Raw genomic sequence first — 933149 nt, 5'->3', positions numbered from 1 at the left:
TTTTTCTGGAGGATGAGAACAGGGAAACTTCATTCCACCTGAAAAAAAAATCAAAGGGCCTAGATGGTTTGAACTTCAGGGAAAAAATTCCAACTTGATTTGAAGATTAATCTTAAACCTTCATGTGAGAGCAGACAGTTAGGAGTCTTCAAAGCTCTCAAATTAAAGCTAATTTGACACCACTGTTGGCATAACAGTACCATGAATGTCCCTTTTTGAGGTGAGAAATAAAACTTCTGAGCATCAGAAGTGGTTCAGTGGTGTGGGCAGTCACAGCAGCTGAGCAGGATCATTCCCAGCTTCCTCAGGTCCTGGACAAAAACAATCCAGCAAACCTCTCCTGATGCTGAAGTGGGGAAAGTGACTCCATACGCCTGCCCTCCCTGCCCAGGCTGGGGGAGCTCTGGTGCTTGCACTTATACTGAGATCCCCTTATAGCTGATGGGGTAGTCCTTGAGAAATATACTTAAGGGGAAGGAAAAATATGTTACTCATATTTTTTTTCCTGACAGGCTTGGTAAGAAATTCCCTCTGTTAAAGGACAGGGGAGTAATCTTAATCATACTGCTTAAAGCCCTTTTTAAAAGGGGAAGAGCAGCTCTTATGTACATGGAAGCAAAGAACTGCTTGAGGTAGCAGATATTGTTCTATTTAATTGGCTTCTGCCAATACTGTGTGACTGGAAGGTGTTAACAGGTGCTGGGAACTACTTTTTAATTCCTTCTTACTCTAACAAGGAATTTCAGGAATCCTCTTACAATGTTGGGTTTTTTTTCTAGCAGAACTTTGCTGCTTCCAGGATAACGAATGCTCTTACTCTTGCCTGCTTTTAAAATCTCATCAGAAGAAGAGAAGATAAGACTCTTCCAAGTGGTATGGTGGGAGGGTGAAGGAGGTCACAGGCTGAAGAAATGATCAGCTGGAGATAGGTCAAACAGCCTCCTCCTTTAGGGAGTGCCTCTGGCAACTAAATGTCTTTGATACAGGTGGAGCTCTGTCTGGGAAAGCAGAGTGTAAACTCATAATGTGCCTTACAACAAGTCTTTAGCAGCTGTCTCTAATGTTAATTAACTGCACAATTAAAGGAGTAATACAGACCACACCTTTTCAGTACACCAGGCAGGGTGCTCTGGCACTGCTCTTTACTGTGTGTGGTAGCCAAGATCTAAACACCTTCCTGGCTGCTGCTGGAGTCTTCCCATGCCTCAGTAAGGCAGACAAAAATATTTGCTTAGAGAACTCAGATGCCTGTGTGGAGGCTGAAGGGGTGGGGAGAGGAGAGGAGAGTCCCTGCTGCCCTCCATGGGGTTGCTGAACCATCCCAAAGTGGCAGGGAGCTCTGGGGATCGGGTAGATTCCCCTGCAGTGACCATCCCTTCTGGTGCAGAGCTCGATCTTGCTGTAATGGACCTGCTGCTTAGCACAGGGCATGTGCACTGATAAACAGAGGTGGGGGAGCAGAGGAGTGAATTTAATTCCCTCACCTGCACTGTGGGGAGTCTTCTGTGCTTAAGGCTTGCTGTTTGGTCCCTAGCAGGAGGGGAAGGGCACAAACAGCAGTGGGACGAGAGTTGTCTGTGCGAAGGTTTCCTCTGGTGCCTTGTCTTCCTCTTTCTAGCCTGTTCTCCACCAGAGTTTCATTGCTGCTTTGTTCTGCAGTTTTTCTCTCCTGTAAATGTGTACTCTCTTCCTTCTGCCTTCACAAGTGTATTTCTGGCTTTTGTTGTGTTTGTTTTTCTGTTTTTGTTTTTTTTTTTTCTAGGCCTCTACTTCGTTTAGCTGGATCTCATTGACTTTTCTCCTTTACTTTCTTTGGAGTAACTGCATGTGACTTCTGGTGTGAGCATCCTCTTTTTAGCTTCATACTGCCTGGTTATACAGCTGAACTAAAGGTGGTGTGGGTTGCTGTAGACATTGGCTTAGGCTCCTCTTGGTGAAGAAAAGCTGCTCTGTCCAGGAGGCTACTGTAGGCTGTGAATGAAGGAGAAGCTGAGGAGAAGCAGCCCTGTGGCCAGCCAGCACCTGCCACTTGAGGCCGCTGTGTGGTGCTGCTAATGAACCCAGATTTTCAGAAAAAACAAAAACCCTGGTGCTGAGCATCAGTGTACTTTGTCCCCAGTGCCTCCGCCCAATTCCTCTGGAAGCGGTGTGTGCTGCCCTGCTGTGTCTGCCCACCCTGCAGCTTTGGAAGCAAGGTCTGGCAACAGCACCTAATACAGGGCTGCTCAAAATTAATATCCTCACTCGGCTGTATCAGAACTTTCCAAAGGTTCTCTTTGTCCTTTGGATCTTCTAAGAACAGCACCAGCCTCAAAAGAACAAACTTGCTTCTTTGCCAGAGCTAAAGAAGTTCTTTAAAAGACTGGAGGCAACAATTCCTTTCTTGACCAACTAAGCTCAGCTGAAACCTTAAATATGTGGCAGTTGCTATACTACAACCCAGGTGTTCATTAATAAAATATCTGGAAACAATTATAATAGTGATGCTTTTATTAAATTTCTTATGCTTGTATTACAATGCATCTTGGAGTGGAGAACTATACAGTATGTTACACATTATAAATATATTTATTTCTGAAAATACATGAATATATTTTATATAATGCTGTAATAAAAAAGAGTGCTCGTTAATTTTAGTTAAAAATAAAAAAAAAAAAACCCCGACAAACGTATAATGTGAATGGAGGTGGTGGTGGGGAATACCAGTTCATGATACTACCTCTTAAAACACTTTAAATTCAGTTTGCACTGATTCACGTTCCTTACAGTCTCTGTAAAGCTTGAGGGATAATGGAGGATGTAAGTAAATGCAGGATTTTAGTCCCCTGTATTTATGGAGATATACAGACTATTCACAGAATAATCAAGTTATAAATCTTTCTAGCTTTGTATGAAGCTAGCAAGATATACAGTGAATAACCAAGTTCCGCAGCAGCAGCTACAACTGAAATATTAAACACAGCACCTACTTTAGGGTGCTAACTTTGAGTCAGCACAGACCATATTTTTTTTTGATTGTGGTTTGTTGGTGGTTGTTTTTTTTTATTACTCCTGGAGGTGCTAAGTACCAACCCCTCTAAGTACTTGGAGAACCAGGCCTGGGCTGCTGCCTTCACTCACCCCTGCAAACTACAGCTTCTCTGGGAAAGTGTGGCTGGGGTGCTTTGAATCTTGGAAGAGATCCTGCTCTGGTATTGAGGACTGTGAGTGCTCCAGCTGATCTGGGCGAGCAAGGGGGAAGCATCTGTTACTGAAAGGCTAAACCTGCTCAAGGTGATCCATTCCTGTCAGCTTCTCAAATCTTGGATACCAGGCAAGTTTGGGTTGAGGAAGGATTTTTAAACAGTGATTGCCTGACTTGTAATTATATTGTAATTTAGGGGTTAGAATAATGTTTTAATGAGAGGCAAAGTTGGTTTATTTAAATCTTTACTCCACATGCATCCATTCCTGTGCTAGTACCAATAACAGCTGGTGTGCAGAGACCACTGCAACCACGGAACCTTCAGAAGCGGGTGCTGCCTGACCCTTGAGTCTGGAATCGGTGGATGTGTGGCAATAAGGTAGCCACCACGCGTGGCCGTGGCGTTACGCAGTTGGTTAACATGGGCCAAAAGAGCAGCAGCTTGTAAAGGTTGTATGCATTGGAATAACACTTCCTTGCAGCTCGGCTCTCCCTGTTGCCTTTTCCCAGCAGAGAGAGCTCACGCTGAGCAATAGCGCAGTGTGACTACCCCACCTGCAGCCTCAGGCCCTCACCTGCACAGCCAGAGGACTTAACTTGTAACTTAAAAGTAGGAATTCAAGCCTGGTTCCCCCCTGAAAGATTGATAGCACAGGAGCTGGGCTGCCTGGTGAAGCTGAGGCGTTGCCTTGAATGCAGCTTCCAGTCTCTTGAAAGGCTGGTTCCCGCAGTGCCCCTCATTCTGGTCTCTGCTATGAGCCTGCACGATGCCGACTTCTGCGTAGGGTAGTGCTGGAGTTGAGGGACCTCTGCAGCAGGAATTTAGAAGCTAGTGGTGGATTCAGGAATGGCTTCGTAGGAAGTCTTGGCTTTACAGGCTTGATTTTCCTGTTGGATTCCAGTAAAATGGCACAGCTGGCCAGACGCTGCTCTGGAGGGAGGAGATGTGTTGGGGACAGGCTGAGACTGCAACTCAACCCCCCCAGAGGGAGAAGGCTGTCCTTCCAACAGCTGCTTCTGCACCAGGCAGGGAGTCCCTGGCACTCTTCTAGATGCTGCTGTGTCCCATAAAGGTTAAGTTTATTTCATCTGGGGAAGGTCCCCAGAAACCAATGATAACTTAAAAGCTTCAACGTTTTAGGTAATTCTGTTCCTAATCCAGAGAGGAGGAAGAATTTCCAAATCTTACTTAAAAGTCTCTGTTGCTTATGTTGCCAAGATGCTAACAGCAATTTTCATCTGTAGCTTGACTTTTATAAGTGTACTTCAGATTCAGCAGCGAAGCCGTACATATCTGAGCATGCATCTGTCCACAGACCCTTCTCAACCTCCCCCTTCCCTCTTTTCCTTCCAATGCTCAAATCGGAGTTGCTCTGTTGACAACTGTAGGATGCAGACTGCACAAAGTAACCCCGGGGTTCTTGGGTTTGTGTCCGTTGGTGTTTCCCATTTTGCTTTTCTGAAACAGAAGCATGCAGTGAGTGTGAGAGATCAGAAAGGGTTTCTCTGCATTTAACCCATGGGCTGAGTTGGGAAGGTGGAACAGGAGGCTGAGCCTGGTTCTCTTTTAGTCTTGATTATGGGCAGGTTGCCTATTTCCCAAGACATCTGGTTGGCTTGTTATTTGGGAATCTTTTTGACTGACTGCAGATAAATGAATTTGCTGCTGTACTTTGTGTGGAAAGGCTGTATGATGTAGCCTGTATGACTACAGATGCCTTTAAATTGTGGGTTAAAAAAAGAAAGTGGGGGACTATTAAAATTAAGGTATATGGGTCAGTCCTCAGATGGCATAAATGCATTTAATTTGAACTTCAAAAAACCGACCTGTTCCCGTCTTTGCATATTGGAACATGTCTGGGTGACGGAACAGGACTGTCTCATTTCTGTGCTGAGAAGAGGCAAAAAAACCCACCCAACCCACAAAGAAACACATGCTGCTTTACTTATTTTACCTTGTTCCATTTAACTTGGGTTATCAGAAAGGCCATATGTTTTCATTCTTTGTATTTTGCCCCAGAACGATCATGGAGTTCCTCTCAGTTTTCCTCAGCTCCGAAGGCATAATATCTGGCCTTAACAAATGGAAAAATACAATTAAAGTTGACAGCCGTCAGAATGTATGGCTGTATTCTTAGCATTAATATGCTATGCATATGTATCCAACATCCAAGCTGCACCCAAAGCAGCTTCCCCCTCTCCAGTCTGAAATTCCAAAACAGATGCTGTCCAAATATTTGTGGCAACATCCAAAACAAAAAAAAAAAATAAAATTAAGAGCTACAAAATGCAGCACTTGGCATGGAGTCACAATGTAATGTATGGACACAAACACCATTTTGTTGAGAGCAACCAGTATTTTCTGCCTAGCTGGAAGCAAGGGGGAGAGACTGGTGCATGAATGTCACAGGGAAGTTAAAAATTATGGCCTGAAACAGTAAGTAGTAAATAAGATGTTTTGAAGAACAACGCTAAACTAGCTGCTGTGGACTGTCTCCAGCTTGTTTTTCTTTGTTCGTTATTTATTACATACAATTGAAGTAAGCGTAACGCATCCTGTTTGGTTGTAATGGCTGTTAGCTCAGGCCTCCAGGACTTATGAAAGACAAACCTTTTGGAACATTTTTTTTAAAAATAGCTGCTGTTTAAGAAAGAAAAACTGTAGTTTGGGGGGTTTTTTAAATGCAGTATTTCAAAGCTATTTACAGAAAATAGCTATTACTATTTGAAATAAATAGCTATCAGATATTTATTTACTTCAAGTCTTTGGTTCGAAAAATTTTTCAGCTCAAAGTGCTGATTGATGTGGTACAGACTTTTTTTTGCCAGCTGCTAATTTGTTTTCTCTTTAATCTAAACACTGTATGATTTTGTTTGTTTGTTTTGTTGAGTTCTTAATTCTTTTTACTATGGAATGGTCAAACTTCTGCCTTGATGTTATTCTTTAATTCTTTGGCCTCTTCTCAACCCTGAGTGCAGAGATCCCCCTTGGCAGTAATTTCCTCCGCGAAGAGCAGTGTTCAGACCTGGGTCTGCAGCTCTAGGGCCATTTTCAGATGTTGCTAGACAATACTGAAGATGGGTTTTGTAATGTTAGAACCGCACTGTCCTTCCTAGCTTACTTCACCCTAACCACAAAGTAGTCATCGTGCAGCAGCAAGCTTTTTTGGTGGCTGTCAAACTGAAACTAGCATCCTTACCATGAAAGATATTGTCATTTGAGGTTAGCTCATTCCCACGCAGCTGCATTAAAGCTGCAGCTTCCATAGATACACAGGTGTGTGTGTCTACACAGGAATGACAGGCTGGGATTGCCCAAATTAGATCCTGCCTTGGAAAGGGGTTGGGGATAGCATCAGAAAAGCTCCTGAGCACAATTGCCTTCATTGAGATGGCTGCCTCTCTGTCTCTGCCAGGGCTGGAACAACTGCTGGTCCAGTCTGCTTCCTGGCAGCAGTCATGGCAAGTAGTGGGAGGCTGTACGTCCCATCTGTTTGTCCTCAAAGGGAGCTAGGGAAAGTAAGAAAAAAAATGACATGAAGGTGCTAATGCATTCCTCCTTGACTCTGGATTTTGGGGGATCGTTTGTAACATGATCTAGCCAGAGACAACTTCACACATTTTATAATGTCAGATGGAGTGGCAATGTCCAGGCAATAAATCGATCAAGGTAGGCTCCTGCAGAATTTGCAGCCCAGCTTCCACAGGCCAGGCTGGATTCTCTCCTTACTGTTCAAAGCAGCATCAGACTCTAATTGTTCAACAAGGGCCAGTATTTGGCCATACAATGCTCCACTATCATTTGAGAAGTTTTCTGTTACTAAAACCAACCACAGTGGAAAGGCAAAAAGTTCTCGTCTTGGGGGTCATTTGAGCTGGAAGGAAGTTCCTTGCCCTTTCTGGAGGGATCATTCTGCAATGATTTGGGGAGGAAATCTACTTTTCCTGCTATAGGTAAGATTCAGGTCCACGTGCTGCTTAACACTATGATCAAGTCATTCATCAGTCTGTTCTGGCCCTTTGCACAAAACAGACGTTGCTTTGTGGGAGTAAATGTACTAGCAGGAAAAAGAAAATGAAATGAAAACCTGAGCCTGTTTAGAACAATGTATGACAAACCACCAAGTCTTGTGCCAGTATGTTTGCCTTGGCAAGCCCCCCTCTCTCCCGCTGGAAGAACCAAGTTCTCCCTCTACTATGAGAATTCTTTTGTGGATGTTAAAAAAAAAAAAAAAAGACAGAAAAGAAAAACAAAACAACCGCCCTGGAGCAGATCATTCATCACAGGCAGAGTGGGAGCATGAAAGGATTTGCTTTGACCTAGTTACAAAAACAAAAACAAAGAGACTTTCTCTAATTGCCCAAATGACTCAAGTGGGACTGGGTGTCAAAAGCAGCAACTCTCTGCTTCCTTCAGAGCTGTGTGTTAATGCAGGGCACCAGCATCCAAGCCGTTCCAGTTCAAGACCTCAGGAGCTGTCTCTGGGCCCAAGGAAGCCCGGGTAAGCAAAAGCAAGCCAATTCCATACGCCTGCATGTACAAACAGGACCAGGAGCCAGGACAAACACATTTCATAAATTATAACAAAGACAGTGGCTTTAAATGCTGAGAGTATCAGGGCTTCAATGTTTGCTTTGCTGAGAGCTGCAGACAAGCGAGACTTTCTTGCTTTACCATTCTGGTACTGCTGTAGGAAGGGCCTGGCTTTCTGTCCGGCAGCATCTGCTGGGGATCCACTAAGCCTAACTTTTTATTTCAAAGGAGCCTGATGGCAACTGCGTATCCAAAACGCCATAGGAGCAAGGTGCCTAGCTTTTCCAGGCACCAGTGAAAAGCCCAATGTCAGTGCATTGCTATTGCAGGGTGCGGGGTAAAAAAAGCAAGAGCGAATAAGGAGAGGGCTGAGCAATAGGAGCTAGGAAGAAGGAGAAGAGAAAATGGAGGGAGGCAAGGGGTTTATGTAGATGTATGGGAGAAGAAAGTGAAAGGAAAGAGAAGGCCATTCATCAGCTACATAAAGCAGCCTGGAAAAATCAGGGTACAAGACCTCTGGGACTGCCCAGTTAGAACCAGGTAGAAAATTGTCCATTTGGCATCTCATTGTACAGCACTTCCATGACACTGGACTAGTTGTCCAGGATAGGTGTGAAAGGGGCGCAAGCTGTTTCTGTTAGGAGCTGTTGGGCTGGCCCTTCGTTGGGAGTACCTCGATTTAGCCAGCTGCGGCCTAGCCTGCAGTTCTCACACAGGGAGCACTGACAGCGTCCTCGGTGCCGCAGAGAAAGGGGCAAGCGGGATGTTACAGAAACAGGGCTTTTCTGCAGCCCAAATGAAGTCCTGGTTCTACTCAGGTTTAGAGGGAAGGTTCACAAGAGTTTGTATTTCTTCCCCAGCTGGTTCACCATCTATTTTAGATGGAACTGTTTGATCTCTTTCTGCTTTGTGTTTCTTTCAGTTTCTCAAACAATAGGAGGAAGCTCGCCTGTTACGTGTGCTTGGGCCCCAACCAAGCTTTTCCCAGCTGGAAAAATCACTCCCTGAACTACAGAGTTTGTTTTTTTTTTTTTTCCCCCAGCTGTAATTACAAGATTCCCAGTTCCCTTATGCATTCTGTAAGGTAGGTACAGGCTGTCTAAGGGGAACAATGGGACATTCCTGAGTGCTTAAACAACTGCCAGTTTCCCCACCATCATCCCCGCTAAAACCTGAGGAGGCCTTAAGCACATTTGAGCTGTTCAACTCAAGGTTACTGAGACCTCAGCTGAAAAAACACAGGGAGGAGCACAGTTCCATGTCATGCTCCTGCTTTGGTGAGTAATGTACCTAGGCTCTTCCTGTTACCTGATTACATACAAAACCGCCCCAAATTCACTAAACCAGCTGGGAAGATTTGGCAAGCGCACAGGGAATATCTGTGCAAGGGGTAGCTGGTAGCACTATCATCACCTCAGACAGACATGCACCACACGGTATTTCTGTATATAGTATACAGTATATTATAGTATGTAACTAGCCTGATAGACAAACTTGCCCAAGAGACCAGCACAGATCTCTTAATAGAAATGAGACCTCATGCTTGACCCAAAAGTTCATCCACAGCAACAAGCGGGTCCTACCCAGGAGCACATGCTCAGCAAACTTCATCTCCTCTAACAGGATACCTTCCAGCTGATCCTGACTGTCCCATCCCATCAGACATTAGATGCAGTATGTGTTACCATTCCAACAGATGAAAGGTGTGAAGGTGGATAGAGGAGAGCATTAACCTTGACTGGAATGCTTAGGGGGGAGCAGAAAGGCAAATAGGCTTTGGCTAATTGTCAACATCCCCTTGCCCTGTTGGGGATAAGCACCCTTTTTTAGGGACCCTAATGTTTCCATTATTCTCACAGAGGTAACATTTATCCAGTTGGGACCTTAGAGTACCTGAGCACTAAAGAAGCAAATGGCTGTGCTGGCCAGGACCGCCACATGGAATGGAGAGAAGGTAAGGAGGGGTCTTCTCCAGCCAGCAACAACCAGAGGTGAATCTCCCATAGCTCCGCCTTACCTGTACAACTGTGGGCAGGACCTCTTCAGAGCAGCAGAGGACAGCCCCAGCTTGTTCTGGTTTCTCAGCCGTGTCTTCCTCATAAGATCCCTCATTCTCCCCCAAGCATGGCCCTCACCCTAGGGAGCAAAAAGAAACCACATCTTGAAGGACGTGAGGCTAGCTGCTGGCAGACCCTATCTGGCCAACATATGATGCTTTGGGGTACTCCAGGGTGGTAGGAAGAGGGGAGCTTTGGTATTTCATATGGAAAAAGGTCAGGTCCCACAAAAGAATTTTTAATACCCTTCAATGATGCCCAGTGGCCAGCCTGTACCTGTATAGGGCACAATGAGACAGGAGGGATCAACTGTCGGTAATACCATCCTTTTTGTATTTTGTTTGGTAACATGTCAGTACCTAGGACTCTGCTGTTGATTCTGACTTAAGGTTTCAGAGAGTGAGAGCACTTCACTGGTGAGGGCTGAGTAGCTGCCTAAAGGCACGTTTTACCTTATTGTTACGCTGTACTAAAGGAAAAGATCAGTTTGGTTTCCTACCTACTCACATGCACCCAGAGAGGCCTTTACAACAAAAACAACCCAAAAAAGCAGCTTGACTCCCTTCTTTCTATTAGGCCAGGTGCATTGGTATCAGCCCTTTTCAAGGTGGTGACTTTTGTGGACCATGAATTAGAAGAGATCAAGCCTTTGTTTCCCTGTCACGTCTTCAAGCCACAGCAATTGGGCACTTACATTTGAAATGCTAATAGAGATTATCAGGAGGTCAGGGAGTCTCATGAGAGCTACCCCCACCCCCCACCCCCCCACAATGTTTGCTCTCTCAGGGCTGAGCTCATCTGGATTTATGAACCAAAAAGGAGCCACGCACAAAAAAACCTCATGGTTTTATGCTACATTGTTTTAAATTTCCTAAAGTAATGACTGGAAAACCTTGGGAAAAGAACAAAAAGAGATCATGCCCCAGGACTAGCGTAATTGGGAGAAACGATTCCTGTCTGAGTGGAGTTCTCAAACCACTGTCACGTTCAGGGCATTGTTCTGCCCTGTCGGGAGGTGCCTTCCCACTGTGCCACCAGCAGAGCCATTGCTCCAGGAGTTGTGGCCACCTTGGGAGCACAACCTGGCTTCTGCCCAGCCACACACGCCAGCCCAGGCAGAGCCTGTTGCAGTAATTCGTCTTGGGGCTCTGTTAAGTTTTCAGTTCAAAACTTCAGATGAGGTCATGGGCTCAGCTGAAAACTGCAACACCGGTTTCTGTGCTATTGAGTTAATTGCCTGTAAGTGAGACTGTTTACTCATGGAAATATCAAACCTTTGTGTTTACTCCTAGGATTTAGGTGTGCTGTGGAAGGGTTTTGGAAGCCTGGCCAGTTAGTCCCTCATTGTGCTGGTGGTGTTGCAGAAAAGCAAGCACTGCTAATACCACAGAGAGCCTGAGCAGTTGCCTGCTGTCTGCAGTGAGGGTGGGACAACAACGGACCACATGCAGTAAGTCATAATAAATGTGTGTCTGTTACTTTGATAGTAAACTTCGGGGGTCAGTGAACCTCTTTTGTTCATGTATAATGCTGTGCACTACAGGGGCTTGCTCTATGATAATGCAGGTACAAGTTAAATATATTCTGCAAAGGCAGTACATACCGAGATGTTCCTGCTGACGTCCAGACCCTAAAAACAAAAGGCAAATACGTTGATAAATAACAAGGCAGCAAGACTATCTCACAGTGCTGGGAACAGACTGGGCTTTGTTCTCAGCTCTGCCCTGGAGTCCACCCAAAGCCTTGGTCAAGTCCATTATCTCTTTACGATTCAGTCCCTCACACATGTGATAATCCCTTCTTTACTCCTCCACCTCTCGCCTCCCTTTTGTATTTAGTCTGCCAGTTCATGTGTATAGCACCTAGTAGCCTGGGGACTAGTGTAGCAGGATTCCCATACAGTACCTGACTGTAGAAGTAAATGGGGCACTTTATACTCAGGGTACACAGTGCAATGCTAAGTGACAATGCTAAGGTGTGGTGTAACAAGAGAGCACCAGGACTCAGTTTTAAAGAGTGTGGATCTTGATTCTGCAGTCCTGTGAAGTTATCAGGGCTTCCCAAGTGCTCACAATAATGCTCGTACTCCAGAAGCTGGCTGGACACAAGCCAGAGCATGGAGCACCTTTCAGGATTCAGCCTTGATTTGGTTTCTGAAGTTCGAAATGTTTGCAACCTATTTGCAACTTTGGGGTGGAAATCTCCTGAGAAGGTCTTTCCCATGGCAGACCTACTCCTTCCTCTTTCCTGTCAGGCTGGGAATACTCTGATTAGAGCCTCTGCCCTGGCATTTCAGCACTTCTGATCCCCACCGGAACCTGAAAGTGCTGAGACAGCCACAAACAATGGGAAAGAAAGAGAGAGGAAAAGCATTCCTCCTGACTCCCTTGGACTTCAGTGACACAGTTTCCCTGAAACATGCTTTAGGGCCTGGAGTTAATTACACTGATATGCTGCCAGTCTGGTAATAAGCGTTGCCAGCTAAGGATTGATGCATTAAATTTTTGTATGTGGTAATGAATGTGTGATTGGTTTAATCTCACTAGCAGCAGTAGTGAAGATACTTATGACAGGGTTCACACAATGAGTTATCTGGAGTTAGCAAGGGCCCATGCTGCTGCCTGCAGTACTCCTCTCTGCTGCACCAGTGCTCTGTTTGTGCCTTTCTTGGCATAAAGACATAGCCATTGTCTTCATTTAAGGCTGGGATCAGAAAGGCACAGAGGACCCTGGCCCTCACTGCCCCAGCCCTGTTCAGTAGCAGATGGGGTTGGCTTGTTCTCCTGGCACCCCACTCTGATCTGCCTGAGCAGAACTTCTCCCTGCGTCTCCCACAGGTCCCACTCAAAGTCTGGCTCCAAGCTTATCACTCACCTTTCTTACTGCAGGGTCCTTTGATGGAAAAGCCTGTCCCTCAGCCATGCTACCAGCTTCTCTGAACTCATTCTCCTTGTTGTTCCTATTGTTTGACGACTTCCTGAGCCCCACCATCGGCTGGCTGTTTCCTGACTCTGGGTATCTCTCACCTCCTGCAATGAAATACAAGAACTTGCTCACATTTCTCAGCAGTGTCCTGCTAGGATGGCCTCTGGGCAGTGCTGCCAGCAAGCTGCAACTCCAGATGGGATGAGAACCCAAGTGACTTAATGGTGGGATGAGACCTCATGTGTTTTCATGCCACACTTCAGTGGAAAGAAGGTAAATGCTCCAATAAAGCATCCGACCACAGCAGGCTTTCTAATGTCTTCCTCATGGCCTTATTTTCCTTCCAGGCCTGCTCTGAAACTGCCAGGAAAGAGCATTTCTGAACCTCAGCACTAGAGATCCCAAAGGCCATTACACTCTGACTCAATCCTGCTAGGAGGTGTGTTGATGCTCTGTGTTTCACCAGGTATTGGAGGCAGGCTGGAGTCCAAGGTTTGAAATAAACCAACCAGGCTCTCTTAGTGGGCTGGTTCACATCTAACATTGGATCCAGACTTTTCAGCTGGCTTTATCATCAGTAGGCTGAGCTCAGTCTTTCTCACCCTTCTGGAAAAGTTGGTCTCTGGATCCAAGCTTTGCAGCTGTGGCTTATTTCCACTTAGTCTATAGAATAAGTCATCTTCCAGGAATGTGTTCTGTGCCTGCTTGAGAGGGAAGGAGACTAATAACAGGCATAAAGCTTTCCATCTTAGATCAAATCCTACCTTGGCTGGGGGGGATTTTAAAACCAAATGGAGGGGCTCCACTAATGGACCCATTCAGGCATGCTAAGTTTCCAAAAGACAGACCCGTTTTATAACGCATTTGTCCTAATCTTTGTAGCCACATCTGCAGAGCAAAAAGTCCTGCTTCACACATGTGAAGAAGCAAGTGTTAAAATCCTAGGTGTAGACAAAGCATTTTAAAACACATCTCTCAAATTTTCAGCTAAGGTTTAATTCCACTAACACCTTGCGCTGTTCCCATCTTTCTTTCCTGGGGAAAAGGAAGGTGCTGGTTAGCTTATTTCACCAACTGGTGGCAAGCAGGAGGGCAGGTTAGAGGTATTTGAACTCACCATTGCTCAGCTTTTCAGTGTTTGCTCCTATTTCTGGGATGATGGAAAGATCAGAAGGGTTTCCAGTCTGAACCAAGAGGCTGTGAGGTCTGCTTCTCCCAGCAAACAATGTCTTCACGTCTTGGTACGAGTGGAGGAAGATGCTGGCAGCTCCACAGGAGCAATGTTGCAGAAGGTACTCCTACACAGGACAAGAAGAAAGTATGTGGATTCTCAGGTAACCATGTGGTGTGATGTTACACAAATTGCAATCATTCCATCAGGACCCAGACAAATTATTTAACTCTTCAAAAGGCTGAGGAGCCTGGAGTTGGCACTGTAGATTTTTCATGGTTTTTTTTTTTTTTTTCATGGGTTCATTTGTGTTTAATTTAAATTGTTTGATACTCAGCATCTTTTGGGGTTGTTTCCCAGAAGGAATTGAATACAAGTTTCTAAACACAGAGCTGCTTGGCTAAGGCATTTGTGTAAATAAACTGATCTGTTAAAGCAGTGACTCGCATTTTAAGATAATATTATTTGTTTTGGAATGTGCACAGAAAGCAGTATCTTACATTTTTATTGATGGGATGCCATAGTTCTCTTACATGTTACCAATGAGATTCGCTGTATGTGGTACTTCAGCTGCTGTATGGTGGGTAGATTTTGTACCTTGCACAGCCATGTTGCACAAGAGTTTAGGAGGGCAGAAAGCAAGGAGACATTTATGTAGCTGAAGTGGAAAGGGAACCAAACTCTTTATTGCTGTTCGCCTCTGGAGAACCCCAAGCAATTGACAGTTTTAATGTAATGTTTCATCTGGATATGTTGCCACAGCTGGATGGCGCTTTGCAGTACCTATACCTTTGGGTCATGCTTTGAAAATCTCATGAAAGATGCTGCTTTTGGCCCAGGGCATTGAAGACTTCCTTGTAAAGCAAAGGATGTGGAGTATCTGTGTTCCCTTTGTGTCCCAGGATCAATACCATACACAGCAGCACCTGCTGTGGTTATGTCTGGGAGGTCTCTTCATAAGGTCTTCAAGATGGTGAGATCTAGTAGGTTTACAGCAAAGGTAAACAATGATATAACTCTCTATTTTTTTTTGTTTGTTTTAAAGATCCATGATTCTGCTGGAAAAAGCTGCTCGCTGCAACTGCACAGCATTTTGCAAAAGATAAATGTTTCAGATGTTTCAAAATGTTCTAAGTTTTCCATCATCCCACTTGGTCAAGGCTAGTCCTGTTAATGACGGAGTGCCTTCAGCTTCCTGCGATCTAAACTGCCTGGTACTTTATGGAATAAATCAGTACAGCTCTGTCAGCTTCAGCAACCTGCATCATCTGAGTGCTTCTGGAAATGTCATTGGTCTCTGTGGCAATGTCTGTACCGCTCTCAAAACAGCATTGGGGCACTGCCATCTACGGTCCTCGTGACCAGCTCTTAATACCATACTAACCCATCTCTGCTCTGGGGATTCTGTCTTCCTTAGCCATGTCTGGGGTATGGGAAATTCCACGCTCATAGTCTGCATGGAGAGTGAACATGGTTTGGAAAATAGCCTCCCAAGTATGATGTGGACAGCAACCTCCACATCTCATGGCAAACTGGGGTAGTAGCATTCCTCTTCTACACAGAGGGGCTGTGACTCTGAAGAGGAAAATGATGGAGAGCTACTGAGATATAAGAGATGCAGGCACTACAGAGATACCTGAGCGAGATCACCCAGTTTTGTAGAGCACATTGCAAGTGCTGAATGTTACATTTGGGGGTCCAGTTCCCCACTGAACAGTATGGGACAAAGGCGGCTGAGAAGGCACTGCTGAGAGATCTTAGAAAAAAGCAGAAGATGAAAGTTTCAAATATTTAAATGAAAGCACGGTGCCTTTCATTTCAGTGGGAGCTGGGGAGGAGGGGGCACATACACCAGATGAGGAATTGACCCTGAATTTGCAGCTTGGAAGAGTTACTTTGAGCAATGACTCACAGTTGTAAAGCTTCAGGAAATGTGTTAACAATTCCCAGGCTCTATGTAGGAGGCTGCATTCCTCTGAGCGTGAGAGATGGGTACATGGAAATGACAGGCTATGCTGCTTTGCAACCTGACTCACAACTTGGCTTTGGCTCTGAGGAGTCGTCAGTCACCTACTGCAGATCCAGTCCCAGCAGGTGGGAGAGCAGCACCAGGGGAGGAATGACGCTGTCGGGAGAATAAAAGACTTGCCACAGCATGGCTGGGAAGAAATAGCTGAGTGTGACAAACCCCTTCTGCTCCTTCGGGGGTGATAAAATAAATACAAAGGGAGGGGACAAAAAAAGATGGAAACGTGGTGTGATGGCCAAAGATAAAGAACTGAGAAGCAGAGTGGGGTAGAGCTGAACCAAAATATGCAGGGGCTAAAAAGTGCTGTTTAGGAGGACACTGAAATGATTTGCAAATTTCAGTCAAATTCCCCAGCAAGCTCTGGCTGATTAAAAAAAAATACTATTAGAAATGCTGAGAAGTTTCATGTCAGAGATTCAGTTGGAAGCTCAGAGGCGCAGGAAGGGAAAGAGAGCATGGAGTTGAGTAGCAGTACCACTGTTTCTCTTTCCCATTGTGTCTGTTTTGTGGGAAATCCTGGGATTTTGACAGTTTGAAACCAGAAGGAAAAGAGCGAGCTTTTAATTCAAAACACAATTGCTAAGGAGGTCCATGGAAATGTTTTGTTTTGATAGCATTGACGGGGGCAGATTGGTTCTTGGGAAGTTTTCAACTGTGGAGAAGTAAAAGCTTCTGACTTCGAGCTTGGCCATCGCATGAGGTGAGAGGGATGCTTTTTAACGCAATAGAAGCAAGCACATCTGGGAGACAAAAACTGAACAAGAACAGAAACCCAAGCCCACCCTAAGGGAAGCTGAGCCCACTGTGGTAGATGAGGGCTCCCTGAAGATCAGAGCACCCAGCCCAGGTGGGTGTGGGGTCCAGTAAATCAGCATCTTCCCCAACACAGATGTGGAACTTTCCATCTGGGCCTTGAGTGTACCATTTAATGGAAGATATTGTGGTGTCTGCTTACCTCCTTTATCTGCCTCATCTTCTGCTCTTTCTGCAAGTTGCACACTTGCTTTTGGAGACGCAGGTTGTGCTCCTGCAGCTGCCCAATCTTCTCAATCAGTTGGCAAATGTGTTCCAGGTATCCCAGACCAGATCCCAGGACTTTGCTGTTACCTTGATTCACCTGCAAGGACAATACAGCTTGGACCACAGAGTAAGTTACAGTTCCGTGGGCCATGGTAAAGACACTCAGGCTTCCACTTGCAAGGTTATAGCCAGATTTGAGCTGCAGTGTTGCTTGCTCGCTCGCAGCTCTTTTCTGGATTACCCAGCAAGATGTTGCACCAGAGGTACTCTTCTGACTGATCCCAGGCTGACACAGAGGTAAAACTTGTGACGGCCTGTTTCTAGTTTCACCTCCCAGGCTAATTTTTGTCTTTTACCGGCCACAGTGCGCTTACAAACATTGTCCTGCTGTATGGTATAGATGACTGGGGTTAGTATGGCTCATTTAGCCCATTGCCCTCAGTGCAAGTCATGCTTATGTGTATTGAGGTTGAGCTTGGCTCCTACCCAAAGGCACACATCTGCAGGTCACAGTGATTTGCTGCTTTGTGACCAACTTGGGGATGCATTTTGTCTGCCTTTTGCAATCTGCAACCATTACAGCACAGCTGAACTCGGACCTTCATCACTGGTGGGTCAGTGAAAGGGACGCATGCCTGAACCAAGCTGCCAAAGTGAAAGAACATCTTTCCACTGTTGTTTAGGAGATCCCAGCTTATGTCCCTGCTGCTACATTCTCAGTCATTAAGAGATGCCTGAAGAAAGTCTGCAGGATCAAGCTTGCTGTCTGGCTATGGCGGGACACTCTGTACCACTCTCTCCCCCCACCCAGGACTTGCGGAGTCTCACAGCTGCTCAGTGCTGGAGACAGACAGTAATCCTGTGGTAGAGGACAGGCATCAGCGCGTCCCAGCCTCCTGCTCGGCGCCTCGCCGTTTCTGGCCCCAGGACTTCCCCAGGCGCAGCGAGTGTCCTCTCCTGCACCGCAAGCGGACTCTGCCGAGCGTGCTAACAAATACATACAGAGGCTCACTTCCACCTTGGCGCTGCCTGACGATGTGCGTGTGATATCAGTAAGTAAAATAAGCCTCGATCTTTACAAAAGCGGTGCTCTAAGTTTATCTTACTTCAAAAAATAAGTTTCCTCTACAAAAGCAGGAAGCTTACTCTGTCTCCTTTCCCACAACAATCTACATTTTTGGGGAAATGCCAGCCTTGGGACTCTTCCTGTATTTTCATTATGTCAGAAAGCTCATGGTGTGTTCAAAAATAATCAACATTAGGATTTACTTCTTTTTAAACAAATGATGATACAATGTTATTTATAAACAGGTATTATTATGTCCAGATGCTTTTGTGTCTGAGGTCGGGACAGAGGTCACATGAAATCATATGAAAAACTGCAGTGACTTCAAGCCAACCAGTCATTCACATTCATGATTTTTATTTTCCTCTCGGGCAGAGCCTGCAGAAGCGGTGGCAAGACAAAGGTTACTCGGCCATAAAACAGCCCTCAGCGTGTCTGTGCAGTGGGACGGGGCAGCCCCAGGACTCACAGGGAGAACAAAGTCCACATGGTGCCTGCTGGGAAAAACTTCAATCAAACGCATTATAACCAACATACCTGAAAGCAGCTAGGGATTTTGGGGTGCCCAGCTTCAGAAACATGATTTTTCAGAAAGTACATGAGTATTAGCTTCTGAAAATCTGTTTGTTTTTTTTTAAGCTGTCCCAAAATGGGTAGTCAAAAGCTCCTCATTCCCCTTGAAAATTAGGCTTTCTGCCACTCCATACCGTCTTTTTGCACATTTAACAACTTCCTTTTCTGTCAGTTTGCTGTTCCAGTGACTGATGGCATGCCTATATTGTCCTATGGAGACAGTGAGCCAAATTCAATCCATTTTATAGCTGTAGAAACACAAGGGAAGACTACAAGGGACAGAGGAGCTCTTGGAAAAGAGGATAAAGTAAAACATTTGGCTGTAACCTCAGGATTGAGGAGAGAGCAGGAAGCTCTTGACTGTCACCTCTTTCAGGCAGGGACCCTCTTTGTGTTCCATATTTATCCAGTGCTTAACACTTAAGGTCCTGCTTTGTGTTTGCAGGTGCTAGGTTTATAGGGCAAAACGGGCAGGGGAGGAGAAGAGAAGGTGGCCCAGATTTCGAGTGCCATGTGCATAGGGCTGAAGGCACTTGAAAACAAAGGGGTTTTGAGCAGGCATGGAGAAAATCTGGCTTTTAGCAGAAGTTAGAGAGAACTTCCAACTCCTGAGAATATAAGTCCCTAGAAGAAAAAAAGAAAAGGGATGGAAAAGGTGTAGAGCAGTTGGTCCAGGCCTTGGGGCAAGGGGGATTTATTCTTGTGGAGAACCTAAACCAGACTGAAGGTTGGACCCAATATGCTGGATGTGTGCTGGAAGCCCCTGTTTCACAGCCATCCTTCAGAGGCTGCTCAGGGCAGGCAGTTTGGGCTATTTAATAGGAAATTAATTTGCATTTTATTGAAGTGATCCCAGTGAGTGCAAATGAGCAAAAGGCAAATCAGGCTGAGCCTATAGTGCCTGCCCATCCCTGCAGGGTCAGCCACCTCTGTGGTCGGCATGCAAGGGTAAAAGGTTTTAAGGGGGGGGATACTTCACCTTGCTTCCCTAGTTAGCATGAGGATTGCTCAGAGATAGCAGGCATTCAATACAGAAAACTTGTGTAATTCAGCTGGTTGCCCCCAAAACAATTGCTCAAAGAGGGCCTCTCCAGTGACCCTTCCAGGACTTTTTCTCTTCCATAAACTGGAATTACCTAAACAGCCCTTGCTATCTTCTGGTCATGCCACCTGCAGCATAGAACCTGCTCTGTCGCATTCTGGTCTAAATATTTTCCTCTCAGCACCTGTGAGAGTTTTACGCTAGCAGTGGAGGATGAGCAACCATAGGAAAACTGCACACATTTTCCAGGATGAGTCTCTTCCAGCCTCTGTCCTCCCAGTTGAAGCTTCCCAAAACACACACCTAACAGGACTGAATTTTTTCCCATTCCCCACATGGGGACTGTCAAATGGTATTGGAACAAAAGCCATGTACCCATTTTTGAGTTGATGAAACCTATGAAGAAGGAAAAACATCTCACCTATTTTTTTGAAGGCAAAGATGCAGAGGATCAGACAGACACAATTTATGAATCAGATGGTTAAAGTTGTGCTAGGAGAGTAACAACGTAATGCACAAGCAGGTGCCAGATTTTGCTTTCAGGTACATCAGAGTGAACCAGACCCTCAGCTGGAAGAAAAGGAATCCAAGACTCTCAGCCATATTATGCTGAGTTACTCCCACTACAGTTTTGACCCTGCAGAGTTAAGGTGCACTACACTGACTTTATACCCATGGAGCTAAAAAGAGATCTCTGCCCTTGTGAGTGCTCACCTAACTAAGTTTTGGGGACTGGTTTTCAGTACATGTATCCCTGCTCAGCTGGCAATAAACCACAATTGTGCTGGCCCACAGATTTCTTAGGAAGCTTAAAAAAACAGGATCAGCATCTGCACTGGGAACTCTGGCTTATCTGGAGCCCTCCAGTCAATATTTTGACTGGTATAAAATCATGTTTTTTTCTCTGAAGCCACCAGAGTCGCAGAGGTGGGAGTCTGTCCCTCTGTCTCTGTGAATGTGTAACATCGTGCACGCTGCAGCACCTGAGCACTACAAAGGTTTGAAGTTCAGTGGGAGCTGCAAGACAGACGGTTGTTTTCAAACCTCTTGTCCAATTGAGGTATAATCAAAACCTGCATTTCTGATCCATCTAATCAGCATTTTGTCCTGACTAATTGCAGCCATGATGTTACTTTGATGCATGTGATGGGTTTTTCTTCAATTGGGCTCAATGGAAAACTGTCCCTGGGCTGGACCTGGCAGGAGGAGCCAAAGCTGACGGGCAGGACTAGCTTGCAGGTAAAGGTCTTGATTCAGACAAGAGCCCACTGACGTTTCTTGCAGTGACTTAGGTTTCTGCACTTCATGCAATGCTCTTCGCTTTCTCTTGTGGATAGTTTTGAGTTGTACCATGCTCCATCCTCCCATACATCCCTCACTGCCCACTCATGCTGCGTTAACATGGCCAGTACAGAGGCAGCATGGTCACTGCACCGACAGCCATGGAATGTAATTACAATCCTCCCACCGTGGGCTTGGAGCAACTGATTAGTGACGCCACAGGCTGAGTGGGAAGCATTTGTCACTGGAAGCTGACAGCACCGAAAGGCTTGTGAATAACAGGAAAGAGAGGGATCGTGCTGTATATTTTTGACGGCTCCACCCTGCTGTCCAGGAGGGGCTGTGCTTACTGATAGCTTCTGGTTTCCTCCAAGCGGCACGCACAGGCTATGGGGCTGACCATCACAGGTTGCCCTATCCTTCCCCTGAACCATACCACTCTCTGCAGAGATGTATTTTGACTACTTTTGCCCAGAATAATTAGCACTGTGTGGATAAGGGTGGGTTTGTTTTGTTTTTTTTCATTTAATGACGACAATGCTCCTACCCTCTCATTTCTTCTAGGGGTATGGGCTGACTTTAAATGTAAACTTTATGGAGCGTGAGGAAGTGTTTGCAAAGCAAAAGCATCAAAAGCTATGTATCTTCAAACTGACCCCAAACACTTAATTTGGCTTAAAAGGAAATGCTTTTATTTAGGCTTCAAAGTTCTTTTACTTGTTGTTTGACAGCTTCCACTTTCTTTCATCTTTCTAAATGTAGGCAAATTTCAAAATAATGACAGTTCAAAACAAAAGATCAGAAATCTTTGTTTAAGAAACGCCAGACTGAAACAATTTGATGTATATTTTCAGCCAAAACCATCCACCAAATGAATCCAAATGGTCAAAACATTTGGTCATTTTTCAGTCTGTCTTTTTCGGCAGTTTCCTTCCTGTTCTCTTGGAAGTGGCCTCAGCAGTGAGACAGGCTGGGAGGACATCAAGGGACATCCTCATCCAGAGACTGAATCCTTGCTCGGCTGTGGTGTGCCAGTAAGCACAGTGCTGTTGGCATTGCCACAGCCAGCTGGGCTAGGGAAACTCAACTGCTCTCCTGTTACTTGCAAGTTGTATTCCCAAAACCAGCCACAGGACTGAGGAAGTTGCTGTCACCTATAATTAAATAATGCTCTCACCTGGCATTAAATACAAGCCAGGGTAAGCACTCTTGCATCTCTAGCAATATGAATTTAGTGCAGCGGGAACTGATTCGATGGAACAATTTGGTTTGCCATGTTTTTTGCCAAGCAGAGTGGGAATACCCTGAACTAGCTTGCTATCTTTCAGACAACATTGAGTGCATTTACAGGGGTATCTGAGTCCCTGAGATAATATCGGGCCAGATGGCTCCTAAGTACCATGTTCTATCTTGGACAGGTTATGGGCAAATGTGAAAACCACAGAGTAAGCCTGAAGCAGAGCCTCAGCTGGGGTGAACCAAGATGCGCCCATCAGCTCTATGGGCAAATGATCATCTGGACATTGTTTCTGAGTGGGTCTCACTCTGTCCTGCCTCTGTTGTACGACAGTGAGGACAAGTCAGCCTTGTGCAGGTCTGGGGGGGGCAGGGCCAAGTAGAAGGCTCTGCCCCATGGCAGAGGATGTCCCTGTGCGCTGTGGCACACAGCGTAGCACCAGCACTGGGGCTCTGCACCAGCTGGGGGCATTTCTTGCTACCTGGCATCCCAGCAGTTTGAAGAGTGCTGCTCTTGACATGCCTGGAGGTGCTCTGTGGAGAGGGGCAAACTTCCCCAGCATCTAGGTCACAGCTGTATTTATACAGCTCGAAAAACAAACAAAGAAAAGTGCTCTGGGGCACAGAGCTTTAGCACTCAGCCAGTGAGGATATTAAAAAGGAGGGGAGATAAGCCATCAAGAGCTTCATTTCCTCTTCAGCTTCTTTCTAATTTATTCTCTTGTTTATTTAAATGTTCTCATTTGGGAAACTGAGGCTCCATTTCACAAAAGATTTAAAGGAATTTCATGGGCAGCCAGAGCTGTCAGACACGACCAAGCTGGCTGCAAACCCTCTGGAGCGCAACAGAGAATTTAGGTAACTTTTTATAAAGTGTCCTTGTATTCAAACTCTCCTGCTCCATTCCTTTTTTGAACTCCCTGCCAAAAGGCCAGGTTGCTGTCTGTTTGGGAACCATGCAAAATAGACATCTCTCTTCTGCCGTGTGTGAGAGAGCTCTGGCGAGGAAGAGGTTGCTGTGTTGGACTGTGTGGTGCTTGTGCTGCCTCGATATGCAATGTTTACAAAGATGGGCCATCTCTGACCTTCCTCGCTGCTCGGGAGGGTTTGATGTGCTGGAGAGGAAGGCCATTGCCTGATGGCTCAGGGCCTGGGCAGAAAGGTCATGGTGAAATTACCTACACAGCACTTGTCACTTGGCTTCCTCCCACCCATCTCCCATTCCAATTCATCACTATTACCACAATGAATGCCCCAAAAAGAAATCTGATATTTCTTTGATATTTTTGCTGTGTCTGTGTGACCCTCTTCATCTAGCCCCCCCCCTCCTTTCCTTTTGCTCGTGGGGCTTTTTGGTCCGTCTCTCTATCAAGAATCAGCTCCCCAGTTAGATCTTTCTGTCACTGGTTCATGGAGGCCACTGCAGCAGGCAGGCAAGGCAGCGATCGGCAGTGTGGGGCTTCAGGCAAAGCACTGGGATGAGCGCTTGCCAGCATCCACTATGGGAGAAGGTGCACAGAAGGGCTTTTTGTTCTCCTGTCAGTCGGACAGTGTACCCAGCAAGGGGGAAAGTGTAGGACAAGCTGCTGAAAATATTATTTACATCGCAGCTGTGCTAGAGGGTTAAAATGGGATCTCCATCCCCAGCCCAGCAAAGATTCGAATTTGTGCATTAGTTCCCTGCTCACTCATTATTTGAGAGAGCTGGTTCAAGAGGACAGGACAGGCCTGGACAGGAATGAGCTGCCCCTTAGACAAGTTCTTTCCAAACTTCAGTGCCCCAACAGCAGCCCAGCTGTTCCCAGGAACAGGAATAACCTGACCTTGAAAAAGAAACTATGCTCTGATCCCCATCCCATGTATCAGAGGAAGATGACTAACTTCATAATCTTCATTTTAAGACCAGAATCAAGTCCATCCTCTAGTCTAGGGCTTTTTGAAACATCAGATCTCCATAAGCCATTAGTCATCCTTACCCCACTCTTAAAAATCAATTGTCAAGATCTCTTGCTTACAACAGTTTCAGGGGAGATTTTCTAACTCACTCAGATGTGCCCTAGTTTGTGACAGATGATAGGACTTGAACTCTGACTGAAGTATTTGGACAGGCCTAGCTATTAGATTCACTTTAGGTGTTTCTTACCTCACTCAGTCTACAGCATTCATCCATGTATTCATCCAGACTGTCACTTGTGGGGTACTTCTTCAGCTGATGACCATGGATCTGAAGGTCTTGCATGCTGCCAAAATTCTCTGGGAAATTGTCAGTAATTGTCTTTGGCTCTTCTATGGGAGGTGGGGTGGGAAGAGTGTTTTCCCTGGGAACGTCTGTCTCTGGGGTAGGTTCCTTTTCCAGAGATTGCCTTTCGCTTTGGTCAAAATGTTCACCATGACTTTCTTCCTGAGGGACGCTGAAGTCTTCTAGGGAAGCTGTAGGACCCTGCACAGCGTCTGCCTCCTGACTGTAGTACTCAGCTTGCTTTTCACTCTCTGGATCTTGGTGGCCGACATTTCTGGCACGCTCTTTACATGTTCTCATTATCAGATGGTCAATTTCTGGAGAAGAAGAGGTGCTAAGCACACCCGAGTCACAAAATGAGTCTCTGCTGTGAAGCACAAAGCTCTTCTCTGAACCTGTCGGCGTTGATGGAGAATTAGCCCCACTTGGCAATTCAACCCCTGAGTCCTCGGATTCAAATTTGGAGAATCTGTGAAGTCGGCACTTGGATTCAAAGGTGCTGAGGTCAGGCAGGGTGGCTACATAGTCTGTGCTTGCTGGTGCATCTGCATAGTCTGGATCTGCCAGGGCAGCTGCGGCATTGGGATTTCCCTGGCAGTCCGGTGGGAGGCTGGTGCCGGGGAGATGGGACTCTTCTGTGCAGGCTGTGTCAGCTGGAGCCTCTGGGATTAACCCTGGGTTTTGAATTCCTTCATTGCTCAGTATCTTCATATGTGTTAGCACGACTTTGTCCTCAGCACGTGGGCTCTTCTTACCTGCTTAAAAGAGAACAAGCAGAAGGTCACAGGAGGCTACGAAACTCAGTGTATGGTGCATCCCCTGAGGGATGTGAAATGTAAAACTGTCTATAGTAAGGTGGTAGAGGAGGGAAGCCCTAATTTGTTTTTCTTGAGCTATGTGAAGCTTTCTTGTATGCTTTGCTGCCACAGAAGTGTTGTGTTTCATAGCCCCAGAGTCCTTCAGGGGAGTCATAAATGCACACTGAGTTCTGATTTAGCAGACAGAAAACAACACATATAGCCAGATAACTTCTTAGTGATCACCTGCATATAGACACAGAGAAGTACATGTTCTTTCAGCATGACAGACACTAATTTAAGGCTAAAATATTTCCTCTGATTAAATGTATTCCAAACCAGCGGAAAAAAGGGTAAAATGAAATCTCTTTCCATAGGCTTAAGTGAATTTTGGGTTGCAACAAGCAATTCGCAAACTGTTTGGTGTTCTCTGCAGTATTCTCTGCACATACAGGTGACAAAAAGCAAGTACTGATAGGAGAAGCAAACAAGACACTGTAGATCTTTTCCGCTCCCTGTATGGTTTTAGCTATGAAGCAATTTCTTCAAATGAACTCTTCTTTGTGAAAAGAAAGGAGATGGGGGCAGCTTTGTTCATGAGCTTTTTGCACATTGACAAAGAAGACTTGTTTTCACATCACAATTATTTCACACAGTAATGTGGTAGAACAGTCTCTGGATGAAAGGCTGATCTACAGGAGTTAAAGATCTGCCCCTAGGTTTTCTTACTGTTTTTCTGAATCAAGTATTTCACAGTGCAGACTTCTGCTTCTGATATGAAAGAGGGTGAAAGCTCTGCATCCACCCATTAGCAAACTGTAAATCTCAGCTCCAAATCCATCTGTTTGTGGATTTGGGACCAGGAATTGTTGCAGTGCAAAACTTCAGTTTCTCTGGTATCTCTTCCCTTATTAGTGCCTGACCCAGAACACCTCAGAGGGCTACAATGCATACACTTTTCAGGATATCTTACTTCCTACTTCATTTCCTTTCATTTCCCTCTCCTAGTTCCTTTGTTTTTGCCTGACATCAAACCAGCAGCTGCTTTACAAGCTTGCTCAGGGTAGGGTAATTATCCCTAAGTAGGCAGGGAAGCCTGGGACCCCCCCGCTACCAGTAGAGTGGGGAGAGCTCCGCTGTGCAGCCCTCCTTCACGGTAACCCAGAAAACTCCCTGTTTCAGAAATAACCTGTTTTCCAGCCTTCCCTCCTCCAGCTTGCTTTCCGCAACGTCCACAGACAAGGGAGACTTTTATTCATTAAGGCCAAACTAGCTATTAAATGAATCATTTTCTATTTTATTTAAATTCCTTCTGTTTGATCTTGAGAATTTCTCTTGACCTTGAGAAAGCACTGAAACATGCCCTTTACTGTCCATAGGCAGACAGAGATTTAATATTTTACACTGGAGTTTCAAAAGGGCTGTCAGTGATAAATAATCCCATATGATGGGCTTTTTATGTCACTTGGGCATGTAGTGCTTATAGTCCCTTATAGAAGACCTTGTTTATCATATAGAGAATTGCAACGGCCTCCTTTGGTCTCTCCACTATGAAGAGCCACATTTGGGGCAGTCAGTGCCAGTCTGCAGTGCAATACCAGTACGTTGCTGTGGTGGGGAACAAGAGAAAGACATTACCCATGGAAATATCACAGGAAAGCTCATGAGGAGTTGCCTGTGCTGGGCTGGGTAACAGCCCTCCCACTCTTGGGATGAGCATGATGGACCCTGAACTGAGGACCAGGAATAGGGTCTATCCTCTTGGAAGGAGAAGGTGGAGCTGAGACATTACTGGTTTGGAGTGAAGAGGATCGACCTGCTCAGCTGCAAACACTTCTTGGCAGCAAGAGGCAAAGTGTTCTATCTGCATGAAAAACAGAAGGCGTACAGGCTCTTCTGATGGCATCACCACCCCAGATGGCACAACAAAACCACTGAGAGTCAGAGAGCAATAGCATTGCTGCACTTTCTTTTTAAGAACAAATCATACAGCCATCACTCTTACCAGGAATTACTATATGCAATGGTAGTCCCTTCCCACAGACTCTGATTGCCTTCACTTATTAATCATGCCATGTTTTCCTTTGATTGGAGATTCTCTCTCTCTCTTTCAATCTGCCCCTTTTTTTCTTGCTTAACCGGTTTCACCCTGGCCTACACAAATATTTCTTTGTCTGAAATCAGGAAGCAGCATATTAAAATGAGGTCTTGCTGCTTACAGAAGATGTCAGATGCTTTAATTCATATCTTTTATAAATACAAAAGCTACAATGTGTACCAGAAGGCTTGGCTGGAGTAGAAAAAATAAAAAATGAGATTAAATCTCTGAGCCTCTGCGTGAGGGTCCCCTTGATGCCAACAACCGCAGTGCTGAGAAAGGTCTGTGCTCTGGACAACAGAGTCCTTTGCTCTCCCCATCCTGTGGTCACTAGCAACATCGCATGGTTTCACAACAATTTCTTGTTTATCTGTTCTAGGCTGCAAACCATTGATCTCGGCACTGGCAGGTCCTAGTAACCACAGTGTTTGAGCATTTCTGATTTATCCTCCCAGCCCCTTGTGATGATGCAAAATGTTATCATCCCCTACCACAAGTCCAGAACAGATGCAAAGGATGGCAGGATTTTGCAACACACTTAGGCACCTCATCCTCACGCGTTCAATGACACTTTCCCATGGTCAATGAGGTCATCTGTGCTACAGCAGAGATCTCCCATGATTAAGGCAGTGACCTGAAACTCAAGTTTTTCTTGCTGCACCTCACTGAGGGAGCAGTCTCTTCTTCCTCTCTGTGAACCGGGTTATGGAATCTAAACCACAGGGCTTCCAACAAGCATATTGTTTCTGCTACAGATCTTGAAAGAGGCATACAAAAACGCTCAGCTCTTCCAAGCGTATTGCTAGCAAACACCAGAATGGTGCAATTAAAGCTCATCTGTGCAATTACCAAAAAAAAAAAAAAAAAAGTTATCCAGACCCTCAGCTGCTATAAATTAGCTCATTACCAGGGCCCCTAACAGAATTTTGTTAGCTAATTCTGGCTGAGGGCTTGGCCTGCGAGTGCTCAGTACAACAGTACCAGGGGCCCAGAGCAAAGCGGGGAAGACGGCGGCCTGCCTGGCGCTGGAGGGAGTGTGCTGTAGGGGTCTGGTTACAGTGCTGCGTGCAGGCTTCTGACGGGAGGTGTGAAGAGCTCCAGAGAGCTGAACGGCGGCATGAAGGTTGGTAAGATGTATTTACTTGTGCTGGAAGCCAGCCAGGTTTGACACTGCTGCTCCTGGGAAATCAGCCAAGAGGGTTTTTTTGTTATTGTTGGGTTTTGTGTCCTTTCCCCTGGACTGATTTTCCACACCCCTTCTGGGGTGGGGGTGAGGTATGGACAGATGCTGCTTTCAGGCAGCTGGCTGGGACACTGGTATGGCAGCAGGGGAGAAACTGGAGTTGTGCGTCTACGCTTAGGAAGCGGTATAGCTTCCCGCAGCATCTTCGGCAACACATGTCCAGGTCAAACATTGTCTTGGGTTGAATTGTGCTACTTGGCTAGTAGCCTTCTCAAAGGGTTATATGGCTCTGTAACCACACTAGAGATAAACAGGGTTCCCTGGGTTGTAATAGAAGCTGTAACTGAGGGTGACTGATTATGTGTAACCTTGTGCGAGTTGCTGGACTTCCTGTGCCTGTACAGTTGGAGAATAAGACTGCTTCCCATCTCATAGGGAGGTGATAACAGTGAACTAGCTGATATCTGAAGGTAATTAGTAGGAAGTGAAAGGAATTGATGTGTCCCAGCTAAGTCTCTAGAACTTTGCTTTACTTCGTTTCCTTTCCAAATTGCTTTGTAGGATACTTGTCTGTTGGCGGTTAGCAAAACCTAGCTGAGAAACTTAAATCCTTCAAAGGTGGATACGCTCTCATCAGCTGCTGTCCTAAGGCTTTCCTTTCCTTGGAGTTTTAAGTCCAAGTGTATTTTTCCTGTTGCACAATAATTAGGAGCTGCCAGTGCACAGCCTAGTGTGTTAATATAGAGATTTCTGACCTGAGGAAGGAGAGAGAATATCTAAATATGAAATTGCTTTTAAGCAGTTTCTTTGAGAGTTGCATTGAGACGCACTCAAACAACAGCCCAGGCAAAACTCCTACGTGTTCCCAGTCCCTGCCCAGGCCCAATTCCTGCAAAAGCTCCCACCTTTCTAGAAAACCAGGCTGAAGTCTGTATTCAAATCCCTATACTCCAAAGCATTGAAATCCAGGTCCAGTTTTTTCTTTTTTGCCTCTATGCCCATGGCTCAAAGCTGTGTTCCACTGGCAATTCCTTCGGTGCAAGCCCTGTTAAGCTCTGCTGCGTCCCTGAGAGGGGTCTTTGGCCTCTGATGCACTGACTCAAGTATCATAGCACATGGTCTTCTGATACATCTGGCTGATGGAAGTACTGGTGGTGGGAATAGGCCAGGCTCGAAGCAGGATGAGTGCCCTGTGCTGCTTTCCTCCCTCTGGTCTGTGCCTACCTGTCTTCTCAAAATGTTCATGCTGATTTGTAGGCTGCTTGGCATGGGGGAGAATCACTGTTAAACAGGTGTGCAATGACTGGCACAACTGGAGCCAAGGCTTTGCTTGTCTCCGTCTGCCGTTGTGTTACAAAGGGTAGCAGCATTAGAGCCATGGCAGCCCTCTTCTTGTCCCCAAAGCCACTGCAAGGTTCATGTGCACAGCAAACCCACCTATGGTGGGTGGTGCTGGCAGGGTTATGTAGGGTGGCAGTCTTGGAGAGAGGCATAAGGTGAGCCATCCAGAGATGCTCAGAGTGCCTGTTCCCCTCCCCGTTCCCATCTACCGCAAGACATGCAACACCCTCTAGATTTAAGCCCATAAGGCCAGTACTTTCCAACTGTAGTGTGCCACAGGAACAGAACACCAGAAATAAAGGGCATCACCAATGACTTGGATTGCTGAAGTAGCAGGGATTTTGCACAGCTGCCCTGCAAAGGAAGACCTAAGTCAAACCCCATCATTCCTACCACTATGATTATCCCTAAGCACAGGAGCCAGATGTACATGGAAGCCCCAGAAGTGGTTTTTCGGCATCCCACAGAGCAGCCGCACAGCCTGCCCAGTCAATCCTCTCCAGCTGTGCCAAGGATTAAATCCTGTGCCGTGCAGGACAGGTTCTGTGATGGGGCTGTGGCCTCCAAGTACAGACTAAGAGATGATCATCAGCTTTTGAAGAATCATCAGGCAGCAGGAACTAGTGAGCTGAAGTCAAACTCATGACCTAGAAATGAAAGGCTGCCTCTCCTATTCAGTCCTTGCATTCCCTCATTTTCCTTCCTTCCTTTACAAAAAGTCTCCCTTTAGTCCTCTTGCTGCGAACACTGCTGGCAGTACAGCTCAGGTGGTATTTCCCTTTCACTGTGAAGAGGGGATTTTTTTTCTCACCAATGATGAGGTCTTGATTTCCCAGCATTTAAGAGAAAAGGGGTCACTTCCTTTCTGAAACAATAGGCATTTTTTGCTGCTGACTCTTCCCCTATATGCGCTGAGGGGTGGAGCTGGGTGGTGGGGCTGTACTGGCACCTCTTTCTCAGCACTAGCCCACCAGCTGGCCCCCACCCAGAGCCGCAGGAGCTGGGTTACCTTCCTAGCTGGGCAATGGCTGTTCCTTGCACAGCCCTGCGGGCACAGGGAGCCATTACATGGACTGGACCACAATATTTAGAACTGGATTACTCTTACGCTGCCAAAAAACCCAAAAGAAAACAACCCACAAACAAACAACCCCTACCGCAAAAAAACCCAGCAACCACTACAAATTGACCCTCTGGGAGGGAAATCTATCTCCACATAGCTTTGCTATGGACTTCCATGTGCTGAGGATCTCCCTGCTTCCTTGTGCTTCACAGGCCTGTTGAAGACCTGATGCCAGTCCTGGCGATGGCAGGGGTGCTGCTTGGCACCAGGTTCCTGCAGACAATCTGCCTTCCCAATGCCTTTCAAGCAAAACTAGTCTGTGAGCATGCTGCTGTACTGTGGGGTGCCCAATCTGAGCAAGGGCTTCTCCTAAACAACTAGGACACTCATGAGCCTAGGAATTTCTAAGGGGAGCTAATGGAAAGGTCTTGTGTCTTCAGTGCATCAGTTACAACCTCTATCTACAACAGCAGAAACTTATGAAGGCTTGAAAATCACTGTCATAGAAATGTTGGTTTGGTGCTTTGTTTTTTTGTTTGTTTGTTTGTTTTTTAACTGGAATTGTGTCGTAGTTTAACCCCAGGTAGCAATTAGGACCATGCATCCACTCACTCCTTCCCCGCTGCTCCCCCACCCCCCCCCAGGTAGGTTAGAGAAAAAAAGGAGGGGAAAAAAAAACTCGGTTTGAGATAAAGACAGTTTAATAGCACAGTAACGGAAGAGAAAATAATAATAATAATAATGGTAAAAGAATATACAAAATAAATGCTCTCACCACCCAGTGATCAATTGCCCAGCCTCTCCCGAGCAGCAATCGCAGATCCCTGCCCCCTGGCTAACCCCCATGTATATACTGAGCATGACATCTGTGGTATGGAATATTCCTTTAGTCAGCTTGTCCTGTTTATGTTCTCTCTCAGCTTCTATGCGAAGCTGGAAAAAGTCCTTGACTTAATTCAAATGTTACTCAGTGACAACTAACACAGTATGTGTTATCAACATTATTCTCATACTAAATCCAAAACACAGCAGCTACTGGGAAGAAAATTAACTCTATCCCAGATGAAACCAGGACAAATTGTGACTGAAAAATTCATGTTTGCAGAGGAACACACTCCCATGTGGTAACTGAGTATTTGCATGATAGACCCAATCCTCAAAATTTCAATTTATCCATCTGGGGAACTGAAATGCATGTGGATTTCATGAGAGTATAGATACAATTTGATTTGCTTGAAATTTTGAAGCACGAAGTTCTTGTATCGTTTGGCTCCAAGATGCTCTCCAGTCTCACTGATAGTTGTGTGAAGTTCCTCCAGATGATAGTTCGGTAATACAATGTGACCAGAAATGTTATGGATCATCCATAGTTGCAGCTGGTAATGATAAATCCATATGAAATAGATGCTGAGAGAAAGATAACAGGGTTCAAGGACTCTGACTGAAGAGGCATTCATTGCTTTAATACGTATGTTTCAGAAGAGGAGGAGATAATTATAGCTCTTTTCAGGCAGTTGAGGAGGAATGAGAGGGAGATTGATTGTTTACTGATGGATATAGTTGGGTGAACTAAAGAGGAAATGGATTTCCAAGTAGAGAGGCCACTTGACATTTTTACAGCTTGCTTCTATTCATTCCAAGTGACCTGTGAAGTTTTTGAAACAGCGGGACAGGTCTGATTGATGAGTGACCTCTGGCAGAAAGTCCCCCTGCACAGCAGGTCCCCCACAGGCCACCTGGTTCATCGGAGTTACTTGTGTAGGCTGGCCGTCACCAGTTTTTAGACCAACACCTGACCTTGCGCAGAGCACTAGCTAAAGAGCCTCTCCCACTCGTTACTGCATTTACCCTGCAACTTACTTCTTAGGATATATAGCCCAGTGGGAAAACCAGGACAAGGATAATTTTGATGTAAAAGGATCTGTGCCCAAGTGCTCCCTACTCTGAAAAGTAACCACTCCTGGGATGGGGGGAGGCTCAAGGTCCCATAGTCACCTATGGTGCTTGTTTGTGAGACTTTGTCAGGGAGATGACAACTCTCACTAAAGACCTGCAAATCCTTCTCCTTGGATATTCACGTGTGCTGCTTCAGGAGAAAGCTTCAAAACATTCAATAAAGGAAATGGTGTTTTCATAAGCAGCCCTGTGTAATAGCAAAAGATTATTTGGCACACAGCTTGCTAGTGTATCTGAGCAGAAAATGAAAACAATGGAAACAAATATACCACACCTTGGCAAAAACTGTCTAATTTGGGAGATCTTTCCTTGCCCATCTGATTTGCAGGCTACCTCATATTACAAGGGAGTATTCCACCAGAAAGGAACTAGGAGATGGGAGGCCCTCTGCAAGGATGGAACTTGCCCCCCAGGGATGACAAGTATGTAGTAATTCAGGTTTTATTGCCTATAACAAGCTTGGATAAACAACTGTTCAATTGCCCCACAGACTAAAGCCATTAAGACCCCAGTGCTTCAACTGAAGCCAAAGGAGCTCATGAGTTGTATCAGAAAGGTCACTGTTAACCCATTCTTCATGTGCAGTCATTTCTGTCCCTAGGCAAGACCCCAGAGAGCTGCTTCTGCTCAAATAAGGTAGTGGTGGGCAGGTGGAACCATACTTTTTGGTATGTCTGAAATATTTTATGGTTGCAGTACGAGCAGTGACAATTTTTGGTTTGTTACTCTTGCTGGGGCCACACAAGGACCTTGGCGAGATAAAGAGGAGGAGGTGATGATGCAGGGCTCTGTAGCTGCAGTAAACTGAACTTGCTGATACAAGAGATCCTGCCCCTCAAGGACAGGGGGAAGATCCAGCCTATATGCCTATTATTGCTCTGCCACTCTTAAAAAAAGAGTTTGGTTTATATTCTCTATCTTAAGCTGCATTTGGAGATGTAACTTTAAAGTCCCTGCCACAAAGCTTGTAAGAAACAGCATATTCTTGACTCTTTCTGAGTAGAGATGGGGTCCAAACCAGGACACAAATAATATCTGGTGCCTCTTTTCCAGGCAGGGTGACTAAGGAGTGCTGTCCCTGTTTCTTATTTGGAGATATCCTAGCTGAATCTCTTTTTGATTCCTCAGTCCTTTGTGTGATAAGTCTGTTCCCTCACCAAAGCTTCTGCCTGCCCCTATTCAATACTGCAGTGTCTGGGTGATGAGGGACACTTCCATGTGGAAGAGCAAGCTTCCTTTCCCCTCCTAACCCTGCTGTCAGGCTTGCACTATATAGTTTGGGGGAAACAAGTTCATGGCCAAATTACCTCCAGGGAAAAAACAGAGCGGTTTCCACCATACAGTAAAATGATATCTCTTCAAACGCTCTCTACATCTTGTGGTCATGCTGGAGCGCTCTCACAGCAGCACTACTCTAGAGCTCTTTGTGTCACTGGGTAAAAAGCAGTCTCCAGACCAAACTCATGCAAAGCGACGTGCTTCAGCAGCCCTTGCTAGTGCAGTGCCCAGCAGTGACCTGCTCTGGCACCTCAGAGAGGCTCCAGCTCCCGCTGAGCTCTGAGACACTCACTGCTGGGAAGCGCAATCCCAGCAGTGAATGCCTGGGCAGATGCCCACAAACATGGCACCTCTGGTGACTCCACAGGAGCTGCTAGCACTGCAGCTGTCCAAGGAGGTAGGAATTCAGCATACAGATGGGAAGTTAGGACCCCAGGAGGCATAACCACTCCAACCCAGTGTTTTGCAATATCTTTACCATTCTGCTGTTGCACAGCACCCTATGCTTGAGACTCTGGCAAACCCTGTCTGTCACCACCTCCACGCCAAGCAAACCAACTGAGTGCAGTGATGTTAATGGGACAGAAACTGCAAATCTCATTTACAGCTGGCACGAGCCAAGCTGAAGGGTAAACGGGGATGCTGAGGGGATTCTGCTACCTGGGGCTTGTGATCTCACAGCCTGCAGCGCTGGCTAAGGAGTAAAGCATACGAGAGTCCTTGTGCCCGAAAAAGGCAGTTTGAGACCACATCATTTGTTTTGACAACAGACGTAAAAAGTTACAAGTGATCTGCTCCAGGACCACAGCTGCCTTCCCTGCCTGGGTCACCTCATCTGCGCAGAGCAGGAGAGAGCAAACACAACCGCTCAAACTCGGGACAATGACTCCCCGTTGGATGGGGATGTGCCAGCCTAGAAAGCGATCCGATATCCATCGCCAGCGCAGCGGCAGGCTGAGTGAGCGCAGACCCCATCCGTCCCCGCTTAGCGCAAAACCCCAGCGATACCAGTGGGACCTGTGGGCGCAGCCGCTCAGCTCCTAATTCCCCCCTCTTCCCCCTTCTGCTCTATCCCGGGCAGCTCGCCCTCCTTCAGCCACAGCCCGCTCGGAGTCGCCGCGCTCCCTCCTCTCCGGCTGCCCTCTCCCCAGCTCACAGACACAAAATAAACCCGTTGTAAGAGGAAAGCAAATCGGTTCCTAAAGCGCCATCCTTCTCCGCGGCAGGAGCTGAAGCGAGGAGGGGGCTTATTGCAGCCTTACCTGCCTGGGGGCAGAGGCAGCCGGCGAGCAGGGAGCGCAGCATGGGGCCGGCGCGGCGCGGTGCGGTGCGGTGCGGGCAGCCCGTCCGGCGGGGCCCGGGAGCGGGGCGGGCCGGACTGGTCTCGCCCTAAGTACCGTCTGCGCGGCCGCCGAGGGGAAGGAAGGGGGTGGCGGAGGAGCGGGCTCGGGGAGGTGTGCCGACAGCCCTCGGCTGGCCCCCGGGCAACCCCGGGGGGGCGGCGGACTCACCTCTCCTCCAGGGCGCTGCCAGGGTGAAGCTCCGGTGCCAGCTGAACATCCCGGCAGCAGCCGCCCTCAGGGGCGGGCGGGGGACGGGGGTGCCATCGCTGCCAGCCCTCCCCGGGCTGCTGCGCGTCCCCCGGCGGGCGAGCGGGTCCCGGGCTAGGGCATGGTGGGCAGCGAGCGGGCAGCAGGCAGGCAGCGCGGGCAGGAGGCAGCGCTGCCGGCGCGGAGGCTGCGGAGCGGCGAGCGGGCGCCTGGCCAGCAGTGACTTATAAAGGGAGCAGCCCAGAGGAATGCATCTCCTTTGGCTGATAAGCCGAGATGACTGGAGGGGTTTGAACTACCTTTGCAACCCCCGGAGGAGGGGGCGGGGGGGAGAAAAAAGGGACGGGAGAGAAGAAAAAGAAAAATGTTTCAGCACTTGCATAATGTCAATAAACAACCCCCCTCTCAAGTGGCAGGAAAGGAAAGGCTGGAATGTTTTGGGTGGGGAGGAGAGAGAGTAGAGTGGGTTTAGGTGGGTTTTTTCTTTTTTTTTTTTCCTTTCTTTTTCTGTTTAAATTGTGTGTTATGTGTTCGTAATACAAAACTCTGCCTTGGTTGTAGCTGGGGCTGCAGGCTATGGGTAATAGGGGTGAGGGGGAAGTGTCAGGACTGTCCCAAATGCCAGCTCCCGTGGGCACGTTTGTGGTGCCACCCCACTGGAGTGAACTCCAAACATGCAGGCCGGGCATGAAGAGCTCTGGCGTGCCCTGGGCATGGCTGCGCTCACCAGAGTGCTGCCTTGGGAAACACATGGGAAATTACTCCTAGGCTGGGTTTAAGCAATACAAGCTCCCTACAGCCAACAGCCCCGTGACCTATACGGGGTCTCTGCTTGCTAAGGGAGCGCCAGTCCCTGCATTACTCTTCCGCCTAGGCTTCTGCTGTCTTGAGCACTGTCAGGAGAAAATGCGCTGCTACACCGGTTAAACCGGCCTAATTCTGTGGACTTCAGCTGTCCACAGAAACAGCAGCCCTGAGGAGACTACAGAGAGCCAGTGGGTGCTGCAGCCCTGCTACAAGTGCCATGAGAAAGCCAGGCAGGAGGGGAGCTGTCAGGGGAGATCCAGTCCAGCTGACCCCTCACTCTGCTTCCCCAGGTGCCGCTTCTCCGGTGTCTCTGCAACAAACACCATGGGCCAGATATCAACTGAAGTGAATTGACTTTTTGCTGTAGCTGTCACTGGAATTTGCTGATGGCACTGGCCACAGTTTAAAGACAGGGTGTTTAATTGGCCCCTTTTCCCCACCACATTGGTCTTGTATTTAGTTATTATTTTATTGCTCCTAAATTCATGTCATCCAACAGAAGGCATCCTTCCTCTCCAGGCTGGGAGATTCATTATATTGCTCCCCCTTTGCCTCCCACTGCAGTGGCATAGAGTGTTTGTGGCCTGCACCCAATTTCTTGCAGCACTCCAGGCATTCATCATGCACCCAGCGCCTGCTGCTGTTTTTCTGGGAAAGGCAGAGAGCTGTGTCCAGGGCTGGCGAGAAGGAAAGCTGTAAAATCCCTCGGGGAAGGAGGTCCCTGTTTCTTGCACTGAGGTTCCCAGTCCAGGGAGGTGTGCACCGCTGTGTTTTATCGCTGTGTGCTTGGTGTGCATTGTGCTGCCAGGCTCTACCCGTGCTACCAGCCCAGGCTCACCCATTCGGTTCCCAGCTGCAGTGCGCAGACTTAAATTATTAGAGCAGCATAAGGGTAATTTACAGGATCCTCAGCATGAATTCAGTAGCACTGTTAGGAGCCAGGGGAATTCTGGGGACAAAGTGTTACCCTCTCACCTGCAGCTCTGCTGCCCATGTACCATTGCACACTCCTTCCTTCCTGCCCCAAGCTCCACTGTTTTGTACACTGCTGAGCACACTCCTATGCCACCCAGAGGCTTATTCGTTTTAAATAACGAGTTTGGAGAAGGGAAAAAAGCTACTATCTGATGTCTGTATATAGCTGGAACTCCAAGTGCTCTGAAATGCATCTAATTTGTAGTGAGCAAAATGTTTGATGCTGTCAGATAACTATGTTCCTAAGGAGAGTCCCAAGCTGGCCGTTTCTAAGCTCAGTTTACCTTCTTGTGTTCAACAAGTACTTGGGGCCAACAGAAATGACTGTGTTACCAAAATATAATAAATAAAAGAATCCAGTGACAGTAAGCTTTTTGAACAAGAATAAAGCATCCTGTGGAATGCACACAAGCCAAGTGCTCCAGCCCTGAGCTAGGGGAAACATGGAATGAAAATGGCTGGCAATGAGCGCAAGATTTTAATGCTCTAGGTGCTCTCACAGGAGGGTGTGTTTGTGTGTATGAAACTGATAATTAATATTGGAAGTGCCCTGTGTTGACACAATATGTGACAGTGTTTAGAGTCTAGAGGGCCCCACAAAGCTGTCATTAGGTGTTGTGTGTGGTTATTTTTATCTACACTTGAAAAGTTTTAGTAGCATAACTGTGTTTTATGTATTTTTTTCAACTCAAGCGTATTGGCTATATTAGCATCAAAATGTTTTACACCTGAGTAGCTTGGCACTGGAAAAGGAAAAAGCTATAGCATACTTAGGACTCTTATTCCTGTGTCAATGCATCTGCCTGAAGGGAGATTTTACCATTTTGTGATTGTATTATTAACAGCAGTGAAGCTTTCCAAAGGGTGGACACCACCGATTCCAGCCCTCATCAAAAACAGCACACAAGCAAGAAACAGAAGTGGTACCTGGTTTTGGTGTCCAAACTTCAAGAAAGTGCAGAAAAGGAAAACTGATTATTAATTTGCTTTTGTCTAAACCTTGTGAACACCCTTGATGCGGAAAAGGTGATATCCCCTCTGTACAGAAATACATTGAGCCCAGTTGCTGCTGTAGTCCAGCGAGAAAGGAAGGATGCTTCTATCCTGCAGCTTCATCTCTTGTCTCACAGCAAGAGTATTGCTAGGTCTCACCATTTAATTGGGAGTTTTGAGACAGGCTGGCTCCTTTTCCTTAAAGTCCAGCCTGTCAGTGAGAGGAGTGGAGCGCTGGGGCCGAGCTGCGTGTTGCTGAGCTGGGAACAGAGCACAAGGATGGGGAGGAACCAGCTGGGCAGGGAAATGGACCTGGTCTGAGGACTGGGGCCACGTTACCAGGTGCCCCATAAAGATGCTGTGGTTTTTGGTATACTCTACATCTGCCCTTTCCCCACGGCTGCCAGTCCTTGTGCAGGGGCGCCTTCCTGTTCAGCCGTGTGCTGAGAGTGTGGGATGGATTCTCCGAATTGCAACCAGTCAGGAAATTCCCTCTCGAGCTGCAGAGGATGTAACGGGAAGAGGAAAAACCTCTTAGTCAGCATCAGCTTAATTTCTGATGGATGCATCAATTTCCTCAGCCATAAGAAAACTCTCCACCCAAAGAAGTCCCCGCGTGTGGAAAGCTGTTGTGTCTTTGGATCCCCTGGGCATACAGCTGCATCCTACCTTTCTTGCCACTTTTGTGACACTTGGGGCTGGTGGGAAGCGACTTCAGAGCAGAGGGCACTTCCCTGCGGTGGAGAAGCCAGGCAGGAGCTTGCAGGGAGCTGCTCAGCCTTTGCAGCAAGGAGCGTGGGTGAGGGTGTGTGCCAAGGTCTGTTTATAGTGCGATTCCCAAGTTAGGCACCTGGAGATACATTTAGTGGTGATTCCTAAAACTATGTGGGCCATGGTGCTGTTCCTCCATGCCCAGTTACTACCGTGTAACGCAGGGGTTGAAATCACCACCAAATCTTCCATAAAAGTGATTGCTACAGTGTGGGTTGAGATGCTCTGACATTGCAAACGTGAGCCTTTCTTCAAAAAACTCCCCAAAAGCCAAATTACGCAGTAGCAGGACAGAGCCCTGAGCGTGTGCAGCCCTGCATGGGTGAGCTCTCCTGGCTGGGACAGGTTTTCCTCTGCTGTTTGGCTTTAGGCAAGTCCCCCTGTGCAAATAACTTCACCTCCTTCTGCCGCGGCTTGTCTGGCAGAACAGGATTTTTGTAAGTAGTTTCAGGACCCGTCTTCTTTAAGTTGTGCAGCCCCCAAATCACAGGATTTCTCATGCATGTAAAAGGCCCCTCCACCTGGCGTGAAGTATTCCTGGTGACGAAAAACACATTCCAGTAGCCTTGTCACTGTGTTTTTCACACTGAAGCACACAATGAAATAACTGTCAACCTTTCATCATATCTATATATTAGACCTCATTTTCCATCCCCTTCCCTGACCCCTTAGTTAAAGGCTGGATCTGGACAGGTTGCTTGACTACCTCCTGGTTTGGCTCGTACACCTGCAGTGTGGCACCAGAGGACCCTGTGCAATGCAGTCACCTCCTCGACTCAAATACGTTTTTCATTCTGTTACCAGCAAGGTTTTTGGAAGTAGCTGGCAGAGGGACATTGGATCCATGTGACAGCCTGGGAAAAAGGAGGACGTAATGTCATGCTGCGGGGGGGCTCCCCATCAGCAGAGAAAGTACAGGGAGGGGATGGTCTGTGCAGCAGCCATCAGGGTTGGCTTGGACTTGTCCCCGATGGGTGACTGTAAGGGGTTGCTCTTTGTCTTAGGTTTTAGTGACTGTTGTCTGATCAGCCATGCCAGCGGCGCTGTATTGATCTCCTTTAAGCAAGGACTGGTAGCACCTCGTGGATAAGGGTGTGCAGTGCCTCCCCGGGGGTACCCTGGTGCTGTGCCGGCCCGTGTGCCTGCGTGCATGGCTCCAGGGAGCCGTGCTGCCGCAGCCGGCAGCCCCTCGCACAGGGGCTGGGTCAAGGGCAAAAAGAAAAAAAAGGAGAGAGGGGGGCGTTCAAAGAGGAAATGCATGATATTTGCATTCCTGTACACGGAAGTTTCCAGAAGACGCCAGTTTCCTGTGAAACGGTTCTCCTGCTAACTTGTCAGTGGCCTGCACGTGTCCAGGTGAAGGTTTGGGGTCACAAGAGAGGAAGTTGTTTTACTGCAATGCCCTTACGGTGGAAAAAATAGCTTGCTGGGGTAGTGAGCAGCTCTTGAGTCTGTTGGCAGTAATGTGTTAACCCCTGCGAATCTTGTGTCTTGCTCCAGACACTTGGCTCAATCTAGATACATTACAGTTTCTGCTCTTTACTCGGGGAATCTGATAAATGCACTAAATACTCAAGATGAGCACAGCCTGGCTGTACAAGCAAAGCCCCTCTGCATCTCCTCTGCCTCTCGCATGGATGCTGCTGCCCTGAGCGATTCCCCAACCACAGAGTAGGAGAAAGCTGCCACCCAGCTCAGACCTACTGCCCCAGTTCTGCTTGCTGGTGCGTCCACCAGCCTTTCCGGAGCAGAGAAGGCTCAAATGACAGATGTGTTTTGGATCCTGGAGCAGGTACATGGTCCCCGCTTCTCCCGGCTGTGAAAGGAGCCCTGGTGTGCCAGGTGGGAACCAGATGCCCAGCACTGTGCCCCGGGGAGCCTGGCTGGTCGTTTGCCAGGCACATCATTTCCTTGTGTGCACGACGGAAACACCTTCGTGCTCACTGAGTCAGGCTGAAGGGACCTTTGACTTCAAAAGCTGTTGCAACCTGTGCTTAAACTCCGGTTGCTGCTCTCTAACTCTCCGGAGCCAGCACAGTCCCCCTCGCTCTCCTGTGGATTACCTGCCCTCAGGGTCCACACCTTTCCCAGTTAAGGGACAAGCTCATCAACACCTTCCAAAGGCAGGCTGAGCTGCACTGTGCTGTGCTGGCTGCTTTCCAGGTTATGGCACAACCCAAACCTCTGCTTTCCTCCTGTGATGCTGCAGGCTGGCCAGTCGCATGGGGGCACAGAGGGGTCCCCATCAGCTCTTCCTCCCCCCAGCACGCCTGCACCCCTCTCCAGTGTTTTTGGGTCAGGTGTCTGAGTCAGCGGGCACTGGGGCTCAGCCAGGAGAGAAGAGTGTCTGGCTCAGGACGGGATGGGCAGCAGAGCTGCGGTGGGCAGATTGGGACCATACACTGGTGGGAGAGTTGGGCACAAGTGGAGGAGTGGAGGGGAGCAATGCCGGGGAGTTGTTGAGGAGCAGGAAAAGCAGCAGAGGTGCTTGAGGAGCAGCGACAAACCCTTGGAAGGAAGGAAGCAAGCAAGCAAGCTGAGCTGGTTTGGGGAGAGAGGTGCCTTGTTTTTCTGCTGGGATCTCAGTGTCCTGGGGGTGCCAAGGGTCTGCTTCAGTGGCTCCAACAAAGGGCCAGTCATGGCCAGGGGCACTCTGCTCCTGGGCTCTGCTGGGGGCTGTTGCCCTTCTCCAGGGGTGGGGGACAGAGCCCACTTTTGCTGCACTGACTTTATGATTCTTTATCTTGTGATGGAGGGCAGCATCTCCTCCAGCTTAGCAGCCCTCAGCTCAGTGTCTCCATGGGACAGTCCTGATACGTGCTATGGGGTTACTGTGAGGAGCACTGGGTCACTCTTCCATCCCAGTTCACCTACCGGCATCCCCCCACTTTGTGCCAAGCAATGGGCAGCACCCCTCACCAGAGCCCTGCTGTCACAGGAGCCGCCTCGGTGCCAGCCTTGTCCTCCTCTCACCACCTCACAGGTAACACCAGAACAGATAGATGGGGAGTTTTAAGGTGTCACAGCCCCAGGAGCAGAAGTCACATGAAGGTGTCTGCCTTGAGGAGCTGCACCTGCTGCCTGGCTCCTGGCCTCCCTGGGGGCTGTGAGCCCGTGCCCGGCAGTGAGCCTGGGCTCCGCCATCCATCCAGCTCTCAGCATCCCCCAGTGCTGGGCCAAGCTCTGTCTCTTTGTATTTTTTTTGTCTGAAGATACAGGGATGGGTCAGGGTAAGGCGAGGGTGAGGGCACGGCAGCATAGCGCAGCAGGGCTGGGTGCAGGGCAGCGGGAGCCTTTCCCCTCCACAAAGCCCTGGCCGAGCACGCTGGAAGTGCTGCATAGTTTCATGCTCTGCTTTGTCAAGAGGAGACTGGTAAAACTAGATAGGAATCCAGGGGACTGTGACAGAAAAGATCAGAGGGCACGAGGGAAGGGTCGGGGAGTTTCCCACCATGAAATCGGGTGACAAGGTGATGAGGAGGAACGCAGAAGAGCGGTGTTGTTGACCTGGGCCTCCCTTTCCACCCTCCGAGGTGTTTGCAGCCCTGCAGAGCTCCAGCCAGCCGTGGGCTTGGACCTGTTTCTCTGTCCCCATTGTGGCTCTGCCCGGTGCAGAGCAGCGGGTACCCTCTGCCCTCGCTCGGTGTGCCGCCTCCGGGAGGCACCAACACCGTGTCCTGGGCCAGAGCTGGGGGGCGGGAGTATCCAGAGCATCCCCTCAGCCTCTTTGTTTCTTTACTTTTTATCCCTGGAGAATCCCAGCAGCTGTGAAAGCGCTGCTTAAACTTTGCAATTAACAGGGCTGAGGGTTTGGCAATCACCGCCTCGTTTACCTTGTTGCAAATGCTGCATCCGTGTAAATGCTGCAAGTGCTTTAGTTTGGAAATGCTCGCTCTCAGTTTAGAGCAATCTGTTCCAATGGAGTGCAAGAGAGGAGTCAGATGTGGCTTGCTAAATATATCACCAGAGTTTAAAGCAGTACAAATAGCAATTAGTGAGATCCTGGGCAATTTGCATTGCTTTCCCCTGAATATATGTGCACACATCCGTGGAACTGAATATTTTTCTTGTGTAGCAATTTAATTAGACCTGATTAAAGTAAACATGTCCTGAAGGTTTGAATATCATAGCAGCATTGCATTATAAATGTCATTTTGATTAAATAATGGCTTCTTTGCTTGAACAGGATACCTATCCACCCGAAACACAGAGGTGAAACTTTAGTTAATAATAAAACTCCCACCAACTTCAATAGAGCTATATTTCACCTTAATTGTACTCATAATTACACTTTCACAGTTTGATTACAGAATTGACTGTTTCCCCCTTGGAGGGAGTATACATTGTTGTATACCTCCTACAAAAAAACTGGGAACCGAGGACTGTTGTCATGCAGGACAAGAGCCTGGGCTCAGGAATGAGGTGATTTGCCCCGTCCAGTGAAATGATGGAGCTCCCTTGTCCCTGGATGCGACAGGAGCACTGAGAGTTGCCACATGGGCTCTCATTAAAGAAGACACTATAAGATTAGCCTGGAGCAGTGGTTGCCAGTTCCTGTGGATCTGGCTGCTCCGGTATTCAAAAGAAGTAACTGAGGAAAGCAGGCCAACTGTGAGTAGGTTTAAATATGCTGCACAAGACCTATCCTCCGCTGGAAAAGCATACAGGGCCTTCCCAGGCTGAAAAATGTTGAAAACAACTGTCCTTGATGAACAGATAGCATTCAGTAGCCAAGGACCTGTCTGGATAACCCCAGGACATACTTTACAAATAGCATCTGTTTCTGCAAACCTGCTATTTAAAAAATCTCTTGCTGAAGCCAAATCAATGCTCTTTCATTTGTGTACAACACTGATATCCAGTTCTTGGGTGTGTATTTCCTCTGGACATCCCGGAGGATATCTCTGGCTCCACTGTTTGTGAACTGAGGTCGGTAACGTGACTGTGGCCCTCACTCCAGGGTCTGCGTACATGACTGGGTGCAGCAGCAGGTGCGTGCGGCTGCTTGGCCCTGCATCTGGCACCTCCTTCACGCCGTGGAAAGGGCACAGGAGCTCAGATTTGACACCAGCGTTGAGGTGCTCTGCCTCCTCAGTGCATCAGTTCAGTGCTCTGGGCTTTTCATCTCCCTACCTGAAAAAAGGAGGTAAAAATATTCTCCTTTGTAAAGCTGCCTGGGCATTAAAGCTGTGAGTCTGTATCAAACTGTGTGTTTCTATGAGCAATAAGTGACCATGGCTGTCCAGAACAACAAAAGCAAGTTCAAGACATTTTTTCCCCTCCAAGCTCACCCCAAAGCAGGCCTCTTCTAGGTACAGTTGGGAAATGCCAATGACGTGTTCATATCCCCTCTGTTCAGATCTGACCTAAGCCCACCAAAGAAAATTAAACACTAACAAGGACTTTCAGGGGTTGGGACCAGGACCTTTGTGACTTTTATCTTAGCAGTTCTTCTTGTGCTTTTATTTATAAAACTCTGCTTCTCTTTGTATGCTTGTTTTGTGTGGGATGAATGGAGACAGTCTGCTGTTTTACTGCAGGCTTCCCTGTGCTTACTAATTTAAGACTGCCGTTCAGACTGAAATTTCCAGGTTGGCTCATGATGAATCCGTTGTCTATATGCAGCGCTTGAGAGATATTTCCGTATCCTGAAATAACAGGAGGCTTGTGATACATCGCTTCATGACTCTGCGGTGCTCCGCGACTCACGGGACGGAGGACAGATGTCACCAAACTGTTGTACACCAAAACAGTCACTGCGCAATGATCCTTCACTGAAAGCCAATATGATTGAACTGGCACATGGATTTCCATGCCAGGTAAAAATAATGGGCATATGTATTTTTAGGGTGTTTGTGTTAGGAGACCTTTCTTTGGTGCCTTCCACAGAGTTCCAGGCAGTGCTTTTTAAAAAAAAAAAAAAAGAGAGAGCAAGAGCAAATACTGACCTCCAGATGACCCAGCTTTGAGTCTTGGTGATTTGCAGTCCAACAGCACAATTTGCTTGCTCCCGAGTTAGTTTTAATGTGATGGAACAGGCGAAAACACAATAAAATATTGTCCCACGTTTGAAAACTGAATCAGTCAAGTTCCAGGCTGTCAAAAGGAGCAGTAGGTGGGGGCCAGCCTTACCCTTGCCCCGATAACCCGCCTTCGTGCAGGCTGAGACGGCAGCAGGAAACAAGGGAAGGGCTGCAAAGGGCTGCAGAGCAGATTTCAGGTAAGCTTGGCTGCCAGGGAGGCTCCCAGCTAAGAGTCCGACATTTCAGGAAAGGCTCCACATCTAACTGTTGCAGGGATATTTAAAGTCATGTTTTCAAAGCACACCATTACAGAGAGCCCTCTGGGAAGAGCTGGCTGCTCATTTTAGTGCCCAAAAATGCAGGCTAAGCTGTTCGGAAGATCTAGCTGTTTGTAGCTGCTGAACTGTTTTAAAAGCCAAACCCTTTTTTCATATAAACACCAAACTGCCTGATGTCAAGTCAGGTTTGCAAGATAAGATAAGAGTGCTTCAGTAAGGAATAGATGGAGGAGAGTTTATGGAAACTGAGTTATGGTAAATAGCATCAAGAAGAAGGGGGTTTTATGTGGTGCTGGGCGTAGCAGAGGTGGATAGAGACTGTATATATGTTTTTCAGAGCTGTGGGAGAAGACAACATGTGGGAGGCCAGGGGTTCCCCACCCCTGTCATTGCAGCAGCCAGGAACCCCATGCCACAGGTCTGAGCAAGGGGATCTGGAAGCCGGTGGGATGCAGCAGCGCGGGCTCAGTGTTTCAGAGACAAGTTCTGAGGGCGATGAGAGGAATGGAGGGAATGTGATAAGGCCGGGGGAGGATTTGGAGAGGGAAGGGTAAGGAACGAGCAGGGTAAAGGAGGGGGTGTGGGCAGGTCAGGAGTGCCTGTTTCCACTGTCTCCCAGTTTCCCCATACTGGAGGCAGGTTTGGGTCCCTCAGCTGAAGCACCAGGGAACTGCTGTACTGAGGGGTGTCCCCGTTCCTCTTATGGATAGCAGATACCCTGACTAGTGTCCCTTCAGCCGTCCCCAATGGCAAGCACAGGGGACAGCATGCTGCCAGCAGCCACTCATCCTGGCCACCAGCAACCTCAGAAATAGCAAGCCTTTGTTGTCATTGTCCTTGTGTTTGTAGATGACTTGTCCTAGGCAAAGATGAAAGCCAGTGGAAATCCTTAAGTTGCTATGGATGTTCCTGTGAAGACAGTACAGGTCTGTAGGATCATACCTTAGAGATTTTTTTTTAATGGAGAGCTCTTGCTTTTTGAAAAGGTGGACCAATGTGATTCCACAACACAGAAAAACGCTCAGTAGATTGCAAGTGGTTACGCTGACAGCCCCCGGGAAGCTGCTGGGCTGTGCTGTGTAGCCACAGTGCTGCTGGATGCTGAAGGCAGAGCAGCCGCAGCCATACACCACCGCTCCCCGTCAGAGCTGGTGTAACGTTTCTGGCTCCAGCACTAACCCAGGTGTCTGCACATTCTTATCAGCAAGCCTTGCAGGTAGCGTTACGTGTTTGTCCACTTGAAATAGAAATATTCCTTAACTCTGAACCTCCCTGGCCTCTTTCTTCATATGCCGGTCTCCCTTGGTGGCCAATAGACTGATATGTTTATATTTAACCTTTCTGTCTATATAAAGTCATGCCTGCAATGGCTCACAACTGTTAGAATTCAGAAAAAAAGATAATTAGAGAAAGTCCATCATAATGCACATGTACAAGTGAGTCTGCAACTCACTCGCTATCCCCACACGTGTGAGCTAATGATCTGGCAGTTTTGAGGTATGAACATAACCCAAGCCCTATAGAGATTTAGAGAGATTTAATACAAATTTGGATTGGGTAGCTCAGAAACACTTTGAGAAAGCTCTAGGAGACACAGAGGTGACCTTTAAAGCCATGGGTGGAGGAAGACAGTAGGATATAAGACAGACAAAGCTAGACAGGTGACACAGCTCTAGGTAGCACCCGACTGGGATTTTTTTTTAGGGGATTCTTTGGTGTAGATCCTAGACTTTTTGGGTCATTGACCAGTTTTAACTCTCAGTTTCTTGCAAACCATCAAACGTTTAGCTGAAAGCACTAAAAGGATGGTGCTCTGCAGATTTCCTGGCCTCCCGGAGCAGACCAGACTTCACTGCTGGCACAGAAAATACTATGTGGAAAGAATTGTGGTGAGAAAAAGATTTCACAATGTCAGCAGTATCCAAAGGGAGGACGAGGTGGAGCTCTCAATGAGTAATGTGAGGTTTGGTACCAGCAGGTCTAAATATCTCAGATAAAAGTTGTGATTTCATCCTGGTATTTTGAAGATCTGGCCTATCAAGCGTGCTGTGGTCACCCTGCTTTCCCCCCAGAAAAAAAGGAGTTGTCTTCCCTCCCTTGCTATCGGGGCACTGGCCTCCTGCAAGGGAGAGCATTATATCCCCCTTCTCACTCCATCCCACCAGCCGGCCAGCAGATGGGCCTCCTCATCTTTCCAGCGTTGCTTCTTAGATTCTCCCTGTATCAAGTGGGCACATCTTGGGCAACCTCTACCTCTTCAAAACCAGATGCTGCTTTCCCACCATCACACACACACACTCTCTGCTGCAAAACACAGTAACAAGTGCTTAAGTCAATGTCAGGTGGGTCCCCAAATGTCACACCTGTCTGGGAGGCAGGCAGCTGAACTCTGTTTGTGCTGCAGCAGAGGGCCGTGCGGCTGGGTCTCAGTGGGATATTTTGATCTCGCAGTCAGACGATGTGCCGGTGAAAAAGATGCGTGTGATTGGTGCGCTGTCATTTTGAGTTGGAGGAGAAAATGGCAAGGAGCCTGCATTAATTAGTATTAAACCACACTTGGCAGACGCTGACTCCTCCGCAAAGTATCTGTTGCTAGAGGGCACGAAAATATACCTGTTGAGTTGGATGGGCGAGGTGCAGAGATAGTACCAGGAAGAAGAATTTACACCGAGACGCTGCAGAAACCAGCGTGGTGTTCTTGGGTGAAAGATCACTTAAAAGCAAGTAGAGATGTCCATCTCCCTTTTCACTTGGGCACTGAAATCAGCCAGTGTTAAAGAGAAAATGGTTGGCCTATTATAGGCAGGAAAATGCAACTAAGATTGTTGATGACTGTCTGAGAGATCTGGGAAAAAATATCCCAGCACATGGAAGTGGCAGTGTGTTTCTACTGGTGTTTCACCAGTAGATCTCAATGTGTTTTGCAGCAAAAGTCTCTACGGTTATTTCCACTTTTCTGTGGGGAATACAAGCCTTGGGTACCTGAGGGTAGGTACAGGGAAGGGAGGGAAGTCAGGCATTGTAGGAAATCTGCATAAACTGTTACCCTCTTTAGGGACACATGATAATTAAAGCAAACATAGAGAGAGACTTTGGCCGGCATGAGGTCTCAATAAACTAAAACCTGCAATTCATTGCCTCCATTTTGTGACAGTCACTTGAGTGTAACAGCAAGTCCTGTTGGGAATGGGGACTTTTTTTCCTGTTTACCAGCAGGTGAAAACTAGTGTTTCCAATAAAAACATGCGAGGTACCAGCATAGCTGACAATGGCAACTACTCCCTGGGCTCTCAGGTTTGTCTTCATCTGCTAGGAACCTCTGCCTCAGGCAGTCTTGTGGGCATATTCAGTGTTCATATTCATGTTCTCACGGGTTTCAGGGGAAATGAAGTGTCACTTCAGCTTCTCTCCCCACAAATCTTCAGTTTTCCCACCACCGCCCTAACAAAACCCTCCAGCACTGAACACAATAGAACATTAAACCTAAATTGATGCCTTCAGTATTACTGGAATACAAGTAAAGAAAATTTCAACACAGCATTAAAAATATGTCACCTTCGCTGTGGCATTGTACGGGAACTGACATGACTTCTTATTTTGTTTGCCCATGGAGGGGAACTGTCATTTTCATTGCTAAAATATTTGTCCATTGGATGGAAATAATTACAAATGGAACAAAACAAAATGTTTTGATTAAATACAGGGCTGGTCTTGTTTTTTCCAGTAAATGTTTGATGTTTTCAATTCTCTTCCCCCTCTCCTGGGGACAATATAATGGACAGTAACAGATCACCTTCCATCTCAGAAGATCCCAGATTGCATAGGGATCACTTCTTTTGCCACTGAAATGTTGGTACCCAAGGAGCAAACACCAGGGAACAATTTATCCTCACAGGGTACCATAGTGAAGGTGAGTCATCTTCCGCAGAGCAGGGGAGTTTTCAGGAGACAGACTCCGGTTCATAATTCGTGCCAAACCCAGGGGTTAACACTGAAGTGTCAGATCTGTCTACCCCATGGCTAAGGAATGAAAACCAGCAGCTGTCTGAATTCCAGGGATGGTGCTGGGAATAGCTGCGATGAAACGAAGTCCCACCAACTTTGATCTTGGATCTCCTGCACAGGATTAAAGGGGTAACTGAGTTTGGGCCTGAGGCACAGGCATTTGGGGAAGCAGCAGCAGGAATTTGCTAAATTTTCATGGGAGTTTACTGAGCATATGATGATAAAGCAAAGATAACTCTCTTTTATCATCGTGATCCATTTCTTTTAACTGTGAGTGCTTCGAGGCCCCCGCAGGATCACAGCAAGGACATCGGCAGACTTGCAGTGCTCCCTGCGCGGTGCTGCTTTGTTTGGGTTGAAGAGGTGACACTTTGCCCTGGATCAACCCTGTAAATAAGAATGGGGCAAGAAAAGATTTGTTTGCACAGATCCAAACACTTTCCTCGTTCCTCCCACTTTCTCCCAGGTTGGATGTGATCGGTTCATATACGCGCCACTTCCCTAGGACATGAGCAGCTGCCAGAACCCCCTCTGGCTGCTGTCAGTCTGGCTCAAGACACCTTTGCAGGAGCGGCTCCAAGAGAGGAGAGTGCTGTCCGTACAGATACTGCATTCGATCTCCACCGTTGTCAGAGCGAGGAATCATATTTCCCCCACCCCTGCCCTCTGGGTAAGAAAAGGCTAACATATCATAAAGGTACCGCAATAAGTCTGCTAGAGATGTCTTTGCAGCCTCTTTCTCCTCCCCAAACTGGAATGTGCCTAAGCTCCTTCTGGTCTGCTTATTTCTTTTTTCTGGCAGCCCTTGGGGAAGGCACCTAATACCTTTTCGCAAACATTATTTATGGACTCAGAATGCCAGGAACGTGTCTTTACAAATGGTCTGTACAATATGTCCTGAGCCCTCCTGTCTGGCACCTAATTATGTCAGTCCACAATGCTCAGATTTCTTTGGCTTTTTGCTGTAAGCCAGATTTACCAATCCTGGGCTGTTTCCACGTGAGCAGAGCGCTGTAATGACCGATGAGCTGCACTTGTAGGACTTGCACGGTAGCATCCCAGTTGTTCAAAGTTCCTGGTGATTCCTGCTTAGGTCCCAGGGCCAATGTTTAGTGTTTCTTGAAAAGAGAAAGGTCAGTTCTAGTCCTGCAGTACCTGTGTCACATTGCACAGCACCCTAGGATGCCACAGGCTTGCCCCACAGAGGGTGAGCTCGCTTGATTTATAGTGGACCGTCTCTTCCCTAGCACCACCCCCTTCTGTGAGATCTGTATTAATTAGATGCACCTATCAGTCCAAGTGGGAGGTCTGCTTATGTACCCAGCACTAAGTTCAAGAGCAGGTTCGTACCAGAGAGGCAGCTGTAGATGCACTTTTTATCAAAAACCACCTAAAAACCTTCCTTTGGATGAAAACCACTGGCTTTGTTAGTATTTCTGCCTTTTCAGGATCAAGACTGCAGCATAAAATCTTCTGAGAGAAGCTTGGTGAGTTTGGCCTCTTCTCTTTCCTAAAAGAAAGAGAGAAAGGCTGGACTTTCACACCTTTATAGCACTTCCCATTCCCTGTGAATCTGGAATACTTTATAAATGAGGTAGGCCTTGGTCTCAATGTAACAGCGTTAAAGGAAACACCTCACTGCCAGTCAAGAGTTTGAGACAAAATGGAGAAGAGTGTATGCAGCTGAAACCACAGGGCAGAAAGTGATCGGACAGAGAATTTCGTCTGGGTGCAGATATTAACATCTCTATTATTCAGTGAAAATTACGTGACCCTTAACGGCTGTAGTTGCATGAAAACTCCGGTTTTACATTGAAATCGAAGTGCAGTATTTCCACCAGCACAGGACCTGTAGCTTATCCTGTGTTGTTTGCACATGTAGTCTGTACCGTAACGCTTTCTGTGACTTGGGGGTTAAAAAACAATAGCACCACTAGGCTACCACTTATCATGGCTTGTCTTCTGCTCATCCCTTATGTTGAGTCATTCATTCTTGGGCTGTGCATTGTGACTGGATCACAGCAGAAGCTTTCATGAACAGCAGACTCTAGAGGTACAGAAAATCTCAGGTGAAATCCTGGGAATTTTAACAGAAATTTGGCGAGGATATGCGCTGACATGGCAAAATACTCAGTGGGTTCATTGAGGCTGGGATTCCCTCCAGTTACCCCTGGACGTTTTGCTGGCCATCTCAGCCCCTCTCCAAGGCCTCACCTACAGCTACTCCTGAACCACTGTGCACCTTGGTTTTTCTTCAAGGAAGGCTCTGTCTTCTAGACCAGTATTTTCTGAACGCTGGCAGAAAGGATGGGACTTGCTGACTTCAGACAAGATGCCAAAGCATGCAGAGGGGACTCTACTGTAAACAATCTCTTAAAATTCATTTTAAAAGGAGAAAAGCATGAGGGGAGGAAAACCAAAATACTCAGAGATGCTGACTTGCCATCTACAGTCATCCTCCCTCGCGGGTGATTAATCATCTCCCCCTTTGAGCCCAACAGACCAGCTACGCACATTCCTCATTCTCGTCATTGCTGGAAAGAAATTTGATTTTTGGCATGCCTTTTGTAGGATTCAAAATACCTTTGTGCTGTGGTGGGTGTGAGGGAAGGGAGTTTCACTTCTCAGCAGATATACTAAAAGCATGTGTTATGGGCTGGGCTTTCCACCCCAGCCAGGTTTCAGGGAGCCATTTGTGGCTGTCTGATCCCACAGCTCTGGCACACACTGCACTTACCAGGCCGGAGAATCTGGGTCTGCGTATCTTGATGCCTGTTGCTGGAGATCAATATGCTCTTGTAGGGTGAAAATCCCTTCTGAGTCACCAAAAAATTGAGTATGGAGGAATCAGAAGGCATGGGATTTTAAATAAGACATAACTTCCCTTTACTGTCTGCACGCTGTGAACTAAGTGAATTTTGGGTCCTATATTACAAAATATAAATAAATCACATTAGTAAGTACAATCGCAGGTAAACTATGTCCGAAGTAGATTCCCCTGAAGACAATCTAAGTTTAGTAAAGAAGGTGCTGACTAAGCCCTGGGACAAGGTTCTTAATGGCACTGACAGGTCCCTTTCCGCCATGGCTGTCACTCAAGAGGCCTTCAAGAAGGCAATGTGAGTGAGAATCTGGCCCTCCTTACTGCTGGGCTTAAACCACGGTCTTGCCAATGACGCAGCATTTCCTTATATTTGTAACGACAATTAAATGGGTAAAGAACATTTACCTGGTGATAAAGCTTGTAGCTAGCCCAGTTCTGAAGGAGTTACAAAAAGACAAGACTGGTCATCTCATGCAAATCAGCTGTCATGCAATGTGCCTGAATCACAGTCATCAAAAGCCACAAAAGAAGGACCTGATTTATGGACAGTTTCGTGAACATCATGGTGCTTGGACCACTCTCACGTGTCATCAATGCTGGGATTTGCCTGTACATATGTGTCTCCCTGCTCTGTGTTCTCAACCTGTAGTGAGATCTCAACATGCATGTTTGGCACATTGAGCTCACGATGTTTGTGTTACCCCTTTGCCTTCCAGCAAAAATTTCACAAGAGTTTTCCTTTAGCGTGACTTAGAGGTTATTGTCTCATGTGACACTCAAAAATGTAATCTTTCCTGGTTGGAGTTGACTCTGACTGTGAGGAGAAGCAGGGAGTTGGCATGTTCAAATGCAGGTGAGGGCTCTCTCTGAGCCTGCACATCTGTAGGTTGCTGTGCAGCACGTGCAAAGCTGCACCCAATGATCCGCTTTTCCAGATCCCTTAGAAACAGTCTGTGAGCTTCCAGTGTCCAGTGGGTCACAGGCCGCTGTCAGTCATGCTGTGACCCCCAGGCTTCACTGGCAGATTGGCAAGAGTGCTGAGCAGGTAGCAAGCAGCAGCACAGCAGGATTTCTGTGCTCTCCCTCTCTGCCTCACACATAACATTTTCATTTCTTGCAGCCACAAGCAAAGAGGTGGTTTAGGGACTGGGAGCTTTGTCCAAGGGGGCTGGATGCCTTCCAGGGTTTGGAGCCACCCTGCCCGCATAGGGTGCCTGGAAATTAAGGCATAAGCTCTGATCCCAGTATGTATTCACGTCCAGTGAGAACAGCCCGTAGTTTTGGAGCAGAAGGTTATCAGGATGAGTGCCATTTTTCATCGTGCATGAAGTTGGTGACTGTGTAAATGCACAGCCACAAATCATTGCAAAGAGCCAAATGGTTACGGGCAGAGAAACTAGGAGAGGATTTTGTTACAGTTACCCAAATGTAAGCCAGGAAACACATTGCTGACAGAACTTAAATGCTTGAAAGATTTGGACCAGGTGATGAGCTGGATAAAACTGTCGTTTCTTAGCAGATGTCATATTCTCAGTTACAAGCGGAAGTGCTGTAATATCCAGACCTAATCATAGTGAAAAAACACAAGCAATCTTTTAAGCAACGCATGAATAAAAGCTGTGTATTGAAACGCCAGGCTAAGAGCTCACTGTAACTGTCAGACCAATGTGGGGATTTTTTGGTCACTTTTGCAGCAGCTTTTTAAGGAAGGATCCTGGCCCCCAAGAGAACTGCTTACCTGCTGAAGCGTAATATCACGCTATCAGTCCTTTTCCCTGACAACCCTAATCCTGCTCTGTCTTGTCTGGGCTGCGTGCTGCAGCAAGAGCGAGAAAACTGAGAGCTGTAAGCTGAAAAACCTTGGGATGTTGATGTACAGAATGGTGGGTGGTGTTATTTAGATGTCTTTGTAAACAAACAAATATGGCTGATTAAAGCTGGATGGCCATAGAGGTTTCTGCCTCCCTCTGCACACCCCACCCTTTTCTTGGCACTTACCAGGATTTCAGGTTACTTGAAAGGCCAAGTTGGAAACGGGTGTCTCAGGAGCTGCTTCACATGCGGTTCAGCTCCTGCTGATGGAGACACAGCAAATTTGGAGGAAGGCTGCATCCCCACAGCATGATATTTTCATTATTTGGTGGGGTTTCAGTCCAGCCATCAGCAAATGCCATTCCTAGTACCCTGGCAGCTCTGACTGACAGCTCAGAGAACTTGAGTGCTTACAAACACAGAGGGGCTGGCACACAAACACGCTCCTACTTCTCTGATCAACGCATCTTACCTTCTTTATTTCAGGCCCACAAGCTACATAATTAAACTTGAAGGCAACAGCAGTTTCTTGGAGACTGTGCAGCCATCTAGTGTTATTGTATATATAGCATGCTTGTTACCTGCTGAGACCCCAGATCGATTCCAGAGCTTTTTTCCTACACATCTCCCAGCTGGATGTTTAACTCTTAAGTAACAGGAGATTTAGTTTAACTTGCCAATCCACTGCTCTTGATCATCTCTGAAATTTCTGACCACCTGAAGATTGTGCTTGTGGATGGAGGAGAGGATCCTGATACAGGTTGCTACTACCAGGAAGAGCAACCTGGGTGTCCATGGCTGCTACTGCTGTGTTTTAACAGTCGTTGGTTCTTAAGAAAAAAAAAAAAAAGGAAAAAAAAAAGGAAAAAAAGAAAAAACCTAAATTGAAGTTTGAAGATCAGTGAGCAAACTTTAGGGATGCCAGTGCTATCTGCCATAGTGCTTTGGAGGCTTTCTCATTTGCTTAGGAATGGAAAAGCCTTGTACGTATATTGCGAACAAGGGCAAAATAGCCTGAATCTGTGTGTCGCTTTTCTCATCTAGAGAAAACCATCTTATTTCAAAGCCTCAGCTTCCTCTTTGGTCATTCAGCAGACAAAGCAATTAGTACGAGGAACTACTTTTAGAGTTTGTAGTACATTAGTTAGGCAACCCGTGCAGGCAGGGAGCATGATGAAACGATACGCATGCTTGTATTGCATACCAGAGTGACAAGTAAATCTCAAAGGTGACAACCCAGGGTTACTGCGACTTAGCAGCAGCCACTTGGCCAACCTGAGAGAACAGAACCGTCTTTGTTTATAAACTGCATTTTTCTAACTCTTATCTGCTCTCTTGCACTGTAATTTCCCCCAGCCCCCTCTGTGCCACTAGGTTCATCTTTCTCCACACCTTGCATTATACTGTATAAGTGTCCAGGTGTGCTATGAGGGACATCCATCTTCTGAAACAAAAGGTGATGGACCAGTGATTTTCTGCACTGATTTTCTGCACTGCAGTAACAAGTCACCTACTACTGGGGAAAAAGAAATTTCTTCTAGATAGAAGTTACATGTAAGAAACAATCTCTTTGCCTGGGCTAGGCAGGGAGTGGAGATTTATTCCATGGAGACACATCATTCTCTGGATCCTGCTACACTTAAGGAAGGTGTTACCAGCTCTGCCTGTTTAACATCCTTTGCTGGTGGAAACAGCCCTATTCCCATCCCCTAAGAATCTACGCCATGAACAATTTACAAAAACACTGCCTTATTCCCCTCATTACCACAGACCATTAATGTAAAATACTGAAGTCTGAATCTCAAGAGCAGATGGAGATGAGAAGTGACGAGCAGCACTTACTCATTCCACAGGAACAGCTGGATCTGGAGGAGGATGTTTGTCGGCATCACCTTACTCACGTGTGCTAAGCCAGGGTAAGTGCCCTTGTCTGCAAGACTGGACATGAATCTTTTGCACACTCCCCTTCTAAGTGTCTGTCTGTCTGTGGGATGTTAAAAACAGACCGTGGTATGTGTCCAACCCAACTGACTGATCCGGTAACATTTACCTGGAATAGTTTTTTTAAAAGGCATGTTTTACAAAGTCTTCCACTGCATCAAGTTTTGTGGGTATTGGATAGCTGAATGTCACCAAAAAGATGGCTAATTAATTACCATCCTGTCATTTATTTCTGGTGACTTTTACCAATGAACAGGGAAAATTAGGACTAGTTGAAAACAGAAACACCCCGCACATAAAGGCAAATACTCCCCTAGAAGCTAACAGAGCCGCTCTCCTGATGCAGGGCAGAGCAGGGGGTCCTGGGCCAGGAGTGGATGCAGCCAGGGATGGTGGTGGTGGAAGGGAGGGTGAGGGTTCCTACACGACAGCACAGTCTCTCCCTGGAAAAATAAATGGCAACTGTGATGCTCAGCCATCTGCAGGGAGCCACAGCCCCACCACGCAACAGCAAATCCCTTCCCGCCTCAAACAGCTTACAGACACGGTGCTGGGCAGAGCAGGAAAGGGCTGAAACACAACTGTCTGATTTAAGGTGACTCTGAGGTAAGGTGGCGTATGTCTCACTGTCTCACAATTCTAAAAATGGTTTTAATGTTATTACAAAATAGCGTGTATGGATACAGGAGTGAGATGGAACATTTGTAGTCTAATATGTATTTTAGTGAGAGGCTTATTTTCTTTGGATAAGAGATATGAATTGTGCTCCTTAAAATTTCTGTGCAGGACAGATCTTATCGTGTTTTTTTTAAAAGAAGCAGAGGTGTTAACATTTATATCCCAGCCAAAATCTTTGCAATTTCATTTTTCCAAGTGCTCCTGAAGTTCTAGTTACACCTTCATCCACACTTCCTGCCTGCAACTGGTGTTGGGAGCCACTTAAGCCACCACCATAGTCCAGCTTGGATGCATTTCGGTTGTCATTTAGGTGATCATTCCACTCTAATGATATAGTTTGGAAAGCGCTTCAAGGTCTCACAGAATGAAAGGTGCCTTAGAAAATAAAGGTTTTTCTTTGTTTACCCACTGGGATGTCTTGAGAATAGTTGCAAGTGAATCAGAAGCTTGAAAAAGGCTGCATTCAATTGGCACAATAAACCAACTTTATTAGGGGTTAATAACATTCCTCTCTGCTAATGTTCCCTCACATGGATGCAGAATCATCTCGAGTTAGTCTCCAAACTATGCCTTGCAAAACAGAATCACTTTTCCATAAACTACATCACAACATCCAGAATCAGCCTCTAAGGCTTTGGGAATGAGAAGCATGCCATCCACCTCAGTTATTACCGGCCTTGTCTGTTCTTCTGCTGCTTCTTTCCTCCCTCCTCTCCCTTTCCAGGTCTCTTTTTAGAACTAGGAGCTCTGATCCCCACCTGTGCGGAGCAAGTTTGAAGTAGTGATCCATTTGACAGTCAGGTGGAAGAAATTAACTAGCACGGCAGTTTTTTTATGGATCTGAGGTGATGGGATAAGCCCAAAGTTATTTTGACAGCTTGTGTTATTTAGAAGCTAAACTGTTTGTGTTCTGACTGTGCTTTGGGAGAGTGTATTCCGTCGGCTGAGGGAAGTACAGCTCTCATTCGGGTGTTAAGCGTTCCTCTGCCCTCTCGTGGCACACATCGGAAGTCTTTTAACATTCAGGGCCTCACACTAACGGAGATATCCGCCCGTGCTATGTCCGTTCTCCCGGTGGAGATCCAGAAGGGTGTACCGGTGCCGCTCCTGCTGCCAGAGGGAAGCAGGATCATGAAGCCCGGGCAGTTTCATCACGCCGTTCCCGACCGGCGGCCGCTGACAGTATGGGCCTGCGGCGGCTCTGTCAAGGCGGCCTGTACACCACAGGCCCTGAAGCACGGCTTAACACGGACGAGGTCCCGCATGCCGAGGGCTCACTGCGGCCTGTGGAGCCCCGCGCTGTGCAGGAAGGCCCGAGCGCGCGCTGAGGCCTGACGCGAGTCACCGGCCAACAGGGGCGGACCCAGGAGCTGCCCGGCGTAACGGCGGGCCTGCCAGGAGTCAAGATGGCCGCGGGGGCGGGTCCGTGAGGGGGCGGGGCGGGGCGAGCCGCCTCATCTCGCGAGGCTTGGGCAGCGCGCGGTTTTTGCTCTCGCGAGGCGGGTAGGCGAGCGGGCAGCGCGCGGGTCGGGCAGCGCGCGCAGGAGTTTGGCGGGGCGCGCGGGACCGCCTCGCGCCCACAACGGCCCCGGCGCGCGGCCATGCCGGCCCATAACACGGCGAGCAGCGGCGGTGAGAGCCGGGGCCGGTGGTTGGGGGGCCGGTGGTTGGGGGGCCGGTGGTTGGGGGGCCGGTGGTTGGGGGGCCGGTGGTTGGGGGGCCGGTCGGGCCCCCCGTGGTCAAACCCCGTGGTCGTTGCAGAACCGCTGGGAGCGGAGATGGGGGAGCAGGCGGAGGCAGCGGTGATCACGCCGGCCATGCTGAAGGAGGAGGAGCAGCTGGAGGCGGCGGGGCTGGAGAAGGAGCGGCAGATGCTGGAGAAGGTGAGGGGCGGCCAGGAGGTGGTGGGCGGCGAGACCCCGCACGGCAGCCGGGGCCGCCTCGCGGAGGGACGGGGGGGCCGGGGCCGGTTGGGTTTGTCGGGACCGGGCGGCGGCTGGGGGCCGGGGCCGGTGTCCTGCGGCTCCTTTGATTTACAAACAAACCAACGTGGGGGGCTGTTGAGGGGCGGGCGGATGCTGCGGTTCACAAGCGTCTCTGATCATCCACGGCAGGCCTTTCTTTTTAAGGCTAATGGTGGGCTCTGGCAGTCAGCAAGAAGCTTGCTGCGTTTTATACGCGTTTAAGTTTGCAATGAGAAGATTGCCGCTTTACTTTTGTCATCCCGAGCCTAAAAATCCAAGATATCGTGCCTTTAAAGTAGGCTGATTTCAGAAAGGGTAGTATGTTTACATTGTTCTGAATTCCTCTCTGAAATATTAAAGGCAAGATTTTTCTTTTCTTTGCGTTTTCTGTGGGTGTACATAACGTTTCTCTTCCTCTTTTTCCTCCTTATTTTATAAAACCCACCAAACAAACGACATGATTAGAGCTCTGCAGGACGCTTATAAAAATGCCACTTATCCTTTCCAGAAATAAGCCCGGTTGTGCGTTTCTTTTGGTGGCAGGTATTAGTTTAGGCAGCAACAGCATCAAGCAAGTGGCCTGGCTTAAAAAGCGTCCTGAAAAGGATCGGTGTCATGCCATCGCTGGCATCACTGCCGGGAGAAAGGTACATGTAATCATCCTGAGAGTTGGTGCCTGGTTTGTGTACTTCTCTCTGCTTCTGTTGCAGGAGATACAGACTGCTTTCAGGAAATGATATGTCCCTGACACACACGACATGATCGTTACGTTTCATTTCTCTCTTGCTGTGAATGTTTTCATGTGTTGGTATTAAACGTTGGTTGATACTAACCAATCTGTTTTGTAGAGAGAACATGAAAACTTGATGCCTCTAGACCTGCACTCATACAAATTATCGAGGTATCAGAATACTATGTAAGGTATTGTGGTTCAGGCATAAGGCAATATAAGCTTGAAAGAACTCTTCTCTTAAATGCTCTTCTGGGAATTGTATTCTAAAGAACTAATGCTATTACTCAAAGTACTTGAGAAATCAGGGTTGTTTGTTTCCTGTCTTAAAAGTTGAAGTGTTATTCTAAGGGCATGAAAAATACAATTTCTAAGGCCTGGAACTAACTTTAATTACTCTTTTTCTTTTCCCTAAGAAAAGTTGTGATTTATAAAGGTGTGTTTTTAGACTGCAGCATTTTGTGCTACTGTAGTTAGAAAATAATACTTTATTCTCCCAGAAGTCTCATAATCTTCTTTCTTGCAAACAGTAAGTCATGATAGAGTCTGTCTGAACTTCTCTTCAGGTATTCCTTGATCAGACTTGGAACTAAAAATTTGCAGGCAATGCTTTTGGAGGGTAAGGAGGAAACCCTTGTAGAGCAAATTACCTCATTGCACAGGAAGTATTGAGAAAAGGACTTAGAATTTAGTTTCTTTCACAACCAACCACTTCTGTATCAATGCTATAATGTGATAGGGCTGGGTTTTTTTTGTATTCTCTTCATTTCTTGAGAATCCACAGAGCTTACCTATAGCAAGGGTATCTCTCTGCTGTCCTGTGTGCTTCTGTCATGCTTTCTCTGTGCAATTGGGCCACTCAGACCAAGGGAAGTCACTCATGTCGTTAAACCCAGGTTTACTGGCATCCTGGGGGCAGTTGATGTTCTTGAAGCTTCTGGGTTTTTTATGCTTGTCGCTTGGTGCAAAGCCCAATTATGGGCCCAAGATTTGTTCAGCAGTTCAACAAAGGAATCACTTATTCTTTCTGTGGGATGATGGCAAAACACCACTATGCAAATATATAAGATTGGGGAGTGAGGAAAGAGTGGCAAATTCTTGACCTTTTCGGTCAAAAAGGGGCGGGGGGAAATTCCCGCTTTCTTGAGGCTTGATGATTTGAATCAAAGGACAAAGTGGAGAAACCATGAGTTCAGTGCTGTTTGTTGTCTTTGAGTTTTCTTTTTTCCCCCTTGACATTTTCACAGTTGGTCAAGGGAACAGTCCTTCAGATTGACCAATTAATGTAAGGATGCTGTGTTCACTCCAATAAAAAGTGAGCAATAGCAATTTGCTGAAAGACGTAGTTCAGTTTTAATTATATTCTCTCTTGGCATTGCCATCAAGGGTTGGTCTTTCTTAGCTCAGGTACTTTTCATCTGAAGGAAAAAATCTGGATTGGGGAGAGCAGAAGCAAATAAAAACTGTATGGAGAGTCAGGGGAAAGCAGTCTCTTCCCACAGAGAACTTGTGGAGATAGATCTTCCTCTCATAAAAGAACATGGTGATAGCTACCTGATAAGAATGACATAGAGTACTAATTGTGGAAAATAAATATGTGATTTCTGGGGAGAGAAACATGCTACCGCTTTCCTGTGTTATACAGTTTGTCCCATGATTGAGCTAATACCATTTTTCCCCTGCCTGTTAGTCTGTTTAGCTGTGGGAGATTCCCCTGCCTTTCTGTCTTAGCGTGCCCTTCCCCCAGTGTTTCTTGTGAAGGCAACGGCATAGGGCATAGATAAGCATCTCCTAAAGCTCTGCATCTTACCTTGCTGGGCTTTCTCTTGGAGATGCTAATTTATGCCTTTTTACTTGTTTGATATCTCAATCTAACAGGCAGTGTCAGGTGAATGCAGACTGGTGAATGCTTTTTTACTTTTGGGGGGAGTCTTGATCTAGTTTTAAAGAGTAATTTGCAAACTTCTAAATGCACAGCCTTGACTAATTCAACAGAAGTTACTTGTAAAAGCCTATGTGGGTTTTGTAAGCAAAGCAGGAAGTTAGTGTTTTAACACTGGGGATTGACCTGACCTCTGTAAATTAGGTATGATGGATTTGTAGCTATCTGAATATCTTGTTCATAATGAAAAAACTGTACCTTTGTGCAAATGGCACATGGAGGCATCCCAACCAATACTTGAAAAACTGTGCTGAATTTTGCCGGGTAGGTGGATTTTTCCTCACAAATTTTCCAGGCTTCAAATAAACTTAAATCTAATTTTGCTCCAAATCTATAAAATCAAGTTGAGGTACCTTTGAGCCCTTCGATACCTTGTGCTACACTGCACTGGAGGCATGTGTTTACATACACAAGTGAATGCAACTCTCGGTTTCTTTCATCTTATAGCACTTCATAGGTACATGTGAGTCTATACACTCACAAATCGTAGATGTATAATGACTGGAAGGGAAAGGTGTGGGTGTGTGTAGTTATCCCGGAGAAAAACCCTTCATTGTATTACAAGTATTAACTCTGAAGCTTCTATAAATACTTGGCATCTCTTTGTGTTGGCCAGGCTCGCACTTCTTGGGACAGGGAGTCGAGTGAAATGCGCTATAAGAGGCTTCAACATCTGCTTGAAAAAAGCAACATCTATTCCAAATTCCTGCTAACCAAAATGGAACAGCAGCAGCTAGAGGTAGGTGTATTCTTGTCTGCCATGGGTATTCTTAAGATGGGCTGCCATGTGTTTGGTTTTGGTTTGGCTTTTGTGTGGTTTTTTCCCCATCTTGCTGTTTGAACTGAAGTAAAAATGCTGTTAAGATTGCAATAATAACATGAAAATCTACAAGAACTACTGCCCAGGAATGAAGCAGTGCTTTGCACAATATTCAGAATTTATGTAAGTTAATAGATTGATCAAACTGTGAAGAGCATGAATTATAATTTAAAATCACAGTGTAAAGGTGGCACTGATATCTTTGCAATTCTTCTGTTGGCCTGAGTGCTAGGAAGAGAAAACAAGTATTTGAAACAAGAAACAATGTTTAAGGGAACTAGAAAACCTGGAGGGAGGATATAAGATACAAAAACTTGACAAGTAGGAGCCTTTTTGTGCAGTTGTGCTGCCTTTGTTGTGCAGCCTTTTTGTGTTAGTTACTGAAGGCTGAGGATGAGATATGTCTTCAGGATGCTAATGTAGACCTCCCTCAAACAAATTTATAAATTACAGTGATCTGAGACCATGCTGTTCCCAAACAAGAGCTTCCATAAAATGATTTGACATATTTTGTTTCTTTTAATCCTTGGGCTGCTGAGTTCATGTCTAGCTTTATCTTGACTTTCTTAACTGTACCTTTATGGACAAGCTTGGAAGAGTCTACACTTGAGAGAGAGGGAGAATCTTAGGAAAAGATCCAGTGCAACAACATTCTCATAAAAGCAACATTGACAGACTGCAGGAACCTCCTTTCTAAAATGCTTTTCGAGTTTAACTGTCAGCTTGAATTCATGGTTACTGCATTGATAGAATGTATGTTTCAGTAGTTAGTCTTGCTCCATCTGATAAATACCAGGGTCTTTTGCTTTCAGCAAGTAGAAATAGTAGATGGAATGAATCTTAAATTCTTCAAGACATGAAAGCACTTCTTCATTAAAGGCATTGTAGGCTATTTACATTGCTTTCTGTTCCACAATGAATGCAAGTGGTAATATGTGGAAGTTAAAGGGGAGCTGCATACATGGAAAACTTACTGCAATAGATGTCATCTTAAGGAGTTTGCAATTTGGAATACTTTTGTTGGAGTCTTCCTAAATTAATGTATTTAAGTGTTTAAACTATTCACTTTATCATTTCAAACTGTATCAGACTAGAGGCTTTTAGTGAGATTGCAAAAACAAAAATCTGTAGAGTACACAGAACTCTTACCAATGTAATCTATGCCTGTTATCACTTCTCTAATGGATAGTTCTCTTGTGGGTGTTACTGAAATATAAGAAATGTGTGTGGTTTATTTGGGGTTTTTTAGGAACAGAAGAGGAAGGAGAAGTTAGAAAAAAAGAGAGAGATGATGTTAAAATCTGCCAAGGTAAGATTAACTAGCTATTTTATGCAACTTTCTGAATAAAAGTCTAACAAATTAGGATGTCAGTTTGATTAAGGTACATAAATTAAAGTTAGATTAGCCAGTATTTGTAGCCAGTATTTGACTTGCAGGATCTATCTAGTAGACCATATTTATTTTAATTATAATAAGACTGTATAAAAGTGCTTAAAAAATTGCATCCTATGACAGTCATCTTAAGATGCTTCAGACTGATTTATATTAAAGAAAATGGTTTGAATTTGTCTTGAGGTTTTTGTTTTAGCAATGATTGTTTGTTTAGCCAAGATGCTGAGTAAGTAATAAAGATAAGCAGGAATTTTTTGCTGTATTTTTAAAAATTGCTTAATAGTAAAAATGTTTCACGAAGCTTTAAAAGACAACAGTTTGAGGCTGATTACATCTTTATATCTGTCATAGAGATGCATACGATGATGAACTTCTTCCTCTGTTTATTTTCTAGGGTCAAAATCCAGGTGATTCCAAAGAGGAGAAATCGGGTACGGTATTAGCCTTTGCCTTTTGTCAGTACTGGTGTTTTTAGTTTCTTTAATGTTTGATGTGTTGTATAAACTCAAATGTTATCTGACAGGTGCAAAAAAGAAGAGAGGGAGAGAAGATGGGACATATAACATCTCAGAAATTATGTCCAAAGAGGTAGGCCATAACTATAAATAGGCTTGTCTGGGTTTTCGTAGCACAGATTTTAACTGGTGAGGCAATTGATGTGTGACATCTGTATTTTAGAGCAATACATTCTCGTACATTGCTGTCAGAGATTTATCAACCAACAGGCATCAGTAGTCTGTAACATATGACTTCCTTCCAACAAAGATCTATGTAACAAGCAGTGTTGTCAAACCTGTAGAATTCAGATATTATTTTTTAAGTCTTTGGGGAGGCAAGCTGTGAAGAGACTATGTTGCCAGTTGAATTTTCAGTTACCCTTTGTAATTGGAATGCATTCACTGGTGTGTGGCCTTGTTTAGAGTCACTTGCATGATTAATGAGGTTTGTATGGAAAGCTTTTTAAAGTATGTCCAGATTCTTCAGTAAAAAGATCTCATGAAATACAAATTGTAGTAGCCTTTAAGGTTGAAAAGTGCATAAGCATAGTTTTTTTTTTTTCTTTGTTTCCAGGAAATACTATCAGTGGCAAAAAAAAGTAAAGTGGAAAATCAGGTATGTTTGCACATATTGTTGCAGTCTAAGTGTGTTAAGCTCAAAGGGAGGGAAGGCTTTTTATACTTTATAGTATCTCTTTAAACTTCTCCTGTAAATAAACATCTCTCTGCTAGATATTGAAGTCCTGAAGTAGGATTTTGAATGGTGCAAGTGAATGCACTTAAATACTTATTTTCAGAAATCCAAGCTAATTTATTTTTTTAACCACTGGATTTGAACATATTTATACTTTATAGAACACCTGTAGTTTCAAAAATAAAGGAAATAGGAATTTACTACGAAATATTTATGCTGGTGTGTAAGACCTTAAGACAGTAATTTTTAAGCATTCAAGCACGGAGATAACAGGTGTGGTCTCTGCTGCTGTAGTTTAAAAGCTACATGCACAGTATGCATTTCTTTCCACCATTCTCTAGAATCTGCTTACAGAAGCGATATAGCTGTATTAAATGCTAGCTGCTATGAGGAAGGTTTTAAGTTTGCTTGCTTTTATGGGTAGAAAATTACAGGCCCAGTCGCTTCGGTAGGTATCACTGCTCTTCAGTTCTAAAGGAGTAAAGAATGCATATAAAGCATTGAAATTTTGCATGTTGGCATGTACCTACGTAGTAATGTTAATCTGAAAAATAAATTCTACTCTTGAGTTGACAGTTACTCAAATAAAGTCTGTGTCAGGGGCTGTCTTACTTCACTGCACGTTAAGACAGGTGTAAATTCTGTGAAATTGGGCAAAAGTATTGGGCTACTGTTAGCTAGCCTTTGATGTGCATTCCACTTGCCACATCCACGTGTTCTTTGAACTTCTCTCTATAGGATGAAAGCTCTTCTGACAACCTGTGTCCAGAAAACCTTCAGAAAAACGGAGACTCAAATAGCGTCATTAAGGATAGATTGTGTCAAGCTGTACGACACAGTGCCAAGCAATTCCTTGATCCAGTACGGAAATTTAATGGACAACCAGTGCCTTTTCAGCAGCCAAAGATTTTTACTGGTGGTATAATGCGGTGGTACCAAGTGGAAGGCATGGAGTGGCTACGGGTATGTAGCAATTGTTGATGAAACTGAATCTGTTGACGATGGAAACAGATGTGTAGGGAAAGAGCCACTGGAAGACTGTGATCATAGTTGGTACAGGGAAGGTGAAGAGAGAGATAGTTCTTTATGATTTCTCATGCTACAAGAATCTGGTGTTATGAAAAAGTTGTCAAGCAGGAGATATAATGTTTCAGCATGGGGAGGATATTTGTGTTTGTAAATGTTTCTTTAGACTTTCTGCTTGGTGTTCTCCATCTTCAGTTTCTCCATCTGTTTTCTTGTTCAACTCAACTGTCTTTTCAGCCTCTCCTTACCAATACTTTGTGAAACCAGAAGGACCATGCATACTACTAAGGGACAGTTTTACTTTACCCTCTTTCAAGGGTTTGAATACCTAGCCCATAGGTGTTTATAAAGACCCAGTGTCTTGCAGGCCTGACACAGATGCGTTTTCCATTCTCTGCATCTTGGAATCTAACTAGTAACATTAACACAGTGTTTTAAAAATGTTTTGTCTTTAGCTATTGAAATAAAAAAACTAAAGAAGCTTGAAATAAAGATTGCCCACATACATATTTAACTTTTACCTGGTTTTGCTTGCAAGCCAAATAAGAGCAAGTTTGCTTTTTAATTATCAGAGCCAGATAGAACTAATTTTCATGCTGCTACTGATCTCATATTACCCTTAGGTTTTTTCTTTCTTTTTCTCTTTCCCCGCCAAGCATATGTATCTTGTTCTTACAGGCTGAGGCTGATCTCATGAGTGAGTGGCACTGAACTCAAACATTCTGTTCTGTGACTGGGAAGTTCGTAGGGAAGACAGGCCTATTCTGTGAGGGGAAAACACAGCTCAGTGATAATAACCACCTTTATGAATAGTAGCCAAAGTTATACAATACAGTAGCCACAGAACACTTTTGTGTCTGTCTGCTCTTTTGTGAGAAGTTGCTCTGTCATTTGTCAGAATGGGCAGTGTCTGCGTAAAGAGCTTTTACTGGACAGCTGGCTGTGTTCCTCAGGAATTGCACCTTTTTCCTACGGTGAAGCAGCTGTTCCTGTAGAAGCTACTTGAACAGATAAAACTGAAACATCAGCACAATAACTTGGTCTCTTAGAGGAGGGAGCTAAGGGAATTCTTTGCAGCTGGGATGGGTGAAGATTTGAGTAGTGTGAGTGGTACTTGCAGCTGAAGTGCTTTTTTGATTATAACACTAATTTACATCCTTTCCTCTGTTACTGTTCTAGTTTTTGCTTTCTAGTCAGGCATTTAATGTGCTAGAAGCACATTACATATGAATGTCTGGGGTTTACAAGATGCTTGTATTTATTTTCATCATGGAGAAATCTTACTTGTCTGTAATATAAAATGTGCCTGGTAGAGAATTTCTACAAGTGTTACATTCCTAAAGGTATTTATTGTTCTTAACGTATGTTGGCTATTTTGCATTTACATTTCTTCTTCTGTGTATGCAGATGCTTTGGGAAAATGGTATCAATGGCATTCTAGCTGATGAAATGGGCTTGGGAAAGACAATCCAGTGTATTGCAACAATAGCACTGATGGTGGAGCGAGGAGTTCCTGGTCCATTCTTAGTATGTGGTCCTCTGTCTACTCTTCCAAATTGGATGTCTGAATTCAAGAGATTTACTCCAGAGGTAAAAGAAATTCTTTTTCTTTTTCTTCCTTAGGTTTAAAAGAACAAATTACATAATTCTTTATTCTAATTCTTTGCCTTAAAACTTTTTCTGTATGGAACATCAGTCTAATTGTAATTGTTTGTGTGGTTACTACACACCGTGTCATGACTTGCCATGTATTTACAGCCTTCTTGTAACAAAGCTAATTATCTCTACTGTCTTCTTTAGCTCAGTTCACCTGACTTCAAAACCTCTTTTTTCAGATTCCACTAATGCTCTATCACGGAGCTCAGCAGGAACGTCGTAAGCTGGTTCGTAAAATTCATGGGCGACAAGGATCACTGCAAATCCATCCTGTGGTCATTACTTCCTTTGAAATAGCAATGCGAGACAGAAATGCCCTGCAGGTATCTAAGTTCTGAAAGCCCTAGGATGGATGGAATGCCTCATCACAATTGCAATGCATTTCAATATAGTGAAAACCCCCCCACATGCAGTCTCTTCAATGAGTGTCCTACTGTAGCGTTTATATTGGCATTCACTTCTTTTTTTTTCCTTGGTAGCAGTGGCTCTGGAATTTTATGCTTAGGAAGTTCTTCAAACAAAATGCTACCCAAAAAGTGAAGTAAGCAGATAGTAAAGCATATCCTGCTCTTTTCATTACCTTTCTGTAGGTGATGGTGAGGGAGGCTTGTACTAAAAAGCTATACTTGGTGTATAAATATCATGGTTAACATCAGAATGGTTTTTTCAGCGAGATGAGTTTCTTATAGGAGTTTTATTGTAATTACCTAAGCTTTCTAAATGCAGTTACTGTGAAGCAGGCGTATAGTATTAACTGTTTGGACTCAGCTCTTCTAGTCTGGCAAAGTAAGAAACAACTGTAAATAAAAAATCTTTGTAATGGACAGTATTAGTCTTATTAGTGCTGCTTGCCTCATCTGGCACATGTTTTGATGGAGTAAAGCTAAGATGTACTGAAATATCCTTTCTTTTTGTAGCACTGTTTCTGGAAATACCTGATAGTGGATGAAGGTCACAGGATTAAAAATATGAACTGCCGCCTTATCAGAGAACTGAAACGATTTAATGCAGACAATAAACTCCTTTTGACTGGTACTCCCCTGCAAAACAACTTGGCAGAGCTTTGGTCATTGCTTAACTTCCTGTTGCCAGATGTGTTTGATGATTTAAAAAGGTAAGTTGTGATCTGATGGTGAAAACTATTCCCCTTTGTTTTGTTTGGGCATTATTGTGACTCTTTAATAATTAAACTTGTATCAGCGTGTGAAGAGCTATTTTATGGTATGGTTGTAATTTGGTGTGATTATTTGGTGGTAAAGGCTTTGAAATATGTCTTGCCTTTACACTTAGTTGTTTCAGAAAGGAAAGGAAGTAACTGTCAGTTCTATGGATAGTGGAAGCTCAACTCTGAGCTAAGATAAGAGCATTTGGGGGGAGATGTTTGTCTGGTAGGTGCCTGGTGCTGCAGAAAGCTGTGTGAGGCTGGAAGACATGGGACACATGGGAGCTGGATCCTTTTCTGAAGCAGTAGGGGGTGAGGTGGAAGAACACTGCCAAACCAGTCTTTAAACTAATTTTGGAAAAAAACCATAGACTAGATTGAACGTAATAGATCATAGTGAGTATTCCAACTAATACAAGTATTTTTACCAATCACTTAAAAACCCAAGCATTTGAATTGACAGGGATATTTCAGAAATACCTCCTGTTCACCCTGTATTCATGATGAATATTAGCGTTTTGTTTTTCTTAAATTGCAGGATAAGAGAAGAATAGTATACTTAAATAATGAAGAATAATAGCTATGAAGTAAGCTATTCCTCTTTTTTTTGCTTTGTTTTTATAGCTTTGAATCCTGGTTTGACATTACCAGCATTACAGAAACTGCTGAAGATATTATTGCTAAAGAAAGGGAGCAAAACATCTTGCATATGCTACATCAGGTTTTTTCTTTTTGTTTTTTTCATGGTTTATTTCTAACATTGATGATTATTATGAAGTGTGTCAAAGTCTTGTTTGTGGAGCTGAAACGTGGGCCTGAGGCTTTTGTTGTGGCACTTCTAGACTTCCTTAGACTTTTGGTTGTTTGGTGGTTTTGGTTTTTTTTTTTTTTTCAATCTTTACAGCCCTTATAAATACTGAAAGGAACAATGTACTTCTTTCATAATGATTCATTTTTATTCTTGGAACTGAGTTGAATTTAGTCCACCTTAATTGCAGTTGCTTACTTCTGTTTGCCAAAAGATTTGATTAGTATATTTATTTTACTGAAAGATAACTTTGAGGGAATTTATGTAACTTAGGTGTTGAACAGAATACCTTTTGACAAACTAGTTGTATAATGTGCCTGTCTTCAAAACCAAATTAACACTCACAACTTTTTAAGGGGAGGTATAGAAGTAAATGCTTACAGAACTATCATTTTTCCATCATAAGCTGGTGGTGAGAGATATAAATAGTATCTTCTAGGTATAATTCTCGATGAAATTTATTACTTATTTCGGTTAAAGGTTTGGGGCTTTCCCAGAATAACTTGATTTAAGAAATATAACAACCAAAATGAGGTGTTTGATAATAAAATTCCTTCCAGTTAATGAAAATTATTTGAAAGGTCAAATTATTTCAATAATTTGAAAATTATTTGTAATGTAGTTACTACTGCACCTTTATTAAACACTTCAAAATTCTTCAAATGTCAGTGGTTGTGGTGTGTAAACACATGCATTACCAGCACATGCATAAGAGTTTTGGAGTAGCATCCATATTAAAAAATGAAATATGTAACTCTGCAAATTATCTCCCTTGCTTTAAATTGTCAAAATAACATTATATCAGTAGACTTGTTTGTGTGTTGTTTTTGTGGGGGGTGTTTATGTTTTATTTCTTAAATTAGCCATGTTGAGAGCTTTGAGTAATTTTAACACATCTGATCAACATTTCAGATTCTGACACCTTTCTTACTGAGAAGACTGAAATCTGATGTTGCTCTTGAGGTTCCTCCTAAACGAGAAGTTGTGGTGTATGCCCCACTGGCAAAGAAGCAAGAAACTTTCTATACTGCCATTGTAAATCGCACCATTAGCAAACTGTTTGGAAATAATGAGGTATCTTCTGATAGGGATGTTAGAAATGTGCTTGCTATTAATGGATTATAGGCAAAACCACATTGGTATTGCTTTGTTACCATTGCAACTTAACCCAGTTTTTGCTTAAATCTTTAGTCTGATCCCACTGTTTCAATGGCAGTTACTGTGACTGGTCTCAGTGGACGCAGAACTAACACAATATGAGTGTAAACACATTCTTGATCACTTGTAGCCTGTGGGGGAAAAGGCAACAGGTTTCATAGGGTTGACAGTTTCTGCTGTAAAATCGGTAAGGTACTAATGCGGTCTTTAAAAATCAAGCAGAAGCTTTCAAAATCTGCAGTTATATAACTTTAAAATTTGGGCTGCATTTTCCTACTTAGCAAAGCTTACAGCTGCTGAGTCTAAGTGGTGCATGATGCATATCACTGAGACCTCTTTTCAGTATTGAGAATTCTTGGGTCAGCATAGGCCTTTGAATCTGAAGCTGTCTGCTGTTGATGGCAACATTATCCTTTCCCACAGGAAGAAGTAGTTGAGTTGAGTCCTACAGGTCGGCCTAAACGACGTAGCCGAAAACTGGTCGATTATTGCGAAGAACATAACGGTTCACCTGATGACTTGGAAAAATTGATCAGCAAAATGCAAGAGGAAGTAGAAAAAGAGAGGTACCTGCCCTAAAAAGAGCCTTTTTTTTTTTTTAATTTTTATTACACTGTCTACCTCTTAACTTGCTTCTAGAGCTTTGCTTATTCAAATTGATCAAGAAGAATGGCATTTTGTAATTCACTGTCCTTGTAGCTTTGATCTGTTTCTTTGCCTTTACCTAATATTTGCTGGGCCATGATAGAAATGATTAGATTGTACCATCACTCACTGAATTACAGTGACAGTCAACTAAAAGACATTTTACTCCTAGACCTGTGGCCTTTGCAGGATCTAGCAATAAAATTGCTTCTTGAGTTCTTGTTTTCATTAGTCTTAGGTAGGTCCTGTGACAATAGTGCTGTTGATAATCCAGAAAGAGCTAAAATGTCGAAGTATGAAATGTAATTCCTTTGGGCTGCTAAAACATTTTGGTAGTGAAGAACCTCAAGGTCTAAGATGGTGCTGGGTACCAGCCAAGGAAGAATTGCTTCATCTTAGTTAATTGGTAGTTGAAATTTCATTTTAATAGCTTAGGTCCTGGCTACAGCTAGCAACGAGGGCAAACAGCTGAAGACCTTGCCTTATTGCTAGGTTTTGTAGGCTTTGCAAGGTTCATGTAAACCTTTGTCTTCAATGTCCAGTTACGTTCACAGGTATATCTTTCATTGGCTCGAAGACAGGATAAGGGATAATGCTGGTGTGGTAACTACAGTTAACTACTAGGTTTTTGCAGAATTACTCAGAAATACTTGAAGCAAAGTTTGGGCTCAAGACTAGAGAAAAGGGAGGAGTGGTTTCCTTGCTAAACTTTGTAAAATATGCAGGCTTAAGCTGAGGCCTGGAACCCAAAAGGCCAGCACAGTTATTGCTGTTTTGGTGACAGGTATTGGTCACTTTCTGGGGATTAAAATCAGAGTTGAGGTTCAGGGCTGAGGAAGCTGAGGAATTACCTTTGTTCCTGGTTTTGGCAAGGTCTGTTGGTGGTTGTAAATTGGTTGGGAGTCCCTTGGGCATAAGGAAAACTAGATTAATCTTCGGGCTGAAATGTACTTATTTTGTTAGATTTTTATTGTAGTCCAGTGTACTTCGCAAGAACAGACATGCAAATATTTTGTTTGTATTAATTTTATGGTATGCGTGTATCCCTTATGTTGGAGATGGTACTTAGATGTGGAAGAGCTAAATATCTGTATTTGTTGTGGATCCTGCAATGTGTACATGTGGCTGAAATGGGATAGGAAGAGAGGTGAGTTTGGAATAGCTTATGTATTGTTCCACAGGAGATCTGACCATTTGTTCTAGAGAGGGCTTGAGTCTGTTCCCTTTTCTGCTGGGTGACTTGAACAAGTTGTTTTTTCTGCTTCTGATTACTACTGACTGCCCTTTTGTATTTTAAACCAATAATGGCAAACCCTTGTGCCTTTGGTGCCAAGTGTGGCACTAAAAGAAGTTTTTTCTGGTAATGGCTTTACTAACTATCAGTGATTTTGAGGACATTTGACACAGTATGTGAACCCATTGCTTGATTTTGTCTTTTATTTTTTTTCTCTTCAGTATCTGTAGCATAATAAGGTTGACGCTTTCTGTACTAATAAGATGACGTATCTTTTCAAGGCCAGTGGTAGAAGTCAGCATTCCCATGGATTCAGAGGTGAACCTTAAACTGCAGAATATCATGATGTTACTGAGGAAATGCTGTAATCACCCCTATCTTATTGAATATCCATTGGACCCTGCTACACAACAATTCAAGGTACATATTGTCAAAGTACTAGGAGAAAAATTATTCCAGGTACTAAAAAGCAATAGACTGTGAGCCATCAGCAGTTAAGAATGACCTTTTCAATGTATTTGGTATATAACTCCCCATAGAATTCCATCAGTGTGACTGAATCACTGTTTGAAGCTTCCTGCAGCAGCAGTTGCAGAGACCAGTTCAGCCTCTGTGCCCATTTAGCCTTTACATAATGATGCTGTAGTGTTCTTCATTATGGCAGCACTCATCTGCTGGGAGCAAAGTTAATGAATTAAAACAGTAGCTGGGTTCCATTAACTCAAAGTGTTTTAGCATCTGCCTCAAGCTCTCCTCAAAAGGTTAACTTCTAAAACAAAAACTTGGTGAACTGTTCATAACATGTTGCAGGAGATGCAGTGATAACTTTTAAGTGTGAGATGTTGAAGGGCTGAACCAAGTTCAATGGAGTTGTCTGCTCAGAGGGTACAGCATCCTTTCTCTTCCCTAAAAGGGAAAAAATCCAAATTATATCACAAAGGCCAGCTGGTAGTTTAATCTAAACAAAGCAGTTGGCAATATAGGAAAGTATGAAGGAATTTGAATTGAAAGAATCTTGAAAAACTAGAAGTTGCTTGCACGTTCTAAATGTCAGTTTGTGGGCATGTGTAGTCATGTTTCCTGTTCAGTGAATGATAACAGATTCAGCTGCACTCAGGAGCAAGGTGTTGAAGTTTATCAATGTAAAGTCAGTGCATGAAAGGCCAGTCTGGGTGATGAGGGGAAATCAGTTAATGTGTAGAAAATGCAGACTGTTTTACAGTTGACACCACTTGCAGGAGCTCATACCTGCTCAGGAAGATGGATTAGGACTTAGCAAGGTGGCTGCTGTATGGCTCAGACCTGAGAAGTTTCTAAATAGCTGCTCTGAGTCCATAGCAAGAATCAGATCTAACAAACTCTTGAGCAAAAGAGGAGTGTAATGTAGCAGCGTGAAAACCTGTTTTGTGAACTTTTGTGAGTGGCCTGATGTGTAATAACTTATTCAACAGTGTTTCCTTCTGTCCAGTAGGTGGAAGCCTTGTGCATTAATTACAAGGTGGGAAAGAAGCAATGTTGCATTTCCATGTGGAAGAATTAAAATCATCAGGGTTTCTCCTTCCAGAAATGGGATGAAAACTGTCTAGGGTTTTTTTTAAGTATTTGGGCATATGAAAGGGTGGGGTTTGATTTAGTTTCATCATGATTTAATTGATTCATTGCAGTTTGCTAAAATTAGCATTGCTTCCAATCTTAAGGCTTTTAGTTAAAAAGATGGTACAAGCTTGTTTTCTGTGAGAAGCTTTCAGACAGCTTTTGTTGGTGTTTCTGAGTCAGGGAAACCTTTTGGTATCCTTACATCCTAATATATAATTCCCCTCTCCCCTGTTCCAAGGTTGATGAAGATCTAGTAAAGAATTCAGGCAAGTTTCTACTCTTGGACCGAATGCTTCCAGAACTGAAAAAGAGAGGACATAAGGTAAAACTAATGATTTTTGGGCGTGGGGGCCATAGTTGTCTCCTTACGGCCCAAAAATGGTACTAAGGAATCTTTCTGGTTTTTTAGGTCTTGTTGTTCTCACAAATGACTATGATGCTTGATATTTTGATGGATTACTGCTATCTGAGAGACTTTAAATTTAGTCGATTGGACGGCTCTATGTCCTACTCGGAGAGAGAAGAAAATGTAAGTAGATATACATGCCTTTTGAGCCTGCTAGCAAATCCTGCTTGTTCCTGTGACACTGGAACATGATTTTACACAGCATTTAGCCTTTAATAGGCAAAACACATCTATGCTGGAAATTGACATCCTTTCTGTTGCTTTAGTATCTGCAGCTCAGAAATACTGAAGCAATGAAATGTGTTAGTAACCAATATCTTGGGGTATGCCTAGAATGATGGGTGCTCAAGTACTCTGTTGCCTAAATGTAAAGTATAGAATATATCTAGATTGTCGCAGATGCTAATCCCAGTTTTACCCTTGCATGTATTGTTTCCTAGCAGCCAGGGTGTGATGCTAGCATCTACGGCAGCATACTACAAATCTAATGCCAAATAAAGTGGATTTCCAGGATATGAGTTTTTGTACTTTAGTGGGACACCTGTAACTTCAGCCCGAAATTGCATGTGGATTTGTTCCAGTGCAATCCTTTGTTCTTGCATACTTTCAATGGTTTCAGATAACCACAGAATGCCTTACTACTGAGGCATATATTTATCCTAAAGAGCGGCCATGCAGGGTCGTTCTGGAAAACTACCTCTCTGAGGGTTTGCAGGCATGTAAAAGAGCAATGCCTATATGGAGGAAGTACACAGGATGTATCCTAGGGGCTGTGCTGCAATTGCCATCTGGCCTCCAAAGTATGCACTAATGTTTATGAAGATAAAGAAAAACAGTGGCAAATGACAGATTATCTAGCTCAAGTTGTGCTTCCTTCTGCCCCATTTTTTTTCCTGTGCCACAATGTGGCTGAGGAAAACCAAACCCCTAAACCCTCTAGGTTGCAACTGTTAGAGCTGATTCTTAAAGAGGAAAGGCTAACTAGCAGTATGTCAGCAAGCTACAGTAACTTCTAATAAGCTGGTAAAATTTTGTACTACTGGCTTGTGGGGATTTTTAGGAGTTGATTGTGTGCCTACCACAATGTGGTATGGGTGCAGGATGAGAAAAGTCTTCCAGATCACCAGTCTAAGTTCAGGAGGGCTCTTCGCAGCTCTCTGATTTGCTGATGGTGCTGCAGTTGATGTCCAGAAGAGCCCAGGGGATATGGGGCTTTTAGAGAGATTGGATAGCTGCTTCCACCTGGCACTGGGGTGATAGTTTCTTTTTCTCTGCTGTGACCAAAGTCCTGAAAATTACTAAACACTTCAGTTTTCTTACCAGCATGTCAGTGGTCAGACTAAATAGACTAGGTTTTGACTGGTATTGCAGACCTGGCAGGAGCTGTGCTGACGCTTGGAAACATCTTGCAGTGAAAGTAGGCTTGATGCTGAGTAGGAGGCCAGAACATTACTCTTCATTTTGAAGTAAGAGGAGGAGGTATACAGAGTGTCTGGAAGTTGCAGTTAAATTGGGATCAGTATTTTAGATTGTTGCTTTAGTCAAGAATTAGATACGTTTTTAGGCTCTGCCAACTTGGACTGTGCTCATCTTAGGTAGGTTATATGGAGGTGAATGTGATTTGGTCTGTACCCTGCTATAGTCTTCTCCACTCTGTGTGTTAGACATCTCATTGACTGGAATCATTAGACGAGAAAATATAATTGCTTCACGTTTTGGTCTTGTCCTGTCCTGAATGCGTGCAATGCTGCTTAAAGCCTTAGTTTGGCCTCTGACAGGGTATGCTGTATTTTATCTGTGTTTATCTTTTTAAATACAAGTCTGTCAAAACATTAGCTGTGTTGTGTTTGATCCATCTGCTGTTTTTTAATAGACAAATTCTCTTCCAGATGCATCAATTCAATACTGACCCTGATGTCTTCCTGTTCTTAGTGAGTACAAGAGCTGGTGGCTTGGGCATTAACTTAACTGCGGCAGACACAGTCATCATATACGATAGTGACTGGGTATGTTGACAGACTGTTAACCTAGTGATGTGTCATAAAATGCTTTCTTTATTGCTGCTTTTGATAATCATTTACTAACCCATTATGATATAGACCATTTCTGTAACTTTAATGAGGTGTTACATGAAGATAATAGTAAGTAGTATATGCAAACTTGTTATATATGAAATACGCAGCCTTATTTGAAAAGTCCTAGCTTATCAAATGCAAAGTTAGAGTTGGTTTCCAAAGCTAGCCTGTTTGCCCCTGAGTTACACTGAAAGCAGGAGGTTTTTTTCTGTTACTGTTGAAGATACATTTCCTTCTTTCAATTTGTTATTTAAGTTTGAATGCCTCCGGACCTTCTACAGGTTCACTCTTTCGAGCAGCCGCCATGCTAGTACTAGCCTCTTGAATTTCCTCCTGTGACTTGCCATGTGTGTTTTAGCTAGCTAGGATTCTGCTGCTCTTGTGAGTCTGGAGACTGGGAAGAGGAGAGGTATGGAAGAAAATGACTGAAGATCTCTGCATCTTCACTTTATTTTAATAGCCTGCTGTTTGCATGACTATTCAGCTTTAGGAAAGCTAGACCCACTTCAAAAACAGCTGAAAACTTTTTTTTAATCCCTTTTCTTATCCTCCCAACAGAAAAACCTACAAAACTACAGCTAACACCCTCAGCTAAATTTGTGATACAAAACATGTCCATCTGTTGAAAACTGCAGCACGTAGTGCAGAAGCAGTCCAAGCTAGTTGGGTTAATCCAGCTGTGCACCTACAGCAGCAGAGCTTGTCATGGATAAGTTTAAGAGTAAAGAGATGTAGAGTTCTATTATGCCATGGCTGCCCTGCTTATTGCTTCCGCTCTGACTCTTGGAGCTCACTGTTGAAAATGTTGTCTGTGGTATGTCTCTTAAAAAAAAAAAAGTTAATGGTGTAGCTAACTTGTTTCTTTTATGGGCTCAGAACCCCCAGTCGGACTTGCAGGCCCAAGACAGGTGTCACAGAATTGGCCAGACAAAGCCTGTTGTTGTTTATCGTCTTGTGACAGCAAATACTATTGACCAGAAGATTGTGGAGAGAGCTGCTGCCAAAAGGAAGCTGGAGAAACTGATTATCCACAAAAGTTAGTATCTTTCTCTTAAGATTTCCTGTAAGCATGTGTTCCCTCTTTAAGTCTCAAGAGAGAACTCTTACTGGTCTGTGTTGTGACTGCTTTAGTATGTTTTCTTAAATGCAAAAAGCTTCATCATCCCAACAAGTTTCAAAATGCATTCTTAAACACACTGTAGGTAACTTCTGCAGCAAATTAAAGAAGGGCACTTCTAGCATTTCTGGAATCAACATGTTATGGCTACTTCTTTACTAGTAGGTAGGGGAGAAAAAGAGAGGGGATGGGACAGGGAACCTACTTGGAAGAAATATAGGTAAAACCAGGCAACAAGAGAGTAGAGCTCTGGGCTTGTTGGCAGCTTGTTAGCAAGATGCTAGTTTGTTTGACCCAAATGTTTTTGGACTTTAAGCATCAAAAATGCTGTGGCTAGATGACAAGTCTGAGTTTATTATCTTTTAAAAATCTAATTAACCAGAATATAAATGGAAAAGCAGGTAAAAAAATTCTTATTGCTTGCAGTTTAAACTGCTCGTTATTTAGTGCAATATGCCTATCTAATGACATCTAGAGCAGTGTGTCACAATGTGAAGTTTAGTGATAGATTTTTCCAGTTGCACTAGTAAACTTCCTTGAGTAAGGAGTGTTCCTGTTAAAATTGGTGAAATGAGTAGAGAATAGAAAGTTGGTTTCTGGGGGGTTCCTGCTAAACTTCGTTGAGATGGCAAATCCTGGAGCTGTAAAATCACTGTAAAAAATCTCAGCATCCTGTTTGCATCTGTCCTTCTGAATTTAAGAACAGTATGTTATAACCATGGTAGAATAGTCCTGTGTGAACAACTAAACAGTGATGAATAGAACAATAGTCCTTGATTTTATATGCGCAACAATGGTGATTATTGTTGTGCTTGATTGTATATCTGGTTGTACTCAAAGGTCTTGAAGTGATTGGGTTGAAGTGTCTCTCTTGGGGGTAAATTTTTCTTGTTTAGGACCTACAGGAATCTGCTTTGCTTCCATAGCTTATTCTGTTCGTGATATTTGGACAGTAGTTCCCTATAGCATTTTCCAAACACTAAGCTCACTTGAAAAATACAATTCTTGTAACGGGCCTCTGACAATAATTAGCCTCATATTAAACTTTAAAGGAGGTTAGGAACTTCCCTTAGAATATTGGGGGGGCGCAAAAAAAGCATTTTCATGAGGGCATAAAGGGGCAGAAAGGCCACACCTGTAACTGTTTACTGCACAGTGCACTGCTTGTCAAGCCTAAGCTGTGGTTCGCCTTTGGTTTTGAATGATGTTAAGTAATCTTTGTTAGATGCTTCCTTTATTCTAGCCATAGCCTTTATCTTTGTAATCTTATTGCCACTGCTGTCTTGGTGTGACTGCCAGAATTGCCCTCTAACTCTTTGTAGACATATTAATGACTAATTTAAGTAAGAAAAATTTTGTTTTTAATGATCTGACTGTGGTCCAACCTGAAATTAAAACCAGAGGGCAAGATGAGCACATAAAACAGAATGGCCTCGAATAGTAGATGGCTGCCGTATATTATAGTAGCTACGGGAACTGTGACTAGTTGTACTGGAAGGAAGCCAAGTGTCAAGTTGGGTCATGTCTTCAGTTTTGCAATAAGTTGAATAGTTATCTTGGTAACTATTGGTGAATCATTTCTAAATCTCGTAGCTTAGGTAGGGATGTCCCCTCAGGGAACCTTTGGATCCACTGTGTAAATGTAAAGGTGATGTAATGGATCCTCTAATTTTGAATATCTAAAAAAATGTTGGAACTTTGGAGTAGTGGATGTGGAAGGGACATTGCAAAGCTTACTGAAGTCAGGCCTTTCAGTGGTGTCTAACCAAGTAGGATGTGTACAGTACAAGTTCTGGAGCTTAAGAACTGGGATTTGTTGCAAAGCAGAATGCTTATTTGGCATCAGCACCAGGTTACTCTTTCCGTCTTGTGCTTCTGTTTTATTGAAGAAAGTTGCCTAGGAAACTGTATGAGAACCAGTATGATGTTAGCTGAACTAGTAGTTGTCAGACTAAGAGGAAATGATGAACATAAACTTCTATTTAAAGTGTTAAGTGCTTGATAGGGTCTTCTGTATTTTTTTTGTCGTTATTATTGAAACCCAAGATCTGTACAGCACTAATTCAATGCCATGTAGCTCGTGAAACTCTGAAAACTAAAAGGGAGGGACTGCATCACTAATAGTGCATGACCGGACCTGGATCCTGCGTGTCGCAGCAGATGTTAGTGGGAGAGAATCCTGTAGCTCGAACCCCTCTGGAACTGGCATCTGACTTGCATGTCACAGAGAAACAGCCAGTCCTTGGAGGGAGATGGGAAAAGGTGTAGGGAGGACTTCTGAAACCAAAGCATAGGGAAGAACAGCAGTGTGATGAAAAGGGATCAATGAAGACTCTCAATAAAATGGGTATATGTGTTGATAAAAACTGAGGAAACTTGGCACAGAACAGTAAGCCTTGCCTGTCTCCTTGAAATGTGCAAGACTGAGCTTGACTTCATCCATGCTCAGCTTTCGTTAAGTAATAGTCTTGTATAACTTTTTGGACATTTGTGCTGACATCCAGATTTGTGCGTGGATAGGCATTAGCATAGTCAGCGCAAGAAAACAACCTGTCAGGTGTATTATTTTGTCGTGTCTGCCTAGTCCATTAAAATGAGGGATGTTCTCTCTGCAAACCACATATCTTTCACGTATTTCCTATCTTGTGGTTAATACTGCTTACTTTGTTTCAACCAGCTTACAATACAAAGGGAACAAACTTCAGCATCCACCATCTAACTTTATTTACAATGTTTTTACTGTAAGTAGAACTAATGGCTTTTCTGCTCTGTGTGTGCGTGTGTGCATGTTGAATTGGTGTTTCAATCAGTTCTTCTGCATACTACAGCTAGAAGGTGAAAGGCCTGCATGTAAACTTCTTGTGTACCTCTGACTTTTTTCACCAGTTAGGCTATTAGCCTAAGGTGTGTTTACCGTACTAAGGCTAAACAATGCTAGGACTAAAACAATGAAACATAGCAGTAGTTTTGATGTGCAAGAGTAATTAGTTCAATATGTGCATCCAGCGTTGATTTACCAGTTTACAGGATTTGTTCCTGTCTCTGTGTACTTTCTTAAAATTTCTCCTTTTTACAGATCAGTTTAAAGGTGGCAAATCTGGTCTAGCACAGTCAAAGAGCTGCCTGGACCCTCAGGAATTAATAGAATTACTGAAATCCAGAGACTATGAGAGGTATGCAGTTTTCATATTTTTCTTGGACCATGAGCTTGTAACTTGCAGCTTGCAAGCAGCTGTCAATAGCTCTCTTGTCTTATGAAGTGGTATGTGGATCTTCATAGTGGAAAAAATGTCCTAGGGATTCTGCTATGTGGGAAAACTGACTTCTATGGAATACTAACTGTTAACATGCTGTTATCTGTATTAAGAGAGATTATTTCTTTCTCAACAGGGAGGTTAAAGGATCTAAAGAAAAAGTAATCAGTGATAAAGATCTAGAGTTACTCTTGGATAGAAGTGATCTTATTGGTAAGTCAGAGTTTTCTTTCAACTGTATTTTTTCTCTTTTTTTTTTTTTCCTGTTCAACAGTAAGTTCACATTTTGTAGGAGTCTTTGTATGTAAAAAGTTGCCATAGCTTCCATTGCCTACATCTGAAAAAGGATTCTTTGGCCTCTTTGCTGACGTTTCCAATACCATTTGCTGAAGAAGAAATAACAGAACTTAAACAAAAGTATTCCAGAAAACCACATTCATGCATCGTGTGCCCTGAGCATACTGTGAATGAAAAGCATAGATTAGGAGGTGTTCTGCAAAGCAATTTTCCCTGTAAATTGCTGTAATTAATCAAGATAGAAATTATTCTCAGAAAATATTTATTTCAGCAAACTTGTTTTGAAATCTGTTTTGATACTATCATAATTCAAAATATAGTATTAACACTTTTTGGGGAAAAAATTTGAGCTCTTCAGAGTTACTGTGGTTTGTCAGTGGATCAAATATTGAAAAAAACCAAACCACCACACACAATTTTTGAGGTTGTCTGCAAGTTCTAGTGCTTGATCAGGCCAACATATTCTAAAGAAAACCTTAACTTTTCTGAGAAAGGAAAAGAATTCTTGTCCAATTTGTCTAAACGGTAGATTTAGTATGCTTTGTTTCGTTCAGTGTCTTTGAGAGATAAGCCTCAGAGCATAGATACAGGAAAAAAACCCCATCATTCCAGAATTTAGAAGTAAAAATGATAGCTAGCCTTAAATTAGTGTGATATGTATAGTTTTGAGTAAAATAAATTTGCCTTAGAACAACTGTTGCTATGCTTAATTTTTTTCCCTAGATTATCTAAAGAAATTGTTTTATAGAACTGCTCATTTCAGTTAACTGACTGCTGGTATAGAACATTATTCTTGATGCACTGATAATGTGGTCTGTCTCTATCTTTACAAGTTCAGTCTATGAAACGATCTGGTTTCTCCTCCAAGCTGGAGAAGGTGCCATTTATTTTGTGTTATTAGTGTGCATCATATTTATAATGGTTGCTTATTCTTTTTTTTCTTCTTGGCTATACTAAGCAAAATTAGTGTATTAAAGTTGTGAAAAAATGTTTATACAAATACATTAGTCTAGTGGTATGTACTGAATATTTACTACGGCTAACTGCAGATAATGCTTTAGAAACTGAAATGCCACATCCTACCCCTCTAAGCCATAATTATAAAATTTGATATGAAGACAATACTTTTTCATTAGTTTTATATTCACTGGAAGGGCAATATAGTAATTGCAAGTGCTAAAATTTAGAAAATTGAAATTTAGAAGAGAATATTGCTTAGAGCGGTAATTTTCTGTGTTTCTCCTAGTAACTTCACTAAATAGGCTTACTGCGTTCTGTTTTCTTCTCAGGAAAACAAGACTAGTTCAGGCAGATTTTAAAACTGCTTATCTCCATTCAGCTTTAGCCAGAATGGAATCTCTTTTTTTTTTTTTATTATTAAAGTACAGAACCGAAAAATATTTTCAAGGACAAATCTTCAGTAGCAAACTGTTGATGAAGGAGCAAAATGATTTTATCAACTTGCTTTCCAGATCCAAACAAAAATCCATACAACTTTCAGATCTGCAATAGTAACATTGAAGACACTTTACCTATTACTGTTGATTTTTGTTTTCTTTTAATCCTAGATCAAATGAAGACCTCTGAAAAAATGAAAAAGGAAAAAATGGGTGTCTTCAAGGTCCTAGAAGAATCATCGGATTCCAATGCAGAATGTGTGTTTTAATGTGCAGATATGGCCTGTAGTCTTACAGGACAAAAATAAGACTGACATCAGATCTTCCAGAGATGTCACTTAGACGTACCGGTCCTTTATGCTGACTTTGTTAAGGCCTTGTACAAATCCCTCGTGTTCTTGTGGTGAATTTTAACATGTGCTACAGTATAATGCAGGTGATAGTTTCATGTTATTGCTTTGGTAGGGTCCCATAAAAAATTAAGAAAATGAGCATTTGCAGCTAGCTCTTTTGATCAGTGGTTAAAAATGGAAAATTTGTTTAAAAAAAAAATCTTCCTGTGGAAGTCCTAAAACACTTTTTTTCATACAGTGTCAATTATGGTTTTATTTGGAAGGGAGAGAACGTGAGCCTTTGTAACAGCCACTTGTGTAGCTTCTGTTTTTAACTTCAGCAAAATTATTTTGATTAAATAAATAGCTGGTTTGTCCTAAAGGCGTAGGGTTTTTAGCATAACTTCTTAAATAAGCGGAGCTTGTGTTGTGTCTGTTAATTTACTCTTTCCATACTCATTTAGCACATTAGCCCATCTCACACATTTGGGGAAAAAGAAAAAACCAAACACCAAAATCCCCAAAAAACAAAACAAAAGCTGTCAAAACAAACAAACAAAAAAAACCCCATCCCAACAAAAACCAGGCAGCTTGAATGAGCCCAAAAAAATGTTTTTGTTTTTGGTTTTTTTTCCTGGTGCAGACATTAGTCTGGGTTGTCAGCTTGCACAGTGAAGGTGCCCGTTTAAAGCACGTGGAGAGAGCTAAGGGTGCTGGAAGGTGGAAGTGCAGAATGTCTCTGGGGGCGTGTGGGCAAGTGAGGAGCACTTGCTGGGAAGGGAGGGTTTGAGACTACAGAGCGGCAGAAAAGAGAAGTGAAGGACGGTGTGTGTGTAGCCCCCAAGAGCCAGCCGTAAGCAACGGTTTCCAACTTGGGCATCAGGCAGCTTCTAGATTTTCAATTCTGGTTTGTGAAAATGTCATCTAGGTGTAATTGGAAGTTGCAGTCACGGAATTAATTGCAGCTGGAGCTGCTGAGGCATAGGTAACATGGAATAAAATAAAATACTACCTAATCTATCAGACTTTGGAAACTTGTTTCCAGTCAGTTTATGATCATTTTACTCTCCATAGAGAGTAATCTGTTAGCCCGATTTAGAGAAGGTTATTTTATATTGGTGAGAGATGTTTATCCTTACCCTCTATAAGGGAACAAATAAATCTGTTAATAAGTGGGCTGGCTTTGACCTTTGCCTGTTGAAAGCCCTGTCTTGCTTCTAATTGCTGAAGACACAAGTTTTGAAGTTTTCTGCTCAGTTACTTATTAGCCTGAATAATGCAAAGTCCAACATGTGCTGTCTCCATGTTACTTACATTTGCTGAGCTACCCTGCTAGTCTCCTTTAGGCATTGTTCTATGCTAGTGAAGACCTATACAAATTTAAGAGCGTATGATGTATCTAAATGGAGTAATTGTAAAAGTTTTAATAATAACTGACATAACTGCTTCCACACAGGCTTACCTAACTTATGAAGACTGATTTACCCTGCTCCACCTGCACAGCTACCCGATTGTCACTGGAGGGCAATATGGTGGAAAATAAAAATGAACAGGAGTTTCTACCCCATAGCCAGCACAGCTAGGATTCAGTAATAATTGCTGCCTTCCTAAAATTGCATAAACTAGATTAATGCTAATGGTACCATTGGTGAAATGAGTAGTCACTGTTAAGCGATGTGTGGAGCTTGATGTGTTATTTAGAGAGGGTCTTTGCAGAGCTGTGGCTGCTTTTCTAGCCAACCTTCAAAAAGCAAAAGCAATGCTCACTTTTTGCTTGCTGCTGTAGAGAAGTTCATCTCTCCATCCCCCTTTTTTTGGCTCCCAAAGTACTGTGAATGTTGCTGATCAAAGCGAGCACATGGCATGACCTCGCGTTTCGTACTCCTGCAGTTAAGAGTATAATGTTCCCACTTGCTAACCACCTAAGCTATGCAGGGGCAGTCCAGCATTTGTGCACTTAATGCCTACAGGCGATGCCTGGGCCATGCTGCGAGGGGTGCTGGTGTTTCAGAAAGCAGCAGCCTGCTTTTCTACAGATGGGGGAGATGCACAAGTAAATGCAGGAATGACAATGAGAATGCTTGGGGTGGGGGCATGGCTGGGGCTAACAAATTGTTCTGGGTGCAATAACGTCCCCTTGATATTGTCCTTTAGAGCAAAATAATTTCAGTGGGTAGAGTACAAATTCTTAAAGCATAGATTTGTCCTGGTGACTTGGAAGCAGTGTTCATCGTCCCATGCTGCACCCAGATATACTCGGCTGGTGTTCCTTTCGTTGGGGGTGTGTGGTTATTCGAGTTGTTGAGGCTAAAAGTGCATGGACAGAGCAATGGGGTCTCAGCTTGCTTGTGTGTTGCTACTGTGTGTCTTCACAGGTTTTGGTTTTTGGTTGGTTGTTTTTTTTTCCTAAATCTGGTAAGAAGCTCATAGTCTCAGCCAGAGAAGGCTGGGGAGAGGCTGCTGATAGTTTTTACAGGTGATGACAAGAAAACGTGTGGTAAACTTATCTTGTGTGTTGGAATCTATTTAATGGCACTTCACCAGCACTGGAATGCACTCTGCAGATACCATCGTTCAGGTATTTTTACTTACCTCCAGCAAAGATGATGTTTGAGCTGCCAAGACCCCATGTTGACAACAGTCTGAGCTCACAGGGTTGCCATTAGCAAATGAAGCACAAATGTGCAAGCTGGAGCAACTGGCAGCTTTGCTGGGGGGAGGCTGGTGGTGATGGTGTGGGGTGTGAAGAGGAGACAATGAGAAGTCTGTGTTGATGATGCTGTTAGTTGGTTTGGTTTTTTGTTTTGATTTGTTGGGTTTTTTTAACCCTTTTCTATCTATCTGCTTTATCTCCTGAGGGCCATCTCTGTTGAGTCACTGCCAGCAGTGGGGTCTTTTTAACTGCGTAAACAGTTTTAAAAAATAGTGATTTGTGTTCTCAGCACAGAAGGAAGATGTGCTGCTCTGTCCTACGCATGCCCTGTTCTCCAGCCTGCCGTGGCCCATGGCTCATGCTGTGCTCGTGGCTTTCCACCCTGTGCCACGTGGAGGGGGCTCCCGCAGGGCCCAGCTGTCATCTGCTGCACAAGAAGTGGGAGATGTGGCGGTGGCAGGGAGAAGCCACAACCAGAAACCCAAGTAAGCCGTGTTAAAAATGACAGATTGTGCTTTGTGCTCTGCTGAGCACCTATGTGAGACAGTCCCCCTTTGGCAGGATGCTAGCTCACTTACGAACTGCCTGACACTTCACATGGGAACCTTTTATGTATTATCTTACATTATTGTTAACTTCTGGAGCAGGCGGCTCAGTGTGGTTGCAGACATGACCTGATTTAACCTCTTTTGTTACTGTTGACAAACTCCAGATCCCAACTTGTAAACTTCAGAGGAATTGGGAAAGTCAGACTGCAGTCAACACTGCACTTGCCAAATATTTTGTCCTGCATCATAAAAAAATGAATAAATTCCTTTTTTTTTTTTTTTTTTTTTGCAAGCTACAGCAGAGAGCTATCGAAGTCATCCTCGAGTAATGAATGTGAATTGCCTTGGCTCGCCTGTTCCCATAGTAATAAATTGGATCAACACTGGTATCTGCATTAGGAACCCCCACCTCCAGAGCCACCCCACAAACCTTTTGTAGTTCCCGACTCCTGCGTCAAGCCCTGCACAATCAGTGTTTTCCCAGCAGTGCTGCCAGCCTTTGCCGCAGGAGCCCGGCCAGGGCGATAAAGCATGGGGTGATGGACAAAGCTGGGCTTGTCCTCTGTTCGCAGCGTGGGGCTGGGGTGGGGAGGGCAGGGCTAACGCCAGGCATGGTTCAGGCTCTTCCGTCCTCACTTGGAGCAAACTCGTGAGGTTATCCGGAATCAGCTGCGTTTTGCTGACAAATATTTGTACAGCATAAAAACATTTGGTGACTGGAGGGCTCAGCCCATGTGTCGGCATGGGGCTGCACTGCACCAGCTAGCCCCAGGGGACAGCATTTTCTTCCTGCGAAGCAAGCAGGGGGCCAGGAGCCAAGGAAGTGGGCAGCAAGGGGTGGGCGGTGCAGTGCCTGAGCACTGATCTGAGGTGCAGCCAGAGCCATCTCCGCCTTACAGGTTTAGTCCTTCGGGTCTGTGCTCTCTTCTGCGTTGGCTTTTTGTCTGCTCCAGTCTGCCCGCATGGGCCCGTGCTGCAGCACGGACAGCCTTTCCCCGGAAAGCCTTTCCCCGGGGAAGTGTGCTGTGGAGGGAAGAGAGTTAACCCCCATTAGCAGCAGTGAGGGGAGATCTTGCCCCAGCAGGCCAAAAATCCCCACTGTCACATTGAAAAATAAAGCTGCTTGTGTTGGTATCTGGAGTTGTACAGGCATGTGCTGGCATCATGGAGAAGCCAGGCTTTTTCTAGGGACGAGCTGGAGAGGAGTTAGCAGGTTGAGCTATGCCATCCTTGCTTGCTTGCCACTGCCCATAGAAGGAGCCTGAGGGGATGAACTAAATTTAGCTGGGTTGGAGAATCAGCTAAGAACCCTCCCCAGCTCTACAAAAGGCTGTACAGTTGATCTGGACAGTGGGAGGCTTATAATCTTAGTGACAGGTCAGCTTTACCGCAGATGAGGACTGGGGTTTAGGTTGTCATTTGGTTTGGTTTGGGGTTTGTTGTTTGGGTTTTTTTTTGTTTTTTTTTTGCAAGGCAGCTGTCCTGTGGTGTGATTCACGGTGAAGGCGAGGAAACAAGAGGGCACAGCAGCAGTAAAGCATTGCTGAAGATGGGCAGGTCTGCAGGACAGGCACATCAATCTGGCTGTAGCTGTTGCAGGAGCAAGCAGGGTGGAGGTGCCCTGTGCCTGCCAGCGAGGTCCTGTACGCAGCTATAAACCCTGCTGTTTTCAACCTCCAGCAATTTGTTTTAAAGCAAAGATGACACTACGTCTTAGAAACCATTTATTTTTATACCAAAAGAACAGCCAGCATCTCATTCGGAGGGGTAAGCAGAGAAATAACTTCACTGCAGACCGCTGCTGCTCCAGCACCACCGGCCCCTCCTCCCCGTGCCCATGGGGCACGTGTCCCCCTCCCCACATCAGCCCCAAAGGTGCCCTCCAGCAGCTGTGCATGTCTGGTGGCACCGGGAGCAGGGCCATGCCTCTGGCAGCCACACAAGGCCTCGCACAGGGGACTGTCCCAACTGTCTGCAGACAGAAACAACCGTGGCCCTGGGGTCTGCCCTGGGTTGGACAAGGGGGTTTGTGGTGGCGAGACCCACCCTCACCAGCCTGCACCCAGCCCAGAGCCTGTGGTGCCAGGGGGAGAGGAGCCGGCATGGAATGGACAGGGACAGAAGGGACAAGGACTATGGCCACACAAACCTTCACCTCTTTGCTCCAGGACTCCCTGGTTTCCAGCAAGCATCAAGTGGATGCTTTTTCGTAGAGCTGTTTGTGAATGTGGTGACGGGAGTGGCACCTGGGGGATGTAACGGGAAGCACTGAAGTGCCCAGTCCCATCATCATGCAGCAGCGCTGGACATGGGAGGCAGCTCTTGGCTGCCGTGCATCAGGGACAGGCCACCAGTGCCAGCTATGGTCTATGGCTTGGCCGTGCCCACCTGGCCCTTGGGTGCCAGCAGGCAGCTGCTAACAGCAGCTGGGCAGCCTGCGAGGCCAGGGTGACTCAACTTTGTAACTCCCTCCTGCTGTTCTCCAGCATAAACGCAGCTGCGCACTGGGCACCTCTTCTGCTGCCCTGGGAACCCTGGTCCAGTGCAGAGGGATACCAGGAGAAAGCAGACACAGATGCCTTGTGGATTCACCCTGTTTATTGAATGCAAACAGAAGGCAAATAACTGGGAGACAGAAGAGTCATAATCTGACTTTGGCCTCTGATTTTCCTGTGCGACTGAGCACAAAGGAGGAAAAAAATAACAACTCTGTGTATTAAAAAAAAATCCAACACCAAACAGTGAAAGAGGAGACGAAAAGAATGTTGAACAATTAGTGACATCTAATGTGAACAGATGGAGGATTAATAATGGCAAGGAAACCCAAAGCCATGCCTAGCATTCCTTATTGCAAACAAGATTCAGCGGGGGGGCAGGGACGATGCTTTCCAAGGAAAAGCAGCAGAGGAGAAACCATCCACACTGGTTTTGTGAGCAGCGCGGTTCACTTTGGGAAGACAGTGACCACCTCGTAGCCCTCTGGGGGGACCACCCGCTCCCGCGCGTGCTTCTCGCAGTAGATTTGGTCTTCCACGAAGAAGTGTCCTTTTTGCTTGAGGTTGGTGCCGCAGTCACTGCACACATAGCACTCGGGGTGACGCTGCTTGTCCCGGATCTTCACAAACACCCCTCTGGGGAAGGAACCAGCACCCCTCAGCACCAGGTGCCCACCACTGCCTCCCTCCTCCCCAGCCACCTCCCACCCAGCCCAGACCCACACCAATGCCGAAGGTGGACAATTTTCTCCTGCTCCTGAGAAAAAGTATAGGCTCTATCTCTGGTCAGGCAGATGTTAACAGCACTTTAGAGCCCAAATTGTGCTGGCGTGGGAGGCACCACACCCTCCTCTGGAAAGTGTTCCCTAGCACTGGCCTGCCTGAGTTTCACAGGGACAGGCCTGTCACTTGTGGTGGCAAAAATCACCGTGATGGCATCTTTAGCTGACGGCTGGAGACAGCACAACAGCTTTCAAATGGCCACCATCACCTCCGCCATCTGGGGGAGCAAAACCCAGATCCAAACCAACCCGATTGCAGAACAAATCCAGAAATGACTGCCTGCCACCAAGGGAGGGGGATGCAGGCTGCACAGCCACTGCCCTTTTGCTAGCGCCTGACATGTCAGGTACGTGTGGGAGAGGCACAGAGACCAGATCCTGGTTCTGATCTCAGATGCTGCTGCTCGGGAGCTGCAGTGAATGGATCCAGCCGAATGTGGGCCAGCTCTTACTGGAAAATTTCACAGCTTAACCCAGCAGATCATGAGGAAAACTACATAGCAACTCGTTAACTACCACCAGTAGCAACAAAACAATTTGCCAGGCGTATCATTTTGTTCCAGCAGCCATCTATATTTTCTGTAACGCATTAGTTTTTAGTGCTATTCATAGCCTTATGCTTTCTCTCCAGATCTACCCAGCTGGTAGAATAATTGTAGGGTTTGTCTCTGATTCATATTTTACAGGGTATGGATTGCCTCTGTAATGACTCTGCTGGGCCTTAGTGCTCCAAGCATGCCAGGACAGTGACATGCCAATGACAGTGTAGTGTCAGCAACAATCTGATAGCTTGTGGTGGGCAGCATGAGCGAAATCTGAATTCTTGCATGATAATGCAGACGGGCTCTGGAGCCAACTGTTAAGCTAAGGGGGTTGTAAAGAAATGAACACTAAGGAGAAAATAAGGGCAGAAGACTCTGTGGTCAAGAAACGGAATGGTGAATCAAATATAGGGGTTGGGTCCCCGTGCCGTCACGCTTATGGTCAACAGCTCTGTATTGAACCCGTGCCCCTGCTGTGCTGGAAGTCGGACATACACACATAAAGACAACAAAAATTATATCTGCATAGACACAGTGGAAGTGTGTGTCCTACAGCAGAGCTGCGGGCAGAACACAGCTCTTCCTGTCCACATTGCTTCTGACCAGCAGGGCAGAATTTTTTCTCCATGGCTACTCTCCATGGCTCCAAGCCACTCCATGGCTAGGAGCACCAAGACATGAAAAGCATCAAATACGCAGGCCCTGAATGGAAAGGTTATTTGGTTTCTGGGTACAGGTAGGAAACAAAACACTGTGGCAACAACTGTCTCAAGGTTTGTCTCATAAGGACTTAAATTTTGTTTCCATTGATACCGATTTGTAGAGGGAAACGCAACTCCTGCCTCATGGAGGGGAACTGCAACATTAGCGCTATCAAAGCTGGTGAGACTAAACGTGCCCTGAGACAGCTCCTGGATGCACTGGATGTGGGTAAGTGAAGGGTTTTGGGTGCAGCGCCTCAGCACCTCAGGCAGGCATGGGATACTCATCCATGGCCTGCAAACCCCAGGGACAGGCTTACTTACACAATACCAGATCCACACTTCTCGCACATGGGCAGCTTCTGGGCATTCCCAATCGATGAGGCCACCTTTGTGGTGGGGGCTTTGACGCTCCTAAATCCCGATGGTTTGGTAGGGTCTCCTGGGGGGTGGAAGGAGAGTGCTTCAGAGCATGTGAGATGCGTGGCTCTAGGCTTTTCCTCCCAAGCAGATGCTCTGCTAGGGAGGGGTGATGTTCTTTAACCCCAGCTCTGAGGCAGGGATTCATGCACGGAAAGTGGGCAGGGATTTAGGGGTGTGTGGGAAGGAGGGAGAGAAGGCACACAGCTGAACCCAGCCCTGGAAATTTGAGGGCCTGAGATTGTGGGCAGTCAGATGAAAGTCTCTTCTCATCTTAAAAGCCCATAGATTTCAGCTGATGTGTCTTGCATGCACAGACGCACAAAGCAAAGCGAAGCCCCAGCCCCAGCCTTGGCAGCACCAGAGTCTGCCTGCCATGTCCTGATCACACACGCAGGGTCAAGCTGATTGCCAGATCTGGTCTCAGAAAGAGGAGGTGGGTCTCCTGGCAGACTAGAGATGACTGTCAAAGTCCCTTTTCCAGTCTGCTGTCTGCTGTCCAGAATCTTGGGCTGGCTCCCCCAAGATTCCTGGAAGGTTTGGTTAACCAATTCTTTGTTCTTGCAGGGCTCTGGGACATTGGGGGATAACCTTGCGCTCTGCTGCTGCATAGCATGCTCCAGATTTCTCCCTAGCGTAACTTCTCTGGGGCAGGGATGTCCTGCAGGTCCTTCACAGGAGACACCTGCTGACCTGGATGCCTACAGCAGCAGTGGATCCTAGATGCAGGATACGAGGCAAGCCTTTAAATATCTGCAGTGAAAAAGGAGCCTCTTACAAAATTACTCCATTGATGTGACGAGTCTTTTCTATATGACTTTTGTGAGAGGTTCAACTCCAGGCAACAGGGGAGGGAGGGCTGCAGAGACTCCCACGGCGTTTCACCAGAAGCAGAGGGGGTCAATGGGGACCTCAGACTGGGAGGGACACTGATAAAACCCTTCTGACTAGTGTCAAGCCAAGAGCACACTGCAATGGTTGTTCCTGGTGTAACGGGAGAAAAACCCCTTGAAAGACACACCCTGGTGACCAGCAATGTCAGGGACACGTCACAGCCCAGGGCAGCATCACTGACCAAAGAGCTGAAGGAAAAAGCGGGGAACTGCCCATTGCACCTCCCTGTCACCACTGCTCAGCCCTGGGGCAGGTGACTTTGTGCTGTTTTGCCTCTGGGGCAGGTTTCAGCTCAGGGGTTTGTACCCAGCTCTGTGCAGAGATGCTGGTCCAGAGGTGCAAGTTCCCTACTGGGGGCTGCAGCCCATGCACCCTCCAAACACAGCAGGAAGGACCTGGCCTCCAACAGTTACTGCAAGTGACCCTTGCTAGGAAGGAAGCAGCAGCAACTGCATTTTCAGGCGCTTCCCTATCACCTCTGCTCACTCCCTCTGCCTCAAACAGCACTTTGCTCCTAACAACATTGACAGCATGTTTTTAAATCTCTCTGAAGGAATCAGCTTAATCAAATATTCACAGGAAACATAACTTGTTCTGCCCTCTGAAACACCCTCCACCTACGAGTGCAGGGTCAGGTCTAAACAAAGACCAGCCGTGGTGCTTCCACACGCCAGTGTCCAGACTCCGTGTCCAGGGCCAGGCTCTCAGCTGGTGTAAGTCAGCACAGCCGATACAGTCAGCGATGCCCCGAGGGACGCGTCCCAGCTGGGGAGATAGCTAGGCTCCCTGCTGCAACTCACAATCCATCGCCTGAAGGCAGGCTGGGAGAAGCACCCAACCAATGTGCTATTTATCACCACGGACATGATCTGACTCAGCAGCAGCGGTGTTTGAGCCTGGCCGAGCAGCATGGCACGGCAGGCAGGGGCACTGTCTCCTCGGGGACAGACATTCCTTTGGGGCTGCGTAACCTCCCGGCCCTGCTCCGCATGGGTGATTATCAGCTCATGGTGGAGCAATGCCAAAGCCTATCCTGGCCTGTGATCGGGCAGGCAAACCTTGTGCCAGAGAATCCCAAAAATGCTGCAAATCTTCAAAGAAAGATAAAATAGAGAGGCTTTTGCTTCTTATCTTCTTCAGCACTACTAAGCACAGGGGAGGACCTTGGATGTGTGAGAAGTCCCGGCTACTCCAGTCCCTTCCATGCAGGAGCTGAACCCTGAAGGGCAAGTTGCAAACACTCAATATTTAAAAGATGCTTTCAGGTAGGTATTTTAACAACCTACTAAAGACTCCAAGATCCTGGTTTCTTTCTTACTATTGTTTCCTTATTTCCTTCATTTTGCTCTTTCCTGACAGATCCCTCAGACCTACCAGTACTTGGCTGATCTGTTTCCCATTGAGGCAAATATCTCAGCATCAGGCTTTTGTTGGATGAAATTGAATGTACCACTGCCAAGCTAGAAACGCAAAAGACAAAGTCTCAACTGGCCTAAGGAAAAGTCATTCTTGGAATTCTTTTCCTATTTATTTGTTTATTTTATTTTATTCAAGAGGAAAAGAGAATACGATTTGGCTCCCACCTAAGTTAATTGGCTTTTTTATCTTAAAGTCTATATCCCTGAACTGCACAAGTCCAGATGTCAGATCAAGAACGCCAAGCGGAGTGAAGTTTCAGAGATTAAAAGCTATGAACTGCTCGCTGAAACCCAGCTTCCATATTTTTACATTCAGCTGCAGAAGTGGATCCTTTTTCTTCTGTAGAGGGATGAAGATCTGAAGCTTTAGGACTCACTGAAGAGCCCTATCCTGTGGTACCATTCAAAGTCTTGAATCCAAGATATAGTCTTTAATCAGTGAATGTTATCTTAAAGGGGCAAAACTTTAGAAAGTAAAGAAGAGTTTTTGCAACTTTTGAAATTCCTTCTTGATAACTAAATATTGTAGGGGTTTATTTCTTGAGCACTCAATGAGTAAGCAATGATATGGGCCCCCAGAGACTGAAACTAATTGAGGAGAGGAAATTTAGAAGTAAAGTTAGTGAAACAGTCTGTTTCTGTAGAAACCATATACACACACTACCTTGAACAATCACCAGCCAAGGATGGAAAATAAAGTTTTAGATGTTAAACACCATATAAAGCCCAAGGAATGGCAAAAGGGAAAAGCACACTCAGATTAGGTGTGCAGTGAGTGCTTACCTTCTGACTCCAAAATCTCTTGCAACACGAGGAAGGAAGCAGATTGTCTGGGCGGCTCATTTGACTCTTGATTCTCCTGGAGCATCTTGTAAACCTCAGATTCTCTGTCTATGACGATGCCGCCTGGGGGCTGGTTATGCTGATCTAGACTGAGGAAGGAACAGAGAACACGCTTGTTAAATGGCTGAAAACTAAAGCCAGTCCCTCTAGCAAAGTTTTCGCAGTGCACTGTATGAATGAAGAATGAACGTGCAAAACAAACAAACAACAGGACGCCATAAAACATGGAGGTGCTGGATGTGCTCGCACAAGACAGCTGCAGCCCGGGTGGGATCGGCACGCTGGGCTATCTGCCTACGCCACTGTCAACGGGTTCTCGCCGACAGCCTCCAGCCAGTCCCCAAGTGTCCCCCCTGCTTCACAATCACTCTATACGCCAGAAACTAAAACTTTCTCCCCAGGAAATCACTGCTGTGTTAATAGGAAAATAACTCATGTGCTGGGATGGGAATCCCACGTGGTAGCTGTGCCATCCATGCATGTTCCTTGCATGCATAAACTACCGTCAACTGCTCCACCTCTGTGAATCTCAAACTAAGTAAAGTTTATTCCATTAAAAAGAAATCTTTGCAAGTGCACTTTGAACTGGTCCTAAAGACCACCTTCACAAAGCAACAGCTGTAGGATCTAACTAAAAGATCCTCTGATTGCCGATAATTTAATTTGGTTTTCAAGTGAGTGTTATTATTTCCATTTTCTAGGTGGAGACTCTGAGCCACAGCCCACTTACAACATTTCACTAAGGTTAACGAGCAGGTCAAGGGCCCAGGGGATTTCTGCCTGCTAAGACTAAGCCCTCCTTTCAGCTGCCTCCCGAGGCGCTGCTGCTGCCACTCATGTCACGAGCAACTTGCACCCTCAGCCTAGAACCCCAGGTGCTTCAGGGGCAGCTTTTCACAGCACAGGGTGGATGAAAGGGTGGTCATTGTGCCACCGGAAGGGTCTTTATGAAAATAAAGAAAAAAAGAGGCTGGAGGCAACACCTAGGATGTTCTCCACATCCAGTTTATCCAGGATAAACTACAGAGTTAAAACTGCAGGATTTAGACTATCCATTGGGAAAAGCTTTCCAACAGACAGACAGCAAAATACCAGAGGAGATGGCCGTGGACAGGTGAGCAACCTCCATACTAAAGGATTTAAAAAGAGTCTGGTCAAATACCTGCTGGGAATGATTCAAATCAATGGTTTAAATCGACCAAGTGCTGGGCTAGGAGATGGACTAAATGACACAGGGGGTTCCTGCCTGCCTTGTATTCTGTGGCTGGAAGAAAACATCTCTGGAAAAATTAGATGACTGGCAAGTCTCCTCTGACAGCTCAATTACATAATGCAGCCTTATAAATGTAAATGGTCTATTAGGTTTCACCGGCCCTGTACCCTGTGATTGCCCGAAAAGTACATAAACATCCTGAAGTTCAGACTAAATTGCAGAGGGAAATCTTCTTCTTGAGGAGGCAACTGCATACTTTCCGTGCCAATGTGCAATTGGGTCATCTGGGAGTTACTCTACATAATAAACTCTTCAAGCATCAGAGGTAAAATCATTGCACGTGTTATAAAATGCTATTTCCATAAAAAGAATTTCATAAAATGTTTCCATCTTTTTAGTAATTTTTAGTGGAGCAGGAAGCACATTAGACTTGCAAGCAGCTGAACCCTTGAAGTCTGAATCTCATTTACTGAAGCCTCTCACCCGAAAGAAAATAATGATGTGGCTTCCGTTACACAGAAAATGTCCTAGGTTTTCCCAAATGAATCCATGCTTCACATTACATTCATCTCATGTAAACTCATACACTCCCACCCCTCTATCCACCCATAAAAACATTAGGCAAGAAGCCTGTCGTGGCAGTTTGCATACTGTTTCACTAACATGCATTCAAAATGCCAAGGCTAGATCATCTTAAGGAGCGCTGGAGTCAAACAAAGCCACCACATTTCAACCATGCATTGTGACAGTGCGCAAAACATACAGATCAGCTCTCCCAGGTACGCACCCTATAGATATACTTGCATATACAAGACTTCCGAAAGACTATAAAAAAAACCCACAAATCCTAGAATTTGTAGCAGTAGAGTGAAATACCTCAACTTGTCAGGGCAGAAGGGTATGCTGCTTAAAGAAAAAACAAAACACCAAAAAGCACATGCATCTCTTGAACGGGCAAGGTCACAGGCACAGGAATCGTGCCTGCAGGATAGCAAGTCTCTGTATGCTGGCTGATTTATGGCACTCCTGTTACACAGGTACTTTATCTGCAGCAATCACCAGCAACCGGTGTCCTTTTCCCTGCACAGGAGTTCCCCGACACAGAAATTTTGTAGGGGACAACTCCAACAAGCTTTACTGGATTTCAGACTCATACAACCATTACTGGATTTCACTGCCTCTACCACGGGCAACTTGCAATGCTGAGTAAAATTGAGCTTTGAAAACTGTCACGAAGATGGTAATAAAACCCAGAAAGACACAGCCTTGCACAGTGCCTACAGAAAAGCACAGCTTAGTCTTTACTAATATAATTTTACTATTTTATGCTAGCACATTTTGTAAAGCTTACAAGGATCTCAAAGCTGGGCTAGAGGAAGGCCCAGTTCTTGGAGCACTCGCTTTTGCAATGAAACAATTGCTGATACCGGGGCATCTTTGTGAGTGTTATCAGCTGTCTGGACTGGCACAGCCAGACAGCAGAGGTGACCACTCCTGGCATGCACGGTATCGACTACAAGCCAGAGCAGGGACATACAGCAAGTAACTAGACTGAGTAATGAGGCAGGAGTAAATCCACAGCCTCCCATTACCACTTGGCTGCTGGCATATGGCAAAGCTTGGCTATGTGAGTCCACGGGTGAGGGGACTGTGAGCAGCCGAGGAGCTATGAGATCTGGCTGTGCCCTTTTGCTCTGTCCCACCGAGGACATGGCCCTGACCGCCTCCCTGGACCACAGGTCATACAGCTGCAAGCTGCTTGGTCACATAGCAGGGTAACTCTGCTGAAGGTTCACGTCTTCTGAAACAATTCAGCCTTGATTGGAGCCCTCCTTTGGGATGGCTAAACGTGCTTACTGCTTCTCCCATCTCGTACTGAAGTTTTCCCTGTAAAACCCTATGGGCTGTCATTTAGAGGCACGGGCCAGCTGGTTCCCAACTGCCACAAAGCAAACACCAAAGGCAGCCAGGTCTTGTGATGCTGAGGCTCTCTGCAGGTCCTGCAGACCTCAGAGCATGTCAAGCACCCTCCGCTCCTACGGGCAAAGAGGCAGCCCCAGGAGCAGCAAACTGTGCAGACAAGTGGGCAGGGGTGGGAACATGGACTGGGTCCTCCATGTGCTTTGTGCCTGCCCAGGCTGCTCCAAACTCATGTTATCAGACAAAGTTGGAGACCCATGGGGACCTGCTTCAGCCTGAAATGAAACACGCCCAGCGCACGCCCATGGCCCAGCCCGCAACCAGCGAAAGAAAAGCACAAGGACACGTGCAGCACCACCTTCCAGTCGCAAACCACAACAGTTGATTCAGTGTGGGAGAAACACCAGCTTTCAGGAAAAAGCACTCTCCTGCCCCCAGCAAATCCACCTGCTGCAGGTGGCTCCTCCAGGAAAGCCACCAGCTGGTGTGAAGGCACTGCTGCGTAGGTGCGCAGAGGGCAACGGACACATTGACAGGCTGCAATCACGTTTTGATGCTTCCTGGGGCATTGGACACAGACACAATGCAGAGAAAGCTCCTGTGAAGAGTCATGCACTAATGTCGGAAAAGTGAAATGTAAATGCTGTTTCCTTGTGACCGGCCAACGCCAAGAGCCACAGACAGGGACGAGGCACTTGTAGACACCGAGATGCGGATGAACGGATGCACCGAGCCGGTCACAGAGGCAGCGGGCAGGTTACCTGGGGAAATCGGGGCTAATGGAAGAGATCTGTCCCTGCAGGGAATCCATGATGTTGCTCTGCGAATAGAGCTGCAGGGGAGAATTGAACTGCACATGCAGCACTTTGAGTCCTGGCACCTCCACTTCCACGGGGCTGTTGGGGCAGACCTGGGCTGCGTGCTTCAGCTGCTCCGGCCCCACTCGGACTTGGCTGGGGACGGAGGAGGTGCTGTGCCTCCGCTGCGGCAGCTCAGAGGTCTGCGTCTGCAGGGGGTTATAGACGGAGGCGATGGGAGCCTGCATCGGGCTTGCCGGCGATGGGCAGCTACGGGACATGTGTTCACACGGGCAGTTTGAGTTGAGTTTGTTTGGGGGTTCATTTGGGTTTTACATTGTGGAATTGAGGGAAAAAAGCAGAGGAAGAAGAAAGAAGGAATAAATTAATGACGAGCTAAACCAAAACCACCAAGTGATAAAAGCAGTTGCAGAATACTGTCTGTTCCTTGTGCCAGAGGGACTCACCACTGAATATGTGACTTGACATTAAAGGCTTTTGGCTAATGCTGTGGCTCTGGTCTCACACTCCAGGTGTGTCCACGCAAAAACTAAAATGCAGTCGCTCTACTGATGAGTGAATGCAGGGGTTGTAAAAGCAATGAAGACATGGGAGCAGGGGTTTCACTATGAACTATCTACCTGAGCACACAGTCACAGTCCCACTGTCCAGCCATGGAATGCCACCTTCACTGCTGCTCTTCCCAAAGCTAGCCTGGGTGTCCCACCGAGGGACAATCGCACCTCCAATCCTAAAACAGACATGCTCAGCAGTGGGGCTCCTGCCCCCCCTCCTGCCTGCTTTGTGCAACAAAGCCAGTAGAGAAGGTTGCTGGTGTTTCTGTCTGTTCCACAGACATTTACATCACACACCCTCTAAGGATGGACTGTGGACCGGGTCGCCTTGTCATGTCACCACGTGCAGTGGCAGGATCAGTCTGCCGCATTCAGACAGGCTGTGTATCTGTTGGGTGCAGGATGGGGATGCAGAAAAATGTCAGGTAACCCCATAGCAAGGTTTACCATGTACAAATAACTCATCAAAACAGCCAGGCTGGAAATCAAAGGCAACTAAAAGGTTGTGTGAAGGGAGAACCTACACTTGTGTACTGGGAGACCACCGTGGGTTTTTAATAGCAGGGTGAAGCCAGTGATTCATTTGCTTTTGATGACTCTGTAAACAAAAATGTATTAGCACTGACAGTCTCATTCACAGCCTCCCCCAGCATTCCTTTGCAACTTGCTGTGTTTCAGCAAGGGAAACATTAAAGAGATGCCATGTACCCCACAGGTCGCAGGGCTGGCAATGGATCTTCCTGCTAGGAGGAGCACAGTGAGCCACACCACTACAAGAAACCCATCTCTTTGCTGATCCCTGCAAGAAAAAGGGATCATCCTCAAATTTTCAGCCAAATATACCTGGCTTCCAGGGAGTGCTCTCACCGGAAGGGGACTCCAGACTAAACCAGAGATGGTATTTGACTGCCAAATCGTCCCATCAGATTAACACAAAGTCAGATTTCCCTTGTCCTTGCTCTGCCTTTGCTCAGCCCCTGAATGAGGCTGCTGAGGTCTACCAGAAGCAAATGAGGAACAAGTATCTGTCACCTGCCTGCCAGCTGCAGCACTGTAACTCTGCCTAGAAGGGCCCATGCTGCAGACTGGGCTGCCAGTGCGAGAAGCCGGTTTCAGTCAGGGGCAAGTTTTCGGGCTTGTGTGTTAACCCACAATCTCAGGTGTTTGTGCCCTGCAAAAGCAGAGGCTGAAGTTACATTTGTCTCCCAATTCACAAGTCAGGAATTTCGTCGAGTATCACCTAAAGCATTGGTCTTGCAGCTTTTGTTGTAAAAGTGGCTAAAGTCTTCCAGGCAGTTTGGTACTGCTATACAGAGACTTAAGAGCAGTTAAGCAACTTGACCAACACAGTTAGCCAACCTGGTTTATTGTTTCCAATGAAAAAAGAAGAATCTTGGACTTCTGGGATAAAGTAATGTCTTTGGTGAAGCACAGATGCAACCACAAAAATCAACAGGCCTGTTTAAGGTTGGAGCGCTTTCCAATCCTATATATAAAATTGCTCACACAAGGATGAATGTTTCAGCTACTGTTTAAAACTCCCATGAAAAACAAGGTTCAATAATAAAAAACAGAATGATCAAAACATAGGCAGAGCCTGTCTATGAATCCCAGGCCAGCTAGGAACTGGGGAGGGGTTTGTGCTTCCTGCACTAGCTGGTACCCTTCCTGCACAGTATTGCCCGCAATGCCAGCCCAAATCGCTAACTTTACAAAGTGCTCATAAGAAGCTATCAGGCACCTGTTCAGACCAGCGGGCTGGTATGTCATGCTGAACGCACGTGGAAACTGCGTCGGTCTCTGCTAAACAAAGAAACACAACAGCATTAATTTCATTTCTGCAGCTCAGGGAACATTCCCCACTCCTCCGAGCCCTGCCCCGGGGAACCACAGCCACGCTCACGCCTCTGCTCCTTCCCTTGTCCTGAAAGAGAGCTTTTCTGAGTTAAGAAACAGGTACCCTCGCAGCGAGCTCACGTCTCCTGGAGCCTTCCCTGGGGGCCCGGGCAGGGAGGGAGAGGTGAGGAAGGTACTTACGGCTTGGTAGGCTCTGGGGCCCCAGGTGATGTCTTTGACTCCACGGCATTGTTGAAGGTCTGGATGTTCTCTGAGGAGTAGAGGCCTGCTGGGCTGTTGTACTGAGCAGTGATCACTCTGGGGGCAGAAGCTGTGGCAGCAGTGAAGGGCACCGCGCTCCGGTTGTGTGCACTTCCTATGTGCCTTATTTCCTGCATGCAAAGGAGCAAAGGCAAAAATGAGAGGTGCTCAGGCGTGCAGGTGGGATGTGACTGGGCAGCCTGGCGTGAGCAGCCACTGCAATGTTGGCCTTTGCATGTGGAGTCAGCTGAGGAACACGCGACCACAACCACCAAAGACGATGCGTGTCCGCCACACGTCATGACGGTCCCCGGCCCTGTCCTGGATAGTATCAGGCTGACTGACCTTCAGGACATTTCAGAGTTGACGTGCTGGGAATGTAAGAGCTCAGAAACACTGACAGAATTATTCACTTAAGCTGCCACACACTTGGGAACTCCCCATTTTAAGCATTCCTTGCAATTCCTGAAAGCAGGGCTGATTTCCATGGAAAAGTGAAGACGAGGGGCAGAAAGAGGAGCACTCTTCAATGACATCTGAAAGTTTGGCTTTCATTAGCTAAGGGCAAGCCAAAAAGAAGGGCTTTGTCATTACTACACATGCTCTGGAGCATGTCTGCTCCTTCAGCTAAGACTGGGGTTCACAGCTATCTTTGATGAAAAACTTTGGACATTCTGGACAAGAAATTCCCACAATAAAGGTGGGAAGATGACCCTTGTTAATACAAAAGACTATCCACAGACAGTGCCAGCTATATGCCAGAGACCTCTTCAGTCCCAGAAGTATGAGGTATCACCCAGACATTCTAGGTTAGCTGCAAACTGAAGGCTTCCAGAGGTATTACTGATACTTAGAAACACTGGTTACAATTTAATAAGAAAGGGGCAAAATCCAAGTTAAATAAGACTTGAGGTAAGAATCCTCTGAATCCCACGCAGCACTAACAAAAATAGGGAAATTTCTAAGCCCCATCACTAGTTCAGCAGGCTGCGAATTACCCACTTTGGGGCAGAGATAACAACATCCAGGGCTTATTTCTTCCCAAAGAAGGTTCTTGACCAAAGCAAGGAATGGGCCCAATGGGGCCTCACTAGAGCAGGCAGAAGAAAGGACTAACATTCACAGAGGCAGCTGAAACATCCAGGGCAAAAAGATGTCACCAAAATGTGCGTTTTGAAATGTTTCAGCCAGCTGTAGAGATTGGGATTGGCTTCACTACAGGGCTAACACCCAGTGGCAGAGGATGAAACAGGGCCCTTCTTAACACGCTGGGCCCATGGTTCCCAGCTCTAATTAACACAACCGGTTCCTCCTCCCACTCCATAAAGGCGCTGACTTCTACAGTAACGAAGTGAGCCGTCACTGCCCTTTGAACACCTCACGGCATTTGCTGCATAGAGCTATAGTTACAGGATAAACACTCACTAGAAACAAGGATGACTAAATTCCCCTACAGATTTTTCTTTAAATCACTTTTATGTCCCCAGATTTCCTTAGGCAGTTGGCTAGCGTTCCCAGACTGACAGATGGGAGTCATCTCGCTTCATGGCACTCAAGTGCTATTTATGGCATTGAGCACAGCATAGGATCCCTCAGAGAAGAGCGGTGTGGATCCAAACACACTCAAGAGTTAAGAGCCATTTGAAATCAGTGGGGCAGCTCAAGACGTTCAGGTGTGGGGCGGCTGGACTGCTCTCCCACGGTTTTCTGGCTGATGCGTATGGAAATCAGCCATGAAGCTTTCCCACACACCAAAGGAAGAAAGACCCTGGAGTAATTAGCTAATCTCCCTTTGTTACAATCTCATTCAAAGCACATAACAGCGCTCATAAAAATAGTCTTTCCCATGGCAGAAACTGTGGATTTTAGCAAAAAATAATCATTACTTCAGCCTGTATATCACACCATAGGGAAAAGTATCAGTGATCTTATATCAGCATTAAACACACATGTTAGCCCACCATTTGGAGGCCGCGAGTAGGAGAGAGTTTCAGACATGCGTAGAAATAGTTGGTTTAATGAAAGACAGAGGCAGAAGTTTTAGGCTACAGGGGTTACACTGTCGGGTCAAGTAGGTTCAAAGTTTAATCATGTCACAATCTGTATTGAGGAAACATTGAAGCATTAACCAAGAATTAGAAAAAGGGAAGTAATTCGGGGCATTTTTTTAAAAATTCTGGTTTCCTAAGTAAGTAAGGCGTGTCAATTACATATTCCACATGCATGTGGGCACATTCCCACTCCCACCAAAGACTTTTGAATCTGTCAGCCAAGTCGAAATCAGTTCGACAGTGATAGAAGCCTCAAGGATGTTTAAGCTCCTACAAGTGCTGAGAAAATAGACACACAGATGGAAGAAAGAGACTGAAATCACATTAGTACCTTGACTCCGAGAAGAACTGTAACACATGCTCAGGCACAGAATCCACATAGGAGACTCTGGCCCACTTTTGTCCACCAGGTAGGTGTTCTGCTGTGTAATAACATCCAAAACCATAAATTAAGCTTTCAAAAGTGTCAGGACATCTGTAGTAGCTTTCATGTGGATGAAGTCCACTGACTATAAGGGATTTTATAGCAGGTTAAATAGAGATATCAATGCAGAAGGTGGTGTCTGAAGATTAGATTAGAAGAATCCCATCTGGAGAACAGCATAGAAGGTGTATAACCTGAAAGTCTATAGTCAAGTATTACAAGAGCAGTAACAATATAAAGGGCATTTGGATAATCCAAATTCTCCAGCACTTTCTGTCATGCCATACTGCTCTTTCTGCTTGAGCTGTAGAAGGAATTTACAAAGAACAAGTGCTTTCATGTAGCGATCAAAAGACAACGCCTTCTCACTGTCAAGTGTATTTATTTAGGGATTTGCCAGAACTGCCACCTAGACCTTGTGTCATGCAGCAGTTTTGTTAAAGCCCCAGCTCCTGGAATCCTGTGTTTATGTGAGAGTCTCTGACTTAATGCTGGAAAAAAAAAACCCAAAATATGACACTCACAAAAACCTGTCCACCAGCAGGCAAGTGAAAAATGGTAGCACAAAACCACTGCTGTACTGTGTACATGTGCAGGGGCAGTGCCTGGTTTATGCAGTTGAGATGCTTGGGGTTTCAGCATCTCTAAGGCCGCGGCGTTCCCAGGCCCAACACAAGGAAGAGGGGGCAAGCCGCATTAAACAGCATCCCTGGCTGGGGCATAGACTGCAAGAGCCGTAAGCAACAGTCTGTTTGCAAAGGAAGAGCTGGCAGTCAGACACAAGGACATGCTCTTATTCAGACAGAGCGTGACCCGTTCTTTCTTTGTTGGTAGTACAGAGGAGTGTGACTAATATTAGATCTTTTCAGAGACATCTTCAGTTGGCATCCACAGGCAGATCCAGAATTGCTCACCTCACCCTTCCTGCAAGCCATGAAGCCATGGCACTGCCTCAGTCCCCCGACACCAGCCCTGTCTGCAGTTGGGCTGCAGTCGGCAGTGAGCGGGGTTAACGACAGCGGTTATCTCAGTCTGAAGCTGGGGTATGGAAGCTTCCAAGCCTCTGGGTAGGATATTCAAAAGCAGTATTTTACCACTATAAACTGATTCTGTGATAGTTCAAACACTTTGTCTGCACAGATAACAGCCTCCTGCCTTCGCTGAGGTATGCCTGGGGGAGTGGCTAGCCCAGGCTAAAATAGATTAGCAACTGCACAAACTTCTCTGCTTCTTAACTCGGAGGTCTCATCTTGCTTCACTTTCAAAATGAAGCAGACTTTCAAGGAGAAAAATAAGCCATATAACATGAGGAGGCTGTAAACCAGAAGACAACGGTTGAGCACAAAGAAGATCGTTGCATTTCCACTAATCCACTTCCAGTTTACAGAGTTCAATTGATCGATCTTCTGAAAGTCCCTCTCTGGGCAGAAGCTGACTTCCAACAGGATCAGGGCCACTCAGGGAGCCACTGCCAGAGGAGCTGTTTCTCCAACAGCCTCCTCCCTACCTGAAAATACCTTCTTTATATGAATAAGCTCCAAGTGGCCTTAGAGCATGATCCCACATGCTCCCAAACCCTCCACACAAGTGCAAATCCCCCCATCCCAGGGAAAAGCTACTTCCCAATCCCAAAACAAGGTTTGTAGGACCCCAGTATCGGGTCAAATACGCAGATCTCCTGCCAGATGGATTTTCTGGGCACTGGCTGTTGGTGGTAGCAGCCCTCTCTGGGGACAGGCGGAGACCCTGCCATGCACTGCAGACGCTGCAGTGCCAAGGGCTTCTGCCATCACCCCAGCCCTCCTGGCAGGGAGCCACCAGCCACAGCCATGGTGCCAGGCTGCAGGGACGGGGAAAAACGTCCCTGCACTGGGGCAGGAAACGGATCAGCATTTCCTACCACACCGGCTGCAGGCTGCGTCATGGGGAATTATCTGGGAAAACAATGGCCCCTTCCTCCCTTTCGTCCCGCTCACGCCAGGCCATGCTCGGCAATGCTGAAGCCCAGCCTGTGAAAGCCCCACAGCTGCATCAGCTGTCACCTCCATGCCCGCGGCCAGCCAGCAGCTCGCCGTGGGGGTGGCTGCTTCCTCCTCACCATGCACCAGAGAGGGACATGCCTACCACCATGGGACCCGCTCATCTCAGCAACTGGGGAACCGGACTCCAGGGAAATTCCCAGCTGTCAGCGAGGCAGACAGATGGGCAGAGAGCCCAGGATGAGCCGCCTCCATCTGCTGAGCTGGGGCACATCCCAGGCACCAGGGGCATAAAGCCACCCAGATGCCTCCATAGTCCTGTGTGTCCTCAGGCAGGTCAGGGGCAGTCCAGGGCGAGGGTGAGTTCTTGTGTCCCATCCGCCACATGGTGATGTGGCCAAGGCCATCACGGCAGCACTGACCTCACCACCACCAGAAACAGGAAAAACCTGGAGGCTTTTTGTACTTGCTGAATAAATTAAACCAAGATGTGAGTGGTCAGGTACTCCTCTCCCTGAAGCGGAGTTTTCCTCTCCCCACAGCACAGCCTGAAGGCAGCCGGCAGGGCTGGGGCCTGAGGTGCCGGCTACTGTCCCACTCCCCTGCCTGCCCCTTCCCAGGCCACCTCCCCGCAGCCCCCGGAGGAACAGCAGGTCAAGTATGGGGTGAGGGGGCGCTGCCTGAAGCCACCAAAACCTCATTTCAGGTGCAGAGTCATGATTTCAAGACTGGCCGCCATAGTGATTTCCTGAGCCTCCAGCTCTCAGAGTCAGGGGATTCGCTTCAACCTTATGGCATAAATTAAAAAAAAATAATTAGTGCCCAGGCTCTGCAGTTGCAGGGAGAAGCGAAAGCCCTCACACGCCCCCAAAGCAGCCAAACGAGCCAGCAAAACCCACTGCCCCACCGGGCCCCAGAAACACGGGATGTTTTTGCGTCCCGAGTCAGAGCCCAGCGGCTGGGGGCGGGCGATCCTGGACTGCACACCTCGAGAGCCACGCCAAGAGGAAACAAGATTAAACCTTTCTCAGCATAAATGTTTACTCAGCTCAAAGAAAATGGGCCCCTGACCAAACCTCAGTGAACGAGAGCACGCCGGTCCTGCAGGCGGGAAAGGAGAGCGGAGACCGGCAGCCAAACCTCCCCCCGGCTCCATCCTCACCCTTGGGAAGCCGCCCGGGGAGCCCAGGCCATGCTCGTGCCCTGCCGGCATGGCGGGGGGGAGGCTGCTCACGCCAAACACGCGGACACAGCTCGGAGGAGGACATCTTCACGGCAAACTCTGCCTCATGCTGTTTCATCAGCTGCAATCACAAATATTAAGAAGTGCCTTTACTTTCACCTCTCCCTCTGTTATTGTTTGGGGTTTTTCAGCTGTGGAGATCTTTTGCAATGCTTTGAAATCCAATTAGAAACTCAGAAGGGTTTGGGGTTTTGTTATTGTAGGGGGGTAAAACAACAAGGCTGGCTTCCCACATCCTCTCCCTCCAGGTCCCCGACACATTCCACATCCATGCGGTAACGCCTTTTAACCAAAACCAGCAGGTCGCGATACGCCAGCGCGGTTCCTTCATCTGAAAAGCGATGTTGTTACTTTATATACCTATTGCTTCATGCATTGCCCACACACGCATGGCCTTATCAAAGGCCAAGCCAGCCACACACCCAGTTTCTATAGCCCCTGTCTTCTCAGTATCCAGGGAGATAAAATACACAAGACGGAAACAATGACATCAGTCTGCGAGGACGAGGACAGGGCAGGCCCTCTCAAGAAACCTTGGGAAGACAGCAGTGGCTGTCTGTCATTGTCATCCCGCAAATAACACGATTCCCCTTCAGACCTTCTCCGTCTGCATGTCTGGAGGTCATTTCTCATTTGAAAAAAACCCACACAACAAAACATCCTCATGTTTGAAAGCCCGTATCTTCTGTGGTTAAAAAGAGCCGATCTACCCATCCCAAACCACGAGTTTTCACTGACATTCTTGAGGGGTGATGTTAACACTTGTGCCTCGCTGCAAATGGGGTATGTGGCCTTCAGGCAGCTGGACAAGCTTTTTTGGAGACAGTCCTGGTGTTGACCGCGCTCGAAGCTGGTCTCTCTCAGCTCGCTTCCTACATGAGCTCACTCAGCTCAGAGACCTAGGCCGCATCGACCTCCGTGTCCTACAAACACGGGGAGGGGAAAAAAACAAAACAAAACAAAAACCAACAGACAAACATTTTCCCACAGAGCCCAGGTCTGACAAGACATAGCACAGTCTGTGGGACAAGGAGTTTTACTGTTCATTTTACCAAGGGGCAATACAGCCACGCACGCCAGCGCACAGGCCTGGAGCTTAGTGCCTGGCCCAGGGTCACCAGAGAGCCTGGCAGAGCCTGAAAGTGATGCTGGTCTCTAGTCAGTGCCATAAGCATTAAAATTACCTTAGTCACCAAGTAACTCTTCCTCTTGCTGCGATCGCTTTTCCTCAAGAAACGTTAAGCAGAAGGGAGAGGCAGACGTGTTATTTTCGTCTTTCCCACTGTGGTGAGGAAAAGCTCTTGATGGGAAAATGACACTGAGCGATCACCCTTAGGATGTGGGTGAGAAGTGCAAGTGAAATAATTGAGTAAATATACTAAGTCGCCTCTGTCACTTCCTTCCCCTAATGTTGCCATGGCCACACGCAAAACAAAGCTGGCTCAGCCGCTGAGCCATCACCACCGACAAGCTGCTACACCTTCTGATGAAATGTGATTTTGTCATCACTCTTGCCTCAGTTTAAATTAATTTAGAAGGGTAAAGATAATGGTAATGAAATAATAATAAGGCTGTAGCTCTTTCACAGGCAAAGGTCAGCTTAGACAATGAAGTCAGTCTTGGGATTCAGGACTTCAGGGAATGCATGGGAGGCTGCGGAATGCCTTTTTATTTTCCAAAGGCACATAAAAGTATCTTGAACTTGCATTCCAAGTAAGGGAAAATACTTCCACAGGACGACGCAGCATTTCACCAAGTATCAGCCTCCAAAAGGATTACAGAAGTAAACAAATAGTCTATTTCAAATGGGGTAAAAGAACGTGTAAGCAGTGATCTTAAAATAAGTAGCTAGTCATGCAGTTCTTGAGACAAACTGAAAATTAATTTATTTCACAACATCTTTCGCAAAGATCTAGTTGTTTAACTGCACCAATAAAACGGGAAGAGGAAAAGGTGGACAAGTGCTGTGAGAACTTTCAGTTAAGATACTGAAGGTAGGCGAGGCAACATCAAACTACCTAATTTTAAGAAAGGTGGAAACTTATTTGAGTAATTGCAGTCCAATTTCTACAGCAAAGGTTTTAAAGCATTTTTTTTTGAGCCTGAAATAAGTCTTTTCACACGCATGATTGTATTTCTGCATTCAAAGGGCTTTGTGCAAAACCAGTGAGAAACATCTTCAGAGGACCCTGGATCAGGACTTAAATGAGCCACTTGGACTGAGTATGTCCTGTTTTCTTTGGTAAGTGAATTAATAAGTGCGAGACTGTTGCCAAGGAAAGCAAATATTTTGTTTTCACTGGCGAGTGAGTTAAAAAAAACCTGAACAGCTCAGACAGGGCTGCCTTCGAAGACTGGGCTCTACTGACAACTTCCACCAATCCTGTTATAAAGATGAGATCAGCACCCTTGTGGTAAAATTCATAGCAGTTTGCCATGCTAGTATATGCATGCACAGCATCTTCTGCACTCTGCTGCTGCTGGCTGGCAGCAGGTCTGGCTGAAAGCTCTAGTGATGCTGCAAAGACACAGCCCCAGAGTGACTCGGCTGATGGCTTGCCATGGCTCTGGTAGGAGTCATCATGCTCCGCTGACTTTATGCTCCAAGCAGACAAACCTCGCCACAAACCTTACTCACTGCAGTCAGCTACTGAAAAAGGAAATGGGTGTGTATTTAAAAAAAAAAAAAAAACCAACAGAAAACAAACCTTAAAACTTGACGGTGTTCATGACACTTTCCTTTGGCACAGCGGACTAGGATGTTTAGGCACTGCTAAGCAGGAAGAGTAAATGGGAGCTTGTGGTTTGGAGACATGATACATCTTTCCTCACGCTGCTGAATTCCTCTGTTTGGGTATGCGGCAGGGAAAGCCCTTTAAAGGAAAGCCCTGTGCTCTGAAGAACAGCAAGCGCCACTCACATAGGCAATTGCAAATGACTTAATTGGCTTAATTTTAGGGAAGGCAAGAAGAAAGGAAAGACTTCTCTGAGAGCTTGAATGTTCCTTTTACACCAGGAAATAAAACTCTTTAGTATCAGCCATCACAAGGGGTCAAAGCTTCATTTTCAGGCAACAGTTGGTTCCTAGTGCAAGATTAAGACAAGGTTCACTGCTCAGAGATAAATTTGTAAAAGAAACCTCTCTGCAGTCAGTTTCTCACCAAATTCTCCTGCTGAAGTCAGTTACAGGTTGGTATCAACGAATTCAGTTGTGCCATGCTTATGGCCTGGCAGCATTGGGATAGCTGTATGATGGCCAGGGCTAGAACCAGGATTAGGACTAAGGTTACGGTTTAGGAGGGAATGTGCTCCACCGCCAGGATTATTGCTGAATCCTGCATAGTCTGACCTTCATGATGCCCTTTACTTGGATTTTAGAAAGCAGGGCATGACTTGTAAGTCAAAGACTACAGTTAAGGTTAGTCCCTGTCACCCATGTTTCTTACAGAGTTGCAGTAGGCTCCTTGAAACAGCCCAGGGCTGGCTCACGTACAAACACTCCACCTGAAGGGCAGATGACTAAGGGATAGCCATTGATTATGGGCTTAAACTGCCATAGCAAATGAGTTTAAGTAAGAGGCAGCATCAGTTAATTAAAATAGCCTGTGTTTAGTACTTGACCAGCAGTGGATATCTATCCAGCAACCCAGGCTGGACTGGAGGGAAAAGCATGGCGGGGCAGCTAGTGACAGGGGGGCTGCAGCAGCAGGTTTCTTGCTGCAGTTAACTAAGCTTAGTGAGCTACATTAAACTCCTGCCTGGCATTAGTAGTGCCCTGTGTTTAATTCTGGGGCATTTAGCTAAGTTCTTGTTAATGGCTGGGTTAGGGACTTGATCTCCAGGATGAGGTCTCCTGCTCAATTAAACAATAGCCCTGTGCAGCCTTGCAACAAAGCTTCACTGCAGACTCTACCCCTCTCCTTTGGCAAGAAATAGCCACAAGTCTCAAGGTTTGCAGCAGAAAACAGACCAGATCTCAGCTCAACAGTGTCACAGGCAGGTGTCACGGCATGGCCCATTCCCAACCTAAGTCCAAATGCCTCAGTCTCACACTGTGCCTTGGCTGAGTTATGAAATACCTGGAGAATGCCGCACCACGCTCCAGAGCCAAGCAACACACAGCAGTTTGGCTTGAGAGGGAGCACGGATAGATCCCAGGCCAAGGTCTGGGCAGGGTGTTGCTGCACATGTGCTACTTTAGGTTCAGGTCCTTTCCAACCCAAACAGACATATTAGCACTTAATTAATTGCAGAGTCAAACTAGCTTTATTGCTACTTACATTGCTAGAAAGACTTACATGGGATGTGTGCTAGGGCCAGAATCCATGTCACTACCCTGGTGAAAGCCTGGAGAAACACCATTGATTTTAGTGCAGCTATTGTAGATCCGTGCAGTGTAATCCTCAAACCTAGCCCAGGCAATGCCCTTGCACCAGTCACTTATTGCTATGTTTACTTGACAGCGGCAGCAGACCAATGAAGCAAGGCTGCCAAAAGGTTACAAACAGAGGCTGTAAGATCTGTCCCACAGATAAAAATATAAAAGGTTGGTGCTTTTCTCTTCCACTTTCCTTCCCGCTAGACTGCTAGTAAGAACCTGCTAGTAAGAGGAAAAAACACAACAACAACAAAAAAACCCAACAGAAAACAGTAAGAATGAATCACTTTCCTCCCCTCTTATCTATGAAAATCAACAGGCTTAGCAACGGTAGCAATGATTTATTGAGCCACACCTCTAGGGTGCCTGCTGTGCCCTATGGTAGGTGGGAGCATGCAGATGGCAGGAGACAACAACACAGATCAAAGCAGCTTACCCTCAGCAAGGTACCCGACTAGCTCTGCACAGCAGCAGGCTTCTGACCACGAGGGAGGGAGTCTGTCTCTCAAGGTTTCCGAGGACTGCGTGATTTCTAGGAGGTGTGGGGCACGCGCTATCCCCAGTATGATCAACAGACTGACACACGCTCAGCTCCTTCGAGGATTGGGCCAAAAACCACTCTGAAGTCAGACAGGAGTAAGTGGGAACAAGAGCATGCAGATAACTCCATTACTCACCTGCGGCTGAGAGGCCAGATTCATCTTGTAAGGATGCGTCTTTCCCTCCTCATTTACAAGTGGCGACCAGACTTTTGACTCCGTTCTGCAACACACAGATTTTTTTAATAGTTAATCCACTTTCATCACTGAGCATCATTACTGTTATTAAGACTTGAAGTTCATCAGCTGAAAACATTTCCCCAGTCCTTTGTATATAGCACTATCCACATCAGGAGGAAATCTAGACATGCCTCAGCCAAGGCATGTAACTTGGATGACTTAGTTATGTTGTATGAGGGTCCTTGGAGAAACACAGGATCTCAGCAGTGACTGTTCTGGCTTATCCTTCGGAACTCCACTAGCAACACAACAAGCATGGGCTCTGACCCAGGCAGTAGAGTTGGGGGTCACCCACCCAAACAGTGGAAGCTGAAGATACCCCTTAGATGCAGATCCTTTAATTAAGTGAGAGAATTCTGATTATTGTGTGTTTCAGCTTTTATGGGTAGTCAGGAAGAGGAATGATTCTTGTCTGTATTGATGACACAGAAAACATTTTGTTCTTGAAGTTCTGCTGTCTTGGATAAGCTAGAAATATTTTTTTTTTTGGGGTCTCCAGAACTTTCTTCTTATTTATGCAGTGGTATCCATGTTGAACAAACAGAGGCTTTTAGGAATTGAAAAAATTCAGAAAGAATTCAGAAATGAAAAATGGGTCCAAGTCTGCAATGGGACTAATAGCTGAGATGACATAATATGTCCAAGAGAAAGTCTACATTTGCTGGCCTGTGGTCTGACCCAATTACTAACAGTCGCCTGAAACACAAGTCAAGATCTGTGACCAAAACCAACCGCTTTTACTGCTGTCATTCTGGAGTTTTGCTGTGTCCCAAAGAACAACAGACAAACAAGCGCTGAGGAAGAAGCAGAGTGCTTAGAGTTGCTTGAGATGCTTTGTGGGAAACATGCCACCCACATTTCTCAGTAGTTAGCATTTCAGATGGACTACACAATGCCACTTTTCCCAAACATTTAATAGTAAGGAACGAGTGGCTGCAGTACTGCTGAATGAAAACCGTTGTTCAATGCTAAACATTGCATAATGCAGCAACCAGATGGCTGATAAACTCTTAGGATGAGTTTTGAAAACCATGTCCTGTTTTGACAGGAACCCTTTGTAGAATCCGCAACTGCAGATAGATGTACTTCCCAGATATTTGTGGGTCCAGGGCCAGCTACAATTTAAGTACTTAGTTAGCAAAACAGGAATGCTTCCACTGAGAATTAACTGGATAACTGGAAACAGACTTTAAGCAGAAAAAGCTTATAAAACTGACAAAGATGGAGAAACAGGGCGTAGATCTACCCACAATAAATTCAATCTGGTCTACACCATTCCTCTAAAAGACTTCCAATGTCAGGACATTTTTGAAACAGCCCAAACTTAACTGTGATGCACATGTATATCCCAGACATTTGCTGCATAAATAGTTTTTTTAAGACTTACATCCAGAGGGCAGCTCAGTCGAAAGAGACAGGAGGCAGCATTCTCACTCAGGAAACAGGAGAAATTTTATTGACCTGCTATTGCATGTATTGCATTCCGGACTTTACACGGAAGAAACCTGAATGAAGTCTGCCGTGCTGTACTTCCTTTCATAGGAAAGTATAAAGACACAGGTCACACCAGTTATCATCCTTTACAAGCACTCAGGTACAGCAAACCTTTGACTCCAGGCTATCACACCCTGCAGGCTCAGCTGCAGTGCTGACACCCGACAACCTACACCACCCAAATCCTGGCGTCTGGTGAGCTGGGGCACATGCAGGCTAGCAAATATGAATGTTAACAGCTGCACGAGATCAGATCTATGCCAATGTGATCATTATCTTGTCTCAACAGCTGCCATCACTGGATGCACACCATACCACAGGTGAGTATAAAACAGAATCGCACAGAATCACAGAACGGTAGAGTTTGGAAGGGATCTCTGGAGATCATCTAGTCCAACCCCCCTGCCAGAGCAGGTTCATCTAGAGCAGGTTGCACAACCATTCCCTCCTTGCTTCTGGCAACCTGTGCTTTACAGCGTCTGAGGAGCCAACAGTTTTACCCAGACTATGGCTATCAAGCCTGACAAAGTGACAGCCACCTCTAAGATGGCTGTATTTTGCACTTGAAGACTGTGTTTGCGGAAGGGAGCAGCCGGTTGATCAATGCAAAACTTTATTCCTTCAAAGTGCTTGGAGATCACATGCAACCAAGCTTCATGTTCTCTGGAAAAACTAGGGATACAGCAAAGTATATGGAAATCAAATACCCTGCCAGCCAGGCTGCACGCAAGTGGACACTGGCTGAGATGAAAGAGCAGTTCAGGCAGTATTAAACACTTCAGCTGATTTCTAGCATGAGGCATCCCTGTGCCAGTTCTCACTAGCAGTGACCTAAGTACTCTTGAGGTAGCATTTTCTTTTGCAGTAGTTTAATATTATCAGATTTCAGAAGCACCAAAGGGCCTTATTCAGACTTAAATTTTAAGCTTAGAGCAGGTCAATATACGAATACAGAACAGAAACCTCCCCCCAGGACCCCAGGCACTTGCTTTTGTCCCACTGCCCCTCACATGCGTTTGAGGTGTTGCAGCACCTTGGTCTGTAGCGTAGGGGAGGCAGCTATGGCCAACTACTGCAGCCAATAGGGTTTTTTTGACCAGATTTTTCTCCCTTAGTTATTAGCAAGCCAAAAAGCACAAGTTTGTTTCCCAGCCTGCTGCCATTCTGGTCTGTCACTGGATATAAATGGAAGCAGCAAGGTCATTCCGGGCTTTACTTTCAATTCAGTTTAAAAGTTATCCAAACAGAAAGGTTAAATAGCCCGCGCGGTTGTCCCTCTAAGGCTGGGAGGATAAAGCTTCCCTTTGTCTTCACAACAGCTGCAGCAGAGCCCTTCAGCCACTCTCAACAGCCCATTTATGGCCCCAGCGAAGCCACGTAGAGGAGACAGCTTTGCTCTCCCTGGCTTTGCCTAGCGGGGCTTTCAAGGCGCATGCCCTGTCCCACCACACCACCTGTGGAGCCCACTGTGTGCAGGTCATCAATGTCCCACTGCTGGCCCAGGACTTATTTTCTGAAAGGCTGGGAAGTGTGGACACAAGGCACAGACAGTAGGCCAGATTTGTTAGACTCATCGTGTTTGTATCTTATCTATATGTTTTCCTATCTTATTTATATGAAGCAGGGAAGAGGCGTCAGAGTAGAAAGCTCAAACCCAGCCTTTGCAGCCATGCCTTCAGTTCACAGCAGGCTGCTATGGGTAGGACTGCAGCGGCTTTCTGGAGGATTTTTTCCAAATTTGGGGCAGTGGACCCCCAGTCACAAAACCACCTCTACGCTCCCCTCAGCGAGGCTATACCCCTGCCACTGAGCACGGCCATGCTAGCAGGGCTGCCAGACCTGCCTCTCCACCAGTGGCGAGGCTGGATGTCCAACAGCCTGCTGGGGAATCCACGGTCTTTGGTGAAAGCCAGCGGGTTTCAGCATCCCCATAGGATGTCACAGACTCCCGCTTACACTGATGAATATTTCTTTTATAATATGGTTTCTAATGCGTATTCTTTCAAATGAGACTCCAGCAGAGAGCAACACTCAAACAGTGCAGAAAGAGAAGACACTCAAACAAGCCTGGGAACAAGTGCCAAGCAAATTAATTGCAGGCACGTGGATATACAAACTTTGTCATGTCTGTAGTTTACATTTCCATGCTGTTTCCTTACAATAGGAGAGAGAGCAACCAAGACACGGCCAGGGAATAAGCCATGCATTTGCACTTTCATCCAGGCAGAAACCAAGACCCAAGATTAGAAAGAAATTTCTCTGATGCTAGTTTGGATGGGGAGGAACTGGTAGGAAGGGGAGGAAGGAAACTGCATGCAAGTCAAGGCAGGAATCTGGAGAGGTATTTACGAAATACAACATTTTTCAAGAAGCTTGGCTTGAACATGGTATAATATAAACATTACAAGAGCCTAGATTTTGCTATCAGCGCTTTGCATGCAGAGCTGGGCCATAGCTTTGAGGGAAAATTCAGAACTGGAAAAAAGAGGGTCTAATTCTGTGTGCCAGGAACTGCGTGAATAAGTTCCATAAAGAAAGGCAGGCACATTTACATTCCCATTTCAAACACTGGGTTGGATATGAGATACCAAAGTAGCAAGTAAACCCGTAAAGATTGAAAAGTTCCTTGCGCAACACTAAGTTTACTAGCTGAAAAATGAGGAAAGACGTAAAGAACTCCTCTTTCAACCCTCCCCGGAGTTTTAGACAGGCATTTTAATAATGTTTAGAAACTAACTACAAGAGCTCTCAGGCTACCAGGAAGGTACCTTTTAATCAGCCTTTTAGGTACAACAGCTGCAAAGTACATGCTCTTGGATTTAAACATGAGCAATCACTTTTAGCAACCATCCATTAATGGACATATTGGCTTTGGCAAGCAAAACTGTACTCGGGCTACACGCAGCCTATTGCCAATTCAAACAGCAATGCTAGTCACAACTTCCCAGAGACAAGAGCCCCCAAATTAGTTTCTTCACACACGGCCCTCTGCTCCTTGCATTTCAGGTATCTCTTCACACAACCACTAAAAAAAAAAAAGGGAAACTCTGGCTACACAGAAAAAGCAACAGAAACTGATCACAAGCAGAATCATTACAGAGTTACAAAGGATAAAAACCTGACTCCTCAGCCTCACACAGTTCTTCCACCAGCCAGCTACAGAGTTAATCATTTCGCCTCGACAAAAAGGCTGTAAAAACACAACAAATGCCAAGCTTGACTTGACAAAATGACTTTGAATGTGCCAATCATTAGTAAATGCTGCCGGAAAGCACGCAGGAGGGCTGGGAGCACCACACCGGCCATGGAGAGGTTGTGAGCCACCACGGAGGGCCAGCAATCTGCATGCCCTTATATAGATGCACACAGAGCATCAGGCTTTTCCCAGGGCCAAAAGAATTATTAGTAAGATGACAGAGCTGGAAAACTCTTCCTGGCAGGGAAGCAAAAAGCAAACCTAAATGAGTCAACAGATTCCACCAGCTTCCTACTACAAAAATGCAAGCCTATTGTGGCTTTGTGGAACTAGGCCCCACGGCTGAGACCTGGGAACACATGGGGCAAGCAAGAGCGCAACTGAACCCATCGAATAAAACGCAGATGACATCACACACATGCTCTCTCCTTCTTCATAAGCATCTACACATGATCCTTTCTGATAATGCATTTAACGTGCTGGTAGCAGATGTGAGACTTCCCTGATCCTAGCACTTGTCAAAGAACAAGTACGTAGCTTCATTCCTTGGCATCACTTTTAGCAAAGTAACAGACTGTTTTGCAAACAAAAAAAGGTGCATTAATATATGCTATGCTGGCAGCAGAGCTGCAGAAAAGCAGCTTCAAATCTGAAGAAAAGGACAGTAGGAGCAGAACAAGAGATTACTTGTTTGCAATCCCTTTTCACAAATATTCTTCTCTTATTACGACCCTCAAGCTGCCTCCAGACACAGAGGGAAGGGCAGACTCACCATAGGCTCACATCTCTTTTGTTGAAAAAGCCCATCTAAATACACACTTTATCTTTGAGTTGCTCAGGGCTGCCAACGAGCACAGTTCCACCACCCATTTGGTGACTAAAGCCAGAGGCAAAGAGCCATTTGTTTGAGAAATAAATTTTCACCTGTGCTGCAATGAACATTTGTCTGGTTTTGTACATCTGCAGCTACAGCTACACAGAGCTACGTGTCAAAATTATCATGAGCGTTACCACTGAAATCAGTGACGCCTGGATCTTTTGGCTATCAGGCGAATTTCATGGTAGGAGAATTTCTTCCTCCTGAGCTTTCCCTTCTTTGAATGCTCTTTATCAGAGCGAGCGTCGTTCCCAAAATACACTAAGTTTCCAAAGGAAGTTGATAGCTTACTCCAGTCTGTTGGACACATCTTACTGCTTACCCCCATTAAAGGAAAATCAGAGGTGTGCTTGGAAGAGGTGCAGCCTGGAGGGACGTTTTGACACTAAAATGTCAGTGCAACAATGTATACAACCTAATTGAACAAAAAAAAAAAAAAAAGAAAAAAAAGAAAAAAAAGAAAAAAGGGGGGACGACAACACACGGGACCAAAACCAAAACCAGCTCTTCTCAAAGACTCAAGATCCAAAACTTACTTTTTCCTACGAATGGGAGAGACTCAAAAACTCTGCCTGTGAAACTTCTCCATTTAGCAACCAGGTGGTTTTGAGTTGACTGAAGCACAGTCTGCTGTAGGTCAGTCTTTCTGGGCATACCATACAAAACCATGGTGCTGAGCATGATTTTTCACCGCTGATGACAATAATGGAACCTTTACTTTGGCTGCTTGGGAATTACATTTCTAAAAGCACTCTCTAGCCTGAAATAAAAAGCAAAATGAACAAAAGAGCGGGGAACTGCTAGACACGCTAAGTTCAGCAGGAATTCGGTGTATGCGCCAACATTGTTGAACACCCACTTTTGAGGCAGAAAACAGACCTTTCCAACTCTCTTCACATGTCAAACAGCAAAGCACCTGGCACTGCTGCTTAGAAAAGCATATTCAGAGAAAGCAATTTGTGGCTGGGTTTTAAATCCTTGGAAACTAACAGATTTGCACCTTTGGGTGAAAAAGCAGACCAGGCATGTTTTCTTCAGCTAGTAATTTGATCCATTTTTAATGGTGACATGTGTTAGACTAGATTTCCTGCCTACAATCCGATCTGAAACATTTTTGGACTGTTACCATCATTAAGGAAAATACCGAAACAGGAAACATTGGAATGCTGTTGATATTCACAATCAAGTGTACAGTGCAAACAGCATTTCCTTTACCAGACGCGTTTAAGTCCTTTCAATTCTCTGCATTCACCCTTCTCTCAAATAATCATTAGTACAGACAAACATGAATACATTTTAACCGCTTGACTACCATTAAAAGAGAAGAGGGTTGCATAGATGCAGAACACACACATACAAAGTTTGGTTTTGTCCACAGAAGAGCACAAGGAGAAGCGTAGCGCAATACTTCCCTAAAACATTCTCCCATCCTCCAGCTACTTCCAGCTTAAGGGCTTTCTGCAGCAGAGATACTGCCATGGCATATAATATCCTTTATAGGTTTGTCTTCCATGAATTCATCCAGTCTCCTCTTGAACACACACGCACTTTTAGCATTCACAGCACAGGCACAAATGAAGTCCCCACTGCCACAACAGCGTTGAGCCTCTGGTGGAACTGAAACACCTGATGTGAGCTTAGACCGTGTTTAAAATCCCTTCTGGGATCCCTTGCTACCAGCCCAAATGCAGTCTGAGAGCATTTTGCACATGAAATCATTTACACGAGTAATCATTTAAAATTCATCAGATAGATAGGAAATTAAAGATCACTAAGGATTTATGCTTTCACAAGACATCTCTGTGACAGTGAACAGAAAAAAAGAACTGGAAGCCTTCCTGCTCCAAAAAGCCTGCTGTGGCCGGGCACATCCTCAGCACCAGTTGTGCATGATGCTCCAGCCCATGGAGTTGCTGCCCTGCCAGACCACTTGTCCTTGCCAGCATAGCTATTTTGTACAACAGATCCAGCTAAGATCCATAGCAGATCCAGTCTGCTATGACTGCAGAGCATGGAGACCAGGCCCAAGAGTTAGTGGTGTTTAGGTGCAAATTATATACTTTCCTTCTTATACACAGCCAACTACTTACGGAGCAACTTCAACAGAGGAAAAACTTCCAGCTCTGACCTGATTGTATTGTTGGCCTTCCTGATTAACTGATTGACTATAAGGTCAAGCCTTACTGACAGAGTTTGGCCCACCAAGGCTCACGGAGCCCAGGCCATATCTCTTGGCCAGGTGGCACTCATTTTCCCAGATGCCTTCCACCTTCTCCACCTCAGTAGCAATGCTCTTCTCTTCTTCATGGAGGAGAGCTGACCATCGACCCATAGTCTGCCTTCCTCGCTCCCTTCTTCTACCCTGAGTGGAACAGGAAGATGAAGCATGGTCTCCAAATGATATAAAATGTCTCTGTCATCCTTTGAGGCCTCCTCTCAAGATCTGCCATTTTAAGGTCTTGGCCGTAGACTGCAAAGTAAAGAAGGGTTTCAGCCTCAGCAACAGGGACTACATTGCATTTCTGACCACTGAGTCCAGCTGCATTTGCGACAACATGGTTAGGGGGGGCCCAGAAGGAGACAGTGGGCGCTAGGGATAAAATATTCCCAGAGTACAACCAGGAAAGACCACACGATGCACACGACTCTCCTCTGAGAGAGTGCTCTGCAAGTATCATATTCCCTGATACAAACACATCTCTAGCAGCTATCAAATCTCCAAACAAGTAAGCAATGCTTCCCTAAGCAGAACTTTACTCCCAAAGAAGGAGGACCGAAGACTTAAAGTCCCATAGAATCATCTAAAATGGATTTTACATAGATCAATGGGTACAAATATCAAATCCTAAGTGGATAAGTAGTTAGATCACTGTTTTTCACTTGCAGTCTTAACACTCTTGGCCATCTTGTCAGCAGAACTCATTGATCAATACAGCAGCAGAAGTGTCCACACACGCTACCTCCTTGAAAGGGAGTCTTGAAAAAGAGTTGGGCTGTGCTAACTCAAAGCCCCTGCATGGCTTTACACAGCTGCACATCCAGCTAGTAATGTCTCCCTGGGCAGCTTCCACACCCAAGGCTGAGGAAACATGCATGGAGTAGCTATAAAGTTAACGACTTTGTAATTAACATTAGCAAACACATTTTACAGACTCAATGATCTGTTAAGAGTGAGCTTGCCCACAGGCTGAAAGAGCCCTTGCCTCCCTCCCCTCCTCTCTCCCAGCCAGAACCACATGGCACTGGTTTGCTAACTCAAGCAGACGGCTATTTCAGAGAGGAAAAGGAGCACTCCTTTGCAGGAAGATTACAGGCTGCCAAGTTAGAGGCCAGTATAAGAAACTCTGGGGCTAACATGCTGCTTCAATGCTCACTACCCATTCACACTGCCTGCACTGTGCTCCGTTCTTCCCTCTGTGAATTCCCTCAATGAACTGTCAGGCTTTTTTTGGCCGAGACCCATCACTTCTTCCTGAACTGGGAAATGCCTGCTGATCTCCTGGCATTATCCAAGCTACAGTAAAAGATTTCTGTTTATCACAGAAAAGCCCTGAACAACTGAACTACTGTGTCATTTAAGGCATGCTTTTGCACTCCTTCTGAAAGTACTTCCCCTGCATCTGCCATGAAGCTGATGTACAATCGCTCTGGGGGAAGGCAGCTGCAGGAAAAAACTCACTCCAGAGCAACTAGAAATGCCATGATACATCTACCACCTGACTTCAAGGAGTGCTGGTACCCATGGCTGCAATCTGAACCAAGAGGAAGGCTAAACCCCCAGCACTCCCAAAAAAATAGGCTCCAGTATTTTTAAGAAGCAATGTGTCAATGGAAGGCAGCCCCCTGACTTCCCAGGCTGTATTTGTACAAAGATGGGCCAAGAAAAAAGCACAGCTGGGAAAAGAAATGAAGCTGTCCATTGCTTTGCAGCTTGAGACGGTGAGAAGGCTGAAGGCAGCCCGTGCTCTACGCTGATGACAGAGATTGTGGCTGAACTGTCACCTTCCTTTATTTTTTTCAGGACTCACGAGAGACTGATGCCTGACAGGCACTTTGATGCATCCTGGGTCATCACTGTTTGCACTGTTAGTGCTGTTTGATCAAGAGGCTGCAAAATGTACAACCGTTCTGAGTCCGTGTGCGACAAAAACTAGGCAATTAGTAGCTTGGACAACACACAACCGTATGTTTTAACTGATGAATTAGTGCAACAGGAAGAAAGGTCATCTCTGGTCATACCTCCTCTGCTACGAGTGAAGTTTTCATGAGATCTGTCTTTGATATTTTGCTGTCAGGAGCCACAGAATAGGCTGACAGCCTCTGCCACAAATTATCAGCCAATTTCTCACTGGGAAAGTTGTTTTCATGAGGTCAAAGTGCAGCAAATGCAAGCAGCATTAGGATTAAAGGCTGAAAGGCAGTTCCCTCTTGCTATCCAGTGCCTGGCCAGACTAAGCATTAAGAGGTCAAATTAAACAAACCAGCCCGAGAGGTCTGCTCGCAAACCAAAACATAGCTACTGTCCGCCCCACATCCCTCCCTCTCCCCATCCCCAGTCTCGCTCAGCGACGTACCTGTTGACCGTCAGAGTTAGTTCATCTGTGCAACCCTTGATTTTGTTCTGCGCCTCAAGATGCGTCATGTTATCTGTGTTCACCCCATCAATGGCTATGATCTGGTCTCCTATACACAAGTTGGCTATTGCAGCTTTGCTACCTGGAGTCACCTATGAGAAAAAAAAAAAAAAAAAAAGAATAAAAGGACTTTCCAGGGAGCAGCTTTCCATAGCAACATTTGAAAAACAGTTGGAGCACTCAGGACTTCTCTTGCTGGTACCTCGAAGCAAGGAGGTGAAAACTGGTGAAAGCTTTCTGCTGAGAGTTTACTATCTAGATCTGGGCCTCTTGGACACTCCCAGGATTAAAGTTAGGGGCAGAATTCTGTCTTGGCACCCACAGAGAGAAACTTGCGGGGGAGACAACAGGTAAATAACAGAAGTTGTATTTTCACTCAAGGCAACTAGCTTCATGCTGGAGAGCAGGAACATACAGAAGGCAACTGTTGTTGCTGGACAGAGAAGTGTCCACCAAAGCGGAAGGTGCTGAGGACAGCCAAAGCCTGAGCCTCTGAAAACAGAGGTGACAGAAAACAGCATCAGAGTCATTGCAATACAGACAACGCCAACCACAAATATCTTTGTCTGCATCACTATGTCATTCGCTTCCTTCTGGAAGAAAGGCTTGGGCTCAAGATTTTTGATTGCTTCTTTAGTTTTAATCTGTCTTATCCCAGGAACAGTTGCAACAGACTCTCACTGACTTCAGCAAAATCAATCCCAAAGCAGCACTTGATCTAATACGCAGACTGAGAGGAAGGAAGGCATCAGAAACTTCATCTTTAAATCACAATTTGACCATATTTCCTGAAAAAGTGGAAACGTCATCCCCAGCCTGACCACAGCTCACCATGATACATTCTGCCATAGACATCTCTCTCTCCTCTCCATGCGTGGTGGTTTGCTTCCCAGACACACCACTGCACTGCCAAAGAGCTGTTGTGCTCTGCCTGAGAAATGACTGATGGGAAAGGCGTGGGGTAATCTCACTGAGATCCCAGACAGAAGACACTACACAACAATGCTACCAGTAGGATACCCTTTGCGAAAAAAAAAAGAAGGTCCCAGCTAAAACTTGGCATTTTCAAGCTAATCAACCAAATGGCTCATTCGTTTTTCCCCTACTTCTGCTGACGAGGTGTCCTCATAACAACAGAGACCTCTTTGGGCCAAAATTATTGCCTGGGCGGAGGGTGAAGAATGTCACATTTGTTTGGGGCTTTGCAAACACTATGTAAGATTTTGTGCAGTTTTGACGACTTTGTGGAAGGAACATAACGATTACTGTGGGTTTTCATCAATTATTTAATAGGCAGAGGAAATGAGAAGGGTGGACTGCTCCCAGACGTGAGTACAGATTAAAACATGCCTTGCAGCTGGGACACACCTCGTTTATGAGTCCGTTGCAACTGGTATTCATTCTACACATTCATCCTAGGTTTCAGCATGCTGAAAAGCAGCTGAGCAAACGCAGCAGAGCTGTCAGACATAAATAAACATTGTTCACAAGATTTAGAGTGTCCTCCTAATGTGGGATTGGATGGCAAATCATTCCCCCTAGGGAAACATTTGCCTCCTAGAGGTGTCACACATCAGCTGCTATCCCTACTTTCCTTGGGCCAAAACCCAGGCTGTTCAGCGCATCCCCTCCTAGCTGTAGTGGCATATTTTCCCTAACCAGAAGGAAAATCACAAGATGCTTTTCTTTTTTCACCTCTCTACTAGGACAGTATTTCATGGGAAAGGGAAGGACACAGATATGTACCACAGATGTCCAGGTTGGCCAAGGTACTCAACATTAACCCAAAGACCTTCAGATGAGTCAACCGAACAGTACCTGTCTACCTGCTCACCACTTTAGTGCTGTAAGCAGACTACAAACAAACAGAGGAAGCGCTAATGAAGAGACCCGACAAGCCACCACGTGGATATAGAAAATCCACTCCAATAGAGTATTGCCTCCCAGGTTGCAGCCTGCAGCTGACTAGTGGCCTACAAGACCACCAAGTGCAGCCTGCTGCTGCTCCACTGGATCCACTGCCTTGAGACTACTTTCATGTTAACCTTGTGACAGAGACAGCTAGCAGCCATGAGAAATCTTGAGCACTGGAAGTGGCCAACAGGCCCACCAGATTTGGGAGCTGCTGCTTCAGAAACCATGAGACAGATCCCTGAAGACATCATTACACCGGAAGGAGCCCGCAGGAGACACATTGTGGGTCCTCTCCTGGTCACTGTGCATTAATAAAGTCACCTGGTTTCTCAGTGCTTTTGTTTCCTCTGCTACCAAAGGAGGGAGAGGGGCACATTACTCACCCCAGTGAGGAGCACTGAGCTCAGCACTCTACTACCGTGATTCATTTTCACTCAGACAAGGCCGGCAAGGGGTCAAGAATAATGGTGGATTAACACCGCCACTGGAACGCTGCCGGAGGCAGCGTTGTGATAATCCACACAACATGTGGCAGGCTGCTAGAAATGACCCCGTACCACAAAGAGCAGCTGAGCTGGAAGCAGCCAGGGACACTGAAATACTGAAGCCTCCTGAAGAAACCCCAAGAGTCACCGGGACATGAGAGCGGCGTCCGCAGAACATCTCAGCGCTTTGCCAGCACTTGCAGTGTCACGTTCCCCTTCTGTGTCCACTTCAGAGGAATTTGAAATTTGAGTGCTCTTCTCCATCAGATAAGAGCCACTGGTAGCACAAGGGCGGTAACATCCACTCAGGTCCGTACAAACCTCTCCCCTAAGGGGAAGCCATGAGGATGCACAGTAATGGAAATGATAAGTGATTTTGCCAAAAGGAAACATGTTTTAAAATCCAGTTTCTTCAGTTCTGGAAATACCTTGCCCTGAAATGCAGCCTTCCACAAACCACTCCCCTGCAACATCCAGCTTGTACTCCCTGCCAGAATTGCTCATAGCAAACGTGTCTGCACAAGGGCATGGTACCGCCAGGAACCCATCCCCCATCCTTTTAGGATGATTAATAGCTACTAATAATGTTCCCTTCCCCCCTTGCAGTTAGGTCTGGGCTTATCTCAGTGCTGTCAGCGCTGCTTTTAGAGATTTGCTCACCTACCAGTTAAGTCAGGAAAGCAAAAAGTGTTTCTGTTATTAAGTGAGGAACAGAGAGCTGCCACTGGGAAGACCTTTTCCTGCTTTTATTTTTATCACATCCCTCCCCAGTCCACGGGGAGCGTCAGGGGCAGTCGTGTGGCTGGAGGGGACAGGCAGAGGCGTTCAGAACACTGACAGATACCAGCCAGCTTACACAACCCAACCAAAAGAACTCCAAAAAAGAATAAAAGCTTTCAGGCTCACAGGCATCCAGTAAATGTTGCACCGCCTGAAAACTGCTTTGCTCCTGCTCTCCTCTCAGACCACTTAAAAGCTTTGCACCAGCCTCCCACCTTTCCCTCCCGCCCTGAATGAGCATGGAGCAGACACCTGCAGACATGGAGGGGACAGCAGGCAGCGTCTGGCAGCCACCTTGCACAGGCAGGTGATCAGATAATGACAGGATACAGCTACACTTCTGCATGGGAGGGCGAGGAAGGATGAAAGATGCTGCGAGGAACAAAATCTGCAAACACAACTTAGCACAAGTTATGTCACGTGCAAAGGCATAGCCTCCTGCCTTCTTCAAAAGAGCTGCCCAACTGGCTTGGGCTTCCCACACTGCGGTTGAGCAGCCTCCGGCAGAGTAGTCCCGGGCAGCACCACAGGCCCCCAGGAGCCCCCCAGCTCCAGGGACGCTATTGTTGGGTGAATAAAGCTCTGTACACCCTGTAACATCATGCCCAAGGGCTTCCTTTGGAGAGGAGCCATGCCCTACCAGGTGGTGATGGCTCCCAGGCAACTGCGTAACACTTTACCATTCAGTCATTTCGCAGTCAAGTAGACAATGCTGAGACAGGCTGAGCAGCACGACTTCGTACTGAGTCCAAAATAGGTCCTGGAGCTTATCAGAGTGTGCCTATGGTGATGCTCTGTTTGGCTGGCATCTCTGTGTAAGAAATCCGGGCTACTACAGAAATAATCTAGACACTTACAGTGACACACATCAAACTAGGTCCTTGATATCACCTCAGATACATTTGCCAGCATATGGAAGAAACAAATAATCCTCATAATCCACAGTCTTGATCGTGTTAGCTTTACTCATACAGAGCTCAGTGCAGTAGATAATGGTTTTGACCAGTTACAGGCTTGGACACCTCTTTTTAAAGAGGTCCCACAGATTCAGGGTTAGTACGGATAGAAGAAAAACCTACACTATTTTCTTATATTATGAAGTGAAGCTTTGTGTACATATTTGTGTGCATCTATATATACAAGTCTGCAATCATCAAAGGGGCAGAAAAAATATCTGCCTCCCCTTCTCCCCCCGCTACTTTGGGCTCCACCTTGCCAACACCACTGGGATTTTCCAAAGTTCAGATTTCTGTCTCCCGGGTGGTTTGCCTGCTATCATCCGTCCCCTTGCATGGCAAACAAAGGACTTGGCTGTGACATACCAAGACTTCAGCTAGTCTCTGGGCAAGTGTGTTCACACCAGAAAAGAAAACGCTTTGATTTCACAGAGGGAATGAGATGTATTTGGCTGCTTACCCAGCTCCCAGGCAGTCTTTATAAAACTTCTGTCTGTCCCAGAGCTAGCCAAACACAACCACATTTTACATTTGATTGAATTGCCTCCACACACGCTACCTATCAAGCTTTGCAATCCCCGGACTGGGATATATGGTGTCTTTGGAAGAAGGCCTTCTGCAGGTGAGGACCCGAGAGGCAGCAGTGGGTATATTAAGGGAAGCTGCTGCCCACCGCAAATGAGAGGGAGGAAGGGTGGGAAGCAGTTCTACACAGAACAGCATAACACAGCCCCACAAAGAGTCAGGACAGATGGGTGGGGCTAAAATTCATTCAATTCTTCCTGGCCTTCTCCCCCCACCCATTCAGGCACGCTACTTGCTCGCTCCATCAGCCCTTCACAGTTTCTCACAGACCGTACAGCCTCGGGCACCACCCATCACTCCACACCTAGACACACATCGCAAGGAGCGATGAAGAGATAAGAAACAAGAAAATTAACATCAGCCAAGAAAAAGATCTGGATAAACAGCACCTATCTGAGCTTGAGAGGAAAGCCCAGCTGTGCCTTTGCTGGACAGAACAGACATGCAGCAACATACTTCTAAGGCCACCAGTGACAACTAGACATCTCTGACATTCAGTTTAATCCTCCCCACCCACACAGGCTGCTGTTTTACCATGAGTAATGTCCTCAGCGCTGGAGTATTATGCTAAGCAGCCACAGTTTCTCCCAGCAAAAGCATGCAGCTGGGTCAGCAGAGATCAGAGGCTATGAGAAAATTCAGGCAAGCGTGTTCCCCACCCCTTCTCTTTGGGAGAGGGGGAACAACAGGCCAGTTCCTTACAACTGGCTTCGGCAGATTTTCCTCCCAAACTGCTCCCACTCTCTATACTATTGTGGTCTGACGGCGAGCCCAAAGCTCGCTGGCTGCTCTGTGCTGGCCCAGGCCACACCATCACCAGGAGAGATGAAGGGTGACAAACCCCCGAGCATCAGCCCACCCCAGCAGGGTCGGGGCTCCCACTGTACAAAGCCCTCTGGGAGCCCAGGTCATCCTCCTGCCTGCCTTCGGCTCCCGCCTATTTCTGACAGCCAGATGAGGATTATTAACACAGAGAAGGGAAGGCATTAGACACAGCGCAGAGAGGGCTGACCTCAGAAAGACACGGGCAAGACGATCTGCTCAGACAGATGCACAGTCTGTGGTCAAGGAGTCACTCAGCCCCTCAGCTTGTTTTGCAACATGCCTCACATTAAAAAAAAAAAAGAAAAAAAGTAAAGACTTCTTACAAGACCTCAAAAACTTTACGTAAAGTTGCTCATCAGCTGAACCTTTCCTGATGTTTTACTTCATCCTCTAAATAAAACAACATGTCCAGTAATCAGCAGCCATCTAGGATACTGTGTCACTGTCCAGAAAAACACCAATTGTTTTTGCAGTTAAGGCCTCCTGTAACTTCCCTGTTTGTACTGAAAAAAAAAAATAATAATCCATTTGCTACAGTTATTTTGATGTCACACCCTTCAAACCCAAAGCATTTTACAAACAAAATATATCTCTTGATGGACAAAGTGATTTTTGAGGGTGAAAGGTACTAGGAAACTCACAACCACACATAACTCTACATCTGGTAACAAGCAGATCAGGGAACAAAAAGGACCCTCTTTCTCCCAAGAAGTTCAACATTTACCTTTGTCAACTTAAGTTCTGGGGCTTAAAGCTCTCATGTAAGATTAGGGTTGGCACATCCCCTCCTGACACTGAGTTCTCTCTTTAGGTTCTTTGGAGAACTCATTGAGAACAAGGTGGGCCAAATGTAGCACACAAAATGATGCTGGACTCAGAAGAGGGACAGAGAAAAGGGGACACCAAAGTTTGGTGACATCAAGCTGCCGCATAACCTGTGGCAAATTGGTCTGAAAAGGTAAACTGCAGAAAGCAGAACTCCGGCTCCTAGGAGAGGCAAGGGTTTCGCCCCTGGACATAACTCTGGTAGAAGGCATTTGATTAGCATCCTAAATCTTTTAAATGTTTTTGTAAAGATGAAACTGCCCCCCAGACTCAAGAAACAGGGTTGGAAAAAGATCAAGCCTGTCCTGTGCCCCAAAGTGCTCGGTCTTTACTGAGAGAAAATTCTGCTGTTTTCTGCTTGCTACAATTAAGGACGATTTCTTCTCATCCAAACCCCAGCAGCCAGGGAGATTAGCAAAGTCCTTTCCTCAGCAGCCGTTTGTATCTTTGAAGCACAGGCTTGTCCGGCCCCAGCAGCTGCCCGGGTTCACGATGACATCAATGTCTGTAGGGCCGTTACTAGGGATGGGAACCTCTGCTCTCCATACCCCACATGCTCAGACCGACCAGACAGCACTCCCTCCAGCACAAAATGCACATGGCATCGTGTCGTCCTCTAAACGGCAACCCAGCTACTTCTGGAGAGCCGGGCAGGTGACCCTCATGACCGATGTCCCACCAGCGCTGACCAGCTGCCTAGTTACGGAGCAGCTCCACCAGGCACCCTGAGCAGCACGACACGGCACGGCTGGTGCTGCCGCAGCCCCCATCCCGCCCGGCAGCCAGGAGTGGCAGCGCAAGAGAAAATACCAGTGCCGGAAACATAAAGCCACATTCACCTTCCTATAAACCCCAGCAGCTTTCCCCAGCTGGCTCCCTCTGCCAGGCCAGCCTCGGAACAAGAGCCAAACGCAACGCGGGCGCGTTTGCAGTTACGGGGACGAAACCTGGGCTGGGCAGCGGAGGAACCGCAGCCATAGGTGTGCACAGCAGGGACCAGCCAAGGCTCCCCGGGCCGAGGAGAAAAGCCATCCCAACCCTAAATCCTATCACATCCACCGCAGCCCGTGTTTTCTTTGGCAGAGGGAGGCATTCCAACTCCCCTCCAGGTGCAGGGGCCTCCCTGTCCAGCCCTGGCTCTCCCGCGTCTCAGAGCATGGCCGCAGGTTATTCTTTCTTTCCTGCCAGGGAAGACACTGCAGCCCGGCTCCCAAGGCAGACATTTGTGCCACACAGCTGAGCCCTGGCACGCTCCAAAGGGAGGACGGTCTCCACGTGGCCGCTGCCACACTCATCCCACTGAGCCCCTCAGCCCCCACACGAGGTGCCAGTTAGCACGGTGTCTCGTACCACTGGGGCTTTCTCCCACATGTGGCTTCAGGACGCCTTCACCCAGCTGCTTCTTAACGGGGCGACCGGCTGAGAGCAGGGGTAAGGACATCAGCCAGCACCAAAGTCAAACCCGACGTCTTTTCACACCATGGGATCCAGTCCCGTGCTTGATTTCAGACCATCAGGTACCAGTTTTATCACTATATCAGGCTTTAAGTTTACAGAGCTGGTTCAGAGGGCCGTGCTTAAAAAAAAAAAAAAAAAAAAAAAAATCCCAAACACCCAGGAAATACCCAATTATCTTCTAATTCTGTACTTGCTATAAATCCTGAGCTTTTAAAATACCATGAATAGATAAAACATCAGACTAAACACCGACGAATTCTTGTTACTGTGGTTGAAATCAGCAACAAGCATAATGCTGAGATTTCATCTTTTTAATGTATTTGCAGAACTGGGCTGCCTTGAAACTGTTTTTTCATTGGGAAAACGCTCAGTTTCACTCAGTTTCATAAAGAAAATGTCCAGTTTCACAGATTCTGAAAGACATCCCTCCTTAATGGGGCTGGGAGGTTTTTGACATGACAAAATATAGAGCAAAACTCCCCTCTGCCCATATTTTGGGTCAGATGTTCAAGATCAAGGCATCACTACCAGAAAAATCACCACAAGAACAAGGTTTATCAGACAGTTCCATGAACATATTCAACTAGAAACAGAAATCCCCAATGTCTATCAGAATCAAAAGCAACCAAGCAGGAAACAGCTCACGTTAACTGAAGGATGAAAGGGGATGGGGTCTATCAACTGCGCTGCTTTTCAGCCAACTCCACCAACATCTCTCCTCATGCAATACCTTGCTCGCTTCCTCCACCAATCTCACTGGGATTTAACTGGGAACTACCCCGTGCGTAGGGCAGCTCTATGGACACTCATCCTGCAGCGTGTCCATCCACAGCTCAGAAAGAGCTTTTCTCAAATTCTGCCCCGTTGACTCACTACATCATATCATCCGAAGAGCGATAAAAACAAGGGCCTTTCCTACACGCTGGGAAGGCAATCCAGCAGGCTTCGGTCTAGGGTTCATCCCACTGAGCAACACAAGGTTTTTTCTGAACCAAGACAGTAATGAAGTGTCCACCATAACCCTACAGGTTTAAAAAGAAATGCAAACCAGAAGCATCTGTGAAGCATCCTTGCAAAAGAGACAGGAGACTCCACAAGAAAGTCCCACTTGCAGCACTTGTGAAATCCCCACACTCGGCTCTCACTGGGAAGACTGGTCCAACACAACTGAGAAACCAGAAGCATTTGCACAAGAAGATGCTCGTGATGTATTTGAGCCCAAAGCAGTTTTGAATACATAGTTCAAGTGGAAAGGCGGCTAGGGCAGAGACAACAGACAAGATAAGAGCAGCCATAGAAATACCATAATCTTTTACCTGCTGCTCTCCTAAGGCACAACTGGCCATTGGTGCCACACAGTTGCTGCCAGCCAGAAGCTCTTGGCCAGGCTGCTCTGCTGGCTCCCACGCTCACGGCACCAGTGCTCCTCATCCTTCTTGGACCGGGACTGCAGTGCCAAACTCCAATGACTCCCCCTGGGGAAGGAGCTGCTTTGGCAACTCAAACGGTGCTGCCTCCCACCAGCACGACCAGGATAAACCCTCCCTACGTCAGAAGGGAGCTTGAGAAGCCAAAAGCCACAAGTAAGGAGCTGAGCTACAATGGTGATGAGGGCCATAAATACCAAGACAAGCTCAAGAGCTCACAGTGAGGACGAAGCTGCCAGAAACCAAACCTAAGCTCCAAAGCAGGCTGAATTTAGGCACCTTAGTTCAAAGAGAGCTGCAGGACACACAGTTCAGGCCCGTGACTGGATGGATGTCTCTCTCCTGGCACACCACCATACCAGCACGGACCGGGAGCTGCAGGGTGACCCCATCAGTGCATCAATGGGCCAGGCAGCCCTGCATGAGGCAGAGCCAGGCTCCCCTGGCCACACGGGAGGGGACTTGTCCCCCGTGTAGCGCACCCGAGTTGCTGCACTCCCAGATGGCAGTGACAGGACGATGCTGCTCCCGGTGCAATCAGGCACCCCATCCCTGCACACTGCTGCTAACAGCGCTCCCCATGAGCACGTCTGTACCACGGACCAACAACCTACATGCTGCAGCACACAGCAAAGACGTAACAGTGCTGGGGAGGGACGGCCACATCCTCCCCCGCGCCCAGGGCGATGCTCTCATCGCAGGCTGCAGCCTCCCCACCCTCTCATCCCCCTCAGGTAGCGTCCCCCATCTCACACCTTGGTGGGACCAAGGCCAACATAACCCTTGGCAGATGCCAGTCCTACAGCCAGAGCTCAGCCCATGCAGTGAGGGGTGGAGGGCTCCGTGCCCCAGAAGCTCTCTGGTCAGAGCACAGGTACCGAATGCAATAAGGAAGAAGAAAAATGAAGTTATAGCCCAGTAAAGTCATCACACAAGGAGGATGAGACCCTTTAAAACAGGACAAAATTGGACCAGTCTTTTTTACATGGTGAAGGGGGCACTCACTGAGAGCTTTGCTCCTGAGCCAAAGGGACAAACCCAGGAGCCTTAGGAGCGAACCTCAGGAAAGATTAATGGCTTGAAGTCTTGGAGGGGAAATTAAAAACGTCAGAGGGGCCACAAGAGAAAGCCGTGATAAGAGCTGCCAATTGTCAGCATTTACGTCACCACCACCAGAGAGGCTATTTTATTACATTTTAGTCTCCAGGGTCACAATTTCTCATGAGGTGGTTATTTTTGCTGCTTTGCTGATGTATGCCTCTTGGTATGTGCCCATAAGCACTGACAAAGGCGACCAAGGAGAAGAGGTAAGAGCCGCGAGGTAGGACTTCAGACAGACATCCTTCTGCCTGAGAGCCTTTCGCTGGAAGGAAACGGCAACAATTACCATAACAATGAAGTAAATATCACTTCCCCTACGCTAAAGCTGCTTTCATGTCCAAAAAATGCTTTAGAAGAATGAGGCGTTATTACTGTAATTGAAAGAGATTACACGGAAAATTAATAACTTTCCCCCCCTCTGTGAGTTTGACTGCACTCTCCAGCTCGGCTGGTCGCCGAGCCGGCAGCCTCCCGGGTGGCACCCGGGGTCCTTCAGGCAGCAGGACCTGATGGGGCAGGAGGTATTTAGAAAAAGCACAAGTTTCACCCTCCTGTTCTTCTTTAAGGGCGGTTCACGAAAGTTCAAGTTCTCGTATGTCCCACCTCCAGCGGCCCTTCCTCACCTGGGGCCCAAGGGGACTTCAAAGCCTGGCAGAGGCGGTGGCAGAGGCCGGAGCTCAGGGCTGCCAGCAGCCCATCGAGCGCCTCTGTTTTGCGGAGGGGCTGGAAATGGGAGCGGAGACAGGCCGCCAGCTCCAACAAGATGCCGGGCGGCACAGCCCAGGCAGAGCCACCAAGGGACAGGGAGGTTGGGGCTTACAGCGAGCAGGTAGGGGCAGTGGAGCAGCCGGGGGTCCCCTGCGTGCAGGGACACTTGGGCGCAGGTGGGTACGAGGACAGAGAAGCCAGGCAGCCTGGACCGAACCCTGACGTTTTGCAGGCAAAGGCTGGAGCAGAGGAGAGCAAGTTAACTCACACCACTAAAACTGTTTGGAAGTGAAACTTTAACTGTCATTTCCTAACTGATTTTTCTTTAAGTGGGGGGAAGAAGGACTTACAACAGAAACAGGCAGAGGCACCTAGCACAGGTTAATATGGCTTCTGTAAACAAAGGCTTGTCTTTTAACTATACATGGCAAGCTGAAGCAGGGGAGCGCTCACCACCCCCCCAAGCGCGACTGCTGCCCACAGCACGGACTGCGGACCCCGGGTGCCGGGCTGGCGGGGGCAGAGGGGACCCCCCCGCCCGCGGCGAGGGGTTTGCTACGGACGGACGGACAGACGGGGGAGGGAGGGAGGGAGGGTCGGTAAGAAGCAAAGACCCGGCCAAAGCCAGGTCGAGGGGCTGCGCGGGACACCACGGATTTCTCCATAAATATGAAATAAATAAATAAATAAACAAACAGGGGGGAAGAAAAAGAAAAGAACCGCTCGCCACAGCTGTGTCACCGACCCTGCCTTTGTACCACCCGCCACCTGCCGGCCCCAGCCCCGCTCCGGAGCCGGGGCCGCCGCCGCGCAGAGCCCGTCCCGCCCGCCCGCCCCGAGCCGCCGCCGGCCCTACCCGGGAGATGGTGAGGGGCTGCTCGAAGTCCCGGCCGCCCACCAGGCGAAAGCCCCAGGGCCCAGGGCCCGACAGAACGATACGGTGCGTCCCCATGTGCGCGGCTGCACCTCGCGGGTCGCCCGGCAGCCCCGCCGCCCGCACCGGCCCGGCCCGGCCCGCCCCCGGCCCGCCCCGCCGCCGCCAGCCCCTCCCCGGGGCTCCCGGGCCCCGCCGCCGCCGGCCCCGGGGGGCAGCGCTGCCCGGGCACCTTCTCGGGCAGGGAGCGGGGCCGCCGCGCCGTGAGGTGACCCCCCCCTCCCCCCGAAGGCGGTTGTCGGGGTCGAGCCGCTGCCGGAGGACGAGAATTCCCGTCTTGGGAAACTGGGAGCGTCTCACGGCCCCGTCACGGCCCCGTCTCGCCCCCGGCGGAGAGCGGCGGCCAGCAGGAGGCTGCAGAGCCGGCCACCGGCCAGCCTGCCCCGGTGCGACAGAGCCCCAGCAAACGCGGCTCGGCTCGCTGCGATGTTAACTCCGAAACCTAATGGAGGCGATGGGAATAAGCGGCCGTTTCCCAGCTGGGAGCTGATGAGTGAGGGCGGGGCCTGGGATGGGTATTACCTTTCCCCTAATTTAGCCCGGGTCCATCAGAGCTTTAGGCAGAGTTTTGTTTATCTCAACCCCCTTAGGGGTGGTACCACCAGCAAAAGAAGGAATTCTTCTGTATGGGTTTATCTTCCAACCTCTTTAGCCATCATTCAGGAAAAACAGTTGTTCCAGTTGCATGTTAAGCCCACACCGATCTGACAGTGGACAGGTGGGAGAAGCTGGTTACAGCAACCCTGCTGGAATTTACAAACTGAGCGCAAGCATTGCTGCTTATTTAGTAAATAAATACCTCTCAGGCAAGGCAGAACATCAGTGAGCTGGAGCACGAGGCTGCTGCTGGAGCTGGGATTCAGCCACAGCCAAGGAGCAGTTAGAAAGCGGGGACGAGGCAGCTCACCCCAGTTCCAGCCCTACGAGGCACAGCCATGAACGATCCCATCACAAGGCATGCCCTTGCCTCTGCAATCCCCTTTCTCGGCTTCCTCCTTTTTCCTGCATTAACTTGTCATTTCACAGGTTATTTCCTTCCAAGGTACACGCATCCAGACTATTCATCTCATCTCTACCAGAGAGTCATTGTTCTTCCACCACATCATCACACATCTCCTGGTGGTGAGGAAAGCGACACCGAGAGCTCCTTCCCCCCCAGGTACAGGGGATTTCCAGAGGGCTGTGACACACCCCTGGGTCCTCTTCCCCTCTCTACGTGCCCGGCTTCTGCAGTCACAAAAGCATCTCCGGCTTGTTCCTTAGCAAGTATATTAGGGTAGTGGCACCAGTAAGTATCGAGGTTCAATAGCTGTAGCTGAGTCTCTCTTTCTCCCCAGCCTGGCCATGGCACTGTAAAGCAAGGGCTAGCGAGGCTAGAGACTGCAGCAGAGCAGTGGCCAGGCCGCCCTTTTGCTTTTTATATAACATAACCTGTGAAACAGAAAAACAGGCTTGTGTCTGTGTGCTTGCTAAGGATGTGAAAATAGCTTGAGGCTTTTGCTGTCCTGTTAGTTTGGGTTTAGGATTGACTTGTTTATAGTTTGACTTCCTAAAATCATTGCGAATGGAGCCATGATGCGTATCTGTCTGCCCGGCCATCCGGTCGCATCGCTGCAGAGTTTAAATCTGTTGCCCAATTCTGTCTCAGCCCGAGGTGGAGGTCTCAAGGGCACTGAACTCCTTGTGAAAGACCAGCCTTTGGGGTGGGCACAGCCCTGCTCTGGCTGCAGGAACCGGAGGTGCAGGCTGCGCTGACGTGGTGCTTGTGCGTTACCGACCCCCACTGAGCGTGGGGCAGCTCAGCTCCCGCCTCCCCTCGCTCTGCTCCTGCGGGGACTGTTTCTTTACACGAGGCACAACCAAAGAGCCCCAGCTGGCTCTCCTGCTGCAGGGCTGGCAGCCGCGGTGCGTTCAGCACAGACCTTCCACAAGCCCCTTGAGTTCGTGCTGCGACCGCACGTGCCTGGTCAGAGCGCAGCTACCGCAGCAGTCAGTCTTACAGCTTTTGACCCGAGCCAGCATTAAAAATTCACATGTAAACCCAACATCAACCGACATCCCTTCCCACAGAGGTTGTCACTTGGAGTTTCTTGTCCTACTTAACCGGTGCAGTCTTCTCATCTGAGAGAGAATCACAAAGACCCTTTGTAAAACAGAGGACTCGGGTACGCTCCTGAGCTGCAGGTCTGCACGCATGCCACAGCAGTGCACCCTCACCCCATGATACACTGAGATCTGGGCATAAACCAGCTTTTACTCTGCTTTTACACCTTGTTTTCTTCAAGAAAAAGTTCTCGTCTGCCTATGGCTCTGGAGGGAGAACCAGTGAGCTCAGGAGAACTCCTGAGGTGGACTTGGGAAGCCCATGGCAGACACCCCCTGCTCGGTATGGACACAGCCAAACGAGCCGCAGAAGGGCCCTAGTACAAAAGTGCATTGCTACAGGAAGAGTGGGAATAGACTTTATTTAATAATTTGTACAAGGAACACAATAGTAATTCAATAGTTCCATTTATTAATTGTCAAATAGTAATCCACTGCAATAAGAAACAAAAAATCAACACAAAAATAAGTTGCAGTTTGTATGTGAGAGAGTGTGTGTGTGTGTGTGTGTAACTTAAAATGGCAAGAGCAAGAACAAAAAGTAAACCTTTAAATGAGTATGTTATATACAGTCAGTATCATCATGTTACTTTGCTGGATAGATTAATTTGGTGTTAATCCAATCATAGCAACAGGCCTAAATATTGCTGCAAATAACTGGAGGGCAAACCCAAAGCAGAAAAACAAACCCATAAATAAGATGCAGGATTAAAGGTAACTCCTGCAGAAAATAAACAGTGGTGCTTTGTGTCATATCTGAAACCCTTTCATAATGGATATTTTGTGCTAAAACTCTTTATGTGAACATACATGGAATTCCATCATTTAAATAAAAGTGGAAAAAAATCCCAACCTTTCACAACTGCCTTTTTTTTTTTTCCCTCCCTTCACTCAATGTGTTTAAATTATTTTTCTATACAAGGTAAGTACATTGTCTGTACAAAGTTAAATATACATATTTACAGTCAAACTTCTGAGACACCGAGTCTTCTCCTCCGCTGAGCGAGGCGGAAGACAAGCCTACTTGATTTCAAACCCAGGAGCATGGCTAGTTTATCAAAACATTGCAAGTCGTGCTAACAGTTAGTTGTAGTTACTCTTAATAAATCTGTATAAAAGCATCAGCATAAAAATAGGCATTTTATATTATTAAATACGGCTTATGACAAAATAGCAATCTAACCCTTTGCTATTCGTATGGTGACTGTAGGAAGCAGAGTCTGATAGAACCGGTTTTGTTTATGCTTTTTCTTAATAACAAAATGTCTATCAAAAGAGTATTCATAGTGGATTTACAGGCAAGCAGACAGGCAAGCCATGTGTTTTTTTTTCCCTCAAGGAAAAACGAATCTATGTAACTGGTATTAACTTCTGGGAACAGCTTTCCAAATTCATTAGACTATTTTGTATGCCTAAGAGGCAGCCAAAATGCAGGTAATTTATTTGAGACTTACCATCAACACTGTAACCAAAAAGGAAAAAAAAAAGGCACCCTCAGTGATACGTTGCTCAGATGTACTGGAACCTCTAAGATTCAATGCCAGGAAGGATGCAAAGCCTTCATCCCAAAGAGTATGCTTCAAAAAGTGTGCCATCCTTTAGGGCCAGCAACAGGGCAGGAGGAGCAGAGAAAGCGAACGCCCGTAGGACTCATGAACAGGATTTGCTCTCACGGATGTTCTGTTTATTGGTTCTATTCTTCGTGCAGATAAATGTCAAAGCCAGGCTGATTTCTCTTTATAAAACAGGACTCGGTTCGTTTTGATGCACACAATACACTCACACACACACACCCCCTGCACAAAAGAAAAAAAACCCTGCAGAGATAGCTAATGTGTTATTAAAGGGTTTGGGATTTTTGCGCGTTTGCATTACATTTTGGCTGACCTCTTTGGATTAAACCACCGGTCCGAGCTCCTTTTCCACACAGAGCTCTGCAGTTTAACCCTTTCAGCTGTCCTCTGCCCGTGCAGGGTCTTAAGGTGCATGACAGGAAGGAAGGTTTTCTATGGAAGTGGAAGGCAGAGCAAAGTGAGTCTTCAGCGAGGCAGAAACCGTGCAGAAAGCCTGGCCTCCCTGACCCTTGCCAGTGAAAGGGAGCAGCTGCAGGGCTGCGCACTGCCTCGAAGCACTATCCTACCTCAACACACAAACAAAACCTACACCTTGTGCTTCCCTGAAGCCTTCTCAGAGGTAAGTACTCCATACAAATTAAGATTATCATCAGAACTCTTGCTGGGGAGGGGAGAGGGATACACAAAGGCAGCACTGTAAACTAGAAACTGTCTCTTCAGCAAACAAATCACACCCTGAATCCATGGAAGCAGGGCTACACATTCAACTCAATACTGTACCACATAACCACATCCTCCTAACACGTCTCGTTTCTTGTCTATTACATTCATAAATTGTCTGTTTCTTCGCTGTTTAAAAACACCATCTGGAGAACAACCCCATCGCTGTGGCGGTGGGATCACTGTTATTTTACAGGTACAGAAGCTTCACATAGTTGCCTGGGAAGGTGCCGAATTGCCTTGTTCTCCTGGACGTACCTGTTGCAAAATAAAACACAAGGAAGCCAGAGTAAGATGGAGCCATGGCAGGAAGGCTTAGGGGTTTAAAAAGGTAGAGGTGACAGCCTCTCCGGCCTGCAGGCCCTGCTTTCTAAAACTAAACAGGAGTCCTGGTCGAAGAACCTTTTGGTATAGATGAGATGAGAACCAGTTCTGCTACTAATCAACTTTGGTCTTCCCTTTTAACAATTATTAAGGTGCTGGTGAAAGCTCCGGGGCCTATATGCTAGGAGCCAAACTCCTGTCAGTGGAAACAAGCTAATCTCCCTCAGAAAGAGATAACAAGCCTAGATGTGCACTGTTTAGATGCAGAACACTGTCCAGGCTTGCATTCTTTGAAGGTAAAGGGCTAGATTTTGCTAAACATACAGCTGCCGATGAGGCTGGAATTTCGGGGACTGCAACTCTCATTCATGTGTTCCCTTCGTCACCTACTCGCCACTTTTTGTAATTTGCCATGGTTCCATCAGCTTTGAAAAAGCTACGGAACTCCAGATTTCCTTGTTTCTGTGTGAGCAAGCAGGATCAGGAGGAAGAGGGGAACGGGGAAATTAAGAAGAGAAAAAAGGAAAAACTAGGGACCTAGCAAGGAAAACAAAGCTCCACCACCCTGCACCCCAATTTTAATGTTCTTGGTGGGAAATGATGAGAAATTGTGAAAAAAGTTGAGTTGATTTTGACCCTGCAAATGATAGTAACTTCCAGACGCTCTGCAAAACTCCTCACCTACATCTCAAAAAGCCCTGCTGACAGGCAGGTGTCACACTCACCCACAAACCAGCCGTCATCACATTTCTCCATGACATCGACAATGTCACCGTCCCTCAGTTCCAGCTCATCATCGTTCTGAGGAGTGTAGCTGTAGAGGGCTTGGTAGCTAACTCTAAAACCAGAAAGATACCGCACGTTAGCCATTGGATTTCCCTCACATCCCTTCAGGAGGAGACTTCTCCCTTCCCCTTTCCAGTTCCTATTATATTTTGTTCAATGCACTCTGGACCTGTGTTTTCCATTTGAGAGATGGAAGCCAACTGCATTAAATTGGCTATTGTCACAAGGCCGTGACAGTAAAAAGTGTCACACCTGTACTGTGCGGGATATGTGGAGAGCTTCTGTTTCCCTTTTGTCGTGTAATTGTCTCCATAGACTGTAACAACCGGAGTCTTCCTAACGTGCAGCACCTAGAGAGTGTACGAGCACAGACCCTACTGAACGCAAGCCAAAACCTAGATGCACTCAATTCCTGGGCTAAATGAGTCATCTGCTCCCTTGCCGAGGCACATAGGCAGGGCCATGAACGACCAAGTGGCAATGTGAAGGACTTCAGAAACTGCCTACTCCACTGCAGTAAGGTTGCTGTGCAAATCATAGCTGAGGAGATATGGTGCAAACAAAATCTAAAGTTGAATCCTGCCCTGAGATATCACTTGCACAAGAGGCACTCTGTATTTATCAGAAAGGAACTTTATGGAGTGGAAACAATCTCTGGGAAAATTTGGGAAGGCTGGGATCCCCTGGCTGTGGGGAGTGAAAATAGAGCTGATGTGAGACTTTCCATTCTGCTTAAGCAGCAGGGGAAAGCAAATACTCCTTTCAGGAGCCAAGTGCCAAGGAAGTTCAGTCCCAGCACACAGTGCAGGCTACCAGTCTCAAAACCATCAGTGAAAGGCCCCACCAAGCTTAATGGCAACTCCAGATTTAGGCCCACCAGGTATCTTTGACAATCTCAGCCTTGGTCTCTCAGATCGTTCAGCCACCAATTCATTTGCGGAACTGGCCAACAACCCACCAAGTGGCATTGGCGCGGGACTGCTTACTGCACTGTGAGAAGCTAAGAATGAATGTGAACACATTGACCCACGCCATATGAGCCAGTAGATATTAATTTGTCTCTGGCTTCAAGATACAAAGATATTGAGATAGTCTCCAAAACCAGCATGAATCAAGTACCCGAAGAAGACACGGTCCTGGATCACGAGGTAATTATTTCAGGCGCTATACACACACAAAGGTCCCAGTTTTAAACTACTCATTATGATGATGTAGCTATTTTTGTTCTTCACAGAAACGCTGACACTTTCCCATAATTCTAATTTAAATCCTGGACCGCTGAAGCTTTCACACCTCCCCATCTTCACCACCAGTCAGAGAGAAGGCCCCTGGAAGAGATGGGAGCCAAAAGGACTTACATGTCTCGTGGTGTTTGACTTCTGTCAGGGCTGGCTCCTTGCTGCTGTGCTTGAGGTTGCTGAGAAATGATGAGAGATGGTTTATTGTCATTAGAGGTGACCTTGTGGCGAGAGTCAAGAGGCTGAGCAATAGTACTGCAGTAATGAACAGACTTTTCTGCAATGTTTATGATCTCATTGCAAACAGCTTCCTGCGTGGTAGGCAGCATTGACATCCAAGAACACCCAAAGAACAGTCAACAGGGGGGAGGGAAGGGAAAATATAGACAAGAAGAGATGGGACATTCCAGATGCAGCACATAAGTCCAGTAAAAAAAAAAAAAAAAAAAAAAAAAAAAGAGTTGTAGATCCAGGTAAATATCCAGGTAGTGGAGTGCAGAAGGGATCCAGGTGTAAGCATGGAAAAACAGGCAAGATACAGAAGAATTTGGCATTTAGTTTGAAGATTTGTAACAAATACATATGCATATATTTTTAAAAGCAGCAGCATAAGAGTTTGCAATTAGTTATGCAGTGGCACCACTGCAAATGTTATGAAGTCAGTTCAAGAATGCAAGGTGGGCCGCTCCATTCATGCACTTTGCTTCATTTAACTTATACCCAGGGACTGGCAGCACAATTAGCCCAACTTCTCATTGGCTATACGTGTTGTTCAAAGTGCTAAATTCCCTTTTTCTGTTGCAAACCAAACAATATATGCAAACAGACAAATATGTACCTACTTTGCAGCTAAAAATGGTGCTGGCATTTTATGTCTACTGAGGTGTTACTGCCTGGGTGAAGAGAGTCTAGGACTACACATCTGATTTAAACAGTGGCCTTACCACATAGCTCTTTTCAGACTCTGTGAGATCTGGTCCAGCTCTCAATGAATGGTGGGAAGGCTGTGTGATCACCAAGCAAATGATAAGGAAGACATTTTAGCAGATGTTATATTGGTCAGAATTTAAAAAAAAATTAAATGGAGTGCAGACAACAACAAAAAAAAATGAACAACTCTTTCCCTCCCCGCCCCAACACCACGCTTCTTGGACAACAAGGCCTTTTGTTCACACAAGAGACATTAAGGCTCCAGTAATGCAACTGCATTGCAGCACACAGAATACTGCAAAGAGAAAAGTGACAGCGAAACAGCGGAAGGTTATGGACACCGCTACAACCAGAAGTGGTACACAGTGTCATACCGCATTCCTGCAGGGGGAAAAAAAAAAAACAAGGACAGAAGCACATACTCGAGAGCATCAAACATGAAAGGCCAAAAGCAGACTGAGAGGAATCTGCTGCTCTTTTTAGAAAAGTCCTCAATGACTTTGACACAGGAGAGAACTGTAACTCGCTTCTTAAACAAGACCAGCTCAGGTCCTCAGAAGGCACAATGCCATGTAGCCCCATCAGAATCACTCCGGCTTGTACCAAGCGAGGATCTGAGCTGCTCCGTTCATTTCCACAACAAGGCAGAGCTTCAGGACAGAGGAGGCCCTGACCAGAAAACCCAGCTCCAAACATCACCACTTGTGAAGCTTCTGGGCTCTGCCCTGCCTCTCTCCCCAGTCACACCTCTTCACAGGGTGTCCCAGGGCACAGCAAGGAAAATCAGGGTGTTTGGGGTTGGAGGTTTTATTAGGGAAGCAGAAAGTCACTGAGAAAGTTGCACAGGTATCCAGAGCCTGGTTTTGCACACTTTTTGCATATTTGAACACCTACTGAAAGCAAGGGGCATGCTGTATGCAAAGGGGCTGTCTGAACTAGTGTTATTTGTACTACCTGCAGGACTGCTTGGCAAAGCGGACAGGGTAAGGTACAAAGCATTGACATCTTCTGTGATCATTCAACACAATTTTCAACCCAAATTCCAAAGGCCCTTTCCCTCCTCCTCTTTATTCACTTCGACAATGCCCTTCAGTAAAGACCTGCTTTCTCACGGCATCCCGAGGCAGAGCAGAAGCAGAAGAAAAAGAGATTTGTGACACCTTCAGCCCAAGCATGCTCAAAGAGTTTGGAGAAGTTCAAGGCTCATGAGCTCATCCCTGTCTAATTCCCATTCTCAAAGCTCCTCTGAACCACATCTTGGACCTCTGGAGCTGTGCCCATCATTGTATTAAAGCAAACTGTCTCTTTTCTCAAGGACTGTAACCCCCTCTAGGCCAACCCAACTCCACAGCAGCTCCTTTGTAGCCAGCTGTACTGTCTAGGGCTGGAATCTGGGATCACTGCCCCAAGAAACAATGCTCTGTTACCATGTATATGTCTATAAAGAGAAAACAAAATGTAAGTTGGATGGGCTAATTGCAGTGGAATTCACTTTCAAAGCATTCACTGTGTGAAATTGTCACAGGATTTCTGAAAGTCATTCCTGCCTGTCTGTCATCAGCCCTGAAAGGCAAATGGAATAACTAGAAATTTAAAATTAACATTGTGCAGACAAACTGGATACGGTGCATCAAATCTGATGAGATCAGAGTTAACTCAGGTGGTCAAGTAGCTGGGAAAAACAATTTCCAGGCTGAGGTGAGAGGCAGCTGTAAAAATGATTTATTTTTTTTTAATTCAAGGAAGTGCTTCTCTGCTCCATACTAATAAATTGACTTCTGGAATTGCTCCATGAGCTCCTAAGACCACGTGGCCCATTTCTCATTGATTACTTGTGACCTCCCTGACCAGCTTTTACTCCAAAAAGCATTAATAACTATGAATTAAATTAGTTATTTGAAAGCTCAAAAATTGACGCTACCTCTGAATGCTCCGTTGTGCCAGTTTATATCTGTAATACCAGGAGGTGCAGCCTACCAGCACCAGAAACTTGGCCGTCTTCCCTTTCCTGGCAGGACCCCCACAGGGGCTTCATGAGGCAGCTGGGCACGGGCAGAGGCCAAGTGGCACCCAGCTCCCAAGAGGACACACGACTAAGTGGGTCCCCTCTGGCCTTTCCTCCAGAGATCCAGGCAGCTGATGAAACACCCCGAGGCCAGCAGCTATGCAGCATTAGCCTAACAGGATGAAAAACTGACCAGAACAGACCCTATAATTTTAGGCTAGAAATGTATCACCCCACTGCTTCAAACAATTGATGCCGATAGCATGGCCTAGATGGCTTTTTTTTTTTTCCCCAAACTACATTATTCTTGCAGGGAGAGATGGAAAAAAAAAGTTATAGGTCCAATTGCTCTTCAAACACCAATTCAGAAAGTCCACGTGCCACCTACAGTGGTGGCTCCATGTGCCAGGGGCAGCCAAGGAATCAGCGAGTGTGGGGCACAGCTCCAAAGTATAAAACCCAGAGGTTCCCTAAAAACACTGAGCCAGCCCTGCTGCTGCTTGAGATAAACTGAGGGCCCCAGAAGTGAACAAGTACTCACAACCCTTGAGGACAACTCAAGTCCTATTCCCTCAGCTGCGCTACATGCTTTGGTAAGACTAAGTGCATAAACTTCAGCAGGTGCTGAACTGTCTGTGTCTCCATGTCTACAGACATTATAAATATGTGGTACAGTCAGTCATGAAGGACAGCTGGCCACTGTTTCCACCTCATACGGAGTTTGGGGATGGATCTAAAGAGCACCACAGGTTTGTAAGAATACCAGAAAAAGGTTCTATATTAAGAGCCTAGAAAAGCCCTGAGGCAGGTTTTTACTGTTAGGAAGAAAGATGCTGGGGCTACTCAATAGTCCTCTCCCCGGCTCCTAGCCAAGCCAGGCATCATCAGCATGTCTATCCACTGCAGCGCTTGTTTATATGTCTTCTTCCATCCCTTTTTGAGGGAAGCTAAGTGACTACATAAGCAAAAAGAAAGCTAAGCAGAACAGGCTAGCAGACAGGCAAGACAGACAGACAAACAAATTGGTATCACCTCAGAGAAGGACACACTTCAGCAGCGATGCTCCCACATGTGAATGGAGAACCACGAGCAGGGAGGACTCCCCAGCCCAGCCGACAGAAAAAAGAAAACCTCTGCACACACACCAAGCCCCAGCTCTGGTGGAAGTGAGGGGAACGCTGGCCAAAGAGCTCCCACAAAGGACACTGAAGAAGCTGCAGAGCCGAGCAGCCTGACCTCAAGGCTGTGAAGGTCAACGGAAGGACTCCCTGGCTGCTGGATCAGAAGCTGAAGGCTGCATCTACAGCAGAAAATTGCATCTCCCATAGGGAACAGGTACCAATGCCTGCTGCAGGCTGCACAGCTCTGGCTTGGACAATAAATGTCCCTGTGTTGGGCAGAAACATCACTGTGCTGAACATGTGGAGCAGCGGAAAACCGCTGGGGGGGGATAAAAGCTTATCTTGGGAGATGGCACTAAGTAATGGACATGCTAAGCGGGCAGAGCTGGTCTGTGCTAGGGAACACGGGGTCTGAGCATCCTCCTCACACGCTCTCCTCTCTACCAGCACAAAGTGGGTGAAATTACTCACCACTCTGCCTGAGTGGTTTTGTACAAGTGGAAAGGAGCAGACAGCCCCCCACCGACATCCCTCACGCTGCCGGGTGATGCAGGGGCCCTCGTCCAGCCGCTCCTGCCTTCCCCACCCCACGGCCGCAGTCTGGCCCCAGGGCCAAAGCTGCTGCACTGCTCACACGCTCGCTGGCACCACCGCTGCCTGTCACGCTGTGCTAACGGGACCTCAGAGTAAAACAGGAATGAAACCAGAAAATTTCTGAGGGTCGCCTGAAATAAATTAATTTGATAGATGACGTTACTGCTTAATATCATGTTTTACTGGACTATCAAAACAAATTATCAGGTTATACTTGAAATATCTTTCATATGCTGTGGGCTCATTCTTTTTTCTTTCTAGTTTGGACTGTGAAACTAAACAAAAGGAAATAACCTCAGAATAGCTAAAAGAGCCATTGCACTTCATATTATTACTTAACGGAACAGGCAAGAACACAGTCGTTATCCCAGCCCTCTACCAAAGGGGTCTTAAACCTGCAAAAAACGCTGGGTCAGAACTTCATAACTGGGGAGGTTCTCTATATTGAGAAGGAAAACTAAAATTCAAAATGGTAAAATACCTTAAACACCAGGGATGGACAGCAATGGAAACAAAAACTAAATGTAATGTCTGACTTCCATGTCTACTAAGTGCTTTTCTCATTTGATTAAAATCAATGAAAAGATGACAGATTTCTGAAAAGGCCTCCGGGGTAGTAGCTGCAGCTCTGCTGAAGCCATCAGCCTCTGTATGGGTCACGCAGATAATGAGAAGTCATTTGCACACATAAATAGCGCTCCTGCTCCCTAAACAACTGTAGACCCAGAGCTGGAAAGGAGGTCAACACTACTGATAATGTCTCACACAGTTTTAACTTAACGCTGACAATGCTCTGATTGTCAAGGCATATAAAATATAAATTTTGGCTTGACTTCAACTGCAAAGAAAGGCCAAAGGGTTCTATTACAACCAGGTGCAACACCCAAAATAGAACTAACTGCATGTTAGTCAGTACTCGGGAGAAACATCTTTCCCTAAATGTGGCCCTTTGCTCCTGCTCTTTTGAATTGCACACATCCAGTGTGAGCACCAGCAGGACCAAGCAGACCAGAGTTCAGGAGACAGGCCAACACAGAAACCTTCTGTGGGTTTTTAACATGAAGAAGAATATGTACCCTATTGGAATCAGGTATGGAAACTGAAAGGGAAGCAAGGGGTGGTCGTTCCATAAAAAGTTGTGCAAGCTCACAATCAGAGAGAACTGCGGGGAGTAAAGGTAACAGGAAAATTTCAGGGTTAAAACTGTATCTCCCTCTCATAAACTGATCAAGAAAATAAGTAACATTGGCAATTACTTCCCACACATCCTGCACGAGCAGCCTGCCTGGTTCATCAATCAAGCCAAAGATTGCTTCCCCAATATCCATCGCTACAAACTCAGTCCAATTTTTGCTAAGTGTGAGCTTTCTGTTTCAAATATTGCCATCTTGTGGAAGCCGCCCGCAAGGACTGACGAGACGCCAGTAGCTGCAAGCACTGCTCCTTCCTGGACACTGCATGTCCCACCAGACAGCGCTGAGGCCGAGTTGGTTACGCTGCACAGACCCTACTGCATCCCTCTTTAAAGACGTTTGTAGCTCTCAGCAATGGAGCTGAGAATCTCCGAATCCTACCTGAGAAGGCTGGAACAGGTCCTTGACATTGTGCATACCAGGTTGGGTATGCCTTACACCCCAGCTCTGAGACGCTCAGACCCCGAATCCTGATCTCAGATGGTTAAACAAAACCTGATGCAAAGTATGTCATGCTACATCACTCCGGCTAACAAGGCCACCGATACTGCCTTACAATGCAATCGAGCTGTAGGAACTCAAGGTCAGAACTAAATAAGCCCCGGGTTAATCCTCTGGAGGAACAGAAAATCAGATCCTCAGCTGGTACGAACTGGCAGAAACCCAGACTTGAGCTATGTGGATTGCACCAGCTGAAGATTTTGCCCATACCTGCCCTTCTGCACAGCCTGGAATTAATATTAATATATTTTTTTAATAAAAATTCTAAATTAAATGACAGGAGAAATACTTTACCTGTGGAATTAATGAATGGCTAAACAAGCATATGATAAAACAATGGCATGGCATGGAAACAACTCTACGTAATGGAAGAGTTATCAGCAAAGATGATTACCTGTGGCTTATTGACTCTGCGTGTAAGTCTGGGAGGTGGCTGTGTTGTGACAGTAGAGGAAGAGAGGGCATAGGAAGAGAGAGGAGCAGATGAAGAGAATGCTTTTGAGTCTGCAGTCTTTTGAAGAAAAGAAAAGTTGGTCAGCTTGGCACACACTCTCTTATCACCATCACTGCTAGTGATAAGAGCATCTACTATCCAGTAAATTTGACGCACACACAGCAAACGTAACTCCATGCAAGGGCAAGTGCAGTTTCCAGATGGTTTGTCAGAGCTGACCACCTCATTCTGTTTTGAACATGCAGGTTACGCCTGTAAAAATGCTACTAAAAACATATCCAGATGGTAAACAGCACAGTCTTTATGCAGCTCTCAATACACTTCTGGTTATGATTCAAGCAGAAATCAAAGAATTTGTCATAAGATTTCCCAGTGTGAAATGTGTCATTTTAGAAACCCTAGCTCTTCATTATTTAACGTTGGCAGATGGAGTATGTCATGGAGGCTATCGCAGTGCATCCAAGACAGTATTTATAATGCGATGACTTTGAGCTCTCCAAACTACCACTCTTATACAAGGTAGCACGGGGGTGCTGTAATGTGTTTTGGCATACAACAGACCCCAAGTCAACTGAGAGCTGCAAAGTAAGGCAGATCTCCTATACCAAGACCAGGGGCAGAAGATACGTTGATGAAGCTACTGCAGGGTTCCCCTGTGTTCATTATATGTCTCATTATAACATACAGCTACATGTAACTAAAAACTCTTGGGGAAAAATATCACTAGGTCTAATTCTCATTTGTGGCTAGACCCTCTCACATCATTTTGGAAACGCAAAGGTAAAAAATTCCACTCAATGAATAGATAACAATCAAGCCTCCCTGACTTACTGACACACATCCCAGACTAAGGTCCACTAAACCACAGGCTCCAGGATCAACAGGGGACAGCTTTTGTGATTCTAGGAGCCAGGCTGACATTTACAAGGCTTTTCAGTCCTCAGCTTTAGGAGGAACAAATAAATCCTATCACCAAACATGATCCATTGCACACTGGAAAATCTCAGAATAGCAAGGAATTGCCTGCATTCTACACAGTGAGGCATATGGGCATGAGGCCTATGTGATACTTTCATCTGACACACCTGGTAATAGCCACTATCTGGGACAATCACCTCATTAGACATGACCAATTGAGTCAGTCCTGCTCCTGAGCCCTCTTCTAAAACTTTTTGATCTGCTATCCAGTGAATGCCACTGGTGACCCCTGGAAGAAGGTCTTAGGATCATCAAAATGATATGTGGCAGCCACTGGCTGTGCCTGGCCAGCAGAGCAACGCAAACCTCAACACACCAGTTAAAATCAGGGATTCAGAGCAGCACACACACATGCAGGAGAAGTACCTTCTTTTCCCCGCTTTGAAACTTTCCCAAATCACCTTTCCTCATGCCTCTTTTCTCTGTTTTACCTCCCTGCACAATAGCCATTAGCTCCTGACACAACTGGTTGTCGTCAGAGGAGCCCACAGGTCTCTTTTCTGGGCTCACACGCATGTCTAGTTGGGATGGTTTCAGGCAGCGCTCGACAGAGATCTTGGGAGCAGCCTGAGCACTCTGCTCAGGGTTGCTGCTGCCCTCTCTAGTCTTTTGGAGCCAGGCTTGGCTGCTTGGAGCAGCTTGACGCTGCTCTGCGAGGACGCTTTCGGGGCTCTCCACTGCCCAGCGAGGGGTGTTAGAGTAGCTCACGCTGGGAGAAGGGGAGCCAACAAACTTTTCTTCACTTTGCGGAGTGGCCTGATAGAAACTGTGAGCGGAGGACTGAGGTCTGGAGGAGTAAGAGGGCAATGGGGATTTAATGGAGCTGGGAGTCGAGGAGCCTGAGAGATGAGAATGGTGGAGGCTGACCGTGGGGGAAGGGCTGGCTGCAGCAGAAGGCGAGAGATAGTCAGTGTGAGAGAGGGAGGCTTCAGGCGGAGGAGGCAATGGAGGAGTTATGGCAGGAGTGGAGCTAGGAGACACTCCCACGGTCAGAGCAATCCACTCAGATGTGACTGCCTGCACCTCTGGAGATAAGGCGCGGCGCGCAAAAGGCAAAGGCGGAGGAGTTGGTGTATGAAGCAGGTCAGAGCTGGGAGACTTGAAGGAGACAAAAGCAGGAGAGAAAAAGAAAGAAATGAACAAAAAAATAGTAAAGGAAAATACAAAACGACTGAGCAAAAGTAAATGGAGAGAGAGCGAGTGTAGAGAGGAGCAGATCTGTGACCAAGCATGGTGCATAAGTTTTCCACAGACAAGTGCACCATGTTGGAGAACGTGCTGTCCACAGCTACTCCAACCACGGAGTCCAGTCTATATCTGTGCTGCTAATATCCTTCTCCAGCCTTTGCCAGAATCCCAGACACAAAGTGTCTTGTGGAAGACCTTAGACTTCATACCATATGCCCTAAGTCCTTCAGGGAGCAGGTGAAGCCACCATCCGTGACGGCAGCATGTAGCATTTGACTGGCCTGGCAGCAATAGCTGGGACCCCAGCAGCTCACGCTGTGGACTCAGTCAGAATTCACTGCTGCAATGAATTTTGACTTTATCCAACTCTTGCACGAGCAATGCTTGCTCCTCAAGAAACTTGCATTGCTGAAGCTGTGGAGGAGAAATGGATCAAAAAAGCCAGCTGTGGCTGTTTGGTCTTTAAATGATTAAAGTAGGTCCTATATTCATAAAGGCAGAACACATGACTGAGTTCTGCCCTTAGCTATTACCACCAGCGACATCAGTGAGATCAGCTACTGATCAGAGAGTTTCTCAGTCCTCTGCCAAGTTAGGCAAAAAAGTAAGGGAGAGAACTGACGTACTAGGAGAGAAATCAAAATAATAACAAGGGAAATGGGTGAATATAATTCCTTCCATCAAAGGGAAAAGCTTGCAGAGAGCTGGTGGCAGACAGGCCACAGCTACGGAGAGACTGCCCAGCTCAAACAGAAAAGCTCAGCTGAGGTCCACTTTGACAAGCAACAAGTCTTTCCTCTTTACAGTAGCTAAGAATAAAAACACTCCTTTTAGGGAAGATCCACCAGACACCAGCATGAGCCATAACAGCCTTTCCCATCTGCTTTGGGCTGTATATCCCTTCCTCCCGTGCCCAAATCTCCACCTTTGTTCCTTGCAGTCTTGACCTCAGAATGACCTTGCTTCAGTCCCTGTGGGTGACAGGGGGATGCATCAGAACCTCATGGCCGCAACCCAGACATGTATGCTGACCCTCAAAAGCATGAGTATTTGCAGGATGAGAGCAAAACAAAGGTATTTAGAGACTCACTGCCTGTTTGGTATGTTTTCCATGGCAAACATTCTGGGATCCCCATACAGTTACCTGCTGCCATTCTGATTTCTAGTTTGAACTGCAGTATGGCTTACAGTGAATCTAATATTCATAGAAGATCCCAGAATGGCCTGCTCTCAAAGCCTGAGTTAATTTAGCACCTATTTCAAATAATACAGGCCACTTTTCCTGACCCTGTATCCCAAAACCTTGGTTGTGAGCTGGAACATTTAGGAGCAAGTACACAGCTTGATTCAAGCTGACTGGGATCAACATAATGACTCCTACAGGTTATAACAGTCTGTGACACCCTTTTAACAGTCATAATAAAAAAAAAAATCACTCATCACAGTGAAGGTCTGTAAAGTGTAAATACGCACTCAGGAGGAGCTGGATCACCAATTCATTCCATCTCTGGCAGTGAAATTTATTCAGGTGGCTGTGAACTGTAGCCCTTTCAACCTGGCCTGAATTCAAGCTACAGACCAGAGATGAAAAGCTGAGTCTCCAAATCCCCAAATGACCCATTCATTAACCTTTCTGGTAAACGAAACATCACCTTTTCTTGCAGCTGCAGCATACTGCAGGGAGCACGTGGCTTTTACTGGGCAAAACACTAGCCTTAGGTACAGCCTTTTTCAGCTATTGCTCTTTGCACAGCAATGGCAACATCCCTCTGTTCTGCACGGTGCTGTGACTGGCTGCATCTAGTCCAAATACCTGTGGTGAAGCTGTCATGCTGCGGTTGGGGGAGAGGGACATTGGTGGGTCAGGATAGTCGATGGCATTCTTGACCACTGGGCGTTTGAGCACCTCCACGTAAGTAACAGGGAAGATGCCTTGGCGATTGGTGCCAGAGATTCTTCCTTCATACCAATTCTCATCCACTCGTCGAATCAACGTGATCCTTTCACCCTATGGGAAGGAATAGTAACGTAGTCCTGACTTTAACATGTTTCATCATTCCAAAGCAGATTACATTTTTAATCTTGCTGCATCTGACTTAAAACAATCGGTTGCTCTCAGCTCCCATTTCCCAGTTATGTGGTCCTAACCCTAATCTCTGGGTAGGAATGACATTTTTCAGTTCAGAGAAGGAGGAAATGCAGATCTTCTGGTGCTGATTTGGGCTGTCTGCAGACTCAGTTATGCTCACTTCACATTTTTAAGACCCTGCTTGCTAAAGCCCATTAAAAAAACGGAAACCAGCAGTTTCAGGCTGACCACAAGACCCTCAAGGATATGAGCTATACAGAGAGCATGCACAGGTCTACAGTTTAAACTAGGTCGCTCTATGCTCTCTTCTGTTTTGCTGACAAACGAAGTGACTTCCAGAACCTTAATATAAATTGCAAGCCCCACCCTCATGTATGATTAAAAGACAGACAAGATCTAATCTGAGCATCAAAACAGCTGGTTGAGATGGAGAAATGCTGCTACTTAATCTAAATATGGCTGACTTTGCTCTGAACAGCCTTTACACAACCCATTCCTATCCCTTCACTCTGCATTCAGGTCTAGCCAGTCACTTCAATACCACAGAACCTCTCCTGCCTGTGCTCAATGATTTAGCTTGTAGTACGAAGGAAGGTGAACCCAGTTTCCTTCTTTTCTACGTCACCATTGTCACGTGACTGTGTGCATCTCCACTGGAGAGGATCAGACTGGAGACACGTCAGCAAATATCTGATTTGCCTTGCAGAGCTAGGCTGCCAGTGCTTGTGTTCAAAGTATCTTCTCAGCCAGCCCTAAGGAAGCAATTGGCACTTCTTGATTCAGCCTACCTGCAACGCTCCCAATGCAACGCGCTACATAATGACTATGAAGTAAAAACATGGGTGATGAGAAGGAATCTTTCCTGAATAAGGAGTTCATCTTATTGGAGCTTTCATTTGGAAATTGCAAGTTATTAGTGTGAAAAAAACCTCAGCGTTTGTCCAGATTCAATTCACCAGCACAATAGTCCTACCTTTCTGAAGGACATTTCCACTTGGGTATCCCCATTGAAGTTGAACTTGGCGATAGCATCTCCATATTCCAATACTTGCAACGGTGATGGCTTTTTGGGCTGAGCTTTCTCAGCTGGTGGGAGGAGCTAGAATGAACAAACAGAATCAAATGAGTCGCATACAAAAAGCCCACAAACTGGTCACTGGCCAAAAGGGAGCGGACAAAGAGAACACCTGCAAGGAAAGCAGCTACCTCTATGTATGATCGTGGAAAGATGCCAACTCTGCCATGGTGTTCGCCTTCATACCAGTTCTGGTCAATCTGCTTGTAAATGTAAACAATATCTCCTTTTTGCAGTGGAAGTTCCCTGTTAACAATACAAGCACTCCATCAGAACTTCAGTGGAGAACAGATGTGTTCTTTTGCTGTCCAGCAACCCCTATGTACCAAGGGCTGCATCAGCCCTGTTGATAAAAATCATGCTCCATCCAAAGTGAAAGCTACATGTTGGGAATTACCCTGTTCATATCGTGATGTTCGGGGACTCTCTTACTCTTTGCGCATCTTCTCAAAAAAGCTGGCCTATGAGGGCCCTACTAACCACACAGCCTCCAGCAGCAATGGGGTCAAGCTCAAGCAAAGCATGCCACTGGGCTGCCTTCCATATTGGATATGATGAGCCATGCTCAACTCCTGTTTTGAAACAGGTCATGTCACAAGGGCCCACCAAAGAGACACATGACTTTAATGGAAGCTATTTTGCTGATCAGATGAACGCCAATGTTGATCCTGCAACGATTACACTTCTGGTCAGCCTGTGGTTGCACAACCACTGACCTCACCTGGGCTAACAACTGGGATTTCAATCTACAGTCTTCAGTGCTAAAATGATGAATGTCTGCAACTTGAGGAACTCCCACTGTGGGCAGCTTATACTAGGCTCATAAACCTACTACTTGGGTCCCCACAGGAAAACAGTCAACCTGGCCTTTCCTAACACGATTTTCACAAGCTCTGCTTTACTTTTGTTGGGCACCCTGGTGCGTTCTGCTCAAGGGACACAACAGTTACACCATGCATCTGCCTCAGTTTTATTATAGGTGCTGAAGAGATGCTGCGTAAATTGTTATGAATCATCACCTACAGAACACATAAAATATTCTCAGGACATTAGCACCTGAGACGAAAAACAGCAGGTCCTTCACTGAATTCTGTTCTTCTTTCTTCCCTCCCTAACAATGTTAAAAATGAGAGCTTCTCCAGGCTCATGCAGAGGGAAAGGCCTTCCAGGCCTTCTCTTCACAGCAGTGCTCCCTAAAAAGTATGAATAGTGCTACGTGATTCACCTGAGGGACTACAACAGAGCTCAGAGGTACAACAAGGCCACCAGAAACATCCGCTGGTGTATCCACAGATGCCAGGGGAGCAGTGACCAGTCTGTACCCCTTATAGGTCCTCCTGAATCAGGAAAATCCTCAGTCATGGACCCACCTACTTGCTTAAAGCCAGGCATCTGTTTAAGTCCCTTGCTGACTTTGGGTTACGCTTAGCACAGTGAAAAGGATGCTGCTGTTCTGCATATCTATTTCTTCTGACCATCTGTATGGCAGATTTACGCAGTGAGCTACTAACGCAGTTCTTCCAGCTCCTAAATTGGAGCGCAACAACGGATGTCATGCAGGGGAATCCCTTCCATCTCCAGCACAAGGGCAGTGACAGAGCTGCTGACAAAAGGTCTCACCCAGCTGTCCTGTTTACAAGGTACAAGGAGGAACATCAGCCAAGGCACTCCCCCGTGGCTCCACACAGCCTCAGAGCGCAGCGCTCACTTGTTCCAATAAAGAATGTGGGTTTGCCCCCAAAATCACGTGGGATACAGATGCTCTAAGAAAGAAGATATTTTCCTAAAGGTCCTTTAGAAGCTATGACCTGCGAAATTCATATTACTTTTCCCTGCCTTACTGTGGATGCCTTTGCTTTGAGCTGCTGGAAAGACACTCCCAAAACATGAATCCAATTGCATGACACTTCATAAATGCTGCATCCTAGGGGAAAAAGCAGAGGAAGAATACTCAAGGCTGTACTCACTTTAGCGTCTGTGCTTTAAAGTCAAACTTGGCTCTAGCGGGTCTCATCTGGAGATTAAAAAAAAAATCAACACATTAAAATAATTATTAGGTTTTCAACCCTCTGCTGAGGAAAAGCACCCAAACTCTTCTACAGCTAACATTAGTCTGGGGAAGAAAGTGAATGCAGGTATTCTGCTACAAGCTTGTGTGCAACTGGTACTACAGTCCAAAGATGCTGGATGGGTCTCTCCCACCAGGGCAAAAAGTGCCAACTTCTGGCATAACAGTAATTAAGAGCTCTGCAGGAAATGGATTTAACAGCACTAAACTGTTAAATGTGACAAACCCTGTTGAATGAAAGCTGCTCCAGTAACTACAGTTACTGGGGCGCTGGGACCAAATTTCCCTTGACATGTGAATGGAGAAGCAAAATTTACTTGCTGGGAGAAGAACAGTAGGATTTTATCTGATGTGGCTCTTGATTATTACCTGGCCTTGCTGAATCCTGCAATGTGACCCAGGTACTCTGTATAAATTGGTAGGAAAGAGACAAAGGTGAGGAGGAAATATGAATAAATGATGCACGTGTCTAAAATAATGTCCTCGGTGGCTATAAAGCCAGAGAGGACACTGACAGCAGGCCTGGGCTTTAAAGCTTGATTTAATTGTCTGAATGGCCACAAAATATTCAAACAATTTTAAAGTCATTTCAGTAACAGAGCGTAAAATAAGAAGTAGTCACATTCATGTGGCACCAGACCATTTGAAACTACATAAAGGGCAGACAAGCGTGCTTCACATCCATACGGTAACCACCTCACCCACCACCACAGGGCAGCACCTCAGGGGAAACGGAGCCGCTGTCAAGAGCCCCAGCAGCAATCCCTGAGGCAGGAAAAGGTATTTGGCCAGGACACCTGGACTAGCATCTGGCCCTTGGGAAAAGTGGCTTAGGCTCATGGGAAAACTGTCTGCCTCCTCCTTTGTCTCTTTCAGAAAGACCGACCAGGTCATATGCAGTGAAACATGACGAGACTTTTTCCAATCGTTTCTAAAGGACATTAAGCGTCTTTCAAGAGGAGAGAGACAATCCATTTCTGAAAAAAACCCTATGAGACAGTCACATGGCCAGGATCAACAAGACATGAAGTTTCTAAGCGTAAGGCACAGACAAGAAGACGATGTAGCAATATGATGCAAAAGATGTAGAATGCCTTTGATTCACTAAAAGTAGCTGATATTTAAAGTCATGCATCACAGATGTGCACCAGCAATTCTCAGCAGGCATGCTTTAACATATGCAGCTTGGTATAGAGATATCAATTAATTTACCAGGCACAAGAGTCAAAGCAGATCTAAATGAAGCCAGAATGGGAAAGGGGAAAGTGGAAAAAAAAAACCAAAAAGAAACAAACGACATTCTCTGAAGAGCTAATGTCGGCCTAAAGCACAACGTTGTGAGAGGCAAATATTGCTTTGGGTCAAGCAGCAGACTGAGGTAACTAAAACAGACCTCTGACCCAGATTTCCTCTTTGCTGTATCGTCTACATTTAGGAGGTCCCCAAACCGCTCATTAGTGATAAACTGATGGTGCGTTGGAATAACCCCTGTGTGCCTTCTAGCTGCAATATCAGCTTCTTCTTGCTCACGTTTAAGCCGTCTCTGGTCCTCTAAAAGTTTCTGCCATAAAATTGCATAAAATGGGCAGTAAATCATCTAGTTAAAGGCATTCAAAAGCTGCCATAAATGTGACTCAAACAAAATTTCTGAGGTCCCAGCAAATAGCTGGGATTTTACAGTCCAACATAAAATACTGATTCTACTAACTACACAATACCCTTTCATTTTACAAGCACAGAAAATACATCACCATTATGCCATAATTGAAACCCAGCTCATACCGAGGATCTGATCCAACGCTGATGGAAGTCAACAAGGAGTTTTTCCTAAGTTTTGGCCAGGTCCTGGGAGCTTCTAAGAAGGTTGCTGACAATGCAGACGGCTGATCCAAACCCCACTTCGACCAACAGGCAGTTTCTCTCATTGACTTCCAAAAGACCTGAATCAGCCCCACAGGTAAGTTCTGATGCGCCAAACTCCCCCGAGCTTTGCAAGGAGCCTGGGACAGTGCCTAACCACCTTCAGGTACCAGGTTCTCCCATACTTCCTTTGGGCTCATGTAATACCCTTTGTAAAATGAAGTAAATAAACCCCAAATAATTATTTCGGACTTCTGAAGTCTCCAGCACACTAATGGAAATGTACGTTCTTCAGTACCTGGGCAGAAGGATTCTTCTACCTTTTGAGGCTGACTTTAGGCTGAAGAGTTTAGCTCTGTGCTAACTCATTTGAAGCCAGCAGGTCTCAGTGAACTCAGAGTTTTGCTTTTACAAAAGTTTTTGTGCTGGATTTTGGAAGTGGGGGGATTACTAACTGTTTCACGAAGATGACAGCAAAAATATACTTTTCGCGTATGAATTAAGAGCAGGTTTTACCGTCTATTTCAAAGCATGCATGAACATTATTTGAACTCAGAAAGTTAACACTAAAAATATAGGTTTTTTTTTTTTCCCCCGGGCAGTGAAAATTAACAGGAAAGCAATCACTTTATAAATTCTTTAATTCAGCTTGAATACAGTCAGTGCTGGAAAGTCTATGTGGCTTTCCTATTATTTCAGCTTGTCCCAGTGTTGCCCAGCCATTTCAAAAAGGACTGCTACATTCCGTTGTCGTCAACTTTAGACACCATAAAGAATTCTAATTTGCATGGGGCAGAAACTTCACACTTTGTGATAGCTTAAAATGTCTTACATTTGCTGTTCAAAACCTGAGGATCCCCACAAGAAAAATACTGTTCTCACCAGTTTGATAATATACCGACTAAAGTGGCTTGCTTGAAGAACAATAAAACCTTAACTCACTTATAGAATAACCATTCCATCTTTATCTGCGAGAACTAGGGTGTTGTACCACATCTCACATACATCTCCAACCTTTTTACATTCTTTAAAGCCCACATACGTAATTTTGTATAATTGATAAGAACTATCAGGTTCATTTTAAACAAAAGCTAAACTGGACTACACATTATACATTAAAACAGTGGAAGAGGTAGTATTAAAATTAAAACATACTAATTCTAGCTTGTTGCTCTAACTTCCAATATACATAGCCATGGACATACAAGCCATCCTTACATAAGGCTGAATGCTATACTTCTTGTACATGGAGCTGCTACAACTGTTATTAGGCCATAAAAGAGGGCATTACCTCTTTATCGTCATGCCGTCTACGGATGATTTCTTCTGGAGTTTCCATGTAATCAACTGGTGCAAAATGCCTTGGTGATTCTGAATCTACTTCGAAACAACATAAGGGGGTTAAAATACAGATGGATTTATCTAGCATAACCAGAAAGGAAAAAAATAGATATTTTTAAACAAGTTGTTTCCATTATGACAGTAACGATTCTCAATTGCCATTGACCAAATTGCCAATCAGGTGTTGATAATTTATTCTTTTTCTTTTTTTTTTTTTTTCCCCTTTTGGGCTGTACTTGTGAACAAAGATCCAAAAACAGGGAGAAAATAACAGTACGGGAGAGAGTAAAGACATAGAAGGACTTTGCGAAGAAAAGATTCACTGCCATCAAAATATGATTTGGCATTTTACTGTTGAGAAAAGTTTAATACACACACACGCGCACACATACACACAACTAGACCTTGAGAAACTGCTCCTTAAAGCAAATCATCTGGGTTTGTTTTATGTTCCCAGGTGTGCAAATGATATAGAATTAGAAATATCTCATGTTGAGATTCTTGCATCCCCGGAGTTGCTTGGGAGACAAACTGAACCCGATGTGATTAGAAAGGCAGCGGAAATCGTTTCTCAGAAGTGCAGCTGTTAACAAGTCCTGAACAAAAATGCTCAGAAAGACACGCAAAGGACGTTAGACACACTAGGGGAAAAAACAGAGAGTCAGGGGATGCAAAGGTGGGGGGTAAAAGTGCGAGGGTTGTGGAAAAAAAGGGGAGGAGAAAGGAAAGCAAGAAGACATATGAAGGGACACTGGTAAAGAACACAAAAAGCCACCTCCTAGGTACGTCCCAAGTTCACTTTGCGGGTTGTTGTTTGTGTCCAGGCTGTGACAGAGGGCATATGGAACAGGGTTCCCATTGTTTAAGGAGTCAGGAGTGTCAGCCCGGCCCATGAAGCTATCTTGGCTAGATCCCATGGTGGGGAAGCAGCTAAGCCTCTCCACAATGTCATAGGAAGACAGGCGCCGGGGGGCTAGAGGCCTGCTTCTGGAGCAATGTTGGTGCTGGGAGTGGTGACTCTTGTCTCCTACGCTCCCCTGCAGCTGTATGGGGTTGTCTGGGTTCTCAGGGCTGGGCACTGCCAGGCTTCCCGGGCAGTCTGGGGGTGGAGTCCTGCAGGATTTGTGTTGGAAGGGCTTTTTCAATCGGAAGGGGAGCGGGCTCATTAGGTAGACGTTTCTGGGGAGCACGTGTCTGTCCCCATAGACATCCCCTTTGGAATCAGGGTTCCTGGAAGCCTGTTGCTGCTCGTGCCTTCGGATGGTAGTGAACCTGGTATAGGAAGCTGGGCATGAGCCTTTGCATCTGTTGATTTTATGCTTCTGAGGGCCATTGAGGTTGCTGCTGCTGCTGCCACCGCTGTCATTGGATGCATTTGAGAGGAGATCTATCTCATCCGTGCAAGCTGAAAGTGTGTCCATAGGGATGGCATCACTGACATCCGAAGCCACGTCCTCCACGTTGCTGCAGGAGCGGGAGGATTTATCTGCCAAGCTGGCAGCATCCTTCTCTTCTTGGTGTGCTTTTGGCAAATCCAGAAGAAACTCTGCAGAGTAGGCAGAGCTCAGGCAAGTTTTAGACTGGAGAGAAGTGGTGAATTTGTTTTGTCCAGTGGAAAAGTCAAGCGAGGGCATCGATCGGGATCTCTGGATCAGCTGCTCAAAGGCACTGATACGGGAGGAAACGGTGTGTTTGGGGATCTGCTCTGAATCCTCTCGACTGAGGCTGTGCTCCATCCTGTCCTTTGCTTCATTCTCAAACTGAGATGCAATATCCCTCACGCTGCAGGAGGAGACTGTGCCCAAATGGATCCTGGACCGGTTGATCTGGTGCATGTCTTTATACAGCATTGTAAACTCCATCCCACTCTTCCTGGAGGCAGGGAACAGGTAGCCTTTCCTAGAGTTGGTGCCATACTCCTGCAGGCTCATGGTACTGCCGGATTTGATGGCATACTCCTGCTTCGACTTCATTAACATGTTTTCTATGCTTTCCCCTATGTCTACCATGAAAGCTTTTTTATTATCAAACAAGGCAACAGAGCTACGAAGGTTTTCGCAGCTTTGAGCTTTCTCATGAGACAGCAAGATACCCTTCTTGTCCTGCACAAGAGCAGCTGGAGCTGCTAGTTTGGGTTTGAATTTAGAAGGGAGGATTTCAGTAATGCAGGCTTTTGCAGCTGATAAGGGCTTCTTATGTTTACATGCGTGACCTAACATACCGGTATGACTAGCGTTAAAGGTTCGGCTATTAACTGAAGAGGGTGCAGTCATATGAGCATTCCCACCTTTACGATCCACTGGTAAGCATGCAGAATAAAATAAATACAACCTGTTAGCTTAAGTGCTAGAAAGCTATTGAGAAAGGAGAAAGAACATGCTTGGATTTCATAAAATGCACTTTAAAGAAACAAAGCTCCAAAACATAAAGAAAAGCAGGAAGAAACTGCACAACAAGCCACGCTTACAGGAGTAGGTGAAGTGCTGCTAACATCTCTAAAATGAGAGGCCTGGCCAGAAGCAGATCTAGAGCACTTTGAAGGTACCCTCCTAAAAAGTGCTAAGCATCAAGCTTCCAGGGAAGCTGTGGTATCATGGAAAAGGACGGCTGAACCCTGGGCAGGATCAGGGTGTCAGCAAGAATGCAGAGGCACTATCATTGCAAAAATGGCTTAATACAAGCCTGTAATCACACCTACTACGGTCTCACCACAGTGCTTGCCAGTTTATTCCTGGGAGGGAGAAGATACTCAGCGGCTGACTGTGCTAGCACAAGCAGGCCGTATCAGTTGGCCTTGCCGAAGAGCTGTCTGCTTAGAGATTCCCCATACTAGGAATAAGCTAGTCCTTCAGACAATGTGGTTGGCCATGTTTGCTTTAAAAATCAAGGAGTCAGATCAGGACATTATTTTTTTTTTTTTTTTCTAAGTCAAATCCAGTCTGGGTTCAGCTTAGACTGCAGTTTTTTAGGTCTGTTTCCGATTTAAGTTCAAACTCAAATGTCGAAATAACCATCCAAGCTCAACTGCAGTTTAGGGAACAATAATTGTTTGAACAGATTTTTTTGTTCAGATCCAGTTTGACTCCCTGCCCTACAGGCCTGACATAATGCTGAAAAACAGCTGGAAGACGGAGACAGAGAGAGACCTTTTTGATGTGATGCACTATTTTTAGGGAGAGCAGTTCAGAAACCCAACACATTCCTTCCACAGTCCTCTCCCCATCTCAAGCCATTTTTAGGTTGAAGTTGGCTCAGAGATACATTCCCCAATACAGCTCCCTGATGGGAGTCATGCTCTTCCTTGTCCTAATCTTCTAGAGAGTCCAGGATGGGGGGAGGAAAGGGGAGGAGATGCATCGGTCTCTGCTGCCTCGCCTTCTCAGAGCCTGCAGGGCATTGCTGGTTCACGGTGTCCCATGCATTCTTTGCACACCCCTCAGAGGCAGGAGGCTGTGGAGCACGCGGTGCCAGCTACACCAGGGTAGCCAGGCCAGCAGACATGGTGTGGCCTGCTGAGATACTGCGGCATGAAGAGCAGAAAAGGCAGGGAAGGGCTCTAGCATGGCAAGGCAGTGGGAGCAGATGGATAGCAAGGCCAGCCTTATCAGCCTCGAGGAAGAACATGAGGATGTGGAGTGTGGCTGGGGTGCTGGATGGAGAGACCTAGTCCCTCTTGGGAAGAGGAGTCTGGATCAGATAAAGGGGCCATGAAAAATATTGGCCAGTGTGGTCTGAGAGAAAAAAGAGAAGGAAAACTGGGGATGGCAAAGAGGAAGGACAGAGGAAACCTCAACTGGCTTGAATAGGACTCTAAACCCTGCAGCAGTTTGCCCCATATCACCTGGCTTTTGACACTCAGTGCAGAATGGAGAAGAGGTTAGTGCCCTGACCACCTACCTTTTGTGGAAGCAGAGCTAGAAGGTCGCTTGAGACCACTCAGCCCCTGGAACGGGATGTCTCCACCTTCCAGCACACTCTTGTAAATCTGCCTTTCATTCTCCAAGCCAGCAGGGTCCCCCAGTGCTGGTTCTGACTCTCTCTTCACTGCATGGTAGTTGGGTGAATACGTGGAGCTGGAAAACACAAAAAAGGGGGAGGGACACCAGTGGGTCACTTCTGTTTGCTGAGACCTTCATGCAAAGTAAGAGAAAACCGCACTTGTGAACCCAGAATAGACTGTGCATGAAGAACTGGTGCTGAATGAAGAGGTTATGAATACATTGCGATCACTTTCTAGGTTTGGCACTACCATAGCATTCTCCACCTGAGGGAACTCTCCCCATTCAGTCCCTCGGCAAACAGGTGGCAGGAAAGCACTCCTCCTTTATTTTACAGATGAGACCACAGAGTCACAGAGCAGATGCATGATTTCTTTGCAGGCACAAAGAAACTCATTGGTTAGCTGGAAGTAGCACAAATATCTTCCAGCTCCTAGTCCTCTCTCCTGAAACCCCAGCCATGCCTGTCCTCTGCTTACAAAGCACAGCTGCTCAGGAATTCATCGCAACCAGTTCAGCCTCCTCCCAGTTAACACTATAGTTCAAGACTCCCAGAGCAATTTCTCAAGTCCACCGGTGAGGGACCACGCAGAGAAGCAACAGTACAGGGCTACAGACACTACTGTTTTAAATGCTAAAGAAATTCCCAGATACGCACACTTCTGCTCAGCCTTGCCTAAGGCCTCCATTACAGGGAATGAAAAATCCTGTACTCGAAGTCTACTGTGCAGATATATAAAAAAAATGCTGTTAAAATGAGTACAGTTTTAATTTCTTGGGCCTTTAAAGACTGGACATTTATTACAAATCCCTTTCCTCAGTCATGAAGGTGGAGGGCACAAGTATGTGGGGGCACAAGTATGCCCCCACATCTGATTTCTAGATTTCACTGTTTTCTCTCTAAAAAAAATAACTGACAACGCTATGGTATAAATGGCCCTTCCAGGCACAAAAGACTTCCTGAGCAATGAGGCAGACATGTTTTCCTAAAAGCTAAGTTCATCTGATACCAGTTCTTGTGCTCAACCAGGCTCGTCAGAAAAAGATGCAGTCTCACACAAAGCTATTCTGGGGCCAAAGCATGACTGCTGGAAAGTTTGAAAAAATAAAAAAAAATAGGGCATTTGCCAATTCATGGAAACATTCTGAAAGCTGGTTTACATCCTGATGTCCAGGAGTGATTCAAATTTATGTGACTGTGGAAATGCTCGTGGTTACGCCTGCTTGTTGTGGATAAATTTGTACATACATCTGTTTATTTTGGACAGATGCTGTACTTACGCGGTAAAGAGAAAGCCTTCAAACACATCAGAGGACTGGCCATAGAGGTGGAATTACACAATGTCTGGATCACAAAGAAGATTTTAGTTTCTGGACAAGGAAAACCAGGTCATATGTGGTCTCATAAATTACTTTCTGGAGTAAAAGCTCATGAAAAGCACCGTGAAAGAGAAAGGGAAAACTGTCACTTTTTCAACCTAGGCAATGCTCAGAGAGATCCACAGCTACAGAGCTGTTATCTCTTATGGGGGTTATCCCAGTGCCTCTCTTTGTCACGTTCCCAATGAAGGCCTGTCAGTTGCTGCAGGGAATAATGACTGCCCTGAGGTTTCTTCACCCGGGACGTAAAAGCATTTTAGCCTAGTTGATAAAAACCAAAGGGTTACAGTGATCTCCTTTGGGAATACACCTGGGGAAAAGAGAGGAGGCACTCGGCAGAGTCCCTTTTCCAGTTGCTCTCTCATTAGGGTCAGCAAGCAGTACTTAAGGGGGGCCAAGGCAGTCTGCAAGATCATAATCAGGTGAACAGAGGGAAGAGCACGACTGCAAAAAAGGCAATCAACTCCAGGTATCTTTTCCCCCTGCTCTCTAAAAGCAGGGAAGAATGTGTGACGCCATGGCCTCACTGTTGTTTCCCATTCCCAGCCTACTCAGGCTGCTTCCCCTCCACTGGCTCAGATGCTGGCGCTCCTGCATGCTTTAGGTGGCATCAGAAAGGGCACAGACAGTGCTGCTGTGGGCAGAAACCTTACGAGTCTTCCGCAAATATAAGCTATTCTTTTATGCTAATCTCTAAGATTTCCACTTATTTTATTGCTTTTTCCCTATTAAAACAAAACTAAACAGTCATAGGAACAACCAACAAAATGCAGCAGCGTGTGTCTCCCAGCAGAATGAACACAGGCAGAAGGGAACTGAGTTGAAAGAAGTACAGGAGACCTCTAAGGCAGGCCCAGAGGGGCGGTGAACACAGGTGATATTAATGGGTGTCTGGAGAAGAATATGCCTTTCCTAACAAACCATCCACGCAGAGGGAATCACTGTGCCTACGGACAGCGTTAAGCATGCAGTCCAATTACAAGGAGCAGCAGTTCGCAGTAGGAGCTGCCTCCATGGCTCGAATAGCTCAGCACAGCTCAGCATCTAGCTCTGGATTTTTTTTTGGCATCTTCCTCTTTTAAAACAAACCAGCTCCATGTACAATTCCATTAGACAGAGTATACTGTTTATTACATGTTCCTCTGGAAAAGCAGTGCCACATTAGATCTTTGAGAAGTATCATTCCTGCTACCACTGTTCCCTTCCTGGAATATGGAAAATTATTGCCTTCCAATAACAACACCCTTTTGATCTGGTGCGCATAATTGGGAATATTTAACAGGATCTATCATACATGTGTAACAGAAACAAACTTTGTTTATTCCATGCAATAGAGTTGCTTACATGAAGTTACAGTCAATTTGCAAACTTCATCAAGATGGAGTTAAAGGTCTGGGTCTTTTTTTTGTTTGTTTGTTTAAAAATACTGCCTAGCATAATCAGCAATTCTTATCTAGACAATGCAACCACTCGTGAAATCACTTCAAAATTCATTCAAGATCAAAGAGCAGATATTGTACCTGGACTCATCTTAAGCACACATATAATTCTCACGGTACATGCATTTGTCTATATCCATCATCAAAAAATAAAGCCAATCCATTTCCAACGCCCTAAATGCTGTCCTACATGCCCTTAGATTGTAAAAGAGACATCAAAAAGCAATAGGAAAACTTACTAGGAAGAATGGTCTGTGGAAGTTTCCAGAGGAGTAACACCTGCTGTATTCTGCAAAAGTCCAAACAAAGGAGTCATTGATATGCACTTACACGTGAGGAGAAAGAAAAAGTCTTGCTTAAGTAATTTTCCATCTATTGCTCGAATATTAGCCTTTAGGAGACATTGAGGTTTAAGTCTAAATGCAATTTAAGCTGTCAACATCTTTGCAGAAAAGCGACAATTTTCCTGAGTTCCTTCAGGGCAGTGACAGGTTTTTAGCACAGCCGATGCCTTTTCGCAGCGCCTATTCTTTTGTCTGCAAATGAGTCATTGTGAATAAAGCCAAAAGCAAGAAGAGATAACCAGCTGGGCCATGACCAGGAGACACAGGCTCATAATTATTTCCCCAAGCTTTTCCCCCAACCGGTCACTGCCCGCCTTTGCTTTAAAGGTATATTACATTTCTGCAGCACAATACATTCCTCAGCGTTCAAAAAAATATCAAAGCACTAATAAGAAAAGCAATGTTTCAGTTCAGTTTCCTTACTTAGGAGAAGCAATGCCAGCTGCACAGGTTCAATAGCAAAAGCCAGTTCTTATCCGCTTGCTTTAAATCCATCTAACACTTCCTAGGCACGTTATTTTAAAAATTGAAGGCAATTTTAGAAGAAATGCTCTATTTGGTGTCCCCTCATCTATCTTAGCATTCCTATGTAGGAAGAAAAAGCAAATCTTGGGGCTGAAAAAGCAGCTTTTTCAAGTCCTGGTGAAATGCCGCAGCTTCAAAAAAAAATCAACAACAGAAAAAAAAAAGAAAAAATGGCATGTTACCAAATTAATCTATCATTTCATGGTTCAGGTCCTGCAGACCCTCGAAACAGCAGCAGCAGCTGACCTGCCCTAGAAGGTCATGGCAAGGTGCAGCGTAAGGAAAATTGGGTAAAATCTCTTGGGAATATCCAAATCTTGTGTAGGCGTGAGCTCCTAGCAGAAAGCAGGGCTTCTATGAAGGGAGGGTAGATGGCAACACGCTTGAAAGGCACGAGATGATGACGTGACGCCAACCAAGAATTTTAAGCTGATTGCTGCTGCCTATTCATGTGAAAAATAAAGAGGGTTTTTTTGCAGACACTGAACTCAAAACCCTAAAGGAGGACAGGGGTGGGGGTGGGGGGCAGCTGAAAGGGAACGGGGGAGAGAGGAAATCACTGTATCTGAAATGGATTTCAAGCCGGATTCTCAGCATCACGTTCTATTATTTCTGACAGCGACACAGCAAGCCATGCAGTCAGAACGGTCAGAACCATTATTTATCCCAACCTCATTTAATAATCATCCAGCAGTGAATAGATTAGAGCAGAGAGTTTGGAAACAGGGATTGGCAGCATGAAAAGAATAGGAAATACCTTCTGTGGCTTTTTATGTGGCGCTTTATAAAGCTTCTCCATTTTTTCTAAATCTGCCTCTAACTCAGTCTGGTAGAGGTAGAGGTCTTTTTCTAGATCAGTCTGGTTAAAGAAGGAGAAGAAGAATGGGAAAATAATGCTTAGGGTTAGGGGAAACCAAAGGAATGTTAATTTTGAAAAAAAAAAAGCGAGCCTTTTTAATCGAAAAAAGACAAAGATGGTATGGACAATACACAGAATTTCACTAGTAATTAATCATGTTTGAATCATTACAGAGGAAATAGTTTTAGGCATTTAACATTCAAAATTAAGAGATGCACAGGCCTCCTAGAATCTAATTCTACAAACCATAAAGTTATAAAACCCACCTGTAAAAAAAAAAAGAAAAGATACTGTAACAATATGCAATATGCTGTTAGTATAATTATCATTGCAAGTCAAGATAGCGAAACCACCACTCTAAATTATGGCTGATTATGATTTAAGAATTGTTTATTAAATCAATTTACTAGCTACTTAATTGTTAGGCTGATGAGCTAAGCCCAATTAAAAAAAATCACTCACAAGCACACAAAACCCAAGCAATGCTACAAAAAAAAAAAAAAAGAAAATCACATACACACATACATACATACGCGCTAGATGCTGTAGTACAACGTATGTGAGACACAATTACCTTTCTATCCTCTCTAGTAAGGATAGAGCAATCTCCAGGAGTATAATCCCAAATCTTTTTTGGAGGCTGATGGAAAGCAGAGGAAGGAAATGAGGAAATGAAGATAAGGAAAGACATCACAGAGAATATGGAAACTGGATTAGAACAGAGGGGGAATACAATAGGGGATTTGCATCAACACTGAAAAGAAATTAAAAAAAACAACCTACAACAGAGAAAGAGAGATAGAAAGACGGATAAATCCGCTATAGCACAAATATCAAGAGATCATGGGAGGCAAAAGGGAACATACATGCAGTCTGGGAGGGGCTGTTTTCAGTAGTGTTTGAGGAAATTTTTATTTTTGCAAGATGCTCTAAGGGATTTTGGGCTCTCTAGAGGGAGCCCACAACTGGTGGTTAAAGCATTCTTAACACAAAACCAAAACAAAACGGGGAAAAAACACACAGTCATAAAAAGCATTTGTTTTGCTCATTCTTCTTTTCAAAAGGAAAGGGTAAAACAAGGGCCTTTGATAAAAAAAAAGGGAGAATCTTTCCCACCCCCACCAGACTATGAATACATACCATGTGAACAAATGGCTGAATTTCCAGTGGTGGCATTGTGGGGCAATGAGAACGCAGAGTTGTTATTTTTTATTTCACTGGTTTGGGGGTTTGGTTTGTGGGGTTTTTTGGTGGAGAGAGTGGGACACATGGAACTTTGTGAACTAGTTATTTAAAATTCATCCTATTGGTGAAGGCGCCAATTTCAAAACAGGATTTTCCTGTTGTAAGTATCAGGGAGGATTATTCAAAGTGAAAGACCTTTGTCCTAACACTCCTATCCAAATAATGCCATGATAATATCCTCATTTCACCAGATATGCACCTCTCACTGAAATGCTCAGAGTCCTTGTTCTTAGTTTGTGAAATCAGAATACATTTGCTCTGTTTCCAAACAAAAATAACTTCTGTTGGTTGGCAATCATCCTACGTGTCCTTATTGACTTCTGTGACGATTATCTCTGACTCACTGACAAGGAATCTCCCAGTGTCAGTCTATCACAGGTGAGACTGAGCTACAGCACTTGGGTCTTGGTCCAAATTCCTTCAGGTTTCTAGACTGCCTGCATCTGTAGTTTGAACCCAGCCCCCTTCTACATTGAGACAGCCATGTGTGGATTGCAAACACTGTAAATAACTATTTCTTATCCATCAGATCAGCAGCTGCAGGTAGGTAGCTGGTGCTGCAAAGAGATAGGGTTGAGATTTGGAGGGAGGAACTGGAGGGAAGGAGGTGAGAAGGCAGGACATGCACCCCTTTTTCCAGCCCCCCTGCTCCTCCGTTTATAGCAAAGAGCTTAGTGCTGTCTCAGGAAAGGCTGGGAGAAAGTGCCTATGTGTGATCCTGCAATTACAATGGAAGACAACTGAGCTCTAGGCTAGCCAAATGTCAAGTTTTGTGGATGGGCTCCATGGAGCTGCGGAGCCACAGGTCAGGAGGAAGGAAGCATGCGGGGATTCAGTCGCAGCAGCATGCTGAAAAAGCATCCATGCTGCAGAGACTGATCTACCTGTCTGCAGGGCATGTGCCTGTCCACAGAGCTGCCTAGAAATGCATCTGGGATCCTGGTTCAGCAAAGTGTCTCTTCAGCTGCCTTAGGAAGCGCGTGTGCTTTCCTCGATGGGGAAAACCCCGTCCTGGTCATTCTGGTGTGGCTGGAAAGCAACACCCACAGGCTCACAAGAATCCTGAGCTCCCTTTTACCAAAGATGTTCCTGCCCACATCATATAGCTGCAAATAAAGTCAGAAAGCCAGGGGAAATCATCCTGTAGAAGTACGTGTTATCCCCAGCACTGGAAAAAAAAAAGCTGGGACAAACAGAAAATCTTTGAAAATCCCAGGCGCTGGTAAATGTCAATTAAAACACTCTGATTAGGCATGGGGCTTAGCCACTAGCTGGTCACAAAAATCTCATCCTCTTGTGACCTGAGTAAGCAAAGCTACATAAAGTATGCTCTTTTGGATCTTGTGACGAAGCTCAGAGGGAGCTTTGCTGAATTTCTGTCAAGTTCCAGAGCAGGTAGCTACAGAAGTCTGAGATGACATCCTCAATTCAAGTGCCTGATGTAATGCCAAAGCACTATCTACAGAGTACCACATTCATGGCTTTGGAGATAGAGCAGGTTGACTTGGGATGTCATTTCAAGGCAAGCTGTAAGAAAGCAGCCCTTCGCAACAGTGGCCTGAGCAAGGTGGAGGACTTGTCACCAGAAGAGATGGTCTGCTGAATGAGAGCTGGATGACTGGTGTAGCCTGAGATGCCCTCCTCTGAAGTAAGGCCAAGGCTGCATGACTAAAAGCACAAACACACACTTCTAAGGAACAGATATACCCTCACTTCTACAAAGCCCTGAGGGCATAAATGTTCTCCTTTCTCTGACACATTTTGCATTAACTTATACTAACTCAAAGGATCAGAGAGATGACACACCTTCATTCATTACAAGGGCATATTGCTATTAATTACACGACAGCAAAGAAAAGCAGGTTTCTTCCCACTTTGTGGAAATCTTAATCCATGACAATTTATGAGGGATTAAATCCTTAGACTAACATCACTTGAAAGCCTCAGTGAGGTGGGATTTACCTGACTTCTACTGCCTAAAAGTTATGGGGTCTCATCTCAAACACTGTTGAAGGTCCTTCTTTAGCTTTGGATGGAAGGTCCATAGCTATATAAAAATTTTCTGTGACAGAACAGTCTACCCAGCCACTGTACGTGTCTGGTTTTCAGCAAAAATTACACTATTTTTATGATGAGATCAGACTGGGCACCCAACCTCAGGCAGCTACATTCTGTGCAGAGGAATTTTGTCAGTTCTAAGAAAACAGAGAACAAAGACCAGATGTAAAGAAAATCTGCCCTCTGGTGTCCATGCGCAATTGCCTTTGAAGCCAGTAGTGAACTTTAAAATGTATTTTGGGTTTTTTGTTCATGCAGGGAAATCTCAGCAGCACTCAATGGTGTGCATGGACATCTGGCAAATGACCTCAAGGAGAAAGGAGAAACAACCACTATACTATCAGCATCTCACTATACAGATGTGAGAGGCTGATACTGCTGCAGTAAGAGTAGCTGATGAAATGCTATTTAATAATGAAGTTAATGGTGCTTAATCAGTAAGAACCAGGCCATAGACTGGTTTAAAGTCACGTTTTTTTCCAGTAGCCATGACCACTGATGTGTTCCCTCCATCAAAACGTCCTTTGTCCTATTGAATAACTAAGCTTTGCTAAGCTTCATCTTTTTCCAGAGTGGGAAATCAAGGCTTTTTTTTTTTTTTTTTCCTTTTTACACCCCCCACCCCTACCCCAGCAACACAGCTCCATTTGAAAAGAAAGCACACTGTTCTCAGACTCCTTTGGTTTCAGGGAATGGCAAGGGCTATTCAGCACAGACTGATGCACCCCATTTAGGCAATGGGCTGCTACATGCGTAAGGAAATGAGCAGGAAACAGGGTCATGATCTGTTTATGGATAACTGGAAACTACTGACCTAGAGTTCACAAGCCAAGGCCAGGAATAAATGAATGATTCTTCTTGACTTAAAGCTACCCATCAGCCATCCTAGATCTTGTTAGGCAGAGGGAGAATAAGGGCTTTGAATAAGGACTTCCAATAAATGAGAACAAGTCATTACTTCTAAAATTAACAAAAATGCATTTTGAACTATGGTGAGTGAAAGAATATTGCCTTGTTGATACATATGGCTGGAAGGTGGGAATGTTTGTAAATGGCTTCAAAATACTTAAAGTAGTAACAGAACAGCTGCTTTACATCAGTACCAGCATGATGTTATGAACAATCACATTTTCAAATGAGTAAGGCAGCTGTTCCAGGTTTAGGACCTAGCAAAGAGAAGTGACAATCATTTAAAAAAAAAAAAAAAAAAAAAAAAAAGGCAGGTTGACTTCATTGGTCATTGGAACTATCAAACTTACCGGTTTCCCAAACTCCAATTCCGAAAAGAATTTATACCAAGGTTCATTCTTTAAATCTATCTCTTCTGGGCTTATATCCCGAGTCTAAAGGAGTTGGTGATAGGGGAATGGAAGAAAGAGAAGGATAACATTATGCAAAGAATACACGGAAAGGGACTGTTAGAGATGCAGATCCCATGGTTTCCATTCTAAAATGTAGGTATTTAACCTTATAATTTGGAATTTCTATAGCACCTCTCACAAAGGCCATGAACTGCTTTGCAAACATCATTTAAGCCTAATGGCATCATTGTGAGCATCATGAATATGAATTAATTGCATTTTACAGATCAGGAGACCCACACAGAGAGAGATTATGCAGCTTGCCCAGAGTCACAGGGAGACTCAATGGAAGAGCTGGGAGTCGACCAGTCCCTCAGTCCTACGGTCAGACGCTTCCATCGAGTCCAAAGCTGCATGTGCTTTCAAAATTTTCTTAATCTTCATTTGGTTAAAAAATAGATTCAGTGAGACCTGAATCAAATACTGCATCTTTAACAGCACATGAATATGTGAGAAACCCTGTTCTATACACTGCAAACAGAGTGAAAGGTGGTTTTCTAAATCAAAGGAGACACAAGTCAGAGAGAGCGCATCCCTGAAAGATCTCTGAAAGGATGGACAGAGAGACAATATTACTTGTTTCTTCACAAATAAATGTGAGAGAATCAGACAGAACTACAACAAAGGAAAATCAGACAGGACAGAAAACAAACAGTACAGTTGAAAAGAAAATTCCCTTTTGTTCATACAATCTGTTTAAATGAAACGAAAAAAGTTGAAATAGTTGTAGCTGTTTAAAAATACTGCTGGTGAGATAAGAGAATACAGTCCATTGCTAAGGGTTACGAGGTGCCACTCCCCAAAAGACATCTAGCTAACTCTTGCACTTCAGTGTACCTAGTGTTAGGCATAACGGATCTCAGTGCATTAAAAATAGAAATACATAATGTCTGATACGCCAGTGTGATCCCAAGTGCTCCATCACAACAAGCGATGAGCCACACACAGGCACAGAGGGCCAACACAAAGTGTCCTGATGCAAATCGACCTGTGATGGGGTTACTGAGGCAGGGGGAAGTTCCCAACAGTTGCAAGGCTTTGCTGGATGTCCCAGACTCTGCCACAGCCATTAGGCATCACAAAAAAAGCTCTAGGACAAGAGCTCAGCATTGATGCTGAAAGAGGGGCACCGCTTCAATCTGAAAGATAAATGGTTACATCATGTTTCATCTCCATGGCCCAGAGGAAGATTTGGCTATTTCTTAAAGGCAAAATAGAAGTAATGCCTCCATTTTTTTTCTTTACTACATTCCAACTAAAAGTACTCATCTTGTTATCTAACTGCCTCTACATTAAAAAAAAAAGCCTGCTGACGTCAACGGGAGGCTCTTCATCGCTCTCAAATGGTTTTGGATTGGGATTCTGGTAGTCACAACAATTACCAGGAGATATCCACAAATCTCCTGCAGCCTCCTTGAATGATCTAGTTGCTAACCATTGTATTCCTGTTGTATTTAATGAGACTGCTGGAGACCACAAAGCCACTATTTCAAGACCTTACTCTCTGATGTATGGCTTGAAATTAAAGCTCAAAATGTAACATTGGAAGTAACACAGCCATCACATTCTTCTTGTCTTTGACGAGCTCTGTACAATTTTTCTCAATTATGCTGATGATGGTCCCGCTTGTGGCTTTTAGACTCTGATTCAACAGCTCAGTTAAGTACCTGAAGAAGTCTGAACACATAAACAGTGCCACTGGTGATGACAGACCTTTCACAAAGGCTTAAGTACACAGATGAAACAGGCCTTTTGCCACAAGGTTTAATCTTGGCTGTTTACCGTGAGACAAAATTGCCACTTAAGTCAGCAGAAATCTTGCTCCAGGATGGACTGCAGGAATGGAGTTGTCATACCACGTTCAAGTCACTTCTCACTGGCACTTCTCTAATGGGCTGAGCCAACGCCCAGCAGGACCAAGAGAGAGTCATCCATCACCCATTTCAATAGGCACTAGGATCATGCTCCTATCTGGAGCAACTTTGCTGAAGTCAATGAAGGGACACTGGCGTGAAAAGAAGTTGGTTGCAGGATCTTCCAAAAGTGATGGACCTTGATTGCACTTGGAAGGAAAAAAGAAAACCCACCAAAATACTAAGGAGAAACATCAGGTCCCAGACCAGACTTGATTCTTCCATTTCTATTGATTTAAATTGCTGTTCACTCTTGGGTAAAATCCTTGGCAGGTTTTTCAGGAGCATTCCTTTACCTACTCCATGCATGGATCAATGCCTGAGCTGTTAAGGCACACGTCCAGTTTATGTTTGGAATCTTGCATGCAATTAGCGCTTCTAATTGAATCCTTCAAATTAACGCTTATATAGAACAATTGTATCTTTATGTACCAAACTAGCTATTCACTCGTAACCACAATTCAGTATTTTCTAGCCCTTACAACGTCACACTTGTACCACTGAAGGACACCTTAAGTGAGCTGCGGTGATTTATGCAGGACTGGCTGATGAGGTTAGCACCACCTCTCTGCCCTGTCCCTTGCTAAGTGTTCTCAGTCAAGCCTGCAGAATGAGACTTTTGTATGTCTCCTAGCTGTCACAATGCACAACATTACTTACTAATTCAAAACGAAATTGGTAACAGCTCACTTAATACTGCAGGTTACAAACCAGTGTAGCTCACATTCAGTTCTGCCACCCCTGCCACAGAAGTGGTGAGATCCATCTGAGGAGAAAGTAGCCCAGGGGAGATGGTCTTGTCCTAATGCACCTCAGAGGCATCCCCTGAGGCACATTACAGGCACTCTAAAAATTAGTGGTCTGGTGTTTAAAGCATCAGAGGAACATAGAAACTGAACCAGCCTGCTTTGTTGCATAATGCCTTCAACCATCCTGTATCAACTAATGCTGTGCCCTAGAAAAAGTACAGCTGGCAAAACAGCTGCTGAACAGGTCACAGTGTCAAACATGGATTAAAAACTAGGGTTAGTGATCCATACTTAACACAGAAAACAACACGTCCAAAAGGAAAGAAGCCTCTCAGTCCCCCTGGATCTTGCTTTATAGAGAACAACAATGTTAGGAAGTTATGCAAAACAGTTTTCAAAACAAAATATACAGGAAATACATCACATGAGCACTGCAGTGTAAGTATAAGGGATCCTATCGGAATGGAACTGCACAAGCACTTGGGGAGTATTTTACAATCACAGGATAAAGCCACAAACTAGGATAAAACAAACATTACCATCTTTTCATTGTTCAGAACCGAGGACTTTCCTGGCTGATAGTCATAAATGCTCCTGGGCTCTGCACGGTATTTTCTGGTGTCCACCTTCTTGTCTGGAGGCTCCCAGTCAGTCCTGAGGAAAAAAAGATCAATTAACTCAAACCACTGTGGTTTCCGTGGAGACAAGTACTTCCTTTTGACAGGCGCCTTTCCCTGATAATCCTGGTTTAAGCAGGGTACTTTCTTTTAATCTAGGAAAGGAGCCTGCTGCAAGAGGAACAGTTCAGATAGGGCTCTGGGCATATATTTGTTTATCTATAGCGGGCAAAGTTTGATACAGCTCAGCTACTGAAACCGCTGGAGCAGAGGGAGTTTCAATAAGCTTCAATAAAGGGGTACTTTCAATAAACTTCCTGACTTCCATATCTTTCCTAATTGGAAATAGCTTAGTGATGGGTTTCAACTAAGCTCACAAACATGAACACGTCCAAACTCCGAGCAGACCTCAGATTAAATCTCTTCTGATAAACTTCTTTATTTTAGCCACATCGCCGATTACCTGACTACTACAGCTCTGGATTCTGAGGGCACTTTGGGGTCCAAGAGAGCGTCTTTTCTAGAGACATAAACCAATTATCTGACTGATATATCTAAAGACGGATAAGACCAGTCCATTGACTATCCAAATTACTATAGCTTTGTGCAGTGTCCACACTGGCACTGTTCAGACAACAGGGTCCACAGTCCATATGCTGCAATGTCCAGCTCCTCTGAGAAGTAATACATTCAAACACCTCATGCAGAATAACCAATGCCCCTGGAAAGTCTCAGAAATCAGGCCATTTAAGCTGGTAAACTAATTCTGATCTTGCTCTTGTTATCTTCCCTTTGATAGGCAATGTTGTATGTGGATTAATCTCCCATAGCATTCACCAAACAAAAGTCAGGCATCTAACCAAAACTGCTGCTCCAGGTTTCCTCCCACTTACCCTACTGACCTGGTTTAGGATAGGAACAACCCACTGAGTTGCCCAACCTTTTTTTTTTTGTTTACAGTAAGGCAAGATCACAGCCAAAGTGACTGGCCTATGAACAGCGTACAAATTTCAACAAGGTTGATCTCTGCTGCCTAGAATAAACTTGATTGCTTAAGATTCCAACCCCAGAGAAACTTCTCCCTGGTGAAATGCTGCTTTGTCACTAGATAACAGGAAGCACTAATTATTGTTACCCTTTCATTTGCAAGACTTTGCCCAGAGGGCCAATGTACTGTGTGTTCAATTCCTGCATAAGTAAGACACGTTTGACTCCTGATCCAGTGACCTGAGATGCTCATTGAATTCGCAATTCAAATGACAGCATCGCTCATTTGAGGCAGTAAGTGAAGAAGTTAAGAGCATGTGGAAGTTGGTGAGAGAGGGAGGAGCGGTTCAAGAGCTGTGAGAATTCAGCAGAACATAAAATATTCATTGCTCATTCTGCTTTTCCTTCACTTGGTAAATGCATTCATTACCGCTACAAAGAGATTTAAAATACGTGGTAATAAACAATGCAAAAAACCAGGAGGGAATTCATCTTGAAAGATCAGAAACACCACCACCAACTAGAATCTACTTCCAATAAAGTTCCTATGGGTGGGACTCCTCAGAGACAGAAAATGCAACAAAACTTTTACCAAGGCTCAACATAAATCCAAATTTTGCTTCTCCACAATTATTGCTACTTGCATGTGTTCTGAGGTGCCTTTACAATGTCACATGGAGCCATGAGTTTCCACTGTGCCTCTACGGTAGGCACTGTATAGACATGACACCCAGGAAACGCTCTTCACCCAGGCAGGAAACTATGCAAGAAACTGTGTGACGCTTGGTAAGAAAAGGCAGACAAAATGGGGGACTGGGCTGCGACAATGAAGGAGTTCACTGCCGCCTAGTAAAAGAGTCAGAGTCAAAACTACATCTCCACTTCTCCCAAAAAGTTTAACTGAAGTTGTGGACCTAAAGCTTCCACCTTTGTTCCCTTCCCATTCACCGCTTTCAGAGATTCTTCTAGTACTGATCCAAATATATCTTAGTTCAGGTCACCTTTCTGGGCTTGACTTCAGCGATGAAGTACGGTTTGGCAGTGGTAAAGTGGCAGACCTCTTAACGACCTTCTCTGAATCAATATTGTCCATCTCACTCTTGGAGCGGGGAACTGAAAGCTGGGTTCTGCCTGTAGGATAAGTCAAATACAGGAATATTGGTGAACTGGATAGGAGGCAAATAAATACATGCTTTACATGCCCTTTCTGTTTGACAGATTATGCAAGAAACGTGAATTACTTACTGTCCTCAGAATAGGAATAACGAGGAGAGTATGAATCAGAATCTTCATCTGAAAGACAAAAGCATTTTGCAAGTGAGCTGAAAAAGCCCCAAAGAAGAAGCACCAGAGACCCTTTTCATTTCTTCTACTAATACATTGGCCATAATTTGAGCGATATGCCCAATACTTACCATAGGCAGAGGGTCCTAAAAAAGAAAATCCCATCGAGGTTTAAATTGCATTTAAAAATAATTTGTAGATTAGATATAAATATTAATGTACTACTTACACTAATACCTTTCTCCAGGCTCTCAAAGCACTTTAGAAAACAATCATTTTTTATCACAAAACTCCTCCATGGCAAGGGTTATTAGATCCACTTTATCAAAAGCTGAAAGGTAAACTGAGGATCTAAAAGCCATAGTACATGCCTAAAATAACTCACTAGGTGCTAGACACAGTAATAGAGCTGAGGAATCCTGCTCCCAATCACATATGATAATCGCTGGGACATCTTCCTTGTATTAATTTGCACACCAAGTTGAAGTATGTTCACTGACTCAGATTATCATTTAAGCGCAGATAATGTTCCTCACACGAGACGCACATGTGTACTTGCACCAAGACACTGTCCTTGTTCCGAAGAGCTTACTTTTTAAATAGGAAAGACATGCCTACAGAATGCAAGAGAGAGACTCAAGCAGCTCTAAAAACGCTAGCAATGACATCAGTGTAACTGAGTAGTGTGGTCTGGCCCCCAAGCTGAACAACTTTCTCTCTTTGATAGTGAAAGCGTTGCACTGCACCAACATGGCAATGTTATTCCCAGGGCACAACTGCTGCCTCGGACCATGGAACCACACACTGCCTTATTCAGAGATAACATGGTACTGTAGTAGGTCACCTTTGCAGATTAATGGTCTGTTCTGCACAAGGCAGATGTGCCTAAAAAGAAGGTGGGAAGATGGCAGCATTACCATCCCCCCCTCTATAGGTGATGGCCAGAGAGACTTTGACTTGATCAAAAACCTAGTGGTATCTTTCCGCCATCTTTAACAGGTTTTGGAATGAGTCCTCAATGAATCACAGGTAGCAGCAGGGGGAGTTGGGATCAACCCGTAAACTGGACCCACAGGCCCAGCACCTTTCTCTGCTGCTGAGGGTTCAAAATTGCAGGGGTGCACACGTGAGACACCTACAGGACTTCCAAGGCAAAACGCAGGAAAGTACAATGCAATGACTGCAAAGAGAACTATGGGAAAAGGTATTACTAATACCTCTGTGCAGAAACCACTGAAAAGTGACAGAGATAAAAAGACAGAAAAACAAAATAGGTGAAGATAGAATAAAAGCTAGATAAGAAAAGAACATACTAAAAAAGTGTTACATGAATTTAGTGATGCCAATCAACAGATTGAAACAATTTCCAGCTCTTCTCTCAAGGGAGGACATCAATCAGCTGCTACAGCCAATCTCATCTGCTGGAAAAACCAATCTGGCTAACACAGACGACCTGAAATTGCACTCAAAGCTTAATCAAGCCTTTCAGGAAGGCTCAAAGAAGTCTTTAACTTTTAGCCCCTCTGCCGAGTTCTCTTAGTGAATGAATTAGAAGGTTTAAGTCCCAAACAGATGGTTATTGACTCTGGTGTGCTTATCATAACCTCCAGGTTAAAAAATAGCGAAGGTCAATTTTCAGGACAATTCCCATATTTTAAATCTAAATGACAGAAAACAAATATTTATTTATTTAATGTTATTACACTGAATTGTTGACAAAATTGACTGGTATTCCTATCAAAAGATGGGTTTGTTCAGATAGCAAAATATCTGATAGATCACAAAACTCTCTGTCACTAGAAATACAGATGAACTTATGTTTAAAACTATCTTCACAGCCATTCACCCCTCATAGCATTATTGAGTGCTGGCGAACAATGAAAACATCTATTTACTTACTTGAAGCGAAATGTCAATATTCACTATAGCTCATCACTCAGACACGAAAACCATACAGGAAAAAAAAAATTCACTGCAGATAAGTGCTACTTTCCAATTGCTAATATTCTGATATCTACAATAATAAGGAGAATGGGTAAGTTTTGTCTCTTCAAGTATCTTACGAAGAAGAGAGTCTGCGCTTCTTCCCTTTTTACAGCAGGGAATACTGAAATGCAGACATCTGGAATGACTTGATTAAGATTAAAGAGTAAATCAGCGATGAGCATTAAAACAAGATCTCCTGGCCCCCAGAACTGCATTTTATCGGTGGGACCCTCCTTAATGGAGTGGAGCATCACCAATTTGTAGTTTCAAAATCCGATTCCTTTAGCAAGAAAAGGCTGTTCCCCTATAGCTCCTAGAGAATCTGCAGATTACTTTTTTTTAAAGGGTTGGCCAAAATCTCTACATTTCAATACCCGTAGACTCCAAAGGTATTTTAGAGAGGAGCCCAAATCTTGATGTTTCTAGGAGATCCTATGCATGAATCCAAAGCACAAAAACTCTGACACTGATTGTACAAAATTGAGGCTTCCATCCCTCTCTGTATAAACACTTTGCAGCTGATTATATCACTTTGAAATGCTTTCTAAACATGAAACGTGCGCTCCAACCCATCTACATCATCAGATAGTCCGGATTCCTTACCAAGGAAAGAATCCAAGCAGATATTAGAGAAAGATTTCCCAATGTATTGAGAACAAAGACCAAGAGTTTGGTCCAATAAAGTTTCAACTGCCTAAACCAGCAAATTATTTTCATATGCACTTTTGTACGTGCATAGAGGACATTTATGGGAAAACGAACTTGTAATATATTATCATCACTGGTTTTGCATACTACGTTAGTTCAGACAACAGCAAAATGTATTTTCAAACTTCATTACAAACAAGAAAATTGAATTTCTGTAAAACTCAATCAACTAGTTATTGAGGCGCTCTGTTTCTGTCTCATCCATACCCATATACCATTCTGTCAATAGAAAATAATTTACAATGCATTGTGATTTACAAGACAGGACTCTTCACCTACAGGTTTCACCAAGAAATGAGCAAGTATCTTAAGATACATGTATGACACTAGTCCATATTCATTTTAACAGTGAAATGATCCTTACACCTCCTAGTCTTCTCTGAGCATCTCAGCTAGAACTCACATTGTATGCTTTCTTCTTACACAATACCCACCAGATATTTAATATAAACATTGAATGAAACGGTTAATTAATAGTCGCATCAGGGTTGGCTTGAGGCACAGGCTATGTAGGCAAGTTCCTAAACTGCAGGATCTGAAGTGATACCAAAGCACCAAGCCAAAAAGGCTGTCACCAACGAAATTTCCCAATCAGGAAATGTCTGTAGGTCAAACGTGCAGCGGATTCCAGTGTTTCTTGTATATAATTGTGTTCATGCATATGCACACAGTTACAGGATTATCACTGCAATAGATACTATTTCACCATCCCTGAAACGTGACTGCAAAGGATTCACGTTTGTACATGAAGATTAAAGGAATCTGCTGAGCACATGAAGAGGATAAAGTAAAGACAGCGTTATTTCAAGTTGCAAGGTGTGCTGAAGAGACTGTCAAACTCTGTCCTTGCCTAGATACGCCAAGTGCACCTAAGGCCAGCCCTGAACCTATGTTACCAAGTTATATTTATTTTAAGAGTTTACATTGAGGGACTGATCCAAAACCCACTGAAGCAAGCAGCCTTTTTACCACGAGACTTCAGTGACATTTTGGGTCTGGCCCTAATACTGTGTTAATATTCAAAACCAGAAGTAAATAATTAAGGAAAGTATTGATCCGAAAGGGGGGTGGGAGAAACCTGAGTTAAACCACATCTTTACATGTAAGTCAGCATTCTAGGCATGTTAAATAATCACTGCACGCACATGGCTAAATACAACTGATAAGCGCATAAAACCAAGCAAATCCCAAGTCTGCAGCATTAGTCAAATACTAGGTTACAAAGCCAGAGGAGCACTGCAAAGCCAAAAAGGCATCATACAGTCAAGGCAACGCTTAGAGTGCAGCAAATCATTATGAGGCAGCATAATGCTCAGCAAGTAGAAAAAACTCCAGGAAGAAAATAAATAGATAAGGCAGCATTTGTGCAGAAAAGTACATATGGTCCTTTATTATTACCTTCAGAGATAGGACTAGGAGTAGACGCAGGAAACTGGTATGTAGGAGAATAAGGATTGTCTTCTGCAGCAGAGAAAAGTAGTGGATTTTGAGACTATCCACAGTGAAGCGGAGGTTCTGCTTCATCCCCCAATTTCCTATCACCATATGATTTTAATGCCTACTTTAATAATACTAGAGTAAATGGCATCATACTTTAAAAAAAGATTAATGGATTAGCAAATATTTAGTTATTTTATGCATTACGCTAGAAGGTATCCTGGGCATAACTGAATTTCCAGCCAATGTAACACATGGGTAATGGAAATCTAGAACCTCAATCTAGTTACTATTAGAGTGCTATAGTACAGTTAAATCAAAGCACAAGACAACAGATACTCTGACTAAACTTCTGGTACCTTCAGTTTTTTGCTGGATTTCAGGAAGTTCAGGAAATATGTAGGTAGGGCAATAAGGGTTTTCTTCAGGAGTGTCTAAGGAGAGGAACATGATTTGCAAAAAAGAACAGAGAGGACAGATTTAAAGGGGAAGAAGGGCGAGACAAGAATCCATACAAGCTGCAGAACAGTCCCTCTCATGCTGACGTGCTAGCATGACTTTGCTCATTGCTGCCTTGCATGTCTGGGCCCTGCAAGAGATCCTGGAAGCCGAGGGGACTGAACTTCTCCTCCTTCTGAAGCATGGGCTCTGGCTGAGCTGAAGAGCCTCTGTTAGGAGCACTGGGATTAGGAAACAGTTCAACTCTTGCTCGTTCCACCCAATACAATACAGCATCTATATATGCATAAAGCTCATCACGTCAGCACCTGCAGCGGCAAATACAGCTCCAGTTTTGCATGCTCTATGTTTTATTATATAAGCGCGGTTTTGAATTGCGTTTGCCTGCACATCAGGCTGTTCAGAGGGTTCAGTTTGCAAATGCTACTGCAGCCATTTCTCACACAGAAGAGGGAATGTGAACATAGCAGCAGCCAGGCACAGAAGTGCCCCAAAGTAAGGGATTCCCTGAGAGTGTACCACTACAAAGTTTGCTTTTTGAAAGGAGAAAATTTGAGGTTTTGAAAAAGCAGAGTTCAGGTTCTGCACTCACCAAAAATCACCATAAACCTTTCCATTGGTTTCAGTGAGCTTCAAATCAAGCTTTATTACGTATGTACTAAATTTTTACAGCGTAAAAGGTTTTCTTTATGCACAGAGCAGTTTCGGTGATAACCTACTATCCTTTAAAAGTTGGGGGAGGGGGGTTAGCTGCTAAAACTGGAGTTCAGGGATCTGTTTTCTCTAAGTATGGAATTATTAGCAGCTTTCTGATCTAAAATAGGACTCTTGATTTCATGATGGCACTGCAGTTCACCTTTCAGAACAGCTCAGACCTTTCTTTGGACTTCACTGTTCTCTCACCTTTGACTTCAGAGATTTCAAATACATTGGTTGAGTTCTGTAGAGCAAACACTAGTTAAGATAAAATGCTTTTATTTAACATCCAGTACAATTCTTTACATGAATGAAACAAAATGTTATCAAGGTGGTCTTTCAAAGAAAATAAAAAGCATCTGGGTTACAGTACCTCTATTTAGCTTGTGGATCTGCTTGAACATCGTCTTGTACCAGTCCTTCGATCTGTCTGTATTCTAGCGGAAAAATAAATATACACATAAATAATCACAACCATGAATTCTACCAGCTTTTCAAAGTTCTTACAAATCTTCCAGCAATGAAAAAGGTTTACAGTCTGCTTCCTATTTCATTTATTATCACTGACCACCTAAAAGACAAGGCTATATGAAACCAATACTTTGAAACATGAGTGATTTCACTCAGATATATAATCTCCTATGTAATGAAGCTACAGGCTTCACTCAAGTTACTAATAATGTACAAGCTGTGCAGGGTAGGTTGTAACCTGTGTAGAATTGTAGGTTGTGTGGAAGATTTTACATATTAATCTGATTTGACATCTAAAAGTAGACACATTGCTTATTTTAATCGTACATACCGATTTCCTAAGTATCCAATGGAAAGTTAGAAACATTTAGTGTTCAAGTCACTCCAGACACTAGTTGTAAGAATAGGTTAATAATTCTTTTCATGATAATTTCCCCTCAACACTGAATGAATATAAACATGTTGTGTAAAAGACATCTGCCTTTAAGGTGTTTAAAATAAGACAAAACTCTCCTTGCTGCCAGGTGTGAACAAAACAGAGGAGCAGAAAACAGTATTCTCAAATATGATGAAGAGAGAATAATTTTTAATTTTTTCCCCCTGAAGCAGCTGAAACAGATCATTGATAGCAGAGGGAAGCTTTCATAATAAAATACATTGGAACTAGAATTCTATTTTCCCTAAAACCTCTGCAGTCGCTGGAGCTTCAGTGAATTCCCCAAGTCCCAGAGCAGGCAGAATCTGGCCTAGGTTTTGTGTTGTCTTACCCTCAGTGGAATGCCAATATCATCGACGGACGTATCAGCCATGTGCTGAGGGCTCTTGACAATGCTTCTCTTCTCCTCCATTGCCCTCTTCTCACTTGGCACTGTCTCCTGAACCGGCTTGTCCCGTATGAGTGCTGAATCAACTTTATCAGAAACTAGTCTGTCTGGCACTGAATCTGGAAATAAACATGGGGAATTCTTATCTCATCCCAGCATCTCACCCCATCACTATAGTCCACTCTTTCAAGGCAAAAATCCCAGCAAGTAGTTGATGAGACAGACTGTGTCACTGCTAGCTATGGTTAGCATCTGGACTGATGGATATCTACCAAGAAAATGTTTGATGCCAGGAAAAGCAGGTTAGCATCTCCCAGGTAGCCAGCTTCACACATCTCGTGACAGTTTCAGCTGTCACGTATGTAAGACAACAGAAATTTTTGGTTTCAAGGACTGTCTGGGGGTTGGATTTTTATGTCTTTTTGACTAATTAGCAACTCTGCAATCTCATTCTTCATAAAAAAGCGTCAGTGATAGAGAGTCATAGACATCTTTTTCTGCTGGTGATTTCAATATAATGGAGCATCCTATGTGGTAGTGGGGCACTACTTTTCAACAGCTTGCACTCACCTGCCTGACAATCCCATTTGTTACAGTGAGTATACGATGCTTCCAAGTTCATCTCTGTGTCCCAACCAGAGTTTGTAAACAACAAATACTGCTGTTGTTTAGCATATGTATGATTCCTCTTGCACATGAGTCTGCATAAAGATGGGGGTAAACAACTAATTGCTCCAGACTGCCTTGCTTCCACCTGGAATTCCTTGATGCTGCTCAACTGACACCCACACATAGCAGCAGGCACCACCACCACCAGCCAAGGAACTAAGGGACCTCAGGTTGCTCTGAAGCTCTACTATGCTCTGGAGAGCTACAGCAAAGTAATCCTTCGGGTCTGCTACGTGGATCTTCTGGAGAGGAAATATCTGTGATTTTACAGTCTGTCTCATCAAGACTTTGCCAAGTCCTATTCTTTCTACATCACTGCATGCACTGGGGAGAGAGAGAGAGAGAGAGATATGTGTATTCACATGCACATCACCATACTGCCCAAAGCCATTAAATGTGCAGAAATCTGAAAGGGGCAGTTAGCAGAGGAAAGGCTCGTGCATAAGAAAGCATTGGTCTGTTGGTACCTTGAGCAAACACAGTTCTGCCCTGCAAAATTCAGTATGTGAAGGATTTGTGTTTGAGGGATTGGTTTGAAATTACCATCAAACTTTAAGTCTTCCTCCTTAACAAGAAAAATGAAATAATGCTTATAAACATACAAAATGGAGCAAAGCATCTATTAAATCCTTGTTTAGTATTGTCATCTTATTTCCCCTCTCTGTGAATGTATGTGCACTTTTGTGTCCCTGGTGTACAGGGCTCTCTATTTTGTAGGAAGTATTTGGTCCATTTCCATTACTGGACTCCTCACTAGGCCTCTAAGAAGAGAGCATAGAAAGAGCAACTGAAACTAGACCATTATTCCATGACCTTGAAGACCAAAAGGAAACAGGGTTTTGGATGTGGAGGAGGATGTGGAGAGGACACAAACTTTAGGAAAGGTCTCAGCTTTCCTTCATTACTTATCATTGTCACTGCCGATGTTACAGGGCCTGAGCTTCTGGTCTAGAAAAGTTTGGTTTTTTGTTTTTTGTTTTTTTTCTTTTTGAAGGCTAAAGAATTCAATGACAGAGAAAGTCCCAAAGTCCTTCTTTAACAGGACTGGTAAATATATATTATTTCTTTTTGATTCCCTAGCTCCCTGCACTGGAAAAGTGGTTGGCTGTTTGCCAGGTGTCAAGAAATTGGTGATAAAATTGCAGTGTGCAAGTATGCACGTGTGCTGCCAACCTCCTCTCCCCAGGCAGTGCTCTGCTCTTGCAATGGGTGTGAGAGTCTCTCCTTGAAAGAAGAGCAAGTTGTTTTCCTGGTCATCTGTCCCTCTCCATGCCCCAAACAGAAGTAGCTCAGTCTGCAGTGGGCGTTTATAGGAACAGCGCATTATGCACTGCTTACCCATATTATTCTTCTTTGGCATAAATTCTGCTGCTCTTGGAGTCATGTAAATACTGATTTTTATTTCTCTTCCATCCCCCTCACCACAAGCAAGACTAACTCTAATGGTTGTGGAGAGAAACTTGAGAATATGCCACACAGGAATAAACCTAAAGGCTCCAAAGGCAGCCCCAAAAGTCAACTACAGCAATCAAACTGTACGTAAATCTCATGACTTAGGAGGAAGAGATGCGTAATTTAGGGTTTCAGTATATTAACATGTGGCCACACAGGTAGCATTTGGAGAAAAGACTGAAATCAAACATTCGATGACCTGAACTAAGCCAGGACAAATATTTATACTAATTCCTTTGCAATTCCTGGGAAGTGTGTTTGCTAAAGGTACTCCACAAGCTAACAAAGCAGCAGCTTTGCTCCAGTAGAGGCAGCAGTTGGGGGGTAGCAGACCTTTCACATCATACCTGCCAGGCTACTAAGCCTTTTTTGCTGTTCTGTGGTAAAGGAAGAAACAAAACAAAAAGAAATACAGAACAAATGGGTGAGACATAAACAGCAAGTGCTCTGGTGCTGCATTTCTGACAGGCAAGAAATACGCTGTAGACAGAATGGCAGCAGCTGCTGGAGAGAATCTGTTTTCAAATATCCTGCCAAAGTGACAGCCCACAGTACCTTCTCCACACAGCAGCCTCGTGGAATAATATACATCTCATGATGCAGTGACTGATACATTTGCAAAGAGCATTTGTTTTTATTATTTTTTTCTTAACATCAGAGAATAAAAAAAGTCGGACAGGAGACAATTTGAAAAACAGTGAAGACTCACAGAGTCAAACAACTTGACAACTACCTCTGTTACCATTAACATGAAGTACATTTTGAAACAATAATGCTGTAGCATTTCAAAGGGATATAGGAAAAGATTGAGTCTTTGCTGATGCTTCCTGAGTCTCAACACATACTACCGAGCCACAGATTCAGTGATTTACGCACAAGACTTTGTTAAGGCTTTTATTCTCAGAATGGTCCCCTTGGTTTAGGGTCTTTCATCACTGAGTTCCCAGACCAGGACATTTGTGGTATCTTCCAGCGTGTTTGACCACCCTAAAGTTGATGCTCGCAGTTGCTTTCCAAATGACTTGCCCAGGTCATGGCTGGGAATCAACCAAGAATTCTTAGCACTCTGTTCTCTGCTCTTTCTACTCCCTAGCAATTAATCCTTTCATTTAAAGCATGAAAGCCATTTGAAAAGAACAAACTATTTTAGTGACATACAAAACACAAACATTCTTGAAAGCTCACATTGTTAATGCAAAGATTTCAAAACCTTAATATATTAATCACACCTGTTATATATTCACAATAAACCATGCCATGCAATGCCTGCCCAGGAAATAACTGTGCTTTGGGGTGGTGTGGGACACTTGCCAAGCAAGTCTGCAATAGGTAACAACCCTCCAGTTGTACGTTGCTTGCTTGGAGCACCCACTTTCACTGGATATTTGTACTAAAGTAGATCAACTTCAGTGAGGGAGACCGATATTTCTCCTCACTAAGTGCAGCTCCCTCGCCAATACCTATGAACTTTGTTCTTTAACCCCAGCACTTCTGCTCTGCTAACCACCATCATCAAGCTGCTCGTGGGCATTACGCTCACATGATAGCTGCCGACATATGAAACAAATCCCTACATGCAATGGTGAAAAGGAAGGTTTAGCAACCTGAAGGTGAAAAGCAGATGGGAATCACCTGCTGCAGGGTTCACTCTTCTAAGCAGGCCATCAGGAGTAGGCTGGTATATTATGAGAAAGGAGAAAAAGATGTGAGTGAGGATGGTCTCAGCTTCAGCCACCACCTTCACTAAGGAGAACTGCATTCAGTCACTAAGATGCCCTGACAAAAACATGTGGTTTAAAGAGTCAACACTTGACAGGTCTTTCCTATCTCTTCCTCCACAGGGGAGAGAATATCATGGATGAATAGACTTTTTACATGAAGAGGAGATTTCCTTTTCACTTGTCTCTCTGCCTAGGATGGATAGAAGCAGAAGGAGCAGGAGGTGTCTGCTATTTCCCTCTCCCGCCTGACCACAGACAGCTTGTAGCCCCAGGCACACACCAGCTAACTGAGGCTTTCACCCTTGATCTTGCATTCTGGGACTGTAAGCAAAGGCCAAAACCTCACAGGCTTCTCAGAGAAAGGGATAAGCAGAAGAATACAACTGCTGGCAACAGTGAAGGAATGATCATAGATGCCTTCAGAGTTCTCAGAAGTGGGAGCACTGGAGGAGACCAGTAACAAAAGGGGAAGAGGAAACAAGTATTTGAGTACATATTTATTGCAAAATAAAGGTGTCAAAAAGAAAATTAATCAAGACATCAACAGATATGAAGGTAAAAAAATCTTACCTTGGAGGTAGGAATGAACAAGAGTATCTGAAATGACTTGTTTACATGCATACATCTTATTTAGTTGGTATTACTGAAAACCAGCAGAAAAAATTCTGAGATCTCTCATCACAACTTACTGAGTAAGATCAAGCAGATGAAAAAAGGATATAGTGTAGTTTCTGTGCTTCAGATGCTGTTAACTGTTTCTAAGTCTCTGACAGGTCCAAATTGAAGGGTCTCACATGCTTACAGATTAATGAGCTAGCAGATAAAGCATAAAATAGGACAGTAGGTGATGTCTGCTATGACAGTCACTCTGGAGAATAAGATAACTAGCTCCTCTAAAAGCAATCAATAATCCACTGAGGAGAAAGAAAGCCATATTATCCATCTGGAAGTCTAACTAAACTACTGGAGATCTCAGACTGCCAGCATTAAAATGACCTTGAAATTTCTAATTCAGAGGGTATTTCATAGCACACAAGAGGAATTTATATTAAACTTCATCTTGACATGAAGGAATTGATTTCAGCACAAAACATAATCAACCATTCAGTGGAAGGTGGATCAATAATCTAGTAACAATTTGTTATATGCCATGAGACCAAACCGGTTTTGAATAGATAAGGTCCATAAAGATGAAACCAAATATGAATCACGTCAGCCAGGGCAGAAATGTAACAGATAACTAACATCTAAGAACCATTTAAAAACACTAAGCTAGCAAAAAGAAATCTTAATGCTATGCTAGGATAAACCCTAGATAGGAATGGAAGCACAAGGAAATGTAAGAAACCTCAATGCATAAAAAGACAGAAAAGTAATAAAATGCTTACCTATGAGTAGGTAACATATGCTGCGAAGTGAAAGAAAATTACAATGGAAGTAAAAAAATTGACAAAATGTCTAAGGGACTTAAAAATAGGTTTTGAGGTACATGAAGAATAAACAGAAACCTAGTAATGATCTTGTTCTTTTACAAAAAGGCACAGTGGAACTGTTAATAAGAGAGCAGAAAAGATGACACGTCTGATCACTATTTCCATTCTGCATTAAAAAAAAGAAAAAAAAAAGAGAAAAAAGTCTGACATACTACTGCGTGATGGAGAAATACTTTCCACTTCAACAGTAACTAAGGACTATGCTGAATGACAACTGAGGTCAGATGCTTGAAAATTAGCACATTCATATAAACTGTACTGAAGAGTTTTAGAGCAGTTTTCTGCTCTAAAGAGAGCAGTTATGAAGAGAGCAGCTCACTGGACCATTAACATTCATCGCCAGTATGTCTTGGAATACAAAGGAAACTCCACAGGATGAGGCAGAAAGCAATTGTTGTGACAACCTTCGAGAAGCATTAGTGGAATGGCTGGAACATCTGTCTGTCAAGTCGACAATAATGCCAGAAAAGAAGTATTGTAATGACTTACATGGGATTTTACTAATAAATACATAGTATGACACATGCAATGTCAGTCAATACAGATTTATGACTGGCCTTGTCAGACCAGTTCAGTATGATTATTGCAAATTACAAGTTTGACTACTAAAGACTGAAAAACACGCATTAGAATGAGATACTTCACAGACTTGATCAAGCTGCTTATCAGACCATGATCTATATCACAGTCAACAAAAATGTGATGAGAGAAGGCTCTTTAATCTATCAGGATACAGTATCATGAGTGCTAACGGTCAGAGGCGAGACATATTCAGACCGGACAAATTGTTAACTGTGAAGGTAATTAGTAAACAGAACAATTTGACATCAGTTGTCTCTCAGACAGTGCATGTGAATCATCATAGTATACAGATTTGCCTCTTGTGCTGTTAAAATCTATAAACAGAAAATATCCTTGCGGATATTTTCAGTGTGTGGCACACACTGAAATGCTCCAGATTTAATGTGAAAACCAACCAAAAGAGTATCCCACTTCAAGAAAGTCAACAAAAAGCGTTGAGACAAAAGAAAGCTGCCTCAAATAATATTTTCTCCTCTTGAGGCAGTTGAGGAATCCAGACACACTCACTCAGAAGCACATAAGGCAAAGCTGCTTCAGATGCTGGCAAAAAGGAAGAGATAACCTGCTCGCTGCCCCTATAGTCAGCTGCACCACAGTGAGGACGCTATCTTTAGGATCAAAGACTTAAGTCTGTTTTAAAAAGACACTGAAAAAAAATACATAGGGGGCTGCAAAGGAGCACATCAAAGCACGTCTGTAATTAGAATGACTACAACATAAGGAGTGCAGGCCTTGCCCCTATTTTCTGATTTATTTTTTTTTCTTTGCTAAGGTAAGTCATAGCCTTTTAGATTGGATTCTGCCTGTCCTGGAGTTTCCTAAGGCCACTTGAAACCAAGGCAAATTGGACCGCATCCGTGTGGCCCCTTATAAGCTACAGTCTTTAGTGATGCACAAGGAACTGGGAGATTGGGGTAATGCCAGCCGTGAGGAGAACTAGAAAGGAGAAGTAAAGTTTCCCTCTCATGGAGAGGTAAAGAGACGCAACTACCCATTCAGAGGGAGCTGCTCTGAGGCAGGGAAAGGCTCAGATTAGTAAACACGGGAGCGCTCAAAGTTGTTTTGCTCATGTGCAAACCCAGAGCTCAAGGACTACTGCAGTACGATCCAGTTATGGATAGAGGAACAAACTGCCAAGGTCAAATGGATTATTTATATTGGGTAATTTCTGCTCAGAATTCAGAGGTCAAACCTCTCCCACAGTAACTGAAAATATGGCTATTTTCACACTGCAGTAGCTGAGAAGCAACATGTCTCCTTTTCCAGTGAGAGAGAACCTACCTCAAGCTACCTTCCTTCTACTGACAGATAGATGTGAGTATACACCCTTTTCCACCATAACAGAACACCTGATGGGGGATAAGCTGTTACCCTGCAATAACTTATTCGTATGACCATAGCCCAGTTATAAGCCCCTCTTCCCCAACCTCGGAGTGGCTTCTGATCCACAGGTTTTAATCAGAAAAAGTAAGCATTGTCCCATGCCTCTAACCTCTTACTTGCCTATTGTACGCTCCAGTCACTACAACTTTCTGGAGGCAGCTTTGTTAGCTCTTAGTAGTCTGGACTTAATTGTCCACTGCACACACATTCTCCAGATCCTTATAGCATAACAGGTTGCTCGGTTTGAGCCACAAATATCTAGACACAAGTCTCCTTACCTCGATTGTGCTGCAAGAGGACAATAGTGGGATTGACGATTGTGGTAGAGGGATAGGCAGAGGAAGACTTGTTGATTGAAGTGAAGGAGGTTGGATAGTCAGTGCCAGTGCCAGGCTGGGGCACTTCATTTAGCACAGGACCTGGGTCCTAAAAAGGAGAGCAACACATCATTAGCAGCATGCAGAAAGCTGCTACACTGGGAAAATCTGGAAAAAAAAAACCCAAACATTTTAAGCTGAATGAGAAGCATAATCACAGCAAATTTTAGTAAAAAAGGCATAAGCATGAGCGTTACCTTGCTCCTTGTATGTACCCTGCTCTTTGTTAATGCAATTAGTTTGCTAAGGCAGTACTATAATTATTTGGTGTTGGGTTTCACAACTCCAACCCCAAAAGGAGGCACTATAATTTCATCCAGCAGATTCTCTGGAGCAAACACAGAGTGCCAGAAATAAGCAAATCTGGTTGGGGGCGGGGGGAAGACACAGACATCTTTCCCCTGATACATACACACACAAACATTTGTTTTAAAAGTATTCCTTTCATAGCAAAAGTCAGGCATGCAAAACTCATGCAACTCTGCATTACTACTGCAGCTGGTTTGGTAAGGAAGGTCTGAGGAATAAGGTTAGCACCATCATTCAGGAAACAGTGTGACACCTACCTGGTTAAAATAATGAAATAAAAAAGCCCCAAAACAGATAGAGGGTAAAAAGTAGGACTCTAGCAAGGAAGATACTCAACACGGCTTTGCTGCTGGAGCACAGATAGCAAACTGCTCCAGCTCCATTATTTGCTTATTTCAAACCCACCTCTGGTATCACCACAGCTCTGGTTGTTCTGTAGAAATACAAGCTGTGTCAGCAGGGAGACTTTAAAAACATCGTTCATCTTTGAAAAATCTCAGTTCAGGGATACCATGCTTTTGTTGGTAGTCAAGGGGAAAAAGATAAAGAAGGGACAGTAACTAAGACTGTGCGTGCCAGTTGAGGCTGAGATTTTTCAAAGCTTCTTAAGGAATTTGGACACGCAATTACGATTAATGGGGAATGAGCATCCAAACAAAGACAGTATGGAACAGCGTACCAGATTTCTGCACTCCTGATACTCCACTGTCAGACTGAGCTAAGCATTCAGGGGATTTTCATCGCTATTAAAAAAAAACCTGAATATGCACAGAATATTGCTCCAGATGAATCCCTGCTCCTGGCTTTTGTGGACAAGTGCAACTCGGTGCCCTTCGTACTCACCAGCATCAGGGGAAAGGACTTACAGGATCAGGCAACAGGGGCCAGAGTGAGGCCTGGCACCAGGGATCAGAGATAAATCATAGTGAGAATTGGCCATAATCAGAACAAGCATCTAGAGTCTTTCCAACCTAGAGGGGAAACAGTGAAGAACGATCCTGTTCTGCTGGATGGAGGTGATCTTGCTCCAAGCAGCATTTGATCACGCCATAGACGTTTCAAGAAGACAGAAAAGAATCAATGGCCTTCAGACATAGATGTCTCTAAGAGAGAGACCCAGCCCTGCTGGCTGTGATAGTTTTCCAAACAATACAATTTGGGAAAAGAACTGGGAGTCAGGGACAAGTATAAGAGAGTTGGGTTTGAGTTTCACTTTGGTAACTAAAATACAATGAATGCCTCAAAGAAGAGAGGTGTCAGATCAGGATAGGCTCAGCAGCCCCAGCTACGTCAACAAAGTGGGTGAACAAAGACCATTTAAATCATTGTAGAAAACAGCTCTGTGGCTACACTCCTGAATTGGCATGCCCAAAAATGTTTCAAAACTCTCATCCCAAGAAAATCAAGTAGAGCAAGATATCCACTACTCCTCTACAATCTGGAAGCCTGCTGAATTTTTCTCGACCCTGCAGATAGGTTCCATTAAAAAAACAAAACAAAACAAAAACAACCCCCCAAAAAACAACAACCACCCCCCCCAAACTTTCATCACTCTCTGCAGTAAAAAAAAGAAGCAGAAAGGCTTCAGCAGAAAGAAAACATCCTTGGTTGCTTTTTTCTTCCCCCATCATGCCTGCTTGCTAGATCCCGGTAGAGTCATAGGGCAGAGAAAGCACCATCATGAGGAGGGGGTTTCTGCTGAACTTCTTCTTTGTCCTTACTGAACCATATAAGCAACCATATAAAAAAATAATAATGGTGGTTGTAAGACTTCAAGTACAAGGAGGGTCAGGTACTTCTTGCATCCTCTGCAACTTTAACTGAGAGCTACTTTTCCTCTTTGTCCCTGAGGACTTTTTAAAACAGGTGATGAGCTTAAAGAGAAACAAATCCAAATCCAAGAACACAGTAAATTCCAAGTTAAAACTGTTGTGGATTGACTTTGAAATTTTCAAAGACAAGCAATTCCAAACTGAAGAGACACTCTCCCCCTCATCTATCCCATAGCACCTACATGCTTGGAAGACTCTTAGCTCAGTAACTGATATTATTGCTTGTAAGTCATTGGATACTGGCAGCAATCTTACACCAATTCAGCAGGAATTTGTGTAGACACCATACAGTCTTGTGGCTCAAAGTGGAACAGAAAGCCAGCCCTAACCTTTAACTGGTCTGCTGTTGCTGCTTTAAATGTTATTCAAACACAATTAAGGATACTATTAAAAGAGCCTGAAAGAGATCAGTTAGTTGCAACTATTCTGTTTATACAGAATTCATTTCTGAGCAAATCCTGTGAAGACTCTTTAGGTGTGCATCACCTAGCAGAACGGGCACAAAGGGAGACAGTCAAATATTGTTGCGAGAAGTCAATAGAGAGTTGAAAGCTGCACAAGGCAGGCAACATGCATGCACTAGCACAGGACGTAAACAAGGTTTCAGTTGTCATGCTGCTGGCAGGGAGTGAGTCATCACTCCTCTCTCAAGTTTAGTATTGCAAGGAGAAAGTAATTTTAATCTGGGAATACAAATTTAGGAAAAGGGCGAGGAGGGTACTTGGCAAGCTTACTGTATGTGAGATGACTCCAGTGATTTCAGGCTTCAAGCCCCTGTGCAAAGCCCCCGTGACTGGAGGGACAAGTGAAGGTGGTGATGAGAAGAATGGCAGTTTCGGGTAAACAGAGGAGGGTGCTTGGTTATGGTGGGAACCCCTCTGGAGATGTGGGGGAATAAAATCGTCTAGAGTCGGAAAAGTCAAGGGTGAGCCAGAAGAAACAGTCTCAGGGAATACGGAGCCTTGCCCGAAAGGAACCAGAGGCGGTGGTGGAGTGCTGGAGCTGCCTTCTTGCTGTCTGTCTGGATTAACCTGGAGGAGGGGGACTACTATAACCCCAGGCTGAGCTGTGGTGGTGGCAGTGGCATCCTGTAGGAAACAAGGTGTTGTTATGCAACGGGGGAGATTGGTACTTCAGTCTAACGCAGCCATATAGTGTCATGCAAGGATGCACGCAAAATGATACGGAGCCCAACACATTTTCTTTCCTTAGGGAGACATACTTCTTCAGTCTTGCAGCCCTGGCCTCTATGAACACACAGTTTTTCACAAAAATCTTCCTTCCCCTCACCACCCCTCCTCTCCAGTTCTGTGCAGCGAGGCTAAATCAAACCACAGAACAGCTCTGAATTCACCATTGGTTGAGAAGCACTAACCATCACAATACACAGTTTGCTTCTTTTACACCTCCCTAAAACAGAGATCCTCGCCAGCCCAACCCAATCCCCTACAAACACCACACACGCACACACACAGATCAATGCTGGGGGGGACACACGCATGGGGTGTTAAATATTATCGAGTAGAAGACCACAAGACTCAGGTGGCAAAATGAGCGCTCAGAAATTAGGTAGGAGGGGAATAAAGCATTAAGGGAACACTGTAATGAATTAAAGAACCGTTCACACGGCTGAAAGAAAATAAGGTTATGGAGAAAACATGTACCATGCTGCGTCCCATTGCCTTGTATGGCGGTTGTCGCTGCTGAGTAAGGTAAGGCTCTTTTCTCATCCTGTCCTCTGTGGCAGCTGTGCTCTGGGGCTCTAGCACTCTGTCCCTCACAGCTTGCGGAGGTGACGACTGAGTCCAGGAGGGTTGGCCCGCATCATAACTAACTGCGTCTTTACTGAGGACAATGTAAAAGTACGGCCTGGGAGGAATAGGAGGAGGAGGAGGAGCAGGAAGAGACTCTCCAGTATCTGTTACAGAGGAAACAATGTTGGTGGCTGGTGCCTGAGTGAGCTCAGCGCCCAAACTGGTGCTGGCTGCTGGGTCATGTGCAGTGCCAGTGGAATTTTCAGATGCGGCTGAGCAAGTGCTGTTAGATAAACAAGCTACATATAGTTTGGTGACCTTTTTATCCGCCTTCGTCTCATGACTGGAATTCATTCCAGCCTTACTACTGGGATCTGCCCTGTCAGGTTTGCGTTGTATGGATGATGCATCCAACAAGGAGCGACTTTCCAAGAGTGGCTGACCAGCATGCACCTCATCTTTGGGGCCTGAAGAGGGAGAATGCCCTGCTGGCAAGCCTTGCTTCCCGCTGGGGACGGCCCCATAGGGAGTAGGTGATGAGAAATAACACCGTGCACTGGGATTTGGTGATGCACGCTGCGTATAAGGCTTGGGTGCATTCAGGTACACGCAGTCCATGATGGGCACTGGCAACAGGTTGGTCACTTTAGTGTCAGTGCGAGGACGCCATGCAAAGCTTTCCTCTTTGGGAAGAGGAGGACGGGGAGGAGCAAGGGCCTGCCCAGGCGGAGTCAAGAAGGAAGAGAAGGAGAGAAGAAGCAGCACCAAATGAAAGGAAAAAGGAAGGAAAAAATAAACAAATTTCAAGAATGAATTCGGTCATTAGACTTGGGTTAAGCAGGTTTTAATACAGCAAGAACAAAAAGCAAATACAGTATCTGGAAGGCGAGTGCAGAACTCACTCACATACATCATCTCAGGCATTCTCTCTTTCTCAGCACTGCTCACTGCAGCACACAAACCTTACCCAGCTCTCAAGTCCCTGCCTACATGTTTCTCTCTCTGGGCTAAATAAATCTCAGTGCTGTATTGTTTCAAGAGGCTTGCACAGCAACAACTCACCATGCCCCTGGGAAAGCCTAAGTCAAGATTTAACATCCTGGCTAACTAAACCCAGGCTCATGCCTGTGTAACTAAATACTTCCCAGCATTGAGGACATTTGAATCGCAAAGCCAGATTCAGAGCTCTAGGCCACCTCTACTGCATGTTAAGTGCACTATCAAAAAATGAACATTGTGAAGTTTCACCAGGACTAATGAAAGCAGACATCATGTGAATACTAGTCTGCCACAGCTGGCTAAGTAAAAAGTCAGCATTTCTTCCTTCTAAAAGCTAGTTCTTGAATTCTTTTCAGGATTTTTCAGTCCTGAAAATGCTTTCAGGAAGACCAGAAAAATTAAAGTTTCTTGAAGAACTGAGTTCCTGACAATTTGCCTCCAGAATCAAGATCACCAACAGAGAAATCCTGCTGCTACTAAATAATAAAAAAAAAGCTTTACTGTTTTTGGTACTTTGCAACATGTAGGTTGCTAACTCCACAACTGCCTGCTGACTGCAACTCCAACTCCAATTACAATCAATTTTTTCTGAAAGCCAAACTGTTTTGAAGTAAAATGACTTGGCAATAGAGAAGTTTCGTTTTATTTATTGCTTTGTTGCCAATAGCTGAAAACTATAAACTAGTGAAAGGAAGGCAATGAAAACACCCACCTAGTGAACTGTAGCTCCCTGCATTCTTGCAAATTAACCCTCTGGAGACTATGCAAGTTGGTTTTACACATACCCTATTGTCATATCTTTATCGGCAAAGCCTGGCTAAACCACTGCTAAAATGGCCTTAACAGCTAGCAGCATTCAAAACTGAAAAAATGCCTCCTTTAAAATTCACCCACGTATGACAGGTTGTGGCCAGCACCTATTCTTGTTACATGGATATAGACCTAGAATAGCTTCATAAAATTACAGCTGCTGTCCCGCAACCTACTGTCCTCATGCTGCCCCTCTTTCCCCCCCTTCCCTGATGTATAAGGGAGTGGAAAAGTGGGTTGGTAAGTGCTCCTTCTGAAGGGCTTCTGCTTCTGGAACAGGCTCATTCCTTTTGATTCCTTAAAGACAGTAATTTCAGTCTGGAGACTTCAGAGTGCCACAATATTTCCCCAGGTTAGGTGAAGCCTCACTTTACCACTGCATAGTATTATCAGGAAATACTAATTCATGACCTACGATTGCTGTTTTCCATTTTCTTCTATTTCAGCTTAGTTTGGACAGCAGTCCTTGAGACTTCTACAAGAAGTACTATGTGCATCAACGCTCTCTCTGTTCACTAACAAGACCAATAAGGAACTACAAGACAGCTGTAAGTTTTGGGTCAGTAAACGGGTCTCTCCTTTAGGGTGCCACTCCTTCCCATGACTTCATCTGAGTTGTGCCTTCTTCCACTCTCACTTACAGTTTCAGGAGCGGTGTCTGTTCTGTGGCATTGCTACAGGTCCTCGATGATGGGAGAAGTCACCATGATAGGGAAAAGGCTTTAAAGGGACTCTGTTTCACACAATTGGTTTCTAGTGAAAGGTTTGGTTTCTAATGAAGGGTGTCCTTATCAGCTTTCAGACTGCTTCTGTGCAGACCGACCACCAAAAAGACAAAGGATGAAGTGACATTTCTTTTTAACAGATTGACTTCAACAATATACCTTCAGGTACAAATAACCTTTCCCTTGTTGGCTTGTATCAGTTACAGCGTTAAAACTGAAAGGCATTTCCCCAATATCTTGTTTTTAATGTAGGGTGTAACTCTGCTTTCAGCCCGCAGCAACCTCTAGAAAACAGACCAACATAAAAGACAAAACAGTAATAGATGACTACTTCACCTTTTTTCTTGCAAACAAATAGCGTTGTCCTCCTCCTTCATCCACCAAGGAAACACTGTGGTGTGTCTGAACACACAAGCTCCGCAGCTAACATCAGTGTTGCCCCCATTTTAAAGGTAGGAAAATCTGAGGCACAGCAACTTACCCAAGTCTGCAGCAAAGTCTGGAGTTCAACCCAGGACTCCTGACCATGAATCCAGTGCTTGAACCCAGAAGATCACCCTCAGGGTCACAGAAGAAAGGCTTACCTGTGGCTTGCTGTCTGAGGAAAGGTTCGGACGCACACTCCTATAACCCTTGGCAGCCAGAGAAGACAGTTGAGCATCCCCATTGGCATCAGTGTTAGATGACGACCTCCAATCATCTACGAGGGGAATGAAAACTCATATCACAGAGGATTCCCTTCAGCTACAGGATGAGCGAAAGGACAGGACTCTTTTCTTCCCTTTTTTTTTTTTTCTTTCTTTTTTTTCCAGGCAACAAGAAATACTTCCGAGAAATCAACAGAAGGAACAACATAAGCAGACAATGTTTGTACCTGTTTCTGTGCTTTCTGGCTCCAGACCTAAGCGTTTCACAGAAAGGAGGGATGGAAGAGGTGGGGGTGGAGGACAGGCACAGAGGAAAAGAAAGGGGAAAAAAATAAACCATTACATTTACAGAAAACATGTACCAATTGAAGTTAAGAGTCGAGCTACTTCATTTCACATATAAAATGCTTTCTGACAGGGCTGCCTAATTACCATAGAGACCAGCCCTAAACATGATGCCCTCCTTGTTTCTGACCTTTGTAAACACAAGGCAATTCATTCAGAGCAATGAAGAAACAATTGTTCATTGACATTCTTATTTCAGAGGCAAAAAGGCAGCCCAGCTAGCTACTTTCTAAAGCTGCAGCTTGATGTCCAGACACCACAAATTACTGGAAATGTAGACTCTGTATGCAGTCATGATACAGGCTATGAAGACATATCTATCCTTATCAACATCACTATGTATGATTAACTGAGATAAAGGACTGCCAACAAATAGATCAGACTAAGTGCATGTGCATGAAGGGAGTCGTAAAATACACGATATCACGTTACAACCCAGTCCCTGCAGCTAGATGCATTGTCTTATCACCTATTTACCCACCTCCCACTGGCCACCTCCCCATCCCTCTATGCATTTTGCTCTTTAAGTTATATGCAAAAAGCTCTTCCAGCTCCAAAGTACATTTCATAAAGCAATTGAGAGAGTAAGCAAAGGAAGTATTAATGAGCTGATTTCCATAGTAATGGGCTCATTGCCATTCAAGCTGCTGGAAATTTATGAAGCCATCAACAAAAAGGAGAGAGGCAATGGTGGGGGGTAGGAGCAAAGAAAGAGAGAATGGCAAGCATGAAAAGAGGGTAGGTCACGGGTGGAGCAGAATGGGAGGAGAAGACAGAGCAGAAAGCAGCACATTGGGGCCGGAATTAATGGAATCCAACAATAGTCAGAAACGATGCATGCTTTGCTTTCAAGAGCAAGTTTGACCCCTTCCCCCCCTTAACAGCATCTTGCCTTTGGGAGTTCATCCTCTCTGCCAGACCCACGACACTGGCCAGGTTTGTTATGCTTTGCCTGTCTCCTACAATTAAGTAATTACACGTCTGCTATTGAAAGATGGCAAAGCTCTATGGCGACACTGTCTGCCTGGGATGCTATCCCCGCTCCCTTGACAACCCAAGTAAATGCTACGATGGCAGTAGCACTACTCTGCCTCTTTCTGTTCCACCTCATGCCTTGGATAAAAGAAGGTGACGTGGGCCTGCCAGGAAAAAAAACACAAACCAAACAAAAACATTTGAGAGTTTTTGGTGCTCCTAACAGCAAAAGGGAGCAGTAAACTAACTTAAGCCAATGAGTGAGTGACCAGTGAGTGGTCATGAAATCTGCACTAGGAGAGAACAGGAGTCAGTCTGCTTCCACTGGTCCAGTTCTTGCAAGAGGTTTCCAAATGTGCTACGGGATTTTGGGCTTTAAATTGTAGCTAAAAATATTCACCCCAAGACCCAGGACTGACCTCACTTGAGGTTACTGTGAGCAATGCATTCCAGTTAATCTTCCACCCACTTACTTTCAGGTTGCTCAATGTCCTGAGGACATGGTGAAGTGATATTCTGATTCTCTTCATAGGCTGGAAATGCCCGGAGGGTCACAGCTCCTTTTCCACTGCAGACTTTAGTGGGATCCATTTCTACAGGAAATGCACGTGCACAGAGGAGACACATCAAAACAGATGATACAAAGCTATTAGGAGCCATCAGAGCTCTATGGAGTAATTTTAGCATGGCTGCCTCTGGGTGAATCACTCTAGTAATGTTTATGCAGATGAAGATTAGCTCTAGATTTAAAGCATTGAGAAATCAAAGCAGTTTCATATTCATGTAACTGATGAATGCAGAAGTAAGTTCTGAGTCAGTGTAACAGAGCTAAGAAAGGCAGAAAAAAGGATGAGTGTTTGAACTAAATTTCACAGGTCCATTTGCTTTATTTGGTCTGCTTTGTGTGGAGATATTGTACTAGCAAGGACATTCCACCATTAGACCTGTGGCTCTTCTATAGGGATGTCCCAGTGGTATAAAGCAATACTATTTGTACGCTTGAAGCCTTAAAAATACCTTTTGTGCAGGACTGAAAGAATAAATAAAAAGAGGTCTTATGACCACTGGAGGATATAATCTTGTAACTAAGCTGTACATGATCTAAAGGCAGGGCACTGCAAACCACCTCCTTGTCATCTCCTCCCATTTCATGTCAGTGTTTCACCTTCTGACATAGGAACCCAAATCCCAAAAACTAGGAGGAGGATATACTTGTTCGTATCACCCTGTGAGCTAGACAGCGGATCATGCCAGCGTCCTTGCTGAGGCCCAATTCAGCACAGCTTCTGGGCACGCTTACCTTTGTGCATTTCAGTCCATGAATTTGGGTTTTTTCCTCCTGTCGTCCTATCAAGTAATAACAAACCAGTACTTCAAGGCTATCTTCCTTGCCCTACTTAAAATCCTTCTGGAGAGTTGTTTCCTCTAAGATACCTATAGAAATAATAAGCCTAAAGAATCTCACTTATCTAAGCTACTTCCACAGGAAAACACATCACCTCCCTTTCTCGTGCACCACTACTGACTCTGCAGCTACCATCAGACTTCACTTTGCCTCAGCCAAACAGAGGTGCTAGTCCTACCGCGACACCATACAGGGAGCCTGAAGAGGTACTGAGCATATGCTGTGTTACACAAATGACAAGAAGATGATTTTTACTTTTATGGCGTGAGAATCATGCCATCTCTCCATGGGGAGGGATGCAGCTCCTCTCTAGGAACTGTTATAATGAAAGTTACACCTTCAGACTGGACAGAGGGGGCAAAGGCTGCTGCTTATTGCCCAGACAACAGCCCGTGTTTGTGCAGATCAATATTCACCAGCTGATTTCAGTAAGATAACGCCCCATTAAATACACACCAGTACAGTGCCTACAGACCATAACACCACCTCGGCTAAGGTTGGAAAACACACAAACCACAGCCAAGGTGACCACAGTGTAGGGAAACATCAATAGCGCCAGACGGACAACAGCAGTAAGTGGAAAGACTCAAAAAATGTCAAACACCTGGATCGCATCGAAAGCTCTCTACACTACAATCACTGCAGTTCAAGTTTTTATGTAGGCTTCCAATGCTTTAGGGGTTTCACAAAAAGCATAGCTTCAGAACGACACTTAGAACTGGAGGAAGGACATAATAAGTAAGGAACAAGAGGACGCTTTCCTACAGTTCAGCCTTCAGTTAATTTAGGCAGCACTGAGGCAGCCTCTGTGAGATGAAAGACTATCCACACAGGAATATTAAATGCTGCTTAATCCTTAAATATACCACATTTGCACTCACACCATGCAACTGATCATGCCTTAAGGTCACCCACATGCCTGGTGAAATAGAAGTTGACTTCTCTGACTGATTTTCACATGATCCAGATAGGGTCAGGATTCGTTTTGCCCAGGAGTCCAGTTCTGGCTATTGTTCCCATCCACACAGCACAACATGCAGCCCAGGGACTCCACAAATCCACTTTCAAACCACAGGACAGAGGTTTAAGCTCTGGGACTCCAGTTTCAAGAGTGCTGTAACTGTGAGGCATGGACACACTGTTGGGAGTCACCAGGCCTGATTCAGACATCCACAAAGAGTGCAGGGTAGCTGTTTTCTTACACTCCTGCAGCTAGATTCCCTTCACAGGCACTGATGAGAAATGGGAACACTTGGAGTTCAACACGCCATAAATGTCTCCATCATATTGGAAGAGAATCAAATTTGGGAATCAAAGGACTTTTTTATTTTCATACAACATATTAAACCTGTATACCAAATCAAAAGAATAAGAATCAGAAAAAAATGTTATGAACTAAAAAAAAAGTGTTTTGAAAAGGTTTGAAAATAAAATATTGTCAGACTACTTCTATTTGGGAGAGGAAGACAACTACCTAAGATGTTGAATTTCTTCACAATTTAGGTGAAATGATGGAAAACAAAAATCTGAATCTCAGGACAGAAATCCAGCAGATGGTAATAAACACGACATTAGCACTGTAGTATTCCAACAGAGCACACGTGTGACAGATTAGGAGAGACAAGCAGTATCAGCTAGACTAGTCTGACTCTCCAAATCCAGCAAAGTACAAAAATAATCTTGTACTTTTAGTGGGAAAATATGTGCTTGGGGAGGGGGTGACAGACAGTCTAACATCCTTATTTATCCTTATAAAGATTCTGTAAAGTCAATGTATGTACAGAAAAACAAAACCATCTCATCAATGTTGAACTATGCTTGAACCTGTAAAATACCATCTCTGACATTAATTTACTTTCATAAAGACTAAAGATACGCAAGAAACATCCTTTGGTTCATCAGGAGTTTGGTTCAAAATGAGGCTGTAATAACAATATTATTCATAATCAAGCATTAGTAGAAGATCTTACAATGATCCCAGACTCAAGTAGACACAATTATGTCTGCAGAGGAGCAGCATAATTGAGAACAGTGTATTGTGCCATCAAGAGCTAACTTTATTACCTACTGATGAAATCTACAGCTCTGGAAACAGTGAGAAGAGGATGAAGCTGAAAACTAGCCAAAGCGTGTGGGTGAAGCGGAGAGATAGAGAAAGAGAGAGAGAGAACGATGGCCAACTAATGCGTGGCGGGGGAGGAAGGAAGAAGATACCTGTAGGCAGCACTAGGTGAGGAGAACTTTTCACTTTCTTCACAGGGATTATTTTAACGGCAGAAATAGAGCGTGTACATAAAGGGACGTCAACAGCTGCAAACACAAAAGTGTAAATGGCACATCCAAAAAGGGAAGAACAGAGTTTGGGAAGCATGCCACAAAATTTTCTAATGTACTTGGAGGCACAATAGCAGGAAATTTCAAATACAAAAGCAGTCCAGAGAGCTGTGATGCAACCGTTAAAAATATCCCTTCGTTCACCCTCATTCAGGACGTGTCTGTTTTATGCAGCATACGGAACTGCTTACTGAACCGACTGACTGCTGACTGCCGCTATGCTGCAGGCAAAAAGAATCTGGAAGCATTAGTTTTTAGAAGCCATCAAAAAATTTTAGTGTAATCGTTTAGCTGAGATACACTACATGCAGAAATCAAAACGTTAATATTAATATGGCTCAGTTAAAAGAAACTGAAAAATCAAGGACTGAAAGGTTGATAAAGGAACATTAAACTAGCCACATTACACGAATTCTGGATTTTATGGCACATTTTACAAGTTCAGCAACAGAAGGAAGTGAAACATGAAATAATATTGGAAACAGTCCCATGCCAAAGGGTAGCATCATCAGTTTCAGAAAAAATTTACCCATTTAAACAGTAAATTGTAAGAGCTTTCTACCAGACTCCATCAGCTAGCATACTAATTATACTAGATGTAGTAACATAGGGGAAAACCATACATAGCACTGTGCAAAATTTTAGCAATTGTCACAAAACTGTCCAAACCACCTGGTACTTCCTCTCTCCAACTCTGTATTGCAGTTAATGCGGAACTCAAAAAAAAAAAAAAAAAAAAAAAAAAAAAAAGAGGGGGGCGTGGAGCGGGGTGGTAAAAAAAGGCAAAGGCAAAAAACTACTCAGAGGTGAAGCTCAACAGGATCTGCCAAGATGCCAAGATAAACATCTTGTAAATCATGGGTCCACCAGAATAACTTCAGTTGCGCTCTAAATTTCTGCAGAGACAGGATTTTCTCCTTTAAAACCTTCTGCACGTATTAACTGGAAAATGCTAGATGCCTCCTCACATTCCATGCCATCTCTCTCAGACCTGCAAAATCAGGAGTACGAGGAACCACATTTCTAATATTTTACACACCAACAGTGAGCACTAGGCCAGCCTGAGGAAGGCACTGACATCAGCGTGGTGTGTACACCCCCTCTTGTGGCAGATCTTTCTGATCCCTGGCAAAACTGGAAAGCAGAGACTTCACCAACCTAGAAAAGGGTCTCAAGCAAAAGGATGGGGGGAAGAGCTTGATAGAATTTTTTCAATCTTCATAAAATCATTAGGTTTTAATTTGATGTGATTGTTTTAAATTCTTTTTTAATAAAAGAGGAACCCAAATCAAATCCTGTTCTCCTTGCTCTCTCTGAGTACTGGAGACCCTGCAAATACAATAAATCCCAAATCCAAACAGCCTGTGGTTTAGGAAACAGCCCTAATTCTGTTCTGCTCTGTAACTGACTGAATTCATCCATCCACAATGCAGGCAAAATACTAACCACTATAAAAAGGCATCAAAGGAAAGGAAAGGAAATGAAACCAGCAGAAAACCAACCCATACAACCACATACTTTCACCCTGCCAAAACACACCATCACTATACAAAAATGAATGCTATAAAGCACACTGCAAACCTGCATATGTTAACATGAAAACTGGTTTGTCTAGATAAGTTTGGCTTTTAAATAATTGTTGCTAGTGACAGATTACTTTTTTATTTTATTACTTAAATGGTTAGTTCCTGCCCTTTAATCCTGGGCTCAAACCTTCACCTCCCACTTTAGTTATCAGGATTCACACATAGGCACCCACAAACCCATGCTGTCTAAACACACTAAGATATTGATTCACAGGTGCTCACAAATACCACAAGTAGTGCACAGCTTTCCTCAAAATGGCACTAAAAACATACAAAGAGGCAAACCCAGACTGCCACCTCTAAGAGACAAAGAACACTTGTAGAGCTAAGAAACGCTGCTGCTGCTGGCATGGGGTAGCACAAGGCTTTTCTTGTATCAGTCGCCAAGCAAACTAAATTTGGAAACCCCTGCTGTAGTGAATGTCCAGGGAAATCAACCACATCATACAGCTGACATGCAGGGGGAGCTGCAGAGATGTCTCTGAAGCTCTTAACCCACCTTTTTCTTGTCCATTGCTGCTCAGCCCATTGACAACAGTTTTTGTAACATCAATTTCTTCCTGTTCTGTAAGACAAATGAAGAAGCAGATTACTTCTGGGTTAAAACCTGTGACTATGAGGAGATGCCAAGGGTCAGCACTATTTGATTCATGAACTAGGAAGTATTCCTACTATCTCAGGAGATGTCGCTTGGAGAAACAAATCTCCCTTGGATAACACCACTGTTCCTCCTTTCCTTTTGCCTACCTGGATTGCAGCCTCTTTTAAACAGGGACTGTCTCTATATGTGCATATGACATCCAGCTCAGGGATGAGATTTTCAAGAGAGATTTTTCAAGTCTGCAACATCCTCAGCCAATGTGAATAAAACTGTCTCTTGTGAGTTCAGAGAAACACAGAAGACAGTGCTAGAAAGGACCTCCAAGGGTCATCTAAACCTGTATTCCTGACCCATGGCAGAAACAAATCTAGTATTTGTCACTACTGACAAACGTTTGCCTAACAAGTTCTTACAAAATTCCAGCATCACCCTAAAGCAACCTGTTCCAGCATTTCACAACCTGGAAGCTTATCAATGCTTAAGCCAAATTCCCTGCTCATGTTTTTCAGACCCTGATTAGTCTCCTAGCTTTCCTCTGGACGTTCTCCAAATAGTTCACATTTTTCTCAAAATGTGGTGCTAAAAACTGGATGTGATACTCCAGCTGAGATTTGATAAGGTGCTAAAATCAAGTGGGACTATTATTCCACAGGTCCTACAAATGGCACTTCAGCATGGTGTCTGCATTTTTTTTTTTACTCTGATCTAGTCTGTTACCCAGACAAGCCCGAGGTTTTCCTCTTCCCAACCAGCCTCCATTTCCTAGTCCCTCATTTTCCTTTGAGCAGATGATTTTTCCTATCCAAAGGTGTCAAACTTTGCATTCACCCCTACTAAAACATACCAAATTCTTTCAGATAATCTTTTCAGGTAATGAATAATTTTAAATTCTTGTATTCCAAAGTGAAAGAAGCTTAAGTGACCTACACCCTATCTCAAGATGTTTCTAGCCATTTTTTGAGCATTATGAGCCAAATTGCAACAACAAACACGGAGCCAGCACACTTTTTACTATGAAGTCATTCTGCCCTTGCCTTAATAGTCAGATTCCCTGAGCTTTCAAGGGCTTTGACTCTTTTCTAGGAGACAGAAGAAGAGTCAAAAAAAAAAAAAGAAAAAGAAAGAGTAATTGCATCAGAGAGACAGGAATATTTCTAGCAATAAAAACGAGTGCCAATGAGGGCAAGTGGAAAATAACACAGACTTACCAGAGCTCATTGTGGCAGAGGGACTCGTCTTTTTCACTTCTGGATTTTGTTTATGTCTGTTTAAAGTGAAAGGCAGAATGATTACGTTATGTTTCATGTCTCCCGAGACAGCACTGGACATGATGCTGAACATTCGTCCTAAAAGTCAAGGCAATAGTCACAGTTTTTTCAAAAAATTTAGTTTCAGAACCCAGACGGATTTATGTCAACCACCAGTTACATTTTTTGCTAATAAAAGAGTATTTCCGCCCAATATAGGTACTCATTTCAGACTTTAAGACTAATCCTCAACATTAAATCATAAGATACAGATTAAAGCCTAAGAGTATATATATGGCAAAGTGCAAATCTGGATAGCTTCTCATATATAAACTGTGCATCACCTTTAAGAAAGAATAAAAAAAATCTCAGTGAGATGAAAAGCTTTAAGCTAAAACCCTCAACTTAGACCATTGCCAGATTTCATGGTGATCTGTTGCTCAAATCAAAGTTTTCTCTCCTTTAAAAGATGTTACAATACAAAGAGATATACTTGTTGAAACGCATATTAACTTCTGCACCAATCGCTTCCAGTCCTGCAGTGCCACTGATATTTTCAGGATCAGACTCAAGTAAGTGAAATTTTAAAATTAGAAGCTTAATCCTTCTGGGACCAAAGGCAGGGAAATTACCAACTCAAGAGAAAAACTACCAGATGGGGACCAGAGGAAAAAAAAAAAGCCAATTTTCATGGTCATGACTGTCTACGGAGGACAACTGCGGGGCCTATTCATACCCAGTGCCAATTCCTGTGGGGACTTGATATCTGCAGCAAATGAACAGGCTTCAATGTCACACCACAGATGTTGGTTTGAATAGTCAAAGAGCAACATTTCTACAAAACAAGTCCATGTTGGACAAGATTTCTCAACTCTGTAAAGGTCCTAGGTTGAATTACAATCCCTTTAATTTTCTGTTCCATCTTTTTCCCCTCTCCTCAAAAGTTAGTGCTATAGACAGTGAGATCGAGTGTAACTCCAGACAATTAACGGCTTCCATGACACGAATAGAAATAGGTATCTGAACCTGCAAAATCATGTATAAATATATAACTCTGATCTATGAAGCATAGGAAAAGATTGCTCAGAGAAACAGGAAACAACAAGAGAGTTGGAGATACCTGTTTTCCTGTTACATGAACGGGAGGCAGCAGTGGGACATTGTAAGAAGTGGAAATTGCCTTCAAGGAATTGAATTTGCTCTCTTGCCTCAAGCGTCCCCATTCTTAACTAGCATTTGTTTCATACCAGCCAGAATATAATGAGCATGTTCAACAGATACTCAAAAGGAAATAAAAGGAAATTAAACAAGCAAATATAGTAACAGATCAGTCTGTAAAACCAGCCAGTATCTGAGCTCTCCAGCATGCCATCCTAGCAACAGCTGACAACACCTAATTTTTAAAAATATTTTTCATTAAAATATCCATATAAGATATTCATCATGTGTTGGTGAAGGCTCAGCAGGGTGCAGCCTAGTTTCAAGGTGATCCCAGTGTGCAGTGGAGGGCACAGCCTAAAACCAGTCAACAATGAAAGCTCAGCCCAACTTAAAGATCTGCTGCCTGACTTTGCCTACCCGGACAGTATCTGCTTTTTTGTTTCTACCATTTCGTACTAGCAGTAAGCACCCTGAAATAGTAACAGTTGACACAGCCTGAAAATTTAGACCAATGTACTTAATAATAATGGTGTTTCCAATCTCTGTACGTTTGTGTTACAGCAATATGCTTTAGTTCAAGCAAAACAGAAAAAGACAGGCTAAAATGATAAGCTATCCAGGCTAAGGAGGTTTGTAGCAATATCATGCTCTTCTACTTATGGAAAACTGTTATGCATTAAACTCACTGGATAAATACAAGTCCCTCCATAGGGCAGGGAGAAAACTACAAGAAGGAGCAGTGCTGCTCCAAGCCTCAATGCAGCTTTAGGACTAAAGTCATTCTGAAGCAGAAGAGGTTACTGGTACCCAGAAGTTTTGACTCAGCGCTGGCCCTCTCCATGGGCTTCATGCAAGTGAACAGAAAGTTTCTTCCACTTCAAGCATCCCCAAAAGGTTGCATGCTTTCCTCTGGTATACAAGAAGAAAAAGGCAGAGGAAAAAAACCCCAAGCCTTAGTGTATTACCTTTTCAGGAGAGGAAAGAGGAAATAGTGGCTCACGTACCTAGGCAAAGGCAGGGTCCACTGCTGCTGCAATCCCAGAGCAACACAGGTTCCCTTCCACAATGGTAGTATCCGAGCAATTAAACTTGTGACCCCATGCTTTATACTTTTTAAACTGTTTCATTTCTGTTTAGAAACAGCGACATCATAACTGCCATACAACTCTGATTTCAGTGATGTCTTTTTGAGTCAAGAGTCTTGACGTTGCTTACACTGAGAAGCAATTGGCCTTCATTGTACTAAGAAAAGCATTAAGGAAAGAATCCACATCAAAAAAGGCACAACTTCTTGGCCTTAAAAGCACCAATTACTTTTCATACAAAGTGTTTTGAAGTTAAAAATAAAGTGATAATTAAAGAAGCAAGTTTGCTAAAATTAAATGGAGGTGTACAAACTCATTAGAACTAGATCTAGAAAAAGCACTTTTCCACGTATCCCCACACTTAGCAGCAATTATAGAATTAAATTAAAATAACAAGCATTCATTGTTCACTTACTGTGAAACTAATCAGCATTATTCAAGCACTCAAATGAACACATGCTTAATGCAGGTTCCCATACCCGGAATGGATTCAGCATGCTCGGGGTGAGCAAAACCAATCCTGAGTGCCTGGGTTGGTGTAACTCTAGAAACTCTATTTAAAAGTTGACTTTGATGAGTTCAGGATCTGCATACAGATTTGCTGCATGCAGGTAGAAAAAACTGCTGTTTAGATTGAGGAAGTTGTGGTGCACATTTGGAGTTGAGAACATGCTTCGGTGTTTCATCTGGGCTACAGTTGTTCTACTTGTCTCCCATATGCTTCATCCGAACCACATACTGAAGACCTATTAGGCCTATCTTAGCCCCAGGGCTGCTCCTGGGACCAGATACACAGTCCAGCCAGACAGCAGAGCCATCTCCACAGCCCCAGTATAGCAAAGTGTTACCCTGTGTGACACTTGGGAAGGTACATGCTGTAAGTCAGCGTACCATGAGTGTTTAGATGATACATCCTTAGACAGAGCATTCCCTGCCACGTTGGCCAGACAGGCTGTCCATGGGCAGTGGGAGCAGGTAGATCTGGAAACATTTGCTGCTTCCAAATCCCATCAAGAACTTTCTGCAGATATGACCAAACTGTTCCTGTAGACACACACGCAAGTACGCACAGCAGCACTTCAGAAGGGAGTCTTTCAAAGGGAAACAAAAATGAGATTCCTTGTGTCAATATCAAAAAAAGAGAAACCAGTACTGCCAGATAAGGCAAACCAAAACAAATTTAAAAAAATAATAAAAAATACTGCCAAACTCTGAAGTGTCTCCTTCCAGCTCCCTGCTCTAACCAGCTAGCCAGTGTCTCCTTGCCAGACTGGAATTAGTGCCTTTCCTGAAATATGACAGACATAGCAACAAAGGCTTCAAAGCTGCAGACATTCAAAACACAATGAAAGGTAATGAATTCCTCAGGGCATAAGCCAGCAGCTGTAACCCTGAACATGCCAATGTCCGTACGTAACATCCACCGACTCCTTGCCAGTTCGGTCATACCTCTGGACGGACATTTAACGCTTCCTTCCTCCCTTTCACCCCCAGCACATTTCTTCCAAGGCTGCAGCTCCTTCCCTACTTGGTGTGGAAAAGAGAGCAGTGCATTTAGAAGCCTATTTAGGAGGAATGCAGATAAGTGGCAACTACTTCTGCTCAGCATGTCTCTGGATTATCTCACATGCTCTAAACATTTGAGTACTCCCCCTACAATGGCAGAAGGTAACAAACAGCTCATTAATAGTTCTGAGCAAGGACACACGCTCTTAAGTCACTGGTATCTCAGCTAAGAGTTGCCGGCGGTGGTTATTTTTGGTGGTCTAATGTGTGTGTGGGGAAAAGTAATTTCCTTTTGTTTCTTCTGTTATTAATGACAGTTCTGATGACTCACGTACAATTTTAAAACAATTGCTAAACATGAGATGAGCACTCAAAACTCACTGGGCAGGTCCCTTACATTCCTGAGGTTTGGACGAATCCTTTATCTTCTCAGTTCTGAGTTTTTTACATTTTCAAAGTTTTCTCTCCATATACAAGAGCTTTAAGCGTTTTGTAGCTGGACTTAAATGAAAAATCACATTCTTATTTATATTAGTACAGTGTGGGAGTTGAGACTTTTAGAAAAATGGTAAGCTTTCAAACTTATGGGATGATTAGCAATCACAAAACTTACTTTTCACCTGGTCAGTCTCCACACATCACTGACAGCACTCATTTGTTTAGCCCCTGACTCAGACCTTCTCTCACATTGCCACCAGTGCCCCTGACCCAGATGCTCTGCTCCATCAGCCATGGCAGCAATGTGGGGCAGCAATGTGGAGCCCCAAAGCTGGAAAGCGGGCAAAGGGCTTCACTGCAGCCCGTGCCTCCTACCAGGAGGTTCCTCTGCTTAAAGGAACTTGCTGCAAAGCACATCTCCTCTGCACTTCTCACTTTGTACCACATAAAATGCAGCAAAAAACCCCAACTAGAATATAGGAGGCGGCTCCAGGTTAACGAAGTCAATCAGCTCTCTCTCCAAGTATCATTATTGTCTTCTGAAATACAGAGAAAAATATGTTGCCTGTCATTTTTATTTAAGGGTTAAAGAACACCCTGTCATTCCTTCAGAAGACATTATGCTGCTAAGAATAAATGTCATGAAAAGACTATGAATAAGCAAGCAGTGCACACCGAAGAATCATACCAATTCTGTACAAGACAACAGCCTCCCCACGCTCCCCAGCGAGTGCTAAGATAGCAGAGAGGGAGCAGTGAAAGCTCACTAAATGAAACAAATGTCAGCATAAAACACCAGCTCGCGTAAGGTGTTCTTATAAATAATTGAACTTACAGCTGTTAGAATAAATAAACATAGTGCATTTCCTATGCAGTATTGCTGTTGGTTTGGGTTTTTTTTTTAAATATGGTGCGTGCTTGTTTCCTTCCTAATGGGCAAAAATAAGTTACCTGAGGCACGTGTGCCAGTTTTTGTGCAATTTAAGAGAAATGTACCACTCTTAATAATAAAAGTCGAATAGGAAATGTAAGCTAGGAGATGTGACTTTAAGAACTCTTAAATGCTTTTGAACTAAGTCATCTCACAGTCATCAACCTCAGAGTAAACAAAGTTTAGCTGCAACCTGAGTTGACTCAGTTCAAGGTCACCACTTTTGGAGCAGGGGGCAGAAAAGGATCTCCTGGGTCATCAGGCCTGCGCCCATGCTATTGCAGGCAACTGTGTCATACAATCCTGTGCAAGAACATCTCACGTTCCAGCTTAAAACTGGTAAGGTTTCCTGCCTCCACTGCTCCTCCTGGCAGCCTGCTCCAGAACTCATTCCTCTTATGGCTTGAATGCTGTTTTTGATTTGCAACCTAAATTTAATTCATGAACAGCTACAGCAAAATTGTTTTGCACTAACACAATTTTTCTGTTTGAGCGGCTCTTCCTCCTTGTGCTCACTCCCATCCGTGCATTTTTAGAAAACAATTGCACCTCTGGGTCTTCATTTCGCAAGCCTGTAAACAAGCGGTTCCAAAGCAATTGGTCTGCACGTTGTCACTCATCTCACTAAAAACTGGCAAATAGCAGAAGATTTTAAAAGGTTGGCAAGTCCAAAGTCTAAATTCTGCTTAATGTCACAGAACCAGAGACCAAAGCCTGCAGCTGACATGCCCAATGGCTGAAAAGCAAGGTTTAAAGGTAAATCAGCTTTTTTGGTCCATTCTAATTCTGGCCTGTCTACTAAAACCAATTCTACGGTCAGTGCTAGTTCAGACAGTGATTTGATGTCTACAGGGACCTCCCTGCAAAGAAATAGACCGGAATAATTTCACATCAGCCCCTGAATCTTCATTAAGTGACAATGACTTATACTTGCAGGGTTGTGGAGATGAAAGGTGGCTCCTGCTTGAGCCATCAGCCTCCTGCTCAAGCCATCAACCTCCTGCTCTGCTACAGACACAGGGCTTGGAAAACAGCCCTGCAGAGAGTTGTTTTGCACAGAGCAGACCAAAGAGTAACTTGACATACAGTGCATCACCGGTTCCCTCTGGATAGGTTAACTGCTCATTATCAGTAGCCTTATAGTCAAAAACATTTCTTCTCATGACAATAGATCATAAATACACTGTGACTGGGCTTTGACTTCCTCCCGAGTCTGTCATGACTGCCCTCTGGTTTCTGTATTTGATGCCTAAGATCACAGCGACAGTAGCTGTGCCCAGCGTCTCATTCATGTCTGCTACAGAAACAAACGCCTTTGTGCCACACCCATACGCCCAAGCAGCTCACATGAACTTTTTAAAACTTCAGAAACAAAAATAAAAATTTCCAGGACATTTTAAATAAAATCTTATAGTCATCTTAGCAGGAGACACAAGAGACATTTGAGAGCAGCAGCAGCTGAGATTTCAAATCAAATTTGTCTGTGGTACGTATGCTAACACCTCATAGATGGAAGCACTTTACAAACAAGCTGATGTACATCCTATACAAGGGAGCTCACTGGCCACAGCTCTCAGGCTGCCAACTCCAGAGGGAAAGCTGTAAATGATTTAACAGCATACCACAACCTGGGACTGCTCAGGACACTTAACTGAGACTCATACAGGAATTTGGGCAAGGAGCACGTAACTACTGAAATTGAGATTTATTTACAGTTAGGGGGTAATTAATTTAATGACACCAGATTTGCCTTTTTGCAAAAGGGAAATCTTTCAATCTGCGATGACTGCACCTCGACAAGAGGATGCTGGGTTTATACTTCAGCCAGAAGAAACAGAAGATTCATTGAGTTCAAGCTGTTGTGATACGGCTGTGCAGCTGGGGTGCTCTGTGTACTGCACTTAACTCTGTACACCTTTGATATGGGGCCACTTGTGCCTCTGCAGAACAATTGCTGTAAATAAACAGACCCAATTTCCAGAAGCCCTAATTATGTATAACAATGGATCCATTCAGCTGACCACAGGATGGAGGGATACAAGCACTACGTTGCATTTACTACAGTGAATGGCATTCTATAAGTAAGATCAATTAGATCATCTAAATAACATCCAGCAGCTTCTGCTGCATGATCTTGTATAACAAAGACTACAAAGGCTGCCTTCACCTCTGTCATACACTCTCAAACAGTGAAGTAGTAAATAAGAGGAAGTTGCATTAAGTAGAAATACTAATTAGAGATTGACTATTGTCACAAAGTTCAAATCCAGATAACAAACATTTCACAAAAATGAGGGTAGACAGAAGATTCTGATGCACCTCTGACATATAGACCAGATAACTTTAATGCCTAAGACCACCTTACACCTTCCCAGACACATCCTGAGATTCCTAGTTTTGTAAGGCAGAGAAATTGCAGTGTTCACTGTGGCAACCACACCAAACATTAATTTTTAATTATGACCTCTGCTAGCACTGGCTGTTTTGAAGCTCTGCGCAAACACTCACTAAGCAACAGCTAACACTTTTCAAGGTATATAGGTGATATTCCTATTTTATGCAGAGATGGAGATTCGGGCCTCTATTCTATGCAACATCTGAAATCAGTTGAGCTGGCACAGTGTAGCAAGGTGCATGTATCAGTCTTACAGGTTGCTTTTTATGTTTTCAGAATAAGCAAAACCAGTTTGAGAGTTGGTGTCATTTACACACAACTGCAGTCACCTCCAGAGAACCACATAAAGCTAATTCTAGCCAACGCCTATGGGGAGCCAGGCATACAGTACTTCCAACACACCTCTGACAAGCCTAGAGATGCAAGTTGAAATTAGGCAGGGCCATTCTCCTTAGCCTTTGCCAACCTGGAGGCACTGCTACAACTAGAAAAAAAATTCCAGGGAACTGATTCATCTACCTGAATATCAGGTACAAAAAGGTCCCAGCAAAACTCAGAAAGCTGGTCACTGTCACACATCCAGGGCCAGACAGCAAACCCATGCCTGCCAGGGAATTCAGGCTGGAGTGCTGGCTTGCTAGCCTTGTTGGACTGTGCTGCCTCTAAAGTCACCTACATGCTGGAATGAAGAACACAGTGGCTGCTCCTCTACTCAATACTGAAAACGGTCCGAGAAAACCGAACTGCTGGGTTAAGCAACGGTCTGACTTCAAAGTCTCTCCAGAAATAGCAGAAAGCTACATTCCAGAAGTCAGTCCTCATCTTCACTTCCCTCTGATTCCTCCAGCCTCAGGTGATCAAATTCACATATTGCCAAGAACTCCACATCCACTCTCATCACTTTCATTTTAGCAACTGCCTCAGAATCATCATTCAGGAATTACTTTCAATCCTTCCTTCCCATAAAAATAGTCAGGAGAAAGATCTGGTCACTAGGATAAGAAGGCAAGGAGCATCCCATTTCCCTTAATAAGAACACAAACAGATTTAATGACTACTTTGATATCTCCTCTCTTTTCAAGCAGCAGCTGGAAATAACTATCCAAATGAAAGAAGCAATCTGAAAATCAGTGTGTACTGCCCCAACGGACCTACCCACTCAGTGTCTATTAGCATACGCCAGTGCCATGTAACGTCCTGGGAGTTCAGCTCACAGCAGCTCTAGGAGGGCTAGCTTTGACTAACTGTGACTAAAAAACATACCACTGTCCTTACCTTGATTTGGGCTTTTCAGTTAATGGTGCCATTTTCTTAGTTCCTTGATTTCACTCCACAAGAGGCACGAAAGAGTTAAGGAAACCTTTCACTGTGTTGCCCAGTCACTTGGCTGCTGAAGTGTAATAAGAAATTTGTGGAGGCATCTCTCTCTCTCTCTCTGGCACCCTTAAATACTTTGCTCCTCCTACTGCTGTGCTTTAATTAGCCAGTTGGTTCTTAGTCACCCCATCCTGTCACTAGGCTTGCTCACCATCAGCCACCCCCACCCAGCCTGCCTGTCACTCCCCTGCCACTGTCATCAGAAAAGACACTGACTCTTCCTGAAGCTCTGGAGCTGGGGAAAGGAAAGAGAGAAAGTTTGCAGGTAACACTCCATGGTAGCACAGGTATAGGATACACTTCAGAAGGGAAGTGACGGGTAGACCTTTGAAGTACAGGGAAAGTACTTGAAAAAAGCATTTTCTTTCATGTTTTTAAATGGGCAGCATCTGCTTGTCAAGGAAGGAATATTTTCATTAACACTGGACATGGCAGATCCTATTTCAATGGGTAGAAGCTGAAGAGGCAGTTAAAGTTTCTGCACTTGGCAGCTGAGATTTGTAGCATAAATACCTGACGTGACACAAAGGGAAACTAACTGGATGCGTGGCTATTACATATTATATGCCCACGTCATGGGCATTATAACAGGCATCAAAGGAGCTTTTAAGCCACAAGCTGTCCTAGGGGGTCCCTTGAGTGGAGTGTCCCCACCACAGTGCAGCCTGGCTGCCCTTTAGACAGCCTAAGACTCGCACTGGAGTAGTGGTGGTGCCAGCTTTTGGGAGAGTGAGGGTATACTCACACAGCGCCAGACCTGGGCAGCCTGTTGGCAAGGAAGGTGAGTAGCAGCACAGGATCACCCTTCCTTCCACAGTGAATGTCTATGGAACAAACGACCGGGACCAAGACTTACTGAAATCAGACCTTGGAGTTTAATTCGTGCAAGATCAAGTGGTAGCATAATAGTGGAAATAATTTGAAGATGACCCTCAAATCTCTTAGTACTGTCCTTTGTCACCAGACCACAGCAACCAGCACACCGAGCACTGCTGGTTTTTGTGACTGACACTCCAGAGTGTCTCTTGTCTGCAGCCTGTCTCTGTATTTTAATTCCCAAAATATGCATGCACAGGCATTGATCTGCTGCCAAACTCAGATTGAAAAAAATGTACTGCAAATCATTGCAAGGTGAGCAGCTCAGCATTCAAACAAGACCTAGAAAGCAACACTGATGGCAAGAACTGCTGATTGCAGAAGGACATAGAGCAAAGGTTACTGTGTGGGTCAACACTTACTGTAACTTGGTATTCTTTTGGTAAAATGTTAGTGAAGGACACAGAACAAAGGTCTCCAAATACCTACTCATGTAAACCCATACTGATGCACTGTGAAATGCTGACTTGAGGTTCTGTCAGCAACAAAAGATCTCCTTTTTCCTCCCCAATACGCCTTTTAGCATCTCAATACCTACCTCCCACCAAATGAAGCATTTCATTTCTGGCCAAAATAGACACAATTCTGACTTGGTATATTGGCTAAGGGGCCAGAAGAGGTGGGAAAATGCTGTTCTATCTTACCTCACTGAAGACCAATCCCATACCTCAGTGCAAACATGACACGAGTAGTTCTAACTGGAGTAAACAAAGGGTCCCCCAAGCCCACATTTACCACCATGTCCCAAAAGACCACTGCTGAGGAGCTTCTAGCTATTTGCAAAATTCAGGCCTGTATCTAGGTTTACACTCCAGCCCCTTTAAAAGTCAGGTGTATTTGCTTTGGGTGGAGGAGGAAAAGGGTTATTTCGGACACATCAACAGTCAGAATAAAGGATGATGGAAAACAGTATGTTTTGAATAGTCATATACTACTATCCTCTGAAAAAAAGAAAACCAAATCCAACCAAAACCCCATGTTCTTCTCAAAAACAAACAAGGAAAGCCAACAAAAAAGCCAACAACATTGTCCAAAGTAAGCTGTGCAGTCATCACTGGCTCCAATTACTTGAAACATACTTGTTTGTACAACAGTGTGCAACAGGAGACCTCCCTCACCACCCGAAGATAACCTTGATCTCAGTCAAGCCTGTTGTGGAGCCTGGACCACATGAGAGTGTGTCAGTTGGAAGCTGTGCTCGCTGTGTAGCAGGGGTTTATAAACAAGCCTCTGATAGTTTAAATGACTGTGATTAAAATGTTGAGGAGTAGAAACCATACCGTAAAAATAACAGCTAGTGAACGAAAGAATGGCACCTAGGGAGAGGCAAAGTAGGGAAGGATCCAGCATCTGGCTCAGGTCCAAACTTAGGAATGTTCAGGTCAAGAACTGGGTCTGAAACACTTGTGGTCTTTGCAGGAACCAGCTTAGACAACCTTCAAACAGCTTGGCACGGAGGAAGGAGTTTCATCTACAGACAACCACTTGGATGGAAAACTGAATTTTCACAGAATTTGCTATTCCACTTGAATGAAGGGAAGACTGGGCAGCAAGCTTTGCATGGCTGCATAGCCATGTAGCTTGGTTGTTTCCAAAGTCAACCTTGAGCACAAGACAAAAAGCTTTATGAAGTGTTGTTGTTTTACCATCAACCCACAGTAATAGTGTACTATGCATTGCAATTTTCCTGCACCTACTGCTGCACAAACACTACTGTGTTTTTCCCCCATAATACCCATGTCTTTGTGAAAGACAACATCACCATAACAGCTGAAGGAAATAGCAAAGGGACAAAACAATTTGCACAACAAAGGAAGGCTTTGGCATAACAGGGGCAGATGCCAGTTCTAGGATGTTCCGGATCACTGCTCTAGTAGCCACTGGACAAGGCTACCCTCATATCATGTCTGTTTTTCTACCAAAACCATAAACAAATCCTTTCACTGGAGGGAGTGGGTCATTCAAGTTATAAGCTACCCTGGAAAGTTTGCTGCACATCCATAGTTTTTGTGTTTTGATAAATGTCACACAGCCATACTAGTTCTTTTACGCCACCCCAATACACCACGGGGCTAGTCTTTCCAGCCACCAGAAGAGACTGAAGAGGTGCTGTGACATGCAGTTTAGAAAAGGAGGTACTTTTGATAGATCTGAGAGACGCTAAGCAAAAGTGATTGAGCTTACTTGGTTCTGCAGATGGAGGAGGAAGGCAAGCAAACTTACATCATGCTCATGCTTTTAGTTCAGTTTCCTCCGAGTTCTGGGGTTTGAATTGCAAAACAGAACTCAGCCAAAACAACACACTGCTGCTAAAGTTCCACCCAGTACTGTGAATGCGCGCAAACTCATTCACCCAGCATCCTCACCCCGTTGGGCTGGAGCTTCTGCTTTGTTACAAAACAGCCACCCAGGTTCTGGTTAGGATAGTTTTACAGCACCCTCCCTGCTACCAGAGATGAGCCCTAGCTTGCCCCAAAGCTCCCAACACACGGACCCCCTTGGATGCCTCAGACCTGAGCCCAAACTCTGCAGCTCCATCCTCCCCAGCTGAAATCTAGGGGAACCAGTGTCACCACAGAATGAAACGCTGCTGCCAGCAGCCCCTACAACCTGCCAGGCAGCTTAGTGCAACTGCACAAGGACTCGGGAAGCACTTACAGCTGAATCTGCATGGCACAAAGGGGTTCAGACTGTCACCAGAGACCGAGCAAGCCTCCTTGTAGAGACGTATACACCCTTTTAAGAGCTTTAGATAGGAACTTAATATGCCAGTTGGAGGAAGTCTGCAGGGCAGAAGTAGTTAAGGGCTAGCAAGAGGCCATTTTAACAATAATGTGTGTATTAATCCAGTGAAAACACATAACCTGCTAAATGTACAGAGAGAACAGCACAGGCTACAAGACAAACTGCTAGAAAATTTTCTCAAAGAGCTGAAAAAAAGCAAATGCATAATTTAGCTTCCTTGCTTAAGACTGAAGAACTGTCCTGGTGTCCCTTCTGGCTGTTGGAGATACGCTATAGGCTGGTGATCCCTCATTTAAAAGAGAAAAAATTACTACCTGGTAGGATTGCAGTTTACTAAGATTTGTGATCTACAGAATTTTAAGGGAGACTTCTGTGAGAGGCATGGCTCCTGCTGCTGTCTTCTACTGACTGGAGAACTCAGCAGGAGCTGGAAAGCACGGCCTCACACCAACACAAACTGGGAGTGACCAGCTGTTTAGCAGTCACCTGAGTAGCAGCTTCTCCCAGCTCCCTCAGTCTGGTGACCTATTTAAACTCTCATGCATAAAAGAAAACATAACCTTGTCCATCTACCTTGAACAGTTGCTGACCCTGGTCCAAGCAATTTTGTGGAATTCAGGACCTGCTAAATTAAACACTGCAGGGGAAAAAACTTAGGGCTCGGCTATGCTTACCCAAGTCCTAAGGAAATTAATGGCAGTTACAGCATGCAATCAACAAAACATGCATCCCCACCTGCACATAAGCATCTCCAGCCCTTTGCACCCTGTACTGCCATTTCCACTCAGGCAAAATGGAAGCAAAACCTCCTTGCTGTGATTTGTGGCATATGTGCCAAACTGAGAGTGGGACTCAAGGATTATGGTCAGTGATCACTGGATTGCGTGTGGCAGAACACAGGCTCTGTTCCTCTACTACAGAAGAGCATCAATGACACTTCGTTTAACAAGTTTAGTTTAGGTCACAGCCATGCTTACTGATCCAACCAGCACCTCATTCAATGAGCACCACTGGCTGTGAGGTAACAGAATACAGCCCAATCAATATTAAAAGCTTTTGTAATGGCGCTAGCTGCTTACCAGCACTCTTAACCTTTGTGCTGCAGAGCTTAAATTAACCTTAAGGTACAGTCAGAACAAAGTAATCTCCTATATGATATGCAAGGAAGCTGATTTTTGTAAAATTCTCTAATTTTTCTTCAGACTCAAAATACTCAGATATTTAGCACAATCTCTGGGCCAGCACACGAGTTTACCGCCTCTCCCAACGACAGTGATTTGGTAGATTGTCAAGGGTAAAAACGGAGAGGTAGGGGTGCAGTAAAGAATGAAACTAGCAGAACTAGCAGAAGCAGCAAAGAAAATTCAGATTGTGCTTTCTTTCCATCTCAGTATTTTCCTGCAATGCTTTTCACTGCACCCTAATTGCTAAAGACAAGTGAATATCAAATCAGGCTACCCACAGCTGATCCTCTGTTCTCCAGGAATAGAACTACAGAGCAAAAAGAAGCAACATGTCTTCCGGTGCACAAGCCTGGGCATTCATGGAAATTAAGTCCCAGCAGTTCTGCCCAATGTACTTGCTGTGTGTGTCATTAATAAGTAGAGATCCAGCCCAAAACACCAGGCTGAGAAGAAATTTGGATTTGCCTCTAGCTTGGCCAGCTGGCTGGAATTATTAACCAGTGACATCTGTAACTATGAAAGCTAATGAGAGAGCAATCATATCTCACAGTTCACAACTGAAAGTCATTGCCTTTGAGAGTCAATGAGGATTTCAGTTCCCTCTTCTCATTGATTTCTCTCCCTCAAACTGTGGCTGTCACAGAGTTTTGAAGGCTTCACTGACTTTAAATCTGTCCTCTAAGGGCAACACTTGCGTATAGGTGTATTGAGAAGAAACGTACTTGAAACCTCTTCGAGGAGATGAAGACAAAAGCTGATCTTCCCCCATCCCCTCCCACCACACAAATATTTCTTGTTAGAGCAAAGAAACAGCAACTGGATGACTAAGTAATGATAATGACTGCTGCTCAGTGCACTGCTGGGCTCTGATTAGATTCTTCTTGGCTTCTAACCAGATTTAAAAAAAAAAATTGGCCATTTAGAGAGGCAGGACTGGACTATTAGCGTCAGTACAGGGCTCAGTCAAGACGCGCCTGGGTCATTGTCTCTATCTAGAAAGTCCAGACCCTTCACTCTGGTGACTTAGAATGAAGTAAACAAAGACGTTGGCCATCAGGCCATGAGCTGCTCCCATGACCCTTTATGTCAGAAGTTCCTTAGCCCAGAAAACACAGCCTTGGGGAACATCCACCTCTGGAGGCCCAGGGGCGTTCAAGTTTTCACATCCTATACTAACTGCCCTCTACTAAACAGGCAGGAGCTATGAATCTATGAGCATATTGTGAAGACATTAAGGAAAACATTTGAAACACACTGTCTCTTCCAGCATCTCTGCCTCATCAACTCTCCATCTGTTCCCAAAAGTTCAATGGAAAAAATGAAAACTCCATCTTCCTGCTTTCTATAAACTCATTCTCACTGTTAATGCTCTGGTTTCTGGCACAGTGCTGCACCATTTAAACCTCTTTTATAGTCTAAGATGGGCAGAGCTGGTGCGGAGCTGATGTGACCAGTTGGCTGGAGCCAAAATTACATTCTGGGCAATGCCATCTTCTAGGAGACATCCTGCTCTGTCTCCAGGGGATGCAGTGAAGGGAGAACTCGTTGCACCTCAGAGCAGCGTGTCTGAGTAACCTTCAGCATTCAATTGAAGCAATGAATTCAGGAACTGAATACGGCACCAGCTGTTGACCAGTGGGCCCTGGGAAGTCTGGCCATCAGTGACAACAGCAACTCTTTAGCAACCTCTGCAACAGTTCTCTGCATGCACTAGGGCCGTTTTTCTCCTTTGCGGGAGAAACAATTAGAGAACCTTGGACCCACTTGATAGCATTTTACACACTTTGCCTCCTCCACCTATGACAGCAAAAGATAAAGTCAGAATTTACCCACTGTGTTTTCATAGACTTACTTTGTTTCCTGGTGCACTGGCTAGGTATTTCCCCCCACTGCCTCGTGCCTTTGGTCCAGCTAGTCAGGCCTGGAACTGTTTTGTCCCTGCTAAGTGCCAGATGCCCGGACTAAAGGTCTGAAGTGAACAGTTGATCTGCAGCATGCATTGCAAGTCACATTAAAACCCAACACTGCCTCAATTAGATCTTAAAAAACAACAAATGCAAAATAGCACTTCCCTCCATCCCCATGAGCCCCCAGCTAAAGGAAAAGAGTCATCAGACTACAGAAAAGCAAGTATTTTCTGTCATATAAAAAGGTAATGTAAAAAGAGCTATTTAGAGCTCCACTGACCCTGGAATGAGGGGCTAAAGAGTAAGCCATTCTCCTCAAAACTCCTATACGGGCTATCCAGGCCCTGGTACTCAATGCTATGCATTCCTTGAAGCACAAATGTGCCATACCTTGATGGCACTTGACAGCCAAGTAGGAATAAGCAGGCATCAGGGATAAGGGAAGAAGGAATCACTTGGCTGATGACATAGGTCGGCCACAGTGCAAGCATGAAGCACTGTGACTGCCAGGCATGTCTCTGAGAACCATGGCTTTTTGGAGATGCTCTTTTTCCAGATCAATGCCTAAGTGTGTCTTTCTGGCTGGAGAACCAAGTACCGCATTCCCTTCCCTCTAAAGCAGCCAAACTGAGGGGAGGGAACTTCCCTCCCTTTTGCAGCCAAAGCACAGGACCCTATTCAGACCTGGTGTAAAATGGCCTGTCACTAGAAGAGACCAAGTAATTGTGCCAGTTCAACAGTGGGCTCCGTGTGATTTTGCTTATAAGGCAGCAGGAGGAGAATGACTAAAGCTTGGCTTGATACATCCCAAAAGTTTCTCCAGCTTCCTCTCCAACAGCCTGGACTTTCACTCTTCAGAGAGGACTGTCAGGCTGACAACAGTCTCTGCACGTTCGGCATGCAAGAGACTGATTCAGCCTTACTGGAAGGCTGTATCACTGAAGGAGAGAGATATAAGCAACCTTCAAGAATCACGATGTCAGTATGGATGTGACTCTGGCATGGAGACAAACATCAGGTACACTGTTTTATAGGAAAGGAGTTGAGATGATCATATGAAGCTGAAGTTTTAGACCACTAGAGCACCCGTGTAGAGAAAAGGGAAGAGGAGAGAAAGGAGAGACTGCTCGCCTGATGCTTTCAGCCTTTTTAGAAACAAAGAAAGAAGTAGCCCAAACGAGTTGTATTTGCCATTTCTGGGATGCCAGAGATTCAGTTTTCTGTAACTGTTGCTTTGACTTTTGCCTTCCTGATCACAAACAGGCTCCATATCAGAGTCACCCTAAGGTAAAAAATGGTCTCAAGATCTTGACACATGAGCCTCAGCCTTGATCGTGTCCAAGACTTCTGCTTCAATGCAGAGTTCTCAAAGGCTGAGGCGCTTTTGCCTCAGGCAAGTAAGAATATCAAACCTTATCTCAGAACTGTCAAGTCTCTTTCAACCCAGGACTTAATCTTAGACCAAACGTTACCAAAGACCCCACACTCCTCTAAAGAAAACAAATCAGCTTCACCAGTATTTGTAGCTGTCAGGTCTGCAGCTACCCTAAAACTAGCCCAATAGCCCCTTGGGGATCTGACCTTATCTTATGTCACCAACTCCATAACTCCCTCCAAAGTCTGATCCCAATCCAACAGCTCCTGTCTGCTCTCAACTTACACCAAGTCACACATCCCGACACCCACTCAAATCTAACCCAGTGGCCTCCTACAGATGAGGCAATGAATTCAGCTTACAGGCAGGCAAACACTAATGTTAAACCTGGATTTGTAGCCTATTCAAGGCCAACTGCTTAACTTTGTTCCTTATCCTAAAACCTAACCCTCACTCCAATTCCAAAGTCCCACTAGCTCTGTATGTTTCTGACCTAAACTGAGGCACAAAATATTTACAGGGACCAGCACCAAAATAAACAGAAAAGGATGTCACAAATGCAGATAATAAACAAGGAACACATTAGACAGTGGCAAAGGTGAATTTAATTCTTGCTGTGACTAATATATGTTATCTAAAGCATTCATGATTCACCACAAAAATAGCACTTGGAGCTTGATCCTCTTTCGAGAAGTGGAGCTTTTGACTGGCTCACCTATCAAAAAACCTCATATAATATAGTGGTGCTCTCACCAACACGTAGCTTTCTGCTGCACAACTCAGGTAGGCTGCTACTAGGAAGAAAAAGCCCTTTACTGCAAATAATAAAGATAGATGTCATTTTGGTGCCCCAAGTCAGGATGAGGTCTCCCAGTGACGTGCTCCTTCCCCTCCCCTTCAGGGTACTCACGCCAGTCAGCTGGCTGAAGTCTTCAAGCCCAGCTTAGAATGACAGGATCCTCTGACAGTGACTTCCACTCTGTCTTCTCTTCACATGCAACTGCTATGTAACAATACATACCTACAAAAGTCAAAGAGGAAGAAAATGCTATTAGTGCCACTAGCCCTGCTGTACAACACAAATACCAAGAGGGCTGTACGAAAGCAATCAGCCATTCATAGAAATAACGTTACTTCTAGATGAAGCAATTCCGTCTGCTTACCATCCAGGAAGCATTGTTAGTATAAACAGCAGGCTGACCAGATCCGCATCCTAGCATCCCCTATGTGAGAACCAATATTTACAGTTGTCTCCAGGGAAGGCTGAAACCACATCCGTTTTCCTGCCTTTCTGCTAGAGATCCCCCCCAAGCAGCAAGGACAGCTGAATAGCACAAAAACTCACACCTCGCTACAACCTACAGTCTGTTTACTAATGTAAATCACTGCTGATTTCAGCTTAATTTAGTATACTGTTTTGCAAAATGCAGAAAAAGAGAAGTGAATACACATCTTACGCAGCTATCCCTGATGCATAAATAGGCTTGTCCGATACAGAGCCTGGGCTGGGAGCTAGGGGAAACAACAGCCACGAAATGTAACTCCCCACTGCCCTCAGAAGGAAGGGCAGGTAATAGACACATACTAAGAAACACACACCAGGCTGTCTTTGGACAAATTCCTTGGTTAGGGTACACTGCTAGACGGACAGCCACAAAGACGGAATTCACAGAGGACAATTAATTTTTTTGCATGCATTGATGGTTACTAAATGTGACCATTTAACTCCAGTCCAATATTAAGTCTAAATGGTTAGCTTTGACATTGATTTGATAGATGGCTGTGCAGCTTTATTGTTTCACTCAATAACATTAACAGCAGCCTAGCTTTGGTGAGATGTCTTTGCAGTTTGATTTATAAGGTAAGCATTGGCACCACTCAACTTTAATCATGTCATTTATCAGGCTGAACTAGTCAGCCAGTCACCCCAAGCTTCTTCCATACTGAGTGGAGAGAAGGTTCTTCCAGAGGGCAACTCACCCTCTCTCTACACTGCCTTCTTCATACTTCGCTGTATTCAACAACTTTAAAATGAACTTGAAGAGACCAACCAGCAAAGTTTCATTCCTCTGCTGGATGACTGAACAAATCCTCATGTGTGTTTTACTCAAGCTCTGAGGGGAGTAGAGTCACGTTTCTTTCAACAAGCAATGCAAGACCAGAACCTCCAAGGGCCTGGTACAACCAAGCCTGTCAGCCAATAAGCCTCACCAATTAGATGTCCTCAAGACAGTGCAGGTGGAGGATAAACATGACATGGAGAAAACAGACGGTGATGTTCAGAGCTAAAAACTCTCAAAGAGTATCAGGGACCTTGCCTGGGAGCGATCTCAGAACGTACTCACAGAGCTCAAATAATACGATGTTGTTACAAGCCTCAAGAATTCTTTCAAGACCTGCTAATATCCCAAAAAATCAGCCTAGAAGAACCAGGCTAGTTTTTCAATAAAACTAGAATAGTCCTAGGAGAACACAAGTTGAAACAAATTAGAGTTTTCTATCCGGGACAGTCTAGTAGTTTCTCCATCTCCAACAAGCAGAAAGGGATCAGTGAAAGGGCACATGTTTGAAAGGCTTATTGCTAGTACCAGGAAGAAAGGTTCCTATAAAGTTGTCCAGATTATGCACCACGAGAGAGTTAATACTCCAGTGGCAAGGTCAAGCCCTGGTTTTGCTGCGACATAAGAAGCTGCCCTGCTGGCATTAACTACAGTTTGTTTGCTTTCCCAACCTGTCCTGTCCTTGTGAGTTGGCAAAAGGCTGTAAGCTGGCCAGAGTCCCAGCTACCAAAAGCTGCCCAAAGCAGAGAACTCGTTACTCATCGCAAGGACTAAGAGCTAGGCTGAGAGGGGGAGGAAAGAGTAAATGGCACAAAAAGCAACTGATAGAAACTCCGCTGGTGCTGAGAGTTGTTACTGCAAAGGCTCTAACCTGGCACATAGCCAGGGAGCGCAGCAAGACACAGGAATACAGATGCAGGTTATGGCTGGTCTGTGCCCCAATCTAGAAGAGATAGCTAAACATTCAAACTTTCTCCTTGGAAGTATGCCCCACACCATCTCCTGGAGGACCATAAGAAGCCATTTTTCTTGAAAAAAAAAAAAAATCAATGCAGGATTCACAGAAGGATTCTGTTTGGACAAACTTTACACCCACTGCTGCTAGTGACAAAAATTCCCTTCCTGTCAGTGGCAGCAAAATTAGGGGAGCTGACAGCATCAGAGATGACGGACACTGCCAAAAAGTTTTCAATGTTTTTTCATTTTAATTTTATTAGTCTTAAGCTGTATTCTGGCTTTATCTGGTGTTAGAGTTTGATTTCCACTGTAACAGAAGAGTCCGCTGAAAGAGTTTCCACTAAATAATGCAAAAGGTACTCAGACTCTTCCTGCACAAGCAGCCAGCACACCAAGCCCTCGACAGTAACTGAACTGCTCAGCAAGCTGCACAAAGCGGCATACAACCGGACCGGCACTCCCATCCAGAAACTTTCAATGAATGCAGCAATGTAACAGATGGAGTACTGAAATCAAGCAAACTGAGGAGAAAAAAAAGAAAACCACCACAAAACCAAAAAAAAAAAAAAAAAAAAACCACCTCATCACACTGCTGATTGCTGATAAAGAGGTTTCCTGCATCTTTTTATTTTTTTAAGTAGGGGTTTCCCTAATTCTAAACAGTCATTGAGTTTAGAGTGTTAAACACTTTGATTCTCAGTCAAATAAATCACTGTGGCTTAGGGCAGACTGCAGTTTGTGTAGTTCTGATGCATCAAGCTAAATCCTCAGTCTGTTCTGGTACCCAAATGTGCCATAAGGGGCTTTTCAGAGTGACATGGGAAGGGAATGGCAGGAGCAAGATAGGAATGAGCCTGAAGTACAGAAGTACCGAGGTCCACATTTTTACGGGTGTTTCTGGAGGCTGCTCTATTCATGCCGAGGGCTGATACAGTGGCTGACAATACTGTGGTAGTGCAGAATCAAGCTACCCAGGCTCCTTCTCCCTTTTGCAGATCAACAACCAGTAACCTGGCACTTCTTAAAAGGGTTGGACACAGACCACACTCAAACTGCATCCCCATGGAGAAAGGAATGCTGCCAAAAGCAAAAAGGAGAAGTGAGAAACAGGAGAAAATTCCTTGTCGCAGACAGTGGCCAGGAATGATCCAGCAAGACGAGTCTATGTGTACACTTGTGAGCCCTGGTAATGGCACCTCGTCACAACTAACCCACTGTAGGCGTGGACATCAGCTCAGCAAGCTGCTATTCTTGCATTAATTTTCCACACTTCACAGCTTGGTCTCACACACAACCAAGCAGACAGCACAGCTTCCAGTGCCCCCAAAGGCAGCAATGGAAAACACTGTCCAAGTGATCTCACACCTGAACACGACAGGAGGGCAGCACACAAACACACACGGCCTCGAGCTCAAGAACTGGAAGTGCCAAGCAAAAGAAACACAGGAGTTTCACATTGTTTTCAAGGTAAAAAGAGAAAGGGGCTGACCCTGCTTGACTTCATCATGTTGTTTGTACAGCGCCCTGTGCTTTGGGCACTGAGCTGCAAAATCAAAGCAAGTACAATGGCAATGAAAACATAATCAAACACATCAGCGTGGGTCCAGCTTTGCAATGGAAAAGCAAAGGGTTGGGAAGAAAAAAAATCCAACAAACAATACTCAGATCTAAAGGCCATTTAGAAAGAACAACTTTAATCAACTCTGTAAGACTAGCAGGATAAAAATATTATTATTTTGCCCTTGTCCACATAAGAACAGACAGCCACTTTTCCAAGGAGTTTAAATGGACAAGACAGATGAAGGGGAAACAAATGCATGGATGAAAAGTGATTCGACCTGATCACATAACTTGAGGTTCAGTGCCAGGAAAAAACTGTGGCTTCTGCTTTCATAGCACAATGCTCTTTTCACTGGCCTATACTGCCTCTAAGGCTGGAAATCGACACCCATCTTTTGAAGGCATTTCCATCAAAAACTGTTTGTCACCACCCCACACCTGCTGGAGGTTACCACTCCCCGCAGTCCTGGTAGCAGCAGGGTCCATGTGAGCACTCCACAATCTGCAGAAGGCAGAATCCACCAAGTTAAACTGAACAACCAGTGAAGATAAGTTAAGCTCATCTGTTTTCTTGATATTGATCAGACAGTGCTCACACGCACTCGGCAGCTGGCAAAGCTCTACGTGAAGTCAACCATCAGTATCGGCACAGCAACAAGCAGCAGTGTGGAAGGGAGGACAAGGGTCCCCGTCTTCAACATGAGCAACTGTTTGCTAAGTTGATGCTTGTCCTTGGTCTCAGATATGGTTATGATATTCTACTCTGGAAGTCATAAGACTTGTGGTTCATATAAGAAATTTTTAAAAGATCCATTGATAGCTCCTCTTATCTGAGCCACCCCATCTTGTGAGTTCTAGCTTAGTAAGTACCAAATACAACAAAAATGCCAACCTTGGCTAGTCCAGCAAAGAAGAGATTCTGATAACATTTTTGCTAATTACAATTAATAATAACACTGAGAATCAGCAGAATTGGCCTGTTATTGATAACCCATCTCTAATGTCATTGGCTTTTGGACATTTTACTAGATTTTATCAAACAAACTGTTTGTATGCAATCTATATGGACTGCTTAGGGACAGACGGTCAAAGTTCAGCCTGTGTCTATGGACTGGAATGACTCACACAATATTGCTTTGTGCCAACAGGAAGAGTGAAGACAACAGTGGTACTGTTACTAATCTCCATGCCAGGCCAAATCCTGCAAAAACACGTGATTCCCTGGGAAGTCAACAAAAGAGGCACGAGTACATTCCAGGGTAGATCTTCAGCTCTAAAAACAGTTTTAGATTTTCGCCAATATAAAAAAAAGAACTCTTCTGACGGACCTTTCATCTTAGCAAGCTTATGTAAACCAGTGGTTTTCCTTACCCACCGCTCAACAAACATGACCCATATAGTACATGATCTCCAAATGCAAATTCCTTACATGGACTACTTGGGTTCAAGTCTGTTGAGAAAACACTGTCAGCGCATAACAGATTAGCTCAAGCTGCCTTCTCGGAGAAGCAGCTCTTGGCTGCTGTCACAATTCCTCTTTCAGATTTGTTCAGCCCATGCCCAAAAGTCTGCTTTTACCTGCCCAAATGAGTCAGCAAAATCCATTTCACCTCTTCTCCAAAACAGTGTAGGCAATATAAGGCTTCACAGCACAGGCAGTGCGCCCTGGCTGGCAGCAGTGCCTGCCTGGTGCAAAGCACCCCTCTTTGCTCGGGTGCTTTCTGGTTGGTCAACCAGCAGGCAGCATACCAGCAGCACTTCACAGAGAAAAACTGCTCAGAAGTAGATAATATATACCAGTAAGGCATACGATAATGCAGCCTTCCCTAAAAAAAAACCACACATGCCTGCAGGAAGCTGGAGAGAATGGTCGGCGGCAGCTCTCAAGCACATAGTTTAAGAACACATCTGCACACAAAGGGAGAAGAGAAGGGGGTATCTATGTAGAAGGTATCCTGGTTTCTCAATTCTTCTGCATCCCCAGCTCAAAGCTGAGGACAGGAATAAACAGAAAACAAACATACACTGCAAAATAAAGGAACAAAATCATGGTACATCTTCATGATAATCACAGAGAACCAAGCTTGTAGATCAACACTGGTCCACTCTCAGATTTGGTCCTTAGGATGTAATTTCAGCAATGTGCAGTTGCTTAGCCCTACAATCCATTGGTTACCTCTTGAAAGGAGAAAAAAAAAAAGTAAAAGGTGTCACCAACATGTAGAGGGTGAACAGAAAGAACAACACTGCAGTGATGCCAGAGTTTAGGGCATATTCTCACTTTGTCGCCATTTTCCATTAGCTAATACTGTCAGCTCCACAGAGGTGAGATATGACTTACTCCAGAGTAATACCATCCAGATACCGAGGTTACTCTCAACTGACCCCAACCTAAGTGAGATTAGAGCCAACTCCTCCCCTTCCCACCTCTTTCATCAACTCTATATTTAACCACAGATTAACTCATTTCCTCTTTCCACATGTGAGATTAAAGTGCACCAAGTGCTGTCAGCTCAAGCAGAGCCTCAATGCATCCTCATGTAAATCACCACTCAGTACATGTGTTAAAGCATGTCAAGGAGGAGAATGAGTCACACGCTTCATGCTCACAAAATTAAACACTTGCTTCTCAAGAAGTAAAACTGGCAGGCAGCCCAGGCCCCAAAATAGTAAGAGATACCTCCAATTCTGATCTTCCCCTGTCTGTTACATAAATCTTAAAGACATAAGAAGTGCCACTATTTACCCACATGTTTGAATGAAATGCGGGTCAGTGACCAAGGCAAAGGGTCAAACACATAGGGACTTGGCCTCCAGGCACAGTGTTGATTATGCTTCTCTAGGAGGAAACAATAGCCCTTCATTCCAAGGAGAGGGGGAAAATAATGCAACAAAATCTCACCGAGGTCAGGCTCACCAAGTTTGGTTCTAAAAGGCTAAGAACTCTATAACTGCCTAGAAAAAAGAAACCACAGCAGGGAAAGCAGAAAGAAGGCAGTGACTCATTTCCCCACCCTGTGCCATATCATTCACGAAGGGCTTTGTACAAGGATGAAAATGCTGCCATCAGAGAGAGGTTCTCAATGCGGGGAGGGGGGCAGCAGCAGCCGCAGCCCTGGTGGGTACAGGGATCCCACCCTTGCTGGGTCACAGTACCCAGTACTCCCGTGGAATGCAGGTGCCTTTTCCTCTCGCATCTTCCTTCTGCATCTCAAGAACACTGTGCAAGGAACACATTATTTTATTTCTACCTGACCTCTCTGCAAATCACTTGGAGCCCTAAGGTAGAAGATCTTTATCACAGCTTGAGACAAACATTAAGTGGCTGTGAATAAAGCTGGGACTTTAAATCCAGCCACATAGTTAACTCCATGGTGAATATAATTTTTCACAGCTAACAACTATGGTAATGAATTTTACCTCAATGAACGTGGAAAGGGTGAAGCATGCAAAATTCAGAACAGGAGTAAGTTTCTTGCCTTAGATTTTATATCAATAATCCTTTAAAGTGCAAGCACTTATTTCCTCGTGTCCCTAATGCTAAAATCTTTCTTGTTCTAACACTTCAAGGGACGAGGCCCCCTTAATTTTCAGTGGCTGCAATACTGGGCTTCGGTATTTCTGCCAAGAATAATAGAAAATCAATGCGGACAGCAAGCGGAAAACACGCAGAAGAGCCACTAGCATTTGCTTCAGCAGAACAGCTGGAATAAGTTGTCAATTCCCCTTACTGTATCCTCCAACTGCACTGCTTGGCAAAGGGGCTACTGAAGGAAAGAAAATGCTTACGACAAGCTTATGACACATCTCAAAAGCAATCACTGTGTCTCCATTATTCAAAAAGCTCCGGAACGACAAACAGATGGAAATGAGAAAAAGAACAGTGGAATGACATAAAGAGGCTTCAGCTATAGATTGCAGGAGCAATGGGCCATGTCAGGCAGATGTACCGTTGCCAGAGCAGAATCTGTCTGATCTAAGGCAGAGACTGCATTGCCTGCGAACGAAAACACAACACGCTGGACAAAGACAGACGCAACTGTTACGATTTGGTGCTGCCGTGCATATACCAAAAGAGAGATGATCATACACCAAAACAGAGAGAACAAGGGGTAAAGTGGCTGAATTCTCCCTTGAAAAGAAAGATCTACTCTGCAGAGATCAGGGACCACTAAGGTGGTGGCGATTTTCTTTCAGCTCAGGCATTCCCAGAGGGTTATAAAAAGGTTGCAATGATTTGCAAATATCTTCCATTTATTTAAGGGTGGATGTTGGGATGAAGCTGTCCTGAAATCTTTTTTTCTGGCAGTATGAGGTCTCTGTATAAAATTTATAGCAAACTTAAGACACATCTAAAAATCAATAGCAGGCTTCCAGTGATTTGAGAAACTGTGAAATGCTGAACAGATGGAAATGAGAAAAGGAACGGTGCACTGCATGGGGTCACTATCAGCTCACAGAAAAGCTGACACAGGCATACTGTCCACGAGCTGTGCAACTGATGTGAAATGCCCCTCTGCTTTCTCTGTATATTAGTTCCATGTTGTGATGAAGCCGCAAGCATGTCTCGTGGAAGCAAGGTTCATGGCTTGCGTCTACCCCTGTCTGTGCATGTGCTTACACCCGCACCTGTGTTTGTATATGTGCCTATTTCATTTTCCCACTGAGACTTTATAAATTGAGTTCTTTTTCTCTTTGTTGCTCTTCTAATTCAGAAATTAGACTCAGACCCTGAAAAACATGATCTGTTCTTGGCAAAACAAAGGGCAAATGCTAAGGCTCTCAATCAGGACTACAGGAAAAGAAAAATGCTTCCTGTTCTAAAGAACAAATCCATGTTTTATATTTCTTTAAACCCCATGTTGTTTTGATGTCTTTATACATAACAGAAGAAAAGAAAATTGATTGTAATCACTATGAGAAAAATTCTCAGGAGATTCCCTGCCAACTCTGTATCTTGAGCTTGAACACTGCAAGCGACAAAGTAGCTGGCAAAGTTACATCAGGTATGATTGCATCCTTAAAAATGAGCACTAAGAAACATCTCGTGCTCAGATGGCCTTTCTAGGAGTCTAAAATGGATTAAACAGCAGCTCCCAGAGGATCAGTGTTTGGAGCAGAGCACGCCGAGTTACGCCTACTACACACTGCAGGGTATTGCTCTGGGATGCTGAAGGGGGGGAACACAGAAAGCAGTTTCAAGGCTGCTCTGGTTGCTGCTGGACTATGCAGCACCCTACCTATGGTGATAGGGCCCCACAAACATGATTTAAGGTAATTCCTGCTTGTCTCAAGCACAGGAAGGGAGTAATGGAAGGAGCAGCCCTGGACCATGTATATGGAAGCTGTTAAAGTCCTGGGGACCACATCATTACCTAGGCTGGGACTCATAATGCTCCAGGCAAAAGCCACAGAAGAATCAGGCAGACTCTTGGAGCAGCCACCCAGAAAATCTGACTTGCTAACCAATGTATAATTAAATAACACCAAGGAACTTTTAAAGATTAGACAACTGAATCAAATCAATGCTTAAGAGACTAAAAATGACAAACATACATTGAGGTTACAAGTAGAGATTAGAGGAATATTTAGCTGGAAAAGATAGAAGGAAAGAAGAAAAGCGGATTGATTTCAGGCTGCAAATGAAGTAACAAATGAATAATTGTGAAGCAAGATTGGGATGTGCCGAATTATCTTGCTCCACGCTATAAAAAGGCAGTAAATGTAATAGATATTCTTTTATAAAAATAATTTTTAAAAGGTGGCATAAAATCAGCCTGAGGAATTTATTACCACAGGGCAAGGAGGGAATACTGTAGGGAAATAGCTTTACTGGCTTTCAAAAAGGATTAGACAATTATATTAACATAAATAATACCTACAGCTGGGAGAGCTACATGAAGAGTTACAAGGATAATCAGCCCAAAGGCATCACTCTCTTCCATTTGCAGCCCCATACTTGTGCCTTCAGGCAGGGTCTGCCTTTCTGAATCACTGTTGGAATTAAAAAGTCTGTAAAATTCCTATTTGGCCCTTACATGGTCTTGTGTGTGATGGGCGCCCAAACCATGGAGGGAGCACTGGTTCAAATCCTCCTCAGAAGTTTTGGGCCATGCCAATGCCAGTGAGCAAGCCTACAGTTTTGTCTGGTACAACAACTGGTGCTTCTATTTCTCTAGCAAGCTGGAAAGCTAATGAGCACAGCAGCAAGTTGCTTACTTTAAGCTCAAGAGTCTTTCTCCCTCTAAAGTCTGACCCAGCTGTGACTCAGTCTGCTCCTATGAATGAAGATAAGCACCAAAAAACTCCATCTTTGGTCTTCACACTCAGACCACCATGAAACGCACAAACTTTGACAGAGATTCATTTCTTGTAAAGTGGCTTTAAAAGCCACCCTGTCTTCAACAAATCCCTGGTGCTAAAACACAGCCCAGATTTTTAACATCCACTGTTCCAGTAACTGAAATAGTTCCAAAATGTCACTGCAAAAAACCTGGAGTCTTCTCACATAGCTCTAGTCAAGTAATAACATTCACTCTTTAACCAAAAATCTCCTCGAAGCTTGAACCCATCCATAATTCATAGAATCACCTCCCTTGACCTGCTGGCCACACTTCTTTTGAAGCGGCCCAGGATACAGTTGGCCTTCTGGGCTGCAAGCACACATTGTCAGATCATGTTGAGCTTCTCATCCACCAACACCCCCAAGCCCTTCTCCTCAGGGCTACTCTCAATCCATTCTCCACCTAGCCTGTATTTGTGCTTGGGATTGTCCCAACCCTTGTGCAGGACCTTGCAATTGCCCAAAATCACTTATGGAGCGGCTCTAAACCATATAAAAATCTCCCAGTCAGTTAAGACTGGGCACAGCACAAGTGTCATCTCCCAGTTTGATACACCCTTGGGAACTGCACATCTAGTATGGTGCTGTCAGCTCTTACAATGTGTGATGTTTTCATAAAGCCTCACCTGATGAAAACAAAAGATTGCATGAGAATCTCAGCTTTCATCTAAAATAAATAAAAAACAACTCCCAAAATAAAACAGGGAGTTACTGACACTCATGGTGAAGAGAAAAACTTGAAGAACCAGAAATGATCAGAACCAGAAGGCAAATAAAAGTCATTCTAATGCATATTCTTACAAGACAAACAAAAGGCCCTCATGATTCTTTAGGTGAAATCCCGTCATTTGGGACGGAGGGGAATCCACATGCTGATTCAAGAACACACAACACATGACTTCACACCATCCTCCAAGCGTTCTCTCTTGGGAAACACAGATCCTATTTTAACAGAAAGGCCTACAATATCAAAGAACAAGGGAGGGGACAGTCATAAAAAAAAAAAAGCTGAAATGCTGCCAAGCAGAATGATTTTCTAAATACTTGGTGACATTTCTCAGGAGCCACTGCCTGCCTTTGATCATCACATGAGCACTATGGGTGCTGGGGGCAGGATGATGCTGTGCTTGGTTGAGGTTCCTGCAGCAGAGCTCAGTCATTTCCATCTGTGCACAGAGACTCAGAGGAGCAAATGCCTTGGACTGTCACTACATCCTGCCAGGTGTCAGGCGTAGCCAGAAAGAGACAAACGTGAACAAAATCAGAGGTTTTCTTCAGTCTCTTAGCACTGAAGCCTAATGTGTCCAGTAATCCCAAAAGCTCAAGAGAGGGGAAAGTTGAATCTCACAGAGGACAATGTTTTCCCATCTGTCTTCCATGAATATACTTGATGGGAATTTCTGTCCTCCTCCCCTGATGCAGAAGGATGTGCCTCAGCCAGACAGGACTTGAGAAATGTGAGAACAGGCTGTTGAGCTCAGCGAGAAGAGGCATAAGAGTCAAAGCAGTAGCTCTCCTTGGGTCCAACCCCCGTCACAGTTTACTCTGCAGCAGGCATGAAACAGAATTTGATCCTGCCTCGCAGGAGGGTTTTCCTCCCTGTGAAGTCAGGGGACACTAACCACTTGCAAATCAAATGTGAAACTTGATGATTTTAAACTGAAAGAGGATAAATTTAGATTACATATTAGGAAGAAATACTTTTCACCACTGTGAGGGTGGTGAGACACTGGAGCAGGCTGCAGAGAGAAGTCATGGATGCCCCATCCCTGAAGGTGTTCAAGGCCAGGCTGGACGGGGCTTTGAGTCACTTGGTCTAGGGGGAGGTGTCCCTGCCCATGGCAAGGGGATGGAACTAGGTGATCTTTGAGGTCCCTTCCAACCCAAACCATTCTAAGATTCTATGAATCTATGCAGAAGGCTCAGCCATTACAGCTCTTGCACTTTGACTGTGATTCCCACAATAGCTGTTTTTTTTCCTGGGAAGTCCGAGCTCAAGCTGTAGCTCAGACAGTAACCAGGAATCTTGGCTTTCAGATGAAAAAAAAAATTAAAAAAAATGTTCTGGGAATGCCTGCTCCACACAACTCAGGGCTATACAGAGATACGTGAGCAAGCCCTGAGGTAGCTGCTACCTAGCCATGTCAGTGCTGTGCTCCCGGGCACAAGGCAGGCTGCTCCAGATCCTCAGGTGAGATCAGTTAAGTGTTCGTGTGGGTATTTCTACTGTAAACATACATGAGGCCTAAGCAGTGTTTACTTCTCACATTCCTAAAGACTGACTTCCCCTTAGAGACCCTATTTATTACCTCTGAAGGCTCAGGCTGTCAGCCGCATCCTCCAGAGTGAATAACTACCTGCATTTTCTGCAAAATTGAGCACTGTACTTCCACTGCAGAAGAACTGTAATGGCTCCATCACCTTGCAGAGTAGGTATAGCCATCTTTGAAGTGCTATTTCTTTTTTCTTGTTTGCCGCTTCTGTTTTCTTTTGGGGGTTTTGTTCATTTCTTTTTTGGTGTTTTTTTTTTTTTTTAATCAAAGAACCATATGAATATTTAAGAACCTTAGCCTTCTTTGCAGCTACAGAAAATAAGTTTGAAAAACATTATCAAAGGCTCAGAAGAAAACAAAAATAAAAATGGCATAGAAAGATCTTGGTACTATTTAAAAATGCAAGTACCTCGTAACAGATTAACCACAACCACCTTGTTATTGCATTGAAAGTCCTTCTGTTCATTGGGATTCTATCAAAATGCAGAGGTAGATACAATTCATAGCTAAATATCCCATGGGATGTGAGATATAATGGTAATCCAGGTAATGGAGCACACCTGCTCAGGATGTGCAGAACATCTCTCGGGATTTCTGTCTACAGGAAGAGCACTAACAACATCAATGCTTCCTCATCTTGCACTGGTATGTTGGCATCACTCGTGGTGGTGAAAGGGCAGTCCAACAGCATGACCTATGTATCTTTTTATCTACTCCAATAGGTCACTCGCCGCCTGAATAATCGGCCTTTTCTTCTATTTCCTGTGAGATATTATTAAAACACTCGTATCTGTGAATCAGACAAGCTTTAATTACTTTCCTCTCATTTACAGCTTTGCATAAAATGCAAGCCATCAAGTCAAGTTGTTTTTCAGATTCCGTAAGCACACTAAACTTTCAGAACTAATCCTATAAACTAGATTCTCTGGGCTTTCAGAGCTTCCCTAATATGGTCACTAAATATCTGAGAGATGAGGACACCTCACAAATACTCAAATGAACTATAAACTCTTCAGACTCATCATTAAAAAAAAAGTCAGAGACAAAAGATATGGCAGATTACAAACTGGTGCCAAAAGACAACTAAATCGCTTGACGAGAGCAGCAAAGATGTCTAGGACAGCACAGACAGAACAGTCAAATATGGCTGCAGAATTACAAAAGGGAGGAACGATACAGTTGTAAGGGTGACTAAGACAAAATTATCCAGTAGTCTGGTGATTTGTAAAATGGTTCTGAGGTGGCATTGCTCCATTTCTAAAAACAAGAAAATGTATTCAATCTGAGAAGCACGAGTAACTTATCTGGCATTAGACATCCAGATCAAACTCAGCTTGTTGCCTATTCAGTGCTGCATAAAATTCTAGCTACTCTTACTGATGTCTCCGCAACTGTTTATATATTTAATCCAAGTCAAAACTTCCAACCTGAGACAGTGCTGCCATTTATGAGACCACATCTTGGATGGATGAATTCTCTATTAACCCTGCGCCAGATCTTGCGCAGAGCCTCTTCCCCTTCAGACCTAAGGACTAAAGTTTATACCTGAAGACTCCTTTGACTTCATGGAACTTCACAGGCCAGACCAAATCAGTGCTGTGGAGAAACAAGCATACTAATAGAAAGAGGTTAAACTCTCTTCTCCTTCCTTTCACCCATCCATCATCTACATTCCCCATGTAAGCAGCTCGCTTGTCCTAGTCAAGCAGCTGCTAAGCAGAGCCTGGACATGCATTCAGAAGCAGAGAATGCTTTGGCTCAAGCAGACAATTTCCTCTGGATGGTAAGGGCTGGAAAGACCTTTTGAACATGACTTCATAGTAAAAGTGACCCATGTTTCAGAAGACCAGTAACTCATCTGCTTTGTATTTGGCCATAATATGACAAGAAATATTTTTTCCCATCCATCCATTCAGATAATAAAGGGTTTGGCTTTATTATAACACAGCTGGGCTAGCTATATAATATGCTGGGCCAGAACATTTTCAACAAGATGTTCAAACATTATTAGTTTTGTCCTAAAAAGAGCAAGGTACTCGCTTGTCTTGTGGTTCACTAACTAAACAGATGTTCAAACACTAACAAAGGCATGCAATGTCCATTAGCTAAGCTGCCAGGGTCTTGGGAACTTCCATTGCATTGTACTCCTGTTCTCAGCAAGCGTAAGCCAGCATTGTTCCACCACATTTCCCTGTAATCGGAGCAAACAGAGCTGCTCCCAGCATGACAGGACTGGAACGAGTTAGGAAGATATCCCCGTTTCAAAGATCAATATCAAGAGGCACGTAGCATTACCGACTCAATTCTTTGTTTCTTGACTGCTAAAATCTGTGAGGCCTGTATGCAGCAAAGGCGACTGTGCTTAACTGTTATACAGTCATTTGTAATGCATGCTCATGGCCAACATATTTTACTCCTGAAACATGTTCAAACCTTAGAAGGAGAACTATTTCATTCTAAACTCTCCATAGCTCCCATATGGTATAGAAGCTCCCAGCTGTGTTATGTGCCAAGAGAAGCTGAATAAACTTTCACAATAATTATTAAAATTTTCCTCATTTCCCACATTGTATTGAGCCAGACGCTCCTTGTGTTTTTCAAGTAGGGCTCAGCAGAATAGTCTAAGACAGCTCTCTAACATTTATTGCTATGCACTGCTTAAGCCATCAAGGCACATCCATGCCATGGAGGTAACTGCATGAAAAGTCTGTCTGTTGAGCCTTAACTTCACCCCAAAGTCACCTACACACTGGAAGACTTTTTAGCCAGGCCCACAGCTTTCCACAGCCCCTTGAGCCAGCAATTATCACACCTCTTTGTCTTGTTGATCATGTAGCGATGATAAACGTTTTATGTTCAGGAGATGAACGCGGCATACTTTACAGCAAAACACCCATTGATTTCAAGGCATTTTTATGTAAGTGAATTCTTGAGTCCCATGTCAAAAGCAATAAAGCAGCAGCTCTTTGTTTAACAAGAATAAGACCAGGACCCTCAAAAAAGGAGGAGGCTGATAAAAGGAAAGCAGATCTGCTGAGATACTGATATGAAGTATGATCCATGACTGACTTTACCAAGGTTGTGTCAGTGCAGTTATATCCATGCACCGGGATCCTGCTGCTTCTTTTTAGAGAATGAGGGAGGTGGAGTGATCTCTGAACAGGAGGCGCAGTTTTTCCATAACCGACATTCACAGTATGCACACATTTCTGTCACAGTGTACCAGAGATATGTTCTTCATGTGGACCTGACCTGACTTCTTGTACAAATTAATCCTGTCTTCCTTTGCTATCAGAAAATTGTCATGTAGTAACAAGGAAAGAGGAATGCTGCATGTGCTCTGTGAAAAGATGGGTGACTAAACATATTTTTATGCAGTTTAGATTATATATCTGAGAGTGAGCTATCTCAGTTGTACAGAATGAGATCTTCCATAGAAGACTGACTGATTTGCTGAGGTCACTGTGTTTCCTGGAAGGAGACAGAATTCTGCAATGCAAAGAAATCCTACTCTAGTAAATTTTGTGAACCAAATTTGGATGTATACTGTCCCGTTTTATTCTCCTTGAAAGCTGCATAATTCATGGGAAAGTATTCAGGAAGCCTAACCCTAGATAAGTAAAAGGACAAATTCTAACAGCTTTCAGAAGTCAATAGTCCATATATAGAGAAGATGATACAACAGATTTGATACTGGTAACTAAATAGTATCTGCAGTTAATTAGCTTGCAGCGTTTGAGATGTTGATAGATTTAAGAAAACAAACAAGACCGGAACAGTTGACATTTTATTTTCATGCATGACTAAATTGTATCATAAATCAGAGACCTCCCTATCAGCAGAAAAGCAGCACTGGCCCTGACCGCATCAGGGAGTTCCAATAGCACTCTGCATTCAACAAAACACTGCAGGAGCTCTTCTGAAACAGGAGCCTAAACTCACTTTCATCTTCTGACAAATCTCATCATTCCACTGTGTCACACAGACAACCGTCCTAGGGGTTCAGTCCAGAGGTAGGTCTATCACCACCATGGTCTGGCCTCAAGCAGGTGGGAGACAAGGCAGCTCCTTGGGGTTTCATAGCTTTTCCGCTCTCCATTTGCCATCAAAGCACTGTGCTTTCCTGGCCCCAGGGTTCCTCCTTAGCCCAGACTGAGTAGGATATATTTCACATCTTTGCTGAAGTAAATCACACAAATGCTTTGCATACTTGGCAAGCAATATCCTTCCCCAACCTCTTCTATAACTAGATGCCAAGTCATGCTGTTTTACTGACTCAAATGCTAAAAATCAGACCAGCACTTTCCATAAAGCCCACACTGCTCTAAGGCCTTAGTTTGAGGGGCTGGAGATTGTGTCTTTTATTCTGAGAGGATGGCTTAAAGTCAAACTGCCTCACCACAAGGCCCTTTAGGGGTTGTCAGTGCCCTTAAAGCAGTATTTTGTCACACACCCCACTCTAACTGTAAGCCACCCCTCATTCTTGGCTCCTGTGCACAGAAAACAAAGGATGTCAAACAAAGGTAGCCATGTCTTGCAGCAAGCTGGCTTCCACCAGCACTCTTCAGGAAGCAGAAGGCAAGAGTCAGTACAATGCTGCTGTTTACTGATCACAGTACGTTCTAACACATCTTGTAACACACATAGTAATTGCCCAGAGTTGCAGAGAGACAGCATTTCATTATGAATTGTTTGTGACAGGTGATAACGCTGTTGGCAATTAGTCCAAACTGCCATGCAAATCGCCAGTGGCAGCCTATTACCAGATATAGACCTGTGAGGAGAATCACTGTGAAAACAGACTGAGTGCACTGTTACCTTCAGGGCTGGCTGCCAGTTCCAAATGTCAGGGCTGTGCTACTGCAGGTCTCAGAATACCGTCCACCGTATGAGCCACTTGACATCTTAATAGACTTGCCAAAACAAGGAGGGTTAGCTATTCAAAACCCTGTCTCTCTCTTGCATCAACAAGTCACTTGTATTTTAAACACTGCTAACAGCACTCACTGACTATGCAGAAGGGTGATCAACACTCAGGAAAGCAGCCTTGCTTCTGTCAATGCCAGCATGATAAGTAAGGTGAAGAGGAAACAGAACAAAAATATTTAAGCCTTATTTAGTCTCAGCAAAACCTTGGGTAGTTCAACCTGATCTACTGCCAACCCGCTACATCTGGACTTGGTTTCTGATGAAAGTATCTACAGAAACAAATAAAGTGATATAATCCAGTCCTAAATAATGAGCAAAGCTTAGAAATAGTCTGTCATGACAAATGGAAACTCTGCTGTTTCAAATAGCAAGAACTCGCCCAGGGATGCAGTAAGAGAACTGCTATCAGTGCTGAAGTCCTGGCACTCTCTTCTTAAAGAGAATTACGAGGGGAATGGTAATGCTACATTTCAGTCAGAACAAAATGATACATTTCTACAACATGTGTCATCTCAACAAGTTTATAACAACTCTAAGCCCAGAAGTCTCTCTTGCTATGACTATGTAAGAGTTGTCCCCACTCTGTTGATGGAGAAATTGAAGCACAGTCAGGATGTTTTGTCTGCAGTCCCAAAGGAAGCCATAAGCAGCCTGATGAACTGAGTCTCCAGTGCAGTCAATTGCCAGTAGACTCCTACAACGACAAAGAGAATCCCTAATAATACAGCAAGCCTTCTCCTGGCCCTGCTTCTCTAAATAGCCAAAGTGATTTGGGGCTTCATGTCTACAATCAAGATATTAAGAGATAATTAATACGCTTGTACAGTGAAGTGTTGACACCCTTCAACGGACACACTCCACAAGCATGCCTAGAGAAGCGCATCAACATAATGAAGAAACTGGATGACTCAGAAGAGGACCACTCTCTACATAATAACTGTTCCATGACAACAGGATCTCGAAACCAGTCCAGGAATGAACAGAGGCCACCTCCGTATCATAACTTTGTTGGACTGTATGAAACAAGTTAGCTGCCGAGTGCCTTGTGAAGAGGAACTGAAGACACACTCAAGGAAGCACCTTCCATCCAAGCTGGCCCTACCAGGAAAGAGGTTGGGTCACATCAGTGAAGCGGCTCTGCAGACGGCAGAGTGGAATCTGACATTGCTACTTCCCATGGTACACCAGGCCCCTGACTCGAGGAATTCAATATGCCTAGCAAGCAGACCAGGTTTTCTTTCCTCCCCAACACAAAAAGAGAAGACAAGGACACAGTACCTCACTATAACCCCTTCCTCCTATCCCCAACAAAATGGATACAAACAGAATGCCAGCCGTCCTGCTGGAATGATAAACTGTCTCCCCACATACCATTTGTTAAGGAACCCCCAATACAGCTCGGATACCAGCAGGTCCAGGTTTCAAGAAAACTACAAAATTAGGATTTATCCCTGCAAGCGTTTAAATCTGCGCACATGATCACTTTCACTAAACGAAGTTAAGTGTTACCATAACTTTAAGGATGTAAACAGCTGCAATTGCAGAAGGCTTCTGAGGCAGAACACCACTTACACAAGTGCTATTGGACTTTACCAAACAGATTTAACTTTGCCCCTAACTTCCTCTAGATACTAACATTCTTCACAAATTCATAACAGTAAGTTTCCACAACAATTACATGATGTGTTCAGAGCAGAACTGTCCATTCCTAATTAACAACTTTACACATGCAAAAAGGTGGAATGCCACTCAGCTCTGAGTAGCCACCAAAGATACCATGTACCTGAAGCATTTATAGTGTGAAACTCTGATCTTTTTAATTTTTCAGAAATTTTAGATCTTGCAGAGAGCTCCAAGTTTTAATTATCTCTTCTTGACCCTCTACTTTCTATTTCCCAACAAGACCGGATGCCCAGTGCTTTCCAGCAGCGAGAATCTTCCCAAAGTACGCTACCAAAGCGTGGCTTGCAAACCAGCATACACACACAGGAACTTCATAAAACATAATCCTCACTCAAGATAACAATTATTGATGCCATTGATTCTAAACATGGACACTTCCACATGAACAAACATGAGGGATAAATAGTAATGACAGGATCCACTTCACCTAACTAGAGTTAACCAAATGTCAGGCATCTAAACAGTTACTCTGCAGTCAATGGTGAGCGACAAGGGCTTCCAGAGGACAAGTCATCCTGTCCTAAGACAGTCACATAAGCTGGAATGAATCACCACATGGCAGTGCTTTTCTTTCTCTACTCACTATGGAAAGAGCCCAGAAAGATAGGTTTTTGTTTGTTTGTTTTTACACAGAGGAGTGAGGTTTACCTCCCCCTTGGAAACACAGCAATAAAAACTCTGTCACAGCCTCAGGTGGTAATAGTTGAGATCACGACAACTAGCTAGCTGTCAATCATAGCACACAGGCAGTAGCCCCCATTTGCAGGGCTGCTCTCATTCCCTGCTACATGGAGATGCTTAATCCTTTCCAAAAAGAAAGGGAACAACGAGCACTGAACAGCCATGCAGATTTTTTTCCCCACCAGAACAGTATATATATGTAATAAGGTAATGTCAGCTTGTAATCCAGTTAAAGTTGTGGGTTTTAAAGTTGTGGTTTGTGTTTTGGCAGAGAGGTTGTTTGAAACCAACCACATTTGGTGCAAATACCACAGCTGAAGGTGTCAATTCCAGACTGGAAATGTGGTTGTACTTAAACTATAGACCAGGCTATGCTGGAATATCTGGGAACCCATGGCATTAAGATAACTAATCAAATGCCAGATGGCACAGTCCCTTGGTGAAAGCGGCAGGTCTGGAACACTAAACCAGCAGTTTCATAACACGGTCACCCTTTCACCTTCCCAAAGGCCCCATGGAGGTTGTGTGGCTGAGTATTCAAATAAGACTAAAATCCTGGCACCCCTCTCTGCTCAGACACAGAGGAGGCCAGGGCCCTTTTCTTAAATGCTGGGTTTGGGTCTAGATTCCTCGGGGGAAATCTGCACCCTGGCTGCAGCCACAGTCCTAAGGATCGTTATTCATCACTGGTGGTCTCTGGATACAACCTCTTTGAAGTACTGGGGGATCTGGACAACTGTATCTATTATAAAATATTGTAACCAATAAAGTGTAATGCATTTGAACATAAACTGCTTAACAGATGCTGCACTGGACATCAGAGATGGTAAGGAGTCCTCTCAGCTCGCTACACAGTTATCGGAAAAGTGCTGATTTATTAATTTCCAACCTATTTTACTGCTCCTGTGTTAACAAACCCCAATTAGCTTTTCTAATTGTAAATCAGGTTGCACTCCAGACACAGTCAATATTATTAGCTGTATCTAAGAATCTGTTCTGGCAGATCCTTTTCATTCCAATGTTGACAGAGACAAAAATACAACACCAAGAAAAGGAAATCCAGATTAAGTCCATGAAAGATTTATGTACATTATTGATCACATAAATCCAGAGACAGGACTAAGGAATGGAAATGGAATAAGGTGTTTTCTGAAGTAACATTTTAGGTTATGATCATTTTTGCACCGTCCTGATCTATTTAAAGAGGCGGCAAAGGCCCTATGCCTCAAGATAACCCCCCACTTTCACAGAATAACCATGCTGCATTCTTTATTTAGGATCTGATTTTGCAGTTTCATACACAAACAGCCTTTTCACAAGCAAGTCCATTAACAGCAAGGCAGTCGCACATGTAGGCAGGGATTTCTCTTGCAAGCAAGGGTTTGCAGGCACTGTTAGTATGTGTTTGTATGTTCCTATTAAATTGACACTTACTATTGTGGTCTCTTAATTTATCTAACAACCATTTCAGCTCATGTAACAAGAACACCCTTAAAATACATTTTTATTTTTACTTCTGGTAGCACTTTCATACAAATTGAGCGATGTTATCTTGAGCTACAGGGTGTGGTATTAATTTGAGCTCTAGAATGTCAACAGGAGAAGAAAAGGCAGTTCATCGTAGTAACAAAACATCCCATTATCAGTCTACAAAATACATGTGGCATTTAGAAGACAGTGATCCTCATATCCTTGTGAACTTTCGCAAGGATCTGTTACAAAATGCCATGAGCAACTGACAGATTGCTGTACTGTTGGGACAGAAAGAAACTGGCTTCCATCAACAGTCTTGTGACCTACAGCACGGATAACACAGGACTGAACACCCTCCAACAACGATGCAGCCCTGCACATCAGAAATCCACATCACACTTGGGGCTCTTAAGTTCAAAATCAATACATTGTTTGTCTTAATAAAATTAAATTACTTGGATATGAGAATGTTTCTCACAGATATAAAATACCATACAATTTTTTCACTGATCAGCAGACAAATTAGTTCAAGTCAATGACGCGAGTTGACACTTATGTAGCACTGGACATCTTCAAACGGCTGTGCAAACATTAAATTACTTTTGCTGCATTTGTACAAAATAGGTACATGTTATTAGGCTTATTTTTACACTGGGGGAACAAAGAAGCACAAATTGAATTTTTTAAAAAGCTGCTGTGCTTGTTTAATTTTGCTTCCGCTGGAATAAATGGAAAAATTGTCAGTGCCAGATTCGCATTTGCATCGGCATCGGGTCCTTGTATACCCCCTCTGGCAGGGTAAAAAGTCTAGCTTTAAGGATCTTGACCTTGCCAGGCAGTGTGATGAAGCCTTAGTGGAACTAAGAATTAGGCTTCCGTCAGCTTGAATGGGAATGGATTTACACAAGCGCTGTATGCTTTTGAAAATCCTACCCACAATAGCTACATGATTTGACCAACGTGACACAACAGGCTTGTGACAGAGACTGTTTGTCAACTCAGTTTGTCTGACATTAGTGAGCAATAGACCAAATCAGCCTCTCTGAATATGTTTCTAGTTTGAAAGACAGCTCAGTCACACAGAAAACTTTAAATTATTTTTAGAGGATATTTTGAAAATAGAAATAGGTGCAAAACACTTGATCTGATAGTTCTGCTGAACATCCATAACTAAACTGCTTAAAAGTGAGTACTGTCCGTGCTAAGCTACTTTAAGGGGAAAATGAGATAGATCTGCAGTGGGCGTCTGCTGTAACAAGAAGGTGATATTAACCGAGTTATTTCATTAATGTATATGTAAAAGATGGACAAAAGAAAGGCTGAAGAAATCTTTTAGAAAGAAGACTCCAGAAAAGGATCCTGGCTAAGAAGATGGGCCTGGATGGAGGACTAAGGCTAGCTACCCTTGCTGGGTATGCGCTGCATTCACTGTACATGGATAGTTATTTCCACTAGCTTCCAGCATGATTAAGGCTGAGAGATGCCCTGTGTGTGAATATGTATGTATGACTTACGACTGAAATGCTGTTTCAAGAAAACCACCCAAGTTTGTTTAGAACTCCATCAGTTCAGTAAGTTGTTCCCCCCATCCTCCCCCTCCACCCCCAACCAGTGGTTACACTTTAACCATGTATGGAAGAGATTTCAGAGGTCTGAGTCATTAAAACCTACAGAGAATAAAAGAACTTGGCAAATATGAAAGAAAAGCATTTTAAATGTCTCTGAGACAGCCTGCTCCCCCTTGCTACTGAAGATGTGGTAGATGAGTTGCCATTTATGTGTAGGAGCTGACAATTTGAAGTTTTGGACAAGTCTTAATTAAATGCAATGTGCCCCAAAAATGGTTCAAATACAAATTATCACGTCAAAAACTGTGGGAAACTTTTTATCTTATCAAAAAAATAAAAAAAAACACCCAAACATTTGAAGTAGTAGTTTTGTGTGTTATCTGCAGACAAACTTCCTGCCAAATATTCTTGTCCCTGCCAAAAACTATGGTATTTTTGGATAGTTTCTTATTTACAACTCTTTTGTATGCATGAAACAGTGATGTTTTGCCATTTTTAGGAGTGGCTGATCACATGAAAAGCTCTAACACATTTAAAGTTACAATCTCCTCTCACAGCACACGACTTGACTTCTGGGCAGAACATTACAGCAGTCTTCCTCTTCCTATAAGAAACAGACATTCCAGGAAGAAAAAAAAAAAAAAAAAAAACAAATGCATTACTTTGAGAAAAGATCCAGGATACAAGAAATGTTGTGTGGAAGCTCACACAACGATAAGACAGTACCTGTAAGCATGTGGAATTTACCAGGGACAACATCCTGCTCCTGGTAATCCTGTAAGATGCGAATAGAATTAATAGATATGTTTTTCCCCCCTCTGTATTTTTAGAAGACATTTATCCAGACATCTACCAGATCTGCCTTTATGAAAAACAGATTTTCTGATGACACTCAAATTTCGAAGCTTTTAGGATGTTCCCATTCAGAGCGTTGCCAAGTAATCACAATTCAGTGTGATGTTTCCTCCCTGAAGATAATTCAGCAGGGTTCAGATTCTCAAAGAGCTCATTGAGGAACTGGGATTCAGGAAATCTGAGCTTTATTCCCAGCCTTCTGCCATCACTGCACTGCAGTGCACTGTCTCATTTTCTCAATTAAAAAAACAGAACTAAAACCACCAGCCTCCTTTTCAAGCACTTAAAAAATTGATCAATACTCTATAAAAGCTTTGCATTTTTATCACCATGTTAAGTACTCAGTCCCTCCACCTCAAAACAATCAGATTTTGCCAATTATTTGCTGTATTCTCCTGGAATATTCCAGCTAACATTTGCACCAATTCAACCACAGCAGCATTTCTCAAGAGCAGAGACTTCACTCACTCCTGTGTCAATCCAGAATAACTGATTTCAAACACAATTACTCCAGGTCTCAGTCCTATTGCTGTAAATCCAAGTTACGGTCCTCATCATGGGATCTGATCCATGCCAGTACTTGCAGACATACAGATCCCAACCAGAAAGAGTGCCTTTGCTGAACCACAAAAAGAAGTGGGATGAATAACACAGAGAAAGACAGGTCCAAAGCAATTCCTAGTGTCATTTGATTTCTGATAGCATCATTAGTGATTCTTTTACACCTATGAATCCCACCTTCCCTCCTACCCCAGTCATTCCCTGATTCACGACATGAATAAATTGGAAAGAACGAGAATACCAAGTATATTGAAAGAAAAAAAACTCCTATACCTTTTAATTACTTCATGTATGACAGTCTTTCTATGCATGCTATCCACAGGAAAGTATATCCTTACAGATAATTAGTACTCTCTTCCTAAAATATATTCATTTCATATAATCTTTAAACAATCATTCACACATCACACAGAAAATCATATATTTAAACAATACTCCCTACAAATCTTTTCACATTTTACCTACTCTCCCTTGGTCATTAATGACCCAAATTTGCTCTTTGCCCATTTTTCTTCAACTTTTTTTACTCCGACATCTGAATCAGCAGAGTTGAAAATTATTTTGTCACACAGAATATATCAGGACACAAAGTGAGGGTGAAGACTCTGAAAAGGTATCCAAGAGTGAGCTGCAAAACAGATTAGCAAAGATTTGAGAGGCGAAAAGCTTCTTATAACCTGGCAAAATGATGACAGGTAGACAAAGAAGAAATAGGCTTCACAGTTTATTCTGTGTGAAAATTCAGTGGGTCTTACAGGTCAGAACTCAGAACATACAACAGTGGGAATACAGAAACTAATCACGTCAGGGGCTGGATGGGGTTTCTTGTATGACAGGACACCCCTGCGTTATGTGCTCTTGGCCCTCTTGGAGAATCTACCACATACAGAGACAGCAGATTTTAATGGAATCTAAAAATAATTTAGAAAGTTACATTAAAACATATTCATGTACTAAACATTACTGTAGCTTGCCTAGTAGGGGACATCAACATATAAATCTCTACTTCCTTCCATTCAGATGTTACCAGAACTTACAATCAAAAAGAAGACACAAATATATCAGTTCTGTGGATTAACTGGAGTAAAGAGAAGTAAAACACACATGCTCTATGTGGTAGATGTGACTGTTTCCTAATAAGGCTTTCAGCAGATCTTTAATTCAGCATATGCCTTCTTTATGGAATAAATACAGATGACGCAGTTACCTGAAATAATCTGCTTTTGTGTTTCAGTATTTTTATTACAGCATTATCTAGAGGTCCAGTCAAATCCTATCTCTAATGCACTAGGTGTGTATAAGACTATAGACCTTATCAAACTAGTTCACAACCAATACAGACAAATGAAGCATTATTACATTCACAGGTGGGGAAACTTAATGCAGACAGATCAAATAACATGCTAGAGATCACACAGAGTGTGTTTCGCAGATTTAGCTATTAAACTTATTCCTCCTAGTGAGCCCCAGTTCACTGCCAAAGCTTGTTTTCATCAGCCACAGGGCAGGCTGGACGATGCTGCTGTGCCCACTTAACACCTGCATCTAGTTATTTCTCTCTCTTGTTGGCCATTAACTATAGGTGTGCAAGACAGTAAACTATCATATGATGGTCATATAAAGAGGATATTTTGCATAAGGGGAGACCATTCAGTCACCTCAGAGGAGTCTTACAAGAGAAATTTCTCCTGTAGGACAGGCGAGAAGCTCTCCATGAGGTGCTTTAAAAGCTATTAAGCACGCTCTGTGTTATGGCTTTTCCTCTAAATGACTGCCTCTAAATGTTTGCCTCAGGAAGTTGTGGAATAACAAACTTTGTCATTTAAACTTCAAGGAAATAATCTAGAAAAGCTTAACAGGAAACTGAGGCATGGTGTTCAGTATTGTTCAGCCCCCTGAGCTCAGACCATTAACAGCCATCTCCAGTCACTGATGGGAGAACTGGGAAGGCACTCGTGGGTGCTTGAGAAAGCCCTGCAGAGTAGGATTCCACTTGGGAGCAGCAGCAGGTAGCCCTTTATTTACAACAATATACAATATAGCTGCAGCCTTCCATAATAACCGTAAGTTACTAAGCAAGATGATGAACACCTAAAGGAAACATTGAAGTTGAAGTCCATGATAAGAAAGAGACAGGGTTACTATCTTCATCTATCACCCAAATGAACCTAAATCAAAAAGCGTTTTTTAAATGATCCTGGAGTTACTGCAACTTCTATCTGCTTAATTTAAGCCTGGTTTTCCCAAGCATAACAGACAGGCTCAGAGCCTGGAGCTATGTCAGAATGAAACCCAGATTAGCTCGGTTTTAATTTCTCAAGCCAAAGCCTATAAAAGAACTCTGGTACCCAAGAGCAGTTGCTGGGCTGTGCTAAACAACAAAAACTAACTGTGGCCATAGGAATGCCCAGAGTAGCCATTCCCTGTTTTGGAGAAGCACAGGCTATTTTTGCTGCCATGCACATCTCAGGTGAGGTGAACATTGCAAGGACAGATACAGGTGATTACTGGAGTAGAATAAAATTGGGAAAACAAAAGTGAAGATCCAGCTCAAGTATCAACCACAGTGCTTGTCTTAAAGTCCAAGTGTCTGCATGCTCACAGAGACCGGAACTTTTAAAATGAAAGGAATTCTCCCATATTTATGCCAGCATAACCAAGAAAGACCTAACCCTAAGTCTCATTTAAAATGTTTTAACTGTGCTATTAATTATTGAGTCAAATCATCAAGTTTGAGTCTGGCCCTAAACAGTTCCAGCTGCAGCAGAGAAATCTAGAACTAAACCCAAACTTGAAGGCTTAATGTCAGTCTTGATTTTCTGTTAAATTAAGACAATATTTTCACCCCTAAGTATATTATTAAGCGGGCTAGAAGTTGTGCCAATCTTACTCCTAGTTTTATTAAAAAATTTCTCAAGTTGAATTTGCAGTTAGACACAGGGCATCTCTTTTACTTTTGTTTCAGGATGTTCATTTGGGGAAATTTAACAGGCAAGATACGCCTATTTGAGAATGGAATCAATCAGGAATGCAGTTACAACAGAAAGAATTTCAGCAGACCATAAAAGAGAAAGAGAGGAAAAAAGAAAACCCTGCTACAAGAATAGTCTAGCAAAATGCAACTGTAGTGAGCTTGGGCTGCTTCCCAGTACTCCAGAGGGAATTCTGCTATTTGCTGAGTTTAGTGAATGTAATCTAGTGCCGAAGGAAAACCAGAAAAAAAAAAAGTGCCGCTGCTTTCACCATTTTCTCAGTCCTGCTTTGTATGAGAAAGCATATGAAAGACAGAGAAATTATTGTATTACTGTGAAAGCAGACAGAAACTTGCAAAGCAGATGTTCTAGCACACATAAGAGGAACTCATTAGACACTGAATAAAACTATATAACCAGGATTTAAAAAAAAAAAAAAAAAGTCACTCAACAGGCAGAGATATATCAAGAAATAGGGGGCTCAAAAAGTAGTTTGGAAACAACATCTGTAGTGACAAGCAAGTCTCATTTTGTTATGCAGTAAAAGGGAATCAATACTTTCCACTACACATCATACACAACACCATCTTTTCTCCAAGAATTTCAGTACGTAACTTTAGGGAATTTCTAAATCATTCAGAGGAGATATAAACAGTTAACAGGAAATCTAAAATGAAGTAATTCAAACAGAATCTACCTCCAAAACCAACAGATGCTCCACAAGTTATTTATAGCAGAAAATTTAGAAGAAATTGGAAAGGTCTTAAATCTTCCGAGGTTTTAAATACTTACTTCTTGCAGCCAAAATCACATCAGTTGAACATCCAGGAAAATTTTTTAAAAGCTTGCATTAAAGAGCTTGACTAGCTGAGAACATGATGTAACCTTTCCTTTGGACCGTCCTGCCATAGGCGTTTACTCATTCAACAGAAGCACAGAGCGTGATACTGTCGTGCAGCCTTTTACGTAGGGATGCCAAGGAGGAGGGAGGGAGGGGAAAGCCCTTCCCCAAAGGTTTTAGTTCAGCCCACTCATTAAAATACAGAGTGGAAACAGCTGCTGTAGAAAGGAAGAGAACATCCAGGCAGTTTTTGATTAAGTTTCTGAGGTGTAAAATGGTTTCGTTCTGGAATCTCAGTAAGAAAAACAATTTTTCTTCTGAATTTCATTCTTCCTCTACATTGCTCTTAAAGAAACTGGCTCTAACTCAGCTCAGAAATAAGTATAACATAGTGGATGGTCAACTCTGTTTTCAAAATCATTACATCACACTGTGGGAAAACAGATCCCTAAAAGATCCTCCCTCTCCTCCCTGCAAGGACTAGTACGAGTACACGTGTGTTTATGACACTTAAATCTTCATGTAATGTAATACCTCAAATCACTGCACATCAAGAAGTCTCAAGCAAATAACATTTACAATTGATAGCATGCCTCTTACAGATTACCACCTCAAAGTTAAAACTAGATAAGGAACAGAGGAGGGTGGCAAGAACAATGAAAGCTTCTCAACTGTTTCTTGACATGGAGACACTGAATAAACGAGGACTCTTGAGGCTGAGAAAGCATTGGCAGAGGGGGGATGAGAGAGCTCTACTAAATCTCGAAAGGCACCAAAACCTCCAATCTAGGAATGGCGGCTCATTCCTTCTGGTAACACAAGACCTAAGGGGCACTGAAAGAAATCTTTAGGCACAAGTTTTAAAACAAACAAAAGGAAGTACTTTTTCACATCATACGTAACGGGATTGCAGAGCTATTGCCCCAGGATCTTGTGGAGCTCCACTGTGTGAACAAGCTCAAAAAATTAAATTCAAAACAACTGAAAGAACAATCCTAAGCTAGAACTCTTAGCTTGGGAAGTTATTAACCACAAGTTACTAGAAGGTGCGGATATCTCAGGTGAAGTAGCAATTTGCATTTGCCCTCTACATTAACCCTTCCCCTAGACCTGTGACACCCCTGCCAGAGCCGCAGACTGCACTAGAAGGATCCTTGAGCCACAACTGTGCCTGTTCTTATACTCCCATTTACCTGATTTTCAGAACAGTCCTTAATTGTCTGTATTATTAGGTCCATTTCACAGATGGGGAATCAACTATGTACAGTAAGGCCCAAAGCAGCACAGCTCTTTGGAAATTTTGACTAGTAACCACAATTCAACAGTTAGGTACTACCCTTAAAAGTCATCTTGAAGTGACTTTGTACTTCTCAAGGGGAGCACCTGAGGTGGCCTTCCTTTCAAATCCCAGCACTTCTGACTCTTCCCTGTTCACTCCAGTGTAACTACTCCAGCATAACTACTTTCATGAGCAAAGTTATTCACCAACCAGAGTTTTTCCATAACAATTTCAGCAGCTATTACTCCTATTTTCTGCTCTCTCTCCCTTTACGTACAGTTAGAAAAAGTAATGCATTCTGATAGTGAAATCCTATTGTAGCAAAGCTATTTTAACTACATATGTGCTTTTTATATATTGTCAAATAGCATTTTTCAATGTAAGGCAAGCAGACAGTTACTGGGTAATGACTGTTCTTATAGCAGCAACTAGCAGCTAGGTTTTGAGGGGTTGGGGGGTTTTTTGGGTTTGTTTTTGGGTTTTGGGTTTTTTGGGTTTTTGTTTTGGTTTTTTTAATGAGACATACTTTAAAAATACCTTTGTAGTGGCCAGACGTTCACTGTGTGGCAAAAGGCATAATAGCCCACTGGCCCTGCTGGTTCAACAGCTGGTCTTAATTAATATTGAGAAACAGGACACTTTTATGCAAAATAAGCGAATTGACTTGAGATCCTTTTCAGACCAGGTTTGAGAAATGCAGCCACAAACTCTGCTTCCCTTCTCTGCTCCTAATTTTAAACAGGGGCTTCGTAGCTGTTTGTCTTTCTTTGTGTGTTTAATGTTTCCTGGAGGCCTGCAAAGGCATGCAAAATATTTTAGTTCAGGGCCTCTATATGGTTGTAATAGGAAATAGATGTCTCCCTTAAAGAGATGGGTTAGTATAGAAACAGAGATTATCTGAATGACAGCAGTCTTAAGTGTTTATTTCAAAGGGAAGGAAAGGACAGATAAATATTTACTACTTTCCGTTCACATCGTAGAATACAGACGCTGCCTATTTCTGGTTATTTATTGTCTAAGTAACTCAGGTTAAGGTCTGGTACTGTTCTCTTTGTCAGAATTTTTCTTCATATTACAAAGTTCTGATGCCATCTTTGCCACATAGTTCCTTTAAGCTGCAGAAGAGCCTCAGCTGGTTTCTAAACCCCAGGCTGGTCAAGACTTTATGCTTGTACAAGATGTGTGGTCACTAGAAACTAGCAAATTGCAGACTTTTTGGTCCACCTGAGAAAATGCATGTTCCCTGTGCAAGGCTTCACACCTACACTGAAACAGCCTTTTAGAAAAATTCTGAGAGTTTCAGTGCTACCAGGTTGAAAAATGGTGAAGACAAATGAAAAAAAGGCTTCGCTTCTTACTCTTGTTCCCTCTCTCATTTCACCCAACCTGAAGAGTACATGCCATCCCCTCCCCATCAGGGCAGGGGATGACAGAACAAGAACAGACGTTCTCTTTCCTCCTGCACAGGCCCTAATCAATATTCTTCAGGTCCTGATCTTTGACCATTCATAGCAGCAAACTGTGATCCCGAGCCTCCTTCAACACTGTTCCCTGACAGATCCATCCTTCCTCCCTTTCACTTTACCATGTATCTACTACTAGAGAACCAGCAAAATGAAAAATCACTTTGGGATAGTTTGCCTTTCCTAGATGCAGTCTTACCTTCTCTTCTTCAAGGCATGACTAAAACCGATGACATCTCTCTTCCCCACCCCTTCTTTCCCTTTTTTTATTAAAAGTTGCATGGTAAATCAAGAGGGGCTTAGAAGAAATCTCATTATCTTCATTTAGTTGCAACTACACCTCTTATGTCAGAAGACATTAAAGAAATTACTGATGGATTAATTCATTGAGGTGCAATGCAGTGGAATGCTTGTTATGGAAACAACAGCCAAGGTGCAATCAGATACTCTGTTCAGCAGATGAATGACAGATCAATACACTGATAGGACATGTTTTGGGATGCTTCTGTGTCCACAGGCATTCCTCTTTGTACAGCAACTCCATCAAAATCTCCAAAAATAAGCAGACTTGTGACAATTCACTAGCTGGATAGGAAGTCCCTTAGGTGTCATGGAAGGATATGGGAGTTCAATAAATGGTGTTTTCCTCTGAGCAAGCACCTCAGCACAAAGCTTTCAAACACAAAAGCTTCTACAGATCAGGAAAGTTGGTGTAGTGTTTGAAGGTGCAACTGGCTCCTCACGATGCCCAGCTGATGAAAGGTACACCTGCCCTATGAGCTGAAAACAGTGAAACAATTTATTGCAGCAACTGCAACCCAAAACGATGTTCTGTGCAGTTCCTCAGAGTTTTCATCTTGTCTCATTTTAAAAAACAATATTTTTTTAAGTATTAAATCAGGTTTGGGATATCAGTGAGTTTCTCCCAATTCTGTTTCCTCCTTACCTTCTTTTCCATTGGATGGAGCAAGGAGATGGAAAGGAAAGGAGAGCAAAGGTATTTAGGTTAGAAAAGGAGAAACAGAAAGGATGGGAGAACAATTTTTTAAGGAAAGGAAGGGATTTCAAAGCTGAAAAGTGAAAAACTTTTTGTCCCATTCCAAAACCAGTTAACCCTGCCATTAAAACTTAAGAACTTCTTTTGCCACATTTTGTTTTACAGTTTTCATTAGCAATTGTTTCTTTATGGAAATATTCATAATTATTTCAAATTCAATATTGAGAGGGAGAGGGGAGTTGCAATATAAACGGACTGGATGGCCAAATGGATCAAAACAATGACCTTTTGGCTTTTGGTTCTGGAATGGCATGCACTGTATTACTAGTGATGCTATTATCTGTTATCACAGTGATTTTATTAATTAACTTTCGCTTTAGACCATAGCCTCTATGACATAATCAGGGTGTTCGTGGGATCTGTCCCAAATTCTGCCACATCTGACTTTTTCAGTCCATTTCTACAGTATACCTTGAAAAACAGGTTTGTGTTTCCACCAAGATCACTGAAAAGCTGCCCGTGGACAACATCTATCCTGACTGATCTCTCATCACAAAAGCCTAAAAGGTAATAAAGGGCTACTGCTCCTTAACTAGCATCTGCAAGCAAATCAGTGGGCCTCAGAAATCAGAATCGGCACTAGACTTTAAGTGCAGTACTTTCGGGTAAGCTCTCAACTCCTACTTTCAGCCTAACATGTACTAATAAATTCCTCAGTGCTGCTATCTTTTGAAAAAATAAGTACCTTCTCAGCAGAGACCAGCAAGTTGCCCATGCCCAGCATTTTTTCGTGACCCTGGAAGATAAGGTTCATTTTGACTGAGGTCACCACAAACTTCCACGCTTACACTGAAGTCCCGTGGGATATTTTATTACCCAACCTGAGCACAGAAGGCTCAAATTTCTCAGGATCCATTAAAAAAGCACATACGCTTTATGGAACCAAACTGAGATTGACCTAACCCGGAAACCTCGAAGGATGAGGCAATGTGATGAAGCATCAGAGGTGCTGAGCAAAACCTCAATCGTCTCAACCTGTTCTCTGGATGGTGAAGCCTCTCCCTTCCAGCTGACTTCCCCACCCACCCTGAAAGCACTCTGCTTTGGGAGTGGCTTTTCTCAACAGGGAAGCGAAACTTTCTTTTAATGTGGTTCATAGAAAGTTTTGTTGGTTTTCTTTCTCCAGCCCATCTAGGCTGGAAAAAAATATTAGTCCCAACCAAAAGCCGGTATAAAAACTCTGCCCATTTCTGGACAGTTCTTTTCAACTTGCAAGGAAGCAAATCCCACAATTGCAATTTCTTGTGGCTCATTATGGGAATGGTGGTGTAGCACAACCACAGAAAGAGTTGTACTGGAATGGTTTGAGCACAGCTACTGTAGAGCACTTTGAGATGCTTTCATCCAAAAAAAGATTTTATGAAAACAGGGATTAGATCAATTATAGGGCAACTGTGGTCTCTAAGTATAGGAAGGACTTTCCATAAATTCAAAGGGTAATAGAGACAACTGGATACATGGGATGCATTTTATTCCAACTTGTCTTTAATGATACACCATGGGATATAGAAACTGGGCTGTGGAGTATAAACAGTACAACCCCCAGGCATAAGAAATGAATTTATTTCTGATCCAAAGTCTGCTATCAGGAACATGAATCCTGTTATTGCTTTCAATGGGCTTTGGATCAGTCTCCCATGAGCAACATGAAAAGGATATGAAGTCAGACAAGTAGAGAAACAAGGACAGTGTAATTTCAGCAATGCAGGGGAAAAAATTTACTTTCCAGAAAAAAAGGACCCGGGAGATGTCACAGTTGATCAGATTGCTGATTTACATAATCCAAAAGCCTTTTTTGGTACCAGAAGCCACAGAGTCACATACAAGAAACCAATTCGCAATTCTGGGAAAGCTGCAGCGGAGCATCCCACCTGTCTGAGAAGACACAAAGCAGCCTCCCCAGGTCAGCAAGGTACCATTTTGTCTTTCCTGGGTAAGTTTTTAGCTGGATTCATTCTCAGTTTACCTGACCATGTTCCATCAACACTAGAGCTAACACAAGGTAAGGGTGAAGTTGGGGTAGGGGTAGAGTGGGGCATATTATTTCAGTGGCAACCAGGACTTGGATCAGTCTACACCAGTCGTGAAACCACAGCTCCATAGAAGAACTTAAAGTTCTTTTACAGTTTAGTGCAACTAAAGTAAAAGATCAGAAAGTAAAAGCCAAGAGAACAAATCAGGTTCAGGTAAACCAGGTATTTGGGAACAAGTATGACTGTCTGTATTTCCAGAGCAATGCACCTGGCACTTCTGAAGACCTACAGCAAAACATCTGAATTTACTCTTAAGTGTAAAGAATCCATGGCACAATAAGAATCAGAGTCTGGAAGCCCTAACCTAGCACCTTCCCTCTTTGGCTGGCTTAATGTTCTCCAGACAGATCATTTCCCTCCTGATTACAGGGCAGTATCTCCCCTTCCATGAAGGACAAGCCATTTCTGATAAATCATTCTGTTTGTTTACCACCTACCCTGCTTTCAGCACAAGTCCAAAGCACCCTGTTCTTTTCTCTGAGCGGGGCCTGGGTTAAAGGCAGGGTACTATCCACAGACACTCCAAATTTTCACTTTCAGTCTACGCTAGAGAGGTGTCTCAGCCACAAAGTTGCAGTCTGGGTCCTCCCTCTGCCCTTTTCTTGGATTTGGCTGCAGTCTGCCTAGCTCTGCCTCCTCTTCTCTCCTGTTTCTCACTGCAGCCCTGGTGGTCCCCTGCATGCAGCACAGCTGCTTCTCCTTCCCTCTTGCTGAAGCTTATTTCTAAAATGCCTCCTTGGAGCAGATGTTTCCCATGTGTTTCACCCTTTATTTTCTTCGCCACCCCCACTTGTTCCAATGCAAGTAATGATTTATCTCCTTGATCTTTCAGATCCAATCCTAAAATAGTGCAAGCATCCCTTAATCAACCTGCTCAGCTTGGTTCTGAGTGTGTTGTGTCCACACACACAGTGTCTGACTTTTCCCCTATGATAATATATGGGGAGGAGAAAAAAAGAAGGTTTAACCTTGGCACAGCCTTTGGTTCCCATTTCACCTTCAGATTATCAACTTTGGTATTTTTTGGTTTACTTCCAGGGATGAAATTTTCTTTCTTGTAAATATTTTGTTAAACAGGATTAATACCTGCATCATTTGCCACTTTCCCCTTACCTCATCCCCCTCTTTTTTTTAGCTGCCACGAAAGATACTTCACAGGTCCCATCCCCCTTCTCTATGACATTTCCCTCTCTCCAGCTGTCTTTCCTTGGCATTGGCGCCTGCAGTGGCAGTAGACTTTTATACAAATTACCTTTGCTCTGCTTCATGCTTCCAAAATTGGTTTCTATATCAGGCCAATTCAAGCGAGTTTCACAAGCTTATGTTAACTGTAGATCAAACCTAAAAGGAACGTGCTACAGACGGGGACTCTACCCCAGTTTTAGGGGTAGAGGGATGGGTGCAGCACTTCCATCGCCTCTTGTGCAATACTATGTTTCTACTCACCTTAGGCCAAGTCCTGAACCCTGTCATCGGTCTACAAAAGGGGCATGTAACAGCACTCCGAAGGCTGGTTGGCCAGCCCTGCCCCAAGGAGCAGGTGACCATCAGACTATGAAGTCCCAGCAGCTGCTAGTAGATCAGATCAGCAGAAGAAACCAAGCACCCAGAAACCTGAAACTAAAGTAATGCAGATTTTGCCCAAATTGGTCAAAGCCATCTGGATGGAGGCTTACACAGGGACAGTCCACAAAGTACTTGTCAACAGGGATTTCATTCTTTAAAGTCCTTACTCTGGTCTCAGTCCAGGGCAGGGAGCACCCCATAGCTGTGCTATTTCTCTGTGTCCCACAGCCATGGCACTTGTCACACTGCAGAACCACTCACAAATAGACTTGAGTTGGCAGAGTCAGCAGGCAGGATGATGGTGTGACCAAACCCCTCGCTTCGCTAGCAACTGTGTCAGAGAACAAAAGGTGGTGACGGGATGTCCCTTTCCTGACAGCATTGCTCCTGAATTTGCTGTCTCTGTGCAAGTAGCACTCCAGCGTGTGATTTCCCACATTTTGCGAGTGCTCCGATAAAAACTGCTGCATTCAGCCAAATGTTTAGTAACTCCTCTGATATCTGTATATTAAAAATGAGTGTGGGGGTGAGGGAAAGCAAAGTGTAATGGTCTGAGAACGTTAAGTGCAGTGCTGGGCAAAGAAAAATTTTCGTTTCCAAATGCCACATGCAGATTTGTTGCAGAGACAAAATGGGTGCGTAGGCACTGAAAAGCCCTAGGCAGAGACCTTGGTTTCATTTCCAGCCTTACCCAGAGTCTCTCTCCAGGACTTGAGCTGAGTCACTTCATCTTCCGGTATTTCAAATACATATATCAAGGCTGTATACTCAGAGTGGCAATTGTCTTTCACTACGCTTGCACTATGCCCAGATCTCAGATGAAATCTCAAGGCACCACAATCAAAACTGGCAGAAACTAACTTAATTTTGTAGCACTGCCATGAAGTTATTTTTATGAACTACTAAGAACTTTCACTCACTAGCTTTAACAGGCTAAAAGCTTCACAGCAATATGGATGAGACTGAATGCCTCTGAATGATGGATCTGGTTGTGTCAAAACTGCTGTGGAGCCCCACTGTTCCCAGCGCTGCCAATAGACAGTAAAGAGGAAAAGTCCAACTGATGCTGCTGGAAGGTGATACTCCTTTCTCAACACCAACTACCTCTGTTTCATGTACTGTTTCTCTCAGACAGTTTTGGTTTTCCAGACCAGAGAAGACCTAGCTTTCTTTTACTTCCCCCACACACCCTTTTATTATTTTTTAAAGAGCAATTTAGTGCCCTAGACAGCTTTGCTTAGAGCCAACCCCAGATAATAATATTATTTCTCTCTTCCCATACTGTCGACTAGACTTATAGATTTACTGAAATTCCATTTGGCTGGAAGCTCATTATGCAGTGTTTCCTGCAGCTCCCATATAAAACAGATTCCATGCAACAGAGAAAAACATCTGTACCACCCTTTGTTCCTCAATTCCTTGAAAAGAAAAGGATAAACTGCAAGAAGTCTCAAGAATTCAATATTAGGTGAAAAGAAATCCAGTTCTGGAAGCACCAAATCAATAAAAGAAGCTTCCCAGGTGGAGATGGGGGAGGGCGGGGGGGAAGGAGGAGTGCAGAGCTCTGAAGACCAATAGGTAATGAAGGAACACTTGCATTCTGAACAGGGTAGACCAAAGACACTGTGCTTACTGTTCAAGACAGAGACTTTCACAGATTTTATTCTATTCTGCTGGTGTGTAGAGAATGTTGGTAGAAAGCCACCCAAAGTGTCTGACCCTCAAAATCTGCAACATGCTTTCAACCAGATCTGGATACTGAAGCCACCTCTGCTTGAATGTTACAGAGAGGCAAGAGAGAATTTTCCTATCCATTCCTGGCCATTTCATTTTCAAGCTTATCTCATATACCTAACAACTCCTTTTCCATTCTTACTACCTCCTAAACTTGTTATATTGCTTCAATTCCTATTTTCACTCTTTTTACACCTTCTGATTTGTTAGTTCCCAGACCTGCAAATTCCCTTCTCCAGTCACCATCTTCTCAGAAATCACTTTTCCTTCAAACATTTCTCACCCTTCCTCCTACAAGCAGCTGTGCTGTATGTCATCATCTAGGCATGATTTAGACTCGAGGCTCTACAGTGCAAAGAACAGGTCTTACTTATGTTTGTGAGTCCTTGTCTAACTTTATGCTGCTGTATAAATGTTTAATAGGTAATAATGCATTTGCTGGAACAAGCTGTGCACTAATACCCAGTGAGACTGTTTGGATACAATCCTTGCTGACTGTCAGAAGCTTCTGGAATTAAAAAAACATGCAGCTGTTTGGTGACACTGCAGTTTCAAAGCTAAAGGATGCAACAGTTGAAGTGGCCTAAAGAAGCATCGTAGCACTGGAAATGGCCCTATCTACTCTTCCCATGTTTGAATCAGGATAGAGTGTGGGAGCTCGGCACTATGGACATGGGGCTATGCTCAGCTACAACCATTGCATCTCACCTTCTTGATGTTATCTCCCTCCAGAACCCCATGTTAACGTAATTTTAAGCAAATATTTCAAATCTCTGCTTTCTCTTTAATGTTGGCTGAAGAGGCAGGAATGGTCCTGTCCATTTTTCACACTGCTGATGCCATGATTTTGCTCTGGGTTCCAGTGTATTATGTCCTGTGCTAGAATTAAATGTGAAAGAGAAACCCCAGTGGCAGATCAGATGCATAGTTTTTATTTCAGTGACCAAATAGAAGCTGGGTGATTCATCACTGACACCACACAAGGAGTCAATGCTCAAACAAATAGGGAAAATATGATGTCTTGGCCTCAGGGCCAATGAATAAAATACGGTGATGCTAATGGAGAAAACACAGTGGGGCAGCAGGAGTGTCAGGCGTTCATGTCATCTAGCCTCAGGTTAGCACTCATGGAGACAAACAAACCATACCAGAAATTTCCACAACCTGTACAAACAGAAATCTTTGGGGTTTGTTCTCTCTATATCAGGTTGCTCCTAATGGTGAAGCTGGTGATGACAAGTCTCATCCCATAATCTCAACAATTTGTGCACCGATGACATGAAATCCAGGGATATAAAGAACCACTGTTATGGCATGTTCATAGGGGCTCTGAAACAAGGAGTGCTGTATCGCGCCCATCCAGCCATTGACCTCCAACGCTGCATCCTAGGGTCAGGATCTCTTTCCTATTAATTTTAACACAGTTTCACTAACACCACTCTTGATATTTTATCCTTGAAAGAGATTTGACTAAGTGATGAATTGAGAAGGTTTTCACAATTGTCAGTGTGCGTTAGGAAAGAAAAGAAGCTATATCCGATGGAAGCAAGTCTAAAATTAAGCTGAAGACTCTATTAGGAAAAATTCCTGTAAGAGTGAAATCTGTTGGACTTTATACAGCTTCTTCAGTGGTATAAAAAAATACTCCACCACCTCAGTCATTTAAAAATAGATTGGACCAAACAGTACAAAAATATATTGCAGGGAACACAACTATATCAGCATGGCAGTAAAACAGATGAGCTAATAATTCTCTTTTCTCTCATTTTCAGGATCGTGCATGACAAGATTTCATAACTAGTCAAAATTTATTTACCAGCAACCAACACAATTTTCAGAGTTCAGATTTGGTGCAAATTAACATCTCTCTGGGAGGAAAGGCATGCACCATTTATCAAGTGAGAAATATTACAGTTCTGAAGGGGACCAGGGAGGGGCAAGGCTCCTTAGTGCAAACCAGTTAGGGACAAAGACTTTCAGAAAGATTAGAACAGACACTTCAGAAAAATCTGCCCCCATATGACTGGAAGCTGAACTCTCTAGAAATTCCCACTCAGTTGCAAGTGTTCAGCTCTTGAGAAAAAGAAAAAAACCCACAAAACCCCACCATAACAAAACCTGGCCGCAGCTCTCTGCCTATTTTAACGAGTGTCAGGAACATTTCCCCTGAAGATATAATCACTTTCATGAACTTTTCAGCTCGTCAAATACCAGAGCTCATATGTGACAGGATTTTCACATGAAAGCTGTGTTCACAAGGCCAAACTACTTAGTAGAATCAAACTGAAATGGGGAGGAGACCTTTAAACAGACTTAGTTAAAACTACACTCTTATTCTACCTGATCAGAGACTGGAAAAAACCCCAACACTTTAAAGCAGAAGAATGTAAACCTCCTGGTGAAGTCCTCATCATTTTAATTTGAAAATAATGTTGCTCAAATAACCATTGTATCACCAGCTGGACAAGCAGTACAATGCCTTGGTGCTTAACACAAACTAATTCAAAGCAAAGAGAAGATGGAAATCTCTTTATTGTTTTATTTGGCCTCTAAAGAACCCTGTTTCAGGCACCCAAACCCAAATAACCAAAAGAATAGTTAATTGAGCAACTAATTTACACGACCAATTCCAAGCTTACAGATTGTAGGACCTGCAAACATGTTGCTGAGAGCATGTCCCCTCCCCCCAAGTACTGGTTTTGTTAAGCAATCCAGAGCTAATTCACAAAAACGTATTTCTGTAGAAACCATAAAACTTCTTTCATAGCCATTTTGCTTTGTTTCTAGTTCCTTTAAAATGTAACAAGCTCTGACTCGGATATAATTAGAACAATTTCCATTCATTCGAGTACTGAACAGATTTATGATACCTTGCATATTGACAGAAGAGTCACTTCTTCAAAAGGTTTCAAGGATGAACAGCTAAGCCTCAGGAACTAAAAAGCCCTTTAAGATTGGGGTCAAGCTAGGCATTTAGATTCAAAAATAATAAATAAATCCATTTGGAGACAAAGGCCTATTGTATACCAGTCTTCCAGGAAAGCCCATGGGTGGCTGAGAATTACTTGGGAAAACTTTCCATAAATTAATTCTGAATTATTCTCAGTTCTTTCTTCCACACTGAAAAGAGGGGTCTATGAAGGGAGAAAGGCATTGGTGAGTTCACACAGGGTCAGGGAATATCTGGCTTTCCAAATGCAGAACTAGAAAACATTCTTGGGACACTGAAAGAGAGAACCAGCACCTTCCCTGAGAACCTGGGGTACTATCAGCTCCAGCTACAAAGGGGTGGGCATACCTTTATAAGGTACAGCGGGGAGTACAAATTGCAGTAGTCAAAGCTTATGTGGTGCAATAGTTCAAAGGAACCAGATCCCACCCTCTGCTCAAAAGGAAGAAAAACCAAAAAAAAATACCCAAACAAAAAAAATAAGTCCCACTGTTCCTCATCATACATTGCTTTCTCTGCTACTAGGCAGACACTGTCAAGCTGACATGTAGAATTCATCAGAAAACAGAATTTTACTCAGGAATTTTGCAGTGTCCTATTGAATTATATAGAAATTAATAACTAGGCTACATAGTTCTTTGCATTAGTTCTGAAAAAACATAGAAATGTCATGTAAAATATTATGGGCTTTTACAGTGACATTTATAGGAAAACACTATTCTTTATTCTTAACTCTGCACTCATATGTTAACAATTATCGTCACAAAAGCTATTTCAGTTCTTCCAAGTTATACAACAAACTAGACAGCAGGGACAGCTTTGAACCTTTGAACATCAGGTTCTTATTTACTATGTTATCCTATTTTTAGGTCAACATTTTACACATCTGCTGAAAGCACTTTCTCTATGTCAGGCAATTCTCCTGGTAAAACTGCTTCAGGTACCAAGCTGCTGACGAGGAGCAGCACAACTTGATTCAGTGCTTCATTAGAAAACAAGACCTTCTTACAGAGAGCTAGGAAGACTCACAGACTCAGCAAGGGAAGGACACAGTGCTTCCATTATGCCACATTATTTGCCCAGGAGTGATAACCGAGTTAGACCATAACGTTGGGGAATCATATTAATTAACAGACACTGACCATGATTTTGAAGTGTAGACCTACTATTAAATAGCTCTGTTCATGTTCCAGAGCCTCTGAAACCACGTGTTTATCCATTACCAGGCCCCCAATCTTGAACATTGCTTGCAACAGTCAGTACAAGCAGGATAGCCACTGTTGTACGCATTAACCTGAATTCCCAAGCTTAGTTCTGATTCAGTGCAATTTTCTGGGGAAGATCCTTGTATTGTGTTTAAAATCTTGCATTCAAAAAATCAAGGAATTAGTCTTCTTCTGCCAACAGCTTTGAAACTCACTTTTCTGAAAGTTTCCATACTGCATTTGAGATGAATACTTGGGAGAGTAACTGTGTGTAAAGTACATACCTTTGGCAGAGCTTGGAGAAAGAGAAGCCACAGCTCTACAGGTACGTCCTGGACTCCTCCTGAAAAAGAAAAAAGCAGTAAGTGTTATAGAATACAATAATCTAATACAGCCATTAGAAAAATGAACTATAAAACATCTCAGTCTAAAACAAAAGAAACCACCATTCTGGGGTCTGCTGGAAAATTTAACAATTATTTGTAGCCCACCTACTTCAACTAGCATTGTTATCTTTTAAACTAAGAGTCACCATTTGTCCATGAATCATCTTTTCTGAGGCAAGAGCCTCCATGTCTATGTGAAACTCAAGGCAACATCATCTGTTTATTATTCTGCAGGGTAACAGTGCCAAACTTCCTGCAACACCCACTTTAGCTGCTGAAACCCAGAGAACTGAATGTGCTGCTGTTAGCATTTGGAGACAGGAATATGTTTTGATGTAACGTATCAGACACAGGCTCACTTGGTGACAAGAAAGTATTAGATTCCATAACAGGTTAAAAGAGAGCCAAATATGAAAACACTGTATGCAATTCATACAGAGTAACTTCTACTCATCATCTTTGAAATTTTTCAAGAGTGTTCTAAACATTCTAAAAATACCATGGAAGGTGGTAAACAGTTAAATTCTCCTAGCTTGTCACATAAATGACAGCTTGACTGATGTATACAAATGTTCTAACACTACTCTTAGGATGTTGTGTTTAATACAAAGGTACGTGTGAGTCAGGACTGCTAGGACAAAAATTCTCACGTACAGAGAAATCTGCTTCACAACTTTGGCTATCGCTATTTAGTCAGGTGTCTTCCTCCTTGCCAAGGACGCAGCCTGTGGATACCTATATGTAGGGATACAGTGTGTGTGCCAGAGACAGATTCCGCCTGTGGTCATTATGCTGCTCCTTCTCCATCTTGCAGTCTCTCAGGGAAGTGCTCCCTCCTGCCCGAAGAGGTTGGCCTTTGTCTGTCTCTTCCTGCAGGTCTCAACTGAGAGCAGAGCTGCCCGGAAAGACAGATCTGCAGAAGCCATTTAGAGTATTTCAATGAGATCTAAGCCCTGTAGAAGATCAGGTATCAGGATCTCTGCTCAAGGTTAAATCCAAGTTTTTCTCACCTCAACAAGGCCATATCGTGGGAACTCACCTGCCAATCTCCCTACCTGCAACAGGCCCTTCTCTACATGTTTTCAAAAGCAGGCAATAGCAGCTGGGAAATTCATTCTCTGCTGCTGCCAAGGATAAATGATTAGAAATACCAGCAAGTGGCAGAATTCAACTCATACTCTCTGAGTCCAGTGTGAATGATACAAGCAGGGCCCAGACTCCAAGCCGTCTTTCACTCCATGCTACAGAACCTCAGGACAGGTAGAGCTCACAGTTTTGCATCATCATTGTATTTGGATCCTGATAAGGGAATGTTTACACCTTCTATATACTCCCAATGAAAAGCTGCCTGTTCTCAATACAGAAGAAGGTGCTTTTTGAAACCGAAAAGTCCCTCACTGCTATCTTGTTTGCTTCTCAAATGGTAGATCCATAGGTACCTTTGGATGGGGAAAAGACACCAGCTTCTACCCAGTGGGAAGGGCACTATAGGATGAATAGTATTCATTCAGTTGGATCTGTCATGTCCAAAGCTCCCTTTCTCATCCTCGAAGTCCTCATGTGAGTCAGGACAGCTGTAGTCCTGAAACAGGAGGGGAAAAAACCAAACATCTCTCCAACACATCTTCTGTCACTGGAAGAGCTCCTGCCTACACTGGCAGGTAACCCCTCACATCAAATATTAGTCCATCATCCTGTGCAGTAGAAGCCCTTCTGGGGAGCTGCTCTACACTAGATGCGCAGCACACCACGATTTTTCTATTCTACTGTTCCTTTCTCAGTCACAAGACATGTTGATATGTTCTTGTGGGTACTCCAAGCGACCAGGGATTTTTCCCTCCCCACAATGTTGCTCTGGGGAGCAAGTAGAATTCCTATCAGCTTTCCTACCTCTTCCTCCTCCTCAGAAAGCAACCCACCTCACCAGTTACTTGAGCCCAGAAGTAAGGAATAGCGCTCTAGGAACACCTCCATCCCTCTTCTCCTCATCTCCTCAGGTTCTGAGCCTCATTTTTGTCAACATTTAATAGATCAAGTCCACCACACTGGATAGTGCAACTCATAACCATGCCATAACACCATTTAGTATGCCAATCAGGTGTCATGTGGTACCACTGATACCCTAAAGCCCCTTCCACCAGCAGAGACATTTTGCCTGCATACCTAGCCTGGCTGGCTGTCTTCCTGTGTCATTCAGCACTTAATTTCTCACTTACCATCTCTAAAGTGGGAACAGTAACAATATTCTTCCCAATTTAGGCGCTATGATGTGCTGACATCCCTACAGATGAACTCTAATAAAGAAAGAAGAGCGGCACAGCTGTACAATCTCTTTCTATCCTATACTTACTCTGGATCAAATCCTCTGTCCAATGCCTATCTTTTAGCCAAAGGACCAATCAAAGCCACTCAAGTGATAATCTAACTTTCTCATGCTCTAAGGCTGGTGCTGTTACACAAAGGTTACTATTCCGCCCCGCCCCCCACATTAATTTATGAGGGGCAAATGCTGAATACAGGTCACCTGTAACATGTCAAACTTGGATTGTTTACCTGCACAAAAGCTTTTTTACTCAAATCATGCCCTACCCTCAGCCACACTTCAGAAATAAAAGCCTCTGAAAATAGAAACAAAAAAAAACAAAAGTCAGACCTCTTAAAGTCCTGGATGTTTTTGGCTAGAATGTAGAGTCAAAGGCTAAGAACAGTGAGATACACATAACCCTGATTCCAGCAAGATTGCTCAAGGAAAATCATGCACTTTGCATACACCACAAGACCGCAAAATGCCTAAGTATACTGGAGCAAACATTATTATGAGTAGCAGTAATAGTAAGTGTTACCATTAGGTAAGAACGGTTTATGTCAGAGTTACTTATCTAATGTTAATTCAGAGCGCCAAAGGACTGTTGTTTTCATTGGTTTGCAATGGAGAAGAAATTCATTGAGAGTCCGATTAAGTTCAATCACTAACACATGCTTCCTACGGATATCCCTGAGGATCAGATACACATTGCAACTACATTCCTAACAGCTAGAAAGGCAGCAACAGCAAAATGAAATTCTGCCTATAAACTGTTGATTTACAGCTTGAAGAAAGTATCCAGGGTGCCACCCGCTCCCTGCAAAATGGTCTGGTGAGGGCAAAATATGCACAGATTTCCTTTCTGGCAAGCGCAATGGTCTAACTTTTGCTTAGGTGGCAGCCATGCAGCTTCCAAACAGCTTGAGCAAGATGAGAGTACAGTATTTGAATTATTAACTTTTAAATTAAGTAGTATGCAAAATGTACAGAACATATGTTTTGACTCAGGCACTATTTTAGTGCTCAAGTAAATTTACTTAACGACTTACAAGTGTGAAATATTCAGATATCCAGGTAGGAGCAGCAAAAGTACATATCCTAGATACCATCAATAAAGATGCTGCAATACTGGAAGTTGTGCTGGAGGTAGAAGGAGATATTTTGGGCAACTCTCCCTGCATCTTGTGCAGAAGTCTCATTCATAACTATTCCACTTCATTGGCTCCTCCCAAACCACCCTTTGCAGTACTTCTTAATTACTGTTCACCATGAGCTTTTCGCTTTTCCCTCGTGCTCTGTTCGACCTCCCAACCAATACTTTTGTGACATCTGTTAAGCATTTGAGCAGAAACAAGTTAGAAGGCCTGGGCGAGAGCATGTATCCAACAAATCTGGACAGTCTCCTGTATGCAAAAGCCAGGTGGAAGCTTAAACAGAGATGTTTTGTACCCTAATATGAGCTACTCCATGACAGAAAGGGTAGAACATTTCCCTGTTCTTCTTTGATTTTGATGGAGCAAATATTGTCCTGAATTTACTGCACTGAGTGTTGACTGCTGAACGTCTGCCCCTCTCTAGGCTCATCGTATCTTCAGGTGAATGATGTGTCTTCCTGCCCCTCGTCCTTTCCTTCCCCAGAGCACATGGCTCAGTGACACAGAGGCAGGACTTCAGCAGTGCCCGCTCTCACAAGGTGACAAAGGCAAGGTAGGGATCAGCCAGGCTACTGGGATGCAGCAATCGGTGTCAGGCTGTTCAAAACTTCACTCTTCATCATAACTGCGTGCCATGCCTTTTGATCAAGAAGGATCATTCAACTGCAGCTTTCTTATTAAACAGCTCACTCCTGAATATTTCAGGCAAAGGTTTAAGACCCAAGGAAACACGGGTTCTTCCAAAATGAACTCCTGCCTTGTGAAACAGATCCAGTGGGCTCCAGACAAGTTGGTACTATCCTGTACTATTTTGACCACTATGAAGGCATTTCAAACTTAAGGTTTTACATAGATTTACATAAGGATTTACATAGATTAAGGATTTACGTAGAATGACTGCACTCTGTAACTGTTGTAAGGACAGGCTACACTGACATCCCTGGAATAAGCACTACAACTTTCTGGAGCTGAACTCTGTAGCTCAAGCATGCTGACAAACAGGATCCACATTAAAAAATAAAAATAATAAAAAATAAGTATCACTGCTCACACTATACAGAAGCGCATGTTTATTAGAAAACAAAGAGCATGTATATCCATCCTTCTACCGGCAAGAGTCTTAACCCAGTATCAATTCTTGCCTGCAAAAATTAGTCTGGCACATCAAAGGACAGCTGCTGTGCCACTTGAAATAATGGAAAGGCTGTTATTTTCCACATACCTCCTGTGAAGGAGAAACATGCCCAGTTCTGCAGTGTACGTGACGCATCACAGAGTCGGCATCCAGGTCTGTAAAACCTGAGTGCAGGGGAGAAGAGAGGAAGGAGAAGGAACAGAACGGAGTGTCACTGCCTCTGCCATTTTGGAGCACTCGTCCCTTTTCATCACAAATGAAAGTAGTCCCTCTGCAAGGTACTGAAGGTTTAACTCACAGCATACATTGAAACGAAATAATTTTCCCCAACTTAGTCACTGACTTCCCATGCCTTTTTAAACAAAAAGGCAGGAAGAGCATCAAGGAGCACAGCAGCAGTGCTGCTGTTGAAAAGTCTTACAACAAACGTGCCTTTTGAAAAAATTATTTAGGTAATGCAGAGAAGAACAGAAGATTGCAAAAGGAAGCTGATGATGAAGGGACACTTTTCCCCTCGCTGTAGCCTTATGAGGGCTGCAATACTAGCAACCAGAGTTGTTCAAAAGCATGTGTAGGAGAATAGGGGGAAGAAAGGGTAGCATTTGTTTATAGTACACAGACATAGAGCCTGCGGCAGAAGCCAAATGAGGAGAATAACTTTTGTGCACGAACGGAAGAGTGAAAGGAAATGGGTAGGTAAGGACAATTGTAGGATTTGTACAGTATAGAAGAGAATCCCTTCCATGTAGGAGGCAACTTCTTCCATGGAAAAGATGTTTCATCCGTGGAGCTGGATGACATAACTCCTCTGGAATAGTAACCTCTCAATGTTTGCTATCTGTGGTTCTGTTACTACACGGGTTGCAGCTCTTATAATTAGCACTTTATCAGCTAAAAAGTCAAAACATTCCTTTCATCAATCTATTTAGTCTTATGTCACCTTTATGAGATGGATATCAACCAAGACTGAAAGGAATGTCTGGTCTGAATTACAAATACTTTAAAGGGTTCTCAAAGTATGAATACTCAACACTTTCTGAAAATAAACTTCCTGGAATAAGCTCCTGGGTCACTTCGTATCAGCAAGCCTTTCTGATATCCTAGCTGTTTCCCCTTTTTTATAGCTAACAAAATTGAGGCGCACAGAGGCACCAGACAGCTTCTTTAAAGAAATCTTATTTACAAACCTAAAAGAAGGTAGTTGTTTTTTCAGCAGTTGCCAAGCACTTCAGACCTCACTAGGAAAATTACATCCCACCTGCAGAATGCTACAGAATAGCTTGAAAACAAATTTCAAACAAAAGCCTACAAAGCCCCCACTGCATTCAACTAGAACCCACACATGCTTTTCTATGGACAGATTAAGGAAAGTGGTCTGCTTGTTGACCTGCTTAAGTATGACATTAATTACTCAGTCCACAAGTGTGAAAATACTTTCCTAACTGAATTGCGTCAGGACCAGAAATACATGCAGAGCCCACATTTTTTTGACTAATGGCGTTCTTTTACCACAATTACTTTTATGTGGACTCCTCCTCTATGGCACCAGGTGAGCTGAACCAGGCTGCCCTGCCACTTACCCATGGTTTTCTGTGGACTGCTTCAAGGATTCTCATGAAAAAAAGCAAGTTTACTTTCAATAGGCTTAAGTCAGGTAGGCGGGGATCTGCAGCTAACAAAAAGGCCTAAAGGGTCCACGCACACAGAAAAGTGTTGAAAAACTATTATTTACACCAACAGTATATTAATTATTGCCCTGAAATGAATTCCATTAAGACTTTTTACACCATCTAAATAATCACACCATTATTTGGTGCTATTGGAACAATACCTAAATCATCTGGAAATGCAAGTTACAGCAAGGCAAAAATACACCAAAATAAAGTGAAAAAGGATCCCCAGGATCTGATGGAGCTGTGACAAGCATCCAAAAGAAACACATTTCACCACTAAACTTTTTTATGTTATTTCCAACTGATTTCTGACACTAGAACTGGCTTTTAATAGATGCAAAGGAGATAAATGTCTCATTACCAAAAATAAATCCGTCTGTTAAGGATGACAGAGAGAGGCAGCAGCACTGCACTGCCTATTATGGTATTGAGCAACAGATTTCACTCCCCCTGCTATATGCCCATTAATTAAAAATCTGACAAGCTTTTCCAAAGAATTTCTGAGCTTCTTTGGTCCTCTCTTCAATTCCTCCATAATTCTTTGTATATATAAACATGTCAGGCCTGGAAAGAAGTGGGGCATGCACATCATTTACCACAGAGTTCTTTTTCTATTCAAATACAAATACCGGTAAGAAAACAATAACAGACAAAAGGGGAAGAATGCAAGAAATTAACGCAATGAAACAAATGTGCCTGCAATTCCCTGTCCAGTCACCAGATGAAGCTGCTTAAAACACCAGCACCAACGTGTTTGTCTGCCTTTTTGACCACAGAGATCTCGTCTGTCTGTGCCAGAACTAGATGCATCAGCTCCCAGTAAGCTAAATCGCTTTGCATTACAGCCTCTGTTTCATGAACATGCGAGACACTACTTTAATAGGAAATGGTAGCTTGCTTTAGTGTTAACAGTGTCGCACAGAGCCATAACGCAGTGAGGCCTTTGTTCTCTTTGCAATGTGTTGCCTTTGTAAAATTTCCTCCCTACAGTCAGGCAGAGTAGCCATTTTATTCTCACAATTGATAGAACATGGACAGACCTCTCATGCTGTCACACACACACACACTTGCGCTCTCATAGATAGCCATACTCGTAGATTTTTGCTTTTTCTTCTTGTCCTCCTTTGATGAGATAAAAAACACCCCACAAAGCAAAATTGCACATCTGTGCAATCAGAACAGTTTCTGTTCAAACCGTTGTTACACTTTAAATGAAACAGCCTGGAAAAAATTTCTCTGGGATATCGCTGCTTCTGAGGTTCAAAGCTAGACGGACATGTGAGAACTGACGCACAGAAGGCCTTCCATCATATCATACAGAAAATATGACCCTGTATTTTACTGAGCTATTCATCCATCCTCTAAAGCAAATCCAGTTGAAGCAATTCTTCACTGGCATGCGGGAGGGCTTGATAGACTAATAGGTCTCTTCCATCTCTAAGCAATTAATGCCTTGCATGGCTTGTTTTTATTGACTTATCTGACTGGCTGTTTGCGGGCAGAAGCACATGCCTCATGCAAATGCCAAGACCTCTTGCTTTGGGATGCTATTGCGCAAACACAAGTAACTGGAATTAAAACAAAAAACATAATTTTATTTCTGAAGGATTAATTCCGTATCATCATGCATGGTTTTTACATATACAGAGAAGCTTCAGCAATACCACCCCACAAACCCCTAGACCTTCCAGTTCAGGGTCACAGGCTTTACTGCTCCTGCTTCACCACAGCTGATATCTGAGCTGCTCAGCAAAGATTAGAGCTTTAACACCTTGAGCAGGGATTCCCAGTGCACTGAGGCAGAAGTCTCGACACCTGAGACAACCAGCAAGACAGAATAAATATGCGTTCTGAAAACATCAGACTCTTACGAGTGAAAGACTCGTCTTCATCAAAACCATTTCCTTTGTGTATCTTTTTATCTCAGCAGAGACTGGTGGTGACATTTCAAGTCAGCAGAAGAAAATGCTGCATTTGCAGCCTTAGATAATTAGGTCCTCGGCTAACACAAATAACCCAAGAGGAACCCCAATTCTGAGTGCGCCTTAAGGAGTTACTGTAGCACCAATATCAAATCTCAACGCTTACTAACATTGCCTTTCTGACTAAAAGAGCAAGCAAAGAAACTTCCATTTCCAAGCCAAAGTACAGGGGGAAGAGGAAAAAAATAATCAACCTCTTACCTTGAAAAAACTTAATTTACATTCCAGCACTAGTTCACCACATGAGATTCTTTGCCTAAGTCTATCACCTGGTAAGGAGAAGCAGCCCGGGTGAGAGCACTTAAGAAACAGAGAACTCCCAATTTCTAACTATTAACCATGTGAAAATGACCAAGCAAGCTGTAGTTTTAGAAGTTAAGCAGCAAAACTTAATGACAGGAAAGGAAAATCTGTTTTCACTGCTTGGAAATGTTCCTGATTTTTTCAGTGGGAACATTCAGTAGTGTATGTTAATATTTAACTCTGTGTTTTTCCAGCATTAACCAGTCTTCCTCCAGGGATGCAGAGGAAGGCAGTGGCATAGCTGAACAGTTACTCTCCTTTAAAAGCAAGAGAAGCGACCACCACAGAAAAGAGAAAACAGCAACAGAAAATACAAGAAAAAGGATAAGTTTCTGAAAAGAAACTTTCTGTATCACACATCGCAAGAACACATCTCAATGAATCAGCAATACACATAGACAATAAGGGATGAAAAGGACGTTAATAAAAATCATCAACTGCCCCCCTTACAGCTGTTTGGAAAACAACAGTACTACTTTACTTGCTTACTTTGTATTTCTAGAAGTGCAACAGGTCAATCCCAAGAAAACCTTCAAATGTTGGCCAGTGAAGATCTGCTCCTATCTATAGCATTGCTGTTCCAGCTGCCAGGAAAACATGACAAGCTCAGTCAGGGATGTCCCAGGCACCCTGCTGCAAGGCATTCTTAATGTCTACTTTAATCTTGTTATGAGACACACTTTCCTTCTACCTGCCCATTTTTTCCTGCTTTCTTCCTGAATGTTTTCCAAGTCCATTTCATTGCTGTTTTGGTTAGCTAGAAACAAGACTTCAAATTAAATGCTGAAAGAAATCTGCCCACACTTCCAGTGTGACATAAGGAGGAAACAACTGCGTGTTCAGAGATGATGGCACCTGTTGTCCTCTGGTGAACACGTGCCCCGCATCCTCCCTTGTGCCAGAGCAGAGAGGAGTAGGATAGTTGCACGCCTGTTCTTCAAACACACTGAGCAAGAGGACACAGTTCTGGTATTTCTAATGGAAATCAGTGGTAACAAGGAGTGACCTCCTTTGAAAGGAGACACATGCTGTTTTGGTGCTTCGAAGACTCTGGATGGAAAAAGCCTTTAATGTTAGAAAACACAATGAGTGAGGAAAAGTTGGCATGTATTTCCAGATGCCAGCCTCCTTGTAATGAGATGCATAAGGAAAGTCGATACTCCTACAGATAGTAAAAACCTCATCATATCAGTGCTTTCTATCCCCCACCATTCTGTTCAGCATGTTTAAGTGGGAGGTATTCTGCAGCCTTTCACACTTGACCTCTTAATTAAAGCATGGTAAAATTAACATCTCAGACACGATAGATCCTTTACTCACCTACATCAGTAATTAAACTAATTCTCATGGGAGCAAGAACATTTGTTATGTGTAATGTAACATTAGCTGGGGTATTCCAAAGAAGGAAAAAGAGCTGATATAATAAATGCGGTCATTTATATTTTAAGGGAGCTATTGTAAATGAAATAAGAACACCTGTGACAGCTTGAGGCAGACCCAGCCAAATGAAATCTTTTGTGTCACCTGGGGACAGTACATTGCATATGGCCATCCCATCTCCATCTGTAATATTGAATAACTAAGTGGTGAAGCAGACATACTTTATGCCTTCTCTGACTCAGATGCTAGCACTATAATCCATTTTCAAAACCGATGAAACTGTATTTTATAGTAATTTCATATTAGTTCTACACGAAAAGCAGGATAGGTCGAAGTAAGTCTAAGGTCTTTCTTACGGGCAATACAGTCTCTTTGGTTTGCATTTGTGAAAATCCTAGAATTAGGAGACCTTGACTTATGACAGACAAGTCTAGACTCTACCACAATACAAATAATTTAATTATATAGAAAAAGTTTATGTAATTAAAGATGAAAGTGACATCCCATCAGAGTGGCAGGATTTAATATTCTCTTCATGCTGACATATAAAGGACCAAGCAATAAGAAAAAGGTCCAAGAAAATAACTAAATGTGTACATAGAACCAAGGAGGTGTAGAGTACACTTGAAGAGCTACAACAGCACAGAACATTCATTTAGGAAACAGGACCGATCGCTGACATCTTCTCAGATGCAAGTTTGAGGGCTTGAGTTTGTGCTTGAGTATGAAAGCATGAAAAACACTATTTCAGTTGTCAAATCTGGTGTTTGCTCAAAGGGCCTCTTTATTCATCTGAGGCATAACTGTTGAGAAACATGGCCCAGCAAAGGTCTGTTCCCCTACACAACAACTAGATAACCTTTTCTAAAGATTTGTCTTAAGCTACATATGGGCAATCCAGGCCTTACTGAGCTTCAGAGAGCACTCCCACACATCTCCTCCACTTAGGGTTTAAATGCATTATGTTCAGATTACAAGCAGCCAGCATGCACATCATGCTTGCTCTCCCCAAAATACAGTCAAATCCACCCCAGGTAAGGTCAAAATTTCCCCAGCCCTTCCTTGCTGTATTACTAAACAATTAAACAAACTGTATAAACTACAGTCTAAACCCTCGTCTTCAAGTTTAGTTCATCCCATGATTCATCACTCCAAGCTACTCAGTTAAAACTGATTGATTGCCTGTCAGAAAACCAAAACAAAACACACCAACCTATTATTTCAGAGAGAAAGAGAGCAGAAACCATTCTCAACTCTCACGCCCATGGTGGAATTAGTATATCACCTGCAAGAGCGAATCATGACTCATTACAAGGCATCCTGCAGCACTGTCTATACCTGTTTCTCTGAAGGAAGGAAAGAGAGACCATATAATGTCCTTTTGATAGAAGAAATAAGGTTGGTGGGAGGGTGTTTGGTTTTTGTCGAGGAGTTTTTTTGGTTTGGTTTGGGGGTTTTTTTGTTGTTGTTTTGGGGGGGTTGGTTTTTGTTAGTTGTTTGGGGGTTTTTGGGTTTCAGTTTTTTGGATTTTTGGTTTTTTGTTTTTGTTGTGGTTTTTGTTTGGGTTTTTTTGTTTTTTTGTTTTGCTTTGTTTTTTACACAGGCAATAACGTGTTGGTATTCAGGCCACTTCTTGATTTTTAATATAAAAATCAGGCTACAAAATGTTTCTTTTAAAATTGGTAATATGACAATCAAAACAGTTGAAAAACAAAGTCCAATGGCAAAGATTTTTAAGAATACATTTGTACTTAAGAGTACTTGAAAACCAAACACTTCCCCTGGATGTTTTAAAGCCTTCCCTCTGTCCCCCCACACTGCTAAACTGAAAAAACAGGAGCTTCTTCTCACATGCAGACCTCAACAGCAATCTCCCCAGCACGAAGGAGGGCGTTGCTTTAGCTGCTTGGAAGTCTATAGTAGAGTGACTCATTGGCCTCTGTCTGAGGTTTATCAAACGAGTGGCCACCCCTCCAACCCCCAAGGGAAACATATCCACTTCTGCCACCAGTATTAACCATTTGACTCCTTACTGCAGCCTCATCAAAGACCGAGAAATGGACTTCGCAAATTTAGCCTTGCATATTTCAGAATTGCTCTATTGCTCATCCAAATTTCAGGCACACAAACACAAACACCAAGTCATTGTGGTTGTTGTGAATTCTGCACAGAGTTATCAAAATATTGAGTCCAAGCAAAACAACATGAAGAAAAATACTTAATTTCAGATCTATTTCAAATATCTTTTTCTTGGCTTACACCACTCTCTATGATTAATCTTTAAAATATCGCTAAGGAAATGAGATAGCTAAATGGTCATTGTCTCAAGTACACACTGAACATCTAATAGCACAGCCAGTTTATACCAGTTCTACTATGCAAAGCATCAAATACTGAGCACATGACAGCTAAAATAATCAGAGGCATTCAGCTGTGAATAAACAAGGCCAAAGCAGAACATGAATATAGGAAGAGAGGATTTAAACCTTTTATAAACAGATTGTTATCAGCCCATGGAAGGCAAAATTGACTGGGCAAGTTCCCATCATATTCAGGGTACCATCTGGAATGCGAAGAGAACATTTTTAGAAGTAATTAAGATAACTTATTATGATATTAACAGCATTAATTGGAGCATACATAGGCTCAAAAGACCAGATCCTTGACAAGAACAGTGAGAGTATCTTCTGAAGTCAACAGTGTTACACCAGTTCATAGTGTGATGCCATAGTAGCAATATTAACACATACATTTACTTCTCCTCTTTCTGCTTTTATTTGACAGCACCAGAATTTCAAACCCTCAAATACCTGAGTTTCTCTTAGCTATAGATCCTACGCAAGCTTCTGATCTTCATTACACTGGCTCCAACACCTTCCTTCTAAATAGTATTACTCTAAAATTACAGTAGCGTAATTAAGAATGAGATGCAATATCACTAATACCCAAGGCATTGTAACTAGTCTAATTCCTTAAATTGTTTCAGGTAAAACAATCTTCCGTACAAGTACATCACAGGAGTACTGTACAGCCCACGTGATCCAGACAGATTTGCAGATTTGACTCTTCACCCCATGCAATGGAAATGCACCGATGCCAGGAACTGATACCTTTCTTTGTCCATCTCAGTGCAGAGTCAATTATTTGTCACTTCAACAAATCTTATGAATTATATGCCAGGATAATGTGGATTCCTTATATTCACAATACTAGGATATTCAGCTGAGAAAGCTTATGTTTATGTGAGCAAGAGATTTGGGAAGAAAAGACTACAATAACGTAAGGAAATAAGCCAAAATTTCTTTTTCACTATAGAAGAATTTTTGAAAGTTTCAGATGTGAAATGACACAGTGAAACTTGTTCCTAAACCTTCTGACATATAACAGTAGCCACAGACTATGAGATAGTTTAATAAATGACAGAACTTCAGTGAACTGACTAACACGATACAGATAAAGGTTTTTAATTAGCCAGAAGATGACATGCTTCCCATTCATGTCCACATAGGAAACTGCTTCAGCTTCATGGGGGCTACCACAGCATGGAGCGCAAAATTCATCTTTCCTGTATGTCTGGAGGGACTAGATTCCAGCAGTTGCTTCTAAGGTCATGATTTTGGCTAGAGGCATCCCTCCCTTATCCTTGGAACGACACTTTGATGACATTATACTGAATGCTTGTGGTTATATGCTAATATCACAATTAGAACCCAGCTAATCATCACTTCAAGGCAGCAAAATTGTCCACCTTTCCTATCAGAGACAACAGCTTAGGGACTCTGTCCAATTTACAGTTTCCTTGTTACTCTGAGGCTGCCAGAAAATGAAAATTATGCTTGCAAAATAGCAGTATTTTTCATTGAAATCCCAAGGAGTTAATTACATAAATACTGTTATACACTGCACTTCACAGTCTCTCCCCAGGAAACTTGTTAGGCCCTTTTAATAATGCACAAGCATCATCTTATTCCCACGAAATGGAGGAAATCATGTTCAGCACAGCCACAGATGTCAGTGTGAGGTGTTCCTGCACAAAGGTAACAGGGATCAACACACACGCCCAGTGGCAGAAACTGGCCTTTATTACAGTTGCATGTCCAATGATATCAGAAAGGATAAAATATTTCATAAGGACAAGGGCAACAGTGCTCCGTTCAAGGGCTTGTCATCACTTCCGATTAGAAGCTCATGAATGCAAAGCCTGTTTTCACTCTAGAGATGCAGGCAAAATAGCACCAGCCTCACCGATGCAAGTGAGAAATAAAACAAAAATGAAGGAGAAAAAGAGGAAAAAAATCTCCAAATTTTAAAAAGCAAGGCCATGTTATCACACTTTCACAATGAGAAAGCAAACACTTCTAGCCTCCTTTAGGGGCTAAGTGTACAGGCTCCAAACGAGGGAGAATGTTTCTTCATTTTTATTCCCAGCTTTGTTTTTCATCCAGGTTACATTTCATTAAGATACAGGAAGGAGCTAAAGGACAGAGGAGCAGAAACAAGTACATTTTCTTCTCTGCAGCCTAATAACTCCTGCCTGGTTTCAATCTTCTTTAGCTACTGGGTATTACGACATATTCCCTCAGGAAGTTAGGACAGCCCTAATTAGTCCATGATAATGAAAGATACCTTTTAACTGCTGTATCTTTTCACCACATACTGGAGGCCATCGGAAATTTTCACAAACTAAAGCATGCAGGGATTTGACCCAGACCAGCTGTGCCTGCATTCCTATTAACCCTAGTGGCCCATGGCCACCAGCTGGGACTACCAAATAATCCAGGCATGCTGACAGTGAGAGGACACTAGGCACCAATTAAAATACCAGTAGTTATCATCGCTGTGAGCACTAGTGCAGCTGAGGGAAGGGAAACGCTACTGTAGATAAGGCTGGCAACTTCTGTGGATGTTTCCTGTTTTTGCCACGCTATGTTAAAGCTAAAAAGAAATGCAACAATGAAGAAAAAGGTGATTTAAGATTACCATTTTTTAGTTTAAGAGCTAAGAAGATAAAAGTCTTCCCCATCTGCACCCACATGCTCCTCTTGAGCATTTTGTGCCTGAACCAAGGCATATAACAAGATCCCTATTTTTATAGCTGAAAAGCACAGGAACAGAGCTTCTAATTTAGTTACAGCTCATACCATCACCCAAAACCATATCATCACACCCACACGGGCACCTGGAGCCAGCCTTCAAGTGTAAAGAAGGTGGTTCCATTTTGCAACATGATTGATTCCATTACAAGTGAAGAGACTGTCAGATACACGGAGACTACTGGCAGCAAGACAGTGGAAGGCTGCAGTGCCAAAGATCATACACTTTTTTTGTTTGATTTTGTTTCACAAAGGAAAGCAGGGTGACCCTGTGGTGAAGGCTGAAGAGCTGAGTTCAGCTTCCTTGGAAGGAAACTTTCTGAATAACTTGGACAAGTCATCCAACCTCCTAGCGCCACTCCATTTAAAATTTAAGGCTAGCACTAATCTTCTACCTTGCAGCAACATAATACCTGATTCTGCAAGGTGACAGCAACTTAAATCCAAATCAACGGAACAACTTAAGTTGTCCATCTACTTGCCAACATGATGCATGCTCTAGAACAGTGCACAAAAAGGCAGTTCTTAAATGTGGCGAATTTTTACATCTTGAATTATTTTTTCCTCTTCCTTAGAATGAGGGAGTATCAAATCTTTATCCATTCTTTGCAAAAGGGTGCAGGGCGCCTGTTCGGGGCAAGCTGTGGCAGCCTGGAACCTGCAGACCAGGGGCAATTCACTCAACATCTCCCCAGGTGACTCCAGGACAAGGTATCCCAGCAAATGGACAACCAAGGAACCAGACAGGCACCCAGACAGGAAATGTGTTTGGCAGTTAGGATCCTGTCAGCATTTTGTCAAAGTTGAGCTATCTCTGAAGCACATTTCAATTTCAGAGAATTTGTGACTTGCTAAAAATATTGCACTGGAATTCTTCCAACACCTTGTAGTCATTAGAACCAAATTGTAATGTGCTTTAATGTGCAGCAACATTATCTAAGTTTCAGACAGTATTTATAGGTTTAACATGAAGAGCTCTGACGATGAGAATATTTCTTGGTTTCGTGCACTGGCTGAGAATGTTCACTCTGAAGAGTGATATTCGGGGTTTACCCAAACCGGGGTAAAATTTCCATAATTCCAGTTTTTTGGTTTTTAAGGCTGCTATTTTATCTCTTGCTTGGCAGAAGTCCATCAGAGCTAGAATCTTCCTATGTTTTACTTTGGGACGATCTGAATAAAAGAGGCATTTACTGTTCAATATTTCAAATAAAAAGGCTTCAGCCCTTTCACAGGATGTAAACCACAATTGAGTCAGCTATGCCATTAAAAAAAGGAAAACAACACAAAAAAAAACCCCAAACAAGCTTCTTTGATATTAGAAGGACAACATATTCCCTACGAAAACATGTTTAGAATTTTGCTAGATAGATATAACCGAACTTGAATGATAATGAAGAAGTTATTGTAGTAGTATAACAAAACACAACATTAAACAGCATTTATATGCTTTTCCTGACCCCTTGGGACATTACAATCCTTCAATTCTGACAAAGTATTTTCCCTCTTTATTTAAATCATTCCAGAGGTTTGGTGATTTGACAAGAAACCTGCTGAAATCAATATGGTTTGCTGTGTAAATTTAATATATAAAAAATACCTCCCCTGTGCATCTCCTGACAGTGTTTGTTTCAGTGTATACTGTTGCGCCAAGTATCTGGAATGTTACACCTGCTCAGAAAGTTGTTAGAGCCCTGACGCCTGAAGTAATTTTGTTTTACTTGTATGTACTTTGTGGTATGTATAAGTCAAACAGATCTGATACATGACTGGAATTAAATCTTCTTCCCATAATGAGACACTGAAAAATACCATGCAAAATTGATTCTAATAGCACAACCATAATTTTGTCTGTCCTGTGGCCCCACACACACTGTAACATGTATACTCAAAATATACTGTAAATTGAATCAAGATAACAAGACAAGGTAAGAGTTCCAAATTAAGTTATTACTTGAGGGGTTTTTTGGGTTGGGTTTTTTTTCTTTTTTTTTTTTTCTCTTCAAACTGACAATACATCCAGCTTCCATTGCTGAGTTAGTAGTACTACTGAACTGATAACATTTTACTTTAAGAACAGCTTTGTTGTTGATGGTTGACAGATAGATAGACTAAGATTTGGGATGCAGATGTCAAATAAAGTGAGAATAAATTAATTAGAAGAGGTCTAAGCCAAAACCAGATAAACTGAGGTTCAGTAGCAGCCATTGCTACAGTTTAAGAGTGCAAGAAACCACTCAACGTCATAAGGAAAAATTACACAGTATTGTTTTAGGCTAAGTGAAAATTGCTTTCCACTTCTTCCCAAAGTTACACTTCATCGTATAGTTGTTCAGATAGGCAGATAAACAAAGATACTTTCATTTGACCACAGATAAAATGTTTTTGCACCACAATGTCTGGTTGAATGGCAAGTTTTTGGAGGCAAGAACTAAACTTTTGTTCAGAGCCTGAGAAATGGAGTCCGTGCTCCTAACTGTGTCCTACTGACACTGCTGTAATACAAATAATAAAATATTGTCTCCTGTTCAATTACAGTTGAGTCACAGCTGCCTACATACTAAAACTTCTTAGGCTACATACTAAAAGTCGTTCACTGCTTGAAAGTCATAACATAGCACACTATTCATTGACAGTTACTGATCAAAACTTGAATGAGTGGTTCCAGAGAAACTGGAAGAATGATGCATAAAACCCAACCAACTAAAATACGAACCAGCTGGATGAACCTATACCTACATCAAAGAAGAAGAAAATTGTATTTTCATAGGAACTTCCTCACATACAGCACTAGGTAGATTTACGCTAGCTAAGGTGCCAGCCCAATGTCTTTATTAGTGCTCATTTAGGTAATTTACACTTAATTTGTAAAAAGAATCCCTTACAGACATATTCAGCCCAGTGTACAATGGAAGCAACTTTGCTACAGATTGCTGAGATGCAATACGATGGAGTGCCGGGAGCAGAAATGTACCAGTATACTGATGCTCTGACTAGTTCATCAAACAAAGTTCCTGACATCCCACAGAGAAGAAACTCTGGCTATGTTAACTTTGGCTGAGACTCGAATTAAAGAATTAACGAATTAACAATGGGAACCTGAAATGCATTTAGGTAGTGAAGGAGACAGGATGACAGAACACTTTGCCTAATTAAACTTGTCTGCCTCTTCACATCCATGGAACCCAATCCAAGAACTTGGAGGTCACTTGCAGGAACAGCTCTGATCTTATAATCTTTTGCCATGCCACGTAAAATCCATATAAATTACACAGACCTATAAAAAAGGCTGACAGACAGAAAGACCAGTGATGCAAATGGGTCTTCATCTTTGTTTGGCTATTAAAAAATAGCTTCAGTTTTGCTTCCTAACTATGAGATGCTACATCCATCAAATGTAGGTATATGGAAATAGGAGATACAACATGCTTTCAGTCCTTACCACTCTTTGTATACATCCAGGCTGCAGTAAAAAACAGCTTATCATTTCGCTTTTAGTAGTCAAAGAGCAGTTAAATAAAAAGACTTGGAGAAAACTGGCCTTGGGAGAAGTCTGTAAGCTACTAAGAAAATTAGCCTCTTTTCCTTTGACTCTGTCTCTACAGAGAAGAGATCATGGGCATTAAGCTCCAAGATAACAAATAAAGTTAAATACCACTTCCTGAGTCTGGATCTTGTTCTTGGCACTACACAAAGAATAATATCCACAGATCTTCACAACAATAGGGCTTTTTTTTGTTGGTGGTAAGTTGTTTTTTTAAAAAGCTGTTTTTTCCATGATACGCACATTTCCCACAGCTCACACTGAGGTATCTGATCAGGCTTTAGACTCTTATCTTACCGTCCCTGACTCCTGTTAGTAGTTCATCTCTCTGGGAATAGCGCTACAAAAAGCACTCAAAAGACATTGCAAAGAAACTTGTGTGAAAAGCAATTTTGCTGTAAGTGTTTTGAATCTAAATGGCTTTTCATTCTGATTCCCCAACAAATCATTTTAGTTTGTGTTTAATGAAAAAAACCCAAACCGTTCAAGGTAGATTATTATAGATGAATTGCTACTGTCAAAGAACCATTTGAGCTCTCAATAGGACAGCATAATGCCTGCCAAACAAATAAGCATAATATTTAGGACACTTGAAGCATGCTATCAAATGGACAGATTGTTACACTGTACAGATCACCTCACCCAGCAGACACACACAGAGGTTACTCTGTTCTCAAGCAGCAATGCCATTTACCAAAACACTTCGTCTGAGCATTGAATACCCTACTTGTGAGGATTTTGTACTAAATCAAGATCCCTACACGCAGGCAACCTGATGCCTGTTAAGCAGTGAACCAGACTAGTTAGACTACAGCACACCTTTTGTTGCATACAGAAGAGAAGGACCACCTTGAAGGACACATTCATTTGACAATTTAGGCCTTAAAGAGGTACATCCGTATTTCTAATGGTCTGGGATTGTTTACCCTTCCTCCACCTCTACTTGCCCCAGATACTGCACAATCTTAATTTCTGCTCATGTTTATTTCTAAGCCTTTAACACTTGGTTCCTCTCCTGCTTCTACATGTCTCTAAACAGTAATGAAAACTGGAATGAGTTAGGCATTGTTTGTATTATCATAGCACCTAAAAACATTGTGCAAACACATAACATGTACTGTCTCAAAGACTTACAACCGAGGAATCACACATCACAATCCTTTTCATTATATTTGATCCTTCCCCATTTAGCACGCCCAATAATCTAGCACCACTTAATCCCATAACAGTCACAATTAAAACCCAGTAAACATGGAGCTTCCACACCAAGCCATTTCAAAGATAACTTAAACTAGAATAAACTAGCAAACTTTACAAAAGTGGAATTACAATAAATATTCAGATTTCCATTTCTAGTGCGAGGATGGATCTGAGGCTTTTCTTGTACAATATATTTTCCTACGTAACAAGAGTCTCTGCATTAATGGCAATTAAATATTCATTAACTAACTGTACTTGGTATGCAAGCCAGCACAAACCAAAACTGCATATTCTAGCAAAAAAGGAGGCAGACACATTCAGGAACCTGCAGTGGAAAACTTTAAAGGGTATATTAATGGACTTCCATTTAACAGCTTACTACAGAGTTTCAGCATTTTCAAATGGTAGCACTATGCCATTATAACTATGAATACAGTAATATTTTCCCAGCTGTATTTGCAGCCTTTTGCAAGCCACTGCTAAAAAACAGGTGCTTTGTCCTCTCCATATGTCACGTTCTCAGAGGAGTGTTAATTGACTTTTTCTACTCAGGATATTCCGAGACGCCCAAGGTATTTGAGAACGCAACTGTTATTAAGAATCTCATGCCTTTCAGCACCTGTGAAATTCCCAGTCAAAGAAACAAGAGAATTTGTCTTGGCTTTTCAAAGTTAGTTTTTGAGACAAAACAGCAGTTCAGAATTTGGGGCTTAAATTTTATGTCATGGTATGCTTCTTTCAACATCACTGTGCCTAACCAACAATTTTTTGTTGGTATTTTGCTACCAATTATCCTCCTTTGTCCCAATACAAGAATGTGCTGGGAACGTCTTCCACATAAAACCAAAGCCGGAACCCTTTGACTTAGAAGTATGAGCCTCTGCTGCTTCAGATTAAAAGAGTTTGTCCATCAGCTCACATGAACAGCAAATACACAAAGCTCTATAATGTGGTCCAGCTCTGGAGTATACACCTTTTATTACCGAGAGCCACTCTAGCATGATGTTGTTGTATGTTTAGTAAAGGTTTCACTGCCTTCTCTACCTTTACCCCTTTTAATGATAACAGTGTTCTTAAGTATCCACTAAATTCCAGGTGTATTTGACAATGAAATAATTTCCAAGAGTTACAGAGGAAAACCAAATATTTGCATTTAAAAGTAAATAAAGAAAAATACCTCTCAACAGTGTTTCTTAGGAATAGTTTTGCATTCATCTTTCAAGAAGCCTTAACAGAGAATGAACAAGCATGGCCACTGCTCACCTTAAACAACCCGGTTGAATGGTCACACACAAATCTGACAAGTAGATCAGACTTTCGCAAACTTGTTCAGCAGCCTCGAGACAAATAGCATTATTCAGACTGCCCGTTACGTACGTCCAACCCTGGTGTTGTGACTGCTATGCCATTTTAGTTTAAGACCCTAATAAGCATTATAGACTACCTAAAATTCAAGAAAAGCCTGACTCCTTACACCATCAAAGGATGAGAGTAAACATAATGTCTACATTGCATACCTATCACTGGCATTTGAATATAGCCCAAAGTGACATCCCAGGTAGGTCATAAGATTCTCAACCCACATAATCTGTATGAGTTCTAACTCTGATACAAGTAGGCATAACAGCAAAGCCAAGGACAGATGAGCTGGATCACCTTACATTTTAGCTGAATTTAGCCACATGCTTGAAAAGAAACTTCTCTCTTGCACAAGAACCTTCTCAATTGACTGTTAAGAACTTAGTGACAATCCTCCGAGATACATGAAATCAATAAGGACCATTTTAACTCCAAATATCTAAAAATCAGCCTGCTGCAAAACAGAATTTTGAAGAGCTACTCAGGATTTACAGGGCCCAGTCCTACAACTTATGAAGTTTTTGAATGTTTTCTCGTTTCTCTGCTAGGAGAAAGATCAAGGTAAGTACTAAGTTTAAAGGACGGGTTTAAAACACTTTCAAGAAATTTCTTTGGAAACAGAAATTCCTAAAGGACTGCTGACTAAACACATGCCTGAAAGACAAACTTACTTTTGCAACAACCTGAAGCTGAATGAAAGCAATCCCAGGAATGGCAATATTCTGAAGAGACACTGAGGTTCAAGCCAATGAGATATCTACCATGGATTTCTCTGACAGTTGTTAACACCTCTTGTAAATCTTTGTTCATATCAATAGAAGCAGCATGCAATGGCTCCAGACTGTAGCCCAGCTGGTGCTGGAAGTGTCACAGGCTACATATGCATCCTCTCAGCCCCACGTCCACTCCAGCCTAGGCCTACAATATGGGCTCACTCAAGCTGGTGACTCATAGCACTTTGGAAAACACAGATCAATAATAAATTCAGAGCCTTTCACCTCTTCTTCAGTAATTTGAGTAGTACTAATTTCAAAAAATCCATCAAAAACTATTGTGTTCTGACTATTGTTTTGTGGCCTTCAGGGACATTTTCACGCTAGTTCCTAGTATCCAGCAGGCAGCTATACAAAAGTATTTAGGCACCCAGAGATACATGAAGCCTCCTAATCAGATCTACAGTGTGAATTAGGAGTGTAATTTACTTAGGCAATTCTGAAATCCATTTAGAGTCTAATGGCTCTTAAGCAAGTAAATACCTTTGAAAATCTGACTCCAGGTCACTTAAAGTATAAAGATTATAACAACAGATGACAGCAGCTGGTAGTCTCAATGCAAAGTCTGCAAGTCTTGTCAAAAGTGCAATTTGTCCTTCAATTCCAGAGATAAATTCTCTGGAAGAGGAATGAAGGACTTTCTAGAATATTTATGGAGGAAATTGGGCAGCCATATTAGAATGACTGTTTGCTACTTATAGCAGGAGCAGATACTGGTTCTGAACTTTCAAATAAGTATTCAATGGCATAAAAGACTACTATTTCTAGTATTATATATATACACACACCCCCCCCACGTCTATAACATTCCCTCCAAGTTAAAAGATCACATAATATCAATCATTACCAGGGAGTATTCTGAACAAGCACCAAATGGTGACTCAAATATAAAATGACTCAAAATTATTTCTTTAGCATGGCATAATGCCAAATTAAAAATACAGTCAAACAAATATACTTTCCTTACCACCTTCTGGGGATCCACCCTAAGGGAAGCTGTCCTGCGAGCAAATACCCAGCTGCCATTCCCAGAGCAGCACTGTTCTATACCAGATCCTTACATCGGGCTTCTGCAGAACTGCCACGACATAGTCTCAAGGATAAAAGCTTAAACAAAGAGTTTTCATTCCACTGATGAACCAGCGGATCTTCTTCACCTGCCTATCACTGAGTTCTAACAAGGGAAATTAATGAGTTTCTGAAGGCTGAGACGTGAAAGCTGGAACCAGGGCCTGCAATGGTTTAAAAATGGCTTGGTTCTGTTAAAGGCAATCTTCATTAACACCAACAGGAAATGTCATTTTTTTAACAGAGCCTCTTCTAGGCAGAGAAGGGTTTCATTCCTCAGTAGCTAAACTGAGAACACAGTGATTTCAAGATGTGGTTTCAAATAAAGCATTTAAAAAAACACAACCCCAGCCTGCACCTGAAAATTCCTGTCTTTTCCCTGAAACAATGCAGAGCAGAATCGCAGAACAGCATAGCTCCCTCATTAAACTGGCCAATGCACATAAACACAAATGAAATTATGGCTCACTAAAAAGTATTTTCTAGCTACTCACTAAAATAGCTTTGGGAGACCAGGTCCATACATGGAATAAAATGACTTTCACTGCAGTCCTAAGCCAAACTCTCCTCTGGAATGACATTTTAGGTAATATAAACAGTTTAAAAGCAAATGTAGAGCAGAGCAGCCTGGTTTTACACAGTGAGTGCAACAAAACTGAGATTTATTCTGTGTTGAATTAAGCTCTCTATATTGTTTCTACTTAAAAAGGAAAAGTATCAAATGCAACAATTCCTACAAATTTATCTTTCATTACAAACACTTTCATAATTCAGTTTCACCAAACAATAGCAGGCTCAAGCAAAGTGGGCAGAATTTTGGCCCTACTCATTTGCAAACATTGCAAGCTTTGCCCTTTCTACTGTTCAAGCAACATAACTGGAGGCAGAAGTCCTCCCACTGCTTTTCCAATAAACTTCATAACAAGTCACATAAAGCTCTTGGAGTGCATGACTTAGACGCAAATGGATGCTTTTCAAAATACCTGCTTGCATCCTTCAGCTTAGATCAGAAATGCAGATAAAAGCCCTTTCAAGAACTTTGTAATGTTCAGAGACGCGTGGGATGAGCCGTTATCCCTCACGACTTCCTGGTGCACTATATACAGCAATTCTCATTTTATCTGGGAGCAGAGGGGAGAAACATGAGAAAAAATTTGATCAGCAGCACACAGCATAATGACCAACTGTAAATTCAGCTTTCATCTTCACAAGCTTTTCTGAATGTCTGAAAATAAAGTCTAACCAAACTGCTAGAAGAACTGTGTGGATTGACATAGAAACGGAAGGACCAAAATTAACTGATGGCAAGTGTTGTAAAGCCACCTGAAACACAGCCCTCAGTAGTGCCTGTTCCCTGCACCCAACCCCTTTCTCCAGGGCCCAGACACATCTCTCTCCTCATGGCATCCTGGCACAGCATCTCACAGCTGAAGACTCCACAGCACACCCCAAACATTTATCAAAGCATGTTTCAACTCATGTTACACATGTGGGGGTGGATTCAGTGGGATAAATAACATTCCTCCCCATTTCACGTGAATTAATGAAGGTATAACGCAGTGGGCGGACATCAATAGGATTATGGGTTAGCAAAGGGTGCCAGGCAGCCCAAGCAAGCTGGGGAGATGCTATTCAGGCAGAACAATGGTGTGCCAACGTGATGCCTCACCGTGACATCACTGCCTGCATTGCCTGCTGTCACAGCACTTCTTGTTCATGAACCATGAGGCAGAGGAACGAAGTTTGCCCAACGTGGCAGTCAGACTGACAGAGCTGGTATTAGAAGCAGACACTGATTCAGAGCTCCTTTCTCTAAACATTAAGACCACATGCTTTCTCTATGACCACCTATGAAGTACACGTGACAGTACACCGTACAATGCATGTCACGGTGCACCAGAACATGTCTGATAGGAAGTGCGGGGACATCTCATGCCAAAGCCCAGTACTTGCATGCATGTAAATGGTTAGCAGGATGTGTTCATCAATAACCTGCATCTCAGATGCATCAGAATAATGGCTAAGAGACTGATGAAAAAGAAATCGGAACAGAGAGACAAAACAGAAAAATGAGCAGATGGTTATATGTTAAAATAGGATAGACAAGCATTTAGGAAAAATGGAATGCCTAAGTTTAGCCAGGACAATAGCAAAAATCAGTAAGAAATAGTTGCTAAATATTACTTTAGATAAATTTTCAGAATGGCAGCAAACACACACAAGAACACTCACACAAGCAAAGAATTATAGAAGCAGGGAATTTTGACTTTAAGTCTGTATATGAGAAAACACAACTAATAGTTTAGAGGACAAATTTCATGCAGCACATTTGGAGACAGACATTGCAATCATGGGTCCTGGCCGGCCTGGGTCTGACACAGATTTTATCATTATTGGAGAACTTCAACGGATGATTTTTGCACTCCACAACAGCCATCCAGAGTACCACTTGCTGTTAGTACTTGCACTATAGCTCATTAGAGTTACAAGAGTTACAACAAGGAGCTCTGAATTAAGAGTTTTGTGGCATGAGGGGCTTCAAGTTGCAGAATTTAGCTACTTCAGAAGATGACCACCTTGAAACGAGGGCTACAGCTAAATATTCAGAAATCAGGAGAGCTGGCTTTCTTAACTCAAGAATTTTCTTTTAATCATAGGGTTTTGCTTTGTTTTTTTCAGATAACCCCATAAATGATACATTTTGAATCTTTATTGTATTTAATTTTTTCTTCTTTGGTTCAGAGCTTTTAGATATCACATTTTGATGCTTTCCTCTGAAAATTTCCTCTGTTGCTTTCCAGAGAAATAGTAAACCTGCATTTGGACACCTCAAGTACTGTCACGAAAATAATAATTCATTTTGCCTTTTCCCAGCAGGTTAAGAGGGAGGTTTGAAAGGAGAAAAATACCATATTTAATCATCTGAAGTACGTAATAAATCATTTTAAATGCCTGAAAAACATCAAAAACTAATAAACTAATTTAAATCTGACCATCTGAGCCCGAGTCATCCATTTTTTATCTCTGTTTTAAAATACCACTTATATACAATCTTAAAGGACGCTCAGATAAGGGATTCTGGTTCAGCCCTTACTAGTGAAAGAAGAGGAAGACAAAAAGGAATTCTGAGAGCACCCACACTGCTCAGATACTGGGGGGGGGGGGGGGGGGGGGGAGAGATCAGCTGTAGAGATACCCACATATGAAAGTCACAGAATTTTTGTAGATGCTTTCCTCAATCATTCAACAATCTCCTACTGTCACTGAGCTCTGTACTGCTTACCACCATCATGCTGCTTAGGAGAGGAAATGAAAACACCAGTGTCTAATGTTACAGACAGAAACCATGACAATATATAAACAAAATGCTGAATTTAAATTCTAGTACAGACTGATTAGATTGACAGACAAGTTAGAGTGAAATGATGTCAGGTTCAGTGAACCACGCGTAAAGGTCTTTATGATTACATTGACATTTTTGCCTCAGTTGCAGGCGTCAGTGGCTATATTGGATTATGTCACCTGAGAATTTAAATACAATCATACATATCTAATGAAAAAATAGCACATGTGAGTAATACAACTCCATATTACCTTAATTACATTTTGCAATTACAATTACAGCAGCACTGCTACTGGGATGAAATTATTGCTACTAAGCCTCTCCATACTCCATGCAGGCCTTTCACAGGAGCCTCACACAGACTCACCTCAACCTGCATTAGAAAATCAGTGAAAAAGACCAGAATGTGAACTCTGTCCAGCTATAAGGACAGGGCTTTCATTACCCTGAGTTGGCTCAGAAAAAAAAAAGAACAAAATTCAAGTTCTATGCAGAATACTGAGGTTCCTTGAAGCAGGAGCTAAAAATAACTGAAGGCATTTTCCCTCAGAGAAAATGGGCAGTCACTGTCCGCTATGGAAAATACGCGCTAGTGATCATTCCAAACTCACAATGACGATGTCCCTTAAGGCCAAGAAGGACTAACTGAACTAAACCCAAAGTATTCTTCTGCTGTTCCTGTGCTTCTTGACAAGAGGGAGCTGGAATTCCTGCCTATCTTGGAGAACCAAGAAAGACAGCATGGCATAAGCAAGGACAGACTTTCTATTTACCAGCCTTGACAGCATCCCAGCAACATGGTACACACCGCAGGGCTTGCTTCAGAAGACTGCTTTCCTTTTCAAATATTTTCCTTTCCTCTTAGCAATAGAGATTTTACAGATAGGCATGCGGGTATGATGAATATCACACAGAGAAGACATCGCTGTCCATTTACACTAACTTTCCAAGGTTGTCTTACTCAATTTAGTGTCAGTGCCTATCAGAACCACAGACCTGAAAGGTCGCACTGGAGTAATCAAACAGTTCCAGTGACAGCAGTTCACTCAAATACAGATCAAAACTGTATTTCTAACCTTGCCTGGAACTTAAGCCTGAATTTGAAGTAAATCAGTACAGAAAAGAAGTATCACCACCTCATCCACTTCCTAAAAGAAAACAGTAACAATGTGGGGAAGAGCTGAGGCTGTGAAGACTTGGGATTCTCCTCTTAGATTTTGTGTTCTCCTCAGCGTCTTCTCATGGTTGCTCTGTCTCTCTCATAGAGAAGCACCGAGACACATGTTCCCCATGGTATTTGTAAGCCAACAGCTTGTACAAAGAAGGAGCACCTTCCTGCACTAAGGCTGTGCAACCTTCTCAACTATGGAAACAACATGTGAGTTGCCTGTGGCTCACTGCTGACACAGCACTCGTGTCACTTGCAGCTCCTCAGTGAGGACAGCAAGCACATGTTGTTGCTCCAAAAGCACAAATCCCTAAGCAGGGAGATAATGCTCTCCAATAGCTATTCCAAAGGCAGCAGAAGACTTACAATACACAGTTAAAACAGTTACAATTTATCCTACAGAGCACTCAGTATACAGACATACAAATCAAGCACAAAACCAGCCCATCTCATTGCACTAGTAGAAGACTCCATAATCCCAAACAACATCTAATACGAAATGCTTTCAGGTATATAAATTCGTTTAAGAAGAAAAGACCTGGTTTTTTATACCTCTCAAGCTTCTCAGGGAATCAAATCAATTAAATTGGCTAGCTATGTTCACGCAATTGAAAAACATTTCCCAGAAGACATACATACATTGTATTAACAAGAGTTAAGTAAGAGAGAAGCAGGAGCCTAGAGCTTGTTTTCTGTCTGGAACTGAAGGACAGGGTGTGACTTTATGACTTATCTTGTTTCCTAGGAAGGGAGAACAACCCTGGTCAGAATTGCCAGGCAGATTCTGCCTAGCAGCCCTCCCGGCCGGTCCTTCCACCTCTGCCTTGTGCATCTCCCTGGCCTCCAGTCACACACTCACATAAACGCTGACCCTTTATCAAAGTCAGCTTTTATAAAGCAAGCCACAGTGGCGTGATTAGGACCTGATAAAATGAAAAACAAAACACTCCTGCACAAAGAAATGGAATGATTCCCTGAAGCCAGAGTAATTACTAACCATCAACAGCAGCAAAAAAGGATGTTTTCTGACCTCCTCCACATTCAGTGGCACAGGAATTGCGAGGCTATCTGTATTGCTGGTGAGGAAAAAATGTTGCAACTGAGAGATTTTTCTCTTGCAGCAAACAGTGGCAGTCTGGCTAATTTAATACAAAAAGACTCGTTCAACATATTTTGTCAATATTTACTACCATAAACAATACCTTGCTTAACAGTCTAATTTAGGCAACATTAACTTCCATGGTAAAATACATAAAAGATGACCTCTCCAGTTCTGTGACCTCTTTTTTTAATTCCTAAAGGCCTAAAAACTGTCTAAAATAAGGAGGAGAGGTGTTTGGGATTTTTCTGCCACTTGTTCTTTTCACTTAAAATATCACTTGTCTTACTCTGGGGTTTCCTTATAGATGTCTTAGATGTAAACTTGAAGCTCCTTCAGCCATCTATTTGAGCAAGCTGTTACAGTCTGGAAAACAGCAACTTTTCTCCCAAATATTTATTTATTCAGGTGTTCAAAGGCTTGGGGATTTTGTTTGTTTGTTTTAAACTTTTAAGCTATGTAAATAACAATACCTCTTTCCTGGACAGTTAGTCAGCTTTCATTTTCATAATATCCTTGAGATAATTCTACCAGGTCATCAATTATGCATACACTCTGGAAGAAATTAAAAAAAAAAAAAAAAAAAAAGGGAAACAAGATATGCTTTTCTCATATAGAAGAAAACCAGAGACAGACAACAGAGGGACCCTTTGGGCCTTTTTTATATAGAACAGGAAAAAAAAAACAACAAACCACAACAGATCACAAGTGTACTCTTTATCTTTTATAGATTACTGAACAATAGCTTGCAAAATTCCCCAGAAGGGCATTAAATATTCCATTCATTGAGTTCATCCACTAAATATGGGGGGGGGTTACAGAAATTAAAAACTCCCTGCTTGAGACGACCATCTAGCAGGCAGTTAGCTACTCCGCAATCATATCCGAAAAATAATTTTTAGATTCAAAATGACAGTTTCTTATGAAATATTAAAGGAGCAGGAAGGGAAATTATCATAAGATTTGCATAACAAACTAAATTTATTTGGACTAAAAACATATTAAAATCCAGGAAGTTTTTTTAGATTAAGGAAGGAATACAGTTGCTGCATAAGAGTCCAGCTGACAGGAGTATGTGTGCTGAATCTCTCGTTCCTTTGGCTAACTGTATTTGTTGTCTCTTTCCTTGTGCTCCTTTGCTTCTGTGGTTCCAGCTTTCCTAATTTGGGCATCCAAAAGTTAACAAAGAACTAGTCGTGTAGATTCCTTCTATAGAAAACGGAGTTGAGATAACTCATCGTTCAGAGTAACCAGAGAAGGCTACAGCGAAATAAGAAAAAACCCACACGTGTTATTGTTCTGCTGTTCCTTGTCGATCGCCTGTTCTTAAGTTTGTCCTCTTATTCTGGTTGGGAATGCACAGAGCACGAGAGTCTCCTGGTGCACACCTGGGGCTTCCAGGCACGAGTGCCCAACTCCCAGCAGGGTGATGGCCCACCATATTTTAATAGTCGCAGTGAATTTTGTGTACAGCCCTTCTCTCAACATAAGTCCACATCTGCAATACATGCTATGCCAGCAGCTGCCACAACAACAAAAAACAGGTAATTCTCCCACGTTCACATCCCTGCTTGATTCTGAATTGTCCCTTAAAAAAAAAAATCCAGATGCAAACTGGTAGACTTACAAGCTGGTCATCCTTAATAACGCTAATAAAAATGGAGTAAACTTACATAGGTACTTTAGAAGGGCTCGAGCATGCAATTCACACCCAAGGATGTGAATGTTGTGCATACTGAGTGAACTCAGCATCACCCAGTCTGAAATTCTATAGGAATTCTGAATAATTCCATAGGCTCTTCTACAGGAACCGTTAGGGACCTTGGGATGATCTATGGAACTTGTTAACTTTACGTGACACGTAAGGTGAGTGTCTGGGGTATAAAATGGCTTGGGGAAAGTGACATTTTAGTTCTTTTAATATCCAGGGTATTCAGTGAACTGAATTGTGTGTGATTACTGAATTATTAGTGATTGAATAGCTGCTCCTGTTACCCTGTGTATCTGCCTCAGAGTCCCCCTGTGCCATCATTTTTCTGGGAACACAAACAGTCTTCTACCTTTAACCATGCCAGGACACTTTTTGCATGTGTTCTCTGTTGCATACAACTGAAGAAATTTTTCTCACTCGGACTCAAATCTGGCCTCAGGTTGGGCTCCAAATACTTCAGCTATGCTTTTGGGTTAAAGTCTCAGCATCAGCGCTGTGCCCAGCTGGTGTTACAAAGCAGCTCTTCAAGTCAGTGGGTATTTTAGCATGTAGCACACATCCAGAATGGCTTAATGGAAACAGAAGCCCTCAGTGGGAAATTATAGCTTTTACAGGAACATATGGTCCACAACCACTCAGTGGCTATAAAAGTGTTTATCTCAACATTTCATAGAGGGGAAAGCAAAATAGAATTGAAAGGTGACATACACTGCTTCTGAAAAATCTTGTGACTAGCAGACTTGCACAAAACACTGACCAAACAAAAGAAAACATAGAAAGCTCCAATATTTTGAGTGGAAGCTTATGGTAGTGAAGACAAGTCAACTCCAGCAATGATTTTTTTTTTCCACAAAGATAGTGTCTCACACATCTATTGCGCTTTCCACTTATAATGACTCAAAGTCACTCCCATAAACCACATGCGGTGAAAGTTCCTGTACTCACTGCAGGGAACACAGACACTTCTGGGGTAGGTTACAATAGATGCCTGGAACTGTGTCTCTATGGCATATCAAAAAGAGGGGATATCGCCAGAGTTAATGTCTCTGTACACTTGCAAATTGCCAGGCAGAGATGGTCAGATCTCTTGCTCACGCTTTCTCTTATGAGTCCACTAACTTGCCATGGATGGTGTCACAATCAGCACGCACCTAGCGGGACTGCCTTGCACTGAGCCATCAACAGTGCTTCATGCACCATTTATGTTTTCATGTAAATTCAAATATTAGATGTGGGCAGAACACTCCTGCCCAAAAATCACCTTGAGCACTAGCACAAATAAACCAAGGTTCTTACTAAACAGTAGAAGGCAACCCTCACTGGTTGGCAAAAATGCTCCAGCCACATCATAGATGGGAGAGTAGAAGCATAAAAGAACGTTGTGTAATTTACCCATCACTTTGCTCTGTATCAGTAACAGAGCTGGAAATAGAAATCTCCCCTATTAGACACCACATCAAGAGCCATGACAGGTGCTTCAGAGAGCCCTCTTCCAAAGCATGTGTAAACTAGAACATGGGCATAACGTCACAGGGAGGCAAGGACGGGTGCTGAGACAGGCTCAGTTAAGCTTGCTGGTCAATGCTTTCCCCTGCATCTATCCTATATGCAGCCATCAGCTTGCAGGAGATGAATTTTTACTGTTCTGTCTGCAACTACATGATGACAAGAGGAGGTAACGTAACAGCGACTCGCTTCTAATAGAGCCTTAATAGTGAAAGGCGGTGAGCCCAAGGCTCCTTATTCAAGCAAAACAATCTTCATTTCAGTGGGAGCCTCCCCAAACGCAAAATGAATTGCATTCTCAGACTTGGCCTTAGTTTAACTAAGCCATTAGAAACAGAATTAATTAATTCATTCATTCTGAATTAATACAAGGACAGACCATGGTTTGGCAAGATGCCAAGTAAAGCGGACTTTTCACAGGATTAAGCTTTGTCTGAGAAGCTAACTGTCAACCAGAGGCTAGTTTGGCATCAAGGAGTCACCTAGATAAGGAGGTCTGTGACATCCAGCAGCTCAAGCAGCAAGGATTTCTTGTCACTCATTGCTATGAGGGGAACACAGGCTCTGGGGTGTCCTTGTACTCGGGACTCACTAAGGACTTCTGTTGCCAGGTGACTGAATTCTTGTCTTAGCTGATGTGCCAGAGAAGCAGCACGATACTTTTGAACATCATGAATCTATATAAAATTATTATGGATTTTTTTGGAGGTTTTTTTGTTTGTTTTAAATTCAATGGCTAGATTTCACTTGAAAAAACTCCACTGAATGGACTTACATGAGTATATAACCTGGATGGAATCCAACTGCTGAGCAGTGAGCTGCTACCTACTAACAGTGATTTTGCTTTAGTTCACATAGCTGGGAACATATTAGAGCACAGGGGTCTTAATTAAAGCCCATAATCAGCTTGAAATTCCTACAGACTTCTCCCATCTTCATCACAAAGGTGGGAGACCTGGTGGCCTAGTACTGCTACAGTACTGCATAATTCTAGTAGAGGGATAAAACCTAAGATAGACAGGCATGGAATCATTTATCATAAAATTTTAGTCTTCCTGTAAAAGAAAAGAAACTATTTATGTAGAAACATCCATCATATCTCTTGGCCAAGGGCTTATAAGCTTTTATAAGAGAACAAGGGCATATCATGAATTAGTCACAGGATTTCACAGGGCTGAACTACAAGCCTTTATGAATACCAGACTCTGTAAATTAGATTATATTTTTTTAAAAACAACACACAACACAGTACTTCACCTAAGAAGGCAGCAGGACAGTGTTTGACAAAAAAGAGAAGAAATGTCACGTTTAATAAACAAAGAAAACCCACCCAGTTCCAATGACAATCAAAAAGTATATTAAAATGTTCATGTAAACATGTGAAGATTGGGGAAATTTCCAACAATTCTGTTTCGGGAGGGAGAGCTGGAGACGCCCACATTGCCGTGTCTTACTGGACTGTGAGCTGGTAATATCCTAGGCCCTCTCCAGAGCTCCTGTATCAACTCTGTTTGAGGAATCCATACAAGCCCTAGACCGCCAGGAAACACTGAACCCCTCATGACTGGACCTTCCCTGCGGGCTGGCCTCTGGAAGCTGCCAACATCATCTCTTCACAGCAGGGAATCTCTGCAGCAGTGGGGAGAATCACAGGTCAAAGAGCGTGGTGTTCAACAGGAGTTTTTGGCATCTGCTATGAATTATGCCATCTGCAGTGCAGCAGTAAGGGGCCTAAAGCATTGCTCAAAAGTAACAACAAACTACAATGCCACTGCAGTATTTCCAAGTTCTCTCTCATTCTCTATTAATTTCAGGCCAACTTATTTAAATTTAAAAACCAAAAGGGAGAAATTATTTAACATCCTGTCCCGACAGCTCAGCCCAAAATCTTTCTGGATGAATCTAGTTCATTGAAGCCAACAAAATTGTTTCCATCAACTCCAGTAAGTTTGGATCAGATCTTGGGTCTCTTGCGCTGGCAGGGGCTGGAACACAGCTAACAGTTACAGTCTGATGAGGCATGAGTCACAAAATAACCACATCTCTCACACTGTCTGAGCTCCAGTGAGTGCAGTATCAGCAGCAGAACACTTGTTTGGGTCAACACAATGAGCGCGTGCCTGACACTATGGTTTTCAGTGAGTACAAATACGCACATCTGAGTGCGCTCATAGCTTGTTTGTTCTAGTAAAAAACAAAGCAAGACAGCATGAAAGAACAAAAGTGAAGGCTGTGAGATGGCAAAGGGTTGTTGTCCTCTCAACATAGCAGGTGCTTCTCCAGAGGCCATCTCCCAACCTTACGAATGCACACATTAGGACATCATTAGTGTAATCCCCCCTCCAAAGGAGGAGATGGAGGAGACGAGGGGAGATGTTGAAGTGCTTCTGCTCCTGCCAGCAATCTGATTGCAAAACAAGAGACTTGGGTTCTTTTTAAACAACATTCCACCCCAAAAGAAACAGCCATACAAAATACGCAGATTGAGGAAAAAGACTTACTGGCAGGAGTGCCACGAGTTAAAGCCAACTGCAGGCAGAAGGAACACCTCTGCCTCATTCATTTCCTGCACTGAACAGAATGATTTTATGTGGAACGTCTGACTGCTAACTGTATCCCACTTTCCACCCCTCAGAGCTAAATAACAGGATTCCCTTCTACCCCTCCAGGGCTTCTAATCCAAGAATCTCCAGCTAATTTACTTGCTTGATAAACCCTTTCTCTTAGAGTTCTTACTGTTTGGTTTTAGCACCAAGATACAGGCTAGCATTTTTACAGAAGTTCACAACCATCATGTAAAGCTCTGTGCATCACATTTCTCAGCTAATTAGAAATAAAACATGAGCAACATGATTTAAGTCTAATAATCACTCACTCGGTACCATAAGCAGAAACACTGATGGCTAGTCATTTGCCCCATTCATATCTATTTGTTATACAATGGGGCACAGTGAACAAGGAATTGTAATAGGAAACAGTCTTTGGAGCCTTTGTTTCATTTTTCTAAGTATAAATAATTTTTATAGAATTTACAGAATTTTTATATTTTTTATAAGAAAACAAGCACAGCCTTGTGATTAAAATATTGATACTGTTTTTAGAACTGTGTTCCAGACACCACCTTGCAAACTGAAACAATAAATGATGCATATTTTAAGAACACTTTTATTAAAAACTTACCACTACTAAGTATACCCAGGCTTGAAGGTCTGTTCTGTCCTGTGTGTCAGTCTTAGCGTCAGTAACGTAGCCATCTTTCTGTGAAGCTGTTGTTAGTTTCTTTTCTTTTTAAGTACTTTCAGGCATTTTTTCTATGATCTATCTCATGATTGAATGAACAGCGTACTATTTATTAAAGTCTTCACAGAGGAAGTCTCACAAAACTATGCAGACTGCTGTGAAAGAGAGTCTGTGGGTTTTCTACTGCTAGCTTGGTCTCATACCTATCTGAGGCAGGAGAGGACTCACTACCAAACATGCAAACTGTCCAATGATGCCAGGTCAAAGACCAAAGCTAAGGAGGAAAAGTTAGCAGCCCGCCAGGCCTCCTCTCATTCCTCACACAAGAGTCCACATCAACAGCACTATGCCCCATCGCCTCTCCGTCCTCCTCCGAGCCTTCCCACTCCCACTCATCTCGCTTACTTAGTCCAACAGCATGCTGGGTCAATGCTGTCTCTGGCATATTTGCACAAGGCCTACTGTTACGAGGACTTTGATCTTAGTTGGTGCCAGTGCTGTATGAATCCAAGCAATAAAATAGAACTCGCTGCAAAAAAGGTCAAGAACACCTAACAAATACAATGTTTGTATTATAGCACTGCCGTATGTGTAACGAAGCACCACTTTGAGGAGAACCACAACACAATTTGTACAGGGCTTCAAGACATCAAGATGTTAGAACCGCAAGCAAAGACCGTAGAGGTATTCTGTTGACATGCTCAAGGTGCTAAATTCATATCCAAGTATCTTCAGTGTCTGAGGAAATGTGATTTCCAGGTTTGGGGTCTGATTCTATGATTTTTCATACATATACATAGTTGGCTGTAAAGATTTCTAACTCACAGATATGCTAAGAGATGGTGTCTAATAATATGGCCAGGTAGGGACACAAAGTATGAATTCTTCATGAATGTGTGTCTACCCTAGTCGCACAGTACCATGCTACCCTTGCTTGGTACATCTCAATTTATACTAAACTTCTAGCAGTAAACTTTCTGCCATACAGATTTGCATTTATTATACATTCATACAACATCTTGCATAAGGGGAGCACAAATTTGCTGGACATATAAATATACAACATATGTAAAAAAAATAAAAAATTCTTTGGTTACTTACCCAACAAAACAGAATCAGAGAGCTACTGTAGAGAAAGCAAGAAGAAACCGAAGCAAAGATCCATTGAGGAAACAAATATTTACACAATCTTTGTTCTTTTTTAATCTTTTCTAGGAAGCCATGTAAGTTCTTAGCATATATTGTGATTAGTTTTTCTTTTGTTGTTGTAAACTCTTAGAAGAAGAAAAGTATCAATAGATAAGATAAAAAGATAAAAAATAAAAAGGTGTAAAACATTTAGTGGGTTCTTTTAATAATTAATCAGCCTAAGAGCTTTCAGTCTAGCTGTACTAACAGCACAGCCAGACCTTTCAAGAGAAGAAACAAAACTAAATATCTAGTCACCTATTAAAATGTGTTATCAGAGTGCTATTTCTAGGCATTTGAATGTCACACTGCACCAGGAGGAACTGCGATAACTAATCATTTTTTCCTGAAGCTGTTACTCAGCTGCCTCCTATCATGACCATACAAAATTCAACACGGAGTTAAGCAAAAGACTACCAACCTCACTTCAATATCCACCAAGTGTTTGCAGAGCTCAGTGCTGCACGACTGGCCACTCTCTTAGTACATTATGTTCTGTGACTGGCTTATCCCGAAAACACAAAAATGGATTTCCATGGGGATGAGAGGTACTTCAAGTGCCAATAAATTCTACCCAAGTTTTTGAAAAAATAACCATTTATAAGAGCAACACTTTATTCCATAAAATTCCACAAAATCATCCAATAAAAGGGAGTTAGAAGTACCATGACTGCAAAGACATGTCTTACTCGAGCAACCGCTTGCAAATAGTTTTCCACAGTATTTAGAGAGCTCAGAGAGAGCATACCACAAAAAAGAAAATGGAGAGTAAGGAACAGACCTAGTACAATCTAGTACTACCCCCTGCTTAAAAAACACCAATGATAAACGCATACATGTAAATTCACCTAGACTGCAACAGTTTTGCAAATCTGTCATTGTTTACCATAAATGCTGTGTAAGCTCTCAGATAAATTGATCTCAATATTTTTGAGGGATAATGACAGCTATAATTCCAAATTAGATCAAATAAGATTCTGGCCCAATGCAGATCTCATTGCTTTTTCTTAGCTCTTCTAAACTGTGGGCTTGAGCTAAGTAAGGGCTAACACTATCTTACATGTTATTACTGCTATTGACGTCGCTGGGCAAAATTCCAAGTGCACAGTTCCTAAATCTGGCCTTTCTCTCTTAGGGTCTCACATGACTAACTGGCCCTGCTTGACTCAGAGAACCATGCCTATGATTATAAAAGGCATTTGACTGTGAGGGCCATTAAGCTTGGCCTTCCTGCAAGGGCACCACTGGTATCTCTTGTAACAGCAACGCTGCAGGTGCTGGAAAGTGGGCTGAAACTCACAAAACTCATAATAATAACTGAACAACTGCTACTTTTGACCTTTATGTGCTAGGATCAATACAGACATAGAAACAAATAAAAATGGACTTATATTCTGTTATCGGCCACCCTTTCCACATGGTCATCTTCATCCTAATTGCGTTCATCTTGCTCTAGGAAAAATATAACTTCTGCTCCTTGTGTGAATGAGTGTTGCAGCGTTTATTCAAAACCAGAATAGGCTTCTGGTCTTGGGGCATATTTCATTCATATTATGTAAATAATTGATTCTTTGAAAGACCAGAATAGTTATAAATCAAACCTGTAGGCAAACTACGTTTTCATGCATGCTGCAATTTCCTGTTTTCCCATTTTGATGGAGGCATTGAAAGCCCCCAGCCGTTACAGTACTGAATAATCTTCTCTTGGTTCTCAGGACAGAGGAAGCGGAATTATTTCAGAAGTCTTCCTAACAAAGAATAATTTTAGCAACAGTTTGCTTTCTGTGATAAGGACACTCACTTCAAAGTTTTTATTGTTTATGAAGAGGGCAAACATCAATAAACTGTCACAAGATTGGCTATGGATATAAAAGATAATTTCTTGTGGAAATTGCTTCACCTCTCCACATCTCATTTCCTTCAGCTGTAAAGTGATGGCAGAGTTGTCTGCCTATGCTGGCATCTGTAGATAAAAAGCAGATTTAGTGCTACACTACAATTCTGCTGCTAGAGAGACTTCACACAGGACATGCAACAAACTTGCCTAAAAATCAATCCAGATCATCTCCTCTTATTGTGAATGGGTATGAAACCCAAACACCCAGTTTTACATTGTACACATTAGACAGGTGTAAAAGTAAAGGAAGAAAGAGAGAGAATAAAAAAAACTGACTGACATACAGGCATTCACACACCCAAATTCAGATATGAAGTATCTGATCTGAGAAGCACCTCACAAACCAGTTTTTCTACCTAATTATTCTCATATATTTGTTTTTCTAAACACATTCCAACGAACAGCATCTATGATGCAGGGATCCAAAATTACTTAATCATGCTTCATGACATCTTAGTGAGACCATGAGAAGACATATATAAGGGTATTATTCCTTCTAGAATTTAAATGGCATTCCTCTCTGGGATGGCACATAGCGTCTGTTCAGCAACCACACACAACAAGGAGAACGAGGCATAAATGTATCTAGTTAGCGGAGTTATTACAGAGTGGCCGACCATCACTACCTGAGCTGCAGTTTCGCATGGATCAATTTTCATGCAAAAAGAACTGCAGAGTGCTAAAGAACCCAAGCACACATGGCATCAGTACGACACCTTCTTTGAAAGACACCTCCAGTAGCACATTTGCCTTCACTGCCATGCTTGGATAAGCACTGTCTTAGCTGAGTGAGAAGACATAGCATCATCACTTCCCAAACCCTCTCCTTTAACTGATCCAAATACCAAGTCAGTCCAAAACCTGCTTACATTGTGGCATGTCGAATGGTCACAGTATAGTCTACACAGGAACAGAGGCTGAAATCAGAGTGAAGTCGAAGGTCAGGTTCATAAATTCCTATTTGGATATACAGACTAAGTGCAAATCACCACAGAAAAAGTGAAGGGACGCATCTGGGTAGCCAGCATTGTTGAAAACCCAGGCTTTCTGTTAGGCTCCTACTTCAGAAATCCCAAGCAGCATGTAAAAGCCCCAGCATATTCTTTTACACAGTAAGAGCAAAGAATAAAACAACATACCCATGACTGGGAACTTCAAAAGCCTGAATTAAAAACAATTTTCAAAGAACACTGAACATTATCCTTGCTGCCAGTGCATTTCCCAATGCTGAATAAATCCAAAGCAAAAATCTCACCAAAAAAAAAAAAAAAAAGCTTCTCTGCTAAAAACATCTTGTCTGCTTTTAAAGGCGCAAGTAGTTTCCATAATCCTATAGGTAGCCTCTGCTCTGATATAAATTACACTAAGCAATGAAAGTGCTGACCCTGCCTTAACACTTGCACCACAAACAACACACACTGTACAACCTAATTCCGTAATGCTCATTCACATATATAGCTCCACAGAAGTTAATGGGATTATGGAAGGGATTGGAGACTTCAGGATCTGACCAACAGAACCTCTTTGGCTTACTGCAAAGGACTCAGCAAAGAGAAACACGATGATTGTTCATCCATCTTAGGAGATATATATACTACAGTCTTCGCTCAAAACAAAACAAACAAAAACATCAGCAGCACTGCTTTGCTACCCCCATCTGCCCTGTTCTATAAGAGACCAAAGAAGCATTTAGTGAAGCTAAAGACCAGAAAACTGAAAAAAGTTTCAGTTGTTATCAGAGAAACAGATAATTAACCACTGTAGCTCTCTGCTGCAGGATGGCATTGAGACAAAGCATTCTGTAGTAGTTTCATCAATTAATTAGCACATTGTATACAGTAACACATCAGAATAAATGGATTCTGTGACCAACATCTGCTGCCATATCTTAACAGCAACCGGAGTGTCTGCACACACATGCATGCACCCAAGTACACATACAGAGAGCACATTCTTAAAAATAGGACATGTAATTTGCACGAAGGTTTAACATTCCTGTTTCTTCCCCAGATTCTACCTTTGCAAAACCAGTAAACTTGTAATTCAACATTTGCAGAGTGCTTCGAAGTTTCTCTGAGCTCTCCTTTCCCGCCCCCCCAAATATTTTCCCTCCCCTACAAACAGAAAACACAAGAAGAGACCTGTTTATCACATGACCTTCCTTTGGAGGAATCCTTACATTTGTACTCTCTGAATCACTTACATATTGAAGAAAAAGTAAACTGCAAATAATATTTACATGAAGCACTCTATTCTTACCTTCCTGTCTTTTAGGTTAGCCTTCTGGGCACATGAAATTTACTAGGTGCTCTTTCTTTCTTCTTGTAGACAGTTTAGGCATGAGCTTGTCTGTATGTGTGCGCTTCTGTTTATGTTTACAAAAAATCTGATATATTTCAAAGAAGGCACACTTGCTGTGCTTTGACTGCCTAAATATCACCACTTACGTATTTTTACAGTATTATCAATCAATATGGCTTTATAGAACAGGATTATCTTTAAAAATAACTACTCATATTTAAAGATAATAAATATACTTACTGAACAAGAAAAGGGGAGCATAAAAGAAATGGGAGCCATTAGGGACGCTAATGTGACACATACATATTTTCTGTATGTCTATATGTGCAGCAGAACCAACATGGTCCAGCCTTTAGAAGTCAAGAGATACTAATTCTCCTAGTAACCTTGAGCAAGCTAAACCTCCCCTTGCCCTCCCGTACCTTCTAGGTAGAGAAGCTGCCTGGGACAGATAACTGTTTCTTTTTATGACGTGGCAGCAACTAATACAAGAGAGAACAATCTTTCAGTAGCATAATCCATAAAAATGAAACACTAACGTACCAAATATTGCCCCAGACCAGCAGCAGTACCAGGCAGAATAAAGAAGCAGCAACTACAAGTAAGCAAACCCTGATCTTTGTGTAGAAGAGCAAAGAGCGCATTCTGCTTAGAACAAGCCCCACCAACAATCATCTGGGCTCCACTCTAATACCCTTGATTTGGGGGACTATGATGAGTACCCATACGTGGAGGTGTAGCAACCACGGCACTGACACAAGCATAGGGCACTTAACTGGTTAAAAATCAAACATGGGTAACAGCAGGAGCACAGGCAGTTTTGCTGAAATGAGATCTGCACAGCAGGGCAGGCATGGCTTTTCTTCATTACCCTAATAGCCTAATAAATAAATAAGGGATAGTTGTGTCCATGGTAATCACGCTGGTGATTTTTTTTCTTCCTTTCCAGACACCTTAGGAGAGAGGCAGCCATACCAGGGCTGCAGAATCTGATATGCAAATAAAAAACTGAGACCTAAATGAAGCCCCTTCTGTGATAGGATTTAATTAAAACTACTGTGAATTCTCAGACATCTAAACCATCTACCATTCATCAGGCACCAGTGATACCTGAAGCTGTTGCAAATTATTTTTTACTCCTAAATTTCTTATGAACAGATGGCAAAAGGTATTTACACCTCTGCATAGAAGCACACAAAATAAAAGTCCTCAGAAACGACAGAGTGATGGAGACTAACCAGTAGGCTCTTCACTTAAAGACACAACGGTTTCATTCCCAGCTTCTGCTTTATCCAAACTACAGCAAGTGTTGGCTTCCTAAAGTAGAGTCTTCTCAGCATGTCACACGCAGGGCAGCATCCATGCGCTGCTGACTTGGTAATTGCATTATCTGCAGCTGCTGATGAATGAACAACTGTAATGCATACATCCTGGGTTTAGCTCTCTCGGGACAAGGAGATACAGACTCCCCATACCAGATTCACTCAGTTTGCCGAGTCCGGAGGCACACAGAAAACGCCCGTGTGCATTCCCTCTAATTTTAAAAGCAATGTTGCATTATGCTCCCCCTTCCCACTGACAGAAAAATAACATTTCTATTTACAAGCACGAGAAACTCGTTCCCAAATCTACTTCCCTGCATCTGCAACGTATTTTCCCCGCAAATAACATGGCTTGAATAAAGGCTTGCAAAAATTGTGGTGTAACACCAACCGCATCTCCAGATATCAGGAAAAAAAAAAAGAGAGAGAGAGAGAAAGAGGCGCTAATATCCCACAGCATAATGGCCCTTTAAAGAACACCTAGTCCTTATGGGTATAAATAATCCCAAGAATAAAATGGAGCCAAGGCGATTTTCATTACAGAGAGGGGTGGGACTGACCAAGCTGCCAGGGTCTGCGAAAGCCCCGGCTGCTCCGAAAAGTTAAACGCGCAGAGGAGCTTACCTTGGAGAGGCAGCGGCGGCGGCGGCAGCCTCCCTCCCCGCCTGCCTGCCCGCCCGGCCGGGACGCCGCAGCCCCGCCGCCCCGCTGGCCCGGGCCGTGCGGCCGCCGCTCCCCCGGCAGGCGGCGCCGCCGCCGGGACCCGCCCCCCGCCCGCCAACCACCCGCTCGGCGCCGGCACCCAGCGAGCCCTTTCCACCGGCGCAACGGGAAAAAGGAAAAAGAAGGGCCTGCGCTTCCCAATCGCGGGGGGGGGGGGATAAAAAAAATAAACACCACCCAAAGCCAGCCCTGAGGAAGGCGGGAGCAGAGCGGCGGCCCCGGCGCGGGGGGATGCGGCAGCCCCTCGCCCGACCTGTTGCTTGTGTCGGTCGGTGCTGGCTCCCGGGGTGGTGAAATCTGCTGAGGGTTGAGGGCTGGGAGAGCCCTTTGTCGGTTCGGATAGGTACGAGGCTTAGCGAGCGGGAAATGAAGGGATTTTTCAATGCAGCCATCGTTGTATTGATTGTGTGTAATACAAATCACGGGGAGAAAAAAGGAGGAAGAGATGAAGGAAGGGGGAAGAGATGACACTGATCAATCACCGAATGCTTCATCTGTGAAAAAAAGATCGAATAGAAGAGAGGGGAAATCCCTAACAAATCCCTGCCTCATTCACCCTGCAGTGCATGGGATTAATATTACCATTTAGGTTTCATTGATGCTTAGGGCACCGCTCCTGAATTAGCTCAGGTGCTCTGTGAAAGTGAGGGAAAGCCAGTCCATGCTCAAGGGCGTACGCACAAAACACATAAAGGCACCAACCCATGTAAGGCCTGACTGTGCTGCCTTTGTGTAAGGAGGAAACACAGTGGACATAGAATTTCATCCTTCTCAGGCTGTCCTGACATCTCGTGTTCTTTTTTTTGTCTTCAGCAGTTACAGTTCTATTTTCTTTCTTTTTCACCTTCAAAGTTCTTTTTGTCTTTAATATATTGACAGCCAGAGGAATCTAGTTTATTTGTCTTTACTTGAATACTACCCACAAACCAAAAATATCACCAAATAATTCAAACCAATTGCAGAAAGAAATTACTTAGATCTCTATCCGTAAATTGGTTTGAGAAAAGATCAAACATAGTTTGGCTACAATTGCCAGAAGACTCAAAGGAAGTTTAGCACCAAACTTTGCTCCCTCTAAAAGCACACTAACCTCACAAGGGCAGCTGGAAAAACCTCCGTCATTTCAGAGAGATGAATGTGTACAAAAGGCAGGCTAGCTGCCTTCCAGATGGGGACCGGAAGTTCGTGGCGGTGATGCCGAGCAGCCCTCTGCTTCTTGCAATCCCCAGGAGAGTGGAACGTGACTGTCATCTCAGAGCAGAATGGACAGCCAGGGAATCTCAAGTCTGAAATCCAGCTTGCGCAGAAAATAAATGGTATGGCAAGTGCTCTTGCCACACCTGTCTGTTTCTCTCTCATCCAACGGAGAGAAGGGCGATAAAATTTGTGGCATCCTGCCAAAACCATTGAACCCGCTTAGGCATGAAACCTCGTATTACCCAGGCTGAGTACTATCAAGGCGAAAAAAAAAGGTTGACATTTTATTCACTGATATTCCCACCCCCAAAAAATAAAGACTCATTGCATCATAAGAATAGCATTCTGTGAGAATAACGGAAAGCAATACCTGGGGTTAACCTATACAGCTGAAATGCTCATTTTCAATTTAGAGACTTACTGAAGTGCAAAATGTGTGCGTGTGTGTGTATACATCTCCATGCAAAAGAGGCAGAGCCAGGGATCAATGTAGGTAGACAGACAGTTAATCACCGTAGCCTTGATCTCTCCTGACCTGTTCAGGGTCTGTAGGAGTTGTTTGCCTGTCTCTGCTCTTGAAGCAGTGCTTCTAAGGACCAGCTTGAGTACCTTTAATTTAAGTAGATTGGGGATTTGCTGGTTCATCCCTGGACCCTGGAATGTCAATCCACCGATCTAGAATAGCTGTTCTGTTCCAGGCCCTTGCATGGGGAAGGCAGACAGGTGCTTAGTGGGACAGGTTCATCGATCAGGCAGGTCGACCAGTAGCACAAAGCAAAGCTGGCTGTGCCCTTCCACTGCGTTAGTGCCTCTCAGTGCAAGAAGTCCTGGACTACACTTTTTATCTGCACTGTTAAAGTACCACTCCTGCTATCCTTAGAAAGATTATACAGCTGCTTATGGTCCCTGTACAGCACTACAAATGAGTTGATGGGGTCACAGGGAATGCACAAATGAAGGTCTTTTCTGCGTGCAACAGAGGAGTCAGGTCTGTTATGATATAAGCTTAGCATTTACACAGCCACCAAATTAGTTCCACCCACAACAGCAAGCAACTGCAAGTCAAACCATGAAGAAATTATGATTTTCAGTGAAAGAATACTTACATACATGACCCAATTTTCAAAACCTATCGAGCTTTTCTGAACATCCACCTAAATAAGAGCAGGCATCTTTCAAAAAATGCTCAAAAAACAAGCCTGCGCCATTTAGCTCATACAGATAAAAAAGCCATCAAACCATACTCGGGCTATCTGTGAGAGGCCAGCATTTCCCTTGTAACAGAAGAGGGCTTTGTACCTTACTGCTGCCAGCAGGTGACTTTGCAGATGCTCATCTGCTAAGCATTTTGTAAATAGCAAACATTTGTCTTCTGAAATGCCCCATCTTCCTGCTCCACTCAAAAGCAGGAAGCCTGCCTTCCTGCTTGTGCCCCTGCTGTATTTATAAAAATGCATGTAATTGACTGTTATGTTACTAGCAGCCAAGGTAGTAACGTAACAGTCAGTCTAAGATGACACATGAACATGAGAGCCTGAACACAAGTATGTGGCAGGGCCAATCATTTCGTTAGGAAGTGAACTCAGCCCTTCCTGCGAGGAGCTGTGTTACCAGAGGGAGCAAATCTTTCATCACAAAGTTACTGGTTTGAATCCAATGCAGAGGCAGCTCAGGCTGAATGAATGGATATTCCCCACTGAGACTGCATCCTCAGCAAACTGCCCCAGAGAGCAAGGACTGAACTCTATTTTTCTCTTGAACGGTGGCTCTCGAAGACAAGTACAAGGAGGAAACTAACACTGCCAATACTTCAGGTAGAGGCCTGTAAGAACAACTAATAGCCTTCACAGTAATACCAATTGACAGGCATCCTTCTTTTTAAAGGTTTTTTTCTGTGTGCAAATACAAGGACTGCACCACACTTAAAACCCTGAGACATTACCCAGGTGCTTTGGAATTTTAATGCTAATCTAAATACCCTCACTGGAACAAGATAAATGTAATGGCTAAATAACTGGTATGAGAAAACAGAGATAAATGGATTATGGGGCAACACAGACAAAAAGCATTCAAAAGTATAGCAGAACCCTTCTTACTAGAAAGACTTTGGCTACACTGCATGTTTGCTTCCACACCCCCTTTCCACTGAAATTTTGAACTGAGTTTACAAAAAAAAGTGACGCTTCACTAGATAGCTAGCATTTGAGTCCACATCCTGGTTCCAGGAGCTGTGATAGCTCCCTTGAAATTTTTCTCTGTTCCCACAAACCATGTAACTTGGTAGATTCTTAATGACAAACGTTCATATGTAATAAATATATAGGCACAAATACTCCTAACTTCCTGAAGTTTGTGGGACTTCTGTGATATTTCATGATGATGAGAGTTATCATATTGACCAGGAAATTCCCAAACCATGCTTCTAGATTATGTCAAAGGAAGTACACATTAAGGCTTTGCACAAACAGGCCCACTGCTGCCAGTTAGTGCTGGAATGGGGATCCCCTGCGTGAGGTGGCATGGGAACTAGATGAGACAGACCTTGCTAGCAGCATGCTGTCAGTGATGTGAAAGGAAGAAAAATCCTGGCTCAACTCAAACCCAGATAAACTTTCCACAGCACTAAAGCAACACTATTTTTTTATTAGTAAAATAAATTTTTTAAAAACAAAATCTGTGACACCACTGATCCCAAACCCTGCCGTTTCCATAGCCATAGTCTGAGCAAAAGCGCATTTCGAGGGTGACCTATCCCACTTCATAAGGCAGCAGTTTAGACAAGCAAATCAAGTGTTGTAACTCAGGTCAGCCTCTCAGTGTCACAGCCTCAATGCAGGTATACTGACCCCAGGCCCCTCTTCTGGGCTCCCACCATTCACCAGCACGCTATTTAAACCAGACACAAAGTCATGCTGATTCTGTGAAGGCATCCAGACAGAGCAACTGCAACATTTTCCAAAGGCAAAATCATAGACTGTAGTGAAAGGGAAATTGTATTGACTTTTTGCATTGCTAACACGGGATTTGCAAGCACACAGGCTATGTTTGTTCAACCAGAGTTGAAAAGAAAACCAGAATCATATGAAACATCCCTCTAATCCATGAACCCAGTGAACAGGATGGCCCCAGCTATTGTGTCCGTACATATGGCTTGGGGTCCTTAATCCTTCAAATTATTGGCATGGTGCGCTTGTACTGTGACAGCTCTTTCAGATCTTTTCCCATCTCTATTGTTTTGTTTTCTGCTTGAGTAAATAGCAGGGCAAAAGTGAGACACATTTGTTTTCTGCTGTCAGGATGAATGGCCTGGATCTTCACCACCCTGCTTTTTCTGTCGACACTGTACCTTGGCTAATGCATATGAGCAACCATCAAGGAAGGAGTCCTCTCCCATTTAGTCTTGTATGAAAAGTGCAGTGTGGAAATGATGGCATGAAGAACAAAGCTGTCAAGGATGAGAGCCAAAAATACAGAAAAAAACCTAAAAGCCGGAATCCACCTTATTTACATCACAGATCACCATTCGTATCACAGTGAGCAAATGCAAAGTGAACAAATTGCCGATGGAGAAATTGGGGCAAAGAATGGCAATATGACCATGGTCACCCCACATCCAGTGGCAGAGCAGAGAAGAGAGGCCAGGTTTTCTTAGTCCTGATTTCACCATGTATCCACTAGGCAGCACTGCCTTGTTTTTGCATCAGAATCATTACAAATTATTAAACCAGGATTATGGTGATTTATACCACCTTTACACAGACAAACAGGGGAAACAGAGAAACTACACTGTGGAAAGGTTGAGCTACGAGGTGATCTTGAACAGCTCAGAGACCTTGTGTCACAGTTTTCAGCCTTGTCTGTGGTAAACACTGCAGGCTCCCAGCTGATATGGGAGGGCTCAAGACAGCGTTGTCTTCTGGAAATCCTTTAGAAAAAAAGATTTTAACTCATTCAATGAGCAGCCCTTATTTGCCCTCAAAAGACTCTGATTTACTTTTAAACCATTTCAGACTCTCTAGAGAGTCCCACTACCTTTATTCTTCATAATATACTGTAAAGAACTGTGATTCTTGTTGGTATTGACAGTAAAAAGGGAAGAAAGCAGCATTCTGATTGTGCTTGCTCTAGAGAAATAGGACAAAGATAACCTTAGCATCTGTTGTTATATTCCGAATCCCAGGAGGAATGAGGGGTCTGAATGCTAGTTTAACACTTCTGTTGCTGGGAACTATGTAAAGGGAACAAGCAGGCTCTGCAAGCTAAGAGAGTTTTCTTCTGTGCAGAGATAAAGTTTGACTTTTCCTTCTCTGTCTTCCACCATTACAGCCTATTCCTTCTCTCTGTCTGGTAGACAGGGTGGTATGGAGAAGGATGTATAGGCGTAATTATTCAGAGTCCTGGCTTTGTTTCCAGCTTTGCAACTGCTGCACGCAGCCCTGTACAAAACACTTGTCCACTCTATCACATTGCCCATATTTCCAGCCCCTTCAATTCAAGTAGGGGCTGCCACACATACCAGCGTCCACAGACATGTTCCCTGTCCCTAATGCAGAAAGTCAAGAAAGTTTTGGTCTCAAGTCTGAGTCTATCGCAGACCATATGTGCAAGAAATCCATGCTGCCTCAAAGGGAGCGTTTTGCTGTGCAGTTGTGACAGGGTTGGGGGGCATATGTTTCTGCCTAGCCTAATTAATCATTAAACCATTTCAACGACTGATTCCTCTTTGACAGGTTATGCAGGGTTATTCACATCTATAAATGTATATACGCACATATACACGTGTACACACAGAGAACATTAAGCCATCTTTGTTAGTGAACCACAGCTCAGCATTTTAACAGGTAATGTTGTATTCCCCAATAAGATATAGATAATACTTAGAATAAGGTTTTCCATACAAATAGTAAAAATTTATGAACCTGGAATACTTTCATAAATGCATTATGATGACTACTTCAACTTTTTGTTATGAAGAATATTCTGACAACAGAACAGAATGTTTATAAGCAAATAATAATAACAACATTAAAGAGGTACAAAGAGAGTCTAAGTGTATTTCAGGTTTTAGTTTGAGCAATGCTAAACATATTTTTTCTTTCACTGATATGTTCTCATCTTATTCAGAATCCATAGGGACATCCCATCCTAAAGAGGGATCAGATCTGATCTAGGGAGCAAGCTTCATCAGTAGGGAGACTTTTCCCATCTATCTCTACGGGTAGCAAAATACCTTTATCTAGCTGGAAACTTAAGCTGGTGCAATGCAAAAGTAAACAGTGAGGAAAATGCTAAGCAATCAATAATACTGTGCAATGTCCATGACTAGCTGTAAACATATCTTCCCCAGATTGGCTGCCTTTGCTGTGATCCCCCTTTCCAAGATTCAATATTATTCCTACCTTAAAAGAGCAGAAACAGTCTGTGGCTCAAGACAATTCCTTCCCTTCCACTCGCAAAGGAACTGAGAGAGCTTTTCTGCCCATTCTTGCCCTGTCCACCCTGGAAAAGGAGAGTGAAGAAATGAAAACACTTTAAAAACCTGTAGGAGAAGGTGAGCTGTGTTGTTAGGGACACAATTTAAAAGTGAAATTGCTGAAAGAATGTAGGTTTAGAGACAGATTTAACTGTTTACATGGACAAATGGAAGAGCTAAAGTACAGATGTTAGAATTTTTCCTTCATTTCCTTCATTTAAGGCTGATTGCTTTGCATGAAATACCAATCCAGCTTCTGTAGCCTGATTTTTAATTTTAAATGCAAATTGAACTGAACAGATCTGGAAAAGTTCTGATAGTTCTTTTAGGATTTCTGCCTTCTTTGCATTTCTTTATACCTGTTTAAACCAAAAGATAGGTAAAGAAACAACCCAAGAGATGTGCTGAATCTAAACATCTTTAGAAATTAATAAAGAAAGAGAACCTAAGCTTATAACACTTTAGACCAAAGCCCATCACCAAACCTCACTGGCAGCCAGGTTTATTTCTCAGTATTTTCACTTGTAAAACTGAAGTCTTGAAAGCAATTTGGGAGAGGAGCAAAGCACTTATTCTCTGCTGGGATTTAATTTGCTTTCTGTCTGTATTTCTGTCAACCACAAAGAAATCTTTACCTATCCACAGCGAGCCTAAAACATTTGCAGTGTGAAGGAACTGAGCACAGCAACACTGAACAGAAACAAAGAAACAAAAACCTCAACAACCCAGAAACAAAGCTAAGGTTGAAAAAAGTAGCATTAGAAAAATCAGATTCCTTCATCTCTCATTCATCATAGAGATTTAAGCTTGTGCAGAACATTAGATCTAAGTTCGGATCTATCTTGCATAAAGAATCGTAATAAATAGTGGTAAACTTCACACTCAAATGTTGAAATCATCATCATAATCATCTTGCTTTACATTAAAGGCATTTTGGAGCATCACTGAACTAATATTCACAGTCCAGCTACTGCACAGATAGATTTTTTTTTTTTCAAATTTTTTTTTTGGCAAAGAATAAAGTAATATGGTGTGAGTACTCCCCCTTTCCACCTTAAAATTTAAACTAAAATAACTTGGAAAGCTTCACTCAAAAGCCCAACTCAAAATATCCTCTAGGGGACTTGTTTAAAGCTGCAGAGTCCTTCTCCATTCCCAAGCTCCCAAAATACTCCATTTTCCACCAGGGCAGCCTCTTATCCTAATGGTTGAACTTTTAACACGAAACCTGTATAATGCCAGGGACAGAGTAAAGCAGTACTCCAGGTATTTGTCCTTTGACCAATTTAACTGAAGCTGGGAACATTAACTCCTGCTGAGTCCCAGCCTGTCATGGGTAGCCTGCTTTCAGTACCCACTTTACTTCTAGGCCTTTGTATTCTTCATGGCAGATTTAAGTGTAATGCCTTGTTCACTCATCCCCTTTCTCTTTCAATTCCCAAAACTATCAATGTAATCCGCACTCGGAAAATCAGGATTTTCTAGTCTTCTAAGTAGCCACTATCCCACCGAGGTAAATTAAGTGCTGTCCACAAACCTTGGACATGGACTTGCTTCCCAACAGCCGATCTACCAAGTGGCTTAAGCAAAGATACAGTATTAAAGTCCTAGGACAGAACACAGATCCTGCTCTGCTGCCCCTTCGACAGGATGTTTAATTCCAATTAAGGGGCAAAAAGGAAAAATGGGGGCAGTACTGTTTTAAAAGTTATCACAACAAGTCAACCAAAACTCTTGAGTCCTCACATTTGTGTTATGCTACATAGTCTATGTCTGTCCCAGTCTGAGACTTAAAACTGATGAGTGAGAGGTAAGCTGTGTATATGGAATCCCTAATGTTCTGAAGCGTTGAGATGATATCAAGTCATTGTGCTAGCATTTCTTTGAAACAAACACACAAATTATGGAGAATTACTGAAAGACATACCCTGAGCCACTGGGCTTTCACTATTATTTGTTTGCTGAATAAACTGCTCCACTCTGGGAGTGTCAGTGTGTTATTTCGTAAACACAAAGGATCAAAGAGCCACATCTTTATGACGTATGCTTTATAAGCATATAGAAATATTTCTGCTATGTAATTTGGGATACCCTTAATGAGCAATCTGGGAGTCAACTTTCCTCTGTAGCTTTCAAAGCAGTTTCAGATGGAAAGCAAAGCTCCTCATTTCTGAGACTCAGAAAATTAAATGACTGGCACACAGTCTAACACCAAGCTATGGGTCTGGGACAGCAATCCCGCTGTTCTGACCCCCAGTCTGAGGTCCTGTGCACCAAACGCTCCATTGCGGGACACTGACTGCAAGGTGTAATTATTTCTCTTAACGCAAATGAAGACATTTTTTGTATTCCAGAATAGAAATCTGTCCTGTCATACCTATGAATTACCCGGAAAACTCCCTTCATTATCTCCAAGTCATTAAAATAATCACAGTTTTATTTTGCAATCCCAGCACTTCCCTTAGTTGCTAAACTAGCACTTTCCTTTGGAATTGCACGGTATTTTAAGAAACCTATCTGTACAAAAGCCTTTGTCTGAGATCATTTATCAAAAGAAACCGTATCTATGACAAATAAATCAATAAACATTTAAAACAGGTAATATGGTGCAGCTGAAGGAGGGAGATACAGAGCTTCCCACCTAAAGATTATGAATATGAAACCCCATTGGGTCAAATAGTGACATAGATTGCTACTACTGGGGTATTTCAGTGGTGTGTTTGGAATATTGTCACTGTGCTTAGACTGTTTCAAGACTATTCCTAACAAATAAGCAGCTTCCTCATTTAGCTGGCACCTTGCTTGACAGACCCTGATGGGATGGACAATAGGAAAGAGCCTGAGTATCATTTGGCACACACACTGCAGAAGTGACGAGAGGATAACAACATTGGGGACCACTGGGTGAGGCCTGGAGGTACTGATTTAGATGCTGGACTACAATGATGAATCTCCTGTGCCAAGTCAGTCTGATTGCCATTATTACCCGGAAGCTTGGGGACAGATTTTTGTCCTCTGCATATTAACTAAGGGAATATATGCAAATGTAACAGGCATTAAAACCATCAGTCATAGTGCTTGCCTTAATAAATATATTTGGATACGGCATCCATACCACTCCTGCTTTACTGGCTGTAGCAACCATTTTAAGAGCATTGCCATGTGCCATTTTATCACACTACATACAAGGAGTGTACTCTGTTTTTTTCTTCAACAAGAACTTTACTGTTATTGATATAAGGACACATTCGCTAGCAATTTTGATAGTAGGACACAGTCACAGTCCAAGGTATGGACAAATATAAGCCTGCCAGATACATTCTTGTTTGAAAACCCGCATATGTATGTATGTTTGTATGTACGTACATATATATATTCTTGTTCCCATGCCACACAACGCATTATATAAAAATCATTTTACTTTGTGAACATCATCTTCTGGTAATGCTTGAAGCTACAGAGATTAAAGAAATTGCTCTGCCTTCCACTGAGCATTTAATTTGCCTGAATGTTAGCTGTTACGATAAACAGATTGTAATGAATGTGGTCTTGGAAAATTTAATCCATTTCTATTATTTCCTTGCAGCTTGTGTCTGTAAAAAGTGTTCGTTGGCTATGGAAAATTAGCTGCATAGAGTAGAGAGAGACTATCACTAGATTCCTAGCGCTTAAAAAAAATAGACACACATCCCTCCATGAGTTGGGTACACATCAACAGAATCATCCCATGCCTTCACCGACTAGGCAAATATAGTCTTTGGCAGGACAACAGTGCAACAGAGACTACTGCAGCAGAATCAGAAAGAGGCCATATTGTATATGGTGTGCAGAAAATGTCAGAAGTTAACTTAATCTGAATGCACTTTTCACGTAAATAGAAATTACTAGACTAGATGGTATAGAGAAAGATGTTTTAAAAGGACTATTGTCAATGACACAAACCCTGCTACATTGGGTTTTAAGAAATTAACCTTCAAAGGTTCCTAGAAGAAAATGTGATGCAAAGGATCACCTTGGCAAAAGGAATGGCTACTCTGAAGAGCAACTTTCAACCTCAAGATACAACTCCTGCCATTGATGCCAGCATTTCGGATGGAGCAATATTTGTGAACATGTTGAAACCTGATGCCAGCAACACACTTAATGATTATGCTGTGAAATGTTTTGTCATACCTTTGAGTCACAGCAGCAGGATTGTAGGCTGAGCTGTTTGTGCTGACAAAAGTCTCAAGGCTCAGCCTAGAAGCAGGAGATGAGAGGGAGTGAAAAGATTTTCCAAACCTCTAGCACCAAGCCAGCAACAGCTCTGGCCCGACACATTATGTGCTGAACAGGGCCCTGATGGGATTTTGTGCATGATACTGGCACCTGAGCTTCCTTCACCTGCAGAACATGGATGGATTGAGAGCACAATGAGAAAGGCCCCTCCAAAAGTAAGCACTTGGCAACACTGAATTGCACTTCCCTGGGGGCCCCAATGGGGTATGCAAAGCATGCACTGAAAATTAGGAAAGACTTTTTTGTTTCCTTATTCATTTTATGCTGCATACTTCTGTAAATTTATTTTTCTATCATTTCTAAATATTTATAAAGTTGTGTATATTCCTGAAATACAACAATGTCTTATTACACATACACCAATCTGGGTTACTACTATTAGGAAAGAGAAAGAAAATAATCGCAAAATTGCATTGGTGACATGCTACGTAACATGTTAATTCTCGTATTTTTACACAAACTTAATCCACTACAATTCATTGCTTTAACTTTTAGGAATCCTTAGGCAGGAGTATAAACATACAAAAATAAAAAGTAACCAGGATGTGTTAAAGTATAAATAGTTAGTACCGGGAAAACACCAGGACTCAGATTCTAGGCAAGTCACCACAGGCACCATGGAAAGGTCTAGCAGAAACTTCAGATTTTAATGTCTTTACTAGCTGACAACCTAAAAATGTCACAAACTTCAGAAACCCAGACCATGAAACCCAGAACTTTTCAGAAGTTCTGATTTGTTTTTTTATTGCACTTCAGCACAGTAATTATAGCAGGTGCCTATAAAAATCCAGTGTCACTTTGAATCTTTCTAAACCCTTGGCCTCGATGACATTCATCAACAGTAGATCGTACTCCTTAATTACATGCTGTGTGAATTTTTTTTCCTTTATTGCTACATCTGCACATTTCTTTGTGTTTTGTTGTTGTTCCATCTTTGCTGCAGCAGCCAGACACGTTACAAACCTTGAAGAACCATACAATTAGGCAACTTGGATGTTGGAAGCAACTGAACTGCTCAAAGCAACTACACGTTATTTATACACATCCTGGAATGTGCAAATAGATTTATATCACCTATGTGAAGCATATTTTATTTAAAGAACAATAGACCAAATCCCTGTCACATGAAACTCCAATTAAACTGACGAGGTTAACCTCAAGCTGGATACATATTAAAATAGATTCCTAAAGATATATTATCAACAGAGCTCTGACCTGATCTCCCTTTAAAATAAATCACCATGTTATCAGTTTCTGTGCAAAACCAAAAGTGCTCCACCCCCTCTCTCTCTCTGACTGTAAAAAGCTGCTCTGTACTAAATTAACAGGCGCCTTTGACTTCTCAGCCTTTGGAGGTTGTGTCTGTGTGTGGTCTGTTTACTCTGTGAAGTGTGACCAGAAACTCATGTGTGTCTGCCACATTTGCTCAACAGCCACCAGTGGCCCAGAGTATCGGCTGCAAAACAAGGTACACATGACAACAATTAATGGAGGCAGAGAAGTAAATGAACTAACTGCCTACGTCATGGAGGGAGCTTTGAAAGGGGCACAGAATGGAGGAGAATGAAGCATCCCTCAAGTTTGATAATGCATTCACAACTACCTGTAAATTAAGAGATAGCGCCTACTCCTAGAAGCAAGAAAAAACCAATTAGACAAACATATTATGACCAGGATCTATAATGAAATAAAAATAAAGAATATCATATCTGGGAAGATCATAATAAAAGCACCAGCTTCCTGGCAGTTCTCAAACTAGCAGTAGGGCTACTAGACTTTTACAGAGAGCTTCAAACAGCTGTTGATAAAGAAATAAGGCAAGAGTTGATAAAGAAATAAGGCAGGAGTAAGAAAAATAGTATTCCTTACGTTAATCTATAGAGTTCTGTGATGCTCCTTTGCAGATTGCATCTTTCACCCACAAATATCTACAAAATGTATGTGAGATACATGTACAAGAACACAGAGCTGTATACACAGAAATATGTGCTGTGATATGAATGTCATAGCTGACAAGATAAGTAGGATTCAGGCTTACTTTTAGAATCATAGAATCATAGAATTGTTAGGGTTGGAAGGGACCTTAAAGATCATCTAGTTCAACCCCCCTGCCATGGGCAGGGACATCTCCCACTAGATCAGGTTGCTCAGAGCCCCATCCAGCCTGGCCTTAAAAACTTCCAGGGATGGGGCTGCCACCACCTCTCCGGGCAACTTGTTCCAGTGTCTCACCACCCTCATGGTGAAGAACTTCCTAACGTCCAGTCTGAATCGTCCCATCTCTAGTTTTAATCCATTCCCTCTAGTCCTACCATTAACCAACATCCTAAAAACTCCCTCACCAGCTTTCTTGTTAGGTCCCCTTAAGATACTGGTAGGCCACTATAAGGTCTCCTCGGAGCCTTCTTTTCTCCAGACTGAACAACCACAACTCTCTCAGTCTGTCCTCATAGGAGAGGTGCTCCATCCCTCTGATCATCCTCGTGGCCCTTCTCTGGACACATTCCAGCACATCCATATCTCTCTTGTAGTAGGGGCTCCAGAATTGTACGCAGTACTCCAGGTGGGGTCTCACAAGAGTGGAGTGGAGGGGGAGAATCACCTCCCTCGACCTGCTGGCCACGCTTCTCCTGATGCAGCCCAGGATACCATGGCTTTCTGGGCCGCTAGTGCACACTGATGGCTCATGTTGAGCCTCTCGTCTACCAGCACCCCCAAGTCCTTTTCTTCAGGGCTGGTCTCAAGCCAGTCACTGCCCAGCCTATATTGGTGCTTGGGATTGCCCCGACCCAGATGGAGGACCTTGCACTTGGTCTTGTTGAACTTCATGAGGTTGGCACGGGCCCATCTCTCCAGCCTGTCAAGGTCCCTCTGGATGGCATCCCTTCCCTCCAGCATGCCAGCCACCCCACACAGCTTGGTGTTGTCGGCAAACTTGCTGAGAGTGCCCTCTATGCCACTGTCCATGTTGCTGATGAAGATGTTAAACAAGACCGGTCCCAGTACTGATCCTTGAGGGCCTCCACTTGGACATGGACCCATTGACAGACGCTCTTTGGGTGCGGCCGTCAAGCCAGTTCTTTATCCACTGAATTGTCAGTCCATCAAAGCCGTATTTTATCAGCTTGGAGACCAGGATGTCATGCAGGACAGCGTCAAAGGCTTTGCTCAGGTCCAGGTAAATGACATCAGTTGCTCTCCCCTTGTCCATTGATGTTGTGACCTTCTCATAGAAGGCCAACAGGTTTGTCAGGCACAATTTGCCCTTGGTGAAGCCATGTTGATGAGAGAGATTTAGTAACCTCAGGTAAACCTTTAGTAAACCTGAGGTTTAGTAACCTCATCCGCCACTTCCTTCAGTACCCGTGGGTGTATCCCATCAGGTCCCATGGACTTGTTCACTTTCAGGTTCATCAGATGGTCACGAACCTGATCTTCACTTACGATGGGCAGTTCTGTCCAACTCCTGCCATTGTCTTCTGTGACTCTGGGAGTGTGGCTGGAGCCCTTGCCAGTGAAGACTGAGGAAAAGAAGTAGTTGAGAACCTCAGCCTTCTCCATATCACTTGTCACCAGCTCCCCCATTTCCTTTCTGAGGGGGCCCACACTCTCCCTAGTCTTCTTCTTACCATTAATGTACCTATAGAAATTTTTGCTGTATTTTTTTTCTGTAATTTTTTTGTATTTTGTGTTAATACTTGAGAACTGGCCCTTTCTCCAGGGTTAGAGTAGAGGGATCTGAAGTTGCTCAAGATGCTAGCAGCTTTACAAGGAAAATATAGGACAAAAGAATATATTAACCTAGGCCAAAAGGTGGGGGATCAGCAGTCCTGAAGTTGTCTTGACCATGGCCTTTTTCATCCTGCCATGCCCCTTTTCCATTTTATGTTTATCTGTGTGTATGGATGGTGGAAAAGACGAGTTTTCACATCTGCTGAGTTTGCATGCCGTGCCGCTAGTAGTGCAGTGCAGCTCAGCCCTACAGCACTGCCATCCCACCCAGCCACCTCAGACTGCAGAAAAAACATGGGAACTGGAAAGCAGCAGTCAGTCCTATGGCCTTTACTCCAGGAACCATTAAGTGTTGCTGACCAGTCTCTGGGCTCCCTCAAAACAGAAGGAAATGTTCTTGAAATCTCTCTCCTTTCTTATGTCTGATCAGACCAAGTACAAAAGACTGGGTAATTTCCTGCTGATTCCACAATTTTCTCTGGGATGGGGGCACAAAGCACCATTCAGTGACTCATCTTGTCCAATGCACAGATGGGTCTCAGGACAGATAGAATCATAAACCTTCTGCCTTCTTAAGGAGCAAAACTACAACTAACCTGAAAAAAGCAAGCAAGCAAGCCAGCGGCTTTCACACAACTTAGGTTTCCACTTTTTTTTTCTGCCTGAAAAGCTCAGGCAGAGCACATGTCTTAGTAATATATATCACAAGTAAGCTTCTCAATACATCACAGCCTACACCACTTCACTGTCTCAGCTAGTGGCTGTGATAAGAAAGATGAGGCTATCCAGTCCCAGAGTTTGGGGCATTCAGTTCCAAAGTTTGAGGGTATTTCATTCACCTTGTGCAGCTAATGCTTAACTGAGAAAGAGGCTTTGATTCATCTGGCCATGGGTCAATTCAGATAGAGAAGAGGATAGGATATTATAAAAAAAAAAAACAAACAACAGTCAAAGGAAATGGCAGAAGTAATACTTCTAGTACTTCTAATAGAAGTAATACTTCTAATTTTTTGTTTCTATTAACATTTGTAATTAGGTGTATCATTTTAGCTCTTTGGCTCCTTCAACATATTCAACAGTTGTGGTAATCAATTGTATTTCATTTACCAGTTTTTGAGGTAAGAGGTGAAAGCTGTTCCTTTTCCAATTAGACATTATTCATTGCCTCTCAGCCAGGATAGATTGCAATAACTCTAGTGACATACACTCTTGTGAAAGACCACTCTGAAATTGTAACTAATAGAGAACAGTGCTGCATGGGGGTCATATTTTCATTAGTTTGAGTACTACCTCCTCTGTGTGACAACACTGCTTTCATACTGACTGAAATGGGTCAAGAGGGCAGTGCCCAGATATAAACATGGGACGGGGTATTCTTAGAAAAGAGACTCCCCAGGCTGAGACCCATCAGTCTCCCTAGTTATCGGCAGAACAGACACACATTGGCTCCTGGGGCACAGTGCAAGTTTGGTCTAATTTGACAAGGGAGTGGTCTGAGTGACAGAGAAAAAAAGTGGAAAGCTCTGGGTGACAGGGCAAAAAGCACTGTCAGAAGGCAAAGCCCAGTGGAAATAGTTGTATTTATTTACTGACTTAACCATCGTGCAGAGCTCTGGAGGGGTAATTTTAAAAACTCATATACATTATTTTTGGAAGAATTATCCTGTTAAAGCATGAATTAGTACCACCAGATATCTCTCATCCAAGTACTATCTGGATTGCATTTATTAGTTAAATCCAAGTATGACGCCACAGAAATAATGTCCTAATGTATAGGACAATGGATAGAACAGCAGTATACTACATACTTGTTTATATACTCTCAGGTCACTGCTAGGGTGATAAAATACTCATACGCTGCTCTCTGGTTCTGTGACAGGAGCAGAGCTCCTTTAGTTGTATTATGATGAATTATACGAATTATGATATTGTATTAATTCATTCCAGGTCCAGATGTTAGCCAGCACAGCTACAGTTCCATTTTGATGTTCTGAGGTTTGCACATGTAATAAATCACCGTGGCAGCACAGGGATTTATGTGAGCAATTCCTCATACACTTATACAAATTCATACACCTATCAAAGGCTGTCTTGTTTTGCAGCTCACTTCAGACACCACCTGCAAAAGCTTGCTAAGTTTAGGTCAATTTATGCAACAAGAGAGACTCAGTAGGACCAAAGATTCACAGGACCTTTTGGAGAAATGCTTAACATGGAGACTCTTATTGTTACCTCCTTGTTCGCCCTTTACAGCCCCAAACATATTCAGTATACTCATGTACTGAAATCAGAGTTACAGTAATCTATGCATCTTGACTCTCCCCTCATTTTAAGGCATTCATCATATCCCAGTTACACTGGCATGGCAGTTTCAAGCAAGCAGAATAACCAAACACACATTCAGCAAAGCTGACACATAAAAGAAAGAAATTCCTCCTGGCCCAGAGTTATGCTGAACAAATGAAACAGGACAGGATTTTCAGAGAAGCTAAGGGCGCTGGACACCCAAATCCCATTAAAAATTGGTTAAGTGACTTCATCTTCTTTAAAAATACTAGCTGTAATTATTCAAAGAACACATCAGTTAATAATTTGGATGTCATGATTCTGGTTTATAAAAATAGGAGCCTAAATCAGGCTCCTGAAGCCATACTGAGGCATTGAAGTAAGCGTCCTGGTTTGCAAAAGTGCTGAATACCAGCCACTCCCACTGACTCACCGAATGTGCTCAGCACCTTGCTGGCAAATCAGGCTCAAATTAGAACACTGACATGAAGCTATTAATCAGCGAAGTCTCAAACCAAAAACAGTTCAGCAGGGGAAGCAAGGAACAGGGAAAAATTAAGACTACAGGGAAGAGTGAAGAGATTGCTCTGCAAAGGCAGATTCCAGGAGATTTTCCCTCAGAAGTTTGACATTATTAATGCATGTAACATAAAACAGTTCCACAAACAGAAGCTCTTTGCTTGAATCAGCTCCGAAGACAATAACACCGGTTTCATATAATGCAAGAGGCATCCCCAGAGATTTGCACTAAATCATGTTGACAAGAAAATCAAGACAGAAACCATGCAGAAGAGCTTTGAAAAATAAATCAAAAAGGCTAGGTTGATTCTGCATAGCTCTGGGCATAGGTAAGCCAGCTTTCTCCAAAGTCATCTCGGATTGCCACTATGGCATGTAAAAATGCAGAAGGACAGGATAGGGGCAATGTAGAGACTACGTGTCATCTATGGCTATGAAAAAGAAATAATCTTCACTTAACAGCTTAGGAATTCTGTCCTAACTACGTGAGCGCTACTATTGCTTCAGAGATGGCAGGATTGGGCCTCTATTATTGAATATAGCATGTTCCTCTGAAATGTTTGAACTACCACTAAATTATTTTCTGCTTACAAGACACAGGTTTTCAAAAATAAAAATGTATTTTCTGATTTAAATAACAAGCTATCTTTACACAGATTTACGTGCTTCACACTTATATATTTCCTATCTTGCCCTAATACAGTTTTATAAAAGGGTAAATGTTTGGCCCCTTTCCAGAGACACATGGCAGCCTTAAAGCTTGCCTAATGTGTCCCTTGAGAAGTCTCTGGGACAGAGTCCCACATGGGACAGATATACCAGAAAAATCTCTGTTGTGCCATGCCCCATTCTCAGCCACCAGTGCTGGGGTTTTAGCCATACGAAAGAAGGTACGTCCCAAAAATGTCAAAGCTTTGGTGCACCTTGAGAGCTATGAAAGACAAGAAAATTCAGAAAAGCTTGAAGGTTACCCTGAGTTAGATGGCGGCTTGTCTAACTGTGAAGTTTTTGAGTGATTTAAGTCACCAAGGTTCTTCCAGTCTTTGGCTGAATCAGTGATTCTGGCCTACATATTTTGGTAGATATGTCCTCCTCTGTAATTATATTTGATACAATCTTGTTTTTGACAAATACGCACCCTGAACATATTATTATTTCTCAACATATTCTTTACAAAGCTCTACATTGGTTTTGCACCTTATATTCATTATTTTAGGCAGTTCTCACCCCAGACTCTTTGCACTCCATGTTCCCAAGACAAGAAACTGAGTGACTAAGGGAAAAACGTGTGAAAGAAAGTGGCATGAATAACAATGAAGATGGGTGTGCTCACATAAATCAACAGTCACCATGGTCACAGATGGCCTCCAGCCTCAAGACTGCCAGGTGACAGTGATTTGTAGGCAGTGCAGCAAAGACAGGCCTTGAAGAGGCTTTTGGAGGACAGTTAGGGCGTAGTTTGACAGAGGAGTTCCTCCCATTTACAACAGAAGGTACCTGAGTGGAAAAATGCAGACAAATAAGGAGATAAGTATTGGTAGAATAAAACAGAGGCGCAGGAAATCGGGTATTGCATTAAATAGCGGATGAAGTCTTAGCAATGAAAAAGAAATTGCTCCTTTGGCTTTTTTGGTACCAATTCTGTTATTTTTTCTAATGAAACATGATTTTTGGTTTGGGTTTAAGTGTCCAGCTTATACTGCCTTAACAAGCTTGTTGGATTTTTTTACACCATAAATAGAGAAATAATGAGAGGAAATAATGAGACATAATATCTCTCCTTTCTTATGTCTGATCAGACCAAGTACAAAAGACTGGGTAATTTCCTGTTGATTCAACAATTTTCTCTGGGATGGGGGCACAAGGCACCGTTCTGTGACTCATCTTGTCCAATGAGAGAAATAAAGAGGAGTAATAATGAACACCCACGTTCTGAAAATAGTAAGAACTTTCACTGGAAGAGTGGTGAAAGGCCAAGTATATTAGTATATTGTTAAGAAACAAGGTGCACAGGAAATCAGATACAACAGCATTTAATCCTTGCTTAAAATGATAGTATCTTTCAGTCATACCATATTTGGGTAGTTCTCACTGAATCCTAGCTAGAACTTATGTTACTAGTAAAATCCTTTGTGACAAGTTTTGTAGGCAAAGGTAATATTTCTTCCTAAATTAACTGATACAGTTGAGAAAAACCAGACAAGCTTCTGGTGATGTCTGCTTCCTAAGTCTTTGACAGAAACACTCCATCATTCCCAGTAAATTTACTTTCTCTGACTCTCTGACACAAACCTTTGAATATGCCATTTAACTTACTAGTAACATAACTGTAGAGAATAATACAGTCTTAGGTAAGACATGGACACGTTCGGACTACTTACTTTATTTTGTATCAAATTTGCTCTTGCCAGGAGCTGTTCACTGAAAAAGTTTGTTCCCAAGGACCTACTGTCTGAGAGGCCTATATGTGATGTTCCCAATAAACATCATTCTAGGACGAATTTGCAAGCCTGGATCTCAGCCTATTTAGGTCCCGACAGAGCCCATGCATTTCACTTGCATCTGGGAGTGATCAAGAGGAGAGAGCACTTGCAAAGACCATTTAGGTATTATTGAAGATATAGCAAAACGTTACTCAATTTTTCTGTGTAGCTGCGGAGAAAGAGGAGGAAAAAAAAGAAAAAAAAATTCATTTATATTCTTAGATTTCTAGGAAGGCAAAGAGATATTTCACACCTTCCTTAGTACCATGTATTGAGGGCAATTATCCAAGCATTATCGTTTTAGGAGCTACTCACTGTCGCATTGACTTGAGTCAGTATTATGCTAACCTACAGAACCAGCTCTTTCTTTGCAAGACAAAGATTCTGCTTCTGGGCACGTATCTGACTTCAGAAAGTGATTGTTTAGAGCCTGAGTGAAGAGTTACTGTTCAAAGAGACACTTCAAACAAGCTCACTGTGCTTGAAATATATACACTGTACACTGTTACCTGAAAAAAAAAAAATCAACACAAACTCAAAGAAGAAAAAGAGTCACCATTAGTGACTTGGTAAGGACTCTTCCACTAGCATGTATCTGGTGTTGTTACTTAACGACCGATCCTGACTTCAGCACTTTTAATGTGGAAGATGAGTTACAGATCGTCGTACTGATCTTTTGTGAGCGGGAGGAAGCCAGAGCTGCCCAGGAGGGTGCCAAACCACAGGCTGCTCTCTCATTCTCAGGGGACAGAGCAGGAAGGCAGAGGAATGCAGGAGGTCCCTGTTCCACTTGGTGAGTCCAAGCTGATGTTGAGCACTTCACAAATGCTGTGCATGGTTCATACAAGGTGGAACAAGGTGAAAATTTCTAATGCAATCCATGTACCCGTGCAGTAAATCTAAACATTAGCTACTCTTTTCCTCTCCCTCAGCTATTTTGAGTTTGTGTCAGACAGGAGTTTGGACGTGGCTAATACTTTTTCCAGTTGTAGACTACAAAATCCAGGAATTATTTGAGAGCAAGTTTCTCTTATTGGGACCAAAAAGCAGCAAAAGTCACTGTTCATAAGGTCTCCAAAATCCTGATCCAAATCTTGCCAAAAGCTTACACAGCTCAAATGCCACTTTCTTGGTCTCTCTCTGACAGAGAAGGGGAAGCTACACCAACATGAAGAGTCTTGGCAAACCAGTTCTGTTACTTCATTAAAAGGTCGGGACATAGCTGCGGAGTGTGTGTTTATCCAAAGCTGCTAGGCCATGAAAAGGTGGGGCCGTCACTAGCAGAACTACATTTAGTGGGAAGTGTTATGCAGCATGATGACAGTATCATTTATGTCCTATTTAATGTTTCTAATAACAGATAAGACACAATAATAATTCATATTTCTGGTCTCTCCTATTCTGTTAATGCTCATCAGTAAATCAAAAAATTATGATTAATTTTGAAATTACTGCTGCTTTATTTCCTAAAACACGTATTTTTAAACAAAATTCTCACCATATTTATACACTACAGTTATTATCCAATGTAAATTTAAATAAAATGGAATTGTCCACTAAGAAAATAATTGTGTGTAAAGATAATTTGTAACTGTTCTTGAATTTGAGTGCTAAATGTACTCTACCTTCTGGGTCACTAAGTTTGTCTTTCTCTGCATCCAAATTAGTATCTCAAATGATATCTTAGTGGCCCGAAAGGCAAATCAAAATTATTCAGTCTCCTCTTTTCCATGAATGATGCTATTTCTGTAAAGACATGAAAATTATCTTGCTGGAGTCTGCAAAGATGCTGGGACAGTTAATGCAGTTTTGGTCAACTTTGACAACACTGATTGGAGTTCTGGTGTGTATCCTCCTTTTCGTCAACTCGTTAAGTTTAACGTACCCAAAAGTGCTGTCGGCTGAACGCTATGCTATTTAACAGTGTTTGTGAACATGACATGGTATAACTGAAGTCTCCCAGCATCAGCACTTTCTTACCAAGTTTGAAACGCGTGCCTTGGTCTCATCTTCTATGCCAAACTTCACAGCGTGAACCAATGGCCCAGTACAGAAATAACCATTCTAGTGTAGCACTGGAGCACTGTTAAGGAAAATCTTTAAGAGACTAGAAGCCAGGTGGAACGGATGTTTTCCTTCAAAGCCCCGCTAGCCCTTCCTAGTCTTCAATTTCCTTCTGCTCTGCCTGCCACGTGCTGTGGGGTTTGCTTTGTTTTTTATGCCACAGAGTGATCAGATTGTGGCAATCTTGGTTTATTTGTTTAAGAGAAGCTGTTGCCATTTCCATTTGACAGAATGTCTTGTTTTCCTGTGCCATATTACCTTTTTTCCCTTGCTACTTGATCTGCTGCTACAAGGGAAACATTGATAGAAGTGCTTTATTGGGGTGGAAATAAGGGAATACGGAGGTTCTGCTGGGACCCTGTGCAGTCAGTACTTGTGTAGTAATCAGAATAACCTCAAGATTTTTGGAGCCTGGGAGCACATACACTATTTGCTCTCTCCTGCCCCAGCACAGGAAGAACCTGTAAGTCTCTGGGGCCTGAAAACATAAGTCCATCTATCTTCCCTGCCCCTACTTCTCAGTACTCATAGTTTTCATGAACCTAAGCAATAATGACCTCAAAAATACCAAGAGAAAAGTTCAAACAGTGAATGCTTGCTTTTTGCTCCCAGCCATATAATTGCCAAATAATGGATAGCTTCTTAATTGCTTTTATACAAAAGACAGACGTGTTATGACTCTTTTCTTTCATCTTTCTTTCTTCCTGTTTCCTCCTACATCAAAAGGCATGTTTGCTTTCCTCCACTGCCTGGTCTTCTTAGATTGGCTTTTGCTTGGTGCTTCTCTGCACAACAGCATTTTCTTTATTCTGACAGAAACTATTTTGTATCTGCCTGCAAACTCTCCTAAACAGAATAATCTCCATGTGATTATTTCTGTAAAAATGAGACCTATGCAATACAGTTGCATTCACATTTCTGACAAACTCACATTTCTACATACTCTTGCAATTGTATCAAGGCATCTGTGAAGTACTCAGCACAGAGGGATGGCTTTGCCGCTTGCCAAGTTTTTCTTTTTAACATCAATAGAGAGCCCTTTTTGCTTTAGAGGGAGAGGGTAGTAAGTTTCACACAGTGGAGGGTCAAGCACACAAGAAGCGAGTGATCTATCACATGTAGGCTTCTTTTTATGTTCTGTTATCAGATCTATCTCAGAAGTTGCCAATGCTGTAGATCCCCATTACCAAAATATAAACGCAAGGCTTCTTAGAGCCTCTACAGCATTTCAACATTCCAATATTTTTTTGTAATCACAGATAAGGTAAGATTCCATTAATTATTCTTGTGGACAAATGAGGAAGCCCTTAAAGAGACAGGTGAAACTTGTTCAAAGCTAGTCAGTAAGTAGCAGAGGTGCAAAAAGTATCTCCTGACCTCTGATCATGAACCTCAAAATATGCAGGCTCTGATTAGCCTGAGGTGCAGGTCGGCATACACAGGCAGAGTGTAAACTGTGACCAAATGTGATTAAAGTTTTATTTTGCAAAACGCATTACACATATTCTGTTTTTTCAACAACCGCATATCAGGATAATTCAATGGCTGTAGTTTCCAAAAATCAGTGGTGGTGAGCGAGGTCTTTTATAACACTCAAGGCTTTCTACAAAGTATTAGAATGAGAGGTGTTTATTTGAAGTTTATACTCTGAATGCACAAATCAAGTCTCTCAGTGACATAAATGTCAAATAAATTAAACGTGGTGAGGCAGAAACATGTTCTGTAGTGTTTTTTTCATGACATTAGGAATGCAGTGGCATGGAAGTTAAGAACAGAGCTGTACTACGTAAGGAAAAGGAATAAGACTAGAGAGGATAGCAGCAAACAGAGTAAAAATAGTTCTACGTGATTGCTGATTGCAGGTCCCCAATTTGAATTTTCTTGGGCCTGAAATTTTTTCCTCAGCTGAGCGTCTGCAGTATGCAGCATTTTTGAAAACAGCTTTTAAGTTATAGGGATTTCAATTTAAATATATCAGGAGTTAGGATTTGTTCAAATGTTGGCTTTCTTTTTTCCCAACTGTAGCATCAATGGAGCCATCTTCAGCAATTTCTCTCATTTCAGTTAATTTCTCTGACAAAGAAGAATTACTTAGTTGGAGCTCAATAATATTTTAGTCTCCTTGGTTATGTAACTAAATAGCCATAAAACAAACCAAGGATGGGTTCGTCACAGCTGACATGGAATGGGGAAATGAAGCTGATCTGCCGCTGCCTTTTGGGTGACAATAGAAAAGGCTCTTCCCTGACGCAACTTCTGCCTCTGCATAGCGCTGGTTGACATTTTTTCCTCCTTTGTAATGCTTGGGCGGACACTTTTTTTTCTTCCTCTCACCCCTCTATGGATAGAGCTCGATCTCACACAGTATTCCGTTCACAGATTCTTCTGTTTCAAGGCAGCTGCTAAAACATACTTCAGGAAATTATTTCTATTAGCATTTTTGCTGAAGGCAGCATCAAGGGCCTTGGCTGGTGGTGCCAGAGTGCAGGATCTCCTTATCACAGCCTTCAGGTCACATCACACAAAGCTCTGGCATAAGAAGAATATTGACATTTCCCCAGAAATGCCATTTGATCACAAAGCAGAGCATGTCTCACAGAACCATCTCTTGATTTATAGCGAGTGCTGAGAAAAAGCTAGAAACTCCAGTACTAACCTATTTTCATCTACTCATGTTTAAAATTAATGTTAAAGTTACATAGCAAAGGCAAAGTCATCCAGTAACCTATTACCACACGCCCCTATTTCCCAGATGCACACCTTGTTTTCCCTAGATAATTGCTACATAAAAACTGTAAGTCTCAAATACAATAGGATTGGGAAGGATAAATATCTAAAATAGTCTTGTTTCAGGGGAAGGGGATTGTTATGCACATGCTTTTATATTCCAAACACCACCTAAAGACTGGACTGTGTAGAGATGAAAGAGTAATTGTTTTTAGCTGTCATATCTTTCACATGGCTTCTCACAATAAGCACAAACTTCCTTTAAACGTAATCGCAACAAAGAGCAGATCAAGCACCGATCTGTTTGCTCTGTGCTGATCCACACTTAGTACAACACCTAACAAGAAAACTTGTTCTCCAACTGCTGGTTATGGAGGAAAAAAAATGCACTTTGCAAACTTAACATTTGTTACAAGTTTCTGTGAATTTCACAACCTGAATGAGAGCAGTAGTACTTGAATGAACTCTAAAAATCTGTTTCAGAGCCAACAGAGGAAAGAAACTTGTCTCCCGGGTCAGTGCATCACTGCTGTGATGCTAATGCTGCAGCATCAGTTCTGGAGGGGAGGCTGCACAGTGAAGGTCAGAGTGCATCTAAGTGGACGGTACTGGTCCTGGCAAATTCCGGGTTTTACTGTTAGTAAATGCTTCTTGCAGCTACCTGTTAGGTGACTGCTTAGCTTCTAGTGCGCCAGCCAACACAGCGGCCACAGACAGAGACATCCTCCCTGACAGAAACATCACAGCCCGGTGTCTTCCAGACAAAACGAACCAAATCCTTAGGGAGTGTAAATCAGCTCTATCCTATAGAAAGCTGTACCATTTATAGATCATCTAGGAATCTGTCCTCACATAAGCAACTTCAACAGTAATGAAAGTCACAGCATAGATGGCATGAAGTTTGCCACTACAGTTTACATAATTTTGCCAATGAGCATATCCAATCTCAGCTTAAAATCATCTGAGGATTTCAAAGCAGTAAATCACTGCAGCGTGAGACTGCTTGCACTGATGAAGAGGTGTCAGCCAAGTCTCTTTTATGGTAATTCAAGAGACCAAATCTCTTCCTATTGCAGGGTGTCCCAGGAGGCTGCGGACAATGGCTTTCCCTAGCAAAGATGACCTGGGTCTGCTCAACAATGATAAGAGTTCAAACCACAGCCAATCTTTCCTGTGTTGCCTTTGGCAACACTGATATCAAAATAATGCTAGATACCATGGTGATAAGAACACCTGGAGTCCTGGCTGGGCTGTTTTAAAAGAGAAACATGGCTTTCTATTTGCTAGCAGAGATACAGACCAAAATAAAGCCTTCAGCAGCAATACCTGTCTGCCTTTCAAATGAGTGTGCTGGGAGCTTGCTTATAGTGTTCCTATGTGGTTCTGCAGCAGTGTTAGCCAAACTTCCCTCATTCTGTTTCAGCTGGGTACCCTGGCTTGGGTAATGGGGCAGTCAGTGTTTTTGTAGCAATCCGACCTGTTCCCTCCCAGTCATGAAGGATCTTGCAGATAAGCTAGCAGGAGCGGTGATTCACTGCAGTCTTCCCACCATCATGTATTGTATTTCCCTGTTGTCACTGGCTCTGCAGTCTGGTTTTAGGCAAGTCCCTCTGCCTCATGCTCATTTCTCTTCCATAGTTCACAGGAAAAAAAAAGAGGGATGCAAATTACTGTCCCAAGGACCTTCAAGTTGGACCAGGCCTGGCACAGCATCTCTCAAATAAAGCCACCAGAAACACTGTGCAAGGCCAGCATAGTTTCAAGTCACTACTAGTGCTGTCATGAGGACTCCATCCACCGTGCGCTTTCTTTAGCCACATGTGCTGTCACAGCAAAAGTCTGGAAACCTCTGATCTAGCATGTGTTGATCTGCATTACAAAGTGTTTCATAACAAAAGCTTACAGGAATTAAATAACAGCAAATGTGTGAGCATCATATTGCAGTTTACTACCACAATAATTATGTGGCTTGCACTGAGGTTTTACTACTGCTTTCCAAGCAAACTAACAGGAAACATGAAGGAATTTTCTATGCTTAAGTAAATACTGTTAAAGGAACAAGACAATCTCCATCAGGAAAAGGAACTATTGCAGTATTGGCTGGGAAAGAACCCACAGTATTTTATTTTATTTTATTAAAACAAATGGAAACTTAGTGATAATTTTTTATCCACATGATGTATATTCAAACACCCATTAAAATGTTAGCTGTTCAAAACACACAATAAAATTGCAACACTTAGCACAACCCATTTCAGTTGCTCTGACCAGTGTTCTAGAATCTGTGGACTTGTTAAAATATTTTCCAATATGCCTAAATATTCTATTTTCATTACAGTTGTCGTTAGCCTAGTATCAAGCCTCTGCTAAACATTTCTAAGCCCAAAGATCTGTACCCAAAGAGCAAGGATGTAGGGGTACTGCTAGAGGCTTCTCACTTCTAAAAAGTCAAATTGACCTCTTGAAGAAACAGCAACTGCTTCTACATTTAGTTTCTGCCACTAATCTCTCTAATTCTTTGTGAAACAGACATAGTCAATATTATTTATTTTTTAATAAAGAAGAGATCACTGGGATTGATGGAAGGAGAGACTAAGGTGAAACACCTATGCAGTGCATGTGGATAGCTACTTATGTCACTGTTAGGAATAAGACGGTCACACAGGATCTAGAGAAGGCAAAGGCAATACATTAAGTTATTGAAAGAGGCTGTTTACAGTTAGATGAATAGTTTCAAGAAGAGGTTATGGTTTCATATAGTACTCAGCAGCATAAATCCTTTCTAGGGGACAGTAGAGTATTACTGTCAGAGATGGTATTACTCACAAGGCCCAGAAACTTCATGATTATGGATTAACTGTGCTAACTAGAGAGAACTGCAAGTCATACACGTAGTGCCTAACAGGATGCACAAAAACTCTGCACTGAAATCCATGACAGGGGAACATTGGAAAAGGTATCCTAACACCACTTCTCAGAAATCAGCTGGTCTGTATCTACTGTTATCTTTAAAAGATCCTATTCTGTAGCTGTTATAGCTGCCCCATGTCTGACACACTGCACTAAGCAGGCTTAAAACCTAGTGAATCCACTCAGCAGGGGATTTCTCCTGTGAGAGGGAATCCTTTTGTAGTGCAAGACAATTGCAGCTGTTCTTTCCTCAGCTCCTGCTATAGGATATGCAGCTGGGAAAATTAGCAAGGCCTGAACAGCAAAAATTCCTCTGTTCCCAGCTTCTGGAATAATGAGTCAGCAACCATTCATGTAACTTTTAGAGCAAGGTACAAACTGAAAAATTTTGCTGGGATGAGTTTAGCAGAGTTTGTCACAAAACTGAGAAACTACTGTGTTCTCTGCACCCCTAACCTTGTCCCCAACCCTATTTCCATCTGCATTCAGCACTTAATTACATTTGAGAAAACAGTCTTGTAGGATGCAAGTCTTTCAGGGAGCTGGTGTTTCTAATTAATTCAGAACCTCACTAGATAACATCTGTTCACTGTTACAGTGGTTGGCATAGAGCTCGATGCTCGACTACCATTTCAAATGCATATGCCAAAATCTTCTGCAGAAGGGAAGCAGAACATGATTAAAACTCTCATGATTTTTTTCTAAAATTGGAAGAACCCTTTCAAACCCTGTAGATAAGCATTTGTAGATATACCTGTACAAAGAGGATCCCCGTTACCTTAGGCTGGATGACCCTCAAAACAAAAAGGCTTGCCCTATTCCTATTAATTAGTCAAAGTGATAGGCATGGGATTTTGGTATTGTTTTTAAAGATGCACTTACAGCAATACGGAATACACTACAGTCTTCTGTACTCCTTATCTCCTTCCCATCAATCCAATATGAATATTCAACACCTGCCCTTAACCGAGGCAGGTTGTGGGGCTTTGCTTAGTTTTCTTAGTTCTCTTGACATGGATCCAACTGCTTAGGATGTACTAGAGTAGTCAGACACCAACTCAAGAAGTGCACTTGAGAAGAAGGGGCTTAAGTCTCATTAAAGTCAACAGATCTAAGTACCTGGGCTGTTGCGGCTTTGTTTATCAGCATTCATTCAAGGAACTATACAAGTGACACATTTAGGCACATTGGAGTTCCTGATGCAGCATTCTAGTCATGCTCCTGGAGCGCACAACTGGAAGTCTAGCAAAATTATACTTCTCAAACAGCTAAATTAGATTATTTACCACTGCAAATTAGGATTGCTGGTACCCATCGGTCTAGCTTAGACAGCTCTCTTAAGTAGTAATTTTCCCTCTGCTTTCTTCTCTTACATTGCCTGCAATGCAGAAAAAGCCCTTTGCAGGATTCTGCCAAGAGCACAAGCAAAACACTAGACAGAACAACATACCTAAGACAAGAAAATTAATGAATTTGACTTTTTAAAAAGTGTCTTCACATAAGGTGTGGATGAGCCCTTCTTTGACTTAATCAGCCTTTCCATGGTGGCTATGGCAGTCACACTCCAGCAGATTTAAGGAAACACATGGGGAAAAGAGAACAAATTCACTTGTAAAGGAACTCCACTTGTGTCTGGTATTATTCTAAGTGTGAATCAGCCTAAGCAGTTTACCCCCAAGCAATTTCCATCTTCAAACTCCCGTGCCAACTAATACTTTGCCAAAAGCAGAAAACTGACCACCAAATCTTATCTTGTAGTTAAGCACAGTGCTGCATCTTGAAAACCCATTTTGGGAGAAGGGCTGGGCTTGGAGGTGATAAACAGGATAGGAGAGTTCAATGCTATGGGGCCGCTCCTCAGTTCCTTCCAAAAATAAACTACTACACCCTTTAAAACAAAACCTTGACCATACAAGATATTAAAGTCCTTAGCTCAAGCACTCTTTGTACACGGCAGGAGGAGATGTTATCGGGAGCAGGCTAGCCAACAGAAACAACTGCTAAAGCAAAATCCTTTTGTGACTGGTCCATTGTTTCTGAACACACAGCAAGAAGCAAAGGGTCTCCCTCACTGGAATGGAATAACCCTGTGTAACAGCAAGAAGATTTGCAAATATCATTAGCTACTATTCAAAACAGCAAGACAGTGAAAAAACACAATCCAAGGGCTTACATATGTTTTATCACTCCTCTGCCATTGCCTCTCCCTATGCACAGCCACTGTCCCAAACAATAAAAGGGAAGGAGGTTCTGTCTAGTGAATGGAACAGGATATTGTGAGGCAGGACCTCCTGGAGCCAGGCTCAGAGTTAAGTGCAAGCTGCTGTAAAATGCGCAGCAGGAACCTGCATTCAGACTGAAGTTCTGGCTACACTACTGTACCAGGGAGCAAGAACACACAATGACATTTATCACGCCTTGCACAGATGATCTGTGTTTGGAATAACACTGCCTCCTTATGCATCTGGGCACAGACAGACTCTGTCCCATGCAGGTGTGTTAAAACAGTGTCAAAAGCCATCCATGCCATTTAGAGATGACTAACTGTTTCCTCACTGGGGTTCCAGAGACTCACAAGTGTCAGATTTGGTGACTGGTCTTTGGCACATCATCCACAGAACAGCCCTCATTCAAAGCATATAAAAACAGTCACACAGAGGACAAACAAGAACTATGTTGTTATAGCTGATACAGCCAGAGCAAGAAGATGTATAAAAGAGGAAAAGTAACTAGTAGGACAATGTAAGAAGATACAAGATAGAGCAGTCCCACCCGATGATGTGCTGCCAATATTTTAAAATAACAGCTCCCAGAAGCATTTCCCTATCATGTGACAGATCCCACACAGCAGGAGTGGCCGTGCTGCAGAGAAGTGCTGGGCGGGTCAAGGAATCTGTTTGCTCTTCTCTTGTTTTCCCCATTTAAACAACGTTTTCATAAACACAACCAAGGAGGGAGGTGGCTCCTCTTGGCAGACAGGCTCCTCCTGAGTAAATTTGCTGGAAGTGTTTATTCTCTGCTCCTGAAAGCTGTACTGAGCATACTCAATAGCTGTGCATAGAGCTCAGCAGGTACAACCCAAAGCAGTGCAGAACGCTTTGTGCAGGGAATGAGATTGATCCTTCCCTCAATATTCCTCCTTCTCCCTTCCAAAATACCTTTTCTTCCAGGATAAGAATATGCATTTTAAAAGTAACATAGTTTTACTCCCAAATATGACTTGAATGAACCTCAAACAGGGATGAATGAGTAATAACCAGAAAATGCAATTTGGCATAAGAAATTACTTTCCCCTTCAACAAGGGCTGGTTCCTGAAATTCTAGTGACCGTCCTCCCAACACACAGTTGTCCCAAACCTTCCAGACTGACAGATTTACCAAGTGGGATAAGCACATCATAGATTCCTTCCCTATAATCCCCCTCCTTTTAGGCACTCACTTGTTTCCTGACCACTTTTTGGGTCCTCCAAAACAGACGAGATATAAAAACCACTGCAGTGCAGCAAGGCTCACTCCTGTTCTCACCAGGTGATGCAGTGTGGGAGGAACTTGCTCTTAAATCATCCATTTCAGTCCTCTTCCCCCCACGCACATATAGATGACGCTTATTTATAACTGACACATATTTCTGCTGCAGGGATTGCTTTATGTATTTCAGGCACCTAATGCTAAAAAAGCCCAATTTTATTTTAGTCCCAGACCAGGTTCCCAAAAATCAGAGCTAGCCAGCTCTTTTCATGCTCAGTAAGAAGGAGACAAAGGTATCTACCTTACATACTTAATAACCAGGTGTTGAATTGTCCTCTAGGGAAGAGTCCTAGCAGGGCTGAGAGACTGAGGTATTACAAAGCTGCTTACATTGAGGCCTCTCGTGATTTATGCACTATATGATTAGCCAGAATCAGTCTCTAGGGTTAAGCTTACAGATACTAGTTTGCCATAGACAGAAATAGGAAGTGATCTAATCAAGTATTTTGCTATTTAATATGTAGCCTAAGTAAGATATTATAATGTATTCAGGAAGTAACATAAGGTCCATGCCCTGTAAGAGTTTTCTTGTAATATGAGAAAATTGTTTTTATATAGGTTAAGAATGATTAATGAGAGGAAACTAGCATTAGAAAAATAAATAAATAAGAACCAGAAACATGCAGGAATGTTGGCAAAGAAATACAGAGGGCCATCGGCAAATAAAAGCAGCACTGTGATGTGGGCTGAAAATAGTTCCCCAAGTAAATGTATCATCTTTGGTACATTAATAAATCCATGTGCATGGCATTTGGAAAATGGCACACAGTGCTAAAGATGCTGAAAGTACTGGTAAGGGAAACAGTCACTGTTACCATTAGGTATTTAAAAGGGCCAGGTTCTTCACTGTAGGGTGAAACAAAGGTAATCTTGTTTCAGAAAAGGCAAGACACAAATGGATTTGTGCTCTATGCAGAACTGCAATTCATTGCAGGCAAAAAATAGTGACAGCAGGCAAAGTCCTTACTTCCAGTAGCTTAAACATAATCTCCTGTTCTAACAGGCTGAACTTTCCCAAAGGGTCTGAGTGAAGGTGAGAGTCAGAACCAATTGCCTGAGAGGGCAAAAAGTCAGCTCAGCATCCTTATCAGAGGGTTCAGCCCACTCCCACTGGCACCAGAAAAAGGAAACCTATCACCATAACATAACCTATCTTTTAACTCTCCATAATATGTGTCTAAACCCAACTACAGTGCAGCCTGAGGTATGCACTGAGTTTGCCTTGCCTAGACAGCTTCCCCCCCTGTGCAAGGACTCACATCAGGCCATGACATTCCTCATTTTAGGACTCTGACCTCTCTAGTCTGTGTTTTGGTTACAAACCGCTATTGACAGCTGGTAGCCAAGTCTCCCAGTGTGCATGTCACACAAAACCAGTAAGCAGTCTCCAAAAGGTGTGCTAAGTTCCTGTACTTCAAACTACAGCTGCAGGAGGCCACAGGCTAGGTAGCTAGGGACAAACCACAATGCTGAATGAGAATTACTCCTGAGACAATAGGAGCCAAGAGAGATACACCAGTGAAATACCCCAAAGGAATTAAGGGATATTCCTCTAAGAAGGTGACACAGCCGACAGCCCAGCTGGAGTGCCTCTACACCAATGCACACAGCATGGGCAACAAACAGGAGGAGCTGGAAGCCGCTGTGCTCTAGGAAGCTACAACCTGGTTGCCATTACCAAAACCTGGTGGGACAAATCCCATGACTGGAGTGTGGTTATCAATGGCTACAGGCTGTTCAGAATGGACAGGCGAAGAAGGAGGGACAGAAGTGTTGCCCTCTACATCAAGAAAGGGATAGTGTGTGAATAGCTGTCTCTGAAAACAACCATGAGCAGGTTGAAAGCCTATGGGTAAGAATACGAGACCAAGGCAACAAAGGGAACCTTGTGGTTGGCATCTACTACAGGCCGCCCAACCAAGGGGAGCCTACTGACGAAGCCTTCTTACTCCAGCTAAAGGAGGCATCACACTTGCAGGCTCTCTTCCTGCTGGGAGTCTTCGACCACCCTGACATCTTCTGGAAAAGCAGCATGGTGAGCTGTAGGCAATCCAGGAGACTCCTCGAGTGCGTCGAAGATAACTTCTTAAGCCAGGTAACACACAGCCCCACCAGAGGAGAGGTGATACTGGTGACATCAAGATTAGAGGCAGCCTGGCCTGCAGCGATCACACACTGGTGGAGTTCACAGTCCTTAGGGATCTGGGTCAGAGGAAGAGCAAAGTAGAACCCTGAATTTTAGGAAAGCAAACTTCCAGCTCTTCAGGGAGTTAGTCAATAGGATCCCCTAGGAAACTGCCCTCAGGGACAAGGAAGCAAAACAGAGCTGGCAGATCTTTAAAGACACTTTCCTTAGAGTGCAAGATCTTTCGATCCCCAGGTGTAAGCAATCAAGAAAGGAAAGGATGGCAAGAGACCAGCATGGCTGAGTCAAGACCTGCTGGTCGAACTAAAGGGCAAGAAAGATATGCACAGGCAGTGGAAGCAGGGACAGGTATCCTGGGAAGAGTATAGGGGCGGTGCCCACTTGTGTAGGTAGATTTAGACTAGATAGAAGGATGAAGTGTTTTACAATGATGGTGGTGAAACACTGGAACAGGCTGCACAGAGAGATGGTAAATGTGCCATCCCTGGAAACATTCAAGGTCAGAGCAACCTGATCTAACTGAAGATGTCCCTGCGCATTGCAGGAGAGGTTGGACCGGATGACCTTTAAACATCCCTTCCAGCCCAAACTATTCTGTGATTCTATGACTAATGCACAGCTTCCCATGGCTAGCATCAACTAGGCAAACAAAAATTACAAGAGCCAAGCCGCAACACTGCTTTGGTATACCATGATCCAGTATTTAATCTTTCAGGGATTCACCTTCCCCCACCGCCTTGATGCTGATAGTTACACTGTTTGCCAGGGAGTTGATGTTCCATGACTGCAACACAAGAATACCCTGCGCTCCCTGTTAAGAAGTAGGAAGAAAAATAACTAAACTATTCAAAAACTTTAGAGTGAGAGCCAGTCTTGATATAAGGATGTCAAACTACATAAAATCCACTGCATTCTAGGCACATTTTGCAATTGTTCATTTATCCACAGTATTAACAATTTACCTATCATTTCTAGCTTAAATTTGCTGACTTCCACTTACCACAACTATCTCCGCTTTAGTCTGAGCTACCTAGATTGCTTTTCCCTTGTGAGATACTTCACTCTGCCAACTTCAGCTAAAACCATGAACCCCAAGCATATTTCATTATTCAAATTTTATCAGATTTGCACCTAATGTAGAAAATTTCAGACCCTACTGAGAAAGCCATATTCAGTTCATTATATTTTTTAATAGCAGTTACTAGGAACCTTGACAGATAGCAGAAGAGCAACTGGTTTTTTGGTTTTCTTTTTATCAGGAGGGAAATTTAGCTGCTTGAGTAAGATAGAAACTAAGTTCTGGCTTATTTCAGAGACTCCACCTCCATAATTCCCCCTGCAGGATATGGAATGGCCATAAACAGGACAAATTCAGTGCCTGATAATAGCATTAGATGAGAAAACGTTACTGACTGCATATCCCATATCCCCATGCACAGAATAGTGTTATAGTTGTGCTTTTTTCTTTTTTTTTTTTTTTTTAAATACAGTGGCCTTGTCTAGTCATCACTTGCCTTTCAAACTTCTCCTTAAGCTTTTGAATCATCAGCTGTGCCTTCATCAGACCAGTAAAAGGTTTCTAGTGGGTTTACACTTCCTGTAAAAATTAAACTAGTCACCATGGTCATCTTAGAAGCTTTACCCAAAGTGTAGTTTAACACGATTACACATGACTTGCCAGGTCTCAACAACTCAGCAAAGGCAAAATGTTTAAGACAATTTTCTTCTTGAGAGATAATCCTGGGGTACATGGTGATTATCATGGCTTACTAGACAAAAGGAAGCTGTTGATCTAAGGTGGTTTGTATTTAGGTTTTTACTCTTGAATAATTTTTCAATGTTTCAAATGCTCAGAAACACATTTAACAGGCAAAGGAATTGCCACTTGAAACATTACAAAAGATAGGAAAAAAGTTTTCATCTATTGCACTGTGTGAATTCTACAAAACAGCAGTGGAACATACACATCAATAGTGCTGACTTTTGCAAATAAAAGGAAAAATTAAAAACAGCCATCATTTTACCCTTATCACAGATAATGATATAGTGACTACTAGCACTAAGCCTGAGCGGCATATTGTAGATAATGAGGCCAATTTCAATGTTACCAGCATCTCAGTGTTACTTCACATTAGAAGTTAAGCAATGAGTAAGCATATTAATGTAGTCACATATTTTTAAAATATGCATTTTAAGTGTTCCCTGAGTCTAGTAAGCCCTAAGCAAATAATTGCTATAGAGAATATTCTGATAGCTATTTTATGCATTGAGGTTACTAGGCAACATTCATATCATCTTACGCAGTTGGACATACTTGTGCAAGATCACGCAAAGAAAGACAACATTGCAAAACTGTAGGCAGAGCTGGATCCAGACACTGAAGACACTGGAGCGATGCAGCAGCATGACTGTGAAAGTGTTATGTGACTGCCAGTTTGCGTGCATCAGGTAGTACTATAGGAAGCCTATGGACTTTCTAGTCTCCCACATCCTTTTTTTCTGGTAAATTTACACCTACTTGTACAAAACAGGCTGATTTTTCACAGGCTGTCTCTTGCAAAATCATTTTTGCCTCTGCAGTGGAGTACAACGTGACCCTCGTTTTAGGCTTCTTATTCATAGCTGCAAAAAGGTGCTACCAAATGAGATTCAGGGAATCTCAATGAAGCAGGTAAGAAAGATTTTTCCCAGAGCTTTTGCATCACTCTAGCATAGATATTCTATGACCAGGTAAAGACAGACACCTGTGCTCCTTAAGATTCATCTTTAGAGAAAGTAAGGTCAATTCTTAAAGCTGGGAAGCAACATCTTATGACAAAGTAGCAGCAAGTCCATAATGATACTGTTACAGGGTGCTTTATGTGAAAAGCATGGACAGGACAAAAAGAGTTTATAATAAATTATAGTAAGTATAGAGGATGCAATGATCACAGCAGATCCACACCCCCTTATGTCTACAACACTCGTCTCAACCTGATGTTGCACACCTATATTCAGCTATATCATTTGAAACTTTTTCTTACTGAAGTCTTAGCATTAGATTGTATTTTCATTATTCCATAAATGATCCTGTTGAATTCAGTGGAACTGTTCCTGAAAAGTTGTCAACTGCATTGGGAACAACAACAGAGTATAAACCTATTTGCAAAAGTTGTTTTGATTCAGATTTTTAAGCATGCTCTTCTACGAAGCCATGGCTCTAATAAATTTTGCAGAACATGAATGAAAAACAATGTCAATAATTGCTCATGACAACAGAAATCTTCAACAAGCACTTACAATATTTTTGGTAGAAAAACATTTGACCAGACTTTGAATTCAGAACTATGATCCTTAATCATTGTTTGAACTCTTAATAGCGTGAGTAAATTGACAGTTTTATGCCAGCCAGCTCAAGGCTGGTTTACATCAATCACCCACCATTCATGCTCTCTCCCCTATCCTATATGGTATCGATTTGTGGCTCACTGCATGACTCAAATCACAGTGACTACACAAAATCATGCATGCTCACGCAAGCACTTTTTGCAAAGCTTTTAGTCTTCTCTTTCTAGGAATGTTCTTGTAAGCAGAAGTGTGCATGGATACATACTAACAGAAAACAAAGTAAGATTCAAGGGTTGTCAGGGGGTTGGGTTTTTGTTTGTTGAGGGGGAAATTGCAGGTGTTTGCCAGCATTTATTCTTGCAGAAAAAAAGTTGTGGCATTTTCCTGTTTCTGTCATGCCTGTGTTTATATCCTACACCAATTAAAGTATTATCATATGCACAAGTGCAAGCTGGAAGTCAGATGGGCCGTGTCAGAGCCTAAGCCGGTAATGACTGCAGCCCTTTTGACTCAGTTGAGGGATAACTAACACCAGCTGAGGGTCCAGGCCTTTACATGCTGTCAAAAGGGGAGCACTGTGGAAAGTGATTCCCACAGAATCAGGTTTTGTGTACATTTCCTGCCATTCTTTATCTGTAGTTTTCCATTGGTCTAGTTCATAATTTTAATGAAAAGTCACTCCAATTATATTTGTTTTTATAGTTATATAATTCCCTACACCCTCCCCCACCCCAACTCCACTAATACTAAAGATTCAAGTATAAATAAACTCTAGAAAGAATTCTCTAGCTTTTAGGCACTAAGAAATTATATTCCCTACTATGGCATGGTAACTAGCTGTCCTGTCAATTAAATAGTTGGAGAAAAAAAAAAAAAAAAGACAAGAGAGAGAAACCCAAATGCAGACAAATAAAGGTTTTTGAATCTTCTCCTGTTGATAAAGGAGCACTATGTCACAACAACAGAAACTAGTCCAGACTTGCTAACACTAGTAGCATAAGTGCTCACTATTATTGCTATCCAGATTATCAAATCCATGAAAATAGTAAAATGCAATATGCTAAAAGGATATTTACCACAACAATTTCATACACTAAGAAGTCAATGTCCCCCTCCTGCAAACTGCTCATCTTCTGCAAGGCTCCATAAAGAATCAAAGACTCAACTGCATCAATTGTCTATATAGCAGAGCCCATTTTTTTCTGGATTCTTGTCCTAGGCGGAACTATGGCCTTAAAAGAGCCTGATGTCTCTGTCCACTATATCCATTAACTTCAGCTTTGATGATTTTTTTTAATTATTATTTTACAAAGTCTTTATTAAAGGCTCTTGCTATAACTGCATTCACTTAAGAAGTCTTTAGGATTTCAGCCCCTTTAAATGCGCAAATAATTTTCCAAATCTTCTGACCTAGCCAACCTTATTAATCCACCAATTTTAGAGAAATAAAGGAAACATGACTCACAGGTCAAGATTAGAATCCCACACAATATTCAGAAGGGCTACAGAACTAAATTCTAGATTGAAGAGAACTGGCAACTACTTTATGACAAATTAATCACTAGCATAAACAGATGCAATTTCCAAACTTATGCCAAGTTACAGCCACTTATTCTGAGAACATGACCTTTTTCATTCCAGTTATTCCTACCTTCCCCTGCCCCCCAGTCCTTTCTTTATTTTGGCACATAGCCCAAGACTGCATGCACCAGTTATGTTTTTATAATACTCCAGTCTCAGTTTCCAGTAAGAGGTAAGAACAGCCAAAATGCACATCACAGGGCCCTTATAGTTAAAATCTAAACAATGGTCCTAAAAGAAGAACAAATTGAAAACGGCAGCAAGAGGCTAGATCTTACAACTTGTAAAAATGCTGAAAATTGAGGAATCAAACTTAGTTTAACTGAGGAGTCAGTGTGCACAAGACAGTACAGTTTCAAATATGACTCTGCATTGATTAATAGCAATGAATTCTGTTCTGTATTGTATTTTGGTCAAGCACAAAACACTAAGCATTTGTAAATACATGTTAAACATCAAGCTAAAGTTTAAAGAGGGATTCTGTTAACTATTACTACCCAGAGATCTTATTAATCCATGGATGCCTCCATCCAGATGTCTAGGTATCCAAAGGCTTAAAGTGTAAGCAAACCAATAGGTCAACAATGTAGGCTTTTCTATTAATCTAACAGGGGCTTTAAAAGCTATCTGCATCAGCCAGGCCTGGCTGTCTAGTCATCATTTAAAGATTTTGCTGTCTCTTTTCATGCCAAGTCTCAGATTTCTCCAGGACAAAACTGCTGAAAATAGCAACTTCAAACAAAGTTATGGCTAAGGATGTTTGTTGCTTGACTTCAAGCCCACTTAAAAGCTGGATCAAAACTACTGTCTTCTAGCCCTTCACTTTCAGTTGAACAAGGATTTGACGTTCTCTTTTGCAGTAAGTCACTTCAAAGTTATTTTAGTTGTATATCCTCACAGCTTGATAAGATCTCTATCTCAAGCGACTTTAACACAAGAAGTATTGGACTACTAGCTCTGAAAACAAAAGACCTGGCTACAGAGAGCACACAACAGAGGAGAGTAGCAGAGCAGCCTTTCATCCCCCTAACCATGATCCAGCTGGTGGATATAAATGTGGACTTGATATAGATGCAGACTTCAACTTCAGCAACACGTCTCTCTGCATGCTATAAAAGCAGTCTCTCTCAAAAGCTATAGTTGTCTAATTTGCAGATGCACTGAGCAGAACAAACCTAGGGGTGAGAGCAATAAGAAGACACCAAGATTTAAAATACCGTCCTAGAAATGGAAGGTCCACACACTGCCATCTACCATTTGAATCAGCTAATGGTTATTGCATAGACAGTTGCTCTACATCCAGTTTAGGAGCTGAGTTGTGGAAGCTAGTGAATTCAGCTATATATAGCTTTTAAAGAGTGAACAGTATATAAAGGAGTATAACTACTAGGTACATGCACATTCTTGAAGTTGGCCTGTGACTGCCAAAGTCATTTGGATGCAAATACTAAATATGTAATTGCAGCCTATTATTCCCTACATAATACCTGCAACATCAAGATTTCGAGAGTCATGTGTATAGAGTGATCCCTAGCACCTAGAACAACTACAGCAACTGCAGACTTAACCATAAGCAACCCATTTCTAGTGTTACTGGAAGTTAGGAGGACAAAAAAAAAGAAAACACATCACATATAGCTATTGTTACAGCTAATATTACATAAAAAGGCTTACACAGCTAACAAAATATCATGGGCTGCGTTCTTCAGCAAGTTTCAGTTCCAATTTCAGAATAAGTTTCTATGGCAACTGAATTGTTAATCCACGTGGTTTATATTCCAATTCATGCCACAGATCACGTTTGACAAACCTCATAAGCTGTCGATTTATGTCTAATTGATTCCCTGTTCGGAGATATCAAGCAGGTTGTGGGCATTACATGGGTTTTTTATTTTCACACACTGCTTCCTTTAATTACAAAGATGAAAACACAACTATTTTAAACAGTGCCTACTTGCTAGGTCACCCACTCTTGCAAGAACGTGAATAAAAATGTGCTTCACAGAGGATTCTGCCTGAGCCTATTTCATTCAGACCGGAACTTATTTCTCACAGTACGAGCATGTTTCTTTAAAAATAAAAGGTGCCGCGTCTCTTTTAAGGGATATTTTATAGCAACTGTACTGCCTTTAAGGAATTATGGTTATTTCTCACCATTCAGATGTCTTTACCGGCTTCCAACTATGAACTATACTGAAATATTAAAGCTCACCAGTTAAAACATTCTAAAATATTGTAATCCATTTCATAAGACTGCTTAAATTAACAGTTAATTTGAAGCTCAGTCTTGAAACAACAATATTTAGCAGTTTTGAATATTTAGCAGTCTTAAAATTAGAACTTGTCACATTTTTCCAATAATTAGTATTTGTAGCATAATTATAGTTTGCCTGTCATTTTAGTAATCCTTAAAGAGCTTAGCTGCAAATAGAGAGTCCTTATACAATGTACAAGAATGTTTCTAACCAGTGGAAAATACTCAAAAACCCTTCAGCTACAGAGTTTAAGAGATCCCCATGGGTGGGTGGGGGGAAACAGCGGGATGAAGACAACACACACACATCATTTCAGATATTCAAATCCTGCAAAATGCAGTAAAATTTGAGATGATAGTCAAGCGCCTTCAGAGAGGCTCCATCATTCAGAAGTTATTTGGGATATTAAGCATTCCATCTTTCCAAAACTTCTCTATAGCCTGCTTCCTTGGCTGTTGTCAGAGCCTGACTCTCAGCTCAGATCAACTTTGGAGGAAGCAATTTTGTCTTCCAGTTCTGTCACTTAACCCTGAACATTCTCCTCAGGCCACTTATTATCAGCATTGTACCAATACTTTTTGGTATTACCTCCCCCAGAGGTAAAGTTTTGCTCTGTGATAGCCTCTGGACTCAGACAAGGATTTCCAGAAGCCTCTACCTAGAAACTATGGCCCAGTCAGATGAGCTATTGCAAAACCATGCCTCCAACCTCCAGCCCTATCCTGGACATACTATCAGCTGAAAGATTTAAGACATATCAGTGTCTACCTGCTGTTTACATACTCATTAAAGAGCCTTTTCAGAAGTTTGTGCATGGCATGCCATTTCTTTGTCTGGGTCACGAGTACAAAATACGATATTATCCTGACCTGTAATTTCAACAGCAAAGTCTCAAATACATCCATGATTTACTATCCACACACAATTTCTACTCTTTTAAAGTGTAGTCTTCAGACAACATTAAAGGAATACTTGAACCTAGTATAGTTAGTTTTGTTAAGATCAAACACACGGCTTTTTCAGGATGAAATTCACACTAAGAAGAGAGCGTGTTTGGTAACTGTATTTCTTAGTGTTTTTCTGCGAAGTTCAAGCTACTGAACAGCTAAGTCATTCATTTAGCATATGAATAAGAGATATCCCTTAAAATACAGGGCTTTTCATGCAGGCCAGCTTAAAGCTGTAGGGATCCATTGTGAAGTCTCTTCAGAACAGTAGTTAAGTTTCTGGGACAGCTCTATTTTCACAGAGTGGAAACTACATTAATAAATCCAAGCTTCAGTACTTTTTTTCCTTCCTAGTCCGCCACAGCTCTTTTAGTTCAGCTCCTCTCCAATTTCAACTACAATATCCTTCCAAAAACAACATTTCTGAGCTCAGATTTTTGCACATAGCATTGGTCCTTTAAATACCAAAACATAAAACCTTAAATCACACTGCAGAAATGGAAAAAATGTTCTGCAGAATTCCGGGGGACTACAAGGGGCAGGGGAGAGAAGGATTCCTCATAAAGCTTTTCAACACAGCTACACAATTTGCAAATCAATTTTGTTGTGCCAACCACTAATTTGTGCTTTTATACTGTGGTATTATTCTGCAGTTGCCAGCAAACTTAGCAAGACAATGCTTCACCACCTGATCAATTGCATTAGAAAAACAATGTCATTCATCATTTAAAAAGGACAGTAGATTACTTAGTATAATTTTGGACGTTTAATTCACAACAAATATTTTCAGCTGATATTCCCTCTCCTCTCCCCCTCAATTTCCTTCTCCACATACAACTAACCATTGAGGACAAGTGCTTGATCCTGGAATAAAAAAGAAAACTGACAATTTAGGACTCTGTAGAGTCTCTCCTCAATGTGAGAAAAATACTTAAGAGCCTAGTAACTGTAGAAATCGCTAAGCAGAAGGTCTTCTCTGTTATAGAAGAACCAGGCAATTTTATGCTTACCAGCAAGTTGGAATTCATGCTGCATGAGGAGTTTGGAAGTATCATTTCTGAGAATGGGAGTAGATTTTGAATATCAGTAACAAGCTGTAGTTGATAGTCCCAGCTGCTTTTTCCCTCTGAAACGGGAAAGTGGAGGATGAAAAAACACAAGTGGTATGAATTTTTCTAATAGAATTCAACAGATTCTGCAAAGTGCTAAATAGGGAAAAAACAAACTTGTAGGATCCCTCTAGCTCGTAAGTAGAGTCATCAGGCTACCAGAGTTTCTTTAAACTGCAGTACGTGAATAATGTTATGTATTATGTACAATGTTATGTAAGATGTGATATAAAAAGAAAAAACAAACCACAAAGAACACAGCACCCTCACAAATTTCAGACTATGTTAAGCAAGCATAGACATTAATAAGACAACGCTATTCAGCATTCAATGCTTAGCCTTTATTTCTAAGTTTCCTTCTCATTCCTTTCAAGCTGCCTCTTGGGATAAGGTTGATGGGGGGGAAGCTTAAAGGTAAAAGAAATCAGAAAGAAAAGCAAGAACAAATTACTGCTTAAACTACTTTTGTAGTATGTCTTTCACTCACATTGTGAATTTGGGTAACTCAAGATCTTTCTTAATTCATGCCCCTACCAGTTACCCCAGACAACCTTCTCTTTCACATTGGGCCTGCAGAAGGGCAGTGCAGATATGTACTGCTGCCAGACTGGTTTCTATCTCCTTTTATGCAATACATGAAGATCACTAAAACAGTCTTCGAGGAAGACCTTAAAAAAATCTGATGATGACTTACTCAATGTGCTACTCTGAGTTTGGTGTGATACATCCTGAAGTCTTGTGTAAAAGCCTTTCTTCATCCATTTCCATAAAGAGAGCTCCCTCCACCACACAGACACCACCTTCCTCCAAAACAAAAATCAGCTCACAAGAAACTGGAGTTTCTTATTGTCTGTATCAGTGCTACCTTAAAAATCCATGGAGAGGAGACACTTCTAGATCTCTAGCTACTGCCCTTTGCCTTTTGTTTTGCTCTTAACATGCCTGAGGGACTGGTCTGCAGTCCCAGAAATGCCCATCTGAGCAGCTTGGCCCAAACCAGCATTTCTGGTACACTAGCCAAAACCACAATATTTAGAGATTATTCTCTCAACTGCCTGGAGGAACATATCTTCTTCTGGCAGAACGCAAGTGAACTAACGGTTTAGAAAAGTCTGTATAGAAAAGAAGGAATCAAACAGTATAAAGTTGATAGTATAGGCTATCAGGCTTCTAGGAAGCAGCAGAGAACTTTCCGGTTTTGTGCCCTGTAATGCACTGTGCTACCAGAATAAACCAGTTAGCAACCAAGAGAAGCAAACAGCAGAGATGGGACCACACGAGGAACCCAAGTCTTCAAGTTCTGCTGACCCTGGGCAGTTTTCTACATTGTCCATTGCATAACGTGAATGATAGAGTGATACTGACACAAACACAAGGTCACAGAGCATGTTGCCTACCGAGGTTTTGCTTGTTATGGCCAGTTTACCCACACCATTCCTGACACCGGCAACAAAATTTGATACCACTGTGGAAGCTTCTTTCTGCTACTGAGAAATATTTGCTGTAAAGGGTAAAGGGGTCCTGGAACTTCAAACTTGCTCATTTTTACTTGCTCATTAAGTGCCTATTTGGGAGCAAATAGGCACTTTTTATGTCTTTTTATCATAAAGATATCATAAAGACATAAAAATGTCTTTTTATCAAACAGAGTCTGTTTGAGAATAATTGCTGCACTCATCACTTCTCTAACAATAAGCAGTCTTCAGAGTTTATACAAGAAGCATGGAACATACAAACCAAGCTAGACATTCTCCATTTACTACCATACTCCATTAACTACCAGCCATCAGGAGAAAGGGGATTTTTATCAGCCATAGTCTCCAGCCCTGGATCAAAACTCCCATTATGCAGTGATTAATGGACTTAATGGATTTACAGGAACATTGGACTGTGAACTATGTATTCAGATTGGCATTTATGTCATGCTGTCCCCCGCAACTGTGGAGCAAAAAAGACAGGGACAAGGATTAAACACATGCAGGGAATAGTCAGAAACAGACTGAACTTGGCTAACAGGGGAGAGTTCTCTTATCTGTTGTCCTTTGATTTCTTATACTGACAACAAAGCTTTCTGTGTTTTCTGAAAGTCATCACATACAACTCCCCTGAGCTAAAAGGTAGTAGATGCTTTTAAAAGGTGAATAAAAATTGAAAACCATCTTATTTCTGCTTGTATGTTATCTCATGCATTTAGTCAGTGCACAGCTCTTCCAGGTTGTAGGAAGCATCAAACTACTGCCTATCTGTGCACATCGTTACCTTTTCTGCAAATCCAGCATGCAAGACCTTATAACCTTCATTACAAACACAGAGATTGCCACCAAATGGATCCCTGACCCCACTAGTTCAGTTATTCCAACAGAGTTAACTTCTGGTCCTACTGTAAGCCAGTGTTCCAAAAATGCCATTCTGTAATTCTCAAACATGCAAGATGTTCCCCATTGCCGCTGTGTTGCATGTTTTAATCTTAACTGGGATGGGTGAAAGAATTATTACAGAGTTTGGCAGTGTAAAGTAATCAGTTATATTTAGTATTTCCAGGGTCATAGGTAGATAGGTTTTAGGCAAATAATGATTAAAATAAAACCTCACTATCTGTGGGGGGAAAAATGAGATGGTGATTGGGGAGGAACGAATAAGACAAATTATCAACTTACAATAAACTTCATAACTCTAAAAAATAAAAATATTTTAAAAAGCATTCTTTCCAGGTCATTTTAATTCACTACAAGAGAACACCACCACTTCTTATGTGGAAAGAATAAGGAGTTGCATCTCAAGACAACTTAAAGATGGATGCTTTAAATCTGAACCCTTGCTAGGAATGGATTCACAGCTCAGAGAGCTCTCAAGTTGGAACTTACTGTCTTGTGCCTTTTGGTATTGTGTATTTTGGAAAATATTCTGCGCTGCCAAAAGAGAAAGGTCAACCTCAAATACCAGGAACTGCATTACACTATTACACAGTATGATCTCTCGCTTGCCCATCACAAACCATCTTCTCTATCTTCCAGGTGACCTATATTTACTGATCAAATATTCAAGTAGTTCTGACAAGTTTGGGACTCGTGACTTAAATTGAACTTTAGTGGTACTCACACTAAGGGAAGATTAAATGAGGAATGAAGGGAAGGACTTGGTACTAAGTTTATGCCCTTGTGTCTTCTACAGTGCACTTTTTTTCCAGTCTTCCATTCTATGGCTGTTGCTTCAATTTTCTGAAGAATTTTGCGCTCAGCAGTACACACCTAACTGTGCAGTTCTTGTCAGCATGCCCAACCAGCTTTGCAGTGACTACTGGAATTTATATGGAAGACATTCCACATCCCACCAACGCCGACTCAGACCTCCTTCAGCCAGGTCTTATGACAGAAAACACTTACCCAATTTCCTCTCCAGGCAGTTGTTTTAGCACACAGACCATTGCTTAGAAACTCATCGCTGGGGACACATAGGGGTCTAGTACACAATCACCCATGTAGATTATCATAGTATAATATTCTATTAACATCAGATTATTTTCCAAAAATTATACTGAACTGATTCTTAGAAGAAATTCCACCAATAAATTCTGAACCAGTAGACACAGAGAACCTACATGCCAAATTTTTCTCTTTTGATCATATGTTAAACTCAACAAAGAGGATCCAAAATTCCAAAGTGGTCTCCAACTTTGAAAAGTAATTTGATCCAAAATTTGACACAAATCCAGGCTTCCTAAGGGCTATGCTGTATAAAAGCTGTGTTTTTTCAGCTGGAGATGGTATTAGCTACTTTAATTTCATCAGTTATCTTTTAGATAAATATATAATGCTAGATATATGCAATATCAAAACAGAACTGTATATTCCATGTAATAATAAGTTATTTTTTGGAAGCCTGTTAATTCATGCCAGTAGAAATTGCTTTTTCTAAACCGTAGAAGTTGTTGAGAAGTGTTGAGACTGACCATGCTGCTTGGCTTGGATAATGAGTCAGTGGATAATGGCCAAAGACTTAAGATCCTTTTATTGGTGACAGCATCGGTGTGCTTAAGGGTCACAAAGCGTCCTCTGAGCCCTATGAACTGAAAAGTCACTATCCTAAAGAGCTTAGAATTTTATATATGATGGGAAGAAGAAAGTATTTGTCGCATTTTATAGACAGGAAATAAAAACGCATGGTTACACATAATCACAAGAAGTTGGTGGTTAGATTTAAATACTGAAACCAACACAATTGTTCAAATTATTTCACTGGACCCTTCCCTTCTCCAGTCTAACAGTACTTGGTAACAGAACAGACTGTCTATAGAGATAACCGGACAAGCTTAGCAGCTAGGATACCACAGTTAACGAGTAATAAGCATCTGAAACAGCTTCTGTGACCATGATTTGAAGGACAAATTAAAGACAATTCAGCCTAACGTCAAGCTTCCAAACAGTTTTCTTACAAGCATAAGATTAAGACTGAAGGAAATAAAGAGCTGGTTAACAAGTCTGCAGGAAACCCAAGATAATTCTCCACAGAGCTGTAAACACAATGCTTTCCTGCATACAGAAATGGTTTCACAAAGGCAGAATTTTCTGAGCAGCAGCAAAATTTCTAATAGAGGATTTCGCAAATAGATACGTTAAGACCAGCTTCTCATTTCTTAGCTATGTCAAGGATTCTTGCATACCTCCATCTTGTAGCTTTGTATGTTTCCTTCTTCACAGATTCATCTTCTTGCTGTTAAAAGATTCTCAGCAGCAATGGAAACTTGATCTTGCTGTTCACCCAGAATCAGACACAAGCAATCTTGGTTACAAGTTATTTCATCTCTTTTCTTGCTCTTTTGCTTTTTCCTCAGTATCTGGGTCTCCACTGAAACTAAGAAGAAAGTTTTCTCACCAGATATATTTAGACCTTCCACAGATAATATCTTAACACTAACACTACCACTGCTGCCTCAGTTATCCATTAGACTGGACACTCTTCCTCCAATTCACAGCTTGCTCCTAGCCCCCAGCTCTCCAGGAAACCCTTTTGTCCCTTCTCCATCCTAAGAAGAGAAATGGCCTACTCGGAAGCAAAATTACAATATACATCCTCAAATGAATGGCATTGTCATACAAAGTTGACAGACTGCAACATCATACCTTTCTACTGTCATAGCTGTGTTCTCTGTTGTAAATGCCAAAATGTCTTGATTTTTATTACCATCAAATACCATCTCAACAAAACTGAGGCCCACTGAGCTGACTATTGGTCTCAAGCATCTGGTGACACTTTGAAGATCTGTCTAAATATTTCTAACAGTGCCTGCTATAGCTCAAAACAAGCCCCTCAAAATGTGGATAAACAGCTTAGCCTTACACACATAAAGCACAACTTATAAGGTTCATTATATACTGCAGATCCAACCTCTCAGTGCCTCTGGCTCATTATTACATCTGCCAGCTCTGCCTTGCCACTGTCTGCTGCAAGTACCCCTTCTTGTGGGACATCGACAGCGTCACACACTATGGTATTCCACAGTGCTTTGCAGAAGAGATTAGAAGCCACTCCCATTGCCTTCCCTGACATGTAAAGAAGGCAGCCAGAGTTCATCGAAGTAGAGGCAAACAGTTTGGTCTCTTTAGGGAGTTGAAAACATCAAGATCACCTATGGCAAATGCTTTGGATGCCTGCATGCTCATGTTGCATAATAGACTGCGGAGTGTGCTCCTGGAATTGGTTCCCTCCCTCTGAGCACAGGAGAACCACACAGAGATGTTTGGATTGTGGGTGGATCTATCAATTATTGAGATGTTCATGGAGCCAGTCCTCAAGCTGCATCCCTCAGTTTGAAAAGGCAACAGATAACATACAGAGGAACTTGTTATTTCCTATTAGTTTTGGTGCTTTAGATAACTTTTTTTTTTTCATTCTTTTGGGAAGACACCTTCATGGTGCAGAGTATCTTCCAGTCCCTCGCAACAGCCAAGAAGGAATTGCAAGTATGTATTACTGGAGACAAGACTGCTGGCCTGTAAACCCAAACCAACCAAATGTGGTAGTTCCTGTTCACTTGCTTGCTCTGCATACAGTTGTCAGATGCAACAAAGAAGGTCACTTACCCAAATAAAGTTCTCAGAATTACTATAATACAAAGTCATCAACTTTCATCTAATTCAGTCATATGGCCAGACAGCTATAGAGCTGATATATAACCCTCATTATTTTCCTGCTACAACTAATAGTGACTTAAAGTCCCACCACATGAGGCTATTTACTTATAACAGAAAGGAAGGTAAACTCCTTAATTCATCATTGTAGGACAGAAATACCACTGAAGTCCACCAGCAAAACTGAAAACAGGAAATGTCAGCTAAAACAGAGGATGCAACACAAACAATGTAATTAAAAAAAAAAAAAAGTTACAGAAACCTATAGATAAGTTCCTCCTAAGTAAGAAACAGCTTTTTTATTCAATGCAATTGCGCCAGCTGACTTACCCTGCTGCTGTATTCACCTAGCCACATGGAGGTATGGTAGCTTTTCATGGAAACATACTTCCAATTTTATTTAGAGAACACTGGTACACTTTTGACTAAGTTAGTGCTCAAGGAACATGTTGAAGGGCCTGACCAATGCTTTAGAAGATTCAGATGAGTAAGCCCAGGCCTTCAAAAATCCTTATATTGGAATAGGATAGTTCATAAGTAAGGTTTTGGAGACTTCCAAGCACAACTAGTTTTCATACAAGGGGTGAGTCTTAGATCAACCAAAAGCAGTTGAAACTCTCTTATTGGTTGAGCCAAGATCTGCTGGCAGTGAACTAAGGACTTCACTACCCTAAAACACATTGTTCTATTCACAACACATTAGTTAACCTTATGTAGGTATCTCCCACCTACAGCCATAAATAGCACGAAGATAGTCAGAAAAAAATGCTTATAGGCACATTGTTATGAGCTTTTGTTTAACTGAGAAACGAATTGGTTTAATTTGTGTCATACCAGACTTCGTAAGCAACTGCCTTGCTACAACCTGCAACAGCAAAGCAATCCTTATATTTCTTTATGCATCAGTGTCCTCACCCTCCTCACTCCCAACCCACACACCAAAAACAGAGAGTAGAACAGGATCCCAGATGCCCAATACAAGCCCAAGTCAGGGGCATTGCTGTATTTAATTCTTCTCTAGTTGCCAGTGTACTTGTTGGTGCTAAATTTCAACCCGATCTCAGGACTGAGAAACCCAACCACCTCTTCAAGTAAAAAGACATACAGGACATAAAAAGCACCAGTAGAGCTGGAGTACAGATCTGATTTTAAAAAGGAGCCTCAAATGGCTGAAATCTCTGAATTTGGCAGGGGAAAAAAAAAAAAACATAGCAGATTTTTGTTACCTTTTTGGACAGCACAACACATCCTGCTATAGTTCTATGTACACACGATACTTCTGTTTTGCAGTTTTGCCAGAGGACCACACAGCAGTTGGACCTCACTGGTAGATCTGATAAAAAATTAAAAAGAAATCAAATTCATTCAAGCCCTGTCTACTCTGATTTCTAGTCTAGTCTGACAAGTCTAGTAATCTAGTGCAGTAACTAGGACTACCGACAGTAAGGGCTTTTAGGCTTCTTTTCCAAAGTAACCTTTGGCAAATCTAAAAGAACACAAGGCAAAACACAGACTTTCTGGGCTTTCAGTACTCCTTCTCCCAAAACAGAAGCTCTGGGCTGGAAACCTCAAAGCTTCCAGATTCTAATGAGCTGTTCTGCCTTGCTCAACACTTCATTGTGTAATAAGCAAACAGGTGATTTCAATCAGCAACTGCCATTTCCAAGGGGGTATGTAAAAATTTCTGATTTGCGGATTACTGCAAGAAGTGTTTTTACTCTGAGTTGGGATAAACTTGAGCTAAGATTTCCTATGAGATAGAAATACTGCAAGTTAATAATGCTCAAGAACAAGCACTGCTTGTAGAGCATCCATAAGTGAGGCATTCCAAATGGTTTCTTAAGAGTAGCAGTCAAAATCCCTACAAACACACCAAAGAAGTTAACCTTAGCAATTTAGGTTTGTTGAAATGAAGAGATTCACAGTGTCAGAGATGAACTGGAGAGAACTGTGATAAATGATACAGGCATCATTTAAAAGACAGTGTCCTGGGCTTACAGATCACCAATTCTGATAACAGAATGAATACAATCTGACTCAAGCCAGACTGGAAAGAAAAAATTTCCTGCCATTACAAAGAATAACATGCCTGCTCCTTAAGCCACCAAATTTTTCATAGCATTTTCTATTCAATCCAATGATGTCTTTCGTGTTGTGACTTTGTCTATGCTTTTAGAGAGACAACTGGTTTCAGATTATGCTTAGTCCCTCTGTGAAGATACAGTTCCTTATAGTTACATTAAAGCAAGCACATCTTGCTAGATGGAACCTGAATAGCTTGCTTATGCCCTAAACCTCTCACTGTTAAATGCAGAGTCTTAGCCAAACTTGTAGGAGTTCTTTAAAATCAGGTATTGGAGGTTTATTCCCAGTTTCACAGAGACTGAACAATTCTGTCAACTGCTGCATCCCACAGCATGTTGCTATGGTTTCACTAACTTGAAGCTGAAGCCAATACCCCAGTTCTTTAGAGCAACCCACTAAAGCTTCTTTAAACGTAGAATGGAGAAAGCGCTGCTTCTACCACCAGACCTCACAAGGTCTGCACCAGTGAGCAAACCAAAGCTCACACAAAAGTCCCCAAAAGCTGCTCTAGCCAAGCCATGGAGAACAAGAAGTTTGCAGTGCAGCAGTCTTGTTCAACAGGTGGCCAAACTGACTCGTAGGAAATACTGGGAAAGAAATTTTTCCAGCAGTGCTCTTTCCAGAGATGCATTCTTGGTAACATAGTGCTGCCACATATTTAGTGCAAAGCCAGACTTCTAGGGAGAGTCAGATGCTCTTAGTCGAGATTTTCATGGCTTCCCCTGGGTCCTAACTTCCCAAGAGCTTTGCCTGCTATCACCATCCTCCTACCACCTCATTACAATAATAACAGGATAATAATTTACCAGGATTGTGACAAGCCCAAGTCAGTGCTTCTGGAACACCCTTTGTCTAATAAAAGACATTAAAATCAATGTGAACCAACACCTTCCAAAGGATATCACCTGTTCGTTATGAGTACTTTTTGGACACTGATGTTATCTTAGTTTGTTATATATCCATCACAGCATGCTTCTGAGAAAGCATATAGGCGTATGATGGCTATTTTTAAGTGCAAATGACTTTTTTTTTTTAAGCAATCTATCTTTCTCCGACCACTATTCTCCATTGTGATCCTGGATTTCAGATGTTAGGAGTTACAGTTATGGAATAAGATTACCTGTTCCTTGGATTCAGCCATGTTGGAGTTTACACAAAGGAGCATCAGTCATATTGTATTATTTCCATGGGCACAGGCTTCACAGGAGCAGTTAAAGCAAAGCTCCTTCTGAATTTTGCCTAGGGAAGAAACCCAGTGTCAAAGCCAGTCTGAATAAACAAATAAAGCCACATACACAAATACCTACTTCTTTGAATTTAGAGATCTATGAACAGGGTTGGTATCCTTGCCACTTGCTCTTCTCTCCGCCTTGAGCTCTAGAAAATTTTAATTTCACAAGACACTCTGGTATCAATTACACAAGATAGAAGGCCTACCCCAGGCATACATCAAAGTCAATGAGATAAGAATCTGTCCCAACCTCTACTGCAGCACAACCAGCATTTATTTAGCTTTTCTCTTGAGCACTGACACTTGGTATTTTTTAACTTGAACAAAGCCGTCTAGGCTGACTGTTTCCAGAAGAACAGCAATTGGCTGCTTCTGTCCTGGTGACATCTGTGATTACAGTCTGACTTAAGAACCCAGGACTCCAGTTCTGGTTATGGATCAGGCATCTCTATACCCCAGGAAAGCTGTTTAGCTTGTTTGTCCTCACCTCCTCTCGCTGCCAGGATCTGGAGAATGACCAAATACTTAAGCTGCAGTTTCACAGAAACTGGCATAGAACAGCATCATCAGGCTGTACTTTTACAACCTGAACCAATCCAACTGCTGGCCACCACAGTCCTGCTCTGTCCTTGCCTCAGAGTCTCACACACCTTCTTTGCATTAACAGAAAAGACACTAAGAAAGTTATTAATTTTCTCACCTGATGTGAGAGCAAAGACAGAATTATATGAGGACAGATAAAGGCCGGAACTAGCAAATGGGAAGGAAAGGAGGACCGTGTGGACAATTAGATCAACCTCAGTTATCACAGGAGCACAGCTTTTGCAATTCTCTAATCTCATTAGCATCTGAAACTTTTTTTTTTGCAAGCCCAAGTATGGAAAGTGTGAATGGAAGGCCACAGCAGAGCCTTTTGATCCAAAGAGTTTTCGCTATTCAAGGTAACAGAGTCCATTAGGAAAGGACAAGATTAGACTCCTCAGCTATTATGAACAGAAGAAGGTCTATTGTTGACTACAGCAGTACTCACAGCAAGAAATGGATTAAGCCCCAGAAGCTGAAGTGAGATGGCAGACAGATGAGAGAGGTCCTCTAGTTGGCAGAGCACTGGGACAGAAGGGATGCAGCTTGCCCACACAGCAAGTCAGAAGCAGAACTAGGTAGCTGTCCTTCCCTTTTCCTGTATATGCTTTCAACAATTGTAGCCATTCAGTCTAGTGCTTTCTAGGCTAAGCATCTGTTAGAGCTTATTTTGGCTCAGCTTCAGATCTCGGTCTTGTTCTTGGGAAGGTATTTTGCCAAATGAAATAGCAACCTTTTGGCTCCAGTGCTTGTGAGCAGATATTTAAAATATTGTTTTTGTCAAGGACAACTTCTTTTGATGGGCTGCAAAAGAGCCAAATTCAACTTGAGACATTATTACAATCCCTTACAATCCCTGGAAGCTCTGGTTTGCATTTGATTAAAGGGCAATGGAAACCAAAGATTTAATTTTAATGGAGCAGTCTTGAGCCTTTGCAAAAATTCTACCCCAAACCCAAGAGAACTTCTCCTGTGGTGACACAAACTGGACATACCACTTAAAACAATTAAGTACCATGTTCTATTTGCATAGCACGTCTCCTGTAATTTGACTTCAGCAGACAAAACAAATGTGTTTAGCAACAATTAAGATACATTAAAATCAGTACTATGGTGAACCCACGGTCAGAATTATGTCTTAGGAAAAGCTTGCTGTTACACAGGAAATACAATTCTAGTTCCCATGCTGAACAAAGATGATAAAGACTGAACACTACCTTATGTAAGCCTTGTTAAATACTGGACTATGCTACAAGTCACTATCTACACAGGCAGTCATATTTGCTTTGAGTACCTCGGCTGCAACAGAATATTGAACAACAGTTTTCAGTTGAAGGGATACTCTTCCAATGCTATTGACACACAACATAACAGCATAGAGAGCTTCCATGAGAAAGCAGACTGAAAAAAAGCATACAAAAGTTTTAAAGGAAAAAGAATAAGAAGAGAAGCAAGAAGAGTTCCAGCCTAAAAAAGGCTTCTGCAAAGCTCTGGCTAGCATGCAGTCCAATCACCTTTGGAGAGTTCTGTTATAGGATTCATAGTCACCCAAGGGTAACAAGCACATCAGTGCGAAGCTTTCCTAACTGGCTGTAGCCAGCCACCAGCAGCTCTTCAATTTTTAACCTACAACTTACATATTTCTGTGAGCCTTTGTATACCTGTAAAAAAGAGCAAGGCTCCCACAGAAATGAGAAGCGTGTTCCACCTTTTTCCCCACAGCCCTTGGACTTGCTGTAGATGGTGACATGACTGATCACTTGACCACCATCTGTCCAACATCTGCTTTTTAGGGAAACCACCCTTCAAATATAATTAGCTGGCTCTAGGCTACCATTATTCATAATGAATACCCTGATGTATATTGAAGCTATCACGAATACTATTTCCTTAAAAAGATTCTGCATACTGACTTAGAGCCTGAGATCTCTGCTGGGGATGTAGTTTTTTCCCATGTGCTTGTCCTTCTGTGAAGTTATATGCCTGCATTAGAAACATCGCCATACAGTGATAGCTGCGGTACCTAAGCAAGTTAGCTTGGATATGGGAAATAATATAGCTGACTGAACACAGAAATTAAGTGGCCCTACTGTGAAGGGTGGATTGGTCCAGGGAGGCTGCTGTACTAACATGGCCTTAGGGCTTCTCATACCTAAACTATTTTGGGTGTATCTGCATTGCAATGCATTTGTTCTAACATATATAACAGAAACATATGAATGTTTGTGTTTTAATTATTATTTTCTTCTTGACAGTGATGCTATATTGCCATCAGCTTTCAATACTCAATTATCCTATCTAACAATCCCCAAAATTGTGAAAGCGGGTGAAAGTTTTTACATCTTGACAAAACAATATTTGCTTGATACGGTATTCCTATAGTCATAATTTTCTTTTGTAATATTGAGAATTAAAAACATAATACAAAACTCTAAAAGCTGGTATTATTACTTACTTTAGGACAACGGTAGCTCATCTTAAAAAGAAAAGAAACAAAATCCAAAACCAGCAATTATTGCAAGACTTGTAAAAAACCGATGTGTTTGGAGTCACATTTCTGGTGGCAATACAGTAGCACGGCACCTTACACAAGAGTTCAGGGCTCAGAACAGCCATGGGCAGAACTGCAGGTCCTTCTGTCATTTTAATGCCCAGAGGGTGCATTCAGAGGATTCCCCTCCTGTTCCCTAAAGGCATAAGTAAGCTCAACCAAACCACTGACTGGTCCTGCTTTCTATCTGAACTGCAAACTCTTTGGAGCTGTATATCCTTTTGTGCCTGTATAGCTCCATCTGAACAGAAATAATAATCCAGGCTGCTACAAATCCAGATCCCAGATTCAAGACAGCTACTGAAGCTTTAAGATGCCATGATCCAAATTCTGCTTGCAAAGTGAGTTTCTTGCAAACTCCCTCTAGACTCATAAATATAGTTCTGTTTACAATAATGTGTTGCTATTTAACATGTTTTATGCATTTAAAACCATAATCTTTTGATAACTTTAGGAATATTTGGAAGATACTTTAAAAAATAAAATTAAAAAACCCCAAAAAGCAGTTGGGCACTCCTGAAGTTGATTGTTTATATGAATAAGCCATAGAACAAATAAAAGGCCAGACTGACCATGGTAATAACTCCCAACGCTGATTCAAAGAAATTAAAAGCAGGCCAGGAAGCTTAAAACTAAATGTGTTTCCAATTGATCTTTGTTCCTGACTGTGTTTAATGGTCAGCTGTTTGAGAAACCCTCTGGGGTTCTAATAGTTGATTTCAAACTGGGAACCAGAAAACAGCACCATAGAGAGTGAGATGCTTTTCTTTTCAAAAGAGTGAATTTAAAAACTACTGAAAAGTTGCAGACTGCCAGTCTCAGAAATGTTTTACAGAAAAAATACAGAGAAGCTTTTTCACTGCCTCTGTTTATCTACAGTACTCATGCACCTCACAGGACAGAATATCCAAGCTTCTAACAAACTAAAATAATTGTCTCCATAATTCTCCTGCAAAGCAAGTGGTGTTATTATCCATATCTTACTGTGAGGTAGAAAGACTCTAGGCTATATTCAGATGACAAATATTTCACCCATGCCCTGAATTTTAGTGTTTCCTACAGGCTAGGTATCTTTGAAGGCCACGTCAGCCAATACAGGACTCAGTGCAGTGACTGTGGTAATATCTGACTCAGTTCCAGTGGGCGCAATGTACATCTAACCTCTATCACTCTGAGACCATATGTTCCTAAGTCCAATGCTCTAGGCTTTCATTTTGCTGGAGAGATGCTGTGCTACCCCCAAAACTAGTCTTTAGCTTCTGTTTTTCTGTTTCTAATCACTTCTTCAATTCTTAAAAATATTTTAAAAAAAATTAAAAAACACAGAAACAAACAAAGCCTTCCCCAAAAAATAGATCCTTGATAGAGATCTTTTATTTTTTGAGCTATACAGACAAGAGATATTTGCAGCCATAGGGGCAGGCATGCTCAGAATGAGATAGAATGCATTAATGAACTGCAGTACAGTGATTAGAGTGCAGAAGCAAGAAGAGAAGAGCCCCCCTTCTATTCCCAAATACTCAGAACGCCGTTACCCCACTGCTGGCCAGCTCTATCACAAGCTGATGCCAACTCAGTTCTTTGTTTCATACTGTAATCTTGTTTTCACAGGTTAGGACTCTGTTCAGATGGTTTAAGCAGGTAAATTAGATGCTTAACATTAGACATCTAGGTTCTGTAGACTCTCCATACAATCAAAACACGGAGTGACAATTGCTTTAAGAGGGCAACTAAGAGCATCTGTATTAGACTTTAGCAAGGTGACTGAATTGCCTTCTGGAGGTACTTCTCTTACCATTGATCACAGAGAGAACATAACAAGAGCCCAGGCTCCAAACATGGGCAATCACCGAAGACAGAAGACAGACTGTTAATGAACTCTACAGAATATCCCAAGACATATACAGATGAAGCGTAAGATACTGGCACATTTAAAAATGAAGAAACTTATTTCTATTTGGTAAGAAAAAATCCTAACAATAAAAGGATCTAGGGGAGAAGTTTTATAGTATATTCAGAGAGAGACAAAATCCATTGCAGACTTCAGGGGACAGAGAATGAAATAGAAAGATTTCTAGACAGAGCTAGCTAAGGGAAGATGACTGGGGATGGTGAGGGACATCTCCCATCAATTTTGCCATTGGCATAAGACAGCCTTGCTGGCAGCTACGGAAACAAATGACTAGGATGATATTTCAGTGATGGATCAGCTCTTGTTATTTATTCCAATGCAAAAAAAAGAGATGCAAAGGGAATTCAGAATAGTAAGTGGCAAATCCCAAATGTTTGAGAGAATTAGATCAGAAAATCCCCAGAATATCTGAAAACAACTCTGGAAATTCTGAACTTGCAAGTCAAATTACAATTGGTGAAAGAAATTAGCTGTGAAGTTGCTGTTGCAAACAGAAATTTGGCTTTTCAGAAGGGGGCTGGAAGGCTGGAAATCTCACCTGAACAGCCAAATTAATTGTATTTCTGTACTCCTTTATCTGTCACAGTAATTCAAGTTGAGCAGAGCTGTAAAGGCTTGTGATTCAGCTAGAGTGCTAGGCAGCTTGGAATCAATCCTCGATTTGTACAGACCAGTCCAACCAGCCCTATGCAGTTCACTCAGCCAACGCTGTATCGTGCTTTCTGAAGCAGAAAGACAAATTGGCAAACAGAATACAGAAGTTGAATGTGTATGTCAGTGCTTGGGGTATTTAAAATCTACAGACAATTTGGTTAGGACAGCATTTAGCAAAAGCAGCCCTTGCAAATACTATAGTATAGTCCAAGCTTTCACAATGAACAGGTTTGATATAAAATGCAATCACATTTTGCTGCTCCACCTGAGGTACCAGCAGCATGAACTTCCTCAGCTGAAGAATTAGTTCCATTTATTATTGGAAAACAGTATAGAGACAGTTACTGTTCTCCTCCTGCTTAGGCCAGTTGAACACTTCCTCCCTCTCCAACGTGCACAGTCTCTGGGTCAGGAAATGCACTCTTCAGCTTCCTCTCAAAGCTGTTTCCTCAAAGGGTAAGGTCTTCCCTGCCTTTCCTCAGTAAACTGTCTATGCATGTCCTATATACAAACCTAGCCACTACAGTACCATTACTCATATTTTGCAGAAGCGGAAAACTGAGATCTAAATGTTAAATGACTTTCCTGAAGTCAGTGGCACAGACAGGAGGAGAATAGTACTATCTAGTTGTTATCAAACACTTCACATTGGAAGAGCTAAAACTATGTCTCTGTCATTACTTCAGTTATATGGATGACTTGCCTTAACATTGCCCAAGATGCCAGTAACAAAAACACAATGGGCCCTCAGGTCTCCCAGGCTCCTACACAGCAACTGTCCCCTAGATTTTATTATCGATGTTCCTTTTCAGATCCCATTTCTGTATGTAAATTATTATCTTCTTACCTTCTCCCTCATTGTCCCCTTATTCATCCAACACATCATGACGCAGCTGCCTCATACTGGAAAAAAAAGCACAGAGCTTTGAAGGGACAGACAACACTGTCAGACTCTGGTGATGTAAAAATCATATAATCCTCAGAGTTCACAAAATAACATTTTTGCCATTCTATCTTTCAGCAGGCTTCCCTACACCATTAAATGACATATATATCTTCCAGTCTAGTTACTTCACTTCTTCATGCAGATTCCTCCTCAAGACACCAAAGCAAATGTTTGTGCTGAGTGACATAGCTAACACTGGCAGTCCCAAAAGTCTAGGTCAATGCTTCTGGGGACGTGTGCAATTTTGGTCTGGGCTCAAATGTATGGAAAGTGGTGATTTTGACCCATGCCATAAAGGACATGCTTACTCATAAGCTGTAAGGTGATTTTATATGAACAAGGGACTCGAAGAAGAGATTATTTTCCCAACAAATATTACACTGATACATTAGCTGTTACAAGTGTTAGAAATTTGTGATATTTGAAATCCACCTGCACGAGAACTTTCACACTTATCTGGTATCAGTGACATTACACTTCATTTTATTTGGATGTCAGTAGGTATTCAAGGACACAGCACTGCTCTGCTACAAATGCTTTTAAGTCAAGCACAGTAACAGCAAGTTACCAGACAAAGGGACACTGTGTTAAAGGCTGCCTGCCAGAGATTAGTTATTCAGGTTGATTACACGGAAAGGACAGTAGCGCTGCCACACTTCTACCCCATACTCCCCGGGGAAAAAAAAAAAGAAAAGCCAGGAGTCACATCTAGGTATTATTCAGTTCTCACTACATGGGGTAGGCAGGAATAACGTAATATAATATAATGACACAAGGTTTGATCTTTCAAGGTAGTGCGCCTAACTCCTTTGTTAGGTCACTGCAAGCACATTCTTTCTTAGTTTTAAGTATGAGTAGTGTATAAAATGCCTCTCACTTGAAAGCTGACTCTGAACATGATTTAAGTCAAAAGCAGAAAATAATCACAATCATAGATGATCAAGAAGCATGAATGTCCTGAGAGGTTGGAGAGTTCATGCTTTCATGAAAGACACAAAACACCTTTCCTCACCATATATTTCAGTAAAATTTGGGTTGTACAACCCATTTTAGGATTGCACTGACATAAAATCCATAAGTAAAGCTCTCTGTCACATTCTTATGTGAAATGGCACAGAAGAATTAAGGTAGAATTAAGATAAAATTAATTAATTCCACCTCATTGATTCTACATTAATTGTATTAACTGAAGAAAGAAACTGGCAAGTCAAATACATATAAGAAATATTAGTGGAAAAAGCACTATGCACAAATTCCCACTTCCGCTATTCACTTCAAACCAGGCAGAGTTAAGTCACTAATTAATTAGCATTAAGTGATTACAAAGGCTGTGGTTTGTATTCATGACTATCTAATTGTTTTAGTATCACAGGAAAATAAAATTGCATCTCTTAGCAATAATCAGTAAATCCAATTAAGCGTGAAACTCGTGTAAAGGCAGTGATTTCAGACCACGGGAAAGAGGGCTGGAACTAATTACCCGCTACGAGGCAGCGAGACCGCGTGTGCCTGCCGCCACCTGGCGGGGAGGCGCCCGCTGCCGCCCCGGGGACCGGACCGGAGGCTGCACCGAGCCGCCGACCGGCAGCTCAGGCCCCGGTGTCCCCAGGGCCGCGGTCCTCTGCCGAGGAGGCTTCGGTGACGTTGGAAAGCCGGCACGGCAGGCTCTCGGTCTGCAAACACGGAGCCGGGAGGAGGCTCCCGCATCCATCCCTGGAGGGCCAGCACAGCAAGACCTTTTGCAAAACACCTGGATGAATGACCTCTCGTCTGGCTGGCAGGAGAGGCAGTTCCTTTTATTAGAGCCATTGATCTTGCCGGAAAGAAAAGCAGACTGCCTTTCAGGCACGTAAACATTTATTCCAGGTCTCTTCTGGGAGCCACTGCAAGATCTCCTGTCATTCATTGGCCACAAACCTCACACGTCAAGGAGTTTCACATTTCCCAAACAACCCTATTTTTAGTTATCCAGTTTCTTTTTCTCTGTGTCCTATATATATTATTCTGTTTTCATCCCTTTACTTCCTTTCTTGCATTTTTCTTGGATTTTCAAAACCGAAACCTAGACAACAGTACACTCCAGCTAAGATTCTATTTGCCATGTCTCTTTCTATCTGTGTATCTGAAGCATTCATGATGATCTGCACAGTGTAAGTTATTTCTCATTAAATGCATAAAATGACAAAAATGCTTCATACACAACTGGTCCAAAAAGCAGGAGTCTGCTCTAGTAATATCTGGCAATACCTCTCTTTATGCAAACATTCACAATATGTGCATGTAAGCTGGGACATCGCAATTAATGTTTGTAATGTGACAACTGTATGGCAGTTGTATTATGCGACAATGCCTGCACAGGGATTATGCCTTGTAAGCTTTTCCATTATTGTTTGAGCAGCCTTAGTCTGTGCCATGGCTGTTTGAATATCCTGCGGCCAGCACAAAGAACTAGGTAATAGTGGATGCAGGACTACCTTTTTATGCACCATGATTTAATGATCAAAGAAGTATACAATCTTGACCCAGCCCTGAAAACAGCTGAAACAAACTTTTCCAAAAATAATCTAGACAAGGGTATATCCTCACAGTATAAATTCCATAAGCGCTTTTATGAGTTCAGTCACTCTTTTCTATATACAAATGTGATACAGATCTTCACAATAAAAGACATTGTTGCTTTTATATAGAATGTTAGGGCTAGCATTTTCAGTCAAGCTCATCTGGGGCAACAGGGTGAACATACTGGGGGAGAGGCATGGTATGAGTCAACAGAAGACTCTTTCAGAATATCCTACCCTCTCTTCAGGAAAAGCCTGTTCCAACTGTTCCAAGTTGTTACGGATACATTCCCACTGAAGTCTGAGGAGTTACGGTACTGCAACAACAGAAATCTGCATTTTAGATCAAAATGCTTTTTACCGCAGCTTTTAAACGTAGTCACCTTCTCTATTTTTTGACAGATCTCTCACTGGTCATTGCAAGCAATGGAACTGGTATATCCAGGAATCATGAACAGCTAAATAAATAGTTTTGAGACACATTTTGACAATTTAAAAATTTCAACACTTGACTGAGACAACTAGTTTGTACCATTTGGAGGTTGTCAGGGCTTGGGGGTATTTTTTTATTTCCACAGACATCCTTTGTTCAGTACATGTCTCTTTCCCCTTCTTCAATGAGTGTACAACTGTGACCATGAAAGTATCTGTTGCCCTAAGTATGCCAGCCTGCATGCATTTCTCTGTTATTTTTCACTGCAAGTTATTCTGTGAAGTTATTTTTACTTTAGCTTGGATCTCTACATTTCCATATATTAACTAAAAACCACATGTCAGTCCTTAATGTGCCATTTTTGAACACCTAAAGATAACTTCCATCGCTTCCCTAACTTTAGAGAAGGTATATTTTTTTATCAGTGTGGTATGTAATTAACAGTATGCCTCATTATTTTTAGGTAGTATTTGGATTTTCACCATTATTACATCATCATTATATCAGTAGTCCCATGTGTCTGTGTTATTTTCTGATAACTAAGGTAGCCCCATAAAACATTACACCAAAGCAGGGAGGGGCTTGAATCTCTCTTGCTAATATGAAGCTGAATCAGCTGACACATTACACTGGGAATTGACTACTGCTAACAACTGTGTTTCATCTACTGGCAATCCCAAATGCACAGGAAACAGATGACTATCTATCTAAGACTAAATAAGGGAATTATCACTTTTTTTTAACAGGAAAAAGAAAAAAAACAACGCCAAACCACAAAAACAAACCAAAAGCTGAAATCATTGCCCATTACTACATTGTATGAAAGTCCTGGATAGAAGGCACAACATAGGGATCCTGAAAAACACAGATAACCGGTAGACAACAAAAGCGCTGGTCACTCGACTGAGAGAGAAGGTGAAGAGGGAGCTCTGTGAGCACGACGAAGGCTGGAAACACAGACTTGAAATTGCAGGCAGGGAAATAGACTTCTGTCCTTTGATCTCAAAATTATTTGGAAAATGAGACCTGGTAATCATTTTTCCTAAATAAGCATGATTATATAAAATAAATGTTAAGTTTAGTGATGGATTTTTCTCTTGGCAGAAATAACTGAAAGACTCTATTAACTTCCTAGACAGAATGTGCAACAGAAAATTATTCTTATAATAATGGAATAAAAATGTCAGTTTCAATCCCATGAAACTGAACAGATAAAAGTATGTCCCGAAATGACAAATCAAATATATTGTAAATATTTTATTTTATCTGTAATGCAATATAAGAAACATTTTTCTTAGAGCAAGAGATGACATTGCTTCCAGTAATACAAGGAAGATTAGAACATAGCTACTGATAAAGAAATTATACATCACCTGTGAAAATGCAGCTGACATGACAGCAAACGCAATAATAATGACTCAGTCACACATAAAGATTTCTCTATAAAGAGAAATCATGCAAGAGCAGAGCTTGGAGGCTAATTACATTTACCACCAACATCAGATGCAGGGAAACCAAGCAAGGAAAAATGTAAAATCAGAAGTCCCTGAGTTACCATGCTGATCCACGTTCATGTGCAAATCTGTCTTCTGTTCCTCCTCTAGGCAGATAGATTTTACCGTAATGGAGCAGTATCTAAACATCTTAATCATCTCACTAGATGGATGCTAAGTTTTCAACAACAGGCATCATCAACATGTGTCACTGGTAACTACCCTCCTCTAAAAGTAAACTAATACTTTGTGAAACAATATTAATTATGAAGGTCTCTGTTTTTCAGTAGTTATTCAGCAAGGAAAAACAGGTTTGTATCTTGGACACATCTGCTCCAAGCACTATCACACAATTGATTTTTCCTATCATTACATTTATACTATCTTTGTATTAAGCAGGCTTTGTGTGATCCAAACACTGATCTTTCTTTGACTTTTGAGATACAGGCTATATCCATCTTTTTATTCACTACATACACTCTCTGGTGTTCTGTCCAGCAGCTTGATATCAACATATTAGAAGACAGTTATCATAGTTGCCAGTTTTGAAGTACAACTGCAGCTCCATATTAAGCTGCCCAATTTTTAAGATGGCAACATAAAAGTATAATGGACAGATCTTAAAGAGTCTTGCTTGCTTCAACTGAATCTGCAGCTGACTATGTCAAATTAAGCACCAAGGGCAGTTTGATGCAAACAAGAATGAGATCAAACAGCTGCTCTCTAACAAGAATGCCTCACACATTAGATTTCTCAATGACACATCAAAGCTCCAGGAACAGAAACGTTTTAAAGCTTTATGCAATTTGACCCAGGCACACCTACAACAAATGAAGGCTGCATGGTGAAAACCTAAGAATAGGAGATCCAGTTTTTACTGGTGCCCAGACCAGGAAGTGCTTTTATGAAGAGATAAAATCTGTCCGTGTTCCCATGCATTAGCTCTCCTTTGTAGCTTTGACAGGTGTTCCCCACTTATGTAAAAGAAGCAAATTGCTAGCACATGGGCAGAATGTATTATCTTTTTATTGAGCTGCTCCTTTTATACTCAAGAGCCTGTCTTCAATGACTGAGTCGAAACTGCTCATCAACTGATGACGTTCACGCCTCAGCTAATGAAACAGAGAAAATTCCAAAAAGCCATCAGTCATGATAAAGATCACTTCTTTATGTTAAAATTACTTTAACTGGTAACCCAAATATGGGAAGGAGTATGTCAGGAGCCCAACGTGGACCCCTAAAAGAGTAAAGATGATTGCACCTAAGGTAGTAACCAACACTGCACTTTTCTCTCTGGTACACCTGGGAAAACTACCTGGAAGTGTTCTCAATTATTCAAAGAGCCATCTGATAGACAAAGCGGTGCCAGAGAACTGATGTAGTTTTTGACTGGCATAGTTTCATCAGACTAAGCATTTCGACAAAAGGTGAGACTTGTGGATCTTTCATATTTATATATTTGTATACACACACACAGAGACCAAAAAAATCCAAACTTTTTAATGTTACCTGAAAGACTCCCTGAAAGTTTGTCAAACTAATATTAAAAACCTGTGATAAAGGGTTTTGAACTAAGAGACTTAAAGGTAAATCTGCGTTCATGTTGCTACCACTGTTAAGATAACAACTGCAAGGATACGGCCAAAAAAAAAAGGGAAAAGGAAGCTCTGAAAAAATGCAGCCTCCTTACGAGTTATCAAAAACATACATGCTTCTGTTTACAACCATACCTGGTCCACCCACACAGGTTTGTTGCCTGAGTGAACACAAGGGGCGCTACAAGTAAGTAGGTAAATTATATCCAAGTCAATTTGTTAGCTAACCATTAAACCTCGGCTAAAGGTAACCAGCATTTGCTCTCTACACAACACTTAGCAACCACTTACTCTTCTTTGCCTCACTGGCAACAGAGACCTGGAAAGCAGGGCTAAGAGCACTTCCCTGCCTCACAGGGCCAATACCCTGAGCGCTGCATAGCCCTCACATACTGGATAACCTCCTTCGCTGTGGTGGCAGCTCGGTGCCATGCCCGCAGCCTGCTGTGTCTGCCACACCACCACACAGCTGCAGGGCAGCAGAAGCAGTGCTGCTACCTCTACCCCCACTTCAAGCAGGCCGAGGGAGCAGCCCTGCCGCCATGGCCAGGGCCACACTGCTGCCACCCAAACACCTCAGCAGCCACCCACAGCTGACGGCAACACAGGCCTGACGTGCCAGAGAAGCACAGCCAGCTGAGGCAGCCCCAGGGGTACGGCAACGCCCCTGAAACGGGTGGGGCTTCGAATGCAACAGGGAGCCCCAGCACACCGGCCCTGCTCAGCCTACCTCCAGCAGGGCCCTCAGAGCCGGGCGCCGCCAAGGCTCCCCGCCACCAGGGCGAGTGCTCGGCGCTACACACACTGACAAACCATACCTTCACCTAGCAACCAGTGTGGTAAACGACAGCGCCACAGCCAATAAATAGGCCCTCACGCCCTGACAGATAGAAGGCAAGAGCGGCGCCAGCCAATGGGAGAGCAGAGAGTCAAGGAAGCGGGGCATAAGAGAACCCAATCGGAAAACTCTCCGGCCCCAAGAAGGTGGGAGCAAGAGTACGCTTCAGTCACAGACGGTGCGCTCTTCCTCCAATCAGAGCGTCTTCCCTCATCGCTCTCCCCAGATTGGTTAGCAGATGGCAGGAGGGCCTTAGCACACCCTTTCCCCAATAGAAAGGTAGCACTGCGTGACAGGCGTTCCGAATAGCCAATTATTGCCGGCGCGAAACCCCCACCCCTCTCTCTTGCAAAATGGCGGCGACGGCTCCCACTCCCGCTCCGGCTCCTCCCGCGGCCGCCCCGGCGCAGAGCCCGACGGCGGCGCCCGCCACGCCGGCGGGAAATGCTGCCCCCGCCGCCGCGCCGCCCCCGCCCGCCGCCCCGGCGCCGCCGCCGCCGCTGTCGGCCGCGCTCTCGGGCCCTTTCCCCGGTGGCCGCGTGGTGCGGCTGCACCCTGTCGTGCTCGCCTCCATCGTGGACAGCTTCGAGCGGCGCAACGAGGGCGCGGCGCGGGTCATCGGGACGCTGCTGGGTAAGAGCCGCCGTCCCGCCCGGTCCCGTCCCGTCGCCAGCCTGGGGGCGAGCAGCCCGCTGCCCCATCGGCGTCCCCCTAACTTCGCTGCCCTCCCGCAGGGACCGTGGACAAGCACTCGGTGGAGGTCACCAACTGCTTCTCCGTCCCGCACAACGAGTCCGAGGATGAGGTACGGAGCGAGGCCGCCCCGCGGGGGGGCGGTGGGTCCCTCGGCGGAGCGGCGGCCCCTGCGCTCCCTCTGATGGCGGCGTCAGGGCCTGCGCCCGTGTCGCCCTCCGGTGAGGGCTAAGCGTCCCGGTAACCAGCTGACTAGGTCCTGTCCCCTTTCTCAGGTGGCAGTCGATATGGAATTTGCCAAAAACATGTATGAGTTGCACAAGAAGGTGTCTCCTAGCGAGATCATCTTGGGCTGGTAAGTTCTCCTGCAAGAGCATGCAAGCAGCTGTGTCGGTCCCTTAAACTACTTGAAATACGTTAATTCTCGTTGTCACAGGCTGAGAAGCAGTAATGCTTGTGGCAGTAAGATCTTGTTACAGAGTCAGCTGTAAAGCTGCTGCAGTTCATAATAAGAAGAGACAGTATTGGTGACTTACAGGGTTTAGTTTTGTTTCTATCTAACAAAGGTATCACAGAGGAGTGATGAGTTAGAGAATGCTTGCACAGCTTTGTTCAAGAACTTAGCCACCTGGAATACAACCTGCACCACGGAAGGTAGCTGGTTAGAAAGAAAGGAGAACGCAAAAGAGTAGTTTCAAGTACCCGAGGCCTCAGGAGGAATCGGTGATATCAGCTTGAGCATGCGGAAGTTCTCTGCTGAGAAAAGGTGGAAATGCTTGTATGTGGGATGCGAAGCAAGATCAGTAGGATGTTATGGGAACAGAGTCTGTGTCCGAGTGTGTGGATAGATAGTTTTATTAGTCTTTTCATGCTTCTCTGATCCTACAAAATAGCTTAGTTCTGTTCCTGCAGAGCAAACTTCCTCAGCAACCTCCTAATGGCACGGCAAAGTGCAGTTCTAATGACAGGAGTTGTCTTATGTATGTGAGAAGCTAATTGCAGAGCAGCTAAAGGAGCCAGATTAACGAGTTATACCTCCTGCAGAGAGATGTTTGATTTGTGGAAGATCTACTTGGTTGGTCTGCGTTTGTTTGGCATGCTTTAAATTACACAGAAATAAAGAGTTGGTCCAGAGCATAGTGAGAGGTAACTGAATCTTGGGTGTCTGATGTCAGCTGCACTGACTCCTTATGGCTGGTACTGCAGCACTGGCCCTGTGCATGTTTTGGGCAGGGGTGTGCTCAGCCTGTGATTCCTACAGTTCTAGGACCGCTGGCCATAGAACTACAAATTCCCTAGTTAAAACAGCTGTATTTAGTGTGTTTCTGCAGCTCAGTGTTTGGAAATAAGTGTTTTAGGATACAAACCTGTTAAATACCAACAATACCAAACATCGGGCACTTGAATGTTGGAAGAATGGCTCCTCAACATGTGCTCTTTTGAAGGTATGCAACAGGTCACGACATCACGGAACACTCTGTCCTGATCCACGAGTATTACAGCCGGGAAGCGCACAATCCAATTCACCTCACCGTGGACACCAGTCTCCAGAATTCACGCATGAGCATTAAAGCCTACGTCAGGTACTCTGGGAGGGGAGCTGTGTGACTTACTGAGAGAGACCACATCAGGGTAATGAGAAATGTAATGGGCTGCGGTGTCTCATTTTGGATAATATTGTGCAGTAGCTAAAACACAGCAGCGAGCCAGGGATGGTTGATCATTGGAATGTCTTGACCATCGTATGTAAGTTGAAAGACCTAACCTTTCATAAGTTAGTACCTCGTTGGAGGTGGAAAATTGTGACTTAATTAACAATGCTCTGAACACCTTTGTGATGTTTCACAGGATTCATATAGGTAGCATTAATGTCACTAACTTCCATCACACTGTGAATGCTAAGCTATAGTCACTGGGCTTTATTGCTCGGCAGTCTGCTTATACAAGTTGGAGGATTAGTGCAGTTAAAACATAATTGAAACAGCATCTTCTTGATCAGTCTTTCTTCCCCTTAATCCTTTCCACTTTTATCAATTAATAGTGGAGATTAAATATGGATAAATGAAATTATTCCCCCTCACTGTTGTTCTTCCCAGTACTGGCTGAAGAGCTCTCCTCTTTGTAGAGGCAGTCTACTGCTTCTTGACTGTGTACCTTCAAAAAGGAAACTGTTCCGTGACATCTTTCTTAAAGCATAAATGAACTTCAAATACCTTTACTAATAGGAATAATAAAGGTGTTGAGAGTACTTTGTACTCGATTTTTTGTCATGTTTCTTCCTTAAGTAATTTCTCCAAGAGCATGGAATGTTTCGGAGTAGAATACCTGCTCTGTAAGCAAGAAGGAACGGTGGCTAAGAAGATAGTACTTAGCTCTTCATGCGTTCAAGCTGACAAATGTCAGACCAGCTAGGAATATTCTTGGATGAAAATAAGCAATTAATAGTATACCAGCACTGATTTCCTGTCCTCAGTTATCCATGCTCTTAATATTGCTGATTTTGGTGAGAATGAGTAACCTACTCACGTTCACACTTCAGTGCTAACAGAGATCATTAAATGGAAATCTATTACTTCCTCCCTTAAATATTTCTGTGCTGAAAATGTTTTGTTCTTTTCTTTTTTTCCAGTGCCCCAATGGGAGTCCCTGGTAAAACTATGGGCGTGATGTTCACACCTCTAACAGTGAAATATGTTTATTATGATACAGAACGGATAGGAGGTGAATGTTTTCTTCCTATTTGAGTTATGACCATTGTTGTGACGCTCTATAAATGCCTTCGTTACACTGGTAAAATTGCCATTCTACTGGGAATTAGACTGTCTTGCTGAAGCTTAAAAACCTTCAAAAAGTTAAGGATTTAAGCTGTCTTCTGTGGCAGTTGGGTTTTTTTCACTGATCCTCCTTTTCCTTTCAGTGGATCTTATAATGAAGACTTGCTTTAGCCCTAATCGAGTGATTGGCTTGTCCAGTGACCTGCAGCAGGTGGGGGCAGCGTCAGCCAGGATTCAGGATACCCTGACCATGGTTCTGCAGTATGCAGAGGATGTGTTGGTAAGGCCAGGTTTTTATGGCTCAGCAGATAAGTTTGATCTAAGCTTGTACATCTTGTTCTTTTTATGTATTATTTTTCTGGGCCGTAAACTTACTAAGTTTTACTCACGTTGAAGTGTGTATTTCTTATGCTTAGTCTGGCAAAGTGGCTGCTGACAACACTGTTGGGCGATTCCTGATGGATCTTATTAACCAGGTGCCAAAGATTTCACCAGAGGATTTTGAGACAATGTTGAACAGCAATATCAATGTAAGTTCATCTCATTTTTTCAGTGTATTGACAGCAATTTTGAAAATTTGCTGTACAGACACAAATTTGTCTGTGATCAAAACAATCTTATCTTTTCATACAAACATGGTAATAGAAAACACAGCCCTTTCTTGTCAGTAATTTGATGTTTTAAGAGCTGAAGGTGGATGAAGGAGCTCACCATAATAATCTTGCAAGCAACTGCAAATAAGAGAATAAGTTGTAAAGTACTTAAGAATTATGCAAGTGATCTGAAAGCCAGCATCAGTTCTTCTTTTAGGGTGATTGGACAATATGAATTACCAAGCTTAAAGCAGTTTGGATTTCAAGGATAACTGGTGACTTGCCTGAGCTTCCTTTGCCTGAGCTGAAGTTCTGTCTCTTTGCACAACAGTTAGGACATGAAAAAGTTTTTAGTGTGCTACCTTATTTCTGTAACAAATTTTTAGAAAGCGAAAGTTAAGTTTCTGAATGTGTTGTTCACCCACAGTCTGCAAGACCAGAACTAATTTTTAATTTTGCTTGTACCCTTTGACTTGCCTGGTTAACACGGGTGAACTCAGAGTTAAAATTTCACAAGCAGTGTTTCATATTCTGGGAATACCAAAACCTTCTTCCTGCAAGGGAAGCATTCATCAAGGTAGGACTTTCAGGACTAACAACAGTAATTCTAGTAGCTGATTGTAAACTGCTTTACAGGTGTTAAAAATTCAACTCCTTAACAGGCTACCATCTTTGTTAATATTTCTGATCACTGATTTGGTTTTTTTTTACCCCTCTCAGGACCTACTGATGGTAACCTACTTGGCAAACCTCACACAGTCACAGATTGCTCTTAATGAAAAACTTCTGAGTTTATAAAGAAACTTCTGCCACCCTACACTTCAAAGAAGCTGAAGAATGAGCAGATACACTTTTATATGGTGGTGTTACAAATTTCCTTGGACCGTAATTTAATTACCTAGATGACTTGGTTCACGTTTTTATTTCCATTGCCCTGAAAAATCCCTACATGGTTTAGGAAATGAATGGGAACAGCTGCAGTTTAGTTGAGCCCAATATTTTAAAATGCAGTATGTGAATCTTTTGTCTCCGAGGTTTATCTACTTGTATAACAAAGTACAGCTTTATTGTAAGAATGTATTTGAAATAAAAGTTCCATTGCAGTGGCAATAATGGCTTCTGTCCAGAAAAAACTGTTCTCATTTCCGTATAATGAATCCACTTTTGAAAGAAAGGGGGGAATAACATGGCATCAAGAAAGAAAACTAGAGTTGATGCAAGTCAACTCCAATTCTGCAGACTTCTTTGCAGTTTTTTTTTCCCCCCAGTTGTTAAAGCACACTGAAAGCGTGGCTTCTTGTGTAGCCCATAATATGCTTTTCCATGGAAGACTGCAGAATGGTCACTGGTTTATTAGTGGTGCTGTGTATATGCCCTTCATCAGGATACTGGCAGAGTATGAGACAGTGAATTCGGTTTACATTATGGTATCATTTCTATGCACATCTGATCCTTTGTGAAAGGAAATCAAGGTCAATAGCATTAGCCCCTCATTGCTGTGAACTAGAAACTGAGTTCATGGTTAAAAGGGGCTTGGAAAGCATTTGTGGCTGAACAAGTGCCACTACGGGAGTTTTCATCTTCGCAAAAGAAGCAAAACACAGCAAAACTACACTTGATGAAGTTTTGAGGTTAAAAGATCATCAAATAGGAATTTTCTGTTTCATGACCCTGTACTGCTGCTAAAATTATGTGAACAGAAACTTCCTATTTTCTCCCCAAAACCTACTTCATGTTAAATGAGTTCCAGCTGAAAGAAAGCCAATATCACTCCAAGCTGTAACTTTTTACAGTCTCAGCTAATAACATTACCTTTAGAAGTCTGTTTAGCTGTACTGAGGAGGTTTTGCCTAATAAAAGTGTCCTTCTTCTACCACATAACTGTTCCCACCTAATTACTAATGACTGTTTCTGATACCTCACATCTGTTTTGGTAAATGAATCTGAAATGTTAAGAGAAGCCTGTAAAGCCAGTGTTCCCAAAATAATTTTTGTGCTAATTTGCCAGATAAATCCAAGAATGGGACTCAGGTTACAAATCTGTAGATCCTATACTGCTTGTTCCAATCTGGAGAATTCCTCCAGTGACTCAATGCTAAATTCTAAGTTCTAATTGCAAGGACAAGGTACATGAAAACTGAAGATATAGCAAAGATTCTCATATCTTTGAAAATGTTATTCGTGAGCATTAAATAAGTTAAAACTCGGCTCTTGTTTTTCATTAGTCTGAATAAAAAGCTTTTGTTTTCCCTTCTCTTCTTTAAACTTAATATATATCACTTCAGACATTTAACTATTTCACAAATTTTCAGGTCAAGGTATTTTTTGAAGTAACCCTTGAAATAGGAGGAAAAGAGCAAGCAGCAAAGCTGGATAAGTCTCTCAATTACTGCAAAAAAGTTGCAGGGCATTGGGGGCAGCATAATATTATTTCCCTGATCTCCTCTGGAGTAAACTCTTGCCATTCCCCCTGTTAGGGAAACTGATAAAATGTAAGAAGAAAGATTTTAAAACGCTCTACAAGTTTAATAGCTATGCTATTTAATAAGCTGCTGTGCACAACATGCTAAGTTCTGAGAAGATCAATTTGTGATCATTGATATAGAAAAGGTATTGTGGAATTTGCCAGTCCTTGCAAGTACCTGAAGACTAAAAATGGGATGTCATAAGGGACAAAGGTTATGTCTTCCTAGATAGAAGGATTCACTGCAAAACAGAGGTGTCAAGATACCACAATCCGTAGGTTTGGTTGTATGCCAGACAGCACAGACAAATGCTTGGAATTGGAGTAGGAAAAAAATAGCCACTCTTTTAAAAACTCTGTATCTGATCCCCTCCATTCTGTCCCTTTTTACTGGTTGAGCAGCACATTGTGAACCTCACTTTGACTCTGGAATTTTGAATGCGCAATTTCAAATTTCAGCAGCCACTCTTGTGAAGGACAATATTGCAAACAAATGTAATGCATCATTTTGCTTAATTGTAAAGCCTGGGCTGTACCTAGGAGGCATTCCTTCTCTGGAGTTTGAAAATCTAGATGGGAATTCCTAAAGGTATTTTATTCAAATTGTTCCACTTCACGGATATCTATCTAAAAACTTGAAGTTCAATAGAAAATCTAGTGGGAAAGGCCTGGGAGTCAAGAAACATCACCAAGGATTTCAGGCTTTAACTTGCTATTGATTTGTAAATGACAGATTTCTTGGATTTATTAGGGGACTTTTTCCCTTTTTTTTTTTTAGGATGTGTTGCTCCAATTAACTTTGACAAAGTCTAGCTATAAATAGTCAAGATAGATAGTTCTTTGCGTTCTATATACACTTTATATTATATTTAATCATACTAGTGCCCTCACTAATATAATAAAAAACTTTTCTATCCTGTGACACGTTCAACCTTTTCCTTTTCATAGATGACTTCTCTGAATAAGTACAACCTTACTGGACATTACTATATTACATATTTATTTCTGGCAATGTGCATGTTTTCTTGGTAAGTATTAGGCTTTAAAATACCTTGCTTAAATGGCTCCATTACCAGCTCCTACCGCTCAAGTATTTAATTGCGCAAATGATGATTTTTTTTTTTTTTTTCTTTTTAATCTGGGCTTAGTTGAGCTGATCGTGACTTTTCACCTCAGCATGAAGTTCTTGAAAACTTCTTTTCCTCAATATACATAATATTCAGAACAGAGTTTACTATCACAATTGATTCTCCTGTTCCCTTTGGGTATACTGGATACTTAGAAAAGTTGGAGGAATGTGTCAAATCAGTTCACCTTGCTGCCCTGGACCTTTCTCAGGCATGTAATCTCAGTCAGCCTCAACAAAGGAAGAGAGTTTCAGCAAAGCATCTTTTGTCAGAACAAAGAGGCAATGAAACCTGTTTTTTCAGTAAGCACGGTGACCTCTGACAACCTGCAGTTTAATTAGCATGCAGACATTATGCTTTGTTCTGACGTCTTCCTAGAGTAGAAAAGACCGCACTTGTTTGCACGTTTGCGCAAGTGCATGTAAAACCCACAAGCACCTGAAAGTACGCTGTGTTACTTATCAAAATCAGTATTTGCAGGATGAACTATCGTTAACAGAAATGACTTCTTAAAATTGCAGGAGGGAGCTGGTAATGCTCCGGTATTTCTTAACTGATGACAGTGTCAGCAGCAGAAAGAAGGTGGTGTACTATCTGATGGTGACTAGCTTCCCTGTGTTCTGTTGTGCTGCAAGGCTTGCAGATGACATTTCTTCAAGAGGAATTAGTGGATTGGCAGTACGCAACAGTCAGGTTTCCTGTGACTGCTATCAGGTACCTAGGATCGATGCTGCACATAACTTGTAGCGGTGACTAGGATTAGAATAAGATCTAAAGGAGTCCTTGCAGACTTGTGTTACTGTCCATTTGCTGGTTAAGCTAAAAAGCAATTGAAATTTGACATTCTAAATTCATGTGACCGAAGAAAAGGGTTAACACTATGTGTTTCTCTGGGTAAGGGAAGAAGTTGGTGCTGCTAATATGGTGTGTTTAACAGATACTTCATTGTTGCTGTCTTCTCTGGCTCCCTGTGTCCACTAACTTTACATTAGAAGGGGGTTCCTGAATCAGTTCTTTCCTGTCCTGACCAACCATATCTTAAACTCCATTTTAAATATACCTAAAGTCCTTACTAAAGTTCTTATTTCATGCTCTTCCTGGTATTTATACATAAACTGTAACAGGTAGCCATCATACTGTAGTCTTCATTTTACTAAACATGAGGGAGCTTTACCTCCTTTCTTCTGACGCACTGTCTATGCTTTGATCACTGAGCTGCCCACTTGAAACTTAATCTCAGTCTTTCTTGAACTCGAGTTGGTAAAAACCATACCCGTATCAGCACATAGATCAATGAATATAAGAATACATTAATACTTCCTGTTATAAACTCCTTGTTTGCCTCTTGGTGTCTGTCATGTAGTGTGATTGAGCACCCCAATCTCTTGCCCCTGGTGTCATTTGCAGCTGAGCTCCAGTTTGTGAGGAAAAATATTAATTCAAATGCATGACCTGGCACTATGACACTTTTTAATTAAAAAAAAACCAAACAACTAGATCCACATATTTCTCCTGGTTTTGATTATTCTCAGTATTGGTGATACCTCAGAGTTGTCAGCAGGTATCATTAGCTTATTTCTCACTTTTGCGCCCTACTCAGTTAAGAAAAAACTTGTAATTGATCACAGACCAATTTAACAGAATTCTGCAAATTCCCTTTTCAACACAGACTTTGTTTTTTCTTACAAGTTGTTTATCCTTGCTCATGCTAATTCCTTTTTCCTGCAGTTTAACTAATTACTGGTTCTTGTCAAGCCTTCTGTGGACATCCAAGTGGCTTATACTGAATTCCTCATACATTGTGTCAAACTGACCCAGTATGTCCAGTGATCGATCTTTGATAAACCACGTGTTTGGTTGTAAGCCTTGGAAAGTGGAGATAAGACTAATTGTTCTATACTGTTGAGAATAATAACCTTTTTAATCTACTATCTGCAATTTGATACATTAAAAAAAAAATCCTGGCTGCCAGAATTTCAATTTCATTTGCTGATTTTTTTCCGTATACTGGGATGAAGGTCACTAAGTTCACCTTGTTAAGTCATTTAAGTTTCTTGGCAGAAGACTTAAGTCCGCTGCAAAGAAGCAGCAGTGTTTTGGTATGCGATTTTGTGAACCTGTGGATATATGCCATCTATTAGTAACTAATCTGAAATGCATGGGTTTAATCCTAATGATTAAAAAATTATTGGCGAAAAACGTTAGACACGGTGCTCTTTTAAGTAGTCTAGCAGAACATCCTGCTGTTCTCCTTCTGTGCTTTGAGGAAGGGTGAAGCTTCTATTTTTAGTCTGGTTCCACACAATAGAACTAGAGATCCTGGTGGCAACTCAGTTGCAAGGTTTGTGTGAAATCTTGATGTTTGGACTACTGTGGGTGGAGTCCTAACATGACTCACTGGGTAGTGACTCTCACTTGAGCAGCTAACCAAAGGCATGGCTCTTCCTGAAGCCATGAACTTGCTCTGCTCCCTGCACACATGGAAGGTTAACTCAACAGCTAACGTTGACTCTCTGCATTTTAATTACTGCAGTCACAAGGTAGTGCAACGGGAGAAGTATTTTTAGTAGAAAATTTAGACTTGGATCACTGCAGTATCCTGTTGGTTTGTTATACTTTGACCTATGGTTCAAAGCTGACCATGTCTTGTTGCTTATGACAAACTGTGGGAAAGTTTTTTTATTTAACTGTGTTGGCTGAAATAGAACATCAAAAGTAATGCTTCGTATTAAAGCAGGAAATAATGTTCCAACCAGGATATATAGCGCAGGTCACTAAAGCATTGCTGCTTCTCTGTGTCACCAACAATAAATTATTCTGAAAAAAACCAAGTTTTATTCCAGCTCTACTGATAGCACTCAGCATGACTATGTAGTTGAGAGCTAAGTCCCTCCAGAGCAGAATTCTGTCCAGTATCATCTCTTAGCAGAAGATGCAAGTATATCACAAAAGAGAGGAGCAAGAGTTTGTCTCCCAACTTCTCTAAAGTTTAATTTTCTAGGAATGAGAAGTTGCCTTGACTCTGAATGGGGTTTTAGAAGCTTTCCTAAATTTGCTGGCTCTAGCTATAGTAACAAGCCAAGGGATTTCCTTAAATACAGAGAGTGAAATTAGACGACCACAATGGTTCCATTCCATGCTTTAAAAAAGTCATTCTGGATATTCTTGTTAACACATAAACATGCAACGCATTTAACAGATTCTTCAGACGTACGCCGTTTTGTTAAAGTGTTTTCTCTTTTTCTCTTCCCACTTGTTTGTAAAAACAGACTCTTCCTCTCCTGAATAGCTCAAATCCTAACAGTCCACTAAATGGAAAAGATAAAGAATTGTGTATTTTACAAATGTGCTTGGTTCCCATGGAAACAGGGATTTAAATATATACCTGTCCTGAAAGAAATGTGCATAACGGAGGTGAAAAAGTAGACATACACTGGGAGTGTCAGCTGAAGAATGCTGTAAGGATTAAATTTTTAAAGCTGCTCCTGATGTGTTCTGGACAAACAAGAGAGAACAGGCCCAATTTTGCTGAAGATAGGTCATTTATTAGATTCTTTATGTGGCTTTAGGTGCTTTTCATTTGAAGCGGGCAAGCATGGTAAATTATTACCCACTCGTTTTCTGCTGCCTGCACTTAATGCTATTCTACAGGCAAATAGAACAGTGTCTGCTGTTTCATCTAGAGCTCAAGTGCTGCACCAAGTTACAGGAAAAAAATGTTTGCATTTTAATGGTCTCTGAACTCCTAACTTGTTTATCATAAAAGAGTAGTAAGTTATTTTGAATAATCTCAATTAACTGGTGCATAATATCATAGGTGGATCCTTCATAAATTGTATCTTGCTGGTCAGAATCTCTTATGAATAATTAACCACCAGGTAAAAGAAGGATGATGTGTATGTAGTGTCTGTTCTAAGTATAATATGAATAAATATCACAATAGACAGAAACAAACCACTAAGCGCACTTCCCACAACTGCATACAAATAACTATCATTAAGATTTCTTTCTAGAGAAACGTATGTAGTGGGCAGGACAATCTTACCTTTATGCCCTCTTGGGACCTAGACCCTGATCTTGAGCAACTACATGAAAAGGAGCAACTTCTTCAGCCCCACTTAGGTCTTTTACACACTTCGCCTGTTACACGCTGTTCTGGTGGCGTAGATGACCTGGCTGACTACCTGCCAACTACTGGATGATGAGCTCGATCTAAAGACTCATGTGTTACTAACAGACTCGATTTAGAGCTACGTGCGTGAGGGCTGAACTCCACTGCGGTGGTGCTGCAGGGAGGAAACTGCAGTGTGGACTTCTCCCTTCCTTTCCAAGGTGGGTGGTTAAGGCCTCCCGTGGGATGGCATCTTCCCCTGACACAGCTCCACAGGCAGGTCCCTCTGCCTTTCTGTGGCACTTGCGCCTTTGAACTTACCTCTCAGCCGTTTTGAAGGAGAACTGGGCATACTGCAGCTTTCCCTCAGCAAGTTGGGGCAAACCTGCATAGATAGGAAAAGGGGTCCCAGGTCAGCAGGGCCACCACCACCGGGAGCCGCTGCCGGCCCGCCTCGGCCCCGCCGGGACCCGGGCGCGGTGCCCCTGCCCGCGGGGAGCGGGGCCCGTGGGCCGGGCCGGGGCGGGCTCGGTGCCGGGGGCGGAGCGGGTGCCGCCCGGCCCCACAGCCTCCATTTTGCGGTGAAGCTGCGGGAGAGAGGCCGGAGGCTCCGCAGGTTTCCCCTCAGGTGAGGCAGCCGGGGGGCAGGGGTGGGCCGGCCACGACTTGTGTGCGCCCCTCGCCTCAGGGCCCGGCCCCGCCGGCTCTCCTCACACACCGCCTCCGGGGCTGGACGGGGGAAACTCGGACTCAGCCCCGCCGCGCCCTGCGACACGGGCGTGTGGGGCCCGGGGCGACCCGAGCGGCATCCCGAGGCAGTGCTCCCGGAGCTGCGGCCGCCCGCCAGCTCGGGGCTCGGCAGGTGCCCCGCCGAGGGAAGCAGCGGCCCGCCCCAGAGCGCCGCACCCCCCCGGCCGGCGGCCTGCCCTCCCGGTGCGGAGCGGGGACGAGGTCCCGGTCGCCCCGGGAGAAGTAAATAGAGTAATACCTGTCTCCGCCCGCAGCCGTGCCTCGCCGCAGGGCTCGCCGCGGTGGCCCGGGGCTGAGGGAGCGGGGAGAGATACATGACCGCCCTTCCCGCCCTGAAACAGAGGGGGGTGGCGGCTCTCCCGGCGGGCAGGGCCGGCTCCGGACGGGGCGGTGGCGGCCCCAACCGGGGTCCTTTAAAGGGTGCGGGGGCGTGTGTGGTGCTGGCGGGGGCGGCCGCGGCTGGAGCGCAGGTGTGCGCGGGCCGTGCCTCCTCCGCCCCGCCGTGTGCGGGGCCGTGTGCGGGGCCGTGTGCGGGGCCGGGGCCGGGGCCGTCCCCGTCCCCGTCCCCGCGGGGGCCAGTCTGTGGGGAGACTTCTCGCTTTGTACCGTCGAGCTCCTGCCCCACGCGCCGAGTTTAGCGCGTCCCCTGATGTTACACCCTCAGAGCTACATCTGCCCCCCCCCACCCCCGCCAAAGAAGACACTTCCCCCTCAGGTTGCGGTTCCAGCCCGCCCAGGAGAACCGGCGGGGGCTGCGGCCCGCGGCCGGCGCCGCCGCTGACTCACCCCAGGGCGGGCTGTGACAGCGCCCGGCCGTGCCCGGACTGGCCTTTATGCTCCGGCCGGGGAAAACGGGGTGGAAATTAACGTCTGATGGGCAAATCTGTTGCTATTTCGGTTATAAAAGCAGTTACATCTCTGCCTCTGAGGATGCTTATGCGGAGGTAAGTGAGGCCGTGCGCTATGGCAGTGTCAGGCTGGTGTTTGCGAAGTCCTTAATGTTGTGTAAGTGACTTAATTTCTCTCCTGGAAAACATATCCACATACTGAAAGCTGTTTCTGTAAATATTGCTGTGTCAGAGACAAGTCCGAATTCTCAATTTAGCATAGAATCATAGAATTGCATAGGTTGGAAGGGACCTTTCAGATCATCGAGTCCAACTGTCAACATAATGCTGACAAAAACCATCACTAAACTGTGTCGCTAAGCTCTACATCTATCTGTCTTTTAAATACCTCAGGGATGAGGTTCTACCACTTCCCTGGGCAGCCTGTTCCAATGCTTGATAACCCTTTCAGTGTAAAAATTTTTTCTAATATCTAATATAAACCTCCCCTGACACAACTTGAGGCCATTTCCTCTTGTCCTGTTGCTTCTTACTTGGGAGAAGAGACCAACAACCCCCACCTCTCTACAACCTCCTTTCAAGTAGTTGTAGAGAGCAATAAGGTCTCCCCTCAGCATCATGTCCACTGAGTTACAAAAGGCCTGAAGCAGCAGTCCTTATTTGACCTTTTTATTGCTCTAAATTTTTTTTTCCAAATAAAAAAAAATGCAGCTAGATCACGCAAATGCAAAGAAAACATTTTTATTTTGTTTTTGTAATTCAGAAGAATGACAAATAGGAATCCGTGTCCTGTTAAGAGGGGAATGATTAAATGAAATACCACAATTCCCAGTACCTGGCCCAAGAGAACTCGCATCACAAATTGAATCCTAGAAAAGGAACTGGTACAACAAAAGTAAGGAAAGTGTTAAACAATTTACTGGTGCACTGTAAAGCACATGTTTACATGGGTGGTTAATTTGGTAACCAAAAATACAACATAGCCTTGATGGCTTGTTTGCTTGAAAATGAAATGTTGGAAACTCATGCCTTAAAAGGCTTTTTGCCAGAATGTGTTTGCTAGTAAATCAGAGACATAGCTGAAAACTTAAATTCATTATAATTAAGTATCTTACCAATGAGTCTAAAATTTGATATATTTTAATATGGTCAAAAGATTATTGTAAAAATTACACTTTTTACAGCAGTTTAAACAGCTGAGTTGCCATCACCAGCTGTTGATTATGCATCATGAAAAACATCGTAAGTTGTACAGTGGAAATGATCCAGTGCACCTCAACAAGTTTTACAGGGTTTACAGTCCTGTCTTCTTAATGGTGTAAGTTTAGTTGAATTACATAAGGCGGAAGAGCTGAAGAAGTTTTTGTTTGTTTGTTTTTTAATATTCAGTTTTGCTGACAAAATATTTTCCTGTAAGCGGAAAGAGCGGAACTGATCTTGGAAGGAAGTGTTGCTGGTCATCTTGTTCCTGAAAGGACTTACAACTAGTGTTACAGTCAGAAATACCAAAAGAAATGCACTGTTGAAAGCCAAATTTAAAGTTCATTCAAGCAACCGTCAGTAATAAATACTGTACAGGTACGGGTTTAAGGTGTTTCTTTTTAGGGAAATAAATAGCCATTAGCAGTGTTTATGATTAAAGCATAGATTTACAAATACACCTTATGTTGTTCTTCCCTCTTTATTTATTTGGAAGTGATGATCCAAGTTTATCAGTGTGAGACTGCATAGCTGTGGCTCTCTGCAAGTTGGTTTGGGCTCTTGAAGTAACCTACTTGGAAGTTTTCATGTTTTCCACATTAAGTCTCAGATGTTTAATTCTATGAGCACCCATTGCCTTAATGGTCCAATGCAGTAAGACTTCTGCTTTCAAATCTGTTTGGGCTCGTGAATACATAGAAATTTGAATAATCTTTCACTGTATTGCATTCATTTTTATATTTCCTATGTCCTTTCATACATGCATACTGTCTTAGAAACATGCTGTGAGTAACTCCGAGGCCCTGATCAGGCAATCTGGCTGGTTAGCGTCAACATGACATTTTTTTTCCTGCATTAAGTGTTTCGTAACCTGGCTAATGGCCTAGAAACGCCCTGCCTAACTGGTTGGCAACGTGGGGGATGATCTCTGTCCCATTCTGTTCCACAAGCCCCTCTATTAAAAATGGGAATAGAATAAACAGTAACCCGCAGGAAACAGGAATCTTCTACACAAATAAAGTAGGGGATGGGGATTACACACGTTACTATCAAATTGATCATTTTACATGTGATTGATTGATAGGGTACTGCTCTTCTCACAGGAACTACCCCTGTGAGCGGAGGAGTGCAGGGTGATGGGAGAGAGGTGCTTGGTGCAGTGTGAGACCTGGGCCCTGCTCAAGCCTGACCCTTCTGTTCCTGTTCTGGCAAAGGGCTCATCCCCCTCCTGCTGGCACCTCAAAGTGTATCCTGTATTTCAGAGGTTTTTTTGGAGGTTCAAGCCTCTTACCATGCTTCAATGTCTATGTGAACCTAAATAAGAGTGATAGTTAATTACAAAGTTGAAGATGCTTTCCTTCTGAATCCTGCTTGCTATGGGCATGTGAATGAAAAAAAGGAAAGGTTTTGTGGGTTTAATAGCTGTCAAGTACTCCCGAGCAATTCTAAACCTACTAAACATATTGTTCAAGTAAGTGATTTAACAGATAATTAGCAAGCAAATAACTACTACAAACTCATATATAGTGTCTTGACAGTGAAAATACCTTTTTTTTTTTTTTTTTCTTTCCCCCAGAATGTCATACCCGGGTTATCCCCCTTCTGGTGGCTACCCTGCTTTCCCTGGTTATCCTGTAAGTATGGCTCTTCAATGTATTGCATTCCTACTGTATTTATATTCTGTGAATACCGCTTCTTACTATGCTCTCTATATGTGTAAATAGTAGCTGTCAGTTCATATACAGTATTTTCTAGAGTTTATGGTCTTTTTTTTTGTCTCTATATCCCTGAGGATGACTTTACAGTTGTCTCATAAGAATGCCAAGAAGGAAGTTTAAGATTCTTTTTTTTTTTTTAATGTTGCCTGTTGTTCCAGAAAGGCTTTTGATTGTTTGATCTTGTTGTAGTTTATCTTTCTCTTGTGAGTTTCATCTTTTTTTATATAGCTAACTATTTCAGCAAATAATTTTTTTAAAGTATCAGGAGTTCTTAGATAAATACGAGGGTCTTTACATACAGGGTGAGACATAATATCTGAACCAGTTTCTACCATAGTCTCTACCAAATATTCTGCATACCCATATCCCAGGATTTACAGAGATGCTGAACAAACTTCAGTGGCTGTTACCCTCAGGAAGAGCTTGGAACGCTTTGCTCAAGTAGCCCAGCTTTCATACGACACCAAGTAAATATTTTTCTGAGGATAAAGGACACCCTATCTTGACTTTGACCTCCTTATCCTTCAGCCGCAGGACTTTGTTCCACCTTCAGCTCATGACTGAATGGACTAAAAATTCTAATGGAAGGCTGGAGTGTATCAGGTGTGGCTGATACTTCAGTCTTTTTGATGTGCCTGCATCATTTTTCAAAGCTAGATGCAACTGTGTGCTTTTATTAGTATGGCACTGATCATACTGTAATTGTGGGAATTTTATATGGTCTGTGTTTTGTGTAGTAGAGAACTAGACTTAAGCATGGAGCTCAGCCTGAATCCTACTAAACTACTGAAAAGCTATAAATAACATGCAATATATATAAATACATGCATATAAATACATGCAATAACTTCTCCCATTGTTTTGCTTTACAAATTACCCTTACTACTTCTGAAACACTTAAGGCAGTCAAACTAAAGACAAACATGTTAGAAGCCAGACTTTCTTAACGCCAGGGTTTATTCTGCCTTTCCCCGCAAGGTTCTGCTGGACCCTCATGATTGTAGCTGTAATTTATTGTTAACTACATCTGAAAATGTTTTTTTTTCTTAGCTAGCATCTAAAATACAGCCAACTTCAATCGATTAATTTAAAAGACACTTTAGATTCGATATCAACAATTCTAGGTTTCCTAGTCTGATTGATGATGCCCAAAGTGACAACCACTGCAAAAACCAATATGAAATTATTTTCTTCTGTAATGGTGATAGTTACCTGAGCAGGGCTTTTGAGGATCCTAATTTTGGATTTGTGAATCTAAATTCCATTAAAATCTTTTTGTTGAGTCTGTCAGAGAAAGGTTAGACTGTACCACTGGGGAAGAGAATATTATATAGCCTGGACCCAGTAATCTGAGGGTAAAAATCTTGGGGCAACCAAACCCAAGGAGAACATCTGAGCTGGACTTCGCTGCTTTGCAGTTTATTTGTTTTCTGGGCTCAAGAATGAGTGTGTACTGCATGTAATGTGTGACACATATTTCTAAAGCTAGTCAGTAAAGATGATTCTCAGCAAGTGAGTAATGAGTCTGTACATTGTGCTTCATTATGAAGCTGATTTTAAATACCTGATTTTTAAGATCAAGTATATGAATTTTAACTTACAGGGTTTTCCCTCAGACATCCTGGTCATCCAAGTAAATATTTCTAATGTACCTTAATGGTAATAGCAACCTTTGTGGTATGACTTTAAGTCCCATGTGTAGCAAAACAAAGGCAAAGCAAAGCAAAACAAAGATGTTTGACTTGTTTTTATTTAAAACCTGTAATAGGTGTTCAGTCTGACTTAGTGATCCAGATTTAGTCATTGAATGTCCATGCTTTATAACCTGGATTGCAAAGGAAATGGAAAAAAACCCCAGTTCTTGTAAGTTCTCACCATGTAACATTTGAAAATACTGGTTATGCAAGGGAGGCAGAAGTTTCAAGGATACTAAGCTCTTAGACGTCCTATAAAAACAGAAGGTGAGCTCCTAATGATTCATGGAGAGCAAGCCTAGCTGAGCTCACCTCTTACTTACTTAAGCGGGATAGAAGTAGCAGCTTTCCAGTAAAGGTGGTTGACAAGTCAAATGTGGCTCAGTAGTGCGTGTACCTGGGGGTGAAGGCTAATGACATACCAGGCTTTAGCAAGAGCGAAGCCATCAGGTCAGAGGAAATGATTATTCCTTGTGCTCAGTGTTCACGAGGGCACACCTGGAATACTGTGTCTAGTTGTGGCTTCCCAGTACAACAGAAACATGGACAAACAGGAGCGTGTCCAGGGAAGGCTGCTTGCCTGGAGACGGTTAAGCAGAGATCTAGTCAGTCTTCTGCTACGTAGGAAGGAGTGATAGAGACATCGGGACCAGACTCTTGTCAGAGTTACACAGTGAAAGGGCAGCTGGCAACAAGTTATGATTGTAATTTGATTTAAGGAAAACATTTTTCACTATGAGAGTAGTCGAACACTGGAATAGGGGCCCAAAGAGGCTGTGGATTCAGCGTTCCTTGGAGAGACCGAAAACTTGACAAAGCCTTGTGTGACCTCATCTAACGCTGAAGCGGGCCCTGCTTTCAAGGTGGATGGGCTCAGAGGCCATCCAGAGGTGCCTTCCACCCTGCAGCACTTTCTGATTCAGTGTCAACATGGGAGACGCATCAGAAAACTCAACCAGGAGGCCCCCATCCAGGCTTCAGGAATTCTGCTGCTGACGCTTCAAGTGCTGGATCTAATTATATAATTCACATTATTATACACATACATGGACATTTTGGTAGCTTGAGAGTTTTTACTGTAATGTCCCGTTAGCAGGCATACAGACATCCATTTTTGTGTTTCAGCCGACAGGACAAGAGTCTGTCTATCCACCAGCTGGTCAGTACTCCTATCCCGCTGTTCCTGGAGGATACCCTCCGGGAGGAGCAGGGGCCTACCCTGCAGCACCACCGAGTGCTGGATATCCAGGGGCAGCAGGATATCCTGCCACAGGGGGCTACCCTGCCCCTGGGGGCTACCCTGGAACTCCCCAGGCTGGAGGAATGCCACCATATCCTGGAGGTAAGATCCTTTGTTAGAGTACAATCACTCACCTCGGGAGTGATTTCTGGTGTAACCATTCCCTGTGCTTGGTAGAAGTAGTCAAGAACAGCTGCTTTGTTCAGTGATCAGTTTAGGCAGCAGCGTGTAGGCAGCCGGCCAGATTGCTATCTAGCAGGAAATACCTGCATGCTAATGGCAGGGCCGTGATGGTTTTGGGACACTGCACAGAGAAATTAGTCTCTTGCATAGCTTTGCTCAATAACCTGGCTCATGTCGCGTCACAAGTACAATACATGAAGCGTGCTAAAGTCTTTCTTCTTCTCCTAGCTCCTACAGGCCCTGGGTTTGGTGTGCCTCCCGCTGGCCCTGGCTTTGGTGGCTACCCGCAGCCTCCTGCCCAAAGCTATGCTGGAGGTGGACCAGCACAAATTCCAGGTATGTCATAGCTAAGAAACGTTAAGCATCCAAGGTTAAACCAAGAGATCCCAGGATAGGTAGTAACAAATTAGGCCCTTACCTTTGTTACTTTTAGCTGTTGAGGTTTGTGTGCTGTACACGTCCTACCACCCTTCTTGACAAGACCACTGAAGGGCTGATGAGAACCATCTCTATAGGTGCTACGTCCAAAAGGGATGGCTGTCACTGATTAATGGTCATGATGTAGTGGTTTAGGTGCTTATCCTTCTTCAGACTGGAAGTATCTGATGAGAACTGTGAAATCCAGAGATCACATTCAATGAGTATCTAGCTCTTCTGTTAGCTCAAAGAAACGGATGCATTTTTCAGATCTGTTTGTTCATGGTGATCCCCAGCATAGTGGGGGAAGTGGAAAGGAGAACGCACACAGTTGCTTAAAAATGGTGCAGTGTTTTTAATGCTTTGAGTGGTCAGTTACCATCAAGACAATTTTTGTCTCATGAAATGTGTCAGTTGTGTTTGCAAGAAATTCAGAGAAGCAAAACCTTTTTTTTTTTAATAATTGCTTCCTTAACTCCAATAATAACTAAGCTTCTGCTAAAATTATAACAGTGGTAGATATATATTATGGCTAAAAAAATAAAAGTCCAGTACAAAAAAATGTAGTCGTAGCTTTTGTATTCACAATGCTTTTGATCACAAAATGAGATTCCTTCAATTCTATTTGCACCAATGAATTCTTAATATTTATCCTTTATATGCTAGACATTTTAAGTGTATAATATGACTTTAAAAGAGAGCGCAGGACACACATACTTCATTTGCATGAGCTATATTGGCTTTTGTCAAAGATAGCAATATTTAATAAGGAGATCCTTCTAGTTCCCACAGCAGCAGTAAGTTTAGTATTTTTAGAACTGCCTTGCTAGTGTATGTACCAGAATATGTCCATGATTGATTGCTTCTTCCCATCATTCCCAAGGGAAAGAAGTTCAGTTACTGATCATGATAGGTATCATTACCTAGGAAACAAGTTTTGTGCAGTGGTAGGTCTGTAAATGGCTTTCTTTTCTTATTAGATAGCATTTACACAATAAGAGAAGACCTGATTCATTCCTTTTACCTTGTTCTTGAATTTATTTTCAGTAGGATATGCTGGTGGACAAGCACCGTCACCAATGCCTGGTCCGGTATGTGCTGCATCCTCTTCTGTAATCAATTTTACATGGCGTCTGTAGTTTTAATGTTTTTACAACTGGTTTCCAACAATTTTCAGTGTGTTCTGCATCAAGAGTTCCCAGCTATAGTACAACCAGAACAAAATGATAACCCTGTATCTCTGTATACTCGCTCACCAAGTAGATCTTCATCCATACACTTGGGTAAAAGCTTTGCTTTGGCATTGGTGGCCAAAGCTGTTCAACCCAACTAAACGTTGTCCTGATTCTGTGTTAGATTAAAAATGGGGAACTAATGGACAACTCCTTCTGAAATACTGATTCCAAAGTTATGATTTTAATTTGAATTTATATTGTGCAGGATAGCTAGTTACATGTCACTCTTATTTTCAGCCTGCAGCAATGGTTCAGTGTACCCAGGGCACAATTCAAGCTGCTCCAAACTTTGATGCTGGAAGGGATGCAGAAATTCTACGCAAAGCTATGAAAGGGTTTGGTAAGTAAGCAACCGAAGCTTAAAATTTCTATTGAGCTAACTCCTTAAAGCCATTTTGTCCTTTTTGTCAACTTTTATTTAACCATACGTTTTTTCTCCCCAAGCTTTTCAAAAGTCACGCTTTCAAAATGACTCGGGCAATTCAGTAGATGAAGTTACACAGAAAATTTGTTAGACATAAATGCTAGTCATTTATTATGCAACTGTGCCCAAATGCAAGATTATAAAATGCCTACTCTCAGAGGGATTATTATGAGTTCTTACATGAAGTTGCCCTTCTGTTTCTAAGGAACTGATGAGCAGGCTATCATTGATGTTGTTGCTAACCGCTCCAATGATCAGAGGCAAAAAATCAAGGCAGCTTTCAAGACTATGTATGGCAAGGTATGTTCCTTAGTTCTTTGAATCAGTAAACAAACAAACTTTTAGCTGCTGCTTTAACTGCCCGATTGCATTTTAGTCCTGGGGAGTGGTTTGGGCCTTTTTAAAATGCATTTCTTTTGGTTATCTTCCATGTGTACTCGGGGACATCTGGTATTTAACATGGTATTGTCCCGACACCTGGCTCTGTCGCTGGTGAAACCAGAAGCTTCTCTGCTTTTATAATGCTCGATAGATAGAAAATAATCAAGCTTAAACTGTCCTTGTATTAGTGTTTGAAAACTACTGGTTTTTTTTATGCACACAAACAGCACTGAAATCTGTTTTTTCGTAAGCAACAAACTGAGAAACTAGTTGAGGATTGGTTAAGTCAATAAAAGGCCAAGATAATTTAATTTCTTCTCTCTGTCATTGTTGCAACCTAAAGTGAAATTTTATAGTTGTGGCATTTTTTCAGGACCTGCCTAGGTCCTAATTAGTGAGGAAGTGATGAAGAAGAGCTGAGCTGCCAAATTTTGGACAGGGGGAAGTTCTTTATAAGAAATAAACCAAAGCTTTACAGGCAAAACAGCAAAAAGGTAGAAATCAGTCACAAAAGTAAGTTCGAGTTTGATCTTTTTTCAGTATATAATCTAACACTTTCCAAAGCTCTTTTTGTGTTTACAATTGAACAGGATTTAATTAAAGATCTGAAGTCCGAGTTAAGTGGAAACGTGGAGGAATTGATTCTAGCGCTCTTCATGCCTAGCACCTACTACGATGCCTGGAGTTTACGTCATGCAATGAAGGTACGGTTTTCCTGCCTGAGAAAAGAGAATACCTGATCCCTGCATTGTTGAAAACCCCTGTAGTGGCAAATAGATTTCAGGACTCTGGCCTTTAAAATTATTTTCTGCGGCATCACCCAGCTCTAGCCAATTTCTGCAAGATTAACCAGTTCAGAGCAGCTCTCCATCCAACAGAGGATGAAATGCTGCAGGACAGAACTTCGTTCTCTGCTACGAGGTCATAATTTTTGCTAGAACCTAGAAAGGGCCAGGGTGCTGTTTAAACTGTAACTACTGTTTAAACTGAAGGTATGTACCTCTCCTTACTAGGAGCAAACCATTGTTACTGAAAGATATTTTTTGATTATCCCATTTTTTTTCTAAAAGGACAACAACGAACAAAATATTTTCTTAAGGTCAGATGATACATGTATCTGTTCGAGTATTAAGACTGCATTAGAGTTTTGGTGAGATAGCTGGTTTAAACTTTTAACTCGGGTAAACTGGTACATCCAGTTTTCCAGCAGCCAGCTGATACTGGAAACGAGTAACGTAACTCATGTATGAATGCAGACCTTCTAAAGAATGTGGAGCTTAAATGAGTACCTGGCTTTGAGGAGGCAGTAGCCACTCTTGACCATTTAAAAAAATTTATAATATAACATTACCTAGAAGCCTCACATAGATCCACTCCTATCTAATCCTTGCCTGCGTAGAGATGATTGTGCCAGTGAGATCTCACAGTACACAGAACTCAATTTTTATTTTGAGGAGAGGGAGTCATCTATAAAAAGTTCCTGCTGGTGCCTCACAGTGAGGAAGTGGCCACGTTTGAAATAGAGAACACACTTGTACGTGGACCAAAACAGAATTTACGTGTGTATCTTTGGCTTTAATGATTATCATAAGGCTCTACCTTCCTCCAGTATGTTTCCAGCTTAAGGCTGCCAAAGAATTTTTTTCCTGAACCATTTTCCAGTTAACTTTGGCTGATGCCACTGTTGTGGATGTATCGTTTTGGGGTATTTCTTTGAACTGGCATGGAATTGAACGTTTGAGGAATCTTCATTCCATTTTAAGTATACAGAAGACTTGGTGCTTTCACACTGCAAAGATACTGTTCTTACAATGCAGATTGTATTAAGTTTTGAAATAACAGATGGCTGCTTAATTTCACAGTTGAAGAAAACTGAACAGGTAGTGCTGTGTAGTTACGGCCTCTCTTCCTCTGCCTACAGGGAGCAGGCACTCAGGAGAGAGTGCTCATTGAGATCCTGTGCACAAGGACAAACCAGGAAATACGAGAAATAGTGAAGTGCTATAAATCAGAATTTGGAAGGGACATCGAACAAGACATCAGAGCAGACACATCAGGACACTTTGAACGATTACTTATATCTATGTGCCAAGTGAGCTTTAATTTTATTTTTTTTGGTAAGATAATGGTGTACAGTCTGACTTGGATGCACGCAGTCATAATGGCTCCAGAAATAAGTTGCCTGCATATGCTTAGCAAGAGCCGGGTTTTTAAGAAATTAGCCCTGGGCCATTAATTTATTCCCTGCTGACAAGATGTGACACTTCAGTCCCTCCCTCAAGGAAGAGATACTTCCTGTCTACAAATCAACGACGAATTGTGTGACCTAATTTAGCACCCTGTATTCATCTCAGAGGATTTATGTGTAAATACTTTATTGTGCAGATGCAATCAAATGGTACCATAAAGCAGTGCTCCACACTGCTGTTAAAGATGCTTTTTATTTTTTGCATATGTTAGGAAAATAATTTGGGTGCATCTGATAGGATAACCTTGATGGTATGTAGAACCCCTACAAACAAGCTAAGAGGCACCGCGGGGCGAAACTTACCTCCCAACTTACACCATATTCCCTTCACATCACCAGAATTAGGGAGGTGCTACTATTGAACTCAGGTGAACCCTGGAGCTTGCCTACCCCATATCATTTAGTAGGGCTCTTTTTGCATTGAAGAATAGTAACTTCCCGTTATCCTTGTTTAGGAGGAGATATGTACTAATGCAACTTCCCACATTTCTCTGATCAGTCTGCCTATTTGCTGTTAGAATTTTTGTGATGCTTCTCTATCTCGTTTGCCTCTATCTTTGTGAGAGTTCAGCTATGCACTAGGTATTTGGATTAAGAAGTCAAAATCCACAAGAAAGCAAACCTTGAGAAGCTCATGCTGCTAATTTTTATTTTGATAAATCCAGGACTTTACAATAATTGACAATCACATAATATAAATATTATATTAACCACTATAGATACAACAGTATTGGAGAGCATGTACTCAGCCAGTATATTTAGCAGTGTCCATCCATGCACTGGGCAGCAAAAAAACCCTAAAACCAAAGCATGTAAAATGGCATATAAGCTCTACTGACATATTACAACTGTAGTAAGTGCTTTCTGGAGACATTCTTACTTGAAATTAGCAAATTCTAAATAAGATAGAAGACCTGAGATATTTCAGGTGTGCATATTCAGTAAGATAATTCATTAGTTCATTTGGGAAGATTCTTTGCAACTTGAAGCCTAGGAAAAAACAAATCAAGAGAAAGCTTACATTATTAAGTAAAACAGAAAATTAAGTACAGTACTTAATTAGAAGTATGAGATGGTATGTAGGGGTGAAATTATCTGTGTCAGTCTATCTACGGTTTAAAGCATGCCCTACAGATTGGGTTCTGGGCCACTTGAGTATTTGTTGCCTATAAAAATATTAAACCAAAGAGCAGTTTTAAAGCAATGTGATGTATTTCAAACTGGTATTACACTTTCTGCCTCCAGCTTTGAAGATGCATGCTTGGGGTCCACACTGCAAGCAGTTAAAGCATAACCTTCTCTGTGTGATTTCATCTGACATCTGTTGTCTTTGCTCTTAGGGTAATCGGGATGAGAATCAAACTGTGGATTATCAAAAAGCTCAAGAAGATGCTCAGCGTCTGTACCAAGCAGGTGAAGGAAGACTTGGGACTGATGAATCTTGCTTTAATATGGTTCTGGCAAGCAGAAGTTTTCCCCAGCTGAAAGCAACGGTTGAGGCGTACTCCAGGGTAGGAGTTCTTCACTAATTTCAAATGAGCTTGGTCGGTGTATTTTAAATTAAGGTTCTGGTTTTTACTGCACTTCATTATCCACATATTAATCTTGTTTATTTGTAGATTGCCAATCGTGATTTATTAAGCAGCATTGACCGAGAATTTTCTGGAAACGTGGAACGTGGTTTGAAGGCTATTTGTAAGCGATACGTTCTTTCCTCCCCTTATCCCTTAGGAATGAAACCTTGTAATGTAATTGAAGAAGAATCCAATTCAGCACTGGCCATATGGCATATGAACACACAACGTGAGACTCTGCTAGCACAAAAGTAACTTCAGTTACTCAAATTATTCACTTTACGCTTAATTGGAGAAAATAAGCATCCACCATGAGGAAGTCAGTTTGAAAGAAGAAAAGGCTACATAGGAAGTGCTGGTCACTTCTCTGGGAAGGCAGGCAACTACACAGAAACAAGGGTCACTGCTTACTGCTTGTAGCTGCGTTTTTCAGAGCTCTGCAGAATGGTGTGAGTACCAGGGTAACAGAGCTGCAACTCTGGTGTGTGGCACCTCAGCACAGACACCTGAACCCCCTCCACACAGGATCTCACAACCAACACAAACCTACTTTAGGCAGTTCCCTTTCCACCCCACTTCCCCGCCGCCACCACCTGCCCACAAAAAGCTCAGCATTTGTAAGGAAAACTTCAGCCCAATAGAAGACCTGTCTGGAGTTCACTTTTTCCTGCTGATTTGTCATAGTAAAGCAGTTCAAATTTAGGACAATTTGCTGACAGTAAGAATCAGTATGATTTACTGGTAAATCTGCAGACACCAGTCCTACCGGTGCTTACCAAAATGACAGCATTCCTGTAGCTGTAATGGATAAGCAAAAACTTCCCAGATTATATTCTGCTCAAGAGTTTTAGCGGGAAAAAAATCAGCTCTGAGAACCATGTAGAAGAATAAAGGCTTGTCTGAGAGTGAACAATCTAATTGAAACATGATCCATTCTGTAACTAGCGAGAACTTTTTACAGTTGTACTTTCCTTAGTGAGATTGTGGCAATGGAACTTGAGTAAAATACCTTGTATCCCAGTACCAGCTATCCAAGGAGAACAACCGTTTTTAAATGACCTAGTTGAGAATTAAGGTTTCAGCCAGCTTTGAAAAGCACTTCCAGGGAAGTTAACTGCTAATAACCGTTAAGTTTTAATTTGAGGAAATAACTCATTTGGTCAGCTTGAAAATAAGCTTAGCTCTATAAAACAGTTCCATTTATCCCCAGTAACTGGATCTTCATCAATACCTATGTCTTCATCAATACCCCTAGCTCTCTACAGCAAAACTCCTGAATTGATCCTGCCAGGTATCGCGATACAGCATACAATACTGGAACTAATCCTAAAAATATATTTTATTGCAGTGCAATGTGCTTTAAATCGCCCAGCCTTTTTTGCAGAAAGACTTTATTATTCTATGAAAGGAGCTGGCACAGACGATTCTACCCTCATCAGAATTATAGTCACTCGCAGTGAGGTAAGGAACTTTCCTCTGTAAATGTCGCACGGAGCAGAAAGCTGTCTCCCCTAACCAGCTTTTCCCTTAGTCCTTCTTTCACAGCTGTAGAAGTCACGTATTGCAACGAAGCTTTTATGGGGTTCAGATTTAGATTAACGAGTTAATTTGTTTTAAAGCCAGGTGTTGCACAGCAATTTCATTATCTCTGGCTAGATAGTAACGCTCCTTATCGTCTTTCTTAACTGTGGCTGCCTGCCCATGTCGCAGATGAGCACCTCACATTGGAAGGTTGAGCTGCAAGAGTGAGGGCAGCGCTAACAACTGCCGGGCTCCCGGCTTTGGGAGCTGCTCCTCTGCCCTTAGAGGGACCGGCTGCCCCCTGAGACGAGCAGAGTTAATAATTGCACGTTTCGCCCTTGGCACGTGCTCGCTAGTCTATGATGCTCGCTAGTCTATGAGGGAGGAGATGTGGGGTGACTGCCTAGGAGTTACAGTCATACACTGTGTTTAAGTTTTGTGCTTTTTTGTGTTTTTTGTTTTTGTTTTTTTTTTTCTGTGCATAGATTGACCTTGTGCAAATTAAACAGATGTTCACACAAATGTATCAGAAGACTTTGGCTACAATGATAGCAAGTGATACAAGCGGTGATTACAGGCGTTTGCTGCTGGCAATTGTTGGTCAATAGAAGAGGATATCTGGGTTTTTGTTTTCTTTTTTAAAACAAACTGAAGGACATGTAACATGCTTTATGCAGACACTGACTATCCTTATGTGTAAAAGAATAATTTTAAACTTTGTATAATCAAATATGCCTTCTTGATCATTCCATAAGCTTGTTGCACTTAAAATTGCCTTAATTTACAGCACATAATATTCTTTATTGTATAATAAAAGATATATATCTTGTCTATTAGCCCCTATGCCTGAGTCCTTTTGACCCAGACAAAACCACCTCCCCTCTGCCAGACTCCTGGGTGTTTAAACTGTTTGTCTCAGCTGAATCTCCAGCACTCAACAACTTTATTGAAACGCCTAAACTGAACTGCTGAGCTGACTGTGCAAAAAAAGCCCCAGGCTGGGACGTAAAGCATTCTCCACCTCCCCTTTAATGCCTTTCCATCATAATGTTGAAAAAGATGCAAGTGCTCAGTTTAAGTCACGTTACACTGACAGCTTAAGGACCTTGGCAGAATCTGACTGTACGCCCTTATTTAATTTCTTAAATTAAGTTACCACTAGTGGTTAGTTACCATCATGCTTAAGGTGCAATGGGAAGGAGAAATCATCTCGGAACTAATTTTGAAGTATCTCCTTGTAAAGGAGAGGGTTATACAGCAAATGACTGAGCAATGAAAAGAGCCAGAATCTGAAGGCTAACACTACAGAACACATGTAAATCCAAACTGAAAGCGACTGTGACCTAGACAATATAAATGACTATGTGGATGTTTTCAAAGGATTAAAACAGAACAGCTTTGAGTAGCACATTTGGCTTTTTAGAAAGACGCGGTGAATCCGTCCCCAGCCATAAATACAACAGAAGCTGCAAGTTCAGCAGCCAGCAATGTGTTTTCTGACATTTCTAAGCAATGCTTTAACAAATAACAATTGTATTACAGAACGCGCTCACACAAACAGCAAAACCCTATTTCTGTTATCCCTCAAACAAAAGTAGCTGGGGCTGGTAGAGCCGATCCTAATAGAGCAAAGCTTTCACTCTTATGCAGCGCATACGTAAAGGTTTTTGCAAAACAATAATAGATATCAGATTTACTATACTGAAAAAGCTTAAGTATTTCACTTACATCAGTGTTCTGTAACTTAAATCTGACTTCAGACTATATACTTTTTCTGATATTAAACTCAGTTCAGTTTAAAATTAATTATTTCAAACACGAACAATAGATGGAAGTTGATTTGGGGAGATTAAGACATTCCACTCTGCATTACTTTGGTCACCCTTGCTGCAAGTATCCACTGATATATTTATATATAGATACAGATATATCTGTCAATAGCTTTCCAAGGTTGACCAAGATTCTCATAAGCTTTGGTTCTTGTTTCTTTGCTTTTCCTCACAAACTTCCTTACAAGTGAAGCAGCTCAGCATTTAATAATTAAAGCATATTACTGCATCTATATCTTTTTACGTGACTAAAAAAATCCCCACCACCTCACTTGTCATTCAAAGAATATCGATTAAGTCTGGCTCGTACGTACTACTACAAAAAAGTGAACAGACGAATAGGGCTCTATGTCCTAATGACATTCACCTCTTTTATGGCAAAAAGTTATTTTCATTACATGCTAGCAACAAAGAATTGTTAAGTGGGTGACAAGAATTGAATGATTGATATTGAAATTGTAGCAAAAAATTGGCAAGGAAAGAATGAACAGATACTGTCTATCCTGCCTCTATGTAACTAACATAACGGCGTTTCAAGATTAAATGTTAGAAAAAAAAAAAAAAGCTGTTTGTGAGCCTATTTCCCTCCAAAAGTGTTCGGAGTCAAACCAGGCGAGACCTACCTCTCCCTAAGAGAAAACCAGCCCCAATCCCAACCACTTTGTCTTTTTGCTAGAGGCCAATCTTCTCAATTCAAGAGATACAACTAGAGCAATTTCTCCATTTCACAACTGGAATTTAGTAAGCTTTAAATGGAAAGCTGTTGTTTAGCGCTATAAATAATGCTGGGTGAAGCTGTGTGTTTGCCGTTAAACTAAATACAGGTAGACTCTGCGAGCTCGGCTGGTCTTCCCCGTTTGGCTCAGCAGGTGGCAGCAAGTCTCTCCACAGCACGAATCCCTGATTTAAAAAAAAAAAAAAAAAAAAACAACCCAAAACCCACCCTCACTCGGGCACCGTCTCTGGCCTCTCAGCTTGAGTAAAATGCGTTTACGCTTCTCAGAACAGCGAGAACCCCCAGCCCGGCCCCGAACACTCCTCCTCCTCCTCCTCCCCGCCACTGCCCCGCCGGCAGCAGCGCCGCACAAGACGCTTTAATCCGGCAGGTCGGGGAGAAGCGGCCGGTTCCCTGGGACCCACCGGTGTCCGCCGAGCCCTAGGCAGGGCAGGAAAGCTCCAGCTCGAACCAGGAACCAACCAACCATGCCTCTTACAGCTTTTGCTCCCTGCCTCCTTTGGCTGACAGAGCTATTGCCAACCATTCTCCACTCCCTACCCAAGAAAAGACTAAGGACACGCAGAATTCCCACCCTCCCACCCCCTTAAAACACTGAAAGCAGAAAACAGGCAATGCGAACTACTTACAGTTTTCTGGGAGGGAGGATATCGTTTCTTCTCCCCAGCAACGCAAGAATTAGAGGCTGCTCCAGACGTCACCTTTCAGAAACACAGTAGTAAAAAATAAGTACCTACTTTCCAAATGAAGAAAGCCCACAGACATATTCCTGTTACCTGACTACTCGCTTAAAGGGTGACAGGAGACACACAGCATGAGAAATCAGGTCAACAACTGCCCAACAAATTTTACTTTATTGCAGATCTGCTTCCATAGCTGGCAAAATCTGCTACAGACAATGGATACTGCAAGGGAATCCTCAAGGAAGCACCACGGCAGCTGGGCACTTACTGACACACAAGTATTGGAACCGGTTCCCTCCAATTACGAGGTCTTCCCAGGCAAAGATTGAATCTGTGTTTTCTCCACATACACAACCCCAGCTAGCCGGAATACTAATCACAACTAAGATCTGAGTACCAAATAGTGAAAAACACTGTCTTGTGAGGCTGAGAAATCTTCCAGTAGCACTTTCAAGCAGGAAGAGACCATCACAGTGCTCACCATGTAAAACGTCAGTAACTCATGTTTGTTCTGCTCTGATACGACATCGTACGCAGACCGTACAGCTCGCGACTACGGGGGTGCTTCATAAAAAACCCAAAAACTTACCTTTTTTTAACTTGATCTTCTGCACTCAAACTGTGAGAAGAGTTTCCAATTAGAATGCATCTGCAATAAAGTAAAATCAAACATTAAAACTCCATTAGCAATAGTGTGACACTTAACTCTTCTAATCTTTTATCTTAACTCTCATCCTGTTCAGCAGCTTGTCCTCACTTTAAGAAGAACATACCAGAAAGACTACATCAGGTACCTGCACCGACTGTCGGAACAGTCAGTCCTCTCCTTCTGCCCAAAAAAGCAGCCCCAGGACACACTGGTGTCTTGGACGTTCAGTTCAAACCAAGACACAAACCAGAGCTAAATACTTCTCAGCCTTTCTGGACTCAACTATCCCTGCTCTTTCAAGCTCGTACGAATCAACAATGGATGTCCAGTTTAGCAGACAGAGACTATCTAGGTATTTTATTTATGAGAGAACTCAAAAGGAAAAAAGGAAGCAGCAATAACGGCTAAATTAAATCGCATTTACATTAAACTAGTTCTCCGCAAGTTAAATCTGACCCTTTAGGCTATTTTTTTCAGTAGCTTGAATTTTGAAGAGTATTTCTAAAGAGTTTTCAAGGTCAGCTTAGACCTACGTATGCCAAATAAAACCAATACACAATGATAGGAGCCGCAGCCCATGCACAAAATTTATTGTGTGCTACCGTTTATAAAATACTTGAATAGTTCAGAACATGCATAAAATTTCCAACTTAGGGGTATGTACAGGTTGTACTTCATGGCAAACAAAAAAGAAAAAAAAAAAAAAAAAAAGAAGAGGGAGATGAACTCTAGTGACAGAAGTTTCAAGTTGTGTTCCAGGGGATGAGAAGGACACGTAGCAGATGTCAAAATATATAACAAAGTACAGTGGCAATCAGTACAGTCCATTATTTGTGAACAGATTAGCACAGGGCTTCAATTTTTATTTTAACCAAGCAGTCCTGTAGATACCAAAATACATGCAGTCTCAAGTTTACACTTTCACTAATGCCTTAGCAGTTGAACAGAGCAATTGCTTACGCGCTGCTTTGCCTAAACAAAAAGTATGTCCGATACAGTCTCAGTTTCCTTTACAGATTTAAAAATAATAAAAAGCTTGCAGCTATTCAGCCTGGTGATTATTAGCTATTTATGCAACCGTAATACTCACAATAAACTAAAAGTACCCATAACACCTAGGTAACCTATAGATGTACATCATAGGTCTATATATTAAATATTTGCAAAATGAAAACATGCATACACAAAATACAATGCCAAGCTTTACAGACTTGATATGAATCAAAATTTACTTAAACAATGTACAAAGTTCAATTAAAAGTACCTTAAAATTAACGCTTCCATATTTTCCTTACTTTTAAAATTAGTATATATAATATTATTTTTTTTTAAAATTCAAGGTGGGGAAGAGTCTTGAAAAAGCTGGGCAAAAAAGTTTCTAAATTAAATATTTTTTTAAATCTGTGTTCAAGTAATAAACATTCCTACATAGAAATCTTCTGATAAGCTGTAACTAAAAAATACAGTGAATACAATATAGAATTAGCAACATCTAAGGAGTAAACCTGAGGTCAGCATTTTACAGAATGACCAACTGAGATTTTTTTTTTTTTTGGCATTTTTTCTGTCTATTTAAAATACAGTTTTTTGCAGCCTCAGATACTTTAAGACCATTCTAATCTATCGTTTTAAAGACATTTCATGAAACCGATGTCCGTTAATAAATAGTTAGCTCTTAGGGTTGTATTTGAAAGTCTGATTTTTAAAAAAACAAACGAACGAACAAACTACCTCTACTGAAAGAAAAATCCCATTTGTAAACTTAAAAGTGTTGACAACAATAAGCATAAGACGCTAGTCTAGATGTGCTTTAGTGAGAACAGCCCGATCCTTTCCCCAGCTCCCGTCCGCAGCTCCGGCAGCCGGCCACCGTGGGTTTGGGGAGGAGGTGAGGCTCCGCGCCAAGGCTCGCTCCCGGGAGGCTGGGACACCACGTACAGAGAGGGGCTGTTGTCTCGAAAGCATGATGATGGTCTGTCTTCAGCGGGATCAAGCCGGATGGTTTGCCGCCTCACGTTAAGTAGTCACTTTTCCGGCGATCCCCCTGGCTATTTCATCTGTTGTCACATCAAAAAGCAGTAATTAGGAATTCTCAGGCAAGACATGAGTGAGTAAACCAGGAGCTGACGTGGTCACTGTGCATTGTTGTTGCCAGTCCCATTGTTTCCATTGGCATTTGTTGTGTTTATAGTATTAATACCATCTTGCTGAAGAGCATCTTTCCTCGGTGGCATTCTCTCATTGATCCTATCCAAACCTTTTGCTTCTTCAAAACTGCAGATTTTATGTTGCGGAGAGAATCCTCGTATTGCTTAACAAAATGCAAATTTGATATGTCAGTAATGGAAAAATAAGTCGGAAGCATATACTTTTTTCTAACAAATGATGTTTAAAAACAGGTAAGAAATCAGCCAAAGAAACGTCCGGCTCTGCATCTGTATTAGTAAAAGCTTCTCTAACCTGCTTTCCTGAACCGTTCAACGGCAATCACGGTTTCGGTTTGTACCAAAAAAGAACTAAGTATGGCAAATATTCTGCAAGCGGGAATCAAGGGGTTTAAGCCCACTTGATTGCCTCTGCCGGTCCCCGGCCTGGCCAGCTCAGAACCAGCTGCTCTCGCTGCCCAGCGCCTCGGGCGCATCTTAACATCCCCCTTCTCTTGGGTGGGATGCCGGTAAGATCCAAGCAGCACAGCGAGTGCAGCAGAGGCAAAGCGGCAAAGGGTTACGGAAGTCCTAGCGGATTTACATCCCGCAGGCGCCTCGACGGCCTGATCCCGCTGTTTTCACACAGGCAGAACGGCGGGATGTGGTTCACGTTCTGCGCTAATCATGGGGATGATGGAAATGGACACAACCACAATCACCGAGTTAGCACTGTGGTTAAACAATGGCCTCATTTAAATACAAACGTATTTAAAGTAAGTAGAGAAAACAGGTATTATTTTGCTACTGATTATTTTAATGAATGAGGTCTGTAGTTGAATTTAGACCTGAAAATGGTTGACCACGTAAATAAGACTGAATTCTTTGGGATGAAAGAATTCTTTGGAGCTTTAAGTACAGCTTTTCACTCACAACAACAGGACCTCTTGAACGTGTGTGTGAGAACAGAATATGGCACTTGTTTATATTTTTGGAGCTCTGACTTCCTTAATTAAAAAACAAAGAATACAGTCATTAAATGGTGCTTTGCAACCAAATCTGAAAACCCCCGGAAGTAGCGCTCTCAGCTGCTACGTTCTTTGTCACTCACTTCATTCAATAGTGAGCAAGAGGAAATTAAAGTATCTCTGAAAAGACAACAATCTGAATGCTGAACACTCGGAACACCGAATAATTTGATGGCATTTTGCTCAATACCACTAAGAAAGGACGTGTATACAACTTATTTAGCACAGAAGCACTGACAATCCATGGACTTTAATATGCCTCATACTGGCAGGCTGGGGTATATACTGGAAGTAAATTTGGTCAACAAATTATCTTCAAAATCCATAGAAAAAAACAACATTAATTTATACGTCTTGCACTACCAGATATGTTACGGAAAGTTTTAAAAAAAAATGTTCAAAGCCATTAAAATAGATTTTTATGAGAAAAGGCATGCATAAACAACCCTCCTTCCACATATAACCCCTCCCCGCACAATCAAACAAAACCTTGCAGTTGAATGCAGAAAAAAAACACTAAACACTAGCATTTTTAAGGACTTCAAGACAACACCACATATCACAACATGCTATCATACAAAAACCTACTGCGTATTTTGTAAAAACAAAACGAAACAAAAAGCGACCAAAAAAAACCCCAAGAACTTCCCTAAAATATTCAAGATAACCATCATCCTGAAGCCAGAAATGAATGTTACATGTAAAAGGGATGAATCAATGCAGTTGATTCATCTCCGCTTGTGCAAGTTGAAAGTAAAACACACCCACACAGAGTACTTTTGAATTCCCTCCCAGACACCACAGATCTCTGCCGATGGCAAAGACTCTGATCATACCTTTTTCAGCCTCAATTGCCTCTACAGTGGCTGTACAGAAGTGAGCAGATGCATGCAAAATGAATGAGAAAGATGAAGAGTGTAATATCGCACAGCAGAAAAGGCAATGATCAATTTAATATAGTATGCTACGCCAGGCTAAATTACAGTTAGTTAAAATGATAATTAAGGTTTGGGGGGCTTGGTTTTAAGTGAAACTTCTAGATTTTTAACTCATACAATTTATCAACTAAAAGTATATCAAAACAACACTAATTAACTGATGTTATTAACTGCACATTGTTGGTTTTTTTTGTTTTTTTGTTTTTTTTTTTTTAAGACAGCAAACAGAAAATTTCAACTGATATTGAAGTTGTGTTATGGTTTAAACAAAAATACTAAAAATCTATTGGAGACTATGATTTCTGAAGATTAAAATGCATTATAGTGGGTTTCATTAAATTACCAGGAAGGATACTATAAAAATAACACTAGCAGTGTTCTAATAACAAGAAATTATTTTTCTCTTTATGTTTAGCTCCCTGAAGTTTAACTAGTACTTCAATTTCTCACCCTACTTTAATCTAAAGCGGGTAACTCAAGAGCTGAGCTGTGCAAGTCATATTTACAATGTCTCATAAATTGTTGATTGAATCAATAACAAAGTCTACAGCAGGAAGGTCTGGATTTAACATAGTCTTGGTGGGTGAATTAATACAAATATGAAAAAAAAACTAGCCTACTGCTTGTTTTTTGAACTAAATAACCATGACATCTGCTGTAATTTCTGAGGTGTAAGATCCTTCACAATTGTTTTAGCTCTAGAAGTCAAAGCTTTAACATAAGGTTATTAGGACATCAAAATAACTTTCTATTAGGGCAGATTTGCTAAAGAAAACACTTTGTAACTACGACCTAAAGTGTTTCAATAATGGTAACAACTTTTTACCTCCCCTACTATGTGCCCTGCCTCTAATACCACAATTTCAGAAATATTACCCAAAAATAGCATATGTAGTGGTAAACCTACTTGTGTAGTGCTTGATACATACTGTTAACAACAAAAATATAACAGAGTATTCAAGCAAATGTTGGGAAAACAAGCTAATAAGAAAATATGGCATTAGATCAGACTAGAATTCTTTAAAGCCACTTAAGTTTATTACTTCTTTTTTCCTATCTGACAAACAGCAGCTATGACTTTTCAATTGCCTGCACTATGCCTTTAACCTCACCCTCACTGTTGCGTTACATTATAATTGCCACTGAGATATGCTAAAAAAGTAAATAAAATCAGATACTTGCACTAAGTGCTACTAAAATAATGTGGAATAGTTAGCAGTAATGCAGGGTTTTAACTTCTACACATCACCCATTCCATGGTTAAGAAAAAAGAAAAAAAAAATATTACCTACACTTAAATCTACAGAGCCAAGGGCAACCCTAGAATTAAATCAAAAAGCCACTTGAATGGATGGTTATTTATGTTTACGTTAAGGGAAAGAAACTTTCTCAAATTGTAAAAATAAATTAGTTTAAGAATTCTTTTAGAAGGTCACCAAATACATACTTTCATACTGTAATCAATTTGCCATACAAATACAAAACTATGTAAAAAGACCACCTCTTGCCACCATTTCCTGTTACCTGTGAAGTCTTTGTTTTCAATCTTTCCCTGAAAAGATCACGAATACTGATTTATCTCTGTAAATTACGTAGTTTGGTCATAAATACAAATTTCAAAATTTACTCCTAGTTCATTCTACTTGTAGCACTATTCCAAAAAGATCTTGGAATACACATCACAGTTAAGAAAAAAAATAATTTTCAACTTGACATAACAGAACAAACTGACTGGAAAATACAAGCACTTAAAAAACCACACTGTAAAGACTCAATTTGGAAAATAATTTTGTTGGATTCTCTTTTGCAGGTACATCTAAATTAAAACTAAGTTATTTGTAAACCCTGATAAACCCCAAATAAATACTGTATCATGCTAACGTAGCAGGTAATCCTGAAGTCTTTGCTCAGAAAATTCTTGACTTGAGAGCAAATTTGAAGCAACAGGGTTTAATGGCATTTCCATCCTCAATTCCAGCTTTACTTAGGGGACAGATCCAATACAAAATCCTTGCCAACATTCAAGACAAAACCGAAAAACTGTCTTACTGCCCCTCTGACTAAGAGCAAGGGCAGCAATGAAAGATAAAAGAAGTATTTGGCCAGTTCAAGTGACTTCCACGGAAGTACTTACAATTCTGAATTTAGGCTTGCGTTTAGTACGTTGCTGAATAAGGCTTTAGGTGTTTGGGTTGCTGGTTTTTTTTTTTTAACAGATGTTGACTCAATTTGGAAAATAATTTTGTTGGACTCAGTTCGCAGAATAAGTCACTAGGAAATGCTACGTTAAAAACCAGTACTTAATATGGTCTTCAGTACTTCAGCTACTATAATGCAAGCAACATAAATAATAAACCCCATAAATCTACATTAAAAAAAAATTTAGAAACATACAAAGGCCATGATTTCCCAAAGCCTATTTTTATCCTAGTACATTAAATCTATGTAAAAATAACCTATGATTTGTTTTTCAAAAATATATCCATACATTTCTGGGGAAAAAAAATAAAATCATATATTGACTTCTTCCATAGGACGCAGATTTGCACTTTTTTCCAAAATTATCTTGTTTAACCGACTTGTCTTTGTTTAACCCTTTCACTGTAATTAGAGGTTGTATCTCACCCTGGGACTGCCCTGTTTCGCAGTACGAAGCTGTCGAAGCATTGCCCAGCCAGCAGTCGCATTAGACTGACTAACGTGTGTGGAGCCCTACTCTGCATGACGACAAACGCCAACGAGCTTCTCTCCTCTGAGAATGGCCAGTATCTCACAAAAGACAGCAGGGGCGGCTGAAAATTCCTGAAAACAGTAGTGGTATCTGCCAAGATCCAGTACAGAATATGTTACTGACATTAAGAATTATTATAGGCACATATGCAAAAATTGCATCGGCACTGCATTCATGGAGACTTACATCTATATGCCTCTATATATACTTGCCCTGATAAAAAAAAAAATAATTCAGCCCAGCTCTCTAGAGAAACGTAGATACACACTCCAATTTCTGACAGCTTTCAAAGCTTCTTATAGATTCAATAGCAACCAGCACGACTAGAGCTTTTCTTAATGTGCCATTGAAAAACGAGCATTCGTAAGACTTAAACCTGGAAAACCCGTGACATATTGGTCAATTTTGTGAATTTTCAAGCAAACAAAAGACTAGAATAAAAAAATACTACAATTAATATTATGTTCTTTTATTTTCTCAAATCTAGACTAGTTTAAATTATTGACAGTATATTGATCAACAGTACAATATACTTCAAAAGGTAATTAACTATTTGTAGTAAGAAACACTTCTATACTACCAGTGACCATATTTTTGCCAAGAATATGAATTCACTGATATTATGATGGTTTAGAAAAGTGTCAATTAGGGAAGTTTTATTTTTGGCTTACTTCTAGCTTTGCAATTGAGCATAATAATTTGAAAGCTTCTACTTTTTTTACGACTGAATCAATAAAATTCTTATCGGTAAAAAGAAGTTACTGCAATTTAAGGAGAACTAACAGTTGGCATGAGTTATCTTGAACAATCAACACAACTAAAACAAATGAGGTATATTAATGTAGTGCATCAAGGAATATTGCCATCAAAAGTTCCAGTCAAGAAAAAAAACACACCCACAAAAATCCAAAAGGCATTTTGCATACTTTCCAAATGTCCCACATTTTCAGTAATGGTAAAAAGTCATGTTTTATGTTAAAAAAAATTTTCTAGTCAGTTTGATCCTCTCTGATATTTGTAATGCAACACGGATAAAAATCTGTCAAATGAGTGAGAGGAATGCAGACTCATTTTTTTAAGCATAATAAAGTACCTTATTAAACAACGAAAATTAAAACTAGAACATATGCTTTTGGAATAGTTGGATGGATTAGGAAACATACACCATTTCTTGTTATAGACATTCACAAAACAATCACATACATACACTGGACATATAAACTTACTTGTAGACATTATATGTCCACTGAAAAATGACTTAAAATGTGACATTCATGTTTCAAAGCTATTAAAAAACAGCTTTGATAGCTTAATAGAAAATGTAGTGAAAGGCTTTTAAAAAAAACTACGTAGAAAATTTTAAAAGTTCAAATAAATAGCCTAAATCACAAAATGAGAAAAGCAGCTACTCTTGGAAAATTGATTGTGTAAAAAGTGGTATTCATATATCACAATCTTTCAATACTTATAAAATTCTGTGGTCCGATACAAGTTTTATACTTTCTATTAAAGCCTGAAGATGGCCAATAAAAAGTCTTTGAATAATTTATGTTAAGAGTGCTGCTGATATGAAGTCCGGTTTCAGACTGGTATATTTTAGTTATCCACCATTGTGAACAGAAACCTGGACTTCATTCTTTCAATCCATTTGGTACAATCTCGTAGCATTCTCCCTACGTCTACCTAATCATTTATGGGCCTTGTGAAAAATATGATCCAATGATTCAACAAACTAAAAAAAAGAAGAAAAACCTTTTACAAAATATTCAATGAGCCGGATTACAGGTATATTTTGTATAGAGTTCTTTTTATTTTCATGCAAAAAAAATATATGCACACTTAGTAACACCCTTTTATTTTGATTTATTTACAAGCTTTAAATTCAATCCCTTTATTCTCAACTGATTTTATAACAATTACTGAATATTTTGCAAGTACATTATTGTTCGAAATGCACGGACAACGTGCAGCAGCAAATGCAGCAAACCTCAAAAACAAGGTGCTACAACATTGCTTCTACATCAAGAGACAGACAAGTGTCCGGGATAGTGGTTTAATTTTAACACTTATACAGACATACATCTATACCTAGAGAGAGACAGACAGATCTAAGAAAGCAGCTACATCTGCAGAGGAAGGAAACAGCATGTTACAAGGACAATTCAGGGAGGTCAATTATACATAGAACATTTGACAAACAACATAGAGAACAAACTTTGGCATTAATTACCAGGGTACAAAACGTAGCACATTTCAATCTATCAATGGAGTATAACGTGGAACTCTGCAGCTTGTAGCTTTTTGTTAATATCAACAAGTACTTGACATTGTCAGTGAAAATACTAACACATCTATAATAAAACCATTTTAATGGAAAGCAGACAAGTAATGATGCAAAATTACATTGCCATTTTTGTATCTGTAATGATCAAATGCCTTGATACCAGATCTATACGGTCACCCCACTTCAGGCATCTGCGCCACCTGAAAAATTGTAAACTAAGGAAGCTCAAAGTCTGAAAAATGTGTCCCGACACAGCTGAACTCATTTGCTTTTAGTTTTATACCCTGGTTAAGTATCCATTTCACATTGCCTGATTAACACATAACACTATGCTTGTATCAGCCGCTAAGACAAGAACTGAAAAGCATAAGAAATTCCCTGCATGCATTATGTGTAGTGTTAGCGAAAGAGTGAGATGTGCCCCAGTCCATCTGAGGCACAGCAAGTTGCATAACATCATTACCACTTTGCAGGGTCTGGCGTCCTCCAGCCAACACTCCACTAGGTAACATTCCAGTGGGAGTCAAACCCTTGAGTGTCAGCACACTTTCACTCTCCTCCCTGGTGTGAGAAAAAACACAAACGTAAATACCCACTCGTGACAACCTGTATTAAAGTAAAATAAGGGATGGGGAGAGGGAGAGCCTATTTTTGCTGTGCTTTATGCGTGGCAAGACCGAATGTAAATTCAAATTCAAACAACCAGAAAGGGGAAAATATTTCTATTCCATACCACTCCTTCCTCTGCCTAGAAGTTAGAAACACCCATTACTTCTGAACCAAATTCTGAGCAATTGCTCACATGCGGGCTCATTAGCTTTGAAATTAGCACTGAATGCCTCATGAGGTACTGAGCACATCTCAGTGCCATAAAACAATCCACAATTTTGTTCAAAGTGTCTATGCTTCAGGAAATACCAACTTTAAAAAACTATCCCTATTTGAACAATTATGGTCTGTGGAAAACTATACATTCTGGGTAAATGTGATTGTGAAATCTCTAGATCTAGACAGGTAAAAGAAAAGGATATTTTTTAAAAGCTGAAAACAAACAAACAAAAACCTGAAACAAAAAAAACCCCTAAACCTCAACTTCCTGGTATGCCAGAAATTTTCTGAGCCAGTCCTGACCTGCTCCATTACAGCCTTGATTTCAGTTTCTCTATTTTGGTATTGTCTTTCCAACATTCACTAGTTTATGATTGGACAAATAACTTGTAAACTAAAGATCATGTTCTCTAATTTCTTGAAACATGCTCAAAAATAACTTAAAAATATTCTTTAACCAAAAATACCAACATCAACGGGGTGCATCAATATGCCAAACAAGATTCTGATGATCTTGAAATGATCATCAGAACGATGATCTCCCTGAAAAATACTTGGCATCCATTATCCTGGAAGAGATTTCCTGTTTTCCTAATATACGTAAGGGGGGGTTAGGAATGCAGAAGTCATGCAAGTACCTGAGAACAGAGAAGACTCTTGCCATCTTGCCAATTGCACGAATTTTGTTTCTGATTATTTCTTTCCGTGCAGCAGCTGTACCTACTTTCAATGGAATAAGAGAGAGTCTCAAGCTCATGAGTACTTACAAGTTCACCATTTTAAAGTGCACCAAATTCAACGCAACTGTTGAAGTTCAGTTCTCTTCACAGGAGGCCAGTACCCAAAACACTTAAGGGCACAAAGTTATAAAATTACGGCTTTGGAATGCCATCAAAACCACCATCACCTCTGTGTCCACAAAACACACATACAAAAAAGTTTAGGATGTTCACAGTGACTTCCTTAATGCTAGCAAGCATCTAAATTACCACCACTATAGTGTAGTAACTTTCGTAACTCATTTGCCTGAATTTTACATTTGAAATTCTCACTGACATCTGTGTGTATCAAGATGTATGCATACAGCCCAATATAGAAGCCAAAGAGATACTAAAGCCACAAAAAATAAAGATTTGTTGCTAATTCTTAAACAGCTGTCCAAGAGAAAACAATAGTTTGCTTGTTTTTATGTCAACTCCCCAAAACACACCCCCACAAAATAAAGCACCAAAGAATTGCAGTGTTGCCTCCCTTACCACCTAAGTCTATGTTCCGTATCATCTTAGGTTTGCATCATTTGCAGAAATTACAAATACCAAAGATCTGGAGTAAATACTGCATACTCCACAGAGCAGGGGTACACCATTTGTGACAGAGAAAAGTGAAGACAAACTCCGAAAGGAGGCTTGGATTGGGAAGGAGAGCCGCCTTTGCCGGCCCTGACATTATGAAAACGGAAGCTCCTTTTTCCAACACTAGGTGTTGCTGGTTTGTTTCAATGTATAGAAGTCAAAGTCATCCTTCCCCTCATCTTCCTCTCCTTTTGCTGACTCCTCAATTCCACTAAAACAGTAAAGGCAGATGAGGAGATATCAAAACTAAAATCCTTACTTCTCCTCAGCCATTGGGGAAGGAGAATATTAATTACACCAAGGTAAGAGTAACTCAGTTATACTCTGAATTCAACCACAGGGGACCAAAAGTGAACAAACCCAGACAGCTCTGTTAGGTATTCCAGATCTTCCATATATCACTGTTCTTCAACCCTGGGAGAAATGTGCTTGTTAAAAAGATGCCAAACTAATTTGCAAGAATGTAGAAGAGAGGATCACAGAAGTGGGCAGAGAAAAGCTGCATATCCACAAATTTCTCTGTTCCCATTCCAAGAAGGCAGCTGTGGAAGAAGCCTTTTTTCATCCCCGCTCACTAGTATTTAGCTTCCACAGGAGAGCACACGCACTCGAGCACAACAGTCACCCTTTTCAGGCCACAGCTGCACAAGAGTGGGTAGACTTCCCGCCCTGAACCGAACAAAATACAAAAGATAAGGCATATAGGGGCAAACAACAACAACAAAATCACACAAGAAGGAAAACGTATAGTAGTGACAAAGAAAAAAAGGGAGAAAGAGAGAATCCTTCTATGAACACAATGAAAGTATCTCATGGTATGACAAACCATTTCAATGAAATAAAAAAGCCAGGAACTACCAAGTAAAGCTTTTTTCGACAAAGGAACAATTTTAATGAACTGCAGACACCAAATTAAAAAGAAACAAGACCAAAAACCAGAAGGCTCAGGAAAAACTTTCAATAGGATAGGCTAAAACATTCCATTTTTACTGAAAATAATTTATTTTAAATTTTAACTTTTAATTTTTAAAATTCTAGAAGTTTTTACTTTCTCTCTTTGAACACAATTAAATAACAGCTTGAGGATCTGGAATGAGGAGGAGACTCACAGTTTTTGAAAAGGCTGGGGCTAAACGAGGGACCATCAGTCTTTCCCTACAAGTCCCACAGTCTTCCTCCTCCCTACACTCATTTGAGGGCGACGCTGCTGCAGAGCTGCAACGCGCAGTGCAGGCTGAAAAGATTTCAGGCAGTGCTAGCACCCACATCTCTACTCTGGAAGGTCCCTGTGCCTTAAAAAGAGAAAGGCTGGTTTGGGGTAGTTTTGGTGTTTCGTTAGTGGGGGTTTTTGGTTTGTTAGTTTTTGGGGTTTTAACATGATCTTTCATTGCCCCATTCCTCCAGAAGAAACACAGCCAAGCCAGAAGGCCAAACATATTACTGCAGGCTGTGGCACTGCACTGATGTGGCCACTGGATCCTGGTTAGTTCAGAGAAGAGACAGTAAGGTGGCATCTGCTTGCAGAAGAACATCCTGATTACACCCTAAATTAGAGGAGATATCTCCCATTCTCCATTCCCAATGCCTGCACAGGAAACAAATTTGTCAACACTCATACTATTATGTTCCAAAGAATTCACATAATCCGTGGAAAGATCTCTATAATCTAATGCATTCCCAAGTATTAGAAATATTCTCTGGAAGTGACAAATTTATAGAGATAGCAAATTGATTATTAGGTAAGTAATGGTCAGAAGAATTTTTCCGCACAGAATTATCTACCCTGGAATTTCCAAAAACCAGGTGATAGACCAAGAATTTCAGTTAGTAGGCTGCTTTTCACATCTTGCATCCAGCCATCTTCAAAACTGCACATACAACCAAAAAGTACCTTTATGACATCTCAGTTGAAGGAAACTAAAAGTACTATACAAACCAGGTTTTGGAACACTGTATAAACACATTCCATGCACAATCTTAAAAAAAGCTCACGATAAAATTATTAAAGAGCAAGACAGACAACTGAACGCTCCCTACACATGCAGGACCAAAGATAAAATTTTAGAAATAGGTAAAGAATGAAATTCTACAAAAAAAGGAATGGAAGAAAGGAGGAAAAAAATTCATGCACAGAAAGACAGATGTCTTGGAATATGACTTCTGATCATAAAATACACAAGTCTTTATAAACATCCCATTAAAATGGGTAATAATAATGAAATACTACATGTGTCTCTCAACAGAAAGGTATTTTCTGCATTAATACTTATACTACCAGGTCTAGGAAGTCATATTTCAAAACATTCCTACTCTGTCTGGTCTGTACCTTTTTTATTGCCATATATGAGTCGCTCTTCAGATGGAGAGTCCAGAAAAAAAGGAAGTGAACGATGGAGAAAAAGGTGAGTGAGACAAACAAAATAAAGATATTTAACTTGGCAGTGGTAATAAAGAAGGAATGGAGAAGAAATGTGAAAAAATAAAAAGGAAAACTGCAACACTTAAAAAATGCATTCATCCAACAAGAAGTGGAATTGTTGAGTGTATTTTAAAATTTGACGATAAACAAGTGAAAGCTTGAAAGTCAACAGTTAAAAAAAAATCCATTCACATAGAAAGATAAAGCATAGACAGTACCTAGGTGGCATCAAGCAAAAAAATTGTTAAAGGAGACAGAAGAATAAAATAATTCAAATTAGGAAACTGCAACTATTGTACTAAAGACAGGGCATATGCAATCAACTGATGACTGCACTTATGCTGGACAACCTAAATCCTAACGTCTCAGAATACCGCTAAACCCTACCCTGCAAATGCTTGGTGTAATTGCTTTATGCTCAATTTAGTAAGATTACTTGAATGGAAAACATAAATTAACTGTTTGCAGGATCACATCTGAGACTATTTCCAAGTTTCACACTTCTGGCAACAACCTAAATGGCAACAAAGTTCAAGTGGCTCATAACCAATGTATTCCAACCTAAAGCACACATCTGCTTAGCACGACACTATTTTGCTACTGAATTTGAACAGAGTAGTCATCAAACATTAAGAATGGGGTCATTTCTCTAATATCTTTATAAATGATCTTTAGTGTTCCTCAAAGGCTGATGAAACTTTCCTTCCTCCTCCCCCATCATCAAACAATCCACCAAATCAGCTCTGTTATTGGATAAAATGAAGTAAGTCTGAGAAACCTTTAGGTGTGGCATTAAGCACTACTGAAAAAAAAAAAACAAAAACCAACAAAACAAAGTGCGATATGCTAGGTCTTCATGTTAACGTTGCTTCTTAATCATCATACTACAAACACCTCCTTAACCATTTACTGTATCATAGTTTACATGACAGAAAGATGTCATAATTCATTACATAAATACATATTATACAATGTACACATAAATGTTTTCCTTCTAACTTTTACGCTTTAAACTCCAACACTAAGACTTAAACTTGTATTTCATACTTTCTGGATAGTACTTTGCCATAAGAAATATCATACCCAACTTTCACCTATATCAACTCTTTATTGAAGAGCAATGTTAAGAAATTTAAGATCTTATAATAAATGTATTCTAAATATTAGCCAAGTACATTTAGTATGTTTCAAATTCTGAGAATTTTTCACAAAAAGTTACAGTTTTAAATAGAAATTAGATAAGGATACCATTATAAACACAAAACCACAATTCCCTTCTCTGCCCACTCGGCGCCCCACCCCCGCCATTATCTAAACTAAAATTTGAAGACCATTTTCTTCAAATTCCAGGTAAGACTACATCGCTCTACGTTAACTACTGTTTCGCAAGTTATTGCCATTAAAAAGAACTATAGATCTTAAAGTAAACCCTACCGTCAAATTGATCTTCTCCCTCTGTCATCAGTTCATCATCAGAGCAAATGCTCAAAACATTCACCAACATTTCTGTTACTGTATAGGAAAAAATAAATCTTAATTCATTCCCTGTAGAATTTTAAATGTTTCCATGCACACAAGATAAAAGTAGTCTATAACCAGAAACTACAGTGAATGAACTTCCACATCATAGCCATTGCTCAGTAATCTGATTTCAAAAATACGTGGTTTTCTTGATGTGTGCTGTCACAGAATTTAAAAATATCAGAAAAATAGGCGGCTGAAGTTATACCACCTAACAATCAAAGAACACTGCAGAACTTTATCTCCTGTTTTACAAGAATTTCTTTCAGATAAGTATTCTCTTCTTGTATATCACTATTTTTACATTAGGACAAGTATTTGAGCTAGTTTTTATGCAAAATTTACTTAAATATGAAAACATTTTGACTGCCCAAATTTAGGTTTAAGACAAGAAAGCCATTCCATTCCTGGCACCTGCAGGCATGTAGTAGAAGCAGAAAAATATTATGATATAAATATGGTGCAAAATACGTGTCTTTTTAAACTCTCCGTAAGAATACTGACATAGTGGATACATGAACTTGTCTCAAAAAGCGTGTATTTTCTTTCTCCAGGAATGTCCCTATTCTGCCACTCAGTGTTTCCCACGTATATCAGACTCTTTCTTAAAACAGTCAAACTCCTCCTCCCCGTAGAGTGTTCAGAAAACTACTCCAGAACTTCAGTCAGATGGTTAAAAACCCTGTAAATTGCTGAGTACATTTATTCATAACTAATTCATACAATCCCTGTGCTATCTGCTATGGTATTCTTCTCCTTTCTTGGAAAAGATTTACTCTCTAATGAAAAACCAAACAAATTATTCCGATTTTGATCTTTTCAACACAGACCAGACAACACTGACACTGTATCCTTCATCAAAAGTGGAAGCATGTCTTTGTTCAAAGGCAAGACAAACTACAAGGAACATGATTCCAGCATGATTCCAGTCAATGAGCAACTTTAACAGTACTTGGTGTCTCATTACCAGCATGATAACAAAAGCAAAATAAACAGTATTAATATTTTTCAATACCAAAGGGTTATCCACTGCATCATGAGGTAAGAGATACAAACAAAAGTCTCCTTTCAAATGCCAGGTCCCTCCATTTACAAATAAAAAATTGAGTGGGTTAACCACACTAAAAAGTGTCCAAATTATTTGCTTTTAACTGCTCACTAAAGACAATATAAACAAATACAGAATTCTAGGTTTATATGACTATAAATATATCATATCAAGAATACTTTTCAAAGAATTTTAAAGAGCTTTCCAGATCTCTTTTATAAAAAGAGTATTCCTGTCATGGAAGGATTTTAAACAGACCCAAATAGCCTCTAACCTTGTTGCTTTTTAACTGAAGACTACTTGGAGCCCAAGTGTCCTAGATTCTGAGTTATCAACTCTAGAGGGGAAAAAAAAAATGTGCTAAATTATCTTTTTTACAAGAAAAATCATAACTGACAAAGTTATCTTTAATGAAGGTCAATCTGTTGTAACTACATAGAAAAGAAAAAATTTTACGTGAACTTCTCAACATACTTTATAACTATGCAAGATTAATAACGTATATAACCCAAGCATTTTGTAGAATATGAACAATTTTCATATTGGCTCAAAGGTATTTCAAAGGTACTACTTAACAATGCAGGTATACACCCTAAACGAGGATTACAATTTCTGTTAACACCTCTGCTTTATCAGATGCAGCTCTAACTATCTTGACTGAAACAGGTGAAGAAAGCAATCAAAACCTGTAGAGCAAGTTGTACTCCAGACTATCCTTTCTCAGAAATGGCATTTTCACATGCCAAATATCCCCTCCCAATCAGTTTAACTTTACCAAATCTTCTAATTAAGCATCCGAGAAGTCTACCTGATAAAGACAAATACAGATACCCACTTTCACAAAAATTATGCAATTAATCTCTCACTGGTAAATATATTTTAAAAAAATAATCTTCCCATCATGAATCTGTGAGAAAAAGAAAAGAAATTCATTGATTGTAACTTTTGCCTACCTTTTTCTCCAACAAACGGCAAAGACCATGTGAAAACATCCATGAAGTTTGGTAGCCAGTAAGGATGAGGAGAACAATTGAACTGACGAATATTCATCACATTGTTTTCATATTTTAATACAGCAGCTAGAATAAAATTCAGAAATTTTGGAACGAATGTTTAAAACTTGTGAGTACCATAAATGTAAAGTCACAGGGTTGTTTTAGCTCTGTTTTATACTATAGACAAAATAAACCCAGAGATACTCCATTCTCTTTCAGAGTATTTACAGGACATATTTCTAATGGAGAACTTTGGATTTTATTTTATTGCGAATGTTGCAGTTTATGGTATGTAACATGTCAGTATATTTCTGTACTATCCTATTATAGGTCTATAATGAACAAAGATTTTAAAAGGTCCTGAAAAGCTATAATTTCAGCAACTTTAACAAAATTCTAACTCAGAACAGCAGTATATTCAGATTCAGGTTTTATTCTTCATATGCGTACTCCCACATTGTAAGCCTTGAGTAAAACCATAGAAATCTAGAAGATCAGGGAGAAAGGGAAGCACAGAGAAACAAAGCAGAAAAGCAGACGCAATCTAAAGCTAAATAAGCATTGACTACATTTTACCATACTTAAGCTTGCACTGCACTGGGAACAGCTGATGTGAAAAAGGATTCTTAAAACACAATATCCACAGAGATGGTGAAAAAATGCAAAAAAAACCAGTTGAAGCTATTTTTATTTCTCCTTTACTTTACAATCAGTGCAAGTAACAACCTTCCTCTATACAGTTAATGACCCTACATAAGTGGTATGGGTTGGGGGGTGGTTCTTTGGAGGTGCGTTGGAGAAAATGCAATGTATTTAATACAAAAGAGGTCTTGGTTTCAAAGGAACACTATTTGAACATTTGGAGATCATTCATTCATCACATACTTGAAATGCCATACTTTAATGTCATACTTGAATTTCAGCAGGCTTTATTTTTAATTATTTCTGTTGTTGAATTTTGTTCTCATGTATGAATAATATTAATTCACAGTTAAGCTCTTTGTAATTCTGACTTATAAATCTTGCTCCACAATATTAAGAATGCTTTTTCTGTGCAACTTTATCTTAAGCGGAGGATGGACAAAAATTAATTCCTTCCGTGTTACACCTCCCTAATAACATTTCCCATGGCGATCCGTATTTAGACCAGTACTTGTTATTTCTTGATTTCCCAGACACGGCCATTGTGGCCCTGTACCATCACAAAACACACACCTTCCCTGTCTCATTTTCTTCCCAGTGACCATCTATTTATAAACGCGGTGAGTTTTGGTTTTGGCTCACTAAGGTACCTACCACAATTCAAATTCTTGGAGCTCATGCGCATGTAATTTCTTCTGTCCAGAATTAGACTCTCAGATGCCACGATACGCAACACAAACTACCTCATGCATAGCCTGCTGATCAATGCTCCCTCCCTGCCTTCCTTAGCTCACAAACTAAGGAGTGAAAACTCACAGTACAGAAAAGCCTTGTCTGACTGGAAAATACGGTCATAAGTACCAAATAGCAACAATTTTTACAAAGGAAATGTTTGCCCACACTTGTGCTTCACGGTACTCTTACAGGAGATTGTCATTTATGTCATGTACTCTTCTTCATAATATAACTTTTATTAATGGATATTTTTTGTCCTTTAATTTCTTACCCGACAAAAAATTGTTGATATTAGATGACTTATCTAGTAAGACATTTTTATTCTCTTATTACATACAGTTATCAATAACAAGTTCTTACCTTTATTATTGTAGACATCCAAGTAATTAGGTGCTGAAAAAATTGTTATTAATGATGGGAACCCTGTAGTCTGACTTTTCCTGTACATTCTATAACTGCAAAACCAAACAGATTATTTTACATCTTACAGCAATAAGCAATTAATTTCTATTTTACACTGTGAATAATTTCTTGGAGGACACAAAGTACTTACCCTGCATCTTGTGCTTCATGTGCTCTAATGATTGACAACAAATTATTATTTTGCAAAAATTCACAAACTGCTGGATAGCTGTGAAAAGAAAACAACTATGAGTAAAACAAATTCTCTTAAAATATGCCGCATGAGTCAGCATTAAAACATCAAATAGGTCATAGTATACTCTCACCTATAAAAGTAAGAGCATCCTCTGACTGTATTGTGACTGAAATGTTCTTGTGAATTTTCATTTCCAAAATCTTCTGAAGGATCTGACCACAATAGGTCACACATCGGTCCAAATGCTGGAGGCTCTTTGAATCTATCTAACTGTTTGAGAAAAGGCAACAGCACAAAGACTCTTTGAATATTAAACCAGTAAGTTTTACATATGTGTTAAACTACATATCCATCAATACCAAGTATTTTACAGTAAATCCCAACCATATCAAAGAGAAGTAGTTTGTGTATTTTTTCCTCTCCTCCTCATGAAATAAGGCAGAAGCATGCCAAAAGAACCAAACCTGTTAAGAGCAATAAGATTTATTAGTTGTAAAAAGAAGGGAGATAAATTCCAGACTGATGGATATGTGTAATACGAGGTCAAGTTACAGACAAGGAACAAAATGGTCCTTTTTCATGCACATGCCATATCTACCAATCTGGAGACACTACCAGGAATTAGCAAAGAGAAACAGCAGAGAAAACAGGAATTATAGAAGAAAAGCATGAATAATTAGCACTGACTGGAGGAGACTAAATGTATCATCAAAAAAAAAAAGGCAACTCAAACCCCAAAACACCAAACCCAACCAAAAACACGCCTGAAACACCCGTCTCCATAATGGATTGTTTAAAAACGTAATGAAGAGGTGACCAGCTTAGCCCTCTTAGACTTCTTTCATGCAGGCTTTATTTCTCAGCTATAGCCCTGGTGTAATGGGCCATAAGCATTTTGGGAGATGTCTTTGTTTTCTTTTCTCTAGCTGCTTCCTTGCAGATTTCCACTTGGAAACACCTGCTTCAGCAGCCTGCAACTTTCCTAGTAACCACAGTGAAAAGGGGCAGAGGTAAGGAGGACAGCGCATTTGTTATCGTAAAAGGAAAACACCCTGCTTAAGTAACAGTCAATCAATCTCTGATGTCCCAGAAATGAAATTAGATATCCCAGATTCCATGTAAAGTCTCTTTGATCTTTATGTAGCTGGAGTTTGTTAACAAGATGATTTTATCCAAGAAATGTAGGAACAGTTCTTTGATGGACAGTGCATTTATCTCACTTTACCTCCCATACCAAAGAAGATGACTTTGCTGGTACTAGAGAACACTTAACTCTTCGTGACAGGTTCGAAGGGAGGTTTGGTGAGCACCTGGTGAATTTGAGTCTAACGGTCCATAGGAATCCATTCAAATATGGAACCAGCAGTAGTGCCAAGCTCTCTCATGCCCTGGAAAATCAGAGCTCCCGAGGCTGCCACCTGTAACATAAGTGGAGAGGTCCAGATCTTTACAAATTCCTGCCAGATAATGGCAAGGCAGGTATTAACTGAAGTTGTTGGAATTTATTCAATATTAAAAATCCAGTGGTTTAACATTTTGCACACTGGATGATAAACCCGTTATGGAATATTTCTTCCAGATTGAAGAAGTCAGTCCATCAACTTCTACAAGTACCTGAATTTCTGTAGATTAAACCATCAAGTTTCTAAACCTCCAGCAATAAATTTGGGTCCAGAAGCTAACACAAGTATTCACACAAGGAAGATTCAACTGTTCGATGACTGATGTTTCCTGCAATACAGAAGGCTGAAAGTCTAGAAAGCATTTCTAAGAAATTTTCTTGAGTTATTCTTCAAGGATTTTCCTTATGACTTGGGCCAAATGGATAGAGACATTATAAATAAAAAGTTTTGGTTGCTGCAAACAACCCCGCCTCTCTCCCAGACTACTTTCTCATAGCATTGGAACAATAATGTAGCCATTTCTTGAAGTAATTTGGAAAAAATTTGTAAAAAACAAATATACTTACACACCAAATCAGTGTCTCCTTCACTAGACAGTCTACCAACTGGCATGGTTCTCAAGACATCTCAAAATTTAAGAAAATGTCACTGCAAGCTACTCAACCCAGATTGCATATATCAAATCAGAATAATCAACTTAAGGGTTTCTCTATATTGGGACAGCAAGAAAGTTAACGAAGGACATGAGTCAATTCAAAACACTTGTTACTGATTAAATATTTCTGAATACGTTGTGACCATGGAAAAACAGAATCTCAATACAAACAAGCTTAACATATTTCTAAATACGGTTAAGGTAACTGAGAAAGACAATTTTATTCAAGAATAAGAATCACTACACCTGCTGTTAAAACAGAAATAGGTAGTATTGTTTTAAATACATACCATAAGATATTTAAGTCTAAATTAAATTCTACGTATTATGCAGTTAGGGCTACTAAACTAAAGTGCATCATACCTCCGCATGGATGTTCAAATTCAGGAGTAGCAAAACCTTGGAGGTAGATTAAAGTACAGCAAATTAAAATTGCTTTACTTTTGAGGCAAAAGACCTTCACAGAAGTTTCACGTACTTGAAGATACAGACAGTAGTTTTAATTAATCTGTCCTAATTTTCCTATCTCTATCACATAGTAAAGCACCAAAAATAATGTGAAGGCCAGTGAAAAGTGGCAGTCATCTTATATATTACCAAAGAAAAGAAAATTTCAGCAGACCACAGAATGGAAGCAAGGTATTATAAAGACAGATTCCCAGTAGTGCCCCCATATATTTCAAGGCACTTTGCTGAAGAAACCTTAGTATCACCAAGAACTAAACAAAAGAATGACCATCTGTTGTAAATGAGGAAGAAAATTCTTTATCTCTCTTCTTTAAATAAAGAGTCCCCCATAATCTTCTCTGGACATTTTTCCTCCTTATAAATCACTAGGCTTAAAATCACAATTCCTGGAATTTTGTTTCAGCAGAAGTCCTGGCAGTGTAAATGAAATCATCTAAACAGCATCTCTAAGTTGATGGACACGTGTCTGAAAGAGACACTCTTTACCAACACAATCAGAACATTTGTGTAAATGAAGTTCAGAGAATAAAAATCAGATTACTGCAAGTTTTACAAACTTCCATTTTCCCAGAAATAAGAAGCACTTGTAGCAATCTTTCTAGCTAGGCTTTAGTGTCACACCTTCTTATGTTGTACCTGTCACAGCTGTCCTCTACTGGAAAGAAGTTTATGCTAGCAAAAATAATCATTTAATTTGCGTAGTTTCACCACCTGAATGAATGTCAGTAATACTGACAAAAGACATGATCCAGAAGAAATTGTGTCTGCAAAGAATTTTTCTTAGGTGATTCCTATACTGTTAATAGAGCTGTGATTTCCCTTCTTATGCCAGATGATTATGCCCACACGTTTGCAGAGAAGACCTCTCCTTAATAAGAACTTCTGCTAATAAACCAGAAGGCTTGTAATATTACACAATTGTCTCAACTGTTTACAGAAGTCATTTCACACACCATGTTTGTACCACAAGTATATGATGTTTTCCTAGATACAAAAAGAGCACTTCACATCACCCATTTAATTTAAATACATTTACAATATCAGCGCATGACAAGCTGTAATGCAGCTATTGAAGCTGCTGCCAACCCATGAATAGTGCCCTTTCCAAGTTAGCAGATGATTCTTTAAAAAACAAAAAAGGCCCAAAGAACAGGCTCTAATAACACTGCCTTACATTTATAAACGTGGTTTTCATCAGAAGCAATATACAATGCAGATTTTCATACACATATATAAACATACAGGCTTATATTTCATCCTAATGTAGCCTTGAGTGTTATAGCAGCACATACGAAAGTACAGGCCAAGATGACAGAATTACCTTTTAATTAAATTTACTTGACACTTTGAAACCTGATTAGCTGCAAGACTGACACTAAAAGAAAAATTAATCACAATGACAGTGGCTTTCCAAAGTGTTTTTCCAGACTGTTTCCTTTACGCTACTTTCCAAAAAGCTTTGACCGTGTTTCTTTCCACCTGTAACGTGAGAAGCATTAAGGTCTTGTCCAAATGGCACCATTTACTTGCTTTGCTTTCTTACATCTCTTTCTCTGCACAGTGCATATAGATTTCTGTACGCATTAATATTTGCTCTGAAAAAAGTGACGTGTCTCAATACATTTTTCCACTTAAACCACCGAGCTTGTAAATATGCTTCCTCTCTATTTCTACCATTTTCTTCTCCTCTCATATCATTCAGCTTGGCAGTGTAATATCTGTAAGTGAAATAAGCTGCCATTCCAGCCTCTGAAATGGTCCAGTCAGTACTAAAAAAAATCTGGTGAATTCAGAAATGAGATTCAACTGGACAGCAGCCCATAAATCTGAGGAGAGGTTAAAAAAAAAAAAAAGGAACACAAATAAAGGAGAAAATGCTAAGAACATGAGAAATACAATAAATGAAGATAAAAGACAAAATGGGCCATCGGTATTTATATACTGTAAAACCAAATTAGGAACATACTTTTTCCTTCTCTCTGATACTTAAATCTTTTTTAAAATAGGCCCCCACATACCTTCTTACCTATAATCCCAAAGCTTTCTTAGAACCACCTAATCATAACAGGAATGGTTTTGATTTCCAAACGCAGCAGTCAAGATGTCAGCTAAGTTAACTAAAATAAGTCAAAAGGAGTATGCAAAAAGGAAAGCAACTGAGTTTGAAAATTCCCATGTGATACAATCTTCACCTGACATCAGCAGTCCATACAAGTTGAAACCAAGTTATTAGAAACAGATACCTCATGTCATCACAAACTTCTTCCTTTTAAATTGCACATCAGTATTTAGTGTTTCCATTGCATTTTTAAAACTCATTTTCATTTTTCTTGCTGGTATACTCAGCACATTTACCACAGTGAGAAGCACTCCAAAGTTGTTACTCAAATGCATACCAATTTTGCCATTTTAAACGGCAATCTGAATTCCTATTAAACACTGCAATTTCAGACTCTTTCAAAACTAAAACCCACAAGATCAAGAGAGTAAAAAAAACCAAACAGTTTTCAAAGAAATGCAAGAATAACTGAAATGTGATGTTTGATATACCAAACAATTTTAAGACTACAATTAACTCCTACAAGTTTTGTCCTGAAAGCCATGAGAATGCTAGCTCTTATCTAGAAAGAAATACAAAGCACTTTTTTGATTGGATATGAAGTTCTTTACATGTACTACCTGTGTCAGGAAACTATGTGAAGTTTTTGAGAGGGTTTTTTTTGGTGTGTTTTATAACAGTCACAGCTGCCCCAATGAGATCTAATTATGGAAAATGCACTACATAATCCAAGATTTTTTAATTATGATACTGCTTAGCCTACATTTCAGTTCCTGATTTACACTTCTGAAAAAGACAGGAACAGAAAACAACACGCTGACAATTTCACAAACATGACTTTGTATAGCATCATATAAATATCGGTATTTCCGCTTATTTTCAAATACACGAAATACTCACTCTCCTAATGTCATCTAGTGTATTAATTTCTGGTGAAAGTCCACCATGAACACAAAGAAATTGTTGATTTAAAAGAGCAGCAAGAGGGAGGCAATCAAAAGCTTCCATACAAGCATCGTAGACTCTTTCCGAGTACTTTATTTTACCTGCAGGAAAGAATATACAAACCATTAAGAAATCCATACTAGATGGAAGAAGGAATCTAGTGGATCATAATTATAAGAGCAAATCTCAAAGTGAATGCTTAAAAAAACACACCGTAGCAATGAATATTTTTAGGTTTAAATGAACAACAGACGACAACAGCAAGCACATTTCCAAGACACACTCTCTTCCAGAACTATAAACTTTTTTCATTTCTTCTTCTGTTATCTCAAGTGTGGAGAAACTACTGGTTTTTAAAAAAATCACAGAATTATTTTGCCTTATACAATTATCTAGCATACTTCAGTGTAAAATACTACTGAGAAGTTTGTGATTTCTCATTTACAGTGAAAAGCTAAGAACTGCTTACAGATTACATCACTTTTAACTACACCAAAGAGGGTTTTAGCAGGGCAAATGATCCATTTATCACTCGATCAATACTTCCACAAGCCTCCAAATGGAGGAGCAGCTTACATCACCGAAAGAGTTATCTTACTAGTATGGTTGAAATCAATTCCCCAAATGGAAAAATTACCCGGCAGTAGGGTTTTCTTGCTAGCTTCACAATGCTGCTTAGCTAGTTACTTTGCATTCCTGATTACAGCCAAGACAACAAAATAGCCTTCCTCTCTCCAGGATTTTAAAATCAGGATCGATACATCAAAATTTACTCATAATGTATCTTTACAGACAGCAGTCTTCTACATAACTTGCACTCCCATGCCACACTTACCTGCAAGCAATTCCACAGAAATCAATGAGGCCTCCAAATGTTTGCAAGACCTTAATTAAACTAACAGACAAACACCTCTCAAGCAAAACGACAGAACCTAGATCAGCAGGTTGGAAGGAAGCTAATTTTACATTCTTACACAGTACTTACATTCTTGCTTAAAGGTAAAGTACTCTGTTAGGTGCCTGCATTCATGATTGCCTCTCAAAAGAAATAACGTGCTTGGATAGAGAATTTTCAGGACCCATAAGTACAGCACACACTGTTGAAAAACAAAGATATCCAGTAAAATACACTAGTTTATAAGAACTTTAAAAATCATTACTGAGAAACACTGAATAAGAATATTAACAGCTTCAAAAGCAAGTACAGCTTAAACTACTTCTGAGTCCAGTTCTGGACATAAGTTATGCAAATTGCTTATTATTTTTCTTAAGAACAGCCACACAGAATGCTGGAAAAACATGTATACTTACTGGACACTCAATAATAAAACAAACTCAGCAGAATTATGCTGCAGAACACTTTCATCTAGACAAATCATGTACGTGTTCGTGCCTAAAATCTGATTTTATAATATTATTCTAAACACTGGCATAAGCAGGAAAGCAGACATTTACTAATAAAGATTCAAGAAAAAACAACCCACAAAACTATTTACATTAAAGTCAGCTATATCATTTGGAGACCGTTTTTAAAGTAAGAATGGATTAGAGTAAACCTTTTTTCCCCCAAAAAACAGGAAAGCTGGTTGTTTATTCAGTGATCAAGCAGCAAATTCAAAGAGTTATAGTAAATTTCCATATATCATTATAATTGCAACATCAGCAGCAAACAGAGTTGAGGACAGATCTACAGAACATGCACAACTCTTTCAGTTTATAATAGTCTGTTATCACCCAGCAGTCATAAATGCCCAAAACATTCTTCTTAAATTTCAAATTTGATTCTTGTATTTTTAACTGAGCACTGAAATCTCAAACCCCCAGAAGTTTTGGACTACACTGAGGTCACCTGCAAGTTGTTATTGTTATTGTTCTTAATCAATACAAGTACCCTGAGGCTATCATTCTTCAAAGTTTATTTTGCATAGAATAGTAAGTACGTGAAGGAAGAAAGAAAACAAAGGAACACTTTAAAAAACACAGCAAGCAGAGAGAAACACATCAAAGACTTCTATTTCGAACTTTAGCTAAACTAATTATTGAATTTTTCTTATCTTCTTATTAAAAATATGCAAAATAGTAATTTTTCTAATGATACCACTTGCTTTCCAATGTTTCTATAACTCTAAAATATGCTGATGTATTGCAAAGTCCCCAGACTCTTTAAAACTGTTTCCCAGCAGAGAGCATCATCAGTTTCTTACAAAACAACTGGTTATCATCAAATGAATACATGAATTAATCTGGCAAATTCTTCAATTGTGAACTGTTTTAGTTAAGTCAGTTTGTATGAAAAATTTACAACAGCTGGCAACCTTGAAAACATTTAATAGAAAAGTGGCAAAATAGCGCCTTCCTTTCAGTGAACGGATCCTACATTTGACTGAATTGTTGAGATTTACACGTTCCCAAGCATGTTACCTGTTAAGTTGTTGGGGTTTTTTATCTTTCCTGTACCGGCATTTTTTTTTTTTATTATCAAATACAGACAAGCTAACGTCAAGAGTTCTCTATGTCCTGTTACTTCCGGTACGAAAAAGAAGAATTTGCACATGCTTATGTGAAGGACTCCCATCTTGATCCCAGCAGTTTGTTATACACAATCACAGTAGCATGTAGTCATCTTTCCTATTAGAAGTGATGACATTTTTTATTTGGAAATGGGTTACTACTAAAATGTCAATGCAATTAAAGATGTTTCGGGACAGACTGATTAAGAATTTATTACTGAAAAATCAAATTTCACTGTTCGTACATTTTTAGAAAATTTCACCTTCACTTTTCTATGAAAAGTCACGTATTTTACCAAAAGTATATTACATTTCAAATCACTATGGAAGATATTAAAGTAACTGTATATGAAAACTCCTGGAGGTCAACTAGAATTTCCTAAATGTTAATTAAGGCAAAAACTTCAGTAGGAAAAAAAAATTAAGGTTAAAATGGAGAACAAATGGTTCATTTTCATGTATTACTTTTTTCTTTCTCAACAGGACCACAAAGCATAGCCCCACCTTCATGCACTTGGCAGCAATTCAACTTCATTCAGATTATCTGCCATATACTTCACTGATGTTCCAACAGCCACTCAGAGTAGAAGAGAGCAGATTATCTCAATGAAGAATGACAAGCCTTTTAAGAACCCTGGAGTGGTTTTCAAGAGTATATTTAGCATATCTTTACATATTCCGCAAGTATATTTAGCATGCCAAATATTATATTAAAAATTAAATTCAAATCATATGAGGAAAAAAAGAGCCTGTTCTTATTCATGTATTCAAGATCATCTATTGTTCAAAAGTTTTTTGTAAGTGAAATGGTTGAAAAGCTTTCATACCATATTTTGATATATTAACATATAGTGTTGCTATGTAAATGTCCTTTTCAAGGACAATTACGTTATTTGTAATCATCAAGAACAGGCCAAGAAGACTGAATTAATAAATAGGGAATGTCTGTTGAAATTTTTCCTTATAAATGACTTTGAGGCAATCACTCTTGCTGCATCTCCTGTTTGTCTACCATCCCTAACAAGCCCAAAAGGCATTGTGCATGCCCTTCACAGTATATACCCACACATGTTATTAGAACAGCACAATTTTAATACAGAAATGAAGTATCATACACCATGACTTGCAAAATACTATTTCAAATGGTATGCCACTCTAGTAGGAATCTATTAAGAGATCCCAAGCTGGCTCCAGAAGAATAGTTAACTTAAAAAGCATAGCTCTGAAACTAATTGTATGAATAAGTGAATATTTGTGGAATGTAGTATATTTAATAAACATGCTGAAAATTAAAAAATTATTTGAATTCAAAATACCTGAAAAATTAATGGCAGAAACACAGGTCATCCTTAATGATGTTATCTGTAACCCCCCTCAGAATTTTAGTAAAGAAAAATATGAATAATTGTTAAAAAACATTTGATTACATAAATAAAATGCATCTACTTTATACAGATAAACAGCTATAATAAATTAAAATACCTTGCAGTCATGACTCACCTGTTCTCCAAAAACCTACAAACACACCTTACTGCATATTACCAGGGAAGCAGGATTATGTATAATAATGCTACAGAATTCAACTTTTTAAAAACTAACTAAAGGAAGAGGAGGAAAAGTGAGTAAGTCTGGTGATTTCAACAGGACAGTCCAAACAGCTGGTCAATATCCTCCTGTAAACAGGCCTTTGTCATAGGAGAAAGCACAGCAAGGAAGACCACATTCACATGTTAAAGCAGACCTAAAATTTCATTTGAAAACCTCCGTGAAAGTGTGCTTATAGAAAAATTTAGGACAAAACAGATTAATATATTCAGTTACCTCTATACTAAAATAACCTCTGTCTACATAGTCACCGAGGAAGAGGTATCTTGTGTTAGCAGGTGATCCTCCCACTTCAAACAGCTTCATTAGATCAAAGAACTGGCCATGAATATCACCACACACTGCAAGCAAAAATTTTGTTCAAATTAATTTAAAAAAAATCTAACAGAAAAGTTACTAAGTTATAGTTACGTAAACAGCCACAAAGTACTTCTAATTAAAAGGAAAGGCAGGTATAAAGCAGGAGTTACAGAAATTTTTTAAGCTTCCCCCTTTGCTTTTCATTAGGATGCTGTCCTCACTACCTGTGACAATGCTGATGATAGCCCTATTTGAATCTGGCAGATTGTGGAACATCTTTCTATCACAGTCAATGCACTGAGCATTGAGGTCTTGAAAGTTGTCAGCAGCTCTTTACTGTCCTCCCCAACCCCTTCGGTCTCTTTGCAACTTCTCCGTGGTACGCGTATTTGAAAATGCCTGCTGCTTTTCAACAATTTGCTCTGTCCACGTGGGATTGAAAAAAAGCAGGAAGTATGCTTTTGTTTCTGAGTCAGACTAACATACCTTTTTAATATCATCATATCTTCTCTTTGCTCAGTTACTTTTCTCCTTCAAATAACCATGTTCACTATTTCAACAGTGGATTTTTCTTGTGTTTTTAGAATATGAGACAGGACAAGACCAGTGGTCAGCAACCTAAGGCAGAAGTGCCAAAGATAGCAGACTTTGAAGAGCATACAGCAAAACCAGGTCATCTCACAATTTAAAAAAAAAATAATTTAAAAAACGTATGGAAGAACTGCTCCCAACTCCTCATTCCCACAGGAGTTCCCATCTCAGTGGAAGTCAGGAGCTGCCTTCTTCTTCTGCATGCGGTATTGCTGATAACAATTAACAGGAATTTGAGAGGCTATGCCTTCCATTGCTGGAAAATGTCACCGATCAACTGACGAATAGCATCTTCCGACTTCTCAGAGTTTATCAGCAAATTTTTTGGCGAAAAAGTTGTTCTAATTTTGGAAAGAAATACTGGATATGGCACACCACACCTTAAAGGTTGTTATTCCCTTGGAGCAGACCATTTGTCATCATGACCTACAAAATATTAGACTAAATGGAATGTGTCCTCTTTTATGTCACTTTTCTTAAGGTTTCTACTGAAATGCTGCAAGAACTTTCCTTCTTTTTCAGCTGCCAATATACCAGTAGCTATGGGTAACTGCCTGAATAAACAGAAATACAAAAATTCTAAACACATGGACAACACTGTAGTTTTGAGCTTTGTCTGGAGCTTCAAAAGACTTTGAGTTCAGACAGTCACGTTGGTTTCCACTGTGTCAATCATTCTGACATATACTGTTTTAATGTTTTCATTTACCTAATACTAACAAATTAAAGCAAGCTGATGCCCTAAAAGAAGCTTTTAAGACACTAATTTTATATAAGTCCATTTAGAAGAAAACATATTCAAATGAAAGAAAATCTGATTTGAACACAAAAATCAAATCTATTTTCATTATCATAAATAACAGATACGCAACATAAGTTATTTTCTATAAGCCTGGATTGTTTATAAATAAAAGTACTAAAGTATACCAATTCCAACTTTCACCAGGTCAAAAAGAAACAGAACTAGTCAAACCATGAAAATACTCCAAAAAACCCTAAGAGTCAGGTTTATATCACAATGGATCAGGCCCTAGTGCGTTAAAGAAGCTAAAACAATCTTCTAGCACTTTCCAGTACTACTACCACCACAAGAACATTGTTTCACATGCAACTGTCAGTCTCACCTACTGAGGAACGATAAAGGTGTATTTTTCACTCAGAATTCCAGTTCACAGTATTTGGTTCAAACCACAGCAATTAGCTTTCCTTCACATATTTAGATTTCAGAAAAATTCTGAGTTCATTTTTCTATTCAGGGTAGATGCCTTTATTCCCACTTACAGCATTGCAGGAATTAGAAATCTGTAATTCATCAGCTTTTAATTTTGTCATTTTAATACCAATCATACTATTTTTTTCCCAATAGGTTTAATGCCTTCAATTTGCAAAATAATGTGCAGCCCATTTTTTCAGACCATTTGAGTACTATTAGGCAAATGCAGTTGTGAGGGATAATTCAATAAGATTATACAGAAATTTTACTTTAGCAATTTTTATGACAAACTCTACTACTGACAAAATCTGGCTTCTTTCCAATTTAATTATGAGTGAAATTATCTAGAAATATTACCTGTAACTGGAGCTTCAACTTCTATCATAGTTTTTTCCCTCCGTAATATTGCAGCACCCTCATTGATGATTCTAAGTGCAATTTCTTCATCCACTCGACCTTCTTTTATCAAGTGGTTCTTCAAAATGTCAACCCTTGGTCTTCCATCTGTGTCAAACACTTCTTCGGATGTCAAGCGATGCGTTGGTGGAAAAGGGACAGCTAAAATTTAAAAAGAAGAAACAGTACTCACAACAATGTTATTTTAAAAATATACTCCGTCTAGGATTGGATCTGTCATGGAATAGCTGCTATCCAAAGTAGCAAATTTGTCTTTCGATCAACCAACTCGATGACATCATTAAAAGGTGGATGGAATAGTGCTATCTGCGTACGTATTTGAAAAAAAAAAATAACATCTATAATGTGCAAGTTTGTAGAATTTATAAAACAGAATTAGAAGGCACAATAATATGTACAACATTTGGAAGAGTCAAGACTGCCTTTGCAAAGGGATATCATCTCTCTCCAATATACTGCCGTTCTCTGAAGGACACAACAAGTATTGGGGACACAGGAGATCCATTTAATAGCCACTCAGACTTGCAAAAGGCATTCTGAAATAAGCCCATCATCAAAGCCTCAAAACAAAACAAAAAAACCCAACTGAACAAAAACCCCAGCAAAACAAATCCAAAGCCAGCAAGAAAAGGATACAATAATGTTTAAAGGACTAGAAATAAATGGAGGTAACAGCCAGCACCTGGAAAGGAAGACGGTCACTGAAGGAGACCCACTAAAATCTGTGCTGTTTAATAAATTCATAAATTACACTGACAAGAAGGTAACTCATGGAGTGATGCAGCCTTCAGATGACAGTAAGTATTCCAGACAATGAAGAATAGGGCAGGCTATGAACAGCTACAAAAGTTGTCCATGCTACTGAGTGGCTCAGCAAAATATAACACATTAAATAGTAATAACTGCAAATTAAGGAAGGAAATAAATCCTAATTTTACATATAAAAATCACAGATTATAAAATTACTATTACTATTCAGAAGGAAGGTCTTTCCTATAGTTCCAGCAAAATACTTGATGCTGACACATCAAAGAAACCTAGAAAACTGAATGTTAAGAACTACTAGCAAATAGAAAACAAAAGAAGATGCAATTATGCCACTAATAAATCTAGTATGCAACTCTGGTTTGCCCGTCTTATAAAAAAGAAAGATTAATTAAAAAAAGATTCAAGGAACAATAACGGAAATCAAAGAGTTAGAATGATCTCTGCTACAGGAGTAACTAAGTAGACAAGGATTCTTCAGCCTAAACCCATGAAAAGTAAGGGGGACCCTACCAGAGGTCTACGGCAGGAGAAGGTGAAGGGAGAACAGCACCTGTGTGCTCTCAGCCCCAGAATGGCAGAAAGGGGAAGGATGGACTCTGCCAGTTTGGAGTTCTGTCAAACCACCGACTAAGCAGCAGAACAAGTTCATACTATCAGAAAAAACTGTATTTGTGGGAGCCTACAACACTGCCATTGTAGGGTGAAATTCCTTCTTTGAGCTTCTTTTCCTTATTTTCCTGTTGTGCTGTCTCTAAAAACATTAAACCAAGAGTAGACGCTGTCCATATACTAGACACAAATTTAGAAATTACTGGAAATATGAGAAGTCCTTGGATCCTGGCTCATGGGTCAAAAGCAGCCATATGTGATCTGTATCTTAAAGAAGTGGAGCAGATGAGAGGTCTGAGGCTGGGGAACAAACCAGGCTCAGCAACTGCCCAGAGAGCACATTTGACAGCCGGCAGCTTACATGAATTCAAACAATGGCAGTCCAGTTAACTACTGCACAAATGAAATACGGATGTGGAACATGGGAGAAGAGGATACATACAATTTCATTGCACTCATGCAGGATTACAGGAAATCAAACTCATCTGATTTTAAAAAAATGCACACAACTATTGAAAGAATGAAATAAAATAGAAAAGGAGCAAAACTCTTCAATTTCTCTCCATTTAAATATTATTTTAAATATGTTTAAAAAGAAAAATTAGAGAAACACATCTATTCAAAGATAAGAACTAGTAGTATGAATACACTTGTAACTAGATTATTCATACTTTCTTACTCTCCAAAGTTAAACATTACATTCCAAAAATCAATGCTTAAGTACCAAATCATTCACTGACTTCATTTAAATTGATTACTAGCAACACATTGCTACCCCTCTGTTTTATGCAATAATAAAAATCTATCAATAAAACAACTGATGCATAAATCACACACACACACACACATATATATATATTCACCGAAATTAAATTATACTAGAAAATAAACTGGAGAATTGTCTATTCTTCCTTTTATAAAAGTTTCCAAGTAGGAAGAAGTTGAAAAATGTGCCTTGACATTACACAGTGTAAAAACAGATTTTGCATTTTATTTTTGGACATAACGCATTTTATTAACAGAAAAGAAATGGCATGCCTTTCCTTCCAGTCTCCTCTAGTAACGATTCAAGTTTCATTTGGAAGTGTTAAAATTCCATGTGGTCCAAAATGTTAATAAACTTAGCGTATTTAAGAAATCAAAGGACAACCACTTCTCTTCCATGCACAATTGTTTAAAAACATAAATCTGTCTCTGAAAAGAGAAATCCATTGTTCCAACAAGATAAATTTAACTAATTTTTAGAAGCACTGGATTACAACCATGCAAGCATCAATTCTAGCATTCACTGTTTTTTTTGAACTTGACTTTCCCCTGCTTTTTTTAATACTTTATTTGTGGGCCCACAACTGCCTTCAGCAATGCAAAGTTGAGCTCATCCTTTTATGAGAGACCAGACAATTCACGAAGTAGATTAACCCTGCTTTAATTCTTGTAAAAGCATTACAGATCACACCTTCCCAGAACCAAAGTCAATCACCTTCAAAACACAGTTTTGTTGGACTTGTGCTTCATTAATTCTAGCATTATTCCTAGATAACGAACTACTTAAGTGAAAGATGACCCTTCTTTCTTTTTGGAGGTTCTTTGGGTAGATACAGGGTGTGGTAGAGAACGGTCTGTTTAGGTGACCAGCTGTTCTTCATTCTATGTGCAAATCATTACTGACTTATGACTACCAATGACTATTACTGCAGAATTCAGAAAGATGACGTTGACCTCCTGCTTATGACAGTTCAGAAATATTTCAGGTCTTCTAAACATATGGCAGATGGAATTTTCTTCTCTTAATAAAGTTCTTATGTCCACAAAACATATTTCAGACCAGATTTGCAAAAAAATTAATTCTGACGATTTTAACAAACTACAGTTTTGACTTCGTCTAGCAAGTTACATTTTCTGTGAGGCTATAAAACCAGATGTTTCTGTCCAGTGTCCGGAAAGAACTGTCTCAAATTATTTGAATTAAAATACTTATAAAGATTCAAATTAAAAACTGTGTATATCTAGGGGTTATGTATAATCTTAAAAAATCATGAGTATTAGTATCAGAAGTAGTTAAGCAACCGTAAAGTTGTATTTGTCTCATGAAAAAAAATGAAGTCTTAAAGCTAGTCCCTCAGAGTTTAACAAAATCCTTTTCACACATGTATTTTCCCATTGCTCAAGAAGGATATTTTCTTTTTAGAATAATCTTCAGAGAAGACAGAATAAAACATGACTAAAGATTTTATGTGCACTATCCAGCTGAATAAAATGGTAACACCTACTATAAAAACTGTTTCTTTCCATATTATACTTCAATTTTTGTCTCAACAATAGTTAACACTATATTAGAGCTCATACCTTTGAAAAATATTACAAATAACATCTTTTAATAGGTTAAGGATGATAATTTTTGAAGCATGTAGACAATTTCTGCAAACTAATGGGTTTAATTAAACCTTTGATGAAGTAGTAATAGAATGTTATAGCCTAAGGAAAAAGAATTGCAGCATGATGTGTTCCAAGACAGAAATATGACCCATGTTTCAAAGTCTTTGTGCATAACCTGTGCTCTCGGGACTGTAACAGAATAGTAATTAAGAGGAATTACCCTAAGGAAATAACATGGTGTTGGTCATTAAAGGATTCCCTTCTTTCCACTCCCAGCAAAGCTAAGCAATAGAAAAGCATTCAGAGATGAATCTCTAAAGCAATACGCACTGCAGCACAAAATAACTGACTATATCCTATTAGTAAAAGTATAGACATTAGTAACAAAGATAACAAACCACGATTTAGAATAACATACAAGATTGTCTAAAACAAAGCATTTCTTACTAGTCAAAATTAATCAATTTCACTTTTAAAATATGTATGGATGATACAGTTTTAACAATATTGATTCAAAACTTTAAACAGTAATGCTGGGGAAAAAAACAGTGGGTAGCTTTTGGGATTTGTTAACAAAAGGTTTTGATGTTTTTTATTAGTATTTGTATATGCACTTAGAAAGAGGGGAAAAAAAAAATCACCTTTCCTTTACACTGCAGTGCTACTTAAAACAGAGATATCAAAAGCTAAACCTCTAAACCTAGTTCTACACTGACTTTCTACAAGCTTCTGGGTACATTTATAACTTACAATAAAGCATGCTAGAGAGATCTAAAAGTTAGCACCAATCTGAATGGATAAATTCACAGTACATTGTAAAGAGGTTCAAAAGTAGAAAAACCACATTAGCACGGCACTTTACCCAATATAATAATCCCTGCTGAGAGGTGCAGTATGGCAACTAACACAAACACGCTACTTCCAGACCCAAAGCAGATCTCCCATTGCCTAGTAACTGAGTACAACAGTAGCTGCTAATAAAATCTTACACGTAGATACTGTAAATTCAAATCATGCTGATATATATGCCCATTTTAATAACCTTGGTTAAATCTGGCTTGTATCAGAGACACCCTGTTGGAACAGGCTCTTGAAACAAGATGAGATCAAAGCCTCTAGACTAATGGTAGGAAAAAGTATCAGGGATCAACCGTACAAGGTACTGTACCTCCACAAGCAAAGTATTTTCTGCTCTTAAGGCCTTAAAACTTAAACAATTCTTCTTCTCTGACAGTGAAAGAAAATCAGCCATTTTTCCTCTATAATCAGGAGCCCATGACACATTCCATGAACTCAGCTTGGTCTGTAAAAGCATGCTGAACATCCCAGATTTCATTTTCTGTTTTAAGAGTGGTTTTGATTTCACAGATAAAGTCTCAGCTCACATTACTAAGGTTACTAAACACAGACGTCGTGTTTCTAAAGAATTTGTTGCTTTGGTGGTAGGTATACATGAAACAGTATATAATGTTTGTCTCCACTAAGTGATGTGATATATATCAGTACAACCGTGGTGTTCTGTAAAAAGATAGGCCAGTATCCTTCATTTTGTCAGCAGGTTTATTACCACGATAACACAGTTGTCTGCGGTTTTTCTGCTGTTTGGTCAGGCTTTGTGGGCTTTTGGTTTTATAAGTGCATTGCTGTCTATGTAATGTCACTCAGAAGAATAACAAAGCCTAACACCTAGCACATCTTGCAGTCTGTCCCTGGAGTTTTCATGCCTCTGCCAACATCTACGCAGAAGAAAGAGATGTAGCACCCATGACTGCTACAAGGACAGAATATATCTAATTATCCTTCTGCATTTGTCAGAATAGATTTCAAAAGAAATAGCATAAATTCATCGCAGATGGTCTATGGACCAACAACCTTGAAAATATTAGTTAAGCACAAATGCACAGCAGCATCTACTCGAATCAGAAAGCTAGAATCAATAGTTGTCAAAAGATATGAGTTACCATATTTATCCCAAACAAGAAAGCACAGATTCAGCAACGTCGGTTTCTTGCAAATTACGGTATTTTTCCTAAATGCCACAAAAAACTATCCCTTTACTCAAGTTTCTTTGAATGCACGCCTCCTGCTATATTAACAAGCACTCCAGAAGCAAGGAAAAATGACCCCAAAAACACTGAAACCCTACGAAAGCACTGCAGGCGCTATTTATTTTATCCTTACTTACCATGTACTTGCAGTCTTAAAAGTTTCATGGAATTTTAAATCTCAAATGAAACTATTGATATACTTAGTATGCCATGTCACATTCATCTTTTATAATGTCTGTGTAATTTCTCAATTAACTTGGTTGATACTTTTGGAAGTTTATCTCAGGAAAAATACAATTGTGTTTGAAAAGTATTTAAAGATGCTCTTACCATTAAAATGACCATAGCGGGTTAAGCCAAAAGATGATTTAGCACTCAAATGTGCTTCTGGGAATGTTGGATTCATAAGTCTTTCCCTTCCTGTACTCTCTGTTTTCCAAACAGGGTGGTTTAAGGATTTCCTCTAGAGTTTCATCCAGACCATCATGTTTACCATCACCGATAGAACTATTTTTCACTATTTTGTGAGACCCTGAATAGACACTTTTATAGTTTTTGCCTCCACTGCACCTTATTGCTATGAATTCCACAATTTTAATTACACATTGTAAGTAAAAGTATTTTACCTTTCCTTTACATTAATTTCGGGAAAATTTTGTTTAGTACTGCGTTTCTCCTTTTCACTGGGAGATGAGAATTACACTTGTTTCCTATTCAACTTCTCCATTAAATACCATTCATGATGTAAGCAGTATCTAACTCTACCCCTCCTCAGCTACGCCTTTTCCAAGTCAGGGATTTCTCACCTTTGCTGTTCACGCAGCATGAAAGCCACTCTGTGCCTCTGAACATATCTTTAGATAAAGACAACAGTCAGGAAGGGGGACCAAAATTACATGCTGCTGTTCAAGATGCACATATAACACAAGATGCATATAATGGCATGATGGCGCATTCTCTTTTTTCTAAACTGATCTTCTAATAATCCCTAAATTCTTATCAGCCCGTTTGACTACCACTGCACCAACATTTTCAGAATATTAACCATTCAGACTCTAACGTTTCTTTCCTAAGCACACCACGCTCTATGTTTAAGCAAGAATTTTTCTTTCCCTTGTAGAGTCTACTCCGCCTTTATCAGAACAGTGTGTCCCGCAACTTCTTTGCCCAGCCACTTTCGGAAACATCTCTGGAAGTTTACTATCCTGAATAAGTGTTATGATTTGCCATTCACTCTGTTTTCTACATAACTTATGAATACATTTAAAAAGCATGCATGACACATGCTAACCTCCCACACCTACGGCAGTTTCTTACCTATTAACATCCTGTCTTTCCTAACTAATTTCGATACAAAAGAGGGTATTCCTCTTTGCTTACTTTAAAGGCTCTGATGAAGGAACCTGATTAATAGTTTTACCTGGATGCACCAGCTCACTGGGTCCTCCAAAATATTCTAACAATTTCTCTTGATTTCCATCTATGAAAACTGTACCAACTCCTCTTCTATTTCCCCAGGGACACAGTTAGTCCACTCTTTCTTACAAGTGCTATGAGTCTGCTTAAACGAGACTTACTGATCTACAGCTCTTCAGTTCAATCTAGAGCTTTTAAAAAAAAAACGCTGCTGCGCTCCATTTCTCAGACTCAGAAGATGAGTTATGCCACAGGCTATGGAAAATAAATCTGCAATTTTGCACCCAAAACCCCCAAAGAATTCCTTTAGATCCACTGACAAATATCTGCTGGTCCTGGGATATTTTTTTGGAACATTTGTTTTGTTGATATGTTCTGAAACCACTTACATGTCAATGAGACAATTCTCTGGTCCCATTCAGCAATAAGAACTGACTCATGTGAAAGAGTCCTTAGTTCCTTACACAATAAACACAGATGTAAGTATTTGCCAGATGTTTCTGCTCTGGCCTTACCTTCCCAAGCCTCAACTACCAATTTGCCCTACTGAAATTAAGGCAGATTTCCATTTTTGGGTGGGGTTTTGTTGTCATTACGTTTAAGATTCATTCACTCAATCCTTTCTCTCCAACAACAATAAAAAATAGTATAAGGCCAGTCAAACACTAACTTATCAGAATTCAGTTCCACTCCATTGTCTCTCCCAAAACAGAACTGTGATTTATTTGTTTGTTTATTTTTAAAGTATGACCTTTCAATACTCTCTTTACTCTGCTGCTTTTCTGGATCATTTTAAAATCGTTTATGACCAGCAGCACAAAGGCATTCTGAAGTGCCTTGTAATATCTTTAAAACAGCCTTCATGCTGCCTATAAGCATTTATCCTTTTACCTGCTGGTTTTGTTGTTTTTTTTTTAACCAGACTCTGAATTTTAAAGTTAAATACTGCAATGATTTCTTTTTCTTTTACATGTCAATCATTGTTTAAAAACTAGCTATTAGCATCTTAATTTAGGACCCTGCTCAAGGCTATGAGTTACTTCTCTTTGCGATTCTCTAAAGAGTTGTTTCAATGAACTACCATTTAATATCCAAAATGACTGCCAACCAGACAGACTGTATCATGACTTTTATCCAAAACAAATGGAATACTGAAGCCTCCCATTTCCACAAGAACAGACATCTCCAGATGTTCCACAAGAATGGACAATTTAGCAAAAACCAGCCACTATAGCAGCGTGGCAAGGTCCTGTGGATTGCTTCCCAAAGCCTAGCAGCAGCCATAGTGGGTCAAGCGCAATGCCAGGGAGGACAGAGTACTTCCAAGTACAATTTTGTGGTGTAGCTACTCACAGGTGGGTCCGAGAAGCCCTGGTGCTTTTCCCTCAAAGGAAAGCCAACGATGGCTCATCCTTGCTATGCCCAGGACCAAACAGTCTGAGCTTACAAGCACTTCTTCCTCTCTATCAGTGAAAAACACTTTACTACAAGGCAGTAAAACATTTGTTTCAGTACAAAAGATACAATATAATCACAAATTGAAAGTATGAAAGTCACATGCACTGAAAGGTCAAGCACGCTGACTGAAGTCAGCCAATCATGCAAGGAAAAAAAAAAGCAAACCCAAATGAACCATATACAGCAGTTAAATATCAATGTCATTTTAATAAAAAACCATTCCACCCCCTCGCTGTGATTTTGATAGAACATAATAGAGGAAAACGCTACCTTCCATGAGACAGTAAAACACTATCATTCTCCAAAGATGAAGAAAAGTTTTTCTAAGGTGCCTTAGAAAACAGTGAATCAAGACGACAGGTACATTTTCTTATCTCTGTTAAAAAAAGCAGTAACATAAGCCTCGCCGCAAGACACCTTTGGAGAACTAAATGCCAAAAACTGACTTTAGATATTTCAATTCCATAGCTAACCATTAATTTATAGGAAACTCTGTAACTACAAATTACTCAGACAATTTTATTAAGCCATTAGAAGAGAAAATTTGAGCATTTTATATACTTTAAAAGCAATCAATAAACTTTGATGATACAATTCATACTTGGTAAAGTATGCCAGACCAATACAGCTAGACTGTATAGACTACATATTTAAAGCCATTATTATGTTTATTATGTATCGGTCTAATATGAACACTACACCCGACAGACTTTGAGATGTTTTTCCAGATATATGCACTTCCCACTAATTGCTAAATATACAGGTCAATGTATAAAGGGGGACACATCCTAATTACTATCCCACCTTATTACAAAAGATTAGTTACCAGTGCTACAATAATTTAAGCATTTTTTCTTGGGTGAGCATCTGTTGCCCATCTCTGACAAAATATATTATTAGTGGTAAACAATTTAATTTCTCATAGCCTCTAAAACTTAATGGTTTCTGTTATTTTTTCCCCTCTTCCAGTAATACAGAGGAAGAAAATAAAGCTAAAATAAAAGTGAGAGATGAAACAATGCAAATATCAGCAAGCATTAAGTCCTGAATTCACATTTCCCCCGAAAAAGACCTAGTATATGGAGAGCATGAAAGCTGAAATATGGACCAATACACAGATACACCAGATCATATTGCCACTTTTTTTTTTTCCCTGTGGCTGTTCTCAAGGACCTGAGACATTATAAATGAAATGCCTCAGCAAGGAGAGACAGAAAGCCTGGGTACCCCAAGGATGGTTTTTTTTGGGAACAGAAAAGTTACAAAAGTAACATTTTGAGAACACTTTTACACTCTTTATTTCCTCCCATAGTGGATCACATTAAACAAAATAAACACGAAAAATTATTGCCTTAAAAAGAATCACTAAACCTTATTCCAGTAAATAAATTCAGTAATAATTATCAATAAATAAGTTGCTACTTATTTATTGATACTTGAACTATTGATGAGTTGATACTTATATAAAAAAGAGGCAATGTCTGCAGTGATTCATAAGCATTACAGAAGTTAAAAGTATAAAATGTTAAGACAACAGTTTAAATGGTTGCATAACAGTTTCACCAGCACACCTGGTCCACGCATTTCCAGTATAAAAAAATAGGACTTTTAGGTCCCCTGGTATGCAGTCTTGACTTGACAAAAGCAGAGAACCCACCTTAAGAGAATATCACCATATCTATAATCTATTCATTGTATAATAGGTAAGAGTATAGTGAACATTTCTTGAACGCGAGCGGCAACACATCTGCTTGTGAACAGGGATGTGACATAGCTATTACATTTTAACATGGTTTCAATAAGTGTATTTATGTTGCATAGATACTCCCACTTGGCGCTGACATAACCTGCAATCTTGCACCCCTGAGGTCGCTATCTAAAAAAAAATATTTCCAACTTCTTTGCACCTAATGGGGGTGGGGGGGGATGACACGACCAAACCACCCTGTCCTTCATATCAAGAACACGGACAGCTTGGCACAGCTGCCCAGGCTTTCTCCAGAAGACAGTGATTCAGCATGATAGGTACGGACAGGACAGGTCAACAGAAGGAACAGAAAACGGCTGCTATATGAACATTTAACTGGTTGCCATTATGTCAGATGAAGCTATCAAAGCCTGATTACCCTTACAATAGTTCTGTATCCTACACACCCAGGTTCAAAGAAATACTGTGACCCCAGGCTGCAATCCTGTTAGAATGTATGATTTTAAGCAACCAGATGCAGAGATCACATTTAACAAGCTGAATTACTAGGCAATTGGAAATCAGCAGGTTTTCCAGCGCACTCTGAAGTATCTAATCACTTACTATTAGTTCTCTTGCATTGTTTCAAGAACTTAATTTGTTACAACAAACTGCGGTAAAGGTACAAAAATTCAGCAAGTCTAAACACTATATGTTAAATAGCACTAATGAGCACAAGTTTCCAATAGACTAGTTTTAATAACATTTCCTACTTTTACTCTTGCAATTTTTTCAAACAAATCAACAGGTTAAGCAATCCAAAATGAGTAACAACTCACTGTGAGCAAAGCTTTCCAGCTTACTGGAAAACACGCTGATTTCCAAAACATACTATGGGATTCCAAGGCTTTAATTAAGACCTGCTGAAGACAAAGACATCCTTTTTGTTTCCCGAGACCCCCTGTTACATAAAAAGTTAAACGAACAGATCTCCGCCCCTTTGAAATCGGTCAGACGTTATGTTCCTAGGAACGTCAATCTTAAAAGCAAACTGCTTTGTGTATAACCACGAATTCCAACAGCCAAGGTCTGCTATGACAAATATCTGCACTGCCATCATCAAATACAGTTCAATATCAAAACCTCTGACATCAAAATAAAATGATCTGTAATTCAAATAATCAAAACCTTGATGTTCTTTGAGGCGTTATCTATGCTATCCTCTTAACTGATGGTTTAGATGTAACGAATATGTTTTAGGATACTTCAGTTGTGAAAGATTATTCTCCCCACAAATACTAAAATGACACACTTGATGTGCTCTGGAGCAAGGATCATGATAATTTACACCATTTTAGTAACTAGACCACCTCAGCTCTACACAAACGTGTGTACTTCAAAACGTTTTACTTTTTCTTCTGAGAAGTATAACGTTCGACTCCTAAAGGCTTCCCCTGAGACTGTGCTACCAAGAAAGGCCACGAAGAAATAGATCAAGGTGAATTTCCTCCATCAGAACTGGGAGCCCGAGACCCGCAGCCAACGAAAGGGGCGGCAGCCCCTTCCCACTCCCTCTCCCCGGCGCTGTCAGCTTCTGCCATCGCAGGGATCCCCTCTGCGCAGACGGAGGAAAAAAAAAAAACCAAAACCCAGAGAACCGGGCGTGAAGGGGCCAGACCCCGGGCGGGGAAGCCGGCGTGCCCCGGCCAGCCCAGCACACTGGTGCCGACACCGCCCGAGCAGCCCCTCCGGGCGGGATGCGCCAGGCCCGCAGGCCGCGGGTGGGCAGCCCCTCCGCCCCACAGCCGGCTCCAGCGGGCGGGCAGCCCCGGGGCTCACCGCCGGCAGGGCCAGCCCCCGCGCCCAGCTCGCCCCCCCCCCACCCCACCCCGGCCTACAAAGCCGGCCGACCCCCGGGTACTTCCATGCCAGGGCGGGCACCTGCCCCCGCACGCAGCCGGGCGGCCCTCCCGGCACCAGTCAGACCCCCCGAGCGGCGAGCACGGGCCGGGGCGCCTCTCCGAGCCCTGGCGGCCTCTGCCCCGCCGGGGGTCTCGGCCGCCGCTCCGCGCAGCCATGTTCCCCGCAGCCCCGCCGGGCCCGGGCGGCGCCAGGCCGCGGGTTCCGGGGGAGGCTCACCCTTGACGGCGCGCTCGCTGGTGGCGTGAGGCGGCAGCAGCAGCACCTTGCTCCCCTCCTTGGCGGACATCGCTGGGCGCTGCCGGGCTCCGCCGGCAGCTGCTGGGCGCGGCGGCGCCTTCGTCCGCCTCCTCCGCCGGCGGGCTGGCGGGGAGAGGGGGGCGCGGCGGCCGGCAGCGAGGCGGGGCGGGGGCGGCTAAAGGCGCCGGGCGGCGGCGACGGCCCAGCGGAACATGGCGGCAGGCGCGACTCCCAGCTCCTCGCGCAGCGAAGGGACAGTCCGCCTGGGGCCCGGCATGCACCGCGGCCGCCACCCCGCGAGGGGACTACGGGAGCGTGGAGAAACTCCGGGCTCCGCCGCGCCGGCAGCGCGGCTGTTAGGGAGCGTGGCGAAACTCCGCTCTCCTCCGGGGCGGCGCCTCCGCCGCGGGGCGCGGGGAGGGGCGGAGGCTACGGGCCCGGCGCCTCCGGGCTCTCTTCCCCCACCCCGGCCGGGGGAGGCGGGCGAGCAGCCGGTAGCGCCCCGCCGCCCCCGGGACGGGCGGGCGTCAGGCCGAGCCTGAGGGGTGGCAACGCGGGTGGGGGGGGGGGGGGGGGGCGGGGGGGAGAGGGGCGGGGGGGAGAGGGGCGGCGCGGCGGGCGGCCCGGCCCGGCCCCCAGCGGCCCCTCAGCGGGCGAGGGCCGGCGGCCACCATGGAGAGCTCCGCGGGGCCGCTCCGGCGGACGGGGCAGGGCCAGGCCCCGCCGGCAGCGCCGGGGGAGCCATTTTGTCAGACGGCGAAGGCTGAGGGGGCGGACGGGCCACCTCCCCCGGCCCGGCTGAAGGGGGGTCCACCTCAGAGCGATGGGTTGCCTCCGCCCCCTCAGCAGGCGCCTCTCACCTACAGCACCGCAGACTCACCTCTCCAGCCTGGGACAGGAGAATAGAATCATAGAATGGTTGCGGGTGTAAGGGAGCTTAAAGATCATCTAGTTCCAATGCCAAGAAGGAGGTCGCCCTAGGGAAGAACCGGCGGGTAATGCAGCCCTAGGGAAGAACCACCAGGCAATGCAGCCAAACGTCTCTGTCCCACGCCTGGAGCTGAACAATAGCGGGCAAAGGACAAAGGAGGGGGCCAGGAGCAGTGACAGGCCTGGGTACCGCAGCACCTCCCAGGCCCTGACAGCCCTTGAAGCTGCATGAGGGGACAGTGGGGCAGGGCATTGCTCCACGGGCCTGATCCATGCAAATGCTGCAGGACAGCCCTGCTGTCACAGAATCATGGAGTGGGCTGGGGTAGAAGGGACCTTTGAGAAAGATCGAGTCCAACTGTTAACGGAGCTGGTGCTAAACCATAGCGCTAAGCACGTCTATCTTTTACATACCTCCAGGGATGAGGTTCCACCACTTCCCTGGGCAGCCTGTTCCAATGCTCGATAACCCTGTTGGTAAAGAAATTTTTCCCAAACCTCCCCTGGTGCAACTTGAGGCCATTTCCTCTTGTCCTATCACTTCTTACTTGGGAGAAGGACCGATCCCCCCCTCTCTACAACCTCCTTTCAGGTAGTTGTAGAGAGCGATAAGGTCTCCCCTGAAACCACTCATATACAAACCATGCAAATTTCGTGTAGAGCAACAGGTCCAACCATATGCAGGGCATAAGACAGGGCAGAAAGGTTGGTATAACAGTACTAAACCCAAGCTAATCTGGTCATTCTTATGACTATTTCATATTGCATTAACTTTTCTGACAAAAAAAATTTAAGTGGTTCCTGCTCTCCCAGCTGTTAATTTCATCCTCTTTCTTCGAATTTAGTATATCCTCAGTTGTACCAGTGTGGGTTGGCTGTAGGACTGCACTGTAGTTGAGATCACATAAGTTAGCTGGGTTTAAAAAACAAAACCAAGCAAAACCCACCCCCAAACCAAAAATCTCTGAATTTGGCATCACCTAAATATCTGCCAACAAACCCGGTCCCATCTAGCAAACATCTAAATACATACATAAAACCATATTTAATCAAATGCAGTATATCTAAAGAGTTGCCGCTTTGCTTCTCAGCTAATAATACACCTCCTATGCATTACTTGTACTGAGCTGTGCAACTGTTTCACACAATAAATCAGGAATTTAAGAAAGAAAAGCTGTTCAGAAGTAATAGTTTCCAGCAAGGTCTTGGTTCTTGCCTCATTTAGATTTAAGGGAAAAGGATGACTGAGGTGAGTACCTTGCATCTTGAGCATGAAAAGCTGTTTGGCTTAAGCCAAAATACATTAAAACTGATGGGTTACACGAGAGCTTTGTTTGACCTTGCTTTTTTATTACATGGCCAAGACAGTCCAATCAAGAAACTTCAAATGAAATATCACTGTAAAGACATTCAAGGAAGCAACTGAAAATTTTAAGGGAATCAGAATTATAAACCCTTGGGTTATTTATTAATGACTCTTGTATTGGAAAAACAGAATTCTATTAATTCCGTGTCCACAAGTAAAATGAGTGCATGCAGACAAGAGAACCAGGATACATTAGACTATCACGGAAGAAATCCTGGATGACTGTTTTGGATTTATCACAAAGCTTTCCAGGAGTAGAAATTACTACTTAACATCACATGTTCTGCAAATGTCTGTCATTGTACGACCAATTTAAAGGGCCTGTTTTTTAAATAGAACAAAAGCTCATTTGTTTCAATAGCATACACGTGTATCCACTCAGAATATGCAGTGAGAGCATGGGATAGGAAGGGCAGTAAGTAAATGTTGCTGCTATTGACTTAGCATTAGCTGAAAGTAGATCTGCTGGAACAAGGAACACGGGGAATGAATTCACTCTCTTATTTAGAATCAAGAGAAGCTCAGTAATAAATGCAGTTTGAATGTCTGACAGCGTGCAACAGCAGAGAGATTCTCATGTTATAAAGAAATGGATTTGTCCATACATTTCCAAACACACAGGGAGCCTGAGACCTTGCTGAGTGTTGTCAGGAATTTCCTCTTCACCTCACCTGAAGTGCAGTTGCAAGAGAGATGCCTCTTACTTCCTTCAATTGCTCCCTTCTCTCACAAGCCCGCAGCCGACATGCATCTTGTCTCCTGGGGTATGAAGTAAAAGGGGCTGACGCAGTCAGAACTCTGGTTGCGGAAAAAGCAGAGCATAATTTTATTTTGTTATGATGCTGTGCCAGAAGGAGAGATTATCAGCTTCTAGGCAGCACAGCTAGTGCCCTGCATGCTGAAACGCTTCCACTCATATCCAGGCACCACCTGAAGAAAAGGCTCATACAGATGAAATCTTGCTTCCCCTACCCCCATAAATACACCAGGTTGATGTGATAAATGGTATTAAGTCTCCCTACAAACTGTACCTTCTTAAACCATTAAAAATCATAATTTGAACGACCTCTTTTCTGTTTGTGTAGGGGTTTTTTTGGGTGTTGTTTTTTTTTTTTTTTTTTTTTAACAACAGCAGCTAGAAAGAAAAAGTTAGCTAGCACGCTTACCTTGGGGTTTCATTGCTGTTATTTTTCTTACACGTTGCATCTTGCCTCATTGAAATACAGAGCATGTGCCTTTGTCATTAGGACAATACCAAACTCAATATTAGGGAGAGAGAGAGTGAACTACAGAACTCTACCTAAGCTCTTTAGCTTGTCATTGAAGCTTTTTCATGTAGTATTGTCTCTAAATCTGCTAGAGACTCTGGAAGGGGCATTCACATTACCTCAACTTACCTCACAGTGAAAGCAAAGCTGATGGATTTGGTACATCTTGTGTTCAAGGAATAAAACAATTTCGACTAGCGCCACATGTAGCATTGTGATTGTAGGAACTCAGGAACACAATCACAAACAGAAACTTGGCCTCGCAGGTAGAAGTCAGTGTGCCTTTGTAACCCTGACAATTTCCCACAAATGCCAGACAAATGAAAGTATTTCTGAAAAGCAGAGACATTTTACTTCCTGTTCAGCTTTGCCACCAAGTGGCCATTCCAGTCCACACATTTAATATCTAATTAAAAAAAAAATTTAAAAAGCGCACCTGATTCCTATTCTGACTGGATATTCCAAAGCATTATCTAGCACTGGAACAACTGCTTTTGTAACAGAGAAACAATTCAGCAAGAGAAGCACATGGAATAATCAAGGCAATCCATGTTATTCTGTACCGTGGAGAACAGAGCCATTTGGGATGTAGATGATCCCTGCCTTCTCAAAGCAGCCCGCACTGCAGCTGCATGCAAAGGATATTTAAACAAAATGGTGTTATGTTAAAACCTAGACTTTTCTGACACCAAGTACTGCAAGATATAGCAGCAACTATGTTTTAGTAAATTGTCACCTCAGACAAGAAGTGCAGTTTATTAAAGTTCAGACAGAAGTTAGACATAAAACCGACTATGTGGAATTCTGTAACCATCTCATGTAGAAGGTCAGATGACTGGAACAGTCCCTTCTGACTCTAGCAGCGACATATCTTTAAAACTGGCACAATGCAATGTCCCAGAATCATCTAATTACCCAACAAGGACTTTTTGAAAACTCTAAGAAGGAAATTGAATCACAGGAGAGAGAGATATATTCCAGATCCCAAGAGAAAGATGCATAGAGCAAATCTTGCAGAGATAAACCAGGTCTGAGAGGCGAAGACGTGCTGTAAGCAGGAGAACAAGATGAGGAAGACAAAACTTTTAAGAGGTTGTTCCATTTCATTGACTCTCATTAGTGACTGCTTGAAACCGACCTTTCTGAATTGCCAGAAATGGTATCACGGTTTCTATAAACTGTGAGACTGTCTCAGAACAAACCACATTTTATTTTAAATACATTTTGACATATTGCTGTACTGAGTTTCAATATGAATACCTGAAAGCTTTCTTTTAAGAGGACATGAGATTTCCCTGCTGTGCCAAGGCAGTTTTTTATGGCAAACCTTACTATCCATAACACGAGGGCATCATTCAGAAAAGCTGAAAGCATAGTCTTAAGCCATTTTCTCCAGCACCACAAAATCATCACTGCAATACTCTAGCTGCCAATGTCATCCAGTATTGAGAAGCTGCACTGACTTAAAAAGAAAAAAAACAAACAAAAAACCCCAAAACCCACAAACCTACAAACCAAAACCAAATTATCAGATAGTTGCTGGTATAAATTGCACATTACTGGACTCTTACAGTTCTCTCCTTTTACACTCCTTTCCTGCACACTTTTCCTTCATTTCCCAATAACCTCTACGAAGAGGCTGTGGAAGGACAGACTACACAGAAAAAGCTAGTCAAGGCCACAGTCATTCCTTGCATCATATCACAGCTGTAAAAAACAGGGTAAGGCAACCCAGCCTGCACCACTTAGCCTGACTCTAGAATTTTAGGTGATTTTTTTCATACCAAAACCTATCAGCCACATCTCTAATTTAAATCTCACACCTCTGGAGTGATGGTACCTCAAACTCTTCCTTAGGTTCTTCAAAGCATTGCTCACTTGCTCTGCTTAAAGCATTCCTTCCCCCGCCCTTACTATCTAGTTCAAACTTTTCCTTCCTTAGCCTTAAGCAATTGCTCTTTCTCCTACCATCCGAGACCAAGCAATTCCCTCTCTTCATTTATCTTACTACCTTGATGATATTAATAGACTATGATCCAGTCACCTCTACTCACTCTAAAAATTGAGTTCACTCTGCTTTTTGCTGCCCTCCTTTGTGTTCTCTCTAGTTTTCTCAGAGCCTCCACAAGCAAGAGACTTAACTGACAAAAGTATTTAAGGTAAGCAGGTCTGCATATAGGACCTTATTAGAAAAAAAACCAATCTTGTTGCTCTACAACAGAAACTATGATGTAAAACAGTGTGATATTTTACTTTTTTTTTTTTTTAAACTTTGATGAAGCATGTTGATCCATGAACACAATGTCCTACAGATCAGGGAAATCCCATTAAGCAATTTTAAAGGAAACTGTGGGGGGAACAAACCCACAAAAGGCAGAGATATGACGACTCAGTTTCTGAAGAGAGCATGCACTCTTCTCACAAACACATCTGGCCATCGTTACCGGATGGCAGAAGTACAACTATGCCTCCAACCTACCCCTCTGCATCCTTTTATCAAGCTACTGAGACCAAACACCATTAAGTATTAATAAGAATTAACTGTTCCATTGGGACTGGATAGATTAAGAAGGGGTTGAGCAAAAAGTGACCCTCATAACTGGGCAAACTTGAGGCCGTAATTAACAGTTAAATGAATGCAGAAAAGGATACCCCAAATTAATCACACATAAGGATTTAAAAGCTTTTCTACTAGGTTTTTTGTCCCAGTAACTCTATATGCAACTAAAAAACTATAAAACCACTGGAGAGATGTGGGCTTCCCCCACAAAAAAAACTTTGAGAAGATGTTATAAATTTATTTTCTGGTCTGTACTATGTCAGCATTTCATATGAATTACATCCTTGTGTTCAAATTAGTAGTTTATTGTGAAAAATCAGTTGAGACTCTCGTGTACAGACCTTCCTCTCCCTCTTCAGGTGAGTAAGCTGTCATAACACCTGACTCTTCTATCTGCTGTATTAAATAGCTTCTTTTAAGCCTCTACGGGCAGTCAACCAAAACCAGTCTCCAGCGCTGAAATTGCTTTAACATCGACTGAGTTTTTTTGTCTCTGGAGAAACTAACTGAACTACCAGAGCAAAGGGAAAATTTATTTATGCATTATTTCACCCAATTAGGAACAATTAATACATAAACAATCAGTTTTTTCTTCTTAAACATACTTAAAAAAACGTACCTGATTTCCAAAAACTTTTAGCTGACAATGGTATAATGTTAACTTGCATTTGATTGTTGTATAATATAACAAAAAAAAAAAAAAAAAGTCTGTCTGAAGCTTTAAAAAAAGCTGGTTTAGTACGCTGTATTGGAGCTACAGGAATTTTAAAGCAAATGGTTTTCAATCAATAAAACGTGTAGCTCCACAGCAAACAGAACCTAGAGATTTTTCAAATGGCATATAAGCTATGAGAGAGACGTATATCTCTCTCTCACAACCAACACCTGATCAGACAAGAGAGGTAGAAATATGCATTCATTAGTTAAATTAGCCTTACGTGCAGCATTACAGCCAAGTAATTCAAGGTTAGTAAGTCAAGATTTGTAAATCAAAGCAAGTTATTTGTGTTCAGCTACTGTTTACTCTTCACATTGACATCGCACGTTAACATTCTCATGCTTTAGTGTGCTCTAAGATACTTCAGACAATCTTGAATAGATTTTTTTTTATTATTTTTTTTTCTAATTAGCAAGAGTTCTATGTTTGGAACTCCCTCAATTGACAGTCACGTAGCAATTAACTGCTATAAATTTTGAATAAAAACCCTGGAATGATAGATAACCCTAGGCTGCCATCAAAATCACTTTGCCTGATTAGTAAAAAAAGTTAAGCTAGAATTTAATAATATGAAATGATTCTTAGATTTATTACTAAAGTACAGCTTCATTGTACTCACTTTTCTCATGCACTTGTATTTAAAATAGTTTTTATTAGTGATATATACACACATAAAGCTTCTCAAGCCTATGATTCACTGGTGAATCACCTGGGACTGGGCCATCCCAAACTCAAGATAACCCTCCTTCAATAAATCTAATGTAAGTTAGTTTACAAATAGTCACTTGGATCTTCCTATTCACGAGTCTATTCAGTGCTTGCCCACTCAAGAATGAATACTAAAACAATGCTATTGATGCCAATAAGGAAGTTTAGGTTTCTTCAGCTGAACTCGTTCATTTGCATCTGCTTCCATAAATATGCTAGCAAACATATTCAGTGTTCCGAGGTGACTATATAGCTCGTCTTAATTGGCATTTTTCTATTAATCAAACAGCAAGCTTAAAAACATTTCCAAGTTATATTTTTCGGTGGTTTGAAGGATAAAAAAAAAAATCCTTCAATGAACTAGAAGAACAATGTGGATAGAAAAGAATTTCAGCAGTAGTGCAAGAGGATAAAAAAAATATAATTAATTGAGCATGCTTTTTCTAAAACATTTTCTGAGGCTTTAAAGGTGATCAGTGATAGTTAGTGACGGTGGAAAAACTAGCATAAAAGGAGCTACATAGATATACAGATATCCAAGTAGGCTTGAAAAGGTTCCGGACTATGCAGTGACAAAATGCTAGAAGCGGCAAGCACAGATGGATGAAAATCTCACACTTGCTTTTTGCCACCCATAGTGCTAAACCGAAGACAGCACAGTGGTAGGAGCCTTCAGAATGCATCTAACTTAAGTGAGGTATTCATAAAACCCAAGCACATTTTTATCTTTGCCCCAGCTGGCATAAACACTAACTTAACCTACGCTGTTTGCCGAACGTCTGTCTATTTATACATATAGCAGTGGTATGTAAGTGTTTCTGCACAGTTCCATTTACCATGGCATGAACATTATTAGAGATTCCTATAAAGAACATTGCCTACTGTCTGCATCAGTCAATCTTCCCTTCTCAAAAGCTCCAGAGGCAGACCGGTGCCAAGGGCCCTCTCTGCACAGGAATCTATCCATTAAAAGAAGGAAAGAAAATTCAGACAGACCAATTACTGCATGTTCTCTGGAAACAGGGACACATTTGAGTGAAGACATGTAATGCACACATTTTCCTTCAATTTGTCGTCTTCACCTATCCATCCTCTCCTTCCTATTCCAATCCACCCTCTTGCTTTCCCTCTTCTCTTCTCCCCACATCCCTGCCCTGGCCCTCTCCCCAGATGACACGAGATGCAGAACCTGCAGGACTGCCAGTTATCCGGAATCCTGCCCACACCTCATACATCCTACCGCAACCGTCACTGGTAAGCCAATTTCAGCAATGTTAGCAATCATGGGAAATATCAGTAAGATGGTTCCTTCCCTTTTCTCAGATTCCCCACATTTTAACATGGGTGCAGCAGCCTTTTTTTAGGGAGGACGAGGCACTTACCTTGCACTTTTGTAGCTCACTTCTCTAAAGCCGAGTGCATTTTGGTTAACTCGCTAGTGCTGTACACTCCCGCACACACTCCATTTGAACAATCTGCTGCTCAGCAGGTCCGAGTACGATTTCCATAAACAGCGTGCACAAACTCTGCTGCCTTCAAGAAAAGGAACTGTGCTAGGTAGTTCCTTTTCCATATAGAGAGGGATTATGTTTACACAAATTTGCGACTTCTAGAACACCAAGTTACTCTTCATTGTATTATTGCTCTTTTTTGCCCCTGACACAGCTGGGTCTAAACACATCACAAATTATTATGAGAGATCATATAAATATAGGGTGTAAGAATTTTATTTTTAGGAGAACCAAAATTAAATTATTTTTAAAAGGTAAATTTGAGTTGTGGGGGTTTCATTTCACTTAATGCCATCCATTAACCTGCTCTGCAGCCAGTGACAGATATTTTACAAAGAAAGTCCTGGTTATGTTGCATCAAAGCTTACAAATTTTATAAACTCTAAAGACAAAAGACTGTTCCAAAATAGCTGCTGAATTCCTCGAGGAAGCTCCCTCCTCACCCTTCTTATAGGCAACAGTGAACTTTAGTGAGCTATTAAACTAATACATAATTGATTTTTCTAGGGTTTAAATAGCCAATATAAATCCCATCAAAGAGACTTGCAAGTTAGGAGCTAGTCAAATGAATTACAAGGTAAAAATTAACTTGCTAACTTCACTAAGACTGGTAGGCACACACTACAGATGAAGCAGAAGAGTTTTTTCAGCTTCATGTTTTCTCCCTTGTTAAATATATTGCTGAATCTACTTCAGTTTGTTTCTATTCTGAAATCCTAACACACTGCTTGGTATGGAGGTATTTCAGAGGTTATGTTCCACCTTTTCAGGCCTCTGAGTTAATTTCATAGTAAGTAATTAACATACACAGGACATTTACAAATTGGTTTTGAAACTTGGTAGACAGAACTATGATGATGGAATAAAAGCTGTTCCCTTTATAAAGAAAAACTGGATACCACCAATGATTAAGTAAATTGCACCAATGCAGGATTATTCTGCAGAGCTTTATGGGAGTGTACTTCCTCCTTCCCAGTAGGTAGGATTTAAAATAAAAAAATAAATCTAAGCATGCATATTTTCTTTATTTGAAAATGTTTCATACTTCATACTGATTCTTGAGGAGGTGACTTTGTATTTTATTTTGGCAGATTTTTTTTTTAGATAATTGAGTTCAAGACTACTTAAGCCTCACTCTGCCACCTGAATTTTTTAGAGCTGTAGTCGAGCAAAGTGTCAAATACTTATCCATGTCCTCAGTTGCATCCTGGGGCTACTGGAACTTTTTCCAACTCCTGAAGGTAACAAAAAGCTGAAAACAAAAAGGGACTGCTGCTTCCCAGATTCCCTTTACTCCAATAGTATTGTTCTACCAACAAGAGAGTGAGAAACTACACCAGGGATGTTTCTGTTCAAATATCCACCTCTGCATTGCAGTCACTTCCTAAAATTGTAATTTCTACAGCTAGAAAATCAGCAGTTGGCTATGGCATGTCCATGTGCAGCGAGAGAGACTAACAGTTCCATATCTGTTGGGAAACCTTAAATAATACTCTGTTGCTTTTTATTTAGAAAATTAGTAAAAAAATAGTACTATTGAAAGTTTCATGTTATTAAATTGGCAAAACCATTATGTGAAAAGTCAAAAGTCAGTAGGGCTTCTTTGGGATGTGGAGGAGTGGAAGAAGAGGGGCTTTGTTCCAGTAACCAAACCTAGTGGGGAAAGTTAAGTGCAAAAGAGTGTGCAACATAATCCCAGATGTAAAACGCAATTTAGAATGATGGAGTTACAGGAGACTGTAACAATAACAGACACAATAGCAATTATTTAGAAACAAGAAACTGAGAAATGACATTTATTAAAATGCATGAGACTCAATCTCAGACTAAACAGCAAAAACTGATGAAATTCCATCAGGCACTGAGGTGCAAAACATTAAATTAAAACGAAGACCCTCACCTAGAGCAACAGGGAGAGCAGATTAGCCAGGAGTACCAGGCACTAGAGGGCAGCCAAGACCTTCCACTGCCTGCCCGGGCCAGAGCCACCGCCGCTGCAGCTCCCCACTCTCAGCATCTCACAGAACCCTCCACGTTTTTAAACAATTCATAAACACCACACCTGAAAGGATTTGTAAGACCAGGCGTGCGACTCATTAAAATCACACTTCTCACTACACCAGTCATTTCTAATGACTTTTTCTTGTGTAAGTCTCCTATCTGCATACACATCTTGCACAGATTCTGCAGTTTTCGCTCCAACAAAGAAGTCTCAAAATACTTTTCAAAGGACACTGTTAATTACTGTCCATTATGAGAGGAAAGTTAAGCACGGAGTAGTGATGAAACACATCAAATCCAGGGACAAAATTAGACATCTCCTCCAATCTAACTATATCTATATATATTTATTACATAAACTTTGTTAATGAACTAGAATAAACAATTTACTCATGTTTGTTACTGCACAAGACAATAAATTGGCAGTTTCAGGCCAACTAATAAGTAAAGCCAAATAGCAAAGAAAGCTCATACACAGACAGGTAAATAGAACTATTTTCATAGATTTATTTGAAAAATACTTACAAAAGCAAGTATGTTTGACACTAAAATAGTTAAACTTATTCTGTGTATACATTGGTGTAATTAAGCGTGCAGCATTAACAGTCTTTTCTGTCTGAAGCATTGTTAGTTTGCCTTAAGGAAGTGGGGAAAATTCTGGTTTACTAATGAACAATGTCTCCCTGCCACTTCCTCAGCAGCAACTACAGCTGCTATCTCTGCCCGAGATCTCAGCATACTGAAAACTGTGTTTGCTTTACTAACTGCCAGCCTGCCAAGTGCAGATTTACTGGAACCTGGAAGGTGGGTCAGTTTTTTGTGTCCCTTAGGAAGGAACAGGAGAGAGGAAGGAGAGGAAAACAAAAGGATTGAGTTTTTTATGTGAAGAATTTACCAAAGCTACATTTCATGAAAAACAGTCCTTAAAAATGTCCTTTTGTTAGCGGCCATCTTCCTTCAAAACATGCGCATACTTCTGAACTTACCCGTAAACCAATGCCCCTGAAGCTTACCATTCCTATAGCACTTTTTTGCTAGGAGAGGCCAGGACTAGAATAGCTAAGATTCTCCATCCAGACAGCAGTTCAGTAGTGTCAGAAATGAAATACAGTGCAATTAGTTTCCACGTACTGTATAGCTACATTTTAAGACAAAACTGGCACAGATACTGATTGAAAGAGTTTGCTGTCTCCATGTAATCCATGCTCTGGCAACAGCTACAGTCTGTTCACAGAGCGGTTTATTAGGGCTCATGGAGTGTATGGGATCTCACCAGCCATTATTTTGCATGGTGCCAGTAGCTGCTGCTGCTCGAGCCAGCATATTTCTGTGTGCCTCTGAAGCAGAAGAAAAAGTCCCATCCATCCCATGCATTGGCAGCATTCGCCTTCTGACAGGCTGAGGGGTGTAGCTGTTCTGTCGCCAGTCTTCTTCTGGGGGCATGTCAACTCTCCTTGGACCCGGGGCCTTAACGCAAGAAGGGGGCACAGGACAACCTTGAGAGGCACCGGGATCCCAAGAAGGCTCATGTGGTATTCTTAAAGTGCTGTAGTCTTTGCTGGCTGGTAGCCTGCAACCGATGGCATAAGATTCATGCATTTGACGTTGTGAAGGCTGCTGGAGGAAGCCTTCCTGTAAACTCTTGCCCGGCTGGCCAGCATGTTTCCCCCAGAGCGTTGTTCGTTTATCTGGTAACGTGGCTGTTTGCCTAGCAGGGTAGCTGATGTTCAGCCAATGGCCAGAGACACTTGATGCTCCACCTCCTAAATGTGGATTAACAAGAGGCTTTTGCCCCTGGGAGAGGGTGCCTTTGGGTGCACAAGGGAGACTCCCATAGCTCAGTGCCACACCTGGGTAGTCTCCACCTTGGAAAGCTTCACCCCTGTCAGGCACAACCAAAAGTTTCTGGATGATGTTCTTCTGATCTCCTGAGGGGGGAAATAAAAAAGGGTTTGCTTAGTTATATTTTTTGTTTCATCCTCTCAGAACTTTCAGCTGTGGCCAACAAGCGACAGAAGAAAAATGAGATCACCAGTACATCCACTTACTGGTTGACATGCAATTCTGAATAAAAGCTAGCTGCACCCTTTCTAGCATTCACTTTCCTCACTGCATTTCCTCCTTATCCTACCACAGCTGCTGTCACATACTTCCGATTTCTTTAATAGCCCTTGTGTCATCAAGTAGGAGCCCAAAGTATTTCAAGGCTAGTAGATCAAACTGGTTTTGATGGCTGTCACAAGGAAAACAACTCTCATGCAGGAATTAGTTATTTCTATTGGCACAATTACATGTATGATTTGCTGGAATGAGTAGCTTGTGGAAGTACTCTCATACATGACAACAAGGTGTTGGGTCTTACTGCTACTTTTACACTAAAGAAAGTACCTCACAAAAACGTGAATATGATTTTATATAAAGTCATCGTAATGTTTCCATGAAGATTATTCCCTTTTGTTATGTCCACTTAACACAGAATCACAGAACAACTCAAAAGGGCAGAGAAGAAGAAAGAGAACGTGATTCATCCTTCCAGATTTCTGGAGGAATTCAGGCAGATGGTGAAACATCATTATGAAAGACAAGATCTGAAGAGTTGTATTTCAGCGATATTTCTGATCATGAAGGAGGATGAAAAGTCCTGTGATTACCTGACGGTTTACGTGCCTTGCCCACCATGCTGGGCATCAGTACATCATGGGGTAGGTGCTGCACCTGGTTTGGGTTGTGCTGGGGATCAAAGGGAAACACAGGAGGATCATGGGGGAAAGGAAAGGAAGTGGAGCTGGAAGAACGGTGGCTGGTGTCCACTGGCATTTTCCTCGTATTTGGTGCTTCCTTTTATAAAATGAGAAAGGAGAAGAAAAGAACATAAAATGAGAGTAAACACAGAGTTGGGTTGAATCAAGCAAAGATGGTGTTGATCCAAGGACAGGAATGAGTCACTGGAACAAAAACATGCATCTGTATGTGAAAACGAAATACACATAAAAACTGCATCAATCCCGTAGGGCTCTTCCTGCAGCAGTGGGCTGCTCAGGAGGGTCATTTGACTGGAAATATATCAAGGAGAAAAAGCCAAAACAAACACAATGGCTTACGGTTTGGTTCGCAAACTGAATCCACAGAACGATGGCAGGCCAGTCAGTATTGGAACTGCCATGCTACACAAGCCACAAAATAAAGAAGGGTACTGCTGATCCTTCCTTCCTATTTTCTAGCAGGCTTTACTGAAAGCTCTAATTCCAGACTATGAACAAATTCACCTGTTGCAGCCGAAGAATTAACCAGTGCTAAACCGTTTCCCTCTATTCGGGGGTACCTACTTCAACGCAGGGATGGCTGAATGGCATGAACAAACCACCACAGACTTGAGCCCAGTGACTAACTTGAAGAAACGTGCCAGAGAGCCATCCTATCAGCTGCTTCTGTTGTGGGGATAAAAACCTTCAGCAGAGAAGGGGGCTTTGGGCAGCTAGAGGTTTTAATTGCTTCTGCCAGCCCCTCCAGGTATGCATTAAAGCCCTCAACTAAAGCATGCTGAAGAGCAAACATTCAGAAGTTGACATGTTCGTAGCTTATGGCACACAACAGAAAGATTGAATCAGACCAACAAGTCTAAATAACTGATTTTACAACTGAGACTCTTCTGCACTTATTATGCAGTTGGTATCAAATCAAAACTTAAGTACAGGTCACAAAAAATTAAATCCAAGCCAAACCTTCACATTATATCTGTCTATGTTGCTAAACACCAACAATAACCTGTTACTGTTTTCCTCACTGGCAGCTTTAACTTGCACCTAAAACTACTTAAACAGAGATAACATAGGGGGGGAAAAATGAAAAAAAAATATAAAAATCAATCTCCCTATTTTTAGTTACTTACTGTATGTAACTGGATGCATGTCACGTACCAAGTCTTAAATTATCTCCCTTTATGCTTACTTTTACTCTCTAAAAATGCTACTTCCTGAATATAACCACAAAAGAGCAGAAATTTTCACATGATTAATCGTGTCTTTTTAAAATTATAGGTGTATTAGAAGCTTTCTTGAAAATACTCTAAGTCAACTGAAGAAAATGTTTATACTGGATGTCTTTGGATACTGGCAAGTAATATTAGGTCACATGCTTACCAGCTGCAGCAGGTACTAGGCTGCAATGACTCCTGAAGAAGATGGCTTTATTACTCAAATAAAAGCTCATTCTTCTTCCAAAAAGAGAACAAAAATTCACAAAGATAAGCTTTCATCATGGCTTATTATTCAGTTGTCTGCTGTCTTGTTTGTTAGCTACTAAACGCAGACAGAGAAAACAGCAACCCTACACACAGACGAGGGCTCATTGGAAAGCTGCACATCATTCTACTTACAAAACTGTGAGAAGAGACCAAAGTCTCTTCTCTGTTTGAGATGACTGTTCCACTGAGACTGCGAGCAATGCGACGGAAATTCTCTGCACTGTACATTTCCTCCTCTCCTGGTTCCCTGCTATGTTCTCTGGTATACGTGACCTGCAGACAATATCACACATTTCAGAAAAGGCTCTCTGTAATATCAATTTTGTATAATAATTATAGGGAAGAGATCAATATAAATCTAACAGACTGTACTTCAATAAAGTCCATGACCTTTTCTTTTTTAAAATCCTTCATTAAGGTACTACCTTGAAAACTTAAAGCAAATGGGTCTGTTTGGATCCGGTGATTAAACAATATTATTCCTTATAGTCTGTGTTTCTTTAGTAAATATACACTGATTGTCTAAGTGAGATTGATTCTTTTATAAATATCTAAAGCCAGGACAAAAAGTCTCTACTGGGATGAATCTACCTAAACGACTGACTGCTGCTACAGGTATCACTGCCCCTGTAGAGATAATCGTGGCTGCAGCTGAGAGCCATCCTATCATAAAGTACTACAGTCTTCTCATAACTGAAAAAAATCAAGGAATATTTGATGAGTGCTGGAAGCTTTATGTTAGCAAGGGAAATGTTTATTCCTTCTTTCTTTTCGTCTGTTCTACATAAACAAGACTGTTTAAGCTCCCTTTAAGGAGTATGGAAGTACTATAGGAAATGTCATTTCCCCTTGAACATACTTGTAGGTTTTCACGTACAGGCACTGATACGTAACTGCCAGCTATTTAAACAGCTTCTCCCTAGAAAACGAAAAATTATCTTCTCCCACTCTGAGGTGGCCAACTACCAACTGTAGCAAATACTAAATTATCCCCCACTTTCAAGATATGGAGTGACACAGTTAAAAAAAAAAAAGTCTGTGCCCCTGCAAGTGGTAACATCAAGAAGCAGTTATCACAAGTTGTGATGCAAGGCAGCTCTTGTCAGTGTGTCCAAAGAGACTAGATCTTGACATTTTCAGGGATATGTTGCTCAAAGTCAGAATTCAGATAATTTGGTTGCATGCATGTAGCATGAGTCACTCATTTTTTAGCTAATTAATCCTGAGCTAGACTGCACTTAGAATTCTCTCTAACACTTGTATCAATGACCCCAGTACCTTTGCCGTAACGTATTCTACTTCTCCCACTGTAAATTCTTTCACTTGCACAGGCCAAGCCTTTCCCCCTCTAGCACATCTTAAGTAACAAGAAGTCACCTTGGAGACAGAAGAGACAGCGGATCCACACAGACTGCGCTCGATCTCTGCTGTTGGGGTTTTCGAGAGACCCATGCCAGCCGTAGCATGCAGCTTCCTCACATTCAGGTTCGCAGAGACTGGGAAGGAAAACGCTATGGTTAAATTCAACACCTGATTGCACGTTATGGCACATTTCTGACTATCTTAGGTCTTACTCCAGCAAAGACAGACAGACTATACACACAGAACAACAACTCAAGAGATCCTTTGAACATTAATATATAAGCTAATTCCCAACATTTCAAGGGGACACAGTCTATCAGGATACTCATGCCAGCTTCACTTGCCCTTTTGCAGGCTTCTGGGGAGCAGTTAATTGAACTATTTAAGAGTTAAATGATTTAACTGCATACCAGCATTTGTTTGATACAGAAGTGAGACAGTTTAGAGGACCTAAACAGATAGAAAATCAGCTACCAGGAACAAGTTTCCTAAAGGTACTTTGGATAAACAAGACTTATCAACTTTAAGTTCCCCACACATTCACCTGCTTGTTCCTAGCCAATGCTACAGTTTGTCAGCCATTTGTTGTGCTGGTTAAACAGTTAAAAGTCTTATTTTTAACTAGGATTGCTACAGTTAATTCACTTTAGTGCGATCCCCACCAAACAGTTACAATACTAAGATTTCTCATGGAATAGACAGGCAGATCAATGGCCTAATAAAAATGGTCACAGGAAATCTCTCTATAAAGAAAGAAAGGTGATGTGCTGGTAACAACACATTTTCTGCATTGAGGTGGCATTTGGAGGATCAGGTCTTTGCTTTAATCTGTTGTAAAGCTCCAGTAATGAAACAGAGGCATTTTCACTGTGATTCTGAATGCAAAGGTCTGACAAAACCAGTTGATATGTGGCAGAAAGCTTAAACAGCATTTGAAAATGAATACATAATCCAAGTTAAAAGTGAGAAAGCACTGTCCTAGACCCACTCAGGTGATTTTCATTGAGTTCATCACAGTAGATACACTGGTTGAAACTTTTTGGTTTTATACAGAACTTGCAGAAACATACATGGGAAAGTCACAGCAAACCAGAAGTAAAGGTCTCAAACACAAAATTCACTTTGGAAGACTATCCATATCTCACATCCCTCACATATGTAGTGGGAAAATAAGCAAGAAAAGTGTCAGCGTAAGAAACGGGGCATTTGATGACAGAACTCAAGCTCCAGCTAACACTAAAGCAACTGAGCTTTATCCTGTTAGATTTCCAGAAAGAGCTTCTAAAAAAATCAGTAAGCTAAGTAGGAACACATAAGACCTTCTGATTCAAGCCCATGCAAGAGAGGTTGTGAGGTCAGATCTTGCCTAACTCTGAAAGAAAACCAGAAGAATAACAAATGTGAAATGGCCACCTTTGGATGTGTCACCTGGTCTGCCAGTAGACTGCAAGATAAGAATGTTTCATAGAAAACTCAACCTGTTGAATAAAAACCTGTTCAAGAGTTTACTGCAGTATTTACTCTGGTCTCAGCCAGGCTTGATTTGTCAGGAACGATGGAGGCTTCACCTCCGTAGCTGCAGAGCAAGGGAAAAATCTGTCTGTGTATGTATTGCAATACATATCACACACACACATATATATCTCTTATTTTGGTACCCATCAAGTTTCAGGCTGCTTTGTATTTAAACAGAAAATGCATAGCTCTAATGCTATGACACAGATTACACAGAAATTTGCTTCACTTGTGCTAAGCAGAGAATCAAGGTTGCCCTATCTCAGGCAGGAGATTAGATCAGCTTAAGAGGAGCCGGCCTGCTGTCATCAGACTCTAATTGAATGTCTCCAGCAACAGCTGGATGTTCTCACCAACAGCAACAGAATCTGTTCATTTTCTTTTAGCACCAACTAATCCACAAGGTCTGAAGGATCTTAGTGCAGATCATGTACTCCCAGTGCTGCTTTCACAAGTAATTTTCCAGAATTTAAAGCAGGTAGTCCCTAGCAAAACACAAATTCAACTCTCATAGATCTGGAAACACTTTTAAAAGTTACTCCTCTCAACCAGGTACAGACTAAATTCTCAAATACAATAAAATCAGTTAAAATTCACAAATATAGAGAACATTACCTTCAAACATAGAAACAGTTTAATAAATTCCAGAGGTGACGCAGGACTTTCAAACAGAAAAACTCAACAGCCTGATCTAAGTAGCTAGCTCCCTACTTGAAAACAGGATCAATTATTTCTATGTTACTCTTAACAGATGTTGCTCTCTTTGCCAAGATCAACAGCTACTCTGCAGCCTCCCCAGGCAGTGCTATCACACTGCTTTCTCTACTTATGTCGTAAGAATGCTTTCAGAGTCCACAACCATAATCTTTCTGCATCTGGGCACAAACTCATGCCCGTTTAACTAAATCGACTGGAAAGCACACCTTCACCTATAATGGAGTACATAGGCAGGTCAACCAAGAAAAACAGCTACATCATTCTTACCTGATTGGTCAAATGGATACCTAGCACTGTCCTGTCTTCCCAAGAATGGCCTAGTGGCCTGAGATGCCTGCAGACTAGTCTGATAGAGGGATTCCAGTTCTGAGAGCTCCTGTTCTGTGTCTTGATTCCACTGCGGATGCAGATGTACTGGGATCCTGCTCAAGTCATCTCCAACTGCTCTCTGATCAGAAAGGGGCGGACTCCTCCCAGGCACAGGAAGCCATTCAGTATTCTTATTAGCCTTCTGAGAACTGTAATACCTAGTAACATTATCCACCCAACGGTCCACAGGCATAGAGGCAACCATGCTACCAGTAGCTCCATCATCCACCCGTTTCATTCCTCCATCATGACAGTGCCTTTCCAGGTAGGGTGCAGGGTCTGCTATATTCTGTCCACCTCTTCTACACAGCTCTTCACTGTGAGAAGAAATACTCTTAGAAGCAACATGTTGGGCACTAAAACCCTCCAAAGAAACTACCCTGTCCCTAATATCCACAGTTGAGTGTAATTTTTCAGAAGACTGTGTTTTGTTCTCTTGGTTTTGATGGATTAGCTGTCTGTAACCAGAGGATGAAGAGTTGATGAAAGATTTTTGCGTTAATTTTGGAGACTTCTCATCCTGACACACTGCAGCAATCCAGCCTTTTTCATGAGTACCTTTTCTCTGGGAGACTGCATGCATTTTCTGAAATTGCTCTGCCAAGGAGCGAACATGTCCCTTTGTACTAAGAGCCTCAGATTTGCAACCTTCTGCTGTGCCATATTCATCCTGTGAGGGTAATAAAATCTCATGGCTGTTTGCTCTGGAGTACTTATTTGTTTTCTGCAAAGGATCCAAGTAGCACTGTTGTGAAGGGGATGAAGTTGCAGGGGTCATTGCATGATAGGCCCCTAAATGATCAATGCTGGGCCGCACTGGAGAGCTTGCAAGTTTGGAACAAGGACTGTGATGGCTGTCTTTTTCAGGAGATGCTGCTTGTGGCGGATGTGGACAGGGAAACAGTGCAGGCAAAGACCCAGAGTTTACTGTGTTAGCCTTGGATTTGTACTGAGGTGTGAGAACAGGCGTTATGTTATGAACCTCTTCTAACTTGCTGCTACTGCAGCATTCCCTATAGTCTTTTGGCCCTGTGGCTGTGGTGTCAGCAAATTCCACACTATGGTGGGCATCATTCTCAGTTCTTGCAGACCTCTCTGCCAACCCTTGCCTATAGGGAAAAGAGGGAACTTGGTCATGAAAATCAGCAGAAGCAGACTGGAAGTTTGGAGAGATCCTGTCGGATGGATTGCTTTCGGAAGGGGGCAAGGAGGAAGACTCTGGATATAATGATGAGTGCAATTCATGGCAGGAAGCAGGTGGGTGGAAGAAAGAACTGGACCCAAATTCCACTTCTTTGTTGGGTTCCAGTGGTACCTCCTGGCTCAGCAGTACTTGGAGCGGGCCAGTCTGTTCACTAAAACACACAGAAGGGTAAATGATTAGCAGTAGTCATTGCTTATGTTTATCCCTAGGGTACAGAACTTGTAGTAGGTGACATATACCTCAACACATTTTTCTTTGCTAACTGTATTCTGATGACAACTTTGCATTAATTCAGTAGATACATACATGTTAGTCCTTTGCTTCTAATGCTGATTTTCTCCTATAACTGATCTACTGAATACATTTCATATTTTTAAAGAGTATTTTGCTGCAGTTAGGCTCTATATAAAGTATTCTTGTACAGCACCTAAGCTCGGCAGACTGAACGTATGGCTAGGGATAACTGTAGGAACAGTAAAAATAGCATTTATATAAAACAAAACAACTGCTTCCAACATAAACATCTTAGATATTTTTGAAAATACTTTGGACACATTCATGATCTGAACATGAACTAACATTTCCATAAGGTCCCCTCTCTCCAGCCAACTTAATGAAGAATGACTTGACAAATGGAAGGAATGGGTCAAAACTTCTCTCATATCATCTTTGTAGTCTGATCTTTCAGATATTTATCCAACACATTAAATAAAGTTCAAGCTAAATATATAACTATTATTTTGTAATAATTTGTATTCTAAGTATACTTCAGAAAAAAAATACTTTGTGAACTTTTACGTAGCAATGCAAGACAATTACATCCTTGGGTCATACATGTCCTTGGCATTTTTCTGCATTTAGTTAGCATTTCATATGCAGACAGAAGAAACAGCACCAAGTCCACGTGCCTGTGAGAAAACAACAGGCTACAAATAACTCCAGCAGAAAACTTAAGGAAATGGTAACATCATTGCTTTGTTTCCTTCTTGAGATGCATAGGATGAAAGTTATCAGGAAGACCTAGTTGATATGTGTCGCAGAATCACCTTGTCTGTGAGTAATTGCAAACTTTGCACTGTCTATAATGTTATTTATATCAATGCAAGAGTACAGAACTCCAGCTACAAATGGATTCTTTTCACTGGCTGCAATACTAACATTTGGTTGGATATAACTTTTTGCAAAAGTAATGTTCTTTTCACAGAGCAGCAGTGAGCAAGTTCAGCATTAACAAAATTAGTTTTAGAAAGTTCCTTTCTTTCATTTTCTTAGAATCTGCCAAAATGCATAATTTGGGCTCTGCATTTCTCCTGTAAAAGAGGATATAATGGACCCCTGATTGACAAAAAGATCAGCCTTCATTACATATAATTCAGCTACTGCAGGAAAAGAAAAGAACATTATGAACTATAGCCTGGTAGGTGTGCAAATTAACTCAGTTTTAGTATATAGCTGTATGTGGCATTTTAAAAAAGAAAAAGAAAAGGATTCTCATCTGAGATTTCACCTAAGCTTCTGACAATACAGCATATAAGAAGGGAGAGGGAAGAAAAGTGACAGTTCGAGAAACAGCCTAGAAATTGGATAGGGATGGTCTAGTGCTAGGAGGGAATGGCATGGTAAGAAAGAAGGATTAAGCTGCATGCTAAGGAGGGTAGGAAGAAAGGATCAGTTACAGCAGAGAGTTAATTATGCTATAGTTAAAGTTGGTATGGAAGGAAGAATCATGAAGAGACACTGAAGAGGCTGCTAAGCCAGGCTACAAGATGCTGGGAAGCACAGAAAGAAAATGAATGATACGTCATCAGGGAGAGTAGTCAAGGTGACAGGATCGGGACCTGGATCCAAGAGTTGTACCAGTGCACCACGAGAGAAGTGGACTAGAAAGAAAAGATCAGTGTACTTGACACTTTCCAAACCACAGAGCACCAACACACATTGGTTGCTGTTCCAAACATAAAAGCAATTACAGCAAGATTTTTACTGTAGTACACTCTTTTACTGACTGAGTCCTAGAACTGCTCTGATTATAAACAGTTGCACGTTTCATGGTAACACACACCCCCTTTTTAGCCAGGTTATTGTCTATTGTATTCTTTCCCTTGGTACATAAAACAATGATGCTGCCAGGCACCGACTGCTACAATTCTCTGCCACAGATCACATTTTGAACACGTGCACATTGAACTCTTCTATAAAGACTGGTGGGGGGCGAGGGGGTACTTGACTGTCTTATAACAGAAAGGAACACTGTAGGATTTGGACTATCCAGGGGAACATATATAGTTTGCTATTTCTTTCCAGACTGTGCTGCTCATAGATGCAGCTCAGATCTGGGTCTAGGTGATATACTCGGACTACCTTGTAGACTGGGCCACGGTGCCGCCCTGTGGTGGGTGGCAGGTTGGCGGCGACAGCGGCTGCGATGGCTGTTGGTGCTGCATGCGATCCTGGAGGCTCCGGGCTTTTCGGATACTGATTTGCAGCTTCTTATCGACTAGGGCTCTGCTGTGAGTGCTAGCGCTGGCATCATGCATGGCAAGTCTTAGTTTAGCTAAAATGCAAAAGAAAACATAGCAGAAAACAAACAGAAAAAAGGAATAAAATTGAAAAAGAAAAAAAAAAGATGCAGCAAGAACATAAAACATGGACCATGCAAATACTGCCACAAAAGAGTTCACAAGGATGCTATTGTTTCCATTAATGCACATTCAGCTTAGCCAGGTGTCCAAACACGTTAATTGAAACTAAACCAAAATAAATAAATAAAAAAAAAGTTATCTATGTTTTAGCCCAACTTCTCATCCCCTTCACACGGGCTCTTTCCAACCCTACCACATTGATGCTTCACTCTGTCATCTACCCTTCTCCTGTACCCTCCATATCTGGGACTCCCTTTATGTACAGGAATACCCAGCTGGGATTTGAGATTCAGCATATGCCTTGCTGGAATGGAAGATTATTAGCCTCGCAACAGCTGTATGCTGCGCCCCTTACTCTGCATTCCCTAAGAGCCAATTTCTAAATGCAAATGCACAGGAGCTACCCACTCTGTCTGCAGCCATTCTATACAGACAGGGGGGAGCATGGGGTGAGAGAGCCAGCCAGTCATAATGGAAAAACACCGAAAATAAAATGATATCACATAGCACACATTCTCAAAGGTCACAATGCATTTAAGCTCTTCAATGTCCTAATGCTCTTTTCTTCATGGAAGTCAGGTACAGCATAGCTCATTTCTGTTAATCCAGATCACTAAAGAGTGGGCTACCGTTTTCTTCCTATGCTACACCCTCCACAAGAAACAGGGGAGCTTAATGCCCTTTGCAATTTGGCCTGAGGATGGGGAAAAATCATTGAGAACCAAGTGGCAGGGGAGTTACCTACTAGGTGCTTGCTGAAACGCACCATTTAGCACCAAAAAGGGCACATCAGCACCCCAGTGTTCTTACTGCCATAGCACTGGAGAGAACAACAAAAAGGAACGCAAACATGAAAAAAACAGATGAAGAGGAATAGGACTAAACCCCTTAAAAGGGAATGCTTGTAAAAAGGAAAGATTCTGTCTCCCTGCATGTTCCTTAAAGACCAGCTGGATCCCCATATTCAATGTTTCAGACTTTTTTCTATGATATTAGTAAACTGTCAAAAGCGCAATAGCTCAGGTGGTTAGAATTACTTACATATAGCTTCGTTACAGAGAGCCAAAGCTGCAGCACAATCCCCCTTCTGCTCCTGATTCAGCGACTCTTCAAAGATTGAGTCTGCCTCCTGCATCGACTTCTCAAAGCCATCACTCCTCCCTGCAATGGGCAGCACCCTTCATTTTGGTTTCATTCATTGCAGAATCCTCACTTACCCTCATCCCATTCGTGATTGCCAAATTCTTCCACATACGGAGTTTCGCAGAGGCTGCACATATCCCAGACCGCACCACCTAACCTTCCCTAAGCAGAAGTACAACTTGAGCACCCGGATATGCTTCACACGCACACAGTAAAATAACGTGAACCAAGCTCTTTTCATCAAATGTTGTTTACTTGAGAGAGTTGTACTGGCTTACTATATTGTTTTCAACAGTCAAAATCAGTACGAAAGATAGTATAGACATATCACAGAGACAATTCAGATGACCTCTGTCAAGTAGGAATTAATCTAAATTTAGAATTAAATCTAAACCAAAATATATCAGTAAGAAATATAGCAGGTTAGGGCTTTCCTTTTACATTAAGTCCCCTGACAAAAATCATCTGTCCCTCCTTCAGATATCCAATTACTTCCATACAAAATGGAAACAAACTGAAACAACTGAGATGTCTGGGGAACAAAACTCAGACTTGAGTGCAAGTGTAAATGCCTGCACCAAATACTTCTACAAACACGTGTTCAGTGCATACACTCAACTGCTGAAACAGACAAACAGAATACAAAAACCCAAAGGTCTTGCAGCTCTAGGGGGAAAAAACACAGGTGTAAGAAGCTGAGAAGAAAGGGACAATTATCAAGAATTCTTTTTGCAACAATTTAGAAAACAGTGTTGGAGAAGAGAAGGATAAGTCATCTTTGGACACAAAGGAGAAAGATGAAAAACTGTGTCCTGGCATCAGAACATCCAGTTCTGAGAGGAGAAAATGCCCAAACAATCTGGTATCACCTATTAGGCATTATACAAGTTATGCACTAAAATGTACATACACATTCAAATGAGGCAGGGGAAAACAGAAAATAAAATTTCACTTTTTGTTTTGTTGAGGGGTCGGGTTTTTTCAGTGTAACGTCTCTGTCATTGTAGTTGAGAACATAAGTATCAGCCAACAATAAATTATGTTTTCTCAACTTGCATAACATATACTATGCCCTGGCCTGCTCCCCAACACCCTTGTGCACAGATGCAAACACAAACTCTCTTATACCATAAATCCCAAAGAACTTGCATGAAAAGCAAACACTGCAGAGAGAAGTGAGAGTTGTTAGAGCAGTGAGTTAATCAAGCAGCACATTCCGTTTCAAAATCAAGGCTACTGAGGCTTGTAATCAAGGCCAGTATACTAAAGTTAGCTGTCTTTGCATGAATTTAGCAGTTTACTTGAGGGGAAAATGAGTCACAAGTGTTCTGAAGTTCTGCATACAAGCAAGCCTTCCAGGCAGTCAAGCAGTCTGTTAACGTTAAGCTATTACATCTCTGACTGGGGTAGGGAAAGGCTTAAAAGGAATAAACAGAAACTTTCCCAGATCTCAAGTCAATGCCTGTAACTCCTCAAACATTCTACTGAAGTCTTTTTTGATGAAGCATTATTCTAGTTTCCTTTCTTTTTAACAAGGAAAAGCTAAGCAATTTTTTCTTCTACTATCTAATACAACAAGAGATCAAAGAGGGGTAACATCTTGGAGAATATGCTATTTTCTTTCCGGTAGGAGAAGCAGAGAAGACAACATCCTCATGCTCAATGACGGAGGTTTAATTTTTAATTTTCACATCATTACCGTTTAGGTTAGAAGAGTAAACACTAATAAGAAAAAAAGATACCAGTCTACTCTGGTACATCAGAATTTTTCACCTGTTTACCAGGAGGTCACAGCAGGATTGTAAAGGATAACTAAATGGCTCACTGATGGTCAGCAAAAATTATGAAAACATTCCCACAGTCAGACATTCTCGCAGAGATCGTATTTTTCATCTGCCATTGGCACAGTGACATTCCGTCTGCTGAGCAGTTGGCACAACTGTAGCCTGGAGAGCATTGGCTGTATTGTGCCCTGAGCTGGCACTCTCTTCCTCTCTGTCCTGTAGCAGCAAACCAGTTCCTCGACTCTCACCTACAACAGGTCAGAGCAAGCAGCATGGGGATGCCCAGATGCCTGGCAACACAGGGGCCATAGTGGGTTTGCCCCAGTCAGAGCCTAGGCGTTCACTGCGCCTTCGTTGGCTCTGCTGACCCACCAACAACCCTTCACTTAAATGCTCTACCGGGCTTCACTCTCGACTGGAGAAATGCACTTCATTCCACTGTCTCTCTGTCTCCCCTTACTGGCTGATGGAGATTTAGGGTTAAAACAAGGATGCTACATGTGAATCCTGTCATCAAATTCCCCCTGCTGCAGGTCCATCCTTCCAATTAAACCTCTTCCGCTGCCATCCCCTGCCAGAAACATGAGGAGTCATGGCAAAGACAAACAAACTTGGTATTTAGTTTTGTTTTTTTTTTTTTTTAAATTCTTTTTCCTTAGAAAAGATATGTAAGCTAAACCCAGCTCGGATTTTTCAATTGCCACAGTACTTGTTCCCACGCCTGACAGGAGTACAGCTGGAGAACGGAAAGTACAGAAACAAGCAGAATTGCTTTGGGCAGTGATGTTATCAGAAATAAAACAATAGCCTAAATGAACAAAGCTAAGCTGCAGGTGGACTTGAGGCATCTGAAAGGTACAAACAGCCCTGCTCATTCTAAGATGTTCGGTGAAGCCTTATAGCTAAATCTAGATATCAATACTAGTAATGGTGCATATCACCATATATGAATATATAAAAACACCTCTGCATTACTTATTTGTCTCACTTAAGAAGGAATTTGGTCAAAATACCAAACACAGGTTTTACACATCTTCCATGTTGGAAATTGATGGTCCTTCGCTAACTGAAGCTACACAATTGTAATGGAGGGGGAGAGAAAGAGAGACCTACAATAGAAAATTAAGTTCAAAGATTCAAAAACCATCAGCACTACAACCTTGCAAAATATACTGCATTCAAAAAGTTACCCTGATTCTGCAGTTCATCTAGATCCATGAACCTGCTGGGACGGGGATTAAAGCCCATTGCTGCCTCCATTTCCTTTTCTCTTTTTCTGCGTAGTTCTTGTTCATGCGCTCTCCTTGCCACCTCCTCTTGCAATTCATCCAGTTCACTCTTCGAAGGGACAAACATCTCCCCGCCTTCAAAAGAAAAAAAGAAAGAAACTTTTCTGATCATAAAATCTCTTAAAGTATCTTAAGTATTACTTAAAAGACAAGGAAATATTCATGGAGAATACAATTAACATTAGAAAATAACAGACTGACCAAGCAAAGACCACAGAATTTCAGATCACAAATTTTGCTTTCTTAAATTTTACTTTTAAAACTCTGCCCAAGCTATCTGGTTTCCAGTTGCCTTCTCTGTGTCAGTGACTGGCAGAAATGCTGCAGTATTGCCCTGAGCTCCCCTGCAGCACAGCCCATCCCTGGGTTCACTGAGCTAAGAAACAGAAAACGGAAGAGGAAATCATTGGAAGAGATAACCCTACGCTGATGCTGAAATCCTGAGGATTCTTACTGTGCTTATAATTTGTAAATAATGCTATGTCAAATTAGCTAGATCATTAGCTTTAGTAAGTAAAATGGATTCCAACTGAGATGCTTTTCATCTAACTGCATAAGCAGATGAAAATGAGAGGAAAATAAAGCCTATCAATATCCTAGTCAACGCAGTAGAAGTAAATCAGTCGTCATTCTCACTTCAACTAAGACCTGTATTCAGAAAGTGTCTACCCTCCTCCCATTCCCTTCCTGAGGCATTCTCTGGAATAAAATATTTTCTCAGAATGATACATAATCAGAACACACATCTGCAGAAAAGCTCAGCCTTAGCCCAAACACCTTGTAAATATCCATTCTCATTTCTGACAATTTTGAATTTTGTACAGCATTATAAGCTTGTTTTCAGGACTTGTCAATTGTACTAAGTTCTTAAGAGTTATGCTTGGGAAGGTATTTTCCACTGATGGCAGAATACTGAGTTATGGGAAAGAATAAGAAAAATGGCTCAAACAAAAAAAGATGCCAGAATAACATGATCAAAGGAATATTTTTCAGTTTTCTGCAATCCCCTTTTGTAAGTCTTATAAGTTATATCTTGTAAAACTGTGTTATGTTACTCAATGTTCCTCTTCCCTTTCCTCATAATTTCACTGTGAAGATCCAGAAAGTAAAGAACAATCCAACACAATTTACCTTGCAAAACCACTGCTACCAAGAAAGTATATCTTACCATTTCCCATGGTGTGTGCGCTGTTTGCCCAGCTCCCAACTGATGAATTAGACTCCACTTCCAAGATGCTGCTACTGTGAGACTTTGGGATGTTACGCCAGGCAGGAACCAATCCACCTGTTCGCTTCATGTGAACATCCCTCCAAGAAGAGAGCAATTATAGTTTGCCATTGTACTAATCTCTCCAGGAGAAATGATATCTAACTTCTTTTTTTTTTTACCATCACATAAATATTTACTTACATTTTAATTTCATTAAAAAAAAAAAAAACAAAAAACAAAAACACAAAACAGCCTACCATAGGAAAATCTTGGGAGGAACAAGGAAAGAGAAAGTTAACAAAGGGGAGGACAATAATTCTGTTCTCCTCCATAACATTATGCAATGCATATTTAAACTGTGGTCCAATAGCTGTTCTCTAGAGATTCTTACAGCTGAAAATCTACTATTCTGGCCATAAACAGTCTCAGTTTGTGATTGCCTGAAGCTTCCCAAGCCAAGGAGAGAAACACATCAAGCTACCTATTTACTGTTGCATATAAATATTACAAGTGTCTTGCAAGACTTCAGTGAACCTCTCAAACTGAAAATGTCAAAGATTTCTATACAAGACTATTGATCTCTCATTTAGTACAAGGCTTCTATCAAGCAATAGTTTAACTGAAACAAAAAGGTCTATGAGCTGTTCAAAGGACAAGCACGAAGTTGGATATTTTAGTTGAGTTTTTAAATCATAGACTAAGGGTACGACTATTTCAGATGCATCGTTTTAGTCAACATTTCTCATTCAACTGAACCCCATTTCTTTTCCTTCTCACTAGTAGTAAGCTATCAATATACCTACCAGAAAAGGAATTAAACTCACTCAGATTCCTATTTCCCTTCTATTTCTCCCCGGCCCCAGTAAACATGTAGTATAAGCTAGGACCATTGTTCTGCATTTTCAAAAAAATGTTCTACACCATTATGTGACTACAAAAAAGAAACCAAGACTTGAATCACTCCAAAACCAAAATTTGTTGAAATCTACCTGTGGGTGCTTGAGCTTTCAGACAAGGGCATGTCCAAACTAACTGGGCTGTTGCTGTTGCGTTCGCTGCTTTCATAGCCAGACTCCATCCTCTGTATTAGACGAGGATGCTGATCCACCATATGATGCTGGGTGCCCCGGCCTAGCACACCACGCTTGTATCTAACATTTGACTGGCTTGATCTTGTTTCTTGAATGGTGTGTTCCTTCACCTCATTCTCAATAAGCTCTTTACCTGTCAAGACAAAAGTATATAGCTTGGTAGAAGACCCATGCTTCAATACCAGCAAATCACATATACATATGTTAGCTTTTCAATCATGCTTAAACCAGAAGCGCTGCCTTCAGTTTAGTGTAAAACTAGCAATATTAAGCAGAAAAACACCCAATACCTTTACAGCATCCCTAGTAATATTAAGCAATTATCTACTCAATTTTTAAATCTCTCTCTCTGAGTGTAACTTACCATATTCCCCCCAGGTAACAATAAAGTCTGGAAAGAAAATCCCTTCCTCCCCATAACAATTTGTATTTGTACAAGATCATTTTACAGTATCCCCAACTGTATTTCCAGTTTGTGTTTGTTATTGTAGCCTGCCGTATCTACTTCAGATGCTGCACTTTTTACATTGTTTATTTTGCCATTTACAATTTGATGAGGCTTACATAACATCAGTTCACAGAGGACAGGAAAAAACTTCTTCTTGTTCTTTTTTAATTCTTCCTTACTGATGTCACTGTGTCTTCCCACTTGCCTCTCGTTTCCTCCCCTTGCTTCCTTCCCTGGAGCTGGGTTTTCTTCTCCCTTCACCTTCCCTATACGTATTTCTTTATGCTTCCCAATTCTTTTTAACTTTTCGGCTCCTTCTAGCCATTATCATTTGTCCCTCCCCCTCTCCGGGCCTCCAAATTACTGCAACACCATCACCACTAGCCGCAACCCTACTGCTAGTCACTCTTCCTTCTCATCCACACACTGTCCTTCAAGCACTCTGAGATGGGAGTGCAGCAGCTCCAGTACCAAAATAGCACAAAACCCAGGCACGGGTGAACATCTGCTCTCCACACCCTTTAGTTTCAGGAGTACCCTCCTCTTGATAGGGAGCAAAATGACTGTTATATTAATTTGCAGACTGAGGAAAGGGAAGCAAGGGGCTGGGGCAACAAAAGATACCCAAAGTTGTTTCACAACAGATTTTATTACCTTCAAAAACAGCAAAGCTGAGGACAAATTCTCTACATACAAGTTGCATAGCTGCTATGGCGTAAAATGGTCACAGACACATCACCACTGGCTGACAGGCTCTTATCCTCACAAGAACTCAGCACTTATATACGAGGTACTCGCCGCACCATAGTCTGAGCCATCATGAAAAAATACCATGATGAGCCAGAGGGAAAAAAAAAAAAAAAAAAAAAAAAAAAAGAGACCAATACAAAAGGCCACTCCAAGGCATGAACTTCCAGATACTTAGCAGTCTAGCCCTGTGTTCATTTAAGCAGCACAGACAGTAGTGTTTCACTTATTATTTCCTTATGTGTGAAATTCAGCACACAGAAAGCAAACTGAAGTACCATACATGCAACACGAATACCCACACAAAATCCAGCCTTCAAGGACACGACTCACCACTGACCTAAACGCCATGTTCAAAATTTCACTTTCCTACTTTACTTAAGCAAAACTGGATAGTGGGGTATTATAAATTCCACACATTCTGAAATAAATCTTTCTTCTCAAACACTCACCTGCTTCTTCAGAGAAGGGGCTAAGCTGAGTGTAGCCACAATGTTTCCTCTTGTCTTTACTGAAGATGCTGTCTATGTTCAGAGACTCTCTTTTGGGTCTCCAGGTTGGCCGGTACCTGCTAGATGAACTGGACTTAGACTCGCTACTAGTACTCTCCACTTCCCAGTCTCGAGAGTGTGCAGGCAGGCTTTTTGAGGGTCGTGTTTCTGCCTGATCCACACTATTCCCTCCACGAGGGGAATTCTGGACGGTTTGAGAAATCGGCTGTGGTCTGCTGTGGATCATATTGCTCACTGTCTCTTTAAATTCCCTCAGCCTGCTGGTGCTGCTGGATGGTTTGGGGGCAGTTCTGGGGGCTTGTTTCTCCTTCAAGGTTTCTCCTGCAGTTTACAGAGACAGCAAAAGACACAAAAATAACTTCAGATTTATCTAGCAGCCCAGCTTGCAGCATCTTCATGCAGACTTTGAAAAGTAAGAACAAAACAAAAAACCCCCAACAAAATAAAAAAACCTCAACCAACACCCCCCAAACACAGACATAGCAAAGACAGGACAAAATGCAGACAAAGACATAAGAAACAAGGAGGGAAATGCACGTACGCACTGAGGGTCTTAAAAATATACAGAAAGAGCTATTGATATTTGAAATAAAGGAACATCTCTTGCCTTCACTATGGTATCCTGATGACTGAGCTTCATCTCCTTTCCTCCGAGACCGGCTAGAACTCCTCTTGCGGTCTGCCAGCGAGCCCTTTTTGGAAACATGCTTCTGATTGCACTCACTGTCAGTCAGGTGCCCTGTAAGGACAGAAAAACACAGTAGAGATGACAAGAGCCTTCGGACCAACTGTGCGCTAAGAGCAGCAGGGCTCTCCTGTTCCTTAGGAGCTGTAGATGCTCCAAAGCTAACTGGCAGGTCTGGGTAAGTTTTTGTATCCAAAAGTTTTTGGTTTTGTCTTGGGGAGGGTGTTCCCCTTTTAAGGTCAGAAAAGAGCAATACAGCCCCTCCAAGGACTCATGGTTAATGAGAGCTCATCCACAGGGAGAGGAAAAAGTTGACTCTGCCTTCTCTTCTAATAATCTAAGGATACCACTTTCTTGCTGTCTGAATACTTTTTCAGTTTTAATGGCCATGAACATGAAACTCCTGAGGACAGCTTGCTTGACATTACTCTGTTGAATGAAGACTCAAACACATGAACGAGTTACCATGTAATAATAAATTACTGCACATCATCAGCTGCTCTGCACTAACTACCCATCTGCACCCTCTTTGCCTGTAGCAAATACTAAATAATCTGAGTTAGCTTAGTCTACAGTGAAGAAGCCTCAGTTGACTCTCAAGGGCTAAGCCAGCTAATTCACATCTGCCACAAGCTAAGAGCATACACACAAACCATCAACATGGATCAGCTGACACACGACAACCTTCCCTTACTACAGCTCATGTGTCTGAGTGCTAATATTTTCTCTTGCATACAATTTATTCCCCATTTCTTCACATCGAATGTGAATCAAGAGTACTGGACATCACCAGTTTTTTGTATTGCCTTTTCTTAATTTTATGGTTCTCACACATTCACAGTCCTAAACCTGCAAGCACAAACACACGCATGGCTTTACTCACGTGAGGAGTCCCAAGCAGAGATGCAGGATAAGAAGGGAATTTATGAATAAGCTACAAAGACTTTTCTCTAGTCTCTATATCACCAACTTTCACCTTGCATAGGATGATAGGAAAGGAAAATCCCTGCTACCCAATAGTGGATTAACAGCCCCCAGACCGTATAAACTGACTGTTCTGAGCCTTCCCCCTTCTCTAGAAATTAACATAAAAATCAAAAACATTTAAAGCAGATTTTACACATAAAATTGTACCTTCAACAGTTGAAAAAAATAATTAACTTCAACTACAATTGCTACAAAGATACTACAATAAATGAGTGGGAAGGAATCCAAACAACAAAATGCAAGCTACACAAGACCCGCATTTCTATTCATTTGCAAAGTGGACAGTGATTTTGTAGCCAAATTCTTTAGAAACAAGCAGATTATATAAAATAAAATAAATTAAGGAAATAAAAGAGAAATGTTGGCAGTGAAGACAGAAGATGTGCAGCATTTAGTTAGCTGAGCATGAGTCAGTGCTTTGGGAGAGTTCTGTTTTTCCTTCACAGCGTGGACTGTAACACATCTTTTAGGGACTGAAAGAACAATATTATACCTTGTAGTGGCTCCCCTCAAGATAGAAGAGGCTTATGATTCACTTCAGAGTGTACAGCTTCTCTAGTTTAACATTCTTCCCCCCAAAGTTCTTTCAACCTGATAGGGGGTGCTTGGTTAGCATCCTTCAAGTACTGTAACAGGAACTATTTAAAGATATTTAGTGCTACTGGAGCTAATCTTATGGTCTGCATAGACTAATTTAGAGGCCAATTTAGCCTTGTAAAATGAAGGCTGCTAGCCTTGCACAAGTATTTTCTCCTCCTTTCACAAATCGCCAGTTTTGTTCTATTGTCGCTGGACATTTAATGGCCACGGAGGAGATGCCAAGAATCGAAAGTTTGCAGGACACAGGCTTTGTTGTCTTTACTTGGACCTTCTGGAACAAAGACTGAATCCAACTTAATGCATGAATATATGAATTACAATCCCAAGAATATTAGCTAATACTTTACACTCATTTTTTTTTAATTCACTAAAATAACAAGCCAGGATTTCTGAGTGCCCAGTCTTACACTTAAAAGGTGTCCCTTGCTGAATGTATCATTTAAATACCTCATCCTCCGGAGGCAGGACGGCTTCATAAGCAAACAGTGATATTCAAAGGAAAAGTTTGGTTTTGTAGGGATTGTGTGCATGTCTAAGAATATGTTAGAGAATGAAATCAAACAGGTTGAGACAGAACGCCCCCTACTCCCTCCCACTGAAATCTCGTTGCATGAATAGGGCAGCCAGAATACGCACATTTTTCTCAGCAGCACAGGTTGGTAGGAGCAAGAGAGGGCTTATGCAGCCACTCTTCATGCTCCCATTCTGAAGTACCCGGGTGCCTGAGGTCATACGACCCAATGGTGATCCTTCCCCGGAGGACGATGTGGGATAGGGTCCATAATTTTCTGGGCTGGAGTAGTGGGTAAATGGCCATTAAATGAAGGATCCTGCTCTTGCCCAGAACGATTCAGTTGACAGGTCAATGTGGATGGCTTCTTTATAGCCCCACGGATCAGCATTTGATGACTGAGCAGTTGTATGAGTTGGCAGACTGACTTTTTTGGAAAGGTTTTGGGTAGGTAAAAAAAAAAAAAGGGGAAATGCCCAGACAGGCGGCTAGCTAAGGGGACAGACTGACTATAGCTAAGGCTGGATCAGGGAAGATGAGGACAATTGAATTTAGGTGGTGAGACAGGCTAAGCTGAAGGGAACAACATAGGATAGAATCAGCAGGAGAAGAAAGAAAAAGAAAAGGACAAAGTCACTAAAAATGACAGAACAAAAGGTTACATGCTGAACTTCATGCTTACATGTTTGCAACCATCCCCCTGCCCTCCCTTTTCTGCTGACTTCTGCAGGGAGGAACCTAATCCAACAAAAACTCTGTGCCACTTTTGCCAAATGTATCAACAATATTCCACTAGCATTTTCAAATTTGTCTTCTTTGTACTCTGAAGATCAACATAAACTTTGTTTCCTCATCACTCAAATTCTCCTCCAACCTTCCCTCCCTTGTCACACTCTATCTAGGACTATGACTGGAACCTACAGCATTAAGTATTTGCTAAAACATTAAAAGTGCTGTAGGGTTATCTAAAACCATGTATTTCAGATACTTGGACCTCTGATGAAGAATCAAAGAGTACTAAAGAAAACCAACTTGAAACATTTTTTCAGGATTTTGATGTGAAAAATATTTGTACCATAGATGGTTTCAAATGAAGCAAATACACATATAGTGTCTTAATACAAGAGCAACTATTTTGCAACTAAAGGACAAAGTGGTATGATAGCTGTTGACACTCTGGTGCAACAAACAGTTGCTGATTCAACTCTTGTATCTTCTTAGAAAGTCTACTTAAGGCACAATAAAGTAACTTTCTCAAGCAGACTGAGCGGATCATATTTCTGATGCTCGAGAAGTCTGACCTTAACTCATGCACTACTTTTTCGGAAGCGATGTTAGAAGTTACAGAATACAGGAACAGGCTGACTAGGGTCACTGGGCATGAATAACAGAGGAGATCTAAGCCTTCAAACTTCCAATTAACCTCTTTTCAACTGAGGAGTGTTCAGGCAGACTGTTCAGCTGCCCCGAGGAATTTACATACAGATTATCTTCTCATTGCAGATTCTTACTTGCTTCCATGGCACAGGTAGGAAATCATCTTACACTCTTCCCTGATGCAGTAAATACTACCAACACCCACTTACATAGAAAGTCCTTAGTGCCCAAATATGAGAGATTCTGGTGATGAAAAAGCCTTTCCCAGACAGCTGCAACTCCTGAAATGAAGTAACTGCCCATAGATGAATAAGTAGCACACACAACACTTACCAAACTGTACAATGGCAAGGTACAGACTCCAACTTAGAGAATTATAGGTAGGATTGTGGATAACAGAAAACATGCCTGTAAATATTGGTCTGGCTAGATACGGGTCTACAAAAGCCAGCAAGACATTTAAAATTGTGCTTATTTTTTGTGAATGCCAATGGTTCATTACAAACCAAAAACATTTAGGATACTAAACACTGTTCACTATTCTGTTATAGGTTGTACACGTAGAGATTTCTCACTGGAATCCACTGCAGACATCACATTTAATGACAATGATCACACAAATATAATGGTATCTGCTACCTGTGTCCCTGCTGCTTTGTGAAGCTGCATCATTCTCCACATTGTAGATGACCGTCCCCTGCGAGTCAGAGGAGAAGTGACTGACCACAGACTCATAGTGTGCCTGTTTATAAGGATAGCTGTCTGTAGAGGAATCTGTCCTGGTATCACTTGAGATAGAAGGTTCTCTCCCTAGGGAAGGAAGGAAGCAATGTCAAATTTCAGTCTTTTGGGGCTATTATAAAAGTCAGGAGAGGCTAAAAAAAGAAAACAGAGGAAACTACAGAAGTTAACAGAAAAAAAGAGTACCAAGCATATAAACTCAGATTCCAGGATGCCAGAGCTTATGGGAAAGATCCTCTCCTTTGGAAGTGGGTAGAGTTACATTTCTTCTGCAAGCCTTTATTTCTTTCTCTTTGGTAACTCCAAATTTATCAAATCCTTTTATTATGCAAAATTAAACTTCGTCCATTGGACTGAAAGTACACATTAGTACCACACTGAAATTATTTTTCATTAATTTTTGACATTGCCAAGTGTAATTAAAATATGAAATACACTGCTTCAGGGGAAGTCAAAGTTAAAAAGTTAAAAAATTAGTTAAGTACAAAATATTAGTAAGAGTAATAAGAACACCACAAGTTATAATAATTAACACATTTCATCCATTACGAATCATAAGCTTATCTAGTAAAACTTTATACTGAAATTGTATTATCTAAAGCAAAGTAACCCACTCCTCCTCAAGAAGCTAGCATTGATCCCCTGCATAAGTGGGATACTTAAAAGGATAAAGCATCATGATTCAACTTCAGTAATTCCTGAACTCATTAAAAGAGGATAAAGAGACAACCTTCTCCCATCATTTTCAGTACATAAAAGTAAAAATCTGAACAGTTTAAAGACTGTTGGCCACTTTATATATGTGATGTATACACTCCTGAACACACAGGATATTCAATTCGTACTCATTTCTCAGTGGAGAACTTAAAGAAAAAAAAGAAATTCAAGAAGAATATAATTCTTACGTTTAATTGCAAACAGCCTGATGGCACTTCACATTTTTGGTGAGAGCAAACTGATGTTCTATTTAAGGATGCCTAAGTCAGAAACTTCCCCTCACCTCCTTACTGGTTAAAAATCTGATTGGTCTAAAGAAATATAGAATATAGCTGGTAATGGAGATCACAGTCACAACAAAGATCAATGTAGGCAACAGGAATCAGTGCTGTGGAACTGTGTACTAGAAAACAATTTGTAAACTTAAGTATTTATTCAACAGAAAATTAGGAGTTGTTTGCACTTAACTTCACAACATTTTGTGCCAGCATCTTTCACAATCTTTCCTCCATAATTTGTAGTACTAGATCTTGATGTGATCAGATGCATTTATCAGATTCCTTTGACAAAAGTTCAGGTACAATATTAACAACTTTAGAATAAGCAGTCTCTGTTCATTTCTGAATTATGGGCTGTGGATATCTGATAACACCGAGGAATCCAGAAGAAGCTGTAGTTACACTTAGTGGGACAAAAAAGCCATTCTGAAAAAGGTATATTAGGGTAGAAAACTCTGGATATTAACAAGACTAGAAAATAATTCACCTCTATTTGACAGGAAAACGTGCAGGCTATGATTTCTCCTGGTACTTTAACCTACACTATCTCACAAATTCTCTCAAGAGCTTGGTATCAATGTTGAACACTAAGGAGTACAGGAGTAAGCCCTGAGGACTCACCAAGTGTTTTTGAAATGAAAGAGCGGGTTACTCACTATAGCCTTCTGAATTTTATCTGAAAGGAAACACCTTTTTTTATATATATATATTTTTGTATTCAGCTTCCTGAAATCATTTTCGAACTAAATAATATTAGATACTGCAAAGACAACGAGCAGAAGGGTTATCTATGCATTTCCTGGAGATCAACCAGCAGAACACCAAAGCAAATTTACAGCGCATATTGGCCTGAAGCTCATAGAACTGCTCACAACTGATATATAGCACTGAAGGCCCTCCTCTCCCTCCTCCAGACTTCCCATTTTTTTCAGAACAGGAAGACAGGTTTATAAATTGGCAAGGCACCTTGTCAAGTGAGAAGTGAAGGTCATCTTACCAGTGGTTTTATTTACATTTATTTTTAAGAGGAGCTGGAGATTTATTTCATTACTGGTAGATTGTCAACACATAAATAAGGAGACAGCAGATGTTCTCTGCAGATTCACTGACCAGGAAGCATGAAGTTAGCTATTGGACAGGAAAACCATAAAATATTCTCCGAATTAGAGTTGCATAAATAGGCTAAAATCGTGGAAGAAAGGTTGTATTTCTGGTTTTAGTCTTGTTTTGCTCTCCTTGGCAACTTACAAACCCATCTCTAATTCAGGATATTCTCTGCAAACATCCCAAAATAGAAACAATCTTCTTTTGCAAAGCCATTACAATATAAAGTTAGACCCAGTTTTTATTTTCACCCTATCTGGATTGCAATTGCGTATCTTTCTCAAAATTTATCTGTTCCTCTTTAAATGAGGCCTCAACCCCCAATGGTGTGAGTAAACGACAAGCCAGTTTCTGTGTCTTTTTTTTTTTTTTTTTAAATAAAATGGTATTTCTTCCCCTTCCCCCACATCCCCTCACCACCCTAGCAGAGGACTCATTTATGACATTTCCTTAATATTTCTTTTCCCTAACGTCCCTCCTGAGTTTAATTCTGCAGCTTCCTTTAATTTTTATGTGTTCGTGCATCTCTGATCTTGTTCCCTTCCTGTTAAAACCGTTGATAGATTTATGAACTCAGCCACTGAAATCCTCAGTTATTGTTCCTCTCTACATTTGCGCCACAACAGGTCCTTCTTTTCTTTTTTTCCACACCCCCCCCAAGTTTCTTTCTCCAAACCTTATTGGAAAAGATTACTACCCAAACAATCAACAGAGTCTTGGACAGAGAGAGAAGTTCAAAGGTGAAACCCTGGAAGTCCTCTTCAGAATTCTAGGTCGGCTTTGACAAGCAACAATGACCCCTGCTAACAAAAACACATCCAAAACAGAAGAAAAACTTTTCACATGCAGCATTACTGCATAAAAGCATAAGGCATATAGTCCAGACTTCTTACCCGAGTCTTCACTATCATAGCAAGTCCTGCTATATTGCTGTAAATCCACTTGAGGGGGCAAGTCTTGTGTTGACACTGGAGTTCCTCTTGGGTCTGCATACAGCAGCAGTAAAGGCTGATAGTGACCCTTAATGCACTTCGTCACAACATCTTTCCATTTTGGACCAATCTGAATTAACAACAACAATAAAAAAGTGCACAAGAAAGGTTTTCTGACATAATTTTCTATAAGCAGCTCTCTTTTTCCCCCCCTCATACTTCTTTCAGAGTTTGATTTTCCACTGACATTCTTGAACTCCTCCCATATTCAGCACTGACCTGGACTCACCAAGACGATTCTGGAACAAATCCAACTAAAATCAAGGTATTCACCATCTTACAGCTAAACAAATTACAATTCCTGCTAAAAATATGACTACAAAAGTAATCCTTCCCTTTCCAATTTTTTTTTTCCATAAAAAACTTTTCGTCCTCTGAAACATTCTAACTTTATATCAGTCAAAAAAAAAATTTAAAAGTTGCCTTAATCCATCCATCAGCATAAACAAAGTGAACAATAAAGGAGATCAATAGCATGACAGAAAATTCAAATCAAAGCTAACCACTTTGGTGTGTGAATAATTCTGCTGTTACAGAACCCCTGCAAGCATTGTGACATGCCAGGCAATAATTCCTATAGTTATGCTCATCTCAAAAATCTTCCCCACATACTAATACAGGTTTCACCTAATACACTGAATATCTGTTCCAACAAGTTTGCTCCATACACGAGTGTTCTACTAAAGCAGTGCAGTACCTATCCTCGGCAGAGTTTTGCTGCAGAGAAATGTGACTGTGAACAAATGCGAGGATTAGAGTTTTCCCTTTGAGACTGTGCTTGGCATGACTACAGGAGAAAATTTTCCTCTCTCATCTTTGTGCTTCCACGACTAGAAGGAATAAAAGGAGAGTGGTGTGAAATAATGCCAAACAAACTAATGGGATGTAATAACAGCATGCCAAGATCCCAGCACCGGTATCTTTAATGTCAAGGACCTCATGCTTGGTGAAAAGACTAAAAAAAAAAAAAAAGCACTAACAGAAAAAGCAGAAAATTTGTTATTGGCAGCAACCACTAGGGAAGACTGGCATCTAGATACTTCAACAAAAAAACCAAAAAAGCAAGCACTAAATTGCTATACCATTCTCAGCAAGGGAAAAAGATGTATGTTAGCTGTGTGCACAAGCAAACTGTAGGTTTTCAAACAGCAGCATAAAAGCAAGACTGGCAGCCAACAGAACAAAGAATAAGGCTTCTGAGACTTCTGGTGTGCTTTTTTGAGAATGCTTTACTTTGCTCAGAAAAAGAAGCAACAGAGTTATGGATCTTGAGTGGAAAAATAGCCAAGTTTCTCAAAATCTGTAGAAAACAGTATGGATCTACGCACAAGTAGCTAACAAATATCTAATGTTTTTCTAAACATTATTTTCTCACCTCTTTGACATGAGCATCATCAAAGTACATCCACTTGCGGATTTTAGTTTGGAAGAAGAAGGTAGAATAGTGTTTTCCATAGTAACAGATCATTCCCACCAAATACAGCTCTGAGTGTTTTGCTCTGTCATCTGTTACTCTGAAGAAAAGCTTCAAGAAGGGAGGTAAAAAAAAATGCAAGAAAAAATTAATAAAGTGCCCAGAATTTTACACACTGCTTTATGTTTGAGGACCTCAAAGCACTACAGAGAGGTGTCAGGTTTTTACTTCAAAAGTTAGAGAAAACAAGGCAATAAATACTTGAGTAATTAACCAATGTTTAAGCAAATCCAGTGACCTAGACCAGGAACAGACTCCTACCAACTCAGTAGATGCTCAAGAACCGAGTCGGTCTTGGAGACTGTGGCTGTACTTTAAGGAAGACATTTACAACAATGATATATACCTTTTCAGAAGTTGAAGTGTGGTTCTACCCTAAAAATTTGTATTCTCTGTGTCATTCTTGCCGAGTATATCAAATACTGTTTAAACCATTCATTCCTCTTCGTTTTGTGGAAACAAAGCAGTTCCTGACAGTGAATGGCTTGCATTTATTCTGACTTGACCAAAGACAAATTTATGACACCACCACATAAAAGATGAACTGAAGACACTAGTAGGTCAAAAGAATTTAGCACACAGAAAAAAAATTGTTTTCTGACTATTTAATTGACCATGTTTTACTTAAAAATGCATAGGACTAATTTTTTAGTGCATTACTGCTTTACTATGCAAGGACCACACTGTTTCATAACCACATTTCCATTAACTTGCACTAATTTTGGGACACTGTGCACTAGCCAAAGCATATTTTTATATATATATGTAAATGTGTACGTATATGTTTTAATTATTTTAATGTAATACCTCAATGCTACAATAAGACACAGCTACAATTTGGTATACCAATAATTCATCTCTAAAGCATCAGCTGATGTAGAATAACTGAATCCTCTAGGGGACAAACCTCTGGATCCCAAACACTATTTCATTAAATCTATCATTCAGTCACACAGTGCCAGCTACCATCTCTCAGAGACTCCTCAGTTATAAATAACTCTTAAGTGTTATGACCACACACTTCAACGTAAAGAGGATTTAAAGAAGTCAGGAAAAAAAGACCAACAAAAAAACCCACCCAAAACTACATTTTGCCTTCAAAAGAAATTGAAGTAAACTCTGCTCTTCAAAAATGACAGAGTACATATGCATTTTCACAGAAATGGCACAAATCCCAATCCAGAATTTCCTTGCACTTAAAAATATTTTTTTGATTCAGAAAAGCTTTGTGTTCTCGAGTAGTTTTTAATTTTCAGTCATTTCAGAAATTCAAGAATACGCAATTACACTAGTACTTTCACAGGTTTTGTGAAGCATTCAGAAACAGGTTAGATCCTTGGATCTGCCCTCTATTTATTTCCATAAATACTGACAATTAGGTCAGTATTTATGGAAACCAAAAAGGTAAAGGTGGCGAATTTTAATTTTTCTCAATCCAGTACTATAGACTACTGTGAGAAATTGTGTTTGCAGGTAATGTCAAAATACAGAAACTCACATCTCCCAGTTTAAGGCAAGTGCCCAGACTGTGAATCACATCCTCAGCCAGATCAGAGTGGTCCGAGTCCCAAACCAAGCCAATGGTGATGATCTGTGGAGAATTCATCAGCACACGACGAATACGGATCTTTTCCCCACAGTTACTCTGAGGATTTAAATAAAACAAAGCATTTAATATAATCCTACTCTTATTATAATGTTAGGGCAAGGCATTAACAAGTATAAGTTTCAAAAGTACAGCTTCCAAAGAAGTGGTGGTGAAACACAGCAGATATAATATGCTCAGTGTCAAGATATGAGCTTCTTATGTCACAGATGAGAAGGGTTGTCAAGACTATCTGGTATTCACAAGTTTTAAAGTGTTGATTCTTCCTCATACAGCTGATAGTGATTAAAAGGTATAGTGCAAAAGTGGCTTATTTAAAAAAAAACATAAGCAAGCATACATGAAAGATCCCCAAAACATTCTTAGAAATTGGAGGGAAAGCTCACTTTCTTTTGATCACAACCTCAGATTAAAAATTATATTTACAGAGACTGACACTTTATATGACAGCGTCAGGAAAACGTTCAAGGTGCTGCTTTGCTGTTAAAATTGGGTGGCTGCTCTACAAGGTACCTCAAGCATCTCATCTTAGACAGGACAGTTAGGTCAGTATTCATATAAATATGAGAGCAGCAGCTGGAAGATCAGGAGAATAAGACACGCTTTACTAATCCACAGCAATTTTTCATTTCTTATTTCCTGTTGTGATTCCCTCTCCCATTTTTCCTTTCTAAATAACTACCAGTGCTTATTGACTGGCCAGCCTCCCCTCAATCTCTAGCCAGAGTATTTCTCAGAGATCAGCTTGCTTGTGAAGCTAAGACATTTCTCAGAGATCCTTCCAATTCATCACCTGTTGGAATTGGTGGGCATCTTTAAAGTATCATGAAAAAAATTCACCATCTGAATTAAGATATTATCACTGTAATTTTAGCAAACGGTGCATTTTTTTTTTTCTTGGCAGGGTGGGGGCAGGGCAACACCTATGACAAAGTCCCTTTGCAACACTCACTCCCCCCGTGGCAGGTCACAAAGGTACCTCTATAAGATTCTAGAAAAAAAAAAAAAAAACACACAAAAACATTTTCATACTGAGAATAGTTTCTCACCTCTACAGAGACCAGTTTCACAATTGGATATAATCATTTCAGACACTACAACCAGGGAAGAGATCATAAAGCATTTCTTCCCCACAGCAATCTAGAAAGTTAACCAGAATTTCAGTCCCAATTATCAATGAGACACAAAAATGAAAAATTCAAACACCAGAAAGAAACGAGCTCAACAACCAGGCAATGAAGACAGATTTTTTCACAGGTAGAGGACTGTGACATTTAAATGTAGATATGAGGTTTTAATATTAAGATGACTATATTCACATATATTTTGCAAGGGTCATTCAAAGTACAAGCATTCCCGTGGATTACCTCACAACAAACCTATCTTACTCTCAAAATTGTCTTCTTTGCTTCAGCTAGCTAACATCAGCATTTTCTGCAAGACAGAGGGAATACAGCATCCTGATAAAAAGCTTCCCTTGTATGACTTTTAGGCTACTATTAGTTAAGCCTTAATAGAAAATTTTCCCAAATAGGAAGAAGAGGGGCAACAAGTACTGGCAAGCAATTTTATCCAACCAATTATTTCACAGTTTACTTTGACAAAGAATGTCTTTCTATTAAATTTCCCATGCTTTGGTTATTAAATTAGCTTGACTCATATGAATCTTTTAAACAACAATACAATATCTTAATTTCTTTTACTCAGAAAAGTGAGTGACTATTTGCCAATATTCAAAAAAAAAGACAAAAATTATGTTTCAATGGAGACTAAAAGCGAATGTTTCAGAGTTCTAAGTTACAGAAAGTGGTGGGGATAAAATGGAAGTACTTACACTGCCCCCAGGGAACAAGCACACAAGACATTCCTGTTAGAGCCTGTATTGCTTCACTGATGACTGGTGAGGCTCCAACAGTAGCATTACATGAAGCAGCAATTATGCAGCTGTTTCCTGCCCTACCTACTAATCGATATGTAAAAAAGTCTGATGATAACTCTTCTTGCATACTTATCTAAAACCCTGGATCTGGACATACTTAAATTAAAAGAGAGAACAAGGTATCAAACTCTTGCTTTAAAAATCAAGCCCTTATGATTAAAAATATAAAAGAATCATCTTATATTTACATTAATTTTTTTAATTTTTCTTAACCCAAATGATACATGGACTTAATTCAGCTGAATTTTGTCAGACTTTTACTGCATTGCAGAACAGAATATTTTTAAGAATAGCAGCTTGTGACCATCAACTGGACACACGCAGTAATTTTTTTTTAAGTGGTTAAACACTAGTCATCATTCCCAACAACTATAGCCTACACTTTCTGATCAGTATCTCCCACAAACAACAAACCTCACTCAGAAAACCAAACCAATACTCCCTCAAAATTTTCTGCCTCTGGTGTAGCTCTTGCAGATACACTGTGTAGCCTATAAGCCCTTCACTGTCAGGATATTCTCTGGCAGTGGGAAGCAGCAGCCCTTTTCTCTTTCCCTCTGACCAACATTTTGTCTGTATGATACTGGTACAGCAGTTTGATCAACAGTTCAATTTATTCAAACTGAAAGGTAGTAACGAAGTTGAATAGAAGCTTATCTAGGCAAAACAACCCATCTTGTACACATGATTACAGTGACTGGTACCAAAAGTTCTGCTATCTGTGCCATAATATGGTAGTGCTGAAAAGATTCTACAAGAAATAAATAATTCTTTTCTCATGCTATTATTACAGATGAAGCACAGTACCCTCAACAGAAAGAACCACCAGAGAAACTGGGATGAACTGTGGGAACACTGTTTAAAAAGCCTAGCTAATCAAACCCACTGTCAACATGCAGAAATTTCCTATAAAAAGATTCAGCCTCCAAGTTCTTTGTCATTTCCATGTCTTTAGGTAAGATCCCAGAACTTTCATCATAGGAGGAAAGCAACGTGATTGCAGCTTCATGTAATGCTAACGCTGGAGTCCTCACCAACTCTCGTTGAAGCTGACCAGCAAATATATGACACATACTTCTAGCAGCCACACAGGCTCAAACAGGAATGGATTGTGTGGCCATCCCCCAGGGAGCAACGTAAGCATTTCCAATTTATTCACCCTCATCACCTTTTTTGTGGTTTCTAACTCTCTGAAACACTGATTTGTAGTTTCCATCCAAACACTACGTCTATTCTTGGTCTCACTACTTGTGCCTAGTCAAAGCAGCACTCAACATCTGTAGTTTTTCCCTTCCTCCATTGAATAACTTATAGGTACTGAATTCAAATCCAAAGAAAACTCTCTTATCTATCCTTTTTATCATTATGATGAACTAAACCTTGAAAATACTCCTGAGTTACAGGTACACATCAGTGTGACCTACTAAACCTCTTCTGCCCATTGTCCCCGCAAAAAGCAAAACTAAGGGTACTAACTGGACAGTTTCGCAGGTCTCCCATAGTGCTGGCGTTCTGTAGTAGCTCTCCAAACATATCTGGAGTGGGTTTCTCTCGTCTCTCCAGCATACAAATAGCCTGATTGCTTCAGTATATAGAAAGCAAGGAAAACAGAAGTTTAATAACGAAATAAAAACATAAGCCCACATTAAGTATATGTTTCACTTACATTTTATGAAAAGTTAAGAACCTTAAAATACCCAATACTTTTTATATTTAAAATTGTAGCACAGAAAAATCACATAATTATTAAGTGTGAATTACTACATCTTCCATGGTAATACTGCATAAAGAAATCAAGTAATACTTAAAACAGAAACAGTTTCTAGTGTGGCTTTAAATTTACATCTTAAAAGCAAGCATTTTGATAAATACTTGACGTCAAAACGAAATATTTGCTTCAGAATGCTTTCCTTCAGTAACCACAACCCTAGTAAAGCAGCACAGTAAAGCACATACTTAATAACAAAAGACAAAAAATAGTGTGATATCTAATTGATTTTGCTGTCCAATTTGAAAGAAAGATGACAATAAGTACCCAAGAGTACTAATGCTCAAAACATGTTCAAGTTTTAAATGGTTTAAGAGGTAAATAAATATATCACGGTTTATTGGTGTTTTTAAAATAATGTGTGACTTAAGATTTATTGAGATATTTCATATGAAATACTGAATACCATTTACATAATTATTTTCCTGTTTTTCTAATAAATAATATTCTGATACACAGTGTCCGCTGGTAACCTAAAGAAAAACTACAGCTCAATGGAACATCAGGTAAAAGACACAAGGGGGAATGCTTCACAATACTCCTGATACACTGGTGAAGTGGTAGCTTTTAACAGAGATCTGCATAAGAGCAGTCAGTTATTTTCAAGACAATTTTTTCGGGCTTTGTAACTACATGTCTCAAATGCAGGACAAGAAACAAAGAGAAGTCTTCATCCTAATCAAAATTTCAAGGCAGAAGCGAATAACAGACTCCTGCCTCAACCAGATTTAAGCAGCTTTTAACTGAGCGGCCACCTCCCAAAAGAAGAGATGACTTTTCTCCTCTAGCATTCACTCAAACGAACTACTACAGAGCAAGAGCTATTGCTCTGTGCACCATCTCCTTTAATGAAAGGTCATGGTGACCAAGCAAGTTCCCCAATACCTAGAAAAAGCAAGAGCTATATCCATCCAAGAAATAGGATTTGAGGAACTTCAGGCTGGTCAGTCTCGCTCCAGTACCTAAAGCGATGACAGACCAAATCCCGTTGGAAATCATCTCCAGGCATACGAAAGACAAGAAGGTAAGTCAGAGCAGATAAGAGTCTCCTATCATAACATCATGGGTTCTGTTAAGGAGGCGAGAGCAGCAAATATCATGTGGTCTCTAGCAAGGTTTCCAAGTCATCTACAGCTGCGAGGTGTGGACTCCACAGGTAGAATACAATGTGGACAAAAACCTAGCTGGACCTTCAGACTCAGAGGATCAAAACATAACCAGTAGTCAGTTAAGACTTGTGCTCCTCAGGGCTTAATACTGGGCCGATGCTATTTGACATGTTCATTAATAACCTGGATGATGAATCAGAATACACCCACATCAAGTTTACAGATGACACCAAACCAGATGAAGCAGTCAATATTCAGAAAGGGAGCCATTCAGAAGGATCTTGACAGGTTGGAGGAAGGAACTGACAGGAACCTCATGAAATTCAGTAAAGGAAAACATAAAGTCTTGCACCCGGGACAGAGCACAGTCAGTGCAGCAGTACTGCCTGGGCACTGAATGGCTGAGGAACAACATCACAGAAAGCTGGTAGGGAAGCTGGGCGCAAGCCAGACTCTTTGCAAAAGCAAACAGAGAAAGGGCAATAGGCAAAAGATGAAGAAAGGGAAATTCTGACTGGATACAATGAAAAAAAAAAATTACAACGAGTGGTTAAGCACTGGAACAGGAACAGGCAAGCTCAGAGAAGTCATGGAATTTCTGTCCTTGAATGTTTTCAAAACTCAGCTGCACAAAACCCCAAGCAGCTTGATCTAACTTTGATGTTAGCCCTGCTTTAAACAGGAGGATGGAGTAAAAGTCCAAAGGTTCCTTCCAGCATAAATTATTTTTTATTTTTCTTATCTTGCTTCTTAACTCACCTGCTCACATATTAAGGTCTTTCAAAATGTACATGAGTCCTTGACACTACAGTTGTCAGATTCAGAATAATAAACAAGTAGACGCACTGATCCATGCCTAAACCGATAGCTTCCGCTCCACTAAATCCTCATGTTCTTTATCACAGTTATCCAAGCTCCACCAACTTTGAATAAACCATGTTCTGGACATTTAATCTTGTGAAGGTAAAGATCAAACTGCAATATCTGCAGTATTAAAAAAAAAAAAAAAAAAAAAAAAAAGAGAAGTTCTCTTCCCTGTAAAAATCTCAACTCACCAGAGTGAGGTTGTGGAAATATAATGTACCATCTGAATGAAAGGTAACGGGTCAGAGGTGGCACCACAGCTGGTACAAACACACTAAAGAGAAAGAAAACATAATACATTGACAAGATTAAACAGGTATTTCCACAGCAACACTTCTGCTTATATCTTTTTTACCATGGCAATGCATGCCTTAGAAATGAAAATCTGAAACTTGAGAACTGGTGCTTTGTATAAAGCATGTATCATTACCTCACCTGTTCAAACAAAGTCATAGCAAACTTCTGATGGGAAACACAGTGTGGTGCAGTGCAAATATCTTCCTTTGTCTCATCTGCAATGTGGAAGTGAATTCGCATTAACAGGTTTTCCTAGCCAAAGAGAAAAGAAAAAGCAATAAAAGCATTACATCATTTCAAATGTAGACAAAAGTTAAAATATAGATCAAAAAAGCTCATCATACGCAATGTTATAAGCATTATTTACAGAGACAGAAGCCTCCCGCAAATTTTTGAAAGTTGCTTAGTAAACAAAGAAGTCGGCATTTCTTTGATATAAAAGAAAATGACTACCATTTCTGATTTGAAATGTTATGTCAAGTAATCATCTATTTTAAATTTACAAGAACAGCTAAAGATTCTGTCACTGATTATTCTCAAGTATCAATGGATGTGACCAAACATAAGCGGGATAGCAGCTCTGCAGTTTTAAAATCACTGGGTTGCCACTAACTTCTCCTCATCAACACAAAGTAACCCAAATAAATTTCTATATTCCACAAGGGCTTTGAAATATGGCAAAACAGCTACAAAAGGGGAGAACTAATAAACAGAGAGGTAGACCAAATTCTGCATGAAACAAAAGCACTGAACACTTTCTAGGTATTATTTCACACAACTCCATCTCTTTTCAAGTTCCCAGGAGTTCTTGTCCTAAGACTTCCTCTCCTCCCACAGTTGCCGGCATTAAGCTGGGAGTGCCAGAAGTCTACTGACACCACTTCCAGCACCACCCTTCTATCACTATGAGATGCCTGGATGGTTTATAGGCCTGCAATAAGCAGGTCAAGACTGATTATTAGGCAAAACAGCTCTGACCCCGTACAATTTCCCTTGAACTTTAGAATCTAAGCTCTTCTGCCATTTACATTAAATCTCTGCCCTCAGGGCTGAAAAGGTTAACTAAGTGAAAAGCTATGGAATTATCTTTGCCTTAAAGCTTAACCTCAAAAGGAACTTGTACCCATTTTAACTGTCCTTGTGCCCCTATGGTTAACCTAACAAGCCTGCTTGTGGGGACTCCCACAATAGTATTAGATGGGCCATTTAGATTAGCTTTCTCAAGGAAGAAACTAAATCAAAAGTTCCCGTGTTCTACACCCTACAGAACTCTGTTCAAGTGCTGGACTGCATACAAAGATTTGACATAACTGTGCTCACAGGAGCTCCTGTGTGGGCCGATGTAATTTATTTCACTTTGAGGCTTTATTGATATGATCTACGTCCATTTTAAGAAAGCTTATTAAACTATACTATTTTGCTATATTAGTATTCTACAAACACATACTTTGGGTTATCATAAGCCCCTTACCAGTCCACTTAGTTTAGGAGAAGAACCACAATAGGTATATGCATTTACCCTATTTCTGTGATCTCTTACAGTGCAAGTCTACAATTAGGTAGGTATAGGAAATCAAAGATTTAACATATAGGAAGGACTCCACTCTGATAAGTGCTTTACCTAAGAGAAGTTTTACCTTGCAGTAGTAAATCCAGTATGTTTGTAATTTGGTTAAGAATTAACATCTTTGTTAACAACCAAGTAGGATACAAACACACTTGGGCCACCCTACAGACACCATCATTTCCAAAGAGGGCAGCAGCCAACAAGTCAGCAAGACAAAAATACCTCCTTGTTAAATTAAAGAAATTTAGGAGACTGAAGAAGGAAAAGAAGGAAATGTGGATAAAAATAAAATCTTAACATAATGTATGCTGAGAAAGAGTTTGAGTATAACAATAAAGCAGGTGGGTAAACCTAGGGATACAAGATTCATGTAAAAGCCATCTCCCAAACACACTGGTGAGATAACCAGATTTAAAAAAAAAAAATTGTCAGATGGATTACAAATACAGCAACAGAAATATCTGGAGATGATCCGTTTTACTGTTGCTTACCTCACTTACAAACATAGACAGCTGTGTTGGGTTGTGTTTGGTTTATTTATGTGTTTTTACTTTCCTTTAACTAGAGTTTGTGAAAACAATTTCAGAATAACTAGCAAACAAAATGTCCTTTCACTCTTTTGAGGTGATCCTTAAAATCCTAAAAAGAATCCTGGATCATTCTTGCAGTGCAATTTTTTTTCATAATTCATATTCAAGAAACACTTGAGATTGCAAGAATTACATATGCAAAAGTAACTGTAAAAATGGATAACATTGATGTTTCCATTTAAAAATTATTAGTGATGACCCTCAAACCAAATACTGGTTCCCCAATGGATCACTTCAAGATCAGGGATCTCTCTGTGGGCTTTTTGAGGCCACACATGCAAGGTCTCCTGGAATCTGGGGAGAAATGAAAAACAAACAAACAACAAGATTGTGTAGTGGGGGTTCCCATCTATGCCTGTCAAACCATCTTTCAGTTACACTCACAAAACATTCAGCAGCATCATCCATGATGCCCAGCTGGAAGCGTTGCTCATCCTGAAATGTCTTTGCAAGAGCAGTGCGCAGGGCATCAGAAGGCAGTACCTTCTCACTGCTACATTGAAACTGGTTGAAGATACTCTAGCAAGAAAACAAAAAGATAGTTAAGTTACTGTATTTTCAAAACATTGCTCAAGGTATCTGAAAAAAACCAACAAACCTTTAACTCACTTTGACCAAACAACACACAGATATTTGTATTGTACAGGGACCGCATGAGAAAATCCTAAAAGTTCCTCCTTTGAAATCATATCCACCTTTGTGTATTCCTTCCTTTCCTTTCACACATACAAGGGAGGGTGGGGAGCTTATGGGTAAGTTTCCTTCAGTGTCAGTCCCCCTCGGATCTTACTGCAAATTTGATTCCTGAAGCAAATACAATGGACACCAAAACCTCCACACTACTTCTTCCTATTTCTCCCTCTCCAGTTCACTTTTTCACTCCCACCTTGGTAGCTTTCCTCTTATATGTGCCACCTTCTTTCCTCTTTCAAACAACTCTTTCTGAACATCTTAGCCCTTAAACAGCCACAATCTGCTGCCTGCACCCTAAGGAATTTACCTTCCAGGAATTCTAAGAAGTACGTAAGAATTAGATTATTTTTGGGTTAGCATGCAGGAGGGAAAAGGCACAACATGAGCAGCAGTTCCTATGTATGGCCATAAACCCGCATTTTCATAACTGTAACTCACAGGTCATCTGGGTAATCATTTGCAAGGACAAGTACTTCTACAAAGAGGCATTATTGTTGCAAGTGTGGGTTATATGCACGAAAGTTCAGTATATATTCCCAACTGACTAAAAACCTGCTTTTATTTTGTGTGTGTGTGTATATGCGAGATATCCAAAAGATCTTCTGAACAGTTACTTAACTTTCATTGTGCCCTCCTACAAAAACAGGATCACAATTCTGTATGCAAGATCCTCAGTTTAAGTAGAAACTTCTAGCCCTTATTTTCATACAAGACCATTCTGTCTTCATCACCACTCCGCTCTACTTTCTACCTCCATCCGCGTCAATCTCAAAATTCTGCTTGTCCTTTCCTGTAAAACTTTCCTCACAATTTCCCTAAAGATTGCAGAAAGCTCCATTCTTACTGGAAGAGAAAAAAAGGATTATCTTCAATCTTGCACCACTTGGCTTTTCTGCCTTCTGAATTTAGTCAAACAAGGAGAAAGCCAGCTTCAAACTAGTTTGCCAGTTTGGTTTTCTTTCAAATCTATAGCGAGAATCTGTAGTGACGTTGATTTATGTATTACTTTCTCCCTTTATTACAGAAAGCTTCTCCCCACTATACTCAGGATCTATGTTAATTGGAAATAAAAAAGCTGAATCTCTCTCTCCTTTAACTATTCATGTTTGCTTCTTATTAGGAAGCAAGCAGGTAAACTGGGAGAAGGTTTGCCAAACTGTACAATCTCGGCTGCTTTGAAGAAGCTGAAAGAGTGCAGAAGACAGCTGTCACTGCACAGCCGGCAAACCAACCTCCATGCCCCTGCCTTTTCTGGCCATAGGAACAGTACAATTTATAGTGTTGACATATTATCTAATACAGATGTTAAAGACCCATCTCTCTTTACGGCTATTTTTATTTTGGTAGTCCTTATGGTGCTCATTCATGGGTAAAGGCCCACTGTGCTGAATCCCATAGCTCTTCCAATATTGCCTTTATTAGGGTATCAATGAACTATGAGGAAAGAGAAGGCTGTGAGGCAGTAAGTCTCACACTTCGTGAATTACACACAATACCTCTCCTCAGTTCCCTTCTACATATACATATATAAAAATTGGAAGAATGACAAAGTCTCTGTACTTAACAACCTTGATTCCCATTTCTGTCACTCTGATAACAGAGCAAGTTTCATGTTTCATTAGTAAATTTTCTCATTTCACTGGACCTCAGAAAAAATAAAAGGGCAATAAATCATAATTCCATCCTGCTTCAGCACTTTATATTAAATAATTTAAGAGCACTCAAAAATATTCACAACTGTGCTTTAGAAATGTGTGTATTCTGGTTATCATCAATCTCACGTCATAGATCTGGAAGTTGAGGCACTCGCATAATGACTGGCAGGCAACCTCACTGCAGGGAACTGATGGACAGGACGTGATTGTGATTTACTTCAATGACAGCTCTGAAATGGCTCTGCACTCTTGGTGGGGAGGAGAGAATCAATGCAGGCTCCAAACTAGGTAAAAGCAGAAGCAAGCAAGCAATCCAAACCTCATATTTTAAATTTCCATCTTTAAAAAAAAAAAAAGAGTATGCTTTACTTTTACTCATAACATACCTACTAGTTAACATAAAGAGATCCAGTAAGGAAAAAGTGATCCTGATGATTATAAGCAAATGTTTTTCCACAAGATCCTGCATTTTAATTTTTTTTGCATCACAAAATAATTAGAGCCTTCACAATTAAAACCAAAAAAACCTTTCATTAAACAGCAGAAAACTGAAATTTGTTACCACAACCACAGAAGTAATTAATTAATATCAAAGAATTCTGTGAAGAACTCTAGTATGTAAAAGTCAAGGATTAAAATATCCCAATATTATATAGAAGAATGATTTCTAAAATTTGTAGTGACATAGTACACAACGGTACAGTCTTATTTACATTATGAGGAAAAATCTTATCATGTCATTGCACAGTGCAGTTTAGAGCACACTGGAACACAGCGCCTACAGGAAGTCCCAAAAGCATCTCAAATGGGGTCAAAAGTACTTTAAACACAGGGGGTTTTGGTTTTCACTGAGTTTTGGTCAGGGTTTTTGAGGTGGGGGTTAGGGTGTTTTTTTCTGGGGGGGAGGTGGGGTTGTTTCCCTTTTTCCTTATTTTCAAGATAGGTTCTTTGCTCGCCTTCAGAACAGGTCTTTCTTGTCCCTCAGCCTTAGATGGACAGGTGTGGCATTTCCTGCAGTTTCACCACTTTAAGTTATCTAAGTCAGATCTCTCTCCTTCATTGCAGGTCTTGCCCTTGAGTGATACTGTTAATCACTAACGTATTTGTTCTATATACAGGTCCAGGCCAGACCAGGAAAGCCCTGCTGATTCTGCCCCAGGAAGTTTTCATGACACCTTTTCTACAAGTGCTTCTGGAACTTAATGAGAACTTTACATATGAAACATTTAAACTTTGTTGTTCTCTCTCAAAAACTTCTTTACCTGAATTTGAAGATAGTGAAAATCCCATTAGAGTATGCACCACACTGACAATCTCTCTGAATGAGCACATTCCAACACAAATGAGCGTTTCCCTAACAGCAGCAACAATATGAAAAGACACTGCTAAAAGCTTCATGAACAAGGTAAGTCTCTCCTATCTTACCAGTTTTCAGTAATTAAAATCAAGGATGCAGAACAAAAAAAACCCCACCAAAACACAACATATATTAGCTTAACATAAAACCTGAGCAATTACTAATATTGAATTAGCAGCAGTACTTTGAATTCTACACTGATGACCTATTCTTGGCATGTCAGTAAGTCTTACAAGCCAAGACAGAGAACAGCATGAGCAAGGGATTTTTCAGACATGAAGTATGCCTTCTGGTTACACTGCATTCCTGAGGTCTATATGAAAAGGAAGCCCATATTCTTCCATATCCCCTTCCCTACAGATCTTCAAAGGTCTGGAAAGAGTGGCAGAGACAGCAGAATCAGGAAGCACAAACATTCTTTAAGAGGAATAAATGGCCAAAGTCCCCCCAGTTGCAGCTAGTACTTCCCCAAGTACTAAGTCAAGATCGACTACAATTACATAGTTGATCTTTCACCAGCTGGCTCTCAGGGGCATCCAAATGTGGAAATTCCTTAACCATCCCAGGCAATCTACTGTAGGGCCTCACTTGGCTTATTACCATTCAGAAGGTTTTTTTCCTAGTTTTGTAACTGGAAGCTTTGTGTCCTTTCTACTACAGCTCTGGGCTTTTGACATACAAAAGGCTTGCGGAGTCAGTGGTCTCCCAAAATAATCTCCTCCAGTCTGGGAAGTGTGGGCAATCAACATAACTTTCTAAAGCTTCAAAAGAAAACAACCTAAGGTTTCAGACCAGGAATCTTTATCATACAACTATTCAAGTTAAAAGCTGGCTTTCTATTTCAGAATGCTAAAATTCACGTCCATGATCATAAATAGAGTTGTTCTTCAATTGGTTAGAGAATAAAGATAGTAAGTATTTTTTGAAGTAATTCATGGGATTGACATTTTAGAGTTCTTTTAAGCTTTAAAGATTTGGAAAACTGAAATATCTGTGAATCTGCTCCAAATTATCAGTGTTTGGAATCCATTTTCTCCCTAGGAAAAAAGTACTCAATTTATTTGGGGTAAACTGACATCTGCAATGTGTGTCTAACCACACCGATGAAACAAACCCCAGACTTGATATACATGCACATATGATTTTTTAATCAAGCATGTAGAAGCAGGCTGGCATAAGAATAAATTGATGGCTGAAGACAAGAGGCAACAGTTACTTAATCAGATCAGTGTCCACGCACTGTAAATTCAAGTTCTGTCCTTGGCAGCTTTCTGAGAACTATTTATTCTCTTCCAGCATTGTGCAGAAGTTCCTTCTGGGTGGGGATATTGCTGCAGCTCTAGTGGCATGGTATTTATTTCAAAGAACAAAACAATGTTCCCCCCAAATGCTTTAGTATTCCCCACATGAACAGTTTCTGCCTTTTAGCAAAAGTTGCTAATATTAACATGGCCAATCCTCATCCTTCTCTCACCACCCTTCATATCAATATTATTCTTGCTGTCGCTCACTTCTGACAGTATTTTTTATTTTTTTTTTTTAAAACTTTCTCTCCATTTCAATAGCATACCTTCTTTCTGCATTCCATTCAAGGGACTTCTTTTTCTTGTCTACAGTACATAACCTCTCATCCAAAACACCACACTCTTCTCCTGATGCAGCCTCTAACGCAGTACAACAACCTGTTTCAATAAAAATTCTGGCTGCTAAAATCACTTCTCTCATGCAACTGCATCAGCCTCCACTCACAGTGTTTCTACTAGCTCACTTTCTTCCCCACATTTCCTCATTTTATATTCACCTTCAAGCGTGCAAATGATCCTGGCTCTATTTGGTTTTGTGTCTTTGGATCTCTTTCCAGACCTCCAAGTCCGATAACAATCAACCCAGATTTCCATTACTCCTTTCTTTTACAATCTCTCTTCCGTTTTTACTCACGCTGCACCCCAAAGGTCCCTAATATGGACTGTACAGTCAGGCATCCTGGCTACTACCAAAATCAAATAAAAAAATATACTTTCTGTGAGCTTTGTTTAGGAGGGCGTCAGGAAAAGAAATCCAAATCAAAGAGCGTCCACATCAACTAGGTGACAATTTATTAACTGCTTGATCAAGATCAAAAGAGGCAGTCATTATTTGGAAGCTTCAATAACGAGTTTATTAACTCAGGAACAAGTTTATTTGTCAGGCAGTTAACCGCAAGTGCCCATTGAAAAAAAAAGTTTAAACAACGAAAGTAATTATTTTCTATAGTTTTACTACTGTTTTACCCTAAAATACTATCCTGATTTGGAAAAAAGCACAAAATAAGAGAAATCTTTGCAACCAATTTATTACTGTCTCAACCATATAACGAACTTTTCATAACAACTCCCTCCATCTCAATCAAGTAGCTAATCAGAACCACAAAACTACAGACATTCCACTTCTTTAAAGCCTTCTAATACCCTATTGTTCTCAGTTTTCACCTTTGAAAACAACATAATTTCTACACAGAAAATCCACGTTCTTCCTGCTTTTGTTGCACATGACTGAATTAGAAAAGAGACCAGCCATACTGGAATTTATCAATCAATAGAGCATTCTTCTTTGCAAACGACAAAAAACACTCTGTCCTATATCCTGGCACTATGGAGCTCCCAGTACAATCCCTGGAAGGAGAACAAACTCTCTGTGGCATGCTCAGTACAGTGGACGGATTTCCCCCTTCCTGCCCTCTTCCAGCTGTGGTAAACAAACACCAAAGCAAAGTCACACTCTAGAAAAAGGAAAATAAAACACAACACAGTAGACTTCAACATTAATAATAAATCAAAAAGCTGTTCCAGTGTTAGGGCAGGCAAACTACATAGCGGTAAGGACAGCTTGTGTATTGAAAAAAACCACTTAAATAATGCCACATCTTAAGGAACTGTGTTTGGGATTCCAGCACAGTCTGCAGCTCACCCTTGTCTTTTTATAGCTGTTGATGCAAGGTTCCTTCAAAATAACCAATGAACTTATGTCTGGAGTGATTTCAAGGTTCGTTTTGTAGCCACATAAACATTGCCAGGTAGCACTGCAAGTTTTAAAATCACTTCAATAATCTGCACAATGGATGTCTTCAATGTGGTATAAAAATAAAACATGATGTTATATCAAGTATGACATCACTGTCCTGTGATTCCTCATTTTATAAAAAAAAATTTAAAATTACAAATCACATTTATAGAGCTAGCTGAGCATTTACAGTAAATACTGTGTATGACATCAGAATCCCTAGAAACAGTTGCAGCAAGCCAAGAAAGTGTGGAAAAAATATAACTTCTTTGCTGTTATTCAAAGACTAAATTTAGCTTAGTGAAGACTATCTTCCTCTAAAGTCCATGGGAAGAGAATGTCACCTTTAGAGCAATGGTTCAAAGCAGGGGAAGAGTGTGAACCCTCCCTGCACCAACACAGGAGGTATCTGGTAACCTGTGAAGAGAACCTGGAGTGGAGGGGGGACGCAACGTAGACTCTTCCCCCCACTGCTCCTTTCCCAGGCCAGGCTGGATTCTGAACATGCCAGCACGCTTTGGAGAAGCACAAGCATGTCCTGCCTCCTCCTTGCTTGGTCTGGACAGGTATTTCGGGTAGATCCACCTGGCAGCATGCAAGGCTAATTACCTCTCCCCAGACCCTAATGGGAGATTTTCGAATGGTATAGAGCTCCAAATTCTTGGGTTCCCACTGGATCCAGCCATATCTTCTCCCCATCTTAGCAAAGCCTAAGGCAAGATTCAAGAGAAAGAGGATGTCAAAGACCTGGAGGCCAAGCTTGGTATTACCCTGGCAGGACAACAGTTAAAGGCTTCCAGAGCAGATGGGAGGGCTGGGGCAGGGGAAGATGAGCAAGAAAGGGAAGGGATGATCCTGCTGCACTTGGACACGAAACATGCTCTTGGTGATGCTTGCAGTATTAGGTGAATATTAAGCCCATTATCCCATTTGTCTCATACAAGTTTACGCATAGCATGTGCCAGCCAGCCAGACTCTTACAGGAGGAAAAGAAAAAGAGCAGTTTGAGAACACTGATCCAGAGGGCAACAGAGACCAAGCAAATATCTTTAACAGCCTTTTTTTCACCCCCTCTACTGCCTGAAGTTTCTGAAGATGAATGTGATCATCTCCACGGTTTGGGGCTACCCCTTTTGTATGCCTTTATCACTTAGTATCCATAAGTTTTCAGTTGCATGCAAGCAAAACAGCCTTTTTTTCTGGTGTTTGGGTTTTTTTGGGGTATGAGGGGAGGTCTGCATCCCCAATTTCACTTAGCATTACGTGACACCGTTTACTACTCACCTTTACAATATTATTTGACCTGGTAACAATATAAAAATGGGGGGAAATTTTCAAATATTTATGTACACACATCAACATTCTACACAAGTGAATCAAGGTGGAAACTTGTCACAATATCACCCAGAGAAAAAAATAAAATTGTGAGACGCTTTACAAATATAATGGAACCAGGAGTAAAACAGTTCTCTTGTATAGTTTTACAATAAATGTCTGTAAACTTCCTGAAGGTTCTGGAATAGGCTTGAGTAGAACACACTGAGATTTCCCATGAAGTACAGACTGTAGATAAAGAACACACTAACATTTTGGTTTGGATTAAAGCCAGTTGGAATTCACTTATTTACTTTGGTTACTTTGGTATTGGTTACTGCTCATATTCAGAAATACTTGTCCAGATAACTCTTTACTTGTTTATGCATTTCTTCAGAGTTTTTTATTGCACATTGAGTTTTGTGAGCTATAGGAATTCTGCACACAACCAGATGCAAGTTTTCTGAAATGTTCAAAAGTACTTGAGGATTTGGTGCAACATTGATAGCTTTGTTGGAAACTAAGGGTTGTAACACCTTCTGGCTAAGCATGGCATTGGTAAGAACTTCAGATAGGAAGCAAACAAAAACTAAATCCTTGCAGATATCTGGGAGCAGGAAGAGAGAGCAGCAATTTTTTCAAAGGCTGCTTAATTTAAAAAAATAAGCATATGGCTGCAGGCATCTTTGTCCAGAGTTTCGGTTCCCAAAGGTCCATCCTCTCCTTTTTCCCATAACATCTCCCCCCCCTTTTTCAGTACTCTTATTCAGAAAAAGACTTAACTGTTACCTTTATACTAAAACCTCTCAACTCTGCCTCAGCCTCCAGTCTACTTTCATTCAAATGGCAGAACCTGCCTGATCTCCTGGTATTTCCTTGCCATATCTTGCTGTTAGGTTAAACCCCAGAACAGCAAGAGCTTACATTCCCGATAATTTCCTAAATCCTTTTCTTTCTATACTCATCTCGGCTACCAAAAAATGCCAACAATCACTTGGCAATACTCGAGGGAATGATCAAAGAATTAGCTTCAAATTATTTATCCCGCTGAACTTAGTGAACTCAAACCAGATCCTGCCTAAGTCTTGCCGCTTCCCTGTAAGGAAGGGGATACATTTAATACTCCATCTTTTCTTTGTCTGGATAGCTGTATTTCTCACTTCAGATGTGCTGTCTTGCTCCTAACTCACTGTTATATCCTCTTCTGATGATATGTTGTAAATATCATCCTGTCTCATCGTTTGAACAAGTATGTCCTGAGACAAATTGCCCTTCAGAAAGAAATAACTTATCTTCTTTCATGCCTTAATAGCCTCCTCTTTGCTGTTCTTTTGCAAGAGAAACCCCCTCAACAACAGTCCAAAAAACTCACTAGATAACTCATTTAAAGCCTGTCTCTACCAGAGCACCTGTAAAGTCACTTAAAAGTAGTAAGACAGCTATTATGCTACAAGTACTGCCTGTGAATTTCAGATGATCTTAATTTAAACCTTGCACTCTCTATTTTGCCATATTTGTAAGACATGCTGTCTGTCCTTTTCATTACTGCACACAGAATTCATGACACAATAAATTCTCCCACAATGAATTTAAATATTTAGTTGGATTTTACAACCCATTTGTGATCAAAGGAAATGTCTCAGTCCCAATCTCAGAAAAAAATTCACTGCTCAGGAAGATTAAAGCTGGTATTTTCATCGTGTTTGCACCACGACCATTTCTCCCCCAAGGTTAGAGGGAGCCGTGGATTTGAAGTAGCAAAACTTAGAAAGGAGGGCACAAAAACCAGAAGTGCTAAAAATCAATGGGTAGAGACAAATGGACGTGTAGGATTGCACAATTTACTCAAGTACATAACCATACTCAGAATCAGAGCTAGCATCTAGATCTTACTGTCCAGGCAGCATCTATGACAGTCAGTTATTGTATCTGTATCTATAAACAGAATTGATGTTTTTTTAAAACAGAGACCGCAAAGAGCTGAGCCATGTAATGCAGACATCAATATCTACAGTAGAAAATACCTTTTAGTCTTACATAATCAACCGTTTTGAGCAGAAAGGCTTAAAGCTAAATGGCCTTCTCCATGCTCATGCTGACATTTAAAGTAGCTCTGAAGGAAAGGTGACTTCTGAAGATCATTCTAACTGTATACAGTATGATATTTACACACCAAATGATAAATTAGAAAAAACAAAGCAAACTGATGTTTTACTGGCTGAACTAATCTTTTAAACAACATGGAGGCTCACAATGATCCACACTCCCTTGATAAGAGTCTTTGCATCTGAAACTTTGCTATAGTATTTTCACAATTTATTGGCTTGTACATATTTTAAAAGCAGTACTATGAGTGTCTTGGGCCAGATTTACCTTTGCTCTTACAAATTTACAGATGCAAGTTTGATTACACATATTAATCAAATATTGGAAATATTTCTGTTCCATTTTTTAAAAAATTGGTTTTAATTTATTTCCAACTTTTACCTTAAGAGCACAGAAGATGCAAGAATCACCCATACATTTGTGCGTTGTGATTTGCCGGAAACTGCGTCGAAAAATATCCAGGTGCCAGAGAACCTGAAACACAAAACCAGGCACAGCTAATTTTATGAATATGTAAAACAAAGTGCTGCATAAAACTCTGGCTAAAGTCGCACATGCTAAATGATCCCAGAAGTACACTAATGTCAGTGAATATCACCTTTAAAATGGGATGCCTCTTATCTAACTGCAAGGTTACACTTTCATCTTTCTTCCTCGGCTGTAGCATCCACATACATTAATTTACAGTAGGACATCCCTCTGAATTTCTCACCATGTGCTTTTAGATTAAAAAAGCTTTCTTCTTTGCCTGTGTGATAGTGCCAGCTTAAACAGCACTTGCTCTGACTGCTTGCCCAAGCTGCCACCACGGCCAGCCATTGTGCACCATGAGGCTGGCCAGAGCTGCCAATGACACCCCACTGACTGCTGGGCACAAAACTCACCCATCCTTCCACCTCCTAGCCAGCCTCCTTGTTCTGAGCAGAAAGCCCAAACACTGGAAAAATGGAGCACCAACAGCATACACATTAAGTTATTGCAAGTCAAAACAATAAATTACTAAAAGCTGTTATGCCCAATATTATCATTAGTAAGTGTATTTACATGCCATGATTACCAGCAGATTTTTAACCCTAACTTGTGTGGGCAGTTATACTTTTCTCTCAGGACAGGTATGGTGGTAAGACCAGGTCTGTTACCAGGTATGGTCACAGCATATAAAAGCAAGTAAGCTTTTACATGTTCTGTTAGCAACAGTGAGAGACAACATTTGCTGTAACAGCACCAAGTTTTATTCTTAAGTTTTACCACTAAATCTGTGCAATCTTGGACAACTATCTAAATTCATATCTGTAAAATAGCAACAATACCAATCTCCAAGGTGTCTCACAATCTGCTTTTTATATATAAATGTGGTTGGTTCTGCCTATTTCATTTTCAACTAACAATAACTGGACCTTCTTGTAAGCCTCAGAGCCACCAGCCTTTCAGGAGGCAGAAACTCACACTGAAAGAAGCCCTGACCTCAATCACGTCCTGCCAGGTTCCGGACAGAGCAGCAAGGTCCAGGCTGGCATTTGAGTGGCTAAATGCTTTGTTAGCATACACAGAGGGACCACACTTCTTATTTCTGATTAATCTGTTCAGAGCAACTGGCTAGAAAAAAAATATAGCACTGTGAAAAACATTGTGCTGGTTTCAAGGAGTGCTCCCAGCTGAAACAACTTGTTAACGAAACCATTGCACACAAATATTACCCAAAATTATATTTAAAATCACCTTTACTGAATATGTAAAATCTGTAAAGTTTCCCAAAACTTCAGAATTTTCATGGCTATGTTTATAGCCAAACTCTCCCTATACTTAAGGGTCTGGGAGGCAACATAAGCCTTGGAACCATCTGATTACACACAACATTCCTGAAGAACTACTGCAGACTTCACAGGACAAAAAAAAAAAAAAAAATACGTTTAGGAACGAGTCCAATTTTTCAATGTAATTGCCTTTGGAGTTTATCTTGAATGTTTATAGAAATACTAAATAGTAAGGAGCAACAAACATTCAAGAGTCTCTCAGACTAACACTGAATGTTAAAAAATGAAGATAAAAAACTCCAGAAGTATGTATTTTATGAAATTATTACCATCTTGTTGTTTGTTTTTTTTAAATTCAGCTTTGACTGTAAGTATTTTTTGGTATCCTACCTCTCTTGAGCTTTAGAAGAAAACAGTTTATGTACAAGACTAAAGGCCAGGTCGTAGGCTTTCACCTTCCTGTATGGCATGCAGCTGATGTTAGGCTCTACTTAATTCTGACCAAGGTTCAGTAACTCAATATTAGGAGGCAGCCAGTGATTACACCTTACAATTTAACAGGAGCAATTAATACGGTACATCACTGGAAACCCCACTTTTCTTATAGTAAGTTCCTTTTGTACCCAAGTCATGTATTTCACGGCATATTAAGTCTATTGAGGATCACTGGTGTTTCTATTTGCGTTATTTGCATCACGGCGTTATCTTGAAGCATGAAGTTAGTAGATAACTTTATCATGCCTATGGGAAAAAAAAAACCACCCAGCAAAAACAGGGACACAGTCTGTGCTACACAGACAAGTCATACGAAGGGAAGGAAAGGGTGGAGAAAGAGTTTTAAACCGCAGCCAGAAGGACTAAATCTCAAATGTCAGACATTCAAAACATCTAAATGGTGACAATACCAGTATAGCAGCCATATCACTCCACTGAGTTTTTGACACAGGAAAGGGTTTTTTTTCTAAATCAAAAAGGTAGAGACTCAATCATCTAAACTAAGCTACAAATTAACAGTTAGAAGGAAAATGGACTACATGAAAAGGATCTTACATAGGTATTATTAACCCTTGAACCTGACTGGTTCAACAAAAAAGTTAAATTTACTTTTAAGGAGCACACATACTGCAAGTTATGCCACATTCTGTTATTTTAAAAGAAATTCTCTACATATCTACATATATTTTCATATTTGGTTGACATATTTTTGGTTTACACAAAAAAATGATTCAAGTACACTAAGCGACAACTATGCAAATGCTGTTGATTTCACCAGGAAAACCTGAAAATTAAGAAGAGTTATTCTTTAGCTCAACTACTCTACATTTCCAAACATAGCTTTATTCTATTTGGGCCCACAAACAATCAAGTAGTGAAGCCTGGCTATATATGTTGCACAGTCAAGCCTAAAAAATACTGCAATAGACTGAGGACAAAAACAGAAACATTTTTTTATTATGCGCTCTTACCTGTAGTGCACTATTCAGGAAGCAACTGTTCTGTCCTGGTTCATTGCTGAGACCTTTACTAGGTGCTATTGAGGTTGTATTTCGTGGAGTAAACATGCCCTGTACATTCCCCCGACCCACAGAAAAGTAATTTCTTTTCCAAGACATCTTCTTTTTTCAGCTGTAGAATATGCAGGTTTAGGCTGACAGAGTATTTGTCTTGATCAGACCCTTCCTTTCTTTCACCAACATTCAAAACAGGAACAACATCCAATCTTCTTTAAATTATAGTTTAAATGGAATTTATCTTTTCATAGGACACAAGCAGTTTGCTTCTTTCAAATCCAGCCCAGGATGCTATTCTTCATTTGATGTTTATGTATGCAAAAGCCTCTTTTACAAGCAGCCACATACAAAGTTTGCAAAGAGAAGGAATCCATGGTCATGCAAGTTCATCTGTTATGCCGCTTCTCCCTCTTCCAAACAGGCAGTGACTTCAGGGAACAAATGGCAAATTAAGGAGGTCCCAGAATCAAGAGGAGAAAAACAACAGCTGCCTCCCACACCTCAAAAACCCCAGCTTCTCTAATCCTTTTATAATCCTCCTGCAGAAGATGGGAAAAATCCAATTAGTAAGGGAGCAGAGAAACCAAAACCAAAATAAAACCTTGGCAGCTCCCTTTCAGTTACATCTGTCTTGGGTGACGAAAGACACATCATCCTCACAGGGGAAAAGGAAGTAATTCCAGGACTTGAGAACGAAGAGCTTTAAAGCAGTAAGAAGTCTCCAATACAGTTCTTCTAATTCTGCATGCGATCTTTAGAAGTTTCTTCTCCTGATCCTGCTTTTGCAATCGGAATGCCCGGCCGTGCCAGAAAGCTTGAGAGAGAAAAATAATCAAAGGCTTGCGTCATTTAATTACTCTCTTGGTCTTGTGGTGTTCTGCCAAGACCAGTGTTGCCTCACCTCCCACAATACACTGAATCTTCTGAGACAAAGCAAAAAATATAAACCTTCCTCCACCCAAAAAATAAAATAACACGTAGAAGAACAGAGAATTCCAAGAAAAGTATGTAAGAGCAAGAGGGCTGGAGTATGTTGGAAGCATTAAAGAAGAAAGTTAGATTAAAAAAATAAAACACAACATTCATGTGAACTCCATGGCAGTTTTCATACATAACCTGTAGAATCTTGAAGTGTTAAATTTCTTTAAGATATCTTAGTAATTCAAACAATAGTAAGAGGATTTGTGATTCTGTGAATACATGCTAGCACCTCGTCCGCCCTAGAACTGGGATTTTGCACTGCACTTGGAAGGTCGAAAAGACAAAGGCACAAGGCTCTCCCCTGACTCAGCAGCTACAGCTCTTTCCAGAACAACAATCCCCAAATTTTCTTAATCAGAAACTATGTGTATTTCTATAAAAAGTTACTTTAATTTATGTACACGGGATATACAATCTCTTCCAAAAGACGTTGATGCTTCTGAAGAAGCCGGAAGAATCATTCAATAGAAACTGCTCTTCCCATCACAAGTTCACTTTTGCCCTGATCTCACAGGAAACACGAAAAAGAATTTGATCTAAGAAATTCCTAGAAACAGGAACTACAAGATTCATGGCAAAACGTTTTTTAAAGTTCTCGCAAGTGTAGCCCACCTATATTTACTTTACAGACAACTGCATATTTTCCAGAGACATCCCCAATGACATTTAGGGTTATCCCATTTTTTTATACACATAGTAACAACTGAATGTACCTATTAGGGCTGTTAGAAGCAAGATGACTATTCCACATGTTCTGAAGTAGTAATTGCAGCATGAAGTCACTATGAAATAGACACATAAGAGATATGTTTGTGCATCAGCAAAAATTAACTAAGAGAATAATTCCTTCCAAAGATACCCTGGGTATCTGTGAAGGCACGTTGTTCACCTTCCACACAATTATAAATTCTTCATCAAAACACAGAAAGAACTTCCTCAACATCTGCAAATGTGTGACAGCAGCCTAACCCTTTCCCTTCTAGTAATATTTTGTTTGTATTTCTACTAAACTCATTCTACAAATATTAATGAAGTCTCAGCATTGCTGTAAGGCAGGCAAATATCTGTATACAGGTGAATACTCTTCTTGGTTGCCAGTGTGCCATGCAAAATTTTCAGCTGTGTTTGCAAGCCTGCAGACACAGACCATTACCATGCCCGTCGTGCAACATTCCTGAGCGCTGAACGTATACAGGATTCATTTCAAAGCAATTTCGGCCTCATCCTCCTTTCTTTGCTCAATCCCTTAATGAACCATTAGCCAACTATACTGTGTGAGGTCATTCGGTTTCAAGCAACAATTTAAGGATCTCTGTAAACCACCATGACTTGCAATAGGTGCAAGTGGCTGAGCCTGTGCCGCAGAGAGGGAGCCGAACACTGGGTGGAATAAGCTGAGGCCAGCAGGCTCTCTGCTAACTCACAAAAACCCCTGAGCCAAGCACTCTGCCCTCTCCTTCCCACAGCACCTATGAAAAGATGGAAAAATACAATCCAAAACATGCACAAGACGCACAGCAGTGAGCAGCACCTATTCAGTGGGCTTTAAGTTCCAAACAAGATTCTGCTCTCAAAACGGGCTCTAGAACTTTAAGTACTTTTTGAGCCAAGCTGTCCCAGTTATGACAAAGTGAATACATTTTTCCTATTGATTTTATTGTCCTGGAACCAGAACCAGATTAGAGGCTTTCTAGTTCACCTGTCATTGCGGCAAAGCTACTGCAAGCTGGCCAGGACTCTCGCAGTCACTGTGCAAGCTTACTGCCTGCGCTGCCTTTGTGCAGGCTCAGCAGAACTGACTTCTTAACGCACATTCGCTATCATTGCTCACAGGAGAGAGTTGGGTTTGCTCCTTTGGCTATAGGGTCTTTGCAGAACTAAGAACAAGCAGAAAACACTTAGGCTGGTAACCACCCAGTTATGACAAAACCAGATCTCTGGAGACAAACAACAGCTCTGCACTTTGCCAACCTCTAAAAACTTACCAACATTATCTAATAGCTACAAGACGGAATCCCAATTAGTCTGAAATATATGTAAGACACTATTCGTATGGATTGTTTACAGATCCACTTAGCTTCTGCTCTACTATAAAAAGGGTAACAAAAAGCAAGCAGGAAAAAAAATTTTTGTAAAACCCAACCACCATTATTAAAATATCCTCGTTTGTTTCTACTACCACTGACAAACCATCAGTAGAAAAAAGCTAAGCCTCCCATACTTTAGACACCCAACATACAATTGCTAAGAAAACAGCAGGGTTCTGTAAGGGAAGAGGAAGGCTATTGCTGCGCAAGCCTGTCAGCAGATGTAGGTGTTCTCCAAGGATGCTACTTCTCCCAGACACTGTGTAAGCTTGTAAGCGATCCTAACCACAGAACTAAAGAAAAAACAAAATTTACATTCCAAAATGAAATCGTGATAACACTTTGACGATACATGCCACGGGCTTCAGAGAATTATATAGTTAAGTGAGAAGAAAACATTTTCATACATTGTCTCTGATTAAAGAAGTTTTTGAGAAAGCCTGCTCCCCTATTAAGAACACATAAAAGCCAACAGCTTTTTAATAGTACAAGGAAAACCCCTACAACTGAATTGCCAATGGAGTTTCCCAGCCTCCGGTAGCATTTTAATGTTAAGTGACAACAACTGCAGCTCCACTTAACTGTTGTATTTAAAAAAAAAAAAAAAAAAAACACAAAACAAAAACCAAAACCAAAAAAGCAAACACACTTTTGTATGGAATCAATGGAAAAATGACCAAAAACCCACCAAAACCTCTCCAGGTGACAGATTCAAAAGCTGCAGCTATTGTATGTCCCAGTGGCATCTTGTCATGACTCTAGAAAACTGAGTCTGAAGTAAAGGTATTATCAGACTGGAGAAAACTATTCTTCTAGAAAAGAGACAGGATTCTCATTGCTGGAAATTGTACTAATACAGAAATATGACCAAAATAGGACAAGTGACAGATTGAAAAGCATAAATAATGCTCTTGGTTCATTACTCAAAACATTATCTTCGAGACACAATGAACTGAGGCAGAAAGCCGAAAACCTTTTAAGGTGCTTGAATTTTGCTTATCATATTAAGACGACTATTCATCGCAATAAAGTACTAAATTAATCTAGCCAGTGTGACTGAAAAAGTCAACTATATCCCTGAAAAGTTGTACAGCCTTATAATAATGTTATATAAATGTTATAATAATGAGTAAATAATATACATAAATATATATCTGTAAAGAATTCTATAATAAAAATTAGATCTTCCCTTGAATTCATGCTGTTTAGCAACAGCTTTCTTTGGGAAGGAGGGAGGGCTCCCAGCCGCAGAGACAGGCTCAGCAGACAAGAGAAGGGCACAGGGCACCACTCCCATCGCAGCTCCAGCAATGCAACCCCAGAGCAAAGCTGGCCATGGTTCAGCATGTGCCTCTGGCCTGAAGAAACCTGATGTCTGTCCTCGGGACAGCAGAGCACAGCTCTCTACAAGACACGTACCACAAAAGAGTTCAAGACCCTGTTCATTCTCATATTCACTTGCTAAATCAATCACATAGAAACAGAACATCTCAAGCTGCATCCTTCGTTCTCTGGTGAGGTCATTTTAAGGGGAAAATAAAATTGTAACATTCCTCTCTACTGGAGTCTCATGTCCCTCCAAATATTTTAGGCTATTGCTTGATGAACAATGAGGCATGTGGCTGAATTAAAACAACCCATTTAGGAAAGCAGATGCTTCTATTTAGCACTAGGTATGACTGAAACCACCAATTAAGTATTTATCAGTTAAATAAGAGCAGAATTCATTTCATTACTTCTATTTCTGAAGAAACTTTCAAAACACAGAATAAAGTAAATGCTTCACTGTGCGAACGCGTGGGCTTTTAGAAGAGAGACCCTTATCCCCAAGATCCTACCACCTTTTCTGGTAGTACGGAGTAGATTAGTGGTGTTGAGGGCAAATTGTCCTTTCACATGCCACAACACCTCTGAAAACCTAAACAAATGAGAAATGGCATTGAAATACCTTATTTAAATATTTTTCAGCACAAAAAAGAAGAAAGAATTGTCCAAGACAATGGATTTTGGTGAAAATTTTCACCCCGATGGCTCCCAGCAGGATCACACTTTCGGTGAGGAAGCACAAGCATGATCTCCTTGACTGATCTCCCATGGCTGTTCTCAGCGAGAAGGAAAAAATTTTCACAACTAGAGGCTTGAGAACATACTTTCTCCATGTAGCTAAAATGATGCAAGTATTTGCTAATTTCTGCTTGGATTAAATTATATTTAATTACAGAGCTATCAATATTAAGACCTTCATTTACAGTTTAGACATCCCAAAGGACAGCCAGTTTTGCAAGTCAGTCTAAATTTAATCTTGAAGGTGATGAAATAAAATAGAGGGACAGAAAAAGTTCCCATTACCAAATAACTTGGGCTGGATGAAGAAAAGTGTGAACAGGGCAGTGACCTTAAAGTTAAACATCCCTGACAGAAGTCAGCTGCCACACAAAGAGGGGATGACTTCCTCCTCTTGAGGGTATCTCCTCTTTTTGAGATTCTTAGCTAGCGAGAAATACTGGACAAATTTCTTTGTGTACCTAGAAGATACAGTTTAACTACAAAAAGGTACAATTATTTCCATTCATCTCTATCTCCAACAATTTTTTGATAGTGCAAATGGGACAATAGAGAAAAAAAGCTTCCTGCGGTATGCATGCATTTTCTCAGTCTTGATTGCTTTGCTGGGAGAAAGAGGAGGAAAAAAGAGCCTATGATGCTTTTGCTGTCAAGCTTACACCCATTTGTCAGTCTTCCTCTTGTAGGAACAATTTAATTACCCAGCTTTGTGCTACTTGTGCCTACCAGGTGGAACCAGGAACTGACAGCACCTGACAGCACCACTGATGCTCGCAACAGACTCATACTGGTCTTCCTTATTTTTCATTCTGCTATTGCACAACTCCTAGTCTGTGATGTGTTGTAAAGTTATGACAAAGCTGTGAGTATCATAGACCCTGGGCTAACTCTCCAGAACCATGTTAGAAAATATACTCAGAGTTTGCGTAAGGTTATGATAAACAGTCTTTCAGACACCAGGGAAATGTTTCCACTTACCTGATGCAAAAGTAATTACCTAAATGTTAGGCTAAAAGTTGCTAGTAAAGACCATCAAAATGATCTCGGAGTGAAGATTAAAACCAGGGTTTCCCCAAATCCACAGATGTACTTCTTTAGAGAGTAAGGGTACAGCAAGCCTGTGACAAACACTACAGGCTTCCTACAGAACGAAGGCCATGTCTGAGAGACCACCTCAAGAAAATGGAAACCAACACTGAAAGGACTAGACAGAACAGTGAGCAAACTGGGATAACACACATCCTTGACTAAAACTGCAGTAATTTCGGTCACTATCACTGTATGGGTACAGCCTACCAACCACTAGAAGAAACTGTAGGCAGGATACTGATAGGCCAATTTGCCTCTTGGGAATACAGCTCCTTGAAGTGGCAATGTTGGCATTTCTGAGCTAGTACACAGCTTACTGCTTCTACAGTGATTGGAGGGAGAAAACTGAACAAGTTTTTTTATGAAGAAAGAATATGTTCTTACATCAATTTTTCAAACCAACGAATAACTCATGAAAAACAAAACCAAACCCACTCTACGTTCCTGCTAACTGCTCAGACCAACAAGGGGCACGGAGAGACTCTGCAAGCTGCTGGGGTCAAGTATAGCTTTATACCACATGAAGATACTCTTTACAGCAAGCAGCTCTCCAACTTCTTCATCCAAAATGCTTGTGGGTTTTATAAAACTATAGTGGACTGTCTCTTAAAAGAGCGTAATGAAATCTTGCAAACACTTACCTAATCTGAATCATTTGATTTTAAGCCTGACAGTCAGCCGTATCTATTTAAAGAACATCTCTCACAGTAGAAAAAAAGCAGCAGAAAGCCATTGGCTTTGAACTGCAGAAGGTTCAGTGATGGTGGAGGGATGGAAATTTATACCTATTCAAGCTCAAGTGGAACCTCTTTGCTTCTTCCCGATTGCCTGCAGGTCTTTCTCCGTGCTTACAAAGCAGTCATTTCTGCAGCCCTTCCTGAAAGAAGGGCATCAGCTGATAAACAAATGTCTTCTGTGCAAACTTACGACCATGTAGACTTTTGTTCAAAATAGTGGAAAAGTATGTCACTTATCCCACAGAGCTACTAAGAGAGAGTAGGGTAGCCGTGTCCAGATTTTCATAAAGCAGTTAAGAGGCCAGTTGGCTCCTGAATAATCAGAAAAGCTATTAAACCCCATCCAATAAAGAGCTGTAATACAACATGACAACCAGGCAAAGGCAAATTACAACAAAAATAAATAAAAAAGCCAAACACAGCTCCAAATATCTAAAGCCAGCACTACGGCCTTTTCTGATTGAAAACAACTTAACCTGCAAGATGATCTAGAAGTTTCTGGAGGAAAGCACCTCTTCTTAGAGACTGCAAGTTATAAGAGCACAGTGTGGGATAATCGAGTAATAAAGGGCTTCTGTTCAAAGACAAACAATGAGAGAGATGAGGTCAGAACTAGAGATGCAAAGGCCATGTTGTTTACTTTGTGTGGGGCTTATTGCCAAAACACACTTCACTCCCCAGATAAAACTTTTACTTATATCAAAAATGTGGTATTAATAACCACTGACGTCGTGCATCATGGTACTTTCAGCAGATGCATTTGCTTGTGGAGGTTACAGGGAACGGAGGCAGATGAGCCCACAGCTTTGTGTCCTACTTCCAAAATCCTTCGGAAACAGCTGCCCCCTTTTCTGCAACACAGCCCAAAGGATCTGTTATCTCAATAACTTTTCTCTGAGAGTTGAAGAGGGAAGGAATATATGTAAAATTAAGAAAGTCTGCCCATCCTGAAGAAATTCAAACCATTTCAAAACAATCTGCACTCCCTTCAGATCTCCCCTTCACAGTTGCCCAGCTCTTTAAAACTGCTGTATAGATAATAAAAGCCTGCATCTTAACATACCTGGATTTCCGAAGCACTTATCCTGAAGTTTTGCATTACTTTCTACGTGAAATCTAAGTTTATTCTCCCAAGCCTGTATTTAAAAAACACCCTCCCTACCCCTAGGCTTGGTGCTGGACATTTCACAAGGAGGAAAGGTGGGGTGAATCCAGCTTTTCATCCCACTCCACAGAGGACTTGTGGAGTTCGGATAAACGGGGAAAACACAGCAGCTTCAAATGTTATGCAAGTGCTCAGAAGCAGTTAAACACCACCAATCAGTCCTGTGTAACACAGAAAATCACAACAAATAGGAACAGGGCAGCTGTCAACCATATGGTGAAATGGAAGGTTCTGGTTCAATTCTAGCAAACGCTCAGCCAGCCTCCTGCTGCCAGTTTTTCCCCTTTCCAAATCTTCACTTTAGCTCTCCAAAGGAGAGCTTCAAGATGAGTTCAGTACTTGATTCAATCTCCAGATATAAACAAACATTTTCACTACAAAAGTCTGTATTTTACAGCCATCAGCTACTGCAACAAGATTTCAAGGCCCTTCTTCTTCCTGTGCCATCTTACTTGTAAGAAAATAATCTCATCTCTCTTCCAATAATTCCACTGACCCAAGAAAAACAAAAGTTTTCTATTTTGTCTTAAAAATTCCAGCCCAACAATGACTGAAGAGTTCTTAGAAGCTTTCAGCAGCAGTCAGTATTTTTCAGCAACATAAGGCTTAATGACTGACAACTTTCAAAATCCCTGAAATCCTGCTGCCATTCTTTTCCTGACCTTGCAGATTTTGACTGCTGAACAGAAAAATTCTTCCTTTTCTATAACAGCTACTTGTTATAACTATGAGTTCTCCTGTCAATCTTCACACCCCTTTTCTTCCTTAGAACAGAAGTCAGCAGCAATCAACTCCCAAATCATATGCTGCTCACATTACAGCACCACAAACCCCTCTGTTTCATTAAACTCTATTTCATTATACCTTGATTTCGGTAATGTTTGAAACAACTGAATGTTTTAATACACACGTATTCACATAGAATAAAAGCCGCAGGTAAGCAAGAAAAGGATTTTGCAATAAAACAAGCAAATAGAAGAACTCCAGCACCATTAGTATTTCAATTCAAAGGAAAGACAACACAGACTAAGAAGCAGCAACACACTGAGAGTAGCAATAGACTTGGACCACACAGATGGACAGCCTTTGGGTGGAAAAATAGGTCTTTCCAGTGATGTGTTAAGAATCTCAAGAGTCAAATCCTGCAATGCACTATTCTCTCCAGGTAGTGCTCAAGGGAAAAGACAACATTCAGGGCAGAAACCAGTTTCCTCAACACAGGCACATAACAGACTTTCTGATACCACTGGCTCATGAAAACCTCCACAGGGGGTAGGCAGACACAATTCCCACCTTCCTCATGATGAACAGCTGGGGCCAGACAATATATTTGATAGTACCATAAAAGCATTTACTCCCTTCCTCTTTATTCTTAGCTCAGGATATTACTTGGTATTGAAATAACAGTTATAGCTTATTCTCAAACTATTAATTCCCTGTATTTTGTGATTTATCTATACTACCATTATCATGTATCAAGATGGCTTATAACATACACGTTCTTGCCAGACTAATAATTTACCAAGGTGCAAAACTAAAGCAATATAGGGAAACTCACGCAAACAAAGCATAGACAGAGAGAGTAAAGAACAAGCGAGCAGCAGTTTAAGGTGCCTATGCTGGGTCCCAGTATTAAATGCTTACATAATTTTTTCCTGCCTTGCTAAAACTGACAAGCAGGAGTGCTGCTGCACCCCAGAATGTTATATAGATTAATACTTCTATATAAAAATATAAAACCATGCACCCAGCATCCACGACATGCTGATTATTCGTCTTTTTTTTTTTAGCAGTCATCTGTGCTGTACAGCTATAAATAACACTTCAGCAGAATCACGAGTATGCACACACATGCACAAGCACTTAATAATCTCAACTTGGGTTTAAGATCATTACTATTTAGTTTTAGAGGAATAAGCACAACTAACAAGAACAGGGAAACTCATTTTTGCTTCATTTGGCTTTGTAAACAGAAGCCTTTTGCCACAAAACCCACTGAAGACTTCAGAACCTGAGTAGGAAAAACACCTGCACATACCACAAGAAAAAGTTTACTGAATCAAAACATCCCTATCCAACAGCAGTTAATAGCATTTGGGAAGAGTAAACCAAACAGGTTAGGAAAACCATACCACGATACCATACACCTCAACAACAACCTGGAACAGATGAGCAGGGGCAGTAAAACTCACAAGACTCATTTCTTGTTTTCTGTACAACTAGACCAGCAGAAGAAAACATCTGATCAATGCATTTAGGGAAATTACAGAGGAGAAGACTGTGCAAGCTGATGAGGGGTTTCGGGGGGGGGGGGGGGGGGGGGGGGGGGGTGGTCTCCTTTTTTACATAGGAAGTAAACAGACATGACCAAACCTCAAAATTATACATCCCAAACTAGCACATGGTGCTCCTCTTGTCTCCCAGTAGCAAATAAAGCGTTGGCAATGTGCTGCCGTGGCTTCCCTGTGGCTTCTGCACCCCAGCACCAGACCTGACTGACTGGGCCATTGCTGGCTGAGCTGACAGCCGCAGACATATTCTGCCTCTCCTCAGCTGCAGCCCCAACCCATCGTATGATCTCATAAAGTGGCCGTTCTGCACGGCCCTGTGTGTTTTAAAGAGGAAAATGACAACTGAATGCACAACAGTCCTGAACTCACAGCTAAACATCAGATACAGGCAAGGTCACGTAATGATTCCTGCAAACACAGACAAGGAGCCCTTGTATGACAGGATGTGCAGCCACCACCGTTACTTGAAATTTTACTTTCATTGAGAAGCCCCTTACAAACAGACAATTTACTCTGCTTAAATTCTTCTGGTATAAGACATTCTGAAAGAATGTACTAGAATAAGCATTTTGGAGAACAAAAAAAATCCCTAATATATTTTTAATCAAGCAGTTGTAAAAAAAAAATAAATATCTTCAAATCTAGTTCAACCTATTTCACTGTGAAATTTGGAGTAGATGGCTAAAATAGGAAAAAGGTACTTTCTTTGATTTTCATATACAGTATACTTGTCAGAAATAAATTTCAGAAATTTAAACATTACACATAGTATACGCAGATGGAAGTTTCACATGTGCAAAGCAGATTGCATCCTATAAACAAGTTTTCTGAAATACAGATCGTTCATTTTATGTTAGAACTAAAAGTAAGGTGAAGCCATAAGATTTGCATATGAACTTTCACAAAACTCTGGCCTCTTTGAATTTCAAGTCTGAATTCAAATTTCGAAGTTATGATTCAAATAGACTGTTTATGTAAGTCTTACCAGATGCCACCATAAGGAACTACTTCCATACTGATTTTAAAAACTTATACAACTCTTTCCTTATAGACTTTAATATCTTAAAATCTCAGGATCTGATGGGAAAAAAAGCTGCTGTTCATTGTGTGAAATGCAGAAACAATGATACAATTACCTTGTATCAAAACCAGGCTTATGGAGATGATGTTATTGTTTTCATTCAGAAAGGTTATTTCATCTTCACCAGAAAAGTACTGTGAAACCTACCAAATGCAAAAGGGATTATTTTGTGTCCTGCCGTGGCCTGGAGAGATCCACAAAGCATGAAAGAGACTGTTGTTAAGTACAAGCAGGCTCTGTCCTAATGGGTCACAGAAGCAGAAGCTGTGCAAATGCAGTATAATACAAGCTGAACAGACCAGTTGGGTGTTGGGGTAAGAAAGAGACGAATGATGTCAACAGCTTTGATTTATTTTTTCTCTGCCTGGCGATGAAATGACACTACTGAGTGGCACCAGAAGCTCCCTACAAAAACCACCGCAAGTGCTCCAGAGGTATATACCATGAAAGGATCCTTTCCATGTTATTTGTGGGTTGCTCACTGGCAGAAAAAGACCATGAAGAGGTAAGTTCACAATTCCTCTCTTTGCAACTGGAAGACACCTATTAAATACAAAATTAAAACAGATTCTGTGGGTGCCCAGGGAAGTTATAATACATTTAACCAACTGGTACATGTGGAAAGGAAAACACCCTTAATAAAACTTTTTGTTGCTGCTGTTATTATTTTAAAACAGAATGAAAAAGAGCAAGTTTGAGAGTATGTACACATGCCCCCATATGCAAAAACAAGGCCTGGCCTGACAGCACTGCAAAGAATCCAGCCAACAACAAATGTTAAAGCCACTGAGTTTAACACTGGAAGAGCAGCTAGAGAAAACAACAGCCTTGCTCAACTTCAAACAATAGGATTTCAGCCCGGACTGTAAATAAAAGGATGCTTACTTCAGAGATTTAGTTTAATTTCTTTTAGCACAGGTTCAACAGTTTCAATGCTGCTGAAAGCAAGCAGCTACTTCTGTTACTCTCCCAAATCTGATCCTGCACTGATGGCCAAAACCACTTGTGAAACTAAAGACAACATGCGTTTGGCAGTAACCACATTCCCTCACAAAGGTGACTCCCAGGAGTGCTGCAAGGGTAAACACAAAGGACTACACACCTTCAGGTTTACTCCAGACTGGAACACAAGAAATTTAGAAAGCACAGCATCCTAAACTGGTACGTTATACTCTACGTACTCGGTTCATCTTTTTTTCCTCCCCACCATAGACAGAACTAACCAGCCTAAATTGATGTGTCTCATCCCTTCAAGCAGAGTTCCTCAGGGAACGGGGCTGGAGCACAGAGAAGCTTTGGGGAAACGGTCTCCAGCAAGAGACGACAGTGGCTCTAGGGGTTCTTCCACTCCATTGCACACAACAGGGAAAGGGGATGAAACTGGGTCTCAGGATAATATCGTTTATGTAAGTGCTTGATTTCTGGCTTCTAATTATGTGTGTGAACCTGTAAGAGTGTGGTTGTGCCACGTAGCACCTCTGTAGCCCCATCCTGCCCTGTTTCCCTTGGAGAGGTACCATGGGTGTCCAAAGGAAAGGGCTCCAGGGACTGCAGGGTATGGCTGGCCTTAGACATGGCACAAAACTTCTGATAGACATTTTGGGGCCACTCAGTGACTGACAGGCTGGGAAGCAGAGACATAGAGGGCAACAGGAAAGTTGCACACAACCTTATTTTCTCTTCCTTAGTTCTTTGGAACTTTCTCTTAAAAAAAAGCACAACACCAAAACCAAAATCTGTAGTACTTATTTAAATAAGATTTGCCTTTTTTGATGTTAAAATTCTTTCAGTCTTTTGGAAGCTTACCACAGAAGGGTTAGACGCATCTGCCTCTCGGATCTGTGGAGGACTCCATATCCTGCCATGGCAACCCACAGTGTTTTCCCAAGGCTTGCTTCTTCCCACAGCCCCCAGTTCAGATTACACAGCCGCCCCCACACCAGCACCTCCTGGGGTTGGTCACTGCTCCAGGCGTGCGCCTCCGAGCATTGTAACTCTGTACAATATAACTTGTTTTCCCCAGAATTCCCCAGACAATACGGCAGCAACACAAAAGGCTGCTGAAGGGACTTTTACCTTTGACTGAGAGGGTCTGAGGAAGATTAACAATATGGTACAGAAACAGATAGAGATCCAGAACATCAGCAACGCAATAAAAGCACAAAAAGCAAACATTGTCCTCTTTAAAAGTCCTCTCCCTCAGAATAGCCAGCCTTCAAGGAACAATCACCTGACATCTGGGAAAATGTAAAATGTAAAACGTATCCTTATCAAGAAGGGTTACCACACCACGATGGTATTTTCAGTCACGTTGTTACACCACAATAAATGCTTTGTTGAGAAATCAATTACAAAATTTTCCTTCAATACTAGAAGAAAACATTCAGACGCACTGTTACTATTATTATTATCCATTGCTTAACTAGCATTACAACATGTAACACTTCCTTGTAACACACCTGTCAGGGAGACAGGAAAAAATAAGAATATTCTATCCAGATTAAGAGTCTAGGCATCCTTCCTCTGTGATTAAGAAAATAAAATAAATCATACACATGTGCGCGTGCATGCACACGTGTGCAACTAAGTAGCTAACCCGGAAAAATCTTACATTTCTGGTCAATCGGGACTAAAGTCACTCTATTTGAGGCTAAACTGCTCTGAGCTTGAGCCAAAATGTACAGTATTAGAGGTGTTTTCTTTGCTAGACTACAAGGAAATTTTTCTGGCTTTATAGCATTCTCATTTTTTCCCAGTCACCTCAAGTTCTCCAATTCCAACGTTCTCTGGTGACCCAGGTACTCACCAATTAGGATAGCAAGAGTAACACACATCCTCTTTCCAAATCAAGTACCTTAGAAACTTAGAGAAAACTAGTGGAAATACGTAAATATTAACACATCAGTTAAAAAGATTATTATGATGATCCAAAACATCAGAACCTGAAAAGATGCAACTGGAAAATGCATGAAATTACGTGGCTGTGACACACTGTTCTTTGGGAATAGCAATAGTCTTGCAGCTTAGATCCATGGCAACTCCCAGGAGAAACAGCAACTGATTAACATCACTTGTCTCTTGGTAGAATCGAAAACTGTGTTGTACTGCAAAACCTTCCTACAAACGGTTTGTTCCAGCTCTCCTCATTTTGCTTCTTGATTACTAGAAAAACTCTTTTTCTTGAATAAAAGTATACGAATATGTTTATATCTATTCAGAAGGGTAGTATAAGCATAATTTTCTCTAACACAATGCTTTGATTATATCCCACTATTCTGCCTTCCTGTGGTACGTCAGTCTCCCTGCATTCACTTCTAAGGGCCCTTGGGTCTAGCATAATATTGACTTTCCCATTTTTAAGTGCATTATTAAATCATGCCCCAAAAGTTGATGGTGCCAGCCTTCACCAGCCATTAGTTACATTATAAAGCAAGTGCTTCTGTTTTCTCTCCCTCAGAGAAGATGGAAACATACCAAAAACATCTACAAAACTATCTGGTTATCCTTCAAATCACTTCTTTCCTGCCAAGTACGGAGAAGCTCAGCAGCAAGGCAGCAGGTGTGCCAAAACCATTGTTCATCGTGACAGCCACCACAGTCTGCTTCCTTCGCTCCTCTGGCTGTTTGTCATGTCTCTTTGGCCTTGGATGGGGAACACTCTAACCTGGAATCAGCCTGTTTGGGTTTTTAAGACGCCTAAAACTCTGAAATTACTGACTGTAACCTATAGGTGTAACTACGTTACAAAGGAACATAAACCCCTGTATGCCCACCACAACGCTTCTCTGTTTGTTATAGAACAGCAAGAGGTTTCTTGAACTGCCAGTTTATAAGAAAAAAAAAAAAGAAAAAAAGAAAAAAGTTTAAGGTTTCTCTAATTCCCACCAAGTACAGCGTACTGGAAGAAGGACCCATCACCCAAAACAGGATGTCTGAGTGTGACCATTTTATATGGACAAATGAACCCAAAATCTCACGGCCACCAAAGTCGGAAGGAGGGCACTCCCCTCTCCTCCCCAGTGCTCTGCAGCAAGCAGTTAACACCTCTGCTCTTTGGCTCACAGGAGCAAATTCAGCTCACAAAATTAGGACTTTGGGGTGTATGGAAAGAGCAGAGGGGCTTGCCTTATTTCCTACTGGTTTAGCAAGCTGCAACAGCTCATCGAGAAATTATAGCCAGGGCAAGGAGAGCGGGACTTCTTCCAGGTGCAGATCAGCTGAGCCCTGCCTCAGCAGACTATGATCAATATTCTCAGGGAGCCAAAAACATACTGGGATTACAAACAAGTTATTCCTTAAAAAAAAAATTTGGAATGCATTTGAACAGGCAGAAAGCATTTATTATACTGAATGATGAGCAGTGGAAATGATACACAGATTATTCTTCCCCCCCTCTGGTGACAAACTCTAGAACCAGATTTATCATTTTGTGGAATTAAAACCTCTGCTTAGTATCACCATATGTATGAAAATAGTTTGTGGTTTTTTTCAAATCTACAAATTTAAACAAAGATGTACTTCATGTTAAGCTGAAGCAGTGAGAAGTACGGAACAGTAGTGGTAGACTTCCAAAATTCACAGAATAATTACCATTTATTTTGGAAACAAGACATTTTACAGAAGGCAGGGGATCAGGAAACCAGCCAAAGCAAGTTGACTTTCACAAATCAACACATTAAGATAATAAAAGAGCTCTACATGTGTTTTATACCTCATTTCATTATCAACTTTCTAACAAAGAATTCAACAAGTAGAGGGAAGCAAAACTGCATCTAAATTGTCAAAAAAGCAGTCCTGCAAGCTTCTGACTAGGTAATAGTTATATCATAAAGTAACAAGAATGGGAAATGAACTGCCAACATCCCTTCCAGCTGTGACAAGCCCTAATGTGAGAAGAGATTCTGACTGGCTTAATCTTCAGATTTATCATGGATACTATTAGTCAGAAGCAGCTATGACACCATGGACCAGAGGCAGCTTTCAACTTAGAAAGCACCTTTCACACAGGTAGCAGAACATAAATAAGATGTATATATACAAAACAGCAGTAGACAGCAGGACTAGAATATTGAAAAGCAAACTACTAATAAACAGAAGTGATACTCTTTCTTTGCATCTTGGAAACAAAGACAACTGAAAAGCAGCATTTTCTACCTTTCAGAACTTTATATAGGAGAGGATTCCTGTGACAACTTGGGATTCAATCAAAAAAAACAGTCATGTCACAGCAGTGGTGACGCTGAATTAAAACAACAGATTTAAAAGTCAGAAAGACCTACCTTCAGAAGCCACTTTGTATTGCATGAACTCCACACTGGTATTGCAGCAAAAGATGGAGATCAGAGCGGGCTGGGAAAACTCTCAGAGGACTCGCTGCTAGAGTAACTGCTCTGAGTAATACTTGCATGGAAAAATTATTTAAGGGAGGAGGAAAGAGCTAGAATAGCATGGGAGGGGACAACCTGCTGTTTCAAACAATAGGAAGCTGTTAAAACAAAAAACAAGGGCCTCTCTCAGCACAGGAAAGTCTCATTTGAAAAGCGTTGCCCCCGCTGCCACCTACCAGGCAGGCAGCTCTGACAACAGAGATAAGGCCAGAGCCCTGGCCCCGCTTACCGACAATTCCCTTTGGAAACAGGGCCAGGCCAGAGGGAGGAAGGTTTTCCAAACCCTTTTTATAAAAGAGACCAGACTGGGGGCAGAGGAGGGAGAGAGAGGGCTGCAAGGGATGACTTCATTTTACAGCAGCCGTCTGTCTGTGCAAGGCAGGGCTCCCCTCAGCACAACAAGTGAACTGCTGAGGTCCCTGCAAACCGTTTAGTTAAACACCAAGGATGCTTTCTCACAGGAGGGGTTGATAACCGGGAGTGACATGTAGCCATTTAACAGAAAAAATGCAAAGGACACAAAAGATGGCTTCAGTTTTGATCCCTCGGTTTAGAGCCCTGCGGTTGCAATGCAAATTTAAAAGCAGTTTTTCAAAGAACAATTATTGCAGGACAATTCCTGGAACCATCCCCTGCGGTTCAAAGCCAGTGATACTGATCAAGGAAAAAAGAAGCTTGTTCAGAAAAACAGCTTCCTACCCCCAAAACTTCCCACAAGCTCAGTTATTTAAGCTCAGAAGCAGCATTACTACATTATTACTCCCAGACTCTCTTACAGTACAGCTCCAGGACACTGGTGCCATCCACATTCAGCATCAATTTGTTCTTCTAATATGGTCACATTCATAACACAGACAGGGAGTCTTACTGTATATCCAAGACCAAAATAACTTTAAAGAAAACTTTGGTTATGTTACAAAAAACAACGCACACCATTGTCTTTTCGTTCTAGCACAAGGTACTACTAACAAACAGAATCAGATTGAAATATAATAACACTTTGGACCATACAAGTTATTGAAGATACTATCCCCACCGGGACCATTTACCTAATAGAAACAAACAATACAAAAGGGAAGCAGTAAGAATACAATTAAATTGGTTTGCCTTAAAAAACAATCCAGTCTTGCAGGATAGAATGGACTGAGCCAAGTTTTAACTACTTGTTTCCATAATCATAGAGTTTTGATGAGACAAAAAAAAGGAGTTAGAACAAGAAAGGAAAAAATATAGTAAAGGCACAATATTCTAAGCAGTGTTTTACCTCGTGATGCTTCTACATACATTTTTTTTCTTTTTAAGATTTAGATCTATGTGTCCAAATTTCAAATAAAATAATTTTGTAACGTGTACTAAGAATGGCATAACAGTGAACAAAAACCAGTACATTGTTCAGTAAGCATGCTGGGCTCAAAACCTGCTCCACAGCTGTGTGTGGTTAAAGCAGCATGTTAACTCTGTAGCACTTTCCTCAAACAGCTTGTTTCAAGGAAGCCAAACCACTTAAAAGCACGGTTTGCAACACCATTACAGACCTTTTCCAAGCAAAAGCAATGTGCCAATCCTTATTTTTATCATAGACAAAGAGTGACCCAGTCTTCCAGATGTCTTGCACCATTACTTGGATCTGCAGGTTTCCTTTCAAATATCCATACAAGTCTTACCAAGTTACCAAGTCCATTTGTTCAAGCAGCATTATGTCCAGGGCTCAATGACCTGAGGTTGGCAAGCACTCTGGCAGAGAAAACACTGATCTCTACGCTCCCTTCCTCCTCCTCATTCCAAAGGACTAAACATTCCCCTTTTCTCCTCAGACACAAAGGCCACATACACACTTCTGTAACTCCACTGATTTCCTTGCTGACGTGGTGTGGACCAGTACTCCCAAAATGGCAGGAGCACCTAAATCAGTAATGCCAAGTTTTGTAGTGACGATGTTTACAAATTCCTATTTGCTTCAACCTCAGTTTCCATCATTTCAGAACTCTTTCTCAGCTTTTTTCTAACATACTTCAGGTGACCACACATACTTGAGAAGTATGAATCAAGTTGTGGATGTTTTCAAATACCTCTTTTGACACTATTTTACACAGTCTCTCAGCACGCAGGTAGTGGAGACTAACAGCTACCTGTCTAAACAATATCCAGTTCTTCAATACTTCAGTGCATGAAGATCGCATGAAAATTATTTCTAGAAGCCCTCTGTAAAGCAAGATCAGTTCTGCTTCCACCACATCTAAAATTAAAACTTTTTAAAACCATACAGCAGCAAAGAACAGGTAAGTGTTTTACTACTAAAACAAATCCCTCTGCATCAGACAGAAAATCAGATTTCGCTCCCCACTGCTGATGGTCAAACTGTTGGGACCGCAAGCAGGGCTCCATGCCCAAACACAGGCAAGGGGACGCGTTCCCAGACAAAGCACAACAGCATGGGTGCACTTACAAAAGCGAGCTTTGCCAAACACACCACCTAAGCACCTGACTCGCCACCACCAAACTGAGAAAGAATTCAGAGCAATTACCACATTTCTGCAAAGAACAGGAAGAAAGAAGGAAAAAAAAATTAGTATTTCCACTCTTCTAACATTTCACCTAAATTAGGACAGCACAGCAAGCCTCAAACAGCTCTGGTCAAGTACTGCAGCCCCTAGGGCTACTAGGACCTGATAGCAATGCTAGCAATTATATACATACAGCCATCCACAGAGCTGCCTCAGACTGAAATGAGGCAGGAAAACCAGGCAAGATAAAGCAATAGAAACAAGACTGGAATATCTCTCTCTCTCCCTTCCTTGCTTTTCAGCTTTGGTTCAGAGATCAGCAATCTGAGAAGCAAATGCATTTCCAGACAACCCTATCTATTAGAAGCATGTATGCCTACAGCATACGTTCACGGTTGGCAAGATAAAGAGAGATTGTCTAAGAAAATGACAAAAGCATAAGTTAAAAAAAATCTGAAGAAACAAAGTAGAGATGACAGAGAGCTGTAATAACCATTCTTTCAATACTGAAAACAGTTCTTTTCCCAATGCCTGCAGAGTTATATGATTTCAGCTTCCTTTTCTGTTGCAGATCATGTAGCTTCCTATCCAGCAAAGGCTATGCTAGCCTTTCCCTTCACCTTCAAATAATTTTCCACCACAGCACTCCTACTCATAGAGCTGTAAATGTCAGCACATTTAGTACAGTTTAAATACCATATTGTCTACATGGAGAAGTTTGTCAGGAATAAGTGCTACATGGTCTTAACTGGCTTCAACAAAGCAGCTGGTTGCAGAAGTTCCTGCCCACCTTTCACAGGTCACTCGTTCCTGCTCTCATCTGATGCTCTCTTCTGTAGATGGCAGCCTGTGTAGGGCCACGTTACAAACTGCATCATGAAAACAATCTGTGTTAAAAATAACCAGAAAATAAAAGTATGAAGGGGGCTATTTTTATAATTTCAGTTATTCAGAATACAGAGCAGTCCTGTACTAAGCAGTTTTAACTGGCACAACACAGACCAGCAAACTACATGGGTTATGGGATTTTCTTCTATGAGCTTTGCCACCAAAGCTAAAATACCGTGTAGACGCACTAATTCTTTGCACAGGTAATTACAGTGTGTTTTATGATACAGCTATGCCAACCTGACAGCTGCCACCAGGGTGGATCCATTCCCCATCACACGCCCCTTCTGCTCCCCTTAAGCTAACACTGGGCAGCCTGCAAAACAAGCTAGTATAGGGTGGTAAGTCAGCAAAGAACAACTCTACCAATGGAAACAAAAACGATACAGTTTTTTCATCAGCGCGCTCACTCAGGATTCAGAAAAGCAGGCCTGGTGAGCAATGCCTCTTGACAGTGGCCTGAAGTTAGATTCTCTTATCCAGATAACAAAGCTGTCCCTCCATCTGCAGTCAGATGGCTGTGTGGCAATCAGTAACACGGACTAAAGGTGTGGTTTCATTTAACTGTGGGAAACGCCAGACCGTGTCAGTCTGTTTACTTTCCACGGCCTCGCGCTCTGGCTGCTTCTGAGTATTGCGTTGAGCTGGGAGCTGGTTGCATGAGCCACTTCAACCGAGAGCAGCCACGCCACATGCCAAGAGCAGGAGCACCCAGCCGAGCCCCACCAACCCACCCAGCCCTCTCCTGGAGCAGCCACAGCGAAACTGCACTAGGTTAACATCATGCTGCACTCCAGGAAAGATCAGTTAAAAAAAGTGCTGCAACACAAACCCCCTGGTTAATCATTCCTAGCCTCTTTGTTTTAAGTAAGTGCATTCTTCTAGGACAGTGCTTTTTAGTTTGCAGTATGCATCCCCCGGACTTTTATGAAGTCTGAAAGCAGATGTTTGCCCTCTTCATTGAAAACCTTTGAGGTCAAAAAAGTTAAAAGTGAAGTGGATACAAAGCAGTGACCATCAACAATTTATTTTTTTTGGGGGGTGGGGAAGGTGGAGAGGGCGGGTTGAGGAAGATAAGCTCATGTTCCCACATCAGCAGTGCATTTTTCAAGAGGAGGGAAAAAAGCCAACAAAAATCTAACAACAGTCTAACAAACTTTAGGGCTATGTGTTCAAACGTATTAGGCAAACACATATGCTCTACTCAGCTGACCTTCTCCACATGGCAAGACAACTGTTTAAATACTGTCTTGGGGTGGGGATAGCACAGCAAAATTTTGATTTTACTTTATTGACACAGCCTGCTTTGGCAGGGTGGACACAGCCTTAAAGCCAAATAGACCCATATAATGAAAACTGATAAAAATCAATACTGTTTTGTCCCTTAGCATCTCAGCTATTCTTTTATTAAAATCAGGTTACCTAGAGCTATTCAAGTAGACTGTAAATTACAAGATAAGCAAAGAGCTTTTTTTGCCATTCTTCAATATTTCTAAAGAATAACCAAACATATTGGTTATCAACAAAGAATCAGACATACTTTTTAAGACTATTCAGAGACTGGCTAATGTGAGACCAGAGTCTTTATGCCCTCTGCTTTCTTTCAGCCACCCAACTGCTCATTCTCATCCTTGCACAGCTCTTTCCAATACGGCAACACACACATTGTAGAGGCCACAGAGACAACCTGGTCAGGGTAAACAGCGGCAAGGGTAGTTTGAAGCCAGATCTGTTCCTCAGTGCTCCCTACATAGCCCCACATGTATTTATTGTGCAGGGTGGCTCGGGGTGGCAGTTCAAGTTAAGTTATTTGAGAAACCATGGGCTGTAGTCTAAACCAAAATCTAAACTAGCTTTAAAAATAATCTTAGGAGCAGTGAACTGGAAAGGATTCCTTAGTATATGAAGTCCAGATCTCTGCTATCAAGAGCACTATTGCCACAATTCCATTTCCAAACCTTACGGTTTGACAAATGAATCTGGCCCATTTACAACTTTAAGAGTAAAAACAGCTTGTATATACAAACAGTTTGTATACACACTCAATATTTTCCACTTAACTGAAAAAAAGCTATCTTGTTTCTTATGCGTATGGACTACAAGGAAGACCACTCCCCATTGAAACCAGTCTTCCTCTTGGCAGAAGACTCAAAATAAAAAAAGAAATACCAGGAGAAAAAGAAAGCATTAGTAACCCGAACACATCATTATGAACATATCCTGCCAGCAGTTTGACTTCTTACATCTAGGAACTCTAACCCAGTGCTTGAAACTAGTTTCACCTGTAGCACTGGGAGGTCTGGGAGTCTACAAAAGAGCCAGGGTTTAAAGGTTACCAAACATGCAGGAACCAAAACACCACTCTTTACCAAAGCGGTACCTCCACAAATACCACAAATTACTGCATTTCTTGTTCCTACTAGACTCCTAAAACCAATGCAAAACCAAGAAAAGCAATTCCATTGCATACTTATTCCCAGTGATGGCAAAACACAGTGCACTGCATTTAATCTATCCTGCTTTTTGTGACTTCCACCTCAGTGTGTGGACCAGAGCCAAAAGAACGTTTTATAAATATCCTATCAAAAAGAGATGGTAAAAGGTCTTCTTGACTACAAGTAACACACCAGGCTATAGATGCCTGTTAATCAAACAAAGCACTAAATTAAATTTCTTGGTCAAAGCACAAGCACATTCTTTGAAAGAATGTAATGCCATAACATGTCCAAAGCCACAGACAAGTTTCACGTTATCTGTGCAGGTAGAGCAGACAGGCACACACAGTTTTATACCCTAAAAGGCACGGCACAAGATTTGTTTCCCTGGTGGAAAAGGAATTTCCTGTGGTTTAAATATGACCCTTGGACATTCAGGAATTAATTTACAGTTTGACTAAACTGGGAATCAGAAAATAACTTTTCCTATGCTAAGCACGCACATGGCATTGGGCCAGTGTAACCGGAGTGATAAACCCATATCCACTTTTCCCACTGTCATTAAGAATTTACACAATTTTGTGACCCTAAATTATGGCACCCAACCTGTAAACCTTGATAGGTCAGGATCTTAGCAACACTGTGGTCCTTAACAAAAGGCTTGCAAGAAAGTCTTGAGAAGTAAGATTATACAAGATTGCTTCATCTGCCTGCATCAAACAAAACCAATGCTTTTCAGGCTCTTATCTGACATTAAAAAAATGAGATGACAGGTTGGAGGTGGAAGATTCACTTTGGAAACTAACTTACATGAGTGTGAAACCAAAATAAAAGTAAGCTCACAAAAAGTTCTCCCTATCTATATTCTTTTGCCCCCTTTGTTATTCTAGTTCTTCAGCTTTATTAGTTTACTTTTGTATCACTTAATTTAACAAGACCACAAAGACACAGTTATAGACAAAGTCATGAGGCTCATAAAATTTTATCTTACACCACTTTAAATTTCCTACGCTAATTATTTTCCGTTGTGTCTTCTTTTTATTATTTGTCCTATGACTGAACCTTGGCAGACTGACATGTAGTCAGGATGTGTAGCATAGAACTCCCAGGAGCATTTAAATCCATACCATGATATTGAAGGGCTGAAAGCAAAAGTCTGATAGGGGTGATTTCAGGAATCATCCCAATCACGGGGCGGGGGGGATGAGGGGGATATAAATATTTTAAAACTATTATGAATTGCAAATTAAAATAAGTAAATCCTCTATGAAAATCTGCCATTAGAAGAAGGGGGAAGTAACAGCATTTCTTAAGTTATCTTTCTTTCCACCTTGAAATGTTTTCAAGTAATTTCATTAAGAAACAGTGGCTGTTCTAAAACTGCATGCACCTACAAAAGCTGTTGCAGATGCTTAAAATCCAGTGCCTTTTTCAACAGTGTATACAGTCACACATACAAGGGTGAGGGTTACTGGTTGTGTCACAGCCAGTGAAATGAAATTGGCTTAAGGTACTAAAATATCAACAAGGAGAGTAAGAGATAGCTGATGACTTCCAGAAGAAATAATGACCTACTCCACAAAAACCTATGGAAAGTCACATCTGTCACAGTAATAGGTGCTGTAATGAAAAAATATACTTAGCAATTAAAGAGATTTTCAGGTAGAAAAGTAATTGACCAGATTTCACCCTGTAGCCTAATCCTACTATGTCCCCTATTACTTACTTGTTCACCTTAGCCTGGCGCCCTACAGCTGCATCACCCCTCTGGACTACAAATCTGTTTCTAACAGAACACTGGTACTCTCTGACTAAGTATGTGAAAAAATAGTACCAATTAAATACTACAGTAATGTGACATTCACTCAGAGGTTCCTCTCCCCCATGTGTAAGGCACACACAAAGCACATGTATACATTAACATACCTAAATACAAGGACTCCAGTGGTCTTAAAGCATGGCAGATTAACATACTTGACCCCTCAAAAAAAGCCCACTGTTAATATAAGTCAACTGGGACAATGCATATTCCAGGAAAAAGGCTGTTGTTGCCCATCTATCCATGCAGGATGCCCACCATGAAGAGCAATACAGAATACCAAGTAGTGTAGAACATCAGCAGCTAAATTTAGAGAGTAAAAACATCATCCGTCGCATACTGATTAGATGGAAACACTATCAAGGCAACAGATGAAAGAAACCTGCAGAAAGATGGATTCATAGGTGTACATTCAAAACTAAAAATAGCATGTATCATAACAAATACATATGGCCATACATAAGAGTATTTTTCTTTATTTTAATGAGGAGTTACTACAGAATTCTGCTCTGTAGATTTAGAGACTAAATCTGCTTTGGAATCTAATGCAGAAATTAGATGTGGTAGAGATGGGCCTTTCCAATTCAAGACTTCAAAGGGAAGTCTCAGCCCGCATTCTTAACATAAGAATACCAGAGAGACCTTCCTGTAGTTAAGAGTCAAGCCTGATAAAGTCTTGCTTTACTTTGTCACCTCCTTCTGCTACCCAGAAAATGACAGATACCCTCCTGCCAGCTTTATCTTTGTGTGATAATTCCCTTGAGCAGAGAAATTTTTTCCATTATTTATTTCTGCCAATTTTAACTTATCTGATGAAAAGTGAACACATTAGGGCAGAAATTAGAACTGCAAATATACAAGTCTATTTATCATGGAGATTAAATGAATGTTCAAAGAAAGGTTTCAGTGTCTCCTCTACCTTTATTTAACAACAAAAACAAAAAAAAAACCAAACCCCAAAACCAACCAAAAAAACCCCAAGACCCACAACCAAAGCCATAATCAATACTTTGCCTTTCCTCATCAGAACTAGCAAATGCAATTCCCGGGCACGTGAAGATTTAAGTGGTGTAAATTCCATATGGGCTTGCACATTCCCCCCTAACTGGCAAAGGGCACAGTCATTACTCTTCTCCATACAGATGGGCTATAATCTTCTCATTGGCAAGGCAGGGAGAGCAGCTGCAATACACCTTACATCCCTCCTGTGCTCCAAACTCTGCTGTTTTGAACTGCCTTGATTTACCCAACTATCATGAGTTAAATTTAACATAGCACCTTCTACCAAGGACAGCAGGCACACAGCACAATTCATCACCATGACAAATAGACTACTGTACTACCTGGTATTCACCTACCATTTCAGCAACAGTTTCAACAAGTAAATGCAAATGAAGCTTAGAACATTATGTATGCCTGTACAAAAAAAGCTAAAAATTACGTTTGCAAAGAATTAAACACCCTGCACGTTTTCCCAGCGTAGTCTGCTGAAGGAGAAAACGTTTCATTTGCATAGACAGCAGCCGGCGCAACACAGAATAAACCAACACCTGCTGCAACGGAACCGCACCGAGCAGCCTCCCCCCCGCCCTCCCGCTACCACCATCCGGCTGCGCTGAACACGCCTCAGCCCACCCGCCGCCCCCCGTCCCGTCCCGTCCCGCTCGCTCCCGCCGCCGCGCTCCGCACCGCCACCTCCCGCGGCCGCGGGGCCCCGCCACACTCACCCAGGGAGCGCCGGGCCCGCCGAGGGGGGCCGGCGGGGGAAGCAGCGCCGCCGCCCCGCACACACGTGCGCAGCCGCCGCTGCCCCGTCCCGCGGCGCGCAGCGCGGGAGCGGTAGCTGGAGCCAGGGCCCCGCCTCCGGCACTATGACGTCACCGCTCCGGCCGCGCACCTGATCCCCGGGCAGGTCGGGCCTTAAAGAGGCAGCGGCGGGGCCACCGCCGCCACGGAGAAGGTCGCCAGGCAGGAGCGGGCGTAACGAAGGTGGCCGCGCTCAGGCAACCCCTCGAGCCCAGGCTGGAAGCGGAGGGCCGGGAGCGCTGCCCGAGGCCTTTCAGCGCCTCCCCTCCACCTGCCGGGAGCGCGGGGACACCCTCCCTCTGCCCTCCTCCCCGGGAATGGTCATCGCGGGGCTGCTGCCACAACGGGATGTCCCTCTTCACGCATCCAAACGGCAGCAGTTTTAAGCACCTGAAGGCCACAGCTTTCCACCGTCACACAAAAAATGCAGTGCCAGTTGGCTCATCAGCGAAGGGAGGCTTGCCCGTTCTCAGCGGCACATACAGAAACAGATACACAACAACAACTTTACTGTCAGATATTGTATTTCTGCCACAAGATACCAACCAACTTAAGACAGCACAAAACTGATGCTGTTGAGTTTGTACCATCAACACCTGGCAAATGAGACCCACTCAAAATGCAATTGGGACAAATCAAACCGTTACCACTATCCTCTTCCCTAATCAAAACCAGTTGTCCCCTTACCCTGCTCAGTGACCCTCTCCGCTAAGAAAATGCGCTGGAGGACAAGAGACCTTTAAATCAGTATCACTTCCACTCAGCTGGGCAAATAGCATTAAATGTGGAAGAGAGAATAATTAAACGGCAGCTACAAACACTAGAATTTCCTATTCAAGAAGCAAATTTGAAAAGAAAAAGGGTGATTCCTCTACTGTGTCATCCTTCTTATTTATATCTAATCCATACAGAAAACATTGTATTGCAAATACCCAGCCATGAAAATGCATCAGCCTCACTTAAAACTCAAGGACGTTGCTGGGAATCCTCAACCTGCAGCCATGCAGCCACACAGCCACTTTTTTCTTTCTTTCACTACTGTTAGCATGAAGTCATCAGTCTTAATTACCACATCCTCCAACTTTCAGGGCAACTTCATGCAAATCAATTAATCTCTGCTCCAATTCCTCATCTGTAAAACATCGACAAATGATACTTCCCCAATTCTCATCTATGCTTTCAGTGACAGTTCTTACTTTTAGCTATCAAAGATGAAATCATCATAGAGGAAAGTGTCACTCACTGTCCAAACTAATATCATAAAGGTTTTACTTAACCTTCAGTAGATATTTCCAAACAATTATTTGATTCTGCAAAAGTCCCCCGTTTTTATTTGTTTCTATCCATGGGTTCCACCACCAATTATACCAGCACTCATTAAAAACAGTGGTGGCCTTTGCAACTGCACCATTCCGAGCAGAAGATGAGACACAGCATTCTGGTTTGAACACAGGAACAGGGTGAGTTATGCTTTAACACAATATATTACAGCCTCATACACAAAATTTTGCTTCTTGCTTTGGTAATAATGAAGATACTGTAAGAGATACAGTTATTAAAATACCTGAATTACAGTCAACTCTCCTTTTCCCCTATACAGATTATTCTTTCATTTTTTTCCTGACATTTTTAGCCATTCATATGTCTAAAAGCACATTCTTCATGTTTAGACCCTTTTTTTTTTTTCCTCCTTGTTTTCTGAGTATTTGTAAGATCTGTGTTTCTGCTTTACTGAGGTTAGCTACCTCAGATTACTATAACAAATAATCAGGACTATCTTTCAGAAAATGGTGAGTGTCATGTGGCATGCTTTCTAAAATAGTTTCACATTCATGCTAATCTCAAACTGCACATGGACAGAAGTTATATGACATTATTTTATGTAAGTGCTTTAAAAAAAACCCTTTCAGAGTAATCTGAATTAAACTGACGTTGATGGTAAGCACCAATGCTGAACATTTTTAGAACTAGGGGATCTCATCCTCTCAGGTCTCTAGGCTATTACTCAAACACTAAAACATAAAGTTTCGTGCTTTTTCATCTTTTATTCTAAGCTGAGAAATAGTGTGAAACAATCAAAACAGTTATATCTACACTATAATTAAAAAAACCCACTTATTGTCAAAAGCCAGGTTGTCAGTTCATTAGTGGTAGTTTCCACTCAGCATTTCATTTGCTAAAATTTGCAAACAAGCAGCGGGATTTCATTTTGAAGTATATTTAGAACAGATTATCTTAATTATTTATAGTATTAAATGTGGAACTGAAATACACTTTTCCCTCAATAAAAATAATTTTAATAATTTTTAAATGTCACATTAAAAAAAAAATAATCCCTCGGTTGATTGTAACCCATCCTGTTTGGTACTCTTCTGATCACTGAGCTCCCACCCTTACAGAGACAGCCATCCAACTTCAGTTGGAGCCTGGAAGTCGGCTCTTCACAGCTGACAGATCGACTATTGTCTGTAGCATGTTTGCAGCGCTACTGCTTACCCGGACTATTGTGTTGCCTTCCTGTTGCCTTCCCCTTGAACCAACTACTACATTAAAACTACATATTTACATATAGTACCATTCAACATGTTGAATATTCAAGACAATTAAAATTACAGCTCTGTTCTGTTTTGCACCGGGAAAGCACAATAAAATAACTTCTAAACCTTATTTTATGTAAAGAGCACTGGATTTTTTTTTTCCCCAAACCTCAGTAGCCTAAACAAATTCAGTGCCCTTTTAGCACCCTAAATAAATTCAGTGTCATTTAAGAGCACTTAGCTACTAAGTTTCTAACATAGGACAAACTTCATTTACTTCTATTGCAAGGAGACAGTTCAAACTCCACTTTACAGTGAAAGTGGGTGTATGTGTCTCATAGTCCATGTGTAGGCACATAAAAGGTCTTGCATCGAAATACTGCTGAAGGGTAAGAGAATAGTACAGTTTAGCATGGTGGTCTGTGCTCACGAAAGCAGAAAGGACTAGAGAATTAGCAGTATCTAAAAAATTTACACAGGACTGACTGACTTGTTAGCCTTCATTTTTCACATCAGTCACCTATAATATTTTCAAACAAAAATGATCTTACAATGAAGATGAGCCACATCCCATTTTGTAAGTGTATCAGCACTCAGTGCTGTGTTAAGAATAGACCTTCCTCCACTTCCTTCAGAACCGAAACCTACTATTCAAGCTTTAGACTTTTTGAGACATCTCTAAGTTGCAAGTTTGGATTTTAATTCTGCTAACAGAGTCTGCGTAGCACCACACTTTAACTTACACTTATAAATCAAGCTTCTATTTTGTATCCTTATGTAATTCAACAAATACTAGGTACTTTAAAAGGACATCCAACAACCTAATCCAGCATTCCATGGTGATAGCCATCCTTCTTTACAGAATAAAGCAAAGCAAAAGTAAATTTGTTGGTCAAGAGTAAGTTAATTATTATCTTCATTAAGTCAAGCACAGAAAGTGCAACCATAAGCAATAAGACAGCTGGTCTGTGCCTCCTCAGTAGATTTTCAAGTGCAGCGAAGCAAGGTAGAAGTCTAGTTCCATGAAAAACTAAGTTATTTAAGGCGTCCATATTCCATCTCTTTAAGACAAAATAAAGCAATGAGTTTTCCGATCTACCTATGGCTTTCAAAAATAATAGGTAAGATAAAACATGAAATTATCCATTGACCAACAGCCCTCTGGCATGAGCTCAGCACTCAGCTCGGCAGCATCGCAGCACTCCCAAACCCCAGGCATTCTCAATACATCATCTGAACTGCACCAAATGCTGGTTTTGCCTCGTACACCCAGAAGCATCAATACCGCTTAGAGCTGGTTGATGAGGTTGCAACATCTTGCAGCTTCTATACTATGGTATGTCTTTTATTATACATTCCTCCTACATACTAGTCTCATCCTTCCAATTCCAGTGGCACATGCTACTGGCATTCTTTCAGAGACTTAGCATTTTTGGCATATTTTTCAAAAATTATTTTATCACCGAGTATTCATTGGCAATAAACTGTGTTACTTTGCATTCCACTACAGTCCTCCTATTTATTCCAAATATCTATATCAAACTGCTGGAGTCATACAGCTAGGTCTAAAATTTTCAATTTAAAAGCAAGCATTTCTGGCTCCAGTGGTTAAAAAGAATACCAGTGAAATAAGACCAGAGCCTGAACAAGCACAAACCATGTTCTCCCACATGTATTTGTTTGAAAATTTGAAAGCTAATTATCAACATTTAAATAATCAATGTCAGCAATAACCTCCCTTGCAGATAATATGAAAATGACCATCCAGCTAGGAAAGCAAGGTATGTGATGAAGGAAAAGCATTAGAATTTACAGAATTTAGCCCAAATTCATTGTAGGATGGAGAAGCAAAATAGCAGGATAAGAGCAACCAGTAATCTAGCTGAAGAGAAGGGAGTTCAAATCATCCCCTCATATCCAAACCAATAACAAGCACATATTTCAAATCACCCTGATCCTTTCTGTGATATGCAAAAAAACTCCATCATTTAAAAGCTCCAGAATGTTTCCCTGCAGGATGTTGGACCCCTAAATTTTCCACATCAGACATGTGCCCTGCATTTAAAAGCTGCTCACCACCTACTGTCCAGCTGTCAGAACTTCCAGGTTCTCTCACATAAACATCTCAAAATGGCAAAGAAGTAATAAATAAGTAATTTAATAAAAAAAAAAAAAGGAGAAAAAGGCAGCACAAAATGTAAATTGGAAGCAGCTCACAGTAAATTATTAGAAAGAAGGAATACTGAAATGATGGAATTTCCTTCACATTTACTTAAACAAAAAGCCCCATTAACAAGTGCTTGAAGCTGTGACAAATTCCACTCTTAGGCACAGAATTCAGGTTTGGCTGGCTACACGGTACACAGGCTGTTGGCTTTGACTCATGCAATCACTTATTTCTCTTTGAGAAAATAGAAACTAAAACTGCTAAGCAAGGTAATTTCCAACTGCAATGATTAAAGACTTGTGTTCTAGGGTATAACAATGCAAATAAAGACTCAAAGTATGCTAATAACACATGTTACAGCCTCAGGTAACTGAGGCTGCACTCATTTCACAGTGGAGAAATACACAATGGAAATTGGGAAAGATTTTATAAACAAAACAATTACCTACAGTACATTCCTTGTTTTTTTATGATAATAATATGTTGAGTCCCCAAAGTGCCAGACTGACGACCGAAGCCATTATGAAAATGAAACAGAAATGGAAGTTGACTATTGACAGGCTTGTCAAGGGCATAAAGTAAGAAAAGCGAGCTGAAAATCTTGCATGATATACCTAGTACTTACGTAGTGAGGTACCAACAAAAACAAGATGAAGGCTATCGAGTTAGAGGACATTAGAAGTGGAAGGCCTGGCAATATGGAGACTGTCTGCATCATCATTTTGTCTAGTGGATACTGTCTCAGTGTAAACTGTCTCCATGTATAAACTGATTATTTTTTAATCAGTATCATTCCAAAAAGTCTATACATACTGTTCATCAGCCTTAAAGTAATGTTGTTATTCAAAATACAGCTAGAAAAAGAAAATGCCCTACGAGAAACAACAGTCAATTATCTCAGGAACTGGTCCTTTGCTCCTGGCCCAAGACTTAATCTGCATTGTTTTGCAACAACTTAAAATCGCTTGTCTTGCCCTACCGGTCATGGTTGAGCCTCACACTTGACAGCTTCCTACCTTCTTCAAATAGCCTACTACATACACGCTCGAAATTATGCTTTCCAGTTCTATTTTGGGGTCTTGCACACTGCCCCTCTCCCCAGTTCAAATTATTTCAGTCTTTCCCATCAGGCCCCATTTTTGAGATCTCAAATTACTGGATTACTCTTCTCCAGGCCTCTGTTCAGCTGATCTGTATTTTCTTGGGTCATATGCCCTAATCAGATGCAACACTTCAACTGAGGACTTACCCATAGATAAAAAAAAAAGATTATTCTATATGTTTTACAGCTTATACTCATTTTTATCCCTCTTGATATAATGTTTGCCCTTTTACAACGTCAGTAATTCTGGAGAATTGTCCCCTAATTACTTGTTCCCTAGCCTGTATTTTTGTATTTCATGATTTCTGTTAAGTGTAGATCTTCAGTCTGTCCCTATTTATCTCCTAAGATTTTCTCAATTTCCTCAAAATAATTTTGTGCTCTTAAACTTGTGTCCTATGTATATACATTCCCTCCAACTTCTGGGGGCATTTTTAGTGAATCAATTTTGTAAGCACACTCTCTACTCTATCATCAAGGTCATTAACGAAAAGATTGAAGCAAAGCAGAATGAGTACAGACCCAACAGACCGTGGTGGATCCACATTCAATACAACCATTTCATTTTGACAGACAATCGTTAATAACCACCCACTAGGCACAGTCATCCAGTGAGTCTTGCTCCTACTCTACAATAGTTTCTTTCAGGCCATGTTTCTTCACTTGTTTGTAAGATTATCACATGAAACAGTGCCAAAGAACTCACTAACATGAAAATATTAAGATTCACACTTTTCTTGTCAATTCACAGGCCTTATTGTCATGTCACAGAAAAAAATTAAACTGGCATGACTATTTACTCTTCCTACATTCATGGTGTCTGTGACTCATGTTCTTCTTGTCTCCCAGAGACTTTTATAGTTTGTGCAAGAATTTGTTCAAAATGTGGAAGATTGAGAGGAATGGTCTATAATTTCCTGTCTCCTTTTCCCCCATCTCTCCTTTTCATTTTCAGGTCTTCCAGCATCTCAAATAGCATCTAGTGGTACTGAGATAGCTTTGGTCACTTTTTTTTTTTTTTCTTTTCTTTAACATGCCAAAGGATGAATTTCATCAGGTCTGGCCAATAAATAACCTACCCAAGTACTAAGTAATATGCAGAATGCTTGCTTCAGATTTGCCACCCATCTTACACATTCTCTGTGCTTTTTATCTCCTTCTTGTGCTAACTGCTGCTCACTTATACTGCTCTTCTGCTAATGTTTTGAGGATATTTTCATAGCACTTAGTTCAAGTACATCTTACAAAATTGTGCTATCAAAAACCCCACATTAGAGAGCTATGGATATACTGGGGTGAAGGCTGCTCAGCAGGCAGCAGTGCTCCAAGACAAGACAAGACCCCGAGAGAAGGAAGGGGTACCTCTAAACGGAGTGGCCGTTTCTACTTCAACAGCAATACAGAGGAGATCTGCAATAAGACAGTAATATGAACAGAACCGGAGCTCTGCAACCCAGACTTGCCATCGCACCAGCTAGGGAAGACCAATTAGCAGATCGTTTGCAGCATGTTATCATCGCTTCTGTATCAGTTATGAAACCTGTCTCTGTACACCCAGCCAGGCAGACAGAGCTGGGCTGGATGGGTGGGCTGAGTACTTTGTTCACATACTCATGCACGTATACTGAATAAGGGATTGCAGATAAAAAACAGGATTAAGCCCGACGCAGGCGATCCTGCAGATACTCTGTCTCTCACAGCGTATTTGCTCTGATGGCACAGTGCACAAACCCAGCCACCCTCCTGCACATTCCTACATTGTTGCACCACTTCATTTAGAAACGTTAGTTAGTTGCTGTCATTGCCCAAAATTAAACTACATAATAACAGACTCCTACTATAGTACATGCATATGTGGCAGCTTAAGACTTAAATGTTTGATTTCATTATTTCAAAATAGCAACAAAGAGCAGGAAGAAAAAATGTTTAAAGACATCAGCAGCTCTAGTGCAGCTCTGCTAATTTTTGCCAGATAGCTAATACCTAAGTCTTCTTAAGTGTATTGTACGGTATTCACCATGCACCCAAGTTGCTTATTTCCTTTTCACAAGAATTATACAATGATTACACAAAACTGAAAACTGTTTGTTATCTTCTGTGTACACTAAGCATAATCATAGCCTTCAGCCCTTCCCTTTATTGAAAAATTTCATCATCTTGCCATAAATACCAGAAACCAGAAGAAGTAGGATAGTGTAATACAATTGTAATTAATAAAAATGGATAGTTAGGATGCAAAAATATCTTTAAAATTAATTAGTTCCCCTAAGATTATCCAAAATTAATCTGACACATTGTATAATTTTATTACAATACTTTATAAATAGCAGAGCAAAATCTAACAAGTTTAACATTTAACAAATAATGAAAATACTGCTTGTGTAGGTTACGATGGTAAATTAATCCTTAGCTTTTGGGGAGTCTCTGGCTTTACCTAATTAATAATACAAATACTCATGGTTTTGAAGAAAACAAAATACCATTCCAGATATAACCTGCTTTGTCCACCACAGAAGGAAGCTAAAACACTGATTTATCATGACTTAACAAGATAGTGACCATCAGCTGAACTGCATTAACTGACTAATGCACTTCTAGTCCAATTACCCTGAGAAGCAAAACATGTTGTATAAACCACTAGTGAATTAACTATATACACTCAAAGGCAATCTCAGATAATATACTAACAAAAGAAAATTTATGTTGCAACTGCTCAGTCACTAATTTACAGCTTACCAAGTTTTTCTTGATGAGGCAAAGTAATTTACAAGGACAAATATTCAGGCTTCAACTGGTGGGATTTGGGGTTTTTGTTTGTTTGCTTTTTGCTATAGGCACACTTTAAAAAAGATTAATGTTTTGTAAACTTGTAAGAACAATACAAATGTTACTGGTTTTTTTGATCCTCTTAGCAATATTGAACACTAATACTAATCACTATCAGCATTTTACCGGCCAATTTGAAGTGGGCTGACATTCAGTATATTTTGAAAGAGACATGAAAGAACTACTGTGTTTGTTTTTCTTTAACATGAAGTAGATTAACTGCTATAGCTCCCATACCATAATCATTTAAACTCAGAGCTCAAGAACTAATATGTTTAGGAAAATTAACATGGTAAAAGGCATATCTTGCAGACATGATTTGCACTGCTGCTTTGTATGTCACAGCTATTTTCATCAATACAAAAAAATGATATTGATGCAGGCTCCTAATATTACCTTTGAACTTGGAAAGGACTAAGAGCTGTCTCATATCTAGTTCACTATCTGCTACATGATTAGCTTCTATGCTCTATTCACAACCACACTGGAATTCAATCCAAATACGTATTTAGTTTAACAATTCTCTTACAGAATTTGAACGGTTAGTACAGTCTGTATTCACAATGCTTGTTTATGCTTAGTATTAGCTGCAAGCTCAGTTGCATCCTGTCTATATGGTCAGGACCCATAACAAGAAATAACTACTGCTGGTTAATCTATATGCAGAGAAAGACTGAACTATGCAGCTGACCTTCTGAATTAAATCTAACGTCCCTCTCATGTGTATAGATATGCATACAAGTTACATTAGCAAAATCATCTGCTAACTTACAAGAATTAATTGTAATGTTGTTTCATTACACTACTTTGCATATTGTCAAAGAATTCCATCCCCCTGCTCCCCGCCCAGAAGCAGTTAACAGATTTTAGAACTATTTCTGTAAGAAGACAGACAGCAAAAGGTCTGGTTCCTCTTCTCGCTGAACTGGGGATGTGACAGCACTGGAACAGCCAGAACACCCAAATTCTATTCCCAGTTCTACACTAACATCGTCCGACAAGCCAAGCCTCTGTGCCCATCCGTTCTAGCTACTCATGATACCATGTCAAAGTAAATTTATTGAAATTTCTTGACTGAAAGACTCAAAACAGAATTCTGGTTAAAAAAAAAAAAGGTGAAAAACATGCTGAGAACTGAATTCACCTAGATTAATTTGAAATTTCAAACAGTAAAAGGAATACTGCCTGCTTACACAGCAAAGACAAGAAATAAATCCTCAACCCCTTGCTTTTCAGAGGAAGCCTTGTTTCTGGACATTCATCACAAGCAGCAAGGGAGTGGTGCCATATAAAGCAGCTGACCCTGATTCCAGCACATTTTAAGTCTGGGTAACGGCTACATACAATTTGACAGGAAAGGCTGGAGCGGAGGCTGATGTAATAAATACCCAATGGAAACGAATGCTGTGGTGGCTCAGTTCTCATTCCTTAAAATTTTAAGCGCTGTCATCTTTTCCATAGTATCAACTCACCAATGGCTACTATTTGAATGGACAAGCTAAACCTAAAGACACTGAAGCAAAAAAGTTGTGCATATTCCTTTCTTAAGTATTTACCAATAAATAGAGCCTGCCAGCCTTCTCTCCTTTATATTTACTTCCCCTTTAATAGGTCAACAGTTTTGCAATTTAAAAACTGGCTGCTTTGAAACTGCAAAGTTTAAACTGATTACATTTTTAAAAATCAGATCACGTCCATAGCTCTTTTTAAAAACATGCTTATATTTTACTGAGTACACATAACTTTTGCCAACATTATTACTTCTGCAGACACAGATGTTTGTTATCCCTGCTTAATTGGGCAAAGCAAGAATTAATCTAGAGCCAGGCAAAGACCAAGGAAGTTAAACAACATACTGTCTCACTAAAAACACCTTCCACAAGCAACCTAGAAAGCTGTGCAACTGCATAGAACACAATGGGATCATTAAACACAAATATACTCCCAGCAAGGGCTAACCTCCCCCACAAAGAGCAAAGCTGCAGTCAAACGCTTTGGATAAGAGTGCAAAAAATTTTTGTGTATCAAGGACTGTAGACCACCAGATGGTTCTGTACACAGACTTCACCAAGATCTTCCTGGGGCACACAAAAAAACCCCAAGTATTATTTGTGTAAATCCATTATGCTTCTAAAGCTTGACTATTATATATAATTCCTGCCACCACATCCCTGAAATATTAAGGTAGAGCCACAAAAGATACAGCAAAAGAAGACAAGGAGACCAGGTAGGTAGAAAGGGAACAAAGGGGCTGCAATAGAGGTCTCTATATCCCAAGTGATTACGCATTATCTCACAATACTATAATCTGGAAAGCAAAGAAATTACAAGGCAACAGGTTTAAAAACAAATATAGAGATACCAATTTACTATACAGCACATAAATTGTGGAATTCCCTACCACAGAACATTGCCTATGTCAAAATAAAATTTAGTTAAAAAAGACTAGATTTATTAATGGAGGACAGGTCAATCAGAGGCAATTACAGACTGTTATCTAGATCTAGTTCTTGATACCCCTTAACTACTGACCTTTGAAAAGATAAAAAACAAACACGGAAAGACCCATTTTAGGCTTGCATTGTTTCTTCCATAGTCTTTCTCTGTGTGTTTTCTTTAGGCCACAGTTGACACTGCTTGACCAATAGAAATGATGTAACCCTAGCCAAAATCCTTCCTAAGAAACCAAAACAATTAATAAAAAAAAAAACAACAAACACCAAACTAAAGGACCACATGAACAAAAAAACAACTCGGTCTAACTCCTCATGGTAGCTCTCATGTTTTTCACTGAGATGGTCAGGAAGACCGAATGTAATGAGCAAACTCAGTATTAAGGCTCACGAATATTTGAAACCAAAACATCAGACTCAAATTCTTCTGTGTTTTCCTCTGTATTTTTCTTCTCCTTACTGCAAAGGATCTGAAAGAGCTGAGTAAGCGAGCAATGTCATTGGACTTAAAGAGGTGCATAAAGTGTAAATATGCAAGGCACATCAATTTATTTCCAATTACTTACATAATAGATATTATTTAATTATTAGTACATCTTGCAAATTTGCACCATTTCGAAAAAGCATTCTTATACTTTGCCTAGCAATTCTACCTGATTGTCTTTTCTATTGGGCAGAGTTATATTTCTGATCAAAACATAACTAAATATGCAGCCAAGTGACATATAAAACCTGTATCATTCATAACACAAAGCTTTCAATGCTGGCATCCTGGCTGCATCCAGAAATCTGAAGGTACCAGCAAACATATTTTTCTGTTATTTCATTCAATGGGAATAAGAGACTCACAAGGCTGAAATTTAAACAGCGTAAGAAAACAGGACTGATTCCAGCTGTAATAATGTCTGTATTTCCAAGCCTGGGTTGCTGCCTAAGGTGGCAACAGCCACCGAAGTCGCAGAAATTCTCTCCTGGGAGAAACTTCTGTCTGCAAGAGAGAGGTTACTCCAGCTGTGAAAGCAGGAGAACAGACATCATTAAAAATAAGACAAATGCTGCTCTACATTATCCTAGTCTACATTCCAAATAATTTCTGCAGTACCAGCATGCATTGATAAAATCTTACTCGAACAGAAAAAAAATTTCCCTAGCAACTAAAGGATCTCCAAAGCAATTTTGCCTTGAAAGTACACAAAAATGATGGTGTTTCCTACAGGAAGATAGTTGTTCGTTTTGTTTTGGTTTTTTTGTTTGGTTGGTTTTTTTTCTTTTTTTATAAAAAAGTCCAATGGATTTTTGGAAGTGATAGTTTTCTTATTCCAACTTCCAATTTTCAAAACCATGATTTCAATGGTCTCAATCTGCCAACAGGGCAAGAAGATAAACGAGTTGTGACATTAAGTCCACATAAGCTTAGAGAAAGGCACTGGATTTGGCACTGCATTTCCCAAGGAACATGCAGATGACAGGCAAACACATACACATACTTCCCCCTCTGCCCCCAGATTCATAAATCAAGACATTTAAGTGAATGCTGTTAAGGCAGAAGAATATAATTTTCCCCTCTCTAAAGTCATTTGGATAATTATAGCCTGAAAACAGTGCTGAACACTTGAAGAAACTATTCAGTAATTAGACTTTGCAGGCATGTCATTTGTTTTGTAAAGCCCAAACAGGAGAAAAAAAATTGATCTGAACACCTGTTTGACCATTAGCATTTCCAGAAGTTCCTACTAATATAGAAAGTTACAAGCATACATGTTTCAAAAGCCAGAATTCAAGGGATTGGCTTTGGCTAGACTGATATGTGTAGTGCTCCATCAGTATTATTATGGTTTTACAAGATCAATAATAGAAACTTCTGTGAAAGCTGATTGGAAAACCACAAAGAACTGTTTTCCAGAAGTGCATAGACAGAAGAAAAATCCTCTGTAGAGTAATGGAAAGTTCTACATATCAGCTACTGCTGCAAACAGACTTCTTGTTCAAGGAGCACATCGTATTACTATTTCTTTTCTTTCTGAGGAGGTAAATTGCTTGTGAGATGAAGGATTGAGGATAGCACTATTAAAGACAGAACTAGTAACCAAGAGCCTTCATGCTGCCCTGAGCTAGGGCACCTACAGATGACGATAAGGTAAAAATCCTGTCTTTCATTAAAAGGGACTGAGGGTTCATCTCGCTCCTGAAGATCAAGAGTCTTCCACAACCTCTTTCGAGCAGCCCAGAGCTGCCCTTCACCAGTCCTTAACGGACTCAAAATCAACACCACTGCTTCTGATTAATGTGATAATATTACTAGTCAACAGAAAGTCTTTTGGTAAGCAGCTAAGGCAACTTCTCCCCATTCTGACAAAGAAAAAACAAACTAATTAAAAAACCCACACTAACCAAACAGTTTAATACTCATGAAAAAGCGGGGAATGGAAGACCCTTCATTTCATTTGACACCGCTTTCCTCTGTATTCAGTAGTTGTTGGGTTTTTTGTTTTGGTTTAATTTTTTTTTTTTTTTAAGAACAAAGAATGTTGGCAGAATTAAAACTGCATGACTACACACCTAAATAATGGGAATGGGTAGAGGAAGGAAATTTCGAACATTAATTTATGTGCTAAAATTCTATTTATTGCCTACAGTCGTCATGGGGGAGGACAGATATAAGATCATTGTGGGGGAAAGTGAAGGGCAAGCTATTTCTTGAACTGCTTTTCAGTTGTTACCAACTGTGCACAGTCCAAAACAAGCAGCTGGATCTCACTTTGGCATTCACACTAGAAAACATCGCCAGCACCTACCTCATATCAAAGTAATTTGGCAAACTGGAGCGGCCATGCAGAACACCACTACACAGCACTAGCAGCTCTGCTGCAGCAGTCAGGCCCTGAACCTGGAGCTCTCCTTAAAAATACATAAATGAAAATCAACTGTTTGATCTTCCTCCAACACCAAAGGATAACACTGAAATGTAAAATGGGTATTTAAATCAAAACTGACCTCAGTTAAGTCTAGGACCAGTTTTATGAAGAAAATATTACTACTGGATAGAGAAATAAGATTTCTTCCTCCCCGCTGTAACTTTAAGCAGGTATTAACCTCTTCATAAAAACATACTAATTACACTATAGAGGCATAAATTATAGTTTCTATAATTTTTCCTTTCTCATGACATAACTCTGACGACAAAAGGATTTTTTTTACACAGTTTCAAAAAAAAAATTCCCATGAAGAGATTTTTTTAAAATCTAAATGCATCATTTCTTTCTTCTAAAAGACTGAAAAGTAACTGACAATGCTATTCTTTTAGAAAGATTTATGCAGTTCAGTCTGCGTACCAGCTGACTGCAATTAAACAAAATTTATTTTTGGCCTCTTTCTGTCTTTGTTTATATCAGTAACAACAACAAAAAAAAATGAGAAAAAAAAAATTTAGTTGAAGCAACAAGCTCAGCAACAGGCACATTATATGGTGCTTTGGTGACTTCCTGCTTAAAAACAAATCTGGTAAATCTGCTAAACTCGTCTGGTAGGTCTGAAGTTTTGTCTCAGTTTCATCAGGAGAAAGAGTGTGCTGGCTCCCTTGCTCAAATTCTTCTTATGTGCATTATATCTAAGTTATGCTATATCCTACCAACAGCTAGAATCTGTTCTGAATGTTTTGCAATATGTGTCAGAATCCTCTATTTCTTGCACAAAAATTAGTGTTTGCTTAGTCAAGTTCCTCCATAATTTATTAAAATCTGGAACATAGTATTTCATAGTTTGGTTAAGCCCTCTTAGGAAAATGGCTTGATCTATACCAAATCTTCACAGAAATATTCTTCAAAGCAGGTGTTAACATGTCCACAGCCTCAGCCGCTTCTCAGGACAATTGGAGAACAATTTCTCTGCACTCCTTTTCTTCCAGAGTTGATGCTTCTAATTCTTCAGTCTCGTGTGATGCCACTCTTACTGAAGGAATTTACTGAGCATTCCAAATGATCAGCTCATGCCGTTCAGAACAAAGAATGCTGAAGAAGATGAGAGCGATCAACAAGTAACTCAGAATCACAGAATAACTGAGGCTAGAAAGGACCTCAGAGGAGGCTTCTAGTCTAACCTCATGCTCTAAGCACAACCAAAAGGTCAGATCAGGTTGCTCAGGGTTTTACCCAGTTGGGTCTTAAAATCCTCTAAGGATGGAAACTGTGCTGCCTCTCATTCAAATGCATGACTGTCCTAATGGAGTAAAAAAAAAAAAACAGTCTTCCTTACAATCAGTTGGAACCTTTCTTGTTTTAATTTACGTCCACAAATTTATAACATCCTTCACATGCTTCATGATGAAAGTTCCTACTGCTTATTTATGAGTGATTTTCACAAAGCGAACGGGGACATTAATATGACTGGACAAATGAAAACATTATTACGTCCTATATAAAAACGGAGACTTACTGGCACTTCCAGATCAGCGCAACAGGCCAGCATCTCACGAAGTAGTGAAAATTTAATATGTAGAAAACAAGGAATTGCCACTGAAAATTCTCAGAGTTCGCCTCAAAAACACTTCCATTGTTTTATTGAAGTAATTATTGAAATTTGGATGTTATTAATACTCAAGGCCATTCGCAATTACAGACAAGATGAATATCATAATTCCTTCACATCTTTGGATAACAATATGGGCCCCGGCATTTGGCACTCATGTCATTACTCAAATGAATTCCAGACAAGCTGGAGAAAAAAAGCCCAGGAACAATCTGGAATATTGTTGCAATTTTTTAATTTATACCATCAAAATGAAGTGGGAGGGTAGAAAAATGAGGAAATAACCACTACAGCTAGCATTTTCAGACCTGCCAGAGACGGCTAAATTTGAAGTAAAACTATACTAAAACAAATTAGTATTTAATGCTTTCTGCTATGAAAATCCAAATTAAAAAAATCATCAGAAGATGTTTAAAGAGTTCAGGATTAATTAGAAATCTTATTTTAGGCTCTGGATTCTTGTGCAAACAATTTTACTTTTTTTTTTTTTCATTTATTTACTATGCATACATGAGATAAAATATATCAAAGGTTAAAATTTATTGATAAATGACATATCAATCCTAACTCCTGCAAAACAGTACATATACTCCTTATCAGAGGAAAAAAAAGTTATATAATTTTGTAATTGATACTTGAAGTAATATTTTTCACAGCAGAATGAAGCAATTCAGTTGGGCATGACACTGCAACAGTCATACATTTTCCACAGTTTCTCTCACAAAACCTCACGTATTCCTTTGCGGAATAATCCTGAAAAATAAGATCTTGCTAGTACTGCTGCTTCTGCCTAGAAACATTCCTGGAGCTACACAGTCAGAAAAAACAACTTCAACTTGAAAATGTCACTCTTTATCCTTAAGCCTGAGAAGCTCTCTCTTCTGGTAGAAATAACAAGACGTTACCATCTTCCGCCTATGAACACTGCCAGTTCCTACCAGAGCAAGACTTGAATACAGTGGAACTGCCCAGGTACCCTTCCACGCTGCAGCTGCGATACCAAACAAACAGGCAGAGGAGAACCCATGACAAGCAAAAACTGAACAGAGAGAAACACAACGGAGAGGCGGTAAATAGCTTAATTTATGTGATAATTATACTGCTGAATATGACTGCTATAATTATTAACAAATGTAAATGGACTGACAGAAGAAATACATTACTAAATTAATTAAACTACCTTTCTATCTCTTCCCAAAAGGAAGATCCCTTTAAGAAAACACATTTGCACTACAGAATGTATTTCTTCTCAAAAGATGGCTATTTCCATATCAAACCAACAGTCTTAAACCCAGCTATCTAAAAGAAGATAATATAAAACCTTTTTGCTAACAGGAAAATTACATTCTCTCCTTACCCATCCTCTCCTGAAACAATGCATTTCAAGAGAAATGTCTAAAATAATGTTTTAAAAAGCTTTGCTGAAAAATTTGTGGAAGTTGTCTAGCTTCAAGAATTTAAACAAATTAGGAGCACCTTAAAACCAAACCAACACTTTCAATAAAAACTGTCGTTCATCCTGCAGCACTGCCAAGCTCACACTGCAGCATTCTTTCCTGGTTCTCTTTGAGAAAAATATACAAACCTAAATTTAAAAATCTATGAGGCATCCATAATCAAAGGATTTGGGTTTGTTGGCAACGCCTTTTTTTAACATACTTCAAAAGTATATATATAAACTCCCCAGATATCATCTATTACAATATAAGTACTGTATAGATTTGCTGTGCATAACAGTGTCCATAATAGAGATCACAGAGAATGCTGCAGTTCACTAATCACAAGTTTTATGAAGCTTTGCTGTCTATTTATTAGCATGCCTCAGGTACAGTATAATGGAAGAGTTTCAGGGAACAGGTAAAGTATATAATCAACACTTTTCCCCCCCCCCCTTTTTTTTTTTTAAATTTTCCCTCCCTTTCCCCCACCATGACCTATTTTCTTGAATAACATGCAGAGCCAGTGAGGACATTAACTTGTTTCCGTGTAACAGTACAGCTCATGTACCGATATGCTGAGATGCATTAGCTGTTGTTTATTGATCCATTTATAAGTTCATTTTACTGGGAATACCAGCTGGAGGATCAGAAAGTCTTTTGCTATCCTCTGCTTTGTGACACACTTTATGGATTAACTGTTTCCTAAAATACATTTATTTTAACATTTTGTGGAAATACTTACAGAAGATTCCTCCTCTTCAAACAGTCTCCCACGTCTGAATCACTCTTACATATTTTTAGTCCATTCATTATTTTCAAAAGTCAAAATGTAACAAATCGCATACCATTTTTTAAAAATAAAAACATAGGAATTGCATGCACCAAACATTACCTACTACAAAGTACTGATTTACATTTTACCAACTATTAGAAAAGAACAAGCTAGCTGGACTTTACTCAAGAGTGTAAAATGCCGTAACAAATTTCATTAAGATAGCAGGAAAAAAAAGCAAAAAAAAAAAAAAAAGGGCAAAAGAAAAAGCTTTTTTCCCCTTGATTCCCTATAGGCTTCTCATATGCGAACTGTTCCCTTCCCCACACACACAGTATGCAGCGTATACTTCTGTATAAGTTTTGGTGAGCCAAACTGTACCATAAAAAAGAATTCTAGATAAGACATTAATATGCAATCATTATTATAGTTCATCCTACCTACTTCCGTCTTTAGCATTATTAACCTTTGAACCAGCAATTACTTACTGCTTATTTGCAATGTACATAACTCAAAAAAACAAACTACCTTTGTGCCAAAAAGTGTTTATACCATTTTGTAAGCTTGACTACATTTTAAAAATAGACATCTACTATAAACCCACATTAACTGTTCCGATTTAAACAGTATAGGAAAGTAGCTGAGCTTTAACTGTCTGAATTTTTGGAGCTATAAAAGACGACAAGGGAAAGCCATTCCAAAAGCCAGGCTTCTAGCCTTCAAACTCAAGGACTGCAAGCTTGACCATATCCACGCATCAAATCAATTATGGCAGAACGTAACAAGTCAGGGCCTATTGCAAAACAATTAAGCAAAAAAGATCACCGGGGTTCACGTTCTGTCACACTTTTACAGCCAACCACAATTCACTGAAGTCTTATCTGCGACATAAAATGGTATCATTTCAAGCTTGGAGAGACGTTCAAAAGAAGGAAACATTCACAATTTATATCTACGAGTTTTAAAAACCTGATTTCTCCAATTCTCAAAAAACCCCCTGAGAATTCAATCATTTTGCTTTTAATGACAGAACCACTGGGAAATCAGTGCAGCGCAATCAAAGGAGTGGGAAAAAAAAATGACAAAACAGATATGGATCGCATCCTGTATACCAGAAATGCTTTGCTAAAAAGAAAGATACTGCTCTAAGTGGGGTGCTCTAACTGAAAAAGGGGGAGAAAACAAATGGGACCAAGGATACATCGGACAGCATGATCATAAGCCTCGTTTCATTAGTAACTAGGCAGCAAATTATTTCTATTGCCCACAGAAGCATCTGACCAAAATCAGTTTTCTTCCAACACCTTTTGAATCAGTTGGCCAATTTTCAACATTCTGAAATAAAAACCACAGAGATCTCAAAAATAATTATGTTCCTATAGACTACATGAAAATTGATGGTCAGGTAGAGGAAAAAGACCCAATTTGCACTTTCAGTGAGGGGAAAGGAGGAAAATTCATCTCATATATTTGATTTGGCAGCAGGTCAATCAGTACAGACTATCTACAGCACTGTCCCTTGTTATGGAGGAGAATGGGATTAAGGACTGGAGGAGGAGGGATAAGGAGATAAAAAGACAATCCAAATACATACAAATGTAAATTTTATTATTTCTGCAGCTCACAGAAACTATGACCTGCAAGCAGTAACTTGTTTTAATAGCCTCACAAACTGAGAATAACTTGGACATGTATTTACATTTCTTGACCTCCTCCTGCTAAGTAGGTTGCCTAGAAACATCTTACCTCAGAACGAATGGGAAAATGGATTATGCGCTCCTATCAGCTTATTTCAAATATTTTGCTGAATCTAATTTATGAAATCCATGGAAATCATTTTCCATTACGCTTTTTAAACCATTGAGCACAATGAAGATACTCAATGAAGAACAAACAAAGTAGACATGCAATAATGATAATATGCTCTGAAAAGGCTTCCATAGATACATACAAACCTGGATACAACATGCAGAAGTGTTGGTGGGATGACTCAGCTCCTAATGATATTTCATTTAAGTTCATTTTCTTAGCAGCAGCCTGAGGTTATTAATAACTCCCAGTACACTACTTAGAGCTGTGGATTCATTTTCATGTTAATGGTAGCAATAGGTTCTTCGTTAATGGTTTTAAGATAATGCTGGGCTTTGCCATATGGTTAGATTTGTACGAGGGTTTCTCATGGAAAGCAAGAGAGTGTAAGCAATTGTTGCTATATTTAACTTCCGTGTCCTCACAGGCACAGCAGACAATTGGAATGGACACTGTTCTAGTATTTACAAGTGCAAACGATGCTCAATATTTACTGCATGTTCTGTTTAAGAGGACTACAGGGACTTTAAGCAAGAGAACATATGGATAGATCAGAGGATCGGTAATGCAATACTGAGCTTTTCACCTCTAGGTCATTGGTTCAAACCTAAACTGGTGGGTAATGAAGGCAAGCTATTATCATCTGACAGCTCTGGCCTTTGCAAATTGATTTGTCAGGCTCAGTCCAGTTCCCATCAAACTGAAAATTCACCATTGCAATTTGCACTCCTGAAAACAACTTCACCTCAGCAAAGTAACAAAAAATTGAACAGAGACAAAAGTAATCTCTTACTCCTCGGGCACCATCTCCAGACCAGGACCTAGAGAGAGTGCCAGAGGAACAGTGAAAATTACACCACCAGTAGCACAGCATATCATTCTGTGCATAAAGATTACTTCTTCCTCTCAGATATCCGATTATAATTACCTCTGTACCAGTACAAAGCTTTCAGGTTTTCTGGTACTAAAGAAAGAAGACAAGAAAGAAGAAACACCACTATGAGGTTTTTCAAAATGAAATTTCACAGTGCTGGTAAAGATTTCTTTCGATATCTTGTTCAAAGATGCCTTTCATAAGGCTGAAGGTTTTGACGAAAATGTTCACAGTGCTCTATAAAAGGAATGTAAAATTTAATATCCATGTTGTCATGATGTATTTGTAGCGAAAATGTTCAAACACCACTTGTAGCAGCAATGCTTAAGAATTGTATTCCCTGCAGATGGGTTTAATTCAGAAACTGATTTATTTACAAGTTACTATGAATTATACTGGAGAAGTCATGTTTCTACAGTATTTCGTCATAAATGTTAGACAGAAAATGTACAGATTAGTCCATAACAGCACATAACTTTCTGGATGCTTTCATGATTTGAACAAAAACGGTTTTAAGCCTCAAAACTGTAAGTCTAGCCTCTTCCTTTGCCTCTTAATAGTTTGGCAACAGTCACAGCAAATGCTCTGCAGGTACCACAGTTCTCCATTTTACCAAGTGATAAACGCTACAGAAGTGAATAGAGACAGCAAGTTTTAATACAGCATCTTTCAAGATCACCTTTACTTCACATGTTTAGGGCACTAGAAAACACAATCTACTGGAAGTTTTCCACTGTATGAACACGAAACATCACTTCTAACATTTAAAACTACAACAGAAGACATACAGCTCACAAATCTTGGAAAGCATGGAAAAAATAACTTAAGAGCCTCCCACTTTCCTTGTGGGTTCCTTGGGTTTTACTAAGGTGTTGATAACATACTGAAGTTTCTCCTTCCTTTTCCAACAACTCCAGAAATAGAATACCTACTGTAACTTTAGGAAAGCCACAACAGGTTAACTTCACAACTGAATGATTGCACATAAGTTCAGTAAGCTGAATGACTGAGCTGACATGTAGTCTATTGCTATAAAATCAGAGTAGCATAGGCAAGTGATGCCCTAGTTTGGCCAAACACTAGTCCTGTGTCCCATAGACAATGGTGGGTGAGATCCACCCAAACCTTTTAATTTTCTCAGGTCAAAGAAGAGGAAACCCATGCATCGAGTGACATAACGAAGACAAAAGAAGCAATAAACTGCATATAGTAAACTTGCGTGTCAAGAGACACAATAAGAGACCTATAGACTGTGTCACTTGCCTTTGAAAGTGGTCAGGCTGCAGCCAGAAGATGGCTCCTCCTAGCAGTCTTACACACAGGGTGCAAGCCTAGGAAAGGGGGCTGCCTACAGATGAAGGCAAAATCTTAAAGATTAAAGACTACCTATTACTTAAGTAGCAGTTAACAATAGAGAGATCCATGCAAGATGATCAAAATTCCTTGACAGTCAGTAACAAGATTTCTTGCTACTCCTCTCTGCCATCAAACTCTGCAAAGCTGTGCTAGGAAATGACCTTCAGTGACAGAAATACACAATAACTTTGGAATGGTGACTGCTAAAAGGCAAAAGTTTAGACAAAGGCAAGAAGCGGAGTATTTCAGAGAACAAATTAAAATAAACTGTTTGAATAAATGTGGGTGGAACATATGTTAGGAAACTAAAGGATGTGTAAGGGATTTAAATTTAACATGAGAGAAATGAAAAGACTAATAAGTTCTACAGGTGCCAATAGGGACGTTTATTATAAGACTTAGACTTTTATTGGTTCTGAACAGTAACACAAGCAGTTTTAAAAAAAGAATAGCTGTGATTTGTTATTAATTCTTTCATCTTCCTGCCTCAGTTTCCTTTTTATATCACCTGCTGCATTTTGCAGAGTTGCATCAAAAGACATTTGGGACAGCCACAACTGTTCTTTATATAGATATGTTTATAGAGCACTCAAACACAACAGAGACTAAATTCTGATTAGTGTGGACAGAACCTACTGTAACTACAATAATGTGATACCTAAGAGCTCTGCCACTATTCTTTCATCCCTACGTAACGTTTTTGAAACTCCACAGAATGAGAAATAAACACACTTTCTCTTCTATGTACTCTCCATGAAAATTCGCATAAGAAGGCTTAATGCCTAATAACATCACCAGGACTGGATAAAGAAGGATTTAAATTCCCATTATCCTTTTTAATGAACTCGTGACTACAGTCTCAAAATAGACTGTTAACCCAGAACAGAAAGAAGAACTGACATAATTTTTACCTGCAACAACTGAAAGAAATGAACTGAAATGCTTTTTAAAGATGTCACTAGCATAAAGAAAGCAAAATTTATAAATTCTCTGAGATAACTGTAACTTTGTCTGTACTGGACAAATCAAGTTCACTTTTCCCCCTCACCTCACCCCAAGAACAGCGTAGTAAAAGGCTTCCTGGCTGGCATCACCCAGGTGAGAAAAAAAAAAAAAAAAAAAAAAAAAGAAAAAGAAAAGGCGCCCACTTAATTCAGTCTGAATGATATGCAGCATGCTTGATTAGATATACTCTTGATTAGGCACTCGAATAGAATTTAAAGAGTATCCCATCTAGTGAAATTATAATTATTTCTCTTACTTCCTAAATGAAAACAGATTTCAAAAGGCTCATTCAAATTTTTTGTAGTCCATAATACATTTTTGGTAATTATTTTGTTCAAGTTATGTATTACCTCACCAGTTTAGTTCTCAGCACAGCAGTACTTTCTTTCCCTCTGCAAACAAGCACAAGACTATCTATGTTGCTATTGTTTTCCAACACTGCTATTCAAGTATATTGCAGCACATAACCTTTCAGTTGTAGATTTTCAAGTCTGAAGAGCAGCACAAGCTTAGAGGTTTGTTTTCAGTACATACTTCTTTCTTTCAAACTGCATGAGAAATTCCACAACTATTTTTCCTCCCATTTCACATGCGTATTTTTTCCATGGTTATAACACTCAGAATTTGTCCTGAAATCTGAAAAGCTCTTTGAATTCTTTTCACACGCACAGTCAGCCACTACAATACTCACAACAACTTCACAGAGCTGAAAGACCAGAAAGCCATTGTGTCTGAAACTTTTTTTGAAAGCAGAAGGTGTATATTGTTGTGGTTTCAATTTAGGGCTGTAATTCTCATGAATCCTCACTTATAATCCTCCCACTGAATGAAGGGTCTCAAGCGGGATCAGGTCCTGGAAAAGCAAACAGCTTCTGCTTTTTTTTTATTAAAAAAAAAAAAGCACATGCTTTTGCCTATCTTGGACCGGCATAGTACATGTAATACTATAACCGAATGGCTTCTTCTAACCAACAGCTTCGATACAACTTTAACTTTTAATGGCAGTTGATCGCATCTGCGTTATTTACATATAACAACATAAGTTGTTAGATGTCAGTTAAATATACTGACACTACAGCGTCAGCGATGCTAATTTCAAAGGTCCCTGCTGACAAAGGGCCTTTTTAGCATCCCGTATCCCTTTTCCCGTACCTGCTGCTCCGTCCCTCTGCTCCAGCTGAGGCAGGCAGGGGGGCCCTTCACCGACAACCACGCCGGAGGTCAGGCCCCGGGGGCCCCGGCGGAACCTCAGCACCGAACGGCTGCCGGCCGCAGCCTACCCACGCGTGGGCTAGGGCCAGGCCGTGCGGGCACACGGGGCTGCAGCGCTCTAGAGAGCTGGGAGAGCCGCCGGCGGGCCTCCGGGCTCACGGAGCGAGCAACCGGTTAACGGCTGGGTTGGTGTTTTCCCTGAGGGGACGGGACGGGAGGAAAGAAGCCCTAAGCATTACCCAGAGCGGTGGATCCGAGGTTCCCGCCGCGCCCCTCAAGGACCCTGCCGCTGACAGCCCCGCGGTACAGGCTGCCCCGGCCGCTCGCCCAGCCCGCCCGTGCCGCTGAGGGAATCGAGCCCTCCCGCCCCACCGCCGGAGCCACGGCCCCACTGCCGCCCGGCTCAGGACAGCTCCAGACAGCCGCAGCGGGACCCGGCACAAGGGGAAAACACAGCGGCGGTTCAGTAAGTCCCTACCTGCCGGCATCGAGTCCCGCCGCGGAGCGCAACGTCCCCTCCCCTAGACCGCCCTCATCCCCCGCTGCTATAGCTACGGGCAGCCGCGGCCGCCGCCTCTCGCGAGAGGCGCCATCTTCCCGCGAGAGCCGCGGGCCGCGCCGCTGGCGGCGGGGGGCGCCTCCTCTCGCGAGAGGGCTGAGGGAGCACGGCCAGCTTCGGGCTGGTCTGGTATCTCCACCGCCATTTCTCGTTCCCTCAGTGCAGGGCAGCCCTACCCTGGGTGGGGGCGTCTCAGAGGGCAGTCGGCCTAACCCGATGTCCCGTCCCAGAAGGGGCGAGAGGTCTCCGGTGTGTTTAACCAGCCCCCTCGTTAGGCGGCAGACTGTAGAGCTCTTCCCCAGGCCCAGCCTGAAGCCAGGCCGTAGCTAGGAATAATTCTGGGGGTGTGTGGCTGCCTGAGTCCCGATCTGCAAAGGTGGCAGGGGTCGAGGCTTGCCAGGTAGGGACAATTGCAAAGTACAGGCTGTGATGGCTGTGGGATATGGCTGGAGCCAAATAACAGTCCAATACATTCATATCTAGCAAAGTTTACTTGTAGTTTATGCGAGAGCTGGGTTTCCTCACAGGTTAGACCCATAACATGTTAGGTTCATCATCTGTCCAAGTACTTCAGGTGTGAATTAGGCCATCTCAGGATCTAGGAAAATTCAAATAAAATCTACAAATTTGTATTTTGATTTTCTGACTACTAGGCAGTGTATGAAATTATTAACTCACATTCCCTGAACTGCATGATCTGCACATTGCAGTATGTGATTTTCCTGTCACCATTGCAGAGTGCTGGTAATAATGTTAATTCTGGAGTAGCAGTATTTTTGCTGGTATCCAAGAAACACTTTTCAAGCCCACGGAAATAAGTGTGTCCTTTCCTGTGAATTCCGGATCATGTGTGTAGAGAGAGCCTGGAGATTACTGGGGGACTGACATTTCCATGAGCAGTTGGTATCTCAGTGCTAGCAGCCTGGATAAACAATGTAATTAATTGCTCAGACTGAACAATGAAGATATGAGGGCTAACACACTTTCTTTTCTGCCCTTGTATTTCAGTGTTCCCAACATCTTAGAGATATGCCTTTTGCAACAGTCCTTAAAGGAGTGCCACCAGCTCCGTAAGTTGTGGAGGAAGTTCTTTTTATCCAGTTGTTGAACCCCATCTTTACATACAAGAAGTGAGTTGATGCATAATGTTCTGTATCTGAAAGATGTATTTCTGATAATTCAGGTATACCGTCAGTGGTATGCCTGAAGGACTGGGACTACCTCTTGTTCTGCCCAGAGCAAACACTTAAAACATACTGTTTGTATATACAGGTGTCTGCAATACTGTTTGTGCTGCTGCTGTTAATGTAGCATTTCTAACACCGCTACAATAATACCCCAAAAAAAGTTTGTGCCTTTGGAAGAATGCTTGTTTACTTGTTGTGGCTTCCCATCCCATTTCAGTCTTTTGCTTTGGGAATAAAGCCAGTTGTACTGGGAGAGAGAGCAAATGAGGAAGGCCTCAATCCTCTCTTAGGGACCAGAGATAATTAAGAGAAACATTTAGAGATAGTAGATATAATGAAGCCCTGAATCCATGCTAGCTTCAGGCCCGTTAAAGTATGGCTGTTTTTATAATAGAATATGGAAGTAATTACTCATCTGAGTCAGGCGCTGTGGAGTTTGACTAAAGCACTCTTCAGTGTAATTGAATTTGTATAGCATCTGTGAGCAGGGGAGGTCCTGTGCAATAAGGCCCATAGGTTGTCCTTAGGCTGGCCAGCAGAAAGTTTCTCATTTGTTTGTTTCTCCTTCCAGGGGCCACTTTGTTTTCCCTGCAGTGCATGATGTGTAATGAGATTGTTGCTTAAGGCAGGAGCTTCCCTCAGTAAGAAGGGGAAGTCTGCAGAGTCCTTATTTACCCTTTTGTGTAGAGGGATGTTTTGGAGTACAAGTAAAGCATTGCTTAGTGGGAGCCTTTTCCAATGCTGTTAGTGCCCTCCTTGTATGTTTTTTTCTCCCCATCTACAAATGCAGGGACCTGGAATAAAACAGTGGTGCTGCCCTTGGCTCATATCTGAGCTTGGGAAGAGTTGAGACCTTTGTTGGCCTTTCGTACTATGGTTGTGCATTCCTTGTCCAAATTTCCCAAAAATAAGTGTTTCCAGTAAGCCTTGACAGAAGAACAAAGAAGAATAGTTATTTTGGTTTGGCACTAGAAGAAGAACTTATAACCATAAATTAATCTAGCCTTATTTTACATTTATTTGTTCACTGTGGGTTTTTGAAAGGCAAATGTTCGTTATGACTCTGGCTAGAGCTATAACTGTAACTTCTTCCTATTTTTAAAGGGTAGTGGTCCCTGTCTACAAATTTATTTGTGTCAGTTCTCTCTGAAAGTACATTGGACGGAATTTTCTTTAAATGAAAGACAGACCTAAAATTCAAACTTTGCACAAACTATTTAGTGTTTTTTATTGTTAAGCAAAAGGTCAAAACAAATAAACAAAAAAGCCTGCAGGTTTTCTTCAAAAAGGTTGGAAAATGTGCATTAAAATTTTTGATTTAAATAATGTTTCTAAAAAGTATAATTGAAAATTAAAGGAAGAGTTTATATCTGAGAATTTGTTTATTAAGCTGACTGGAGATTAGGCTGCATTTAAGAGCATTGCTTCAAAGTGGTTTATGTAGTTCTCTTCCCTTTACTGCTTGTGTTAATTAACACAATATATACCTGAGCAAGCACTTGCACTCATTAAAGCATCATTTAAGCTGTACTGCAAGCAGATCGTCATCAGAGAGAAGATGACACTTACTGTGTGTTAAACACATAGAGAGCAAGAGGTATAGCATAAAGGCACTGCTAATTAATTACATTAGCTGAAGAGACTTTCACTAATAGATATATGATGCCATGAATATAATTAATAGTCTCAAATCCCACATACTCAGCAGTTCACAAAAGTTGTAGGGTTTCACAAAATGTGTGCAATCTTGCTTCTGCCTGTGTCTGCAAATTCTGTTTGATTATCTGTGGTCCTGGTCAGGCACATCTCCAAGACAGAACAGGCAACTTGTCTAAACTAGTTTGTAACCTGCAATTTGAGGATTTGGGCATAGATGAGATTGCATATAAATGTACTAATGTGCTGTGAGCCAGCAAACTTTTCTGATACTCTTTCAAGAGAAATCAGCACATGTGCTGCTGATGGGCAGCGGTGGACCCCATAAGTTGCCAGAAAAATGATAACAGCAGCTTGTTGTGCCAAGGGCCAGTCCTTTGGAAGTGGGGTGTTTGCCAGATGATCGCACCTGTGGCAGTCGTCTGTGGAAGAGAACATATACTTGCAGACAAGCTAGGCAGGAAAAAAAAACTTGTGCAGTGAATGTTCAAGCCTTGCACCACAAATCAGCGCTTCCCATGGAGCAACAGGCACATGCAGACCTCTTTGCTCTATAACAGAATGATCGTGTTCAGGTTCTCGTCTGTCTGGTGCCTGCCATCTTGTATAAGAGAAGTGAATAAATTTTATGTATTCACAGTATGATTTAAAAAAAAAAGTCAAACAAGACACAGCCCATATTCTCCCAACAGCCTGAAACTGTTCCAATTTTTATTTCAGAGAGTCACTAAGCCTAACGACAAAGCCATCTCCTCTAAGTGCTCTTTCAATAACAACATCAAATGTAATTCCCAGATGTTAGCTGTATGAATTATATCATCATCATCACTAATGGCAAGCTGCTCACATGAGAGAGACAACTGTGAGATGCAAACCCTTTGACTAAGGAATACATTGCAGTCAAGTGGAAGATTTTCTGTGCAATACAGAGAAGCATACCAACTGTGCTACTACCTGCCAAATATTTATGCCATCAGCTATAGCTTCAGACAAGAATTTATAACATAAGTCCATATTTATGGACAGTATTGCTGAGATTTGTTAAACACCTTCCTTTTACATTAAAACATGGGTGTTATTTTTTACACATTTTCAGTATGACTTGGATTCTTTATCATACAAGTTGCCTTACATGAGATAAGCATTTCAAAGCTTGGAAACTGTAAAATAATATTCCTAAAAATAACACTGTTAATAAATAAAAATATAATAACTTTTGTTCTGAATGAAAGATTGGAATGTCAGAAAATTCTATCTAATCTGTTTTTCATGGGCCAGCCCCTCTCTATGAAATGAATTTTTGGCTGCTGTTCCATGGAGTATAAGCTTAATATCCAGTACATCCTCTATGAGGGAACTGTAGCCTGCCTTTACAAGAGGATGGGCTCAATAATTTGTTAGTTCTTTTTTATCTCTAACTGCAATGATCCTGCTTAAAAGCAGATGACTGAGTTTCCATTCTGTAGCTCCTAGTATGTGGGGGAAATTCACTATAATTAAATCTTATAAAATCCTCTTATTTCCAATATAAATAATTCTCTGACATAGGCGATTCCCCTGAGTCTACATCATAGCCCAAGGAAAACAAAGAGCAGGAGCAGTTACTTACTTCCTCTTAAATATTTGAACATTTTGGACAAACTCCTGCCCTGATTACAGTAGCTGCAAGCCTCACTGAAATTAATTATTTTTAAGGCACAATTTGGATTACTGATTTTTCTTACTTCTAATGTTACTTTGAATAATGACTAAACTAGCATGTATTTTAAGCTATGTAAACAGCAAGACTATAGTGTGAATTGTTCTACAAAATGTAGTGTTGTATTTCCCATTTTGTACTAGAAACAAAAGCACATAAATCCTGCTTGACAGGATTTGAGATTGAAGGTGTACTGGCAAAAGAAGACCTATATGCCTCATTAAGCAGATTTACCAAAATTGAAGGATCCTCTTAGCTTACACGTATGGATTATAGCAATATTATTAATAATTTGCAGTGATACAATACTAATTCCAAGCACATTGCAACTTTTTATCCTCATTTAGGGTTTGGGATAATGGAGCACACAGACAAAAACTCTTGTCCAACAGTACATTATGAACCCGTGAGAGCTTTGGGTGTATTCCCCGTCCTTTGACCTACTTGCTGGATGATGCTGCCTTCCTTGTACGTGGGGACTTTGAAAATACACCACCAGGGAGCACTGTGCTCTTTCTGCACAGTATTTAACTTTCCCTGCATGCTTAAAGACCTGTTTTATTTAGTCTTTTTTTTCCCACGTGCTCCAGTAGAGCTCAAATAATTGTTGTGATTATGTTGGAATTCCCAAACATTTTGGTATCATTGCCTTGTGTGCACCAATAGCCCTTACTTGCCCTGACCAGCCTTAGCTGGGACCTTCACTCCACTTATGGCCCAGAAACCCCATTTAAGCTCAATAAGTCTGAGGCCCTTGTCTGACCTGTGTTGTAGGGGCTCTGTCCCCTGGGTGGACCTGAGATATGTGCTGTAGCTAGCTTGTGTCCTAGATGGACTTTGGACCCACAGTGTAGTTTGTATCCAGCCCTGTCTCCTTTTCCTCCTGACCAGACACCCTGGAAGGCCCCTTGCCTGATTTATCTGCTCCCCATGTGTGGGATGAGTGATGGACCGTGTCATGATGCCGTGCTCAGATGTGGTGGGCTTGTGTGCTGGTTGGTGAGGGCACTGCTTGTGCTGGGCTCATCTGGGGCTCACCCCTCCTCGGAGCAGCCAGCCCTCTCTGCACCTTGACATGTCTAACTGGACCATGATCTGGAGTATCTGCTACTGAAAACAGACCATGACATTCAGATACCAAACTGTGTTGTTTCTGCTGCTCTTCACATATTTACCATGAAAGCATCATCTATTTCACAGTAAAAAAATCATGTAATTCCATATTCCAAGAGTCTAAAATCCCTGTCAGAAAAGGGGAGGCAATAAGTGGCATATTTTGTGGGAAAATATTTTGCTTAGTGTCACCTAGTTTTCTCTGAAATTTCCTCTGTCTTTCTGAAGTTCTCGCATTCTCTTTGGAGCTTGGATTCTTAGAAAAGTTAGAATACTTTTCGAACTGGAAAAGAAATTCCTCCCTCTTAATTACAATGCAATTGAAAAAGCTGGATTTATTAAAAGTGTTGGAAAACCCACAGCAACCTTATCTCCAGACAGAGATCAAATACAGAATAAACTAATAGTTTAGTAGGATGTAAGAATTTCCCATTTAAATGTCTTTCACCAGTGAAATTTGCATGTATTTATGTTGGCATTAGATAAGGAAATTAGTGTGGGAAATGACTTTTCAACTAATTCCTGGATCCATTTTATGCAAAGAAACAAAATAGGTTTTTCTAATGGTTTATTTTCAACTCGAACTTCAAATACTTTATAGGAGCATGTCAAAAAAGACAACCTTTTTCATTTTTGTTGAAATGTTCTTCAAAGTACCACCTTAATGTTTCTAACTTTAGTCATAGGAACTGAGTTATGGATACTTCTTAATCATTTAATGGGACATATCATAAATGTTCTTTAGCCATTTCAGCAGAAAGGTTAGGAAACTACTTACTCATTACTTCTGCAGCTTAGTAGTAGTAGTAGTAGTAATAGTAGTAGTAGTAAATTTTTAAGCGATATCAGGGTAGCCCTGGCAGTAGCCTTTTAGAGGACTGTAATAAAGCCAACCTTGTAACTATCCAAACAGAATAAAAATCAAATATATGGTTGCAGGGATTTCTAGAGAAGGAGGAAAAACTAGTAAATTAAAAGTACTTCAGTGGAAGCTGTCCCTGTAAATAAGCTGTTTAGCCCTGTTTATAAGAGGAAATGTCAATCTAAAGAAGGCACCAGGAGAGGGAATTCCAAACCAGTCCCCATGCAGGCTGAGCTAGGGTATGGTAGTGAAATGGCAGTCTTGTATGTGTCAGAGTGCAAATGTTCATGAAACAGAAGGTATTTCATATAGATAAATAAAGTTCTTTATTGGTTTTCCACAGTGCCTGCCTTTCTGTCTATGTGTGTGGCATTGATAAAACTGTTACAAGAAATGGAATAGACTTTGATGCTGTGTGTTTGAGTAAATAATGCACAGCAGCAGGTGTCAAATTACTTTTGTTGTAATTAAAGCCTTTTCTTTCTTGCTCTGTAACTACAGGCAAGTCATCTGACTTGGGTGTGCTTCTGTTCCTTCGTGACTCATTGCCTTCTTGGTCTCTCTGTGTGAAAAAAAAAACTGCTTAAGCTATCACCTATTTTATACTCTGGAGAATTGGGGAATCTTAGGTGGCCGTGAAATACTTTTATGTCTGTTACACTGACAGGCTGACTTGCTATTTTATCTCTGATGCTGTTATGATTACCTGGATCATTTTGTCTCAAAGTCATCATTCTTCACCCTCAGTTTTGAAGTATTTATCCAATTCATCTTGATGTGACCATCCCCATTAGTCCCCAATATTTCTTCCCACACCTAACAGCTAATTTGAGATAGAAACTTTTGTTACTGCTAATCCCCAAATTGATTCAGCAGATTTTTTAAAGAGAAAACACAAAGGTTTTTTTTTCCTCTTGGTGTTTTATTACTTGTTAATAGATGACAAAACAGATCTATTACAGAGCAGACAGGCAGCATTTAGCATTGCTAAACAGAAGACATCCTAGTTTTGCCCTTTTATGCCCTGGTGAATAAAAAGCTCCTTTCCCTTAAACTGTTTCTGATATGGATCAACAGCACAGGGAAGATAAGTTTAGAACCTGCTAGGAACTTCTCTGGGCTAAGGGCAAAAGAAAGGAAGGGCTGACAGAACTAGAGTTGCACTTTTCAGCTCCTTACTATCAGCTTGCAAATAGGAAGGGCTGAGAAAAAAGGAAAGCCTTGGCAGTGGGGATTTACAACTCTTCTGTTTCACCACTCCTTGGCACGTTGACCTCAGTATGGTACTCGGAGGAGTCTCCTGAAGGCATCCAAGGTATCGGGGTTCTGTTGAAGGAGGGTCTGTTGCTGAAATTTTGATTATATATCATAAGAGATTCTGGAAGCAAAGGGCAAATATCAAACTGAGGCACTTTGAAGGTCATCCGTTTGGCTGCTTTCTCATAACCCCCGTAAGGCATGGCAGTCCTGGCATAGGGGAATACATGGCATTAGCAAACAGAACATAGGTAAACAACAGGATTTAGAAAATAAATAATCAAAGTTATTGAGATGATTGTAAATTTTACCACTGTTGCCAATAAATCCTTTCCAAGAACCTACACGTATCCATTGCCTATGTACTAAAAAAGATTTAAAAACAAAAAAGAACCCTCTTTTCCCCTGTGCACTTCCTTCCTCCCTGTTGCATCAATCTCCATCAAACCATACACCTTTCACACCTGTTGGTACCCTGTACATGTAGGAGGCAGAGGCTGCGTTATGGCAGAAATGAGTGGGATTTGCGTTTGTCCTGGGTACTGATGCCCTGAGGCTATGGAAGTGGGTGGAAAAATTCTATGGAGAGGCTAACAGAAAATTGTTGCTGCCCTAGAAATATTTGCAAAACTTTCAGTTCTTATCAGAAGCAGCAGGAAGATCCTGATTCTTATCTGAAGTACTGTGAAGTATATGGCTTCTTATCGTTAAGTATTTTTCCTGAACTCTTGAACTTTAAATGGCTGCAGTAATAAACAGTGGCAAGCTAAATCTCCCTGGTCAAATGGGGCGAGAAAGAAAGGAAAATAGGATTAAAGTCCTCTTATCCTGCTGCATAGGTTTTCTGTCCATAAACTGAATTAAAATCTCTAGCTCTTAATGTATTTTCTCTTCGTAGGCCTCCAAACGTCGTTCACAGGAGACTGTGCTAAGCAACATGACATGTGACTAAAACCTATTTACATTGCACAAGACAAAAGGGCTATGGTCAGGGTTATTGTGTTTTCTCATGCTAAATAAAATTAATTGAATATCCAAGAAGACTTACCGGTTAAAAGACTTGTAATGAGGGAAATCAGCTTTGGGGCTATATGACAGCAAGTCAATGGTGAACTGACTTTTGTCCTCAGGGCTGATACCCATTGCTCGTTCCCAGGGGGAGATGTAAGTTTTAAATATAGTGATTTTTTTGCCTCCTGACTTTCCATCTGTAAACAGAGGAAGGTAAAACACTAGTTAGGTGACACTCACTCTAGATACATTGCCTATCTGTAATCTGCTACTGAAGTTGAGACACCAGCTTGATTTCCAGATTCTGGAGCCTGAGACTTTATGGTTAGATTTCTCTTAAAAAAGACTGTCATATGCCAATTCTGTCCTTCCTGCAAAAGTATGTGTACCACAGGCTAAGATCCACTCATCCAGGAATTTACATTAGAGCATATATTTGAAAGCTAATTTTTCATTGTTCTCTCTGGTCACTCAAATAGAAACCTCTTACACCAAGAACCAATGTCCTTACCCCGTCATCTCTTTTGCTATATCGAGGGAAGCTTTATACAAGGCAAAATGCTATCTAATTTCATAATTTACTTCTGTCTTCCCTTTCTGATCATAGCAGACATAACCCCTCCACATAAAACTCATCATCATCATCAGATGCAAAAAACAAAGCTCTGACTGTAAACTCCAAAACTAGGCTCAAACTTTGAAGTTAGCTCTAACTGACCAAAAACCTTTAACCATCGTATTTCAGGGTCTTGGCAACCCACAGCCATCTTTACTAACATGTTTCTCAGTAGTCTGTTCTTGAATGTTCTAAAATTACCATCTCCCTTGTCTCAGTATTTTTATAGGTTGGCATTTTCTTTGGGATTACATTCATATTTTCCCCGTCCTGAGCCAGGATGTTAGAGACAAGTCTGTCTCAACCATCTCAGGATGGCTAAAAGCAGTTTGAAAGTATGATGGGGTATCTCTCTGGAAGTTAAGATCCTGTCAATGACAGAGCTGCACTATGCTGTTAAGTCAGATACTTGATCGCCAGAAATTTTAGGTTAGCTTCTGGTTGCTTGATGAAGCAAATGAGCTTAGATAAAGGTTTTCATTCTGTGTGCCTCTTTTTTTTTTTTTTTTTTGTCCAGTTGTGGAAAATACTACCTTGATAATAATAGCATTGATTATGTATTGATGTGTATTAACCTCAATCTTCAGAAACCTTAAAACTCCTGAGCAATGACTTCCACTAAGCTTGATTAGGGCAGACGAGAATAATAGGTTAATGGATTTAGACATTTTAGTGCTTTCATTGTGCTATAGTTTGTGTAGAAAACATAAATCCTTATGAAGTAAGTGGCAAAGAATGAACACTATTATCTGAAACTTTCATCACACCTTCTTTCGTTGTCTTGCTTATTTTCTTCAAACCTTGTCAAATCCTGGGCTTTCCTGGTTTCAAAGAATTGCAGACATGTACAAGAATCTCATTTTCATTAAAAAAACCCCACAACTGCCTCCCTCTTTCTCTGTGAAGGACTTAAACTAAGTAGTTTAGTAGTAAATTGATTGCTAGGATTGAAGAATAAAAGGATGAAGAACTGCAGTTGGGATCCACCTCTGCAGTAAAAGCTATGGGATGATGTTAATCCTCCTTCTCCCTGCACACAGAAATAGGAAAACAATGGAGAAAAATGTCCTGTAAGAAGACAGAGTCTACACAGATTTCTTTATCACAGGGATGCCCATGAATGTAAAAACTGATTTTGATATAAAGTGCACATTCTTCCAGAATGTAAATGAAAAGCCTTGGATTTTACAAGTCACTCATTTGGTAATTTACAACAGCAGTTCCTGGTTCCCAAGCAAATTTGCTTTTTGTTGTAAAATCACATAGGGACTCTTAAAATAGCTGTTTCACCTGATGATTTTCATACAAGGGATTTGGTTCTAGAAGTTTCTGGCCAATCTAAACAGAGGATAAAATTAAGCAAGGACTAAGTTAAATGAAAAATACTTTTACTCATAAAGATATTGCTTCACTAGACTGGTGGTAATTACCAGATAACTTTTAGAAATATCACTGTTCCTTTCTGAAGATTATCCAAAAAGTGCTGTTTGTTTAGGTGAAAACTTTGATTTGAAATCAGGGCTGGTATACTCAAGACTGATGTGTCAGGTCAGACTACTGAGCTAAAGAGCTAATACTTCTGTCTCCAGTAGTGGTCAGTGTGAAAGCCTTGAAAGGCAAGGGAATGCCATACTGGCACACTGCTGTATCAACCTTAGGAGCTCAGTAGTTAATTTTCCCATCATTTCTTTGGTCCAGCCAAGGCAGGTATTTCTGGCTCTTACCTATGATTGAGCAACACAGAAGCATGCAAAGAAAATTATCAAGCTGAAGGCACTTAAGTTTTTCTAGACTTTGCAATGGAACTTAGTTTGGAAGAATTCAGGTTTTAGTCAAATTAATTTATTTGTCCCTAAGAGTAAGGTTGGCACGAGCTCTGATAGCTTTAGCTATTTCTTGTTCTTGCAGAGATACTTGCCCTTGTCAGTACCATCGCCTCCTTCTCCACCACTTCCAGCCAATTCCCCTGCATGCTCCCCTTCGCTGTCCCCAGGGCCGCCTTTGCTTCCAGGCCTAGGAGGAGCACCAGGATACTGCTGCTTGCTGGCGCCATGCTGCCCAGCTGTCACTCCTCCTACCATCCGTCCCTGGGCATAGCTATCAGCATCTTCCCCGTAATGCCCTCCTGGTGGGATGAACTTCTGAAAGTGATCCTAGGGCAGGAGAAAAGAGAGTAAGAATCCCTGTTACAGGACATGGTCCGTTCACATTTGCAGGGTTGAGTCCCAGAACCCCAGAAGGTCCCAAGTCCCCGTGATGTGACTAGTTTTATGTCTTAGTTGCAAAACCAGTGGCAGAACTTTGTGTGAGTTATTCTCTATATTCAGTATAGAGCAGTCGTAGAACGGCAGCAAGGGCAATGGAAGCACACCTTTTCATGGACAACTCATAGTCATTTTATATGACCAGAGTGAGAAGAGAGGGATCTGTGTGTTGTCCCCAGCAGTGATCAGTATGAAATATAGGAGGAAGGGAAAGGAAATACAGCTTTTGCCAGAGCAGGTAAAGGTCCAGACAGAGATACATTGGCTAACCTGTGGGAAAGCAAGCTGGACAAGAAATAGAAGTGTTTCATGTCAAGGTTAAGATAGCCCAACAAAGTCAGCTTAATTAGAGCGTGGGAGCTAAGTGTCACAGGGCACCAGAACAACAGGATACCTGTGACAACATAAAAACATGGAAGATGACTGCCTTTATGTCTCTTTTCTGTATATATGAAGGTCTGTATGGGGAGGGGTATGTACACATTGAGAAAGACTGAAGCGATAGCAGCCTGGGAAAACATGAAAGACTTCCTGGAGACCACAAGAGGAAAATGACAAAAAGGAAGGGTTTTGTTCGTTGCAATATGTGCATTAACAAACCAAATCTAACCAGCAGCAAGGCAAGAAAGCAAGCTGTATCCATCAGTAGAATCAAGTAAGTCTTATTTTCCAGGCCATCCACTCTCCCCAGTCAAGGCCAGAAGGCACAATCCCTGCAGTACACAGTGAAAGAGCAAATAGTCCGTGCAGGATTTATAGACCTTGTGGTGCCAGCACAAGGTCTTGTCTTTGCACACAGCAATTTTAATAAATACTTGTGTGGAACAGAAACCGCTAAAATATGTTTGGAAAAATGTTTTATGTATTGGTCATAAGTGAGATCAAAGCTTGACTCCTACCAGATGTAAAAATGTATCATCTCTTGTGTATTACAGCCCACACAACTGTATAATACAAGTTACCTCGTTTATATATCACACATGGTCTTTCCTGTTGGGACCAGGGGATTGGCTATAGATGCACAAAGATGTAACAAATACGGCTGAAGTGAATGAATCTGCGGTTCCTCATGCTGCAATTCTGCTTGTATAAATTCATCTTAGGCGGTCAATGGGAGACAAGAGTGCCAGCCTCAGCGCTGGCTCTCAAAGAGTTAAGGCTTTCTCAGGGGTCTTACACCTAGAACAGTTTAGCAAAAAGAAGCTTTCCAGGCTGTAAACAGGCTTCCAAGGCCAGCTGTTCGGTCAGCTAAAAATAGATGAGAAGTGAAAACCCCACAAGGCTCAAGGCAGAATTATCTAACCCTCTGCTCCCTGTGTCTCCAGCAACAGTGTCCAGGGTTTCACAGCAGGTCACCAGGCTGCAGCCCAGGCAGGCAGCCAGCTGCAGGCTGAAGTGGCAGAGCTGGTGCCCCCAGGGCCTTTAGGGACTGTCTGTCCTTCTCCTAGCTGTAGGGAATTCCCTTTTTAGGAACAGAGGAGATAATGTTCCCCTTGAATGTCAGGAAGCACTGAGAGGGTAGAGGATTGTGAGCATTAAGCTGTACACAGGAGCTAGCAGGGCAATCTGTTCAATTATGCGTGGGAGCTATGTAGCTGTAAAAAGGCAAACTGAAAAAAAGGGTATTTTGAGGGCTACGGGTCAGAATGAGGTTATTCTCAAAACATTAATATATATGCAAGGTTAATTCTTCTACTGGTTTGCTCAGTAGTTTCAAAACAGGATCTGCATCTGTTTTCCTTCAAGTTTCACCCATGCTGTGTGCCCTTCCTGAGAATTAAATGCTTATTTCTCTTTTACTCTGGTTACTTATATGCACTCTCCTGCAAAAAAAAAAGGTCACAAAACATCAGCATAACATGAGCTACAGCAAAAAGGGCTGATTTGATTTTGTGCACAGCAGTATTTGATGTGACCAGGAAGGGACATCATTGTCATCTGGTGTTATTTTAAATTACAGTATTATCGCTAAGCAGCGATGAAGTTTCTCTGAAACACAGGGTCTGCCTCAGGAAAGCCACACCTAAATCTTATTTAGCTGCAAATAAAATGAGTTTGATTGGTCTCAGGCTCGCTCATGATTCTTCATGAACCTGCTGGCAAAACATCCTGCATTGAGCAGACATCTCCATTCAGATAGGAAAGACCTATTTTCCATGCAACACCCCAGTCTACTCACCTGCTAGAATAAAAATATAATTTTCTTTAGTTTTGGCCGCCACAATAGATTGTCTTAGCTCAAATTAAAAGGAGGCAAAGGCAAATTCATGTTTTTGAAATATTGACCCTCAGTATATTCAAACGAGCTCATTCCAAGAGAGCAGAGCTGAGGAAGGGCAGCCTTAAGCAGGAGTCTCAATATGGTCAAAGCTGGGTAGGTCCAGCTTTGTCTGCGGTACTTGCAGTATGCCTTTGGTCAGGATGTTCAGGGTGAAACAGCTTACACTGAGGGGAATGTGTGTCTTGGGCCATTGCTAACAGCATGTGGAGCTTTTATGTGTACGCATATTCACATCACAAAACCAATCTCTGCATTAGGACTGATTGACCCTGTTGGTGGAAGTCCCAGGAGAGAAGCCCAGGAGTGTCAATTGCGAAGGCTGATAACCTTCACCTCTTGGCTCTGAGGGCGGATCACACTGTCCCTCTGTGGCAGGGTCTGCCCTGTCTGTGCGTTGCTGGAGGTAGTGGATGTTATCAGTCCCTGGGCATCCCTAAATCTACTCTAACAAGAGAACAATTGTGGCAAGTTCATGTGATGTGTAGTCCCCTGTGTTTGCTAAACAAATTGGGCTCATGTCTTTGAAGTCCTTAGTGCTAGCAAGGGCCTGATCCTGCAGGCTGAGTGCATAGATGGATGAATTCTGAATTCTCTAGAGCTACTGTATGTGTCTCATGAAAAATAGATAATGAAAGATGATCCAACTAATGGAGCTGAGATCTCAAAGTATCTCAAGGCCCTGATGTCACTGCAGGCAGTCCCCAGGAGGAAACACTGTGTGCTCCCTGTCAGCTCCTTGCTGTGCCCTAAAGAGAATGATTGAGGCCACCAAATGTGTTTCTATTTCCACCTCACTGATAAAGAGCTTCCCAAAGGTTTGATGCCTATGTGGTTACTAACACTTCTGAAGTTACTGTGACTGCGTCCTCTTAGTGGCAGCCCCACCAATGCTCCTTAATGGTGGCACGGGAGATTTAAAATTCAGACACTTGGAGAGTCTCATAGACTGCCTGCTGTTTTTATCGAAGTGTGTGCCTTGGTCCTTAATTTGGAGAGCTGAATAGCTTTAAACCTATGATTCAGTTTAAAAAAAAGGATGAAACTTCAGCTGTTAAAGTGTCTTCAGCTAATTTTTTTTTTAAAACGTGCTCCCCCAAGAGGCACAGCAAGTTGAGCTCCTGCTTTCTATTTCCAGCTCTACTTCTGACTTGCTATTTAATCTTAGGCAAATTATTTTTTTCCTCTATGCCTGAATTTACCCATCTAGATAATGGGAATTTTTATCTAATACTACCTAAAATTATTTATATCTTATTTGTATATTTTATATAATCCTTGCCACATTTTCTTTGTGGGTGAAAGAAATTGAGTTTCAGAATTTCTGTTCAAAGTTTTCTCACAGTGCTCCAACAAACTGCTGTGGAAAATAAAAGGCCTCTCTGGCATTCTGCTGTTTCCATGCCAGTCACTTCTTGAGTAAGAAGGCATCAGACTTCATGTTCACTCTTACACTGCTTTGGGTATAGTTGGGAACTCTAGGTCTTCTGCACCAGTCCAACTCCAGCACAGCAAGGCTCATTTTGTTAGAAAAGTTACATCTCAGCTAGCTCACTCTACTTAGGTAATAACCTGAGACTCTCTCAGTCTCAGCTTGTGGTTATCCTGTAACGTTTGTTCAAGAGGTTTAATATTCCCTGCGGAACAGACTTCCTAGAAAGAATGCTTTTCCTAACATTTTCTCTTTAACCCTACCTCCAGTGATCTTGACTCGCATTCTTCTCAGTACGTTTAGGGGTAAACGGAGCCATCACTGTATGCTTGTGCATTAAACCAAGTATTGGTTATGCATTCCGTCACACACTGTATCATGTCTGGCTATTTAACGTGTAAGAGCTCTGAGGCAGGTTGGTTGTGTGCTTCTGTCTGCTGTGAAGCACCACTTTTGGCATTGTAACATAACCACTTCCATTTTCTTGCTGTCGCCTCTGCTTATTCCTCTGAGTTCTTGTTCAGCAGCAAAAGGGATACAGGTTAGCTCCTGCCATTATCCAGAAGAACAGTAATCCAATTCTTTAACCCTTTTTCATTTCTTATGTTTTGTTTCACAATTGGTGTCTTAGCTTATCTGAAGAGACCTCTTGACCTGAAGACCAGCAGAAATCACTTGCCAACGCATGTTCAGCTTGTTTTCATACAAGCATTGCCAAAATGTGGAAACTACATTTCTTTTAACTTGTGGGTGAGTCTGAGAAAGTATCAAAAGTGGGGTTTTTTGTTTGTGGGTCTGGGTTTTTTTGATGTATTACTGGTGATAATTGTCTACTCAGATATTGGTTATTCCACCTTCCTAATGGTTTTAATTTAAGATTTGGTAGGTAAAGCAGAAATATGAAAAAAAAAAAAAAAAGCAAGCAATTCAAGTCTTTCTATAAACTGTCTCCTGCATGTAACCCAAATCAGGCCACAGGTTTTGACTAGCAAAAAGACTATTTTTGAGCACCCTCACTGGAAAAAAAACAGCATAACAGCACCACCCAAAAAGTGTAACTATGGTTTTGTTTTCAGTTTCCACTTGATGATAGCAAGAAGATCTTGCATAGAAGTTCCCAAAGTGGACGTGGGACCTTGAGAGGAATTAAGGCAATAATGAGTGGCGCTGTAAGGCTAAGAAATAATAGTTTCACATGATGTTCATGTGTTTGAGGCCAAACAAATTTAGCAATATGAAGTGGAGAAAAGGTCTGTGAAATGCTCATCTATTAATTGCTGAACAGTGAAGTGGATTTAGGAGACCCAGAGATAAGACTAAGACTCTCTATGATTTTGTGTGATTCGTTAATCTACCCTATGGTTCAGTTTCACCATTAAAAAATAAATGTAGTAATTTCCTTCGTGCTATAGTTAGGTGCTACAGTAATGGAGCACATAGCAAGACAGGATTTCATCATGGTCTTTAGTCAGCAGTAAATTGCATCTTGCAGCTCCACAGTGAGGTTGATAATATCCTCTGATACATGGAGAGAACCACAGTTCCTGCAACAGCATGGCATAGCCTGGGGTGAGGAGAAGAAAGCCTTCTTCTGATTTACTAGACAGGGCGCAGCAGAGCCCAGCTTCTCCAGCACAGCGCCAAACAAGGAGGACGTTACATGAACTCTCCCTGTTTGGCAGGGAATCAGTGTGCTAAAAGTGTTAAACTCAGCCCTCCCTAAATACATCCCCTTGTACTATATATTTGCAAGAGAAGGTGGTCACAGTGTTGAAAACAGCTATGCAGTAAGTAGTGCGCTTCATTTTGCTCATGCTGGGAATAGTCAGTCCTTTCGACTATGGGTTTAGCTACTGTTTGCCTTTAACTGGATGGGTGGAGCTGCAGCAGCGATAGAGGGGCATGTTCTTGCTTTTGCATGGAGCTGTCTGACATTCATGCACACACAATATATATGTTTTCTCCAGTAAGGAGAAAACTGTCCGTAAAGAGAGTGATCTGATTGTCCAGCATGGTTTTTTGGCTGGAGAAGAAGGAGGAGGAGAGAAGTAGGAGGGTGGATCAATAACATGTGACTGCTGAGATTTTCTCCCTTGTGTGGAAGGTTTATGACTACGGCACAGGCTATTCTGGGACCCCTTATATGGTTTGGATTTATTTTTAATAACCTTTCTCTTTGTGTGTTTTTATATTACATTACCTTGCTGTTAAACTTTTTTTGGGGGAAAGAAACAATCTGTACTCCATCCCAGACATTTCTTGCCCTGCTTTGCTAAGTGTGTCCTGAGAATATGCTAAAACAGTTAAGAAATCTATAATATAAAAGCAGAAAACACACCACCAGCTTTAAATCCCATCACTGTCCCACAGCCTTAAAGGCACAAGGATGTGTGCCTTTGGGATGGGGAGCAAAGGACATGAAAATTAACTGGGAGGAGGAAGTAACTGGAAGTAGCAGTAGGAATTCTTTACTCTGCTATTATCTTCCTCCCACAGTTCCCTTTTGTTTAAGCCTTCTTTTCTGCATCTGCCTTTGAGCAGAGCCAGGAGCAAGAAAGGACACGAACAGGAAGCTCATCAAATATTGCAATCAAAAGGGCTTTTTGATGGAAGTTATTTGGTGCTAAGGTCAGGCGCTGTCCTCGTGGTTTGGAACATAACAGTGAGGCCATGGATCTGTCTCCTTTACCTGCCTGAGCAGCCAGCTCTCCAAGAGAGTGGCTCAGTTGCTGCGATTGCTCATCTCTTCTTCTCGTTGCTCTGAGTGCCAGCAAAGGTGCAAACTCGTGCTGGCTGTGGTGATGGGAATAGTTATCCAGGGAGGCAGTGGATGCAGCCTGCCACAGTCTTTGCACAGAGCACACCAGGCAGCCAGCAAATGGAAGCAGTTATGTCTGTGATCCTGTTAAGCTGGCCCCAAGCGAGGGCTGTAAGGCAAACCAAGGTCTTCCTGCACTGACTGATGGAGATTTGTTATTTGTACCATGAATGTGGAGAAAAGATAGCCCTGAAAGTGAGTCATGGAGGATTTTAAAGCAAAGTACCAGCTGCTGCTTGGAGACCACACCATTGTTCTCATATAGCAAAGCCATAAAGAAAATCTTAGGCTTGTTAGGGTCTTGTCTAACCCACAAATACATTTCTCCACAGTACAGTATCTTACAGTGTTGCTCAAAGAGCTTGGGGAATAGAGGGAGAGATTCACTACAGAAAGGGTATGAAGTGAAAGTCAGGCACAGATGAATAAACAAAGTAGGAAAAACAGCTAGCAAAAATAAAGCCTTTGTAATGTCTGTCTTGGTGGGACTCTGTGCATGTTCAGTTTTGAGTCAGTTTGTCACAACTCATTCACTTTGTATTTCTCTGATTGGACACCCGTAAGTGACACCCTCAAATTTTTGAAAGTTTGGACTTCAGTCTTTTTATTCCCTCACTGTATTATTTTCTCACTCCTCACTGCAGCAGACTCTGACATATGAATTTAGCCCTCATATGTTTTAGGAGCTCTGAAATTGCTGAGTATCTATAAAACCAGCTTGCTTTTCTTTCAGATTTTCATCTGAAGAGTCCAAAGTTCAACACACCATTCATTCTCACATCCTTTCTAGGAGATAGCTCATTGAGGAGATGAACTACCTAAAGCAAAAAGAGATGAAGAAGCTGCCCGAAGTCTAACAATGCTGGATTTGCTTTCTGTATCTCTGGTCTGTCATCCCTCATCTGTAATCTGACCTACTGTTGTAATTTTGATGACATTTTTTTTGTCAGGGATCTTTCCACATACTGCTTTCCAAATTGTCATTGTCATTTTGAGAAGTGAACCACAAAGTTTTACTTATTGCTGCTTTTGAAAACATCAGAAGGCTAAAAAACAGCATGTTTTTGTTTAGCAGAACGTTTACTTCAGCTTGACTTTTATTATTTTGCTTTAGTTTCCTTGGACTGGAAAATAGATGCCATAGAGGGATAACATGACACCAAATTAATTTTAAAGAACATCAGAAGACGAGATGCCACATCAAAATGCATATGAACCTGAAACATTTTCTGTTTGTTTTACTGAACTGCTGACAATGACGTGAAAGGACAGTTTCATCTGTAAAAGTTTAAGTATCTTCAGAAGACTTTACACCAATACTTAACTGTAGAGAGAAGTTCAAAAATTAAATAACAGTACTAACTCATGGGAAAACGAAAAAAAAAGAATGAATTTATACACCATCTCTGATAGGAAAATACATTAGAAGAAAACAAACGTAGCTTCTAGCAAATAAACTGAAGATATTGCAGTGTCAGGGTAGAGGTTTCTGTCTGAATTTTCATTTAGGGAGCTTCTTGCAGAATGCACAGAGGACTTTGCCGGGCGAGAAGCATGAAAGTGTATCCTAGGCTAAAAATAGAACCACACCTACTGGAGCTGAAGTCACACCTGGATGGATCATTTCCATCTTGCAAAGAAGAAATGAAATAGGTACAAAACCAATTAGTCCTGCCCTGCACAGCTCTGAACACCTGCCAAACATACAGTCCTCCCCCATCACTCGATACTGAATTTTCTCATGTTTCTGCCTGTGTGATACCAAGTATTTGCCAAAGGAAACTAATGCTGCTGCTGAAAGGAAATAAAACTTGTGCGTTTATATAATTTTGGCTTTCTCCTGCACTTCTTTGCTAGTAGATCCCCACCACCCTCGCCCGAGCTCATGCACATACAGACAGAGGAGCGCTTGGGCACACTCAGTTCCCGTTTCCCCTGAGCGTATGGAGCAGCTCTTCAGTTTTAATCTCTGACCTACCACAGAATTGTCGGTGAAGGCATCAGGGTTGTTCTCATAAATGAACTTCTCCACTCTGAGCTGACGTAATTTGAACATCTTGGATCCTTTATTTGTGAGGAGAGAAAGCTCTTCCAGCATGACATCTCTGGGGATGCTGATCTTCTTCCCCAAGTTCAGCTTGGACACCTCTTGTGGCATGACTATAAAACATATGAAATGCGACACTTTAGGAAGTGTTCTGGTTCAAGGCTCTTGTCCATTGCTTCCCAGCATCAGTAATGACTTCAAAGCAGCCAAATTCTCTTCTAAATTAAGTTCTTATGAAAGAACATATGCACTAAATTTTTACATTGATGACGCTCTGGATATGTATGAGTGGAATTTACTCTGGATTTCGATCATGGCAAATCCGCAGAGAAGAGTTGCATAAGGGTGGAGCGAGATGCATGTGTCCCACATCTAAAGCACCTCAGTCAGTGCAGCAGTATTCCTTACTACTGCCTCAAAATGCACCACTGCCTTGTCTGGTTGCTGCCCTATGCTCATTCCTCTGGAATTCCTCTGGAATTAGATGAGTAGCCGTCAGCTCTTGGAATTGGGCTGACATATAATAAATAAAGACAACTCTGTTGTGCTTCGGTTTAAACATTAAATCATGAAAGATTCAATGTTACCAATTATTTTTGTTTGTTTGTTTTAAGAAGAATTTTTAAAGGGAAAAGTACTTGACATTCTCTTCTAGTCTTAATACTCTAATTACTCGATAAGTCCTTTTCCATTTAATTTCATACCACCAATTATCCATCAAAACAATGGATTCAAACATTTTCAGTGTAAAAATCTTGCAGAACTGCAGTTAAAGCTTTTCATTCAGAAACAAGCGACTAAGCAACTTTTGCTAGGCTTCCTTTTTTTGTATTAAGCAAGGTTAAGACCACTTCTCCATCTCTACATCTCATTTACAACAGAGAATGAATCTCCATCCTTAAACTAGTATAAAATTGGTATAAGCCCATTCATTTTATTAGACATTCTCAGAAGAAATTATTAGCTTTTTTAGCAAGCCAGTTTTATATAGTACTATTTCATAGCACAGGAGAAAATGTTCTTTAACTGAAAATTGGATTTTTACTTACTTGTTTATTTGAATAAAGGATTAGGGACAAACAGAAAAATATATACCTGTATCCTACAAAGAAGCTTCTACAGCCCTTTTTGGGGGCTGAAGAAAGAGACAGCACTGAATTATTACTTTTCGAAACCTCTAAAAATCTTCCCCATGCTGTCAAAAGTAGAGTGAAGATAAGGATATCCGAGTTAATTAAAAGTCACCCTACCCAATACAAAGGTATTCTGTAGAAAGAGAAGTGTCCCAATTTATATTCTTCCTGCTGTATTAGCCCCTCTAAGAGACTTTGACTTTTTCAACTAATGAGTGCCGGAATCAAAGGAGTTCTTTCACACAGATGAAAAGCAAATTAGAGACAAAGGTTATATGAGAGAGCGCAACATAGAATATAACTAGGCACTGCAATATTCATACCCATAAAAGATCATGTTCTCTTTCCATTCACACTGGTGAATTAATCCAAATTAATGCTGCAGGAGAATATGGGTTTACCAAGTGTAATCTAGGTCAACATTTGACCTGAGTGTGCGTGCAATGCTTTTGAACAGTAAATTAGAAAATGTGATGTGGCTGAAGGCTCAGCTTTAGTAATATTTGTGCCTCTGCCTAGTGGTCTTGCTCTGGGAATTCAGTCAGACAGGGTGTGAAATTTTAAAGTCTGAAATCCAGGTTGAAATCCAAGCAATTCTCACGTGCAGTTTTGCATATCTTACCTTCGTGTGTCAGCTTCCCAATGAGTTTAGTGGACTTTTTCCTTTTAACAGGAGCAGGAGTCCCTGCAAGGGGCATTCCCACAAAAGGTTCTCTGCTTTGCTCTAAACACACAAGGAAATGGAGAATGAAACACTGGAAAGGTATTTCTTGCCTCTTTTTTAATTGCCATCTACAGTTAAGAGATACACAGCCTTCATTTCACACACAGGTTCTTTTCTATCCCTTCCACATGAAGGAGTTAGTGAATGGTATCATCCTATACAAAATATTATGAGCAGGCCATTGTGGTGTTCTCTGGAGAATTAGCATTATGGCACAAAATATGGCAGCAGATCACAGCAGGACCGTTGCCAAGGTGCCATACAGTATTGTCATCCAAAATAGGCATTTTAATTGCAACATGGCAGTCTCCCAGCACCCACGTGTGCCACAGTGGTACTCCGTTATCATCTTGTGCTGAAGTAATAGAATGTCAGTTTGAAAAGTTGCTCTATCATACCATATTATAATACCATGCAGTTATCATTGGATGGTAATATATATTTTTGTATAAAGATTTTGGGTCTGTCCATGAGTTATTTGGGAGAATTTTGAATAATATGCAAGTTTGGTTTGGATATTTAGATAGTACTATTAGAAATAGAATAGGTATTCAGAAAACAACTAGACTGCAGGTTCTGAAAAAAAAAAGAAACAAACCAAAATGCTAATTTATAACTGCTACCATTTTCTTACAGAACGGCTGGAAGAAGAAGGCACAGGCAAACTTGATTGAAAAGTTGTTTGCCCCATCTGTTTGAAGTCACTTGCACCTGTATCTTATGTATTGATCTTACTGCATATCATTTTGGAGGAGGAAGGAGGGGAAGAGGGAGATTTCTTCTGGTACAGTGTTCCCCTTCTCTGTCCCCAGATAGGATGAGAGATCTGTACTGCAAGTCAGGGAAAATTATGAGAAATCTCAGCAATTCCACTTCAGGCAGCCTCTCAGCGTCCTTCTTGGGTGTTATTACACATAATGTAAGTAGGGCAAATGTCTTATCTTCACTTCAACACTGTCCATGCCCAAACAACAGCATATAGGGGCACACAGCCTCACCTAATACAATACAATACAAAATAAAATGGGCAAAGACCCATTGGTTTCAGCAATATCAATAACTAGCCATCTCTGTCCTCGTGCTTCTTTGCGCTTTAGTTGCTTAAAATTTCAGAACCAAAGACATTGAACTATGAGTTATATTTTAAAACTAGCAAGCAAACAGTTAGCTCTAGGAGTTTCTACACTGCTCTTGTTGTGATCAAGACATTTTTATCTCCTATGTATTTTGCAGTTTCATTCCACTGTTGCTCCTTTTGCAACATGATTTTCACATGATGAAGTGATGATAACTGCTAAAAGAAGCCCATCCATGGCAAACCAGCTCCAATCACATTGGCAGATACTCTCTTGGATTAGTTTTTCTTTCAGATTTCCAAGCTTTTCTTTTTATTGAGATGCTGCCTATGTAGTTGACATGATAAAAGAGCCCATTCTGGTGTATTCCCAAAGCAAGCGTGAGCAGGTGCAGCCGTAAAGCACGCACTTCACATTCTCCTCGAGCAGATGGACATCTGCTTGGCTATATAAAAGAAGCAGGCCCTGCTTGACAGGAAAGGGGCAATGTTGCCAGGAGACAGGGGGGGTGGGACATTATGGCCCATCTAATGGGTCATAAGACTGGCAAAACAGAGGGAAATCATTTGTATGCCCCAAACATGGACTCCCTGGGGCAAGGCAGAAAGGGCTGGCCCTGGTGGGCAACCGTGCTCTTCTAGCACACCCATTCCCAAGGAGCAGTGGGTGCAAGCCCATCCCATTCGGCTGTCCTCCTTTATTAATCCAGCAGGATTGGGGAGTGGAAAACCCGCTGCGTGCAATTGGTCTAGCTTAAGGAAAGGGGCATCAGTCTTTCACTGTGGACAGGGTCCAGAGCTACACTGGGACTACTGCTCTTCCAGCCACCCCACCACAGGGAGGCTGCTGGAGCCTCAGTCCCTATCCTCCCCACTATCCCGTACATAAAGCCAGGGCCACAATTATCCTTTCCTCCCCTGAGCTCTGTTCCTTGGTGCAATTCCTCTGTCTTTCTGCATCCATCTTTGCAGCAGTCACTTCCTTGTTTTTGCTGCAAACCAAACCAGTCTTTACCCTCTCCAGCACCTACTCTAAACTATTTCGCTGCCCAGTCAACTCACCTCAGGCTTGCGGTGCCAGGCTCAGACCAGCTCACGCGCCTGCCCCAGAGCTCGGCAGTGGGCTCCTTCCTCCCAGCCCGTCTCTGGGTGCTGCTGGGGAGGCTCGTCCCGCAGCCCCGCTCACCCAGGGTGCCTGGGCGCAGGCAAGCTCTGCCCAGCACAAAGTGCTGATGCGAAGTGCTGTGAATTTGACCCCTGAAGGCTGCTCGCACAGGCATCCTGTGGTTATTAATAGCCAACGGCCCAGAGGGCAGAGTCTCAGATAGCACTGCCACCAGCCCCAAGGAGAGGGGAAAAGAAAAGGTTGCTCCTCAGGCCTCCTGCAGTCACTACCTCAGTTCCCAGTAAGACCAGGCACTCCATAAGTGCCTCACTTCTTCCTCCTCTCTGTTCAAATTAACATGTCGTTCCCCTTCCTCTTTCGATTGCATTTTAATGACATTCATAAAACCTTCTCAATATCCTGTTTGTCAGTAGTGTCTCAAAAGCTATCTCAGGTCTTGCTCTGTTTTACACCCTTCTTCTGCCCCCTCCTCACTCCATCATTCAACCCAGTGTCCTCTAGGCTCTCATACATAATTCTTAAAATGTCAGGCATTCAAATAATACATCGGAAAGCACAGAAGAAGAAGAATTGTATGCATGAGTGAGAAGTAGTAGGAAAACCACAAAGTCTAGAAAGCTATTTACAGAGTTCTAGGAAGTAGCTGTGTAATGTGTGTGGGAAACCCATCGGAATCAAATAGCAAGGAAGCTAATTTCTGATTCATGACAGAAATAGGGTTGATTGCCTGCATTTGGTGCAGCTTTGTACATGCCAATGACTCCCCCTCTCTAGCTCCTGTTCATTATGGGGTGATTCTCTCTGTTTTTTCCCCCATACCTAGTTGGGTTCTGGTTCTAGGATGAAGGGAACATATCTCATTTTACTGGATTGATCAAAGATGCACATACATTTCAGCTTCTATGTAAAGCAGAAATCCTGCAGAAAACATTGTATTCCTGTTTTACATTGGATCAAAATTGAGTTGTCCGCTGAATAAACCTAGAGTCTAGTGTGGAAAAAAACCCAATACACAGCTGTGATTGTAATAGAAAATCCTCTGCACAGAGAATTGCAAGCAAAGTTGATATAAAGGAACATCAGGAGACAGCCACTTTCCCTTTTTCCTAGATTTTGAAGTTGTTTTTGCCTGCACCAAATGCATATAAAACTTCCCAGTGTGATAAGTGGGTTGAAAGCAGAAAGTGTTAACCCCCAGTACTGTTTAGAAGATCCTGTATAAGAGTGCTGTAATGTACCTATGGGCAATAATCAAGCTTGGAGTCAGGGCATGTATGGCAATCTCCTGGCCTAAAGTTTCCCATTTTCCTCTTGCTTGCATCCATATAACCACTATGTGCCTATAGCACAATTCTTATTGTGCTCTTATTCTCCCTCATTTGTATCTACTGTAGCACAGTGCTGTAGGCTGTCCACTATCCAAGAGAGTGCCGCGTCCTTCACTGAGCCCAGCAGACACAACAGAATGATGCACGAGGGCTGGACAGCCTGGATCCTGCCCCCGCACTCCCATGCCGGTGATCTGTGAGTCTCTCCCCGGAGCTGTGCCAGTGTAAAGCAGGTGTAGGGGATAGCACAATTGAACTGTAAACACCCACTGCCTGCTCTGGGCACCATCACAGAGCTTCATGCCTGGTGAAAGCATTTACATCTGCACAAAGCTGGAGGGTGTCAAATACTACTCTCACAACTGACCATCTGTCCACGCTTCACACCCACTCTGCACAAGTGCAGGTGGCCACAGAGGAGCATGTCTCTTGGTGTTGGCCAAGCCCTGCTCACTGCAGGTTGTACAATGAGGAGTATTTTTTCACCACATTTATTTCTTCTGGATTGGTTTAGCACCATGTTGGGAATTTTCCCAGAGTGCCCAGTACCTACTGTGAAGCCCAGTTGTGTTCTTTGAGATGCTGCTCTCCTGTTCAAGTTCTCTCCATTCTAAACTCTATTTATTAAGGGAGCTATTGTCTGTCACAAGGTGATGACTTGTAGGGGGAGGCATAGAGAGAACAGACACAGTGTGCTGCTATATTGCTTAAAATCAGCAGCCCTTTGCCTCTCCTTTCCCAAAGGCATGAGGTACAGCTACCTCTTAATTTTAAGAAGTTCCTGTCTCCATTTTGATAATCATCTAAGAAATTAATGTGATACATGTTATGGGGTGAGAAGCTGAGAAATGCACCTACCACTATACGGCACCTTCCTGCAGTCACTAGGGTGATGCTAAACTCTGCCTCCTCTCTACTTGCTTCCAGCAGCTGTTTTCAGACCAATTTATAGCTGCTGTATTATTTCTCCAGTCATCTCCTGTGCCTTCCTGAGAACAAATTAAACCTTAGGGGAACAATTTGTGCCAGGTGTCTCCAAAAGATGGTGTTGCAAGGAAGTGTGTGGTTGCTTTTCCTTGCCATGAGCATGAGCTGCTGCTCCTCTGCTTCCTCCCACCCTAGAGGTTCACATCTGCTCCATCAGGCAGCTGCAGGGAGAGAGGAGCTGAGCAGGCTGGAAGGAAGGAGAGTGCCCCATGGCTAGCTGGTAATTGGAGGTAATGAACAGGAAATGGATGTGAACCTTCTTATAAAACTCAAGAGAGACTAGGGAAAAGCAGTAGCAAGGAGAAGAAGAGAAGGCATGACTGGAATGGTGTGTATGGATCTCAGTCAGGTTATGAGCAGGCATGCCCAGCACTTAGGGATCAGAAACACAGCACTGACAGCAACTCAGGGTGGGCCAACTCCAAGAGACGAGACTCCACCATGAATCCCCAGCCCAAAGGGCAAGAGGCAAGTAGGGTTAGGGAGAAAGCCAAGGACCTTGAGGTCCAGCTTCAAGGACTGATGGGAACTGTGGTCTGATGGGAACAAACCATTTGTACGCCAAGTCAAGGTCTTGTGTGAGAAGTAGACAGGGTAGTGAGGAACTGGTAATAAGACAAGTTGAGCAGGCATATGACGGAAAGTAAGCTAGGAGTAGAGAGTACAGGGTAGGATCTTTACCCAGGGCTCAGAAATATTATCTAGAAGCTGAAATGATCAAATGGGGAGATTCCTTTATTCCCTAGATGCTGGTGAGTAGTATTTAGATTCCTAGGCCAATTGTCGGCCTCCTCAGAAACTCCAGTAGCAAAATCCAAGGTTTCGACCAGCCTCTTGCCCAGGTTTTTCAGTGCTGTTGTCTGTGGCTGTCATCAGGCTCAAATTCTGAAGAGACGTTGGCCACCTCCACTTTGAAAGATGATCCACAGCCTTCATTCAGTGCTATGTGAAGTCCCATTCTGTCCTTCCAGCCATGATCCTCCAGAGGTTATTTTCATCTGCATGTGCCTATATACATACAACGAGTGAGACACAGGAGCTAAGAGTGCAGCTGGAGTGTACTGCACAGAGCCTGAGCCTTGAACCCAGAAGGAATGTAAGACAGGGTTTATCCTACTAGTATGGCACCAGGATTTATAGGGCGATTTGGGTAAAGCAGCCTTGCGTCTGACACTTAATGCACCAGGGCACATCTTTAACTGAGATTCTCACTTCCTACTCTTACCTTCAAATAAAATTATATGTCTCAATTTTCGTTTACCAGGCTGAGAACTAAATCCTGCCCCTTTTTCCTCTGTATGCACAGTTTCTCCTGAGAGATAGAAGTATCTAGTTCACCAGTCTAGAAATGTCAGTGGTGGGTCTAGCAGAGACCTCACTTGTGCCCTGCCGTGGTGCCAAGTTCAGCAGCTCAGTGGCTTTTTCTGCTAGGAATATTATACCAATCCGATATCTCTGCCATAAGTGATACAATGAACTCAGCATACATAAGAAGTTATGTAGGGCTCTTACTGTAGTCTTACCTACTTATGCTACTCAGTGCTCAAGGTTTTAAATCATTACATGCCTTGCTTGATGAGCTGTTTTAGTTTTGGTTTGGTGGGAGGGTGGGATTTACCTGGAACATGGTGAGGTTTGGAGGCTAAATTCAATCTTTGCTTGACTACATGGAGTTCCCACTTAGGTCAGTGGGATAGTACATGTGCTGCCTGTAGGGCATTTCAGCACTTCAGGGAGGAGTTTTTAATCATACAAGGAACTGTCTGTATCTCACTGTGACCACCTCCCTCTTTCCAAATATACCCTTTGCTTAAGTGGCCTTAGGGACAACCTGCACAAAGCTTTGCTTTCTCTGACTTGTATCTTGAAAATTAATTTATTTTTGTGCTGCATTCTTGTACACCTAATTTCAAATGGTCTAACTTGAAATTATTGATGTCTGCAAAATCATTTTAAGAGCAGCAGATGAGATCTGCCTCATTACACAGTGCTAGATGGACATAAGCAGTAGTTAAGACAGGTGTCGTCAGCAGGGCTGTCTCCTGAGCACATTTTGATCATGTGGAGGTCTGGCAAACAGCATCAGTCTGGCAAATAGCCTTCGCCATTTTAATTTTCCAAAGATAGAGAATTAGACCTTGAACCTGCTCTCCGTTTCCCCTGGACCGGAGGACTGATCTGTGCTGCAGCAGATTTCAACATGATTCAATCTGTTCTGAAAATAAGTTGCTTTTTTTTTCCTGGTTCTTTTTTATTTTGAAATACATCATATACAATACTTGTTATTTTATAATATTTCATATGTGCTTAATCTCTTCCACTTTTACACAGACATCAGGAAGACTTGTCAATAGTTTCTAGCACCGCACCACAACAGGAAAAACACTTAATGCCAGGCTCCCTCTTGCCATTAAGCGGGCTTAATGCACGATGAGATGTAGGACTGGGACAGAAATATGCAGTGTTTGATCACAGAGCTGGAGTACGTGTTGAAATAACTGGCGTACCCATGGTGTGTTACTTGCTGGGCAGCCTGTTTGCCTGCATGCCCCACATGCTACCACCCAGGAATCCCCTCCAAGCTGCAGCAAGCCTCTCGCTGCCAAAACTCCTTGGTATGAGGCTGGCCTTCTCCTCTGGTATGTGGGACTGAGCAATACCATATGTGACCGCCAAAACAGGATAGATTAGGAAGAAAGGATTTCCTAAAATTTTAAAGCCTCCAGACTTAACACCACGTCAGGCGAATGCCAAAACCCCAGGTAACTCACAGAAGAACAGTGGCAACATCTAGTGGCCGTTGAAGCTATAGGTCTATACTCCCTGGGAATACCTTTATTCTCCTACATGCCACAACATACTCGCCCTGCTGTGCTCTTTGCTGGACACTTCTTCCATCGGGTATGATTGTTTGGGGGTGGACATCCCCACTAGGCACCTTACTATTTTCTGGTTTTAAATTACACTCTGAGTAGTGCACTGAAGTCCATGTTCATCCCTAGCCTGCTGCATAGCTGTTTCAGTAATCCTTCGGCTTTGCTTTGGGCCGGTAACCTCAGGGCCGCCTTCTGTTCCACTTTTGAAAGTCTCTTTGTCTGGCTCCTTCTGACATGATCTGCTGTGAGAAGAAATGACTCTCACTTGAGAAGGCTGTAGAGGTTAACAGGGAATTTAATCAGAGCCCTGGACACAGCAACTGTCCTGCAATGTGTCAAACCATCTGGAGTAGCTCATAATCCTACTATGTCAGCTTTATTAAGCAAAACAAGATGCAGTCCTAATCTGCAGCCTGTGCATCTGTAGACTTATTTCTTTGGAAGCTGTTCTTCTGGTTGGACAGAAGCTCAGGTTTGGCGTCAGCAAACATCGCTGCCCCTTTGTGCATTTCCTGTCCACGGGTCAATCAGAAATATGCTGGATAGTCCCAAGACTCACCTCCAGACCCCTGCATAAGGGACGCATCCTTGTAATTAATCTGAAAAACATCTACAAAATGATATCTGGACAAGTGTCCAGAGTCTGTAGTCCAATCCTACAGCTGACCTCAGCATCTCCTGCAGCACTCAGGAATTGCTGTCTGTGAGTGACACACATCTTGGAAAGGCAACCTGCCATCACTTGTCCTAAACTGAGCACAATGAACCTCTCAGGACCCAGAAATTGGGTAGACTTTAACATGAATAGGGTTAGAGTTAGGATTAGGCTTGGAGCCTGAGGATGCAATGGGATATATTTGATTTTCTGACTGATTTGGTTTTCTGATCTCTTGGTTACTATTAAGAATAAGTTGAATTGTTCCATATGAGTTTATATTTGGATTTACCAGGGCTGACAAACTTCTGTTGATACCAGATTTACAAGCGGTGAGTAGGGTTTAGATTAGAGCAGGCTGAGGGGCAGCACCGGGGCGGCCAGCTGGGGGTGGCCCATAAAGAAATTTCTTCACTCTGTCAGTGAGTGTTTTATAGCCTGTAGTACCAAAATTTTGGATCTCAGTTAAGTTTTTGCTTGCATGGGGCTTTTTTATAGGGGTTTTAAGTCCAACTTATGTGTTTTTATTGCTGAGACATCCCATCCTTTTTTGGACTCCTTATATTCTGTTGGCCTTAGTAGTTTGTCGGTAGTGCTAACTGCATGTCTGTACACATAGCAGTTAGTTACTTCTGGGTGCCAAGCAAAGAAGGTGACAAAATGCCACATGTAAAGTGCATATCACAAGTTTATTCTTCTGCACAAACAAATAGAAAGTGACTGTAAATTGGGAAGAAAAAAGACAAAACAGAGAATGAAAAAAAGTATTTCCATAAACAAAGATGCCAAATCTGTTCTCTGTCTGGGGTCACATCTTCCACCAGACAGAGCACTGCTGCTGGGCTCCCATTTTCAGAGCACTGACGAGTCTCTTCTAGGAAGAGTGTCTGTTAGGGGATGCTGGATATTATAGCAGAAAAGGAGCATATTCTTTCAAAGGGACAGTTCTTGCTTGCAGTGTGCTCATGTCTGGCGATCAGTGACTCCTCATCACACCAGTCTCTTCCAAGATTCTTCCTCTCAGCTGCTGCAGGATCTTGAAGTTATCTCTGGCAAGTGTTTCCCATATATTCTGAGGGAAAGGGCTGATATTCTGAAGCAAAGATAACCCCCCAGAATTGCCATAGCTGCAATGTGTAACCTGCAGCGTGCTAGAGAGGAGGGATGACAGGCAGTTTTAAATCACAGCCCATGCAGACATCTTCAAATGCTTAACAAGGGGACACTGGGGTTGGCCTATCACTGAAGCTTATAACTCAGCAGGTGGGAGCTAAAACTTGTCAAACAACTGTTTATGTCTGTGCTTGTTCAACAGCTGAGGAATTAGAAATTTGGAGAGCCTCAAGACAAGCTTATATGATTCAAAAGTATTTCTTATAACCTCACCTGTGACCTTTCAATAGGCGACCCACAATATTTTCATGAGCAGACGCTAGCAGAGCTGCTTGAAGCCAGCAGTAGTGCAGGTTTCTTCCTTGTAGCTTAGCAAATGCCTCTCAGTATTACTTCTCATTTCATGCTACTTCATAGAATTACAGCCACAGGCCTTATTTGGGATACTCCACAAGCACTGTAGGCCTCATCTGCAACACCCTCTGCTTCTGCAGATCAAGTCCTGTGTCAGCATAGGATCCAGAAAAGATTGAGGGGGCTGAGATCCATCAAACTACTTTGGCTTTTCTTTTAAACACAGCTTTGAACCAAGGATGTTAGAAGTGAAATGCAGGATCCCCAGCCTCTTGGTTCTTTTCCTTGCTCTGATGTTTAATATTTGTTCTCCAATCGGACCTAACCTCTTTTTAATCTCCTGCCCATTACATTATCAGAAATGATGGGCCAAATGCAGTTATTCCACTCATGTGGGTCCTGACATCTAACATTCAACAGTGTTTGGCCATCAGTCCTTGGCTTGCATCAGTGCCTCCCAGAAATCTGGAGTGGGACCACTGAAATACTAACCACATGCAACCTCCCCTACATGCTAAGGACAGACCTGTCTTTTTTTCCAGTGGCAAAATGAATTTCCCAAGACACTCAGGCCCTGAGAGCACTTACCTTTAGGGGCCTGAGGGAAAGGGACACTGCAGTGAGATTCAGACTTTCTGAGGTTATTTCTTCACTGCAGAATTATCTTGAGCACCCTTTCTCTGGTCCACACAACCCCTCTCTGCACCTGAGTTCACTGATGCTTTCAGCCTGGGCTAGCTTGTCTGTCTAAGGCTAGTGGCTAAAACCACTAGCTAGTGACAGACAGCACTCCACAAGGAGACTAGAGATGAAGCTTTTGGAGCACTGCTAGTCCATGAGTTCCTTCCCACAGCTTTCCTAGAAAAATAGAAGACTCCTCCTTCCATGTTTGGGAAGAATCACAGAGATTCAGCTTGTCACAGCACACAGGATTTTTTTCTGGAAATGCCAGCAATACAATGTAGTACAGGATGAGTGAGAAAGCAGTTGTCCAAGTTAGGTTTTGTAGCATGGCTGCTCCTCTTCACCAGACCTAAGTGGATTCTGGTGATCTGAATTAACTCTGTGGTGGTGACTTGTCCTAAGACCTCCCCTCTTGGGCTTTCCAGGAACACATACAATCACCTCATCAGTTCAGGTTGGCTGCTCCTATGTCATACAACCAGGTGCAGCACCTCTTCTGGCTCAGGCACCCCTTTGATCATTAACTCAAACGCATTTCCAAAGATTTTCTTTCCATCCTCTCCCATGGCTGATAGTCTGCGAAGTGAGGTGTAAGTGCTGTCCTCCTCCCTCCCCAGCATGCTCATCCTATGTTTCAGGGCTCCCAGGACTGTGCACTGCAAACACAGGCCTGCAGAACAAGCCCAGATGAGTGTGAAGGATTCAAGGCAGGATTGTATATTACTTTTCCGTTTCTCTCATTATCTCCCTCCCAAGTTTGTCTGGGACTAGAGCTGCTAACTAGGTTCTCCAGACCTCTTTTTCTTTGTGGGAGAGCACACATACAAAATCTCCAGAGGCTCACAGAGAAGCACTTTAGAGCCTCCAAGAAGAAGTAGAGTCCCCAGCTTTTGTGAAAAGAGCTACACGTGGTAAGCTCCAGCTGTGCGGAGGAAGGTTGGCTTGGGCTTAGTGTGAAACCACACTAGCTGCACTGCTTATAGACTTGGCATCAGCCCCATGTGCACACCATTTTTTCCCCCCAGAACCTACAGTTTTGTAGAGCCAAAGTTTGTGCTCAGTCCAGTCAGAGGACAGCTTCTGCTTGAAGGAGAGGAGCAAATCTAAGGAGATGGAGACATGTCTCAAGCAGGGCTAGGAGACCCTCATCCTGCCTCCAGTACTTATTTTTGAGGGTCTAGCAAAAGGCTGGGCAACCCCTGCCCAGGAAGAGGTGGCAAACCCCTTCCCTGCAGCTGGGGCATCCGCTGTGTTTGTGAGCCAGTGCTTCAGGAGCACTGCTTTTCTTGGGGTACTTGTGGGATCACACTGTAAAAGTGGCTGCTGCAAAAGCGGGAGCGCAGTTGGAAAGCAAATCACAGGGGGGTGTGCAGATCAGAGCACAGATGACATGCACACACACCTGCACAGTCCCTACTAATATTCTGAATTCTTTCTTTGGAAAGGGAATGCTTTCTTCTTGTATGTCTTTAGTGTAGGGATTAAGTCTGAGGCTACCCAGGCACATTCAAGGAATAACCAGTCCTGTTTCCCCAGCATCGCCAGCAAACTGAGCTCTGTATGTGTATGTGAGTGCAGATCCTCTGGGACTCTTAGAGCACTTCAGTTCTTACCAAATAGACCCCAAGGATACTTAAATCATTTAGTATGAAATTCTACTTGTGACTTTCTGTTTCCCTGTCCTCCACTTCCATACTGAGAGCGTCTGTAAAGGGTCTCCGTTTTCCAGCTCATTACAGAGTTTTCAGCAAATGTCATGACCCATTTCCAACCTAGCCACGCGTCTGTCCTAAACTGAACAAAAAGATGATGTGCAAATGCATATTCAATCCTGTCTCCTTTTAAAGTCAACTGTACCTTCTCCCACGCAATCCTCCTTTGTACTTACAGCATCTGTATCCTTTTCCAGTGGGACTAATGCTTCAGGGCCTTCCTTGTGCCAGCCAGCCACTGCCTGAGCCTAGTTTTGTCTATCCTCAAAAATTGATGCTTCCTTCTGTGGTTCCTCCAGCTTGTGATAGGCCCATCAAGTCAATTCGACACCACTCTGGCAAACTGCTCACAGACCTGATAGCCATGTTTAGCACCAGCTAGGATGACTTTCCCTTTTAATCCCAGCCCAGGTGACTGGAGGGACGGGCACACATGGCCACCCTCCTGTGCAGGGCACACTGCCCACACGTACATGCACAAACAGCCCTGCTCACTCTGCTCTCTCGCCTCCTTTCCCATGCCCCTGTGGAGGGGAGTCTGGGAGAAGTGTCCAAGATGAAGCCCCGCTTTCGCTCCCTGCTGCGCGTTGCTCTGTGTGTGTGTGTGTGTGCACACAGGTGCGTGTGTACAGACTGACAGGCTCAGAGAAAAGCAGTCTAATGGGGAAGCTAGGGCTTCTGTATTGTAATCCCACCACTGACCCTTTCTTCCTGGAAAGCTCTTGCCCCCCAGTCTCCCTCCATTCAGGGGTGACTCCAAAGCCCTTGGGAAAGGAAAACCACTACCGCCGACATGTCCTCATTTGAGACAACCTCTGCCATTCACCCCCTCCAGAGGTGGATTTTGCTGCCACGTGTAAGTTCCCAGTCTCTGTGTACTGCACATGTGCCCTCTCTCCACATTCTTCCTCCTGCTGTAGCCACAGCCCGTAAGCTTTGCTATGAAGCTGCCCATCTGAGACCAGGGGGAGGCTGGGGGAGAGGGTGGTGCAGAAGGGGCATAATTTCTTTTTTTTCTCTTTTCTTCATTTTGTGTCACTCATCCCAATGTACTGAGCTGACATGAAAGACAAAACGAGCACTATCTCTGCGGGGCCACAGATGGGATGGGAGGGGTGCCTGCCTCAGTGGTGGCCAAAGCTTGGCCTCCACACATTGGCCTGCATCCCTGTTCTCACTGCTGAGAATTTGGGCCTGGCCACCTGAAACCGAGTGGCCGAGGCTGGGTTTGGGGAAGGCCCCTGGGCCACCTGACTGGGCTCTGGGGAGCTCAAGTATGGCTTAGGGGACTGGCTGAGCTCTGCCTGGAAGGGTGCTGGTGTAGTGGGGGCAGAAGAGGCCATTTCTGTTCTCCACACTGGCTCATCCAAGGTGGTGGCCGAGCGGGGCACAAGCACGGTGGGTGTCAGGCTGCTTGAAGCTGGCATGGGAGCTGGAGTGGAGAAGCGACGTATCTCCTGGGTCTTGGCTGTTTTCACGGGGACCTGCTTGGCTGCCATGAAGGACGAGCTAGCCTGTGGGGCTGGCTGGCCAGGAGAATCCTGAATGCTGGGGCTTGGGGGATCCCCAAAACAGAACATGGCTGACTTTAATTGATAGGGCTGGTGGCGCATTAAATCAATGACCTTGATCCCTGATTTCTGGCCAGGTGCCTTTTTCACTTTGCTCTCTGCTTTGCTAGCCTGAGATTTGCTGGCTGCCAGTGGATAGAAAGGGGAATGCATTGGGTTGTAAGCTATTGGAGGGGGAGCCCGGATGTTGGGTGAATATTTCCAGGATGAGGGTAGAGAAGGAGAAGGAGACGGGGTCCTGGGCTTGGACTCTGGCCTTGGTGTTGTCTCCACCACAAATTTGTCCATGCGGCTCTGGCGTTTGGCAAAGAGCTCTGCTCCTTTGCCTTTAAGCTGAGGCATGTCCTGGGCCCCATTCACCAGTCCAGCATCTTGCTGAGGCTTAGGAGCCACCGGAGGTGGGGTCTTGAACTTGCGGCCAGAGGACTGCATGAAGTTGCAAGCCTCAGCACCCAGGCTGAGGAAGTCCTCCTCAGGCCCAGATTCGAAGCCTGCCCCGGGGTGGTCACCTTTTGGCTTCTCATCCAGGTTCTGCACCAGAGACAGGAGCTCAGGGTTGGGTGAATTCTTCTTCTTCTCCTCAATCTTACTGAACATGGGTTTCTTGTTGCCCCGCCGGCGAGCCTCCTGCAGGATGCCTGTGCGGGGAGCCGGCGTGGCAATCCTCTGCTCCCTGGAGGTTAAGGGCTCAGAAGGAGGTCGTGGCATTGCTGGTGAGATGGCAGGAGAAGGCTGCTTTGGTGCAGGGGAACTGCTTATTGTGTGCTGTGATGGTGCTGGACTAATATACAATGAAGAAGAGGCTGTTCCAGGGACTCGTGGCTGGGATGCTGCAGAGGCCACCTCCCCTCCTGGCTTTGAGGGAGCTGACAGAAAGATAGAGGTGGTGGATGTCCGGGCAGTGTTGGCAGAAGGCTTAGTCTCTGGAGCATTTCCTCCCTCTCTTGGCTGTGACTCCAGTGGTGGTGTTGGTCTTCCTGGTGCAGGAATATAGAGAGTTGTGGAGGAACTGACTGGACCACGGTGCATTGGCACTGGTGCATTGGCAGGTGTTCCTGGAGCCAGAGGCGAGAAAGGGGGAACCACCGTGCTTTGCCCACCCAGACTTTCACTAGGTTTTTTGGGTGCAGATGGCCTGAAGATGACAGAGGATGTTGCTGGGCGTTGTCCAGAAAAGCCAGGAGTAAAGGGCCGTGCAGACCTGTTGAACATGCTCGTTGTGCTTGTAGAGAAGGGGTCGGGAGTGCTTGGGGGAGGTGGGAAGAAAGTGGGGCTAGGGGGAGCCAAGAGCTGGGTGGGGAGGGTGGCTGGCTGCTTGCTGGGCACTTGCACGCCTTCCAGCTGGATGCTGAGGGGCATGCTGTCCACCTTCTGTGGCACAGGCATATCTCCGTTCACCGTGCCCTGCTGTGGCTGGGCAACTGAGGGAAGCTGGGGGCTCTTCTGCGCCGGGACTTTCTCGACTGTGTACTTCCCAGCCCGTTCCCTCTGCTGCTCAAATAATCGTGCTCCTTTACCTGAGGCCTCACTCAGTCCTTTTTGCTTCTCTTCCTTCTGTTCAGAGTCAGACTTGGCCTTTTCAATGTCCAGGTAAGTGTTGTCCCAGTCCAAGTGATTAGTTAGGCTTCGGGCATCAGAGAAACCTTCCTCATCAAATTCAGACTCACTAGTTGGAAAAATTCCGTCTTCCTCCTCGTAGGAGCGGTCTTCGTCAACACTCCCAAAGCTTACCAATGTATACTTCTTAGCCCTCTGCCTGCGCTTCTTGAACATCAGCACTCCCTTGGAGTGGGGGTTGGGTGCGTCTGTCAGCAGGGATGCAATGGTTCTGCACTTGGTTTTGGCTTCTTTCACGTTCTTCTCTTGGATGCTCTCGTGGCGGTGGAGCTCTGCAAGAGACAAAAAGAGGCAAGCTCACAGCTTAGCAAGTGGCTGGGTGGGCAAAGATGGACAATGACATGGCTATAGATATTCTAGTGCCCATATGAGGAAACACCCTGTTACCCCCTGCCCTGCCTTTTCTTTCCTACCTTTGCTGATAGTGTCTTTAGGAACTGCTGATAGAAATCCAGGTGCAGTTTTCTCTTTTCCTACAGACACACTAGAAGTCCATGCAGGTGTGGGGAGGGAACTCCCCCCTCTCTGACAGATGGTCTCTGTTTCCTGGTCCGACCTCAGATTTCCTATTTCTGCAGCATGTGGCCAAGAGTTCCAGGCTCCCACAGTATTTTTACAGTGCATGCCTTTGCTCCTAGGAATTTTTACCACTTATCACCCTGAAGGTGGAGCCCTGCTTTTTGTAGACCTTCCTCCTACCATATGGAGGATTCCCAAGAGCAAGCAATCCCTCTGACTCTGAGAGTCTGGGAAGCAGCCTGCTACCTTTAGCACCCATGCACGTGTGCAATGGGAGAGGTGCCCTGCAGGCACAGCCGGGCTGCTCCTGCTCTGGGCCCTGCAGTGCCAGCTACAGAGTCAGAGGGTTTTGCAGCAGCACTGTGTGTAGAGCTGTTTGCGCCTCTCTGCATCTACCCTGCAACAGCAGGAGACATGTTTTCACCCTTGCTGCAGTCCCTTGCCTGTGCCCCATGCCCAGCAAAGAAGAAGAGCATTTGCTCCTGAGCAAGAATTCCAGACCTCCACAACTGATCACCCAGGCCAGAAGGAATCCACTTAGGCAGGCTTGCTTGGAAAAGCCAACACCTGTTGGGACACTGGTATGAAAGTGTGGGATAATCATTTTCCACCTGCTCTGCCAGACCAGCAGTCAGTAAAGCCCCAGGGAGGAACATTGTGTTCTCTGCCCTGGGAAAGTAGAGGGTGAACGAGATGCAATAGTAAAATGAAACTCGGCTGCCCTAAGGAAGGTATGGACATGCCTTGAATCAGTGTTCCAAGTGACAGAAATCAGCGCTAACTTTGCACAGCAAAAAAAGAACATACCTAAACCATAGACTAATTTCTTACTTCTTTCATTTCATCCTTTTCTTTACTCCCATTGTCTTTTTCCCAGCATGATAGTACAGATGAAACATTCATCCACTGCCTGCATCTAATAATTTGTAAAAAAACTGTATAGCACCTTGTCCAGCCCTGATATTCTCCAGAAAGAGGTACAAAATTATGCCTGCTGAAGGGAGAGGAGAGGAGAGGAGAGGAGAGGAGAGGAGAGGAGAGGAGAGGAGAGGAGAGGAGAGGAGAGGAGAGGAGAGGAGAGGAGAGGAGAGCTCTGAGCAGTGCTGGAGGATGGTGTTAGCTCAGGAGAAGAGGGAAGCGGCTCGGTCCTCTCGGGATCTCACTTCTGACCACTTTATCACAGAGCATTCATTCAATGGGGACCTGCTGATGTGTCAATAACCTGCAGTGGGGGACAAAGAGCTTAGCTAGGAAGGATCCTCAGGGCTGCAGATGCTCCCCAAAACCTGGCTAGGCTGCACAATTGTGGTAGGTGTAATCGTTCCATACTGCACCAGTGTAACCACGGCAGAAAGAGCTTCCTTCTCTCACCCCATGCTGAAAATAAGGTGTTGATTTGCTGAGCAGTCATCCTTCCAGGAAGCTTAAGAAAAATACAAGGAACGACTCTTCTCAAGGTTTGCAGGCCTTCCATCGCACATGCTGCTGCTTTGGGATTTCAACAAAGGGACTTCAGCAATTTGAGATCACCTCACATGGGTGCACAGTCCATTCTTCCCCTTTGCACTCAGAAAACTGGAAACAGCAAAATCAATGCTGAAAAAATGGCTCACTATCTGTGCTCTCACTTGCAAAGGGAAGGCTCTCTGCAAAACTTTCCTTACAGAATGGCTCCACCTTGCTGAACCAAGACTGAAATAGTTTCCAGGTTTTTGTGGAGACTTCAGGGCAGGACCTGCTGTCCATGATGGAAATGAGCTACAGTCCCTGAAGGTCTGTCCACTTTACTTTAGAAATCTGCACGCATGTGTCTCTGGGGGTTGTTCACAATGGAGGAAATAAGATTTCTTTCTTACTACAGGCATCCTTGCTACAAGCTACTACACCTCACCTGGCTTGTATTTTGCTTCTAAATTTACAAGGAGGAAGAGAAACACTACAGAATCTTAGTCAAGTCCAGAATACATAAACTCTGGGCCCTGAGTGACTTAGGATGATTTCTGGCATCGGGAGCTAACAGCTAGGGAGATACACCATCCAAAGTGAGTGTCTGTGCAGCCCCTTCTGGCAGCAGAGTAGAATCATAGAATCATAGAATGGTTTGGGTTGGAAGGGACCTTAAAGATCATCTAGTTCCAACCCTCCTGCCACGGGCAGGGACACCTCCACTAGACCAGGCTGCCCAAAGCCCCATCCAGCCTGGCCTTGAACACCTCCAGGGAAGGGGCATGTACAACTTCTCTGGGCAACCTGTTCCAGTGTCTCACCACCCTCACAGTAAAGAATTTCTACCTAATTTCTAATCTAGATCTCACCTCTTTCAGTTTAAAACCATTACCCCTCATCCTATTGCGATGGTGAGAGAAAACCTCGTCCTATCACTCACTACAGAGTACCATGAAAGTGCTCAACTCTGGGCTAGCAAATACTGTCAGAGAAAATATAACAGTAGACAGCCTTGGCTATGCCTCCACCAACTCTTGTTCCTGGCTCAGTGTTAGCGTCCATGAACAACTTCCTTAGGAAGTTCCTCTCAATTGCCCTGTGCTCTGAAGCAGCAGGCAAATAAGGCCCTCTGCAACCTGCTACTCGCCTCCCCCTGCTCTTTTTCCTACTTTCTTTCTCATCAAAGGCTAAAGCACATAAGTAATTATACCGATCCTCACAACAGAAAAATGTTCACAGTATTCAAGCCACAATCTCCCACAACTGTTTAAGAAAAAAGGGAAAGAGAAATCTTCCTGAGATTACTTGCTGAAGGTAAAGAGCAAGAATGAAATCAGAATAGGCAAAAGAATAGGGGAAGGAGAGGAGAAGAAAAATGAGAGGAAACAAAAGGGCGGAAAAGGAAAAGAAAAAAAGAAAAAAGAAAAGAGAAGAAAAGAAAAGAAAACAGAAGAAAAGAAAAGAGAAGAAAAAAGAGAAGAAAAGGAAAAGAAAAAAAGAAAAGAAAAAGAAAAAAGAAAAGAAAAGAAAAAAGAAAAGAAAAGAAAAGAAAAGAAAAGAAAAGAAAAGAAAAGAAAAGAAAAGAAAAGAAAAGAAAAGAAAAGAAAAGAAAAGAAAAGAAAAGAAAAGAAAAGAAAAAAGAAGAAAGATAGAAAAGAGGAGACATCTGTACCTGCATAAGGCTGATCCAAGCTTGAGAAGGCAGAGTCCAGACCTGGAGAGCTGGGCATGTCACAAAGCCCGTTTAATTCACAACTCCCCATAAACAGAGAGAGAGGCAATGAGAGAGAAGCCAAGCAGTTCCCTGCTGGAGCAGAACCAAAACTCTGAGGTGTCCAAGCCCTTTGCTATCAGCTCCACAAGCCTTTTAAAGCCTCTCTTTTGTCTCATAGGCATTGCTGCCGAAAGCCATGAGGTCACATTGTCTATTTCTGTCTTCTTAGCTTCATCACTGAGCAGTGTGATGGACATTGTCACCTGGCACTTAAACACCCTCCCTTTTTCCCCCACCCTCTACTCCCTGTGAGGAGAAACTCCTCTTTTTTATTTTACAATAAGAAAATATACTCTATACTCTCACCGCTGCTGTGGTGTAAGCTTCAGGGTAAAAAGGTGCTAGCGTCAGGTTACTGTTTCCAATGCCACAATGTCCAGCATTTCTGTGCTAAAGAGCCCTTCAAAGAGGTGAGACTAACACAGTGCTCATGTCCAACATGGACAAGCAGAGAAACCCACCCAGGAGGAAAGCAATTTTCCCTGTCTGAAACCCTCAGAGAGCACCCTGAGGGTAAATATAATGAAGAAAATATAAGGAAGGTAAATATAAGGAATAAAAGAGAGACGAGCGCCTTTCTTTTCCTGTGTATATCAATTTCCTTCCATGTCTGAGGAGAACCAGTCCATGATACAGATTCCTGTTGTGTACCAGGACTGAGGAACATTTAACAGAGGATCATGAGGGTCCTGCATTCCTGTAGTGAAGAGGTTTAGTTGAGTTAAAATGGCAGAGGCTGTTACCTACACCACGGAGGAGTGTGGCTGTGCCCAGGGAGGGTCATGCAGCGTTTGGAGGCCAAGGACTGGTGTTTTGTCAGCACCATTCAGAGCTCCCGCGCTGGAGACTGAGAGGTGTTGAAAGATGAGATGCTGATAGTGAGGACTGAGGTGGACAGGGAGGAAGGGAACAGAGGGTTCTGGGAGTCTACAAATCTCTGCAGTTGTGGCCTGCTCAGCATCTCCTCACACTTTGTCGAGGTCTTGTCTTACTGCCTCTTTCTGTACACGAGCAATAAGTCCTGTGAGAGAATCCCAGAGCTGTGGCCAAGGGACACTGCCCTGCGATTCTCCCTCCCAGCAGTCCCAGCCTTAGCAAGACTGTAGCCCAGGACTGGAGCAGACCATCTCCAGTGTTAGTGAATCTAGAAAAGTGAAGGTCTAACCATGCCTCCTGAAATCCACTAGCCATCGCTGCATGCCGAGGAAGACAACTTCCACAGGCAATGTTCATGTCATGCCTCATACAGAGGCTCTTACAGCAAAAGCAAAAGCAACGCAAGTAGTTCAGTCTCTTCTTCTTTGATGAGTATTTACACATATAGGAATACAGTCTCTTTGGGAAAACCTTGTAGAATCTGATATATACAATAAGCAATTGGAAATGAAAATACAGCTCTGCAGTACAGAAAAAATTCTCTATTAAGGACATTCAAATGGAGTAGATAAAAGAGTAAATGGAAGGGTTATAAAACTCTCCTAAATGCTGGTATGGCAGATAATTTCTACAGAAAACTTTTTGTTAACTTTTAAAGCACTAAATTATATTGGAATAATCCACAAGAGGGAAAAATTTCTATCAAGCAAAGCCTACAAAGATTTTTCCATTAACTTAACTAAATTTCACTGAAGTGAAATGCATTATGTTACTAATTACAATAAAGAGAAGTGTAAAAAGTACAAATCTTTTCAAGATCAGGCCCTGTTAAAAGAAAGCATTTTAATGTATGCTCAGGAAAACTACTGAGCAAGTAGGCTTACATGATGCCAGACACTGTTCATGTTCACTAGGAAAAAAACAACAGTAAATTTTACTACCAAAGACCAAATTCTAGAAAAGCCATTACCATAGAAAATAAGCATGCTGCTAATTTCAGAGATAAAGAGCCTGTTCCTCTGTGATGAAATACTACTTGTCTACTATTTTTTCACATGGGATCAACTAGAATTTTGTTCTTCCAGCTATTTATGTTAGATAAGGTCATTTTTCCATGGCTAACGTTGCAAATATCTCAGTAAGTCATTAGAGGCTACAGACACCTCATGCTTTTCATACCTGGAGTCCTTTCAAAATAAGATTTGGATAGGTTATATTGGCCTTCTAAGTATTTCCCTGTTGAAAGCTTCAACCTTTCAAGCTTCGACCAATGCTTGAATTGCAAACAGTAAAGCAGAGGAGTGTATATTCTTTTACTTAAAAGAAGTGACAAAACTCTTGGGACAGAAAACTTGTTTCTCATTCTTGGATATCAGCACACTTCCATCACATAGTCTATGCATAATATAAAACATAGATATGGCTCCAGTTTAGGATGCTACAAGCATGCTTCAGTCCTACTTAACTCTGCAACACTTAAGAATGTATCTGATGTTAAATATGTAGTTAAGTACTTGTCAAACCAGTATTTCTTCTTAAATGGCTAGTTTTTAAGAGCTCCCAGTGAGACACTGCCCCACTGCAATCTCCTGCTTTTAGAAAAATAGAAATCAAGCTTCTCTGCAGATGAATCAACAGCCCACGGGAAAAAACATGACCAGTCATTTTGTAGATTTTTGACCATTCTTAGCCATTCTGCGACTCCCACCCTGCTATTGAAGAGCTCTGCCAGGCAGAGGAGGTGCGGAGACATTGCTATACGTGGTTGCAATGTATTAGTCTCATGGTATCCTGCTGCAGACTTGAATAGCTTGTTCCCTTAAAAAAATCTCCCTCAGTTGAGTGAGAGTTTTTTCCTGAGCTGAGGATGGAAATATGTCCTCAGTGCAAAAGGTAACGCACACGGCCAGTTCTCCTGTGCCGACAGCTCGCACTCGGGCCCTGGATAGTCTTCTGTTGCCAAAAAAGAGCTTTCTTTTGCCAGGAGAGCACCTCCGGAATGCACTAGTGAATCTGTCTTTTGCAGTTTTAGCCCAATTTCCTGAGAAAGGTCTATGCAGTCATGCTCCATGTCTTTTGATCTTGTTTCATGCTAATAGTTTTTGAGCCTATTTTGAGCTAATTTTAGGAGCCTGAAGTCACAAAGATACAACACTCCTACAAGTTTACATGAAAGTAGGTGGCTGAACAGAGGTGACAGACCGCACCATAGGCAGCAGGAAGCCTGAGTGCAGTCTTAATTAGGCACCAAAAACTGAAGAACACACACAACAGAGAAATTATGAGTTCTTATTTTGAATGTGAGAGACATCAGACAGATCTGCATTTTACTAGATATGAGACAATACGATATCAAATGCAAGACATAAATTAAAAGGACACCAGGATCTGTTAATTCTACTGCTCACAAAACTGCTTGATGTCTGACAGCAGGATACCACTGATTTATCTTCTCTTTGTCCTTCAGTGTTTCCACCATCCACTCTCTAGTAATACAGACAAGCATATGCTCACCATCTGGGTCTGTGGACTTGATTAATCCTGTAGCACTTGCCATATATTGATTTTAGTCCTTTTCTGCAACCAGTCAAGCTCCTTCTACATTTAAAAATCCAGGCTTTCATGAGACAACTGTTTACCTTCCATGCCTTATGTCATCTGCTGATTAATAGACAGCAATGTCTGCTGAATCCTCAGGCCATCCTTTAAAAATGGTATTATTGCTATTTCCTGTTACTGCTTCCTAGGTATGACCCACTCAAGAGAAACAAAATACATTTTAAAAGCTTCACTAGCAGGAGTTTGCAGTTGAAAAAGCTGATAGGAAGACAATGGTGATGCACCTCCTCAATCCAGGAACCCACCTCCCTCCCCCGTGTCCCACACACACCTGGGTTTCTGTGTGAAGAAAGACCAAAGAAAAGCTGCAAGGTGTCCCAGCCAGGTCCCAGCTCTGGGTAGTAGCAGTTTTGGGGCTGTGGGGTGCCCCACAGCACATACTGCCTGTTCTGTCTAGATGCAGTCAGAGGACAAGATCCACTGACAGAAGAGAGGAGGGCTGGGATTTTTAATCATCTGTCTCCTCACCAGTCATATAACATTGAGGTGGAGAGGACATTTGATTGACATATGTTAGTGTTTAAAGCTCCATGGGTGAAAATATAGAGGTAGTCCTGTTAGATTCAGAAGCCCAGTGAAACACTACTACCAACTTAGCCAGTTAGCTAATCTGACATCATGAGCCATTAATAGTTATGTTTTCTGTTCTATTCTTAGCCAATTGTGCAGTCACCTTACAGTAGTCCTATCTCATCCATATTTCTCTCATTGGAAAAGTCATGTGGAACCATATCAGATATCTTACAGAAGCCAACATATACTGTGTCCACCTTATTTCTTTAGCCACAAAGTCTTATCTTACTGAACAGGTCAAAGACTATCTCTTTTTCTAGTTTTTGTTAGTCCATGTTGTTTTTACTGATCATTTTGTTTTCCACAAAGTGTGCTCAAAAGAACTACTTTGGTCACCGAACTGAAGGTAAACATTTATTATTTTTTTTCTTATCCCCAGAGCCTGTGTCTGTAAGAAGGGTGCTATTCTTGGTCTCTTTCCCTGAGGCCCTTCCCATTATTCCAGATTATTTATCGAGGACTGAGGGCCATTCTGATACAATTTTCACTAATTCCTTACATTCCACCTCTACAGAGAATATGATTCAGCCTTGTCATTTCATTATAGTCAGTGTATCAAGATATGCTGAATCTACTCGCCCCCTTTCCTGCTCCTATTTCATTTATACAAAGGGCTTGATTCTCAGCTAACATAAGCGGTAGGTAACATAAATCTTTACAGATTTCACAACAAACTCTTCCTACAATGGATTTCAGTGAGACTGAAGAATGATTATTTGCATGTTTACAGTTTTCTCCTTCCTAGCTGTAACTTTCTCTCACCTTTGTTGAGCAATGACTCTGTTGTTTAATTACCCCTTGTCAAAGTCCTTTTATGCCTCACCCTTTTATGCCTCTCCCTCCCCTATCATTATCACTTTGTCTCATTTCAGTGTTGCCCCTGAGCAGACTTGTCCCAACCCTGTCAGCAAGTCCCACATCACTTCCAGAACTGATGGAAACAACATTGAACAGGCAGAGGGATTCCCATTGCCTGTTTGCATTACGATTTCTTTCAACTCAGCTCTCAAAATCCTGGAACCTAGAAACTATCAGCTTGGTTAAGGGTTGTATTTATAGTTGTTTCAGTGTGATCACCTTGAGATCTGAATTATTGGCAAAAGGCAAAATTTTGGCTTAATCTCATTGTTCCACATCAGCCTTACACATCATAAGTCACTCCAGATGTGCATGTGCAAGGGCAGGCTATGTTAACTTCATGTGTGTGGCAGCATATTCTGAAAAATAACTAGCTGAGGCTCTGCAAGGACCATGGAAGTGTGAGCTTGGAAGAGAACTGCTGATGCTGTTTCACCAGCAGCAGGATGATGAATGACCTCTGACCATGTCTGAGGAACTGTGACCCAGAGTCAGAGTCCCTGCACTAACAATAATAACACAGAGAAGTAATGTCTGAGTAACTGGTAGTTTAAAAAAGATACTCAAAATGGCAACAAACGAAAGTATGTACCTTTTCATTTCAGGGATTGCATACAGCTTTCCTCCAAACACTTTCACATACCAAAGATCTTTCCCCTCCCAGAGATTATTATATGCAGCTAGATTTTTCTTGAGCTAACACATGTTCAGCTAAATCCACGTCTCTGTCGGGCTCTGGGGCAGCAGGATAGCATTGAAGTACAAAGGGGAAGCAGACCAGAGCTCTATCAGCTTTACTTTCAGTGCTGCAACCCACAGTATCTGCACTGAAATGCTGGACAAGAGTGATGCCCAAGGGAACGATGCTGGAAGTCTCCAGTAAGCATACCTGAGGAACATGGCCAATTACTTGTGACAATTTCTGAGAAGACAGAAGGAAAAATTCATCCACACTAGCCAAACCAGACAATACTATCTGTCTTCTGCCCAAACAGTTAATATATCAGCCTGAAAATATCACCTCTGTGCTTTTGATAGAAGAACGTAAACTGAAGGCATAAGCTCAAATGTTGGCCTCAAGCCTAAAACTGGAGGAGAAAGAGAAGAGTGTTTATCTCTCTGTTGTCTTCTATGATAAATGCCTTCCATGCTGCAGAGAATTAAAAACTGAATGTTGGTTATCAACTGGGATATTCTTCAGCAAAAGCATACAACTAGACTGCGTACACCAGTGTACGTAAATTGATTTCCCAAGTGGAGGCAATTTCCAGTTTAATGCGTGTTGAAGTGAGATCAGACTCTCCATCTGTGATTCAAGCATGGAGGCTGTCGTCCTTGTTTTCCTAGTGGTTGGCTGCTCGCTGAGTAGCACGGGTCAAGGGTTATTTAGCATTGCTTCATACTGATAGGAACAGACTTCCTGTAAGACGAATAGTTCAGGCAATTAATTTTAATCTCCTGGTCTGAGCAGAATGCTTTTCTATTTTACTTTAAAGCACGTAGGATGGGGACAGTTGACTACTATCCTAAACCTTTCAGTCTTCTAGACTGCAGTGAATGACAAAAGCAGTAAGCTAGACTAACAGTCACGTAACTGTGATCATTACAGATACAACTGTCAAAGCTGAAAGCCAAGAAGGAAATGTGGTGCAGTAAGTTCAAACCACCATTCAGGTACTTTATCTTGTTCACAGCTCCTGTGGCCTATACTGATTGTAACAGGCTGATACACGGCTTGCTGGACTCCCTCTCTCTGTAGGGAAATGTGACTGCAGTCACTCTTAGAGGAGGTAATCTGTATGACCCCCAATGAATAGGCCACTTATTTATAAGCATCCTATCTCGTCAAGTGATGCCGCCGTACATCCGCTTTAAACAAGAAGGATTTCCTTTTCTGATATGGAATGTAGTAACTTTGATGACTCTGCACAGGCAGCCAGGTCCATATAAAGCAGAGGAGAAAATTTCCCCACCCATTTTTCCCTCCCTTCCCCGACCGTACATGGAGAAGCTCTTGATCCTAGGAACTAAAAATAGTCCAGTGGATAAGTTTAAATTGAGATATTTTGAAGCACTTCTTGCACTGACACAAATTCCTACAGTGTGATAGCAAGTTAGGACTAGACTGCTGTCCTGGTATGTCTGTCTTCTGTTAGCAATTGGTATTTCCAGTTGTGAGAAAGATGGGGGTGAAAATACAGTGCACCTTAGAGAGCACAGGTGGCTGAAGAGAATTAGCCTTGGCTACAGATGGATCCCAAGCCTCTGAGGGTGGAGTGAGCAGAAGAGGACACTGCAGGAGCTACAGGGAACCAAAGAACCTCGCTAGGAATTACTTGTGACAACTATAGTCTGATTCTCCCTGCCATAAGCTCCCACTTTCCCCTAACCTCCTAAAACTCATTCAGATTTTTTTATTTGTATTTTCTGTCTTGTTATCTCTTCCTTTCCTTCTGCACTGTCCAAGCAGCACAGAATTAATCTCAGGAAGGGATGTGGCTTGGCCCTTTACAGTGATGATGAACTGAGGCCCTAAAGATCCCAGTTTCATCAGGGATTAATCACCTCTTTAAAGAGAGCGAGTTACTGTTTTAGTAGGAAGGAAACAAATTTATACTTTTGTTTCTTCAGATTAGGCAAAATATTGTCTATTCACAAGTGTGAATGCTCTCCTGTAGTTCATTTAAAGTACAGAAGAGTCCCCGTTTGCTGGCTGTTCTCTTGCCCCACAGAGCAAAACACCAGGGTGCATAGCAGCCACTGCGTATCAATGAAGACTTGAAATCCTATTACTTGTAGGGCAAGTTCCCCACATTTGGATGGTGTGTGGCTCCCCACTCTGCCCCACTAGTCTGCATCAGCAATGTTCTGTGTGGTTTTTGAGGCATGTCCAAGTCATGTGTCCTGTGGAGGGCTGGAGTGATGTACGTGCTTATCCCACCGTCTGGAAAAAATGAGCCAATACCAATATGCAAACAGGGCAAGGAACTTTGGAAAGAGACAGGCCCAAACCTCACTGCAAGGGCTGTTGCCTTTCTAAGGAGCTTTAAAGCCTGGTGTTTTTGCTGGGGAAGGAGAGGCACAGCTCAGCAGCTGACAACATGCAGGGCATTGTGAAGTAGCACCATCAGCTACTGCTCCCTCTTCTCTGTGCTTACTTTGCTCCACCCCACCCACTGGCAAATGGGTGTACCGATTTGTACAGCCTTGAGCTTTTGGTACTTGCCGCCACACTGTGTTCTGCTCCCGGAGTCAAATCCTTCCCTAGTGTAAATAAGTGAGCTCCATTTGCTTCTGTGTTACTGCGATGCAAAGCAGATGTTAGCAGTGTCACCTCCGGCAATTGCCACATGATGTGTATCCTTGTAGCAAAGGCAGGGAAAGGAGCTGTAGTTGTTAGGAGTTGGTGGAGTCGATGCAAAAAAATCCATGTACTGGAGAAATGTCAATCAGATGAAAATTAAGAGAAAATGAATCAGTAACAATCAGAACATCAAGACTGATCACCCATCATGGTGAGACTAGGAAAGATGTTGGGGGAATATGGTAAGCATTTACTAGTTTCATTGATGATCTTGAGGACACTATACAGTCAGCCTGGATCAGATTTGCTAAAAACGTCAGAAACAAAGGAAAATCATACAGAAAAGGGCAGGCAGGGGGGCTGAATCAACTTGCCTATGAGCTGGAAAGCTCAGAGCTGCATGGAGTGAGGACAAAGGTCTACAAAAGCTCTAGAGATAGGAAATAAACAGCAGAGCTACAGATCTTAAGTTTGAGAAAACCCAAGAGCTGACAGTCAACAGCAGTCATACTGAGATCCTCGCAGGGCAATAGTGCTGTGAAGACTGTCAGTTGCTGCTCTCGGTGGTGTGCAAAAGAATTATTATGTATCTCTACTCTTGTACAGGGATTTCAATTATTCATCTAGAAATCTGATGTTTCTAGATACTTACCTAGAAATACTATACTTGCAATTCTGTTTGCCTGAGGTGCAGGGACAGGCGGGAAAGGGAGAAAGTCTCTGTAGCTTAAAAATGACAGTGAAAAGTTAGAAAGAATGAATACAAAGGACAAGAGAAATACTCCTAAAATTGGAGAAAACATAAGAGCAGGCATGAGAAAGGAGTACATTCTAGAAAGAGAAGGTGAGGAACCATCTGGGTAACAGTCCCAACAAACCAAAAAGGAGTTTTTCACATTCTTATGGTGCGGCGGTGAGAGTCACAATGGAGAAAGCTATGGCAAGACAAGAATGGTGTGCTGAGCAAGTGCACTGGGAATATGTTTAGACACATAGTGCTCCAAAAGGCAGACATCTGATTAGATAGTCAGAAGGGTTCTTAAATGCCTGCTGTGTATATATCAAGCCCCAGGCTCCCATGACTAATCAGACAAGTCACCTACTGTAGTTAACAGATTTTAAAAGCTTGCCTAGCTTCTAACCCATTTCATGTTCCTGTTTAGCAAAACACAGGGGTCTCCATGTCCCAGAGTAGGCTACCGCGCTGTTGGTAAGCTAAGGAAAGGTGGAAAAACAGAGCTTTAAACTCTGATAGATCCATGGGAGCCTGGAGCAGCTGTCGGAACTGAACCAATGCAAGCACAAACATCCTTGCCAAGGCTACATCTTTCTGGCAAGAGATGCTGTACCATGTGCCTCCCATGCCGAAAACTTCTCTGCAGGCAGCTTCCCCACAGAGCCAGTGCAGCTCAGCAGCCTCACATCCTCCTGTTTATTCCAGGTGTAGGTGCTCCTTAGCTCTGTTCACCACATAATGAAAACCTCCCATCCCTCTTCCTTCCCTGCTTCCTTCCTTCACAGAGTTACTGGCTGCTGACTGTGACTTTTGTTTTAATGGCTGCTGAGCTCCAGCATGATCAGGACATAGAATTTTGCCTTCACATTTACTGCCAAGATTCCTAACCCAAGAAAAGGCCAAGCTGGCCATGTGAGTTGCCATCTATGGCAGAGTAACTCTTACATAAGGACACCCAAGGCCAAATACAAACCACAAGCGGGGTGAGTGGTGGGGGGTAATAGGAGAATAAAATATTATCTCAGTCTGCAGTGCTTCTGGGAACCCTAACTCTAGCTGGCAATAGAGTTGCATCATCTTCTGCCATGGGATATTATTTTGCCATCAGAAATGCTCTGCATTAAATACATGGCTTTCCTGAGAGACTTCTGTACTGACGCTGTCCATGGAAATAAGTCTTGATGTAAAGCAATTACTCATCCACTGCTAGGGCTATCAGGTGGCAGGGAGCAGCTGAACATGCCTTTCTCAACATTCACCTCATGCTTGTACATTATTCAAAGGGGAAAAAAATAGCTCCGTCCTCAGGGAGGCTGAAATTGCTACTTACTTTGCTGTCCTAAGGAAAGTGAGTGCTAAAGACTACGAAGAAATAGTACAAGGCACCAGGTCAGTTGTACTGCCTAGCAGGGCCAGACATAAGAGACCCAACCGAGTCTGTCCTCTCAACGCAGGGCAGAGCAGTAAGACAGTGCCCTGCCTGATGGAAGCAGCCTAGATTTGAAAGTTACCCCTATAGGATCCTTTAGGCAGAACAGATAAAGGAATGTTTAGCCCAAGGAAAAGAGAAAAGAGAGGCTTAACAATTGCCTTGCAATATTATTTGGCCTGGGGAAAAATGTCTAGCATTTGCAGCAGAGAATCAGAAGTTAGAATCTGTGTACTTTATTTCTGATTCAGTCTAGTAACTTTTCTGTGTCTCTGTTTCCCATTCTGTCTCCCAGCTAAGTCACTTTTATAAAAGCCACTTTATTTCTACACTCAGAGAAGTGTAAATTAGTCAATCATACTGCACACTGAGGTAATCATATGAAAACAAGTTTTTGATTACCTTGCTTTTAATATTACTGGGTAGATCACAACTGTGAAACCAGGTAACATCTTGTTCTGCCTTCATGTTGGGTTTGAAATACTCCATGTGTGGCAGAAACCAGGAAAGATATTCACAATTAAGGTCACTTCAGGTCCATCACCCATGTACCACACTACATTTTTCCGTACTTTATTCCACCTGGAAAGGTCTTTACTAATAGGGATCCCACTACAAGGAACTGTTGCAACAGCTGATTTAATAGCTCCTGTCTGTCCTTGCTGGCAGCCCTTCACGGCCGATACCTAAAAAGTGATAAATTCTACCAGAGCTCATTAGTTGCTGCCAGGCATGGACACCTTTGCTGGAGGAAGTGCCTGCAGAGAAAACATCCTCCAAAAGTCGATGTAGACAAGTCCCTCCCTGAGCTTGACAGGGTGAGAGAAATGAATGAGCTACTGACAACACTCTTTTAGGGCTATGCTGACTGAAAATTATTTCTACTTGGTCCTTAATCATGTATAATACTACATGCCTCTGTGCCCATGGAGAGCTGAGCTAAACGGGGGGCTCCTCAGCAGCCCCTCGGAATGAGCACCCTGTGCTTGGACACACAGACAGCTAAGGAGCAAACTGAGCTTCTGTGAGATCTCTGAAAGTCCAGGCCTGGGAAATCTAACCCCCAACCTCTTTCCTGACACTGAGTCTTCTTCAGCCCAAAGTGTTGAAGAAACCAGTGACCTCCACCCCGTGTCCAGCACATAGAGGTGCTAGAGCACATAGAGTTTGTGTGTCTGCAGCTTCTACAAGTGACTCCCAGATCCTAGACCCTTTCTCTCATCTGTTCCTTGGAACATCTTGGGTGAGGTAGACCCCAGTGCCAAAGCTGCAATAGGAAGCCCCAGTCCCTGGAGATCTGACTTGACTGTGCTTCTTCCCAAGCTAGAGGAGCTAACCTACTTGACATTTGCAGGAATGAGGCTTTTGGAAGGAGATGCAGTGTAAGAAGAGGGCATGGGTAAGTGGCAGGGTGCAGAGGACTTACTGGCCTGCTTGGCTTTCTCTGTGTACGTGGTGGTTAGGTCTTCATCAATTGGGTGCTCCACTGGCCCCACCATGGGGATGAGATGACGTTCCGCTCGGATAGCCTTGGTGGCATGTGGCAGGAGCATCGCCTCTGGAGAAGGCTCCCGTCCTTCTGTTGATGGTGGCCGCAACTGTCCCTCGCTCTCTGAGAATGGAGTGTCTGTGCGGCTGCCAGGCAGGCAGCTAATCTCCCTCTTGGCCACCCCGCCGGAGGCGGCTACCTCAGCCACCCCCTGTGCAGCAGCCTCGGGCATGCTCTCGTAGCCGCTCTGTTCGGACAGGGACACCTCATCCTGAGGCACATCTGCCTTGCTGTTGGTGCTGTCAGGCGGGGAGCGTGGGCTCTTCTTGCGAGCCCGGCGGTGCTTCTCCTGGGCCGCGTTGTCAGCATCGCTGTCTGTCTCACCATAGTAGGCCTCACTGTCCGGCGGGGAGGTGAGGCTCTCCAGGTGCCTCTGTGACCTCCGTGGCTGCGAGGGCTGTGCAGTGGCCGGGGCTCCTGATGATTCAGAGCTGAGTAGCTGCGCCGGGGGACTGAGCGGGGATGGTGGGGAGAGCACTCGCTGCCCTGGAGAAGGGGAGCGCTGAAGCCGTGGGCCGGTCTGGTCCCCACCAACTATCCTGTGGGGAGAAGGAAAGGGGGTGAGCAAGGTCTGGTTGGTGGGGCTGAGCTGGAAGGAAACCACCACATGTGAGAGAGGGATAAGGATTGAGCCAGTGTTTCAGGTGTCTTTCAGGTGGTACAGACACCTGAAGAGCAGGCTTATCTCTGACATCAGCTACATGCGCTCATCCTGATCTTCTGCTTCACACACTTGAAAATCAGAATGCCCCAAGCGCATAAAAATCTACTGAGCCAGCTTAAGCAGCTCCCCAGGCATTTCTCCTGGGGAGGTGAATTCCTGCATAGCAAACATTCCCCAGGACAGTGGGACATACCCCTACAGCCTGCTGCTTGCCGGGCCGGGACCGGGCGGGTGGTGCCCCAGCCACCACACTGCACTCCAGGTGCTCCTGCAGCTGGGACTGCACCCTGGAGCTCTGTCAGCTCTCCAGATCCTGGCACCCCCCAAACTGCTTTAGTTCAGAGTGTGCTCCAAAGAAAGAAGCTGGTGCTGTTTGTTTGCCCTGACCTCTATGTGGGAGTAAATAGCAAATACTTAGGAGAAAAAGGCCCAAGTGTTTTTTGAGGGTGGGACTCTGCTATCCTGTGGTAGGAGTCCACCCTGATGTGTGGCCTGCTTGCTGTGGGACTGCTTCACAAGCTAGCTACCAATGCCTGGCTTTTGACAGCCGTACTTCAGTCATGCCAGCCAGCCCAATCCATGGTGGCATTCGCCTTTGGCTTAGGCATAGCAACTTCTAGCCTGTAAGTCAGCTGGAAGGATGACTAGAGTAGGGGCAGGGCAGGCTGGGGCAGTCAGCCCGATTGCTGGCTGCCAGAGGGAGGGAGAGCTGGCAATGCTGATGGGGAAAGAGCCAGCTCTGTCCTCCCTCTCCTCAGGAGTGAGTCTGGATTTCAGTGGCAGCTTGACTCCAGACCTCCCAGATGGGGCTGGGACCTTCTTCCTTCCCTTGCCGGAGTCACCAGGGCATGTTAGAGTTACAAAGGAGCATGCATACTGGGAAGCCAGGCAGACGGCATTGCCTCTGTAAAGCTGGGGAATTCGTGACTTGGATTCCAATTCTAAACTGTGAAAAATTTATACTCATGTCAAATAAAAACCTTTGTGGAAGCTAAGGGTGGGACAATTTCTCTGACAATTTATATTGTTAGCAATATTTGCTATTACGAACTCTCACTGGGGAACAAACTCAAAGCTCCCCAAGCGAAACAGAACAGTCCTTCCTCTTTTTTAAACACTCGGCCAGATAACTGAAAAGCATTACTGTTTGTAAGCCAGTTTCTCTTGTTCTGCACTGTCAGGTCAGAATCTCTCTCCCTCCCTCTCTTTCTCTGTTCAAACACATCCTGCACTGACAGAAATACACGTGACCTTGCACGCTCCAGACTCATCCAGCTACCTCCCCTTTCTGAACGGAACTGATTGTTTTCTCTGGGAACATAAATATGAAGTGGGAATAGAGCAATAGATAAAGCAGTATTTGATGAGTCTTCCACTACCCCAGGATGAAGCCAACTGGTTACGCTATTTCCAGACCATCCAACATTGGCTCCCAGAGGGCTGCAAGAAGCCTGCCTTTGTCACTTTGCTAATTCAAAGTGTGCTGATTTTGGCCCATTGGAATTTGCCCAGGCACCTGTTGGCTGCAGATAGGCTCCGATGGGGTGAGATAAGGCCTTGGCAAGGGACCAGGAGCTATTCTGGACACCTTGTGCAGACCTCACTCATCCCACTTAATCACAGCTAGGGTATAGGGTGAGCACATCAGATGGCACCGGCACTTTCCCTGAAGCCAAGGGGAAGATCCTACATGTTCAGGCTTTCCTCCTCTGAGCGCTGCCCACCTCTGTCCCTGCTTTACAGATGCCAGCAACCAGCGTGGCTCTCCCTCCAGCCTGCTCACACTGCTCTGTCTTTTCAGGGCTGTAGAACATCACATTTCCCTGCCCTCTTCACCAAGGTCTTATTTCCTGAGGGTGTCTTCTGTTTTGGCAGTAGTGTGGACTAGCTGGGACCTCACACAGCTTTGCTGTCTTCATCTTTATATGATTCATTTGCAGCTTGGCCATCATTCAACCTGCACTGAGGCACTGAGTTAGCTTAGCACAGGTAGAACCAGGGATGTTACTGGGACCCTTTTTGTGCTTAAATTTGAGCCTGGTCTCCACTATTCTGCTGGACTACGGACTGCAGAGATATTTCTTCCTGTAAAAAGGGACTCAGCTACATACCTCTTATCTTTCTGGAAGTCAGTTCACACCCTGTTGGACTACAATGGCCTGCTGTAGTAAATACTCAGGTAATCTTTTATCCAATCCAAAACAATTATCCAATATGTAGTCAAATCCATTTCTACAGAACAGTTATTTAGGCATAATGACCTGGAGTCTCTATTAATTGCTGAGATGAACTGCCCTATGGCATCTGCTTGCTTGGAGCCTAAATTGCTCGTTGTCCTGAGCGTAGCCCTCACACTGCAACACACAGCCTGAGGGGCAGGGAGGTCTGGGGTCAGTTCAGCCCCAGGGCCAGGCACTCTGGAGAGCAGCACAGAGACAGTGCAAAACTTTTGGATGGCCACATGTGAGCCATGGGGAAGTCCTCCTAGTACATCTTGCAGTATGGAGAAACCAAAGGCATCCTGCCAGCCTTCTTTCTGCTAGGTATGGATAGCTGCTGTGCTGGATGAAGCTGCCCTGCTGCCTGCACTTCCACAGCACCAGCACTAAGGAGCAGGTTACCTTTTCACACGGATGTTGAGCATGCCATTGGAGGAGTCGATGATCTGCATGGCAGTAGCATGGGAGAGGCCAGCACATGACTTCCCGTTGATAGATATCAGCACATCATTTTCCCACAGGCCTCCACGGCATGCTTTGCTTCTCTTTCGGATCTGGAAAAATGGAAGAGAGAAGCTAGGGATGAAAGCAAGAACAGCAACTACTTAGTTCAGTTTCTTGTCTCCTGCTGGCCCTTCTTTTGCTCCATGCCTGATAGAATAAAATAAGGCCTAAGACTACTGTGCTGCCAGGGTGAAGAACCAGTCCTCTTGGGTGAGCCCTGGCTGTGCCTTTTGGTCTCTGTATTCCTGTTAATTCCAAGAGCCACTCTGCTGAGCATAGGCCTGACCTGATCATCAACCCAATTCGAGTCCTTTAGTGCAGATGAAAGACTCAAGAACACCGACATGCTCTTATTCTCTCATTCTCTATCTCCTAAATTGCTTAGGGAGTCTGTGTCCCAGAGAGGGAACAGGAACTCTTTCCAGACTTCCTGTACATGACTGTGTGTCCTTCTGCAGGCCCCTACTATGCCTCCTTGGTATGATCCCTGACACACAGAGCCCTGGCAGGTACCATCCTCAGGGAAGCTGACATCGGGGAGAGATGATGGCTCTGAGACACTTCCTGCTATCAAGCATTTCTGCTCTAATGGCTTTGGCCAGTGTATTTCTGGACATCTGCATCAGGCTGTATGGCATCCTGTTACACCAGCGTAAACTTGGAGTAAATCTTTAGCCTTAACAGGACCTGTGTAGGACGGGCATTGCTGGATCTGAGAATGGAGCCTGGGTCTCTAGTTACAGGCTAGTTCCTAGATCTGGCCTCTTGTGGGCATCTTACACCAAGTGTTTCCTCTCCTTTTTGTTCCATCATCCATCAGTTAAACTTCCTACTGAAAACCCCAACCCAGCCTAGCCTTCCTGTTAGGGCAAGCAAGCAAAACAAATGCCCACTCAGCCCCAAACTGCAGACCTCTCCCATATAGGCAAGCAATGGGATAGTCTTGTAGGATGGCTTACTTAGCATCCACAATGCACTCATTTTACACATAAAAGAGTAGCTGGGTCAGGCGGAATCAGGCGCAAGGTAGTAATATGCTGGACCCCTGCTGGCTCGTGTTGGGCAGGCAAGAGCAGCACTACTCCATGTACTAACCCCATGCAGCGCTACAGGCTTGGGGAAGAGTGGCTTGAAAGCAGCCCGGCAGAAAAGGACCTGGGGGTGTTGGTTGACAGCCAGCTGAATATGAGCCAGCAGTGTGCCCAGGTGGCCAAGAAGGCCAACAGCATCCTAGCCTGTATCAGGAATAGTGTGGTGAGCTGGACTAGGGAAGTGATCATCCCCCTGTACTTGGCACTGGTGAGGCCCCACCTCGAGTACTGCGTTCAGTTTTGGGCCCCTCGCTACAAGAGGGACATTGAGGTGTTGGAGCGTGTCCAGAGAAGGGCTACAAAGCTGGTGAGGGGTCTGGAGGACAAACCTTATGAAGAATGACTGAGGGAGCTGGGGTTGTTTAGCCTGGAGAAGAGGAGGCTGAGGGGAGACCTTATCACCCTCTACAACTACCTGAAAGGAGGTTGTAGAGAGATGGGGGCTGACCTCATCTCCCTGGTGACAAGTGATAGGATGAGGGGAAACGGGTTCAAGTTACGTCAGGGGAGGTTTAGATTGGATATTAGGAAACACTTTTTCACTGAAAGGGTTATTAAACATTGGAATAGGCTGCCCAGGGAGGTGGTGGATTCACCATCCCTGGAGGTGTTTAAAAAAAGAGTAGATGGGGCACTTAGGGACATGGTTTAGAAATGGCTTTTGTCAGGGTAGGTTAAAGGTTGGACTTGATGATCTTAAAGGTCCCTTCCAACCTCAGCAATTCTATAATTCTATGATTCTATGATTCTACTCCCAGGTCAGCCTGCCAGCAGGACTGAGAGGTGTTGGGGAAGAAGATGGAAAAAGGAGGGCTATGCTCCAAGTTGTCTGTGTGTTCACTGGCACTTTATCACTCTGTAGCCTCTCCAGCTTGACCCCAAATTTTGCCTGCATGCTTAAAATAGAGACTGGCTCATCCCAGCTGCCACATCCATCAGCCTCTGTCATTTTAGTCCTTTATCTCCCTCCTTGTTAATATAAGCCTGGAATGAGAACGTGTGGGTCTGTAATGAACTACTGCTGAAGAACCACTTTTCTGCTGTTACAGTATAAATGCTGCTTCCTGATACTCCCTCAACACGCAGCTGTTAACTGAAAGAGATAGCAGACACATTTTCCAGTGCTGCCTACCGACACAGCAGCTAATGCAGAGAGTTAGGAAGTTGAAGAGAGGTTAGAAGGAGGGACTCCTTCTGGTATTCCCCAAAAGGCCAACTGCTGCTCCACGGCCAAGTGCTTGGTGCTCAGCACTGGATGGAAACACACTCGCCAGTATCTCTCCCAATTATGGAGCGAGGGGACTAGGGGTTAAAGGCTGTTAGCAGGTGCTCAGAGCATTCCTCACATCCCATCGTACTCCTCCATGCTCACTGAAACCAACTGGATGTGGGCTGGTGACCACCCAGAGCAGAGCCAGTAAGCTTCCTGCAATCCTCTGGTCCCACAGTCCTGCAGGACTTTGCAGGCAAGTGTCTGGGATTCCCAGGCAGGGAGGGTCAGGCTGTGCTCACAACACTGCCTGCTGCTGCTTCAGGCATCTTTAGATCAGAGTAGGCTGGTGGGATGCAAGCTGCCCCATGCGGGCTGAGCAGTGTGAGCAGGCAATGCATTTCTTTCGTGGTTAGTAAAGATGCTGGCTCTGGCTTGGTCTGTGCTCAGATTTTACCAAGGTGGCAAAAGGCCCACACAGTAAAGCAACTATAGTTACTTCAGTGCTGTTGCAAAAGCCTGCAAACTAGCACTATAATCCAGGAGGGGACTTCTTGTCTCCATCCCTCTTTGGGAAAACAGGACCAGGTCTCTTCCAGTGCAGGAAGAGATCTACAGAGTCTGAAAATAGCATGTAAATGTTCCTGGCTGTCAGTCTCCCACAGGTTTATAAGGCCCTCCCTGGAAGTTTACGAATCTACTTCCCAGGGCCAGAGGGAAACAAACTATTCACAGCTTCACTTTAATGACAAACCCCTACCCTACTGCATTTGCCAGGAAGGAAAGCAAAAGGGTTAAAGGCAGAAGAGGATTGTGCAGGGAGAGAAGGAAGAAAGCACTTCATACAGAAAGGAAGGGACTTAATCCACGACCAGGACAGCAGGGTGCAGTGTGCAGAAGGCTGGACCTTCTGGTCTAGACAGAGACCAGCACAAGGCTGCCAGTTTTCATATGACTGCGAGCACAGTGCTGTGGAGACCTTTAATGACAACCCATAGCCTGCACATCTCAGCGAGGGCAGTACTGAGCCTTTGAGGCCCCAGGCCAGGCGGCTGCCCAGTCCGAAAGCCAGGCGTGCTGCCCACCCTGAAGGTCAGGCTGCCCTCCGGCTCAGCCACTTGCTCCCCATGTCCAAAAGATGCCCTCTCCTGGGCAGCCAGTGAGCCACATGAAGCGTCACTAACAGGGATCTTCCGCTTAGGCTGCGGACAGGTTGGAAGGTGTCACTCAGCAGCTGTTCTGAAGAGATGGGAAAGGATGGGAAAAGCGCCATTTCAAAGAGAAATCCTCTCTGCTTCCTGTAGGAGATCCCTGGAGAGCCTTCATGTGTAAGTGAGAGGCAGCACCGAGGGGCCCTGACAAGTGGTCAGGGGTAGCCCTGGTCCTGGGACATTGCACTCTCTGACCTCCTAGCACATCCTGTGAGGACTGACCGCTCCTTTTCGGGGAGGAACCCCACAAATTCTCTGAGCCTCTTCTAACTAACTGCTTGTTACACTTTCCACTCTATGCCTCAGTGGACACACCTTGGCTCACATGGGAGGAATGTCCTGTTTAGATTCCATCTGGGTTTAGAGAATCCCTATTTCAGGGCCTTACTGATTTACGCTACTGGAAATACAAATCAGTGTGGAAAACTGGAACTATAAAGTAATGAAACACATTTACTCAGGAGATTGTCCATCTCACTGCCCTCTCAGCAGGACTTCTGTTGTGACAGAAGAGCTCTTGTCAGACAGGTTTGGGTGACTGCAGCACCTAGGTACATGCACATACAGGTGCATGTTTTCTTTCATTACTTTGCCCTCTTATCATATTAGACAGGAGGGAAAGGACAGAAGCAGCTGAGGGGGGAGAAGGGTGAAGGTAACAAATGAGGAGGAAAGGAAGAAGTGAAGGTGTCGAAGGGAAGGCCGGGAAGGCCAGGGCTGGGATGAGGCTTTAGCAGTACAGTACGGGTTTCCTTGTACAGCCCTGGGGAGACAAAAGGACATGTGATTATTGGACGTGTCTCAGGGGAATTCGGCCTAGCTTTCGGGAACAGAATGCAAAAGAAGAGGGGGTCAGATGCAACTTGGCAGCATCTGCCCTTCAGTAGGGACTATATTTAGATAGTGGTATGTCGGGGTGAACACACACTGGGATGCTAAGAATAGAGTAATCCTGATAGTAACTCGGTGGCTTCACATCTTGCCTGAGTACAGCCCAGGGAACCAGTCTTGAAACTTTGCAACCACCCTCCCTGCTGGCCAGCATTGCTTCTTCATAAGAAAGGAAATATGCTGTGGGTAATCAGAAGTAGTTTGCAGTGACTTTTAGGAATAAGATGCAACAGGTTCATGCCATCTTCCCCCTTGCCACCCCAAGGCACCTCCCACCTCCTCTCATTGAGAGAACTCAGTCTATAAGGTACGAAGACAAATTACATTATCAGTCTTCCCCTAATTCCCTAAAATCTTTCCAGCAGCGACCTAGCAAATTCAGGCCAATTCAGAGTTGTATATTGAATACAATTCATCTTCCCATCCAGTGCCCCTTCTGCTCTCTGACTGCATGTCATCACACAGCTGCCCCGTTCCCTCAGCAGCTACAATGGCACAGGGTCCAGCAGTCCATGGCAACGTGGCAGTCTTTAAGTTTAATTACCAACCTTATGTGAAATGTAGTGCTGTCACAGGGTTCCCATGGAGAGGTAAGAACTGCCTTGTTGTAGTATAAGGCAGTATAAAGCATTACCAAAAGGGACTGAACTCAGGGAGGAGCCAACCAGCATTTGGGTCTCCTCCTCCCAGAACCTCCTGCTCAGCCGAACCACAAATGCAGTAGTTGCTAGAAACAAATACCCTCCATCTCTTCTTTCTGAACATCGGTGTTGACATCATTTTGGTTACTGTAACGGTTTGTTCCTCCAAGGCCAGGGCCTAATCTTTACTTGTGCAAGGAAGGATACCCCTGTGGCTAAGGCACTGGAGTGGGATTCAGGAGACCTGGATGATTTTTTGTGTGACCTTGGAGAAACAAATCAGACTGCGAGCCATAAATGACAGTCACCTGGAAATCAGGACATTTTTCAACAGTTTTTTGCTCTGGATCTTAAATTTTCTTTGTTTCAGCTGCCCACCTGAACACAGAGATCCAGTAAGATACTTTTCCTATGCCTTCTCTATTAAGTATGTGAATAACATCACATCTTCATGGCAATGCCATATTTTTGTTGGAAGCTATTTACAGGAGAATGTTTACTCTAATCCATTATTATTAAACTAACCATTACAATTACACTTCTCTATTTAGTTCCCATAACTTCCTGACCAAACACCGTATTCCTGTTTAAGAGGTGACACTGGATGACTTGCCTCTTGGTAAACTGGGTCCGGTGTCTCTGCAGACCTACTTCACAGGTCATCCTCAGTGAAGCTTAATTAGGGAGTCTTTATAAGGAGAAAGAAGGGAGAGAACACACACTACACTTTCTGGGACGAACACAGCAAGGGAGGGTGGTGAAAGAAGGTATCTTGAGTGGCAGGACAGACTTGGGTGGCTCCTGAGCAAGGGGTTTAGAAATGAAACTTAGTATGGAAGAGGATGCTGGTGCTGGCATTAAGTGCATACAAGACTACTGTAATATGTTACAGCCTAGAGTGTACTGGTGAGGGGGATATTGCTATCCTAGTGTGGGAAACAGAACAACACCTTCGGAGCACTAGACTTAATTCTGATTTGTACCAGGGTATACGAGCTGATAAAAAAAAAAGGCAAGCAAGCAGGGGTTGTTAGTTTTCACTCTCTGTTGAAACCAAGTGCCTTAAAAAGAGCATTTTGCTGTGATAATACAAGGGGGAAGAGAAAAACAACCTCAAACAATCCACTTTCTTTGCCTAAGCAAAATGTTTAGCACAGAGCTCATGGCTAGAAGCAAGTATCTAGCCAGGGTTGGCTGCAGGTAGATAAAAAGAGGCTTTATCTCCACGGCCTTTTGTTACTTGATGGGAGATTAGCTGAAAAGTGGGTGAAGTGTAATACCAATGACAAGGAATAATGCCACGAGCACAAGAATAGATACTAAAAGTAATTGATAAGCATTTTACTCTCAATACAGTAAACAGCAGGATATCAAGGTTTTTTTATATGAAGCAAGGATTCAGAAAGAACAGATATGTTTGTCAAAAAGCAAGAGTCCAAGTGCCCACATCTAGCTGCTGTGACAAAAGGAATTGAATGTTCAGAAGATACATGTCCCTTGTAGGTCCTTTTCTAGAGGCTCAGCCTTGCTCCTTTTGACATAAAAGATTTTAGGATCAAAGTCTAAGGGAATTAGAGTTTATAAGCAAATCTAGCCACCAAAATGCCTCTTTACAGGGACAGGCACTGAACTAGGACAGGAGTGAGAGAGCCTCGAACACAAGACAGAGTCATCCAGAGACATGGCTTCAGTCCTCCAGGACAAGGTGTTCTCAACCTTAGCACTGCATGCTGGTACTGGGCTCTAAAGGGCAGTGAAGATATGCAAGCTCTGAATAAAACCCTTGCTCAGAACAGAGGACTCTCTTCAGCTGCTACCAATTGTTGAACAATAGCAGTCTTAAGTATAATATGCCTCCACAGTACTTATGCTGAGAGAGGGCAAATTAGAAGAAGACATACCTACTATTATTTTGATAGAACGAGGATACAATCCAAGACAAAAAAACCACTTATGTTTGCAAAAAGTTATTGTACACAGCATTCATCATATTTGCAAGTGTGGGTTACTTTACCAAAACACAGCACTCACTAACCCTAAGAGTCTCTGAGCAATGCTCTGAGGAGGATAAGCACTGTTCTGCAGCAGCGAGGACAGGATCAGCCACAGGTATGGATTAGACAAGTACCCTGTTCACCTGAAGGATTCCATGGGACCTTTGTTACAGAGACCTTCCTGTGCCTCGCAGCATCTTTGTAGGCATCTTGTAGGTATGAACGTAGAGGAAAAAACAGGCTTAGCCTTCACAGATGTATTCAGTAGTAGTTATAGCAAGTAGCATGTTGAATAATGCCGGTGAATGAACCTGAGCTCTGGACCACAATTGCCTGTAGCATTAAACTGTTGAAATGATGCTTAGCACATCTTCGGTTCAGGCCAGCTAATGCTCTCCAGAACACTTCCCAGGCACGGGTTTGGGAGCTAGAACAGACCACTCCCCAAGCCGCTGCCTGTGGGCAGCTTGCATGCAGTCATCTTGCTTGGGAGAATAGAAGAGGTTAAGTGCTGGGCTTCTTTCCACTCTGTAGCAGCTGGCATCAGTGCCAGAGAGTGGTCCCAGGTACATTTAATGCACTAGGTATAGATGTAGCTTGTATGGTTTCATCACAATTGCTGATAGTCATCTGTCAAGAGGTTCTCCCAGGACTCCTGTCTGCTAATGGGCAAATAGGATGTAAAGATGAAACTGCCCAGACTCTTCACCTCTGCAAGGAGGAGAGGGAAAGCTTTTCTAGCAGTGTCCTTCAAACAGAAATCTTAGACAACCTGTGGAAGCAAAACGTATGGGGCAGAAACACTGTGGTCACATGGAAGAGGAGAAACCATTCAGGACAGTAACATATGAAAGACCAGGAGCCAACATCACACTTTGTCATAGGCATGATTGCCTCATGTCCTTTGGAGGGAAGCTAGGAAGTGAAAAAAAGAATAAATACGGAGTGAAGTGGCTTGGGCAGTGAGAAAGGAATAATTTAACAAATGGTTAAAGATTATCTGAGAGTAAACATATAATATAAATCAAGATTCTAATAGAGGGAATGGCATAACCACCGATCCAGTCCATCCACACAGTCTGCTCTCTATACTTGTTTCGGGAAGGATTTACTGTGGAAGGCCATTTCCCTTGCAGGGGTGAGGCACAAGGAATTGTGAACCAGATCATAATCTGATACAATCAGCAATGATGACTTGCAACCATGATAATATGCTTTTCTGTTTAGGCCACCTGCTTATCATTGTCCTGGAGGTCCTTTTCCCCCATCTCTGCTGGGAACGAAGGGCAGAGCTCCCCTTCCAAGCTCTGCACATTGCTTGCTGCTGTCCCAGCACTGTGCAGAGCTTGCAGCTTCTCAGCCAGGGAGCAGCCCTGGAGCCCCCGACATTCTCCCTTCATGCGGTGACTGCCGGGCCCAGCTGCTCGTCGGAAAGTTCCACCAGCGCCGCAGCCTGCGATCCCTCGCTGGCAGCCAAGGGTGGCACCTGCCTAAGTGCCGACAGGCCATAAAACATATCCAGGAGCACTCCCAAAGCTGCTTGAGGCACTCCTTCCACAGCAGTGGCAGACATACTCGGCCCTCCAAAACTAGCATTAGTGACTGCTATAGAGTAGGCTGCCAGCAGGGCTTTTTTAGGTGTGACAGTAAACATTTGTGAAAACAGATAAAGAACAGCCTGCCCAACTTTCACTGCAGGAGGGGGAGGAAGAGAAGGTGCTTGCAAGTCTGGAAGCCATCAGACCTATTTGGGTTAGAGCTGGCAGCCCCCATCATAAATAATGTTACATGAGCAAAGGTAAACAGGACAGAGCAGGCAGGCCCTGGGTCACAGGGACCAGCAGCATGGCGTACAGGCAGCGAGGATATCTGGCAGAGGAGACAGCAGAAACAGTGAATTGTCAGCAGAGAAACATACAGGAGAAAGTGGAGATATGTGCGAAAGAGGTAAAAAGGAGGTTGTGATGAACTGCTCTTAAATGACAAAACAATCCTTTGTTTTAAAAGCTATACAATCCTGTGTCACTGCTTCCCCTAACACTTCCCTCCATTGCTGCAGAGTATTTGTACTCTGGAATTTTAACAGGGAACTGAAAGGAGCCCCCTGAGTTATCAGGGCCAATCCCTCGTTGTTTCAGATGCCATATTGTTTACTCCAGTTCATAAACTGATTGCAGAAGGATTTCAGTTCTTTTTCTAGATTGGAAAGTTGTTGCTGAACCTCCCTGGTTAGTCGTTTTGCGCACATTTGATTGGTGACAGTGCTGTCCTATATTTGAACAGCGCTGCTGGTATTTGCCCAACATCTATTTGTAGACAGCAATCATATCTTTCAACCTTTTGCTAGGTGAAAGAAGCCTTCTCTCCTCTCCTTTTCTATAGCTGCTCTAAATTCATTTTTCTTGAAAGTGGCTGGCTCCATAGCTGTGGTATTTCCAGTGAATTCCCACTTGTGCATTAGACAGTAACATCAATGCCTTCCTATCTCAGTCAGATATGGCTACCTGAAGCTCATTTGTTTCTGTTTATCTTTTTTTCAGAGATGCATCATTTTACTGGCTCATTATCCTCTTGTGATGCACTAATACTCACAGGTCTTTCTCCTCTACTATCAGTACCAGCTGGAAAGCCTCCAGTTTCCCTGTATTTCTTCAGTATTACTCATGCACCAGACTATACTGGAGGTACAAGTGTCTTCCTTGCTTTGTATAGTACGTAACTGGGTTTCCCTTTTCATGGAATAAATCTTGTTTTGTAGCAGGATCCCTAAAGGCAGCTTTGCATGCACTTGCACCACCTTAAAGCTGCCCTCTTCATCTTTGTAAAAATTATTTCCCTAATATAGTTCCATGTTATGATTCTACTTTGGTTGATTATGGGCTTAACGCTTATGTCCTATCTTATGACTTTTCTCAGACTAGCTATTTTACATTTTGTTTAGTTTCAAGCGCATTTGATGCACACATACTTATTGCAAAGAAATCCTCTAGGAACCTGATGGTATTGTTCACCCATACTCTCTTTTTAGAATGAGCACACCTTCTCATCACTTACAGCTTCTCCTTGCAAGGAATGTTGTATATGTCAGGACCATGTACTTTTCCCTCAGCCTTTCTAAAATAAAAATCTTGCCATCTATGTATCCTTTTTGTTTCTTGCTTTTATGCTTTCTTGAATTCTTTCCTGATGACTGTTTCTGGCCAAAGATCAGTTGTGTTGTGTTATGTTGCTGTGTGCACCACAGCTACCAAGCTATACCAAACCAGCTTTATTTTGGTAAGGGGTAGTGTAAAATCCCACTATACTTTATCTGCTTCTTTAAGAGTTAAAAGATTCATTAGGAATCACAGTAAGCCAAATATGAATGCACAGTAGTTCAACTGATTTCACTTGAAAGGATATTTCTGTAACTAAGAACAAAATGGAGATTTTCCTTTCCTTTTGGGGTTCTTTAGTCTTTATTTTCCCCTTTGTTTTTTTTTTCTCTAGTTCTCCATATTCCAGTCCTTCCTGATATCTGCAGAATTATTCATGTCCTCTGTTGATGTTTGATCCTGCTATGTATCTGCCAGCTGAACATATCAATGTCTGCTGTTCTTTCAGCTTACTCATTACTGAGTTGATGTTTTAATACATCCCTAATTTAAAAATCATCTATTCTTTCTCAGTGAGGGCTCCCAAGTCACTAATAAATTTTCTTTTGCTTCTTCTTTTGTTTCACCCTCCACTCTTACAGTATCTGTTTTTATGAGACTGAATTTTTACAGTACTCCTTTCATATACACGTCAGTATGGTATCCCTCATATACACCAGACATATAGCACCCAGACACTGCAAATGATTGTTTGGGTGGAACAAAATAGTCAGTATGTGCTCTTGTAGGCGAGTTTAAGATGAAAGGAATAGATATTTGCAGTTACAGATCTGGAACCATAGAGTCAGTTGGCGTTAATACTATTTCAGTCTTGCTTATGTTATTTAAATTTGAGCTTTTTCCTCAATATCCACTGGACACTGCTGGAAGAAGCAACGTGTGTTTCCCTGATCCTAAGGCAGGCAGAGCTGGTTTGGCTCCATAAGGTTACTTGAACACGAGGCTAGTTATGTATGACCCAAGACACAAGGTATATAATTCCAGCATTTTGCTCTAGGTGTGTCCCTGAACCCATAACCCACAGGGAGTCAGATGGCACAGAAGCTCTGTGGCAGCTGGATCCAGCATGTGAAGATTCAGCTGCTTTTCTAGCCCTTTGTGTTGGCTGGACCGAGGTTTAGAATTAATCCCTTGCTTGGTCAAATGGTTTAAACAACAGCTATGTATCCTTTCAGTCTGTAGAAAAATGGGTTCACACCCCACTTCCAACATGTTCGTTTATTTAATTGCAGCCAGTTGAATACTTAGTGCTAGAAAAGACGGTTTAAAATGCACATGCTCACTGTACATTCTAAGTTAGCTGCAACCTGAAAAAAGCCAATAATTTAAGCTATCATTGTGAACAGCTTAGAACAATCTAGTAGAGGCCCACCAATGTATTTGAAGAGTACAGAGAATAATGCTGGAAACATTCTAATATCATTAATTACCATCTTGTCTCAAAAAAAAAATAATCATATAGCAGATCAAAAGAATTTTCAGAAAAACAAAAAAGATACCAAGAACAGCAATTAGTCATTGATTTTATCATAATCTCCATATAAAGAAACAATAAAAAGATGATGATGACGTAAACTTTAGAAAGAAGAAATGCAGGAAGACCTGTGACTGCCTAAATTGATCAAGTAAGATGATGAATTATGCAGGGCTTTGTAATACAACATGAGCAACTCTGACAGGAAACCCCACTTTGTGCAACATTTAGTCTTTGGAATGCCCGGCCAATTGATGTTATCAAATCTTCATTAGGAAACCATATAAGATTTAGTCAGACAAGTGAAGCACTAGCTGTTCACAAATAATTATCTGTTTAATTGTAGGGTAAACCACCAGGACTGTAAATTCTTACACACTTCATAGGGCATGCTGATAATCAGCTGGGGTGAAAGAATTTCCCTCCGCATTGCAGTAATAGAAAATTAGATGCATTGGTGAAGTTTACAACTTCCTCTGAAAACACTTGCAGGAAACACAAAGAAAACAGGAAGCAGGAGATGGAGTGACCATTAACCCAGTCTGGTCTAGCAATTGCAGCACCTCTACATAACTACAATGTATATAATTTATATAAAACTTATTTGTTATGCTTGATTCATTTCCACTTACTAGGCCCAAATTAGCTTTTCATTGCTCTTTTTCATCCAGAAAGGTATACAGAAACAATTTGACTCGGCATCCAAGGGTGAGCATTTTTTCTTAGTGTTACTAGTATGACTTTTCTAGTCTAGAAGTTGAAATTGCCTAAAATGACAGCACTGGAATTGCCTGAGACACCAACTGTATCAGGCTGCTGACTGGCACCTGTCGAATATTCATGCCTGTATCTTCTATCACATTTTCTCCAGATTCATCCATGTTCCTGTTCTGTCCTTCCCCATTCTGTCCAAATAGGTTTTGCTGTAAGAACCAAAGTGCTAATATTTCAGCTCTGCTAAGCCAAAGTTTTCCTCGTCTCATGTGAACACTTCTCTTTCTCCCCAAGAGTCCTTTCTTTGACAGCAATCAGCTTACTAATAGACCCTCTCATTTATCTAATCTTGCTTTCCATACACGCACAACACATTCTTCACTGTACTAATGAACACCATGTTGTTGTTTGACCTCCCCTTTGCTGGGCAGGCTCAATCTCAGTGACACCTCCCTCTTACCACACTTCCCAGTGTTGCCCAACAGCACTGATCTCCTGGATAGAGGCCAAACTGAGCGAATTGCTCATCCACATGAGACCCAGCTCTAACAAACCAATAGAGAAACACACAATACTTTCCTGTTTCTCTATGCTATATCATATGGCCACAATCCCTGGTCAGGCTTCTTTAGTGATGGGACCATGCCCATCTTTGGCTCCTAACGGACAGCGCTAATGATGTTAGAGTTTTGGACAATGCTTTGCAGGCAGCATTTGGGCCCAGACTTCATCCTGCTGGTGTCAATAGCAGAATTCTAACTTCAGAAGAATGAAGAGTTGATCTTTCAACTCAGAGAGCTGAAAACTGACATTCAAACTTCTACTCTCTGCATGGTAAGAGGCGGACAATTAGGTTACTCCATGACTCCTGGGAGTTTATTCTCTTCTAAGACGTTTATTTTCAGGTATGATCTTACTGGGTTCACAGTAAGGATCAATAAATCATTTCTTTGGAGACTGTTTAAATGGTGTTGCCTTTAAGACAGTGAGTATGTATGGTTACCTGGTACCATTAAATTCTGGACAATAATAGCCCAAAATAATAATTATAAAATCAAAGTCCTGCTTGAAGAATGATGTACACTTTGAGCTTCAAATGGATTAGTATATTTTCCATAATTTTTTTTAATGCAATATCCACGTATTGTAAAATAGATTTGTATTGCTAGACTTAATGTATCTCACCCAGTTCTGGGTGAGAGCTACTTCTAGTCAATACCTTTCTAGAAGTGCTTCTAATCCTTGAGCAATATTTTATTCACCTTAAGGTGCAACTTAGCCTGGGTAATGGCTAGTTCTTGCTGCTGTTCAATCCTGAGTAATCTTTATAAGACACTCAGTATCTCCTCTCTTTTTAGTCCCAGTTTCTTGTCTCCTGGGGGAAAAACAAGAGTCAAAATAATCCTAGACCCTACGGAGTTTATTTGGCCACTGAAAATCCCATTTTCCTAACAACCACTGATGCCAGATACCTATTTCAAGGATATTGCTTCTTTCTCATCAGCACCTTAAGCTCTATGAGTATGCGCAGAAGTTGTTTTCGTGGAGAAAAATCATCTTTCTCTATGTAAGAAACATCCACTTCAGGGCCAAGCTATGGGATTCCAAACCATTTGGCAGAAGTTACAGACAAACACTCTTTGACCTGGGGTGAGTCAAATGACACAGAACCTTTCACTTTAAAATTCTCTGTCAGAGGCACAGTCTACTTAAGGAAAGAGAAGAGCCTGGCATAGCATTTTTCATTCCTGCTGCTGAGTGCCTTCCAGTGAAACATCCCAAGATATTGAGTTAAAGCTAATGCAGCTATTATGGGCTTAATAAACAGAGGACTTTTTTTCCTTATTTTTAAGCTACTCAGTAGTCTTTATGAAAAGAGAACAGTAACAGCTTTTTATCAAAAGTAGTGCAACTCAAGGTTCATGTTTATTCCTTTTTTATTATTTCTCTCATCCAAATAACTGGTTTAATTCTTGGGATGTAACCCATATTTGCTGCTTAGAGCATCAAAAACATTCACTTCGGACAGTATTGAGAAAGTTTCACCAACAGAAGAGACCCTAAGAAATGCATCTATTTTGAAAGCTGGAATATAGTAATGAATTGTTAGTGATAGTTAAATTGAATTCCAAATATGGCTTTTGTTGCTTCAATTTTAATTATTTTTTCTTTAGTTGGATGTCTTATGCAAGTACTGAAGCTTCTGTATTTGAGCCCTTTTTCCTGCACCACCACTACGGTTATACATCTGCTGACAGGTGTTGTTGTGCAGTTTATAAAGTTTCCGAGCTGTACAGACCTGCACTGGAGCCAGTCTTCACCTGACACTTGTCTCTACCTCAGTAGTATCTATTTCAGGACTAGTATCCCACCTCACACCCTGCTTGACCATTCCACTCTAGTTTTCCTTTTAAGATCTGCTGCACACAGTAAGGAGTTCCTGCATTCCTTAACGGTAGTGAAAAATGCCCGACTCAGTAGAGATATCTGAGTTCAGTGGAACAATTCTGCCCTCACAGTTCACATCTTGAGGTCCTACCTTTGACACTTGAAGGGGTCTTTTCTGCTCTGAACCCCCTTGCAGCCGAAAGCCCCAGGGGGCACCTCCAGACAGAGTGATGAGCATTTCTTCTTCAGCTCCCATGATTTCTGCGCTTTGGATATTTCGTCTTCCCAATTTCAAAACAGACTCCAGTTCTTAACAGGTGATATATTCTACTCCCATCTTCACAATTCACACCACGATTCCCCAGTCCCCCAAAAGGCCTTCTGGTCACTTTCTCCTTCAAGTTCACACACACACAAGAGGAGAGTCGAGACTGTGAAGCCCAGCCTTCCCTGCTCTTCTGGACTCTCAGCTGCTGCTCTGCCTATGATTAGACATTTGATTCTGCTCTTGGTAAGGGGCCAGAGTTGTCCTACACACGTGTCATGTCAATCTCACCCTCTGTGCCCCCCCACATGGGTCTCTCACCGGAGCGTGGCTGAAAATAGCGCACCTTCTGTCTCTCCAGAGCTTTGTCTGACACTTTTCAAGCTGGAAGCATTTCAGTAAAAATTTTATTTCCACTTTCCATTCCAAATGCAAATCCTAGAGTCACCCAGCACTTGGGATTCATTAGTATGAGTTTCAGGCAAGGACAGGACACAGGCACAAACTTGTACAAGATCAGGTGATAGCACCTGACCCTCAGAAGCCGAACAAAACCAGCTTGCAAGTGGTGTACTCCCCCACCTGTGTCTTCTCCATGCAGCTAGTGTCACTACACGGTAGCACTGTACCTGCCCTGAAAACCACAGGCAGACTGTAAATGTAATGTGCTCCCTCTGCAGCTTGCTGCTCCCCAACATCCCCTACAGCCACTCCTAATATTAGACACTGGGACCAGAATAGCCAGGATTAGCCAAACAGATGGGATTCAAGCAGTTCTCTGCGGGGCACTGCATACATAGACTCCCCAGTGACCAAGAGAACAGCTTTGCACCCAGATACACTGGATTTGCACTTTCTTCTCTTTAGGACCATGGCAGGCAAGACCTCCTGGTTGTCCCAAGCCACCTTGATCCCTTGGAGTTACAGGAGAAATAAAATCCACATTCCCCTTTTTCCTACAGGGCTTAAAATGTAATTTTCTCTTAAAATCCCAAGGACAAACTTCTCTTCCTTATTCTGCATGTGCGTATCTCCCAGTGACTAACAAGTATCTTACCAATCCCTGTGATACCCTTGTACCGTAACATTCAAAGGACAGTTTTGCTGTGACACCATTGCTTGGTTGACTACTCCGTTGCCAGTATTCTAACACCCCTCATTCGGGGCCACTGCACGGTTCTGGCGGGCGCACAGCAACAAAACCTTACAAGGTAGTGAACAACTCTTGCACCACCATTGCATTTTGGCGCAAAACTGGCCCCGGTCTGTCACAGGCCACCGGTGAGACGCACGGCCAAGGGCACTGTGACCAGCGCGGGCCGAGGCTCAGCAGCGTTGGGCTGTGGTTGTGCCACAGCGCACCCATGCCCTCAGCCCACGGCTCGGCTGCTCTTGCGGTGGAACGCTGGTTCTCCGGCCGTGCAAAGTAACCTGAGAAAATGGCCTCCAGGGCTCTGTGCCCCACCACCGCCACAGCGGCCCCGCGAGAGCCCTCCCGCCTTACTCGGGGCTTCCCTGGGCCCGAGGGAAGTGCAGGGCGCCCGTCGGGCAAGCGCGGCGACAGCCGCTGCCGGAGTGGCGGCTGGTCCCAGGCCGGGCCCACCGGCAACTCAGGCCGGGCGGAGCCCGGTCGCCCCCGTCAGCGCGGCCCGGCCTTTCCTGACAACCGCCCCGCGGAGCGCGAGCCCTGCCGTCGCGAGCCCGCACTGCCGACGTGCGCCCCCGGCGTGACGTCAGCGCCGCGCGGGCGGAGGCAGTGCGCACGCCCCCTCTGCCTGACGGCGCCTGCGCCTCATCCGGGCCCTGCCGGGCGGGGCGCGGCGGCGGCCGGGGGTTGGCGGGGAGTGCGGACGTGGCAGGCGGCGGGCGCGGGAGTGGAGCTTCCGGGGGAGCGGTGGGTCCGGGAACCGGAAGCGGGCCCGGCAGCAGCGCCGGGAGCGGCGAACAGCGGCGGTGAGTGAGGCCGCGGAGTGGCTCCGGGGGGAGAGCGCCGGGCCTGCCGGGGGCGGCTGCGCAGGTGCTCGGGGCGGGCGGCTGGCACCGCGCCCGGCGGCCCGGTGGGGGCTCGAGCCTGAGGTGCCGCTGCTTCCTTCCCTGCCAGCGAGTTGAGGCCTGGCGGCGCCCAGGCGGGTGGCGCGTCGGGCCCGCCGTGCCTGCGTGCCGCGCTCGGCCTCTGCAGCCGCCCGGGTCATTCCCGGTAACGTGTCCGGGCCGGAGCGCCCCGCGCCGCCGGCGACGCGGCCCGGCCCGGCCCGGGTCAGCGAGTGCCGGCCTGCGGGTCTGGGGCCGGCTGTCGGCGGGGCCTTCTCCTCCAGAGCATGGGCTACCTTGGGGGGAGCCGTCGGCGTCCCGGTGTGGTGTGGCGAGTGCCGGAGGGTCCGTGTGGGGCCGTCGCTCCCTCCCGGAAAACCAAGCGGTGTTTTTGGGCCCGGGCGCGCTGTGAGGCGGATACCCCCTCTGTAGCGTCCCTAATCTCTTGTAATCCGTGGATCCTTCCCCCCGCGCTTGTGTTGTGCGGTTCAAGCTTCCATTCATTCCAAGCTCGTAGAGGACGGTCGTTCCGTGTGGGGGGGACCCGGTGACTGAGTTTGGTTGGATTTGGTGATAAAATTTGGCGATTGTCTGCCTGTGGCTTTGAGAATGGAAGGAGGAAAAGAACGGAGATGGCATGACCATAATACAAGTGTAGTCTTGAAAAAAGCAGTTATGCGAGATGTGCTCTTGTTTTCCATGTAGATGGTGCTTTGTAGATGTTTTGTATCATCGGAGTCTGCTTTTGCTCTTTCTGAGCAATGCTCTTTGGAGTAGAATGAAGGTTAGTTTTGTTTACTTTTTATTCTTAGGATGTACTTGGTTTTATTTTTCATTATATGTGTGTGTTGCCTTAGCCCTGAAATCTTTATCAGGGAGACTTTGCAGAACCATCCAAACTGGGCCTTCTTGGTACCTGTCACACTGTAGTTGAAGTTCTGTTTAAAATTACTGTCTGATGGAAGTCATTGCTGAAATGACTGCTGAATTGCTTACACCCACATCAGAATTTATGCACCAGAGTTAACAGTACAGGCATCTTAAAATACACATTTTTTTTCAGTTTGGTACTCAGTGTTATAATTAGCCATTAATGTGATAATTCCATAAAAATATTTATATAGATCCCTTTTTTGTTAAGGATTCAATAGTCAACTTTACCAAATGTTGAGGGGGGGATGTTAGAAGGGGAGAAATCACCATCTGAAACATAACGTGCAATGTCTCTTTGTTGTTGTTGTTTACAAGCAGTGTAAAATCACAGTGCTAGAATGAGAAGTGACTCCTTGCTAATTTTGTCATAAAGTCTTTACTGTTTGTTAATATGAAGTTGTCCTGAGTAGGTTCAGGGAACTTTGGCTTTAAACTCTTTTTTTTTTTTTTTTTTGAACCCTTCTCATAGAGTAGGTGTTCTGGTTATGGGGTGGATAGAAATGTATATGGCCTAAAACTCCAGAGCCTCTATCTTTAGAGCAGACTGACCTTCAATCTTGTATATACACTGTTTGTGGAAACATAGGCATTTCTATCTGTTTTTGTGTGGTAAAGGTTCCTGCTTTTGGAACTACCCTTTTCTGCTTGCAGCTGTACCGCTCAGGGTTCTTTATTGCTATAGACAGACTGTGAAGTAGACATCGATTTGAGAAATATTTCGTCTTAATATGCTGGGACACTTGCTACAGGTTCTCATTTCATGGCTGAAAGCTGAGTTACAGTAATGAACAATTGTCTAAAGGATTATTTCTTTAATTTATAGTCATTTGATGCGTGTACCTCTGAATGTTTTCTCCTGCTACTGTAGGACTCTATTTTCTTCCTGTAACACTTATCAGAAAGAGGGTCAAAAATCCAAGAAAGAATTGATGGTTGGCTGAGGAAGGGCAAGGTACAAAGTGACTAAAAGCGATCAACAACAAAGTCTCCACAGAAGAGAGAAGGTGGATGTTTCTTGTTCTTTAGATTTGCAAAGCTTTATTAGCGACGAATTGTGAAGATAGAGCTTGTTCTATTATGCTCAGCAAGATTCATTGTTAGCATAGAAAGCACTAAAAGACAGTAAACTGGGCTGTATGCCTTAAGAGAAGCTAATTCTGAGCTTTTTTGGTTTTTATGAGTGATGAGAATTGTGTAATGCTTATTTGTGTAGAGGAAGTCAGAGTACAGAAATTTTGGATGAAAGATGGTCAGTGTTACAACTTATATGAAGAAAACTTGTTTAGCATTATAACATGTATTTTCATCTTATGGATTAATAGGAATATATAGAATTCTTCCTTCTGACCTCTTCTTTAACCTTTAAACTACTCTTGTAACTTTTTCTAATCAATTATACTTGTGCAAAGTTCATAGAAATGAGTCAGATGACTTCACATGTAACATGTATGTGGAGGTAGCTAAGGAGGAGAGAAATCTTTCACTGTCATTTTGTCGATGTCATATTTCCAATGACTTGCCTCCACAGGGTTGCTCGCCAGAAGCAATGCCCATAACTGAATGCTTTTGAAATCTTTTCCTAGACCTTTAACACAGAGATAGAGATGTAGATCGGTCCCACCAGGAGACTTCAATCACATTTTCTCCTCTTTGTTGACTTAAGTAAGAATCTAGTGGTGGTGGCGGCAGTGGTTGGAAATGATGGTAGGTTTAAGGTTAGGTCAAGACTAAGCTCTTTATGTATTCAGTTTTTAACTACTTTCACTCTCTCATAACTTGTATGTTGAATTGGACCTTGCCCAAGGTGACAAATCAGCCTGACAGACAGGGTTTAATGTGGCCCTTCTTTAGAAGGACATAGAAGTGATCTCACCTTAGATGTGAACCACGATTTTTATGTCCTGAAGGCCGAAAGACCTCTTCAAAACAGCCCAGGAAAGACTGGGCTGCAAAAGTCTGCTCCAGTACCTGTTGTGTCAAGAAGTTACAGCAGCTAATCTATCCTTTCTTCTTCTGAAAATGTCTTCTGTGAAAACATTTTTGCTTCTGCACTTTCACTGATAATAAATTGTAAAGTTTCAGTTTGAAAACTGTGTCTTATACCTCTCATGAACTATTAAAACAGATCTTTCTGGCAGTGACTCAAAGTGCGTAGATGAAGAAAATGTTACCTGTGGTGTAACAAGTTGAGAATCTTCTGCCCAGGTGGAAAGACAGAGCACCACAAAAATACAACTGAATTGAAGGGTCAGTTCCAGTAGTGCCATTTGTATTGATTTGGACAAATGTATGGGAGGCATTTGTTATAATGGCCTGAGTGCTTCCAAATCAGTTGCCAAACTCTGACTTCCAGGATGTGAGCTTCTATTCCAGGATTTTCTGTAGAAAAATGAAACAGAAGTTTCTTGTAGCTGAAGAGAACCAAGTGTTCCATGAGTGCTTGTAGAAGACCTAGTCAAGCTGTAGCTGAAACAAAACCAAGGACATCTGCCTTTCAGAAGAGTATTCTTAGCTCCAGAGTCTAGGTCTTTAGAAGAATGGCATAACTTTGCTGCTTCTCCAGAAAGTTGCAGAAGAGAAGCGTTAAAAGCATTGTAGGTAGTATTCTGAATTGTTCTCTGAGGATGCTGATTGTCCCCTTCCGTCCCATCTTTTGGAAATGATTTTGATTTCTGTGTTCATAAATGAAGTAGACATATTTCCTTCAGTTGCAGCAAAATATAGGAGGCTGTGCTGTTATCAATTTTAAGTTTTTGGTTTTTTAAGGATCATTCTCCCCCCGAATTTTGAACAAACAAGGCTTTTATTTCTCTGGGACCAGTAAAAGAAGCACAAGAATCTTTCTGAAGGAAAGTAATTTTGCTGTACGTGTTTGCTTTAGAAAGCGATCAAGAGCTGATGAGATCAAGCTTTTTGGTTTCAAAAGGGAATTAACAGTGAATGCAGATGATAAAAATGATGAATATGCAGTTTTCAGTGATTTGGTGATTTGCTGATTGAAACATGCTCATATGAATCACTAGGTTTTTTAAAAAAACAGGTTTTAAAAAAACAGGTCATAAAAACTGCACTGTACTCTGCTTTGTTTGAATACTAAGGAATCTGGAAACTATTGTGAAAGTTAAATGATCCCCCACACACTATTACTGTGTATTTTTCTCCTGTCAGTTCGTTGCTGATCAGTACTGGTTGTCTGTCTTGTGTAATGGTGTTCGAGTATGAATTTCAGCTGTGTAACTATTTTGACCAAAACTTCCATGGTCAACTGCCTTTATACAGAGGAACAGAAAATGGTATAGAGTGACTGTCTTGTGCTTTGCAAGAAGCTTGTTTGTTATTTATAGTAATGACCACTTGTTGTCATAGTATTTTCCCAATAATCCCTGCTTATTTGAATTCTGTATGTTTTAACTGCTGAGTAGTAATATGATGTTCAACAGCATGTTTTAATACTGTGTTTGACTTAGTTTTGGTAATATGTTACTACATGCAAAGGAATATCCTCAGTATTTTTGTCAAGTGAAACAGCCTGTTTTCTCCATTTCTCCCTATCTGGTGCATGTATTTCATTCTTTCTGTGACTTTTTTTTTCTTCATGTCATAAGGGCATAAAATTTTCCCTTTCCTCATATCTCAAGTGACCAGGTTTTAATATATATTGAGTGGAGACGAAATGAATGCTGTTTGATACAAATGACTTGCACTGGGGGAGGAAGAAAATGGACTCATTCAGTGACAACTGTCTTCCGCCTTCTCAGAGGTAGATACTCTTGGCCCTGCCCTTTACGGTATTCCGCATCAGTGATGAGCAAGCATGCCACTGGCCTTATGTTTAGAGCAAGTTGAGCAACCAAAATAATGAAGCAGCCTTGTCCCCAGCTTTGACACTGAGCTTGTTCTTGAGTCTTCCTCCTCCTTTCCAGGCGGCTCCTTAACCTTCTGCCAGTATGGAGCAAGCATCCCCTTGTGCTGTGGTGGAGATTGGCCTGTTCTGTCTGCCACAGGGGCTGGCTAAAGGTCTGAGGTATATCTGCCATTCTCTCAGTTGGGACACTGAGTTAGAACCATCTTCCTTTGTGTCCCTACTTTTTCCATAGAAAGTGTGGGAAATTATCTCAAAACTCTTTTCTTCTGTAAGACTTGCATTAAACGAGCTTGCCTCTTTGTGTAAGTATGGTCAGTATTATTGCCGAGAGAGCAACAAGCCGACAGATATTACCTGCTCAAGTGGGAAATAGTGAGGGAGGTGAGGGAAGGCTGAAAAGAGAATAGTAAAAGATCATCAGGTAAGATATACTGAGTTCACTCACGACAGTAAGTCAGAAGTGGTTTGTGAGGGATGTGCTTGAGTTCTTGCCCTATTGTGCTTTAACCAAAAAAAGAAAAAGCAGGAAAGATTGGTCGTCTTCTACCCTGCAGTAATTCCTCGTTCAAACATTAGATCTGTTCAGGGATTTCTGTAGGTGTAACTTATGAAGAGTGTCTTAATGATTATAGCTCAGGAGGTATCCTGCAGGATGCTGCTACTTTGCCTGCAGCTCTTCCTGGAGGAAGGACCTGTTTGTAGGAGCAGTGACTGGGAGCCAGGCTCCTCATGCACAATCCAATAAGCAATAGGCAGGGGCAGGAAGAAGAGAACACAGCCCTCCTTCCTTGGCAGAGTCCCTGCCTGGATGGTCCAAGGTGTACGGGTAGAACAGTCTTCTCGCGGCATTCTCCCTTCCCTTTACACCACCTTTGCAGGAGGAACTCTCCTGCTTTACTGTTTGCACTGAAGAGGAGGTGGTTTGGGGTAGGTCCGTGATTGCAATGTGGTGACACTAGTTGCCGAACTAGGGAGGAAGAGGTTAACCTTTTGGGGAGCTTGGGAAGGGAGTAGGTCCCAAAGTCCAGATTTCCTGGCCCTGTGGCTGCTAAGGTTAGACTGTTCTGCAGAACTAAGTCAAAGGTGGTGTGGGAAACCAGAATCTTTAGCAAGGACTCTCTGGCTGTCATGTTTATCATGTGTAATCATGATTAAAAACAGTGCAGGCTGATCAAAAATTCTGTCACGCCGTTGTAAGCTGTTGCAAATGACATTATGTTACTTTCAAGAGCAGGTCACCTTTAACTATTTAAGAGAAGTTCTTTTGCTAAACAAAAGCTCTATCATTACCTTTATACTGCTTGAAGAATAAAAGTATAAAACTTGATTTATTTCCTTTCATATAAAGTTTAATTTCAGAGTAAGCATTTTCATTCTTAGTATTGACATTTGTCGTGTTTACTAGCTATAGGAGGTTAAATGTAGTATGTATGTATTATGCTAGTTTTCTTCTGTAAGTAATTAGATCACTTGTGATGTATGTATTTTCCCCTTTATTTTATATATGTATATGGATCTGAAAGAATTTATTTCTGTGTGGATGGTTTTTACAGGACTGTAGTTACTTTAGTACAACTACTTTAGTACTGTTGTGCCAGTTGTTGAAAAAATTCTTTGACATCGTATTTTTGGTAGTGTAAAGAACCAACCTTGGCATTGCCTGGGGTACTCTAATCAATGTATAGGCGAAAGAGCTCAGGTGTTTGTTATCTGCTTGAGTTAAGCTGTAGATTCCTCATTGGAATTTGCCTCAACTGTCTGATGGCTATTGCAGCAGTATGTCTCATCTTTGTTAAGATTTACTGTGTATCTTTAATACACAAGTTCATCATAGGATTTGGAGCAAAATATGAGGGCAAAATTAGTTATTTGCTTCAGCTTAACTTTGCATTTTATATAAACGGCAGTCTTTTAATAAAAAATGAAAAAGCTGTAAAGATACCTTTCTTTACAGTGTTAATCTAGATAGTCTTAGCTGAAGAGGGTAACAGTGACATATGGGTATCCAGAGAAGTACAGGAGATGTAAAACATCCTTGAAAAACAGACTATGAGGAAATCTGCCTCTGAAGTCATCTCCTTGTCTCTCTGCAACTCAAGGGCTCTGTGACTTATCTACCTGCTTGGTACTCTGGTATTGTAAGAATTGCCTGCTAGGTTTGAGGTCTCCCAATGCCATTTCTGTTTTTCTCCTTGTAGTCAATCTCTTTATATAGTTAGTTAGAGGAACTGGGAACCTGTCTGTTAAGCAAGATTTCTTGCATAACTTTGCCAAGAAACATCTGTCCTGTCTCTTCTGCTGTTTCAGATCTTACACTTTTGTGTAACTCCTTTAGTGATATCTTTGCCTGTGATTCTTTTCCATTTTGAACATCTTTCTTAGATGAACATGCTGCTTTTGTGATATCTTAGTTTTCTGAAATTTATGTACATAACAAGGACTTTAAATCATCTATTGTTTAAAACAAAACAAACCAAAAAATCATATATGGGTTCTGTTCTGGATTCTATCAAACACTTCAAGAAGCAGCCTTTGTGGATGGTGAATTGTTGCTTGTAGGAAGGAAGCATGATCAAGTAGACTAACAGAGATGAAAGCTGAACTGAAGTGTCATGTTGGGAATCTCTCATTTATGTCATGAAATCTCTTTTTTGTTGGTCTGATTTTCTGTGAGGTGGAAGTAGTTCATAAGGTGTCTCAGGAAGATAATCATCTGCTATGGAATTGCAAATTATGGTATTGTTTTCTAAGATGATGATCAGAAGTCAAACCAGCATGAAGCCATGAATAAGTTGATTGGAAAACCTAGTTTCTGAAAATAGTTTTCTAACTAGCTCTTGTAAAGCATTTATCTTACTTGAAAAAATTGCTGTGCAAATTGCCATTAATGTTTTACCTTCCCTAGTATCTGAGAAGCTCTCGTTTCTGTGAAACAGTAGAGAAGTTGGACAATTTGGTTTTATGTTTGCTAAAAGCCATTTTTCCCCCCCTTTTTTGCAGGTGAGATTAGTTTGGGGATGTGAATACAATGAGTGTAAACCAGCAAGCTCACACAGGGCCTCCTTACGGGCAACCTCAGCCTGGATATCAGGGATACCAGCAGCCGGCCTACGGAGGACAGCCATTGCCAGCGGTTCCTCAGTCGCAATATGGAGCTTATAATGGTCCGATGCCAGGATATCAACAGCCAGTCCCTCCACAAGGTACTTGTCAGTCAAAACTTAATGATTGGTAACCTGTGCATGGCTGCGTGCCTGGATTATTTTTTTGTATGCTTCCTGTTGTTAGCCTTTATTTTGTGGTAGCAATTACCTTTTCTTCTGTAACGTTAAAAATCACGTTCTTCCTGTACGTTCTGAGGTTATTGTTCTGTCACTTGTCCATTTTAGTAGGGCTTACTCTTCTTTTAATAGCTCACAAAATTAACATGTTGTGAAGCGCAGCCTGCTTTTTTCTGTATGTCCCTGCCCTGTGATACTGAAGCACCTGACTAGGACAGTCTTCTTCATGAGGTCATGTGGAGGGGCAGCAGTTAGGGACTGTAACAGATTTATAACTGAGACTGCCTTACATCATTATGTAGAAAGTTTGTGGAAATGTGGCAAGCTAACTTGTTCCCAAATTTTCCTGTTTTTGCAGGATCATATCACTTGTCTCTGTTAAAAAAAAAAAAAAGAAAGAAACAAAGTATTTGATTTCTTTTTTTCCTGTTTTCAAAATAAAGACTTAAAAGTCTTAGCTTCAAGAGTCTTTGTTTCAGAGTACCTGAATTGCTTTGGGAGATTAATAGCGACTTTAACATCTGAAATGTAGAGGAGAAGATGCTATTGCTTTGGGTAGAAATATTTCTGCCTTTCAAAATCATGTGGATGAATTCAGTTCTACTGAGATAAGCACAACATGAACTTCCACTCTGAAATATTTGTTTAGATTTCAGATTGGTATTTTAAGGAAATGAGGAATATGCTAATCATGCTAATAGTCTCTGTATTATTCTCCCATCCAAGTATATGTTGAATTTTTTGCAACTTCTTGAATTTTAAACCAAACTCAATGAGAAGGATAGAGCAGTCAAAGCGCTTATAGTTGTCTTGAAACTAACAGAAGTGGGAGACTGAAATTTGGGGTTTCAATAATTACCCTGTTGCATTCTTTTGTCTGGAGTTAGCAGAGTAGTGGAGTAGAAGAGTCAGTGTGGTGTGCTAAAGAATGGGTTATTCAGTTGCGCCATCTTCCTACTGTGTCCTTAATCCTCTTCCTCCCTTCCTCTCAATAAATCTCTTCCAACAGCACTTTTAATCTGTGAGTTTTGGACTAATTTCACAGAGGGTTTAAATGCCTATAAAAGTAATGAAAATCAGCACTGGGCAGAGGGAAGAAATCCTGCTTCTTCGGAAGGCAGAGGCAGAGCTCAGCCCCTGAGCGCTTTGACTAACAAGTGTTTTCTGTCCCATGGAAGGAATGCAGAGAAATTGGACTTCCTTCAGTGAGGGAGAGAAGGAGATTCAAAAAGGACAAAGATTAGTACAGATTTGTTAGAAAAGTTTCATCAGTGCAGCTATTTATAGAAAACATGTTTTGGTTGCTAGCAGTGTGAAGAATGTTTAGGATGTTTTTGAAAAAGACTGATGAGCATTTTCTGTCAGGTACTTCAAGAATTATTTACAAGTCTGAAAAAACATTTATTTTTAAGGAAATTAACTTTTTACCTTCTAAGTTATTTCTGGTCTGAGTTTTTTAATTTCAGAACAACAGAAATGTAGTTCATGTCAGCTCAGTCAGGATGTACCTTGACAGCTTGATAACACGCATATAAACTTGTGCAGAACAAAAAATGCAGATTTTGGTTGTGCCAGTAATGATTCAAAAGTAGTGTAACACTGAGGGCAACAACGTGGTCTTATTCAGACAACAGAATTGTATTGTACTACTCTTAAGTAGTATCTCATGTACTTTATTGATATGTCAGGCAAAGGCCACCCATTCAATGTGGAGAATTCTCTTCCATCTTTTCTTCTGAGACCATCCTTCCTAGGCTTAGCAGACTGTATTAAGGAAATCTCAGTTGTCAGTTGTGCATTTTGGACCTGCTGCTGTAAATCCAGGATTCCTATCTTCAGAATGAAGGAATGTAAAATTCAGAGCACTAGCACAACAGCCAGAAATTGAACCATAGCTGCTGAATATGACAACCAGGTGGAAAAGAGTGGCAAACAAACAAATCAAAGAGACCAGACAGGTGATAGTGAGGATAGTGATGGTTATCCTTTCTACCTCCATCTACAACATGTTATATTTATTGCAGGTCTTTTTAGCAAGACTTGTTGTAGCTGCATAGCATAGAGGAGAGAGAGGCACTAGAGGGACAGGAATTTAGTGAACATTGAAGGGTAAAAGGAAAATTGCCAGTGTTATTCTGTGATCTCAAAGTAGTTGTCTTAGGGATTTATTTAAAAAATAACAATAAAATTGCTTGGAGGACTGAGTGGAGAAGTGTTGGGAGCAGGTGCCATCCTCAGTCGGGCAGTCTTTTGCCTCTGATTTGTGTGACAAACCCTAGCTCTAACTGATGGAAACATGGGAATGCTGTGCCAGTGATGCTAGTCTTGCTTGGGACCAGAAGTGGAGTACTGTGCTGCTAGCTGAAAATAGCTGCTTCTTGCTATGAGAATGTTGAAAGAACCGGGACAATTTTGCACAAGTCTTTCAGACAGTCTATCGGTTTCTTTCTGGTGAGGTCATGCAGTTGAAAGTGCAAACACAGTTATCTGAATACCAGTAACAATCCAGCTGCTGCTGTATTGTTTCACATAGATTCAGTTTACAATACTACTAACTCTTGTATTAATGTTAGCGTATGAACTGTGTTGGTAAAATATGTTATGCGTGGTAGAACAGTGAGAGGGAGTATAGCTTAAGGAATAATGTGGTAAATGTGTGTCCTGGTTTGAGACAGCGTGACATGGATTTTATGTATATAATATTTTCTGCATTACAGACTGTCCTCAGCACTGGAAACACTGTCTCTTGGTGGTTTCTCTCAGGCTTGATTTACTGGTGTATTCTGTCTTTCCAGGTTACTTTCCTTCCTTGGGGTTCCCTTCGAAGGGCTCTCCTGTATCTCTCAACTCTGACACTTCTCTTGCACCTAATTTCATAGGTAAATGGTGTCCTCTCTGTGGGAGTGTTTGTGCTTTGCTGCTTCTTCTGTGCCAAGTTCACATTTAATATGGATATTTATCTCAAAGGTGTGGGTACCTGATTATTCAGGCAGAGGTGGGTGGGACACTTCCCAATCTATTTGTAGGCAGCTCTCCAGAAACATAAATAGGATGTGAAGAAATAATCCTACTAGAAATCCCTTATGCCTGCAGATTCATAGATAAAAGCTGACTTGTGACTAATGTTTTCTGAAGATTGATTTCAAAACCTGAATTGGCCCATTCAGGTTCTGCCAGGGAGAAGCCTTAGTTTAAAAGAGTGCAGTCTCCCACTTGAGAGAGAACTAAAACGTGAGATTTGAAATGACAGCATTGCAATGAAGAAATGAAAAATCTCCCCAAGCAGCAGGAGGTTGTTATTGGAAATGATGAGATTTTTGTAACTTGTGCTTCTGTTTAAGGCAAAAAAGTTTTTAGCTTCCTTGGCTATAGCACAGAAACCAAATACATGTTAGGAATAATTATGATTCCAAAAGCTGTGGCTTGAAGAAGGAAATACTCTTGCAAAGCTAGCAATCAAGATGTAAGAATTAGAAACACTGCAAGAAATCATACTGTATTTTTCCTGCTTTCCAACTAGGGGTATTTTGGAAGAGCTATTTCCAGCTGTGTCAATTTGTTTAGAAGAGTAGGGAGTCAGAGCTATGCCAAGACTGTATAGTCTCTGGGCTTCGAGTAAAATCATGGGCATTTGCCATCTTGTTGTAATCTACCTCCATTTTGAGGTCTGCGATGAGTAAGACCAATATCTCAAAGGTGTTGAAAGGGAACTTCATGATTCCTCAAGAATAATGAATCTGAAGATAATAAATCAGTAGATATTCATACCTGTTCAAGTGAATTTTTTTCAGTGGCTATCTGATCAGTCTGTCGTAACGGTTACAGAAGTATATTTGTGACAAGAACTAGAAAAAGAAGACTTCAGAAGCTTTTTCTGAAGTAAGCATGTATTTGTCAAATTGTATGCCTGTTAAAGTTGTAGGGGGAAAAGTTAAATTAATCTAAAAAAAACCCAAAAAAACCAAATGCATAGGATCCTTCCAGGAATTGGATTAAATGTACTTTCAAAGACAAAAGATAACAATGTCAAACAGTTTACATGTAGTATCAAGGAAAGAGATTCCAAAATAGATGAAAACATATCAAATTAGCTGAAAAGGTATCACAAAAGACATTCAGAAATAGAAATACCACACAACATACAAATAGTTAGACATCAGGAAATGCTTAGCCAGAGGAACAGTAAGACAAAGGTACTGTAACAGTAGTTTAGAAAAGACAAAATTTAATGAGATGAATGTGTATAAAAATAATAAATGTCTCTGGAGATAATTAAGTCCTAAGTCTTGAAGTGAAGAACAGGAAGAAGTTTATTAATAAAGAAAAAAACCCAAGAAATTACTGGTTATTCGTACAAGGTCTAGTTAATTCCTTCCTTGAATTTACATCCACACCCTTACTAAGAATTACATGTAGCAGGTAAGACAAAAATATATGAGTTGAAATCTTATACTTTGGTGCATAAATTATACTGTAGAATTGAGAAACGGCTTCTCTTATTTCCTATTTCATAACGGTTCCTCACAGGAAAGTTTCGGAGTCCTTTCTAAACTTGTTATGGCGGTCACTGTCAGTGTGTATGTGCTGCCCTGGTCTCATGTGGCAGTTTACTCTGTTTAGTCATCTGTATCTAATGATACCCCATACATGAAATATGTTCCCTTGTGATTAGCAGACATGATAATATGGTTATTCTAATTATCAGCATTTTTAACATAGTATTATTAAAATAGAAGTTTATATTCGTCTTTTTTGGAAGTAGACAGTGCAGTTAGTCTCTTGGTGATGTATCCATCATTCTGTGGTCTGTGAAAGTGTGAAGTCTTGTTTGTGAGGCAAATATATTTAGGCTGTGACTGAACCAGCTCAGTCTGAAAGACGAGAAAGTATTCATGTTAGCCTCCAGCCTTGAGAGGCTGGGAAGAACAGTCTGTGGTGGCCCCCGCTACGTTGTATATCAAACCAGTTAGTCTGATGTAATTTTTGAAAACTGAATCTACTCACATAACCTGCTTACCTTTCAAGTAGGGAAAACTGACCTGTAATGTTTACAGGTCAGTAAACATTAAGTTCCATGTGAATACTCTCCTTGATCTGGATAAAAATAATTGGACTTGGAGAGGGAAGAATTTAATACCTTACTGACAGGGCATGGTTTTTTTCTTCATCAAAAGATGAAGTTGTCTTTTGAAAACCATCCACAGTACATATTTTCTACTTGGTCTGTGGGGAGATGGTGACTAGTGACACTGACTAAAAATATTTGTGCTTCAGTTTTGCTACTTCTAATATAGTTGTCTAAATTATTTGTTGCTTGTGGAGTATTGATACATCAATTTGGCCATTGCTAAGCTGTTTCTGCACTTTTTTTCTTTCCTGGATTTTTCATGGTAGTTGATTCAAGCACTTGTTTCTGTGAGTAATTTGTGATTATATCTTTTTTATTATTTTTTTTTCCCTTATGTCTGTAGGTTCATTAAGAGCCCCTCCAACATCTGGAGCTCCCCCTCCAGCCTCTGGAGCATCTCTTCCTTCTGGCCACCTGGCATACAGTCAGTTTGGGCATGGAGACGTGCAGAATGGAATTCCAGCCTCAGCAGCCCCGATGCAGAGGTACGTAGGAAAAGAGCAAATCATACTGAAGGTCTGCATTGGTAGACCTGTGCTAGGTCTAGACCTTTTAGAATCTGAAGCTGTTTTTCCTGTGGTGGACATTGAGTTTCTTTATTGCTTCCTTATTCCCTACATTTAGCTGTAGGGGTATTTGCTGGACAATAAGATTCTCTGGAGATGAAAATCATCTGGAAGGATATGAGCAATGTCAGTGACTGCGCAAAACTACTTCTCCTCCAAAGACTTTATTTGCAGTAGTCATTTTTTGATAAGGAATTTTCTGATTCCTATGATCTGTCTTGTTTTAAAACAATTGCATCCACGCAGCTGTAGTGTTTGATTCCTTGGCAGTGTGAATTGATCTCTGTCTGGGGCGTGTTGCTGTCTGTCATTACTGAGTAATTCCTTAGTATTGGTTCTGGGTCCTTTTCTGTCTGTTGTGGATGCCTGAGTTATCTTCATCTAAAGCTTTTGGGCATCTTCTTCAGAAAGATATTGCCATTGCTTCTGTGGTGAAAGTGGCAACAGTCCTCACTGCTTCATTCTGATTACTGGTTATGGGGGAAGGTCGTTGTTTTTTATATCCTTCTGGTTAAGCTCAGCTCTGTCAGCTGGAGAGTCCAAATCCTTTGAGCAACAGAGCATTCTTACGTAGCAGTGCAAGCCTGACTGTTGCTCACCCTGTAGACTTTGTTGCAGTACTTCTGATTTGTTGTGATAACTGAAATGCAATTAACAAAAAATGCCATAAATGTAGAACTTGTATTTTAAGAGCTAATAGATTATTTTTTTTTGATGGAAGGATTCAGATCCATGCAGGATATGTAATTGTTTTTCCTGAGCTTCCTGAGTTTTCCTAAGTTTTCCAGTGAGCTACAGCGCTTCATGTAAATAATTCAGACTCAGCCTGTGTTTGTGGTAGAAAAATTTTAAAAGGCACAGAGTGTTGTAACTGCTTGTATAATGGGGAATCCAGTGAGGTTTTTCATCTTCCTTCTCAGGCCACCTGCTTCTCAGCCGTTTCTGCCAGGCTCAGCACCCACACCTGTCAGCCAGACATCTACGTTCCAGCAATACGGTCACCCCCCAGCCAGCGTACAGCAGCTCAGCAATCACATGGCAGGGATGACAATTGGCAGTACTACAGCATCTGCTCCTCCCCCAGCTGGACTGGGCTATGGTGAGGTTTCCTGGCTACAAAAATATGCTAATTCTTTTCATTTTTGCTAGTAATTTCATAAAATATTTGCTCCTGTCAGTGATTCATTACTATATGGTGGTGGGAGTTCTCTGGGTGTTGACATCTGCCATAGTAAATGGTAGCTTCCTTGACTAGTAAGGTCGTCATTGGTGAAAACAGAGGCTATTGTAGGGGACAGTGCAGGACGTGAGTAACAAAAGAGAGTAACAATTTTTCTCCTCAATTAGGTGAATCTTGGTGTGAAACACAAAACCAGTCTATCCTTAAGTAAGCTGTCAAGAGTCTGCATGCATTGCCACTGTTATGCAGCATCCCAGTCAAAAACCAAACCAAACAAAAAAAAAAGAAAAAAAAAAAAAAGAGGAAAAAAAAAAAGGAAAAAGGGCTCAGTGAATCCCAAAGAGCTGAAATTACTGTAAATGAGTCTGTGAAGGGTTTTGCTGGAAGTTCAGAAGAAACTTATTACATACTATAAACTCAATTTAGATATTTTGTTCTATTGTGTTAGATCTGCTTTCCAACTGCTGTAGATTACGGGACTTTTCTTTTTTAATTGAAGACCAGAGATTTGTCTTTAGTCTGTGTAAGCAGTGTGACTACACTTTGATTTTAGTTTTTTAATTGTTTTGGTAAGAGTGCTTTGACAAACATCTCATACTCTGACACAGACTTTATAGGAAAATTAGGAGTAGGGGATGCAGATTTTTTTTAACGTTTTGGCAACACGTTTGTCTAAAATTATCCTCAGAAATAGCATAGTGGTAAATACAGATGTTAGTTCCATGCTATTAAAACCATGAAGGTCAAAACCATTCTTGGACTACAGGCTCCAACTTAGTGTGGAGTTTAAGATAAAAACTTAGTTCAAGAAATCAGTAGGCAGACTTGTGGTGGTTCTTGTTTTGCTTACTCTTGGCTTTGCCCCTTTTCTCTGGCCGTGAATCCTGAAATGTGTTCTGATTATGTAAAATAAGAAGCTCAGACTCTGAGAGAGAGGACAGTGAAAGAACTATCAAGTTTCAGGTCCCTTGAAGGAGTTTCAACTCTGATAAATTTAGGAGGGTGTTCACTTAATGTGTGTCTCTATTAGTAATGGCAAGTCCATCTGAAGATGATAAAGTTGTAGACCTAGTTAGATATCTAGAACAAACGGGTTTTGCTTGCATCTTAATTGTCTTCAGGATAGAAAAAAAAATTATATCTTCTTTTCTTCTTATCAGGTCCCCCAACATCGGTTCCCCCAGTCTCAGGAAGCTTTAGTGCAACAGGATCTGGTCTCTACACACCTTACACTGCGAGCCAAGGACCCCCTCCTACCAGTGTGTCTCAGGGTCTTCCTTTGGCACAGCCTCCGTTTCCTGGTCAACCAATATCAACTCAACGCCTACCTACTCAAGTCCCTGGTTTTGCCCCACCTCCCTCTTCTACAGGGATTGGACTTTCTTCTTATCCTCCTACCACAGGTGCCCCAAGGCCACCTACCATGCCAGGCCCGCCACTGCCTGGGCAGACACTTGCTGGACCACCAGCCTCCCAGCCGAATCACGTATCTTCACCACCACCACCTCCATCGACTATGGCAGGGCCACACCCTGGGCCTCCCATGAGTGGCCTCCATGGACCACCTCCTCCCACTCATCCTCCTCAGCCAGGATACCAAATGCAGCAGAACGGTGAGTTCTAGTTCCTAATATAGGAATTGTAAGTTACGTGTACTCTCTGTGTGCTGCAAACTGAGAACTGGATTTCAGGTTTGTAACTTGTGGGCTCCTGGCTACACTTCAAAGCTTCCCTCTTGTTTCCCTGTGCTCACGTCTGAAGGACAAATCCAAGATAAACGATAGGATGTGTCATTCTAAGATGTCGGTCATGCAGGTTTCAATCAGATTAATGTAACTAAAGGGATCCTAGCTTCCTTGGCCAAAAAGTTGTTTAATAGTTAGTGCCATAAGACTACAAGAACTTGTGATTAAAATTTTAATATGAACTTTAATTTGATGTATGCAACCTCATCTGTTCAAAAGTAGAGATTTGAAATCCTGAAAAGCCTTATCTTTTTTTTTTTTTAATTTGTGGCCAGTGTGCATATACAAGATATATGAGAGGAGTTGTTAAACATTGAAAAGGAGTTGCTACTTTTTTTTCTGTAATTCACAAAACTCTGTATTTTTCTCTGTGTAGAACCTTTCACATTTTGTGTGTGCTTAGAAGTAATACCAGTTAAGCTTTCTGAATTATAAATAGTTTGGGCTGATTTTAATCAATAACATTTACAGATAGCTAGGATAAAGTAACATGCAGCTTTGCACAACTGGCCACATAAATTACTTAAAAATGTCTGTCCAAATTGCTATGAACTGTAAAAATACTGATGGAGTAAATCGTGCTGCTGTTCCATAACCGAATGAAATTGTCTAAAGTAATATGAAATAACTTCAGGTAGTTACAAAACACGAGATAATCACACATTAACCTATTACAGTAATTTCAGACAAGCCAAAGCCCTCCGAGAGAACTCCTTGCCTACCTCTAATTTGATGAATTTTGGGTCATCCACTAGCTATGTTGCTGTTCTGTGTGTGCACTTTCTATTAGGCAATTCTGCAATTTAACTTTAATGTTCATAGTGCATGATCTTAATGCATATTTTAATCATACTATTCTAAAAATAGTTATGTTAGTCTAACATAGCAGTGTTTCCTCAAGTCTGGTTTTAAGGAGGACTGTATCCATCAGTCTATTAGATCATTGATAGAGATGTACAGGTCTAAGCTAAAACACTGAGATAAGTGTGTTTAATCCTAATTAACTGAAAACCATGTGTCTTTCTTTTACTTGTTTTTTGTTGATGACAGGAAAAGTGGGAAGCGCCTAGTGGGGAAACGCCTGGTATTAGACATTATTTGATTTTGCTCTCCCTTTCTTGTAAGGTTCCTTTGGGCAGGTGAGGGGTCCCCAACCAAACTATGGAGGAGCCTATCCAGGAACACCAAATTATGGAAGTCAGCCCGGACCACCGCCTCCACCAAAACGCTTGGATCCAGATTCCATTCCTAGCCCTGTAAGCTTACTTTGTTCTTACCAGTGTGAACTCTCCCATAGTGGCTTTATGTAAAACAGAACTGACAAAGACCAAAGCTGAAGAAAAAGTTTCTCTTTCCAAAGAACATCAGTCTGTTTTCCTGCTTACTTTTCTCTTGTATATCCATCTTCAGTCTTCTGTTATGAAGCAGTATTTTTCTTGGTGACTGAAGAAGGGCACTGCATATGCAAATCGATGCTCTAATTCTTCAGGTCTTTTTCTGTACTATGTTACATTTTGAGAATCCTTGAGGGCTTTGATTAAGCTTGTTTCTCCATTTCTGGATTCTTGCTTAATGACTTTCCAAGGTGAACTAATTTCAGGTTTTGAGGTGACAATCTATGAACTGTATGATCCAAGTTTAAAGTATGATTAATAGAAGATGATTATGGTGCTTTACCTTTCCCTTTCCTATAACCTGTCAAAAAGCTAATTAGCATTTTGGGGGGTTATTAAGTCATGACACTACTTCAGTCAAATATGGACAACTTTTCAAATTGGGATTATCTTTCAGAATGGGGGTTCTGAGAAAGGATGAGCAGTGACGTTTTAATGGTTAGCAATCATGAGTAATATTAAGCCTGGCAGTATTATTGCCACTAGTCTATTGTGCTAGACTAGTTCCTTCCGCTGCTGCTGCTGCTGTTCTGTTATTGTCTCAGAAGGCCACAGTCATTTGATAACAGGAAACCTTTCCAGTGCAGTGCTCACAATCAGTTTACTTCAAAACTATAAAAATTATTTAGTCTTGAGTTACATTGTAGATCTGGACTGGTGCTGTCCAGAAGCTATTGCTATTCAAAAAAGATTATCTGTTTAGACTCCAAGTTTACGTAAAGTTTATGACTTTTTTTTTGTAGACTATAAGAAGTCTTTAATTGCTTCTCTGCTTCTCTTCTTTTCCACTAAATGAGATCTCAAATGGCTTGTGTCAGTTGCCTTAATTTTAGCATGTTCTTAAAGCATAAATCCCCAGTTTCTAACCAAAATGGGCACATGAGCCACTACCTCGGTTAGTAATGTGTTCAAAGCCCCAGCCCAATATCGTGGCAAGACTGGTTCTGGGATAGGTGCGTGCTGCAGAAGCTGATGTTTCCTGTTGCATGAACCAATGTCCAAATGTACCTAATTCCAATGCTACAGGTTCGGGTAGAGAGAAGTAACACTGTTACTTTTTGGTTTATTATTCTCTTTTCTTTCTTCTTTTTCTTTTTCCTTTTTTTTTTTGTGGCACTCTTACTTTTTATTTTGTTAAAAAAAGCAACTAAATGAGCTGCCACCACAGCAGAAACCCAGGCACAGAATAGACCCAGATGCAATTCCTAGTCCAGTAAGTGCTATATATATGTCAATTGTAGTCTGTGTGTTGGTGACCATCTGTGCATGCCTGAAACCTGAACTTCACCTCACTAACCCTTCATCGTTAATCCTTTACCCTTTCCTTGCTGTCTTCTGCTTGCCTTATCAAAATAAGTAACATTACACCACAAGAGGTTGTTAAAATCTTCTCTTCTGTGATGGTGAGGCAATAGAAAGCAGACTGTTTCAGAAACAGATCATGAAGAATGTCTCCCCTTCGCTTTGTCTAATCTTTAGAATATCTCCTTCATCAGATTCCAACTGGCATTTTCAGCATAAGCCATCAGTATAATTGTCCATACGATGTGTTTCTTGTGTTAACATACACATAGCATGAGCCTTTGTAGCCATGTTTTCTACCAGTTTTGAGCAGAATTTGCTTACTGTTCTAGTTGATTTACCAGTACTGGGCTAATGCTTTGAAGATCTAAAATTGCAGATGAACTGTTTTGTTTTGATGTTAATTCCTGATGCTAATCTTCTAGTGGATTAATTTGAGGCATGGGGAGCTATAAACATTCTCTCATCATCTGTGCTCATACATAACCATTAAATTTTGAATTTGAAAATTTAATGTTTATGTGTAGAGAATGTTACCTAAAGAAAGAAAAAGCAGCTACCTTTTGGATTGGAAGAAAAAACCCACATTTGACTTTGTTACCCTCGTATCACTTCTTCCTCATTTAGCTGAAGTTGGTCATATAACAGAAACCAGTGGTGAGACAACCAACATCAGTCAATCTCTAGACTTTTGAAATGGGACTAGATTTATCCTAGAGTAGTCACTGCCTGATGCTGTGGGAGGCTTTCTGCTGGCAACTTGGATAGAAGTTCTGCCATGCAAACTTCTGCGTTTCACCATTTGCTCTAAGCAAAGGCACATGTGTTTGGCAAAATAAGATCAGAAGAATGATTGCTAGCTTTAATGCTTTAATTCAGGCACCAGTATGGAAATGTAGTTAAAACTGTGTAACTACAATTTTCTGTTCTTATGCAAAGATCAGTGGATATTTTAGTCAAGTAAAACTGTTTAATGCATTTGCATTATCTTAAGCATATTTGCATTAATGAAGAATTAGCAATACTAAGAAACTGAAGATTTTTACTGGCTTTGTGAAGTTTAAGCTTGATTCATTGACAAGTCTATTGAAACTTCACTTTCCACATCCCCAGAATTCAAATCACAAACTCCTGAGCACTGTGGAGTAATAAAGACTTCCACCTGAGCTTGCAAGCATCCGTCTTTAGGTCAGAGTTACAGTGGTTAGAAATAAATGCATAGTATGAACATGGTGGGAACATAACCTGTTTTTTCTTTTCTGTTATCTATAGAACTTCACCCTGAGGCATACAGAAGCTTCTAATTTTAATTTGGCTAGGACCATTATACAGGGAAATACTACCAAAAATTCCTTTCTTGATCTGTGTTTGGCTTTATGAGTTCAGATCAGGCCTTAAAACACAAAATATGCTACTACTCAAAAAACTTGGGGGGAAAAATAATATTTAGAACTTGTAATTTATTTTTAGCTGTTAAGTACTGTTCAAAATCAAACTGAGAGGTGACTGCTTGACAAAACTTACTTGCTTTAGACTTCTTATTTTTAGAAATAGTAATGTTTGCCTCGGGTCCCCTTTTCACTGCCTTACAGATGTAAATTTTGTTTTTACAGTACCTTGAAACCAAGCCTCCAAATATTAATGTGGTGTTTTCCATCACAGATTCAAGTGATTGAAGATGACAGAAGTAACCGTGGGTCAGAACCATTTGTCACTGGAGTGAGAGGGCAGGTCCCACCTCTTGTTACTACAAATTTCTTGGTCAAGGATCAAGGTAAAATATTTGTCTTTCCCTAAAGAAACGAACAAAACACAAACCCCAGAAAGTCAGTGGCAGAACTGTCCATGTCTTTGAAGGAAAAGTTTGAGGAATTATTTCAATGGCTGGGGATGTGTGTTTTACCAGCAGAAGCTTGGTTTCAAGTCTCGTGTTGAATTGATCTCAATGTAGATTCTTCTGATAGTTTGGTAGCTAGTAACCAATTTGCAAGTAAAAAATATTTTCCAGGGCAGGTACCTGGGACCAGCATGATCAGGGATATCAGAGAGCAGCAAATGAAGCCTCTTCTGTAGAGCTATATCAATGACAGTTAAGAACTGAAATTTACTAGCAATATCATTTGAATTGGACTGGGAACTGTATTTTTTTAAATCATGAGTAGGATGAAAATTGGTCTGTGGGTTTCATAAAGAAAGGATATTTTAGCTTTTAATTCCTGCTGCTTTATTGGAGATTTTAAGGTTCCTTAAAAGCGCTTTACTCTTCGCCCAAAATTACAAAATTAAACAGTAGAAATGTTTGAGGTGACTTTTCTGCCTGTAGTGTGTTTTAGTTTACAAAAAGAGTGAAATAGGAATGCCTTTTTAGAGGTTTAAGATGAAGTGGAGTCAAGTTCCTTTGTTTTGAGTTAAGGACTTTTATTATATGTAGTTAATCATGAAGAGGCATTTTGTTTGGAATTCAAGTTTTGCATAGATTTAGAATTAATTGATTGTTTAGGTAGGCTCTTAGACTCTGTGGTTTAACAACACAACTTAAGGTACTTTTATTTCTGTTCTTGAATATAAACTTAACTTGTACTTAAATTTACAGGGATTTTCTTCTTTGTTTCCCAGGTAACGCAAGCCCCCGCTACATAAGATGCACATCTTACAATATTCCCTGCACCTCAGATATGGCCAAACAGTCCCAAGTTCCCCTAGCTGCTGTCATAAAACCACTGGCTACTCTACCCCCAGAGGAGGTAAGAACCGTATGCAGAGTTACATGCACACTGTATGCACTCTGAACTCATCAGGAGAATGCTATTAGATGTCAACATTTAAGAGATATGTTGAGAAGGGATGTTTAGGTAACAAAGACTAGGTAAACATTAATTCTCCCACAAGTGTGTGGTAGAGATCTGTAAGGCAGAAGAATGCTGGGATCAAAACATTTAATATTATGATCACCATGATAATTTCAGCTTCTTTGCAGTAACTGTCAAGCGCTGTGACCAAATGACCAAAATACTAGGATGGTCACAAATATATACACTTCCAGTTGATCTCAATTTCTTTCTTGGCCTAAAGTACTTAAATGGTTACTAATCACTGATATTAAGTCTCTTCTAGGATGTCAGGTTGGGGAATTGGATGAGAATATATCAAGCAGCACTGGTTAAGCTGTCTAATGTGTATGCACATGCAGAGCACTGCGTGAGATGTCAGTACAAGACTGAGTACTAGGCACTGCTGAGCTGCACTTGTATTTCTGCCCTTGTTTTTTGCAGCATTTGTTTTCTTCTGGGTGTAAGGTGTGGCTAGCTAGCCTTTTACCCACTGTCTGATTGCTGAGAACATGAAAGCTTTGAGAATATTAGAGACAGAAATTTTGTAGAATATTCTAAATACTCTGGCTGCTGTGTAGTTTTGGCCTGCTTGGAGGAGTGACATAAAGACAAATATGCTTGCTAAATTTGAGTACATATGTTTGCAGTATTCTGTGCCCTGTTAAGTTTAACTTTAGCATCTGCTGAGGAAAGGAATATCCTCTGGGCTTTTAAGGGTGTTTTTTTTTTCCGTTTGTGTTTATTAATTACTAAACTATGGTTTGGATTGTGAAAACTTTTTTGTGATAAAAATGAATTGTAAATTTAATTCCTGTATTGCTGTATTGTGCCTGGAGCGTAAAAGGAGCACAATGGGAGAATACGGTCATATTTGAGAAACCCAGAGGCTTGTGGAGCTGCACATTTTCAGAGGAGCTTTACAAACAACTAGTTGTTAGGCCTCCTGGTGTGTTTATGCTTTGAACAAATGCTTGCGATATCCAGAAAAAATACAGCTAGGATCGGAAAATTGCCCTGGAGACTGGTCAGCTTCTAGCATTGGAAAGTTCTTTATGGCAAGGGCAAACTCCCTGTGGAGGGGCTGTTCGAACAGATGAAGGCTCAGCTGTTCAGAGCAATGAGACTGTAAATACGGCTAAAGCTTAACATATCAGTAATGAGGGGATGAATGTCTTGTGAAAATACAGCATTCAGAGAAATCTAGAACATATAAAAATGCAGTACCTGGTTGCCAGATACAGGACCTTTGCCCTATGTTAATGCACAGTTCAGAAGGCAAAGTTTGAGGCTTCAGAAAGAAGTATCTCTTTGTCTTCTGGGAGTAAGTGGTTAGTGACAAGTTTTGCATAGCACTACATGTATGCAGCATGCTTGTAGTTTGTTTGCACGTGTGTTTATTGGAGGAGAGGCTGAGAAAAAAAATGTTATTGTGTGGAAGTACATTGCCAACATTGCCTGGCAGTCAGAAGACTTGAAATTTTGCTTCCTCTGAGGAGATCAGCCTGGGCGGCAGGAGCTGAGAAATGCTGGCTGCAAAACCATTGTATCGTCAATAAATGATTAGTGGGGCTGAATGAGATATGGCATGAAGAGGAAGAAAGTGGTTGGAGCGTTTGCTGTACTCCTGCTCAAGGAACGTGTTGGCTCTTAAAGATGATCAGGGGTTTAGGGTGACTGAGAGAATTAAGACTGGACAACTTTAGTGACAGAAAATTTAGAAGTAAGTAGTTAAACTTTCTTTTGAGCTACATTCTTAGTCATGAAATGTGCTTTGAACTATGAATGCAGCTTGTAGCTTGCACAAGTTCTGTCTTAATCATTTTAAAATGCTTCCTGCTCATTCTGAGGCTGAGAAGCTGCAGAAATTGTCACGCATCTTATTCTGGTTTGGCTGCAAAAAGAATATATTATCAGTTGTAGTTCAAAAATGGTATTGCTACATAACAGTTTTGAGGACTTGCTATACAATGGGATCAAGACAAGCAGAACTTATGGTTATACTGTATTTCATGGTGGACTTCAAAAATAAATCTTATCAGATGAAATTTTTTAAGATAGTCTGGACGCTCTATGTTCTTGAATATACGGAATGCAATGACTGGCTTCTGTTTTGTCAAAAAGCTTACTTTTTACAAGGGAAAAATAGAAGAGGTGAAGAATTGCTTTTAAAACACCCAACCTGTGGTGAAAAGTAAATTGTATGCTCACTCCCATGAGGTTGTCACAGCCATTTTTTGCATGGCTTCAGTGTTTCGTGTTCACTTGGGATACAACTGTGCTGTGCAGTGTGGTACTCCTGCTAGAGTTCATGCTCCTCGAGCAGGCTACTATATAAGGTAGTGCAGCACCATGCAGAAGTACTTGTTTGTGTCTAAGTGGGGTAACCCATTAATGATTGCAGCCCACAGAGAACTGCTGTGCTAAACCTTGAGTTGAAAAGCATTCATGAAACACTTATTCAGGCTTCCACCGCCCCTTGCACTATTTCCCACAGCTGCCAAAACGCTAAATCCTATGCAATGTACAGGGAGATTGTTTTAAGCTCTGCAGTATGTGTGGTCATTTCTTTCTCATCATCACGTGACTTTTCTTTTCTTTTTTCCCCTGCTTCCACAGACCCTTCCTTATTTGGTAGACCATGGAGAGTCTGGTCCTGTCCGATGTAATAGGTGCAAAGCTTACATGTGCCCTTTTATGCAGTTCATTGAGGGTGGAAGGAGGTTCCAGTGTTGTTTCTGCAGCTGTGTCACTGAGGGTAAGGTTTCTTCTGGAAATTGGTCTCTGGCTCTATTGGGGTCATCTTTGAACAAGATGCAAGCAAATACATCTTTATCATGTTATGGTAATTTATAATGTGTACTCCCCTTCAATGTGTGTTTAGTCTTGTAAAAACTTCATTACAAAACATGTTCAGTGCTCATTTCTGATATGTTCAAATTAGGTGTTTATGCATTGCAGTATTACTGTACCAAATTTTTAACATGAGGTACTTGTAGCGTAATGTATGGTGGTTTGAAAAATTATTTATGCAATTTTCTGAGGGTATTTCAAACTTACATTTTTCTATGGCAGACTGAGATGTACATCTAGTCAGTGACATGAGTTAGGATTTTTTTTTCTCACAAAGCCTGTTTAAACACTGTTTAGAGATGAGACTGCAGCTAAATCTGCTACAGCCAAATAGGAGTGTTCAATGTATGTCAGTTAATCTTAGTTGCTCTTCTAAATTAATATTAAACGTGCTTCCTTTTAAGCAGAAGTTACTATGTGCTGCTTCTAGCATGACATCCATAGATTTGTTTTGAAGGCACAGTGGAATGTAAGGTACAACAAATCTTATGGTGATGTTTTGAGTGTTTCATTTGGTAGCACTGGTAGCTTTTAATGGACTGTTTGTTCATATCACCTCAGTTATGCTGTATAACTGTTTGTACAAACCAAAATGGGAAGCTGATGAGAGTTAGAAATGGCAATTTTAAACAACTTTTTTGTCTGGTGATTTTCAGCCTGCATGCATTCCCTGTCCCTGCTCGCTCAGCAGCTGTATGAATGGCTGTACCTGTAACAACTCAGCAGGGGCAGAAAAGGGAGGGATGCTCAGAGACTGCTGATGAAAGCAATGCTGTGAAAATACAATGTAGTTGTACCTAATAGTTGCGAACAAATTCTGTATTCTCTGCAAAAACAATGAGGTAATTAGATTGTACTGGATGTGTACTTGGAAAGGAGAAGAGCAATAGGTGCTTATATATAGTCTTAATGATATCACTTTGTTTTGTTTTGAACAGTTGAAACTTTGAATGTTTAGAATAATTTAAAGGTGCTGAATACTACCGTTACAGATAATGACATTTTATTTTCCCTTGGAGCATATATCCAGCTATAACTGGAATACATTTTGTCACCCTAGCAATTCTGCAGGAGGGGCTGTCTGTCATGGTAGCTCTTGGGCACAAGGGAAACGCTTGCTTTGTTTCTGCAGCTGACTTCTGTAGGCGAAAACTTAAGTCCTATTTTACCTTCTGATGCCTGGTACCAGCACAAAAGTACTGGGCGTGGGGTTACACTTTCGGTTCCTCCTTTTTAATGCTTTACAATCCACTGTAAAAAGTACACCACCTATTCTGACAAAAGGATTATGGCAGTCTCTGCACCCGAGAGTGCCCAGAAGGTTTGACTCTTGTGCAGCATGGGAAGGGAAGGATAACTCATATAGCAAAATAAGGAGCTCAGTCTTTTGGTAAGCCTGAATTGAGTCAGTAATGTTGTAGCCTGTAGTTTGCTTCAAATTCTGTTGTAAGTTATTTGTTACTACTTGTACAAGATTTTTCCTTTGTACTAAATTCTTCAGAAGAATCTAAGAACATGTTGTTGTGACATTTCTGATGTGAAACGTAAAATAAGAATGTAAAAGAGGTTCAGGAAAAGTACAATAGTGACTATACAGTGTGCCACTTGGTGCCTAAGACAAGCTGGAAGCTGTTTGTCTGTATTTCTTGGTTTTAATTATGCTCTTAGATTGCATGAATATTTTTCGTAATACTTGTATACTAGCACAGAGTGCTAGCTAGCTTTCCCAGAGTTTTATTTGAAAGAGCTTTTGTCGTGTTGGCTCTCTAGGCAGCGTTTATCATGGACATGTCACTGAACTTAATGTTTTTTCCTTCCCCAGTGCCACCTCATTACTTCCAGCATTTGGATCATACTGGAAAGCGAGTAGACTTCTATGATCGACCTGAGTTATCACTGGGATCTTATGAGTTTCTAGCAACAGTTGACTATTGCAAGGTATGTGTAGTGCAAGTAGTTTGTGTTTATTACAGTATTTTGTTTTGCTTTTAAATAAAAAGCCTGTTTTCCTAAAAGTAAGAATGACATGAATTGTCTGGGGCTGCTTTTGAGCTGTCAGGGATAATTAACAGCATTAATCCAACCCACTTCATTGTGTAAGATAATGTGTTTGCCTGCTTGCTTCTCAAAGTAGAGGAAGTCTTGATTGCACATGCCGTAATATAATTTTGTTATAGCTGCCTCTGTCATTCGCTTCTGGAGCTGTATAAGCAGCTATAGCTGTTACCTTAGCAGTTCTGCAGGAGGGACTCTCTTGCAGTAGTCCTTGGGGGCAGAAGGAGAATGTAGGAGCCATTCAAGTACAACAGTAACTATGCAATGTGCCACCTGTTGCCTAAGACAAACTTTACCTATTGAACTTAACTTTCAAATACAGCCATAGTGGTTAAAAACACAAGAACAGTGTGGAAATATAGAGAAATATAGAGAGCTGGTTCACTTTTAAATTGAAAATTTAAAAAATAATTCTGAAGAATAGGAAAAATATGTGCAAGGTGTTTATTAAAGCAGCTTACATTTCTGCTGAAATAAATGCTGGAAAAATAGATGCTTAAATGTTGTGACTTTATACTGGTTACCTTCTGATGCCTCAGCTTTACTTTGAGTTAAGAGAAAAACCAATTATTTTTCTTCTAACAGCATAAGAAGCATTTTTAATTTAAACAAGACGTGATCTTCCCAGCTTTTTTGAAAGTTCTTGTGTTTTGCGTTTGTTCTGTGTGCTCCTTCCAGTATGCCATTTAGACTTCAGAAAAATGTTGACTGAAACATTTTTCTTTCCCAAACTAAACTTGATACTTAAGTTGAAAGAAAAGGTTGCAGTTCTCAGATAGGAAAATCTTTTGCTTTATATTGATAAAATTACCTGTAACAAGTCTGGTCAGATTCAAAAGTCTTGAGAACTGACAGGAAACTTCCCTGTCTATTTCCCTATCCGGCCTAGTCATGTAAATGGGTGATTTAGTTGTCATTAGCCTGTTCTTCAGTGAGCAAAATAAGTCTAGGGCATGTATTACTGGTCCATTTCAAGCACAGTGTGCTTACATGTCTGTTGTTTGGGCAGGGGTGGAAGAGTGATGTTAAGAAACAATTAGTGCTCATAAATAGAAAAGCGTATGAAAGCTATTAGAGTTTTGACCAGCACTCATTTGTCCATGTTACAGACCTGTTATGTGGGCTGCATTACATGGCTATAATGTGACTTCTTCCCTCTGTTCCACAGAATAACAAGTTTCCCACTCCACCTGCTTTCATTTTCATGATTGATGTGTCTTACAATGCTATGAAGAGTGGCTTAGTGAGGCTAATATGTGAAGAATTAAAGTCACTCCTAGATTACCTGCCCAGGTAGGTATATTGTATACTGCTGTAGCCAGTCAAAATGGGGGAAACTGTCACTTCTTCCCTTTAAAAAAAGCTAGAAATTAAAGAATTATTTGATAATCCTATCAAGCTTTTCTTCAGAAAAAGGCCAAGCAGGTCATCTTTCTGGATACCTTTCTAGGAGAAAATAAGTTTTCCTTCCTCGCATTTTTCCCTTATCTTTCATTGCGGTGGGTTCTGTGTAATGATTTCACTATCTACTTAGATGTGAAAGCAAGTATGTCTCCTCTTACAGGGAAGGCAACATGGAAGAATCAGCCATTCGAGTAGGCTTTGTCACCTACAACAAGGTGTTACACTTCTATAACGTGAAAAGCTCACTGGCACAGCCACAAATGATGGTTGTCTCAGATGTGGCAGATATGTTTGTGCCACTTCTTGATGGTTTTCTGGTGAACGTGAATGAGTCCAGGACAGTTATTGCCAGGTAACAGAAATTGATTTACAATGTTTGTAGTAAACATCTTGTTTGGTAGACTCAAGTGTTGCATTTAAAAGTGTTATGGTCACCGCTTATTTGTCATGTTATTCACCTAGAAGTCACTCCATGTATTTTAACTTCCTATACTCTTTTGAGTTTAAGCTGGCAAAGTAGAATGGAAAAATTCATGTGGTAAGGGTATATTTGGCTTACAGCCCAGCTTGGCAGAGGGTATATATGAGGGGATTTAGTGCAGAAGGGCATTTCTGGGGGGAAAAAAAAGAACAAAATAAAACACAACTAGAATGATGCAAAGTAGAAATAGTAAGAATACTGAATCACTGTCTGTAAGGCAACTGCCTAAATAACTGTAAACTATGACAACAGTGGTGTCTAATTTTGATTCTGTGGAGAAAACTGAATGAGTTGATAGAGAAGATAAAATCTAGACAGAAAGCAAGAGAAATTAGCAAAGTTTTGGCAAACTACTTAATGTGATACTTGAACTGTAATTAAACTATGGTGAGTAGCTAACTACGCTTTGGGAACTAGATGTGGCACTGCATGTTTTTAAAGAAAATTTCTGTCTTGTGGTGCATCAACAAGCATAAATACAAAACTGTGGATTAAAGCTATTAATCTTTGAATAGTACACAGGATGCTGGGCAAACAGAAGTCAAGTGTCACTAGTCTTTCCTAAGAGTTTACTTACCAATATGTATTGAAATATATTGAAAGGGCAGGAATACAGAAGAGCTGTTGGAGTAGATATCCGTTAAGGCTATACAGCAAGCACTGAGAATATGGATGAGCGAAGCCAATGAAGAGTGACAAACCATCATTTTTTTCACAGATAAACAGCGAGATGCCAAATAGTGCAAAAATGGTGCAAATTTACAGACATGCTAGGGATTTCTGTTTAAACCACCTCAGTCTCATATGAACTGTTCGGCTTTTCCAGTTAAATTGAATTCCTCCTTTTTCTTGTTCTTTGCTAGTTTGCTGGACCAGATTCCAGAAATGTTCGCAGACACCAGAGAAACAGAAACTGTTTTTGCACCTGTGATTCAAGCAGGGCTGGAGGCACTGAAGGTTAGTAAATGCATTGTCATGGCCTATTGTTTTCAGTCTGAGTACTAAGAAGTTCATATTCTGCTAACACACACTAATAAAACAATTCTAAAATTTTTCATAAGTTTCCTTGTGGTAGATGTGTTACATGTAGGGAATACTTTGCTCGTTCTTCAAGTGCACGTACCTCCGGTTCTAAGTAGCTATCTATTTGTTCTCTACCCAATTTTTTTAAATAATTTTTGTTCAAAGTACAAGATGTGTGGCTTAATCTCAGTTGTCTGGCTGGGTTTTTGCTTTGAACAGCTTACAGAACCTACCCCCCCCCTCCCCGCCCCGCAAAAAAAAAAAAAACTCAATCAAAAAAACGCCTCCAGCATTAAAACCAGGTGCTGGAGTCTGTCATGTCTCATAGACGAGTTCTGTAGCATGATGTCTTTCTAATCCTGTGCTTGAAGCTCTAGTATAATCTTAAAAGGCGAGAACGCAATCTGTTGAAATTGCCCACACTAATATGTTAACCAAGTAAACCCTTCCTAAAGTTCTTCCATTCCAGTACTTCATCCAGATACTTACATGCATGATCTAACTCTGACTTGTATATACTGATCGAACTGATTGCCTGTATGATTCCGTCCAGAACTGTTCATATAGCTCTATTTGTCTGTCATATAAATTCCTTAGAAGTCTCTCTTAAACTCAGTTTTCATGACAGTTGTTCAATCAAGAAATGATATAAATTGCTAATGGATTGTATATGTACTGCATGTATCAGAGAAAATAACCTACTAAACATTAGCTAGTGTTGGCATAGGTTACTGAACTAAAATTAATGATCTGTTGAAGCTCAGATTACAAAATCCTTTGCCATTTCTGTGAATCTCTTCCTTTCCCACAAACTCAGTAGCTGCAAATTGGAGAAGAAAGCAATCTAACATGTTTGTGCAAAACCTTCTTTATCTGAGTCCTGCTTACTGCTCTGTCTCCTTGAAGCCAGTCCTTTTCTCCCTCCCATGGAACTAGCACAGGTGCAGTAGAACTGAAAGTTGCTTTTCTGTAACTGGGCAGTAAGCTGTGCTCCCTGTGTTGGATACCACTGAAGTAACCGAGTGGTCACTGAGCCTGTGTGTCTGACAGAGTGCCTTCCTGACAAAGCAATGAAGTAATGAGGATGCCTGAAAATTTGTTGTTGAATCACAGTCTCCCTCACAATTTTTATAAATGTTTCTAACCTGTGCTATTGCACTTGCTTCCTACAGGCAGCTGAGTGTGCTGGCAAGCTCTTCATTTTCCACACCTCTCTGCCCATCGCAGAGGCCCCAGGGAAGTTAAAAAACAGGGATGATAAGAAACTGATCAACACAGATAAAGAGAAGGTAATAATGACTTGTGTGATGCTTACATTATAGGTCTATATTATACTCTTTATGGGATAAAATAACTTTGAAGCAGCATTAAAAATATTACAAGGGTAGCACATAATGTAAACAATCCAGGTAATATCTTTTAACATTGCACTTTTATCTTCTGTTCTCAAGCAGAGCTGTGTAGATTTGACATCATAAGGACACCTCTGGTATGAGAACAAGAAGGGATAGATCTAGATTCTTATAGGGGATAAAATACCATAGCTGGTTTAAGGTAAATGTGCTGAACTTACGATTAAAGCAAGATGTGTAGTAATTTTTGTAATATTCACAGTTCTTCAAAGGCAGGGTCAGGAAGAATTTATATGATCCTCATTTTCCTGAAGAAAGACTTAAAGTATAAAAGTGTATTGACTGAGACTATAAACTGGATCTTACTTTCCTTTTCTTACTACAAACTTCTGATCTCATCTCTGACTTCCTTTCTTAGACTTTGTTTCAACCACAGACAAGCTTTTACAACAATTTGGCCAAGGACTGTGTGGCCCAGGGCTGCTGTGTGGATTTGTTCCTATTTCCAAACCAGTATTTGGATGTGGCGACGCTAGGTGTAGTGACTTACCAGACAGGAGGCTCTATTTATAAGTATGCGTATTTCCAGGTAAGAGTGACAGTGACTAAGACAGGTATTTGATCTAAATAAGAATTATTGTTTATTTTCATAGCGTGAATTGTAGTGAACAAGTACTTCTTTGGAAACAAATTGCTACTTAAATTTCAAGATTTTCACCAAAACTTCTTTCTTAGCTTTATGTCTTTGCACAAAATGTCTCAATTAAACAAAAACAACAAGAAAAGCTATGCTGTTAGCTTTTAGCAAAATATTTTATTAGCAGGGCACTCGGTGCTGTATGATGGTTGATTTTTAGAGTAAGACTGCAGGAGATAGTATGTGTTTTAAAATTACTTCATGGTTTATGGAGCAGCTCTGATTTATGGGAGTACGAAACTTGAATTATTGCTTGTGTTCTAGCTGGAGACAGATCAGGATAGGTTCCTGAATGACTTGAGAAGAGATGTCCAGAAAGAAGTGGGATTTGATGCTGTAATGAGAGTGCGCACAAGCACAGGTGGGTGTTAGCATGAATGTGTCTTAATAAATTGACTACTTCAAGCATGTCATATGGGAAGTAACAGATTTTTCCCTGATTTAGAACATCTTGAGACTAGGCTATGCAAAAAGCTCTGCTAAAGCTTTGAAATTATAAGACTTTCCTCAAGACTGAGCAAAGATCACTGCTGAAATCTGTCAATAGAACTTAGTGTTGACGATGACAGGATTTTCAGGGCTCCAAAGTCTTGTTATTCTGTTGAAAATTGTGATTCATGTTGTTTGTTTTTTTTCTTTTTTAGGTATTCGAGCAACTGATTTTTTCGGAGCTTTCTATATGAGCAACACAACTGATGTAGAGATGGCAGGTTTGGACTGTGATAAAACAATCACAGTGGAATTCAAGCATGATGACAAACTGAGTGAAGACAGTGGTGCGCTCCTTCAGGTGAGGGGGGAGGCTTTTTAGGAGAAAGAATTGAGCTGACAGCTTAGAATTGTCAACAAAATTGTCAACAAAACTGTGTAAAGGAGGAACCAGATCTCAACTGGAGAGTGTGCCAGTTGCAGAAGAGGATGAGGTTGCTCTGAACTGAATTATTAGACACTACTTCAAGGAACTGTTCATTCTTTCTTTCTGCCCCTTACCTTTCAGCATATGTGTTCTCAGGGTGACCTGGACTGCTTCAAACTACAGTCCATTTTCTGAGACCAGTTCCCTTAAAACAAACTGCTAACATTGCTGCTTGTTATCTTTCATTGACTCTGATTCTTAGCATATGCTTTTAGCTTATTATGCAAGTCTTTTACATAATTATCTTATTTGTTTAGGCATCTGAGTCCTAGTTTTTAATTAAATATATTCAAACCTTGCATTTCTTATTGTAGCAGGACCTCATTTTTCTATATCCTGGCATTTTTGTCTCCTACAGTGTGCTCTGCTATATACAAGTTGTGCAGGACAGCGACGACTACGCATTCACAACCTCTCCCTAAACTGTTGCACGCAGCTTGCTGACCTCTATCGAAACTGTGAGACAGACACGCTCATCAATTACTTGGCTAAATATGGTAAGGGTAAATATGGTAACAAGAATTGCAACCTTTAACTTTGTTAAAATGCCTGTTGTCATACAATGACACCTGTGTATTCTCTTGGCATCAAATGTCAGGTGGCAATCCTGATACTTCAGTCATTTATGGGAAAGAGCGTAAAGCAATGGATGATAGTATTGTTGCTTAGGACGAGAGGTACAAATAGAGCGTGTAGGCTTATCCTTCATAAAAATTCTTGTCTAAATTTTTTTAATAAAGGTTTGTTTTGGCAACTGTCTGAATTCATCCATGTATTTGTTTTTGGACTGGTTTAGTTTGTTCTTTAACTGTTCCAGAATTTTGCTCTGGAAGTAGGAAATGGTAGCCTTTGCTCATAGATCAGAGTTAAAAATCGTACTTTTATGTGTTGTACCCTATTTACCCCTTTGGGTTTGCAGTAAAAACCTACAAATCCAGCAGAGATTGAGATGTGTATGTTTATTGCTATTAAAATCTAATAAACAGTCCCTTTTCAGTCCATTAAAGAAAAATGGTTAGGCTATAAAAGGAGGTTTTATAGTACCCCCTGCTTTTGAGTATGATTAAGTGTATTTTAAAGTACATGGGAGATAGAGTTGAAGAATATGTAATAAAACGGAGTAAATGAGCTGCTACAGATCTTCCGTAGTAATGTGTCATCTCTTTCCCACAAGTTTGAAGGGGAGGGGAAAAAAGACTTTCATAAACAATAGTTGTTTAGATTTGCTTTGTGGAAGTAGTGTTGGGCTTTTTACTGTTTATGAGCAATCACTTGATAGCTGTCTATCTCTTTCCACTTTTTGTGCAGCGTATCGTGGAGTTCTGAGTAGTCCAGTAAAGACTGTACGTGATGCACTGATCAACCAGTGTGCCCAGATCCTAGCTTGCTATCGAAAGAACTGTGCTAGTCCCTCTTCTGCTGGCCAGGTAAACTCTGATGCTTTCACTTGAATCACAGGCTTGGGTATTAAAAGGTGATGAGAGGGTCTTCCTACCTAACCTACTCAAAAAGTCAATTGGTTTGCTCAGCTGAAATTTGCAAAGAGAAGACTCGGGGAAGTAGAGAGACTGCAAGTAAAACTATAGTTGAGAATGGCTTCTTGGACATCTGTCTGGAGCCCAGAAAGCACTGCCTGCTCCAGGGAAAAGTTTTTTTGTGTTATTTTTGCAAGTCCATGATATAATTAGACTGTCAGCTTTCACTCCTTGTAGCTGTACCACACTTTGCTGGTTCATGCAAGTCTCTTTTTGTCAAACATAAGCTTATTCAGCAAGATAGCTGACCAACTTCTGTTCATGGCTTGTAGCTGATCCTCCCTGAATGCATGAAGCTGCTTCCTGTGTACTTGAATTGTGTGTTGAAGAGTGATGTCCTTCAGCCTGGTCCGGAGGTCACAACAGATGACCGTGCCTACATTCGTCAGTTAGTCACATCCATGGATGTGGCAGAAACAAATGTTTTCTTTTATCCCAGGCTTTTGCCCCTGGTGAGTAATTCAGGATATTCTTACCACTTTGAGACTTGCTGTTGTCTTGACTTGTCGTAAGGGCTGGCCTTTGTATTTTAGCAAGGAAAAGCAATTTCAGAGGGATTTGGGATCTGCCATCTGTTGGGGTAGTTCACTTAATTCCACTTGGTGGTAGATGCATTACTGCATGTTGTGAATTTGCTGGGGGATTTTTTTCTAAGCTCTGAGGCTGTGACTAGCAGCAAAGACGACACTTTTGACCCTTTCATAGTCTTTTAAAAGTCCTAAAGCTTCTTGTAACTTTATGTAGTAATTTTCATCATTGCAGGACAATCCACGTACTCTTCTGACGTTTCAGTACCATAGTTGCTGGAATAACACTAACAACTAATTACATTCCTACTCCCGGAGGCAATATTGGAACTGCAGAGTAATTTCACAGCAGCCTTATGTTCTCTTTTGCTAACCAAGAGTCTCTGATCTGTTTCTGTGTTGCGTTCAGTTAGAAAACTAAGCTAAGGAAGATGATATTTCAGTCACGGCTACTGCAGTGTTATGAGTCCTAGAAATGAGAAAACCACTGGAGTCTTAGTGGCAGAAACTTTCAGGATTTCATAAGATGTTCTTGTTTTATAATGTTGATTTTATTTTATTTTTTATTTCACTCTAAAACAGACCAAAGCAGATGTTGACAGTGACTCCTTGCCAGCAGCAATCCGGAACTCAGAGGAACGTCTCTCCAAGGGTGACATATACCTGCTGGAGAACGGGCTGAACATCTTTGTGTGGGTGGGAGTCAACGTGCAGCAAGGCCTGATCCAGAACCTCTTCGGAGTGTCATCCTTCAGTCAGATTAGCAATGCCTTGGTGAGCTGGCTGGCAGTGCGGGAGCTAGTGTCTGTGATAGTCACCCAAAACTTAAAACAATGAGAAAGCAAGTTGAGAAAATAGTGTTAAATTTTTCATACTAGAAACGAGAAGCGCAGGTATGTGAAACTAGTGAAGATGTCCCTAGTCTGGGCATGTCAGCCATGCTTTTGCCTAGCTTTATTTGACAAGCCATGTTTCCACTGACAGCGCGGAGAACAGTTGATATGTACATATCAGAAAGACTGTATGTTAGTTGGGGGTAGATACACCTCTGTGTGATATGAAAAAACTGTGTAGTTTTGTTTAACGTGGCTTTACTTCATGTGGCTAATGGGGATTGGATATCTTTCATTACAGAGTACCCTGCCTGTCTTGGAAAACCCCTTTTCAAAGAAAGTACGATCTATTATTGACATGCTTCAAGTGCAGAGATCCCGCTACATGAAGGTAAAAATGTTGTCCTTCATTTGTAGCTTAAAATCCCCTTCCCTCTTAGCAGAGCAGGTGATGCCTGGTAATGCTGCAATCTGAACTTTTTCTTCCTGATCTCATAAGTGTGATTCAGATATGAAGTTTTCAAGGTTCTGAAAAAAAATTTGGTACTAGTTTTGGAGTTCTGTGCTTGCCATAGTTCTGAAACTAAATTTTTTCAGACCTGTTATAATATACTACTGTACAAACCACAGAAGTGAGAGCACATAAGCCATATATGCTGTCATTCTGATTTAGCTTTTTGCTCTTTTTTACAAGAACATTAATTCTAACTGCTCACTGTTGGTTTTGTTCTTGCTTTGTTTTTTGCAGTTAATAATTGTGAAGCAAGAAGATAAGCTGGAAATGCTGTTCAAACACTTTCTAGTGGAGGACAAGAGCCTGAGTGGGGGGGCTTCATATGTGGACTTCCTGTGTCATATGCACAAGGAGATTCGGCAGCTACTGAGCTAGAGGAGGGCGCGGTGCTGGAACTCAGCAGTGACATTTCGGTCTCCACTAATGACCTGATAAGAAGGCCCAGCGCCCTCAAAAAGGACAACATAGAAATCTGTACAATTCCATAATTTTTAATACACATTGCATAAGCAGAAATCCTTTCAACCTCTCCCAGTCCCGTATGAGAGATGAAAAATTTTCCTGGTGAGGGCTGAAAAAAAAGAAAAGGCCTTTGATACCAGGTCTTTTACTTGTATCTAAATTGTTTCCTGTGCTTGGCAGGAGTTCACCCCCCCCACCCCATGCTCGCTAATCCTGTCGTAATGAATGTAGTTTTTTTTCAGTTCACTGTACATGATTCAACATTGGGTGAAAAAGCGATAACTCTTCAAAACTTCTGGTAGTTGCTGTGTGTTTGTATGGACGCGTGTGCATGCTCCAACTGCGAAGAGGATGCACGGGGGGGAGGCCAAGAGGCAGGTCAGGTGATGGGAGCTGGAGCAGCCAAACATTTTGTGTCTCCTTCTCTTAAGAAGGAGACATGGCGTTGCAGAGCACAGGTGTATCATGTGGCTGTCTGAACCAGAAATCCATGAAAAAGGAAATGAGTGGTAAGCCAGGAGGCAGCAGGGCAAATTTATTTCCCCAATCTTTCCTGTACTAGAAGTTGCTGTGCAGATCTGTAATGGAATACGTAAGAGTTCAGTGAGCAACAATCATCAGCTTCTGAACAGCGCAGGGGTAGAGACGGTGCTTCCTTGTTGGTGTGTGTGGTGACTCCTTTCCTTCTCACTGCACGGCTCTGTAATGTCCTACTCAATCCATGTTTCATGGCCTCTCCTGCAGAGCTTACCTATCTATCCAGATGGTGGTAGGAACAAAAGCCTCTTAACCTTAAGCAGAAAATACTTTTAACAAGGTGGTGTGGGGCTGTGTAGGAAATGGATGATAAGGAATGGCCATCTTCAACCATATTATTATGAATTATAGCAAACAAGCAGGAATTTGAGTTATACTGATGCAAATTTGAGTCTGCTTTGTACCCTGGATACAAGGAAGGGGATATAAAGACTAAGATTTAGACTGTACTGTAGCAGGTACTGCAAGTACCTGATTTCGGTTATTGAAAGCATCTGGGCTCTGAAGAGTTTCATTACTGGATGTTTATACCCTCCCCCATTCTACCTACTGATCAGCTTGCACAAGACCTTTTTATAAGCCTGTTTGTTAAACTGAAATACCTCAGACAGATTAATCCATCCACTTTGGCCACTCTGCTGCTCCATTCTGCAAGGGTGGATGAGAAGACTCCTGCAAAGAGGGAGCGAGTGTAAATCAAATTCAGAATTCTAAGGGCTTCGTTTATTCACTTTTGAAAGGGGGCTAGTATATTTTAGCTTGAACGCTTAACAAGTGTTCTTACAATACCCCAGAGTAGTGCTACCAATAGCACTAAAAGTGGAAGGAAGAATGTGGGTGGATTAGAGAACGTATTATCTGGGCTTGATATTTCAGAGGAAAGTCCTTGTTAAGATCAGAAGAATATCTGGCTGTGGTTTTAGTTCTGTATCCTGTAGCATGTATATAAATCCATTTTTTTCTTTTAATGCTGCTAGTTTGTCTTCCCTCCCATCACTACACAGAAAGGGGAATATGAAAATTGCAATGGAGAAACTCTTTCAAAATGTAGTTGACAGAACCTTCAAGCGTTTTTGTATGAATGTGGCTGACTTTTTACTCCGCGTACTGCCTCCAACCAAAAAATCGAGAGGATTTTTAACCAGAGAGGAAAAACAACTTCCCGGGAATATAAGGCGCAGCAACCACAGACTTCCACAAATACTAATTTCTGGTATTAATATTGGGGGGTTTGGGGGGTGGAAATGAAATCATAAATGAACCTTTCTTTTTCTTCACCTGTTTTTCCAATGCATCTTTTAATTTGTAAAGAAATAAAAATATATTAAGATGTATTTTATGTCATTGTTAGTAAATAAACACTGCTTATTTTTCCAAACCCTGTATTTTGCGGGAGGGAGGAAAGGGGAAGGGCTGAAGTCCAGCTGATTGATCCTTTACAATCTTCTGATGACCAAGTTCAGTCTTTTTTTATTCCCAGTGAATGATAAGAAATTCAACAAGAGTCAACAGACAAAAAGTGTTGTTTAGTCAGATCAGTGTTTGTTTCCTTAGATGATTGTTTATTAACTTTCTGCCTCTTCTGAACTTTTGAAGAGATTTCCCTGTTCTCTAACACAGCTTGAGTCTGATTTGGGGTTTTCTTGGTCTGCTTGGAAAGTTTTACCTATGCCTTGGGACAATGGTAACTTAGAGACTTCTGCAGTCTTAGTTTTTCAGAGAAATAGAGCTCCTCTTTCAGAAATGAGATACCAGGGAAGTTGGGTGGAGGGTTTTTTCTTACGGAAGGGGGTGGGGGGGGGCAGGGAGGAGTGTGCTAATTGCAAAAATAAAGTTCAGAGTGAACTGGCAGTGTAACTTGACTGTAGCCCAGAACATTGATATTGTACCTTACAACAATCTATACGAAAGCACAAGACAGTCATTGCTAAATATCTGGTGACAGTTTTCTGTAGAATATTTTTGAGATTACTCACCTACAGAATGTACATTATGTCCAGAATCTGCTACTGAACTGATACATTGCAATAATGATCGGCCTTGTGTGTGTTGTACTTTAATGGTGTGGAGTAGATTGTGCTTGGGGCCATCTTTGTGGCAGGACCCCTTCCCATGCCTGTGGGCATTGCCTGGCCACAGCCACGTCTTGGCATTCTGTCCTGGTGTGAGGGGCTGGCGGGGGTGGCATGGGGCTGGTGGCCTTTCCCCACTGACGCCGTGCACTGCCAGCACCCCACTCCTCAAAGAAAAAGGATTCTTCAAAGAATACTTCTTTGTCTGTATCGGTTATAAGTATTGTGATTAGGATTAAGTTATCTCTTAAGGAATGCATTTTGAAGCTTTTAGCTTCTAGCACACTTTTTGATTTTTGTAGTGTAGGCCAAACTCAGTTTTGCAGGTACCCGTTTCCCATTTACAGATTATTTTAACACCAAAGGTTGGTACAGAAGAACAACTTTGAGGGAACTTCACACCAACCTGTAGATATTAGAAAAAACCACCCATAGTTCTGTCACTAAAATGCGTTTTCTGTTCCCCGCCCCCCGCCACGTTCCTCAGCAGGAGCCCAACTCGCCGTGCTGTCCCGCACCCTCTGACGCCCCGCTCGCCGCCGCAGCCGCTGAGGGCACGAAGTGACGGGAGGGGCGAAGGGCGGTACTGGCCCCCGGCGGCCGTTGCTGCCGTTGGGCGCGCGCCCCGTGACGGAACACCGCCCGAGGGCGGGGCCCTTGCGTCCGCTTCGCGGGGCGGGGCCGGCCCAGGGCGGCGGGCATGGGTGGCGGCAGGCCGGGCGGCGCGGGGCGGCGGGGGCCCGCTCCCCTCTGGCTGGCGCTGGTGCTGGTGCTGGCCTGGGGCGCGCTGGCCGCCGAGGGGCCGGGGGCGGCGGAGAGGGAGGCCGGACTGGCGGACGCGGCGGAGCCGTGTGGGGCGGAGGGGTGGGCGCAGGATGCCGTCCCGCCGGGCGCGGCCTTCGTCGCCGCCGCTTCGTACCGCGGGCCCGGCAACAACGACACGCGGAGCAACAAGGCGCTGCCCATCCTGCTGTGGTGGAGCGGCAGCCTCTTCCCCCACTTCCCCGGCGACACGGAGCGGATTGACTGCCCGCGCGGCTCCTGCCTGGTCACCCGGAGCCGAAGGGTGGCCCGGCACCGCCGCACCAAGGCCCTCATCTTCTACGGCACCGACTTCAGGGCCTACGAGGCGCCGCTGCCCCGCCTGCCCCACCAGACCTGGGCGCTCTTCCACGAGGAGTCCCCCATGAACAACTACCTGCTCTCGCACCCGCCCGGCATCCAGCTCTTCAACTACACGGCCACCTTCCGCCGGGAGTCCGACTACCCCCTCACGCTGCAGTGGTTGCCCGGCGTGGGCTACCTGCGGGGCCCGGCGGTGCCGCTGGCCGAGAAGGACGAGTGGCGGCGGAAGGGCTATGGCCCGGTGCTGTACATGCAGTCCCACTGCGACGTCCCCTCAGACCGGGACCGCTACGTGAGGGAGCTCATGAAGTACATCCAGGTAGGCGGGGTGCGCGGGGAAGCCGTGGCAGGGGGTTGCTGTAGGAGCTGGGCCTGCCCGGCTGCCCCCCTCCAGCTCCTTATTTTAATGGGGTGTGTTTGTCCTTGTTTCTAGCCAAGACGCGACTCATAGCGGGATGCATGCTGACTGCGAGCTGGACAGAAAAAATAGTTGTATTCCTTCCCAAAGCGTGGTCTAGACTGCACCGCATGCCAGTAGGTAGGCCTGATGGTAGCTGTTAGCGGTGGACTTGGCCAGACTCGGGATCAGCCACAACTTGGGCTAAGCCTGAGTAAGCTTGGTCCTGTGGAGCAAGCACTAGAAGCTGCTGAAATCTCTGGACCTTAAAGTTAGTGTATGGGAAGGCTGTCCACTTACAAGCCTTCCTCCTGTTTGAATGTATAAGCCTGCAATAAAAAGATGGGTTGCTGTGTTTCTAGAATCTGCTTCTTAGCTGCGCTGTGGTAGGACCATGTTATTCTTATGGTGGTTTGTACTGTATGGAGAGTAGCTTCAAAAGCTGAAATAATGTAGTTTCTTTCAAGCAGAAAAAAGGTTAACTGCTTTTTTTTTTCTTAAAATTATGAAGAATAGTAGATTAGAAAAAAAACCAAACACCAAACCCATGTGTTTTTAGTCTTTATCTGAAACATCTTTGTCCTAGCTATTTCTGCTGTTTCTATTAGTAGGGATTCATTTATTGTGCAGGTTTATCGTCTACTCAATAGCGAGGCAAAGACAGAATAGTTTTTAAACTATGACTGTATATTGTCAAAATATGAAGCAGATTACAGATCAAGTATATTGTCTTTCATTTTTAGACAGTATTCTTCTAGCTCCCTGCATCAGTTTTTCTCAGTCTAACAAATGGAAGTTTTTTGCCAGCCTGCTAAGACTGGCAGAAACTGTGTATAATAACTGTTTGGAAAAGTTTTTGGTCTCTGTTAAGTAAAAAGATGACTTTTAAATTAACATAGAGAGAGTTGAATGCCCTTCCTTACCTCCTGATTTCCGATTTATCTGGTAATAAATACATTTTTGGGTGACGTCTTCTTTTCTGCGCGCTCCCCCATCCCTTAATCTGTAGCATAGTTTATGCTGCTTTGGAAACTGAGTACTCATTTTCCTCTAAAGCTGTTAGAATTGGGACTCTAGGAATAGTCACAAGGGAAAGAATTTGTAGTGAAAGTGAAGCTAAACTAGGGTAGCTAGGAACTCATCAAAGTTAGGAATTTTACAAGAACTACAAGCTCTGAAAATGAACTCCGGGCAAACAAATCACTTTGTAAAGATGCCGGTTGTTATTTTAGGTTGACTCCTATGGGAAATGCCTGCATAACCGTGAGCTCCCCAGTGAGCGACTGAGAGACACTTCTACAGCCACTACAGAAGATTCTGAATTTATGGCTTTTATCGCCAGGTACAAGTTTCATCTGGCCTTGGAGAATGCCATATGTGACGACTACATGACAGAGAAGCTGTGGCGTCCAATGCACTTGGGTGCTGTCCCAGTATACCGAGGCTCCCCAGCTGTGCGGGACTGGATGCCAAACAACCTCTCCATCATTCTTATAGATGACTTTGAAAGCCCCCAAGAGCTGGCAAAATATCTTGATTTCCTGGACAAGAATGGAGAGGAATATATGAAGTATCTCGAGTATAAAAACCTTGGTGGAATCAAAAACCAGTTCTTGCTAGAGAGCTTAGAGAGGCGGGAGTGGGGTGTGAATGACATGACTCTGCCCAATTACCTGAATGGCTTCGAGTGTTTCGTCTGTGACAGGGAGAACACCCGAGTCAGAGAGGAGCAGGAACACAAAAAGTCCCGTGGGAAAATCCCAGCTCCCAGACCTCGCATAGCTCAGTTCAAGCACATGGGATGTCCTATGCCAACCCCTGGGTTTGGAAGTGTTGAAGACCTCTCTGGAGGAGACAGGTAATGTACCAATGCTATGCTTTTTGGAGGAAAAAAAAGCTTCAAATAATAGTAGCTGTAACTTTTAATAATGCTTTGTAGTTAAAGGATCTCTTAATACAACTCCAGTTACGCTTTATGTCTTGTGGGTGGTATGGTAGTTTTGCAAATATTGTGTAACACTGAGGCTGAAAAAGAGGCTTGGGTGGTGGTATTGGTTAGTGGTTGAATGAGGAGTGTGAGACACCCATAATAAATGGCATGCGACCCTGGGCAATGTGGTTGTCCTTTGTCTATCTTAGCCTCTTTGCTTGTTTGGAGGAGGGATGTTTTTCAGTACAGTGATGGTAAAGCACTTGGTAGTCCTTGAGTGAAAGAAGCTCTATACCTCACAGCAAGGTACTGCATTAAGAATGGGGTTGCTGCTGTTCAGCGCAGGCCTGGTTAACTTACGTTGACTTCAGAGCAGAAGTAGGTTCGCCCAGAATAGTTTACAAGACTTTTTTTTTAATTTGTGTGACAAAATTCTGGCTTGTGTTGAAGGACAGCACCCCATTTGTTTAGGAGACGGACCTTGCAGGACAGAGAATAGCTTGAGTAGTTTCTTGTCCCCTTTGTGCACGAGGATTGCTAGTGTTGCTGGAATCTCCTAGGCCTGGAGCCCAGTGTTAGCCATCTGTAGTGTGAGCTGCCCTGAGGTCTGTCAGCAGGGAAATAAGCACACCAACCCTCAGGCGACCTCTTCTGACAGGCAGAATAGAGTTTTGTTTGCATGGTTTGCTTTATCCTTAGTATTTATACTTGCATTGGCACAAAACAAGTCAGTGCTTGGGTACCCAAACCTTGAGGTTTTTCGTTGACAGTGTTTGAAGTTGCAGTTGCTGGAAGGAAGGGTTCTTGCAGTTCATAAACACACAGAAAGTGTGTGTACTTTTTGTAGTGCATATTACTAGTGTAACATGTTTGGATCCCCTAGGTTTGTAATTTTTCTTTGCGTTTCCTGCAACAATTTGTCTTTTTTAGGCAGTTACTCAAATGCATGCAATTCACTTTCTATAAGCCATCAGACAACCATCATAAAGATAAACCCTCAGTCATAGCAGACCTTGCCTATATTCGTAGCTATCTTGTCACCAAAGATTTCAATGTTCTGATGTCAGTCCCACTGTAGTATTAAGTTAACAACTTTTTGAAAATACTGGGAAGATCTCATGCACTACCCTGAAGGAAGTTGTCGATATATTGTATCCCAGTTTGTATCAGTTTACAGCTTTGTTAATAATTTCCTAGACTAAGGAATGGAATGCTTAGGAGTGTTAAATTGTTAGAAGAAACAGTATGTTGAAAATGTAGAATCCATCATTTCAAGTACTGTAACCCAGAACTAAGTTCCATGTGGATATGAAGCTCTAAGAGAGTCTTTTATTACGTTATCCATCCACAAAAAAGTGTGAAGAATTTTGTAAGTGTGGGGAGTTACTTCCTATGTTTGGACACTTTTGAAAATGGTCAACTGAAATTAAAAAAGGAAAATAAGCCTGCGGCCATTCAGGTTCTTTAGGAAATGCCTATTTCACAAAACTTGCAACATTTGTCACTAAAAAGCATTTTTCACAGTACAATTAATTCTCGTATTGACTAATTGAAAAAGTATGCTTATAAGTAAAAAGGGCCCATAATACTTTGTTTTCTGTTGGTTGGTGGATTTATTTGAGCTTTTTTATAGTAATACCTTTTCTCAGTTTCAGTAGCAAAATGTGCTTTTCCCTTGTAGCATGCTATGGAGCATCCTATTCTATGAGTATTCTCTACTTTTCCACAGATTTTCTTTTGCTTGAGCAGCAGATGGCAGTAGAGAAACACCTTTGAAGGCACAGCATGGGTGCCCATGCCACTTACTTGCAAGCTGAGGTACTCCATCGTTCTATGCAGTGGTCATCAGCAAGGAGTTTTGAACAGTTGGTCCATAATCCAAGCTACAGTTGCATCCCACAGAAATTTCCATGTTTCACTGAACCATGGTGTGTTATTCTCCGCATGTTTATAGATATGAGATGTGCCTGGCAAAATTATACCAGGGAAGCTTTTGCGTTGTCTGCTATCTACTTTAGAAAGATATGTATCTATACCTTCCAATGTATGATGAAGGGGATGTCCAGTGAGATACAGTGGTTTCTCTCTTGTAAGCATCTGAGCTTTCACCATTTCTATCTCCAAAATGGAAGATGATTACTTAGAATTGTAAATGGTGTGACAGTAGCATAAAATTGCCACCAAAGCATTAGCTAAACATGCTCATATTTTGTCAGAGTTTGACAGTAATATTATGTCAACAATATGATCAGTTTAAATGACTGTCTCCTGAGACAGTCAATTGTGTATTTTGTTACTTTAGAAAACACGGTGGAAAAATGATGCAGGCCTAGTGGGGTTACAGGTGATAGAATTATGCACCGTACAAGGTGTGACTATAAACGTACATTGTGATTTTAGGTTCTGGAGGCTTCTGGAACTCAGAGAACAACAAAGGCATTTGGAGTTTATATATTTTTTAGAGCAAGTACCCAATTACAGTATGGTTACCCTGTGCATCTGCATGCTCTGTAACCCTTGTTCCCAGGTGTAATTTGGTTTTAGGGTTGGCAAATGTGCTGAATTAACAGAACTGTTGCATCATAATCTTTCTCTGTGTAGGTACATGTTGCTGGAGCACATTATTATACCTTCACCTTGCTGTCCTTTAGCTCTAAGTGTGGTGATGTGGTTCCTAAATCCTTATGCTTGCAGCCTCACTTGTGTTTGGACTTCTGGGCTTCACACCCAAATAAGCTTCAGAAGAAAGGCTGTAGAACAGCCATTTGTATGTGTTAGGTTATGGGTTGGTTGCTATAATCTGTTGAATTCTTGGCTGCTTTGCACAGAAAATAGCGAGTTACAGTGCTAGTGATGAGTAGAGCATCTGTTTAGTAGGAACCGGAATCTCCAATTATTCTTGGACTCTCATGTTTGTGAAATGTTTGATTTGTTTCATTGATGAGGATTCATTTTCCAAAAGTGGGGTGTTTGAGAGGGTAACTATAAGAAGACTAAGTGACAATACCTTTCCAGTTACCTAAACAGTTTTCACCTGTGGTAGCATGAGAAAAGAGAAGCCAGTGTGCCTTTGATAAAGCAATATTTTCAAACCATCCTGGTTTTGCTAGGTCAAAGTCACAGTTTATTTATGACAAGAGGAAAACCAGCTTAGAAGTGTATCAGATTTGCCACATGTACACAGTAAGGTGTGTCTTGCAATAGAATCCAGTAATCATCCAGGATTAAAGATAGATCTGTATCTCATGGTAATAACATTTAGGGTGTATGTAGTTGGTAGTTTCAGGATATTTGTACATTCCTGATCATCCTGGGGTACCAATTTTTTACAAGTTACAGAATCAGAATGAAATTATTTTCTTAAAAATCAATAACAGCAATGTAAAAAGAAAAATACCAAAGTATTCTTATTTAATGTTTTTGACAAAAGTCTTCACTTGGATACTGGAATTCCTTTCAGTGGTGTTTTCATAGAGTTCAGCTGGTAAACATTTTATTTTTTCTGTTACCTACTGCCACTTGTGTCTAGTACTTAATGCAAGTATACTCATTTTCCTAACATATGCCATTATTCAATGCTGTAAAAAAACAAGTAATGCATCTTGGCAGTCCTTGAACAAAGGTTAATTAATTTAGCTGGTAAGCAGAGTGATCTCACAGTATGTCCAAGTGCTGCATTTTAGAAAGGAACCTTTTGGCAGACTTTTTTTTTTTTTTAATGCAGAAGTAAGCCTCTGTCTATGATCCTTCACATTGTAATCTATCTTAAAAGGTTTATTTTGAGGTTTTTGGTGTACACTACAGAAATGTCCCACCGCAGATGATGCTGTTGACCACCGAACACTAATTCCCACGGGATACAAGTTGTATAGTGCTCTACAAAGAAAGCGACTATGACATGTTGTGCGTTCCTTTTGGGCTTCCTGGACTAGTGGGTGAAATCTGCTTCTGGGTAGTGCAGCTGTGCTTGCTTTAATATATGGTGTATAGAGTGAATGCAGCAGGCACTGTACTTATTTCTGTGATTGGGAGGGAGAAGAAGCAAAAAGCCCTGTGTGTAAGTTAACAAGTATCAGGTAACTCATATGGACAGCTGAAAAAGAGTATCATGTTTGGTCCTTCTTTCTAAAATCTGTGATGGGCTTATGTGGCTGGGTAGCAGATAAAACAGGGAAGAGATAAATAAGTTATTGTCATACCTTGATATAACATGAATGAGAGAAGTAGTCCAGATGATCATGAATGGAAAGGGAATTGCTGGAAGTTGCAGTGATGTAGTCTGGGCTGTGAAAAGTTTAAGAACGTTTGCATTGTAAAAGAGAAAGTGTATACTCAACCACATGGTCTGGAGATAGAGTCATGGTTGAGGGATATAACACGAGTTTGTAATGAGTAGGTGTCATTCTCTAATTTTTAAATGGTTTATCTGGAAAAAAAAATATTGTTTTTTAGGCTGTTATACGCGTACTGGACGTGGAAGGCTATTCCCAAAATCATATAGAGACTCTGTGCTAGATTTTGTTTTAATAGAAGTTTTTATTCTCTACACTTAATAATTTAGTCCTTTTGGTTAACAGTCCAGTTGCATGCTGATATTTCTAGAATGTTGTAAAGCTAATGCTGAACGTATATTTTACGTAGAGAACTTTCATAGCAAGTTTCTTTAAATGACTTGGAGCACAATGGCACAGTAACAGCATGCTTTGTCATGACTATCTCTGGGCCTGTTTTCCTCTTGTGTGAAAGAAAAAAAAATGTTTCAAGCGCTATTACAGCTGCAGACTCATTTGTTTTTTTAATGGTTTATGGTGGTGTCTCTTTTTGTTTCAGTTGGAAAGAGATGTGGCTGCAGGATTATTGGCAAAGCCTTGATCAGGGTGAGGCCCTCACTGCTATGATTCATCGCAATGAGTCACATCAGGGAAGATTTTGGGACTATATGCATGAGATTTTTCTCAAGAGGACGAGGCAACGCTGACCCATCTTTGTAAAAGCTTGATTTGAAAAGTGCATTGAAAGTTGAGACTGCGAATTCTTACCTCGCTGCAAATGTTTGCCTTGAAATAGAAGAAAAACCTCTCACAGAAACTGTTTTTTCTGGTGCATAAAGGGAGTGAGTTTCTGTTATGATTGGATTTCAGTGGTGGAGGTCTTAGCAACTGCTTTAATTTGAATTCAGCTCTGTGATGTGAAGCCACTCCTGAATTGCAGGTGTCAACATGCGAGGCAGAAGAGGAATTTACTCTCCTTTTGCATTTGGTATAGTTTCCTTATGGCTTACATGACGTCAGAGGAACACCTCTTCAGACTCTTGCTCAAATGCCCTAAGTTATTTCAGGGATTTTTTTTTAATCTCCAAAATAGTAATCGTTTTTTATAAGTATTTTATCAGTTACTTATTTTCCTCATTAAGGTGTACTTTTAGCTGTTATTAACAAATAGCTTTTCCAGTGAAGGAGTTACAAAAGACAAATGTCTATGGAGAGCAATTGTGCCTTATGAAACTGCAGCAATAAAGTCTCTTCTCCTCAAGTAACCATGCCTCAATTACTCCTACTTTTCAGGGTATCTGAATAGCTATGGGCAGGTCACTTAACTCTCTGCCTAATTTTCCTCATTTGCTAACTTTCCAGTTGATACATACAATGGGATGAGAGACTAAGTTATTTAATTCACAACTTTCAACAAAGTATTTCACACCAGCAAGTGTATTACCTGGTATTGTGTAGCACTAGAGTAAAATTAGTATTCTTTGGTTCTTTTAAATTTCCATCAAATCTGAAATCCCAGCTGTAATCTTGACTTTAATGCCAGCAGTTCAGAGGCCTTTGATTTGTTCTTTTTGAGTATCTGCAACTTTCTGCAAAGATAAATACATTCTTGCAATGGTGCCTTTCCAATGGTCTCTGCAGTTTGGATACAAACGTTGCTGGCTTTCTATGCTGAAGTGGATGATCAGAATCAGGTGCACTGAAACGATTTTGTATCTCTACCAAATCTTAACACATAGTATGATCCTGGTCTGTGACTGGAGTTCCTAAAAGTAAGTGATGACATGTGGATAGATCTCTGTATCTCTTACAGATATAAATAAAGTCTACTGTTCCCTGCCATGTTTGATACCTTTCTGAAATAATTGATCTTGTATTGGAGGGAGACTAATTCACTTAGTGTGATGGGTTTAAAAGCACAAGTAAATATGGCCACACTGTAGTGATGTCTTTAATGGTATAATGGGATTTTATTTCTCTTTTATATCTGTTCTGTAATAATAGTAACAAATGGTTCTTCAGCTAAAATGCATTCATCAGTTTACATTCCTTTTTTTCAGTTACTCAGGAGACGTGAATACCTAAGTCAATATATCTGAATTAATTGTGAAAGTGGATTACTCAATTCAGACTGAGATTACAGGTATGTGTATTTAGGATTGAAGTGGCCACAACATGCTTGAGAAGTAAATTAAGATAAAACAAATTAAGGCTGCTTTACATCTGAATATCAACTTCTAGTGAACAGTTTAATGATATTTAAATAAATTGTTTGAATTAATGCCTTCAACTACTTCAGATTCTCTTCATGTTTCTGTATAGAAAATCATTCAGTATTCTTTGATTGCATGGTTCTCTTAATTAGCTATATCTCAAAACCCTTTCTTACTCAAGTGCTTGGTGGGATAGTCAGGAGGAGAAATTCTGATCTTGCTTTTTGTACCAAACATAAAAAATAAGAAGTAGGTACAAGCACATCCTGCTTTTGCTATTTTATCCTGTAATTTAAGTAGATTTTCTAGAAGTGTGGTGTTTATAACCAAGTCCAGGTAGTTGTTATAATCTGTCTGCTCTTGCCAAATTAGACCTGTTACATTTAATGTATTGTCCTTGCAGAAATGGAGGAAGTGCCAATGTAAGCGTGTGTATCATAGCACCGCTTAGTTCTTCATTAGTGATGTCTTAAAGCCTCACTTTGCCTTCCCACTCAGCAAAATGAGCATGTTTGTCAGCTAACAACAGAATTGAAGATACGGTGGTACAAACTTAAGAGTAGCTAGCAAACCAAGAGAAAAAGAATTCCTTGGGACCCTGATTCATTAATTTGCTAGTTCACAATCCAAGTATTCCTTCACCACTATTTATTATCTGTACTCAGTATATTACAGTCACCAGTCAACAAGTTCTTTTGTTACTCCTACTTTCAAAGTGTGTTTGAATGTGTCTTTCAAAGCATGTCAAAGTTCATTCCTATTTTCAAAGTATAAGTTTTAGTTTGTAGTTAGGAGTCATGAGCCAGTTTCAATAGCTTTCTCTTCTGAGTTCTTAGTGTCTTCCTCGGTTTAACTATTTTTTACAGTCTTACAGGTGGTGAACTTCTCAAAAGTTAATGAGTGTCAGCTACTATTCTTCACAGCCATGATGCTCACCCAAGCCTTATTTATCTTGTGTCCACAGAGGTTTTTTTGTAGTAATAGATCATGCTACCTTTATCATTTTCTATATCTCGCAGTATGTCCATGATTTATAAACAGTGTCTATTGCCTATATTAATATACCAAATGTTTCACTTATTGTACATGGTGCATAAGAATTAAGGCTGAAATATCTCTTCCAGTGCGTAGTATGAGTAACTTGTATAGCTGCCAGACAAAATCCTCAGGGGCGGGCAAGGCGGGAATCCTCCCTAACTGGCTAAAGCGTTGTGGTTGCAGTTCTGTTCCAGGCTGCTGACTGACCTTCACAACATCCATTTCTCTGCACAGCAAGGACTGCAAAATGTTGAATAAAGGCGGTTCTACCGTCAGGGCTTTGCTTTCATATCTCTCCTGTTATTTGGAGGGAGGAGGAGAAGCTGGGTCTCATACCCTTGAAGAGTTTGCAATTAATTTACTTAATAGTGCATTTGAAAGGATTGCTATAAAATGTCCAAATACTGCTGTTAGTCTTAGCCAAAGTGAATTCAATTTATGATCCTAGTTGTCTTTCTACTAATGCAAGGTGTGAATGCAGGCAAGGAAGAAGGTCACTGCAGCAACTATTAATATTTTGGGAAAGATTTTTGATTTCTGGTCTTGAATGCTAACTGGATTTCTCACTTCACTGCTTTAAATCCAAACCAGCTAGATGGTGGCTGAATGTCACCACTCATATTTTAACTACTGGAAGGCTTATATGATACTCAGACTGAACAGTGTATACAACATCTTTCTTAATCAAGTTCTTACACTGCAGGTGCCTGTACTGATAACAACACACAACTGAGGCTAATCAGGAATTCTAGCAAAGATATCAAATATTGAGGATGATAAGGAGGTGACCTCTGTAAACCCTTTGGTAGGCTTCTATGAACTAGGGTGAGTGACTTCACTGCTTGTCGTGCATTTTGCCTGTTTACTGTGTGACCAGAGGGAGGATTTCAAAGCTGTCAGGATAGCTTTATTCACTAGCATTAATGTTCTAAAAATAGATATCTCCTCATTACTGCTCATATGAAACACCAGTAGATGCTATTGATGCTGTGTCTCAGAATTGACTTGACAAGCTGGGATAAGTTTATGCCCTCTAAAAGGTGAGAGAGGAGAAACAAATATCTGACAGGTTAAAAATCTAGAAATCCAGTTCGTTGCATTGGACAAGCTAAAGTTCTCATTTTGCCAAAACTGTGATAGCAGGTGCTGCCTATTTTTTTCAGTAAGTAGCTGGGTGTTTTATATACTGAACTAGTAGTCTTGTGTTTTCTGTCCTTTAGCAAGCACTGCAATTTCTAGGAATCAAATAACCGCACTGAAGAATATTAATTTGATACCTACCATTGGTAATTTCTAGAACTGAAAAAGGATTGTCTTTTCTTTCTTTGTCACTGTAGTAGTTTTCAAACTGAATGATCTCTGGGTCCTCTGTGATGTTGAGTAGAATGAGAGCCAAGCAACAATGGATGTTTATGTTTGGAGGGAAAGGAGAATAGGAGATTCTTTCCCTGGAAATGGTCTGCAAAGTGCAGCAGTGGAGAATCACAGCAGAAATACCCCTCTTGCACCTTGGCAGAGGGTAGTTTTAACAGGCATGAAAGAACAAATAACTCCTAAAGGACTAGGAATGGGATAAATTGAATTGAAACACAGCCATCAGGGGCATCGCTGCTTAAACAGGCTTTGCTATGTTAGACAGGCAGCCATCTGCCTCCCTTACCATCCTTGCATATGCACTCTTCTGCCAGTGTCCCAAGAGAGCCACTCCCTTAATGACTAGCTAGCTGTCATCCATTTGGTTTGATTTAATTAAGATTGTTGATAGATCTCCAGGCACCTTCTGAGAAGTTGTATTAATCAGAAACATACAGGGTGGCAGGTTCCTTCATTCTGCCCAGAGACCTTTACTGACAGGTTGAAATAAATCAGAGACAAAAACCTTTTAGTGATATGACCGGCTGAGCCAAAGCCTATGTCAGGCTTTAACAAACTGCACTTCTCTTATGATTCAGTGTCTCAAGAGCTGGCAGTGAGAGATTCATGGCCTCGCAGAAGAATTAGGAAGGGTGGAGAAGAATGGAACAGTAGGATTTGTTCCAGAGCTGTGACATTACTGGCATCTTAATTTCTATGCTGTTAGATACATTCTCTCCTGCAGAAAAGACGGATCTAATGCTGAAGTGTCTCAGCTAGACATGGTTCTGGGGATCTTGGAATGGATCAGAGCAGATCATGATACTTTGTGGCATCTTTGAGCAAATAAGAAGGCATCAGGTAATTTGCAGTGGAAATGGGATGAATTTGAATAGATCTGGGAGTTAGGGATTAGGGATGGCAGCTCAGAACTAGTCAGATGGACAGAATAATGCAGGGTGGCTGATCTGATTGAGACAGCTCAGGATAAGGTAGGCTAGCATTGGAGTTGGGGCAGGGGGTGACATGTCAGAAAAGAAATTGCATCTGTCATTGTGTGAATGAATGCATTTCTACTAATATGTGCATTGAGTGCTAATACTGTCCAAATAGCTCAGCAGACAGGAGTAAGTCTGAACCCCCTGGGATCTTAGCAAACTGGTTAGTTTCACTACTAAAGTTAAAGTGGGGATGCCTTAACTTTTAAGGCATCTCCAATTAAATTGGAGTTTAAGGAGGTCAGGGTGAGACAGCTGAGAATAAACTGTGGTAGGTGAGGGTATTAGGAAGTCGTATGAGAAAACTGGGGCATTCAGGATAAACTTGGGTGAATATGCTGGTATTTACCTGAAAGCTGGATCCACGCGGTTCAGAAAGAAGTGGATATCAGCTCTCTTCATTTCTCCCAATACAACTGATTTCTTAGCCTCATCCCCTAACTGTTTTTTAGGCAATGTCTGGAGGTTTTACATAGTTACTCCAGAAAGCGAAGGATCCATGGTGTAATTTCTCACCATTGAAGAGGTATTTAAGACAACAATCTAATTTTAAGGGTGTATTTTATTACAGCATCGTTAGCATTATAGTTAATTGCGGCATAGCATGTACTGTAGCATCATAACTGGCCCTTATTCCAGTTGTGCTATAGATTCTTTTCAAATCTAATACTAACAGCTTAATCTCTGTGGTTCATTTTGGTTTTGACTAGCTGAAAATGCAGGCTAGGATTCAGGTTTAACTCTGTTCATCCAAGTAAAGTGGTTGTAAATGCAGTTAGAATTTTACATGTTCTTTATACTTGTACATTCAGGATCCACAATTAAACATCTGTGGAGTTCACTTGTCAATGTGCTGAGGGATTTGGGTTTCCCGTTGTCCCTATAAAGTTGGAACTTCTGTCCCATCCATTAGTGTCTCTGTGCTATCAGCTATACAAAATACAGGCTACAGAGAGACTTGGCTATTGAGTAACACACCTCTTCTGTAGTTCTACATTCTCGCTTAAAACGAATGCTTGTGTTTTTCTTCAGACATCTCTGCATGGTCTGTGCAGACGCCATCACATACGTTACTCTGTCTGCTCAGGAGTTTCTTAGGCTGATGCTCCAAACCCAGGCTGAATGCCAAAAAAAAGAGATTGTAATGCAGACAGCAGTAACTGACAGGAAGCTATTACAATTCTCCTTGTGTAGCTTGCCTTTCTCTTTCTCAGCTTCCCCCCATTTTTCTTGGAATTGCTTAAAAGAGATCAGCTTTTGAAGGTGAATGTGCCTGAAGATGCTGCCACCATTAGCTAATGTAATTTGGAAGAAGGGAGGCTGATTTACAGGGAGTGCAATTCAGCTTCTCTTATGTCCTAGTATTTGTGTCTTTTCTTTTTATTGTTCTTGTGCAAGTCTAGTTAGTAATTGCAGCAGGCAAATGGAGTAGAGAAAAGTGAGTATCAGTAGGGCTAACTAGAAGAGGCCAAAAAACCAAGAGCAGCTGAACCTCACATGAACTGGACTACTGAGAAGTACTTCATCTCCCTGTCTTGGATTTGCAAGATTTCTGATGTTTAGAGTTGCAGGATGCAAGCCCTCTAGCCTAATTTGAAGGTGCCAGCTTGTTTCTCTTCTCCATTGGTAGCCAAGGTAGAACGACAGCTCCTGGCCCATCAGAAAAAATGGAAGTAGAGAAACACCCCTTTTACCAAAATGTTTCAGAAGTTCCAGACCAGACTTTTTGAATTTGGACCTAAAGAGATGGAAATTTGCTTCTAAAGAGGATCAAAAGAAATGTTTTGTTAACTTGAAAATGTCTTCTCATGTTCTTTAATTGGACTCTAAGAAAATATTAACAATAACGAAAACATAATTATAGAATCAGACATACCAGAGTATATATTAAATCTGCAGATGCAGTAAATTCTAGTATTGATACTGATGCAGTGAATTCTTATAATGATACTGAGAATATTCTGGTATAGGTCTGTTTAAAATCAAGGTCACAAAATTTCCAATGTCTTGTTAACTTCCTTGACTGGGCAGGGTCCAGTATATTCTCTTCATCCAAAGTGATGAGCACACTGCAAAAAATTGTTCAGCATTCCTATGGAAGAAAACGGATTCTTCCTATGTCCTCTAGTGCACAAAGGAAATTGCTGGTGCCTGAAGCAGCCCTGATGCAGTGATAAGATGACTTAGTGACCACTATATGACAAGCATCTGAGTATTTTATGTCCCCAGTCCAGTATCTCATCTCCTCTGTTCTATACATCTATCTTGTCCCTCATACTCGGCAGAAATCTGTCTGTACCCCAGCCCTTCAGATGTTACTGTGCCCTCTGCATTACTTGTCATTTTCAGCTGGGGACATTAGGGCTCCAGAACCAGCCTGATGAGTTGAGGGCTTCCAGGGATTTAAATCCTACACTAGGAAAGAAACTTCTGGGAACAAGGGTATTCTCCACTACTGAGTACGAGGCTGTGAGAACAACACGGCCATTTCAGCAGAAGCAGTTTCAGGATCTTCTTGGAAGGCAGGGTAGGAGCATCAGTCACCAATGCGGGGCAGATCCAGCTGTTAGTATGTAATGGAGAGAGGTGGAGGGCTGAGAGCGAAGCAGCACAGAGTTTCAAGCACCAAGACAAGTTTCCACAGAGTTGCAAAAGAAATCCTCCAGTTCTGTTTATCTGACACGGTCGCGATTTCTTCTGCTCTGGCTGGAGTGTGTGTACCCCTTCGTTGGTTAGGGTTGCTGCAGGGAAGGTTTTGAGATGCGAATTGCTGGAGTTGTTACTGGGTGGTTCCCTGTCACACAGAAACCGTGAGAGAGTTGTTTAGTTTCCACGGCCTTCGCCGGAAAACGGGGAGAAGGAGGAGGTTGTGAGGTTGCCCCACGAAAAGAGGGGTTTCCCGTGCGGTGGGATGACGACGTGACCCATCGGCAACAGCACTGGGTTTCGGGGTCACCGCCGCGTCCCGGAGGGTGCGGTTGCCGTAGCCGCGTCCCCGCAGCGCAGCGGTCGGGACCCCGGCACTGCCGAGCCCGGCGGGGCGGGCAGCGCGCATGCGCTCGCCGGGTGGGCGGGGCCCGCTCGCCGTACGGCCTGTCGCAAAGAACATGGCGGCGCTCGTCTACCCGGCCTGGGTCACCCGCTGGGTCTCCGGGCAGTGGCGGCAGAAGAAGCGGCCGCCGGCTATCCGCCCGACCCGGCCGCTGGTGTTGGCTAACAAGGTGGCGAACCGCCGGGAGGAGGCGGGAGGTGAGTTGGTGGCGCCGGGCCGTTGAACGCCCCCGCCGCGGGGAGGGCCCCCCAGCCCCTGTGGGGTAGGCCTGCTGCCGCGGGGCCCGCCAGCCTCCTCCCGCCGCTTGCCTCCGGCTACACTCTGGGAAGGGCGATGGTGTGTCAGGGCCGGGTCGAGGTGACGCTCAGAAGCGCCTTTGCTCTGCAGGGCAGCAGAGGGGAAAGGGGCCTGGTTTGTGCCGTGGAATTAGCACATGAGTACTTCAGAAGAGATTGCTTTCGCGTGCGACAACCCTAAATTTGCATCTTGTGATATTCCGTACATGAATTGCGTGTGTAAAATCCTTTGTTACATCTCAACATAGCATTTACCTTAAGAACTCCATCAGATGTGAGATGGCTGCAGTGGTGCTAATCTTTGTGCTAGCAACATCTCTGCACAAACCAAAGATGAGATCTTTACTTCAAATGTTGTTTTTTCTTACCTGCCTCTACCCCATCTTAAACTTCTAACTGTAAATTTATGCACTGTGGATGCTGTTAGGATGAAATGTCAAACATCTGAGATTTTTGGTTGTGTCTTTCCCTTCTAGAGGCGACATGCATTACGGAGATGTCAGTAATGATGGCCTGCTGGAAACAGAATGACTTCAACGATGCAGCTTGTGCCGAGGAGATACGGATGTTCTATGACTGCGTGGCAAAGGCAGAAGTAATTAAGGCCTCTTTTGTGTTCTTAAAGACTAGTAGTAGGGAACGAGGAAGCTCCCAGTTATTTTTTGTGTGCCAACAGTAGTAATGTTCTCGGAACAATTTGATTGGTGGTGTAACCCATGTGAGCTGTAGGAGAGATGGAGGATGATGTAGCTCAAACATGCAGTCCTTCCTTTTTGAATGCAGAAGTTAAATTAAAATTAAGTTAGAATTAAAATAAAGGACTGTAGGAAGGGACTGGGTGTTTGGCATGTTATAACTAAGGATGAAACAATAGTCGCATCCAGTCATTTTTGTATTGTCTAATGCCTGAAGTAGAGCTCAGTTGCTGTCTATTGACCCTAACCTAGGCCACTTCTTTTGATTTCTTCCAGTTTTTAATCTATAAAGTTTCAGCACTAATGAAGCATTGTTCTTCTCCATATTACAGGATAGTTCTGAATGAGGGAGAATACAGTTTGGAGCTATTAGGCAGAACAATGATTTGTATGGTGCGAGATGTGGATTATATTGTAACTGGGGAGATGTACAGTGTAGGCAAGTTTCCGCAACTGCTCTGATTCATAAAATTAAATAGCTGACTGGGTTACCAATCCAATATCTGCATTATCTAGACAGTGGGGGAGAGTGGTAAGTTAGGATTCCCAAATTCCAGTCTGTCATAAATCTGTAAATAGTTCTGTGCTTGCAGGGGTGAGGGTGGAGACAACGTGGTAGACAAATAACCAGTGGTTTCAGTAATTCTCATAACAAACAGAATTTTCAGGATACATGAGGTAGTTAACAGCTATTCTCAATTCTCTGAAGATTTGGAATTCCTTTAGGCTGTTTCTGACTTTGAAGGCTAGACATTTCCTTGAAAAATATACTTCATATTGTGTGGAAATTAGAGGTTTCCAGATATATGATAAACTTGAAATCAAGTCAGTTTCAAAAGCAGACTAAAGGTAAGTGCAGGTACTAAACTTGTCCTTTAACTGATCACAGGTTTCCTTTTTTTTTTTCAGTAACAGTACCATCATTTAATAAATAGTTATTTACTGGTGCTGTTTGTGTTGCTGTTGCAGCACAAATGAAAAATTGTCCACAATTTATTTGGTAGATTACAAAGAATCAAATTGAGTAATAGAAAGTAAAAAGAAAAAAACTGGAGTTGTTAACTAAGAATATGGAAGAGTATCAGCTTTGCAAGATGCCAGTCAGTCATTAATTACATCACTTAAAGGTCATCAGCTTTTGAAAGCCTTGTGATTATTGAGCCAATATTACTGCTATTGTAAGTGTCCCTTAAAGAAATAGCATTCTTCTGAAAGAAACTTCCCAGTACAATTAGTAGTAGTCTTTGGGGGTGAGCGTAAACTCTGCAAACAAGCAGAGATAATATTTTGAGGTTTCTTTTTCTCTTTCAGAAGGAGCGCAAGAATCAAAACGAGGACACCTTGTCACCCAGGGGAAACTTAAGTTCGAGCAAAGTGAACAAGCTCCTGAAGAGGTTTCCACAGATCACACGTTATGTATAATGTGCTTTACTAAAGGGACTGCAGACAAGCAATTAAAGTTGGAGTCTTTGGCAAAAAAAGCGACAAGTAGACTTGAATAAGCGTTTGATGGCAAGTGGTATCTGTCAGCAGTGCTGTGTGGATCTTGACTGCACCTTTGTTTCCAGAGTGGAAAAACACCCCTCTTGACCATGAGCCGACTTTGTTCATGAGGTTCTTGGGTCTTGCGGTCTTAGGATTTCTGCAGTGTGTTGTTCAACTAGCCACAGTGTGGAGTCAGGTCTTCACTGTGAAATAAATGCTTGTGGGAATGCATGTAAGTGCATTTTCTAACAGTTAGGGGGGGACTTTTCCTCATGTGTAAGCTTCCTGCCTAACTTCTGAGCTGCTATCAAAAAGTGCTCAGGCCCAGACGTTGAGCCAACTTAAAATTGATAATAGTCTCATGACTTGTACTCCTGCCTGTGTGCATACAGAGTTTGATTCCTCTTGAAATTTTTTTAATTCCTGCTGCTGTACAAGAAGGCTGTAGAATGAGGAGGAAGTCTCCAGCAAAATACCTTGTTAATACAGAATACGTTGGTAAGGATCTTTAATGTAGAAGGTTGTGATTTAGGCCCTCTGATTTGCAGGTGGGAGAAATATCGTGCCATGTCAGATCAATTGAGTTGTCGGTACTATAATAAAATAATGCAAGACTGTTGTTTGTCTGGGTGGCTTGTAATCTACAACAAAATGTTCTGTTGTTTTGGTAAAAAAAGCTAAGAGGGGAAGAGAAAGTTCAAGCATGGACTGATACAGAAATCGTGTAATTAATTGTTAGTTTTGATTTGGTTTCTTTTCCCTAGACTGCACAAAACTGCAGGCAGGTCCGTCTTCTTTTAGGACCAATACCTAATTGTAAGAAAAATGCAGTGCCTCAGAGAACTAATTATGCAACCATTTATATCACTAATTCTTTGGAGCGTAAAAAAAAAAAAAAGCAGAGCAAGAGGAGCATCAAGCTCATACAGACTGTGTCTGCCCACATGTGACTGTAGAGTTTGCATGGAGCTGGAGCTGAATTCTCTGGAGCCCCAGGTAATACCAGTCAAGTGTATGCTTTACAAATTATTGACGCAATTTTCGTTTAACTGTTAACTTACACTGGCTCATTAACGGGTTATCTCACAGGGTAGCTGATTCTCTTGTTGCTATTATGGCATAATTGGGTCTTTGAGAGGGCTTGGGGTCAGTAGGAACATGATGTCCACATCTAAGTTCGGGAAAGCGCTTTGGTTCTATGACACTTTGCATTTTCAGTCCAAAAGACGTTCTCTGAAAAGGAGAGCTACTTGCTAATTCTTTGTTTCTGAAGGAGACAAGCTAAGTTGGGAGTAAGGAACTGAAGAATTCTAAATTCACTTCTGTTGATGATGGTTTTTCTTTCTTTGTATTAAAATTTACACTACAAGTATAGTTTTGCATCTCTTAAGCTGTCAGCTATGTTAAAAGTACTAAATTCCAGTGTCTGAAGAACTGCCTCATTATATAAGAGGCTGTAATGGAGAAACTGATACTTTTCTGTTGTATTTTTACTTTTGAAATTTTGCACAGCTCCCACTACTCTGGAATGCTGTTTTTGGATTTTACTGCTTCACAGGGAGTTCAACAAGTTCAGTTGTTTGGGTTTTTTCTGACATTTCACATGTCTACTGTAAGCTTAAAATTACTATGATAAAGTTTTCCAGTCCTTAAAAAAGGCTTTTATTTGGAGGGAGAAAAAAGGAAAGAGAATGCTTTTCAGATGCACCCAGGTTTTACAGTGCTTCTTTTAAAAGTACTCTAGCAGCTCGTTTGGCTCAGGATCCTATGCTGTAACCAAAAAACCTCCAGTTACTGATTGTCCTTGGCAACTTGAGCTGCTGCCGTTTCCCCGTATCTCCCTGTTAAGCTTATATTGGATCTTTAAACGTGCTCTGTGACATGCTTGTATTGGGGATCAGTCCATTAATAGTTCATGTGCTTAACTGCAGTGAATGATAGTGTCCTCTCTGAGTTCAGGGCCTGTACCACCCCATGATGCTGTTGCTGGGGAATAAAAGAAAACTGGGTTCTGGTGCTGAGCCCACTGGTTAAGAACATTGCTGCAGAGACCTGTATGTGATTGCGTGGTGGGGAAAGAATTAAACAAAAGCTGACTAGCTGTTCTACCCTCCTAAGTCGGATTTACAGGATTTAAGCAAATCTGCTGGAATTCCTTGATCTTCCTCCTGTTCCTTACAGCTTGAGTATTACACCAGCTCTGGGTATGATTGCTATTAACTACCTCTCTTTTTAGGCTTTCACTGAAGCCCTGTTATGGAGAAAGGATTGGTATTCCAGATGGTTTTGATGAGTAGTAGTCCTGCCAGTTCTGGAGAAGTAGGTTGAATTCCAGAGAGCCAAGAGCATTTGAGAAGATGGTACTTCTTGTTCAGAGGGTAAATGCGGAACAATCTGCAAAAATCAAGACAGAAAGACCCTGTAGTGAATCACGGACTTACTATTACAGAACTGTGCTTGTATCAGGGTGAGAAGGTTATTTATGTTTAATAGTGGACTTAGGTTTTTACAACTGCTCCAAACTTGCCCACACAAGAAAGTTCCAAGCTATGTTTTACTTTATCTTTAGATATGTTACCTATCTAATCTGCCATAGTTACATTAGTATAATTTCCTTCTTGGTCTTCCTCTCCACCTGGGAGAGGGCCATGTAGCCATGAGAAGCTTTTGAGAATCTGAGATCCACCTCTCAAGAAAATGTTGTTACATGTGACAGAAAACTGGGGGGAGTCTTGGCAAGATGGAATTAGTTCCAAAAGAGGACCTGCCACAGAGCAGACAACTGCAAAATCCACTGTATCTTTGCACAGTTTGTCTTTCCTCCAGAAACTGAATACCAAGCTTGGACTTCTGTTCCTTTTGATACACCAGTCTGTGTTTCCTTTAAAATCACTTTATCTAGTAAATCACTTAATCTAGGAAAGCTTTGCCTTTAGAGGGAAACAACTTAAAAGCTACTGTGAGAGAAATCCAGTACAGGCTTTTGCTAGAGAAATCCTTTTGGTACATGTCAGAGGTTAAATGCAGCTGCTTCTTTCCAGGTCTAAAGGGCTAAATAGGCGAGTGTCTTATGGGAGTTGTGAAGGGGCATTGAGGGCGTGAAGGAGTACCTATGTACTCCCAACAAAGGAGCAAACTTCTCTGAATGCTGGTAGATTTTCTGTTCCTGCCTCCAGTATATCCTTTCCCTGTGTTTTCACTGGAGTAATTGGTTCTAAATTCCAACACGTTCCCATCTTTTCATTTTGTTTTGCTCCTTTTTGCCAATGCTGCCTGAGAGTTAGAGCATGCTGTAGTACCTAAGCTATTTCCATCCTCTGTTGCCCTGATCATCTGCCTCCCTTGCTAGGAGGATGTAGGAGATTTGCTCCTAATTAACTGAGTGTAATTCTTGGCCAAATCCACTGTGTCCAGAATGCACTGTGGTACAAATCCTCTCAAGAAAGGGCTCCCTACTACCACTCAGCAACTCCTGTATAAGATCCAGCATGTAGTGGTTATTTCCTTGCATTTGATGAGTGACTTGAGGATGAGGCAACACAAAACTGTCATGTGAAGTGAGTAATGGGCAATAAGCGAGTGAAGAAAAAAAAAAGGCTTTTCGTCAAGCCAATGGATTTTTATCAGCCTGTTCCTTGTTTTTATGCTGAAGGTGTCTCTAGAAATGCTACTCAGCAGACTTGGCCAGAAGTGAGCTCATTTCTTAAGGTGACCTTCATGTTTCATGCTGCAGAACACCAGGAGTTAATCCCTCCAAAATCAGAATATAAATCTAGGAGATGCCCATTAGACTGAGTTGAGGAGCAGCACAGGGAAAGTGTAAAAAAAAAAAAAAAATTTGCAAGATTGAACTTCTTCAAATTGACCGATTCCCGTCTTAGTTTTAATAATGTTTAAAAGTTGTGTTGTAGCCTCTTACCCTAATTCATATGAAGGAGCAGTAAGCTGAAAATACTAAAAAACCCGATAGGGTTGTTTATAGCAATACAATAATGATCACCCCCTGGAAAACATCCTAGCCAATGGACTGAAAATAACTGTACAGCCCAAGGTCAAGGATACACTTGATGGAAAAGATCACTGGAGGCAATACCCATGACGGCAAGATTCAGGGCTGAAAATCGGGAATGCACCCTGTAGGGGGATGTGCCACCTGTGGGTTTTCCGGGGGGAGATCTGAGGTCGCTTAATATGAAGTTTTCTGGGTCCCGAATTTGGGGAGAGTTTGACCTCGGGAAGCTACAAGCACCTCATCGAGCAGGCAGCGGTTGGGGGATAAAGTCCAGATTCCGTCCAACAAGTCTAATCTCTGGCAAGCGTGAGCGCACAAGCCGTCTCCTTCCCCAGCTCTGTTGCTGGAGGTTTTGCAGCAGGATCCAGCCCCGGCTGGACCTTGTGTGCCCCGGGGAGCGGGTGAAGAGGCAGCCCCGGGAAGGCGGCGTAGCCGGAGCGGAGCGGCAGGGGCGGAGGCTGGCGCTGGGGAGAAGCGCCCTCCCGGAGCAGGGCAGAGGGAGGGACAGCGGGGGTGCGGGCTGCGCCCCACCCTCCTGCCCTCGCCGCCTCCCGTTTTTAAGGCTGCTAGAGAAATTCTGGGGCATGTTCTCCTCCCTTATTTCTCTCCCCCCTCCCCTTTCCGAAGAGACGAATCAAGGAGAAGAGATGAGAGGAGGAAGGAGAACGTGAAATTCCAGGATGCTGCTGGGAACTTTGATCTCTTCCCTTACATCCCTCTCCCTGCATAGAAATGGAAGAGGCATCACGCTCCCTCCGGAGCGGAGAGGCTAGTGCCCGGCTCCTGGGGAAGCCCAGCTGCAGAGCCCGGGGAGGAGGCAGCCGCTGAGCCCGGCAGCTGAACGAGAATGTGATGCTTGAAGAAGCTTCTGCCCACTTTGTACAGGAGGGATGGAGATCCCCAAAGTACTCGGGCTCCTGGTAGAGCTCTTGAGTCTGTTATCCTGTCTCAGATGTGTGCAGGTAAGAAATGGTTATTCTTCTATCTGCTCGTAAGAAGTCACATGGCTCTTTTAATATCCTCACTGTAAGTGTATCTTGTTATTCCTTGACTATGTTTTCCAAAGCATCTATGCAGCTGTGGTCTCTGGGAAGGGCTGGGGGCTTGGGGAGGGATTTATTTCATTGTGCATATGAAATTCAGAAAAGGAGACAAAGCAGGAAAGCAGGATGCACAAGGGCTTGCAGATGCTTTGGCTCAGATTTCCTATGTTTCTCAAGCACTGCAGTGACCCTGGCAGGAGAGATCCTTTGTTTCTGTTCTTTGCTGATTGACTGATAACCCCTATTGCTGTTGTGGACAGATGATTTATAGCCACATGGACCTGGGTTTGTGACTGCCGCACAGGCTGTTTGCACTAAAATTTGGTGGTGGCGATGGTGAGTGTTGGGGGATTTTGGAAGCTGCTACGGGAACTGGCAGCAACTAATCTTTCATTAGAAGGGAAGCATATTACTTGGACTGCAGTTCTTTTGTTTATGTTCTGTCTCCAAGAAGAGCAGTTTTGGGCTTTCATATATAGCCTGTTACTAGTCCAACCCATCCCTCTATTGCCTGCAGGCTTACATGTGTGTGCAGGTGCACACTAAAAGCTAGGAGTTGGGGGACCTGGATTATGGCTCGGTGGCCTGTTTGATGCAGTCACAAAGGTGTAGTTTAGCTCACTTTCTTCTCTTTGCAAAGAGCTTTGAGATCCTCAGATAAGTCCTTTAGCATTGTTGGTTCACAGACCATTATGTGGGCTTGTAACAGCCTGATACATGCAGATAGATGGACTCTTGGCTGAAAAAGTTTTTCACTTAAATGCTGTTTTACCTCTGCATCCCCTTGTGCATACATACCTGATATCTGATCTGCTGTTTCTGAGCCGTGTCAGGAATTCCTCTTCAATATGCAGTGTCACATTCTGACTTCTGGAGGGTGATGCTGGAGCTTGGCCATGGTTGTCAACACCTGCTGGACCATACTCACAAGCTTGATTTGAAAATGATATTTGGCATGAGTAGGTGTCGTTCTTGTCAAGTATCTGTGGGAACTATCCCTGCTTATCCCAGAGGTGGATTCGGTTTAATTCCAAATTTTTCGCTTCCACGTTTCCAGGGAGGAGTGAAGCTGAGAAGCAAAATTACTGCATTTTGAAGAAAAATAGAACCATTTCTAATAGTTAGTCTTCCTTATATGTAGAGCTCTGTTCTGTGAATTAGAGCTCCTTGTTCTACAAAAGTATTAGAAATGTTCATATAGAAGTATTTAGAAATGAATTAAACTACCAGGAGCTAGCAGAAGCATGTGCAATTTCTTCTTCTCACTATGGGTCTGTGAAGATCTTGCACCTGCCTGCATACCGTGTAATGGTGTTGAAGTGGAGATCCCTATCTCTCAGCCAGCAGTCAAGTTATAACCACCAAAAACACAGTCTACAAGAGGAAATGCAGTTTTGGGGCTGGACAGGATGCTGGAATTCTGGGTGCTTTGTTTCATATTTTTTGTTCTTAGCTATTTAACCCCATTTGGATAATAACACTAGAGGCCATATCATACTCTCATGTTTTAAAAACAAAATCCTCAAAAAGCCTTGTTGGATTTTCTTCTTTAGGTGTTTCCTACTTTGTATACAGATGTTTATTGCTATTTCAACAGGGATTCCTGGGGGCATCATCCCATCACATGGACACATCTCTGTTTGCTGCTGTGGCCACAGATGGCTGGCCCTATGCATGGAGAGAGAATAAGTGGTTATTCATTATTTTTCTTACTGGTAACAATGATTTTCCTCTAGCTTTTCTTTCCATAGGCATCTCACTCAGGCTTCCAATTCTATTGGAAAAGAACAAACAGGAGCTTGTAACATAGTGCCTTGATCAAGGGTAAATCTCTGCAGGCCAGTAATTATTCATTTTGTTGTTAGTGGGCAGAGCTGTGATTGGATTTGAAGAGGAGCAATGGGGAGAGTGGGGAAGAGACTGGTTACTAGGGTGTGTTTGCCTAAAGCAGCAAAAGGCCGAGCTGCTTTTAGGACATGCCCGTGTTTATTTCATCGGATAATCATCTCTCTGCTTTTGCTCTGTTTCTTTTCCCAGGCTTTCCTGGGATCTCAGCCCAACCAAAACCATTTGCAGAGTGCAGGTAAGAACAAGAAGTTATTAATTCAGTCATCGGGCAGATTCTTTCCTGCAGATCTGAGACCATAGGTACGACAAACCACTGCTACCTGGCGTTCTTCCTTTCTTTCCATCACTTCTTCAGTCTTTTCTCCTGTGTGCCTCAATGTCTGTTTATCTCCTTCCCCAAAATGGCCAGACTGCTTTCTTTTCTTCATGTCTAATAGTTTTGCAGTTCCCTGCTCCTCCCACATGTCCTTTTCCTTTCATCTCTTTCTCTGCCTCCGTCTTTTTTTGCACATTCACATTTCCTCTGCTCTAACATGCTACTGAATTCTCATATGCCACCCCCCGCCCCTGGGTCCCAGTTGAGGCAAAGCGCATGGTGTGTTTTCTGGACACCTACCTGTAACTGCTTCTTATTTTTGTACCTTGCAATTAACCTTTAGCTGTCACTTACCCCCTTGGGGCTTGGCAGTGGCTAGAAGGCAAATAGCATGAGGCAATGTTTCTTTGTACCCTTGTTGTTTATCCTATGTGCCTTTACAGCAGAAGGGTTTTCTGAAAGTGTTGCCTTTTTTTTGTTTATTCAGTGAACAGGGCTATAACTGTTATCCATTTATGAGTCTGCTTTTCCCATGTTACAGACTCTAAAAAGCCCACCCTCACACAGACTCGGGTTCTGTTTTCCCTCTTTCTTATTTCAGGGTCATGAATGGGGAGTTTTCTTCTTTTGTTAAAGAAGAAATTAATTGCATGCCAGCTGTGGCTGTATTCTACCTTAGAAGCCTTTTGATTTTATAACTTAATGTGTGAACAATGCTGTATTTTTGGCCATTTTAGTAATTACTCCACAGATGCCTTAAGTGATGCTAACAGCTCCCTTCCTGTGCCCAGCATCCAGCGTGTGTGGTGTCGGACCTCTTGGGTATTACAATGGGTCGCTGGCAGTCACTGAGGCCGGGGCAGCGTGCCTCAACTGGGCAGAGTTCCCCGATTACGTTCAGCAGTACCCAGACCGTGGCTTGGGAGACCACAACCACTGCAGGAACCCAGATGGGGGAACCACACCCTGGTGTTTCTACCGGCTTGCGTCGGGGGCCATCGGCTGGGCTAACTGCGACTGTAACCAAGGTAAGGGCTGCTGCGGGTCCCTGTCAGTGCCCAGGCTGCACCGTCTGGGGGGGCGACTCAGGCCAGAAACGTGTGCTGCACAAACTTGCAAGCAGGAGGTGGGACACCCTGTGAAAGAAGCACAGTATACTAACTGTCCCGAATTGTTGAAATAATTAGGAATAGAGGCTAGCCTGTGTGGGAGAAGAACGTCTGTATATAGTAGGGGGTGGATTTAAGCTGCTGTACCCATAATGCTTTGTATAGATGTTTTTATTCTCATACAGGGAGATGACTTTTTTTTTTACTGTTAACTTATGCCACTTTGAAAGCAGTTTAAGTTATGTGGAAAACAACCCACTACTGCTCCTTAAGTGTCTGTATCAGAGCTCTCCTCCTGTAATTACAGCAGTTCAAATACAACAAGGAAAAATCTTCTGTGGTTAGGTTTGTAAGTCTTCCGTAGCAAGGTAGGGTATAGGCTTACTTTAAAATTCCTCACAGTGCTGACACAAAGACTGCTGCTTATTTTGAGGCATCCAGGGGAGCTGAGCTCTCTCAGTACCCTGACTCCAGTGCAGCACTCTTGAAAATGTTCTGTTTGTCCTCCTGTTTTCTGACCTTGTTCCCTTTTCCTGCATTTTGCAAAGCAGGTAAAGCATTAGTTTAATAAATAAAATGACAAAGTCTTTTCCCTTGTCAGTGGAAGTGTTCTCAAAGACAGCTTCATTAAAGGCAAGGACACAACAAGTGTAGTAGTGCTGTGTGCCTGCATTGAGGTACTACAGACAGAGGTGTACCCCTCTGCCAGTACATAACTGAGCGAGATGTGCTTTCTAAACAGTGGTAGTTGTAGTTGTAGTGCAGTGAGAATTGAAATGGCATTTACATTGGCACTCCCTTTTCTTAAAGAAATTAAAGAAGATTCATCTGCTGTGAATCTGAACCTCTAGCTGTAGCAACAGTGACTCATAGGTGAGGTGATCGATAGAAAATAAATCAGTAGAGCATCATAAGAATTAGAGAGCCTGCCATTTCCATACACCTTTTCAAGGTGGCATGTAAAATCACTCCCATTCCACAAAAGGAAAATCCTGGAGCTGCGGCAGAACCCGAGTTTCCTGCTGATATTGCCATGGGTTTGAAATGGATGTAGCATCAGCCATTCTCCCAAGCAGCCATTGCTGGATCTGGCAAGATGCCACGACTGGCACTCCTTCATACAAGTCACTTCAGTGACAGTACCAGCAAAACAGGGATGAGAAAATGCAAGTGCAGTTCATGACCAAGACTTGCTGGTCTGAAACCTCAATCAGAAGATAGCAGCTTTTTTTTTTTTTTTGCTTCCCTTTTGGAAGGTGCTGTGCGGTTGGCTGAAGATAGTAGTGTGGAGCTGTACTTCAATGGACTCTGGGGCACCATCTGTGCTGACCACTGGACTGACTGGGATGCCAGTGTTGTCTGCAGGCAACTAGGTCTCAGGTGGGAACCTCAGTCTGGTTGTGAGAGTTATATGCTCATGTGGCCTTGGAAATAACAGCCTCTCTGGTTACAGTCCCTCTGGCATAGTGTGTTGGTTGGGGGAGAGGAGTTTGTTCTGTGGGCTCATTTCCCACTTACCAGTGTCCTTTCCTACTGTTTTCTTTCCGTGGCTATGCCAAATCCCAACCAGCATTTGCAAGAACTCTTTAAAACAATAGTTTCTTCTTGGTGCTCCAGGGTGTGGTGAGTGAGCTGTGAGATTGTATCCCCTATGTAGTATTACCATCTGGAATTTGTGTAGTGATCTATTAGAAATTTTGAGAGTGTAAACCCTCTTTGGGAATCTGGGATTTGGACCTTCAAAATTCCAAATAGCAAGGGGATAAGGCCCACAGAGAAGGAAGAAGGTGATTCAGATAGTTGGATGTTTGAATCTGTTGATGGGTTTGTTCATCACTCTCAAGTGAGGGTGCTGTTTCTGACCAGATCAACTTCTCTGCAGTAAGTAAGAAGACAAAATGGGTTAGATGGTAGGAAGTGCTTTGCACTTGCTTGTGCTTTTTTGTTAGACTGTAAATAGCCACCCCTTTATGCACTCCCAATCAACTGGGCTCACTGGGATGTGAAATGCCACAACTGGGATGGTGAGTCACAAGAATGGAGGGGAACTTGTAAATCAAGCAGTACTATGAGGTTTCATTGCTTTCTCTGTACCAGTGAGATCGGCACAGCTGGGAAGAAGAGTCATCCCGGATTGTGGCCTGTTCCCCTGCACCTGCAGTCAGCAAACTGCCATGGGGATGAGAAAGCCCTGCTGCAGTGTGGCTATCGGGAAGCTGTGTCAGGAGCTTGTAACCAGGGGAGTGCCATGGTAACGTGTGTCCCTCCAGAAGGTAAATCTCCAGGGGAGGTTCACTCCCTGTTTCTTGTGTCAGTGTTGCTGATAAGATGTAAAATCTAAGGTTGGGAAGCTGTGGAGAGACAATCACTGGAGCATGTTCATCTTTCATCTGCTATACAGATGGTTATCTTCCTTCCAGTGGAAAATTATCCATCCTTTCCCAATCCCAAATACTCAGAGAGGGCATAGTTCTATGATCATTGAAAGATGGCTGTTGCTTATGAGCACATCCCCTTTTTATCAAACCAGGTTTTTGTCTGCAGGTAGCAAAGTCCTAGTCACTGTAGCATCCAGTTAAAGAGCCAGCCCTGGACCAGTGGCACCCATACTGTGGGCTGCAATCACAGATGCTTTGGGGGGTTTTTAGAGAGGAGGATGTAGTAGAGTGGGACACGACAGCCCAAGACCTCCTCTGGTTGGTGAATGGTTCTACACCCTGAACTGCTGGATGTGCTGTGTCTCTGTCTTATTCTGTTGTGCTCTCTCTCCCTTTCTTGAAGCACAGGTGTAGGTGCCCCACTGCGTTTAGTTGGGGGAAAGGAGAGCTTTGAAGGTCGAGTGGAGGTTTACCATGATGGCAAGTGGGGTACCATCTGTGATGACCAGTGGGACGACCGGGATGCTGAAGTAGTTTGTAGGCAGCTGGGACTCAGGTAATTTCCCTGCTGTACGTCATGGAGTGGTAATAGAGGCAGGTAGAATGAAGAATGTGAGAGCATGTCCTTTCATGGTAGTACCAGCCCTTTCTATGGGAAATGTACAGAAACCCTGGGAAAGATAATTCTGGACTGATCATCCTATAAAGGGATTTTGTACTTAATTCCTGTCAGCTTTATGGGTTTATGCTGTGAGGGGAAAAAAAAAAAAAAGTTGGTGCACTCCTGTCCGAGATCTGTTTGTGTTTACCCCTGTTCGTTACTTTTGTACACATGTCCTAATGCAAATCTTCTTGTCCTCAGTGATAACTTGTCATGGTGATTTCCATATGTGAACTGCAGTTGTTTACTTGGTTAAATTTAAATACATCCAGTTTCATTGACTGCCCTTACCCTCTTCAGACAGGAAAGCAAGAGAGAGCACCTTGTTCTCCTCTATGCCATTCAGCACTTAACATGGGAGCTGTTGTATACTGAGCATTCTTGAAATTCAAATCAGTACAGAATTGTTTAAAATAGGATGTTCCATTTTGAGATCCCTTCAACTTTGGGTTTTACCTGTTGCTGAGATTGAAACATCATTGTCCACAGAACTCCCCAGGGGTCTGAACTGTTCATGTTGTGGGCACATTTTTGTTATGTGTTAGAAGGTCTTGTTACAAAACTTTCCAATAAGGTATTTTGGGTTAACAGTTGTTAACACCACTGTGTCCGAAATACAGATTATCTATGGGAGGATGCTGGCTGAGTCCCTGTGCAAGGCAGACTCTGAGCACACAAGACTGTGACCTTCCTTACTGTGAGTTTATGTGTCTGTACCGTTTGCAGTGGGAACCCGAAAGCCTTGTCATGGGCTCACTATGGGCAGGGATCTGGCCCAATCCTGCTGGATGAAGTGGAGTGCTCAGGCAATGAACTCTCACTTGACCAGTGCAAGAAGAGTGACTGGGGACAGCAGAACTGTGACCACATTGAAGATGCTGGGGTCTCCTGTGACCCTTTCACAGGTACAGATCTACAGCTCTACGCCGGTCAGATGTGGTCTTACTCTCATATTACACAGCTTCCTCAGCAGATAGCTCCCTGGCTTCAGGATCCCACAGGGCTCCTATGTATGGCTCCCACAAGGGCTGCCAGATGTGGAGACAGAGAGCAAGCAGAAGGTGGGAATGGATCAGAGCCAGACTTGGTGGTGTTCCCATTGCTTTCCACAGGTGGCATGGAAAGGCCGAGGTGAATCCTCCCCTGACAGGTGGGCATGTTTGGGAGCAGTGAATGTTTGGGTTTTGAGTACCCATGGATATCTGTGTCTTCGATTTCTTTCACTCATGGTCTGTACAGAGACTTCAGCAGTGGGGCACAGGCAGTTTGTTTTCACCCCTGCTGAGCGCTGACCTTTCCTTCTCCCACTCCTTGCAGAGGGCACTGTCAGGCTGGCTGGTGGCCGCAGTCCCAGAGAAGGCAGGGTAGAAGTTTATTACAATGGAGACTGGGGCACAGTATGCGATGATGGCTGGACAGACCTCGGTGCCCAGGTGGTCTGCAGGCAGCTGGGCTTCAGGTAGGACTGAGAGCATGTATAATGTCTGTGCTCCCTAATTTGAAAGATTAGATTCCATCCCCCTTCACTGGGATAGGCTGGACCTTACTTTCTTCAATGCTGTCTTTGTTAGAAGGGTTATTACCATCATACAACTTTCATTCAGGAAAGATTAATAGGTATCCACACTCTTTCCCGGGGCGGGGGGAAAATAAAAATCTTTATTATGTCTTGCCTGGGTCTGTTTTGAAAGCAGGTAACAGGTTTGATACTGTCTTTATGGACCCCTCACCAAAAAAGAAAGTTCTCTCAATATACCTTAAATTTCAGCACTGCCACCTCCTCTGCTCTGTCAGCTGAGTGATATCACTCAGCTGCTCTGTCAGCTAAACACATCACCTGCTTCAGTAGCTGAACAAAGACCATCAGGGCAAAAAAGAGTAGTATTAGCAATTTTCATAATGCTTTTCTTTCAGACCGTTGCTGAACTGTTGTCCCTCCAGGTATGGTTTTGTGGAAGACTTAAAGCAGGATATCCAGTTTTTTTTGCGTATTTTTTAGTATGAGTAGGGTATCCTTCTAGAATTTCAGTTTTATAGACTGAAGAAAAGACTAAAATAAGGTCTTCCCTTGGAGTTCAGCTGCATACTGTGTTTGTCATCTCTTGTAGTGCCCAAAAGTTTGCAACTTTCTGCATTTCAGATCCAGGTAGTCGCTTCCTATAAAAAGAAGTAGAATTAATTAAATATTGGTATTTTTGATGCCTCTTCTGCTAGCCCCTCCGCAAATTGATGTACCTGGTGTCATGTCTGCAAAGCAGCCTCTGTGGTATAGTTGGCCATCTGTGCTACTCTGACTGTGCCTTTGACCAGGCACTAGAAAATGGACTGGTCTGAGAGGGCCTCCATGAAAACTGAAGCTGGTGAGATGTGCAAGATGCTTGGCTGCCATCCTTTGTGTCACTTAGTGGTTTAGGTCAGGAGGCCACTGATATCACAGCTGAGCTCTGCAGGGGAGTTTCCCTTTGGGTCTGAGCTTGGGTCCCTCTGTGGGATTAATAAGTTTTAATGAATCTGATGTTACGTTATGTTCTGTTTCCTTCCTCTAGTGGTCCTGCTACCCTGGCCTCTGAAGGGGACTATGCTGCTGGCCAAGGCTTCATTTTACTGGATGATGTGGCTTGTGTGGGGACAGAGCTGTCCCTCCTGGACTGTCCCCACAGCAACTGGGGGCAGCATGACTGCTCACACGCTGAGGATGTGGGAGTCCGCTGCTCCCCCGAGAGCAACACAGTCATGGATGGCAGCCTGGGTAACTCGCCTTGCCTCTTGCCCTGGACAGTGGGGAAGTGTCACCTGCTGGTCTGTTCCTTTGGACACTGTGGCAGATGTGGGAGTTTTCTCTGTGCTGTCTCAGTGAGGGGGCTGCTTTTTGAGGAGGACTCTTAGGAAGGAGACCTGGCTGTCTTGGGGCTCCACCAGGCGTATGGCCAGGCCTGCAGAGAAACAAACTGAATCGTGTTGTCGGTCTCTAAAACAAACCCGAGGGGCTGAGGAACGGTGGCTGCCTTAGTGTGCCCTTGCTCACTTATGAGATGCCTCAGCCCCATGTCTGTGGGAACATGGGAACCCTTTAATTAGGCCTTTTAGGAAACTGGTGTAGTTACATTAGTGTCGCACCTTGCCAAGACAAGAGGACTTCAGATGTGAGGGGCTGTTGTGTGGAAACTGGCACTCTCTTGTGTGGATGGCACACTTTTAATTAAAATTGTGAATGTATTTCAGGTTAGAATAATTTCCTTTTTCATATGAGGCCTGATACTCTTTCCTTTTCCTATTACAGGAGACTTTCCAATTTGTTAGATATTTTTAATTGAAATAGATGGCACCCAACTTTTTTGTTTTTCCTAGGTGTAGAACTCTTCTATTGCCTAGAATATAATAGTTTTATAATTTAATGGATTTATTTCCAAGGCACGTTTAAGCTTGTCCACTCTTGGCGCAGGAGTTAATAACTTTCATTCTGTTCTTGTTCTCCTCTTTACTCAGCTTTTGGAATATGATCCACTAATTATTTCCAGTATGTATTAAATAAATTAATATGTATGTAGTCTTCTGATTCATCACAGAGGTGAAATGAGGGACGTAGTCTTCATATAGAAACACTTTTTGTTTCTTTTTTCTTTTTCTTTTTTTTTTTAAGCTTGCTGATATCTGGGATTCTTCTTTTCCTGAAGAACCCAGGTTCTGGGTACCTCACACTCTGGTGTTTTTGCTTGCAGCAACCCATCTGTTTTCTGCTGCAGGGCCTCCTGTGCGGCTGGTGGATGGAGAAAGCACCAAGGAGGGACGGGTTGAGGTATTCCTGAATGGGCAATGGGGCAGCATCTGTGATGATGGCTGGACAGACAGAGATGCTGCAGTAGTTTGCAGGCAACTGGGATTCAGGTAAGAGCTCTGGTATGTGCATCTTATGGATAGAAACAGCTCTCAGGGGATCGCTTCTTTCTGGACCTGGGGGCTTCGTTTCTTACTTTTGGCATATCTGCATATGCTTGAGGGAGTAGGGTCCCATTCTCACAGTGCCTTCAGCAAGTACTGTACTACTGTCTGCGTGTAGAGGGACACATAAATATTATTTCTCTTAAAATGTGCTGCTGCATCACATTCGCCTGCCTCCTGCTTGTTGTAGATTGGCCACCCTCTCTCTAATTGCAGTGGTACAGCAAAAGCCAGGCCAATGGCTTATTTTGGTGAAGGCTATGGGCCCATCCATCTGGACAACATAGAATGCAGTGGCACAGAGCACACCCTGGGGCAGTGTGTCAGACCTGACACTGGGATTCACAGCTGTTGGCACAGCGAGGATGCTGGTGTGATCTGTGACTATGTGGAAGAGAAGGTCCAAGACATCAAAACAGGTGATGTGCCCCTTTCTTCTAAGCAGAAATCTGAGGCTCCAGCTGTAGTATCTCTGCATGCTTTTATGCTTTTCCCCTGTAGTTCTTCTCTTCTTTGGCTGAAACTTCACCTACAAAATAAGCATGTCCTGTCCTGCACCTCCTACTTTTTCCTTGTTTTCATTGTCTCCTCTTAGGAGCACAGGGTGCTCCAGAATGAGGAGCTCCACCCATGTCAGGTGGGTGCCTGCAGAACTTCCCCACAGCCAAGTCACTGTACCCTTCCTTAAAGCCATAACCATGAGCAAACTTTGGGGTTTAGAGCACTGAGGAAATAGCCGTAGAGGTCCCATTCCTGGTGTAAGACTACAGATACTGGAGGTAAGCACCTCCACCAAAACTTGAGCAAAACTATGGGATCAAATCTTCTATGTATTCCCTATGCACAACGCATCGCAGTCTGTTACTATGAGGATTAATGCTCTCGGGGAAGGCTAATGGTATTTAGCTCTGTGACAGCAATTCTTGATACTAGCAAAGCTGAAGGTATCTACTCAACTGCTCTAACTTTGCTGTGCAGGTCCAGAATCTGGTGTGTGTGGGATGCGCCTGCTTCACCGTCGCAAGAAAAGGATCATAGGGGGAAACAAGTCTCTCAGGTACTACCCTGTATGTGCCGGGAAAGCCAGAACTGGTTCCAGCTTTCCTACAGGCTCTGGAAATAGACTGGCAAACACTGAATACATTCACACATTTTCACTGGTGATTTTTGAACTTCATTTGAACCAGTGGGCCCATCTAGGGGAGAATGCACACCAGCTGACCCCAGATGAAGCAGAGTGGATGGGAAAAGAGGAAAACAGCTCCTCTGTGAGTGATGCCTATTATTCCTTTGTTTCTTTTTCAGAGGTGGTTGGCCATGGCAGGCCTCACTACGGTTGAAGGGTTTTCGTCGAGATACTCGGCTGCTGTGTGGAGCAACGCTGATCAGCAGCTGCTGGGTAGTGACTGCAGCCCACTGCTTCAAAAGGTGTGTTTGTGAGTGGGAAGCCCTGAGGGATATTCAAAGATGAGCAAGATAACCTTATACAAGGCTATCCTCCCATCCCAGTGGAACCACATGAGCAAAGTTTCTAAAACAAGACCTTCAGGTTATGATGTGTGTGATCTTGGAGCACTTCTGGGGATGACTCAGTATAGGCTTGCTTTATCCTTCACTGCTTACACCTGCCCTCTTAACTTTGAGGCTTTACAACTTAAAGGCATCCAGCATTTTGCCATTCTTCAGTGCTTTAAGGAACTGTGAACTCAAGGTCACATGCCTTGCAACTGTTGTAGACCTTTTCATAGGGGAAAAGAAAAAAAGAAGTCTAGTGCACAGGACACCCATTCACCCCAACAGCTGGCATTATCACATCTGCTAAAGAGTGATAGACACTGGCTGGTAGCTGGCACTGTTTTATCAGTTTGTCAGGACGTGGTTCAGTCTCACAGCAATTTGAAACTTGTGCGAGTCTGTTTCTCTTCTAGTAGGATTATCAAGACCTTGAGTGTCTTTTTCTCCAGGTTTGGTGTTGATGTGCGGCGCTACCTGCTGCGGGTGGGCGATTACCACACAGGTGTAAAGGATGAGTTTGAGAGGGAGCTGCCTGTAGAGCGGATCATCCTCCACAGGAACTACTGGGCTGGCAGCAATGATAATGACATTGCCCTGGTCCGGATGCGGGGCAGAGAGGGGCACTGTCTCTCCTTCAATCACCACGTTCTGCCTGTCTGCCTGCCTGACAGGAAAGAGAAGTCTGACATCAACAGGCAAGCTTGCATCATCTCTGGCTGGGGAGACACAGGTGAGTGATGAGGCTTTGAGGAGGAATAAAGGTAGGGAAGTCTGGTTCAGAAGCCTACACAGGCCATTAATTTATGGCACAACTCAAGGCCATGTTCTCACTGCTCCTATTGTCTGTGCCAGCACATGGTGGCGAGGTGAGGTGATTTTTGTGCCATTGTGTTTTCTTCTGATTTTGAGGCTTCTTGAGCATGCCCATGGTGGAAGTTTTGTTTGCCATAGCATCCTTCTGAAGCTGTGGGAGAGAGCAATGCTGCTATCTGGTCACAGTCCTCTCTTTCTTCCCCCTTCTACACGTTTGCCCACAGCAGACCCCTTAGGCAGCAGCCTGTGCAGAACTGGTGAATAAAGCCTATGGGAGGCCCCCATGTTTCCATGACCTCCTGCCTTCATGATACTGTAGTAGTGAAGTGGAGGCTTAGAGGTGGAAGGAACCTCTCTCAGACAACCTTGCTTGATCTCCCTGGGTATTGCTGCAGGGACAGTTGAGCTCTGAGGCTGGTTTCTGCAGTAGGTTCAAGACAGCCTGTACCTGTCCTCTTGCAGCATATTGCTATGGAGCTTCCTAGGTAAAAGGGAGCAGGGAATATTCTAGGAAGTATTCATTATTAAATACTTAACACTCTCAAGGTGATGTTTTAAAATGCTGGGCTCAGTGGAGTCCTGACATGCATGCATTAGCAAGGTCTGGAGACAGCTTTGAACTCTAAACAAAGCTTTATAACCAGCTGTCCACTCCTCCCCCATTTGGGGCTTAGAGATGCAATGCAGGGCTTGGGGCAAGGAGGCCTTTCTGGGGCTGCTGTCACTGGAGCAAAGCCATAAGTTCTGAAAGACTTGTTGCCAAAAGGCAAATAGCATCAGGAGCTTGTCTGTTGATTTTGGACTTACCCATCCTTCACAGCTGCTACCCCAAGTGTTTAACTGCAAATATACGTTTTTCTTCAGAGTGAGTTGCACCAGGTGCACGTGTCACTTCAGGGTGTCTGGAGAGGATCAAGGAGAAACTTGGCCATGTAACTCCATTAAGCTGTACTGGGACTTAATGGCTAGAATCCCTCCCACGCATGAAACCCAGCTTTCCTAGTGAGAGGTGCAGTTAGCTGCTACCTTGAGAACTTAGCGTAAACCTTGGGCACAGAAAGGTCATACTCTCATATAGCATGAGAACGTTATGTTCTGACTAACTCTGGGGTAATAAAGAGATTTGAGCAGAAACAAAGCTGGCCAAAATGAAATCAGCTCCCTTTGAATAATATTTGGACGTTTCTGAAATTCTCTGAGGAATAAGCACTTCACAAATATTACTGCATTTATTCTCTTGAGAAAACACTGTCCTTGTTTTATAGAGGAGGAAATGGAGGCTCAGAGAGGTGAAATAAATTGAATGAGGTTCAAGTTACTTGTTGGCAGAACCAAGAGTAAGACTCATCCTTTGATGTTACCTCTTTCTCCAACCTCTTCCCCATTTCTTTGATCTTAAAGCTCTTTTTTGTGGTTTGGCTTGGCAGTACTGTTTTCTAGTGGTTCAGAGATGCTGAGTTTGGCCTATTTCTGTGCCGCAGTCTTGACATTAAATGTATAAACACCTGTTTTTGTGTGGAGCACCATTGCTCTAGGTCCCTGCTGTTGTCTGTAGGTGAATTGGTCTGGATGGTCTGTTCTGTTCCAGGGAAGTCCTATTCAAGAACCCTGCTGCAGGGGGTGGTGCCTCTTCTCCCACGGGAAGACTGTGAGGTTCGTTATGGGCAGAAGTTCACCAACCGCATGATTTGTGCCGGGAATCTCTCTGAAGAGAAACGGGTGGACAGCTGCCAAGGTGACAGTGGAGGGCCGCTCATGTGTCAGAGATCAAACGGACGATGGATCATTTTGGGGATCACTTCCTGGGGTTATGGCTGTGGTCGGAAGGATTCCCCCGGTGTGTACACAAAGGTCAGCAAATACGTACCCTGGATCAAGAAAGTGACCAAGCTAAAATGAAAATATCTGAGCTCTAGGAACTTCAGCGTATGGTCCTTTTGCCCTGCAGCAGCAGAAGGCTTTGGCTTCTGGCCTGTGACTGACTGATGGAGATTTTTCTTGTCATTGGACATTGGGAAAAGACTTTAATGTAGAACTGGGAGGAAAAACAGTTAATGGCTGATTCTTTAAAGTCTTTGGTTTCACTTTAGTCCATAATCTCTGAGCAGAGAAAGCAGGTGCACACTGGTAAGAATGATAAGTCTATGTTGCTCTGACTATCTGACTCCTGTAATGCCATCACACTTGTTCCTTCACCCTGGCACACAGAAATGGTAGAAGTGGAGAGATACCCGCCTCTGTAAATCTGTTCCCATTTTTGTATGTTTGCATACTTGAACAATGCTGCAAGGAGAGGTGAGATGCTCAGAAGATAGCACCAGGCTCTGGCATAGTGGAAGTCCTCAGATATTTTTTCATAACAGCCCTCTTCAATTCCAGGAATCAGAAGATTTGACCTCAGCTGAGGAACAGGCCAACAGTTGGATTTTTTTTCCTTCCCTGTTATGTTTTTAGGGAGAACATTCTCTCTTCTGAATAGTAGGTCTGCTCCCATATTATCCCTTTTAAGTGTCTGTCCTTGCTAAGAGATGCTTGTCCCTCCTGCTGTAATCCTGTATCACACATTTCCAGCTGCCAGATGCTATGGTTTTATTGCTGCTTTCTCAATATTAGTGGTTCTTTTGCGTTTGTTCTTTTCTTTTTTTTTCTTCCTTAAAGCAGCATCTCCTAGAATCAGTCATTGGTGTGAGAGTAAATCTTCATTTTTAAGAGACAATAGCTTTCTTGCCCTTATGATTACTACGAAGAACTTAAAAACATGACCTCAAAAAGCTGAATATTTTTCTTTAAATCCAAATGTAGTGTTAATCTCAAACATTCAGGTGTTGAATCATGATTTAACAGCACTGTGGGGATTTTCTCTTGGTACCTCATTCACCATAGCTATTAGCTGCCCTTTATTTGTGATGTTAGTCTCTAATATCTCTGTGTTCACAGTTCTCCCATGAAACATGGAAATACTCCTGGGATATAGATACACAACAAACACAGGGAGTGAGTGATTTACTTGAGGTGTAAAACAGTAAGTGTGCTGCAAAGCAGCTTCCCACTTGCCCAAAGTGTGTCTTGTTCTTGTACCCTCTGGGCTATGCTTCTTCTCTTCTTTGCACTATTTTACTTTTCGTTCCTCTCAGTGGGAGTAAACTGGCTTAACTCGAGGGTGTGCAAGCAGTGCCATCAAGCTGTAGTTCTCAGCCTGAACAGAAATAATGCTGAGAGAAGGCAGAGGTTATTGAATACTTCAATTTCTTCCTTCCCTCTCATACAAACAAATGAATAGAGTTTCCTCTTAGGCCTTAATCAATTTTGTAAGTTAATTTATTATTCTTGAGTAGGTAGAAAAATATAAAAATAGATAGAAGGGCTAAGTGCGTTAGCAGTTTGCAGTGCACAGTGTTATCTTGCTGTATATAGACAAGCCAGAGAGAAGACAGGTCTGCTCAGGAGTAGGGGCAGAGATTTGACGTATAACTAAAGACCCAAACCTGGAGTAATAATAGAGTGGGACACACGGAACTTGTGCCAGGTGTGCATGTTTGGGGTTCGCTCATGCACTGTCGGGTAGGCAATGACTGGGTCAGGCACTGCCCTGCTGTCTGGAAGGTCTGCACTGAAGGCACTGTGGTGCTCAGTACCTAGGTATTACCAGGGCAAGAACAGAAGGCAGAGCACAGCCTGCAGATTAGCAATGTCATGTTACAGGGCATGTGGTGACAGAGCCCTAGGAATTGCCTTGGATTCAGTTAGTAGTGATCACTTAAAGCTTTATTTGTCTTCTATAAAACAGCTTATAGAAGGTGCTGACCTGGCTAGGTGGCTGATTTTTGTGTGTGAACGCTAAACTAAACAGTTCAATTTCAAGGAATTATAGAACAGTTGGGTTACCAATACTGCAATGGGAACTTTATTTTAAAAACAAATTGTAGGAATCCTGACAACATGCAATGTCAGAACCCCTGCAAAGTGGCCTTTGAGTCAGATCGGGTCTGTTTGTGCCTCTCCTCGAGGGGCTGAATGTCTGCAGTGCAGCTTGTGCTGATATTGGGGTTTGAAGTGCCAGGCTCGATCCTTGGGCAGCGCTGTGCCTGGCTCCACGCTGGCTGTGTTGTCCTGCAGCTGCTGGCAGAGAGTCCCTAAGACACAAGCTGCAGACTGCTCCTTATCTCCCAGGAATTAAAATGACAGGAGGACCAAGGGCAATTATGTTACAGACCTCTGGTTTTGTGGGGATTAAATGCCAAATTCCACACTGGCAGCAACACTACCTGCCTGGGAAACATGGAGGGATTTGGAGTTTCTCTTCAGCCTTCCCCTAATCAGCATGCTACAGCAGTTCAAATAGAGTTTCTGTGCCTTGGGTGCTGTCACCTCTCTAGTTTAACCTGGTTTGATCTTTCAGCTTATTCCCATAGGCAACAGGCAAAGAAACACCCAAAGGACTGAAGCTATGAGGCTATTTCCCTAAGCCTACTTAACTGGTTGCCATTCAGGGGTTAGAATAAATTACCGTGTAACACGAGTGAGACACAGGCCTGGCATTGTCTTCTGAAATTCCCATGTTCTAGGCCAAAGTATTTCTTTCTCCTATATCTTGTTACCAGGAAAGCTGTGAGAATTCTCGCAAAAGTAACATCCCGTAAGTCTTGCATGAGCCAGGAGGAGGGAAGGAAGTATCTGATCTCCTTCGCCTAATTTTACACCTTACTGTAGGGAAGCCTGGCAATACTCTCCTCAGTTGTCCTAACCTGCTTCAAAGCACCACAATTGCTCTTTACTGTTTAAACTGGGACTGTGGCCCAAACCAAGCTGGAGTGCTTTGTCACTGAGGCTTACTGGAACTGCCTGGTTGGATGAGCGGCACTCAGCCACTCTAGGACTGTATTTTGTACCCAATATTGGCCAGCGGCAGATGTTTCAAAGGATAATATGTGTGAGTTTGTACTGAACAAGTTTTAACAGCCTTTCCTTTTGAGGAATTTTGTTCTTGACCCATTTAAATTAATTACTTGCATTACTATTATTATCGTTAAAAACAGAAGTACAAGTACTCAGTCCTCTAGGTGCTGTACAAACGTTATGCACCATCCTTTTGTGATTCTTTTTTTTTGTAAAGCATGAGAATTTATATCCCTAACTTTTAAAAAAACTATTTAATGTAACCACCCTTCACCTTCCGTATAAATGTTTAATCCCTTATTTAATCCAACTAAGCTCTCAGCCTCAATATTTCTGGCAACAAGTACCAATATAATTTTATTCTCCATAGTGCATCATTTCTTTTTATGGTTCCTGAATTAATTGCTTTTTGTTTTCATTGAATCCCATCTGTCCTTGTCTTCTTGGCTATGAGAGGAAATAAGGGTCCTGGCTTTATATTCTCTGTTGTCCATTACTCATTTTCGAAAACTGTGGCTTCTCTGTCTCTCTTCAACCCAAACTGTCTGGGTATCTGAAAACATGCTGACTGTCTCTCCATGTCTTCTCTTTCTGCTGGATCTTTAAGCTTTGGTAACTAGAACTGAATGCAGTTTGCCAGGGAAGGCTGTGCCATCTGCTGATTATTTTCAATATTATTTTCTATAGTAGGCAACTTTGTGAATGTTGTCAGCACAGTATGTGTATTATGTATGTATGCTGGAGCTAGCTTTAAACTTGCTGGTGTGGTCTTGGTGGCAGCCCAGCTACAATGGGATGAAAACCCACCAAGGTTAATTCCCCTTGTGTCTCAGGCAGGCGCAGGAGCTCCTCTGAGTGCTGAGTGATTGCTGTAGGTATGTCTGGGGAGCGTAACACAGCTCTGGGCAGGGAGCACCTGAAGAGATGTGTAGAGCTTTGCCTTGGCTGACATACCTATAGGGCTGATACAGTCCATCTTCACAACATTAGTCTGTTGGATAAGGCTAATGCACACACACTATTTCCAGGAGCTGAGAGCTCAGTCACTGCCGCTGGTGGCTGCTCTGTGCCATGTGGATGCTGCGAAACAAGTTCCCATAGCAGTGTGGCACACACTGGTTATGTGGGAAATGGAATGTCACTATGACTGGCTGGGAGCATTGGCAGGAATAGAACCATGGCTATGGTAAGGGTCTAAGGAGCAGCTATTAGTGCTCCAGGTATCTCTCTTTGAGGGAATACCCCAGTGCTATACAAAGGCCGACGCAGTGCCGGTGTCTTCCTGACCTGCAGTGCCTGCGCTGGTTCCCTTATCAGCCCCGTCTTGACACCAATCCAGGCTTTGGCTGGCTGAAGCTGGATTAAAGATTTCTCCCTTTCCTTTAGCTGAAGACTGTTGTGATGATTTCTATGAATTATGTTATATGCTGTAATTAATCAGGCAGCTGTTTATTAACCTGGACAGGATGTTGATTACCCTTGTAATCCTTGTACCCTTGTAGCAGAGAATAACAGATCAGTTCCTCAAAGGTATTAGTGAAGGTATTAGTGAGGAACTAGGAATGTGGGTATTTACTATCATCTCAACAGGGACCTGCCTGTTGTCTGTCTTCCTTCCTTTCTGAACGCAACATCCTGAAGTCTCTTCACCCAAAAAAACCTGCATTGATCTATCAACCACTTGAAGACAGATTTTTATGTGTATATTCAGCAATCAGATGAAAGCTTTTGAGAGATGAACTGCACTGTGGTATTTAACACCATCTTGATAGACTTGCTGGGAGTTTCTTGCAGCTAGGGGGAACTGAACGGCCCTTGTATGTAACCAGCTTGGGACCGCTCCTTGTGGAACAAAGCACCGTGACCTGGATGAACGCACATCTTGTGGGCTGTATTTTTATGTGGTAAGAAAAATACTTAATTCCCCGTATCAAGGAGAAACATTTGGTTGTGTAGTAGCCCACTCAGTCCTATTAAAATCCCATTCTACAAACCCGAGGCCAAGTACCTCTGAAATCAGTCAAGTGCCAAAACTGTCGTGTCCCCTGGATCAACACCAATGGCTCACAAGGTATGCTAATAAATGGATTATATTGTGATTGTGTGGGGTTCTGTCTTATTTTTAATAAAGGAACCTGTTCCAAGAGCAGGTTTTAGGATTTTTTGCAGCACCGAATTAAGCTAATTAAATTTCTGTATTAATGTTATTTTTAGAGCAGCTTTAACGTGCTAAAGCATGTTACAAAGTCAGCATCTTGTTAGCTACCTTTACAATGAAATGCAACAGTTCTTCAAATGCCACATTTTCTGGCTATTTGGAACAGGTGCAGATCAACTCATTACACTTAAAACTTAACAGCTTCATAATTTGTTGTTATAGATGACCTTTCTATGCTACCTTTGAACAACCTTAGTTTAGTCTCAGTCTAGGATTCATGTGTCACCACTACAAATGAAAGCCAACCTCTGGAAAAGGTAAAGTGGGAGGAGTGAAATGCAGTTTGAATGAGACACTGATGCAAGAATACTCTTCTCCCTCTTTTGCCCCCTGAAATCTGCATTGCTGTATAAAAAGTCTGGTTTGAAAAATAGTTCAGCTCCTTGCCAGGTCACTGCTACTGCACTGAATTGCCCAAGTCATTAGGGTTAGACTGGGGCTTGGTGTAGCCGATGCCTGCAGACTCCAAGTATTACAGTATGTAAGTTTGCGTGTGTGCTGACTCCAGCCTGCTGCTGGGGACTGATGTGCACCCACTGAAGAAAGAGCTGCTCGTGACCTGCCTACATCTCCTCTCTTGCTTGTGCAAAACTGAGAGCTCATGGCTGAGGTTTTGTGAGAATGGACAGCTTGTGGATCAATGGGGGGAAGCAGAGCACAGGCATTTTAGATGGCCTTTCATGTGTCAGCTCGCAGTGTTTCACCAAGTCAGTTCTGTGATGCTCTTCTGTAGTCACTGCCTGGGGAAGAAACAAAGTTGAAACTGTGGTTAAGGTTACAAGCCTGTCAAGTCTCGTGTTTTGGTATTAAAGCCCTTGACTGCTGCCTTCATGTGGGGAAATGCTTGGGAGGAGTGTATGGCATGAACCTACTCGTTTCAGATTGCCAGCTGCAGAGTACCTGGCTTTGGACTTTGAAACTGAAATATGTATCAGGAGGAAATTGGGCTTTACTTCATGCAGTTTTATAACTAGGATAGTTACCACATTCATTGGGAGAGAGGAAGGCAGGCATTCAGGTATCACCACTGACATTAAAAAAAATTCTTACTAGGGCACAATTTCCGCTTTCTAATGGATGAAGACAGTGTACTGCTCAGATAACCTTGGGTTGCTGGGCTGGGTGCTGTGCCACTCTTAAACTGGCATGTCTAGAGGGAGTACCCAGCATTGGTAGGAGGTTTCTATGGGATTGTGTTTATGTGCAGAAGTGAAAAGAGGAAGCAGAGACAGCAAAATGGATCTAAATACATGAATGATCCAGCTACAGTGATTTATGTTTAGCAAACCCCTTGGATTTAAGAGGTGCTGATGGAGGACAGGAGTAGAACAGACAAATTCAAACAAACTGGTGAAACCCTGGTGCACCACTTGATCTTCCCCTCTCTGCTTTTCAAATCCCACACATTCTGCCAGAAATAAAAGGCACCTTTCTCTTCACAGATTTTCAAAATGAGCCTGTCTCTTGAAAGGAAGAAAAAACTGCTTTGGATGTGCTTTACCAAAAAGAAGCTGTGAAGCTGTGTTGCTCTGATGTCAGATAAGCAAAAGGTGGTGTTTCTTCTATCTGTTTATATCTGTTCTGGCCTTCCTACAGATATCAGGGCTGCTGTGGCTCAAAGGGCTGAGCTGGAAATGGGTGTAACTCAATGCTGGGCTCATGTTCAGTTGCTGCCCAACAGAAGAAATGCATGGGCAGGACATAAAATTGCAGCAAATTAATCCTGCTGGGAAGCATATGCAGAGCATGCTGAGATTCCCAGCCCGTGCCAGGCATGGGGCTCAGGAACCAGCAGCAGGTACTTGCCAAAGGCTTCCATGAGAAGAGGTCATGCAGTGGCTCGCTGGCACGTTTGCCTCTCGTGATGGCCTGGACAGTGGGCCCCCCTCCCTATGAAGGTAGGGAGTGTGAGAGAGATTTACTGTGGCAATGTAACTGGACAACTCAGCTGAAACCACTTTAAAAGTTTATACTTCTCTTCTACTGAACAAAACCCCTTCAAACACCACCACTACCACCACCCTCTTCATTGCAGTTTAACTAATCTGCTCTGCTTAAAACTGAGCTGTATGCAAAGAAGAAAACGTGCTTCTAAATGTTAGTTCCTTCCTTACTATTTTTCCCCTCCCTGCTTGCATGTACAGGCTTGCTGGAGATAAAGTAGGATTACAACCTCCAACGGTAGGATGGAGACATGTGTAAGAGGGGATGAGTGTACTATTCAAACTACTGAACACTCTGAGGTTTTTTAGAACCAGTAACCAAACACACCACAGGAAAGCTCCTTTGCTTCAGGTTTACCACTTTGCTACCTCTAGCAGGTCTAAGAAGGAGATTCTGTGATTCAGCACAACTATACTGAGGTCTCGGCAGAAACCCTTTTAACTCCCCAAATATTTAAACTACAGCTATGTTGATTAAGACTTGAGAAATCTTTATTGTCCTACAAGGCTTGTCTTTGCAGTTACACAGGTTTAACAATTTGCTTAAACTGATGCAACTGTGTTGTTAACACCTGGGGGGGAGGCACTGTTTGAATCATATGTCTGAAGAAATAAGCAAAGAGTGTGCCACTACTCACTAAATTCCTATTCTATATAACCATCCTGAATAAAAATAGGTTGCTAGATTCAACGCTGAATTTGATGACAGAATTACCCAAATCTACTTTTCTTCCCTCAAGACGACACGGGAAATTACCTTGGGAAATGCGTTAAAGTTTCAGATGGTTAGTTTTACTGGATTTTGTCACAGCATTTTGCAGGCACATGTCTGAAAATGAAGATCTGCCTAAAAAAGCTAGTAGCCTTTCAGTCAGCTCACAAAACAACCAGCCATCAGTACCTGCTAAGGACCAGTCACATTCCTAGAGAGGAGAGCTGAAAATAGAAGCAGTGGATTTAATCTGGGAATCCCCAAGTCTCCTAAAAGAGGAGGATCCCGTTCAAATAGCTTGCCTCCTGAATGCATCGGGGGTACGAGATCTGCAGGTAAAATAGAATGAGACAAACACTGTTTACCTATAAGCACCCAGATAATTTTAAGGATCGACTGATTTGTTTTACAGAGCATCCTGAAATAGGTCCTACTTGCTCAAGTAAGTAGGTCTAAAAAAAAAAAAAAAAAAAAAAAGATAAAATCTTTTCTCCCTCACTTCTTACAGAAACAGGAAGTGACTGAGAGGTGTTATCGCTGTATCTAGCAGCCCAGGTAATTTTCAGGCATGGTGACATGCGTAATATTTTTGTTAGTGTCTCCTCTTTCTTACACGAAAGGGGCCAGTTAAACATATGTAACTCAGAAAGCGCTGACCCTTACCCACGCTCATGAGCACAAAACTTGTCAAGGTGTGTTTTCTTAAATGGAGCACTGCTGTGTGGTTGTTGCAACCGTGCTTTTTGTAAGAGACAACCTTATGTTGAATTGACAATTCAGTTGAAAATTGAACCTCCCATTGAATTCTGGTGGGAGATAGAATTAATTAAATTTTTTAAAATAAAAAACCTTGTATCCCTAACTCCAAGGTTAGATTATTTTTCTGAGAAAAGGCTCTGCAGAATACATAGGCTATTTTACTGCCCATATAACATTGTACAGGGTTGTTCTTGCACTTCAGAATCACCTTTTCTTAGCAATCTATTATTCCTACACTTAAGTACTAAGGTGCCTAATCTTTATATTTTGAAAGATTTAAGTGCTGGGAGGCAGCTATAGTGCAGGTTCATCCGAAGAAGCAGGTTTCATGGCATGTAGAAAGCTTCTGCTCCTGGAGAGGTAAGAAAAATCTACATACAGCTGGGCAAAGGTACCTCTGAGTTTGCTGGATTACTTCATTTAGCCAAAATCTGCTTATGTATATTGCAGAATAATATATGTTGGTCTTGACGTGAATGAATGGACTGCCCCTGTCTCCCTAACAGTGAGCCTTTACTTAGCAACTGACTGTACCCACAACAGCAAATAGAGAAACCTGACTTCTACAGCAAAGACATGTTGAGAGTCAGCTACCGCAGCACTTGCATCTTTTTTTCTGTGATTACCATTTTGGATTTCTAAACCTGTAGATTGATAGAGAAGAAATGTCACATTTAGAAACTTTCCTTGATTATTTTTTGGCAGACTGAAAATAAGCCAAGAAACTTATGTTTTGCTTAATACCTGCATCAAAAGGAGCTTCTCAGAGTATTTAGGAAGCTTTAAAGTATATAACATTGCTAGTTAGGCTAATACGCTCTCTAGACAAACTGATTTATCAATTGCTGAGTCTCTGTAAATGGGGTATCCGACCTGCTCTCTAGCCAAAGATTACTGATTACTGCTTTCACAGTATTCTCACCTTAGCTGAGAAAATGTCCAAATATGCTATCGACTGAAAAAAATAGGACTTGCAGCATAACAGTTGTTTTCCTGCCCCTCTGAGAAATGGAGAACATCTCTTTCCAGTTCCTTTTAGCTTGATGCTATGCCTTTAATTTATCTGTGAACTTATAGTGCATATTAAAGCCTGCCAGAATGTCAGCTTTGGTAATGGCAGAAGAAAGAACAGCATGAAAAAGAAAACAAATGCTCCTCCAGGTTACTGTGAAAGGAAGAAGAAAATATACTTGTAATCTATGAAATACAAGATGCCAGACAAAATATACTCAGTAATCCTTGCAGGCATTAGTATCTATAAATGGCATCTTAAGTTTTCTGAAGAACATTAGTTGTGTTCATACATGTAGTCTTAGCCATAACTGTTGTTTTCTGCTTTATAACAGTAATTTTAACAGCTGTTGCAAAGTGTTCCCTTACTGACTCCATTTACCATGTATGTATGTACCAGTCACTTACTTCACAAACAGTGAATTCACTTTTGAATAAGGCTTTAAGATCAGGCATATGTTTGTATTCTATAAGATCCCAAAGAGAGAACCTTGGACACCATCAGTTCAAAGTCTCCTGTGGAAAGGATTAGTCAAAGATTGGAAACTGCTCAATCCAAATTTGTTTTCCAGAGCTTGTGATTCCTCAGGGCAGCTTTGCTTTCAGCATCCCAGTATGCAGTGTCTGGGGGAGCTCTGTGCATCTTGCGCAGCCACTTGTCTAGTCAGAAGCAGAGCAAGGGGAACAAGCTGTGTGCTGCCCCTCCTTTTGTGCTAAAGCAGTATTTGCTCCATCTGTTCTACGGGCACAGTGTTGTTGAAATAAATAACAATGGTAGTTTGTTGTAATGTCTCTGGTGATGTGTCCTATCTATTATTAACAGCGATCAGTATATTGTGAAACACTGATCTTCTAGGAGGAACAGGAACTTAAGATACTAGAATTATCTGCAGTTTGCGATAGTGTCATACCACAAGAAACTGTTCTTCTGCACATCCAATGTATTACAAAGACATAGGGCCATATGTGTGCTTTAAAAATTTGCCTTTGCTTGTCATTTCTGAGTGCGTTATCACACGTGAAAAGACAATGAAATCTTTGCTGAGTCAAAATGTAGCTGAACAGCTGGGTCCCGCTGCATCAGCAGTGATAAAGTCTCTAGAGTGCTTTATTTTGTTACGGAGTCTATGTTAGATTCAAGCCATAGCAAGGATGTGTTTTACTTTCCATGCGATCAGAAATAAAACCACGCTGGATATGACTTATAGACCACCACATGACTCACCAGTGAAAAGCAGACGCTTCTGGGGTGCAGTGCAGACTCTTTGATTTTTAGTCCCCAGTGAGAGCTTAAGACAGGAAACAAATGTAAATGTTGCAGTTCTGCCTCAGGGTATGTGTGAGCCTTCATACGTGTCTCTCTCATGAAATGTTGCATTCTGAAAATCGTGTGTAACAGAGGAAGAGGAATTTTGAACAGCAATTTCCTTCCTCTGAAATAAGAGAGAAGGAAAAAAAAAAAAGTACATCCCTGTAAGGGAGAAACCATCTTAGTGGCAACCTTGTAATCTCTGCAGGATTTCTTATTGAATTTCTTTCTTCCTAGCAGAGGACTGCTGAAATTGTCAGATACTATTTTTCATGGTCTCTTCAGCAGCGACTGTTGTTTTTGTCTGTTGGGAGATCCACAAAGGAAAATACATGCCTGTCTCATGCAATAAGTTGGCTGGAAAAAAAATGGATGAGTGTTTATGAACTCCTGTGCCTTTCCAACCCATAGCCCTGAGGACAAGGAGAAGCGAGGGATCACACCTGCACTCCCTCCTGTTGGCCAGGGGAACAACAAACCCAAGTCTGGTCTGCGCAAGCCAGAAGACACATTTTTTTCAGTCTCCTGAAATGCATTTTAAGATAGAAGTGCAAATGTTCGCCCTGCTTTGCCTGCCCCGTTACTTTCATCACCTTTTCCATGCTTTCACCCTGTGGTGTTTGAGAAAGTGAAAGCAAGGTTTCTTCGGAAATTTCCACAACTTGTGATATCCCAAAGCTGGAAGAAGAAGGAATGGGAATGAGAATTGCTCCAATTTCATGCAGTTAAACATAATGTGCTGAGGCCCCCTTATAATTTGAAGCGTGTCACATTAGTAAATCTCTCTCCTATTCGTCTTTTCCTCTGCCCTTTCTTGATATAATGTATATTCTCTACTGGATTCTAGTAAAAGCTAACAGTGCTGTGTTGTATGTAGTGCTGACAAAAGATATTGGTGAGTAGGCTTATGCCATCACTGTATCTCCCTGCCCATTTATGCCATTTCAAGTACCACAACATCTAGGTCAGGGTGCTGAATCTCACCTGTCGTTACCTCTTCATTCCTTGCATACAATGTGTGTAGTTTCTTATTTTGCTCTTCTTTCATCTCCTTTTCCCCCATCAAAATACACTTCGAAATTTCAGCTGTATTTTTTTTACTCTTTTAGACTCCTACAATCTTCTAAGTAATTTTTTCCTTACCAGGGAGACATTTTTCCTGCAGGTGAAACCCTTCTTTCATGCAACACTCCACAAAGTACTGTGATACCTTCGTCTGTCTCTGCTTTCTCATGTGGCAGAGATTCTCTGCAATGCCCTTGACCCAGAGTGCTACTGATGTAGCCCACCAGAATTCCCATTATCGGGCAGGTGTGTCTCTCTCTTGAGTTACTGCTGGTGCTGTGCACTAACAGGTCATTTGGCAGTACAAATTCGATCCAGTCAGCCATCAATGCAGGACAACATTTCTGTCGGATTAGCCAGAACACGAGAGACCTTGCCACGATGTGCTATGGCATGTTGCCTCATACCTGGCTCACACGGTGTCCTGCCTCTGCTCACCTGCCTAATGCACCTATGGGATGTTGTCCTTGCTGCATTGTGTGGACGTGTGTGGTAGATTGCTTGGAAGTACAACCCGTTACCAACCTTAGCCACCACCTGGGAAAAAGTCTTGGGAGAAGAGCACCAAGCCAGCGTCAGGATGTTATTTGCAGCCTGGCATTAACCAACAATTAACACAGTGAAAAACATGAACAGCCATTTTCACCTCTTTGTTTTCTTTCAATATTCAGCACTGAGGAATAGGCAGCAACCCCATGGACAAACAGGGCTCACTTTGTTATGTGAAATTTTGTGCACACTGTAGAAAATAATCTTCATTGTCTCTTCTGTGCATGACTCTGTGCGTTTGCTTCAAAGTTGTTGCCAGCTGCATCAGACACAAGGAGTTCGGGAGAAGGTGTAGGACTGGAGTAGGGTAGTGCTGCACCTCCCCAGACCAAGGCTGGGGAGACAGCGTGGCGGGCGTACCCTGCCAGGATGGACAGGCTGGGGAGCTGTGGCTCTGATACCCGCCTGGGAGCATGGCATGCAGAAGTACGCACTCAGACAGAAATGGTGGGAGTAGAGAGCCTGAGAGCTGCTTCTTGGCAAAGAGCCCGGCACTTGGCAGGACACCCAGAAACAAACCGAGACAAAACAGAACTATCCCAAGGTAATGAAGGGATGCACCAAGCAAGGCTTTCTTACCTGGAATAGTGTCCCCTCATCCCACTCTCACCAGCTTCTAGAGACTGGGCATCTTCTTGGAGCATTTGATTCAGATGCTTGACATTGGGAGCATCATCCTGCTCCCCCACAGTCTCTTTTCTCACCTTGTTCTTACCTTCTTTCTTTCCACTGGACGATGCAAACTGTCCTTGAACTTGGGTAGTCCCAAATGCTGCCCTGGAGGATCCCTATTGAATTTGGGAATTATTTCTGCATCTTAGTTTAAGAGGTAATAATCCTCCTCAAACCACAGAACAGAAGCCCTGCTGACAAGAAGCCTTCATGACAGACAGTCGTCTTGTGAGCTCAGGTCAGAACCTGTACTCTGCATTGGCTCAGGCACGGAGGTGTCCACGTGAGCACCTGAGCAGGTGCTCAGGTAACTGCATCATTCCTCAAATTCTCATACCAGCTCATGCATGGAAATTTTCTCCTCCCAAAACCAAACAGCTCCTGTACCTTTGCCTGGCAAGACTGCAGTGGGCTATGCCTGAGGAAAGATATCCTTTATCAGAAGGATGAAGACAATCATCAAATTTGCATGCTGCACTGTGACCGACTGTTGTTTTGATCTTGGCTATGACTTTGGGCCACGTTGGGTTGATCATGAGGTCAAAATTTTTGTTTCTTAGGTATTACATTGCATTTTGAGATAGTCTTAATCCAAGTGATCTGGTGGAAGGTTAACAAAACTCCAATTCTGGTAAATTTGTAGGTGAGAGGGTACTAGGACTAAGTCTACCTGAAAAAACAGCAGTGATATTCCCAAACCTTGGATCACTGACAACGGAAAAGGGAAAAGAAGAACCCATGGGCTAGACAGTGAAGTACCAGATGTGGAGAATGGCGTTGTACCAACTAGAATTACCCTGATGAAGGTCCTCCTTCAGACATCTGTGGAGAACTTTCTGTTGGGAGAGTCACTTTGCACCAGCTCAGCATTGACATGCTGCCGTGGTGGTTTTGAGGGTATCAGGTATCCCATCGCTGTTACCGTTATGGAATCAAGGTCTAAACATTTTGACTTTGTAGAACTAAAGGCAAAGCATTCTACTGTACTTGACGCCCTAAACCCCCAGGCTCCGCTAAGTATCACTCTCTGCCTGCCCCTGCGCACTGTAGAAAGGCACTAAGCACAGTAATTACCTAATTGCCCGAGTGTGTGTCATTATCTCACAGGGTAATTACAACAACTACTGTTAATTAATAGTATTCTTCACTAGCTGAAAACAGGTTCTAGGCAATTCTTATATTTCTACCAAGGAAGAATCTCTGAATTTCAGGGATCCTGAGTTGATTTAATAGGCTTTGATACACATATTTTTGTGTAACAGACTATTAAAGATAGTATCACCCATTAGATGTCAAACCTTGCCATATGTATGTGTGCTTGAGTGTATGCAAGCTCTTCCTATGAAATGAAAATGTAGACAGCCTGATGGCAAAAATTGCTGAGAAAAAAAGCACAGCAAGCCTATTAACGTTGTGAGATTTTATTCAGCTAAAAATGATTTATCTACGTAAAAAGACACGAAGTGAATACTTTTGTCATGTATCTGTTACCTCGGATACCTCCTGAAGAGGATCCCTGAAAAGAATTGCCTTTTTAGAACAGCAGCTTTGGCCAAGCAACATGATTAGTTAGATGGAAGTCTGTAAGAAAGATCTGAGGTGGCAGTGGCTGCGGACTCTCCCTTTTTCTTTACTGGTGGAAAGCCACCGCCTTTGCTCAGGGTTCTGGCCCTTCCCAGAAGCCGCGTTACCCGAGGAGGCATTGAAGGCTCTGACATTTGCGCATTCGTTAACTGTTACAGCTGATGGACATTTTAGTAACGCATCCTTGTGTTCCAGATATGAGCATTACAGATCTGAGCACAACAAGCCATGGAGGAGGTTTCCCTTGAGGTCCAAGGGGCAGCTCTTAAGGCTCACTAAGGGCTTATCCATTAACCTAATTTTTTTGGTATCGATAGTGAATTAAGATGAGGGAGACAGCGCGCGTTCCCAGACGCAGCTCATTTTCTCTCAGCTTTAGGATTACCACGTCATTCTTTTTCCCTTAGCTCTCCCACCCCCGCCCCGCTTTTGGGGGCCCGTGCAGGCACAAACAACCTTTTGTTTCATTATAGTCCCTTCACGGCAAAACCCCCGCTGCTCCGGCCTCTGCTCGGCTTCGTCCCCTCCTCTTGGCCCGGAAGGGTCGGGTCGGGTCGAGCCGAGCCCTGGTACGGCCCGAACGGCCCGGCCCGGCACTCAGCTCAGCCCTTCCGGGAAGTGCGGCCCTGTCCAGGCCTGTCTGCCAGGCCCCCACCCCAGGCGGCGGAAGTCGGAAGCGCCGCGGCGGAAGTAGGGCTCAGCTGAGGGGAGGGAGGAGGAGGGGGTGTCGCAGGTGAAGCTGGGAAGCGCGGAGCCATCTTGGGTGCCCGCGCCGGGCAGGAACCCGTCGCCGCCGTTACCGCCGCCGCCGCCGCGCCAGGACAGCAGAACCGCCACCGGGCCGGGCACGGGGGGGCGTCCGCGGGCGGGGCCTCGCTGGCCATGGGCACCTAGAGCCGCGGGGTCCAACCGCGACGGGAGCGGCGGCGGCGACAGGCTGCCCCCCCCCCCCGCCACCCCCCCATTCCCCGCCGGTCACCAGAGCCGGGCTCTCCCCGCCTCCCCCATGAGGCCGGAGCCGCTGGCGCCGGTGACGAGCCACCGGGAGGTCGCGCCGCCCCGGTTTTAAGCCTCGGCGAGCGGGAGGGAAGTTGTCCCCGTCCGCACCCCCCTCCCCCCTCATCCTCCTCTGCTCCCCCTTCCCGCCCTCGCCCTCCGGTTCCTGCTCCGAGAGTGAGACAAGCACAACCTCAGGGAGACCCGGCCCTGCGCACAGATACCCGCCGTCCCCCAGCGGGAGTCCCGGAGAAGGAGAACCGGCCCCTTCCCTCCACCGCCAGCCCCGGGGCCGGTGGCGTCGGAAGCTCTCAGACCCTCCGTGCGGCCGGCAGGCACCTGTCCCGCCGGGGGGAGGCAGCTCTCCTACGCTGACCAGACCCCCTCCGCCTCAAGTACATTTTGTGGACATAAGCATTTTTTAAAACTTTTTAAAGAACTTGCGGCTTTTGTTTTTGCCTTTTTTTTTTTTTTTTGGGGGGGGTGTGTGGTGTGGGGGGGGTATTTTTACGTGCTTCCCCTCAGTTGATTTCCTGCTTCTCCTGCCTCAGATAGCACTGGCTCTGGTTTTCCTGGGACTGTAGTATGGGGATCGGATTGGAACTGTGATTTTAAGTATTGCAGGAGCCCTCAAGTCCATCCACCTGTTAAAAGCAAGCAGCGCTGTTTCTGCCTTTCTTCTTTTTCCCCCACGTTGCCTGTCGGATGTGATGGAACTCATGTTTGCAGAGTGGGAGGACGGGGAGAGGTTTTCATTTGAAGACTCTGATCGCTTTGAAGAAGACTCTCTTTGTTCCTTCATCTCTGAGGCAGAGAGCCTTTGCCAGAACTGGAGAGGATGGAGGAAGCAATCGGCTGGACCCAATTCTCCCACTGTCAAAATGAAAGGTGAGGTCACCTGGTTTCATTGGGATGCTCTTTGCACTTGTGGAAGTTGAGGGGTGAGAAGATCTGCAGAAGGAATGTCAAAGGTGCAAAGCGAAGTCACATGTAGGATCATGGTCAGGATAATTTTTGACCAAAGATTGAAACTGAGAATTTACTGGGGATCCTAAGACAAAACTCTCTTTTGGGTGAGTTTTCACCTGCATGCGCTCTGTAGTATTGTAGTGCTGCTCTTCTGAGTAGATTTTGCGAGCTGCTTCTTGGAAATCTGAAAACAGAAAGTACAGACTTGGCTGGGAATAACTATACATAGGTTCCCACTTGCACTGATTGAATTACACTAAGGTTTCATGGAGCGTTCTGTTACTGCTATAAAACTACTCATGGTGGGGCATGTAAGCCATTGTTGTATAGACCAGTCTGGTTTTCTTGTCTGTTTCTTTACATTTCTCTTTTTTCTAGTAAATTGTCAGACTTTCTTTTGCAATAGTAGAGCAAGAGGGCCTTCAGACTGTCACAAAGAAGTCAGGAAACTACATTGTGTCTGCTTCAAGAGTTATTATATTTTCTTTTTTTTGATAGTAATTTCTTTTTAATAGCAGACAGGAAAATAGATAACATTAGCAATTTAAAATTATTTAAAATTATCATATAGCTACTAACTCTTTGCTTGATTGTTTTATTTTTTTTAACAAATGAAACATAATTTCTCTTTTATCCTGATGCATCTTGACCCTAGAATTCAGGTGGTGTTTACACACAGCAGAGCCAGACATATAGTTAACAGAAATTATAATACAAGCCCTTTCTACTATTCCTTTTATCTCCTTCCTTCTCTTTCAATCCAGTGTCAGTACTTTTCCTGATACTGCTGACCTTCGTGACCATCAGCTGCCTCATTAATATCTCCCTATCTGGAACTGCAAAACTTCATTCTCTTCTGAATGTTGGCCTCACATGAACAGAGAATGCAATTTATATTGAACTGTGCTGAAATCTGGCTGTGTTATGCTATGGACAAATGCTCACTTGTTCCTGGATTAGGACCAGGAAGTAGACCTTGCGTTAAGTGTAGGCTTTCCAGAGCAGCTCAAGTTTTGAATTTTTAATAAATTTGAGAACTGTCTCTAGTCCCAGATGTGTAACCTCCTGTGTCTCTTGAATAGTTAGGATTAGAGTTGAGGGAAGGATGGAAACTTTAAAAAAAAACCCAGCCCAAGGGGTTTTCAGAGGGAAATGCTGAATACCTATCCAGGTTGGATAGCTCTCTTGGAACCTGCAGCTGGGACACATTGGTTTTAGTGTGGAACACTCTACTGGTGTAAAGAAAGGGAACAGTGCTGGTGTTGTGTGTTTTAAAGCTATGAATTCCGAGATGTAGAAATAAGCATTGGGCACATGGCAAAGCGTATAAATGTTGTGTTTTGCTTTAAGTCTTGTTGCATATGTTAACTTGCTGGAAAGGAGCTAAAGTTTTGAAAACATACTGCTGTGGGAAGTAAGACGTCTCTAGTTTGGCTGAGGTGTATGAAACTGGTTTGTACAGATCTACAGGTCAGACTGATGTTTGAAAAAGTGATCTTTTTTGTTCAACTTTGAGATGCTTTTAGCTGACTGTTCTCCACTGGTTCAGTGTATCATTGTTTTTCTGGGCCTTGGCCTAGTTCCTTTAGCTCTCTTGACCGAATTAAAAGCCAAGCTGCAATTGGTCCCTCTACTGTCATCCACTTGTTGCATTTAAATGAAAAATCACTTCAGTAGATTGTGCTTATTTGTAATCCTCAGTCTCTTTCCTGATGTGAGAAATACAGTAGATAACATTATTGTTGTGATAATTGTAATTATTTACACCATATTGACATGTTGCTGTTCCGGGTTCTGCAGACCTGCATTGGCAAGTGTTGTATTGTTTGTACTTGCTTCATATTTTTTAGGTTTTATCTGTAGAGAGATTCAATTCCTTTGTACAAAAGTTTTACTTGTAACAAGAGAGGTATTCTGAAAGGATACTGTTGCCTGCTTTAAAAGCATGTGCTGGCAATTCCCAGGCCCTGCTCAGAGTTATTTTGAGAGGTATGTGAACATGGATTTGCTGCCTAAATAATTATTGATCTACTCTATGAAGTCATGTGTGATATTACCAACATGGAACACTCGCAGGTACTTTACTGTGCACAGTGCGTTGCCAGGGAGGCTGGTCTGATGAGGCATCTGTCATCATCTGGTATCTCCTGGGTTTCAGAGCTCCTGTACCAATTTAATTATTTTTAACATCTCTTTTTGACAGTGTTTTTGTAGTCAGAAAAAACAGTTTGTATTGAGAACTTGCTGGAACCTGAGGTTGTCAGTTGTAGTGAGTCTTCTAAAAAGTGCTCATTCTGAATTGAGCCATGTGTTTTTATTTCCACAGTTTACCTTTTTGCAGTGGCCTGTGGTGTAGTTGCCTCTGCAAACAAAAAAGGAGGTTAGGCACCGAGTTCTTCAGTGTTAAATGCTAAAGGCAAACAAGAGGAACTATATTGTGTTGGCCTTTTCCTCCACTTTGGATCTCAGACTGTGTTTTGATTTGGATTCAGCCAGATGAGTTATGTAATAGAAAGGATCTCTAGCTTTTTCAATTGTTTTGCATTTGTCCTTGTGAGCATCTGATTCTTCATTAATTAGTTCAAAGAGAATCCCCCTGAGACTAACGGCGGTGCTGTTGGCTGGGGAATCCTCTCCTTAAACAAGCAAACAAACAAATTACCCGCACACACCCCAGTTATGGCTTTCTTACATTTTGCAACTTTTTATTTTGTTCTTGGGTATTTTTAATATTATGATTATGCTTACTGCAAATTTAACAATAAGGCTTGGGGTAGCTCGTTGCAAACATAGACAGTATTCACTGCAGAGGTCACCAAAAAGTTGAGTTATTCACTTGTTTGTCAGTCTCTCCATCAGCGTGCCACAAAGGTGATGAAAGGTGGACAAAAATGTCTGAGTTTCTCTAATATGGCCCTTGGAACAGAATTATTTATAAAATTGAGAATCTTCAGTAGTTATATCAGAAAAATAGCACTGTAACTGGTTGCTTTTCCCTCGTTTAATTTTTGCTGTGGTAAAGTCCTCATATTCCTTTCTCATTAAATGTACAGTTGCTAATGTGAAGGGGGAATGCATTGTGTCTACTTTATGGATGCCCTTATATTCTGAACTGCTCTCAACCTCCACCGATTCCTGTACTGAAATTCCAGGGGAAACTACAGTAAAGCATGTAAATTTGGGGAATACTGAGATTCCTTTCATGATTTTGAATGCTGATTTTAGAAATGACTTGTTTTCACGTTAGGCTGCCTTGATTGCTTGTTTTCACCCCTTGGTTTTTTATTTTGAATGAGGTAATGCTTGTAACTGATACTTGGGCATTGCCTGTGTACATCATTGATCGGAAGCTTTCAGCTGTCCTGGGCAGGCAGGGGATTCAGCACTGGAGTTAAGGTGAATGGATGTTTTGAAGAACAACATCCTTGCAGTGTATTTGGAACCATCTGGTTCCCTGAATTGGTTTGTGGCTCCAACTCGCTTTCTTCTGTATCAAATTACATTCCACCAATTTGTCACCTTTCTGCCAACAAATGCACCTACTTGCCTTTTCTCCACTTTTCTGGACAGTCTTTTCTTTCCCAGACACCCTACGAGAGCTGTTACAATCCTCTCATTTCCCATCTCACTTTTTAAAATAGTTGTATTTTTCATTGGTAATTGAAATAAGTCTAGTGTTTCTGTAAATGTTTTGTTATCAAATGTCTTTAATAAGGATTTTTGTGACAGAAGTCTGAAGAGTAAATGTTCAAGTACACTCATTATCTCTCCAAACCCACTGTGGCTTTGTTTCTTCTTGAAAGCTTCTAAGCTCTCTCCCACCCATAGTTCTTTCTGTTTCACAGTTTCTGAAGCATAAATGTTTACCAAACACTTAAGAAGTTGCCATAAATACTGTAGGATTGCTAAATAGTGTGTTCGCGATATTTTTGCTCAGTTTGTATTTATTCTTTCACACTGGCTTCTGCTGGAAGCATGGTGATGAGTTGTGTTGAAACTATTTTCAATAGGCAGCTAGTGAGAAAGCTCGATTATTTTTCTTTTCTTTCCTTTACTATAAGCTTGAACCATTGCAAGCTGTATTGCAAAACCCCTTAGACTTAAGTAAGAATTGATGCAGGCGGCAATCTCCTAGAAAACATTGTCATTATCCAGCCCCAGACAGTCTATGTTCTTCCAAACTGTTAGGAGTGCCCACAATGTTAAGTTCTGGGCACAGTGCCTCAAAAATACAAGCCACAGAGAGGGAATCATTGACAGAGAATAGACAGAGCCTGAGGTGAGGTTACGACCAGTTTAGAGAGACAGCCTGATCAAAGGTAAAATGACAGTGACTGATTTTCATTCATTTTTATGGACAAAGAACAAATGGCTGAGAGCGCAATACTTCTTTCTCAGGAGTTATTTATTAAATTGAAGTTAACCCTTGCTCAAGCAGTAACTGCAGAAAACAGCAGGAGAAACAAGTCATCTCTTTCAAATTCATAACTCTGCTTTTCAGACTCTTGCTCTTTTCAGAGAAGGATGTTGATGTCATCCAAATTGTGTCCGCTCCTTGAGCCTGATGAAGTTGGAAATGAAGACCCTGTGGTTCCCTACTGTTTTGTTGCTGACTGTTACTGTCTATTATAAAGTTAAGATTTATTTTTTTTTTTCTACTTTATTTGTACCTCTGGTATTAAGAGAGAGGTTATGTAATCAGCTCACACTTCTGGGAGGTACAGGTGTAATACGTCTTGTTTCTTGTTGTTTTTTAGTTTAGTACAACAGGACACATCTGTTTTAGCCCAAATTTATCTGTTACAATATATCCAAGTTCACTAATAACATTAAAAACCCCAACCAGTAACTATTGAGCAAAAGCATTGTATAGCTCCCAATGAGTTTCTTTATAGAAGCAGCCGAATTTTAAAAATATAAATGTTGATGAGAAGATATAAAAAATGCTTATTAAATAAGCAGAGATCAAGTGTCCATAGACGAAAGGTAACCTGAAAGTGAAGGCTTAGCTGTTAGCAGAAAATAGGTTTCTCTATATTTTCTTACCTTAATAAATGAATTTAATCTACTTTTGTACTCTATTCCAAAGTGGCTGGTGGTGTTGACATTCTGTATAGCAGAAGCAAAAGTTCAAGCTGAGGAAGGGACTTACTGGGTTGTAATACAAGGTGCAAAGGGAACACTGATTCATTAGAGCTGAAGACACCACCGAGAAGCTCTAGAGACAGACGATTATCAAGGCTGATTTGCATAATTAAGTGCACTGCTTCAGAGTTGGGATATAGATTTCAGAAGCTGTCTAGAAGTTTCTACTAAACAAAAAGGTGGTTTCACAATGCAGTGGTACCTCTGTCTTTTGGAAGGATGACAAGCTGAGTGATTCTCACAGATTTGTCTCTTCATTTGCATTTTCCTGTGCCTTTCTGAGATAAGTGAAAGTGTGTACCCCTTTCTTCAGAAATGGGTAATGGAGAAACCCATAAGGAAGCTATCAGGAAAAGATGCTTTTTTTACTACTGAGATTTTCAATGACCAATCCAGTTTTAACTCTGTTGTGGTCTTCTGGCCTCTTCCTTTAGATGAGCTTCTCTTCCCCTCACAAGAAGTCTTTCCCTGTTGTAATGTCTCATCTTTCTACTGGGAAATGTCTCATTTTCCCCTGTCTTATCTTTCTACTCATCTTTCTTCCTGGCTTCCATGGATTTTTCTTTTTGTGTTTGTTTTCTCCTTCCTTTCACCTTGAGGAGATTCCCGTGTTGCTGAATGACCAGAGATCACAGATGCTCTATTTGCATTTCAGGCTGACTGAAGCTACAGGGGTTATTCTTCTCTGTGGCATGTTTACCTCTGGGGAAGCAGGGACAAGGGTTCAGGTTTGATCCTAGACTCTGGTTTGTGCTCTCCCTTTGTCTCCTGTCCCCTTCTTTATTTTCCTCTTTTTTCTTTTTTTTTTCCTTTGACCTGTTCTTCATTGCTAAAAAGTGGGGTTTATTTTTATCTATCTCTTTTTTTACCTGTAGGTAACCAGTTCTGTCCTGAGGTAAAAACAAGGTGAAGACAAAACATCTCAGGATTTCTCTCAAGCTACACTTCAGGTTTGAAGTGTGTGGTTATCTCAGCAAATGTAATTCTGCAACGAAATGCAAATGTCTGTTGTTTGTTGAGCATTTTACTCAGGATAACACTTGTTAAAACAGCTTTTTCTTTTCATGCTTAAAAGCTTTTTTTTTTCATGCTTAGGACTACTGCTTATGTCACTTTGAATGCTAGCACCAAAAGTTGTTTTCTTTGTTAAATTAATATATTTGAATATCTGTGTGATCTGGTGCTGTAAGCAGGAAGAGCAGGTAGGAGACTAATTTTGTGTGTCTTACAGGAAGTACAGAGCGCCTTGTGTTTTGAGCTGTGCCCCCTCTGCGTACCTGGGGTCGCTCATCAGCGAAACAGTGGAGAGTGAAACTGAAAGAAAATAAATTTCTGCAGCTTCTGGAGTGTTGCTGATAAAGGCCAGGAGCAAAAAAGACCAGATTTATTTTTTTGTATAGATTATAAAACATGTAGGAGAAGATGTAATTCCTGCCCTGATGAAAACCCTGGAAAATTTAAAATTAGAGTTTAGTTACTCTCAAGATGCATCTTCTTTCCTAGGCAGATTGTGCAGTTTCAGTACCTGTGTTTTCTGGGTCTGCGTTTTGCTCATGTTCTACAACATGGGTGAATCTTTGTGACTCTTCACTTGAGCATTAGAGATATTTTTATGAGTTGATGACTTTAGAAAGTGATGGGAAGTTTCAAGAAGCCAGGCGGGCTTGTTCAATAGGTGGAGATGTGCTCATGTAGCTTCATGAATTGCATTGGGCTGTTGTCAGTTCTGTGCTCCTCTGGCTCTGGTTTGGTGTTACTTCTAGTCCTAATGTAGTGGTGTGATCTGTATGTTTGAAGAGCGATCAATTAAATGTGAATTAATATGCAAGTTTACAACTTCGGACTTCCAGTTCAATTTGAGGAAGAGCAACAACACCATAGCATAACCTATGCAGAAAAATAGCACCTTTTGTACAGTCTGTTTCTTGTGGTTCTAGTGAGAAAAGAAGGGAACTGACCAGACCTAGGAATGGCTGTCTTCAAATGTAATATACCCAAAGTAAAAATTACTCAGCGTATGTGTTGTGGAAGTAAAACTCAGATGTGACTTGTGGCCAGGCCTTTTTTTCCCCCCTCTATACTCCAAATAGTGTTTTCTTCAACCAACGTCTCTTTTGCAGCATTAGGGTAATAGTTATGGTTAAGTTCATTTTTAAGCAAATGAACTAAATTCAGTGATTTCAGTTACTATGAAAAGGTGATAGAGGATTAGAGATGGCTTAAGTAGTCAAATGGATTATTTTCTTTTGTAGGGTAACTAAGAAGGTTGCTTTTCGTATAGCCTACTTGCTGAACCTTTGCTTGGTTATAATGTCTAGGTTTTTTAAAATAGCTGAGTTACCCTATTAGCTACTGAATATTGCAAAGGTGTCCTTACATGTTTTTAAACTCACATAGAGTTGAAGGGAGATGTGTACACATTAATGTTAGTCTAGCGATTAGGAGAGAGTTTTCTTGTCCATGTCAAGTTCTTGATAGTCCCTGTTTGCTGAGTAATATAATTTTTACTAGTATGCTGAGGAAAGGATAACACAGTGGGTTAAATGTTAAGAATAAGGAATATAAAAACAGAAATAAGAAATTAAAAAAAAAAAAGGGGGGTAACGGCAAGGATCATTTAAACAAAATTTTTTTAAACAAGCAAAAACCCCCTTCTCCTGCCACTGTATACCTTTGAGGGAACAGAAATGGACATCAGTAATTTGAACAGCGTCTCTTATGCTGGTTATAAAACCAGGAGCAGAGACCATCTCCTCTTAATTGTCCAGTGTCCTAGTTATTATACAGTCCTTTGTTCCAGAGGAAGAAAGGAATGTACAGATTCACAAGATGTTTTACATACTTTAATGAACTTTTGGAGTAATGTATGGCTATTTAGAATATCTATAATTAATTTGGTTTGTTTGTTTTTATATTTTTAAATAACATTTACAAAGAGTCAAAACCAATTTATTCTTTATTTCTTGAAGTGCAAGAATGTGTTTTAAGATTTCGTTGCTCTTTTTAGACTGACAGCTTTTTTCTGACACCTATCTAATTGTAAGACTGTAAAGCAGTTGTAAGAGTAATTTAAAATAGTGTTATGGTTGTTTTTTTGACTTTATTTTAATGCACTTTATCTGTATTAGTCTCTTTCCTCTCTCCTCCTGTCTTGTGACACCCTTCAAAACCCTCCAAAATGTAAAATTCAAAGCACCTATGTATCAACTAGCTAAAATATTAGGCCTAGAATATTTTTTTTGACATATTAAAGAGCAGCGATGCATAATATGCAATATATTTAAAATGTTATCTCTAAGTTCAAAATACCATATCACACATTTTTAAGTTGCTTCCTCCGAAGCTGTGTAGTCTCGAGCAGTAAGTATAGGGTTACCAACCAGAAGATTCTCATGCTTCTTGTAATTTGTATGGGGTTTGATGCATCCTTTCTTCTTTGTTTGTTTGCCTGTAGAACGGCAGTAACATTCTGGCAAGGCTGCATTAGTTGTGTAGCATTTTTAACAGAAATATTGAAAGTGATGTCTTAAATGTTATGGGCAAGGCTTATGGAAACTCTGCTGTTTTGATTATGCTTAATTAATCTATATTTGATCCCATACAGCTGGAAACATACCATCTTTGAAAACAATGAAACAAAGGAGTTCTGTCAGGCTGTGATATACCTATTACTTAAAGTCTTCTGGAATTGCATATATTAGAAAAGTGATGCTGTGAAAAGTGTCCGCCTTTAATAAAATATTGTTGCTGTTATCATTATTAGTGTTTCTAGATCACTGCAACAAAAACCTAAGAAAGGATAAAATTGCAGTATTTAACAGTATCAATTAGGAGAAGGTTGAACATGTTTAAGTTGTATACAACTGGAAAATCTGTGTGCTGATTTTTATGTATTTACCCAAATCTATATTGGTGTGTGGTTAGCACTGAAAAAAATTGGATACGAAGACATTCTCTTTCCACAGAAGAAGGAAACCTGAAAAGGTTGCAGGAGTAGCGTCTTTAAACAAATTCTTAACATCCTTATTCAGCTGCTGCAAGTAGACGGACCTGAGTGTTATTTTTTGGTGTCTCAGTGACTTTTATGCCTTTGTCTGCTAGGTTTAGGTTGTGGCTGTGAGACATACAGTAGAGCTTTAAAGCTTCTTTTTCATATGGGATAAGGATTGGCATATAGAAGAAAGGGAAAGGATAAATGGATAAGATGGAGGGAGGAAGAAAAAATCTGCCTCAGAAGAAATCCTGTTCCTTTGTGTGAGAAAAGCTGGATGCTGGAGGAGAGAATAGACTTGAGAAAATGAAAAAGAGGGTCCAAAAACTATAGAAAAAGAATTCCACATTTTTTACAAAAATATAAATAGATAGTGCGATAAAAGAAATGTTACCCAGAACTTGTCTGCAAGCAATGAGAGTCTTTACAGGAAAGCATCCAGCTGTACTTTTTCCTCCCAAGCTAAGACACTTATGAGGCAACTCATTGAAATAGCGGGCAGGTGACCACCTAGACCACCAATTCCTTCTCTGTTCGGAGACATGAAAAATTCAAGCAGTTGATGATCATACTTTGCCATCCAGAAATACTGGTAAACACAAGTAATTCATTGGTAGAAATCTTAAAATGAAAACACCAATGTTTTAAAATCCAATTAGTATGGTTGGGATTTTTTTGTTGTGTGCTTGTTTTTGTGGGTTTTTTTCTCCCCTCAGATAAACTAGTGGAAAAAGTTAATTAGGCGTGAGATCTCTAAAGATGCTGCTTTGAGCATGTCTCCCCAGCCAGAACAAAAGAATGGAAAAAGTGAAAAAGTGAGGCGGCCTTAAAGTGAACGTAGCGAAGTTACCATCTGGACTCTTTTTTAGATAATATTCATTAAAACAATTCCTACGTGCAGCCAAGCCATTCTTACTGGCATCTTGTCAATGTATGTGACAGAACAAGATTCTTCCTTGAAGTACAAAAAAGTTTGCTGAATCTGTGAATATTGAGTATTGTATGACTTACACAATCTGTGTCTTGTTTCTGGTCTTTGTAGGATGTCAGGTTTACTGTTCTCAATGTACGCTCACATTTGCCTGACTTTGTGTATCACAAATCATGGGTTCTCAAGACTTACTCTTTGATCTTTTTCCTTTCTTTTTAATATCCCTCTACTGAAATTCTTACCTGGTGAATTTGCGTCTGTCTCATCCTGTGGAGAATCTACCAACACAAGCCCTTGTTAATCCGTGTTAGATGCTGAGTAGCTTGATGACGGCTTGAATGCTCAAGTTCCATGCTTTTAGGAAATGCTGACTACTGATGTAAAAAATTATTGGTAAATATTTGACATTTAAGCTTCATGGTAGTCCTGCTGGTGGGTTAGTATGGAATTAATAGGTGTACAAATGAAATTACAACTTTTCTCTGAGAATCTAATACCTTTGTGAAGTCTATAGGGCATCATTTAGTAATTCTCTTGAGCTCTTTACAGTTCCTGCTGCATATTGCATGTAATTCCATTTGCTACCTCATATTTAGGTCAGTAAATGCTGAGGAGTGAGAAAAAGGGAAATGCAGCTGTAAATTTAATTACCAGAGCTGGCAAGATGGGCGAGGTGAAAATATTTTTACCTTACATCTGCATGTAACTCTCACACATGGCTTGAACTGACACAGAGAAGTTAGTTCTATTTGACCCAGAATGCCTTTGGAAGTTTTCACTGACTAATCGATTGCATTTAAAGCAGGAGTGCATGGGGTCAGCTAAGCTGCTTATCCTTCTCAAGGACAGGGAGTTGGTTTGCCCTGGCTAGTTACGAGCAGCAAGACTTCTGCGTACGTGTTCAGAAGATTGTTGACTTTGCTTCAGTCTTGTGATGTTGGAGAGATCTTGGGAGGTATTACACATTTGCCCAAGCAAATTCATGCAATGGACTGTAGTTAATCAGTGCCTCACAGTTTTCCAGTGCTGCTTTTGTTATTATTTTTGTGCACTGAAAATGAGATATGTGCTTGTTATTGGTTCCACCTCTGTAAACGTTCTGTAGCTGCCTGCTTGTTTCACATATTCCTTGGTACCCAGTTTTGTTTCCCTCCTTTTGTTCTCTCTATAGGTGATGAGAGAGAAATGGAAGAGTATTTATTTCTTGATAGGGAGGAAATTCCTCCAACTGTAGGATACTAAGAAATGATCAGGCGGCAGCCTTACTTTGAGCGAGAGGAAATGTGATTGCTCTGGGGTGGAGAGCTTGAGGAAGGCTGTGGACTGCCGGCTTTGGAACCCTGTGTCCTGCGGCGGTGGTTCAGGCTGATGAGGGGCTGCTGTGCTGCACCTTTGAACTGCAGTGGGAGAACCTAGAATTGAGGGACATCGCTGAGTGGGCTCTGTAACCTCCCATAGGCCGGGGGTAGATTTGGGGAGATTTTTACAAAACAAAAGGAGATAAAAGTAGGAATCGGGTAAGATTTTTTCCAAAAGCATTTAGGTATCTAACTTCTTTTGACTCCTGTCTATGAACCAGATTTTTAAACCTCTAGTGGTTTCCTGTTGGTGATATTAAGAGGCGGTATCTTCTTTTAGTTCCTGACAGATGTTCAATTAATTATTTTTTTTTACCCTAGAGGTGAAAATGCCTCATCCTTGATCTATTCTTTTCAGACAATAACTTTCCCATCAGCCCCAACAAAATTGGCCTGATCTCATTCTGATATGTTCAGTAATGCAGCTCTTCAGTGTTTGCCAGTGCATTTGTTTGGAGGCCAAGTGATACTGCTTTGGGATTTAGACGCAGGAAAAAAAGCTGGTTAGATATTAATTTTGCATGTAATACTTAAGGATGGATGCTAATGGTAGAGAGCAGTACATTAAATAGAGGTTGCATGGTGTCTTGTATGACTTCCTTTCAGCATCTGAAAACATATCAATACTTCTTGATAGAGGTTGATGCTCAGCTGTGGTGCAGTCTGACTTTTTGATTTGTGTTTATGTTCCATCGTCCACGTTCAGAAAAATATCCAGTCCCTTGGTCTTTGTAGCTTGTTTTTTTTGCTTGTTTGTTGATTTGTTTGTTTGTTTGTTTTTTTGTCATAGGCCACTGGAGATAGTTTTGAATTCTGAGCTTTTAAAATACCTTGCATGGGGCAGAAGTGAGAATAACTGGTAGCACTGAGCCTTGCTTTCAGGACACAGGAGCTGTTTGATGTCTGTGCTGTGAATGCACAATCCTGGTTATGCTTCCTGCACGGGGTGCGGGAGCGAGGAGTAACAGTGCAGGGGAAATTACTTGCCTGAAGCTGATCTGCTTCATCAGCTGTAGAGTTATTCTGAATGCAAGCTGCCCAATTTGTCATGAAACCTTGGCCAGCACTGGCATGAATACAGTGTTTTGTAGCAGTCTGTCTTGCTTTACAAAAATCTGTTGTTCATTTTAGGATTTCTAACAGCTGTCGGTTGCTTGCCCATGCTGCTCTTTTTTTGAAATGAGTTTTTTTTTCAGGGAGGGAAATGGAAGGGTGTTTGGATTAAGAATTTTCTTGTCTGAATTTCCAGAGGAGGTTGTCAAGCTGTGAATGCTGCATTGCCTGCCTAATGCTGGTATTACAGTTTTGGGATCTCAATCATGTTAGAGTGGGTGAGGGTTGAGAAAAGAACTTACCGACATTTTGCTCTTGAGATGCAGAGCTTATGAGGAGACAAACAGATCTTGTCTGGCATAAGGCATAAATGTAACATCGAATACTCCAGTTTCATCGGCACAGCCCTGTGCAGAAGATTTTCACAGTTATTGCATAGGAGAAGCAATAGACTTAAATGGAAAATACACTTTTCTGATCTGGATTTGACTTGTGTTTGGAGAGGTTCTGACATTTGCTCAGAGCAGATGTTTTCTGTAGGTATGTTGTACGTGTTTGCAACAAAATGTTATGTGAACTGTGAGGCAGAACTTAGGTGACTAGCATCTTAGGAATTCAAATTTAGTGATGGAGGAATGTGACAGTGTTTCTGTCTCGGAGTCATGAAACCAAATCATGGATTTTGGTTTCGTCTTTATTTCCTTCCCCTCCCACATCAAACATCTTTTTGGTTATCAGATATAACTTGTAGCTTTCCACCTTTGCCTTGTGCTGAAGTTCTGAAGACTTGATTCAAGTGCTTTTCTTCTAGAGGTCTGGTTCCTAATATAGTAAAGAGTGTTGTAGCTACAGTGCTTTAAGGACATAAGGAAGACAAGTTTGTAAGGAAGAAGGGAAACGTGTTCTTCAGCCAGCTGACCTTTGGAATGCAGAAAGAGTTTTCAAATGTGCAGCTCTTTTTTGTCTACTACTTGCAAGAGGATTTTTAAGGGATAATTACACAGTGGGTTATCTGCTTGGCAATTAAAATTTACTTGGGCATATTGAAACTCTTTAGTTATGTTTATCAGTGGTGAAAGGAGGAATAACACAACAGGGGTGGTTATTTTTCTTATTAACATCTCGTGCTCCTCTGAAGAGAGGATTCCTTCAGATGTTTTGCCTCCCAAAGTGTTCTTGCTGACACAGGAAACTGCAGATGAAGTTGGGAGGGGTAGAAGGAAGCAGCTGCTCCAAGAAGGTGCGTTGAGAAGTTTGCCTTCATCTTCACGTACATTGTAGCCTCTTGCCATGAGGAGCTGTTTCTTGCATCATTTTCTTAAAAGTCTTGTGGCAGAAAGCATCGGCCTTTTTCTTCTGGCATAGGTCTGCTCAGCAGTACTAAGCACCCCAGATTTCCCCTGATAATGCCAGTACTATACATTACTTGGTTAAATTGTAATTTCTCTCCATTGATTAAGTTGTGACAAGAGCAGCAGTATCCCCGCTGGCTGTTGTTGCAGTAGTACTATACCAGACACTGGTATTTTGTGGGATGAAAGAATGTTTCTGAATCGTTTTGTGGAAGTTTCCGAACAAAGTTGTATTTGGATCGTCTGACAAGGTGATCTGAGTAGCTGGTCTGGCAGTCAGAGGACGTTAAACTTGCTCCCCATGTGTCTCAGGTGCTCATCTGGTGTGGCACAGGGCTGGGAGGGCTGATTCTCAGGGGAGAAGTCTCATTTGAAGACAGTGCGGGAAGAAAAAGGAACCATTTCTCTATAATCTCTAGAAATTCAGGGACAGTAAATGCTGCATGTATTAGTGTGTGCTTTGCAGGCTAACATAAGAACCCCTACTATTCATCTGCGTCTGCTTGCTTGTTTCAACATTGTTTTATCTTTAAAAGGAGGGGCATTGGGAACTAGAGCATCTCAAAGAAAGACTTTCTGAAGTTAGATCATGACCACTTTATATAGCAGTAGAAGGTTTTGTTACTAGTAAAAGTTTTTACTAACAGGAAGAAAGGATGAATTACTGTAGGGAAAGTTGGGACGTGGCTGTGGGATTTTTGGCATACTCTTACTGATTTAAACTCTTTATGGGTTAGGACTCTTGGACCTTAACACACCCATCATGCATCTTCTAAGTTTTAGTTCTCTTATCAGTTATTGCTTAGCATTATAAAGCCTCACCAGCTTAATTTTGTAGGCCTTTCTTCTGCCGCACAAAATCTTGTGGAAGTGTCATCGGGAGTTGGCATAATACTCAAACACTTTCTGATTTAAAAGATGTAACTTTAAAAATAGTAACATAAAGATAAAATACTTCTTAACTCAGTCTAATACTGAAACAGCAGGAGTTGAGCTGAGTAAGTGCGTTCCCTCCTCTGTTAGGTGTTCAGATTCTTTAACAAAAATTGTTTTGGGGTGCAGTCTGTATGTTTGATGTTAGCGTGATGGTGATACCATTTCTCCACAGGTGAGCAAAGTTAAGTCATCTGCTTTTTGTTTGGTTTTGTTGTTTTTGATTTTGCAGAGATTGCAGAGAGTGAGTGTAGAAAACCATTGTGAAATGGGTTTGTCAGAAATGTGTGTGTTTTTTTTTTTTTTAATAATTCAGATGACCAGAAGGTGAACTGCAAGGTTCAAAATTACTAAGACCTGAAAAAAACACCTCCACTCAGCCACTCCAAATCCGCAATGCGATTTAATACTGTATTCTGCATATCTACAGGGCTTCTGTGTAAAATAAAAAATGAATATTATTTTTTTGATATTTTGATGTATTTTAAGGTCTGCCTTGTAAAATAAACTAATTCTTGCTTCCTAAAATGTCTTAATCTTGGAGACAGAAGTCATGGTGTCAGGATATGTTTATGTAGTCAGCCAAATAATAGCATTCTCTGATACAGCAACAAAAAGATAGTTTGAGCCATTAAATATTTTGACTTACATGTATGAGCTGTTTGTGATGTAGTGTTAAGCAATTTTCAGAAATCAAACTGAACTGAGATTTGACTCTGCTATGGCTTTTGTTGTAGATGGTGGAGACTTTGGGGTGAATTGGACACCCTTCTGTGATAAAATGAACCTTTTTGCATTGTTTTTTTTTTTTTTTTTAAAAAAAAAGGCTAGTCTTAAAATGTTATTGTGATGGTTGTAACGGAATTTGTATAGTAATAGTTCTTGCAGTTTGTCAGTTAAGCGTGAGTTTTCCAATTCTGGACCATAATCTGCCCATCTGGGATTTGTATTTTTAACAGGTTTTGGCTATGAATCTCATCAGTCCCATCCAGTAAACGCTAATGAAAAAGTTCTGTTGCTTATTCATCTTCTCAAATGTTTTGTACATAAAAATGTCATTCTGTGGCTTAGGGCTGATGTAGGCCTCCCCCCAGTTCTTCTTTTCGCATTCAACGTGGTATTAATATCTCTGCATTTGCTACCCTGTGACATTATTTTCCGTGTAATTTCACTGCTGCGAAATGGTTATGGGATCCAGATAGAGTTGTATAACTCTAGGTGGGGAAATAAGAGGTATAAGAAAGTCTTGTAAACACAGATTCCATTAGGGTTTTAATACTGTTAGTAAGCTTGCGGGGGTAGTAGCGGTGGAGGAGGAAGAAGAAAGCAGCAAACAAGAGAAGCAGATCTGTCCCTAAATATAAAAAAACATATTTAGTTGATAACTTTCCTTCCCGAGAGTTCTGCACTATCTACAGGCAGTAAGAAGGGTAATGTGCAAATTTCAGAGGTGAATTACAGGGACAGAAAAATATAACCAAGTAACCCTGATAGTTCTTTTTTGTGTGCTTTATCCTATGAGCAAATCAGTGTACCCAGTGATTCAAATTGAATTTTGATTTGTCCTCTGCAGCATTTTGCTAGTTTGTTGATCACTTAGTTCTCTCTAGGGATATGTTTTCAGTTATTAAAAAAAAAAAAGAAGGTGTGTGTATGTATATTTTTAATTTTTTTATTTTTTTTTTTTTCATTCTTGCTTAGTGAGAATATTATCCTGCTGTACAACCCTAGCGGAGAAACTGGTATTCGTAGAGTTTTCCCTGTGGCTAACTTTGCCTGAAATACCTGATGATTGGGCAGTGCCTTGCTGTTTTTCTAGGTCGGTTTAGCTGTACTTGCTAGCCTTTTATGAGTGTGTGGATGTTTTAAAAATACAAAAACATTCAGAGAAAACAAAACCAAAGGAGCCCTCAGGTCAGAATGCTCCCTCCAGTCATCTTTTCTGAGCAAGCTTGGTTAACAATCAGTCAGCAGCAGCATTTGTAGCATTGTTTCTCCATCACTTGATCCCTATTCTTGTCTTCTCTAACTTTCTTGGTCTGTCAAAGCACGTGGAAAAATTCACACAGATTAATTCGACCAAAGGCTTTTTTCTGGAGTCTACAGTTCTCCATTTGTTGTTGCAGCTTGCTTTGTGAACGCCGAGGTGTTTTGTAGGGAATCGGTTTGGAGTGGGTAGTATCTGAGAAATAAATAGCTGCAACTTTATTCTGACTTGGTACAGCAGCTGTCCAGTGTAAAGAAGTTGCTTATTTTCTTAAGATTGACACTGCTTGAATAGTTGAGGAACCAGGAACATGTAACTTAACATCGGGTGTCCTTAATCTGAACAGGAAAACAAATTCCTACTTTTTAGCAATGCTGTGGTTTGCTTGTTTTTTACAAGGAATGTTGTGGGTTTTCTTTCCCCTCAGTATAAGATGGCATGGAATTATTAATCTGAAACAGAGGAATGCTAATTGAAGACAACTGGGAGTCAGTATTTGAATATTACACTGTGTCTTCAGCTTTTCAGATGCTTCATTCTGCATGTAGTCAAGCTCGACGAGGGCTGGGTGCGGCGGGCAGCTCCTTGTGTCCCTTCAACTGTCAGGGCCTGACATTGCAGGGTCTTGGTTCAGTCCTGGGCTGCTCACCCTGCAGCTTGGCAGTTTGGTTTCTTCTCTTCTATTTGGGGCAAGAAAGTTCATTCGTGGTGCCTGTTTAGTACTTGGCCTGTCTGTTGGGCTGCCATAAGAGCACCCGTTAGCTCCAGTTGTACTGGAGCAATCTGTGATGTATGTGTATGTATATGTCCACGTGAACACCACTGAGACCAGCAGCCTGATTCAAAAAGATCATTTACAACCCAGACTACAACCATTTTGGCATGGGTGTTTAAGGTGAATACTATTTCTATTGTTTTAAGCGCTTGTATGTTACTTCTCTCTCTTCTCTACGTTTAAAATTGCTAGCTATTTCGATTGCCTTTTTTTATGTTCAGTATTCGGTTGCCTTCTGGAACTTGGTGGTTTTGGTTCAGTACTTCGTATGTTCCAAGTCTTACAGGCACAGACAAGAGTGGCTGCAATATCTCTTCTACTCAGATGGAGAACTCGACCTCTTTGAAAACATAGCTATCCTGTTTGTGACTGCATCACAAAGCTTACATGTAATTGTACTTAGTGTGATTTACTCCTAAAATTGTAATCCCAAGACTATTCAAGGATGCCCTTAATACTCCACCATTTCTATGTATTCTGTACTAGTGCGTTATAGATGTGCTGTATTTTTAATAATGTTGCCTGAATTTTGGGAAATTGTAGGGGATGGGTATTACCTACTCATCTCACAAGTCTGTGCTTGACAGCTACAAACCAGCAAGCGAAGTGTACCCTTACTGCTTACATAGGCTGCAAGTATATTAGTTCAACACTTCTGAAGATATTCCCTTTCTGATGACTTCATAGGGCTGGGACCTACCTGAGCAAAATGTTAATGTGACAGAAAACTGAGGGGTGGTGGTGGTGTGTCTGTGACCCATTGAATCAGTTCTGCTCTTAACTGAATGCCTCTTTGAAAAGAGAACTAAAGTTAATGAGCTTTGTGAATGGAGCTTTCGATGAGAAATGCTTTTGAAAAAAGAGAAAATATCTTATTTTCAGACTTTTGTGAAATGCTTCTGTTACATACCATGTGTCTTATCCTCAGTTCAGAGGTGAATTTTTAAATTTTTTTAAAAGCATATGTTGCTTTTTATAGGATGTTGATTATGTGGTAAAATGGAAGAGGAACAAGTAAAGAAATATAAGTAATGGCTTAAATACCTTGGACTTAATTTATTTGAAACAAAGAGTAAATTTTAATTAAAACGCTTATGTTTTATTTTGCAGTGTTCACCCTGGGAAACTGTATTTTTAAGTTAATTCAGAGCAGTCACCTTCGAGTATTACAAAGTTCAAGGCAAAGGTGAAGTTTTCTGATGTTTGTTGCAGAGTTTGAAACCTGAAGGAATATATTGCTCTGGCATGTACTTCTTAAAGACATCAACTCTGAGAATAAATTTCTAGAAAGGAAAAACGAATAAGAGAAAAAAGTAAAACCAACAGCAGAATTTTATAAAGAAATGTACAAAAAATAGAAAACAGTAAGAAACCAAATATTTTTGAAGAGTGTTGATTTAGGTGTGTTATGGTTAAATGTAATACTTGCTCTGCTTGCCCATATTTGACAGTTCTCAGCGCTTTTTGGTTTTATGGGGTATCAGAGAGAATATATCACTGATTTAAGTCAAGGGGCTTTTTGCTGATAGGCACTTAATTAAAATAAAACAAGCAGAAATGCTTAAAGTACATTCTACAGTAACAGATTTATCTTTCTATACGGCAAATCCTGTAAAAAGCAATGTAATATTTACCATTTTTTAAATGAGGTTTGTAAAACAGGTTTTATGACACCCCTACATACCTCCTTCACTGGCTAAGATTGCACTCTGCTATTTCCTGTTAGTTTTACTGTTCTTCTCACTTTAGCTTTTGATATCAGAAGCGCTTCGCTTAATTTTCTTCATCTCCTTATTCTGTATATAGTTGTATTACTTTGTACTGCGCTGTTACGTTTTGGACTGAAGCCAGCGGGACAGGTGAGGGGAAATGTGAGATGGGGAGCAGGAATAGGTATAAAATCAAAGTTATAGACTCATCTCTAAAAAGATATTGCAGCCTAACGTGACATTTTTCTTAAGGTTTATATGGCAAAAGCTATATATGTGTCCTGTCTTTGCGTTGTGTCTTATCTCTTGCGGTGAGATTTGTTCAGTTGCATTTGTATTTATTCTCTTGTACGTATAGTTTATTTTAGAGACATGTCAAATGAAGGTAACCCAATGGAAATAAGGTAATTAGATAACAAATACATTCAGCGTTTGGCCCAGTTGTTTTTTCTTTCGGTTCCATTTAATAACTCTTTGGTATTCTCATGGCCTCTATTTTGCTGATTATTCAAGCAGTTTCTTCTCTATTTGTCTATTGTGGAAGCTCAATTATTGTACTGAAGGAGTAATAGCTCAGTTAGAACATGATCTGTTTTTATGAATAATTGTTGGCTGCAACTTGTTATAGCCTACCCTATGTTAGCAGAGGTTAAGCATTATAGCTACACTTGCATTCCTATGTCAGTAAGCCCTGCTGGCACAGAAGTTGTTTCCAATGGTGAAAATGCATATTTATGTGCATAGCTTCTGTTGGCTCGTTTGGGGTTGGGGTTTGTTTGTTTTGTTGTTGTTTTTCTGGCAGGAATATATATGTCTATGCTAAACTTTTAGCTGTTATAAAAGGTCTATAAAAATCAAACATGTAATTCACATAAAACAGTAGCAAAAAGGGTAGGGCAGTCCTCATCAAAGCTGTGTGTTCCACGTGGCAGTAAATAGATGAGACATGATTTATTCAGAATGGTTTAGATATAGCTCGATCCTGCTTTTTAGGCAGGAGGTATAGATTAGATGGCTGCCCAAAATCCCTTCCTGACCTGGGTTTTGCTAGTCGTTTAACCTGTAAGTGAGAATTGTTTGAGGTTTCTTATGCTTTGCCTGTGACTTCATTCTTCCAAGACTTTAAATGTTTCCTTTGCCCAGCTTGGGTCATCATGTCTGCTCCCCAAGAGGAACCAGTGATTCTTGCTAGTTTTGCTCCACAATTTAAAATGGTCATCTCCCTTGGATAGATTTATCTTGCAGATTTGTCAGTTTTGTCATCTTTGATTTCACTACTGTATTATTTTTTATATTAAGCCTGCAGTCTTCCTCGCTGTCCTTATCTTTGCTTTTTGAGCAGAAGCTGGGATGCTTTCTCCTTTTCTTTGTTAGCAGACTTCTTGTTGTGTTTTTTTTTCTTGCTCAAAATATATTTATTATAGAACCTGAGAGTACCTTTTGTCTGTTGTATTGATAATATCTTTTGATACAAGTAAGTATGAATCCACCAACCTTGGATTTGTGTATCTAGAAATAAACTTTCTGAATGGAGATCTCTTTGTTTAAGACTCAAAGGAGAGTATTCAGAGTCTAGTATAGGCACCTAACTCAAAATGACTTTACAGGAGGCCTGATGGGAAAAGACCCTCTGATGGTCTGAGTCACATTCTAGATAAGTGTCTCACCTTGGCTACATAGGGGACTACCCCCTTGAAACTTAGGGCAGTTTAATTTCTTTTAGTATTTACACTGTGTGCTAAGTTAGCTACTGTGAATTCACCTGCCCTTAAAGTATCATTGAACAATTATTTTCTACTTTTTAGTTATTTTCTACTATTTCTTTTCCATGTCTCTTTTTCCTTATGGAAAATTCAGCATTTTAGAAAGATGCACGATGCATGGTCTTATAGATAAGATTATTGCTTTTTAGATAATTTTTTCACCACCAGGTTTTACTAGTTTCACTTTATTCTGAAAATGTCTAAGCTGTGTGCTGTGAATGTCTGACTGTGGGTTATGACATGCCAGATAATTGGCCACCTGTCTTCTGCTGATTACTACTAACACAGTACAGCTGATGAGTCAGTTAATGAGTTTGGTGCAGAGTCAGCCTGTTACCTCACTGTGTAAAACTGTTAAAATCAAGCTGGAGCTGGCTGACTTGGACTGGACTTGCACTGGAGCAGATGAGGGCTCATGTTATCTTCCTGCTTGTAAGAAATGTTTTCTCAGGAGAGGTAATTTCAGTAAGCTTGTCAAAGTATTTTTCTTGAGCTGGTTTAGTTTAGCTTGAAAGGAACAGCCATACTTTGTAATGGAGAGCATGGAGAGTAATTGCAGTGATCCTACTGCTGCTCCTGGTACCAGTACTACTCTACTAGTATCAGTGAGACCTAGGAACTAATTGTATGTGTGTCCTAGTCAATTGGAAAAGTAAAGTATTTTTAGGGGTAAGGTGTACTGATAGAATAATAGTTAGAATGCCTTTGCTCCTTTCTTGTCAACTGAGTCTGTCTTTAGCATTCTAATCTAACCTTCACACCCAGCACCAAATCCTTGTAAAAAGGGATACAGTCCAGGCTGCAGGCTTGCAGCTCCTTGAAGAATGTGCAGGTGTTTCACCCACTACTGAAGTCTTTTTTGAGTCTTATACCTTGTAGATGTTGTTTAGGGGTTATCTGTTTTCTAGTATTGGGTAATGAAAGGCTTGGATGAAGTGCCTCTATACATAAAGTGCTGTTAAAACCAGAAGAAATATCTCTCCTTTCATTGCTCAGAGTAATTTCAAGTATTAAAGTGCCTCAATTTGGACCTTCTGTGGTATCTACTACTACTGTAGTAGCTGCAATGATATTTCAGTTGACTATGTTGCACTAATTAAAAACTAATTAATTAAATATAGTAATTTTTTTTAGTGACTTGATGAAAGCTTTACACCTGTTCTGATTGTCAAAAGTGGAAATGAGATGGCTTTTCTGCTAAAATCTTGTTTATCTGCTAGCTATAGAGAAAGGGACTCTCCACTTTTCCATCCTTGTTCATTTTACAGTCTGCTGCTCTCACATTTGTGGATGGGATTATAGCACTGTAAAACAGAGGCTCCGTCTATAAAATAGAGTAAAAGTCACTGGTGATGGAGAAATAATCCTGACAGTAAAAGACTGACTCTGTCTGTGAGAAGTAAATGCTCCCTAATGAATCTAATTTTGCTGCAGTCAAAAAATCACGAATGTGGATGTTTGAAAACTGTATTTTCGTTCCATATTTGTGTAATACTTCCATTTGACAGGTCTGCTTAGTACTGGGGGAAATGTTGTCTGCTTTGCTGTGTGCATGCACTTTCCAAGTCCTCTCCCTTCCTATCTGATCCCAGCTGTTTTGGACTGGAGGGCGGCTCTAGGCAGAGGGTGAGAAAGTGTTTACTGACATCAGAGCTTAAGTTTTCCTTTGATATGTTGCCTGGAGGCGGGTGGGGAGGGAAAGCTGAGGGCCAGGTTGGTTTACATTCTGGCTTCCAGTGGTGTTTTGGAAGCTGGTTAGGGAGGTGAAGAGACATAACATTGAATATCTGAAGCAGAATTAATTAGGCTCTTGGCAACAGGGTTTGGAAGATGGGGGAACCAAGGCTGCTGGAGTGATGGATCAGGAAGTGATCTCAGTGAAGCAGTGAGGTGCTTGCAGATAAGACAAGCCTGGCATTTTGTAGAGTGTAATCTAGCTCAGAGCAAAGCAGAAACACGGGGCTCCCATAGCCTGATGATAAGAAATCTTCATCTGCACTTAAAAACATAGAAAGTGGAGTTAGTTGGTAGAAAGGTTGTGGCTAAATGTATTTGTATGAAGCTTTTGGTGCCTTCAGTTAAGTTCCTCATGGGCTCAGTGTAGTCAGCACTGTACAAACATATGAATTCTCAGTTGCTTCTGTAAAGAACTTGAAATATAAAGACATATCTCATATGAAAGGTGGTGGTGAACGGAATAAAACAACAAATACTAACTGAAATTAGAATCTTATAAATACCTGAATACTGAACATTACCAAAAGAGTAAATACTAAGGTTTCTGGATAATCTTTCCATTGCTGTCTTGTGCATATACACTGTAATAGTTCTTCTCTGTGTAATCACCTGACATTCACAGGATATTCTATGCCATATTCTAACAGAAATACATGAAAAATACTCAGTTACCTTAAGTCCTGCTAAGTGGCTTCAGTTTTGTCAGCAGTTTGAGTCACTGATGTCTGCTAGGCTAATGTGGCTCTCCTGATGAAGGCCTTTCTTTAGGAATGTGTTCCCATGCCTTACGGGGCTGAAAACAAACATAAAATTGGCAGGCAATTCTTCAGAAAATTTCTGTGCTACCTTTTACTGTCTATCAAAATTGGTCCTTGAACTTGGTGAGATAAGAAAGGAAGTGGAAGGGGCTCCCTGCTCCGATCTCTTTAGCCTCTTATGAATTTTCTTCTCTGAATGGCTAATTGCATTTTGTTTCTTGTCTTGCTAGATGGGCTGGTGATCCCATTGGTGGAACTGTCTGCAAAACAGGTTGCATTTCACATTCCATTTGAGGTGGTGGAGAAAGTTTATCCTCCAGTGCCTGAGCAACTGCAACTTCGGATTGCCTTCTGGAGTTTCCCAGAAAATGAAGAAGATATCAGGTAATGAATAATATTTCTGTTTCATTGATGCTAAAAGAAAAGTTCTATTCCCTGGAGGAGAATCGTTGTCCATTTGATGTCCTGTATATTTGCTGCTTCTGCTGTTCTTGTGCATTTTGTAATACATGGATGGGTTACTGTGGGATATCCTACGATATAGGGTTTTATTTCGGGATGAGCTGCCCTGCATATGTCCCAGGAAAAGCATGTCCACATGCAGGTTCTGTGTGTAAATGATAGCAGAATAAGTGCACCCTTTGATTTGTCTGACAGTAACTTGTTTGTAGAGTTTTGTCTTTACCTTAGTCTTACACAGTATTCTTTCCAGTTTGAATCTGTTCCTTGAGTTAGAACTCCAACTGGGCTCAGAAATTGCTGGGGAGGGCTAGCTCAGTATGCTGTGCAAGCCTTTTGGTGGTGTAGGTAGGAGAATCAGAATTTGCCGAGTACATCAGTGATCAGAGCGGATACAGTTAGAGAGATGACTGTATTTCTTATGTTTCCACACAAATTGTGTGAGTACACAGTCAAAAACTCTGTGTTTTTAGATCTTTTAACAAAGTATTTTTGCTGAAGTTTTTACACTATAGAAGGCTTACCCATGTAACTATGTATTCAGAATTTTGTTGCCAAGTAGCGATATTACACTCTTAGAGAGAATCATCCTGAAAGTTCTTAGATGTGTCCATCTAATGTTCTGGTATTAGATGGGGGAGGTGATGTCAGAAGTGCTGATGTAATTAGTAAGATCACCTGTGGGCAAACAGGGCAAGCCAGCTGATTGTACATGTTCATTATTCTGATGAGTGCAGATATAAAAAAACCTGATATGAGCATGCAGGTAACTCCTCTAGAAGTTTTTTTAAAACTTCTAGGAGTTTTTACTGTGGCATGCTAGCATTGGACCTTGAATTGATATTTTACTGTATAGAAAAGCTTAGTTTTAGGCTATGAATGAATTTCTATTTCAGAGCTTTAAGTCAAAATTCCTAGAAATGCCAGTGGTTGTACACAAACCTAGTTAGGAAGACGCTAGTGATTTTTATGGTTGAAACATAATGGAGAAGTGGCAGCAAAAAACCTGGACTTCATCTTAAAGATGAAGATAGTAGGAATTTTTCAAAAGCTGCGTCAACAAAGAATGCAAGAGGCTAATAACATGAAGTTTCTCAGAAACAGACTGATCTTGACATGTTATGTGTATCTCTTACAGATTGTACTCGTGTTTGGCGAATGGCAGTGCAGATGAGTTCCAGCGAGGGGAGCAGCTCTTCCGGGTGAGGGCTGTCAAAGACCCTCTCCAGATAGGTAAGAACATTGCAGCTCCACATCTCTAGATATTTCAGATTCCTAAAACCATATCTGCGGTGGTATGACTGTTTCTGACATCCTAGACTAACCTTCCTGCCACGTATATTCTTTGTGTATTCTAAATACTGTGTTTGTTTCAACCTCACTCAGGTCAGCTGTGAAACTGAGTGAAGTACCAGAAATGTTCTGAAAATTAGGTCTTTGATCTGTCTCGGTGTTTTGGAAAAAAAAAACCTGTAGAATACCTTTGTCTCCATTTTCTCATTGATAGAGAGAACTTGGTTTTCTAGAACATTCTGATCAAATGAATGCCTTGCCTAAAGTGCATGTATGGCACAGAGGAAGTTTGCAAGGTTTAATTATTCTTGTAGCAAAAGAGTTGTATTAATAATACAGTCACTTGTGTAGTATATTGGTAGAAGGAAATCCCTGTTGCTGGACAGCTTTATCATTTCTCCTCACTTATCTTGTTCTTTTTGTGTTTTTTGGTTATAGAAACTTATCTTAAACAAAGAACTAGACTCAGGATTTTTCATTAAATCCCTTGAAGTAAAGAAGAATATTGAGTTGGCTTTTCCAGCTGTTAGACAGGAAGGCATTATGTCAAATAAAGACACTAGTATATCAAGGTGGGCCATGTCAATCCAATGCAGATGTGTTGTTTTTTCTGCAAGTGTAAGGTTCAGAAATAGTCTATTAATTGGTATGTGGGAACTGAACCTGGCTGTAATAAGAAATACGATAATATAAAGAGCTGTATTATGATAAGGAGGAAAGTTCCTGTATTTTCCTGTGGTGAAGGATAGAGTCTTCTGTGGGCCTGTTCAGTTGCTAGTACCAGTAATATTTAACTCTCAGTGATCAGCGGATGAATAAATTTAGGTAAAGTGCCCTCAGAAAGGGAATAAAAGGGACCCATTCTGTAGAAGTCTGGGGAGAATTAAAGAGGAGGAGATAGCAGTTGAGATACACAAATTGCAAGAGACTGATGAACGGTTATCTGAATATAGGGTAAAGCATTTGAGAAGAATTTACCTAGTCCGTTGTCTACTGTAATTAACAATAGCAGGAATTCTTGGGAATAGAAGTGAAGTGAGGTATATTGAGTTGTTAGTGAGACCAGATAGTAGTTTTGTAACATCAACAAAATTGAGCTAAATGGGATTAAACTGACTTTTGAGTGCATTCATAAGGTCCTGTTGTCAGAACTAAAATCCCGAGAGAGGCCTCTAAGGCACCTGCCGAACTTCAGGAAGGCAAGTGTTTGAGAGACAAAATGAGTCAAAATGCAACTGGTTGAAATTCAGTAATTTCTGGGACTTTCACAATGTAAAAGAGCAGAGTATTTAATATACAGTGCTCAGACTGTGGTCAAAATTGGTTTCAGTAGTAAGTTAAAAAGGCAAGGAGGTGTAAAGCAATGTAAATGAACAAAGGCTAGGAATATTAGTGTGAAATCTGTGCTTGGGGGAGGAGGAGAGGAGTAGGGAAAAAGAGGAGTCGGTGAATGATACAGGGGAGGAACTTCTTAAGTACACATACAGCAAGTGGGCTTCTTGACAAAGGATTATGTGTGTGGAAGGGAAGGAAGTAACTTTGTTAAACTGTAATGTTGTTTCCTCCTTAGTAGAAGAACTTTATCTAATGGAAGGACTACTGTGTTTTTTGTTTTCCCATGGGTGGTAGCCCAGCAGCTGCTGCTGGTGGGTTGGATATAATTATGGTTGGCTACTCCAAATGATTTTAAGGTGTGTGGTTGCAGTTTTGAGTTTCATATACTGTCAAATGGGAAAAGAAACACAGGAAATGAAGCAGCCCTTGAGAGGGGATTTGGTTTGGAGGGGGGTTGGGCGGTGCATTGCAATATCATGATCAATGGCACAAAGCTTGAAATGTGCTTTGTGCTCTTTTTGTCCCATTTCCCTTTGCAGTAGAAGGTTATTATTTTTTTAAATATAAGTGAGTAATCTTAGTCATCTTGTTCACATGCAAATCTATATCCATAATTTCTGAACAATAGTACCTCTTCACCACATTCCAAACCCACACTTTTTTACAGTGTTCTACTGTATATGCACGAAGAATTGACTTCTGTCAATTCCTCTCACATTCCCTTTGTAGCAGTCATATACTCCTGCCATCAAAGACTTTATTGCAGTTCTCAAATAGGTGTATTGTCATTGCTGGTCTCGGGGACTTTTTTTTCTATCATAGTCTTAATTTCTTTTTAACAAATGAGGAAGGCAGCAGCAGGTTCAGTCTGGATTCTGGCTTTGACACTCCTTGAATAGTGTCTCTAAGTCTCTACTTTTTAGAGATTCTAGTACCTTGGTTTAAAACAAATAAATGTCCCAAATTGCCTTGCATTACTTCCTGTCTAAAAGCTTTTGTTCAGCTCTTGTTTTCCCATATCTGTTAGTCCTGGTAAAGCCAGAGAAAAGATTCTTAAATTCTATGCAAATTCTGTGCAAATTCTATGTTTGCTGTCATCGTTATAGGGGCATCAGAACTACCAAATATCAATTAAGAAAGCTTGAAAGCTGTATTGCAATAAATATTCTTAGTAGGGTGTTGTTAACTCATGGGTCACTTAAATCTTTTAATTCCAATTCCTTACTAAGTAGCTTGGGGTATTTCAAATTTGTGCATTTCCATCTGAAATCATGAGGACGAATAGGACCTCAGAAAAATGAATAAACAAACCTGAAATTTCACAATAAATTCACATTCTTGCAATCTCCATGAGGTGACCCGATCACTCAGGTATGCAATAGATGTGACCCTTGTCTTCACATTTAAGCAGGAAGGTAAGAGCTGTGGTCTGCAGGAGGGTATAATAGCTGCACTTTGGATGTAAACATGTACAATTTGATGACCACTTCTTTAAACAGTAGTCTTGGGCTAAGCACTCCAGAATGGTCCCCTGCATAGTCACCTTTTCAGTCCCTGCAGGAGCAGACTTTTGGAAGCTGCACAGTGAACTGAATTATGGTGGTTTTTTTTTCCTGGTAAAAGTAACCATTAATTTAATCCAGAATTTTTTCCTGGTACGGTTTCCTGTACAATGCCACAAATGGTTCTTCAGTGTAGCAAGACTGGTGGTGCAAAAGAATTGGGCAGAGCTGCTTGAATTAGCAGTGTCAGTGGCAGATGTTCGTCAAACAACAGTTTGAGTTGAAGCTTGTGATATGTCATGCTGAAGCCCTTAAATTTTCTTTGTCTCTTTTTATAATTGTTCTTCCCTCTTTGCATTTAATCAGTTAACTGTCTTCATATACAAATAAAAATTTCATTGTAGGATCTTGATAAGAGTGTACAGCTGTCACCCATTCTTCTCTAACACCTTTCAAGTACTTCTTTTTCTCAGTGAAACAGGATTGCTGCAATTTCAATTTGTGGAATCCTTAATTTGCTTTTGTGAAAATTAGGACATTTTGGCATTAGTCTGAGATGCTTCTGGTATAACAGAAGGACTAGCTGAACTGTTTGGGTTGTATTATCCAAGTGTGGAACATAAATTAGAACTGTAGCTAGTAATAAACAGTGCAGTAATTTTGTGGTGAATGCCTTCTATTGTTTTGATTCTGTTCCAATTGCTAAAATGGCTGAAGAATTTGGGTGGCATTATGTGTACTAATCAAAATAATCACCCACATCAGGAAGAGGATTTGAATTCTGGGGGACAGGGAAATAGAAAGGTTAAGCAAGGTAAGAGCAAGTTTGTATTGGCACAGGGATTATATTTTGAGGAAGAAATACTGCACATTGTTTTAAATGGTAATTAGTAGGTCACATGCACTTCTGAACACTATCATCATTATAATCTCACAATATCATAATAAAAACTAGTAGTGTGGATTTATAATGTACTTCCTTGTGCTGATGATGGAGAAACTATTTCAATCATCTGTCCCAAGCCATATTTTTTTCATTTAAGGTAGATTGTTGGACTGAAATTCGGTTATGGCTTTGAAACCCATGGTGCATTCTATGCTTCATTAAAACTGAATTTGAGAATAGCAAAAAGGCACTGAGGCTGATACTCATTGCTGTAGAGGGTGATTAACTGGTGATAGGGACCTTCAAGACAAGTAGAAGATTCATGCTCCTGATGGCCTTTTCCTGCTTGTAATATGTGTGCCTCTGGATAACCATTATCTGTAGAGGAAGCTGCATTATGACTACAACTGGTATGCATTGTACATGAGTTTACATGAAGCCAAGCCTCATTAAAGCTCTTTGTCATCCTGCTTGAGATGAGATTCATAATTTATTTGTTTCATTACAGATTTATTGGGCTGTATTCATTCAAGTGTTATTGCTGAAATTTCCCTTTTCCATTGATTTTAGTCTAAGCAAGAGGGATGTTTTGTTTTCTGAGTACGTGGTTTATAAAAATGGAATATTCACAAAATTGCAAGGAGGTACATAATTTATGAGAAACGGGTAGCTTCTGAAGCCACAAAGTGAAAGTAAGTGTTCAGGTGTAAGTGATGCCTTCTTTAGCTCACTGTAAAATTGTGAAAGGTGACTTAATTGGAAATAATTCTGAAGAAGTCACCTAGCTTGTACTGCACTGTGGTCAGAGTTAATTAAACATAGAAATCATGCCCAAAATATGTATTGTCTAGCTTTGACCCTGTGATCAAAACCCCATACTTTTCAGTGATGGCTTTATCCATTTCTGCTTTTCTTTTTTAAATATTAATAAAAATAAATATATAAATAAACTAATGTGTTAAAAGCTGGTATTTTTGAACCTCTTATATTCTGCCATAGCTGATCGGGAAGAAATAAGTGCTGGAGACTCTAGATCCATGTCCATCCCTATATGTATGTTGTTGCTAGACACGTCGTTTCACTGTTTAAATGGCACATACCTAAATTTCCATTCTAACCGAATCTGTCTCCCAAGCACCAGAAGAGTAACTTTGGACTTTTGAATTTTAACAGGTTTCCATCTGAGTGCCACTGTGGTTCCCCCACAGATGGTGCCACCCAAAGGTGCGTACAACGTGGCGGTGATGTTTGATCGATGCAGGATCACGTCATGCAGCTGTACCTGCGGAGCTGGGGCCAAGTGGTGTGCTCACGTCGTGGCGCTCTGCCTCTTCCGGATACACAATGTAGGGCTTTAAATACAGTTCTGCTCTCCCCTAGGCATCTTCTCCAAGTCTCTCCTCATTACAGTTTTATACAACACGCACTCTCTTTAGGGAGATTGTTCTTGGCACTCCTCTTGGTTACAGATTGTGCAAATGTGCGTTCACAGTTGCAGTCTGCAGGCTGAATTGTCTGAGGCTCTAAACTGCAGAATGTCCTTTGGTAATGTGCAAATTGCTAAGGGTAGATACAGAGTCCTTTTTGGCCCCTTCCTGTTTCTCATTTAAATGCTAGAATTACTCATTCTTTCTTCAGTTCAGCAAGGAGTGAAAGGTCACCGATAGTTAGTCTTTTATTAGAAGTCTTTGTAAATATGGGATTTGAATGCTCTTTCTTTTGGTTGTTTGATCATTCAGAGTGCAGAAGGAAAGTAATTTTGATCAGTGTTGGCCTTTATGTTCACCAGTTTGTTTTAACACATACAAGTGTCATTTTGACTTGATTTCAAACAGTCAGTTAAGTTTATGGTTTTGTTTGGCTGCTTGTATTCTCTGTGGCCTTGTATAGAGTGAAAAGTAGGTGTTTCTTATCCCAAGGAACTCCAGGTGAAAATGCGTAGAATCAACATGAAATACGCAAGTTGAGGGTTCAGTCTTGCATACAGATTAATTTCCTTGCTCTTTGGGAAGCTAAGAAATATATTTTAAGGAAGGATTAAGCTTGGATGATTAAAAGGAACAGAAGATTTTCTGCTGTCACAGAACATTTTATAGATAACGTGCTCATGATCAACTCCAGATTCTTAAATAAGTGCTAATAACCCGCTGAAGCTTGTTAATATTTCACAATGGACAATTGTAATAGGCTTAAATTGATACTCTTGTGAAATCATTGGAAAATTGGTATACTTTCTGGACTTAGGACCAGAGAGTTGGCAAAAAAAAAAAAGAGGTCTGCCTTGAATTATTAGTTCCAGTTTTAAAAGATGGGTATGGAGAGTGAGAATAAGAAACAAATTTTCATTTATATTATTTACACTCAGAAAATTTGGACCCTGTGTAAGATAAAAATAATCCTTTTCCCTCCAATCCTTTCTTCTACCTGAAAAATGGTAATGAAAGGATTTTCATGTTTGTATATACTGACTGCTGACACTAGCAAGTTACAAGCCAAGGTATAGTGCTCTATGTCAGCAAATCAATATCAGAAGCATCTTTATTCTCAAACTGCTCTTGCCTGTTTCCAGGTTAAATTTTAGGTAGGTGCCATTTGGGCATTTTTTTATTCCGTAGAGTGAAAAAGGTTAAGAAACTAGTGGTGGTTTGTGTTGTGTGTTTGTTTTTTTTTAATCATCTAAGTTGTTATAAGATATGGAACGAGACTGATTTTAAGATTGAAGAAAAAAACCGCTAATGAGATAAATGAGGTGGTTGTGATTCTGTGAAGCATACCCCCACAGAGCTGGTTGGTTTGCCAGAAGCTTAAAGAATAATGTCCTATTTTAGAGGTTTGTTTGTGAAATCCCTGCCAGTATTTGTGCAATTGCTAGCAACAACAGATCTTAAGCACAGCTGTTAAAGCAGTTTCCTTGAAAAGAAACTCTTAAAAACAGTTTTTATACAGCCTAGACAGCTTATTTGCATCCTATCTGCAACACACCACGTAATTACAGAAAAAAACAACTGTCCATCAAGACCAAGCATGGTATGCATGAGCATAGCTACTGTTCATGACACTTCATCTGTTCAGCGGACACAGCTTCATTAACTCTGACCTGTTAATGGCAGTTTATATTTCCTTTTCTTTCTTTAGGCATCTGCGGTATGCTTACGAGCACCTGTTTCTGAGTCCTTGTCTCGGCTACAAAGAGACCAATTGCAAAAATTTGCTCAGTACCTAATCAGTGAACTTCCACAACAGGTAAATGGGGACAATTGATAGGACTGATTTTTTCTTAAATTCAGTTATTTTTATTCTGGGTCAATTTATATGATGTCTTTTGTTGCAGGATAACCAGTTATGCTGTTTGATTGTGAGTTGCTTGGAAGGCTTTCAGTTCTTGCCCTTTTCATGTTTGTCATTCTATTATTTGACAATTGTCTATTGCCGAGTAAAAGATTAGAAGTGTCTTAAAAGGAGAAAGAAGAGCGATGGCTATTCATATTAGCATGAATGTGCACTTAGCTTGTGGAAGATCAAACACAATAAAATAAATGCATGGTGGTGAAAAGCTTAGGTCAGAACAAATCAGGTTGCTTCTTTTTTGTGTGTTTGGTTACTTAAGTGGAGAAGACTACCTGGGGATGTGTTGTATATGCCTTAGGTGAGCACTTCCTAATGCACCCAATTGGTGACCTTTTGACTTTCCCCAGTGTAGCTTCTTGGTGATTCTTGAGAATCACTTGGGTTATGGAAAGTAAGAAACATGAAATTTTGTTAGTCAAAGGCAAAGTCTGCTGCTTTCTTATTCCTTTAATATCTATGTTGTTCAAGGTGAGATCATTTATATAATGTGCTTAAAATGCTTGCACAAAATACACAAGAATACCTAAGTAATTGTGAAATGTTTGCTTTAAAAATATAAGAGCTTGGCAACTTTTTTATGCTGGTTCAACCAAAGGAGGTTGAGGAAAAACTGACCTGCATGGGTATCTGTCACATTTCAGTAGCGCGTGCATAATATCTTAAGTAGGAGTTAGATTACTGTCAGCATGTGTCTAAAATTCATATTTTGGTGCTGTGCTTGGGACACTAAGATATTCTGTTGCTAAAAAGTCCTCTAAATTTCCTACAGAAATACATAATCTTCTTATGCGAGGAAACAGAGGAATCATAAAATATGAAAGTGATATAAAAGTACTGCTTTTTTGTTGCTGGGAGTTCAGCCCCAACAGTGTGTGCTTCTTGCTGCATTACATAACAGACAAAGCTTTTCTTCTCTCCTTAAGAACTCAGAGCTTTATGTCACATAGCCTGGTGCTTAATAAAGGAGGGTTTTGAAAGGCTAGCAGTGGTGGTAGTTGTTTCCTGAATGACATGTGAGTTGTTTGCTTTCAAATATTATGCGTCTGCTCCTTTTTCCAGGGTTTATTTCTCCTTCAGTCATGTGTACCAGCTGTGCACTCAGGAACATCTGGATTATTTAATTTAATTATTACCATCTTGACAGATAATCTGATGGATGCTGCCCAACAGAAAAGTTTGGGTTTTGTTGGCAGATGCATCTTAACCTGTGTGTGTAATTCCCGTGAAAAAGGCAAGGCGCACCCTAAACTCTTCCAACAGTCTTATTCCTGGTCTTCAAGATTTCTGGGTGAAGATGGATACTCTGATACCTTGGGACACTGCATTTTGACTGTATGATGTAGAATTAGAGTAGGCTGTACACGTGATTCTATTTTGTCCTTATTTCCAGCTTGTGAATTGCATTATGGTGCAGTCATGTAATGCTGAATTACTTTCAAGTGTAAAGGGAGGGTGATCTGTAGGAATGCAGCTAGATAAGGAGATGTTTTTCAAAATCTATGTAGAAAGTGTTTTCTGTATCTATGAAAATGTCAGTGATTCTGAGCAGCTTGGAACTTATTACCCAGTTCTTCTCCCAAGAGCTATTTCCCTTTGTGAAGCCAGTACTCCTATTCCAATTAAATATGAATATTTTGGAAAAATTCCTGAAGGAGAGTCACTGCAGGTGGCTGATACTTCAGCCTTTAGGTGTGTCATTGCCTAGACCTGTGACTTCTCTGCTTTGTGGTTACTTAAAATATGTAGTAGTGGAAAAAGTAAAAAATAGCTTAATGCTGAGTTTGTTTCTTCATGTGACTCAGATGCAAAATATCCTTCTGAATCATTGTTTTTTTTTCCATCTGTTCGAGATGGATCTGTATTAGATGCAAATGTAGGTGTACTCGGTGTGCCTTGTTTTACAGTGTGATCTTTAACCTCAGCTGTTGTGTGGAGAGAGATGGGGGGATATCAGATGTTCTCTTGCAAGTCATTTAAATCCTAACTATATGCCTAACCAGTTGTAAGCATGTGTGCTAAAGGCTAAATGGGTTTATAGTTTCAGCCCAGGCTTAGTTTGGGGAAAAAACACTTTCTACTATGCATTTTTCTTTCAAAAAGAGCATGTCAAGGGTATATCTACTCAGGATTTTGCAGTCAGGTATGAGCCTTCTCTGCTTGTCTCTGAACTGTCCAGAAACTGATTGCGTTAGTTTACTGCTGAAGTTGCATTAGTTTACTATTGAGTCAGAGTTAATATATATATGGTCTTTTTGCTAACAGGATGGTAAATAAAATACAGTCTGCCTGATAGGTTATGTATAGATGTAATTTATAGTTTGCTCCTCTCCTCTCATTAGCTTGAGTTTCAGAGAAATGATTTAGGAAAAAAAAATAAAGAATGTTCAAAGTGCAGGTAAATGGTGACCTTGACTGCAGTCACTTCCATCTCTCTCAAAATTAGCTGCGGTATCACTCTTCATGCTCATACTCTTCAAGAAATGAGAAGGGAACCAGTTACCTATGATGCTTTTGTTTATTTCTTAGGATGTGAATGTAGGAAGTAAACCTTGGATATAGGTTTGCTTTGAGAAAGGAGAGGAGAAAGTGTAACAATTGGTTTGATATTGTATAATCTATAGCACCCTCTATTGTCCTTTCTGAAAACATGACTGTGTGTATTTGATACTTCCGAAATGATGAGTGTTTCAATCGTGAAAATCCAGGCAGATGTGGGTATATCAGGCTGAGAAATACTATGTATATTGAAAGTTTGCTTCATGTTTTCAGATTCTTCCAACTGCTCAGCGCTTGCTGGATGAGCTGTTATCTTCTCAGTCTACTGCCATCAACACAGTGTGTGGAGCCCCAGGTAACGTTGATATATCTTATTTCAGTAATCGGTGTCACAGATAGGAAGTGTGTATATTTCCATTGCTTTGAGTTTCTGAACTGGTCTGTTACCATGTAGATGGGATTGCAGGTGGAGGTCAAGGAAAAGGGCTAAGTACAGGGACTTGCATGTATATGTGGCACGGCAGCAGGCACTTGCTGGTGTAATGGATGCCTCAGAGTATATGCAGAGGAAGGGAGAATCAGGCAGTGCACCTTTCTAATGAAAGATTTTACTTTTTAAGTTGGTATTAATGATAGACTCCTGGAAATGTTGATTGGAGGGGACCTCTTCAACCTCCTACTTGAAACAGGACTGTTTGCAACACTAGATTGGGTTAGCTGTGGCTTGGGCTAGCTTACTCAAGTCTTGGTTACCAGAGATGTTGCAGAGTATTCCTGTTTTAGTGCTGTGTTACCCTTTGAGTCAAGAATTTTTTCCTTGTGTCCAATACGAATACCCTTTTTTATCATCTTCTACTGCCGAGAAGAGTTTGTCTGCATTGTGTTTGTGATTCCAAGTAGTTGTAGGCTGTTAATGATCAACCCTCACCCTCTCCTTCTTAGATGAAATTCACCCATCTTCCTCAGTCTCACCTCATGGGTCATGTGTTCCGTGCCCACGACTATCTTGATACACCTCCACTATATCCTCTCTGGTTTCTCAATATTGTTCCTGGTCTGGGGAACACAAAACTGGGTACAATATCCTAGGTGTAACTTTACCAGTGCCCGGTAGAGGGGGATAAAATAAGTTCCTTAAATCTGCTAGCTCTGCTTTTCTTAACATAGCCCAGCTTGCAGGTTGTTTTTTTTTTTTGTTTTGTGTTTTCCGTGGAAGTTTGGCATTGGTTTGTGTTCAGCTTGGCATCCACCATAATCACCAAACCCTATCAGCTACTCAGCTGTTTGGTTTTCAGTCTGTACTGATGCATGGGGTTTTCTGTCCCAGGTACAGAAGTTTATGTTTTTCCTCAATGAACTTCATGAGGTTTCTATTGGCACAGTCCTTGAATTTCTGCCGGTCCCACTGGTTGTAGGGCTACCATTCAGCATGCCAGACGTGTCTCCCAATTTAGTGTTGTCAGTGGTTAAGGTAATGTTATGATAGCATTTTCAGATAGTTCTGAATAGTGAGTTCCACAATGGGTGAAATAAACTGATTAAGACTGCCTGTGTGCTCCCTATAATCCCGGTGATTGGGCACACAGACAACAGTATCTTCAAAGCCTGTTCTTCAGTATCTTCAAAGACTCTGTATGTGTTGTTTTTTGTCAAGATCCCACTGCTGGACCCTCTGCATCAGATCAAAGCACCTGGTACTTAGATGAGTCTACTCTGAGTGACAACATAAAGAAAACCCTTCATAAATTCTGTGGACCCTCTCCTGTTGTTTTCAGGTAAACTGCTTCCCATAGAAAGGAAAGTGGGATATCGACGTAACCTGTAAGCTCATTCACTGTGTAGCCTGTACCCTTATGTGATGCCATGGATGGAAGGATGCTTAGTTTTGTGGTTGCTCTTCTGGACTGTATTTTTCATAGCTTGTCCAATGTTATTTCAGCAGAGCATACTATATTTGCACAATATCTTACTTGTCTGGTGTTCTTAGTCTCATTAGGCATCATTTCTTTTAGGTTGTACATGTCTGCCCCATTTAAGGTGCAAATGTATTTCTAAATGTAGAATATACTCTGGATTTTGTATGGCTGTGCTTTATTTAATTTTTTCTCACCCTTGCTCTTCTGTTTTATCTACAGTGATGTGAATTCAATGTATCTCTCTTCCACGGAGCCACCAGCTGCTGCTGAGTGGGCCTGTCTCCTGCGTCCCCTGCGAGGAAGAGAGCCTGAAGGAATCTGGAACCTGCTTTCCATTGTGCGGGAGATGTTTAAGAGACGGGATAGCAATGCAGCTCCTTTGCTGGAGATTTTGACTGATCAGTGTCTCAACTATGAGCAGGTATTAAAATCTTTTTGCCGTGGGGGTCGAAATTCTGGAGAACCAGGTTGAGCTAGTGGCTGCTGCCATGTGCCTGTACAATGCATGGCTGAATACATTTTTTTTTTTTAACAGTCTGCATGCATGAGGGGCATGTGCTTCTCTACACTAAAATGGTGTTACAGTTTGCTCTTGTGCTGATTTAGTGATGTCCAAGTAACACTATATCCCAAAAATACCACAGTCCTTTTAACATGAATATATGGTGTCTGAACTCTTTTGTTCAGCCTGTTTGATTTGATTTCTGCTCCATCAAGATATTTTATTTTAATGTTTTTTTTTCCTAAACAAAGTACATCACATATGAGCTGTCATTTTGATAAAAACTAAAGATATATGTTGGGTGATAGAATCTCAAATTCTTTCATTGTTTTTGCAGAAGATATCTCTTGATGGGTTTAAGTAACAATTTTTTGCATATTTTTAAAATAATCTTAGGGAAGAGGTTTCCTTTGACAGTTCAGGATGCTGATCTCACTCTGTAATATAAGTTGCAGTGTAAGTTTCCATATTGTTCTATCACATACCTCAACTTCGAGCAGGTGAAAGGAAATGCTTCATTTGTCACATTTGTTACAGAATTACAGAATGTGATTGTTCACTTTGTCCCTCCAAGTGTGAAGGCCTCTAGTAAGAGAACCTCCTGTGAGTGTTTTGTTCTGCGGGCATGTGCTTTCTAACTAGAGAAATTTTGAGATGCCTTTAGTTCTCAAAAACCAATGCTACTATAGTGCTTGTAGTTATTTTGGAGTCAAATGAAAACATGATACTAACTACAGATCATGTTTCCTTGTGGTTATGAGGTTAAGTGAGAGCAGGGGATGAGATGTTGTCGACAACACAGCTCCACTGAACATTTTCTTCTGCAGATAACCGGCTGGTGGTACAGTGTGCGAACATCTGCATCACACAGCAGTGCTAGCGGGCACACAGGACGCAGCAACGGCCAGTCAGAAGTAGCTGCTCATGCTTGTGCGAGTATGTGTGATGAGATGGTGGTTCTTTGGAGGCTGGCTGTCCTTGACCCAACTATTAGTCCACAGAGGTGAGCACCAGAATCAGATCCAGTCTCTCTTTATTTCTGTGATGTTTCAAGGACACTCAAGAGTTTCTTCTTGTAGATTCCTTGTGTTTGTATCGTTACCTCATTACCTTTTCAACTATTAGTCCTTCTGGACTATGTGCTATGTAAGGTTCAAGAGCACTATAATTATTTTAAACTGTAATTACTATTGCTGCTCACTTTTAGCAACATCATGTAGTGTGAATAATTTGTTTTCTGAGAGGTCTCTTTTGCATATGAGTGTAATTCTGCATTTCAATGTCCCAGTGAAGAACATTTCTTTGAATGATAACACTGTCTACCAATAAATTTTAATGCTTTCTAAATTTAGCAACTTAATGGATTTCTGTTCAGCCCAACCATTCACTGTTGTCTATTTCAAGACGAACCATTTCTTGCTTTCTGTGCTCTTAGGGAGTTTATTCTCTGCAGTGTATTGGTAAACAGTGTCACTGGTGTATGATTTTTCAGTCAATGTTTTCAATTGTCTGAGGAAAAATTTTGAGGCAGGCTTCTAAACCATATTGTGCCTTGGTAAATCACTGCCAATCTTTATTTAGCACTAGTTGAATAGCAGTGGAAGTGCTGAGGGCTCATGTAGAGATACTGTGGTTGACATTGTAATAATTCGTTTTGTACATCTAGTCTACAAAATGTGGTGTGTAAAATGTACTGAATTAGTTTAATGTGCTAGAAATGCTCAGAAAAAAATTCAGAACAAATGAAAACAGGATGGTATTTTCAATACAATTACACATTAACAGGATTTGCTTTTTGTGAATTTTGTTGTGTAACATTAATAAAAAGACCTATTTTTGTGGTTTAACCCAGCTGGCAGCCAAACACCATGCAGCTGCTTGCTCCCTCCTTCCCCTCCTCCAGTGGGATGGGGGAGATAATCAGGGAAAAAATGGTAAAATCCCAGCTGAAACCAGGACAGTATCCCCCCCTTATTCTATACCATCTGCATCATGCTTGGGTCATACACTTTCCAATACATTCCAATTAATCACCACCACTTTTCCTGTCTGTAGCTGGGCAGCAATATCTTGCCATGGTGGGGCAGCCCAAATGGGTTTGCCTCTGCACTGCCAGTTGTTCTGCATCCATTCCTGTAACTATCCCCACAGAGCATTTGCCACCATCCATGGATCAGTATGGAGATAAAGTACTGGCCATTTTTCTCGTTCAGTGATATTTAAAACCAACTGGATGGCTTTCACCTCTGCAAACTGACTCGATTCACCTTGTTGTTCAGGAGACACCTATCTATGTAAGGTACATCAGGGACACTAAAATGGCTGCAGTTTCTGTCTTGTACAGTTTACAATATGAAGTAGCTAAATACAGGGGATGAAGACAAATCAAAAACTGTAGGAAACAGGGAATAAGGCTTAAAATAAACACAAACATCAATCAGATCACACAGAAAAACCATAAAAGATTTTGGCTTTTAATAAAGAATGAAGTTGTGCTATGTGTATTCACATTTGAGTTATTTGGCACAGTTCATATTTGCTCAGATCTCCTACTTGAGCTCATGCAAAATTGAAATACTTCTGCTTCATTAGCTGTTCTTTTGGCCTTTGAATAGTCACCAAGAAGAACCCTCTTCTACCTGTCTTTGCCCTTCTTTCCAGTGAATTGTAAGAAGACTTGCTACCTCATTTCTAATTCATTACTGGCTCTCATCCTTATGGTACCCTTTCCTGAGTAGTTCCCCATTCTTCTTTTTCCTTCTGAAAATCATAGAATCATAGAATCTTCATGGTTGGAAAGGACATTTGAGATCATAGAGTCCAACCATACACCCACACGAAAAAAAACCCCAAACCCCAAAAAAACAACAAAAAGAAAAAAAAGAAAAAAAACCAAAAAAAACCCTAACCTCCAATCTCTGCCCTTCAGAGCATGCCCTGAAGTGCCAAATTTACACATTTCTTAAATACCTCTAGGGATGGTGACTCAACCACCTCCCTGGGCAGGCCGTTCCAGTGCCTGACCACTCTTTCAGTAAAGTAATTCCTCCTAATATCTAATCTAAACCTCCCCTGCCCCAACTTCAGACCATTTCCTCTGGTCCTGTTGTTATTCACCTGGGAGAAGAGGCCAACACCCACCTCTCTCCAGCCTCCTTTCAGGTAGTTGTAGAGGGCAATGAGGTCTCCCCTCAGCCTCCTCTTCTCCAAGCTAAACAAGCCCAGCTCCCTCAGCCTCTCCTCATATGACCTGGTCTCCAGACCCCTCACCAGCCTGGTAGCTCTCCTCTGGACACGCTCCAGCGCCTCAATGTCCCTCTTGTACAGAGGGGCCCAGAACTGAACACAGTACTCGCGGTGAGGCCTCACCAGTGCCGAGTACAGAGGCACGATCACTCCCCTGCTCCTGCTGGCCACGCTATTCCTGATACAAGCCAGGATGCTGTTGGCCTTCTTGGCCACCTGGGCACACTGCTGGCTCATGTTAAGCTGGCCGTCCACCAGCACCCCCAGGTCCTTTTCTGCTGGGCAGCTTTCCAGCCACTCTTCCCCAAGCCTGTAGCGTTGCTTGGGGTTGTTGTGACCGAAATGCAGGACCCGGCACTTGGCCTTATCAAGCCTCATACAGTTGGCCTTGGGCCCATCGATCCAGCCTGTCCAGGCCCCTCTGTAGAGCCTTCCTACCCTCAAGCAGATCAACATTCCCACCCAGCTTGGTGTCCTCTGCAAACTTACTGAGGGTGCACTCAATCCCCTCATCCGGATCATTGATAAAGATATTAAACAAAACGGGCCCCAGAACTGAGCCCTGAGGGACACCACTGGTGACCGGCCGCCAAGAGGATTTCACCCCATTAATCACAACTCTCTGGGCACGGCCATCTGGCCAGTTTTTAACCCAGCGAAGAGTGCACTTGTCTATGCCATGATTTGCCAGCTTCTCCAGGGGAATGCTGTGGGGGACGGTGTCAGAGGCCTTACCAAAGTCCAGATAGACAACATCCACAGCCTTCCCCGCATCCAGAAGGCGGGTCACATGGTCATAGAAAGAGATCAGGTTGGTTAAGCAGGACCTCCCTTTCCTAAACCCATGCTGGCTGGCCCTGATCCCTTGGCTGCCCTGCACTTGCCATGAGAGCTCACTCAAGATGATCCTCTCCATGATCTTTCCTGGTATCAAGGATACCAGTAAAATCCCCTCTTTGAATAAGCCCTACCATTCTGCTCCCTTGTTAATTAATTTCTTTAGTGGTCAAATAGAAGCAGTTGATTTTGTTTAGCCCCTTTTGTCCTAATACCCTTTGCACCTAAATTGGGTCACCTCGTTTTGACTTGATTTTTTGGGTTTTTTGGCTTTTGATAGGAAATCTGAGAGGATTGAGGTGTTGGGCTTGTACCTCAGATCTCTGAAATCTGGCAGAAACAAGATGGCAGTTGATTGAGACACTTGCTGTAATTTCTAGAAATGTCTTTTCCTCTTCCTGAATTAGATCACCCAAATGTATATTCGATTTAGACTATCTTGCTAATGTGCCCAGGCCCTACGTGAGATTTGGAGCTGGGAAATGCAGAAATGCTTTGTTCTTCCCATGGTAATATGGGGCATGGGACTAACTGCTGTGTAATTAAGTCTATATAACCCTACCAGCTTGCTTCTTCCTCAGAGTTATTTGAACTTCAGTTATTTTTGTCTTGCTTGTTCTGTGGCTTGCAACAGTTTACTCTCTCGAGGACAGCCTGCTAAAGCCTAAGTTAAATTGTTGGTCTTTAGATAGGCATATCAGGGTAAAGAGGTAAGTGCCTGGGAGGTAGATTAGGTGGTCCTGTCTGGCATTGTGCTTCTCTGGGCAGGCTGTTTAGATTGTACATGTGAATGTCTTGACTGGAGTTGTTCACAGGGCTGTTTCACAGCTGCTGCAAACTGTTCTGTGAATGTTTCCAAGAGCAGTTCCCCGTGGCACTCCCTGGTGTCAGACTGCTGAAGCTTGCATCACTAATACCTTATTTGGTATTAGCAATTAGATAAGCAAACAGGGCAGACAGTATTTAATTTTAAACCTCACAGTTTGTGTTGTGCTTTCATGTTGGCACTGTTCTCATTTTGTTTCTGTATCATGCGCCTATTTAGGACTCGTTTGTTAAAATACCTGTTTCCTTTTTTCAGCCTGTCTGCTTACTAATGCTGCCTATACTTAATTCAGCAGAAGATGTTTCTGACCAAAAGGAGGAGGTGTTCTGTGGGTTAAGAGATAGTTTGTCACAGGTGCATATTGCGTTTGCTTTCTAACCTGTCCTCTTACTTCTTCTCTTAGGCGCAGGGACCTTTGCTCACAGCTCAGACAGTGGCAGCTGAAAGTCATAGATAATGTTAAGAGGGGTCAGCACAAGAAATCACTGGAGAAGCTCTTCCAGGGTTTCAAGCCAGCTGTGGAAGCCTGTTACTTCAACTGGGAGGAAGCTTATCCCATTCCGGGGATCACATATAGCAGCACTGACAAGAAGAACTCATTCTGTTGGGTAAAGGCCATCCAGCAGAGGAGCTGCCGGTTGCAGTGTGCAGAAACTGCCTGTGAGGCTGGTAGAACCCATGGACAGGAGCCCGGGGGATCATGTCTGCAGCCTGGGGACAGGCTGCGTCCCTCTCCTCAGGAGCCAGCAGTTCGTCCAAAGGAACTAACCGGAAAGCGGAAAGTTGTCTCTGAAACACCACAGAGGGTTCTGAGACGACTTTCCGCAGAGGGTGATAAAGCTGTGTATAAGACTGCAGTGGGCAAAGCAAAGTTGCCAGTGAATAAAGGCTTGACCAGTAAACACAGTGGGAAACGCCGCATGAGCAGTGAAGACAGCTCTTTGGAGCCGGACTTGGCAGAGATGAGCCTGGATGACAGCAGCTTGGCTCTGGGGGCAGAAGCCAGCAACACATTTAGTTTTACAGAAAGCCCATTGAGCAGAAGCTACAGGGACACCTTTGAAGAGGATGGTGGGGTGTACTTCTCTGAGGGACCTGAGCCCAGTGTCAGGAGCAGTTCCATGGCCAAGAAATCGCCCAAGGATCCTGTGGGGGAAATGGGTAGTGGTGATGATGACCTGCCTTCTGCAGATGAGAACAGCGGTGGTGTGAGCCTGAAACCAGAAGAAGTGGGAGATAATGGTGCAGCGGGGGGAGGGGATGATGGAGAAGAGGAAGACGATTACCAGGTATACTATCTGAATCCACAAGAGGTAGCCAAGGAAGATGATGACAAAGCTGAAGGGGGAAATGAAGAGGAGCAGGATATATTTGCTGGTATAAAGCCTCTGGAACAGGAGAACCGGATGGAGGTGAGCCAAATCCAGTTCTAAACACTGTTTTGCAGTTTTATGTATTGTATGCATCGTGGTCTCACTATCCTCCTAGCGGCCACACTTAACCTGCATTAAACTGCGTTAAGTTGTTAAATCAAGTGCTTAATTATAATGTTGTCATAACCCGTTGTATCATAAGGTATCTGCAGTCTTAATGAAGTGGTATCACACATGTGTGTTTCCCACAAGCTTAGCTCCCTATTTCTGTGCTAACTGCAAGTGTCTCATAGTTGTAGCTGGTCCCATCTCATATTCCAGGATTTACAAATGTAGGCAAAACAGTGTGCGTTTTTTACCTAGTCTCACTCTTAGAAATGACAAAATTGAGCGGAAATTAAAAAGAAGTAAGACCAAGACATGCCCAGCAGGAAAAATTTAAATCCAACCACATAAGCAGAAATTCTCTGGAAAGCCAGAGCCAATCTAAATAGACTGTGTCACATTTCTGTAATAACCTCAAAATATGTTTAGAGCTTTCACCTATATGAGCGAGCAGCTGAAATAGTTATAGTCAGTCATGGAAATAGTTATAGTCAGTCAGTTTCAGTTTTAGGGTTTTTTTGAGTTATTCTCTGATTTCTTATAGCACTTGGAGGGAGGATGTGACTTAATCAAGGAAGAGGAGGCTTTTTAGGGGAGTGCTTAATGGGGTGGTGGTGAAGGTCCAGGCAAGGAGGACTCTGAGAACACCTGTGGCTGAAGTGGATTGTGAATTGTGTTTGCAGAATCTTTGCGACAGTGGTTTGAGCAGGCTGGTGGAGTGTGACTTGAATATGATCATCTGTTCTTTCTTGCAGATCCTGTTTGCCTGTGCAGAGGCCCTGTATGCCCATGGATACAGTAATGAAGCATGCCGCTTAACTGTAGAGCTCGCCAGGGACCTACTGGCCAACCCTCCAGATCTCAAAGTGGAACAGCCACCAACTAAGGTAGAGACAGTGCTTGTCTAGTTTTGGGAATAGAGAGTAAGTTAGAAGGAATATGTGGGATAGATACAACAGCATTCCCAGGCATTTCTCATTTGCTGTGATTCAAGGCCCTTCACTGATGCTTCCTCTGGGTTGAACTTCTCTGGATGTCATTAATGTGCCTGCTCACTGTGCGTGTGAATAAAAGGGAGAAAGAAAATAAGAGGCTATTCAGCAGGACTTGGAGTCATCAGAAACTTGAGTGTAGTTAAAAGCTTCTTCACTTTTCCTTGTGCTTCAGAGAGAAGCTTGGTTTGACTGTTAAAAGCTGCAGCTCCTTTAGGAATCTGTTTTAAATCAATTGAACAAAACACACTACTAATATCGGCTTCACAGGATGCTTTGTTTAAGAGATACTGCTACTGTGTGCTATGAGATTTTACAGCAGCCATTAGAAGTCTTGATTTTTGTGCAGCTCTGTGCAGGTGACCCTATTTCTTGTGGTTCTCTCCAAAACCTTAGTCTCCTGTTACATAATGTGCACTATTGGAAATGTTAGAAGATTTGCTGTTTCAGGACAGAGGGTTGGAGAGGAAAGAAATAAGCATAAAATTCTGGAAAGTCACTTGTAGTGGCACTAAGCAGTGTTTGTTGTATGGAAGGGTTCCCTTGGAAGGGACAGGCATGCAACATCTGTCTGCACAGCATCAGTCCAATAGTGAACATACGTCTTATCAACAGGCCGGCTCTTCCGCTGTGTTGTGCTGGGGTGAGATAGGGGAAGTAATGATGTTCATCAGTAGCCACTGGGATTTGTGACTCCTTAGCAAAGGGAATAAAATTTAAATGTGTTTTATTCTTTCTTCTGTCTACTGGTTATTGCAAAGTGTAGGACAAGCATAGAATCATTTGGGATGTTTAGGAAAGTATCCTGTGACAAATTCCTCCTGAAACAGGGCAAAAAGAACAAGGTATCAACCAGCAAGCAGACGTGGATGGCAACCAACACCTTGTCCAAAGCTGCTTTCTTGCTGACTGTGCTAAGTGAGCGGCTGGAGTACCATAACCTGGCCTTCCGAATAGGAATGTTTGCTCTGGAGCTGCAGAGACCACCTGCCTCTACAAAGGCTCTGGAGGTATGAAACATCTCAAAAAGGTAGTATCCATAAGCAACATTGTGCTCCTTGAATGCTTTTGCTCATGTGGTTTCCATTTTAACTACTGAAGTTTGGTTATGCTTTTATATGTTTCCTTAAAATTGATTGCAGTGGGACAAAATGTATTGTGTGCACATCCCATTAGCATACGTTGATCTGCCAGAAAAATGATTAGAAGTATCATTTCATCTGTCATTGCCTTCATTGATGGGAATCTCAGACCTCATATGACAACAGGTCTTTTGATTTCACATGAAGCTACAGGCTTGAAAATATTTAAATGAGTACAAAAACTTTTGTGAATGTATCATTTCCATTAGAAAAGCTTACTTGCTACTTATCTTAAGTATGTTTCCAGTTTGCTTGGCTAATCTGGGGAAAATAAAGCTATTTGTAAATGGAAGTGTCCATATTTGCATGGGTGAAATGGTTTTAGACTTATTCCTTAGGGTGAATTGGTGCAATTGTAACATGTTTGAAAATCGTTGCGCTTGCGGATATCTTATTTGTTGGCAAGTGAACATATGCACTGTGCAGGCAAATTATTTTGGACACTGCTTGATTACTATAAGGCTTCCTGTGTAGAAAAAAAGAAGTGTCCAATTAAGACCTTGTCTGTGTGATTTGCAGCTGCCTTGCTTTTCACTGCAGGGTTGTGCAGTCCCTGGGGGTATGCATTGCTGCTAGGTGTTTACCACTACACTTGTTACACTAATTATCTGTACTTCTTATGGTCTAATTAGAAGATTGTGAGATTGGCAATCACTTGCTACCTAGAAGACAGCAGTCACTTGCACATGTTAAGAATGGAGAGAATGCAGGAATGGCAAAGCATAGTGAAATGTAATGATCTTCATCCAGGTGGCATGCATTGCTGCCACCCCGTGCTCATTCTTCTGCTAGTCAGTCTCTGTTGTCTTGAATGGGTATATTATTTAACATAGCATCCTTTCTTCCTACAATTAAGAGTCATCACCTTTTCCACTGACTTATCCTGTCAAATGCTTCTCCTGATATTCTTATGAAAACTGATGCGTTTTTTTCTGTATGCAGCTCAAGAGTGATAATTTGAGTAAAAAAAAAAAATTGTGTATAAATATGAGGCAAGACTTGTATTAAATTTGAAAATCTGTATTCAGAGAATGATAAAGGTGGCTAGGGTGCTAAGATGTGCTATAATTTAATGATCCAATAAAGACTATTGCTGTACTTTATGTGTAGGTAAAAATGGTCTACTGCCCACAGGGCCTGTGCTGATGACAACTTCTTCTGTTTCCTTGTGGATGCTACCAGGTGAAGCTGGCGTATCAGGAGTCTGAGATTGCAGCCCTCTTGAAGAAGATTCCCTTGGGCACTAATGAGATGAACACTATTCGAGGAAGAGCTGAAGAACTGCGAGAAGGGACACTATGTGATTACCGTCCTGTCCTGCCTCTGATGTTGGCTAGCTTTATATTTGATGTCCTGTGCACTCCAGGTACTGTGTGCATTGGCTTGAGTGTGTGAAGGGCTGAGATGCCAGGTCTTGAGGGGTTTTCAAAGAGAAACTGTCTTCTGTATGAGAACAACCTAATTTTGATTCTTCACACACTGTTGCTTGCACATTGCTCCACGTTGCTTTAGAGGTATTTTGTGCCCCAACAAACTTACCACACTTCAGCACTCTGTGTGTGTTTGTAAAATAGTTATAAACATCTGACTTTCTACTGATGCTGGTTATATTCAGACAACACTAATATAAATCTAGTATTTAAAAAAGAACATAACAACCTGGGACTAGAAGACTGACTTGGCAATATTACCTGCCTGGTTTGAAGCCTTCTGAGTCTAGAGAGAGAAAGGGGGAGGAAAAAAACCCAACAAGACGACAGAATTGTGGTCTTGAAACTGGTACAAGGCTAGGAATATGACCACAGGAAGCTCTGCAAATTCAGAAAACTCTCGGAAAAGGCTTTTGCCTTGAGGTCCTAGTTTTGAAAGCTGACCACTAATTCTGTTGTCTTCCTTCAGTGGTTTCTCCTACAGGCTCTAGACCCCCAAGCCGTAATTGGAATAATGAAATGCCTGGAGACGAAGAGCTTGGTTTTGAGGCAGCTGTTGCTGCTCTTGGTAAGAATCTTTTACAAGAAAAGTCTTTCTTCATCCATATTCTGCATCTGCCTCTTGGATGGTGAGAGTTAGTAGTTCATGCCAGTTTGCAGAAATGAAAATGTTTGCATGGTTTGTCAGTACCAGATGCAGAAGGATTCTACATGCCAGGGTTGAGATGCCTTTGCAAAGCTGTGAAAAATGGAAGGGGGATACAGGACAGGAACTGAATGTTAAAGTAGTAACATGAATTTTAGCTTTCTTGCTCTTTTGTCACGGAAGATGTATTGGCTGTATTTGATGGACAGTTTCAGAGAACAAAAGGCAATCATTTCAGAAGAGGTTAGATAATGATAGTGAAAAACTAGCAGAAGTACTCTCAAGCATTACCATGTAATTCGGAATCTTAGCATAATGCTGGATTCTTGCCTCATTTATCAGCTTCAGCAACAAAGCAGTGATTATATATATTATGTTGACAATACTGTATGCCCATTTAAAGCAGCATGCAAAAAGGAATAGAATAGATTAAACAAGGCCTGTCCTCTGTTGCCTCATCTCCGAAAGGAGGAGAATGAGTTCTCTGTGGTGTGGGAATGCTGGCTTGTAGCGTCTGCAGAAACTGGAAGACTTTGTTTCAAGATGGAGTTGTGGGCTTGCCTGGACTCTTTTCCTGTGGCATGTTAGAATCTGGTTGTTCTGACAGTTGTAGTGAGCTTAGTATTCTGGGAACAGACAGCAGCAGCTCCTGTTTATTCATGACCTATTTCTGAAGTTAACAGAAAAACAGGGAAAAAAATTTATCTTCTTTTGCCTGTGACAGTGAGGTGAATAAAATAGTCTGAGGCATAGATAGTGCTCTGGATGTGGTGTAGTCCCATGGGCTCACTTGTCTCTTCATCCCCTCTTTTCTGACTTGCAGGCATGAAAACAACTGTCAGTGAAGCAGAACATCCTCTGTTGTGTGAGGGCACCCGAAGGGAGAAAGGGGATCTGGCACTAGCGCTGATGATTACTTACAAGGATGATCAGTCTAAGCTGAAGAAGGTGAGTTTCCCTTTAAAAGGGCAGAGGGAGATGCAGAGCAAACCATGTTTGGCTTTTGATGGGTTTGATAGCTTTGCCAGTGAGCATAAGTTGTTGTATCAAGTGCTGATGATTTACAAGCTATATTGTGGTATTTATATTCTTCCACTGATGCAAAATCTGATTGTGCAGTGGGCATTGCCCTGAACAGGCGCTCTTTCCATAGGTTTCTTAAGGTCCAGTCAGGAGATGCGTTCTCACTGCTTTTAATGCTTTTGCTTACCTGTTAAAACAAGTCCTTTGTCCCAGGGATTTTCAGTGTGTGCTCTGTGTGTGGTCTGGGAATTGATTAGAATCACAGAATCTTCATGGTTGGAAAGGACCTTTGAGATCATCGAGTCCAACCAAACAACCTGCAATCTCTGCCACTAGAGCATGCCCTGAAGTGCCAAATTTACACATTTCTTAAATACCTCTAGGGATGGTGACTCAACCACCTCCCTGGGCAGGCCGTTCCAGTGCCTGACCACTCTTTCAGTAAAGTAATTCCTCCTAATATCTAATCTAAACCTCCCCTGCCCCAACTTCAGACCATTTCCTCTGGTCCTGTCATTATTCACCTGGGAGAAGAGGCCAACACCCACCTCTCTCCAACCTCCTTTCAGGTAGTTGTAGAGGGCAATGAGGTCTCCCCTCAGCCTCCTCTTCTCCAAGCTAAACAAGCCCAGCTCCCTCAGCCTCTCCTCATATGACCTGGTCTCCAGACCCCTCACCAGCCTGGTAGCTCTCCTCTGGACACGCTCCAGCGCCTCAATGTCCCTCTTGTACAGAGGGGCCCAGAACTGAACACAGTACTCGAGGTGAGGCCTCACCAGTGCCGAGTACAGAGGCACGATCACTCCCCTGCTCCTGCTGGCCACGCTATTCCTGATACAAGCCAGAATGCTGTTGGCCTTCTTGGCCACCTGGGCACGCTGCTGGCTCATGTTAAGCTGGCCGTCCACCAGCACCCCCAGGTCCTTTTCTGCCGGGCAGCTTTCCAGCCACTCTTCCCCAAGCCTGTAGCGTTGCTTGGGGTTGTTGTGACCGAAATGCAGGACCCGGCACTTGGCCTTATCAAGCCTCATACAGTTGGCCTTGGCCCATCGATCCAGCCTGTCCAGGTCCCTCTGTATCATAGAATCATAGAATCATTTAGGTTGGAAAAGACCCTTGGGATCACCGAGTCCAACCATCAACTCCACTCTACAAAGTTCTCCCTTAAACCATGTCCCTTAACACCACATCTAAACGAGTCTTAAACACATGCAGGGATGGTGACTCCACCGCCTTCCTGGGCAGCCTATTCCAGTGTCTAACCACTCTTTCTGTGAAGAATTTTTTCCTAATGTCCAGCCTAAACCTACCCTGCTGCAGCTTGAACCCATTCTCTCTTGTTCTATTGTTAATTACCTGTGAGAAGAGACCAGCACCAACCTCTCTACGATGTCCTTTCAAGTAGTTGTAGAGAGTGATGAGGTCTCCCCTCAGCCTCCTCTTCCTCAAACTAAACAGTCCCAGCTCCTTCAATCGCTCCTCATAAGATTTATTCTCCAGGCCCTTCACCATCTTCATTGCCCTCCTCTGCACTCGCTCCAGCACCTCGATATCTCTCTTATATTGAGGTGCCCAGAACTGGACACAATACTCAAGGTGTGGCCTCACCAGTGCTGAGTACAGGGGGACAATCACCTCCCTACTTCTGCTGGTCACACTATTTCTCATACAAGCCAGGATGGCATTGGCTTTCTTGGCCACCTGGGCACACTGCTGGCTCATGTTCAGCCACTTGTCAGTTAGAACCCCCAGGTCCTTTTCTGCCAGGCAGCTCTCCAGACACATTTCCCCAAGCCTGTAGCGATGCATGGGGTTGTTGTGGGCCAAGTGCAGGACCCGGCACTTGGCCTTGTTGAAGCACATTCCATTAGCATTGGCCCATCAGTCCAATCTATCCAAGTCTCTCTGTAGAGCCTCCCTATCCTCATGTAGATCAACACTCCCGCTTAGCTTCGTGTCATCTGCAAACTTGCTGATGATACACTCTATGTCCTTATCAAGGTCATCAATAAAGATGTTAAACAGAAATGGTCCCAACACTGAGCCCTGAGGGACACCACTTGTGACCGGCCGCCAGCTGGATTTAACTCCATTGACCACCACTCTTTGGCACCGCCCATCCAGACAGTGCTTGATCCAGCAGATCGTATGCTCATCCAGGCCATGAGCCGCCAGTTTTTCCATGAGAATTCTATGGGGGATAGTGTCAAATACTTTTCGAAAGTCTAGGTAGACAATGTCCACAGCCTTTCCCTCATCCAATAATCGGGTCATCTTGTCATAGAAGGAGATCAGGCTCGTCAGGCAGGACCTGCCTTTCATAAAGCCATGCTGACTAGGTCTGATCCCCTGCTTGTCCATTATATGACTTGTAATGGTACTCAAGATGATCTGCTCCGTGACCTTCCCTGCTACTGAGGTCAGACTGACAGGCCTATAGTTTCCTGGATCCTCCTTTCTGCCTTTTTTGTAGATGGGTGCTACATTTGCTACGCTCCAGTCCATTGGGACCTGTAGAGCCTTCCTACCCTCAAGCAGATCAACATTCCCACCTAGCTTGGTGTCATCTGCAAACTTATGGAGGGTGCACTCAATCCCCTCATCCGGATCATTGATAAAGATATTAAACAAAACTGGCCCCAGAACTGAGCCCTGAGGGACACCACTGGTGACCGGCCGCCAAGAGGATTTCACCCCATTAATCACAACTCTCTGGGCACGGCCATCTGGCCAGTTTTTAACCCAGCGAAGAGTACACTTGTCTATGCCATGATTTGCCAGCTTCTCCAGGGGAATGCTGTGGGGGATGGTGTCAGAGGCCTTACCAAAGTCCAGATAGACAACGTCCACAGCCTTCCCCGCATCCAGAAGGCGGGTCACATGGTCACAGAAAGAGATCAGGTTGGTTAAGCAGGTCCTCCCCTTCCTAAACCCATGCTGGCTGGCCCTGATCCCTTGGCTGCCCTGCACTTGCTGTGAGAGCTCACTCAAGATGATCCTCTCCATGATCTTTCCTGGTACCGAGGTCAGGCTGAGAGGCCTGTAATTCCCCGGATCCTCCTTCTGACTCTTAATCCTCCTTCCGACCCGATTCTGTTTTGCTGCAGGGATGTTGGCTTGCAGAACAGTATATCTAGCAAATCCTTTTTTTCTTAACATCTCACCTCTTTGATATATTAGTTCAGTCCACCTGTGCCTTAATGTCCCATGCAAGAGAGATAGTAAAACTCTGCCCCTCCACCCCAAAGGAGGAAAAAAATATCAAAAACTAATGAAACTCCAGGAAGGATTTTATTAATCTTTTATATTGAGAAACCCAGCAAGAATATTATTAGTGTCTTTCTGCCTCCTGAAGGAGGAGCACTTTTGCTATACTATTCTCCAGGGAATAACAGGGACACTGTGATATTAGTCATCTGCAAATAAATGTTCTGTCACATTCATGGTGTTCATTTTGTGTGGAGAATGAACAGTATAAATGGACAAACCCATAAAACGTAGTCATGCATTGTTCCCCAGTTATGTAATAAATAAGGACAAGAACGTGTTATTGTAGGCCGTTATAAGTGACTTTCAAGTGGCTTCTCTAGTGGCTTTACCATTTTTTGGTAAATGGTATGAAAGGATTTTTTGAATGGTGAGCACAGAATTTTGGTGACTTAAGCAACAACATCTAATGACTGTCAGAACTAAATATAGAGTCCTCCATTGTGTCCTTGACATACCAGAATTATTTCTTTATTGTGAGTTTTGAGTGCTTCTCAAGTAAAGCCAGTGTCTGTTTGAAGTGAAAATGGGGATATTACTTGCATATGAATGAATCTTTGCTTCCTGAGTAATGCAGACCACATGGCTCTCAACTGCGCGTTGCTGATCTTCAGTGCAGCAAGACAGTGCCTACTTTCTAGAGAATAAGCGTTTTCTTTTTTTCTCCAACAAACGGAATTTATTGTCCACCAGGAAGCTGAATTTGGTACTTTGCTTCTATGTGTAGTGCCTGTTCTTCTACCCTTCTGCTAAGCTCTTCTCCCCCCACCTTTTTCCTTGCTGTTACAGATTTTAGACAAACTCCTGGACAGAGAGAGTCAAACTCACAAGCCACAGACTCTGAGTTCCTTCTACTCATCCAGCAAGCCTACAGTAGCAAATCAAAAATCTCCTTCCAAACATGCTGCCCAGTCCACTGCAGCTATCCAGCAGCTTCCAGGGACTTCTGTCACTCAGCAAGCTGCTGTAAGCACTGCAGTCCAGAGCAGTCCTGAGAACTTCGTGGAGAAGAGTGCACAGGGTAAGAAGTGCTTTGTAACGGCTATGCTGAAACCCTTCTGTTACCACTGCAAAACTGTAACTGTACCTTTTTCTCTGTTTTGGGAAGTAGTCAGAGTGATTATATTACCATCTGGCTGCTTGGTGGTTACTAGAATGTCAGTCCTCTATTATCTGTTTGGCTGGATCCATTTCTGTACACATTCTTGTTCCACAGAAAATGAAGCTAATTGTCAGGTTTTGTATCTTGAGCCAGCTGTATAACCAGTTAACATAAAACTACTGTGATTCCATCTTTTAAGTTTGTATCACAGAGGTGCAGGATTTCAAAAAGTTACACACTGAGTTAGGTACCTTCATGCAAGATAAATAACTAAGATTGTTGAAGGGCATTAGAGACAAACGTGGTTTTCTTTAAGCTGTGCCTCTGCTTTGGTGGCAAACATGCCACATACAGCAGCATTTGGTGGAAAGCAGATACTCTCTTAACACTTCCCAGAGATCAATATTAGCTGAGGATGACTGCAATAAGGTTAGGGTTGCTGGAGCATTTTTATTCTAAATTTTTTCTGTAGTTGCAGCAAATTTTCCGGATCTTCATTTGTTAAGATTCAATGTTCTCGGCCTGCTGTTGAATGATATACTTAATGCTGAAAGAAAACCGAGATAATCCTGCTCATAAATACCGCTCACCTTCTAAAAATTCTGCATCTTTTGATGTTTATATCTTTTAAAAGGCTACATCTGGTTTTAGAGCTACAGAAACAAATCATAATGTTTACCACGTCACTGTCCTGTTTATGCAGAGAGCTCTCAGAGGTCCCCCTGTGAGCCAGCCGCGGAGGCCACTGTCCTGAAACAAGAGGGAAAGGTCCCCAGTCGCCTGGCCCTTGGAAACCGAGGTGGATACAATGGGAGATGCTGGGGTTCACCTGTCAGGCAGAAGAAGAAACACACAGGTAGGAACTGCCTAGTTCATACTAGTTCTAGTTCATCCATCTTCACCCACCCCTCCTCCAGTGGTGGGCACCAGGGACCACACCGCAACCTTCACCTCTGCGCCTTCGAGATTGGGCTGTATGCACTAGGGCTGCGCAACTTTGTGTCTCCCAACTGGCTGTCTCAAACTTACTCCTCCCATGTCTCTTGGATCACAGGTTATAGCAAAACCAGTTCGTTCTAGTGCTATGCTAGGCAGCCGGCTGGGGTGTCGGCAGTTCCCTTGCTCTCTCATTCCACTTGTCAGCCTTTCTTATACTAGAGAAGCAGCTGATTCTCTGAGGTGTTTGGCATGGAGAAATAGGTTTTGCTCCACGGATTTCCTGTCCCCTTCCGTATGGCATATTACCATACCTTTCTCACACCAGATGTGTTCTGGGAGATGGATTAGATATCTGGAGATGAATGATTGCTGGACTCTTGGAGCAGAGCACTGTGCTCCTGGGTCCAGAAATATATTCAGAGGAGCTGCTGCCTCTCTACACCTCTCTTGTGAAGGGTGTAAGTTAGAGGCTAAGGGTGTGAAGAACCTTTGTGTAAATTGTGCAGCATATACCAGAAGGTCTTTCTTCATACTCATACAATGTGTGGAACTTGACTTTGTATTTATATTTGCTTCTTGTTATACAATGCCAGAAAGCTTGGCAGATGGAGTGGGGAACGGGGATGGTGTGAAGTGGGAAATAAAGATATATTGTTCTTGGACTCTTCTACTTTCTAATCTGAGAACTGTAAAATGACACTTATATCCGTGGCCAACTGACTAATTTAATCTCTCTTAATTTGCAAAGTGGAATGCCTGGCAGCTCTGAGGCTGTCTGACACAACTGATCTTAGTTGGGACTGTAGGTGATATGACATTACCTTTACCAACCCTGGTGACATTACTGTGTTGGTTCTGGTGTTGTAGGCATGGCTAGTATTGACAGCAGTGCTCCTGAAACCACCTCTGACAGTTCTCCGACGCTCAGTCGGCGTCCACTACGTGGGGGATGGGCAACAACATCCTGGGGCAGAGGACAGGACAGTGACAGCATCAGCAGTTCTTCAAGTGATTCGCTGGGATCTTCCTCATCCAGTGGCAGTAGGAGAGCCAGTGGGGGAGCCCGTGCAAAGACTGTGGAAGTTGGAAGGTAATGAGTAATACCAATGCACAGAGGCAACTTCTAGATCCGATGTCATGGAACTAGCACGTGTGCATCAGGAAATACTTCCCTGGGAGCGTTTGCTTTGTTTTGTTTCTTCTGAACCCTAAATTCAGGAACTCTACTCCAGCTAGTGAACTTGGGGTACTTGTTGCGATCTGAAAGCTTCCTCTCTCTTTTTCTTCTAGGTATAAAGGGAGGCGATTGGAGAGTCATGCTCCTCATGTCCCAAACCAGCCTTCAGAGGCAGCTGCTCACTTCTACTTTGAATTGGCCAAGACAGTCCTTATCAAAGCAGGTGGAAATAGCAGTACCTCCATCTTCACCCACCCCTCCTCCAGTGGTGGGCACCAGGGACCACACCGGAACCTTCACCTCTGCGCCTTCGAGATTGGGCTGTATGCACTAGGGCTGCACAACTTTGTGTCTCCCAACTGGCTGTCTCGAACTTACTCCTCCCATGTCTCTTGGATCACAGGTTATAGCAAAACATTATTGGGAAGCTTGCTTTTGGGCAGGAAGGAGGGGAGGGAGGTGAACTTATGCCAAAAATTTGTGATACTGATGTGCTGTGGTAGCCATGTAAGCTGCTGGCACAACTGGCAGTACAAGCTGAGCACCGCTGGTTTTACACAGTGGTGCTTGTTTGGGCCTGGAAAGCTCTTGTCACCTGTTTCTTCTTGTTTGAACTGCAACATGCTTCAGTCTTCAGAGTCATAGACCATTTCTTACAGAGACTGATCTTAACTTCTCCTTTGGGGGTCTGCTGAAGAGACAGACATTTGTCAAGTTTGAACATGCTCTTTGGCTTTGTTCAGTATTTCACTTTCCTCCTCTCTCTCTTTTCCCTACTAACTGCTTTCTATCCATGTGGCTTCTAGAGCCTGAAAAACACACCCTTGAAAATTCATGTTTTCCTTACATGGTGGAAATAGGCAACAGTCCAGGCTGTGGTTTGTGGGTACTAAAGTCGGCTATAGCAAGTTCCTCTCACTGCCTCAAGTGCATCTTGAGCTTAAATTTTATAATGGTACCCTCATTCACTGCTTGCTTATTGAGGGCTCTTGCTTGTCCTGTGTTTTGGGAGAAAGAGCCTAAATTTGACTTGAAGCCTAAGGGGAGCAACTGGGCTCTGTTGCTGCTCCTGAAGGAAGTGAAGAGTGCACCTCCTGTTGAGGGAAGGCTGACTGGAACTGTGCTGGGCATACAGTGGTGTGAGAGTCTTCTCTTTTACTCTTAGGGCAGGCCATGGAGATTGGTAGCGCAGCCTTGAACATCTTGGTGGAGTGTTGGGACGGGCATCTGACTCCCCCAGAAGTGGCATCATTGGCAGACAGAGCTTCACGGGCCAGAGACTCCAACATGGTGCGGGCAGCTGCTGAACTGGCACTCAGCTGCCTGCCCCATGCCCATGCCCTGAACCCAAATGAGATCCAGAGGGCTCTGGTGCAGTGTAAGGAACAGGTGAGCATCACATGGGGACTGGCTAGCGCAAGCTGATTTCCAGCATCAAGGTCACGCTGTTACTTGTGGGATTGGCTCCTCTGCTACTGGACAGCTTTAATCCCAGTTCTGTGGATTTATCTTTTGTTTGTTTGTTTGTTTGTTTGTTTTTACAAATAGCTTTGGTTATTCTGCCTAGTTGGGATCTACCTGGTCCCCATAACATCAGTAATTTTAGAGTGCCTTATACTTTTCTGATGTTGTAGTTTTGCCTTCTTTTGTTTCTGGTTTTGCATTCTTCACTTTTGCTTTTCTTTCACTGTCCCCAGGACAATCTGATGCTGGAAAAGGCCTGTATGGCAGTAGAAGAGGCAGCCAAAGGAGGTGGCGTGTACCCAGAAGTCCTCTTTGAAGTAGCTCACCAGTGGTACTGGCTTTATGAACAGACTGTTGGTGGGACCCCAGCCCAGAGAGAAGGTGCCACTGGCTGCAGTGCCAGCGGTGCCCGAGCTGCCTCTGAAGCATCACGTGGGTTGACAGACAACCGGGTGACCTCTGAGCCAACCACTGTAACAGTGGCAGCTGCGGTGACTGCGGCAGCGACAGTCATGCCGGTGATCTCTGTGGGGTCGACCATGTACCAGCAGCATACAATGGCGGGGCCGGCAATGGCACATACACACACGCAGGGCCTCCACCCTTACACCACCCTTCAGACTCACATCCCTTGTAATCCCCAATATATTGGACACACTATCCAGCACATGCCGCGCCCAGCTGTCTTCCCGGTGCCTGGCTCAGCGTACCCGCAGGTGAGCTTTGCCTGTGCCTTGTTTGTTTACGGAGGCTGTGTGGCTGCTTCCAGAGGGAGTACGTCTGACTGGGGAGGGCGTGGGGCTCAAACCTCCCATGGCCTGAAATCTAGCTTCTGCTTTCACTTACTTGCCAATTTGTGATACTTACTTTGGCTCCCTATCTCAGCTTTTGCATTGCAAGGAGCCGTCTGTGGGTGCATGTAAAATCTCAAGAGAATATAAAATAGAATACGTCAGTAGTTTTTAATCTTGCTGCTCTGTAGTTTCTCAGAAGGCACTGGACAGAAAGCTTGTAATCCTGAGAGCTTGCAGACTAGATAGAGACTACAGAGGGAAAACCAAATGAAGGTTATTTTAACCTGTGCCTATTTTTGAAAATTCTTGGAGTGGTTTTCTGCAAACTGGTTAGATTTTAAAAGGAGGAGGAGCAAGCAGATGTAATGATCATGTGGTGCAAGGTAGTTTCTGTGCTGCTTCTTCCTGTGCTTCTTCCTCCCTGTCAGATTGGACTTCCCATGCTCTGGGGTTTGTGTGGGGACATCATGTTTTGGACTACTTCTGAACGGTCAGATGAAGTGGACATGACAGTTATTTATTTTCTGTTTTAGGGTGTCCATCCAGCATTCATAGGAGCACAGTACCCTTATTCGGTAACCACACCATCATTGGCAGCTACAGCAGTGTCATTCCCTGGTGTGCCGGTCCCATCCATGACGCAGATCGCGGTGCATCCCTATCACAGTGAGACAGGACTATCACTGTCTTCCAATGTAGCGAGTAAGTGTTACAGCTCTGGGCTGTGTGTAGCATAGGTTTATTTACTGTACCTCCTACCAGTAACACAGTGAAGTCCTGCTCCTTATGGACCACAAGTGGGACCAGCGTTCTTGGACTGAAAGGTCGTGGCCAAATCCACTCCGTCCTGAAGATATGCATGCTCGGGGTACTGGGGTTCATAGTTGGGCCTGATTCAGCTAGTGGAGCTTTAATTTCTGTTTAGCTAATTTTCCAGTATGAGATTATTTTGGCCTCTCAGACTAAAGTGTGTTTGAAGCCCTGCTGGCCTTTCTGACCTTTAACTTATTAGGGCTTTATTCCCCCTCTCCTTTGGGTAAGGTGAGCGTAGATGATGTTGAGCAGGCTCTTGTGGTTCCTTTGGGTCAGATGGATAGGGAGTGCGGGAAGCGGGCAGCAGGCAGCAGGCAGACTTCTGCTACATTGGCACTAATAGATGTCTTTCCTGCCTGAAGTGATTGGAAGCAGCTGGTACCTGAAATGTGGAACCTCTGTATGGAGGACATGTTATGGCAAGATCATGTCAATGGCAGCCTGAATGTTTGCTCACATGTTGTGTTGGGGCTAGAGTGGTGGTGAAGACCCATCAAGTAGTGCGCAGCGCTGGAATAACAGATGTTGACTGAATTGTGGACATGCTCTCATTGCCATGGGGTTTTTGCACCAGCGGTTCACGGTTGACCCAGGCTCTATTATCCCCTTACTAGAGAAGCTGTAATATTTGCCTATTTGTACATTCACTTATCAGTGCTTTGCAACTCACCAGGTGCTGGAAGACTGGTATGTGGGAAAACACTTAAGAGCTATGTTGGCCTCTGTCATGTCCAGTTTATCAGGAGAATCTTTTCAGTTATTTTTATCTTGCATTTTGATGACACAACCACCACAAAGGCAAGTAGAATAGTCCTGAAGGCCTCAGGATCTGAAGAGCATCCTTTCCTGATAGCCTTAGTCCTTGGCTGATACAGTTGTGAGAAACCATTTCTGTATTCCTCCAAAGAGTTATGGATCTTCCAGAATTGCTAACTCATCCTACAGCACTTAAAATAATGAAAGGAAAAAACAACCCCACCCTTTCCAGCTGCCATTGTTTATGGCTTGCATAACCTTCTGCTTACAGTTCTTAAAATACTGTTTCACTGTTCCTGGGGTATGTAGTCATGTGGTGATGCTTGAGCTCTGGCAACAATTCAGCTCATTCTTACAGGTTATTCTCCTTGGCCAGACTTCAAATGCAGCATAGATTTTGCCCTGCTTTTGGGTTGTTTGGCACAGCTTGTCTGCTTGGTTGAGGAGGTCAGACAGATCTTTCCTGGGAGGCACATTGTTCTCAGGTATTCAGCTATTCACTAGTAAAATTTTTTTTAAAATATTGGAGGTGGCAGGGGAAGAGGAGAAATCATAACTTGGAGCATTGCCCAAGCTGGTGTAGTAGCACCACAGAGAAGCTGTGAAATAAGGATAACAATGCACACACACCTGATGGCATCTCTGCTCTGGAATTCTTAAGCAAACCTTGCTTTTTCCTTGTTGTACCTTTCTCGAGAGGGAAAGTTAGATAAACTTGCATCCCTTGTCAGAGTACAGCTTACTGGCTCAGTGTTAGCTGCTGTCTGTAAAAGTTCAGGTGGTACAATGTAACGGATTTTCCTGTGATTTCCCTTGATTTTGCCCATGCTGGTTAAGTGTCTGAAGGTGACAGAGCTTCTCAAGTTTCCTTGCTGGTTTTACTATTGGTACACACCATCAGCGTATGCAATGGCCGTTCTTTCCAAGGATGGATTGGAGGCTAGCCTCCAGAAACACTCTTCCCGCATGGTAGCTGGATGTCATAGCTGTCTCACAGCAGAAGTGGAGGAACCTCACAATGCTGGACTTGATCTTTGAGTGACTTAATACTGTTCCTGCTCAATGATTTTCCTCAGCAGTTTCTCATCAGGTCTAGACATGTACATGCTTGTTGCCTTGGACAAGAAATCAGGAGCACACATGTCATTTAATAATAGCAAAGACCTTTGAGTCAACACATGTATTTACATGTAAAACATAGATGATGTGCATGTTCATGCAAAAGAGATGGACAACCATGTAACTGACCCCCTTCAGGCCCTGCTTGCTAACAAAATAGAGATATTCCTAGCCCACTGTATTTCAGTTATAAGTCTGTGGGTTTTGGCTGCTGTATTGTTCTGTTTAGGGGAACAGAACACTACATTGGCAGGGGGCGGTCAGGTGAGGGAGATGGTGGCCCAAGTAAACCTTCTTTTAGCCTGGTGGTGGGTCCTAATGCTGCTGTTTTGCTCTCTTCAGTAGGAAGTGTCCATGCAGGATCAACGTTCCCAGCGATTCAGGGGGCTTCCTTGACAACTCTGTCCTCACAGCCCAACTCCCTTGTTACAGGGGGTTTTCCTGCCGAGGATGAGCAGCACAGTCAGCCTGTGAGCCCCCAGGGTCTGCACTACCTCCACTCCGCATACCGAGTTGGTAAGGATGGCCAAGTGGGTTTCTATAGCCCCCTTGAGAGGGATTCAGGGCAGGGCTGCAGGTTTTCACTATCCTTTGGAAATTTGCTACTGCACCTATTGGGGGTGATGGCATATTAGTTACATGGGGAAAGCCAGTTCATGATCATATGTGGAGGCTAGAAATGGAGACAAAGCAATAGAAGATGGAACTGTTGCTGCTGAGAGCCATCAGAGTAGAAGAGAAAGCCAAGTGGGTTAGAGCTGGGAAGACTCTTGCCTTTCAGCAGATGCATGCAAAGGAGTCTGGATAGGGCTCTGAGGATGTGGTTGTGTAATTTGTGACTATGTGAAAAAATGGAGTTCAGCTCCTGCTGCTTGTGGAGCACACCTCTACTTTACTAATATACTAGCTGAGTCTTCAGAGGCACAGGTGGATGGATGTGTGCTCTGCCTCTCTAGCTAGGTTGTTGAAGATTGACATGGAGACAATTTACGTTTTGTGGAAAATGGGTATGTAATTAGCATTCTTTTCCCAGTCTGGTTACGAGAAAATAAGAGTCACTGCCTGAATTACTATTGGTACAAGGATATCAATCTTGGGGTTTGTCATTGAGCTTAGGTTGCAGTAAGCTACTTGTACATAGTCATGGTCCAACCCAGTGGATACCTGGGGAGGGAGAAGAGAGCCTCTAAGATAAGTAAAGCCAGCCCAGGGCAGCAAATGAAGAGAAACAGCAAGAAAATGGAAGGAAGGCTATCTGGCAGTTGCTTATGGGTTTTTTGTTGAAAGCTAGAGAAGAAAGTACTTGTTAACCAGAAAGGGGTGCAGATGTCATTGGAAACAGCAGCAGTAAGCCAAGAAAGGAGTTAATAGCCTGAGTGACAGAGAAGGATGTGGGGGAAGCGGGTCTGGAAGATCAAGACATAGTGCCAGTTGGTATTTTAAAACTTTTTAAATGGGAGGATTTGCGTGAAGAACTGTAGTGGAATAAGTGAAATGTTTGCAGATTGGCAATACTGCAGCTCAGTGTTGGCCTGTTGTCCTGCAGCTGAGTAGGTTGATGTGGGTAACTTCTCTGCTGCAAAATTTGGAGCAAATGCATTGCTTTCAGGACACCTCTTGTAGAGTAGCCTGTGGGGCTATCTGCTTGACCCTACTGTAGGTGCCAGTGGAGTGTCTTTCTGCAGCTCTAGTCAGGTGTGATGGCTGTGCAGATTTCCCAGCCTGGAGCAGCAGATCCAGATGTTCTTGCAGATACTTCCTGTGGTGACAGGCTCCACGATGGGACTTTTGTGTCTCTCTGGACTCTTTGCAGCTAGGGAATTTTCTGCTGCTGAAGGGCAGGCCAGTCAGGTTGTGTTGCAGTGAGAGAAGTGCTAGAGTAAGTCTTACTGGGCAGAAGTGCTGCTTGACTCTGGCTGCCCCTTTCTCACAGGGATGCTGGCTCTGGAGATGCTTGGCCGAAGAGCTCACAACGACCATCCCAACAACTTCTCCCGTAGCCCACCCTACACGGAGGATGTAAAATGGCTCCTTGGGTTAGCTGCGAAGTTAGGTAAGGCTCAGAGCAGTACTTCAGCAGAAATCCACTTGCTGGGATTTGGACCATGGTGGGAAAACGCTCTTCAAAGAGTGAAACTTCAAAGATTGGGTGAGCCTGATATCTGGTCCCATTTCTGAGAATGTTTCAGAAGATCCCTGCTGCTCTTTCATCCAGGCAGTTGTCCCATTTCTGGGTTCTGTAGGCATGCTGTTGAATTTTGAAGCACTGGATGAAGTGCATGGGGTTGGACAGGGCTCAGAACTTGTATCTCTTCCATTCTATAACAACAACTTTTTTCTTTTCTGTTTCCACTATCTTGTAGGTATTCCTCTTTCTTATATATATTTATACCTTCTGTGAAGACCTTTTATAGCAATAGGTGCTCAAACCACCAATTGTTTGAGTGTTTTTGATTTTGTTTTTACTTCCACTTTGCTCTTGGAACTTTTTTGTCAGTTCATTTTTTTAATTCTTTCATCAGCAGTAAGAACTTAAAAAAAAACCACCAAAAAAACCCAACAAACCACCAACCAACCTCTATGAACAGCCTGTCTAGCGGCATGGCTTCTCCTGCTGCTGCTGGGGGAGCTCCACTGTAGGCAGCAGTAGGGAAGCTTGACTGTCTCTCCAGGCTCCCTGAGGCCTGAGTGCTGGAGCATCTAGGTGCTTCCTAGATGGGGAGGCAAGAAGCATTGGGAGGAGATGTGGTGTATCCTTGCATCTCTAGTTACCTTGCATATCAGTTTTCTTTCATATCCCCTTTAAAGACAGGTGAACTGGGAATATCAGTGACTGAGGTGGTACCTGGCCTCTACTCAGACCTGATGGATGTATCAGAATGATCTCTTGTCCCCATGAGTTTGCTAGAGTGTCTCCCCTAAGCCTGCTGGAGGATACATTACACTGAGGAGAAGGTGCTCCAAATCCAGGTTCTTGCTGGGAATTACCTGATTTCTTGTGTTTCTGTTACCTTAACACTGTTGTTCTGACTTCTCCTTCCTGTGCAGGTGTAAACTACGTGCATCAGTTTTGCGTTGGTGCAGCCAAGGGGGTGCTGAGCCCTTTTGTGCTCCAGGAGATCATCATGGAAGCTCTCCAGAGGCTCAACCCTGCCCACGTGCACAACCACCTGCGCACCCCAGCCTTCCACCAGCTGGTGCAGAGGTGCCAGCAGGCCTACATACAGGTAACGTGGGGCCTGTCTTTCTGCCTGCCAAAGCTGCCTTGCAGGTACTGCCTCCTGTGCATGTGTGTGCAGAGGGGACGGGACCTCGGGTACTGGTAGCTGAACTCGTCCGTTGCCTGATGCATCCCTCTCCCTCAGCAGGGACTAGAACAGGCATCACTTGCCTGTATGGAGAGGCTGCATCATTGTACTGCTTCTTCCAAGGCCTCTCACCTGCTGTGCTCACCAGGAGGGAGCGGTTCTCCGTTCCCTGTCCACTTTCTTCGTCTCTCCAAATGCTGCCTGTGCCTTTTAACTTCTGTACTTTTTCTTTGCTATGTTTTCAGGCCCCCTGTCCACTTCTCTTCCTAGCCTGTCTTTTTTTTTTTTTTTTTTCTTTCCTTGTTTGTAGCCCATCTTCCCCTCATCATGAAGCCCTGTCATGGCTGTTTAGTGTGCCAGTGCTAGCGCTAATAGTGGAAGTGGCTTGGCCAGCTACCAGTACGGATGAGATCTCTCAGGATTTATTGAGACCAGGACAAGTGTGTTTCAGTGAGGCAGCTGGAATAACAGAGCTGCCTCTTCCTTAAACAGTGTAAACAGAACACCTCACATGTACCTACTTCTCTTGAATAGAGAAGGGTGATTCTGTAGGCATACTGTCCAGGTTAGATTAGCTGTCCTACCACCTAGATGATATTTTGGAGAAATGACAGCTTCTTCACTTGAAGTCTTTTTCTGAATTACATTGGGGAAACAGATTTCTCAAAAGCTGGACCTGCAGTTTTGGGGCCTTAATTGAGAAGCTGCTAGAAGTGACAGTGTTAAGCCTAGAGACATTTTGTAGCTACTTAGTGTAAGCCTTACTCCTTCCATACCCCTTAGCAAAGGAAATGTCCAGTGAACATGTTGGGTCCCCATGTATAGCCTGCAGAATGAATGACATGAGGGTTAGATGTTGGTGGGTGGTGGGGTTCCACGTTATCTGGCCCTTTTGCACTGTACTATGGCCCAATTTGGTGCTCATGAGGGAGAGGACACCTGCTGATGCTGTGTGGTGCATTTTGGTGCTCTGAGGGGACACTCACCTTGGCCATGTGAGGATGTAAGATACAACACTGCTGTCTTTTGAGCTAGCTCTCCTCTGTCAGAACCTCTGAGTCTTGGGACCTCTTGTGGGGTAACAGGATCATGTGGCTTATTGCTCTGGGAGCTCCTGAGTCCTCCTCTGAGTGTCACCAGCATGAGGGTGCTGAGCAAATACCTTATGGCTCTTTCCCTGTTCTCATCCAGTACATCCATCATCGGCTGATCCATCTCACTCCAGCTGACTATGATGACTTTGTGAATGCCATCCGCAGCGCCAGAAGCGCCTTCTGCCTGACTCCCATGGGCATGATGCAGTTTAATGATATTCTTCAGAACCTAAAGCGCAGCAAGCAGACAAAGGAGCTGTGGCAAAGGGTCTCTCTGGAAATGACCACCTTCTCGCCGTGACAGCAGGTGGAGCTCCACGGACACACAACCCTTTGCCCCTCATAGCTGTAGTTCCATTTACACCATCCTTCCTTCTGGTGTCTTTTTTATTTTAGTTTTAACTCGTTGGAAACCACTGATCTGATGTATTTATAACATGACATTCCTCTCCAGCACTGTTGCGTGTTGGCGCTCTGCTTTGCTCGCTCTTCCTCCTCCTTCCCAGTGGGCTGCAGGCTTCAGAAGCATCAGGAAACGAGAAGGAAGTTGAGCTGGCTGCCCTGTGGTGTAGTCACTGCTTTTTTCCCTGAGCCCCTGGAGGCTGTCCTGCGAGCAATTTGCAGTGTAATTACGCACGTGTTAGAGGGGTGGGGGATTCTGTCTTAAATATTTATTTTGGCATTTATAAATATGTAAACTTTTTTTTTTTTTTTGTATGGGCTTCTCTTACTGCACACACCGTCTCCTGTCGGGAGAGGCTGGGACTGCTGTGCACAGCCAGCGCTCCCTCCATGCCTTTCAGCACCTCCTGCTGAGAGAAGCTGAGACTGGAGTAGCAGAGCCAGGGCCACCTCTGTGGCTTTCTGCAGCAGCTGCTGAGGACAGAGGCTGTGGCTTGGGCAGTCAGAGTCCATGACTGTGCTGAGCTACTTGGAGGCTGCCAGAAGTGCTCGGGCTCTTTCTCAGGAGCGTCCCTCGCTGGGTACTGCTGGCTCATAGGATGTTTTGATCCTGGTCGTTCCAAGTTGTACAATCGTGTTTCTTTTGGTTGGGGTATTACTCTCCTGTAATCAGTTTCTTATCCCTTGTCTCTTCTCGTTTCCTGATTAAACACTCGTTTTCTTAGACTGACTCTCTCTTCTCTCTGCTATGATGTCGACAGTCCAATGGAGCTGGCCAGCTGTGTGTCACTGGGAGATCCTGGGAGCCCTGTTGGACAGCTGGCCTGCCTTGGGGAACGGCAGTCCAGCACAGGGGCAGGTGGCTGAGCTTTTACGCAAGCTGTGAGCCAAAGGTTTCTCAGCCGGTACTGCTCTGAGAATGGTGTGCCTCTGCAGAGGCTGAGGTACGTGTGGACTAGGTCGTTGATGGGTGTCAGGGGAGTCGGTGGTGAGCCCGTCATGTTCTGCCTACACTTCTGCCAGCCACCAGGTTCCTTTTCTGGTCTTGACATCAGTGATATCGTGTGGTAATGCAGAGCTGTGTATTCCCAAGGTATCGTGCAAAACAGTAGCTGCTCACCCTTGATGTAATTGTTAAAGAAGGCTAGTGGTCTGCTCCCATGCGCTTAGAGAGATGTTCGCTGGACTATGCGAGATACTCAACAGGGACACCATTGCAGAAAATTAATTTTAGAAAGCTTTTATTTTTACTCCAAGGAAATTTAAAAGGCTATTGCCATTTGTAAGCGTACAAGCACATAAATTTCAGTGCTTTTAAAACTGGAAGTCAGATGATTGATCGATGTTAAGAATCCAATTTCTCAGTAGTGTATTTTGCTTCTTACTTGGGTTTAGCCAACGACAATGGGGAGCTTTTAATTTCTGCAAGCTAGAAATGTGTGCCTGATTGTTATTTTCAATGATACTCTTAAAAAAGAAACAACCTCATAGGCGTAGGGCAAAACAGATGAAGGGCTCCTTTGGTTTGACGTTGTGTACTGTGCAGGCCAGAGAATGTGGTTGAGGTTCCTCTACTTCTGGTTGTGCAACTGTAACTATTTAAATATCTCCTTACAGGCCCTTGTGTTCCTCCATAAGGTGTCTAGTTACATGCTAGTTATAAATGCTGATGTTTGTAAGAATGTGTAAGATTATGAGCTGCCTGCTACTGGGCAAAACTGGATTTGACTGGAGAGCACAGTCTGATCTCTGGGAAGTCTGGGTTTCTGGTTCTTGCGTGTTCAGAACTGGGAAAGGAGTTTGGAGAAAATGAGTTTTCTAATAAAGTCTGATCTTTTCCTTTCTACTGCTTAGAGGGGAAAATTAGGGGAAGAGAAGGGAGCGTCTTTTAGAAGGAAAGATGCAGAAGGGAAATAGACAAAAGAGCTGAATGTGTTAAATATCAGGAGCAGAAGTGACTGTTACTGCATTGAGGCTTTGGACTGAATAGGGAAATGAAATGTCAGAGCCTTATCTGCAATATCTATTAGAAGACTACACTTAGACCCTGAGCAGGCAGGTTTTCAGACTATTATAATTAAAAAACACCAGGAGCATGAGAGCACTGTCACCAGTATCTTTGGTTTAAGGAAATACAGTGGAGCTGCTTACCGTGAGATTAGAACAGACTTTATCTGGACGTGTACTTGCTTGCATTCTGTGTAGTCCCTGTGAAGACCATAAAAGAAAAGAAATCACAATGCCCATTATATTTCACTGTGCTCAAAACATTCTCTGGTTATTTTACCCACTCTAGTCCTCATACAGATTGCGATTCCATGTGACAGACCCTGTCAGATTTGTCTTCCAGCAGCTGCGGAGCCCAAACAGCAGAAGATTTGGGGAATCTCACCTCAGGCAGACATTGATTCAACAAGCAGCTCAGTGGCATGAGGCACAGATCAGTAGTTTCAGAAGTTTCCAGTCTTTCTCTGAAAAAAATTCCACAGAGTGAGCAGAGAGAGATGGGAGCTGTGGGGAGGTGCTGCATAGTCATTTGTCCAGGTCTGACAGAACACCCCTTCAGTCCTGGATCTCAGCATCTGCTCCTGAGCCATATCTCATGGAAATATATCTGACCAAGGACGGGAAGGCTTAGTGAGAACAGATTTGTGCCTGGATAGGGCCCGGCCTCCACTTGCATGAAGAGAGATGAAATTCTGTGATGTGAGACCTTGCAGTGGGTTATTGCCACGTTTGGTGACGTCTAACGCACTGTCCGTTCCTTAAAGGTAAGATGAATGAAGTTTTTAGACTATACTTCTTCCTGTGTCCTCTGTTCAGTGACTTGCTTCCACTTGCCAGATTTATTTGCCCTTGTGACCATAGGAATTAAGAGTTTCCCCTTTAGGTGTTGGTGTCTCTGGAAATAACAGCTCCATCAGGGAGTTGGAGAAGTCAAATTTGTGCAGGTGCAGATGAAACCAACTGAGAAGTGGCTGATGACGTTACTGCAAGATACCCGTAGGCTGGTTTGCACTGTCCTGCTAGTGCTGAAGATTGAACTGTTTAATAGTCCTGGTGAGGGCAGTGTGCTAAGGGCAGCCTTGCACTCTGGATTAACCCACTGTCTGCATTTGAAGTATCGTGGGTACTTTAGCTGAACAATCTGGCGTGGCAGATGTGCGTTTTGATGCTCTGTCTGAGGATCAGTACATGCAGATGATAGCAGATGGTGCTGCTGTGGATACTTGGAAGCATCTTCTTAAAGATGGACATTCCCTCTGTGTCTCATTTGAGAGAGAGCTATATACACACCCATAGTGGGGGCCGTACATCCGAAAATGGAAAGGAGAGGGTGTGAGATGATAAAGGTGAAGTACTGGAATACTGTGAGTTAGCTGGGTAAGTGTGAGTGCCCCCTCGCTTCCCCGAGGACGTTATTGAGTGGCCATGTAGTGTCTTTACCCTTCGTCTCTGCACTCTTGCCCTCTATCTGTCTGAGACAGCAGCATTTCTAGAACTTAATCTATTGATCTCTGCATAGTTCTGAGACTGTAGGGGTAAAATCTTGGGTTTAGTGTATTTGGTAGAAGACAAGATGCCAAGCTTGCAGCTGGACTTTTGAGTATTTGGCTTGTTGGTAGCAATGGTGTAACTTTTGTTCTTGCGGAATGGGTAAAATAAAGCTTTGAGTCATTGCAAGCCTCATTCCTTGGAACGCATCTTGTGCTGCAGGTGCCCTTTTTCTGTGTAGATCAGGTATGCTGGCCTCCAAGAGGGCCGGCTCTCCCTCCCTCTCTGCACGTTCACCTACAACCATCTTTCCTGCCTGTGAAAGTTTTCCTTTGGAAGCACTTTCCAGGAACATGAGTTAGCAGAACACTACTTGCATTTGGGCTTCAGTGTCTTTACAGCCCGTGAACAAGCTGAGCTGGAGTTGTCATCTGATGGAGAACCTTGCCTGGCAACAGGTACGGCTGGAGTTAGCTGAAAAGTGTGTTTCTGTCTAGTTTTGTTTGCTGTCATTAATATTTATTTGGGATATTTATTTTTCCTTCTCTGAGAACCCATTGAGAAATATCCTCTTGGGGAGCTGTTGAACCTAAATTGTTTTTAAATACTTTGTGTGGGTTTGGTTTTTTTTTATCAAGCCCAGCACTGTTGTATTTTGGTGCAGAATACAGTTTTTTTACTTTCCCAGTTTATTTAGAACTACCTTGGCTGCTGCTACACGGTGCTAGAGTGCACTGAGCAGCCTTGCAAAACCCAGTCAAGGGAAATGGAGTAAGCAAAGGCCATAACCATGAAGATCACCATCGCTCCTGCTATCAGTCAGTCAGCTGTAACATGACAAAAATTTGAATTTGGTTTCTGTAAGAGTTGGGAAAATTGTATTTTTTCTTACCTAGACATTAAGACAAAGGCGGGTTATTAATATGAATTATCCAGGATGGACCCAGGGAGTGAGCATACCAAACCAGAGCAGTCTGCTTGGTCTGCTACTGATGGCATTTTTTTTTAAAACTAAATAAAAGTGAAAGGGCAGGTTGGGCCATGAGGCCCCTCAGCAGTTGTTGATGAGCACGACTGTTGTACGCCTTTGCTTTTAAGCCCTGCTGATGTGGGGGGTGGCTCTCAAACTACAGTTTATTTAGAATATTGTGTGTTTTTTCTTTCTGTGCCTGAATTTAAGTGCCAGTTGACATGATTAGGGTAAGGAGGATCTTTAATTGTAGGTTGGCTTTTTCTTTTTAACTATGTCCCCTCTAACTATCCCTTCCCTCCCCCGTGCCCCAGCTGAATTCAAATGTGACTTTTGAACTTATTTCTGCTGCCCATTTCATATTGGAAGGGTACTTGCACTTGGGACAGGGGGGTGGAGGCACCTGTGCAAGAGTGGTATTAACCTGTGAAAGCTGGTGCTGCAGCGTGGGGCGGTGCTGTGCTAAGGGTTCCATTTCAGCCTACGACTAGTTAATGCTTGCTTTTGGGGTAAGGTCCAAATACAAGCCGTGTGTGCTGGCCGATGGTAACTTCACTGCTGTAGAGTGGTTCTTGTTGCCGTAAAGACAGTGACTGTGCTCTATAAGCAAGGGACTTTTTTTTTGTTTTTTTTTCTTTTTTTTCTTTCTTGTTGGTGTTGCCTGTTCACAGTTCCAGCATTCACAACTCCTTGGTGCTGCACAGGCTGGACTGCACCAGTACTTCAGTGTCATAAAGGGGATGCAAGCTGTAAGTAGGGTAAAATGCTGGAAATGCATTAAAAGGCTATTACTAGTGTATGTATGTGGTCTGCACTATGAACAGGGGCTGGGGGCTGCACAGGTTCTTGCCATGTTGTGCTTTACTTTACTTTGCCTTATTGAAGTCAGCTGGGAGCACTTCTCAGTCAGGAAGTTTGGGGCTTCAAGGGCAGCTGTTGTGCAGGGCCTTTGTGTCAACACGTTGGTGTTCTAAGTCCCAAAATGCACCTTTTCCAGCGATTTGACTTTGGAGGTCCGGAGGCCAGCCTGGTTTGGGATTCTCTGTTACCATAAGTGACGTAAAGGAGAGCTGGGTTTCAGACTGCCGGAGCAGTGTCACCATTGTGGACAGGGTGGTTTACGAGCATTTTGGAGAGACCGGAGAGTCGGTAAGATGATATAGATAAGAATGGGGAGGAATCATGTCTTGGAAGAAAACCATTCTTTAAAGCCAAAAATACATTGATTAATAGATTATTTCTAGATAGTTCTCAAGAGTAGTGGAGACAAGAGGGTTAGGAGTACTCTTGTTTGTAGCAAAAACAGCTTGCGAACTGTTACTCAGAGGTGAGTGTTAGTTCCCAATCTTAACAAGGCTCGGTGTACTCCTTTTTTTTTTTTTTTTTTTAACCCCCTCCCCAAGCCTTTAAGAAAAAGCAGAAAGAAACAAACTGTAGGTAAAGCCCCGATAACTGGAGAGGAGGTACCAGTGCTCAATCCGTGTCCTACTGTGTGATGGGAGATTTTATTCCTGTTTGAGGCAGCCTGCTAGAAACACTTGCGTGTATGTTTGTTAGATGCCAGTGTGGTGGTGTCTTGCTCAGCAAGGGGGATGAACAACTGCTTCAGGTTCACTTGGCATGGTCAGGCCAGTTTGTCATTGCTTTTCTTGCCATGTGCTATTGATACAGCAAAATGACCAGCAAGGAATCAAAGGATTCTCTTACCATGTGAGCATGAGGGCTAAAAAACAAGAGGATGCGTTTGCTCGAGTTGCTTGTTAGCTTCATATAGCCAGACTCTCATGTGTCAGTCTGACTTCCAAGAGCTGCAGGCTTATGCCAGGAATATGTGCCTTTGCAGTGCTGTCATCAAGTGAAAACTGCAGTTTTCAGTGATCAGATTTTTATGTAGAGTTGAGTTGATTGATACATGCCCCCAGCTACAGAGAACTTCTCCCAGTTCCATTAAAAGGTCTTTACCCTATAGTTGAGACTTGTACCAGCATTTCCCGTACCTCGCAGAAAGAGGTAGCAAGCCTGCCTTTAAGTATCTTCCTGATTGAATTCCAGAGGGGGTGTGTGAGTAGAAGTTCCAGCTTCATATGCTGAGCTTTCTCTTCTGAGGTTGGGGGGTGTGTGTGTGTGTATTTTTTTTTTTTATATACATGCTCTGATAGCTTTCTTAAAAAGAAAAAAAAGGTTGTTTCTTACTGTTTTGCCAATTCTCACCTTTTGTGCACCCTTCCCGTTCTGGAGTGATGTGACCTGTCTACCGTTCCTGTTACAGTCACGTGCCTTTCTGTTATGTGGGTCAAATTACACCTTTTTAAATGTATTGGTTTCCTATGCATCAGACTAAAAGAAGTACTCTTAATACATTACGAAACAAAATTTCAGGTAATGTTTTATGCTCACCGTTTTCCTTGTCTTGGAAGTTCTTACTTACCATGAAGTTCTGTTACTAAACAGTGAGGTGGGAAGTTGAGGTTTATTTCCACTATTAAAATGAAGTTTGAGGGTGTGTGTAATGGGTCGGTCAGTACATAGTAACCAGTGTAGCTCACCAGAAAAGATGTTTTTGTTGGCTTTTTGGTATCACAGAGCTTCTGCAGCACTGTGCTGTCAGAGGGAAGTACGAGATTTGAAAATGACTCTTCATCAGTAGATCGGGTAAGGACAGCCCACATTTGGATCTGACCACAACGGGTGACTTGTTTGCCATTAGCATAAGCAGTAAGAATTAGCATAGCATAGAACTGAAGCAATCGGGGAGAGGGAAAGAACATATAATGAGAACACACCGCTGCTGCCCTTTGCTGCCTTGAGTGAAAGAATACTGCTGGTCAACCAACCCTGACATTTAGTGAGCCCCTCCCACCATTTATTCCTGGTACCTTGGTTATTTTTTAATGTTTAAATCCATCTCCTCAAAGATGTACCATAGTCGGAGGTAAAGCATGAAGTAACTGTGTGACAACTTGTAAAGGCTTAAACACAGGAAACTGTGTCTAATGGAGCATCAGTAGGGTTGGTCCTGGGATCCTCCTCCCGTGGCAGCATGTAAAAATAGCTGCTCTGCCGCTGTTCTGTTAATTGATGAAACGCTTGGTGACATGCAAGTTGTAAGGCCGTTTTATAATGCTGTCACAACTGTGACTATTTAAATGATACTTTGCTTCCAGTTCAATGAAAGGTTGCTCGTTCCTGTAGGTCGGTGCATGTGCTGCTGGCCCAGGCCCTGTGCTGGGGCACACCTGGACAGGAGGTGCACAGCAAAGCTCTGGTGCAGCGCGCAGCAGGGAGCCAGCGATGGCCAAAAGTCATCACTAGTGCAAACCAGTAAGAACGAGTCTCTAGGTTGTGTGCCATGCCAGCCTCTGCAAACCTGGAGCTGCACTTGCAGAAAAAGAAGCTTTAGGACACCATTTCTGTGTTGTTATAAATATAACTTAAAACGCCTCGGTTGCCCTCCCAAATATCAGCTGTAAGGCCTGGAGTAGGTTTTTCAGTTTTTCTTACGCTTCTACCAGCTTAGGGTCTGTGACATCACTCCAAATCATCACAAAGAAGAAAAATAAGTAGTACATTTATTGAATCCACTTACTACTACTTCTAGCCTTTATTCAGACACTTGTGCTCAGCTTCGAGAGCCAAGAATTTATCATTCAATGTGAATGATGCTATACATGAATCCAGTGCAGGAAGTCGGGCTCTTCTCTCTAACAGGAGCGAGAGAGGGGTTTCTAGTCTTTCTGTCCTTTTTTTGGCTGCACAAAATAACCCTTTCCAAGGGCACATGAAATAAAATACTATATTGCATACTATATACATTTACATACAACGGTAAACGCACCATTCATTCAGAAATACACAATACCTAAGGCTCAATGGAAAAGCTTGGTTGAAGCAACTTCTCTCTGGATAGGAGAAAAGGAGCTCATGACAGTTGTGGAAGTTTCCATACTCTGTGTTCATATGGATCCTGCCCTGCTGTTCTCCGGAATTGCGGCAATCTCCAAGGACCATCTTTGCCTGGGAGGGAGCAATGATGGCCCACACAACTCCAGAAGCCCATGGCTCAGTGACAGAAAACACGTACAACCGTGATGGAGGATTTCTTCTGAGAGTAATTACCCAGCAACTGCAGGAGGAGGCAAAGCACCTGAGTACTTGCCTGTGTGCAGAAGTAAACCGAACCGCCCCTTTTTGACATAGGAAACCACTTCTAACTCCAAGCCTTCCCTTTGTATCTGAACAATACTTACTTTTAACTGTTGTTTTGCTTTTCTCCTTGGATTGTTGGACTGCAAGGGGATTAAAACAGGTGCCAGCTATCAGCATATGTGGTAGGGGCCCTAGAGCTGTTGGGAAGAGAAAACTTTTTTTTTTTTTTGGTAAGCTGATCAGAGATGGGGAACTGAGTATCAGCCTGATATTACAATACCTGAGCTTTGCTTCCCCCAGCTGCTGCTGTGCTGCACTAACACATGCCTCCAAAGTGCTCTAAGAGGACATACTGCTCCTTGGTTATCTTTTGAAGTCTCTGAAGTCCCTGCAGAGAAATACTTGCCTTGTTGCCACGTATGGCAACCTTTTCCCTAAGATAACAAATCAATTCTGTGTGGCAGTAGCTGTAGCTTTGCCTCATCTCCCACTGCCCATTGTCCGAAGTCAGTGGACGTTGTCTCACACCAACAATGCTGCAGATAAGGAGAGGCAATCTTATGTCTATTACATCTGTCTCCAAGGTGCAGTCCCCAACAGCCACACACAGTGGCACTGTAAGTAATGATTATGGCCAGTGTACTCTGCATGGGGAGGAACAAGGCTTTCTTGTACCTTGCTGGTGCCAAATACACTCCTGGATAAAAGCTGGGGTTCACTGGACTAGATTCCCCTTTTATTAAGCTGCTGCTCTATGCTCAGCAGTGGGCTCAATAGCTCACCGCTAGCTCACCGCCTGGCTATACTTCTGGACGCAGAGGAGTAACACAGTAACCCTCCAGCTAGGGCCTGTTACATATACTGAGAAGAGTAATTTAAACATAAAGTGTTAACTGTGCTCTCTCCCCTGCTCAAAGTAGGCCAGGCATTCCAAATCCTTCCCGTAAGTAAAAGTCGACGTGTAACACACCATTAATACTCAAGAATGTGACTTGCGCTCCAGGCCCCAGGGCAGTGTCAGAGGCAGCAGCCCTTCCTATCGGTGGGGAAAGGCTCCACATGCACATTCTCTGCTCCTGCTCATTTGTCCAGTTGTTTTGGCTTGACAAGAGATGGCATCACAGCACGCGTTGGAGCACCACACATCCCAATGGCACTGGGGGCAAGGGAGTCCCTCTCAGCTCCAGCTGGAGTTCTGCAGTTCCTCTCGGAGCCAGCTTGGAAGGGGCTGCCCAAGTCTGTTCATCAGCTTGGATAATTCAATGTTGTGTTCCCGGTAGAAGTCTCTTAGGAACAGCCGTGACTGTGTGGAAAATACAGATCACATGAGCATGAAAGAAAATGTTACCCTCAACACACGTTCCACAGGTCATCTAGGACATGGGTGGTAGGAAAATCCAGGTTGGTTTGCTGGGATGTTTCTACATCTCTTGCTGGCAACAGATTTGAGACAGTTACTCACCGAGGAATCCATATCAGGGTATTTTCTTCCTTTACTCTTTCCTAGGCATTTAGTCTTTCCTCCATCTAGCAGCTGGCACCAAAATCCTTTTGCTTCATCAAATCTGAAAAGGACACTTGTCTTTAAAAGATATGGCCATGTGCCCAATTAGTAGCAGCAGAAATAAAGTAACTCTATAGGTATTTCCCGTTTCAATGCTTTACGAATTGGGTTTGGGTTTTATTTATTCATTTGCAGTATGGGTACCTTTTTTTTTTTAAGCACTTGACTACTTTGACAAGAAATCCATTAAAACCATGACTGTTTCAGCTTTATGCAAATTTCAGGGGTGTCACAATATCTGTCTGTTAAACTTGGGGCAGGGGGGAATAATAGACAATGTTTTAGTGCATTAAATTCTTTTAAATCTCCTCGTTTTATTTGAGGTGCACTAGAGAATCCCCTGACTGTTTAAAGAGTCTGCGTTTCTTTTCTTGCTAAAACACAGGTATAAGGCAAAGCTAGGAACCGTGTCTGGGCCTCGTCTGTCCTGTCCCCTCAACTGGCCAAGGGTGAGCTTGAGGTTTGAGCAAGTACCTCTACCAAACTCTGAGGCAAGCTGACCAATACCATTTCTTTTCTGACTCTGGCTGAAGGCTACCAGCCAGTACCGCTACTGTAAACAGCCCGTTTACCATCACCACAGGTGCTTCGGCAAGTAAGGCTTTCCAATAATTTGCCCTCCCGTGGCAAGCCATGTGCCACCACCTTGGAAAACAAATACAGGAGGAGACCTGAAGTGGTTCTCCTCTCCTTACTGTTCAAGGAAAGGGCAACTGCCGTATGCCTACACACACGCCCCACTCGCTACTCTCAGCTAGCACAGGCTGTGATAGCAGAGAAGATGTGAAAACTCAGGTTTCAGCTGCAAAGAACAATACTTGGGCTCTCCAGTGGGCTTGCAGAGCTTCCACTGAAGACATAACAGCCACAGTTCACCTTCAGCTAGCGCTTAATGTATTCAGATTAATTGCACTTGCAGTGGGGGCAAGATCACAGTAATGGCTGAGTAACATCCTTCAACTTAGTATCAGTGAGGTAGCGGTGCCCTGGCTAACACCTCCTCAGACAGCTCTGGCCACCTGTCAAGCCCATGTTTTCGGTAATAATGGCTCTTTACCTCAGAACTGTGTGATGCATCCCTAATTCTCCATCTAGCTGGAGATAGAAGCAGCTTGTCACACATTTTTGATTGCACCTCCTCTACTTTCTGTCAGATATAGGTGTAACACAAAGCATAAGGAGCCTTTTCTGAAACCACAAAGACCAAATGGAAAACATCATAATTCCTGCTGTGAGCAACTTCATGCTTCTCCACAACAGTGCCAAAAAACCCCACCCCTTCCCCTAGCATTCCTGGAAAGACTTAAGCTATGATTCTAGTCTCCACGGAGCATCTCATGCTATCTGAACCTAATTTTAGGGTTAGGCAATACCTCCGAAACCTCGGTGGGTTTTGTAGCCAGAGATGAGAAGTATTCTTCCAATCAAGTGTTTATTAGTATCACGCTTGGTTACAAAAGTGTCCTCCCCAAAACGATTTCCCTACCTGAGGGCCTGGGTGTAGTTGAAGAGCGGTGTAACTCCCAAGAACTTCTGGATGTTGTCCATTACAGAGGCAGGGTTGTGTCTCAGCTCCTGGCCATCCACGATGAGAAGCTGAAAAGACAGCAGCCACCTCAGTCTCCGCCAGCTGGTGCTGAGCGACACCCCTCAGCCTCCTGGCTCTCAAACTGCCCCTGGCCTTTGTGCGTGAGTAAAGGCTGCCAAAGCCTGTTTGTTCTAGAGCAACGTGGTGGTGGGATATGGCCCATTTGTCACCACAGACAGAGAAGTTATGATAGGGGCCATAAATACCATAAAACTGTAGATTATGACAGGCTTTGCTTAATAAACTTGCCTTTGGCCAAACCCCCTGTAACTGCGCATTAAGGCCCAGCAGTAGCACGATTTACAGATTGTCTCTGGAAACCTCGCGTTCTTTGCAGCTGTCGGCAGCCACTGTGCTAAGTATTCTTCTGTAACCTACGATTATTCTCCTGTTACGTGTATGATAAACAATAATGAACAACATCTGTGCTAATAAATTACCTATTCCAAAGAACAGAATAGAAAAACAGTCACGTGAACTGAGGTCTGGGGAAGGTAGGAGACCCTGACCCGCAGTAAGTACAAGGGTGGTGTGTCTGACTCCATCGTTCCTTGCAGCAGTAACCTCCAGGAATAGTAAGGCAATGAGATACAAGCCCAAGAATGTTTTCCCATGTCTCTTTTAGTCTTGGCAGATCTATCATGTACAGTTTAGACTGCTGCTTTGGCAGAGAATGAGAGATTAAATGGGCATTTTAAGACTCTGCTGGATTACAGACCGTCTGAGGATAACCCCAGCAGCAGAAAGGAACTTGAAAAAACATTTCCTGACTCACAATGTATTAAGACAGTTTATAAATTTCTCGGGAATTCAGAGACAGTAATGGTCTATACTGTTGAGTTTTTGCAAATGTATACACAAAACACAGAATCCTGACATCCCTGCAGTGAAATTTCCCTTCAGCAGACAGCTAAAGGCTTCACAACACGGGACCTAACAAGTGGCGGAGAGTCTCCCTCTAAAGCAGTGAAATCGCAGCGAGCAGCTGAACTCCTGCTGGGCCCAAAGAGGGTCCCTGGGCTGCAGGCTGCCAAGATGAAAGGAAGGGAGTGCGAACACTGCTGTTCATGCTGAACTTCTCAATAGTGCGGAGGCCTCTGGGAGACCACGGTATTCTCCTGTGCTCATTTACTTTTACAAATACAATAAAATGCAAAATTGGAGTATTCAAGCCCGATTTTCTTATCAGCATAACAGGAGGAAGCAAGTGGTGGCTCTTGTTCCAAAAGACAAGACAGAAGGTGAAATGAAAAGGGCGGGGGACAAAGAGGAGGAGGAGGAGCAGGTGCACAGTTTGTTCTCCTCTCCTCTCCACTAAACCTACAAGGGACCCCATGAGAGCCTCTACTGCCAAACCTCCTACCTGCCCAGAGGGGTAGTACGTGAGCCAGCGCTCGAGGTGAGTTGAATACCAGCCAGGGAGCAGGCATCGGCTCTGCAGGTTGCGCAGTTCCTGAGGGGCCTGGGATTTTGCAGAGATCACTTGGTAGAAGGTGTAATTGAGTGCCACAGGGTCATTGTGAGCACGCTGGTGCTGAAAAACATAAGCTGAATTTAGGGGCAGGAACACAAAAGTCCACCTTGCACATCTCTGCGGAGACTTCACTGAGCCTTTGTATATAACCCTGTCCACGCTGAGGCAGCCTGCATCATCTCCCCCGGCCTCCCTACAGAAATGGATCCGTGGCGTTTTGCCCCAGGCTTCCCGCCTCATCCCACTGGAATATCGCTCTGGCCCTCACCCACAGAGCAGCACAGGAGAGTTACCTGGTACCAGGAATAGGCTCGGTCAGCAGGGTTGATCAGAACTGTAATGATTTTGGCTCGAGGGAGCAGGGCTGCACCACGTTTTGGTACCACCTCTGTGTCAAAGTAATTAGCGCTCTTCTCAAACATGAAGTCTGTGCTGGCATTGGAGGGTATGGGAAAGAATTCCATGTACCTGCCGAGCAGACGGGATGCTGGTGAGCAGCATGGCTCCAACAAAGAAATGGCACACAACAAAATAACGGCCTTGCTGCCCTTCCACAGACACAGTTCACAGAACAACGGCACCTCCCCAGTAATGCAATGAATGGGCAAACGGGTGCGGAGCTGGCAGCGGCACGACTTGGGAAGGGGTGGCGGAGCACAACATTGAGAGTTGGAGATGGTAAAAGGGTAAGAAAGGATTTTGCTGAGAGTGTCCCCCAAGTCCTTGGGTGGTGGAAGGAAAAGGCTGAGGACAGGGTACTAGTTGCAAGCTCTAGCAGAAAAGAGGTTTTGTCTAAGAGCAAGGCCAGAATCATCCGCCTGCCCTGCTCCTGACCACTTCTTTAAACCCGTCCAAATCATTTGTCTCTCTGTACCTCAGCCCATAGCTGAGATGCAGGGTCAAGAGCTCTGCTCTGCCTCACAGGAGCTTGTCAAGTTAGTAATGTGGGAACTGTAAGACATTTGAGTAATGGCAGGGTAGAGGGTAATGGGGGGACAGGGCGCTGTAAAGCACTGCAAGACTGGTCTCTGCTGGTATTTAAGCCGTACAACAAACTCAGATTCCATGCTAAACACGAAGATTCTCCTCTTGCATGTGATGCTACACTCAAACCAAGTTAGATGACTTTTCCAGGGGATGCAAATAAAAGCCTGCGCTTTCTAGGCCTATCTGTCTAGCGCTAGTGCAACTCCTCTGTAGTGCCTGACTCATGAGCTTCGCTCAAGTACCAACCACCTCCCAGTATCTTTTCAATGGTACTCTAAATGATCAGAGAAGTCAGACAACATTTCCCGCAGCTCTCGGGCAATAAAATCCCATGGCAGAATGCCTTACTGCCACAGTCACCCCTCAGAGCCACGCATGAGGGGGTGCAGTGCCTCGGTCGACCCAAAGTTCATGCTTCAAGCAAGAAACATCTTTAAATTTTCTCTGCCTGGAAGCGTAGCGGCATAATAGTGCCATAGTGACAGCAGAATTTCCCTGTCACGTGGAAACACTGTATCATAATTGCATACTTTTGCAGGTAAAAATCAGGATATTATGATGTGGACACTGGAACCAGTTTAAAGAGCCCAGAACAATAGTAGGGAGGTTGTCCCTCTGCACTATGCGTCTTAACTCGGAAACCATGAACTTTTCAATGAGCACACCCTGTCTGTTTCGCATGTCAAAGGAAAAGAAACCTCATGACAGCGGTGCATTCAACAAAGATTCTGAATTCTTAAAGTTAAATCATGCCTATGAGTCTCCTGGTGAACAGTCACTGAGGTCAGACAATACCTGTCCTGCTCCTGGGACGAAGCAGTTGGGTGAGCAGGAAAACAGAGAACACGCATCGAGCAATATCAGTGGAAACAGCTGTTCAGAACGGGAGAAGCTACTAGGGTGGCTGAGGTGGACATACAGAGCCTCAGGAGAAGACAACATGGGCATACCTTATCACAGAACAACACGCGTCAGGATTCTTACCAATCGATTCCTTTATGATAGTTGGGTCCATTAAAAAACTGGATCTCCTCGAAGGTGGATGGACTTGGGAAGTTACTGGTGACAGCTGGATGCATGGTCAAGAAGAAGTGCACAGCTGTTGTGCCTGCAACAGGAACCAGTTAAGGGGACCTGGGTCACACATAATGCTTGGCTGAATGAAAGGCTTTACTGCAAAAACCAGTCCCCAGATGGGCTCACTCCTCTCATGCACGGCTAACCCACTCCTTAACTCATGCAGGTTACAACAGCAGTGACACCAAGCGCTTTGGGATTGACCTTGACTCAGCAGTTCAATCCCACGTTTCAGCTCATGCAGCTGACTTAAGTCACCTCCCCAGCATGACAGCTATCACCCATGTCGGCTATCCCCATGCCATTTTTTCCCTGGTGGCAAAGCCACCCTGTCATGTGGCAGAACCCATATCTGCCAAACGGGAGGTGGGCTGGGCACTGCAGCACAGTATCTTGTGTCTGGGAAGATGTGCTAGGGACAACATTACTGCCCTTGGATGAGAATTCAGCTAGAGGCGCCTTGGCCTGCCTCTGCTGTAGATGTTTTCCCTTCACCCAGCCAAACCCCGATAATCCAACATGCCAACAGAGCTTCCCAGTGCCCAGGCAGAAGAGAGCAGCTTGGCTGGGACAAGCTTCCTCCCAAGGCCAGGATCGCTGTTTGTTGTGCGTGGTTGGCAGCTGCTGTTTCACTGCACTACAGGGAAAGCCAACGTTTGAAGACCTGGCTTTGGCTGAAGAGATTTTGCTCTCTCTAGAAGGGACTCTTCAGTACAGCGTATACAGCCATGTCACTGCCAACCACAATGCCGCAGCAGTTCGGAGGTGGTGACAGAGGTCAGACAAAAGAGAATCGCTACCTCCCACTGACAGTGACATGGAGCATGCAGCGGGTACACAGATTTGTCGCAATAAAAGCACTAGGGGGCATTCATCGTAACCTTTGCTAAGCGTGTGTGTTAGTCCTCTGACAGCTTATGTTTGTGACACACTAAGGAAGGTCACAGTTGCTCTGAGCTTACGTGGAAAAGCCAAAACACGACTCCGCAGTAGGGCTTTTCCCTGCAAATCAGGACTGAGCCAAGGAAAGTGCCAGGGCGCAAAGCACTGACAGACTTGCCAGATTTAGGTTAGAACAAATCAGAGATTCTCTGAAATGTCCTCTGCAGCCATTTGGCAGCCTGCACAAAGGGCAGCCGTACAGATCTACAACACAGACCTTTCCAGCTCTCCTCTCTGGAGGAATGAGAGGGAAGCTGCAACCTATCTTCAGATAAAGTATTCATGTTACCGGTTTTCTGAGGTCCCACGATGAGGAACTTGGGGAGTCGATCGCATGTTTTCTCTTTGGACCAGATATCCTTGTGCCTCTTATCATCACAGGGATTCTGCAGCACAAGTGATGGGATTAAGCATTACCACAGAAGCTAATGGAAAGGGGAGGAAAAGCTGGAAGGCCAGTCCTCTCGGGAAAATGCTATTAGCACATGAAGAACACTTCACAGCCACACTGCTGCTCTGCCAGGCATCGAGAAGAGTTAAGTAAAAGCACAGGGGAGTGTTTTCAGAAGCTCTTAAGTGACAGGGGAGCCAAAGTCCCTCTGAGAGTGTTAACCACAGGCCCTGCCCTACGTAGCTGTGCTGGGCCACCATGATAGTACAGCTCAGCATCTGTGAACTTCTGGCAGACAGACAACTCCATCACCTTCAGTTAATTTCATCTGCTCATTACCATGCAGAGAGCTGCTGCACTGGGATAAAATGGAATAAGCCTGTTTTTATTTAATGAACATGAATTCTGCAGTGTGAAATTACTTTAAGATTAATCACATTAACATGCCTGTAAGCTCCTCCAGCACCAAACAGGGTTCTTCCTCGCACACTGAACATTTCACAGCAGCTTGCTCTCATATAAGCCCTTTAACAACCCAAATGCCTGCAAGCCTGCCCCCCAGCCACTTACGACAGCCATCCCTGTCGCTAAGCTCACACCATGACTGTGTCCTACTGCTTCTACTCCCCATCCCTTCCACCTTGCAATTTGCCACCTGCAGCCTCAAGCCACGAAGGCTAAACCTAAAAGCTTTACGCATGACCACTCCGCGCTCTGGATCAGCAGTCTCACCACGCTTCAGATGTGGGACATACCTCTTGGAAAACCGCTAGGAGCAGTTAAAGCTGCCTTCTCACCTGCCACAAGGGATTCTTCTCCTGGGGAAAGATTTCAAAGTACTTTTTTGCAAGTTGGACAGGGGGCAGCGTTTGCAGGCGAAGGTTGGTCCAGCACTGCACAAACTTGACCAGGCTCTCAAAAGTGTACAGTCCCAGACGGTCATTCCCATAGTTGGACAGGTGGGTCATGAAGATGCTGATCTGAAAACAGAAAAGGCATGGGATACTGGTAAATCAGGTAACAGTACTGTTTCCTCCTAGCTTGATTCTACTGTCAGCAAGAAGCTGTTCACATCCCAGACTACCCTGGCTGTCCGGGTGATTAAAATATATCTGTCAGTATACAGCACTGCCTTGATAAAAGAAATGTAGCGCTTGCAAGGCAGGAGGAACTCAGGAGGGGAGGGACACAGACCCCTGGGGAACGGTGGGGAGGGTGCCCCTCAGGGAGGGGGGCAGCACGCTGCAGGCTCAGGCACAGCGGCACAATTGACAGTTTTCACAGGCATTGTTTCAAGGCCCACAGCCTGTCAGCTTTCATTCACTTTGGAGTTGACGTCTCAAGTGTAAAGGAACAACTGGCAATTCACACTTTAAAATACAAACAAGCGTTACCTGGGCATCTGAACACGGACTGCAAAGAGACACTGCACTAGTGCATTGTCCTAGGAACAGACATCAGCTGACAAGGTTTTAGCCTGCAAGAGCCTTCAGCACAGGCAGCCCCTGAAAAACGTCCTGCCAAGCCCGAGGGTGTAAACCCTTGGGCAAAGTGGCACTGAGCACCCGTGGGAGCCCCCCCAGCACTGCAGTGCTCAGAAGCCCGTGTGCTGTCTCTGCCTTGCCAAGCCACCTCTTCTCTCAAGCAGATACATTTTCCTCCTGTCTATTTTTCAGTATTTTAACTTTTGGAAAAGAGTGCAAAAGACTGCTGTCAGCTTGACTCTGGTGTGTGGCTTTGACAGGTCCCACGGAATTGGGCATCCCAGTGCCTGTAATACAACAGCACTTTGCCAGACACAAACCACACCACGGCTAGAAGTTATCAAAACAAAAGTAGAACACTAAGGCTAATGGAAGAACGGCTGTGTGGATGATTTAGCACTCCCAAGTTAGTGTCTGTTAGTGCACGGAGGGGAAGAGATGTCAGTCATAGTAGGGGCACCCATTGCTGCATAGTTCAGAGCTTCCTCCTGACGATGCCAGGTAAGGTCAGCAGGCAACAACAGGCTTCCCTGGCAGGGGGCAGGAATGGCTTTCCCACTCACAGTAGGGGAGGAGCAAAAGGGGGAAGCAGGAGACAGATGGTCTTGGGATGAAGACATTTGCTGGCACTCAGGAGGTCTGAATTCAGTTTTCTGCCCGGTGTCACCATGGACTGGTCTCAGTGCAACAAGAGGTACTGATAGAGCTTGAGCCATCCCTGAGACACCGTGAAATGAAATTTAATCCTGTCCATACGGTGCTCACACTCTGGTCTTTGCACAGGCAACAGAAAATGGTGGCAGGACTCTGGGACACATGGAAAGTAAGCAGAGTTAAAGATTTATCACGTTCCTCTGCCTGTGAGTTTTTCACTTCTGGTTTCCTACTGAGCTGACAGAGGCCCTGCCAGACAGGCTCTGGCACCTACACTTCAAAGAGCAGCGTGTGCTCGGTGCTGTTGTGTAAAAAGGATGTGCTAAATACAACACAGAGCAAAGGACAGAAAGATCTTCTGTGTAACTGCAGGGCCACGCCATGGAGCACATAAGGTGGCAAAAGGATGTCTCGTGTATTTTGCCCGTTTCTGTGAGACACCAGGAAGGTGGCATGACAGGAAAGGGTGGCTCATCCCTTAGACTTGTTAGTGAACCATTTAGAGAAAAAAATTGCTGCACGAAGCACCTGGCTCACTGGCATAAACCAAGTACTGCAGCAGGGAGGACGCAGGTCACCACTTAGGGTTCCTTCAAGATTTCCAGAATAAAAAAAGCCTGTACATGACCCCGGGTAGCAACTGTGTCTCAAGACTGACATTTGGTAAAATGGCTCACACAGGTAATGCTGTCACCTGCAAACAGTCCCAACAACTGGATTTAGCAGAAGACAAGGCAAGCCCAACCAACAAGCCATTTCCCCGTACCTCTGAGTGTGCAGTCATGTCCTGTAACACACATGCGCTGTTTAACAAGGCCTGGCAGCTTCTCTGCCTCGTCACAGCTACTGCTGCCAAAACAGCTCCGAGCTCTACTTCTGACATAAGCTACGCTCAAGTCCCATCTCTCCCTCCCTCCCATCCACACCCAGTGACCCCGGGAACTGGCTTGGTAACAACATCTCCCTCCTCTCCCCCTCCCTTCCACTGTCAGCATGCCATGGTTTCCCTTCCTACACACTGAGAAAATATGAGAGGAAAGGTCACAGAGAGCCCAGAATACAGCAAACTGGAGGGTATGAGCATCCTTGCAATATGAAACAAGCAGCTGTGGGCACAGCAGTAAACCTCCTGTGTAGTGTGAGCAAAAGTGTTTGTGAGAAGTGATCATAAAGATGCCCTTTGCTTCTGGGAAATAGCGACTGGGCACATGGCAGCCTGTCTGCTGAACATCAACAGCTATTGTCCTTCTTGACATCAGACCTTGTTCACTAGTCAGAAAATCAAACATCTTCTGTTTGCACTGTGGGGTTAATCACACGCATACAGGCTTGGAGACTCCTGCATGTGTATACCCACTCAAAAGGAGCTGGAAGCACCAAAAAGGACTGAAAGAGCCTGGTCCAAGTCTGCTACGGATCACTGCTGGGGCTGCGGGGCTGGCCAGCTTTCTATCAGGTCCGTGAGATGGCTCTATCAGCGAGGGGAGGAATGCAAGGGCCTGAGTCACTGTGCAAACAGGAGCAATGACGAGGAGCTTAGAGCACAGCACTCCACTGCTGACAGAGAGAGAAATGCTCTACTGTCAAAAGGAAAACAGAAGTGTAAACATCGGAAGCATCTGAAGGCACCTGAAAGATTTTTAAAAGTCACCACAAAGAACCAACAGTAAATCTGGCAAATAAGCTCATCCTGTACCAGAGCACAATCTTCCTAAACTTTTTGGATCACAGATCACTGACAGCTGCTTCGACTGTCACATGCTTATCAGCAAATTTTAATGGGTAGCTCTAGAAACTATGTTTCTACAAATTCCTTGGCACAGCCTCCTAGACCAGCAATGACGTCTGGATTAAAGGCCGGCAACTGCTTTTCCGAGCTCTTAAGTTTCACAGTGGCTATTTCTGCAGGCATTAAGATCTGACAATTGTGAAGTGGGAACAAGGCAGAATTCACCCAGAATATGGGAAGAGCAGAAAAACAATGGTCAGAGAAGAAAACAGTTTCTTTCCATCTGACCGATCACTCTATAGGTAATACAAAGAATAGCCTTCTCCTTACTACGTCTTTTATTAAGCAGGTAGATTTGGTTGTTGTGTGTAAAGATAACAATTGTGTCTCAGGCGATAGGGACAGAAGGCTGGCATCCAGACCTCGTGGATGGAAGGTGGCTTCCAAACCTGGAAGTATGAACCCCTACAGCTTTTTAGCTAGGACTATTGTCGACCCATACCTCCTGCAGATGATACACCAAGCTAGAGCTGGTCACAGCCTAGCAACCTTCAGAAACGCAGGGCCTGTTTGTAAGCTATAGCCTGTTCTGTGTGATGCACTCAGTGCACACTGCGAGGATCTTGTTACGATCAGTTCTACTCCTAGGAGCAGAGAGGCACTAAACACTAGGAAAAGCAAGAGACAAGAAAAACTTAAGCTCATTGAGGAAAAAAACTTGATTTTCTGATTCACCGAGCCTCTACAGCCCCAACCAAAAGTGTCTAAAGCTGCATATTCGACCCTGCAATCAAGATGCAAAAGAAGGAAGGAATCAAAGAAAACATCACGGTGAGCAAAGCCACTGATTGTACACAACAAATCCCACAAACAAGTACTCAATGACTGGGACCAGTACTCCAGGGTTCCCACCTAGAAAGCTAGCGAGAAACAACCTACTTTCTCTCTGCTCTCTACAGATCTGCTTGCGTGGCTTCTTTCCCATACTCAGGCACTGTTGGAAAAGATGTATAAAGAAGTAAGAAAGTAGAAGTTTGGAAGTCATGAGAAAAGGAGAGATTAAATACCATTAAAACTCACGAGTGGCTGCAGAAGTAGACATTCTAACTATCTAAAATAATAACTATCTAACTATAATAACTATCTAAAACTGGCAGGGCAGTGCCCGTTCAGAGAAAGGGAGGACAAGAGGTGCCAAATCAGCTTTAGTGAGAAACAAATTCAGGTGGGGAATTGAGAAAGTTACTGTACAATCAAAATGAGCAGCATGTCTTCCTACTGCAGCCAACAAGCGGGAACGTGAGGGAGTGTGATCTGCGGTTGGAGAGGCCTACAAAGCTTCATCTCTTAATTCTATCCATTCAGGTTTTTTCTAAAAATGACTTATCTTTTTGTGTGTCTCTTGCCACCTTGTACATCTTCCCAGCTTCAATAGGAAGCGAGAACCTCATGTGATTTGCCGTTCAAGGGAAGGGAGTGCAGGGTGTTGAAGTACTACATTAGCTTGGTGGCCTGAGGGAACTGTCAAGTATTGAAAGGGAAAGAGAAACACCTGTGTCAGACCCAGATCTCCCAAAAATGCCTTAGGGTGACAGCTACATCACAAAAAAAGCATGCAGAAATTGTTTCAAGCGTATACATATTGGAAGAAAGGGGAGAACACTCCATAACAAAAGCCCAGAGAAAGCAATTATTCTGAACAAAACTCATCAGTGAGCCAGGGGAGAAGCCAACAGGAAGCAGATGTGCTTGGAAGAGAAGGAGCCAATCTCACTTCTGATTCTGCAGCAGCCGAGGTAACACCCATTCCATATTGGGCCGTGCTCAGCACGTCACCCTGACTAGTTTCTATATGTGAAGTGTTGCATTTGTCAACACTCAATACTGATGCTTCCTTGGCAGTATGTAAAGCGAGGCAGCATTAACTAGCAGGTACTTCCTTGGCCCTCTTTTTCACAGCTTCTTAGCATCACACTGGAGATACCCATACCATGACGGCTGGTTATACTGAATCTCCCATAGGATCTAGTCCATTCTCACATCAGGCACGTAAGCTAAGACACCCATACACTGATTCCCCTTTCAGGTGAGCTTACTGGGTTCAGAAGCACCGTCAGGAAGAGTTCACCACCACGAATGCTCTTGTCCAACTCCTTTGAGCCACCGGGATATTCATTATAGAAGATAGTGTGAGTAAAAAGACCACAGGTCTGTCGAGGCAGAACCTGGCAATATCAGAGAAAAGCAAAGTTAGATAAGAGGCAAACGCAACAGCATCTACACGTGAACGTGTCAAAGCAGCACTCTGTGGATCAATACACAAAGAGTAAGGGACATAAGCGACACAGGTTCAGTGGACTCTTGATATTCCTCCCAAACATATTTACTCATCACAGCGCAACCAAGTCAGTGGGATCTCAATTTAGCCTTGTTATGCTTGGTTTTGCTCTCTGTTCAGTGCTGACCTCTGAATTGTACTAAAAAAGACAAAAACTGGCTTTAGCCAAGTTTTTTCTCTTTGCTTGACCTAATGGTTTTGGAAACACTGGTGGTATTAAGATCAGTGTCTCTGATGCAGGTCCCTTGCTTGCCCAGCTGTGCTCACCATGATTCCGTTATGGATAAACCCACGCCGGTACCCGCGCAGGCCGCAGGTGTGGGTATTCCTCTGTGCTCGTTACTTGGATGCTCCAAACTGATTTCCATGCCTCATAGAGTTGTGTGTGAACAGGATAAACCCCAGAATGATGGGGGGCTACGGCATAGCCCAAGTCTGTGGGAATCCCATGCTCCTGGAAGCAGAATATGAAGATTGATAATTCAATATTTAACTAACATCCTTAATAAGGATCATATTTAGCAATAGACTCCAAGTTGGAGCAACGTGATGAGTAACATGAAAACTCTCCAGTCTGGGAAACCTGAAAGACTGCTTGTACTTCTTGTTTTATGCATCTATAGAACTATAAGGGTGGTTCGGTATCAACAAGGACGTTCAGCATTGGTAACAGCTGCTGTAAGAATGGTTTTGTAGCTTGCAGGTGTGACAAATCAGATTAATTCACAAGCCTCAGGTCATGCTCCTTGGTTACTATAAACTAATCAATGCTGTTAAGTGACACATCTCACTCCCACAATGCCTAGATCTGAGTCACTAGAGGAGGAAAACAAAATTTCCTTAACTAATATAGAAGGAAAGGAAGATGACGACTGGGATCTGTCTTGTCTCTAGCAATTCAAAGAAAAGCAGACACGAAGCAAGAGACTGTTGAGGGTGAAGATATGGGGCCTGGAGCTATACTAAAATGACAGGAAATATCTGTATTTCATGGTTTTTAATTCCGCTGTGTGGTTCTGGTAACAATATGAATGATGACAGCTCTGCCCTGGTGGCATACAATAAACCCAGAGCCCCTAAATGAAGCAACAACCTTCTCCTTCCCACTGCTAGCCTGTTTTACGTTAAATATGCGTAATTGTGTTCTGTGCTTTGTCTCTCTTTGCAAAAGACTACACTGTTATTTAACCAGGAAAAGAAAGAGCCTAAATTGTTTCTATAATGCTGCAACTGTGCTCTGAATTCAATATCATTCCTAATCTGTGTGTGTCATGGGAACACAAAACAGCAGCCTGCTATTCCCAAGGGGATTACCATCAAAAGAACCAAACTAGAGGTGAAGAGGACATTTCTTTTCAGAGAAACATGTACGCTATATTCAGATCTGGGCTGTAAGCTTCAAGCAGACATTGTTCCAGCAATGCAGGATGTTCAAGGCTTCCCCCTCCCCTGCCAAAACCCAGGGAATTTCCCCTGGACTTCCTAGATAAGTAACTTCCTCCAGCATTGCCTGTACAGGCCAGAAGTTAGCACACAGAGCAGTCTACACTACCAACCAGGTGACTTCCTTACAAAACCGCAGTGAATAAGGATAGAAAAGGAAATGCTTTCTCACTGCCAGAGTTTGTAAGTTAATTGGATTTGGATGGCAATGCTACAAGTTCACACCTCAGTAAACAAGAGCCTTGGGATTTGCACCCTGGAACGTAGGGAGCTGCCTGGGGCCACGCAGGTGCCAGGAAGCACTTCCCATTGCACAGGCAGGCATGGAACTGTTTCTTGCCTGAAGACAGCAGGAGCCACACACCAATTTAAACTTTCAGAATTGCCGTTCTTAAATGCAGCTGAGTTACTAGACTAGTATTTGGGCTCAGCAGCGTCCAAACAGCTATTCCAGAAGAAGAGTGTTTAAGTATTAGTACTGTAAAGTAAATAAACTGTGACGCCCCTTACCACAGCAAACTGTTTGTTGAGCTTCATCTGCTCAGCCAGCACAGTGACATTGTGGAAAAGATGAGGCTGCATGTGACTCCACATGTGAGGGAACCACCAGAACTCCTTCCTGTGTTTGAGCAGCATGTCATCCCCTTCATCTTCCTCATCTGTACCTACAGAGAGCAGAAAAGGAAATGGAAAAACAAAAGGCAGAAGAAGGGCTCAATGTTTCAAAGCAGTGGCTAATCCCCTGCAATGCTGAGTCGTTCCAACAGAAAATCACGCTCTCCCTAACGCGTAACACACACACACGAACATGGGGGCCGTACACAGGCACTGGGACAAAAGGGTGCCAAGGGCTTACCTGTGTGGTAGAATTTCCCTGAGAAGCCCAGGTTGAAGGTGAAATTTGGGACTAAAGTTCTCAGCTTATTCTGGGTGCTCAGTAAAGCCTGTTTGAATGAAAGGAAAAAGAAACATTTGTATTCAGTTGCTCTGTAACATTTCCCTGTGCTCTACTGGTGCCCAGTTTGGTCTGAAGAGGGTATCAGAGGGAATGGGGTTTAAAGCATTGTTGCCTGTGGAGTGAAGCAGAGTAGCCAAGTGCTCCACATACAGAGTCTTTACCTGAAGTAGTCCTGCTGTACTAAATGATGCTGCTTTAAAATCACAGTCAGATGATGCTCTCCACTTCAATGTGAAGGGCACAGTGTGTCTGTGCTAACGCAAAGGGACCATAAATCTCACTTCCAAGCAAAAGATCCCTTAGTCTTTCCAGGTTCAACCTCAATGCTCCCTTCCCCTCCCATCCCACGTTGGCTGGGACTTTCCTATTGAACCTCTGCCCTTTCTCTGAGCCTACATGTTAATGAAATGGAGGATGGGGCAGCACATGGTGCACAGCTGAAGGAAGAGAAGTCAACAATATCATGAACAGTAACTAAGTGACCCAAAGGGAAAGGGCTTGTATTTAGAGAGGAAAGGTGGATTTGCAGAACTACCCATGCAAGGAGTCCTGCCACGGCAGGGATGTATCCTTTGTCCTTGTGTCCCTTGAAAGTGCCAAAACGCTTTTGTAGCAGGGAAGTTTCCTGTATTCTGTAAAGAAAACTTGGGGGAGCTGAGATTCACAGTCATGACATCTACAAGTTCTCTCTTTCTCACTTGTGTCTGCTTTAAATGTCCAAAGTAATTCCTATAGCCAAAGGGAAGGAGCCTTGTGCCACAAACCCCAAGGTCCCGCAGCATATGGAGTAAGACAGCAGACAACCTTGACAGAAAAAAAAATCCCAGAGGCTCAGTATGTCACTTACTTGTAAGACAAACTAATTCCAGCCAAATTTCTTCTGCTGGAAAACAATAAAAATAGAGAAGCCCCGAGATGCACGCTCGGCTGCTACCTGCGTGCTTCGGGGAAAGTGTCACTGGTGCAGCTCCCTATGGGAGAAGTTCTCAATCAAATAGGGACCTGGCAGGAGGGCTGTTGGCAGGTGACAGAGATGGTCCTTGCCCAGGCAGTTATTTAGATTTTAATAGCTTTTCTGAGAAAGCAATGGATCAGTGGCTGCACCAAGGTGAAGGTGATGACCTTTCCACAGCAGACTTGGGCTAGATGCAAATACACAAACAACTTGGCACATAAGACTGGGGAAAACATACAGACTTTTCAAACTGTGCAGGGGAGGCGGGCAGATCTTTCTGTATCAGCTGCCCCTCCCCAGAAGAGCACTACAACGCTGCCTTCACATGGCTCACGGTCTGTAGCATCGTTTAGGCATGCTGCTCCCCAGGCGGTGAAAGTGCATTCACAAACGCAGACTCTCATTCAGCGGAGGGACCAGCCTCGACACCTACCTCTTAAGGATATCCTGACAAATCACTGCTGTCACTAACATTTCAAAACAGAGTTGACCAAACACTGATCATCACACTAATTTTAAAATGATGACTTATGTAATTTACTACAATTACCCTTCCACTGCAAATGTATCTTGGAGCAGAGTTGTTGAGCATTTTTATTCCCAAGGCAGGCAGCCCATGACTTCTCACACTCGGCAAGGTGGGAAAACCAGACAAATTATTTCTGCAGCGCTGCAGATGCTCTCCATGCTCTCTCTGAAGGAACCAAGCTTTCAGACTTTCCCCTAGAGACACACTTAATTGCCTGCTCCTCCTCCCCACAGCCACACAAGTGACATCAAATCAGCTTGGGACAAATTTCAAAGATCCCAGCTCCTCCATGGCCACATGCCTACCACATCCTTACCCCAGCCCCCACCACAGAGTAATATTTTGAGAAACGTATGGCACTCGACGTCTCCAGAACCCATCACAAACACAGACAGTGCTTTTAAAAGGTGACATGCAAGCAGCACTGATGGCTCCTTTGCTGCGCAAGATCCAGAATAGGCAATGGGAGGTCAAGTTCCCCATAGAGAGACCCCATGAGACAGAGGGACTCATCCCATATATCAGAGAGCACAGACTAAGAGCTGTGCATGTCTCTACAGAGAAGCACCTGTCTGCCCAGCTGGATGACAATACCATAGCAAATTTGGGACCAGCAGCTTGAATACATCACCCAGTAACTTAGAAAGGAAAGTGCCACTTTCTTTTCTTGTCTCCAGACTTGTCCCAAGCCTCACCACTTCTTCCCTGCTGCCCTGAAAGGCACATCCAGCTCCTCAAGCTTGGGTAGGAAGGTGGAGAGGAAAGACAGCAGCTAAGAGGCTTAGCATTCCTCTGCACAGAGGGAGATTTAAAGCCTGTCTGGGGTTACCATGACGACACATCTGTCTGATGATAAATCCCAAAAGGCCCTGCTCCAGCAGGCAGCAACCGTTTGTGTCCGGGGAAGGACCGGAGAGGAACTGTGGGGGCCCCAGAAATTCTGAGACTATGGAGCCCTATGGAGTCCTGCTTTCTTGGCACGTTTATTGCTAATTGTGTGCCACCCCTCTGCTGATGCTGGGTCCTTTTCACAGCCACATCCATAAGGTGGCACAGCATAGGTTTGAAGAAATGCCTTTCCCCTGCAGAGGATAAAAGAGACTAAGGTGTCAAGTAAAATATTTGGAAGTTTGTTTCAACAAATTATGCACCCACTGTTCCCTAGCACACTGGTTCAAAGAGGTCTGTGAACTGTAGTAAGATGAAACAATGCAGAAGTGGGAACGGGCCGGGAAGATGGCACTTCTCTCCTCTCTGACACCACTGCTCTCTATTTCTCTTTTATAAAGTAGAATGAATATGACAGTACTAATAATATCTTACAGGTGACTCAAGTGGCATTTCATTTATATCCATAATGTGCTCTGAGATTCTTAAATGAAAGGCAATCAAGAAATGTGGAGTAGGCTATCCACTAAGATATAAAATAGCTAGCCAGATGCAAATAGATCTGCATGTGCATATTTAAGAAATTTAGTTGTTCACATGGTACAGGACAGAAGACTAGCATTTTATCTATCCCCCATCTCTAAAAAGGAAACTTTCTTCCTCTAGAAAACTGCTCCTCCAACTCCTCCAAGTATTTCTTTTTTATATTTTCTAACTATCTCCTATTCAAAAAATCCTTCAGAGATCTAGGCAAGCCCACAAGCTAGCCAGAAAGGCCCTTTCCCCAGCTAAGCTCCCTGCGAGAAGCTCAGCAAGGCTCACCTCATGAAGGAACGGATGGGGTCTCCGAGAGATTCCCAGCACCGGCCACCACAGCTCATAAGCCACATCAAGGCCAGACCTGCTTCATGCTTGTCACAGTCTATCAGAGAGCATCCTCCGCGACTCACGACCTGTATTTTTGGAGGCCTTCAGTACTTAATTGGGGCAGCCACGCTACAGGCCCAAGTGACAGACATCTACATTCCAATGCACATTTCTGGACATAATGCAAAAAAGGTCTAAACTTCAGTCAGATCTTTGTTGCCCATCACTTTAAAAAAGGCTTTTTTATGATCTCAAGTAATGATAAATATTTACTTCTAGGCAAATGTTTGGGGAAAAATATTTAAAATTGTGCCTTTTGTTGCAACACATTAAAAAAATCTATATAATCTCACTGATGGATCTGTAAAGATTTACTCAACAGTCACTACAAGCTTCTGATGCCATCCAGTGAAAGACAAAAACTCTCTCTATGGGGGTTAAAATTCTAGGAGAGAGGAAGAAATAGGGGGAAGCCATAGCACCCTGACGGTAGCCTCTTTTAGGTTGCTTCTTTAGGACCTAATCCTAACCCTAAAATGGCATGATGTCCTTGGCATCACAATAACACAGGGCTAAACCTTCATGCAATTCTGCTTTTTTAGCTATGAAATTTTTCATTTCCAAACATGTTTGCAGAGATTTTATCTGTTTCATACAAATCCTAAATATTACCTCTCCTATCTCAGGTCCCTCTAAAAAGAGGCAAACGACAAAAGGGAAATAAGGTTGAGAGTCAGATGCTGGGAAGAGAGGGTACCATGGGTCTAGGAAAACACTACATGGACAAATGAAGAGAAACAGATGATAAAGAAGAAAGCAGAGAGTTTGACAGCCTCTTCTAAAATGCTCCTGGCAAAGGATACTAGGAACATGTTGCTGAAACACCTTCTTCATAGGAACTGCCCCTGTGGACATTGGGTAGCACATTCTCAAGAGGATTTTCTGCAGTTTTCTCACTGCCCAGCAGTTGCACTGGCATAGCTCAGAACAGCACTGTCCAAAGAGAAAGCATTCCCGGTACTGGTATTTCTACCTCCCCTACAATGTTAGAATCAGGGAGTTAGAAACTGATGGATATTTTCATTCCAGGTAAGATCATCCTTTGCAATTTAAAAGGCAAGAGCTGGCTGACAGCCATCCTCACTAGATTCTCTCCCTTCCACCCTCACCATTCGTAACCCAAAATGAAATGACTGCCCTTGATATTCACTTAGCTTGCTCTCAGACTTGCTAGCATTGATTGCTCACTATTTATGCCCTTGTAGAGATTACCAGCAAAAGAGGCAAGAACTCATCTACTTAATCTCTTTTCTCATACCTAAAGATGACCAGGAAGGGGCGTAAAAGCCAGATCCTTTTGCATTAGAAACCGCTTGTCTTTGTTGGCCAGTTCCATGGAGGTTTGGTAAATTCAGAGGATTATGATTATAGAAGAGACTGAATGTGGAACAACTGAGAAGGGATTCTCCGAGATTTCGTTTTGTTAATTACATGCAGCTCAAATCTTTGGTAGACTTTACAAGGGAAAAACCTTTTCCCTGTGCAACTTCCAACTGCTTCACTTCAACTGAGGACTGCAAGCTCCTGCTGCAGCCCTTCAGCAGAAACAGGAACTCAAGGGTTATCATCTTTAAAGCACGATTCCTTTTTTCTTTTTAAAGAAGAAAGCTATTCAGCCTTGCTTTAAGCATCACAAATAAAAACATTCCTCCTCTCACAAAGGACATCTACCATGGGCACGCGTTTCATCAAATTATATTCAGCACTTTCTTTTAATAGTAATTTTGTCTGGGAAGCTCTCTGAACGTGGACCTGCATATGGCAAACAGGCTCACTGGGACAGCAGAGTCAATTTTATACCTTCACACAACATCCAATCTTCAAACCACTACCCTGACCAGTGTAATCTAAGCTTTAAGATAAGGAGCTGTGTGTTGAGATAACAGCCCCGAAACAGAGCTTTCATATCAAAGGCCAAAGAAAATGCCAGCTGTTCTGTCACTATTACATCCCCTTCTCTCCCCACGGCGAGAGGCTATCAACAAATCCATGCAGTTATTTCTCGCTTTTAAAAAATAAAAATTCATTAACCTCTCGTGGCTCTGCAATCAGACAGCTTCTTTTAAATGGATAAATCTGGGTTTTATCTGCTTTGGCCGAGCTTCTCTGCTTACTGATCTCAGATTATTCCTCCATTTCACCCTGTTAAAACCCAAACAAAGCATCTTTTGGAATTATCTTGTCTGGGTTTGTTTTTAACATCACTAGAGCAGCCTTTGTTTCCAAGAGCTTTGGCCACCTATCTCCTGTTTTCTCACACGGGTCTGTAACCTGCAAAAACACTACAGAGGTGAGAATCTCTGCCAGTTTGGACTAGAGGGTGCAGGGCCTGCTTTGGACCAAGAGAAGATTATGATCCTTCAAACAAAAGCTTTCAAAGCGTTTCAGCACCTCAAAACACAGAGACACTGAAGTGAAATGAGGAAAATTCTAGTATTTTCTAAATAAGTATTATATACAACTGTTCCATTTTTCTATATCTCTCTGCTTGGAATCACTTTTTCGATACCTGTTTGCTTACAGAGTTATGGTCAAAGATGGCTCTAAAGAATTATTAAAGAGAGCAGCAAGTAAAATGAATAATATGCCATGCAATGAGAGCTGCTTCAGGCATGCAGCTTCAGATGAATTGAGAAGATAAAGCTAGCTCCAAACAGAATGCAAGGGCTTCCTTTTACTCGAGCTAAACTTGGGATCAGAAGCAGAACTTAAAATCTCAAATACTTGAAAAAATGGAGATGAACTGAGGTATGTCTTGCATGGATGCATAAAACATGTAGAAAAGGTGGTAAGACTCCTAGTGAGGTGTAAGAGTGCTCTTGGGAACATGTAACAGATGCGGTTCTGTTCAGGTAAGGGGACACGCATGTACAACAGTATTTTGTTTTATACCTTTGCCTCAAATGTTCTGTGCCCTTGGATGAAAGGTTAAAGGGTGCTTCACTTTGAAATTGTTTTGGAAACATGCTAAGGCAGCTGCTGTCATAGGCTTATCGTCACCATGGCTGGTACTCTGGGAACTCCATCCAGGACCTACATAAGGGCAAGTGCTAAATGGGAATCCAGAGTGAAAGGCCTGGGGCCTCACATCTCTGGGAACAACCTCAGCACACCTGGAGAAACAGGCAATGCACCTACCTCAATGGCTACAAACCAGAACTGATGGGGAAGATACAAAGGCAAGCCCTTGTCTCCATGAGGCAGCATAGTATATCACAGTATATCACAGACTTAGCAGAACACTTTATCACGTACTTTCAAGGACACAGAGAATTAGAAGGGGCACTTAGTTTCTTACCTTTTTCCCACTTGTTTTCTCCTTTGCCTGTCTTGCGTCCCTCTCCTCCACAAAATCTCTCTCTCTGTGCTTTTCACATACCCTTTCCTAATAAGTCACTGTATTATTTAAGGAACTGCCAAGGAAAGCAAACCACAAAGATGGCATCTCTCTTTCCCAATCACGAAGCCACAGAGATGGTTCTCATGAAGGCTCAGTCTGAGCATGTTTCCCTGGTGAATTTTTGGATAGTCCCTGCCCAGGGATGGGGGTTGCTGGTGGAGGATATGAGGGGCGTGTCATGAAGAGTAAGGGAAAACCTTTCTTTTCCCAATTTGGTTATATCCTGAAAAGCTAGATGGCTAAAACATAAACTGTAGCAGTTTACACCGCATGGACTGGCCAACAGTTTTGCAGTATAATATATACCATTTATATATATATCATAATAAATAATAATATAAACCCCACAATTTTTCTATACTATTCTAACACAACTTGCCTTTTCCTTTTGAAAGGTGGAGTTTACAGCTACAAACAGGTTGACAGAGGAAATCTGCATATGCTTGTTCTCTATGTTAAAGAGGAGACAGGACAGACCATCACAGGCATCCTCCTCTTAAAATCAGAGAGGCCAGCTACAGGTTCCAAAATGAAAAATGCTCCATTTAAACCTGCAAAACTGTTGAGAGCAACAAATACGGTGCCTCAGCATCTTTGCAGGTTACTTCTCTGTTTAAAATGAAAACAATTGCAGCAATCAACTCTTGCACTCAAATTAAATGCAACCTTGACTTTCCTGGCATACCACACACACTAGAAATCTGTCTGGGGCCTGTAGTTATTCTGGAAATTTTACCTCTACATCAGACACTTTCATGCGAGTGCCCTCTTTTCCCACAAATATATCATCAATGTCGACGAGGATATAGCGATCAAGTGTGAGACAGAGGCGCTTGCCAGTCAAGTAGGCAATGGCATCCACGAAAATGAGTTTGTGCAGCCAAAAATTGAGGTTATTGCCAAAGAGAACCCGCTGGATCCCATCATGCAGACCCAGGTCCTGCACCACCGTGGCATGCAATGCTTTGTGGGTGGCCAGGTGAGGAATGGACTCCGAGGACTTCGTGCTGGCCAACAGCACCGGCTCGTAGGTGCTGTGGTTTGACTGGAACACAGTCCAGTCATCCCCAGGCAGGGGACCCTGCTCCACCTCATTAGCCCGGGTGACGTAGAGCAGGGGAGCACTAGGGTTGATGTGATAGTCCCGCAGCCCCAAGTTGGAATGTAGGAAAAGGGGGAAACCCTTGAGCTGTGCACTGAGTAGGCTGTTCTCGTTGGCTTTGAAAAAGCCTATAATCCCCACTCCATACTCTACACAGTATTTGTCCAGCAGCTCTCGGTTCCAAGCATCAAGGTTCACATATTTAAGGATGTTCTCATAGATAATAAGAGCGTAGCGTCCCCTGTCTTTGTCTGTCAGGGTGGGCATATCCCCTTTGCCAGGGGCAATCTCTGTCCTGTATTTAAACCGGCTAGATTCCAGGATGGCCACTATTTCCTGCCCCAGTTGGGAGTAAATGCTTTCCACAAAGACTAGCACCACAGGATCTGTGCGTGAGGTGTCCACAGATTTCGTGAGCCTCCAGCTGGCTTGCGGTGGGATCAAGATGCGGTGCTGGTTGCTGCAGTCACTGAAGGGCAGGGGTGGTGGCTCCTTGATTTTGGGACTGTTAGTTACGTAGTAAGCCAGGATGCACATGGAGATCAGGCTGAATGCAATGAGCAGCAGGATCAATCTGTGGAGCTCCAGCTGTCGCACGTGCCGCACTACTTTCCACAACTGAATCATGGTGAGGCGGGCTGCCCACCCCCTCCTCACTCTCTGCACCCACGTTGCTCTTGAAATCTCCTGTGCTGCCGTGGCAGTACCCAGCAGCAGCTCGCAAAAAAGAAAGAGCAGCTGCAGAGAGAGACAAAGCTAAAGCAAACAGCTACAATGCTAGACTCCCAGGGATCTGCCATTTATCTCAAGTAACCATGGCCCTCAATTCCCATTGCTCTTTTGTGTGCTTCCTCCTGTTCCTCTCCTTTCACTCAGGAAAGTCTTTTGGAGGAGGGGGGTTTCCTGAATCACGTCTCCAACAGCAAATCAGTCTGTCCTCCTGTGCACAAGCAGTTTCAGCTCAGCCTTCACAGGTGTCCTGTTTCTCATTTAGCTGTTTCGCATTCACATGATGGCACCTTCTCTTTGCATCCTGCAATTTAAAAAGAAAAAGTCAATTCTCAGTATGGATTCATGGTATTTAACGGGTTTGAGATGAAATGGCAGGATCAGCAGGTGCTAGGTGGGCAGCATCACTCGCCTGTCAGCAGGCAGACCTGTTCCCTGGGAAGTGACGCACAGCATTTGTGCGGGAGCTTGGCAGAACAATTGCAATGGCCTTTGGAAGAAGGGTTCTGACAGTGCACAGGGAATCAGCATTCGCCTTGGGTGAGATTCTCCCACACTGCAGCAAATAGAGCCAGTGCACCTGGCCTTCCCCCTCTAGCCTATATTTCAAAATTAACAAGAGGAGGAGATAGCCCTCACATTCTCCGTCTTGACTTGTTCTCACACTAACAATGATGTGTCCGAAGTCCCTGCCAGTGACTTCCTAGGCCCTCAGGATACGGCTGTCCCGAACCTAGCAAGACAGCTCGAATTCCCACCAGCTCTCCTGCCCTGCAGCTCCTGATTTTCCATGGTTTCCTCTCTTTACAAGGCTGTCCCTCTTGTCCTGGGAACTCATGTTCTTCCAAGGCTCTCAAAACACAATTCTGGAGAGGCATCATCCCTCAGGCGTCACGGAGCCAGGGGGCACAGGCTGCCCACTCACTGCACACCTAACTGCTGCCAATTGATTCAGTGGCAGTTGGAGAGGAAACATGTCCTGAAATCTTCCTCACCTTCCCTCATATGCCACTGGGGAGCATGAAGCCAGTTTTAAATCACCAACAGCACGATGTAAATTTGGGTTGGTCTCAAATACGTGAAAGTTTCTTGCTACGAAGCTCTCTCACCTCCCGCTTTGTGTTTATGACAGCACACTATTTCACCATATGTTGTTATTTTTCCAGGATAAAATGCTCAACAAAGCCAACAAACACCAAGCCATCTAAAACATAAACACCATGGAAAGTAACTAAATTGTTCTTTGGTTTAAAAATAAAATAAAATCACTGTGTAGTTTTCTCTCCCTTACCAGAGTAACAACACCCAGGTGTACATTACTTGGGATACAGGCACATTTTTGGGGAGCACCAGCTGCCCCTCCCAGCACAGTGCAAGAATGAATGCCAGATGTTGCTCACCAAGTCAGCGATGCTCAAAATGAGCTCCCTGTAAAAGTTTAAAAAACTTTTTTTTCTCTCAAAACCTTTCGTCTTCACACACCCACACTCCTGCAGACGTGCTCCACCATGTACAATCCCTCTAACCACCTGCTCAACTGGCACAGCCTACAACACCAGGAGGCACAAGAGCAACAATAACAAAAGTACTACCAGAACAGTTCTTCATTCTTTCTCCATTCCTCACATTTTTGAGCGTTTTTGTTACTATCATTCTGATAAAACAAAGATTATTAGAAAAGTAGTTTCTCCACAAGTTTCAGACAGACATAAGGTTTTTATACAGTAAAGTCAGGGTTTTAACAACTAGCTCCACCAGAGAAGAAACTACTTTTAAGACAAATGCTTATTTTGCTCCACCAGAAAAGAAATTACTTGTGAGACAGATGCTTATTTTGTAATGTGTATTACTAAACAGAAAAAAATCCTTGTGAGTCAGGGAAAATATCAGTTCACAGATGAGGCCAAAAGTCCCACTGTAAAGACTCCCACCAGGCTGTTTTCCAAACTCCTGGTGCAGCTTGAAGTAGACAAAAAAACTCAAGCAGATTTTATCTGAAGAGATGTAATATTGCTAACTCTGTGACAGCAGATGGAAAAGAGTCAGAGCGCTCTATACACAAGCCTTATAATGAACGTTAAGTATTATCTCAAATAACTTCTATGCCATAAGCGCAGCAGAGCAGGGACTGGCCTGTGTAGCGCACAATGAAACCTTAGCCCCGATGAGGTCTTCAGAATAGCTGTAGACTGTAAATGCAAAGTATATTACAGAAATAATTTTCAACTGGAGAAACGGCGACATAGCAAATCTTACTGAAGGTCACAGTGCAAGGCAGCAGATGAATCAAGATTTAAAAAAATAATTTCTGTTCCCCAGACTCAAAATGGATCGAGTCTCCGTTCCCAAATGGCCCTCTATAGAGACAGAGCTCGCTCTGGCAATCCAGCTCAGACAGCGACAATAAGCTGTGTTTTCTACAACATAGACAGCCGATCGTCTTTCAGTTCTGTCTCTACATACTGTTAACTTCTTATTGGAAAAAGGACAAAGGAGAGAAGGGGAGAAATTACTATGGGACAATGTAAAAAACAGAATTCAGCTAAATTTTTCCTTTTTTTTTTTTTTGTTTCTGAAGCAACAACTGATTTTGAATGCATGACTCTCTGGACTGACTGCAGGATATGGTTTGTAATTCCAGTTCAAGTCAAGTTCAGTCTCAGTGATACATGTCCCAGTGTGTCAGCATAGTACCCAAAAACATGTGCCACCTCTCAAAAGCAACCAAGAAAATAACCTTTCCACCTCCACAGTGAGTCTTTCCCATCCCACTGTTTCTGCAAGGACAGCCACGATATTACCACCCTTGTACTTGGCACTAGAGCTCCAAAGTCACGCTGAACTGCAGAGAGGCAGGAGCCGGCAGAGGAAGAATTCAGAAGGGCAGAGAGGGGTCAGATAGAAACATACAATGAATGCTGTATCTTTTTTATGAGGTGAATTCTCTGTAAGACATAATATATACACAGCTCCATGCACATCAGCCTCTATGAGAAGTGGTCTTCATTGTACTCATGTGAAACAAATTCATGCAAAAAATTCCACTCACATTCCTACATACTCAATTTTGACTGAGAAGACTAAGAATTGCAAGTCAGTGTCTTCCCAAATAGCTCACATCCTTTTGCTTTTTAATCCCACTGGATAAAATAGAATAATTAAGACTATTTTGGATTCAAAGATTCACTATCTTAACATGTATTAGACAAAAAGTTGTTTCTACAGGAGAAAATAACGTAAAGAGGGACTTAGAAGCTCAGGAGCCCATGTGTTGTCTGCAGAAATTTCCAAGCAAGTGTTTCAGGGGTAGAATTCATGATCTAAACACCACGGTAACAGTAACAAAACTGAGAGTATGCTAATCTACGCAAAAGCCTAGCAAAATACTTCTAAAACTTTTTACCCCCAAAACACCAACCTGGAAAACACTTCTCTTCCCTGGTTACACTCACTCACCTCTCCAACTTCATTTTTAGCGTTGGACTGAGTGTCTATTTTGCAAAGAGCTGTAGCTTCAGTTTCCTGGTTAGCAGTTTAAAGGTGAAAATCACAAGACAACTGGATTATTCTGTAGAATAAGGACGAAACCAGGGTTTAAACTAGGCTGCCACACCTGCAGTGCCCAGCTGAGGGGCAAGAGGGAGAGGAACCCCCTTTGCTGGGCACTTCTGAATCACAGCAGTGTTTTCATAACAATGACTCCATTCAAGCCTCTAGCGAAGCTCCCAAACAAGCCCCCATTTGTTATGAGGGTGAGCTCGAAAAAACAAATTAAAAAAAAAGGCCTGTATCAGATTGCTGCTCAAGAATCTGTCAACTCCGATCTCTTTAACAAGGCTTCACAGCCAGAGGGCATGCCAGCTGGCACAGTACGCATTTAGCTCTTTGGGGACCACATCAGCTGGTTTAGGTTCAAATGAAAAGAAAAAAAAAGCAACAAAACAAATATACCAACGAAAATTTATATTAAAAGGAGAGAGAGCTGTCAGGAACAACCTATACCCAAAACACAAAGCCCAGAAAGATCTATACTGGAGAAAGAAAAAGAAAATTAAAAAAAATCACATTGAAAATTGCTCACTTTTAAAGGAAAAGAAAATACCTGTGTCCTCTTCTGAGATCAAACTCCTTAGAATCTAACACCACACACACAAAAAAATTATAGATAAATTAAGGTCCATTCCAAACTCCTGCCAGGACTGCCTGAGTGCAAACTGCAGGAGGCAACAGTCAGAATGCACAGCAAGGATGAAGTGTTTCACCGGTGCAAGGATGGAGGCTCAGCAGGCTCCCAAAAAGCATCGCTATACCAGAGACCATCAGCTGTAAGGTCAGCTACCTCACATATCACCAGCATCAGGACAAATGCTTTATAAAACTTAGATGTTCTGTTTCCTAGTGATATACAGTGCTAGTGTGAAACATAAACTGTTTTGTGAATTATCAGCTGCTAAGCCATGTGGCAACTGATGTGATATGAAAGCAAGATAACAATCAGAATTGTGTGGTTTTAACATCTGATCTTGATATTTCCAACACTTGGAAATTGTCATGGGGGATCAGCACAAATGCTGAAGACAAGCACTTATCCAAAACCAGTGATCAGAATATTTGTATTTGGGGCTGCTGGAACATTTATGCTAAGGCACATGGAAAATAATGGGTGTCATCTGACACCTTCATCAAGAGCTTCTGTCATACAAGCTCCCTCCTACCTGAGCTACAGAAGGTCTTACCACCCTAAAAACCAGTGTCACGAGTACATTTCCCCATCCTTTTTTATTATTCATAATATAATCCCTCTTTCTGGAATGCACAGCAGCAGGATCTTGCCCTCATCCGCAACAGCTCTAATTCAGAGGTCTTTCTTCGGCACTTCCTGGGAGGCGGTTGTTGCCTTGGGCCCCAGAGGGACACCAGTAATCAAGTTACACAGTAATCAGAGAAGGAATCTGATTGATTTTCCAACCCATTCCACTTTAATGGTGTCATCGTGACACAAACTTCCTCATTAGTCTACTCGATTGCGAGACACCATGGCCCCTCCCCTGTCTGGGGTGGTATCTGTATGCCGGGCCTCCAGGTACATGCAGCCCCCCTTCTCTCATGACGGTGGGGACCTGGCAAGGAACACCAGCAGAGCACAGTGAGCCACACAGCAAAAGAATTAGTAGAACCCTCAGGAGGACGAATGCTGGTTGTATTCCACATATTGGATAAAAAAAATACTGTGAAAATTACAGCCACATTGTAATGTAATTGCCAACCCAGACTATTTTTGGGCTCTGGGCGTGTGTTTCAGCTAGCACCCACCGCCACTCAAATCCTGTGGTGAGAGACTACCAAAGGAATACAAAACTCAGATCAAAGAGGCAAGAAACACTAATGGTGCCCACGCTGCTCCGACAGCCAGGCTTGCAGCCTCCAGCCAGCGCTGCGCTCTGCTTCGGCAAGTCCCCGTGCAGGGAGAGGCCTCTTTCGGTACAGACCTGTGGTAAGCCGGAAAGCTGCCAGCTGGCCAGCAGGCTTGAAACGTGTCAGTCTGATATAAGAGGAGAAGACCTCTGCGATGAAGTAATAACTATTTTTCTTTTTTTATTATCATCCCCAGACAGGTATGCAACTTCACACCTTCTGCAAGAGCAACAAACTGTAGTCGATGCTCAACAGATCTGCACGAACTCCTTTCAGACCAGCCTGGTGGAAACCCAACCGCAGGTTTGAACTTACCCTTGTGCCAGCGCAATGCAGTTTGAAGGTGCCATGAAGGCATGGATCTTGGAGAGGCCATCTCACACTGCCAGACCAGCTCCACGGGGGGCTGCACAGGGATCCCAGGATTCCTGCAAGGTTCTTGCTGTTGGGATACATGATATATCCCTTCTGCTGACAACCTAGTTTGCAGCAGATCTTTGTTATCTTACTGCTTTACAGTACAAAAAAATTAAAAACAGGTTTAGTCCTTCATGTGCCAATGATAGAGGCATGGCCCAGGACTATCTGCTAGAGATATAAACCAATCCAGCTTCCAGGATATCTGGTTTTCAGCTCCCTGCCTTCTCTCCATCATACTACATTCACTGGTTAGGGTCATTACAACTGGTCTGACTAATTTTCAAAAGCAAGGCAATGTCAAAACTTTTACGCTGAGGTATTCCCTCAAGTTGAATGTCAGCAGCACAACCCCTATATGTTTCACTGTCTCGGCACAGGACAAATTTGGGAAGGGAAAACAGTTGTTGTCTTGTTTATCAGCCTGCCTAAAGATCAGATGTGCAAATCAGAAACCTGAAGAATTGTTTAAAAAACAATCAAAATTTCAGCCTTCAATAGGCTAGTGTTACCTACTTAATAAAAATAATATGTAGCTTGGCAGCTGCACACCTTTGCTAGAATGAAAAGGAAAGACTACAAGTTATCGTGACAGTGGAAATGCTCACAGATGTCAGAGCTTTCCACCAGCTGAGGGGATGTAACTGCTCTGGGGCTGCACAGGTCTCTATAATGCAACGGCTCATATGAGAAAAAGGAGGCATTTTCCTCAGAGGTAACCAAAGGGCCATCTCCACTTCTTTATTTCATGTGCTACTGAAGCTCCAACACCCAGGTGTGAGGCCACCACAAGAACTGCATAGTTTCATTCTGGACTTGCCCTTCCTTCTGTTTTGTGCCTTTCCTGACACATAGGTCTATGCATGCTCTGACCCTAACCCTTTTCCCAAACCAGGTGATAACGTGACACACCGGCTCCTGTCTGCTGCCAGCCAGCTGGAGCTGTGGGATGGAGAACCAGAGTTAGCACAGGTTATAGCCTGCCACACAAGGGCACACCAAGTTGCTCTCCAATCCCACCCAGGTGGGAAGTAAATATCTCAGTCACCCCATGTGGGAGGAACACACCATCTTCAGCCTCCTCCTTACATTGGTAATCAACAAGTATATTCTATCATGGCAGAACATCTTCAACTCAACTGTGAGAACAGGAAATAAATGCAGCTCCTTCCGCATTAGATATGGACAAGGATCTAATTTCCACTCCCTCATGCACCCTGCTTATCACAATTCAGATAAACGATCCTCCTGCAGAAAGCAAAACGTCTTCTCTGCTGTCTTCTCTTAAGTAACTTAATCAAGTGGGGAAATACAGCCAAACTGTGGCACAACCAAGACAACTCAGTGTCAGTCAGAGCTGAAGTGCCTTAATATAGAAATGTACATTATGACAGTTTATCTGCAATTGCTATGAAAGCAACCTAACCGTTCTTCCTTTGAGCTACACTTTAAAGATTTCACCTCAATTAGCAAGAGGCTGATCTTCTATATTCAATTGCTTCCTCCTGTCAGGTAACACATAGGAGCTTATCTTCTCTTCCAATCTATTTTATCTAGGAACATATGACAGTAGGGAACAGGTTAATACTATTACACTGAAAAGTTCGTCCAAACTGACATCAGAAGAAAGCTCCACCTCAGGAGAACCTCAGGAAAAGCTCTTGTGCTTATCTGTTCTTGTGTATTTGCACCAATATTCACAGGGTGAGAATTTGTTGGGCTTGTAAAAGAACATGTTCCCCAGCTGTCTACAGCAGCTCCCTCCTGCCTTCAGCTGAGGTCATCTATTCAAGACCTCTATCCAGCGTAAAGCTAATGGCATATCTCCCAGTCTTTGTAGTTTCTAATAATCAGTTCTGTATTACGTTGGCATGATTGAAATAAATAAGCCTCCTGGACTCAGAAAACAAAACACATCTTTGCTGGCTAGGCTACTGCAAGACAGCTTTTAACACAGTGCAAACTCACTACAGAAAAAGGAAGGGAAAATTATATAAGCAATGATATAAATCTGGTCTAGCAAAGGCAAAATGAGTAAAAACAAGCAAAGGAAAGAAGAGTGCAACGAGTGGAAAATGGATGACTTGAGGTCTATGGAAATTACACAGGCTGGCTGAGACAGTGGTTCGGAGGCCTGGGTTTTGCAAGGCAGGAACAAATGCAAAGTGCTCTACTGCCCTCACTAAGCCTTCATGGCCACCTGCGCAATGAAAATCATCATCTGGTTTTTCACAAGGGTTATGGTAGAAACAGGTCTCAAGAGGAGTCTCTACAGAAGACTGTCAGGGCCCTGCATACGCCAACGGCCTCTGAATGCCTTGCCCAGCCTCCACCTATTGACCTGCAAGCTGTACCTGAGCTCAGGCCATGACCTGAACTACCCTGCAAGTATGTTCTGCCTTGCTGACCTGACTTTGGACCTGCCTGATAACTACGGACTCTTTTGGTGATCACTGGATTCCAGGTTGAACCTGGTGGCTGTCACTGACGACCTCTATTTGCCTCTTTTGGGTACTGTTGCTGAGGATGCTGCCTGTGTCAGAGGAGGAGGAGGGTGGCTGCAGACCCCATGCATGGTGGGTCAGGACAACTCCAGCCTACTTGGGGTCATCATGGCCTTGATGGACTCTACAGCAGCTTCACACACTAGTTAGTTTTCAGTGCATGAAGGATGTGTAAGTGACAGCAGGATGGAGTCTGCTAGAGAAACAGGGTGATAAAGAGTGAGTTGTGGCTATTGTTAGACTTCCCTGTCTTAATGTGGGTGGAATTAGTTAATTTTCTCTCAAACCATCTGTGTTTGTAATTGTTACAAAATCAGGGCAACACAGGCAATGCACACTTATTTCCACACCACAGTTGACACTATGCCATGTTCACTACATTTTAAACTAGAATTTCAACACTGTACCTTCTGTTCCCCTTTGTAGAAACCTTGTTTTTAGACAATCAACACAGAGAAATGAAACGTATTTCAAAAGACTTAAGTCTCAAATATATTAATTCATTTTAAACTGTACTGTAATTACACACCACTAGTTCTTCACCTTCCTCCCACTGAATAGACTAAATTGCTAAAGCAGGTGCTACATTCTTGCATTTTTAATTAGTCAACTGATTAGAAGTAGAATTTTTTTCTACTATGAAGCTACATCTTTAAAATACTCCTTTATGCAGAATAAGTCCAGGACCTCATTAACAGCCTAATTAACAGTACAGACAAACTCAGGAACAAAAGCTGACATATTTGGAATCAAATCTACACTCTGATAAAACAGAAGTTTTGTGAGGAAGGCTCGGGAATATTGAGCAAAACGTACACCTCTATTAGGAACCGCAGCTGAAGACAAGAAGATCTGGGTACTGAAAACTGTAAGGTGCCCAATTATGGGTTCTGGAGACTAAATCAGCTATCTTGGAGACTGTTTTCCCAAATTTACAGGTACTAAAATTCCCAATGAAGTGCATTCAACTACTGAAAATCTGATTAATCTTTCATTATTAACATGGAAATTATTTATGCTTTGAAGCAAGAAATTGGTTTTTCCATGAAGAAATTTAGTTTTGAAGTTCACTTTTAGTTTCGGATAATGGAAAAACGTATGCCTAACCTTCATGTCAAAATTAATGGGGTTAGTGCTGTGTGCCATTTTGCAATTTTGTTTAAATATCTACAGGATTAAACAATTATGAAACTATTTCAGTTTCACACGTAGCAATAAGATATGAGATCAGATATCACAAGTAAGACTTAAGAAAATAGAAGTATTCAGAACACTGTTTATTATGAAACTTAGTCTAAAGCAACATTAGTGTTTTCAGGGTTTCTTTTTCTTTCTTAATAAATCTTCCAACTTGGTTCAAATAACTGAATTGAAACCAGAGAATCCCTGTAACTTGTTTTTAAAAATCAATGATCAGATTGCCTTGTCTCAGTTGGAATGGAAAGAATAAAACTGCCAGAAAAGTGAAATTCTCTTCAGGTGGAAACGTGCATCAGCCTGTATGGCGAGGTGTTCAGTAGGAAAGAGAACTCACTTCTCTTGGTCTAGCCTGGTAGGAAGGTATTTAGCCTATAAAACACACTGCAAAAAACCTGACGACTTGATCCACCACTTGCATACAACAACATAACCACTTACCAACACGTAGTTTTAGTAACGTGGTGTGTTTTCAGCTTTTCTGCAATGTTTTTGTGGTAAAACTTGTTCCACAAACAAGGACAGGGAAATGCTTTATAAAAAGTAAGCAGACACAAGCTCCTTCTGCGAGCTTGCCCATGCTAGGAAAATAACAGCCACGGCACTGCAATTACCACCCTAGTGAAGCTGTGCAATGACATTAATGTTATTGAGCACTACCAGATTTGCACAGAGCCCTGTGTTTTCTACCACTATTCCATGCACGTTGATAAACACAGCTGAACTTTGCCTATACAGACAGGCTAGCTGATGGCACTTGCTGTAATACAGCCACTAATTTTCCATAGCCTAGCAATTATCTTGAGATAAAACATGGCTGCTCTTTAATAGCATGCAGAAAATAGTGTACTAAGTGAAAATTTCTGCACTCGAAATGGGAAGGGGAATTTATTACTAGTCATTGTATAAAGACCTACTGCAAACAATGCTCAAAAAATAGTGGCAAGTACACTCCTTTATCCTGCCATACATACTATCTCATATTAAGAAACATGATCCAGAACAACAGATATAGGAAAGAAAGCATACAGACAGACAATTAGTCAAGTAAACAACTTGGGAATGATTGCTGGAAGAAACAGGTTCGCAAGAGCAGAGAGAGGGAGGGAGGATTTGGCAGCAGAGACTGGGAGACTGTTCCAGGAATAGGAGGCAGCATGAAACAAAATGCAAAGCTGAAAGTGGGAGGAAGAGATAAAGGGAGGAGTACACAGGGAGTCAGAGGGGAGTAGGAGAAAATGACAGCTCACATTGCTTAAGGAGGCAGAAACATAGCGCCTAAAGACAGAATTTGCCTGAGACATTAGGTATAGCTTGCCTGCTTTTAAAAAACATAGGTCCGTTAATAATCAAAAGAAGCAGGGTCTAAAAGGCTTAACAGCTCATCTTCAAAGATGAGTTCCAGCAGCAATACACCAGCATGCTTATAGCTTACGTATTTAATGCTGACCGAGAAGGGCTTATACGTCCGCAAGGCTAAAACTCACCATGTCTTGCAATATTCCGGACACACGACAGCATTATTTCATCCATATCCTGAGTAAAGTCACTGCTGGTTTGGTTGTGCAAATCTAATACTCTTGCAAGTACTGTCTTAACTGCATTCATCCCTTCCCTTTGTCCAGAGAGAAGCATTTGAGAGCAAAAGCAGGCATTAGGCAGGGAAGTTGCCTCAACTACATTCTTACAGCGCTTTCTGCCCTTTCAATTGTAAACCGCTTCCCAGACAGAGACAAAAGTGGTATTAGCTAGCTGACAGTGTGGATTACCTACATTAAAGAATGCACACAATAAAACATTATAAATACTGAAATTTCGTCATTAATGTTGAAATCTCAAGTACAAATGTGCTAATTGATCTCAGTGAGGTAACAGATACTTTATAGTTTTCAGATCACTTAACACTAAAACCTTGTGCACAGATGTGATAGGAGAGAAACAACCGCATTTAGAGCATTCAAGTAATTCAAACTCGACTTTGCAGAAACACTATAACTAAATAATTAATGCATTAACACTATACTTCCAGACAAGATTTTTTTCTTCTTTTTCTATTCAGCATTGCTGCAAAGGCAGTCTGGAGATCCAAACTCTGAATTTTCTTATCTTCTCCACTGTAGCCAAAACACAAGAATTAAATAATTTTTAGCTAGACAGTAACTTTGAAGAGCTATAATTACATTACTAAAAAATACACTGTGATAAACATCTTTTAAAATTTTAGACATTAATTTTAAAGTTAAATACACAAATTAATTTGAACTCTAATTATTTGGTCTACTTAACTCTCACATAATTAATTTGGTAGCTGGAATATAAAGATTACAGCTTTTTGGAAGACATGCTCCATTTTCTTACACAACAAAGAAATGAAGCCTCTACTTGAATTGTAAAATTCAGCCTTCATTATGAATCTGGGTTAGTGTTTCTGCAAAATAATTTGAAATGCTTTGACTTTGTCCTCACTCTCCTGTGAAGCGCTAAGTGGCTTGCAGAACATCTGTGACTGCAAGTGTTAATGGAAAACGCGTTCAAAGGACCTGCTGACATCTTGGTACCTGTAGCAAGAATCCTGCCCTGGCGCTTTTATGCTTATTTTTGCCTATATTCCCCTTTGCCTGCCTGTATTTTCCCAACCAATTTATTTGACACAACAAGGCAGCATCGTGAGGCAGCTGACTGCCTCTGGATGCAACCCAGCCTCCTCCGTGCTCGCCAGGAATTGGTTTCGCTGCCTGACTCCCCCCTCGGCTGAGAGGGGCACAGGAAATGTGCAAATTCACCAGTATCCCCCCACCCCAGCCAGGAGAACAGCCCTGCACATCCTCCTCCTCCTCAGCCACACAGGGCTGCCAGTTTGACAGCCGCATCGGTCATTCCAGCTGCTGGAACCCCACTGACGCGGCTCTCGGTTTCAACCCCTGGTGTCCCTCTGCTGAGTGGGGCAGCCCCTTGGCAGCAGTGGCAACAGATAACTCTACCCAAGCAGTGACAAGTGTGTGTAGGGGTTATCAAGCCATATGCTAACCCTCATTCAGCTTCTCCAGAGTTGAGACAGGCTGGCTGTTTTCTATCTCATTCCTGCACACGTAAACTGAGGACCCAATTTTGTCCTCTCATCCAGAGCATTCAGAGAGGAAGACTCCACAAGCTGAGCCACAAGTGAGGGCTCCATGTTCAGGAGACCAGCACTGGGAGCTGCCAGGGAAATTTCAGTGCCCTTTTTGGCGTCCTTTTCTCCTCACACAGAAGGGGCAGAAGAAAGAGCAGCATTATCACAGGAGGTGAGACAGGGTGCGGTATTAAAATCTTCAACTTCCCCTTCATGCACTGGTCCACAAGCATCAGAAATAGGTTCAAAAACCATCTTTGAGACAGTGAGAGCTCTTCACGTGCCCTCTGGGAGGGAGCTAGACATCATCCTAAGAGCTAGGGAATTTGAGAGTAAGACTCAAGTTCAGTCCTTTATTCCACTTTTAACTTGATGTGGTTACACATTTCCCAAACCCCAGCTGTAGAATGAGAATCACGTTACACAAGGATGCTGACCACTGATGCCTCAACAGCACTTTGTGAACCTATTGGAATGAATTGGTATCCTCACGTTACCTGGGTAAAACACAAACTTCAAAACAGCAATAAGGGTGGGATTGCCACTGCTTGCTGCTCTACTGCAAACACTCCAGAGAATGAGATTTGAGACAGAAGGTGAAAAATCCTCTAGCAGCTCTCGATTAGCAGAAGGACTGTAACTCAGCTTCGTTTGCCACAGCACAGAGGTTGCTCCATAGAAGGGGTGAAAATTCCCTTCCCCTCCACTGCCTTTGCCAGGCTCTCATATATTTATTTTTCTTCACTGCTGCTATTTGCGTCAAACAGGGGAACCACGCTCATTCAGCACGGGCCACCTCAGAGGTTAAACTACTGCCAAAGGCATTTGATTCATTGGGAAGGGGGAAGAGAGTGAATTTATTTTAGGTCAAATTGCTTTTATGAAGAATCACCTTGGACTCTGCAAATGCTAGGAATACAAATAAAAGGAGATATTTGAGTCCTCTACTTCTTTAAAGAGAGGTCCGCTTTCCTTCACGATCCTAAATAGACTAATGTCAACCAACCAGTTTAATGTCTGCAGGCTGAACCAATGCCACAAATCCTACCACCTCAGAAGAGACACCTTAACTTCCATCCCCCCGTCCTTATAGAAATCCAAAGCAGAACAACCGTACAAGTACCAGTGGGAGCTACCGGAGGTCTGCGTTATGTGCTCTCCCACATTCCCCACCCCTCTGCCCCAGGAAAAACATTTAGCCTTTATACAAATATATTCTGCACTTGAATTTTCAGTATTAAAATGATTACTTACTCTGAAATGAAGCATTCAATATGGAGTGGCCACTAAGCACCAGAGAAAGGCTGAAAAGCTACCACACACCAAAGCAGAGAGAGGTGAAATTCTCCATTGGGTCTTTTTCAGTTCCAAAAAGGAGGGTCTCTGCATAAACTCAGCTCATATATGGGAGTATGAAAAAACAAGATTATACTTCCTTTGTTGTACAATACCTAACTTTACAACCTTTTATTTGGAAGAAGGCATCACACTGGATTGAAAGCAGCTTTTGAAATGGTAAGCAACGAAAACAAATCCCTTTAAGGAATATTTTACATTAAAGATGGCTTCAAATTTGCAGTGAAAGATTCCGGCACCAGCCATATTCTGAGAACAATGTGTGCTCTCTCTCCGCCAGCCCCTGTGCCTGGCTTGCTGGCTCTATAGTGAGTTTGTTATTGCCCTAAGGGAGTATTAGATAATGAAGAGCTCCGAGTTTTCCTTTCGCTTCATGCCTGGGCTCATCCTAATATGTGTAAGCAGGCTTAGTTTGCAGACTTTCCTTCTCAACCTCTTTCCCCTCCTATTTTCCAGCAACCCAGCAACATTTTTTATAAATGAGTACTACCAATTGCCTCTCTTGAAACAAGATTATTGAATCCATCACTTCTTTAGAGTGCTTCAAAGACTAAAATGAGGTTCCCAGCTTTCAAGCACACCCAAGGGCTTTTAGTGCACTAGGTGACTCCATCACAAAGCATCAGAAAACAGGCACCCCACAGAGTGATAACAACTCAAGTACCTGCTCCAGTCCAGCTCTGCGCTGCAGGTGGCACTTCATTCTGCTAGAAGAAAACTTCAGCAGGGTCCAGGTGTGTGGAATGAGGTATGACAACAGAGACATGTCTATACACACTGAAGTGGTAACACCAGGCTGAACGTGAGCTCGCGCAACCGGACCTCAATTGTGGTTTCAGGCAAATGGCTGCATCCACTCACAAAATGCCTCTGACATGCTGTAACATTTTACTGAGCGCATAAAATGGTTGTTTCACGATGAAGGACAGCAGTGGGGTTAACAACTTTTCATCATATTTCATCTAAGGTGAACAAACTGGATACATCATTTCCAGATAGTTTAAAACAATAGAGAATGTTTTTACTGAAAGATCATTTGTATTTTTTTTAGTCATTTCTTTTAAATCATTGAAGCAGAAAAGCCACATAAGGAGGCTGTCTCCCAATTCCAGCAGTGAGTTAAAACCCAAGATTCCGGGAGTTAGCAGGCCACCTTTGACAGGTTACTTCAGCTCTGTGTTGGTTAAACGCTCCTGTAAACACATACCTTTTCGTTATCTATTCCGGGTTCTTGAATTGAATGGCCTATATAGAAAGGCCAGATCCTAATACAATATGAAAAAAATCTCACTGCAATTTTAGCTAACCTGAAACATATGACATCACTCAAGCAGAAACCATCACCCTTCCTCCTCCTTTATGAGCTGAACCTGGGGAGTGAAGAAGGAGGGCAGAGAAGGGAACTGAAAATTGTTGTCTCCTCTTCCATACAGCCATATTGTAGAGGGAAGGTTTTAGACAGCAGGACTTAAATCTACACTGTTACTTACAAATCAGCCTAACCATCTGACTACACGTGTTACAGTAAGAGGAAAACACTAAGACCCTTAAGAGAAGAGGCCCTGCGAGAAGTTTCTGGTCTGTGCTCCAGGCCAAGCTCTTGTGCTTGTTCACATTGCAGAAGCATCCATACTATCAGCATGAACTGGACTGGTTAATTAAAGAACATTTTTAAAGGTGCAAATTCTGTTTAATGTGCCCTGACCAGGAGAATGGCAGCTACATCTCAGCTTGAGGATTAAGAAATTTCTTAAGGATGGGAAAAAATCCTCAGTGTTCCAAGTGAATCTTATTTCCCAAGGAAGCAAAAAATGGAAACCAAACACATTGTTAACCAAAGGCTCTTCTAGCTTGTGATAAAAGGCAAAAGAATATCTACTAAAATTTCCATTTCTAAGCTTTCAAGTTGCTAAATATTAACTTAGCACAACTAGCTTTGCTCTTGAGATGCAAATGAGAATTTAGATTGCTGTGTGAAAAACCACTAGAAAATGTAGTTCCATTAGTCCTCAGGGAACATACAAGACATCATCTGATTTTTTAAATTTTCTATCTGCAATGGCTCTAATCTTTACAGTGATTTCATCAGTTACCAATATTGCTGATATCTGTTCATCTTCCAGTCAGGCACCCAAGACATACAGTAACTACGAAGGGTCAAGGGAGTATCTATTTATAGTGCAGCGTGAGCAGTAGCCTAGGCGAAGGCATGCAGCTGCCTTGTACTATTCAAGCGCAGTCGTGAGCCACCAGCTCCTCACAGGGCAGATTGCATCCTCCTCCAGCACAATTCAGAACCTGAATTTAACCCAGCAGCAAGGTTAGATGCAGAGACATCCTATCAGGGAGGGAAAGGGAGAGCAGAGGGAAGAGAAGGAACTAACAAAGAGCTTAATGAGCAAGGAACGTAGCAGGCATATCAGTGCGAGATACAAGCCCTGCCAGCTCCACTTAGTGTGCTGCCTAATACAGTCACCAAAGAGCAACTCCTCCATCCTCTCAAAGCACTGTCCTTGCAGATGATGACTGGTTAACAAGGAGCCAAATAACAAGACATGAAAGAAAACGATGTTTTCTTGTAACAGCCTAGGTAACAATTAGATAAGGAATAGCAAAGGTAAGCACACAGATTCAAATTCCTACCTTTCAATGTGAAATCCTCAAGTGAAGTTACTCTCTCAAAAGAGGTCTGACAGTCAGCAACCCAAGGAAAGACATGGAGGCAAAGGGAAAGCAAGAAAGCCTGAGAGCTGCTCTTCATATATAAAGTGAGCTGGCCTTTCTGGAGAAGGGCAGCTGGGCTGCACAGTCGGTAGATGGCAGAACCATTATTAGTAGCAGTGGCTGCCTTCCCTTCCCTCAATGTTGCCAAAATCTCTCAGATAATTTTGTGAACCTAAGGATGCTGGAATTTTAAGTGCAGACAAATGGAAAAATGTAAATAAATCCATGCTAAAAAAGAGCACATCAATGCTGAGCACAAGCACCATTAAACGCTAGCTGGTATATCATACTGTGGCTACAGGTGGGTGGTAGGCAAAGCACAGTCCCACATAAACAGCCCAAAATCACAGCCGTCTTCTCCCCAGAAACTATCCTGCCTTGCAGCTCCTCTCTGAAAAGCTTCCATGTCACTCCCTGAAATCCCAGGAACAACGAGAGGAAAAAGTAAGGAAGACGGTGTGCAGAGGAAGGCAGAGAAGCATGGTCCGGTACTCAGATTACACGGCACACGGCAGATTTGAGATGCTCCTTCAGGGTGGGGGTACAGCTCCATTCCTTCCTCCTCTTACACACTGTGCATCTAATCACGGCAGGGCGTTGAACTCCATTTGCACGGCAGACAATGGGATCTGGCAGCAGTTCAAAGGCATTTCTAGCGAAGTGACTGAACCAGCTCACTGCCGGCGCAGGCAGCCGGGGATGCGGAGCGCCCCGCTTCCCTCCCCTTCGCCCCCCGGGCTGCAGGGGCAGGTGCTGCACCACAGGCAGCTGGTTCTCCTTTTGTTCCAGTGGCAAGAGGATCAAAGAGCAAACCAAAAAAGTACCGCCAGGGAGAACAGCAGCACCTAAACCCACGTCAATAAGGTAGAGGGAGGCGGGGAGCAGGGGAGAAGAGGAGGGAGAAGGAGAAACAGAGAGGCAGGCGGGCGGGCAAGGGAGGAGAGGGGAGGAAGGCAGCCCACAGACAGCAGTGCCTGGCACCCTGACAGCTCGCTGCCGGAGTTCGTCTTCTGAAGCTGTCACAGGTTTATGGATGCCTCCAGACTGACGGGCTGACAAGATGAGGGAAACTACACTCAGTAAATGTATTCAGCAGCAGTAAATTGCTTCTCTTGCCCTAATGTGGCTCGCAGTTTCACTCAGTGAACTGATCTCATTGTTGGGGGGGGGATAGAGCAAACCAACCCAACAGCACACCAGCTAAGTATACTCAGACACTATTACTGGAATCTGGAGACTGGAATAAATCTGCAGAGGGACACAGAAAAATCACCTTCTTGTGCACCACTAATAAAAAATTAACATGTTAAAAGAACAAGCACATAAATCTGAAATTATGTTCTGTCCCTATCTAAGTGTGTGTTTGGTCACAGTGGCGCTGGGGGAGCTACACTCTCTCTATATCCCTGAAAGACTGGCAGAAGAGGGGCTTTCTACTTTAAAACAGAATAGAAAACGGTGTCCTAGAGGAGACGAGTGGCAGGCAGGAAAGGAGGCGCTTCTGACCACAGCAGCATCCTCTGCTCTTTGAAGATGCAATGCCCTAGGTATGCTCAAAGTTGTGTCCTTTCCCAGTCAGGGTTTGGGAGAAGAGGGTTTTCAGACAGGATGACACACTAGCACACATCTCTAGAGGAGTTATTTTAATAGGAGCTGACAGCGCATAGCAAACACTTCTGTAATAAGACAGTGAAAACTTAAATGTGATGGAACGTTACACGGTATTAGAGAGCTCTCTGAAAAAGGCCTCAACCTCAGTGATTCAGGTGCCATCTCTGTTATAAAGTGAACAAAGCACCTCCCTAAAATTTTATCCTGACAACAACAAGCTAAAAACTAAAATCAGTAACAAGGGTCAATTACCAGGCTCTTAGGGTTACCTACTACAACTTAACCTGCTTTTGCAGAATGTCTAGCTTCTCACAGTTAAATTGACCAGGTAGCTGCAGTAAGGTCTGCCTCAAAGGTATTTTCTACTGTCTCATTGCTCTGACAAGACAGAAACAGGTTCTAGAAGCTAAGGTAGAAAAAGTTGTAAATGATGTTGTTTATTATGAGTAGATGATTTTCCTTTTGAATTAACAATAAAACTAATTCAGAAGAATACTATTACATATTCTTTCTGTCCTATAATGGCACAATGATTTACTCAGTGTTGTTTAATCCTAGAATATACATTATAAAACCATAGCAAATTACTCATTTATTTAATATGGAAACGGAAAAAAGCACTGAAGTCTTTCAGAAAGAAAAGCACACAGACATTAAGATATTTATTGCTAAGCAGCGAATAAAAGACAAGGTGCTGAGGGATAAGGATTACACACATGAAACTAGTGCTGCTGTCCTAATCAATCAACAAAACTTAAATGGATGCTGAGTACCTTTGAAAAATGTGGTTTCCACATCTAACAGAAGAGACAATGCTCTATTCTGCCTCATTTAAAAAAACCTCCTCACATACATGTCATGCTACAATGCAGCATTGCAAGTTTGCAAGCCTCTTTGTGAACTGCAGATGGATGACACTGACAAAATTTTCATTTATACATAACCTAAAACCATTTAAATTTTTAGCTTCCAGCTCCTCTCTATGCCAGTAAACAAACTCTTTCCATTCAAGCTGCAGTATGCAAAAAGCAGATGTTGGAAATCTCTTGATACTCCACTAATCACAAAGACGACAGAAAATCCTGACTCCACACAACAAAGGACTGATTTTTAGAGTAACCAAAATTTTCGTGATGAATTTTCACCATACACTTAATACATTTTTCTCCAGTCTCCAGTGTTTTATAGAGATTCAGGTTTATTGGACACTTGCTGGTAGTCTTTTCAAATTTATTCACTTATAAAATGTTAGAGAGAAGAATTACTGCTGCTCCATGTATATGAAGACAATTAACTTTTGCTCACTGCCTAAAGTCACAACTTCAGTATCTCTCTCAGAGGCTAGATTTCCTCTCCTCCATTATTCCTACCCAAACCTCCCACCCTTCCCCACTCCCCCCCGGCACCCAGAACTATTCCACACTATGCCCCAGATCAATGTCAAGCAGGGAAAAATTTAGCTCAATTGCTGTTAAGCATCACTTGGAGGCAAGTACATCAACTATGTCCTCATTCTAGCAGGTAGTTAGAGTGGGATTTCAGTGACATTTTCCTGAGCAGTCAGGCCTAACTACCCTGGCATGACGCAAACTGTAGTTCTGCTCAATATCACTTTGTGGTGACGGTCTCCAGAGAGACCTGGAAACAACGGGAGAAATGCTGGGTGTTGCTACCAGTTAAGAGAGACAGCCTCTACTGCTGCACATTGCAAGTACAGTCTCCCCTTCCCAGACAGCTTCCCCGGTCATGAAGATTGGGATAACCATGTAGGTCTCTCTACAACATTCCCTGTGCTGGCTATGATATACAATAAGGCTTTTCTGACACCATTACGTGATGTTTGTATTCACTACTCAATGTATTTTAATCATTGTCGTGAGAGCAGAAGCACAGCTGCAGAATTATACAACACCAGAGCAGAGGTTTCCCACCAGGATCAGCAGACTATATCTGAGGCGTCCACAGAATGGTTACCAAGAAAAACAAACCAATCAGCAGCAGCTTTAAATCACTGTAAAGGTGTCAGTATCTTTATTAGGCAATTTTTGTACATCCGTGAATTAAAACAGATTTTAAAAGGAACTTTTGTTAGGGTAATGCCCAGAAAGATGAAAGCAAACTCAAAATGTCTAGTCATGGTTCAGATAAAAGTCTCAGTCTTCTGTCACTGGCTGAAATCACACGCCTGCTGCAGCATTTCTGGACCAGCCTGTACCTTTCCTCTGCTTCTAAGACTCATAATCTGGAAAACCCATCAGAAAAACAGAACCAACTATGCGGAGAAAGAAAGAGGCCTTTTACGGTCTCTATATCTAAAGTAAGAATGGTGGTTGTTACAAAAATATTAACATTATTTGCAGTATTTCCTCCTTAGTGTGAAATGGCATAATTTCCAGGATGTTGGTTGGATCCAAACCTCTTGCTGTGCTTTGTATCAGTAGCTTAAAAGGCTATATAGTATCAAAGTAAATATGTTTGAAATAAGTGGCCTTAGTTTGAAAACAACCCAATCTTGAAAAGTTAAATAAAAAGGACCAAAATCCCACTGTCCAAGCAAATCTTCTAACATACCTATATTGAAATCCTGACTTCATTCCCCAAAGGACATACAATAATCCTCTCTGATGCCTCCCGTTCATTGGGCTATACTACAAGGTGTTTACTCGGACCTTTACGATGACTTTAAATGGCTAGGCAAAACACTTTTTTCATGTCCTGCCATGTCAGAAGGACATACGCTTTTGTTACACTTTTTTCAAAATATCTCAGGTTTAGGATTCTATTTACACCGAGTGCTCTTGAGAAATGGACAGGGCCTAAACAGTTCTGGAACTACCAAAACATAGCAAGATATCTGTTTGTTTAATACATTCTTTGAAAAATTTTCTTGATCAGACTTAGTTGCACGCCACCGAGGCACGGTAGTGTTGATAGTGCTATCCCCCAACAATTCTTAACCTCCAGACAGAAACACATAACAAATCTACTGTGGTTTACAGTAATGTATGTACCAAACAAGAATTTCTCACCCAGTTCTTCAGCCTTGCACACACCAGTCTCCTCTATGCACAGATCTTGTCCCCCAGGGCTGTGCCCACTGTTTCACTAATTTACTATATTTTACAGGTAGAGACAACACACAGGATATGCTGTGGCCAGTCCCATAAATCTTGAAATTCTTACTGGAGCCAGTGAAGACCAAACATGTTTGTGTGTAAATTTCACTGGAAAAATACTAGCAAAGATAGATCACTATTGAAATACTTTAATACTGCACTAAGAACCTGCAAAAAATTAGTTTCTTTTGAGTTCCTCCCTCTTTCCTCACCCAAATATTAAAGAAGAATCTAGAATACCTTAGCTCTTCTCATCAAGATACTTGGACACAAAGCAGATTTTCTGGGGATCATCACGGGAGGAGGGAAAACTTCTCATTCTCTTTAGCAGCCACAGAAGGGACAGGAGAAGATTTAAGGATGCATTTAACCCAGCCAATATCTGTTTGTTAACAGAGGAACGGCTTCCTGTTCTGAATTTCCCCTTTAACTAAGGTTAACAGAGATCCACTCCACAGCACAAGGAAGCCTGTAACTAAACCCAACAATAGCTTACTGGCCTAACGTGAACATTGCCAGAATTGAGGCAGGGATGGGGGCTGAGAAAGGAGATGGACCCTGCAGACTTGCGTAGCAGGGTAGCTCATTTAATTTCCACAAATTTTGGTAAATTTCTAGCTGGCTTGAACGTTTATGTTGCCACTGGTGAAATCTACCCTCCCTGAAATGCAATCAAAAATAGCTCTGTCATATTATCCTTTTTTTTTTTGGCTTGCCACTGAAATAGAAAACAAGAATAGTTCTTGAGAAGGTCTACTTGTAGTTGACTTTGGGATTAAGGGGAAAAAAACAACAAACAAAAAACAATAAAAGGTTTGTATTCCTAAAAACATACCTCTGTCTCTTTTATCAGGAGACAAGTGAGCCATCATCCAACCCATCCACCCTGTTTGGAATGAATTGCCTATCTGAAGGATGACAAGAATTTCTGGGGTCAGAATAAGCACATGAGGGAAAACCCTCTTCTTCCCCTTCTGTGAAACAAAGAGGCTCTGTTACAGGTACCGGTTATATCATTAAAACTTGTGAGAGATGATGGCATACAGAGCAAGCAACCTTTCATCTGTCCCACTAAGGAGCTGGAGGTGTCAGGACCCTGAGGGCACCATCAGCCCTTAATGGTTCAGACCAGTCTCATGTGGGACCTCCACTCACCCCCTCTGCCTATGTCCCAGCATCCCCATTTAAGCTCAGGCCTGGGCCTTTGCTCTTTGCCTGAACTTTGCTGCAAGTGTACCTGTCTGCAGCCCTGCCTCTGGGCCCTGTCTCCCGGACTGTCTTACGCTGTAGGTAGCTTGTCTCCTGGAAAGACCCTTCATATATACGCTGTAGCTTGTATCCAGCCCTGTCTTTGGACCTGTGTCCTCAGTGTACTTTGGACCCATGCTGTAGGTTTGTCTCCAGCCCTGACTTTTAAACTCCTAGATGGAGCCTCACCACTCCATCGTGCCTGGGACTGTCAACAGACCCTGTTACCAGCACCCAGCTCTGCCTGTGGTACTGTGCTCCATCGGTGAGGGCACTGCCTGCGCTGGGGTCACCCTTTCCTCCTGGCTTGTCTCAGCTGCTGGCCCTTGCTGTGCCCTGACAAAAGGCTGGTGCATAGTGATTGCAGGAACAGATTTAAAAATCAATGGAAACAATATTAATCTCTTGTAACTGGTGACTGGACAGGTCCTTTCTGGGAAGCCCTCCAAGTTGTCCGTAACCACAACCTAAGTTGATTTCCAAGCCTTGAAGCATGGCCTTAGGACAGATCTTGGCAGTTTGGTGAGGGCCTTAGCTTTAAAAACAGCTTTAATGACAGGTACAGAAAATATAATCTGAGAGACTATTAGAGTTTTGTAATATATAAGCACATGAATCATTTTGTGGAAGAAGGTGAAAGAAAGGAAGAACATGTGTTTGCATTTATAGGAGAAAACTTAATGGTAATGTGTTACTTTTCGTCTTCCACATTAAAGTAGAAAAAAAGCTCTTGATGTACTGAACACAGCATTCCCCAACCGTAAGATTATATTCATTTAAAATGCATGGCAAGAAGGGTGTGAAAAGGGCCAGAGTTAAACCATTCAATTGACAAATAGATGATACATTCAGAAGAGAGGAACATGCCCCTGCCAGAGCACCCTAAGTCGTGCCCTTCTGCTTTGTAATTAATTTTTTGTCTGTGTTCAGCTGTGCTCACATTTCTTATCTTACAGAAGATCTCTAAAGCCCACTTGGGGATAAAGTAAGCTTATATGGAGGAAAGGATAATGAGGTTAGTAGGTGTTGCCATGCAGGTTGCTAGCCTTACACAGTCTTTACACTTAGTAGTGCCTACAATTTGAGACAGTTATTTCATTTTTTAATTCATCTTTAATACTCAACAGGTTCATCTTCAGGAACAGCCAATCCTTAAAAATGATGTAAACGCTAACTGGCAAACATCCACCACTAACTTGCCAGTTCTCCTGAACATCAGTCCAATAAACTAATTAAAATGTTTGACACCAAATCCTGTCCAAGCACTAGAATTCATCTCTGTTGCATAAATGTGGCATGATGTCATGAAGACACACCATCTAAGTAAACCAGCATACCTCTGGAGATGTTTCAATGACAGGACCTCATTTATACAATTAGATCAATTCCACAAGTTTCAGACGGATTGGTTACTATAACCTGACTCGGGCAAGGAGATGCAGAACTGGTGACTGCAAAGAAAACCAAGTAGAACCAACTGACAGACTAAAACAGACACAGGAAACAGAAAAAAAAAGTAATGGAAGAGAAAAGGCGTTACTTGTCCCTCTGCTTCTGCTACGACTGAACAGAGTTGAGGTATCTCACAGGAAAATAAAGACTTCTAGTAAAACAAAGTTTTATTGAAAAGTAACCTGCAAAAATAACAGTGTCTCACTTTTTATGTAATTTAACTGTGGGATATTATAGAATCATAGAATTATAGAATCATAGAATCTTCATGGTTGGAAAGGACCTTTGAGATCATCGAGTCCAACCATACACACACAAAAAAGCCCGTACCATCTCTGTCACTAGACCATACCCTGAAGTGCCAAATTTACACATTTCTTAAATACCTCTAGGGATGGTGACTCCACCACCTCCCTGGACAGGCCGTTCCAGTGCCTGACCACTCTTTCAGTAAAGTAATTCCTCCTAATATCTAATCTAAACCTCCCCTGCCACAACTTCGGACCATTTCCTCTGGTCCTGTCATTATTCACCTGGGAGAAGAGGCCAACACCCACCTCTCTCCAACCTCCTTTCAGGTAGCTGTAGAGGGCAATGAGGTCTCCCCTCAGCCTCCTCTTCTCCAAGCTAAACATGCCCAGCTCCCTCAGCCTCTCCTCATATGACTTGGTCTCCAGACCCCTCACCAGCCTGGTAGCTCTCCTCTGGACACACTCCAGCGCCTCAATGTCCCTCTTGTACAGAGGGGCCCAGAACTGAACACAGTACTCGAGGTGAGGCCTCACCAGTGCCGAGTACAGAGGCACGATCACTCCCCTGCTCCTGCTGGCCACACTATTCCTGATACAAGCCAGGATGCTGTTGGCCTTCTTGGCCACCTGGGCACACTGCTGGCTCATGTTAAGCTGGCCGTCCACCAGCACCCCCAGGTCCTTTTCTGCCAGGCAGCTTTCCAGCCACTCTTCCCCAAGCCTGTAGCGTTGTTTGGGGTTGTTGTGACCGAAATGCAGGACCCGGCACTTGGCCTTATTAAACCTCACACAGCTGGCCTTGGCCCATCGATCCAGCCTGTCCAGGTCCCTCTGTAGAGCCTTCCTACCCTCAAGCAGATCAATGATCCCACCTAGTTTGGTGTCCTCTGCAAACTTACTGAGGGTGCACTCAATCCCCTCATCCAGACCATTGATAAAGATATTAAACAAAACGGGCCCCAGAACTGAGCCCTGAGGGACACCACTGGTGACCGGACGCCAAGAGGATTTCACCCCATTAATCACAACTCTCTGGGCATGGCCATCCAGCCAGTTTTTAACCCAGCGAAGAGAACACTTGTCTATGCCATGATTCGCCAGCTTCTCCAGGGGAATGCTGTGGGGGATGGTGTCAGAGGCCTTACCAAAGTCCAGATAGACAACGTCCACAGCCTTCCCCGCATCCAGAAGGCGGGTCACATGGTCATAGAAAGAGATCAGGTTGGTTAAGCAGGACCTCCCTTTCCTAAACCCATGCCCTGATCCCTTGGCTGCCCTGCACTTGCTGTGAGAGCTCACTCAAGATGATCCTCTCCATGATCTTTCCTGGTACCGAGGTCAGGCTAAGAGGCCTGTAGTTCCCCAGATCCTCCTTCTGACCCTTCTTGTAGATGGGCGTCACATTAGCCACCCTCCAGTCACCTAGTACCTCCCCTGGTGACAAAGACTGTTGATAAATGATGGAGAGAGGCTTGTGAGCTCTCCCGCCAGCTCCCTGAGTACTCTTGGGTGAATCCCATCCGGCTCCATAGACTTATGTGCATCTAGGTGCAGAAGCAGATCATTGACTACTTCCTCCTGGATTACGGGTGGGTTGTTCTGCTCTCCATCCTTATCTTCCAGCTCCGGAGGCTGAACACCCTGGGGATAGCTGGTCTATTGAAGACGGAGGCAAAGAAGGCATTAAGTATCTCAGCCTTCTCCTCATCCTTGTTTGCAACTTTCCCCCCAGCATCCAGTAAGGGATGGAGATTCTCCCTGGCTTTTTTTTTGTCGATGTATTTATAAAAACTTTTTTTGTTGTCCTTAATGTTAGTGGCCAAGTTGAGCTCCAGCTGGGCTTTTGCCTTCCTAATTTTCTCTCTGTATAACCTAACGAGATCTCTGTATTCCTCCTGAGTTGCCTGACCCTTCTTCCAAAGGTGGTAGGCACAGGCATCTCATTGCAGGAAACATTAAAACACTATTAACCAGTAAGTAAGAACTGCTAAGGATGGGTTAGCACAAAGAAAGCCCAAAGTCCACTTTTAAGGTAGTAACAATAACTTACAGTTTCCAATAACTCTTACTTTTGTGTACAGTGAAATGGGTTCTACGTAGCCTACCTGGCTATATATTCTACTACATGGTTCCCTTCTCAACCTGCTATCGTTTCTACATTTTTTGCTGTCTTTCCCCATTTCCTAGCCTTTGTGCCAATGAAATCAAAGGTGCAGTAGCAATTTACTCTGGCTGTACCTGAAATCAAACATTCTTCTCCCTTTGCCGTTCTAGCCATAATGTCACATATACACCGACATTAGTAGAATATATGAAGCATTCCACTAATATTTTCACTCTCTCACTTATTATAAATATTTATCAATTTCTCATGTGAATATTACACCAAGTGTCTCTGGAATTACACATCTATTCAAGCTGGACAGAATGCTAATGTCGTCATTACACTCATTCTACTTCATCCCAAATTTTTGTTTAATTGATTCTGTTTCTACTCTTGAGTAGAAGCCCTGGCTTCTATTACAACCCTAGTCCTCTACTGCAAGTATAAAACCCTTTATCACGTTTCAAGTTATTTTTGCAAATCACACCTGCAAAATTTACAACAAAAAGTTTACAGGAGACAAGATTTACTATTTGAATCACACTGGAAGTATGAGCTATGAAAACAAGGGCACAGCAGCTACGTAGGTCCTACCTCTTTTCCAGATAAAAATCCTTTTATCTGACTAATGCCTGTGGACCCTTGCCTATGTGTCTCCAGAAAACTCAGGGTTAGGGTTGAGAGAAAGCATAGAGCTGCACTGTGAGTGGGCCTGGGGAGGAGCTGCCAAAAGAAAGTGTGAGCTGCATAGAGACCATCCTTGGGAGAAATCTTTCATTTGGACAACAGTATCAAACTTGTCTATGGCTTCCCAGGAAAATTAGGGTTAAAGTTCAGCCTCCAGTTGACAGACAGTGGAAGTTTAGAGCTGTACCGTGTGTAGGACTCAAAGAGTCTGAAGTCCTCATTTTAGCATGTCCACCTTTCCTCACCACCCGAGTTTCTGTACGTTGGAACTCCACCTCCTGCAATTTCCTTTTTATAAACCCAGTCTACTTGCATAAGGAATGTGCCATTCCATCCTCATTTGTCATTTTTTGCCCTCATTTTATGCACAGCTGAAGCCCTAACAGTCTGCTTGTATCAAGCAATCTGAGATATCTGTATGACAGAGAACACTCTTCACGGCACGAAAAAGCATTTCAACCAGACTTCTCCAGCACACACACAAAACCAAATAATCTCTGTTCTTTCCGAGCAAAGAGTCCAGGGACCTTTCAATGGAGGCAAGACTTTATCACATCATCCCTCTTCCACCACACTGACTGCAGGAACTTCCACTCTGAAGATGGGATTGGCCTTTTTGCAAGTACTGCAGCACCTGAAATCCATAAATGTCATAGGAGCCTCAATCTCTGCAAGTTTTGTGTCAGGCACCTCAACAGGACTGGTGCTTTTTTGCTACATTAGAGTGCAGTATTCAAACATATGTCCTAAATAAAATCCACAAGAATTACCTTCCCTCACTATTCATCCAGACAGAACTAAGGCAAAAAAAGTAGGAATCCTTTCCTTCAGCACAGAATTTAGACCAACCCAATATTTCTATTTTTAATTACATTTATGATATTTCCTGTGGGTATAAGTCATGAATGCAGTTCCAGTATGCTGGGAGCAATGTAAATATAGTCATTCCCAAAGGGATCTTACAGCTGTTATGCACAGGTCAGAGAGTCTGTGAAATGCAAAATTTGAAACTAAAAGCTTTTTAGCCCATATCCTTCCCATTCCTTTTCAAAGGCAGAGTTAATGGATACTGAACAACATTGCCCCAGATTTTGCCCACAAGGTATGGAAGTAGTAACTCCATTTAAAGAAAGTAGTATTTAGCAGTAAGCAACCACCCGGTCCTACCTCACTCAGGAACTGCATCAGAAATTCCTTTCTGATCCAAGCTAATTCATCTGCCACTTCATGCTGACAACTGTGCAACTGAAGACAAGACACATGGAATTGTTTCCTCTGAAATCATTCTAAGGGGCGGAAGGAGGAGTGCAACTTCACACCGCAGCATACAAGTCTAGTCTCCTCCTCCTACCTGATTCCTTGCCTCTTATTTTGACATGAGACCACTCAAAAGGACTTAAGCAAGCTCTTCCCCTCACCAAATCCGGAGATGTCAGCCCATAAAAATGCAAAAGATTCTGCACTTACCTTTGATCACAGTCTGGTGAAGGAAAAATACTCATCAGCTGCTTCTCTCAGGAACAACTTTCTGTTTTAAAATACATAAAAAAGAAATAAGACTTTAAACAGTGCTTCTCTCACTCTTCCCTAATGTTAGCCTCCATCAGTGTTCGTAAACATTTACTCAGCAGGAGCACCTTCGCTCTCCAGAACCAAAGGTAATGATTACATTACACTAACCATGGCATGAGGACAGAGCGAGGCCAGGACAACAGCCAACTAGACGATGACGTAGGGTTGCACTGCAGCAGGCTCAGTTGTGCAAGAGTGAGAAAGAGTAGGGCAAGATGAGAAATGACAAGTGCACGGAAAAGAAAAACCCAACCAACAAACCAAGAACCTGGATTTAGAGGTAACCCACAAAGAAAAAAGAAAGTTCACAGAACAAGCAAATGCAGTATTAGCTGAGAGAACTGGACATACCAGCATAGTCCTAATGGGATTTTTCACATCTGTTCATTACTATCATTGCCTTTGAAAAAGCCAACAAAGCAAACTATAAGACGCTACCCTCTTTAGTCTTGGCCACAGCTAAATCAGTTCAGTAAAACTTCAGTGGTGTGACAAAGTCTGAGTAGTCTATTGCCAAAGCCTTTAAAAGAGTCAGGACCATGAGGAATACTGTGAAACAAAAACAAACCACTGAAGGATGGAGTTACACCCTTTCTCCACCCCTCTACCTGGCTAGTGATCACACAGATGAAGGTACTTTGTGAAGCTAACTGAAGCTCAGGAAAACTTTGTCTGTGCACACATGCACACACACAGCGGCAAACACACACACAGAGAGCAGTCTGCCAGTGAGAGCGTCTCAGCGGAGTCACCAAAACCCCGAGGGAGGGCACAGGTTCGAACAGGGTCGGGGCTAAAAGGGTAATTTTACCGTACCTGTCAGACAGCCTCTAAAGGCTGCTCTTCCACATCAGCTGTGTCTGAGACACACAAGTACTCTCCTGTAGCTTTCCAGCTCACACACACCTTGATTCAGCAAGAACTCTGACCTTTGAGTTTCCAATAATCTTTAATACCTCTACAGCCAATTAGTAAACAAATAAGAACCACACTTGTGCTGCCTGTAAATATAACTAAACGCGCCCAGCTCACTGCCTTCCTCGCAAATTAACAACTAGAGCAAAATTTTCTCTTTTCCTTTTTTCTGGTTAGATAAAGATTAGTTTAGATGAAACGGACCTACCCTTCCTCAGCACACGACTTTCCATTTTTATTTTGATCCCAAATTCTTACGTTTCTTCACAGTTTGAGATGGCAGAATGAGAAGCCCTGCACGCCTGGCCTCCACAGATTCCAACACACCAGGGTAAACATCAAAACAGTCAGGTGCAACAGCAAAACAACTAAACTACAAAAGGGGTGAATGTTTGATGTCACTGTAAAAGAAACAGACAACTAAAGAAATGTTTTTCACAGAACTCTGGCAATCCAGTGAAACTCACTGAGAAAAACAATCAAATTAGGAGGTTAATTATTAATAGAAAGTATACAATGGCAGTGGATAAGACTCACATACCCCACAGCAGTCATTAAGACCCACACAAACAGATTCACCAACATCCAACTAATGGCATTTAAAATAAGTTTCCCATAGGGGCTGGCTGTCCCCCGATGTTTCACTGCAAAATATCTTGCACTTTCTGATGCAAACTATTACCAAAGCGGCGACTTGGACCAAGATGGAGTATCACTCTGGTCTAATTGGTTTTACTTTCCAGCAGACTTGAAGAAAAACCACAAATGGATCAACAGATTACAAATGCAGGGGAGACACTCAAAGAGGAACATGAGTTACAAATAACTTTCTCTTCAGCTTTTAAAAATTCAACTTGCTCACACTTACAGAAGCTCAGAAACAGTTACATCAATGAGGTAAAGAGACTGCTGCTCTTTGCAGTCCCACAGTTTTCCACTAAGGCACGTTACAATCAATAGACACAGAAACACAACAGCGCAGGATAAGAAGAGAGGAAGAATTTAACACTAGTTGCATGGGGTAACAGTGATGAAACACAAAGAACAGCCAATTTGGATTTCACTGCAAGATTTATTTTAAAGAACCTTAAAGTAAAGGTGTAGTTTAAAGCAACAGTAAAGTGATGACACTGCTGTCATTTCCACAGAAAGCTAAGTAAGGTGGTAAAAACCTTGCCTAACAATCTACCATTTCCCTTCTCGATACATACTCAACTGCCTGTGTTGCCCGTGAGAAGCAAACAGATTTGCATGTTTGGAAAGCCCTCAGCTCAAAGCACGCGTTACCACCATTATCAACAGCTGCTAAACACCACCTCCCAAATGCTTAACGGAGAAGGCAGCACCACATTTCATCTCTAGGCATCAAAGCATTTACTAATGGAAATGAACCTCTGCCTAGCACACAATTAAGCTATTTTGGAAAGACGTCATTAACTCTAGGAGCATCGTATCTTTTCCCATGTTTGTATTTAGTTTCAAATTTACCAGCCGTAACAGCAGAGTGGGAAAGCTCAGGAGCCTGTGCACCGGCCACGCAGGCTCCTGCAGGAGCTCCCATTAGTCAGGGTGTGTGCCGTATGAAGACTCAATAAGCAATGACATTTATATTCCTGACAGTTTTATTTCTTTAAACACCAGCCACACTGGAAGTTTCACTTTACTTTTTACTCTGGAAAGAAGGCCAAACCTGAGTGTAACAGATGCTGTCTGGAACGCCCAGGACACATACTAGACCATGTGTGTGGTCCCCTTCACCATTACAAGATAAAACAGCTTTCAGGAAAATGAGAAGGGTCCTTAGTTTTTCTGAGCACAAAAACCTTAATATTTACACTAATCAAATACAACGGGGTCCACTTAGTCAGAATAACAGTGGTCACATGGGAGCTCAATGAAGTAGAACTATTTTCCCATGAAGATCTTATCCTCAGTCTGGGCAAACAATCCAAGTCACAACTAGATAGACAACAGTTCTATGCTGTAAGTCTCTGTAGTAATTACACCAGAGAAACATGGCAGTCCTGAGTTTAAAAATAATAATAATTTTAAAAGCTCATATCAGAAGCACAGTGAAAATATATAATGATAAAGCATACATTGGGAAAACATAGAAGGTAGCTTGATACAGTCAAAATATGAAAAGATTTACAGGGACACGAACAGAGTATAAAGTCCTGCTTCGTAAATGGTGGAGATTTTTAGTTAATTTCTGTGAAATAGTAAAATAGAGAATAAAAAACGCAATCATCTGAGGTTCACATTTCTTTCTGGATAACAAAGAATTTACAGCACCACTAAAAGAGCTGTGTAGCTTTACAGTTCAAAGCTGCACAACGACAACACAGCGCAAAGACAGAGGTGACTTTTAGCGGGTACAGGGAGGAAGGATGGATGGAATGCAGCAATCAAACAGGAAAAAAGGGGAAAATGTACATAGAGAAGGGGGAGAGACAAGGCGTAGAGATATGTGGGAAAAAGTGAAACCAAGAACAATTATCAGAAAAAGTCACTGTCAGAAACTGCAAATGCTCAAGAAAGATGCACCATGGAGAAAACTGCATTCCCTGTCAGGATCTTCAAGGAAGTGAAAGAAAGGGAAACTAGGCAGCAAGGATATTACTTGAAACACTTAATCACAGACATCTGCCATCAAAAGAGATTACCTTAACACATATAGCTCCTTTATGGGTCACTCATGTGCATCCATCAAAACTGGTTTGAGAAGGGAAATGGTTTCTGAGACTCAGTGAAACTCCTAAGTAAATTCATATTTCTGAGAAAGCAGTCTCATTTTCAAAATTCTAGAAGCGATCCCTTAAATTCCTTGCCTCCCTCTCGTACGAACAGAAGAAAAAGGCAGAGCCACCTGAGGAAGGAGAAACATCAGTTCGATAATGTAAAGCAAATGGCTTAGAATGGGGTTCATCATTCAGCCAATGTCCTACTTCAGATCTTGCATGTCCGTATGTGGCGTCACCTTGTCTGCACACAACAAAGGAAAGGATTCCTCCCTATAAGCCTATTCATGGCATGGAAGGCATGTGGCCCAGACCCCGTCTGCCATCAGCATGACTGCGCTTGCTTGCAGCCGTGCCACTCTGAAATGCCCATGACCCTGACTGCTCCAGCAGTCCAATTTTCAGAAAGGCCATTGCAAGCAGTGAAGTGTTAAAACCGTAATGCTATCGGTCTTTGCCCCTGTCCGTTTCTCTCCTGCTATCAGCTAGCTGTATGTCTCCCACCAGGCAAAAAAGCAAACCCATTGCCATCAAGGCCAATGGGGAAAAAGACATCAGTAACGACCTTCTTCCCAATGCTGCAGCCCAGCAGCTAAAATCACGCCAACTTTGTGAGAAGAGAAAAAAATCTGTAAAAAATGGGGGAATGATTACAACTGAAATATTAGGAAAAGATCTCCCCTTGTTCTCTTTTGCTTTCTGCTCTCATCACACAAGTAGGAAGGAAACAGCTTTCTCAGCTGATGAGCTTCCATTGCTACAGTTCTCTCTTTTACCCCCCCTTTGTTTCTGACTGTTCCTCAATGAGTAAAGAATCGTCCTGAATAAGGAAAAAGTACGATTTATGTATTATACAGATAGATCTTAAAAGACTGTCAGTTTCCATCCTGCCACAGAGCCACCGCCTCCTGACAGCAATGCTGTAATTAAGTTGATAGCATTGAGCATTCCCTGACTTACTGGGTTAAAGACGCAGAGCACGGTATTTAAACCTTTCACCCCATTCAGATAATTTAAACAATTCTGCTCATGGCTTGTTTAGGCTACTCCTCCCTGAAGCACTGAAAATTAAGAGCACCGAAAAGAAGTAAACACACCTAATTTGGTACTTTCCTCGGTCCTAATAAACCACGGCTCACACAGACAAAGCAATGCCTTATCTCCCCTATACCAGTCATAAAGCCACCGTTATCTTAAGAAAAATAGCATTTAAAAAAAAAGCGCAAACAAATAACCAGACTAATGAAAGGCAATGATATGTTAGTTTTCCAGACAGACAGCCTGAAAACACCTAGGAGCCCAAATCCCACAGGAATGAACCTCATGTCAACAGAAAGCTATGTAAAGGCTTTCTGCCTAAATGGTGACCCCCAATTTACAGTGAAATGAGAGCTCCATGGAGAATCTCAAGAGGAAGAGGGTCATTCCTCTGTTAAATAAAGCAAATTAAGTCAGAAGCTTGCTGACTTTAAGTCCATGTAATTTCTTCTCTACATTTTTCATTTATCATTGTCAATATTTGATCTGGACAGTGTTGTCTCTTCAGGCTCCGTATGCTTACATTTATCTCTGTCTTTTATCATAAAGCGCGGTGCACTCTCCACTGCAGAGGAGATTCCTCCAATACCAAAGATGATGCAGGGGAAAAAACAAAGTATAAACTCAACCTCACAAATGTGCCTACAACGTTATGAATCAGCAATTCCAACTTATGATTCACCCCCATCAAGGAACTAATTAAAACTAAAATTAACATTGCTCATTTTCTAAAAAGGGGAAAATGAATAAAGCCAATGATCTATACCCAAATAAAAGGTATAAAACACATGTTTGATATGACTGTAAAGACACGCTGCAATAAAGAAAATGGAGTTTTGTCCATAATTCATTTCTAATGTGCTGTTTAAACAGCTTTCCTTGTACGCGCTTTGAGGTTTATAGTAATAACTTCCAAGGTGCCCAGTGGGTGACCATAGCACAGCTGGCTGTACAGAAGAGATACATAATGAGAAGAGATACTCCATCCAATAAACCAAATAAAAATTACAGATATAGGGCTTCTTCCTGGATGTAAAAGCACAAAGCTGAATGAAATCAAAATCTGGAAGAATAAATATGATCTCTTGAAGCCAAATTGTGAAAGGATAAGAGTTGTTAGCAGATCGGCTGTATCCACACCTGTTTTATTAGGTGCACTTTGCCTTTTTCAGTAGGTGAGAGGAAGGAAATTTGCATACATGGAAACAGAGAGAAGAGGTAAAAATAATTCACAATTTCAGGGGGATGAGGGGAAAGAAGAAACCAAAACTTCTTACCCCATTACCTTTTACACGCTTAGCCAATGTTCAGCCCCAAATTCAGCTTAGCCAATGCTCAGAAACAGACACGTATCTTCAGGATCTTTCCCTCGCTTTCAGGTATGATAGCTTGTTTTCTCTTTCCCCACAGTTTTCTCATGCCCTGCTCCTCACTGCTGCTGCTTTCCAAAACGCCTCTGCGCCTCTATACCCAGCCACTGATGGCGAAGGCTGCAGGTGCAGTCAGCTGGTGAGGAACGCACAAATGTTGAACAGACTGTTCCCTCCTCCCTGGGGGCTCCCTATCACCACAGAGGTTGGCTATATAAACACTCAAATCATCACCAAACCTTCCCACTAATGGAAATAGATACATGATCTATCCACAGAAGTCTCCACTATCATATGAACTTGTTTGGAAGAATATTTAAATGCACTATTTTCACTCTGCCTACCATCCCTCTTCCTTTATATTTTCTGGGATGCAGAGGTAAAACAACCTGCTACACAAATCCATTTTAAAAGAATATAAATGATGCAGCTGCTTGATCCTATTGTTCATTATGCCTGGAAAAAAGTCTTTGCATGAACCAGTAATTTTTTTTCTCTTTATTTTCCATGAGACAACGCTACAGATTGTGGCTACTGAGAGAGTAGTGCCAGAACAATGCGAGGAGAGGAATATCAGTTCTTTCAATGCTACAGGTGCAAGGACTTGGCCACATCCTTTCACTTGGTCTTTTGAAGTTAAAAATCTGACTGTGGTTGAATTGTCAGGAAGAATGGCATCCAAAAAAGGGTACACATGATCAACCAACCTGAGTTCAAGGAACACCATAAGTGCTTTGAGATTAGTAGTCAAAAAAGCCTGCAGATTCTGTAGGACACTGGGTTATGATCAGGGAGAAGTGTCAGTACTTACAGATTGACTCATGGAAGCGCGACTAAAGCAGCTCTGTGCGGCATTGTTTGAGAGTCACTGACCCAGAAAGGCACTAAAGCAAAGCTGTACATAACACTCCCTATGCAGGCACTCAGCCCTGTGCTTTGCTGCTGGAAGGAAAACACTGTATGGAGCTCCACAACTTCATAGTTCACATCAATAGCTAAGCGAGGTCTTGTGATTGCAATGAGATGAAAATTTCTGCCTCCCTTCTTAATTTCTTTTCATACCTCAAGTTAAAAGCTCTCTTCTGCCTGCCTTCATTCTCTTCCCCTGTCTTATTCTACTCCTTCACACTGATTCTGAGTCAATCAGTGATTAAATTCCCTGTGTTTTCATGCAAACATCTAACTTTCCTGGCTTCACTGGAACATCAGCGAAGGCCCCCCTCCCACTCCTCTCTCATCCCAAGAGCCTGAAGCATACGCAGCTTCGCCTGAGCATCATTTCGGAATAAGGCCACACTTGTGTTTTTAAGAGAGGCATCCAGCCAGCTGGAGGCTTCTTTATGACTTTACTAAGTGCAAAGCCTTTTAGACTTGTAGACTGAGCCAAACCCCTGACCTACCATGCCCTTGTGGGACCAACAGTACTCTTCCACTACTTGAGAGAGAAAATACATGAACTGTCAGTTTAAAAAGTATGCGACATGGCAATTGAATATTATCGCTGTAGGATACTACCAAACAGTGTTTCAGTAGATGAAACACAGCAGGGTCTGGTGTGCAGGACAAATTTTTTTTAAGACTTTAAATCAACTGCTCCATTTTAAGGCAGGTAGAAAAAAATTACGCAAAAGTAGAAGCTTCATTTTGAGTTTTAGACCACATTTACATGTCAGTGTGAGAATCTGATCTATTGCTTGTCACAACCGTCAGAAGTATTTCCACTGAATTCAACAAGCACAGGCTCAGGATTTAAATTTATGTTGTGCCAGTATTTGTACATACATTTATGTATATAATCACCATACTGTACAGTATTATAATTATTTTTTTGGCATGGAACTGTCTAAGCATTACACATGAATCACAGCAAAGGGTTGGGTTTTTTAAATAATATTAAAAAACTTCTTTCTCCTTTGGGACCCAGCCATAACCCATTCTTATCTCTGTAATAACATAGATTTTCATCTCACTAATCTTCTCCCCTTCTCAATACAAAAAGAGAATTTGCAAAGCGGATGACTAACCAAACCCCTTTCAGTTTAAGGCTCACTCTGCTTAGGTGTTTTGACACTCCTAAGCTATATTTTTCTACTAATTTTTTGAAAATACATGTTCCTTTTGTTTCAACAGATTTGGAATAGACAAAGTCAGAGACAATGCCCCATCTGAGTTACCTCATAAATCAGCAAAAATGTCAAGGGAAACTGCCTTTTTTATCCTAGCAGTGCAAACAGAAATTGCCCTTGTCAAGCCTTATTTACCAGACCATCTTGCTGGTGAACTGCATAACACTCTTGCACAGTGTCCTGAACACATCCTCGTTCCTGTGGACCTAGGCAGTTGCAGATTATAGTGCTTTTCATGGGAAACACTTTTTTCTTATTCCTTCCCTTCAGCTTAACTACCAGTCCAACCTGAAAGGTATAAAACCAGACAAAAGGGAAATAATTTCCCAAATACCAACACTCCAAACACTTTGTACTTCTAACCACCATTTTCTCTGGGCAAAGGCTCTGCCATCTCACCCTCACCCTGACTCAAGTCTGACTCAACTGCCAAAGAAAAAACGGAGCTGTTTAAATGCAGTAGCATTTAAGTGTTGTGTCAACAGAATAATAGCAAAGTTCTCTAAAACAGGCTAAGTACAATTTTTCTGATTTACAGGACAGTAAAACTGAGGAACAGAGCGCAAGCTTGGACACTTACTATGTCAGCAGCAGAATCAGGAGTGTGAGGCCGCAGGAACAGAGTTCACAGGATCCTAACCACTGCCTTTTTTTTCTCTGGAGCACTACTTTGTGCCTGCCCAGAGCACCCCCTCTGACTTTTTACCTCACACGGAGCACAGGCCAGACCATGCACTCTCTGAAGTTGCTGGCATAGCCAGGGTTGCGACTTTGACACTTTCAAAGTTGTGTCTTCCAAGTGTCACCCTTTGTCACCACAAATATTAAATATCCAACATTCAATACAGGGCACCTTCAAGCGTTTACGAAAGGGAAAAGGCAGTCATTTGATGCAAAAACAACTTCACACTAAAAATCATTGTTCTTTCCTTTTTTCCTAGCACCTTCTTATCAATGCCAGCTCACCCTCAGTTATATATTTTCCCTACCAAAGGACGTGCTATATTGCATCACAAAATTAAGGAAAACAGTTTTTCAGCAACAAGACGACGGATGCCTTCTTACCAAGCAGAAAAAGAATAGCACTTTTAACAAAATCAGATTTTACAGGTTATCAGAGCCATCTCTTCCCTGTTTCAATGACAGCTGGATGACAGTTTTCTGTCCCTTTTGCTGCCTGTCTGGTCTATCTCAGCTGGACTCAAGCTAATAAGCTTCTCATTATTGAAATGACTATGCCAAGGTACTGGCAGATGGTCCTATGTTCCAAGCACATCTTCCCATTCCCTCCCTCACAAAAGTCCTAATCTATACACAGTGTAATCGTCACAAAAACATATGCTCTCTGACAGAAAGCTTCCCCTCCATTATCTCTGTACTCTAGGGGATTGTCCCTGAAACCTCAGCGACACAAAGTAACTCCCTTTCTACTCAAGTCTTTCCTATATGCCTGAAAACACATTCACCAGGTCCTGGTAAAAGTACCTGTACAAGGCTTAAAATCCATGCCAATCTCTCCCTAGTACTGTCCGTATCCTAGTCCATTACTTAAAAAAATGCACATACACACATATCTGCATATTTAGAAAAGTATAAAGTAATATATACCTCATATTTCTTACATGTAATACTCTGCCACTGTTTTATTTACAGGTCCCTGTAACAGTACGTGAGCCTTTCTCTTAAGATAAAAAACCATATAGTATAATTTATTACGTTGGTTACCAGTAAATCTCTTGTGCAACACTTCCATTTCAATACTGAGTGAGTCAGTCGCTAATTGGATATCTCATATATCTTAAAATAATCTGTTTGTTTCATCTGCTGGCTCCCTCTCCCCCATCAATTTAATCAGATTATTGTGACTGATGAATTCATTAATCCGGTTGTCGTATCCTGAAAGCATCACAACTTCTACACAGAAAGTTTCAGGAAGGAAGAGCAAGTATCTCCCTTTTGCACACACAGATAGTTATGAGCAGAGGAACAAATGAACGCTGTCAGTCTCCCAGCTGTGGAAAGCCTGCAGAAAGGTTATTTCTAGACACTTTGGATCACTTTGTCTGGCTTTGCTGGAGCTCCTCAGAGAAGGCTAGGGGTATGACGGGCACAGACAGGCCACCGTAATATGAAGGGTTGTTTTAGCTCTCCAAATTGACTCTGAACCTTCTGAAATATAATTTCTTTCCAGAGGAAGAGAAAGTTTTATTGTCAGTTCTTCTCTGCGTTTAATCCCAACAGTACTGAACAGTTTTTCCCCACTGCAGATAGGGAAAAACATCAACAGAAAGTAGAAAAGCTTCCCTTTAATCTTTGCCGCCTCCTTTTCAACTTCAAGTTGAAAGTCTTCAAAGTAAAACCTTTTCTCATACTGCCTAACAACTTAAATTGTTCCTGATCGTCACAGGGAATAACTTAAGTTTAGTAACTCCAAAACTATCTACCTTACAAGAGGTGAAAGAGTTAAAAAGCATATTAATTTCTAGACTGAAACAAAAACCAATAGGTCAAATACAGCCAATGGTGGACAAGAACAGAGAGTGAGAAATACTATTTAGCCAGCACTAAAAATAACATAACTATGCTTCTGTAGCTTTTATCATCCAAAAATAAAGAAGCCAAAGCACTTTGACAGCGCACCTTCCCATCCTCCCAAATAGTAAAGGAAAGGAAAACAGAAAGAACTTGGCACTTACCAGGAAAAACAGTAACTACAGAAAAGCGTTCAACAGCACTGCTCAAGTACCCAGGAGCTGTGACGGTCTGAGGAGGGTGATATAAATGACCTCCACCTGTGCTTAATTAGTTGGCTGAAACTGTATTCGCAAGTGAGACAACTCTACTTGAGCTGTAACTTTATATCTTTCTAAAAACATCATAAACCAGATGAAAAACATACTACTTAAAAATATGGTAAGACGCCAAATTGCTGAGGAGAAAACCGAGTTTCTACCTCTTGCTGTCTGCCACAGCAGACATCCAAGATGACATTGAGCATTTGAGGATCAAAAAGGCTCTCGGTGAACGCCTGTCAAGTGGAGGATTTGGATGAGGTTTACTTTGGGAAGACGGCCAGCCTGGTAAACAGCAGCAAGCAAACAGGAAAGGCTACTTGTTGGAGGCAGTAATGCACAATAGGCTTCCAGAAACTAAACACACCATATGTAATTACAGCAATTTATTACAGTTATGTGGCTTTGCACATTTGCAACTGCATTTCCCCCTTTTTAGTCTCAGAGTAATGTGCTTATTCATGCAAACTGAAAGGAAATATGTAAACAGTTTTGAAAATGCAAGAAGAAAGTGTGAGAATGGAACATTTGATATGGCATTATCTTGCAAATGCCTCCAGATTCCTCTCTGGTCACTGTGTGGGCAGCACATTCCCAGGACAGAGTGCGGGGTGGGCGGGAGAAAGGGGACTGTACAGCTATTCATGAACTGCATTTTGTCTTTTCCCGCTGAGTTCATTAGCGACCTGGTGGAGCAGTGGGGAGGAGGCAGGGCTCGCCCCCCGCCGCTCCGGCGGAAGCACAGGCACAAGGAGCTCCCAATGCCCAACGGGCTGGAGGCGGCCATGCGGAGGGAGCGTGGCCCTCTCCCGACTCCCTGCCCACACAGGGCCTGTGCACTGCTCGGCTCCGGCTGCTGGCCTGCTTTGCCATCTCTCATGCAGATGTACCATTTGCAACCATTCAAGAGGAGAGTTACTCCATCACAATAAAGTTCTTACAAACTGGGCAGCCCTCTCCCCGGCCCCCACGTAAATAAAAACACAAGTTACATCATCTCGATCCTTCCCTGACCCCAGCGAAGCTCGGAGGTAGGCAACAGCTCCCTCAGACAGATGAACTGAAGAGGACAGTGGAGAACCCACGCTCACAGCCATGTTGACAAACAAGGCCTAGGGGCACCCAGCGCCGGCAAAATAAAGTCTCCACACATTGCATCACACACCTAGCTGCTGTAAACATAGGAACCGTCCTACACCTCCTTGCTACGCCAGTTCCCCATCGCACAGCACATTATTTTTCACAACTGAAGACACTGCCAGAAGTGGAAATACAGCTTCCTAGGAAAGGACTCTGCCCAGGACTTTTCTCTCTATCATCCTCTGCCAGCAGATCCTCCTTCCCCCCATTCACCAGCATCCTCTGTAGCACAGGACAGCTCTATAACCAAGGCAACGCAAGAACGCAAGGCCTGCCTGGAGCTCTGAAGACAAGGATAGATTTCGAAGCTGTGGTATGGCAATAACATGCAATTGCTGACAAGTGGATGATAAGCCCTGAGTAGGTAACTGGTGTAGGCTGGCTATGGACAGAGCACCACTGAATAGTGCCCACAAGGTGGGGGGTAAAGGAAAAGGGTGGGGGGACACACAGCTGGAACATCTGTATTACTGGTTTATCTGCGCGGCCCATCGTTACTCCAGGTATCCCTCACAGCAGAGGGATGTGGAAATGACAGTGCTGTGATACAGCCCTGGCCCCTTTCAAAATGTTCTTCCCACGAGAGGCATCAAGATGCATTCATACGGTAGCCTGCAAAAGCGGTAACAGAGAGTGTTTGGGGTCTTCTGAGTTCAGGGTTAATTTCTGTCCCATTTTTAGACTGGTAACATCTGGGGCTCAAGAGACTGATGTAGGATGAAGAATGGTATAAAAGAGAGAGAAAATTACTCTGCCATATAAGAAGAGAACGACGTAACAAGCAAAACTGAAACACAGTAGAATGACAGAAGTCACTAGGCTGTGATCACAGCAGGCTATAAAGCAGAGTACATCACATTAATGAGGTAGGAAAAGATTGGTCATATGCAGAGGACTACATAGAGTCTAATAAAAACATTCTCTATTAAGAGAAAAACATAATCCAATTCGTATGGAAACAACTTTCATATTATACAAATCACGGTACAAAATGCAGAACACGAATTCAGGGAAAAATGGCACGTAACACTGACGTAAAGCAAGCTGTCAATAAAATGTGATAAAATCATAACACTGGCAAACAGCAAATATATCTATTTGAACTAATCAAACGTAACAGTAGGAAAAGATTTTAAAGATTTGAAGTAGCAAACGCTGTACTCTAAAGAAGCAGAAATGGTGGTGCAGTGAGTTTTTGATTAATAAACCTAACTTCTGTAGCTTGCAAATGAGTTGAAATGAAGGATTTTTTTGTTGTGCTGCATTCATGAAGCATCCTAAACAGCTGGCACCTGATCTGTTGTGAGGACTCTATGGATTGTGGCAATGCAAACAAATTTTAATTCAAACAATAATTTCATACATACGTATTCCCCTCAGAAGAATCTAATTAAGAAGAAGAAACATGATGATATATTATGTTTAAGGTTAATAAAAGCAGTGTGCTAAACTGTGAAAGTTATAACCGCACATACTTTTTTTTAAACAGGGTCATAAATAAATTCCTAACTCAATAAAAGGGAAAAAAAATAGACACCTTCATGAAGGTACACTGTGTGCTCAATAAGTAGTGACAGGAAAAAATGCAGTAATAATGCAAATTAAGTTATATTAACATGTATAAGGAATTAAAAGGTGAGTAGTACAAGAACTAACTTGTGCTTTCCACTGTGAAACACTGTTCATTTCTCACCACTTTATCCTAAAACAACAGAAAAACAATGAAGTAATGGGTTGAAACTGCTAAATGAAAAAATAACAAAGAAAATAATTTGTACATTTGTAGTCTGTTGGGTTTTTGGTTTTTTTTTGGTTTTTTTTGTTTGTTTGTTTTTTTAAGTCTGACAGGAGATTTAAGAGACACCTGAAAAAACCCAAAACAGTCAAGAGGAGAGACTGGACAGATTAACTATTAATTTGGTTTCCTAACAAAAGAACAAGGGAACACACAGTGAGACTCAGAGGCAAAAATTTGGGTAATTTGAGACTATATAGTTTCACATCATACGCAGTTATCCAGTAGTTCTTACTACGGCATTAACACCGATGTTATGAAAATTATGAAACATTAATATTTATAATAAGCATATTTGAATTAATAACAATAAACATCAATCACAAAGCACAGAAACACTCCTGTTTCAAGGCACAACACAATAAACATCTACGGAAAATGTAATATAATAATCTTCTGCAGAATTTTTTTCTTAAACAATGAGAGCTGCTGTCAATAAGGGAAGGACTTTGTATTTTGACGGACAGATGCTCTGATCCACTATGGGCAACGGGGAAGACATACCAGTAGCAGTTTCTTCTGCAGGAAAAACATGTTGTAAATTCTATCTCTGTAGCTAGTGATAAGAAGTCTTATGAAGTGTGCCACACAAATGCAGAACAAAGAGCTTATAGTTTACAGTTAAGAGACAACAAAAAGATCTATAGGCAAAGCTGCAACAGAAGATAAGACAACAGTTATCAACATACTGGTTTAACTTTTTTAAAATCAAGATTTTTTTGTATTTCGAACATTTATTGAGGTCTTCCTAAATATGAGGGTCAGAATGGGAGGATGGTACTTTGACAATTTATGAAGTACAGGATGGAAGCTGTTATCATTAACCTGAGATAAAATTAGCTACATACTGCCATAAAATGGAAGACATATTTTTTTTTTTGACAAGATCTTATGCTTGCTGCTATATAAGCAGATCTTTCACTTTAGGATCCCTTTCATTCCAAGAATCCATATCAGCGACAGTGATCATGACTATGTCACCGCTGCCTCCCATTGTTGGTCCTGTGGCAAGTATGGGGAGACAGAAAAGAGAATTTTTGCTATGAGCCATGTGTTGTTTACCTGTACTGTGGGTGGCTGATGTCAGCCAGGAGCAGCTTTAAAAAACAAAACAAAAAAAACTCTAAAATACCACCAGCAAGAAAAGAAACACTCTAATCCTAAGCTCTTAAGTTTTCACCTTTATAACTGTTTCAGCTTCAAAAGCAGACAGTGATCTTGCAGGTAGTTTGGTCCACCTCTTCTTGCTACTTTCTCACCCGAAATTACTCGGTACAATATCTTCTGGTCTCAGGGTGCATCAAGGGCTGGCTGCTCCAATAGGAGAGCAGGAGACCCCAGGGCACCTATGGGGCACAGTCCCACCATATCTGAACATGGTGGGCAGAGCTGTGTGCTGGTGGCAAGGTCCATTGACAGTCCCAAGCAAGGAGAGCAATGAAACAGGTCCAAGGACCACACAGGGGTCCAGTTAAGAGCGAAAGGAGACAAGGGACAAGACAAGACAGAAGACACGCTATCCGCAACATAGGTTCACGGTCCATCCAGGAAGCAAGTACATCTACCACGCCACTCAGGACAGGACTGAAGGCCCAGGCCTGAGCTCGAGGGGAGTCCCTGGACACCTGGGGAAACAGTGCACAGGTACAGGTCCACAGTGAAGCTTCTCAGGGCATTGGTGCCCTCAGGGCTGATGCTCAGCCGGTTTCTGCAACCTCTGAGCGCAAGGAAGAGCTGTGCACATACAAAGGAGCAGACAGATGACGTTTCAAAGATGTGGTATCAAGCATGGTTTATATTCACACATTCTACTGTTCGCACAGGAATATACATAAAATTACAGATCTCCAAATGCATTTTTCTCTCATGGGAATATACACAAAAATTACAGATATTCGAGAGCAGTTTTCCTACTAATTATGTAAACATATTCCCGTCAAACAGTGGCGGGGTGGGGGATACTTTTTTCCCCACTTCAGCTGCACTGGAGTGCTCTCCTGTAATTGCTCTTTCATCCCATACTGGCCTCTTCATACCAGTGCAATTTCCACTCAACTATATCTTAAAAGGTCTGAAGCAGCGTTGTGCCTCCAGCAATCACCAACCCAAGTGTTCTAAAACATTCTTGACAATACAGGCAATACCAGGGTATGCCCTTCTTCACCGCTCTGCTATTGTCTCTCACAGCTTCTTCAAGCAAAGGCCAGGGAAGGGGAGTCTCACCTGCAGGAGAAGGCAGTCCTGGAAGTTAGAAGGAAGAAGAACAGTGAGGAGGTGTGACACAAGCAGGGAACAGCAAACCTAAACAGAAGATAAAATCTTCTGGACCAGTTCCTTCCACACAAGCGGTGCTGGGCTTGTCTACACCGATACTCTTCTTTAAAATTTCCTCTCTTCCACTGCTGCCAGTGCCCGCGGGGGCTGCAGCGTGAAGTGTTGCTCTGTACCAGTTTCCCAGGCGCAGCCATTACACCTCTACGCCGATTGGAACGGGAGATGCCCACTTCCCTCTTGCCTGGGATTTCCTTGCTTTAAAACACTTGACAAGCATGGTGCAAAATTTAAAACCATAAATACACGCTTCTCTGCACATTGGAGGAAAAATCCGTGCCCAAGAGTTTCATTTCACACGTTCAATTAGGCCATGAAAAAAAGTATTATGGATGCGCAAAAATAACACCTTTCTGCGATTTGTTAGGTTTTGCCACATAAAACTGCCACAATTATTACATTTTTTATTAAAAATCATACTGCTAAATTTTCTTTTTTTGTCAAACAGCTTAAAAATGTAAAAGTACACAAAGTTGTTATCAATGTTCGCCAACAGTTACAACACACTGACCTCTACCTTAACTCAACACGGCTCCGACTTCAAAGCCTGCTTAAAAATATTTAAATACCAACATTATTAAGCATAGCAGGCATGCTGAATACTCAAATGGAGCCAGCATGCTTTAAACGAAACCCAGTCTCTGCATTTCCTCCCCCTTATTTCCCAGGCTCAGCTTACCTGTCCTCCAGAGCAGGACTTTCCTGTCACGCTGCTTCTGACAAGAGAGGGGTGGCGTTTCCCTGCTCTCTCATCCTTGGGCTACTGCTTTTTATTTCCCAATCTCTTCCCCTCTTTAACTAACTGCAATGGAGGCTAAGCACACGGCGTCTTTGTTTCGAGTCACAGGCTTGCGCCCTCACCCCAGTCGTTCTGCAGGCACCTTCGCGACTGCTGATGGGGGGAACCGAAGGCTGGTCTGAAATGGAAGCCTGGCTCTCCTGCTGCACACCTGGGGGAGGTGAAGGGAGACCCCCGCTACCACTGACTGAGCTGGGGGAGCTCAGGGGGTTCACGCCTGACTGCACCTGCTCCTGCCATTTTAGAGATTTCTCAAGATAAGCAGCATACGGAATCTGCAAGCGTTACCTACAGAAGGACAAAACAATACAGGGCTTTTTGCGATCGTTCACAAAATTAACCATGAACAGAGCTATTGTAAAAGGCTCTGTCTCATAAGATGACAGGCAAGTGGTGGAAAAGCCTGGACTGATAAAGCCCTTCAACGGAGAACTTCTGGGATCTTTTTCACTGTGTTCGTTAGTGATCATACATCTTGATTAACAGCGAAGCAAAAACACCACATCAAGCAAATTATCTGCCATCAGCAATGGTTATAAGGAAATGCTGAACCAATGTCAAAAAGAGTTTAACTGCTTAACTATCAAATGCTTAGCATAGAAAGTAAGGCAAAACTTTCAACATCGTTTCTCAATCATCACTCAAAGGCTGCCATTAGTAACATTTGGATCTCAAGAGCGTTCAGTAGTACGTATTGCTGGCATCTGCCAGCAAAAGAAATGTTTAGTAGCCTGAAAAATGTCCAAGGGGTAAAATTGCAACAGCTCATTTAAGGTGCAGCTATCAGGCTGCACAATCACGAACACAATCCCACAGGAACAATCTTCACAAGTCTTCACAGGAATGACTGTATTTTTATTTTTTATTTAAACTCCTGCCCTTTCTATTTCTTAGGGGTCCTGGGTGCAGTTATGATACACAGACTAGTACTGATCACTGTCTTTTATGTATCTTTTTCTTCCTGGTCCTTATTGCTGTGACCCAAACACTTTTCAGTCTCTCCTGAAAACCAGAGCATGGAGAGATAAGACTGCTCACTGAGACCCTTTATTACAGACTGCTGGACTCCCAGGCATAGTCTTTTAATCAAATTACTCTTAAGGCTTATGTCAAGTAGCAAATGCATCAAATTCTTGGCTCCAACAAAAACCAAACAACTCCCTCCAATCTAGAAGACATATACTTTACAGGGTAAAACTTTCACAATTGTCTTTTACCTAGAAGCCAGAGACCTTGCACTTCTAAGTAATAATTTGCTTTTCAAAGTAGTACCCTTGAACATGATTTTCTGTAAGTGGGGAAGAAAAAGGAGGAATCTGGATATAAAGAGTCTGTGAGCACATGGGGAAATCTGTCTTCTGTGCTTACAAGTTAACCAGCACTTGGCACTAGTATTGCATTTTTCCACCACAAGTTATCTTCCTTGCCTCCAAAGTAATATATTTTAGTCCTATCTGCAAAAGGTACATAAGGTAAATCGGAGTTTAGACTTCCTTAAGCTTATTCACCAGCAAAGGACTTCTATTTACAGCCACTTTCTCCTCTCCCCTCCCAAAGTAACTCTTAGCCTCTGAGTGAGGTCATTCTCCACTAGTTTGCAATTATCTGTGGTTACATTCTGGATGCTCACTGTGAAATCTCAGAGGAGCTGGGGGATAGACAGGGGGTAAAAGCTGCATGTAAGAGACCACTCCAGCACAAGTATCTCAGATCAATTACCAATATAGATCCATTGCATTAAAAGCCTCCTGTTTCTGAACCCTTCCTAAAAGCCCCCTTGAGCACACAGTCCTACTGTACGTAATGATGGGATAATAAATTAAAAATGGTAGGAGGGAAAAGAAGAAAGGAAGAATCCTAAACATAAGGAGTTTATCTAAGCAAAGGCAAACATGTTCGAAGAAACAATCACAAACACAGTAACAGCCACAGACTCAAGCTGGAATTCAGATACAGATTTCTGGTACCTGATCTACAAATCATTGAGAAGTGTTGGCTACTACAGTTAGTCTTAACATGCCAAAGCCTTCTACAGCAAAGCCTTCCATAGCATCACCGGAAAGCTTTGAGTACTAGCTCATCTTGCAGCTGGGAGACATATTTTCTTTTGAAACTTGGAAGACATATTTTGATGAGGAAGGATAAGGCAGGAAGAGACCCCAGGACTTGCATATAGGTTCAAGGGGTTTTTCTATCATTTCACTGCAGGGTACTCTTGAGAACTTTCTTAGATCAGCCCAGAGCTGAAATCGGTTTTCCCTTCTCTCTGACATGCTTCTATGCCCTCAACACACTGTCAAAATTACTACTTTGGCAAGAAACTTTCAACGTATCACTATAGGGTTAATTTCCTTTTACCTTCTACTATCATACTTGAGTGCAGAGTGCTCTGCTTGGCTAAAAGCTCAAAGGGCATGAATAATGTAAGAGGACTCCACTGCAAGGACCATTAATGCCTCAGAAAGCCTTCACTGGATCTCTCACCAGTTCTCACTTGCTGCATCTTTCATTTCCTTTCAATGTTACACTACCAACGCCAAATCAAACTCAAAGCTCTCGCATCTAGCACCTCCCCACCAGCAATGCAGCCAACACACTATAGGGACTTAAGAATCAAAGGGTGGCCAGGAGGAGAGCGGTCCCTGCAGCCTCCTGGCTATGCCAACTAGCTCCTCCACCTCCTCAGCTTCTATAATTTTTGCCTTCAGCACTGAAATATTACATCCTTGGTTTAAGTAAAATCACTCCAACTGCGTTTGAGTTATATAAAGACCTAATAAATGCAAGAAATAGTTTTCATATTTGGAAAAAGTAAAATATTTTGCTCATAAGACTCTCATCACAGAATCTTCATGGTTGGAAAGGATCCTTTTTGCTTTCAAGGATGGCTGAAATCCAACTGAACTATTCACCTTGCAACATAACATGGACATCCACCTTACTAGATGGCCCGTGTCATATTAAGCTTGGGGAAATTTGGCAATAAAATGAGTCGTGGTCACAAGAAAACCCAGTCAGGTGCATTCACAGAGGGAAATGGTGAGTCTGAATGTTTTCTGATGAGCCACAAACTTGATACATCACACATCATTCCAAATCAAATCAGGAAAACACAACCAGAATTACAGGAAATACTGGGATCTTGGGCAAATTGCCTTCAGTGCCTGCTCTCAGTTATGCTACCTGTAAAATACTATTGATAAACGTAACCATTAAATAAATGCAAAACACGATTAGTCCGATTCTTAAACAGAAAAAATTAGGCAGGGACTTGTTTGGTGTCATGTGTCAGATATCTGCTTCGCATTACATTGCAACTATAATACAACTGCCGAACGCTGGAGAGGCTGGAAAATAGGAGCTGGAAAAGCACATTACCGGCAAATAAATTTAATATAGAAAATCCTTAGATTTGCTTATGCACAATTATGATTTGTATCAGCTTTTCCTCCATACATAAACTGAAGGAACAAAATACATAAAAACAAATTGTGAGGACTTAAGGAGGAATGTCTTAACCCAGAGCTATGAACCAAGCACTGCATGCAGAAAAAAAGTCCTCTGCACCTCAGTTTTCAGTTAGTTTGGCCAAGCCTACGTGACAGGAGTGATGCTGCAAGTAGGCACCAAAGAATAATTGAAGGGAAAGATGTGAAATCACAAGTTTTTCCCGTGGTTATAAAACAGTATTAAAAGCAAATGAAATAGGAGAGGCTTGAAGAGCACTAAAGATTCTAAGACTGGCTGGAAAGAATTACTTAAAAGTAGTTTGAAGCTGTGGTTTGAAATATTTAATATCTATGGAGGCATCTGTTCCAAACTTCGGAGGGTTAATTCAAAACTTCTGCAAGCTATATAAACTGAGTTGTGTTTTAGAAACCAACAGACAACTGTTTTGTACTAAACACTAAAAACTGTAATACAAGACATCCGTTGGAGTTACAGAATGTCCTGTAGCTCTTTGAAATGTATAAATTTGCTTTGGTCATTATGGTCATACCTAGTATGTTTTCCCAATATCACATATGATCGTGTGAAGGGCTTTGAAATGAAAGATACCATGTAAGTGCAAAACATTTTTACAATACACTAAACTTAATTTGGACATGCTATAGTAGGATGGCTCCTTTACTGAGACGTCTGCTAGGAAACTGATTTGGCCAAATCACAGTGAGTGATAATGAGTGCTGTTTAATCAAGACAGTATTAACATAAATTTTAACTTGTGTCAAGTAGCATAATGGTAAATTGCTGAATGTTAAATAGACGTGGAATTTTACACTCTGGTCTTTCAATAAACAAGTTCTTGAGTAAACTAAAATGTACAGTTTCTTCAATGTGCAGTCAAAAAGAGCTAGATACAACCAGAAAGAGTTGAAGTCAAGCAATGCAATACTTGAAATCATAAACTTCTTTTTCAATTTTAAAAAGCTTCAGTACTTGAATGCTCTTCATCTTTGAGCTAAATACAAGATCTTTAACAAGAAAAGTCCATCCAGATATGCTTATAATTCGAAAGTAATATGAGGTATTTTAATTAATTTCTGGCTTTTGTACACATATGACATTTCTGACTTGGGTGCTTAATCCTGAACAGCTTTTTACATTTGGTATGGATAAGTGTCAGTGGATTTCTGGCCTTAGCCCTGTAAAAATGGCTATAAACAACATGTCTTTCCATGATAACTCCAAATTATGTGGTTTCATCCATCAGCCATTGATTTTGCCAGTCAACACACGCACTTACTATTTGTCACAGAGAAATGTACAACTTCTGGCACCCTGATTCAAAACTACTAGGAACTAAAATACTGATGGTGAAGAGCCACCACACTCTGACGTCAAGCAGAAGCCTTTACTGCAAAAGCGTAACACAGTGACAGATACTGCTTTAGATATTCGTTCTTAAAGGAAGGGAGATTCCCAAATCCAATATTAATAATATGATTGACCTGTCTGAATTTTAAATTAAATGGAATTTTAAATTATTCCATGACACACTCAGTTAGTGAGTGTGTTAAGAGCAGAACAGCACTTACTATAACATTCCCTAGAACGTGCAATTCCTAAGAAAGGGACTAGGAGTAAAGGAGACAAAAAAAAATCACAGGGAACAGCTCAGTACTACAAATTATATGCCCTGCAGGAAAACATGACAATTTAGCTCTTAGGACCAGGATACTGGGGAGGAGGCAAAATAAAGCAGTTGACAAAACAAAGCAATTGCATTAGGCTTGCATTAGGTACCCACATAAGAAGAGACTGCTTTCTTAACTACAGATGAAAAAAGTCAACCCTAGCAAGATATCAATATCAAACCATATGCTTCTGTTCTCAACCACCTTTAAATGATAATAAGAAGGGACTGATTATGGAAATATTTCAAATATAGAAAGCTTCTTAGTCCTGCAGGCAGCAGATGTTGAGACTGGCATATGTACTTCAGTTTGAAGGGAACTGTCTTGCTACCTATAGGAGGTACCATGCACAAGAGGTGACTTAACATTTACTTCCTATTTCAGTGGAGTGGTTAAATGCAACACTTCCCCACAATGCTAGGATGAAGGCTGTGACAGAAGAATAGGTTTCTTAATGTGACATGCACGTGAAAAGTCTTTATGAGCAGATGGACAGAAGAACGTACACCTGGTTTCATTCTGTGCATGAACACACGCATGAAGTGGACACGGGTCCTGCATGATTACAAAAGAACATGCAAAGGGCTAAAATGATCGTTGCTACTGTTCCAGTCCCAGGCCTTTCATGTGCAGAGCTCAGAAAGAGCCATGACTTTCAACACAATCATTTTATTAACACTAAACCCCACAATTAAGCAGGACTCGTTCCTTCCACTGTCACTTCATAATCACACTGACTCTGACGAGAGTCACACTCTCCCCATCCTATTCCTTCCACTCTTGACCTGTGCAAGCTGAAATCTCAATAGGGGACAAGAAGGCCAAGCTTTTCCACAGGTCTAATTCTCAAAGCAACAGCCACCTTGAGAGGGGAAAAAAAAGAAAGTGTGCTGTTGCTGTGGAAACAGAGCACAAAAATACGCTATTAGATCAAGTAGCTCTCGGAGGACCAAGCACACTGCTGAACAGTTACTGGAACTTCACTGGCAAGCAGGAAGGGTTCGGACAGGGAACAGAGTCAGCCTAGATGTCTCCACCATCTCCCAGATTTCAGGGGACCCGGGACAGGTTTACAAAAGTGAGTCCCTCACTACACTTGGTGCAGAAAGGTATCTTTTACATGAAAACAATTACTATTACATGAAGGCCTGGAATAGGGAAGAGGATAAATTGCACAGCTTGCTTAAATTCTTGATAGATGTATTAATACAGAATCCAGGACGTGGTATTTAACAGCAGACTGCGGAAATGCCTGGGCCTGCCCCAAGAGTTTACAGGCCAAATTCGTAAGCAATGCTGGTGAATGGTAAAGAAGAAAACTAACCTACATCCTAGTAGAGTTCTTTTGTTCCTTGCTCCCTAAGAGGTGAAAAAAAATTAAATAGAATGTGATATTAACCTGATGATTAACACAAAAAATGTCCAAATTAAGACCACATGGGCAAACTCAGTATCAGACTACTCTAACTTCTGAGTGACTTGACTTTAAAATCATCCTTGTGCATAAATTTACAGTTTTGTTTCTCTCTCCATTCCCTTTGAGATCCTCTAACTGTGTAAGCTGTTTGTACCCTGAACTAGATAAACTGTATGAGACTAATACAAATCAGTCAGAGAGAACACTGGAGTCAAAAACAGCGTTAATGAGAACACCACGTACACAAAAGTCAGCTCCAGGTTTTCAGGAAGAAAGGAATTGCCAAGCGTCAACATTAGAACTCCTTGTAATACCAAAGATCAGGTGAAACCAGCAACCAGTAGCTATTTGATACTCTAAAACACTGATTTTGCTAGGACGTTTTAAACATCAGACAGAGATGGCAGGGGAATCCAATGGATTAGAAATTTGTTTAGTTTATCAGTGCTACAATGCTATCAGACATTAATTCCCCCAACTCTGAATCTTCTACCCTTCCTTCTCATCCCTGCAAAACATCTCATATTAAAAGAAACTAGACATGGGCAAGCTAGAAGAATGATTTATTTTACAAGGGTGTTGTGAAGCTTAATTCATGTTTGTAAAGCCCTTTGTATTGTGCCTTTCATCTACTGTGGGAACCTCGCAGTATTATCAATAAGGTCTTTTCTACAGTAGAAAGGCTTTGCTAAAATGGCTATACTAGCAAATCTGCCTAGTCGAGATGTGGTTTACACAGGCAAAAACGTTATTTTGCCAGAACAGCTAACAGTAGTTCCCTGAAAAAACATGCTATACTGGCAGAAGCTCAATTTTGGTGGTATCTAACTGAATATAGCATAGAATATTGTACGTCAACTAAGAGTGATTTCTACAGAATCTTAACAAAACACACTTACACTGGCAAAACCTTGAAAGGTAGCTCTGACCAACATATTTTGGAGACTGCAAATGAAGGATGTGTATCTACTACTTTCACACACCAAGCCTCTCCGTTCATTTATTCATGCGAATGAGCTAGAAGCAACAGAGCCCTCTGTAAAGAGATCCCTTTAGCAGCAAACGCATTTGACTTTAGTATTTTATACAAAATAATTGTTGGGTTATTTTTTTCCTTTAAGTAGCAAGAAGGTAATAAAGACAGTTAAGATAAAGCCTTCGTCAGATATATTCTGCCAAATAGAAAAAAACAGAATACTAACAGCACTACATGGAATGCCTAGAAACTTATGCAACTGCAAAGAACACAGCCTGTGGTACAAGAAACTAGTTCACGTGACAGTCATTTTAAACTGTGCTGTTATTTTCTACTCAAGACCCCAGTTTTCCCACACAAGTTTAAAACAACATTAAATATCCAATTGTAATTTGTCTCCTAACAAAGGCGGAGAGGCGCCATCATGCCAGGTTCCCAAACGACTACTAGCCATTTTTTTCTAGTTGCGTTTAGCCTTATCCTGAGTTGCTTAGGGTGGCAGCCTGCAGCTACCAGCAGTAGTGTGTTTACATTTTGCCCTTCCACCTTTCCGCATCTTACTAGAAGCCTGTAGCAAATTTTATCACCTCAGGGCTTGCTTACACAGGGAAAGGAAACTCATCTGTCTCACATCTCTGGCAGGCTTTTCTCCAACAGATACCTGTATTTATTTTAGAAGAGTGTCTCTCCATAACCATCTGCAGGAGCACATGATTTTTTAATATCCACAGCACCAAAGCTGTGCAGTACAGAGTAACACTTTGGCAGAGCCATATTTCAAATCTGTGGTGGGTTATAAACTGACTAAACATTTTCCCACAAACCAACTCAGATCAGACATGCTTGAATCTGGAATGGAGCTCAAAATCAAAGGACAGGAATTGCCACAGTTAGGGGAAATAAGCTACTTAACAATATGGAAAATTTATTTTCCATATGAAAGATGGTTTCATTACCAAAATTTAAACAGGTGTATTCAATTGCTTTCGACTGAAAAGTAAAGTTAAATCCACTTTAAAGGAAAACTAAACATGAAACTCAATCTTCTCTGCCATTGAGACAAATTAGAAAAAACCTAGCTACTGTAAATTAATCATTAACCTACAATTTACCGATATAGCACTATAGAACACACAGACTGCATACCAGGACTACTTGATGTACTGTTTTGTAGCACTTAAGAATTATTTATGCGACCTCTGAAATGATAAGCATAATAATAGGCAGTAATTTATAATTGCTACGTGTTCTCTCAGTCACTGATGTACCTGTCTACATAGCATGAAGAACAGCAGTAACCTAAAAACCAGACTTGACAGTTCTGGACTAGGTTTAAAAAGAACAAGGTTCAGATGAGAGCCAAAACACAAGAAATCTTTTTGCCTACTGGCTAAGCTATAGACCAAAGCTATAGCACCAAAAGGCCGGGCTTTCTTGCTTCCAGTTAAGAAGCACTTTCTTGGCATGAGAGTGTTAAAAAATGCTGGATCATGTTTCCTTTTTCCACTAGCATGTATTTTGCATGTAAGCAGCTGTTCCTAATCAATAAGAGTTAGATATTAACACTTCATACAACATGAAAATTTATGTCATGGCCTTCTTTCAAAAACTATAAAGACATTTTTCCCACTAGCTCTGTGCCATAGGCCAGACAGCACTCAATTTGCTGAATCCACAGCATAGCAATCACGAACCCCTCCATCCTCCATTGGTATCACCAGAAGGTTTGCATGAAGATCAAGGACAGAATATGGTTGTTAGACAGTACCTACATTTCTAGCTGGAAAAGTTCATTCTTGCCTTTGGGATACTCAGCAGCAAAATTTAAGGTTAACCATCTTTAAAGGCAAGGCTATCTTGCCCCATTGTTTCTTCCCATTCCATTCACTTCTCTTTTTTAGCTACTTGACATCCCTTCTTAACTGTCATCTGTCTTTAGCCTCTGATCACACTGACTGATCCCTCGGTTTCTTCCCAGGAAGAGAGCTCACAGGCAATTTGCAGGGTTCAGTGCATAATCTTTTTGTGTGCCCTGGGTCCTGCCAACACAAAACTGCTCCCTTGCTGAGCAGTTGAAGTTTAGCTTCGTCCTGGCAGTGAAGTTTAGCTAAAGCATTTGGAGCAAACGTCTAGGAGAAAAATATGTGGAGGCTGAGGCCAGGCTTCCCAGTGGAAGGTCACTTACTCTGAAACATCCTTCCATCACTGACAAAGATATCCCACATTTATCATTCTAAAGTTCAAGTACATTTCAAGGCCAACTTTGTTTCTGTTAAGCAAAGATGGAAGAAAAGGCATACACTCAAGCTGAGGCTTTTTTCCTCTTAGTTTTCTGGAATTTATAACTGTTCCAAACTTTCTGCAGGGGTAGGAATAAAATGTTAAGCGTAGAAACAACCATTACTCAGCAGGATCAGCTGCTACACTGAAGCACAAAGGCGCAACCACAAAAAAAAAAATGCACAGTTAAATGATGAGGAGCTCACTTCTACTCAGAGACAGCTGAAGCACCCTGAACAGTATGGGAAGAATAAGGCTACACGTTTTCAGCAAACTCACACAAATAAGCCCAAGCTGTTGCTTTTGACCTTTGATGCCCTTCATGATTTGTATCCTGAACCAATCAGATCAGGAAAAAGTCTAGGACAGGTTAAAGATTTAGCCAGAAAAGAGCATTTACATCTCAATGATGAACTTCCTAGTTCTAACAGAATGGAGGTGCACTGACTTTCAGAGCATGCTAGGGCTTATGTACTCAAAATTTCTGGGGATGATGGGAGGAAGGAGAAATACTGAGGAACAAAATATTTAGGTTTTTGATGTGTAGGTTTTGGAGCTCTCAAATCATCTGTACAGATGAAGTTTAGAATTAGACCTAACTACACCTAAAGACATGTATTGTAAAGGAGCAACACAATTTGAAGAATTGAAGCTGTAATAATTTTGCACAAAGGGCTGCAGTACAATCAAAATCCAGAATTTCTTGCATATTACGTATCATTTAAAAAGTGAACCCTAAGTACACAAAAATTTTTGCAGTAAAAAAGGCAAACAGAAAAAGCAGAACTCGGGGAAATCAATCATCCTGTCTATGAATCCATTTGTGCACACTATTTCTTTGAACGTAAAACACAGGCTTCAAATACAGCTGCACCTATTTCAAAATTCGCATCTTCATCACCTAACTATAAAAGCAGCATAACAGTCTCTGCTTACACACAAGGTATCTGTGACAAACCATCAGTCCTAATTGAGGAAAATACATTATAGACACAATGTTTGGATAATTAACTGCCTTTTGGCCTCCAAGAAACAGCACTGAAATTCCAAATTGTCCTCATTTTAACATATGTCTGTATTTTAACATAATGAACGTACTTGGATGCAGTTTTATCACTTCCTTCACAAAGGAAAAGAGCAGTCACTTTTCAGCTGAATATGGGTCTGAAAAATGTTACCTTAAGACTGAACACGCAAGACACTTTAAATGCAGGTGTTTCCTCCACCAAAATGTTAACACTTTTAACACTGCTTTTCTGCAAACATTTTATTTATAAACAATTCTTTTTCTTGACAGAGCTGTAAAGCAAACAGCTGAAGATCAAAATTGCACGATGCGTGTTGAATTTCTCCCCACTTTCCAGAGGATGTGTCAGAGCTGGTGTCTTGCACAGAAGTACAGAAGAGTACCTCTAAACCAGCAGACAGATCCACTATATGAAAATCTGTAATGTGATCTTATAATAGCTGATCCTGAATTTGAAAAGGTGAAGGAGAACAATCAACGCTGGATAAGTTTCATATAATCATCTGAATGGCTCTATTGTCTCTTTCGTCATGCTAAAGTTTGCTTTGTTGTTGTTTTCATCTTTCCTTTTAAAATAGTCTCCTGCAGCTCTAAGCTAAGGATCTTCCTGGAGCTTCTATGCGACAGCTGCAGTATCTTAGCCATCTGTTTAATTTATATTTGCTAATGCAGCTCCTGCTGTTTTCAACTGACAGCTTTTTTCTCTCTTATTACCCCCACACGGGAAATCATTGCACTTGCCAAAGTTTCTCTGTAGTCTCAGATGTCAAATCAAGTCTGGTGACAAAAGGTGATGAATGAGGCTCCTATGCACCTCCCTTTTGTTTTGTTAAAATTATGAAAATCTGTAAGGGGTTTTTATGTTATTTCTTTAAAGAACAATTATAAACAAAAAGAAAGGAAGGAGTACAGAAACAAAGAGGGAGATAATAAAGGGAAATCATACCCCGTCCCTCTCAACATGGCACTTCTGTGGGAAGGTTGAGGCTGGAGGATCTCCAAGATACTCTCAAAAAGCAGAATATCCATTCCATATCCCTTCACTAACGCCATGATTCAACCTCTTCAGTCATCTATGCCCACCTACCAAGCTCAGGGTTTGGCTGACTACTGGCTTTCCCTTGCAACCAACATGCCTCCTAACTTTTCTGGAGTGCTCTGGATCGCAGAAGTATTCACAATTCAATGGGAAGTGATGGAGCCGCAAGGTCCATGTGTCAAAATGCCAGTAGTTAGTGCCATCCCGTAAAGCCTCCTGCAAGAAGGTGCAGGCCCTGCAATCTGTGCTATTAAGAGACATGATAAAAACACAAACTGGTTCCTGAAACAGCAGTCAGCCTTATACAGCAAGCACAGATGTCACTGTCCCTGTAACTCCCCTTACAGCATGATAACAAGAAGATTTAAAGAGTCTATCCCTGCTGAAAGGCAGCATCAGCTTTAACACAAAACTTCGAAACTTAACTTAGATACCCCCGTCCTTCTTAAAACCGTATCAACCGAATCACAGTGAGATCTGCAATATCTGTCCCAGGCAATGCAACACTCCTATGTTATAAGGACCACATTTCAGTGACTAGCCCCAGCCCAGAAACAGGTAGACACATCAAACACAAAGAGCTGCACACAAACCAAACCCAGAAGCATGATCACCCTTCCATTCTAAATACCCCCTTTCAAAACAACTTTATCAACTGGAGAGGCACACAGAAACATGAAATAGGCACTTCCCAAAGGGCTAGAAGATGCGTGCTTTCTGGTGCCAGAGAGAGCCCAGCACAGCAGCTGATAAGCAGCTAGCAGGGATGCACGTTTGAGGGAATACTTGGGAGACAAGTCATAATCTCTTATTACCACAGTTCCCAAAAGATGATGATGAGAAATTAACTCTATTGTTCTGACACTCTAGAGTTGGCTCCAGCTCCTAAACATCAAAGCAACCCATAGGATGGAACTTGTGACAGCTCCCTATCTTGTGCACAATCATCCCACCGAGCTCTGGAGGATAAAGTCACTTGAAGCAAAACGAACATTTTTGCTTTTGAAAGTACAGCAAACTAGTGCCAAAAATAACTACTTGTGCACTCTGGAGAAGGTTACTGCTTCATCTTCATACCCCCGCTCCTTGAATAATTGAGGTACAAAAAGTTGATCTTTGAAGAGCATATTGGACAAAACAAAAAAGCTAAAAAGAATAACCTAGAATACCCTTAGATCTAATACACTAATAGCTACACCATACATGAGGACATTACATCCTGTCCTAGCCAGGAGATTTTGTCCAAGAGCCAGACAAGTCACCTCTTAATTTTCACTCTCCATCTCGGTCTTTCTGTCCACAAATATATGTTCATGTTGACGTACTTAACTATAGTACTATTATACGGTGCTATAGGCTAAAAACCCAACACAGATTCTAACACTTTTATAGCTCAGTGCTAATACCAAGGGGGCGGGGGAAATCACCTCAAGGAGTACACAGGCCTGAAAACCTCAAGAGTTACTACTCAGCTTCAGTTGATTACTTGTACTTTATGGCATTTCATAAGTAACACAATCAAGAAAGCATAAAGTATTAAAATATAATAATGTAGATATAGAGTAATGTCCCAAGTCACCACAGATTTGTTTCTTATGACTTTCATCAACATATTGAAACAAAGGCCCACAAAACATGACTCCCAGTGTTTCTGTCTACCATGCTACCCAGGCCAAAATTATCCTTTATATCAATTCTTCCTTACCTCAAGAAGCGTTTGTGCAGCCTGAGAAAGAGCTGTGTTGTACCAGATGCAGACTGAGTGAAAACACCATGAACCTGGGGAGAGAAAAGTTTTGTATAAATACATGTACCTGACAGTGTAAGGCAGTAATGCTTTCCAAACTGCAAACGTTCTCCAGCCAGGGTGTCTGATTCACTTCAGTACCTGAACCACTGCAAGTTTTCAGCTCAGGAAATTAAAGTAGTGGTGATTTTAGCGATTCCTTCAGCCAGGAACGGGAATAACTGAACTGATTAGAAGTTACCCAAAGTTGCAAATAGAATAAAAAGATTAAAGAAGAATTGCCAAGTTAGGCATACTGGTCTTATCTTTTTCAGCCAGATTTTTTTGTTTTCCTCCATCCTCCTGGGTAAATAAGAATTATCGAGTGTTACTTTGACTAGCCTCTGGTCAAAAGCTTCTGAAGGAAAGAGGAGGCTCAGCCATGTGCTGTTGCTCAGTCAGTTACGCATTATTGTACCTGTTAAGCAGAAAGGCTAAACCAAGGACCAGGAAGTCCACAGGATTCCAGCTGAAAGGAGCAAACCAGTGCACAGCAAGGTGCTCTTTGAGGTAAGCAAAGACGCCTTGCACAACACGACAGGACATTACTGAAGACACGGCATAACTAATGTTGCAAAATCAGATGCAGGAAACAAAAACTTCAGTGTAAGATGGCAACAGATTTTACAACTAACAAACTGGGTTAATTTCTTCTCTGTAGACTACCACAGCCCAAGGACAGAAGAACACTTTTCTACCCCTTAGGGGCAAATGCCAAGTAAGTGTCAGCATTCTTTCCTGTGTGAGGTTACATTATGGTAAGTAGTGTCTCCACACACACCTCCTTTTTGGACACCTTTTCACAATTTGACAACTTAATATGTAAGGGGGAAAAACTTGACACTTTTTACCATAAGAAAATTTGCTTTCTTTTTTTTTTTTTTAATAAAATACCTCTACTATACAACTTCTTAGCGTGTGCAAACCACACAGGCCAACAGGCTTTCCTGGAACCGGAAAATAAAAAAGCACCTTTGCTGTTCATACTACAGAGATAAAAGATACCTCAATCTGAGTACGTTTGTTTTAGGAAGAAAGCCATTATTCAAGGGTAGATGGATTTAGCAGCAGAGTCAGGTACAGGATTATCTGCCCTCTCAATCTTTTCCATAAATGTTCTGAACATTGAGCATCCCAGGAGAAAACATCTGAACTAAACACTTTATTCTTAGCTTGATCAGACAGCACTTGATACAGCCTTCAACCAAGCATCAACAAATGAAGTCAGCTTTCCATTGCCCAGGATAAGGGGGGATGGGAATAGCCAGACAAGAGGAAAATGCCGAGCACAGAAACCCTGCTGCACAGAGGCAAAAGCCCAGCATGTCTGCATGGTGCTTTGCAGTGCTCCATGTTCTGGGAATACTCTTAGCTGGAGTACAGAGGCAGCCCCATAAGAAACTCCATCTGACAAATCTCTCAAAGCAGAAGGGATTACAGTAGGTGTAATACGTTACTCTTTCACCAGTTACCCCTCCTGACCTGCTGCTATCATCAGCTCCATGGCTCTAAGTCTTGCAGAGCTGGAGCTTCAGCCCAAATCTGCAAGTTGTGGATCCCAGCTGGTTCCTGAATGCTCCTCCAGCTCCTCCAAAGCTGGCTTCCCAGCGCCCCAACTTCCAGGAGTACAAAGCAGAGACATCAGCAATGGCTCTGAACAAAGCTGGCAAAGGCTCAGCAGGTGAATTAGCTTGGGGTCTGAACTATGCAAAAACCTATGTACTACTTTCAGGTCTGAGCCTGGGATTTCTGTATGGATAACTTGTTACCTGAATAATCTACTCATAGAAAAGAAAACATTAGCTGTAAAAATTAAACAGAAGAAAGGCCAATTTTAGTGCCTACACTGTAATTCAGAGGTCAAAAATTAACCTATCCTACTTACAAATGCTATTTGCAACATCCCCCACACAGGGTTTGAAATCCTGTCCTCTGAAGTTTTGCCTGTGTGTATTCCTCTTCACTTCACAGCATCCTCATGCATTCCCCAAGAGCCACTTCTGCAAAAAGTATAAAGACGATACTCTCCAGGAAATCAGACTTGACTCTCTAGGCTGTCCAACATACGCAAGTAATATACTTAGTTAGACAAGACTGTCCATACGTACACAGCACTTCAAAACCAAACCGTTACTGACCGCAATACTCACCACCCTCAACCTTAACTCTGAGCTCCAACAAATAGGCCATAGCCTGCCCCAAAAAGGCTAATGCTAGTTTACTTTAAGCACAGAGGCAACAGCTTTCAACAAATTTCAAAGAATTTAAAAGTTTTACCTTCCAGAAAACCAAGGTTTGTTGTTCATCTGCACTTTAGGTGCCTAGATTTAAAATGAAAAGGCAAGTACAGCTGCTCACAGCTGATAAGGCCTCCTGCTACTGGCATCTATTTATATCCATGATCCAGAGTAACAAACCCACGTACTTTAAACAACTGAAGCAACTGATAGATAAAATATGGAAATGGGAAGATGGAACTAGAAGGCATCTCCTATGCTATATAAATCCCTTCCACATAAATCAAGAAAAAGCACATTCGGGTGAAGGTAATAAAAGATCCATACTGTCTCTGATGATCAACTACCAAAGCAGAGAATCTCAAAAACAATTTCCAAGTCAGTACATGATGGTGACTCCTGACAGCATCTTGTTGGCCCCCATCTGAACACTGGGGCCAGCACCTCTGCCAAGCCAGTTATGTCTTTTGACTGGTGTCACCAACGCGCTGTGTTGTGTACAGGCAACCTCTGCCGCTCAGGAGCAGAGGCATCGCAGAATGACGTATGGGAGCGTGGATTTAGTGTTTGGTTTAACTTCATGCAATGCCTGATTTGTGGGTTTACAAGGCATAGATGGAAAGACAAGCTGAAGTCTCAGGAAATAAAGAAGTAGTCGGTCCTATGGGTCCTAGGCCTAAGAGAGAGAGCAAATATGAAAGAAGACAACGGAGGAGGATGGAACACAAGTATGCTTCCACCTATGGCCATGATAGCTTGGCCCAGAGCTGGTATTACTCCTACAGACAATACTAAGTCCAACTGAGTCTGAAAACCCCTGCATAAGAGGACATCACAACTCATACATACACAGTTATTATGCTGCATTGAGATATTGCTTATAGGAGAAGAAACTGCAGTTTGTCCTGTACTCATCTGCAACATATTGCTCAGTGGGTTATCCAAAGACATATTACAGAGGAGGGTTAAGAGCTTCAGGGTACAGTTCCACAAGGAGCATAAACCAATATGTTAGCGGCTACCAGCAAAAAAACCGGACCCACATCCCTCGCTATTCACAGCACGCTGATCCAAATAACTAATCCACCAAAAAATTATTATCAGTGGGTCAGATTTATGAGCTGATCGAATGCACCCTGCAGCTGCTTGATTGCAGGAACTGAAGCAAGACAGAAATGCCACAACTGTGGCAGATGAGATCAACACTGACCTTTCCGGGAGAAGCATGGTCTGAGATCACCTTTCACAGAACAGTTATCTGTATTGTACAGGCTAGAGGGGAAGGCAGGGGATATAGAGGCTGGCTAGGGACTGGCCTGGTCCATTAGACCACGTTTTTGTGTGTGTGTGTGTGAAGTTCTAAATCTCAATAATCACTATGCAACTGAGACACTGGTTATTTCCATCTAGGCTTTTAAACTGTAAAATGTTAACAAACTTTGCATATATTCTAGGATTCAAAACCCCACACAAGAGTGAAATGCAAGCAGCATTTTCAAAAGCTCTCCCTAGTGTGCCCTCCTGTTTATTCTACGGTGTCTCTCTGCTGCAAAAAATTTTAACTTTTATTTAAAACAGAAGCAAATGCCACTCTCAAATATCCCTTCCCCTGCTTCTCTTTTTCCTCTACTGATAGAATAAAAATCCAGTATCACAGCTGGGGAAGAGCAATACAGAGCCAACAAAAGATAATCAGACTGGGTTGGGAGGGATGTATTGGTATAGAGCGCTACAGCTCTGGAACAGGACAAAAGGAGAGGATTTCACAAGGACAAATCTGAAATAGCCAGCAGCTGGCCTTGAGGCATACACCACACAAATCCATCCAACTACAAGGGACATCCCTCATGTTGCACCCAACTTTGACTCCGTCCCACACTAGTTCGTTATTCCTAGTCTTTATAGTAAAACTGACATCAAACACCTATTCAGAAATTGAAGGTTAGAGGGAACAGTATTTAAATTAGAGATTAATCCCACTTTTTCTCATGCCTCCTGCACTATATTTTATTTCACAATATTTCCATTTTGATTCCATGTTCCAAATTCGGGTTATGGCAAAACAACAGGAACTTCAGTTGCTATGCCTAATGTAAAATAAAATAAATAAAAAGTCTCAGCTCTGAGAATCCAACGCTCTACATCTATAGATAACGCAAGCACCTACTATGTGCATGATGTTTAGGCACAAAAAATCAGACAGACAATCAGTCTCAGAGGCTGACCAAGGTAATTTTAAGTATACAGCATGCCAGACGCAACAGAGTGACTTGGACAGGGATTACAGGCAAAAGCTAACGCACAGTACCTGAAATTGTCACATTTTTTCCAGTCAAATCCTCAAAGTATTTGGCAATTATTCAAATCTCCCCATCCCCCATGAGCAGTAATACTGCACATCTGAGTCTTCTAACTAGCAGCCACACGGTTTATGGAGCAGCCGCTCTGCCAGGTGAGGGAAAATGATTGCCTGTTGTGCTGACCTAGCACAGAAACATATTTTGTCTTAGCTGGAAATTGTTCTTACACAACCAGTGCTTTCAATACACTAGAAAATAGCTTAGATACCTGATATCATAGATTTTAATATACTGACTGTGGATATGGCCATCAAAATCCCCACTGCCTCTCATTCCTCACACACTTAATACGTTGATTTAATTATACGCCTGTAATTCAGTTTACATTTTACAGGAGGCAAAAGGTAAGAGAGATTCCAGTAAATGACACTTGAGATAAGAGAATGAGCAACTGGAGAGCATGATGCTCATTCTTTGCATATAGACCAGCCTATAATAAAGGGCTTAAAAATTCACTTGACCAGAGCAGGTAGGAAGCCTTGGCAAAAGCTAAACTAAAATTAATTTTCCAAAGTACAAATCAGTGAAGAGCTGTCTTCGTAAATCCATAGACAGACAGCCTCAGTCTGCTGCTGTGCTCGAGGCTTTTTCCCCAGCTGCAGTGAACAAACCTTTGCCGGTCCTCACTGACTGGGGCACCAGGCAGCAGGGACAGGAGCAGAGATGAAGCAAACCAGTTCCATCAGTTCCATCCTGCACCACCTGGGAAAGCTCTGAACGGAAACCCAGGCACTGATCGCAGAGGAAAAGGTGAAGTAAAACATCTAGCAAACAGAAGGAGGTTTAGAGATGGATCTTCCTCCAGCTGCCTGGAAGTAAAGAGCAGCCAGGAGGCTTTAGGGCCAGATAAGAAAATGACAAGCTCTGGCTACAGTTCAAATGTGAAAGGAGGAGGGTAAAATGATGGTAGCAGAAGAAAAGTAGAGCAGGGAAAGACTACAGGGAGGAACCAGCACATTTATGGAAGAGGCAAGCTGTAAAAAGAAAGGGCCAGACAGACAGAAGTCCCATGTAACACTGAGAAAATACGGAAAACAATTTAGATACCCTAATAGACACACTAAGGGACAACTTGAATGAAATAGGAATAAAAGACAAAACCGAGGGATTACAAATCATAATCAAATGAAGAAAAGTCAAATTATCCAGCAAATTTTCTAGTCGTAGTGCAACAATTAATTAGATCAATATTCTTCTGCAGAACTAGTAACTTCTCTATGTGATCAAGCACTCTTTGTCAAAGATAGACAAGACAGACAACAAGAAAGTTAGAATAATACATTTGACAGAACAATTTTACTTCCCTTCAAACCAGCTGTAGCATTAATTAAGATGTCATTTAAATATATTAAACAAGAAAGTTAGCTAGCAATGTGTTCCATGGGCTTAATCAGCAATACAGAATTACTCCATTCCTGTATGCCACAGCAGGCACATTAGTTAAGGTGCTCTTCAGCCCCCCTAGTTGCTGGATACAGTATCATTATCTGCTGATGTTCCTCATGCTGTCAATTTTTGTCCAAAAATACCATTTACGCATAACATTACTTCCTAGGCTCAAAGATACCAGGCAGAGGGGCACGACAGACTGCCCGCATCCAAGGTCTCCTATGCTACTTGACAGACGCCTCAGGATCGGTGATGCTTTATCGCCACAGAGGCTGTGGAAGCCTGAACAAATTCACTGATGGGAAATCACTGAGTGTGATGGCAGGGGACAATGCTGCCACTCTGGAATTCCTTCATTTTGCTCCATTTTTAAACCCAACTTATTTTTGAGGCTTAGGGAAGATGTTTCAGAAAGACCACAGATTCAGAAAGCTTGTATTTGAATAAATAGTTGAAGTTGACATTAAATCACATAACATTTGGGTGTTTGCATTTTGCTTTTAGTGTTTGTACTTCGTACAAGATAAAGAACAGGTCTCAGGTGTGGCAGGCTACTGGAGAATTCAGAAAGAGTGAACTCAAGAAACAAAGAAAGAACGAATATGAGACTAGACTCTACAATCAAAACCTAAGGGAAAGGGCAAAATCTGCAGGATTTCCATAGCTGGGGAATTCACGGCATTTTGCCTTTCTAGAAAAATAAAAACAGTAGTATACTAATAAACCATGTCAGCAGCAGTCAACCTTCAGAATAGCAGAAAAAACACTGTAAGAGAACAGTATGTACCAGGAAGGATCACTGGATTATAGTAGCCACCACCGAAGCACCAATTTCTGAAGCCAGGAGGTATTTCTAGGCATAATAAGGAAAAAAAAGTCAGCTTTGGTGGTTGATAGTACTGAACACAGTATATTCATTAAAATCTTGGAACTCATTAAACATCTGAGTGACACTTTATAGAGGAGCAGTTACAAAATTGGTATTTTGCAACTCTGAATCTAAAATGAGTGGGACATTAAAAAATTTTCCAAGAATAATTTAACCAAAGACCAGATGGAATGAAACAGAGAAGCTATCAGAGGTGTCCAAATAATAGAATTTATTGTTGTTGTTGTTAAGTTCAGTCCAGTTCTCATTAGGGAAAAACATAAAAACAAAAAAACCGCAACAACCCAAATCAAGTAAAGGTCAATCTTGGTGGGGGAAAGAGAAGGAGGAATCTCAGACAGCAAAGTGAATCTAAATATATCCATGTTGAAAACGAAGATCTTTTTTCAGAAGTTGAAACATGTCAGAAATACCCAGAAAACCTTTTGACAACCACTAAGTTATTAGCATAACAGTCCTCACAAACAGAGTGGGAGAGAAAGATTGGAGATTTCATCTCATACAAACTCACAAGCAGGTAGGAGTATAGTTTTTTCATAGAGAAGGCAGTCTCTAAATCAGAAAACCCCAGCAGGTTAACAGAATAAACGGAAATACACATGCAAGCCTTGATGCTGGTGCTGTTTCAGCTTACTCAAAATCACCATGTTAAAACAGATGCTTACCCTTTCCCCTATCCCTTACGAATGTAACATGAAGCTCAGTGCCTATGAAGAAGTTAATCCCAAACTACAGTATCATTCTGTGTCCCAATGGACTTCCCCCCTTTTTTCCTCCTCATATCACTTTCTCTCAACTCCATCTGACATGGGTGATGCATTTATGGTATAGAGAAACTGCTTCAGTGGTGTGTTTTTGAAAATCTAAGTTTTTTGCAGTACTCCAGCCAACCAGATTCAAACCAGGAAATCAACGTCCTGCACATTATCTCGTATGATTAAAAGTCACAGGTAATCAGGTCGCTATGCATGCATCCCTCTAAGGAGAGAGGCAAAAATACTACTAAAATCTTTACAATAAACTAATTAAAGAATGGGATGGTATATTCATACATATTTCATATACATATATCTATTTTTATTTTGTATGTATTGACATGCACACATGCCTCTCTGACGCAGGAATTAAAAATTCCCTTTTAACATACCAGTGGCTGAAGAGCTAACATATTAGTATTTTGGAAGTGGCTTGCAGAACAGGAAAAGCAACCACACAGTAGGAAAATTCCATCAGGGAGACAACAATCCAACAACAAACAGGACATAAAGCATCAAACGGAAAGTGAACTCTTGAAGAGTAAGACAGATGCAAAAGCTGTTGGTGGTAGTGTGGAAAGATGTATTTGTTTAGCAAGCTTAGGAACATACAAAAGATGTGGAAATATTTATCAGTGCAATGCTCCGAAAAGACATACTGAAAGGAAGAGCTCCCAATCGGTTATCAAGCACAGCTCTTCAAAAGCATCCAGAACAAATTTCCAGATATGACCTTAAACAAATCGAAATGCCAGGTGCTAAAGTATACCACCAGCATTCATTTCTATACTGGTACAGTCCTGACACAGCAAGGTTTAGCAGAAAGCTCACAAAAATATTTCCCCTCTCCCAACAAGTATATGTTCATGGAATACTTCTAGTTGGAAAAAAATGTCTGAACTTAAATTCTAAAGCCATAAAATTTACTAACCATTACTTCCAGAAGCGAAATCCACACACCTACCAAACAATGCCAGGTACTCGCTTCTCCCAAAATCTATTCAGCGGTCATCAGTCACAACACTTCCAGTAAAAAGGACAAGCTCAAGCCTTTCAGCATAAGCTGAAAATTCTTCTGATCCCCTCTAAAATCATAGTTATCTTGCATGAAAAGTAATAAATCACAACAAAGAAATATTTTCTGTGTAATTTTAGAGTGCTATTGTTTTGATTTTTCTGCTTTGTAGCTCCATTTCATGCACTTCAGCAGTATCCCCAACATCACGTTTCAACCCTAGGCCTATCGAGATCCACGATTCCACTTATTTGTTATTAAAAGGTACCTTATTCAGAAAGCTGTTTTGACACTGCACTAGTAATACCGTGCACAGGCAACCAGTGCATATGGGGACTGTTAGAATCCCACTAAACACAGACTCTCCTGCTAACTTCAGCATTGCAGCCAGGAAACCAGGCAAGCCAGACTGCAGCAAAGAAATTCCACTTCGAGTGACACGGCACTAAGATGAAGCCTAAAAGAAGTATATACAATAAAACCAGCTTCTGCTAGAGCATGCACTGTATTCATTCATTCCTTACCTTTCCCTTTGCATTGCAGAGGTTACATCACCCCTTGAAACACAGTGATAAGCAGGAGCAAGTCTCATACAGGAATCTTTCTTTCCCTGGGTGCTTTGGGGAAGCGGGAGCGTTCACTCAAGTGAGCATTCATGCCTCAGCCAGCTTGAGGACAAGGCTCTGCACCGAAGTCCTTAAGACCTTCTCACGGCTGCTGATTTCATCCACGGAACTGAAAGAGCATCTCAGCAGGACACTGCCAGCCTCCTTTTCAGCTCCCTCTCGCTGACTGCCAGTCTCTGGCAAGTGAAATGTCAAGAACCAGGCAGGGGCGGTGTTTGGAGAAGGAGGGATAAGAGATTCTCACCATCCATCAACCTCAAAACCTATTCAGCCGACAACTTGAATGGAACTGGCATTTCATTCTCCATGGTAACAAGAGATGGAAGGAGGTTGGAAAAAGAGAGGAGAGAGAGAGAGAGAACAGACCCGGGAATATCTGATGTTGAAGAAGCAGGGAAAGTTGTAAACTTTGCAACTTCTCTTCGCTGTGCAAGTTGCATGTAGAAAAGGGAAAAGCCCTTTCCTTGCCTGCACAGTCCCCAAGACAAGCTGTCCCACAGCCACGATGGGGTGCCCTTTCTGTGAGCAGCGTATTGATGCGAGGGGAGGAAATCCCTTATTCTGCACCAGTCCTCCCCAAGGGAAAGACAAATGCCTCTCGAACACTGGGAATTAGGGAAAGCTGCAGATTATTGCCCCACACAAAACAGAACTGCCTGAAAGGGAAAAGAAAGACACTGTCGTTCCCTGTACAGCACTTCATGTCTACAGATCGAAGCCACTGATGCCGACTCGGTCTGTGTGCCAGCACTGACCACAAACTGGAGTGGAGAATTAGCATTAGCCCCTTCTCCTGCTTTGCACCTCGGGTGGAAGTAAATGTTTGTTACTTCTATTATGCTGAAACATACAGACAGGAGAGAATCACACAGAGAAACGGGGTATTTCTTTTTTTCCAAGGCACACCAAAATGAAGCACGGAAGCAGCCAGACTTAAAATTCGGGCAGCACCTTTGCTGAGCTCACAGGAGCTCTGGGTAAGTCAGTTCTTATTAACATTTCAGGCCTGGCCATCTTCTGAACTTTTTTTCTGCTATTTTACATTCATAACTTGAGCTGTCACAGCCAGAATGTGCACAACAGGGAAATTACATTTGGATTCATGCACGTTTGTGTTCCAAGCTGGCCCCATGCAGCTCCTGAAAGAGTCTCTGGCTAAAGCACTTATGCAAGATAACCAAACAAAAGACTGAAAAGCTCTGCAAATCCTGGCTGCTGCCGCTGCCATCTTATTTCTTTCTCAATTCTTTACACAGATTCTTTCCTGAAGGACACATTTAAATCTCCCTCCCCCACCCAAACCCACCACCTCTCAATTCTGAGTTTGTTCTCACTTTTGTATTGCATACAGGACATGCTGTTGCATGGTACTTTTTTTTATAGCCTTATATATACAGTGAGCTTTTAGTTAAAGGCGCAGAGCTGTTTTGAGTTCTCACAGTAGTCCTCATGTATCAGCAAATATATTTAAAAATCACAGTTTTTTTAACAACTATCTCTTTTTCTTCATTGTTACCATTGAATTTTGGACATTTGGCTTTCAGTTTCTTACCTAAGTCTTTATTTACCATTCATGACATTGCAACCCATAAGGCATGTTAATACCCGCCCCTGTCCACTGAACTTCAGCCTTTATCCACCACCAACCATTTCAAAGCTGTGTAGATACATTCTTGCTTTTGAAAAATACTTTCCTCCTCTGACAAAAATGTGTTTGATTTTCTCCCGTGTCTTCCAAGACCATAAATCTTCAAGAAACAAAAAGGGAAACTCAAAGGGAACAATACTGCAGTTACAGTCACTTCACTTCTGTGGCCACTTCCTATTGCTTTTCAACTCATCTTTCCAAGACAGCCTTTTCCTTAGTTAAAGGGGGGCATATTTACCTTTTGAAAGGTACTTAAGGTACATTTGGGTTAGAAGTACTTTCCTTATTTCCTGAAGAATTCAGTGAGAAAAAGATAAATGAGACTATTCTATTCTCCCCCTCCCAGCCAAAGCCAACTAGGAGTGACACACATCAGCTGTAAGATGTCAGTCTCCTACAAGTCTAAATAAGCAACTAAATGCTGTTAAATGCGTCTGCACAATCAGATGAATTCGGTTCTTTTCACTTACTTGTGAAGATATTTCAGAATTTCAAGGAGATATTTCCATCCCTTTTAAAATTTATTCTACCCACATCTATTAAGATGAAGATATTTAACAGAAAAAGCTTTTTATGTTCCTTTCATAGAACAATCTTAGAGTACTTTGTTATTTTGCTTTGTTATGGGAGCATAAAAAGGAAAGAAGGTATTTTTGCCACTTGTCACAAAGCAGGATCATCTTCTCTGCACTTGCTGTTCACTGAGTTTCACCTTGATCCTCTTGAAGGTTTGAAAGCACTGCTGTTTATCTGTAGCTCAGGGAAGGGATTTTCTTTCTCTCTGAAGTTAGATTCTAACGTACTTCAAAGACTTGCCGTCTACTAACATCATCCACTTGTCTTCCTGTGATCCAGAAACTATACCCATAGAAATGGAGAGCTTTCCCAAATCTGTTCTAGCAGCATGCTTTGGGCAAGGGGGAAGACACTGACAATGTTACCAATATTCAGAAATGTGCCAAAAAGCACTGCAAGAGCAGAGAGCTGTACCAACCGTACTGTCCTACTGTGTGTTTTCCTACAGCCACCAGAAAGTCAACGTGGATGTGTCTCACCAAAGAGATACGCATTTTGGAAACAAATCTACTATGAATTGGCTAAAGCTAGCATCTCAAAAGGCACCCTACTGAGAGGTACTGAAGTGAGAAGCATGCCCACACAGAAACAAGGTCCTATCCAGCTTCCCAAAACAGAAGAATAAACAGTACAGCACAGCCAACATTCAAAGGCCTGCCCACCATGTGTGCCTGCCATGCAATAATAAAAGCTGGAATACAGCAATAGCTTCAGGCTGGCTGAAAAAGAAACTGACTTTGGTTCCGATCGAGCTTGGTGGTCTCCACACAGCTCTCATGTTACAAAAGCTGCCATCTCAGCTGGCAGCACTTCTACAGAGAAGTGAACCAGTGGTGAACCCGAACCAGCGGTGAACCTCACCAGTGGGACGGCACTGGCAGTGGCACGTCACAGCATCCTATATTGCACCTGCTCGGGGAACAAACAGGACTTCTGCTACCACAGCTGTGAACCCAGAACTAAATTCACTTTTTTCAAGTAGATGCCTGCTCTGAAAACCTTGTCATGCCTACCAAGAAAATTAACACATGAAGTACGCTTTAACCATGCTATGATTTAACAGTAGAACGCTTTACTACAGCTATTCCCTGATGTACCACATTAAAATAGGGAAATGAGCAATCCTGTTCTATGTTACGAGAAGAAAATAAATACATTAAAACTCAGCAAATATGCCATGTTTTGAGTTAGGTATCCATCCACCGACCAACACAGTTGAGACTGAGCCAGAATTTAGAGTGTCCAAGAGAAGATGTCTTGAAAGGTGTTTTAATACAAGAGAGAGATATCCCAGCCCTAGACTGACTCGCTTGACACATGAAAATGGTGGAGACCAAATACTCTCCTGTTCTGGCTCACAAACTTGAGGGAAGCTCAGTCAACCAGATACTCCATATCCACAGAGACTGATACGATGCCTTAAATTAACACAACAGCAAAAAACCCTAGCTAAAAGCCAGAACAGCGGAGAGACTGGCAGGGCAGCCACACCTGACGCTTACACGAGTCACTGTTCACCAAGATGCTTTTCTGGTCCTCAGCGCCCTCTTATTTCACATAAACCAGAACCCTTCAGCCCCAGAATAATGACACCACAGAAGGAAAGAGGGCATTTATCAAGTTGACAGGGCAAAAGACTCAAGTCCAGCAATCTCCACCCAGGCCAACAGCTACTCCACTGAATACCATGGGCAAAAACAGGCAACGTCTCAGGCTTCTACACCTCTGAAGCTTCAATTCAGATTTATTTTTTTAAAAAAGGAATTTTTACATCTGGGATTAAACAGCACATTAATTTATCATCACCATCTGAGGAATAAACGCTCATTTTGATTTCAGGGCAGAAATCACTCACCATCACAGAAATAATTTATGCAGCTGTTACGTTAACAGCTCTGCAGATCCTGTCAATGTCAGAAGTTCATCTGCTGCAGGAAATGAACATTTATTTTTTGGTTTATGTTCCCAATTTCATCCCAGCTAAACAAAAGACAATTTCTAATAAACATGGCAAAAGAACCACAAATTTACTCCTACGAGCATCATGGAATAAAACTCCATGGAAGGCATAAGTGAGAAAGAACAAGCAAAAAAGGTAGATATTCAATTATAAAGATTCAGAGGACAAAACAGTAAAAATGCTACACATGAATCTTTCAAAGCACACATTAAAATGGTTTCTGGGAATAAAACAGACTAAAAACATGATTAGAAAGCACACAAAAATCTTCCAAGAAGTCCAGACCTCAAGAAATTCTGAGGACACCATTCTGGAAACCCAAAGCATCTTGATTTAAATTGACAACCATGGCTGAAACATCTCTGAGCTCTTCTCAATATAAGTCATTTCAAGGTGGCAATGAATATGGCCAGAGAGTACACAGACTGAGTTGACCTGATGACACAACACCTGTGTCATCAGTAAAAGAACATACCGTACCACTGAATTAACAGTCATTTCCCACTGCAAACATACCACCTCAAAAGGGGAGGGATAGGGATGGACTACATGCATATGATTTTAGCAAAACATATTCCTCTAATAGGCAAAATGATACTAACTCCATAGCTTCCTAACTTCAAGTATGCCACAAAATTAATCAAAGAGAAGAGTGTAATAAAAATTTCTTCAATAGAATCGGCGTTACTTATTCAGAGCTTCCCCATAAGGGTAAAGATCTTCTGAATCCCATGGGATTAAAATCTTAACATACTTTAGGTTAAATCCTTCTTTTCTTTTTTTTTTTTTAATTAGTCAGAGTGTTTTAAAAGCTTTTCATAAAACAGGAACTTGTGTTCAACATCATCTGTTAAACAATCTTTCCACTAGAAGAATAAATGCAAAATCGCGTGCCTCATGAGAGTTTCATGTTTCATAAGAGACAGAGAGCAAGTGACTAGAAGAGTCCTAACAATTTGTTTGGCTAATGCCATCTAAAACAACACACACAAAGTCACCTCAATCTGTTACTTTAAAACTTGCAATAGCACTAAACGTTAATGATACATGGAGAGGTGAAAGCTATCCACCAGTGAAAGAAGAGCTTTTAGAAGAGCATTTTGTATCTGCAGTAAAGGTTTTCAGTATTTGACATAAACATTTTCATGCAAATAAATACACGTTCCTCTAAACTGAAAGAGTTTACAAGGGCACAATTAGCTGTTTTCATTGAGTATAAATCAGACAGCTGTCTCTAACTGCAACCACTAGCAAAAGACGTATAAGAAATGCTTTCTTCTTTGCAGATGTTTTTCCATGATTTAAGAGAAAGTTCTGCTTCAAGAAATGAATGTAACGTTATCCAAATCTACATGGTCTATGGCTTTAATGGGTAAATTTACACGTGAATAGTTGCTTTCTTTTTTTTTTCGTTCCCAATTTCCTCTTGGATTTTACCTATTTCATATAAGACTAAAACAGCTACAAAGATTCAGCAAGCCAAATTAAGCGCACCGTGATGCCTCTGCAAATAAAACTATCTTTTAACAAGCAGCAGGGGGGGGTCAATGCAAATGAATCAGCACTAACTGCTGTCATTAACAGTACAAAAAAGAAAAATACCACCCCTTCATTCTAAGGGGGATCAGAAAAGTCAGAAAATTGTAAGAAAACAGTTTTACAGATGAAGAAATTAGATACAAGTTTCATATGACAGAGGCATGTCTAAATGTCTATTTCTGTCTACATTCCACAATGCAACTGAAATACAAGGGCTGTTCAACATATGCTTGGGACACAGGACACTACTTCAAGCATAGCACTAAGCTATGCCTTAAAGGTTCACCAGTGTAAATAACGCAAAAGCAATGGGTTTGGGGATTTTTTTTTGTGGGGTAGGGGAGGAGTGGAGAGAACACATCCTAACCAGTCGTCTTGTTTTCCCACTATGTCAGCATCTCAATAGCTTAACTATCTATAAATGAACTGTCTCTTAAGAAGGAAGTGATTCCATTTAATTCTGTATCATTCTGTAAATAAGAGGACAGTATTTAGAACAGATGGTACAATATACCTCAGCCTTTCTGCTACAACTATCTGCTCCCATGACTTCTAAACCGCTTTCCAGTTTTACACACAATGATTCTAGCTGGTACAAAACAGAGAAACTTCCCCTTCAGTGGAGTGAAGGGAAAACCAGATTCCAAACACTTTTCAACATGCCAGCTGACAAAAATGTTGCAGATAAATATAAAAAAGAACCATAAATTACACATTTTCATGCACCCCCACTCCCAAGATACCAAATTAATGGAAGAACCAGCTGAGGTACCAATGCAGACGTGACCAAAGAGGCCTCAGGCCCTGACAAATAAGTAACTTCTGCAACTTTCAAGGCAACACGAGTTCCCAGCTGCCGGTTTCCCTTCCCCAGTGTAGTAAGATGTAACACAAATTTAGTCTACAGTATGATGCCATATTTTGGCTGGAAGGCATAAGAGATATGAATTTAACAATGTATTAAATTGGAGTGTAGCACCTGTGTCTTACTACCCACCTGCTTGATTTCCCCAGGGACGAAGATGTGCCACCTGGAGACGGGCAGCGTGGGCTGACTTACCCTTCCTAGGCACAACCACCTGGGCATGAGGTCCCAAACCGGACCACAGATCTTAGGCACTGGGACAGCGGTGAGGAAGGAAAGCACACTCTGAATGCTACCAAATGCTTCAGAGGAAAGGATTCGTCCCTGAAGGAAAATATTTAACATAATTCACGAGCATCTCTTGCATTATCTCCTCCTACTTGCCTGTGCTGACATAAGAAAGGCGGGCATATGTTATAATTCTGGCAACTGCTTCAAGTGACTGCACTATGGACAGGAGCATCAACACCTACCACAAAAAGACACGTTAGGGAGGCTTGTCTGTCCTACAAAATGTTATAAAACAACCCTCTCTGCTGTAGTACGGACTCTATTCAAACACTTGTATCCTCTCAAGGTATCTTACTGACAAACACGGCTAATGTGATGTGTAATGAAAGGGGATAAAGCCTTGCTTCCTAGAAAATAAAATCAGGCAGCTGATTTTACCAGAGGAAACAAAGGAGGTTGAAGCTCTCACTAATGGCTTTGTAAGTGTCTGATTTCTAATGCTAAAAGCTTCCTGCACTTAGGTTATGAATTTAGAAGGGAGAAATTATGACACGCATGTATGTTACGCATTGTCTCACAGGCACGGTAACTTCTACCTCTTCTGTGAAGATAATTTGTATGTTGTAGTCTTCTCCATTTCAAAATTTCATCATCTTTTGAAGCAGCAAGAGACATTCTGAAAACGTCTCATATTTTCTAGGCTGCCCTTGTGTTCACTGCTTCCCCATACAAACGAATGCCAAAATACCAAACCAATCCTTCTGTCCTGCTGCCTTTTCTCTCTGACCTCCAAGTAAATACTCCTAAATATTCTGTGACTGCTTGGAAAAATCTACTGTATTCCCACCTCCTCAAGCCATTCCTCTGTAAAACAGTTAATCTTGAAAATACAATGCTGTCACCTTCCTTTCGCAGGTTTCTGCCATTGCTGTCACTATGGAAACAATCAGAACATCAAATATGTCAGTAAGCATGATTTATAAAATACGAAAGCGCCAAAGGTAAAGACTCTACATAAAAAACAATCACGACAAAATTAGCTTGTTAGCATGGAAACATTGGCTTTAAAGGATTTTCAAGTTCATATGAATTCCTAGGGCAATGCTGCAGTGAGCTATGGCCAAGGAGAGAGCCACCAGCGCAGCATCATGCACGAAGTCACACAGCCAAAGGCTGCAGCTCTCCGCCAGGACAAAGTGTTCTAATGATCCCTTTTCCATCCATTTCAAACACAAGAATCAGATAGTAAAGAAAAGTCAGTATATCCCCAAAACATTTCACCAACATAGGAAATATTGTAAGACATACACACATTTCACAGAATCACAGAATCTTCAGAGTTGGAAGGGACCTCTAGAGATCATCTAGTCCAACTCCCCTGCTAAAGCAGGATTGCCTAGAGCACATTACTCAGGACTGCATCCAGGCTAGTCTTGAAAATCTCCAGAGAAGGGGACTCCACAACCTCCCTGGGCAGCCCGTGTTTGTTTCTTTGAGATTTAGAAATAAATTAAGGAAGGCCCTTGCAGCTTGCACTGCCTGTATCTCAATAGCGCATTCAGTCATCTTCCCCTCTGCTCATCATCTTCATTCACATCTGCATCAGAAGCAAAGTCAGCGCCAATTATTCTTAGCTTCCCAACCAAACAAAGATTTAAAGCAATTCTTAGAGAAACACCAGCTGTAGAGCTTGATTGGACAGCTATTCTGCTGTGTTGTGGCTTCAGCAATGCAAAAGCAGAGTGCTTATTATCGCTGTAAGATGAGGTTCATCCAAGCCCTGTATGTGCAGAAGAAGCAGTTTTCCCCTGCTCCCAGAGCTCGCCACATACTTCACTTTGACATGTTGACTCAATTATAGCACACGGAAGCCTCCAGGGAACAAACACAGCTTTTTGAGACAACTCCCTCTCCACCCCACACACATTCTCTCTGTGCTTTTTTAGAAGCTCATTTCAAGGAACGTTTTGCCTTTCATCATCCCATTATTCTCTGTTTCTCTCCCCTCACTACATTATGATGATGTGCCTACCCACTTCATGTTGCTGCTTTTCCTCACCTGAACTGGCTTAGAAAGTAAGCCACTATTCCACCTCAAATTCAGCTACTGAAGTTACAATACAGACAGCAAAAGGAAGAGGGACCTCCTTCTTATGCCACGACAAAACATTTCAGCTTAAAAAAACAGAGCTCAAACACGAATGAGAGCCACAGAGCACTAGGAGAAGAGAGGAACAGACCCGCAGCCGTGAAGCACTTTTTAAAAGCATCATGGAGCCAAAAGAATAAACGTACACTTTTCTTAATAAGTACACGGCAAACAGTAAGCTCCAGGTGCCATTTCAGGTAGGGAGACAGTTTGCCACCTAGTCAGTGCTGGAGAGGTGACCCTGAAGACTGCTCACTGCCTTTGGGACTTGGCTGAAGGACTTCTGCACATCCACTGCCTTCAATGCTACGTGCACATAGAGCAAATTCCCTTACATTCAGATTCTCCCAAGTGCCTCAATAGAAGAAACAGTCTATAGTAGTCTTGACTTAAAAGCAATTTTTTGACTGGGTATCTTAATGACAGTTGGAAATTTACCATATTATTCTCTTTTTGCCACAGGACCAGCCACTTCAGCAGTAGTTGAGGTACTCTAAGATGGAGATACTCCCTTCCTCACTTGAAACATAAGCTTTTGATTCCCGGTTTCCAAAATATGAGATCACATGCTTTGTCTGAGATTCCCTCTATTAGATTGCAAGAGTCAGCTGGGATGAATCCAGACAGGAGCTGCAAGGAGAGAACAACTGAAAGATTCGGAATCCTGCACTATAAACAGGGTAAGGAAGAACAAAAGAAGTTATAAATTACAGAACTGAGAGGAAAGGTAGAACAGAGGACAAGGTAAGCTTCTGGGGGAGCTCCCCTTCCACAAAAAGCATCTTCCAGAAACAAAGAGTGAATTTCAATCCATTGTTCCCCAGGTAGTTAATGATGACATTAAGTTCACAATATCAGGAATCTGTATGATAGTAAGATGACAACTAGAGCTGGAGTTTATCTTGCTCAAACATTGGACAATTTGAAATAAGCCGTTTCACCCCTTTTGAAAAGTTTCAAGAAATCCTAAATTAAAATATTAATGGAAATAATCAGTCTTTAGAAATTGACTCACATATTGTATCGTGTGAGTTTATATTCTCTTCTATCTATCTCTTTTCTTCCTGTTTTCCATCAGTCATGCATGCCTGGTCCCACTGATTCCCATTTACACCTCAGAATTAATAACAAGCATAGCCATGAGTTCCACGGACAAAGTTGGGCACAATAAAAAGCACCTCCTGTTAGCAGTTTAGGTTTGCTTCTGCTCAACTCTTTGTTCTTGCGTAGATAAAGAAATATTAAAAAAAAAAGGAGGTTTTTAATTACCTGTGCTAAGTATTCACTACTTCCAAAAATATATTACTTTGCATTTGTCATGTCTTCAAAAAATCTACCTGGAGTCTGAAACACATACACATTTAATCTTCTCAGGCTGTTCTTGCTTAGTACATCCACAAAATAAAATTGTGTCCATTACCGCTTCCCTCTCACATGATTAGTGAACTACGTATCATCTTCTGACTCTGGGTTCTTGGAGTTTAAAGTGATTAATGACAGTGGAAAAGCCACAACGCTGGGTAGCAAACACTTGCTATTTTCTTTGCCTTTCATATATTTTCAAATAGCACTCTGAACTAGAAGACACTTTTCATACACATACCCAGGGTTCACAGGTACAAACCACAGACAGAAAGGAGGGAACAAGACAGTGGATGCAGTATAATTGAGCCACAAACGTGGGCTAGTCGGTACTGACTACCTGCAGCAGGCTGAACTTGCTCCAGATATTCTGATACTCTGAAACAGAGCACCAAGAAGGCAAATAAGCTTCAGAAGATTTATTTATTTTGGAAAATGACAGTGACTCTCAGTCACGTAACAGTCGTCTTCAAAGAAAAGAAATGAAATCCAAAGCATCCTACTGATTCTGCGCTGTTTGGGAGCCAGCACTTAACACAGCCTGTGTCCAAACACAGCTGGCTTTCCAGAGCCCAGCAGGCTTTCCAGAGGAATCACACACTACTAGAACAACAGTCAAAATCAACATGTAAACCCAGGTCCCCATTCTACATGGTATACCCCAGCTATTTCAAATATCCCTTCACATTAACATAGGGGGCAAAGGCAATCCGTTTGGTAAAAATTAACTAGTCGCAAAAATGTATAAAATCTATAAAAAGGATAAAATGTAACTCATTACTCGGTAAATACATTAATTCTATGAATGAATTACATTGATGACATCTGTGCCCCTTTTCTTTGGCATAAACAAAGTAGTTACCTTGCTGAGAGAACAGAACCTCTAAATCCAAATGAAGTTTGCCGTCCATGTAGACAAAGAATAAGATGATAATCATGTGACACACATTTATCACGTTTTTAATGCAGTTCTGGAAACTGGAGATGTTCAGCAATAAGAACAGTGTGAAAATTTAGACAGAACAAAATGAAACACGTGAAAGTATGACTGCTGGCAAAGAGCTATCCCCAGCAAGGACTGAGGAAGGATGGCACTTCTCAGCCATTTTTCAGACCCAACACACATTCAAAACTTCTACTTCGTGGAATCTCTGCTGCTCTTCCTAGTTCATGGGAAATTTCATCTCTGCCAGACAATTCAAGGGAAACTGAACTGCAAATTCCATTAACTTGAACTCTTAGACTGCAACTCGGCTACTGTGAGTCACTGACAGCTGGGAACAACCCTGCCAGCTTGGGAGAAACACCAAATTCGATGCACTATCCACCCCCCGTATACTCTAGTCCACAAAAGCCAGCACATCCGAAAGGAATCACAAGGATGCTACTGCTTACTGGAGGTGGAGATATCAGTCTGCTAGAAAAAAAAATCCCTTGGCAGGAAGGGCCTGCTTCAGGCAGCTGCTGATAATACAGCCCCATGTGCCCAGAGCTCTGCAGCAGAAGAGCACTTCGTGTCCAAATCTGTTGTTCCTACCACAGAGGTCTGAAACTTTGCCCTGCAGCTTAATTTCTGGTTTGAGTGAGGATCTGAAAAGGGGGCTTAGAAGGTTTTCCTGCAGTAAACTTATGTACTTACAATGACCTCCGAACTATCAGTTCTCTGGGTATGGAAAATGAAGAGTAGCATGTAGTATGTTAATGTAAAGACTCCCAAGATCCCTCTATAGATTCCACATATGTCAAAGGCCTTCCACATATCTTCAAGCCTTCCTTCATCAGGAATCGGAGCACAAAGAAATGGATACCCCAGAACATCAGGGATGAGCAATCAGCTTCTTTCAATAACTAAAATTACATTGCTAAATCCAACAATATTCCACACAAAGAAATATTTTGTATCTCTGGTCTCATCAGGCTGTCTGATTAACAAATCTGACTTGTGCATTATATGCTGCTTTTGTTAGTTGCCTGAAGTTACTGCATGTCTACAGCTCAGCCAATTACACAGATACAACAGAAGGCATACAATAACTCATTTGAAAGGGTGAGAGAAATGACATGAGGAAAGAAGCAATTTGATTCACATACCTAAAATTCCATCTTTTATAAAAGTATCACATTTGGAAATAAAGTTAAGGGAGTTTGTTTGTTTGAGGGATTTGGTTTGGGGTTGGTGTTTTGTTTTGTTTTGTTTTCCTTTTTAAGGAATCCATGCCTTCTAGAGGACAACCACAAAACCGCAAGTATCCTCAGTAACTACCCTAACACTTTTCAACATATAAGCTCTGCTTGCTTTTAGGGCCTTGTCTAGAACAGCAAGTTTTAGAGAAAAAAACCCAAAATGCTATTTCCAACTCAGTTGTACCACTGAGTCTCACATGATTTAGCTGCTAACGGTAAAAAGACGAAAGATGCATAGCCTCAAGAGTACCACGGTAATGGCTGAACTAAACCTTATTGGAAATGATTATTCTCTACAATCCCTCAGGTACACAGAATTATTCTTTATGATTATTTAATGAAATTACAGCCTCATAACTGTAACTTCTTCCAGGCCAGATCCTCACATCTACCTGCCACCTCTTGCTATTAAGCTCACTCTTTGCTTGCTTGCAAATCCTTCTGCATATATTGTATTCCTCGTGATTCCTCCTCACCGCTTCCTGACAGAAGAAACACGCCAAACACAACTGGAAACTCTAATTCATTTCATGCTGTTGTGCCAAGTATCAGTCAGGGACACACCTCTGACACACAGAACCAGTTTTTGAGCAGTGTGCAGTAGACTACTTACGTTAGTGTTCTTCTGTTAAGAGACTGTTAAGTGTCCTTAGTCAGAAAGGTTTTTCTCATGGATGTCATAGAGCAAGAGAATCACAGAGCAAGATCTTGCTCTACCAGGTAGATTTATATATACACAAAACCAGGAAAAGAATCTTGCCTTGCCTTTCATGATTTCAAAGATACACCCTGAAATTTAGCAGACATCTTTGAAATGACCAAAGCCCAGAAATAACCCAGAAACCAATCAAACAAAACCCAAAACAAATAAATAGGAAATAAAAAAGTGTAACACCTTTTGGACAGTAAACTCCATGAAATATTGCTATAAGGTTGGAAACGCAATTGCGATACAGTAGTGGCAGATTAACGTGGACTTCTGACATCAATAGCCACATCTTCTGAGACAAGATGAAGAGGCTCCAGATCAGACCAACAGCAAAGAGTATCATGAAAACACTCATTTTTAAAATAAGTGGATTCAAAAAAACTATCCAAATTGCAATAACAGAACAGGAGTTCTTCCAACCTCTTTCCTTTTAACAAATACCCATGTCTCTCCTCTAAGAAGTGTTAAACAGCCTCTTACAAGACAAGGCAACACTTAAGTAATGATTTTTAGGTAATTAATAAATATTATTATTAATATGATGCAGTGATATCCGTATTAAAAACTTTACCACAGGAAAACTTAAGCAAACAATAATAGCAACTGAGAAAATTTAAATCTATGTATCTCAGTATGTTCAAGTTTTATCAAGTATAAAAGTCCAGCTTTCTAATGGAATATACAATATTTGCTTTTAATCTTGAACATTCCCAGATATGTTTCTTCATAAAGTCAAGACATTTACTTTACATTATTTCTAGTGGATAAAAAGCCTTTTTAAGCTACTAGTTAGAAGCTTCTAGAATGTTTTACCCATGACACTCTTTGGTTCCTAAAATATTAAGCTAATGACTCTAATGCAGAGTGGTTTTACAGGTAGAGGGAGATAACACCAGTATTTTTAAAGACAGAACACATTTAAGGAAAATTGCCTGCACAATACCAATACACACCTAACATCTGACAGCATTAAGCTTTACAGATGCTCCTGAAGAACAGTCTTCAAACCTTATGACATCCCCGTTTCTGACAGTTAATGCAGTCTCACTGGAAACAGACCAATACAGACTTTACAGCATCACGTATTTACTCTCATCTACCCTTCTTTAAAGTACTAAAACTCTCCTATAAACAAAGTTTTGTTTGCGTGCAGATAAAACACAAACATTATTTCTCAACCATAAAGCATTCAGATGTTTTTAAAAGTTCCCTTCTGTGCTAAATCTTTCTTGTTTTACTCCATTCCCTGCCAACTGGAAACACTTGTAAAACGACACCCCCCCTCCCCGCCCCTCTGCAGGCCTGGCACACTCACCGTTGCACTGACGGAAGGGAAAGATCTGGAGAAATTCCTGCTCAAGTACTCACTGCAGGGCAAAACGATTAAATTTATCCCCCATCTCATAAGTAGCCTTCTCGATTTGATAAAAGCCTTTTTTCTTTCAGTTAATACCCAGGTACCTCAGCTACTTTCAGCAGACAGCTGATGTGACAGACGTTAGATTTGATGAAGAATTCACACAACTAAGCAGGAAATGGGTAGTCAAGCACTCCTCTCAGCCATCCCTTCCCATAGGGGTCATTGGGTAAGAATCGTATTTTTATTACTGTTTATTTTCAGGGTCTTGGAGATTTCTCTAGCTCTAAATTTGGATCTGTTCAAGAGATGAAACCTGCCTGCCTTTCAGCTTCTCTGGTCTGCAGTGCTGCAGAACGCCACACAATTTACAGTAAACCAGAATTTAATAGTGCTTTGACGACTGGCGCTCATGATTTTATGAGTTGGTAGATTAGATTTTCTCCATTGCAAACCTTGATAGAGTTTAGGTGGCAGGTTTGGTAAGCCTAAATTTATCAGTTTCTCTGAACGTAAATCTACATCAAAGAGGATGGAAAGTTAAGTACTCACCTTCTCAGCGGCACCTTTGTTCAGAAGCCAGCACACAGAGCAACAGCCAACAACGCCTGGCTCACACACACACCCTCCAGCTGGGACGGGGGGTGGGGGTGGGGGTGGTGGGAGAGTAAAATGGGCCTGGATTATAGATACACAGGGAAGTAACATCAAAGAGTACTTTAGTTTATACACGTATGAAAATCACTGCACACGGGCTGAGCAAACAACCACTTTGTTCTAAACACCAATTATTCAACAAGACAGTGCACATACTATTGTGTCTCCTTAAAAACAAGTGAAAGCAAAGACAATATTTCTTAATCACTGAAACTGATCCCCAATTATATAAAAGGAAAAGCAGGAAGAGGAAGAATATGCTAAGAACCTCCTGGCTTGCTTTAAGAACTCACAGCCCACCAGTCAGAGTTGCAACTTCCATGACCATAAGCATCACGGCACCACGAACTCGGCTTTAAATTTCACACAAGGACCTTTCTTCATAATGAAAAAGTTAAAACAGACCCTCAGATGAAGTCCTCCATACTGGAGCTCAGACAGCAGCTTAAAGCCTTGTGCCGATTGTGTGCAGAGACCATGTATAGCAATGCAGTGTAGCACCATAAATTTTCATTTTCTTAGTGCTCTTTGAAAACTAAGGTTTAGGCTTTTTTGCTTTACAAAGGAAAACCCCAATATGGGTAGACTTTCCAAATTCTTTAAATTATCTCCTCAAATTAATCCTAGGGCTACTTTCCAACCAACAGGAGTCAGCCAGCAAATGCCAAGCATAGCCACGTCCTCCCTCCCACAAGCCAGTGACTCGGCCAGCGGCTCCGTGCAACTCCTCCTCGCCGTCCCTCGACACTCCAGAGCCCAGCACACACCTGACATCCATCCAGACAAGAAGCCACCGAGAGTGGCGGTGAACCTGAACACCTCTTGCTATTAACCCTATTGCACAAGCCAAACAGAGCAGTTTAGGGCTGCTCTCCATCCTCTCAGATGCAGTCAAACTGACTTTCTGTCTGCAATTTAAGATGCACTTTGGTTGATTAAGGAAAAAATCTCTGCTTGCCTTCCTCTACGCTAAAAAGGTTTTGCTCCTGTTCTTACCATCCCATCAATTCCAGTTGGCCACATGCAACACAAATAGTAGCTTACAGTCTGGGAGCCCCCTCACCATCATTCACCTAGATGTAAACAGGAACAAAACAGTGCAACTAGTACTCTGTATCTGGGATTAGTTTGCTCCCATTTATTTGCAGCTACAGCATTCAGGCAGAATGTAGCAAGACAATGTTCTTGGAAGTCATTCCCAAAGCTTATTCACCTCTCTTCTCCCCTTATATCTTTTTACATTGTTTGCCCAACTGTTCCTTTTTTAAATATTTTTCCAAAGACACCATCTAAGATTGGTATGCAATAATGTAGATTTGAATCGGCAGGAAGCATTAGGGAGGCAAAATTAAAGAGTTAAGAGAGGCTGCCAACTTGCCTTTTTACCTCAAAAGCAAACATAAATTAAATGGGTAAAAGAGACTTACTAAATTATTCAATCTATTTTCATCAGAAAGCTGACTCTTTGATGTTAGATTATTTCCTGAATCTTTCCACCAGTCTTATATATTATATATTTGTTCTTATATATTTGTTCTTCCAACCTTTCCTTTGGGCAGACTATTCCATACTTTAATATATTTCATAATCTCATTCCCTTGTTTCCAGTTATGCCCCTTCTCACCTTAGTAAATTAATTCATTTCTATCTTTCAAGTACGTGCCTCTCAAATATTTGTAGACTCTTATCACATCTCTCAGCTACACTTCTAGTTATCACATAGCCAAGGTAGGCATGTTTGCCTGTCGGTCCCTTGGTCTGTACTCATTCGTCATGTGTCCCTCAACTCTCTTCAGTTGGTTTACATCTGTCTAGAAACAAGATGTTTGGGCCTGAACACTTGGCAAGTTAACCCTCACAGTTGTTCAAGAAAGAACTTCTCTTTAACTTGTATAACCCAAAACCATATTAATTTGATTTTTGCTGCCATGACACATCTGCAAACTGATTTATCTGCTGCGCAGCTATCCACCCCAAAGGCTTCGGGTGCTTGGAAAAACAGCAGTGCTTTTCCAGTTTCACTCTTCCCCTGGCCCACACGCACACACACTTCAAGTTAAACTTTTTTTGCCTGTATTCTCTCCAGCGCCTCCCCACAAATGGGAAAGCCCTAATTTTGATATTCTTTTATTACTTCTAGTATCTCTAGTTCTTCTGCATTAGTGTCTTCACCTACATCTGATTCACCTTCAGCATCTTAAAAGTTCAAAAAAAAAATGGCCTGTAATAAAAGTGTTAAGAACATACATTTCTCTGTAAGACACCACGAGACAAGGTCTCCACGTGGCTAAACATATTTTTGTTCAGCACTACTATGTTTACATTCCTGTGTCTTTCTGTCCCGAATTTCCTACTCTCAGCCTAAATTACATAATGCAAAAGGAAAAGACTAAGACAGAAAATCTGACATATCTTAAGCCAGGTAAGATGCACAGCTAACTCAACAGCACTGTCAGAAAGCGGCAAGTATCTCCCTCTCTTCCCTTCCCTTTCCCACACATTAACCAGCCGCACATTGCCTTTGATGTGCCGCCACTGCCCTGCGCTGGCATATGCTGTGACGAGCCAGGTATTTTTCAACTTTAGATTTAGTGCACTGTACACCTGCAGAAATACTTGCAAAGGCACTATGCACCACATTATGCAGGGACAGGAGAAGAGTGGGACTGTGTGGGAACTTACACCACTGAAAAATGTCCAAGGGATACTGGTTCCTGTATTCCCATTTGTAAGAACCATCTGAGCATAGGAAAGTAAACCTGAAATCCTGGAAACTGGAAAGTCCACAAAAACCCAAAGACTTCTCAAGAGCAGAGGGAAGGAGAATCCTTTTGAGCATGTGAACACTGAAGATTTCTGCATAGTTGAGGGGACAGGATGAATTGAACACAAGGTAGATCTGTTAAGGAGCTGAATTCTTTCAAGGATTAGAAAAAACCCGATGGAGTAAAGGAATACAAGAACACATTGTTTATTGGAACTTTCTCAAAAGATTTGGTCAAGTCCTTCACAAAGGGCTACTTAAGTCACTGTGCAGGCAAAAAGAACAAAGTACTGTCACAAGCGGGAAACTGGCAAAAAGAAACAAAACAAGAATCGCTGATCAGTTTTGAGCATGGAAGAAGGCTATTTGTGGAGCTCTCAAAGATTAGCATCTATTTTCTTTCAGGTTGTTATTAAATAGTTGCAAAAGAAAGCAAAACCTGAAATAAAAGTTCAACTGAACACAACTTTCAGTGAGGTTGGTTGAAAACACAGAATAATGTGCATTAGTTTAGGAAATTCTAACAGAAGAATTAGTTACTATTCTAACTGTTGGGCAGTTTGGGGCCACAGCACCAAAAAAAAATAGAGAAAGAAATAACAACTAGAAAGAGGAAGGAAGGTCTTTAATTATGAGCTATAAATTACTTATAGTTACTCTGTAAGACTTTATGTTGTGTGTCAGTGAAAAGAGTCATTTGATCATCATGGTAAAAAAGTAAACAAGACATTTAGAAAACATAATATTGACATTATATATATTAACATTCTTTAACATACTCTTTCTTAACACATATCTTCACCTTTAGTGTGTTTAAGTCTACCCTGACCACTGAAAATTACCAGGGCAAAGAATATGCTTAAAACCGAAGGGAAACTATAAAAAACAATTTCAGTGTCCTTGAAATTACAGACAACAGGCTTGGAAGGAAATTCTTTCAGGTGGGATCAGGGATATCTAAAGCATTCCTGACACATTTACCTGTTATCTCTACCAACATCTTCCAGGACAGAGCATCCAGAAGGTCCCTAGACGATCCAGTACACCGCTTAACCACTTGCGCTGTTGGAAAGTTTTTCCTGAAGTCTACTCTAATCCTCCAATTTAAGCTCTTTACTTCTGGTCTTACCTGTGTGAACAAGGAGAAAAAAATTGTTCTTTTTCTCTTTGCAGCACACTTTAAAATTGTTAAGTAACTTGAACTTCTCCAGCCTGAACAATCCTGATTGTTTCACTCTTTCCTTGTAGGTCACATTTTCATCGCTATTGCTTTCTCCTGAGCTACTTCAACTTGGTCCTCATCTCTCCTCAAGTATGGTGTGTAAAAGCAGCCACAGCAGTCCATCGTTCCAGTACACAGTAGAGAGAAAGACTATGTGTCTCTTTCGTATACGTTATTTGCATTCTTGACTCATGTACAGGGTATGATCCACTACAACACCTGCTTCTTACCACAAGCCTACTACTTAGCTAGCCTTCACCGCTCAATATTTGTGCAGCTGATAAATCTTGCCTGAACAAGATGCTTACCTTAAGCAACAACAAAACACACGGTAAAATTAAAAGTCAAGTTATTTAAAGTGGAAGGGAAGAATTAAGGGAGAAGAAGCTGTGCATACCCATGTAATCCATTATCAGAGCAATATTTTAGTAAACGCTAGCAATAAATATGAAAATAGAAACATCTTTAATGTCTACAAACACCAAAGAGATAGGGATTTTTACGGTTTGAGGTGTTTTTTTAGCCTCCTTGCCTTTCAGTGAGATGTGTGCGCTTAAATCTCTTAAGTGTTTCTGAAACTCTCGCTCATAATTACATAATTGTCCATTATGGAGATTTTATCACTTCCTCCAAAACAACTGACCATCAGGTACTACTAGAAACAGAACACCATGTTACACACATCATCTCTCTGACTGGATATGGCATTCTCATCTTTTTTTTTTTATTTCTCCTAAGTGCATTTTATGACGCAAAACAAGCCAAAAAGGAGACTGGGTTTTATAATAAAATGAATTATGATATCAAGGAAATAAAGTCATGAAATGATGGATAGAAATTTATCTTTCATGTATTTGTGCATGGATGTATGAGTTCTGGAAGCTATCATACAGTATTTATGGCAAGACCTAAAAACGTCACCTACAGTTAAAGACAGGAAGCAGTATTTTGTGACCAAATTGTTGAGAAAGCATCATATCATTTGTTTCAACTATGTTCTCATTGCTATTTACACTACAGAACACACCAAAAGGCTTCAGCCGTGGTTAAGGTTGCTGTATATCATGCATCTACCCAAACGCATACACAAGCACACAACCCTATCTGTATATATAAGCAGATTTCTGTATGCCTAACAAAAGACAGTCCCTGTCCCACATACTTTTCAAAAGAAACAGAGATAGCACACGAGCATTAGAACTGAAGTATTATCCTAATTTGACAAAAACATAAGCGAGGCAGCACTGAAGTAAACTACCAAAGTTCACATGAAAAGCAGAGCAAGGGACCTAGTTCAATTTTTTTAATCCCAATTACAGCATACTAACCACAAAACAATCCTCCTGCATTCCTTTCCCTAATCACCAAATAATGCAGAGGTAAGATGCCAGCATCTAACACTCATTCACAGTAATACTGGTGGCTAAACAACACGTAACAATTCTCCAAGAGAAAGCAAGAAATACTCTCATTCTTTACCGTCTGAATTTAGGAAGCCAGTATCACTGTTTTCATTCCTCCTTCTCTGCCAGTTCATACCAAAGGCCTACCCAGACGGCGTTTAAGAGAACAATTTATTTCGCAACTGAAGGAAACTAAGAACTCAGTCACTGCAATCCAACTCCAGCAGTTGGTTGTTAAGTCATGAGAGCTAAAAAAATGCTTTAGTTACTTCACCCTTAAAACAAAACTATCAGGGAGTGCTACTAGAACCGCTGGGAAGAGAAAAATCACACAATCACACCTTAAGCTAAAGTACAGCGCGTCTGTACGTGAACAGACTTTAAGAAATAGAGAATTAACTGAAGAAACATTACCAAAACTGTCACAGACATTTTCATCTACACTTGAAAAAAGCATGCAAAAAGAGCTAAGAGTGGCATCAGAAGCCAGCGTGTACTTTCACGAAGAAAATCGGAAACACTGCAGGAAATGATGGAAAAGAGAACAGCTGAACCAGAAACTAGGTTAGAAAGGGACATCTCCCCAGAGCCCTAACAAATCCATTACAAGACCCTAGGGAGATGTTAAAAAACAAGGGCCTTTTGTAGCAATGTTTAACACTCCTTTATGCGCCACAGTGCATATATTTACCAAGAAGAGTAATGCGGCACACTGAAACTAAAAATACAATTGCGTACTGAAAGAAGTTAGGAAGACAAGGCGGCGTTTGATCAAAGACACACACAAGGTAACAGACTACGGAAGGGTACAAATGATGTGAGAAAAACTGATATGGGCTTATTTCAAAGAGCAGGGAAGAAACCACAGAGAGCGAGCTGGCAGAAAGTATCAGGGAGGTTATACTTGCAGTTTAGGGAAAAGCCTCATGCAGCATTACAGGCAAAGCACAATCTGCAACAAGCAAGCAAAAAAGCCAAGTACCCATGGGCACCGTGGGCACACAGGGAAAACCGTGTAACTGGGTGCTTTTATGACCTATTTTGTTCATTTTATATTAATGATAGCTTTCTAATCACTTTATGTTTGTATCCAGGCAACAGGACCAACCGTGCATGTAAGAGATCAGGATGCTATTAATATATTTTTAAGCTGGGGCAGATGACAATTTTTTACGGAAGCAGTGAAGAATCCCAGGCCTTGTTCTCTCTTCCAACCAACTGGACAAAAAAAACAAAACGTCCCCCTCACGCTCCAGATTAAACGCTCTGCTGCCATACAGCAGCAAATTGCCCCCATCACGCAAATTATCACGTGATAAGCGCCAATTCCACTCCTATCCTGTGATACAATTACTTCGAGTCAGAAGACACAAAAAGATCAGTAAAAGTTGGCAGGAAATGGGTAATTGGGACAATTCATAAACTCCACAACTTGCTTTCCAGCACGTCTGCAGAGTCCTGAGAAAACTGGGTGGACGATGGGACAAATTAACTTTTTTGCCGCCGTGGATCCAATCTGCTGTCCAACTTTCTCAGCTCTGAGTGAGATATTACAGTTCTTGCTCTCATCCTGTATCCCTCACACAGCTTTCAATCTAGCAACATCAGAATGATTTACAGCAGAAAATCGAGAGTCCTCCCAGTAAAGATAAGGTAATGTATGCGAACAGCTAAATGGCAATGGGATTTTCTGGCTCATACCAGAAAGAGTAGCACACCAACCTCAGCTAAATACAGAATCCATCCCCTCTATCCAAAAGAAATGCCTGTACGCTATTAATATCACAAGATGAAGCTCAGCTGTATAAATAAAACCTCTCATTTCAGCTGAGTCTTCATCATCTCTCTGGCATCCATCACCTTCTCCTCTTCACAACAAAACTCTCAGGAGGGCCCTTCAGTGTAGGTTTTTCATAACAAGCCTGTTGCTCAAGTACACTGGACAGGAATGCAAGTCTGGTTTTATTATCTCCTCTTGGCAAGTTAACATTTATGAAAGATTAGGTTGGAATTAAGAAAAAAAAAAAAAATCAAACAATGAAGTTCTGAAGGAAATGTTCAAGAACGCATTTGCAAGTCAGCGTGGTTTAAAATGGAAATGTATTGTCTGGATGTCAAGGGGACCTGCATGCTCTTTCAAGAGACTCGCTGACGTGCTGAATGACCTCAGGCACATCACTTGATCTTTCCCACATTAAAAAAAATTTCCTTATATGACCTTCCTAGGTACCTCACTTTGAGAATTAAAAAATAAAGACACTGTAAATCCTCCTATTATTATTACTGCTGTTACTATGGGGGCTGGAACTGTCGTCAGCAAACAGGCAGGACATAATTTAATTTTCTTCAAATATTTATTATGCGACAACATATCCATCTGTTTAACACTCACTATATTTAGTTTCTATCTTAAAAAACACAGGGAAAGAAAATACTGGTTTCTGCCTCTCACTTCCACATATCCTTTCCAGCCACATATGCACTAATAAATGGCCGCTTATCCTTTCAGCTGCAGCACACAAGAAATTGCAAGAAAGCGGACAAAATTTCAGCTTGGATGAAAACAATTCCAACCACAAATTTATTCTCCAATATGCCAAAACCAAAATCCCTAGTTTTAGCAGTGTTAAATAAATTTTAATTTCAGCATTGAGGGCAAAGGACAGGATATGAAGAAAAATGGTGGGAAGAGAGGAGATAGATGGCAATAAAGCACTGGGCACAATGACCACATGCTAAAAGAGGACAGATAAAAAAATATTACATATCTATACAGAAAAAGTAACTTTTCAGTAGCATTAATTCCTCTCCAGTACGTTATAAAATAAACCATCATTCTTAAGTAACAGCTGTTAGACAAAGGTGCCTTTGGCATCTAAATGTATTCTATTTGGACACTTTTATGAAAAGGCTTCTCTTCGCTCATTTGCACTGTCTTCTTCCATCCGCCTGTATGCAAAAATCTTTAACATGTCTCACATCATATCACTGGGACTTTGAGATAATATAAGTCAAGGAGGTAGCAAAAATTCTAAACTAATTAACAGACATTGACTGAATCTGCCAATGCGGAAAACAAAAAAACAGAAGACACCAGCTAAAATGCACTCACTTCCTTTTATTCTTCCCGATTCTCTTCTCTATTATTCCAATCCTGAGATCATGAACTGCTCCCAACTCACCTCAGCTCTTGGCAGCAGCACCCCTTACACCACGCCAGTCCTGGTCCACCAACGCAACTCCAACACACAGAGCTCAGCCCTAACTGGGAGTACGCCCTAATTTTCTAGAGCTATTTATAAACTGTGATACAACATCAGGTCAGTCATGACTCTCTCTGAGGCCAGTATCTGATACTGCAACAAAAAAGGGCATGGAGTTCAGGCCAAAGAAACTCCAGCACATAGGTGAAAATTAATAAGGCAAAGGTATAAATGCAAAAAGATGCCCTAAGTTATGATGCTCGGATTGTTTTTAATGGTTCCTCTTCAGATCTATTGCTGCCAAGTCTTCCTCCATTTTCACAGAATCAAAAGATAACATCTTATAACAGTGATACACTTACATCATTTATTAATTTACTGGTATTTGATGGTTTGAATGGATAACGAACAGTAACTCCCTCACAGAGTGTCAGTATTTTGTCCATCAACTATGGATGTTTGCTGACTTTTCTTTTTGGTCATGAACTGTGGACACCAAACGCATGAAGAAATTGAATTTTCAAAAAACCGTAACAGAAGCAGTAAGGATCTAAATAGCACCTTTTTGCACACAAAACAAAAAGAAACTTAATAATTTAGGAGAGATACTGATTGTTTTGAATCACTTCTGTGTTTGCAACCATAACCCACCAGCTCTGTTTCTCTTTAGTGGCGTTGCTTACTTGTTCAGGAGCCACCTGAATGGACAAGGTACAGGTAGCCCTGCCGAGGCCCGGCTGGTGCCCCGATGCCGCAAGGGAGCATCAACACTACAAACCAACAGAGTCAGGGCTGCTCTGCACCAGCGTGGCCCCACCGCTTCAGGCATGGCAGAGTAGGACTGGATGATATAGGGCCTTTTTATCTGGAAATGACAAAATAAGATCAACCGGCTGCCAGAGCACTTCTCAATCCACCAGTATACGACCCATATCAGCAGCACGGAAACACAGCTGCCCACTTACGAGTCACACTCCTCTAGAGCAAGGGTTGAGCACCGGCCTCTAACCTCTCTTCAGTTTCTCAACAAGGACAAAGGTTCAGACAAACAAACAGCAGATAAACTTCGGTCCAAAATGAGATAAAGCTGGACTTTGTTTAAATAGAACATGATTTGACAACAGGTTAAAGATGTGCCACTGTCTGCCTAATCCATCTGAATCTCAACTAAGTCTACTCTATGTGTTACAGTTCTTGAAGATACCTCCAGAAAAAAAAAATCCACATTATTCCTCAACCCCATCAAAAGCTTGCATTTACTTTAAGTAGCCTGCCTGGATTGTGGAATACGTTTCTACCTAACATTTTATCACCTGTAAACTGGATATAACACCTTGTTTTTAGTGGGATATTCATAATTGTTTTGTGGTCTGGTAAGAATCATAGTTATTTAAAACACTTTAAAATTATAAGGGACATAAAAGTGTCATTCTGAATTTGGCCTAAAACTCATTCACATCAGCATCCTACCACCTGTACTGTACAGTTCCAGGTATTCCCAAGACTAGCAGAAGAAAGCCGTGAAGACAAATGTGCAAAATAGTCATCAAGAAAAGTAGTCCTTATTATCATTTATGTTTAGGGATAACCTAAGCTCAAGGAAGCTGTCTGTTCCTTCCAAAGGGCCTTAAAAGTCTGTTTTCATGTGCAAGATTTGTCTATGTAATATTTACTACTCTTATAACACATAAATATCAGATTACTTTTGACCCCACAAAGTTTTGGCCTCAATGATGTACTGCAGCAAGAGCGCAGAGTTCCACAGACCAACCCGTGCATCGAATGAAATATTTTTCCTTTGGCCAGAACTGAATTTGTTACTTTCCAGCATCACTGACAGCCTTCCTTTCTGATGACAAGAAGCTGTCTATTCCTAAACCACTACTCAAAACAAGAAATTGTCAATACCTGTTTTAGAAAGAAACTATTTCATAAATAAAAAGTACTCTGTAATGACTGTAATTCATAGAGATGCTGGAATCAGTATGAAAGCTACCGACAATGCATACACTGCACCTTCTGCATCTGAGATGATGCTTCTTAGCAGCGGTATCACCCTTTCTGTGCCCCTGCACTAGGGCTTAAAGAGCAGAGCTTAGAGCACCTTCCTCACAGCTCAGCACCGAGGCCTAGGAACAACAGCACCAAAGTCCCATCATGAAATTACCAGCAATACCATCGTCATGAAGAATGACGGTAAATACAGAGTTTTTAAAGGGCTGATGGGTTTTCTGAGCATGTCAGCACAAGTGTAGTATACTAGAAAGAGACACTTCTCTCTTGATGGTGGGAACAAGCACAACAGCTGTACGAATTAGCTATTCACTGGAGCCTTGTTCTTCTGAACTTGCCATCAGACATAATTCCTACCTGCAGGATGTGAAGTATACAGCAGTTGGTGCCTTCATGATGCTATTTTACAGAATTAAGAAAGTGGCATATATAAAAACCAGACAAATGACACCTAAAAATTACTGAAAAAGGTTACTTAGCTAACTGACAGAAAGGAAGAAATACATTGAACAACCCACTCAAGAGATTCTGATACAGTAATTTGTCCTCTTCATCCACTCCAAATTGTTAGAGCAGCCTGAATAAGGCATTTCCTTATACTTTTCGCTGCCATGAAGTGGATCTTCTGTCCTGATCAGGCCAGAACTACTGACAGAAGCTGGAGCCAAACCCCCATCAGTGTGCTGGCTAGCTTCCCCTCCATCATCTGAAAACTTCAATAGGAAGCGTGTGACCCTCTTCCCAATTAAGAACCCTCACACAACCAGTAATTCATCTCTTGCAATTACAGGTGGCCCTGAAATAGATTAAATATCTCGCTATCCATCTTCAGAGGTACTCTTATTTGATTTCAGTTTTTCTTGTATTGACATCTGGAAAACATGGCTGGATATATCTAAATACTGTTAAAGAGATCTGATATTATCTCCCTGATGTTAGCCATCAGGGCCTCACTTGGGTCAAATAATCTCTCCATTTATTAGAAGAACAATTCCAGACAATTCAAGAGTTTTTAAAATATTAAATTAAAAGATGTCTCTGATAGGCCTAACAATGAGACCACCGCTAATTCTGCAATGACAGAAGCTTATGCAATGGTTTTGAGTCATTTGACGCTGACAATGACCAAGTAGCAATGACATTGTGGTTTTAGGACATATGGAAAAAGGTCTTTTGGCACTTTAGAGAGGATTTATGACAAAGACTGCTCAATCTGGATGAGCGAGAGACATTCAAACCGGTCATACACCAAAACATCAGTGAAGCGGCATTTTTCGTGAGTTCTGTCATGTTCATCTAATGCTAAGAAGTTAAATGTGATGGAGGGGGTATTTGCTGAGTTCCCCCTTGTCTACACAGGCTGTAGGTGAAGATGCTACTGACTAGCCAAACTACCTAGAGCTTCAAAACAGCTGAATTCAATGTTGGGCACAAAATGAAAAGATCGATTACAAATCAACATCTCCTTTAAGTTCCTTTTAAAAACATTTTAAAAAGGACTTCTCTGCATTGATTTTCCCTCTTCTGGCAAAGTTTCTCTTCCAAGCCTCAACAACTTGCACAATAAGTTTGTTCTTAATATGGAAAACATGTATCCAGCGACTTTTTCCTGTGGTGTTGCTGACAGAGATAGAGGAACGTGACTCACTTCCGGTTTGTTTTTTTAAAAATCTATCAGCAAAGTCCGTGGCTGTCTCCCACCATGACTTTCTGCTCCGGAAGACCGGATGCCCGCTCCCACCACCAGCCCTCCTTCCCCCAGTAAAGGGCAGGTGGCTCACAGCCAGCCCAGCACAGCCCTCAGAAGCCCTCAGCAAGACCCCACAAGCCATGGGTCAGCACATCTTGTTAAATCTGTACGCTGACTATTCCAAGTAGTAAGCTTCTGGATGCAAGGTCCGCCTCTTCCCTTCTGTAGTGGAAATTTCCTATGGCTAAATAAATAAAAATATTATTTAAATACCTATCACAACCCATGAGAACTAACGAATTTCCACAAAGTTACAAAAGTGCAAGACACCTCAAAATTTGCACACAGGTTTCCAGCAGCAGTCTTACAATAAGATGGCTTTGTAACAGAGCAGAGGCGAAGCATTTTTTTAAAACCCGTTAACCTCTTTGGTCTCTTCAATGTGAAGACATTGATTTGAACAGGTAATATGGAAAAATGGGTCTGCTTTAATTATAATGCCTAATGAACCACTGATTGCACAGAGATTTTTTGTTCAGGACTGCTTAAGAATGAAGAACCCAGATCACAGGACTGCTCAGCCACATCACCAGGTGCAACACGAACAGGACTAACGTAACAAAAGATACTCAAGCCTACAGAAAACACAGCAACTCCACTAAGAACCCCCAAATGTAAATCCCTACAGATATAAGTTACAAAAGGAGCAATCCTCCTGGAAAAATAACATGGAATTCTTGATGTAGAAAACAATAATAAAAAGTGGTATTTTTTTTGTTCCCCTCAAAAGGAAACTCGAAGGAGTGTAACTACTGAAACAACTCCGTGGTAATATGCCACTGAGATGAAAAGGGAGCGATACCTCTCTGCACTATTGCTTCAGTCTTAAGTCTAAAAGGATGTCTTCACGCTCACTCACAATAACTTGTTTTGTCTAAAGACTTTGCATGTTAGCTATTACGTTAGAATATATTCTGAAGCTGCACACTTCTTCACAGCCAACACAAACTCAAGGCAGTCGGTGATCCAGGTTGTTAGGACATGCAGTAGACGGATTAGGAGAGGGATCTGGTCATCATTTATCCTATCATCTGTGGGGTCTGCTGCTCCAGCAGTGGATTCCTGCCTGTTTCCTTGCTCTATCTCTATGTTCCATGGCCTGAAAAACACCTATGCCACTGTATGCTGGTTTTGCATTTTTTTCCCTGAAGAAACAGGGTAGAAAAAGAGGCTGACTTGATAAGGAAAAAGAAAATACCCCATCTGGACAAGATGACTGCAAAAGGAAAGGAAATTACTGACTCATAAGCTGTATATTAAGCTATTTCACAGGACCTCCCACTCTCAACCTCTCCGCTTCCTTTTTCCCTAAAAGCGCTTAGATTTATGGGGGTTTCTCCCTGTATGCTAGCAAAACTTCATTATTGTTTAGGCCAAAACACTAATGCTATTATCACAGAGGAGAAGACCAAAGGACAAAATACAGGAAGTAATTCAAGGTATGAATTTTTTTTGCAACTCATTATTTCCCAAAGACAGGGAAAACAGTCATAGAGAACACAGCAAGCTCAGCTCCCAAGATCTAGTATTTCAAGGCTGCAAATTGCACATACCACTCTGTAAATACCAGAAAGGAGAATTAATAGCTAAACAATGCCTGCTTAACTCACACCATTGGGTTCCAAAAGTTCAATTAATACCAGTAGATATTAAAAACCTAAAAACCCCTTAATCTGTAGCATGCTTTCTTCTTTAAAGTAACTACAAAGAAACATGTATAGATGACAGAATTAAAACAAGAAATTGGGGAAAATTAATTTTCTCCCTGTATTTTCATGAGGGGAACGCATTAAGGTTGTATAAGCAAAATGAATTCTGATATATTCTATCTTGTAAGTGTTTGTCCTCACAACCTTCAGAATATCCAAATGTGACGGTGCAGATCCATACATGTGCCTCTGTGTGTGTCTCTCCTCCTGTCTCCAATTTCCATGTTTAAACAAAATCCTCAATGATGAATTCCATTACATAATCATGGGCAGAGCTATCACCTGATCTGCCACAGGGGCATCCTGAGCTAACCAGAAGTTATAACAACTACAGGTGGCTGTTCTCAGTGCAGAAGAACTACAAAAAGGAAGCAGCATTACCAGAAGGTTTTAGGTATTCTCTGACAGCCAGGTCTTCAGATTCAGAGACCTGGATTCCATTCAAGGCACAAGAAGGTGCTACAAACCTTTGTATCTACTTCTTAGTATCTGTATCTCAGCTATTTCACCTTCTTTTCTCCTCCAAAGCCTGTCTCTCCCACCTAACCTGTTATAATCTAACCTTCTCATGTTCCTCATGCCATGCTTGCCTGCCCTTGAGGGTCACCTGTCAGTTCCCTGTCTAATGTTTCTCCTTTGGCAACACAAGCTGACAGATGCAGTACCCTGCTGATGGAATATTTTCCATTTCATTAGCACCCAAAAACCTACTAGCACCTCAGCACGTTCACCGTTTCCACGAACCCCATTCGTTTCCTAGAATCAGACGTCTTTTTTCAACAGCCATAGTCTCCGTTTCCCAGACCTTGCAGCTTCAGCTCGCACTTCCTCTAAGGATCGGTCTGGATTCCGGCCTGCTCCAGCTCCCAACCCCTGGATGCCTCAGTATAGGAGCTCCCTCCTGTCCGCTCCATACAGAGACTGCAGAGCCCGGACTATGGGACAGGTTCTCCGTTCTGGTGCAACTCCAGCACTGACCAGACCCAAGGGGCAGGGACCTGCAGTTCAGGGGAGGAACCAGCGTCAGCCCCAGCCTCACGCACGCTGGGGGTGGGATCTTCCAAATTTCTAACCAGCTCTACAAAGTCTTAAGCATGCTTAAGTTACATTTATTCCCCTGACACTGCATCTTTCATCTAATTCTTATGGGAACATAAAGGAGTATTCTAGCTGTAATGCAATATCAATAACGACACATTATATATATTTTGTATGCACAGTTCTGTTCTTTTGATAGTAAAAAACACAGTAACATATATTCATGTTCATGACAGTTCATTTTCCCTATCCCACCTATCCACATTAGTGAACAAGACACCAGCCTCAATACACAGATTCTCTAGAGAGCAGACGCAAACCCGCTACCTTGCTTACTTCCCTTACCAATTCTCTTATCTGCCTACACAAAAAAAAAAACCTAAAAAAAAAAGGTGAGACTACTTTTCCCCTGGAAGGGGAATTGAGGTGTGGTGGTAAAGACTAAAACTTCAGTAGAAAATGCTGCAATCATTGTTAAGTACTAGCCCAAAAACAGACTCCATGCTTCCACCATCTTCTGATGAAAATTTACGTGGCAAAGTGCTGAAGCTGACTCAGCTCTATTTACAAATACTTCAAATACTTGTATCTCTTGCTGAAAAGTAAGCTCAAAGTTTTCCAAGGCAAAGGTAATGTGCATTGTATACTTTAAAAACATACAGTGTGGTTTAGTAAATGTTTATCATTACTTACCCACTGGAAGGAAGAAAAAAAAAAAACAAAGCAAAGTACAAAAACCTTCCGAAGAGAACTGAATTTTCTCCTTTTCCAATTTGCACACCTGTGTTGGGAGGGTCTTTTGATAAAGCCGGTGGCCAACCAGCACATGCTATTTAATTGTGACGATCAGCATGATGTGGTGTGGTAAGAACAGCTCAGAAGGCTGGGAAATAGCACTTGCTGAAAATCAATAGAATCTGGTAGGGGTGGAAATCTACACAGTACCTCAGATGTATGGATATCACAGATCTCTCTATGCAACGAACTTTCCTGAGATAAAGCTGTTCTTTAGAACAAAGTAAGTCCAATTGTGCAAAGCACAGCCCGTGGGAAGTCAAACAACGAACAGATCTTCTAACCAGAAATAAACTACTTTAGAAAATGTAGCTTTTTATTGGAACTGACTTTTGGGTTTCCTCCTGACAGCTGACATCTTTCTACAAAGCAACGCAACAGAACGTCTGATATCTGTAAACTACTTTAGATCTCACAGTAACAGAAGAAAAACATTACATTCACTGTTTAAACAGCGCAATCAGGAAGCGCTCTTACAGAAATTGCCACGTCAGGTATCACAACTGGGTGGCAACTAGTTTGTAATCTCCCATATGGGGCCTCCCAGACCCAGCACCATCTTTCAGAAAAATAGCAGCCGGAACACAAAGATCAGAAACATCGATATTGATTAAAGTTAAATTCCAATTTTAAAATTTTAAAGCCATATGAAATTTTCAGACTGCTGGGCTTTGGGGGGAAGAAGAGCAATGCTGGCTTTCAAAACAGGTTTCTGATCTCCTAGAAAATCCAGATTGGTAACGTAGTAAAAGACAACATCCCAGCAAGAATGAAGGTCCCCTGTTGTAGGTGCTCTCAACCTCACCACACGCATCCGCCCTTTCTCACAAACCATCTGTGTGCAAATGGTCAGAACGAACGGGGTTTACGTCAAATTGTTAAGAGGTTGACACACTTCACTGGAGTAGAAGCAGAAGAATATGGTAGGGGTAATCTTATGACTGCCTGGCTCTTGGAAGGGCCAGGGGGCTCTGATGAATGTAGTTACTGCTGTAATCTTGAGCCAAATGCCTAAGGGTGACTGCTATTTCAAATCCTCTAAAGCCTATGAAAACAGATAATCCATTGTTTAAAGACTTTTAACTAAAAAAGACCAAGGTTGCAAAGCCTCAGGCAGAAAGAACAATGAAACACCAGACAGCAGAGCACTTAGTATTAGTTTGCTGCCCACATATTGCTCCGCTCTGCGCACTACACAAGAAATAGCAGCAATTGGACCTCTGTGTTGAGAAAGAGCTTTTACTGAAGAGGGAAGAGAAAGCAGATTCCTCTGCCCAGTCTCACAGCTACCTGCTCCCAGAGGCACTATACACCAAAGGTTTTAAGTCTTAGCAGTGATTAGTTATGCCCAATATGAGCTGCATTAAATAGGCACAGAATTTTTAAAGCACTTGGCACTTGCTTTGGTAATGAGGCCCCTTTAATAAAATGCCTCGAGCTGAATACTTAAATATTGCAGCATTCAAAAAAAAAAAAATCAGTAGTCATTTATAACCTCTGCAGCTAGTACATTTAAAGCATGATGATGCTGTGCTACCAGTGTAACGTCAATGCTGACTGTGCTGGTTTTGGCTGGGACCGAGTTAATTTTCTTCATAGTACCTAATATGGGGCTATGCTTTGGATTTGCGCTGGGAACAGTGTTGATAATACAGGGATGTTTTAGTTATTGCTGAGCAGCGCTTACACGCTGCTCAAGTCAAGGCCTTTTCTGCTCCTCACACCACCCCACCAGCAAGGGCTGGGAGTGCACAAAAAGTTGGGAGACACAGCCAGACCGCTGACCCCGGCTGACCAAAGGGATATTCCAGACCGTATGACGTCATGCTCAGCATATAAAGCTGGAGGAAGAAGGAGGAAGGGGGGGCACATTCAGAGTGAATGTATTTGTCTTCCCAAGTAACCATTAGGCATGATGGAGCCCTGCTGTCCCAGAGATGGCTGAAGACCTGCCTGCCGATGGGAAGTTGTGAATTAATTACTTGTTTTGCTTTGCTTGCATGCACGGCTTTTGCTTTACCTATTAAACTGTCTTTATCTCAACCCACGAGTTTTCTCACTTTTACCCTTCTGATTCTCTCCCCCATCCCACCGGGGGGGAGTGAGCGAGTGGCCGTGTGGTGTTTAGTTGCCAGCTGGGGTTAAATCACGACGCTGACACAGTGCAGGAAGTTTGCCAAGCCAACAAAACGCATTGTTATGACTTGCTCCCCAGGAGAGAGACCCATATCCGAGCAACCGCAACAGGGGAAGAACTACTCTACTTGCCGCTCTCATGTACTGCTTCCTAGGATTTGCTATTTCCAAACCCAATAAAAATTAACAAACATTTCTAAGAATTTTTGATGTGACATTTATTTCCTCATCCCTGTTTAAGATGCTCTTGGGTG

At 42.3% G+C, this 933149-nt stretch overlaps 15 protein-coding genes and 1 long non-coding RNA gene across 96 annotated transcripts; 7 read left to right on the top strand and 9 right to left on the bottom strand.

Moving 5' to 3' along the window:
- Positions 1 to 5139: 5139 nt before the first annotated feature.
- LOC128911574 (uncharacterized) lies at positions 5140 to 35911 on the bottom strand. 4 transcript variants are annotated; one of them, XM_054206704.1, is made up of 8 exons: positions 35585 to 35911; positions 24262 to 25115; positions 16856 to 17017; positions 13818 to 13998; positions 12650 to 12804; positions 11379 to 11405; positions 9736 to 9854; positions 5140 to 5259 (listed from the first exon to the last, which is right to left on the bottom strand). In XM_054206704.1, the coding sequence occupies exons 1-8, from the start codon at positions 35631 to 35633 to the stop codon at positions 5163 to 5165; spliced, it is 1644 nt and encodes a 547-aa protein (XP_054062679.1). In that variant the 5' UTR covers positions 35634 to 35911; the 3' UTR covers positions 5140 to 5162. The 4 variants fall into 4 exon arrangements, with proteins under 4 accessions (XP_054062679.1, XP_054062680.1, XP_054062682.1 ...); XM_054206705.1 differs by having other exon boundaries at positions 24262 to 25112; positions 35585 to 35910; XM_054206707.1 differs by lacking the exon at positions 35585 to 35911 and adding an exon at positions 35336 to 35486 and having other exon boundaries at positions 24262 to 25112.
- Positions 35912 to 58234: 22323 nt separating this feature from the next.
- On the top strand, positions 58235 to 83315 carry HELLS (helicase, lymphoid specific). Its single transcript, XM_054206857.1, has 22 exons — positions 58235 to 58362; positions 58492 to 58613; positions 61983 to 62105; positions 63436 to 63495; positions 63974 to 64010; positions 64103 to 64167; positions 64651 to 64692; positions 65509 to 65733; positions 67204 to 67386; positions 67632 to 67775; positions 68370 to 68566; positions 69239 to 69335; positions 70335 to 70496; positions 71004 to 71146; positions 72741 to 72879; positions 74294 to 74377; positions 74465 to 74584; positions 76351 to 76467; positions 77413 to 77572; positions 80730 to 80826; positions 81044 to 81120; positions 82773 to 83315. Exons 1-22 carry the CDS (start codon positions 58332 to 58334, stop codon positions 82868 to 82870), a joined length of 2523 nt encoding a protein of 840 aa, XP_054062832.1. The 5' UTR covers positions 58235 to 58331; the 3' UTR covers positions 82871 to 83315.
- A 5399-nt stretch (positions 83316 to 88714) lies between these two features.
- Positions 88715 to 133958, bottom strand: PDLIM1 (PDZ and LIM domain 1). The gene is made up of 7 exons (XM_054206116.1): positions 133807 to 133958; positions 121827 to 121978; positions 111584 to 111668; positions 100772 to 100962; positions 94170 to 94318; positions 90979 to 91096; positions 88715 to 89265 (listed from the first exon to the last, which is right to left on the bottom strand). The coding sequence occupies exons 1-7, from the start codon at positions 133900 to 133902 to the stop codon at positions 89079 to 89081; spliced, it is 978 nt and encodes a 325-aa protein (XP_054062091.1). The 5' UTR covers positions 133903 to 133958; the 3' UTR covers positions 88715 to 89078.
- A 2420-nt stretch (positions 133959 to 136378) lies between these two features.
- SORBS1 (sorbin and SH3 domain containing 1) lies at positions 136379 to 366248 on the bottom strand. 40 transcript variants are annotated; one of them, XM_054205021.1, is made up of 39 exons: positions 366078 to 366248; positions 360384 to 360502; positions 355711 to 355901; positions 315085 to 315184; positions 270703 to 270779; positions 265920 to 265978; positions 224503 to 224613; positions 206574 to 206629; positions 205264 to 205329; positions 203059 to 203154; positions 199913 to 200032; positions 198057 to 198172; positions 193919 to 194272; positions 190945 to 191092; positions 185835 to 185864; positions 183310 to 183485; positions 182445 to 182508; positions 181276 to 181350; positions 180878 to 180940; positions 176747 to 176794; positions 176503 to 176632; positions 174437 to 174551; positions 171134 to 171217; positions 167146 to 167211; positions 166470 to 166571; positions 165083 to 165132; positions 161924 to 162099; positions 157977 to 158062; positions 156219 to 156386; positions 154725 to 154771; positions 152889 to 153003; positions 152656 to 152781; positions 151407 to 151601; positions 148772 to 149503; positions 147368 to 147484; positions 141574 to 141633; positions 140750 to 140940; positions 139331 to 139443; positions 136379 to 138539 (listed from the first exon to the last, which is right to left on the bottom strand). In XM_054205021.1, exons 8-39 carry the CDS (start codon positions 206581 to 206583, stop codon positions 138472 to 138474), a joined length of 4107 nt encoding a protein of 1368 aa, XP_054060996.1. In that variant the 5' UTR covers positions 206584 to 206629; positions 224503 to 224613; positions 265920 to 265978; positions 270703 to 270779; positions 315085 to 315184; positions 355711 to 355901; positions 360384 to 360502; positions 366078 to 366248; the 3' UTR covers positions 136379 to 138471. The 40 variants fall into 40 exon arrangements, with proteins under 40 accessions (XP_054060996.1, XP_054060997.1, XP_054060999.1 ...); XM_054205022.1 differs by lacking the exon at positions 270703 to 270779; XM_054205024.1 differs by lacking the exons at positions 315085 to 315184; positions 355711 to 355901; positions 360384 to 360502; positions 366078 to 366248 and adding an exon at positions 274472 to 274946.
- A 719-nt stretch (positions 366249 to 366967) lies between these two features.
- LOC128910955 (uncharacterized) lies at positions 366968 to 386914 on the bottom strand. Its single transcript, XR_008466950.1, has 3 exons — positions 386807 to 386914; positions 386140 to 386203; positions 366968 to 367096 (listed from the first exon to the last, which is right to left on the bottom strand). It is a non-coding gene; the product is annotated as an uncharacterized LOC128910955 (long non-coding RNA).
- On the top strand, positions 374395 to 379229 carry EIF3F (eukaryotic translation initiation factor 3 subunit F). Its single transcript, XM_054205068.1, has 8 exons — positions 374395 to 374689; positions 374791 to 374861; positions 375025 to 375104; positions 376195 to 376332; positions 377379 to 377470; positions 377667 to 377803; positions 377940 to 378053; positions 378837 to 379229. The coding sequence occupies exons 1-8, from the start codon at positions 374410 to 374412 to the stop codon at positions 378912 to 378914; spliced, it is 990 nt and encodes a 329-aa protein (XP_054061043.1). The 5' UTR covers positions 374395 to 374409; the 3' UTR covers positions 378915 to 379229.
- Positions 385917 to 402080, top strand: ANXA7 (annexin A7). Of its 6 annotated transcripts, none has more exons than XM_054205063.1 (14): positions 386374 to 386446; positions 388806 to 388994; positions 390193 to 390250; positions 393154 to 393370; positions 393680 to 393787; positions 394916 to 394959; positions 395341 to 395443; positions 395733 to 395827; positions 396499 to 396612; positions 397830 to 398000; positions 399497 to 399667; positions 399776 to 399851; positions 401079 to 401191; positions 401737 to 402080. In XM_054205063.1, the coding sequence occupies exons 3-14, from the start codon at positions 390194 to 390196 to the stop codon at positions 401857 to 401859; spliced, it is 1392 nt and encodes a 463-aa protein (XP_054061038.1). In that variant the 5' UTR covers positions 386374 to 386446; positions 388806 to 388994; position 390193; the 3' UTR covers positions 401860 to 402080. The 6 variants fall into 6 exon arrangements, with proteins under 6 accessions (XP_054061040.1, XP_054061037.1, XP_054061038.1 ...); XM_054205064.1 differs by lacking the exon at positions 386374 to 386446 and adding an exon at positions 387122 to 387512; XM_054205065.1 differs by lacking the exons at positions 386374 to 386446; positions 388806 to 388994 and adding an exon at positions 385917 to 386039.
- PPP3CB (protein phosphatase 3 catalytic subunit beta) lies at positions 398771 to 449568 on the bottom strand. Of its 9 annotated transcripts, XR_008466949.1 has the most exons (16): positions 449079 to 449564; positions 436518 to 436718; positions 434273 to 434397; positions 430927 to 431038; positions 429897 to 430042; positions 424542 to 424681; positions 424367 to 424444; positions 424174 to 424268; positions 422395 to 422520; positions 420307 to 420384; positions 418780 to 418806; positions 415740 to 415824; positions 414737 to 414834; positions 405089 to 405148; positions 404446 to 404517; positions 398771 to 399146 (listed from the first exon to the last, which is right to left on the bottom strand). XR_008466949.1 is itself a non-coding variant. In XM_054205052.1 (15 exons), the coding sequence occupies exons 1-15, from the start codon at positions 449146 to 449148 to the stop codon at positions 407281 to 407283; spliced, it is 1590 nt and encodes a 529-aa protein (XP_054061027.1). In that variant the 5' UTR covers positions 449149 to 449568; the 3' UTR covers positions 405711 to 407280. The 9 variants fall into 9 exon arrangements, 8 of the variants coding, with proteins under 8 accessions (XP_054061027.1, XP_054061031.1, XP_054061034.1 ...); XM_054205052.1 differs by lacking the exons at positions 398771 to 399146; positions 404446 to 404517; positions 405089 to 405148 and adding exons at positions 405711 to 407459; positions 409157 to 409186 and having other exon boundaries at positions 449079 to 449568; XM_054205056.1 differs by lacking the exons at positions 398771 to 399146; positions 404446 to 404517; positions 405089 to 405148; positions 449079 to 449564 and adding exons at positions 405711 to 407459; positions 409157 to 409186; positions 445523 to 445540.
- Positions 449569 to 460648: 11080 nt separating this feature from the next.
- USP54 (ubiquitin specific peptidase 54) lies at positions 460649 to 564004 on the bottom strand. Of its 4 annotated transcripts, none has more exons than XM_054205970.1 (23): positions 563961 to 564004; positions 513028 to 513886; positions 510189 to 510281; positions 500028 to 500162; positions 497625 to 497738; positions 497381 to 497463; positions 494925 to 495030; positions 491402 to 491548; positions 489805 to 489954; positions 488331 to 488499; positions 485237 to 485407; positions 481045 to 481176; positions 480378 to 480758; positions 478629 to 478863; positions 477598 to 477737; positions 476331 to 476504; positions 473255 to 473374; positions 471933 to 472125; positions 468266 to 469722; positions 465782 to 465900; positions 464537 to 464677; positions 462813 to 462999; positions 460649 to 462089 (listed from the first exon to the last, which is right to left on the bottom strand). In XM_054205970.1, exons 2-23 carry the CDS (start codon positions 513172 to 513174, stop codon positions 461431 to 461433), a joined length of 5253 nt encoding a protein of 1750 aa, XP_054061945.1. In that variant the 5' UTR covers positions 513175 to 513886; positions 563961 to 564004; the 3' UTR covers positions 460649 to 461430. The 4 variants fall into 4 exon arrangements, with proteins under 4 accessions (XP_054061945.1, XP_054061946.1, XP_054061944.1 ...); XM_054205971.1 differs by lacking the exon at positions 563961 to 564004 and adding an exon at positions 539328 to 539410; XM_054205969.1 differs by lacking the exon at positions 563961 to 564004 and adding an exon at positions 529847 to 530068.
- Positions 564005 to 571459: 7455 nt separating this feature from the next.
- Positions 571460 to 588465, bottom strand: MYOZ1 (myozenin 1). Of its 2 annotated transcripts, XM_054207116.1 has the most exons (6): positions 588276 to 588465; positions 586037 to 586138; positions 584213 to 584394; positions 575361 to 575595; positions 572864 to 573023; positions 571460 to 572025 (listed from the first exon to the last, which is right to left on the bottom strand). In XM_054207116.1, exons 2-6 carry the CDS (start codon positions 586110 to 586112, stop codon positions 571794 to 571796), a joined length of 885 nt encoding a protein of 294 aa, XP_054063091.1. In that variant the 5' UTR covers positions 586113 to 586138; positions 588276 to 588465; the 3' UTR covers positions 571460 to 571793. The 2 variants fall into 2 exon arrangements, with proteins under 2 accessions (XP_054063091.1, XP_054063093.1); XM_054207118.1 differs by lacking the exon at positions 586037 to 586138.
- A 6390-nt stretch (positions 588466 to 594855) lies between these two features.
- Positions 594856 to 635554, bottom strand: SYNPO2L (synaptopodin 2 like). Its single transcript, XM_054206568.1, has 4 exons — positions 635227 to 635554; positions 620205 to 620356; positions 616797 to 617458; positions 594856 to 601508 (listed from the first exon to the last, which is right to left on the bottom strand). Exons 1-4 carry the CDS (start codon positions 635329 to 635331, stop codon positions 599173 to 599175), a joined length of 3255 nt encoding a protein of 1084 aa, XP_054062543.1. The 5' UTR covers positions 635332 to 635554; the 3' UTR covers positions 594856 to 599172.
- Positions 635555 to 637166: 1612 nt separating this feature from the next.
- Positions 637167 to 676397, top strand: SEC24C (SEC24 homolog C, COPII coat complex component). 6 transcript variants are annotated; one of them, XM_054205628.1, is made up of 25 exons: positions 637167 to 637293; positions 645170 to 645372; positions 648246 to 648329; positions 650922 to 651063; positions 652065 to 652243; positions 653485 to 653937; positions 655195 to 655325; positions 656608 to 656676; positions 658428 to 658539; positions 659382 to 659509; positions 662213 to 662351; positions 664269 to 664384; positions 665670 to 665794; positions 666066 to 666257; positions 667250 to 667343; positions 668582 to 668698; positions 669180 to 669350; positions 669723 to 669819; positions 670103 to 670248; positions 670733 to 670871; positions 671683 to 671801; positions 672182 to 672361; positions 673019 to 673210; positions 673571 to 673660; positions 674018 to 676397. In XM_054205628.1, exons 2-25 carry the CDS (start codon positions 645198 to 645200, stop codon positions 674156 to 674158), a joined length of 3531 nt encoding a protein of 1176 aa, XP_054061603.1. In that variant the 5' UTR covers positions 637167 to 637293; positions 645170 to 645197; the 3' UTR covers positions 674159 to 676397. The 6 variants fall into 6 exon arrangements, with proteins under 6 accessions (XP_054061603.1, XP_054061608.1, XP_054061606.1 ...); XM_054205629.1 differs by lacking the exon at positions 637167 to 637293 and adding an exon at positions 637850 to 638155; XM_054205630.1 differs by lacking the exon at positions 637167 to 637293 and adding an exon at positions 642041 to 642064.
- Positions 676398 to 677554: 1157 nt separating this feature from the next.
- FUT11 (fucosyltransferase 11) lies at positions 677555 to 694122 on the top strand. Of its 4 annotated transcripts, none has more exons than XM_054204684.1 (5): positions 677555 to 678298; positions 679609 to 680234; positions 685137 to 685565; positions 686638 to 686720; positions 694004 to 694122. In XM_054204684.1, the coding sequence occupies exons 1-3, from the start codon at positions 677555 to 677557 to the stop codon at positions 685282 to 685284; spliced, it is 1518 nt and encodes a 505-aa protein (XP_054060659.1). In that variant the 3' UTR covers positions 685285 to 685565; positions 686638 to 686720; positions 694004 to 694122. The 4 variants fall into 4 exon arrangements, with proteins under 4 accessions (XP_054060659.1, XP_054060657.1, XP_054060656.1 ...); XM_054204682.1 differs by having other exon boundaries at positions 685137 to 686349; XM_054204681.1 differs by having other exon boundaries at positions 685137 to 686720.
- A 1519-nt stretch (positions 694123 to 695641) lies between these two features.
- On the top strand, positions 695642 to 726092 carry LOC128910838 (neurotrypsin-like). 11 transcript variants are annotated; one of them, XM_054204678.1, is made up of 16 exons: positions 695642 to 696703; positions 700450 to 700681; positions 702800 to 702845; positions 703718 to 703954; positions 705292 to 705415; positions 706133 to 706308; positions 706822 to 706969; positions 707801 to 707979; positions 708392 to 708533; positions 709621 to 709823; positions 710818 to 710959; positions 711230 to 711432; positions 711992 to 712070; positions 712319 to 712441; positions 712978 to 713258; positions 714930 to 726091. In XM_054204678.1, the coding sequence occupies exons 2-16, from the start codon at positions 700610 to 700612 to the stop codon at positions 715238 to 715240; spliced, it is 2466 nt and encodes an 821-aa protein (XP_054060653.1). In that variant the 5' UTR covers positions 695642 to 696703; positions 700450 to 700609; the 3' UTR covers positions 715241 to 726091. The 11 variants fall into 11 exon arrangements, 10 of the variants coding, with proteins under 10 accessions (XP_054060653.1, XP_054060652.1, XP_054060650.1 ...); XM_054204677.1 differs by having other exon boundaries at positions 700347 to 700681; XM_054204675.1 differs by lacking the exon at positions 695642 to 696703 and adding an exon at positions 698001 to 698085 and having other exon boundaries at positions 700347 to 700681.
- A 4669-nt stretch (positions 726093 to 730761) lies between these two features.
- Positions 730762 to 797832, top strand: ZSWIM8 (zinc finger SWIM-type containing 8). 4 transcript variants are annotated; one of them, XR_008467074.1, is made up of 26 exons: positions 730762 to 731943; positions 755747 to 755900; positions 757114 to 757208; positions 762165 to 762337; positions 764127 to 764234; positions 767109 to 767190; positions 768490 to 768610; positions 768971 to 769172; positions 770081 to 770256; positions 774566 to 775574; positions 776396 to 776527; positions 777463 to 777642; positions 778957 to 779140; positions 779674 to 779772; positions 780674 to 780798; positions 784930 to 785161; positions 785946 to 786098; positions 787049 to 787271; positions 787472 to 787761; positions 788524 to 788747; positions 789056 to 789538; positions 790150 to 790318; positions 792647 to 792820; positions 794238 to 794357; positions 795113 to 795274; positions 795353 to 795474. XR_008467074.1 is itself a non-coding variant. In XM_054206222.1 (26 exons), the coding sequence occupies exons 1-26, from the start codon at positions 731766 to 731768 to the stop codon at positions 797005 to 797007; spliced, it is 5379 nt and encodes a 1792-aa protein (XP_054062197.1). In that variant the 5' UTR covers positions 730762 to 731765; the 3' UTR covers positions 797008 to 797832. The 4 variants fall into 4 exon arrangements, 3 of the variants coding, with proteins under 3 accessions (XP_054062197.1, XP_054062196.1, XP_054062198.1); XM_054206222.1 differs by lacking the exon at positions 795113 to 795274 and adding an exon at positions 796804 to 797832 and having other exon boundaries at positions 792737 to 792820; positions 795353 to 795531; XM_054206221.1 differs by lacking the exon at positions 795113 to 795274 and adding an exon at positions 796804 to 797832 and having other exon boundaries at positions 795353 to 795531.
- Positions 797833 to 798807: 975 nt separating this feature from the next.
- NDST2 (N-deacetylase and N-sulfotransferase 2) lies at positions 798808 to 927215 on the bottom strand. The gene is given in 17 exon segments (XM_054206225.1): positions 798808 to 807022; positions 807182 to 807284; positions 808770 to 808879; positions 810235 to 810405; positions 810639 to 810813; positions 812317 to 812440; positions 813641 to 813737; positions 814540 to 814722; positions 819706 to 819834; positions 820215 to 820247; positions 820249 to 820401; positions 821901 to 822055; positions 822247 to 822334; positions 829784 to 831182; positions 859540 to 859600; positions 890274 to 890347; positions 923434 to 927215. Coding segments are annotated over 14 exon segments (2640 nt in total). The 5' UTR covers positions 830777 to 831182; positions 859540 to 859600; positions 890274 to 890347; positions 923434 to 927215; the 3' UTR covers positions 798808 to 806896.
- Between the last annotated feature and the right edge of the window lie 5934 nt (positions 927216 to 933149).

This window comes from Rissa tridactyla, chromosome 6, assembly GCF_028500815.1.
Source record: "Rissa tridactyla isolate bRisTri1 chromosome 6, bRisTri1.patW.cur.20221130, whole genome shotgun sequence".
NCBI classification, from domain to species: Eukaryota; Metazoa; Chordata; class Aves; order Charadriiformes; family Laridae; genus Rissa; species Rissa tridactyla.
The sequence above is the reverse complement of the archived record's forward strand: the minus strand, read 5'-3'. Positions and strand labels throughout refer to the sequence as shown.

Bases quoted from the DNA above. Each gene is read 5' to 3' on its own strand.
- LOC128911574 (XM_054206704.1), bottom strand. From the start codon at position 35,633: ATGTTCAGCTGGCACCGGAGCTTCACCCTGGCAGCGCCCTGGAGGAGA. The intron at 17,018-24,261 runs GTAAGAAACACC...TTGTCCTTGCAG, and splicing joins AATGCTGTAGACTGAGTGAG to GTGAATCAAGGTAACAGCAA. The intron at 13,999-16,855 runs GTAAGCAGACAC...TGTCCTGTGTAG, and splicing joins AGATGAGGCAGATAAAGGAG to GAGTACCTTCTGCAACATTG.
- HELLS (XM_054206857.1), top strand. From the start codon at position 58,332: ATGCCGGCCCATAACACGGCGAGCAGCGGCG. The intron at 74,378-74,464 runs GTAAAACTAATG...CTGGTTTTTTAG, and splicing joins TGAAAAAGAGAGGACATAAG to GTCTTGTTGTTCTCACAAAT. The intron at 76,468-77,412 runs GTATGTTGACAG...TTATGGGCTCAG, and splicing joins TCATATACGATAGTGACTGG to AACCCCCAGTCGGACTTGCA.
- PDLIM1 (XM_054206116.1), bottom strand. From the start codon at position 133,902: ATGGGGACGCACCGTATCGTTCTGTCGGGCCCTGGGCCCTGGGGCTTT. The intron at 121,979-133,806 runs GTAGGGCCGGCG...TTTTTCTCATAG, and splicing joins AGCCCCTCACCATCTCCCGG to GTGACTCCAGGTAGCAAAGC. The intron at 100,963-111,583 runs GTGAGTAATGGA...CTTTGCATGCAG, and splicing joins ATCTGGCCTCTCAGCCGCAG to GAAATAAGGCACATAGGAAG.
- SORBS1 (XM_054205035.1), bottom strand. From the start codon at position 215,435: ATGGCACCATTAACTGAAAAGCCCAAATCAAG. The intron at 156,387-157,976 runs GTAATGCCCTCT...ATTTTATGGCAG, and splicing joins GACGGCATGACGATAAAGAG to AAACTTTTAGAGGACCAGAG. The intron at 152,782-152,888 runs GTAGCTGCTTTC...TGTTCATTCTAG, and splicing joins TTCCACGATCATACATAGAG to CTCCTCCCACCAGCTGAGAA.
- EIF3F (XM_054205068.1), top strand. From the start codon at position 374,410: ATGGCGGCGACGGCTCCCACTCCCGCTCCGGCTCCTCCCGCGGCCGCC. The intron at 374,690-374,790 runs GTAAGAGCCGCC...GCCCTCCCGCAG, and splicing joins GGTCATCGGGACGCTGCTGG to GGACCGTGGACAAGCACTCG. The intron at 376,333-377,378 runs GTACTCTGGGAG...CTTTTTTTCCAG, and splicing joins AGCATTAAAGCCTACGTCAG to TGCCCCAATGGGAGTCCCTG.
- ANXA7 (XM_054205065.1), top strand. From the start codon at position 390,194: ATGTCATACCCGGGTTATCCCCCTTCTGGTGGCTACCCTGCTTTCCCT. The intron at 394,960-395,340 runs GTATGTGCTGCA...TCTTATTTTCAG, and splicing joins CGTCACCAATGCCTGGTCCG to CCTGCAGCAATGGTTCAGTG. The intron at 401,192-401,736 runs GTAAGGAACTTT...TTCTGTGCATAG, and splicing joins TTATAGTCACTCGCAGTGAG to ATTGACCTTGTGCAAATTAA.
- PPP3CB (XM_054205052.1), bottom strand. From the start codon at position 449,148: ATGTCCGCCAAGGAGGGGAGCAAGGTGCTGCTGCTGCCGCCTCACGCC. The intron at 424,445-424,541 runs GTGAGAGTATAC...TTCTTTTCACAG, and splicing joins GGATGCTCTTACTTTTATAG to CTATCCAGCAGTTTGTGAAT. The intron at 418,807-420,306 runs GTAGGGTTTACT...CTCCATCTGAAG, and splicing joins GGGAGAAGATCAATTTGACG to AGCGACTCATATATGGCAAT.
- USP54 (XM_054205970.1), bottom strand. From the start codon at position 513,174: ATGTCTTGGAAAAGAAATTACTTTTCTGTGGGTCGGGGGAATGTACAG. The intron at 500,163-510,188 runs GTAAAAGTTGGA...TTTTCTTGCTAG, and splicing joins GCATCTTCTGTGCTCTTAAG to AGTATCTTCAACCAGTTTCA. The intron at 497,739-500,027 runs GTGAGTGTAACT...CTCTTTGGCTAG, and splicing joins ATGATGCTGCTGAATGTTTT to GAAAACCTGTTAATGCGAAT.
- MYOZ1 (XM_054207116.1), bottom strand. From the start codon at position 586,112: ATGCCCCTTGCAGGGACTCCTGCTCCTGTTAAAAGGAAAAAGTCCACT. The intron at 575,596-584,212 runs GTAGGTCAGAGA...CTCCTGCCCTAG, and splicing joins CCTTCACCGACAATTCTGTG to GATCACTTTCAGAAGTTCAT. The intron at 572,026-572,863 runs GTAAGTCTTCTT...CCCCTATGCCAG, and splicing joins CATTACAAGTCTTTTAACCG to GACTGCCATGCCTTACGGGG.
- SYNPO2L (XM_054206568.1), bottom strand. From the start codon at position 635,331: ATGGGAGCTGAAGAAGAAATGCTCATCACTCTGTCTGGAGGTGCCCCC. The intron at 620,357-635,226 runs GTAGGACCTCAA...CCATTTTTCCAG, and splicing joins GACCCCTTCAAGTGTCAAAG to ATCCGAAAGAGAAGCAAAGC. The intron at 601,509-616,796 runs GTAAGTCCTCTG...TGTCTCTTGCAG, and splicing joins AGAGAAAGCCAAGCAGGCCA to AGCTCCACCGCCACGAGAGC.
- SEC24C (XM_054205628.1), top strand. From the start codon at position 645,198: ATGAGTGTAAACCAGCAAGCTCACACAGGGCCTCCTTACGGGCAACCT. The intron at 668,699-669,179 runs GTAATAATGACT...TTCCTTTCTTAG, and splicing joins TCAACACAGATAAAGAGAAG to ACTTTGTTTCAACCACAGAC. The intron at 669,820-670,102 runs GTGGGTGTTAGC...TTTCTTTTTTAG, and splicing joins GAGAGTGCGCACAAGCACAG to GTATTCGAGCAACTGATTTT.
- FUT11 (XM_054204684.1), top strand. From the start codon at position 677,555: ATGGGTGGCGGCAGGCCGGGCGGCGCGGGGCGGCGGGGGCCCGCTCCC. The intron at 678,299-679,608 runs GTAGGCGGGGTG...TTGTTATTTTAG, and splicing joins AGCTCATGAAGTACATCCAG to GTTGACTCCTATGGGAAATG. The intron at 680,235-685,136 runs GTAATGTACCAA...TTTTTGTTTCAG, and splicing joins GACCTCTCTGGAGGAGACAG to TTGGAAAGAGATGTGGCTGC.
- LOC128910838 (XM_054204670.1), top strand. From the start codon at position 702,662: ATGGGGAGAGTGGGGAAGAGACTGGTTACTAGGGTGTGTTTGCCTAAA. The intron at 708,534-709,620 runs GTAGGACTGAGA...TCCTTCCTCTAG, and splicing joins TGCAGGCAGCTGGGCTTCAG to TGGTCCTGCTACCCTGGCCT. The intron at 711,433-711,991 runs GTGATGTGCCCC...TTTGCTGTGCAG, and splicing joins GGTCCAAGACATCAAAACAG to GTCCAGAATCTGGTGTGTGT.
- ZSWIM8 (XM_054206221.1), top strand. From the start codon at position 731,766: ATGGAACTCATGTTTGCAGAGTGGGAGGACGGGGAGAGGTTTTCATTT. The intron at 764,235-767,108 runs GTAAATGGGGAC...TCATGTTTTCAG, and splicing joins TCAGTGAACTTCCACAACAG to ATTCTTCCAACTGCTCAGCG. The intron at 769,173-770,080 runs GTATTAAAATCT...TTTCTTCTGCAG, and splicing joins AGTGTCTCAACTATGAGCAG to ATAACCGGCTGGTGGTACAG.